Here is a 1,070,059-nt window from a genome sequence, read left to right as displayed (position 1 = left end):
ACTGATTCACTGTGAGAGCTGGTAAATTTGGTCTCTCTATAAGCTCTCTTGGTACTTTCAATGTTCCCTTTGGATCTACAAGATCAATCCTTAATAATCACTACATTTCTTGTCACCTAGAAAACATTCTTTTGTGTTTTTAAAACTTCATGGGAAGATCCAGTCTATTTGGTTTCCCAAGCTTTTCATCTAATAAGCATTTTAGAAAAGTATGCATTTGAATAACAGCAGAATGAATTCAGCCTTAGCCTATTGTGATATGGGAAACAATACCAATCAATTTCAAAACAAATCCCAGCATTATGACATCCAAGTACAACAGCAGTCAACCAGTAATTTTCTTCAGAGCGTGACTGTTGGTGCTGAGCCTGTGAAGGAAAAGGAATATTCATGAACTATTGGGATTTGTCATCATTCTCTTTGAGAAGCAGCCAACCAGGACACAGGAGTTAGAAAGTCTAACTTCAATTCCAGCAGGAAAGCACTGTGTGGCCTCAGATGGCTGATTGAGCCTCTCTGGGTCTCAGTTTCTTCATCTGTAAGTTGTAGAGGTTACTGAGTAAGGTCATAACACCCAAATTCCAGAATTCTATTCTCCTAAATCTATTAGCTAAAAAAATACTATATTTCCAGAAAATGAGGTTTTCATTTCTATATTTGAGATGGTAAATCTCTAACTTACAGTTCCATAAGATATTTGGAAGCCAGAAAAAGACTCTCTGTGCATGCATTCATGCATGTTTGTGGGTGTGCATGGGGTGAGGAAAGTGATGAGGGTTGTACAAGGCAAAGTTGAATAGTAAACCTCTTTTGAACCCTCCTGACTCCAGGAGAGAACTAATTTTCTCTGTGATGTGGCCACACTTCAAACCACATTTCCATGTTTATGCTTGTCAATGAGACAACTCTCCAAGAAGAAACATTCCTTTTGAGAATCTTCTTACAGCCCATCCTCTACTCCACTATTGGATAAAAAACTCCTAGAGCATATAGACCTTTAGCCATGGCCCTGAAATGGTCCATAAAGTAGACAAGTATAGACCTGTGTGTAATAAATGGGACCAACAGAGCTGTAAAAAGAAGTGGGCTGTATAGAAACACTAGAAGTCTTGTTACAGAAGTCAGAGGTGTGGCTTGTTCTAGACAACTGCAAACACCAAGGAATACAGAAGCTTGCTCCAAAAGATTCTGCAGAACTTCCAGAATTCCAGTTCTTTTTCTTTTTCTTTTTTTACCAGCCACATAGAATTGAAATCAGTGAGTGGCATACCATACAATGCCATACCAATTGGCCAAGAAAATGAGAACAAGAAATGGCATGCTCTTTAAAGGCTCATGGGCCAGAATGGCTAGTACTTCACCCATGTGTAAATGCTATAAGAGTTTTTGTAAACATATAAAATAAAAACAAAACCCTTGTTGTTCAAAACTCCTGTGAAATATGAACCAACCACAGACATCTTGAAATGTTTTCAGCATTGTTATCTACAAGACTTTCTCCATTCATATGAGCAATAGGCCTGAGCTATGACTGTGTTGCAACAAGAATGGATAATGAAAGGTCTTGTTCACTTGCAGCCAACTTTGTATGAATCAAACCCATGCTTTGCCCTGTGGCCAAAGAGGATATAACAAACTAGAATGTGTGGCCTCTGCCCACAAGAAGAACACAATCCAATTGGTGAGATAAATTAGACATGTGCCCAAAATTAAACCCAAGAGATGCCACCAGACAATGTAAGAAATACCAAATGACTAATACAGGTGGGATGTGCAAAAGCAAGAAGATAGAATGTGACTGAATAGGTCAAGGAAGGTTTCACAAAGTGGGCTTTGAATAGTGAGCATGAGGAATACAATACAGAGGAAAGGAGAGACTTTTAAAAACCTGGAAGAATGAGTATAGGCACCAGTATCAAAAGAGAATGAGTAGTTCAGACAGGCTAGCCTGAAGAATCACATTTGGGGGCAGCAAGATATGATGTTGCAATGACTAGGTAGACCAGTTGGCTAGGCTAAGCAACTCAGACTTTATCCTATGAGTAGTAGGGAACCTTTAAAGATAAACAACATAATATAGGTTCTTGGTCATCCAAAAGTCTCTAAGTGAGTCTAATCATTTCTCTGTGTGGTAGTCCTTGCTCCTAGCCATTGTAACACTATTCAGAGGTGCCCTCATTTCATAGGGTTTATCAGCTAGTTTTCCTGAGTTACAGGTGCTCTTGCAAACTTGAAGAAGGTCCTAAAATTGGAAGAAATTTAAGTCACCAAATTCTATTTCTCAATCAATGTAGAAATTTTTTTCCTACAAGACCCTGAAGAGCAAAGTATTCTCAGAGTCAGCACACTATGCGGCATGGAGGAGAAACTCAATAAAGGTTGGTGAGTGAGCAAATGATCCAACCATCTCTTAACCTTGGTCATTTCTATCACACTTGCTGCAATAGGCAGCATTTACTCCTTAGAAAATTTTTCTTACTTTGAATTAATTCTAGCTCTGTCATAAAAAAAATCTGTTGTTCTGTGTCACCATTTTTTTAATATTTGGAGATATTGTTGGGACTTAATCCCTTACTCTGTAAATGAACATCTCCAGTTCCTTTCTAGAGCTTAGAGGAACCAACCCACTATTGTGAATAATTCTGGATTCCCTTGTGTCTCTTTTAATCCACCAAGAAAGATGGATTGTGTAAAGGGGTTGGATTATAGATTTGGGAGAGGGGGTCTCTCAGAGGCTAGAGCCACTAGTCTCTAAACTTTTGGATATGTACCCTGGGGGGAGAAGCGTTCTGTCCCTGCTGCAGCCAAGGCCACATGCCCACTTTCCAATGAGTCTGATTCCCAAACTCCCACTCTATAGGTTCCCTGGGACCTGGCATCCTCCCACTGCTTCCATTTCCATCAGATGGCATTTTCCCCAGGAAGGAGCCTTCTTGAGGCCCCACAGGTAGCCTTTGCCACTAGTCCCTCTGTCAATTCTAAATCGCAGCCATTACCATTTAAGCCCACTTCCTCCAGCTCAGTCCCCAGCGCCTCAAGTGAGCAAAAGCAGCTGGTTCCTCATCCTCCATACTATAATCCTTCAAATCCTCAAAAGCCTTCATTAAATCACAATTCCACCAATGTCACCACACCCTTAAGCTTCAGGAAATGCTCAGCTGCAAACCAACCCTTCACCTTCTAAATCAGGGGATCATAGTCAGCATTTCTAAAAAAAACAAAACAGAAAATACTAGAGCTCATCATACATAATAAACGTAAATATTGTTCCTGGAAATTTTCTCTTTATATACTAATACTTTTTTTAGTTATGCACATAAATATTGTTCATGCACTGAAATGAAATGTTGTGCCTTTGTTATTGTGAGTTTTGGTGAAAAGAATTTACTAAACACTGTTATCCACCAGCTCAAAGCTATGGCTGTATGTAGCTAATATCTGAGCCTACAGGGCTATGTAAGAGAAAGAGAGATTCTGCAGGTAGACACCGTATCTGCCCTATTCACCTCTGAATCCACATGCCTCACTCAGTACCTGCATGAAGTGGCTGTCTAATAAATATTTGCTAAATGAATGAAATTCACTCCTGAGCTGGATGACATCTGGGACTCAGTTTCCTCATTTATAAAATGAGTTTTCAGCACTTCTCAATGAACTTTGAGTCCCCTCAAACTCTACCCTAAGAATCCATTGACCATATCTGGATTCTGGAACCTGTTTCTGCAATGGCAGAGATTGGGCCTGGTAACTTTTCTCTTCCCCCAAATTCATACTGTACAAAGAACCACCTCTGAGTAGGAAGTGTGAGGGTAAGCTCATGCTGAAAATGAGCAAAGAAAAAACATAAAGTTAATCCTGCCCAGTGTATGTCAGGCTGTGGTTTGTACTAGATTAATGAAAGCCCCACATGGCATAATTGTGTTTACAGTGAGCTTATAGGAGTTTTCCCTCAAGGTAGGGAAAGGGGATTGGGTTAAACAAATTATTTAGCTTTTCTGACCTGACCTGGCAACAGCAATGGGGAGCAGTAGCTGAGGAATCGCCTTCCCGATTTCAGCCCAGATTATGCTCACCTTGAGTTCCTTAGCAACCAGACACTGGTCTTCCATCAGGGAGGTGGCAGGCAATTCCTGGGTGCTATCCAAGAAGGTCTAAAGCCCTAGATTGCTTCCTGTGGGCAAAATGTACCTCGTCCAATTGTGTAGAAGAGACTTCCAACTACAAGGCAGCAAGTGGTGTTATAGGAATTAAAGGCCCTGCTTTTTGGATGGAAAAACTGAAGCCAGTAAGCAAATGTGATTACCCAGAACTAGAATCCTCTTATCTTTACTGCTATCACTCACCTCTTCTTCCTAAAACAGAAACACTTTATGGGGTTACATGCAGTTTACATCTACAGGAGGGTGACATCCTGCCATTCTGTTAAGGAGAAAACGTAAATCCTAACTGCTGAATCTACACACACTAAAAATCTAGTCTGCAGTAACATTTTACTAAATGAATCAATGAACGATGTGTTGCACTGGAGTATTTGACTTTCTTTAGTCTAAAAGCAAGTTAATTTTAACTAGAGTTTGGGGAGTGTGGATATAGTTTTGCCTAGTTTTTATGGTTGATTTTTTTTTCAGCCAATCCATAACCATTGCCAGTTTCTCTTTAGTCTCTGAAGATATTTTTAGGTATGAGACTGTACTAACAGGATGTATGTAATTTATTGGCAGAACTTTTCTGTCAACCCGTCAGTCATTTTTGATTCCAAATTACAGGGACCCAACCCAGGTCTGGGATGCATTCACATTAAATGATTGTGGATCATTTATTTCAGAAATGATAGGTTGGAGAAAATGTGCTTTGCACATGAGAAATGAAATCCCACAGCACATCAAGTTTCCTGTTTCCTTGAGGTCCTCATTTTTCCATTTAGCCCCTATTTTAACTTTTCCTCCCTTTCACTTAAAGGTCTTGAAAGGATCCGAAAACAGACCAGGAAGAAGGCCTAGCCACCCACTCCTTGGCCCCGGGTGCAGTAAGACCGCAGTCCTGAAAGAGAGGAAGGAAATAATCACAATCACAACTTGACAGTTGGCATCACCCTCGGGAGGTCAGCAGGGTCATGAGAAGAGGGATGATGGCCTGAGTTTTGCAGGCTCACCTGGGTGACATGACCAAGCTCCCACAGAAAGGAAAAGGGATCCCCTTCATGATGCTGCAGTCTCTTCCTGGAAGATTCCCACCACTGGTGAGACTCCTCATGGTTCATATAACCCAGCACTGCACCTGTACCAATGTGCCAAGTTCAGTCAAAGAAGAACAGCCTCTGAGTTACGTGGAAGGTGGCATGGGTTCTGCATACAGGACTTAGAATTGTGGAAGTGAGTTGTGTGGCTCCTACCAGTCTTCTGCCTGATGGCTGAGTGGGCAGTTGGGAAAGAGAGAGGAGGTGAAGTGGAAGAGGCCTAAACAAACAGGAAGGGCTGTGTGCCCCTCTCATCACCTCCAGTGGTGACGGCGGGGCCCCTCCCCTCGGAGCTGCTCTTATACCTGGCCCAGGAGCTGGAGAAGCTGCAGGCCTGGCAGGGCCAGCCAGCCCGTCAGCCCCAGAGCACCTGTGCCTATTTCTGCGGACAAAACTAGGAGCATAACAATTATACAGATTTGACTTTGTGGCAATTCTCAGGTAACTTTTATTATTTTTTATATTTTTATTTACTTAGGCTTTTAATGAAGCTATAATTTATACATTGTGACTCTTAGGTGTAACTGTGATTGATTCTGACAAATACATAAACCCACATGACACGCATCCTTATCAAGATGTGGCAGGCTTCCATTATTCCACAAAGTTCCCTCCCAGACAACACCCCTTCCCACTACAACACCACAAGTAGCCACTGTCCTGATTTCTTCGGCAATGGATTTGCTTTGCCTGTGCAAGAATTCTTTGTAAATGAAATCATAGAGCAGTTACCCTTTTGCACTCTGGACTCTCTTGACACAGTATCTGTAAGATTGTCCAAGTTGTCACATGTATCAGTAGAGCATCCCTTTTTATTTTTGAGTAATATTCCAGTATACGAATATACTGCAGTTACCCATTCACCTGCTAATGGACATTTGGGTGGTTTTCACTTTGAGGCTATCATGAACACAGCTACTATGAATATTTTTGTAAAGGCATTCGGTGGAGGGGGTCATGTGATTTCACTTGGGTAAATACTTAAGAGGAGAATTACTGAGTCATATCATAGAGGTATGTTCAATTTCATTAGAAACTTCCAAGCTATTTTTCAAAGTGAGATGTTGTGGGCTGAGTTGTATCTCTCCAATATCCATCCATATGTTGAAGTCTTAATCCCCAGTATCTCAGAGTGTGACTGTATTTGGAGATAGAATTTTTGAAGAGGTAATGAAGATAAAACAAAGTCATTAGAATGGGCTTGAATCCAATGTCATTGATGTCCTTATAAGAAGATAAGGATGCAGATAAACACAGAAGGAAGACCATGTGAAGACACAGGGAGAATACAGCCACCATGAAACCAAGGAGAGAGGTCTCGGAACAAGCCAGTTCTGCCACCACCTTGATCTTAGACTTCTAGGCTCCAGAATTGTGAGAAAATAAAAACTCATTGTTTAAGCCACCCTGTTTGCAGTACTTAGTTACAGAAGCCCTAGCAGAGTAAAACATGTTAATGCCATTTTTATACTCCCGGCAGCAGTGTCTGTGTGTTCTGTTTGCTCCATGTCCTCGCCACCACTCGACCTTGACAGCATTTTTATTCTGAGCCATTCAGTGGGTGAATAGTACATATTATTGTGATTTTCATTGGCATGTCTCTAATGGCTCATAATGTTCAGCACTGTTTTGTGTGCTGATTGGCCATTCATTTACCTCCTTTTGAGAAGTGCATGTTCAAGTTTTGTCTTAAATGATTGAGTTGTAGAGTTTTTCATGGATTCTGAACACAAATACTGAAACAAGTAATAGATGGCAAACACTTTCTTCCAATCTAAGATTTTTTTATTCATTGCCTTAGCAGTGACTTTTGAAGAGCAGAAATTTTTAACTTTAATAAACTATGTATCATTTTATAACTATTACTTTCTATGTACTCTCTAAGAAATCTGTCTCTGTTCCAAAGACCTTCTAGAAACTATATATTCATGCTACATCTATGATCCATTTTAAATGAATTTATGTGTATGATGTAAGATATAGGATATGATTCACTTCTTTCCTAGCACAATTTGTTGAAAAGGCAATTTGTGCTATTGGATTTCTTTGGCGACTTTGTCAAAAATCAATTGACCACATGTGCATGAGGTTCTACTCTGAAGTTTATTCCCCATCCTTGACCTGTGTGTAAGAGCAGAGGAAGCCAGTCAGACAGATCAGCACGCCAGGCAGCGCTCCCCCTCCAAGGCTCTCCATCTCAGTGAAGGACACCAGCAACCACGCCGTTGCCCAGCCAGTGAAAGGCATTGTTGTCTCATTGTTACCTGCCCAGAGTCCACCTGCATGCTCAGTGGCTCCTTTCCAAACCATTTTCTATGCAACATCTTATCCTGTTATTACTTAACTCCCTTAATGACTTCCCATTCTTGTTAAGAAAGATCCATAATTCTCACCTATGATTTGTAATAAGGTGTTCAGGGTCTCCGCTGCATGCACCCTGGACTTCTGCAGTCCCTTGCTTTCTCCTGCCATCAGGGCCTCCCATATACTTTATACTGTTCTCTGGGTCGTTTCTCTTCCTTATTCAGACAACTCCTACTCCCTCTGTAGCTCAAGCATCACTTCTTTAAAGAACTCTCCTCTCATCTCTCTAATTAGAACAGATCTCTCCCTTAGAGGGTCTTATAGTGTCTCTCCTTTGTAACATCACAGTGGGGATTTTTCACATTATATTTTTTATTACTTGATTAACCTCTCTGTTCCTCATTGTCCTCTACATGCCAGGAGATCAAGGATCATGTCTGGATTTTGCTCACTAATTTATCTCAGTAGTACCTACTCACTGCTTGACAGGTAGAAGTTGCTCAGTAAATATTTTGTTGGGTAAATGAATGAAAAGCAAAGAAGGTAAGGAAGAGGGAAGACATGAATTTGCTTCTCTTAGCTCCCGCCATCACCCCTCACCACCACCACCATGTCCAATCCACTTTCCAAATGTGGCTTCCACCTGTCTGAGCACCTCCCACCATCTCGGTCCCCAGCCTGGTCCAAGCCACCACCAGTCTCACCGGAACCACAGTGAAAGCTTCTCTACCAGCTTTCCTTGTACCCCCAGACTGTTCATAACAAATTATCCCAGACTGGGTAGTTTATAAACAAAATGAATTTATTTCTCCCTGTTCTCGAAGCTGCGAGTCCAAGATCAGGATGACAGCATGGCCAGACTCTGGTGAAGGCCCCTCCCAGGTTGCGATGGCCAACTTCTCCCTGTGTCTTCACGTGATAGAAGGGACTCGGGAGCTTTGTCCAGCTGCTTCTATAAGGGCACTTATCCCGTGCCAATGGTGGAGTGAAGGCCCCACCTCCTAATCATCTCCCAAAGGCCTCACCTTTTAATGCCATCAGCTTCTGGGTTGGGTTTCAACATATGAGTTTTGGGGGGACCCAAACATTTAGACCATAGCATACCCTAAGTTCATTTCAGAACAGTCAGCATGAACCCTTTAAAATATATACCTACTATATACTAACCAATCGCTCATCACAACAATCAGATAACATCCAAACTTTTCATTACTCATCAAAGATGCTTGGCTACCATTCCTAACTTACCACCTTAAATCATGCCATGGTAGCCTCCCTGGACATTCCGTCATCTCCTCAACACACCAGACCCACTCCTGACTCAGGGACTTGGCCACTGATATGCTCTGCCTAGAAGTTACTTCTAGGATGCTGCTTCCCCGTTTTAGGCCTCAGCTCAAATGCCACCTCCTCAGAGAAGCCTTCCCTGATTATCCTAGCTAAAATAGTCCCTGTCTACCCTCATCATTTTCTATCACCTGACAACTTATTTTACTTCACAGGAGCCATAACTTTCTAATATACTACATCTTACTTTACCTTCCAAAGCAGACTGTAAGCCCCACAAAGCAGACACAGTATTGTTCAGCATTCTATATGTGCAGCCCAGAAAAGAAGCACAGAGATGGTGCTGAATAATTATTTAATTGGACAATTGATAAAAGAGAGAACAATCACTTAGGCACTGCTAGGCACATAGCAGCTATTCAACAAATAATATTATATTTTTAAAGATACGTAATCATTGAAGCCAATAAAATGATCTTCGGGTGATTATAATTCTCTACTTAAGACACTCAAAAATGAAACCTAAAAAAACAAGTATAAATTATAAGCATGTTAAAAACATCCTTATATCTAGACATTAATTAGCTTTCTTACTTTGAGCTATGGTTTTCTTTTACATCCTCTTTTACAGGTTTTAAACTGTTTTTTTAATTGAAATCTATACCGTGAAAATTTTCTACAAAGAAAAACTAAGTGGCTGAAAGTCTTAGAAGGCAAAAACTTAAAGTAACCCTTGAAAGTTTTGCGGTTCCTGTGTTCCAGGGTCCAGGTCCACGCGCCTGTCCCTGGGATGTTTTGCTGGACTGCAGTGTCTGTCCCTAGACTTTTGTATTTCTTTGATGCTAAAATAATCACCTATTTAATGGAATTAAAATTATCTTATTTAATAGAACTTCTTCCTGGGGTGTCTATACCTCACTATCAATCATAAAAACATGAAAAGAACAGTGTTCTGTTTTGTAGACTTTTTTTACTTAGTTGCATAGCATGAAAAAATGTTCATGTCAACAGACATATATCTGAATAATTTTAAACGGCTACATATGACTCCATTGAATGGTTAAAACATGAAATCTAGCCAGTCTTCTATAATTTGACTTTTAAGTTTCAAGGCATTGCTATTCTCCCTCTTGACTGGTTTTATTTTTCTTCTTTCATTTTTGATTGAAATCTCAAACTGGCTTTTGATTAGAAGACAAGCCTTGTAAATTTTCTTGTGAAAAAAACAGAAAACTAGAGAGGTAAAAGACTTAAAATGAAATGACTCAAAATAGTATTGGGGCATTTTTTATGTTCCAGGCAAAGAAAGGGGTTGGGGGAAGGGGACAACTGTAACAGTGTCAACAATAAAAATAAAGAAAAAAAGAGCTGATGCCACAGAGAATCGATGTCACACAGTCTATGTCTGGCCAGCGTAAGAACAGAGCTGGGTGGTACTCACCCATTCTGCTGGCTTTGCCAGAAGACCACGCTTACAAGAGCCAGATCTTAAAACTTGGATACTAGTTATCCCTAACAAGGATAATTGGATCCCTCTTTCTAAAATCATAGGCTTGAGACATTCCTTACAAAAGCATGATGTCCCCTAAAATTAATTATATTTTTAACTTTCTTTTATAGCTGGCATTCATGCGGCCCTGGCTACTGAACTCAGGTGAATGTGGTTTAGAGTAAGACGGCATGTTTCTCCCTGAGCTTGTTTTCCCCAGTTTGGTTACTAAGCCTCTGAATGAAATGGCTTTCAAAGCCTCAGAGTGTCTGATTAGCCACATTAATTATCCAGACAAGCTGGCTTTCTGGGACTTTAAGCCATTTAGGAGGCACAATGACAGACAAAAGCCTGTGGCCTACAAGAAAGACAGTCAAGGATGAAGAGGCTTCTGAGGGTGTCTGCACAAGTCACTGTACAGCTTGGAGCTAATGGAAGGGTCAGGCTAGATCTTCTCCTGCCTCTCCCTAAAGTCTAGGATTCTGTGGCTTGGTTATCTGTGGGTGAATTCAAACTGCTTCCCTAAAAGACTTAATCACTTATTAAGTTAATTCTTACTTTTGTTAGGTATAACATTTTGAGAGAAAAAAGTAATTCCCTTACATCTTCAAATTAATTCTACTTATTCTTGGACCCAGGTGCTCATAAAAAGAACATTCTCCGCATGGGAGCTCCGTGAATTAGCATAGTCCTGCTGTCCTTTTAAGTAATTCAACTGAGTTTAACAGCAAGTATTTACTCAACACATTGACTGAGATTCACCAGTTCAAGTCACTGTAGACTGAAGATATTGTGGGAGATAACAGACACTAACGGATTTATTTTTGTCTTATTTGTTTCAGATGATTGGCTGGATTTATCTCCCTTGCCTGAATGAGAGAATTCTCTAGCTCTTCTCTCTCCTCCCTTCAGGTTGCCTTGGGCACGTGGGTGTATTTGTGATGGGCGGTACAGACCTATGGAAAAGTTCAGCTGATTGAAGATCTTACAGGACATTAGACAAGGAAGTGAAGGTCACACCTCAGAGAATTAAGGATCTTTTCAAAATGTTGCTCACTATTTCTACAGCAAAGAGCAGTTTTAATGCAGAAAAAGATGGTTTTGATTTTCATTTCCCCAATGATATATATACACTGTATTTTGCCGTGCATAACGCTCACCCACGTTTTTGTGCCATTATATGTGGATTATTATTCCTTATTTTCCCCTTAAAAATTTGGGCAAAAAGTGTGCTTTATACAGGGCAAAATATAGTACATGGGCTTATTTCTGGGCTCTCTGCTACATTGATTTATGTGTCTATTTTTATGCCAATACCATACTGTTCTGCTTAGTAAAATAACATATAATTTAAATAGTCAACTTGTTGGCTTATTTAAGACCTGTTGTGGTTCAATACAAATTTTAAGATTGTTTTTTCTATTTCTGTAAGAAAAAAATGTCATTGGACATTTGCTAGGGATTGCATCAAATCTACAGATGGTTTTGGGTAGTAAGGACATTTCAAGACTATTAGTTAATTCAGGACAAACTGATTCTCAAACATAGGACGTCTTTCCATGTATTTGTCTTCTTTAATTTCTTCTATCAATGTCTTGTAGTTTTTAGCGTACAATGTTTCACCTCCTTGATTAAATTTAATCCTAAGTATGCTGTTATTTTTATGTTATTATAAATGACATTGTTTATTTTTCAGATAACTCATTATTAGTGTATAGATTTTTATCTGTTGACTTTGTATCCTGCAATTTGACTGAATTCATTGATTCTAAAAGTTTTCTTGTAGGGCCTTTAGAGTTTTTAATATATAATGTCATATCATCTGAAAATTGAAACAGTTTTACTTCTTCCATTCTAATTTGGATGCTTTTTAAATTTTTTCTTGCCTAACTGCACTGGCTGGGACTCTTAGTACTATGTGGAATAGAAGTGGCAAGAGTAGGCATCTTTGTTTTGTTTCCTACCTTAGAGGAAAAGCTTCCAGATTTTCACCATTGAGTATGATGTTAGCTGTGGGCTTGTCATGTATGGCCTTTCTCATACTGAGCTACATTTCCTCTATACTCACTTTGTGGAGAGATTTTAACATGAATGATGTTGAATTCTTTTTCAAATGATTTTCTGTACCTATCAAGATGATTATAAGATTTTTTTCTTTTATTTTTAATGCAATGTATCACACTGATTGGCTTATGGATATTGAAGCATCCTTTCATCCCAGGAACAAATCTCACTTGTTGATGATATATGGTCCCTGTGATGCATTGTTCAATTTAGTTGCTAGTGTTTTGTTGAGAATTTTTACACCTCTGTCTATCAGGGTCTATCAGGGTCTGTCAGGGTCAATCAGGGTCATTGGCCTGTAATTTTTTTTCCTGTAATGTTCTTGTCTGATTTGTTATCAGGGTAATGTTGGCCTCATGAAATACATTTGAATATATTCCTTCCTCTTTTACTATTTTGGAAGATTTTGAAAAGTATTGGGATTACTTCTTTAAATGATTGGTAGAAGTCATCAGTGAATCCATCTGGTCCTAGACTTCCAGTTTTGGGGGAGGTTTTTGATTACTGACTCAATCTCCTTACCAGTAACTGGTCTATTCAGATTTTCTATTCTTCACGATTCAAACTTAGTAGGCATTTATCCTTTCTTCTAGGTTGTCCAATTTGTTGGTATATGATTGTTCATATATGGTAATCTTCAGTATTTCTACTACAGGTTTTGCCTTTGTGCATCCCATGAGGATTCCATAAAATATAACATCCTATTTCAAGTTGATAACTTTGAAAACATATTAGAAACTTTATATTTTTATTGTTACCCCCTATATTTTAGGTGTTTAATGTTACAACTTACATCTTTTTATATTGTATATCTGAAATAAGTTATTGCAGTTATAGCTATTTTTCTTATTTTACAATTTGAGCTAGAATTGTGATTTATGCAACACACAATAGCAGAGGCTCTAACTTTGACTCTGTATTTACCTTTGCTGATGAGTTTTACACATTCATACATTTTTATGATGGAATGGCCTTCTTTCACTTCTGCTTGTAGAATGCTCTTTAGTATTTCTTATAAGGCAAGTCTACTGGTAATAAACTTTCTCTGTTTTTTGTTTGTCTGGGAAAATTTTTTATCGCTCCTTCATTTCTGAAGGACAGGTCTGGCAGGTATAGTAACTTCCTGAGGACTCTGAAAAGAAAACAATAACAGGCTCATCAGGCTGGTGATGTAGGACACTAGAGACTGGTTCCCTTCACAAGAGGCCCAACTATCAACTATCCATAGACAAGACACCATTGTGAAAAATCTCACCATAGGATGAGAGCCCTGACTTCATAGACCTTCCAGTCAGACCAACATTCTCTGCCTCTTCTGCCTCCACCAGGGTTTATGCACTGAGAAGGAAATAGCCCTAGGCTTGCAGAGAGAGCTCATGGTAAAGATGTATCCAGAATCAGGGCAAAGCCTCCTCCAGATATCTAGTTCCTCCCACCTTCAAGACTAAAGCAATTTACAGCACGCACACACACACACACACACACACACACACAAATTAGCAAGTTATCAACTTTTCCTACTGTCTGGGGGAGAAAAAAATGTCTCTCTAGTTCACTAGTGTTTTACATACCAGGAGTTTTCAAGTTCAAAGGACACATTTTTATTTACTAACAGTCTAGAACACACAAGGGAAAGATAAACAGCACAAAATAACTAAGTAAAGGAAGAAACCTGAAACTCACATTCCATCTGCCCCTGTAATCACCATTGCCACCACCACCACCCTCAACAAAAACTGTGACCAATTAAAACCGAAGCTCTACAAAACCATGAAAATGAGTGTGTGTACAAAGCTTCATTGAAATAAAGAGCAAACTGACAGTAACCAGAGTGGAGGGGGGAAGGGAATAGTGGGGGAAAGAAAGGGAAGTGTCGTCAAGGAGTATGTATAAAAGACCCCTGGACAAAGCCAAAGTGGGGAAAGGTTAAGGGTGGGAAGTAGGTGTGGGTGAAGCAGGGGTGGAGTTGTGGGGGAGAAATGGAGACAACTGTACTTGAACACAAATAAACAAACAAACAAACAAATAGAATTTTTGTGAGCAGAAAAAAAATAAAATAAAATTTTTTTAAAAAGCTTCATTAAACTTGATTGAGAAGTATTTCTCTGTAGAGGAAGAGGAAGATCAAAATGTTGTATCAGAAACTACCTCTGGAGACTATACGTTCCAAGCTCAGGATGGTGCCCCTGGGACATTTAACTTTTAAATTGTGCAGCTGAGGCATAAAGTTGTTTGTTGTATACTATGTTTGTTACAAGTTTGCCTTACTGTTTCTCTACTAAGAAGTCTTTTTAAATGTGGTTTGTTATTATGGCCCTTTTTACAATGAAACTATACTTGAATAGTTGTAAGCTGTACACACTGTATGAAGCTTCTCCTCTCAGTGGGTTTATTTCTTTGTGTAATTTCATATCTTGCAGTGTCTCGTAAGTAAAGATTAAATTCCACCCTTTAAAGAAAACTGCAACAAATGAAATGACATACCATTTTTTAAAAGCATGTCTCCCCTGCATCACAGATATTACTTGAAAGAATAAGTATAAAAATCCAGAGATAACCTAATTCTCACAAATAGTTTTGAAAAGTCACTTAATTATCTGCTTTTAAGCTTTTTCGAAAAACATTAAGATACTAATTCTTTTCAAATGAATTTGGAACAACCAAGGTTGTGTTTTATTAAGATCAACACAACCATCTTATTTTGGTCAACTTTGTCAACCAGTGAAAAAGCAACGCAGCCAAACCATTGACTTAGAATGGTGTGGGTACCTCCAAAAATCAAAGCAATCAGATTTTTTTTAAAAAAGCTTTTCTTATCTTTTCTTATATATCCCTCTTTCATTGTACCAGAGCACCAGTTACTAAGACTCTCAGATTAGTAAGGAAATAACTATTAATAAATTGAATTCCTGTCTACACAATGCCAAAACATCTAATAAGTCTGGTTAAGAAATTTTCAACCCAGATGTTTGGCACTGCATAGACAAAACATCCAGATGACTGGCTGAACTTGTGAATAAACTGCTGAAATGGACCAGATGTTTCTGCTCCTTAGGGCTTCAGGGTCTAGGGGTCCTTAGGGACATCAGGGGAGAGCAAATGTCCCCACTGGACCTTTACCACCTGCAAGTCTTCCCTGGAAACTGAAGTGGGCGTGTAACAGCGAGGTCGATATTAAAAAAACGTCAGCGAGCGCCTTAGAAAAATCAAGTGAAAAGTACAAGGAGGACGTAATGTGATAGTTATCTGAAATCCATGTTTTGGGAAGTCACTGAGTCACATCTATCTTGAGGCATTGTGGTTACATTTCTAAATATCCTCCCCCTTGAGACTTTCTCTTTCAACTCAAGTTCTGGGCCACCCTTTCCCAACCCGGGGCGCAGTAATTTTTGTGTAGGCAACAGTTAGAGTTGAAATCTAGAACTTTCTCCTTCTCCCACCCCGTCACTTTGTCCCTCTCTGGCTCCCTTCTTCCTTTTTTTCCAGTTTTCCTTTGCTACGGCGCACAGCGCAGCGCGCGACGGGCGGCCCCGGCAGGAAGACGCAGGGCCGGAGCCGACGGGACCGCGCGGGAGGGACGGAGGCACCGGGCGGCGCGGGGAGGGCCGGACCTGCTGCCAGGAGGCCCACCCGCGGGGCGGCCGGCCAGGGGAGGCTCGGCGCGGCGCTCGGGATATTAAGCGGCAGGACGGGACAGAACCACAGGCCCTGGAGTCCCCTCCAGCCAACCGGTCTAAAACGGTGCCTTGCAGTTAACTGAGGGCAGCAGGAAGGGAAGAGTCTCCAAAAACACCATGTGATTACTAAGCTCCCGACTGTATTTAGAAAACAGCTTTGGCTTCCGTCAGAGAGTTCAGATATGCATTTAATCCGTTATATAATTTTTGTTTTCCGAGAGGGGGGTTGTTTTCTTTTTTAAAACCGTGGTTCAAAGATTTCCTCCGTGTCGGTGTTTCCTGGAGCCTCGTCCGGGACTCGCTGCCGCTCTGCAGGAGGCAGAGGAGAGCTGTCTGTCTCGCCCCTCCCCTCCCTCCCGAGAGACTCACTAAAGCGGTCTCCACCGCCACCGGGGGAGGAGTCACTGCGCCTCTCGTCGGGATACGATTCATGGAACAAGTGAAGTGATGTGGGAAAAAGAAGAGAAAAAAGAAGTGCTTCCCGGCGTCCCGCTGAAGCCGGCCCTACGTGGTGCTGGGCGGAGGGAAATCAAGAGCAAACTTCAAAGAACATCAGCGACACTCCACTCCTCCCCGCAAAAAGCACGTGGGACACACCCCGATTTCACTAATACCAGAAGGTGGCAGAGACAGACGGGGAAATTGAAATACAAAAATAAAAGTATTATTTTCCTCTCTCTGCTTTAAAAAAATAATAATAATAATAATAATAATCCCTCTCCTATTTCTAACCACCCCTAACCCCTGCCTGGTTTTCCCCTCCCTTCGCCCCCTCCTCTCTCAGGAATTGGCTTTATTTAAAAAACTATATTTCTGCCCAGGCATTCAAAAACGCTGAGTGCCTCAAGCAAAGTAGTAGAATAAGCATGTTTCTTACTGCTTCTTGGCAACTCTGCGGCCCAAGACCTGCTTCCAATTAGAGATCATGTGGCTTCAGTTTAGTATTATCATGAAAATGAAATTACCACTTTAGAAAAGTCAAGTTATTTTGGAAGTGAAAACTGCAGGTCAGAGCCCACCAAAATTCCAAAAAAATTTGCTCAAGGAACATCTTGTCAAGGGGTCAAAATGGCCTGGCTGATAAACATCCTGGAGTTGTGATTTGCCACTCCTCTGGCACTCCTCCCTGGGCCCTGTGGTGAAGGTCAAGCTCATTGTCCTCCAGGGAGAGGCATCCCCCTGATGGCAGATCCCAGGGTGCTCTGCTTGCAGAGAAAAAGTGCCAGCTTCTCTGACCCCCGGCTGTGTTTCAACCACGCTGATCTCCACCACTCACCTGGCCGCCAGGACACACTCTCCCTGAGCTGGCATGTGCTCTGGTCAGGTATCTATCATCCCTCCCCAACAAGATAGTAAATTCCTGAATACAAGGGCCGTGTCTTTATTTTTTTTGTAGCTTCAGAAATTCTTAGAACAGGAAGGGACTAAGTCCAATTGCTTCATTTTAAAGATAAGGCCTGTTAACTAGATTCTGGCAGACCCTCTGTGAGGACTGGGGCCTCTGGGCACCTCAAGGTCAGCCCTGAAGCCACAGTGTGCCCTAACACCCGGATGCCTTTCAAAAGTGTTGAAGACCACACCTGGATAACCTCCTTTATCTGCACAGTGGTTAAGACCCTTGAGATTCAGAAGAACTGGGTTCAGATTCTGGGGCCATCACTAACTAGCTCTACGAATTAAGACAAATGGCTTTACCTATTTAAGTCTTCATTTAATCATCTGTAAAGCTGGGAAAAAATAAGTATCTATCTCATGGTTTGCTGAGGATTAAATAAGATAATGTATGTAAAGTATTTAGTTCATAAAGTCAGTAGGCACTAAATAAATGAATATTGTTTCATTATCATTATTTGGGGTGTGTTGGATGGAACACAAACAGAGGTTTTCTTTTATAAAAAGCTCCACAGCCTGTCATGTGAAAACATGGGTTTATTTGGAAGAAATGGTCTGTATCAGCTTTCTGGAACCATCTCTGTTATTATGAAATTCCAGGAACTAGAATAAAATAACAACCGGGTGGGAGAGAGGGTGAGTGGGTTCTTCGCAAAGCCACTTGGACTGACCAGCCAGTAGATCAACAACGTACTGAGCACACTGTGTGTGTCAGGCACCAGCTCTGGTGCTGCAGGACAGTCAGGAAGTGTTGAACACAAGCTCTGTCTTCAAATGTTCGTAATCTAGTTGGAGACATAGACAACTAAAATTTCATCTGTGCATAGTGGGCCTCAGGGGGTCTATTATCCACAAGTACTACAGAAGGTCAAAGGAAATAGCGATGGCTTCCAGGTGGTGAGGGAGGGAAAATGTCACAGAAAAGGTAAACCTTAAGGTTGATCTTGAAGGGCTGGAAAGACTCAACTTTCCAGATGGCGATGAGCTAGCTGTGCTCCTCGTGCTGAGGGAAGGGTCTGTGCACAGAACGGTGTGTTGAAAGCCAGGGAGTCCAGACTGGCTAAAGTTAAAGGTATGCCTCTAGGTTTAGGGAATGTAAGATTAGAAAAGTTACTCAAAAATGTACTGTGAAGAGCCTAGAATGCTTGGCTTACCACCAGGACTTCGTATGGTCACACAGGGTGTGGTGCCCCTCTAGGTTGCCTGGCATGCAACCTAAACAACCGTACTTAGCCACTTGGGTGACTCTTTGGGCTTCATCCTGCAGGTAGCCCTGAGGCTCTGATTTTCATGCATGTTGGTGAAAACAATGCACTCAACTTGGAAGAGTTTTAGAAACAGTCACCAGTTATTGGCCACCAATTTGGGTGTGAAGAAGAAGAGAAGCTATGGTGCTTTTAAGCCCTGGCTCTTTATGTTCTTAGTACCTTTGGCGTTGAAGGAACCTTGGTTCAAGTTAACAGTTTCTCTAAGCTAACTGGGGGATGGGGGAATATCTTAGACTAAAATAGTTATCTCAACTTTATTGTGGGCCATTCTAAATTTCTGTTTAGTAACACAGTGTCTGAAGGAGTTCAGGAGAGGAAAGACAGGCTAGGAGGCTGGAGGGACAGGAGGAGAAGCCATGGTACTATCTACACTTTTTCAGAGAGGCAAGAAATGGCCATCAGTAAATGAGTGGATCAAAAAACTATGGTATATTTACACAATGGAATACTACGCAGCAGAAAGAAAGAAGGAGCTCCCACCCTTCACTACAGCATGGGCGGAACTGGGGAGCATTATCTAAGTAAAATAAGCTAAGAGGTGAAAGACAAATGCCATGTGATCTCACATATAAGTGGAACTTAATCAACAAAACAAACAAGCAAGCAAAATATAACCAGAGACATTGAAATAAAGAACAGACTGACAGTAGACAGAAAGGGGGAGGGAGGGGACAATGGGGGAAAATAGGGGAAGGGTTGTCAAGGAACATGTATAAAGGACCCATGGACAAAGCCAAAGGGGGTAGGATTGAGGGTGGGAGGTGGGGATGGGAGAAGCAGCGGCAGTTTTGGGAGGGGGGAATGGAAACAACTGTACTTGAACATCAATAAAAAATAAAAAATAAAACAAAGAGGCAGGAAATGAAGGAGCAGGTAGAAGAGGGGATTCAGTCCTGAGTACTCCATTTTCCTTTCACTGTCTTTGAGAACAATCGTTCTGTGACTTAAGTCAAAAATAGAGACAAATCCATGATTGTGCCAAAAAAAACTCTCCTGGCCATAGCACAACACTGAGTCTAACATGAGGTGCAGGGCAAGAAGGGAGTGTATTACAAAAGAAAACAGTGGTGTGTGGTCCTCCCCACAGATGCTGGCAACTGCTGGGTGAGTTTGGGTATCACAGGCTACTTCAGATGCCACTCAGTCCCGAGCCTTTAACCCCCTGTCCCAGGCTCACAACCCCTCAGCACCCTGAGACTCCCAGGCAACCCCACTCTGGGTTCGATGTGTCATAGTTCCTACTGTATGTCAGAGAAAAAGAAACTCAAAGGAGAGAAAAAATTTTCTGCGAGCTCAAAAGGTGTGGAGCAGATGCTGGGGGTGGGGGTGTCGAAGAGATGGAAACAGATGCCAGGGAGTTTCTGCCATCAACACCTACTTGTAGATTCAAGTTTGAGCCGTCATTTGCAAATGCCTGTGTAAAATAATCCATCTCCCATGACCTCAACGGAACATGACTTGGCTGGTGAGACAAAGCATCCTGAGGAGAAGAGCAGCTTGCCCAGATCTTCATGGAGAACTTAAAGATCCCAGTATGAACCCTGCAGCTCTGAGGCAGAAGGACTGTGTGGAGGTCAGGGATCTTCAAACACACTGTTGACCCAAGGAGACAGGACCTGTGGGAGGGAGAGCTGGGGACAGAAGATGGCTCTTCCACACACTCTTCCCTAGACGGCAGCAGGGACCAGGGCCCCTGTAACCCCCTCCCCTACCTGCCACACTGAGACACCCTCAGAAGAGTCATCTGTTCCCTCAGGAGAGAACAGGCCCAGGCAAAGCCCAGCTGACCCCACAGATAGCTTCCCACCCCTGAGCTGCACTGGCCCAGGGCAGACTCTGGACGGATGTGCTTGGTGCCTCAGGGGGCCCAGCCATGAAATCAGAACAGGAAACAAAGTGCCTCCGAACTGCTGACAGGCAGCCCCGTGTCTGTGGACTGCAGATGGGGGGAAATATGCAAACACGAGCCATGGCAGCTACCAGAGCGGGTTTCTGGGCGGCTGGCATTCCACAGCGAGGCCACCAGGGATGGCAGTGAGGATGAGCTACATTTAACTGTTTTCTTTCATTTCTTATAAGTTCTGCTCAGACCATTTCATTTGGGGCCTCGTGTAGGATTGCAGAGGCATTCAGTGTGCTGTAAATTCAGAATAAAGACAGGAATACGGAAGGCTCCTTGCCCATGTTCAGTACTGCTCATTGTGACAAAGGGACAGCCCCACCTTCCTCGCTCCTTGCCTCTTTGTGTCGGCTGCCTTTTTCTTACACACACACAGAAACTGTCTGTGTATGCATGTGTGTATACATATACAATACTGTGTGATCTACAAAGCAGAACATATATAATACAATACAATGTCATATCTCCGTGTATGCCAGCACAGGGTCAAGATCCTTGAAATTGACTTTCTGGCAACAGCTCGTTTTGTCAGCCCAGTGCTTTGAAAACCGACTCAGGGGAGGGCCCCTTAGAGTCTCTGCCCCCACCCCTGTTTACAAAGGAAGCACCAGGTGCACTTCCCTTCAGTGTTCCAAACTTTCTCCTGGGTGGATTCTTTCACTCAGAAAACCAAAAGCTTCCATGACTGTCCCATGTGCAGGCAATCACTGACAGGCTTCCAAGGCAGGCAAACAGTTGGTCTCAGATGGTGACTTGCATCTCGGGGAGGCCGGCTCACACTTGAAGTTGGCAGAAGAGTGAGAACGTTAAGTGCCCCGGGCCCATCTGCCTCCCTTTCCCGACCCCTCCTCACCATCTCACCTCTCCTGTCGCTCAGTGTTTTAGGAATGAGCTATTTCCCCTTATGGCCCAACTCTGCCCACATTTCCAGATGGATATCCACAGAAGTACACCTCCCTCTGGTGAGTTGCTAATGCCTAACTCTCCTGGTCTTTTTATATCACTGAAATTTCAAAATTCTGACAAAAGTGCTCAGATATCTCTGAGCATTCAAACCAACCATTCAGATGACAAAATCTAAGTTTATGGGCCACCCAAGCTATCATTGCCACCTCTGAAGCACCCCTCCTGCTTCCTATTGCTGCTTCATTTCCTACTACATCTGTCTGCAGTCAAACGCCCTCAACAGGTCTCATGTTCATTCATTGGTCAGCAAATGTTTATTGAGCACATACTATGCCTGGCCCTGTTTGTTCTAGGGCCTGGGAATAAGGCAGTAAGCAAAACTGCTGAAGTCCCTACCATCATGGATCTCACATTCAGATCAGGCAGAAAGAAAACAAACACATCATGCTATGGCAGGGGTGATAAGTGCCAGAGAGGAAAATGGAACTGGTCCAGAGGATGGAGAGGGAACTGGTTATAGGGGTTGGGTGTCACCCCAAATGGCAAGAGGCTGGTCAGAGAAGCTCCTCTGAAGGGAGACACTTGGCACAGACTGTGGTGCAATGAGAGAGGTGTGTGAGGACATCTCTCACCTACAGAACAAAAACAAAAACTCTCCATTCTCCATGACAGTGGAAAGAGGTGATGAAAATTAAAGGCCCTTCTATTATTGCAGCACTTACCCCTTTATCACATGCTTTCCATTGACCTTCTATTCATTCTCACAAAGCTTTAAGGTATTATTTGTACTTCAAAGATGCTGAAATGAAGTCTCAGAGAGTGAACCGGACTTTCCCAAGGCCATTCAGAGAAAACCCAGTGGCAGAGATGAATTAGAACCCACTTCTTCTAATTCCCAGCCAACTGTTTCCTAGAATGCATCATGTTGTATAATCCCAGTGTCAGGTGTATTTTGTTTGAGACTTCAATCAAAGAGATACATGCCTCAGAACTTAAAGTCTGTTCAGATACATCACTGTGTGCAGGCCTGATTCCCTTCCAGCTTGACCCGAAACATAGCCACATGGTTATGTGGGCAAACAAATGGGCAAATGAATTACTGAATGACCAAGGGTATCCCACTCTTAGACAGTAAAAGCTGATTATGTTGAAACAAAAAGGAGATAAGGAATAGAGTGAGCCCACTGTGTCTATTACATTTGATCCGACTACTATATATGTGTGTGTGTGCATTTGCTGGGTTGCGTTAATGTTAATACATTTCTTCTGGACTTTTGATGCATGAGCCCTCACCTTCCCCACATATAATGGACTAAATGATGGAAAATCACCAGTCCTATGATTTTGGACCAATCTTTTCCCCTCTCCTGACTCAGTTCCTTCTTTTGTAAAAGAACATTTTGAATTAGATCATCTCTAATTGTCTTTCCCCTCTGGCATCCTACAATTCTATACAAACATGTGTGTTTTTTAGTTATAAATATAGATTTATTAAGGATCCCGAGTAAGCCTGTTGGTGCTGTGCCACATCGTACCTGGTCAGAGGCTTTCAACTACACCTTATTACCTCCCTCACTCATTTTCCCAATGAAAATGTGTTTTCTAAGCTAAAAGTCCCCCTGAGCTTCCATGAGGTGAGCCGCAGAGTATGTTCTTTGTTTCTAAATCAGTGTTAATTGCTGACTGAAAAATTGAGGCAGGGTAAGCATTTGGGGATGAGTACGGGAATATGAAAAGGGCAGAAAACAAGAAAGGAGAAGAAAGCAGAAAAGATGGTGAAGAAAGGAAGGCAAAGAAGTGGTCTGTGGTGGGTTATGGAGTTGGTGGGGGCAGGGACAGGAAATGTCCTAGAAAAGTATTTCCAGAGCTTTGTGATGTATTTCTTGTGTAAGGCATACGGGCTTCATTAATGAGAAAGTGTGTGTGTGTATCCTGAAACATGTATTAATCATGCTGGTGACGAGCAGATGAAATCAATGATTCCTGAAACTTCCTCTGGAATCAACTGGAGAGACCACGTACGTGATGTTTCCTCAAACTGGCACCAACATATTCATCCTTCGTGGGCTGGTGTCCAGGACTCCTTCCTCTTGTGTTTACCCCTCACTCCCAGGATGCACTCCTGAATTCTCTTTCCTTATCCCACCCACCGTGGCTCTCCCCTTCTCTCCTGGAAGGGGAAGATCGTGTCATCTCCCTGGCCAGCTGTAGCCAGGGAAAGCTTTCACTCCTCAACTTCCACACTCTTTCTATGTGCCGTGAGCCTTTCGAGCCTTTCATTCCACGTTCTTCTTTCTGGCTCTTTATTTCACTGAGGTCCTTCCATTTATTTTCACCTTCGCCTTCATCCCATGTCTTACAGAAACACTCTTTCTTCCAACTGGGTGTATGTACCCTACAGGGCCCAAAGACTTTCCGGGGGCAGGGTACACAGGCAAGAATAGTTTAAGAGAATATTTTTCACATCCTCAACATTCATAAATGCTTCTTAAATCAGCATTCCAGTTGCCCACGTCTGCTTTTCACTTCCACTTCCACACTCACCGTTTTCTTACATGACAACAAATGGTATAGTTCTTGCCCAACCAAATCTTGCTTTGGGGCATTACCTTGATGACTAAAAACCTCTGGGCACCAAACAAGGGGACAATTCAACAATCCATTGTTGCAAAAGGACCTCCTCGACAGCAAAGCACTGAAGACTTTAATAAGAATCATTAAAGGGGAAGAATCTTATTTCTTCAAGGAAACCAATTGATGGCAGAGCTCTGTGGCTTTAACTGGGCAACTATCTACCTGTGTATGAATTAGAAATAAATATTTTCCATATAAACTTATCAAGAAGTGTATTTGAGTTGAAAATTTAAGTCAGATTTTATTTTCTGACAAAAACAAGGTTGATCTGACTGATGTATTTGAATATGTGACCACCTTTGCCAAGGGGGTTTTATATAAGGACACATTTTCAAAAATAAAATGAGTTCTAAGGTTATGGGAAAAAATGTTTAAGGCATATACACAATATGCCTAAAAATTATAACATTTACAACTACTAAACTTATGATTAAAAACATTTAGATGTTGTGCTAGATTGTATTTTAGAATTATTTGCTGCCCCGCTCTTAAAAGTGGAATACACTTGGGTAGCCTTGGCCACATGACTTGCTTCAGCCCCTAGAACGTGAGCAGAAGTGATGTGTGTCGTGGCTGCTCAGTAGCTTTAAAAGTCACATATGGTTCTGCCAGAGCCCTTTTTTCCCTCTGCCCCAACAATACATGTCCCAGACAACAGGTGCCACATCAGCCTGAACACTGGAAAGAAGGCATGTGGAACAGAGCCATAAACCACCAGAGGCCAAAGAATCAGGTAAGCAAGAAATAAGGCTTTGTTAGTGTATGCCGTAAGGCTTGGGGTATGTTGTTACAGCAACATAGCCTGATAAAAACTGATTAACAATAGATAACTCAAAAACATCTGAAAGGGTTAATAACTTTTTCAATATTTATTTAGGGAGTATGAGAGCAAAAAGTTTACAGACCTCCATTCTAGGTCAATGGACAACTTCCCATTAAATAAGCCACCTTTCCTACATTTTCTAGGTTTAGTAGTCAAATGTTAGGTGTGAGCACTGGAGATAGAGAAATGAAGAACACATACTGCTTAATTTCAAAGAAATTGCAGTTTAATATAACAGATATACAAGTAAGGTACCCCGCTGCCTGATGAGCATGACCATAGATAGAGGTCTGGAGAACAGAAGTGTCACAGAGAAGGGAATGGTTAAATTTGTCTAAGGCAGAGGACACTGGGGAAGAATTGCTGGAGGAGATGAAGCAGGCGAGGACACTTTAGTCAGATGTAAATGCATATGTAAATCCCTAGAGATATAAAAGGACCCGATGTGTCTACAGAAGTAGACATTCTGGTTTTGCTGGAGTCCACTTTTCAGAAGCAGTGGAGATAGAGCCTGTGGTGTTCCTACTCTGAAAAGGACCTGTGACTTACTGATAACCAATAGAATAGGTGTGATAACAGAAAATTCCATTGCATAAGACTCTTAGAAGCCTTTCCCTGGAATGTCTCCTTCCCTTGCAGGCTGTGGGAAAGCAAGTTGCCATGAATTAAGTGGAAGCTCAATGTCAAGAAACTGTAGGAGACTTCTAGTAGCCAAGGGAGTCCTGCAACCATAAGGAAATAAATTCTGTTGACAGAGTGAAATTAGAAGTGAATTCATCCCCAGCTGAGCATCTGATGAGACCATAGCCACATCCACAGCTGATACCTTGACTGCAGCTTGGTTGAGACTCTGAAGCAGAAAATCAAGCTAAGCCATGCTCAGACTCCCCAACACACAGACACTGTGAGATAAATGGGAGTCATTTCAAATAACCAAGTTCATGGCAATTTGTTACACAGCAGTAGGAAGCTAAAACACAGCTAGAGATATGGGAAAGGGCTGTTCTAATGAGTTCAGAATTTATTATATGACCAATGAGGGGCCAAGGTAATGGCTCAAAGAAGGGACATGACAAAGAAGTAAGTTTTGAGATGGTCATTCTGACAAAGGGTAGGAGACATTGGAAAAGACTGCAGGAAAAGATTGGAAGTCTCTCATTTTCCACAAAGCCAGGAGTACAAATGAGCATGTGACCTCAGGCCAAGAAATAACAAGAAGCATGTACTTATTGAACATCTACCAGAGATTGTGTCAGTGAAGAGGATTATAGGAAGAGTTTCAAAACATGGTCCTCACCCTTAAAAACTACATATCAAGTTAGGAAACATGATGGATACACACACACAGGTTTGTTTGTTCTGTTTTATTTTTTCTTATTAACGTAGAATAATCAATAAGTAGATGGGACTTAAGAGAAGGGTTGGATCAAAGTCTATTCCCACAAGAGGGATCAGGGAGGGTTTCTTTGAGGATTCTGAGGTCTGTCTAGGATCTGGATGAGCAAAAAGGTATTAAAAGGTGTTTTTAATACCTGCAGAAAATTTCTTGGTGAGAGAAAATGTGAGTTGGTTTTGAGAGGAAGCCTAGAGCTGGAACTTTTGGAAGGGACTTTAGGGGAAAAGACTTAAGGAAGATATTGGGAAGACTTTGAACTTGCTCCTTCTTTTTAGCCTGTTTGGCTGGCTATGTATTATAATTTGATGAGGGGCCACCAAAGAAGGCTTCATGGATGAGGCAAGGCAGGACATGGTTGGGAAGAAAGGCAGGACTCAAATAAGCACCAAGGAGCAAAGAGATCCTAACCAGGGGGAGCAGGAGACTTCCCAAGGTGTGGCAGTGGTAGGGGGGTTCAAAGAACATGGAGAAGACCCATCTGTTAGAGAGAAGGGTTGGAGAATATTAAGAAATACAGGGAGAGAAGAATAAGAAATTTGGTTGGGGCCAAATTTTTACTTCAAAAGCTTTCAGATACACCAATATTGTTTTGAGCCCATATGTTCTAAGCCCATCCACAATCATGTTACTCCCTATTTATCACCTTCTAAAAGTTTCCTCTTATCTTGGGGATGAAACCAATACTCCCTCCCATCACCAAGACACCACCTGATCTGGCCTCGGCCTACCTCTCTGGCCTCAGCTCCTGCCCCCAACACCCCTAGCACTCTGGGCTCATTTCCTCAGAACACCCAGCTCCTTCTGTCCTCAGGTCCTGTCTTTTACACAGCCAGGGCTGGTGGATGGAGGAGGGTGAAGACACATTCTCCTAGATAAAATTTCCTCAACTCTCCTCACCTCCATTTAGGGTCTTTTTTTTTTGTCATAAACTCCCATGGCTCCTGTCTGCTTCACAGCACTTATCACTCAGGTCATTACAACCCTGGGTGAGGAGTTGTTGAGGGTCTGTGGGTCAGACCAGGATACAGGAGACCTCATCTGTGTCATTCCCCACCACATTCCCCAGGTCCAGTGCCATGTCTAGCACAGAGCCAGCACACGATAACTATTGGCCCAACGAGTAGGTGGGTCTGTGGGTCGCCCTGTGCAGGAGTGTTACCCAGCACAGATGACAAGGACTGAAGCTCAAAAGTGGTGCTTCTACAATTCAGGGCCGAGTTCTGTACTTATACTGTGAGATTGTGTCTCTGTGGCTTTCTACTCACCCACCAGGGACAGAGGGCCACCAGAGATAAGCACACCCCACTAACTGACCATGAGCGAACACTTTCACAGCCATCCCTCAAAACGAGGAAATAAAAAAGGAAAGGGAATCAGGTCTGGCCTGGCCGCCCTGCACTCCTTAGCTCGATAGCTGCATAATGCTTTTATTGGCAAGTCCTCACAACAAATTTACGGTTGCTTCTTTTTTTTTAATCATCATTAATCGACTTGAAACCAAGACATTTGGATGTGCCTAGGGTCACATGACAAATTAACAATGGAATTAAAAGTTCAAACTCAAAACCCCGAGATAGTCAACATATTTCTTGAATGGGCATTGTTCAAATGTGAGCTCTTTGGTTTCATCTGGTGATCTCATTCCAGCTGAAAGTTGACTGGGAGAAACCCCAGTCTGGCAGACTGTAAGAGGATTTTGGACTTGCTGGGTTGATGTCAATGCTGAGAACAGTGAATTCAGAGATGATGACTGCTGGAAAAGGGTCACCTTTTGAGAGAGGGAAAGTGGGAGAAGAGAGAGTTGGTAGGACCCAGGCTGGGACACTGGGAGGCCCAGAAGGCCCCTGTGCAGGGAGAATTGGGTTAATATTTGGTGATTTTAGAAACTCAGAGGGCAGTTTAAAAATGAGCTCACTAGACTGGATTTGAGTTTTGGGTCTTCCTATTTTGGTGACCTCAGAAAAGTGACTTAATCTAGTTAAATTAGTACCTACTTTATGGGATTGTTACACAAATAAGTGAGGCAAAACTGACCCCACTGTTTATTTTCGTGAATAAAGTCGTGTTGGAACACAGCCACCTCCCTATGTTATCTGTGGTTGTTTTCACACTACAATGGCAGAACAGAGTGACTGTGATAGGGAGCATATGGCCTGCAAAGCTGAAAATATCTGCTATACAGCCCTCTATAGCATTTGCTGGTTGCTGATGAAAAGCAATATTACACATTTATTAAAATGTGTATACATTACACAGCCTGGCACAAAGTAAGTGTTGAGTAAATATTAGATGTTATTATGTAATCCCCTTCTGGCAGGTGAAGGCCCAGAGAGGGTAAGTAATTTGCTCAGAACTTCTGAGCTAAGTAATAGAAAAGCAATAGGGTTCAAGAAGGAGAATTAGGTGCCAAACAGGGCTCTCAGGGAAACTGCCCCCAGAAGAATGTGTGCACAAAACACAGGAAGTTTAATCAAGGAAATAGGCATGTTAAGTCCAGTGTCTCATGAGTTGAGCTGGATATAGAACCAAGACTGACTGTAATCAAGAATAAAGAGCAAAGGCCCTGGCCAGATGGCTCAGTTGGTTGGAGCATCATCCCCTGCACCAAAGAGTTGCGGGCTGGATCCCCAGTTGGGGCACATACCTGGGTTGCATGTTCAATCCCCAGTTGGGGCATATGCAGGAGGCAATCAACTGATGTTTCTCTAGCACATTGATGTTACCTTCACTCCCTTTCCCTTTCCCTTTCCCTTTCCCTTTCTCTCTCTCTCTCTCTCCCTCTCTCTCTCTCTCTCTCTTTCTCTCCCTCCCTTCCACTCTCTCTTCCTCTCTCTCAAATCAATAAACATATCCTTAGGTGAGGAGTTAAAAACAAAGAAGAAGGAGGAGTTAAGAACAATAATTTCCCTTGTGTGTGTTCTCTAATTAAGAAAATCCAGAAAGAAAGGTCTGAAGAGAAAGGTTTTTCAGAAAGGATGCCTTTGACTTGCTAGGTGATGGTTGTGATAAGTTACCCAAAAGTGATTAAAAAGCCAGGTAGCAAATTGTCATCAGTTAAGGCTGGGGACGGTTCTAGTCATTGCAGTCTGTGATTTACACTTCAGGAAAGTAGAGTGGAAAACACTGTCCTTTTAGTTTGCATTTTGTAACCCAGAAAATACAACCTAGAACACAAATAATGAAAATGGGCACTAAAATAGGTCAGATCAGTGATACCATTCAAGTGTGTCTGAGGCATGGCAGTGTCATACATCAGAAACTCTCAAGCTAGCATGCGGTTTTAACATAAAGCAGCAAAGCTGCTGGCAGAAATAATCTTCTTACTAGGGTTTTTTAAATTTTATTTTACTTTTTGCTCACTCAGTGGCATCTAAGACAGGGATGGCAAATACTGGTCATGTAAATAGTAATAATACGTTCTCAACTCCTCTATCCATGGCAGACATTACTAATTGATTTTGACATTTTTGCCTGCTTCAGAAATCTCTGCAAGGCCAGGCTCTATGAATCTACTAGGTGCCATGCAAAATAAAATAAAATTGCCATCCCTAGGTGCATGGCACATAGTAGGTGCTTGTTAAGTTTATTTTGAATGATAGATAAGTGAATTAATGAATGGATGAGCAGATTCAATAATGAACATTTCAAAATGCAGCAAACGGCTTTGTTGGTTCCTATCATTGATCGTAAAAGAAACCAAGTAAGAGTGGGGTTGGGGCAGACTGGGTTTTGGCTGAAGAAAACTCCACCACATCCTTGGAGTCTTAAACCAATAGTGACGACTACATCTCTAAAGGCCTGAATATGGGAGGAAATGGCTCTGGGACCAATCTGTTGCAATTACCCAGGAGCATGGCTCACTAAGGTGAAGCCTCATTCATTTGTTCATTCAATAAATGTTAATTTCATCAGTCAGGGATCCAGCAGGATATACACCATGGAGGAAACAGAGAACATCAAATGGAGTCATTTTATTATGACTTTAATAAAGAGACTGTTACAAGGGTTAGAGCAGGACCCTGGGAGTAGAAGGAGGGGAGTCATTACCATGGCCATGGCTCTCGGAGACTGTGGCTACACTGTAGGGACTCGGTGGGCTGTATACTGATGTACCCTGCTGCCCACATCAGCAGTATCCAGAGGGAAGCCGGAGGGTCAGCATGCCTGTGTCAGTCAGGGTTCTCCAGAAAAACCACACATATATGATTATGTAGTTATGGAGGTCACGAAGCCCCACAGCCTGCCATCTGCAAGCTGGAGAACCAGGGGAACTGATGGTTTCAGGCCTGAGAATCAGGGACCACTGGTGTAAATCCTGGAATTCAAAGGCACAAGAACCAGGAGGTCTGATGTTTAAAGGCAGAAACAGATGGATATCCCAGCTCAAGAAGAGAGAGAGAGAATTCACTCTTCTTTGGCCTTTTTGTTCATTTGGGCCCCCAGTGGACTGGATGATGCCCTCCCACATGGCTCAGTTTGTCAAGTCAAGTGACACCTCCAGAAACAATGTTTGACCAGCTCTCTGGGCATCCCTTGGCCCAGTCATGTTGGCACATAAACTTAGCCATCACAGAGCCTGTCCTCACGGCTCAAACCAATCAGCTCTGGGGCACAGAGCAGGTGGGGGAGGGTCTGGAGTGCATCTGGAGGGGCAAATAGCCACTCTCGGCCGGAAACGAGACAGCAGCACTGGTGAGACCTTGCCCTGAACCCTGGGGACTCAGCCACGAGGAAGGCAGACAGGCCCTCGCTCACAGGAAGATGACCATCTAGTGGTGGGGAGAGAGGCAGTGAGTTAATATGCTAAAATAAGATAATGTCACATATTTTAGAAAACCCAAAGCTAGCGGTATTTTACCAGAAGTGTTTCAATTACTTTTTCCTAAATTAAAAGATGACCCATCAGAAGCACATAATAAAATGCCAAGAGAAAGTGAACGCTCAGCCTAATTGGCTGTTTATTCTTTAAAAAGAAACGAGCCACAATTTCCTGTCTTGTCTTTTATCACATGCTCCCTTCCAAAGTCATTCTCTCTTTGATAGTTGGAGAAAACAGATTTTTGGTTTTGGAATGGGTGCCTTGTTTAATCCTGGTTTCTGCAATCTCGGTAAATCAGGGAGAAAGATCTGTCCAGTGGGCAACACAAGAATGTTTTATTTGCGTAAGGAAAAGAAAATAGATATATATTTTTTTCTGAGCGGCAGGAATAGAGTCTTAACCATACTTTGGTGTTCAACATCCGTTCATCTCAAGAAACTTTTTATTTCCAATTTGTTCTGGATTCTATCCAAAGAGAGCTATGACATTTCTCCTCACCAATAGTATTTTAAAGCTTACTGGCCTACAGGATCTTTCTGAAAAGGTTGTAAAAAGAGGCAGACTTTGGTCAGGGGGGTTGCTAGTTTTCTTGGTGGGGTAGGAGGTGGGGATTGACAAGTAGAAAAAGGGAGAGTGTTTTGTTTTGTTTTAATCCTAGAGCAGTTTTTGTTGTTGTTGCTGTTTTCCAAGATACCAAGTCCTGACCCTCAAAGCGACAAGCCATGCCCACAGTTATGAAAGTGGAGAAGGGCTGGCTGAACCTAAGAAAAACTCGCAAACACATGCACAATATGCTGGGTTCACAATATTAAATTAAGTCTTCAGCAATCACACATCTTACATCACATTCCAGAACAATGAAAAAACAGAGAGAGAAAGAGAGAGGCACAAAGACCCCCAAACCAGCTGAGCCAGTATTTAAAGCCTTTTTAATTTAACAGAGTCCATTTTTTATGGTATCCAGGATATGTTTCTGGTTTTTTCAAACTGTCACATGATCTCTTGTCCAGATGTGCCGGTGTGTATCTGGGCCCAGACCAGCCAAATGCTGCCGCTCTCTCCCTCTGCTTGGAGCTCGTTACTGTAACTCAGCCGTGCTCCTCTGGGCTACAGAAGCAGCACATTTATATGTGGTGCAACAACAATAACACAGGAGGGGATAAAGTTAACCAAAACATTCACAAGAATCTGGAGCACAGGAGAGGCAGGGGGCAGGGCGGGGGGAGAAGGGGGGCCCACTCAGATAGGTTTGTCTGTCAGCTCCACACAACATTGAAAACGAAACCTTCAAGTGTGTGGTGGTCTGAAAACTTCCCTTTTTCTCACCTACTGTGAACAGCTTTTACCAGCGAACAGGACTTCCTGGAGCTTTCTTCAGGAAATTAGCAAATGCCTCTGTTTGGAACAGGCAGGTAGCAGGAACCCACAGCAAGGCCAGAAAGTGCCTCAAGAACCGCAGAGTACAAGGCTGCTCCCTCAGAGAAATTTCTGGAAGCCCAGGCCTTCACCACAGAGGGGGCAGGAGTGGGAGCAAGAGGCAACCGCCTGCCTGGTGCACCTTTGCCTGTGACCTTTGGGGGACTAACCCATCAAGCTGCTCGGACAGCTGCTAGCGATCAATTAAATTTGTTAAGCCTTATTTTTTTTTTTTGGTTTCCTCCTGTGTGCAGTGGAGCTTAATAGAATCTGCCTTGAGGGGGTGTTTCAGGATTCCATGGATTCGCCACGAAAGAACAGTGCACATAGTGCCTGTCACACAGTGAGGGCTTTGCTTTATTCCTGCGTCCACAGATATTGACTGAGCACCTACTACACACCCTCTGTACCAGGGTCTCGGGAGCATCTGCGAACAAAACAAAGATCCTGGCCAGGAGAGTTTCCCTATCAGGTCAGGGGAGGTGTCAGAAACTGCCATTGAAGATCCACTAAGGACTTAACCTAATAAATAAGCAAATGAACGTGTGTGTGTGTGTGTGTGTGTGTGTGTGTGTGTGTTACGGTGACACAAGCTGTGACAACAAAGGAATACATGCCTGGAAAGCAACGCCGGGCACATTCTCACAGGTGACAAGGGCAAGTCCCATGGAATAGGTGGCTTTAAAATTAATTAAATAAAATTAATGTTATTTCCAATCTTGTCTTAATTCACAAAGGACATCTGTCAATCCAGCTGGCTCTTCCGCCCAATTCCTAGTCCTAATAGTTGAGCCCAGGGGGCTTTACTGGAGTGAATGTGAGCAGCCTGCTAGTGTGGGGTGTCTCAGAGACCCCCACCCGCGTTAACATCCTGCTCCCGTGGCCGCTCACCAGGCTGGAACTCCGCCCGGCTCAAGGAGTTGGAGCTACGGGGCTTGCTGGCTCCAGTTCGCCCGGGGGTTTCCCTCACCCGTGCAGCAGAGGGTAAGACAAACAAAGGGGCATGACAGGGAGAGCCAGAGATTTACCAAGGGGAGGCTCTATGTGCTTTTGTGCCTTAACTCACACCCTCCTGGAGCCACAGAACAGTTGCCAGAAGGGAATTCTAGGCCAGGCCCTCCCCCAACCCACTTCATTTTTGGGACACTTTTCCCTCTTCCTTTGAGTGTCAGTCCTTCCAAAGCCTCTGTTCTGTACTCCGTTTGACTTCGGCTCGAGTGGTGAGAGGGAAGATTTATTCCCACAACTTTCTGTGGAGAGTGTTTCACAGAAGGCGTATTGTTCCGAGGGAGATTTTCACCTGGGCAGGGCAAGAGGCAAGAAATCTCCCCCCAGAAGTAATGTCACATTTCTTTGAAATCATGGACTCTGAAAAAAGAAAAAGAAAAACCTATAATCGTTTCTGTTAGGGTGCATGCAGATATCTATATTTCATGCATAAATATATGTGGGTATGTGACATAATACACACACACACACATTAAATCATAGAGTCTCAGGGTCAAAAGGGCACTTCTAGTAGAATTCCTTCTCACTGAAAGTACTCTGAGTTATGCCTGAATGAAGTGTAACATGGGTTCCAGCCAAGGAGAGATGTCTACCCCTCTGCATCTTGCCAGTCTACTGGAATTCTGCAGATGGCACCTGGCAAAGCCATGATCTTAGTGCACAGCCCAAATGATGATAGTTGAGCTCATTTAAAAGCAACATCATTTTGCTTAAGGTGAGTTTAAAGGCAAAGAATTTAATAAAAGGACTGTGAGTTTTAACATTGGTTCCTACTTCTGGCTACACATCTGAATCCCCTGGACCATGGCACGGTTAACCCGAACCCACAGAGAACCTATTCACACAGTAGTGCAGCGATCGTAAATAGGTTCACTTTGCCACAGTAAGAAGTACTCTGCTTATAATAATGAAAAATTGAGGCAAGGAGGCTCCTATCTAATATCCCTCTGCTAATGCCTAACATGTAAGTCATTTTCCTCTCTACCCCACACTCACTCTCTGATGTTTTTAATTGATGCAGTCACGTGGTATGGTTGAAAGAGCCGTCTAGGAATCAAGAAACATGGTCTTCCACTGCTCTGACACCAACCAGCCGTGTGATTTTAGGTCAGTAATTTACCCTTCTGACCTCAACTTGCTCTTCCATAAAATGGGCAGGTTGTCCTCAGTGATCTTGAAAATCTCTTCCCGTAGGAAGAAAGCATTGACCTCATGGGAAGAGTCAGAGAGATGGGAGTTTGAATTCCAGCTCAATCATTTCCGGGAGAGTTGGCCTTGGGCTTGTGTCTGAGTTTCAGAACAGTGGTTGGTAAACGCGCTCTGGGAAGATGAATTGAGATGACACACAGGAAAGTGTCTTTATCAAACAGATACAACTGAATACTCATTTTCATCCCATTTGGTTCCTTTCATTACTCAGGACTTCTGGAGATGACAGAGGACTCCAGTAAAGCACAATGTGGTTAAGGAACCCACCCAAATGACAAAGGAATCGCTACTTGGCACATTTTATCCACGGGGTAAATTCCATCCATGGTAATTATTCTTTTCTATCTGGGCAGCCCAGGGGAGACTGAGGGTGCTCATGCGGTCAGCAGGCCTTCTGCATTCAGTTTACTTCCTAGCCTTGACGACCACCCCTTCAACCCCGATGGTGGTCACCGGGGGCTCTGAGGGAGGCATTTTGGAGGCAACCCCTGCGTGAAAACCTCCACGTCACTTCCCACAGTCACCTCCTCGCTTTTCCAGTGTTAGATGAGCCCCACTTCTATCAGCCATCCCCCTTCATTGCATCAGGATCAGGCCCTCTGAGAAGCTATCTTTGGGTCAATCTGATGTTTCAGTCTGTTCGCAGAAGGGAAGAGACTATTGAGAGAGAACAGGAAGGAGAGCAGACATCTTCTTGCATTCCTTGAAGCTTTTCCAATACTCAAGTATCCTTAGTATTTCTCTGTGTGGAGGGCTTTCTACCCTCCATAGAATAATCCCTCTGATTAGCCCAACGTGTCAAACCTGGTGGTAGATAAACCAAGCGTAATTGTCTCTTCTGGCCATTTGGACTGCAGAATACACGTTGGGCGTGTAGATGGTTTTCTGAGCCTGACATTTGGAAAAACATCAAACTCTGACTTGCTCCCTGAATGAATACAGTTGGGGTGTGGGGCTGAACGGGAGAGGAGAAAAATGACCTGGAGCTGTGTGAAATTCGACAGTTTCCGTTCACAGGGCTTTGAGTTCACTTACTTCAGTTTCAGTTCATGCAGGTTTCCCTCCTTTAGAGAGAAATTTTGACTTTCAGGTTGAAAGAAGCTAAATGGAGCTGAAACCACATTATTTGACGTACTTTCAGGTTGAGTGGAGGAGAAGAAAGAGGTGGAAAGGTTGCCTCAGCCTCATTCCAATTTCTCCTACAAAAACTTGCCCCTGACTCACCTCTAGAGTTCTGATTCCCGGTTAATTTTCCTCCCAGCTAGATGCAAGTTAAATTGTGACCCAAATTTCCATGTATCCAGCTTATCCAGGAGGCCCACACCCTGAGCCCAGGCCCAGCCTGGGAGGACGTAGTCAGTCTGTAAGGAAAGGGCAAGGCCTCCCTGGAAGATGCATCTGCCCCCAAATGTCACCCTGTTGACCTTTCCAAAATCTCCCTTGGGGCCAGGATCAGTAATCACTAAAGAATTGGATTGAACCCACCTCCACCACTTACTACCAACCAAAGTCCAAACTCTTGAGGCAAACAATGATTTTTTAAAATTCCTAACATTTGTCTTACTATCCCCAAATCACACTGTTGCTCCAACTTTGGTGAGTCAGTCAACGTCTTTAGTACTCGTTTATCTATCATTAGCTCAGTCCCCTAAGAGTGCCAAGTGGTTTTCAGAGAAGTTAGTAATGGAGTGGTTAAGAAACATTTAGGAGAATGGGAAACTGCTAGAGACTTGAGAAGGGTGGGAACAGGCAGGGGTGCGAAGGAACCAGAACCTTGAGTTTGGGGAGCCCAGGAGGGCGCAGGAGGTTTATGAAGTGGAACTGGATGGAGGGTGGGAAAACCAGCCCCACCTATTCCACAACTGGCTGTATGGAGCAGACACATTCACACAAACGTGCTTAGCTCCTTTGGAATGCAAAAGACCCCTCGCTGAAGGCTGTGACAGCAGTGGTCCCTCCTGCCTGAGGCCATCTTCCACTCCAGATTGCATCCTGTCCTCTCTGGGGTCTCTGCCTGAGGAAATGGGTCACAGCGCAACCCAAACCCCTGCCCCACATCACGCGACGTTTCCAAACAGGAGAAATGAGGGAAAGAAACAGACAGAGGAGAAACAGAGAGATAATTCTCCATATGGGGAGAAAAAAACTGCTTTCAAGATTGCTTTGATTTCCAGAGATGAATTAGCATGCATCCTGACAAAATTCCTGCTGCAGGTGGAACTACTTTAGATAGTGATCACTTACTGGAAAGAGAAAGAGGTCGGGTCCAGAATGAGAGGAGGAACTCTAATGAATACAGAATCACAATCAGTGTAAATGTGCTTTAATCGATGTTTCAAGTAAACATTACATGGTTAGAAGAAGAGCCTTAGAGAGATCCTATTGGAGATGGCTGTCTCTCTAGGGAAAAAAGCAGCTTAAACTTCCAAGGTCTGACCTGGGTCTCAGTATTGGGTCAAGCGGACCTCTGACAATGTAAGCCACATGAGCTGATTCACCAGCCAGGCATGACAGACAACTCTTCTCAGGCATGTCCCAGGACTGCTGCAGAGTCGTCCAATGGGCTAAGCAACCAAAGCAGACACCCCCACACCCACCATGGGGACAGGGCATCTCTACCCTGCTAGACACAACTGAGACAGGCAATGGTTTGAGGAGAAGGAGGTCGCTATAATGAAAATCCTTAAGGCATGGATCCAAAAACTCTTAGCTTGGATGAAAAGACTCCTGTTACCAAAGCAAAGGTTGCAGGACTGCCTTTCCCTAAATTCCATAAACTCCCTGTAGCAATGATTACTGATTGTCCCCCAATGCCTTCTTCTTCCACAGTACTTAGGTCCATGATTTTTATGGGGCATCTGGCTGTCAGATTAAAGACCACATTTCCCAGGCTTCATTGTGTTTGGGTGGAACCAACTCTCAGGTGTGTAGTTAAGGAAAAAAAAATCAAGATGTCAAAATGTGTTTTTATAAATCAGGAAACTGAGACATAAAGTAGTTAAAGAACTGGCCTAAGGTTACATTTCTTATAGTTTGATAGTTGAATCCAAATTATCTGAGTTCAACTCTGAATAGTGAAGAGAGGGAAGAGTTACCCTGCATCTTCGACCACCGGCTGAGGTTCCTCCACTGAGCAGAAAGTTGGATCAGATGATTTCTGAGATGCCTTCTAGTTCTAAAAGTACCGTAACTGCATGACTAGCAGATGTTGTAAGATCCTTAGTCAACCAGCGAAGATTCACATATGTGGGAATCCTTCCTGAGACAAAGAGAAAGTGAAGTGGAACCTTTTAGATATATTATCAAAGCCTTTGTTCAAGAATGATTCTAGATTTCAGAAATTCAGTCAGAACTTGCATTTCCTCAAGTTTTTGGTTAATCAGGTTTCTTCTCTAACCAATCATGTTTCATTCAGTCAAGAGCAAACTAAATCATGTACATGTTCTAGTCGCTATGCTACATGATCAGGGAGACTTAAAATAAAATATAAAATAAAATATAAAATAAGATAAGATAAAATAAAATAAAATAAAATAATAAAATAAAAACCATGATATTGTTTATGTCCCTCCCCAAACCTGTGAACTCTTAGCACAAAAGGATCACATGGAAGAGTCTTAGGCCTGAGTTCAGAAGACCTTGGTTTAAGTCCTGGACCTTAAGAAAGCCATGCGGTAGGCAGTAAGACAAGAGCAGAGCAAGGACAATGGGCCCAATATAGAAACCCCCCCGGCCGAAAAGCCTCTCATGTCTAGCAATGGGCAAAACTGGGAAAACAAGGACCTCACACCCCAGGTAACCTTTCCTCCCCTAGCATATTGCTGGGCATGTGGTTCGGACCCTCCCCTAACCTTTCTTCCTCTGACCGGTCACTAGTCATGTGGTAGACCCCCTTGGAGGAGGAACAAGGGGCTGAAGAGTGGCCTCACACAACTCCCTTGTGGGCCCTTGTATGACCACTCACTTAAGCATTAACCCCTAGGGATAACATCTAGGTCTCAGTTGTATTTCAGCTCCAGGGCCCAGGAAAGCAGCAAAACCACACAAGCGATGCCATGGCTGACATCAGGACCAGCTGTGTTGCCTAAGGACCTCCTGCCCTGGTGCAGACCAACCAACCAGTGGAGACTAGGACCCTGAAAGGAGACACCTGGAAAACTGCTGTCGAGATCCTCCCTTGGGACCTTGCCTAAGATCCCCACCCTCAGAAGACCTTAGGATGGAGGACTCAGTGTGAGATTCTCTCTGGAGCAGGCCCAAGCTTTCCTGCCCCCAGCTCATCCCCCAGGCCCGTTACCTTTACCCTTCCCTCTCCGAAGCTCCGAGGGCCCTGCATTTGCCTCTGCAACTTGTTCCCAGAGTCCATTTCTTCTACGTCTCACTTCTTCCACCTCTGTGACTTTCTAAATAAACTTTCTCTTGTAGTTTGAATCTTCCTCTGAATTCTTTCCTAGCCAGAACTCAGGTACCAAGGTTGCTGAATCAGGGTCCAGTCTAAACCCTCCTACCACCTGGTGCAATTTTCATTCTCACCACCAACCATCACTTCTTGCCTATTGATTTTCTCATATTTGAGTAGGAATTGATAAGACTTGGATCAAAGAGTTGGCATGAAGTTTAAGCAGCATGAGTAAAACACATTATAAAATAAAAAAGTGCTAAAACATGCATATTTTCTAACTGCCCTTCATAATCTCCACCTCTTTCATATATATTCTACATCATTTCTCCTCATTACAATGCAAGAGGATATGTGACATAGGTAACATTATCCTAGTCACATATCCTCTGTAGAGGAAGAAACTGAGACCCAAACACATGAAGTAACTTGGCCAAGTTCATACCTACGATACAGAAGAGTCAGCTCTTAGAGCAGACACCTCAAAAGCTGAAATCCTGACTGTGCCGTCTCAGAAAGCTAAACAACTCAGCGGGAAGCTAGCAGTTTCAAACTTGGACCCAGGAGTCGGGGCCCCTAAGAGTGAATCCCAGATCTGCCACTGCAAGCTGAGCAACTCTAGGAAAGTGGTTTAAACTCTCTGTGCCTCATCTTCTTCATCTGGGAAATGGGGATGTAATAAGAAGGGTAGTGAAAGTGTAATAATTCGCTACAACATTCTGCTCATGTCCTGAAAGTGTCACTTTCAAATCTCTCCACTTCAGGATGGTGCCTTTCTAAAGGACAGTCCTGTGCTTGGTTGAAAGGAACATTTAAGCTTATTCTTCTTCCAGTTCATAGGGGTCTGGTGTCCGCACCTGTTGCTATAGCCCAACATACCAAAGGAAAAGAACTTCACAAGATGTCCATTGTTTCCTGGGCTGCGAGCCAGAAGCCCAGGCTGTGAACTCATCTCCTGCAGAGAATTCCCACCTCTGAACAGGGAAGGGTGGAATCTGCCGAGAACCAGAGACAAAGTGGGAGGGAGGGATCAAATCCTAACCGTCCAAGCTCTATTCTCACCATGTAAACACTCTCTGGCTGCACACAGACACCCGTGGCCACACTGGTGTATACATTTACATTGGGACGAAGCAGATGAATTGGCTCAATTCACTAACACTCTTGTTTAATTTGGAGCCTTGAGCGCCCAACTGCCAAGTGAAATGGCTGTCTTAGAAAGCGCCTGTGTATTTTAAAGGAACATTGCATGCATTTTAACGAGAGATTTCCTCTGTGTGTTTATTTCCAATAGTACAAGTGCCAAAGGGTGGTAAGTTTGCTGCATTTCATCTGTGCTTGTTGGGACAAGATGACCGACCTGCCTGAGGACATTAAATGATGGGATACAAGGAGTGAATTTGAAATCAGTGGGGTTCATCTGTTCCCTGTTGCTTATCAAGGAGGGAGACGAAGGGGTTAGTTTAATGCAGAGGGTGCTGGAAAATCTTCTCAAGTCCAGGTTGCTTGACAATGGTATATTTTATCCAAGCCAGCTTTGTAATGTCTCCTGTTTGAATATTGCTTTGCAGGTTAGAACTCTTTCACATACCTTCTCTCAGTCAGTAGGCAGCAGAAAAGCTACTGGTCTTGACATCTTGTTAAATCCTGGGGTATGTGTAGGATGACCTGGTGCTCAGTTTCAATGCACAGCCCGATGCTGGAAGGAGCCATCACCTTACTTACTGATGCCATGGGCCAGGTGTGTGATGTTGGGCAGTTTACTTAACCTCTCTGTGCATCTCTTTCCTCATATTCCTACTTGTAGGGTCAGGAGGATTAAATGAGTTAATGCATTAAAGAATTTAGAATAGCACCTCAATTATATGAGTACTCAATAAATAGTGTTTGTGATCATGACAATGATGATGATGGTGATGACAATGATAAGGGGCTGTGGCTGAAGTTGGTGGTCATGAGGTCAGTGGTAGTGAAGAGAAGGATAGTGAGGATACTTCTCTCTTGTCCTTTTTGGTAAAATAACAATAATAATAGATTTCAGTCATCTGAGGTCCATTGTGTGCCAGGAAGCCACCGTGATGGGCACTTTCTATAAATTGTGTTTGATATTCGATAACCCCTATATTACAGTTGGGAAAACTGAGGCTCGGGCTGGTGAGTAAGTGGCCTAAGGCCACTGCCCTAGTCAAAGACAGAGGATTTGAATCTACCTTCAATGCACACTTTTTTCATCACACCACACTGCGCACATCTCACTACATCTTGTGGGCATTTTAAGTACCTTAAATATATTAAATAAACATACATACAAACAGAGCTTTTAAAAGTTTAGTTCTTGACTGTTTTTCTTCCTCTCTGCATTTTGTTTCATGTCTAGCCCTACTTTTATACCACCTCCTACTAGCTCATGTTCCCAAGTTTTCTGTTCACAATACCCCTCACTAAGAAAGTCTTTCATGAAACTTAGAAGAGTTTTTTCTAAGGCCCCAGGCCATTTCAGTACCAGCTAGGAAATCCTAGGTTCAGTGGACAATGTATTAACTGGAAATGATGAAGTTACATGGCTCATTCCAGAGGGCCTACAGGCACTGAGCACCTTTCATGTGCAGGAGCGAAGCCCCCACCCTTGCAGACCCACATACACACAAGAGAAATAATTCTGTCTTCCCTATTCCAATAAAGCTGTGTTCTTTAGGGAGAAAGCCGTACATTGCATTTAAAAGCAATCAAAAGCATTCATGTTTTCAATCCAGTCTGAAGTCAGGAATTTCAGAATCCCACCCCAGTTGGGAGAAACAAGGAGTTAGGAGACCAAGACTCAGGTCTTGGTTCTACTTACCTCATCTATGACCTTGAACAAGAATTAGCTCCTTGTGCTCTTCAGATTATTCCTTTTCAACAAAGATGTTTCCCAATCCCTCCGTTATAACACCTTGACTTTCTTTGCCTGATACATAACTATCAAATAGGTTTTACATCAGCATTTCATTTCATTGTGCCCAGCCTGGCCACTGAAGTCACGTGAAGCATCAGCTTCGGTTCTCTGGATCTCTCTGGAGCACAATGAACAATAGCTGACCGCCACACACTAACCATTTAGTGAGCCCAGCCCCTTGTGTAGATCAGGACAGAGAATTCTAAGACAGGAACTCAGTAGCCAGCAGCTGAGCTGGCTGAGAATGAGAGGTGGTAAAGGCTAAGAGAGGAAATGGCTGGTCCCAGGTAAAATACCATGGGCCCCCAAATCCCTCCTGCTTGCCCATAGTTGCTGCTTAACTTGTCAATGGAAATAAATCAGTGACTTCTGTTTAAGCCAAGTGGTGTATATATGCAGTTTCTCTTGGTATATGAGGTCTGTCCAGAAACTGTCCAGCCATTGTTAATATAGTGAGAATGGTTTTCATGACATCAATGTAACCTGGCAGCCAAGGAGAGTGTACTGAAATGCACATGCATGAACAATGATGATGATTTCATGGTACTAGTCAGTGGGGGTGGTAGACACCATTGAGTGAACATGTGTACTGTGTGGCTGTCGCAGTCAAAATAACTGAGCAACTTAGAACAATGAAACTACATCAAAGTTTGCATTAAGGTTGGATATTCCTCCACAGAAACTATTCAGATGGCTCAGAAGGCCACAGCTACAGGCAACTGGTGATTGGCAGCTTCATGATGACCATGTACCCTCTCATGCATCAAAGCTCATGCACAGTTTTTTAATGAAACATCAAATCACCCTGGTGACTCATCCCTGCTACAACCCACATTTGGCACCCAGGGACTTCCATTTTTTCCCCAAACTAAAATCACCTTTAAGAGGAAAGAGATTTCAGACCATTGATGAGATTCAGGAAAATACAACAGGGCAGCTGATGGTAGTTGGGAGAACTGTGTGAGGTCCCACGGTGCCAGCTTGAAGGGGTTAAGGTATCATTGTCCTACGTACAATGTTTCTTGTGTCTTCTATCCTCTTCAATAAATGTCCCTATTTTTCATATCACATGGCTGGACAGACCTCATATATTCTGAACCCAGATCCTAGTTTTGATCTTTTGGTGTAGTTCCTCAAAACAAAACATTGGCCCTCAGATACCACCGAAGGGTCTGTGTGTGGTCAACCTGCTTCTTCCCTTAGTCCTGCTCCCAAATGGACCAGTTGGACTTAGTCCTTAAGTGTGCATACCTCAGGATCCTGAGTTCAATTCCCATCTCTTCCCTCATGAGCTCTGTGACCTTGGGGAAGTTATGTGACTTGTCTGTGCGTTGGTTTCTTCATCTCTAAAATGGGATAATAATGTTGGTTTCTTTTTTTAAGGATCCAATCAAATACCTAAGACATCAAGAACTTAAAAATTGGTAAAAGGCAAAAATTCCACAAGAGCTAATTCTTTTCAGGTAGAGTCAAGAGGAAGAAGGGAAGGGGCCCAAGAGAGACAGCTGTGTGCAAAGTACCTTGAGCAAAAGGGCATGGTAATGTAACCTTGCTTTAACGCTCACCAAGAGCTAGACCCCTTCCAGATATCTTGGGATAAATACACATTTCCTGATTGTATAGGCAAATAAACAAACTATGGCTCAGAAACCCTAAAATACGGACATCACACAAGCAGCTAGGGAGCTCCCTGAGGAAGGGGAACACATGGGTCCTTATTCACCACTACCCCCCCCCCCCCCCCCCATCAGCCAGTGTACAGTAGCGCTCTGGCTGTGGCACCTGGAAGCACATCCCTCTCAGGCGACCCAGGTCTGTGAGCAAGAGGTGAGATGGCACCAGCCGGCGAGCATACGTAGCGACTGAGGGAGAGGGAAGTTATTAAAAACCCTACTTACCAGACTACCTCTGTGTCCGTCTGACCTGCTCCAAGACATGAAACCCCTCAGGATTTTAAAAAGGGTAGGCCAGATGCCAGCTCTTCCTAGAGCTCGCTCTGATGTCCAGACCTACCTGCAAGCCCACCAGGAAGAAAGTGTGGCCACTGTGCAATCGTCCAAACAGCTTCCTTCTTATGCATATGACCTCCTTCCTCACTCCCAGCAGAGATGATACCTAATCCAGCCTTTGACCTCTGACTCACCTTCTACCATCATCTCAACTCCCATCCAGTGACCCTTTTTTGCACCTCGGATTTCCTTCTCCTTTAATCTCTGAAATAAAGATTCTTTTGCCCCACACCCCTACCCCAGTGGCTGAAACCACTTCGTGGTCAAATCTGGTCCTGCCCCGGGGCACTGTTCTCCTCCCCACATGCCTGCCCCTTCCTCACGTCACCCTCCAAGCTCCAACCCTTTCTGCTTCCTGAGGGGAGGGGAAGCCTAGAAGATGAGCCTCTAAATTGAAAGTTGCCTGGCCCAAGTCAATCCACACAGTGCAGGGGTCCTTGGGCACAGCTATCAATACCGTGGACCGCAATAGAAGGTCACAGGAGATGGAGCCAGCATTTGCAGAAAGGGCAGAGGTGGTTTGGAGAGGATCCCATGGTAGAGGGGCCACATGAGCTCAGTCAAGTAAGTAGGTGGGTAGGATTTTGACAGGCCCAATCTGGTACAGAAGGGAATGCCCTACTGAGAACCATCCTGCACTGCTGGTGGAAACAGAAATTAGTGCAGCCACTATGGAAAACAGTATGGAGGTTCCTCCAAAAATTAAAAATAGAATCACCATATGATCCAGCAATTCCACTTGTGGGTACTTATCTGAAGGAAACAAAAACATTGACTTGGAAAGATACGTGCACCCCCATGTTTATGGCAAAATTATTTATAATAGCCAAGGTGTGGAAGCTGCCTAAGTGCCCATCAACAGGAGATGCAATATATATATATATATATATATATATATATATATGAATATATGTATGAAATTACAACACAACATTATTTAGCCTTAAAAAAATGTAAATCTTGCCATTTGTGACAACATAGATTATGTTGCATTATGGGCATTATGCTAAGTGAAATAGCAGAGAAAGACAAATGCATATGATCTCACTATACATGGAATTTAAAAACAAAGACAACAACAACAAAACCGAGCTCAGATAGAGAGAAACAGACTGGTGGTTGCCAGAGGCAGGGGGTAGGAGTGGGTGAAACGGGCAAAGGGGTCAAAAGGTACAGACTTGCAGTCATAAAATAAGTCCTGGGAACGTCATGCACAGCATGGTGACTATAGTTAATAATACCCTAGTGCGTATTTGAAAGTTGCTAAGAAAGTAGATCTTAAAAGTTCCCATCGCAAGAAAAACTGTGTAAGCACATGTGGTGATGCAAGTTACCTGCAGGCCACTGTGGTAATCACTTGAAAATATATAAAAATATGGAATCATTGTGTTGTACACCTGAAAGTAATACAACATAATACGTCATTATGTCTCAAGTTTTAAAAAAGGAGATGCTCTGTTGGGGAAACCTGAACCAACTGTTACATCTGAAAAAGGACTAAGGGACGGTGCACTCGCCCGCTAATGGTGAGACAGAGACCAGAGGCGCCACAGTGAGGGGCGCCAGCTCCCCAGGCCACCTGGAGTCTTGGAAAACATGTGGATCTGAAGCCAAATAGGCATGGATTCTAATCCTGCCTCTGCCCTTCGGAGCAATGGTACCTGGAGCAAGTCGCTGAACCCCTCAAGCCTCAGCTCCCTTATCTGCCCAGTGGACGGCCGGCATCTGTCTCCGCAGCACGGGGGAGAGGACTAACATGCGTACGTCACGAGCCCTGAACCTGGCCTGTATTCTGAGCTACACAAACGATTCTCCACTGCCTTCAGGATCAAGAGCAAACCCCTCACTCCAGGCCTGTGAACCTTAGTACAAATATGTCTATTATTATAATTTTATTTTAAATTCAGAAATTGATTTTTTAAAATTATTTTCATAATGCATACCACAAGATATAAAGTGCCACTAAACCATGGCCAGTAGGGAGGCAAATAGAAGGCCCAGCCCTGTCCATAGCAGAGGTCAGGGTGATGTCAGCATAAAATTGTCACACTTACCAGCAGAGGTCGAGGGTATTAAAGTTGAAAACTTTAGACTCGGGGTTTCCTCAGGGTCCCTCTGGCTACAAGATTCCAAGTCTCACTTGGGCAAGGCCAGCAGGAGCGGCAGAGCGCCTTACCCTCCTGGCCTGAATACTGGGGAACCAGCACCGCCACAGGGTTCTCTCCTCATGCGTGTTCCTAAGCTGCCTCTGGCCCCAGGCCCCACGGGACAGGTGGAGGCGTCTGAAGGGAGTGGGGACACTGGAGTTGGGGGAGGGGCATAGCAGATTTTAGAAGCTGAATGTTTTTTGTTAGACCTTCTATAATAGAAGCTAAATTCTGGAGTCCAAATGCCTATCACTATTCCAGTACACCCCAGAATCTTCATAGGAGTTCTCAAGCCACCAGCCAAGCTAAAACACGTCCCCCAAACACTTAGTGGGGAAATGTTGCCTTCTTTTGCTTCCAGAGTACATGCTACAAATCTCAGAACACATCTTCCACCTACTGTCTATCTTCTCTCCCACCTGAGCCGAGCACGCAGAGGATTCTGGGTGGTGTCCAGATCCCTCACACCAAATTCTAGCCATCTGGAGAACCAGGTGCCAGCCACCACTACTTTCACCGGCTGGACTGCTGAGGGGCCTCCTGGTCTTCATTACGATGTGATGCAGATGGCAGAGACTGAGCAGCAGCCAGGCCCCAGGCCCCAGGCCTCCGTTCTCCTACCCAGACATCCTTCTCCGGTCACATCTGCTTATCTGATTGACTGCAGGCTCATTTTTGCAAAGACAGGTTAAAGCCAAAGCCAAGACAGCTGAATGAAGAAGCTAAATTGCTTGTGGATCACCACCTGGGCTAGCAGTTCACTCTGGTCCTGGCAACGACTACACTGTGGTTGGGCATCCATGATGCCAGATCACCAGAGCTCAGCTGGCCTCCAACGACATTAGGCCCCAGGGAAATGTGAGCTTCCTGCTTCCCGGAGCTGTGTTGACTGTGGGTGTCCCCGTCCTATTCACGTGCGTGCCTTCAGACAAGCATGTGAGAATGGGGAAAAGATGCCCCAGGTCAGTCTGGGAAGGAAGCTGGAAAAACTGTGCCAAGTGTGTATAAGACACCATGCTCACAAGGCCAAGTGTGGGAATAGTGGGTGGCTCAGGTAGGTCATAGCCTTGAGCCATAGACATACCTTCTCCCTACCTGCAACCCAAGCCAGCTGTCTGACTAATGCCTACATGTAGACAACAAGGAAGACAGGTTAGAGTGTATATGGCTCAGGGAAATGCTTTCTGCCACCACAGAAAGAACCCAACCCAACCCTGGGGATGGAGACAGACTCGCTTCATCTTTAAATGTGGAAAGGACCATTCTTCTTAGCAGCTCCACCATTGTGGGTAGCAAAGACCTTCTCTGTCCATGCCAGTGGTGGTCAGGATGGCAAATGATTGCTCAGTGTCAAAGGAACAGCTTCAGCCAGAGTCCTGGTCCCAAATCTAAAGACAAATAAGGTTTTTCCCTGAGTATGAGACACCCCCTCCCCATCCAGAGCTCCCATTCCGGCCTCTCCCCTCTGGTCCTATGGCTCCCCAGGTGGCTGCCCTGCAGCAATTTCAGTGATAGAACTGATTTGCAGAAGAACCTGCAACCTCAGGCTGGTCCTGGCCCAGGTTTCCACCCATCACGTCACTGCGCTGACCGCTGCGGGGAGCGAAAGCTCTCAGGATCCACTGGCTCGGGTTCAGCCTGAGTCTTGGATGGTCTAGGTGGAGAGACAGCTTTCCTCTTCAAATCAGGTTGAATTACATCTTTTCATACAGTTTCAGCTGTCACTATTTTCATAACACGTACAATGCAACATGGACGAAGATTCATGTTGACCACAAACAAGAACCTCATAGAAGACCATGCAGCGACCCCCCCTCAATGGTACCTATTTAAAGAACCCCAAAGGGCCCTTGTTAAACCTCTCACCCCAAAACCTCTCTTGCTGGCTCGTCACAACCCAAGGAATTAGCATCTTTAAAGTTTCATTCCTTTGGGTTAAGGTAGTGTCCCCTGTCAAAATACAGAAATTCCTGGGAAGGATAACACACCAAGGATCAGTCTCCAGCATCTTAGAATTCATTCATCATGTTTTCATCACCCTCAGCCCGACCGTCGCAGCAGCCCCCTCGCTGGCTGCCCTGCCGCTGTTCTCTCCTCCCTCCCTCCCTCCCGCCCATTCATCTTCTCCTCTTCGGCAAGGGATTGCTTCTTTATTTAAAAAAGAAAAATTCAGTCCTTGTCACTTTCCTGCCTCAAAACCTTTGTTAATTCCCCTTCTCCTACAGACTGCAGCTCCAACCCCTCGAATTCAAAGCCCCCATGTCTTACTTAGCCCCTGCACGGAAAGGGCAGCTTGTCACCTCCGTCACCCGCTCAGGGAACCAGCTCGGCCACACCTATCTTTTCCCATTGGCCCTCCCCAGCCCCTCCTCCTGAAGAACTCCACCCCGCCCTTTGACATCCACCTGAAATTTTCTCTTGACCGTGCCAGGTGGTTCCACAAGCACCCCATGCCCTCTGTGCTCTCCGGGTCCTGCCGTTCTCTGCATCCCAAATATTCTTCTGGAGATCTCTACAAAGACATCGCATGGTCCCATAATTGTGTGTGAATATAAATGAATATTATATTCTTCCACATATATGTAATATATGAATAGGATGATGTAATAATATTCCTTTCTCCCTTTCCACTGTGAGCTCTGTGGGCAAGGACTGAGTTTAATTCATCTGTGTGCCCCAAATCCCAGTGCCTGGTACAAGCCAGCCTTCAACAAATCTGTGTTCCCTTCCACCCCTGACAGTCAGCTGGGAGGCTTTTGTTTGGGAAAAAGGGTGATGGAGAGGAGTGTGGTAGAAGCAGTGAATACACTGTACATTGGTCTGAGGACAAGAGGCAGCCCCTCGAAGGCTGGATGAAGGAGAAGAATCCTACAAGGCGAGAGCCTGGGATGGCATCACCTTCCTGGTCACGTGCTCCAGACAAGCCCACGCCTAGCAAAGATCACTAGCCACTTACAGCTTTTCCAACCTCTCTAACCACCCTGCATGAAACTAATACAGAATATTACTGAATGCAAACTGTAAGTAAAAAGTTTAAAATTAAAAAAAGAATAAACACTCGAAAAAGTAAAAATAAAATAGATCAAAAATAAAACCTCTCTGACAGAGTTTACATAATTTTATTTTGATCCCCAAGTTATTTAAAAGTATGTTTAGCTCTGGCTTGTGTGGCTCACTGGACTGAGTGCCAGCCTGTGAACCGAAGGGTCATGGGTTCAATTCCCAGTCAGGGCACATGCCTGGGTTGCATGCTGGGTTCCCAAGTGGGGACGTGCAAGAGAGGCAACCAGTTAATGTTTCTCTTTCATATGGATGTTTCTCTCTCTCTTTCTCCCTCCCCCTCTGTCTAAAAATAAATAAATAAATAAATAAATAAAGTGCACAGAGGGAACAATTTAAAAAAGTATGTTCAAATTTCCAAATGTGGGTTACGTTTTTATTACTTTTCAACTTAATTGCATTTTATTGAGAAAACCTGATCTATGTGTTTCTGATTTTCTTGAAATTTGATAACTTTTCCTTGTTGCCTAATGTGTGGCCAATTTCTACACGCATTTACACAGGAAGAACACGTAGCCTCAACTGTGTGGTGCAGGGCTCCCTGTATGTCCGCCAAATCGACCTTGTTCAGTAAGCTGTTCAAATCCTTTACACTTATACTAACTCGTGGTCGGACTTGGCATTGAGTTAACATCTTCTGCCACGATGGTGGGAGTCACGGTCTCTCCTAGTCCACCAATCTCCACAAACTTATGTGTTCTCACTTGCTCGCAAGAGCTGTCAGTTCCAAGGAAGACAGGGCTTGCAAGCTGCAAAGTGTCATGTGCAATTTCATTACAACTGTTGAAAATTTTTGCAATGCCTAGCACCATCTTGAGAAGAAATTTTAAGAGGTCTTATATGCCTTCTTCTCATCTTCATCATCATCACTCCCACTGCTGAACACCTACTGGGTGCAAGCTCCTCTCATGTTTGCTGGTTTTCCCCTCAGGTGCCCTTGAACAGGTGCCATTAGTCACAAAAGGAAGAGCCTGCTCAGATCCCAAGTTAATGAAATGGCAGAGCCTGGAACGGAGCCCACGTTGGGTTCTCTCCAAAACCTATGATTTTATTATGTTTTTTTTTATTGCTTAAATTGTTTTCCTAATGATGAAATATTTCATATCATACATAATAATATATATAACATTGTGTAGAAGGTGTAAAGAAAAACAAAACAAAATCCACGTCCCCACCACACAGATTCAAACATAGTACATTCTGAGTGCTTTTCAACCCTCCCAGGTGCCTGCTCTGTTCTCATTTCCTTTCCCCCTTCTGCAGGGTACCTACTCACCTGAATTTTATTGGTATTTTTTTCACCTTGCTTTTCTCTCAGTAGTTTTACTATGAATGTATACTCATATACACCAGTACATGTAATGACATATTATTGAGTTGTGCATCATTCTGAACTTTATTTAAATAGGTTCATACTACATGTATTCTTCTGCAATTTGGGACATTCATCTGTAGAGATATAGGACTGGAGAAACACATTCATTCTCACTGCTATGTAGCATGCCACTATATGATTATGTCACCACCTTTTAATTTCCTCTACTATCAGCGGAGATATAGTTTGTTGTTCCTACTTTTTGTTATAATAATAGTGCTATAAATATATTTAATTTTGGTGTACATATGCCACAGTTTCTCTAGATCATAAATATTGGGAGTATGTCCTAGTCAGCTTGGCCTGTCATAGAAAACACCACCGACTGGGTGGCTGAAACAACAGAAATTTATTTCTCATGGTTCTGGAGGCTAAAAGTCCAAAATCAAGGTGCCAGCATGGTCGGTGCCTGGTGAGCGCTCTCTTCCTGGCTTGCAGACAGCCACCTTCTCACTGTGTTTTCACGTGGCAGAGAGAGAGAAACAGCAAGCTCTCGTAGAAGGATAGGAAACCCATCATGAGGGCCTCGCCTGCATGGCCTCATCTGAACCTAATCAGCTCTCAGAGGCCTCATCTCCAAACACTATCACACTGGGGTTAGGACTTCAACATATGAACTGCACAGGGGGCGCAATTCCATCCACAGAAGAGTGGAATTGCCAGGTCATGGTTTACTCAGACCTTCAACTTTACCACATACGGTTGGTCCTCTGTACCTGCAGGTTCTGTATTTGCAAATTCAACCTGCTACAGATCAAAAAATGTCTCAACAAAAACATTCCAGAAAGCTTATCCCCAAACATTACAGTGCAACAACTGTGCATATGGCATTTACATTGTGTTACGTGTTACAGGGAATCTGGAGATGACTTAAAGTATACGGGATAATAAGCATATACTTACATGCAAACACCATGCCGTTGTAAATAAGGCATTGAGCATCCTCAGATTTCGATATCCACAGGGGTTTTGGAACCAAGCCTCTCTCATAGCAAAGGATGAGTGTATTGCCAGACTGTCGTCTAAAGAAGTCCGTTCAGAACCCATGCTCCTGACTGGCTTCCTAACCTGGCCACCTGCCTCCTTCAATATGCACGCCATTAACCTCCTTTAGTCAGATTCAAGCTTTTTTTCTCTCCAAAACTTGAAGAATCGTTTATGTGTCCTAACCTGTTTCTCTTTCCTGCCCCCTCCCTGAGCCACCTGCCTTGTGTGTTTCCGCCTACCTCCCCTTCTCCCCACCTTCCCAGGGCTGACACCGGCTGACACACCCCACACCCCACCTGCGTTCCGGGAATCTGGAGTGCTTCCAGGGGAGAGCACAAAGGAGCATTTGTCTCTCAAAAGCACCCGGAGAAGTGGGGCCCAGCATCTCTACAGCTCACCATCCTGAACTAGCCCAACAGATGCAGACTCAGTGGGTGCTGAAGACCTTGTGGTGGAAGAGGTCCAAAGGATCGTCACCCAGTCCCCCTTTAACATGTGAGGAAATGATGGCCCAGCAAGACGAGTGCTTTGCCCGAGGTCACCAAGCCAGGGGCCGGGGGGCAGCTGTGCTGGAGCCCTGAGTCCTGGGTTGTAAGCAGAAGTCACCATCCAGGCACTTTGTAGGGAGGGGTGGTGACAGTATTCCATGCCTGGGCTTTGGATGCAAACCGCTAGTATCATCATAGTCTAAAAAAAAAATTTTTTAAGTGTCCAAAATGAATTACTCATTTGGGGAATTTATTGTTGAGAGGGCTTATTTTATGTCTAGCCAAAACAAACAACTATCAGTACGTTATAGCAAGGGGCTTATTTATAGTACATGGCAATTAATATTTTGTTACTCACTTTTCCTTTATTCATTCAATAAATATTTGTTGATCAGTTCCTATGTGTTATATTCTAGGCCCCTGGGATATAAAAGGGGGGGAGGCAAAAACCCTACCTTCATGGATCTTACTTTCTAGCAGGTTATGACAGACAATAAACAAACAAAAACAACAAACATAGAAGTACCAGTGTTTGTGTGTCTGTGTACAAGAGTGAAGCAGGGTGACAGAGATGACGGAAAGTAACAGCCAACAGGGGGCGCTGTTTTTAAGAAGGGTGCTCTGGGCAAGGCCATATTTGAGCTTCCAGCAGAGCCTGAATGGTGAGACATAAGGCCCTGTGGTTACTGGGAAGAATACTACCAGCTGAGGACACAACAGGTGTGACAGTCTGACGTAAGAGCCCTCGTGGCATTCATAGACAGCACGGAGTCCTGTGTGAGCGAGCGTTGTAGCAGGCAGGGGAAGAGAAGCAGATGAACTCAGAGAGCTCACACAGGGTCTTTGTGAGCCATGGTAAATCTTTAGGGTTTAACCCAAGTGGACTGAGAAACTATATTAAGTCCTGCTGCTGCTAAAACAAATTACTGCAAGCAAACGAACACAGTGGTTTAATACAACACAAATTCAGCACCTTGCAGTTCTGGAGGGGGCAAGCCTGGCATGGGTTGCACTGGGTGTCAGTGAGGCTGGGTTACCTTCTGGAGCTCCCAGGAGAGAACCCCTTCCTCATTTTTTTAGCTTCCAGATTCTGATTTCAGCCTGGCTTGCGGCCCCCTTTCTCCAGCTTCCAAAGCCAGCAAGAGGGGGTCGGGTCCTTCTCATGCAACATCACTCTGGCCACGCTTCCATCCCAACTCTATGGCTCTGACCTCAGCGTGGCAAGGTTCTCTACTCTTAGGGATTCATGTGATTAGGTTGGGCCCAACTGGAAAATCCAGGGAACTTTTCCCATGTCAAGGCTCATACCCTTAATCACATCTACCAAGTCCCTTTAGCCAGTAAGGAGACATATTCATGGGCTTTGGACATTAGGCCATGGACATCTTGGGGGCCATTAGTGTGCCAACCACCAAAATCAGTGCAGTGCTCTGAATAGAGGAGTGACCTGCTTTCTAAGCAGCTGCTGGGTAGAGGCCAGATCATGGGAGGTGAGGGTGGAGGCAGGGGGACCAAGGGGGGAGTTTCCAGGACTACCCAGGTGTGAGGGGAGAGGGAAGTGAACAGGAAGAGGGGGAGCTGTGAGAAACGGTCTTATTGGAGGCACATTTTAAAGGTGAACTGATACGATTTCCTGACAGACTGGACGTGGAGGGTGACCGGAAGGGAAGAGAGGGTGATTCCATGATTTTGTTCAGAGCTTTAGAGAGAAGAGCTGTTTGTGGAAGAAGATGGAGAGAAACGAGAGGGAGGGGGCGGATGAATCAAGTAATACTTCCACCAACACAGTTCAGCTCTGTTTCTACTCTGGCCCCCAGCCTCCAGGATCTCACTTTTCAATCAGGAAATCAAGACATACAAATAATACAACTGATTATTTACTGATAAACCAGAACTTAGTCCTACAAATGAACACTGCCCCCGAAGCTGTCATCCCGAGAAGCCATATACCTGTATCCCAAGGCTGCTGCCAAATATTTTTGGAATTTCTTTCTAGGGGTTGGACTGATTTGTGGATCAGACCAGAAAGCCAGCCTTGTCATTACTCCTTCAGAAGGTCAATTTAAACACATACTTTATTCAGTGGACCTGACTCATCTCCCAAAAATTGCAACCATGTTTTCCCAGGACGACAATCAGCCACCACTGAGGACACTCAAATCTCCAGCTGCGGCTACGTCACCAGAAAAGTCGACTGCAATGTCCAGAGAGGACCGATTTTCAGTGGCACACCAGTACTCCTTTTCGTGGACATGGGAGCCCTCCTGGCTAAAGCTCCAGGTGCTGCCAGTAACATGGGCCGTGGGGGGTGGGTGTCGGAACAGCCCAACACTCATCTAGATGCGCAGATTCAGGTACAATGTGATTTCAAAATTATGTTACCTTATGCTTGTGGATCATCCACATGTTTCGCAAAAGACGTTGTTCTCTGTTTTCCATGCCAGGCACATTTATGTGTCTCCTAAGCTACTGGGTTGTTCAGATCGTAAGGTCAAAGTAAACATATAAGTAGTCATATTTCTTGCTTCATTCTCTGGGCTACAAAATCCTCTGAGCCCAGTTTGCTCAGTTGTAAAATGTGGGTGCTGATCATATCTTCCTAGGGCAGTTTTGAAGAAGAAAGCAGGTATTTCAGATAAAGCACTTCACACAATGCCTAAGGAACTCTTGAGAAATCTTGGCCAAGATTGTTAACCTCAACCCATGTGCATGGTCACATTCATTAGAGGACTGCTTACCTTTTGCTTTTCCCTGAAAGACCAGCCAAATTTCAGGCTCTGAATGATATTGTTGCTTTCTTCTGAATCTTGTTTGATTTTCCTAAAATTCCCTTTGGGAACTTGGCTGCCCAGGTGGTTGAGGGAGTCAGGTAAGTGAGCAATGGTTTCCTCCTTCCTTCCCCTCCCTTCTCCTCTCTCCTTTGGCTGCCAGGCCATCCCTGACACAGGCAACAGCCCTGGCCAGACCAGCATTCTGTAAAATACCCCACTTCCTTCGTTGCTGATGTACAGTGCCAACTACTGGCTGGACCTCACCTGCAGAGAGCAACACAAAACCCTTACAGGCTCCACGTGGGAAAGTTGGTCTATGCGGACACCTGGGTGCTAAGGAAGGCAAGCGAGATCTATGTAAAACTTAGGGTCTCCATCCCTTGCCATGAAACCAACACCCACATTTTCATTAACATGAAAAATAGCCACATGCCGATGCCAGGAGGAATTTTCTTTTCTCACAGGGAATTTTAGGGACATTTTAACAGGAGGCTCCTGGAGTCCATGGTTCATGATTCAAACTGATTCACTAGTAGATCAGTTGTTTGGAATTTCAGTCCAACTGGGGGGATAGTTTCAACCAGAATATCTTTTAGAAGCGCCTTTCCTCACAAAAAATGATGGTGAATAATGGCCCATTTTCTCTTTGGCCACAGATCAGAGAGGGCCCCAAGGGCAGTGAGGAGTCATGGCCCGTGGCTGATGAGGCCATTGTCCACATTAGATGAGAAAAAAAGATTTAAATGTGTCTCGCTCTGTGTCTGGCACATAATAGGCATTTTATTACTGTCACATTAATTGTTTTTCCCATCCCTCATGTTTCCCCACCAAAACTGTGAATCCCAGACCTCCAGCTGACCACGAGCTGGCACTGTGCGCTGTGCGCTGGCTGTGGAGGGCCTCAGGCCCTGGAGCCCTCAGCCCGGCACTGAGGGACCAGCCATGCCTGCCTTGCTTTCTAAGATTCCAGGACTTTGTAGAAAGTTCTAACCACTTGATTTGACAAATGACTTTCCGAGTGGAAAGGGGTTTTACGTTTAATACATATCATAAGAGACATCAGAGCTATGCTCAGGAGATCAAATAGTTTCTTCGGCTAAAAATGTAAGCATGATCCCTATTAATATCTTTCCAACAAAGGCCCTGGGCTCCCCACCCCCATTATTCTATGATCTCAGTTTATTAATGTTGCAGTCCCCTCCCCTTGGTTAAGCTGACCTCACCGCAGACTCTCATTCCAGTCTGATGTACACCCTCGGTAGAACACACCTCCTTGGCAAGCATTTCATGTAAAAAAAAAATCCCCCATGATCATAAATTGTAAAATCAAACAACTGAACACCATCTCCTGGGAAATAAAATCTGAAAAGTTAAGGAGGGAAAAGAGAGGGCTGTGATTATTTTAATCCTATTCCAGATGCTCAAGTATTCTCCCCAAACAAAACCCAAATTAAACATGAGCCTTGTTAAAAAGGATGATGACTGTGCAAGTGTGTAAGACAATGTTTGGCAAATAGTAGATGCTCAGTTAATGTTTATTTAAAAAAATAAGTACATACACAACAGCAGCCTTGTGGAGCATGCCTGGCCAAGCCCAGCCTGAACAGACAAGATGGGTCCTTGCTACCGAAGTCCCCACACAGACCCAGGTGCAGGGCTTTTCAAAAGCACCTGCATGCTTATTAGCTGCTTTGACTAATACAGCATACGGAGGCCTGCACCAGCCTCCCCAAGGTTCCTCGGAGAACAGATTAACACAGACACTCACGAGCACTGAGAAAATCCTGTCCTCACAAGATTTTAGAACCATCTAAACTTTTTGGACTCTCTGTTGCACTACAAAGCTTGCTGGGATTGGAAACAGGAGGCTTTATCAAAACTGGAGTGAATAAAACTTGTTTATCACCACCACCAACAAAAAAGTGTCAGAAGGATACTGACCTCGTAAGGTGGATACTTGGGCCCCACGGAAGGTCAAAAAGGCAAACATGGCAGCCGCCAAAGTTCCCTTTTATGTACCAATCCAGCCCTGCAACCATGTCATTCCCTGGGACTCAGTTTGCTCAGATGGAGAATGGGAACAAAGGGGGTGGTTCCATCTACCTGCCAGGATTCTTGGGGAACAAAATCAACAGCCTGACAAAGGTGTCTGCAGAACGGACACTTGCAAACCCGCAGGGGAGGTGAAGGACGAATGATGGACGTGAGAACCTAGGAGAGAGGGTTCTTGGTACTGAGCTACAGAGGTGCTCCTTGCCAACGCAGTGCTAGGTAAGAGGAGTAGGAATGATCAGACTGTAACTGGCTGTGCTTGTTCACTGGTGGCCTCTATCGCGTTTCCAGGGCCCAGAGCCTTGGCTGTCCTGGGAGCAGATCCCGGAGCTGCCGTCCACCAAACCCAGAGCCAGTCCCTTAGCTTCCCGGCCCCTTTGCCTCCTGTGTAAGGGTAGGCTCCTGTCTTCTCCCCCACAGAGGACTGGTGCAAGGGCCCAATGAGGCAGGCCAGGCCAGAGCACACAGAGGGGCTCAACCTGAATGTATGTCCTTCAAAGAAACCAGTCCACTCTCTGAACCCTCAGAGGGGAGAAGGAGCTTCCTCACAGCTTCCTGTGTCAGTGTGTCTCAAGCTCTGCCTCACTGCCCTGGGTTTCCTCCCACCACCCTCTCTGTGGCACTTCCAGAGCTCTGGAGACTCATACAGGGAAGCAAATGGCCCTTTGCCACGTGCTCTGTTCCCTGCTGGTGGAGGCAGCGCCAAGAGGAGGCAGGATGGCCTGATGTGGGAGATGATGGCAGGTCTGGACAGATGGCTCTCGCATCTCCCAGCATCTCCCAAACAGTGAGCCACACAAAAGGGGGAAGCAGGTGAACCCTGCCTGCATGGTTTCCCTGCCGCATTTCAGCACTCTCCCCCTAGTAAGGCTCAGATCCCCCCAAGAAGTGCTGCACCAGCTTGTCTCCGCTCCCTCTGACCAGGGCCCCCTGTCAAAGCCTCCTTAGACTCAGAACCATGAGACCCAGATGGGACATGGGCATCATTTCATCTGGATCCTCACCTGATTCCTAAGCTCCCTAAGTGTCCTGGCAAACAATAGTGGGGGCACTGGACACATTCCCAATACTGTAAAAAGCCATTCACAGAACACACCTGCCTCATGGGACACTGGGCAGGCTAATCGCGTCTCAGGTCTTTGTTGGACGGAATCCTATCAATTCAACGTGATCACTCTGGTTAGCTGGAGCTGATAAAAGTTCTGGCTATCCGTTTGCAATTTAAAATGTCTATAATTATTACTTAATGAGTGCTGTTTGTCGCACAGACAAACCTTTCTTTTTCTAAACAAGGAGTCTATGGGAGTAAAAATGTACAAGGGCTCCTTAGTGGCCACACGGACAAACCATCCACCTGTCCCACGTTACAGGCGAGGAGATAGAGTCCCAGGAGTTAGGTCTCTCCCGAGCCCAAATCTGGCAGAAGCGAGATTACAAGTCACAACCCGGTGTTCTGCTTCCAGTCCCGTTTGCTCAGGCCGCTCCGTTGCATCCTGGGCCCGTCCTCTCCGCACAGCCCTGCTAATGACCAGGCGACACCTGATAAGAAAACTATGTTCTTGGCTAAGTGATATACATATGTCAACAGGACCTTCTAGAATTGTGCTGCCCATGAGGTAAGATACATGTGGATATCTAATTTAAAATTAATTAGAAGTAAATAAAATCTACAATTCAGTTTCTCAGTCATACGAGCCCTGTTTTAAGTGCTAAGTAGTCACATGTGGCTAGTGGCTACCTTATTGGGCAGTACAGACACAGACCATTTCCGTCACTGCAGAAAGTTCTAGTGGGCAGCACTACCCAGGAAGCAGTGACTAAATGGGGAAGCGCCCGGACCCTGCGGTCGGTCGGGCAGGGCATGGAGGGAGGGGCCTCGCACATGGCCCAGGCTCTGCCCAGACTGATGGTCTGTGGGTCACCAAGGGCCTGGGGACCCTAAGAAACAGTCTAAAGGACCACTTGACGCTTCCTTCCAAGAGCAACCCTGTGGTTTCCATGACCAGAGGTCTCTCTCAAAATGCAGCCAGCCTGATTGTTTACGAGCCACTCTGTCACCGGAGAAGGAGCGCTGAAGCGGGAGTCAGGAGGAGGAGTTTCGGCCCCACAGTACCTGGTCCCAGCCGTGTGTCTTCAGCAAGCAGCTCCCCCTCTCTGCCCCTCAATCCCCCGCTAGGGAGACGAGTCTGTCCTCTGAAGTCTTAAAATTCCATGCTGCCCATCATCATTTATTTCATTCACCTCTCTTAGGCACATGTCTTAATCTTTCTTGGGTGTGTGTGCATTTAGAGAATTTTTCACCTTAATCAAGGGAGTGGTGGAGAGGGTGGGGCGATCACCTTGGCCAACACCACAATACGTTCTAATGTCAAGAAAACCCCTGAAGAGATTCTATGGCCTCAGAGAGCCTCTGGGGTACTGTTTTCCATGCAAGAGTCCAGTAGAGGGGGACATTGTATAGAGGCCGTTTCTAACAGGCTTTGCCGTAGCTGGAGGCTGCGAGCGCCCAGATTCGGAGGGCAGGAAGTGTGTCTCTTTCGTCCTCACAGGACCCCAGATCTCCTCTCCGCACACCAGGACTCAGTGAGTCACAGCTAGAAGCCTCCGTGCAGGCCCAGGAAAGCCCCCGTGTTCTTCCTGTGCCGTTGGCCCTGATGAATTTTTCCTTCCCGTTTCCAAGCTATAAAATTGAAGCTAATTTTCTCAGGTGCCTTATTTAGCAGCTGTCAAAAGTTGGAACCTGGCAAGATCAACAAGGTTTTAAAACTCAAAATTCACTAATGTCCCAGATGGGTTTTCCCCTTCTGCCCTCTGCTCCTTCCTTGGAGCAAATGTCCCTGGGCCCCCAGGGCTGCCTGGGCCCTGGCAGTGTGCCTCTTTTGATAAAGAACACTTTTAAGGAAATAAAACTGCATTCACCATTCACTTTTTCCTAACGGCCTCATTTTCCTTCCTACTTTAACAACAGGACTCAAACCCTCCTCCTCAGATAAAGGCTGATTGGCAGGCCGTTCACAATCTCTCACCATCTTCTCAGAACAAGACTTACCAGGCCTCCAGCCTCCGCACAACTGAAAGCAAAAGGTTTGTCGGAATTTCCAGTTCCTATGATTTCTCCCTTCAGTTCTTCAGAGGTAAAGATGAGAGTGAAGAATATCAAGAAAGCCCCTGACTGTGAGCTCCCACAGCGGGAGGGAGGGAGGGGGCCAGGAGGGCATGCATCCTTTGCACCTTCCCAGGGAGATTTTCACAGAAAGCCTCTTTTCCTGTAAATGTCCCATTTAAGGGTTGAGGCTCAAGAAGGTCCCGGGATCCAACCTCACCAGCATCTTCAGTGCCCCAGGCTGTCCAGCTAGGGGTGGGCGAAGAGCACAGAGGGGAGGGATTCTGAAGTCAGCGACCTCTACAGTGATACCTTCTGTTTGAACCACAGGCACCTGTCATGGTACCTGAAGCTATGCAGGCAGCTCAGCATCTGCTTTCAAGCGATCCAGGAGACAGAATGTGTGTTGTGAGCAGAGAGAGATTTCACTCTCTGAAGGTAGTCTCCAAGCTAAATAGAGAAAGGAGCAAGAAATGGAGAAATTTCAGAGCCAATTAAGGTGCATTTGTTGGTCCACCTGAGTGAAAAGTCACACAATATTTTCTAAAGCTCTGAACTGTCTGGGGAACACAACTACAGTATACACAGAAGTGAATGCCCATGCTCACTGGGAGAGCCCATGTCAGAGGAAGGAGTGTCTGGGCTTTGGGGTGAGATATGGGTTCAAATCCCAGCCCCACCACCTTCTACTTGATAACCTTAAATGAGTGACCTAGAACCACTAAATTTTCATTTTCTCTTCTTTTATGGATTTATTATTGCAAGGAATCAGTGGAATAATCTGTGTAAAAGCACTTATCACTCTGAGCACTCATTTCATAAGCATTCACTCAATGTTAGCTGCTATCTGTATTTTTCAAATAAAATAACATCACAGTATTCTTTTGAGTTTAGAGACAAAGATATATGAGGAAATTCTCTTTCTACAAGCTATGGGAATTCCTTTAGGATTGACATTCTAAGGCCTATGTGATGTCAGACTGAGCTACAAAGAAGTGTCATAGGGGATTTTGAAGCATGCTTCCTAAAATTTGCTTCCTGTTCTACCCAACAGCCCTGGCGTGTTTGGAATTCTGCAAAGGAAGCTGCACAGGCAGTATAAATGGCAGGGTACTTATTAATCAACCAAAACACAAATATTTCTCAGATCTTAGGGCAATAAGACCCTGTGAAAAGATCCCATCTCCACCTCATAAGTTGAGATCAGATGAGAAAAAATTGGGTCCGACCTTGTTCTAGACCTCACACTAATACAATGACCCTTCATTTCATGCTATGGAATATTCTGGACGCCACTGGGATGGAGCGCCATAGTGGAGTTTGGGATATTGTATTATGGGGCACTGTGCTGACAAGCCTACTTCGGCCAGGGCGTGACCCTGGGGTGTTAAATGGAGTATGCTTCCGCCCTCATCCTCGCCCCTCAGCCGCGCCCCAGGGGCGCTCCCTGGCGACCTGACGGCACCGTTCTGGGGGTTCTAATCCCAGCCCAGCTGCTCCTACCAGTGACAGTCACATTACCACGTGATGTGTCCTCACAAATTAAACATGTAAAAAGGAACAGGGAAAGAGCATTATTTTCAAGTTTGAAAACTCTCAAGATTGGCTAGAAATTATTTACGACAAGTGTCTCAAGTGATCAATGACATTTGCTGCCCCTGTCTGAACAGTGGGCTGGTTCATTCACTCATTTCTCAAACTTTTCTAAAGTACCTACGACAGGTCAGGCCCTCTGCCAGGCCCTCTGCCAGGCCCTGGAGAACCGAGAATGAACTGGACACAGGTCCAGACTTTAAAGAGCACACAAGGGAGTCGGGGAGGCCCACAACAGGGTGACCGGTGCAGAGCAGGGAAAGCCAAGGGCACTGTGAACCCAAAAAGAGGAAGACGAGCCCCCAACGGTTAGTGATGAACAATTCTGTCCAGAAACAGGAGGCCAAGGTCCTGAGATGGGACAGTCAGCCTGGCCTGGGACATAGGGCTCCTGGGGACAAGGAGGTGGAGGCAGGCTCAGGTCAGCGCATCGGAGGCCAGTGAAGGTCAGAGGGATTGGGTGCAAAGACACCAAGGTGGGAGTCTCTGAGAGGGTGTGGCAGCCAGTGGGTGGGGAGCCTAATTCCACAACCAACATCTCCCCTCCCCACACACAATTTCTCTGAGGGATAGCTGCATCCAGATACACAATGCACACAGTCGTAGCATCATTTGTGCTGACTATGAAAGAACAAACTTCAGATGCTTATTTCTCAAAGTGGAAAAGACCTGCGGGTGTCCTGTGACATTTGTCTCCTTGACCCTCAAACACTGAAGGCCGCGTGGCAGGTCCCTAATGAAGTACACGCCATGGCAACCTCTGGCGACAGTGGCCAACCTCTCGTCTAGAAAATCGGCCAACACTTCTTCCCATGGACACTGTCACGTGGAGAGCCAATGGCCTCTTCCTTGGCATATGTCATAAAGAGCCTAATAGTATTATTACCTTAATAATGACTTTTTAAAAAATCCACAGAACAATGGGATGGATACAGTGCCCCCGATGTTGCACTTAACCCCCCTCCCTGAGTCAGCAACTACGAATGTAAACGCTGCCTGGGAGTGGGCTGATCTGGTCTACACCCAGACCCGACGCCAGCTCAGCCCCACACTTAGGTAGGATTTGCGAGGCGCCAAAAAACCTGCCCTCGGTGGCAGAATTCCAGTGAGTTATTCATACTTTGAGTGAAGGTAGTGGGAATTTGGGGTTTTGTTTGTTGGTTTTACTTTTATTTAAGCAGTGGAAAACTTCTTCCAAGTGGCATCTTGTAGATTACCCCATACAAATCATACCATCAAATTCTTCACTAGTGCTTTAACTCATTTAGTCCAACAACAACCCTGTAAGATCCAGTGTACTATTATTGGCAATATTTTACAGATGACGAAACTGAAGCACAGAGAGGCTAAGTGGCCTGCCCAACATCACACAGCTGGTAGATCAAACTTGGGCAGTCTAGCTCCACAGCCTGTCCTCTTACTGAGGGGCCAGGCCCTGGGGGGCCTCCGTGTAGGAGGCAAGTAAACGCAGCATGCCCTGGTTGGAGCCTGGCCAGAAGGCAAGGGTTTCCAGGCTGCATAGGATGGCCCTCAGGCTCATTCATGGAAGCCTGGGGTTCCACGAAGCACAGTTCTAAAGCCACAGGGTGAAGATACTGTCTACTAAGGGTCACTGCAAGATAACCCTTCTGGGAAGGAGGAATGAATTAGTACAGAAGTAGAAATCAGTTTTCAAAAACCAGGTTCGTAAGAGAATAAGACTTAGAACAGCTAAGACCCCAGACGCAGGACAGGGAGGCTGGACCTCGGCAAAGGGAGGGCTGGACTCCAGATCTGAATGGTAGGAGGGAAGCATCAGTGCTGGGAGAGACGCCACCTCCAGGACGCCAAGCTCCCTGCCTGGCATGGAAGCCGGAGACCAGGCTCCAGCGAGGTGCTTGTGAGGCTGTTTGAAAGGGCCCCGGGGATGGGCCGTTTCCTGGGTGCCACGCGCTAACGGGCAGGGTAACTCCCTGGCTGAGGCATAGCGTGACTGGAGCTGTGAGGGTGGGTGAGAACAAGTCTGACGTGAGAGTGTCAGGGCTCCCCGGGAGGTGACACTCAGAGTTTTCAGTTTCTATCTTGATAAAAATTTTGCTGTTTTCAAAATTGCAGAAGAAATAGAACCATGACTCATATTTCACAATTTGCCTGGCGAATTTACTGTATCATCAGGATTCCGACAATTGCATATTTTTCAGGGGTGATGAGGCATCCACACAGACCATTTGGCACAAGGGGTGCGTTCTAAGGGGGCGGTGGGCCACACACTGCCCCTGCCTCTGCCTCACGTTCAGGGCCAGAAGCCAGTGACTCAGGTGGTCACAGGCCTCAGTGGATCGGGAGCACGGTACAAGTGTTGGTGTATCCGTGTGCGTGTAATTTTTGTTTCTTCACCATCACTGAGCCACACGTCCATCCTTTGAACTTTATGAGATTAATTATTTGAGATTCCTAACTTTTTAAATGTTTTAAAATTTTATTGTTTAAATGGTAGGAGTTTGCATAGAAGCTTTCAGCATAATATAAATCAAGAGTTGATGGTACATAATAAAATCTTGACACTTAAAAGGAACAATTAGAACACCTCGTGAAACTGAAAACCGGAGTTTTTCCCTTCAGTCTCTAAATGAAGAATCAAGGCAGAGTGGCCACAGTCTCTTGTGGAAGAAACAGACACGGGGCCAGCTCTCGTGGCTGAGAGAGAGCGCCCAGCATCGTGTCCGCAGCAGAAGGGACCCCGGGCGCTGTTTGCTGAGTGAACGGTAAGGACACGTGTGTGCAAACACTCAAGCGTACCCAGTCTCACCGTACTTGAGGGCCGTTTCACTAAGGTTTTGATGCTATGTGTTTCTTTTTAAACAGGTGTTTACTAACCTTGGAAATGAATTTGTACAGGAAGAGAAACTATTTGAGTCTTCCAACAGTTATGTCTCACATTTGGCTAGCACCTTTCACGCCGATCCCTTCATACTGTTCCTGTTTCCATCCTCAGAGCGCCAGTCGGGGCCCAAACTGAAGGTCACAGGCTCCCAAATCTCACACCATCATGTTTTTGACTCTCTTACAGATGCTTTTGTGGAATAGAAAGATTTCAAGAGACGAGTTTCTCATTAGGAGATGATTCATTTGGATAGCCTGAAACCAGTCTTTGTTGAGCTGCCTACCTACACAGGCTTTGGGACAGAGCCTTCACTGTTGTTATTTCATTTAACCCTCCCAAGTACAGTTTTTCCCATTTTAGGAGCAAGAAATTAGGGTCAGGGAGACTTGTCCCAGCCACAGACAGGAAGGGGCAGGACTGGGACCCCGAGTCAGGCTGAGTCCGACAGCGTTGGCACAGATGCGGATGAATGAAATGGGGACCTCAACAGGCTAAAAGCCAAATGAGGGGTGGGGTAGTATGTGGGGAACCCTCCTGCTGCACCTTAATTGTCAGTGTGCAGCAATTTGACCAGCAGGGTGCTTCAGGGGCCTCTCAGCAGGTTATGAGCCCACTCTGGTGCCACTGCGGGCCACCTTCCACACTCAGCCAGGGTGATGGAAAGCGAGTCCAATGAGGTCGCTCCCTTGTTAACAGCCCTTTAGCACCGCTCATTGCGCTAAGAAGAAAATGCCCCAGTCCCCGCAGGCCAGGAGGGCTCACCTGGCCAGCCCCGCCAGCTTCTTTAGGCTCATCTCACCCTTCCACCCCTGCTGTCTGCTCTCCAGCACAGGGCACACACTTTCCTGCCCCAGGGCCTTTGCGTGTGTTGTCCCCTTTCCTGAAGGGCTCTAGCCCACCTTGCTCTCCACTAGGCTACCTTCTTCCTCATTTGTCGGTCTCAGCTTACATGTCCCTCCCTCAGAGGAGCCCCCTGTGGTGGAGAGGTGACCCCTCCGCAGTGCATTCCAGAGCCCCTTGCATCATCTCTTCTCCACTTATTGCGATTAAAATGGAGTCATTATTGGCATCATGGTGTTTGATGTCATCTCATGCCCCGCCCAGAGGAGGACATTTGGATTGAATGACACCTGTGAGGCAGGAACCCATCAGTCTTGCTCCTGATTGCATCCCCAGAATCTGCTTCAGCACCTCACATGTGGGAGAGCTCAAAACATGCTTATTCGCCCAGGGGGCAATTACAGAGTCCTACGCTTGCTGATCTGCTTTCAGACCTGAGGCCTCCAAGTCCCCCATCACAGGTACTAGCTGACTTCCGCATTTTATCAGAACCGACAGGTGAGGAGCTAGTGGAGCAAATGGGCAGCACACAGGTTACCGGAAAACATTTACCGCTCTGTGATCCCCTCTCCCCACCCGTTTGCACAGGCTCACTAGTAGCAACAGCTAACTGTTCTCCGCAACGTGTTATGAGATTTTCATGCAACCTAAGTCCACATAGCATGATTCCATTTTACTTAATTCAGATCCTGCCCCTGCTCTGTTTGCCCCCAGGGGACCCATCTCAATTATAGTAAAAGCCCCAGTTCTAAGCATGGCCTGCAAGGCCCAGAGGATTGCCTTCTGGCCGACTTCATCTCCTACCACTCTCTGCCCCTCTCACTCAGCTCCACCCATACAGGTCTCCTCACGCCTTCCACTCTGGCGTGCCACCTCCCCAGGCCTGTCTGTCAGCTGCTCCCTCCGCAAGGGCCTGTCCTTCCCCAGATACCCACAGCACTCGCTCTGGCATCTGCTTTAAAGGTCGCCTTCCCTAAAAAATCAGAATAGAATAGAATAATAAATAAAAGTCACCTTCCCTGACCACTATGCTGCACTCCCTCAGGCCCTTTCTTGCTGCGTTTCTCTCCATCATGGATCACTACTTAACATACTACCCACCACTGCTACTCATCTATGGATTTATTGTCTGCCTCCACCCACTGAAAGAGGAAGCACCACGAGCACAGGGATTTCTGTTGTTCATTCACGGCTGGGCCCCACTGCCTGGCACTTACCAGGAAATCAACGAACGGTCTCTCCCTGAGTCGGTGTTCTCGTTTCATCCTTACGTTAATCCTGAGGGATGCACACAACTCCCACACATCTTTCTCACCACCTGCTTCTGTCAAGGCTACCCCTGCACCCCTGGTCCAGTGACAGAGAAGAGACCAATGAAAATGAGGCCTCTGGGCATCCTGGGTTCACACCACGACCCACAAAGCCTACTCTGAAATGGGTGTCCTGTTCCAGTTCCCCACGTCCTTAGTCGGCCAAAAAGCGGGCTCCCATGGCCAGCCCAGGTAAGATGAAGGCCACAAGGTGAGCCGGGAAGACCCTGCCTCGGGGAGTTTCAGAGTTAGGAGGTCACCCCCAACGGCCACGTCAGCTTCTTTCTGTTGAACGTTTTTCCTTTTTTCCTGCCCATTTATTTTTCTAATCTCAAATACAGATTTTGCCACCTTTCAAAATAGCCTGCATTTGAGAAAAGCAGTGCTCACAACTAGGACTGAGAGAGGTTCTTTCGTACCCACTGGTCAAAACCCCCAGGCCGAAAGGGGTGCAGCCTGGTCCCAAATAGAAAAACACAGCTTTTCTCTTTTCTTTTCTTTTTTCAGCCAGGCAGGGACTGTGCTCCTGCATGTAGGACAGGTTCTGGGCCCTGGGATAGCCGTGAGCTTGGTCATTTTTGCACTTCAGATGCCATCTCTCTGAATTCCTTCCCTAACCCGTGGCTGCTGTGCGTTTCTATCAGTTCCTCCAAACATTTTGCTTATGCTGAAGGCCTTGTAATAAAGCTCCTAATAAACACTCAAAACACGCTTCCCCCTCAATGTGTACTTCCTGCCCTGGACTGACTTTTCCATCCCTCCTAGCTTCACAGCTCTGTTGCTGCCCAAGTGGCCCGGTGGCCTTGGGACATGGCTGCTGTCTTCAGCTCCACCCAGCCACTCTGCTTTCAAATCTGTCTCCCTCTCGAACCCCTCTTCACTCGTCAGTGAAACCTTCTGCTTTGGTCTCACAAGGAGGCCCCCTCCCTCCTGCCACCCTGCCCTAAGAATCTGAAGAGGAAGGAGTAATATTAGAACTGAAATCAAATGTCAGTTTCAGCTAATCTGAGCGAGGCACACTTTCACCAGGTGTCTCAGATCTTGCCTCCAGAGGCAGAGGAGGGCCACAAAAGCAAGGAGCGAGGACTTTTTGTCCCCTGCACTTAGAGCCCAGATTGTCAGGGTCCATGCTTGTTCCTGTCCATGCTTGGACAGACAGGGTGTGGACTGGCCCACACACTCCAATTAGAGAAACCATCAGTTAATTCATTGATGCAGTCCTTTGTGCAGCAAAGAGACTGATAGGTTTATTCCTTTGACTGCTGAAGGTTTTGCAACCTAATCTTCAAGAGTGCGCTATTGCATTGCACATAGCCTTACAAGGTATTACATCTACTGCATGGGCTTCAGTGTGGTAAAGTTCCATTCCTTTATTTGAACCCCTGTGGTATTTTCTGATGGGGTAAAAGAGCACTGAACTAAGGCAAAGGAAGAGTGGAGAGGAATTCCATCTATTCTGCTTACTGCATGATTAACCATAGGAGAGTAGCATGACCTTTGCAAGCCTCAGTCTGCCTTACCCATAAAATGGGTGTGATACCAACTGCCCTGCCTACATCAAAGAAGTTTCTGTATCTCATTTATCTCAGTGTCCTTGGCAATCAATACAACATCTGACATACAGTAGCCTTTCAAAAAACATAGATGGAACTGAAAATATTGCAGTTAAACTGAGAAAGTATAACAATGGGTTTTTGTCGTTGTTGTGGTTGTTGTTGTTGAGTCAAACATTATAGAGATGAAAGCTTCCTCGTTTCTGTGTAACAAAATTCTGTGCATCATTCTAGGCCTAGTTCAAATGCAATCTTATCCCCCTAACTTCAAGATAGGAAAGAGCCAAGGATGTTTGGTGGTGTCTTGGACACCAGGCCATTGCTAGGAGATATAGCCCCTGCAGCAGAGCTCTGGGGAGCTTCCATGAGAAGAGACCCAGTGGAGATACTGGGGTCCCCCGTCCCGCCAGGGAGGAGGAACAAATCAAGGACCGAGAGCAAACAGGACTCTGAGCTGTGGAGAGCAGGACCGGAGCAGACAGGGTATGTGAGAGTGAAACCAAGAGGGCCTGTGGAGCACATGGAGAGGGTGTCCAGTGGCAAGTGGGCAAGGACAGACACACTCTGAGTGTCTGGGATGTTCTCGTGCTGCTGAGTCATGCTGGATGGACACCATCCCACCCTTTCTCAGATCCCATAGCCCTTGCTCCTTCTCAGGGCACTGCCCACACCGCCTGTCTTTGTGGTTCTTTAAGGATGTACAGAGCTTCCCTCCCCTACCAGAAGGTAAACTCTTCGGGGGCAAGTTCAAGTCTTCTTCATCTCTGTACGCTCTTGCCAGCCCACACCCAATGCCTAGCCCAGTGTCTTGCATGTAGTCGGTATAATAAATATTTGTTTGATGGATTAATAAAAATGTTACACTGTTTGGTTTCCAATGTAAGCAAATAAAACATGATCCAAAAATACTAATGAACCTTTAGTTTACTCTCTAGTTTTATCACCTGGGTTTTGAAATTTCTCCCTTATCCTTCAGCATTTTACGTCATACTTAGATTTCTTATCCAGCAAGGTCACTTGCCATTTGACTGTGTGTTTTATACCAAATAATGTAAGAAAGGCTGCCATGTATTGAACATTGTGGTAAAATGGCTTAGTTGTTGTTGTTCCTTCCAGAGTGGGGAGTTATTGCTCAGAGGCGGCGGCTCAGCTGGGACTGCACTTCCCAGCTGTCCTTGAACCCAGGTGAGGCCATGTGACTAGTTCTCATCAAAGTAATGTGAGTGAAAGCAGATGAGTCTCACCTCGAAGACGGGCTTCTAAGAAACACAGAGGGCTTCTCCACTCTCTTGTTTCCTTGACCCCTTGGAAGCAGAGGTCTTTGAGGTCCCAACAGGTGGGGGAGCCATGGATGAAAGCCTGAACCCCTGAATGACCACGTGGCTGAAAGCCTTCTGCTTTCCCCATTCAGTCTATTACATGGGCGAGAAATAAACTTCAACTGTATTAAATCACTGGAAATGGACATTTAACTATTATGCTGTAACTAATACAAGTCCCTACTGTATGCCAGGTGATTCACACAGCTCACTTCACCGAACGCTTGTCACAGCCCTGCATGGTAGGCACTGTCATTTACTCATTTTCCAAATGAGTAAACTAAGACGAGGAGGGTTAAGTTACTTTGACCAGGGTGTCACAGCTAATGAGTGCTGGAGCTGGAATTTGACCAAGGTTGTCTGGCTCCAAATGCTGGAGATTTCTCTGCTCCACTACCTCATCCTGTCTCACATCCAGCAGTGACCTTGGACTCTGTCTTTGACATCATTTTAAAATTAGAGGTTTCTGCCCTGATTCTGACCCATACTTTTAAAAAGCGATTTAGATATACGTTCCCCTTTCCTTCACAGAACACCCGCTATCACCTGGAAGAATTATGCATTCCAAGCCCAGGAGGGTTCTACAAAGACCTTAATTTCTTCCTCACCTGTTTTGGCACAATTTTTTTTTATTACCAGAATTGAATTTTTTCTCTAAGGAAATATTTAAGCTTATTATGGCTTGGCTTCTGTTTTTTCACCAGTTGTGAGAGGTGAGGAGAGAATTCATTATGGGCACTGGGTGGAGGACAGGAAAGAGAGCAAGGAAAAGCGAGAGAGCGTATGGATTTATCAGATCCCGCGTGGTCTTCGCTCGCCTCAGAAGGCTCCCTCAGAACCTTTGTGCTAATTCTCAGGCACTTTGTTGACAGAATTTACGCCACCCACGGTTATGTCTGTGTTAGTTCTGTTTCTTTTTCTCCTTCTGACTGAGGCACAGAAAAGTTCAGATGACTAATCCAGAGTCACATAGTATCAAGGGAGAGAACTGGAAAGCAAATTATATCAGCATGAAAAGGCTCAGAAAGAAAGGTCACTATAAACTCATCTGCAAAAAAAAAAGACCTAATAAAATAACAGGTGTGGGTTTTTTGACCCTTTACACATAAAGTGATAGTTATCCAAACTAAGAAAAAGAAAGAGTAGGGTTTTTTTCAAGTAATTGAAACTAGCTCCTTGAGCTACTTGAACAGTAACCTTTCTAAAATGTATATACTTGTTGCCTTCTGAAACTGCACTCATTATTCTAGATGATTCTAGATAAACATCAGTTTATGAATAGGACTAAGTGATGGAACAAGTTGGAGAACACTGAAGAAAACGATGCTGTTGGCCTCTCCACTAAATGTCCTCCAAAGTGGTGTGTGTCACTGGGTAAGCGCAGAGATCTTTGACTCTTGTTCGATAACGTAGTTTAAGAACCTAGGCCAGAGCCCACCAGGTGTGGCCACTCAACGGACATTTGTTTAATGATTGCATAGATGAATGACTGTCTTGCTTTCTAATCATTCCGTCTTCTCGTTTTGTAGCAGGTCATTTCTTGTCTTCATTCCCTTTGTCCCTAATTTGCTATTTCTAATTTGCCGTGGGTTGGAAAACTAAAACACAGGTACAAACATATATGTGTAGATCTAGCTAGATAAAAGTAAATTGTAATGTGACAACAAAACCTTTAGAAATGTTGGCAGCGATGGAAATTTCTCTGTGCAATGTCTACTTACCACTGTTAAGTACTTGAAGTATGGCTACTTCAGCTAAGGCACTGAATTTTTAATTTTATATAATTGTAATTCATTTAAATACCAATGTACTGGGCAGCACCGGTTTTGAACAGATTTCTAAGTAAGTCAATGAGGACTTGTCTGAAGTCCAGGAACAGGTGTTTCAGAAACTCAGTGGCTTAATTTTCTTTTAATTTTATGCCACCTTGTTCTGAGTGAGTAGTGAAGCCAATCGAAAACTCCCCTGCAGACCTAGGCAGAGGAGTGGCGTGGACAGGGATCTGGCTCACGGAGGACAGGGCAGCCTTAGTGATGATGTGAAGGGCAAGGGCGCTGCCTGTGAGAGCAGGAGAGCTCATGTCGGGTCACTTCAGAGGCCGGGTGGGCCTGGAGAGGAAGGTGGGACTCGTCCGGGAGCCCTTTCGTCTCATCTGGGAGCAGGGCAGGGAGCAGGACAGGCAGAGCCTCCTGGGATGCCCGGACCAGCTCAGCGAAGAGTCCCCATGAGCACAGGGCACACACCTGGCACCAGCCTGAACAACAACAGTGTATTGATGTGGGGGATTGGGGTTGTTGTTGGTTGTTTTTTTAAATCTCCAGACTTGCTCACAATCTTTTCCAATAGGGGGCTTCAAACAACCAGAATTGGCATAAAAGCTTTTCTCTGTTTTTACCCCAAGAGGAAAGGATCATTCTAATGTAGCTGAGAAGCTTCCGGGTCTATCATCTGACTAGATGTGGAGCTCTTTGGGGTGACCATGCCCTGCGGGGTGACTAGGTGGCTTTCTGAGAGGGACGGAGGCGGCTCTCCTTGTTGAAAGGAGTCCACCCATTGCACCTTTGTCCAAAGCATTCCTTTGAGCTAGAGCAACCTGAACAACTTAGACCTCAGGGATCCCACACCAAACTCAAGGTCAATTGTATGCAGAAATGGCACCCGCCTATCTCTGTGCAGGGAGGGAGCCCCATCACCAAATGCTGACACAAACACACCTCTTTCATGGCCAAGGATCGCACTGCTTATGCGCAACCTGCAGACACTCAGTGCCGACTCCTGCACATGCTCTCTCCTAGTAAATGGGACAGGCTGGCCTTGGCCACCCACACTGTGACACCAGGTCCAAGTTCATGGTCAAAGCTGCATAATTCTTTTGTCTTTAGAATAAAGCCACACCTATATCTACACACAGATATAGATTTATGTGTATACGTAATATAATATAAAAGCAATAACTAATCATTAAAGAAAATGTAAAAGGAAATGTGTCAATGAAAGCATCCAGAGCCCCCCGTCCAAAGACAGCCTCTGTTAACAGAGGTCTCACTGTGTGTGTGTCACACTCACTGGTGTGTGTCTCACACCTGCCATTTCTCTAAGCCAGAGATTTCCCCCTTAACCTGGTTGTGAGCATTTTATAATCAGCATCTTGCTTTTTGGTATACCATTGAGCATTTGCTTTATAATAAAACAGTTTAACAAACACCATGTGTAATATCCACAGGGTATTCTGTTGAGAGGAGTTACCATGTTCACTTCATCATCGCCCCCCTCTTGAAAGATATTTGTTTTCTAGTATTGCCCTTTTTCTAAGTTATAACTGTGCAAAGGCTTGCTCCCCCCACATGCCAGTTTGGGGATACTCTCCTTAGGGTAGAAGAGGGACTTCTGAGTCCAGTGTCACAAAGATGGAGAGGCAAGGTTCAGGGCGGACTAGCAGAGCCAAGGTCATGAACAGATCATCTTGACCTTCTTTGTGTTCCAGCTTCCAAGCACAAGATCCCCGACAGCAGGATTACCTGGGCATTTATTTAAAACCCAGATTTCTAAGACCCACCCCAGATTTACTGAATCAGAATACCCTGCGTTCAGCTGGGACGTGTGGACTTCTAACAGCCACTCGGTGGTGGCTCAGCGATCGCTGCTTCTGAACAGGGCCTCCAGCAGGGAACCGCTTGGAAGATGCCTTGTAAACTTCTGTTCATCGGTTGCTGTCAAAACTGCAGAAACCAGGCTTCTTCCTAGCCCTGCCAGCGATCAGTTCAATTCCTCACATCTTTTTTTGAAGTATTTATATAAAAGCTATTTTCTGATCACCCCACAGCAAGTTATGGGAATCACCCCGCTGATTAAAAACCCTGTCTTTACCTTACATGATCCTTAAAAGTTAGCCCTTCCGCATGCACGGTGTTATTTTTTTTTTCTCAGCACTTCCCTTGCTGAGCCCGTCCACAGCTTCCTCGGCCGGGACCCCAGAGTCTCATGTTCTCGTGACTGAAGGACAGGGAGAGGTTCTCCCCGTAAACCTCGAGGAGGTAACTGGAATGTTAGTAACAGACGCCGCTCTTCCGTCAGAGGAAGGCATTGGGCATCACTGAGGGCGCCCTCCCGGGAGCGAAGTGAGCCCTCCTCGAACGCAGGATGCGCAAACACTCGCAGCTCTGACGCTGCCCTGCCCCAAACCGAGTTCCGGCGGCGGTCCTTCAACTCGGGAATGATGAATTCACACCAACCAAAACTGAGACAGAAAGACAGAGACAAAAACCGAGCGGAAAGCAGAGACCGGTTTTGGAGTGCACAGGCCTCCAGGCCGAGCTGGGACTGACCCCAGGGTCTGCCACCCAGTGAGGTCGGAGGGAAACTTCTTGCCACCCACAGGTTGGCCCCAGGTCAAAACCTCGTGCTCAAGGGAGGCGCTGAAAGGACGTCTGAGTATTACTATGTCTGTCGTGAGAGATTTGAGTGCGGCTGTAAATCCCTCCAGATCACAAACAGGGCCTCATGGAGGTGTACCCCAGCTTCCTGAACCTGGTGGGACCTGCAAAGAAGAGACGTCCGCCGATGTCAGGAGTGGGGGAGCCGGACAGCAGGCTACTGTCAGTCACCTGAAATGGTCAACAGGCCATGGCTCTGGTCCCCCAAAATCACCCAACAAAAGTGAACGTGCCGCATGTGGTGTCCTGGTAGTTGAGAGATTTTTAAGGAAGCGTTTCTCAAAAGTAGGACGTGTTGAGACCCAGAGGCTGCAGTTCAAGGTTAAAGGGCCCAAGTCAGGGAAGGGCAATATTCAGGCACCTGTGAGAGGCTTCCTCTTAATGTTGGACAAGCAGTCAGCTGAATCCAGATGAGAAAGGCATAAAGTTGAGAGGGTTGCCAGAGTGGCCGGCAACCCTGCCAGGTAATGGGTATAACTTCAGTGTGAGAAAGTGCCCTGGAGTTTGGCGCATGGTCTGGTGCAATGGACCCACCCCGAGGCCTAATCTAGACGTGCTCCCAGTGGCGAGCATGAAGGCATGGCAGAGCAGCCCAGAGCAGCTTCTTGTGACAGAGCGCAGCTTCCATGTCATTAAGATGTCCCTATTGTTCCAGTACAAAAGAGAGGCCTGGAGAAAGTCCTAGGCCCAGTCGCCAAAGATCCCTACAGGGGCCCAGGAATATGTGAGGTTAACAAACCCCTCTTCCACCAAGTGATTCCAGCGCTGGCGGGTGAAGGACGTTGTGGCTGAGACCCTCTCCCAGAGCACTGAGCCTGGCCCCATTCACGGGCCCCAGACAGAACCCTGCAGTCAGAGTTGAGCAATACCCAGATAAGCTCTGTGCTCCTCGGGTGAAAAGGCCACGGTTTCTTGGCCCTTCTGGAATGAATCACAGAAAGACGACTGTGCATTTGTCCTTTGAGTACAGAAGTCAGTGACTCAATTCTGGCAGCAGCCTTCTTGTAAGATGGCCTTTGCTGGGCCCCTTAAGCAAAAGAGATGGTCAAATGCATCATTAATTCGGGCAGCCACGGCCACACTTCACCCTCAGAGGGACCTTTATAAATTGTATTATTGTCCCCAAGTACTCATTCTCCCCTCCCCACTCCACCAGAGCTGCCACCAATTATATAAAATATAAGCAAGAAATATAAGTAACATAAGCAAGAAATAAATATTTAGTGCTGTTTCACACCATTGAGTTCTTGAAGGTGTATGTTACTATAGCACAAGCTGGCCAGCACAGCCCTGCCCCTTGACAGGCCCAGGAAGGTCAGGCATTCTCTCCATCTAACACACTTCTTTTAAACACCTACTAAGTGTGTGTAAAAGCACACACCTTACAAATATAGAATCTGAGCACACCTTACCTTTCAGCTTCCTCCCCTTCTGCTATGGAAACAATTCTTTTACTCAGAACCCTTCAGTGGTACTCCAGCTAACTCAGAATTGAAGTCCACGTCCTCTGTCATGGCCTGGAGGGTCCCACAGAGTCTGACTCTTCTTTCTTCTGTGACACCGTTTTCCAGTCACCCCCTGTTGCCCGGTCCTCCAGCCACCCGGCCTCCTCACTGTTCCTGGAAGAAGCCACGTGTGTGTGGCTGCCTTAGAGCCCTGTGCTTGCTGCTCTCTCTCTCTTGGCTGCTGCTCCCCAGATGCCACAGGGCTCACTCCGTCCCCTCCTTCAAGCCTTTGCTTAAGTGTGGCCTCCTTTCGGAAGCCTGCCTGGACCACCCGTTTAAATTGCAACCCTCCCCGTTGCTCCCCCAAACCTCTCCCCGGCTAGAATGGAGGACACATTCAGCGTGCAAGACAGACCGACACGCTTTTCCCCTTTTTACTGAATGCACTGGGGTGACGCTGCTTCACAAAACTGCACGGCTTCGGGCGCACGGTCCCACACACACCGCCTGTGCCCTGCGCTGCACGTCCACCGCCACCGGTCAGTCTCTGTGCGTCTCCGTTCATCCACCTCCCTCTCCCATATTCATCCACTGCCACATTGTTGTCCACGTCCGTGAGTTTTTTTCTCTTCTTGTTTCCCACTCAATCCCTCCATAGTTTAATGAAATAGAGTATTCACATAGTTTCAGATTCAACATTACAGCTAACCTTTAAGGAACTGCTAGTTAAATTCTGGTGTAGCATCAAAGAACATTCACAATTAAATGAAAACATTATTAAAATACTCCTTTCTTTTCCAACTATGTATCTGTGTGAGGCCAGATTTTCTTCCTATACTTCAGCCAAAACAATATTTCAGCACAGATTAAATGTTGAGGCAGATATGAGAATCCAGCTGTTTCCTACTCCAGCTAGAAATTAAAGAGATCTGAAAAAAATGTAAAAAAAGTGCCACCCCTCTCTAAATTATTGTTTGTTTTGGAAAAAATAGTAATTTTCCACTGAATACCCATATATGTTATTTATACTAAAATATTATCAGTATATTGTTATTTTAAATTTTCATATATAAATAGTTTTCATTTCTTAGTTTAATTTCTAATATTATAAATATCAATAGTTTTAATGTGTGTAAGCAAAGGTCTTTGAGACCCTCAGTCATTTTTCAGAATATAAACAGGTTCCGAAACCAAAATGTTTGAGAACTATGGCTATACATAACTTATTATTTTTTGTCTTCCTCTTTTAGAATGCAAACTACAGGAAGGTAGGGGACATTTTCTGTCTGTTCCCTGCTGAGTGCCCAGGGTTGAGAAGAGGCCTGGAAGAGCACTCAGTGAAGACCTGCTGCATGGACGAGCGAGCGAGTGAAGGTCCCCAGCCGCACCCTCCACTCCCTAGGCCTATCTGCTCACTGCCCACGAGCATCCCGGAGACACAGAGGCTAGCTAAGGCCCCACATCCGTTCATCTGCTCTCAGATATGTTCCAACCTCCTGCCTCTCCAAACCAAACCATCCTCACCCATTCTGAGCTCCCAGGGCGCTGACCTGTGTCACTCCTCCTGGCCCTCGGGCTACCACGGCCTCGTTTCCGTGCCCTTCCTTTTCTTCCCAGCAGACTGCAGGACCCTGGAGTGCCCCGTGCTGTGTTCCTTAGTCTCTTCCTCAGCACTAAGCACAGTGTCTCAAACTGAATAAATGCTTTTTAAATAAACGGATGCTTTTTAAAATAAGTGAATGATATACAAAATGAACATCCATTCACGTGAATAGCATGTATTCATGCACATTCAGAAGAATTGCTTCCAGCAGCCAATTAAAACCTTTCTCCAGTGACAGCCTAGATCCAACACATTTTTTACCTATAGCTAAACCCCGTAGTTACTCCCGAAGGCTCTCTAGCACTGGCCAGTGCACCAGACCCAGTGTCCAGGCTTCTGCCTTGTGGCCACAGGCCCAGTCATGGGGCCCAGGCCCCGTTCCCTTGCAGGAGACCTTACCTTGGTGACAACAGTAGCATTCTTGAGCATCTACTCTATGTCAGTCAGCATGGTCATAGGTATATATAATACACAGATTTCTCAGCAACTAACAGGAAAGAAACATAAGGAACTAAGAGCCGTGTCTAACTAATTTGTTGTAGATCCAGCTCTGACACAATGTCTGGTACATAGTAGGTGCTCAATCAATGTTTAGAGAATAAATGGATGAATAAATGAATTCTACAAGATGTATATTCATGTCCCATTTTACAGATGAGCAAACTGAGCCTCGCAGAGATTAGGCAGCCCATCCATCATGCTACTATCTTTCCACGTATTCAAGGTCGCCTATGACATACCCCTGGGTTTGCCCCCACAAGCTTCTCCACCCAGTTAAACAAACCTGATTTTGGGGTCACAGACCCTCCTGGTCTTGGTTCATCCCACCATTCATTCAGCAACAATCTCTCGGCTGCAGCTGCCTGAGACACAATACCTCTGCCTTTCCAACCCTGCCATCCTTGGAGAACCAGCAGCTATATTTTCAAAGTGCCTCAGGCCTTTTGCATTAAACTTCTGGATTTCAATTGTTGGTTCAGATCCGGGCCAGCTCACAACCCAGAGGGCAGCACACCAGACCAAAGGAAGCCAGGCTGCTCTTGCATAGAAGGCTATGAGCCCTTCTTTCAGTCCTCCTCGGCTCTTGCTACTGGCAGAAGAAAAGTGAAGGAGGAGGTCACTCAGCCTACCCACTCTGTGGCTACAGCTTTTGCTGGAAGGTAATAGACCTCTCTGGCTTGGGCAAGTCTATGCTGGTTACTGCTTTACTTCCTGAGTGCTTCTGAAAGCTGCACTTACTCAGAGGAAACGAAGCTAGGAAAGAGCTAGGAAGGTCAAGTTTTGCCTCTTTCCCCAATGCTTAGGATCCCCCATGGTCTAGCCACAATCATGCTTTGCTCAGTCATTGCCACTTACAACGCAGGGAGCAAGCGGCCTCTTGGGCAAGCTCACCATGCAGTGGAGGAGTGTCAGGGCCCCCAGCAGGACTGGAGGTCCCCAAGCCATGGGTGTTCCTGAGCTCTCTGCAGCTCATGGTGGTCAAGGGACGGCACCTGTTTGGCAATGGGAGAACAAGCAGCAGAGGGACGGGCCTTCCCCGGCAGCCTCTGCAGGGAACCGAGTGGCTGGGTCACCTTCGCACACACGCACACACACAATCTTTTGTTGCTTCAGGTTGTTCTCTACTTTAAAAAGTGATACATTTCAAAAGTAGAAAATTTGAATAATACGTTAAAAGCACTAAGAAGAAAATTAAAATTACCTGTGACCCCCACCATTACCTAGAAATGACTATTCGGGACATTTTGTACAAATTTTCTAGTCTTTCTTCTACACGTGTCCTTACTTTGTAACATGTTCATTTCATAACGTTCATTACTGTTCTGTAAACGGGTTTTCCACCAAGTGCTACGTGGTAAACATGTTCTTTACCACAATAAATAAAATTGTGTTATTTTAAGAGCATACGCAGTATATTCCATCATCATCTGGAATTTATTTAAGTATTAATTTTTTTAACTATGCCCTCTTGTTGAACTTTCTCACTATTCTAAACAATATGCTAAAGATATTGAACATAAATTGAGCACTTCAATTATTTCCTGAGGAGGGTGACCAGAATGGAATGGAATTATTGGGTAAAAATGTACACAGATTTTTTAAACAATTAAACAGCCTTATTAAGGTATAATTGACATATAGCAAGTTGAACAAATTGAAAGCGCCTGCCCGATTTCCGAACTTCTGACGTAGGTGCTCACCCGTGGGACCACTGCCACAATCAGGACAGTGAGCTCCGCCGCCCTCGTCAGTTTCTGCACCCCTTGGGAATCTCCCCTCTGCGCCCCCTCCTCCCGACGGACCACTGTGCTGCTTTCCATCACCATAGGTTAGTTAGCATTTTCCAGGGTTTTGTATGGAAGGGTTCATACAGTGTGCACTCTTTTCCTCTGGCTTCTTTGACGTGGTATAATTATTTTGAGATGCATTCACATTATCACAAGTATTGGTTGTCCATTCCCTTTTGTTGCAGACTGGCACTCCACCATACAGATAGAAATGTGCACACACTTTAAAACCTCTTGATGCACACTATCAGATTGTTTGGGGGAGTTGCTTGACTTTCTTCGTCATGAAAGCCCAGTGATTTGGAGATGACCAACCCTGAAATCTAAGATTAAAATTCCACTTGTTCTGTGGGCACCATTCTGCCTTCTGAGTCCACAGCCTCCAATCTGACATGGATTACCAGGAAAAACTGAAAATAACCAAGAAGAAACACAGGAGAAGAGGGACAAGTGAGGGCAGCAGTGGGGTCACCGGAGCCCTGGTTCACTCCTGGGAGCTCCAAGCCCCGGAAGGGATCTGTTTCCCTGGATGGTGCACAGCTGGCAAAGGAGCCTTCCTTAACACAGCTCTCGGCCACGGACAGTCATGGGCATTGATGAGCAGGGCGCTCAGACCACAAAACAAGAGCGTGTGAAGTGCGTCTGCCCTCACTGGACCCATGCGTGAACATCGTACTGACAGACAAGTGTAACTGTCAGATAGCAAACGCCAAACAAAAAAAAAAAAACACCTGTATTTGCTTTGCTACTAGACTGTAAAACCACTTGAGGGTCAAGCCTGTAGCTGACTCACCATTCTACGTAGCCTCTCACTCTGGTAAATTCTCAATACACTTTTCTCAAAGGCTTTGAAATCACTCAGCTCCTGCCCAGCACCAGTGAGACAGGAATCAGGTGACCTCAGGGAAGTCTGGCTGGGGGCCTGGGCCTGCTGTATTCAGGGAAGGATGTGTCCTTCTCAAGAAGACGAACATGAAAAGGGCGGTCACAGTTAATTTCACGTGTCACACACAAAACATGTTCATAACAAAATGAGGAGGAGTGGCCATGAACTCCTCACGTGTTTCCGTACCTGGTCCCAGGTTGCAGCCGGTATTTACAACGGCCTTTTTCCACCCTCTGCGCTGTGTTCCCTGCGCCTTCAGCGAGCACCTCTGCTGGTTGTGGTTCTTTACTGGGTGGAGTGACTCAGACCTTCATTCCTGAAGGGCCATTAGGAGGCCTGCCTGGATTGGACTGTTGTTGTGATCCTAAGAGATGCCTGAGGGATCTCCTGTATTCCAGACACTCTCTCCCTTCCCTCCACTGTGGAGTACCAGACTGATTCCCCCGGGTGGTCAGGATCACTCAACCCAGCCAGCACAGTAACTCCCTTCTTTGCCTGATGATTCAGCAGCATGAGAAACCCAAAAGGGCCGCGTGGCAGTCTTAACTTTCCGTTCAATGGAATCATTATTGTGTTCTTAGTGAAAGCATTCCTCCCTCTGGAACTAAGACCTCTAGGCCAGCAGAGCATAAAGTCACAGGAACAGGAAGCAAAAATTTTGCTAGTGGGTCACTGAGGGTGTATCCTTCTCTTCACCCTCCTCCCACAAGCTCTAATGCTTCCGTCAACGTGCAGCTCCATGTCCGATGTTTAAAGCCGCTTCCAAATTCCCCAGTAGGAGTCAGTTACTCCCTCAAGACCCCTTGTTTTCCATTGCATTGAAATGGTTTGTTTATTCATACAACACATTTCTCGGGGGCCTGCTGTGTGTTAAGTACCCTGGCCCTTCCCGTTACAGAGTCCAGCATCTAGTGAAGCAAAAAGACTCTGAAGACAACCCTCAGCCCAAGGGTTAGGAGTAATGATGGAGATGTGCAAGGGACAGCCTGGGCCTGCTAAGGAAAGGTGCTTGTCATGGAGTGGGCTGGGAAGTAACTAAGGTTTTTTTTGGGGGGGGCAGAGTTGGCCCAAAAACAAGCCTTAAAGAATGAATAGGAGTTATCCAGGTGCACGAGTGGCAAAGAAGGCAGGGAGAAGAGATCAGGAAGCAACGGCAGAGAGGCAGCAGTGTGTGGGGCGAGGTGCGCAGAGGGAGAATCCACACACCTGCCCTCCAGGAAGACTGGAGGCCAGCCACAGGAAAGGGTTGAATAATGAGTCTGGGGGACAGGAACGCCCATGAAGGGGCAGAGCTGGAGAGGCAGGGGCAAGCCAGAGCACCAAGGACTCTGTACTCCATGTTAAGGAGGCAGAAGGGAGCCACTTGAAAGTTTGAGAGAGTGAGTTACTTAGTCAGGTGTGCATTTTAGGCCGCTCACTCATGCTACAGTCTGGGAGACAGGTTAAGGAGGATGAGACTAGGTCAGACTGCCTAGTTATAAGGGAATTGCAATAATCCACAAAAGAGATATGAAAGACCTAAACTAGGGGAGTGGTGCCTGGGGTGCAGAAGTAGAGATGAATATGATGTTATTTCAAAGGCAAAATCAGGAAGACTTGATGTTTGATTGCTGTGTGGGGGTTCAGGGAAGGAAGAGCCAACGGTGACTCCTGGGTTTCCAATGTGGCTTGTGTGCGGATGGTATGTCCCCATCAACTAGAACAGGCCTGACTTATTCATCTCCCCTTCCTCAGAGACTAATAGAGATTCTGAGATATAGCTAGTGTTTAGCAGTATTTATGAATGGATGAATGAATGAATGAATCAAGCAATCAATCAAGAACAGGACCAGAGTCTTGCCTCAATGCCCAACTCTAAGGAGACATTTACACAGAGCACAGAGTGAACAGTGCCCTGGAGTTCGGCAGCTGGGGGCCCAGCAGGGGAACCCTCCATTTGAGGATGGACCTCTGTCTCTGTAGCCTGAGCTTCACAGGTGAGTGCTAAATGAGGACTCAAACACAGCAAGAAGGGGAGGATGCCAAATAACCAGAAGGGGGACTTCAGTCCTTGTCACATTCAGGCTATAGACAGTCATCAAGTCTCTGGGAGAAAAAAATCCAAGGAGCTTGACCTAAAGAAAGAGGAAAAGGTTGGAAACTTCAGTAAGCCAAACAGACTAAATTGGACAAGATCAATGTTTACAAAGGCATTAAGAGGACACCTAACAAGGAGGTTCGAGGCCCTTTTTAGTATAAAGGGGTTACTAGAGGTCAACTAAGTGGAAACTCTACTTCCTGTGAAAGGGACCCTGTAGATTATGGATCCTCTTCCACTGAGAGGAGGTAAGATCAAAGACCACAGTAAAACGTGTTAAATTGACTGTGGCTAATAAACCAGGAGTCACTTGGATATTTGTGGCACAGCTCTTATACAGGATGGGGTAAATGAATGCTTTTACCCTTCATCCTTTTCCTTTTTTGCTCTCACTGAGAACTCCCTCCTCCATGGGCTTCCCTGGGAGACTTCTCAGCTGGGTGCCCTAGAACAAGTTTGTAAGCAAGCTCTCATTCTTCAGACTCCTCACTGTAGAACAGACGCAGTGATAACAGCTTTGGGGGGCTGAGATAACATGTATAGTATGTGTTCAATAAATGTCAGATTTTATCCTCAAAGGTAGAACCCTACTGTTATCTTAGAATGGATCAGCCTTTCTGAGTTTCACATTCTTTCTCTCAATCTCTCTCTCTCCCTCTCTCTCCGTCACACACACACAGACGCATGACCATGTTTTCCTGTAGATACCGAGGATTTTCACCTACAGCATGTCAATTTTTGTCTCTAACTCAAGCCTGCAATTCAGATTGGAGATATGCACAGTGCACTGCTTAAGAGCTAGGCTCCCGACTCCCCCCCAGGACCACCCAGGAGTCTGAGCAGCCACAGGACGCCTGCAGCTTGTTGACTTAAGAATATGAGCCATTGGAATGTACTACACCTGTCTGTACTGGCTACCTAGCCTTTTAGTCCTTCAAGGTGTTTAATTTAATCTACAGAACTCTATACAGTGGGACCCTCATTCCCTCTGAGGTTATTGCTTGCTTTTATAACATCAAGCTAGGAAGTTATAAAATTGCAGAGTTTGGGGAAAAATACCAAGGGCCTAACCTTGGTTTGACCACCTACCAACTGTGTGGTCTTGAGCAAATCATTTCACTTCTTTAAGCCTCAGTTTCCTGGCCTATAAAATGGGGCGTATGATCCCTGCTGATCTCTCAAAGTTATTATGAGGATCAAGAAAATATTTTGTGCAGTATAACAATTATATAAAATAAATATATAAAATCATTCATAGCTCTGCAATATTGGTTAACTTTGGTGACACTATACTCCAAGAACACAACAGAGCAACAGAGAACCATTTCTGGTTGACATGAAGTCAGACGTGGGTTGGGTGGCTCTAGAAAGAATTCTCCTCCATGCAGTGATTCTGGGACCCAGGCCCTCTCTATCCCGAGATGCAGATATCTCCAATGTGGCTTCCAGGGTCACTGTGACAGAGAAGGAGAGGGACGGTGGCTCACCCAGGATGCCCGTCGCTGGTTGTGTATCACTTCTGCCTCCCTCCCATGGGAAGAACCCCATCATGTGGCCTAACCGATGGTCAGAGAGGGTGGGAAAGTAGGAGAGTCCATGGACAAATACTACTGTCTTTGCTACACCTGTGCTAATGACAAAGAATTCGAATATTTAGGAAAATGCAAGACAGAGTACAAATATCTTGAAAGCAGATAAGCCTGGATTCAAAACCAAGTTTTGTTGCTTACTCGCTGTATGAATAGTTCACTTAACTTTTCAGAACCCCAGTTTTCTCATCTTTAAAATGGGAGTGTTAATAGAACCTACCTCATAGTTTTGTTGTAAGGATACATGGGGCAATGCATGTAAAGTACTTTGCAACTGACACATAAGAAATATTTTATAAATTGTGGCTATTTCTTTTGTTTTTACTCGAGTCTCTGAACCTTGAAACTGCTGCTCTACTTCTGTATTTACAGACAACTTGAGAAGGAAAAATGTAAAGCATCTGTTACACTTGCTAACTTCCACCCTCGAAATGCTTTGTTGTTAGTAATACCAATCAAAATAAATTTCAGAAAGAAACAGTCAAATAGGGAGACATTCATTTATCAAATAAGCATCTTATACTATGTCCCAGGCAGGCTCCAAGAGCAGGGCTCTCACTATTCCCTTGAACAGCAGTCCACAGATAGGGAGAGGAAAGGAGGCAGAGCTCAGTCAGTAACGGGAGCAAAGCTTCACTCACTGGCCTGCCGCTCACCTCCACAGCCCGGAGTTGGGGAGCCCTGCCATTGAACACCTGTGCGCAAACTACAAAAAAGTACTTCCTCTCAGTGTATGGTAATCCCACAGGGGCTGCTGCCTGATGAGTATGGATTTTCTTCACTCCTCGGCCAGGCAACCCTGTGCAGTGACCAGCCTGCACGACTCTACCCAGCAGCCCTGCCAGAGACACATAAGTAAAGAACATGTAGTTCTACTCTTGAGGAGCTCACCAGGAAGCCGTGGGAAGACAGATCCACAACCAATGAACACTACTCCACTGCAGAGCAGAGCAGAGAGCGAAAATAATTTTATAGACAAAAGGTAACAAGTTGCCCTTTCTTCCTTCTCTCTTCCTATAAATGAGCCTGTCTCAGGCTGTAGTGACTTTTGGTCTTGGATGGTCCATACAGAGTTAATAAGATTCAGTGCCTTTGACCTCCCTGAAAGGAGACCCATCGAAGCCCAAGATACATAAGTTTATCATTCTAGTTTGTTCTGATGGAGATGTACATCAGATCCTTCCTCCAGAAAGCCTGTGGACTGTTTTCAAGTCTCTCTCCAGCTCTTTTACTAATAGGTGTTTTACTTTGGAGAACTCACTTACCTCCCCGTGCCTCAGTTTCTCCTAGCATAGGATAGGCATGGTATACTAATCACAAGTATATTAAAGTAGGTTAAGAAAAACATCATGGACTTTGAAAATTATTAATGAATACAAATGCAAAGAGGTTGCTTTTATTTTATGTGTATAACTGATGGGCCCTTATAGTGTTAGCAGTCATATTGTTTGTGACATAGCTTTAGAATGCACCTTATTTGTTCTAAGCACTTTCTTCAACTGAGGATAAAGTGGGTGCTGGAGTTTGCTACTAAGAATTACACTATGACAAGTAAGTAATCCTGATAAACAGTAGCACAAATAATTCAGAAGTCTTATTTTTTCCCTCCTGTAACTAGAAGTCCACGAAGAAGGTTATCTAGGGTTGACACAGTGCCACTACTGCGGATATACTATCAGAGGCCCAAGCTCCTTCTGTCTCTTCTCTCAGCTATTCTTAGCTTCTGCTGTCACCTCAGAGTGACACCCTCAAGCACTGCATTCTCATCCCAGGTAGGAAGAAGGGAAAAGGGAGTTCCCCACCCCACTTCAGGAAACTTCACTTATTAGTGTATTTGCTTCTCATTGGCCAAAGGAGTGTCACACGACAATTCCTCTCTGCAGGGGAACTGAGAAAATGTAGGTTTAGCTGGACACATGGTTCTGTTAGTAGCAAGAAGGGAAGAATGGATATAGGGTAGGCAACTAAGAGTATAGACCAGACAATGTATGTGACCAATTGACTGAGGCAAGGAATAAAGGAGTGATGAAATGTATACGGGGTAATTTCCCATATCAGTCATCTAGTCCCATAATAACGCTGCCTTCCCATCGTGAAACCTCAGTGACACACAACAATTAACAAAACACCTGAGGTCAGCTGGGGATCAGCTATGTGGCTCTACTAAGTTTGTCTGGGCTTACTCGCATGTCTAGCCTTTAGCTGAGCTATGCTGGCTTTGGCTAGAAAACTGGGGTGACTCAGCTCTGCTCCTCAGTGTCTGTGGCTCCAGCAGGCTGGGTGGAACATGTTGTCATGTTGTCAGTGATAGGTGCACAAGAGAGGAAGAGGAAACATGAAAAGCCCCTTGAGGTAAGAATAGATACACACCATCTCCACTTTATCCTGTTGGGCAAAACAAGTTCAGGACTAAGTCCAGAGACGGCCAAGGAGGTGACAATACAAAGTTACATGGCAAAGGGTATGTATACAGGAAGGATAAAGAACTAGGGTCATTTTTACAATCTTACCATCCCTGTTCCATGGACCTTCAGATCTACGGGCTCAAAGAAGCACTAAGCAGCTAAAAACGTCTCTAGGCAGTAGGGTTCGTCACACTCGCATGCACTCACAGGTCTGCTGCTCTGTCCAAGCAGCACCATCACATCACATCACATCTTATCTGGGGAGTTACATGTCTTCCCCAGAAAGCAGAGAGATAATGTCAGAATTTTTAAGGGGTAGATGAGCCCAGATGACAAAGGCTGCGTCAGGGTGAGGAGGAGGAATACGAATCTTTCAGCTGCAGAAATGGCCCTTCACCTGAACTTGGCTCTTCACCTAAACTTGGAACTAACATAAAATTAAACCCGTTTCAAAGCTGCCTTTTCCACACAGTGCTGTTATTGTGTGGTGGGTGGTACAGATTTAGCTAACCCTACAAAATCCATTTCCCCGGGCACATCCTGCATGGTTTCTCTGACCGCTGGTGATAAAACACCAAAATGGAGCTCATTCGTCAAATAGCACTGCCATTCGACCCCCTTCCTCCTAGAGGCACACACTGGAGGGGAGAATTTTTCCTCTAGGGTCTTGGGCTCCCTCTGGGGTTCATGGTCACATAGGTCACAGCAAGGGGAGAGGAAAACATGAGAGAAAAAATGTGTCCAACGGAAACCGCCAACTGTGCAGAAACGGTGATTGAAGACCAGCCTAAGGGAACCTGACAAGGACCTTCCTTCTCTACGGGGGAGACGAACAAGAGCACCATCAGCAGAAGGCTCACCCTAGAAAGAAGAAAAATAGGTTGCAAGAGACCTGAGTTCCACTTTAGATAAATGAGTACCTCTATCTGGGCCTCAGTTTCCCCAAACAAGCAGGTAGAACTGGGGCTTGGGGGAATTGGAGTCTGTTGGCAGAAAACCAGGAGGTCACCAGCTCCAGGAATTTGTATGGGACTACATGTGTATCCCCATCCCAAAGGGGAGAAGATGACCAGACAATTGGGTGTTGGGACGACTGGGAAAGAGTAACAGCTCCCAGCCCAGGAGAGTGGGTCCCTGACCATAAGCCCTTGGGAAGGGCAAAGGAGTGAGCATCAGGCATCCCGGAAATGGGCTGTCAGAGAGAGGGGGAAATAGCCCTGTGAGGGTATGCTTTGGAGAAGGGGGATTCAAACAACAAACTGCTTCCGGAGTCCAGAGGAACTAGGGCACAGAATGTTCTCTGAGCATGGGTGAGATGCATTCACAGGAGACAACCTCAGTTCCCAGATCAAAAACGGGTGACCATGTCCAATAGCAATAGCCAGGCAGCATTTTTGAACTTGAGGTGCAGTTCTAAGAGGAGAAGAGATTATTACATTCAGTAATTCAATGTAGGGTTTCAGAAAGAAACCTTAAATAAATTGGGTCTAGACATCCATTCATTTATTTTAATATGACCTGATCATCCTCTACATGCCATTCACACATGAGTTGTCTTCTTCCCTTCCTGTCTTTGTGACATGGATGACAAATGCCATCACCTCTCAGTCACAGGTGGAGACTCCAGCCAGGGAGACATGACAAAGGCAGGATCTGTCCTGACCAGAAATGCAACAGGGAGGCCTCTTGTTTCTCCAGCTTCACTTGTAGAACAAATTTCCTGCCCTGAAACGCTGTCTATATTTGGGCACAGGAACAAAAAATGGGGGTAGGGGGGTGCAGCTTTTAAAATTAGCGTACTCGGATATGGAGCTGGTGGGAGGAGGGGATGAAAAGAAGGATCTTGGAAGAACTCCAGCTACTTAATTCCAGCTTTTTCATTCCAATTTGGTGATCTGAGACAGGCACATTGATTCACAACTTTATAGTTTTTATTCAGCATTGATTTATGGGTTAACCAATCTGGGCCTAATCAGTTGGAGAAGGGCTGGTTTTTTTGGTCCAATAATGCTATATTTATGAGCCCATGAAGTGCACCAGGGCTGCTGCCCTGCCTGGAGACAATGGAACAGAACTTCTAAGATCTCAGGGAGGCAAGTTCACAGACCGTTTTCTGCTCCCAGGCCGTGCTTAAAGCTGTGCTGCGCATTAAAGGCTCCTGGTGTCATCTTGTATTTAAACTGCAAACTGCCTCCCCATAAATCTTGACCAGCTGTGAAGGACTCTGACAGTTTTGAATGTTCCTGGTTCCCTCTCCCTGTCACTTCCCCCCACCCACCCTTTTTTTTTAGATTGTAGAGTGGCCAGCCTGAGGCTGGAGCTTCAGGCACTGCTGGGTGCTCGCTGGCTTGTTGGCAGCTGCAGAGGCCGAGGCAGCATTTGAATGTGCCCTGAGAGAAGCCCGGGCAAGGCTACTCAGAGTTCAGTGGGTTATCGTGCACTTCCGGCTCTATTTGTGGTTATTCTGGTTCAGTAACTATAAAGAACTGAGCAGCCTAGATAGAGAGGAACTAGTTGAGAAGCCTGCATGATGGGGAGGAAATACAGGTAGTCAGATCGGGGTAAAGAAAGTCAGTTGATGGTAAAGAGAGTTTCCTTGTGCCTCTCTGGGCAGTTGTCTGTTCTCAGGCCCCACCTCCAGTCAGCCCCAGCCAAGTCATCCTCCAGTCAGCCCTGCCACCCTGCTCCTGGTGGATCCCACCAGTGAGTGTCCACCGGCAGCCTTGACCCCCTGTTCACCTTTGGAAGTCTCCTCACCGCTTGATTTCTCCAGAGAAGAGAAAAATCTAGCAACAGCAAGACACCACTCAGAAAAGTCACGAGCACCTGATGGCTGAGGGAAGACAGTTACAAGTCCTGAATTTCTGAGTCGGAACCCTCTGGAGACGACAGGGTCTCCCTGGAAAGAGGAGTCTCCAGCATCCCGGGAAGATTACTGACTGACCTCGGATGCACAGTCAAAGGATCATCGAGACCAGGGAGAGGCAAACTTCTTCTGCAAAGAGTCAGATAGTAAATACTGGGGCTTTCAGATCACATATGGTCTCTGTCATGCATTCTTTTTTCATAGCGACTTAAAAATGTGAAAGTCCTTCTTAGTTCGCAAACTGAATTGGAACAGGTTACAGGCTATAGTCTACAAACACTTGGTTTAGACAACTAAAAAAATTTTTTTTCACTAAAAAGTTTTGATCCACCCTCTGTACATGCATGTGTGTGTTGAGCACGAGTGTCCGCTGTCAGCAGCACAGGCTGCGTGGGAGGAGGCAGGCTGGCAGCTCCAGGCAGTCCTGTCCCCCACTGGAAGGACTCACCCACAGGGAGCCAGACGTGCTGCAGGGGAAAGAGCACAGAACTCAGGTGACACGAGCTCCCAAACCAGCTCAACTCCACATCTGCCGCTGTGCAAGCCCCTCAACCTAGGTAACCTTCCTGTCCGATGCACAGTGAGGAGGGTCAGGCCAGATGCTGTCTGACCACTGTCCTAAATATGATATTCCACATAGTTATCCCAAATGCTTTTTGTAGCAAAGTGGAATATAAAAGGGAGGAATGGGTGAAATCTGTTAGATCTGTTCGTTCCAGTTCAAAGCCCAGCCAAGTCTGAGGGGACTGCCCTCACATCAGAGAGCCCTGGAGTCTCTCGCTGAGGCCCTCTTGGGGAGACACCGGAGGAATGCCCTGTGCCAACCATCGCTGCCATGCTCACCATAGAAACGAGGGATGCAGCCCACACCATGCCAAGAATCTGGGTGGCTGAGCGAGCCATGCCATTGTGGGCAGACAGCGAGGCTCCCAGAGAACAAGCAAAGGCGAGGCCTGGAAGCTACAGCGGAGGCAGGTCATCATGACCTTCCCTCCTGGGCCAGCACCAGGCTGGTAGTCGGACCAGTCTTCATCTCCATCCAGGCAGCCCGGGCGGCCCTCAGGAAGCAAGAGGTGGAGCCCACCGCTGCCAGGCTGGACCCCATCAACCTTTACTCAGTACCAGCTCCATGCCTGGATGGTGTTGGCATAGCTGGGACGGGGTAAACAGGCTTCAGCGCCTGCTCCTCCAGACAGGGCAGTTCGGCGAGACACCACGTGGGCAATAGGAACAGCACTCGATGCATTTTGGAGAGAAAAGCTGGAGCAGAGAGCCTTGGAAGATGTCCCTGGGGCCTCTCATCAGAGGCTTTGCAAATTTGCTTTGTGGCAATGGCCTGAGCCCACTGGGTGGCCAACCAGCCTCATCCATGAAAGCCAAGGTCGGAGGAGTCATCCTGCTTTCTGCTTGCTGGGGCCCTTGCTCTGTAGAAGGCCTAGCAAATACCCTAGGGACTCAGGATTCTAATGGAGGTACCACAGAAACTGCAGAAATTCTTGCATTTTCTGGTTCACCATCTTAGAACCATCTCTGGTTCTAAGCAAAGCTGGTTGTTTAAGTCAGGTAGCCTGAGGGAATAAGGAGTAAGACAAAAAAAAGTACTATTACGGTCACTTTGTACACGTCATGTGGTTAATGACATTGACCTGAAAGGATCTAAAGGTTATTGGTATTGTACTTTGGAGCCACCAAGTTGTCACAACCTCCTGGCCTTTCTCCTCATCCACTTTTTATTGTACCTTGTTTTTTCCTCCACAGTCTCCTTCTCTCCTCCTCCTCTGCCCTGCCTCCATAGGTACAACTCAGATGTGCTGTGGCCCAGTGGGGGAGGGGCAGGAAGGGGTTGGGGAAGGTCCCAGTTTTCTGGTTTACTGTTCCAGTTTGATGGCATTTTCTTAAAATATATTTTATTGATTATGGTATTATAGTTGTCCCATTTTTCTCCCCTTTATTCCCCTTCTCCCTGTACCACCCTTCCTACCAGCATTCTGCTACCTTAGTTCATGTCCATGGGTCATACATGTAAGTTCTTTGGCTTCTCCATTTCCTATACTATTCTTAACCTCCCCCTGTCTATATTCTACCCACCATCTATGCTACTTATTCTCTGTACTTTTTCCCCCTCTCTCCCACCCCCACTCCCCTGCTGATAACCCTCCATGTGATCTCTATTTCTGTGATTCTGTTCCTGTTCTAGTTGTTTGCTTAGTTTCTGCTTTTGTTTTAGATTTGGTTGTTAATAGCTGTGAGTTTGTTGTCATTTTACTGTTCATAGTTTTGATTTTCTTTTTCTTAGATAAGTCCCTTTAACATTTCACATAATAAGGACTGGGTGATGATGAACTCCTTTAACTTGACCTTATCTGAGAAGCACTTTATCTGCCCTTCCATTCTAAATAAGAGCTTTGCTGGGTAGAATAATCTTGGATGTAGGTCCTTGCCTTTCGTGACTTTGAATACTTCTTTCCAGCCCCGTCTTGCCTATAAGGTTTCTTTTGAGAAATCAGCTGGTAGTCTTATGGGAACTCTTTGTAGGTAACTGTCTCCTTTTCTCTTGCTGCTTTTAAGATTCTCTCCTAGTCTTTAACCTTGGGTACATAATTATAATATGTCTCGGTGTGTGCTTTTTTGGGTCCAACTTCTCTAGGACTCTCTGAGAGACCTGGACTTCCTGAAAGTATATTGCCAGATTGGGGAAGTTCTCCTTCATTATTTTTTAAAATAAGCTTTCAATTTCTTGTTCGTCCTCTTCTTCTGGCACCCCTATGATTCAGAAGTTGGAACATTTAAAATTGTCCCAGAGGTTCCTAAGTCTCTCATTTTTTGAATTCTTGTTTCTTCATTCTGTTCTGGTTGGATATTTATTTCTTCCTTCTGCTACAAATCATTAATTTGAGTCCCAGTTTTCTTCTCTTCACGGTTGGTTCCCTATATATTTTTCTTATTTCACTTTGCATAACCTTCACTTCTTCCTCTACTTTGTGACCATACTCAACCATTTCTGTGAGCATCCTGATTACCAGTGTTTTGAACTCTGCATCTGATAGGTTGCCCATGTCTTCATCACTTAGTTCTGTTGTTGGAGCTTTGATTTGTTCTTTCATTTGTGCTGTATTTTTTTTTTTTTTTGTCTCTGCTGCCTGTTACATTATAAGGGGTGGAAACTTAGGTATTCGCCAGGGCCCGACAACCATGTTACTGCATCATGGTGCTGTATGTGGGGGAGGGGTCTGAGAGGGAACAAAGCTGCTTGCTCGGCTCTCCTCAGGCTTTCAGTCACTTCCCCCTCTATTCACAAGTAAATTGGGCCCTTCTGGTGCTGATTCCTGAGTGAGTGGATTTGTGTACATTCTAGGACCCTGTGGGTGTCTCCAACAAACTCTCCCATGAGGCTGGGCATTTCTTGCACCACCACAAACCCCATAGGTTTTTAAAGTCAGAGGTTTTGAGGCTTTATTTCCCCTCACTGGAACCCTGAGTTGCTTGGTCTGTCTTGCTCCCCAGTTGTTCCTCCCAGTTTATCTGCACGCAAATGTGGGACCACCAAATCTGCCAGCTACCACTTTGCCAAATGTCCTCTCAGCCCCAACTGCCTATCTCTGCCCCTCCTACACATCTGAATGAATATTTCTTCTTTAATTCCTTGGTTGTCAGACTTCCATACAGTTTGATTTTCTGGCAGTTCTGGTTATTTTTTGTTTTTAAATTTGTTGTTGTTTTTCTTTTGGTTGTGCGAGGAGGCAAAGTGTATCAACCTATGCCTCCATCTTGGCCAGAAGTCCCATTTTCTTATTTCTGAGAGACCTGTTACTTCCAGAGAGCAACTCTGGTGCCACCCCAGGAGCTCACCCCAGGAGCTCACCCCAGAGCCAGTTTGGCAGCCTGGGTCTCGGACCTACTGCCGAGAGGGAGAGGGCCTCTGTGAGAGGCAGCCCCAAGTGGTGGCATAGCCAGGGCCCTGGAGGCAGACAAATACAGGCCCTGTCAGTTACCAGCTGTGTGACCATGGCAGGTCACATGATGTCTTTTGCCGCACTTTCCTGGTCAGTGAGATGGACTTATAAGCCCTGGCACCCAACCTCGCCTACAAAGTTACTGTGAGAAATAGATGAGATATGGTCTGTAGAGCACTCGGTACAGGGTCAGACGTGATAGGAGCCAGATAAGGGTTAGTGCAGATGTCCTTTAGATAACGGAACACTGCTGAGGGCAAGTCCCAGAGCTGGCTTCCTGTCTCCCAGGGCAACAGCACACCCGTTAACCTGTTATTATCCAGGGCCTAGCAACCCACCAAAAAGGCTCAGAAATCCAACCCATAGGCACTCTGCAGCAGAGACATCTCTCGGGGACAGTCTCCCACTGCCACATTCACTCTTGATTGCCGAGCTGTATCAGTGAGACAGCCAGGTGCCTGTGTCCACCTGTGGCTGGGTCCAGAGGGGCAAGCCCTCTCGTGCAGCCCTGAGGACTGCCCATGGTGTCTGGTGTTTGGGGTGCTCACAGCTGACCAAGCCTGCTCTCTGACAGACAGCTGCTATCTTTAGCTAGACCACTGCTTTGAATTGAGTCACTGCTGGTGCTTGTCATTTGCCTATCTGCCATCAGCTGTGTTCCTATCCTTTTCTGCTCTGCTCTCTGTCACAGGGGCTGGGGCCCCACAAACTGCATTTCCTAGACTCCCTCCAGCAGCCCTCCTGCAAGGTTCTGGGAAGGGGACACATTGGCAGGGCCTCCCTTCTGATCTCTGGTAGGGGTCCCAGGCAGCAGTGGTAGCACTGGTGACATCTGAGGGGTCGGAGCAGTGGCTGCAGTGGCGGGAGCCCTGGCCTGGCAGTGTCGGTCCTGGCTTCCTGCTGAAGCAAATCATGTCTAAGCCAGGGCCTTGGAATCGTGCTGGTCCTGTGTTGCCTTGGCCCCTCCAGCCCAGGGTGGGTAGCACTTTCCTGCAGTTGCTCATCTTTGGGTTCCATACCTCTCCCCATTCTTCCCAACAGTGACATGGCTCTCCAATTCCTCGGTGACATCGCCTCTGTGTAAACAACCTAGATGGTTATGTTTCTTGGCCAAACCCGGACTAATGTACCATGTGAGTGATCATCCAAGATTCACCTCCTCAGGGTGGCCTGCATGTCTCTGATCTGGCCCACTATGTGCTGATTTCAAAGTTCAACCTTTGGAAGGCTGCCTCGTTTTTATTTCTGCTTTTTCCAGGTTCTTCAATGGAACCACCCAAGGCCCCTGCATTCCTCCTACTGTTTATTCACTTCCCCTTTTTGAACCTAATGAAGCCACAGCAGCAACCTAAAACAAGAAGTATACCCTTTGACCCAACAATCACACCTCTAGGAATTTACCTTAAGAAAAATTACAGAAGAGCAAAAACATGCATGGCCCAGGTACAGCCATTACAGCCCTGCTTTTAATCATGAAAAATTGGAAGCATGAATAGGATATTGTTTACGTAAATTTTTCTTCATGCATAACATCTATTTTTACCATCTATTATCAAGCTTAAAAACAAAGCAGGCTATGGAACAAGCAGGAATAGCATGATCACGTTAAGCAGAACTGCACACACATGGATGCGTTTGTATGGAAACACAGATGTTTCAAACAGTAATTGCTAAAATATCTCTTGGGGGTGGAATTTTGGGTGGGTTTTATATTCTTTGTTCTCCTCTGTATTGTCCAAATTGTTACAATTGGCATGTCCCTTTTACAAAATACTGTTTTGTTTTTAAAGGCAGTATGCTGGGATAACAGCAGTGAACAAAACAGACAAAAATTCCTTCCCTCATGGAGCTGACATCCATTCTAATCACAAAAAATAAAGTAAGACTCAGAGTGTGTGGGGTGATGATTAGTGTGAGGTTAAAAAAGTAAGAAAGAAGAGTAAGAAATGCACCTAGGGAATGAAAGGTTAGGGTTAGGGAAAGGGTTACCACTTTTAAAAGCATGATGATGTTTGAGCAAGAACCTGAAGGAGGTCAGGGAGCAAGCCATGTGATAGACCTAGGGGAAGAGTAGTCTAGGCTGCAGCAACAGCCAGTGCAAAGGCCCTGCGGTGCATGGGAGAAGCAATTCCAGGCTTGTGTGACTGGAGTGGGGACAAGTGTTAAGAGATGTTGTCAGGCAGATAATAGACTAGATTATGTAAAACTTTGGCTCTTACTCTGAGTAAGGTAAAGGCCACTGGAAGGCTTTGTGCAGAGGAGTAAGCTGGTCAGAAATATTGTAGAAGACCACCTTGGCTGCTCTGTGACAATAGGGAGGGGACAAGGAGACCAGTTGCAAGGCTATCGCAGTAACTCGGGTAAGAGGATAGTGGCTTGGACCAGACGGTAGCAATAAAGGCGGTGAGAAGTGGTTGGATAATGGAAGTCTTTAAAAGGTAGAAACAATGTGGTTTGCTGTTGGACTGGTGTGGGCGTGAGAGGCACAAAAGAGCCAAGGATTGCCTCAAAATTCGAGGGAAAGGGTCCTTAAATCACTGCCCCATCCAGGGTAGACCCCCTTCTGTGGCAGCACCAATAGCTCCCCATCTGCTCTCTGCTTGAAAGCCTTCAGACACAGGCCCCTCATTACCTCACAAAGATGAGCTGCTGTAACTGCTGCTCAATTCTTCCTTGGCTTAAGCCTGCTCTTCTCCACCATAGGACTTATGCCGACTTTCAGCCTGCCACCCTGAGCCACCATGTGCTTATCTTCTGCTGTGCCAACCCTAACAGCGCTCTAAGCCTTGGGGAGAACCAGGGTCAGCATAGTTGAGTATCATTCAGAGGGGAGTTTCTATCTAAAAATCTACAAAACTAGTTTTCCGTTTTTCTGCAGAGCCCCTTCAAATTTTGATCTTTTTGTCTTAAACTCAATTCCATTCCCCCCCTTAACCTCCTGTACATGGGTAGATTTCCCCCGACTCTACCTTCTGCAAGGTGTGAAGACCAGTTCTGCTTCTCCATCCCCCTCCAGCCCCTTCTCCAAAACCCTAGATCAGGCCCAGCGCCTGAGGCCCAGCTCACCCAAGACAGGAGCTCAGAGTTCTCCCTGCTCTCCCTGGATGGAGTGAGTGTTGTGTCAACTCCTTCCTTGGGTTTCCTCAGTCTGAATCTCTCTCTCTCTCTCTCTCTCTCTCTCTCTCTCTCTCTCTCTCTCTCTCTCTTTCTCTCACACACACACACACACACACACACAGATTTGACCAAAGGGGGATTCAGTCATTGTGTCTGAATGTAAGGCTTATATGCCAGCCCCTCTTTGTTCCCAAAAGATTTAGTTTTGACATTTTTATTTCTAGTCTAATGCAAAAGAAATCAGTTAAAAATTAGAAGAAAAGACTGTTCGAATGAGCCAGTGACTGAAAACCTGGTGCTGGTGCTCCCGGTCACTGCAGGTGGACACCAGTTTAACCGTTTCTCCAGCTAGAGGGCGGAACACAGGACAGTAACAGCGGCCGTGGGTTCTCTTCCTGGGAAAGGCGGGGGGGGGGGGGGGGGGCTTTTCCCTCAGAGATGGAAGGGCAGCTCAGACCTGAGCGTGTGACTCTCGCTCCACCACACGCCTCCTGACCCAGGACCAGGAGAGAGGAAGTAACAATGCCCACTAACCACACAAGGGCATTTGAAGGGCTCTCTCTGGAGGGCAGAGCCCCGTCACCTCCATGCCTGATTCCGACAGGCCCAGGCACAGCAGGTGCTCTCGTGCTCATTTGACAAAGGTTAAGAGACTGAGGCACAGAAGGGTTAAATAACTCTCCCAAAGTCAAACTCCAAAAGCCTGGCCTCCATGTGACTGCCATGGTCATCACCCTCACCTGCTTCACCAGCTTCAAATTGTTGATACACTGGAACCTGATAATCCCTCTCCATGTGAGACACTAACTGGGCTGGAGCTCCTGCAAGAAATGACCCTTATTCTATTCATTTTTGTGTCCCTAGGGTCACCCTCAGTGTAGACATTCAATTAATATTTGTTGACACTTTTTTAGAATGTGGGGCTAGACCTAATACACCTCACTTAAAAAAAATACTTCCCCAAGGAGATGCAGTGAAAATTTTAGTAAGAGGCTGAGAAATCCAGGCCACTGTGGGGTGCAAAGACAAGCGGCATTCCTGGGGAACAGTGGCATCTTGAACCAGCATGAATCCCACAGCGGACAACACCTCCCCTACTAGCTTGCTACTCATGTGTCTTGAGCCAGCATCCCCCTGGAGCTGAGTGGGAACGCTGAGTCCCAGGTCCCACCCCAGAGCTGCTGAAGCAGAATGCTTATCGTAACCAGCTCTCCAGGTGGTTCCTGCCTGCAGAGACCAGACAACCACGAGCTCGCCAGCTGTGAGCCCTGCAAATGTTCCTGCAAATGTTCTGGGGTGGGATTTTACTCCGTGCGTGCGTGCAATCTGCTTTCTGACCCCTGGTTTATTTCTGGGAAAAAAGAGCAGTATATCTGCTTCTGAGAAATGATCACATTTATTAAAATTCTAATTCAAATAGGAAGGTGAGAAGAACCCTGCCTGGTACGGGGAATCAGATCCTGGAGGCCACAGGTTATTCCAGAGGTCTGCAATTCCAGTTGGTCTCAGCCAGGGAACACTGGCAACATCTGGAGACACGTTTTGGCCGTCACAGCGTGTGCTGGGGCGGGGGGCTTCCTGGTGTTCTGTACGGAGAGGCCAGGGGTCTGGGCTTCCTCCGCATTGCCAATCACTCTGTGCCGGTTTCCCCTCCAACCCAGAGAAAAAGGGTGGATTTACCAAGTTAGGGAGATCTGGACGTTTTAGAAAAGAGTCAGGAGAACCTTTAGAAGCTTATTTTTCCCAAGCATAAGAAAAGTTGAGACAAGACTCAAGGACAAAGGAGGACTGAGACAAGAAACTAAGAACAGAAAGAGCAGGGTGCCTGCAGAGGAAGAAATGTGGCAGAAAAAAACAAGACCAGAGAGTATATATAAAATTTTTGTTTATTACACAAAATACTTTCTAATTCGTAAGACTTAAATACCCCACCCTTCTCCAAATACATCAGATTTTTTTTCACTTCTCTATTTTCCAAATGTCTTGAAATGTGGTTATAATAAGAAAAAGTAAATTTTTCCCCAACCATATTTTAAAGAAACATGTAAAAGTCACCAGGGACCAGATACACCATCAACAACCCAAGACAGGAAGACTGGAGCTGCCCTTAAACTACTGCTTTTGTAACATGCTTTGCACCTGCCTTCCCGCCACATTACCCGGAAGTCACAGGTGTGGGATGTGAAAGCCTGGCTCTCTGAGCGTTTTTCCCACGATCCCACCCCACCACCGTCTTGGGGCGCTTTTCCTGCCAGAAGCTCAAGGCCTTTTCCAGAACAAGGGAAGGACATTTGAAGGTCCAGGAGGGCACAGTGGAGGGGGCAGGCAGACGTGAGAGCACAGAGAAAGCCTCGCGTGGGAGAGGGTGTGCGAAGCGCCATCATTTCAGACTGGAATGCGAACGAAGGTCCTCTTGGCCAAGGTGGTTAATTAGAATAATCCCCTTTTCTGCTGGGTTTTCGTGGCTCGCGGGTGACGGACAGGCGGGGATGCCTGGTGGCCTCAGGGATCCCGTTACTGAGCGTGGCTTGGATGCACAGTCGGTGCCAGCCGCATTAGTTGGCATCCGCAGCGTCCCTCGAGGGCTGGGGCTGAGGTCCCAGGGACGAGGCCAATTTGGTGAGGGCCCTCGCTATGACATCCAGGTGGCCGTTCATTGTCCGCAACTCTACCAGGATGTCCCCGACATTGGCTTCCAAGCTCGCAGGGGCAGCGGGCGGGGCGCAGGGCGGCGGGGAGGCGCCCTTGTCCTCTGTGCCCTCCTCCCTGCCCCCTGCGCCCGAGCGCGGGGCGCGGCCCCTTTCGGAGCCCTGGGCTGGCACCGGCCGCTCCCGCTCATCCCCCCGGAAGCCAGGAGGGGTAGCCGAGGGGCAGCCCGGCAGCCAGTCAAGGAGGCGCGGGGCAGCCTCTGGAGAGGAGGCGACCACCGAGTAGAGGCCGGCGCGCCGAGGGGCGCAGGAGCCAGGAGGCGCAGGGGCTGCTGGAAACGGTGGGGGCAGCAGTGGGGGCAAGACGGAGGGGCCGGGAGAAAACGCCTGGGGCTCGCAGGAGGAGGAGGGGGAAGGCAGGGCGGCGGTGGAGGGGCCGGGCTCCTCCGAAGAGAGGAACAAGGTGGTCGAAGACTGGGAGTCCAAGGTACTGGGCTCTGAATCTGCCAGGGAAGAAACGAGAAAGGGTCACTCAGGCATTTATCGTGGACTGTGTGCCCAGCTCCACACTAGGTACTGAGGAACAGAGGAAGGAACTGAACGAGAAGGTGAGGGTTTATTTCCTATGCCCAAACTTGAGATATACTAAGGAAGAGAGGGTTATATGAGCAGGGAGTGTACCCAAGAACAAAGTGGGGGAGGTGTGGAGCCCAGCACTGCGATTTGGACGCAGGAGAATCGCGGACCATTGTTGCCTCCTCAGGGATGAGACTCTCCACTCGGATCCAGAGAGGTGGCACCTCTGTGGAGGCAGGGAGGGAGCTCCTGGCTGCGGCCTGTCTGGAGGCAGTCTTGCCAAGGACAGTGGGTGCAGACTGTGAACAGAAGGGCCTTCCCCGCTCTTACCAGAAGCAGAAGTGTGTGAAACAAACAGTCCCCTCCACTGTCCCACACTGTCCCAGCAAGTCCAAGCTGGCCGAGAGCCAGGAGACAGTGCTGATTCTCAGTCTGCCCGAAAATGCCCTGGCACCTTGGGCAGTCCCGTCCCCGCTTGGGGACTTGGTTTCATTTCCCCATCTGTACAAGAAGGTTGGGCCCAGTGACCTCTGAGGCCCCTCCTAGGACTGACCAATCAGCCCTCAAAGTTGTTCACCTTGAAACTTCGATCTAAGTCCACAGTGGGCAGCACTCAAGGCCTGGAAGCAGCTGACAAACCTTCTTTGTTGCTGCTTCTCTCCCAACCCCTTGCATCTCCAGGTGGAAAGTGGGTGGCAGCCCTTGGTGACTGGGTGTGGGAGCAAAGTTTACCAACCTCAGACCACAGGCTCCACTGCAAGGCCAAGGACCTCAGCTCAGCTGTGTCGGCCACCCTGCTCACCACCTTTGGGTACACGGTCCGAGCTCACGCTGGGAGCCGTTCTGAGCTTTGCCAGAGCCCAGTCTCAGCCTCTGAGACTCTTTCCCAATTCCAGCTCGGGTGCCTGCTCTTGGCTTTCAGCATTCATTGTATTTCTGGGTGCCCACCTGTATGCCCTGCCCTCCAGGGGTTCCGTGCCTTTCAGAAGCAGAGCTTGCTCAGTTGCCTCTATTTTACTGGGGAGAGTGACATGATGAAAGAGTCGGTGAGTACGCGCATCCCCCATTGCATGTGGACATGTGCGCTCTTACCACTCATCGCCGGTGAGCTGTTCCTTCGTCCGCATCTGGCTGAGACGCAGAGACGCCCTAATCATCTGGTGAGAGCTTGTTCCCTCATCCGTCCTGACTTCAGCTCCCAACAACGTTCTCACGGGCCCCAGATGTTAGGCTATCTAACTTGTGTGGTTGGGAATTACGCCTTGAAGGGCCAGCCTTGGAGCAGAAGCCACCCGTGTGCCCGCAAACTGCTCTGGCAGAAACGTCACTGGTAATTTCTGCTGTTGGCTTCCACAGAACTGCCTGTCCTTCACCAGCCATAATTTCCTCAGGTTTCTGTGATGATCTCATTTTGTAAACCAAGAATCTCAGACACTTACTTCTAAGCACATCACGCCTGCGAGCTGAAAATGATAAAGGAGAAACTCTCCAAACTGTTTGATCTGGTTTTCCTTGAGAAAAATGTTAATGAGCTTCACACATCCAACTTTTGTAGCAGACAAGAGCCCTTTATATTAAACCAAATACAAGTCTCATGGGTGAAAAGAAATAGAGGCAAGCATACAGAATGTTCTAGGACAGTGTTCCTCAAACGTTACTGTGCGTGCCATTCCCCGGGCACATTGTAAAAGGGCAGCTGTGAATCAGCAGGTCAGTGGGGAGGCCTGAGGCCCTGCATTTCTAGCCAGTTCCCAGGGGATAAGGATGCTGCTCATCTGGGCACCACACTCGGGGTAGCAAAGATGTAGGCCAAACAGACGAGCTTGACTTATAAAGCACAGGATTTATGACTGCAGAAATTAGACTGACCAGGTGCGGAGGAGCAACCTGTGAACCTAATGTGATCACAAAAATAGTAATAGTGTTGATGCTGATGACCTCCCTCGGCTGCCAGGGTAGTAAGAGAAGTGGCCTCTCTTGCCATTAGCTTAAGAACCTCCCGCAAGGCCTTGAATGGTGAACACTGGCTTGGGGGAAAAGGGGTTATGGGAATTTCTTCAAGAAGAAAGCCTTTCACTGTTGTTCCAGCTAAAACTTCAAAAATCATCAGGTTGTCAGGACTCACCCCAACCAGACTGGCAAATAGAATTGAAAAACAGAAGCACCTTTTTAACAAGTACATCACCTCCCAGAACTTTCACCTAGCTGTCAGGAAACTTGGTTGCAGCCGCAGCTCGGCTAAAATATGAGCAAAATGATTTGTAGGTCTCTTCCATCCACAACTGATCATTTTATCCCTGATTTGGGACATAAGCTTTTGAATCAATGACATAATTCTTACGCAGCTTCAGTGATTGCTACAAAATAAGATCAGGGTCTTGCTCTTACAGACAGGGCTCTTTGTGGAGGTTGAGAGTTCTCAGGTGCAGAGGGTCAATGAATCAGATTTCTTAATTCCTTCCTTCACCCCCTCACGTGGTCTCTGACCTTTATCCGGCCTTACTAGTCTTCTGAGAATTATGAGCACCTGACGTTTTACGTAGGTTTTCGTTAACTAGAATGTCAGCCCTATGAAATGAGAGACACGGCTTATTTCGTTCTCTGCTGTGTCACCAGGGCCTGAACTGTGTCTGGCACAGAGTAGCTGCTCAATAAATACTTGTTGAATGAACGCCATATAATCATCATCGGTCCAGAAATACAACTCCAAATGCAATAAACCGATCCAGCTGTGTGTTGTTTAATCATTCGGTGCTTCGATTATTTATGGAGTCTATGCAGTATTGAGGAAATGCTTATACTAAAAAACTTACTCCTTGTTTATCTGACATCCCAATTTTACGGCATGTCCCATATTTTATCTGGCAACCTTATGGGAAGTCGACATTTTCATCCTGTTTCACAGAAGAGGAAAGTAATGTAAAGATGGGTTCGGTGTTTTCACAGAATTGCAGGGTTGGAAGGAGTCTTTGCTATGACTAGATTAACTGGCTACTTAAGATGTGGAGACGGAGGCCAGTGAGAGAAGGAGTCTTGCTGTTTCATGACACAGCTGAGAACAGAACAGAGAACAGCCTCTTCTGTCCTAGTCATCTATCATTCCCTCACAGAACAAATAGGTGCTGAGGACCTACTGTGTGCTAGATGCTGCACCAGGCTTGGGAGACACAGCCGAACCAGACAGCATCACTACCCTGAAGGAGCATCAGGTTGCCTCTCAGTGGACACCAGAACCCATCTGGTGGGTCAGGCTGGGGCAGAAATGCTAAAGAGCCGCACTGCAGCTGTCTGCCAGCTATGAATTCTCGCCGGTTCGCTAGTGGAGCTTGGAGCCCCGCCCTCGCTCAGGTGGACTAGAGGCTGGCAAGTGAACCGGGGTCATCTACAGCTGAGCCAGACCTTCCAGCCTGGCTCTCCTTTCCCTCCCACTGCTATCCCATCTCCCTCACATATGCAGCCAACCACTTTAGGGTGATGCTACTTCCTGAGCTAGGGAAGATGTCAACTAAATTTCAGTGATTTTGGTTCCTGTTACCATCCTGCAAATATCTTTGCAAAAGTCAGGTTTGAAGGTGCACAATATATGTTAAAATATATATTATATACATATTGAATATGTATACACATATATCATATATGTTAAATACATTTAATATATATTAAACTGAAAAGTAAAGTAATGATGAATTATGAACTGAAATATATATTGAAAATATAAAGAAATGTATATTGAAATATATATATTAAAACTACATATAATTAATAAGCATTTGAGAAGTGTTCATTCTAGAAAAAAAGAATTGCAAATTAAAATAATAATGCTTATCAATTGAAATAATTATGAGTAATAAATTGCCATTTTTCACTTCTAAAGTGGTCAAAGTCTTCTCGTGCTAATACTGCTGACCAGCTTGTCAGGGGAAAGGCATTCTAATCTGTTATTTATAGTGGAATAGATCAGCACGTCCTCTCCAGAAAGCAATTTAGAAACACGTGCTCTACTGTTTAGTGAGAAAAGGAAATTGCCAAATCCTGCGTGCGGGTGAGTTCAACGGCCTACAGAAGCCTGTGTGAAATAAAGATCGAGAGATGGAATTATGCTTTTCTGAATTTTCAAAGACTTCTGCAGCGCCCAGGAGCGGATGATATGCCTTCCCTCCTCACTGGTCTTTCGCAGAAAGTGGCCACTTCCTACCAAGTCTTCAGGGCATTTTTTATTCAGTCGTATTGCTGAGTCAGGCTGAATCATTTCTTGGCTGGCAACTGTGCACTTTGATAGGCTGACTTTTTAAAATCTTTTTTACACCCACTTGGCGCACCCACCAGCCTGAGGCTTTGGCTTTCTCTGAGGAACACCTGTGGAAGGGCTGAAGCATAGGGCCAGTGGGCTATGGGAACCTGCCATTCATTTGCAAACAAGCCCTTTTGATGGAGCACCTCCCTAAAAGCTGCTTGTCTCTCTGTCTTCCCTTTCTCAGTAAATGACCTTCCCTTTGTTCAACCAAAGCCCCAGGACTAATCCTTGACCCCTCTCTTTCACTCACTGCCCCACCCCCCATCTGCCAGTGGTGGTTGTAGGCTCTGCCTTCACTATATACAGCATCTGACCACTTCTCACTGCCTCAAGCAGTGGCCTGCTGCTGGGAGCTGAGCTGAGACCAGAAAACAGGTCTCCCGAATTCTGGTTCAAGGTTTTCTCCACCACACCCAAGAGCTCACTTACGTGAAGGAATCATTTAGAACTCTTTTCTACTCGACTGCACCTCTCCAGCCCTCCTGTCTCCCTCCACCACTCATCAGGGGAAATCATTTGCTGAGTCATAATCTTGTTCTTTATGTGTATTAGAGAATAGCTAAACTTATTCATTGATTCATGCAGCAAATATTTATTGAGCACCTACAGTAAGTCCATCAGAATGCTCCATTTTGTGCAAAACCAGACTTAAACCCTGACCTCATTGTGGGGGCAGAAAATCATTACATAATTGCACAAACAAATATGTAATTGCAACAATGACACAATCCACACTCTATAAGGGGGTGGACCTATTGAAGGAAGACTCCCTAAAGCCTGAGCAAGGGCCCATGGCAGGAAGGAGTATTGCAAATATGTGGGCCTCATAGAGAATGCAAGTGTGACAGGAGTGGAGAGAGTGAAGGGAAGGAGGCATGAGGTGAGATGAAGCTCAAAAGGAGATCAGGGGTCTGAAGAAGTAGCGTTTGATATACACTGTCAGCTGTCACCCAATCTCCATTCTCCTCTTCTGCCTCCTTTTTAGCTGGTCCATGACCACTTAGAATAAAGATTACATTTCCCAGCATCTCTTCAAACTACCTGTAGCCATGTCACTAAATTCTGGGTGGAAGGATGCAAATAGAAGTGCCGTGTACAACTCCTCCTTTCTGTGTCTGGGATTTGGTTGCAGTGGCTAGTGCTGAAGCAGCCCTCTTGGACCATGAGGTCAAAACCATATGCTAGGGATGATAGAGCAGAGAACTGAGTCCCTGATAACTTTGAGGAACTACTCTGCCAATCCTAGCTCACTCAACTGCAGGCTCTTCATGTGAGAAAATAAAATCTTATCTATCCAAACCCCGGTTCAACTGACTTTTCTGTTATAGCCAAACTAAATCCTGACACACATGGCCTTATTGAACTTGTTAAGGAGTTTTGCCATTATCCTAAGAGCAATGGAAAGCCTTGCACAAATTTTAGCATTAGGGTGTGTGACATGATCAATTTTATATTCAAAGGTTCACCTGGCTGCATTGATAGGCGGTGGACAGAACAGAAGCCAGGAGACCAGTCGGGAGGTTCCAGGTGCAGGTGAGAAATTACAAAATGGCCATGGCTTTTCCGAAAGCTGTAGCTCCAAGAATGCGGAACAGTAGATTCGACAGTCAGCTGGGACGTGGAAATGGTAAGACTTACTATGGGCAGGGATACAGAGGCTGGAGAAAAGCAGGTATCAGACAAATGATACCAGGCTGCCGTTTCAGGGCAAGATCCCAGAAATTCTGGCTCTCAACAGGGAACTTTCCCTTTCTTGTTCTCTGGAGTCTGGGTGGCCCCTTCCCAGCCACACCCAGCCCTCCAGCACAGCTCAACTCTGACACACCTCTCCAGAAGCAGCCCTTGGGAACATTTTCCCAGGAGCCTGGAGGGAGGAGAAACTGCATAGCCTTGGGGAACCAGAGAGGCAGAAAAGTCTGCGGGAAGAGGACCAGACCTGTCTGTGGGAGAAGTAACATCTCTCAGCACTGCAGCCGGGCCCCTGCCTTTGATGGTTCAGACTTGGCTGGGCTGCTGCCTGCTCCTTTCGAGCGCCTGACACACAAAAGGGAGGGCTGAGTGTCTGATGAACTCAGCCCAATAATATTCACTTCTTTTATTTTCCAGGAACGTCATGAGAACCACAGGGCAATCTTCTGGTTTTAAGACCTGGTGAGTCAAGTCTACAAATACGTCTGACTCAATCTGAACCTAAGTTCTCACCAGGCATCTCCCAGGAACGTGGCTCAGCAGGAGAGCTGGAGCCGGACAGCCCCTGCTGGGGAGAGGAGCGCCGGTCTCTCGGGAGGGGGTGAGAAGGGCTGGCTGGAGTGCAGTCAAGGGGATTCCTGACTGGACACTGACATTCTCACAATGAGAGCCAACAGTCACTGAGTGTTCTCGGCCTCCCAGCCACGTGTTACACTTTCCTAATCTGCATGGAAAACTATAAAGTGGATTCTGTTCTTAATCCCATTTTACTGTTTGGAAACCGAGGCCCTACTATGTGAAGAACCCTGCTCACCCTCTCAGAACTGGGGTATGAACCAGACTTATCCAGTGTGAAGGAGGGAGTGTGCTGTGTGGAACGTTTGCAGATGTGGAAGGATGGCTGAGAAGGAGGACCACCGTTTGCAGAGGGTCTGCTGCCCTCTGGGCAGGGGGATCTGCCACATTGACTGTGTACTAAAATCACCTGGGAAGATGTGAAAACACTATTGATGCCTCCAAGCAATCAAATCAGTATATCCAGGGATGGTGCCCAGACATCCAGTGTTTTAAAAGCATCCAAGTGATTATACTTCACTAGTACCCAGCTAGGGTTAACTGACAATGCCCCTCTGCCCATTTGCAAATGGAGAAACGGTGGCTCTCAGAGTTTGGATAGTTTGGACAAAGCCCGTGCTGACAAGACCCAGGTCCTGAGGTACCTGGCCGACTCCCATACCAGCGCTCATCCACATGGACCCATTCTCTCTCCAGTTTGGGCCTCCTCCATTTTGAAAGTGTGTGAACTTTTTAAATGTAAACGTATTTTGAAATTTGCACATTTTTGCTCAAGTTCAAATGCTGTTTAGGCCAGCTGCCTGAGAGTAACAGTGCAGTCAATGGCCACTGAGTGGGATGGGCTGGCCCAGGGGCCACTGGAACCAGGCCTGGGCTTCCTCCAGGCTCTGCCACAGCCAACCAAGTAGGTCTTTCGGAGAGTTGCCCGGAGCTCTGGCTGGAACGTGCCCTCCCACTGCCCCAAAAGAACCCTGTCAATCTACTGCAGTCCCCAGCCTCTGAGGGGCCTCCCTCCAAAGATCAAAGGCCCAGCCCTGGGGAGACCCTTGGTCTCTGTTTCTTGCAGCATTAGGACTTCCCAGGGAGTGACACAGGAAAAGTCATAGTCCCTCTATTTTAACGTGAATTATCCAGCTCAGTGGCCAAGGGTTGAGCTAATAAGGAATAATCATCAATCGAGTAATAGAGCAAAGTAACCAGAAAGGGAGAAGGGCAGCCATGGAAACAGATTCAGACAGTCAGAAGGTGCTCCCGCCCAGAGGACCTCGAAGGAAGGGGAGAGAGAGAAGGGAACGCAGGCATCTGTGTGCCCGTGTGCATCGCAGCGTCGTTCACAGGGGCCAGAAGCCAGAAGCGGCCCAGGTGTCCGTGGATGAATGAATGAATGGATAAACAAAATGTTTTATATATATATATTCCTCTCTCTACATATATATCTACACACAGAGAGAGGAATATATATACATATATATAATGGAATATCATTCAGCCTTAAAAAGAAGGGAAATTTTGACTAATGTTACATGGACGAACCTTGAAGACATTATGCTAAGTAAAATAAGCTAGTCACAAAAGCTGATACCGAGAATAATGTATGATTCCTCTTGTGTGAGGTCCCTGGAGTGGTCGAATTCATGGAGACAGGAGGGAGAACGGGGGTTTCGAGGGGCCGAGAGAGGGGAGCGGAGAGGATGTGTGTGGTGAGTGCAGAGGTCCAGCTGGGGGCTGAGGACCCCTGTGGATGGATGAGGGTGACGCTTACTGACCAGCGAGAAGGTGCCTAATGCCACAGGATTGTACACTTAAAAATGGTTAGAATGATCATTGTTACATTTTATCCAAACTTTTGAAAGGTCTACATAGGACATTTCTGGGACTTTTGTAAAATAGGAAGAGGAAAGAACTAATAAAATAAATTGCCGTTGAGAACATTATAGGTTGAACACCCCAAAGAGGCCCTAAGGATGAGGATTACTTACCCAGTCCTGGACCTAAACGTTACCGCATCCTCAAAACTGTTTCCTTTTTCTATTACCAGGGTGAAATTTTCTAAAATAGCTTTGTTGATACTGTGTGAACATACTTTGGAAGAAAGTGAAGTCCAGAACCCAATACTTTTAGATCCACTTTCAGAACCTATTCTGTTTTCATAAGCAAAGTGATTTTAACTCTTCAAGCATTTCTCAGACAAGCCGCTGGTCCCCTGAGGTCCCATATTGTCATCAGCACCACCAGCCACAGGAAAAGGTGGGAATTGTTTCAGGTCAAGAGCCCCATGGTCCTCAGGCAGGGTGCTAGCCGCCCATCCCTTTCTCATTTGCTCCAGTTTTCCTGAAGGTCCTGGGCACATTGCACCTGCTGTCCTTCTCTCTACAACATTCCGCCCTTGGATGTCGGCACAGCTCACCCCCTCACATCCTTCAGCCTTTGCTCAAAGTCACCTTCTCAAGGGACCGTTTCTACATACCCTAGTTGACAGTGCCACCCCTACCTCAGTCACCACATCAGCTTCCAGGGGCCCTTGCACCGCAGTGCACAGCCCACGCTGTCCCGCTGTGCAAACAAATGCATGCGGCTTGGGTGACTGTGGCCCAAACAACAGTTTGAAATGGCTGGGGGTGGGGGTGCTGGTTCATAGGTCTGGGAGGCTTGCATGAAATGGCTTAAAAGATAAGAAGGACAGACAGCTGAGGGGCTCGTCTTTGAAACTAAGGAATTTCAACTTTAGCAGGCAGTGGGGAGCCCCCGAGGGGTCTTGAATAGGAGAACACGATAGATGTATTTGATTTGCAGCTTTAAAAGGTTACCCTGGCAGTCAGCAGTGTGGAGGCTGAGCAGGACCGGGTAAGGCTGGTGGTGAGAAGACCAACTGTGAAAGGAACATCTTGGATGTTAAAGAAGCCAAAATGGTATCATAGCCGAAGAAAGCACGAGAGTGGAGTCCTGACAACCAGCATAGGGAGCACTTTTTTTCCAGGAACAGATCAAATTTCAGCAAAAAGAAATTTTCTTGCCACCCTTTATGGACTTCGGGTTGGCCACCCTGGGCCGCTCAGGCGTCACTGTTTGGTGGAAGCAAGCGCAGTTTTATGGGATTGTTTGTTAAGCTTCGAGCTAAGCTTTTCTACTCACTGAGGCAGACCTGCCCCACCGATTTCCAACTCGGCTGCTTCCTACGTGCAGGGTGTGAAGGACACCTCTGTGTGTCTCCGGGAACACAGCCATGTGGAAGGAGACGTGCGATTACGTGTAATACCTCTAAGTGACTTTCTGAAGAGGTGTTTATACGCCCTGCCTATTCCATGCCATGAATACTTCTGTAGGACGGAGAAAAGATGAGAAAGAATGAAAAAGCTATTCCCACACCATAACCAACTTGGGCTCACGAAGAAAAATTCAAAATAGATTATGTTCCTTAGCAATGCCTCCAGGGTTGAAAAGTTTCCAAATCAACCCATTTAATTCTTCCTCCTGGAGGGTCACTCACCATTGAACTTCATTTTTTTAAGACTATCGTTAAAACATAATAACGTGGCGCAGACCAGACCCTACCGAAGCCCGCGCTCCCTGCCCCTCCCCCTCCGAAGAGAGAGTGCACTGAAGGGGCCATCTCGCCTGTAAAAAGAGGGCTGCTTGATGAACTCGTGGAAAGAGCAGGGTTGTAAAAGTCGGCATTTTGGCTTTAACAAGGCTAGGAAGCCCAGAACGGAGCCAGCTGGGGAGTCTGAACAAACCCAAGAATATTAGAACCTGGGGTCACAGAGAGCTGGGCCGCCACCAGGAATGCGGGGCGGAGAGACAGTCTGGCGGTGGGCTGGGGGAACGACTGGAACCCCACGCTGCCAGCTGCCAGCTCCTCCGGGGTGAGTCAACAGGCTGGGCGCGGGTGGCGGAGGGCGGCCAGACGCGAGGCAGGAACGGCGCTGTGCCCAGCCGCTCAGGGCCTCACAGACAAGGCTCCAGGACCTCTGGGGTGTGACAGGTGGACACTCACGTGTCCACTCACCAGTTCGGCCAGGACAGCACCTTAGAGAAGAAGCCTCCTTGGTTTGTTTCAGAATGCCCCCTTGCCAAGCTGCCAACTGACACTGAGCAAGAAAGCAGTGGGTCACCAGGACCACCCCTGGAGGGGGTGATCCCCATTTCCCAAGGCAACCAGCAGCAAGGGTCTGGGCAAAAGGGGGCCCTAGGCAGTGGCAGGGCACAAGAAAGGGCTCCTCCATTGTCATAGGGACTGAGGGTCGATGTCCAGCTCTGGACACTGGCAGTGCACGTCCCGTGAGTGGATGACGCTGCTTCTATCAGCCAGCCTGCAGCCCAGGGAGCAGTCCCTGGCCCTTCACAGCTGATGCCTCTGGTGTCTGTTGCCACCTATTGCCGTAATCTCCCCACCCCACACTTAGAAGCAAATAATCGTGGGAGGTGGCAGAGCCCTGGTAGCTTCCCTCATTGCCCCACTCGCACTTCAACACCCAGTCCTTCCTCCCAAGGATTCCCCCCAAGGATTCCCGGGAGACGGGACCTCTGAGCCATGCCACTGTGCCTCTCCTCAGGGTACCTTTTCTACCCTGGGTCCGCGCTTTCCCTTTTCCTCATTTTATGCCATTCCTCCTAATGACAACCCTTTTGTGCCAGGCTCAATTATATACAAAGCTGAAATAAGCAACCCCAGCTCTAAATTTGGCCCTGTCCATTGGAAGGAGAGGTCTGGGGCAACTTGCTTTGCTCAGAAGGGGAAACAAAGCCAAGGAGGAAAAAAAATAACAAGACAACGTTTACAAAAATAAAAGTCTAGAGTGCAGGAACAGGCCGGTGCTGGCTGCCCCAGGTTGCCGGGGTGTGAGGCCTATTTTGCAGCGTCAGCCAGGCCTGCTAGATCTCTGCCCTGCCACAGGCCTGCAGAGGCAACAGCAGCGCTTTGATTTTTCCTTCTCGAAAATGCCCTCCAGCCTGACCCCACCTATGCTCTGACTGTAGGGTCAGCAGAGGGTGTAATGAGAGCACTTGCTGGGAATTTCCTGACTGCAGCGAATTTCTCTCAAGATGTGGCCGTGAGTCAATGCATTGAGCTGGGACACAGGGTATAACTCTCGGGGCTCCCCCTCCCCTCTGGGACAGCTGGAAGAGCTTTTCTCTGCTGAGTAATTGAGGATGAAAATCCCTGAGAGTCCCCCACCCCACCTCTCCCTCCCTGCTGTCCTGGAATTGGAGGAGATAAGGGAACTATATTTACACCATTTAATCTATAGTTATATAATTATACATTTATATTACATATTTCTATATTTAGTCTAATATGTTATGTGACATATGGATATGTATTAATATTATAATATACTTTATATTATATTTTATATACTTATATATTAAACTTGATTTAATCAGGATATTAATATTCTCTAAAGGTATGTGAAGATCTCTATGCAGCGCGCTTTCTTTCAGAATTAAGCTCTCTTGCATGATTGTGTGGCTCTCTGCATGTTGGGTATTCAGAGAACAGGAAGGGGGAGGAGAATGGAGAAGAGAGGAGACACACTGCTCAGGTCTGCAATGTCCTGGCAAGCCTGGGAGCCTGGAACGTCCCTAGAAAGGTCCAAGTGCACTGGACCAGGTAGGTGGGTAGAATCATCGGTTTGATTTTACCCACGTTGACAACTAGCCTGAAATACTCCAACGAAGTGGATTAATTACAATTTCACTTGCAAATGGCTGAGTACCAGGACTGACTATCACTTGCCAGGGGAGGTCCACTAGGGCCACTCTTTCTGCTCCTGGTAACATAATTAGCCCAAGCGTTTGGAGGGAAGCACTTGGATCAATAATATCTTTCAAAGGATCCTGTGAAAACGAAGGGAGGGTTACAAAGAGACAGCTAAATGTCTGTGGAGCCGGGCCTCACACGGGGCTGCTTCTGCAGACTGTCAGCCACTACCGGACAGCAGGACGCTCCCATATGACCATGGTCAGCTGCACCAGCACGCCAGGCCAGGACCATGGAAAATGAAAGCCTCACATAAATGCACACGAAATGCCCACATCCTTGTGAGTTTAGGGGCCTATACCTTACTTCTTCTCTTTCAAATGCAGACCATGGAGGGCGGACGCCAAAGGAGCTGCATAGGCATGGATGAAAATGAGACACCTGGCGCCCTGAAGCCACAGCCCCTCTGCCCGCTCGGGCCCCCTCCCTCGCCCTCCAGTCCAGGGTCCCCAGGGAGAGCCGGGACCTCAGCCACAGGAAGCCGAAGTTGGGAAGGAAAATCCCACTTTGAAGCAAAAGCTCACAGAGCTCTTAACACTGTCTGCCATTCTGAGGTAAACAGAAGATAAATATTTTGTGGGGCTCTTTCCACCAAGATGGGGAAGGTAATTTTCCTCTTCTCTTTCTCCCTTTCTCCCCCCTTGCCCCACCTTCCTCCCTTCCCCTCATCGCATCACTTTCAAAACACATCCCTTCAGTTTTCTTCTCATTCTGGAGAAAAACCCATTTTCCTGAAATGTGGCCGCTTCACTTGTGAAGAAGGCAAAACAAGAACATAAAACGAAGGCATCAGGCAAAAAGAAATCAAATCTTAGTGAACTGTGATTTTTTAAATTAAAAATTATTATATATTTTGTATTTTATTACATAGTTATTATTTTAAAAATTATTTATATGTTTAAGTTTACTGTAAGGTTAACAGAACCTCTCTTTTTCCCAGCCAACGAGCCCGTGGAGAAGCGGCCGCGGGGCAGCTGGGGTTCCTGTCTCACTCCCAGGCTCTGGCAGTGTTTTCACTCAAACTCTCTCTGCCACCGCTCACCTCCACATAAAATGAGCAAAACAACACTCTTCCTTCCTGCAGGTATGTGATGGGGTTCAATTATTGCAAATGTGTGAAGTGTTTTAAGGTCCCTGGATTCGAGTAGTATACCAGAACAAAAATATTATTCTAGAGTGGAATTCCGCTCAGTTGTCATGCTCCCTGTGACGCCCGCCCATGTCCTCCATGACTTGGAACAGGCACTGGCGATGGTGAGGTCTTCAGAAAGCCTCTGAGTAATTCTTGGCCTGCTTTGCTTTACCTTTGAAAAAACTCGTCTTCTGCTTTTTTTTCTTCTGCATGCAGCCAAAACCTTGCCTTCTTAATGCGTCTTATCAGTAGAGGGGCCAGTTGACTGCAGACGGACCCTCCCCCGTCTCCGAGTTTTCTCCTGCCTCTCCTTCGCTTTTGTTCCTCACCCTCAACCCCTGTTTTTAACAAGCCCAGACATTTTTACTAACTTAAAACAAATTTGACTCTGAGCGCTTGGCCATAAAATTTGCTCCTGCCCCTCAGACCGGTGGCCAAAACCAGGTACCGATCCATTTGCTGGAACCAAGTCTGTGCCACCTCAGGGTGCGGGTCACTGTCGTGGGGTCGGCTCAGAGCCCTGCTGACCCTGGAGGCTGTTCCCCACTCGGGACTTCCTGACAGAGGCACCACATGTGGAGTGTGGGAAAACACCCAGGCAGCTGCTGGGGCGGCTGTGAGACAGCGGCCAAGAATGCCCCTTGCCCAGGCACAGCTGTGTCCCTCAGCAGGTGCTGCCTGGCTGCTGGCCTCACACCCATGTGTCATATCCTCCTCGGGGCACACAGAAACACACCCCAGATCAGGGACACAAAGGCGGCTCTCTCTTCCCCACCAGTCCTGAGGCCACAAGGATGTGAGCACAAGACAGTCCACAGGTGACAAAAAGCACCCAGAACCACATTTCCTCCACCCTCTATCCTCAGCATGTGACTAATTAGACAATTAGAGCAGTCCCTCAACTGACTGGCACCTCCCTGGCCTCACAGGGAAGGAAGTGTCCCCAGAGAAGGGCGTGGCTGGCCCTCCACTGGCTGGCTCTGCAAAGGGCACCACACCCCCATGCCAACCTCACTGAGAATTCTGCCCTGCTCCCACGTACTGGAAGAACCAGCGAGGGAGGGCTACAGGGGGCCTGAGCCTGGGGACAGGATGGAACCAGGCCCCTCCCTCCTGCCCCTGATCCCCTGTGACCCTCCTTCCTGCCTTACTGGGCATCACCTACTCCTCCCAGCTCACCGACATTTCCTTTTCCTCCTCTCCTGCTGCTATCTATTCGCACGGCAGCCTGCCCTCCTCTCTGGGACAGGTGGTTAACCTGGAGCGTGTGTGCGTGTGTGTGTGTTGCCTGTCAGAATGACGAGAGAAGGGATCCCCCGAAACAGTGGTTTACTCACCTCTGCAGAAATGTAAACCAGATCAGATAAACACCACGTGTTAAATCCTGTGCGTGTGTGTACCAAGTCTCCTACTCCACTATCTTGTGTTTTGGGAAGAAACTTACTTATTTGTATCTGTCTCACCTGTAGTTTACTTTACTTTGTTCCCTGTGTTTTACTTTATTTTACTGTGTTTTACTTCACATTTCCCCTGGGCCGTTAAGTGCAGTTCCATGAAAATTTAGTTTCACGATCAGGTAATGCTGGTATATTCCAAGCTGAACAGAGTCCAGTGGTTTCCTCGCTACCAGACTCCTCGGGACCTTAATGCATTAAAGGGCATGGTCATCATCCAGGAGAGGGATTTCCAAATTTACTTAACCTCAAAACCCCCTTTTTGGAAGAATATGTTGAGGGACTCATATCCCTTTGGCCAGTGTGGCAGGAGACATCAGCTCCTCTCTTGAATCATGGACAGTGACCAGCAGAGGACCCTGGACAGGCCAACATGTAATAAAGACCAACACCTCACCTTACTTCAAGCCAAAAGAACAGAACTGGCCTTGTCTTCCAGAACCTGTGATGTCCCAGCAGGAAGAGCTCAACTCTTTGCTCTGGGGTGTGTTTCAGCTGGGATAACAAAGGGTCCCCCAAGGCCCACTCTAAGGCCCCTCAAAAAAGCCACATCCCTGAGTTCACCACCAGCAACACCAGTGCCAGGCAACAAGAGCCTAGAAAACCTAGATCCAGCACCAGGCTATGATGGGTCTTTTAATTACAGCTCTCACCCTCCCACTGCCCACCTTCTCGGACCCTGTCTAACTTCTTCTGAGTCCCTCATTAATCAACTCCTGGCTCCCTGGGTCCTCACTTTGGTGGTCCATGTGACAAGGATCTGGGACCTATGCCCTTGTCCAGCCTGGACACATATCCAATGGCCAATTTGTTTCTTTCAAAGTAGAGGGAAGAGAGGGGTGGTCTTCTAGCCCCCTGGGAATAGGGAGTTGGGGTGTAGGGGCACAGCCAGGGCCAAGCCAAGGACAGGGCCAGGTGTTTAGAGAAGCCAGGCAGGTCCCACAGAGCACCGTCAGCATGGGAGCCTTGCAGAACAGGATGAACTTGGCAGAGGATTTGCATGCCCACTGCTATTTATAGCAGCATTGCTGTGAATGGAGCATTAACTCCCATCATTTCCTCCTCATTTCCCCCTGGCAGTGTCCCTACCAAAGGGGTGGGAATTATGCAAGAATCAGGCAGACAGAATCCTCTGAACAACCATCAGTGTTGCTAAGAATCACAAGCATCTGCAGGCCAACTTGTGTTTCTTCTTCCTCTCCACAGGCATGAGTACTGACCCAGCAGGACAGCTCAGTACCCACCAACATTCTGTGTGACGGTGCAGTCACTTTGCAGCTTGGAACTTCAGTGTGTTCATCTGCAACATGAGCATAATGGTACCCTCCTGGCTTGTTGCACAGGGGTTTTCTGAGATTCATGGTGAGATTCATGAGGGGCCTGAGAGATCCAAGGACTAGCCTCTCCTCCATGTCCCCAGAGCTTTCTATTCCTGCCACTCAGCCTCTCTTCCCCATGCAGGTCCAATCCAGACTCCCCCTCTGCCAACACGTGAGGGGAAGGAGACCCAAAATTCCACCTCCTCAGATTCCAATTCGAGAATTACATGGTGAGAGGCCCCTGAGCTGCCCAACCTAGGACAAACTGTGTCATAGAAAAGACAGCCTCTGACCCCCTTCCCTTACCACTTCTGTCACTCTAACGATGCCTGGGTGTCTTGTCACCTCTGCAAAGCCCTTGCCTGAGAAGCTTCAGAGCAAATGTTACTTTGACCCTACTGAGGCTTAACTCAAGGTCACCACACCCCATCTTCTGAACTGGTGTGTGAGGAGTGAGAGCACAGGGCTGGGGTGGGGGTGGGAGGAGAAGGCAGGGTGGACGAGAGAACAGGATGGGCTTGTTCCTGCCTCTTCCCCACTTCCTCGGCCCAACCTCAGGACACTGCTTCCACTTCCAGACACTCTGAGCCAGGTCGCAGGATTTTGCCCAGCGCAACTGAAACAGAAGCCCAAGATTAGAAGCTCCAGAGCACCGAGGTGTTGACAACTCGCACGGCACCAAGGACTTCCTGTTACTGGGCTGCGGCCCCTTTATCCTCTGGACTGCAAATCTCAAAGCCTTCATCCTCCCACTCTCAGACTGCAGGATGTGTAGACACAGTCCCAGCCCTTCACACACCCTCTCTGTCTGCAGGGACCCGACTGTGGAAATGCCTGTTCCCCTTCCCTGAAGTTCCAGCATAGGGGAGACAGCAGCAGAACCCCAACCTGTAATGTTAGGGCACGCTATCCAAGGATAAGAGAGAGGCAGTTATGGAAAGGGAAGGAAAACAAAGGAAAGGGGAGGGGAGAGGAGAGAAAGAAAAGAAGGGGGGGGGAAAGAAAACAGAAAGAGAGGAATTTTAGGCCAGGAAACCTTTAAAAATGAACCTTCTCTTCCCAAACAGAGGGATGTGACCAGGGAAGGAATGCCACCAAAGGGAGCACGTATGAGTAAATATAAATACAGTTATTTTGGGACTCGGTGGAGAATGGACGCTGGTGGTCTCCCCCTTCTTCCTGGTGGGTCGGCGTTCATCCCAGGGAGGAAAACTGGGCCATCACAGGTCTGGCCCTGCGGCCCGACCAGGCGGCCAGCGTGGAACCACGGTGGGCGGCCACACGGGCGGCGGCTCCGAGCTGCACCTTGAGGTGGGTGATCCGTATGTGTGAGCAGCACTTTGATATCTGGCCATGAAAGGGCAAGTTCTCAAAGCCCCCATTCATGGACCCTACACACAGGAGCAGCAAACAGAAAAAAATTGTTTCCCCGTCCGTCTAGAAAGGTAGGTTCCTGTTTATTAATCGAAGACCACATAAAGAATGCATGGTTACAAATGTTCTTTCTGAGGCCCACAGAAGCTGGTGGCTGGATGTTAAAAAAAAAAAAAAATTCCATCCGGTGATTACCTGGGACAAAAAGCTGCCTCTGCAGGCCCCTGTGTTAGTTTTAGAAGGAAAATTCTACAAAAGTACGGGGGGTCCACTTCCAGCAGGCGCCCCTCATTTAGGGCCATGTGGCTTTCCATAGAGTCTGCTGAGAGCAGGCCTGCTGCTAGTAGCTCTCAGGTGGTGGGTCAGCAGCAGCCCGCCACAGCACCCCCTTCTTCCTGCTAGCACTCCCCCTTTTCCTTCCTTCTACGTTTGTAGCAGTGGGAAACACCCAAGGGGATTTTTTATAACAGATCTTTGGCAATTAGCTCCCTGTGGAAATGGGGAAAGTGGAGAGGAGGCCCTTGGAGGAGGTTCAGAGAAACGCATTCACTTGGCAAGACTGACTCAGACCAGGAGGGACCCCCTCCGTCGGAGACCACTGCTACACTTCCCACCTACAGCAGGGACCGTGGAAAAGGAATTAAGGAGCAAACTGGAGATAAGATGGATACTCAGGCTCTTCTTTGAAGCTTAATTAAAGCAGACTGATCAGCCTTGCCTTGCATATGCTGCAGACTACCCAAACGTTGCAGATAATCACTAGCAGAGAGCGATGTTATTCCAGAGCACAGGGTGAAGAGGAAGCTGGTTGAGGCTTCCAGTGCAGCAGAGAAAATCTGAACTGTGATAATTAAATGCATATCATGCCTGGGGCCAACAAAATTCTTCCTCTCCTCAGATAAAGGGGCAAAGAGACCAGCAGGAGAAATGGATTCAGGGCCATCTACATTTAATTTATTTCTCCGGCAGATGCTGACTGATTTCTAGGTGAGGGGTTCAAACAGGCCTGTCACCAAATCACAAAGTCGTCTCAAATATGTGCAGAGCGTACTCCATCCAGCTTCTGGACCACCAGCACGTTTTATGATTTCTTTACACTACAAGTATTTGGCAGCACTGAAATCACCCAATAAAATCAACCTGGGGCTTCATCTGCAGTTTGAGGAGCTCTCCAAGTGTTTGCTGGAGCCTGGCCCAAAATAACCACTGCTCATCCTATTCTAGTATCGCAGGAAAATACGTCCTCCCGCCCGTGTCTGCCTACCACCACCTGTGAGTAAAGCGAAGGACCCCATTCGGTGTGCGCGGTTGTTGCTTTTGCTGTTGATGTGGCTGCTGTTGTTTTCCATGCACACAGCCGCAGACGCGGTCAGGGTGAATTGCCCGTGGGTGACAGCCAGGTCCCATGAACAGACTACAGGGCCTGTTCTGACCTTCCACAGACAAAGTGAGTCCAGGCCAGCCACCAGGACAGAGGCCAGGCCTGCCATCTTGGGCAGCCATGAGGTAGTCTCATGGCTCAAGTCAGCAGGCCCAGACTCAGAGATCTTCCCCTCAAGCCCTTCTGCCTCGACTCCCCCACCTTCCAGCCTGTAGAAAAGGGAGGGGAAGAAGGGGTCTGTCCGAGTCAGGATGGAAGCTAAGGCTCAGAGGGTCTGCCTAAAGAGGGGCCATGCAGAGTGAGCAAAACAAAGGAAGAGAAGCAGGGGACAGCCACAGCCATAACACCTCAAGGGACCCAGAGACATCAGGCAGGTAAGCACCACCGTCGGCGAGTCCACTGTTTGTTTCTGGCCACGGAATAAAATTTCACCCCATGTTAAGCCATTGACACATATCTGCGTAATCTTTGTGTTTGAAGTTAAAAGTTCTTGGAGAATACAATATGGGTTCTACTCAAAGCCACCCTGACCTTACTTAGAGAAGTTGGTATAATTTTGTCTTCCCAGAAGAGAAAACAGATGTACAGAGAGAAAAAAGTGGATTAGGAGGAATCCAGGCAGGATTCCTGAGACTGGACTCCTGAGGACCTTTCAGGACGTCTGAAGGAAACTACACTTGCTTGCTAAGCACCAGTCTCCAAAAACCTTAGTGTCAGGGGCTCAGGACTGAACCCATGGAACTTGAAGAGCAGTTCCCTCCACAAGCCCTCAAACTTTCTTTAAAAAAATAAATATATATGTAATATATATTTATTATTGCTTTTGCTATTACAGTTGTCCCAAGTTTTCTCAGTTTTCCCCCCTTCACCAAGCAACCCCCACTCCCTCCGACAATCCCCACACCCTTGTTCATGTTCACGGGTCATACATGCAAGCCTTTCAGCGATTCCATTTCCTATGCTGTACTTTACACCCCCATGGCTATTCTGTAGCTATCTATTCATACTACATAATCCCCTCACCTCTTCACCGATTCTGCCCCACTCCCTTCCCATCTGGCAAACATCAAAACACTCTCTGTACCCATGATTCTGTTCCTGTTCTTCTTATTTGCTTAGTTTGTTTCTTAGATGCAATTGTTGATAGATATGCATTTATTACCATTTTACTATTCATTGTTTCAGTCATCTTCTTTTTCTTAAATAAGTCCCTTTAACATTTCATAAAATAATAATTTGGTGATGATGAACCTCTTTAGTTTTTTTTTTTCTTATCTGGGAAGCACTTTATCTGCCCTTCGATTCTAAATGAGAGCTTTGCTGGGTAGAGCAATCGTGACTGTAGGTCCCTGCTTTTCATGACTTTGAATATTTCTTGCCAATCCCTTCTAGCCTGCAAAGATTCTTTTGAGAAGTCAGCTGACAGTCTTATTGGGATGCCCCTGGAGGTAACTAACTGCTTTAATCTTGCTGCTTTTAAGAGTGTCTCTTTATCGTTAACCTTTGGCATTTTAATTATGACGTCTCTTGAAGTGGGAGTCTTCGCATCCATCTTATTTGGGACTCTGTGCTTCCTGGACTTGCATGTCTATTTCCTTCACCAAATTAGGGAAGTTTTACTTGATTATTTTTTCAAACAGATTTCCAATTTCTTGCTCTCTCTCTTCTCCTCCTGGCACCCCTATCATGTGAATGTTGGAATACTTAAAGTTGTTCCACAGGCTGCTTACACTGTCCTCTTTTTTTTTTATTCTTTTTTCTTCTTCTTGTTCTGATTGGTTGTTTTTTGATTCCTTATGTTCCAAATCATTGATTTGATTCTCAGCTTTATCCACTGTACTGTTGTCTCCCTGTAAATTGTTATTTATTTCAATTAGTGAATCCTTCATTTCTGACTGGATCTTTTTTATGCTCTTGAGGTCCTCACTAAGTTCCTTGAGCATCCCTATAATTAGTGTTTTGAATTCTGTGCTTGATATATTGCTTATCTCCATTTTGTTTAGTTCTTTTTCTGAAGTTTCTTTCATTTGGGCCATGTTTCTTTGTCTCTTCATTTTGGTAGCCTCCCTGTGTTTGTTTCTATGTAGAGCAGCTATGGCTCCCTGTCTTGGTAGTGTGGCCCAATATAGTAGGTGTCCTGTAGGGTCCAGTGGCACAGCCTCCCCTATAGCCCAATCCCCGTACTTGAGGGGTGCCCTCTGTGTGGGCTGAATATACCCTCCTCTTATAGTTGAGCCTTGATTGATGTTGGCAGGTCAGTGGGAGGGATTTACCCAGGCCAGTAAGCTGCAAGGACTGGCTATGACCATGAACCACCAACCTCCACCCTCCATGGAGAATCAGCTATTCAGGGGCAGGTGGTGGTGCACTGACATGGTCTGTAGCTGCCCACTGGATGTGCTGGCCCTGGGGTTTCCCAAGTGGTACAGGCCAAGGTCAGCCCTGACCTGTGTTTTGCCAGGGGCCACCCTGCCTGAGCTATAAAGCAATCTGAGATGGCTGCTACTTGTGCTAGGTTTGGAGATTCCCAGGCAAAGCTAAACTGTGAATCTAAGCTAGCTGCTGCTTGTGCCAGGTCTGGGGCCACTTAGTAAAAGGTATGGGGGCTACAGAATCACTGAAGCCAGCTGTTGCTTATTTGATAGGATGTAGGAAGTTGTGAGGCACAAGCCAAGACCAGCCATTTGTATGGAAAAGTCACAGTTAACAACTTGGGTAGGCTCATAAGTTGTGTGGGATGGAGTCTTAGGGGATGTCCAGGGTAGAGCCAAAAGTATTAGCCAGGTTGATGGGGTTTCAGATATGGTGCTAGCCTGACAGCTCTGTGTCTGGTGGAGGGGCTCAGAAAGGGGCAATGACCTCTGCCTACCTTTCTGTCTGAGAGAAAACTGTCCCCCAGCTCTCATCTTGATGCCAGATCCTCCAGTTCCTCCACTGGTGTCTTTCAAGCTGCAACCCTGGTGCTAGAGCTCAGGAGTGAATCTGAGTAAGTCTATGTGTGGGTTTTTTAAGAGGGACCCGCTTGGGTCTCCAGTAGTTTCTTCCACCAACTCAATCCCTGGTGGTTTTTACAGTCAGAAGTTATGGGGACTTATTTTCCTGGCACTGGATCCCTGGACTGGGGGGTCTGCTGTGGGGCTGGGACTCCTCACTTCCAAAATATCCCTCCCAAATTTTTATCTACCACATGTGGATGTAGGGCCAGCCCATTCCATGTCTTCGCCCCTCCTACTAGTCTGAACGGATGTGGTTTATTTAACTCTATAGTTGTGAGACTTCTATTCAACTAGATTTCCGATGGTTCTGAGTGATGGTTGTTCTATATTTTAGTTGTAATTTTAATGTTTGTGCGAGGAGGCAAGCTGTGTTTACCTATGCTGCCATCTTGACCAGAAGCCTCAAGCCCTCAAACTTTCAATACCTAGACAACACCACAAAGGATGAAGTCCTGGACAGAGGATCAAGTACCATGTGTTCCACCCTTGGCCCTCTGAGCCAGGCCTGTGGACAAAGCACACTCCATCAGACCCTATCCCCAAGTACCCCTAACCAGGAATGGCAGCTTGCCATGGGCCCCAAAGTCTGAAAACTTGAAAACCAGCGCTACTCATCAGCAGACAGAGACATTACAAAATGACTCAAACAAGACCCTGTGACAAAGCCAACAAAAACCAGTGTTTCTCTGAAGGCCACACTATGCTGCAGTGACTAAGAACCCTCTGTTCTCTTATGAGGTGCTTGCTGATGACTTCTCCAGCTCTGCTTCCTCCTCCTGCCTCAGGATTGCTGAGATACCCAGTTACAGCCCCTACTTCATGTTGTCATGAAATCAGAGGAGATTTCCATTTTCCCTGGTCCTCCTTCCTCCCTTCCGAGATGCCCATGGCTCTTTGGGGTGTGTTCTCCCTTGCTGTGGTGAGTTAATAAACCTGATTTTATCTGATGACACAAGCATTCTTGATGATTGTTATCTGATGGAAAAAATGATGTGGGGTGCACTAGGTGAGGCTAAGCCTTGCTTCTAAACACAGGAGCCTCTGCACACCCAGCTTCCATCAAAGATGACATTGATGCTCTGTGAGACATCCAGCTTGTCATCAATAACCAGTTTCCAAGAGGAAGAGATCACAGGCCCAAACCATGGGGTGAATGACCCAAGTTCCATATCTTCTTCCCACTTCTCCTGGAGGCCACATTGCCAGTATGCAGTCAGGGTCCCATGAAGAGAGAAGAGGATAGGGACACACTGAACTCTGAAATGCATGAGTTGTCTTTGTCATATTGTTGCTATTTTTTACATTGAAAATAGCCTTATTGTTTTCTGATTTAAAAATAATAAATAGCGCCCTAGCCTGTGTGGCTCAGTTGGTTGAAGTGTCATCCCATAGACCGAAAGGTTGTGGCTTCCATCCCCAGCAACCAACTGATGTTTCTCATCCTCTCTCTCTCTCCCCCACCCTTTCCTCTCTCTCTAAAAACAATAAAAAAATGTCCTCAGGTGAGGATATAAAAATAAATTAAAATCAAATTAAAAAATAAAAATAATAAATACTGTAAAACATTCAAGCTCCAGAAAAATATAAGAACACTAAAACTAACCTGAAATCCACTGATCTGCTAATCACTGTTAGCATTTGGGTGATTCATGTTTCTGTCTCTGTGAACATATATACACTTTCTACTTTCTATATATGTATACCTATATATGTATGTAAAACACAGGCTATGTATACCTGTGTTTTTATAGAGTTTCACTATAGTCTTTTTGTCTCATCTCCAACCTCCCCCTCTTCAGCATGCCACCTACGCAGAGCCTGCGCCCCCTAATGTGCCTCCTTCCACGCAGACCTCCACCCAATTTCTCTGTGCAGTGGTGGAGCTTGGCAAAAGCTCTTGTCCTGTGGAAGACCTATGTTCAGACAATAGACCCTGCGGACAGACAAAGACAAAGACACAGGTCCACACATGCAATTAAGGAATCTCTGATTGGAAGTCAGAAGACCTCTAACGCGCAGATGCTGGGTGTGCTGCTATAATTTTAAAGGTTGTCAGAGTCGGTTGATGGGCCATAACCAAGTTCTGCTCTAAATACACTGGCAGGACAAATGTGGCAGCCGGAGAGCATCCTTCTCCTATTCTTCCTCCTCCTCCCAGAACTAAGTTGGATAAGGTGAAGGGTTCTGTGTGGATTTCTATACACTCATTGCTCCTTTAGGTGGTACTTCTAGTTGGTTCTCTATGGGTAGCAATTATTTGGGCAGGACGGTACCCAACCAGGTCATTTCCAACCGTCTCAGTGGCTCCACTTGCCCCACCCATACACCTCTCCCCAGTTGGAAGGAACTCCACGCTACTGAAGGGAATTCCTCTCTGCTCCTACAGAGTAGCTTCCTCCTTTTTCTCATCCCATTGTTTAAGATCTTGGTTGTTCCGCCCTTCACCTGAATGTGTTCTCCATGTTCTGCACTGAACTGCTCATGCCTGTCCATACATGCCACTTGTCACTATCTTGCACAGCATCTTTAAGACACCAAATATCTTAAACGGCCACTTTATAATGTGCTGCTGCACTCTCCAGCAGGCCTATTTCTTGAAAATTTAGTTGTACACTGAAAGTGAATAAGCTGGTAATTACTTGTTTTAGAAAACAATTTATTGCATAAAAAGGAATATCCTATTTGGTGTTAACAAAAATATGCGATTTGTACTCCACATTTCAGGAGCATATTTACTGCATTAAACTGAGGGGAGCACATCTGGGTTCCTCTGTGTGTGTGTGTCTGCATCCATAAGCCTGGGCCTCTGGTCTCTGGCCTTTTAAATCAGGACCAGGTTGCCTGCCACATACCTCTCTCCTGCCTGTCACTCACTGGAAGTGGCCCCTGGCAGGCCAGAGCTCTGCTGTAAAAACAGGTGCTGCAGAGTTCACCCAAAAGATTTTTTTAAAAACCCAAAAACAAAAACTTTCCACTCAGAGCCGGCAAGCATTACTTTTTCAAAGTGTTACTTAACAGAAGGCCTTGTAGAGCTCATAAAACCCTGGAACATCTGGTAAACGGTGTCAATTTTACACGTTCTCCAGCACAGGGTACATGACTCTTGTTTCCACTGGTGTAACTCAAGGATGCTGGTGCGCCTCCGGGCACCCTGCCCGTCCTAATTTTCATGGGATGGTCTCACGCCAAAAGGCCTGTCTCCACCTTCCACCAGCCCAGCAACAGACTACAGACAACCTTAGAGCCCAGACCCAAGAGGCAAGGGTAGGGAGAGTGGCGTTCGCCAAGGACATCCCTCCCGCTGTGACAGGCACACACCAGTGCTGGGAGCCGGGGGAGGGGTGCAGGCTAGGGTGCTACATGTGACTGGCAGGCTGGGGCTTTTTGGGGTGTTTTTAAAATACCATGAGAACCTGTGGTTGTAATATTCATTCATTTATGCTAGATGTTAAACGCCTCCTATTGCCTGCTTGGGGGCCAGGGGTTGGGAAGCACCAGTCATAAACATTTAAAATCAACATTTCCTAAGTCATTTGGAAATGAGGTCACAGACCCATCAGCAGATGAAGGTTTCTATGTCTTTCTTTTTTATATCTTGGCCAATGAGAACCCAAAAGCTCCACTATGAGATTCTGACTTTGTTATCACAAGCCTCCCTTCCTCCCAGTTGGTCTGTCTTCCTTCTGTGTGACTTACGACCCATTAAAAAAGTAAATCTGAGGGACAATATAAATTTTGGGTCTCTAAACAAACACCCCAGAAAGCAAACCCTCACCCTTTTGCAAACCCTCACACGCTTGCATGTCCCTTTAGGATGCACGACATTTAGGGCTCAGGATTGTCCCCGTCTCTGAAACTCAGAAGGCACGGGCAGTGCAAGCTCCCAGGAGATCTCTAGCCTGAATGTGTTCTCCATGTTCTGCACTGAACATGGAGTGAGCTGAGGACCCCTGGGCGAAAGAGGACGGACCATGTGTTCTCGGGCAAGGCCCTGACTCAAACTTCAATGTCCTCATCTGAGAAACTGCTGTCTTTCTCACAGAACTGACGTGAGAGGCAAACAACTTCATGCCCATGAGTGTGGTCTGCAGGACATTCCACAAATGTTACTTACATTCACATATAATTGCTGACTCCTTTGTCTTTTCTACAATATTCGCTAATAAATCCATTTCTGGCTAATGAATTAACGGAAAGTCTGCTGAAAGTTTTCTGGGAAAGGAATGTTGCTGCTGATGAAACACATTTGTGTTAGAGGAAAGAGCTCTCTGGTGTACACTCCTGCCCTGCGATTCCCGTCTTTGAAAACAGAGCCACAGCAGCCATTCTGTAATCATGAGACTCTAAGCCCAGGAGCGAAAAGTTCATTGCCTTAAGGACAGCAGGGAAGTGGCATAGAAAGGGCCTGGATCCTTGATGACATCACTGAAGCAATGCTAATCTGCTTTTGGACTTCCTGTTATGGGGCGAAAAATCCTATTTATGTGAGCCACTGTTCTCATAGGACCTTGTAGTTTCCTCTAGTGAACTTACCAGCTATAATTACTTTTAAAATAATGTAATTATTAGTGTAATTATCTGTTTAATGTCCCTATCCCCAACTAGACTTTAAGTCTATGAGGACACAGACCTCATCTTTCTGGTTCACCATTGAATCTCAGCTCCCAGCTCAGTGTCCAGCATGTAGTAGATGCTCAGTAAATACTGGTTGGTTAAATGAATAGCTCTTGTTCTGAATGGAGCTGGTTACCTTGCTCCTTAATCCCAGTAGCAATAATAGGCTGATCATTCAAATTAGTGTTTCAGTTCTGACAACATGGCATGCCCTCTCTACCATTTTAATTACAACACTAACTTGAGTCAAATTTTCCATGCAAATAAAGCCATCTCCCTTATGGACAATAAACCCCAACAAGATCCTATTAGAGGATCTTCAATAAATACCTGTTGAATAGAATTTGCAGCCTCCGAGAACTGAGAGCTGTTTCTAATAAGATAAATGCATTCTGTGTTCTAAAGGCAGTTTGCATCCTTTCTTCTGAACCTCAAGCCTCTAACCCAGCTCTGAGAGCAGAACACCTCAGTACGCAATATCCCCGCTATAGTTTCCTGATTTTGCTTCAAGAAGAAGAAAAAATGTTCTTAGTCAAAAACTTTCTTCCTTTTCTTGCCTCTCCCTGGGCTGTGTGTTACCATTTCTGGTCTTAGCGGAACTAGCAACCCGAAAGCAGCCCCAGAAAAGAGAAGGAAAAAGAATTAAATCACACCACCCACAGGGATCAGGAGTTTACAAAACAGTTTCCCCGTGGCTGGCTGCGAACACGAAGTGGAGGGTGGTCTCTCTTTCCACCGCTTGTCCCTCGTCCTCCCTGTGCGAAGAGTGTATATTACCTTTTCCTTCTGTTAAATGCCAACACACAAACTCCTGGACAAGGTCCACCAGCAGTGCGAAGACAGGATCTCCTGCAGAAGGCAGGAGGGTCCTGCGTGTCAGCTTCCTGTCTCCATTCCCAGTGCACCTTCCAGACCCAGGGAGACTGGTTCCCCGGGGCCTCAAGCACAAGCGGTCAAGAACCAGGACTCCAGAGCTGGGAACTCCGCCACTTCTCGGTTATATAATCCTGGCATTTTATCCAATCTCCATAAAACTCACTCACTGCATTGCTAAAATTTGGAAATCAGTGAGATAACCCATGTGAAGTGCAAGCTGGCCACATAGTAAGCCTCAAAAAACTCGACTATTTTTTTTGTCCAGGCTCAACCAGAGTCACACTTACCTATTAAACACAATCCAGGAGTTGCTGAATGACCTTGGGGCTTTCCATCCCCATTGGCTAATTCCCCCAGCCCTCTCTAGACCTGCCTGTGTTGTTTCCAAGTCCACAGGACTCTCCGAGCCTCATTCTCTAAACGAGGCTATTCCAGTTCGGGAGATGGCTTCTGATGCGTTTAAACTGCGGAGCCCAGCACGGGGCCATCTCGGCTACTGCCTCAGTGACCCTGACCTCTGCTCTCCCGTTGTCTGCCAGGCACGTCACCTCCCCTCAGCTTATTTCCCTCCTCTGAAAATCAGGGATAGTAATTTCTACTTTATAGAATTGTTATAACTTTGAAAAATTAAATAATATTTGTAAAGTGCCAGGCACATACTAGCACTGAAGTTGTACTTAATATTGCTCATGATATAATGATAATGATGATGGTGATGATGATGATGATCCAAGGTCCAAGTTGGCATATGCCTAAGTTAACTAAAACACACCAACAAGTAAACCAGGAGTAAAGACAAAAAAATGTTTTTCTTTTCTTAAAGCTGAGATGCAACTTGGCAGTCGGCTGGGACCTGGAAAGGGAGCCAGCCAGCCACCCAGCACGCTGCTGCTTCCCGGGAAGATTCTGCTTGAAAGCTGACGCCCCGCTGGGCAGGGGCCAGAGATGCCTGGCACATCACTGGCACCACCACACGAATCCAGAAGAATGTGTGGTTGCAGATACAGATACAGATTTGAATTAAAAATCAGATGGAACCACCAAGCTTTTATTTTAGAAGGATTTCTTTCTCTCTCTGTCCCTCCATGTGTGTGTCTCTCTGTCTCTGGCAATATTCTGGACTCCTGAAAATAGAGGTTTATTATGGAAATGCTGACAGGCCCTTAAATAGAGCACTGTATTTGCAACACTGTAATTATGCCTCCATTGAAAACCTCCAAAGAAAACATGATTTCCTAGTGCAAATAAATCATGCATGGCTTTAAAGGCCCCGATTTAAATCATCCGAACCATAAAGAACTGTCATCTTCCATATATAAATGAATTATAAATAATAATGACTTTAAAAAACCAGGCCTGTACCAGAGAAATGTTAACAGACTGTTATGGTATTCATCAAATTGGACCCACATCTCACTACCATCCTACTGCATAAGTAGGTACAAGATTAGCCTTATTACAGTGTTAATTTGATTGGCCTGGAAACTGCTCCTGGATAAGCAAGAGATCCATGTCCTCTCCCAGCACAGGACCCAGGTCTCTCTCTCCCTCTTTCCCTCTCTCTTTCCCTCTCTCTCCCTACCTCCTCCGTCCCCATCCCCCCACCCCTCTTCCCCTGCCCTCACCCCTCCTGCCCCACCTCTGACATATTTGCTCTGTGGCATTCCTCAGGGGGAATGATCTAAAGTTAAACCCAGCAAATAACCATCTCAAGGTGGTACAGTAGCTCAGCGGCGTCCAATGACTACAAACAGATGTGTTCCCCCTCCCCGTGGAAAGTGACTGTCCACTGCTCCGTGCTCCGGACACACATCTCGCTGCGGACCTGAGGCCACCAGTCCCACAGAGCTGCACCTCGACAAGCACCGTGTGTCTGACACACAGCGTGTGTCTGCAGCCTTGGCAAAACGCACTCCAGATTCCACAGCCGCTGCGCCCGGTGCTGGATGAGGGGCCATTATGCGAATCGGCCGCTCCCGGCAGTAATCAGAGAAGCAGAACGCAGTACTGGAGGGCTGGCTTCCTTTTTTTCCATCCAGATTGTGGTTTGCTTATTTTCAAACAGTTATTGATACTTCCAAATGGCAGTCGCTAAATGACAGGTTTCGTTTAGATGATTATCGAAAATGAAACTAGCAGAGCTGAGGCTATAATTCTTTTTCTTAATAACCAAAGAAAATCTGCATTATAATGCTATGGGCCTACATGTGGTTATAAATATTTATATCTACAAAAACTAAAAGTGTTATATGGCACTCTTTTTTTTTAATGACATAACTATATCTAGATTTTTTTCACAGATGTAATTTTAGCTTTGGGGAATAAGTTCACTCCAACGTGGGCTTTCAAATTACAAATGAGAGATTAAAATATGTCTCCTCTGATTTTCTTATCAAGTCTATTTTATTACATTCTCATTCTTTGAAAAATCAGGTAACAGAGAGGGACCTAAATCTATATATAACCCAGTGGCTCAGTTGGTTGGAGCGCCCTGCTGTATGCCAAAGGGTTGTGGGTTTGATTCCCCGTCAGGGCACATGCCTAGGTTATAGGTTCCATCCCCGGTCAAGGCACGTATGGGAGGCAACCAATCAATGTTTCTCTCTCACATTGATCTCTCTCTCGCTCTCTCCCTTCCTCTCTCTCTAAAATCAATTTTTTAAAAAATCCTTGGTTTAGGATTTTTTAAAATCTATACATAACCCTAATAAACTGAGGGTCCCTATAACCCAGGCTTAGTGCAGTGGTGGTATAGTAAAAGCAATTCAACAGAAAAATAATAAATATAATTGCAAATAATTAAAATCTTTTTGGGGGGTTCTTTTTAGAAAACACCAAATTGGGGCTGAGGGGACCCATGTTTAATATGCTGAAACAACTTCAAAACCCTTGTTATGAACTGAATCGTATCCCTCCAAGATTCATCTGTTGAACCCTTAGCCCCCAGTGCGACTGTATAGGCAGGCCTGTTTTACTGCACTTTTCTTCATGGTGCTTTGCAAATACTGCATTTTTTACAAATTGAAGGCAAGACCCTCCACCAGCAAAAAAACATTACGACTCACTGAAGGCTCAGGTGATGGTGAGCACTTTTTAGCAATGAAGTACTTTTAATTAAGGTGTGTATTTTTTCAGACATAATGCTATTGCATACTTCATAGACTACAATAGAGTGTAAACATGACTTTAATATGCACCGAGAAACCAGAAAATTTGTGTGACTCTCTTTACTGTAATATTCACTTTATTGTGGTGGTTTGGAATAGAACCCACAATCTCTCTGAGGTATGCCTATATTTGGAGATCGGGCCTTTAAAAAGTAATTAAGTTTAAATAAGGTCATAGGTTGGGCCCTAGTCCAATGTGGCTGGTGTCCTTATAAGAAGACATGAGACACCAGGAACACATACGCACACAGGAAAGGCCATGTGAGGACACAGGGAGAAGACAGCCATCTCTAAGCCGAAGAGAGAGGCCTCAGAAGAAACCAAACCTGCCAGTGCTCTGAGCTTGGACTTCCAGCCTCCAGAAGTGCGAGAAGCTACACTGCAGTTTTTTTAAAGCCACCCAGTTGGTGGCATTTTGTTGTGGCAGCCCTAGCAAACTAATACACCCCTCTTATGTCTCTTTCACACTTATTCCCTCCCTCACACTTGTCAGTGGCTCCCTGCCCAAGAAAAAGTTCTGTCCATGCCTTCTCTCTCTCTGGCCCTCGAACGCTCCTCCCTGCCCACTTCATGCCTGTTTTCATTTCTCTCTCCCTGCTCCCCTCTGTGGCTGCTCATGATGTGCATCCATCGGGCCTGCCTGGCTGGCTGCTCTAGCCATTTGCCTTGTTCTCTTCTCATCTCATCCTGCCCACTAGGAGAGATTCCAGAAAATTAAAAGCCTTCCTCCAACAGATAGCGGGGGAGAGAGGCCACGAGGGTTGTTACAGTCTGTCGTCCTTGTTACATAAACGCCACTGGGACAAAATCAAAAGGGATGAAGGTCCAAGAGACAGAAATGCAACAGCAGCACTGCTCACATGATGTCAAAAGTTTAGTCGAAAAGACTAATTATTTTCTTGTCATTAAAAAGAAAGAATCCAAATGTTTGACTAATATGTGTGCCATACTGACAAAATTGACCGAAAACTTTGACAGCGTGTGAAGCTTCCCTGGTTGAGATGAGCGTGTTCCAGCCTCGTCACCAGGCTCTTCCCCAGGGGGGAGCAGAAGTGAGTCAGCCTCGTTTGGCCGTCCCTAACAGAGGAGAAATGAGAGAGGAAGATGGGAACTGGAAAGGCTTGATGGAACAAGGACAACTTTAAAAGCACCAATAGAGTCTGATTTTTGTTTAGGAATGGGCTTGTTTACAACTGACAACCAAAATATTTAGAAATGCGATGGGGAGAAAAGGTCACCACCAACTCCAGCAAATTCTACTATTAGTCAGCAAAGGCCTGTGAGTCTGGATTCAGGCATCTGTGTGCAATTATGACAGCGTTTACAATGCACTCTTCACCGTTAAGGCCCTTTCCCCAGCATTACCTAATGAACCCTCACAACACCCTCCGGGAAGGTGTGACTGTATCTGTCTTGGAGAGAGGGGCTGGGGTGGCCCAGCGAAGGCTTCCCTTTCCCTAGGCCTGAGAAGGAGACTTTGCAGAGATGCATATCCCTGGCTGACTCCAGTCACCTAAGGCTCTCCCAGCACTCCAAAGACTCCAGATTAAGTGGCCTCCCCTGGGCAAGGGAGCCATCCAGAGGGGAGGGCACCAGCTTATGGCTGCCACTCCCCAAGAACTGAAAGACACAGCTCCTTTCTCATGGGTGATGAAAGCTCATTTCAGGAACATGTGCTGGCCTTGTCCAGAGTCATCTTAGCTGAGCTATAACCGGGATTCCCAGAATTCCCTTCCCTCCATGGTTCCAGCTTAGGGTTGACCAGAGGAGAACTTGGAGTGGGACTTGGAAAGGTGGTGGAGGGCTCCAAGCACCCCTGAGGCTTACATCTTGCCGGAGGAGAGCAGAGCTGGGCCTAAAGCTCTAGCAGACCCTGCAGGATGGCCATGAGATCCTGCTAGACTCCTCCAGCTTCTCTGAGTCCTGGGCCAGAGACGGGTGCAATTCCATGAAGAAGAAGAGTGCCTGCTTCAGCAAGTCATCCATATTACGGTTAGAAATGATGAGTGACACACACAAGTTCCAGCGGGTTTTCACGGGCTTCTGGAAGGTGTGTTCCAATTTGCCCTTGGCTCTCCCTCACTTCATATCTCGGCTCTTCTTCCCAACTGGCGACATGGACATGCAGTGACTTCAGGCCCACCACCAGATACACAGGCATCAGCCTCCCATAACCTTCTGCGCCAGCTCCCACAAACATGTAAGGTATAATAATCTCTATGGAAAATCTGTTATTTGCCATATCACTCATGGTGGTGTGGCTTCCTTGGTCAAACCCTAACTGATACAGAGTATTTGCCAATGTATGTGATCACAGAACCTCCAAATAAAATGGGCCCCAGTGAGGACTCCCATGCCCTGGAAGCCTACAGGGAAGTAGGATGGTTTCCACAACCTGGATGGGCCTCCCAATTTTCCCCATTTCTCTCTTGAACTTTTGCTTGGCCTCATTCCGTGTGAACCAGGACTCAGAAGACCTGTGAGTCTGGGGTCTAGCCCAAGAGCACATTTCCAGTCCTGTCTTCTCCCTTCTACTCACTCCCATCCCACTGGGTGGGGGCGGGGGGTGGGGGGGTGCAGGGAATGAAGATTCAAAGAACGGGCAGCACAGCGCACCAGCCTGTGTTCACAGGTCAAGTGTTTGTTTAATGCACAGCTGTCTAAAATGTGCTCCACCCACGTAAATTTCAGTTTCAGGTGTGAGGCTAGTTTGGGTATAGAGTGGCTTCACTAAGCAGTTTAGATATTGCCCAAGAAAGGCTAAATATGGGAAAAGGAGAGAAATGGGTCAGCACAACCCTCCCAAGGGGCCACCACTTATCTAAGGAGAGTGCAGCCTAATTCCCTCAAATCCACACCATCAGGGCTGTGGGGAGCTCTGAGGATGGATGCCTGGATGCTGTGCTGGGCATTCACCCATTTGCCCTCAGATCCAGTTCCTCCCATTTCCTGTTCTCTGTATTCAAAAGGGATGATCTCAGAAAACTACCAAGGCTCCCTTGCTCACTGCTTCCTGCTTGGTTTGGCCAATAAGAAACACAGGAGGGAGATTAGAGAATGGGTGGGAAGGAGAAGCCATGTGTCCACCTCCACCCCACCCCATACCTGGGGGCCAAGTCTTCTCCAGCCAACACAAGACCAATGGAACTTTCCCTGGAACCAGATTCCAACAGGTGTCTCAGGCTCTTGGACACCAGGTACCACCTCTGTTCCTCCAGCCCTAGGGGGAGGAATGGCTCCCTGCGATTGCTAATCCTGGGGTTGCCTGGCCTTTCGTGGTTGTTCTTACCTTTATAACTCATTTCCCATATTAAATTTCTTCTATTAAATTACTCCATATGGGTTTTGTTTTTTCTTGAGAGACCTTGGCTGATAACAGATACTTTTAACCCTAGGGATTAGAATTTGCCAAAACCAACTTCCTTCCAAGATTTCTAAGCTCCCTGGGCTAGCATCATTTTTTTTTAATTACTCATAGACAATAATCCACAAAGTGTGGAAGAAGAAATTTAAACAATAACTCTGCACTTAGCCTTTGGAGGTGGTGGGGTACAGTATTAATTCAAGTCTCTCTGCTAACCCAGCAAGAACAGGCACATTCTAGAGGAGTTTCTCAAGGGGTAGCAATCAGTTTCTACTCAAAGCAATGGATTGCCATACCGTCTTACCCAGGTTTCACCAGCAAGCACACAATCTGCTAGACCCTGGAGATACACGGTGAACAAAAATGTTCCTGACATCAAGGGACTTCCAGTCCCGCACTCCCGTGTGATCACGCGATCCTGTTCTAGGTTCAGCCCTTGTCATTAGAACAAAGAGACGTTAACTGGCCCCCCTGGAATGAATCTGTGGTGCTGGCTTAGAAGGGCCTGCTCCAGTCAAACTAGCCAGATAAACTCATCATAGAATACCATGGTTGAACTCACTTGGGTAGAGATGTTCATAAACATAAAGGCAGGGCTCCTCCAGTTCATCCTCACAGCATCACCCATCACTCAGGTCATTCGGATAGGGAGGGCAGTGACATGCACCCCCAGGGAGGAGACCATATCCTCCCTCTCAAAGTTCAGAGCCCAGTCTCTCCCAGGCTTGGACATTCTGGCCACTGGTTTTGCTGCACTCTGTGCTCTGACAATCTGTCAGTCTCATCTACTAAATGTTTGAGGGTGGCCTTGTCCGACGTGTTCGAAACACCTTCTCTTCTCTCTGTCTCTGTCCCCAAGCCAGACACCGACCTTGTTACTCTTCATTTCCCTTCAGATCATGGCTCTGCCTCTTCTATCTTAATCAGCTATGTATTTTTCCTCAGTACCTAGTAGGTTCTGATGAATTGAAGGCCCCGGTAAGTGTCTGCTTGTTGACTGAATGATCATGTGGATGCTCAAGTGATTAGTGTGGTGTGAGGAGCAGCCACTGATATGTTCATGAGCTATCACAGAGCACTGGTTTAGGAATGTTACTTTAAATGTAAAGCACATCCACTCTTGAACGCCATTGGATTTGTAAGCCGAAAATAAGGCTTACAAGGAGTAATGCCGAAACCCCATCTCTGGGCACAGACCAGGGCCAGGATGAACAGAGGCAGGCTGGCTGCTGGGACCAGACCCGCAACACTTGTTTTGTCCTAAGATTCAGCTAATTCTAGAAAATCACAATTTCTAAGAAAATGTTTGAAGTATTCATTTTCCAGAGTGCCCCATGCAGCTGGCTCAGTATGGATCCAATATTTTTAAATCTTCCAATGGCATTTCCAGTAGCATAAAAATGTGGATCACAACAAATTACAAAAAGACAGTTCCTTCATTTTCCTTTGCCAAAGTGGCCTGTACAGCCAATACCTATAGACAAGCCCTGGGCAGAGTATAAGTTAGAGACGACAGGAAGGTGTCTGTTAATAGCTGTAAGACTCTCCCTTTTCTCAGACCTCAGACCTTGACCTCTAGCTCATTAAAGATAGACAGTAGACTCCCCTGAGACCGAGACTTGTGCCCAGCCTACGAGAAACACTCAGGAAGCCAGAAGTGACTCAGCTCCTACTTTAGAACCAGGATGACTTTTCTACCAGCCAGTGCTGTTGTGTTGAGGTACTCAACCACCTGTGCTCCTGACCCTGCTTGCCTTGACCTTTAAGGCATATTTGTCCTGTCCTGGCATGACCAATCCACTGGCTAGGCTTCAGGCTTGCCCTTGACCTCTGAGAGCATAAAGCTTATCACTCCTGGCCTGCAGAGCCTTAATCTCAGTTCGTGTTCCATCTCTGCATATCCAGTCCTGACAAAAGCCACCCACACCCCAAGCTGCAAGTAACTTTCTCCCAGGAAAAAGGGGGAAAAAAAGCAAAAATATAAACCAATAAAAAACCCTGGCTGAAGATTATATAGCAGGTTTGCAATGACTTGGGCACCATGCAGAATTAATACGGAATATCTTGTTCCATAAGATGAAATCGCAGCACCCAAAGACAAGCTAAAGGATGGCTTCCGACTGTCCTCTCACATTGCTGAGACAGGGTGGCAAAGGCTTGCCCTCTCTTTGCCTTCTAGGCAGGAAGTCTTATATGGCTCTTGCATTCCATCCAAAAGACAAAAGAGGGGGTGGATTTCTCTGAACCCTCGCCAGGTCGCACTGAGGTGGGTGTTGGGTCTTTTGAAACTGTCAGAATGAGTATGCTTCTGATTATGGGGTTCCCAAGACTCTGAGCCAGCTTTTTTTTTAAGCACATACATTTTCTTTCTGGACCAGAGCCACGTTGCTCTGGCTATGTTAATCCCCCCCAGTAGTCACAGTGCTTCCTAGGGCATCCAGGGAGTTGCTTGTTTTAGGGAAATCCTGTTAGTTTGAACTCTGTTCAAGAATGTGCCCAGTGTGCTTCAGTCCAGGAGCAAAGTGAATTTTGCCTGGAGAGTTAAAAGCACTTGGGTAGTTGGGGGCAGGGGAGGAGATGATACATGTGAATCTGAGGGTTCAGCTAGGTCAGCCCTGCAGCTTTGGGACCTGTCATCGTGGAAGGTTCTCAGGATGACCGGCTGATGGAAGGGTCAGCTAACACGGGCATGGTGTGGGTTGCTGTGTAGTGGGCGCTCCTCCGCCTCTTGTCCTAAGACCTTCCTCTCCCAAGAGATCCTCTGGCCCTCTGTGTGTCTGAGAGGCTAGGGATTCTCAAGACGACGTCTTTGCCAATAGGGAGGTATGCTGCCCTTTCCAGAGTTTCACGCCTTGCTTTTCTGACCCATCAAAACCTGCCTGGCTTGTGTCTCTCTGTTGATAATAGGAGATGATGATAATCCCTGTTAATGTGTTTTCCAGGGCAACCCTTAAAAAAATAACTAGAGAAGGCCACTTCCTATGTGATGGGAATTTAACAGTGCAAGCAGCTTGTCTCCCTCGCCCCAATAACTCCACCTCTGAGTCAAGGCCACTTAGGGTTCACCACGAGGTATGTTAAAAAGCAAATTAAACAGGCAGCTTAATATAGTGGGCAGAACATATCACGGAGAATCAGGAACTTCTTATCTCCCTCCTGACTCTACCATTCCCTGGTTATGTGATCCTAGGCAGTCACTTCACCACTTGTCCCTGAAGGTCCCAGGCAATAATGGCAACTTACTGATTCAGTAAAGCCACACAGCCCACCAACTGCCTGTAGGGGGCGCTCTCTAAATATTGATGAACCGATGTGTTCCTGCCATCGAAGATCCTGCAGGACAGTAAAGACCTTAAGCACACTTATACTTGTACATTTGTCAGATGCTTTCCCAGCATTGAGTTTTATTTAGTGGGGAGAAAGAGAGAGGGAGAAAATAAGAGAAAGAGAGAGAGCGACATAGAAACACGCCATCAAGGAAAGAGAAAAAAAGGCAGAAAGGAAAGCAAAGACAGTGAAACTGAGGATAAAATGAGCCTCCTTCACAATTTTTCTCAACCACTCTGTCCTTTCTCATAACCCAGTTAAAAAATACCACAGGGCATGTGGCCCAGTAGTGAATCAAGCTGACAGGACCTCTGACTTTGAATCCAGCCTCTACCTCTCATTTGAGAGAAGTCATTTAGCCTTGCTATGCCTGGACTTCCTCCCTTATACAAGGAGGTGAACATTAGGACCTACCTCAGCGGGTTGCTTTGTGAACCCAAATAACTAATGGGAGTCAAGCTCTGCCCTAGTACTGCAGGCTGAGCCTTCCTCGCTAAACCCTCTTAGAGGCAGGCTGTTGTCAGTATCAGGGAGGAACACAGGCAGCCTGAACTCCGGGGCAGGCACCTAGAGGAGGACATATTTTTTAAATAGGAGGACAAGGGTGGTGAGGGTTGCCAAGGCCTCTTGAGTGGCACCACATAAAATGGGAAAAGGAGCTCGGCTCTGTGAACTACCTTGAAGCACCTACGTGAGACCTATTGTGAACTGCCAGTAGTCCACAGGCACCAAGCTACCAGTGCTCTGGGTGCATCACCTGCTGAAGGTCACGTCAGACTTGCAGATGGGACTCACTTCCCATGTGTGATGCGATCTCTGTGCGGCTGCATTCTGAAGTTTGATGGTTCTTGACCAATGACTTATTTTTACCTAAGAATGAACAGACAGATGGAAGCTCTTCACAGGTTAAATTGTCCTAGAGGTAAGGTCGGCTGAGGCCTGGGGCTACCACACTGCTCGGAGGGAACCCGGGCGGCTTGCATGTGGACACTGTCCTCTCAGACCACAGCCTGGACTTCTACCACCAATGATCATGACGTGTGCTCACAGCTAGAGCAACTTAGTGAGCTACTAGGGCATAAAGAAGCTTGAGTGTCAAAGGAAATTGTCTAACAAAGGGTTTTTGAAATATTCTATAGAAATCTTTTCTGAAGAACCAATTAAATAAAATCCAAAGTCTTGACAATGGCTTCCAAGTTCCATGTATCAAGCCCCTTCTCTGTCCTCCTCTCCCGTCACTCTCGTCCTGGCTGCTCCTCAGTCAGCACCAAGCTCACTCCCTCTTTGACTGGCTGTGTCCTGTCTTTAGGAAATTCTTCCCACACAGGCTCCATCACTTCACTTAGGTCTCAGTCCAAATGTCACCTCAGCTGCGAGCTGTTCCAGACCATGAAGTTTACAATAGCACTGCTAACCATCTCTTCCCCTTACTCTGCTGTTTTTATTAATAGCACTTAACACAACCTTACATATTGATTTGAGAGTGGGTATTTATAAAATTTTCTTCTGCTTACCATAGTATCAACATGCAGTGCCTGTCATATGGCAGGCACTCAACAACCATTTCTTGAATGAATGTATGAATGAATTGGTCAAGTGGATGAATGAATGAGTGAATGAATGAATGGAGATGCATTCATACCACCTTACAAAGTGCTTCATGATTGTCATCCTATGAGTTTTATTTTATGAAAGAGCATAAAACAGAAAATTCAGCCATAATTGTAAGCTGTTATATTGTTTGCTTGCCCTAGAAAGTTGAATTCCTCTTTCAACTCATTTTAGAAGAGGCCTGGACCAGGATGAAGAGAGTGGAATGCAGTCCTGATGTGGTCACTTCCAGGTACATGATCGCAGACAAGGCTCATGCTTTCCCTGACTCTGAATTTCTCACTATGAAGGGGAGCTGGAGATAACATCTTCAAAGGTGGTGGGTGGTGAGAACCGAGGCAGCTGCTGTGTGCAGAAGTTCTTGGAACTGTAAAGTGAGATGCCAGTGAAGTGGGAGGCGCTGATGTTACATTGTAAAACATAGAAAGTGGCTTTCTTTTGAAACATTGATATTCGGTAAATTGGAGTGAAGTAGGGACTACACTCAGAACTATATCTGGAGGAGTATTTTTTATAACTATGGCTCTTCACTCCTTAGTAGGTTATGAAATCAATTTGACATATTAAAACAAAATTTTTATGCAATAAAAAATAGAAAAAAGGATATTTCGTAATACTTTTATTTTCATTTTTGTGGATATATTTACAATATCACATTATAAAATCTTGTTTTTATCACAATGTATTTATAATTATCACAATATAAAATAAAATTTTCACTATTGAAAGTGCTGAAATTTACTGAGTTGGAAGAATCTAACACAGTCCTGATTTTCCGGGGCAAGTCCTGAACGGAAGTGGAAGCTGTGAGTGAAAGCACAATGGCAGTAACAACTGCTGCTACCATCTCACGTGATCCTCACAATGACCCTGGGAGACACTCATTGTGTTGTCCCGACTCTTCAAAGGCAGAACCAAAGTCCCACAACAAGTTAGTAGAAGAGCCTGGCTCCAGCCTAATTTGTGTTCTGGTTTCTCTGTGTGCTGCGGGGTTGTGGTCCTAAGACTAGGCTGCCCGCCTCAACTCCTCAGGACTGAGGGAGGTGGACAGCTAAGGAACTGAGGAGTCAGTACTGACACGAAGGCTTCAGCCCTGAGTGGCTGAGAGAATGTTTGTACGAATGTCCAAAATGGGTGCATAAGCAAGCGAAGCAGTTCATGCAGGGGAGCAGGAAAAACCTGAATTCATCTGAGGGGGAGGGTGGAAGCAAGGGAGGGAGGTGGGGGGGACTGATGGGGGAGAAATGAAGACAACTGTAGTTGAACAACAATAAAATAATAAAATAATAAAATTCAAGGGAAAAAAACCCTGAACTCAAAGAGATGGAGGGACACCCAAGTGACTAATTTTCAAGCCAAAAGAGAACTACAAACCTTTGGTAGAGATCGCTGGGATTTAGGTTGGCACATCTTTGGATCAGAGCCAGCACCTGCCCTCCTGGGCAAAGGACATTTCTCACCCCCCAGAAGGGGTAACTGGAGCCTGTGCACAGTGCACTTGCCCTGTCATGGGGCCGATGTCCTATTGACACATTCGGATTGCGAGGGGCCATGGGCCTTTCCTGACTGCACCCCCTCACCCCTTCCCTCCACTCAGAGGCCAATGAACATGCTCCAGAGTCTATTCCTCTCCTGCAGCTTCAGTCTCTAAGGGCTGCTCAAACCTCCATCCCCATCAGGTGGAGAAGCGTTCACTGTAATCAACTCTTCTGCATATCTCACCCACATTTCTCTTGCTACAGAGTGAGCTCAGTACTCTCAAAAGATGTGGCCTTCTGAAAAAATGCTGGCCAAGCATGTTTTCATGTTAAGCATCTAAACTGGAAGTCAACCTCATGCCAAAGGCAAAAATTAAGGCCTGTACATCAATGAAGAGTCAACAACGTGGCATAAACACGTTTGTGAAAAAGCACTGCGCCAACACTCATATGAAGTAACAAGCTGTGAGATGACTCCTCTCCCACCTCAGCACGGGTGACCCTCGGAGGTGAGGCGGAGGTGAGGCATACAGCCAGTGATTAAGGCTGCGGGCTCTGGAGCCAGGAAAATAAACAACCAAACAATAACAAAATATATAAATGGCTCAGCTGTTAGCTAGGCCATTGCATAATGTTTATGATTAGTCTGCACAGAAAGCTGAATAACAATCCATCCAAACACCACCAGGTCCTGGTTCCCAAAACCTGAGGATGTTACTTTATACAGAAAAAATAATGATTTTGCAGATGTCAAATATTCTTGAGATGAGGAGATTATCCTGGATTACCTGAGTGGGTCCTAAACATAAAAACAAGTGTTTTCATAAAGAGAGAAGATGAAGGGGATCTGACCCACAGAGAAGCGAGGCAGAGGCTGCAGAGATGCAGTCAAAGCCCAGGAATGCTGGCAGCCACCAGACGCTGGAGGAGGCAAGGGGCAGCTCCTCCCCAGGAGCCTCCACCGAGGGCAGGGTCCTGTTCACACCTCACACATTCCTCCCAGGAATGCTGAGTTCAAGCTTCTGGTCTTCAGAACAACGACGAATACATTTCTGCTGTTTAAGCCACTGAACTTACTGCAATTCACTACAGCAGCCATAAGAAACTAACACAGTCCAGAACACAAAAATGCCTAGCACAGTGAATGTTACATAGTAGACACTGACTAAATGTCTGTTTCTTGCTTTCGTGCCTTTCTCTATCCCTTCCTTCCTTCTTGGGCCTTCTATTTTCCCATCCTCCTTTTAAAAAATATTCAATCTGTAAGGCATTAAAAAAAAAAGAGCACAGACTTTGGATCCTCAACTCAAATACCACAACCACTCATTAGGTGAGAAAACTTAGGCTAGCCATGGAACTGCCCTCTGTTTTCACATCTGCAAAATGGATAGTGCCACTTACTATGTAGGGTTCTTTTGAAAAGCAAAGGAGATAATGCACATCAATCTTGATAGAGTTTGTTTTGCATCATGTACCCATTTATCTTGCAAACTGGACTTTCCATATTTGGGGGGGTGGGAAGAAAATGAAAGAAAGATAGTAATAACAAAAAATAACTATTTAACTAGTGCTGGTAATTAATTATTTAAATAGTGCTGGTAATTAATTATTTAAATAGTGCTGGTAATTACAGGCATTTGCCACAGAGGGCATACGAAATGAAGGGTATGAATCTGCTGTTTCTTTCGTAGCCTCTGGCCTCAGGCGCTTCTGCTGAGAGCATCTCCAGCACGAGAGTCCAACATTTAAAGACAAATGTTTCATAGAGCACAGGGTCTAAACACGAGCCCACTTCTTCATCTGGTACCTAACCTACAAACGGCAACAGGATCCAACACAGAGGGAAACCACCTGAATGCATGCCAGCCCCCGACACAGGGCCTTTTCACGGGATTTTCACCACCACCTTTAAGTGAGCTTGGTGCATACCTTACAGCTGACGTCAGGACGCAGACCGGGGTGAGAGGCAACTGCGCTGCTGACTCATCATGAGCCTCCCACATGTGCACGTGCTGGGCTTGCCAGCCCTTTCCTTCCATTCCCGCACTGAACCAGCCCTCGCTGAGCTCCCAAGGCACCAAACGCCACTGGCTTACTTATCTTCCAGCATTGCTGCAGTCCTGGAACAATTATCCTACTGTGTCTTATCTTCATTACATAATTTCAGTGCAAAGTTGCAAAGAAGCCATCCAGGGGCATAAGATTCCCCAAAGCTGGGGAAATGTAGACAGCACTAGATATCCATGAGACATCAGTGCCATGTGACTGGTCCTTGTTCTCAGCAATTCCCTCAGAAAAGGGAATTTCCATCATACATATTTATGGAACACTGGTCTCCCTACAGCATCTCCCACTTCAAAAGCGATTTTTTAAATTGCAGCAGAACCTACTGCTAAACAACCACATCTGCGTCCAACAGCTTTTTGGGAGGTTATACAAGACAGATAGCTGCTCCAGTGCAGTCATAGCATAACAAAAACCTAGTCACACCACTGGAAAAAAGAAAACCTGAAATTTACCCTTAAAACGGAGTCTCTCAGGAGAAAACAAAAAACAAAAAAACTCTAGCTTCTTTAAATATCCCCCTGTATTTAATTTCACTGAAAACCAGCTTCTGGCCCCGCGCTGCCTACAGCCTTCTCATTACCTCCAGCAATTTACATCGCATCTTTTTTGAACTCTGAATTCCCGGACAGAGTGGAGTGTGGTGCAGCAAATTAGTGAATCATAAAAATCAGAGCTGGAAAAGGCCTCTGGGGTCAGAGGGTTATCCTCTGCCAATTCTAGATGGTTCTCTGCGGTTTATTCTTGAGTGCTTTGTTCAATCTGGTTTTAAGTCAACAATACATCCCACAGGGAGGGGAAAAAAGAACAACAACGAAAATGTCTCTTGCGCATCCATTTCCCCAGCCAGCCCAACCCAGCAGAGTGAAGCCGGGGGCCACCAGGAAAGGAGGGATGGATCATGGGACATGAGGGCTGGAAGGGACTTCAGAGGGCAACCAGTCCAACATCAGACTTTGCAAAGAAGGAGGATGAGGCTCAGGGAATTGACGCGCATCCCCAGAGGACTGCATGAGACCCGTGACAAGGGAAGCGGGGCCTGGCACGTTGAAGTTACTCCGCAAATGCTGGTTTCATTTTCTTCAGCAGGTCATCTCCTGCCTTGTATTAGAGACTGTTTTTGGCACCCATTAGACTGTGGCTCCAGGTCTCCTTGAAGGTAGAGCCTCTATTTTATTTATTTTTGTACCTCCCCCAGTACCTGGGTCAGGGCCTCGCACATGGCAGATGGCTCAGGAAGGTTGGTCATGTTGAATTAAGTTACTACAAAAGTGGCCTTTCCTTATACAAATCTCACTAGCCTGTGTCCACACATGTCCCTGCCCCCATCTTCCGGACCTGGGAACAACAGTGTACATCACAGGAAGGCGAGTCTCGGGTCCAGCACGAGCCGGGCTCCCTGGGTACTCCCAAGAAAAGGACTGGCCTGCGGTGGAGGCGTGTCAGGCAAAGCCGGACTCTGGGACACAGAGGAGGGGACTCAGGCATCCAATTTAGGGTTAGAATATTGACCTCTGAGGTCTCATCCCACCTTCCAGCTTTTAGTCTCTATGATATAAAAGAGCTTTATTTCCAGATGCACATACGGTTTCAACTAGTTGAATCCCTTAAAAGTCAAAGCCCACTCAAGACAGATCCCCATGGTCTCTCACCCTTATAAATCACAGTCATCAGACTGTGGCTCCAGCGTGGGCATGGGGAGAGAGTTGTCCCCAAAGTTTTCTCCCAAATACACCCCTTGATCTTGCTTAGAGACTTCAAAAGTTATCCTCTAATACACTTTTTAAAACCTCATTTAACATCGTCTAATGTGGAGTGGGTTCAGTCTGGCAGAGAGATGAAATCGCATCAAATCCATATTCATTATAGACATCCCATCTGTCATCTGCGAGGGTGAACGGGGGCTCTCACGTGGCAGGAAGGGGACTTCAACAGGGAAGCCGCACGGTTTACAGAGGCCTGCCTGCTGCCTCCCTGCCTCGCCTCCTTTAATTGATTCATCCCCAGATGCCGGGCAGCCAGGGAGACGCAGCCACTCCAGCTGAAACCCTTCCATGCTTAGCACCTCTCTTCCCACTCTCAGCACCAGCGAGTGCTGCCTAAATCAGCCTTCGAAGACATGTTTTAATACGTACGCACATTTTTTTAAATCAACTTATTTAAAACTGGGAGTGTCATTGTAGAAAAATTAGAAAATGCAGGTAAGCAAAAGAAAAACAAATCCCACCTCTTGGAGACAATCGCTGTGAATATCTAGTATGGAAGACGTGAAGACCCCCTCCCCTCTCGGGTCTCCAGAGCCAGGGAAAGAGGGGCGTCACAGAAGGACTTTACAACCAAGGCCCCACTGAGAGCCAGCAAAACTGCTAGGTCTTGACCTCATAGAAAAGCCAAGAGTAGGGGTGAGTGGGAAAAACTTACAGAAAAGAAACAAGCTGTTTTAAACAAAAACATAATCCCCATCTTGGGAGAGTTGTGGGGGAGGAAAGGACAGGAAGTCCTTTTGAACTAAATTATTCAGACTTCCAGTCATTATAATCATGGCTACCGTTTCTTCAACATGTACGATGTGCCCGGCGTCTTTCATCTCATTGAGCTGACTTCTTCTAGAGCCTCCTCAGAGTGTGGCGATCAAGTCTTAACAACAGGCAAATTTGTGGGTCAATCCCCAACTTGTAGCATTTGCCATTTTCTGTGGTGTAAATACTCCTACCAATTTCAGTCTAAGATCCAGAGTTGGAAACAGGAGCACAGTATCATTATCACGTTTGCACCACTCCAGGGTAATGTGTAATAGTCATAGGGGAGAGGAGCGGGGAATAACAAAGGGGCACAAGGAGACCTTTTGGAGTTATGAATATACTCATTAGCTTGATTCTGGTGATGGTTTCACAGGTGTATATATATGTCAAAACTTACCAAATTGGCCTTGGCCAGTGTGGCTCAGTTTGTTGGGGCCTTGTCCTGTAGACTGAAAGGCTGTAGGTTTGATTCCCAGTCAGGGCACATACCCAGGTTAAGGGTTCGATCCCCGGTCAGGGCACATTCGAGAAGGCAATAATCAATGTTTCTTTCTCTCTCTTTCTCTCCCTCCCTCTCTCTCTAAAAGCAGTGGAAAAAAAATCCTCTGGTGATGATAAAGAACAACTTATCAAATTATACACAATAAAAACGTGCATTTTAATGTCAATTATACCTTAAAAGGAAGAAAAGGAGGAGAGGAAAGAGAAGGAGGAGGAGAGGTGATGGCGGCGGCAGCAACAGTAGAAGGCACTCTCCCTGCCCGTGAGGAGCTTGCAGTAGGAATTACATAACTAAGATTCACTTGGATTTCCCTGTAAACCAACAAATGGATGATGGTTCCAGAGTTTCTATAGAACAGGGGCTTAAGGAAGACATCAGTGGATGAAAATAGTGCCAGTACTTCAGTCACTTATCTTGGAGCTGAGTTTGTATAGAGAATCGCTGGGGGTGGGGGGTGATTGTTTATTTGGGTGCTTTGGGGCACTCATGGAGATTAGGGGAGGGAGGCTAACCCCCTGTGTCTCCCACTCTGCTGCTGCTGCAGATCACTCCTGCTGAGAATCCTAATGAGTGAACAAGGTTGATTCCCTTTAGGATCTGGTCCCATCTGGCCCATGCTCGGGGCCAGCCCCCAGCAGCCTTCCCACCTTTCTCCAGCGCCTTCTCCTGCCCTGTGCTCTCTGCACGCCCTCCTGCTACCTTGTCTGTGTGCCCGGGGAGGAGCTCTGTTCTCAGCTACTCCCACTGAGGAGTTAGTGCCTGGGAAATGCTTGTGTTGTCCTCACCGGACCTGAATTTTTATAGTTCTGTAGAGTAAAAAGACAAAAAGATTCATTTCTAGAGAGGACATTAAGACCCCAGGAATTTGTGGGGCCTGTCCACCACATGAACAACCATCTACAATCACCTATTGTCTCTTGCGACTGAAGTCAAGAGGCCTTTACTCTCTGATTATTGGCCTCTTGGGAGAGGGAAGCTGAGCTGTCTCTCACCTCCCTTCAAATTGAACCTCAGTAAAGAGCAGGTGGTAGGAAATCCCTTTGTTGTCTTTTGGAAACCCAGCCGTGCTGGCCACCCCTAAAGATCCTGAGCTCCAGGCTGAGAAATGGGGAACAAACCCAGTGTCTTATAAAGGACACATTCCAGTGAGACTATGGCTGGCCTGGAACCTCCCTGGAGCAGAGTCCTTCCCCCCTCGAGGTGGTGGCGACCAGGCCCGGTGAGCCCTAGAACAAGCCAGGGCCACGCCTCGGAGCCCCTGCACCCCGACGTGGCACAGGTGAGCCTGAGAGCCAGCCTCTCTGCAGTCTGACTCACACAGCTCTGGCTGGGCCCCAAGTCAGAGCCCAGTCAGAGACAAACAACAATGCTATTTCTAGAGTTGTTTTAACTGTTTTTTTTTTAATTTGGTGGAAAACTTAACATAAGATCAGGAAATTTCAGTTGGAGGAACAGTAGAAGTATTCTAGCCTGACTACTCTGCTGACATAAATCTCCACTCCACCGTCCCCGAGAAATCACTGTCTAGTCTCCACCTGAATGCTTCCAGTGACAGAGTTTTATTTTCAAACAAGCTCTAATTGTTAGAAAGTTCTTCCTTATATGTGCAGCTGTGAAAAAGAATGAGGAAGTTCTCTTGTACTGATGTGGAAAAATCTCCAAGATACACTAAGTAAAAAAATAAATGAAAAAAGAAACAGTGCCAAACAATGTGTACAATATACTAACTACTGTGGGATTTTTAAAACGGAGAAAAATAATAATTGATATCCCTGTCTGCTTACAGGCATTAAGGAGCTCTGAAAGAATGCACAAGAAACTTTAAAAAATACAGGGTAGGGCAAAAGTATGTTTATAGTTGTGAGCATGTGAAACAGAGTTTATTATTTATTATTGTATCATCATTTTCCATACAAACAACTGTGAACTTACTTTCATGTCAGTTGTGTGTTAGTCACACCCAGTACTCGTTATGTGCGGGAAAAAGGCCAGAATGAAGCAGAGAGTAAAGAGAGCTAACCTGTATGTGAATGTCAAGGTTAGTCCTTACTGCATGTCAAGGACTATTCTCAGTACATGCATGAACTCTTTTAATGCTCACAAGAACTTCATATCATTTTCACTTTTCAGATGAGGAAGCTGCGGTTCAGAGACATGGAGTACCTTGCAGCTAGTAATCAGTGGGACTGGGGCAGCGAGGCTCAGAGACTGTGCTCTCAAGACCCAGGCCAGGTACCCCTTCCGCAGTGTGAGGATGCGAGGGAGGCTTTTTCCTGCATTTGTTCTTGTTTGTATACTTTTTGTCACTTTGGTTGGCTGTTCACTTACTTACTTAATTGGCTGGTTAGTTTTTGAACCATGTAAGTGTATTGTATATTAACTAAAATTTTCTCTAGCTGCTGTGAGGAGGCATGTTTAGGAGCTGTGGAGCCAGTTTGAAAAAACAAGAAAAAAAGAAAAAGGAGACATGAGAGTTCTTTATGCTGAACAAAAAAACCTGCTTCCCTGAAACTATTTGGCTTTTTTGTCATGATTGGTTCTTTGGGGAACTGCTAAATAGTCCTACTAAATGGACTCTTCTCCCTGCCATGCCCTGGATGTCCTGGGTCTCCACAGCCTTCGCCACGCCGGCAGTCTTCCCAGAGTCAGTCCAGGTCACAGCTGTCCTCTCCGGGACAGGGGCCCACACAGAACTTGGTTCTCCAGCACCGGTCTGGCCAATGTGATCGCACCTCCCTTGTTCTGAGAACGATATTTCTACTAATGCAGCCTATGTTTATGCTTGCTTTTTCTGAATCCTCATTTCTCCGTTGCGGTGGACTAAAACGTTCAACATTTATCCCCAGGTGCTTCTGCCTCTGCAGCTCTTCCCCATCCCAGACTGGTGCAGCTGTGTGCAAACCCATATCTGGGATGTTAAATCCCTTCCATTAAATTTTATCTTGTTAGCTTGTTTGAGCCATTGTTTCAGACAATGGATCCTGGCTCAGTTCCCCAAAACACTCCAGATCCCTCTCAACCCCACATAAGACAGACAGGTGTCCATTTGGCAGATAAGGAAACTTCCTCTCAGAGAGGGGACCTGGTTGAGATCTCAACAGTCAGTTCCAGGGGAAGGAAGGAGCCGAGGGCTCTTGACCTCCACTCAGAAGGCCCTGGCGTCACAGCCAGTGCCTTCAGAGGAACTCCTAGAGCCCCACTCTGCAGGCATCATGCAGGCCCTGGGCTCAGTGCCCCCTCAGTGCTCCCTCAGTGTGCAGCTCTAGCACCTTCTATAGCACCTGGGGAGAGCGCACTAAGGTAGTCCCATGAGAGAGGGATAGGGAGAGAGAGAGTTGCCGGTAAGAAGAGGAGGCCGTCATGTGCATGGCACATGTTCAAAGTTGGCTGGTGATTATAGTGGCTTAAAACATCATGTTCTAGATTAGCTGTTTGGGGTTTTCTGAAGCTTGTGCCGAAATCAGAGATGCCGTGGGGATGACATCTTCCTTATCTGTGAAGTGATGTGATGTGGAGTTATTCAACAAGCAATCCCCAGAGACCACAAACCAAGGAACAGATCCAGGAATTCCAGTCTTTTCCACCGCCCCCCGCCTGCCAGATGTGCAGGTTGAAGTGCGTTCCGGTGCTCCGCATGTCTACTCCCCAAGAGGCGAGATCAGACAGCTATTTCAAAGATGAGTCAAAAACAGGAGGGGGGAGCCTACCTAATACTTATGCTGGTAGCATGTCTGATTTGGCAAAGTGGGTGGGAAGAGTGGAAACAGGGAAGTTCCCCAGGGCAAATTAATCTGTGGTCATGAAGACCCCAGCAAACATGGCAGGGAGGCCGGAAGCCGAGATCGGGCTGACCCAGGGGCTCCAGGACCACTGTCTGTGGAAAAGGTCAGGAAGGCACAGATGGCGATGAGTGAGTCCTCAAGAACTGAAAACACCTTTGGCATGAGGTGACACCAATCAGACTGGAAGGCCAGCCCCCTGTAAAGGCCATGGCGGGTTTCAAGTATGGGCCACACCTCAATAACTGGAATTAGGTCTCAGGTGCCATCAAAGATTTGGGTGGAACTTATAATAAAAGCTTACTAACCTAGACCCCGAGGTTATGGTCTCCAGTTCTGACCCTGCCTCACTGCAGGGGCTTCTGAATGTTACCTGACCAGCCTGCACGCCCGTTCCCCCATTTGGTGGTGAGAGCTGGGAGGGGAAGAGGCAGAGTGAGGGAGATGAGTGACCATCGCCCCCGTGCCCGCCTGACAGATGCCCTGGAACTGCCCAGGTGGCAACACCAGGAAACACCTCTCAGTCCCACAGAGAAGGACGGAGAATGAGCAGCAAAGTTTGTTACCACTATGTGATGAAATTCATGAACCTGCCTATGGCTGTATGTTTTCTGAAATTCTGAAACAACTTATTCTCAGCTGTGTAGCAGTCTACATCTTGTCGAAACACTTAACAGAAGTCTTAGGACTCTGTCATGGGAAATGAAATCCTTGGAAAAGCAGCAAGGCCCCTAAAACAGGCCCCTCTGACCCCAAACCAGGAGCAGGTTAGTGTGGGGAGACACCACAAGTATGTTCAGTTGTGAACTGGGTGCAGCTGGCATCTCTAACGGATAAAACTGGTTCCAAGAATGAATCATGCTGATTATACCCTTGGGACATCATTCATAAATATCATCTGTCCCCAGAGACTTCCAAAACACAGGAGTCATGGCAAAACACACACACATATATCCATGTAAGCGAGGTTTCTAACAATCGGGCCATTGTTCACAGCAGAGAAACCAGGCACACCCTTTATCTAAGATAAAAAGAAAATGCAAAAAGCAATCAAATGAAATCTACCTGGCCCAACCTGAAAAACAACAGTTGGATGAGAACATTGTCTACGATCCATTTTCAGCCAGCGCCTTCTGCGTGCAGCTCAGTGCAGAGAGCACTCTCCCCGTCAGCCCTCCCCCAGGTGAGGAGGCGCTCCCGCCACACACACCCACGTCCCTCTTGGGCTGTCCCCCCAGCCGGTGCCACCCTCACTCAAGTTGCCCAACACCTGGGTAATTAAAATTCTCTTTCCTATAAAATATGCTCTCAGGAAAAAATGGCTCTTTCTAAAAATAAGGCATAAAACTTTGGAAGTATTGATTTCAGCATTTCAGGCACCAACAAGCTCCTGGAGAAGGGGGAGGAGAGGAGGAGGAGATGGGCACACTGTTCTCTGTAACTCCTCAAGAGTCTGCACTTTAGCACATCAAGGGATTCCCTCCCACCCACCCCTTCATTCCTGCACAGAACACAAAGTCTCTGAAGGACTAGCCCTGCCCCACGGCCACTTGGTCCCACGATGGCATCCTACCCAAAACAAAATTCCCGCGAGAATGCCTTTCTACAGAAAGACCTGGGAAGAGCCAGCAGATCACATAGTGTGAGGCCAGGTGCAGAATACAGCCATCCTTGCTGTGCCTACAGTGTGGGGTAGAGGCTGAGAGGTTTCAGACTGCCCCCAACCCCTCAGGAGGGCTCAGGAGCCTTCTGTGTGCACACCATAGAGAGATGCGCATGGGACTCTGTCCCTGCAGCCCCTCTCACTGCTCCTCTCTTTTCTGCATTCCAGGAGTTAGACACTAACTGGACCCTTACCCCCTCACATGAAAACCAAGTGTGGCCATGACTCCTACATACACATCCTGCTAGAGCACCGATCTTAAAAGAGAAATATGCTCCCTGTGCCCACCCTTTAGATGGTGTTAGACAAACAACTTCCCCTTGGACACACATTTCCAATATGCCCACCCAGAAGTTGTAACACTGATTGGAAAGAGTTCTAGCATTGATTCTGCATGTTCAAAACATTAACGCAAAGAGAGAGGGAGAAAAAAGGGAGAGGGAAATGGAGAGAGAGAGAGAAGGAGGGAGGGATGCAACAGGGAGAGATGGAGAAAGACAGAGAGGCTGAGAGAGTGGTGGAGAAGGAGAGGGAGGGAGGGAGATGCTCACAGACAACCAGGGTTAGAAGACACCCCCTTATGAGCAAAGCCAAGCCACTAATTTTTTAAAGATGTCTTCAATGATTATGGACCTATTCATTTTTATAATTAATCTGAATCATTTTGGTAATATACTTTAATAGGTAAGTGTCTATTTAAATTTCCAAATTTATGGCATAAAATTATTCACATAGTCCTATATTTATAATTATGTCCCTTTTTCATGATTTATTTTTTTTTTTACTTACTTTTGCCACAGATTTGTCTTTTCAACAAAAAAGAAATAAAGTTGATTTTTGTATATTGCCATTGTATCCTCCAAACTTGCTGGGCTGGTTTATTACCTCTAAAGGTGTTCTGTGGGTTCCCTAGAATTTTCTGTATTCAAAAACAAGTCATCTGCAAATAGAGATTATTTTATTTTTTCCTTTCCAATGTGGCTGCCTTCTTTTTCCTTGTCTTGTTCCTAACTTAAAGGGTGAAGCTTTCAGCCTTTCCCCAGTAAGGGTTTCTTGAGCTCTAGGTTTTCCATGATGCCCTGTATCACTGGTGTGAATGTAAAATGGTGAAGCTGGTTTGGGAAATTGTTTGGAAGTTCCTCAAAAAGCTGAACAGAGTTACTATACAGCCCAGAAATTCCACTCTTATGTAGGTACCCAAAATAATTGAAAACATCTCCACACAAAAACCTGTATGATAATGTTCATAGCAGCATTATTAATAATAGCCAAAAGTAAAAGTATCCCAAATGTCTACCAACTGATGAATGGATAAAGAAAATGTGGGACTTCCAGCCAAGATGGAGGTGTAGGTAGACATACTTTGCCTCCTCGCACAACCAAAAGGACAACAACCAATTTAAAAAATAAAAAACAACCAGAACTAACAGAAAATCAAACTGTATGGAAGTCCAACAACCAAGGAGTTAAAGAAGAAACATCCTTCCAGACAGGTAGGAGGGGCAGAGACGGGCAGCTGGGCAGAGAGGACTTGCAGCAAGGAGGTTGCTGGTGGACTGGGTGTCCCACATTCACATGCAGATAAACTGGGAGGAACAACTGGGGAGCGAGATAGACTGCACAACCCAGAGCTCCAGCCAGGAAACAAAGCCTCAAACCTATGATCGAAAACACCGGTGGGGGTTGAGGCGGCAGTGGGAGAAACTCTCAGCCTCACAACAGAGTTTATTGGAGAGACCTACAGGGTCCTGGAATGTACACAAACCCACCCACCCAGGAATCAGCACCAGAAAGGCACAATTTGCTTGTGGGTAGTGGCAGAAGTGACTGGAAACCAGCAGAGAGCAAAGCAAGCGTCATTACTCCCTCTCATACCTTTTCTCCACATACAGCTTCACTACACAGCAAGGTGGATTACCCAACCGTGGTGAACACCTAAGGCTCCACCCCTTACTGTGTAACCGGCACACTGAGACAAAAAAAAAAGTCCCAAATGAAAAAACAGATCAAAGCTCCAGAAAAAAATATAAGTAAGCAACAAAGAGACAGCCAACCTATCAGATGCACAGCTAAAAACACTGGTAATCAGGATGCTCACAGAACTGGTTGAGTATGGTCGCAAAATAGAGGAAAAAGCGAAGGCTATGAAAAATGAAATAAAGGAAACTATACAGGGAACCAAGAGTGACAGGAAGGAAACCAAGACTTAAATCAATGGTTTGGACCAGAAGGAAGAAAGAAGCATTCAACAGAACAGAATGAAGAAATAAGAATTCAAAAAAAAAAAAAAAAAAAAAAAAAGGAGGAGAGGCTTAGGAACTTCCAGGACAACTTTAAACATTCCAACATCCAAATCATAGGGATGCCAGAAGGAGAAGAGGAAGAGCAAGAAATGGAAAACTTATTGGAAGAAATAATGAAGGAGGACTTCCCTAATCTGGTGAAGAAAATAGACTTCCAGAAAGTCCATGAAACTCAGAAAGTACCAAAGAAGTTGGACCCAAGGAAGTATACACCAAGGCACACCATAATCACATTACCCAAGATTAAAGATTAGGAGACAATCTTAAAAACAGTGAGAGAAAAGGAGATAGTTACCCACAAAGGAGTTCCCATAAGACTATTAGATGATTTCTCAAAACAAACCTTACAAGCAAGAAGGGGCTGGAAAGAAGTATTTGAAGTCATGAAAGTCAAGGACCTACATCCAAGATGACTCTATCCAGCAAAACTATCATTTAGAATGGAAGGGCAGATAAAGTGCTTCCCAGATAAGGTCAAGTTAAAGGAGTTCATCATCACCAAGCCCTTATTATGTGAAATATTAAGGGACTTATCTAAAGAAAAAGAAGATTACAAATACTAACAGTAAAATGACAACAAACTCACAACTATCAACAACTAAACCTTAAAAAAAAAAACGAACTAAGCAAAGAACTACAACAGGACTCTTCCTGTTCAAATGGAGATCACTTGGAGGGTTATCAGCAGGGAAGGGGAGGAGGGGAGAATGGAGAAAATGTACCAGTAGTAAGTAGCATAAGTGGTAGGTAAAAAGTAGACGGAGGAGGTTACGAATAGTATAGGAAATGGAGTAGCCAAAGAATGTATATGTACAACCCATGGACATGAACTAAGCAGCAGGGTGGGGGGGATTTGGGAGGGAGGGGGTGTTCAGGACAGAGGGGAATAAAGGGGGAAAAATGGGACAACTATAATAGCATAATCAATAAAAGATATTTTTTAAAATGTGGTATATCCATAAAACATATTATTCAGCCATGAAAAGGAATGAAATACTGATACATGCCACAATGTGGATGAATCTAGAAAATATGCATCATGAAAGTAGATAAACACAAAGGACCTCCTATCTTTATCTGGAATGTCCAAAATCAGCAGTCCATAGAAACAGAAATCGTACCAGTGTCTGCAAGGAATGAGGGAAGTGGACAATGTGGGGTACCTGGAGATGGGGGTGGGGTTTCTCTCTAGAATGATGAAATGTCCTGAACTTAGTGAGAGTTGTACAAAGCTGTAAATATACTTAAAAAACACTGAGTAGTGTATTTTAAAGGGATAAATTTTATGGTACATGAAATATATCTAAATATCTCAATTTAAACATTTTCTTCTAAGTACTTTGGCTACATCATATAAATTTTATATGTTTTTGTTTTCATTCAGTTAAAAAATTTCTAATTCCCTTGTGATTTCTGCTTTGACCTATGGGTTATTGAGACATGTGTTGTTTAATTTCCAAATATCTGGAGGTTACCCATATTTATTTCTATTGTTAACTGCTAATGTAACTCTGCTGTGTTCAGAAAAATGCATTGCACAATGTTATATAAATGCTTTTAAAGTTATTGACACTTTGCTTTGTGACCTGGCACACAGTCTGTCCTGCAGAATGTTCCATCTCTGCTTGAAAAGAATGTGCATTCTGCTGATGTTGAATGGTGTGTTTTATAGATGTCAGCTAGATCAGGCTGCCGGTGATGTTATTCAAGTTTCCTTAGATCCTTGCTAATTTTCTCTCAATAGCCTCCAACTATTTTTGTTGAATTATCTATTCAATTCTGTCATTTTTCTTCATGTATCTGAGGCTCTGTTCTTAGGTATACATAAGTTTATAATTTTTATATCTTCCTGGTAAATTGGTCTTGTTATCATGATAAAATATCTCTCCATGTCTCTAACAGCATTTTTTGTCTTAAAATCTGTTTTGTCTGATATTAATATAGTTCTCTTATGGTTATTGTTTCTGTATTATATTTTTCCATCCTTTCATTTGCAACCTATTTGTGTCTTTGAATCTGAAGTGCATCCCTTGTAGATAGCACATAGTTAAATCTTTTTTTGCTTGTATTTTTTCTCATTACCATTTATCCCCATTATACTCCCTTCCCCCTGCAACCAAGTCTTTTTTTTTTATTTAGTACAACAATCTGTGCCTTTTGACTGCAGTGTTTAATCCATTTATCTTTAATGCAACTACTGATATTCTTGGATTTGTGTCTACCACATTTTTTTGTTTTGTATTTGGGGTTTGTTTTTTTTTGTTATATGCCTCATGCTCTTTTTAGTTTATCTGTTTCTCCTTTACTACCTTCCATGTCAAATAGATATTTTCTAGTGTTCACTTTTAATTTCTTTTTTGGATTTTTAAATTAATTTCTTAGTGGTTATTCTAGGGATTATAGTGTATATCTTAATTTATCAAAATCCACTTTGGATTAATACTAAGTTAATTCCAGTATAGTACTGAAAGTTTGCTCCAGTATAGCCCTATCACATCTCCCTCAGTTTGGCTATTCTTGTTATGTATATTACATGTTTATACATTATAGCCCCCAAAATACAGTTTTATAAATGTTCTTTTATGCAATTATGTTTTAAATCAATTTAAGAAGAACAGAAGAAATATACAATACAGTCTTTTATATTTACCTACATAATTACCTTTTCCAATGTTCTTTATGTCTTCATGTGGATTCAAGTTACTCTCTGGTGTCATTTTCTTTCAGCCCAAAAGACTTCCTTTAATATTCCTTGTAAGGAAGGTCTCTTAGCAATGAACCCTCTCAATATGTATTTCCCTGGAAGATACCTAATTCACTTTTGAAGGACAGTTTTGCTGGATCTAGTATTCTTGGCTGTCCTTTTTTCTTCTTTCGGTGCTTTGACTATGTCCTCCGTCACCTTCTTTCCAGTTTCTGATGGAAATCAGCTTCGGACATATCATCATCCACACGTTCATATTGCATCATTTCCTCTCACTGCTTTCAAGTTTCTCCTTGTCTTGGCCCTTGAATAGTTAGACCATGATGTGCCTAGGTGTGCCTCTCTTTTTTCTTGTAAGACGTGAGTTTGTTGAACTTCTTGGATTTTTAAATTAATCTTTTAAATCAAATTTTCAGACTTTAAACCATTGTTTCTTTCAATGTTTTTTCTGCATCTTCTCTCTTGCTTCTACTAAGACTCACATTACACATATGTTGGTGTGCGTAACAATTTCCCACAGATCTCTGAGGCTCTTCATTTTTTGCCATGCTGTTTTCTTTCCATTCTTCAGATTCGATTATTTTTGTTGATCTTTCTTCACGTTTGCTGATTCTTTCTACTCTCATCTCTAATCGGCTTTTGAGGGACTCTAATGAAGTTTTCATTTCATGTATTATACTGCCCACCTCCAGAATTTCACCTGGTTCCCTTATATAATTTATCTCTTTGTTAATAGTCTCAATTCAATGTGTCATCATCATACTCTCCTTTTGATTATTTAAAGTTTCTTTCACTTCTTTGAACATATTTATAATATCTGCTTTGAAGTCTTTGTCTGCTAAGCCCAAAGCCTGTGTTTCCTCAAAGACAGCTTGTTTTGGCTGCTTTATTATTTTTTTTCTCTGTGTGGGAGTCATGCTTTCCTGTTTCTTTGCATGTCTTGTAATTTTGTTATTAAAAACTGAACATTTCATTGCCTGTATTATAACAACTCTGAATTCTGATTTCCTCTCCCTCAGGGTGGTTGCTGCTGCTTTCTTTCTTTCTTTTTTTTAATATAATGTACATTTTATTTTTTTCCGGAGAAATTTTCTCTAGTTCTGAAGGACTTAGCTCCTTACATGGGCTTTGGCAGAGGTCGTGGGGCAGCATCAGCAGGTCTAACTTGGTGTGCGGGGTGGTCAGTCTGCCTGGGCTTCACAGAACAATTCCTGACTACCTTGCTGTGACTGCACAGCTCACACAGCTGTGGTTTCACATACAGCTTGGGAAGCACATAGGCATTAAAGACACAGCTGCTTCCTTTGCTGGGTTTTGAATGACAAACTTCTTAATGGCCTTGTCCTTGGGCATGCATCAGGTGCAGTTGGTACACGTGGCCATGACCCTTTTTAGCAAGAAAATTGTTCCTTCTTTTCTTGATCATCTTGAGAGAGAGAAAGAGAGGGCTATTTTGTTTGTTCACTTGCTTGCTCCCTCGATGACTTAGTGACTTCTTTGGACAGATCTATAAAGTATGTCTTCCTGAAATATGTGGCCACTAATGTATCTATTCAGGTGTTGGGGGAGGGGTTTCTCCTTTTATTGAGGTGGGGTGGTAAAGTCTGGCTTCCTACACATCATTTCAGCCAGAGCTGTATGAATGGTCACTCCTGGGTGTTTCCACAGCCTCACATTGGTGTGCAGCCTTCCAGACCTCCAAGGATGCTATCAATGTCCACCATGACTACCTTGCACCTTGAATCTCCTTGTTAATTTTTGGAAAGTCTGCCTGTCTATTGCTTGCTTCTGCCAGGATTGCTATTTCAGGATAGCTGGTGGTCTTCCTTATTCATTTGTCAGCAAGATGATTAAAATTTTCATACGGTTTTTCTGCACTCCACTCCAGAATAACTCAGCCTCTTCCCTCCCACCGCCAGCAGCAACAACCCTGCTGGTTTTCAATGGCCTGCCCTGCCTCGTCGAACTCCTGCGCTGACGGAACTGGGGTGGGGAGTGGAGGGTGGGAGCAGCCCCAGCCTAAAAGGCCAAAGATTCACCTCATTCTCAGCCAGGTGTCAATACTTCGTAGTGAATAAATTCTTCTCAATTTGTTGTATGTCTTTAGTTGATTTTTCAGAGTCCTAAAATGGTTGTTTTTGTAATATTTTCCCCAGTTTTATCATTGCATTTGGGGAAACTGTTTGACAAGCCTCCTCATTCCACCTTTCCAGAAGTTCCAGAAGTCTTCACACTATATCTCATTTAATCTTCACAATACAATGAAGTAATAGTATTATTTAGTATTACTTCCAGTTTCCTGGGGATGCAATGGGGTTTCAGAGAGGTTAGATTATTCGTTGAAAGTCATGGCTCCCATTTCCGAGGGTGGCGCAGTGTTTTGAGGGCTCTACGTTGGAATCTTTTCTAACTCGTCAAAGGCACTCTCACAGAAATGCCATCTTGAAAAACCTTGTACGTCTTGACAAATAACATTAGGAGTCAACACTATTGTCCTGATAGTTCAGGTACCATTGTCTCTTTTGGTCATGCTACAGACACAATTTTTTTTATTATGTATTACCCATGTTCCAGGTGCTAAATGATGTGCTACCATATTTCGAATCTAGCCCTCACAGCGATGTTCAGAGGGAGAGAGGCTCAGCTGCGTCTGTTCTGAGATGTAGAAGCTGCAGCTCAGAATCGTCTCCCTTTGTAAGTGGTGGAGGTAGGATGCGAACCCAAACTTTAGACTCTCAGGCCTAGTGTCAAGCATAGCTCAATATTCTCCTTCACTTGGGATATCATCTAGCTAAAAGAAAGTGGGAAACATAGAGCCCTGAGAAAATGGAGAAATGTAATGAAAGATTTAAAAATATAAATCAAGACAGGAAACTTTAATATTTGGTAGTATGTAGCCTAGAAAAGAGCCAAGAATAACAATATTTAATGTACAAAGTGATATCAAGTTTGTTAGTAAGCACTAGATTATTATTTTCACTGGAGGGAAAAAGCAAAACAAAACAATAGGAAATGTATTTCTATTTCATCAGGAAAATCTTGCTTCTCTCAAGGGTTCATAAGATGGTCAAGTTTGTTGCCCAAATGGTTATGCAGTCTTGTTCTACGGGAACTAATTACCTGTCAAGTCTCCTTACGTATGTAGCTTGGGTGAAGGCTAGGGGTGACTTCCCAAGCCTCTTTCAGCCTTGCCTGCACTTCCCAAATTAGAATGACAGGCCCCTATCCAATCCAACCAGTGCCTGAGCTCCATTTACCCCTCATCTCTGGTGCTTCTAAATCCCTCTCTGGTTCACTTAAGTAATTAAAGCAAGACTCTTGCATGATGCACCCCTCCAGACAGGGCCTAATCCCTATATAGGAGAAATAGACCACTGCCAGGTGAGCTCTAACACTGAGGTGTGTCAAAGCCCCACTTCTTCTAGCACAGCTCTCGGACCAACTGCCACGAAATTCCCCCACTTGATCTAACACTTTGAGACCCTTGCCTAATCTCCAGAATGTTACTGATCTTCGTGCATTATGTGGGGCACATCTGTTTACAAAGATGTGCACATCAGGTTGGCCTTGGAAGGAGTGGGAGAGAATACCAACTGAGATCGGGGAGGTTCTATTTGTGGACAAAAAGGCGGAGAGGTTGAGATTTTGTGTTTGGTGGAGAAGTGAGTCAAACGGTACTGAGAAAGGAGACGCCGAGGAGCGGGGAGTGCCGGTTCCATTCAGAGAACATCAGTGTAGGCCAGGCATGGTGGCACTTTTGTCGTCCACAATTGTCCTTCAGCCCCGCATCGACCCGGGTAAGCCAAAATTTATACCTCGGGGTCAAGAGTTGAAGTGGGGACCTTGACTGCCCCTCCACCAGCCAGCTGGAACCATAAGCATATGTTTTTACATTCACTTTCACATTAATTTCATTTTGCTCGAGATTCATTAAAACCCACTTCCAGTGTTGATACGTGCGACATGAAATCCTCCAGATGAATCGGCTCTGCAGGCGGCGACAACGCTCTCGCCACACTCCATGGATCAAGTTGCTCTTTATCCGCTTGACTGGGCCGGAATGTAAAGGCAAACGCTCAGCAAATGCTATGAAATCAATAGCTACGGAGTGTTGGTTTTTTGTTTCTTTTTTCCTATGTAGACCCCAAAGGGGACTGGCACACAGATTAGACAAATCACTTTTCATAATCCTAAGGACTGCTTCATGATGTGTCCAGAGTATTAATCAAAGGCCGAGACCGAGTAAAATGTGAATTAAATTTCTTAATGGAGAGAGACATGAACTTTCTATCCTTAGATCTCTGGCTGTGGACATCTCTAAGGCAATGAAAAATTCAGCTACCCAGTTTGTAATATTCTGAGAGATATATCACCAACATGGCACCACTTATCATGGTTACATTTGCTGTTTAGAGAATTTGGTTTCCGATGTGGTCGAAAGGAGCTCAGGGGCTGCTCTCGGAGAATTTGTGGGTAGCCCATGAAACCCACGGTCCTGTGTGTTCAGGCCACTTAAAAATTCCTTTCCAGCAGTGGTTGGGGGCCTGTCCCGAGTCTCAACCAGATTCTGGGGTCTCAACATTTTTTTTTTATTTAATCCATGGAATTGCAATGAAGTAAACTCTTTTGCTTTCTATGCCAGCGATGCCAAGATGAGCCTAAAAGAAATTAGACTGAAAGCAAATGGGATTTAATATTAAACTTGAAAATATGCCTGCACATGGCCTTCCCTAAAAGTCAAACTCACAACATCTGAAGTTTCTGCTATGACACTGGTTAAATTAGGGATAAATGACAAGAAAAATTATGAAAATGCGGTCACAGTGTTTGTGAAACAAATTTCCTCTCGCCCCCCACAGAGTACTTGGGGCGACGCAGCAGTGCAGAGTCCCTCCGCTCCAGCTGTCCGGTCGGCCGAGGGAGGTACGGACCCAGCAGCTGCCGGAGATGGCTCTCCCGCATAGGGGACTGTCTCCTGCTCCCTGAGGATGGGTGTGGCTAGGAACGCACATGGAATTTTTATGGTTTGCAGTGTTTATGTGTGGACAGCTTTCTCCTAACTGTTAAAGACTTTTACGGCCATTATCTGACTTATCCCCACCAACTTCTGATAGATGGGAGGGAGAGGAGAGGAGGCCAGCAGTGCGCATTGAAACAGTCGGAAATCCACAAAGCCCATTTTAGGAATAGCAGGTATCAGTGAGTTGCTCAAGAGAGAGCAAGCCGGGGAAAAGGAAATCAGAGGCATTCAGGTTTCCCCAGGAGTGGGGGCCATGGGATCGCATGACTCCCCAACACACACACACACACACATACACACACACACAGTCAGAGCCTCCCTGTGACTCTGTTTCCTTCATTTCCTAATTAGGGATTACAGTGTATACTTTAAAGGATTTTGATGAGGACTCAGGGAGATGACCTAGGTAATAAAAACGGATCGATAACAAAAGGCAATTCCCTCTTAAACCCTTCCATTCCCCCTCTTCACTGCAATATCCATCCAGAAAGTGGGCCAGCCACAGAAGCCGGCCGAGCATTTGGGGCAGCCAGGTTGGCAGTGGAAGGTGTTAGCTTCTAACAACCTCTCAAATGAACTGATTGCATACACTATACATGCTAGGCTACATGTTGCCCATCTGCATGAGAGCACCACACTAAAATGTGTTTTGCATTTTGTCGGGCTGAGAGTACAGTGACTCACTAGCCGAAACTTCAGCGTCTTCTGCCATGCCCATCTGCTTCTCCCTGCCTCTCCTGGCCTCCTCAGTCTCCGGGAGGAGGCAGATTTCCCACCCTCTCGCTTGGAGATTATCAGCCTGCGTGCAGTAAATCTTGAAGATCTATCTCCACTCAAACAGAATGTGCCACAGTGCACCAGCTTACAAGAGGCATAATTAGAGCTCATTCGGCTGACAGATTAATGGGGGTGCAGCGGAGGCCAGAGAGCAGTAAATTAGGTAGCTAAACACAGCTATCTCTGGCCTGGCATCAGCACTAAATCGCACATCTTTCACAGCATGTTGGCCACTTCTCACAGCTTCTAAAAGTGTATCTGTTGTATGAGGTGTTTTCTTTGTAAGGTGTCTCAGCATAAATACTTTTGTGGGGAGTGTAGCCCACCAGTATTCAGCACTCCATTGCCCCAACTACTTCAGAATCCCCTACGTAATACGCCTAATATATCAACATGGCTCATTATTGGATGAACAGCCAAATGTATATATAACAACCACTTCTTAATAGGACTTGGAAATACTCTCACTAACTAGCTAAAAACAACAACAACAACAAAATACTAACAAGCTTGTGATTTTTGTACATATGTTCTGATTACCTGATTCTCTTGAAGTAAAATCTGGTATGAACGAAGTTAACTTCCAGATTGTTCTGATAGTTAAAACAAATAAACCTGAATGGCAAGAGTATTCTGATTCTGGAAGGACAGCTCATCAAGATCACGTAACATCAAAGCTACTCCCAAGTGCAGTAGCATCTTCTCTCCCAGGGTTTTTTCACCCTTTTCCACCTCTTTTCAGATTCCTGCAATTTTGAGAGCATTCTTCTCATTCCAAAGGTTTCTTTCTGCCTACTAATGAGCCTCCTCCTTTCCTATTTCCCCAAACATTCTCCAAACCAGGGGTCTTCAAGTGATTTTTTTGTGTGTAACCTCAAAAGAATTTTTCAAGCTACATTTTTAAGATGACAACTAAATTCCATCATCACATACTTAGATAGTTATAAAGAATGCATCACCTGGCAATTTATGAAGGCTACCTGTGCTTTAGTTCTACGTCATCAAAACATTGTTGCCACAGATTTAGGTTTATTCTGTTTCTGGGAAAAGTCTACCATATATGACCTAAAGGACAAAGCAGTTCTTACTACTATTCCAATTAGCCAAATCAGACTCATTATCTCACAGGGAAATTGAACTTCAGTTTTCAATTCAAATAATATATCTCCGAGTCATTTCTGAATTGTCATTCCAATAGATAGATGGGTGAATGGAGTAGATAGACAGCTATGGCAGATACATATACACATACACACACATACATACATACATACATACATGGAGACTTGCCATGAGTTCGTCATGGAAGAAAATAGAGCTCGGTCCCCTTTCAATATTTCCCTCCAAAGTTCTCTTTGCTTTGTTCCCTTGGGATTCTCCCTAGAGAGAAATGGCTTTTCAAATTATCTCATTACTTAGAAACCCAGGGGGTATTTCAACTATTTTGATTCACTATATCCCATAGGATACAATGGGATTGGGATGGATGAAAAGATGCCTTTTATTTAAAAGGTGTGAGAAAGGCAATTGTAAAATAATAAAAGGAAACCCAGAGGTGTGTTCTCTGCCTGGTGAGTTTTAGAAAAGAGTGCAGCGGATGTGAATCCAAAAATCAGTGCTGTCTAAGCCATCTGCATCAGCACAAGCCCTAGAAAATCATTGGGTGCGCCCGGAGGAATGCAGGCCCCAGTGTGAAGTAGCTGCTCCTGATTGAGCACACAGAATGGGGTCATTCTGGGGCAAGCAGAGAGTGGAATAGGCTGTTTCACCATCTGCCTCCATGCCTCTAGCTGTCACAAGCAAGAGGCGGCACCTCTCCATCCATTCACTCATTTGTTTGCACAAACATCTTTGTGTGAGCTACAGTGCTGCATGTGCTCCCTTGGCCTATGCCCCAGGGATCGTCTTGAATGATCATTATCAGCAAAATACCAAGACTCCCATCAGCCCTCATTTGTGACAACTTTATATCCTAACAATCAGGGTGTGTGGAGGGAGCAACTGGTTGTTTGGTTGAAAAAAATCTGCCTATGGTTATTTCCAGACACTTGAGCCATCTAGATTCCAGACCCTAAATAAAAGAGGTGGGAGGGGTGCCTGAGGGAAGAGGTCATATCCTAAACTCATTGTTAAATTGCTGGGAAGTGTGAGTGATGAAAATGGCCAGAAAATATGATCCTGCCGTGAATTGGGAGCTCACTAATGTTTAATTGGGTCTCCTGTGAGACATTTAAATCTATGGGCAGCTATCAAGGGTGAGAAGTCTACTCTAGTGGCCCCCAAATGATTTCACCTTCACTTTCATTTCAGTGGTGGAGGAAAGCCAGGACACTCGCGAAAATATGTGAACTATGACTGAGAGTGTGTGTTTTAAGGCCTGTAATGTGTGTGGCAGTCACCACTGAGCAGAGTCCGTTTTTAACAGTTTCTTTCAGCATGTCGCCGAACCACACCAGGGCCACCCCCCAGAGGTCCGCTCACCTTGTGCATGCCCTGGATGTCTCAGTTTCCCAAAAAGAGTATTTTCGAGCATTGTGCTGTACGAATGACCAAGTTCAAATTGTCTTCAAGTATTTACAAGCCTCTGTAACGCTGAAATCCAGATGCTTCCAAATAAACAAAAATAGTTTGCAAAGCACTCCGCCAACTCTTTACCTGTAGCCCTTTCCACACAAACAAAAGGGTAAAATGTTGCATATTTTTTCTTTTAAACTCCACCTCATTGTCACAGGTTTGGGGGCTTGAGACAAGTGGGAAAAGCAGTGGGCCAGGAGGCAGGAGACCAAATTTTAGTCTCAACTCTGCAGCGGGAACAAGGGCACTCTGGAAAAGCTGTGATTTCTGCCCCACACCTCCTTGCTCTGCGATCTGGGATAGGTTACTCAACTACTCTCAGCCTCAGTTTTCTCATCTGTTGAATGAGGAGGAGCCTCTCCACAGGTTGTCAAAGGTTCTGGAAGCTAAGGCACAGGCAGCATTAGGCCTAACGTCCAGCACATACCACAGCTCAATCATATTTGTGATTGCTGTTGGTGGCTTTGGGCAAGTAAATCACTCAGTTTCTCTAGGTCTCTGTTTTCTCTTCTTCTGCCCGTGTGGGAGGGGAGCACATTTTTTTAAGTGCACATTTTACCGTAAGGCATATAGATCAAAGACCAGTCTCTCCCTCCATTAATTGCAAACGTCTTGAGGTCTAGGACCAGAGCCTTGTTTTCTTCATTCCACCTTGGGCTCTCCCGGCCCGCTCCGTTGCCCAACAGTACCTTATACGTGGTAGGCACCAATGAATGTTTATTGAGTTGAATTATCTGAGTTTAACTTTATGATAAGGGAGTAAATGAGCGAGGCCGTTTTTGTGGGGGTGTTAAAGTGAGTCTGGGAGAGTCTGCCTGAGTGCGAGTAGGTGTGTTTGTTAGTGATTTAGAGAGGAGCACGGGGCTGGCTGCACACGGGTGAAAACGTTTCTGTAATGACTGGGCCCGCTGTAACTGACCCGGAGCCTTCACAGAAACATCAGTCTCCAACTGGCAGATAGAGATGCTGTTATTAAATGCTTTTAAATGTTAACAAAAAGGCACATTTTAGTTCTCAAATGAATTGGATTTTGACACTGATCTTCCAAAGATAAGTTTGCATGGGGAGAAAATGAGTTGCACGTTCCCTTCTTTTGCTTACTCTGGCCTTTGTTTATTGAAAATGTCACCTAGAAGAGGGCTTTTTCAGTTGAGAAAACAATGAGGATGAACCCCCGCCCTCCCCTCGGCCTCCACCCATCTCCCCGTGAGCCACGCCAGGTGCGGATGAAGCCCTTGAGGTAAGCCTGGGAATCCAACCTCTACTTCAGAAACTAAAAATCAAAAACAAATCCAAAGAGTGGATGTTAACTAACTTATCTTATTTTTACTTTTAAATAAAGGGGAGAAAAAAACAGCAAGTGTTTCACCTGGCGTGTGTGTTTATGATGACTCACTTCAAGAAAATTCTGGGGAAAAAACCCACCCCACGTCTACCTCTAGGAAATTCCCTTTCCATGGGAATGAAAATCCGGCTCCCACGCTCTCAGGCCTGGGGACCGAGGTGTGGGAAGCGGGTCTGCCTTCCTGCCTCGAAGCTGCACGCCCCGGGGCAGGCCAGTGCTTTCTCTCTAACCAGATCATATTTTTCGATCTGGATGATTTTATGGTGGGGGCTTAAGCAACTTCCTACATTCCCGTTGCTGCTCTTAATTTCTTCTACTTGGAGTGAAGCCCCTACAGGGACGCCATAAAGAAAATAAAATAAGGAAAGAAGGAAGAAAACGTCTCTCTTCTCTTTCCTCCCTGAACCCCCCTCATAAACATCCCACCCCATGTCACAAAATGTATGGCGAGCGTTCAGCCCTGGCAGTATTTTGACACGGTGCACAGTCCCTTTCTCCTCCCCTATTCCTTTGAGGTTCATCTTGCAGCCCAGGGCTCTGTTCCCCTGCCAACTTGGTGGGAGTGTTTAGTGACTGGAAGGCTGTGGCCTGCTCTCCCCAGAACTTCACACTTCATTTTTCCATATCCCTGGGAGCAGCAGCAAATATTTCACCAGCCTGGTTTGCCGGCTACTGCCATAAATCAGACTTAGGCCTCAAAAAAATATCCAGGCCTGTCAAGGCATTAAGCTTTTATTTTCTGACTCCATCCAGTGGTAAATGAGAGCTTGTATTTTCCTTTAAAACTGTAAAGGGATTTTTAAGGATTGTCGCTGGACGGCGGCCAGCTACAAAAGATACAATACAGAGTGTAACTGGTTAGGAGAGATTTGAAAAAGTCTTAAGTATGAAAAATGGCTTTTCTTAAAGGTTTTTCAATGAAATGAGAAACGGGGCTTAAATTTCATAAAGTTTTTTTTTGAAAGACCTGGACTGTTCATGAGAAAAGCATTAGGAAATGGAAGAGTCGCGCTCTTGGAGAAATATGAGTTATATTTGTTAAGCGTGCTCTCTCCCGCTCGCCCCCCTTTCTTCCTCTCTCCTTCTCCGTGTACACAGATACTTGGGCCGGTTCATTAGTCAGTTCCTGCCATCATTACTGACGGTGTGACAGCAAGAACAAACAGACTGGACAGTTTTATGTGCTGTATATTAATTGCTTCATAATTTAGGCCTGCAAACCAGGACAGTGAGGCAAGTTCACTTGGAAAACCCCCTGCTTAAAATTCTAAGCAAGTTTGCAAGGTGCAAATCATGCCTGTGAGATCACTTCTTAATGTCTCCCCTCACTGAGTAATCAAATCTCAAACTCCAAATGCTGAAAGCCTCCTTGTAGTTGGAAGAGCTATGGAGTTAAAGTGGTCAGATATCACATGGAGATGCCATGTCCAAGACACCTGGGGAAAGGCTCAAGGAACCGAGACCAGGCACCCGGTGCATAAGAAGAACAACCTGCTTAGATTTTGTGACGCATCATGTTCCATTGAGGTACCCGTTACATTTCAGCGAAATGCAATGAAATGGAAATAAACACAAACTTTCTTCCACCTAGTTCAGGCCACTATATATACTTGCAGGGGTGGCAAGGAGGTATGGGAAGAGAAGAAATAACTAAGGAAATAATGATCCTGTATTAATGAAGCCTTCAAAGTAGCATTTAAATCAGGATGAGACTGATCGAGAAGGTAACAGGCCATGTAGACAACGCGATCTGATTTTACAGTCAGGAGAGTTGGGCACAAGGTGGGTGACACTGATGGGAAAACGGCAGCGATGGACCCAGGAAGTAGAAATGACAGGCATGTACCAAGGAGTGTCATAATAAGAGTGAGGCAAGACGTCCCCTGGGCTGACTTTGCAAGGATCCCACAGATTATCTGCCCTGCCTGTGTAGTGATTTATGGACACCCCTCCCTCCCAACCCCAAGCTGGTTAGTTTCATTAAATGTTGGGTGTTCCCATGGTGGGGCATTGTTTTCCTGGGTGTTGCTTTTTTTTCTCGAGGGAGTGCAGCAGAATCTGAAAGCAGACTTTCTGGCCTAAAGCACTTTGAGCAATGGTTCTAACCTCAGTGCAGTGCCGGAATGCATCCACTTCTCGAGCTCCTTCCAGCAGATCTGGCTCCACTACTTGACACCCTTCCGTGGCACACGGAGCCAAGCTGTCAGTGGCTGGAGCCTCTGAGCTGCATCCCTGACCTCCTGCTCCCACTCAGTGATTTATAACAACCTTCAGTTAGTTCTTTCGGTTGGCTGAGTTTTCTCTTGCCTCTGGTCTTTTCCCTGTGAAAACTGTGAAAATTATATGAAATTCAGACTCGAATGTCATGAATGAAATTTTGTTGGGACACGGCCATGCTCACTTACTTACATTTTGTCTAGGCTGCTCTCACAGTGTGGCAGCACAGCTGAGCAGCTGTGACAGAGATAGGGTGACCTGTAAATACTAGCCAGCTGGCTCTTTCCAGGAGACATTTGCTGACCTCCGCACAAATCCCCTTCAGCAAGCCCAGACACCCACACTGAGTCTGGCTCCTCTCCCTCCGGATCCTCCTGCAGACTCCCCTCGGGCCACTTGTGCTGTACACCCTGGACCTCTCCTTGCATAGCAAATATATTTTAGACTGGTTTCATTGCTACATGAATTTCATTCAAAATGCAAAATGGCAAAACTGTTAAAGAAAAAAATTAGAAAGCCATCAAACAATCAAGAAAAATATTGCAATTGAAAACTGCAATACTAAACCCAAAGGTATATATTGGTTATCCATAGGTAGTGATATCCATAGGATAAGCTCAATACATTTTGACTATCTGCATTTTCTACATTTTAATAATATACATTTTCTCTAGAATTTACCTGTTCTAGGTTTCCTATACTGTGCATTCCATGATGTATAAATGCTATTTGTGATGGGACTGACAAAAATATGTATGGAGCACCTTTTATATGCAAGGCACTGTGTTAAGCACCATGAGAAATATAAAGATGTATAAAAATAATCCTCAACCTCAAGAAAATCTGAAATCTGGTCATTTTTTTTTATTGAACACATTACATGAACACATATGGTAAGGATGATAATACGCAGAGTTCGCCTATTTTGGTGGCACGTTCCGGACAGCAAAGACAACTCGCTGAGGAGACGCTTTTCAGCACCGCAGATGGTGAGTGTGTGTCTGTGTCCGTGATCCCCTCTTTTACTCCCTCCCCCAAGGAGCGCCCCATAAGCCCTTGCGTGTGTCTATATCCTTTTAAATATCGAGGGTGTATTTTGGTCTACATTAAAGTTATTCTGATACAATATCATTCTTTAATTTTTATACTAAAAATTTCCCCAAAAAGCTTTTGGGCCATCTTCTGCTGGGTTAATTCCCATATCCATTTTGGGTTTAGCAGCTACTGTGAATGGGATCTCCTTTTCCGTCACCTTCTCTAGTTGGGTATTGCTGGTGGAGAATGAGTCTTGAATATGGCAACCTTGCTGGGGATGGGGAAAAGTCAGTAGACAGCAGAGGAGCCTCTTACAGAAGACTGAGCCAAAGCCATGGAGTCTGTGTCTACACCTGAGGTCAAAAGGCTCCGCACAGGGTGGGGGTGGTGGAAGCCTTCTCTATCTGTCACTGATCTCTGTGTGTTTCATGCTCTTCACAACTGAGACCCCTGCAGGTCTGTTACGCATGCACCTGACCTTTCCTGACCTCACACCACTCCCACACTGACTACCCAACTCACCCACAAGTGACCCATTCTTTCCTTTAAAATCCCCTGCAGACACTCTCTGGAGCTCTAAGCCCATAATCTCGAGTATAAATCCGTTGGCAAGCAGCAGTCCTGGCAGCACCCTCTTTCCTTGATGTTACATGTATACCCTCGGTGCTGGCTTCTGGCAGATCATACTGGGTGGGGCGCATTATCCTAAGGCATATCAACAGGTTCAATAAGCTCTGGAGAAATCTGGAATGACCTGAGTACCCGAGGTTTTGGGTCTTGGCTGGTTCCTCTTACCACCACCACCTGGGCCAAACCATTTCACCAGGGTCATAACTTCCTAGTTCTTCCAGAGGTTTGCTGAGTGCGCCATTTCAGTGGGACTGAAATGAACGGGTACACTTTGTCCACACCCGTGAAATATTGGGAATGAGCTTCTGAGGGGCTTGTCAAAAGACGCTAGGTAATCAAAGCATCTTTTGCTAATATTTATGCAGGACTAAGCAATGCTAACTCTTACTATGACTGGGGCCAATTTCCCCCAGTAACTTGCCTTCTAAACACAGTTCGTCATCCAGGTTCTTTCAGTCACTCGACCACCTGGGAGCTTTTAACAAATACCAATACCTGGGCCCCACCCCACAGAAACCGAGTCAGAATTTCCTCAGCTGCTGTGTCAAGAGTATCATGTTTGGTCTCTAAGACCAAGCAGGATATTTGTCTGGCAGGGAGAGGTGGAGGGGTGGGGTGGAGAGCGTGTCCTCTGACCCTACCTCTCTAACCACATCTAAGTTAAAACCACAAAACCAAGTAAACACGCAAGTGAGGGCTGATTCAGTGATTGGAAAGAAGGGGGTTAGGAGGAAGAGAGGCCATATTTTACATACAGAGTCTTTCTCAAGTTCAGAACCCACACTCTACTGCACTGTGTACGTGAACTTCAAATGCCGCGGAGGAGGACTGTGCCGGCCACTGTCCGGACTAGAGGGGGCTGAGCCTCCGCCGACTCTAGGCGACACTTCCCTTCCTTCCCTGTGCCCAGCTCTCACTCACTTCATCATCGCTGCTGCCGCCGCCTGGGCTTCTTGGGTGTTCCACCAGCTCTGGCTGCCTTATGAGGGAATTAATTTCCTAAAACACCAAGGCCTCAGCAGCCCGTTTTGGGAACAAGCGACAGCAGGGGCACGTGGCTCAGGAGGATGTGTACCCAGCAACTAGAGGTGCTGAGCACTCCTTCCGGGGGCGTGTGGGGTGGGATATTTGCTCACCAGGGTGTTTCCAAGAAAGGAAGAAATCCGCACTCTGAGGCCTCATCTGACATTTTCATCAAAGTTATGAAGAAACAGAAATAACTTTGCTTCCATTTCCATTTTCCTCTTAAAATGACCTCCCTTTCCCAGCCCAGGTCCTCTGGGCTTTCTCTCCATAATAATAAATAGCTTTTAGTGAAAGCTAGTGAGCACTAAGTGCATTGCGTGAGTGCTTTTTCGTGTGCTCTCTTCTGTAATATTCTGTTCCGCAATAAAGAAATCGGGGCCTAGGGAAATGAAGCAGCTTGCCTCAGTCAAATGGCTGGGAGATGGCAGAAAACAATTTAGATTCAGACCTGTCTGAGATCAAAGCCAGGGCTTGCAACCACCACACCATGCAGAGAGCTTTGCACGCAATAGAGCCAGGTTGTCTGGGAAGTCAAAGTTGGTGTTCAAAGGACCTGACAGTCACCCACCAAGTTCACCAGAACTCAGAGCTTCTTGGGCAGGTGGTTCTGGTGGGAGAAGTGTAAATAGAGATAGGAGCCCCACAGGCTTGGAGTCCAGTACTTGACCATCCACACTTCATTTTCCTTCTCATCTGTGCAATAGAACAATAGTACCTACTTCATAGGGTTGTCAAGGAAATGAGACAACAGGGTCACTGCAGGGTAAGAGTTCCATAGTGTGGGCATCTAGTTATTATTAGAAATTTAACCACCAGCCATTTGCTCACTCATTTGGTGAACATTTACAAAGGGCCTGTCCCGGTCACCGAAATACACGGGTGAACCCAAGATAGCACACTGCCATCAGCTGATCGGTTCCTTGTCTCCCCGGTTGGAAAGTGAACTACGCAAAGCACGTCACTACTGGAAGTCTGCCTGGAAGTTTTGGAATCATCAGAGAAATATGACAAGCATTTTCAAGTTGTGACAGCTTAAAGTGGTTACTTCCCTTCAAGCATCTTTGAGTACTGGAACCAGGACTCGGGATGGCCTGTCCCATGGACAGGACAGTTGGGGAGTGAAGGGACCAAGCCTCATTGAGTGGCACTTTCTAGGTCTCGGGCACAACATTCCTTGTCTTCCTGCAGGAATGTCCCCCCAGACGGAGCCTGCCCACAACTCACAATGCAGGAAATGCTCTTAGGCAGGACCTGAGATGCTCTCGGGCATCACAGCGTCATAACATGAGATAACACTGACTCACTGTGTGAGAGAAGGAAGAGCCCTGTGGTGGCGAACTCCAGGTCTGGAAGCGGGTCCCCTTGGTTCCCACTGTGTCTGTGCCCCTAACTAGCTGTGTGCTTAGAGAAAATGATTTACTCTTGGTGCCTTCAGCTGGAAAAGGGATGGAAATAACAGGAGTGCCTGTCTCGTGACTGTGGAGGCATGGAATGCCTCATTCTCATGACATGAGAATGTCTCATGTCTCATGACATGTGGGCGGGAATACATGTAAGTGAGGGACTCAACAAAGATTGCCCATGACTCTTATCCTCTGTACATATTCTCTTTTTTAAAGATTTTAATTATTTATTTTTAGAGTGAGAGGAAGGAAGAAAGAGAGGGAGAGAAAGATTGATGTGTGAGAGAAACAATAATTGGCTTCCTCTCAAATGCCCTGAAATGGGAGAAGGGTGGCAGGGGGCCTCGGCCCACAACCCAGGCATGTGCCCCGGCTGGGATTCGAATGGGCAACCTTTCGGTTTGCAGGACGACACCCAACCCACTAAGCCACACCAGTCAAGGATTCTGTCAATATTCTTTATTACAAGGAAGAAGTCTCACTTGGGTGTGTTGGTAAGTCTAATGCTTGCTAATCAGCCCTGTAACAAAAAGAGAGCAAGTCTCAGGCCCAGAGAATTTCACAGGCAATAGCACCTAGCTAGGAATTAACAACATTGCTTTGTTTTCGTGGTGGTGGTGGTGGTGCGTGTGTGTGACAGAGAGAGAAAGAGAAATAGAGAGACTATCAGAACTTGTAATTGTGGCAAGTGATACTGTTTTTTTCATTTCTGACAGTAACAGAAAGCTTCCTTTTAAAATAAACATATTTCCATAAAAATCAACTGAAATGCAAATATTGAGGGAATACTAGGACAGGTAGCAGGTAGTAGGACAGTATATAGCAAGCAGCTGGACTGTGGCCTTCAAATGACTGAAGTTTGGGAAACAGTTGCAGGCTAGTCCCCATGTCAGAGTTTCTAGTCCCTTGTTAGAGAGGAGGCTTCCAGAGCTTTAGAGCAATACAGCCCAGCTTTGAACCTGGTTTTACCTCCCTCCAACACTTCTGCCCTTTCCCAGTATGTGCTGTCAACAGAAATTGGTCTTTGTTTTCCAGACACCCATTTTTTGGACTCCAAGGAGACTGCTGCACTTTAGCCATCTGCTTGGTCTAACAGGTCACCCACCGTCACTGTAGTTTCACTCCCTGGAGTTGCCCCCCAGGCTTAGGGACATAGCCCAGGCACTCTTGGCAGGACTGAGCTGTTTTCTGAGTCTTCTTAGAAACACAACTACAGACTATCTCTAGGTGTGGCCTAGTTTTGCACATGGCTAACCTCACTCACAGGCTTTTAGTTCCATCTAGCACCTTCCTTAGATGGCAGTTGTGCCACCTTGCTGTAGCTCTTTATGTTCCAACCACACATCCGAGATAGATGAGCATCTCATGAATCAGGAGAAGCCAAACCACACGAAGGATTCTATTTCTGTTGTGGCTCTGATTCTGTTTCTCACACAGAGAACGGGGGACTCCGGGCAGACGTGGCTGGATAAACAATGTTCTTTAGCACAGCTGTGGTGGTGGTCTTAGAAGTCAGTGAACTAGGGAGCCCAGGGGCTATGGCTTGGGAAGAGATGAGAATCACAGGAGTTGAGATGTAGACATTCCCTAAGACTACACAGCCCCACTCTGCTGCTTCACACATGAGGGGAACGGGGCTGCGAGGTAACTTGACCTGCCCAAGGTCACGTGCGTCACAGTCAGAACACAACCACGTTCCCCTTTGGGCTTCTGAACCCAATTCGACCCTGGGCCTCATTAAAAATTCTTGCCATGTCGTCTTTCTTCAATGGATAATTTAAAATAGAAATAATAATAAATATAACACCTCGTTGTATATGTGTAGCACCTTTCTTCCAATAAATGGTGTTCTTTCAGCTTGCCCACCCATGCTGCTCGGAGCGGAAGTGTTTCCACTGTGGACTCTGACATTGGTTACTAACTGGAGCCTCGCTTCCAGCCCACACACAGACCCCTATCAAAGGTACAGCTTGGGGACAGGGCTCAAGTCCTACAGGGAGAAGTGTTATTAGCTACTTCAGGGTGGTGTTCAAAAAAAAAAAAACCCTCACACATAATATACATGATGCATATGTTTAAAAAGTGAAATTTTAACTGCTTTTAAAATTAGCTATCTTTCTTTTAACCATCTAATTCTTTGATTCTCCATGAAGGGCAGGCTCTTTTCTAGTAGTAACAATAGTAGTACCAATAGCAAAACAGTAGCCATAGTAATAGCAATCACCATCATTTATTAAACTTCTACATAGAAGGCATTTATATCCATTATCTTATTGAATCCTCACAAAATCATAATGCTATAGTTATTAGTCCATGTCAGTCATGAAACAAATTAAAGCTCAGAGAATTTGCCCAAATGCAAAACAGTAAAGTCTTCTCTTTTTAACAATAGGTGGACTTGATTTTCAAGAATTCCTAAGAGCACTAGGTAAAAGATAAAGACATTTTTTTTAACATGTGACGGATTTGGCTAGGAAGTAATTCCTTCAGGCTCAGCACTGACCAGAAAGCCCAGATCCAAAGGAGCCATCAAGTCAGCATTTCCCACACATTAGGGACAAACCTAAAGCCCAAGATGAGTAAAAGGTCAGAACAGACACCCACAAACGAAGCTGAGAATACTGAAGGGCAACCCTCGCAGTGAGTGAACTGTGAAGACGCCTACCCCACAGAACAAAGAGGTGGAGACATGTGGCCAGCTTGGCCTCTGCTCTGAGTGGCTCAGAAAGAGAAAAGAAAATTCCCCCTCCTTATTTCTTTTTTTTAATATTTCATTTATTTATTTTTAGAGAGGGAAGGGAGGGAGAAAGAGAGAGAGAGAAAAACATCAATGTGCGGTTGCTGGGGGCCGTGGCCTGCAACCCAGGCATGTGCCCTGACTGGGAATTGAACCTGCGACACTTTGGTTCGCAGCCCGCGCTCAATCCACTGAGCTACGCCAGCCAGGGTCCCCCTCCTTATTTCTAATAACGGATCTCAACTTTATTGAGTTTGGGGCTTGAATACACACAACTATTGTGGCTGAAAGAAAATGTGAATTTTTAGTTTAAATTGGTTCCAACTTGGTGATATCCTCAGGCACCTAACAAAAGCAAATTCCAAACTTCTCTGGAAGAAAATACTTCAAAATGGGGCCTCAATGAATTCCTGAACCTTAAGTTACAGGGAAAATAAACTCTTTTTTTTATCATAAAACACACAGTGAAATAAGCCACCCTGGGTGAGAGTCAGCTGAAACAAGAAACTCTAGAATCAGATCTTCAGAGACCACAAATACTGGGACTAATCAAACAGAGATTATAAAATTAGCATGATTAATATGCTCAAAAAATGTAAGAGGAGATCAAAAGTATAACAGAAAAATCTATTATAACTGGACAGATTTGAAAAATGACCAAATAGAAATTCTAGAAATAAAAACATAATAAGTAAAATTGAAATTTTAATGATTAGGCTAAAAGAGAAAAGAGATGATGTGGAATATTAAAGAGATTACACTGACTCTAGTAAAAGAGGGGAAAAAAGCAATGGGAAATATGAAAATGTTTAAGAAACCTGGAGAATAGGATGAGAATATTCTATGGGAAACAATAGAAACAATAAAGAGAATGGGAAGAAGTAGTGTTGAAAGAGATCATGGACGGAATTCTGCAGAATTAATGAAAGACACTGGTGCCTAGACTAAAAAAGCCCAGAGAATCCCAAGCAAGATATGTAAAAATAAGTCCACGCCTAGACATACCAAAGTGAAAAACACAAAGAGTAGAACTTCAAAGCCATCAGAGAGAACAAACAGATTATCTAGAAAAAAAAAGACAAGCTGACAGCTGAATTCTCAAGAACAGCAAGAAAAATCAAGTGCATTGATATCAACCGACTAGTATCAAATAACTAACAATGTTGAATTCTAAACAAGAGAAGCTATCTTTCAAAGGGGGAGGGCCAAAAAACTACAGTGGTACCTCGGTACTTGTCAGTAATTCGTTCCCGTAAGTGGCAAGAAAGCAACAGTTGGTGAAGCATTTTCTCTTGCAGGGTGGCATAGTGACTCACACAAATTCTGGCAAGTGCAACCTGTGACCAGCAAATGCTGAGTGCTGAAACACTTTTTCTCGTCAAAATGTGCCTGGCCAGCAAATGTGGAGTGCTGAAACACTTTTTCTCATCAAAATGCGATGAGTACCAGGTTTGACGAGTTCTGAAGCTGAGGATTACCTAGGTACCACTGTACTTCTGATTATGCCAAACTGAGAGAATTTATTACCAAAACACTCTCATTGTAGAAACTTCTAAAAGACGTGCATTTTAGAAAGAGGAAAAGGATCCTGAAAGGCAAGACTGAAATGCAAGAGGGTCGGTGGGCAAAGATTAAGTTAAACATGTGATTAAATCTAAGTTAAAAATTGATGGTATAAAACATCAATAGTGTCTAAGTTGTGGCTTTTTAAAAATCAAGAGAGAATAAAAAAATAACTCCACAAAAATCTGGAAGCGAGTAATTTGCACTTAAGTGTTCTCTGCTTCTTTTATTGTTCAGAAAAACTTTAAATATATTGATTAACTTTCAATTATATTATGCTAATTATGCATATTAAAGTTTCTAGGATGACCACTAAAAGAACTGGCATACAAGGGAGAAACTGGAAATGCAGTTTGGGGAAATAGAATCAATAAATTCAAAACAAGGAAGCAAAAGAGAAAAAAAAAATGAAACAGAAAAAAAGGTAATTACCAAAAAGTGCAAAACAAGATGGTAGAAATGAATCCAAATAGTGGACTTATTACAAATAATGTAAATGGACTAAACTCTCCAAGTGAAAGACAAAGATACTAGACTAGATGCTGGCCTGGATGGAGTAGTCGGTCCAAGCTGAGGAGTAAAAACAAGGCTCAGACGGTAATCCAGGCAGCACCATGTCATGTAGGTTTTAACAGCTGAGCTGAGGTATTTACTGATTCAATGGGCTCTCCTAGTGAGAATCATGGGTCAGAAAACTATTGTCTGTTACTACAAGACTTCTATTACAATATGAATGAATTTTTATTTAGCATATGCATGACTTATGTTGGTAAACATTTGAAAGATTCAAAAATAGAAGAAAAAATCTCAAAATAAAGAAAAACCATCTGCCTTGCAGATAGACAGCTAGATCGATCAATCTGAGATTTTCCTCTATACACTTTGGGATTGTTTAAATCTGGGACATTAGTTAAATGTCATTTTTGTGACTGAGAAAGCTTAAAACTTAGCAGTGGGGTGCTGTATATTCTTGAGTGAGGAAGAAGTTGAGAATGAAATAATATTTGGAGGTAGACAGCAAGATGGATTGAGAGATCAGGAGACAAAGACTAGAGTCAAAAAAATAAGTTGGAACAACAAGAGATTGCCTGAACCAGTGTGATAAATGTGGGAGAGAGTAAAAGGATGCATCTAAAGGGAAAGAAGTGATAGGATTTGTTGACCATTCCTGTTCCTACAGGTCAAGGTTAATAAGAGCAATTGAGTACTTAAATATGAAGCAAGAGGCAAAAACTACCTAATGAATGGCAATGATAACACCACCTGTTCTAGTCTGCTCCTGCAGAAGGATTCATTTCTAGCCTGAGCCAACTCCAAAGACTCTCTATCTGGAGAGCGAAAGACTCACTTATTGGACATCCTGGAGTGTTATGCAGAATAGTAACTCCCGCCTTGATATCTTTCTTTGAGAATGTGGCACAGCAGGGAATGAAGCACTGCAATAGCCTTTAGAGTCCCCAGAACACAAGCCAATTTGATTGGAATGGAAACAAATACATCATTTGCATATTCTCCAAGGACCTTCCCTAAACCCAGTCCACAATGTTAGAGGATCTGGATGACCTTAAAATGCCAGATAAATTGTTTGAAGGGAGAGGGCAGTACCCTAATTATGCCACGGGCCATGGCATGGGGCTGGCAGGTTCATCCTGGAGCCACATTATCCTAAGATACGAGATCCTAAGCTCCAGAAGGCAAGGAGCCAATTACCTGAAAATGGAAGCACCTTCATCATCATTTTTGGCACTACCAGGATGGTATCACACTGGCCATTTCCCAGACCCTCTAGAATGCCATTTGTGTGACCTGAGCAAGTCAGCCACTTGGCCTCTCTGAGCCCTAGTTTCCTCATCTGCAACATGGAATGGCAACAACACACTTCTAAAGGTTTATCATGAGGGTTAGATGGGAGGATGGCATAGAAATTATTTAGCACAGTGCTTGGCCAGTATACCAACTTAATAATTATTTTTAAAAGTTATTTTTAATAAGAAACAATAAAGAGAGCCTTCTGTTTCTGGAGATGCACTAGTGAAAACATAATGAGGAGAAAAGGTAAAAAATAGAGGCAAAGTAAAATCTTCACGAATTCAGAAAGGATATGCCTAGGCTACTATGGCAATTATGTTATCAAGGATCAAAATAAAAATGTCAGGAGGGGGTCTTGTCTCTGCACGAGACTGTAAGATCTCCGAGGCAAGAAACTGTGCTTCTGCACCACAGCATGGAGCACAAGCCAAAAATTATTTTAGCTCTCAAAAATCTAAATAATAAATAAATGAAGGAGTAAATGAGTAGAGGAGGTGAACAGACACAGGAAGGAGGAAGAGCAATCCATAAGGCAGGGCAGGTACCCTCTTGTAAGGCTAGGCAGCAGCTCCCGCGAGCCGAGGACGGTGTCCCTGCGGCTGCCCTCACCAACATTTTCTCTATTCCAAAACAAGACGGGATTCTGAACCTGGAGACCACTTGTACATTATTAACCAGAATCCTTTCCCAGTGGCTGACTTTGTCCTTGAGCATCATTCCCTGCTCCCTGGAGTCTGAGCCTTGAGAAATGACCCAGGGTTAGTGGCATGCTCAACGATACAAAGAAATGTGACCTTTACGGCTTCCCAGTTACAGGTCCACAGGCACGTCCCAGCCCCGAAGCATTGGCGCCCGCCCTGTTAAAGACTTAGCTTCCAGCACCCCCGTCTGCTCCACCCAGCTCTCATCACCCGTAGTGAAGTGTTTACAGAACCTTGTACGTGGAATCAGGACATGGAAGGAGTTGTTTTCCTGAACATTGTTTGTTCTTACCATAAACTACAGTTTTATTTTATTTCATTAATGCCAAGAGTGGATTGTGTTTTCTCATGGCTAAGCTTCTTCACCCCCGTCCTTCTTTAGACTTAGCTATAAATAGGAGCTTCTTTGTTCTGTCTCCTCTGGGCAATAATTGGAAACATAAACTAGGGAGACACCCTCATGTCTTTCCCTGTCTCTTGGTTGTTTCTCCACAAGTAGGCAGCCGCACAAACAAACAGGCAGCTTGGTTTGTGTTTTCTCTGAAATCACAATCTCTTCCACCAAATGTTTATACATTCCAGCATCTCGAGGACTTCAGGACCAAGATTGATGGTATTTTAATATTTGTTTAAACATGTGCACTTAATGTGCTTGGTTAGTTAGAGTAATTAGTAGTCTTTTCATCCCAAGGCCGTTGCTGAAATTAAAACAGGGCTGTTATTTCTTTTAATGGACTAACTGAATAATTTTTATTTTGAAAACAAGTCAGATGAATTTCTGCTCTGCAACAGAAGGAAGGGACAAGGATTCGAGGATTTGGGGGTCTTCGGAGAAAGTTCCCAGCTTCATTTAGTCCCTCCATATTTTCATCTGCCGATAAGTACAGTGCCCAGGGTGACACAGTTTATTGCCTAAACCTTTTGAGAATAAAAGTGAACCTTTTATTCACTTTTGAGAATAAAAGGGGGCCACGTTAATGGTTTCACCAGGACGACAGTTCTAAACAGGGACCGTCCCATCAAACCAGGGAATGGTCACGCTAACTCAAGTATGTGTAGCAATTTACACTGAACAGTCGCCACTTGATCCCATCTGCTCCTCACCCTGAACCGCAAGGGAGGGATCATTCCTACTTAGCTGATGAAGTAACTGAGGCAGAAAAGCTAAATGACTTGCCCCAAGCCACCAGGCAATGGATAAAGGCATGCTCAACCCCAGCTCTTTGGCACAGCATTATTCTTCATCCACCACCTGACCCACATTCCTTTTGGCCAGCCAGGAATGGCCACAGGGCAAGCAGTGGACGTGAGCATACATGGAAGACCGGAAGGCACATGTGTGGCAGAGGGGAGAGCTACACTAAGGAATGTGTAGGATGCCCTGGCCAGGAAGGCTCTCGGTTTTCTGAGAGAGGCTGACCTTCTCTACGGGGGCCTCGAAGATGGCTGCTCTGGTGTTCTGGCCCTGCTTCCCCCCTCTCCTGCATGGATGTGGTTCTAATGAGCTCCAGGGATCCCGTATGGCCAAGAAAGCTCTAATTATACAGAGGCTGTTGTGACAGAATTTTCCAGAAGATAATTTTTGACAAGTTCCTGGACTGAGGGGGCTAGCCACAATGCAGCCATGGTCTGTGTGGGCTGTAACGGTTACCCTCCATCACCCTCATCTGTGACTCATCGACCAAGTAGCACTGATCCTCTCTTTGCTACCCGTTGCTTTTCTCCACCTCCCGGCTCTCCTGCCCCTTCGTCTTTCCCGCCTGGTGAAGGCCAAAGTGCTCCGCTCTACTTAACTAATTCCCTCTGATAGCGGCATTTCTGTCTTTACAAGTTGGCGTCCCTGTGAAGTTTCCCTTTGTACATTTCCCTGTTCCTGTATCCCCATTATTCAGGTATCATCACTCAGTAACCATTCGACAGCTGTAATGCTTTTCATATGGAAGGAATTGGTTTTTTATTGATGGCAAATGTTGTGATGAACTTTCATGCCCACTTGGAGCCAAAGGAGCTTTTTATTGGGTGAACCGCACTAAGATGTGGTTGCAAGAAATGTCTTTGGAGTGTGGACTGAGATGTACTTTTGGGAACAGGTCTTGTGGCGGAGGGAGGGGAGTAGCTTTTCCCTTTATCAAAGTCTCATCAATCAAAATGTATAATAGCAACATTATTAATAACTTTATAGTTGTATAGCACTTGGTATTTTTCCAAGCACTTCCCTGGAATCCTAAAATGAAGGCAGGGCAAATATTATTTTCCTGTTACAAGTGAAGCAACATTGTCACAGGACTGACTGGCCCCATGAGCAAGGAGGCAGTGGATAAGTGAGTAAGTGTCTCATGACAAGCCATCTTTGAGGGTCTCAGATGCTCTCTGAACACCAGGAGTCCCTCCCAAGATACACTCTTCCTTGGTGTCCTTTGCCCAGTCCAGACAGAAGAGCGTGGCCAAATGCCTGGGCACGCTGCTCATCTCAATGCTGCCTGCAATGCAGTTAAGCATCCTGACACCTAACCCAAATACAATGGGAAACCAAGGATTATTCAGCAACACGTGCCATTGCTATGTGGTGTGGTAAGCAGAATGTCCCAGACAAGAGCCATTCTCTGCTGGGTCTAATAAGGGAATGGCAAATGCTGGACAGTGGGGGCGATGATGCTGGTACATCCCATCCACATTAGCAATTGGCTACTTTGGACCTCAGCCCCGGCCCTGCACTCCTCAGAAGTCAGCCTTGGCACTGGCCATGGTAAAATAAGAGAACTGGGGGACTAGACAGGAACTTGGAAACCAGTGGGGCTATCACCATCACCATTCTGTTAGTATGGAAGCTAAAGCCTCAAGACCGTGAAGGGACTTGCCCTTGTTAGCAAGGTGAGCCAGGGCAAGGCAGTGCTGAGAACCCAGGATCCTGACGGAGAATGTGCTCTCAGCTTCCCAGATGGAGCTCAGCTTCCCAGATGGAACCAGCAGGTTTCTAGCTCACCCTGCCTGATTTCTCTCCCTTCTTCACCCATTGGCTCTCCTTCATTACGGGTCTGCAGCTGGTGCTCAGGGACTCACCAATCTACCCGAGTTAAGAAGGTGATATTTTTCTCCACATGTGGTTTCTCCATGCCCCACCCACCCTCATGTCCCTATCCTTCACTATGAGGGAACAGAGCTCACTGGGCAGCACTTACTACAAGGAGCACTTGGAGGTGGTGCAAACCCACAGGGTGCTTGTCACTCCGCAGGGAGGTGCATACTCAGGATCAGGCTGGTGTGCCCAAGGGGGGCACTCAGAGATGTGTCCTGGTAGCTTCAAGTTTGTCCTGATCCCAGACACACTAGATTGTCCAGGAGTACACTGGGAAGAAAGGTGTCTCTGTTTCTAGGCCACCTGCTTCCATTACTCATGAATGTCCCTCACCAGGTCCGCAGGCTCAATGCTTGTGTTATTAATGGGCTCCTGACGTAACACTTGGACTCTCTGGAGTTCAGATCTTTTGTCATTTTAGACCTGACCTTCGCTGGCTCATGGTTCAAGGGGTGTTTTCCTGCTTACCCTTTTTGGCTTTCTCTAGTTCTTCATCTGCTCTTTCTGTTTTGCTTGGCTTATGAAATGTCATCTTTCATTCTGAGCCAACATGCTGCTCCTATATCCCTTCAGTCTCAGTGACAGAATATCAAAGAGATGGCCTGACCATGATTAGTTTGCATAGACTCTAAGATTGTAGGAAATTCCCTTTAATGGATCTACAGCTAATTACCCAAACTATATGCAGAATTCTTTATTTGTATTGTGCTTGGCAAACTTATGGGGATTTTCCTCCTCGATTTCCCCTCAGAAATCAACCATCTGGTGCTCCGACCACTACCATTTGGTTACAAAGGAAGCCGAAGCCACCAGCTGGAGCAGTGGTGACTAATAAGGCCCCGATTTCACGGCTGTTGCAGTCTCTCAGCTGCCGGACTTGCTCATTGTTCTGGCTCGTCCTCAGTCCTCCCAACGTCCATCATGCTGGGTCTTCCTCCGCCCACCTTTTGCAGTCAGTTCCCCAGGTTCTCTTGATGAAGGATAGCTGCTTAAGGGTGACTTCCTTGTACACCCAAGGCCATTGCTCTTTACAGGAGAGGCATCTAGAATAAACCACCTATTCTGAGCCAGACACTATGCTCAGCACTGTGTCTGTATTTTCACACATTGTATACAGTATTTACATTATCTCAGGTAATCTTCGCCATGATCTTACAAGGGAAATATGAGAACCGAGATCAAACAGGTTAATAATTGTCCACGGTCAACGAATAATTCAAATCCTATCCACCTAATTTCAAAGGCTTGCATTATCCAATATTCCACCTCGTATTTCTCAGGGAAATGAAGGCTGCAGGGGGCCCTTGCCAAGCACGAGAACCTTCACCATAAGCCAGGTTTTCTCCTTTACCTCTGTATTTAGCTAATTCTTTTTCATTGTATTGCCAAAGCTTACAATCGAGGCTCTCCCTTCAGGACTAAAGACCCACAGACCTTTTATAACAGCGACAAGCACACATATTTCAACAAACAGATATAGCTTGTGATGGAATTACCAAGCCTGAAACCACAACCCTTCCAACTTCAGCAACAGACTCCCAAAGGACAGCTGTTCCCAAGTGTAATCTAAAAAAAAAATGCAGTTGCGGTTTCTACTTCAGCTCAGAAATGATGAAGGGGCTCCAGGATCTCCAGACATCCCCTAAAGAAGGTTGGCGGGCACTCTGCACAGGCAGGAAGAAAAGGAGTGCTGGAGTCGGTTTGCACTGCCTGTGAGCCAACTGTGCGCGTCACTTCCGAACTCTGCTCTGGTTTTAGCGATGTTTTATCAGTAGCCTGACCTTGGCCCTGGTGGGAGTATTTACACCACAGAAATTGGCAAACTACAAATAAGGGCCTTCCTTTCTTCCTTCCTTCCTTCCTCCCTTCCTTCCTCCTTCCATCTTTCTTTCTTTCTTTCTTTCTCTTTCTTTCTTTCTTTCTTTCTTTCTTTCTTTCTTTCTTTCTTTCTTTCTTTCTTTCTTTCTTTCTTTCTTTCTTTCTTTCCTTTCTTCTCTCTTTCTCTCTTTTTCTTTTAGAGCCAGTTATTAACATCTACCAGCATTTGCAAGAACAGGTATCATAATAAGAAACAGCCAAGTAGCCAGTTTACCTGGTGGTCTTTGAGAGCTTCCCACAAATCTCTCCTGCTCAAGGCTTACTCACCATGTTGTACCTCCACCAGCCATGGCTGTATTTCCAGCCTGGGCCACTTCTTGAGACCAAACCACAGAGGCAAAGCCTCTCCCAGAAGGTTATGGGCACCGAGCCCATCTAAGACCCCACTTGCTGACCAGACTTTCCTACCCTGCCCTTAAAAGCAATAGACATTGTCTCTTTACCCCATAAGGAAACTGTCCCTTGGAATCACTGGCAGGCCAGGCAAGGACAGGGGTAACCACAGTTCCATGGTAAGGACGACAACGTCTGGAGCTTTCTTACTCTCTAGACCCCTAGCTGTGGAAGGGAACCTACAGGAACAAGGGGGAAAGTGAGGAACTCTGCATAGGCAGGAAGCTGGGTTAAAACTGTGAACTGCGAAGTTCCTGGGTGCAGTGGTTTTGCTTTTTCCCCTCCAAGTTCTGGGAAACTGCTCTAACTGGAGCAACCCCAGGCCCGGTGTCCTCTACCTCACTGCAGAGCCTCCTCCTTCCCGACAAGGACCCCTAACTTCCCTCTCACTCAACTCCACAGTGCAGGCAAAAGATCTGAGGGCAAGAGTGGAGAGGGAAGTCAGAGGGAAAGAAGCAAGAAGAAGGGAAACAGAGGGTAGAGGCAAAATCAGAAGCAGAGGAGGAGAATCTGAAATAGCACCTTTGCTTTGGAAACCAGAATGAGGAGGGAGGAGTGGGTGGGGCCCCGAAAGGATGAGGGTGGAAGCAGATGTAACCATTCTGTGCATTTCTACCCCAAAGGCATCCCCAGCTTGAATTCCCTGTGCACTCAGCAGCCAGACGGACCAGCCTAAAATGCTGCCTTAACTGGGCCACCGTTAAAAGTTTTCACTGACTTCCTGTGGCCCCAAACCACGAGCTCTGCCCCTAAAGTCCCCACTATCTGTCTCCAACCTCCCTTCTCAAACCCTCTCCTGCTTCTCCCCTAAGTTCCTCCCAAAAGAATCCTCTGACTTCTGATATTCAAGCCGATGGCAGCTAATGCAATATGTGATTCTGAACTGAATCCTAGAGTTATTTCTGAGTAGCTGTAAAAGAATATTATTGGAAAAATTTAATAAATTTAATTTATTACTATTTAGTATATTTACCATGAATTTTATATAGTAATATTTTGATACTTAAATAGTTATAGATAATATTATTTAATCAAAGTTTCCTGGGTATGGTCATGGTATTTGGATATAGCTGATGAAGTATTTAGGTGTGAAGTGTCATGATTTCTGCCAGTTACTTTAAAATGGTTTAAAAAAAATAGAGGGAGTAGATGCCATGAAATGTTAATTTCCAGATAAAGATAATCCAGAGAAAGAGTATTTATTGTAATATTCTTTTAATTTTTCTGAAGATCTGAAAATGCTTTGGCTCTAGTTTCGTAGAGTTCACTGTTACACACAGTCTGTTTCTATTTGGTAAGATAACTACAGCGTCATTGCATAATCCTTGATGGTAATAAATTTGAATAATCAGATTTTTACCCAAAAAATAACAAATAAAGCCTAAGGTAGCTCACGTGCTCCACGCAGCACCACCTAGGGCTTCCACTGTCACGTCAGCATAAAATCCAAAGGCCTTCACAGCTGACTACTGACCAGTGGCCTGTGACCTGGTCCTGGCCCCATCTTCTACCTCCCTAGCTCTCCCACTGCGTGCCAACCACAAGAGCTTCCCCATTGTTCCAGGAGCAAAGCATAGGCATTGTAAGTAGGAAAATAGACAATAAATGCAGCATCAGGTAGAAAATATCAGATCAGTATGTGCTAGAGCAGAGCACGTGGCTGCCCCAGGGCCTGTGCACTCTGGCTTTGGTGGCTGGAACAGCTTCCCCCGGGGCTATGGCTTGTTTACTTGGTTCTTCAGGTTTCTGTTCCAGCGAATGTCTTCAAAAAGATCTTTCTTAGCAACCCTATCTAAAACAGCATCCCTACCTACTCTATCACCATCTATCTATCCTCTTTGCTTTTTGTTTACGCAAAGCACCCTCACGACTTGATGCTATGTTATTTATTTTATTATAGGTTTGCTGTTTATCTGCCTTTGTTACTATCTCCAGTGTCTAGAAAAGAGTGGATGGTAGCATTTTATATTACATAAACAAATGCGTGAACAAGTGAATTGCTCTGACTAGTTATTGCAGGCTGCCTTTCCATGTATGTGTATCTTACATCACACCTAGTTCTGAAGTGACTTTTTTTACTTGATCTTTTCATTTACCACTTGTCTAACTGATGGTAAACATAATCATTCTCATTATAAACTAATTTGAAAAAGTCGTTTTCCAATTAATAAATATATACCTACATAAACTGGATTCTTATAATAACTACAAAAGCTCCCGACAACTTTGGAAAGAAAACAAAGTATCTGTTAGTGGCAAGACCTAATGGGAAGCCTGACGGTCTGAACAAGAAACACTGACAGGCACAGTCCCCCCAAGAACACTGGCAAATCACTTTTGACTTAGTAATTTTGCCTAAGGATAATTCCAGGCTTTGTATACACAAATTCTCCTGCAGAAAGTGCACAATGAGAGAACCTGTGTTGAAATCCTGGCTCTTCCAGTTACTGTTTATAGAACCTTGGCCAAGTTGCTTAACCTTTCTGAACCTGTATTACTTTACCTCTAACATCATCGCCTACCATACTTTGCAAGGCTATTGCATTAAATAAGATCAAGTATGTGAATGCAGTTTGTAAACCACTAAGTACCATAAATATATAGTCTATTATTTTACCTCTGAGAAAGATTTGGAGAAAATAAATGTCTCAATTATCATTAAAAGTATTAATAAAACTAGCAATGTACTAGTTATAAAAAAATGAGATTCTTGTCCTGGCTGGTGTGGCTTAGTGGATTGAGCACTGGCTTGAAAACCAGAAGGTCACTAGTTCAATTCCTGGGCAGGGCACAGGCCTGGGTTGAGGGCCAGCTCCCCAGTTGGAGGTGCTGGAGAGGCAACTGATCAATGTATCTCTCTCCCTCACTTTCTCCCTCCCTTGCCCTTTCTCTAAAAGTAAATAAATAAGATCTTTTTTTAAAAGTGAGATTCTTATATACTTATTCTCTAAAGCCACAGTGTCCAATAGAACTTCCCACAATAATGCAAATATTCTATTCCTGTGCCATTGAATACAGTAGCCATTGGCCACGTGTGGTTACTAAGCACATGAAATGTGGCTAGTGTGGCTGGCAAACTGCATTTTAAATTTATTTAAACTTATTAATATTATTTAGTTTTATTTAGATTTGAACAGTCCTATGTGGCTACTGTACTGGATAGCAAGCTCTGAGGCATCATTTCTTCAAAAAAGTTTTGCAGATAACTCCTTCTTGGCCCTAACCTGGAGGGATTTGGTTTTGCAAGCATCCAGAAGACTGGCGGTAGAGATCTTGTGGGTTGAAGTAAAGAAAAAAAGTGTAGAATGGGGTGAAAACTGGGAGAAAAGGAGAAGAGAGGCTGGCTTCCTTGCCCTGTGGCCAGGCCCTGCTAATTTTGAAAAAGCAAACAGAACCTGCCCCTTGGGAATTCTAAGGTCCCTTCTTACTGACTCTGTGACCCTAGAAAAGGTATTTAACCTCTCTGCACCCCGGGTTTTTAACTGTAAACTGGGAATCATAATGCCTACTTCAGAGGATTATTGTGAGGCTTGAGTGCAACAGGTTAATGATACAAAGTACCTGAAACAGTGCCCCAAACCCTGAATTCTCTCCTTCTCACTTCACTCTTGGAGCAGGGCAGCTCGGGTCAGCATGGGTTTTCAGGGTCCTGCCCCAACCACTGTGCTGCTGGGCTGCTGAGTCATGAGTCAGGAGCAGGACAGCACTCAAAGTAGTATTCAGCCTCAGAGGCCTCAAGGCTGGTGCACATCCCGCCCCCCTCCCCCCCTCCCCCCCTCCATTCAGGCTCCTGAATGCCCTGCCCTCACCCGGAGCTTTGCTCTGAAAAATCTCTAGGGCTTCAAAGACTCCTCTTTGGATTCAACACAAACGATGTTCCTTCCGGGTATGTACACAGGTGGAGGGGGAGGCTGAGGTTGGGGCTCCACTACCTTTCAACATGAGGCCACAGCTCCCTGCATTGCCACTTCCTCCTGCTGGTGGAAAAACGCAGAGTCTCCTCCATCCCGGCACATGCTCCTGGGTGGAGTCCGCTGGGGCACCCCCACCCCAGCTGCAAAACAGGTAGGTGGGTGGTGGTGGTCTCACTTCTCAAATGGGGCAAGTACATTTTAAGAAAGCTGCTTAAAAAAACACACTTCCCCCGGGATTATCCAAGATTAGTCCCCTTTTTAATGATCTGTCTCTGTAAACTTTCAAAATGCCCCTGAGATCAAATGGCCCCCTCCGGCCTCTTCCCTGGCCTCCTCCCCCTGGAGCAGCCGTCAGCGCTCACAAAGCGCGATCACCATAGTGCCGGTTTAACAGCACAGTCGGCTGATTCTTTGCACTCCTCCCTGGAACACTAGGATCCCCCGTCCTTGAATCTGGGTGGGCTTGTGTCTGCTTCGACCAACAGAGGATGGCGACAGTAACACCACGTGACTTCTGAGGCCCTATCATTGAAGGCCATGCAGCTCCCACCAGGTTGACTGGGATGCCTGTCCTCAGAGCCCAGGCAACCAGGCAAGAAGCCTAACCACCCTTAGCCCCCCCTGGAGGCAGTCCTCGCTAAGACCACCCTTCATCCAGCCCAAACCAGGCACCTGGCGTGTGAGTGAAGACACTGCCCACCTTCCTGTCTTCCCCGCGGAGGAGGCCACAACTGTGTGCAGAGGAGAAGGGCCTTTCCTGCGGTGCCGGCTCACGCTCCTGATCCACAGCATCCGCGGGCGTCGTAGAGCGCTGCTGTCTCGCCCCACTACGTTTTGGGAAGGTTCATTGTTCAGTAATTGGTAATGGGCCCCTGTATAGTGTCTATAGAACCCGGGCTTCCTGATTCCCAGCTCATCTGGAAAACTGACTTCCACGGAATGAAGTGCCCTGGTGCTGGGCCTCTGCGATTCCCATTTGCCAATAGACAGGAGACCTAGTCATGCAGACATCATGGTGGTCTGGAGTAGCATTGGTGGGGGAGGGGAGACAGGCAGGAAGGGGCATTTTATTTTTTACTTCAGTATCATCCAGAACTCTGATCTTTAATTTTTTTAAATAAGGGAGAAATTGATAGAGGAGCAAGGACTCACTAAAGTGATTTCAGTGGATGACTTTAAGCTAAGGTTTTAATTTGAAATATGCTAGTGTTTTAGGTGTTTTTTTTCATCATGTCTTGTTTTAATGTTTTGCTAGCATGTTCTCCTCCAGTCACCCATGTTCCTCAGGGACATTTTGAGTTGCAGGGTGGCTGCAATAAAAAATTCATGTCTGTAAGGGGGTTTAACCACCAGCAGGACAAAAGGAAGAGCTCTGGACCAAGAGACGAGACAGGGACTCACCGGCTCAGTGCTTGAACTTGGGGAAAATCATTTCAGTACCACCAGGCCTCAAGCATGGCATTTGCAAATTGGACTCAAGGATTTCTAGGGTCCCTTTTCTAACATTTTGGAGAGAAAAAAGTTAGGCCTTCTCTTTGGATTATTTAATTAATCCTCAAAAAGAAAAAAAATCCTAAGAACCCGCAGTTCACATTTGAGGAAGCCTTGGCCCAGTGAGATGGAGGCTTCAGCCCCTGAGGGGGGAGGGGAATTCCAGAGTCCTCATGGCCGCCCCAGGGAACGCTCGCTCTCCGCTCTGCCCCACCGCCACCGCCACCGTGTTTCCCACAGCCTGTGCCCAGAGGCTCCTGGTTCTCCACTCTGTAATCCTCCACAGCTAGGAGGGAGGGTCCTCACCGCATTCCTTTGTACTGTCATCAGCTACTTAAAGTGGCAAGAAACAATAGCCTCTTTCTCCACTTTCCTGGCAGGGTGGCTCTTGGACCCCGCTGAGTCTCTGAGTGACAATCAGGGCAGCCCTTCCAGCCCAACTGCCCCAGGTGCCCTGGGCAAGTGTAGAGGGATCCTGCCACCCAGCTGTTCCCTGCAGATCAAAACTGTTAAGCGGTGTGGGCTTCTATTTTTCCTTTCACAGAGTTCCTCAACTCTAGGTTGTTTGACGTGTACTCGGCCCTTACAGGGCCCAAGGAAGCTTCTAATGACCCCTTCCACAAGATACCAGGGACTCCTCTTTCCCTGCCCAGTTCTCACTTGTGCTCTGAGGAAAAGGGGTCTGCCTGTGGAGGGATCTTCCTGCCCGAAGTCCCTTCTCCCACACAGGCTGCTGGTGCCTGAATCCTGAAATGATCATCAGATACCGACATCGACTGTGGCCCACTGCCACTGGCACTGAGAGGATCCTTGAGAACTGTGATACCTACGAGGAAAGACTGAAAGCCTGTTTCAGATCAGAGGCCTCAAAGACAAACGACTCCATGGGGTAGTTTTCAAATAACTGTAGATCCTTTCCCTCTCCCCCTACAAAGAGAGGGACTCTTGACTCTGGGCTGGCCGTTATGACTGACTTTGACCGAAAGAACACAGTGGAGTGACCCTGGCCACCTCCTCTCCCAAGGTGGACCTTCAAAGATATGCAGCACCCACCTTAGTGTCTCTGAGAAGCCTGTGCTCTGAAGGAACCCCAGAACCACCTTGCTTGCGGAGGCCCAGCCAGCCCTGAGGGGCACCCTGCTGAGCCCTGCCTACATTCCTGACCCGTGGAGTCAGGAGCAAGCGAATGGCCATGGTTCTAAATCACTGTGTCGTGGAGTCGCTTGTGAAGCAGAAATGGGTAACTGAAAAGGTGTGAGAGGATGAGGCACCAAGGCCCCAGGACAGAAGACACACGTTGTGCTTGAGCAATGGGGACGAATGGGAAAGAAGGCTTTGTAGACGAGGGGGACCTGATGGCTCACAGGAGGGGTGGAGTTGGATGAGCGAAAGGACAGGGTGTGAAGGGGGGCAATGCTACAAGATCCGACAATTCCTGGGCCTCTGGGGAATGTTGTGAATACAATTACTTCTACTCCAACCACCCAACTGCAGAGAGCAAGCCCTTAACTCTGGGGTGTCAGTCTGAGTGTGGTCCAAAGTAACTAAGACGATTCCTCCAAAGTCCCATTTCATCTTTACAACTCCTATGAATTTTCATTGCATTCCATAATTCATTCATTTGTATTCTGAATTAAAAAGCAGTTGAAATTGCCTACCAGTTAAACTACCTAGCTTCACCCTACCCCAACCTCATCAAGGAACATAGAAACTCCAGGTGGAGGGATCACAGAGTCGAGGCTCTAGCGGGCCCAGAACTCATGGGCACCCCGAAGGGTCAGCCTCGCCTTCCTCTGAGGTCCAAGACTTAGGATTTTTCTTTCAGAATGTAGTCACACATCTCCGGCAGCCAAATCCGGCTCGTGGGCTCTCCTCTCCTATCTCATTCCAGGCTTTAAGCCACCCCTAGATTCACAAGGCACCCGACTCCAGAGAGCACCCCAGATTCAGATTAAAGACCACAGTCACCTGACAGTCTGGTCCTTTGTCTCCGACCCATGCTCCAGGCCAGCCTCCCACAGAGCGTCTGGAAAGCAAGCTAAGGCCATTCCCACCTATCCCAACACCCTTGCATGCTCCCCAGAGTTCTTTTTTTCTTAGGTAGACAATGCAAACACACACACTTCTACATCCTGGGTAGATACGTTGACACTTGGAAGCAAAATAGAGGAAAGCTTTTATTATTGTTTGCCATTTGAAAATGATTATGTGGCAGGATGATGTGTATTGAAGGAGACAGGCTGCAGTTAGCATCCCGGGGAGGGCTCCCTTCCTGGACCTGGGTGAGCCTCCACCACCTCCCAGCTCCTCGAAGGGGGACTGCCTGGTGCCAGACTTGGAATCTAACCAACACAAATTAAAGGAATAAAATGCCTCTTAGGCGGCAGGCGGGACACGGGAGAGTGAGAATGCTGAGAATTTTAAAGGGATCATCACCTCAGCAGGAGACCAAAAATCAGCCTCAGAAAGAGCAGCTACCCAAGCAGATGGTCCCCTTCAGTCCAAAAAGTCTCTGGTTCTGGGTTTCTCGGAGATTCCAGACACAGTCTCTCCTGAGCCCCACCCCCAGTCCCAGCTCAGGGCCTCTGCTGCCCCCCAAGAAACTCCCCTCCCAGTGCTATCTGGAAAGAGGGCTGAGCCTTATTTAAACTTGTGAAGCAACACTCTGTGGAAACCAAGCTAATCAACTTGTATCAAACACGAATCTAGTGGTGGGAATAGGAAGCAATGGCTTACTGGGTGCATGCAGGGTTCCCTGTGGGGTGGCGCAAATGTAGTGCTTGCACCACACTCAGAGTCTACTACATGCCACCGAATTGCTCACTTGAAAGTGGTTAATTTTATGTTATGTGAATTTCACCTCAATTTTTAAAAAAGCAAAAAAAAAGCTCTCCCTAGAAAGAGTGACCCTTCTCAAATCCTACATGTTTGACTCCGGGCCTCAGTCCCCCCTCACAAAGGGTGGGCTGTGGGCGAGCAGCAGCTCCTGCGTTCTGTGACCCTTCCAGCTCCCCATGGGGCGCGGGCTTCAGACGACCCCGGGCAGAGGGAAAAGAAGATCAGCAAGCTGCCCACTGGGCTAAAATTAACTGTCCCTGCACCATCTGGACGTGGCAAGTGACTAAAGTTCTCTTCTCTTCCTTCTGCGACTTCAAACATGTCTTATGAGACTCCGGAAAGGAACCCATAAAAATGATTATAAGACTCAGGCCAAATCTGGGGAGCGGTATAGTTGAGTCCTATAACTGTTTCTTTCCCAGCCACCAGCTAGCAGTCTCCAGTAAGTCCCTACATCAGGCAACACACTACTTTTCTCAATACACGGTTTTAGTTTTTCAACCACCCTTGCCAATTCAAAATAGAAGGAAGAGAGGATTCAGGGAGAATTGTACCCTGCAAATTTAAAGAGAAAATGATAGAAGTCCCATCTTGTACTTCAACAAATTGATTTGATACTCAGAAAATGATCCTTTTGGCCAATGAATATTTTTATTTTGTGTGTCTATATAAACATGCTTTTTTTTTAGTAGAAAGCACATCACTGGTGTCTAAAACCAAACGTGGTTTTGAATGAACCAGACTTGCATTTATATCTGAAGTTCATTTGCTAACAATAGAACTGGACTTCTCGTTTGCCAACATCAATGTTGGCCTGTTTTCGCCTAAATTTTATAGATGTCAGAAAAAGAAACTGTTCAGTACTCAGTGGCATACCCTGGCCTTTTTCAGCCACACTTGCTTGCATTTTTGCAGCTCCTTTAAATTCCCCTTGTCACAAAAACTAACAATAAGGTCAAGTATTTCAGTATGAAATATTGAATTATTATTCGACTTTGACAAACAGCCAAGAGCCTACGAAAGCTAACCACGAACTGGCAAGGAGAGTGGCTTAACCTCGGGCCGCCCGGCCCTGCCTGCCTCGCCTGGGGAAGGGTTTCTGGCACTGGGGGCACGGGGAGGCTGGGGGAGGCAGGGGGAGGGCGGAGGGGTGGACTGGGAACTGGACGGCTCACAGTCACGTCCAGGCTCCCGTCCCTCAGGAGTGTCCCGTTGCGCTCATTTGCTGCTGCAAAGAGCCAGCTTCGATTTTTCTTGGAGAGGGCTCCAGGCACCCTGACATCTCAGCCATGCCAACACCATGAGCCTGCCGAGCTCTCCGGATCCCCTGGCCATGTCCCTGTCCATCAAGGTTAATTTCTATGACAACATAAACTTCACTGTATAGCCAATAAACTCAAACCCGATGGAACCTGATGTGGCCAGGAAGGAGAGTGACAAACTGGCGCCATGTCAGGGCTGGAAATAGAACTCGCCTCACCAGCCAGGAGTTTGGGAGGAAGGGTAGAGATGGATTTATGTCCGTGCGCATGTGTTTTATTTGTTCTAATAACTCTAATAAAGGTTCCATTAATCAATAAACTGTCTGTTGCAGAGATAGAAATAGATGTAAGATCCCTGAATTGCACTTCAGGTTGAACGAGAACTCACCCTCATTTTCACTCTAACCCGCAGTGGTGAAGGGCATGGATCCTCGGCTCCCTCACGGGACCCGGGCAGGGGGCTTGGGTGAGAGAGAGAGAGAAGCTTGAGGACTGGCTTTCAGCTGAGCAAGGAAGAGTGGCCTGCAAGGAGGCAGCAACCCCAGGGGGGACATGAGGGACATCACAAAGCATTGCAAGGAGGGTCCTGGCCTCTGAGCAGCGCATGTGACTTTGGAAATGAGGTTTCACTGGTTGCAGGAAAACCTCCCTTGAAGTGCAAACACATGGACTCCTCAAAGGTGAGGGTCAAGGCAGGTTCATTGTATAAAAGGAGAGGTTCGAAGTACAGGGTGGGCTGGTCTGGGCTTGGGGAAAGAGGCAGAGTCCGTGTACGGTCCTTTCGGGGCACGGTGGGCCCCCAAAGGAGAGCTCTGGAGGTGTGCGTGGGGAAGACCCCAAGATCCTGCTTTGAAGTTCTCCTTAGGGTCAGTCACAGGCATGGCTGTCCTTAAGTTCCTTGTACGTGTGAACATCCAGAGCATTAACGTCTCCCAACCATTTTACTCGTCACCCGTCTCTGCTGAGTGCAGCAAGACCCCCTGTGCCAAACTGTCTCCTCAGTGGGGTCCAGTGCTCTTGGCAGTAGGCATGAGGCAAGCAATCGGATCAAATGTGACTACGCCCTGCACTGAAATTCGGGGGTATTCCATGCTATCATCTCAAAACATTGCTTATATCGATACTCTCTCTCATTAAACATTGAGGTCTCACATTTTTCTTTTGTCATGTTTTGTGTGACATAGGTCATGTTTTGATAGCACAGGTATTTCTTTCTGTTTTCACTTATTCTAATACTGAATATGGTTTTCTGAAGTAAGACCCGTACCCACCGAGATTCTGATTCTGCTCACCCCCAACCCCAGCCACTCCAACCCCGGGAAGAATCCTTCCTGCTCATCTTCTCAGTGGCACGGTGAATTGGGATGCTACAGAATGCCGGGACTGGGGGCTGGGGGCGGTAGCTTGCTCTCAGTTTCCTTCTGGAGAGCTGTACATGGGATCGTCACAGTGGGAGATGTGCCTACTTCCTGCACTGCAGGGTGTGGGGCGGCCACTGCCTCGGCCACAGACCCAAACTGGGAAGGGATCCTTCATCCTTGCGGATCCAGCTCAGTGCCGTTTCCCCACTTAGACCTAGAGGTGCTTCCGCCTTGGGGCTCCTCCACCCTTGGTTTTCTTCTCTGCTATGGCACCTGCTGCACTGTGTTGTCGCCTACAAGTTTATTTTTCAGGCTCTGAGCAGACAGTCAGCTTCTTGAGGGTGGGGGTAAGTCTCATTCATCTTCATTTCCATCATTTCTAGTAAGTATTCAATCAGTATTGATTGAATGAGTAAAACTGCAGGCGGTCCCATAGGATCAGATGAGAATTGGGACTGTGAAGCAAAGAAATGACAACTGTGCTCTCAAGCAACAGATAGGGTGAAGCTACGGATCCGCCCTCCCTCTAGCCCTGTGAATGGCTCAGCGCTTGTGTCTGACAGTCCCCTGGTGCAATAAGATGGTGCTTGTCATTAAATGGGGGTCAGTGAGGTATCGTCTGCTTGCGCTGCCACCAAATACCTGTGCGTCCCTTCACTGCCCCATTAGCGTGGCTTCCCTCCTGCATTTTTTAAGTTGAAGTGAAATTGGCTATAGGAAACTCAGATAATAAGCCTATGAAAGGTGAAATTAAGATGAAAAGTCTCTCTTTGTTCAAGAGGAGCTGTCATGTTTTCACTCGATTAGATGGCTAGGATATCATGTCAGTGAAGTTACAAGTGTGGCCTTCTCCCTGTAGACAAAGGATGAAATAGCAGACAGAAAGACCTTTGAACCTGAGCATTGAGGGCAAGGGAGTCTCTTGTCCATAATCAACTTGAAACACGTTGCCTAGAGACAGGGCGTCTCCCCCAGGAAGAAGCAGCACTGGAGCCCTTAGACTGAACGGCCGCCCATAGTCTGGCCTGCAAACAACTTCAAGTGTTTCACGAAGCGGTTGATGTATAACAGGGCTTTTCCAATGAAGTTGGCTGGGGCGTGGTATGGAGTTGGTGTGTTGGCAATTAATTTTCATGAATATAAGAAATTGGTTACGGGATCAGTTTGCCTAGGTTTGTAACAAATAATAATAGGTTCATAAAAAAACTTGAAAAGTAACGAAGTGTAAGTGCTTAATAGAAAAGACAATGCCAGACCTGTTCCAAAGGAAGGAAATGTGTTTTCCAAATGAATGGGAACTGCTTGGAAATAGATGTCCAAGCTTTGCCTTCCCTTCACCTGCCTACAGGGCAACCCTGCATATGTGACCTGAGCTCTCTGTGACTGCATTTCCTCACCCTCAAAAAAATGGCATTTTTGCCAATTGTTGTGAGAAACAATGGACCTCATTCTCTCCCTTAATGCTAGGCAGGCTCTAACTGCACCTCTTAAAATTCCCTATAGTTTTCTCTGGTTCAGTTGCTTAGAGCATCATCCTGATACATGTAGGTTGTGGGTTCAATCCCTTGTCAGGACACATACAAGAATCAATCAATGAATATATAAACAGTGAACAACAAATCAATGTTTCTCTCTTTCTCAAATCAGTTAAAGAAAACAACTTCCTACAATTTCTCCATTCTAAAAGCTACTCCAAATCTATAGGTACAAACCACTGCATGGACCCCTAACACACCACCTGGAAGGCAACGTATTGTTGTCCACATGTAAGGAGACCGTCAAGAGAGGGTAAGCGGCTTGTTCAAGGTCATACATATAGTTACTAGGGGTTAAGGATCTGGAACCCAGATCTTGTTGTCCTTTTCTGCTTCCCCCTTTCAATGCACCACTCACCCCTCCACATCCCGAATGCAGAGCTGGCTGTGTGGCTGTGACAACATGGAAGGGCAGCTGTCCCCCCTCTGGCTGTATGGAAATCACCCACTTTTCAAACACCAAGCCTCCCAAACATCGCAGTGAAATGAAAGGCTGTATGACTAAACATAGACCGCCAACTGCCTTACAAATACTTCAGTGGCTGAGGAAATGAGAAATGGGAGATGAAATTGGCTATAGGCAGAAATCAAAAGTGTATCTTAATTCTCTCTAGAAGGGAATTGCTAAGTTTTTAACCTCTGTTTTTGGCAATTGGAAGCATTCATGAATTTGCTTAAATGAAGAACGACATGACAAAGATCTCTTATTGGGATGGATTAAGTTGAACAGAAATGCGTTCCAATGTGTTTTTTAATGGTGGCCAGCCTTCTAGCACATTTTTCTGCCTATAGCAAATGTTGAATAACTATTTCAGAAGGAGAAAGAAGGGAGAATAGATGGGGTGAGGGAAAGAGTGGTCCTCTCCATTCTCTGAGATTTCAGCAAAATGGAATGTTAATCCCATATAGGACAGGGTCTTTAAGAAAGTGTCTATAAAGAGCTTTAAGATGCGTGAGGAGAAGCCTGCCTATTCGGTTAGGGAGTTAAGTGATTTAGGTCAGGGAGCACTGATGCCCATTCCTGGGCGTTTCCAGGCCCGTGCACAAGTGTGCAAAGCCTTGCAAGCTCCAGGTTTCCCCAGGCCTTGGGGCTCCCAGGTCAGCTCTCTCCACTGTATGGCACTGTTTCTTAGAGACATCAGTGCAGTGATGGAGGATCTGGGAGCTGCCCCTCTGTCAGAGGCAAGAAGGACCCCAAAACCACTCCTGCAAAGGTATGCGTCAAGGCTGACACACACTTCTTGGCTTGGCTCTTTCTCTTGTTAGATAAGCCCCACGCTGTCAAATTAGGTTCAACAGCACACTTGCCAGTAGCAACGCGGTCACCGAGCGCAACACACCTGAAACGGCAAAGCTCAGGAGAGATCCGGAACTGGGGACCGAGGTCGGGGAAGGTCAACAACTGAATGTGTCAGTGTGCTTTGTATTTATGGCTTATGTGATGTGATAGCTCTGAATTCCTTCAGGGAAGAAGCCCGGGATAAGCCAAATGCCAAACTTAGCCTTGATGTTGAGTAGAAAAATAGTTTATAAAACATACAGAAAATATTATTTTCAAAAAGCAATGCTTTTTAAAATGTTAAAATAGTATTTAAAAAAAAACAACAATAAAACATTCTCCTGGCTGGTGTAGCTCAGTGGACTGAGCATGGGCTACGAACCAAAGTGTCACAGGTTCGATTCCCAGTCAGGGTACATGCCTGGGTTGCAGGCCATGACCCCCAGCAACCACACATTGATGTTTCTCTCTCTCCCCCTCCCTTCCCTCTCTAAAAAATAAGTAAATAAAATCTTTTAAAAAACATTCTATTTGGGGTTCCAGCTCTATGCTTTTTAGCAATAATCATCTTAATTATTTTGAGGAATAATAAATCTAATCTGTTTTATACCTGTTATGTACTGGATACTTGCTAGGCATATTACTACCTCATTAACTCATTTACTCCTCACAACCTCCATTATAGAGATAATACAGGAGACTGTGTCTAAATCTTTAGCTTAGGAACACGGTGTTTGGAATCAGGTAGATCTAAGCTTGAGTTTCAATAGCTGGGTAACCTTGGGCAAATCTGAACCTCAGTTTCCTTATCAGTAAAATGGGGATAAAACCAGCATTAACTTCTTCATAGATTGTTGGGAAGATTGAGATAAGGCACGTGAAATGTTAAGCAAGGAGTCAGGCACAAAGTCAAGTGTGCAATAAAAGTTAAATATTATGAAATATTATTATTTGGCCCTGGCTGGTATGGCTCTGTGGACTGAGTGCCAGCATGGGAACCAAAGGGTCGCCAGTTCGATCTAATCGGGGCGCACACCTAGGTTGTGGGCCACGTCCCCAGTTGGGGGGTGTGCGAGAGGCAACCACACACTCATGTGTCTCTCCCTCTCCTTCTCCCTACCTTCCCTTCTCTCTAGAAATAAATAAATTATTTTTAAAAAATAAAAATAAGTATTATTATTTGATCATGCTAGCAGTACCAAATATGACTTCCTCTAAAGGAAATTAAAATGGCCTTCAGAGCCTTCCTAAGGCGGGAGGAGGAAAATCATCTTTGGTCCCCATTCCCTTCTCCCCAGGATGTTCAGTCTGGTGAGGTCAAGTCCAAGTGAACTTCAAGGACAGCTATGGTGGGAGAAAAGAGTGAGAAAAGGGTAGCTAGCGTGCCTGTGTGCCTTGCAGGGGAGGAGTGGCAATTGGGAAAGGAATTATGAGGGCTTAGGGGATTACGTGAAGCAGAAAGGTAACACGGGGGACTTTTGGGAGCCTCTCTACGTGCTGCCAGCACCCATTCCTTCTGTCTCACTCTCCTACAGGCCGGAGGAGTGAAGTTCCAGGGGCCAGACTGTCAGAGAGCTAGGTCTGTGTGCTCCCCTCTCACAGGGCACCCTGATCTCTGGGAAGCAACTTCTGGATGGTGTTTTGAGTTGGCAGGAGCCCGCAACTCGGGCCACTCTCTGCCCTGGTCAACCTGGCCCTCCGGAGCCCCAGGGGGACTCGGGCAGCTCTCGGGGAAAGAAGAAAGCAGCACCTCGCATGTGTGGCATGCCGCACAACACAATACTAGCTGAGAGATTTGATGGACTCTGACAGGGGGAAGAAGGGAGTGAAAAAGATGGAACAAAGATGCCATTTTAAAAGTATTGGCTCATGTTCAAGATTTCACTATTTTCTATGGCAAGGAGCGAGTAAAAAAATTCCTCCTACTGATGGGTATTTTTCTGGTCATTGAAAGCCAAGGGGTGCGGGGCTTCTGACTTCCCCTCCCAGGGACCCAGTGAGCCAGGCCTGCGGGTGAGGTGGGAAAGGGCTGCCTGGTGAAGGCGGGAGCCTCACAGGCCCGCGGCCAGCAGCCTGGATGAGGAACGGGTGCCGCAGCACACACTGTGTTTTCAGCTCGGATTCTGTGATCTCCCTGCCAAACAGGGGTTTACAAAGCAAAAACCTCCAGAGAATTCTCATACTTTCTGGCTTATTCTCCTGGTGTCTGTCTTAACAGGAATCAGCTGTTTGCCTTCTCACTTATACAGCATGTTGCCGGGGAGAATTCAGCATCTGGTCTGGCTATTATTAAAAACAAGAACATCCTGCTCTGTTGGGAGAACAGCACCACGAGCAATAAAAGGACCGAGATCATTTGCATCCAGGATTCCAGAGATGTGTTTCCAGTCAATATCTGCTTGCCCTCCTCCCCCCATGGCGTTCATTTTAACATTTCCTGACTCTTCCATTCCATCATTTGCATCGTGGTCTCCTTTTTCTCAAACAGAGAGACAGAGCGTGTTTTTGCCTTTCACTGAGAGGCTGGAATCACTATAGTTGTTCAAACACTGGCCCGCTCCCGCAGTGTGATAAAGTTGAACTACCAGAGGAATTTTTTTTTAAATTTTACAACTGCGGAAATGAAAAAGTAAACAAGACTGGGACTGCATCGGTATTTAGGCTCCAGCTTTTTGTTGTTGTTTTCGTCTTTTTCTTTTTTAAGCCTTGGACTAGGGGCCCGAAGGAACCATATAATATGAAAAACACCGAGAGCTTTTATTAGCCAATAAAAAAATCTCAGTTCCTATTAACCACTTAATTCCTTGCTAGGGTTTCACACTTGCTTCCTCCTTGCATCCCTTTCTTCCTCTCATGTCCACGAGGAATGAAAGTTGGCCCGCCAGCCTTTCCCTACACAACCTGAGTTCACAGTGTGTGTTCCAGAAGTTGCGGCTGAGAACTGAATTCAGTAATGTTCTCTGCATTTCTCATCTGTGAAACCACTAGTAAGAGATCTCAATAAGGAGTCAGGTTTTCTACGCCCCCAAATCCACACACAGAAAGACTTTTTAAACTCACTGCTAAACAGGAGAAAGGGCACTGTGACTTTCAAGATTTCGGTATGAAATGACTGTTGAAGAAGACAGAATCGAGCTGAGGCCTTACTAGGAGAAGTACCGATGCCACAGAAGGCGCCTCTCATTTTTGAGTAGAAGAATAAAGAAAAACTCACAGAGAAACAGAAAGTGAAACTGGTCAGCACTGTTGAGCAGTCAGAGGTAGATGGAGTTATAAAAAAAAATAAATGACCTAATTTAAAAAGGAAAGGATGTCAAAGGAGATTTAGATCATTGTTATTAAACCCCACACCATTATGCATGTCATGTGGTTTTGTTGTTTGCTTTTTGCTGTTTTTACATTATAAATTTGCACAGTAACATCAATTCGTCATCCAATTGGGTTTTGAGAGACCCGGTCTCTGAAACTTCCCCCTAAGCCTACACTGCACCTCACTTTCCACATCCGGGCGAATCTGAGTCCTTTGGGTTCTCAAGAGAAATGTCCTCAGGCCTAAGGTGTAGAAGGCCACATGAGACTTGGTTGCAATCTTTTGTCTTGCTCACTTAATGTTGCAGGGACAAGACGACTTATGTGGAAGAACTTTAGCATTTTGCTATAAAGTCTTGTTTTCTTCATAAGAATGATCGGGGCGGGGGGGAGGGCAGATTATTTCCTTTCTGTTGTTGGCTATGGAGTGGGGCAGAATGACCTGGGATGAAGAGAGTGGTCAAGGAGTTACATCTGCAATGCTAAAACATGAAGCAGGTTTTCCAGAAAACCCCAGACATTATTTCAACAAGATAATAAGACAACAAATTAGATTAAGTTTTAGTAAAGGTTAAGTGGGTTTCCAGAAACTTGATCCTTCTGCTTTCCAACTGGTTGAGCATGTCTGAACAGTGGGGCTGGTTGAGTCACAGAAAGCTTTTGAATAAAAGCTTTGCAAAAATTAATAATAACCCCTTTGTAAATGTCAGCTTCACTGCACTGCTGACATCTCCAGAGTGGCCAGTGTCCCTGGTCCCCTCTAAACAATCTATCTGAAGCAAAGTGATTGCTTCTTCACCACTTGTGGGATGAGGTGGTGTTTTTTTGTTTGTTTGCTTTTTGTTTTGTGTGTGTTTTTTATTGTTTTGTTTGTTTGCAGTATTTGCAGGAATGACAGACAGCTGAGGAGAACAAAGGCTGTGTGTGTGTATGCACAGCAAACTCCACCTGTCCCTGTATGTCTGTCTGCTTGGGCACCTCTCCGTCCTCCACCCTCCCACCTCCCTTAAGGCGTGCACGCAAGCATGCCTGTGCACACACACACAGACACTTTCCTTGGTGTGTATTACCCTTAGCACCTGCAGTAGATCCTTTTCTTTGCTGACTTTTGATTCATAACTTTTTTTTAAAAAACTTCATTTCCAAGGCCTCCTGATTGAATAGCTACTGATGGAAAACTGCTGGGAAGTCACAATGAGGGCACAGGAATAGTGGCAAGGAGGAGGGAGATCCCCATGCTTTTGCTCAGGGCTCATAATTTAAACAGAGAGCATCAGCTCTCCATGTACTGGCCTTCCTCAAGCACCTTTTCCAGGCCCAACAAGAGAGCCAATGAAGGAAGAGCAGAGGTGGGTGGAAATCAAATCGGAGGAGCCGGTGGGCCTAGTCCTAGTGCGCACAGGCCGGCTGTCAATGCATGCACGTCCTCGGTGCCAACCCGGACAGCTCCCGCTGCAGGCGTCCTCCCCAGCTCTACTTCTGCCCTAGGAGCAAATGCACGAGTTTGCCTGGAACCTCACAGGTGAGCTGGCTCGTGCTTGCTGAAACTGTGGCGGTCAGTTGAGTTGTTCCCAGAAAAATGTAGTGACTATGAGTCTTACCATAAGCCTCCTACCTTTTTAGATGCCCCCAAACCTTCGTTTCCTAGGACTGAATCATTTCCAAAATGATTTTTGAATAATTGGGACAGGGAGGCCAGTTGACAGGATTACCTGTTTACCTAACAATCTACATAGGGTTGTTTTGCTTAAATCAGACACCAGTGCCTCTGTTTCTGCCACAAGTCTTCATCGTGCCACTATTGTTAACCACCCGTTTCCACAGGGAATGAAACGTAAGCCCGTGAACCTCTGTAGGCCCTGCTCTCATTGACTGTGAATGAGGCTTCCCCACCTCCTCCTTTGCCTTTTCAGACTGTTTTCAAATCCCGTAAATATAAACACGTGGCTCTTCAGCCCCATCTGTAGATAATAACTTCAGGGGGCTTCCTGTTTACATGGCAATACCCATTTCCCAGCCAAATAAACTCTGTGACATAGAGCTGAGGTGTTTATTGGGCCAGCCTCGGCTGGGATTGAGTTAACAGGAAACACCCACTCTGGAAGAAATGTCTGCTGATTAAATATTTGGGGGGCAGGGGACACAAGGGGTCAAAAATAGTACAGAAATTGCTTTCTTCTTCCGCCTGTCGTTTCCAGTAAGCAGCAGCAGCAGCACCATGATAAACATGGCCAAGCAGCCCGGGCGCGAGGAGCCCACGGCTATACCGTTCACAGGCCGCACAGCCACGGGGTGGGGAGGAGGGAAGACGTGCAGAGGACAAACCCGGGAGCCTCCCTCACAGCACAGCCAAACCTCGGCGTGCCGTCAGGTGATGGGAGGGAAAGGCTGATGTGCACCCATCACTGGGAAGCCCCTTGTCTTCTGCCTGGCTGTGCCGTTTTAATAAACGGTGTTTCTGCACACCAGATCTGTCAATAAAGCCTGGCCTAAGAACTTAGAGAGAGCCTCTAGACTGTGGGTCCTCAACTGGGGGGCTGTGGGGGGCGTTTCCTGCCAGGGGACATTTGGCAAGGTCTGGAGACATTTTTCTTTGTCAGGACTGGGGCCGTGCTGTTGGCATCCACTGGGCAAAAGCCAGGGATGCTACTAAACCCTACAGTGCACAGGACAGCCCTCCCTACCCCGAACTGAAGAATCATCCAGCCTGCACACATCAACAGTGCCAAGGTCTAGCCCAGTGCCTTTCATAAACCGAGAAACGGAGACCCAGAGGGGTAAAGTGATTCACCCTGAGCCATGCCTCTGGACAGAGCTGGAGCAGGAAAGAACACCACTGTGCCCACCCACAGGTGATGCCTTTTAAAGTCACACAGATGTTTAATTTCAATGAATAAACAAGTGTATATCCTCAAAGAGTTGCAAACAACTTCCCTGGCTTCAGTTCACTCAAGTGCTTTTAGGATACCTCCTAGTCGTAGAAATGAGCTGCTTCCAGGATTCTCAGGAAACAGTGCCAGAGGGGTCAGAATGAGCGGGCCTTGTTGAAGGAGGCCTCTAACTCGAGTGTGATGTGGGCCACTGGCAGGTTGCTGAGCATCCTGGTCCCTCCTTCAGAGCCTTGGTGAGCCCAGGCCTACAGACAGCACAGGACAGAGAGAAAGCCGCTGCTCTTTCCAGGCCCTCAACCTCGTCACTGGGGAGGGACTTACCAAAACAAGCAATGGCCCAGGAAAAAAATCAGAAAACTATACTTAATGCTCACTAGTAGAATTTCTCTGAGGCTAGAGCTCTCCAGGCCAGCATCCATTTTCACTCATCCTTGGCTTGGTTGACTTTCTTTTTAAGAACCCAAAAGAGACATGGGAAGGAAAACAGAGTACCTGCTATGGCTGGGCCGCCTGAGGCCTTCCCATAACAGCCAGGGGCTTACTGGTCGGACCTTGTCCGTGGGCCCAGACAGGAGAATCGGGGAACCGCTGAGGCCGAGGTCTTTACATCCTGACCAGTCCCACGGCCAGGAAGAGGGCTTTCCCCGGGGGTGGGTGAGCATTCCTGCCTTCAGAACCAGGCTGATGACGAAGTGAGTTCACTGCCAGATTCTTTGCCCACCCTCTCTAGGAGCGGGACAGAACAAGAACCCAGCGCTTACCAACATTCTCTCCCTCTCTCACCAGTAATACAGTCTCTGCTCTCACTCGGCCCCGGTACGTCCTACGGCCAGCAAGCGCCTGGGGGAGGCGGCCGTGGGCATCAGATCGGAGAAGAAACCACGAACGAGAAAAGACCCAATGTACACACATAACAAAACCAAAAAAGCCATTTTATTGAAAATTAAATTCAAACTTCAAATTAATATTACAATCATGAGAAAAATGCCAAATAATTCAATTTACAGTTGCAACATACAATACAAACAGTCCCTTTGAAGTGGAGCGCGAACTCGCCCACGAGCGTGACCTGTGGCACAAAGCAGGGTTTGTACAATATGTGCACGGGAAGCAAATCTTGGGCAACAGCGATTGGAAAAAATAAAAATGAAAAGCTTGTATTTACACAAAATGCTACAAATATTTTTGTTCCACAGAAATCTAAGAATGGTAAGCATATCCAAAAAAATGGAATTTTATTCAGAATACCTAAGAAATTACTGTAAGTTATGGTTTTGGCTGATATATTTCAAAGTACTGCAGTAAAAAGCAAACAGTTATTTGTAAACATGAAGTAAACAAACATCTAAAAAATTCTCACATAGAAAGTATTTTTAAATGAATTATCTTTTTAAGGATAACAAATTCAATGTTTAGAAGAGTTGTCTTTTATTTATTTCATTTATTATCATTCTTTCGGACATCAAAGATAGAATTACCGTTTTTGCCAATGCTCTGTGTTTCCATGTACGAGCCTAGACTCTGGGGTCTGTCCCGTTCCTGGGGATGGAGGGAGCTCTCTAAGCCAGCAGGCAAATCCCCCCTCTGAATCTGCAACGTGTGGTCACTAATCACGTGGATGTCTCTGCTCACTTTTGAAAGGCTCTAGTGGGGGTAAAGACAGTCTAAGGGGCAAACAATAGTTAATCTGTTGAGTCTCCCAGTTCCAGGCTGGATGTCACATCACTAATCTAAAGCCAAAGCTGTGGTACCTGTTCTGGAACTCTGTGACAGAGGTTAGCGCTTGTGAGACAACTGAAACAGATAAAAAAAAAAAAAAGTGACTGTTGGTCACACTGTAAACTCCAGCGATGCTGATGCTACGAAAAGGAAGAACCCTGCTCCTCAACCCGAGGGGAATGGAGTGGTGGCTAGTACAGGGTTCTAGAGCAGAAGTAAAACTTTGCTTTGGTCTTGAAATCTCAAATCATACACATGACCCAGTGCAAATTAAGAGTTCAGTTATAAAAAAAAAAAGGAAAAATTTAACCCCCAGGCCAAAAAAGGGCAGAATTTCATCTAAAAATGTGAATTACCCCACTGGAGTGGTTGGACAAGGGTGGAAGGATGAAGTGCTTGAATTTTTCCCAAGAAAAAAAATTTCTTAAGTGTTTCTGGGTTGCTGCCTGCAGCCACTATAATAACATTTCAACACAAAAGCATCCCTAAGGTCACTTAGTATGTGTACTGTAAACTTAAAAAAGCCCTTTTAACATTAGAAAATAATGTACAAATATAGTACCTTTTTTTTATTAAATAGGGTACAGCTGGCACTGGCGGTAACATTTTTATGTCAATTAATTAAAAATGAAATGTGTAACCAGACACTGGCTTCTTTAAGTGCTGCTGAAACAAACACACACATTTTACACTTACAAATAAATGGACAGTGGCATGCTTCAAGCTACCACACACAAACAATAAATAGTATCAATTACTACTTCCATCTTACTTAAGGAATAGAAAAGTGGCTTCTTTATCTAAGCATACTTGGTATACCACCTTCAGAAGGCAAAGTGTTTTGTTTTGGTTTGGCTTCCCCTCAGTTTTTGGTAGGAGGAGTCAAGACAGATTCCAAGGGGGACTTCCAGACAGGAAGACAGGTCCAACAGCCCCTCAGGCTGTCCTGCGACACTGGCAGCTCAGAAAGTGGGCCTGCCTGAGAATCACTAGAGAGAGCAAGGGGCCTCTGGGGGCTGGAAGCAAGTCTCTACCAACAGGGGCACAGAACTCAAACAGAGCGGCCCTGACCTGTGGGGGTGGGGGGAGGACAGGGATTTGCCTGGTGGTGTCATTAAGTGATCCTGGCTTGGATTAAGGATTCACGCTTGAGAATTGGCCACGTGGCTGCCAGGAGCGGTCAAAGTGCATCCTACAGGAGGGCTTTAGCTCGAAGTCATAGACAGCAGTAGACACCAAACTCCACTGAGCTCTGCCTTCCCTGTGCCGTCCACTGTGAGAACTACAGATGTCTAAGGCTATACATGGGACCCCACAGGTTGTATGTTCTCTCAGATCAGTTAGCTACCTGCTGGAACTGGCTTGCTACTTCAGATGACCCTGCCCCCATAAGACAAAGACTTAAATCTGCTCCTTTAAATGCAAATTCTGTGGAGAGCTGCCCATGGGGCCTTGGGTAGATCTGGGTTCCCCTGATCTATGTTCGATAAGGCGGTTGGTTAAGAATCTCTGGTGCAATTTTGCTTTCCTGCACTGTGTGTACCATTATTAGCCCTTTGGCCACAAGTGTGGCTTTAGGCTCACTACGTCTCCACTATGAAGCCTGGCGATTTAGAGTTCTGCTTTAACTATGAAACCACAGAACACTTTTCTGCAGTTCAATGATTCTCTTGTGCTTGTCTTTTTAATATGACAAGAGTCATCGTTATTTGGAAGAAATAAGAAAACCACATCACTCCAGCATTTCATGCTGGTTAAGGGCAACATAAGTGATAAAGGGCTGAGAGTTGTTTTTTTAATTCCTAATTATTGCTTTAAAAGGCAAAGCTGTGTTAGAGGCGATCGAAGATCTGAAAGAACTAACATAACATTTCCTTCATACGTCACAAAAACAAGCTACATCTAAAATATTTGGAGATGGAAGTACTTTTAAAAATCACATTGTGCCTGGATGAACTGAAATTGCTTAGCAATATTTCAGGTATGGCTCTAGCCCACTGAAGAAATTTGTTATTTCATAAAGAGCACTTTTAGAGACCGAAGTCAACATATCAATACACTAAGAAATCTTTCAAGGGTCCAAATGTCATTAAATAATTATAAATATATCTTTAAAGTTATATGACCATTCACTTAGCAAGTTACCTCAGATTTTACACATATTCATAATTTAAAAAAAAAAAGAAAACAATAACACACAGCCAAACACAAACACTATCTATACCATTATGGCTATAAAAAGGTATTGCCATTTTCAGTTTTGCATAAAAGGAGGAGAGGGATTTCAGGACGGCATTTCTTTTTGGTTAAATGGGAAGGGGGTGGGGAGTATAAAAAAGGAAAATAAAATAACCTTTCCTGATCAGTATACTTGAAGTCACTTTCTTAAAGTAGGAAAAACACTGAACCAAACAGTTCCAAGGAGTCCTTGCAGCAGGGGTGGAAGCCCAGTTTGGAACAGTCACACTGCAGTGGAAGCATCCACGCCACCTCCTTCCCCTTTACGTGCGCCTCGACCGGCTTTGTAAGCTGGTCTGCGGGGCGCACGGTCCACACACAGCTGTGACCGTGAGGACGTGTGGTTTCAGGGCACAGAGAGGAAGCGGCTTTGCTCTTCTTCCTCCTGAACCTGGAGTCCACCTTTCTGAATTGGCATATGAACAGGTTATTTATAACAGACCAAAACATCAGCGACAAAAATACCTTTTCCTTTGTCTGTAAAAGTACACTTCTTTTTCTATTTAAAGAAAAATAGATAGAAAACAATCTGAAACCTGATTATGATTCTCTCTCGGGCCTTTTGCTTCTCGATATCTACCCTCTTATGGTTGCAAGAGCATGACTGAATGATTGAGTGAAAAATCTTCTAAGAAATAGGCACTTTGTAGATAGCTAATTGATATACATATATACGCACTCTCTCTATATATGTATATATTGATACATTTGGGATGTGGCTCCCAGATACCGCTGGGCCACTGCTGAGGAATTTCAATAAGGTCGCCAAACAGATTCATCCATTCTGCCACTAGAATTCAAAACGGTTGGGGAACTGCTGTGGCTTCCATCAGCGTCAACACCATCATTCTGGTTAGGCAAATTTGGGTTTAATAGCGTGCTGCCATTCGAGGTGGTGGTGCATGGCGGAAGCATTCTGGAAGGAGACCGGTCTCCCCCCGGCACCATGGGGAACTGATAGGATCCTGACGAAGTGCCATAGTAGAGATATGGAGTGCTGCTGGTCTGGAAGGGTCCACTCTGGCTTTGGGAAGAGCCGGGGTAGGGTGGTGGCAGGTAGGTGTGGTAGTGAGTGGTGGCGGACATACCGAGGGACATGCCTGAGGTGACTGGCGGGGTGTAAGTAAAGGTGGCTGGATAGTGCATTCGTGGGTTGGAGAAGCGGCTCTCAGTGAGGGATGAAATGCTTGGGAACTGCCTGGGGTCTGAAAAAGGGCCCAGTTCTGAAGCACCTAAAAATTATAACAGAAGATGGGGGAAAAATCTGTAAATATCAGTTAAAATAATGATAGAATTTTTACAAGAAAAAAGAAAACTTTAGCTTCCCAAAAAGGAATAGCAAGCCACAAACAGATCTTCAAATGCACCGATCACTACACAGTCTTTTTTTTTTCCCCACTTCACAGTCTTAGCAGCATTTATCCTCAAGATCTGCCCACCCCCAGAGAATCCCACAGGGCTTTAAAAACCCAAATGTGTGCTAGGTCATACGTGTAAGCCAACCCAACACTCTTATCATATAGATTCACTCACCAGAGTTTAAGACTGAATCCTCATTGATTTTTTTTTTCTTTTTGTTCTCATTGCACCTCAGATATTTGAAAGTGACACTTTTACTAAGGTGGACTATTTCATTTTCTCAACCGAATATAAAGAAATTTCAAAATGATCAGTTCTGTTATGGGTACTCTTGGCAGGTACCCCTTTGTCAATGAAGGAACATTAAAGAGACACCCTAACACTGGTACCCTAGGATGTTCCAATCACTGCTTTTCAAGTCTTGCCATAATTTAAAATCTTATTTTACTCTTCATCTTGGTAACAGATTTCAAATAAAAAAAATCAAAACAGATTGAAGACAAATATTGCTTATCTATATTACTTATCTGGGGGCATATCAGGAGAATCAAGCCCTTAGAAATTCCCCTGAGGGTCATAAACAAAATAAGTAGGCTTTAAAAGCACTGGGTGGGATAGGGGGCACTTAGTACCTAGAAATCATTGCATTTCAAGCCTGGATAGTAGACATAGGACCTGATTTAGGCCAGTGCTGGCAGTAGCTTTTGTGAAAGGCTCTCTGCCTTTCAGTGCAGACATGAGAAGAGCACCTCACCATCCGTTCACCAGCCCCTATACCACATCCCACAGAATTCATCTCAGGCCAAACGGGTAACAGGGAGGCAAACATGGTTTCCCCCTGAAATGTGAAGTCCTTTAGCTTCTAAAGCCAACATCATGCTTTCTAGATACATATTTCTGGTGCTTAGCTTATGAAACCACAGTTATAAACCACTTCGTGTGGAAATTAGTTTTCAAAGACTGGGTCATGATTTTCTAAAATTAACGAGATTGTGACAAGCCCTTTTGTAATATACCAATGTTCTTAAGATTTTGGCTGCATCTAAAAATCTTCCAATTCTTTGGATCTCATCATGTATTTGCTTTTCAGATAGCTTTTGTCTATAAGGGGAAGGACTTGGTGATTCTTGAAGGCCTCGGTGCGCAGGTGCTTCTTCAGTCCCGTCTCTATCGAGCACTCGTTCTTAGGTGCTACCATACTTACTGAAGGCAGAGCCCGACCACTCTTCTTTAAAGGTGCTGACTGAGGATTGTTCATTTTTGTTAACATGCACACTGCCTATAATCTTCATAAAAAGCCAGGGCTAAGTGCCAGGATGTGCATTTGTAATAAAAAGTGACTATTTAAAAGCAGTGTGTAGTTAACAAAAGTTGTTCCCACAAATCGGACAGCAGCAATCAGACAGCCCCACCCAGCCCGGCCCAGCAATGGTTAAAAGTCTCACCTGCCTGGCTCTTCTTACTGAGAGTGGAAGGCCAAAGGCAGAAGTCAGAGGTGGCAGTGTCATCATCTGTAAAATGAGGGGGATGAGCTCTAAGTTCCCTTCCAGCTCTAAGTTCTATCACCGTGAATTCCAAGACAGAAGGAGAAGCAACAGCCTTAGGGGAGGGCGAGGCAGAGAAGTTCCCACCCCCTAGTTAGTCCTTTCCCGGAATCCACAGGCCCAGAAACAGAGGGTGAAGAGCTAGCGAGCAGCTTCAACTACCAGAAGCAAACACTTTCAAGATGACAAACCAAAACTAACACAGTCTGGGCAGTTACTCTCTGCTTTTTACAAATTCTTCCATCCTCAACTGGCCTCTACCTAACCCCTCCCAAATACAAAACTGACAAGCTCAGGTTTTAAAATCTAGAGGTAGTGATTATGACAGAATGGCAAATGGGAACAGATGAGATTCAACGTCTCCCCGCCCCACGAGTATGAATTGCCTTACGGGTACAGGCACAGTATGGAGGCCACAGATGTTCCTCAGCCAGACTTTTCATTGCCGCACATCTAGGTGAACTTGAGCTGGCAGAGCTAATAGTTAGAGGTGGGCCACTTCTGTACACATTAAGTTCAATGCCCAGATCATGTGAAAGAAACCAGAATAATGTGAGCGATTTCAAACAGAAAGAAGTCACACTTAAAACATCAATGTTTGCCCCCCACAGGAGCAAAGAGCTCACTCAGATAGGCTTGCCAATATAAAAAATGCTTCTCGTGGGTATTTGTACTTAAAATATACTGTAGTCATAATTAAAATTCCATGTGGTTTCCCTTATTTTGAGGCAGAAGCCTCATTAAAACCCTTTATGTGGGGCCCTGCCAGTAAACTCCACTACAGTTTTGAATTGTTCCCGCCACCTTCTCTATTTTACCTGATACATTTTGTTAATGTTTTTATTATCCATAACATGCCAGGACCACTGTACCTTTTTAGTTTACAGATGTCAGCTAAGGCAAATTGACATTCATTTTTCAATTAATGAGCTCTGGTTGTGGTTTATAGAAAACAATGCAACAATTCCGTGAGGTTTACAGAATTTTGACCAATCATTTTTGGTCATTTGAGACTGTAATGTCTTGAGGAGTAGCTCCGTCTGGGCAAAGAGAGCTAGCTAATGTGAACATTAAAGAAATTACACGGTCATTTTTATAACTTACAAAACACAGAATTTTCTGGAATTTGCTTAGTCATTTTGTGTTAACAAGAAATGTTTCTGAAACACACTGCAGTGTGTGCTATATGAAGAACATTAACGATGTGCTACAGGACCCTGCAAGGCCCCTCATGCCAGCGACGTTCGACGGGTGAGCCTCGGCAGGCACGCCGGGGGCACTGCAGGCACTTTTAAAGCCTGCAGCACCTGACTGTCTGGTCGGGCACTGACCTCTCTTCCTTTAGATTGTCGAGTTTAAAAAAATGGCAACGGCCAACACAACAATAGCCGTCTGGTGTGAATGAATCAAAATTATATCTGGTTTTCAGTCAGATCGGCAAAAAAATATAACATTTTTGGTGTGGTGTGCTGCAGAACTTTAGTGGCTACTTTACGTGTGCCAGGAGATGAAAAAGGTTAAAAATCGCTGCTTTATGTGACACTCTCTGATACGGAAATGAAAAGAACATAAACCCCTTCCTCAGCTTCAATTTATTTACATTAACTGTTGCAGAAACAAATGATATAATTAAATTTTATTGAACAGGGTTATATCTAACACTTCTAATTTCTGTTTTGTACAACTCAGGTTTTCTTTCAGACTGCCTTTGGGTTATTTTGACGTTGCATCCTAAGTTATTCATTTCTGTGTCACTAACCACATCACAGCCACAAATTAAAAAACCGACCTAGATATTATATCAACTAAAGTAAAGAAAATGTAATATCTGTTTATTAAAAGGGTCAAGAGGAAAGCCTGGAGGGTTTGAAAAGTACTATTACCGCAATCTAATTTTATAAATGTAAAACCAAAGCTAAGTAACTGCCCCAGTGATGTGCCTTGGAGTCTCCAGGCTCCCCCAAGACCGTTTGAAACTCTTGCCTGTAACCCTCTGATGAAACAAGCACAGTACTGCCAGGAGCTCCTCGAAACCCACGATAACCACGGTGTATCTTCCCCATGGGTTGGTTTTACTCAACTTGGAGGTGGGGTACACGGTACAACAAACAGGGATGTGATACAGAGTAAATGCAACCCTTGGGTGAATTTTTAGACAAAAATGACTAACAAAATTTTGCACTTGTGAAGCTTCGGGCTATGCCTCCAGATCCCCTAAGGCACCCACTTACCTTCCCTCTGCTAGTTGGGGTGCTCTGCTGGGAAAATCCAAAGCCTTCATCTGCTGTTTAGATAATCCTAATCTAACCCGTTAATAAATAACAAAGCTGAGTTCCAGAGAAGTGGTGGCATTTACTCTACAAAATCAGGCAGCTTAAGAGAGGTCGGGCCACAAACCAGACAGACCTCTTTGACTTTAGACCTCTTTGACTTCTGACCTTCTGACCTCTTTGCAATTTTAGTTACCTTAAAGGAATTTGGTTGACACAATCACAGATTTTATATATATATATCCTGCCTTAAAAGTCTATTTGCCTAAGTAAATTTGCCTAAAAATATTTCAGTAGGCTCTTCTGGTGCCTACATGTTGCCCCAATGAGAGAAACTGTCTTCGGGATATTATTAAGAACTCTTTGAGGTCTTGTTGTTGATCTAACCTACTAAATAGTGAGCAATTAGTTCAGTTGCTCATGACACAATGTAAATGAGACCAAGGTCAAGGGTTTGATTCCCTTAGGATCTGCTGGTTTCCTACAGATGCATTTCATTCCAGACCTGCTATCTGCACCCCTGGCCATAGTCAGACAGCTTGCAAATGAATAGAGTGGTCACAAACGCAGGTGCAAAAACCTTGCTCATTACTACAGCAGCAGCAGCAAAAGCCTTTCACAACCTCATATACATGAGGAAAAATATATTAACAAAATGCCCATGAAGCACAAATAAAAAGAAAATCAATGTTAAAAGAAAAAAAATCGTGTCCCTCCCGCCCAGGTCTATGGGGAGAAAGAAAAGTAGCCTCTCTCTACCCACTCAGGTTTCTTGGGTCTTTAGAACAAGAAAATGTGGTAGAAAGAACTGAAACCAAGACAGTTAAAGTAAAAGAGAACCTCTGACCTTTGATTCTCACAGCCTGCAATCCCCCACTCAGCCTCTCGCACGCACTGCTTTCTAGTGCTGGTGATCCTGGGTGCTGCTTAGCTCCTAACTAAAAAGCAAGCTGTCGAGGGCAGAGATCTGTCTAATCCTTGTTTGTCTCTCCTTCAGTGCTTAATAAAAATTATTGATGTTTCCAGGCCTTTACCTAGTACTTCAACATACAGTTTCTCATTTATTAGGCCCTCAGCAAATAATGGTTACTTGAAAATGAGCAAGGAGATCTCTAGAATGAAAGGAAATAGTAGATTTTTTTTTAAATAGCAGATTGGGTACTTGCCATTTCAGCCTGTCAGCTAGAAAACACTGTACCTATGTCTCTTCCTCTGTAAGCAGTGGAATTTACAAATCTCAGCTGAGGAGAAAGGTTGGGCAGAGAGAAAGAAAAGAGGCCTAAATCCAGGTGGGACATACATTGGCACATTTAGAGTCATTTGTCCTACTATTTTTAATGCCAGGGCATAAATGTACATCATGAAAAGCCATCATACTTCTCAGCAATGAGGTGTGAACTTCAAAGCTTCATTGGGGCCTTTTAAATGGTAGGAGTTATTGCTCCAACAAATCTCCAATGAAGCCCTAGTGCTTTTTATTAACCCCTTCCCAACATTCTTTCTACTGGAACATACAGTACACAAGGTCTCTGCAGAACTGCTCTCCTGTGAGAATCTTCTTCCCCTTCTACAACATTGGCTGCCCCCTCACAACTGCTCTACCACATAATTTCCAATTTCTCTCCTGTTCCAGTAATATTTATTTCCCATAGCATTCTTTTGGGCTCTTTGTCAATGCTTTACTGAATTATTAGCTATTTCTTAGCCCATTCTCTCTGATAGTAAAGTAAGCTTTGGATGGTAAAGGTCATCATTTATTTTACTTTCATATCCCTCAGAGCCTTCTATATCCTAAGAGCTTAATTTTTTTAATATAGGTGAATGGATAGAGGAATAAATGAATGAATATGGACAGTAAATTAAGGATTGGGAACTCTCTATAACTGGTACATTTTGGCACATTAAAAATATAAGTGCTCACTATGAGCACTAGGCACTGTCGACCTCAAACCTGAAATGTAATTCAAATACCATACTGTACCTACAAAATTCTGCACGATTCTCTTTAAAGAGTGTTGGCAATTCTTCCCGAGAAGCATCACATCACTTGACCTCCTGTTCCCCACAGGGGCCCGCAAATGGTGGGTGCCACTGGTGAACAGACAGACGCCGCTGCTTGACCACCTTAGGGCCAGTGTCTGTGCGTAAGTCCACACAGGGAAGCCACGGGGAAGGAGAGAGAGGGCCAGGCCAGAAAAGCATGGCCCATGGGCAGGTTAGTCAGCACACGTGTCCTCAGGGGCCCAGGGTAACTGCTGCCAGGATGGTCCTATGATTTAACATTTTGAGTAGGTAGTAGAGATAACAGAGAGTAAAGCTCACACGCTGTCTGAATTTCTAGACTAGAATACAGAGCCAGTATGTCAGTCATCAAGAACCACAGATGACCTCTGTAGATGAAGAAATGGAAGCTTGGAGGCATGGCAGATCTGAGTGACATCACAAAAGTAAAACGTGGTTCTATCCCAAGTCCAGGTGTTCTTTCTACTCTGCTTCCACTACTCTGACCGAGTGTGGCAGCAGGAAAAAGTGGAGGATATGTCTGGAGTTTCCTTAGATGCGCATTCTATGGAAACACACCTAGAAGAGGAAAATCTTCTTACATACTACCTTTGCAGGCCACACCGGAGGCAGAGCCTTAAAATTGGCAGGTGTCATCTCCCACCAGCACAGGCCAGCCACCTTTCATAAGGCATGACTAAGCAGCTCTGCAGTACAGTGGCAACAAATTAGGAAGCTATTGGAGTATTCAAGTCCTCTGTTCTACTTTACCAAGGTCACGTCCCACGACTCCTTGGTGTGAACCCCCCTCTTCATGGCAGGACATATGCTCAGCACCTCCCCGGAGCTTTGTTCTCGCTCTCCCCAGACTCACGGCCCCCTCCCTTCTCTCTGCCAGACCAAGGGAAGCGAGCACTGTCTGTGGAGCTCAACACGCACAAGGACCCCTCAGGCACACAAGTTCTTAGCATCTTTGCTTTACCATGTGTACACCTTGAATATTTATGATGTACACCTTACCTCTCAGTTAAGAAACTGTCATTGGTTTTAGATAATAAGTCTTTTCACTTTCTAGCTAAAGAGAAAGAAAATTAATAATAAAAACCTTGTGTCCCTTTTGATCCTACCTAGCACCTAGCATGGTGCTGAGAAAAGACAGGTGCTTTCAAAAACTGTGCCAGGTGAATAAATCACTAGCATGGTCTCAAAGTGGGCCACATGACAGAAGCAAAAATGCTCTATAAACATTGCCCCAAATCAGTCTTAGACTATATGCAGACCATTAGTTTGCATTTTCTACATTGAGGTTTTAAGGGGTTTTACATTAATTTTCTTAGTATCCCTGAATTTGTCTCCTCACACTAAAATGGTCAGGTATCTATCACTAAATTGGTTTTACTTTTAACGTCATTAGGTAATAACTGGAAAAATATTGCTATATAAGAGAAGTGTGATGGGGTCATGCTAGTGGAGACAAAACCAACAAAATGAGAATTTGAAATTAATTTTTTAAGATAATGAAAGGTCAGACTAGCAAACTCCATAGTTTTGCAAAAGAGAGGAAGAGTGCCTCAACTATCCAGTATAAATATTTATTTTCCGTGTTGCAATGAATTGTACTTTTCCACTGCATGCTCACAAATTCTGAAAGACCAGCTGATCCTAAGGCTAAGAAAGTATGCTATGCTGAAGGAAAACGAGAGGGGAAAAAAACCCAGCAACCTGGCAATTTTCAGAAACTTCAACCATTCCTTAAATACACCCAAATTTTGAGGATATTGTTGGAATGATATATTTCCTCCTTGTGAAGGGCAAGGAGGCAGGCGGTAGAAGCGGTGTGAGTGTATGTGTATGGCATGTGGAGAAGGAGAGTAAGAGAGAAGGCAGGAACCAAGCAAGGGGGTGGGGGGGGGAGAAATGGAGAAAAATGAGAGAGATCTTGCTAGGCCTTGATTAAGAACTTTTTAAAGGCTAGGAAGGGTGGATAGTCTTTGAAACCAGATCCGCTGCAGGAAGGAGGCCAGCACCCAGGACACCGTGTCTTTCAGAAGAGGCCACCCACAGTGCCGCGGCGGTCATATGACCGCTCTGTCACATCCTGAAGCCATTTCCAGCCATGCACACGTCTGTGCTCCCATTTAGAGAGGATGGGATATATTGGGAACACACATATGGAAACACTTTCAGAGAATCAGTTTCCATGAAATTCATAATGAGCCAAGTGGCTTCAGATGTGGTTGCGTTCCTCCGATTAGCCAGGGGAAAAAAAAAAAAGGAAAAAAGGAGGAAAAAAGGGACAAATCCACCCTTTCAGACCTTATTTCAGTTTCAGAGAAATTAAAAACCACTAATGACTTATGGCTACCAAAACATGGAGCCACAATTGAGAGAGGAGGAACTCGGAAAAAGAGGGAAAGAGGTTTAAAAGCAATAGCCTACCTCTCCTAAAAACAGCAGATTTAATATCAGTAATCTTATCTTCAATCAGGAGGAAGCTATCCTGTGATGGTATCTGCCCAGAGTGGATGAATTTTCTGCGCATGCGTCCATTAGGGGGGTGGGGCTATACGGAGGGAGGCGGAGGCTAGTTCTTATTTGATAACATATGTGGCCAATTAAGATTATTTTAAAAATTGCAACTAAATGATAAATTGTTCTTAAGTAAATCTTTCAAAAAAGCTCAAATGCAGAGGAGACAGCCTGGTATTTTCCTGTGGCCTGTGCTAGTGGTAACTCAGATTTCATTAAAAGCAGAAGTTTATGAACTGGTTGAGATGTTATATACATTAATATTAGACAGCGAAACCTAGGTGATGGAAGGGCATGAAATACAGAAAGGGGGTAAATGGGGAAAGGTTTTAAACAGGGATGTTTAAATGATATTACTAAGTTAAAACATTGTTTTTATATTAAAAACAAAAAACTGGCATAAAATGGGGAAAAATTCACATGACTTTTAAGACAAAACTGAAGACTTGAAAATGCTCACCTTGCAGGAGCTGGGGTTCTTCAGGGTTATGTCAACAGATTGTGAGAGCAGGAGCAGTGAAGGGGCTGTGGAGTTCCCTCTGCCCTTTGGGGTTCTTCAGTGGAAAAATCTGAGCAGTGTTTCTTTCAGGCTTGGGAGCAAGCCTAAACCCATTGTTGAGGAATGCTCTGACTAGAGGCTGCTTGATGACGGGCTGGGAACCAGCGCTGGCTAGTGCCTCACAGACCGGTCTCCGCTCTGCCCCAACCACAGGACTCCTGTAAGTGCTTTAACACCCACAGCACCCCGCCCGCCTGGTTACCGCTCTCGCTAGGAGGAAAGTGGCTGACCAAACACTGAGATGCGATGGCTTCGGTCTGCAGAGGGCCATTCAAACACTTACACATCACGGCATTAAATCCTCACCACAGCCTTGTGAGGCAGACAGTGTCACTGACCCAACATTATGGGTGACAAATAGGCTCAAAGAAGTGATTTCCTCAAGGTTGCAGACAAGTAAATGGTGGACCTAGAGGGTTCAACTGCCAGTTTCCTCCAGGATGTCAGATTCGGTGGCATTTTCATGCAAATTCCAATAGACTGGCCATGCCTATCTGGAGGGCAATGATGAAAGGGTTCTGATCAGTTTTCAAGGACACCCTAGGGGTGGAGATAGGGATGGGACGTGGAATGGGAAGGCTGACGTGTGCCACTTATCTGCATGCCTGGCTCAGCCCTGGGATTCTCACACCGTCTACCACTGACGTGCTGAGTGATCTCAAGCAAATGTTGAAAGTGACCTGGCAAAAGTACATCCCCACTTTGAAAGGGCATTCCTTGTTTCTACTGGTCCCATTTGAACTAGTAGAGCCAGAGAAGAAGGAAACTGAAAAGATCAGGTCCAAGCTAGAAAAGACAGGAGAATCAGAATCCTGAAATTCCTGAGTAACTCCACATATCCAGCTCCAGGCCCCATCAAACTCTTCTATAAAATACGCCTGTTGCAGTGGTAAAAGAAGCAAATAATCATCATAGACAAGACCACATTCCACAGCCTCTGAATGCGCACACTCATGTTTTCAGATGGAGCTTCAATTCGCCACTATTCTTAAAGCAGGAGTAGGTCTGTTCCTTCAAATCTAGCACCAGTCCAGTCTCACACTATCCCCAAAACTGCACAGAGCACTGACCCTGAGAGGTCCAGGAAAAGGCAGAGCTGGCTCCAGGCAGCAGCTGCCCCCAAGGCTCAATCACTCAAAACATGACAAGCTCTGGGGACAGGTTTTTAAATATATTGGGTTGGCCAAAAGTCCACTATTTTTTTCTGTAAAATAAAAGACACATTTTTCATTTTCACCAATGACTTTATTGGTTTGGATAGTTTGAGTATGTCAGCTTTCTCCCACTATTGGCTTCTAGTGGGTAGAGGCCAGGGGTGCTGCTAAACATCTTCCAATGAGTAAGACAGGAAAGAATTATTTGGCCAAAATGTCAGTAGTACGGAGATACTTTGCAAACCATTTTTGACATGTTCAATCAGTCACAGCACCTTCTCCATACACTACACAAATCTTTTTTTGCATTTCAGTAGCAGTGTTACCTTTCTGGAAATAATAAAGCATAATATGCCAAAAATGTTGTGTATCTTCCATCTTCAATATTAAAATGGCTGCACAAAAATTCACCAATTTTGTGTTTTTTAAATGTACACTGATATGACAGCTGTCACAATACAATCTAACAAAACTGTTTCAAATTAAGTTAAAGACAACTAAGCATACTAAAGCCTTCATATGGAAAAAAAATAACAGACTTTTTGGCCAACCCAGTAATTCCCCCTCAAAAGTTTTAGTACCCTGGTGTGCTCCAACAGCCCTGAGGCCATCCTGGACCTTAAAGCATGTGACTCAAACAACCCAATGCCCCAAGACCCAGAACTTGAACCAGATTACCAAAATGCTGTTGTCTCTCTAAGTCAGCTCGGAGAGGTATGGCTACCCCAGTCCTAACACAATCCACACTACTCTAGGATCAAAATCACAGGTTTCAGCTTCCTTCTGTACCCTGCCAGCACCTGTCCTTGTCTTTGCCCTCTCTCTCTGCACAGTCAGATGCACCCACTTCCCTGCTCTCCAGTACAGGCCTGGGCTGATCATGACCTGGGAATGGTTCCTGTCCCAAGAGGAAAATATAAGGGGATTCTTGGATTTGACAAAAGGCTGCTTTAGAATCCCGGCCCACTTTTGTTTGTGTGATGTATCTTCTGCCCAGATGGTGTATCAGGGTTCCTGAATCCTCCTCATGTCCAACTTTCTGGTTCCTCAGAATTTCACTGTACATGACTGCCTACCTGTTCTGTGACTTCTTGTTACATCTTTTTCAGGTATGTGCACATTTCTAGATCTCCTATCAGGCACTCAACAAATGTTTGCTGGAATAACAATCGTGTCCCAACTTATCTTTCCAGTCTTGTCTCTCACTCCATTCCTTCTTCCTTCTTCAACTCTACAGTCCAGTCAAACTGGACCCTTTTCCATTTTCTGTGCTACCCTCCATTTCATGCCTTGGTGGTTTATATCCTCTTGGCCCTTGGCACCCCCACCCCACCCTTTCTCACTCCCTTGAAATTCTAAGTAGCCTTTAAAAATCTCCCTCACTCTGCTGTAGAGTCTTCTCATATTCTCGCTTGAGTCCATAGTAACCTCTCCTTCCTCTATACTTAGTTCTTCATTTGTATGTCTCATAGACATACACACACAGGGAAGTTACAATCACCTTACCACTTCTACTAGCCTATAAATTCCTTGAGAACAGGAACTCTGTCCTACTTATCTTTGATGCATTGTAGCCTCTCTCAGAGTGACACACAGAAAGCATTTAAGTGATTGTGTGAGGAAAAAGGGATGCTACACCAGGTTTGACCTAACTCCTGTCTCTGATTTCTTCCTGTCCATCTCTATTTAGCTAACTGCTTTTCCTGACCTACTACACCTATGTTTACCTGGCCCAAAAGGGCTTAAGCTAGTTCCAGATCCACAGCTTTGCTCTGATCACCAGTTTTGGGGTGCATCTCTTATTCTAACCTCTTCTTTGGTTTACTCCATTAGGATAAGAACAAAACTTTTTTTCTAGCTTTTTCAAGCCCAAGCAAACTATTCTGCCCCACACTGACAGCAGCTCTTAAAAAATACTAACTGAATTTTTCAAGTCTCATATTTCTATATTGTTTTTTAAGCAGTTGCTGTTTTTGCATACATCTGGTTTTGCCTTCACAAATCCTGTGAGGTAGGCACGACAGCTACCAGCTCATGAGGAAGCCAGGCAGAGAAGGAATGACTATCTCAAGGACATGGCCGATTAGTGGCAGAGCTGAAAGTCAACTGTTGGGTTTCCTGATTTGTGTCTCTTTTTCCCTCTAGACTTGCCTCCTTAATATCTACTACTTTTCACCCTAAGAGAAGATAGGGGAAAGGATGTTACTTCTTTAACAACAAGGGACATTTTGATTGAATTTTTAAGACAGTGATGACAGGCATCCCTTCACACATCAGAAGTTTAGGTCCAATAACATCAGAAACCAATCTACTTACTACCTTTCATTGAACTGAAAAAATGACTCACTTTGAAAAGAATCTTTTTCTATCTTGCTAGAATTTAGCCTAAAACCATGTACAAGATGTGCAAGCATGTACTATCCTGTGACAATTCTGCTTATGTAACTTCCGGATCCCAACGCAGTGTCGTAGTGACTTGTTCCTCTGACAGTCTCAGAGTTTTTCCACTCGAGCCTTGCATACAGAATTAACTCAAAACTTCTGCAAGAAAAATGTCCCTTTTTGAGTTTGATTTGGCATCAATTTCAAAGAACTGTTTGTATATTTTAGAATATGTAGAATTTTCCTTTGATTGAAACCTCTCTTAACAATGGACAAGAGATGATTTCTTTTCTGAGTAATTTAAACAAAAACAAACACATCTTAGTTACATAGAGCCTTGTTCTCAAAGTGATTTTTTTGAGAGAAATCAAACCCTACAGATTGTTAAGCATTTGGCAAAAGCCTTCAAACAGCCAAAGCCAAATAGTGAGATTTTCCTTGTTGAGGGAGATAAACAAATACTAGAGCAAATGAAAAAGAAAAAGGAAAAAAAGGACCTTCTTTCACTTTCTAGTCTGCTCAGTACCATTCCCCTCTCAATACATACACCCACCCCTGTAGAGGGGTTGTATCCTCAATGTTTATTCCTGGTGCTATAGTAATAAACTTGCCACAAATAGACATTTTCAACATCTGTTTGTGGCTGCTCCCAGACTCCTTGTATGTCTTTGGGACACGAAGCCCTCTGTCTCCCAAGTGTAAACAGACAAACCTAATTGTGTATTAAGGTGTCTGAGAAGAGCTACTTGTTTTGATGACAAAAAAAAAAAAAAAGAAGACGACAGAAAAGACTGAGTGTGCTGTGGGACAAACACCCAGTAGTGCAAGTTCTCTGTTTGCCACAGACAAAACCCAGCCCCATTTTCCTAGCCTGAGAATGCTGTCCACTGGGTCCACTCCAAATGCAGACCAAAACTGCTGATGACCGGTAAAAAGAAAAGGTGCTGTCACAGATCCAGGGCAAAATCTATTCAGTTTCCTCATAAAGGTTTGTTTTAGGGTAAAAAGAGGAAAGGAATGAAGGAGGAGATAATTGGGGGTAGCTTTTTCTTCTTTAGGTTACAATGGCATGTACAGCAATAACCAAAAAAAAAAAAAAGAAAGAAAGAAAAGAAAGAAAGAAAAAGAAAAAAGCCAGCAGCCTATTACAACTGTAGCAGGAGAAAATGTGAGTTCTGGTCACACTGTGCCCCCAAGAAGCAGGGTGATCTTGGTGGAATCCCTTCCACTCTCTGACCCACACACTGCTCATCAGTAAAATGATGGAATTTGACTAAATAATCTCCATGGGTTTCCAGATCTAAAACTCTGATATATACATACTACCTTTAAGAATTCCAAAAATACATTAAAAAATTCTACTAGAAATGCTGTTCCTCTTAAGGAAGGTACCCATTCATTAAAATACAGTATTACAATTTTTGAAAATGGGGTCTATCCACTTTGCAAAATACACCCAGGTTTTCTCTCTAAAGACAAAATGCCAATTAAATAATTTAGATGATCTTTTCCACAAAATTAGAAGAAAAGTGGAATTGTTAACAACAGTTTTAATGACGGCCAAAAGAAAATGGGAACATTATTAGCTTTTTAAGAAGTTTTTCTTACCCTGACCAGTGTGGCTCAGTTGGTTGGGCATCATCCTGCAAATGGAAAGGTTGCAGGTTTGATTCCCAGTCAGGGCACATGCCTGGGTTGCAGATTAGGTCCCTGGTTGATGCATGTAGGAAAGACAACCAATCGATATGTCTCTCTACAAAAGGCAACAAATCAATGTCTCTCTCTCTTTCAAGTCTGTGTTTCTCTCTCTCTTTCTCTCTTTCTCTCTTTTCCCTCCTTCCCTTTCTCCCTCCCTTACCCTCTCTCTAAAATCACTAAGCATGTCCTTGGGTGAGGATTAAAAAAAAAACATTTTTTCATCATTAAATTTAGCAGTAAAGGGGGCTAAACTAGCTTGAGCCTCACATTCAATGACAGACATGATGTGATCTATTTTTTTGTTTTAGATTCTTCAAACCAAACTGTTCTGGCCTGAACTACCATATGTTAAGATAAACTAATAATATATTATATCACCCTGTTCAACTCTTACAGTATAGGCTATACTGTTATACATAATTTAAGTAGCTTATGTTTCCATGCCCCATGTATAAAAATACATGTTTTTTACATGCCCCATGTAAAAAAACAAGTTGAGGTTTTAAGATTTCATTAATATGGGAATTTTTACCCTCTAGAATAAAGTTTTGATTCACAAAGTTGGGAGGTGGATTATTTCCACTGTTATTTCCAGTAGAAATTTAGTAAACTTTACTTATTTTGGGAACTCTGACCTGCGGCAAGCATGTATGTTGGCTACTTAGTAAGGATTACTGGTGTTATGTCCCCAAAGTGTGGCCCAAAAAGATCAGTGTGATAAAGTCCCTCTGAGGATGACACCCACAAGCTTTTGTAGGAAAGGCTTGTTCTGACAGGGAGACTTCTATGACAAATCATAGTGGGAGCGGAAATACTCAGGTTGAGTCTTTACTCTCCCACTTTTTCACTACGTGACCTACAACAAGTCTCTGAATGTTTCTGAGCCCTAATTTCCTACTGATAAAATAGGGACTGTCATAATATCTATACTCCAATGAGCTGTTGTAATGATAAAATGAGACAATGTCTGTGAAAGTATCTTCAGTTATATTTAAAATACTATATAAATATAATTATATAATATAATTAAATATAATATATGATTACTAATACCAAGTTTGCTATGCTTATTTTTACTAGCTTCTTTGGACTTAGTTGCTATAATCCTTCCCATTTTCTTCTGCACCTAATTTGTCTTAAGTTCTAACATGGTGTTCTTTATCTGGAAGCTTTAAGTGATTTCTGCCACAAGAAAAGCCACTACCACAGATGAGTGTCCTGGGTCTTTTCAATTTCCTCGCTTTCTGGAGTCCTGAATTACAGCAGAAGAGTCAAAGGTGCTCCCTGAGGACACCTCCTCCTATTTAGTGGTGTTTTCAGTTTTTCTTCACATGTTCTCTGGCACCTGTCAGTCTCCACGTCTCTCGCCAACCCAGCCTACAGGGCCCGTCCTCCGAGACAGAAGTCTGACCTGCTGCAGGTATCCACCAGCCCTCCCACTGCCCTGGGCCCATGCCTCCTCCCATCGCATGCAAGGCTGTGGGGAGGCCCCCATCCTCACTCACAGACTGTAGCTGTGCGCATCTCTGTACCCCTCCACGCCAACCTGTTATATTTGTTTGAGCTTACTTCCTTGCACCTATTTTTCATTAACTGAAGAATTTTACCTCAATGTGAATGACTCCAATTTACCTTCTTCCTGACATAAAAGTGGTACTGGCTTACTTGATTTTTATAAAGCTCTAGAAGTTCTGTAATTTGCAGTTTGAATTTTTACCTTTTTATTGAAATGTTGGCAGGATGGGGTTCACTTTGGTGAAACAGTTTTTCTTTTAGGCACTAGGAAACATGGCAAAGAAGAGCAGGGTGCTGCAGCCCAGCCACCACAGGGACCCCTGGCGTGAAGCTGCTTTGCAAGTCCAGAGCTGGCACTTCAAACACTAGTTTGGAAAGTCTGTAAACGGCTGAAACATAACCACCGCTCCAGTTTTCTGGCTCTAAGGTCCTTGAATATAGGCCCAGTCATCTATTTCCTCACTCACTCTGGTGGTGGTTTTCAGTATCAGGCTACAGTGCTGTGAAAAAGAACAGTACCAAAGCCTTAAGACTGAAGGCAACCTTGAATATTTAGACCGCCGCTTCATCTGAAGGGAGGGAAATGAATTATACATATCTGTACCCTCAGGGGTCGGAGCTCTTGGCTCCTCAGGAGGAAATACCCCCTTTTCTAGTAGAGCACACTATCTTTAAATTTCATTTCTTTCAAAAGTGAGTTTTTTGTGTGTGCGTTGTTGTTGTTGTTTTTATAGTGGATTGTCATCTGTTGTTTCTCCCCTTCTGTTTGCAGCCTCCTTGCACTGAAGCTTGTAACTTCTGTTCTCCTTCACTGTTCTATTCTATATGACAAAGCTAGAGAGAAAGGTTAAAACTAGGTTTGATCGCCAAAGAAACAGTCAGCCCATTATCTAGAGCTCCAATCCACCAAGTTGTCAAAGCCTTGGAATTATTCTAGATTTTTCCATCCTATGAGATGCTGATACCTTTGAATGGTATCTTATTGTGAGTCCTCTGGACTTCCAAACTCAGAATAAATCTGTCAAATAAAGTAAGTAGACTATTACTCATAAACATGCTTCCCAGACCTAGATTTAAAACAAACAAATGTTTGTAACTATTTTCTGTACATATACCTTTGCACCTTGGGATCCCAGAAAAAAGAAGCTTGTGTCCATGGAGAACAAGACTTTAGTTACTTTTTAAACAGGAAATATAAGAACTGCTCATAGTTTCATAAGATCCTAAAGCTCATTACTAGAGCCATCAATTGAAGGTTTGGGGGAAGGGGAAAGAATATCTTTTGAAGGTGCAGCCAAAGGATCTAAGAAAGGAATGACAGCTGACTACAACAGTTATACAAATAGTTTCAGCTATTTAAAGGTTTCTCCTTGAACCTTAGTTTGTATTTATGAGATTCTGCTTAGGACATGTTCCTCATCCCTTATCAAGTTCCTTCCAATTTAAGATATGCCCCAGTTTCTCAGTCCTCTGGGGAGAAGTGGTCCTGGGTGTTGTCTCCACTCAGCGAGGATAAGCACTGGTATCTCACTCGGCTTTACTCTTCTTAAATGCAGGGTGTTAGTTTGCAGGCCTGCTGTAACTAACCACTGGCCCCTGGCCCAGGGGTCTGCTCACTTCCAGGTTATTGCCCCACACTTCCTGGTGTGACCACCTAACAAGCACCTGTATAGCCAGCTTGGTCACACCAAGCTAGTGATTTTCATTTCTTTCCATACTAAAGGCAGTAAAATGAATTGGTGTGTATGAAGACTATCAAAGATATAAAATCAAACTACCTACATTCTAAGAGGATGACAGGAACATATAATGCTGGTTAACCACCCAAATTAATCTCATCATTGCACTTCGCTGCTCTGAAATCTGGGTTTGCACAATGCCAAGGAAGGGGAGCTACGGGAAATAAGCAGATTAATGTGTCAATGAAAAAAAACAACCAACACAAACATTTAAGCTCTCAAAATGAATATCTGGCCTGAATTTTCCAGACTGGTGGTTCTAAATTCACTTAATAAATCAAGCAATTCCTGAATTACCACTTCATTATGGGGTATATGAGCAATGTCTAAACATTAACTAAAAATTTATAAGGTGCAACATTATTCCTTTTAAAGCAAACTAACAATTGAGAGAAAGTATTACTGAAACATTTGGATGGTACAGACCAAATACCCTCTCCAATCCAGAGGCTCCCTCCCCACTGCCCACAGGCACTGGTGGTCACACTCCTGCCTCCTTCCTCACCCTCTCGCAGAATTCTCCCCTGAATAGCCACAGTGATCTTTTGAAAATAGAAATCCATTTTTATCGTGACCCAGCCTAAAATCTGCCAATGGCTCATCACTGCACATGCCAGCAAATCCAAACATCTAATCCTGACAAGCAGAGGCCCTGTGTGACCTGGAGCGGGCTCTCTCTCTGGCTTCAGCCCAGCCGCCCGGCACTCTTCTCCCCACCGCAGGGCCCTCGCACTGGCCTTCCCCACTGCCTAGAATGATCTTCACAGGGCTACCTCCTTCTTGCTACTTAGATCTCAGCTTAAATGTTTCTTCCCCATTACATCACACTATTTTACCTTTTTTACAGTAAGTAACCCTGGATAATACTTTCTTATTTGCAAATGCCTACCCCTTCCCAGTAACACCTAACATTTATTGAGTACCAGGCATTATTCTAAGGACTTTACATATATTAACCACCCTTAGTCTTCATAACAGGTTGGTGGTATTATTATTATTAGCCCATTTTACAGGTGAAAAAGTTGTGGTACAGACAAGCTAAGGAACACACCCAAGCCCACAAAGCTAGTGAGTGAGGAAGCCTGGGTGTAAACACAGCGAGTCTGGCTGCAAAGACTGTGTCTCGTCACTACACCATGTGCCAGTAGAAGAAGCTTCTTGAGCCTTTCTGTCTCCTTCTTGCTCTGCCTCCAGTGGCTAGAACAGTCTCAACTAAATGAGGTAATTTAATGTTGGTAATAATTTGTATTAATAAATATTTTTATCATGTGGTCATAAAATACCAATGATATTTTGATAGCAATGTTCCACTACCAGAATCGTTGTCATTCTAATCGCATTTTCTCGAACTGTATCTAAATTATCTAACATAGAAAGCTGGTCTTCTGATCCCATTTATTCTATTATTAACAGAATTTACCAGTTCTTTTGTTTTAGTAACCTTTAGATTATAAGATTCTCATTTCTCCAGTTAGATGAATTATACTTCATTATAACCCTTCCCAGGTAAAAACGGTGTAACAGGTCAGTTACATAAAACCACTCAAGGGCATGTAAAATGCCAATAAAATAAAATTCCCTGATATTAAACTAAAGCTGGGGTTCTTAAATCTGTCTGCATCCTCTGACACACATGCACACATATAAGGCTTCACCTTGAACAGAAGTTCAGTTGTGGTCAAGGTTTAAATGCATAGTTCTTCAGCTTTAATTAACTCTATGTTAGGTGGCTTCTCTTCAGAATCAACTGAAGTACAAGGCTAGCTTTTCTTGACATCTATAGTAGTTGTTCCTATTAATTTAGTTCATAAATCAAATGCTATAATAGCCTTTATTCTTGTTATAAATGAGAATTTATTCATAATAAGTATCTGGTTTTCTGATGTGCTGATTACTGAAGCTTTCTATAACAAAACTTATACTTTCAGACCTTATTTTAGATTCACAGATGTTCAAAGCTTTATGATGTAGAGAATATCTGGCCCAACTAACTCATTTTACAAATGAGGAAACTAAGACACATAGAAGTTAAATGACCTGCTCAAGAATATCAAAATTAGATCACAGGTTCCTCAATTCCCAACCAAGTACTATTTCTAGCACAATGCCAATAATTCTGAGTGTTTAGTCGCCATGCCACATGACTGAGATTTAAAGAAATGTTTTCTGATAAACAAAATTAATTAACACAATTTTATTGAGCAGCTGCTATTTTGTCAGTGTTGGGTTCACTTTGAGATGCATGTCGCAATTTTATAAAAGCTCCAATCATTTGCTGGATTAGACAGGTTATCTGAGGTTTGACTAACCCTTCAAAGGGATATTAACCCAACTATATCAATAATCATTTTGGATGTTAAAGGCTTAATGTACTAATTAAGACACAGATTGTTAGATCTCAGCTTGAATATTTCTTCCTCACCACACCACAAAACAAGACCCGACTGTATGTTGTCTACAAGAAACCCACTTTAAATAAAGACACATAGATAATGCAGAGCAGTGAGAAAGCTCATTAATTGCTGGTGGGAATGAAGAATGGCACAGCCTCTTTGGGAGACAGTTTCTTACAAAACTAAATATACTTTCACTATGTAATGAGTCAGGGTGCACTCCTTGGCATTTACCCAAAGGAGTTGAAAACTTTTATCCACAAAACACCTACACACAGATGTTTATAAGGTATTCATATTACCCGTGACATGGTATGGTGTTACTGAAAATAAACTTGGAGTAGTAAATACATATTGCAAACTCTGAGGCAATCACTAAAAAAGGGTTAAAAAGAAGCATAACTGATATGATAATGAAGGAGAGAAAATGGAATCATATAAAACACTCAATTAAAACCACAAAAGAAAAAATAGGATAAAGAACATGGGCAATAAGGAGAAAACAGTAACAAATATGGTAGATACTAATCCAACTCTATCAATGATCACTTTGAGTGTCAATGGTCTGAATGTACCGATCAAAAGATGGAGAGCATCAGAGTGAATGAAAAGCCAAGACCCAATTCCTGCTTCAAAGGTGCAGTACCTGCGACACCTACTGACCTCTGAGATTGGAAAAGAACTTTAACTTTCCCTGTCAACTGTCTGAGGGTCAAACTCTTTCCTTTTTTGGACCTTTTGGCCAATATTCCACCGCACTTTTAAACAACACTGAAAATGGACTATTTTCCTATGGCGCAGTTTGGGAGCTTACAAGGTTCATTTTTTTAATGATGAGTGCCATGAAACTATTCAGATGTTTTTTCTTTTCCAAGCCTGTCTTTATTTCCTTTGTAGTTTTTATTTAGAGAGGGTTCTTCTTAATTATGCATGGATTTATTGGGACCACATCAATGGGCTTCTTATTGATTTATCATGAATCACTGCTCTCCTTGGCACAGGGTGGAAAGTTTATAACCATCATTATATTTATTATTATTCCATCAACCACAGCATTATTACTAATTACAATAGGGCGCTATGACGGTGACTGCTTCAGCTGGGGAAAGAGCAGTGAACGCGGGGTTCGGAAGCACTGGTCTTATTCTTGTCTGCCATGCTTGGCTGCCATGCTTCTGAGCCGGCCACTTCAGGCCAAGGTTCCTCTGGGAAAAATATGACACCTTCCAGCTGAAGACATCCTCTGAGACAGTCAGGGATAATGCTGCCTGAGCAGCATTTTATTTTAATTTATATTACTTTCATGGATTTAGAGATTTATAAATCTCTTGAGAGTCACATCAAAAATAATAATTGAGACAGTACAGTCAAATGGGTTCCTAGATTTGCCCCAGAACAAGTTATTAAATTCTGACTCAGTTTCATAACATGTACCTTCCTGTTGGTTCTTTAAGAAAACAAACCAAAAATAAAAGGAGTCTGAAAATGACTTTGAAATACTCAAAAAACTATACAAAAATGACTTTGAACAATTAAAGTGCTAACATCTGCATTTTCTCATGTAGAATTTTAATTATAAGCCAAGGTTTTTACATGTTTAGTCACCTCTTTCAAATATATCTTCCTAGGTTTCTCTCTAGAACCATTTCTGTGCATTAACAAACCTGAACACCAACTGAAAACAATCATGCAGCTCCTCACTCCTTTTTCTGCCGGCAGGGATCAATCACTGGTCCCTCAGAAATCAATGCTCAGTGAAAACCCAAAATGGTACTAAGACTTGGGGGTTTCAATGGTCCTGTTTTTCTTGAAAAAGTAAGTGGTACCTTAGCTGATATTTATTAAGATCCCAAATAACAGGCTTGCCAAGACAATTTATATGTACGAATATATTCATTCTAATGTGATGACGAGGTGAATACATACATATGTGCATGTGTGTGTTATAGCATAGAGTTAATAGTGTTGCTTCCTCTAAAGAGAGTCGAAAATTTTATGATATAGTAACTTGCTAGGAATGTAATTGTGGATGGAATATGAAATTCAGGTCTATGGCAATTGTCATTGGTCTCCTATGCAGTCCCACTTCTAGACCTAGGAGCCCATTCCTAACCACCATCCGGGCATAAGTAATCCTGGAGCATGCAGCAGTGACATGGGGTACCCCGTGCTCTGCGTGCAAGTTCTCCCCATGAGCATCTACAGGCAGAGCATGAAAGGAGGAGTTACACAGAGAGATAGCGGAGGATTACAAATCCAGGCCCTTAGCCTAAAGGAGCTTTCCATCTTGCTAAGGAAAGATAAGGTCTTATATATTTTTGTCCTATCTTATGAAACATTATGAAACCACACATGTCAACAAGTGTAATTTTTTTCAGTTGAAAAATGTAACCTTTGAGGCAACTCAGACTAAAGCATAATCTGAACAGAATGGAACCGAATTTTGTTTTTAATTTCCTAAAGGAGAAGGCTTTAAGTCGGTCATGCAGAGGAGCAAAAGAGATCTCGTTTCACTAAAATCCTGAGCATGATTTGCATATTCTGGCATCTAGACAGGCTGTTGCCAGAGTGTGACTCACTGTGTCATATTTGCAATATGTCATCTCCTAAGTGAGACTAAAAGTTTCCTGAGGGCAGAGACAATGTCCTCTATTCACTTTTACTCATTGCCTGCCTAAGCTCATTTTAAGTATGTACCAAGCGTTTGTTGCACTGACCTGAAATGATATAAATGAATTCCTTCCAGGTAGGAAGGAATGAAAAAGTCTACTGATATATTGGGTGACATTATAAACATCTGAAAAGTTCCTGAGAGGCAGAGACTATTACCTGAATTAAGTAAGATAAAGTTAACAGGAATAACTATAAATTATCAAACTTGGAACTAAAAAATCTGCACAAGTAAAAGATGGAAGACACGCAGCTGGATGGAGGTGGCTAATAGGAGAAAACTGCAGCATGGTTACCATGGCACCTCGGCCACTCCCGCCTGCATTAACAGAGGCCAAGAACAAAGGAGCTCGGTTCTGGGTTCCTGCGTAGACAAGGGCACTGACACCCTGCAGCGTGCCCAGGGACCACTGAGTGGGAAGGGGAATGAATGGGAAATCTAGCAAAAATTCAGTCTGAAGAAGGTAAGACTTTGAGAAATGACAATTGTCAAAACCAGATCTTTTGCTTTGTTTTAGAGGAATAGTTTTGCTTCAGTTTACAGCCTAGTTAATATAATTTCTATCATTTTCTCAGAAAAGACTTTGACACTTTATTACATGATGGCTATAATTAATGTCAGACTCTAAATTAGAAATAAAAAGTTCTATTTGATCATTTGGTTTCAAGCTGGACCTAAAGTATGTTTTGGCATTATTACTAACTGTTAGCAGCAAGTTCTGGAAACAGATGTAGTCTTGATATGTGCTCTAAATATGAAACACATTGCAAAAAGACTTGGAGATAAAAATACATACTGCTTATGCACACTCTTACTGTGCTATTTCCTGTCCTTATCACCAACAAAAGTTTTTCTTGTTTTGCCCTTTCTTTGTTGTTCCAGGTGAACAAAATCTTTTTTCCCTTTCTCCTTCCCTTTTTCTTCTACATGCTTATCTTCCCCTTTTTTCACCTTCTTTCTTATATTTGTTTCAATAACCATTTACTGAGCACCTACTATGTGCTAAAAACTGTGCTAGGTTATAAGGATTCACTAATATGTAAGACACACGCCCTGGCTGGTATGGCTCAGTGGTTTGAGTGCCAACCTGTGAACCAAAGGGTTGCTGGTTTGATTCCAAGTCAGGGCACATGCCTGGGTGGGGCAAGTTCCCAGTGCGGGGTGTACAAGAGGCAACCACACACTGATGTTTCTGTCTCTTTCTCCCTCTCTCCCCCTCTCTAAAAAGTAAACAAAAATATAAAATACGTAAGATGCAGTTACACTCCTTGAGAAGCTTACCCCCTATAAAAGGGGAAAGGCATGCAATCAAATTATGATACTAAAGGAAGATATGTACACATTAGAGCTGCATCCAATGCGCAATGAGAAATGGATGCATGTACAGGAAAGAGTGATTCACTGTGAGAGAAGTGGAGGAGAGCGGCAGTTGGGAAAGGGATGTTGGAGAAGAACCATCAGGGCCATGCCCCACGATGGAGACAAGTGGGCGGGCATGGAAGTGGGAGGCAGTACAGCATACTTAAGGAACTCCTGGCATCCCTAAGAGAAAGGGAAATCCTCTACCTAGGAGAGTTGAATATTTGAGGAGGCAGCTAAGTAGCCACATAAATGGATTGTTGATTTTTAGCTGGGTCTGTTCTGTTCTTGAATTGATATGAATGACCACCTAAAGGTAAATGCTTAGTAATTTGTCTATGGGCAAAACTAAAGAAGCAATTTAATTTAAAATTGTACCAAGCCCTGGCTGGCAGAGCTCAGTGGATTGAGCTCGGGCTGCGAACCAAAGCATCGCAGGTTCAATTCCCAGTCGGGGCACATGCCTGGGTTGCAGGCCACGGTCCCCAGCAACCGCACATTGATGTTTCTCTCTCTCTCTCTCTCTCTCTCTCTCTCTCTCTCTCTCTCTCCCTCCCAAAAAATAAAAATAAAAAAATAAGAATAAAAATGGACCAAAGATATGGAGAGCCATGGTCTGGACCATTTGGTGACAACTGCTGTGGCAGAGGCAGTATTTGTCCAGGAAGGAATGCACGAAATGCTTTCTAAAAAGAAATACCACTGACAAAGCAGCGACAAAAGGAAATGGTGTGGTGGTATTCCTAAGTTCAGTGAGGGCGGTTTCAATGTTTTTAAAAATATCAGAACATCCCTACAGTGGAATTTTCAATGGTAAAAAGAAATGAACTATCAAGCCATGAAAAGATGAAGAAGAAGCTTTAAAAGCACATTGCTAAGAGAAAGAAACCAGTCTGAAAACTCTGCATGCTATGTGATTCCAATTACATGACATCCTGGAAAAGGTGAAAATACAGAGACAGGAAAAAGATCGGTGGTTCCCAGGGGCTGTGGGGGCAAATGGGGAGGGATGAACAAGTGAGCACAGGGCCTTTTCAGATAGAGCACTGCGATTGTTCGGTATGACTCTGTAATGGCACATACATGGCATTTAATGCTTTTGGCAAAACCCATAGGAGTGCACAACACTGACAGTGCATCTTCATGTAAACTATGGTTAATGATAATGTACCAACATTGGTTTATATATTGTAACAAATACCACACAACTGCAAGAGGTAATAGTAACAGAAGGTGGGGGAGGGGGCAAATATAACACTCAACTTTCCTGTAAACCTAAAACTGCTCTAAAACAATAAAATATTAATTAAAAAATAAATTTATATAGTGGTATTTCTACTCTCTTAATGCTAATGACATAACTTAGTTTTTCACAAGCATTCATTAGTGAAGGCAAGTTTTCTTTTCTAAAAGTCCTAAGAACAACAAATCCCTGGCCGGACACCACCCTACTCCTGGCATAACCTCCAAAACAGATGGATGGGCACCTCTGAGGAACTCACTTACACACCACTGAGGTGCAATAAATTCACTGACATAGCTGAGAACAGTGTACTGAATCTTTAGTGATGATGAAACTAAAACTCAGGTTCCCTCGGTTAGAATGCCTCCGCCCTTTTCTCGGATCCCAGGGAACCACAAAAGCCACTGTGTCATTAGAAAATTAACTTCAATACTTTTGGTGAAGTGAGTTGCAATTTCCCAAGTTTTCCCAAGTTTTCTTTTAAGAAAAGAAAGGGATCACAGCAAATCTTTCAATAAAATTTATAACCATGTCTTTGCCATCCCTGCATAACCACAGTTCCCTCCACTATTAAACCTTTTCTCCATGTGTGAGTGGTTATACACGCATCAAAAATAAATCCTCACAAAACATCTGACAAGAGCTATGTATAAAATCAGAGTCAAACCTTGCACACAAATTTCATTCTGAGCTTCGGGACCTTAGTCTAACTACAAATAACAGGACCTAGTCATACAGCCAAGTTTAGTCAACTTTATGAGCTGGACACGCTGTCCCCAACTGACCTGGCAGGAATGGAAACCACTTCTTGGGTCCTCAGCACCAGCAACTCAAAGGTTATAGTAAACCGAGGTCCAGGTATGCCCTGCACCTGGGCCCACTGCAATAAAATAAAGACACCCTCTGCTCATGTCAGAAGATAGCCTATTCTTAGAGAAAGCAAGATGAAGTTCAATTTACAGAATGCAAAAATAACCCAACAAATCACAGTTGATATAACAGAGAAGAATACTGAACATTCAATTGGTAACACAGGGCTCACCTTTGTTTAGGGTCCATTAAATTTAATATCTTCCCCTTCTGTGGCCTTAAACATAGAACTTCTTCAAAATAAAAGTGGCTCCTATTAAACTTAATCACTTGCCTGTGGCTGCTGTGGTAGAGGTGTGTCTACCAAACAGGTGGCTCTTAAATAAAGGAATGGTTTTATACTAAAAAGTAGATGTTCTACTGTTTGATCATAGTGGCTTCAGCCTCCTGGTTTATTAGTATTAATTGCTGGAGTTTTCCTTTTAACCTCTCTGAAGGTGTCTCTGCCTCCTATGGATTAAGTGAGGTCCTGCTAAAAAACTGGCCACGTAGGTGCAGCACGTTACTGCAGCTGCTGGTTTCAAACCTTGGTTCAGGGGACTTGATAGAAACTCTGTTACAAGGGACATTTAAATGAACTTTATAAACACCACCAATTTTTAAATTACATGAAACAATCCTCCGTATATACCTTTAATGATCAAATGAGCTTCTTCCACTGGCAATTTCTAGATGTTGTGGTGGTAATAAAATAATTTTAGTAATTTTATTTATTACACTAATGCTTATTCTGACCTTTGAAAATATTATAGTTTAGTGACTAAGAGTCATAAAAACGGAGACATCTCTAATGTCCTGTGTAGCTGACTAAGTGGAATTTTTTTGATATTCAAATATTCTGAAAGAAATTCAAGACTATTTGCTTAGATGGAAAAACAACATTCTTCAAGAAGATTACAGTTCTGAACTGACTCATGTAAAAAAGACCTACACAGGCAGAGAAAAGTCATACATACATGTATTGGCCTCCCCAAGAGTAACTGAGCCAGAGAACACGTAGGACCCTTCCCTCGCATCCCTAACTCCTGTATCCCAAGTCTCCCAGAGACCCCCAGAAAGCATCAGAGGGGTCCATGGGCACAGTGACCAAGACCACAGAAAAAAATGCCTGTGTAAATCCCTTCTACCTCGTGGATGCCAGAGTGATGCAGACATAGCTCCGCCTGAGCCACTTCACTCAGATGGGGGACAGGGGAGGAGTTATGCACAACCTATGTACGCTCTCCTTGGGCAGGCTAACAATGGCTCATAATCTGACCCATAAGTCAAATAATCAGGCTCAATAAACAGTTGTGCTTCTTTTCATAGTCGGATAATTACATAAAATACATTTTGAAAGTCAGTAATTATTTATTTACATAGTATTTTGTAATGAGCTCCAGAAAAGTAATTACAATCTTTATGGCAAGCCTCACGAGTGCTTTGAACATCAAAAACACTATGGGTGATAACATTACGACGATAAAGACACTCCGTGGCTGGGTTGTTGTTGAGTTTACTGGTCCTCACCTTGCCACGCCTTGCTCTGCAACTTGGCTAACTCTGTATAGTGAAGATTCTTTTAGGAGCATATAAGATAAAATGAGATAACGTGTAAGATCACTCAGGACCGGGGGTGTTCCTTAAATACAGATTACTGTGTGCTAAGGCCACAGTTCCCACAGTGAGTATGGTGCGGACGGGGGACAAATCCCTACAGGGCTGCTTCTCCCCTGTCACACCTCCTTCTAATGAGGTGGGCCCTATCAGTCACATGGCAATAATTTATTGATCAGTCATTAACCTCTAATGGCTGCTATTGTCCTTGTTATAATATCTAAGGTTGTCCAAGATTAAGGAACTATCTCCTGAATTTTATATTGCAAACTATGAACTTCAAGACATCTGGTTTTGCATCTTTTGTTGCAGTAGAGATTGTGGGTGACATACCATTATGAATATTATTTTATTTACACCTTGCTTCCATAAAGGATTTAGGAAAACTATAGGAACTATATACCATAACATCGTCATCATTATTTTAATTCCTTAAGTTCTAGCATTTGTAGCCACACTTGAAAAATTACTCAGAAGAAAGGATACCAAAAAAAGGAAGTTGTAAAATTGGACCTCTGAAAGTCTTTAAATGATTAAATGGTGGTCTTTCTTTGGCATGGTCTTTCAGGATGAAACAGAATTTCTTCAGGAGCACATCCTTCTGAAAGGTCTTTCTCGCTGCTTTTATTCCTATGTTCTCTTATGTGTAAGTGTAACTTAACGTTTTCTATTTTCCAACATCATAACTGAATAGTTGTTTCCTTTCAGGGTTTTATTGACTGTGTGTGAATGGCTCCCCATTGTTTTTAGCTCTATAAATATCTGTGATAAATCTACAGCATGATAATGATGACAATGGCAGACATGTACTGAGCACTTGTACGTGCTAGGTACAGCAGTAAGTGCTTTACAAATGCATATGAATAAACTCATTTCAAAGGGTTTTATTTTACATATGCTCTGTGGCGCTCCATTTCATAAAGCAAATAATACTCCACAAAAAAATTTACATTTTAATCTACTTAATACATTTAAGCCAGGGCTTGCCTGCAAATTACATATAGACATACAATTTTTACAAAACAGTTTTAAGCTTCCTATGATCAGCTGTAGTCTGTGCTGTGTGTGTCAGGCCTGTCCTAAGCATGTTATGTAAAGCATCTCACTTAATCCTCACAGTAACCCTAAGAGAGAAATATATCCCTATTTTAAAAACAATAAAACTAAGTTTCAAAGAATGAAGAAATCTGTCCTGTATGTGTATGAGCTAGGATTCAAACCTGAGTCTGACCCTCCTGTCTTACTGTATGTAAGTGAGGACTTTTTTTCTTTCCCACCCATGACGGTATGAGAATATTTTGTGCATCCCTCATACAGGGAGGTGAGAACACAAACACCCCACGCAAACACAAGAACTGTTCTGGGAAGCGCTAAAAGAAGTGAATGCGAGACTGCTTAGAGATGGAGATGAAGGCTGGCATTTCAGTTGTCAGTGTGACAGAGAAACGGGGCCCTGGACCTTAGGGGTAGCTCTAGATGTTGAGGGGAATAACACTGAAACAGAAACTATGCAACTTGACACCTTGGAACCTGTGAGATAGACTCCTCTCCAAGGACTTCCTAGGACTGGTCGCCAGGTAAGTGAAAATAGTGCTCATTCCAGATAACTCAGTCCCTAAGTCCAGCAGATAGCACTCTGGGGTGTGGGCACAGCCCCACGCTCAAGAGCAAGGCCAGGTACATCAGCATTCCTCCAGTTCCCTGACAGTCCACATCCAGTTCTTTCCTCCTGTCTGCCTGTGCTGACCGAAGGGATTTTCTGTTCTCCTCACTTTCATGTTTATACAGAACCTCCCACCCCAGCACCGTGTAACTTTGCCAGCAACAACTCATAGAAATGTTTGGGGCGGGAGGAAAAAACTGGACTAAACTCAGTTTTAAACTAGTTTAAAGCAGAGGCTCCGTCCCACCTTTGGCCTCAGATCAATTAACCAGTTTTTGCTCCTACCACCTCCTCTGTTTATGGAAATGTTTTAAGCAATGGCCGGTGAATAGACTCAAAATAATCTGGCTGTCCTATATTACACATGCAAATGATAAACAGTGATGACTGCACTAGGTGCAGCATTTTTTTCAGAGTTATTTTCCATGTCTTTCCCAGGGAATTCACATGCAAACAGGCCTCAGTCAGAAAGTGCCGTGGGTGAGTGTCTCTAAAGCTACCAGCACCCCCAGAAGTCTTCCTTCTAGGTACTGCCAGAGGACAAACAGTGGAGCTGTGGCAGCCACACACGGGTGGACAGATGAAACCCTGGAGGACCTGCAACAGAAGCAAGATGGCACAGATCTGCCATCTGACCAGTGTGATGGTGGCCGTGTGTAAAACAAAACAGACTTAGTATAAAACACAAAAGAATGACCAGAGCTGACTCAACACCACCCAACACTGTGTCTTTGAGTCCATATCAGCCCTCATTATCCCCCTGTGTCTTTCTCATCCTTTCCTGTGTCTTTAATCGATATTTGTCTAAAGGAAATAGTCATTCCAGTCAGGGAAATGGTAACTAAAACTCTATATGCTGCACAGTTCCCTAGGAAATGGCATGTGATTCATGAAACAGCAGTCGTAATGAAAAGTGGCGACAAGGTTTTCCAAAGAAACTTGCGGTTCTCCCTCCACCCCTCTTCTTTCCCTACTCACCCCTACAGGAGTCCATCTGCTGCAGAAAATGTGAAGGCACTAGGACCACAGAGCCCTTTCCTGCTATTTGCTTGAGAAACAAAGCCTTCCCTCCTCCCAAGTTGAAAGAAATAAAGGAGTCTGAACTAATCAAAACCTGCAAGCCTGCTGGTGGAGCTTCAGCTTGTCAGTGATGCAACTCAGCGGAGTGAGTAACGGCTTCGAGCTTTGCAGAAAATAAGAGAGAGAGAAACAGAGACAGAAACACAAAGACAAAGAAAGAAAGGCATTAACCTGGCCAGGAGTCAAACAGGTGCAGGGAGCCCGAACGCCGAGACGAGTGTCTGACAAATCAGGGTCCGGCTGTGTGTGCCTCTGTGGGCCTACGTCTTTATTTATGGAGGCTGGGGCATGCTGAGGTATGTACATTGGGGGTGTACTGAGAGATTTATTTTTAATTCACAGGACTCCTACGGTTGGCCAAGAGCCTTTAGGTCGACTCATCAGTCTGAAGTTTTCGTGGACACGTTCTGGCTCTCTGTGACGAATTCTCCATAGTGGAGAAGTGGCCTGGCTGTTCACCCTGTGCGCTTCCACCATTAGCCACAGACGTTCGTGGTGCCTTTGGAACAGTGGACGTGTGCGCACGGGGGCCGCCACCCTGAGGGCGACAGCGGTGTGCTGCGCGACTCACAGAAAGGCTGCCTCGGTCTTCAGTTGGCTGCTCAGAAGCCACAAATTGCCTTTTAAGACTCTTCCAGACCTCACTGCACTTGAAATAACTAGATAAGGATCTTAAGTTTGCAGGTGTTCTCTCTTGAAACTGGTTAGCTTGGACTCTTGGGATTTAAAAGCCTTTAGAAATGGAGGGCTGCGCCCTAACTGTCATTTCATTTACAGGCAGATGTTAGGAAAAGAAAGGAACACAGCAGAGGAAGGCCTGGCATGAGACCCTCAGGAGAAGGCCCTCATTATGAGACAAGTGCCCACCAATGGGGCTCCAGTTCATCAGGACTAAGGCTGGGTGGCATTAAATATCATCTTAAGAGAATCATGCCATCTCTGGAGGATTTTCAGTCTCCTGACCTAAAATGTTAACGTATTTGATAAACCTCATAATTCAGAAGACCCAGTCTGCCAGTTGTCAAAGCCTTGCCCACATGCGTCTAATAGAGAGGTACTGTGAGCATAGGTAAGATAGTCTTGGCCCTTCCTGCGACCCCAACCCACCCCTGCACGGGAGCGGGTTTGCAGTTAAAGTACGGTCTTTACCTGAAATGCGCCTGGGCACGTCGGTGATGGCGGGAAGCCCAGTGCCCCGTGTGGAAGACAGCGGGGTGGTGGAGTGAATGGACGGGGACGTCATCTGGCTCAGGTAGGAGGGATAAGACTGGTCATAGGACCACGGTGGGGAAGACTGTGCCTGCCTGGGGTCTGGGAGAAAGAAGAAAAATCTTTAGTATACCAGCTGCTGTGAAACCAAAGTTAGAAAGAAGAAAGCAGAACCAAAATAAAAAAGAATACATACAGTCTATTTATTCCCTACAGCCCCAACCTCTCAGGCCCTGTATAGCACAGAGCTTTGCAGACTATGGGGGCAATGAAATGGATCACACACAAGGACTACTGTCTCTCACAGAAATATTTCTGTTTGGAAAGTCTAATGGTCCTTAGGAAACAATCTGCTTCAGTTATCTTTACAAAGCTGAATTCCATTTTATTTATTTTCTGTATTTTCTAATTTACTCCAGTGAACATGCATTACTTTTTTTTTTTAAGTTTAAAAGTTTTTTGAACCATTAACTTGGTTAAAGAACAGGTAGACTGCTGTTTCTTACTGCTGCACATCCAGCTACTCTCTTTCAGATGTGCGTTTTGGTTTTAACATGCATGATTCCATCATTTTAGCACAGTGCACTTTCTCTCCAGGCAGGTCAATGGGATGGCACTTCTGGCACGGGGTTAAGAGGTTGCGGGTAGAGATGAGAACAGAGGAGGCAGCAGGTGAGGAGGACAGAACGGAGGGGAGCTGGTTGTATCATTCTCAGGGTAAAGTTACTCCAGAAAATAACCTTTACGGAGAGACAACACTTAGTTTCAAAGTCAACTACTGTTAAGAACTGAAAAGCTCCATTACCATCCAGACAGTAAGAAAATGACCCAAAACAGGAGAACAGGGAAATGTCTCTAATCCTTTTGGAATCTGTTTAAAAAGATGTCATGTGTTTGGAATGTGACCTAGTGTTACCTACAGTCACTGTAATAAAAATAGTGGGCAGCCAACTTGTTAGGGTTAAATGCTGAGCTTTAACAATATGTTCTGATGTATCTCTATGGAGTTTCTTGGAAGTACAAACTCAATTCAGGGCCAAGAAGATGTATCAGAATCAGTATACATTAAGAAAAAAAGGTAAATTTGCTATATGTTTCCAGGTTGAAAAAGGTGTATATTTCAAACTGTTTTGTTCTTACTTGAAAGCTAATCAGAGTCATAAGCCAATTTCTCTTAACATTTTTTTTGCTAATTTTAAACATTTGTGTTAATTTTTAACACTCTAATATACCAGGCCATTCACAAGAACAGCTATGTATATGAGAATATCCATGGACTTTAGAATGTTCTGAATTAGGTTCAAGTTCTGAGACTTCTACCTTCAAGCTGAGTGATCTTGGAATAAGTACTCAGTGACTCTGAGCCTCAGTTTCCTTATCTACAAAAGGGGGTGGAGGAGTAATAATATCTAAATCACAGGGGCGTGAAAATTACGTGAGAAAACAATGCAGAAAGGACTAGCATAGGAGGCACTACTCAGTAAGCATCAACTCTTCTCTCTAAAAAACACCTCTTGCTGACACAGGGGTTGTCCCATGGTTAAAACACATTTACACTGGAGCTCATTCATTGTAATAATAATTGTAATGGGGTTACAATTATTCCCACATCGCCTATCAGCCTCTGACTATGAAAAGCTTAATTTTCAAAAACTATTAATATATTTGAATAGACAATTCTGGTTTATCTCTAAAAATAAAAATAACAAGACATTGGTTTTTCTAAGATGATTCCTCTTTTAAAGCCTTTCGGTTTTTCTATACAGTCCAAGTCATTTAGTTTCAGCTATTTCTTGTTTATTTGTTCAATTCAGAAACAATTTATTTAAAAACTTTCTAAATAGGACATACTTTTCTTGAGTCAAAATAATTAAACACATCTGGGTATTTATCTGATATTTACTCTATCAACAAATATATAGAAAAATTTCATCCAATTCAATTTTAAGAGACATTTACCTGAGTTTGCAATTTGAATAAAAGTATAGTACTGTAAATGGTTACCATAAACTTTTCCTTTAGAAATCTAAAGGATACTTGATTCTTAAAATAATGAACTTTTGTACTTTAAAATGTTCAGGGCTGAGATTGTATAGGTTGGCAACACTTCAAATCTGAGTGAGTGGTCCTTGTTACATATCTGATACTGACTTCCTTGCTTTAGCCATAAATGTAATTCATTATTCAGAGAAATGGTAAATGATCTTCAGATGGAAAAAAAAGGCATTCCTCACAGCACCAGAAGCAATCTAATAAAGGCAAGGCCTCCTTTCAAGCAACATTTTCAACAGACAAAAAGTTCAAGAACTACAGAGCTAACCGAGTTGGGCACACAGTCACATTTGGATTTGAGTTCTAATCTAACTTCCACAGATGACTTCCGGAGCGGTCGAGTAGCCTGTATGCCGAGTCCTCTACTGTAACATGTTGTTGCCAGTATTATGGGGGGCTCCCTACCCCCAAATGGGAAACACAGAAAGAAATGTAAAGAATAACTACAATTACTAAAGTTAAACATATCACAAAGGAATTAGGGAACTGATACACTCTTTCAGTTCTCCTTGTGGAGAAAGGCACCTTAGTGCTGAGCAAACAAGCAGCTTTCTAATGAGAGGATCTGAGCTGAGGTCCAGCTCTGCTATTTACAAGCTGTACGACCTCAGCTGTGTTAGCATGCTCCCTGTGCCCTAGTTTCCCACGTGGAAAATGAGACAGCACAACATGGTAAAGTGAATACAGCAAAGTGGTTACATGTATTCGGCCAGGCACACAAGCCTAGGCTTGAATCACACAGTTCCCCACTGTGCTAACCAAGTGACTGAAACTTTTGGGGCCTTATCTGCAAAATGGGAATAATGATGCTTATTGGAGTAGCTGTGAGTATTACATGAACTAGACCTTATATGGTAAGTTATCTGGCATTCTTGGCAATATTATATATATAACAAATAAAAGGGATTATTGCTATCTGTAAAATGAATATAATAGTAACTACTATTATTTTTGCTTATAAAATTAGATGAGATAATGTAAGTACAAGCATTTGGATAACTGTAAGGTACTATATTAAAACATTCTCTTGAGGAGCTCATGTCTTCAAGGCTCTGCTGTGTGATATGGGGTGTGTTTCTTAATGCTGTGAGCTTTAGTTTCCTCATCTGTAAAACGGGTATGATAACACTATCTCAGAGAGTTGTGTAAGCATTAAATAACATAGAGTGCATCATTATTATTTTAAAAAATTAAAGATCTAACTCTAAACCATTCGGGATAGCTAGATTGCCTAGTGTTATCCTTGACAATTTCTAAGATCACATTCAGTACAATTCAGCATCACGCCTGGCACACAGCAGGTACTCAATCAACAACCACCGAGTGAACTTTCCAGGGTGACTTAAGTGAATAATGGAATTTTACATTAGTAGTAATTAGTCATTTTCTAACTTCCCCTATAAAAGAAGTTATATTGGTGAGGTTTCGGCTCTTACATAAACTTCCTGATTGCCAGAATATATACCAAGACGGTCTACCAAAGGATAGTTTTAACTTTTAGTAGAGGTCCTTCCTGAAGATATCCAAGATTAGCAAAAATAACTTCTCACTATCCCTAAACAAGTGAGAAGATCTCTCTTGGTGATTTTCTTTTCATCTTCTCAGAGGGCAAGCTGCAGTCCAGTCATTCTCCTTCAAGGTTGCCACCCTAACGCTCTATGATAATGACCTACTTAAGAAGACAGAGTTACTAAAGAAAATAAAACACAAGGACTGCCACATGAGGATCCCTAGATTTTAGTACAAGTAATTTTAAAAGGGATAGTGATTTTTTAAAAAATTTTTACTCAGCTACAGTTGACATAAAATAGTATATTAATTTTAGGGTACAGCATAGTGATTAAACATTTATATAACTTATGAAGTGATCACTCCGATAAGTCTAGCACCCCACTGACACGATACACAGTTACTACAGTATTATTGACTACACTCCTTCTGTGGGACAGCAATCTAAAACACAAACAGTGGTCTCTAGACACCCTGGGCCTTGCCCAGTGCCCCATGAAGGAGCCACTCTCAATCCCAGCTCCACTGTTTCTGGCCTGGGTGATCTCGGACAAATTATATAGCCTATATGAGCTTCAAGTTTGCTAATCTGTGTAATGGGGATAAATAGACCTCCCCACTTGAGCTGTTATAAAGATTAAGTGAGATAACGTAGTAACAAACTTAGCACAGAAAAGAATCCAATGAATGTTTAGCACTGTAAAACTTATGCCTTTACAGAACCTTCATTCTGTGCGTATGTTTCCAGCCCGCAGACTCTTACTGCAGCAGAGGACAATGTTTAGAAAGCTTCCTACAGTTCTGAAGCCCACCAGTGGGAGACGCTGTGTCGGCCCTGTCAATGCCCAGTACAATCGTTCAACCTCAGTCACGTTCCCTCTTCATCTTGCTTTCTCCCAGACCGAGAAATCCTAATCTATTTTAGTGTATTTTCTAATACTGTGCACTTCAACTTTTTTCAAAATTTTAGTGGAGAAAATGGCTATAAAATATCTTGACTTCCTAAATGCCCAATCACAAAAAAAAAACCCATAACCTTATCATAAATATATGCCTATTTGCTTTGTTGTGGACAATTACTAAAGTTTACAGTAGAAAAAATTCACCTTAACCTGATCTCATAAAAGATTTCTGAACTCAACTTCCTGAAGAAACCTGAGACTTCTGAGATTCACTCTTAACTTGGATGAGTCAGAGCAGGTGACAGATGTTTTTCAGGTATCGCCAGTCAATCCTAAAGTTACTGATAGGGAAGAGCATGGGCCCAGCTCTGAGACAAACCTGCTAATTAACCACTAGCAAACAAGCAACTGTCTTTATCTCCACCTCTGGCCCCGCAGAGCTAGTGCGATCCACTCCTGCACTCTCCCCCATTCAGAGTTACGCTGAACTGTACCATGTCCTCCCACTTCAACATAAGTAAGCATACCATTGACTTTGGTGTCTCAGAGAACACAGAGGCCAATCACAGTCTCGATGCTATATCCTGGGTGGCATGTAATCACCTACAGGCACCCACAAATTTTGCTAGAATAACTGAATTCTAATTTCACAGAAATTTTCAGAAGAAATGAAAACTACTGTAAGTTTTAAATATTTTATGGTATTTTAAAAACTATAATCCATTATTTTTCATGGCAGTCTTCAGAAACAGTATCAATATTACTTTTACTAGTATATTAATGAAATTCAAAACTGTGACATTTTTATATAGATATGACAACTTAAAAACAAAACCACCTTTGGTGGTGGGGTTTTTATGTGCACATCCTCCAGTCCTTCAGGAAATATGCAATTTAGATAAGACATCACCCCTATTTCTCCCCAAACTCTTCTCCTAGCACCTAAAAAGGAGGCTGTAAAGGGAAGTTTAATCAAATTTGACCTGTAACAAACTTGAGAGAGAAAATCAGATCTTTCCTATATTATGAGCCTGTTGTACTCACAGGCAGGATGTGACTAATCAAAATGACTAAATGGGAAAGAAGAGAAAGAAGCAGAACGAGGGCAGAGCAGGGCGCCACCCCCCATACCACCCCCAGAGATGAAACCAATGAGAAAACAGTCCCCAGGCTCTAAATGCGAAAGCATGCTAAGGCCCACCACCAAGTATAGAAGGTCAAACAATTTATCAGACACCTCAGATCTGCAACAGCACACTTCCAGAAGAAACTGAGGCCTTGTTTGTAAGAGTAGGCCAAGTCTAGCTACTGAGAGCTCAGGTTAAATGAAAAGGAACCCATCATTTGACATGAGGAATCCCTTCAGCATTTGTGCCAAGCGAGGCACCTCTGTCTCACACAGCTACTCCCACACCGCGCAGTAGCCCTGCATACAGCCAGCAGGGAAGAGGACACCAGGCCTCCAGACCGCATGCTCTCGGCAGCTCCTCTCCAACTCGCTCGGTCCAGGGCGAGGCTCTTACTTAGCTGTTCCTTTCTCATCAACAGAGTACAGATGGTCATAACTGTCACACTCACAGGACTTCCGAGGGGGAAAACTCTTTATGTGGTTCTGGTGAATCAGCAAATTATCCATTTTTATTGCGATAAACAGTTCCTGTATGCCAACACGGCAGTGTGATGGTCTAAGAGACAAATAAGCAACAAAAGACATTTCTCACCTGGAAAAAGCTTACACAACTAGTTGGGAAAGTAAGACTAAGAGATGTAAAACCAAAAATGTTCAAAGCATGTACTTGTGTCTTTAAAAAAAGCCATGCAGACAGAGATAAACCACAGAACACCAATGTCAGAGTGGACTTTATAATTTCTCCCTCTATGGTGGCCTTCCTTCAGCTTAAGCTACTTGGAGATTGGTTACTTCTGCTTTCCATTCTGTAAAACTCCAAAGCACCAAAGTACAGAAGGCAACATAACCAAGGGTGGTTCATAAATGCGAACTGCGGGGGGAGGGTTCCCGTGTCTCAAGCTGTCTTTGCATCAGGCAGAAATGGAGACAACCATTTATGTAATCCTGTGGTATGAGAAAAGCAAGCTCTCTTCTGTGAGTCGGACCACAGCTTCTGAAGTTTATAACTGGGATGGGGAAAAGGACGGAGTGGCTGTGCATTTCCTAAAATGACACGTAAGAGTCATGGCCTCCAAGAGTTGCCATTCTTTCAAAGGACTGAAAAGCTGAATCTCATGTCTGCATGATTAACTCTAAACACTTGGGGCCATAATAAAAGAGGAAGGAGGAGGGCAGATCAATAGAAAAAAGGCACCCTAGGAAAATGAACTGACTCTGGGAAGACATATAAAAGTCTTTTCTTAATAAGTCTGAGTGGAGACCAGAGTGGTCAGAGGGCTTTATAAAGCCCAGTGAAAGGTGTGTGAGGAAACTCGGTGGTCGCTCTGAGCAGGCCTCCTTCTGTAACACCGTGGGTAAACATGTGTGGGTGCAAAGAGGGCCTGCTTCCCTAAGGTCACCAACAAGAAGGCACACTGAGGACATGGCGCTGAACTTCATACAGAGATGGGAGGAAACAAGTCAACAGGACCGAAGCCCAAACCAGCACACAAAGGGCTTCTTCCTGTTTATGCTGCCAGCAGGCTTCTGTGCAATGGGACATGACACCAGCCAGTGACTTCTGCCAGAGCTCAGTGTGTCTGCAGTGAGCACCTGCTGCATTCGGGGAGTAGGGTGCAATTACAGAGATCCACATCTCTCCCCCTTATCTTCCACTCATTTTTTCTTTAATCAGTACTCAAATCAGGCTGTGTAGACCTCAAATATTTCTTGAGGAAACTGGGTTATGTAAAATGAACTGTATACACAATCTACAGATTTAAGATTATGCCTCTCAATTGCTACGAGGGTCAAGTAAAATCAATAAGGCTAATGGAGAACGGCAGACACACAATTTCCTATTCTCCACTATATCTGTCACATTACTATCATTCAAGATAAAGATATACTAACAGTCATAGTATAGACAATACATTCATAGTACATTAAGTCCCATTTTAAAGCAATTTACACTAAATACTAAATGTTAAATTCATGTCATCTCTAATAACCCTTTAGCTGGACTGAATTTTTGAATAAACTTTCCCACTTACTTCTGGTTTTCTCGACTAACAGAAAACACAGCCTTAAAACAAGCAGGTTCCTCCGAGCACAGGAAGAGCCCTGGACCGGAGGCCTCGGCACTAACTGTGCGGTTGTGCACAAATAATTTACCTTCTCTGAGTCTTACTTTTTTCACCTGTAAGATGAGAATAAATGGGTTACTTCTAAGATGTTTTCTAGCCATGAAATGCTATAATTCTAACTACTCAGGAGATAGCCATTGCAACAGAAATTACTAAAGCTTAACCAATGCCGCCTCAATCAACATAATACGTTTTTTAAAAAGAAATTACTAAAGCCATGGTGGGCTGACTCGGATGGCTGTGAAAGGTAGCTGGCAGCAGCTGATGTCATGGACCTCCCCACACAGAGGGCTTGGGCTCATGTTGGCAGAGAAGACACCAAGAGTGGGACTTGGATCCCCCCTTGTCACCACTGGGGGATTTCTCAAACTGACCAAGGTAGCTACCAGAATCACTTGGCAGAAAACCAACACAACTGAGTCATAGAGCTTTAGACTGAAGTTTGAGAAAAAGAGAAAAAAAAGCAGCAAACTAGATAAAATTAGATGCTATGTAGGGCATGACAACAGGTTATGTTACAATAGGAGAGGAACTTAGTAAATCTTGGGAGACAACAACAGGGAGGAGAATAAGAAATGGTATTAAGACATCATATCCTGTAAAAAAATGTTAAAAGAAAATCCAAAAGGAAGTTGAATTATTAGGACAAAGTAGTGAGAAGTGTCTTTTAAGTTATCACCAATTTTTGGCTAAATGGAACTCAAATAAGGGGACTTCCTTATTTAAAAAGAAAAGAAAAGAAACCCTGACAGAAGAAAGAAGAGATTATACCACCTGTCACACACACTTAACCTGGCCTCAACCTTGGCACATCCTGGATCTTGAAAGTAAAGTTAGTAAAGAGAGGGGAAGAAACTACAAACAGGTAGGACCAGAACTTGAGATATAACTGGGATGTGGTACTGGCCAATGGAAGTGACCCTTAGTTCAAATCAAATCACAGTATTAAAGTGGATACAATAAATTCAGGTTCAAATCAGTTTGATATCAACATCCAGTGAGCTGGTCCCAGGTATGGTGATTCTGGTTATCTGATAGATGATGGTATCCACGGTTCTAAGAATTGTCTCCCAGTCATTCATCCATTCATTCGAAAAATATTTATTGGATGCCTACTCTGGCACTGTGCACTAGGGATATTATGGCAAAGACAGACCTAATCTCTGCCCTCATAGAGTTTTCAGTTTGGCACATGAAACTGATAATGAACTATCATACAACTGTGGGAAGTGCAAAAATGAGATATCCTTGACACCCTAAGAATGTACAGTGGGACCTCAACCACGCCTGGGGGTCAGGGAAGGTTTCTCTAATGATGTGGTGACCAAGCCAGGAACTGAATGGCAAACAGAAATCTAGGAGATCATAGGTGCGGATAGGAGAACTTCTGGAAAAGTGAACAGCATGTATCAAGTTCCTGGGACTGAGGCAGTATAGTTTTGGGAAGAAGCTGGGAAAGCCAGTTTGGTTGGATTACTGACAAAAGATTCAAAAGAGTGTGACATGAGACTGGAGAGCAGGCAGGGAGGAGCCGGGCTAAGCAGAACCTGCTGGGCTACACTGGAGGTGCAATGGAGGTCATAGAGGTGTTTTTAAGTATGGTGTGACATAATCAGATATGCATGTTTAAGACCTCCCTCTGACAGCACTGTAACAGAAACAGGGGAGAAGCCAGTCTAGGACTGGGCACACAGGGAAGGGTGTGGAGGGAAAACGGAAGCTGAAATGGACGCAGGGGTGGAGTCCAGGAGCTGCACTCAGGAAATCGGAAAGAGCTTAGGGCACTTAGCTGCCCCCACACCTCATGTGACCGTGAAAATGAAGCTTTCTGAGAACACCCCTGGCTGGATGAGGATTGGCTCTGGGTGAGCAAGGTAAGCCTGGGGTGACTGGCCTTGGGCCTGCAGTGGTGAATTAGGCAGGCTCCACCTGGTACATTCTGGTTCAGAGGTAAAGCCAGGCGTCTGTACATTTAATGGGCTCCCCAGGTGATGCTAATATACAACAACGTTTGAGAACAACGGCCGTAATTTTTAGTGATGACAGTTATAAAAGAAAATTACCCAACACTAGTTTGATTTAATCTTCCCTATCAAGAATGTTTTTTCAAATAGAAGGAGCAGAACAAACATGCTTAGAGGAAATTAAGGCCCAAGAGAGGTAAGGAGATAAGGGAGAGCAATTTGCTGCTTTAAACGCATTAAAGTTTCTCCTCCAAGATGAATTATACCCACAAGGTTGCAAGAATCTGTGGCAACTGGTAGGCAAAGAGCTAGTTAACAGAGCATGATCTACAAAGTTCTTCCTTATATTAAGTAAAATATGTCTCCTTGTAACTCCACTCACTACTGATCTTAGCTTTGCTCTCTGGGATTACTTTTCCATGTGACAATTATTAAATTATTTGAAAATAATGCCTTTAAAGTTTACAATATTTAATAGTTTGACATTCTTTCACCCCATTTACCTTATTCTGAAAATGGCACAGCTATTGGTAAAATCTAAATTTCAACCTCAGACACTCCTTGACTTATGATGGGGTTGTGTCTTGATAAACCCATCATTAATTGAAAATATCATAAGTTAAAAATTCATTTAATATACCTAACTTATTGAACATCATAGCCTAGCTGGTTTCTACTAAATAGGTATTGTTTTTGCAACATCATAAAGTTGAAAAATTGTAAGTAGAACCATCGTGAGCTGGGGACCATCTGCAGTTGTTTTTTGCTTTTTTTTATTTTTTGAGCCATTGTTGTTATCAACTTGCTTGCAATTCAATAAAAATCCTTAAGTTACTTTCAATGGTCTGTGTACAATAGTCTGTGAACTTTTCACCTTTATCTCCACAGTGACTATCAGAAAGCAGAATGGGCCCTGGCTGGTGCAGCTCAGAGGATTGAGCACTGGCCTGCGAAGCAAAGGGTCGTTGGTTCGATTCCCAGTCAGGGCACATGGCTGGGTTGCAGGCCAGGTCCCCAGTATGGGATATGTGAGAGGCACCCACACATTGATGTTTCTCTCCCTCTTTCTCCCACCCTTCCCTTCTGTCTAAAAATAAATAAATAAAATCTTAAAAAAATAAAAATAACGCAGAATGGGTTCACTAAAACTTGTTTCCTAGGATTACTAGAAGAATAGATTAAAGGAAAGCTCATCTACCTATTGTGTATCTTGACCCAAGCAAGATATAGGCCTTATCGCTAATGTGACTGATAGCTACTTAAAAGGCCAGCCTGATTTATAGCCAGTTGATAGTGGTTGCCCATATGGATCAAGGTCAGCTTTGAGAGAGTTACATTACATCCAGCATCTTCATCAAAGTCTTAAAGAAGTAGAAGCAAACTTTTTAAGTTTCAAGATGAGACAAAGTTTTAAGGACTAACCAACACACTGGATGAAGAATTGGAACTACAAAATAACACAGACAAGGTAGAAAGGGGAGGTGAAAGCCCATAATGAAACTGAACAGGAACAAATGCACAGAGCTGCATTTGGTCAGCTCCAAGGCAGCATGGAGGAAGCCTGCCCTAAGAGGAGCTTTCTTGGACTGCAAGCAATAGTGTGAGGGAATGACAAAAACTTAATGCAATCTTGGGATGTATTAACAGAGTACTAACAGACCCCTCCTGCTCTGGTCAGACAGAGCTAGAGGACTGTCTTCTTGAGGCAGTGTCAAACTGAAGCTTTAGAGAAAATAGAGTGAGATGCGGGATCTCCATCTCTTATAGGAGAAACGGCGGAAGCAGAGCCAGGAGCTCCCGCCCACCCTCAACCTTTCCATCAGACACTCCTACTTCCCAGTAGGAGTGGATTTACCCAGAACTTTCCTTCTAACCTTTGCTTTCTCCAAGGCCACAACATGAGCCAACTTCTCTTCAAAAGTTCTTCCATCTTTACTCTAACCCATTAACCTCCAGAACATTCCCTCATGTTGGTAGCTGGCCCAACATCTTCCTTGTTTCCCTGACTTGTCCCGAGTCTAGGACAAAGTGTCATTCTCACGGACGATCCACCCCACAGCAGAGCCCACTCCTGTTCACAAACTGTAACCCCTGTAGGAGACAATGCCACAACTGTGCTGTCTGGCTCTTCCAATGATTTCTCTCCTGAGCTGGGTCCTCAATGATTCTCAACCAAAGTCATTTTCATTTCACACCATTCACCACATGACAGCTCCAAACATTTATTATTCTTCTTGGCCCTTTTCCTACATCCTCACCTGCTCACCACCTAACCCGCCTTGTCAGGTTTCACCTTTCCTGAACCCTGATTTCTAGTCTCAGCTCTGAGAGTTTCAGAAATCTCCTAATGCCAAAGTTTCCTTATTCACTAAACAGGGTTCACGATTCTGACTCTTCTGCAAAACCTCTTTTCCAATGGTTTTTCAACAGTTGAAAAACAAGTTCTTAGCAAAACAAACAAAGCCCTAGGAAATAGCACCATACAATTATATTCCTGAAATACTTCTATATATATTGAAAGGAGAAAAATGGAATGAAAATACTGTTTAAACTGATAATATATGTAAAATATTGTTGCTTTCAATACTGCATAGCACAATAGACACCAACTCTATGTTTGAAGCTCTGGATGCCCATCTATGTTTAAACATCAAAATACACCACAGGAGCATCCCTGGGTTAGCCCTGTAGATTGAATATTTCTAATTCAGCCCCCAATTCTAACCATTATGTGTGCCCAGAGTCCATTACAAAAGGTGAAAAGGGGCAACAGCGGTCCTTAGGCAATTAATAGAGGAAAAAGATATGTATACATATATGTAACATTTACATATATATGTATGTAAAGCTGTAACTAAAAATAAAACTAAAAAGACAAAGATAATGCCTTGAAAAAGAATAAGAGAAAGAAAAGATTTCCACTGGGAAGAGACCTAAAGACAGGCTAGAAATGGAGACATTAAATGAGACATTATGTAAGAAATGAAGTCTTCTTAACACAATTAGAAATTAACTATGTATTTTCTATTCCAGACAGGGGAAAATTATATAAAGACAAGATTTTGGAACTCAAAAAATTAATTTGCCTTGGAACATTACCCCTCTCTGTTTCTCTGGAAGCATAATAAAGCCAAAGCATCTTCGGTTGATAAGGACATTGCAACTGACAGAAGTCCACAGACCTATATGAAGTTAATCTATGGATGCTGCTAACAGGTAAAGCAACAACATGCTGTGCTGACCATCAGCCCTTCCCAGGGCCTTACTGACTTTCATCCTTCGAAGCCAGCACAGGCAGGGCATGAGCTCTGCTCTTCCTCGCAAGGTGGCTGCCTGAGCTGCACAGATGTGAGACAGCGTTCGTGCACAGGATCCGTGGCATTTTTTTTTTTCATAAAGACTGTAACCAGCAATACCCTCTAAAGATAATTCCTGCTCACCCATGTGCATGGAAGCAGCAAACTTACTGGAGCTTTGAAAGGAAGAAGACAGGACAAGACTTTCCAGTAACTTCAAGAGTTAAAACATGGCACCAGCAAAGTAAAAGAGCAGTACTTCCAACAACCTGTCTTTGACTATGGTGATTTCAGTTCCTTAAGACACAAGATAGCTGCAGGCAAGCAGGACCACAGTGGTCATAAAGTATGAGGCCTCACTTAACTCCCACTCTCCACATCCTACAGCTCTTCTCACACTGACAACGCCTGCAATCTTTCTTCCTGCTCAGTCACTGAGCTTCTCAAGGGTTCCTTCTGCCTGACACTTACAGCCGCCACCACCCTACCCCCTGCCCACTGCACCTCCCAATTGGTTTCACATTAAAGAATCGTGTGGTCACTTGGTGCCTGAATAAAACAGAATTTGAGACACACACTCCTTAGTCGTACCTTCTGATTTTTTGAAAGGGTTATACTAGTTAATGTTTCAGGCCTAGGACAGCCAGACACAGTCACAGCCCAGGCCCAACTGGCTGAATTGGCTGAGATCCTCTTAATATTTCAAGGAGCACTGTTTTCCAAGGGAATACAGAACTAGACCAAAACTGGTTAGAAACAACTTCAATTCAGTTAAGGTAGCTATTGATGAGATTACTGTTATCCTGCATGGTGTCTGGCAAGTTGTTTTTCAAGATATTCCTAAAAATGTTACCTTGAAAAAAAAAATATATATATATGGATTTAATTCCTATATTTATCACTTACTAAAGGTAAGTGGAACCCTGGGCAAGTGTTCTTGATTCTCAGCCTCAGTTTTCAGAACAAAGCCACCTATTTCACAGAGTTCTTGTGAGGAGTGCGTGAGTTAACCCCAGGAGAACAGTCCCTGGCACACAACGCACATTCGGTGAACGTGTAGCTAATAGTAATTCAATCAAACGAGTACCAGAAAAATATTAGGGCTGGAATAATAACAGGTCACACTTCCTAAAGAAGTTAATGACCTGGTCATTTATTCATCACCAAACCCAAGTAACCAAGCAGAAGGCACGATATAAGACAAGGAGGGTACAGAGATAGACAAACATGGCCCTAGCTTTGAAAGTTCAAAATCTGATGGAGGAGACAGACATGTAAACAACGATCGGAACATGTAAACAGTATGGGAAACTCAGACTCAGCTCAGGGGGGAAGAGACCTGGCAGAGGCAGCAGCATGTGATCTGAATTCTGAAGAAAGAACAATGTTACCATCCTCAACTCTCTCCTGGGCTACTGCAGTAGCTTCTGAAATGATGACCCTGCTTTTCCCATCGCCCCCTTATAATCTATGCTTCACATAGCATCCAAAGTAATTTTTTTAAAAACATATAATATTCTCTTGGTTCACATCCTGCAATAGCACCCCACTGCACTCAGAACAAAACCCAAGCAAGCTCCCTGGCAGGGCCTCGAAGACTATAATTGAGCCCTGCCTGCCTTTCTGTACCATTCCCCTTGCTCACCGCTCCCCACCTGCACTGACCTTCCTGCCCCGTAAACACCACACTCACTGCTTCCTGAGAGCCTCACGTGAGCTTCTCGCTGGCTGAAATGCCATTGCTCACAGGCCTTCAAAGCTCTTCAAAGAAGCCTTTCCAAATTTTCTAAGCAAAGTTAGCTTCTTCCCTTCCTAAACTGCTATCATATTACTCTATTTTCTCAAAACATTTACTATAATCTAAAATTGTCTTATATGTATGCTTATTTACCCATTTATGGACAACATCTGTCATTAAAATGTAAGCTCCTTGTGAGCAGAAACTGCATCTATCTTAGTTCACTTGAATAACAGAATACCACAGTGTCCACCCCAAAGGTTAGATGGATGTCCCAATCCGCCACGTCCAACAGCCTGAGTCAGCGTTTTTTAAGGTGCCATTCATTCATCCATCCAGAGAGCACTGAGTTTTAAACGGTGATTACCTTGAGCGATCTCCTAACAAGCTATCCCTACTATACAGCTATTGCCAGATTCTCAATCCAAAGGAGACATTCGCAACACACTAGGTGTTTCCTAGCACCCAGAGACAGACACAAGATGTCTAAAAGATAAGAAAAGGTACAGAGGAAGCTACTTCCTCAGGAAGCCGTTAGGAGGCCCTGGGCCCTCAGATAGAACATTAGCCACTAAAGACCACAACATAGTGACACCATCAGACCAGCACTGCCAGAAGCCAGCGCACCGCATGGCTGGAACCTCTAGCCCTAGGAATTGCGAGAGACACTGAAGAACAATCATGTGAAACACTAAGTGCTTATGACTTCCTCAATTTATGATTTCTAATTTCATTTTGCTCTTCTGGGAGTCTGACTTGCCTTTTACATTGGCAAGTGTGAGAACTAGTAGTGACTACACAGCCATGATCATTATTTTCAGTTTTGGGGTAAGAGCTTGAGCTATCAAAAAAGTCAAGCCAATGAGAGCTAACTGGACGCTCTTTTGTCACAAAGGTCTTTATCCAAAGGATTCCATGAACTGAAAATGCATATGTGGCACATTACAAAGTCACAAAATCCATTACAGATAGGCTCTTAAGTAGAATTTAAATTTAATCATGCATTTATGTAGTTCCAAAACTAGAACAATACCAAGTGGTTTCACTATGTAAGTGCTACACTGAAATGTGACTCATGTCATTCTTGTTCACCACCAGGGAACAGTGACACCCTGGGATAGGAAGTTAGAAAGAACAGTTAATGCTCACAAGGTATGATATTCCAGCCCTTCTTGCACTGACAATGTCCCATCCAAACTTTTATTTATTTGACATTTAATGATATGCTACCACTATGCTAGGAGGTACAAAAGAAAATTAATCCCTGTAATAAATCCCTCAGAGAATTTATAACCTAGCAGGGTAGAAAAAAGCAAATTCACAGAAGCTATAAAATAAAGCACTCTCAACTAAAGCTTAGAAGAGGGACAGGCAGCCTTCTGGAGGAAGGTTCCAGGACTCTCTCCTGAAGAAGGTAACAGTGACCTAAAAGACGGGTGGATCCTGTCAGGAGGCAGAGGCCACTGTAGGTAGGGGAGATAAGTAGGGGGTACAGAGAGAAAAATGTGCACTCAAGGGACAATGACATCATAGTCCAGAACACAGACAGGTAACCATCTCTTCAATTAGACTTGAACTCAAGGAGAGAACTTTTCTTCTCTCCCCATATTACCTAAGACCCAATTCTCTATATGTGGTAGGCTCTAAATCATACTTAATAAACAAAAAAATCAATCTAGAGAGAAAAAATAAAATCTATTCAATTTACTTTAAAGTTGCTGCTGTTATGGGTGTTCTTGGGTTTTCCTAACATTTTGGGTCATGGCAGAACTCTGCATGGTAGAAATCCTTGGTTATGGCCAGACACTTGAGTTATCTCACTAACAACAAGGGAGTAGTTAAAGACAGTGCATGCGACCAGAAGTGGGGAGGAGTGGCACCTATGTGTGTGTGAATCTTCAAATTTGGAAAGTTCGAGAAAGTTGTTGGGCCCAATACCTTGTGAATATTTTTAAAAAGTGAGAAGACTGATCTATAAATCAATTCTATTATGCTGTAATCCCAAAATACAGAGCTAATACCCTTGTAACAGAATTCCAAAAAGCTCTCAGCACCTAGAAATAAACTTGTTTTCTATTTTCATTTTTAGAAATATAGCCAGCAAATATTTAAACATTATTTTTAAATGATCATGATGGAGTTGCTGCATGGTATTGTAAAAGAAAAATCTTGACTATATTAGGAGTCAAGAGATCTAATTCTGTTCTGCCACTCACTGGCTGCAAAACTACAGGCAAGGAGCTTAACCTTCCCGAGTTTCCAAATGGAGGAGGGTGGAGAGACAGCCGGAGGAGAGCTCAGGCTGTGGAGGGGTCACACACCCAGTCTGCTCAGATGCTCTTCTGGCATCAGCCTGCCCCACACTCTCTGCACTCTCACTGGTGGGGGAAGGTGAGTATTGCTGGTAAAATGTGGCTCTTCTTCACAGCTTTTTGGTTCGTTCTATTTTATGATGTCATCTTTAGGTCTGAGGATTAAATCCTGAGAAAAGCAACTTCTTAAGTGAGTTTAGCAACACACAGGTTCCAAATATGATTTTAAAAGCATTAGTCATTAGCAAAATATAATTAGTGAATGATTAAGAACTAGAATATATCAATATCTATAGTTAGCCATCCTAAGTCCCTTATACAAATGATATACAAACACTTTTATAAATGGGCACATATGCTTCCACACACACACACCCTGTCTAAGGATTACTACAAAGACAAAAGGGCAGGCATTATGAACTTAAATCAGTGATCCAAAGTTCACTACTTTAAATGCAGTGGCACCTGTAGCTATAAGCTTCAAATTCACATTAGTGTGAATTTCATGTCTGCACTTTTATTAAGGACACATGTCTAGTAAACATATTAACTGTGTGACTCCTACATACTAACACTGAGAGGTTTGTTTAGGCTCAGATGTGGCTGTCCTTCACAGAGCACCACTAAGGTTCTTTCCCAATGCAGATATCTGGCTCTCTTCAGTGTTCAGATATTTTATTTTTATAACTCTATATTATTTTTAAAACAGATATTCAGGCATACTGGTATATTCAGACTAATATTCACATACCCATAGAAACCTACACTAAGTAAACATCCAAGAAGACGTCTGACTAACGTGGGCAGGAGAGAAGGAAAGGGAGGTCATTTAATTTATAAACATTATGTTTATAAACCACTGAGGCCACTTAAACCTAACCACTATAGATAAAAACCTAACCGTTAAAAAATATCCATTTTGAGAGTTTATTGTACATTTTGTTTTATTTTCCCCTCTATTCTAGTCCGCCACTGCCAACAATAGCAACCAGATGACGTGTAGAGTTTCTTTCAGCTCTCAATACTTGTGATCTGCAAATTAAAGATCTCCGATGATTAACACACTCTCTTGTCAGCATGACCTAAAAGCAAGCAGACTAGTGCTAAAATAGGATCTGTTTTTGTATAAGTGGGATCAGAAAAAAAAAAGTTGGGCATCTTTAATGTATCAAATGTGAATTAGTCTGTAATCCAATGCTGATGTTAATTTTTAAGAATAAAGGTAAAGTAAGCAGCTTACTAGAATGCATAAAGAGAAATGTCGCTTGAGGAAACAGAGTTAAATGTGAAATCAGAAGTAAATTGGGTCTGCCCGATGAGCCGCTCATTGACCTTGCCTTATAACCACCAATCAAGGCTTCCTGTTAGCCCTGGGCAATTTTCAAGAAAACTTAATGAAATAGTTATACATAAAAGAAATTTAAGCCCAAATCTGAGACGGTAACTCTAATTTTCTAATAGTGAGGGTGTGATATTTCCCTGGCACCACCTGGACACAGTACAGAAACTTGTAACAAACATTCTCCCAGAGAACATAGTCATTACCATTCCACCAGCGTGCAGACTGACGTGGCTACCGAATCCAGCATCAGTAGAAACTTCACCCACATTTCATCCCAAAGTTATTGAATACTGGAGTTTTTTTTTTTAAAAAAAATAAGAAGGTCAGTGTCTTCAAGTCTTGATTCTTTAATAACCAGCCATTTCATTGGTCCAGGAGTTTTGAAGTGAACACGTCTCATCTGGTAGCCCCTCACCCCCAGCCTGCCAGAGTCTGTGCAAGTGAAACCTAGGAGTCTGTCTTACCTGTAATCTGACTCTGTCCTTGTGGATTAAAAGGACTTGGTGCAGAGTTCAGGGAGGGCCGTGGGTTCTGAGGCGGGACACCTACTCTCATACTGGGATGAGGAATGCGCCCTAAATCACTGAGGCGGTCAGAGAACAAACTAGGTTTAGAGTCATCAAGCTTCTGTCTGTGCCCTGGAAACAGCAAATCATAAAATAAAAGCATATTAATTAGCTGAACAATTGACCATGCTAAATAGATATGTGAACATACATACCGGGGGTTTAAGCCAAGGAATTATCAAAACTGGTATTTATAATGAAATGTCTACATAAAGACTTCCATTTCAAATTGCTTTATAAGCATCATCTAGTGGCAAGCATTTCTAGTTCTATACTATAAATGGGGAGCTGAGGGTCCCAGAGGGGAGACTCAGAGTCCAGCACTGGTAGCGAGGCCAGAATGCTGGAGCTCCAGAGGAACACCCTGGGTGCCTCCTCTCCCCTTGTCAGAGAGGAAGGGAAAGGTGACTGTGTACTGGGGTGCATTCTCTTGTGGCATGAAGGACAAGGCCTCCCCTGAAAGTTCCAAGTCTGTTTATGTGACACCTACCATCCCCAAGTTGGGGCAGAAACAGAGACACATTTGTCAAAGAGAAATTTCCATGATGACAATGGTGACTTTTTCTTTTTTATGTTACAATGAATACCTTACTGAGACTCTTTTCTGAAAAATTAAAACTCAATCCTAGAACCCCTTTAGGAGGAAAAAAACAGAAATATAGGCACAGAAACTCAAAGTCTCAAGAGGAATTTTGTGATATGCCAAAGCCTGAAAGCATATAGTAAACTATATTAAATCACAAAGAATGCATTTTTATTTAAAATCTAGTACTGTGGTTTTGTAAAAGAAACAGAAAAATACCCTTTGGGTTATCATGTGAATGTGAGAATCCAGTATCTAAAAAAAAAACCAAAAACTTTCTCTCTCTTCTAGTTTATTCTAGTTTATTTTAGTCTAAAATCCAAGGAATTCTAGATGTTAAAAAGAAATATACAAATTAAAATATAACCAAGGTACTTAAGACTTCTTAAAAATCATCAAATCATACTTAATAAATAATGCAATACTTTCTTGGTGCAACATGAATTAAGTGTGAATCTGTAGTCATGATGCGGTGAGCCAGCACAACGATGTCTAACACATACACAGAAATGCATTGTGGATTCCTTCTTCCATGTTCCTTATTCCTTCTTCCACACACCACTGACGTCCTAGTATGTTGCCCCAACATTTTAGTAAAATGTGAAGTGACTGAAGCTGATTTAAAGAGCCATTAAGAAGGCTGGAATAAGAATTTGCCTTTTGATTAAGCAAATGAGGGTTAGTATCCATAAAAGAAAAAACTAACATTGAAGGAGGACTGTTAAGAACCTTCAGGAATGAGAAGGTATATTCCAAGGGCAGCAAGAACACCTCATCTCCCACTTAGTATAGGACAAGAGGAATATCAGGATAGGGTTAAGTTCAACATTAGAATTTCCCAACTATAAGCTGTCTTCATAAGACAAATTCCTTATTTTATTTGCCCCAAAATGTATTTTCCTGTCTCCTTTTTCATTGCCTACCCAGCCCAAAGAAAACAGACAGGAAGCCAAGGCTTGGTAATATGAGTGTAGCTGTCTCCACAGCCAAACATGTTCCAACTGGACCCATTAACTGAAATGCACCCACCACCCTATTTCCTGCCAGTGCAAGTTTGGGGCATCTGCTAAAACAGAGGGACTAAGATCAGGAGGAAAATAATCAGGAAAAAATAGGGTAACTCATTGTTTGTTGATGGCTGTTTTTTCACCACTTATTACTTTTATCTAGACTACAAATAGAGTTTAGAACTCTTAAGAACCTTTAGAGAATACTCCAAATAGCTCCTAGACCCTGGCAAGTAAGGTATTCACAGATGAAGCAACTGAGCCCCACAGAGGTAAAACAACCCCGTGGTCCTTGGATATGACTAGCTCGTCCTGGACGGTGGCACGGTTCTTGTCTCAGTTGACTAAGCTGTCCACTCATCATGTGGTTCCATCAATGTTGGCATTCTAGCTTTCTCTCCCCTTCCTCTCCCAGCTGCTATGGGAGGCTGAAAAATACCCAGATCGACAAAGTGAGATACCTAAGAACTAAGCCCTGTGAAGTGTCAAGGCCGGTTTCAAAGCGAGTAGAAGCAGCAGCAAGGATTCAATTACAAAGTTAATAGCTCACCCATTACCCTAAACAAACTTCCATCAATACATCTCACTGTGTCTAACTAGTTTCACGATTAGGAATATATAGGACTTGTCACAGTTCAATCTGTGGATTCTGTTCCTCACACCATACAAAAAAAGTATGGTGTGATGTTGATACAGCTGTAAACATTAACAAGAAAGCTATGGAATTGTCCCTGGAAGTTATTTTTTTAATAGGCCATATTTTTGGAATGGCAGATTCCCTGAGGGCTAAGGGGAGGGCTACATGATCTTGCATGGTTCCTTTATTCAGTGGGACTTTATGTGGGCCATGGGTCACAAGAAAATTTAATAAGCTTTGCCTCTGCTTTCTACAGCCTTTTCATTAGGTTTTCAGGGAGACCGTATGAGACTTGAGCTCAGCATATGGATGTGTGAGTACACTTTTATTTTCTCTTAGCCCTGTGCTTCAGAGGAGTAACAGGAGGTATAGAGGCAAAAATAAAGGACTTGAGAAGCGCTGAAGAGTGTGAAAAATTAAGAGCAGATGAAATCTTAAAAGCCTCAATAACCTTTTGGGAATCGCCTTCACAGAGGAGCTACCAAGTATCTCCACACACCCTAGAGTAACTCAGCAGACATCTATCTGTGGTTGCACATGTACAAAAACACGCATTCTTCCTTACAGACATTTGCCCTGCACAGCCACCACCACAACCACAACAAAATTCGTATAGCACAATGAACAACAAAAGCTGAACAGGTTCTTTGTCTTTCAAGCATGACAGATACCCACTACCACTAAACCACATCAGGGTAACACCTGAATGACTAGCTGAAAGAAGATGTACTTAAATCCTCAGCACCCAAGCAATCCCCTCAGAAATCAAGACCAAGGAAGACACAGCACACTGACTTAAACCAAAGACAGGGTACTCCGCCATGGTGCAGGGAGAACTATACCTCAACCGAAGAGCCAAGGAGTGGGTCTTCCCAGCAGGATAAAAGTATCAGTAAAAGAGTGGAGACCTCTTGTGTTACATTAAGACTATGTAAAAGCTCGGTCCTGGCTGTTCTTCTATAGGTACACTTTCTCCCTTGAGCAGTGGCTCTTCCACCCTAGCTGGATTTAAAAAAACAAAACTCTCTAGGGAGCTTTGAAAAATTTGAGTGTCCAGGCCCTGCCTCGGTTCAATTAAATCAGAATCTCTGGGAGTGGGTCCAGTGGACAGCTGAGGTGGAGAACCATTGCCCACTAGGGTCTCAGTCCCATGCTCTCAATGCCACTATTCACACCAATGACTCCCCCATTTCTGGGGTGAGCCCTGACCTCTGCCCCTGAGCTCAGATTTGTGTATCTCACTGCCTACTTCATTTTCTCTGGGATGTCTCAAAGCTATCTTAAATGCAGTATAGTTAAGACAAAAATTCTTATTCTTCTACCCAAAAAAAAAACAAAAAAAAAAAACAAAAAAAACCCCACTCCTCCCATGAGTCCCCCATCTCAGTAATGGCAGTAGCCATTCAATTACCTCAGACAAATACCTAGACATTTCCTCGATTTCCCCTTAACCCTCATTCCCATATCCAATACTTTACTGAGTGTCATCATTTCCACCTTGAAAGCCTATCTCAAATCTATTCGGTTCTCTCATCTCCAATAGCACAACTCTAGTCCAGGAACCCTTTCTCTCTCTCTGGCCATCAGACACTGTCTTCTTCTGGTGTCTTATCCCAGGACCTTTCCATGTTCCTGAAATGCTCTCCCCTGATAATCTACATTGCCAGCCTCCTCCTCATCCCTTAGGCCCTCAGGGCAAAACCCCACCTCCCACGAGAGACCTTGCCTGCCTACTTACACCCAGAGTGGGTTTCCTCCCTCTCAAGTACACCCTCTATTTATTTCCTGTACGACAGTTACCACCATCTGTAATTAGCTGTGTATTATTGCCTCACATGAGAGACTCTGAGTCCATGAGAAGGAGCACCCTGTTTAGTTTACAGCTGTTTCCTTACAACCTAGTTCATTGCCTGCACATCAGTAGGTGCTCAACAAATATTTTATGTAATAAATAAATAAATAAATATTTTTTCTTTTTAGATGAATGTCTTAGTTGAAAGAAATATTTCTGGCCCAGAATATCAGATTACAACACTATCTTTTCCTCAGAAAACTCTTCTCTTCTTATTTGGCAATCTAGTGAATCCATCGGGCAAAGCCTTTCTTTAGAGACTGGCCCTTATCAGTGCTTCCTAAGAAGAACCTTCCTGAAGGCCATTCAAGGGAAAGATGCTTTCTTTCTGAAAAGTCCCATGTGTTCTCACCTATACCTCTTAAGCACTGTTGGAAGTCATTTTGGATCACAGAGGTAAAAATGACAAGAGAAATGATTTAGCCTCTAAATTTTAGAGCAATGTACTCCATTTATAGATGAGGACCCTGGGTCCTTGAGAGGGGAAGGGACTCACCCAAAGTCACATAGTCAGTGGCAAGGTGAGAACTCAGGTTTGCTGATTGTGGTCCTGGACTCTTTTCCCCTCCCCTGCCAACAAGCTTGTTTTAGATTGTAACCAGCCCATATCAGTCATTCAGTGGAAATCATGATCAAAAGGAACAAGTATAACAGGACCATGGACAAAAACTAGGGGCGGGTAAAGTGGGAGGGAGGTGGGGAAGGCTGGTGGGTGGACCGGGATGGGAGTAAAAGATAGAAAATTGTACTTGAACATAATTAAAATAAAATCAAACACAACAAAAAGTAAATTTGAAATGGAAAAAAAAGTTTTCAGGGCAAATTTTTCCTCAAAAAAGTTGAGTGTGTTTGGCTGAATATGACTTTTGTTGCAATAATTTCAGGAGCACAAGAAGAAAGCATGATCCAAAGGTCACAGCATTCACACATCCTTAGAGCGAAGGCCCATGAGGAAACTGCTGCGCTATTAAGCAACAGTCCATCTAATTGTCCCATTCTCCCCACCCAGCTCTCTTAGTCCAAGAGCAACTACCTCACAACAAAAGTTAGTAATACTGCCATTAGACTTCCACTTAAAAAAAATCATACATCTGAAACTGGTACGTGAAGATTGTGGTATGTGAACTATGAAAATAAACTTGCCACTGGCAATGGGACTCACTTTGCCCATTTTTGTAAAAGTTGACTGATAACAGTTTCACAACTTTGGAGTCCTGTGATGGTCCCCAGACAGAACCTCACACTTAGTACACTACATTCACAGCATAAAGGATGCCCAAATACAGCTACAAAAGAGTGCGCCTTTCAAAAACAAGGCACCTTTTACCAAGATCCGAAAGACCCACTGCCTCAGCAGGGTACATGTCATGGCTGGCCCACCTGATGTGGCACAGCAGGGTCATTTTGCTGATCACTAGGTCGTGATGTTTGACAGCTCATCTTTTCATAGCAGTATTTTAATTGATTTGAGCACTCACTTTTTTTACTAGGTCCCTACTTGTATCCTGGGAATCATGAAGACACATTTTTAAATCAAATAAAGTTAAAAGGCAAATCTGCAATATAGCATCAATCAGAAATCAGCACCATGTCCATATTCAGGTCAGCCAGTCCAGCTCGTGCGCCGGGCACCCACCACATGCAAGGCTAGCCAGGCATTGCAAAGGGCAGGGGAGAGAAAAGGTGTAAGATGATATCCCTACCCTCAAGTAGTTCACAGTCTAGCAGGGAAGAAAGGCAAGCAATTAAATATAACAGAAAAAGACTATGGTGAGTACAAACACTAAAATGCTATGGTTTGGGGGTCAACTGAGTAAATTTGAATATAGACTATTTCAAAATATTAAGGAAGTGGTGCTTTTTGTGATTATGTCAATATATGCCCTTATCTTTAAGAAGGACTAACTGATGTATTTAGGGGTTAAGTGTCATGATGTCCAGTATTTGCTTTAAAATATTTCAGCAAAATAACAGGTAAAGCAAATATGAGAAAATGTTATTAATTATAAAATAAGGTGAGCATATGGGGTTTTCTTAAATACAATCTCTTAATGTATGCTTAAAATTTTTCATCACAAAAAGCTTTTAAAAATATAAACTGTTATCTAAAGGAAGAAGAGAGGAGCAAGTGATATTGACTTAAAACTGGAGACCTTCACTAATGAGATCACAATGTCCTCAAAGCTTGAGTTGGGTTTTTTTTTTAAAGACCTTATTATTTTAGAGAGAGGGAAGGGAGGGAGAGAGGGAGAGAAACATCAGCGTTTGACAAAAAACATCGACTGGCTGCTCTCACACACGCCCCAACCATGGACCAGACCTGCAACCCAGGCATGTGCCTTGACCAAGAATCGAACTGGTGACCTTTTGCTTTTTTCAGGATGATGCCCAACCAACTGAGCCACACCAGTCAGGGCTTGAGTAGAATTTTGATAAGACAAGAAGGAAGAAGGAAAGCTAGCTTCAGGGCAAGTGACAGAACATGATAATAAATATCTTATGAGTCAAGATGGTGCTAAACATGTATGTGAAATTAAACATAGGCGCACTGTTTTTATCTTACTTTGTTTATTCCCTTATTTTTTTTAGATTCCCCATGTGAGGTCATATGGTATTTATCTTTCTCCTTCTGACTTATTTTACTTAGCATAATACCCTCTAGGTCCATCCATGTTGTTACAAATGGCAGGATATTATTCTTTTTTATTGCTGAATAATATTTCCACTACACATATCTCGCATCTTCTTTATCATTCATCTATTGATGAACATCAAGGTTGTTTCTGTATCTTGGTTATTGTAAATAATGCTGCAATGAACACAGAAATGCATATATCTTGTCAAATTACTTTTTGTCTTCTTTGGATAAATACCCAGAAGTGGAAATGCTCTATCGTATAGCAGCTCTATTTTAATTTTTTTAGGAACTCTATACTGTTTTCCATAGTGGCTGCATATTTACTAACTAATCTAAACAGATTTTTCAAATCAGTTGATACTTCTAGTTTTACAACTGCACATTAATTCTTTTATATTACCCAGTATATGTGGGAAATGCCCTTTTAAGAGAGATCTTTTAATTCCCAGACCAGTAAAATGGTACTTTGGCAACCCATGAGCATCCTCTGCTGTGCTTTCAGGCTCCCCTGGAGGACAGGGGTGACCAGGGACATGTTAGCTAATTTTGCTGTCAGCAAGTATGTGACAGAATGAAATCTGGTCCAATACTCTAGGGCTAAAGCCACAGGATATAACCATTTAAGAATGTTGTGACAGCAATCCTCCAAGTAAAAAGGAAGAGAGGAAAGGACTTGCATCAGGATTACCATGTTTCTGAGTAAATTAGTCATACAGAAACAGAGCTGCTTATTTCACAGGAGTTCTGGCGGGGGGCGAGGGGAAATGATGCCTTCAGTTCCAATCTCTCTACCCTGAAAGTGGGTACATAGAGGAGTATTTGCAGGGGGGGCGGGGATTAGGAAACATACTGACTAATTTTAAAGTCATAATTCAATTCCATGTGAAATTACTTGGAATTATACTACAAGGAGGAGTTTAGTATATCTTAAGAGAGTTCAGTTTCAATGGTTTCCAGCAAAAAAACAATATAACAGGGAAGATTACAGACTCAAGTGAGTTCTCAGGGAAGCCATACAAAACTCAGATCCTAATAATTTATAACTACTGTGGCTCTAGATTGAAAACCTTGATTTTCTGCATTCTTAAATAGATGTGAAGATGGAAATACTATTGACAAAAGTGAAACTCTTCTCTGTCTACATTCAAATGACTACATTTCACTGGTGGTTTGTAAACGTCTCAAAATCAAAGACCTATACTCTTGTAATCCTGTAATGTTTAGTTAAGCCCTTTGCCTTGCCCTGACACACCCCATACTCTCCACTACAAACAGTTCCAACCAGCTTCCCCTCTAATTTCCTTATTTCCATTAATATCACCATTTTCTAGTCTCCCAGGCTCAAAATGCACCCAGGCACAACTTCCAGTGAAGCCTATTCCTATAGTTTCCACAAGGATGGGCCCCTGCTTTCCGTTCCTACCAGAACCTAAGTAGGATCTAAGTAGGTTCCTAACCTAAGTCTAGTGTGGCTAATATGCCAGAGAAGCAGCCTGGCATTTTTGAAAGCGCACCAACTAGTTGTATAATCACAGGAAGGGATTTAATGGAATTCTCTGGAACTAACAAAAAGAAGCTAGTTTCCATAATTTTTAAAATCCTTTCAGTCCCTAAATCCTAACATTAATGTCACTTACATTCTCAAAATCTATCAGTTGTATTTCACCGTTTATTGAATTAAAACAGCCCCTGAGCCCAGCAAACAAGGGCCTGGAAAATAGGGTCTTGTTGTAACGTGTCATTCTCTTTTCCAATGGCTGCAACTCTACTGCTCCTGGCCAGTGTTCTACTCACATTGGACTGTCCACAGCTCTTCAGACTCCCTGTGGTTGCACGAGCTGTCTCCTCTACAAAGAATACCCTCTCCCTATCATCTCCATTTGGCCAAGTCCCTTTCCAGTCTCAACTGAGTCATCACATTGTTCTGGTCTTTTCTGTCTCTAGGGTCTCAGTAATCCTTCTGGTTTCTATCTTAGCAAGCTGAGAGCAGCTACAACTGTTTTTTGTCTACTACATGTGGTTATACTTAAGTGTAGTAAGCATTCAGTAAGCATTAACTTACTATGAATTGATATAAAATATGTATATAAAATTTCAAACCCTATTATCTTAGATTCTCCTGGACTTGACTATGAACCCCTTGAGGAAGGGTGTCATGTCTTAAGTCTGGCATATAACTTGGAGCCTAGTAAAGGGAAAACAGATAACAAATGCATGTTGGATTAATAAATAAACACTGTTAAATTTAGAATTATCTCTCCTTTTGTCCAGTAAAAGGCAGAGAGGAAGGGAAAAAAAGGCTGGCTATTGGGAAACATTTCCCACAGTAAAATTGATGAGTCTATAATCTTTGCTGGGAAAGGCTGCTGAGTCATCTTTTTCCTAAGAGTATGCTGTCTGGTTCAGGTCAAAACTATTTCTGGCCTAAAATAATGAACTGGACTAAGAAACCATCTTCATGTTTAAGGCCTTTGATTCTTTGGAGCCAGTGGAAAGGAGCAGCCCTGCACTGTGACGTGTGCAGGGCTCCAGAGCTCACACGACAGCCTGTGACAGAAGACAGCCCGGAGCGCTGAGTGTGTGGCTTCAAACAGAGGACCACAGATCATAAACAAATCTCCTTCCAGGAGATTCTTCGCTGATGGCATTACAAAATGAACATAAGCTCTCTCTTAAGGCTCTTCTTAATACATAAACTAATTTCTAAAGGAAAAAAATCATGGTCACTACCATGAATCTTCAAGAGCCCATTTTCAGCCCTTGTACACAGTCAGGCATATAGAACTCAGAGTTAAACAAGGAAGAAGAGAGGAAGAACAATTTCACCCAAGAGAGGTCTGAAGCCTTCCAGTCTCCTGGGTAAAAACATAATTATGGGAAGAAAAACATAATCTACTCAAGAGACATAATTACATAGTTAAGCCTTAGACTCCATAGAAATATTCTAAGAACTCCAGTTCATAAAAAAAATGTAAAAGTGGAATTTGCTTTCTTTTAATAATAAAAGGAACCAGTTTAGATCAGTTTAGATCACAGTAAAAAATGCACTCTCCCAAATTCATATGCAGTCATTTTAAAAATACAAATAGATGTGTGAGAGAAATTGTTCAAGGACAGCCTCTTTCAAAATGTAGGCTTCTAAGGGTTAAAGAATTCAAGATCTTTCCATGAATATACAAATGAAAAACTTGGGGGATTTTAATTTGCATGTATCTAATGCAAGATCCTTTACAACTTAGATTTTAGGCTGTGGCAAATCACAGCGATCAAACAATCAAGCATCTAGAAGAGAGGACAGGGCCCTCACGCTGCACCAGTATAAGTCACACGTCAGGAGGAACTTCTGATAAACGTCTGCTTAGAATCTAATTCTTTCTTCTTGAAATCGTGGACTTTAAAAGCTTGACACATCTTTAAAAAAACTCATGGAAGGTACAAAGAAAAACAGGATTAAAATTTTTTAAAGAAAGATGAAAGCAGAGTGGAAATATACAAGAGGAGATGTAATACTTTTTGCAGGCAGGGGAGGAAAGAGCTAACAGGGAACCTGGCTGACTTCACCGCAGGCTCCCTCCCATGTCCTCATACAGCTCTACTCCACTCTGCCTCTACCTTCACATTCTCTGGCACTTTCTTTCCAGTTCCAATCCAGCTGCCCTTGACTTTTTCTGCCTATTGTTTCCACACTTCTTTCCTTCTCTATCCCATTCAAAGTAAAATTATATGAATTTGAATTTTTCAAAGTTGGAAGAGAATGTGGCTTGCACCAGACCATGTTCTTCATTTTAGAAAAGTAACTGATGCCTGGAAAAAGATTAGTTTGAAGTCATGGAAGTAGGCAGAAACTTTGGAAGCCTCGGCCCTCTTTTTCGTGTACCAGGCTACCATACCAGGAAAGAAGAAACAAGGCTGAAGAAAAGGGATCTAGAAAGAACAGAATAGGAAAAAGCAGAGGCTTAGTCAGAGATTTTATGACACTACATCTGTATGTCTGACTCCATTTTACACACATCTTGTTCTCCCACTACCTACAGCCCAACATCCACCTCATCCTGAGCCATCGAACTGCATCTCTCCCTTCAGTTTCTGGGAAATGAACAAAGATCTCTTTCTCTATTTCTACACATTACTCCCCAAACTTAGTAAAACGTGAGTGTTTTAGTTTTGAAAACATTTCCTTTGCCCTCTTTTACTACAATATATTCACACACACCACAGTTTTGTGTTACTAGGATTTATAGAGACCCCACTGAGAGACGTAAAGATTCTTTAATGGTAACGTTTCAAGCAATAGAAATGGCAGTTTCCATAGTTGAACAAAAAGCATGACTGTTTATTTGCCAATAAGCTAGCTAGACATGGATGGCATTATTCTTCAAAGAGTGCAGTGACAACTAGCCTACAGACTGTCACGCAACTCCTGGATGCTGGCTGAATTTCCTTAGCATGTGATCTCTGTTTCTCTTTCATTATTATGGTTTTGTGCATGTTATATGACTGTGTGTGTCAAGCAAAACAAAACAAAACAAAACATAAAACACTACATAGAGGTAATTAAAATGTGCAAAGGCTCCTCTCTTGACATTTGCTGCTACAGCAGCAGAACATCATTTTCAATTTTCGTTTCTGTAACAGGAAGTAAATGTTAAAAAGTAATAACCAAGAAAAAGTCAGCCAGCTCCCACCGCCTGGTCTTGCTGTGCTGAATGGCAGTGAAGATCATATAGAAAGAAAAAAGAAAAAAGACAGGAAAAAAAAGGGGAAAATTTCTTGCTTAAACTGGACCTCATCCAGCTGGCAAGAAGAGGTGGTTTTCTTAACGCTTGCGAAACCTGATTACTTTCTTAAAGGAATGAAGAAGAAGGAAATGTAAACACAGCCATTAAAACTGATTTAAGGTGCTTAGTTCTAATCTAGTCTAAGGCCTCTCCAATTGTCTGCCTCTCTGCAATTCTCTGCTTGCTAGACAGTGCTATGGCGCATGTCGGTGTGGCGACCCAGAGAACACTGTCAGCTGAGCTGTGGTTACCCTTTCAGGTCAGGCATGGAAGAAACAGCAGCTTAAGCAATAATGGATGGATGCCTGTTATGTGCTGTGTCTGTCAGAAGTCCGTTTTACTACATTAAAGGACTATTGTGTTTATATCTACACAACAGGTCTTAAACAGATTGTTTAAACATGATTAAACAGGAGATGTCTTTGAAATAACCCTCTTAATAAAATTCAGATGGGTAAGTAACTGAAAAATGTCGTCAACAGTATATTTTTTAAAAAAGATCATTTCTCTCTGAGTTGCAACGGTAACATGATATAAACTCCAAAATAGAACAGTTTACAAGTTAAACTCAAAGGATTCCATCATATATCAGCACCCTTTTCTGATGGGATAGCATTTATCCACCTATCCATCTACACTTCCTAATGCTGTTGTACAATTTACTATAGTCTTGATAGACAGATAATTGCTTTATTCAACGATGTGTAATGAAGGGAGTCTATTGTGTTAATCCTGGTAGTCTTATCTTCTGTGAATGCTGAATAAGGAACTGAAAACTCCACCCTTTCATTCCAAAACTACTGGAGTTTACTCACATTCAGATCTGCTAAAGTGTTCCTACATTCCACTCTGTCACTAAAGGTGCCAAGTATTTTGAGTAGGATCAAATTATTGTTATGTAAAAGGAATCTAAAGTAGTGTTTAATGGAGTTAGAAGATAAGTTTTACCTTTTTTTTTCAAGGCACAGCAAGTTAGAAAAGTGCATTTTTTTTTAATCCTCACCCGAGGATATATTTCATTGATTTTTAGAGAGAGAGGAAGGGGGAAAGGGAAAGAGAGAGAGAGAGAGAGAGAGAAACATGGATGTGAGAGAGAAACTTTCAGCCCTGACCACCTTTTCTTTTGGTGCAGAGGACAATGCTCCAACCAACTGAGCCACCTGGCCAGGGCGAAAAGTACCTTCTTTTCCAACCTAAGGAAGTGGGTTGATGCTCATTTTTCAGAGTTTATCATCACCATCTACCTCAGTTAAAGAACACATTGACATCTCAATACCTTCTTAAAAAATATTGCCAAAAAACCTTCAGATGATCAAAAATTTTTTAAAATTTCTGTTTTTCAAAAGCTTCATGTTGATTTATTTAATCAGTAATGACAGTTCAGTGAAACTTCTTTCTTTTGTCCATATAAAATGTTTAAAGTAGTAGCTTTTTTACCCATAAATGTATATGGTTATAAATTTATATTATCTCTATTATATGCATGCATACATTCATACAGAGAGGGAGAGTTTAAAGGCACAGTGATACTACTAATATAAGTTCCAGGTCTCTTTCCAGGTACCTCAGGACGTGTCCTCTCAGAGCCCAACATACAAATCCTCTAACCACACCATGACACCACATCCCCTCTTACTACTGAACACACCTTTTCTTCCCATATGAAATTCTTGTCTGTCGGCCTAATTAGATAACTTTATTTTTATTTTGAAATGGCACATGCTCAAGAATCTACAAAGCTCACTGGAAAAGAAATATACAATCTGGCAGAGTGGACTAACCAATGAAAGAACATCATTTGGTTTTTTCTCCTCTAGGTCCTATCTCTTCCTTGGACCTTCTCTGAGAATGTCCACAGAAATGATACTCTTCCTGCTACAAGGATCATCTCTTCCCAAGAGTTAACTGGTCTAATGGCTCAATAAATCATACTAACAACCCTTGAGATTCAACAGTAAAACTCTGTCCAATAGAAATGATGACTGCCCAAAATGTAGTAAGAAAGATAATGTGTTGCTTTAAGTCAGAAGATGTGAGTTTTGTCATTAGGGATAAGTTGTGAACCTCTCAGGTACAGAATTGTCTTGTCTGCAAAATAACAGACTACCTAACATCCAATTCTAAAAATCAGTGATGCTAAACACACATCACCTGTCACTATGGGTCACACACACACACACACACACACACATAATTAGGGAACTTAACAGAACAGTTAAAAGACCAAGCCAGTTGTCTGACTAAAAAAGAGAATCCTCTATCTAAATCTGGACCTGACTATATAAGGAACAAAAAATTCTGGAGTCTGTTCCTAGTTTTGCTGCTAACTTGGCTGTAGAACTGCAGGCAAAAAAAAAACTATCATCCCTGTGACTCAACTTCCTCCTGTGACATAGCTTCCTCATCTGTCAAGTGTGGATCATAGTATCTGCATTACAGGGATGTCATCAGGATGAAATGGGACAAAGGTAAAAATGTCCTATACAGATAAAACCACTATGCAAACATAATATTCATTTATCAATTAAAATTTCCTAAGTACTTACTGTGTGTAGCATGAAATATGCTAAACAAGGAGGCTCAGAGTATACTTGGTGAGGCATCATATAAACAAATCATTACAGCAATGTCACAAACAGCATTAGTGAGGTCTGAACAAGCAAAAGGTAGCCAAAGAATAAATGCTTAACTTCTAGGAGCAGTCAGGAAGGGCTCATAGAGGAGATGAGTAAATTTCAAAAGATGAGTAGAATTCAGTCAAGCAAATTCAGAAGAAAAAGACATTCCAAGCAGAAGGAACAGTAGGTGCAAAGACACAGAGATTTAAAAAGTCTGGAGTATGAAGCAATTTGCCATGTGCTGGAGCTCAGGCATAGGGTTGGGGGAGAGAGATAGCCAATCAGGTCAGGTGCTGAAGGGCCTTCTCTACCATTCCACAAAGGCTGAACTTCATCTGTAAAAGGGACCACTTAGGTATTCAAGCAAGTGTGTGCTATGAGCTGATGCACAGTTTAGGAGGACCACTTTACTTATAGAGGGAAAATAATCTAGAAGGAGGTGCAGTTAGAGGCATGGAACCAGTTAGAAAAGTATTTTTACATGATAGGCCAGGAGATAAACACTGAGTGTGTGAGCTAAGCAAAAGCAGTGCTCATGGGTATGAGGAAATGCATTGGAGACATAGAACAGAGGTTCAGACAACAGTATAGCAGAATGTAAGAAGTAAGGCAGAGAGGGTGAGTCTCAGCTTTCTGATTTGGTCAAATGGAAGAACTGTGGGGACTCAAAATGGGTAAAACTGGAGGGGGTTCATATTTGGGTAAAGAAGTTTGGATGAACTGGCAGTAGGAAATTCAATTATTGTGGGGGACTTCAGTTTGAAGTGCCCATAGGGTGTACTTAGGTGAAGATGCCCGGGAAGCAAACTAGAAAAATGAGTATGAATTTCAAAAGAGGCTGGAGATGCATTCTCAAGAGTCAAGGGAACTTGAACCCAGTGGTGGAAAAGACATGGTCACTCAGAGAATGGGTATAGAATGAGTGAATGAGTGTCTACAAAGGAACATAAGAAGCACAAACATAAGGGGTAGGCAAGGAAAAGGCAGCAGGAGCAAAATGTAGGAAGGAGGAGAAGGAGGAGAAGGAGGAAAAGGAGGAGCCCATAGTGTCACGGGGACCAGGAGCAGGCAGCAGTCCTGGAGGGCACAGGCATGGGGGCCACGGAAGCAGTTCTGCTGCTGCTCTTCTGCTGCAGAACCTGGGAGGCTGGAGGAGGGCAACCTCTTTCCTCTACTCCGGGGCCAAGGACACAACGTTAAATCACCACAATGGCAAGGAGGATAACTCTCCTCTTCTCACTCTGGACCCATTTTCTGGGCAACCTCATTGACACCAATGGCTTCAAGCACCTGTGACTATCAAAAATTCATCTGCAGCCTCTCTTCAACTTCAGACTCCTATTACCCACTGCTTCCTGGCATTTTTGAATAAGAACACTTTTAATTGTGATTATAAGCACCCATAGTATCTTCTGACTTCGATCTTAGTTATGTTAGCAGGGGTGTTCAACCGAGCCCACAGGCCACACGCAGCCCAGGATGGCTGTGAATGCGGCCCAATACAAAATTGTAAATTTATTTAAAACATAAGATTTTTTGTGATTACGTGTTGCAATGCATTTAATGTGCAGCCCAAGATAACTCTTCTTCTTCCAGTGTGGTGGAGACACCAAAAGGTTGGACAACCCTACAAGGAATGGGACAGTACCAGGCCTAAAAGCCCTCCCAGCTGCACGGCAATCAGTTCTTTCTGGGCCACATCATGATCCAACTGCGGCTCTGTACATACCACGTACACAGGTCAGAGAGTGAGCAAATCTCTTCTAGCCTAAATATTACACTGGGAATGCCAAGATCAGAGTCAGCATCAAAGATGAGAGAGCAAAAGAAAACACGAAACAACAGCTGAAAATCTGTAAAATCAACCATCTTTCCCAACATATCTTCTGAGAAAAGTTCCTTCCTGAATCCTATGGAAAAGAGTATTTGACCACTTCTTATCTAGTCATTTGCAATCCAACAAGTTAAGAAAAATATGGAAACAGAATAAAATAAACTGAATTTCTCCTCTAGGGCCTCCCCGGTTCTGTATTCTCACTCTCACTGTTCATCAGAAAATAACAAACCCTGAAGAATGGATATGGAATGAAAGAAAAGAATCCATCTGCTGCGGATGGAGATACGGCATACAGTATGAGTGATATCATTTATAGAAACACAATTTAACTAATAAAAGCACTTTGGAAAGAAAGTCTGAGCCACCAAGTTGGCCTGAAGATTGTTAGACATTTTCTTTTACCCTGTACTGACAACTGAACTCCAGAGGTTGCTAAATTCTAGAGCAATTTAGAATGTCCCTTGAAAAAAATAATTATCACCTCTGACTATGTAATAATGTTATCTTGTATTAATTCAAAATTAGGCCCTAGACTGGTCTATAATTTTATGTACCAGGTCACAGTATACATTCTATTCCTTATTTCTAATTGAAAACAAACTTCAATGTGTAGTTTAAAAGTTGATTCAATTACCTGATCTACTTAGTTCAATGGAATTACATTCAACTGAGTACCTACAGTGTGCTAAACACTTCACATTGGTACTGGCACAGCTCTAGTCGAGGAGGTCAGCATACACAGAAACAAAAAAAGACAGAATTGTTAGAGTATTAGAGAAAGCAGCATTTCACCTTAGCCTCAAAAGCTGTGGAGGCCCCAGATTAATAGAGAAGAGGGCAGAAGACAGCTGAGGTCAAAGGAACCACCTGAGCCCAAGCATTGAGCCAAGTAATTTTCATCAGTACATCTGCCAAGGGAGCCAGGGATGAGATGGAGGGTTTGGGCAGGTGCATCACAAAAATAAATGAGATTTTGTGTTAGTTTTCAGAAACTCACCATCTATCTAACTAGAATTCAATATTCAAGGATTTCTGCCAGTAACTTTAATTACTGATATTCAAGATTCAGCTCAAATGCCTCCACCTCCACACAACCTTCTCTTACCCCTAGAGAAGTAAAACTGCTTCTGAATGTCCATGTCACTTCACCTGCCCTTTTTAGGCCCTTCCCCATTTCCCATCAGTTCTATCACACAATCATGAATATCCATGCCTTGTCTCCTTAATAGAGTGAGCTTCTTTCTGGGCCATATAAGACCACGTCATCTCTGAATTCTTGTAGTCTTTTTAAAGTAAATATGATAAATACCTAATAAGTGTTTGTTGAATAAATAAATGAGTGAATCCAAAATGTGTGTCAGTGACTGAAGGAATCCAAATTCTAGCAACCTTTCTTACCTAGTAAAAAACAGTTCTCACTACAAAACACCCAAGGTGTTGTTAGAAAAGCCTTCTGACTATCCAGTTATAGGTATCATACCTTCTTCCTCTAGAACAGCGATTTTCAGACTTTTTCATCTCATGGCACACATAAACTAATTACTAAGATCCTGTGGGACACCCCAAAAATCTGACAAAAAAAGAGGCATAAATTTGACTTATTCACACTGGACAGCTGTCATTTTTTTTTATTTAACTGTCTAAGGGAAAAGAGGTCAGTGCCCCTGACTAAATGGTCAGGTATTGCGGGTTTTAAAAATTCTTGAGGCACACAGGTTGAAAATTACTGCTCTAGAATCTGGAATGAAAAGTTGGGACTTCTCATCTACTAAGTATTCACTATGATTCTGACACTCAGGAGACATTTTAACTTCTTAGCGTTACCAACAGCCAGACTAAGCTCTACAGGTTCTGATAATTTTCCAGGCTTATTAACAGAAGTGAACAAATATCAACTTTTGTTTATATTCCTTCCATAGAAAACACTAAACAGAAAAACCATTACCCACCCCCCAAAAGTTAAAATGCATAAAGGTTCATCACAAGGTACATACTGTCTTATGTACTTAAATATATATTTAGCACATTAAAATATATATCTATATATTACATAAAAATATGTATCACATAAAATATACTTAGCATATAAAATATTGTGGGTATTATTTAATGTATTTACCTAACTCAGCTCTACCCCAAATATTCCTGAGTGATCACGCAAACTGCCCTCTTCCTCACCTCACCTCACCCTCCACTCCACTCCAGCTACCTCTGGGACACACGAGCACTGTGCCAGGTAGTTCAGGGGAAAATTTATAGCTGGGCAAGAGAAAAAAAACACAACAAAGCTGACTAAATCTGCATTAATGGCTTAGGCAGACAGAATGTAATTATGCTGACCTTAAGATGTGTGTTCAGTGTTGACAAATCACATGGTTCACTGGATTAAGGGAAATTTTTATTTTCCTTTAAGAACAAAATCTCTTGGCCCAGATAATAATTCAAAACATGTACACCTGAGATGGCCGTGCTGCTGTTCGCTGGCCTCTTCCCAAGGACCTTCTACCTGCTGAACATGGTGGCGTTTATGAAAAAGGCAAGAAAACATCTGATTTCCACAAGTACACTCAAGTAAGAAAACCTGACATGCATTCTCAGACATATGTGACTCCTTTCAAGAATTCCTGACTCAAAATTCAGAGGGAAGTGGCCCTGTAATAACATCTCTTCTGAGAATAGTGCCATATGGTTTTAACAGAGGTTTATTTCCTGAACCCAAAGAGGGCTGCTGATTCTCAATCCAACGAAAATAATTATGCAGACAATTTCACTCTATTACTTTCAGTGAAACCCATTCTGTGTGGTCCACACATGCCTGCTGACACCTTCAAAGAGACATTAAGCCATTTTTATGTACCATACCCTTAATGGGTGGAATGCAAGGTAAATTTCCTTGAAGATTAGCACCTGTCGGCATGCATAAGGCACCCCCCACTTCGCCTACCACATGTTAATTCTCTGAGTGGGTCAAGAAAGAGGAGTGAGATGAACAGAACTTCCAAGTTGAGTAACAACTAATTATCAGTCAGATATTAGGGCAAATGCACACGCACAAACATACACACACCGCCCCCCCCCCCCCCAAGAACCAGAAATACTGCATCTCCCAAAGTCAACAGCACTGCTGGGAAATTACTTCAGACACAATTGGCAGGTAGGAGGACTAGGGGAGGTTAGAACTAGGGGGTGGGGAGCCACTCCTTTGTGTAACTTTCAGCAACATTAAACTGCTAACCTTAAAATAATCAAGAGAATAGGAAAATAAAATCCTTTCAGTGCAAAAACCAAGCAACACAAACGCTGTAAAAATAAAGATTTAAACCAAAGAATACAACTATTAAACAGTGCTTTCAAAGAAGACCACCCTTTAAGCCTAAGAATATTCCCTTAAGAACAGAATATACTGGCCCACGCCAGGTTGCCCCTGAATCTGAATGACATTACAGTAGTTGGCTAAGAAATGAACTAGTTCTCCCGTTCAGACTATTAAAGAGCACTGAGTTTGAAAATGAACCCATGAAAGCTATTTTTATTTTGCCAGCATACTTGGCGCACTGCAGAAAGATACTCTTTTCCTCCCCTAAGGTCTTTCCCTTCCAGCACCTACCCACCTCTCTTCAAATCAGTAGAGAAACAACAACAACAACAACAAAAAAGTAAAATTTGTCTAGATATCCACAGGAATTTCACAAAGTCAAGCCGAAATCACAATATTGTTTGGGGGGACAGGGGAAAGGGAAAGGGAGAGAGAGAGAGCTCTCGAGTGAGCAGGGTGTCCAGGCCCACAAGGTCAGAGCAGGAACCAGATACCAGCCCGCACAGCATCAGCCACAGGCAGGCCCGAAGGCTGCTCCCCGACTGTTTTCTTTAGACTGCCTAAAAGTCTTGCCAAGAAACAGACGGATGCTGCTGAAAGAATATCTTCCACAGCTGGGCATCTGGGTTCTCTGACAGACGGGCCTGCTCCTGTGTGTGTGGCCTGTAGAACATATCGAAAGCCTGAGAAGGAATATTTGGCAGAAGAAAACCTAAGGATGTTCTTTTGGGGGGAAGAGGGGAATATAATTCTAACATCACACACCACTGATAGAAATTTTGCCTTTGTTGCTGACACTCCAGACTTAAATGTTGTTTCTCATTTTTTATATTCCTGATGTCTACTTACTGATTGGGCAGAGCAATCTCTCTGCTCACTTTCACTTACAAAATGTTCCATCTCACTTTTGCAACAGTCAACACTAAGGCATTTTTGTTTCTAGAAATCCAGGGAAATGTTTAAATTAAAAACAAAACTGAAAATCTTGAAATGTCTTAAAAACAGAGACAACTAGAAATGGCTTTGCCATAGCCATGCATGAGAACTATGTTGCTAAACAGGTTTCAGTTGAGTTTTCTTGAATAAAAATAAAATTCTACATACCAGCATTTATCAGATTTATTTTCTTAAAACTAGCAGTACCGAAGCTTTACTTTGATAGTATCCTGGCTAAAACAATAAAATAAGAACACACTTCTAGTAAATAAAGAAAACCAGCCTCTACTGTGTGTTCTTCAAAGTGAAGAATCAGAACTGAACAGAGAAAAGGAGAGTAAGCCTGGGTAACTAGGTGTTCACAGAGGATATCTACGCCTGGGGTGAGGAATACAGGGACTGCTTGTGTTCTCCAGAAGGAGAAAACCAGGCACAAAACACACACCCTACTTTTTAGCAATTTAAAAATAGAACAATTCTCTGATTTATATCCATAAACACCACTCAAACACTGGCATTCTATATAAAGGCCACACACACTCCTTACAGTTGGAAATTATTCTGGACTGGACCTACTTTTTGATGTCACAGATCTGGTGAAGCCAATGAGTGAGAATCATTCTACCAACTTTAAAAGTGGAGGCACAGCCCTGACTGGTATGGCTCAGCTGGTTGGGTGTCATCCTACAAAGCAAAGGGTCATGGGTTCAATTCCGAGCCAGGGCACATGCCTGGGTTGTGGGTCCCCCATTCAAGGGTACAAATGAGAGGCAACTGATTGATGCTTCTCTCTTACATCAGTGTTTCTCTCCCCATCTTTCTTTTTCCCTTCCCCCTCTCTACAACTGAATAAATGAAATCTGTTTAAAAAGTGGAGACACATCTGCTAAAAAGAATGGGAAGATGTGGTAATCTCCCACTCCAAACCCCCCGGTGTCCCTACTTAATATGGATCCTGGGTTGGGTTTCTATTGTCCTTGGCTTTAACTAGCAAAATTAAACAGCTATACCGTTTTAATTATCACAATAACATTATTATGTAAGTTTTGTTAAATCTCAAGTTTTGGGACTTGAATTCACAAAGCCTACAAAAATTTCCCTAAAAGAGGATAGCGAAAGAGTAAGTTAAAATAAATCCATTTAATTTCTATGGAAACTTTTGCCTTCCCAGAAGCCACAGTACCTGCCAGAATCTTGAGCTAACAAATTTAAAAACTAGAGTTTGGGACATGTCTTCAAAGAGGTGTATTACAAAAAAAAAAAAAGTGCATCACAAAGGGAAAGAGGAGACGTTTTAATGAAGCGAGAGCAAAGGGAAGTGAGATATATTAATGCCTTACCTCTCTGCTACAGAAGGAACAGTCTGTGAGCCCACGGGAAACTCATACTGACCAAGACACATATCGTGGGGCCAAAGGACAATCTGATCAAAAGACAATCTTGGGGCCTGAAGGAGGCCAGGATGCTGGGGTCCACACTGATCTTGTCCCAGAAATTTGTGGTATTCTTGTCTATATTGCTCATCTGACATTTACCATATATTTCTCTGTAATCTGTCAGGTATTTCTCAACTTCCCATCTCTATGTAAAAATCTCTGAAGGCAAAGCACATCTTTATACTCCATTATGTCTCTCAAACTACAAGAAGAGCTGATTTGTCCAAAGTCTAGGCTTTTTTCAATCAAATTGGATCTGGGCAAAGCTCAAATGCATTTGAGGCAAGAGATGGAAAAAAAGTAATGAAAATTAATCATGTCATTTGGCCATATCATTTTCTTGGATCACTTTACATGCTCTCTACATTCGAAGGCAAATACTTCCTACTTCAAAAATATATATAAACAAAGATCTGTTAAGTTTCTCACAGTAACAATACTTTTGATTAGCACCTATGGCTTACCTAATTATTTAATGCATGGAAACATTACCATCAAAACTACTCGTTGCCAGAGTGCTGCATTTAGATTGACAGAAAAAATATCTACTTTTCCAGTGGCAATGGTGGTATGCAGTAGCTTAAATGTGTTTTTCATTGTCGAACGGGTCTGATTTCTTTCATACGGATATTGTTAGGAGGCTGAGGATTGGTGATGGAGTTAAGATGACAGAAAATGAAGCCATGGCAGGAAAGACTGCACAAATGCTTCATGCTCCTCTAGTTAGAGATGAAAGGTGGGTGGGGTGAGCATTGGGCTTTCCTCACTCATGTCATTGGAGAGAGATGCTCAAGAATGGAATATAAAGAGTAAAAGTTAAAAGCTTTCAGTTCTTGGAAATCTTGCTTACTCTTTAGACAGTATGTGTTAGAAGTAGATCTTGAGGGAATTACCCATAGTGGTTTTGAGGTTTTTGAATAAAGGGGGAAAACAGGGAAATTGCACAGGCATCCTGATTGACTTCAAAAGTGGGTTTTATCTGTACATTTCAGAACTGAATGGAAAGAGGCGCTGTAGCCACATTTATCACACTTTCTCTACATTTGAATGCTTGCTGGTTTAGTTTTACCCCAAACCTTTGCTAAGGATAGAGAATGAGGTCTCATCTTAAAAATATTTACAACAAACACAAATATAAAAGTATGGACCCATAGATTTTCTATATACTGAATACTTTCCTGACATTAATTGGTATTATCAGAAGTTTACAACATGAAGATGAACTGTAAATATCACTTGAAAAGTAAGGTTTAAGTGCTAAAATCAGAACCAATGTTTCCTTTTGTTTTCTCTACAAATATTCTTTAAAAACTATCCATTCACTTGCCCAATAAACATTCACTGGGCATTTACTATGTGCAAGGTATTTTGGTAGGAACACTGGGAAATATAACCTCCCATAATATGATCTATACCATCAAGGATCTAACTAACATGAAGCAATATATTTTAAGAATTGTAAAGTGTTGCAGGGTGAATGCTGTGAGATTTTAGACTGGTAGACCTTCCTCCTGAAGGAAAGCTTCATGGTGTATATACCATTTGAACTACAGAGGTAGGTAAGGTTTCAAAAGATAGAAATGGAAGAAGCATATTCAAAGCAAAGTAGAGTGTGAAGAGAGAGATACACAATCAGTGGAGGGCAAGAGATGGAAAAGAACCATTGAGGGAACCATGAGAACAGTCTGGCTAGAACAGTGGTTCTCAACACAGACAGTACCAACCCCTGGGAGAGTTTCAGAAATTTGTGGAGGTGGTTTTGATCATCACATGACTGGAGGTACAGGACTGCCATTTGGTAGGCAGAGGCTAATAATGCTAGCTGTCCTGTGATGCAAGGGACAGTCCTACACAACAAAGTTTTCCCACATCCCTCACGATGTTTGGAAAACCCATCAGGCATCCAAGTAGGTGAAAAATCTGGTTATAATTACCTGAGCCTCTTAGAACCTAAACTCTACTTAAACAGAAAGTATTTTTTCTAGTTTTAACACATTGGATTTTCTAGGAATAAAATTGCCTAGAAATCAGAGAAGAGAATTTTGTTAGGCATTTTACCAGGAGTATTTAGCATTTCAGAAAATCTTCACCTACACTAACGTCACCTTTGGTACTTGAGCCACTAATACACACTGCATCAATCTCAATTTATAGTTGTCTCGTTCATGAGGATTCTACACATGGCCAAGCAGCTGGGTAGTTTAGTGTGCTTTTTAACATATTCTTCTCCAAATATTTAGATACTAAAATATATTGATATAATTTGTTTTAAATGTTCTTTATTTTTCCTTTATGCTACAATCATGGCATATTAATCTTTTAGAAACTATGTGGCTAGACACAGAAAACCTATGATTCCAGTTCCGAGTAAAGGGTAAAGAGACACTATTATTTGTTATAATAAGGGGTGTCAGCTCCAATACATTAAAGAACCACTGGACTAGAATGTGTATACAGACTGGAGATGTAAAGATAAAATAGGGCTAAGTGGTGGTGGGCTAAGAGAAGCTCCTGAGAAGCCTGTACCTGATTGGATAGCATATGGGGTACCTCTGGGGGTTCCACAAGGAAAGCCCTCCTGTTAGCACAACCAAAGCTGAGCCTTGGGAGGCTGAGCTGCAGCATTGCGTAAAAGGAACTCTAAGGGGAGAGAGACTGGGGCTAGAAGAACAGCTAGCAATCCTGGCTTGTCACTACAATGCCCTATATTAAGGTAAGGAAGGAATGGTTTTGACAGAGATACATTAAAGAGCAGAGGTCAAAAGAGTTTCTTGGCACTAGCTTTAGGACTAAGGGAAATTGAAGATAGTAAAGATGTAAAATAAAGATTTGGGAGTTACTCATAAAATCAGGGTGATTGCTCACGTGATGTTACCTGAAAAAAGCAAGCAAGGAAACAAGGAGTGGAAAGCTGAGATCAGAACTTTTGGTGATGTCCACTTGCAAGAGGTAAGGGGAGTTTAAAAGATAAAGCAAAAGAGAAAGAGAAGCATCAGACAGCAGGAGGAAATCAGAACACGCCATGACAGAAGCCAAAGACAAGGCAGAGGAGGTAAGCAACAAGGGCGTGTTGCGCAGAGGGGTCAAGGCTGAGGACTGAGAGGAAGGCTGCCCGAAGGGGGTGTGGGCTGTTGCTAGCAACCATCAAGCCCAGAGCGGAAGCCAGACTGCAAGGAGGTTACAGTGAGTGGCGTGAGGAAGTGGAGGTGACAAGTCTAAGTGACTCAAGAAGTTTGGTGGTTAGAAAGAAGAAATAATGTGTTTGTTCAAAAGAGTAGTAAAGAAAAGGGACATTTTTGGAAGGTAAACTGATCAAATAAACAACAAAATGTTGCAGGGACTGTCAGTTTCCTAGTCTGTCGAATAAATGAACTGAGTTCCAGTGGCTTTTGTTACAACTCTAAGAGTCTATAATGAGCTGTTTGGATGCACAAATTATATTGGTTGAGAAATAAATCATTCCAACAAAAATATGTTTCATGGAAATGGGATCTCTTCGTGAGATTTAAAGAGGGAAAGAAATATACTGCCTATTTCTACAAGGCTCCTATTATAAATCACCAAGCATTATAACACTTAAAGGGCCCACCAAGTCCACCCCTGAAGAGGTTCCAGACTGACCCGCTGGCTTACAGACCTGAAAGACCTCTGCACAACCACCTGAGACACGCGCCGCAGGCTGACATCAGTTCCAATGCTGGCTTTGCAGCCTGTGGAGTTTGAGGACTTGGGCACATTACTTAACCTCTCCAAGCCTTTTTTTTTTCACATTTAAATTGAGGTCATACCAGCAACCATGTCACAGGTTTGGCATAAACATTATATAACATAACTGTTATTAATGGTATTCTTAGTATCTCAAGATTAGAGTTAACTGCTGAAGCTTGATAGGTACGGACCTGAGGCATAGGAAGATGAAGTGGTTTTCCTTAGTTGCTACAGACACAGAATGGAAGGCAATTTCTAAGTTAACAACATAGTGACTATATCAACCAGACCAGGCTGCTTCTTTATTAACTGAATATGTGTACCAGCTCTGATCAATTAAGTATCGATATTCATTATACAATATAACTGTGGAACTAAAATTAGAGTCCTTTAAGAATGAGGCTCTTGTGACCAATCATATTTATCTGTTGCAATGCAAAACCCCAAAATATTATATAATTAACCATGAAACACTAACATTTCAGAAAAATGAATTAAAAGCTGTCATTTTCCATTCCACTGGTCTTTTTCCATCCTTCTAGTCTCAGAAGCCTTACCCACCTTACCCACCAGGTAAACACAGGGTGTGGGCAGAGAAGGGCACCCAGGATGTGGTATCACGGAGAAGCCCAACTGGCCAGCACTGGGACCACCTGAGGGTGTCGCAGACACTTGGCCAGTGTTTTGCTCAGGGCTGAAATACCTTACTGAGCAATGTTTCTGAACGATCCCCTGGAATCACCATAGAAACCTGGAGTTTTCAGAGTATCTATGGCATGCTCACAAGAAATGGCTTGGCCCAGGCTTACAAATATGTCACAACACAGGTCACCTTAGTTCAGAAACATGCTACTCTCCCCAGAGCCACTGCATGAATTATAAGGAACTACAGTAGAGAAATAGAGACAAAAGGAGCCACACATAAATTCTAAAGCATGTTCCCAGTTTATAAACGTTTATGTTAAATGGCACAAAAGATGGCAAACCTTGTATACCCAAGTACCAGCGTCATCCCACTCAGAGCTCTCTCATGGGTACAGCAGTCATATGGCCACGTGATGGACACACGTCCCAGGCAGTTAAGGAGCTGCCACATCCACTTGTGCAATAAGAGATGTTGTGATTCACATCCAGGGGCTTTGTCCAGACAACTTAAAAACACCGTAAATACAACTGAGACACAGGTGCTTATAGCTACCAAAATGACAATGTTTGATATAACTAATGATATGGGGATATTCATTAGGGTAAAATGAGAGAAGGGAATGAACTGGCTGTGTGACTGCTCAGTCATATACAGACTCTGAAGGAGGAAATTCCTCCATTTCCTGTAAGAAAATAAGTGTTGGATCAATGTGGTGACACCAGTCCTGGCTGGTTTTTCCAGCTCTGTGGAGAACACAGTGAAGGACAGAATAATCTGGTTTCAGGCAGCTCGTGCCACCCAAGGGCCACTGTGGATACGGCTTTAGAATGCTGACATTTCTCAGAATGAAATAAGGATTTGTGTTTCATTCTACATTATTCTCATGTCACCCTCCTAGTCCACTGAAAACATGTTTATGTTTACTTAGGGTACTTTTTGGGATTAACAATCACTTAACAGTTCATTTACTCATTCTTGGGCTCTCCTGTTAACTACCACCTGGCAGGCACTGAGCTAGGTGCTTGTGCACAGGGTGAAAAGACAGAGTCCTTCCTAGGACCCCAACATGCATCTGGAAGCCTGACAATCCCCAGTGCTGAGGACATTTTTTCTAATTTTGAAATCAATCCATGAGTTCAACTCATTGTCTAATTTGACTTACCCTGTGAAATAATAAAAACACTCCCATTAATGTATTTATTTCCAGGATAAAATGAAGATCTGGATATAAATATTTCACTGAACTATTGCAAAGCAATGTGATCCAGCTAAAGAAGAGTAACAAATAAACTAAGCTACCCTATGCTTGCCAGGGAAAACTAAAGTTAAAAAATGGGGGGAGGGATGAAAATAAAAGGCAGGAGAATTAGTTTTGTTTTATTTTTTATAAAAGCACTTAAATGTGAGCATCACTGTATAAATTTCTTTGGTTTATCACTATATGACACTTACGCTGAGGGAATCCATCACTTTTAACTCTGCTGGCAGGACAAAAGGAAAAACCCAACATACACCAAATGAAGTCAAGATTAACGTGAGAAAGATTTTTTCTCTCTCCAGCCAGGAAGGAAATATCTCCATCCTTTTGGAATAATAAGGGAACTTAAAATGCCTTAATGTTAGCCTCTTTAGCATAAAGCCCACCTTACAGCATTACTTGCCTATTATTACTCAGCTCACTCACTTTGTAACATGCCTTGAGGATGATATAATAAATGCTTCCTTGTACTGGCTTTTCTTCTGCTTCTTTATGGAAAAAATTTTATTTCTACTGGAAAGCAGTGGTATGCATTTTATTTCCATTAGAAAGTATTAGCATGTATTTTATTTCCTGTGCTCAGAAGACCAGGGAAAAAGACAAAGAAGTGACCCAGGAACCAAAACATGTGGTAGACTCCTTCCCTTTAAAAGTCACTCGTCAGTATTTGGTGGAAAAAAAAATTGGCCGTGGTATGCTCCTGTTTCAGGCCAGATACACAAGCAGCCGCTGCTCTGCGAAGCCGCCTGTGCCAGTGCATGCATCCTCCACGCAGGTCCAGATGCAGCTGACTCCAGGATGACTCCAGCCTCGGGTTCTGGCCCGCCAGTGCAAGTCTGGGCTTAAACAAGTAACTTGTTTCTTTTCTTACATGAGCACAGAAAGACAATGTTACACTGTGGCTCGTAAAAAGTATGCTAACTGGTGATGCTTTCCAGACATCTATGTCAAAATTAACATGTAGTTGATGCCTACTTGCTTACATTTCATTCGATATCAAATTATTTGCTCTGAGAGGGAAATGTTTACTTTGGTACATATTTTGGTTTCAACCTCCAAAACCATGGATAGAAATTAATCTTAACCACGGAACATCTGCTTTAAAACCTAAAACCAAGTCCATTGTTTTAATGGCATCAATTACAAATATACTGTTTTTAAAATTCTATTGTGAATAGTGGCATATCTTCACCACACAAACCATTAAAACCAGAGCCTTAGTCCTGATGAATTACTCAAAACTAGAGTTCCTAAATTAGTGAGCTCTCAGTATCTCATGCTTAAAGTTAGTTTTTAGCCAGTTCAAGAGCTCATTTATTCCTGTATCCCTCTCTTCTCACCTAAATCTCCAGCTGCACTATTATATGGTCTTCTCATCCAAAATACATCAAATTCATGAGAACACCAGTATCAAGAAAAAACAATGGCAGAACTGCCACACCCATTACCTTAACGCTGAGCAAATGAGGGTGGACCAGCACTTATCACAGGATTAGAAATAGAAAATGCTTTACTTCACTGATATAAATACCTTTGCAGTATGTACTTCACAATAAACCCTTTAATGCATTTACCCAACTTCCTTAAGACAGATGATCAGAAATGGCACCCTTTCCTCCCTTATTTTTAGTTAGTATTTTGCTTTATATTAATTAATATCTTCTATTTTGATGATTCATTTTTATGAGTGTCACATGAATGGCTGGAGGTGGGGGGAGAACTTGAATTTGACAGTATGCTTTTGCAGTGGGGCCAGCCAAATCTGGTCACGCGTTCTAACCACAAGTGTATCAGGAGGACACTTTTAAGACTAGCAATGTGTATAAACAAATCACATTTTTATAAAAATTGCAGCCACAGATTAATATCACTAACTCATTTAATAAATATTACAAATTCATTTAGCAAAACATGTGATAGGCACAGAAGAATATACAAAATCCAGTAAGATAATCCTTCACAAAACAGAGAGAAAGAGAAACATAAACCTCATTTTGTCACAGTTTAGCTTCCTCCCACACATTTCCTGCCATTAAGAGAGTTGTAGCCCATGCTTAGAACAGAGCTCAGAAGGTTGCTCAGAGGAGTGCCAAGGCACATAGTAGGTACTCAATAAATACTTGTTAACTGACTGACTTAGGACTCATTTCATCAATGTTTCCCCCTCTTGAGACACTCTTTGCTTTTGCACTTTCCTTCTCTGTGACGTTAACACTTAGTTTAATGGCACCTAAACTCCCTGACAATAAGTTTCAACCCTGATTCTCATCACACTTGGGTTGTGGAAATACCTTTCTAGCTGGCTTCCTTGTCTCTATATGTTCTTTACCCTCCTGTTTCTTCCTCATCTTTGACTTTTCCAGCTTCTTCCACCAAACTAAAATATCCCAATTGCATCACAACCCTGGAGGTCTTCTGTAGACAGAGGTAGAATTTCCTCTAATCCCTGCAATTCCACGTCATGTAGAAACCCAAAGCTCTCCACTTCCAACTATCCCACTGGAGAGCCCAGGGGGCCGCCCCATGCCTGCCCCACGAGCTGAGATTCATCTTTAATGCCTTTTGCCGCCCTGCATCACCAGCCCAATTCTACCTATCAAACTTGAGTTCCTCTTCTCCCAACACTCATCCTCTGTCCCAATCTGGCCATCTCTTTACTTTCTCTTCATATGCCATGATATTCCCCTTCCCTGTGCCTTTAATGAATGCCTTTGGTTCACCCCAACAATCATATCCATTTTCTTCAGGACTTAGGTTTTCTCCAAGTAATGTCTTTCTTTTAAAATTCCTACTACACACTAAAGATAATGAGACCTGTATGTTTATGTTGCAGTTTACATACGATAAACTCTTACTATACAGGGTAAGGTAAAAGTAGGTTTACAGTTGTTTGTATGGAAAATAATGCAACGCTTAATAAATAATAATACAAGAATAAATTCTGCATTTCACATACTCACAACTGTAAACCTACTTTTGCTTCCTGCATACCATATTTTTTGGGCTCCTCCTACTCTCTGACTATACCTGCTCAGTTTCCCTCACTGGTCCTCCTCTAAATTCTAATTTTCAAATCTTGGGAATTACCCCAGGACTTTGTCCTTGGCCCTCTTCTCTTCTCTATCTAAAATGATTTCTTTCAGTCCCAAAACTTTAACTACCACTCCAGACTTGATCTGTAGCCTGAACAGATCTAGACTCACATTCTAGAGCCTACGTGGCCCGGGCCTTCCAGCACCACTCTGTGCCCCCAACCACCTCTGTGGCCTCATCTCCTACTACTTTCCCCATCACTCGCTCTGCTATAACCACACCGACCACACCTTGGTACTCCTTAAACATGCTGAAAAGCATAGCCTCAATGCCTTTCCCCTTGACATTCCGTTGCCTGGATCCTTCCCCAGACAGGTAGAGGTGGCTCAGTCCCTAACTTAATTCAGATTCTGCTCAAATATCTGCCCCTCAGCACAACCCAATGTGCATAAAACAGCATCTACCTCCCCTCCATGATCTCTAACCCAACTTCTACCCCCCAACCACCACACCCTCTACCCGCGCTATCGCCCTACCCCCTACCAACCCCCCTTTCCTGGCTTCATTTTCTTTCAAGCACTTATCACTACCTGCATATCTGAATATTACATATTTATTTGTTTCCTTATTATTTGCATCTCCCAATAGAATGCAAGCTCCACGAGGGGAAAACTGTGTTTTATTAAAAGCTATATCCCTAACACCTAGAAGAATGTCTGGCATATAGCAGGACTCAATAAATACTGTTGAAGGAATAAACACGTGATAGCATCAGACAACTGAATAAATAAGGACCATTTAATTGTTTGGTAATTACTGTGTTATCTCCTGAACCAAATTTTAATTCCTTAAGGATAGAACTTTGTGCCTTATATTTCAAATCTGTATGTAGTTGACAGAGTTATGGACACATAGTAAATGCTCAATAAAGACTATAGATGCCTGATTGATTAATTTGAGCAATGCAAAGAAAAGCAGGATCAGAATTTCAAGGATATTCAATAAGTAGTTATTCTTAGGTTATTCTATGTGTGTCCTGGCTGTTGTGGCTTGGCGGCTATGTGTGCAGACTTTTACAAAGAAAATGAACTTCTCTAGTTCCTGCCCTGTTGTAATACAGTCTTAGATATTGAACATGGAAAATCATGTGTGTAGACATAAAAGGGTACACAAACAAACAAAAACATATCAAGCCCTTATGGCATGAACCCAAGCTGAAATAAATTCAGCTAAGAGATAGAAGAGTCAAGGTTGAGAATAAAGAGGGGATATGAGATTTTAACTTAAGAAATGAAGAGAGAATTAAGAACTGAATAAAATTCCATACAAACGGCAGGAGAATTAATAAGGAAAGAAGAAGAAGGTAAGTTGTTCTTTCAAATCCAGAGGTTTCTGTCCAGCTTTAGAAACAAGAACACAGCAGCACGTCTACTGACAAGTTTGTTCAGAGAGGACGGAAGAGGGACCTTGAGACTCTGCATCACTAGCACCCACATCTCAAATCAAAGACATTAACAAATAGCAAAGCTCTGGAATTTCAGGGTATTGGAAGGTTCTGTAATATTTCCAAATCATTCTTAAAATCAGTGTCTCTCTCCTGTCACAGATTACTACCAGTAAGTTTTTACTTATAAAATTAATATGTGAAGCTTGACAGGCTCATTGAGCTACTGGAAGATTCTGTGAGCAGTCTGTTATTCATACACTTGAATGGAATTTTTATAGCAGAGAGCAAAAACATAAAATCGAGAAATTATTTTTTGTTGACTTCACTTACCTACAGGGCAAGAAGGATTAGAAACTGAAGAAGGTCATACTGTATTTGCCAGTTAACACATTTTGGCATTGAATAACATATAATTTATTTAAATCATCATAGTTGGTTCCTTAGTGACCCTGTATTTCTTTGGGATTTTTTCAATATTACAAAATTAAAATATGAACTCTAGTTTCATCAGGACTTTAGGATGCTTAACAAAAACTCTGCATTGCCTATAAGCTGCTTTTAACTTCCTACCCTACAACACATCATTGTATTTGTTTAGCTCCCATATGATCAGAGCATCTCCGTTTGGCCTAATCTGTGCCCATGAGCCTCTCGTCTCACTAACAGGGAAGAACGCACCTCAGAATCACCTCTGCAAACTTTTCACAGAGAATTTGATCACAATGGTTGAATGACCCTCTCATTTTTCCTCGTAGTCACAGACCCTCTCAGCCAAGTCACATGTCACTGTTACCCTGGTTTATTTCTTCTGCCTTGCTCCATGGGGCAGACTCTCCACAGAATTGCTGCTTCTTTTTCTCTACTTCACTGAGCCCCCCACCCCACCCTACTCCCGACTTAGAAGTCAGACACAAAGGCTACTTTCATTTTCACAAGCTTAGTACAAAAATAATAGTAATTCAAATTACATTTCCAAGTAGACTAAATTGCTTAAAAAACAAGTTATCTGCTGAACAGGATGCTTCTTATTTTCCAGATATCCTTATGAACTAAGGATATTTAGATTTCAGTCTTCTTTAAGAATCTTGAATCTACATCCTGTCATTTTTCATGTTTCTAAAACTCCAGGAACAGGCAAAACCACTGTCTGACTTTGGATCTTCTTTCTACTTGTCCTTTACAAGACACCCTGTCTGCCATGGAGATGGGTGTCTTGAGAGAGCAATTACTCTACCCACTGATTGAGCTATCCTTGGTCCAAAGCCTTTTTCTGTTGGGAAAGGTGAAAAACTATCTTTCCCTTCCATTCCTGGTAATGAGGGAGCAGCTACATTGAAGAGGCAATCCTTTTTCTTACACATATTTTTTCCACATTAATTGATTTAAATTTATTCTTCAATTGTACTTGATTCCTACTAACTTTTAAAAAAGAAGTATAGGAAAATTGGTTAACTTTTCTAGTAGAACAACCTGAAATTACTTTGGCTCTGGTAATATTTTCCTTACTTTTCTTTAAATCCTCAGCTGGAAACTTTTCTCTTCTTGAATTTGTTTTGAGTCACACTAAACCGTTTTTAAATATTAAATGTTCAATAGAGACGTGTGACCCTGGGCAAGTCCCTTAACTTATCAAAACTTCTTCCCCACTTACAAAATGACACCTTTTCTGCCCATTTCACAGGGCTATTGTGAAGTCGATAGAGTTAACATAAATTGTATGAACTACACAAATTTGGAATATGACATTTTCTCAAAGGCAGGTCTGAGAATTCCAAGCTAAGGCACAGAGAAACACTCCAAAGGGAGACATACAGAGATGGGGCCTTGAGCAGCTTTGAAGAATAGACCCACAGGACCCTCAACACGTGAGCACGGCACCCAGCACAGCGTACACTTGGTCATTTAGCATACCTGACATCACATGAACACCTACAAAACAGGACAAAGATGAAAGAAAAAAGAAACAAGAAGAAAAGAAGAGTGTACAATTAATCTAAGTTATATTCTGATATGAGAAAATAAATAATCCTGTAAGCCATAATATTTTAAAAGAATATTCTTAAAAGAAACTAAGATAGGAAATTTTATACCTAAAAAAAGTTATTTTTGTAAACTAATTTTCAAAATGTTTATCTTTACCAAACAGAAGATTTACCATTTTGAGATTAAGGATCAGGGTATAGCCCAATTCCTCCAAATAATTAAAAAATAAAATCAGTTTACAAGATATGAACAAAATTTATCAAATTAAAAATATATATGACAACATATGCATAAACATAAACATGCACTTAGGAAAAATATTAAAGGAAAATACATGAAAATATTCATTGGGGTTATCTTTGATATTGAGTTTCAAGTGACTCTTACTTTCTTCTTTATTCTGTCTAAATCTTCTGAAATTTTTACGACAAATGTGTTTCCTGTGTAGTAATTAAATTAAAGCAGATGTCACTCTGAGTGGATAAACAAACTGTGGTACACCCAAACAATGGAACATTACTCAGTGTTAAAAAGCAACGTACCATATGTTCAACAAATAAATTCTATAAAATCTCAGTGTAAAATTTAGCCAAAGAAAGTGCTTGTTATCTGAGACTAACTGGTACTAGTAAAAAGCCAGTTAATGTCAACACATGAAGTATCAATAAACATTTTGTTATAAACCCTCAAAAAATGCACTATCAAGCCATGAAAGGATGTGGAGGAAACTCAAATGCTAAATGCATATTCACTCAGTGAAAGAAGCCAATCTGAAGAGGCTACATACTGTATGAGTCCAACTATATGATGACATTCTGGAAAAGGCAGAACTATGGAGACAGTAAAAATATCAGGGGTTTCCCGGGTGTCGGGGCTGAACAGGCAGAGCACAGAGGATTTTTAGGGCAGTGAAACTACCAGTATGATACTACAGTGATAAATACATGTCATCATACATTTGTCCAAACCAACAGAATGTACACCACCAAGAGTGAACCCTAATGTACAATACAGACTTTGGGCGGTAACCATGTGTGAGTCAGTGTAGGTTTATCACTATAACAAAGGTACCGCCCTGGAGGGGATGTGATAATGGAGAAGGTGGGCAGGGGCTGGGGAGGGGGGCAAGCAAGGGGTATACAGGGAATCTCTGTACCTTCTTCTCCATTTTGCTATAAAATGTTCTTAAAATATTACATCTGAAAAATAAATGTTATTTAAAATGTAAGAAGAATAATGGGGTAGCACTGAACATCGCATAGGCTTTTGTTACCAGTCCCACAAGTATATTTTCACTGAACCAGTGTATTTCCACAAAAACTACTGAAACTAAAATCATTACTGCTTCTCTACAATGGCAGAGCACTTACCCATGATGGCATTAAAGACTAACTGGAAAAAACAAATGCTGTACAGTAGATGAGAATATTCAGCTTTTTTGTGACCAATAATAATTCTAATTTCTCTAAGAGGAAAAGACAGTGTAGGTCAAGATAAACACGGCTCACAGGAGTCTAAAGTCATACAGCTGATCGTCACACGAGACCCTCTTCACCCTGGTCCCTTACCCAGCACCCCTAGTCCTTCCTGCTTCACATGGTACCCAGGACAAACAAAAATACTACAGTAATGTTTGAGACTCTAAGTTTAGATTTGTCTGAACCTCTGACAGAACCTTCTATAAAGTTTTCCCCTAAAAGTTACTCACAGGTATTCAAAGCCTTTGTTATCAAGCAGCAGAAAAAGCCCTGACCCGAAGTCACAACAGAGAGTTGACTCTGCTGTTGCGAAGGACTTGGATCAGTACTTCAACCTCTCGAGGCTTCAGTTTGCTCATTTGTAAAAGAGAAGTTAATGGGCACACATACAAAGCATTCCGCGCAGAGCTTCATAAACTGATGGAAATTAGTTTTCTCCTCCAGCATGCCCTAACACCCCCACAATACACACTTTGAATTGGATGAGTTTTGTTACACTCTGGTTTTGGATCCCTTTCTGAAAATCAAAATGTATTTGGAAGCCCATTTTGTAAGGCAGAAAAGTGCTCACCCAGTCTGTTGGAAGGGAGAGGTCCAGAGAGAAAGACAGCTTAAAGGTGTTGGTAAGGAAAACAGGCCTAGTGACTGGCAAAGAAGCGAAGAGAATGGAAATGCACCACAAACTGAGATCAAGTGGGAGGCTGCAGGAGGGACTTCTCAATGGGAGCGGACAGCAGGAGTGGGGGGCACAAGGGGACTGAAAAACACGGTGAGCAGGCATGGTTTTCACCAGAAGGCAGACAACTGACAAGTACAATGTATTTGCCATAAACTTTTGTAAGTTACTAAAGTAAAAGCCGGAACCCTGCACATTTTCCCTATAAGATAAGCCATTTATCTCCTGATATGTTCAACAGAAGACTGGGTACTCCCCTCGGCTTTATTCCCAACTTTGCTGGGGCTCTTTCAAGTCAGGCTCTCTAAGTTATTTCATCAACACCCAGCATGCAGTGGTGCTGACACAGAGCAGGCCTGCTAAAATCGTTTGCTCAATCAGTGTAGAAATAAATATATTTCTTAAATTTATTTATTTTATTAAAATTGACTTTTCTTCTAAGGTTAGCATATTTTAATTACCAAAGTCACTGAGAATAAAAGGGTCCATGTATCAACATCAGAGTTGCTATTCAATGAATTTACATTCAGTGAATTGCTAGAGGGACTTTGTAAACGTGTAGAGTTCTTAAAATTTAAGATCCTAATGTACAAATAAGAATATTTTTAAAGCAGTTATTTTAAATTGTTTACAAAGCCATGAGTCTTTCAGTAGCCTGGCTAAATGTAGAAGAGACCAGTATAACATTTTCCTGATGTAAAAACTATCAAAATCCATTCTACGAATAGGCCAAATAGTACCAGAGATAGAACTAGGAAGGGAATTCAGATGTGGCTCCACTTCAGGAGCTCTTTACAGTATTAGAAAAAGAAGAGAAAAAAATATGTTTTTCTTCCAATAGACTTGTTGATGTAACTTATTCCAATTTTGAAAAGAATGAAAGGAGGCATTCATAAATTAGCCAGAAATGCCACCTACTTCTTCAAACACAAGGATCTCTCCCTTCCCCATAAAAGTTTTTATTTACAGCTATATCTGACTCATCCTGTTGAGTTCCTAGCACAGAGGCACACAGCAAAAGTGGTAATAACCAGAGGCATCTATCTAGATCATCAGATTTCCTTCCTCTGGTCAGTTTGTGCCACAAATCTCATGCTGCAAAAGCTACATTTCATCTTCAGTGTCAGAGTTTTTCCAATTCAGTTGCAAATTTCATTTACCTATAGTTCAGTTCTCCTAATGAAAGAGAATGAAGTGGTGACTCCACACGGTGTGAGGACTTCTCCCAGATGTCACTGATGATGGAAGGTTGACCCTCTGCAGAAAAAGGCTGCTTGGTGCTGTTATATCTTGTAAAGCCCCTTTCCATAACCAACTTCTCTTCATAGGCCACCACTGGACTAGTATGTGACAAATTAACTATAATCAGACCGCATCCTCAGCACAGATCCTGGACAACCTGGATGAGAGTAAAGAGAATGCACCTCTCCTTCTCGGGTTATTTCAGCTACTTGGCTCCAAGAAGAAACTGTTGCCTCAAGTCTCATAATACATAGAACCAATACATAACTTACTAAAAAGGGGCAAATATATGCTCTGTAACTAATAAAATGGGCATAGATCCTACACGTTGTCCATCCATGCTTTCCTGATCATAGAATCCAAAAGCTCCTGCATCTCTGGCCCCAGCAAATTTCCTTGCTATGTCTGGTCTGAGCCTCCAATGTAGAGTTCGAAAAACGCCCATGGAGAGTCCATGTGGGAATCCCCTGAGCGGTGCTCACAGCACAGGACCTTCCACTGGCACACCATCCACATCATCCACGCTTGCTCTCTTTAACCTTAGGACCTTTGTAACAAACCTCTGTCCTTCTGGATTACACCTGACACGTTATTATGGCCCTGACCACAGAAAGTTCTCAACTCTGATGGATGTCTCCAACACAGTTTCTCTAAAGGAAAGGGCACTTGGTTTGTACGTCTTAAGTAAAGTCTTCAAGGAAAAAAGAACTCAGGGAAGAGCAGAAAACCAAACAGTTTTCATAGGTACACCAATGGGTCTTCTGTCGCTTCAGATAAACCGATATTATCGGTTTCACAGCTTGCTCCTCAGGGACTTACAGCCAGCCTGAGTTCACAGTACTTCAAAGGTATTACAGAAAACAAGGAACAAATGCCCTTCCATTGTGCCCGCCTTATAAAATGGAGAGACTTTTCCCATAACTAAGTTTTCAGAAGAGGGCTCCTCTATATTATACCTCTGTTCAGTTGTTTTTCTTCCCAGTATTAATCTTTCGGCCTCAAGAGCAGAAAAGAAAGGCCACAAATCCCTGTCATCTTTTCCTATGGGAAAGGTAGCTATAGTTTTCAAGACTCCTTAGAAGGGGTTTTGAAAATAAATTATCTGGGGGTGAGCGGTGAGAGACCCAAATGTAGAAATCATGAAAAGAACTAAGTCAAGTCCAAAAGTGTCAAGGCCACCAAGAAAACCTCACAGACGAGGAAGAAAGGAACCCGGTGAAAGGGAGTGGGTTGGGACTGCTGACCCAGCCGCGGCTGCGGGTGGCTCTCCAAGAGTGACGGTGCTGTGGGAAGGCGAAGTGTAGCGGCGCAAGGGTCCAACTGTGCATAATGAACCGAGGAGCACAGGTTATTTTGGGAGGAAAGAAAAACATGTTTCCTGAGTATTTTTCCTTTCCCCCAGCTTTGCACCACACCCGTGTAGCCTTCTTCCCGGTCATGTCACCTGTTTCAAAGTCTGCTCCTTCAGGCTCTTTATTTTTTTCCTTTAGAAAAAATTATACCCACTCAGTTCAAAACAAAGAACTCATCTGAGAACACTACGTGTGTGTGTGTGTGCGTGTGTGTGTGTGTGTACACTTGGTTTTTCAGTTTCATCAGCAACCTGTAAGTGCTTAAAGCAAACCATCTGCAAGTGTGCTAATTGATTATTACAAAAGTTGCTCAGACAGGTATTTAATAAGCAAAAGGGATGATGAAAGAATACATTTAAAGACAAAAACTGACGCTCAGCTTCACTGAGAAAGGCTGACCCAGGAAGCAGGGCTCTTCGCTGCCCTGAAAGGGTTGGCATGTTCAGCCAGCCTTTCTCAGATCTCCTCTGCTCAGCTTCACTGCTCTGCCAGCTTTTAAATGCATGCCGGTTTGTTTTCAAAAATAAATCCTGCCTATTTCCTCTCCTTCCTTCTCTGTGCCCATGAATTCCTTGAGGGTGACTTTTGGATTGCATCTCTCAAGCCCCAGGTTATATGAACTCTGGTGTCACCTGGAAATGTTTTTAATTTTTCCGAGTAGAAAGGAACAGAGAAAAATGAACCCACTTCATAAAAGCCCACCTTTTGTATCTGGCATATACAAGTCAAATAAACCTGAGTTTTTCTAACAATAAAATAGTCTCACGCTCACTCAGCCCCAAATTCTTAATAATGCATCTATTCTGATTATCGATAAAATTTTTTTGATCGTGTGGCAGATCTGCTCCTCTTTTTGGTCATATTTTTCTCAATTAAAGATTCTAATGGCCATTGAAGTAAGACAAATTACCCTCATCATTTATGTCTACAAACCTCTGTGACTCTGAGCCTCAGAATTATAATGGGAAACAGAAATCGGGCCTTTGATTTTAAAAGCAGAAAGGTGGAGCTTTGTTGCACTTCATAAACACACACAGAATCCCTAAGAGGGAAGGGATTGGAATGAAAAGCCCTCTAGTCAAACCCTCAGCCTTCAGTGACCTGTTTTATTAACAATTCTTATAGTCAAGGAGTTCTTCTTAAAATCTAACCTAAATCTATCATGCTTCCGTTAAAAACCTATTCTTCCTTTGACTGTGCCAGAAACAAAACAGCTGGTCACCATACACAGCTTAATAACTCCTCATAATTCTGAAGTCTGTTATTAAGTCATTTTTCAGTCTCCTCTTCTTGAAGCTAAATAATCCCAAGTCTTTCAACTTATCCTTATAGGTTCAATTTTACAATCCTTTAATCAACATCAATGCTCTTTGCTAAACATTCTTAAGTTTTCCGTGTTGCTCTTATGTTTTGAAATGCTGCTCACCTTTGGAATTGCTTCTTGTCCATAGAAGCCCCGAACTTGACTGCATTACACAAAATCCAGAGAATCTACTCAAATAGGTAACCTACTGCTCTGTTTGGGTTATTTTTAATACAAACCTGCTTCTACAGCCCCTTCTCTAAGAAAAACACGTTCTCCAGGACCAGGTATTCTTGCTGAGCATCGGAGGAGCCATGCCCCCTCGCCCTAGACCCACACGGTCTCCCTCACCAGAGCTCTCCCGGGCCTTTCCCAACCCGCTTTTCCTACAGGATCTGATATAAAAGGAGTATCTAGCTAATCTCATCTGATCCACTTATTTAAACCAAGCTGTTATCCAAAAATGCCTTAAAACACTTTATCCTCTGCAGAACATCTATGAAGGTCCTGTCCTAAAAGCCTGAACTCCAAGAAGGATCTAAGGCCCCTTGGTAAATCACAAATGAGAGAGGTCTGGGGCCAGTGGGGATGGACATGGAGACTCCTTCTGTGCTCCTCCAACTGTGCCACCCCAGCCTCGGCTAGAATTATAAAATAGGCAACGTTTGGGTGTGTGATTCTAGTCAGCTCATTTTGCAACCTTTTCTTAACCATTTAGGCATTTCTAATGCCTTCTCTTCTACCCAAATTAAGTATCAGTTCTGACACCGATCACATTCAGGGCTTTGCACATGATGTGTGCCCTCTGCCTCAAAACTTCTTCCCTGCTCTTCCTAGAGCCAGCTTTTTATCTGCTCTAACATTACCTCCTCAAAGGGGCCTTCCCCTGCACGTTTGGAATAGGTTCTTATCTGTCCCCTGATGCCCCATTATTCTTTATTAATACATCAGTGCCCTTTATAGCACTTACCACAATTCACAATTAGATGCAATTATAGATAAATGTTCATTTACTCGTTTCTTGTCTGGCTTCCACACAGAATGCAGGCTCCTCAAAGGCGGGGATCATGTCTGCTTTGCTTTGTATGCCTGGCACCTGGCTAACAGTACACACTCAAAAACAGTGTTTGAGTGGGTAAATGTCCCCACTGCCAGAAATATTTATATGTTAAAGCATATCTCCACTTGTCATTAAAAAAGCCCCTGTGAACTATTATAAAGGATGGTGGTGTTTTTGGTGGAGGGGCAGGGCAGTGGGAGGAAGGGGCCTCCTTGACACGTTCAGTCTTAGTCATTCAGGCAAGGCTGGCCCTCCCCACCTCGGAGACAGCCACAGCCTCCCCCAAGACACTAACTGGAAACTGCTGTGAGTCCCACTGTCTTGCTCCTGCTCTTTACAGCAATTTAATACCACTTCCAGTTATTCTCCCCCCTTTCAGCTTCAACATAATCATAGCACTTGGAGCATTCCGTCATTTTCCTGATGCTATTTCCTCACTGCTGTTATCTTCACAAAATTACTAGCATTACCATAAAAGAATATTCAGGAGATTATGTATGAAAATATGAGCTGTGGTAATCTTTGGAGCTGTGATTATGGACTCTTTATTTTCTTCTTTTGATTAATTTTTATTTTCTAATTTTTCTATCACACACTTGTCTACCTTTTCTACTTGTGTGTTGTTTTTAAAGTAAACTTTTGTTCAAGTACTAACTTTATTTCACTGGTATTCAAAGTTGAGGTTCTACTGAGGATTAACGTACACAACTTATTTTCATCTCACAGAATGCAATGTTTTTAGCTCTGTTAAACTTTCACCTTAATGAATTCAAGACTCATTCAACAAACACACAAATACAAACTATATATATGCTTTCTGTGTGAAGCCTTATACCTTGCGACTTATTTACTATACAGTGAAAATACTGCATCACCAGGCTTACTTCCTAGGTAACTCTACTTCGTAACATCAACCAAGAATACCCTGGGCCCAACACCAGGAGCCTCCACAACTTTAATGACAAAGCATCAGGGAGTGTTAGTAGTGAATAACTGAACATGAAGAGACCTGGGCTCCTTGCCCACTTCCATAAATCATCTGCTGACTTGCAGAGTGACAGAGCAAATGAGTTTTCAAATATCCATGCCTCGGTTTACCCACCTGTAAAATGCATAATGCATCCCTCAAAGGGATGTAAAGAGAATCAGTGAGGTAATGTCTAAGTGTTTGGAACTCCTTGGCAGAAAGGCGCTACATAATTACTATTTGGTATTTCAGTTGCCCTTCATGTGTGCCAAGTACTTTATGATCATTCCTTAGGAGTTACTCCCAGCTACTCTGAAGTTGTCTTCATGTCTATTTCCATTTAAAGGATGAAGAAATTGTACTGTAGAGAAGTTTAGTGATTTAAGATCACTAAGATAGCACTGAGGCTCAAAAGGGTAATTTCCAGTCCTCCAATTCCCTTAACCATAACTGAACCCACATCTTAAATATAAACTACTCATATAGATAAATTTCCTGTTAAACTACTGTGATGTTTCATGGCACAAGACACATTGTAACTTGTTCTTGGAAGATAGAATGAATGAAGAGGTGAAACAGAAACCACAGCTCTCAAATTTGTAACCCGGTCTTCACAACCACCCTGCTTTTTCACACATCCATAGTTCTTCTCACTTCTGCTGTAACAGCCTGTGTTTTGGTGTCTTCATAATCTCCTTGAAGGGCCCATGATTTTCTACTGATTTCCAGAGCCAACCCTAAGGAGGCATAGAGCCTGGGTTAAACCACCAAAGTACATGCTAGCATTTTTATTCAAGTTGCAGCTCATGAAAATTAATGCCAAGAAGGTAGAGAAGAAGACGCACATCACAGAGGGTACACATGCACTCTGAGGATGAAAGGAAAGATGGGAAGTACCAGCTTGCTTTAGTGTCTGCTGACCTCTTTCTTCCCCACCAGCCCCTGCCTGCACGGCTCCAATGACAGGGTCACAGAGCCAGCGCTGGAGCCACCCCATCCACAGTGCCATGTCACGACCTCCCAGCTCTCTAAACTACACTCCTCTAGTCCACACATCTATTTTCTTCAGTGATTCGCTTGCCATATGAAAGGAGTGTCTTTTGTTTGTGAGTCCTGTATTTTCACTGAAATGACAGAAAGTGTGTCGATACAAATATCTAAGAAATGCTGCTCTGGTTGTTCAGTGAGTAACAACTAGAAGACATCTGAGGATCAAATGTAACGATGGAGTTCTGGAAAATAAATTTAGATAGAAACTTCCAAAGCACCTGAGGGCTTGCTGAAGGCAAATGGAGCCATGGAGGGTTTAATGTCCTCCCTACATGCTCCTTTCCCTGCCTTCCACCCCTCTGCAGGAACATTCTCTCCTACCTCCATACCAGTTGGCCCTGGACTCTTCAGAGCTCCCCATGGTGAAAAGTATACATTTCTCTTCATCTATCTTCCATGAAAATGTATCTGTCCTGGGTTCCATTCCCTTAAATATTCCAGCTAACCTGATAATAACCACCTGAAAAATCTTAGCACAAGTGAATGACCCGTGGTGTGGTTCCCTGGAACTCAGAGCAGAGAGACTTTCAGCAGGCGCCTCTCAACTCACATTATGTGGGCAGCCAGTCTACACAAAGCTGACACCTCCAGGACCAAAAACTGCATTTACCACTAATGGGCTCTCCCTGAAGAACTACTGAAGTAACTACATCAAGAGAAAGGAAACTGTGCTGGCCGGTGTGGCTCAGTTGGTTACAGCATCATCCTGTACCACAAACGCAGGCGGGTTCGGTCCCTGGTCAGGGTGCACACAGGGGGCAACCAACCAATCAATGTTTCTCTGTCATATCCACGTCTCTCCCTCCCCTCTCCTCTCTCATATCCTCAGGTGAGAATTTAAAAAAAGAAAAGACAAAGGAAAATGAATATGAAGGAAGAACTGGAGAGCAGAAGGAACAGTGAGCAAAGGAATCAATAACCATATAGATGAATATCAAATAAACTGTTTAAAGAGTGATAGTGCCTAACCCAGACACTGGAAAACAAGGATGAAAAAATCAAATAAGAACACTAGAAGAGAAGGGTTGACTGCGGTTTAAAGAACATTAAAGTTCTTATATTATTCAAGAGGCAGACAGAGATCATGATTAATTTTACTAAGATAAACAGTTTTCAAACCAGTAGAGGAGGGAAGCTGGCATGTATCTAGAGCAAAGCTGGATGAGAAATACTCTGTAAAAAGGAAATACTTGTAAAGAGCGGGAAATACAGAAGTATAAAAACCAAAAGCTCACACCTTAAAACTATAAAAGCCTGTGCGCTTATAGTACACCACACCTGAAAAGCATCAGGAATCCGCACTGCTATGGCTGGCCTGCATGCCGCGCAGCTGTGATGCTGGAGTGGGCAACGGCTGCCTGCAGGGCCAGCGAACGCCCCGCCTGCACACCTGGCCGGCTGTTCCCTTTCTGGCGCCCAGGACCTCACGGTCACTCTCCTTTTATCTCCCCAAACCTGCCCCCAATAAAGAATTCCAGGTCACTTATTTTTACCTTGATATGAATTTAAGTCTGAGTTAGCTTTTTCAGAGGTATCTGGATTTAAGCCTTAACCCTGAATTTTAATAAAGTGCTTCTGTGTACTAGCAAACAGATCTTAGCCACCCACACACAGGAGCAGAGAAACTTGGGGAGGTACCTCCTTTGCTATGTTAGCACCACATCTCACAAGCCGTCTCCTACTTGAACTATTGCATGTGATCTTAAATTAATATTTTCAATCTAAATGGCTTTTATGCACTCTCTTAATTTCCAAGGTTACTTGAAAAATATGAGCAACTATTTCCTATACTTGCCTAAATAAAAATTTTTGAGATTTTACGTGAAGACCACCGATGTGCTTTAGTTGACCTCAGAATATATCCTAAAAATATTTTTAGGATACAGTGAGTCCTTTTCCTCCGTTATTTTTAAGTACATCCTACTCTCCTCTGGCCCAGCCCTCCTTGAAGAAATTGCTACGGGACAAACAAAACAGAAGAAAAGTGGTTCGGTGGTCTACCAGAATTATCTCTTTGGGGAAGGAAAATGTCTAAATAAATAAATAAGTGAATAAATCTCTCAAGTCCCTAACACCGTTTTAAGAATGAATGATTTCTGACCACACGAAGATACAACCTAATGACACATTTGGATCAAGTGTATGTGTGTTTTCAGAGAACGCACAGCGCCTGAAAACCTGCCGTGCTATATTTAGTTAGAAGTAAATACATCAACCGGAACACGTGCATGTGGAAACTGTGCTCTTATTGGAAAAGCCACCGCTCCTTCACACAAGTCCAATACAATGAGAAGGCACATTCAGAGCTGGGAAGCCAGGGAAGAGTGCAAAGGAGGGACACAAGCATGTTTTAACGGCTGTGATAATTTGCCATGAAAGGATGTTAAGGCCACAGCTCCTTGCTGCAGCATGCCATGTGCTGCTGAATTAAATTACTGCCATGCAGTCTGCTCGCAGAGGAATGTGTAAACAGGCCATATATCCTTGCATCAGATCCACAGACTGTTGCACAACACAAATGCCTCTCGATGTGTCATTTCCTTCTTGGCCATCTTCCCAGCTCCTGACAGTCAGTCAACAAAAAAAAAGTACTGAGATTTAAAACTGCTCTTCTCAAGAGCACATTCCACCAACCACCAGACATAACCTCCACCAGAGCTTCTGACCCCCTCTCCACTCTCCTTAAAAAAAGGAAAAGGGGAACAGTTTTTTAAACTGTTGTTATCCTCTTTAGTCAAAGATTTTCAACAATATTTTATATACTAGTGACCAAATGATTAAAATTTAAAACACTGCTGCTTACATCTGCTGACTTACAAATATCAAAACACGGCATTTATATCGATACCAACAGAGCGCCTATCCTTTGGGCACAGAGACAGTAAAGGACGGGGTAAAGTCTGCAAGTCGGGGAGTCAAGCTTTTCCAGTGCTTTGCTCTAAGAACTAAAATTCAGGCCTGTGGCATCAGGAGCATGGCACGAGGCCTATCAAGGTTTTCTCAAACTGTCTTCACAGACAGCAAGAATGTGAATACAAGAGCTGTGTCCAGGTATCAAATAACCTTGAAAATATTCTTGTGCTATCCCCCCATCCAACACGTTTTAGATGTTCCTTACCTCCTTTTACATGTGACCAACCTCTAAATAAGCATCCACCATGGATAAATAAACAGAAGACATGGGGCCAGCCACCATAAAAAGCCTATCCTTCACTCCACTGGGATGAAAGGTGGTGGAGGATGAAAGCGACTGTCACTGACATCATCTGGAATGAGGAACAGCAAATGCCGAGCCCTCCATTCTCCCCACCCTTCGCCCTCCACTGGGCAGGAAGACAGTCTCAGAACCGGGTGGAAGAACACAAGAGAAAACCGAGATGGCGCTGTGTCCAGGCCACCCTGTTTGGCTTATGTCTGCCACCTTAAGTTTATAAGGTAAAATTTCTACAGTTGGGAAAGTCACAAGAATATGGAAGAATAAAATGTTCTATAAAGAATTTTTAAAAATCTGTTGATGAATTGAGCACAGGTGGGGAGAAGCAAACAGGAAAACAATGTGGCTGCAGGACCTTAAGCCTAGCTAGCTGAGTAAACCAGGGTGCTGAGGCGGTCCTAGATACACAAACATGACCATGCACTTCCCGATAACCTCTCACTCACCTAAGTGCCAGCCCCTACCAAAGTCACACACGGAGCCAAGCAGAGTAGCACTGCAGCCACGTACTGTAAGCCTGCAGCGAAGAGGCCAGGTCACTGGGAAAGAAAGGTGGAGCTTCTCCTTTCTCCCAACAGGTCAGAATGGATAGCTGGTCAGTGATGAAGGGTAGTGACCCAGCAGTAAATATAGAGATGTTGGCTTTGGTCTCCCCTTCTGAGTCACTGTGATTTACTTCCCTGGGGCCTGACACACAAAAACTCTTAGAAACCCATTAGCATGTGTTAGGTATCCAGTTTACAAGTGTGCTGGCAAGTGAGAATTTTCAAAGCTGAGTGATATACGGTATAAAACCTCAGGCTTGTCCATTTGAGGATTCTTAAGATACTTCTAATACAGGCTTTCCACATTGCCAGACACGGTCAATAACTTCTCTATGTTCAAACCTCTAATATTCTCCTCTCCTATGACTATGGATATGGCTCAGCTTGATATTGATCTGCTAATACCAAGCACCGCAATATAACAGCCAGCCTAATTCATCTGATAATTACCAAACTTGTTCAAGAAATGTCCCCCAGATTAAAAAGTCAAGAGGCCTTTCAAAGCATGGCACCTCAAAAAATAATCATTTCACCTGTTTCAACGATAACATTTGCCATCTAAGCACTCACAGAAATTGATGATGGTGGTGGTCCAATGAACCACTATCCCCATCATTCCTATCTCTGTGGGGTGTCTTTCCCTGGAATCTAGGCTACACCTATATCTTGCTTTGACCAGTATAGGAGGGAAGTAACTCCATCACAGTTCTGAGCCATAAGAAGGCTAGGGAAGGCCTGAGAGCTCCCACGTGTGCACCTTATGGAGCCCAGAGCTGCCATGTAGGAAGTCAGATGCTGCGGGAGAGACCTCATGGAGAGACCACATGAAGAGGCCATGAGGAGAGGGAAAGGCTCTAGGACTACATGGAAAAAGAGAATGGCCCCACTCTGCCACCATTCCAGCCTAAGTCTTGCAGTCACCCCACCAAGACACTGAGCACATGACTGGAGCCGCTGTGAATGTTCCAGCACCAGCCACCAACTTACTGCAGCCACATGAAAGACCCCAAGCAAGACCACAGAACACCCATCGGATGAACTCCAGTCAACCCACAGAACCGAGAGAAATAATAAACTCATTGTTGTTTTAAGCCATTATGTCTTGGGATGCTTTGTTACTTTGCAATAGACAACTAAAAAAAATGGCAAGACAAAAGGGTTCTGACTATGTAAGGTAGCTTACTTCTTCCATCCTCTGCACATCCAACAAACCCTTGACCATCAGTCCTTCCCTAAGCCAGGACCACTACCACAGAACATGACATTGCTCACCAAGCACTCACCTTCTTGTAAAAATTCTTCAAATCAGACTGCAGTTGGAACTAAGTGCATGCGTGGAACAAGGGATCCTAATAGAAACTGATGTTTAAAAGAGTTAGGTATCCGAATACATTACTGTTGCTGCTGCTGCTACTTCTCCGGCTGGCGAACACAGGCAGTTGCTCCTCAGAGCTAACTTGCCAACAGAAGGTCAAAACACCCTGCCTAAACACAAGACTTACAAATTTGGGATCTTAAGTATGATGTCATGTCTTAAAATGATAAGCTGGCAAAGAAAATAAATGGCATTTTGTAAAGATGTGCACCGTTCTCATGTTTACGCTACTTAAGATGAAGGTTCTAATAAGTCATCGGCTATGTTCCTTTAAAGGGAAGTTTTATAACTGAGATGAATCACAACTGAAAAAGATCAAAGTTAAAAAACATCAATGATGCCATGGGGTACTTTTTAATCTTGTAATGAGTGATGATCATGTGTTCTTATGAAGTTAGTCCAACTGCCAACGCCAGATGTGTATATTAAGTAGAGAAGTTGTTTGTGATGTGACAGCACCGGTTCAGCTGCCAGAGACAGAAAACATAGAAGGATAAAACCTTTCTGATTTTTGAGTGAAAAGCAAGCTTTGGCAGATGTGTCGATAAGCAGGGCCTCAGAGGGGGCACTAGGGCCACGGCATCCTCTCCTGGACTGTGCTGCAAACAAAGCGTGTTTATCACCAGTTCTGCACAGCTGTCCCCAGGCAGCATGAATACCTGCTCAAGACACAGTTTGTAACACTTATTAGTGTCATTTACTAATGAGCAGAAATTAGTAAAGCCATCTGCAAGGAAAAATATAATCCACCAGAGAAAAGAATCTAGATGGTATCTATTTCCTGGAAGCATACTATAAGCAAAACTTACAACAAACTTCCGACACTGAAGGAAATTGCTGTAATAAAAGCTAGCACTTAATGAGCACCTACTACATGACACTCACTGAGCTATGCATTCTACATGCATTACATCATTTAACATCTTTGCAGCAACTGATGAAGAAGATGCTATTATTCTCATTTTAACAGATGAGCAAACTGAGGCCAAGAGAAGTTAGGTAACTTGCCTACCAGCTAGTAAGTGGAGTTGGGGTTTAAACGCAGACAGACTGACACCAAAGCCCACACCCTTAATCACTATGCTATGCTGAATAAAGACCCAGCCAGTTACCCCAGTGCTTGTCCTTGCTCAAAATGGCTGCTCTACCAGAATGACCTTCAGAGAAAGGAGTGAAATTCCTTAATAGGAATCAATAGTACAAAGTTCTCAACTTCACACCATTACAGTAATAAACAGATGTACACTATTTCTATGACAATCACTACTTGGAGAATTATAATTTTGTGGGAGAGGAGGCTAAAACAATGGCATTAACTGTCTTTTTTTTTTCTCTGCTCAGGAAAGCCTTCTAAAGCCCTTCTCTGTTAACATTTGACAAAATAAGCCTTTTTGAAATCTAGAGCAGTGATTTTCAACCTTTTTCATCTCATGGCACACATACACTAATTACTAAAGTTCTGCAGCACACTAAAAATATATTATTTTTTGCTGATCTGACAAAAATAGGTATAATTTTGATTCATTCACACTGGATGGCTATTGTGTTGGCTGTTGTCCTTTCCTTTTTATCTGACAGTCTGAGGGAAAAGAGGCCCATGGCCCTGACTAAATAATTGGGGACTGAACATTTTAAAAATTCTTGCAACATGCCAGTCAAAAATCACTGAGACAGAGCAAGAGTTGGCAGACAATCACCTGTATGCCCAGTCCGACCCACCACCTGCTTTGGGAAATAAAGTTTAATTGAAACACAGCCACAACCATTCGTTTATGTAGTCGCTAAAGCTGCTTTTGCACTACAATGGCAGAGGTGAGTACTTGTGTCAGAAATCATATGGTCCACAGAGCTGAAATTATTTACTATCTGGAACTTCATAGAAAAAGTTTGCCAAATCACTTTCTAGAGGATTTATCACACACATTAGAGGACATTATATACACACACCAATCAATCAAAATCCTACTATACTCACAGTTGAAAAAAAAAAAAAGAAAATCCTGGGCATTTTCCACACCAAGGAGGCTTGAAATTAAAGAACAATATTAAGAAGCATGCAACATTACAAACACTTAGTGCCCAGGATGGCCAAGAGCAGGGCAGAAGGAAATAATCCAACCCAGAGAGTACAGCTGGATTAAGATTAAGATGTTACTGATACCAGACCCATCCTGATATCGAGACACTTAGTCACCTCATGATGTCAGAGAAATGACATTACAGGTTCACAGATATTTTTGGTTCTCGAGAAATGTTCCTCAGGCTGATCTAGGGCAGTGGTCTGCCACTCGAGATCTGTATCTGCTTCCCCCTAACACCCTCAGCACCCTCAGCAGCACCCACAACTTGAACTCAGGTCATACATGCACCATCTACCCGTGCTGCCCCTAACTCTCACGGCTTTCAGAGCACTTCTTTGCCTTACCAACTAATTAACTCTGCCAACACCCTCTTTGGAACCAAGTAATATTATGCTCACTTAAAAGAGAAGTGACTCTCCCAAAAGTACCTTTCGTCACAACTTTCAGAACAGGGTCGCACCTACCCTTCCCTGCTTCCTCTCCCAATCGTCAGCTTTGAAGCATCAACTCTTCAGTGTATGAACACTCACACACACAGATACACACACACACAATAATGGTTTTTCCAAGAACTGAGAAAAGCAGCTGAGATCGGCAGGAAACATCTTTAAAAGATAAGTATTAGTAGGGCTAAATGTTAAAAGACTACCATCCTGCTCTATACATTACTAAAATGAATGCCCCTGCCTTTTCAGGAACTCATGGACTAATTAGATAAAAAGTTAGAAGATGTTTTCCATCATAAGGCATCATCCCTGATTTATGGCAATCCAGAAAAGTCAGGAAAAGCCCCAAACCGGGCAAGACAGCCCTGCTCTATTCTCTGCTCCTGCACTGTGTCACCACCGGCCCTTAGGAATGGAGAGCTGGTGCAACCAGAGACATGTGTATGGCTACCGCCTAAGAGGACATTCCCAAACTGAACAGACAGGGCCAGCACTGACCCAACATTGTGAGCCTGGAAGAACGCCATACACATGAAAGGAAAGAAGAAAAACCTCAAAGACTGGCTTGTAGGCAGGAAACCTCCCTAGTTCAGGCGAGCAGTCAGCCTTTGTGAGAAGAGACGGCCACGAGAGGAATGGAAGGCACCGTATGTTCCCACTGCGAAAAGACATGCCACTTGGGAGAGGCAAAACTCTACCAGCTCTTTTCTCTCAGTTTTAGGGGAAGAAAAAATATGCCACTCTCACTGTCTAGGCAGGTGTATCGTTACATAACAAACATTTCTGCAAGCTGTACCCCTACCACAAACCAAATTTAACTCCGAACACAATGGCTACATCTCCGGTGTATTCACTCATCAAAGGCAGAGTTCTATATGCTGTTTCCATTGGCACAGAATTGTTAATGTTGTATCTACCAGATAATCTTTAATCTCTAAATACATTTCAATACTGCTATGACAAGTCTGTCAAATCATTTGTGGGGCGGGGGGGTAGGGAACCAAACCTGTATCAATTTAGATTTAGGAGGAAATTGTATATTAGCCCAAAAGGATTACGTGCACTTCCTTGAACTGATGCTGGTTAAACCTTCTGGATGTCCAGACAGGCAAGTAAACCAAGGTGGATTTAAACCTGGCTTGACTCTATATGTTAAAAGAAACTACCTATAACAATTACTAGAACATGACCAAACAACAGTGTTGTAACAATCAAGCAAGTTATCATTTGCAAATAAATTCTTTGTAATTAAGCAGTGTGCTCTTTATAAAGGGAATTGAGTGGGCGAGGTAAAAAGTTAAAACACATTCTTTGACCATGGGAAACACGCAAATGCTTTTTGACTAACCTCAAGAGTTTTCAGTTTATTGTTTTCTTCCTCAGTCCTCATGGGTTTACTCCATACTGTCTACTGTGTACAGTAGACGAGCAGAATTTCTTAGAAAATAGTTACAGTGACTGCATAATTATTCTCTCATTTCCCAAAGTTACATAGGCCTTACCAATTTTGTGGTAAATGTTAAACGTGCGACTTTATTTTCTACTAACTGTGAAGTTGTATTTACTGTCCCTCACTAAAAATGTATGCAGATGGCAAACTTTGCAAAGAAACTATTTACATGAAATAGCATTAACTTATTTGGGATAAATTCCTCCTAGGGTCTCTATAAACTCTATTACCATCTCCAACAGGAAGGCAAGTACTTACTTCTGGGTTCCCGGGGTCCATCCACTGTAACTTTAATAGCTCTGTGATAGGTGGCTACTTGGGGAGGATTTGTGAAGACAGTAATGGTCAAGGTGAAACTCTTGCCTGCAGATGTAAAAAAGGAAAATCCATAGTAAATATAAACAGATAGTATTGATGACAACATAACAGCAGAGATGTCCAAACTTCACGAGAGCAGCTCTGAGGAGGTAATGAAACAACAGCAAGGTTAAGAGTCAGGACTCCCTAATCTAAAGTAGAATCCCTCTGATGGCCACTTTAGGAAGTTACTAAACTCTTCGAGTGTTAAGATCATCCTCTTCATTGCAGTGCTGTAAAAGGGATTCCAATTCGGGGAGAAAAAAAAAAAAACAAGAAAGAAAAAAGCTGCTCAGTAGCAATAGCTGTAATGAAAGCAAAAACCCTGGTCCACTTGAAGAGGGTTCTCTGCCTTTCAGTTTTCTCCAACATCAGGAACACATCCAAACACAGACAATTTTAGAAGTCTTTATTTAGGATTAGGTCATGACCCCATGAGAGAACAATAGTAAATCACTGTTGATTATGTTATTTACTTCACATGGCTTTAGCATTTCATTTGCTTAACTGCACTACAATAAGAAGATGAAAGAGGAAGGTTCTTATGGGAATCATTTTAACAGGAGCCGGTGTCTCCTGTCCTGGCCTTAATGTGCCTGTGGTATGATGATTTCATCATTACTGGAACAAAGATTTTCTCCTCCCTGCCCACCCCTTCCCTAACATACTTCCTTGCTGTTCAATCTTGAAATAACTCCCTGACAATGACTTATTTTTTTGCTAAATGTACAGGACATCTCCCAATATAAATGTGAATTTTTGCTTTTAGCAGAGTGTGCTTCATGGAAATATTGTATCTGATGTTTCTAAGTAATGAGCTAAAAGTGATGAATGGGGGGAGGGCAGGGAAAGGTTTGGTAGCAGATTAGGATTTCTTTCTCCAGAAGAAGATACCAGCCTCTGTTACACAGACTCACTGACAGTTGTAATCAGTTAGATTTGCAACGGTTAGTCGTGTCAGATAGTCAAAACTGCAAACTGTTACAAGACAGGAAAAGGTGGGCGTGAAACAGTGACTCAATAAAACATTCAGCAATCTCAGGCCAGAGTATTCATTTAGCCTGCCTTTAAAAAGCTCATTTTGTTTTGCTTTGTTTTTTGGTCAGAGACTGTTTTTCCCTTTACTGAAAGCTGAGGGCATTAAATCAAAATACAAATCTTAAACAATATGTATCAATGCAAAGTTTAATGCAATCTTTTCAAAGCTTAATATGGAACAGGTTACATACAAGGCTTAATGTAGAACAGGTCTTTGACTGTCAAGTCTAGTGAATGGGTTTCTTTTCAACCCAGACCATGTAAGTTACTAAAATATGTTTAAGACACACATCATTTGTTACTCAGTATATATAGCTTTAAGTCTCTTTGGCCATACTTTTCTGTGCCCAAGAGGAGAAAAAAGAAGGAAAGAAAACACAGGAATGCAAGGGAGGGGGGAGATGAATATTGAATAGAAACCTATTAAGTGCCAGCCTCTTCATACACACTGTCTCATTTGATCCTACTCAGTTAAGTTTATCACCTCCGTTTCACATATGAAGAAACTGAATCCCAGAGAGGCTTAGTAACTTACCCACACAGCTAATAAGTGAAAAAAAATCAGGATCTAAATCCAGTTCTCCCAGACCCTCAAATGAATGCTCTTCTTTTTAGCTTTTCCAAAGAACACTTACAAAATATAGGCAATTTATTTCTACATGTGTCCCAATAGACTCTATAAGACCAAGAAACAGTAAACATAAATCCACTAACATAGTATCTTGGCCAGGATGATGAAAGCATCTATTCTTCAAGTGTCATTAATGTATCATAGTTCATCATTATATACTGGATGTTACATGGAGGTGAGCAGTTTAATTATCTCATTAGAGAACAGGATGTATTATATACATTAAAACCAACTACAAGAATAAGTCAGCCAGAAGTCTAAGCTAGTTACAGCAAACTTAAAGTCCACAAAGATAGAGATTAGAAAGTTGAATAGGAAGCCACTGGATCCAGGTCAGGACCTCAAAACAATGGAAAGATCTGTCTGGAGGAGTCACCAGGCTGAATCCCTAGGATGAAAGTTAATTTACATGAAACCATAAAGAGATGCTGTTCTGGGTTGGATCATTGGTGGTAAGGCAGAACTGCATTTCTAACAGTGGCTTGGAAGGCAGTACTTGGAAGGCAGCTGTCATCCATGGTTCATCTTAATAAATCAAGGATATATATATTCCAATTGTTTTTAATGTGTGTAAATAAACTGCTAGAGCTACTGTCCATGAATTTGTCCAAACTAGTCCTCAGACTAGTTGTACTAGAGACTTTTGTAACTTTCTTAAGATATTAAAAGTCATTGATACTGATCCCAAATTCAGATGAACACCTCATGGAGGGACGAAAGCCAAGTATAGAATTCACCCTGTAAATATAAAGCATCTAAATGTTCAAAGTGGAACCAGTTTTCTATAAAGAAAGACTTTCTTTTAAAAGAAGTAAATGTTGGGGCAGGGGGAATAAGTATTTAATTATAAGTACAGTCTTCTAAAATCAAATCTTAAGGATCAAATATACTATAACAACTAAAACAAAAATCAAGGAGGTTCTTTCCACTTGTTATTGCCCCTTCAGAAGGAACGTGCGTGTAATGCTCCAGAAACTACCACCCAACGAGGTCATTGGTTCTTCACCTTATAAATAATAACACATTTCCTAAGTCAAATGTTTATGTGAGTATTTATGATTTCCTTAGACTAAAAAAAGAAACTTTTTCCAAATCCCATTTTTATCACTCTTCATAAATGATAAAAATTCAGACTCCTACTGAAAGATGCAGGCTCTCAGTGAGAAAGCTAGCACTCATTCGTCAGGTAATTGTATCATCCATAGTTTCAGCTAGGAACTAGTAGTGCATATATCCTCAAGATACATATTTTCTAAGATAAATACAGGAACTGCCATTAAAAGACAATTCCAACTTAACATGAGGGGCTGTCGGGACAGTCAGGAGGGCTAAGACTGTAAGCAGAGATTATATCCTAAATGACAAAGTCCCATGCTCTCTATGCCGTAGGTGCTTAAAAATGCTTGTAAACTAAAAGCAGCATGCTTGATGTCAAAAGTGAGGAAAGATACCAAGGAAACTTAGGGACCAAAGTCATTTTAAATTCTTCTGTGTAAAATATAAAGGCTGAAAAAGGAAAAGAAAATTAAAATCCAGAAGCCACTCCTAACCTCATGCAAGTTGCACTGACACTCTACTTGTATTCCAAAGCACTTCCAAAAGCCGTGGCCATCAGATAGCCAGTAAAGCCAAAGTACGTAGTGATGTGACTCTTGATAAACCCAAAACTGGTCTTCAATTTCTGAGACTTTAAATTTCTACCAGTGAAAAGAAAAACTAATAATTAGAGGAACTTGGTGTTATTTTTTAAATGCTACTGAAAACAGAAAATTTAAAAATTGGGAAAAAAATACAGTGGTGGCAGCATGTTGATCCAGACTTAATAACTTAAGAGAAACGTCAAAGTGTGAAAATCAACAAGGAAGCTAGAAAGAGTCTGTTTGAAAGCAGGTCAGGTACACAAGCAGGTTAAAGGGTTTCCTGCCACTGAAAAACTGACCTATTTTTTTTTTCAAAGAGTGATATTTCTTATCGGTGTTCTCTGTCCTTTTTTACTCTTCATTTCAGCTTGATATTACTCTTGCCTTTCAAATAATGTTAATGTAGTGATACAAAAATCTATTATTAGTGATAAATCAATTTTTCTTTCTCTCTCTGCCCGCTACCCCCACCCCCAATCTAAGTCTCGAAGACAAGTCTGGACCAATTTCTCCATCCTGCCTCTGGCAGCAGACTGTAGCATTTCAGATCCTCCACCAAGTCCCGGCTGCTTCAAAGGAAAAATCCTACTTTCTTCAGTTAAGATCATAAGAAATATAGGGGGAGGGGGTCAGCTCTGTTTGGACATAATTACACTTCATCAAAAGAAGCTTTCTTCATCTTCCATGCGTGAAAAGTCTGCAAGCAGTTAAGTCTGTCTTTTTTTTTTAAATATAAAAATTGCTATTTGGGAAACCAGCCAAAACTCAGAAAGCCAATATAGTAAAACAGTGCACACCCTTTGTTTCTCTTTGAAGTTTCTTAAATAAATATGTTGAGGGTTTACAAAGTACACTATCACTTTGCCATAGTTTCTACTCAAATTCATCAGAGAAAAGTTATGCAGCATCTATATAATACAAAAAGCAAGATAAATGAAAACACTAGCTTGAATCTGTAAAGTAAAATATAGCACCCGATCTTTTAAATACTAAAATTCATTATTCTAATTTAAAACAAAGTAATATTACATAGGAAGAATGATGTAATTCAGAGCACACAGGTAAATCATCATGTTCAAATTGTTCTCAATTCTTCCTAGAAAGAGAAATTTTAATTGTGCTATGAATTTGCACCAATCACTGAAAAAAATGAATACACACTCATACACACTTCACACCTAATCAGTCAACAGTGAGAGAGGATGTGTCTTTTTTTAATGAAAGCAAACCAAACCTGATGCAGAGATAACCCCTTCAGTTTTGATTCTTCCAGAGGCCTGAGCCTCATTTTATTTCAAACAACCTTTCAGTGACAGTATCTCATTAGCATGCATCTTTTTTTTTTTTTTAGTTAAAAAGTACAACTTCTTGGCCCTGTTCCTAGAAAGTAAACTAAAACTACTCATCGGAAACAGCCTTGCTTGAATTTCCCTTATCAACTTTTTACAATGGTAATAATTTGACATCTGATCCAAACTAAAGAGCAATTACTGAACATGGTTTAAAAATTGATGCTTCTCATTTCCTAATTCAAATCTGGGTTGGAGTAATTCCATAGGTCTTTATTCTACCTCAATGCCAAAGTGGTCTACTTTCTCTCTTATTATTGAAATACTTAAAATAGAAATATTAGGTTCAATAAATAAATAAATGAACATAATACTTCCAATGAATGACTATTAAAAGTCTCCCTACAGAATAAGTAAATAAACCTCAAAATTGCTTTCCTTAAAGACTTTTTTAAAAACATTAAGCCCATTTATAAAATAGTTATGAAAACCCTAAATGGGATTATTTTCTATATTATAATCTTTTTAAAGGATTCCTAACATTTGAATATGAATTCAGATGGTAAAAACCCTTAAATAATGCGGAAATATTTCAAGTCCTGATCATTCATCTGTGTAGGCAACTCTATACAGTCATTCTAACATAACTAACACATTATTCACTCATTCGAATGAAAAACCTTCATTAAAAATGCTAAATGATTTTTAAACAGTTTTATTATAAGAATAAATTAACCCATACAGAGGTAACATATGTGATAAGTGAACTGCATTATGCTAGTCAAACGTGCGGCCACTTAGAGCGAAACTGATATTATCAGGAAACTGATCCAATGCATTCTTTTTTCTTTTTCCTTTGTCCCTCAATTCACTCTGTTATTTGGTTCCTCATAATTCATAACTTGAGCCTTCAACTGTACTGCTCTCCACCTTATATGTTCACACCCAATGAAAGTAGGAATGAGTTCTGAAAACATTGTTTGAATATTCAATATCATAAAACAAATGAAAAAGGCCTGAGTATTCAGGAAAACGCTCAGCTTCATCTGGACATATTTAAATAAGACCTTCAGTAATTCTATTCAGTAGAAGAGGGTGCTGACTTGTATACAGACTAGCCTACGTGTCATCAGAGCACCCTAATGTGTTTACTTCATTACCAGTATTAAAAATCAGAGACCTACCTCGTCCACTCCGGCCCACAAATCTCAGATCGTTGAACCTTGCTACTTGGTTTTTCATAACAGCAGAGGCATTTCGGAGCTCAGCAGAATAATTTTCATCATTACCCGCCATGACAGTAACCACAGTCCCATCTGGTACCTCTCCGAGGGCTACCACCTACATAAAACAGGAAACACAGCAGCAATAATGGCTCATCAGAAAAGCTTAAAAACTAAGAATATATTCTCACTGTAAATACTGTTCCTTATCAGGACTTAGTGCTCTGGTCCAGTAATAGCAGACAGGAATGAAGCATCTGCATATGGGTCAGGATGCCACTTCAAACAGACCAGTGTTTCAGGACCCACCCATTTCAAAGGCAGGCAAAAGTTTCCTTCATTTGTTGTTGCATTCTTCACCAAATACATGTACATTTTTTATTAAATCCCCATGTTAGGTTGTCCATAAGAATTATGCCACAGAAGGAAGGCTGATGCTTCATCTGCAGATTGCATCGTACATATTAAGGCACTGCCTGTCTGCAGCCTGCAGCACCCAGAGGTGTGGTCTCTTCCCAATCACGGGCTGGTAAAGAAAGTCTAGTCGGCTCTACGGGAGACGACATTTAGGTGAAACCTGGGAATTCCTAACTACATGGAAGCCTAAACACGGTGTGGTATCCAGGACTACATTTCATATCCTTACTTTGGGCTAGATATTCAGCTTTTAATCATACTGCAAATAACTACTAAATGTCCATTCTGCAGTAGGACCCAGTGGAATATACAAAACCATCAAGAAACTTAAAGTCTAGGGGTAGAATAAAGACAAATAACAGGCTGGTAATAATCCCTGACAAATGAATGGCATATACAGAAAATACACCCTAGGCCAAACTTCTACTCTGTCTTTGTCCCATCTGCCATCTTAGAATGACACATTTGCCTCCTTAACCTTCAAGAGTTAACCTTTGACAGATTAACTCAGTCAAGTAAGGACCAGAATAATCAGTCTTTGAGGCTAATAAACATTTTCACTGCTCCAAGGCTAAGTAAGGATCACACTTTTTTTTTAAACCAGAGTCAGCTAACTTGCAAATGGATGGCTCTCATTAACATGGAGCCTGGTAAGAAAATGCTGGTGCAGAGCCTTTGGAGTCACATGTAAAACACAATACTCTTAACCCATTCCCAAGACCCTGCCCCTTGATAATGCCTTTTCTCTCAACCAACCTCCAGGATCATATACTCAGATTATTTCCATCTCTTCCTCATTCAGCTTCCAGATGCCCTCATGATGACTAAGCAATGACTCCAGCTAGAGTACCCCACTACTCTCTGACATTAACGCCCACACATGCAGGCCTGTCTGGCAAATATCCCACTCCTCTTTCTCCTACTTGTAGTTCTGCTCCCTCCTTTGTCAAGATTCCCACAAGGCAAACCTAAGCCTTTCATTCCATGCTCCCAATACAATTTGTACATGCACTCAGCAAAGGAGATTTCTCAGACTGTGATAAAACAAACAGTATAACTATTTTAGGGCTTAATTTCCCACACCCATGAACCCTAGCCTGACACTCCTCTACTACACCTTCTGCCCCAGCCAGGAAAAAGAACTTGTCAATATAATTTTCACCCTTAATTTTCTCCTAGTCTGCTTTTCAATTCCATTCCTTCTTTAGCACTTTGGTATTCAGTTTAAAATCCTAAAACTTTCCTTAAATTACAGAGCCTACTTCTACACCATTGCACTGTACTCAGGTGGTCCTCGTTTCAATGTGCATATATTAATAATTTATCTACTCCTTTTAATATACTTGCCCAAAACTGTGAGACTCACTCCTAGGAGTACAGATTATATTAAATTGGAAACTATAACAGGGAAGGGACTTAGTCTGTCTCATTCAGCACTATATACCAAACTCCCACAAACAGTGCCTGGTACAGACTAAGTGTTTGATAAATATCTTTGAAATAAATAAGTGAAAGAGCTTCCAGAAGAGCATCAAGTCCCACAGCCAACAGTTGGGAGGCTACCAGATAAAACTCTGAGAGAGAGAACCAATTAAAGGTTGAGTCAGCATCCCTCACTAGCAGCAATATGCCCTTGCTCCAAACTAGTTTTCTGACAACTTCTTCCATCCCAGAGAAGAAATCATGCCAACTATCATTTATTCATAGTATTTGGTTACTCCACTCAATCTGAGAAGATTTCCAGGTCAAGGGTAAATCCCTTCAGAACACGACTTCTTCCCTGCATACCTGATCTAGTGCCTCAAGTGGCTGCTGACTATACAGGTAATGCTGTACTACTGATGGAGGCAGTGTGCTTTACAATTTTCCAAATTCACAATGCCAAAAATGCAAACATTTGAAAATATTGAAATAATTGACTGTTTGCCAGGATTCATCTCAATGTTTGACATTTTTTACACTCAGCATTATTGTGTTTTAACACCTGCTGTGTGGCTTTCTAAATATGGAACCAGTCAAGTGTATGAACAAAGGCAGAAAATTGTACTGTTTAGAAGAGAAGAAATGCATAAAAATTCAAGAGGCTCCACTTTTTTCCCACCTTTGCTATGATGTCATAAGGTAACTTCATCTCCAGGAACTACAGTTTTCCAATATAAACTGGAAATAATTATTCTAAAGTCTGTAAAATTTAGAAGATACTATGTAAGTATAGAGTGTAATTATAATGATGTCCTTTTTGAAAGACGAGGAGGCTAACCTCTGTTCCAAGTCTGCTATTTGGTAAACACTGGTTTTTATTTATGAACATCCTTAAAGGATGCAACTGAATATGGAATTCTTCACTCCATGTCCTGAGATGTTTTTTGTTGTTGAAAGATAAAGGATGACTGCTGATGGCTTTTAGTCCAGTCTGGCTAAATTTCAGAAAAAAAGTAAAGAAATCTGCCCCAATATGAAGATTTTCAAGAGCTCTGGGACATTATTATTTTACTGCATATTTTTAACATAATGGGGTTTTTTTAGTTAAAAGAAAGGAAAATTGATTCAATATGGGAAAATATGAAAGAAAAGATCCCTAAGAGTGAAATACATAAATCCATTTTACTTTGCTTAGGCAGCATAATAATGGCCACATTAAATACTGGTTATGTCCTATGTATTACATTTAATAACAAAACAAATAGTGATCACAAATAGTGAGTCTTCTATGAGGCTTAGAACTTGGCCTTTTAAAAAAAAAAGCTAACTAAAACGATATAGTGACAACTTTCCCTGTCATGGCTGAACTCTATTTTAATGGCTAAATATATTTTTTCCCTGCTCTATGTTCTACCGAATCACATTGCCTAATGATTTTCTGAGGGAAAACTGGGAGAAGGGCATGCTGTTTTTAACTTTATATCAATTAGAAACATAATTATATGGTTGAGTTGTTGTTTATTTTTTTTTAAGTAGATCTCTGAAGGTAAAAAGTTTCCCTTGGAGATTCTTAACTGTTTATCTAAAAGAAAACCAAAAGAGGCCTTGGTAGGGAAGCTCAGTTGGTTAGAGCATCATCTGTACAGGCCAAGGTTGCAGGTCCCACCCCTGGTCAGGGCAAACTCAAGAATCAACCAATGGCCCTGGCCACCTAACCAATCTCAGTTGGTTAGACAGTTGTCCAGAAGAAACACCAAGGTTGCAGGTTAGTCCCTGGTGAGGGCACATACAAGAAGCAACCAGTGAATGCAGGGATGGGTGAAAGAGCAGATCCATGTTTCTCTCTCTCTCTCTCTCAGATCAATAAATGAAAATTTAAAAAGAAAATTAAAGCATCAACCAATGAATGCATAAATAAGTGGAATAACAAATAGATGTTTCTCTCTCTAAAAAATCAGTAAAAAATAAAAGAAAACCAAAAGAATGAAGAAATTTTTACATATTTCATCTGTACAAAACACAAACAATGGAAAACATTCTAAGGGGCAGAAAGAGAGAGCAGTCAAAAATCACTCTTTAACTAGTTAGGAGTAGGCACACATTAAAATTTGTTTCCATAGTACCCAATACAAAAGTTGTTCTGCAAATAATTTGTGATGAAACCTTAGCAACTACATTTCTAGATGTTTTTAAAACATAAAATCTTTAAGTTCAAGAAACTTCATAGGAAAGAGAGAAGTAGTTTTATGTCCTTCTATTATAGAATTGAGAAACAAGTTCCTTTATTTAGCGCACCTCACTACAACTAGCATGTAAATCACATGAAGCTTGTACAAAATAAAAAATATTTAACTCTAGAAACGCTACTGAAATTTTGTATGAAACTCCTTACGATTAAATCTGTGAGTTACTCTGAAAGAGAAGCAATGAAGAATTAACTCAGACCCTTTGTTTCTGGGTCTTATGATACGGAAATAAAAATTGCCCATTACATTTCCATGAGTAGAAGGCTAGTCTTAACTAATCAATTACTCTTACAGACCAATATCATTTGGCACATTGTACTTGCAGCAAAATTAAAATACAATTCTTTTCTGAGATAGACCCTGATCAAATCTTGTTTGGGAATACAAAGACAGGTTTAAGGAAGTTATAGCAATAAGAAAAATGTTAATCCTATGGTAATTACTTAAAGATAACTTTAAATAAGCTACCAAAAACTTTCACAAATATGACAGTTATTTTTTCAAGTTTAACCTAGAATTTAGGAACACCCAATTGAATTGTAGAGGAAAAAAGTAGGTACAATATATAGTATCATTTCATACTTTCTAAAATATATGTCAAAGAGAAAACTGGTGGAAAGTATTTCAATTTAAGCCAGGAATTTATGTGCCATGTTTCAAGCTCATTTAAATATCTTGAAATTTTTTGAAAGGATACAAACATCAATGACAAAGGACAAAAATAATGAAAAATATCATGCTTGTTTTCAAATGTACGTTTTCTAAAATTTTTAAAATATTTGTTTTCTATCTAAAAGTTTTATTTCAGTTGCCTTACCACTAAGTTTTATATATTCAATCCTAACATTTTCAACTTTATTTTATTTAAAGGCATAACACAAAAAATGTGTATCTTAACACAACTTGAAATCTATTTATTTACATAATTTTGCATAACAATTCATAGTAGGCTTTAAAAAGTTTTAACAGGTTTAATAACCTGTCTTTGTTTAAATATAATTACATTGAAAAAGACACAAATATAAAATCTGATCATCAAATATGTAAGGAAAATACAACTCACTCGTGTCAAGTATTTGTTAGTTGCACACTTGTTTCCAAAAATGGGCTAATGATGTTGAAAAAATTATTCTCAGATAGAAATTGCTCCATCATTTTGAAACCCCACTTATGACAAATACTGAAAGCTATCATTAAATACACAGAATTAACTGTGAGTAATAGATCATATATCTAAAAATGTGTTTTCTTTAACAATGCCAGAAAAACATATGACACTGGTAAATATATAGCCCAGTGTTCTCTAACTGAAAACAGCACAATAGCCTTGCAATACTTTTGGATATGTAACTGGGCTGAAAATTTCTGCATAGTGTTTCAGCTTGAAGGTATTTAAAGCAACTGAGCTATGAACCCTGAACAGCAGGCTTCATGGCAGCAATGCTGACAGACCCCTAATTATAAGGGTGCTCCTGAATGCATCGTTGACATACTCTCTCACTATTTCTATTTGACCATTAACTAATGAGAAGGATTTGCAAATTTCTTTTTTGTCACTAGAATTTCAAGGACAGAAAGGCCTGGGGATCCTCTAATAGTATACCTTCACTATTTTAAGCTTTCAGTGAAATACACCTGAAAGAAATGTTTAAAAATATTTATTTCCATTTCCTTGACACCTGGGAGGACAGAACATTTCAAAACTGCAGTACTTTGTTATAAATACAATGCTAATAAACAACTTTACATATTTTAAACTATACTGGTTGTTTCTGCATTTTTAAGAGCCGAGTATAAACAAGTATTCTTGTATAATCCCCAAACAAGATCAGATGCACACATTACTTACAACTTAATACAACTGTCAATATCATTTTGAAGCACTACTTTAAAATATTAAAACACAGTCCATTGAATCCATTTGATTCTCTACATGGTGAGTTCAGTATCACAAACGTAAAATATAGGCTCAATAAATATTGTATTGATTTGAATATCAGATTTCTCAACAATTTAGTTCTGTGTTTTTAAAAGATATTTACCTGTCTGTATGTACCCATAACACTACAATTTACTTTGTACATGGTTCTAACTATCATAGCCAAATTGTTCTCACCACTTTTAAAACTGAGACCTCTTCATATTACTTCTTTCTTATAGATTTATTTGACTTTGTTGCAATGGTAGAAAGCCTTACTGTTCTCAGGCTCTTATCCCAAAAGAAAGGTAAAGAGAGTTTGTTGTTTAATAACGTTCAGATGAAAACAAAAATTGTTGTCTATGCCTGGATGTTCCAAATATTTACACATCTTTTTCAGCAGAGACAAAACTTCTATATTCAGAGGCTCTCAGCTATCGCCTGCTATTTGCATTTTGTTAAACACAGGTATGGGGGTGGAAAAACATTGAGAGTTCACGTTTTAGGTTAATTCAATTTCTTTTTCAATTAATATAATCAAATATTTGCTTCAGTATGGCCATGTGTTAATTATAGCTTTGTTTGCTGGTTACAAGTAAAATCACTCTGGAACTGATAACAAGCATGATTAATAGCGAAGAAAGCCATTTCTTTTCAAAATGATTTTAAAAGGGTGGTGCAAAAACCTGAAGACAACCAAAATCTGGTAATAGGTCAGGCTAAATTGCATTCTATCTGTATGCCAAAAACATCCTTTCTATCTAAAATACTAATGCTCCAAATCAGTTCAGCACCATAAATGTAAAAGAATACTTCAAAACAGTTCTACCTTAAATATGTTTAGCAGAACAAACGGAATCCAGACCATCAAACATCTAAATGGTATCTTTAAAAATGTAGGCACTTTTCCTTAAATTTTCACATATCCTGACTTGTGGCAATGTTTAAACAAAATAGCTACTTATTTGTATGTGCTGTTTTCATCCAGGTTTTTTATTTGTGTTTGGGATTTGGGGGTGGGGTGGAAATAAATGTCCACTCTTACAATAAAGCTAATTAGAAAATTCTGGGCCCTTGGACGATGAACACTGTAGAATATACCTCTCGTACAGAAATTTAAATTTCTACAATATTCTGAGCTTTTCATATTTCAAGAAGAAAATAACCTACAAAGTGGGTAGTTTATTAAAGAAGACATACATTTCTTAAGCCAAGTGCAAAATGAAACTTGCCCCAGAATGCATCATCCTCTTTCCATAACAATTTATTCTGATTTCTGTTCTGATATAAAACCTAGCGAGATAACTAGCTCTAATTGACCTGGACTCCTCTTTCTTTCCACCCCACCTACACACGGAATCTGAATTGAAGCCTGGCAGGGGGATGAGGCCGGGAGGGATGGGGGATCAACTACTAGGAGCTGCCAGTGGTCCATGGGAGCTTGGCCCCAGGGCCACAGTGGAGAACCTGGCATGATTCCTCCTTTTCCTCTGTTACCCTCGCTACCCTGCTTTCCCTAGATCCCAGAACCCAGGGGTCCTAGGCTAGACAGGGCCGGAAGCGCCTTTCTGAGTCGCTTCTCGCGTCTGGTTCACCGCCCCCTCCATCCCGGCGTCTAGTCCCGGGAGAGAGGACTGCCCGGGAACCCGCTTCCCATCCACCCAGCTCGGCCATGGGGGTTTCCTCCTCTCCCCTTGGCGAGGGTTGCCGCGGCAATTATGGACGCCCACCGGGCTATGCCACAGGCCGAGGACCCTGCACCCTCGACCCGCGGAGTCGCTACCGGGGACGCCCGCTGCGGACACCCGCGCTCAAACTAACGGGCCGGACAGGCGGAGGAGGCCGCGGAGGGCGCTCCCAAACCCCGGAGTCACTGCCTCCGCACCCAGGCCGCCGGCCACAGCCTCCCACGACCCGGTAGCGACGGGAGGGACCTTTGGGAACCAAGTCCTTTAGAAATAACAAGACAAATCCGCAAAATTTCACCTCACATTTCAAGGCCAGCGAACTGAAGGCATTTCACAGATTTCCCCTCGGGCCCGCCAGGCTGGGAGAGGCGGGGAGCTCCGTCCCGACGGGAAGGAGCCGCACGAGCCCCCGCCCCCTCAGCCGGCCCGCGCGTCCCGCACCCGAGGGTCTGCGCCCGCGATTCCTGGCTCCCCCGCCTCCGGGCGCGCGACGACCCCGGCGGCCCCGCCTTCCTCCCGGTAACGGGAACTGCCGCGAGCTTAGGAGCCGAGCAAATACCCCTGTCCTTTCTGTGCCCCTCACACTCTCCCCGAGTCCCGAGGTTTGCCTGCGACCCCCTTGGGCGCCGGTCTTGCGGCCCACGCGCCACAGCCGGCGCCCCGCCCCAGGCGCGAACTCCCGGCGCCGTCACCTCAGGAACACCGGTACCCAAACCCGGGATAGGCCGGGGCCGCTGAGGCTCACGCGGGTCAGAGTTGGGGACACCCAGACGAGCGGAGGGGCGATCGGCCAGGAGCGGAGTGGGCAGGGGCGCCAGGAATCCTGGGGAGGGCCCGCGTGGGCACCCCGCAGTGCGGGACCGGCCGGCGGGCCGGGGGAGGAGGACGCGGGAGTCAGGGGGGAAAATGCCGGGGATCTTCACACCCGGGGTGGGGGGTGGGGCGGGGAGGCGATGCAGAGTGGACACCTGGAGGCTCGGGGGGAGGGAAGACAGCTCCGAGGAGTGGGTTAGAACTTTGGTGGGGAGACCTGAGGGGTGATGAACGGACAGAGGGGACAAGGGCTGGCGTGTTGGCTGCGGGCACAGGTGGGACAAGGAGGGATCCGCGCGGGGTCACTGCTCCCAAGCCCGCTGGGAAATCTGGAGGAAGAGGGCCATCCAGGGGTCCCTCGAGTCAGAGCCTCCAAGGTATACCGGAGGCCTGGAACGTCGTGGGGCCCCGGCCCCCGCGGTCAAGGAGACGCCGGCGGGCAGGTCCCCAGGCGCCCGGCCGGAGGCAGGGGGTGGCCGCAGCTTCTTACCTTGAAGGCCACGGGTAAGGTCTTGTTGCAACGCCAGTGCGAGGGCAGCACGGAGCACAGGAAGTTGGGGCTGTCAGTACGGACTAGCTCGGCCGGGTGGTCAGCTATGATCTCCACCATGGTGCGGTTGTCGTGCGGCGGCCGCAACCGGGGCACCGCAGCCGCTGCTGCCGCCGCTGCCGCAGCCGCCGCCGCCGCCTCTTGCTGCTGCTGCTGCTGCTGTTGCTGCTGCTGTTGCTGCTGCTGCTGCTGCTGCTGCGCAGCCACCACCGGGCTCACGTCGCTCATCTTGCCGGGCTGCAGGCTGCTGGAGGGGGGGCTGAAGCGCCGGCTGGTGCTCGGATCTACGGGAATACGCATCACAACAGCCACAAGTTAGCGAAGTGGCCGGGGGAGGGGGAGGAGGGTGGAAATGAGGGGCGAGGAGGAGGAAACTGGGGGGGGTGGAGGCGAGACGGGGGAGAGGGGATGGAGGTGATGGGACTGAGGAGGTGAGAAATCAAGTTCGATGAAGTCGACTGCCAGGCGGAGTCTGACGGGGGACAGCGGTGGTGACTTGGAGAGGTCGGGTTGGCGGTTGGGGAGACCCGGGAGGCGCAGATCTTTGCAGGAGCCTTTGGAACACTCGGGGTGGCAGCTGCGAACGGGTGCAGGGATGTGTTTGGCCCGGGGAGGCGGGGGGTGGCTTCAGTTTGCAGCTTAGAGTGGGGTCCCTTGGGGCACCGCGTCCTGGGTGCGCTGGCGCCCCCTCCCAGTTCGAGTCTGGCGGTGGAGGCGAGTGCGTTTAGTCCAGCCTCGGGGCCAGCGTAGCTGCGCGCAGCCCGCCACCGCCGCGCCGCCCCGCGCGCAGCTACCCAGCTGCAGGCGTCCGCGCCGCCGCCCGCCGGCTAGGGCTGCTACCGCCGCCTCCTCGCGGCCGCCGCTCCCCCCGCGCCGGCTGCGCGCTCAGATTCCTCCCGCGGCGGCTGCCAGCCCGGCTCCCCGGTTCCGCTCCTTCCTTTCCCTTCTCCTCTTCTCCCCCTCTCACCGCCACCTCCTTGCATCCACTCCCTCCTGCTATTTGCAAAGCTCCCCTGACCCTCGCGTTTTGAGGTGCCAGGAGGAAAGTCTCGGGCAGCGGATTTCGGGGCAACGGATCTTGAGCATTCGAATCGCAGCCGCTGCCGCCGCCCGCCGGCCGGGAGAAGGAGCCCCCAGGACGCCGCGCGCAGCTTCCGAAGCCGAGAGAGGCGGCCCTGGTCTAAGGGGACCTAGCCTGGTCTCGTCTTCTCCCTTCTCCCCGCCTCCCCCCGCCCAGGGCAAGGAACCCCCTCTAGGTCGGACGAGGCTGAAGCGGAGACGCCGGAGAGCTGCCGGCTGATCTGGCTGTCGGTATTTTTCGTTGTAACTTCAGGAGAGGAGGAAGGAAAATTCTTGAGCGTCTGTGCTGACTTCTCCGCTCTCTTCACCCTTCCCCCACCCCACCCCCCACCTCTGCCGCAGCGGCTCGGCAGGGGGGGGGAGAGATTTTGCAGGGTTTGGATATGTTTTTTTGTCTTAAGTGACACGAAAAATGGGGAGGGGGTCACGCGTCAAAATAGTTTTTAGAAACTCAAGAGGGTGACTGGACATTTTTTTTTTCCTTTCTATATTCAAACTTGTTCCTAGAGAACAAGGTTGAGTTGTTTTAAGGACTGGAAAACTGTCATCTTGGTGATTAAAATAAATTGCAAAAACCCTTGCTGGAGAGAAATTCCAGCAATTTTCTATCTATTTAAACATTTTATTAAGTCTATTCTGCATCTAAAACTACGTCTAATGTCTTAACTTTCTTTCCCACCATTCCTGGGGAAAAAAAGTAAAAATACAAAATAAAATATTCAAAATGTTTCAATGGCTATTTATTTGTGTATTTATTTCCCAATGTGGGTTTAAAAAGCGATTTTGGATCCCCCAAAAAGTTGTGGTCGAGAGGATGAAGGAGCGCGGAAAAAAAGCGGCAGTTTTACCTAAAATGTGGTTTTTGGAGGCTGGGATTTCTAATGATTAGGTTTTTGTGGTTTATATAGACACGACTCTGGCTGAGGCGATCATTACGCTGATGAGAGTCAGAAGCACGTGGGTGTCTCCGACCAGCCTCAGACTCTGAGCCTTCAAAACAAATAAAACAATGTGCGGCGCCCGCAGAAGCCGGGAAATCCGCTTGAGGCTATTGCGCCCCTAAGAAGGGGGCACCGCGCCGGTTCCCTCCACGTTGTGTACTGCTACGCTCCTTGCTTACTGTCAAACTCCTTCAAGCCTTCCAAAGCTTGAAAACGTATTTGCAAAAAGAACCATCAGTTGTCAAAGTTTCAAAGATTCCTAATAGAGTAGCTGACACAGGAATAAGTGATTTATAAATAAATGAAAAATTAGAATGCCTCCACCTCGGAGCATTAAGGAAGGAAGGTAGTTGAGTCATCACTGATCTCCCTCTATCTCTTTTAAAAACAATTGATGTGCCCATTAATTGGCGTTTTTATTGCTCAGCGCAAACGCCTCTCTCACCCTAGTAGCGACCCGCCACGACCCTCCTGCCTCTCCGTTGTTAGAGCACTGAGTCCACTCTCTGAGCCAGCGCTGGGGTCTTCGCCTTTGAATGGGTCTGGAAGAGCTTCGACAGTGTGCGTTGGGGTAGGGGTGGGACACAGAAAAGGGGACCTGGTGTCACTCACGGATTCTGGAGCCCATTTCAAGCGCAAGATGAACTTGAAGGGCTGTATTTAGTTGAGTGACTTGGAGACCAGGGTTGCCCTCAATAAAGATACGCACCCGAGATAGAGGGGCTTTCAACTGCGGGAGTGATAGAAGGGAGGCGGGTAGCTAGGCGCGCACCCTCGAGAGCGCTAAGGATGGGGTTCAGGAGACATTGCTCTGTCCTTCCCCTTTGGGGATTTATTTTGACATTCCTTTTCTCCATTCACAACTCCAAGCCTCCCTCATCCGTCTTCCACTTTCCCACTTTTTTCTCCACATTCCCGCCTCACCCCCCAAACCCCCCACAGACGCGAGCCTGTTCGGCTAGACTCTCCAGCCTTCTCGGCCTTCCCCAGGCCGCCTGCCACCCTTGTTGGCATGCAGAAACATTGTGCACCAGCTACTAAGACACCCCACCCGCAAGCTACTCCTCGCTCCTGGACTACTGGCCTTTCGGCCTGGCAGCCGCCGCGGTGTGAGAACAAACTTATCCAGACGAACTTGACGCGCAGCGAGGAACTTGGTCCTCTGCTGCGCGTGCGATTTTTAATTATCTTTTCCGTCGCAGGGGAGAGCTCTAACCCCGGGCACCGATGCGCCTTCTGTGCGCACCAGGGCAGAGTCTTCCCCAGCCGCAGGCTGCCGACCTGTGAAGGGAAGTCAGGCTTACCCCTCAAAAACAGTAATAAAGATAAGACGGCATCCATTGCTTGCCTACCTTACACTTACTCACGGGCACTCAGACACACACTTTCCAACATCCACACACTGACACTCTTAAATACACATTTACACATACACAACGCAAGTACATGGAATTTTTTTTTCCTTTTAGGTGGGCACTTTGTTTTGGGTACACAGTATACACTGTCTAACATAGATCTCTGACTTGTTCTGTTTTGTTTTTAAATGTGTGGTGGCTGCAAAGGAAGGGAGAAGTTACAGGAAGTGAATTATTTCTGTGCTCAAAGGGAGATAGAAATTCAGTAACTACCATCGTAGGTTATATGCCAGTATATCTGGGGTTCTCCTTATGATCATCCTAGGAAGTCCACAAAACAGAGAACTCCCAGATAACTTGAAGATGCTAAGTAATAGTCAATACTTCAAATATGGGCGACCAGAAGAGGCTTTTTTGAATGAGATATTCAAGGGTATTTTTAATTTCGGTAATCGCCTAGGGGGCTTTACCTCTTTCTTCCTCAATCGCTTTACTCCCTCTTCTTTGTTTTACTTGGTGGATAGCAAAATATGCAGGTCTCAATGGGAGTACCTTAGCTGGGGGTTTTAAGGGCAATTTAATCAATGGTGAATTATTTATTTTAATTAATCATATCTGGTAATTCAGTTTTAAAGGCTTCCTTGGTCATCCTCCCTCCATTTCACATTTCAGTGGAACTAATATAAGCAGCTCTTGGAAGTTACTAGTCTTGGATCCCTTAAAATATCCTACAGTTATTTATAATGTGGAAATGAAATTTTCCACCGAATACCCTAACAACATTTCAGGTATCTGGCACAGCGGATTTTCAGTCTCCTTTAAAAATACTCTTTTGCTGAACATTCACACTTTCAACTGGAACTCACTGAGCCTGGAACCGATGATGTCTTGGCTCAAAGAATTATACTTAAAGGAAGAAAACATTTTTACGGACCCCTAAACCAAACCTCTCCTGGTAATAGTAGGCACATATAAAACCCCTGAAATTTCACATCTGTGTATTTTGTGCTATAGTTTGCATGATCTCACTCAGGTTTAGATTTTCTTCAACTCCAAAGTATTTGGAACAAATTAACCATTAGATTCCTGTTCAGAACTATTTACCTTTTCTGTTGTATGTTATGGCATAAAAAAAGAACATACAATTTTTTTCTGAAAATGTGGCTACTCTGGAAGATACAAGCACAGATTTCCCCTTCATGTCCTTTAACACTTAATATAACTGTTCAGTAACAACACTTGGTGAATGAAATCTGAAGTGATCAAGTTATTTATATCTAATCAAAGAATTGAATCCCTAAACTGGGAACAAAACCCCTGCTTCTTCCATTCAAATTTCATCCTCTAACCCCTATACATTATTTTATATATACTTTTTCTTGATGAAATGTGAAAAAGTCACTGGAAAATCTTAAAATCATTTCCAATGGACCAGCTAATAACGTCGAATAACCTTTCAGATGTGCAATGGGAAGTCATGGACATATTGATGTTCCCTAAACTTTTTGGGGTGTCATATGGAAAACTTTCTAAACAGAATTTTCCTTTGGATGGTGATTGAGTTAAGGATATCTAGCCCTTGAAGAAGTAGTACTGCCAGTAGACCAGGAGTTGTTGTACTACATATGGCCCACAGGCCAAATCTGGCCTGATGCCTATTTCTGAATGACCCAAAGACAAGAATGGTTTTCATATTTTTAAATACTTGAGAAATTTCAAAATAAAAATAATATTCATGATACATGGGAATGATATAAAATTCAAATTTCAGAGTCTACAAATAAAGTTTTATTGGAACATAGCTGTATTCACGTGTTTGTGTATTGTCTGTAGCTGACTTTGCCTAACAGCATAATTGTGTAGTTATTTCAAAGACCGTATGGCCTGTAAAACCTAAAGTAGTTCATATCTGTTTTTTTATAGGAAAAGTTTGCCAGTCCCTGCCCTAAAGTAAAAGAGATGAAGGACCCTAGCAGAATGGACAGCAGAAAGGAATAGATATTAAAAGAAGATATTGGGGTAGAGTGTGTATGCAGTCCAGATTAGTTTTTTTTTAAGTGAAACATGCATCATTTAATGTGTTATTTTCCATATAAAATGCTAATCTTTTAGACTAATATTTTTCACTAAATGATTTTGAATGTGCCAAAACAGACAGAAAAGAATGAGGAGTTAGTGCTGTTTCATGGTCTCCTGAAGAACAGTTGTCTTATACATCTCTACATGGCACCATTTCCATTGTCCGTCATAGTGGGAGCACATTAACCGCAGGGATAAGAAAAAGACTAAAAAAAACTTTGACATAGTCTGAACGTGAAAAAAAACAGGTAAGGTTTTAATAAGTTTATTCCATCTGCTTTACAGATGATTACACAAGAAACATAAATGAGCTTACCAAGAATTTCATGGTATACAATATTTTCACAAGTCCTATATATATACTTTTAAGACAGTTAGCTTGATAACTTAAGTGATCCCAAAGCTTTCTGACATGTTTTCCATTTTAATTTTTTATACGGTTAAATACTGCCTGATTTGTTTTGAGCTCAGTAAATTTTTCCCCTTGTCAATGGACCTATAATAATTTGCAAGAGATGAAATGTTTGTATTGGAGGGCTTAGCGTTATAAACCTTTCCTTGTTGTTCTAGTTAGCATTCCCATGGGCCATTTTCAGACATTTATAAGAGAGCATGGCATCGTCATAAAAAGGCTGACACTCAACATAGGATCTCTCAGAACCACATTTATGGAGTGCCTATCAAACTGGTCTTTAGGAACGGCACTGACTAAAGTGGCGTTGTGTGTGACTAAAAGAGCAACTTACTTAATGACATCCTATTTACCCGAAAAGACCAATGTAATTTCTTAAAAGGGTCTAAATTATTGCCCAGGGGTCAGAGAAACAAAACTAATTTTCCCAAATCAGCCTTTTAGTATTTTGGTGTTAGCAATTGTCCTATGGTGGTAGCAATAATCTTTGAGAAGTAGTGGAATGTGAAATGTAAAAGTTAACAACATTTTGATGAAACATTTAAGAACATCCTAAAATTATAGGTTTCCTGTAGTAATTTGCCATTTTTTAATGGATGTGCTTGCATATTACATTTAAGACACCAAGGAAAGGGCTTAATAATTTTCTCCACTTTTAATCCCACTACTCAGAGTTCCAAAGCTTCACTTTAGATGTTGGTATGGTGACCTGAACCATGCATCACCAGTCTACACTCTGCCATCAGGGTGAGAAATGTAAATAATAATACTCTCAGTCCATCTAACAAAATACAAAAGTCAGCTTTTGCACAGTATGAGAATTTTGAATTACGAACTAGAAAAGTAGAAAACATAGAAAAGAGAAAAATAAATAAAATACTAAAAGTCCAGCTCGGTCCTATTAGCTACAACCCTAGGAATGTACTTCCAGGGAACCATCCTAAGTGTTTCCCTCCTTTGCATTTCACACTCAGAAATTCTTCCTCCAAACCCCCTGCCCCACCCCACACTGGGCTTTCCTGAACTAAGTTTTTCTCAGAGAAAGCACTTTCTTCTTCCCATCTAGCATGATCAAGTTCTATAAGCAATGATTCTTTTCTCTTCTTTGACTTCAAATCAATTATCTTTTTGTTGGGCAGGATCCATTCCTCAATCATAATCCTGTAAGTCACTATTTTTCTTCCAGATCATTTTTCTTCCCGGGAAGGGCCAGTTTGTCAACTTATTGCCTCTCGGATCCAAACTCATCTCATTCACCTACTCTGTGAAAATGAATCTGGGCCCTTGAAATATTCCTCTTTGCCACATGGCATGGACCTTTTGTCAGTGGGGGACATTGGAGGGACATTGCAGGAGGAAAGAGTTTTGCCTCCTTGTTCTCTTGTACTCAAACAACAGGTTTCTACAACCCAGCACAGTCAGCTTCTCCAGAGTCAGCTCTGCAGCAAGGGTGTTTCACCAGTGCCAGGCTCCTGCAGTTCACAGCTTCCCCCAGTTCCCCCACCCACCCTTGGCTACTCTGTAGCAGTGTGCCTCTCTGGTAAGACACCTACTAGTGAACAGCTTTCGCCAGCACCCTAGAGGGCAGATATCCAGCAACTTCCACCAATGCAACTTCTCTGCCATCGAGAACCAAGGCTGCGCTCTCCCAGCAAGCTCTGGTTCTCAGCCTCACGTTGCTCTATTTCATTCTTGTAGGTAGTGGATGCTTTTATTCCTATAGTTCTTTAGAGTTCTCTTTACTTCTTCCTACCCAACTCTTTCTTACTTCAATCCCTTGTTATAGTCGACTATTCTTTATACTAATTTTCCTTGTTCAAATTACTGTGTGGTCTCTTTTTCCTCATTGTTCCCAGGATTATAATGCTAGGGTTTCAATTATCTGGCTGCTAAAATGTTCTTATGCATATTGGGTTCCATGCTGGGTAACTTTATTTGAGTCATTATAAGATAAGTATTTCCAACACTACATCACATCTATTAAGTGATTTATCTCTATGTGATAGGTATGATAAATACATACTTAGAAGACATACATTCTTAAGAGAAAAAGGTGTGGACAGAGAGTAGAGATAAAATTAGTCAATATCCTCCCCACCCCAAGTCCTTTTGGCGTACTCCATGGAAATTCATAGTCCACAATCTATTAAAATACATATAAATTAAATCACACACAAGAATTTCAGAGCTTCTCCATGCCTAGATCTGGTACAAGTCTAGGGCCAGGGAAGTGTGTAGATATCTTACAAGTCCAGGAAAGCAAAATGCTACACCGCCCAGGAAAGGAGGGTTAGAGCAGAGTTAGATGATGGTGCCTTATCATACTTGCAGTCAGAGACTAGGCAATGCTATGACTCTACAGTAAAATAAATCGGGAAAGAATTGGATTAAACAAAATAAATAGATTTAGCATTGCTAATTTTTCTCCCAGCTTTTAATATGCTATATGTAACTTGAATCTGCATAAGGAGAACCTAGAATACACTGTCTCCTAATTTTATTTAAGTATTGCCTATGAACAGACTTAAAAGTCTTTGAAGTATTTTTAGAAAACACTGAGCTATCAACATGGAAAAATATTGGAACATTAAAGGGACCATTGTGTCTGGAAGAGAATATTTTAACGTAGTGGGGGAATAAAGCTGGCTATGCTACTTATCACTAAGTCACAGAGGACCCTGATTACTGCCTTCGTACACACTTACAAGAAAGAGAATGTTCAGGCTGTTTCTCGAAGCCATGCTCTTGGGCCTTGGCCCACTGTCCCAGCCCATTACTTTCATTGGTATGATCAGGACTGCTGAATAGAAGCTTCTCTGGGCAGAGTCAGTAGAAAGGTGAGCGCAAAAGAATCATGTAAATGCAGGGGCAGATTCTATCTTTATTTAAAGTTTTCATACTTTGTTCATCATGATCTTTTGATATAAAATTTGATTTTTAAGAATATTGCATTAAATATTATCTTAAAATAATAGGCTTCCTGGAACCTCTTTTATATTTTGCACACAAGGCCAGTACCTCAATTCATTTCACCCTCATCCTGGCCCAGCCTTAGCACTGTGGGGATACTGAACTTGCTGAGTGATTCCTGACCTCCCTACTTTGTCACTGTCCTTCCTTTTGACAAATATATTACTAAAAGTAAACACAAATTGCAACAATTCCATATTCTGACACAAAGGAGCACATAACTTTGAGCACCTACCTGAGGTTTCAATAGAAGATATAACAAAAGAGCTTGGTCTTCAATAATGTGTAAGGTAAGTGTGTGTGTGTGTGTGCACCTGGTTATCGCTCTTTGGCAACAAAAATACAGATCATCTGCTTCTTACTATGTAATTTTAAAAAGGAAAAGATGTGTCTTCACTGTTATTTTATTAAAATAAAATATATTGCAAACACAATATATTTAGAGCCTGTTATTTTCCATTTCTGTAGGTATATCTCTGGTGTTAAATTAATTAGATCATTAAATAAATACATGGATTCTACTATTAAACCTTTACCAGAGTTTATAAGAGACAATCCTTACTGGTGCTGCTATAAAAGTAAACTTATACTAGAGTGGGAAAAAAGATTTATAAAGCTTTTACTTGGACAGTGTTCTTTCCTTTGTCAATACTATTCATTCTTTTTCTGTTAATTCACATCTTTGACCAAAGAATACATTTTTTTCTATTTTGTAAGTAAAACCTCTGACTTTCCATAGTTTTTGATGACCAAATTTGAAAATTAATCATGACATAATGATTCCTAGGTGTTCTGAAAGAGTGATTTCTTACATGCCTTAAAATCAAACTCCTTACAAGACTTGGTGTTATGATTTATTGTATACGGTCACAATCCTTATTTTTTCTCCATCTTGGTTAATGGTGCCATTTCATACAGGATTGTGAGTTCCATTATGGTAAGAATATGTTTGTCTGGTTTACAAATAATCTGGAACCACACCACTAAAGAAGTCCAGGAAATACTACCCCTTGTATATTCCATGTGTACACAATATGAATAGTGTCCCATAGAGTGGTGCCACATGGCAGCCCTAGATAGCCCCCACAGCTAGCATAAGGTCTAGCATAGAGAATGTAATTGACATATTGGGTTAGCCAAAAAGTTCTTTTGGTGTTTCCCATACAGTGGCTCTAGTAGCATTTAGTTGTCTTTAACTTCATTCAAAACAATTGTGTTAGATTGCATTAAAAAAACTTATCAAAATTGGTGAATTTGGGGGCAGCCGTTTTTAATATTGAACATGGAGAAAAATATGCAATATTTTTGCTGTATTATGCTTTATTATTTCAAGAAAGGTAAAAATGCAACTGAAATGTGAAAAAATAATTTGTATAGTATATGGAGAAGGTGCTGTGACTGATCAAATGTGTCAAATGTGGTTTGCAAAGTTTTTTGGTACTACTGACATTTTAGCTGAATAATTCTTTGCTGTGTGGCTGTCTTACACACTGGAAGATGTTTAGCACGCCTGGCCTCCATCCACTAGAAGCCAATAGCAGGAGATAGCTGACATACTCAAAATATCCAAATCATAAAGTTATTGGTAAAAATAAAAATGTATCATTTATTTTACCAAAAAAAAAAAAAACCATACAAACTTTTTGGCCAACCCAATATATGAGTTGATTGAATGACTGAATATACCTCCTTAAGTAGAAACTTGAGTATAATGATAAATTAATTTTCTCCATCATTTTCCACTTCTAGCCTGCCATCTAATTCTATTAATGATACTTATTTTTTTTAAGATTTTATTTATTTATTTTTACAGAGAAAGAAAAGGAGGAAGAGAGGGAGAGAAACAGCAATGCGTGGTTGCCTTTCACATGCCCCCTACCGGGGACCTGGCCTATAACTCAGGCATGTGCTCTGACTGGGAATCCAACCAGTGATGCTTTGGTTTGAGGCCCATGCTCAATCCACTGAGCTACACCAGCTGGGGCTACTAATGATACTTCTTGAATATTATTCATATATTTTATCTTTCCATCTCCATTATCACTGCCTTAGTTCAGGCCTCTATTTTGACTCTCCATTGCAATAGACTCCTAACTTTTCTTCCTGCCTCGATTCACGGCGATCTCAACCCCAATCCATTCTCCACATTGCCATCAGAGTGCTCACTTTAGAATATAATTTCAATCATGTTATTGCATTGCTTAAAAATCTCCAGTAATTCCGCCCTGGCTGGTGTAGCTCAGTGGATTGAGCACGGGCTGGGAACCAAAGTGTCCCAGGTTCGATTCCCAGCCAGGGTACATTCCTGGGTTGCAGGCCATAACCCCCAGCAACCACACATTGATGTTTCTCTCTCTCCCTTTCCCTCCCTTCCTTCTCTCTCTAAAAATAAATAAATAAAATCTTTAAAAAAACTCCAGTAATTCCAAATCATCTATCACACAGGATAAACTTTTTCATGATCTGGCCTTCTCAAGTGATTATCACAGAACCACAAATTCAAGGTTTAAAAGGTGAAACCAAAATTTGAAAACAAACATATCTCATGAAAAACCCCAACCCACACATTTCCTGATATCCTTTGCAATTTGCATTTACTTCAGTTATTACACTCATCACCTGAATTATCTGTTCACTTAAATGTCTCTCAAATAAAGTATAAGTTTGTTGATGGTAGGGATTGGTTTTATTTATTTATTTTATCCTCAGTACTTAGCATAATAACACTAGCACAATTAGTGCTTACAAATATTTGTTAAAAATGAGTCAATGAATAAATGAACTTACTTAAAATTCTATTTAGACCTGAATTTTCTTTCCTTTAAAATAGAATTTTTGTTATTAAATATTATGGTTCTGTCTGAAGTTATTGAATATTGATGAGTATGTGGAACCATAGAAACTTTCTTGTATTTTCCTGAAAATGTGAATTGGGGGAAAAGACTTAGGATAATAGTTTGGCATTATCTAGTACAGCTAAAGCTGCATATGCTCTGTGACTTAGCAATTTCACACCTAAGTAACTGCCCTACTTATGAAACACATGGAGAATGACAATATTTTGTATGTCATACTGTAATAAAGAAATGAGAGGCTTATACTTACAAGCAAGGGAGCACATCTCCAGCCACCTTGACCCAGACTGTGTCCTGAGTGCTCAGGATCAATATCTCAACACTTGTGCTATACTAGTTGTCTGCAAACCTAGTGTAATGTGGTTTACTGTGCTATTTATGAATATTCATTTAGCTTTATAAAGTAGCAGAAACAAATAAGGGGGATAGGTGGAACTAAAGGGGGATAGAAGCAAGTAGCTTATGAGACACGCTTGACATAAAGGGAGTAGAGCATATGTGTGCTTAACGTCAATGGAAGGGATAAAGGACCAAAAGCATCAAATATTCACAATACACTATGTATACCTGAGGGACTCAGTGTTACTAAGATCTTAAATTGGCATCTCATTGATGACATTCTGGCCCATGTATCTTCTGCCCAATAAATTCTGTGCTGTTCATCAACCTAATTTGCAAGCTACTACTGTGTCCTGGTGTCCCGTAAACAAGTGTGTATTGGTTCTAGACATCTGTCTTCTACAGAGCTCTCTTTCACAAATCTCAGCTTGGGCTTATAACCACACCATTGCAGGAGGGTTGGTGCACTGGAGAAAGAGATGAAACCTATGTACTTTGCATAATTTACAATTTAAGCAGTGTAATCATTCCACCCTGTTTACACCCTATCCTAAGTATATTAATATACACCATGTATATCCCCTTGCTTCTCCTTCTGTTTTCAATTAATTCAATAAATTGCTCTATTGGAGAATCTTAATGTGATCTGTAAGCCTTTTGTTCAGCAATAAACAGCTTGTCTTAGTGTTCCAAGAGGCTACCATTGCATCAAGATCATTTTCCACAGAATACTGGATTACATGTGTGCCTAACAGGACATGAAAACTTTCAAGAGCACAGATAGTTTTAGGAATTAATTTCCAAATCCTCAAAGTCATATATATATAACTTCCTAAAAGTGATCTGCCTGGGAACTTGCCTGTTCTTCTCATTTTCTTTTATGTTTCCCTTTTCCCACTTACCAAAAGAAAGGATACCTGCCCCAGCCACCTTTTTCCATTATTGGTCATTGCCCCAGTTCATAGAAAACTCTCCTGGCTGCCCCACAGAGCCTCCATTAGTCAAGACACCAAAAGCACCACTTTGCTCAACTCCACAGAGACACGTTTCAAAAAAAAAGTTTAACTTTCATATTCCATAATTAATTATAAAGATTATAATGTGTTTATATTGATTTCATAAATTATATACTATGGCAATGCTAATATTATAATTACTCAAACCAAAAGAAGTATTTTAACAGACACTTATGGACCTAGAAAATTCAACAGTTTTTCATCTTAATTTATATACCTATTTTTGCTGCTGTGAAATAGTCTAGCATGACTAATTGAAGACTTCAAAGCATAAAACTACATTATATTATGAGATTTTCTGTGGGAGACAAGGAATAGAAGTAGGATTTAGAAAAGTAATGTAGAACTTTTTGCTGATGAGGATATTGATCATGCATTTTTTTAAATAGATGAAGATGGTCTCATATAACTATAGTTGTTATCTTGAACTGAATACATTTGAAAAGAGTGATCTATATGTCTTATTTTTAAAAGCCAATAATTACAATACATTGGAAATGGCATCTTTGGCCATTTTAACGTATAATGAAGACTGTTATTTTGTCAGTCAAGTCCAATGAGGAAAACAGGAACATTTCTAGGTATTGTTCTTTTAACAGAGGGAATTTAACAGAAGGTACTTATAGGCTATATAAGAGCTGAGAAGTCAGTAAGTGGTATGAAGCAGTCCACAGGTTAGCGACAGCTGGATTTGCTTTCAATTCAGAACGATAAGAACAATAGGTTTCCTTACCATACCTCAGAAATCAGGGAAGACCACCTAAAACCCAGAAGCGTGGGGGGATCCCACACCAAGGATCTGGGAACCATAGAGGGAAGAGTGATTGAGTGTAATACGGAGCCACAGAGGCAATACAGCAACTACTGGAGTCACTACCTGAGGCTGAGTGAAATGGAAAGAAGTTCTCAGGTGTCCCCCTCCATCTGTACCTTAATCTTCTACTAGTGCCTTCATTGGCTGATACCACCTGAGAGCAAGTTGGTAAGGAAGCCTGAGAAAAGTAATTCCTTGAAATACACAGCAGAACGGGGTAAGGGAAGACAGATAAGTGACCAGCATAGATGTGAACCTAAAACTCAGTGAGCAAAAGAATAAAGTGAGATCTCTACCACACACTATACAAAAAGTAACTCAAGCTGATCAAAGTTCTACATGTAAAAGCTAAAACTATAAGTCTCTTAGAAGAAAATATAGGTATAAATCTTTGTGACTGTGGGATTATAGTGGTTTTTCAGTCAGTAATTTCTTACATACAATACTTAAAATATAAGCAACCAAAGAAAAACTCGATGAAATGGACTTCATAAAATGTAAACACTTCTGTGCTTCAAAGAACATTTTTTAAAAAATAAAAAGAAAACTCAAAAAATGGGAGTGAATATTTCTAAATCCTACATCTGATAAGGATTTTAATTCCAAAGTTATAAAAAAAAACTTTTATAACTCACCAATATGAAAAAATAAACAAATAAAGGCAAACAATTCAATATTAAAATAAGCAAAGGATCCTAATAAACACTTCTCCAAAGAAGAAATGCAAATGGTCAATAGCACATGAAAAGATGCTGAACATCATTACTGATTAGAGAAATGCCAATCAAAACGGCAAGGAAATACCACTTTATCTCAGTAGGATGGCTATAATAAAAAAGGTGGACAATGACAAGTGTTGAAGAAGATGTAAAGAGATTGGAACATTACTGTGGTAATGTAAAATGGTGTAGCCACTGTGGAAAACAGTTTGGGTTTCTTTAAAAATCTGAGTAGAATATTACCATAAAAGACTGCAATTATACCCAAGAGAAAAGAAAACAGATGTTCATATAAAAACCTATACACAGATATTCATAGCCGCATTGTTCATAACATTCCAAATGTGGAAACCACTCCAATTTCTATTGACTGGTGAATGGATAAATAAATGTGGGTATCCATTCAATGGAACATTATTCAGTCATAAAAAGGAAAGAAGTACTGATACATGCGGCAAAGTGCATAAAAATTGAAAACATTATGCTAAATGAAAGAAGACAGACCAAAAAGACTACATACATATTGTAGGTTTCTATTTATGTGAAATGTCCAGAATACATGCATAAAGTAGATTAACAGTTCTTGAAACTGGTGGGAGGGAGTAAAGAGGAGTAACTGCTAATGAGTGTGGGATTTCATTATAGGGTGATGAAAATGTTCTGGGATTAGTGGTGATCATTGCACAACCTTATGAATATACTTTAAGAACCCCACTGAACAGTACACTTTAAAGGCTGAATTGGAAAAGACAGATAGCTGTAGGAGGGGAGGGGTGGGGAATGGTGAAGAGAAGGGGAAGGAATTAGTCAAAGACATGTATGAATGACTCATGGACATAAACAATGGAGAGGGGATTGACTGTGGGAGACAGGGTAGACTGGATGGAGGGGAGCAAGGGGGAAAAATTGGGACAACTGTAATAGAAGAAACAGGAAAAAGATAAAGTAGAAAAAAAGGAACATGGCAATGGGGGCAAATATAAATTATTATATAAAAATAAATAAAAGACTGAATTTTCTGGTATGGAAATTATATCTCAATTTTTAAAAGTTAAATTAAATTAAAAAAAAATGAATGTGTGGGTCCACTGTTTTTCCAGAGCTCTGTTGGGTGAAAAGACCTATAGCATTTCAATTGGAAAATTATTCCCTAGAAAAACCTGTACGTAGAGACGCTAGGAAAACATCAACTGTAAAAGGATAAATACACATATATTGTGGCATACTATGAGCAGTGAAAATAAAGGGGCAGTAGTATACACAACATCATGGATGAGTCTCAAGAACCTAATATTGAGCTAAAACAACAAATCACTTGAATATAAAGACACTTATTTGAAAAAATAATGAAAGAAATCTTTCCTAATTTGGCAAAGGAAATAGACATACAAGTCCAGGAAGCTCAGAGAATCCCAAAGAAGCTGGACTCAAAGAGAAACACACCAAGGCACATCATAATTAAAATGCCAAAGGTTAATGATAAAGAAGGAATCTTAAAAGCAACAAGAGAAAATCAGAGAGTTACCTAGAAAGGAATACTCATGAGGCTATCAGCTGATTTCTCAAAAGAAAGTTTGCAGGCTAGAAGGGACTGGAAAGAAGTATTCACAGTGTTGAAAAGCAAGGATCCACAACAAAAATTATTCTATCCATCAAAGCTATCTTTTAGAATTGAAAGGCAGATAAAGTGCTTCCCAGACAAGGTAAAGCTAGAGGAGTTCATCATCACGAAGCCCTTATTTTATGAAATGTTAAAGGGACTTTTTTAAGAAAAAGAAGATCAATACCATGAATAGTAAAGTGACAACAAACTCAAAATTATCAACAACTGAATCTAAAAAAAAAGCAATCAACAAGAATAAGAACAGAATCATAAAAATGGAGATCATGTGGAGGGTTATCAGTGGGGGCAGGGAAGGAGGAGAATGAGGGAAAAGGTACAAGAATTAAAAAGCACAATTTGTAGGCACAAAATTGACAGGGGGATGTTAAGAATAGTATAGGTAATTGAGAAGCCAAAGAACTTATAGGTATGACCCATGGACATGAACTAAGAAGGGGGATCACTAGAAGTAAGGGAAGTACTGGGCAGAAGGAGTAAAAGGGGAAAATGGGAAAACTGCAATAGTATAATCAATAAAATACACTTTAAAAAAATAAAGGAAATGATAGACCCCAAATTCAAGCTTGTAGTTACCTCTGAAGTGGATCAGAGGCCAGATCATGATTTCACAGATATCAACAATGTTTATTTCATATGTGGAGTGGTAAGTATACAAGTATTTATTGTATTCTTAGCCTTTATACTCAACAATATTTTACAAGTATTTTTTGATCCTATTCAACATTTAATAAAAGGTATTTTTAAAAATAACAAAGTCTATAACTTAAAGCACACATATTTCCTAGTGTTGGGTTGGGGTGGAGATTGGTTTAGAAAACCTCTGTCATTATTTTTAGTATCTTTAAATTCTTTTAATTATTATCTTCATGGAGTCAAGATATTAGAAAAGCAAAGTTTCTAGTAAATCCTACATGAACCATCCATCTACTACTCAATTTCCAAGTATAAACAGTTACCAATACAGAAGAATTTTGAATTGGTATTCCCAAATTTTGTTTTCAAAAAGATTTGTTGGGGAGACACTTCTTCCCACAAAACAATATAAATATTGACCAAATTCCTATCTGCTCCAGAAAAGTCTATTTAACCTATAATATAACCAAACACAATACTAAGAGTCTTATATTCTCCCATGATTTTGTGTAAAATGAGGCACAACTTCTATCTGAGATGTCAGTATGCCAGAACATGCTAGCTACTAATTTAGCCCCAGCCTCTCAGTCAGTGGTCCTTCTACTATAGTATCTAGAGGGATAGATTTCCATCCCGCAGTCAGGCTCTCTTATCGCAAGGGTAGGTGAGGAAGAATCCACAGAGGCAGCAGAGGATGTGTGCTCCTCTTTACAGCAGAGCAGTTGTCAGAGATATTGTATAAATTGAGCATGGTCACATTGTGAGATAGAGCGATAATTATCAAAATTAATCTATCAGCTATTGAATATTTACAGTGTACTAATGATTTTTCTAAGTCACTTACATTCATAAACTCCTCCTGACAATTTTATGAAGCAGGTAATTTAATATCCTCATTTTCAGGTAAAACTAAGAGGCAGAGTAGTATGTCACCAAATGGTAATGCCAGATGTGAACCCAGGCTACTGCTATGTAGCATCTGCCAATTTCTATGCTGTAAATACTCCCATTACAGTTGATCTCAAGCTACCAACATGACATCATCAAACACTGGGTTTAGGAGAGATATACACAGTTGGCACTTCTGGACAAGATGGAGACATAAGTAGATACTCTTCACTTTTTTGCACAACCAAAGAAGGATAACAACCAATTGAAAAACAAAAAACAACCAGAACTGCTAGAAAATCAAACCCTATGAATGTCTGACAACCAAGGAGTTAAAGAAGAAACATTCATCCAGACTGGTAGGAGGGGCAGAGATGGGCAGCCTGCGTGGAGAGAACACATGGCAAGGTGCACCTGGCAGATTGGGCAGTCCCATATTTGTGTGTGGATAAACCGGTAGGAGCAACTGGGTAGCAAGACAGCCTGTGCAACTCAGGGTTCCAGAGCCGGAAAAAGGAAGCTTCAAAACCTCTGCCTGTAAAATTCTGTGGGTGTTGCAGCAGCAGGAGAAACAACCAGTTTCACAGGAGAGTTTGTTGGAGGGGTCCACAGGGTCTTAGAATGTACACTTGCCCACTGACCCTGGAATCAGCACCAGAATGGTACAATTCACTTGTGGAAAGTGGGGGAAGTGACCTAAAGTAGGGTGAGAGCTGAGCAAGGGGCATTGTTCCCTCTCTGACTGCCCCCCACCATACAGCACCACAATGCAGAGAAATGGGTTGCCCTGCCCTGGTGAATACTCAAGGCTCTGCTCATTACAATATAACAGGTGCAATGAGACAAAGAAATATGGCCCAAATGAAATAAGAGATCAAAACTTCAGAGAAAAGAACTAAGCAATGAGGGGATGGCCAACCTATCAGATGCAGAATTCAAAACACTGGTAATCAGGATACTCAGAGAAATTATTGTGTATGGTTACAAAATAGAGGAAGAAGTGAAGGCTATACAAAGTGAAACAAAGAAAAATATACAGGGAACAAACAGTGAAAAGAAGGAAACTGGGACTCAAACCAACAATTTGGAGTAGAAGGAAGAAATAAACTTTCAACCAGAACAGAATCAAGAAACAAGAATCCAAAAGAATGAGGAGAGTCTTAGGAACCCCTGAGACAACTTTAAATATTCCAACATCTGAATCATAGAGGTACCAGAAGGAGAAGAGGAAGAGCAAGAAATTGAAAACTTACTTGAAAAAATAATGAAAGAAAACTTTGAAATCTGGTGAAGGAAATAGACATACAAGTCCAGGAAGCTCAGAGAATCTCAAACAAGTTAGACCCAAAGAGGAACACACCAAAGACACATCATAATTAAATTGCCCAAGATTAAAGATAAAGAGAGAATCTTAAAAGCAGCAAGAGAAAGGGAGAGATTTACCTACAAAGGAGTTCCCATAAGACTATCAGGTGATTTCTCAAAAGAAATCTTAAAGGCAAGAAGGGGCTGGAAAGAAGTATTCCAAGTCATGAAAGGCAAGTACCTACATCCAAGATTACTCTACCCAGCAAAGCTATCATTTAGAATGGAAGGGCAAATAAAGTGCTTCCCAGATAAGCTAAAATTATAGAAGTTCATCTTGACCAAGACTTTATTATATGAAATGTTAAAAGGACTTCTCTAAGGAAAAGAAGATCAAATCTATGAACAGTAAAGTGACAACAAACTTACAACTATCAACAACTAAACCTAAAAAAAAAAAAAGAAAAAAAAACTAAGCAAACACCTAGAACAGGAACAAAATCACAGAAATGGAGATCACATGGAGGGATATTAGCTGGGGGCAGAGGAGAATGAGGGAAAAGGTGCAGGGAATAAGAAGCATAAGTTGTAGGTACAAAATAGACAGGGAGAGGTTATGAATAGTCTAGGAAATGTAGAAGCCAAAGAACTTATATGTACAACCCATGGCCATGAAGTAAGTGGAGGGGGGGGAATGCTGGAGGAAAGGGAGGCACCAGGCGAAGGGGGATAAAGGTGAGAAAAAAATGGGACAACTGTAATAGCATAATCAATAAAATATACTTAAAAAATAAAAGAGATATGCACAATTGGTTCTAGCAAATGGACATGAGCCAACTCTAGTGCAAAACTGAACAAAGATTTACCACTGCGTATTTTATATAAGAAGTACTATGCTAAAACAAACAAACAAAAAAGTTTAAGCTCCAGTTCTTTTTCTTATGGCAGTGATGATATGAATGGAGAGACAATATTTATAGTAATGAAATATTGAGTAAAGCATATACATGTACTTTTATAAGAGAAATGATAATTCACATTTAATTTCTAACTAAATGTTATAGATATTAGTTTAGAGGTGGAAAATAACAGTGGCTTATATAGATGAATAAGGTTTTATGGAGCATTAACAAGTTAGTAAGTCATTGCAGAGTTTGCATGAGTGAAGAGGAAAACATTCTAAACAGGGAGTAAGAACATGAACAAAAAGTGTTTTTAAGTGAGTTAATTTTCTCTGAAGTCAGTTTAGTTCACTAAACCAGACTATAAAGAAAAATTGTAGAACCTCTCTCAATGGAAATTTTTCCAGTGATCTGAATCAGTTTCAACACTGATCTGACAAGAGACAGGAGGATGAACCAGATGGCCTTTTGAAATCTCCTCCAAATTTACTAGTTCTTACAACACATTAGCCTTACTGATCTTATGTCTACCTCTGCCTTTCCTGAAATACATTAATAAAAGGAGCGTTGAAATCTAATCTTTCAAAATGAGATGTTCTGGTTCTGGGATGCTACAAAACTTCCTCTAGCTAAAATATGAATTTCACATCCTTTTTTTTAAATTGTTGAACTGCAAGCTATCAGCTAGGTCAGTCTGTTATGGTGATGTCAGGCATCCTAAGAACTATAAATTCTGTTCAGTTGCATGGGTATTTTAAAGAATAAATTAAAAAATGTCAATTGACAACACTATCAAAAGGGATGGGTGAGGGAGAGGAACAGAGGGAGAGGAACAGAAAGCAGTTTCCACACCAGGGAGGAGGAAAAACACCACTGAAGGGCCCAGAGGAAGAAGAAGTGGAGAGGCAAGTACTGTGGATAGGGACATTTAAGAGTAGGAGAGAACTTCAAGGAGGTGGGCCCTTTGCACACTTCCAGTTCCCTGTACCTGGAACACCTGGAACACTTTTCTTTGGAATATCTACTCGCTTATGCTTTCAAATGTTACCTTCTCAGTGAGGTCTTCCCAGACAGATTAAGTGAAATAGCAGTTCTCTGTCAGACAGCCTCATCTGGCTTCCTTATGTCCCAGCCTCTGCTTTATTATTCTCTATTTCTCCAATAACTTACATTTACCTTTTTATTTGCTTATAGTCTGTCTTCCCTCTTGCCCTAACTCAAATATACAGTATAATGGAATACTATGAAAGCTTCTGTTTTGTTTACTGCTCATCCCTAGCACCTGAAACAGTGCCTTGCCATAGGCACTCAATAAATAGCAGCTTGAATACAGATAAATGAAGAATGGGTGATCAAATGTAGCAGAGATTTCTAATTCCTTGAATAGACTACATTTTCAACACTGGTAGGCTAGGTCAAACACACTTCTCTTGATTATAAGGAAAATCAAATTGATTAAGTATGGAAGAAGACAAGCCCACTGCCAACCACCAAAGAAAAACAAAAGAAATCCTTAAATCTTTTTTTCAGCCCTGGCTGGCATAGCTCAGTGGATTGAGTGCAGGCTGCGAACTGAAGTGTCGCAGGTTCGATTCCCAGTCAGGGTACATGCCTGGCTTGCAGGCCATGACCCCCAGCAACCGCACATTGATGTTTCTCTCCCTCTCTCTCTCTCTCTCTCTCTATCTCCCTCCCTTTCCTCTCTAAAAATAAATAAATAAATAATTTTTTTAAAAAAATCTTATTTTTCTGTTAATGACACAGTTCATGCAATAAACTTGGATCCTTATTATAAGATTGCTGTGATTATATCCTTGTGTTTTATAGTCATAAGAAGAAAAATATCCTATGAGTGTGGTTTACTTTTTAAAGCTGCAGAAGTCTGCCAAAATGTTTTGCAGACATTGTGGTAAAAGTATATTTTTAAAAATCTATGTTCATGCCTTTCTAAAAGAGGACTATTAAATAGATATTTAAGTATTAATTGTTCTACCCCAGATTTCTAAAGCATACCTTATGTAATTGATTATTATCTTTTGGCATTTTATAAGAATCTCTAAAAAATTTCTAAAATATTTACTGAAAAATAATAAAATATTAATAACTATTTAACCAATTTAGTTGAAACCATTTTCAGGGGTCTTTAAATTCTTTTGTACTCTTCTGTTTAAATACTGCTTTCAAATATCTTGCTTTGGAAGACATCCTGATATTGAGTGATCTTTCAAAATTCAGCTTGTGGTGTATGATTTTTGCAATTCCAAGCTCAGTAAAAGGCAATTTGCAAAATCTGCCAGTTGCTAATAAAAAAATTATTTAACAATTCCCATTTATATTACCTTCAGCTAAGGAAGTAGACAAGTTAAAAGAGGATAAGGAATGCTTAAGTTATTTTCAAGAACGTAACATGATAAAGAAACTTTTAAATGAGTAAACAAATTTGTGGAAAGGAAAATGAAAATTCACAGTGAAATGCTATTGCATGCTCTATGAGCATAATTAACCACCTCCCCTTGCATTAATTAATTTATTTCTCAAAATGTAGCAGATGTTGAATTGAACATTTCTTGAGGTTATTGAAGTAACTACTAGAACCCAAGGCACTAGGACCCAAATCTGAACAAAGAGAAGTTGAGTATCCATATTACTATTGTTTGGACTGACAAGGATACCCAAGTTTTGTCTGTGCCACAGGGACACTACAGAAAGTACCAGTACTGAGAACATCTGGACAGTAGCTCATTTAAGAGGATTACCCATAGGACTGAAACTGTGAATGGAAAAGGAAGGCCTTTGGAAGAAGCTGAGCTTCCATATAGGACAATGTACTGGTTTTTTGAATACCTATTGCTCATTAGCCAGAAAGGCAGAGACCCCAACAGTCAGTCACATAAACAGGTTTTGCCCTCTTTTCATTATCCAATTGATCAATGACTGGTGATAATCTTAAAGAGCCCACAGTATCCAATTTCATTTTCATGACAACCTTGTAGGGTAGGCATTTTTTTTAAAAATCTCATTTTTTTTTTAGATTAGAAAACTTGAGAATGGACTCAGAGAAGTTATATAATGAATCCAAAGTCACACAGTGAGAGATCCAGGACTTAAACCAGCTTTTTTGGGCTTCATATGCCCTCTTATATATATTCAGTATCTCTTATAAACAAGGTACTATTAAATGCATTAAAGAATTTATCTGTATTTTATGTGTATCATATATATGATATATACATATATATGATGTATATTTATATACATAAATATATATATCATATATATGAGATAGTTCTTGCTCTTAAAGAATTCTTAAGGAGGCCTTTGTTTAGGAGAAGACATTAAGCAATTTGGGTGAGAAGATAACAATAGTATGATTAGTAGGAGGTAATGCAAAAAAAGCTAAACTTCTTTCCACTAGAAATGAACAGAAATTTTGGCAGGGTTTCCCTACTGTGGAGAAAATCCAGAATTAAAGACAGAGAGAGTGTAGGACAGATGACTGAATGACTTGGCAAAGAGACAGAAGGGATTTTTATGTGTTTTCCCCAATATTTTATTATGAAATATTTCAAACAAGCAGCAAAGTTGAAATAATTTTTACGGTGAACACCCATTTACTTATCACCTAAATTCTACATTAATATTTCATTACACTTGCTTTATCACACATTGGTACATCTATCATCCTCTTATCTCTCCAGAAATTTATCTTTCTAATAAAAATGAATTTCAAAGAAAGTTGCAGACATTAGTACAGCTGCAGGCATTTTAAAAACAGGGATGCATTGTATTCAATTTTGTTTGAGCTGCACTGTAATTCTTCATTTCTCCTTACCTTCAGAAAAGCTCACTATACACAAAGAGGCCTTGTGAGAATGGTTTCTAAAATAATAGAAATCAAGGAAATGGGCTGAGTTCCAGGTGTAAATAGATGCAGATATTGAGATGAAAGAATGTTTAAGACCGAGAGGAGAAGCCAAATTTAGTGGAATCAGGAAGTTAAAACTGGAGGTAACCACAAGACTATAAATTCCCTAGAATATGGAGAAGCCTTGGGAAGAGCATCAGATATGCTCAAAGTGGGCATAGGGATTTGAACCCATCTTATCTAGATCCTTTAATAGCCAGACAAACATCAGTTGACAAGTAGAGTACACATCCTTCCTTGGTCACCATTTACTGAAACTAGAGGTGTTCTATTGCTGGAGACAAAACCAGAAATGGGAATGTAGCAGTGAAGAAGGAGGAAAGAAAACTCTGACTTGTACCCTAATGCCTAGCCACTGCCAACAGATCTCCCCATTTTTTCCGTGTCCCCTAAGTCCATAATTTCCTTCCTTCCTTCCTTCCTTCCTTCCTTCCTTCCTTCCTTCCTTCCTTCCTTCCTTCCTTCCCTCCTTCCTCTCTTCTTGTCTCTCTCTTTCCTTCCTTCTCTCCTTTGCTTATTTCTTCCTCTCTTTGGAGGATTAAAAAAAGAGAGAAACAGGGAGAGAGAAAAAGGAAAAGAAAAGGAGAAATAGGAAGAAGAGAAAGGGAAAAGGAGAAGAGAAAAAGAAGGTCACTTTAGGATCTGGGTACTTCTCTCTGCCTCCAATGCTAATCCTACTCAATTTCTGTTCCTACTTTAGACCATTTATTAGCACAGATAAAGATAAACAGAGGAGGAAACTGAGGGGGTAAGGGGTAGCAGAAAAAAATGGAAGAGGGGGAAAAACTCATGTGAAGTGCATCACTAATTTTTCTAAGCATCATTCATTTCCACATAATCCCAAATTCAGTCCCAGAAATTCAGTCTCACAGTCCCAGGCATCTCACTGACTTCTTATGCCTAATTAGAAATTTATATACAGTTTTTGTAAACAAAAGCTTTAAACACCTCTTTTGCAAGAGGGACAGCCCATGAGAGTCACACAAATATTGGATTAAATATAAGCTCTTGATTTACCTGTTGTGTGATTTGAGAAATTACACAACCACCTGAGTCTCAATTTCCTTGTGTCTAAAATGGGGCCAATAACACCTACCTTTCTAGGTTGTTGTAAGGATTAGAGAAAAGATGCATTAGAGAGCACATGCCACATAACAAGCACTCAATAAAATATAACTATTTGTGATACAAGAAGGAAAGACCTAAGTTGGAATTCTAGATGAAAACTGGTGTGTAAGTTAGAGGAGCTCTTTTGAGGGACTACCTGATTTCATGATAAAGATTTAAGATGAATTAGGAAAAAAATGTTTTATATAAGCCGGGGGATGATGCTACAATGTAGTAAAGTAACAATTGTTAATACTTTAGGATTAGCAATAAAGATAACACACTCATTGCCAATCTTTTTAAAACCTTGCTCTTCACTTAGCATCAGCCATCTTTTTACTATTTGTAATGTTATTATGTTTATTGGTTTCAAAAGAAAGTATACACATATAAACATATTTTAGGGGGAAAGACAGCTAACCAACCTCTCTGTTAAATCTATAGCTGAAGTCCGGTTTTTCAGACTCTAACAACCACAGTGGTAATGATGTTTACTAGCACTAATTCTGATCGGACACTGTGCTAAGAACTTTATATGAACATTCCCATCTACTCTTCATTATAACCCTATGTGGCACGTATAGTTACTAGATAACGAACCCAGGGCCTAATAAAAGAGGCCGAGTAGTCTTCCAAAGTGCACACAGAAAGCAGTGAAGCCAGGCAATCTGACTCTACAACTTGTACCCATAACTACTGCCTTATGTTGCCATGCCTCCCAAAGCCAAAAGGGCAGCTTACTGGAGCCCTTGAAAAAGTTCCAAAAAGAAAAATAATATCACATGGTCTGAATTTTAAAATGTGAGTGCAAACTATTTAATAAACATCCATTAGGAGTTCTGGCCAAAATGGAGGCGTAGGTAGAAACCCTTTGCTTCCTCGCACAACCAAAAGGAGGATAACAACCAATCTAAAATCAATAAACAACCAGAAGTGCCAGGAAATCAAACTGCCTATAACTTTGACAACCAAAGAATTAAAGAAAAAATCAACCAGAACAACCAGAGTAGTAAGGCTGTGGACTGTGCAGGCAGGGCTGACTTAAGGGGAAACTGAGACTCAGAGTGGGCTGTGGACCATGGTGGTTGCTGCAGTGGGAGAAACTCCCAGTCTGACTCCTCGAAAAGTCTGCTAGAGAGGAGCAGATGATCTGCGCTCTTCCCTCTCTGGCCCCTCCCCCACAGGCAGTGCTGCAGCACAACAAAGAGGGTTGCCTTGCCCAGGTGAATACCTAAGGCCCTGCTCCCTTACAACTTACAGCTTAACAGGGGCCCCAAACAAAAAAATAGGGCCAAAATGAAAGAACAGAGCAAAACTGCAGAAAGAGAGCTAAACAAAGAGGAGATAGCCAACCTATCTGATGGAGAATTTAAAACCCTGGTAATCAAAATGCTCACAGAACTGATTGAGCTTGGTCGAAAAATGAAAGAATAAATAAAAGATACCCAAAATGAAATAAAGCAAAATATTCAGGGAACCAACAGTGACAGGAAGAAAACCAGGACTTAAATCAATGATTTGGAACAAAAGGAAGAAATAAACATCTAACTGGAACAGAATGAAGAAATAAGAATTCAAAAACATGAAGAGAGACTTTGGAACCTCTGGGACAATGTGAAACATTCCAATATCTGAATTATAGGGATGCCATAAGGAGAAAAACAACAGCAAGAAATTGAAAACTTATTTGAACAAATAACAAAGGAAAACTTCCCCAATCTGGTAAAGGAAATAGACTTCTAAGAAGTCCAGGAAGCCCAGAGAGTCCCAGAGAAGGTGGACCCAAAGAGGAACACACCAAGGCACATCATCATTAAGTTATCCAAGATTAAAGATAAGTAGAGAATCTTAAAAGCAGCAAGAGGAAAGGAAAGAGTTACCTACAAAGGAGTGCCCATAAGGCTATCAGCTGATTTCTCAAAAGAAATCTTGCAGGCAAGATGGGGCTGGAAAGAAGTATTCCAAGTCATGAACGGCAAGGACCTAAATCCAAGATTACTCTATCCAGGAAAGCTTTAATTTAGAATGGATGGGCAGAAAAAGTGCTTCCCAGATAAGGTCAAGTTAAAGGAGTTCATGATCACCAAGCCATTATTATATGAAATGTTAAAGGGACTTATCTAAGAAAAGGAAGATCAAAAATATGAACAGTCAAATAACAACAAACTTACAACTATCAACCAATGAACCTAAAAATATAAAACAAAAACAATGAAAACAAAAACTAAGCAACCAACTAGAACAGGAACAGAATCAGAGAAGTGGACATCACATGGAGGGTTTTCAGTGGAGGAGGGAGGGATGGGGAGAAAAGGTACAGGGAAGAAGAAGCATAGTTGGTAGGCATTAAATAGATGGTGAGAGGTAAAAAATGGTATAGGAAACAGAATTCAAAGAACTTTTATGTACAACCCATGGACATGAACTAAGGGGGGGAAGCTGGAGAGTTGGTGGGTATAGGGTGAAGGGGGATAAGGGGGGAAAATTGGGAAAATTGTAAAGCATAATCAATAAAATATACTTTAAAAAACACCCATTAAACTCACAAAATGTTTTAGGCACAATGCTAGGTTTAGTGTTAGGTGCAGGGAATACCAAGATGAGATAAGATCATTGCTGTTGAAGACTCAGCATGTCAATATTGATATTCTGTAGTGTTGTTCTTATTTAATAAGTTTGAAGATAATTAACTGTACCATGACTGTATCTAATGTATATATGCAATGCTTCTATAATAAATCAAATTGAATCTAAATAATGTATCTGTAATTCTTTAATTTTGGTTTTATCATATGACTAGAAAAAGTTTTGAATATACATTTTGTATACCAAAGAAGGTATACAAGTAGCTTATATGCCTTTCCTAAAATATTAATGAGCATCACAACTCTTGCATCATTAATCACTATGAAAATGCAAATTAAATCCACTATGAGAAATTATTTCAGCCCTGGCTGGTGTAGCTCAGTGGATTGAGTGCGGACTGGGAACCAAAGTGTCCCAGGTTCGATTCCCATGCCAGGGTATATGCCTGGGTTGCAGGCCATAACCCCCAGCAACCGCACATTGATGTTTCTCTCTCTCTCTATCTCCCTCCCTTCCCCTCTAAAAATAAACAAATAAAATCTTTAAAAAAATAAATAAATTATTTCATACCTACTAAAATGTATATAATTAGACAAAAAATAACAAATGTTGATAAGGATGTGGGGCAATCAGAATCCTCAGACATTGCTGGTAGGAATGTTAAATCGCACAACCACAGTTTGACCATTTCTTAAAACGTTCAACATAAAATTACCATATGACCCAGCAATTCTACTCTTAGGTTTATCCCGAGAGACATAAAAGCACATATCTACACAAAAATTGTACTCAAGTATGCATAGGTATTATTCATAGAAGCATTATTTACAATAGCCAAAAAGTGGAAATGACCCAGTTGTCCATCATCTGGTAGATAGAAAAAACAAAATGTGTTAAGTCCATTCAATGGACACTGTTACTCAGCAATACAAGGGAATGAAATACTGGTGCAGGCTAGAAGATGACTATGCTAAAGGAAAGGAGCCAGACAAAAACAGCCACATATTATACTATTCTATTAATATGAAATGTCCAGAATAAGCAAATCTACGGAGACAGAAAGCAAATTAGTGGTCATCTAGGACTGGGAGTGGGAGCAGGGATTAACCAAAATAGGCACAAAGAAATTTATAAGGGTGATGAAAATGTTCTAAAACTGGATTATGGTGATAGCTGTACCACTTGGTAAACTTACTAAAACCATACGATAAAAATAAGTGGGTGCTATGATGTGTAAATTATACCTCAGTAAAGCTTTAAAAATGTACTTGAACAACAATAAAAATAAATTAATTTTTTAAAAAAACCTTAAATAATCCTAGACAATTGTGTGACTAAAAATCTCAGATATTTTATTATTAATATAGAATCTATTTCTGTTTTATGTAATATTTATTTTAACAAGTGTATTCAATAATATAATATTAGTTTTCTATACTAGAGTTGTATAATTGCCTGTCATTAGATCATACCTATTCAGATTTATTATCTACCATAATTTTAAAACAAGTGGTAAATTAAGAAATACATTCAAGCCCCAGCTGGTGTGGTTCAGTGGATTGAGCACTGGCCTGTGAACCAAAGAGTTGCAGGTTTGATTCCCAGTCAGAGCATATGCCAGGGTTGCGGGCCAGGTCCCTAGTGGGGGAGCACATAAGAGGCAACCACACATTGGTGTTTCTCTCTCTCTTTCTCCCTTCCCTTCTGACCATAAATAAATAAATAAATAAAATATATTCAAAATGCAAAGAATATTTTTGTAATTAATATAGTAGTTTAAAAAGGTCTTGGGTTAAATAGTGTATGACTCCTTTGAATATTTACTTTTATAGGCTATGGTATAAAGAAAAGAACCATAGAAATTGCTTTATTTTTCATTGAATTTTTGTCCAAATGTTTTCTCATATATTCCTACTTGACCCTCCCAGTATGTCTATAATTTAGGAAGAATGGATATTACTCTCATTTTACAAATGAGTAAATATGAGCTCGGATGGATTGGGTGATTCAGCTAAAAAAACCTAGCACCCAGGGAGTTCAACAATTATATCTGAGCATTAAGCAGTGTGCCATTGAATACTACAGTGGCTTCAGCTGTCAGGTATTAGGATTCTAATATTCATAGATTATTTTTATATATAAAATCGAAGTAGATTTCCAGTTTCCAGTCCAACAGCTTAGAAGTTGTCCCCACCATCCTCACAACAAGAAAACAGCTGAATGAACTGAAACCAACAATTCTTCTTAGATCCATCAGAGAATTGAGGTCATAGCGCGAACCAGTTCCTGAAACACTGGAGGGACAGAAAAGTACAACCATAGCTCACCAGGAGCAGAAACCAGTGGTAGAACCTGGTGGGAGCACTTACAGGGTAACTGTGATTGCTGGAGACTAAGCTTGTGGACTAAGTTGAGAAATAAAAACTCCCTGGGGACCCACCCTTGGGAGGAACCCCTACATTCATGAGTTTTACGTACAGGGGGCCCATTAGGTTCTCAGTGTGAAGATCAGAGAAAAATGCCCTGCAACTTCCCACAGAAGGATGGGAAAAGTAGACATTTTGAAATACACCCAGAGCACTTTGTTCAGCTTAACTCTGTTCTACTTTTGCCCGCCCTAAAGAGTGGGGGTACGGAGGGGGTGGAGGGGTGGGGGTTGGGTAGAGAACAAAAGAGAAGTACTTGTGAAGGTCGCAGCCTAGGGACACAGGCCCACTAAAAAACCCAAAACTTAATCATAGGATTATAGAACACTTCCCTGCCCCATACTTAACACCACATCAGTCAGGTTCCTGTATAATAACAAAGGATTACAACTAAAACGAAAACAAAAACAAAAACAAAAGAACCCTGCAAGCCTCAGACCCAACTTATGAAGAAATCTCTAAGGGCGACAAAAACAAGGATACTAGAGAAAATTTAGCCTCTGACACTGGCTACAGCAACCGTAAACACAGCTTAACTCCTGGGAAAATAAAAATAAAACCTCACGTTGAAGGCCTATTAACCTCAGGCACATTTACCTAATATATCATGTCAGACATTCAACAAAAAATTACGAGGCATGCTAAAAGGCAAAAAACTCAATCTGAAGAGACAAAGCAAGCATCAGAACCAGACTAAGATATGGCTTTTTGGAATTATCAGACTGGTAATTTAAAATAACTATGATTAATTTATTAAGGGATTTAGTAGAAAAAGTAAAATACAGTGTAAGAATAGATGGATAATGTAAGCAGAGAGATAGGATACTAGGAAAAAATAAAAAGGAAGTGCTAGAAATAAAAACACTGTAACAGAAACAAAAAATGCCTTTGATGAGTGAATCAGTAGAAATGACAGGGACAAAGAAAGAATCACTGAGCTTGAAAATTTGTCAGTAGAAACTTCCCAAACTGAAAAAAACAAAGGGGAAAAAGAATGCAAAAATCAGAACAGCATATCCAGAACTGTGGGACAATTAGAAAAGGTGTAACATAATTGTAATTGGAATACCAGAAGGAGAAGAAAGGCACAAAATAAATATTTGAGTAATGGCTGAGAATTTTTCAACATTAATGACAAACACCAAACCACAGACCAGGAAGTGCAGAGAATACAAAGCAGAAGGAATATCAACAACAAAAAATCTACAGCTAGGCACACATTATTCAAGCTACTGAAAAGTGGAGAGATTGGAGCATTCATCCAGTATACAGGGGTTTTTTTGTTTTGTTTTGTTTTTATTTTGTTTTGTTTTCAAATTGATATTATACTTCTTGGTATCCTTTCTCTTCTGACCCTCCCAACCCCAACTCTCTCCTATCCGGGAAATATGGTAGAATTGTTACAGGGTGGTATACAATCTAATCACTTATCCCATTAATAACAAAAATATATTAAAATATAAATAGCAAAACCAAAATATTCTATAAGCTTTATCTTCCCAATGGGGCTGCAAATTTCTTGCAGGCAGGGATTACGTATTACATAATTCTGAATTCCCTAAACTGTCTACTACTGTTTACACTGGACAAGCAAATGAAATGCATGTGGCTGTAACTGATTAGAAGCAAATGTAAAAACCTAACAATACTGGACTCTGCAGGTTAGGACTGGAAGCTGGTGAAGAGATAAGGAGCCAATCAAATGAATTAAATAGTTTGAAGTATTGGCTTAAATATTTTAAAAGTAAAACTTGTACTCAGTAATGATCCCATACTATGTTGTGCACATATAAGAGCTGCTATGATTTGTTTATAAATCTATTTCTCCTGTTAGACTTTAAGCTCCTCTAGGACAAGGGTTACATCTTTTTTCCTTCTTTAATTTGAAAGGCACTTAATTCATATTTGGTAAATAAAAAATTGAGAGATACTTGACCAGACAGAAGAGAGTCTAAAGGCATTCTATGATAATGAAGTTATGCATTTGGAAGTGTGTGTTAATGTGCTGTCGAGTCGGCTCTATGAATGAGTGATGCTGACATTCTGTGACATCCTGTGAATGAGTGATGTACACCACGTCCTGTCCTCAACAGCCGTGCTTGGCTCCTGTAGACAGACTCCTGCTTACGGCTTCTCTTAGGGATAGCTGGATAGACTCCAGCTCATATTCCGTCTTCCGCTTTCCCACTGTCTTCTATATTTCCTGGCATTATTATTTATCTTTTTTCCTCCAAAGCAGCCTGCCTTCTTATGATGTGCCCAACATAAGGCCAACTCAGTTGTCTCCTATATGTTATATTTCAGAGTCATTTTGAAGGAGTTTTCTCTAGAAAAGGAAATGTGCTCCTTTGCCCCACAATCCCACTCTTCTTAGGGAGCCTGGATGCCCACTCATCCTTCATCTACCAAATGACTTTCATATCTCTGTTTACATTGGCTCTTTCTCTTTTTCTCCTGATCCTATGTCCTTTTCATGGGGGGGTGGGGGTGGGAAGAACCCCAAAACAAAACAACCAAACCTCTTTCCATTTACCCAATTATCCTTTCCATCTTCCACCTTGTTTCCTTCCTTCCTTTAACTGCTAAACTCAAATGTGTGATTCTTTAATACATTCACATTTACAACCCACCACGCCAGCAAATTATGAAGAATTTCTGACTGAACTCAGAAGTCATTTCTCAGTTTCTTAAGTTCCTGGTATTTTAAAGTACTGTTCATAAAGCAAATGGCACTTTTATGAGGTGAATAAGCATATGCTAATTTATCTGTTCCCTGTAGTTGTTCAGAAGAAAAGCAGTTTTCCAGGTGGGGGTGCTGCCCAGGAGGGCTGTCTGAGCCACTCACAGTAGAGTTGGAGTTTGGGGTTTGATTCCTTAGTTGTCACCAGGCACCATTATCACTCTTCCAGAGCTGGCTCACTCTGCCTCCTAAGAGGTCCAGCATAAAAACCGAAATGCTGAGTTACTGATTGGCAGGAAGAAACATAACTGTTGGATCAAATGAGCTTTCCAATCAGCCTGATCACCTCATCATTTGGGAAGCTTCAAGGAAGCCAAAATATCTAAAGATTACTGGTCACAATGGAGTCAAGATAAGGGGAGTTAGGGACCACTGAATTATTTTAGGGCTCTGATAGCCTGACCCACTTATCTTTTCCCGCTCATCTCTACAGTAAGTGAACGTGTCATGGCAAGTTATTCTAATTCTCCTTTTGCTAGGCTTTGTGACTAACTAACCCCTCTTCTTAATCACCCACCTACATATCTGCTGTCAAATAAGCCTTTAAGATCCTTCTAGGCCATGACTGTTAGCTCTTCCATCTTTTAGGGTATTCAAAAGAACTTCCCCCAGATCCTGAAAGTAGTTCCAAGTTCCAAATATTTCTGCAAAGGCAACATTGTTGTAATGATGGTAGTAGACAATGACTGTATTATTGGTATGTAATATAAAAACCACAGCCATGAACATGTGTTCAGTTATAGAGAAACTATTAAACTAGCCTTGACTGGCTAATTTCACATTTCATTAATATTCACTTACTATTTTTTCAGTTCTTTTGTAATCTATTAGCATTTGCTGCAAGGTAAATGCTGCAAGATCAGTTGCAAGGGCCAAAAGTTAAAAAAAAAAATTATGGGAGAACTTAAAATTGAGAAAATTCATAAACTTTCTCCTATGAATTGAGAAATGACCCCTATTATTTCTTTTTCTTCTTCTTCTTTTTTTTTTAAGAGAAAGGGGCAGAGAAGGAGAAAGAGGGGGAGAGAAATATCAGTGTGTGGTTGCCTCTTGAGTGCACCTGGTCTGCAACCTAGGTGTGTGCCCTCACTAGGAATCGAACTGGTGACCATTTGGCCTGCAGCCAGTGTTCAATCCACTGAGCTACACCAGTCAGGGCCCACTATTGTTACAATGGGATGATACTAGCTCAGGAGCATAATTTGAGAACTGCTGCTTACACTGAGTTACTGAATACTTTTGATGTAGTGAACAATAACTTTATTTTTTTTCTCTGTTATAAATGTACAAATTGAGTAGAGAGGCAAAAATGTTTTATAATACACATCTGCTTTGTAAAACTTGGAAGAAATAACTTTTTGTTCAAATTTTTAAACCTTATGTGACATCTATTTCGAGACAAACCAGCAAGGTTTTAAAAATCCTTAAAGATACTGTCCTGAATAAATGCTGTTTACTAAAAAGTGATGAGAATGTGATTAAGTAGCATAGTTTATGCTTTATCACTTACTTGCTAGTTGGGGGAAGTCCCAGTTCTGTAGAAGTCATTCTCAAACATTAGTGAAAGTCACCTGAAGGGCTGTTAAAGCATATTTCTGATCTCAGCCTTCAGTTTCTGATCTTATAGTTATGAGGTGGGACCCAAATTTTCATGAACAAGATATGGATGTTGCAACCATACTTTAAGGACCACTGTTCTATTCCCTGAGCTATCTTCAGTGGGGAAGGTTATCTCTTCCCCATTCTCCAATGGTCTACAAAACTTTAACACCTTGTACTTATTTTACTATATTGTCACTACTTTTTCAGCATCCCAGCTTTCCTATAAGGAAAATTGGAGTCATCCGGTATGAACCACCTCGAGTTTTCATTCCTTTCTCCAGTCTATCCTTTTTCATTTTAAGGCTGCTCTTGCTTCCTGGACTCGATCAAAAACCTTCCCAAGTCTTCCAAGATCTAATTCCATCTATGCATTGTAAAGCTTTTGTCATTGGCCATTTTCTGTCTCAAGTGTTTAATCTTTTCCTCTTTACCAGTTTCTTCTCCATAGCTTATAAATATGCTCAAGCCCTTGATCTTGAAAATCTATCCTGTGGTCCTGAATATTTCTCTCGCTACTCTCTTTATTTTCACAGGCCACTTTCTTGGAAAGAATAACTCACTTTATTTCTCAATTCTCATATTTACTTTTCTCTTTTCAAGTCACTACAACGAAATTTCTAATCTCTCTGTTGAAGCTGCTTTGCCAAAGGTTATTTTGAACTGGCTAAGTTCAATTAACTCTAATTCTTACTAAGTACCATTAATCTCTCTCCAAATCTCTCTGTTTTCCTGATTTCTGTGACACTACTGCCTTCTCAGTGTTCTTGGTAAGCCTCTTCCTTAACCTCTCCCAATGAATGTGGGTGTCCAAAATCCAATCTTTGACTCACTTCTCCTTGTTTAAAACATGCTCTCTTGGGCATTTCACTGTCTCCTATTGGCTTCAGTTGTGACCACACAGGTCCTCATGAGAATGCTTTCAGACCAAATCTAGGAACAGGGCTAAATTCTACATATAAGTGATGTGTGTAGAATGCTGTATGTTGTATGCTGTATGCTGTTGATTCCCAAATCTAGACGTCCAATTTCTCTGTTGAATGCCAGACTTTATTCTAGCTTTTATCTCCACCCAGGCATGTGCCCTGACTGGGAATCAAACTGGCAACATTTGGGTTTGCAGGCCGGCTCTCAACCCACTCAGCTACACCAGGCAAGGCTAATTATTGTATTATTTTCCATATGAACAACTGTATACCTACTTTTACCACCCCATATTATTATAGCACCTTTGCTCTTGTTTATGTATCTTTGTCACTCCTAAATTTATCAGTAAGACGACTTTTTGAGGGCAGAGACTCTGTGTTATCATTATTTCTCCAAGGCCTAATGATGACTGATGTGCTTAAATGGGTCCTCAATAAATATTTGTTAAAAGAATAATTGTCATATTGATATATATTTATTGAATTCAGAAAATATAAAACCCTAAAGCTTAAGACGAGATTCTTGTATTTAATTTAGTTTCATATTCAGTGCATCAAAAGTACAAACATCATAAAATTATTCAATAGCTAATTAAAAACTGGAACATAGTAACTACAAATTCCTGAACATTTTCAATATGTCAGGAGCTATTCAGTTTAAATCCTGATAAAAACCCTACCACATAGATGTTCTTATTTCTATTTTACAGTGTAATAGTTATATGTTTTACATACAGGCTGCATACAGGTTGAATAGTTGCATACAGGTTGAATAGTTACATACAGGTTGAATAACTTGTGCAGGGTAATATGGCTAGTCAGTGACACCAAACCCCATATTTTCTGCACTATACCTCACTGAATAAGGTTGTTTTAAATACATTCTGGAAAGAGAAAATATAGCTTATGCTGCATGTATAAAGCTAAAAATAAAAAGAACTTGGTCAAATATATTGATATAGTTCCCTGGTCATTATTTAACAGTTGATCTGAGCACTCCTTAATCAAAATAGGTTCATTGCATCCAGCTTCAGAGTGTGAACTAGGAATTGCAGGTTGAATTAGCCATAGTGTGGTTTATTTCACTCATGGCATTGATTAATTTTTGGCCCTGTTTCCATGTGCAATAAAAAATGAATATGCAATAAAGTGGAGGCAGTTACTCAAATAATTCATTGAATATATCCTGGTTTATATCAAATATTTCAATGAAAATACTTGGGGGAACTGGATGTTTCTATATATTTGTCTCCACTTTTCTGTTAGAGATCGACAGACTGACTCCCCTGCCAAATAGTTAGTCATTGACTTACTTTTGGACAGGGGATGTTCAGCTTTCCTCACGTCTTCTTTAAACAAAAGTAAAATATTCCTTGACATATGTTATACAGATCTAGATGGACCTCTGTTATCGGAGCAGGATTAGAAAATAAATTATTATTATAAAAAGTTACAAATGCAAATTTTCCTTCATTTCCATAAGAACCTACCCATGATGACAAAAACATTATAGAGAATACAAACACTGTACTTAATTACTTATATTTTATAAGTAATTATAATTACTTATATTTATTAAAAAGATTTTATTTATTTATTTTTACAGAGGGAAGAGGGGGAGAGAGAGACAGAGAGAGAGAAAGAGAGAGAGAGAGAGAGAGAGAGAGAGAGGGAGAGAGAAACATCAATGTGCGGTTGCTGGGGGCCATGGCCTGCAACCCAGGCATGTGCCCTAACTGGGAATCAAACCTGCGATGCCTAGTTCGCAGCCCGTACTCAATCCACTGAGCTACACCAGCCAGGGCTATAATTACTTATATTTATAAAGTGATTCTTTAAAAATATATTTATTGATGAGAGAGACAGGCAGACATCTATGTGAGAGAAACACCAATGGGTTGTCTTCCACATGCATCCCAACTGGGTCCCGAACCCTTAACCTAGGCATGTGCCCAGACCAGGAATGGAACCTGTGGTGCTTCAGTGCATGGGAGAATGCTCCACCCAACCAAGCCACACTGGCCAGGCCTTAATTACTTATTGATACCTAAAACTGACTTGTTGATCTCTTATACCCACCTACAATTACAATTCTCTCATTCCTCCTGTGCTTCATCTCATTCCATATCCTTTCCCTGTTGTATAATTTTTTTTCCCTGTAACGCTCATGGCCTTCTACCCACATTACATATTTTCAGTATTTATTTTGTTATTTTGTCCAACTCCTCCTACTAGTATGGGAGATTGATGATGACATGGATTTTTGTTTGGTTCTCTGCTATATCTGCAACTCCTAGTAAAGAGACTGTTCTGCGTGGCGTGGGTGCAGCTCCCACATGGAGATGCACAGGACCCACACCCACAGATAGGTTCTCCTGTGGGGAATCAGGCCTGCAATGTGCTTAGGGTGCTATGAGTCTTGCTTTTTGCTAAAACTCCCTCACTCTGAATTGAGGATATTTACTGGAAAGTAACTTCCTCAAATTCATGATAAACTTTCCAAGGATAAGTGTAACTGGTTCAACCACTTCTGTCTTTTCATTTGCAAATATCCCTCTCTGTGATGTGATTAGTGGCATTGGATCCTTTGTTTGCTGTGAAAGGTAACCACCTAAAGCGAACCTGTGCATAGTAAATGAGGACCTTCATGTAATGGGCAGTGAAACCCAATAAAGACCTGTCATGGCCGAGGCCGTGGCTTTTGCTTCCCTTGAGAGAAAAGCTATGCTGTCCCTTTTCCTCCACGGGACTTGGTAGTCCATGTGAATGTCTCATTTCATCCATAATGATGCAGATACTGTAGGCTGGTGTCTGCATCACCTAGAGTAATGTCAGGCACGTGGTAGACCCATAATAGATATTTGCTGAATGAATGAAATAATTACACTCATCACTCACACTCAGTGAAGAGAGTTTATCTTTATGGAAGGGGGGAAGTAGAGGTTGTTCATTTCCAGCACAAGAAGTATTATGTATTGGATTCCATGGAAATGGAAGCAATTAAATTTCCATGTGTCTAGAGTATTCAGGGGCCCTTTGAAATGCTGATATTCTATGATTCCCTTCCCACTCTGAATCTCTAAAACATGATCATTTTCTCAGCAGCTAAGCATTCATTTAAAATATCCTGGAATATTAAACCTACAAAGAGAGGATCCTAAAAGGATGGATCATGATCATAGTTCTAAAAGCTGCTCAGTACTACAATTCATAACATTTCTTCTCTCATTGTGTGCTGCTCTCTCTACTTTGAAATATATAAATTAATTGGAAGGTATGGGAAACTAATTTGATTAAACCCTGAATAATTATATAATGCCCTCCCCCATATATCAATATACAGGGTCTGGCAGAAGTAAGGCCTGCTTGAGTGTAGTTGGTAGGATAATAATATGGTTATAATAGTTTATAGTTTTAATTTGAACATTTCACCTAAAATGTCTTATGGTGTGCTTGAGTGTGATATTGTTATGTTAAGGAGTTACATGCTTATGATTTTGTAATAAAGTATTTTGTAATAAAAGAGGGGCATGATTTGTGCCAGACCTTGTATTTGATTAGCATATGTTTTTTCACACAGTCCTTTGAAATGTGTATTATCAGTTGAATATCCAAGTCAGCCTATAGCAGGAGCCCTATATATATTCATGTAATTTTTGGTAGCACAAATATGGATGCTGAAATTATTCTTTACAACTTTAAGACCCATCCTTTGGTCCTTCCTCTTTTAAAGGGACATAGACTTTTTAGGGCTGCAAGGTTTTAGTTATTTGGCTTGATGACCTCATTTTACAGATATAAAAACTGAAGCCCAGTGATATTCTGTGACTTGCGCAGGTACCAGAGAGCTCAGTAATCTTTTTGGTCAGACTGACTTGTTCTAAAACTAAAAGCAAGTTACCTTTAAGATTGCACTGAAAAAGTTAATATCAGGAAATTTACTGAATATAGCAACAATGCAATATGCAATTCTAAACAATGTGTAGTTCTATCCATAGTTACTAATATAAGCATTAGAAAAGGATAAAATCATTGATCTATAGGAAAGAAAATACCTCTGGAAGCGAGAGTCATGGATCACAAAAGAAGAATTTGTAGGTCACTTGAAGTGAACTGTCCCTATGGTGTTTACATGATGGGAAGAAACCACTTTATCACAGCATGGTTCTGTATTAGGCATGGCCTCTGCTATTTGGAGAATTAGGACTTCTTTTATTACCTAATCTAGCCATTTTTTTAAGATACCAAGAGCCATTTTTCCTTAGGTATGTTCAATTTCTCCTTGCATTAGTGTATCTATATGAAGGTTATTATGCCAGAGTAATGTAAAAGTCCACAGTAAAAGTGCTTTATTTGCCACTAACACCTTTGTTCAAGGGATGGAGAATTCTTGTGGCATTACCAATTCACTTGGTGTCCTGATGTGTTTTCTCCACATGCTTTAGAAATTATGTATTTTTCTGAGAGGTGATAGTCCTTAATGTCCTAAATTCAGCAACAGGTTGTTTTAGCTTTGCTATAATTAAAATACCTTAGTAGCATTGATAGTTTAGGATATTTGATATTAATCTAATGGATAATACTTTGATCTTTTGTGTACAGCATTGTTCTCAAACTACAAAATTATGGCTAAAGCAAAATTAAAAAAATGGATTTTAATAGATTCCAGGAGGTAGGAACATTAGGGTAACTCATGTGAGTTATCCTAATTCAAAGCTAAGATTTCTGCCAACAACAAAATTTACAATTTCCTAAGAGTGAATTTTTTAGTTCCCTTGACTAGAGCCTTGTTTAACTGTCTCCTTTCCCCATGGCTCACTTTAATTAACTCCTGTTTTGTGTGATTAGACACCAGAAACCCAAGAGTAAGATCTAGTTATATTCTGAAAGACTAGGTCAAATCTGGCTTTCATGTGATGCAGATAGAACTCCTGTGCAAGAAGAGAAATACTATGGCCACATCAATTGAACATAATCTCAGTTTTTTATTTTTATTTTTTAAGCGATTTAATTTATTTATTTTTTAGAGAGAAGGGAGGGAGAAAGAAAGGGAGAGAAATATCAATGCATAGTGGCCTCTCTTGCACCTCCCTACTGGGGACCTGGCTAGCCCTCCATGCCTGTGCCCTAGATTGGGAATTCAACTGGTCACCTTTGGTTCACAGGCTGGCACTCAATCCACTGAGCCACATCAGCCAAGGCTGAACACAGTTTTAATTGACACAATCTGCTTCAGATTGTATTTCCTTAGATGTAATAATTTTTCTCTTAATTTTCTCCTAGTTTCTTGGTAGTGTACTCCAAAGGGCTTTTCAACTATTGTACAAGGCAGTCTTCCTTTGTAAGAAATTATGACAATTTTCTCTTTTACTTTCCCTTATCTTCTACACTTTGCTCAGCATTGAATTGAGTCCTGATTTACATATTATTGTGAGCTTCTACAACCTAAATATAATGATTCTTTTGGAACTTTAAGTATTTAGCAAATACTGAATTGTGGAGATTAATGTGAACTAAACACAAAACAGAAGACAACTACAATGACACAATTACAATCACACAACTATACACACAACTACAATCACAGAGAAAATCAAGTTGCTATTTTAAGCACTGTAAGCAAATAGTGCTTATTTCAGAGATTAATTCAAAACACAGATATTTATAGGCAAGAAAATAACTGAAGCAGTAATGCTTAAAAAGACCTGATGTTTAGTAGTTGAATGTCTGTGAAGTATGTTACTATATTTTACATTGTAGAAGTGGACATAAGCATGGTTAATCCAGTCTTCCTTAAGCAGCTGAAAAGAATGTTAATATAAATAGTAAGATTTCATATAAAATAAAGCGAGTGAAATCATTGTCTTATGACCCTATTATTTAAAGAACTACACCTGTATTAATCAAATGTGAAAGAACAGGATGTGCAGTTCAATAGTGGGAGTGCAAGACTTAAAAATAAGAAGAACAGGTCAAAAATAAGGAAAAATATAGGGTCACTCATACAGAACTTTAAAATAGGAAAAAGTGTCAATAATAAATGTAGGTCATTAGATGCCCAACCTTGGTAAAACGAGCAGAGAGAAAAACTTCATCGCAGGTCACCTTTCCCAATGCCTCTCTAATGACTCTCTACAGGAGGTAGGGTGGGCACTGGTGGTGCGTAGGCGCCGGTGTACCATGGTCCCAAAAAGGGTTCCATGTTCTCTCCAGGCATTGCGGTCCTTTGGGGAAACGGTATTTTCTTATCTCTCCATTTCCCTTAACCATGCTAAAAGCACTATCCGGCTCATTTCCAGGTTCACCCTAATTCCTGAAAGTAAATTTACAGGGTCAGTCTCTGACCTGAACTTGGAAACAAAGTTCCAGTTGTCCGTCACTGATTCTCTCTCCAGCTCCATTGCTAAAGAATGCAAGACTGGCCTTTGAACATCCTTTGATTCTCAGCTCATCCCCACTCCTCTCCCAGTAGCCCTCGCTCTAAGGCCCGAGCCAAGTTCAGGGTGGCCTGTCTTAGGGCCTGTGGGCCACGCTCAATGCCCGCGTTGAAAGCGGCCACCCCGGGCGCTCCACGATGCTCCGCCCACAACCAGCGTGGCGGAAGTGGCTTGCTCTGGAAAGGAGACCGCGCGCCACCTGGTAGAGCGCGCATGCGCCAGTGCCCGGGACGCTAGTGTTGGGGGCGTCCGTAGCGCTCTTTCCCTGGTCTCCGCAACCCACGCCCCACAGTGAGAGTCGGGCTCACGCCATCTTTCCCCCACCCCCGCGCACCCCGCTCCAGCCGAAACACTTTTTCCCTTTCTACACTCTCAACCCACTCCCACCCCGTCCCTATCCAAGCGTGTCCCGGGCCGCAGCAGCAGAAACCGCACCATCTCTACCCCCACATTCTCCACGCGGGACGCGCAGCAGTGCCTACAAGTGTTCTTAAAGCAGAGGTTGTTGGTGGCGTTGGGGGCGGTGCGGGGACGGACGGGGGAGGGGATGGGAACCGGGAGGGTTGCCGCGCGGCGAGCCCAGCTAGTCAGGGCCCCGGCCCCGCCCTGGCCTCTGCCCTAGGGCGGCCGCGGGGGAGTAATATTGGCGTTCGCATTGGAGGGGTGAAAGGAAGACGGTCGTGAGAGGCGCTGGCCCTACGCGGCGCCCGGGTTCTCCCGCGGGGTGTGGAGTTGGCTCTTGACTCCTCCCCGTCGGAGGGTGGGCATGGGGCGAGGGAGCGGGGCTGGCGAGCAGGAGTGGGAGCTGCTGGGAATAGTGTAAGAAACACCTTCCGCGTGTCATTTGGGTGGTGGTTTTTTGAACAATCTTTAAAGGAAATTGGTCTATGGACAGGGTGGAAGAAGAGTTAGGCAGAGTTAGTAGAAGTGTAGCATTTAGAAAAAAGAAGAGATCGACTCTTTTCTCTGTGGGGCGAGCCCACAGCCGTGACTCCCAGGGAAATCATGTAGCATGTCTTTGGCTGGCTGTTCTGGTCTGTAAAATAGGGGTAGTAGTAGTTTAACTTAGGATCGTGAGGATAATATGAGGTAATAACACACGTTAAATGTTTAGAGCAGCACCAGGCACTGGTTAGCTACTTGATAATTGTAATTAATTTCGGTCTCCATGTTTTAAGAAATTTAGAATGACTGTGAGCTTGGTTTTTGAATTAAAAATCAATCAGAGTACTTGGTCTGACAAACGAGAGTGCATTTACAGGGACAGTGGAGTGTAATAGTGACTGACGCTCAGAACCGATCCTGGACATATGTTACTAATGTACACGTGGGTAAATTAGCATAACTCCACGAGGCCGATAGAAACTTTGAACTATTTCGTTGGAAGGTGAATTTTTATGTGGATGAATAGGACCTAGGATCTAAATATTGTATACATGAGGGGCAGAACTTTGTAGGTGGAATTAAGTTAGCTCTGTGAAGATTTACTTGCACACCAAATTGTGGACGGAACTTTGGTAATTTCTGGTGGTAGTTACAGAGAGGCTGGATTTGACTGAATGTGAGGAAAGTTTCCTGACAGTACTTTGCAAAAACAGAAGGCACTTTATTGTGCTATTGCAAGTTTCTTGCCTCTAGAAATCTTCAAGTAAAGATCTAGAGCAGCGTAGGTCTAGAGAGAGCATCACTGCCCAATAGAACTTTCTGTCATGAAAATATTCTGTAATAATCTGTGCTATCCTAATATGGTGTCCGCTAGACATGAGTGGCTCTTAAGCGTTAGAAATGTGGCTGGTGTGCTGAGGAACTTAATTTTTAATTTTATATTAATTAAAATATAAATTGTGACATGTGGCTAGTGGCTGCCCCATTGCACAGCATAAGGTCAAGAATTTAGACTTTGAGATTCCTTCCACTTATTGCTTTGGTTGAGTTTTAAGTCAAAAAAGCCAACTCTTGGAACATCTATTGCCTTAGGGCAACAATTTTTCACTTGGTGTGCCTCAGCAACTGGTGTGCCTCAGCAGGCACACCTGTGTGCCACAAGAATTTTGAAAACATACACTACCTATTTATTTAGTCAGGGGCACTAGCCTCTTTTTCCTCAGACTGTCAAATAAGAAACTGACAACAGCCAACATAACAATAGCCGTGTGGTGTGAATGAATCAAAATTATACCGATTTTTTTTGTCAGATTGGCAAAAAATATAGTGTGTTTTTTGGTATGCTGTAGAATTTTAGTAATTAGTTTATGTGTGCCACGAGATGAAAAAGGTTGAAAATCACTGCCTTAGGGAATCATAATTATATTCAAATAATGCCTTTCATTAAAGTACTATAGTTCAAAGCATGGGTCTGTTAGTAGTTATTTACAGCTTTACAAATTAAAGCAGAGCATTCTTTTGTTTCCTAGGTTGTACAGCTAATGCTAGATTCATTTGCAGAGCCATAACAATACTAACTGGAGTTCCCTTTAATCATCACTGCAGTGTGTTGTGACCATGGCTTCCACTATCTTTTATCACTTTGACTAGTTTTCAGTGAAAGCTTTTCAACTCTTTTATTCTTGAAGTTTTTTTTCTTATTTGAAAGATGGTTTTTGTTGTTGTTTTTTAAACTTCTGAGTGTCAGGCCATCTTATAAGCAATTTTGTGGTTATCAGGTTATTAGTCTTCAAAATTTTTGAAGAGCTAAGTCTGAAATTTGGTGATATGTTGTGATATTTTCTGTGAAATATGTAGATGTTTCTTTTTCAAGCAAATGTTTATAAAGTTAAGTTTGAAAGTAAAGCTTAAAAAACTTTATGGATAGCACCCTTAACTCTGGCTTGATGTCTGTAAAATGGTGACCTTGGTTTCAAGGCTGAAGAAAAGCACTAGATCTGAAATAGAATTTAAAGCTCATGAATTAAGCATATGCAGAGAATAAGCCATTATATACAAATCAAAGTGATTGCTCTTATGTAGGGCGACTTATCCCCCACTTTTTTCTGGGACACTCATGTATTACAGTCTGTTCATCTCAGTATAATTATTAATAGAGCCCCATTCACTGTCAAAAATGCCCTGGTTGGAACTGCATAATAATATGGTCACCCTATTTTTAGGTTTTTTGAAATTTGTAATATGTAATTTTAGGAGGATTAACCATATTGTAGTCTTAGAAATGTACTTACTTTTAAGTAGTGACAAAGTTATTGCCTTTGACCTTAAGTAATAGAAGAGATATCTGGAATAAGACCAGCAAGTGACTTGTTTTTTAAGCCACTGGTAATTTTAAAATTTGCTTTTTTCCTTTTAATTGGATACAAATCTTGGGCAGCTTGACTTTTGGTTCTTCTCTAAAAAAATAGTTTTTGGTATGGGAGATGGCAGAGAGGCCATTCAATCAAATCAGAAGATTGAGTATTCTTGTTGAAAATAAATGCCTGTTTTATTTTATGGTGAGGTTGAATAGTGAAATCAGTCAGAAATCTTTTAAATATGTATTAGAATGTTAAAAAAGATTTGGCTTATAGTTTACTTAAAGAGGTGCAAAAAGCACTGGCTGGTGTAGCTCAGTGGATTGAGTGCAGGCCTGCGAACCAAAGGATCGTGGTTTGATTCCCAGACAGGGCACACAGGCCTGGGTTGCAGGCCAGGTCCTCAGGTAGGGAGTGCTGGAGAGGCAACCACCCATTGATGTTTCTCTCCCTCTCTTTCCTTCCCTTCCTCTCTCTCTAAAAATGAATAAATAAACTCTTTAAAAAAAGAGTAAAGAAAAAAATTCAGCCAAATGCATTATTATACTAATTTATACTATATTGAAGACAATATTTTATTGAGAGACACTTACTTTGAATCCTCACTTTTCTGATGGTTATATGAGGTTACTCATGTGGAGTGTTGGGTGCAGCGAAGCACATAAGAAATAAGTATTCTTTAAGTATCACCTGCTCTAGTCTTAAGGTTATTAAATAATGGGTCTGGAAGAGATATTAATGTTCTGAGATGCACTGTGGATGGGTGCAAAGAACATTTAATACTATTTGTGAAAACCTAGGTTTGGTCCTCTTTTGCTATGTTCTTTCTTTGTGATTTCAGTTTACTTTTCTGCATCCCAATTTCCTCATCAGTAAAATGGAATTAGTACCTAACCTCATTCCACCTACTCACAGGGTAGTTGGAGGCTTCAAATGAGAATTACATAAATTGTTGTCTTGTTTGACAAATAATTTATATTTAATTAGTTTTGTTTCAACTTGCCTACCTACTACCTCCAATAAAGACTGAATCTAAATCTTCAAAAAGTGTTGTATGTTTTAATTTGTGAAACAGCATATAGAATATAATAGGCATCATTGCCCAAAATGTTTTCTTTAACAGGTAATACTGTAAGCCACAGTAATGGTGTTTTATTGATCTGGTTACAACATAGTCTCTATACAAAACAACTCCATACTACTGCTAAAAGAGAACCAACATTTTCACAGACACTTGATGTGTTTTATCCATTGTGCTAAATGCTACATCTCATTTATTCATTCAAATATGTGATTCCTACTTAAGAGGTGATACTGGTGAGGCCCTTTCTGGGACTGATGGTCAGGAATTTTTTTTTTTTTGCATTATACTATTGCCTTCAATAATATCTAGTTGGTAGTTAGTGGGTATTGAATGTTAAATAAGTTAATGAATATGTAAGTTACATGCTATCTGGCATATAATATACAGTAGCTGAAAAAAATGCTGTGTTGAATTGATAGGACAGTAAGTTGAAATAATATGTAAATGCACTTTATAAATTATTTTAAAATCTCGAAGTAAATTTTAAATAGCAAATCTTTTGCTATTTAAAATGCTATAGAGGTTTTATGACTGAATTCTGTGTATTTTACTTTTTTGTATTTATTTTTGAATCTTTAAAAGACTACTACTGCCCTGGCTGGTGTAGCTTAGTTAGTTATAGTGTTGTCGTCCTATAGGCTGCAGGGTCTTGGGTTTGATTCCCACTCAGGGCGCATAACTAGATTGCAGTGATTTGGTCCTTCATTGGGCATGTGTGGGAAGCAATCCATAGACTTTTCCCTGTCTCTCTCTGTCCCTCCCTCCCACCCACTCTCTGTTCCCCTTCCTCATTCTCTGACATCAATAAGCATGTCCTTGGATGAGGACAAAAAAAAGACTACTACTAACCATACCATTCTTTCTTTGAGAATATACATGTTTAATGATAATACTTTGTGCTATATTTTCAAGAAGCTACACTTTTGCTTGGATGATGATTCTTCTGCTTCATCGTTACCGTTACCATCACTATCATCATGATGAACTGAGAGTTTTCGTATACCAGGCACAGTCCTAAGTGCTTTTTAAACATTATTTCATGTAACCTATGAGAAGAGTATTTTTAACTTCTACTTTAAAGATGAAGGAACTGAGGCAGGGATATGACTTGCCCAAGGTCACGTGGTAAGTGTTAGGGCCTGTATTTAAACTCCAGAGCTAAGCTCCTTACTGCCTAACTGAGTCGGCCTAGGCAGGTACTTCACAACAAAGTTCACTATGACAAACACATTGTGGAGGTCTTGTGAGTTAATTACGATCAAGTTTTATTTGTATGTTCCTTGTGGGATAGTAGAAAGAACTCTGGACCAGGAGTCAGGGGACCTCCGTTTTAGTCCCAGCTGTATCACTAAATAGTGATGTGTCTTTGGGCAGTTCAAGAAACCCCTCTGGACTTCAGTTTCCTCACCTGAAAAATGAGGGATTTGGATGAAATTAGTGATTTTTATACTGTAGTTCTGAACCTCAGATGTCTTTGGTCCCCCTCCCGCCAATTTGAATGGTTATGCCTTTGCTGTTATAGCTATTTATCCACCTGCTTAAGATTTACTTTTAAGGAAAGAATTCTGAACTTGCTTTTGAAGTCATCAGCTTCTAAGATAACTTAATGACAAGTCCCCTGACTACTACGTGTACAGCTTTTCAGTAATTTCACGTTTAGTGTATTAAAGGAGGTGGGTACCTTTTATAAGTGGAAGAAATAAGGCACTAAAATGGGAAAAGATTGGTGAATTTTTTGTTAAAATTTGTATGTATATGGGCTGAATATTTCTGGTTATCGCTATCCAAATCAAAGCTTGTTTTCTTTTGTTAGATTTGTGAACTTCACCCAGTATTTTTCCTTTGAGCTTTCTCATTGATGGGGGGAGGTACTTGGTTGGTAGGGTGATTGTGAAGAAATGTGAGCTAATATAGGTGGAAGACCCTTTACAAATTCTGAAATGCTTATACAAATTTATCTGTTTTTTTTTTTTTACATGCCTACATGGGAATAAATCTCCCTTTTTTTGTCACATGAACTATGTTTTTAACCACATCAAATATTTTATTGAATTGTTTATATTTAATAGAGTTTTGCATAAGGTTTAATATTTCTAAAATGTGCTCTAGTTTGGAAGAGAATTTTGATGTTTAAGATTTTCATGTTTAATTTTCCTTGTTGAATTCACTTACCATTTACTATTAGAAGTGTAAATGACTCCAAAATTTTGCACGTATCTGAAAAGTTAGCCATTGAGTCATTCAATTGTGTACTATTTTATGTAAAAACAGCAGTGTTTCAATATTGGAAAAGTAAGCCTGCTCTTTTGTCTGGGTTTGGATCTTAGGTATTTTAGGATGATTTGGTAGACACATTTGCAGTGCATTTTAAGAACTATTTTGCAAAGAATAAACATTTTTTTAAACTCAATATTTTTGTAAGAGAGTACTGGATATAAAAGCATATAGAATATAAACCTACCTTAATGTGAGACTAAAGAAGAAAAATATAACTTCCTGTGTCTTTGAGCACACTGCCTCTGGGATCCTATATCTGTAGGTTTAAAAAATAATTGCTCATGTAGCCAACTAGGATATGTAAACACAGTTTATATGTCTGTCTGTGTATTGGGAATTTTGTAGTTAACAGGTAGTATTTTTTTTCAAATTCAGGTATAGTTTTTGAATGCCCATTATGTGATAGCCACTGCCTTCTTTATAACCTCCTTCTGAGACAGACACACATTCTTGATAGATGGAGAAACTAAACTTGAGAGATTAGTTGATCCTTATTAATTGGTTCTTCTATATTGGCTAATTATCCTTCTTAACAAAAACCCTATGACCATGACTTTTATTTCACTTTTCTGCCTTACAACATCTGTCACAGCTTCTTCAGGATTTCATCTCCACTTGAATGTCTAATAATTGTCTCATTCTTAACATGGCCCAAACTGAATTTCTTTCTCCTCTCCAATCTTCTGGATCTCAGTAAATGGTACCACCATTCAACCAGTTGCTCAGGTCCCAACTTCAGAGTCATCCTTGACTACTTTTCTCTCACATCCCATGTCTAATCCATCAGCAAGTCAGCTCTGTCTTCACAACATATTCCAGAAACCTGACCATTTCTCACCATCTTTGTTTCACTAATTCAGGCCACTGTTATCTCTTGTCTGTACAACTTCAATTTGAACTTTCTAACTGGTCCCCTTGCCTGTACCATTGTTTCCTTATAGTGTATTCTCACAGCAGTGGAGTGACCTTTTTAAAGCCTAAAACATTTCAAGTCACTTTTGGCTTTGTTCAGGTCTTATATTAAATGTCACCTTCTGGTTGAACTTGTTTATGTAGTTTTCATAGCATTTGTCATGACCTCAAATTATATTTATGTGCTTTTCTCCTGTATTATATTGTATCTATTTTGTATAACTTAGTCACTACCATATCCCTAGCTCTTACAATAATGTTTGGCCCATAGTAGGTATTCAGTAAATAGTTATGAATGAATAAGCCAAAGCACAAGTGGTGCATTGGCTTTAAGTAAAGGGGTGCCTTTATTGTAAGAGGAGGGAATCAAGAGAAAAAACACTAACTTAAGTAGAGTGGAGGGAGCTACTGAATAAAGGCTTATTTCTCTGTGAAGTAGGAGGTATTATCATCTGCCAGTCGTTGGAGAGATTATGGGGCAGAGATTTATTAATAAACTAAAATAATTAATATGTACTAAAATATTTAATGTTAAACCAAAAGAATTAGTAAACTAAAACAATTAGATATCAGAGAAAGGAAAATTCCTAATGGTTGTGCCACTGGGAAGGTTTCTTGGTGATACTGAGTTTAGGTCATGCTTTTCTAGACCACTTGGATATGGATAGAGGTAGAGGTAACAAGGTATTGCAAGCAGGAAAAACTGTAATGGTTCAAAAGAACCTGCTGTGGTTCAGGAGGTAATGAATGTTTGATTTGACTGCTATAGGAAAGGAAGCTGGAGAGGTCCAGTGAGACAAGTTTTGTCTTCTGGGCAAAGTGGAGCCATTGGAGGCTTTTGAGAAGAGGAGTAACAGATATTTACAATGAGTACTCTGGAGGTAGTATGCAGAATTAATTAGAAAGATGGGAGATAAGTTTAAAAGATAATGCATTAAAGGTATTAAGGTGAAATTAGAAGGGACTGATTTATAAGAAAAAAAATGTCAGGCCCAGAGTTCCTGGATATAGGAAGGGAAGGAGCTGGACAATCTAACATGCCTTGGAGTTTTTGACCTTATGTAACCCAAGAACAGTGTTGTTCCTATAGGACTGTTGGACATGGAGGCATGTGTGATGGGGAAAACATACCAGGAAGTAGTGTCATATATTACAGGGAGGAGTTTTTCTGTCTCTGAAGTCTTTAGTAATTGTATTAAAATTGTGGTTTTCAGATTGAACTAACAAGCAAAACAGACAGACTCATAGATGGAGAGCAGATGACAGCTAGTGGAGGTTAGGGGGTGGAGGGACTGAGCAAAAAGGAGTAAGGACACATGGACATGGACAGCAGTGTGGTGACTGCTGGAGGGTAGGGGGTATAAGGGGACTAAATGATAATAGGAAAAAATACAATAAAGATTCAATAAAAAATAAAATTGTGGTTCTTTACTTATGGTATTCCTAATAACTTGTTATTTTGATCACTAGGTGTCCCTGATGACTATAGCTCCTTACCCATATTAATTAGAATCAGAATGATTTGGATTAGGACATACTTATTCCTGTGCTGGTAGACTTTAGGAAATATAATTGTTCAATGAATGGTAAGGCAGAATATTTCCTTAGATCATATATTGCTGTTTATGGTACTTCATAATTTTCAAAGTATTTTTACTAATGAGATATGGGTAGTTTGAATTTGCTATTCACTTACCTGTTTTTTTTAACTGAAGTTAAATTTGGTTTACGTTCAGATTGTAGCAAGTGTTAAAATCTCTGTATAATTATCTCATAATAATTGAGTGGGTCTGATGTTCCTCCTCTTCTCTCGTAGTATCTTTTGCATTATCTCTAAGCTCATTCCACTGGGTATGTCTTTTAACTTCAGTAGGCTATAAGCTAGTAAACGGCAGGGGTGTGTTTTGCTTATCTTTGTATTCTTTGTTATACCATTTAGTCATTTTTTCATTTACCTACCATTTACTGAATTTCAGCCATGTCAGATAGTATATTAGGTGTTGAAATTACAGATAAAACAGTGTCCCTGTTTTTAAGCAGTGGGCAGTTGGAAGATGGAGGAACAGTTGTTACACTGTAGTGTAAGAAGTGCTATGATAGATGCATCTAATTTCAGGTCCTGAGTTCTTTTTCTTTGGTATGGTAGATGAATTTTTAGTTAATTATGAAAATATAATTAGAAGCTGTTTTAGAAAAATTGCTGTTATTTTCAAAACCTTTGTTAATCATCTGTTCTTTGGATTGTGCATTGGATTATTCATGTCACTGTCACTTCTCTTTTAGCAGATAATTGAATGGACACTTGAGTTTTATACCTTCTAAGTTCACTTGAAGTGAGGCATATATAAATATATTTGAATTACCATAGTGTTATCCCAAGCACAAGACATAGAAGTTTTTTAATTTGTACACTTTATTTTTTGCATTCTCAGTGATTGAGTGATCACTTTTTTTTTATAGCAGGAGAAATTTAGATCATAGTGTAACTTGAGGGTTTTTTAAATACAAAACTAAAATGCAGTGTATAATAATGTTGGCCTAACCATAATTGCTTCCTGCCTTTGGAGTTCTATGAAAATGAAAATGTTCTGAGTATAATGGTTTTCTATTTATATTATGTGAAATGTTCAGGTTATGAATGATTGGAATTGAGACTCATGCTCAGAATCAGTACATTGGTCTGCTGAGTTCATCTTTCTCAGCAGTGAAATAGAAACGATAAAAAAAATTCACTATCTTTTAATAAATGGCTAGTCTTATGAATTTCACAATTCATGTTTTTTTTAAAAAAGATTTTATTTGTTTATTTTTAGAGGGGAAGGGAGGGAGATAGACAGAGAGAGAGAGAAACATCTATGTGCGGTTGCTGGGGGTTATGGCCTACAACCCAGGCATGTACCCTGGCTGGGAATCGAACCTGGGACACTTTGGTTCCCAGTCACAATTCAGATTTTTTAAAAATTATTGATTTTAGAGAGGGGGGGGAAACAATGATTTGTTTTCCCAATTATTTATGCATTCATTGGTTGATTTATATATGCCTTTATCAGGGATTGAACCTGTAACCTTGGCATATCGGGATAATGCTCTGATCAACTGAGCTACCCAGTTAGGATCTCACAGCTCAGATTTTGATATTGTTTTGAGGGTGCTGTTACTAGTAATACATTTTTCAACTCTGAGATATTGGTCATTTAGTCATCAAAAATATGAGCTATAAATAGAAACCCAGTGACATTCATTGCATTTTCATTTAATTCACATTTGTGATTTATAACTTTACCATAGCTAAAAAAATTCTATTTTTGCAATATTTTCTGAAGAAAGCAGTATATCCTTAAATCTCATTATGTTAAATGACCAATGTCAGTTTTTCTACTCTGGAACAGGATTTTACACATGTGACATAATATTGGCTATTGGCTTAATGATCAGGTTTAAATATAAGTGTTAATCAGAGATGAACTTATTCCTTGGGTTCACATTTAAACTGTGGCATGTTGAAATAATCTAGGTCTCCATCTGCACATCTGAATTCATTTTGTAAAATATGGCAAACAGCTGCATTTCAATTGAAAGCTAAAACAACTGTAGGACATTAACCCATTGAGAAGATTACAGTAGGTTTTCAGTTCCATGTTAACTATATTTATTAGAGAAAATTGACTTGAGTGCTTCTGCTTTTAACCGACTTTTTTTTTTTAAATGTCTGGGAGAAAGGAAATAAAGCACTGGAATGATAGAACTTTGATGTGTAAAGAACTTAATGTCGAAAGAAGTTAATTATCTAAATCATCAAACAAAATAGGTACAGGAAATAATTATTTTAAAGATTCTAATGAGCTATCAACTTATCATGTCAAGAAAAATGTTATTCACCTGTTTGATTTAAAAATTAAGTAACTTGACTGTGGAAGGATGATCATGGTTATAATAAACTAGGATTGGGACCTTTTTACCTTTTACCAATAAATACTCTTGATGTGAAACATTTGCAGTAGGAGGACAACTGAAGAAAGCTGTGGTTTTAATATGAATCTGCTTGTGAATTGTCTTCTTAGAGAGCTTTAGAACAGGGTGACTGGGTTTGCAGAATGAAAAAGGAGCAGATTGCTTCAACAGTGTCTCAGGACATTTGGCTGCAGGATAATCCCACAGAACGGCATGTCTTCAAATCTTACAGGAGTGAACCAAACCATAACTGTTTTTGGAAGCTGGGGTTAATACAGAATCTTTTGGTATAACATTTTCTTCAGGATATCAAATTGCTCTGTCAATCTTATGTTGGAACAATAAGGGAAACATTTTCTAAGGTTCTTGAGAAAGTCAGGTTTCCTTTTTAGCATTTTTTCCTGGTTCTGGAAGTTCTTGGTTTTCTGTCTCTATTCCCCCAGTCTTGGATTGGTGATGTGGTATTTCTTTAACTGAGTTTCAAGTAGTGATCTTTCTTTTCTCTATGTTATTTGTAAAAACATACTTATTTCAAAAGGCTTTGTGAAAAAAACTTAGACTTAAAAAACGTGATGGTCTGCCATAGCGTTAGCTTCTTCATGAGTTACAGAATTTTTGTTTTCAGGCTCAGTTTGAGTGGAACTTTTTTCCTTCTCTTTCTCTGCTCTTGCATTTTCTATGTGCTGGTTTTGGCCTGGCCCTTAGGGCCCTCAGGGCCCTCAGACTAGCCTAGGGCTTATGTTGGCAGGTAACAGGTCCTGCCACAGAAGGACATTGAGATATTTCATATCTAACCACCAAGCTAGTGTGCCCTTGTTTTAGACCTCTGTCCTGTTACCTTCTCAAAAGCTTTAAATTTGGCCTATCTAGGCGGTGGTTTTTATTAGATTTTTTTTTTCCAGCTCCCTTGCATGGGGCTCAGCCCTTCCATCCCAGCTCTTGGTGAATGCCCTGGTTCAGGTTTCCTTTATCAATTTTAGCTAGCATTGCCCATATGAGTGGTCAAATTGGAGGATGTATTAAGAGACAAATTTGGCAGCAATGTGGAGAATGAACTGAGATGGAAAGAAAGAAGCTATAAATAGAGCTCATAGAGAACCATAGGGTAGAAAAGAGGGGGAAGATGGGGAAGATGTAAGAACATAAACAAAATAGAATTCTTTTGGCTTCCTATTGATTATAGGATGCTGGAGAAGGAGTCAAAGATAACTACTGAGGTTTTTGGGATAGGGTGACCAGTAGCAGTAGTGATGCCAGTAGTGAAAACAGAACTTATTTTATAAGGAAACTGTTATACTTAATATTTGTTGAGTTGCATTAAGGTTTTTCAGTGAAAATATTCAGGCTTCTTAAACTTCTGTGATTATGAAATGAGGGTAATCTAAATTTATCATATACAAACTTTTAGCAAATCAAGAGAGAGAATACTTAAGGTCTTTCTGTTTATAATAGCTAATGTGTGCTCAGAACTGTTCTGAGCACATTAGTTCATTTAATCCTGACAACACAGAGAGGGTGAAATTATTATTCCCATTTTACAGATGAGGAAACTAAAGCACAGAGAAATTAAGTCATTGGCCCAAAGTACTATTATAATAGCAGACCTGGGATTCAAATCTAGGCAGTCTGTCTCCAGACTCTTTCTAGTTTACTTTACTTAAAGTTCTTTATTACTTGTTCTAAATTTAATTCTTTTTTAGAATTAGAATCTGCAAAGTATTTTTATTTTAAAGTTATAGTATTGCATTTATATGACCAGGAATTAATAGCTAACATTTATTAAGCACTTAGTGTGTAATAATTGAGGTTTTTATCTACTTTCATTATTTTAATGTTATTTTTACAAATTCTTGTTTATGGGACTGCCACATGCATTAAATAAAATGGGATATATTAAGATTATCTTCTAGTTCTCCCATTACACCTCAGCTTAATTTTAATGGGAACATTGTCACACAATTTAGAAGATGGGGGTGTAGGTAGACACACTTTGCCACCTTGCACAACCACAAAAAAAATTTAAAAAATTACAACTAAATCTTAAAACAACACCCAGAACTGTCAGAAAATCGAACTGTATGGAAGTCTGACAAACAAGGATTTAAAGAAGCTACAATCATCCAGATGGGCAGGAGGGGTGGAGACACAGTGTGGCATGGAGAGGCGGTGGTGTCAGTGGAATAGTCATAGGCGGTCCCACATTCATGTGTAGTAGCTAAAAATTGGGAGGGATATCTTGGGAGCAAGTGGTCCCAGCCCCAGGCCAGACCACACAGCCCAGGGTTCCAGTGCTGGGAAGATAAATCCTCGTAACTCTTAGCTGTAAAAATCAGTGGGGGTTGGGGTGGCAGAAGAAACTGCAGGATTTTCAGGAAACTTTGCTTAAAGGGTCTGCATGGTCTTAAATTGTAGGCAAAGCCACCCACTCTGGGATTCAACAACAGGGAAACAGCAGGCAGGGTGCCAGTTGCATATACTGGGAGTGGGTGAAGTGCCTGGAAATGGGGCTAGTTCTGGGTAAACCACAGAAGCCAGGCAGTGGCACAGTCCCCTCTCTGAGGCCTCTCCATACACGGAGCCAAAAAGCAGTGAGGCTGATTGTCCCACCCTGGTGATTACCTAAGGCTCTGCCTCACAGAATGTAGGTGCCTTTTACAGGGAGTCAGAGCAGCTCTACCTAATAGAAACAAGACAGGGAGACTGCCAAATGGAGGAGACAAAGAAATATGGCCCAAATGAAAGAACAGAACAAACTCTAGAAAAAGAACTAAATGGAAGAGATAGCCAACCTATCAGATGCGTAGTTCAAAATACTGGTGATCAGGATGCTCAAAGAACTTATTGAGTAAGGCAACAACATAAAGGAAGAAGAAAAGGCTATACTAAGTAAAATAAAGAAAAATCTACAGGGATCCAACAGTGAAAGGAAGGAAGCTGGGGTTCAAATCAATGATTTGGAATATAAGGAAGAAAAAAACATTCAATCAGAATAGCAAGAAGAAAAAAGAATTAAAAAAAAAACAAGGATAGTATAAGAAGATTCTGGGACATCTCCAAATGTGCCAACATCCAAATCATAGAAGGAGACGAGGAAAAGCAAGATTTTGAAAACTTATTTGAAAAAATAAAGAAAACTTACCTAATTTGGCAAAGGAAATAAGACATACAAGTTCAGGAAGCACAGAGTCCAAAACAAGTTGGACCCAAAGAGGGCCACACCAAGATACATCATTAATTAACATGCCGAAGGTTAAAGATTAAAGAAAGAATCTTCAAAGCAGCAAGAGAAAAGGAGACAGTTCCTACAGAGGAGTTCCCATAAGACTGTCAGCTGAGTTCTCAAAATAAACTTTGCAGGTAAGAAGGGACTGGCAAGAAGTATTCAAAGTGATGAAAAGCAAGGATCCACAACCAAGATTACTCTATGTAGCAAAGCTATTATTCAGAATGGAAGGACAGACAAGTGCTTCCCAGATGAAGCAAAGCTAAAGGAGTTCATCATCACCAAGCCATTATTACATAAAATATTAAAGGGACTTATTTAAGAAAAAGAAGATAAAAACTGCACATTAAAAAGGCAACAAACTCACAACTATCAACAACTGAATCTAAAAAAAGCAACAACCCAAAAACAAAATAAACAACTAGAACAAGAACAAATTCACAGAACTGGAGATCATTGGGAAGGTTATCAGTGGAGAGGGGGAAGAGGAGAATGGGGGAAAAGGTACAGGGAATAAGAAGCATAAATGGTAGGTACAAAATAGACAGGGGTATGTTAAGAATAATATAAGAAATGGAGAAGCCAAAGAACTTACATGCATGACCCATGGACATGAACTAAGCAGGAGGATTGCTGGAAGGAAAGGGTGTACCAGGCAGAGGGTGGCAAAGGGAGAAAAATGAGGACAACTGTAATAACAATAAAATATACTTAGAAAAAAAGTCACACAATTTAAAATTGATGAATTACATAACTGTAAGATTGTAAAGTACAACAATGCTTGCTTCTGATCTGATTGACTTTACATTATTTGCATTTTAGGGTTTGGTTCCTATAGGAATTGGGTTGTGCTGTGGTTTTTTCATTTTGTATCTTAACGGTTGTACAACTCTTTTTTAAAATAAATCTCACTATGTATAAAATCAGAGTTGTTCTGGTGTTCTGGATGGAATTGACTAGGTATATACACTTATATGCTTGGGGCCCACTAGAAGATAATCTTTGGGTTCCCTGGAACACATTTTGAGAAACACTGAGCTCTATTAAAATATTTAATGAGTATTTTTCTTCCATTACTTACTACAAAATATGTATCAGAATGTTATATCACTCAAGTATGTAATTTTTTGATACCATACATGACTAAGCAGTTCTTTCCCACTTTATTATTTCATTTTAATAAAGAATATTAAGTATAAAAATTAGATTTCTACACAATTAGAAATTTTAAATTTTCTGCCCTGGTTGGTGTAGCTCAGTGGGTTGAGCGCAGGCCTGCAAACCAAAAGGTTGCAGGTTCGGTTCCCAGTTGGGCAGCACATGCTTGGGTTGCGGGCCACGTCCCCGGTGGTGGCTCATGAGAAGCAACCACACATTGATGTTTCTCTCCCTCATTTTGTCTTTCCCTTCCCCTCTCTAGAATATAAAAAAATAAAACCTTCAAAAATTTTTTTAAAATTTAAAATTTTCTATACTTTTTGCTTTTATTTTCCTTACATTCATTTATATTTAAGTATATTTTGTGTTATTTTTCTTTTTATTTAGATGAATAATACTGCAGCCAGCCCAATGTCTACTGCTACTTCAAGTAGTGGAAGAAATACAGGGAAGTCTACAAGCTTTGCCTCAGAATTGCAGAGTATGATGTAAGTATGCCTCTGTATCTTACTTACTAATACATTAAATTTATTCATGTTGATAAAAGAAAATAGAAATAACAAAATTTATAAAACTTAACTGGGAAACTTATCCTTAAATAAAAATGAAATTGATAACATTTTAAATAGTCATATGCAAACAAAAGGGACAACATTAAAAATGCTACAATGGTACTGTATTAGAAAAGTATGTATTGGTTTATCTTTATAAAAGAATGAATAATTATATAAATGTTTTTGCCCTAATTATTATCTGTGTTATGAATTGTTTATTACTATTTTGATTTTAGATTTAGAAAATTTTGTTACAGATTATATTCTGGGATAGTTGAAATGTTTTCACAGAGTTCTCAGTTTTTCTCAAATGTCACAGTAATTCTGTTAGCTTAATGTAAGTTAGTTTTTAGTTTTGATAATATTTGAAATCAGTGTATTTCAGAACATTAAGAAATAACTGAGAACATTTAAAAAACACATTCAGTTTTTGAAGAGTTGCACAGTCACTGAGATTTCTTTCCTAAGGCCCTTTTCAGCTTGATTTCTGGCTTCTTGCATTGGGACTACGTATCTTGATTTAATGGGAGATAGCATATTTATTAGAAATGTCTGCTGGCACATACTCGTTTTTCTTTATTATTGATCCAGGAGATCTTATATACATAAGGGGACAACACACTAGAGATCTTCTTTTCCTATTCTTGACATATCTGGTGATTTTAAAAAGAATGTTTTTTTTTTTAAGGTTTTAGTATCTTCCTATGTATCAATAGCCTTCAGAGTGGATTGACTGCACTATGTGATATTTATTGTTCTAAGAAAAAATGTGTTTGAGCATGTATCTAATATTTGCTTGTGAACATACTTTAAATGACATTGAAGACATTTAGATCATACGTTCTCAAGTTTTTTGGTCTCAGACTCCCTTTACACTCTTAATTATTGAAGATCTTGAATAGCATTTATTTAAGGGAGTTGTATCTATGAATATTTATTGCCTAGAGTTGAAAACTGAGAAAAAATTATTTCATTTGAAAGAATAAACCTTTTATATATTAACATAATATTTTCCCTATAAAGTAATTACATTCTGAAACAAAAATTGGAAACACATTTTGTTAGATAAGAATAAAATAAATGTATTAGGAAATGTATGAGGTGAGACTGTTTTAAATTATGGAAAAATTTTAAGGGCTAATGCTTATGTATACTTTTAGTATATACAGTTTATTGGTTTAAGTTTTTAAGTTTTTTCATTATAGTTTAGTAGCTTTATTTTGGGAACCTTTTATATTGTATCATGTTAATTGTATTTAAAAACATTAAATGCATTTTAGATGGTTTTTAGTAAAGTGAGGAAATTCATTTTCCTGTACAGTTTACTGATTTACTTTGTGTTTTCAAACATATTACATATAATATATATTACAGAGAACAGTTTAATGAACCCCATGTATCCATCACCTGGCTTTAACAATAACTGTGTTTTGCCAGTCTTAGTTAACCTTTACCCCCCACTCTCCATGTTTTCTTAATACAATATTTTATAGCACATCCCAGACATCATGTTTTATATTTGGTTGTATTTATTAAAACAATGTATTTGTTGTTAGGTAAAAAGTATGTTCTACATCAGTGGTCAGCACACTGTGGCCATGGGCCCATAAACTGGCTGCTTGTTTTTGAAAATGAGGTTTTATTTAGTTATCAATTATCTATCTCTGCTTTTATGCTACATGGTGGAGTTGAATATTTGTGACAGAGACCACATGGCCTGTAAAGCTGAAACTATTTACTATATGGCCCTTTATGGAAAAAGTTTGATGACCCCTGATCTCTAGAAATAGCTATCTATAAGAAGAAAGCTATATTTTCTTTTTGTCATTTATACTTAGGAGAGGTCTACTTAGTGCATTTGATAGACTGCAGGCCACTTAAGAAAACTGAGAAAAAAGAAAATAAAATCTAAATTCAGCACTTTCTTATTAAATACTTTTACATCTTCCCAACTAATGTGCTTAAGCTGGATTCAGAATGCAAAAGTTATTGTTGGCTACAGTTTTGGAAGAAATATACATTTTCCTTCTATTTCAGACCTCATAGAGAGGCCACTCCTCATAGTTACATTCATCATTTATAGTCTGAAGTTATTTTTTTCACCTTATGAATTGCTTCACAGAGCAAAAAAAAGGGTCAAAATTGGAGGAATACTTTTTAATTTACCAATATTTTCTATTGGTATAAAGTTTTCAGGCTTTTGTTATATAAAATTAGAATCAATGGACATTTGATCCTTGCTTATGTGCTTTCAAGTGAGAAAGTGTAGGCTTAAGTCCCTGCGTTTATTCTGTGTAGAAATTTCATTCTGTGAATACCTTTCTTTTTGTTTTCCTGCAGTTTCACAGTTCTAAGACTGTATTATATTGCATTGCTGTCTTTTTAATCCTCTACTGCTGCTGTCTTCCCTGTTTTTCTCTTGGGTCCCATACCTCTGAATAGGTAACAATATTGTAGCATCATTTCCAGGGAATGGTTTCAGGTGTGTAGTTGTCAAGCACAATTGAAATTGTCATTATCTGATATTAAATATAGAACTGGCAGCCAGTGTGTTCTGCTATTGGAGCCTTGATAGAATTGACCATATTTTAAGTTTGGGTGGTAAACAGTGCCAGTGAAGCATTCTTTAGGAAGTGCTTCTACAGATTTTAAATGAAAGGATTAGCAGTCAAACAAAAGCTAGTGGGCTGGGGATAACAGCAGCTTTCCCTTACCTAGTGCTTAAAACTGAGCTCATTTGCCATATGCTACTTATCACAGCTCTTTAAATAATGTGTGCTGGGAGGGTCCTGAGGCTTTTCATTTTTAAGTTACTGAACTCAGGTGGCCTGTGAATGAGAAATTGACATCTTTTCAGTTCACATTGCAGGTATTTTAACAAACTTCTTGAGAATTTTTATTAATTTAAGTGTACTTCAAGAAGTCTTCATTGAACTCTTTCTTAGTTATATATTTGTTGACTTGTATTACTTTTGCAGGTTTATAGATCTGGTGATGATGCCAAAGTTTCACTTCTAGGTAACATTTAGTAATTCTCATGTGATTAAATTAAAAAAAAGAAGAAGGATTTTATTTACATGTTACGTATATTTTGTAAGAATTCTTCCAAATGAAAATTTCAGTGCTATTTAAAATCCACAGATTGAAAATTAACTTCTTAAAATTCAATTGTATAGTTCTGCAAATTTTTCATTTTTAAAAATGAACATTTATTGAGCCCATATATGATGGGACCTAAATGCCCTTAAGTCTAACAGTAGAGAAGGTTGTGGAGACAAATGACTGTCCTGTAGTAGGATGCAGCAAGTGCCACAGTAGTACAAAGGAAGAAGGGATGAACTTCTGAGGGGAAGCTTCCTAACTTCAGGTCTGTACTTCTGATTGCTTCCTGGGATGTCCATGAAGTATTCTGTGAACACCTGAAACTTAGTATGTTCACAACTGAACTAAGAATTTTCTCAATAAGATTTGCTTCTCTTGGGAATTTTGGGGATATTTAACAACAGCCATTCACTGTGCACTCAGCTAGGGCATAGTTGCATGTGTGAAATGGTATCATTTGGCTTTTTAGCACTTTGAAGTTATCAGTTGTATAAGAATGTTACCACTTCTATCCTTACCGCAATCTGACTTTAAAGAGACTGAATATGTCTCTCTAAAATCGATGTATGTGTAAAATTCTTTTAAATATATGTTAGTAAGAGACAGTTATTAAACTGACACAAGGTCCCTTCAAATATTGAGTTTGAGCTTTTTTAATACTGTTTTTAAGCTTTTCAGAAAACTGGAGGAAGGAAAAATTATTAAAGGTAATAAATGTTAACATTAATATAATTCCAGAGAAGCTTTAATAATATGATATTATTATCATATTATTAATAATAGTTGATAATAGTGAATGCTTGTATAGAGCATGATGTGTACCAGGCACTCTCCTGAGTATTTCCATATACCATTTTTAATCCTCATACAACCCTGTGAGATAGATGCTGTTATTCCCCTTTAATGGATAAGATACTTGAGATATAAAGGTTAGTAACACACCAAAAATTGCCATTTAGTAATCGGTAAAACCTGGATTCAGTCCAGGGAGCACGGAGTCCATGCTTTTGACAAATTATGCTACATTTCAATCAATTAAACTTTTAATTTACACAATATAGTGAACAAATGAACTTTTACCAGTTTAGGTGTGACTAGTGTATAAAGTAATAACGTGAAAGGTAAATAATTGTTCAATTACCATTATTAGTGATGAGGTCTAATTTTTATAAGAAGTATTGGATTAAATTATTTTCATATTATCATAGTATTTATTTCAATTTCTTAAACCTAATCACCAAATCTTCTTTTTTTTAAAGATTTTATTTATTATTATTTTTTTTTTAGGGAGGGAAGGGAGGGAGATAGAGAGAGAAACATCAATGTGCGGTTGCTGGGGGTTATGGCCTGCAACCCAGGAATGTACCCTGGCTGGGAATCGAACCTGGGACGCTTTGGTTCCCAGCCTGTGCTCAATCCACTGAGCTATGCCAGCCAGGGCTCAAATCTTCTTAAACAAGGCCATATCAGTAATAAAGAGAAAGTATAATTTTTCATAGAAATGATATACTCAAGCGTATCGATTGCTCATATTTGTAATATTTCATAATTTTGGATATAAACATGACCACACTGTTGGTGAATATTTAAATATTTATCTTTTATATTTTATCACTATTAAATATTTTAATTCCTTATATTTACATTACACTAAAATATATGCATAAACTTATCCTTGTACTTTCTGTGAAATACATCTGTTTAGAATATTTTAAGATACACACTGGTTTATAAGTATAACAAGAATGAAGAGTATTTTCAAATTAAAACAATAATTTGGTCTTGATCTTTGCTGACAGTGAGAAAATATGTAGAAGCTGTATTATTAGGTGTGTATTTCTAACTTTTTTAGTGTTACATATATGATGACAATGAACTTTGACATTTAGATACAGATCTACCTCCTTCCTCTCCCGTTTCTTTCTCTTTTCCCTACTCCTTTTCTTCTTTGAACCTTAGGACAAATTTCCTTAAGGTTTTTGATGACCTTCCATAAAGGCTTTAATGAGCAATAATTCCAACTACAGTATGCCTTGCCAATATTGAGTAATGTGATATATATAATATATATTATTTATACATAAATAAACTTATATGGCAGAAGGAGAAAGAAAAACATGTTTGTGTTTAGTTTAAAGCCTTTATAGCATTTTGTAGTTGAGTTACTTTTTGGTGAACTTGGTGCCTGTAGAAGCACAAGGGAACCCTTATTATTCAAGGAAACTGAGGCAACTTGTATATGAGTTACTTAAGTCAGGAGAGGCAGTAAGATCCTCACACAGAGAAGCCAAAAGAAGAAAATAAAAACTACCTCTAATCCCTGTCCAAGAGAGTCTTATACTTTGGGTTGGATATCCATGTATCTGACTTAGTCTTGTTAAGTTCTTAGTAATTTTTAGCCATTGTTGTCCTTTTTTTTGTACTCTCCTTTCTTTTTTTCCCATTTAATATATTGTGAAAAACTTTCTATATTATTAGAAAATTGTTTTATTGTATAGATATCTATTATGCTATTGATCCTCTGTTACTGAACCATACTGTTATTTCCAGTTTTTTCGCTATTATTAAAAAAATGATCTAATGAAAATTGATACCTATTACCTTATATTGAAGTCTTAGAAGAAGTAGTTTTGAGTCTAAAAGCTTTTTTTTTTTAAGATCTTATTTATTTTTAGAGAGGGAAGGGAGGGAGAAAGAGAGAGAAAGAGAAACATCAATGTGCAGTTGCTGGGGGCTGTGGCCTGCAACCCAAGCATGTGACCTGACTGCGAATGGAACCTGCCATGCTTTGGTTCGCAGCCCGCGCTCAATCCACTGAGCTAAGCCAGCCAGGGCTTTAAAAGCTTTTTTGTTAGTAACTTTTTAGTTTTTCCTCCAGGAAAGTTGGCCTGATATACATTTCTGTCAACAGAAATAAGAGTGTCCCCCTGGTCTCTGATGTTTAGCGGTAGAAACATTGTGTTATGTTACAGCTTTTCTTTGACTACTGAGTTTGAAAATATTTGTATTTCTTTGTTGGTTTCACTCATATTCTTAGCACAGTTTTGCTGAGTTCTTGTTTTTTTTTCTATTGTTTATTAAAGACTTTTAATATATTCAAGACATTGATCTTTTGTTGATCATATTTGGCAGTCTTGCTAACCCCTCTCCCCTCATCTTTTGGTTTCCTTAAGGTTTGTTTATAGTGATTTCTTTTTAATATGTGAGTTTTCATTTTTAATATAGCTAAATCAGTCTTAAACTTCTGTATTGCATCTACTTTTGACAGAAAGGCCTACCTTCAGTTTTGTACATATCATTGTGTACTTCTTATTATTTCAGGATTTTAGTTTGTACAGTTTAATATTTAATCCATTACTTTGTTGTACAGTGTCAGACAGGCAGGGTTCTAAGTTAAAACAATTTTGCCTTAAATTGGTTTGCCAGTGGTGTTACCACCACAATTATATTAAGCCTTCCTTTTCCCTCATAATTGAAATGCTGCCTTTATGAGATAAATTATTATTTTTGACTTTCTGCTTTATTCCATTGAATTGTCTATTCTTTTGCCAGTGCTGCATTACTTTAGTTATTATAGCTTCTTAATATGTTTTAATATTTGGTATTATAGTTCAAGGTCATCTGCATAACTTTTCTTTTTAAAATATTTCTTCTGTTTTTCCTATTTTTATTCTTCCAGATGAATTTTTAGGAGTCATTTTATCAAGCTCCAAAACAAATTCTAAGTGCAAATTTTAAGCAGTTTTATTTTTCCTTTTCTGCTTCTTGCTCTATACTCAGATTTCAGACATTGATCTGTGCAACTCATTTTACTTTTAAAGTTGATTAATGAAATAATTTTACATTTAGAAAGTTTATTTGAAATGACACTGGATAGATACTGACTAATGAGTGAGTTGGTTAACTAGTGTGTGATTAGAGACTCTGAACAACGCTCAGTTTTCTTTAATATTTGTTTTTCTTGCATAAATGTAGAATTGTGCTGTATCTGCAGTGTGTAAAAATCAGCCAAACTGTCCCCTCAACTTTAAATAATGCAGTTATTGTCTTACGTTTGAATGGGGAGCATGTTGGAAACGAAAGGCAAGTTTAATTTTATAGGTATGTTAAACTTTATTCTGATGAATGGAATAATTGTATACAAGGATGTCTATGCAAATATAAATCATAGAGAATACATATATTTAATATATTCTTTATTTTATAGGTACATGAGCTAATCTAACTGATCAAATGGACCTTATTAAGACCATTTTGATGAAAATATTTCTATAGTAGATTATACACAATTATGACTATGCATAAACAGATTACTAGGTACAATATATTCTTTGTTTAATTAAAACTTAGTTGTAGATAACAGGTGTTGCAATTCACTTGTACTATAGTGCTGCCCTAGGGTACCATAGAGACATAAAGTATAGTATTAGACTTTATTCCTGTGATAAATAGCCCTACTTTGCTGTACTCTCAGAATTTATATATTTTTTGTAGTATTTTTATGTTTTCTTTTTTCTTTGGAGCTGCTAATTTTGTTGCTGTCACCTCTCTACTTTTTTAATGCTGCTTCCAGGCATTAATAGACTAGTAATCAAAGTTATTAGATTTGTACCTAAAATAAGAGTTCATAAGCTAGGGAAAGCCTGACATACTTTCTCAAGTCTTAGAAAAATCACTTGCTCTTTGGTGCATAAACTTAGTATCAGTTTTGAGAGTTGAGTTTACTGCTTAGTTCTGGGTTTCACCTGTATTTTTAATAGCTGAAATTTTCAGGTAGCAGGTCAAAGTTTATTTAAAGTCCTATGTTTTGGACTTAATCTGTTTTCTTAACAAAATAGTGTTAGGAATGTTCAGTTGCTGGGTTCAGTACACACAAAAAACTTTTTTTTTCTCATAAAAAAGTTTGAAGTAATATTTTTAGTTTTACCTAATAATCATTTATACCATGTTGGAGGAGTAGGCAAGGCCACTGGCTGAGGTTGGCAAGGATGGGAGGTAGGGAAACTTGAGAGTGGTCAAAATTTGGTAATGGCAGTAGTGGAGTTAGGGAGAGAAGGTAACTTAGGAATATACTTAGTTTTGCCTAAGTCACAGGTGGCAAACCACAAGGCACATGGGCCAAATCCAGCCCTCTACCTTGTTTTATCTGGCCTGCCACCTTATTTCTACCCAGCGGCAGTGCCGAGCTCTCGCTTAACTGTTAAGGAGTAGTTACATTTATACAGTCCTAAAATTACATTCAGCCCTTTGAAACAACAGCAAAGTTGATGTAGCCCCTGGTGAAAATGAGTTTGACACCCCTGATTCAGAGCATAACTTTTTAAAATTTATTGATTTGAGAGAGAGAAGAATGTGGGGGAAGAGAGAGAGAGAGAAAGAGAGAGATTGAGAGATTTATTGATTTATTGATTTGTTGTTCCACTTACACATTCATTGGTTGCTTGTGGTATATCGGGATGACGCTTTAACAGACTGAGCTATGCGGCCAGGGTTAGTGTGTGACTACTTTATGTGCCATAATATTTGTGACCATCTGTTACAGACTCCTTTGAAAGTATAGACTTCGTTTATTTAGACACTTACTGGGATGTCTAAATTTCCTGATTAGAACCTGATATTTAGCTGACAAAACAACTTATTTTTAATTTTTTTGTTTTTGTTTCATAACCTTCATTTAAAAGACATAGTGACTTAATTTTGACAACTTCTCAGCAGCCAGACATATTTTTTATAAATTATTCTTTGAACTTGTTTTTTTTCCTCTCATTTTTAACTTCCAACATTTAGTCTAACACAGTGCCACCCAGCGTAGCCAGTTTGTGAACTCTTTGTGGTTGGACCCCTGCTCTCTTCATTGGGAGGGTTTTCCTATGATAAAAATTGAATTAAATAGCGTGCATAGTGATGCACGTTCTGGTGCAAACTCCTTATCTCATTGTGAATATGTAATAAACAGTTTTTAGACTGTCATCTCTTGGCAGACCACATTTGATCTGAAGGATTATTGTATGCTAATACTTTTCATTTATTCATTCAACAATTGCCTGTTGAGTGCCTGCTATGTGCTAGGCACTCTTCTAGGCTCTGGAGATGTAGCAGTGAGTAAAACAAAAAAAAGCCTCCTGCCCTGGCTGGTGTGGCTCAGTGGCTTCAGTGCCAGCCTGTGAAGGAAAGGGTCACCTGTTCAATTCTCAGGGCATATACCTGGATTTAGGGCCAGGTCCCCAATAGGGGGCATGTGAGAGGCAACCACTCATTGATGTTTCTCTCCCTCTCTTTCTTACTCACTTCTCCTCTCTAAAAATAAATAAATAAAGTCTTAAAAAAATCCAAACCCTCCTAATCTCATGGAGCTTACATATGTAGTTCTATTAGAAATACCATTATTTTATTTTTCAGAAGTTCTGTTATTTTTGTAGTAAATTGTGTTTTTGCAGTTTATGGTCTTACTCACTTGAACCTTTGGCCTCATTATGGATGGCTTTATAGTGGTAATACTACTTTTTTAAAAAATTGAAAAACACTTTTTAATTTAATTAACTTAATTTTTTAGTTGATTCTACTGAGCTCTTTTGTGTGTTATCCACAAATGGTGGTTTTATTTCTTTTTAAAATCAGAACTTCCAGAACATTAATAACTGAGTGGGATTCATAGAGCTTGATTTTAATGGAAATGCTTTTTATAGTCATTAGTATGACTTTTAGGCTTTTGGTTTAAAATAGTATAAATCACTTTGATGAAGTAATTTTATATTCCTGGATTTAAAAGACAACATGGAAAAAAAGAAAATAAAAAACAGAAAGAGAAAATGAAAGGGAGTCGAATTTTATTGAATGCCAAAATGGTAATCTTTGAGCTGATAGTATGCTTTCTTCATATTGGACCTACTAATGTGTTATATTAACAAATTTCCTATCATTAACACCTGTTTGTTTTCTTGTCATGGCAGTGTATTATTGTTTTGTTAATGAATTATATCTCTAAAAATAGAATTTAATCTAGAATCTACTTGACCCTTTGAATTAATAGTGTATATCTTTTATGTAACAGTAATGCTACTTCTAATTACATTTCGGCTTAGGTCATTTTTTTTTCCTGTGACTTAGAAAACCTTTGAAAATAGTAATTGTATTTTTGAGCCACATTATAGTTTTACTTGAAATAAGTCTTTTTGAAGCAAGGGCCTTTTTATTTAGGACATGGAGAAGTTAATTTCTAATAAAAGAAAACAGTGACAACATGGATTGATTATACAACATATGTGGATAGAACAATGTGTTAAGTAATCATTCTTTGGTTGCCTGTCATATCACTGACAGATGACCTGTTTATCAGACTTTAGAGTATTTTAGAGGTTATATTGCAATGTTAGAATTTTAATGATGAAGTATTTTGGCAAATTAAATTGATGAAAACCAATGAAACAACCTATTCGTTATAAAGAATAAATCCTCTAATGTGATGGTTTTTAGATTTAGGGTGCATTAGAATCACCTTAGAGCCTTGGTAAATCATAAGACTGCTGGGCTTCATCGCCAGGCTTCTGAATAGTAAATCTAGGGTGAGCTCAATCATTTGCATTTCTGTTAAATGCCCAGGTGATTCTGGTGATCTAAGGGTCATACTTTGGAAACGAGTACAGTAATGTTATGTAGCAGTGCCCCAGCAATTTATCAACAAACAGCTGATTCAATCACATTTGTAGCAGATGGTGATTAAAAGAAAATTTGGCAGGTAAACTAAAAGCCAAGACATGTTAAGAAAAACTTAACATTTTTCTTTCTCTTTTTAAAAAGATATTTATTTTTACAGAGAGGGGAAAGGAGGGAGAAAGAGAGGGAGAGACACATCGATGTGTGAGAGATACATTGATCTATTGCTTCTCGCATGCCCCCAACTAAGGACATGGCCCACAACCCAGGCATGTGCCCTGACTGGGAATCCAGCCAGTAACCTTTCCGTTTGCAGGCCACCACTAAAACCACCGAGCCACACTAGCCATGGGGAGACTTAACATTTTTCTTAATCCTTATTTTTAGTAGACTCATTAGTAGAAAATTGAGGGACATGATGTAGAGTATTACTGTGATTCTATTATTGTGATTTTAAATGTGTAGAGGAGATTTAAATACTAATGATATTCTTTTTTTCCCTGTAGTACAGTTGTCCTCAGAAATACTAAATTTGAATTTAAATACTCCATTCGTATTACAATCAGTAACATTAATTATGATGCAGCTGATTATGTAGAGACAAAATTTTATATCAGTGGAGAGATTATAAATATAAACATCTTTATCTGTAAAAGTAGGTAATATGGTGTGTGGTGCACTGTGGATACATTTACATAAATAAATCACTGTAAATTGTGATAGGACTATGAAAGAAAATGTACAGGGTACTAGGAAATAGTGGAATGTGGGAACTTAATTTAGGGAAAGCCTTTCTAAGGAAGCAGGAATTTTGGCTACATAGAGTTACAGGAAGAGGAAATAGGACTGCCATCACTAAATAGGCATTGTGCACTAACACCTTTCCATATATTACTTTATTTAATAGTCCTGTTAGTTGGTTAATATTTCCAAATTTTCGGTGAAGAAATTGAGAATTAAAGAAATTAAATAACTTTTCCAAGCTATTAAGTGGTGGAGTAGGATTTTATCAGGTCTTTCTAACTTCATAGCCAAATTTTTAATGAGTATGTTATAAAATGAAATTTGAGAATATTTTCTTAATTATTAAATAACCTAAGTTACCTCCTTGTTTTACTTTTTCATATTTTTATACCAAGGCCCTGGTTTTTGTTTCTATAAATTAGATGTAAGTAGGCCATTTAGGACTGTATACACATACAAATACATACATGCACATGCATGCATATATACATATTTACATTTGTATGACTTGTAACTTTTTCTGGCTGTAAAAGTAACATGTTTGACAAATTTTTGCAATCTCTAGAAGAACAAAAGAATAAATAATATCTAGAAATAACCATATTGCCATTAGATTTCATTATTTTGGCATTTAGGCATTTATTATTTCTTAAACATTGTAATTGTGTCATGTATACAAAGTTATTTACAGATAGACTTATGGTGTTCAAATGAAATATACATCTGTTTTTTGGAATGCTAAAAATTTTTTAATAGTTCCATTTCATAAAATATGAGGTTTCATATTTTTTCACGAAGTCACATGAAAAGCATTTTATTTAGTCATTAGGAGTCAGATTTGGCAAGTCTTTCTTTAACCTTGTTGCTCTGATGGAGTGATGTTTTATAAGAGGTATTGGTAATCTAATTTCTGTTCTGTTTTTCTGCTCATTTTTAAGGACTATAAATGACTTTAAAGAGTAGGACCTAACTTTGACCTGTAGTTTGCCCTTACTTATAAATATATTGTGCTGATAATGTCACTAATATTTTTATAGTATTACTTTTCATTTACTGGTTTTCATCTATTTTATGAAATCAGGTTGTTTTATAAATACAGAAAAATAAACCATTTGGATTTCAGCTCTCTATTTAAAGTACATTCACCCAGGATTATGTTTCTTTTATTTGAAATATTTTGTCTCTACCATGTACATACTCCTTTGCTTTCGTAGACAGACCCTAACGATGCCAGAAGAATTTAAAAATGGCATAAGTCTTGCTGTATTTTATGTTTATTAACCAATTGTAAAAATATTAAAGGTCAGATTTTATTTTTATCAAACTTAACATCTTGCCTTTAATGATATATGCTTTTTCCCTTTGGGTTCATTATGTGTCATAGTGATTTGTGTTGGGGTATTTCTTTTGTGCACATCTACCACTAAAAGATTTTAAATACAATTGCAGAACTTTACATTTGTAACTTGAGAAGCAAGGAAACACATTTAAAAAAAGAAAATCAGAATACCATTTCATAATAGTCATACATAAATCAGTGAAACAAAATTTATTTAAAAAAGCATGATATAGTTTAATTTACTATAACTTATTTCTAAGCTGTTGAAGTAAATTGAGTTTATATATTAGCCAGATATCATATTATTCACACGTAAGCCTTAAAATGATGTGTATAAATAATCCTTTCATCTTAGCTTCTTTGTTTGGTAGTGGATTTTTACTTGAACTCCAGTTTTTAAATATACGAAGTGCCACCTTTATTCTTTTTCAGCCATAAAAGTTATTTTAAAGTATTTTTTTTTCTTATATAGTATTTCTTTAGCGTGTTTCTCTCAGTTACCTGTTATCAAATCCCTTCTTTCTTCTTTTTTTTAAAGGATATATATATTTTTAAAAGTTTTTATTTATTTATTTTTAGAGAGGGAAGGGAGGGAGAAAGAGCGAGAGACACACACACACATCAATGTGCAGTTGCTGGGGGCCGTGGCCTGCAACCCAGGCATGTGCCCTGACTGGGAATCAAACCTGCGATGCTTTGGTTTGCAGCCCGCGCTCAATCCATTGAGCTATGCCAGCCAGGGCTTTTCTTCTTTTTGTTGTTCAAGTTGCTTTAAGTCTCCAAATCCCTTTTTTTAAGTCTTTTTATTTTTTGTTTACACAATTGCTCATTCATATGTCCATCTTCTCATTCATTAATTCATTCAAGAAATGTTTATTTAATTTTTTTAATATTTAAAATTTTGTTTTTGATTTTAGAGTGAGAGGAGGAGGGAGGGAAAAAGAAAGGGAGAGAAACAATGATGTAAGAGAGAAACGTCAATTGTTTGCCTTTGTATGTGCTGCAGGGGACTGAGCCTGGAACTCAGCATTGTGCTCTGGCTGGGTTTTGAACCAGCAACCTTTCATTTCATGAGCCAGTGCCCAGCCAACTGAGACACACCAGCCAGGGCTCAAGAAATATTTATTGATACATGGTAATAACTATGTATGGTATCAGTTGGGGTGCTGGAAATATTGAGGGGAACACTATTTAAAGTATATGATTGTCTAACCACTAAACTACACACTGAAACTAATACATAATGATTAACAAAAAAGAAATGTTTATTAAATTCCTGTTATATGCCAGGCATTTTAGCATATCATGTGGAAAGAAAGTAATGGGAGGAGGAAGGAGTAGAAATTCTTTTGCACCTACACTATCAATACTATAAAGTATAGCTTTTATGTTTCTTATGATCTCTTATGTGGTCATCACATGTAGATTTTATCATTTTCGTTTTACAGATGGGGATTTAGGTTTAGAGAGATTAAGGATTTGCAGAGAGACCATAGTTTATAAGCAAGCAACAAAGCTATGATTTGACTCTAGTAATATCTGATTTTTCACGGTGCTACCTTCCTACATCAGAGAAAGGTAAGTGAAGTGTACTTCGTATCTCTATAGAGTGTGTAGTTTAGTGTACTGTATCCCTGTGCTTTGTGAAGATGTCTTTAGGGCTGCTCAGGAGAGGGTGTGAGGTTCTAGCTATCTTCTCAACTCTTCTCCCTTGGAACTACAGAGGCTCCTTTAAAAATCCCATTTATTTGTTGGACTTAATAGCTTTTCATGTAAAAATTAGATTTTGCAGTTAAAAAGAAAAAAGCTTCAGAATCACTGACTGGATGAATTAATGTATGTTTTTACATATGTATAAGTAGGTGGTCTTTACACGGCTAGAAATGGAGACAGAATGATAGGAGATGAGTGAAAGAACGATGGGTGAAAGGAGTGACAGATGTACCACTGTGGGAACACAGAGGTAGGTTAAGAGAATTTCCAGTTTTATGAGAAATTGTGAAAATAATGCTATTTGAGGTCTGTATTCAAGGATAGGTAATATTTGGCACTGTAGACATTTGAGGAGAGGGTGGTAGTACAGATAGGTAGGGAACACTGTAAGTAAAGGAAATGAAAGGAAAAACAAGGAAACAAAAGGGAAAAAAACAATGATTAAAGACCTGGAGGCAAAGATGAGACATCTAGGGCAAATATGTTAATGTGTCTACAGGGAAACTTGATTGTAGGAAATAGAAAGTTATTTATTGGTATCAGAATGTGGCAAGCCCTGAATGCCAGACTAAGGAGTTAGGTCTTTTCCCTAGGTTTGGGAATCCTTTAAGAGATGTTTGAAAATATAAATGTATGATATATGTTGACATTGATTAAGGAAAATTGATCATAAGCAGTATGTAAAATGGATTGGCTGTGGGAAGACTTGCTGTAGTTGTCTGGGTTAGAGGTAATGGCTGTGGGAATGAAGAATGCGAAACAAATCTAAGTGGGAATGCAAAGGCTGGATTATTAGGTATTGGTGGTTGATGAAATTGGTGAATTAGTTAGCAAAAATAATTGCAGGTTTTCTCTTCTGGAGGAATGGAAGTTGATGGTGACAAGTGGAAAGTTTGAGTGTTGAGTTTTATCATTTGTATCTCAGCTGATTCCAAAAAGATTGAGAAGTTTATTGTAAGTGTTTATAATAGAATAGGATAGGAAAACAGGAAAGGAAGGTGAAGCCTAAAAGAAATAGAGATACAAAACTAATCCAGAGGGTAAAAGTGCACAGAGATGCATATAATAAAGTCTCTCTTTGGTTGCCAAGATGTAGCAAAAGTTTTACTGTCAAGCTTCCGAGCAAATGGGAAAGCATAGCATTGTATACCATACTGCCCCAAACTACATTCACAGTCTGTGATACAACAAATGTTTTTTGGTGCTGAGTCCTGAGAAGACTTTTCTCCATGGAAGCTGGTGGGGACATTTTGTGTAATTAGCAGTATCCTTAACTGTATCTTGTATCTCTACAGTAAATATCATATTAAGTATTCAGTTGACTCTTATACCATCTTTGGTTTCAAGCTGGAGAAATAGCACTATTAAGTAAATGAAAAGCCTGATCTCAAGATTAGTGGTTTCTGATTGTGCTTATTGGAACCATAGGAGTTCCATCACAGACCGTCAGGTTCCTGATCTCTTACTCCCACTTTGATTAGAGTGTGTCTACCTTTATTTGTCATATAGCCTGGGCTTGCGTTTTATAATTTGGTGTTTGAGTTCCATAGCTTAAAAAGGTTTGAAGTGGCTGACTAACAGCAGTGGTCTCTAAAGTAGAGTTCAGAGGAAAAATACTAAGACTTCTATTTATATATTTTTTGATACCTTAAAATTTCTGTTTTTATGAATAATTTATAAGGTAAATAATATATTAGAAAGATAAGAGATGTGTATAATTCATAAACAAGTATACATTGTTGCTCATTACGTGTGTATTTTACTGATGGGCTATGTTGTCCAAAAGATGAGACCCAATGAGCTAGAGAAATGCATAGACAGTAACTTTGAGATAGTTTGTAATAAATATTATTTCATGAAGTTTAGCATTCAAAGCTACTTTGTTTGCTGGAGATTTTAAAGTTTTATTCTCTGATTTAAAAAAAGGCCAACCTGTATCCTGCGTTGTCATTTAAAGGTACAAGTGTTCTCTTTTAGTCAAGTGAATAGAAGTTTGAACATTTTTTATAGTACTAAAATATAATAACTTACATTGATATATTTGAGATTTTTATTAGTGCTTTGACATATATTTTGTCTTATTTAAATCTCAAAATATCCATGTGAGGCAGAGTATGTAGATGTGGTTTTTCCTCCCATTTTTCACAAATAAGGAAGCTGAGACAGAAGAGGTGAAGTTATTTTCTTTTAAAGCCATGCAGAAAAGTCTTCCATTTATCTGCCTTTTAAAAATTACTTTTTTACCTCTTTATCATACCATGCTAGTGCCTTAAAACATGGATCAAAATCTGCAGAAAGCCAAGACCCAAAGTAAAATATAGATGTCAAGGATTCTATAGAAGAAATAAGCATGGTTAGGTGAAAGCCAGGAAGAAGAAATTAAACTTTTACTGAAAATATAAACCCTCAGACATGGAATGGTACAAATCCTTTTCTGGCTGAAAATTCCTGTTGTTTATGAGTGGCTCCCTGAAGACCTGAGTTGAGAAGAATTATGGTTATGTAGTGTCTCAGTGGGAAAAAAAATGCCTTGTACCGTGATGGCTGCTATGGGTGGTCTTATGGAGATACCATTGAAAATAATATTCTGTCTAGAATATGATCAGTATGGCAGAAACATGGAATTTGGAAATGGCTTAGAATATATATAGTTTAGTACTGATAAATGGTGAACCTGAAGCTCAGAAAAAGTGTTTTGATTTCTTATCTTATGAAAACTTTGTAACTAGATCTTATTTTCCCTGACTTACAGTTTAGTTAAGACTATGTCCTGTCACTAGAGTTAATCTTTGACTTTGACTTTTTGATTTCTTTGCTGTCATACTTTTTATTTTTAAGTTTATTTTCTTTGTGGGGTTAACTATTAGATATTTGGGTGCTCTTAACAAGTAGATATTGTTCATAGGAATATTTTAATACACACTCCTTTTAACATAAATCAGTTTGATAGATTTTGATTCAATTAGATACAATGGATACAATTAGATACATAAGAATGAAGCCTGTTTTAGAGAATAGTATATGGTAACTACTAAATTACTCTGCTTATAAACTACTCTCCTTTCTCTTGTTTTATTGTCCTTTCTCTTGTCTCCCTTGTCCTAGCTCTGAGTCTTAGTTTAGCTTAGAAATTCTTTATTTCTTAAATGGTCTTTCTTCCTCTGTTCACTAAGTATATAACTTTTTATTTTTGTGTTAAAGGCCAATTCACCTTTCGCATTCAGATTTGATTTTTCTCTCAGCCTTTCCAGCCAAGAGTAAAGTGCTGGTTCATATACAACTCCCTTATCTAAAAGTTGGCATACTTTTTCTCTGTTCGTAATTTTTAATGGATTTTAAATTTGTGGTAAGCAGATCTTTCTGTGGACACTTAATCATTGGATTACTTACGGTAAAGCAGTTAGGAGCTTAATTGATTATGTTACTCTTCTAGGTGATTTTCAAATGGAAATCTATAGATAGGAGTTCTTCACTGAAAGTTTAGGATCTAAGACAGTGCTCACATGGACATGACTGGAAAGAAAGCTTAGATAGCAAAATGAAAAGAACAAAGCAGTACATGAATGGGCAACTAAAGGCATGTTCTTTTTAAGGGTAGAGAGCAAGAATATAGGTAAGGGGAAATTTAGGCTAAGTAAGTGAGGGTGTTCTCAACAGTGTAAGAAAGAAAAGTTGAAAGTTCTCCTTAAGGCAGTCCAAGAAATCCCCTCAGAGGAGGTAAAACTTCTAGGAGTTCTGTAATGGTCTGTCTGACTCAGATACTGCTGAATCTAGCAAATGTTCATTTTTTTGACTTACCTATTTCATACCACCTTTTATTTTTCTACCTTAGGAAATTTGAATTATTTGGCTTGATGATTTTTCATATATACAATGTCTTCTATATTTCCTGTTCTATTTAGTCAGTAGTCATGGGATGGAAAAAAGTCAAAAATAGGCACCTGAAATTATAAAATACTTAACAGTAAACAATTAGTATAAGATGTCAAAAAGAGGAATTAGTTGCAAAATGAAAAGGCTGAAGACCCGTCATCTTGAGGCCTCTGCTGGCTAAGATTCTAAAACCGGTTATTAAAAGCATGATTTGTGAGCATCTGCTTCTGGTGAGCACTAGAAGCCACATGAGTTTACTCAACTGTAGCCCTCACAGTCTGTGCTGTGTCAGGGCTACTAGATCGCTATCTGAGGAACATGGGACAGATACAGAGTTTTTAAACTCCAGTAAGTGATTTGACAAGTTTGTGGTGAGACATTAGTAACAACATGCATACATGTAGACTGGTAGCTATAATAGTTAATATATTTGTGCAGCTTAATAATTTACAAAATGACTCAAATTGTTGAACACGTTGTTTTACAAGACAGAATTATGAACCGTAGGCCTCTCTTTCTTGGTTAAGCATAGTGGATAAATTGAGGGGTGAATATAGGAGTTCTCTTTAGGTTTGAAAAGTTGCCTTGAAGTGAATGAAAGTGGGTTAGACTTTTTGTCAGTTTCTTAAGTCTCTCAGAATTAAGAATTAGGAGTAAACCACTAGGTGCTCCTCCTCCCTCAGCATGAGAAAGAACTCTGGAGCAGAGATGAAGTGGAGAACTTCAGGGAATGGGTGATCTATATCAAGTCAAACCCTGGCTGGTGTGGCTCAGTGGATTGAGTGTCAGCCTGTGAACCAAAGGGTCACAGGTTCGATTTCCAGTCAGGGCACATCCCTGGGTTTTGGGCCAGGTACCTGGTGTGGGGTGCATGACAGGTAACCACACATTGATATTTCTCTCTCTGTTTCTCTCCCTGCCTTCCCCTCCCTTCCTGTCTCTAAAAATAAATTAAATAAAGTCTTTAAAAAAGCACACACAATAAACAAGCCAGACAGTTTCTCTAATATTGGTTTTCCTGGGGATCTTGTGAAAATGCAGATTCTGATCCAGGAGTGTGGGGTGGGGCCTGAAGTTCTCCATTTTTTACATGCACTTTCAGGTCATGCTGATGTTACTGGTCTATAGGCCACACTCTGAGCAGTCAAATTTAGACTCTTAAAAGAGGATTTAGGATTATAAAGTTGATTACATGCAATAACTGCAGTGATTTTTTCAGATTGGGTGGAGGGACTTTACATGTGTTATCTTACTCACTTTTCACAGAAAACTTTCAAGGTAGGTGGTCATACTTTTAAAGGTGGTAGTGTATTTACATATGGAGATAGCTTTGTAGCTTGCTCAAGGTTTTATGATAACACGTGTAATTTGGATTTAAACTTACAACAACACAAACTCTTCCTAGTTCTGTTATTTTTCCATGAGATTTTGTAAAACTGATTTTCCCACATAAAAATAGTTTGTAATTGTAGGAATTTGATGTTTTTTACAACTTGAGCATGGGGGGAAAACCCCAAAATTGTTTGTTTCCCATACCAAATTGTGTTTCAGGAAAATCATAACGTTAGAACTAATTTTTAAAAAAAATGTAATATACATCTTTTTAAGTAGAAAAATATTGATAAGCTTAAAAAAACAGTCTTTCAGAATTTTTATTATCTAAACATAATGATTATGATTTTGTGTTCCTCTCATACATATTCACACCCTGCCTAATTAAAAACAATTGAGATTATGTTGTATATAATTACTATTCTATTTTTCCCATTAAGTACAACTTTATTAATAATGACTCAAATAGAACTCTTTGTATTTCACCCTTTCCTATTTTTTATTAATCATTGGCAACGTCACCAATTCTCTTTTAAGCTGCAATCTTATTTTCCCTGTTCTTAGCCTCTTCCAATTCTGGCTGCCAAATTCTTCTGCTAGTTTCTTTGTAATATCTCTTCAACTTGGCCCATATTTTTTACATCCAAGCTTGGTTTTTTTTCCTACAAGATGAATGACTCCTAAATCACTATGTCATTCTTCAAGTTATTCTCTGCTTCATTGGTTGACTGTTCTGGCAGCATGCTTAAACCTTTTGTCTTCCTTTTCTCACATCTTTTTAGTGACTTCTGATGAAATAAGTATGAACACTTATGGAGTTTAAACTTAAGTCAGTGAAGTATCTTACCCTATCAGCTTGTATTTTTAACCAAATCTTATTCCAATTTCTTGACTCCATTGCCAGATAGGGTACCGGTTGCATGTTTCCTTTTCTGATGTGTCATATCTAAGATTTTATACTTGCATATATATTTTAAATTTCACTGTATTTAGGTTTTGTAAAGTTGTTGGATTTATCATTGAAACGTTAATTTATCGAAATATGGGCACAGAATGACTGGCTTAGTCTGCTGACATCTGTAGATACTCAAAACAACCTCTCAGTTCTTTATTCTATGGCTTTTGGTCAAGGCATCTTTTCTTAGTGGATCCATATAGACTGAGAACTATAATCTCAACTTTATTTTTACTCTCTGCCAGAAAAAAAAAAGGATCTAGAGCTCTTTTGTGCCTTCTCTAAGAGTTTTTGTTTTGAATAATGTAGAAATGATTGTGGATGAAATTGAAGTAGTGCATGTCAGAAATTTACTTTCTAGATTCATGTACATAATCTCTTTGGTAGCCAAAGAAAAATGTACCCTTATCAATGCATCTTTGGGAACATCAAAAATTTAAGACAATATGAATTTAAGAAATATAGAAATTAAGATTTAGAAATTAAGGTTGTTTTGGTTACTTAGCATAAATGAACTAGAATTTGACTTTATATCTGACTCACACCAAAGCTCATCATTGACACCATTATTGTTTTCATTTTATAAATAAGGAAGATTATAAATTCCTTGTGTTTAATTTTGAACTGCAAGATGGTATTTTCATATCACATGAAGTATTATGTGATGTAGACATTAAATAAGATTATTGGTTAATAATGATTGGTAAATAATGATTGATTAAGAAGTATTTAATTTCTTGGGATTTCATTTTCTTATTAAACTTGACTTAAATCTTTTGGTATACTCTTAAGTTTTATTTTTCTTCATCTCTTTAGTTTTCCATGATCAATATTACTTAAAGATATACTTAGGGAGAATTCAGAGACTCAGAGATTATCTCTATATTTGTACTTTGTCAGTTTAATAACTAATTATTACTGAGAACTGACACCTTTACAGACAAAATTGAGGATTAGGAAGTAACTTCATTAAGGCTACATGTAGCACTATAAGGTAGTAATTAAGAGTCAGAAGACTTGGGTTTGAGTCCCAGCTCTTCAAATGTGTGACCTTGATCAGATTTTATTACCTCATTTTCAGTTTTCTCATCTGTAAATAATTGTAATGCCCATATCATATGAGGCATTTGTGAGAATTAGAGAAATTATATTTATAAAGAGTTTAGCCCAGTGCTGGCACAATAAATGGTCAACGAGGAAAAGCGAACATAAAAACAAAGTACAGTTTCAGTTAAGGCATATTCTGAAAATTATGGAGGTATGTTGTTAGTTAGGCACATATACCGGGTGGAACAAAGGTAGGTTTACAGTTCGTATGAGAAATAATACAATAATTAATGAATAGTAATACAAGAATAAACCTTTTCACATGCTCACAAACCTACTTTTGCTTCATCCTGTATTTTCTTATAAGGTTAATATGAACTTCATTAAATGAATTTTAAGTTTAAAATATTGAGGTTTTATTAGAATAGATTGAATATATATTTAGAATAGCTATTTAAACTTAAAAGAAAAAGTACAATATTAGTATTTTTGGTTGTATTCATCTTACTGAATCGTTTATGCTTCTGACTTTATTTTCCTTATTAATATTACTTGTTGGACAAATCACTATTGGCTAATATCTCTATAAGAAAGGGAAAGAAAGTAAACTAGAATTTTAATATTATATATTTTTTTGTGAATCAGCTTTGTAAATATTTATGGGGGAGACTATGGAAATTTATATATTTTGTATGTACATCTTATCTTTAGATTAATTTCTGGGTGTATTAAAAGTTGGTTATCTATTGCCTCCCAAACTTTGCTAATTTACCTGTAGAGCTTTGTTCAAAAACATTTTCAAGGCCTTCCTTTCTTCCTTCCCCTCCCCAAGACTTGTTCCTAGGTGATTCCATTGATTAGCCAGATTTGGATACCACTGGGCTATAACAAATCACATGCAATCCTGTGAACCCTTTAATGGAACATACTCATTTTTTTTTAAGCTTTATGGTCAAATAATAAAGCCACTTAATTTACTTTGGAAGATATTTATAGCAAATGTAAATCTCCTTTAAAGGAAATTTGTCAACTATGTGTGCCATCTCAGAACTTTAACAGCTCATTACAATATAAAATGACCATGTATTAAATGTTCATTTATATTCAGGTTCCAGTGGGTACATTTTTTTAAAGAACAATATAGAAAGTAGGGCATTAAACATATAAAATTCTTATTTTTAATTTCATCATTTTTATACAGAAACACATTTCTATGTTTTATGATACCCTGCTTAGAATATGTCTCATGAAATGGTATGCACTAATGTGCCTGCAGGACAGGACCTGGGTCCAGGGTGAGGCCAGCAAAATGCATAGGATGCAGCATTTAAGTAGGTACTTTCACTGTTGTGCAGGAGTCAGGGCCTCCTTAAATGCTGTGCTCTAGAGGTCAGCTTGCCTCACTCTAGTCCCACCCCTGCCTGGGAATAGTAGGCTGCATATAAAGTATTTTAATTTTCATTTAGCATATTCTTGTGCGTTCCTGGATGTTTTGTAAAAAAAATTAATGACAAGATGAAAATAATGTAGCCAAACCCTAATTTATATTTCCCAGAAAGAAATTAGTAAACTATTTGAAAAAGATAACATGAATTTATCTTTGCAGAGCTTCAGAAATTTCAGTTCAGTAGAATCTTGTCTCACTGAAATATGCTTGAATATTTTATCTACTGGCAGCTACCTGAAATCAGTAATGCTCTTTATTATAAGTTTCTTAATTTGGTGTATAGTACATTCAGCTCTTAAAATTATGGATGATTATTGAAGTAATAGTAGTGGCTCCAGTTTTATTACATTTTTATTAATAGTTTTAGAGTTCTTTGAGAATTTGCCTATGATTTTTCTTTTTTTTTTTTTTGAGTACTACATCTGGAAATGCTCAAAAGTTGTTTGCCTTTTTAAAGGAACAGTTTTCAGTGAAAGTATAACTTCTTTAGAGGTGAGGTTCAAGTTAACAAATGATGAACCATAATGTGAGGAAGCATAATATTGTGAATTATTATTTGGCAAACATAACTAATGCAGGCATTAGCTGCTGAAGCCATTAATAAACTACCACTTGCAGAAAGCTAGAGAGATAGGCAACACAGAACTTTCTCTGTAAATTGTCAGAATGTGAACTAGAGTACAATTTAGTTTATTCAATAAGGACTAAATTTTTAAAGTTTAAGTTTGATATTTTTGTAGATTCCATGATTAATGTGTAGCTATGATATAAAATGAGGATTTAGAATCCATTAAATTTGCAGATGTGACATCATTGTCAAATCAGGCATTTTATTTCTTATAATTTATTTAAAGGACCTTTTTTTCCAAAATAAATTTTTATTTCTACTTACATTGGTGCCAAAGTAGTAACTTTTCCTAAATAGAATTATTTAATATTTAGTTCTGTTGATAGTATTTAAAGTAAACAAAAATAAACACATAACAACCAAGGGTGAAGAAGTATGTAGATTTGTTTTTAGCTTTCTTTTTCATGGTTCCTCAGAAGTGTATCATATTATAAATACATTCAAAATGTTTTGCTCTGAGGATATGCAGCATTCCTATAAAGGTTAAATCAATAAAAATGATTTGGACACATTCCTAAGCATGGCTAGAACAGGTAGCCCGTTGTTTTAGGTACCCTTGAGTTTCTGGAGCAGATCATTATGGCGTAGCAAAGAACTTACTAAAAGTTGCTTTCTATGTGTAGACGCATCAGCCTAAAAAAGTAAGATTTTCTGGTCTTTTAGAAATGAATATTTTTAAAGTAGCCCTGTGTGTATTGATTTAATGATGTTTTAAAGTCAGTTAAAGTTTTGAAGCTTTCTTTTTTCTCCGAATGCTGAAGATAAACCATAATTGATAAGGAAGAGGTACGTACAGGAAAAATGCAATGGGCAAGCCTTTCCAGCCAGTTTAGAATAAATGATAGTCTTAGAGTAAAGAAAGTGTCACACATTATAATTGCAAAAATAGGAATTAGATGTGATTCTTTTTAGTCTTGCCAGTTTCGAAAAAAAATTCTGTAGTCACTGGTATGTTATATACTCATTTGAGCAGTTCAAAAGGCAAGCTTTAATTTGAACATTTATTTTAAAAAGCGTAATGTATTTCTCTGGTGCTCAGGGTTAACTTCTTAGTATGGTATTGTTGCTAGGTAGAGTTTTATTGTATGCATTTGTTTGCTGTTTTCACGTTCATTTCATATGTTTGAGTATGCAAATTTTAAGTTCGAATGTAAGTTTTCAGATCACATTATGTTCATAGCTACTTTTCAAAAAACATCTTTCCATCAGCTTATAATAATATGATTTTTCTGAAAGGTTTCTTTAAAATAGCAGTGAGGATATTAGATGTTTTTAGATCATGGAAACAGTGAATTGACAATGCCTTTGGTTGAATAAGGTTTAAATCAAAGTGGAAAATTTGAGTTACATTTAGTAATATAGTTTCATTATAGAAAATCTCTTCCTGTCATTTTATACATGTAATATATAACTACTTTGTAAATAAATACTTTATTCAAAATATTTTATGTTATTTGTTGGAGCACATGATTTTTATTTCACAGATAAGAAAATGGTTTGAACATGTCTGAGCAAAAATTTTTTCCTTATGTAAACATATACTAGGAGTAGTTTAACCATTTACTAATTAAATAATTTAGCAAGTTAAGTCAAATACTTTGCTCTCTTAAAATAGTTATTTAAGTGTGTCTTGATATATTATAAAAATAAGCCTAATAATTAGCATATGGCTCCATTTTCTTACTGGGTACTTGTGAATGATAGATAACTTTAAACAAAAATCTCTTCATGTGTTTCCTCTGGTCTTATTGGTATACTGAAATCTGTAATATGCTTATGCGTATTGTAAGTGAAATATATTGTTAAATCCTTATTACTAAATCAAGACTGATTTACTTCTGACAATACTGATTATTCCTATCTAGCTTAGATAATAACCTTTTGAAAATGTTACAAATTTTTCTCCTGAAAGAGAGGGAGAGAACATATTATGTGTTTAGTTAATAACTGGGGTAATGTAAAGGATTCTGTGTGAACACTAATGTTTTTATGAGATGAAAAAGAAGAGTTCCTACTATAGAGAGAAGGTTGGATTAATGATCAAAGGTTGGGTACCATGACTTTTATGTTAGCATCTACATTATGGATTATCTTTTAAAATATTTTCATTTTTAGTTTGAACTCTGTATTTGTAAGAGCAGTAGAAAATTTTTCCTGCATTTGTCAAAAGCTGAATTACCTAAAAGCTTTACCAGTTTCATGACAGGTAAAAACTAATCTCACTAGATTACCTTTTGTAACCAGTTATCTTATCTAAAGTTAGGATGCTACTGTCCTGCTGGAAGTTTTCTTGTAGGTACCTTCTTATAACATCTTAATGTTTTTGAATTAGGGGTTAAGTTTCTTAGTATGAAATGCTTATATACTTTATAGTTATCCATTTTATTATAGAAGACTCAGTGATTAATGTAATGCAGATTATTAGCATAAAGAGGTTTTCTTTCTGTGGTACTATAATATTGCAAATTTCTATAATGTGGTATAAATATATAAAATAAAGTGAGAATTCAGTTTTCTCACTTTTTTAAAAAATAGTTTTTCTTTGAGTTATATTTACAAAAACAAGTCTTAAAATAAAAATTATTATTGATTAAAGGGAATCGCACCCTGTGTCTTTTGGATACTCATGTGTCTATTTTCTAGGATCAAGTTACACAAATGCAGTAAAACCAATGGCTTAAAATATTAATTATAAAATGTATCCTTTATTTTTTCTTTTAAGCCTCATGATGAATTCCTTTTGTTTAGATTCATTTAAATAACTTTTATCATTTGGTAGAAATAATGATATGTTTTCACTGATCCTGGAAATTTGAAATTTAAATTAGAAGTTTCAGTAGAGAAATTTAAAAATACATTAATTTTTATTACTAATGAAAGAAAATCACCAAATTAAAATCACAGTGCCTAATTTAAATTATTTACCTAGATAATGGGTAAATATATAGAAATATACCTGTATGAATTGTAATAATTTTGTTTAACTGATACCAGTTTTTAATTAAGTTTATAATTGGAAAATTAAGTCCTTGGTTTTATAGACATAGTTTTTGATTGTTTTTATTTTGAATTTCCCAATAGATGCCTGATCTCTGTTATTGGTTCTACAGATTGACATTTCTCTGTTAGTATACATGCAGATGAAAGATAAAAGTAGTTAATTTTCATAAAAGAGCTATAAACAATACCTTAGTTTAATAATTTACAATTTTGCCCCTGATTTATAGTCATTATCCCAAGTGCTGTAGTCACTTATTTGTATGCATTCATACGCATATAAATATATATACTATGTATTACGTTTTTGAGCTGTAGTGATAGTTGAAAGAAATTAGAAGTTGTATTTATATGGCAGATAGTTTTTCTGCATAAAAATATGTCCAGGTCCATATAAAGTTCTTTGGAATACGACATCATTATTCATTTCTTTTAAAGTAATACTGCATATATATCTTTTTAGAATCCAATTGATGCTTTGTCATTGTGATTAGTTAACATTTTTACATTTTTCCTTGATTTCCTTTTTTTTTGCTTTTACTGAACCATAAAATGGTCTTAGTTCTAAATACCTGATTATAAGGAATATGTAAATAATGGCTTGACAGACTCATGGTTTATAAAATTTTACAGGAACCTAAACATGTATATGAATTTTTGAATTTTAAAAATCTTTCTGTAAATATATTTTTATAGTTGATGATATAATGATTTCAGTAGACTACCATTGATATAAAAAATGCCAGTCTAATGGAAAATTAGAGTAAATTAATTTATTTGATTTAGTCACAAAATTATTTGTCTTGCACAGGATATTTAGATCTACCTTGTTAGGAATGTCACTTCTCTATGTAAACTCTCATGTATAATTCTTCGGGATGGCATAGAAATAGTGCAGATAACAGAGTCTTTAACCTCATCACCACAATAATCTTAAATACCTGTGTGAGAATACTGTTGACTTCATAAATTTTATGACATCAATACAATAATTTAAAAATATTTTAAACATTATAAAAAATTGCGTTCACTTACTATATGTCTATATGGTGAAGAATTCCTCGTGGGCAGTTGGTTTAAAAAAATGAAAATTATTTAATCAAGATAAATATAACATTTATGTTCTTTTTATTAGAGCCAAAATCATGCTTAGTATAATTTTTGGTCCTAGGCTATAATATTAGACACTGAATTTATGAGTGTTAATAAGATATATAGGGTATTTATGGGAGATGGATGAATAATGAGGTTTTTTTTATTGCAAGTATTAGATACTACGTTACAAATAGGACTTAATTCTACAGCTCACTTTATTTGGGAATTTGTTATATAAATCATGGTAAATGATTTTATTTATTAGTAGATGAAAACATTTATGTAGAAATACGTTTCAGAGTTAACATCCTATTCAACAACAACAATGAACATGTGGAATAGTTAACATGATGTTGCTTATGTCCATCTAACACTTCTCCCAACCCTGAACCCTGTGTCCTTAATGAATAGTATAAAGGGGCAGAAATTTCTAAGATTTCAGCGTTAGATAAGGATGTTATATTTATTGATAAGGATGTTACATTTATTGCAATAAAAGAACACTTAATCTCAGTTGCTGTACAGGTCTTTGAAAAGTTACATGGGAGTGTGTGGTCTGTTTTATGAGTGTTTGCTGTTGAATGGACAAAAGCTTGTGGTCAACTGCAGTTAAAATTGTAAGGAAACTCCCTTTGAATAAGATACAGAATTTCCCCATTATTTTTTTTCAGTTGTAACACATTAGTCAAAATACATGTCCAATGGAATTTTTATAATATTTGAAATGACAATAGCTGTATTAAGGTGTATATTTTCATTATGTCAGACTTTTCTAAAGATTTTAAAAAAATATAAACATTGCAGGTTTCATGAAGATTTTGCATATACTTTACAGTTATCTTACAATATTTTACTCTTTAGAAAATATTAAATATTAGAGTTTATTGTTATCCTTATTATGGGAGTTTAATGACTTTTTTGGTAGAATTTTATCTTTGGTGAAATTCAGTTGTTAGAAGAGAATAGTGCATTAAAGCAACCTATTGGGAAGCTTCTGACTAAATTAGCATTGGTTTTGCTAGCACCCGGTTAGTAAGGTCTTACATGGTAAATAACGAAAAAAATTAGGCTTTGTCACATTTACAGTTTTATTCAAAGGAAGGATTTTTCATATTGAAGACAATTCATATGGTCTATTTGACCATACAGGTAATATTTTTAAAGGGGCACTATAGAAGTAAACTGTTCCAGTGAACCCTTTATGAAAAAATATCTCTGAAGACTTTTCTTAGCTAATAGCATTTGCACTCTTAATGCTTTTGACAAGCTATGGTATGACCTCACTGTTGACTCAGAGTTGTCACGTTTTAGTCTCCTGGGACAAGTGATAGAACAGCATGGAAGGCTGATACTTGTATGCTTTGGAGAGGAATTTGAGATGCTGCCTTGTTTTGCCATCAGTGTTCAAGTATGCACGGGTGTATCATTAATCACAGGAATGCAAAAATAATAATTCAGTCCAATTGGATTTTTTATATTGAATACTTACCTTTTCCCTTTTTTGTATATACAGTAGAGGTATTTAGGTAACCCCTAACCTTTTGCTTCACAAAGAAGTACAGTATAAAAATATTACCACAGTTTTCATGTGAGCAGCTCTTGAGAGGGGAAAAAACGTGTTCTAGATAAATATTTGTTGGAAAAAACAGTGTGATACAAAATGTCTTAACTCAGCCCCAATACAGTACTTGAGGACCACCAGTGTATAAAATTGAAAGCATATGATTTTTGAAGCACTAGAAAAGGTTTGTAATTGATTAGCACTGGTGAAAGTACTGAAGTACATTGAGTTTTGATTTGTGAATGGTTCTATTCAATAAAGATTAATTCTGTGTGTTTGATAAAATCTTACTGCCTTCAATGAGTTAGCTTCTCCCCCTCTGCAGTTTATTTAACCATCAAATATTTCAGTGTTATTTTAACAAACTGGAACATTTCTATCTTACTGAATTTAACTTTAGCATGACTGATTTAAACAAGTCAAACTATCAGTGATTAGTTCAAAGGGTGTAATTGAATAATTAATTTTTTTAAAGTAACTAATATATATCATAATATAATCATGTATATTTCATGCTTTCCTTGTGATTTAGAGACTATCAGGAGGTTCGTAAAGACTAACAAAATATTTTTATGCAATTTCTTTGAAATATTTTACATTTTAATATAGTTTTAAAATTTCAAAGGGAAATGTAACAATTTTTCATGTAAAATTGGGATTTTTTTATAATTTAAATAATTTATAATAGAAATCTTTGGTAATTACATAGGTATTTTTAGCTTTTAATATGTGTTGGGTTGGTGTTCTGTGTTTGTTCCTGACTTTTTAAATTCCCCCCTGGATTTGGAATTTGGCTCTCTTATTTTGGAAGCAAGTTGTGACCCTTTGTCACTATTAAATCTTGAACTAAAATTATTATTACTGATATGGATCACAACGATTATTTTGCAAGTCAGCATTCACACCATCATTTTCAATTGGTCGCTATGGTCAGTTACAAGGGTTTATGTAGAAATTTTAATCTGTCAACTGATATATTTCATAAATGAGTTCTTAATTGTAATACACCCAGTGAGTCACAGCTATTATTTTCAACAGACTTCATGATAAATAATGGGTTTATTTTGAGTAGTGCAGACTGAAAATTCTTGTTTAATTCAAGATAAATACCATGCTGTGAAAGCAAGGACACTGAGACACCTCCTTTGTGCACCTTTCTCTCACCCAGCCTTTCCACTCGTTATGTCTGAGCTGAGGCATTTGGTCGGGTGTGCTTTGCCCCTCACCTAGGAAATGCCTAACCTTTTAAAAACTATTTTACAGAATTAAAGCTCATGCTTTTGACATTTCACTAGGTTGTTTTGAGAGTCATCATAGAAAGATTGAAAGTCCGAAGAGAGGTTTTCAACTTCAAATAGTTTATAGATTGGTGGAATGTTTGCAATGCAATGATAACCTATACATTACGCCCACTACCCACTCACCTATAATTAATTTGGTGTAGTGGGTTCATCCTAAATCTCTGTCCAGCTCTAGATAGAGATTTGAGGTAGGGAGAGGATAAATTCCACGTTTCAGAAAAGGAAGCATGCTTATATTGTCTAAAAATATATGACATTCGATAGAGATGGTCTTTATTTAGTTCACTATAATGTCTTGTTGTTTAGAAATTGGTCAAATATTTGAAATTTTACCTCTAGAAATATTTAGAGGTGTCACAGAAATATAAGACCTCTTATAGAGTAAAGAGCATTTTAACATATTCTTTGTGACAGTATGAATAACTTGTAATGAAGAAATAGTCCTTGAAACTTGTGTTCCTGATCTGGTTAGAAAAATGTATTTTTGTTTTAAACAGTAATATTGTGAAAGAGTAATTTCACTGCTTGCGATGCCTGTTTTAAGTTATCCCTCCATATAACAATAGTTTTAGCCATTATTTTCCCCTTATGTATTGAATAGAAACAGCAAAAGTTCCCATGTATAAGCTGTAATTATGATATGGGCTGTAATGCAGTCTAGTTGTATCTGTGTTCTACTTCCTTAGTGCAGGAAAATTCAGAATAACACTACCATTAAATTAAAAGAATAATCCATAATGATTACAGTAGGGGGTCTGCTTACAACTATTGAAGGAGTCATTACAGTAATTTTACTTTTTTTTTGTAAAATACAAATAGATTTCTTCACCTTTTTAAGAAGAAATTTTTTCTCTCCTTCAGGTTTATTCCTCTTTGACCTAAACTAAGACTGATCCTCTGATAGCCAGTTAAAATGTGTGAAGTAGGAGGAGTAAAGGCAACTCCATCGTTAGATCTAAGTTATAAAGCAAAGTTATATAGGTATTACACAGCAAAAGGATTTATTTTTAAGGATAAAAGAAAATTTTATAAACCTGCTCCTTGTAGTTGGAACATGTTGGACATCATAAAGAAATATTGTAAGTGTTTAGATATTTTACTATAATGCCATGTCAGCTTATGAACGTTGAAGTAGTTTTTTTTGTATCAACACTAACTTGAAATTAAATATTAAGGGACTATATTATGGCTGTTTTTCTTTTAAAAGTCCAGCATGATTTAGTACGTATGGCTCTTTTAAATCATGCAGGGTATCCTTACAGAGTTTTATTTTTCATGAGACTAAACGGTATTCATTTTGGTAGGTCCAAAAATATGATTAAAAGAATCCTCGTCGTCTCAATGTTTGCTGTGTTTTTATAACAAATTCTACATATGGATAATAGTGTGTAGGTATAAAATTAAAATTGTATAGAAAAATACAATTGCACATAAGGTTTTAAAGACTTCTGTAAACTTTTTAATATCCTGAATATCCTGGGTTAACTATAAAGATGTTTTAAAAATGACTTACATACTTAATTTTATTTCAGTTGAATATATGCTTCAATTTTATAAAGTCATTTAGAACACAAATTATACAAGATAGTCTTATGATGCAGTTTAAAATTGTAAATAGATTTTGGTAGTCAAACTGGTTAAAATGTAACTGTGCTGCAGGTTTATTTCTGTGTTTTCATGGTAGAGCATAATGTCGAGATAATTCTGTGGTCTGTTATTTTGTAAAATTGCTTCCTTTTTGAAGTTTGCTCAAATATTGGGAACTGCCGGAGTGAATACTTCATAATACTATGATTAATTTAGTGCCTAATTTTATTTCAGTGAGGGTTAATGATAATATCAAACTTTTTTTATTGCTTTAACTACCTCATTTCTATAACTCTAAAAACATTTTGACTAATGTGAGATAATTTAATTTTTCTATTTCATGTCATTACTCCAAGAAGTAGATAAGTTACAGATGCCAAATGCAAATATGTACAACAATTTCATTTTTCATTTTTTTAGTTCAGCAAAGTAGCATTATTACCATGATCTTTCATATAATGTTATCCGGAAAAGCTAGCAGTTAGTTCATCCAAGAAACATACCTTTATGTTTAACAGGTTCATCTTTTATAGGATTTTAAAATATGGTAACACTTACCCCAAAAGAAGTTTTGCTGACATGGTGTCACTGTGCTGAAGAGGCTGTTTGATGCCATAGTCCCTCCTTTTTTTTCAGATAGAACTTGGACCCTCTGTTGTAAATTCTGCTTGCAGCCTTAAACTGAAAACACAAACCATACCCAAACCTTGTTTTAGTTTTACAGTATGCCTGGAGTACATAGACTTTATATTTATTTTTTTTCTGTCAAGAAATTATGTAGCTGGTAACATGTGAAAAGCAAGGAAACAAAACAAAAAGAGAATGAGCAAATATTTGAAGGACCTACTATTACTGCATAGACTGTGGTTAGAGAGCACTCACTGACTCTGTTGGTCTCGGTGGCTGGTAGTGACCTGCGGAGATTAACCATTTAAAAACCAGAGACTTCTTGCTGTCCTCCTGGAGAAAGTTTGCACCGCACTTGTGGTTCTGTGGTTGTTTGTGAGGCGAATGAAGCATTCACACAATCCAAAAAAGCAAAAGCTTTAAAACTCCTTTTTTTGCAAGCACTATTACTGGAGAGACAGAATCATGTGGTTTGTGACCTCACAGTGCTCAAAGTAAAGTGGGACTGCCTACCACTGTGGCTTTTCCCCCCTTGCTCTTGCGCTCTCTCCCTCTCTCTCTCTCTCTCTGACAAAAGGCTTGTGGTAAGGCCCTTCCTGGCATCCAGAAGGATATAGCTATTTAATTTTTGTGACTCATGAGGATTTGGATAGAATACAAATGCTGGAAGGAGCCCAAACTCCTGTAAGGTTAAGCATTTGTAGAGCAGAACTCTGCAGTTAAGGACTTTCCTTTCTATCCCCCAACTCCCACTTTTTTTTGCCTCCTCCTTTTATTTAGTTCATTATTGTGTCTGTGAAAAAGTGAGCAAAATTGGCTCAAGAGGCTGGTGTGAAATTCTGAACAACAGTGATGATTTACAATAATTTACATCTTTGGATTGTATCACATTCTGGGGTCTGCTTCATATTTGCTGGGTGATTGGAAGTCCTTCTGTTTTTCTTTTTCCTGTCTTCTTAAACTTGTGAATCTGTAACTCATTGTAAAAAAGTTTACCTTTCTTAAGGTCTGGTTGCAAACTGCTTGCTGGGCTTGACTGTATTGGCTGTCATGAAAGTGTTAGTCTGGGGATTCCTTGTACAAATGTTAAATCATGTCTGTCTTGTTTATGTATGATCAATATTAGATGCTGGCTTCTACAAAAAGGATATAAATGTAATTAGTAATCTTTATTTATGACTAGTTTATGTTATTTATACCTTTATTTTATGACTAGTTTGAGGATTTATAAAAACGAATGACAAGTTCTCTTTATGCTCGTAATTTTTATTTTTCAAGGAATTGTATTCATTTTGTATAATTCTTGGATTTTAGCTGTAACAGAGCCTTTGATAGCAAATCTTATACATGTATAAAGTAGAAGTCTTATGTTGTAATTTAGGTTGTTCAATATTAGATTTTATAAGCTCAGAATAGAGTGGGTTAACAGAAGCTGTATTTTTTGTTTATAATGAAAGCTTTGAAATAAATTGCAAAACGCTGTGTGTAGCAAGGAATAATGCACACAGACAGAGCATGTTAGTCGTCTCGATTTGCTAATTCTGATTCAGAAGAAAATTGGAAACATCTTTGAGAAACTCTTCTTTTTTGCCCCTTTGGACATGTATGTCTAGAACTCATTTTCTTATTAGGATGATTATATATCATAGGCAAAGAATTTTATATTTATGAACAGAGCTTCCTGTTTTCATCAGATGGGAGCGATGGAGTATTTTTCAACAAAAATTATAAAGCAGAACGACCAATTTTCCTAGGTATTTTTTCCCATTTATCCAGCCACTCTGAATTTGCATGTTAGACTTCTTCCTAGTGTGATAGTAACTAGGAGTGGCGTGAAGTAAATGACTGGGAGGGTGGGCGGAGACAGTGAATTACAAAACATTATTTGGGGTAGGTAATGGAGTAAGAGCTGGGAAACACTAAGGAGAGTGTTAGAGCCAAAATATCCTTGCCTTTGGACTTCCCAGCACAGTTTGTTATCTGCTTTTGGTTTATATAGATAAAGATAAATGTACAGACAAGTTCAAGTTTTTTCACAAAGAATTGATTTGCCCAAAATACAAAAGGAGGACATGGGAGTGATTGAAATTTTTTATTGTTCAGATGTCCAGAACTTTCCATAACAAACTTATAGTAATAAAACACCAGAAATGTATTTTAGTGTTTCATTTTAAATGTAGACTTTATCATGCTTCATTGTATATGTAAACATATTTTACTTTTCAATGTAACAGCTTTTATTTAACATATAATTATTCATGCAAAAGAGACCAGTTATTTAGTTATTCTTTTTAATATATAAGGTAGACTAGTATGATATGTATCTGAAGGGGGCTTTTTCTGTATAATTTGTGGAATTTCCAAACATAGTTCCACATGCACATACAATAGCAGGCAGAATCAGGCAATGGAAAAATTTAGGTAGCTGCTCTAGTATGGTAAATAAGAGCTTTTCTTCGTTTATAGATGAGTTTCAGTGTTTGTATAAGAATTCTCTGATCTCTTACAACCCCAACTATTAGCTAAATATTTTCTCCTTAAATTAAAAAAATAATTATGTGTACTTGGCCCTCCAATTGACTTTGTATGCATTTGCATGATTTTAACACCTATGTGTCTTTTAACTGCTCGTTCTCTTTTTGTAGGTAACCCTCCTGTACATAATTTTGGGTCAGGGATAATCACTCTTGTTGCGTAAGAGTTTAATAGATATTGTTGAATATGCCCTTCTTGTTTTGTGTGAGACTCATCAAGGTCTAGCTGGAGAAAGATAGTGAAGTCATGTGCTTTATAAGTTTGTATATTCATTATCCACACATTTTTTAATTGAAAATATATCTACTTTGGACCAAATATTACTTTGTGGTAAAAATTTAAAACAACAGTGATAACTGGTACATATTTGATAATTGACAGTTTGTTTCATCAGAAATAGCTTACCACATGTGATGCGAGATTGACTTAGAAAGTCACTGCAACAAAGCTCTTGATTATGATTTTACGATGCTTAAAATCAGAAATGGAAACTACAGGGTAGAGTTTTTTGTTGTTCTTTGAACTTCATTTTGAGGAATTATGTTAGTATTTGCTATGTTGATGTAGCAAGTTTAGGTCTGCTGTATAAATTATGTACTTGAATGCGATTGGAAGTGGAATGAATACACCTTTGAACTTGAGATCAATTTCAAAAAGTAAGATGCTTATCTTGCCTCTTTATTATCCTGTATTTACTGAATTTGTCGACATTGTTCAAACATTTTATATTGTATGCTGTTAGACAATACAACATATAATTGTGTTTTTAATGCTGCATATTTCTTCATTGTTATCTTTTGAATTGTTTTTTATTTTCTGAACTAATGATCCTATTTGGATGCAGTAGGTTTTATCAATATCAATATTGTGCTCATGTCTCTGTGTTTTTGATAGTTTTAAACTTCTATTTGTTTACTGTTCTGTTTTTCTTTAATTGAAAACAACAGGGCCAAATGGTTTGATATAGGAATTTTATAAATTATAGAAATTCTAATTTGGCTTAAAATTTTCTCACTGATTATGAGATTTAGGAAGCTACTTTCTTAATTTATTGTTTCAGCTTGGTGTATGACAATTTTTTTGGATATGGGGCCTTATATTGATAATTTGAATTTTTTATATTAGTTAAATACACACAATTTTATTAGTATTTTAAATTATGATTATGAGAGATTAGATTCATTCCAACTTCTTATTTAATGGGATATGTGTCCACAACTGCATGCATGTGCTGTGGTTGTATGCGTACAGGGTATGTTTTGTGTTACCTTTCATAATGGGAGTATTTTGTTCTGTTATTTTTTTCCTCCTTAGTTTGCTTATATAAAAACCCAAAGCACCACCATGCCCATTATGCTTGAACAACATCATTTGGTTAGTATTAGTAACTAACTGTCTAAATGTGAGGTTATGTGGAAATGGGATGCTGAAGGAGAAAAATACTAAACTTCTCTCTCCATCTCATACCTCCTCTCTCTTCCCCTTTTTCTCTTTCCTCCTCTCCTCCAGGCATTTTCGGTTTCTCTTTCTCTGTTTTGATATTTCTGTAGTATCTCAAAGTAGATTCTTAAGATTCTAATAGGGATATTGACATTAATTCTCTCTGATGAATGAATACCTGGCAGGTTTGAAGCACCTAACATTCAAGGCAAATCAACAGTTGTTATATTTAGACTGTTATATGTACACCTTGATTGTTAGAGGATATTGGCATCTGATTACAGTAATTTCTTCCTTTGAACAGTTTTTAATTCCTTCCTCTATGTTAATTTACTTTAACATACTGTTTCACATGACATTAGTACTTTAATTATGAGAATGTTTTTCCTTCTTTATTCTTCAAAGTGGCAGTGGTGATCCATACTTGTGTAATGTAGCTGTATAACTAATTCGTGTTTGTTATAATTATTAGGACAATTCATCTTCCAATGCTGTCATTTTTCTAAAAGGAAAAAAGGCGAGAACTTGCAGAAAATATGGGAAACATGCTCATATGACAGCTGAGGATGTGGCTACGCTAAAGCAGGAAACTGCTACCCACAATGCAATGTTACATATACTACCACTTAATAAAATTTATATCAAACATGCTACTGACAAAACCAAAGAAAAATAATATCCCTAACCATACTAGTTAATGTACTAAATATATCTAGGGAAAAGTGAACCTAATCTTTTTGGAACCTATGCATTTTATTTTAAGTATATAGTAAATGAAACTGGGATGTCTAGTACATTGGAGCTCTGTGGTAACTTTGTGCTGTGGGACTTGGTTTTGGTAAAACCATCTTAAAATGAAGACCTTCTGCATATTAACTTTCCTGGAAAGGCACCTTTCTTTTTAATTGAATTGTTGTAGTATAAAAATAGGCTTAGAGGACATTGTCATCTGGTAGGAAAAATAAATTAAATTATGAGACATTCATCATGATTATTTAAACTTTTTACCCAGCCAGGTATATTTTTTTCCTTTTATTTTAGTTATCTTTTATTGCCAACTTGAGGTGGAGCTTGAATTGCCCACTGAGTTATATTTCTTTCAAAGTAATTGTTTTTCTTATTCTTTTTATTTATGTAACCTATTTATGTTAACCTACCTATGGCTTACCTGATCAACCCATATGTTTTACTGTAGGAGGGTCAGCCTAAATTTGTTTTTATAAATTTGACTACTTTTATAATGTGGTTGAAAAAGACGATATAGCGTATTCTAAAAACATCAGATTTTAATATACTTAGGATTTTGTTTATAAACCTTAATCTTCTTTGCTTTTAGCTATCAGAATTTAGCAATTTTGTTGAATTTTATTGTATAGTACTTTAGGTGAATTATGAATCTTTATAAGGGAGGTTTATAAGATTTAAGTAAGGGAACATAGTGAAGTTTTAAATTGATAAATAATGCATAGAGATTTTATCAGAGGAAGAATAGAGAAGACTATTAAATTAGTACTACTTATGCAAGATCCCCTCTTGGTATTCCAGTATATAAATTATCACGGTGTCAGACTTGGCATAGTATTGTCATCTCATCATTTAAAGATTAATATATTGTCTTTCTGTCTATATCCCTATTAAGAATGATTTGCTTAATTGTTTGAAGTATTTTTTTCTGTAGAGACTGCTTATCAATAACAGCTGTAGCACTGTGGCTTTTCTCCATGGACTCATGGTGGTCTTTGGAACAGCGTTCTTCAACTTTGACAGGTGAGACAGAGGTTCTCCAGTGCCACTGCTTTTGGATGAATCTTGCTGTGGTTGGAGAGAGTGCATCTTGCCAAAATATATGGGTGAGACCACACACACAGCCTTTAAAATAGTTATTGTAGGCTTATTCTTAGGGATACATGTCTTGACAGTTCTTTTATTTGCATGCCAATTTCATTGCTGTGTGTAGGTTTTTCACTGGTTTCAGTAAAGGCGATTGCAGATTTAGGTCTCTGTTTGTTAAAGCCTTGTGTGTAATTACACTGGAAAAACTCTGAATTCAGACATAATTAACAATATAGAAAATATATTGAAAATGAATCACTAGAATACTGATCTCTTTGTTTTTATAAATTTGAACAGTATTCCCTTTGGAAATCTCAATTTCCCCAGAAAGTTTAGTAGTCAAAAATTGCTCCAATTTGAACTTTAAGATCAAATAAATTAGGAGCAAATGTTAAAATATTCATATTACTTCAATTACATTAATAGTAAAAAATTTGTGTTTCTTGTTATTCAGAAGTGGCCTTTTTTATAATATTGATATAATAAAGTATTGTTCAAAATGTAAGTTTTGCACTTAGCAAAAGCTTGAAAGCATTGGAACCAATGGTCAGAGAAGGTCAATTTCTTAATGGATTAATCATAATTTGCAAGCCATCTAACCATTATATGGGATGATTAAAACTTATTCAACTAGTGAACTCTAAAATTGACTGTATGTTTTAAAAAAGTATGTTAGTTTCTAAAACTGGCTTTTTCAGTGACCAGTAAAGAGCTCTTTAGATTTTTATAAAATGTTCTTTTTATAAAATACATTTGTATAATTATTTATGATTCCTAAGTTATTAGCGATAATAGTATTAAAGCTTAACTCCTGAGCCCTGGCAGGTAATTAGTTTATGAGACTTTTCACTTGATGTTCACTGAATGTTGGTTAGTTACATGTTTATAAAAAAGTATACCAGCTAAGATAAGATTATATTTTTATTCTAGATATTTTCATAGGGAATACAGAAACTACTGAGATAATTAGAAATTCAATTTCTCCCTCACTGTTATAGTAATGCCTCTTTCCATTGCTGAATGGTGCTTGTGTGGAGGAGTGCTGGGGAAAATTGTCTTCCTAAAGCTTCTTCAGAGAACAGGTTGTAGAAAGAAGAGAGAATATAGTATACACAAAAAAGATTAAAGAAAATGTGGCCCTTTCCTCTCAGAAATGGTCATGTATGTGAACCTTGATTGGATGCTAGATTTTAAAAAACTTTTTAAGTCACTTTTAGGACATTTGAGGACACTGCTATCACTGATACTCCTGGCATATTACTAAGTATACTAAGTAAAATACTACTGCATATATATATAATAGAAAATATCTGTATTAAAAGGTTCATAGATGAATTATGTTTCATGGTTAGTACCACGATTAAACAAATAACATATATAAAAACAAGTGTGGCAAAGATTAAACAATTGGGAAACGCAGGCAAAGGGTATACAGACATTCATTTTACTGATTTTCACCTTAAATATGAATTCTGAAAGGTGAAGCAGTTTTATGGAAAAGGTGTATAGATAATTTGATTTGAAATTGAAAATCTGTTGGAGAAAATTCATTTATTTGTATAGTTTTAAAAAAATAAGTGAATATGAACAGCCTGACTATACAATAGCAATTTTAGATTTTATGTTATAGTTTTATTTTTTACATTAAGTTCTATTCACTGTATAAACAGCTAATTTTTACAAATGTACACATGTAAATATAAATTGGAATAGTAAAAGGATTTTTGAAAAAACCACCTTTGAAATTTTACACTTCTGTTAAACTTAGGTCTAGACCTAGAGGTTAGATATTTCGAGAGGCCAGAATAGTCATGTTATTACTTGTCATTTGTTTTCTTCTTGACTGGGGTTTTTAAAATAGAGGGTGGGGCAAAAAGTATGTTTACACTTGGTATGGAAAATAATATAATAATTAATAATAATGAAAGAATAAATTGTTTTGTATACTCACAGCTGTAAACCTACTTTTGCCTCACCTTGTATATAAAGTATCTTAAAGAGTTTATTCACATTAAATTCATATTACTGATTGTGGTACTACTACTAAATTGTTCATATACTATTCCATTCAATTATAATCTTTCAGGAAATGTTTTTAATAAGCAGAAGCCTATTATCTTTCTATGCAATTATTCTGTATTTGTATTATACTAGTTAATATCCTGTGGGGATCTATACATTTTTCCTGTGAGGGCCAAATAGTAAATCTTTTTGGTTTGTGGGGAATAGGGCCTCCATTCACTATTAATTCTGCCATTACAGTCTGAAAGCAGATTGTAAGTAAAATTAGACAGTGAATGAGTGGGTGTGACTGTTCCAGTAACCTTCTAAACAGGCAGCTGGCCTGCCATAGTTTGCCCACGTCCTGCCACCTGTACCTTCATAGAAATTAGTGGCCCAGTGGATATCTTCTTTTATAGAAAGGCACAATAGTTAGGAAAGTATATCAAACTTTTAATTCATATTATAATGGAATTTTTTTAAAGTAGTTATAAAAATCTGGTTTTTTATTATATGAAAGATAACATCTGTGGTGGCTTCATAACTGTTGAATTTAATGGTACAGAATTTTCATCTTGATAACGCAATTATTAAATATTGTGAATAGTTTTATAAGCAACCCTATAATCCTTTTAGGGATAAGGTTGGAATACAAATAAATAATCTTGATTATAGCATCTCTCCAAATTGTCAAAATGTCAGTATTTATCTAGTTTATTATTATCAATAAAAAGCTAAGATTTCTTATACCTTTTAATCCAAAATTGTTTCTTTTTCAGAATAGACTAGGTTAATGTCCAAGTATAGACTATTTAACAGTGACCTGTGATGGACTATTTTCCCCTCTTTTCATTTATATTTGATTTTAATTGCATAGAAAAGAAATTAATTATTTTTAGTACTGCTCAATCTTCAGAACACTCATTTCACTCACCATTGGATTCACCTGCATTGGTTAGACTTAGTGTTTATTGGATGATGGTGTGGTTTCACCAGCTGAGTAGGAAATGAAACCATTTTTTCTATTGGTAAAGAGCAAATGAACCCATATCCTGATCTGAATTTGAGTTTTGTATTGTATTAATACTTAAGGTTTTATATGAACTATATTTAAATGAGATGGCTTTAAGCAAAAGTTTATAGTTCATATCACTGAACACCTTATTTTATCTCTGGTCACTTTAAGCAATTCCAGGTTATTATGCACATAGCTAAGGATCAGACAGTTGAAAAATTATTATATATAACTCTCATAATTTCATTGCAAAAGAGCAGTCTTTCTCCATTGTTTCTCTCCCAGAAGGTCTGGTCATTGCCTCTTTGCCTTCATTTATGAGAAAGTTCTAACATGATTGTTTTTATACCTCTCGTCTTTATTTAATATTTAGTTATAAACAGACATGTAAACCATTGTAAATGAGAAGGATAACCTGCTGGGAAGGTGACACACAAAAAACTAATACAATCATATGTCTGTACTTGTGGGCTTCAGAACTCAGGGAACCCTGTACTTGTCTCATTTAGGCAAGAAAAAAATGGTTCAGCACTTAGTGTCCCTCTCTTGCAATGAAACAGAGGTGGATGCATTAGTCTCATGGTAGCTTGTGAACAGTTTGGTACTCCTGGGTTTCGGCACTCCTCTCGAGGTCCTGGAATGAATTAACGGTGAGGTGCTGAGGTAACCACTGTATATAGAAACTCAAGAAGCATCATTCAACGTTATTTAATGTAAGTTAAGCCTGTCCTATCTACCGTTGTAGATTTAAAAAAGTACCAACTGTGTTGTAGCAATTCATAAACTAGTTCAAGCAGGAGGATTATTATATTAAACATACTTTGCTTAAAAGATAAGAATATTTAATATTTATGTAGGAAAGAATTTTCTCCAAAATTCAATTAAGTTTAGAAGAGTTTTGGCTATTAAATTGACAATGTTCATTTAGTAGGAGAAAATAACCTTTGAGGAATAGAATCTGGCCCAAAATTAATGATTAAATACAGACATTATATTTTGCTATTTCTCTGTATTGTTGAAGATCTCTAGGACTATATTGTCCTTTGTATCGATCAGTCCCTTTTTTAAAAATTAAGAATTCTAAAATGGCATATTTCTGAAAAGAACTTACACATATCAATATAGTTGATATATATCAGAATTGTTATATAATATTTTACTGCATGAAATAACAAAATTAATACTGAAATGTCAAAAAACTGTTTTTAAAGATCAACAGCTTTTGTCCTTTGAGCAGTTTGTTTTAGTGTTATAGAAAAATCGAGCAGAAAGTACAGAGTTCCATTGTACCAGCCCAGCCCTCAGTTCCACATTACTAACATCTTGCATTGGTGCCCTACATTATTATAATTGATGATCTAATAGTGATACATTATTGTTAACTAAAGTCAGTAGTTTACATTGAAAATCACTCTTTATTTTGTGCGGTCTGTAGGTTTATTAAATGAATAATTTTATATATCTACTATTGTAGATTCATACAGAATAGTTTTTTCTAAAATCCCCATAAGATTTTGTTTAACTAAACATAACATAAAATTTAGCATCTTAACTTTTTTAGCAGCCGGTCTTTTAACCCTGTATATAGACTTGTATTTTTCAGAATGTCGTATGTTTGGAATCATATAATGTAGCCTTTTCAGACTGGATTTCTGTGCTTAACAGTATTCACTGAAGGCTTCTCCTTTTAGTTGCTTAATAGCTATTTTCTTTTTTACTAGTAAGTAATATTTCATTGTATGGATATCCCACAGTTTGTTTATATATTCATCTATTGAAGGACATCTCAATTGCTTCTAGTTTCAGGCAATTCTACATAAAGCTGTTAACACATTTGGGTGCAGGTTTTTGTGCAGACCTGTTTTTCAACTCATTTGAGTAAATACTTAGGAGCACTAACTAGATGATTTGGTGAAACTACATTTAACTTTGTAAGAAACTGCTCAAGTATTGTCCAAAGTGGCTGTATCATTTTATATTCATATCAGTAATGAATGAGAACTCTTGTTGCTCCACATTGTTGTCAGCATTTGTTTTTCTCAGTGTTTTGGATTTCAGACAATTAATAGGTGTATAGTGGCACCTTGTTGTTTTAATTTGCAGTTCCTTAATGATAAATGCTGTTGAGCATCTTTTCTATGCTTATTTTTCATCTATATATTTTCTTTGGGAGGCATTTGTTCAGATCTTCCACCCTATTTTTAATTTTTTTGTTTCTTTTATTTTAAGATGCTGCATTTTGTTTTCTACATTCTTTTGTTGATGGACACGTTTTTTCCCCACCTTTTGGCTATTGTGAATAATGCTGTAGTTGAACATGGGTGTATAAGAATCTGTTCGAGTCTCTGTTTTCAGTTCTTTTGAGTATATACCAAGGGGTGGAATTGCTGAGTCATATAGTAATTCTGTTTGCAAATATTTTCTCCCAATCTGTCATTTGTCTTTTTATTCTCTTAATAGTATCTTTCTCACAGTGGATGTTTTCAAATTTTAATGAAGTCCAAATTACCAGTTTTTTTCTCTAATGGAAGATACTTTTGGTATGTTATCTAAAAACTCTTTTGAAACCCAAGGTCATTTAGATTTATTCCTCTATTCTCTTCTAGAAGTATCAGAGTTTTGAATTTTATATTTAGCTTTATGATACATTTTGAGTTCATTTTTGTGAAAGATGTAAGGTCAGTGTGTAGAGAGTCTTTTCTTTTATATTTAGATGTTCAGTTATTTCAGCACTATTTGTTGAGAATATCATCCATTGGATTGCCTCATTCCCTTGACAAAGATCAGCTGACTGTATTTGTAGGGTCTGTTTAGGGCTCTCTTTTCTAGTCCATTGCTTTAGATGTCCTGTTCTTTTGCCAGTGTCACACCGTCCTCATTACTGTAGCTTTATTATGTTATAGTAATATATCAGCTTGTTGATATTCACAAAGTAATTTGCTGAGATTTTTATTGGGATTACATTGAGTCTGTAGTTCCATTTGGAAAAAATAGACAGTTTAAAATATTAATCTTCCAATCAGTGAACACAGAGTATCTTTTTATTCATCTACATCTTTTTTGATCTGTTTATTATCAGTTTTGCAATTTATCTCATATAGATCTTCTATATATTTTGATAGATTAATACTTAAGTATTCATTTTTATTGTACCAATGTAAATATTTTTAAATATAAAAATTCCAATTATTGGTTGTTTGGTATAAAGGAAAGTAATTGAGTTTCATATCGTAACCTCGTATTATATAACCTTAATATTAATTGCCTATTATTTTGGGGAGTTTTTTTTTTGTTGATCCTTCGTGATTTTCAACATAGACAGTCATGTCATCTATGAACAAATACAGTTTTGTTTTTTCTTTTCCAGTCTTTATACCATTTATTTCCTTTGCTTGAGTTATTTATTGTATTAGCCAGAACTTCCAGTATGATGTTGCATGAGTGGTGAGAAAAAATATCCTAGTCTTATTACTGATTTTAGGCAAGGAAGCATATAGTTTCTCTCCATTGAGTATGACGTTTGCTGTACATTCTTAGCCATTGTTCTGTGTCAAGTTGAGGATATTCCTTCTATTTCTAGTTTGCTGAGAATTTCTATCATGAGTCGATGGTGAATTTTTTAGACGCTTTTTTTTTATTGATAAGAACACATGTTGTCTTAGCTGGTTTGATATGGTGGATTTTATCAGTTGATTTTCACTTTTGATCCAGCCTGTATAACTGGACTAAGTCCCACTTAGTTGTGGTGTATAATTGTTTTTAGACATTGTTGGATTTGATTTGCTAATACTGTGTGGAGGATTTTTTTGCATCTATGTTCATGGAAGACATTGTTTTGTATTTTTTCTTAACTTATAATGTTTTGTTTGCTTTTGGTGTTAAGTAATGCTGGCCCCATAGAATGAGTTAGGAAGTGTTTCTTCTGGATGAGATTGTAGAAAATTTCTTCCTTACATGTTTTCTGGAATTCACCAGTGAAACCATCTAGGTCTAGTGCTTCCTGTTTTAGAAGTTATTAATTCCTGATTCAATTTAAAAAATAGATAGGGGCCTATTAAGATTATCTCTTTCTCCTTGAGTGAGTTTTGGTGGCTTGTGTCTTTCAGGGAATTGGTTCATTTTATCTAGGTTTATAATACTCCTTTATTATCCTTTTAAATGCCCAAGAGCTAAGTAGTGATTTCCTCTTGATAGGGGAACTCAAGAGTTAAAGATTTTAACTCTGTATTTGATAGGCTTAAGTGATTAATGCAAGTGGAAAGCTGTTATTCCAGGAACTGGAATGCATCACCTAGGCAAGCAATTCAAGCTTTGTATCTAAACCCTTGTGTTCCATGGAAGGAATGTCTGTGACTCAGATAAAGAATTGTTGATTGGCAGATAAAGATATACTAGGGTTGCTGGAGGGTTGCAACTCTTATCCAATCCCTCATTTACTCTTTCCTTCTCCCTGTAAAAAGGTTGGCTTGAGAAGACTTGTTGAGACAGTTTTTGAGGGCACATAACCTGCCCATCTTCTCAGATTGTCGGCATCTGAATGAAGCACCCATAAAGATTCTATCCCTGTCTCTGCTTATTGGTTCTGGTGGAGACAGGCAGTGCAAATGCTGACTTTTCTGTTTTTACTCTTATTTCTCATATTAGTAATTTGTGTTTTTTTGTTTTTTTTTAAAGATTTATTTTATTTTATTTTATTTTTAGAGGGGGAAGGGAGGGAGAAAGAAAGAGAGAGAGAGAAACATCAATGTGCAGTTGTTGGGGGCCATGGCCTGCAATCCCAGGCATGTGCCCTGGCTGGGAATTGAACCTGTGATACTTTGGTTTGCAATCTGCGCTCAATCCACTGAGCTACGCCAGCCAGGACCTTCTTGTTTTTTTAATAACCTGGCTAGAGGTTTATAAATTTATTTTTCCCCAAAAACCAGCTTTTGGTGTCATTAATATTTTCTATTGATTTCCTGTTTTCTATTTCTTTGATTTCTGTTCTAAATTTTATATCTTCTGTTTACTTTGGGTTAATTTGTTCTTTTTCTACTTTCCTAAGGTGGAAGCTTGGGTTATTGATTTTGGATATTCTTTTTAATATATGCATATAATACTGTAAATCTCTCTCTAACACTTTCTGCATATGCACATTTTAATGGGTTTATATCTTTCATTTAGTTTGAAATTTTGTTAAACTTGTAATTTTTTTTCAACCATGTGTTGCTTGATAATTTGGATCAGTATTGTTAACCAAAAGCCAAAAAAAGGTTCAGGTTGTAATAAAAAATAAAAACTGTTTATTTGAGTAGGAAAAAGCGGGGTGGGGAATTGTAATCCAGGACACACAGATTCAGGTAGCAACCCAAATTGTATTCAGGAGAGAACAAAGAAAGGCAGGGTTTCTAAAAGCAAAGACACAGGTACAGTTCTCATTCAGGTTCTCTTTATGCAAATAAAGCATGCTGGCTAGGTTGGCAGGGCTTGTCTTCTTTCAAGGCCAGGAATAACACGATCTGGTTGCCATGGTCAGGAGGAAGTAAAGACCGTATATGTCCATGTAGCAGTCCTTGATGCAAGATGTTATGGTTTGGCCTTGAACTGATTTAGCAGCAGGTCAGCAACTTAATAACTGTCCTGAGACTGGGACATGAGATGTGCATAGGCCCCAATTTTTCAGTGTACTCCTGGCTCCATTTTAAGTGATGCTCTTAGTAATACATGTGCCATTTTATTTTCTCCATTATCAATAGCCACCATATTTGCAACTTGTAACTTTTGTCTGTTAGTGTCCTTGTTCTTCATTTTTTTCATTTTTTTCAGTTTCCACTGTTTTTATGACTTCTCTGGTTTTAATTAAGCATTTCTTTTTTCACCTTTCTGTGTCAATTGTACTTTTTTTTTCTTTAAAAAAGTGGTTATTATGGAGCTTGGAATATGCACTTTAAAACTCATTCAAGTCCACTTTACAGTATCCTTATATGGCTTCACTGGTAGTGCAAGTATCATAAAAGAGTACACCCTTCTTATAGCTTTGCTGACATTCATTTCCCTTATTTCTAAGTTATAATCACTCAATACATCATTGTTATTATTTTGAGCAAACTGTTATCAGATCAATTAAGAATAAGTAAAACAGAAAATGTTATTTTACCTTACTCCTTGTCTAATGCTGTTTCTTTTACAGGGTCCAGCAAAAGTAATGCCTGCTTGAGTGTGCTTGATGGGGTAGTAATATGGATATAATAATTATAGTTTTAATTTGAACATTTCACCTAAAATGTCATATGATGTGCTTGAGAGTGATACTGTTATGTTACAGAATTACATGCTTATGATTTTGTAATAGAAGGTTTTGTAATAAAAAAGGGGCACTATTTGTGCTGGACCCTGTATATATCTGTGTTTCTGACTTATATAATTTTCCTTCTCTTTGAAGAATTTCTTCTAACATTTCTTGCAAGGTCTGTTTACTGTAATGGATTTCCTCAGGTTTTTTTTTTTTTAAATGAGTGTTTATTTCTCCTTCACTTTTGAAGAGTTGTTTTCCTGGACACAATTCTGTGTTGGTATTCTTTTTTTTTTTTTCAATACTTTATTTTTTTATTTATTGACTTTGGAGAGAGAGAGATGTTGTCCACTCATTTATGCATTCACTGGTTGCTTATTGTATGTGCCCTGACCAGAGATGGAACTTGCAACTTTGGTGTATTGGGAGACAGTGTTCTAACCAACTGAAATATACAGCCAGGGCCTCTTTAAACACTTTAAATATTTCATTTGTCTATTTTCTTGCATAGTTTCTGAATGTAATCTCTTAATCTCTATAGGCAAGGTATTCCGCCCCCCTTCTTTCTAGATTTTCTATTTGTCTTTGATTTTCTGTAGTTTGGTAATTATACCTAGGTGTCAGTGTTTTGGTACTTATTCTGCTTCATGTTCTCTGAGCTTTCTTGATCTGTGGTTTGGTGTTTGTCAGTTTTGGAAAATTTTAGCCATCATTTCTTGAAAGAACCTTTTTTTTCTTTCCTCCTTCCTTTCCTGTTTGGTATTACCATTACTCTATGTTACTTTTGGGTAATTTTTCAACAGTTCTTGAATTTTTTTGCCTTTTTCATAATTTTCCTTACTTTTTAATTTGGAAAATTAGTTGACGTATCTTCAATCTTGGTGACTCTTTTCTTTACCTTTTCACAGTATACTCATGAGCCCAAAGAAACATTCTTCATTTCTTTTACAGTGGTTTGATTTTTTTAGCATTTTTTATCATTTCTTTTATTGTTTTTTAGCATTTTCATCTTCTTGCTTACATTACCCATCTGTTTTGACATGTTGTTCACTTGTTTCGTTAGTGCCCTCAGCATACTAGGCAGTTATTTTAAATTCCAATCTGATAATTTCCAAATCTCTGCCATATCTGAATGTGATTCTGATGCTTGCTTTATCTCTTCAGACTGGTGTTTTTCCTAATTAGCATGCCTTTTAATTTTTTGTTGAAAGTCATATATGATGTATCTGGTAAAAGAAACAGGTAGATAGGCCTCCAGTGTGAGGTTCTTACATTTATTTGTCTAGGAATTAGGCTGAGTTTACTGTTACTGTATCTTGGTATCAGAAACTGAAATTTCCTGTGCCCTTGTTTTTGTTTCTCCTGTTGTCTTTGGGTTTCCTTTGAGACTCCTTATGTAGGGCCTGAGGCTTGTGGGTCTTTCAGGTGTAATTTGTTACTTAACAAGAAGCTAATTGATGTGGTGGTAGGGGTGGGAGAAGGGAGAGTGTGCTATAATCCTATGTGATTAGTTTTTAGTCTTTTACTGAGCCTGTGGCCTTGTCTATGACTTTTATAAGTGCTTCTCCTCTCCCCTCCCCTCACACTGAATTAGATAGAGAGGGTTGTGGGGGCTGTGTAGAGGTTGAGTATTTCTCTTTCCTTATATGGGAGGTTAGATGAGGCTGGAGTTTGGGTATATTTTACTTCTCCCTTGCCAAAGACTAATGGGTGCTGGAGTTGAATGTTTCACCTTCTCCTGGGCAGTTAGTCTTTGGCGTAATTAAGTTGGTTAGGCCCTGTAAGTAGTTCCCCTAAGGGCTATTTTTTATTCAGCAGAACAGTACTCTTAGGCAGTTCCTAAATGCCTGCTTTTTCCACTCTCTGTGCTGGAGAGGGTTTTTCCCTGATATTCACCATGAGAACCTGGTGGTTCTCTGAAAGGTAAAACACAGAATGTGGGGGGAAGCCTAAGGCTGAGCTGCCTTGAGCTTCCTTCTGCCTTGGTAGTCCATGCTTAGTCTCCAGCAATTAGTGAGTGACTTACTTTCTTAAGTGTTGCTAGTGTGTTTCAGCCATGGTGGGTTCTGCTTCTGGTAAGCTGTTACTCTTTGTGTTCTTTTGTCTCCTTCATTGTTTATCACAGTGGTTTGCCCTGTGACCCCAATTCTCTGGTGGATCTAAGGAGAGTAGTTGATTTTCAGTTTAGCTTTTTATTCTTGTCTTGAGGAAGGGAGTGACACGTTCCAAATTCTTTATATGTGATATTGGAAACCCGAAGCCAGAACCTTTCTTTACAACAATTTTATTTATAGCAGTGTCTTAACTCATGGAATTTAGAAGTTTCAATATCAATCACTCATTTATTCATACTATAAGCATTTATTAAATGATACTTATCTGTTAGGCTATATGTTAGTACTTGGACTGCAGAGTTGAATAAGGCATAGTTCACGAGTCTAATGAATTTATATTGAAGAAACTATTTGGAGCACACAAATCAATGAATCAAATACTGTTTAATAAATAGTATATAGATATATGAACATGATACTAGGTAGTGGTAGAAAAGGATAATTTCAGTCAGAATTAGGGGTTCAGTGAAAGTTACACAGATGTGGTGAAGGTAGCTGAGTTTGAAGGACTGTTAGGAGTTGACTTATCACCTGCATGTGCAAAGAGCAAGAGGAGGATTCATGATATGTCTGTTTTTAGCTTTTAAAAGACTTGCATGAGGAGGAGAGTTATAAAAATTATGATAAACCAAGGAGTAGACTAACTGAAATCTGTAGTATTAAGCTTTTGGTTACCCCTTTTATATTTAAAAGATAGATTCTTCATACAATTTCTGTGTAAGAAAAGAAGCTGGGGATATGTTCCATTTACAGTACCTGTTTATTAGCGAAAGGGCCACTTTCACCAGAACTCACCATTGTTATGCTTTGCTGAAAATTACGTTCACATACTAATTTAAAAAATGACAAAATGTTGGAATATAGAAAGAACATAAAAACACTCGAAACTTTTTCCTAGAGGTAAAAATTTTAGATCAGTACTTTTGGTTTTTCTTATGTATTTGAGATGTATATATTTGTACATATGTACATGATTTTGTTATTTAAATGTTTTGATTAATATTATTATATCTGTTTTCTAAATATATAAAAGTCTCCATAACATTTTTAGTGATTGTATAGTATTCCTCTCGGTGGGTATTATAGCACTTTCATATGGTTGAACTTATTTCTCTATTTTTGGTAATGCATGTGTATGTGTGTGCACCAAAAGCCTTTTATATATTTGGGACTTTTAATTACTTAAGATTTTTTTTGTTTCAGAGGCTACTTATTTTAGGGCCTGTTACTACTTCTATTTTTAAATAGTCATCAGTTTAATATCATTGCTTTATATAATTCTATAAAAACATTTTTATTTATTTTGATGCTTTTTACACTTTGTACTTCTGTGAGTTTATGGCTTTATGCCAGGTATAATCAAAAGCCACAAGATTAAAATGGCCCATACTTTTGAAGCATCAGTTTTAATCTCTGATAGCTAATTTTTAAATTATAATTACAAACAGGATTGTATTGTGAGATTGAGGTAAAGTGAAATAGGAAGTTTAAAGATAAAACTGGAAATTACAGAAAAGTTTGATCTATTCCCCTGACCGGGTGGCTCAGTTGGTTGGATTAACATCCTGTACACCAAAAGATTGTGGGTTTGATTCCTGGTCAGGGCACACACCTAGGTTGCAGGATTGATCCTTGGTTGGGGAACCTAGAGGAGGCAACTGATCAAAACTCTGTCTCCCTTCCTCTCTAAAATCAATAAACATATTTTCTGGTGAGGATTAAAAAAATAAAAAAAATAGAAGTTTGATATATTTTAGTACTTGGAGGAAATTATGAGAAATACTGATTTAGTTTGCAATATGTGATACTTTAAAATTTTATCACTCAATTCATAAAGTAATGATTATATTAGTAACTTTCAGTCATTTTTCTGATTTGAGCAGACCCAGTAGCAAGCTCAATGTGTCTATGTTTTAGAGTGTATCATTGTGGACTTTGAAGTTGTCATCAGTAGTTAGATAACATTTTAATAAATCTTTATATACGTTAGACACACCTTGTAAGATTCTTTTCTGATTTTTATAAATGATTTTTTTGATATGTTACAGGTGGATCAAGGCACAGATATCTGGGAATTAACTGTGAAATGTATCCACTTCTCTTGATTTTCTATTTTTTTCACTTAAGTAATTGAAACTTAAATGGAAATTTTTTTTTCTGATTATAAAACTTACACATGCACATTAATTTTTAATTAAAATTTTATTTAATTAAAAATTTAAATTACAGTTGATATTCAATATTATATTAGTTTTGAGGATATAGCATAATGGTTAGACACACACACACACACACACATATATATATATATATATATATATAACTTACAAGAGTTATCCCCCAATAAATTTAATTAGTACCCATCTGACACCAACATAGTTATTACAATATTATTGATTATATCTTTTGTGTTGTGCTTTACATCCCTGGGACTGTTTTGTAACTGCCAATTTGTACCTTTTAGTCCATCTGTTTCACCAGCTTCCCAACCCCCCTCCCATCTGACAATCATCAGTTTGTTCTCTGTTTCTATGAGTTTATTTTTTGTTTTATTTGTTTGTTTACTATGTGTTTCTAGATCCCACATGTAAGCGAGATCATATAGCATTTGTCTCTCTCTGTCTGACTTATTTCACTTGCCATAATACCCTCTGGGTCCACCCATGTTGTTGCAAATGGTAAGATTTCATTTTTTTAAATGATTGAGTAATATTTCATTGTGTATATATGTGAGGTCTGTCTGGAAAAATTCCAGTCATTCTTAACATAATATGAATGGTTTGCACAACATTGATGTAACCTGGCAGCTGAGGAGGGCGAACTGAAATGCACATGTGTGAACAATGACAACTTCACTTTACTAGTCATTAGGGGCGGTAGATGCCATTGAGTGAGCATATGTACTATCTGGCCATTGCATGCAAAATGATTGAATGAGTAAAGCAACAAGTCTCATCAAATTTTGCATTAAGCTTGAATATTCTTCTGTGGAAACTATTTGGATGATTCAGAAAGCTGCAGCTTATGGGCAGCTGGTGATTGGCAGCTTCATCATGACAATGCACCCATTCATGCATTGTGTGCAGAGTTTTTTGGTGCAACATCAAATCACCCATGTGACTTAGCCCCACCACAGTTCAGATTTGGCCCCTGTAACTTCTGGCTTTTCCCAAAACTAAAATCACCTTTGAAAGGGAGGAGATTTTGGACCATTGATGAGATTCAGGAAAAACCGATGGGGTAGCTGCTGCTGATTTGGAGAACTATGAGGTCCCAAGGTGCCTTTTTTGAAGGGGGCTGAGTTGTCATTGTCCTCTGTACAATGTTTCTTATATTTTGTATCTTCTTCAATAAATGTCTCTATTTTTCATAGTACATGGTTGGATACTTTCTGGACAGACCTGGTGTATATATAACATCTTTACCCAATTGTATATCAGTGGACACTTAGTTTGCTTCCATACTTTGGCTATTGTAAATAATGCTGTGATGAACATAGGGATGCATGTGTTTTTTCAAATTATTGCTTTGGATTTCTTTGGATAAATACCCAGAAGAAGAATTGCTGTATTATATGATAGTTCTAATTTTAATTTTCTGAGGATCCTTCATGCTGCTTTCTAATTGTAGCTGCACCAATTTGCAGTTCTTAATGACACTATCATTCCTAATTCATCAGATTTGCAGTTTTGTTTTTTTGACTTCTTTGGTAGATTCTTGTCGGTTCTTTTTTTCCCTATATCTTTTCTTTCCCTTCCATTTTTCCATTTTGGCTTATGCACTAAACTGTACTACCTCTTCACTTATGAATTATGACCTGGCATCTGTCTCCAAGTTTATCTACTCTAATACTTCTTACTTTACTTTTGCTACTGTGTTAATCTTTCCAATTCTCATATTCTTATGTACCTGCTCTTATGTTAAATGTTTGTTTTAGGTAAATATAAGAGACATTATTTTCCAAACTTATGTCTCAGTCTCTGTCTTCATGCTTTGCTTCTGTTCGATCCTTTGTCTTTAATGGTTTCCTTGTCTTTACTTTTTGGCATCTGATCATCCTTCCAAGTTATTACAAGTCCTACCTTTTCATAAAAATTTTTAGTTAACTTCAGAGTGAGAATAGCATGAGGTTGTAGAAAGGTAGTAGTTTTGGAGTTTGTTAACTGTGTTCCAGCCCAGACTGCAAATTATCAACTGTGTGACCCAACGAAAGTATTTAACCTCTGTGATTTTTTTGCTTCTTTGTCTCTTATATGGGCATAATAGTCATTTTGTGTTATTGTGAGCATTCAATTAGATAGTGTTTATAAGATACCTAATACAAAGAGCTTGTAAGCAGTTGGTGTTGAATTATTTATTCAGTAAATACCTACTGAACGTCTGCTCTGTCCTGGGTTTTCTCTAGGTGATGAGCTGCCTAGGGAAGTAGATGTTGAAGTTTTATAATTTTACTAACCATTAGTAATTTGGGGGAGGGGAAGTATGAAGGTGAGAAAAAGTGGGAATGTCTTTTATATTTTTAATAATAGGAACAAAAGTTCCTGTGCTTGAGTGTCAGGAGGACCTACTCCTAGGTATAGTACTGCAACTTAAGAGACTGTATACAAAATGTTTATGAACACATCTTTATATCTGTTGGCCCTAGGGTGGTGTGAGTTTTGAGTAAACCTGAACCTCAGTGTCTTCATCTATAAGGTAGGGTTAAGAGTGTACTCCCTCCTCCCCTGCCCTTTGGACTTTTGTAAGGATCTGTTTAGATAATGTATGTAAACAAATTAGCACAGTGCTGCCCGCTATTGCAAGTTCTCACAATAACACTATGTACTAGGTACTATTACTTTTCTATTAAGCAGTAAGGAAATGGAAGCATGGGAAGGCTAAGTAACTCATCTTCAGTCTTGCAGTTAAAAGTTATGGCAACAATATCAGCTGCTACTGCCATCTGCTTCTCTCACTGCTCTATGTAACTTTGTGTTTTCTGATTTCACCAAAGATCTTTGTTGCACAGGCAAGGGGAGAGAATCACAGTGTATTTTCCTTGGCTGTTATGGTTGATGCATATCAGTAGCTTTGGCTGATGATATAGAGTCCAGAGAATCTGGAGAAATAGTGTATGTCTAGAATTGCTATTAGATTGCTAAAATGGCATGCATGTGAGTTGATAATCTCATTGCAGTTCAGATTAACTTCTAAGAGAACAAATAATATTTTTTGAGAACTCTATATTTTACTTGGTGATACCATTAATTCTACTTGGTGACATAAGAGGAAAGATGCATAATCCTCAAATTTTGAAGGGTATAATTAAAATTCTTTCGTCACTTCATAACTGTGACTTTGGATAAACCACATAGCCTCTTGAGAAGCTATCCTAAATCATTATAAGTGATGATAGTATATCTTGACAGACTATTGTAAGGCTAAAGTGAGATTAATTTTAATTCTTTCTAGCATAATGCCTAGCTCACAGTGGATGTGACAGTATTGCATTATCTTGCTTAATCATCAGTTGTGAAGATTCTGTTTTTACCTTCATTTCAAATGAGGAATCAAAAGCACAGAGAAAGGTTATGAGAACTGACCAAGTTCACACAGCTAATCAGTAGTGGATCTAAGATTTGAACCCATATTGTTTTTATTGTCGTCATTAACTAGGATACTGTACAAATAATTTTAAGACTTAGATTGAATTTGTTCAAAGGAGAAATCATGTTTTATTATTTGCATAAGAACTGTCACTGTTACACATCAGTCTTTGAACTGGTGTTAACAGTTTACTAATATGGTTTTTCTTTAAAATCTTTCAGCAAGCATATTCAGTAACTATCCCATTAGCTATGAGACTTACCACACATGACATAATATGGTATGATTGATGGATGTTTTCTTATATTTGTCTTTCAAGAAATGAAGATAAGATAGGTAATTATGCATAAATGTTTTCTAAAAGTCTGATTTATTATCTGATTTCTCCATAAATTATCATTCTGATGACATCTTTCAAATATAAGTACCACTACCGATTATATAGTATTTCATAGTTTACAATCTTAAAATTTATGTGGCAGTTGTGAGAGCAGATTGTTACATGGCCCTCCCCTCCATATTATGAGATTCTTGGGGCTCACTAAGGTGCCAGGATTAGGTGACTCAAACCCAATTTTGTGTGTGAGTCTTAAGGCCAGGACTGGATCTCAGATCTGAGTTGGTATTTTCATGAAAACTGCATTATTTTTACCCTCCCTCATTCCAAAAAGAACTCAAAATGAATTTTAATAGTGGAAGCAGTAGGAATATAGTAAAAAATATTGCAATAACTTTGTATAGTGACAGATCATTGCTAGACTTACCATGGTGATCATGTTATAAGGTATATAAGTGTTGAAACACTTTTGTTGTACATCTGAAACTAATAAAGTAATTGTATGTCAACTCTAATAAAAAATGTGGAAACAGCACTGCAAGAGAAAATAAAGGATGAGTAATAAAATGAGGCAAGTGGGATATAAAGGTAGGAAAATAGGATGATGTTCAGGAGTCAGGTTTGTATGTGAAATTCATCATTTTCTTTAATACTCTGGTTAAACTTGGATGTGATTTGTGTTGTGAGCTTCTAAACCCCCACTTCATCCTAAAATAATTAAAAACCTGAGAACCTCTCACATAGGACAAGGAAACTGAGTTCAAAGAAATATACAAAAAGGATTCATTGCAGAATTGCTTTTAATATCAAAATTAAAAAGCAATCCAAATATCAAATAGGGAAATGGTTAAATAAGTCAAAAAATATGTAGAATGGTTGCTATTGGGCAGTTTAAGTGAACTAAGTCAATATGTATTGACATGAATGGATACATTTTGAAAACAAAGTTAAGTGCTGAAAGCAAGTTATAGTAGGACATGCACAGTAATGACTTTCCTGATACAGCTTTTGAAAACAAAACCATACTAGATAAGAGTAGTATTCCAAAACATGGATGAGAAGGATGCACAACAATTATGAATAGTGGTTATTTCTGAGAAGGGAAGGAGAATGAGGGAGTATAGTACAAAAGGGATTGCAACTATATTAAACAATCTCTTAAACTGCCTCTCTTATGTGCAAATAATTTTGTGATTAATAAAATACAAATACATTTTCAAAGATTAGTAAATGCAAGGTAGTTTTTATCACATTCATCAGAGTATGATGGTTATATTTGAATATGTTTTTTAAAATATGTTTTATTTATTAAGCTATTACAGTTGTCCCAGTTTTCCCCCCTTTGCCACCCTCCACTTGGTACTCCCATTCCCTCCAGCAGTACCCCCTTAGTTCATGTCCATTGGTCATGCATGTAAGTTCTTTGGCTACTCCACTTTCTTTATTGTTTTTAACATTCACCTGTCCTTTTTGTACCTACCTATTTGTGCTTCTTAATCCCTGCACCTTTCCCCCCACTATTCCCCTTTCCCAACTGATAACCCTCCAAATGATCTGTTCTCCATATTTATGTTCTGCTTGTTGGCTTAGTTTTTTATTTGGATTCAATTACTGATATTTGTGACTTTATTGCCCTTTTTAATGTTCATTGTTTTGATCTTATTTTTCTTATGTAAGTCCCTTGAGCATTTCATATAATAATGGCTTGGTGATGATGCATCCCTTTAATTTTACCTTGTGTGGGAAGCACTTTATCAGCCCTTCGATTTTAAATGATAGGTTGTAGGTCCTTGCTTTTCATTGCTTTGAATACTTTTTGCCAGTCCCTTTTAACCTGCAGCGTTTCTTTTGAGAAATCAGCTGAGAGCATTATGGGGACTCCTTTGTAGGAAGTTGTCTGCTTTTCTCTTCCTGCTTCTAAGATTCTCTCTTTATCTTTAACTTTTGGCATTTTAGTTATGATGTGTCTTGGTGTGGTCCTCTTTGTGTCCTTCTTGTTTGGGACTCTTTATTTCACTTAATGCAACCTTCATTTCTGCCTATGTCTTTTTTATGGTGTTGAAGTACCCAAATGGGTTCCTGGAGCATCCTGATAACCAGTGTTTTGAAGTCTGCATCTGATAGATTGCTTCTCCATTTCATTTAGTTCTTTTTCTGGCATTTTGTTCTGTTCTTTCATTTGGGCCATATTTCTTCGTCTCCTCAATTTGGCAGTCACTCTGTGTTTGTTTCTTTGTGTTTAAAGCTGCTTTGACTCCCTGTCTTAGTGCACCTGTTAAGTTGTATGGGATAGAGCCTGAGGTAGTTGCCAGGGTGGCACAACCTGTGTCACCACTCTGTTACTCTGTGTTGGGGATGGCTCTCAGAGGGGACAATGCCATTGCCTGGCTTCTGGAGTATTTTCCGGGAGGAAGCTGTCTGCCCACTCTCACTTCACTTTCTGCCTGTATACCACTGGTACCCTTCCAGCTGTTGCCTCGGTGCTGGGTCCCTGACGTGGTGGGTCTTCATGAGTCCTAAGTCCGCTGTGGGCCCTTTGAGAGGATAGTTTCTTCTGCTGCCCCATCCCATACTGGTTTTTACAGCCAGACCTATGGGAACTTATCTTCTTGGCACTGGGACCCTAGGCTGGGTGGTCTAGACTGGGCTGGGATCCGTTGCTCCCAAGATCTCACTTCCGAGGTATTCCTCCCATTTTTTACCCACCACATGTAAATGTGGGACTGCCTGTTTCCATCTCCGCACCTCTCTGCATAACTGCATGTCTCCACCTCTCTCTGCCTCTCTGCCTTTCCTACCTGTCTGGATGAATGTGGCTTCTTTAAATTCTTGGATGTCGGACTTCCACACAGCTCGATTTTTTTGATGCTTCTGAGTGATATTTGTTTTGTTGTGTAGCTGTACTTTTTGCTATAGTTGTGTGTGGAAGAGAGGCTTGTTTAACTACTCCATCTTGAATATGTTTTTTAATGTAAAAAAATCAATATTTTGATATAAAATGACTGGAAACCACTATTACTTAATCAAAAAACTACATATGCTTAAGTCTCTTCTTAATAAACACTGTTACTTTCAGTTCTCCATGATAATCCTTGAAAGCTGCAGAGATTTTAGCCCTTCATGGTTTCTGGTTAAGTAGTGATTTTAGCTTTGAGGTAAAGTTGAAATAGATTGATGTCATATTTTTAAAGTTGAGGAGCCAAAGTTAGATGTGCCAGCTAAGGGAGATGAACTCAGGAATTACCTGATGACAGCACCATGATTCTCTTTAGGAAATAAAGTCTAGTAGGAAAGGGTACTTGAGGCCCCATACTTTTGTAAAATAAAGGCATGGCCATAGTCTTGTTAATCTGGAAACTTTTAAAGCAGATGTAACTTTTTGCTATTCTCAGCCATAAAAAAGATTAAATTTTAGGAAAATAGTGCAGCATGTCTAACTTAATGAGGTGTTAATTTTAGTACACAAAAATAGTGTTTAACATTTTTAAAAGCTTCAGGATTCACAAGGAATCCTTGTGGTAACTTGCCTCAAGTAATTATTATTAGGGAAAATTAGAGTGGGATAGCAGCAGGAGATTTTTTTTGAACTAAGAAAAAACTATTCAAATTTATTAAAGTTAATAGTACACTTATTTTTTAAATGTATTTTATTTATTATGCTATTACAGTTGCCCCAATTTTTCCCCCTTGCCCGCCTCCTCCTGGTATCCCCATTCCCTCCAGCAAGTCTTCCCCCTTTAGTTCACGTCTGTGGGTCATGCATATAAGTTCTTCGGCTACTTCATGTCCTATACTGCTCTTAACATCCCCCTGTCTATTCTCACATACCAATTTGTACTTAAAAAAAAAAGATTTTATTTGATTATTTTTAGAGAGGGGAAGGGAGGGAGAAAAAGGAAGAGAAACATTAGTGTGGGATTGTCTCTTGTGTGCCTCCTAATGGGGTCCTGGCCTGCAACCCAGACATGTGCCCTGACTGGGAATCGAATCTGTGACCCTTTGGTTTGCAGGCCAGCACTCAGTCCACTGAGCCACACCAGCCAGGGCTTTTCCTTTCTTTTTAAGACTTCATTCCACTGCATATATGTACTAAATTTTGTTTATTCATTCATTCATCCTGCCTGTGAATTAGAAAAGTGCCCTTTCTGGGTAAATTAGCTAGGAAGGAACTCCCCTTCTGGACCATAAACCCTTGACTTTACAGACTGGTGAGAAGATGGCACTTTTTGCTTTAAAAAAAACAACACTACACTCCCTTTTTCTGCTGTTTTTTTGCCTCACTCCAGGGTGCATGACTGGAAGTTCAGGCTTTACCTGCTCTCACCCAGTTACTTTTGTGCAGATAACAAATTTTCTCACCATGCTTGATAGTTCCCATTGTTTATATATTTCCTATACTTAAAACCATGTGCCTTGGAATCATTGTGTTCTGTATTCATTGTTTTCATTTGTTCATTGTACTGAGTTAGTATCCTGAATATACATGGCAGTGATTGTCCTTAGCGATGGAGATAATGAATGAATGAAAGATATTAAAATGTATTAGTTGATAAATGGATGAACAAAACATTATACGGTTGACAGGAGGGGCATATAACTTAGCCTGACGGGATAACAGTTACATTGGGTATGATATTTAATCAGAATCTTAAGGTAGTAATTATAGCTAACACTTAAAGTATGTCTTGCATGCTTCATACTTTTTTAAGGCTTTATATACATTAATTCATTTACACCTCAACAACCTTATATGATAGCTACCATTATTTTCACAATTTACAGGTAAAGAAGCTGTGGCACAGAGAGAGAGTAAGGATTGATTTTGAGGCCAAGATAATACAGGATTTAGTTCAGTTTAACTAAAGATTCAAATTCAGGCAGTTTGGCCTCAAAATCTATCCTTTTAAACCGTTTTGCTACATTGTATCTCAGGTCTCATGGAGTCCCAGGGTTGGGGTAGGGGAGAGGGTTGTGGCACAAGTGGTGGTATTTGTGGAGCACTAAGGGAGATAAAATGGGAAATTCCAAAGAGATGAAACATCATATGCAGTACTGTAGAGGCTTGAGACATCATAGCCCTTCTAAGGGAACTGTAGGTTGTATGGTTGGCACTTGCCTTGTATATGTGAAAGACTGGTGGTCAGTGAGTCTAGAAAGATTTAGATAATCAAAGACTTTGTACACCATAGAGACATTATTCTGCAATTATCGACTCACTGCTTTAAGGGTACTAGGGTACTAGTCTATGTATTAATTCCCTTGGTATATTTTTCAGTCAAAAGTAACCCCCACATCTACCTTCATTTACATCTGCTTAAATAAAGTGAGTAGAGGTAGGGTGGATAACGTATAGGGGTTGGGATTCAAAAACATATGAGGGGTTTCATTGTGTAGGGCTTTTAAATAAGAGGTGGTAATAAACTTGAGGAACAGGAATTCCACAAGAATTTTAGTTAGTAACAGTTTTTTCACTGAATTTGGTATCTGAAAGTTTTAAATTTCATTAATTATTTGAATATTTTTGCAGAAAGATTATTCAAATATATTCACCTGTTTTTCTTTTGAAATAAACTAGTTGTCTAACATTTATATCATACCTTCTCTATCAATGAAATGATTTTTATATTGCTTAAGGTCAAAATAAGCACTTTTATGTTAACTCTTCTATTCATGAATGATTAACAATTCTAAATATATCTGTTGTTGTCCAAGAATGCCACAGTCAAGTGTTCTTTAACTGATTATTCCACCATTCTTCATAATCATCTTTATTGAACACGCCACAGACTTATCATTGTACTCTCTTCAATGTAATTCTTGCTCATAAGTTGTAGTACTTTGAAGAAATTCAGTTCTTGTGGAATGACATTTAAAATGAAATTAACTCTCAGTTAGAAAAAGTAACAGCTATGACTTTGTAAGCTACTGTCAGTGGCTTTGGAAGCTAGTTGGCAAGCTAATTGTCATAATGAGGTCATTTTCCAAAAGAAAATGAAGTCATTTGCCATCTTGTTTAGTCATAGTAGACTTTTTCTTTGACCAAATATTTTCAAACTACACACTCCCCTCACTTATTTTCATAGTTGCTAATACTATAATGAAATAAGATAGTGATTAGAACTTTTTAAAGGAAACAGTTTATACTTAATATGGTCAGTATTGTATTTTATACCGTCATTAGAAAAAGACTTCTGTAGAGTTGAAACATCATTAATTTTTATTTCCTAATGGGAGAGCCAAGTAATGTGTGCCGTTCTCTGTGTACATCTCAGCACACAGAATGTGAATTCTACCAACGACTGTGTTCTCCCTAGGCCCTGTAGGCTGATGGTATAATCAGGGCCGTGTGGTCTCTACCTGCTTAAATTCCTGTTGCAGACTGTGTATCACTCTGTATTCTCTTCTCTGGCCCTCCACGTTCACTTGTGATTGAAACTTTATGGGTAGTAGAGATAAGGACTAACTACCCTAATCATTTCTATTTTTACTGGTGCCTAAATTATCTTTTCCTCTAAGTTGTATCCCATATAACCTGTACATTTATTTTAGTCTTAGGATTCCAGACATATCAGAAAGGCTAATTGTACATACTTAATAACTATTGCATTCAAATGTCATTTTGTAAAGGAAAGATAGTTGATGTAGTGTTATACAATAATATAAAATAGTTATGTAATTTATAAAGGTACCTCTAATAGTGAAAACTATTTCTATGAGATATTAGAAGTTATCTTTAAAATGATAATTCAAGTTTGGTGGGATAAAATAGAAAGCCCCAAAGTACACTCAGTGCATTTAAGAATTTAATGTAAGGATTACAAAACAAGAATAAGTAAATATTAAATAATGTTCATCTGCATTCAGTGATATCCTTTGCTTCATTGATTGTCTTAAGAAGTTTCAACCATTTCTTCAGATATCTGTCCTTCCCTTTTTTTATTCTTATCCTTTTCCAAGACTCCTGTTACATACATTTTGTACATTTGTTTTTGTCCCACAAACCTTTGAGGCTGTGTTTATTATTTTTTCTCGCTTCAGATTGAGTAATTTTTATTTTCACTATATTCAGCAGTAATTCTTCATTCTGCCATCTCAAATGTGAAGTTAGGTGACTAGCGAATTTTTTAATTTAGTTATTGTGCTTTTAAACTCAAATATTTACATTTTCCCCTTTTTATAATTTCTACCTCTTTATTAGCATACTTTTCTCAATTTTAAAAATGTGGTTTCTTTTAGTTCCTTGGACATATTTATAGTTGCTGCTTTGAAGTCTTTGCCTACTAAGTCTAGTATCTGGCACACTGAGAGGGAGTTACTACTGACTGCACCCCACACCCCTTTTTGTATTAGTCATTTGTTCTCATTCTTCACATGTCTAGTACTACTAGCTTTTTGAATGCTAGACATTTTAGTTAATGTAACAAGTCTGCATTCTCATTGTTTGTGAAGTCTGTTTCCTTCAAAATGTGGGAATGCTTATATCTCTTCTCATTTTTTTCTTGTTTTTAAGTAAAAGACTAGGTGTCATCCCTTTATCTACATTGCTTATTGTTTAGTCACTATTTCAATAGAGGTCATGATTAAACATTTTGATGTAGTAAGACTTGTATTCATTGTTGATGAATCTGTTTGTCCTTGAAGGCATTTCCTGTTCTGGCCGTTTTTAAGTCTGCCTTGTTTTTTCTTTTTGTCATATTTTGAGTCTCTTCTTTGCATATATGTAGGCATTGTAGGTCATGGATGTGTAGGTAACTTTTTCCTACTTCAGTTTCTGTCGTGCATGGACACAACCTCTGGACAACCTCTAGGATATGTGAAGAGCTTGTCAGCCTGATTTGTCTGTCTCACCACCTGGAACTTTCTGTTAAACCCCTCACTAGTCCCTCTCTTTATTGTTTGTTTTAAAGATGATCACAGCCTGAGGTGTGTCAAAGCTTCCCGTCATTTCTGTTCTAGTCTCACTGGGATTGCCATGTTGTCTGACAACGCTCCAAATTAAGTGAACCCACTTTATTTCTTATTTTTATTTTCAATTAAGTTTATTTGGGGTGATGCTGGTTAATAAGATTGTATAGGTTTATAGTGAACATTTCAGTGCTACATGATCTCTGTATGGCATTGTGTGCCTATCACCCAAAGTCAATGTGAACCCACTTTAGCAACAACAGAAAAGCTGGTGGTTTTTATAGTCTCTTTTGCACCGCTCTAATTTCTGTGGTGATAGGGTTTTGGTGAATGAGAGCATACCTGTGTAAAATACCACAGACACATGGTATTTTCCATTGAAGTTCTGTATTTTTAACAAATAAATGTTTCTCAGTTTGTTATGTTCTTTTGCTTGATTTCCACTGTGCTAAAATAGTTGTTTTTTTGATAGTTCTGTCTAGTTCGTAAAAAGATTTGTTGACCTCACTCTCATATCTAATGTGAATTTCTGGTCTCATTATCTCTTGCCTGGTCTTTTTATATGTTTTCTAACCTCTTTCCCAATTTTCATTCTTGCTGTCTCTATATTCTCTTCTGCATGTAGCAATAATGCTTTGAATGTTTAAATCTTTTTAAATACAAGTGAGATGATGTTTTTGCTTGAAGTCTTCAGTGTCTTCATGTCTCACTCATAGTGGAAAGTAAAAAGACATGCAGTGGCCATTGAAGCCTTTCATGATCTTTTCTGTTACTTTTTGACCTTTTGTCTCCTCATTTAACTGTTCTTACTATAGTAGTTTCCTTGCAGAAACATGCCAAGTGTATTCCTGTGCCAGGCCCCTTGCACTTTCTGCTCTGTCTGGAGGACTGCCTTTCCTTTGGATTTACATAAACTCTCACCCTCAGTGCCTTAGGCCTCTGCTGAAATGTCACCTTGTTAGTGATGCCTTCCCTTACCACCTAATAAGTTTCCAAACAACATTTTTTGTCACATATGCCAAATATCACTACTTAATATTTCTCCATAACGCTTTATAACATATTGACTTTTTTATTTATTGCCTGCTTACCCCATAATAATATAAGCTTTTAATAACATAGTTTGTTTATATTGTTTTCTATATTTCCAGTGTCAAAACTGTGTTTTCCTAAAATAGGCAATCATTACTTACTTATTAAATGAATGGATGGGCATAAGTTGTCTGCACTATAGCTTTTCATTTCAGAGAGCAAAATCTGGAAGGACAATGCATAAGACACAGCCCTTTTATAGTTTACATACATAGTCAGAGATAATTATAAGGTGAAAGTGCAGTATTAAGTATATGCCTAATGTTATGTTTTCAAAGATGAATTTGGCATAATTTTGCTTGCAGAAGTCTAGAAATGTTTCACTCAGGGAGAGACTTTGAGCTAGGCAAAAGAATCGTGGAAATCTTCTGGGAGGTAAAGGGAGACAAGGAAAGAATTGTGAAAGTGTCCGTGTCTAAATCACTAATAAAATAGTGACTTTATTGTGGGTGACGTTGAGTGGGAAGTGGGAGAGTACAAAAAGATGTCAATAGAGAAGTAGATAGAGGTTATGTAATTAAGGATTGTGGGTAGCTTCTGGGGAGCATAGACTTTAGTGAGCTAATGTGGATCTTAAGCAGGTGACTGACTGAGTTTTGTGGTTTTGGAAGAAAACTACTTGGGCAGATGGAGGCTGAACCACATTAGGGATAAGTGCAGGGCAGTGTGTTTTAGAAGCTCCTGGAGAAGCTGAAATGAGAAGTGATGTCATTTTGTCTGCCTTGATGTTGTGAAAGACTTTGAACGTCGTGCTCCCAGGGGAGTGCAGATTGTCACCTGTGTTGCCACATTGGTATCTTTATTCATTTCACCGGGGAGATTAGGGATAATTTGGAGAGGGGAAATAGTTCATCTTTTTAAATCTGGAGTGCGGGAGAGGAGGAACCTCTGAGGCATCGTTCTGGAGAATTACATCTTATATTGGTAAGGTCCTTCATAGTTTATGAACTGAGTGTTTATGTACATATCTAACTTGATTTTTAATTTGAACCTTATCAAAACCCTATGAGACAGACACAGTAGATGGTAATAAATATATTTTGTGGAATAGAAAAATTGAAATTCAATAGAGATTTAATACTTTGCTTGGTGTATTTTTGCTATTAAGTAAGAATTAAGTAAGATCTGAATCCTTGCTCAGGTCTTCTGACTTTCAAGTTTAGGAGAGAGCAGTTAGACCCAAACTCAAAAGCAGAAATGAAAGAGTAAGTGAAATGTGCTGAGAAGTAGGTTTCCTCTTAGTTACTTTGTGGTAAAAATTATTGCTGATAGGTTTTACTTTAAGATTTTTTTCTTAATTAAAAAAGGACAGTAAAGAGATACAAAGATAAATACTTCATGGATCACCTTAACACCACCTCTTCCTCTGAGCTTACTGTCTTAGTTCAGGAAACAGATATAGAAACATATCATTATAATATGACATGAGTAATGGTTTATTTGAACTATAATAGTACCTTATATTTGTATAAGTTATTTTGATTACAGCTTGCAGAGAATGTTAACATTTTTATTCCTACATACCCCCCTTTGGCTTTATCATCTACTCCCAGTATGTATTCTTTGCTTCAGCTATCAAAATTATTTTTTTAAGATTTTATTTATTTTTAGAGAGAGGGGAAGGGAGGGAGAAAGACAGGAAAGGAAACACCGATGTGAAAGGGAAGCATCAAATGGTGGTTTCTTGTGCATGCTCTGACTGGGCACTGAACCTGCAACCCAGGCCTGTGCCCTGACTGGGGATCAAACTGGCAACCTTTTGCCCTGTGGGACCATGCCCAACTGGCTGAGCCACACCTGTCAGGGCAAAATTATTTTGTTCTTTTAAGGATTAACCTCTTTTTACTTTCAAAACTTTAGTCAAGCTTCATCTCTTCCCAAGTACATTTTCTCACACCTTTGAATCTGGGCTCTGTTTTACCACTTATAATACTGTTTATCAGTTAATTATAGGCATTATCTTTGCCCCGTTGTCAGGATTTTGAAGCTTGAGAAGGTGTTCTTTTTGACTTTTAGTTCTGAGTACCTAGTTCAGAGCTTGGCAAATGGTAGGTCCTTAACAAAAGTTTATTGAATGAAATGTATTGTTTAAATGTAGTTTTACTACAATACATTCCTCTGTCATGGTCCCCTTTTTACAGATAAGGAAACAAATCTGGTGTGGAGTTACTTAATCGAAGTTTCACATTTGGTAAGCGTCTGAGCCTGAATGCCTAATGTAGTCTTCTGTTCTACCTAAGACAGTATACTGTAGAATAATATCCAGCTAATTGGAGGTAACAGGGAGGACTTCCAGACAAGATTAGGCTGGTTTATTCTAGTACCTTTTGAGTACTTTAAACTTATATAAGAATAATGGAGAAAGTGAAGATGTCTTTGTATCATTACAGATTTGCAGCAGTTAGATTTTATTTTTTCCACTTAAAATTTAGACTTACTAACATCTTAAAATTTGAGCTTAATATTCAAATTTTAGTTATCAAACATAGCATTCATGTAGTTGGGACACTTCTCCAGTAAAAGGATCAGCACAGTGATTTTTAAGAAACTAGCTTCACTTATTGCTCTTAAGTCATTTAATAAGAAGGTAATTCCTCTTTCCTTCCTTAACATAGGCTTAATTTTTTTGAGAAAGGTAGCCAATGAACAAAAAAAAAGGTTAGTAAACTTTTTCTAATTTTCCTTTGCCATGACAATTTTAAAATGTGTATTAGTCACTTTTTATAAAAGCTGTCTCAGTTAGTGATGCAGGTAATACATTGTGGACATTTTCATCTGTTTGGATGAGGAATTTATTGTCAGAAATTGTACCAAACCTGGGACACACCTGGGTCAAGCGTTTGCTACTCCATCTTGCCAATTTCCAATGTTGCTCAGTTAAGGCTTCTGCGTATTTCTTACTGTGAGAGCGGTTATCTGATTGTGATATTTTATTTATCTAGTCAACTTGGTATGAAATTCTTCTCTGGTTTGGATGATCTTTTATATAAGTAAGCCATATAAGGATTTTTAGAAGTTTTTTCTTTTTCATAAAGTAGTGAAGATTCCTGGAACATTTTTGTAGCATGTCTCCCTGGAAGTTCACAAAGCTATTAAGTATTCTTAGGCAATTGATATTAATTCGTTGTTTTAATGGATCAGTTAAAACATAGAAATAAAAGATAACCGTACTTGAACAATTAAAATAAAAAAATAAAAATAATTCAAATTTTTGACACAAAAAGATAATGATCTGCATTATGAAAGACCTAAATATTAATAAAAATATGGATGTACCAAGTGTACTTGTAGGTTTTAAAATGACATATTATGATTGCCATTCCAACAATGTTACAAGAAAGCTGTCACTTAGCTTGTCTTTTTTCTAAACATGTTAAAAAATTTTAAAGGCACATTGATTTCTGATAGGGATAAATTAAATGTACAGTGACTGTGGCAACTTTGACCATAATTTTTTAGGTAAACCACAATTCATAAAATGCTGTGGACCCTTTAATACCTACCAAAAGTGGGCAGGCTGTCAATTTGGAAGATTCCATCTAAAACATATTCTTTCACTTGGCCCTTGAAAAACTCTACCACAGTACCCTGTATAGAATTTAGTTTATTTACTGAGAAGAAGGAATGGTTGAGTCAACTCACGGGAGATAAATCTGTGGTAGGTGTTACAGGGCTGATTTTTAAACCACATACCATCTCCCTCTTTTAGTTTATTTTACTTGCTAATAAGTAAATTTTATTAAGGAAGTCAGGAGCACTCATTCAGAGATATTTTGACTTCAATGAAGAAAAACATTTTGTTAGGGATGACAAATTTTGTCACTGAATGGAGGGAAATTAAGTTTCTTAAATTTAGTCTATATTAAGACATGAGAAAAGTACTATTCATTGTTATATTGTATGTTTAAAGGATAATTTACAATGTTAACTTCTAATACCCAATGTTACCTTCTATTTGATTAACTGATAGAAATAAACCTGTTATTTCCAACAACTAGTTAGAACATCAGCATATGCTGCCTTTGCTGGAGGGGATCAGCACGTCCCACATCCAGGTCCCACTCACAGCCTGGAATAGGCACCAGAGTTACTTGTTTTTACACAGCTTGATTAAAAAAGACCAGGCTTCTGTGCACTTACATTTTCTCTTTCAAAATGGGCACATTTCCCAGCATAAATATGATATACTTCTATACTAATCAGGATAGAGTCTTATCCTGCAATGGGACTTACATTTTGGGCTTTTTACCACATCATTGCTGTTTTCTACATGGTCAAAAATAGATATAGAGTAAACCAACCCCAAAAGTCAATTACAGGGTTTTATAGTGATGTACTGTGAAAAATTTGGTCATGTTTTTCATTATACAGAATGTTCTTTCCAAAGACATAAACAGAAAAAGCACATATGTTTGATTTTAAAAATAACTCTCCTTAGCTCTTTAAAATGCTGGAGACATTTTGGATACTTTTAAATGATTAGCATTATAATTATATGATAAACCCTATATCTAAAGACAGGTCTTGTTTGTAATTATTTATTTAATTGCCTCCACCCCAATTCTTTTTAAATGAGGGTTCAACATAGATACTTCCAAAGTGTTTCTAATGCACACTTGCATGAGCTGGTAAACTTGTTTTATTTTCTAACCTCTCCCCAGCAAGCAAATGCTAAAATGTATTATGTCACTTTTGGAGCATACATGCTAATTTATATGTAATATATTTTAAAGAGTATGGAAAATTAAAAATATTTGTTCATTATGAATGAGTGTTTAAAATATGGTTTGTGAAATCTAATTGCTAGTACAGTTGTTAAAATAATGTAAATTGATTTTAAATCGAACTTTACATTCTTCTTTTAAGAAAAGAATGTTACTGGTATATATGAAAACAAAACTTTCTGAAGATTCTTAAGAAAAGAATGTAAAAGCTTATGTAAGCCTCACAAAGCTTTAAAGTGAATGAAAAATTGTTATAATATTTTATTGGAAGAGACACTTTGAAGCCTTGTAATTTAAAATGCTATTTTGCAATTAATGATTATTTGTCATTTTTTAGTTTTAAACTGCAGTTAATTTATATTTTGGCTATTTGAAAATGTGCAAATGTTCCTTATTTAGTTTTTCATACCCAGGTTTCAGTCTAATGCAAGTCTTGGTTTCTTTGTTTTATTGAAATGGTTGCTTTCTTTGTTGTCTAAGTCACAGACTGACTAACATTGTAATTACAGTGTTAGTCAGTGAATTATCCATTTACTCATACAAATAACAGTAGCACTTAGTAACTGAATGGTAACTCTTTTTAACCATGGTCACTTCTCTCATTTCTAGGATGGTATAACCAAGAAAATCAAAGTTTTGTTTTCATATACACTGGTAATAGACATTTTTGATATGACTGATTAAGAGCCATTCTTAGCTCCTTGTTTTCTGGAAGAGCCTGATTTTGCATAGAAATCCTGACTATTCTAAGCCAGTTATGATGATTCTATTCTCATCTGTAATTGTTGTAGGAAGAGTCATATGACCCAAAGTTAGTGAGATATGAGAAGTCTAAATGACCTCTGAGAAGATTCCTTAACTTATAAAACAAATTACCTGGAAAAGGCTGGCCCTCTTTTCACTGGATGAAACACTAGGAACTGCTGTAGCATTGCTTACAATGTAAGCTTCTGGACTGTGGAACCAGGTGGCTTGTGTTAGAATCCTAGCTTTTTCCTTACTAGATTTGTGACCACTGTTTATTTCATCTCTCTGTGCCACAGTTTTCTTGTAAATAGGGCTAATATACACATGGACCCTTAATCATTAAAGAAAAATCATTAGTAATTAGGGAAATGCAGATCAAAACCACAAGGGGGTATTCCACATTATACCCACTAGGATGGCTGGAATCAAATTGCACTACTGGTGGGAATGTAAAATGGTCCTGCAGCTTTGGGAAATAGTATGGTGGTTCTTCAAATGATTAAACATAGAGTTAACCCTGCGACCCAGCAGTTCCAGTTCTAAGTATATACCTGAGAGAACTGAAAACATAATGTCAACACAGAAACTTGTACTCAAATGTTTATAGCAGCATTATTCCTAATAGCCAAAAGGCAGAAACAGATTTGAATGTCCATTAGTGGATGAATAGGTAAACAAAATATAATATAGCATACAACAGAGTATTATTTGTCCACAAAAAGGAATGAAGTACTTACACATACCACAATATGGATGAACCTTGAAAATATGGCAAATGAAAGAAGCCAGTCACAAAAGACCACATGCTATATTATTCCAATCATGAAGATCTCAAAAAGGGAGGATTTATAGAGACAGAAAATAGAGCTGTGGGTGGCGGTAGGATGGGAGATGGGAGTGATAGTTTAAGATTTCTTACTGGGTTTACTTTTCAGGTGATAAAAAATGTTCTAAATTGTAATGATGGCTGCAGATGTCTGTGACTATAGTATAAACCACTGAATTATACACTTTAAATGAGTGGATTATATTCTATGTTAGATTTAAATAAAGTTTTAAAAACTGGGCCAATAACAGTATCCACCTTATAGGCTGTTGTAAAAATTAAATAAGTTAATGGGTGTAATGTTCTTGGCTCATAACAAACACTCAAATAATGGTAAGTATGCTAAAAATTAACTATAGCCCTGAGAAGAGCTGATCAGTAAACAAGCAATATGCCGAAGAAGCAAGGTCCTGGAGTAGTAAAGGACTCAGACTGCCTTGGTTTGGGACCACTTATGTGATAAATCAGCTGTGGATTCAAGATTTTGTTTCTTGCAGATGAAAAGCATTTTACTGATGCAATTCCTTTTGTGACCTTATCTTTCTCTGCATGTAAGCTGTCACTATTACTTTTATACTTAGAGACTTTACCACCTTTGGCCTTTATATACAGTAATATCTATAGTTCATTTTTAGTTTGTATGTCATTACTAGATTATAACTTCTTTGAAGGCGTGGGCTGTGTTTCAGTGTTTCAAAATATATTTTATTGACTATGCTATTACAGTTGTCCCATTTTCTTTCCTCCTCTTTGTTCCCCTCCGCCCTGCACTCCCCTTCCATTCCCCTCCCCTCTGATAACCCTCCATGTGATCTCCATTTCTGTGTTCCGTTCCTGTTCTAGTTGTTTGCTTAGTTTGTTTTGCTTTAGGTTTAGTTGTTGATAGTTGTGTGTGTGTTGTCATTTTACTGTTCATATTTTTGATTATCTTCTTTTTCTTACTTAAGTCCCTTTAACGTTTCTTGTATTAGGGATTTGGTCATGATGAACTCCTTTAACTTGAGCTTGTCTGGGAAGCACTTTATCTGCCCTTCCATTCCAAATGATAGCTTTGCTGGATAGAGTAATCTTGGATGTAGGTACTTGCTTTTTATGACTTTGAATACTTTTTCCCAGCCCCTTTTTGCCTATAATAAGGTTTCTTTTGAGAAATCAGCTGATAGTCTTATGGGAACTCCTTTGTAGGTAACTGTCTCCTTTTCTCTTGATGCTTTTAAGATACTCTCCTTCTCTTTAATCTTGGCTAATGTAATTATGATGTGCCTTGGTGTGTGCTTCTTTGGGTCCAACATCTTTGGGATTCTTTGAGCTTCCTGGACTTCCTGGAACTCTTATTTCATTTTCCAGATTGGGGAAGTTTTCTTCCATTATTTTTTCTTTTTTTTAAATTATTTCATTGTTGTTCCATTACAGTTGTCTGCATTTACCCCCCACAACTCCCACTGCCCAAGCCTATTTTTTTCAAATAAGTTTTTCATATCTTGCTCTTCCTCTTCTTCTGGCGCCCCTGTGATTCAGATGTTGGAACGTTTAAAGTTGTCCCAGAGGTACCTAAGCCTCTCCTCATTTTTTAAAAAATATATCTTATTGATTATGCTATTACAGTTGTCCCATTTCCCCCCTTTATTCCTCTCTGCCCTGCATACCCACTCCTACCTGCATTTCCTGCCTTTAGTTCATGTCCATGGGTTATACATATACGTTCTTTGGCTTCTACATTTCCTATGCTATTCTTAACCTCCCCCATCTATTTTCTACCTACCATTTATGCTACTTATTCTCTGTACCTTCCCCGCCCACTCCCCCCACTGATAATCCTCCATGTGATCTCCATGTCTATGATTCTGTTCCTATTCTAGTTGTTTGCTTAGTTTGTTTTTGTTTTGTTTTTTAGATTCTGTTGTTAATAGCTATGAGTTTGTTGTCATTTACTATTCATAGTTTTAATCTTCTTTTTCTTAGACAAATCCCTTTAACATTTCACATAATAAGGGCTGGATGATGATGAACTCCTTTAACTTGACCTTATCTGGGAAGCACTTTATCTGCCCTTCCATCCTGAATGATAGTTTTGCTGGGTAGAGTAATCTTGGATGTAGGTCCTTGCCTTTCATGACTTGGAATACTTTTTTCCAGTCCCTTCTTGCCTGCAAGGTTTCTTTTGAGAAATCAGCTGACAGTCTAATGGACACTCCTTTGTAGGTAACTGTCTCCTTTTCTCTTGCTGCTCTTAAGATTCTTTCCTTATCTTTAATGTTGGGTAATGTAATTATGATGTGCCTTGGTGTGTTTCTCCTTGGGTCTTTCTTTGGCACTCTCTGAGCTTCCTGGACTTCCTGGAAATCTGTTTCCTTTGCTAAATTGGGGAAGTTCTCCTTCATTATTAGTTCAAATAAGTTTTCAATTTCTTGCTCTTCCTCTTCTCTTTCTGGCACCCCTATGATTTGGATGTTGGAACATTTAAAAATGTCCTGGAGATTCCTAAGCCTCTCCTAATTTTGGGGGCTTCTTGTTTCTTCATTCTGTCTGGTTGAATGTTTGTTTCTTCCTTGTGGTCCACACCATTGATTGAGGTCCCAGTTTCCTTCCCATCACTGTTGGTATCCTGTACATTTACTCTTATTTTACTTAGCATAGCCTTCATTTTTTTCATCTAATTTGTGATCATATTCAACCAATTCTGTGAGCATCCTGATTACCAGTGTTTTGGACTGTGTATCTGATAGGTTGGCTATCTCTTCGTTGCTTACTTGTATTTTGGGGGGGGAACTTTGATCTGTTCTTTCATTTGGGCCTTTTTTTTTTCTTTTTCTTTTTTTTTTTTTTGGTCTCTGCCATACCTGTTACATATAAGGGGTGGAGCCATAGGCATTGACCTTGGCCTGGCAACCCACATTGCTGTGTTGTGATGCTACATGTGAGGGAGGGATCCAGGAGGGAACAATGCCACATGCTCCACTGTCTGCTGGTTTTCAGTCACTTTCCCTGCTACCCACAATCAAATTGGGCCCTTCTAGTGCTGATTGCCATGTGAGTGGGTTTGTGTACATTCTAGGACCCTGGGGGCCTCTCTAAAGAACTCTCTTGTGTGAGGCTGGGAGTTTCCCCCACTGCCTCAACCCCCACAGGTGTTTTCAGTCAGAAGCTTTGAGGCTTTATTTCCTGGTACTGGAACCCTGGGTTGGGGTCTGTCTCACTCTGCAGTTGTTCCTCCCAGTTCATCTGCAGGTGAATGTGGGACCGCTCTGTCTGTCAGCTGCCGCCTTGCTGTGAGTCCTCTCCACCATCTGCCTGTCTCTGCCCCTCCTCCCAGTCTGAATGAATGTTTCTTCTTTAACTCCTTGGTTGTCACACTTTCATACAGTTTGAATTTCTGGCAGTTCTGGTTGTTTTTTGTTTTTAAATTTGTTGTTGTCCTTCTTTTGGTTGTGTGAGGAGGCACAGTGTGCCTACCTATGCCTCCATCTTGGCTGTAAGTCATGGGTTTCAGAAGTTTTAAAGTTTATATTAATCATACCTAATGTTCTTATTTGTGGTTTTCTAGCTTTGGTGTCATGGTTCGTAGATACTTTTAGTAGGATTAGTATTAAATCGCCCTCTTATAGCTGATACAAAAAACTCATTGAATATGGTAGGCTCACACATTGCATTTTTGGTCTTTAATGCTTATTAGACCTTTAGCCCTATTTTCCTAGGAATACTCTTTAATATTTAGAATGTTTTATGTCTTGGCTTGGTTTCTTTTTTCTATCTAATATATTATCCTTGATTTCTTCTTGTCTTTACTATCCCAATACTACTAATTAATGCCCACCTTGTTACCTACCTTTAAATATGACTGACATATAATAAAAGTATGGAAAATATATTTGAATGAATGAATAAAGTTCTTGCATTGGTGTAGGAGTCACCTTTTCTGACAGCACCCCTTTCTTTTTGGGGTGTCTCTTGGTAATTATTATACTTTAGAACTTTCAGTGCTTTCTGATTTACATGTATAGGTTCCTACTTGTCCATTACTGGGTGTGAAATTCTACCAGAAACAACTATGAGCACCAGAACAGTGCATGGCATAGAACAGGAAATGAGTAAATATTAAGCTGTACTAATAAGCAGATTGAGTAAAAGGACAGCATAGAGATAACTGGCAAATACCATTTTTCCTTGAATCTCTGTTGTTTCATTATTTTGGTAAAAATATGGGCTATGGGCTTTATGGCATCAGAATCACATATTCAAGCAAAAGCTAAAATTCCGTTTAAAAATTGTGTATAAATCAGTTTTGGACTGGAACAACATTAACTGTAGAATTAAATCAGGTACTTTTTTTCCCCCCTGTTACCTGTAATCTTGGGCAAATGACTTCACCTTTCTCAGCATAATTTCCTTTGTATAAATTGAACTAATGCCCATTGTTGATGAGGATTAAAGGAGTTCTCTGTAATATATGTGGAACATAGTTGAGAATCATTAAATATTTACATGTTATTGTCATCCAGTCTTTTTAAAATTTGGGAGAAAAAAGTAAATTTGCGTATTCCCCTTCATCTTCCTGTTAACTGGTTGTTTCCTCATTTTCATTGTCTTCCTTCCTGTAGATAATCTTTTCTTCATTTAAATGTAATTTATGAAATATAATATTTGAGATAATGGTCCGATTTAGGTTCTCTTCTAGATAATGTTTATTATCTTGGGGCCCTGTTGTTCTACAATTAAGAACAGTTAATAACTAAACCTTTGAAGACTATATAATCTAATGCAAGCAACAAAGTTTTTTTATCAGAGTAAAGCACTCAGTTCAGTTTTGTCAGTGGTAAAATGAAGTGAGAACTGGCTTCATTTTATCAGTGTGTGAGATATGTGAAAGTACTTCGATCTTCTTAGAGAAATGATTTTTATAAATATCAAATAGTGATATTTTATTGAAGTATATCTTTGCTTAGAAAGTTCATCTTTTCTATCATGCCTATCTTTTCATTTTAATTTTTCAATTTTAGTTTACTTTTTTCTTAAGAGGACCTTTTAGGACTCGAAAATTCTATTGCTAGCTCCTTGTTCTTATTGCAACTGACAGGCATAAGTATCTTTTAGTGAACAGTACATGAGGATTACCCACAGCAAATTTTTAACTCTCGCTTTCTGCTGGCATTGAGCACTTTTCTTGGCAGCTTTACTTCATAGTCATTTAGAGGGCTCTTACAGAAGAGACTGATTTCCTCACTGGGTATGGAAAAACACAATTTAGATGTTAACTGTTGTTGAAAGAATTCTAAAGCCAAGCGCAATGAATGGAGTACATACACGTACACTTCATATCATCTATGTATGAATTCCATATGATTTGACAACAGATTTTTGGTTTGCAAATTTTTTCTCAAAATTCTGAAGCCTTTCCCCTATCATTTTCTAGCTACCATTGTTGCTGTTGACAAATCCCATTCCACTCTGATATCTGGGCCTTTATATGTGACCATTTCCTCCCCTTACTCTTCATACTGTTAGGGTCTTTAATATGTTGTGTTCTGATTTTTAATATTTTATGATTTGGGTCTTGCTGTGTGCTTTTTGTCTTTCAGTTCTTGAAATTTTCTTGACTTACTTCATTGATAATTTCTTACATTCTCTCTCCCTCTTTCTTTGTTTCTCTTCCTCTCCATGTCTCTCCCTCTGTTTCTTACTCTGTTTCTGTTTGTTTCCTCTTCCTTTTTTCTCCCTTGAGATCTCTTACTCTAGCTCTCACTCTCGCTTAAATTGCTGTTGTTCAGCTGTTGGGCCTCTTGAAATGGTCCTTTAAATTTGTTACCTTTCCATCCCATTTTTCATTTTTTACAGTTTTGGTCTAAATCCTAGGAGATTATTCTTAACTTTTAAACTTTTCACCTAATTTTTTACTTTCCTAATTGTAATTTTAATTTCTAAAAGCTATTTGTTCTCTGTATGTTCCTTTCACTTGTTTATTTTTTAAAAAGTCCTCCTGTGTCTTTTTATGGATGAAATAACTCATCTTCATAAGAATATTTATGATTATATGAAGCTGTTCTTCTTATTTCCTTTATTTTCTCTGCTTCATTTGATTTCCTTTTTATTCTCTTTGGTTTGGTTACCATCTTTTCTGTTTAGACACTTTTCTTATTGTCTGGTGATTTTTCTTTTTTAATTTAAGACTGAGGCACTGAAATGTATGTCAGGTTTATTTTTATTGTATGGTGATCAGATGTTGTTCTGGCCATTTTTGTGGGGGCATCACTCAGATGTCTGTTCTCTTGGACTGAAAAGTTTTCCAAAGAGGAACCTTTTAGTCTTCTGCCTACAGTTTTTAAACCTGGCTGTGAGCATTGAGTAGGAAGAAGAACTTGGAATGAGTGTGTGTGTGTGTGTGTGTGTGTGTGTGTTTTATAATTTAGTCTGTAGACTTTTCATTAATCTTCCTTTTTTCAGAAGGATGCATCTGACATTCCCCACAGCCCCTTGCCCACTCCCCCCACTCCCCGTGCTTGATGTTCAGAAGCACAGAATTTCTCTGTTGCAATTTCTCTAAAGATTAAATCTTCATTCTTTGGCAAGAGTGGGTTTATGAAAGGTGGCATGACTTGAATGAGGTTGGAAAAGGGATCTGGAGTTCTAATTGCTCTGTGAAGAAACTACAGTGTATTCTGGCTTTCAGTGCCTCTGTGCATTCCTGCTTTCATTTCTCAAACTTTGTCATGGTCTGTAGCACAAAACTGCTTGGTTTTTATTGATTCATTTTTAGGATGGCTTTGGACTCCACTTTATTGCGTCCATTATAGCTTCCAAAGTATTATTAACATTCTTGTCAGCTGTCATCTCCTTTCCCTTTTTCTTTGTTCATTTATTTTTATTATGGTCAAAGACTGACATTTTTTACCACATTAGTTTTCAAAATAGACCAGAGGTAAATATCATATTAAAGTAGACATGCCAATTACTTTTTAAGGTGGATCATGTAATGTTTGCATATAGTCTTCTCTACATGACAGAGGAAAATGAAATATGGAGAAACTAAAAGCAAAACAAAAGAATAATAATGAGCGAAGATAAATATCTCTAAAGACTGAGTTAGCAAAATCAGAGACTGAGGAAAGAACATTAGAATATTAGTCAAGAAACCAGTTATTTAAATAAAATATTCCTATAACTGGGGAAGAATATCTACTATTGTTCATCTCCTATCTTATTGCTGTAAGGATATTGTATGGTTTTTAAGTGGTAAATACCTAAGAGTAGAATTGTCAGATCAAATCGTAAGTATATTCTTAGTTTATTAGAAATTGCCAAATTGTTTCACAGAGTAGTTGACCTGTATTTTACATTCCCATCAGCAATGCATGAGAATTGTAGTCCTTGTTCATCATCATTGGTACTTAGCATGCTAGAGTGTGTGTGTGTGTGTGTGTGTGTGCGCGCGTGCGCACGCGCGTGCTTAATTTTTACCATTCTAATAGGTGTGTGGTATCTTACTGTGATTTTATTTTGTATTTCCCTAATGATTAATGATGTTGAGCATCTTCTCAGATGCTCATTTGCCATTCATAAATGTAATGTCTGTTCAGACTTTTTTTTATTTTTTAATGGATTATTCTGTTTTTATTTTTGGAGGTTAATTATATATTCTGGCTACTAATCCTTCATAAATCTTTTGTCTGATGTGTTATTTAAAAATATTTTGAGTATATAGCTTGTCTTTTCATTCTTAACAACTTTTGCAGAGCAAGTTTTTAATTTTGATGAAGTTCAATTTATTAGTTTTTCCTTTTCTATGTATTATGCATATGGTATTGTGTCTAAGAGCTCTGGCTATCTGAAAGTCACAAAGTTCCTTTTTTGTTCTGAGAGTTTGATACTTTTCATGTTTTATATTTAAGTCCATTTTGAATGAATAGGTTGTGAAGTGTCAGTTAAGATTCACTTTTTTTTCTCTATGTGGATTTCCATTGTTTTGACACTATTTGTTTACAAGTCTATCATTTTTCCATTGAATTGACTTTGCACCTTTGTGAACAATCAATTGACCATACTTGTTTGAGTTTATTTCTGGATACTTCTTTCTGTTCCATTGATCTTTGAATCTAGCCTTTTCCCATTACCGTGCTATCTTGTTTACTTTAGCTTTATAATAATTCTGAAAATCTCATAAGGTAATTTCTCCAGCTTTTTCTTTGACAAAATTGTTTTGGTTGTTCTAGTTTGCTTACCTTTCTGTATGAAATTTACAATTGACTTGTTTATGTCTATTAAAAAATCCTGCTGAGATTTTGATTTGACTTAAGTCTGTAGTCAGTTTGGGAGAATTGACATCTTGGCTATATTGAGTCTTCCAGTCCATGAACATGGTCTCTTCATTTCTTTTTAAGTTTATTTTTAAGCTCTTCAGAATTTTATAGTTCTCAGTGTACCAGTTTTTCACATATTTTGTTCGATATATTCCTATGTATTGTGTTTTTGTGGAGCTATTGTAGATGGCGGTGTTTAAAGAGCTTTTGTTTCCAAATGCTGAATGCTAATATGTAGAAATCCAGTTGGCATTTGTATGGTGATATGTATCCTGTGACTTCGGTAAACTCACATTAATCTTAGGAGCTTTTTTATAGTACTTGGGATTTTCTTTGTAGAGAGTTATATTATTTTTTCAATTGTATGTCCTTCCTTTCCGTCCTCTTGACTCCTCCTTAGTTTTAGTGCAGTGCCTGGGATTTTTTGTATAGTGTTGAATATGAGTGGTAGGAAGAAATATTTTGTCTTGTTCCCAGTTTTGTATGGAAAGCATTGTCTTTCATTATGAAGTGTGATGTTGGGTATAGGTTTTTTTTGTAGACGTGCTTTACTTCATTTAGGAATTTCCTTTTGACTGCCTGGGTTGTTGAGAGATTTTACTATGAAACAGTATTAAATTTTGTAAAAAAAATTTGTTTCAGCTAATAAAGATCATGTGTTATTTCTTTCATAGTTGTTCACATGGTAGACTATATTCACTAATATTTAAATGTTGAACTAGCCTTGTGTTCCTGGAGTAAATCATGCCTGGTTGTGATGTACTAGTTTTTATGTGTATTGCAGAATTCAATTTGGTGATATTTTGTTGAGGATTTTTCATTTATGTTTGAGTGTTATTGATCTGTCATGTTTTTTTGTACTGTTCTTTTCTGGTTTTGGTATCAGGGTAATAATGCTGGCCTAAAAATGAATTGGAAAGTTTTCCTCTTTTGTTAGGGAGAAATTGTGTAGATTTGGGGTTATGCCTTTCTTGAATGTTGGGTAGAGTTCACCAGTAAAACCATATGAGCCTGGAATTTTCTTTTTTGGGGGAAGATTTTGAAGTACACATGTAATGTATTTATAGCTATACATTCCAGGGTTTCAGTGACCACCTACACATTCAGTGATTCACTAGGACTCAGCACTCAACATATAGTTGTCGTAATAACTATGATTATTACAGCTCAGCAAGGGAAAATGATTCAAGGAGAATCTGGACGCATCCACACTCAAGCTTCAAAGTTCTCCCTACTGAGGGCAGCGGGCACAAAGAACTACTCTCCCAGCAGTGAATTACAGTAATGAATATGTAGAGTTCTTACCCACAGAAGCCTGTTTAAGACTCAAATTCCAGGGTTTTTATTGAGTCCTGGTCATGTAGGCACACCCTGTGCCTGCCTGATTAGCCACAACTACCCAATTTTCAGACTCCACAAAGGAAAGCAGATATTTACCATAAATCACAGTATTTGTACAAACAATTCATACAGTCTGGTACAGTAGGGCTCAGTGCCCCAAGCAGGCAAGCAGCCTTGCTCTATGGGTATCATGCCAAAGGCAAAATTTCAATATGTTAACCAAAGGCCAGCTCCGCAATCAGGGCCTCTTAATGATACAAGCTTCCGGCTGACTTTGTTAACTCTTTTCTGTACAATATAGGACTGTTATAATTGTGTGTTTCTGTTGAGTAAGTTTTGGTAGTTTTTGTGTTTTAAGGAAATGGTTCATCTCTTCTAATTTGTCAGAGTTATGTTCATGGATTTGTGTGTAGCATTCCCTTACCATCCTTTCAATGGCTGTGATGTCTGTTGTGATACTTGTTACATTTCTCCGTGCTCAAACTGGCTATGGCATTATCAATTTTATTTATCTTTTCAAAATAATAGTTTTTGGTTTCATTGATTTTTCTCTATTGCTTTTCTGTTTTTAATTTCATTGATTTTTGCTCTTTCTTACATATTTTTTATTTTCTGGCTTTCAGTTCTCATTTCTTATGATGGAATGCTTATTGATTTGAGATTTTATAATATAAGCATTTAATGGCTAAATTTCCCTCTTATTGCTGTTTTAGATGTATCAAACAAACTTTGGTTTGTTGCATTTACATTTTCACTTAGTTAAGAATATTTCTTAATTCTCTTAAGACATCCTATTTGACCTATGTATTGTTTAGAAGTGTGTTTTATAATATCTTGTTATTTGGGAAGATTTTCCAGTTACCTTGCTTTTATTGATTTCTGGTTCAATTCATCAGAAAACACACTGTGAGATTTTAATTTTGTATCTTTTAAGATTTGTTTTATGACTTTGAATTTGGCCCTTATGGGTGAATTTTATGTGCACTTGAAAAAAAAATTGTGTTTAGTAAAGGGTTCTATAAATGTCTGTTAGGTCAGGTTGTTCAGTGGTATTGTTCAGGTCATACACATCTGTAGGAGACCGTTCTGCATGGCATGGGCCCAGCTCCCACTTAGAGATGCACAGGACCCATGCCCATGGATAGGTTCTCCCTTGTGGAATCAGGCCTGCATCATACCTAGGATGCTTTGAGACTTGCTTTTGCTAAAACTCCCTCACCCTAAATTGAGACAGCAAATGCTTACTGTAACTTCCTAAAATCCATGCTAAAACTCCCCAGTATCGAGTGTAACCAGTTCAACTACTTTTCCCTTTTCATTTGCAAATATGCTTTTTCTGTGATGTGATCAGCGGCATTGGCTCATTTGTTTTCTGTACAAGGTAACCACCTAAAGCCAACCTGTATATAGTAAATGAGGACCATCATATAATGTGCCAAGAGAAAGAAAATTAAGGCCTGTCATGGCGGAGGCTGTGGCTTTTGGCTCCTCTTGAGAGCGAAACCACCGACTCTTTCCTCCACAGGATTCGGTAGTCCGGATGAATGTCTCTTCCCCATCCACAATGTCGTGGACCCCATGAGCTGGGGTCCACATCACACATCTAGCTGGTTTTCTCTGAATTTGTTTTATTAATTAGTTTATACAAGTATGTTGAATTTTCCATGTCTACATATAGATTTGTCTACTCCTGTCAGTTCAATTAATGCTTTATATGTTTTGATGCTCTGTTGGTAGGTGCATATACTTTTAGAATTATGTGTTTCTGATCAAGTAGTCTTCTTTATTCCTTGTAATTTTGTTTGTTTTGAAATCTACTATGTATGATATTAATTTAGTCCTTTCTTTTGATTAGTCTTTGCATGTTTTATCTATTTCATCCTTTTAATCTATCTCTCTGTCTGTAACTTTAGTTAAGGTGAGTTAAGCCTTTCTTTTTTGATGCCTCCATCTTCTTAAATGGATTAGGAGGAAACTTGTCTTTTTGTGTCCATAAATGAAGTAAAAAAGAGACATTTTGGGATTAACTAGGATTGAGGTTGTTACTAGATTTTTATTTTAATATGTGGTTGTAATTGGATTGCACCACTGGACCACAGTACCCAGGAAAGTAATAAAAAGAATCAGAAAACTCCTCTGGGAGCAGTTACCAGCTTGTCTATTCTGAGTCTTGGTTTCAGACTCTGGGTAAAACCCCTTTTAGTACTGGATTAGGTCCCTAATTCAGTAAGTACTGTTGGTTCTCAGGTTCAGGACTGTTTTGATCACTGACGATGGACAATATCTAGATATTTGAGGGGTATGGTTTTTGGTAGTAAATAAAGGTTGCATGAAGCTGATGACTTTCTTTTTCTCTTCGTGCTCTGTAATTTGAAATCTCTTTTACATTACCATTAAAATAACCATATTAAGTCTAGCTCAGAGCCTGTGTCTGCCTTGATATATATTCTCTCCATCTGTATTCCCATATAGTTTGTATAGTTTTATAGAGTTAATTTTGGGGGGAATATACAAACATCACAAAAATATATTGTAATAAACATACTCCTTTTTTTTTGAAAATGGAACTTTAGACTTTCAGCTGTAAATCTCAGTGATTGTACACTAATTATACAGGGAAATAATTTCCCTGATTTTTACTTTGTCTAGAATCTTTATCAAGGCTGTCTACAAAGTAAATTACTTACAATCTTTCATTATATTACCTCATCTTTTCAAATGGCTTTAAATACCATAGATATACTAATGGCGAATTTATATCTTTAGTCTACACTTTTTTCCTGATTTCCAGACTGTTATATTTAGCTGCCTACTAGACATCCTCATTTGGGTGTTTAATAGTTTAAAACAACATCTTTGGTTCCCTCTACCAAACATTCTTTTTTTTCCCCATTTTTCCACCTCAGTTTGGTGTCAAATTTAGCATAATTATTAACTGTTCTTTTTCTTTTGTACACTGGATCTACTTTATCTGCAAATCCTCTCACCTGTGTCTTTAGGATGTGCTTAAATTGGGCTGCTATTTTTTAACTTAAGGAGTTTTTACTTATAAATATTTTTACTTCTTTTTTAAGATTCAGCAGAGGATAGTGGTTATGGTCCTGGACAAGGAAGCCAAACTACTTAGGGTAAAATTCTAGCTTTACAGTATTTTAGTTGTATGATCTTTGGCATGTTTTCTAACCTCTGTGTGATGTAGTACTTACATCATAGAACTGCCATCAGAATTAAAGAATTAATATTTATAATATTCTTAGAATAGTGCTATATATTTGTTAATTAAAAATATGCTTATCTCCCTCAGTCTGTTTTCTAAGAAGTCATATTTTATTTAAAAACATATAAACCATACTTTATCGTCCCTGTGCTCAAAAATATTTTAGTGGCTTTCTATTCCACTCAGTAAAAATCAAACTTCTTAAAATATTCTTTAATATTCTAACTGCATGTTCTAGTCATCTCTCAGCTCTAACTCATGTCTGTCTCCCCTGTGCTCATACCACTCCAGCCATACTTGTTTACTGTTTTTCACATAACAGTCACATACCTGCCTCATACCATCTAAAACATCCCCTCCCTTACAACTCATTATTCTCATATCTTTTTTATTTTTCTTCACAATAGTTGTCACTATACAGAATGGTAATTTAGTGACATGTTTTTTGTTCTTTGGTTTATTTAATGCCTTTTCCACTAGGATATAAATTTCCTGAGTGCAGGGACTTTCTCTGTCTTTGGATGTAATCCCTAGTGCTTAAAACAGTGCTTGGCACATAGTAGAAGTTCATTAAATACTTACTAATAATTAACTGATGAATTAAATAAAATAAAATCAATTTTCCCCATTTATTCCCTAAACAGTACAGTCTTGGAAATCTGAAGTTTTACTCACTGTCTGTTTAAAATAATATATAATTAGAATTGGTGGGGACATTTGAGGTCATCATGTTTTATTCCTTTTAAATTTAAGATAATAAGTAAAGACAGAGTTAGGAAAGGAATGGGCAGCTTGTGAGTATTTGTTCTTTTTACTATAACACATCTTGTTCCTAAACCATGTGGTGGTGGTAGTGGTGGAGGATGAGACCCCAACACAGTGTTTTTGTTTTGTAGAAAATAATAGCATCTTGCTTTCTTATTTTAAATCTGCATTACTTTTTATTTTTAAATCCTATTAAGAGTTAAAGTAAATAGTCTTTATTCTTCACAGTAAATACCTTTCATAATTTAGAGGAAATTAAGCATGAGTGTGGTAATTTCAACTTAGTTACAAAATTACACTGTATTTTCTGTTCTATTATATACCATATATTAATATTTATATATTAATATTATATAGGTATATATGTATACATATAGGTACACATATCTATTATATATAAACAAAGAAAATTTTAGATAATATTGTCATGTCAACTTACTACTTTCAATCATTGCTCATTGCTTGGTGATGGAATAGCTTTCTTTTCGAAGAAGATTTGTTTGAAATTTCTTAACCAGAAAAGTTTATATTTTTGCTGATTGTTACATCTTGAAGGTCTGCCTTACCCTATCTTAGTTGTCATACTCATGATCAAGAAAAGCACCATTTGAATACTGTGCTTCCTGGCCTCCCATCTAGGACAGTGATTTGGAGCCATTGAACCATACAGATTGACACTTGATGAGAAGTGAAGACTTTCTCATGATCTGTATTCTTGCCTGGACCTTATCCTTAATGTTTTCTAAAAGGTTAATATCTTTTATTTTCAGCCTTGCCCTCACAAGGAAATACTGTATTCTACAGCAAAGGGGATTTCAATGTGAAAAACTTTATAGTTTGGGTTAATATAAAAACTAATCATTAGTTTGGAAGTTAATCATAGTTTCCTACCTGTGAATGGTAATGTTTCCAATTTTACTTGTGTCAATCAAAGATAAACGTAAGAACTAAAACAATAAAACTATTTAATATCAGGAAGACCTTCCTGATATTAAATTTGGCAATAATTTCTTGGATATGACCACAAGAGCTCAGGGAACAAGAAAAAATAGGTAAATTGGACTTCATCAAAATTAAACTTCCATGCACCAAGGGACACTATCAAGAAAGTGAAAAGAAAACCCACTGAATGGGAGAAAATATTCGCAAGTCATAATTATGATAAGGAGTTAATTTCCAGACTATATCAAGAGTTTCTACAACTGACCACCAAAGAAACAACCCAATTAAAAGTGGGCAGAGGGCTTGAATATAAATTTCCGTGAGGATATATACAGGTGGCCATTAAGAATATGAAAAGATGATCAATGTCATTAATCATCAAAGAAATACAAATCAAAACCACAATGAATTATCACTTCAAACCCATTAGAATGTCTGTTATTGGGGAAACCTCCAAACAAATCAGAAAATAACAAACCTTGGTGAGATGTCGAGAAATTGGAATGCTTTGCGAATAGGAATGTAGGATAATGCAGTTGCTGTGGAAAACTGTGATGGTTCTTCAAACATTACAGGTAAACTACTGTTTGTAAGAGGCTACACTTTGCCCCTACTAATATTTGGATTAGTATCTACAAATATGTTACTTTTTAAAAACTTTATTGTTTACACTATTACAGATGTGCCCATTTTACCCTCATTAGCTCTCCATTCCCCACCCTCTCTACAAACTTGTTTCTCAGTAATGCTACTTGAACCTTCCAGAGTTCAGAAGAGAATTTATTCTAGATTTTGATACTTTTGGTAAAAAGGAAGACATTTATATAGAAGATGTGATGCAGTTTGTTGTTTACCAATAATTTAAACTTTTAAGATATTACAACTATTTATAAATCTAAGGAGGAGTTTTTAATTATTTATAAAGCTTAAAATGTAATGTCAATAAAATTTTTATATTGACTCAAGAAAACTTGTTTGAACTATATATATTATTTTTCCCCTTAACAATAATTAAAACATTTTATTCATAATTTTATATAAAGCCTTTGTTGATCTCTGTTAGGGGTTTTCTTCCTAGGGTTAATTTTAATTTCTTCCCCTTCATGCTTTCTAATCTAATTTCTGTATAAAATATGTATATATATTTTCCCAAAGGAGGTTAGGACAGAATTTGGCAAAATGTCTAGTTTATTTAGTGGTCATATTTTATTAAGAAGCATTTTGTATCATATTGAACTATTTCTAGGAGTTTTAAGAATGTAAGACTGTGCACCTTTATACAAATCCATTGTAACCTAGAGGAACCTTTAATAAGCAGAGATCTCCTTGGAAAATTGCTGGTTAAATGAAGAAAATTATAAATTAGATATAAAGTTAGTTAGTAACTTGATATCCAGCTACATTTTTTATACTTTCAAAGTCTTGAAGTATAATAATTTTAAGTTGTTTTGCCACAAGGATAGTGATTAAATTAGGTAAACAAAGAAAATATAAAATATATGTATCTCCACCAAAGATTTAAACTGTCTCATTGTGTAATTTGAAAAAAAAGTATTCTTGCCAGTTAGGGATTAGAAACTTGAAGTCTTATACCTGGTTTTCAATAAAGTTGACCCTAGCTTACTGAAGGATTAGAGAACTTTAAATAATGGAAGAAAACATCACTTTTAATTAGTAATGTAGTTTATCTAACAGTTGAATATACATAACATTTAAAAACTGTTTAAGGTTTTTATAGCTTTAAAAAAGAATAACTGTTAGAACATCATAGTTAATTTAGAATTTGGTTAATATACTATATAGTGAATATCTTCCAAGAAATGCCAAACCATTTTTTTTTGAATAGTAAGAATTTGAGATTATGTGCATATAATTTTTTTAGTAATATGTTTGAGTATCACAATAGAGCAGCTATTCTGAATGTAATTTATAGATGGAGTGAAACTGTTCTGAAAGCTTTACTGCTGAAAAGTAAACCATTTCCCTTTAGAGTAGCTGTTGGATAGTGGAGTGGTAAAGAGTATGGGTTTAGAATCCATCTGGATTTGGATGGAGGGTTAGCCACTTACTTGTTTGTATGTTCATGGAATACTTGAGATGTGTGAGCCTCAGTTTTCTTATATTCAAAATGTGGCTGAGAATTTATCAACCAGAGAGCCTGTTTGGGGAGATGAAGTGGCATAATACATATAAAGTATTTGGAATACCATATATGTCTGGAACATAGTGAGTACTTGGTACATGTCAAATGCTGTTACTTTTGTTATGGTATTTTGGTGTGGCAGAATTCATGGTTTATATTTGTATTTCATTCTGTGTATTACATGCTGAGTAAACAGTATCACCTCTCAGAATAAAAATCCAGCTAAATCAGAAAACTGTTCTCTCAGTGTAAGCTGATTTCTAGTTTTCCTAGGAGAAAAAAATAAGTTTAAAGGCTTTTTTTTTTTTTGCTGTGATACACACACAGTCCCAAGAAGTTCATTAAGAAAAGGTACTTCAGTGAAAATGATTATTGCAATAATAATAAGTAAAAATAAAATAGAAGTGAAAAATAAAAATAATAAAAACTGAAACTAGTAACATTTAAAATAACTTACTGTTTTTAAAATTCACAACTTTTATGAAACAGGTCATAATTTTGATTTTACATGTGATTTAAAATTTTTTTAAAGATTTTATTTATTTATTTTTAGAGAGGGAAGGGAGGAAGATAGAGAGAGAGAGAAACATCAATGTGCGGTTGCTGGGGGTTATGGTCTGCAACCCAGGAATGTATCCTGGCTGGGAACTGAACCTGGGACACTTTGGTTCCCAGCCCGTGCTCAATCTGCTGAGCTACACCAGCCAGGGCTGAGTGATTTTCAAAATGTTAGTATTCATTTCAGCACATTTTAAGAGCATTTTAAATGAAAAAGTGGATTTTTATTTCACATTTTTAATGAAGGGCCTGAGACAAACTTTCAAGATATTTTCAAGGTTGAAAGAAAATATACTGGATAACCACCTATTTAGTGATAAGGAGGAAGAAAATAGAGGAAGAAAGGAAGCAGTAAATTTCAGCCAGCTAAAATCTCTGTCTCTCTCTGTGAAATGTTTAGAAACATTTCTAAGTCTTAATTTTAATAAGTGCTAACAAATTTAGCAGAGATCACAGCTGGGAATATTATTGGCAATGTGATAGGATAGCCATGTGTATACCTTGATATTGAACCTGAACCCTGAAAATTTAAGGTATATAAGAAATTCCATGAAATACTGATAAAATGATGTAGCTTTTTTGCTTAAGTGATCTTTTGGCCTTGTTAGTAAAGAATATAAAAATTCCTTTCCAATGTGGATAATGAAAAAAACTTTAATAATATTTAGGTTGGAAGTTGTATATGTTCAAAATGGTACATAATTTTAACTAATAATTTGTGTTTCTTCATTTACACTTATTGTAATATTAATGGTAGATATTATAATAATTAAGAACTTAGGCTTTTATTAATACTCTATAAATCTATTTGTTATAGTTTTAAATAAACTGTTGTCTCCTTATTTTTCCTGTTGTCAAGTAATAACAGATATAAACACTAAGATGCTGTGTAGTGTGACAGTAGGAAGTATCAATACTATTTTTTCCTTCAACAGTAGCTCTGTATGTGGGCGGGGGCAGAAATAAACAGGGAGAAACATTCTTTCAGCATGTCATCATTTGTTCTGTTCGTACCGTGATGTACTGACGAACTTTAAATAATCCTGCTGAAAGAATTTTATGCCACTTTAGGGGTCATATTTACATATGGGTAAGTACTCCTTACTTAGACTGTTCAATGAAAACAAGTACAGATGATGTTGGTCAATCTGAAATGACATATTTACACTTTATATAATAATATATTGTGTTTGACTTTAAAGCCTATAAATGAATTCTAACTAAAAAGATACTGTCTTTGATTCTTTGTGGAACTTGGTTCAAAAAACATGTTTTTAGTAGATTATCAGCTATATATCCCAAATTTAATATGTTTAGATAATATATATTTCAACTCGGATACTTAGATGTAATATATTATGATTTACTCAATGTTGATATTTAATATTTTAAGAACTGTAACTAGTAATTTAATATCATTAGAGTTACAGGAATGTTTAAAAAAATTTTTGAAGATTTTATTTATTTATTTTTAGACAGAGGGGATAGGAGAGAGAAGAGAGAGAACCGTCAATGTGTAGTGATGGTTGCCTTTTACATGCCCCCACTGGGCACCTGGCCTGTAACCCAAGCATGTGCCCTGACTGGGAATCGATCCAGTGACCCTTTGTTTTGCAGGCTGGCACTTAATCCACTGAGCTACACCAGCCTGAGCTATAGGAATGTTTTTGATTAAGAAATTTAAAGTAAACTTGAAAATTTTGAGCTTCATAGTAAGTTCTTTAATAGAATTCTAAATTTGATTATATTTTCAATGTTAATATATTTGTGTGATAGCAAAGTTAAGTTTAAAATATTTGTTAATTTTAGACTCCTTTTATTCAGAATTTGCTAATTTTGATGTAGCTGATACTTAGCTTTAATTATCTGTTACAAAGGTAAGATAAATTGAAGAGCTATGATATCAAATTTAGAAAGTGTTTAATTATAAATATTTAATATAAATTATAGGAGTATTATATGGCATGGTTTATGTAACTAAGAAAAATTTTTAAGCTCTGTAACTAACTGGTGTTCTAATTTTGTGATTCTGATATTTTGATCAGATTTCACATACATGAATTCAGTGAATTGATCTTATTAGGTTTTAATAGTATATATCATATCCTTTCTGGTTCATTGTTGTTTTAATTAAACTTTATTTTGAGGTAATTTCTGGTTCAAATAATAATAGTTGTAGTTGTAAAAAATAATACAGAGAGATGCTAGTTATACTTGATTCATTTTTACCCAGTGGCTATATCTTGCAAAACTATAGTACATTAAAAAGTGTAGTATACTCCCATAATTAAGATATTGATTGGTAAAATTCATTGATTTTATTCAGAATAAGAATCAATGAATTGATTCTTCATTGTTTTCTACAGTTTTACTTGTACTCATTTGTGTTCCTGTGTATTTATTTTTATCACATGTAGTTTACTTATGTGTATATTTTTATTACATGTAATTCATGTATCTGTTACTACAGTCAAGATACAAATTACAGCATAAGGAATATAGTCAGTAATGTTCTAATAGCTATATATGGTGTCAGGTGGGTGTGAGATTCATCAGGATTGTGACTTAGTTATATATGTCTAATCGTGGAGTGCACACCTGAAACTAATATAATATTGTATATCAACTGTAACTGAAAACTAAAAAATTGATTTAAACTTTAAAAAATACAGAACAGTTCTATTACCACATGATTTTTTGTGTTGCCTTTTATAACCGCCTTTTGTCTTCTACCCCTGTCCTTATCCTCTGGCAGCTAGAAATCTCTTATTTCTACAGTTCTGCCATTCTAAGGAAGTGAAGTAGATTTCTACAGTATGTAATCTTAAGGAATTGGTATTTTCATGCACCATAATACCTTGGAGATTCACTCCAGTTGTTGCATGTATCAGTAATTCATAATTGATACATAATTCACAATTGATACATATAATTCACAATTCCATGGTATGGCTGCAGACAGTTTAATATTCATCCATTGAAGGACATATGGGTTTTTAGTTTTTGGCTGTTGCAAATAAAACTTCTGTGAACATCTGTATACAGGATTTTTTGGGAACATTAGTTGCAATTTATCTGGAACAAAACACGAGAGCATAATTGCTTGGTGATGTGGTAATTGCATATTCAGTTTTTTTAATAAATTGCTAAACCATTTTCAGAATATCTGTGCTATTTTACATTACCACGGACAGTGTGTGAGTGACCTGTTTTCTCTGTGTCCTTGCCAGCTTTTGGTTTTGCCACTGCATTTTAGAGCCATTCTGATAGGTGTGTAGTGATAATGTGGAGGTTTTCATTTGTTTTCCTAATGGGTAATGCGTTGAACATCTTTCCATGTGCTGATTTTCCATCTGTTTATTTTCTTTTGTGAAGTGTCCATTCATGCCTTATGCTATTTTTTAATTGGTTATTTGTTGTTTTACTGTTGAACTTTGAGAGTTCTTCTAGATATACAATGTTAGTCCTTTGTCAGATATGTGGTTCACAAATACTTTTCTCCCATTTTTTTGTAGCTTGTCTTTTCATCCTCTTGGCACAGGGTCTTTTATAGAGCAAATGGTTTAATTTTCATGAGGTACAGTTTATCGGTGTTTCCTTTTGTGGATTGTGCTTTTGGTATCAAGCCTAGTCCTAGATCCTGAAGGTTTTCTTCTCTCTCTCTTTTTCTGTCTAAAATCTTGATGTTTTACATTTGATCTATCATCCATTTTAGTTAAATTTTGCATAAGGTTTGAGGTTTAGGTGGAGGTATAGTTTTTTTGTTTGTTTGTTTGTTTGTTTGTTTTTTGCCTAGCATGCCCAAATACTCCATTACCAGTTCTTGAAAAGGCTATACATGCACTTTTTTCAGTGTGTTGAATTGCATTTGTAACTGTGTCAAAAATCAGTAGGCCATATCTATTTGTGTCTATATCTGGGGTCTCTATTTGATTCAGCTAATTGATGAATCTATCCATCTTCCAATAGCACACTGTCTTGTTTACTATAGCTATATATACACCTCAATATTATGTAGAGTCTTTCCAGTTTTAAATCTTTTTAAAGATGGTTTTATCTATTCTAGTGCTACAATATATAGTGAGGTCCCCTATGTCTACAAACCATCTTGCTTAGATTTCAATAGGTGTTATGTGAAATATATAAATCAGTTTGGGGATAATTGATACCTTTATTATGTTGAGTGTTTCAATCCATGAAACACAGTATATCTCTCTATTATATAGGTTTTCCTTGGTTTTCTTCATGAACATTTTATACTTTTCAGGCTACAGCTGTTGTGTATGTTCTGTTTAAATATTTCAGTTTTTGGATTACAATTTGTAGTACAGTTTTAATTTCTGTCTCATGTTTATTTTTAGTATTTATTATCTTGATTTTTGTGTATTTATATTGTATTCTCTAACCTCTATTTATTTATTAGTTCTAGGATTTTTTTTTTTTGGTAGATTTCTTGGCATTTTCTTTGTAGAAAATAATATTGTTTGCAAATAGGGACAATTCTTCCTTTCCAATCTACATGCCTTTTTTTCCTTGCCTTATTGCAATGGATAGAACGTCCAGTAGTATATTGAATAAAGAGTGATGAGAGGGCACATCTTTGTCTTATTCCTGATTTTAGGGAGGAAGTTTTTAGTCTTTCATCATTAGCTACAACGTTAGCTCTGAGTTTTTGTAGATAGTCTATCATGTTAAAGAAGTTTCTCTCTATTCCTAACTTGCTGTGAGTTTTTAATCATGAAATAATGTAGGATTTCGTCAGATTTTTTCTGCCTCAATCGATACATTTCTTCTGTAGGCTTTGACATGATGAATTGCACTGATTTTTTATTTTTTGAATTTTGGACTATTCTTACATACTTGAAATGAGTCTCACATTATCACGATGTATAATTATTTATATATGTGTTTGCAATGGATTTAATAATAATTTGTTGATTTTTTTAAGTTCATTAGAGAAAATGATCTGTAACCAACTATCTTCTTTTTTTGGTATTATCTTTGTCTGGTTTTAGTAACAGGATAATATTAATTTTATAAAATGAGAATCATTTCCTCTTCTTTTTTCTTGAACAGATTGTGAAAATTGGTGTTACTTCTTTCTCATATGTTTACTTGAATTCTGCACTGAAACCAATTGAGCCTGGTGTTTTTATTTGAGGGGGACAGTAAGGAGGACAGTTTTTAAATTATGAATTCAAATTTTTTCATTGTTATACAACAATTTTTAAGAAATATATTTTATTGATTATGCTATTACAATTGTCCCATTTTCCTCCTTTATTCCTCTCTGCCCTGCACACCCCCTCCCACCTGTATTCCACCCCTTTAGTTCATGTCCATGGGTCATACATATAAGTTCTTTGGCTTCTACATTTCCTGTACTATTCTTAACCTCTCTCCCTGTCTATTTTCTATCTACCATTTATGCTACTTATTCTCTGTACCGTTTCCCCCTCTCCCCTGCTGATAACCCTCCATGTGATCTCCGTTTCTGTGATTCTGTTTCTGTTCTAGTTGTGTGCTTAGTTTGTTTTTGTGGAGGTTTTTTGTTTGTTTGTTTGTTTTAGGGTGGGTTGTTAATAGCTGTGTTTGCTGTTTTTACTGTTTGTATTTTTTATCTTCTTTTTCTTAAGTCCCTTTAATATTTCATATAATAAAGGCCAGGTGATGATGAACTTCTTTAACTTGACCTTATCTGGGAAACACTTTATCTGCCCTTCCATTCTAAATGATAGCTTTGCTGGATAGAGCAATCTTGGATGTAGGTCCTTGTCTTTCATGACTGAATACTTCTTTCTAGCCCCTTATTGCCTGCCAGGTTTCTTTTGAGGAATCAGTTGATAGTCTAATGGGAGCTCCTTTGTACGTAACTCCTTGTCTATTGCTACTTTTAAGATTCTCTCCTTCTCTTTAATGTTGGGTAATGTGATTATGATGTGCCTTGGTGTGTTCCTCCTTGGGTCCAGCTTCATTAGGACTCTGAGCTTCCTGGACTTCCTGAAAGTCTATTTCTTTTGCCAGATTGGGGAAGTTCTCCTTCATTATTTGTTCAAATAAGTTTTGAATTTTTTGCTCTTCCTCTTTTTCTGGCATCCCTATGATTCGGATGTTGGAATGTTTAGAGAGGTCCTGAAGGTTCTTAAGCCTGTCCTCATTTTTTTTTTCAATGCTTGTTTTTTTTTTTTCATTTTGTTCTGGTTGAATATTTCTTTCTTCCTTCTGCTCCAAACTGTTGATTTGAGTCCTGCTTTTGTTCCCTTCACTGTTGGTTTCCTGTATATTTTCCTTTATTTCACTTTTCATTGCCTTCATTTTTTCATCTAATTTGCGACCATATTCAACCAATTCTGAGAGGATCATGATTACCAGTGTTTTGAACTGTCCATCTGATAGGTTGGCTATCTCTTCATTGCTTACTTGTATTTTGGGGGGGGAACTTTGATCTGTTCTTTCATGTGGGCCTTTTTCTTTTTTTTTGTCTCTGGTGTACCTGTTATGTATAAGGGGAGGAGCCATAGGTATTCACCAGGGCATGGCAACCCACATTGCTGTGTTGGGATGCTGTATGTGGGGGAGGGGTCCGAGAGGCAACAATGCTGCATGCTCCACTGTCTGCTGGTTTTCAGTCACATTCCCTGCTACCCACAATCAAATTGGGCCCTTCTGGTGCTGATTGTCAGGTGGGTGGGTTTGTATACATTCTAGGACCCTGGGGGCCTCTCTAAAGAACTTCCTGTGAGTCTGGGAGTTTCCCCCACTGCCTCAACTTCTACAGGTGTTTTCAGTCAGAGACTTTGAGGCTTTATTTCCTGGTACTGGAACCCTGGGTTGTGGGGTCTATCTCACTCTGCAGTTGTTCCTCCCAGTTCATCTGCAGGTGAATGTGGGACCACCCTGTCCACCAGCTACCACCTTGTCAGGTCTATCAGCCACTGCATTGCCTCGAACCCTCTCCACCTGCTACCTATCTCCGCCCCTCCTGCTGGTCTGGGTCAGTGTTTCTTCTTTAACTCCTTGGTTGTCAGACTTCCATACAGTTCGATTTTCTGTCGCTTCTGGTTGTTTTTTGTTTTTAAATTTGTTGTTGTTGTTTTGGTTATGGGAAGAGGCAAAGTGTGTCTGCCTATACCTCCATCTTGGCTGGAAGTTGTATAGGAAAATTTTTATTATTTCTTTCATCTTATTATGTTTTGGTGTGTCTGGTTTTTAAGGAATTATTTCTTTTCTTCTAAATTGTCAAAGCTATAAGCATAAGTTATTTGTAGTATTCCCTTATTATCCATTTGCATGGTCTTTAGTGGTTGATGTTCTCCTTTTCATCCCAGTTTGTGATGTCTTTTATCTGTCAGTTTTGTCAGTCTCCCTAGAGAGTTATCAACCTTATGTATTCTGTCCCTAAGAAACAGCTTTTATTAATTTTCTTATTTTTAATTTTTTTCTTTATTGTTTTCTTCACTTTGCGTGCTTTGGGTTTACTTCCTTTTCTTTTTTTGTAGGTTTTTGAGGTAAGAACTTAGGTCATTCATTTGAAAAAAATTTTTCTTCTAATGCTATCATACTATGATAGTTTCTTCATACTACTAGAGCCCCATCAAACAAATTTCGCTTGTTTTACTTTTATTTTGTTTCAGTACTTATGTATTTTAACTTTTTTTGTGACTTCTTCTTTGACACATGTATTATTTGCAAGTGAGCTGTTTAATTCACAAGTGTTCAGAGATTTTTTCATTGTCTTTCTACTACTGAATGCTAGTTTGATTTCATTATGATTAGATGACATGATCTGTATAATTTCAGTTTTTGAAAATATGTTGGTATTTGTTTTATGGCGTTGGATATAGTCTGTCTCGGTGAATGTTCTGTGGCCACTGTTGTTGAGTGAATGGTGTTTCAGTTTGATTCTAGTGGTTGTATTATTCTGAGTTCCTCTATCCTTGGTAATTTTCTGAAAAATACTTCTATCATTTGCTCAGAAGTGATCTTTACGTCCCCGATTAGAATTGTGTATTTGTTTATTTCTTTCTAGTTTTATCTCTTTTTGCTTTATGTATTTTGATTCTATTATTTTTTTGGTATGTGAACCTTTGTAGAATTGTTATGTCTTCCTAGTGGATTGACCCATTTATCATAAGGTAACATTTTTTTCTCTCTAGTAATTTTCTTTGCTCTAAAATCCAATTGTTGATATTACTATAGCCACTCTTGCCCTTATTGACTAATGTTTTTATGATATGTCTTTGTCATGGTTTTCCTTTCAAATAATTACTTTTGTGTGTGTTTATCCACTCTGCCAAATTGTGCTGTAAGTGCTTATCTCCCATTTTTTGTTTTTGTTATTATTTCTCATTTCTCTGTTTCGAAGATTTTTAAAAATTTTTTATTCATTGATTTGAGAGAGAGAGAAAAAAACACTGAAGTGTTGTTTTACTTATTCATGCATTCATTGGTTGATTCTTGTATGTGTTCTGACCGGGGATTGAACCCACAACCTTGCCATATTGGGATGATGCTCTAACCAACTGAGCTACTTGGCCTAGGCTGCTGCTGCTGCTGCTGCTTCTTCTTTTTTTTTTTTTTAAATCCTCATTGGAGGACATTCTCATTGATCTTAGAGAGAGTTGAAGGGAGGGAGAGAAACATTGATCAGTTGCTTCTCTTACGTGCCCCAGCCTTGTGCACTGACCAGGACTTGAACCAGCAGTCTTGTGGTTTAGAGGATATCGCTCCAACCAACTGAGCCACATTGGCCAGGGCATGTTTCTTTTATTCTTGACTTCCTGTGGATACTTAAAAATTTTTTAGGATTGTATCTTGATTTTTTTAATAGTGCTTTCAAGTGTATTTTGTATAATTTTATGTAATTTTCATAGTGGCTGCTCTCAGTATTACAATATACATGTATAAGCTATCTTAAGCTACTTGCATCAACCTTCTTTCACTTCAAGTGACATAGCCTTTTTTCCATTTAGGTCTGTTTGTTGTCCCGTCTTTTAAATATTATGTTAATATCAGATGGTGTTACAAGTTTTGTTCTAATTATGAAATATGATTTGATAAACTTGAGGGAGTGATTATCTATTGTATGTGTGCATATATCCATTTTTTTCTCACTTGTGCTTTGAGATTTTTTCTTGTTCATTTTATTTGTGATAGATTTTCTTTAGTTGGTCTTCAAAAATAAATTTCTTCATTCTTTGTTTTTATACATAAGATTACATTTTTGAAGTAAATGTAAATGTATTATATATACTAAAGACATATGTTTTAGTAGCATGAGGAATGTTAAAACATTTTCTTATACAAATGAGGTATTTTGTACTTTGTGAGAATTAACAAAAATATTTTTGGAATGCAATAAAATTCTTTAAAGAACATTCTTTAAGAACTTTCTTAGCTTTGAAATAATAAGAACTGTTGGCAAAATTTTTTAAATCTTAAGAACAGATCAAACCCTGGCCACTAAAGCTCAGTTGGTTGGAGCATTGTCCCATGACTAAAGGGTTGTGGGTTTGATTCTCGGTCTGGGAGCTTGTGATCCTGTCACGGTGAGTGTGGGAAGTAGCAGATTGATGTTTTTCTATTGTGTCAATGTTTCTTTCTCCCTCCCCTCTCTCTAAAGGTAATGAAACAACGTCCTTGGTGAGGTTAAAAACATAAAAATAAAATGAATCTCGTAAAGAATAGATGAAAGTGTATTTAATCTGCAGATTAGTTTAAATACTGTACTGGTTTCTACCCTAATAAACATAATACTAATACTGACATTTTGTACTCTGTAACGTCCCCACCAATTATTTTTGTAGTTGAATGATAGAAATATTTTTGATGTAAAAAACTACTAGTGTGATTTTTTAAAATTTTAAATTGCATGCTGCTCTTTTTTTAAAGTATTTTTTATTGATTATACTATTACAGTTTTTCCAATTTCCCCCCTTTATCCTCCCTCCACCCTGCCCCACTTATCCTCCAGCATTCCCCTACCTTAGTTCATGTCCATGGGTTGTATATATAAGTTCTTTGAGTCCTTTGTTTCCTATACCATTTTTTATCTCTTTTTTATCTCTGTTTTATGCCTAGTAATTATGCTTCTTCCCTGTACCTTTCACCCATTCCTCCCTTCCTCCTCCCCACTGAAATCCTTCCGTGTGATGTCCATTTCTCTGATTCTGTTTCTGTTCTAGTTGTTTGCTTAGTTTTTGGTTTTGTTGTTTTTTTTTTTTTTCTTTTAAGTTCATTTGTTGATAGTTGTGAGTTTGTTGTCATTTTACTGTTCATATTTTTAATCTTATTTTTCTTAGATAAGTCCTGTTAACATTTCAATACTGGCTTGGTGGTGATGAAGTCCTTTAACTTGACCTTATCTGAGAAGCACTTTATTTACTCTTCCATTCTAAATGAAAGCTTTGCTGGATAGAGCAATCTTGGATGTAGGTCCTTGCCTTCCATGACTTGGAATACCTCTTTCCAGCCCCTCCTTGCCTGCGAGATTTCTTTTGATAAATCTGCTGATAGCCTTATGGGCAGTCCTTTGTAGGTAACTCTTTCCTTTCCTCTTGCTGCTTTTTAAGATTTTCTCCTTATCTTTAATCTTGGGTAACTTGATGATGTGCCTTGGTGTGTTCCTCTTTGGGTCCAGCTTCTTTGGGATTCTGGGCTTCGTGGACTTCCTGGAAGTCTATTTCCTTTGGCAGATTGGGGAAGTTTTCCTTCATTATTTGTTCAAATAAGTTTTCAATTTCCTGCTGCTGTTCTTCTCCTTCTGTCACCTCTGTGATTTGGATATTGGACAGTTTCAAGTTGTCCCAGGGGTTCCAAAGTCTCTCTTCATTTTTTTTTGGATTCTTGTTTCTTCTTTTTCTTCTGGATGAATGTTTAGTTCTTTGTTTTTTTCCAAATCGTTGCTTTGAGTCCTGGTTTCCTTCCTGTCACTGTTGGTTCCCTGAATATTTTTCCTTTATTTCACTTTGGGTACCCTTCATTTGTGTTTTCATTTTTCTACCTAGCTTGATCAGATGTGTGGGCATTTTTATTACCAGGGCTTTAAATTCTCCATCAGATAGGTTGGCTAATCTCCTCATCACTTAGCTCTCCTTCTAGAGTTTTGCTGTGTTCTTTCATTTGGGCCATATTCCTTTATCTTGGCATAACTGGTGGGTTGTCAGGGAGCAGTTCCTTAGGTAGTCACCAGGGCAGGGCAACCCTCCTGGCTGCTCTGTGGCCCTGCTTGTGTAGGAGGGGCCAGAGAGGAAACAGTGCAGCTTGCTTGCTAGTCTCCAGTGCACTCTTCAACAGACTCTTGTGTCAGACTGGGAGTTTCTCCCACTGCAGTAACCCCAGCGTCACCCACAGTCAGCTCTGAGTCTCAGTTTGCCCCGTAAGCCAGCCCCTCCTGTGCAGCCCATCCAGCGGCACCCAGCCCTGCCCCCATTTTCTTCCTCTGCCAGTATTTTTCTGAGTCTGCTGCCATACTGGTCTGGTTGTTTTGGTTGATTTTTTTTCTTTAATTCTTTGGTTGTTGGAGTTCCATGCAGTCTGATTTTCTGGTGCTTTTGGTTGTTTATTGATTTTGGAATTGTTGTTGTCCTCCTTTTGGTTGTGTGAGGAAGCAAAGGGTTTCTACCTACGCCTCCATCTTGGCCAGAACTCCCACTACTAGTGTGATTTATAATAAAGGTTTTGGGGTTTCTTAGATTAACTGGAGCCCTGTTACTTTGACAGTATACCTATATAAGGTGATGGCTATTAATTTTGTATAGTTACATTTGAATTTCTTAGTGAGTTATTAGTAACAAAACAATGTGGTCTCTCAGTTCTTGACTTTATGCAGGAAATCTTTCACAACATGAGTCTTGGTGATTTTGAGACTCCATTTATTAAAGCTTGGGACAGTGAAACAAAGTAAGGGCTTAACATAGAAGTTTCAAGATGATAGCAACAGGAATGTGCCTAGGTGGAGCTGCTTTGGTCCTTTGGAAACTTGAGGAACAGTCATGCCTAGAAGTAGGCATCTAGGCGTAGCTGCCTTGGTCCTTCAGCTCTGTGACAGAAAGTCACAGAGGCAGAAGAAGTGAGCCAGTTGGGTGCATGCAAGTTACCGAGGCAAAAGAAGGGTCCTCAGAGAAAGCAAAGATACACATGTTAGAAAAGAAGAGGGGCAGGATGGCATCCCATGCAGAGAGAGAAAGAGAAAGAAGATAAGCTGCCCCCTTTGCCTTAAGGGGTTTTATCTATTTTCTAAAGGCAGGAATTTTAGGGGAGATCTCAGGGGAAGAATCTCCTTTGAATGTTTATCAGCTTTCTATGTGTATCGTTTAGGGTTCTGGTCTCTGCTGATTGGCCTGCTAGGGTAGGGTATCATCAGAGTATCATTGCATCTGTTCCTAATGTGGGTCATCATGGTGTATTGCTTTGTCTGTTTTTGTTTTTTGTCGTGTCCCCCCCCCCCCTCCCCCCGCCCAGGCCGAAGTAACTGAGGCCTAGATGTTATCTCTAGTTTTATCAAAACACTGTATCTGTGGTCAGTAGATCTGAGGCTTTGTTCCTAGGATTATTTCATGCTGATTGGAGCCTCTTTGTCAGGAGGGTTTAATGCTTAAGGGAGTGGTCTTGTGAGAGAGAAGGAGGCAGGTGAGTCAGGATGCTGGGTTGTGCCAGTTTGAATCAGCCATCTGTCTCAGTTTTTCTGTTCCACTTGCCAAGGAATTTCCTAGCTTCTTACTACCCTGTCTCAAAAGCATTGGGTTTCTTTTCAGTTTTGTAAACTCTAGATACTATTGACTACTCTTAATATTCTCACAAATGTGTTTTTTTATTCATGTTCACAAGTGTTTGCAGTGGAAATAATATTTAGTCTTAATTTTAAAGTAGTGTATTCTTTATGGTACAAATTTAAAGGTTTATGTATAATAGTTTTAAATTAATAGAGTAAATTATTCATAAGACCAAAGTTTTTGTGTTTCTTTCTAATAATGCTGATTTCCTTTCACTAGCTTTTACTATCATCAGTTTTTTTCACTGCTGTCAATCAAATCACTTTTTTATTTGGCATAAGTTTTACTTTTTCTTCATTTTTATATCATTTTTCCTGTTATTTTTGCTCCTCTATAACTGCATGGATTCAGAATGTGTGTGGTCAGATATTTAAATTTTTTTCATAAGGTGTTGTAGAAAACCCATTTCTTCCTTTTGAGCTGTTATGTACTTGGGTGGTCACCGAATCATTTGATACTGTATGCTGTGAGCTATGCTTACTCATTTATATATTGCTTTATTGTTTAAAATTTCTTCCTGGAGTTAATTGCTTACAGTCTATTGCCTCTCCTTCCCCCCCCCCCCCCCCCGCCCCCCAATCTCAAGTTTTTTGAATGCTGTTGTGTTGACATGATTGTTTACATTATTCACTTGGTTGTCTACTTTTGAGTGGTAAATTTGTAAATTTAAATGAGTTCTAGAAACTTTGAAATAAACCTTATTTAGTTCCAGCTTCAGTGTTCTCTAGTATATTTATTCCTGTATGAGAATTTAATAGTTTAGGTTAAAATGATAAAAGTTTGTACTGAACACTGTTTTTTAATTGTGAATTTGGAGTAATGTTTGTGTTGCTTAGCCTAAAAATCTTTCTGGTGACTTAGGAAGATTTTTTGCTAAAAGGATTCAGGATGACTTTTCCTATTAGCTTTTCTGTTTTAAACACATATTCAATGTCAATTCAGAATTATCTTTATATTCAGAAAGATGAATCAAACTTTTTATTTGGAAAGAAAGACAAAATTTTTTTTTAAACCATGTGCTATGTTGTGGATATTTTTCTATGTCAGTACCTACAGGTCTCCTTTGTTGTTTATATCTATTCTACTATTTATTTTGGTAATTGCTATTGGTAGACATTTAGATTATTTCTAGCATTTACATATTTAGCTAAACTTAATGGACTTATTTATTTCTAATAATTGTTTCAATTTATTGTTAGGATATCTACCTAGAAGTGAAACCACTGTTTCAACAGGATTGGTCATTTACAGTCATGAGTAACACCAAATTATTTTATGAATGTACTGACACTCTTACTATAAAAGTGGCCATGAATGTTTGTTTATCCAACAGTTTTACCAACACTAGTACTTACCTCTTTTATCATTACCAGTGTACAATGATAGCTTATTTAATTTACATTTCTCTTAGTGAACTTGAACATTTTTTCCCAATTTTTTGGCCATTTGCATTTGTTTTTCTGCTCATTCTGTTTTTGAGGAATTGATCTTTTTCATATTAAATTTAAATGGTTTTTCATATGTTTCAGATATTAACTCATTTTGTAATAAGTATTTGTTGTATTCTTCATCCAACAGTTTGCTTTAGGTTAAATAGAGCACCTGAATGCTTGTGTTTAGGGGCTATATTGTTTGAACAATGATACCTGAACTCTGTAGACACATTAAGTGTGGTGAGATGCTCAACGTGAATGAAACATGAGAGAACTGAGTCAGATCGAAGCAATAAGTATATTCATTTCTCTTTTCAGGGCCTATACTAATTGAGTTGCATGGCAAGCAGATTTGTGTTTTGTTTCTCACTCTGTTTTGTAATATGAGAAGAGCACTTATATAGCTCAACTGATACATATACTTTAAATGTTTTCTCAGATTTTTTTGGTGGTAAAATATACATAGTGTAAAATTTACTGTCTTAATTTTAACTGTTCAGTTCAGTGTTATTAAATACATTCATAAAGTTGTGTAACTATCACTACCATCCATCTATATAATCGTTTTCATCTTGCGAAACTGAAACTCTAGACCCATATAAAAGGTAATTTCCAGTTCCCCCCTTTTCCCAACACATGGCAATCACTATTTTATTTTCTGTCTCTATGAATTTTAACTCTCTAAGTACTTCATTGTAAGTAGAGTCATACAGTATTTATCTTTTTGTGACTGGCTTACTTCACTTAGCATAATGGCCTCAAAGTTTATATGTGTTATAGCATATGTCAGAATTTCCATCTTTTTAAGGTTAAATAATATTTCATTGTATGTATATTTCACATTTTGCTTTTCCATTTATCCTCAGATAGATACTTGGGTTGCTTCCACATTTTAACTTTTATGAACAATGCAGCTATGAACATGGCTGTAAAATAGCTATTTGGTCTCTGCTTTCAATTCTTTTAGGCATATATCCAGAAGTGAAATTGCTATATCACCTGACAAATTTATTTTTAATTTAAAAAAATTATAATTTATTGATTATGCTATTACAGTTGTCCCAGTTTTTCTCCCTTGGCTCCCATTTACCCAGCATCCCACTCCCTCAGGCAATCCCCCCACCATTGTTCATGTCCATGGGTCATGCATATAAGTTCTTTTGCGACTCCACTTCCTATGCTGTACTTACATCCCCATGGCTATTCTGTAACTACCTATCTGTATTCCTCAATCTCCTCACCTCTTCACCCATTGTCCCCTTCCAGCTTCCATCTGGCAACCTTCTGGTAACTAACTTCTTTTCTGTTGCTTTTAAGAGTTTCTATCTTTTTGGCCTTTTAATAATGATGTGTCTTGGAGTGGCCCTCTTTGCATCCATCATGATTAGGACTCTCTGTGCTGCCTGTACTTGCATGTCTATTTCGTTCACCAAATTAGGGAAGTTTTCTTTCACTGTTTTTCCAGATAGATATCCAGTTTCTTGCTATTTCTCCTCTTCTTCTGGCAACCCTATGAGGCGAATGTTGGACCTTTTAAAGTTATCCCAGAGGCTGTTATACTATCTTTTGGGGGGAATTTTTCTTCTTCTTGTTGTTCTTCATGGTTGTTTTTTTGCTTCCCTATATTCTAAATCATTGATTTGATTCTTGGCATCATCCATTCTACTGTTATTTACCTGTAAATTGTTCTTTATTTCAGTTAGTATATCCTTCCTTTCTGATTCAGTCTTTTTTATGCTGCTGAGGTTCTTACTAAGTTCCTTGAGCATCCTTATAAACAGTGTTTTGAACTCTGCATCTGATAAATTGCTTATCTCCATTTTGTTTAGCTCTTTTTCTGGTGTTTTGATCAGTTCTTTCATTTGCACCATGTTTCTTTGTCTCCTCATTCTGGCAGCCTTCCTGTATTTGTTTTCTATGTATTAGGTAGAGCTGCTTTGACTCCCTGTCTTGGTAGCATGGCCTAATATAGTAGGTGGCCTGTAGGGTCCAGGTGCACAGCCTCCCCTATTACCCAAGCTGGGTACTTGAGTTGTGCCCTTTGTGTGGGTTGAATACGCCCTTCTCTTGTAGTTGATCCTTGATTGCTGTTGGCAGATCATTGGGAGGGATTTGCCCAGGCCAGTCAGCTGCAGACTGGCTGTGACCAATGACCACCAACCTTCATCATCCGTGGAGGATCAGTGGTTTAGGGGCAGGGTAGTGGTGCTTCACTCTCTACAGGGTGCATTCACCCTGGGGTTTGCTAGGTGGTGCATACCAAGATCAGCCCCCTACCAGTGTTTCACCCAGGGCACCCTGCCTGAGCTGTAAAGCAATCTTAGATGACTGCTGCTTGTGCTGGGCTTGGGGATTCCCAGGTGGAGCCCAGCTGTGACTCTAATCTGGCTGCCATGAGGCCTCACTGAAGCCAACTATTACTTCTTTGATAGGATTTATGGAAAAGCAGCTTGTGTGTGCCTGTAAGTTGGGTGGGATAGAGCTTCTGTGGAACTCCCAGGTGGGGCACACAGTTTTAGCCAGGTTGATGGAGTCTTAGATACAGCATCAGCCTACCAGCTATGTTGAGGGGGATGGTTCAGCAAAGGGACAGTGGCCTCTGCTCACCCCAATGCCAGATACTTCAGTGTCTCCCTGTATACTACTAGTGCCCTTCATGCTGCCACCCCAGTACTGGAGCCCAGAGGGAGTGAGTCTGAGTAGGTGAGTGCTTGTGTGGGCTCCCCAAGAGAAACTGCTTAGGGCTTTAGCAGCCTTCTCCACCAACTCAATCCCCACTGGTTTTGCAGCCAGAAGTTGTGGGGACTTATCTTCCTGGCACTGGAATCATGAGCTGGGGGGTAGCCTGGTGTGGGCCTGGGACTCCTTGCTCCTGAGATATCCCTCTTGAATTTTAATCCATGTGGGTGTGCGGCCAGCCCCTTCCATGTCTGTGCCCCTCCTACCAGTGTGGATGGATGTGGTTTCTTCAATTCCGTAGTTGTCAGACTTCCGTTCAACTCAATTTCTGATGTTCCTGAGTATGGTGGTTCTATATTTTAGTAGTAATTTTGATGTGATGATTCAACTCAATTTCTGATGTTCCTGAGTATGGTGGTTCTATATTTTAGTAGTAATTTTGATGTGGTTATGCAAAAAGGTAAGCCATGTCTGCCTATGTTGCCATCTTAGCTATAAGCCTATTTTTTAATTTTGGGGGGAACCGCCATATTGTGTTCAACAACATTCATTGTACCATAGGCAGTTTTAGAGTAATCTGTAAAGGATAACTGGAACCTCTAAAACAAATGCAGGCCTGTGGACACCTTGATTTCAGCCCAGTGAAACCCATTTCAAACTTCTGATATCTAAAACTATAAGATAATACAGTTGTGTTGCCTTAAGCGTCCCAGTTTGTGGTAATTTTTTTCAGTAGCAATAGGAAACTAAGACAGTCATTAAACCAATATCAACAATCACCTATATTTGGACTTTTCATTGTGAGAAAACCAACCAACCAAAACCCGTATTTGTCTTCCTTGTTGGTTCTGTTACAAGCAACTATTTATAATTCCTAGCAGATAAGAGGAATTTCTACCTTTTTCTGTCCTCTAGAACCAGTGATATTAGGACAGTGGTTTATCTGTTTATAGATGGATTTATTTAATTAACCTGTAAAATCATCTAGTTGGGATGGAAAGTGTGTGTGTGTGTGTGTGTGTGTGTGCGCGCGCGCGCAGGTGGGCGGACGTGCATGCATGTGTCTTTAGTGGAATGAGGGTTTTTTTTAAAACTGCAGATTGAATTTCTTTAACAACCATGAGTCTATTTAGGTTTACTATTTTTTTAATTCATTTTATTATATTGTCCCTATAATCTCATTTTCAAATTTATCTCAATAAAGTATTCATAATATTTTCTGAGTGTGTGGTTTTGTTGCCCTTTTCATCCCTAATATTGTATATTTCTTTTCTTTGAACATGCTTTTGTAAACTGGGTAAAAGAAGTAGCTTTTACATTTGTTTATCCTATTTTTTTTATTGTTTTCTAGTCTTTCCCTTTCTTTGGACTCACTCTCTGCCCCTGCAACATCTGAGCTAAACAACAAAACACATTGATATTTCATCATCTAAATTATGCTTTTTTTCCCCTGTAGTTTTATCTTCCCCCCATGTTTTGGTGTGATTCCAACACCAATTTCCTTGTGTTTCCCCCCACCCTCCCACTCCACACCACCGAGCCAGATCCCATAGGTTAATGGCACAGTCCTGTAGGACTGGCCTCCTCTTCCATTTCATACGCCAGTGGCAAGTCCAGGTTACCTATGCTTCTGACTGATCAGTTAGTTATACGTGGTTCCTGTAATTCCCCCTCCCTGGATTCCATTACTAGGGTGGCTGACAGAACTCAGAGAAACATTTTACTTACTAGATTACCTGTTTTTTTATAAAATGGCATAATTTAGGCATAGTCACATGCACAAGGCAAAGTATTGCGAAACGCAAGTTTCCATGTTCTCTGAGTGGGCCACTCTCCCTGAATCTCCATGTGGTCACCAACTAGGGCGCTGTCGGAACCTAGTCCTTGTAAGGTTCTTTTTTTTGAGGCTTTATTACATAGGTAATGAAATCATTAGCCATTGGTGATTGAACTCAATTTTCAGACCTTCTACCATCCCAGAGAGGTGGGGAAATAAAGGGATGGGACAGAGTTCCAACTCTCTTGTCAAATGGTTAGTTACACTGGCAGCCAGCTCCTGTCCTTAGGTAACCTAGGGGCTTTCCAAAATTTACCTCATTAGCATAACAAAAGACAGCTATGTCACTGTAATTGTTTAGGGAATCTAAGAGTTTTAGTAGCTGTGAGCCAGGAACTGGGATTAAGATAAAATATATATTTCTTATAATTCACAATATTACATTTGCTATGTCAGCTTTCATTGTCATCCAATACTAAATATTTTCTAATATATTATAATTTCTTCTTTGAGACATTTATTTGGCATTATATTTTAAATTTCCGAACATTTATGAGTTTAGAGTACATTTTATTTGTTTCAAAATTAATCGCATTTCAATTGCAGAATGAGGTTGTTATGTTATCCACTTACATGTGTGACCTTATTAAATTACCTAACTTCCCTCAATGTTACTTTATTCCACTAATAAGATAATTATTGTTCCCTTTTGGGTTTTAAAGTCTTGTGAGGTTATAATTCTATGTGTAGTTGAGTATTATAAATAGATATGTTTTCATTTTCCATGTGTATAATTATGTTCCTGTTTTCAGTCTTAATATTTTACATTACTGCTTTTTGGTGCTGTGATTAAATGGAGTATATATAGAACACAGGAATTTCATTCTAATTTTTATTTATCTGTTAATGAAAATCCTCCTGTGTTATGGAGAATGAAACATGGTCCTTCCCTTAAGAAGCTCATCATAACATAGTGAAGATATACTCAAAATGGTGATGTGCAATGATAAAAGGGTTATACCATCTTTACTCTGTAGACAGTGTGAGCAAGGGTATTTTAGACATGGGGAAATGCATGTTATAAAGGCATATTGTTTGATAGAAGCTGGATTATAAGATGTAGAGAGAAATAAGTCTAGTACAGTAAACAGAAGCCAAATGTGGAATAACTTCATAGAATTTGGACTTCATTTGTAGGTCTGAGCTTCCTAATCAATATTCCCTGCCATCCTGAAGCATGTGAAAGAGTAACTGGTGCCAAGATCCTCGTCACATCAGCTGTTAAATAGAATAAATAGGAAAGCCATAAAGGTTGGGAAGCACCAAAACGGGTTTTGAGGCAGGAAGACCAATCACGAAACTCTACTCAGAAGTCTAGGTGAGACATTCCAAGGGTTTGTACTAAGTTGGCATCACTTGTATTGGAGAAGAGTACAAAAAATGTTGAAACATACTAAAGAAGTAGAATTTGTGGGACAAGAGTGCATGTGAGCTCAGTTTAGAATGGATTTTGGGCTTGCGAGAGGGTGATTTTATTCATTAAACAAGAAATGTAAAAATATTTTCAGATTTAGTCATGAATTGGTGTCTTCTGTTTGAGATAAGTGAAATCTGATATATTTTAGGACTTCAGATTTGATAATCCAGTTGTCAGTCAAACATGGGTCAAGAGGATTTTTGGGACTGAAGATGTTTTAGAATCACGAACTTAATAACAGTTCAAGCCATAGCCATAGAAGGTGTTCTCAGGGAGAAGGGATATTTTCTGCACCTTACCTTAACTACTAATTCTCCTCATTTTACTTTTAACCTTGTTATCAATACCAGCAAACATTTTATAATCTCAATTTTATGACTTCCACTCTTTTTGATCCCCACAATTTCTCTTTATATCGTACTTCTTTACCATTCTAAGAAATACATTGATTTGACAACTTTTTTTGTAATTATAGAATTGTTACCTTCCCAATTTTCCCATCTGCAGTCTGTAGTTTGTTATTATAATCATCACAGTAAAAATATCTTCAACTCTTTAGCTTCTTTTTCTCTTTATCATTTCTTTCTCAATTATTTTTCTTCTCTCCCTTTCTGTCCTTCCCTTGGTTAAATTCTACTCTCTGTCTACTTTATGCTTGCATAGGCATAAGTCAACATGTCTGAAGAAAACACACTATAATGACTTCTGACTTAAATCATGGCCCCTAACTTGTATTGTACTTCATTGCAAACTTTCATTCTTTTAGTCTGTTTAACTTTTTCATTATTTTAGACCACCATTTCATACATTTTCTTTTCTCCTCAAACCTTTAGCATCTTCTTCCATATCCTCATTCTCAGTGGCTGAGTTTGCTCCCTTTTCATTGAGAGGATATGACTATTCACAGAAAATTTGCATATGTTTCCATGCCTAAATGTACATTCCCATCTGTATCAATCTATACTTAATTCCTGACTGTCACTATGGATGAAATACCTGTACTTGTATATAAGGCCAATCCCTGTACATATGCATTTGATTCCATTTCATATCACCTCCATAAGAACATCACTCCAGAATTTCTTTGTGTTAGATTTCTACTTGATCAACAGCATACAGAGTCAGATAATTTTTTTCCATCTTAAACAACAAGCAGCAGCAACAAGCACACCTTTGATTTTCCATCACTCTTCATTTACCATCCCATTACACTGCTCCCTTTTTAGCAGAAGGTGCTAAAAGAGGTGTCTCTTCTCGCTTTATCCATTATCTTCTCCTTCTGTCTTGAATTCACTTCATTCAGATTTTTGCTGCTATCACTCCACCAAATCACTCTTCTCAGGGTCACCAGTGAGCTTTATATTGCTAAATCTACAGGTTATTTTTTAATGCCCATTTTTCTTGACCTGTCAGTGACATTTCACACAGTTAATCACCTCCTTCTTAAAAGATTGTCATTCACTTGTCTTCGAGACCTCATTCTTCTGTTTTTTTCTTTTACCTCATTAGTTCCTTCCACTCATTTCTAAGATGCTGGTTACTTCTCATCTCCTGGGTCTCTGACGAATGGAGGATACCCTTCCCTACCTTGTTTTTCTCCAAAGGCCTTCTCACTCTCTGACACTGTAAATAGTTAATGTATGTATTTACTTATACATTGTAACTTTTGCCTATTAAAGAATATTTTTCACACAGATGGATATTTTAGTTTTGCTCAACATTATATTCCCAGAATATGGTAGGTACTCAATAAATAGTTGTTAAACGAATGAGTCTTAACATTCTGTAAAAATAGACAAATGGCTAAAAATTAATGTAATAGATAACCATTTTTTAAAGTAAGCTTTGTGACCTATACTCAAACTCTAGGAGTCTGATCTACAGTCTTGTCTCATAATTTTTATACTAGAAGACCTCTTGGGAAGATAGCTGGAACAGAGATTGACTATAAGAAAAAGGGGTAAACTGAGCTAAATTAATAGTCTAGTTTCTGGCCTACCATAATTTATCTCCATCATCTTGAACAAGTTGCTTGCTTTTTTGTTTCATTTTCTCATCTAATATAAAATGCAGATAAAATGTAGACTACCTGTTATTTAAGGTCTTTATAAGCTCAGTAATTTTATATTGTGTTATTGTGAGAGTTTATGCCAAGACTTAATAGACCGAAGAAGTGCAGAGTATGCAAGAGAAATAAAGGTGGTTCTTATAGTTTAAACTTGTCAAACTGGGACTATGGAGTTCTACTCTACTGTGTTTGATGTACCTCGGTAACTTAGGCCATACAACTTTGGATCTTTGGTTTAGATAGGCCAAGAGGAGAGATGTGGAGAACATCCTGCTTGAGTGAATATGATGTATTTTTGAGAAAACTGATCAAAGAAAGCGGTCTAATGGGATGAATGGTGGTTTGGTTTAGGTACTTGTGGAGGAGGATTTTAAAAGCCGGAGAGAGGCATTTAATTTTTTTATAATATTAAACTGGAATTTACCAAAGATTTTTATTATGGAAAAAGTGAAAGTACTGTTTAAAAAAGGTGAATTCAAATTGGATGTTTTAAGGAAGGAGAGATTGGAGTTAAGTAAGCCATGTAAAACTGCGGTAGTAATTTTAGGAACAAAAAGATCTGAATCTGTTTTATCCTGACAGCAGTGGAAGTGGAGGAAGAAAGAACAAAGTTAGAAGGGATGAATCAAGGAATTGGAGGATTAAGATCATTTGGGGTTTTAGCCAGGGTTAGTAGGGTGGTTTCTGTCAGTATGTGAGGAGTGATAGCTGGAGGAAAGGATCTTATATGAAAGGATAGATGCAAGTCTGAATTTGGAAATTTCTCAGCATGAAGGTTTTCAGACTTTTTTTTTCCTTCCAAATGAAATGTTATATGAAGATTCTGTATGTAAAAAACACATAAAAATGAAGCTTATTCTCAAAATCCAACCATGTTGTTACAAATGGCAGTTTTTCATCTTTTCTTATGGCCGAATAGTATTCCATTAGTATACTCGTATATGTACCACATCTTCTTTATACAGTCATCAATCAAAGGATACTTCAGGACCTTGAGGATATTATGCTAAGTGAAATAAATCAGTTAGAAAAAGTGAAGAACCATATGATTTCACTCATATGTGGGATATAAAAACCTGAAACTCATGGACACAAACAACAGTATGGTGGTTACCAGAGGGAAGGGGGCGGTAGTAAAGGATAAAGGGAGCCAAATATATGGTAATAGAAGATGATTTGACTTTGGGTGGTGAGCATGTGATGCAGTATTCTTATAATGTATCATAGAAGTGTCCACTGTGAAAAAAAGAGAAAATAAACGATGCTTATGTGCTTGGAGCAAGGGCAGGTTTGTATCGTAGATGGTACCAACATCTCTTGCTGGCTGGTTCTTCTGTTCTCTGTAGCACTTGAATCTGAGGACTCTGATGAGTATAGTCAGAAACCACTGAGGCAGATCATCTTTGTTTTCCTAGATTAACTATTTAGTGACACAAGAGTTCCTTATATCCTGTGAATCTTTTGGGTGGCAACATCTAACTGTTTACTTGGCTTAGCAGTTATTTATTGTTTCAGACTCTTGTCTGAGCTACAGGGAAAGGTAGAATACAAAAAGATATCCAGGGGTGTCTGACCTTTGGTGTCTTTGGGCCACACTGGAAGAAGAGTTATCTTGTGCCACACATTAAACACAGAAACACTAATGAAAACTGATGAGCTAAAAAATAAGGTTTTTAGTAAATTTACAATTTTGTGTTGGGCTACATTCATAGCCATCCTGGGCTGTGAGTTGGACACCCCTGCTCAATGGAACTTACAGGTCATTTTAGAAAGCCGTCATTTAAAAGATAATTAAATATCATCAAATACTTGTAAGTGTAATCCATAAAGTGCCTTGTCTAAGGGTTTGGAGAAGGATTCAAAGAGGGCTTCCCTGGGAAAGTCAAAATTGAGATAGCCTGGAATTGAAGAGAGAAGAGCAGGTTTCTTCATGGCCAGGGCAGAATGCTCCAAACTAGGCAAGGTGAAACAGGAAATACAGGTAAGGACCAAATCAATATATGCCTTGTTAAAGATTCTGGGCTTTATTCTGAGATCATTGGTAAACCACTGAAAGGCTTTTTAGTACACAGGTAAAGACCTCATTTACATTTTAAACAGAGCAATCTGGCAGATAGTAGGTTTCAAGTAAGGGTGAGGTTTAGATGGGGAATAAAGGGATACAGGGAGGCTACCTAGGAGACCAGAGAAGTAGTTCAGATGATACATAGTGTGAATAATGGGTGATGTTTACTGGGGAACTAGAGATGGAATTGATTCAAGATATATTTAGGAGGTAGAGTTAACAGCAATTGATGATTATTTAGCTCCAGAGTATAAAGAAGAGAGAGTATCACTGATGACACTTAAGATTCTGCTCTGAATAGTTGGATAAGTGTTAATGCCATTTATTCATGTTGTCGCTTGTATTGCCTTTAGTTTTTCATGTTGCCTTCACGTATCATTTTCTATTCCTTCTGACCCTTCATTGCCTTTTTGATCACCATCTCCTCCATGCCTTCATGTTCTCTCTACACCTTTAAAATGACTGCTTCTTTCTGTGTTTTAATTCAAATTGAAAATTTCCTTCTAACGATGGTGCAAAACTTCCTTCTTGGAGTCTCCCATCAATAGTCTGATACTTGATTTTGTTATCTTCATAGTTTATCACTATTTGTGTGTAGTCTGTACCATATTGTCTTATATTCGATGATGCTTTGTATTATTTTCTAGCTATTTTTGTATGCATGCTTTTACATTTATATGATGTTCCCAATTTGTAGTTTAATTTCCTTGTACATTATGAATGTTTGCACCTGAAAATCAGAGTAAAGAATATGAGTACCCCTCTGTTAATTTATTCTTCAGTACATCTGATAGAATTTTACATTACTAAAAATGTTGCATTTCTATTGATGAGAAACATTGGTTGCCTATTCTAGGTAAATACTCTAAGTTTAATAGCAAAGATATTTTAAAATGGGGATTTTGATGGGAAGAGTGGTGATAAGTGTACAAGATTTTTAAAAGTTAGGTATTGAGAAAGGCTTATAAATAACATTTTTTAGGAGTTTTTTTAAAACTGGACATTTGACTACTTTATGCAAAAGATCATTGGTTAAAAGCATCTGATTAAGTTTCCATTAACTTTGTAAATGCTTTGAATTTATTGTTAGATGAATACTAATCTATATTTTTGTTACTGTAGATTTTTGCTTTTTAAACGTTTCATTAAGAAACACATAAGGACTTTACTATTTTCCTTTCTTCTCTTTTTCCTCTCTTTATTCATATTTTATAGTTATTTTGTTTTTAATACATCCTGGATCTGAAACTTCTTTTAAACTCATTTCAAAATTACCTGAAGTTTTATAATTTTGTAGCTGTTCCAAGGAATATTATTATTAATTTGAAGATCCTTATGTCATATTTTAATAGTGTATGTTTACTTTTAATTTGTAATTACTGAGTAGGTCAAAAGAAAAATGAAGGATTGAAAATTTAATAGTATCCATTTTGATGTCTGAGTTTGAGACCTTCGACTATTTCAGAAAATATATTAAAAATGAAATTAAAAGTGAATTATCATTAATCTTAAAATGACAAAATATAAAACCCCATTTTAGGAAGTTGTATGAGGTCAGTTAAAAACAAATGAAGTTTCTGAAACTTTGGAAATAATTGATATAAAATTATGATTAGGTATGTATACTATACTATTTTTAACATGTTAATATAATTTGAACTATATTTTATGAGCTTAACTAGTTGTAAGTTAAAGCAAAATAAAACTACAATATTTTAAAAACTAAGCATAAGGCAGTTTGGTAAAGTTTAAGAACATGAATGTTTTAGTTGGAACACATGTGAAAGACATATTATTTTAAAGGAAAATGAGGTCCACAGCTATCTGTTTGGAAATGTCTTTCAATTACAGTGGCGTCCATGAATGTTGGATTTGAATGAAGATTTGGCTAGAACTTTTCTATATCCTATTCTGTATTTCCTTTTAAATAAGAAATAGCATGTGTGAAATACATTTACTATAATCCATTCCATACTGCATAATAAAAATTCTGTGAAGTATGATTATGCATGGCATGAAATTATCCTGATTATGTTCTTTTCACTTTCAACTAGCTAGTATTTTAAAGTTTATATAAATGTTATAGAGTATGTTGATATATTAATTTATTTTTTTAAATGGGAATATGGAATAACTTACTCTCATGATAGGTAATTACATTCTATTCATGGTGTAACTTCCTATATTTAACCAAACACAAAACATTATTCACTGAAAGAGAACTAAGAAACTACCCTGAGTGAACAATACATGAAGCAATTAGAAATAATTCTTGCATTTTAAAATGGGAAGTTGTTGAATGAGATTATTTGTGTTTACCATTTCCTAAATTAAACCCTAGAATGGTCTTCAGTTTTTTAAAAATGAGAGCTAATAGAGCCAGTTTTAAAGGGGTAGCTTTTTGTTCATATTAAAAGTAAAATAACTGATATAGTATTATTTATTTAAACTTAAAATTTCAGGACATAAAATTCAGTTTAATGTATATAATTATTTTATTATATAGTTTATTAAGCATCAGAAAATATTTTTATGCTTGATTTGAATGAGTTTACTTACATCGAACTCCTCATATTGTTCCCATAAGGAAGGATAGTATGCATGTGCTTATGACTATTTAATTCAAATCAGTAGTATTCAGACTTTAGAATATGTAAATATTAATTTTGTTTCTTGAAAGTAGAATATAAATAAAATATAGAATAACCATTTGTTAGAAAAACAATAATTTTATGTAAGGCTTAAGGTATTCATGTGTGCTTAAATAACAGTCTTTTACATATTTTACCTGGGCATTACGTCAGTAAATGTCACACTGTTTTTGCCCCCAAATTTTAAAAAAACATATTTTACTCTGATGTTTTTAAGGATAGACCTTAAGAGCATGGACTTCGGAACCAAATGTCTGCCAATTAATAACTGTGACTTCTGGAAAGTTCCTTAACCCCTCTGAGCATTTATTTTCATCATCTGTAAAATGAAAGGGGTTTTCAGCATTAAGTTAAAAAATGTGAAGTGCTTACCAAGGGTACCTTGCATGTAGTAAGTGCTAATTAGCATATATGTGAGATTTTTATGCTAGCCACATTTAAATATGTGATTTTAAGATCTTGAAAGTTTGTTAATTAAAAATTATAAGTCAAAAAGTTTTCTGCTTCAGTTGTTTACTGAACATTTTGATTGTGTATTCATTTTTTATTAATTTATACGTATTTTCATTTTATGTTGGGAAGTTTAACTGATAATATTGGTAACTTTTTAGAAGTATATAGTAAAATTACATGGCAATTATGTGGACAATACTTCATACAGTAATATAGTTGGAGAACAAATTTCTAGATGCTTATCATATGGAGGCCCCATCTGATCAAACATTGTACTCACTGTGTTCACATATTAGGGTTTTATTAAATATTTGTGTTGAGCACAGGCTGGGAACCAAAGTGTCCCAGGTTCGATTCTCAGTCAGGGTACATTCCTGGGTTGCAGGCCATAACCCCCAGCAACCACACATTGATGTTTCTCTCTCTCTCTCTCTCTCTCTCTCTCTCTCTCTCTCTCTCTCTCTCTCTCTCTCTCTCTCTCTCCCCCCCTTCCCTCTCTCAAAATAAATAAATAAAATCTTTAAAAAAATATTTGTGGAAGTGATTAAAATGTATAAATGCTACATAAATGTAGAAATGTGTCATTGCTAATTTTTAAAATTATAAATGTTTTATTTCCTCCCATTATTTTACTTTTCATTTTTCTCTTGTTGCATGGAGAAATGATTCTTAAAGTCTGTGATGGGGGATGTAACATGGTTGAGTGCCTCTCCTTGTAGATGTCTAAATGGATTGAAGCTAGATTATGGTGTTTAAAATATAAACTGATTCACTTTCCCTGAAATAGAAAAATTCTTGTCAGTTAAGCCACAGATTCACATAAGTAAGGCTCTGGTCTTAAAGAAACATAATGTTTAACTGATCTCTGAAAATTCAAAAGTTCAAAGACATGCATTGCAAAAAAAGGAAAACATTACTGAATTATGAATGCTTTTTGTACTGCAAGTAGATAAAAGATACTTCTTTTAGGGTTAAAGATAGAGAAAAATACCCATAGCGAAACAGAAAATGTGTTGCAGGTTTAACAGTGGTTTCAAGTAATGTGAAAAGTTATGCTACTGTGAAACTACTGAAGACTCATCATCCTACTATTGAATTACCTACAAATGTCAATCTTCAGTATTTTGTAGGGTTTGTTGCCTGACCATAATGTAGGAAAAATAGTCTATTGGATTACCAAGTATTTTTGGTATATACTTTGCTCCAAAACAAGTGAGTTTTTCACTGTAAGAAGCCCAGGAAATGATTTTGATGTGGTTAAGGAATAAATGTGCAAAAATAACCTTTTTTCATCAAATTATTTAAAGTGCTGCCGAGCTGTGGAGATTCCTACTTTAACTGGTAATTCCTCAGGTGACCAGAGTAGGTCTCAGGTTATATTAATTGTACATAATTTAAGATGGTAATGGCGTGATAAAATAGTTTAAAATTAAGCTGATTTTTTTTTCTGGCAAGAAAAGTAGACTTTATATTAGAGGTATTAATTAACTAGGTATGTAAATATAACAGTATTTTTAAAGTTTTTTAAAAATCAATGCATGTTATTATCTTTGGGTTAATAAATTTTGAAACATAAAATTGTATGCATTACTAATTTAAGGAGAATCTATCCCTAAAGATGACAACAGCCTTTATAAGCACTAATAGAAAATGTGATTATTTCTTTTGTAAGATTTTAAAATGGTATAAAATAACAAATACTTGCAAAGGAAGTAACAGTACGGGAACTAAAATGTTATAATCGGTCTTTTTGTAGCTATTTTCTTAAAATTTTCTATACCCTCAATCACGTGATTTAGTTTCATGTTATTCAGAGCTTAAAATAACAGATATGATTTGAAGTTAATGTGTCTACTCAAACACAATAGGTAACTGTTTCAACAACAGTAGTATGGTGTAAGTCAGAACTCACAGACTGTGTGTGTAGAATTAAAAAGTTACAGCTCTTAGTCAAAAACCATTCATGTCAGCTATTAATAATTAAGTTAGGGTCAAACTAATTTTCTTCAAACTATTAGTCATTTTGCAACTTGAAAAAAGATTAGTTCCTTTACGTATGTCAGTGTTATTATAGATGGCATATTTATTCATTGTATGTGATTATTCCCAAACTCTGAAGCTTGGTTTCTTTTTCGCAAGTGAAATTTTCAGTAAATTATAGTAATATATTAGAGACTAAGTCTTTTTCCTCTCTATTTTCTTATGGTTAAATTTTTAAAACTGTGTTTTAACTAAAAACTATTATAAAGTACCAGAAGAAAATTTTCTAGTTTTAAAATTCAGGGTTTATACTCTTCAAAAGCTTCCTAATGTTTAATTCTTAACTTCTTCCCATCTCAGAACATGTGATTATAGCAAATGAAGCAGGCATTTACACTTTTATTCTACTGTTGCTGAATACAAAATGACACTCAGTTTTTGTAAAAGTGATCCTATTTCAAATCAGAAAACTGCATCACTAGAATACATATCCCTGTTTTTAAAAGCTATTTTAAAAATACTTTGTTTCTAGCTTTTATATCGATTAAATCATCTCTTATTTTAGGAAAATGTGATGAACATTTTAAAGAAATAGGCAATTCAAAGCAGCTGATCTTTCAGATGAGATCTTGGTCAGCAGACAAGATAAAAGATAAAATCAGAACTTTGAGAGATTTTTAGATAATTTGTAGAAATGCAACGGTGCAATGTTATCAAGTTTTATTATTGAAACAACCTTCAAAGTAGGAAAAATATAAGTCCGAATGGTTTTATAAGTTTGCATTCTGAATAGATGTTAACTGTAGGTGAGACAAATATATCTTTATATTTCTTAATTTATGAGGGGTTTTTAGTGTTTTTTGAGATTTTGTTTAGTAGGTTTACTTTTCAGTTTGTAAATTCAAAGCAAAGCAGTTATCTGGCAAAAAGCAGATGCCTGTTAAAAGACATGGGGAAAAACCGCATTTTATATAACACATACAGGGGCTTAAAAATACAAAGCACAATAGTTTTATAGTCTTGACTTTCTTACTCTTGTCAGTAAACTAAAAAAAAATCCAGTTTATTTTTCTGCAAGTACCCCAGAAGTTTTTTCATTTAGTTACCTTAATTTTGTCACATTGCATATTTTAATATTGATTTTTCTATATTATTTTTATTAGTTTATAAAAACATGTAAGGGATGTATAAAATTTTCATCCAGTTCAATAAGGATATATTTAGTGAAAATGTTTATTAGTTAAGCGTGCTTGGTAAAAATGCATGTAAAGAGGAACCACCATGAAAAACAGGATCCATTAAAAAATTCCGTGGTAGTTTTATTTTGGTTTCACACCATTTTACTATTCAGAAGATAGTATGGACTAATTGTTCATCAACTTTTGAATCATTCATTTAAAAAACATCATTAAAAGCAAAAATTTGAATTGACGAAGTGCTGTTTGCTCCCCCATTTATTTAATCATTTGTTTACTCAGTATTAATGCAACAACTTTTCAGTTGATTACATCAAAGATTAACAAATAATCTTTCAATATTCATAGTACTGGTTCTTAAAGTCCAGTTTAAATAAATAGCAGTAGAAATTTTAACACTGTAATGACAGTATTGAAGAATTATTCCTAATGACAAAACTTTTTCCTCCATTGTTAAGTTTAATAGTAAATATTATTTGTTTCTGCCTTTTGTACCAGGATGTTTTCCTTTTCTTTGTCCTCCCCAGAAGATGAGGATGTGTTCTTTTAGATAAACTGCATCAGGGAAGGCACACTAAATCCATGTTGTTCCTTTTTACATATTTTATAAAAAAGGTTTTTAAAGATTTTGATTTATAGGATCACAGTAAATCAATCTTCTCAATGTTCTCCTGAATCACTTTCATATTTCTCATTTTTAAGCAGTAGCTTTCACAATATTTTTATGGAACCAAATGCCTAATAATTATAGCACACCACACACAATCTTTTGAGAAGTTAGGAAAATACAATTCTTTTGCTTAATGATATCCAGAAAGCATAATATTCTGAAAAATAAATTCCCTTTAGTCAACTTAAAATTAAACACTCTAATGCAAAAGGATATCTAAGGTGAAAGATGTTTGTGTAATGCTAAACATAACCAAAAAACTGTGGTTTTAGCAAAGGTACTATTGCTCTATTTTATCAAGTGCCAGAAGTTGCATAATGAAAGTCTTTCAGTTAGTGAAAATATAAGTAAAAACACATAAAAATACCACCCAGCTGGTAGAGATCTTCCTAATTTTTACCTGATTGTATTTCTGAAGAAATATGGCAAGGCTGTCATAAATTTTCAACATGAACTGCATTTTTGTTGCCAATTTCCATATCCTTTAAAAAGTGCTGAAGCGTGCATTTGCTATTTATGTTTGCAGTAGACTGAGTACACTTTTACTATTTGTGGTTTTAGAAATTGGAAACAACCAAACAGTGGTGCTATGGTCTAAAAAAATAAATTTTAAGCAGCTGCAGGACAGTATTTTTAGTATGGTTGGAGTCCTCTTTCTAAAGTAATAGAACTGTCTCCCACCTTCTTTAAAGATGGCATATGGTCACATTTATAAAATCAGGTTTCCATTGTCTTTTAACTATGAGTGATTAAGTAAATGAGACTAAAAGCATGCCTCTGTTAGATATGAAACATAGTTTTAGCATCCTAGAATAGGCTCTTTTTGCTAACCTGCAGACATTTGTTACTGTACTGAGCTTAATCACTTCATACACTTGAATCCTCACAAAGATCCCTTTATGGATAAGAGCTATTATTATCCTTATCTTCCAAATGAGCAAAGAGGCTTAAAGAGAAGGTAAGTAGCTCTCCCAGGATCACAAAGTTTCCCAGTGGTAGACCTGAGCTTCAAGTAAGTGCTCTAATTCCAGATCCACTGATCTCAGTGTTTTTCAACCTTGTGTTTTGCACGCATTACATTGAAAGGGGAAAAAATTCTTGTAGACCCATTTTAACTTAAATCATTTTTATGTTAACATTACTGAAATATGTAAAAACATAAAAACCTAGATAGCAACTTTTGATTGCATTTAAATCTAAAGAAAACTAAAATCAAAACATTTAGAAATTAAAAACAAATTCCTAATACCAGTAATGATCAAAGTAGTCATTTTAACTTAATGTGACAGACTTTTGACTCTTCCTCAGTGTGACTGCTGTGGCATAAGATTTTGCTAATGTCTTTCCAGTGGTTTGCAATCTTTTTTCACATCACGGCACAAGTAAAAATGATAGTATTCATAGGGCCACAGGTTGTCAAAGCACAAGGTAGCTTCACATGAGACACTAGGCCACGGAGATCCAGACTACCCCTGGCCCCCATCCTGTCACCCCACAGGCTGAGGGGATTGAAATCTATGCACCCGTACCCAGTTGGTACCTTTTTTTCCAAGGAATATGGGTTGGAAAGCTCTGACCATTGCCTTTTTTTTTTAGTTAGTGTAATCAACTCAATTTCCTGTGACTTCTGTCTATTCTAGTTATTAAATCTACATATAGTGTATTCTGGCATTATTTGGCCATTATTTTTATAGAAAGTTGGCATCATTCCATGTTCCCTTCTCCCTGACTTTTCATCATCCTGTCACAATTAAAGAGGCTTTGGCTGGCAGTTCATTGTTTTTTGACACCAAAATTTAATCATATAAAAGATATTACCAAAAACTTGCATAAATGTGCTAAATGAATAGTGAACCTCTTTTGGAGTTAATAGTTTTAAGCAGTATGAGATTAGGTGAATACTTCTCAGGATAAGATTGGGTTAAAATTGGGTTGAATTAATTCACTGTAATAAGAAATGTATCATAGATTCAGTTTAACTTTCTATTGCAACTGAATTTCTTTTTATTGCATACAACCATGGTATATTTTCTCTAGAACCAAACATGTGATCATAGTAGCTTTGATGCCAATTTGGAGAACTGCTTTTGATTGTATGTGTACATGTAATGTATACTTAACTAAAATGTTTTGCTACATGTACTTAAGAAGGCATTTAACAAAAAAGGACATAAACTAGTTTTATTTTAACGATTTTGTTATAGAGGTTTGAATGACAATTTTACTCTGATCTTTTTGGTGAAAAACAACTATCACCAATACCATAAACACTTTACACTTAGATTTTTGGATTTTATTTTAAATAAACAATTGGTTTAGTAAAACAAGTACATTTTTATACATAGATGAATAAATAATAGAGGCTTTATGCCCCCGCATCACTGACAAGATTTTTAAGTACCATTCAGAGTCGATTTTTTTTCTCGTCAAAGTCATAAAACATGATTCTGCTGGAGAGAGGGGTTCATATGTAGTGTGCAAAATATAGTTAATATCAGAATGTGGTTTATTTAGAAGATGGAAGAACTATGTATATTTGTAATACAAACAAAATGTAAAGTATGACAATCTTTCTGATCATGAAGTCATGTGACTTGTGAAACACTGACACAGGCTGTGTAAAGATCTACAAATGACCAACAGGAATTTCTCTTTAATTTCTAATGTATGAATGAACTGGTAAAAGAAGGTAACATGTATTTTTTAAAAAAACAGATATTTTTATCTATATACATAATACATGTACAAGTAAAATAATACATATAAAATATAAAGTATAGATAAGTAAAATTTCAAAAACTATGTTAGCTTACAGAACTAAAGTTAATATTCTTTAATGGTTGTCAAAATTTTAGTATATGTGAGGACTTACTTTCTGTAAGAATTCTATATAATAATTTTTGGATTGAAGTCCTACTATAGGTTATGGCCTCTTTGACTTGTTGATATGAAAGCTAATAGGAATACTTGCATTATTAAATTTTACTTAAATAAGTTTTTTTTTAAAGATTTTATTTATTTTAGAGAGGGAAGGGAGGGGAAGAGAGAGAGAGAGAGAGAGAGAGAAACAAACAAACATCAATGTGCGGTTGCTGGGGGTTATGGCCTGCAACCCAGGAATGTACCCTGGCTGGGAATCAAACCTGGGACACTTTGGTTCCCAGCCCGCGCTCAATCCACTGAGCTACGCCAGCCGGGGCAACAAATAAGTTTTTAATTGAACTTTTATTCTTTGGTGAGCCTTGGGAATATTTGATACAGTGTCTCAATATTATATTTGATAGTATAGTCTTGTTTTTCATGATATAATCTTGAAATATTAAAATACATTTGATAAGAATACTGGATATTCTTTTTTTTTTTTAAGATTTTTTTTTAAAGATTTTATTTGTTTATTTTTAGAGAGGGAAGGGAGGGAGATAGAGAGAGAGAGAGAAACATCAATGTGTGGTTGCTGGGGGTTATGGGCTGCAACCCAGGCATGTACCCTGGCTGGGAATCGAACCTGGGACACTTTGGTTCCCAGCCCGCGCTCAATCCACTGAGCTATGCCAGCCAGGGCTTAGAATACTGGATATTCTTAATGAAAATAATTCATTGGATAATTTGGAACTGCATTTTAAAACATTTTGTGTAGGATTTCAATCTTTTCTGATTATGACCTGTTTAGAAACAAAAGCTTTTTAAAAACTTAGGAACCTATATTTATATACAAATATATTTGGAATTTTTGGGGTGTGTGTGAGAGCAACACTTATTTCTTACTACAGAAATTCACACGTTTTAATATTTCTTTTTTTAAAAAGTGTTGGTCATAATTCTCTAATCTGCAGTGTTTGAAGAATACTGTCAAAGAATGTTCTTTGGAACTCTATTGGTGTTGTTTTCTGGTTTTGCCATGGTTTCTACGGTAAATACCCTCACCAAGTCTAGACTAATATAGTTGGTCACAACAACAACAACAGCTGATGTGGTTTAAAGAGTGAAAGGGTAGGGTGCATTTTCTTAAAATTTTGCATTTCTCCTATGTGCCTATACCATAGGTCACAGGGATGCCAAACTCATTTTCACTGGGGGCCATCTCAGCCTCTTGGTTGCCTTCAAAGGACTGAATGTAATTTTAGGACTGTGCAAATGTAACTACTCCTTAACTAGGGGCAAGGAGCACGGTGCTGCCACTGGGTAGAAGCAAGGTGCTGGGCTGGATAAAACAAGGTGGAGGGCTGGATTCCGTCTGCAGGCCTTGTGTTTGAGAACTGTGCTCTAGGACACTAGAAGTAAGAGGATTTTTTAACAATTTTGTTTTTGTCTTAAGCCTTGCGGAATTTTATATTTCATGCTTACAACATACAGAGTTGCTAAAATTTCTTTAGTAGATATCTAACTTAATGTGATGTGATGAATCATAGTCAAGTCATTATGTTCATTATACCTTTTATTCTCATAGCTAACCATTTTGCTTTGATTAGAAATATTGTCAAAAATATTGAATAAGGTTTGCTTTCTTGTGTGATAAAAGCTTGTGAAATGTGCAAAATATTCCTTTCCTGAGACCTGAGGACAATCATTTAAATAGTATTAGTTTATTAATAAACTAGTAAGAAACAAAAAAAAAGTGAAAAACAAAAAATTGCCCAATTATTTGCCCTTGTAAGATGATTTGAGATATAGTTAAATATGCCCCTTATAAAAAATGTAATTAAAGGAAGAAAACAAATTTACCAGTGTTCTTTGAAATAACTGAGGTTCACATGATTTCAGTTCTCCATTCTCATTTGAAAGCAAATAATTCTTACATTTGGTCATATCTTTACATTTCAAATAATTTTGTTTTAGTGCTATGTCAATGCAAATGTTTTATTATTACTGTCATTTTATTTTTTCCTAAATGTGTGTGTGCGTGTGTGTGTGTGTATATATACATTTTTTAAACAAACTGTCAGAATCAGGATCAGGATACCAGAATTAGAACCTTGATTTCTTTTACCACAAGACTAAGAATTTAAATTGACTAAGAGTTCAGCCGACTGCCTTTAACAGATAATTAGAAATATCCTGGTTATAGCAATTTCTAAGAAATCTGAATTAAAGTGATTTGAAGAATGGGAGTACTGGACTAAGGGCACTTACTTCCTTGTATAGCTTTCCCATGGGCTACTGTTGCCTCTTGGACAGCAGTTTCTCTGACATCAGCGTACTTAGTAAAATGAGTGAACATGAGGTGACTGAAGGAAAATGTCAGACATATAGCAGGTGTAAAATTTGATGCCATCAATTAAAGGACTAGATATATTAATATATTTTACTCTCAAGAACTGAATTGTTTTAAGCCATGGACACTGGGAGTCCTGATACAATATTCTCTTCTGCTAGAATAGATGACATAAATATTTTCAAATTGATCTTACTGTGGAATTTGTGATTCAGTAAAAAAAAATTTAGAAAATTTGTATGTATTTTTTCTGTCTTAAAATGCCTACTTTTATTGTGTTATTTTAAATTTTATAGTCTTTATATTTTGAAGAGCAGTGCTAAGTTCAGGGACAATTGAGCTGAAAGAGGGTTCCCACATGCTCCTTCTACCACTGTTGCTTTCCCTCCCTCCTCTTTCTATTACAAGTGATAAGCCAATATTGATACATTATTATGTCTGCCAAGTCTTCTTCTATGTAATTACATAGGAAAGTATTTTTTCACACAGTCTCAATACAAAAATTGCTATGGTTAAGGAATTTAAATAAGTAAACACATTCATAAAAGTTTAATGTCAGGTTAGAAACCACAGGGCATGTGTTCTGTCATGCATAGGGAAGCTTTGCATTGAACCTACTGTTTTCTGTGGGCCAATTACAATTTCTCGTCCATCTTAATTTAAACTTCCAATAGCATTTCTCAAACCGTGTTACATGGAATTTGAAAATTTTTCAAGATGCATAGATTTTTTTACCCGCCAAATTTTATTTCTTAGTCACAGATTTTTTTGAAATATTTCATACTCAATGCCATCAGTTAGAGTTGTACAGTGCATATTAACACTTTAAAAATAAGTTCATAAAAATGTATTGGAGTGACAGTGGTTAATAAGATTATATCGGTTTCAAGTGTACACTTCTAGGATACATCGTATGTACAGTGATTGTGTGTCATCACCTGAAGTCAAATCTTCTGTCTCCATGTATTTGACCCCTTTTACCCTTTGCTAACCCCTACCCCCTTCTTTCTGGAAAACACCATACTGTTGTCTGTATCAATGAGTTTTTGTTTATTTTTCTTACTCATTTGCTGCTTTCAGTTTTATGTCCCACATATGAGTGAAATCATATTTTCTTAACTTTTTCTGACTGACTTCGCTAGCATGATATTCTCAAGATCCATGATTGTCACAAATGGCAGCATTTCATCTTTTCAAGTTTTTATAGTAAAGAAACCTATTTTGTATGTTCAGTACAATGTTGCAAAAATCTTTCCTGATAGAACCTTTTCTTTTGGAACATCTATGACAGCTTTCAGAAGGTCACTCCGCAGAGCAATAGTGAAGAAAATGATGCCCTGAAGCTGCATGCAATGGGAAATTCCCTTGTCTTGGTGCCGAAGGGAAGATGAAAAGTTACAATGTTTAATTTTTACTGTCAGTATAAAGGGATTTTTCTGTGATGACTTTCAAAAAATGTTTCAAATCCTATACCTATTAAAAGTGATCAATGGTGTTACATATAGTTGTGGCAACAGGTAACATAAGGTTACTACTTAATGGCTTTCCAATCAAAATAAAATTATTTTACTATTCTTGTGTTAAAAAAGGGGTATCTCAAACCTAGGGGTTTGATTTGTCTCACAAATAAATTTTCCTGGAAAGAATATTGTTTTCTTTGGTGGTGAGGAGGACTTCCTTCGTCATTTGGTATGATTTGACTGGCGCAAATGTCTTTGGGTGGTCTTTTAGCCTGGAAATTGATTTAAAAAACCTTAATTTACCTTTTCTGATAAATAACTACTGCAGTTCTCTTACTCAAATCCTTTCTTATGGTTTCCTCTATAGATCTGGTCAATTGAATAGACTGGCACATCAACTTCTCTGAAGCTTAATTTTCAAAAGGGAGCCATGTTTCTCTGAAATCTTGGACTGATGAGAACCTTAACATGTTTTTTTAGTAGTTGAATGAAATGAACCTGAAATATATCCACATTAAAAATATCTTTTATTTTGAGACTGATAGTTCAAAGTTTTTGTTTCTGGTTTAAGACTCTGAGTTTTAATACCAAGTTATGATTAATGAACATGGCAAGGAGAGAAAAAGAATATCTTCTTTTTCACTTTGAATTATTTTTAAAGTGTCTTTTGCTTTTGAAACTTACAGATTAAATTTCTACCTAGTATTCTCTACATTTTGTCATATGTTTCTTTCTTTGAATATTTCAATTTTGCTGCATAAAAATTTTCAGTGTATACATTATGTATTTAATTATTTTCAAGTTATAGAAGACAGTTAAGAAGGGTATGTAATGGGCTTTCTGAAAATGTTATCTCAAAATTAAAGAAAGGAGGAAATGGAGAAAACTATTTCAATCTATTTTATAACAAAGAATGGCTGTTATATTTATTATGTAAGAGCTCTGAGGATATAGTAATTATCTAAAGAATTTTTTCCTTGCAGTGTTTTAAACATACAAAATTTGCTTTTGCCCAATTTAATTTTACTTGTTTGAGAAGTAAGACAGATTATTTCTGACATTTATTTGTTTAAAAAGTTCTTCCTAAGGAAGTGCCAGTGATATTAGTCACTTCAAGAGGATTTATTATACAGTGAATAATTTCTCTACTTATATAATAGGATAGATTACTATGAAGTGATTCAAATTACCTGTAAGAATAAATAGCATGTTTTAATGGTGGTAATCATTGAGGTATGGGGTGTGCAACAGTGGAAAGAAATATGAACCTGAATGCAAAAAAGCTGGTTATTAGACCCTCAAATACATCTAGCGTACTGCCCCAAAGGACCCTATACATTGGCTACATTTTTTTCTTAGATCCCCTTCTAGCCCACTACTCCCATTATTTACATTATTTTACTCAGGTCTCTCCTAATACTACCCTGTCTGAAATTATTGCCCTGGCCACCACCTTACCTAAAACAATACTTGTCATTCTCTGGTCTCTTCTTTACTCTGCCTTTAGTTCATTGCACCTCTTCCTACCTGTCATATATTGTAAGTTAATTTGTTTTTTGCTTCTTTTTTTTCTGTTAGAATGTAAGCTGAGTTCAGTGCCAGAAGGTTACCTAGTATGTAAAATCTTTTGAGTAATTAATGTTTTAATAAATCATGTACCTTCTAAAGCTGAAGTTTTCTTATCTCTAAAATACGTGATTAAATTCCTCTGTTCCCTTCCATTTCATATATGACATCTTTTGTTCTTTCCTGTATACCAGGTGGGTGACTTATTTTAATGGCACTAAGCAGCGATTTATTCTACTGTGGTTAAGTTTATGTCTTTTTCTCTAATACATCGTAACTTTCTCTAGTGTGTCTTACTTGCTTTTGACATCCAGTATGCAACCTTGCATATTGTGTGCCTATTTTGTTTTGGATCTCATTTTCTGGCAAGATCAAGAGATTAAATATTCTGGTTAACAAAGACTTGCCATACACTGGATATCTAATATTCAAAGAATTAAAGTAAAGTATATTTGATATAACCCTGTAAATATACACACAAACACACACCTGTGTTTTTCTTAATAACTTTGATGTCAATCACACCTAGGTCCAAATCTGGTTCCTCATTAGTTATATGATTATGGACAAATGGCTTTTCTTTTCTTGAAAGTTAGTTTGCTCATCTATAAATTTGAGAAAATACCTTGGTCATCATCATCATTGTATTGAGACTTGACTAAACATTTCCAAGTGAGCAGATAACTGTTCTATGTACTTTATATTCACTTAATTTTCATAATAATCCTATGAGGTATGAAGATGTCACATTTCATTTTACAGATGTGGAAGTGGGCATATTAGGAGGTTAAATAACTTGTGCAAGGTAACAGCTAGTAAAATGGCTGAACTAGACTGTAATCAAGATTGAATACTTCCATTACAGGCTTCTGATATTAATATAAAGAAGATAATATTTATCAAGAATTGAATTCAGTGATTGGTACATAATAGATTCTCAAAACATGTTAATACTTTTCCTTTGTTTAGTGTAGGTATTTTGTATTTGAATAACATACATTTTCTAATTTAGAAGTTATTCCCTTCTTACCATCTTGATACAAAATGACAATTCAGATGATCTTTTAAAAAGATAGGTTCAGTTATTCTACTGTTAACAGAATATTTCTGTAAGTACTATATACATGGATCTGACATACTGGTAGTGAGTAATGGGTTTTAGGTAGATGTTACATTTTCCTACTTACCCTGAAAAGCTTAATGTAACTGAAAGCACAGAAGTCTTATACAGGATATCTAGGTAATTTTTTTAGATTTGTCATAATGGGTTGGTGAGTCTGAAAGTCATTAACTGCTGGATCTTAATTTTACTTGTAAAATAAATGGGTAGAAGTACATAATTTCTAATATTTTAGATTTCTGTCCTGCTTCTTTTAGTTTTATGTTTTATATCAAGTTACCATTTCATTTATTGTATTTAGGAAGCTGGCAGAAGGAAATCAGTAAATATAGCTTCTATATAAATGTATGTTGTATTATTTGTATTATTTTTTAAATGTATTTACTTAATAGTGATTTAACAGAGATTTGTTTTTTCTTTGCTCATGGTGTGAATTGCTATCTGTTTATGAATAAAAGCTGAAGATCATATTCTTAAATCTCAACAGGGGAAGTTGGCAGTGTTTGTGGTAGAAGGCTCAGGGGGAGCTTTTCAAAAATCTCAGGTCCTCAGACAGCTGCCAGATGAGTTGTTGGCCAATCTAATGTTACCTTCCCCATTTGCCAACTTGGTCCTTTATCATGTCAAGGATTCCCAGTTATGATTGAGGAGGTAGAGAAGACTCTTTGTAACGAACAAATGTATTTACATTTCTCCCTGGACCTAAGTGTGAGTTTTGGTCCACTTTAAGTAGCCTAGCGTTTTAGGCTCCTATTCTTTTGCAATTCCTAGATCTTCCACTTGAGAGGAAAAATCAGGAAATGGGCTACAAAGATGGTGACATGGCTATTGAAACTTCTCTCAGACATACCTAATGTATGGCTACACACTGAACAAATGCTTCTGAAATCCAGAAACTAGCTGAGTGACTCTTACGTATTGGGTGAAAGAGGGAATACCCACTCAAAATGGCATTCATCCTCCCCAGAGTTGAGGGAAGCTGGCTGATACCTCCTGTGCTCTTTCCTTCCAGCCTACTGAAAATCACAAGTTATCTCCCTGGTTGGAGACATATCTGGTGCCCTAGCTTTTGCAACTGCTGCTAGAGGGACAGGCCTCTGGATCACCTGGAGCTGGTAATCAAGGGGTGTGTATGAAGAAGTGTCACAGAACAGCATCAGATGAAGAAGTTCTCAACAGACTTAAGGACCTCCACTCCCACCAACCCCCATTCTTCATGATAATATATACAGATCCATTGAAGATGTAGCAGGCAAAAATTTCCCCTTCGCAGTTTCCCCTTGGAAGGATTCTAACTACATAACTACTAACTAGCTGCCATCTTAAAGTTCAGTTTTCATCCATATTGTATCTAGGTGCTGAGGGGTCTTGACGTACCTTCAACTATTGGCATTAAATACGAACAAAGAATGCAGCTTTGACAGTCAAAAAAATTTAAGAGTCAACCAAGAGTTACGGCTGAGCTTACTCATGAGGTACACTGGGAGAGGTGGCTGTTAATGCTGTCGTGCAGAAACCAACATAGAGAATTGAGGAAAATGCATAAACTGAAGAATATTATTGAAACAAAAGAACAAAATAGGACTCAACAATAGATCTTAGTGAAATGGAGATAAGCGAACCTGATAGTTCAAAATAATGATCCTATTGGTAGATGGTCATTGAGGCAAATAAAACAACTTTGAACAAAGTGATAATTTCAACAGAGATAGAAAATATTAAAAAGTACCAAAAAATCACAGAAGAATACAATATCTGAACTGAAAAATGTAATAGAAGGCTTCAGTATTATACTAGATCAAGTCGAATAAAGAATCAGTGAATTTGAAGATAGGGCAGTGGAATTTATCTAATTGGAGGAGTAAAAAGTGAAAAGAATGAAAAAAAGTAGAGATTGCTTAAGGGATACCATTACGCAGGCCAATATGTACATTACAGGAATCCCAATAGGAGATGAGTGAGTGAAAGGGATAGAAAGCTTTTTCAAAGAGATGATGGCTAAAAGCATTCCTATCGTAGGGAAATAAGGCACCCAAATCCGGGAATGACAAAGAATATCAAAAAGGTGACTCTAAAGAGATACAGTAAGACAATATAAGTTATCAAAAGTTAAAAACAAGGAGTGACTTAAATTCAGCAGGAGTCAAAAAAACTTGTTTTGTACAGGGGAAGGCCCATGAGACTATCCATAAATATTTTCAGCAGAAAGTTTGCAGGATGGAATGGAGTGGTACAATATATGGTATTTAAAGTACTGAAAAAAAGCTCCAAAATTCCAACCAAGAATACTCTATCTGTAAGGTTGTCACTCAGAATTAAAGGAGAGGTAAAGAGTTTTCCAGACAAGCAAAATCTGAAGGATTTTATCATCACTGTATTTCCCTTACAAGAAATGGTACAGGGAGTTCTTTGATCTGACATGAAGCAATGCTAAGTAGTACAGGAAAACATTTGAAAGCACAAATATCACTGATAAAGGTATGTGTGTGTGAAGTTAAATTCAAAATATTCTAATGTGATGGTGGTTAATAAGGCACTTAGAACTCGAGTATGAAGGTTGTATTAAAGTGACTAATTTGTCAATGGATATAATGGTAAAGACTTGTAAATAGTGATATAAAAACATGAAATATGCGAGAAGTATAAAATTGTAGAGCTTCTGTATGCGTTCAATGTTAGGGTATCAGCTTAAAATAGATTATTGTGTTTTACATAAGCCTCATTGTAAACCCAAACAAGAACCTATAGTAGATACAGAAAAGATAAAGAAAAGGGGATCTAAGCATTTCAGTACAGAAAATCATCAAATCACAAAGGAAACTTGGAAAGAAGAAACAAAGGAATTATAAAATAACCAGGAAACAGCAAAATGGCAAGGGTAAATTCATAATTATGAATAATTTCTTTAAATGTAAATAGGCTAAGTTCTCCATTCAAAAGACATAGATTGGTGAATGAATTTTTTTTTCTGAAAGATTAGAAGGAGATGGTATCTTTTTTTAAAGATTTTATTTATTTATTTTTAGAGAGGGAAGGGAGGGGGAGAGAGAGAGAGAAACATCAATGTGCGGTTGCTGGGGGCTGTGGCCTGCAACCCAGGCATGTGCCCCGAACTGGGAATCAAACCTGCGATGCTTTGGTTCGCAGCCCACGCTCAATCCACTGAGCTACACCAGCCAGGATGTGAATGAATATTTTAAAAAAGAAAAAAAGAGCCTTGGCCGGTATGGCTCAGTGAATTGAGTGTTGGCCTGTGAAAGGAAGGGTCACTGATTTGATACCCAGTCAGGGCATATGTGTGGGTTGTAGGCCAAGCCCCCATTTGTGGGTGTGCGAGAGGCAACCAATCGATGTACCTGTCATACATTGATGTTTCTCTCCCTCTCCAAAAGAAAAAAAAAAGAAAAACACAAGACCCAATTATATGTTGCCTACCTTTACTTTACCTTTAAGGACACACATAGATTGTAAGTGAAGGGATGCAAAAAGATATTCTGTGCAAACAAATAAAAAGTAAGCAGGTAGTTTTACAAGACAAAATGGACTTAACATAAAAAACTATAACAGAGATGGAGGTCATTATATAATGACAAAGGGTTCAGCTCATCAAAGGTATAATATTGGGTGGCCAAAAATTTCATTTGGTTTCTTTCAGTAAGATGGCTCTAGTAGTGCTTAGTTGTCTTTAACTTCATTTAAAAACAATTTTCTTATATTTTATTGTGACAGCTGTCATATCAGCATGAACTAAAAAAAACATCAACATTGGTGAATTCTTGTATAACCATTTTAATACTGAAAATGGAAGAAAATATGCAGTAATTTTGGCATATTATGCTTTTTTATTTCAAGAAAAGTAAAAACACAACTGAAGTGCAAAAAAAAGATTTGTGCATTGTGTGGAGAAGGTGCTTTGATCAATGGGACATGTCAAAAGTGGTTTGCAAAGTTTTGTGTTGGAGATTTCTCACTGGACAATGCTCCCCAGTTGGGTAGACTAGTTGAAGTTGTTAGTGATCAAACTGAGATATTAATTGAGTAAAATCAGTGTCATTCCATGTGGGGGATAGCTGACATACTGAAAATATCTAAATCAATAAAGTCATTGGTGAAAATAAAAGTTGGTTTTATTTTATGGAAAAAAACATAAGTGTTTTTTTTTTGGCCAACCTGATATTGGTTGATGCAGTCAACACAGGAGCACTTAAATATATAAAGGAAGTATTAACAGATCTGTAGGGAGAAATAGACAGTAATACAATTATAATAGGAAACTGCAGCACCCCATTTTCAGCAATAGATTGTCCAGATAGAAAATGTCTTAGGAAACATTTTAAAGAATATCTTATCCCATATGTTTTAACAGATTTTCACAGAATATTCCACTCAGCAGTGGCAGAATACATATTCTCAAGCACACATGAAACATTCTCCAGGATAGATCATATATTAGGCTACAAAACACATTTCAGTAAATTTAGGAAGAATGAAATCTTATAATTTATCTTTTCTAATAACCACAATGATATGAAACTAGAATTCAGTTACAAGATGGAAATATGTGGAAATTAAGTAACATTGCCTTTAACAACCAATGAGTCGAAGAAGAAATAGAAATAAAAATAAGAAAATATCTTGAGACAAAGGAAAATGGAAGCAACTTAACAACTTACTGGATACAACAAAAACAATTCTAAGAGAAGTTTATAGTAATGAATGCCTACATTAAGAACCAAGCAAGATCTCAAATAAACCTAGCTTTACACGTCAAGGAAACAGAAAAAGAACAAACTAAGCACAAAGTTAGTGGATGGAAGAAAATAACAAATGGAAGAGTGATTAAAGACAATAGAAAAGGTCAGTCAAACCAAGACCTAGTTTTGAAAGCAGACAAACCTTTGGGTAGACTAACCAAGAAAAATAAGAAGACAAGTATAAAATTAAAAACAAGTGGAATCATTACAACTGATAAAAATACAAAGGATCATAAGAGATTTCTATGATCAGTTATATCCCCACAATTTGCACAGTCTAGAAGAAAAGGATAACAATTTAAAAGGATTCAATCTCCCAAAACTGAAGAAGAAATAGAATGTATGAACAAACCAACATCAAGTAAGGAGATTGAACTGGTATTCAAAAACATCTAGCAAAGAATATTATAGGATCAGATGGCTTTACTGGTGATTTCCACCAAATACTTAAAGAAGAAGAATTAGTTGTCCTCAAACTACATATCAAAATATTCATGAGAAGGGAACACTTCCAAACTCATTTTTGGAGACCAGCATTACCCTGATACCTTAACTAGAGAAGGACACTACAAGAAAAAAAAATTATAGATGACTATCCCTGATGAACATAGATATAAAAATTCTTAACCAAGTAAAAGCAAACCAAGTTGAACAGTATATTAAAAGAATCATATGCTGTGATCAAGTGGGATTTATTCCAGAGATGCTAGGATGGTCCAACCCTTGCAAATCAGTGTGATGCAACACATTAACAAAGTATAAATTCTATAATCTCAATATATGTGCAAAAAATCATGTAACAAAATTCAGCATTATTTCATGGTAAAACCTCAACAAGCTGGATATAAAATGACCTTAGCTTAACACACAATCATATGTGACAAGCCTACAGTAAACATTACATACTCAATGTGGAAAAGACAAAAGCTTTTAATGTAAATTTAGGAAGAAGACAAGGATGCTCAACCTTGCTACTTTTATTTAAAATAGTGCTGATAATCCTAGCCAGAGAAATTATGGAGAAGAAAGAAAAAAAAGGCATATATATCAGAAATGAAGAAGTAAAATTGTCTCTAATTGCAGATGACATTATATAGAAAACTTTAAAGATACAACCAAAAAACCCTAAAAAACAGTTAAGAAATTTAGTGAATTGCAGGATACAATATCAATATATAAAAATAAGTTCTGTTTCTGTACTGACAAATGTCAGCAAAAGAAATTAAGACAATAATCTCTTTTACAATAGTATCACAAAATAAAATGTTTAGGAACAAAATTAACCAAGGAGGTGAAATACCTCTACACCCAGAAGTATAAGACATGGATGAAAGATACTGTAGAAGTCACAAATAAGTGGAAAAATATTCTGTTGCCAAGGACTGGAAGAATTAATTTTGTTGAAATGTTTATGCTACCCAAATTTATCTAGACTCAATGCAATCTATGTCAAAATTCCAGTGGTATTTTTCACAGAACTGAAAAACAAAATATTTATATGGAATTATGAAAGATTCCAAATAGCCAAAGCAGTCTTGAGAACGAAAAAGTTGGAAGCATAACACTTTCTGATTTCTAACTATATTACAGTATTATAGTGATTAAAACAGTATGGTATTAGCATTAAAAAAGGCACATAAGTTAATGGGACCTAATTGGAACAAATTTATGACAAAGGAGCCAAAAATATACAGTGGGGAAAGGATAATTTTTTCAAAAAATGTAATTAGGAAAACTAGATAGGCACAAGCAATAGAGTGAAAATGGATCACTGTCTTACACATACAGTCAAACCTCAGTTCTCGAGTATCTCCATTCCGGAACAGTTCAGTTTTTGACCAGGTTGTTCACAGAAAAAATGTCTTGGTTGTTGAAGAAAATTTCTGTTCTTGACCTGATAATCCTTTCACATTGTTACCTATACCTGTATGATTTCATGTCACACATCTTTTGGATGACAAAGAGATTTGGTTTTTAAACAAATTGCTACTCAAAGAGAACGGAGGTTCCACTGTATGTAGAAACAAACTCAAAAATGGTTCAAAGCATTGATGTAAAACTTGAACCCCTACAACTTCTAGAAGAAAACATAGACATTGAGTTCTTTGACATCAGTCCTTGTGATGATTTTTTGCACTTGACAAAAAAAGAAAAGGTTATCAAAAAGCAAAAAGAAACAGGTGGCACTATGTCAACCTAAACAGATTTTACACAACAAAGAAAATCAACAAAATGAAAGTGCAGCCTACATAATGGGAGAAAACATTTTTAAATCATAGATCTGATATGGGTTAAAATATCAAAGGATATAAAGAACTCATACAACTCAATAGCAAAAAAGAAAAAGTTAAAAAATGGGCAGAGGAACTGAATATTTTTTCAGAGATGTATAAATTGCCATGAAAATGTACATGAAAAGATGCTCACCATCACTAATCATAAGGGAACTACCAATTTATACCACAGTAGGATGTTACCTCACACTTCTTATAATTATTTTATCTTTGAAAAGGCATCAAATTTAAGTCATCAAAAAGATAACAGCAAAGGGGATGGGAATGGGGACATCTGTAATAGTGTCAATAATAAAAATAAAGAAAATGAGATAAGTGTTACATATAAGCATATATGTGTATGCATATGTGAACTCATAAGAGAAGCTACCCTAGAAAACTTAGTAGTATCTCATCATGATGAATATATTCTAGGAAGTACTTTAAGATAGTATGTTTTACCATTTTGAAGATGTACCTTTAAAATTGTTTATTTCACAAGAAATTCTCATTGGACCCTGGGACAAGAGATTTGGGTTTTTATTTCTGATTAATTTGTAGTTGTGATTGGACAAAAGATTTTTTTCACTTTGTTCTTTTTTAAAAGTATATTTTATTGATTATGCTATACAGTTTTCCTAATTTTCCCCTGCCCCTAAACTCTCCAACTTCCCCACCCTGCTACTTCATGTGCATGGGTTGTACATATAAGTTCTTTGAGTTTTCTGTTTCCTATACTATTTTTGACCTCTCCCCATCTATTTAATGTCTACCAATTATGCTTCTTCCCTGTACCTTTCCCCTGCTGCTACTCCTCCCTTCCCACTCCCCACGGAAAACCCTCCCTGTGATGTTCATTTCTCTGATTCTGTTCCTGTTCTAGTTGTTGTTTGCTTAGTTTTTGTTTTCATTGTTTTTTCTTTTATTTTTTTTAGGTTCATTTGTTGATAGTTGTGAGTTTGTGGTCATTTTACTGTTCATGTTTTTTATCTTCTTTTTCTTAGATAAGTTCCTTTATCATTTCATATAATAATGGCTTGGTGATGATGAACTCCTCTAACTTGACCTTATCTGAGAAGCACTTTATTTGCCCTTCCATTCTAAATGAAAGCTTTGCTGGATAGAGCAATCTTGGATGTAGTTCCTTGCCTTTCATGACTTCAAATACTTTTTTTCAGCCCCTTCTTGCCTGCAAGGTTCCTTTTGATAAATCTGCTGATAGCCTTATGGGCAGTCCTTTGTAGGTAACTCTTCCCTTTCCTCTTGCTGCTTTTAAGATTCTCTCCTTATCTTTAATTTTGGATAACTTAATGATGATGTGCCTTGGTGTGTTCCTCTTTGGGTCCAGCTTCTTTGGGACTTTCTGGGCTTCCTGGACTTCCTGGAAGTCTATTTCCTTTACCAGATTGGGGAAGTTCTCCTTTGTTATTTGTTCAAATAAGTTTTCAATTTCTTGCTGTTGTTTTCCTTCTGGCACCCCTATAATTCAGATTTTGGACTGTTTCGAGTTGTCCCAGGGGTTCCAAAGTCTCTCTTCACTGTTTTTGAATTCTTATTTCTTCATTCTGTTCCAGTTGTATGTTTATTTCTTCCTTTTGTTCCAAGTCATTTATTTGAGTCCTGGTTTCTTTCCTGTCATTGTTGGTTCCCTGAATTTATTTATTTATTTTTTAAATTTCACTTACAATTAAAAAATAATTTTGCTTTATTTCATTTTGGTTATCTTTAATTTTTTGACCAAGCTCAATCAGCTCTGTGAACATTTTGATTACTGGGGCTTTAAATTCTCCATCAGATAGGTTGGCTATCTCCTCTTTGTTTAGCTCTCTTTGAGAAGTTTTGCTCTGTTCTTTCATTTTGACCCTATGTCTTTATTCAGGGTCTCTGTTAAGTTGTAAGTTGTAAGGGGGCGGGGCCTTATGATGATTTAACCTAAGACTCAAGTTCACTTTTAGCTTGAATAGAGATCACCATAGTGTTTTTGAACTTTAGAATTACAGGATTTTGTGATATGAGATATTTTTGATTCTAAGGTTCATGTTTTAATGTCCTGAAGTTAGGATGTATTTTAAATTGATAAATATATTTACAGTAACATTTTTTTCCTAAGCTTTTATTAATCAGTGATTTCTTAGAGTCAGAGCTGTCTCAGATTTAAGGAGTAATTGCAGTTAACTATCTTATGGCAGCGTATTTTAAAAACAATTTTTATTTTTTTATTTTTAAGTTATTTTAAATTTGTTTTTATTGTTCTTTAACTACAGTTGTCCCATTTGCCCCCCGACGTCTCTCCTCTGCCTCCCTACCTCGACCACTCAACCTCAATCCTACCCACCTCCTTTGTCTTTGTCCATGGGTCCTTTATACATGTTCCTTGATGACCCAAACAGCAGGATTCAAAGTCAGTATTCAGAAATTGAAGGCATTTTTGTACACAATGAAATATCAAAAACAGAAATTAGGAAAAAAAGTTTCGTTTGCTATAGGCTCCAGAAACAAAGTACCTAGGAATAAACCTAACCAAGGAGGTTAGAGACCTATATTCAGAAAACCACACAACATTGAAGAAATTAAGGAAGACACAAATAAATGGAAGTATATATCATTTTCATGGATTGGAAGAATTAACAACATCAGAATGTCCATACCACCCAAAGCAATTTATAGATTCAATGCAATCCCTATTAAAATACCAGTGACATATTTCAGAAATATAGAACAAATATTTCAAAAATTTGTATGGAATCATAAATGACCCCAAATAGCTGCATCAATTTTGAGAAAGAAGAACAAAGTAGGAGGGATTGTAATATCTGATATCAAACTATATTACAAGGCCACTGTAATTGAAACAGTCTGGCATTGGCATAAGAACAGACACATGAATCAATGGAACCGAATAGAGAGCCCAGAAATAACCCCAAGTCTCTACGGTCAGTTAATCAACAAAACAGGCAGGGGCATAAAATGGAGTAAAAATAGCCTTCGCAACAAATGGTTTTGGGAGAGCTGGACAGCTATATGTAAAAAAATGAAATTTGACCACCAACTTATATCATACACAAAAATAACCTCAAGATGGATGAAAAACTTAAATATTAAGTTGCTACACCATAGAAGTCCTAAAGGAAAACATAGGCAATAAAATCTCACCTATTCGATGCAGCAGTGGTTTCACTGATATGTCCCTTACAGCCAGGGATATAAAGGAAAGAAGAAACAATGAGACTTCATCAAATTAAAAAGTTTCTGCATGGCTAAAGAAAACATCAACAAAATAAAAATGTTTAAATTTCATAGTAAAATTTAGAGAGTTCCACATTTTGCATGCTCTTAAATAATTTCTGTAACATTTATAAATTAAAACAAAGTAAAGGACAATGGTAATACACATCAAAATAGAAAACACAATGGTAATAAACTATGGTAATACAGATCAGACACTTCTTTAAAAAAAGTTTTAAGAATATAAACTTGAAACATTTTATGGAACCACATCACTTCTGAATTATGACTAAGAAACTGATGTGGTAGAAAATAATTTCTATAGACTTGTTAGAAAACTTTCAATACAATTTTTTCTTAGCCATCAACTTGTTATATAGGCCAAGTTGTCTAACTTTCTATCAGTTTTTTAGATGAGAATGTAATGAACTGCCTCTTAATTATAAGACTCATATGTTGGTATAAAACTCTGTGAAGATTATGTGTTTTCAATATCTTTGAAAATTTTAAAACAATTTACAAGTGCATGATTTTGACTTGTTTGTAACTTAATTTTTTTCTTAAAATGTGTTTTTTTCTATTCTTAGTGAAAAGTGAGCAAGAGTAATGTCTTACTTTAAATAATATTGTTTCCTTTTTCATGAATATGTCTTAAGGAAGCTAATAAAAAATAACAACATATGTTAAGATCTTTAAAATGGACTTTTAATTTTTAGATAGTATAATAACATCCAGTTTAAGGAAATAATGCACAGAAATACTTCCTACCCTTTATCCATTTTGCTCCAATGGTAACATTCTGCAAAAATGTTTTTCAGTATCACAATTAGGATATTGACTATAATACAGTCCAGGCCCAGAGCAACAACTTGTTTGCCACAACACCCGGCCTGTTTCTCTGTCATAGGCAACCCACTGCCCCATCCTGCCACCTACCCCTGGCAACCACTAGTTTTGCCTCCATTTCTATAGTTTTGTCAACTCAAAAATTCTATATAAATTTCATCACACAATGTTACCTTTGGGATTGGTTTTTTTACTCACCATAATTTCCTGAAGTTGTTGCATTATCAGTAGTTTCTTGTTAGTGTGGAGTAGCAGTTCATTCTACCACAGTGAATTCAATGATTCATCTGTCGAAAAACATCTGGGTGGTTTCCAATTTTTGACAGTTATGTATAAAACTGCTATGAACAGTTGTGTACAGATTTTTGTGTGTGAACATATTTTCATTTCCCTGAGATAAATGCCTAAAAGTACAATTGCTGGGTCATACAATAATTGTAGAATTAGTTGATAAGAAACTGCCTAACTCTTCCAATGTAGCTATACCATTTTACACATTGATGGGTGACCCTGTGTACTCACCTGCATTTGGGTGCTGTCATTGTTTCTCTGTTTTAGGCATAGAGATAGATGTGTAATGACAACCCTTTGTGACTTTCATTTACATTTCATGAATGACCAATGATGTGAAACATTTTTTTTCACGTGTGTATTTGCCTTGAATTTCCTCTTTGGAAAAATGCTTATTCATGTCTTTTGTCTATTTTCTGATGAAATTAATGATAGTTTTACTTGTGAGTTTGTAGAAGTTCTTGTAGATACTCTTTTTTTGTTATTTGGTTCACAAATGTTTTCCTCATAGTTCTGGAGCTTGTCTTCTCATGCATAGGGTCTTTTATGGAGATAAGTTTTAATTTTGATGGAAGTCTGGTTTATGTTTTTATGGAATGTGCTATTGTTGTGAAGTTTAAGAACTTAACTAGTCCAGATTTGAACATGTTCTCTACATTTATTTTTCTAAAAATGTCATAGTTTCAGAATTTACCATAGGTCTGTGACCCATTTTGAGTTAATTTTTATACACATTATGAAGTTTAGTTTGGAAATTATTAATTTCTCACTGATGGATCCTGAATTGCTTCAGCACCATTTGTTGTAAAGGCAGTCGTTTCTCCATTGGATTCTGTTTGCAACTTTGACAAAAATAACTTGGGCATATTTTGTATGTGTTTCTGTGTTTGTACTCTGTTCCATTGATCTCTGTGTATACCTCTGCCTATACTTTGCTGTTTTGATTACTAGTAGGTCTTAAGATCAGGTATAGTGATTTTTTTTCACTTTTTTAAAAAAGATTGTTTATTTTAGGATTTTTTCCTTTCTATATAAATTTTAGAAATTAGCTTGTATGTCTCCAATTAACATTGCTGGAATTTTTATAGAAATTGTATTGAACATATAAATCAATTTGGGGAAAATTTATGTCTTTACTATGTTGAGTCTTGTAGCCCATGAAAATGGTGTGTTTCTACATTTCATTCAATTATTTTATTATTACTTTTTAATCATCACTGAAGATATGTTTTGTTGATTTTAGAGTGAGGAAGTTGGAAAGAGAAAGAACCTTCATGTGAGAGAGAGAGACATCAGTTGGTTGCCTGCTGTACACACCCTAGTTGGGGATCAAGTCCACAACTTAGGTATATGCTCTCACCAGGAATTGAACCTGCATCCTTTTGTTTCATGGGATGACACTCCAACCAACTGAGCTACTGGCCAGGGTCTTCTTTGACTCATTTTCATCAGCATTTTCTAATTTTTAGTATACAGGTTCAGTACATATTTTGTTAACTTTATACTTAAATAGTTCATTTTCTTTGTATGATTACAAATAATACTTTGTTTTAATTTTTGTTTCCACATGTTCCTTGTTGGCATATTGAAATTTAGTTTACTGTTGTGTGTTATTCTTATATCCTGTGACCTTGCTGATCTGACTGAACAGTCACAGATTTTTTTGTTTAAGATTTATTTATTTATTTATTTTTAGAGAGGGAAGGGAGGGAGGGAGGGAGGGAGGGAGGGAGGGAGAGAGAGAGAGAGAGAGAGAGAGAGAGAGAGAGAGAGAGAGAGAGAGAGAGAGAGAGAGAGAGAGAGAGAGAGAGAGAGAGAGAGAAACATCAATGTGCGGTTGCCGGGGGTTATGGCCTGCAACCTAGGAATGTACCCTGGCTGGGAATCGAACCTGGGACACTTTGGTTCCCAGCCCGCGCTCAACAGATTTTTTTAATAGTTTTGTTAGAATTTTCTTTAAAGAGAATCATCATCTGCAGACAGGGATTCTTTTGTATCTTTTTCTTTTCCCTGTTTGTATTTGTCTTACTTCAGTGGCTAGAACTTTAAGTTTTATATTAAATGAGAGTGGTGAGTGCATACATCCTTGCCGCATTTTTGATCTTAGGAGGAATACACTTGCTGAGAATTTTTATCATGAAATCACATTGGATTATGTCAAATGCTTTGTCTACATTGGTTTTCATGATCATATGACTTATTTTCTTTAGTCTCTTGATATGATAGAGTACATTGATTGATTTACAAATATTGAACCAGTCTTGCATACCTGGAATAAATTCCAGTGGTCATTGTGTATAATTCTTACCCTATATTGCTGGATTTGATTTGCTAATATTTTGTTGAGGAATTTTACATATAAATCTGAGAGATATTAATCTCTAGTTTTTTTGTGGTGCTGTGTGTGTGTATATATAATGTATATGCATGTATGTATGTATACATGTACATAGACATATGTGTGTGTATACATATATGTTGTGTTTGGTTTCCTTGTACTTCACTTTGTTTTCGTATTACAGTAATAGTACTCATAAAATCTTTTGGCAAATTTACGTCTTTAATTTTCTGGAACAAATTGTGTAAAATTGATGTGAATTTTGCTTTAGATGTTTGGTAGAATCCACCTGTAAAACTATTGACCTGAAGATTTTCCCTGTTATCTCCACTTTAGTGTTGAGTTCACCCAGTGTGTTCATTTTGGTTAGTATATTTTTCAGTTCTACATTTTCATTTATTTATTTTTTAAAATTTATTTATTTTTTAGAGAATTTTAATGGCTTGTTGAAACATGTTGAAACAATGGCTGCTTTAAAATCTTCACAATGGCTGCTTTAAAATCTTCATCAAATGATTCTGCCATCTGATTCATTTTGGTTTTGACATTTGTTGGTTGTTTTTTCCTTTTTTATTCTTGGTATGGCAGTAATTTTTTATTATACCATGGATATTATATCATGAAATATATAACATAAAATTTCCCATTTTAACTATTGTTAAATGTATATAGTTCAGTAGCACTAACTGCATTCACAATATTGTGTAATGATCATTATTATTTCCAAAACTTTTTGTTTGTTAATATTCTTTATTTTTCTGGACAGTTTTAGGTTTACAGAAAAATGAATAGTAGAAAGTATAGAAAGTTTCTTTGTACTCTCTTCCTAATCCTTTTTCCTCTATTATTAGCATGTTGTACTCGTGTGGTACATTTGTTACAGCTGATGAGACATATGTACAAGTATTCTGTGGGTTTTGACAAACTGTAACATGTGTGTATCATGACGGTGCCATACAGAATAGTTTCACTGCCCTAAAAAGCCCCTGTGCTCCACCTACTTATCCCTGCCTTCTGCCTTTCCCATAACTCCTAGCAATGCTTTATCTTTTTACTGTAATGTAGTATCATGAAATATGTATATTTTTTCAAAGTCAGTTCATCAGAACTTTTGGAGAATACAATTGTTTAAAAGCGGTAAGGTGAAATGTATAAACTATTTTTATAAGTGTTCTTTTAAAATAGAGCCTATTATTATAAACCATTCATATGTTCTTTTAGAGTATTTTGTAAAGGTGCTATTTTGATTTATAGTTCATAAATGTGAAAGTCAATTCAGGCACTTAGACTTATGCACTGTTATGGCAGTTGATGTTCATTTTGCTCAGTTTTCTGCCTATTCACCACACTTTTTATGGTTGGTGGTTCTTAAAATGTCTCATGGTGAATATCTTCTTAAAATAGTAGAATATATTATAGGTTAGCAAGAAAGGTGTCAGAATCTTTGAGATAACATACTTAAATACCCTTATGTTATAAAGGAGGAACCTAACTCCACGTATGTAATAGGTTAATTTCTTATTTGATTTGTTTAGAGAAAAGCAAAACTGAATGTGTATTAGACTCTTACTTAGTGAGTATAATGTCTTCATGTATTTGCCAAACCTCAGTTTTAAAGAAAGGGTTGATCTTGCCCACTATTACTCAGGAAGTTCATGTCAGAACCCAGATTAAAACTGGGGACTCTTAACCACTTCAGCCAACACGTTCGTGCTCTTTTTATGGATTTCTTCACTTTTTGATACTGAAAGTGCACTTGCTGAAGTGATCTAGATTGAAGGATCAGAATCCAGGAGACCCAGTTTATCCCTGAATACAAGAATTATTTGATCAGATCCCTAGCCTAACCATTGGCGTTCTAATATGACACAGAGATTGTATTTTGTAGTGAACTGTGCAAGTGCAGGAGGAACAAAGATAAATAGGCAGAAAGCAGTGGGGTGAGGAGAGCAACAGATAGTGACAGTACAATGTGACTAATGTTGTGATGGAACTACTTTTTGGTATACAAGGTATATATCAGGGGTATCTTCCCTCACAAAAAAAGACTTCTAAGCTCAGTTTTGTTACTGACATCATTAAAGGGGTGTTGATGTTTCAAGTATCTATGTCTAGAGCTTTTGAAATTATCTTTTTTTGCATGATGACAACAGTCCTCCCTATCCTACTAAGTTTCCAAGCTCCAATTGAAAAAGTACATTTTGCAGTTGTTGGTTTATAACCTTTAAAAAAAATCAAACTTCTGTATTGCTCGACAGGTAAAGAGATGTCCCTATTAGTGACATTTAATTGGAAAAAGCTTGGTTTGTGGTGGTAGCAGCTCAGCTGTAGAATTATCAGACATAATTTGATTAAAAGCTGGTTCCCACAAGTTTTGTGACCGCAGCTAAAGGAGGTAACATCTGTAAAACAGGGACTATACAGTTTCATAGAATAAATGAGATTATGGTTATAAAACTGATAGTACAGTGCCTGGCATATATTGAGTACTGCCTTAAATGCTTTCATTAAAAATGAGCCTTAACTGTGTGTATAGTTATGAAAATGTAATGTCAGTACATGTTACTTTGGTAAATTTGTGCTTAAAATAGTTGGGAAAATTTTTTTTTAAGTTTAGGTAGACTTATAACAATATTTCTAGTTATTGAATATAACCATAAATTTAAACACATGTGAAGAAATAAGGAAGAACAGTACTATTTTTATAAATATTAAATGGCATTTTTCTAAGAAAACGACAAGGAATTTATCCATGGAGTTCTTCATTGTGCGGCATCAGGATGTTTAGCGTCTGATTGTTTATGCGTACCTTATCTAATACCTGGAAACCTGTATGCTTTGTGTACTTCTTCATTTCATCTTTGGACCGAGAAGTTTTTGATTAAGAAACTTCTTTGATTAGTAATTTTAGATTGCTTCTTTAATCAGTGTTGAAGGGTTGCCAGTACAATTTGCTCAACTACTAATTTTTTTAATGTCTTCAGATTTTTTTCCTATTTTGGAACATGGGTACATCCATTTGTGTTTTTTGTTTTTTGTTTTTTTTTTAATTTAAAAAAGTATTTTATTTATTTTGAGAGAGAAAGGGGAGGGAAAAAGAGAGGGAGAAAAACATTGGTGTGTGAGAGAATCCACTGGTTGCCTCTCTTAGGCCCCCAACTGGGGATCTGGCCTGTAACCCAGGTATGTGCCCTGACTGGAAATCAAATCAGCAACCTTTCAGTTGGCAGGCTGGTGCTGAATCCGCTGAGCCACACCAGTCAGGGCCGTTTGTTATTCATAAGAAAGTTATGGTTCCTGGTTTCAAAGAATTTAAAATCTGAAATGAAGAAGATTAATATAGATATGTACAGGGTAACTTAATAAAAATAAAATAAATGACCGTATTCTATTGGAATCCCATTCCATCCCTTTTAAAAAAGCAATTGAAATTTTTGTGAATGCGTTACTGGCAGAAGGGGTTGATTCTAAAGAGAAGTCTACATTTTGTAACAGCTAGGTGTTACTCTTACATTAGATTGTGATTTTACTTTTATCAATCTTAAAATGACTCATTGTTCCAGTCAGGAGTACTGGTTTGAAAGGTCCTCTTCAGTTATAAGCCATAAAAATGTCTTGGTGGTTTGGGGTTTTGATTAAAAATAGAGTGTGCTGATTTTTGTGTAGGTGTGCTTACCATTTTTGTTTACATTTATTCAATGTTGGTATTGCTTTTATTTGCAGCAAATATTTTGTAAGTGTATTTTTATTTTGTTTGTGTTATAAAATAGAAAAAGCAAAAATAAAGGTGTAAATTTATAAACATTTTATAACATGTTAAATAAGGTATTCGTTTTAGAAAGTAACATTAGAAAAGTTGCCCTTTTTTTGCCTCTTTCTGTACTTCTGATAAATTAGAGCACTAAGATTAATTAAAACTTTTTTTTATTGATTTGAGAGAGAGACAGAGGCAGACATTGATGTCATTCCACTTACTTATGCACACTCATTGGTTGTTTCCTGTATGTGCCCTGACTGGGGTTGAACTGGCAACCCCTGCTTATCTGGATGGCGTTCTAACCAACTCAGCTACCCGCCCAGGTTGTTGTTGTTTTTATCATCTTAACGCTGATGCTTAAAACTAAAATAGGTACGAAAGTGAATACTTTTTAGAAATTTAAAGTCACTATACACATGAACTATTCTGTTGGAGACCTCAATATTCAGGATTTATAATCAGTCCATTCAGATGTGACAGGAGTGGGCTTATTAGGGTATCTGAGATTTGAAGCAAATCCATGAAAGCCTATTACTGATAGTTTTCATTGATCAAAGACAATTTTGTAAAACTTACACTGCTTTGAAATATAAATTAAAAACACCAGCAACTAGCATGTATGTAATACTTTACTATTTATAGAGCTTTGTATGTATAGGATGTCCTTGATCGTACCATCAATTTTTTGAAGGGGTGTTATTATCTTAGAGAGCTTAATTGACTTGCCCATAGTCATAACACATAGCGATACTACCAAGATGTTAGATTCTGTAGTCCATGTTCTTTTCTACATTGCCCAAGGAAATGTCTTGACATTAAAATTAATCTTAATGAATACTGGACTCATGATATCTTAGAATTATTTTATATTATCTTCCATTCATTTTGGAAAAAAAAGTTAACAGGGACAGTTTAAGCCAGCATTTTTATGTACCTAGTCAGAAATGACAACTGTGGAGGTACTGGGGAAATGTTAGGCCCTATAGAAATGAAAGTAATTGTAGCATCTAAGTTAAGTAAAAGAAAATTATATTCACATTCTGAACAAGGAACCGAGTGAGAATTCCAGGTTCAAATTTTAAAGGACAATAAAATAAAAACAAAAGGAAAACTAACCCAAACACAAGTTTTTCTTTGTAGTGATGCTGTATTAATACACCTTTGAGAGGTAATGGTGATGTGTTACCATAGCTTTTAAAGTTAATGGTGATGTATTACCATAAACTTTTAAAGTTTATGATAAATGGCATAGATGTACTTCAGTTCCCTTAAACAGAATGTTTCTTTTATTATTTCATTGAATGTATTGGGGTGGCATTGGTTAATAAAATTACATAGGTTTCATATGTACAATTCTATAATACATCATCTGTATATTGTACTGTGTGTTCACCACCCCAAGTCCAGTGTCCTTCCATCACCATTTATCCTCTCTTTGCCCTCTTCATTCTCCCTCTATCCCCTTTTCCCTTATGGTAATCACCATTCTGTTAGCTGTGTCTATGAGGGCTTTTTTTTTTTTTAGCTTAACCCTTTCACTTTTTTCACCCAGCCCCCTGACACCCTCCCTTCTGGCAGCTGTCAGTCTCTTTCTATTTTGTTTGTTAGTATATTTTGTTCATTAGATTTCACATATGAGGGTCTTTCTCTGACTGGCTTATTTCACTTAGAATAATGTTCACCAAATCCATTCATGCTATTGCAAAGGGTAAGATTTCCTTCTTTTTTATAGCCAAATAGTATTTCATTGTGTAAATATACCCCAGCTTTTTTATCCACTCATCTACTGGTGGTACTTGGGCTACTTCCAAGTTCCCTGAACTCACCTACCATATATGTGAAATTTCACCTACCAGGTATTTGTGGACTTAGCTAACAGTCAATGAACATAAACATTTCATTTGGTGGAGATGGCAAAAAGGTTTTTCTGTAGAAAATGGGAAATGTTCTGCACTTGGTGGATGAGGGAAATTTCATATGCTATGATTTTGACCTAATCAGAAAAAAATTAAGGAAACACAAAATACTTCCTACAGTCCTACATTGCTATTAACGCAACAAGGCTCACATCTGCACCCAGTGTAGAGCTACTTCTACAAAATTGTTCAAAAATGATTTTTTTATCCTTCTAACAATCACAGGCATAATAATTACATCTCTGTAACTAATAGCAGTAATGTCAGCATGCCCTTGGAAAAGGTAAATTTTCTACCTAGAGGTCTACCAAGAAGTGTTTTTAAATCATAGCCTTTTCTAAACCAAAGTGAGCCAACTGTGTTGAAAGATAGGAGTGGGAACTGTGGAAAACAATATGGAATTTACTCAGAAAACTAAAGATGGAACTGCCTTTTGATCCGGCAGTTCCACTGCTGGGATTCTACCCTAACAATTCTGAAACACCAATTCAAAACAATGCATCTCAATGTTCATAGCAGCACAATTTACAATAGCCAAGTACTTAAAGCAGCCTAAGTGCCCATCAGTATATGAGTAGATCAAAAAACTGTGGTACATTTACACAATGGAATACTATGCAACAGAAGGAAAGGAACTCCTAGCCTTTGCGACAGCATGGATGGAACTGGAGAGCATTATGCAAAGTGAAATAAGCCAGGCAGTGAAAGACAAATACTGTGTGATCTCACCTATAAGTGGAACCTAATCAACAAAACAAACAAGCAAAATATCACCAGAGACATTGAAATTAAGAACAAACTGAGAGTAACTAGAGGGGAGGTAGGAAGGGGTAATGGAGGGAAAGGGAGGAAGGGTTGTCAAGGTACATGTATAAGGACATGTGGACAAAGCCAAAGGGGCAGGATCGAGGGTGGGAGATGGGGATATATGGGGTGGGGGGAAAATGCAGACAACTACCCTCGAACAACAATTAAATAAAAAAGAAAGATAGGGGTGGGAAAAGCATTAAAGCAGGCTGCAGGGGTTTGATTTCCTTTTAACCACTCTTGCCCCCTGCTAGACTCAAAGTCAATAACTTTATTTAGCATTCTTTTTTGTTATACTGGCTTAAGGCTTAATATCGGAAATAAAAAAATTACAGGCAGTTTATGCTTCTTAGGTATTTGTTGTCAGTTTTCGTGTACTTTGCATTTCTTGAAATATTAGACTCAGTCTTAATTACTGTAAAAGAAGTGAAAGGATTCTAAATAAATTTTTGTTCTGGCTAGAAAATATTAAAACTCAATTTCACAGAATGAGGCTGTTAGAAAGAACCCTAGATCCCTGATATTACTGATCAAGTAACAGTGGCAGGGTAATCCGATGAACTTCCTAACAAATTTCTCCATGGAGGTTTCATTTGATTGGGTAGTTTTGAGGCAGCTTCTGGGCATGGCATATTGTCATGTCATAGCTTCTGAGGTAATGATTCTAATCTACATTCATAGTGAAGAACTGTTTCAGCCCAGCATCTTCCTGTTTCTATTGAGGCCCAAAGGTGTGAACTGATTTGCCCAGAGACTGCTGACTATGTCGCCCAGAAGAGATTCTGGTCTCCTGCCTCAGTCCCAAGGTTTTTTTTCCCTGTCATCAAAGTTTCCTCCTAATTTGCATGTTTACACTAATACTGGAAAACACTCTTTTCTGAACTTGTTTCAGACTTGTGAGATTGTGGTCATGTGAAATGCTTAAAGATTCTAACTCCAATATTTTGTAAGTAACTTAGGGACTGAACATAGTAATTTTTTTAAACCTCCAGGTAATATTTTGCATACTTATAAGCACTCAGTAAGTATTTATTTATTGAGTAATTCTATCTTGGAATAATGTAGATTAATGCTACACACACCAATGTTCAACAGTATTTACTGAGTAAAAGTTAATCTTCAGGAAGCCTTTATATTTTAGGTATAAATTCCATTTTCCACATAATTTCTGTGTAATTTAAAATAATTTTTATAATTGAGAATGCTTTTTATTTTTTCATTTTTTTTTGCTTTAGGTATAATAGCACAGTAGCTTCTGAAAATAAGATTGCATTTGAGTAGTAAAAAGAGCAATGGACTTATGTGAGACCAAATTATATCATTACCTTGGACTTATTTTTCTTCATATGTAAATAACTCAATTGGGCTAGATTCCAGCTCTAAAACTTTGAGTATATCACATTGGCTCTGTTGCTTTTGTACATAAAAACATATATCTTATTGATTCATTCTCTGGAGATCATTGACTAATGCAATCTCTCTGTATGCCTTTATTTCTAATATAATATATAAATGATGGTAATGCTAAGAGGTTTGAAGAAATAAAACGGGCTAGGGGACTAGAGAGTGATGGGAAGTGCCGTTTCGGGTGGAGAAGAGTGAGAAGGCATTTCTGAGTAGATGATGATGGAACAGAGTTCTGAAGAGACTAAGGGAGTGAGGTATATGCATGTATAAAGGGCAAAGGAAATGTATGTTTGTAACAGCTCCATTCATAATAAATCAAAATTGGAAGCAATCCTAATGTCCATCAGCTGGTAAAGGAATAAATAACTTACAGTACACCAATATAATAGAATATTTGCCAGCGATAAATAGCAACAAATTACTGATATGCAAAGCAGCATGGCCATACCTGAAAAGCTTTATGCTACATGAAGAAATCTAGCTGTAATATACACGTTGTATGATCCAATCTTTTTGACTTAGAAAAGTCAAAGCTGTAGTAACAGAGAACAGATCAGTGCTCAGCAGAGATAGGGCAGAGGAGGATTTTCTGTAAAGGATACACAGAAACTTTTGGGAGTGACTGAAATATTCTCAGTCTTGATTGTGGTGGTATTTACACATCTGTTATTTATTCATTTGTCAAAACTCAAGCTGTACATTCAAAAAGGGTGAATTTTACTGTATAAAAATTATACCTCACTAAACCTGGCTTTTAAAAATCCTTTGTAAATAATATGAGTAAACCTGATATCCATCGAAGATATGCCTTAGTTTCTATCTTGTGGCTTTCTGTTGTCCTTAGTGATAGAAGTACCTACCTCTGTTCTTGAGAAGGATGGGGCTAAAAAAATTCTCATAGATAATTAATTATAGTAATTATGATAGTTAATTTATGAACAATTTCAGCTGTAAAGAAGGGTTTCCTAGGATAAATTATAGAAGTCCTGAAAGCAATCATTTCTTTAGGATTACTGGTAAGCAATGCTCTAATTACAAACAAAAGCCAATATATATTGTTTATGTATACTATGATCAGTGTACAGTTTTATATGATTTGAGAAGTGAACTTTAGCTTTGCCAATATCAGGATCAAAACCCAAGTCAAGCTATTGCCATGTTTCATCAAAAGTTCAGTAAATATTTTGTCTCTGTTTTCACTGTCATCTAAATTTTCCTTATTCCAGCCAGAAAGGGGAAAAAATCAGCCAAAATTACCAATCTCTTTGTTCCTAGGATTTTTTTTGAAAGATCTTATTTATTTTTTTTTAGAGAGGGAAGGGAGGGAGAAAGAGAGAGAGAGAGAAACATCAATGTGCAGTTGCTGGGGGCCGTGGCCTGCAACCCAGGCATGTGCCCCCACTGGGAATCAAACCTGTGATGCTTTGGTTCGCAGCTCGCACTCAATCCACTGAGCTACACCAGCCAGGCTGTTCCTAGGAGTTTTAATTGAATGCCCACATCCCTAAAGTAATAAATGTTGATCAAGACTTACAAAATATAAAGCAGCTAATTTAGCACATGAGCAAAGATAGAAAAGATCAGAAAAATATCTACCATCCTTTATTGGCCACACCACCAAAAATTACTCTTAAAAAGTTTGTTAACATGACTGCATTGAACTCTGTCAAACAGAGTGAAGGATTCTAGCAGCTTCACAGAAAAGACAGGTGCTTAGTTATCATTTAATAAGCTCATGGAGAGTGGTGGATCCAGAGCTTTTGACTTTGGTATACTTGAAATATATTGTTTACATCACTTTTTTTCTTCTTCTTACCATAGCATTAAGTTGGAAAGAAAGTCATGTCATTGGCTAAGCTTCATAGTATCTACAACTCCTATATGTAACAAAATATTTAACCCAATTAGAGAAACCTGCTCAGGAGCAGTCTTTTTCTTTTTTTATCCTCACTGAGGACATTTTTTTTCATGGCTTTTTGAGAGAGAGAGGGAGGGAGAGAAGAAGGAAGAGAGAAAAACATGACTGATGCTTTCTCTTGCATCAGTTACCTCCTGTATGTGCCTGGACCAGGAACTGAATCTACATCCTAGGTATGTGCCCTGACTAGGAATCAAATCTGCAACCTTTTGATTATACGAGGATGCTCCAACCAACTGAGTCACGCTGGCCAGGGCCAGGAGCAATCTTAAACTACATAGTTTTTATCTTTCCAGTATCCTAATATACTACTGGTGATTTCCTCTTAAGACAGTTTTTTAACCATTTGTTTAATCTATTTGGTAAATAACCTAGGAGTGGAAGTCCACCATCACAAAGTATATGTCTAACTACATAAAAAACTGTCCAAGTATTTTTGAAAGTGTGCCTACAATTTTACTTCCCCAGCAGCAGTCCGTGAGAGTTCTAGTTATTTCACATCTTTGCCATGCTTGGCATTGCGTCTTTTAAATGTCAGACATTCTAATAGCCGTGTAATAGTATATAAGTATGGTTTTAATTTGCATTTCCTTAAGAAAATTCTAATGATGTTTTGTATCATTTCATGTGCTAATTGGCCATTTGAGTATCTCTGATGATGTATCTGTTCAAATCCTTTGCTCAGTTTTTCTTTTTGTTTGTTTGTGTTTGGTCTTTTTACTATTGAGTTGTAAGATTTTTTTATTCCAGCTATGTTTTTTTTTTATCAGGTATGTGTTTTATAAATATTTTTTCTCATACGACTTATTTCTCCTCCTGCTGGCATTCCAGTTGTATGCATGTTAGACCATTTAATATTGTCTCATTGCTCTTGGATCCTTTATTTTCTTCTTTTCCCCTTTATGTTTCAGTTTGAATAATTTCTATTCACCTGCCTTCAAGTTTACTGACTCTTCCTTTACTCTGTCCTTACTGCTAATAAGCCCAACTAAGGATTTAATTTCTGATCTATTTTTTAATTTCTAGCTCTTGTATTTGACTTTTTTGTAGGTTCCATCTCTCTGCTGCAATCCCCCATCTGTTCACGCATATTGTACTCTTTTCCAGTAGAACCTTTAATATATTAATAATACCTAAAGCTTCTATATAATATTTCCCATATCTAAGTCATCTGTGATTCTGGATTAGTTGGCCACTTAATTTTTTTGACAATTGTTTGTAGTTTAATTGCTTTTTGTGTGTTTCATAATTTTGGTTGAATATATTATAGAGGAACAGTGTCCAGAAAAAAAGTCCAGCCATTATTAATATAATGAGAATGATTATGTGACATTAATATAGTGAGAATGGCCGATGTAACCTGGCTGCCAAGGAGAGTGGACTGGAATGCACATGCATGAACAATGATGACTTCACTGTACCAGTCAGTGGGGCAACAGTAGATGTCAGATGCTGTTTAGTGAGCATTCGTACTGTGTGGCTAAGGCATTCAAAATGAGCAAGTAGAGCAAAAATCATGCATCCACATTTTGCATTAAGCTTAAACATTCCTCTTCTAAAACTATCTGGATGATTCAGAAGGCTGCAGCTATGGGCCAGTGATGATTGGCAACTTCACCATCACAACACACCCACTCATGCATCACATCTTATGCAGAGTTTTTTGGTGAAACATCAAATGACCCAGGTGACTCAGCCCCCTTACAGCCCAGATTTGGTGCCCTGTGACTTCTGGTTTTTCCCAAAACTAAAATCACATTTGAAATGGAAAAGATTTCAGACTGTTGATGAGATTCAGGAAAATATGACAATGGCATATTGGGAGAACTGTGTGAGGTCCCCAGGTGCCTACTTTTAGGGGATTGAGGTGTCATTGTCCTGTTTACAGTATTTCTTGTATATTGTATCTTCTTAAATAAATGTCTCTAGTTTTCATGTTAAACGGCTTGATAACTCCTGGACAGACCTCATATATTGTACTAAATAGTACTTACTCTTGGAAATGGGCACACCCCTTCTTCTGTTAAGCATGCATTGTTGAGACAACCAGTAGTGGAGCTGCGTTTGGATTTTGTTGTTGCTACAGTCACGCTTAGTGCACCAGATTTCAGTTCCCTCCATTGGGGACTGTAGTTACCTCATTATTAGTGTGTGCTCCTGGTAGGTTTTCCTCAGCGCTCCTGCTCTTTCAGGACGGCTTTTAGGAGTTCCTGTATGTCTGCACCAGAGAGAGGGGTCTTTCTTCGAGCTCTTGCTCTTCCCTCAGCATTAGACTGCTGTTTCTTGTCACTGGATGTGGGACTTGTGGTGGGGATAGGATGGAATTTTCTCAGTTCTTCTTGTCCAACCTTAATCTTAGGTGAGCCCTGTGCACTTTGCCTTGTATCTGCTCATCTGAGCCCAAGAGGGTTTCTTGCTTCTCTTCTAGTAGTATAAGCTTTTCTTTAGTGCGAAATAATGGTGAGGTTGATGTAGTTTTTATGTATCATGTATATGCATCACTGAGGCTCATGCTCACCCATAAAAATTTTATCTGCTTTCTTCTTGCCCCAGTTTTATGGTGACTTCCTTTTTCTCCAGTGCTCCATCAATGGTGAAATAGTTTGTGTATCAAGTCTCTCCGGAGAGGCTTTTTTTACTCTGGAATTCTTTTACTTGGTACCTTGTAACCTCAGGTCTCTGATGAACTCAAGAAAAGTATAATTTTATAGATTATCTGGAGTTTTGTCATTGTGAAGTTGGGAGCAATGTTCTCTTTTGACTTTCTACATCCTAAAGCAGAACAAGGACTCCCAATGAATTTTTAGGTACTGGGATGAGTTTTATGATAAAATATGGGTCTACAAAAATAATCTGTTTATGACAAGCTGCTTTTTGGCATACTTTTTAATTGTCTGACACTTGTTCCTCTCCTCTGATATTATGGGATCTAAGGCCAAGCAAAAAACAAAGGCAGAAAAACCCACCTTGAAACAATGGTGTGTAATTGTGCGATAGACACTTGTAGGTCTATTTCTAACAAGGCTACTTATTACCAAAACCCTTTCTTGTCTACCTCTATAAAGTGGTTGGAAAGGTAAAATCCAGGTGATTCTTGTTATTGGCAGTAGTGGATTCTATAGATAGCTGGGAACACTGTGCCATTGGCCTAGGGGAAATATGTACACATATGCACACACACCCCTGCTTCACATGGACTGTAATCTTAAACCCTAGAAACAACTCTTCTTAATAGATTCTATTTCCTTTATTTTACAAAAGAAAAAACAAGGTTCATAGTGTTAACTCACTTGCCTGGGGATGCCCTAGTTGAGATTCAAACACCATCTAACTGACCCTAGAGCAAGAGGTCTTGAAGTACACTGCTCTGCCCGCTTGAATGTCCATCCTCTGGTGACCTCTGAATGAGAGCTGCAACTTAGGGTGTCACCTTGTTAGGCCCCAACTGGAAATACGTGTATATCTGTCAGGTAACTCAGATTTTTGCCCTCTGCATATGTCCATGAGTGATCATGAAAGCATACTAATTTGGGAATGACAAATAAATTTTAGTGAAAAGATGAATTTGCAAGTACAGAATTCATGAATCATGAGGATCAACGGTATTTGCGTTTCCAATCTCCCTAATAGAGGTGGTTCTATTAGGGAGTGAAACCTCTTCTGTCCACAGTTTCCCCTTGTTTGATTATTCATTTCAGGTAGTTCATTATTCTTATCATAAAAATCATTTTTGTAGTAGTTATCACTATGAAAAAGTCTCTTGAGGGAGCATCAAGGGACTTGGGGGCTGTTGCTAGATTTGTCCCTTGAGCTACAGGGGCAAGTCTTCAGACAGACTGTGAACCTGAGAGGTCAGGAACACATCTTACTCACCCTCTAGCCCAGGGTCTTTAGTAGGTAGTTTCATACCCATTTGTTAAATCAAATTCTCTTTAATTTGAATATAGTATTTTTAAGAGGGTCTCAGTTTATAGTCAAGTCACATAATATGAAGTTATTTTGGAAAATTATGTGTGATTATTTGTAAATATGTGGAATAAAGATCCTGCCTTTATCTGTAGGTTTGGGAAAATAAAAAAATATACATACCTTTTAACGGCAAACTATGGTGTTACCTTTGTCAGTCTCATGTTTTGTTTTGTTCTGTTTTGTTTTAAACAAGATCTGAAGAGTTACACTCCTTCCTATATATTTTTGTGGATGTTATTAAATATTCAGTATATGCTATGTTTAAGGGACTCTCTAAGATATAATAAAAGAAACAGAAGCCATTTTTCACAACAATTCTTCAAATAAAAAGTGACGAGTTTTGCTCATATTGAAAAACAGAAGCAAAAGTCATAATCCTTAAGCTTCCTGGGTTTACAAACCAGCTTTGTTGATTGGTAAAGACAGTTAAATAGTACAGAATTTTTGCTTAAATTAAATCACATAAAATAAAGTGTCTACTTGGGTGATATTGGGTAAAAAAAAATCACCAAGCATATCATAGTGTACTAGGTCTTTATTAATGTAGTGTTTATTAATTGCCATTTGTGATCAAGGTATAAAGACAGGCTTTGTGTGTCTTGAGAGGTAGCAGCTTGGGGTGGAGAGGAGAGTTAAGTCAAACAAGGCACACTTCTTGCCTTCATGGAGTTCTATTAATCAGGTATCCTGGATTTTGGTAGGGTTGGTGCTTCCAAAATGTTTGTTGTAGAATGTGAGAATGCAGTAGGAGTTTAGACAGTTGAGAGATTTCTCTTTTGCCTGTACTTTTAGAGACTTCTGTTCTAGAAAAGTATTGCCCAGCAATAGAAGTCAGGTCTCCTGGAGTGAGTGGAGTGAACCCCAGAATTAACAATGTGGCTGTGAACTAGTGTTCCTTGTTCTGTAGCTGAAGGATCACTTTTATAACCAAGCCCAGGTAATGCTTCCTTCTGGACTCATGATCTATAGGTTAAGACATTACCCTGTTTCAGAGGCAGTAAAATTTATGGACTGGTTAAAGGATTTTATAGACAGAGCTTCTTATCAAGACCTAGAATAGAACCTTTGGGTATCTAGATTTTTCCTTGTATAACAAAAGCATTATATCTCCTACAAATTATACTTACTTTGTTTCTTTGGGTAGTTTACTGTGTTCATTTATTTTTTCCTTTGTACTTCTTATTCTAGTCTTCTCATTTATACATATAAGTTTTACAGGGTTTTTTTTTTGTTTCAATTCAGTATTCATTTCAGGCAGTTAGGAAACTCACCATAATTCACTTACATATAAAAAAATGTTTTTACCAGCTAAAACAATATTTTTAGTTTCAGATTTTGCTATGCTTGCAGAATCTCTATGTGTTGTGCTCATTCATTTTTATGGAAAATCTTTACATCTCTAGACTGTAGACATAATACTTATATTTTTGGTTGCCTAATTTTAGAGTAATTTATAGAAAACATTGGTCACACATTTTAAATGTTTTCTGCTTTGAAGCCCTACTGTTGTACTATTTCTATGAATATTTGCCACAGATCTATCTTTTTGTAAACTCCCTGTTAATATACTAGAAACTTTTAACTGCCTTTTCAAGAGACCTGCCTTATACTAACAATTCTTCAAAATAAGCGATACAGTGAGTTTGTATTTTAATTGACAGGAACATAAATGAGTCACATCTCAGCCTGCCAAATAGCTGTTTAAGAGAAGCATGTTGGTGTACTTGTTAATGATCTTGGTTTCAACTATTTCAGAAATGCATGTCATGCTTTATAATAGACCTATGGTACCTACATTTCCAGTAATATCTTAAAGTTCTGTTTTATTTATCTGATGACTTCAACATAAATTAATGTTTGGGACCTAAATTTCTATTATTTCAGAGCCTAGAATTAATTTTTGGATGTTGGACCACCTCTCATTTTGTGTGTGTGTTTAAACTGTGGCTCCCGGTTTCTGCTATCAAAAAAACAGTTCAAAGTAATAATTGGTTTTTGGAAAATTCCTATATCATTTAACTGATATATTAACATTTCAATTTTATATTTCTGAAACAAATGAAATTACTTAAAAGCAAGCTAAACCAACCAACAAACAATAAAACATAATAAGGAAAACCTCTATTATTTTATTGCCGTTCAAGTACAGTTGTCTGCATTTTCCCCCCACCACTGCCCCCCACCCCATCCATTCTTGCTTCCCACCCTTGAACCTACTCCCCTCTCACTTTGTCCACGTGTCATTTATACATGCTCCTTGTTGGCCCTTCCCCTACTATCCCTCTCCCCCTCTTCTCTGGTAACTGTCAATTTGTTCTTTATTTCAATGTCTCTGGTTATAGATCTCAGTGATTAAAATGCTTTAATTTAAAAATTATAAATTTATCATAGAGTTGTATAGAAACTAAAAATTTATTGTGTGCTTGAAATGTGGAGTCCTTGAATGTTCAGAAGCTGTGTAGATAAATTGAAGATTATGGATGAATCTGCATCATTCTAGCTAGTCTCCATGACAGTTGTCTCTGGAGAAAGTTTGATATTTATGTACTGGGGAGGCTAAGTATGGCAGCAGACCTGATGATGATAACCTGCGTAAAGACAGACCCATAGATAGAGAGCAGGCTGACAGCTGGGATGGGGGATCAGGGGGAGGGACTGAGCAAAAAAGAAAAAGAACTTGGGGACATGGACAACAGTGTGGTGATTGTGGTGGGGAGGGGTTGGGTGGAGGCGGAGAGGGTATAGGAGGAATAAGTGGTAATGAAAAACTCAATAAAAATGAATAATTTAAAAAAATGACCTGTTAAAAAATAGATTGACACTTCAGATATTTGATGGATTTTGTTGATTTTTGGATCCTTAGTTGGATGCCTAATTAGGAAGCTGATTAAGTAATTTGGAATTGTGACTTCATGAGAAGTCAGCAGGTGCATTCAAACTGTCCAATAATTTTTCACCTCTGCAAACGTCACTGAATTTAGTATTGCTCTACATCACAGGAAAATGGGACTGTTGCCTTGTCAACAAGTGGAGTTTGATAAAATATGGCATGTCATATTTTATGGCATATTGTCCTCAAACGGTAGAGGCTTGGCGGCATGTAAAGATAACTGGAGAACTGGACAGTTTGGTCATTCCCTTTACCGGGACTGGAAGACTAGGACTGTGGAAGCAGGACCCCAACACAATTGTGTAGATTGTTGACATATCCATTCTAGATTGTGGAACACAGCAGAAGAGATGGACAATAAGTTGAAGTGAGAGGCATATTCCTTATTATTTGGATTTGAGCCCCTTTGCTCTCTTGCTTCTTTGATTACCCAACCACTTTTCCTAGTGAGACATTAGAGTGGGGTGACTGGAGGTGGGGGGAAATTTGTTGTTTTCCCATTATCTACATATTCTTAGTGGCAGCAGCTATACAATGTGTTTATATCAGGGTAAGACCTCTGGCTTTGAACCTTTGTAACATAAGTTGGTGAGTCAGAATAGTGCAAAATAGGAATATTTATGGAAGCCACTTCTATACCATGACAACTATCAATAACCATGTAAGGAAATAACAGTTAACCACTAAATTTGTCACACTGACTCAAACGTAAAGGTATCCCCAATTCATCCTTTTCTTAACAGTATTCCATAACTGCCTTCTGTTATTCCAAAGTCACCCAACAAGAGGGAAATTGATGGGACTCAGTATGGAAAAAGAGAGGTTTCTTCACTGGCTGTAATGAAAATATTTTTGATGATTTATTACAAAACATGTCACCATGTACCTTAGATTTCTCCCAGGCCATGGAAAGGGGCAAACACATGAGGAGACCTCAAGCTTAACTTAATTAACTTCCTGGTAAATCCACATGTGTTTGTTAAAGCTGTATAAGAGAAACTTGAAAGTTGTTATGGGATCAAGAAAACAATACAAACAGACAAAACAGTATGAGTTTATCAATATAACATTGTGAAATAATGACCTCCTTTCTATTATTTACATATATTAATTGCTAAGTAAGCTACGTGTAAAGGATTTGAATTGATTTTTAATTTAAGTGAAGTATGTTTAATCTTTACTCAGCTTTTAATTGGGTTCTGCACTATTACAAATATAATTCTTTCCGTTAGGGAGTTCATAAGTTTTATTGGGGTAGTCAAATTGACTTGCATGAAATGTTTTAAGGTATATTATTTATAAGATAAACGATATAATTAATATCTAATAACTGTGTGTGTATTGTATATGAGAATCATGCCCTCCTCACAACTGTCTGAGCTACCCTGAGAGAAGTCATTTATAGCTGCATAAATAGAATCAGCAAATAAATCTTGGACCTCGGACCAAGACCCGTGTCATTTGACTTTAAAATTTTTTTTTAAAAAAGTCTTTTTCTTCTTTTGTAAATAATGAAACACTTTTTGTGGTACTGTGTTTCATAAACTAATTATGCTGTCTTTCCTAGGCCTGATGTCAACAAAGTCAGCTTAAAATGAGAACTTATTTTGTCTCACAGTTCTAGAGATTAACATCCTAAATCAACGTGTCAGCAGGCTTGGTTCCTGCTGAGGACTCTCAGGGAGAATCTGTTTCTTGCTTCTCTCCTAGCTTCTGGGGATTCCTTGCAGTTGCTGGGATTGGTTAGATTGTAGAGTGTACCATCTCTGCCTCCATCTTCACAGAGTGTTCTCCCTATGTCTCTGTCTTCATATGGTCATTATTTACTAATAACGTTTCATCTTCAAATGACATTTTCCCCATGTCTCTATCTTCACATGGTCATTTTTTTGTTATGATACTAGTCATACTGGATTTGGGGCCATCCCAGTGCGGTATGACCACTTCTTACCTAATTACATGTATAATGACCCTTTTTAAAAATCAGGCAAGATGATATTTAAAAAACTGTTAACACTTTTTTTTAACTTTAGATATTTAGGTTTTATTTGATCATCTTTAAAGCTATTCTCAGTGGTCAAACACACATATTGCATCTTGACATCACAAAGTTATTTTTAAACTGCAGTGACAATGTAATATTCTCAGCAGCAGAACCAACCACCTGTGGATTCAAATCATGGCTTGGTTTTGTTTTGTTTTCTAATGAAACATTAAACACCTTTTATTTTATTGAAGCTTGAACTTTATTGGTATGTAGTTATGGAGGAGCTGATTTCTATGCAAAGCCCTTTGAAACTGTTCCATATAGGTTAGGATTAGAATTCTTAATGAGGAAAATTTTGATGGTGTTAGGACTTAAATGACTTTTGAAAGTATTTTAGGTAAAAGTTATGAAACCACCTACATAAGTGTACACATGTACAGTGTACACATTTAGATGCATAAATGTGTACACTGTATAAAGTAATCAAGAAGGGATATTTGGATGATTTCTTATTTAATAATCATTTGATAAAGTGGAAAATGTAGAGGTTAAAAATGAAGATTGCAAATCAGTGTTTGGGAAAAAGTGTGTTAAGGTTTGAAATTGTAAAATAATTATATTAGTTTTCAAAAGTTGTAAGTTTAGGTATATCATTTGTAGAACGTTGATCATGATCTTGAACAGGGTTGTTTTTTGTTTTGATTTTTTCCCTTTCCTTTATTCCCCTGTGCTCTGCACCCCACCCCCTACCAGCATTCCCCCCTCCTTAGTTCATGTCCATGGGTCATACGTGTAAGTTCTTTGGCTTCTCCATTTCCTATACTATTCTTACCCTGCGCCCAGTCTATTTTGTATTTACCGATTATGCTTCTTATTCCCTGTACCTTTTCACCCCCATTCTTCCTTCTCCCCCTCCCTGTTGATAACCCTCCAGGTGATCTCCATTTCTGTGATTCTGTTCCCATTCTAGTTGTTTGCTTAGATTTAGTTGTTGTTTTTTTAATTTTTTAATTTTTATCTTTAGGCTCAGTTGTTGATAGTTGTGAGTTTGTTGTCATTTTACTACTCATAGTTTTGATCTTTTACTTGGATAAGTCCCTTTAACATTTCATAAAATAAGGGCTTGGTGAGGACGAACTCCTTTACCTTGACCCTATCTGAGAAGCACTTTATCTGCCCTTCCATTCTAAATGATAGCTTTGCTGGATAGAGTCATCTTGGATGTGGGTCCTTGCCCTTCATGACTTGGAATACTTCTTTCCAGCCCCTTCTTGCCTGTAAGGTGTCTTTTGAGAAATCAGCTGATTTCTGAGAGTCTGATGGGGACTCCTTTGTAGGTGACTGTCTGCTTTTCTCTTGCTGCTCTTAAGATTCTTTCCTTATCTTTAATGTTGGGTAATGTAATTATGATGTGCCTTGGTGTGTTCCTCCTTGGGTCCAACTTCTTTGTCACTCTCTTGAGCTTCCTGGACTTCCTGGAAGTCTTTTTCATTTGCCACATGGGGGAACTTCTTTATTATTTTTTCAAATAAGTTTTCAATTTTTCATTCTTCCTATTCTCCTTCTTGCACCCCCATCATTGGGATGTTAGAACACTTAAAGTTATCCCAGAGGTTGCTAAGCCTTTCCTCATTTTTTTGAATTCTTGTCTCTTCATTCTGTTCTGGTTGAATGTTTATTTCTTTCTTTTGCTCCAAACTGTTGATTTGAGTCCTGGTTTCCTTCCCTTCACTGTTGGTTCCCTGTATATTTCTCTTTATTTCACTTTGCATAGCCTTCACTTCTTCCTCTATTTTGTGACCATACTCAACCACTTCTGTGAGCATCCTGATTACCAGTGTTTTGAACTCTGCATCTGATAGGTTGGTTATCTCTTCATTGCTTAGTTCTGGTTTTGGAGCTTTGATTTGTTCTTTCATTTGGGCCATATATTTTTGTGTCCGCACACCTGTTGCCTTCTAACATATGGAGCCTTAAATATTTGCCAGGGTGGGGCAACCTCTGTCACTGTGTTGTGGTGCTATATGTGGGGGAGGGGTCTGAGAGGGACAATGCTGTTTTCTTGGCTCTTGGCCAGCTTTTATTTACTTCCTTTGCTACCCACAAGCAAATTGGGCTCTTCTGATGCTGATTCACAGGTGTGTGGTTTTATGTACATTCTAAGACCCTATATATCTCGCCAGTGAACTCTCTTATCAGGCTGGGAGTTTCTCCTGCTGCTACAACCCCTACAAGTTTTTATAGGGGTTGTAGCCAGAGGTTTTGAGGCTTTATTTCTCTGTGCTGGAACCCTGGGTTGTACAGTCTGTCTCACTCCCTTATTGTTTATCCCAGTTTGTCTGTGCTTGAGTTGGGGACTGCCCACTCCACCAGCCAGGCCTCACCAGCCCAGTCCTCCAGCCGTGTCCTTGCTGCCAGCCTTCTCGGCCCCCACCGACCATTTCCACCCCTCTTACCATTCTGGATGAGTGTTTTTTCTTTAACTCCTTGTTTGTTGGACTTTCATACAGTTTGATTTTTCTGGCAGTTGTGGTGGTTTTTTGTTTTTAAATTGGCTGTTGTTCTTCTTATAGTTATGTGTGAAGGCAAAGTATATCTACTTATGCCTTCATCTTGGCTGGAAGTCATAACCTATCAGTGATTTTTATACTTGATTGAATACTATAATTACCTAAAGAGGTGTTTTAAAATATGGATTTCTAGGCCAATTGTTTCTTGTCATGCTCATAAAATTGTTCAGTTTTTTTGATGGATAGATGAATATGGGAAAGGTGGCATTGATTTAATCATTTCTAGAAGCTAAGATTTCAGAACAGAAAAGGGAAAGAAAAGTGAGATACATTTTGAAACTTATTACAGTCATTGAACCCTATAACTTTAAATGTGGTAACAAAAGTTACCTGAAGAAGTGTTTGCATTGAACCTTTGACCATTCTAGGATTCAGGAAGAACGTAACAGTTTTGTTAGTTAAAAAAGAAGTTATACAAATGTTGAGGAGGTCTTCAGAAATAATTTTTTCATCCTGTGATAAGAACAAGACCAGGTGACTGTATCCGTGGTTTAGAATGTGGGTTTCTTTTATTCTGTTTGTCTCAGATATTGAGGAAAACAAGTCATGTATGGAAAAGGAGCTACTTTTTAAGTTCCATGTAGCTTGATAGTGTAGTAACTGGCCATAGTATCTGTTTTGTTGGCTATTTTATGACAAGCTGTTTTCTGTTTTGTTTTATTACCTAGTGTAGATGAGTCATGCTGAGGATTTACAAACACATTGTTTTCTATAAGGTGGAATTAATAGTTTCAGCTTTATCCTTATTCTGTTTGAATGTTAGGTGAATTATTTGATTTCATGTATATTTTAATAAAAAAAAAAAAACCTGTCCATTTGTGGATGGAGTGACCTATGTTGTATACATAAGGAAAATTTTTTAATTGTATTTTTTCCATTACCATTTATCTCACATACCCTCTTCCATCTCCACCCACCCCTTTTCCACCTGACAATCACTACACTGTTGTCCATGTCCATGAGCTTTTTCCCTTTTATTTTTCCTCAATCCCACCATCTCCCCAATCACTTCCAGAGCTGTCATCCTGCTCTCTGTTTAAAGACACTGTCTCTATTTTGCTTGTTCAGTTTGTTCATTAGAGCCCAAATAAGAGTGAAACCAAATGGTAATTGTCTTTCTCTGACTGGCTTATTTCATTTAACATAATGCTCTCCAGGTCCATCCATATTGTGGCAAAGGATAAGATTTTTCTTCCTATTTATGACTCCATAGAATTCCATTATATAAATGCCCCATAGTTGTTTTATCCACTCATCTATTGATGGACCCTTGGGCTGCTTCCAAATCCTGGCTATTGTAAATAACTTAGGGGTGCATATATTCTTTGAATTAGTGTTTTGGGTTTCTTCAGATAAATTCCCAGAAGTGAAATCACTGAGTCATAAGCCAGATCCATTTTACATTTTTTTTAGCAAACTCTGTACTGCTTTCAACACAGTGGCTGCACCAATCTGCATTCCCTCGAACACTGTACTAGGTTTCCCCCCTTCTCCACACCCTCAGTAGCACTTGTTTGTTGGTTTATTGATTCCCATTCTGACTGGTGTCAGGTGACACCTCATTGTGGTTTTACTTAGCATTTCATAGATGATTAGTGACATTGAGCATCTTCTCATATGTCTATTGACCATCTGTATGTCCTCTTGGGAGAAGTGTCTATTCAGGTCCTTTGCCCATTTTTTAATTGGATTGTTTGGGGTTTTTGGTGTTGAGTTTTATAAGTTTTTTAAATAAATTTTGGATATTAACCCCTTATCAGATGTATCATGGAAGCACTATATTCTTATATTCAGTGAGTTGCCTTTTAATTTAGTTGATGGTTTCCTTTGCTGTGCAAAAACTTTATAGTTTGATGTAGTCCCATTTTTTTCTTTTGTTTCCCTTGCCTGAGGAGTTATGTCAGAAAAAAAATGTTGCTATGAGAAATGTCCAAGATTTTACTGCCTATGATTTCTTCTAAAAGTGTTATGGTTTTGAGCCTAACATTTAAGTCTTTACTCCATTATGAGTTTATTCTTGTGTGTGGTGTAAAAAGGCGGTCTTGTTTCATTTTCTACACTTATCTGTCCAATTTTCTCAACACCATTTATTGAACAAACTGCCTTTAGCCCACTTGTTTAGCCCACTTGTATGTGCTTGCTTCCTCTGAAATATTAATTGACTGTGAAGGAGTGGGTTTATTTTTGGGCTCTCTATTCTGTTCCTTTGATCTTTGTGTCTGTTTTTATGCCTGTGCCATGCTGTTTTGATTACTGTGGCCTTATGGTATAGTTTGATATTAGGTAGCATGATTCCTCCAATTTCTTCTTCTTTCTCCAGTTCGCTGTCACTATTTGAAGTCTTTCATGGTTCCATAGAAATCTTTGGAGCATTTGTTCTAGCTCTGTGAAATACATCAGTAGTATTTTGATAGGAATTGTGTTGAATCTGTAGGTTGCTTTGAGTAGTATGGACATTTTAATGATGTTAATTCTTTTTAACAGTGAACATGGTATGTGGTTACACTTACTTGTATCTTCTTCAGTTCATTCTTTAGTGTCTTATAACTTTCTTAGTACAGATACATTACATTCTTGGTTAAATTCATTCCTAGGTTGTTTTTTTGTTTTTTAACGCAGTTATGGATGGTATTGCTTTCTTCCTTTGGGTTTTAAAAAAGATTTTATTTATTTGTTTTTTAGAGTGAGGGGAAGGGAGGAAGAAAGAGACAGAGAAAAAGATATCTGTGCAACAGAAATGTCGATTGGTTGACTATCACACATCCTTGACTGGGGACCTGGCCCACAACAAAGGCATGTGCCCTGACTATGAGTAGAACTGGTGATGTTTTGGTTTGAGGATGACATGCAATCCAGTGAGCCATATCATCAGGATGGAATTATTTTCTTAATTTCCCTGATTTCTTATTGGCATATAAAAATGCAACTGATTTCTGGGTATAAATGTTGTATCCTACTACTTTACTGAATTTATTTATGTGTTTTAGTAATTTTTTGATGGAATCTTCAGGGTTCTCTATATACAATGCCATACCATCTGCAAATAATGACAGTTGTACTTCTTTCTTTCCAATTTGGATGGCTTTTATTTTTTCTTCTTGTCTGATTGTTGTGGAAAGGAACTCTAGCATATGTTGAATAAGAGTGGTAAAAGCAGACATCCTGTCTTTTTGCCAATATTAAGGGAAACACTTCCAGATTTTACAAATTTAGTATGAGGCTGGCAGCAGATTTGTCGTATATGGCCTTTTATTATATTTAGGTGTATTCCTTCTATTCCCACTTTTGTAGGAGTTTTTATCATACATGGGTGCTGGAATTTAACAAATGCTTTTTCTATATCTATTGATATAATCATGTGGTTTGTTCTTTCTTTTATGTGGTGTGTCACATTTATTTATTTGCAAATGTTGTACCAACCTTGCATTTCTGGAATAAATCCCACTTGATCATAATGTATGATATTTTTAAAAATTATTTATGTATTTATTCTTAGACAGAGGGGAGGGGAGGGAGAAAGAGAGAGAGATAAACATCAATGTATGGTTGCTTCTTGAGCGCCCCATACTGGGGACCTGACCTGGTCTGCAACCCAAGTATGTGCCCTGACTGGGAATTGAACCAGCAACCCTTTGGTTCACAGGCCAGCACTCAGTCCACTGAGCCACACCAGCCAGGGCTTGATGTTTTTTAATGTATTGCTTAATTCGGTTTGCTAATACTTTGTTGAGAATTTTAGTATCTATGTCCATCAGGGATATTGGCCTATAATTTTCTTTTCTTGTAGTTTCCGTAGTAGATTAGAGTTAGGGTCATGCTGGCCTCATAAAATGACCTTCAGAATCCTTAGTCCTCTTGAATTTTTTGGAATAACTTGAGGAGGAGATATAGTAGACCTCTGAATGCTTGATGAAATTCACCTGTCAAACCATCTGATCTAGGGCTTTTTTTTGTTGGGAATTTTTTTGGTTATTGCTTTAGTTTCACTAGTTGTAATCTGTCTATTTAGATTCTCACATTCTTCCTCATTTACTTCTGGTAGATTATATGTGTCTAGGAATTTGTCCATTTTGTCCACATTGTCCAATTTGTTGGCATATAGTTGTTCTCAGTGTTTTCTTTCAGTCCTTTGTATCTCTTTGGTGTCAGTTATTTCTCTTTTTCACTTCTGATTTTATTTATTTGGGTCCTCTCTCTTTTTCTCAGCGACTCTGGTAAAGCTTTTTCAGTGTTTTTTTTTTAATATATATTTTCAAAGAACCAGCTCTCGTATTTATTGGTCTTTTGTATCATTTTTTTATTCTCTATTTAGTGTATTTCTGCTCTGCTCTTCATTATTTCTTTCCTTATAGTCACTTTGGGCTTTGTTTGTTGTTGTTGTTTTTCAAGTTCCTTTAAGTGTAAAGTTAGATTATGTATTTGGGCTTTTTCTTGTTTTGTTTTGTTTTTATTTTTTGAGATAGGCTTTTAATGTTATGAATTTCCCTCTTAAGACTGCTTTTCCCTGTCTTCCACAGATTTGGGGTTGTGTTCTCATTTTCATTTGTTTCAAGGTATCTTGTGATTTCTTCCTTGATGTAACTGTTAACTCATTCATTGTTTTAGTTTCTATCTTATTTCTCAATTTTCTTCTTGTGATTATTAGTTTCATACTATTGTGGTTAAAAAAGATGCTTGATAAATATGCCTTCATAATCTTAAATTTGTGACTTGTTTTATGTCCTAACATGTGGTCTATTCTAGAAAATGTTCCATGTGCACATGAAAAGAATGTATAGATTCGGTATGAAGTACTCTGAAGATATCAATTAAGTAAATCCACTTGATCTAATATGCTGTTTAAGGCTTTTGTCTTCTTGTTGATTTTCTGTCTGGAAGATATAGCCATTGATGTCAATAGGGTGATAACATCTGTTGTGACTGTATTTCTGTCAGTCTATCCTTTTATGTCCATCCTGATTTTCTTTACATATTCATGTGCTTCTATGTTGGGTACATAAATGTTTACTAGGATTATATCCTCTTGTTGGATTGTACCCTGCATATTAGATGGTATCCTTCTTTGTCTCTTAATATAGCTTTGGTTTTAAAGTCTATTTTGTTGGATATAACTATTGCTACTACAGTTTATTTTTCCTTCCATGTCCATGAAATATCTTTTTTCTTTTCCTTTTAGTCTGTGTATCTTTCATTCTGATGTGGGTATCTTGAAAACAGCATATATGTGGGTTTGTTTTCTTATCCATTCAACTACCCTGTGTCTTTTGACTCAGCATTTAAGCCATTTACATTTAAAGTGATTATTGAGAGATGTTATTTATTTCTATTTTATTCTTTAACTATTTTCCTCCTTTTTTTTTTCTTGTCTTAAAGCAAGTCCATTAACATTTGTTTTAATATTGGTTTGGTGGTAACAAACTCCTATAGCTTTGTCTTGTCTGGAATGCTCTTTATTTCTTCTTCATTTTTAAATGATAGCCTTGCTTGGTAAAGTATCCTTGTTTGTATGTCCTTCGTTTTTATCACTTGGAATATTTCATGCCTATGTCTTCTGGCCTGAAATGGTTCTGTTGAGAAATCAGATGACAGTCTTAAGGGAGCTCCCTTGTAGGTAACTAACTGCCTTTCCCTTGTGACTTTTAAGATTCTCTCCTTGTCTTTAAGCTTTGCCATTTCAATTATGATGTGTCTTGGTGTGGGCCTCTTTGAGTCCTTCTTGTTTGGGACTCTGTGCTTCATGGAGTCATGTGTCTTTTTTCCTTCACCAGGTTAGAGATGCTTTTGGTCATTATATCTTCATAAACATTCTTTAGCCCTTGCTTTCTCTCTTCTCCTTTTGTTACTCCTATGATGTGGATGTTGTTATACCTCATGTTGTTCCAAAGGTTTCTTAAACTCTCCTCATTTTTTAAAATTCTTTTTTCTTTTAGTTGCTCTGATTGGATGTTTTTTTCTATCTCATCTTCCAAATTCCTGATTTGATCCTCTGCTTTATCTAACCTACTGTTTATTCCTTTTAATGTATTATGTATTGTGGATATTGCATTCTTTATTTCTAACTCGTTCATGTTTATGATTTTTATGTCTTTTTTCATGCTGTTGGTCATCTGTATAATTATTATTAGTACTTCAAACTGTGTGTCTGATAAATTGCTTGCCTTCATTTCATTTAGTTCTTCTGGAGAATTCTTTTGGCCTTTCATTTGTAGACTGTTCATTTTTCTCTCCATTTTGGCTGGCTGTGTTTTTTTTCTTTTTCCTATTTACTGGGTATATCTGCAGAGACTCTTGTTTAGACATATGTCAGATGCTGCCTGTGACTGGCCCTGGGCAATCTGTTTGGAGCTATCAGTGATCCACAGCTTGTGGTTCCCTCTGCTGTTCCATGGTGTTTGTAGAAAGACTACATAAGGGAAGTTGACTCATATTAGCCTCTAGTTATTCAGTTGCCATAATCCCTGTTTTTTTTCCCCAACATAATGACCCTAGAATCTGTGTTTACCACTTAGTCTTACTTTTTTCTACTTTATTTTATTTATTTAAAAAATTTCAATCACTTTTTTATAATGTAACATCTTCTACTTATGAGAATATTTATGGTTCAACCTGTATATATTAATTGGGAATTAGAAGGAACCAACTTAAGATTCTAATCAGCCACACGAGTTTCTTTAACTTTTACTTGTTTCACATAATTTTAGTGTGCTGTCCTTTTCAGACCAACCTTTCTTCCTTCTAAGGTAATCAGAGTTACACTCTCCAAATTGTACATCAAAACTACCTTATCCAGAGAAGTCACAATACTTAGTGTCCACATATCATGCACTTTGGCATGTTATCTTTTTTACCCTGATGATAGTCTTGTAAGTAAGCTTTTATTAAAATTTTTTTTCTTTGGTTACTTACTCCTTTAGTGAACAGATGTTAACTAAGTATCATCTTCCAGTCTTTTAAAAAATAATAACTTTGCCCTGGCTGGCGTAGCTCAGTGGATTGAGCACGGGCTGCGAACCAGGCATCACAGGTTCGATTCCCAGTCAGGGCACATGCCTAGGTTGCAGGCCATGACCCCCAGCAACCGCACATTGATGTATCTCTCTCTCTCTCCCTCTCTCTCTCTCTCTCTCTCCCCCTTCCCTCTCTAAAAAATAAAAATAAATAATAATAATAATAATAATAACTTTAAAAAAATTTATTGTTTTATTTTTGTAATAATAGAGTTTCCTTCATGTATCTGTTAAATAGTCACAAACTTAAAATGAAATTTTTTTGCCTATAGTGAAAAGGTCATCTTTATAGTACTCATTTTGGACATCAGTTGTGTATTTGCAAATGGCTAGTCAAAATGTGCCCAAATGCAGAGAAAAAAATTAAAAATCATTTTTACTGTGAGCTCATTATTATCTCTTGGACGCAGAGACCATGTTGTTTGCTAGATTTCTAACACTTCTGGATTCTTTGCTGCACATAGTAGGTGTGATTAAATAATCTCTGAATCAGTGAACAATATTGATATGAAGATAACAATGATTAGAACAAAGGGGTTAAGACAAAAAGTTTCAACTACTTTCTTCATCTGAAATTAGGTCTGTGTTAAGAAAGGAGTTCCTTCCTTATGGCAGACTCATATCTCATGATTTGTAATGGACAATGATTCTTTTGTTTTAGCAATTGTTTCTACGTTGTTTGCATCATAGAAAAGACAATGATTGTTAACAATATTATTCTCATGATACAGTAGCTATTCCAGTAATTGTAAGCACTGATGATTAAGAATTTTAAAAGTATGTTGAGCCTTGTTCTTTTAGATATGCTTTTGAATTACTAAATAGATGCACTAGAACACATTTTGTGCTTAATCACACTGAAAAACACTTATAGTACTCCCTCAGCTTTTAAGCCATTTGATGGTAAACTTCAGCCACAGTCTTTGCTTTAAAAACTAAATTGAGGTAAAAATCCTAAAGTTATTTGTGCCAAAAAATGTTAAATGAAAGGAGAATATTAGACATGCATCTAAAAACCAGTTTTGGCTAGTGCAAAATGATTTGCTAAACAATGAAGATATTTGTGATTATTTGAGACATCTTATATTCCTTTTTAAATATCTTAGAGCTCATTTAAATTTAAGTCAGTACTTGATAAAGATGTTAACTGTAATCTATAATTTTTTTGCATTTTAACTGCACTTTTGTACTTCACTTTACTTTGTGTTTGGGCAGAGAGGCTTATCATGTAGGGATCTCACATATAGTAAAATATGACCAGCAAAACTGGCTATAAGGTTAATTGATTTAGTACCACTATGATTATTTAAGACTATTATTTAGACATAGAAGAGGATAACACATTGCATATTTTTTAATTTTTAATTTTTTTAATTTTATTTTTCAATTACAGTTGACATTTAAAATTATTTCATATTAGTTGTAGTTATATAGTATAGTGGTTAGATAGCAATATACTTTACAAAATTATCCCCCTGATAAGTCTGGTACTTACTTGGCACCATAAATAGTTACTGTAATATTATTGATTATATTCCCTATGCTGTACTTTTCTATCTCCATGGCTATTTTGTAACTACCAATTTATGCTTCTTCATCCCTTTACTCTTTTTAAGTATACTTTATTGATTATGCTATTACAGTTGTCCCAATTTTTTTCTCTCTTTTATCTACTTTCCATCACTTCCCACAAGTGCCTTGTGCCCTTTCAGGTGCTGATTCCTGGGTGGGTGGGTTTGTGTACCTTCTGGGATCCTGTAGGTCTCTCCAAGGAACTGTCCTGTGAGACAGGGAGTTTCTCCTGCTGCCACAACCCCCACAGCATTTTACAGCCAGAGGTTCTGAGTCTTTAGTTTTCCTGTCAGCCAGCTCCAGGCACCCCATGGGGTCCTCTGCCTTGCTGCTGGTCCTCTCCACCCAGGCTACTCATCTCTGCCCCTCCTTCCAGTCTGGATGAATGTTTCTTTAACACCTTGGTTGTCAGAGTTCCTTGCAGTTTGATTTTCTGGCAGTTCTGGTTGTTTATTGTTTTTAAATTGGTTGTTATCTTTCTTTTGGTTGTGTGAGGAAGTGAAGCATTTCTACCTATACCTCCATCTTGGCTTGAACTTCACATTACGTATTATTTTAAAACATAGGTAAAGAAATCAATTTTACAAACCAAAATCAGGACATATTTGGCAAGTACAAATGTACATAGAGAAACTGGGGTATATTATCTCTGGAATTTTGCTCTAGCAATGCTAAATAAAGCCACTTCTAATTTTTCTATAAATGAGGATCATTTACTTCTCAGATAAGTAAATGATTTATTTAGTTCAGGAAAGAGGATTTGTTTTATCAAATGCACACAATGCCTGTATAAAATGGATTATAAATTTCATTGTATAATGAAATGTATAAATTTCATTTCCACTGTTAGCTAACTAAATACAATTAACTCCTGCTGTCAGTCATTTTTTGAACCTTATTTCTTTGTCTGTAAACTAGCAATTTGACTACAACCAGCATTTTCCTCTTTGGAGTTTCCTGTAGATACGCAAAATAAAGAGGGTAGATTTTGAAATCTAGATGAATAAACATAATAGTCAAGGTTTCATTGTCCCTCTTTGTAGACCCACCCTTTTCCCTCTGCCCCCATTTGTAAAATAGACTCATTTAAGTTTTACATATTGAATTTCCATGCAAATTTCATTTAAGAACAAGAATTCAGCTGCTTACAAAAAAGTGAAAAAAAATAGTTTTAAATCACTGGGCTAAATATTCTTTGAAGTCTCTTCTTTTTCTCCTTTTTTCATTATTTCCACAAAATAAAATTCTTCTGAGATAGTCTAAATATGAAGATGAAATTAAATTGAATTTTCTAGAAATTTAAATCATATGATAGATATACTCTTATGCCAACAAAGAACAAATAGATGAATTATATAGAGGGTTTTTGTGTTTACAAGTAATTGCACAAGTACATTTTGTATGATGGAGGGTGATTCATGGAAATACATAGCTAGACAGGATGGGGTTATAGAAAAATTCTCATTTTACATTAGGAAGAAAAAAACTAAACCTAATGGAATATGTGAACTCTGAAAATCTATTTTAATTATGAAGTTATGAACCTGGCAACACAAAGTAGTCCTTTGTGAATGTCTAACAATAACTTATGACCTGTTTCTGGTAACACAACTATGTAGTTAATGTGTTATAGTTTCTATGAAGGTTTAGTCATCATCTTCTTTTCATTGTTCTATTACTCATTTTACTTTATGATTAAAAGTTGTTTAATGCACATGTGAAATGTAGTCTAATATCTGTCTTTTGTTTATATTTAGTGACTAATTCCTCTTTTCACTATTGTGTCCCTATTCAGAGTCAATTCTTTCAACTAATTTTATTGTACATCTACCATGCTTGAGGCATTGTTCTAGCCACTGGTGTTTAGTCAACAAGGAGGGCTTTGTCTTCCTGAAGTTTACATTCTACTGGGAGAGGTAGACAACTAATAGATACGTGATATGTCTTAGAGTGATAAGTTCTAGGAAGACAAATCAGCATAGAGGAACAGAACATGATGGAAGCTGATATTTTCAATATGGTGGCCATGAAAGGCCAATTTGAAAGGTGAAGTGATATTTGAGCAGAGACATGAATGAAGTTATGACGATGTTAGGGGAAGGAGCAATTACCATCTAAGGGAATAGTGCATTTATAAGCCATTTGGTGGGAGCATATTTGGTATGTTCACGGAATAGCATGAAGGCTGTTGGGTAACAGCATATAAAATTGGTTGACTTTCATATGTTGAGCTATCCTTGTATTCCACTAATAAATCCCACTTGGTCATGATGTATAATTCTATATTCTGCTGAATTCTGTTTGCTACTGTTTGTTGAGAATTTTAGGAACAAAGCTTATAAGGGGTATTGTGCTGTAGTCTTCTTTTTTTCATGTTGTCTTCGATATTAGGGCAATGCTGGCCTCATAGAACAATTTAGGGACTGTTTCCTTTTCAACTTGTTTGAAAAAGTTTGAGAAGGATTGTATTAGTTGTGCTTTATGTGTGTGGTAGGCTTCATCAGGGAAGTCATCAGTTCTGGGGCTTTTATTTGTTGGGATGTTTTAGATTACTGGCTCAGTGTCCTTACTAGTTGTAGGTCCAGTTAGATTTTTTTTTCATGATTTAGTCTTGGTCGATTCTCTATTTCTAGGAATCTATTTCATCTTGGTTATCAAATTTGTTGGCATACTCTTTATTCACACTATTCTCTTAAATTCTTTATTTATGTAGAATTTGTACCAGTGTTCCCACTTTAATTTCTGATTTTAGTAAATTCAGTCTTTTCTAACTTTTTTATGATTACATCTACCTAATGATATTTCAGTTTTCTTGATTTTTTTCAGTTAAACAACTTTTGGTTTCATTGGTTTTTCTCTATGCTTTTTGTTTTCTGTTTCATTTGTCTAATTATTATTATTTCCTTCCTTCTGCTAACTTTGGGTTTATTCTTCTTTTTCTAGTTCCTTAAGTTGTAAAGGGAAGTTATTGATTTGAGATCATGCTGGTTTTTAATGTAAACTTTTATAGCTATAAATGTCCCTCTAAGTATTGCTTTTGCTGCACTCCATAAGTTTTGGTATGCTGAATTTTTGTTTTCAGTACTTTTAAACCATTTGCCAATGTTTTTGTGATTTCTTTTCTCCATTGGTTGTTCAATATTGTGTTGTTTAATTTGCATAATTTTGTGAGTTTTCCAGTGATTTTTTTTTTGTCATAGATATCTAACTTCATCTTTTGGCTAGAGGAGATACTCTGTATATCTATCTTCTTAAATCTATTGAGACTTAATTTGTTGCCTAACGTATGGTGTATCCTGAAAAAATGTCCCATGTGCTCCTGAGAGGAAGGTGTTTCTGTAGTTTTGGGTAAAGTGTTCTGTAAATACCTATTAGATCTATTTCCTTTACTGTGTTGTTTAAGTTTGCTGTTTGTTTACTTATCTTTTGTCTGGTTGTATGAAACATTATTGTGAAAAGGATACTGAAATCTACACTCTTGTTATAGAACTGTTTATTTTTCCCGTTCAATTATTATATTTTATTTTTTGGTTACAGTTTTCATTTAATACTATTTTGTATCAGTTTCACGTGCACAGCACAGTGGATAGACATTCATAATGGTTATAAAATGTTCTCTCCAATAAAGCAAGTGTCCACCTGGCACCATAGATTGTTATTCCAATATGGTTAACTATATTCCTTATGCTTTATTTTATATCCCCATGCCTGTTTTGTAACTACCAATTAGTACTTTGTAATGCCATCACCATTCAGTTCTTATTATTTTTGCTTCATTTATTTTGATGGACTGTCATTAGCTGTGTTGATGTTTGCAATTGTTGATATCCTCCATCTTCAACATTTGATTAATATATATTTTTTATCTTTTTTAAACTCTGAATTGAGAATTCTATTTTGTATGATACTAGCATAGCTATCACTGCTTTGCTTTAGTTATGAATTGCCCGGAATCTTTTCTTAGCCTTTCAATTTCAGTTTGTTTGTCTCTGTGTAGCTCATATAAGAGTCTTATATTTGGCATATAATTTGATCATGTGTTTTTTTGTGTTCTAACAATCTTTTCTTTGATTGGAGACTGGTCAGTTTATATTTAAAATAAGGAGGGGCTTATTTCTGTCATTGTGTTTTCTAAATGTTTCATAACTGCTTTCCTATTATTTTGTGCATTATATTGTATCTTCTTTTGTTTGGTGTTTTGTGGTGAAATGTTTAGATTCCATTTTTCTTTCTTTTGTGATTTCTGTAGCTGTATTCTGTGGTTGCCATGAAGGTTACATTTAACATCCTAAACTTATAACTCTCTCAATTGAATTTATAACAGTTTAATTTTAATAACATACAAAAATTCTGCTCCTTTACAGGTCTATTCTCACCACTTTTGGTTGTTGATCTCACAAAGTTATATACTCTGTGTGCCTTGAAATGTAAGCCAATAATTCTCTTAAATGAATTAAATATGAGTAGAAGATTTTGAGTTAGAAACCAAAGAAACAATAATAATAGAGTATACACTGATTGTTTTTTCTTTAAATGTATTAGTTTCTTACATTATGTAGATTAAGAAAAAGTATAGTTATACATGTGACTGTTTCAATAATAGTAGGTTTTATAATTGCTCATGTATTTATTTTTATTGAACTCTTCATATCACCATATGGCTTTGGGTTCCTCTCCAGTGTCCTCCTTCAGTTTACCTTTCGAGACTCCCTTAAGCATTTATTGCAGGGCTAGTCTAGTGGTCATGAATTCCTTCAGCTTTTGTTTATCTGGAAATGTCTTAATGCTTTCTCACTTTTGAAGGATAGTTTTGCATGATAATAATTTTATGGTCAACTGTGTTTTTCTTTTAGCATTTTGAATATATTGGCCCTTTCTGTTATGACCTCCAAAACTTCATATGAGAAATCTGCTGATAATCATATTGAGGATTCCTTAAATATTTATTTCTATATTGCTGTTTTCAAGATTTTCTCTTTGTCTTTGGCTTTGATAATGTGATTATAATGTGTCTTGCTGTGGATTTCTTTGAAATCTTACCTAGGAGTTGATTGAATTTATTAGAAATTTGGAAATTTTGTAGCCATTATTTCTTTAAAACATTTTCTCTTTTCCTTTCTCTCACTGTTCTCTTTCTCAGACTTGCAAATGTTCGTATTAATGTGCTTGATGGTGTCCCACAGGTCACTTAGGCTCTGTTTGCTTTTTCTTAGCCTTTTTTTCATTCTGTTTATTAAACTTGATGATTTCTATTTTTCTTTTTTGCAGTTTTGCTGACATTTTTCTTCTGTTTATTTCTGCTTTTAAATCCTTCTATTGAAGTTTCCATTTTAATTGTACTTTAAAGCTTCAGATTCTCTTTTTGGGTTTTTTTTTCTATATTTACTGATATTTCCATTATGTTCACACATCATTTTCTTGCCTTTCTCCACATTTTCTACTTGCTTGAGCAACTTTAAGGCAGTTATTTTAAAGTCTTTGTCTAGTATGTCTACCAGAAGGTAATCTGTATAGTACATGCTATACAGAGACTTGAGGGTTGGCTCAATATTCTCTTTCAACATATTTTTCTTAAGTGTAAGTACTAGAGTGTTTTTTCAGAGGAATGTTTTAAAAGTAAGTTACCATATGTACCAACTATGCCAACTACTTTAGGTGGGAAGATAAATTGACTTAAATATTCTGTAAAACAGTATTTTGTGAAATAAGCTTTTTTTGGATAACAGTATCATTTCTTTTAAGTATTGTTTATCTTCAAACAAAGGATGCATCATTGTAATGATAGATGTTTTAGAGAGCCCTCTGAAGGTTACAAAGCAGTTTGAACTTTAAAGATTTTATTTATATTTTTTAGAGAGACGGGGAGGGAGAAAGAGAGGGAGAGAAATGCTGTGCAGGAGAAACATTGATTGGTTTCTCATATCATTCCCTCCATTGCATGTACCCTGACTGGGAATCAAACCAGTGACCTTACAGTTCGCAGGCCGGCACTCAATCCACTGAGCCACACCAGCCAGGACGGTAGTTTGAACTTTATATCAGTCCTGTAAGATAGGTAGGGCAGTTTTTTTTTAAGGAGAAACTGGGGGTTTAAATGAGTATTTTCATTACTTTATTAAAGGGGAACACCTGGGAATAGTAATTGAGAGACCAGTATTTTTGTTTTGGTTCTTGTTAGGCAAATTATCTTAGTTAAGTCACCTGTTAATGACTTTGTGACATTAACATTTAAGAGGAGCACAGGTTTCCAGGTCATAAGCCATTGTTTAACAACCAACCACAAGGGTAGTTGAAATAGAGAATATTATCACTCAGAGATCTTGGTGGAAATACACAGTACACCCTGCAGGGCCTATACAGGAGGTAAAGACCGAGTGCATACTGAGAAAGAGGCAGGACCTGGCCACATGCCTTTATTAGTGTCTGTGTGTAAAGTGCTTTGGGGTTCCTGTGCTGCCTACAGCTACATTGGCCATTTTAACCCAAAACAGTCTGGTTTTGGCAACCTCACAGAGCTTTCATCTATGGGGCACATAGGTATACAGGTGCTGGGAGTAAGAGAAGACTTGATCACAAGGGTGGTATTAGGAGGTTACATTTGCTTTTGTCTCTGCAACTGCTGCCTAGGACATGAGCTTGCATTTGGCGCTAGTGTCAGTTTCATGTCCTTGCAGGCCTCTTGGCAAACACCACAGGTGCCAAGGCAGCAATACCATGGAATAGTTTAGTTAAACTTTCAACATCACTCTTACTTTTCTGACCATTAATGACTTCTTCGCAAAAATAAAAAGAATATATGTAACTTCTCCCTCTCCTAAAGTTTATTGAGAAAAATAATCTAAATTGACCAAAACTGTTTTTTAAATGTTAATATTTTCTAACATAAAATATTTACTAACAAGAAAATGTAGCATCAATAGAATGATAAGGCAAGTAAAATATTTAAGAAATGATGGAAATATGTGTTGATTAACTACTTTAAGATTATAATAAGCAGAAATGCCATCAAAATATGTGCTTAGGAAATAAGATTTTAAATTTCAGTTTAGTTGAAATTTAGTGTAATCATTAAAAAAAACACTTAAAAATTGTGTTAAACTAATTCTTGTGACCAGTATATGGTGGTGATTTTAGTACCATATTCATTTGTTCTGCTTTCATTTTATGACTTGATTGCCTAGTTTCCCACTTTCAAGGATAACTTTTTGAAAAAACAAAGGCTGAAATTTAATAGAACTACTTGTGGTTTTGGCTTATATTAACAATTTGTCTTTAATGGTTTCTTTTATCGGAACTGATGTGTAGGATATTAATATGTGTGTTTTTATTTTGACCATGTTATTAAAAACCCATGTATACTTGAGGTGTAGTGGTTACATGAAGGCTTAAAATATATTGTTATGCTTAATGGATATACTATTAGCTAAAGATTTCTGTTTTTTTTTATAGACATTGTGTCATGAATCAGGCAGAACACTGAAGGGAAGACAAATTGCAAAAAGTTTTTGTTTTTGTTGTTTTAGTTCAGTGTATCTGCTAGAATGAGACCTTTAACTTTAAATCATAATACTTTAGAACATAATGCAGCTTTTATTATTTGGTCCAGGATCCCTCAGTCATAGATGAGGAAACTGAGGTCCTTATGGGGACAGTAATGTAATCAGGACCATGGGGCTGATCACATAGTATTGAAAACAATTCAGACTCTTGATTCTTAGTCCACTGTGCTTTCATACTACTAACATCCTTTTTTAAACTTTCTTTTACTCGATGTATATTCACACTAGCAAGCTTTTCATGTTGAAAGGAGAAGGGATAGTATCTTAGATTACTTCAGATGATGTGGGTTGATAGTAAAAATGGAGTAGGGCATACAGACACATAGGCCTACTATCCCAGCAACTACAAAGCTGGGTCTTAAAGTGGACAGCAATAAACTTGTACACAAATATTTATAACAGCATTATTTATAATAGCCAAAATGTGGGACAGATTTCTAATGGCTGAATTTTATTGTAAATAAAATGTGGCCCTGGTCATTGTGGCTCAGTTGGTTGGAGCATTGTCCTGGGACCAAAAGGTTGCAGTTTCGATTCCCAGTCAGGGAACATACCTGGATTGCAGATCTGATCAATCCCTGGTCTGGGTACAAAAGGGAGATAACTGATCAATGATTTTTCCTTGCATTGATGTTTCTCTTTCTCCCTTTCCCTCTCTTTTCTTCTCTCTCTAAAAGCAATGAAGTAATGTCCACAAGTGAGGATGGATGGATAAATAAATAAAGAAATAAATATTAAATGTGGTGTGTTTGTACAAAGGAATATTATTTTGCCACAGCAGGGAATGACTTACTACAATGTGAATGGACCTTGACACATTATGCTAAGAGTTAGATACCAGGCACAAAAGGCTATGTACTATATAATTACATTGTTAAATGTACAGAATAGTAAATCTGTAGAGACAGCAAGCTGATTAGTCATAACCAAGGGGTAGGAGAATAGGTAGGATGAGGAAAAGGAATAGGAAATGGCTCTTATTGGGTAAGGGATTTCTGTTTTGGGTGATGAAAATGCTTTTAAATTAGTATTTGGTTATGATTTCACAACTCTGAATACACTAAAAATTGCTTAACTGTATACTTTAAATGGGGGAATTTTATAGTAATGTTATTTATATCACAATAAAGCTGTTGAAAATAGTTTTTGGTATACTCGGATGACCTAGTTGTCTGTGGAACATCACATTACTCATTACTCCATTTTTAAACACTGGTATTTTTGTGACTTGACTCCTTTATCCTTGTTTCCTTCTCATTTTCTTTCCACACTCCTCTGCATCCCTTCCTGACTTCACCATTCCAAATTTCCAGAAAAGGGATGATCTCATTGATTTATTAACTTCTATCACTGATAGATACTTTCTCTTTCTGGCAAATAAAACTGATTTTTTCATGATCAATGTTCATGATAGAAAATTTCTTTTTAAATTAATTTATTAAAGTAGAAGTACATATTGACTTAGAGAAAGTAATAAATAACAGACAAGCTAGAACAAAAAATCAAAAAACAAAACTAATACGGCTTGTGAAAGTGGTAGTCAGGTGACCAACATTTGGTCCTCACTGGTCTAGTGTGCAACTTTTCAATAAGTGGTCTGTAGTGTTAAAATTTTCCTAATTTTAAAGGTATTATTGCTAAATATATATAAAAGGAAATCAAGAATTTGAAAGGCAAGGTAACACAATTAGGAAGTTGGTGACAAGGACTAGATTCCAGATAATCAATATCCTGTATTATGCCTTTTTTAAAAAGTTTTATAGAGTACTGGTGTACAGATTGTCAAATTAAAACTTCTTTACCAAAAAGTTTGTTTTAAACATATATCAGTAGCAGGTAAATATGTTGTCTTTTACTTAGAAGTTTTCATCATAATGCAAAGAGAATGAATTTGAAGGGTTTTGTTTAGTTGAATACTAGGTCAGAGTCTTTGGGCAGAGGATTTTGCCCCAGTTTTATGGAGATAGTCTTGACATACAACATTGAATTTTGAGATGTATACAGCATAATGATTTGACTTAGACATACTGAGAAATGATTACCATCGTAAGTTTAGTTAGTACCCACAAATCATATATATACAAAAAAAGAAAAAGGCTTTTTCTTGTGATGAGAACTGTTAGGATCTACACTCTTAACATCTTTCAGGTATACCATATAGCAGTGCTAGCTATAGTCATCAGATTTTATGTTATATTCCTAGTACTTATTTATTTTATAACAGAAAATGTGTACTTTTTGACCATGTTCATTAATTTCTCTTTGCCCTACCCCTCACCTCCAGTTATCACAAGTCTGATCTTTTTTCTGTGAGTTCTTTTTTTTTAATAGATTCAACATGTGAGATCATACAGTGTTGTCTTTCCTTGAATTGCATTAAAGGTCCATTCATATTATAAATGGAAGGATTTTTTCCTTTTTTTAAATAGCTGAATATTATTCCCTTGGGAATATATATCACAATTTCTTTACCCATTTATTTGTCAATGGACACTTAGGTTGTCTCTATATATTCGCTGTTGTCAATAATGCTGCTATGAACATGGGGGTGCAAATATCTCTTCAATGTAGTGTTTTTGTTTCCTTCAGACATATTCCCAGATCTTCATTTTTAGATCATATGGTAGTTCTATTTTTAATATTTTGAGGAACCTGTATACTGTACATACTGTTTTCATAGTAACTGTGCTAATTTACTATCCCACTAACAGTTGTACAATGGTTCCTGTCTCTTCACATCTTTACCAGCATTTGTTATCTTTTACATAAAGATATATGTAAAAGATATAACAATTCTAATAGACATTAGATGATATCTCGTTGTGATTTTGATTGTATTTCCCTGATGATTAGTGAGGTTGAGCACTTTTTCATGTATTCACCATTTGTAGACCTTCTTTGTTAAAATGTCTATTGGGTCTTTTGCCCATTTTGAACTTCGATTTTATTTTATTTTATTTTATTTTATTTTATTTATTTTGCTTTTGCTATTTATTTATTTATTTTTTATTTTTTTTTTTTTGAGTTGTATCAGGTTTTGGATATTAACTCCTTATCTGATACATGGTTTAAAAATATTTTTTCCCCAATTAGTGGGTTGTTTTTACACTTTGTTGGTGGTTTCTGTAGCTTTGCAGAAACTTTTTTTGAGTCTCATTTATATTTTGACTTTGTTGCTTTGCATTAGATATCATGTCCAAAAAAATCATTGCCAAGATCTGTCATGAAACTTTTGTCCTGTGTTTTCTTCTAGGAGTTTTATGGTTTCTGATGTAAATTAAAATATTTAGCAAATTTCAAGTTAATTTTGGTGAGTGGTGTAAGATAGGGGTCTAGTCACATTCTTGAATTTGTAAATATCCAATTTTCCAAGCACCATTTATAGAAGAGACTTCCTTTTCTCAGTTGAGTTTTCTTGACTACATTGCCAAAAATTAGTTGACTGTATACACATGGACTTAGGTCTGGGTTTTCAGACCTATTCAGATCTATTCCATTTGTCTGTGTATCTGTTTCTATGATCATCCCATACTGTTTTTATTACTGTAGTTTTATAGTAGAGCTTGAAATCAGGAAGAGTGGTACCTTTCACTTTGTTGTTCTTTGTCAGGATGGCTTTGGCTATTCATGGTCCATTGTTCCATGGAAATTTTAGGATTTTTTTTCCTGAATCATAGGGATACTAGAAGAAGAGGTAGAGGAAGGCATTGAAAACTTAGTTGAAAAAATAATGGAGAACTTCTCCAGTCTGACAAAGGAAACAGCATTCCAGGAAGTGCAGGAAGCTCAGAGAGTCCCAAAGAATTTGGACTCAGGGAAGCATACACCAAGGCACGTCATCATTACATTACCCAAGATTAAAGGTAAGGAGAGAATTTTAAAAGCAGCAAGAGAAAAGCAGACAATTACCTACAAAGGAGTTCCCATCAGACTGTCAGCTGATTTCTCAAAAGAGATCTTGCAGGCAAGAAGGGGCCTCAAAGAAAGATTCCAAGTCATGAAAGGCAAGGACCTACACCTGATTACTCTATCCAGCAAAGTTTCATTTAGAATGGAAGGGCAGATAAAGTGCCTCCTAGATAAGGTCAAGTTAAAGGAGTTCAATGTCACCAAGCCCTTATTGCACAGGTGGCAAACATAAGGCCCATGGGTTGAATCTGGCCCTCCACCTTGTTTTATCAGGCCCAGCACCTTGTTTCTACCTGGCGGCAGCACCAAGCTCTCACTTAACTGTTAAGGAGTAGTTACATTTATACAGTCCTAAAGTTACATTTGGCCCTTTGAAGGGAACTATGAGGCTGATGTGGCCCCCAGTAAAAATGAGTTTGACACTCCTGCCTTATTGTATGAAATGTTAAAGGGACTTACCTAAGATAAAGAAGATCACAACTATGAACAGTAAAATGACAACAAACTCACAGCTATCAACAACTGAACCTAAAAAAAAAAAAGCAAAAATAAACTAAGCAAACAACTAGAACAGGAAGAGAATCAGAAGTAGAGATCACATGGAGGGTTATCAGGAGGGGAAGGGGACAGAATGGGGGAAAAGATACAGGGAATAAGAAGCATAATTGGTAGGTACAAAATAGATAGGTGGAAGTTAAGAATAGTATAGGAAAAGGAGAAGCCAAAGAACTTACACGTATGACCCATGGACATGAACTAAGGAGAGGGGAATGCTGGTGGGAAGTGAGGTGCAGGGCAGAGGGGAATAAAAGGGAGAAAAAATGGGACAGTTGTAATAACACAATCAATAAAATATACTTAAAAAACAACAAAAAAGGAATCTGTTGATTAAAGTTTTTTTATGTAATCTCTGGGATATTTTTATATATAAAACCATATCCCCTGCAAAAAGAAACGATTTTACTTCTTCTTTTCCAATTTTGATACTTTTTTTTTCTTGCTTGATTGCTGTGGCTAGGACCTACAGTACTGTGTTTATCAGGACTGGCGAGAATGGTTACACTTGTCTTTATCCTGACCTCAGAAGTAAAGCTTTCAGTCTTTCACCATTGAGTACGATGTTAGCTGTGGGCTTTTCAATTTTGGCCTTTATTATTTGAAGTATGTTTTTTATGTCTAATTTGTGAACAGCTTTTATAATAATTAGACATTGTAGTATGTCAAATACTTTTTCTGCATTTTTTGAGATTATATGGTTTTTTGTTTAATTTTGTTTTTGTGGTGTATCATACTGATTGATTTGTATTTTGAGCCATCCTTGTGTTCCTTTTAGTGTGCTACAGAGTTTAGCTTGCTCATATTTTAATGAGAATTAGAGATATTGGCCTGAGTTTTTTCTGGTAGTGTCCTTTTGTTACTTTGACATCATGGTGAGACTGGAATCATAATATGAGTGTGGCCATATTTGTTCTTTGAATTTTGGGGGAAAAAAAATGAAGAATCTGCATTAACTCTTCCTTATATAGTTGGTAAATTCACCAGTGAAGTCATCTTTTCCTGGGCTTTTACATTATAGTTGACTGTAATTCCAATCTATTTTTATACCTTTTTAAGAAAGTATTTATTGATTTTAGAGAGAGAGATGGAGTTAGGGAACAAGGTGGGGGGGGCAATATTGGTTTCTTGTTACACTTGTTTATGTATTCATTGACTGATTCTTATATGTGCCCTGACTGGGATCGAATCTGCAGCCTTGATGTATTGGGACAATGCTCTAACCAACTGAGCTACCCACTAGGGCCACTTCAGACTCATAAAATTAGACGTTGATGTGCCCCTTCTAAAATTTATGCGAGGACAGAAGAGAGCCAGGGCAGTTTCTAAAAAGAAAAAAGTTGGAGGCTTTACACTCTCTGATTACACTATCTTGTTAAAAAGTATAATGTGACAGTAATCATGACAGTGTGCTAGTGGCAGGGATAGCCACTACAGCAATGGAATGGAACAGAGAGTTTAGAAATAGACCCACATAGATGGCCAGTTTATTTCCTACAAGGATGCCACGGTAATTTAATAATGAAAAGACACTCTTAATAACTTTGCTGGATCTTATCAAAATTTATTGAAGAAAATGAATAGACTGGCCACAGATTGGGAGAAAATATTTGCAGTAACCTACCATGTGTGACAAAGGACTTGTACCCAAAATATGTATATTACTCTTACACATAAGTAATAAAAAGTTAAGCAACCCAATAAAAAATGGCAGGCCCTGGCTGGTGTAGCTCAGTGGATTGAGCACCTGCCTGCAAACCAGAAAGTTGCTGTTTCAATTCCTAGTCAGGACATATGCCTGGGTTGCAGGCCAGGTCCCCAGTAGGGGGTATGCGAAAGGCAACTACACACTGATGCTTCTCTCCCTCTCTTTCTCCATCCCTTCTCTCTCTCTCTCTCTCTCTCTAAAAATAAATAAATAAAATCTTTGTTTAAAAAAGGCAAAATACTTGGCATTTTACAAAGAAAAGCATATGAAATGCAAATTAGCATATGACAAGTGCTGAATATCATTAGTCTTCAGAAAATAGAAATTAAAACTATAATGTGATATCATGATACACACCTAATAACAGTTCACTATTCTTGAGATTCTCGTCTCTCTGGTTCTCCCTGTATTTGTTTTTATTTTCTTCTGCTGTTTTCTGTCTTTTTGCTGTCCTTTCTTACTTGTGTGGTTTTTGATTACTAGGGCTTATGTTGCTCCATTGCTTGAATTTACTGCTTTCCTCTTGTGTTTCCTTACTCCTGTCTTGTCTACTTCCTGTTGATTTTGTCAGTTTTCTAATAAAAATATAACCTGTTATATTACAGAGCAAAACTGTTATATATAGTCTATGTCATTATCTGTTGTCAGTAAATAATAAGCCTTTAGATTAAGTAAGTGTTCATCCCTATTAGGTATGACCAGTATAAGGTAAAGTGCCTGTTTCGTTTGTTGCTTTGTCCCCAGTGTGCAAACCAATACTTGTCCCAGTAAGATGTTCCGTAAATTATTTGTTGAATGAATGAGTTACTGCTGAGGATGAAGGTGAATGTGGCTGCTACCTTTGTGACAGGGGATGATATCATGTTCAGAATATGATCATAGTGAATGATACTTCTAGGGAATTATGCAGTTTCTTGTTCTTTTTGAAGATCTAGAATAGCCTAATACTTAAGAGCACTGACTTTGGAGCCTGGGCATATCTTGAATCACAACAGGCCATTTTAACTGTTTGTGACCTTGAGCAAATGAATTAATCTTTTATTGCTCCACTTCCTTTACCTGTAATTGGATATAATGGTATCAACCTCATAATATTGTTGTGAAAATCAAATAATTTAATCATGTGAAGTACCTTGGAAGAGTACTTGGCACATAGGATGATGTGTGGGCTCATAGTTGTTGTTATTGTTTCTGGATTTAGAGGACAAACAGCATTATTCAAGTCAGATACAGAATGGAAGTCAGAATCTTCAGAGCCTGTAATCTCTTTTGTCAGTATAACTTTTCTTTTAAGGCAATCCCATTCCTTGTGTTCTCCCCTCACTCTTTTTTTTAAAAGGAGGAACTAAATAACAAGTATTTAAACTTTAGAAGTCACTATGGAATCTTACAAAACACTTTAAAGTCAGCAGAGATAAGATATACAATAAAGGTTTGCTCCATGTCAGTTTCATCCTAATTTCCTTTTGTGGTAACTACCTCGGGTATTTTTTATTCTGAATTCCAGGCTCCTCCCTTAGAGCACAGACTTGCTTAGTACCCTTAACCCATACATCTTTGATGCTGTCATTCATATCATTTTAGAGGAACCTTTAATTATCAATACCAGAACATCCTATAAATCTTCATTAGGAAATTCCTTCTGAACTTTTGCTGAAAAGTAGTTACTGTGCACCGTGTGTATAGCAGCTGTTTGCCTAAGTTAAAAAAAAAAGTTGACCGTTTTAATTTGCTTTAAAAATATCCACTGGCACTGGTTCTCATTACAGATGTGTGGTTGTAACATTTCATTTTTAAAATGTGTATCCATCTTTTTTCAGTTCTAAAGGAGTCCAAAGAAACCATCTAAAACCTTAAAAATAACCACTAAACCTACAGTGTTTCTGGTTTTTAAAAATTCTCAAGGGAGGACATTTTTTATCTTGGACTTAAGCTTCATACAGGGTGGCCCATTTAAAAGAGGCCCTGTACACAGCCACATTATTAAATGGGAACTGTTTTAAATGGGCCACCCTGTAAATCAGGAGTTTTTTCTTCTTTTTTCCAATGGATATTTACTTCTTTGCACACTTGTGAGTTTAGCTCAAGTGTTCAGTTACTGTGCTTGATAAGCAGCCTTGAAATTTAAGTTTGGGCACCTAGGTAACATTGAAATGCACAGCTCTGAGCTCAGAGACATTAAGAAATTTGTAAGTTTGTATTTTGAGAGACCATGTTTGGATCTCTAAACATTTGGCCAACATTCTATGCAAACCTCCTTTTTTAAAACATGTTTATAATGGACAAAAATACAAATAAGCTGAAAGTGGAAACTTTAACATAAACAATAATACAGTTTTGGACTTTCTTTTACTGGAAATCTTTAAAAACAGGAAACATGTCCACTCTTTTGAAATAGGTTAGGGTCAATAGTTCTTAATATTCTTAACCAGAATTTCCAAACACATTATTCTTTCCTGTTATCAAAAAATAATTCTGTTCTAGAAATGAGTTAGAAATTTTCTTTTATTTGAACCATAGTGTGTCTGAACCAGGTTATGCTCAAGTCCTCCCCCAAAATTTGCAGGGCAAAAAGCAAGAATTTAAAGGAAGGCCCATGGACCACATGTCGTCATAAATATCCCTAAAATCACAAATCAGAACAGGCAGAGAAGGAAGAAAATGGATCCTTGGCACTATTTGAAAATAGCACTTTGTAATGCAAGAGTTCTTTGCATACATGCTGAGAAGATGATTTGAGAACCTCTGCATTTCTATCGCTTAATTCCTCCCAATTCCCCAAAGCAGTGTGCATTTCCTGTCAGTAGTAGCACATCCCAGGAACCTTCATGGCATTCTGATGCAGTAGTAGCCTTTGTCTTGAGAAATGTGGAGAAGTATTTCTCTTGGGCCCTGATGATTTGAGTCTTGTGCCAGTGATGCATGTTGATAATTATGTTTGTGACATTCAGGCTGAGGGTAGAGTCCTCTCTTACCACATTTTAAGGTCATATTGTTAAACCCAAGTATAAGTTTAATTTATTGAATGTAGAAATCTCAACTTCTTCTTTAAATCTAAATGGAATGGATCTTTGTCTCTAAATTTGTACCCAGTACACCTCTACTAGTTTACTACCAAAGGAGTCTTTTAATACATTTTCCTAACTCCTATCTAATTTTTCCCCAAACAAGTTTTTATCTTAGTATATTAGTACATTATAGGTCATTATAATCTTGGGACTATGGTTAATGGTTTGAATTAGAACCTACCACCTTGTTTTACTTCTACACATTATAGAAAATAGTACCTTGGGGAAAAAGATTAGAAAAGATTCTAGATAAGTACTTGTATAAATTGGAAGCCTTAGAAGGGAAAACAAAATAAGGAGTTGTAACAGCTAAATATGGCCTAGATCAATCAGCTTCCTCTAGGCAGATGTAAAGAACCTCAATTTAAGGGTAAGTTTTCTTTAACATTCCTGGTAAGTGCACATTTTCAGAGATGTTCTATCAAAACAAAATGAAGATAATAATTGATGTCTTATAATGTGAGTTCTTCTTAATACTCTTAGAATATCCTACATTGTATAAATCAAAGTTAAATAAGTGATCTATGTACATTCATAAAATAACAAAAAAAGGCAATCCAACAACAAGACAACTGGTAGCCTTGATGTTGCTGACCTACTTTATTTTTACTGAATGGCTTTGATCCAAGACAGTGCCCCAATTATTCTTTTTTTCCCCCTAAAGAAGTGAGGCTGTGCTCACATTTAAGTAATTAGCATACCATTTAATGAAAATATTAAAGCATAACAACTGTAAGAAAGAGCTCTTGAGTAAGGTAGGCATGCTTTTATTAGCTTTAAGAAAAATATGGTTTCTTTTATTCTTTAATGCAAAGCTCTATCTTGAAAAAGAAAAAAATTGACATGGATCCAAATGAATTTCCTGATTGCTTGCTACCTCCATTTAGAAAGAAGATGGTCTTAGTGGTTATTTCTTGGATTACTTGGGAGCACACTAGTGATTTTTTTTTAAGATTTTATTTTATTTATTTTTAGAGAGAGGGGATGTGAAGGAGAAAGAGGAGAAAAACATCAGTGTGTGGTTGCCTCTGATGTGTCCTTTACTGGGGACCTGGCCTACAACCCAGGCATGTTCCCTGACTGGGAATCGAACCCATGACCGTTTGGTTCACGGGCCAGCACTCAACCCATTGAGCCATACCAGCCAGGGCTTTTTTTTTTTAAATTTTAAGAGATTTTATTTATTTACTTTTAGAGAGAGGAGAAGGAAGGGAGAAAAAGAGGGAGAGAAACATCAATATATGAGAAATACATCAATTGGTTGTCTGTTGCATGCCTCCAAATGGGGACCTGGCCTGTAACCCAGGCATGTGCTCTGACTGGGAATCAAACCAGTAACCTTTCAGTTCACAGGCCAGCACTCAGTCCACTGAACCATACCAGCCAAGGCAGGAGCACACTAGTCTTAGTGAGAAGAGATGTACCATATGGACATTGAGGAGAGCAGGATCCCTAATAGTAGCAAATGAATTTATTATTGCTGTGCTTTATTTAAAAACTTTCACCTGGCACCAAGAGGTAGCAAGATAAGTATGATTCTGTCTTTCCTTCTGCCTGTTAGCTATTTCTCCAGCCCAAGAACAACCACACACTGATGTTTCTCTCCTCTTTGAGATATTGATGGAAAAAGACAAAGAATGACTTGTTTGGTAGCCATATCATGCAAAGAAAATCAATTTAATTTAGTTAACTTTTAAAATGTATTTTTATTACATTTTTTCTTTTATCATTTATCCCCCATATACCACACCCTTCCACGCAACCACCACACTGTTGTCCATGTCCATGACTCCTTTTTCTGTTTTGCTTGATCCCTCCACCCACTAACCGCCCACCCCCTCAAAGAGCTGTCAGTCTGTTCTTTATCTATGAGTCTGATTTTGTTGCTTGTTAGTTCTGTTTGTTTATTAGATTCTACATATGAGTGAAATTGTATGGTATTTGCTTCTCTCTGACTGGTTTATTTTACTTAGCATAATGTCCTCCAGGTCCATCCATGCTGTCTCAAAGGGTAAAACCTCTTTTATATAGCTGAATAGTATTCCACTGTATAAATGTCCCGTGGTTGTTTTATTTATTCATCTACTGATGGACACTTGGGCTCCAAATCTTGGCAATTGTAATAACTGCTGCAATGAACATAAGGGTGCTTATATTCTTTCAAATTAGTGTTTCAGGTTTCTTCAGATAAATTCCCAAAAGTAGAGTCTCAGGGTCATAAGGCAGATCCATTTTTAATTTTTTGAGGTAATTTCATACTGCTTTCCACAGTGACTGCACAAGTGTGCGTTTCCACCAACAGTTCAAAAAAGGTTCCCCTTTCTCCACATCCTTGTCAGCACTTGTTATTTATTTATTTATTTATTTATTTATTTATTGATGATAGCCATTCTGACAGGTGTGAGGTGATACCTCATTGTGGTTTTAATTTGCATCTCTCTGATGATTAGTGACATTGAGCATCTTCTCATATGTCTATTGACCATCTGTATGTCCTCTTGGGAGAAGTGTCTATTCAGGTTCTTTGCCCATTTTTAATTGGATTGTTTGGGGTTTTTTGGTCTTGAGTTTTATAAGTTCTTCATAAATTTTGGATATTGACCCTTTATCAGATGTAGTAGGGAAACAATATATTCTTATATTCAGTGAGTTGTCTTTTAATTTAATTGATGGTTTCCTTTGCTGTACAAAAACTTTATAGTTTGATGTAGTCCCATTTGTTTATTTTTTCTTTTGTTTCCTTTTCCTGACGAGATATATCAGAAAAAAATATTGCTATGAGAAATGTCCAAGACTTTACTGCCTATGTTTTCTTCTAAAAGTTTTATGGTTTTAAGCCTGACATTTAAGTCTTTACTCCATTATGAGTTTATTCTTATGTGTGGTGTAAGGAGGTGGTCTAGTTTCATTTTTTGCACATCTCCAATTTTCCTAGCACCATTTATTGAATAAACTGTCTTTAGGCCATTGTATGTGCTTGCTTCCTATGACAAATATTAATTGACTATAAAGGTGTGGGTTTATTTCTGGGTTCTCTATTCTGTTCCTTTGATCTCTTGTTTGTCATTATGACAGTACCATGCTGTTTTTTAAAAATTACATATTATTGATTATGCTATTACAGTTGTCCTGATTTTTTCCCTTCTGTCCTTCTCCACCCAAAACCCCCTACTCCCTCAGGCAATCCCCCCACTCTTGTTCATGTCTATGGGTAATGCATGTAAGTACTTTGGCTACTCCATTTCCTATACTGTACTTCATATCCCCATGGCCATTCTGTAACTACCTATTTGTATTCCTTAATCCCCTCATCTCTTCACCCATTCCCCACACCCTCTGCACTCAGGCAACCATCAAAACACTCTCCATATCCATGATTCTGCCTCTGTTCTTCTTGTCTGCTTAGTTTACTTTTAGATTCAATTGTTGATAGATATGTATTTATTGCCATTTTATTGTTCATAGTTTTTATCTTTTTTTCCTTAAATAAGTCCTTTTAACATTTCATATAATAATGGTTTGGTGATGATGAACTCCTTTAGTTTTTTCTTGCCTGGGAAACTCTTTATCTGTTCTTTGATTCTAAATGATAGCTTTGCTGGGTAGAACTATTTTGAATGTGGATCTCTGCTTTTCATGATTTGAATATTTCTTGCCAATCCTTTCTAACCTGCAAAGTTTCTTTTGAGAAATCAGCTGACGGTTGTATGGGGATGCTCCTGTAGGTAACTAACTGCTTTTGTCTTACTGCTTTTAAGATTCTCTCTTTATCTGTAACCTTTGGTATGTTAATTATGATGTGTCTTGGAGTGGGCTCTTCAAATCCATCTTGTTTGAGACTCTTTGTGCTTCCTGGACTTGCATGTCTATTTCCTTCACCAAATTAGGGATTTTTTTCATTAGTTTTTCAAATAGATTTCCAATTTCTTGCTCTGTCTCTTTCCCTTCTGATACCTCTATGACGCAAATGTTGGACCTCTTAAAGTTGTCACAGAGGCTGCTTATACTATCCACATTTGTTTGGATTCTTTTTTTACTTGTTGTTCTGTTTCATTGCGTTTTGCTTCTTTAAGTTCCAAATCAATGATTTAATTCTTGGCTTCAGCCACTCTACTGTTGTTTCCCTGTCAATTTTTTTTTCAACTAGTGTATTCTTTGTTTCTGACTGGGTCTTTTTTATGCTGCTGAGGTCCTCACTAAGTTCCTTGAGCGTCCTTCTAATGAGTGTTTTGAATTCTGCATCTGATAGATTGTTTATCTCCATTTCGTTTAGCTTTTTTTCTGGCATTTTGATCTGTTATTTCATTTGGGCCATGTTTCTTTATCTCCTTGTTTTGGGTCCCTGTGTTTGTTTCTGTGTGTTAGGTAGATTTACTCTGACTCTGTATCTTGGTAGTAGAAAGTGTTCTGTAGGGTCCAGTGGCACAGCCTCCCCATCACCCAAGCTGGGTACTCAAGGTGCACCCTTATATATTTCCATGTTTTTGTGTATGTTTTAGTTTTCCTGTGATTGATTTCTGGTTTCATAGCATTATGGTCAGAAAATGTTTGATATGATTTCAGTCTTCTTAAATTATTGAGACTTGTTTTGTGTTCTAACTTGTGGTCTGTCCTAGAAAATGTTCCATGTGCACTTGAGTAGAACAGATATTTTCTGCTTGGATTGAAATGCTCTCTATATATCAATTAAATGTATTTGACCTAGTGTGTCATTTAAGGCTGGTGTGTCCTTGTTGATTTCTGTCTGGAAAATCTATCCATTGAAGTCAACATGGTGTTAATATCTCCTGCTATGACTGTATTTGTCAATCCCTCCTTTTATGTACATCATGATTTGCTTTATATGTTTAGGTGCTCCTATGTTGGGTGCATAAATATTTACTAGGGTTATATCCTTTTGTTGGAATTTTCCCTTTGTCATTATGTAGTGTTCTTCTCTGTCTCTTACTATAGCCTTGGTTTTAAAGTCTATTGTTTTGGATATAAGTATTGCTACCCAACTCGACCCAGCTGTTCTTGTACATGGATCCTTCATATATGTTCCTTAACTTGACCCTTCCCCTTCTTTGCCCAGTTCTCCTCCCCACTCCCCTCTGGTCACTGTCAGTTTGTTCTTTATTTCCATGTCTCTGGTTCTGTTTTGCTCGCTTGTTTGTTTTGCTGACTAGGTTCCACTTATAGGTGAGGTCACATGGTATTTGTCTTTCACTGCCTGGCTTATTTCACTTAGCATAACGCTCTCCAGTTCCGTCCATGCTGTTGTGAAGGGTAGGGGTTCCTTCTTTCTTTCTGCTGTGTAGTATTCCATTCGTGTTAATGTACTGATTGTTTTATCCACTATTTACTGATGGGCACTTACACTGTTTATTTAAAGGTAAAGCTGAAAATGTATAGAAAATAGTATTTTCTTACTCTGGCACTTTCTATTTTCCTCTCCTTTTTTAAAAATAAAATCTTTCACTTAACTTTTTTTACTTAGGGTTTTAAGAACACATTTGTAAGTACAAACCCACTATCTGAATTTAGTAAAGAATGGTACAGTATGAACAAGTTTGTCTTATATGTTAAATATTATTTTGAGTCATCCAGCAGTGAAATACACATTTTGACAGTCACCTGAATTTAGTTTCATAGTTTTTTGAACCTTTGGAATGAGAGTGGGGAGAAAAAGGAGAAGCTTTCTGAAGCTAAGAGAACTAAGATTATGTATCTAATGTTCTAGTAATTTCTTATCAATACTAAAGGAGACAGTGTTTACACTTGTTTAAATCTTGGAATCCTCTGGTGAGGCATCCACTTTTCCCTTTTGCCCTCAGAGTAAAGGAGATTCACCAAGGGATTCAAGATTTGTAATTTGTTCACAATACAAGAAGTTCTAATTTTTACTTATGTAGGAACCTCAGATTATGGAAAATAGAGACCTTGGATTCCTGAAGTTATTTGGGGAGCCCCCAGGCTATGATTATTCTGGGATTTTTCTGTGTTTATCAAATGCTCTGTGCCTGTTATATGTGTATGGTATTGGTGTCTTTAAGCTGGAAATAAACTCTGAAGAATAATAATTATTTCCATAACCAGACTGTTCCCAAGTATCAGTTTTAATCTCTTTGTCATCATACATCAGGTATAATGAGGTTATTCTTATTGTTTTAGTATTTCTCCATTAAAGCATAATTTTTTAACCAAGTTTTAGCCTTGGGAAATTTTACAGTAATTAGTAGAATGATTTCTGAATTTTGTTCCAGAATTCTTATGCATATGTGATTTATGCATAAATGTACTAAGAATTTTCCTAGTTACGCAGTTTTAGTATTCATAATTAATTCTTGAGACTTAAAAGATGAATTTCATGTGTTACACTTGAATTAGTAGAGAGGAAGCCAGTTATTTACATTCAACTTGGAAGATTTTTTTTACCCCTCCAATAGATTTCGTATTCTCGTTCTTGCTATAAAAAGCATTTGATGTTTCAGTTCTCCAGATTTTTCTCTTAATGTTGTAAATGCAACAGTTGTTGCCTTTATACATTGGTTTACTTTTCTTCATGTTTCACACTCAATTTTGAAAAAGTCATTTGTAATTTATCCATGTATCATCCAACATGGTGCTATAGCCACCTTGTAGTTGGATATATGCTTACATGATCTTCAAATTTTATTTAATTTTAAATTGTGGTGGACATTTAAATAAATTATATTTGGTTGCTATGAAAGACAATATTATAGAATAGTCAGGGTTTTGATTTTTAGAGTTTACGGTTAGACTGGTGAGATCTGGAATTCCATTTTTCCAGTCATTAAACATGTGACCTTGGGTAATCTAGTTAATCTGTTCACACCCAGAAATGGGAATAATAATAGTGCCTACCTCATAGTTTTGTTTTATAAATCAGCTCAGTAGTATGTAGCAAATAGTAAATCCTCAGTATGTAAATATCATATACTGATTGCCATTTTCCTCATTATTATTATTATTATTACTGATTCTAAATCTTACGTTCTTTTAGATTCATATATTTTCCTTTCTTTTTTATATTTGCTGCTGTTAAAAATATATATCATTACTTTGATAACCTTTTTGAATAATTTTTACCTGTCCACAAAAGCATACCAACCATAACAAAATTTTGAATATTTTTTTCCTTACGCTGTTGTTCCATTTAGTAAGCATTTATTGGGTTCCCACTTTGTGCTGTTTCATCTCTTAAAGATTAAAAAGATCAGTTCTATACCCACAGTAATTACCCAATTACCACTAATGAGGTATTCTTATGCTATAAATATGCATGTACATGTTTCCAAGGGTTGTATAATTAGTTCTTCTTGTGACAGGTTTTAGAAATGATTTCATGGAAGGGGAAATATTTGATCAAGACCTTAAAAGTTATGATGGTATTAAATAGGATGTGAAAGGTTGTAGCAGGTTTAGGGCTACAGCAAAGCCTTCTAGGTAGAGACAGGGTGCAGAAGCAGTTAGGTATGAGAAATATATATGAGATCACAGAAGAAAGAAGAAATGGGGGCCCTTTTCCTTGTGCATCTTTAAAAAAAATTTTTTATCCTCATCCAAGTACATATTTTTATTGCTTTGAGAGAGAGAGAAAGAGAGAGGGAGTGAGAGAAAGAAACATCAATGTGAAAGAGAAACATTTGTTGGTTGCCTCCTATACAACTAGGGATTGAACCTGCAACATAGGTATGTGCCCCAACTTGGAATTGAACCTTCAGTTACGGAATGACACTCCAACAAATTGAGTCACACCACACAGGGCTCTTTTGCATCTTTAAAGTTCTGTGAATTGCCTCTTACTATGAGAATGTTAAGATTTTTAAGAGTACATCCTTTGATTCTCTGCCTTGGTATTTTTTGCATAACTACATACTGTTGTCAGCCAAAGTACTACAGTTACTGGTTCTTTCCTGCTAACGTTGCATCCACACGTCACATGAATTGTAGGTATTTTTTTTTCCTCTAACAGAGACATTTAACCTATGTGCCTTAAGGTTTTAATCTGCTCTTCCAGTATTTAGTCTGTGTGTGCCCCTTTAAATTGCACACCACAGGGATAATTCCTTGGAATCTGAAATCCCAGTGAAATCAGTAAGAGGTGAATCCATCTAAATAGTTGTTTTTCTTCACCACCTGTATGTTTTTCAAAAGAGTGCTTTTTTCTTCAGTAGGATTCTCCTTTTGATCCCACCTTTCCTCTCTCCCTTCTTCTATGGTAAGACATAGAAGCATCCAGGAGGGTGGATATTTGATTGGTTGCTGAAATACTATATAACAAAAAGTCATAAAACCTTAGTAGTAAAACCTCAGCATTTATGTTTATGTGTCTAGGATAGTAGATTAGGCAGCTCTGCCAGTCTTGTCTGGGTTCTGTCATCTGGGTGTCCGCTAACTGTCAGCCTATTCAGCTGATCTGGGAGGACTCAGTTGGAGAACTGGGTGACTCACTCAGCTCTGCTCCATGTGTCTTTAGTCTTCCAGTGGGTTAGCTTGGGCACTTTTTCATGGCAGTGGTGGAGTGCAAGAGCACAAGATGAAACGTAAATTCTTCTTAGCCTATATTTGCTGATACCTGCTAACATCTTACTAGCCAAAGTGTATAATATGATTAAGCTCAAAATTACAATGTGAAGGCATTTAAAGTTACTTAACAATGGGCATTGATAGAATGGGTGTTAAAAACAGTAGGGCTATCACAGTATATATACCAGAGGAGCAGCTAAATTAAACTGGGGATTAGGGAAAATTTTCCAAGTGTGGTACCCCTCGAACTAAATTTTGAAGGAATTATTGAATGAAAAAAGAAACAAAGACATATTTGTCAGAGAGAACATCATATACAAAGGCCCAGAGATGTGAAACTTGTGTGGTCAGCTGTCTACAGGTAGTTTGACATGTAAGGCATGGAGAAAGGATACACAGCTAAAAAGAATGCCAGAACCAAAGACAGAAGCCAGATTTCAAAGACTTTTCATATAATAAGCAAAGGAGTTTGAAAGTTGTAAGATTTTGTGATGGTTCTAAGCCTATAGAACTAAGCCTGTTAATTACTATATTATCATTATTATTAATATTTGTATTTGCTACTACAGAGCTAGTCCTTATGAACATATTTAATAATATACAGACTGGTAGTTGGAAGCTACATAGATATTTTATGAATATTTTTAGTACATTTAAAAGACTGCATGTTATTTTTTTAAGCTTCTAGAAATATAGACTAAACTTCTCATGGTATAAGTTAGAGATTAATATTCCAGTTACACGATAGTATGTATAAACATCTATAAAAGATTCTTACTACATACCCCAAATTTAAAGTTGTAGAATATAATATAGAGTAAAACCAAAAGATCATTCATTATATCCAATATGTTATTAGTAGAATTGTTGCATATATTGTGTTGACCAAAAATTCTATATGTTTTTTCCGTAAAATAAAAGACACATTTTTCATTTTCACCAATAACTTTATTGATTTGGATATTTTCAGTATGTTGACTATCTGCTGCATGGTATAACATTGATTGTTTTCAATTAATATCTTGAATTGATCACTATCATCTTAAATTGGTCTATCTGACCATGGAGCATTGTCCAGGGAAATCTGCAGCACAAAATTTCACAAACCACTTTTGACACATTTGATTAATCATAGCACCTTCTCCATATACTGCACAAATCCTTTTTTGGTGTTTCAGTTGCATTTTTACCTTTCTTGAAATAGTAAAGCATAATGTGCCAAAAATGTTGCTTATTTTATTCTACCTTCAGTATTAAAATGGCTCCACAAAAATTCACTAATTTTGGAAAGTTTCTTTTAAATGTATGCTGATATGAGAGCTGTCACAATACAATGTAACAAAATTATTTCAAATGAAGTTAAAGACAACTAAGCGCTACTAGAACCTTCTTATGGAAAAAAACAAACAAACCTTTTGGCCAATTGTAATTAAGTCTGAACATCTTTCTCATGTTACCACTTTTTTATCCATGTTCTAGAGAACAGATATAAAATGCATTTCTTCTGGGAATACTAAATTTCATTTCGATTTCAAGAAGGTTGTATACAGGCTAGAGATAAACTTTTTCTTAATTTTCTCAGAACAAAAGTGACTGATCATTGTCTAGTTTACATATTCTAGAAAGACGTTTGTCTTATACACTTTCTGATGGAAACTGAAGCCCTTTGTGAAGGAGCAAATGGAATGTATTATGTACTACAACTGGAATATATTATGTACTTTCCTGTTGGCAGTCATTAATACTTGAAAATTAATGTCCAAGTTTCTTAATTGATAATATAACAACTTTACTCTGTTTTCCATATTTTTAAGTTTACAGGTTCATTTAGTCAGTATTATAGTATATGAGACTGAAACTATTGTTTTGGGGTAAAAAATTAGACCTTAGAAATACAAGTACATTAGGAGAGAATATATTTACAACAGTGGTATTAATTATTACCAGGTGGTTTTTTTAGAAGGGTATTTAAGGAAATGTAATTAAGTTATAATTTTGGCGTAAGTTTGCTTTATTTAAAAGTGATGGGGGAAGGGAGATTCTAGTCTTTACACTTTCCCATATACTCTGGTGAATGTCAAGTCAACCTCAACAAAAATTTTGGTATTTTTAATTTTTAGGAAATTGCATGAGTTGGTTCCTGTCAGAGTAAAATAATTTCCCTTTATGATAGGGTAATTTTATGGCAGTATAGTACAAGTTTTCGTACTAGCTATAGTACAAGCTATAGTACAAGATGGTCTTATTGACAAAACGGAGAATTATAGTAAAGACAAACAGCCTGATAGTGGTTCAACAATTCCTAGCCCACAAAGTGTTGACCTTTTGACCTTTTTAGAGGTTTTCATTCATTTTATTTGAAAATTTTGGAACCTTTATCTTCAAATGTTATGTTGGGCAGGTCCTCAATATATAAACCAAATAAATGCTAAGCTTCCCTGATTCAAGTGAGGATTGGAAATGGTGATAGTTGGAAAAGGTCTTCCCAAGGACATGCCATTTAAGTAGACTTAAAGGATGAGAAGTGAGGAGTCTTTAACATTGAAGACTAGAGAGGATTCATTTCTTCAAGTAGATTAGTCATTGCCTTGAGCTGGGGATGGGGATGTGCATTAACCGTAAATGGGCAGGAGGCATTGTTTGGAATGATGGAAATGTTCTAAAACTGGATTGTGGTAAAGATGTGATTTAATGGTATATAAGCGATATCTCAATAAAACTGTTTTAAAAAGACACTATTTAGCTGAACAATATTTAAGCAGCTTTTTTTCATATTTTTGGAGATCCATCACAGGTAAAAGAGATTTTCTATTTCATCTAGTTGTACATGACGGAACTAAGCCCAGTGTGTGAAAGTTAACAGAGGAACAAACATAATTTTACTTACTGTTAAGGAATATCTCTCAAGAAGGGGGAGAGACAGGCATAGTGATACTGCATTATGGGGTCTTTAAGAGGTTTAAATGACAATTTATGTAAGTATGCCAGGCACATGTAAAGCACTCAGATGTTTGCTTTTCAAAGAAAACTAGAGATAAAGTACAAGTATGTACATATGTATGTATGTAGTGTGTTTGTATGTATATAAATGTGTGTGTGTGTGTGTGTGTGTGTAATTCTGAAAGAAAGCAAGTGTGCCAAAATGATAACAGTTGGTGATTCTATGTGAACGATGTATAAGTATTTGTTGTACTGTTATTATTTTTTCTGTTGATTTGAAATCTTTCAAAATAAGAGAAAAAAGAGCAATCGTGGTTAGGTTGACAGGGTTGTGAGAGCAGATTTTCTCAAATACTATGAAACAAACCATCGTTCAGCATCTGAAATAGAGAAAAGTGGATTTATTGTTTTTTATCATAAAGGAAAGATTTATGCTGGTCATGCACCATGTCTTAGCAGGGAGGAATGCTAATCTTACATAGTTTTCGGGAAGCATGGAGTTTAGGGATTGGTGTGTTCTGGAGGTGGACTCCATCTAGAAGAGAGGTTGCTCAGATGAGACTGTTGCACTCAGAGGCAAGTGTAGGGGAGTGATTCTGTTCCTTACTGATTTTCAGAAGTGAGGAGCTGCGACTTTTAGGTGATCCACTGACCAGTTTCAGTCCTGGATATGGCACGTAGTGTAAAATTTAGTGCCTGACATAGAGGCCCACAATAAACAGTTGTTCAATGAGTAGTAAGCTTTAAGAAAACTGTTGGCTATATATTTCCACCATCATCATCATCTCATTGTTTAAAAGTGAAGAACTTTGAAGTTGCAACACCTTAGGCTGCAGCTTATTTCAAACCCTATCACATATTAGAGTCCCTTTCCTTAGGTCAGTATTGCCTAAATTGATTTTCAACGTTCTATAACCAAGTGAGTTTAGAAAAATGATTAGATACACGGTAAATACATTAAAAACAGAAAGTTTCTTTCTTAACTTCTTTGAGTGCCTAATATGGCAACACGCGTTGCAAATCTAGCAAAGAATAAAATATGAGGCATTTCCTAATTTCATTTAACTACAGAATATTTTTTATGGAGAAGATCAGTTTTTCTGTACAGTATACCTTTTTTATTCCTTTACTGATTTTCTGAATATCTGTAGATTGCAAAATTCTTGTATCTTGAAGTGACTTTCTCACAGCATGCAGTTCTGAAGCTTCCTTTTGCTATCGCCATGGGCAAATCTCTTAACTTTATTGAACATTTGGTTACCAGTCCATGAAATATGCTTAAAAATTTGGGTGAAATTTGTGATTATAGTGTGTCTATATCCAATGTTATAGAAGTTATTTTTGACTGTTAAATTTCAGTAACAATAAGATAGTTAAATCCTTGTAGTTGTAGGTGTACAACATAGTGATTAGACATTTATATACTTTACATGAAGTGCTCATCCTGATAATCTAGCACCATCAATACTTACTATAATATTATTACTATATCCCTTTGCTGTATTTTATGTCTGTGACAGTTTTAATTGGTAGTTTGTATTTCTTAATCCCATTCAGCTTTTTTCTTTCCTTCCGCCAGCCTCCTCCTACTTTTGACCTTCAGTTTGTTCTCTGTACCTGTGAATTTCTGTTTTGTTTGCTCATTTATTTTATTTTTTAGATTTCACATATAAGTGAAATAATATGGTTTTGGTCTTTTCTATATCTGATTTATTTCACTTTGCATAGTTCCTTCTAGGTCCATCCATATTCTCACAAATGGCAAGGTTTTTTTTCTTTGTTAATTGTTGGATAATATTCCACTGTATATATGTACCACATTTTGTTTATATATTTGTCTCAATGGACACTTAGACTGTTTCCATATCTTGGCTATTGTTAAGTAATGTTGCTGTGAATGTAGGAATGCACATATCTCTTCGAATTAATGTTTTGGATTCCTTTAGGTAAATGCCCAGAAGTGGAATTGCTGGGTTATACTGTAGTTCTGTTTTCAATTTTTGAGAAACCTCTATGTTGTTTTCCATAATGGCTGTACCAATTTACAACCCAACCAACAGTGCATGAAGGTTCTCTTTTTGCAACATCTTCTCCAACAGTGTTTCTTGTTGATTTATTAATAATAGCGACTTTTACAGGTGTGAGATGATAGCTCATTGTGGTTTTGATTTGCATTTCTGTGATTATTAGTGATACTGAGCATTTTTTCATGTGTCTTGTCCATCTGTATTCCTCTTTGGAGAAGTGTCTCTTCGTATTCTCTGCCCACCTTTTAATTGTTTGTTTGGTTTTTTGATGTTGAGCAGTTTGAATTCTTTATATAATTTGGATATCAATCCCTTATTGGATGTATCATTTACAAATATATTCTCTTATTTAATATGTTTCCTTTTTGTTTTGTCGATGGCTTCCTTGTATTTTTTACAGAACTAGAATAATCTAAAAATTTATATAGAATCACAAAAGACCCAGAAAGCCAAGTCAATATTGAGAAAGAAGGCCCTGTCTGGGTATTTCAGTTGGTTAGAGCATGGGGTTCAACACCTGGTCAGGGCACATACAACAATCAACTAATGAATGCATAAATAAGTGGAACAACAAATCAATGTTTCTCTCTCTTTTTCTCTCTCCCTCCTCCTTCCTCTCTGAGGTAGAAGAGGGTATGGGGGGATAAATGGTAATGGAAAAAATATAATCATAAAATAATAATAAAAATATCAAATAATATTAAAAATAATAATAAAAAGTTTTATTAAAAATATAGAGAACATAGAATAAAGTTGAGAGGTATCATGCTATGTGCTATCAAACTATTGTACAAGGCTATAATAATCAAAACAGCATGGTAGTGGCATAAAAACAGATACATAGGTCAATAGAACAGAATAGAAAGCCCAGAAGTAAAGCCACATCTATATGGTCAATTAATATGTGAAAAGGAGGGGAAAATATACAATGCAGAAAACAGTCTCTATAATAAATGGTGTTAGAAAACCTAGACAGATTTGTGCAGAAATATGAAAATTTACCACTTTGTTACATCATATACATAAAAATAAACTTGTGAATTAGAGCCTTAAATGTAAGATCTGAAACCATAAAACTTCTAGAAAAAACACAGACAGTAAATTTGTTGACATTGTTCTTAACAGTTGTTTTATGATATGTCTTCTAGGGCAAAGACAACAAAAGCAAAAATAAACAAATGTAACTACATCAAACTAAAAAGCTTTTGCATTGCACAGGCTTAAAAATTAGTGATGCAAACCAATTTGGCCAGGCTTTCTTTATATTATTTTGTTAATCTTGATCTTCAGTAAATGAGCATTTAAAACTAATTTGTCTAATTTGTTATTTTTTTGCTCCTTTAACATGGTATTGTAGAAAATGATTTCTAGACAAAATGAAAAGCCTACCCTTTGCCTCTGACTGGATTGGTAACCTTAAGATGGTTGTTTAACTTCTCTGACCTTCATTTTTCTTCTTTTTAAAATAAGATAAATGGACTAAATCTTTGGTCCTTCCCTGACCTAACATTCAGTAATTGGTGTACCTCTCATCCATTATCTTTTTGATTTCTCTAACAAGGAGTGTTTAGAATTATTTGCTTTATGCTGCTATTTATTTCAGTTTGAATAACTGGGGATATTTGCTTGTTAGGACTATAAGATATATGAGAAAAATTGCTCTATGAATTGTTAGAATAAATTAATATACATATATCATTTTTGTAAACTTCCTCAGATGCACATTTGATGCACTTTGTGTTGTGATAATTCTAGGTGAGCTTTCCTAGGTATGTCTTTGGTTTTTAAAAAATTATCTAATTTATGTATTTATCCTTCCCATTTGTTAAAAGCTATTTTTCTTACACATTAAAAATTAATAAGTGTTTATTTTAATATTTCATACTGCCTCCTTTTCCCTGTACCACATTCCCTATCTCCTGATTCTGTTCTGTTTTCTATCATCTTTTTAACATAGAAATCATTTATTAATTTATTATATTATGTATATTGTTTTTTTGTTCATTGGTGATCCTCAGCAACTACAACAGTTCCTGAAACATACTAGTAATTATTACCCATAAGTGATATAAAGGGTTTGCTTTTTAAGTTTACCCTGTCTTAACTTTTATTTACTTTAAACAAACATATGGATTTGTATTTTTCATATTGGTATTATAAATTTTTATATAACATAAATGATAATTTTATAATCTTCTATTTTCAGATATTTATACTTATTTCATAGCTTGTTATAAAATTTTGAAAAGATTCTCAAAGTTCACCGAAATTATATGTGAATATATACTAGAGTAAAGATGTGGAGGGAATGGATGTTGAAAAATCAAGCAAGCAATGAGAAAAGTGATCACTGCTAGAAAGTCTTTTGTCCTAGGTATTGATATTTCAATTTACTTACCACATTGGCCTTTTTGGAGCCAATGTTAATTGAATTCCTTTCTTCCTTTGAAAAACAGATGAAATCATAGAGCTATATGAAAGTTAGAGGTTGTAAAAATGGAAGAGTAAGGATAATTTGCATGTGTTTATAACTGTCTGATTGCCTTAAATGAGTGATCATAGTCAAACTTACGCACCTTTTTCCCCTTTAGACAGTGAGCAAGTCATTCTCAACAAATACTGGTTAAGAATGACATAAACAGTATGATGTCTGTGTTTGCATGAGCTGTCTAGTACCAGGTTAGCTGACTAAAGTTTAGTGAGAGCTCTAGTCTGCTATTCACTCTAATTCTGGTTAGCAGAAATTTCTAGGTATTATAATGATACCTAGCCTATGAAAGTATAATCAAATACGTAGTTTGAAGGGAAAAAGAAAACTGTCTTTTGGGGACAGAAAGTCACCCAGGGTCTTCTTACACCAAGAAATAGTCACACGGTCTCCATTCCAAAGTAATGTCAATTACCTGAGGTTGAAAAGTGTCCAAAAACCAGAAGTAACAAAAAAAGTAACTCCCAGTACCATAGCAATTACTTAACCCATAGCATCCAGAATGATTAAACCACGTTAGACTTTCTATCCAGTGGTTAATTACCAAAAGCAGCTCAGCATCCAAGAAGGTGCACACGTGGCAGTAAAGAAATGTCTCTTTGTCGTTTATGATTTGTCCTGAATGCTTTAAGAGCAGATCTGCTGGTGGGCCTTGTGTTCTTTTTGACTGGCCTAGCAGGTTCTGTATCACAGATGAGGTGCTTTAAACCCAAAAGTGGACCCTGTTACGGACACTGAAAAAGAATACTATAAAATCCTGTGAAAATATCCACAACTACAAACACCACTTTTTAGGATTTCTTGAAAAAATTCTTTAATGGCAATAAAATGTTTTCACATACAGGTCCAAAAATAAATTGTAACCTTATTGCCCTTCCTTTACTTGTTTTTATTCACTTTGTCATTCTGTTATGTGTTAAAAATCTGTGTTTCTTTTTAATTTCATGATTGTTATTCAATTACTCAATTTAATACCATTTAATTTTCTTATAAGAATTTTCTTATAAAAATGATTTTCTTAAAATACAATTTTCTTAGCCTTGGCTGGCGTAGCTCAGTGGATTGAGCACGGGCTGTGAACTAAAGTGTCGCAGGTTCAATTCCCAGTCAGGGTACATGCTTGGGTTGCAGGCCATGACCCTCAGCAATCGCACATTGATGTTTCTCTCACTCTCTCTATCTCCCTCCCTTCCCTCTCTAAAAATAAATAAATAAAATCTTTAAAAAAATCATTTTCTTATTAAAACACAAATTTTTAGGATTTAAGAATTATAGCTGCTTTCATAGGCCAAAATCAAATGTGTGAAAAGGCACCTTTGTTGTTCAAATTGAAGTAAAATTGACATATAACATTATTAGTTTCATGTATACAAAATAATGTTCAATATTTATGTATTTGGAGAAATGATCACCATATCAAGTCTAGTTATTTGTCACCACATATAGTTACAAAATTGTTTTTCTTGTGATAAGGACTTTTAAGATCTACTCTCAGCGAGTTTCAAATAAGAATACAGTATTATTAAAAATAGTCAACATGCTGTACTTTACATCCTCATGCCTTATTTATTCTATAGCTGGAAGTTTGTACCTTTTGAGTCCCTTCATCCATTATATATATACACACACCCTAACACAGGGATTTTCTCTGTATCTATAAACTTGGTTTTTTGTTTCCAAATATGAGATCATACAGTATTTGTCTTTCTCTTTCTGACTTTTTTCACTTAGCATAATGCCTTCAAGGTCTAAACATTTTGTTGCAATTACAAGATTTCATTTTTAATGGCAGAATAGTATTTCATTGTGTGTATGTGTTGCAAATAAATAATATCTTTGTCCATTTAGTCATAGGTGGACACTTAGGTTGTTTTCATATCTTAGCTATTGTAAATAATACTGCAGTGAAGTTGGCAGTACATATATAGTTTTTAAGGTGTTTTCATTTTGTTCATATAAATACCCAGAAGTGGGATTGCTGAATCATGTAGTGGTACTATTTTTAATTTTTTGAGGAACCTCCTTATTCTTTTCCAAAGTGGCTGCACCAATTTACATCTCTACCAACTATCCACAAGGGTTACCTTTCCTCCACATCCTCACCAGCATTTATTTCTTGTCTTTTTAATAATATTCCTTCTAACAGGTGTGAGGTGATAATCTCATTTTGTTTTTTACTTCCATGTCCCTTATGATTAGTGATATTGAATATCTTTTCATGTACCTGTTGGCCATCTGTATGTTTTCTTTGGAAAAATGTCCATTTTCAGAGCCTCTGCCAATTTTTAACTGGATTGTTTGCTTGGTTGTTTGTTTTTGCTATTGAGTTGTATGAGTTTATTTATTTTGTGTATTAACCCCTTATCAGATATATGATTTGCAAATATTTTCTCTCACTCAGTAGGTTGCCTTTTCATTTTACAGATGTTTTCCTTTGCTCTGCAGAAGCCTTTTTGTTGATGTAGTCTTGCTTCTTTGTTTTTGCCTTTGCTCTTGGTGTCAGAACCGAAATAGTCATTGCCAAGACCAGTGTCAAGGAGGTTTTATGCCTGTGTTTTCTTCTAGGAGTCTATGGTTTCTGGTCTTACACTCAGGTCTTTAATCCATTTTGAATTAATTTTTGTATATGGTGTGTGATACTAGTCTGGTTTCATTTTTTTGTGTAAGGCTGTCCAGCTTCCCCAACATCATTTGTCGAGGAGACTGTCATATTTTTATTGTATATTCTTGTCTTTTTTGTTGTAAATCAATTGACCATATGTGTGTGGCTTTATTTCTGGGTTCTTTATAGTGTTTCATTGATTTACGTGTCTTTTTTTTTTTAAAGCAATACCATCCTGTTTTGATTACTATAGCTTTGCGATCGAAAAGGTAGTTTTAAAGTCATCTAATCCAATACTCTCCTTTCATTTTTGAGGAACTGAGGTACCCAGAAAAGTTATCCAAGGTTACAGTACTACTTAGCAGAAGAGTGGGAACTAGGACCAGGTTATCTAACTTCTAGTCTAATTTCTGTTCATTGTAACTGATTTCCCCTTTTGGAGCTCATGGCCAGAATGTAGTTGGGACTCTCTAGCTGCCTATTACAGTATTCTTAGTGGATCATGGCCATTGAATTGAATCTGTTTTTCTGGGCTCACATCTCTGGCCCCTTACTCAGCTGGGTGTTGTTGCTTCTCAAGTAGGGGACATGACTACAGAGAGATTCAGCTGGTAGCTTCACCTCATCCACTGACCATTGTAACCTTCATCCTCAACTTTATAGAATTATCTACCAATGAATGGATAAATTTCCCATGACCTATTTGTTTCTCTGTTTTGGGACCCAAGAACTGAAATACTAAGGGCAGTTATGTGAAAGTAAATGTACAAGTTTTATTCATCCCTTCTCTTAAAAGAACCTTTTCTGGCTTCCTTTTCTTGTGTAAAGTAAATCATGACTTTTTAGTATTAATTAAGGTGATTTATTTGGTTGACAATTATTTGGAAAATCCTCTAGTCCCAGGCAAACTGGAGCAGTTGGTAATGCTAATAATTATGTGCCAAAATTATACATGTGTATATACACACACAAACACACACACACACATACACACATATATGTGTATATATGTATATCAGAGAAAAAAGTTTACTCATGTCAATGAATAAAGTAACTTTTTCCTTCCATTTTAAAAAAACAAACTTTTTACAGCTGATGTTAGATTTGGGTAATGAACACGCAGTACAATGTACAGATGATGTATTATAAAATTGTGTACCTGAAACCTGTATACTTTTGTTAACCAGTGTCACTCCAATAAATTCTAAATAAATTCATAGATAACACTGCATTTTTTTTAACTTTCAGCTTGTGTAGGAGAAATGCAGTTCTTTGTCCATAAAAAAAATCATACCTCTACTCTGTCATTTGAAAGAACAATTTGTACTTTATTAAACAGATTATTATACTAAATATTTTTCATCTTTTCTTAGTTTTACAGTTCCTAATATTGGTGTGATTAATTTTTTTTTGTAGGTTTTCTTTGGGTGATGCTAGGAGGCCTCTTCATGAAACAGCAGTTTTGGTAGAAGATGTGGTACACACTCAGTTAATTAATCTGGTAAGAGCATATATAATGTTATTTGACACTTATCCTCTGCATTCTGTTTATGTTGGGATCGCAGCCCAACTCTGTTTTCTTTAAAGATTGTATTTACATTCAGAATTTTTTTGTCATCTTATTGAGGTATAGTTTACATATAACAAAATTTAACCAGTTTCAGTGCATAGTTCAGTGAGCTTTGACAACTTATTGTCATGTGACTACCAGCACAGTCATGATATAGGCACTTTCTTCATCACAAAACATTCCCATGTGCTGCCTGTGCCACCTGTGCAAATTAGTTTTTTCACTCACTCTCTAACACTCAGTAAAAGGTTTTGTAATCTGTATTCTATCACTATATAAGCATTGTTTTTCTAGAACTCTTTTTAAAATGTTTTTATTATGAATTTTAGACATCAAAATACTGCACAATAGTACAGGGAATTCCTAGATACTCCTCAACTTCCTCTGTTAACATCTGACATAAATGTAGTACAGTTATCACAACCAGGAAATAATATGGATACACTACTGTTAAAATCATCAACCATATTTGAATTTCACCAGTTGTCCCATTAATGTCCTTTCCTGCTCCAGGAGTCAGTCCAGGATAAAACACTGTAGTTAGTTACCATGCCTTTGTCATCTTTGTAGTCTTCTCTGATCTATTGTAGTTCCTCATATCTTGTCAAGGTCATTTCTTGTCTTTCATGACCTTGACACTTTTGAAAAGTACCAGGCAGTTATATTATAGAATGCTCTTCTTTTGCAGTCGGTCTGATGTTTTTTTATGATTAGAATGTGGCTCTGCTTTTAGGGGAAGAATAGCATAGAAGTTACAGATCTTTCTAAGTATATTGTATGAAGAGGTTTATATTGTTAATATAGATCTTATTTGTGACTTGGTTAAGGTAGTATATGCTGAATTTGTTTCACTATAATAAAGTTACTTTTTAAATTTTGTTGTTAATAAGCACCTTACGAGACATATTTTGTGACTATGCAAATATTGTTCTCTGAAAATTTTTGCCCATAAATTTTAACATTAATTGGTATATTTTGTTAGAGACAACTATTCCTGTGTATTTGCCTAATAGTGATTTTCTATCCTTTTTTACTTTTCAATTTTTTAATTCCAATTATCCTGAAAGGAGTAGCTATCCTTTTTTTTTTTTAAGATTTATTTATTTATTTATTTATTTATTTATTTAGAGGGGAAGGGAGGGAGAAAGAGAGAGAGAAACATCAATGTGTGGTTGCCTCTCACGTGGCTCCCACTGAGGACCTGACCCACAACCCAGGCATGTACCCTGACTGGGAATTGAACTGGTGACCCTTAGGTTTGCAGCCCACGCTTAATCCACTGAGCTACACCAGCCAGGGCAGGAGTAGCTATCCTTTATCACCATTAATTTATTCAGTTTTTAGTGTGTCCGCATATATACGTGCATGCATATGTGCATACATGTGTGTGTGCACATGTGCATGCACATATGTACACACATGTGTGCACATGTGTGCTTATAACGCACACACTAATGCATACTTAAATTTCATTTTTAGGATCTTTTGCAGTAATATCATTATTTTTATTACTCATGTTGTACCAGTTATAGGAACTCTTATGTTCTCCCCATTTTTTTAATCAGGTTTTTGATCTTATGTTCAGTATATATTAGGGATATTAGTCCTTTGTTTGTGGTATATGTTAATAGTATATTCTTATAGTGTTTTAGTTATCTTCTGACTTGTTTTTTTATTTTTAACATAGTCAAATGCATTATTAACTTACTACCTTTGGATTTTGAATCACAGTTAGAAAGGCTCTCCCTTATACCTAATTCAAGAGGAAATCATTCATTCTTGCCTCCTAATATTTCTTTGGGTTTTCTTTTTGGCATTTAGATCCCTAAGACACCTGTAGATTATTCTTGTTATTGTGTAAGCAATGGATATAGTCTTTTCTCAAATGACTGCCCAATTATGCCATCACCCTTTATTAAAAAGTCTATTCTTTCCCTGATGATTTGAGATACCTCCTTTATCATATACTGAAGTAGCATATGCACTAGGGTATATTTCTGATTTTATATTCTATACCATTGGTTAATTTGTCTCTACATGTACTAATATGACATTTTTAATTATACAGGTTTTATGGTAATATTTTAAAGATTGTTACAGCTAGTATCACTTTGTCATTTTTCTCTCACAGTGTGTTCTTGTATGTTTATTTTTCCATGTGAATATTAGTATTAAATTTTGTATATCTATAAAATAGCTTATTGGTATTTTTTTATATTGCATGGATTTATAAATTTAGCAAGAACTACATCTTTAGAATGTTGAATCAATTTAAGAATAGATGTCTTTATACTTTTTCAAGACTACTTGTGTCTTTCAGGAGTGTTTTAATGTTTTTCTTCTATAGGCTTCATATATTTCTTGTTAGATTTGTTCCTAAGTATAATGTTCTTTGTTGGTATTGCAAATGGGCTTTCTCTATCATTACCATCATAACTGAAAACTTCTGAAACTTACAGAAATACATAAGTCTACAGATTCAAGAATCTGAGCACACTCTAAACAGGATAAACCCAAAGAAATGCATGTTCAAATTACTGAATACTAAAGTCATAATATATCTGAAAACAGCCAGATTTTGTTTTACCATAGGGGAACAGTGATTTGAAAATTCTGCTGTTGTTTCAAATCACTGTTCCCCTATGGTAACAGCAGAATTTTGGTTAGAAAATACGGGGACTGAAAGGAAATGGTAGTTCTGTTTTTAGTATTTTGAAGACTGCCATACTGTTTTCCATAGTGTTTGTACCAATTTATGTTACTACTAACAGCACACAAGGATTCCCTCTTCTCCACATGTTCCCTAACACTTACTGTCTCATTGTCTATTTGATAATAGCCATTCTAACAGGTGTAGGGTGATAGGTGATATCTCTTTGTGCTTTTGACTTGCATTTTTCTGATGATTTGTGATGCTGAGCATCTTTTCATGTGCCTTTTGGCCATTTGTATATCTTCTTAGGAAAAATGTCTATTTAGATCCTTTCCCATTTTTTAAGTTTGGCAGCACTTTTATGTATGTGTTTTATTTGATTATTATTAAATCTCAGTGAGGGAAACAGAGTGGATATTATTATTCCTAATTTGAATGGCCAAATGAAGAAAGATAATTGGCCCAAAGTTACAAGCTTGTTAAGTGGTGGGAATGAAACAAGAATTGAGACTTCCTGAGTCCCATCCTTTGTAATTTTAAAAATAATAATTATTATTATCATTATTTTCCTATAGTGTTATATGAGATCCTTATAGATTTTGGATTTTAACCTCTTATCAGATATATGGCTTACTAATATTTTCTCCCATTTCATAGGTTGCCCTTCCATTTTATTGATTGTCACTTATTATTTGCTTGCAATAGCCTTTTAATTTGATAAAGTTTCAGTTGTTTGTTTTTGTGTTTGTTACTTGTGCTTTTAGTGTCATAGCCAAAAAAATCATTGCCAAGACCAATGTCAAGGAGCTCTTTGCCTATTTTCTTCTAGGAATTTTACAGTTTTAGGTTTTACATGGAAGTCTTTAAGCCCATTTTGAGCTAATTTTTGTGAGTGGTGTACAATGATGGCTCAGTTTCATGCTAGTGAATGCAAATACTCACTTTTCACACCATTTAATGAGATTGTCTTTCCCCCATTGAGTATTCTTGTCGCCATTGTGAAATATTAGTTGACCATATATACACATGGGTATATTACTGGGGGGTTTGATTTTGTTTCACTGATTTGTGTGTGTTTTTATGCCAATACTATACTGTTTTGACTACTATAACTTTGCAGTATAGTTTGAAACAAAAAAGTGTGATGTTTTCTAGCTCTGTTCTTTCTCAAGTTTACTTTGGCTATTCAGGATCTTTTGTGATTCCATATGAATTCTAGCATTCCATATGAATTCTGTGATTTTAAAGACTGTTCTGTTTCTGTGAAAAATGACATTGGAATGTTAGTAGGGGTTAATTACATTGGCTCTATAGATGGTTTTGTGTAGTACAGACATTTTAACAATGTTAATTCTTCCAATCTGTGGACACAGGATGTTTTTCCATTTATCTTCAATTGTCTTCCATTTTTTTCATTAACGTCTTATGTACAGTAGTTTTCAATGTATTTGATATTTCACTGCATTAGTTAAATTATTCCTAAGTGTTTTTTTATGTTACTTTACATGTGATTGTTTTCATTTCTCTTTTAGAGAGTTCATTCCTATTGTAAAAAGAAAAAATGCAGCTGATTTTGTATGTTGACTTTGTATTCATCACCTTTACTGAATTTATTTTTAGTTCTAGCAGTTTTTTGGTGGAGTCATTAGGTTTTCTATACATAACATAAACTCATCTTCAGAGACAATTTTACATCCTCCTGTCCAATTTGGATACTTTCTATTTTCCTTGCCTAATTTTTTTTGGGGGGACAGGACTGCCAGTAGTATGTTGAATAGCAAGTAATGAAGAAGAGCACACACACCCTTGCTATGTTCTTGATCTTAGAGAAAAAGGGAAAGCTTTCACTCTTTTGCTCTTAAGTATTATATTATTGGTTTGTCATAGATGGCTTTTATTACATTGTGGTATATTCTATACATCATTTGTTGTGAGCTTTTATCATTAAAGATTCTTGAATCTTGTGAAATGCTTTTTTTCTTCATCTGTTATGATCATATAATTTTATCCTTCTATTTATGCAGTATATCACACCTACTGAGTTGCGTATATTGAACTATCCATGCATCCCAAGAATAAATTCAGATTGATCACAGTGTATGATTTTTTTAGTGTGCCGTTGAATTTGGTTTGTCAGTATTTTGTTGAGAATCTTTGAATCTGTTATATGTCAGATATATTGGCCTGTAATTTTCTTTTCTTATCATCTTCTTATCTGAAATTGGTATCATTGTAATGCTGGACTTGTAAATTGAATTTGATAATATTCCCTCCTATTCCCTTGGTAGTTTTGGAAGAATTTAAGAAAGTGTACGATTAGTTTTTCTTTAAATGCTTGGTAGAATCCACTAGAGAAATTATCTGATGCCAGACTTTTCTTTTTTGGGAAAGTTTTTGATTACTACTTCAGCTTCTCAGTCATAATGAATGGTCTGTTCACATTTCTTATTTCTTCATTATTCTGCATTGAAAGGTTGTATGTTTCTAGTAATTCATTCATTGCATCTAGGTTATTCCACTTTTTATGTTACTTCTCCTAGTAACCTCTTAATATGCTTTGTATCCTACTTTTACAATTTCATTGGTTGTTCTATTTGTTTACCTCTCGAAAATAAGCTTAGTTTTATTGATTTTTTTTCTATTGCTTTTCTTAGTCTCTATTTTATTTATTTTTGTCCTAGTCTTTATTATTTCCTTCCTCCTGCTATAATTTCATTTAGTTTGTTCTTTTATTTCTTATGGTGTAAAGTTAGGCTGTTAATTTGAGACCCTTTTTCTTAATATAGGTATTTGTTGCTATAAATTTTCCTCATAGATCTACTTTTGCTGCATCCCAGAAGTTATGTTGTGATTTTGTTTTTGTCTGAATACACTTCCTATCTTCCCTTTTGATTTCATCTTTGACCCATTGGTTATTTGGAGGAGTATTATTGAATTTCCACAATTTGTGAATTTTCCAGTTGTCCTTCTGTTACTGAGTTCTAGTTCCATATCTTTGCTTACTATGATTTCAGTCTGATATGGCAGTGTTTCTTCTTGCCTGAGTCCTGTGCCAGCGGGACTATACTTATACTGCAGCTAGGAGGGACTGGAGCCCAGCCATAGGATCCATTCAGAATCTATGGATGGACAGAGTTCAGTGACCTTACCTTCATGGTATTCTGGATCATGGCTGAGAGGGGTGGACATTTGGGAGATCATTTTGGCAGGAGCTGCATGTTATATCGTTTGGGAAATACTACAGTAAGACTGACAATAGACAAACTATGTAAGTTCTTAAATCTTTTCTTCTGACTCTTATTTCTTTGACTTCTATTATTCCTCTTGTTTCTTTGAACTCTATTATTCCTATCTGAGACCTTTGCCCTTGCATTCTTTCCCTGATTCTTGCTCAGTACTTCAGCCAAGCCTACCCGCTATTCTAAATGATTTCATCTTACTCTGCTCTCTTCCTCTTGTTAGGTGTTGACTGGCTCAGGCCCCAGATGACTCTCCTTCACTGGTTCTACATGAAAATTAAGAATATGTTAAATAATGAAAATACAAATAGGAGTAAGCATCCCCTGCTTTTCAAAAGTTTGTCTTAATGCCACTTCAGTTTTACAAAAGACCTACCTTAGTACCAGTTTTCACTAACTGAAAGAAATCTGAAGGGGATTTTCATTTTTATAAAAAGACAAAAAGAGAAAATAGTGTTCAGGCTTTGTTTTGTATTGAGCCTTTATAGAGGCAGCACATCTGGAACAGTGGGACCACCAAGCTTCGCCCTGGGAACTCAGACAGCGTCTCCGCACAAATGAATGAATTACTCTTATAATGCTGTCAATAAGAATATCCTTTCAAGTTCCCAGACCATCTTGATCTCTGATAGCTATATAGATGCTTTCATTTTTTATTCATTTTAAGTCAAGTGTAGGAGAATCTCTTCATTTTATGCATACAATATAATTACCATCTCATTTTAAAAATTATATTTGATTTTCACTATATTAAACTACCAGGTAACTAGTAAGTTATTCAATTTGTTATACTGTTTTCATATCAGAACCAATTTTTCAGGGTTATGTTAAGAATCTTTAATTATGTAAATTAGTAACAAATTTATATGTGTGAAGAGCAATTGCTAAAACCACCCATTTGGATCAGCAATGCGCTGAATTGTCTACATCCCCCTTATCACCCTGCTCCCCACTCTTACTTCTAATGCTTTTTAATTTGGCAGTTATTCTCCTGGTAGAAGGAACTCATGCAAGGCACTGTTCAGCCTAATCACCACTTCTGTGAGACGTCACTTACGCCACCTCAGTAATGGTTTATGTGTATGTTTTAAAATAGTAATAAAGTTTCCTGTGCAGAACTTTAATTATAAGTGTTATCAAAATAGGACAAACTAATATAATTTGTGATTGCATAGAATAAAGGAAGTAGAGATACCATGGGGACCTCATGAGTCACAATGGAAACAGTCTTCTAGCTAACTAAACATTCAGGCTTTTTACTAAGTCGCAGCAAACTGGAACACACTCTGTGTTTACCTGAATGGGATTCAGGAGTTCACAAACACCATCTGGGGGAAAAATTCTTGGCTTGTTTTTGCTGGTCCTACTGTTGGGTAAATGAAGTATCACATATTTAGCATAAACAAAATGAAAACACACCCACTTTTTGGAAAACAAACATTTGTACATGTCCATGTACTGAGTGGCTCAAAAGACAGAACATTGTCACTAAAAACTGATTTGCTTTTGTACTTATAACTTTCTTTTCTTATGACTGTACTGTGGAAATATTCTAATTGTTTTGGGACAGCATTGATTTCTGGTTGATTGCTCTTAAAGTTTTCTATTTAATTAGTCATACTTTCTCTCATATATTACCACCTCATGCCTCAAGAAATACTGTTGTATCTCCTCTTTTTTGAAAAAATAAGTTTGTATTGCTGTTAACGAATATTTGGCTTTTAATCTGTGGCATTGTGTGGTCATATTTTAAGTTGACAGCCTCTTCAGCTATATTTTCTCTGTATTTCCATGGGTAGTTTGCTACAGCATAACCTACAGCATTCCACCCAGGAAGGAATTTCTAATTCTTTTCCCACCGTTAGCCTCTGCGCCTCTCTCTCTCTGTCTCTGTCTCTCTCTCTCTCTCTCTCTCTGTCTCTCTCTCTCTCTCTCTCTCTCTCTCTCTGCCTGCTTCAGTATATCTCACTAACAGTCAATTATTCAACTCTTCAAGTAAGAGAATCTCAGAGTACAAATTGTTCATAGTTTCAGTAAGTTAAATGTAGTGTCTCTAGGTTACTTGGTTTCCTTAGCATAGGTATAAAAACAATATCTTCTCATTTTTTTCTTCATGTGTCAAACCTTTTCCTTTAGAGTTCTTCATTTTTTTCCCTGATAGTCTCCTAGGATCCTGTCCCCTGGCTTAAGCTAAACTGCATTAGCTGCTTAGATCCTGTGTCATACTTGGACTTCTGACCTGTGTTGAAAGTTTTGGTTCTGACTAAAATGTCTTATCAATGCCTAATGCATAGTTTCCAAGAATTTCACATTTACAAAAGAGATGCAGACTTTTCATTAAATTCTTACCCTCAAGATTGAGTTGCATTACTTACTTAAAGCAGGTGGAGACTTGTTCCAACTGGAAATTTTGTGGCTGAATTAATATTGCAGTGCTAAGAATATCCTTTTCTTAATATCCAGTTTTAATGAAGTTAAATAATTATCATGATTCTGATGGCTTTATGACTACTTTTATTTCTGTTTATCTCAAAGTTAAATATGAGAAAAATCTCTTCATTTTATGCACAGAGTATAATTATCTACCATTTAATTGAAAATCCTACTGGATTTTCACTGTATGAATCTATCAGCCAACTACAGATGCTCCTCAACTTATGATGGGCTTACATCATGATAAATCCATTGTAAGTTGAAAATATCCCATTTGAAAATACACTTAATATACCTGACCTACCAAACATCATAGCTTCACCTAGCCTACCTTAAACGTGCTCAGGGCAATATATTTATCCTATAGTTGGGCAAAATCATCAATATAAACCCTATTTTATAATAAAGTATTGAATATTTCATGTAATTTAGGTAATTATGGCTTATTGCCTCATCCTGGACAGTTACTGGAGTTTCTTCTCAAGAGTAATTGCCTTTCTAGTCATCTTTGCACTAAAAGCAAGAGATGCAGATTGGCATTTTGTAGACATGATGGAATGCAAAAACACAAAATACCAAAAATTGCTGGCAACACAATACAATGTAGAATATCAGTGGTTTACCCTCATGATCACATGATCACCAGGAGCTGGGATTCTCTGGCACTGCCCATCATGTGAATGTGTCATACCACATATCACTAGCCCAGAAAAGGTCAAAATTCAAAATCCGAAGTATGGTTTCTTTTTTTAATTTTTTAAATTTTTTAAAAAATATTTTATTGATTATGTTATTACAGTTGTCCCATTTTCCCCTTTCACTCCCCTCCACCCTGCTCACCCTCTGTCACCCACATTCCCCCCCTTTAGTTCATGTCCATGTGTCATAAGTTCTTTAGCTTCTACATTTTCCATACTATTCTTGCCCCCCCTTCTATCTGTTTTCTCCCTACTGTCTATGCTACTTATTCTCTGTACCTTTTCCCCCTCTCTCCTCCCACTCCCCTGTTGCTAAGCCTCCATGCGATCTCCATTTCTGTGATTCTATTCCTGTTCTAGTTGTTTGCTTAGTTTGTTTTTGTTTTTTGTTTTGGGTGTGGTGGTTAATAATCGTGAGTTTGCTGTCATTTTACTATACATATTTTTTATCTTCTTTTTCTTAGATAAATCCCTTTAACATTTCATATACTAAGGGCTTGGTGATAATGAACCCCTTTATCTTGACCTTATCTGAGAAGCACTTTATCTGCCCTTCCATACTAAGTGAAAACTTAGCTGGATAGAGTAATTTTGGACATAGGTCCTTGCCTTTTATGACTTGGAGTACTTCTTTCCAGCCCCTTCTTGCCTGTAAGATCTCTTTTGAGAAATTAGCTGACAATCTTGGGACTCCTTTGGAGGTAACTGTCTCCTTTTCTCTTGCTGCTTCTAAGATTCTCTTCTTCTCTTTCATCTTGCATAATGTAATGATGATATGATGTGTTTCTCCTTGGGTCCAACTTCTTTGGGACTCTCTAAGCTTCCTGGACTTCCTGGAAGTCTATTTCCTTTGCCAGAATGGGGAAGTTCTCCTTTATTATTTGTTCAAATAAATTTTCCACTTGTTGCTCTTCTTCTTCTCCTTCTGGTACTCCTATAATTCAGATGTTGGAATGTTTAAAGATGTCCTGGAGGTTCTTAAGCTTCTCCTTATTTTTTAAATTCTTGTTTCTTCATTCTTTTCTGATTGTATATTTCTTTCTTCCTTCTGGTCCACACCATTGATTTGAATCCTTGTTTCCTTCCCATCACTGTTGGTTCCCTCTACATTTTCCTTTATTTCACTTTTTATAGCCTTAATTTTTTCATTTAATTTGTGACCAAATTCAACCAATTCTGTGAGCATCCTGATTACTGGTGTTTGAACTGTGCATTTGATAGGTTGGGTACCTCTTCATTGCTTAGTTGTATTTTTGCTGGGGCTCTTATCTGTTCTTTAGTTTGGGCCATATTTTTGTCTTGATGTGCCTGTTACTTAGTGAGGGGTGGAGCCTTAGGTGTTCACTAGGACAGGGTAACCCGTGTCACTTGGTTGTGATGCTATATGTGGGGCAGGGGTCCAAGAGGAAACAATGGCACTTGCTTTGCTCTCTGCTGGATTTCAGTCACTTCCCCCTCTACCCATAAGCAAATTAGACCTTTCTAGTGCTGATTCCCACGTCGGGGGGGTGGTGGTTTGTGTATATTCTAGGACCTAGGACCCTGTGGGTCTCTCCAATAAACTTTCCTGTGAGGCTGGAGGTTCCCACTCCCCCTTTGTTTCACCTGGTTTATCTGCAAGCGAATGTTTGACTGCCTGGTATGCCAGCCACTGCCACCTTGCATGCCCCAGTCTACTAGCTGCCACTTCACTGGGTCTTCTAAACACCGTGTTGCCACAAGCCCTCTCTGCCCTGGCAGCCCGACTTCGCCCCTCCTACTGGTCTGGATGAATGTGTCTTCTTTAACTCCTTGGTTGTCGGACTTCCATACAGTTCGATTTTGTCAGTTCTGGTTGTTTTTTGTTTTTAAATTGTTGTTGACCTTGTTTTGGTTGTTCGAGGCGGCACAGTGTGTCTACCTATGCCTCTATCTTGGCCGGAAGTCTTCGAAGTATGGTTTCTATTGAACATACTTGGTTTTGCACCATTGAAGAGTCAAAAAATTGTAAGTCAAAACCATCATTAAGTTAGGACCACCTGTAGTCAGCCATGCAATCTGTTCAATTATGTTTTCATGTATAAATTGATTTTCAAAGTTATTCTAAGTAATAATTAATTATGAAAATTAATGAAGAACAAACTCATGTGTAAAGAATAGTTTTCTAATCTCCCATCTGGGTTAGCAGGCGCTCAGTTTTCCTTTCCTCCCTCTCTTTGTTCTTACTCCTAGTGCCTTTTAATTTGGCAAATGTCTCCCCAGTACTCTATCCTCACTTATCAAATTTTGTGTTCTCATCTGTATATGAACCAAGAAATTGTTTTTAAAGTCCTCTTCTTCAGTGTCTTTCCAAAATCTCTGAATGCCTCTTTTTTTTATCTATGATTTTTTATATTCTTTCCTTAGTGTTGCTGTTACTCTTGATTAATGTAGAGATTATGCAGAAAATAACAAAAGTACATGTCTACTATATGCCAGGATGTCTGCTAAAATTGTGCGTGTGTATATATAAAATAAAATATATATAATATATATAATTACATTATATATAATATATTATTATACATATATAGCATTTTTCAGGTTTAAAAGTATTATTTCTATTTATAACTTTTTAAGTTACACAATTTTAACCAATTAACATTGCCTTATTTATTATGTAGATATTATTAAAAGCTTATTTCTCAGATCTCAGTATTATATATAATATTCTATACTTGAACAATATATAATTCTTTTTAAAAATATGTGTTTTTTGGAGAAGTGTCTGTTCAGGTCATTTGCCCATTTTACAATTGGAACGTTTGTCTTTCTGGTGTTGATTTGTATAAGTTCTGTCTGTATTTTGCAGATTAAACCCTTGTCTGATGGATTGTTGGCAATTATGTTTTCCCGTACACTCAGTTCCATTTTTATTTTGATGATGGTTTTGTTAGCTGTTCAGGACCTTTTTAATTTGATGTAGTCCCATTTTTTTCCTTTATTTCCCTTGCACTAGGAGATATATCAGCAAAAGTATTGCTACATGAGATATTTGAAACTTTGTTGCCTATTTTTTCCTGTAGGACTTTTATAGTGTCATGACTTACATTGAAGTTTTTATCCATTTTGAGTTTGTTCTAGTTTATGGTGTAAGCTGGTGGTCTAGTTTCATTTTTTGTCATGTACCGATCCAGTTCTCCCAACACCATTTACTGATAAACTATCTTTAGCCCATTGTGTGTGCTTGCTTCCTCTGTCAAATATTAATTGACCACAGAGACGTAGATTTATTTCTCGGCTCTCTATTCTATTCCATTGATCTATGTGTCTGTTCTTATGCCAGTAGCAGACTGTTTTGATTACAGTGGCCTTGTAGTACAGTTTGGTATCAGGTGCTGCGATCCCTCCTTTTGTTCTTCTTTCTCAAGATTACTTAGTCTGTTTGGGGTCTTTTTTTGGTTCCATATAAGTTTTTGGAATATTTATTCTAGATCTGTGAAATATGGCATTGGTATTTTAGTAGGAATTGCATTGAGTCCATGTATTGCTTTGGGTAGTACGAACATTTTAATGATGGTAATTCTTCCAATCCGTGAACCCGGTATCTGCTTCTATACAGATGACTCATAAGTACTCAGCATCTCTAGCCATCAGTGAGATGCAAATTAAAACCACAATGAGATAGCACTTCACACCGGTGAGAATGGTCATCATAAACAAATCAACAAACAACAAGTGCTGGGGAGGATGTGGATAAAAGGGAACCCTAGTGCACTGATGATAGGAATACAGACTGGTACAGCCACTGTGGAAAACTATGGAATTTTCTCAAAAACATCAAAAATGGAACTATCTTTTGACACAGCAATTTCACTGCTGGGAATATACCCTAAGAATCCTGAAACACCAATTCAAAAGAATTTATGTACCCCCATGTTCATAGCCACACTATTTACAGTAGCCAAGATTTGGAAACAGCCTTAAGTGCCCATCAGTAGATGAGTGGATCAAAAAACTGTGGTACATTTACACAGTGGAATACTACAAAGCAGTAAAAAAGACAGAATTCCTACCTTTTGTGACAGCATGGATGGAACTGGAGAATAATATGCTAAGTGAAGTAAGTCAATCAGTGAAAGATAAATACCATATGATCTCACCTATAAGTGGAATCTAATGAACAGAATAAACTAATGAGCAAAATAGAACCAGAGGGGAGGTGGGGGCTGATTAAAAGAAGGTGAAGGGACTAGTTAAAGAATATATATGCATGACCAATGGACATGGACAACAGTGTGGGGATTGACTATAGGAGTTGGGGTGGGCTATGTGGTGGGGGGTTGAAGGGGAGGAAATGGGACAATTGTAATAGCTAAACAGTAAAATATTTTAAAAAAATATTTTTATCTGTTCAGATATTGTATTTGCATCCATCCTGATGTTTTATTAGGGATATAATTTTATGTCTCTTGATGAATGTATAAATCACATTCTTAGGTTACCAAAATATATTAGCTATGCGTAGATACTTCTCTAGAGTAAATTGTTCTGAAATTCTAAGTAATGTATATAACCTGTAATTCATAACGTATTATTTCTATGTGAAGCACTTATATAAAGTTGACTTCAAATTTTTAAAGTTAACGGAAGGAGATATAAGGTCTATTAGATAAATATGTCAATTAGAAAAAGCTTAAGAAAAAATCTTAGGAATGTTTTGAGACTAATTTTGAAGGTGATATTTATTATCCATAAGAGTATACTGAATTTGCACTCTAATCCAGATAAGAATTGACAGTAAGCAATAAAAGTCAGTAGACACTATTAACATCCTGCTCATTAGTCAGAGTGTGTTTAATCTGTTTTTCTTCTTTTTTTTTAATTTTTATTGATTTGAGAGAGAGAGAAATACAGTTTTTTTATTATTTTTTATACAATCTTTTATTTATTTATTTATTTTTAGAGAGGGAAGGGAGGGGGGAGAGAGAGAGAGAGAGCGAGAGCGAGAGAAAGAGAGAGAAACATCAATGTGCGGTTGCTGGGGGTTATGGCCTGCAACCCAGGAATGTGCCCTGGCTGGGAATCGAACCTGGGACACTTTGGTTCCCAGCCCGCGCTCAATCCACTGAGCTATGCCAGCCAGGGCTGTTTTCCTTCTTTGCAGTAGAGTAGAAGCAGCAGAATGGTCAGGACCAAGGCAATTAGTTACTAAGTCAGGTATCAATAAGAAACAACAAGAAGTGAGAGTATGTGAGTCAAGAGAAAATAATTGCCAAAAATTACAAATACACAAAATTATAGATATCTAGGTGGCCTAGGAAAAAAATTGATGAAGTATGTCCCTGAAAGTGTACATAATAATATCTAAAGTCACCTATAAAGTTTTTGGTCTGTGAGACCATCATTCATAAACAAAATATGATGATTGTTATTCACAGTGAAGGCTTTAAACCGTTAGAGAAAGTTGATGCATTTGGGATATTCTTTAGAAACTAAAGATAGTGTGTGACACACTTAGAAAGATGTCTCACAATAATAAAGTTTGTTTTTCTTAATTTGGAAGATTTAGTTAACATACAGTGCAACATATTTCTTAAAAGACCAAAAACTTTTCCCCCCCAAATTTATGTAAACATTTCTTGATTTAGCAAATGAACTTAAGAAAATAAAAATGTTTAGTTTTTAAACTTTCGGTCTGTGTACACTTTGACAGAATGGTATCTCTTGTAAAAAACATTTTACAGTAAACCTAGATAATTAGAAGGCATTATCTTCATATTATAGATTTGGAAAATGAAGGACAGAAAAATTAAGCAACTTGCCCAAAGTCACACAGGTTATAACTAGTAGATGTGTAATTCAAGTCATTGCTTCTTTTGAGATTAGAAGAATTTTTAGAATGAAATATGCTGATTCTTATATAGGTACAAATGAGTACTTTTCTGACCAAGTGTATTGTGTATATCTCTAAGATTCCTTCTAAATTTTTGTATTCTGAGGTTATTTGAAGTAAAGGGTATTGAAAAAGGATTTATATTTTACAATGGACTTGTGAAGAATAGTGGAAAAAAAAGAAGTGATTGAAAAGAGAAATCCCAAGAAAGGTTAACAGAATCTTTTGGTGTGGAAAAAAGAAGTTCAATTTCAAGTCTCTGATAGAGATTTACTATACTTTACATTTATAGAGAGAAAAAGTAATATTCTTCTACATGAGGAATGGTCTTAGCCAGCAAAACACCTTAGGCATAATGGGTGATTTGATAACATTGAATATATTAATAGACATCTTAACAAAGGTAATTGAATGTATAAGAAAGAATAGATTTAAACATAATTGGAAAAGACATTTAAAATATTGTGAACTTTTTCCTGAAAATTACCAAATTTCTGCTTGCTTCAAAAAGAAAAGTTCTAGTAAAGCGTTTTTCCTCAGGGTTGAGGTTGCTCCTTGAAAGTTTCCTATTGAAGACTGCTGTGTTAAGGTCACTAGACTTCAGTAAGACTTGATGATCATATGAGAAGTAAAATACCTAATAGGTTTCCTAACAAATTTCTCAGGGTCCACATATAATGAAAGACTAATTTTTTTCGGTCTCTTCTCATATTATCTTTTGCCTCCATCATAGAAGTCTCAGCTCTTTATTCTGTTCAATCATATTGTCTATGGTTGATTTAAAAACTTATTGTTATTTTTCCTAAATCCATAAGCTAAGAATAGGTTGTTATAAGTGCCCTATATTTACTAGAAACTCATTGTTTAATTTTTTTTAATTTAAAAGCAAAAGTGTTAACTGCTTTTTCCCCCTAAAAAATCTTTGGTATTTCCTATCATGTTGGGTATAAAATAAAGCCAGTGAATTTTCATATAAATTAGATATCAGGCAGTGACGTAGTTACTATTTTCAAATGTCCCACTTGTGGAAATAATGAAAATACTACAATTTAGGTTTTTTCTCTAACACATCTAATTTATTCTTTTTTAATGCTAGTCAGGAAATGAAAGTTCCTTGGAAGCAAGAAATTATTTATCTGTGTCTTTATTAAAGACCAAATGGCTTCTCTCCAAAAGAGGGAATGATAATTAATACATTTTTAAAATTTACACTTAAGTTTTAAAACCAGTTGTTTCTTTGTTTTAACTAAGTCTTTATGCTTGGATAAGCCACATAGTAACCATTAATTACTAAAACTATGTTTGGATTTCAGAATAGATTTGAATGATGTTCTCAGGAATAAAATTCCTATTTTTAAATGTCAGATAAATTGCACAGAGTTTGCAGTAATGCCAAGAATCCATGTTTAGCTTTTGGTTTATTATGAAATCACCTCTGATCATGCCATGTGGATTTTCAGTTGGGAGTATCAACAATGTTTCTTAAATATGCACTAGAGAAAGGGATAAAAAAGGAGCTTGGGACTGTATTTTCAAGGTCAATGAATTTCAAACTGAGGAATTTATATGTAATGCTGCAGGCTGCTGTGGGCATTGACTATTTTAGAAAGTGGCGGTGTTAGGAAAGTAGATAGAATAACCTGGCTGTTTTTTAAAGAATACTGAAAGACAATGCCAGTTCTGGAGAGGTCTGTTTAGAGGGAAAGATGTTGAAATGTTTAGGTAAGAGATATTACCAGCTCTTAGTTGGATGATGATGGGTTCTGAATGATATTTTAATATCTGTAAAATAAACTTATGGATGTAAATCCTGTATCAGCAAGAATAAATTAGTTCAAAATGATACAACAATGAAATCTATCATGACAACCCTCAGTGATTATCTGTGTGAAAAACTGAAAGAAGTACTGAGTTAGAGTTAGCACATTACCTGTACCAATTTGACATTTTCTCACTTTGTAATCAGTGCTCTACATGTGACATTCCTGTTTACTGCTACAAAAACCACAAGACCTTGTGAGCCATTAGTTGGGAAGTGTTAGTAAAAGGGTTTTTAGAAACAAACATCCCTGAGTTTGTATCTTGGCTTCCTAACTTGCTAACTTATACAACTTTAAGCTCATTTCTTAATCTCAGTGAGTCTTAGTTTACTCATCTGTAGGACTTCACTTGCCTCATAGGTGTTATGCTAATGAGCACAGTGACGCCAATCTATACTGTCGTTCAGTGATAGCAGGATTCAATAACGATGGCCCAAAATTTTCATCATAAATATATGAACAATATGGTATCAAAGGCAAAGACAGAAATAGTTTAAATAGTCATAGCTCTCTGTATCTTGAGTTGTTTCTGTTTTGTCTATTTTGTTTTTTAGAATCCACATATAAGTAAAATCACATGGTATTTGTCTTTCTCTGACTTCTTTATGTTTGCCATATGGGAGGGGTGTAGGGGGGATGGGTGAAAAGGTGAAAGGGATTAAGAAGTACAAATTGGCAGTTATAAAAATAGTCATGGGGATGTAAAGTACAGCATAGGGAATATAGGCAATCATATTGTAATAACTATGTATGGTGCTAGATAGTTACTATACTTACCAGGGTAATCACTTCATTATGTATATAAATGTCTAAGCACTATGTTTGTACACCTGAAATTAATATAATATTGTATGTCAGCTGTAATCCAAAGTAAATATTTTTTAAAATGCATAGATGCAGAAAATGAAATCCCTAAAAAATGGCATATGCTTTCTGTATTTCTGAGGCCACTTTTCTGCTTTTGGATGTCCCACCATGTCTCCGTTTCTCCTAATACTTCTTTCTCATTTGTGATATGAGTAGAGATCTTATGTTGTGTCATTTATTATATGTGAAGTTCCTCTTTCCCTCCTTGTCTGTTCCCACCTGACATTTTGTCCCTGAGAAGAAACCTGCAGACACAGAGCAGTCTTAATTGCCTTCCTTAATTTCTTTAAATTCTGGAGTTGGAAAGCTTTTCCATAAACTTCATGCTTTCTCATAGTATGACTATAATTTAAATATAACTTAACTGTCAGTGAAACAAGAGCACAGTGTTGACTAAAAGCATTTATCTTTTTTCCAGTAAATCCTTGAGTATTCTCCTAAATGATTTTTTTTGGTTGCATTATTTTGTATTTTAGTGATGACTACTATATTTAGTTTTGTTTGCTTCCCAGAAATGAATGACTTTGAGAATATTGTATGAAAAAGTTGCCCAACATGCTTGAAAAATACATGGAAGAATTTAATAAGCAGATAATGGTGTGGCATTTGAGAGATGGAACAGAGAAATGGGTGAAAGAAGGTTCAGTAGGTAAAGGAGAGTTCCAGACCCCAAATGAACATTTGACTAAACTGAATGTAAATTTGTTGTTATTATTATTGGGCCTAAATTAGGTATTTCTTATTAATGTACTTTGTAAAATATGAGGCAATATTTTAATATTACCTTTCCTTACAACTTTTATTGTCGATGATGATTATCTTTTTTAACTATCTTTTAGCTGCTAGAATTTTGGGAGAGTCAATTGCTCTTCCTGAGTTCATGTGTTGTTGTTGTTCTTCTTCTTCTTCTTTTTTTTTTTTTTGGTGAACTGACCCCTTAAGCATTTTAACTTCTAATACCTTGAAATTTATGAAGGAGACTTCTGGGGAAAATTTTAAATTCAGTGTCCTTTATTAATTATCCAACATTATTATTTTGGAAAAAAAAAAACTCTTCTTACCAGCTAGAATCATGCAACATAATACTTTCAGACCTATACCTGCATTTAACAGCATATTTCAAAATATGTATTCTTAAAAGTAAAATTATTTTTTGTGCCTTATGCAGCTGAAGTTACAAAAGACTTGTAACTTCTAATAATCAGCTTAATCTGATTTTAAACTCTTGATGGTTTTGGAACTGGGATTTTTGTTTGAAAGAAAGATTGGCTTGTTAACTGAATTATGCAATTATAAGTAAATGTGGTCACAGCTGCTTTTGATTTCTTTGTTACACACCTGATTGGAAACAAGTTTTTAAATCTATTTTTCCACTTCTTACACTGACACCTAGTGTTCACTATTCCTGATATTTTAAATATTGAATTTGATTATTAATAGCTACGGAATGAGAATTACATTAAACATTTTTAACATTGCACCTGTTAACAGTTAAGTAACTCCTATTTTCAACACTAGTTTAATACAGTTTTTATAACTACATAGATGACACCATTGTTAGATTATTACTGAGGCTGTTTTGAATACAGCAGAACTCAGAGAATCATAGAATTTTAGAAGTAGAAGGAACTTGAGGGAGTTTTTAAAACTATGACTCTTCAGACCTCAATGTTTTGTCATATCCACAGTTTCTTGGAGTCACAAGTCAAACATACGATTTTGTTTATGTAAGCCTGGTTCCTGGTGGTAGAGGTAACAAATCACATTCATGTAAGCATTGAGAGTGTGGTACCACTACTTGCCCGGGACTAAAGCAAGATTAAGTTGTTCACAATTTTTGAAATGGGGGACCTTGTGAATGCTATGTGTTTACTATTTTGTTGTGAATTCCTGAGGGTGATTTAAGTGGTCCAGTTTTTCTAGTTATAATGCTTAAAGATCTACATTAGGATCAGATTATCAGCAGTTAAGTGGAAGTATATAATCTTAGTTCAAAAAAAATTATTTATGCAGTAAGCTATTGTTGAATCAAAAACCCAGGTGCTTTTGCACATAATGAAATTTATTTCATTTTTGATGCCTTTAATTATAGTGGAAAATGACTCAGTAAGATGAAAATTTTTAAAAATTATTTTTATTTAAGAATAGTTGGTATACAGTGTTATATCTGTTTCAGGTGTACAATATATTGACTCAACATTTATCTTTAATATTGAACATTTAAGTATTTACAAAGTCAGTGACAAAGACTAAATTTCAAGTCATTTCTATTTGAATTGCTGTAAAACTTCAGAATATTTGAATATTCAAGTGTGTCTCTCACTGGAGTATGATTTTCTCATACCTAAAAATCAAACATTTTAAATATAGCAAATATATCATATTCGAATTAGGTTTATTTTTAATACTAGTGATGATGTTTTTGGTTGATCTAAGAACTCCAAAGGGGGAAATATCTCATAAAGCTGTTGTTTTATAGTTCATGTAATATCTTTTCCCAAGATGAGAAAAAATTTTATCCTCCTGTCTTTCATCCATTTATGAATTATAATCTGTTATTTGATAGACACTGTTTTAGTTGGAGATACATTTCTAATGAGGTCTTCATACTGTTTTCATCAACAGAAAAGATAAGAACAGGGAAATGTAGAAAACAAGTAGAAAGAATTTTGATTACCATTTCTTCATTTGTAATCATTTTAGTTTCTTACATGATCTTTTTTTTGGGTTTGGATTTTAGTATGTATCTGAGTTGTTTTCAGGATTTCAGTTTCACCCACTAATCAATCAAGTTCCTAGAATTAAGAGGTGCCCAATATCTTTAATTACACTCCAGCATATGTGACATACAAAGTCTGAAAGGAACTTGTCAGATATAACAAAAATGGTAATTATGCAGGTAACAGTTGTGGAGTACATAGTTTTCCTTGGCTTAAATGGGTTGAAACTTATAATTCGGAATATCGGCATGTATTTATTTATGTTGAGTTGAAATTGGAGCAGTACTAAACCATGTTCATAAAAATGTGTTTCTATATTTATGGATACTATAGAATATTTAGTCAGATATTTAAGTCTGCCTGTTATAAGACACAACAGAGTAAAATTTCAAATCATATATTTTTCCAGGCACTTAGTGAAAAGGTAGAGATGTTACACTTTCTTCTTATTTACCAGTTCCTTGGCTTTTATTTTTTATTCAAACTGCTTATTTCATTTAGAAACCCAACTAAAATTAAAGAAGGCATCACACTTACATATACCTCAGTGGAAGTTCACCTGTTTTTTTTTCTTTGTTCCAAGTGTAAAAATTGGCTGAAACTGCTGGACCAGGCAGTTATTTTAGAATAGTTTCTGGTTTCGTGTTTTATCAGTCCCAAGAGTAAAATATTTTGCAACTACTGAAATTTTATATTGTTATTCTTAATGTAGAATCCTGTTAAAAATAGTACATAATTATGTGGATTCTGTTATAAGTAAAATCCTGTCTCCTCAATTATACTGGATATATAAGTGGTAGAGTTAGATTATCTGGGATTGTTAGCCACATAGGGGCTCCATCATTCATTCATTCATCAAAAGTTTATTGATAAATGTTCCAATCATTTTTAAGGCATTTGGGATATAATGGTAACATGAAGTCCCTTCCTTCATGGAGCTTGTATTTTTGTGTCAAGAATAATAAATAAATAAGAATAGGTAATACCTGCTATGAAAAAATAATGGAGAATGAGTAAAGGGAGAAATAAAGTTAGATTACATCAGAGACTATTACATTTGAGCAAAAAATTAAATTGTATCAAGATAGATACGAATCATAGCTCTCGTGGAATAACAGACTTAAGGGAACAGGAAATGTAAAGGCCGCTGAGACTGTAATCTACTTCAGGAACAGTGAGAATAATGCGTGTGTGTGGTACGGAGGGAGTGATGGATCCAGTGGTAAGAGATGAAGTGGAAAGGGTAGACAGGGGCCAGATTATCCAGGTACTGACTGTGTTTCTCTCTGTGTCACTTTCAGTCTGTTTGACTTCATACAGGACAGGTGTTTTTAAAAGGCTTGATTTACATTGATAAATAAATCACGTTAAGTAGTTGAATTTCATTACAAGTCTGATAGGAAACCACTAAAGTTTTTTAAATAGGGGAGTGATTTTGCTATGATTTCAGGTTTTGTAAAAATAAATTATCTTTTTTAGAATTTATGTGACCGCCAATCAAAAGCACATCAGTTTCAATGTTATCTGTTAAAGTGAAGTAGATTCACTAATTCTTTTTTTCACAATGCTAATAATTTCTAATTGTGCAGTACAGTATTTTCAACCACATGCACATTGTCGTGTAACAGACCTCCAGAACCCTCTGCATGATTAAGGTTTTTAAAAGATGACCCCACCTACTTTGCAGTGATTAGGCTGTAGGAGTTTCAGCGTGGAAGCCGGTAGACTAGTTGAAAGGCTTCTGCAGTGCTCCGAGGTAGCACACACTGCCACGATGGTGGTGGTGGAGAGAAGCGGGCCAGTCTGGTCTCACGGTGGCATCAATGGGACTTTCTGACAGAGTGGATATAAATTTGAAAGTATGGAAGAAATCAAAGATGACCTCTATATTTTTGGAGGGACTAGATGAATAATGCTTTGCAGCAAAATTTAGCATTTGATATTGTGTTAAAGTTGAAAAGCCTATCAGACATGTAAGTAGAGAAGTTGTCTTAAATATGATGTGAGTTCATGAGACAGGCTGTGATAAGGATGAAAATTTTGGACATTGGTTTATAAATGTGATGCAAAGTCTTAAGATACAGTGTGAGATCACTTGGGAAGAAAAGGGAAAAGACAGAAGACTGGACGTATTCCAATACTCACAGGTTGAAGAGAAGAAGACACGGGCAAGGAGGTGGGTGACATGAGGAGTGTGTGGTGTCCTGGTAGCCAGATGAAGAGGGCGTTTCAGATGCTGTTGAGAGGTTGAGCAAAATGAGAATGGAGAGTTTATTGCAACTAATAAGATTTAGCAAGAGTAGTTCTATTTCAGAGCTGTGGACAAGTCTTAGAATTAATAACCGTTATTCTTGGAGACAAGAAATTGAAGGCAGAAATGATAGCCAATGTTCTAAGGAATTTTTGTTCTAAAGGTAGTATGAACACATGTTATTATTGCTCAGGAAGACCTGCTTTATGCCCATCATCCCAGCATAGTTATTATCAACACTGCTTTTACTGTCAAGGATCAGAAAGAAGATGTGGTATTATAGGAGGATTTTATTGAACCTAGCAAGTGTTGTTATTATGAATCTAGTAACATAATTGTTGTGCTGTAAACTTGAAATTACAGGAATGTGAAGAATTCTAAAAGAACAAAGCAACTGTACCCAAGTTAATACACTTTTGTTATGTATTTACTAATTTTGAACATGATTTACACAAGTACTTTTCCAAATGTACATTTTAACTACAATTTTCTAGGAAATCTATAGGTTAATAAAGATCACACTTATTTTTTTCTTGTTTAGTAAACTTCTTTAGTGAAACATAAACACAGAGGAGTACCTGAGTCATTTGCAGTTTGATGAGCTCTCACAAAGTGAGTGCACCCGTGTAACCAGTACACAGCGCATGACCAGCACACAGGAGCCCCCTCATGCCTCCTTCTGGGTACTAATAGCCTTTCCATGGATAATCGCTTTATGACTTTGTTGTTGTTGTTGTTGTTGTTTACTTTTTAATTTGAATTAATTAAAGATTCACAAAATGTTGCAAAAGAGTGTAGAGAATTCCCGTGAACCCTTCATCCAGCTTCTCCCATGATAACATCTTAACACAACTAGAGTATATGCTCAGCAGGAGGAAATTGGCATTAGGACAGCACTGTTAACCAGGATCTCTGCAGTTGTTACATGCTCTTGTGCAGGAGTGTGTGTACTTCTGTGACGTTTTACCACATGTGGAGAGTTGTATAACCACTGCCACCACAGTCAAGATACAGAAACCCCCTCCTGTCACTCCTTTATATTTGCATAGCTCCTCCCTATCCGCCCTCCTTCCCTATACCCTGGCAACCACTAAAATTCTTCATTTCTGTAAGATTTGAAATGGAAGCACATAGTATGTAATCTTTTGAGATTGCCTTGTTAAATTCAGTATAAAGGTCTTGAGGTCCATCCAAGTTGTCAGGTATCAGTGGAGTGTTCTTTTTACGTATATGAGTAGTATTCCTTTTCATGGATATACTATGCTTTGTTTATTCTTTCACCTGTTGGAAGACATTTGAATTGTTTCCACTTTTGAGCTATTACAAATAAAGCTGCTATGAACATTTTGCATGTAAGTCCTTGTGTGGACATAGTTTTTATTTCTCAAGGATAAATGCCATGGACTTGTGGTTGCTGAGTTGTATGGGAAGTGCATTTTAGATTCAAGAGTTAACAATCCTCCTGAAAATTTTTCAAAGAAATTGCTAAACCATTTCCCAAAGTGGCTATACTTTGCATTCCCATTAGCAAAGTATGAAAGATCCAGTTTTTCCATATCCTCACCAGCATGTTTGATATTGTATTTTTTATTTAGTCATTTTTATCAGTGTATAGTGGTTTTAGTCTGCACTTCCTGAATAGCTATGATGTTAAAACTATTTTTGTTCCTTATTTACCATAGGTGTGTCCTCTTTGATAAACTGTTCTGGTCCTTGGCCCATTTTTAATAGGAATGTTTGTTTTCTTACTACTGAGTTTAGAGAGTTCTTTATTTGTTCTGAATACAAGTTCTTTGTTGGATATATAATCTATAAATATTTTATCCCGGTATATGTCTTGTGTTTTTGTTCTGTGAACAGCATATTATGACTTCTATCATCATAAATCTAATCTTGCTTGTGTTTCAACTTTATATAAATGAAATCTTACAGTGTATATTTTTCTGGGTCTAGCTTCATTTACCCAGCTTCATGTTTGTGAGAATCATTGTGTTGTTATATGTAACAGTGATTTATTTCATTCTATCAATTCACCACAGTTTATTTGCCCATTTCACTTTTCATATACATTTGGGTTATTCCAATTTAGAGCTATTATTAATAATGTTCCTGGGAATGTTCTTGTACAGATACTTTGATGAACATAGGCACACATATTGGGGGATATACTTCGGGGAGGTGTTTTATATAGTATGAAAATTTCAACTTTAATAAATACTGACAAATAGTTTTCTGGGGTGCTTACATCAGTTTATACCCCTATCAGCAGTGTATGGAACTTGTATTTATGACACATCCTTGCTATCACTTGGTATCACTTTCTTTTTTATTTTAGCATTTCTGGTGGGTATGTCTATTCCACTGTGTGTGTGGTAAAATACTCATGACATAAAATTTATCTTCTTAACCTTTTAAGTGTCAATTCAGTGTATTAATATTATTTAACTCCCCATTAGCATTATTTAATACAGTAGAATTTGCTTTTCTAATACTCTTTTAACATAAGGTATATTAGTTTTATACAAAAGGATTAAGTATTTTATTTGATAATTTAGACATTCTCATAAAACAAAGCAAAACCTGATTTTAAGTTGTTCATTTGACTCAAGTGTTTTAAGGTCTACCAAATATCTTATATTGGACATTAGGGTTACAGTGATATCCAAAATCTTCCAAGTGTTCACATCCTATAAGAGGGTCTAATTTGTATTATGGTCATTGTAACAGTGTATATCATTTATGTAATAAGAGACATTTATGCTAAAAAGTGGGTCATTGTATTAGACTACATATGTCTGTTACTCAAATTATTCTTTCTAAACTTTGATTTTCAATACTTAGTTAAAAAACGGGGTAGCTATAGAGAGACAGGGTAGTTTGTTTCACTTATTTGTAAAAGCCTTTGAGCTACTAATAATCCTTTAAGTGTAAATACTACTGATTAAATTGCTATGGAATGTCTTATCAAGATTGTATTTAAGTCACTTTAACTTAAAATTTGCTTATATTAATTAAACCTTCAAGAGCATGGAACTTTAACTGCAGTACTAATATAATATTTAGGACAGCTTGAGGTGTTGGTCATTTTAAGAATCTAATTATATGATTAAACAGGTAATTTCACTATAGCTAAATTTTCTAAATGCAAATATAAATCAAAGTTACATGTTTTCGTACTGCTCTGCATATTGGATATAATGGGCTCACAGGCAGTTGGAGGTATTATCCATCTCCATCACATTCAGATCTGATGTCTCACTGCCAGAATAACAACTGTATCAAAACAGAATTTGTAGTTTATTTACTCATTGATAATTACTTACGGGAAAGAAACTTTTTATATCAACCATGAGAATGAATGAAACAAAAATGTTCATGTTTTTCACACACATGTACACGTGTGCATATGTAAGAGACTTTATGATATTCTTTATGAAGCCACATCTAACTCCCCCAGGAGTAACAGTGAAGGATGGATTTCAGAGATCCAGAATTACAGCTCTTGACATATCTCTCTCTTGAGCCTCTTTAACTAGAGGCCTTCTTTTGCCAACGTTGGAGGATTTAGACTTGATATTACAATGTGAGGGGGCAATTTACCTTACAATATATGTCATAAATAACTTCCCTGGCCTTATATTGAATAAGACCATAGATGTCTTCGACCTACAGTAGTCTGTGACTTGGTTTCTTTTCTCATTTGCTCAGAAAACATCTATTTCTTGCTTTAGAGATCATTATAAGCTGTATCTTTTTTTTAAGTGATCTTATTTCTACCTAATATTTATGTCAAAATAGACTAACTTTTTATAAAATCTTGATCAAAGTGTAAAAGAGAAGGGGAAATGGCAGAAATTGGCAGAACTTAATTACCCCTCTGTGTGTCACACATAAAGTACTCTTATTCTTTCACTTTTCTTTAATATCAATACAGTATTGTTTCTAAGCTGCTGAGTTTATTTTATATCTAAAATTTGATAACAGTTCTCATTCACCAGAAATAAAGCTAATCCAAAATGGCAGACAATTCAAAAATCACTTGTATTAAATTTTGAAATGCTCATGATATGTATTTTTTTCTTCTTTCTGAACACAAAGTTGTGAAAATAAGTAGTAAAGACTGACCCAGGAAAAGCTAAAAGCTGTTGAGTTCTGTAATTCTTTTGGTCTAGAACTTCATCTAACCAAAGTCAATAATTTGGTCCTTTTTTTATTGCATGAGTTAGAACTTAAAATATACGTGTTATGGAAAAAATCATTCTATTGAAAACTTGAAGTCAAAACATTTAAATTTTATTAATATATGATAACCAGTCAAGTTTTGAACTTAAATGTTCAGTAATTGTTTTCTCTCTCACTGAAATTATTAAGCAGTGCTGTCTCTATCCTCTGAACTCCTCTGGCACCCACCTTCCTTTTGTTTTCTATATGTGCTCACTGTAGTGTACGCAAAAGAAAGGAAGATAGTAGAAGCCCTCTGAATTTGAACTGATGTCCATTTTGAGATAGTCATTGTCAACATTTTGATGACCATCCTTTTGCATCTTTCCTTCGATAATGTGCACGCACGAAAATTAAGACATGAATTGTATGTGTAGCTCATGGCTACTTTTTTTGACTTACTCTCCCATTCGTTCCTACTCAGTACCTACTGATAACAACCTGCTATATAGCTTCCCATCCTCCATAAATATGTAGAAAAAAGTTATAAATATAGTAGTGGTCTTTTGTTATTGTTTTGCACAATTGAGATCATATTATTTATATAGTTTTCTGCTACTTACTTTTCATGCTTAATCTCTTGTCAGTCCCTCATTTTTTCCACTGTGTTATGACACTCCAAGGAATGAAATTATACCATATTTTATTCTACTGTTACATTATTGGTGGACATTCACGTCTGTTCTAATTTTTTGCTGCTTCAAACAAATATGGCTGCAGCAGTTATTCTTATAATACATATCTTTTTTTGTACCAGATTCCCCAGATTGGAATTGTTAAACAAAATGTGTCTTAGTAGATACTACTAGATATTTTACCTCTTCAGAGTTGTTGCACCCCTGTTATTTGCCTTAGGCGTTGTGACCACCCTGTAATTTGCCTATCTGATGATTTTTAGTGATGGCTCACTGCTACATTGATTTGCATTTTCTTAACTACTGCCTGTGCAGCAAAAAAACTTCCCACACATCTTCAGCCACTTTAATTTGTTGTTCTGTGAAGAGTCTATTTATAGCCCTCATCTATTTTTCCTAACAGATGGTTTTTGTATTTTTGTTATCCATTTGAATTATTATGGTTTATTTGGAAAGTGAATTGCCATCTTTGTATTTTATTTGTTGTAGTTCTTATTAACCATTCTTTTTTCTTTTTAAGTAGTTTTTATTATTTTGATATAACTTGAGGTCCTAAGAAGCACTTCTGAATTCTATCAAATTCTATTTCATTATCTATACATGATTCTTTTCTCTTTAATCATTTTATGTTTCAGAGTGTTAGAGTTTTTTTGAAATTTTGTTGAAATTTTGAAATTAGAATTTTGAAAATTGACATTTTCTTGCATTCTTGGAACTGCTTGATTATAGTATGTGATCTTTTCATTATATTGCTGGATTCTATTTGTTACTCTCTTTTATTAGTATTTTTGCAATATTTTTCCTAGTTACCATCTGTATATTAATTTTTAATATTATCCTGATTTCATAAAATGAGACATATGTCCTGGAATAGTTTAATTAAATTTTGAATAATCTGTTCCTTAAAGGGTTAGCTTGAAATAATGTGAAACTTTTTTTTGGACATTGGGGTCTTTTAAAATGGTTGATCCTTTAAAAATTTTTCAGGCTCTTCTAAGGTAATTGGTCTGGTCATGATGTTTACTGTTAAGGTTAAATTTAATAATTTGTGTTTTGCTAGAAAACTTTTCTTTAGGTTTTCAAATTTGTCACAGTGGCAGCAATTAATAGTTGCTTAATCATACACCCATTCTCATCTCTGTCTCTAGCTACAGAACTCCTGTTTTTTTGCATAGTGCTCCCCAAAACAGAAGTCTGCATTTTCCAAGCACCCTTATAGTCAGGCATTACTGTATGACAAATCTTTGAGATTTGGGGGAAGCCTGATTAAAAGGAGCTATCTTTCCTCCTCCTTTTTGATCTAAAGCTCAGAAGTGGTGGCTGGAGCTCCAGCAGCCACCGTGTTTTAAAAGTGACCTGAGGAGGGACTGAGCAAAAAGGAAAAAGGACTCATGGAGATGGACAGCAGTGTGGTGATCGCAGGGGTAAGGGTGGTGTAAGAGGACTAAATGCTAATGGAAAAATATACAATAAAAAAATTTTTTTTAAATGATCTGAGGGTGAAAGCCATGCACCAGGAGTGTAGAGCAGAGAATAGGTTGTAGATGGCATTGGAAAGCTACTGGAGCAGGACTAGACTACTTACTTTGGGATCCTATTCTTTGCAGGAGAGGAAAATAAGCTTCCATTTATATAAAATGTTTCATTTTGGTGTGTTCTTTGATGAGCAGATGAACCTCGACCTGAAGAATACGGTGGCCTTAGGTTTGCATTTAGTATAAGAATGTTCTTTTGTTACCCAAATCTGTTCAGTTCCTGAATTCAGATTCAAATTCACATAGGACACTCTGATAGCTAAGGATTACCCTGCTATCAGAATCTGCTTGTTCTGAGTTTCTGATAGTGATGGATTTATCAGAAAGTTTATCCTAATTGATTTCACTTCTGCATTTGGATTATGAAAGTTTAAAGAAATAATTGTTTTCCTTTATTTCATGCCTATGGAATAGCCCTTCCGTATATTCTGTATTTATTCTTTTTTTTATACCTTAGAGAATTGATAAATCTCCAAAGGAGATTATCAATTTTAGTGGTCTACAAGAACCAGCACAATATAGCAATATGGATTGCTATATTGGTTCTACACTGTATTTTTTTCCTGTGTTGTCTTTGATTAGTATATTCTTTTTTTATTGTCCCTCTTTCTGGTTTATTGTTCTTTGTTCCCTAATTTCTTAAGATTAGGACTACACTATTTTTTAATCTTTAACAGCAAATAGGTTTATGGCTATCAATTTTCTCATGATTACAGTTTTAACTTTGACCCATAGCTTCCTGTTTTCTTTTCTAGCCATGTAATTTTCAGTTAGAGGTTTGATTTCTTCCTTGCTTTATGGAGAGTGTGCCAAGCATGAATGCTTTCACAGTCATTTTTTATTTCTACTTTTGTGGCATTTTCATTTCTGGTTTTTGTAATTTGTGTTCTCTGTCTTTTTTTCTTAGTTATCCTGGTTAGCATACTATTTTCATTGATCTTTTCACAGAACCAGCTTTTTGTTTAGTTGATATTTTTTTCTCCTTTGTTTCCCCAATCCTACATTTTACTGAGTTAAGTATTTTAAAATCCATAGTATTATTGGCAGTATGTTTCTTCTATTTCAAGAATTTTAGTCTTCTCAAAAATATCTTGTTAGATCTCATCATAATTAACTAATTCTAGCAAAGCTTTTTTGCCCTATTTTCTTTTTCCATTTCAATTCAGCTGTCTCTCTGCTCTAAATAATTTGTTATTTACTGAAGTTTATTCCCAAGTTTATCACTAAGTTAGGGTAATGTGTAAAATATATTTGCATACTTTGTATGTTGTAAATATGTTCCTGTACTCTGTGAACAATAAAATAGAGTTGTCGTTTTGAAAATGAATCTGTGTCTATCATCATATACCACATGTCTAAATAGCTAAAAGTTATAAGTCTAACTAATTGTTACATGAAGTATGTTCCATCCCCTATTTTGACAAGTGTCTATCTAACAATATGGATTGGCAGGTTCAAATTTAGAAATATGTGACTTCACAGAGTCTCATACTGGAAAATGGTGGGAGTTTCAAGTCCATCTTCTTTCTCTTCCCGAACTCTAGCTCCATGATGGAGGGTCTGCCGTGCACATGTGTGGATACTCCAGCCCCTCACATCCAGCTGTACACAGTGTGGGGGTGTGCACATGCTCACAGAGGGGTCCGACCTTAAGAAGATATACTGTGTGAAGAGTCTGCTCATATCTCAGAAGTCGTAGGAAAGTGTTAGGTTCTCGGGTGCAGGACACAGGCTCTAAGTGGTTCTACCCTCTGTTCCATGGACTCTGCCCTCCATGAATTCATCTCAGCTCTGATGATGAAAATCCTATTTTTTGCTTGATTAAGTCTCCATTTTTCCTCCATTAATCACTTGTTTTTTTTTTCTTTTGAGTTTGGAGTCTGCCAGGAATTTCTTCTATCTGTTTCTTATATTTGGATATTGGTATTTCTCAACCAATCTTTCACCCATCTACTTCTGCTGAATTTTTATCTTTTAGGAATTTCTTTGAAATTTAGGCCCTCTGTGCCATTATTTATTCTTCAGTGTTGTTTTTTGATGTTTTTTTTTTTTTTTGCCTCAAAGTAGACGTTTGAAAAATTTCATGAAGTTGTAGATAAGAAGAAAAGTTGAAGCATGGGTATTTTTTACTTCAGTCTCTTTCTTTACATGTTCGTTGCTTTTTAAAAAAAATATGACATTTAATTAAATATGTGAAAATGTCTTCTTTTTGGTGGGGAGGGGAAGGTTAGTTCTGTTGTTAGCATCTTCCATACCACCATTGCACTTGGCCCTGCAAAAATCCAGGAGTTTATTTAATCTATGAGCATTTCTTATGCATCTACCATAAGCGAAATGCTACCCTAGGTACTAAACAGGGTAACTTCTACCTTACCAAAGATGTAATAGTCCGTAGTGGATGTGATAAATACTGAAATGGACATTAAGGGCTGACACTTCACAGGTCCACTTATATGTGAAATGTTTTCAATAAATATACAGTCAGCCCTTCGTATTCCTGGGTTTTGCATCCACAGATTTAAGAAACTATAGATTGGGAACAGTATTTTTGATCTGTGGCTGGAATCCATGCATGCATTGTTCTTGCCACTTTATATGAGGGACTTGAGCATTGGCAGATTTTGGTATTCACGAGAGGTCCTGTAATTCCCATGGATACTGAGGTACTGTAGTTAAGTTTTTAGGGAGTCAAAGTTATACATGGATTTTTGACTGTGCAGGGGTCAGCAGCCTTACCCCCCCACATTGTTCAAAGATCAACGGTACTACAAATGAAGATGTAATATTGTATGAGATATGACAGTGGTTCAGTTAGGGAGAGATTAGTCCTTCCTCTAAGAATCCGTGGAAGTCTCATAAAGAAAATAATTTTTATGTTGTGCTAGGAAGTAGTGATTCTGATCTTGTAGAGATTGGAAGTCATTATGGAATTAGTGGAAGATATAGGTAAGAGAACAAACAGTTCGAGAGAAATGAACAGTTTATTTTCAGGGGAATACAGAGTACATGAAGAGAAACAAAGAGAAATAAAAAATTTTAAAACTACCAGACTACATTTAATATAAATTGAGAGCCTTTTAAAGTTGTGAGTTTGTTTTTTATTTGTTATTTTTAGATGATAACCTTATGCTGGTAGATGGAATAGCTTGGGGCAGTGAGACTATTGTCAGGGGCCCTGCTATGAGACTGGGCATCTAGACTCCTGAGCTTGTTGAGAGACTGGATGGTGGTGGGACATCAAGTGGAAAGGTAGCCTATGGCATGGGGGGAAAGCCTCCATTCTGTGCTGGCCATGAGTTACAAGTCCTTAGTGTCATTCAGCAGGCTACAACTTAATCATTTTTACAGAGAAAAGGAGCTAATAGTTGTGTTGATTGAAATTTAAAAATGTCCGTGTATACTGACTATAACCTTATCTCATTTATTACAAAAGTACAAAAGCATTTGGATGCCAAAGAGTCTTTGCTTTTGCTGACTAGTATAAGTTGAGAAGAGTCTACTCTTTATCACAGAAGACATCAGAATTTCTGCCCAAGTTGTTTTTCCCTTCTTACAGTATATTTTTTATGATATCAGACAGAGTAACAGGAAGAACATCTCCATCTGGTAATCATTACCTATAGCTTGTATGTGTCTTCTGGAAGTTAACTTTTAATGTTAAACAAAGGCAGCTGATCAAAACCAGCTGTAAAACCTTTGCATAGTTCATATTTTATACAGTCAGCATTAGGTTACCATTTGAATGACTGTATGTCTGAAGTTTAAAAAACATAATAAGGTAAACCTTTTCCTTTTATTAAAATGAATGTAATCCTGATTTTATAGTTAACACAACTTTAATTGTTTCCCTGTTTGGCAGGAAAATTTAATGCAATTGGCATCACTATGTATGTATTTTACACACCTTGGGGAAATAATGGCTTGATTATTGACTGTATGTTCCACAATTAATATATTTTGGATGCAGTCAAAATAAAAACAGTAGGTTGAAATATAATTTTCTAATTTAAAATTATGGGGTTAGTAAATGTAGAAACTTGCCAGCTAAACATGTAACAGGCCATTAAATATATTATGTGAACTAATTATATAGATATTGAAAATTACTCTAGTAATACCCCCTTTGACACATGGCATTTATTATAATCTGAGGTACATGCAAACATAGTAATTTTAGATCATTATTATTTATGATAAGAAGTGACTCAGAGAATTTTAAATCAAGAAGACTTTTTTCTTCCCTTAATTGAATTTTGAAGAACTATGGAGTTTGTAAGAATCTTGAACATTTTGGGCAGTGTTCTGCATACTATTGGGACATTGTATATGTTAAATAATAATAGTTTCCTCTGCCTGGAACTTGCAGTTTTTCTATAAATAGAAATTTTGAAATCACAGAAAGAAGTACATGAATTTATAACAGCATGTACTTTTGAAAGATCTGCAACAACAATATTGAGGATCTGCTTTCATGGGATGGAATTTTGCAACAAGAAAATGCAACAGATAATGTAATGACTCAGGCATAACAATCTAAGCAGAAGACAGTAAGCATTTCTCCCAAAGAAATGTTTTGCAATTCAGTGGTTGTTTTGCAAGTGATTAACACTGTTTTGTTGGAAATGTTCTAGTCGGGAGAAACCTAAGGATTGCTCACAAGTACCGTGTAGGCGGAGAAGCCAAGGACAGTTCTGACTAAGTGCAGGATAATACCAAGTGTGACCATATCTGATATCAGTGCCAACTTTTCTCAGGCCTTGGTTAACTGTCAGGCTTTAGGAACATATTCTAAAATACATAAGCATGCAAATGGAAAGTAATTGATAGCAAAATTAGTTAATTTTTAAAATATTCCGGTTTTCATTTATGTAAATAGTGGCATATACTATTTTAAAATGATTATGAGATATCCTAATTATATCCTGAAAATGAACTGAACCATGTTAACATCTAAAAACTGACAATTTTCATTCCTTAGGAAAGATATTTAAAGAGTGTTTTACTTTTTTTCTTTTATTTTTGGAGGGAGAGAAAAAACCATCAATTTGTTATTCCACTCGTTTATACCTTCATTGGTTGCTTTTTTGTATGTGCCCTGACTGGGGATCGAACCCAAGACCTTCGCCTATCAGGATGACACTCTGACCAACTGAACTACTCAACCAGGACTTAGAGAGTGTTTTACTTTAATCATAATATTTGTATTGGAACATTTAAGTCAATTTAAGGTATGTTCATTTTTAATACAAAAACAAATAATTTAGAGCACATAGCACATGCTAGAACCTCAATATATGTATATTAAATTACTCATACAAAAAAGTCTTAGTTAAATTTAACATTTCTTTGACTATATATACAGAATACACACATGTAATACATGTAAATAGGCATATTTGTATAGATAAAATTAGCAAAAAAATCCCACAGATATTATTTTATGGAGCTTTAACAGTTCTATACTCCCATGTAACCACTACTCTGAACAAAGAATAGCATTTCCATTACTTTACAAAATTCTCCTCTCCAGTCACAACCTTCCCACTACCCCAGGTCATTTCTGTCGCCAGAGATTAGCTTGCCTGTTAATTGGTTTCATTGCATTTATACTAGAATCATATTGAGTGTACTCTTTTGTGCTCAGATTCCTTGGATTTGTTAGTCTTCTTATTTTATATATGCTAGTGGCTATGTAGTATTATCTTACTGTGAGTTATATTTCTATTTCTTTAATGATGGATGAAATTCAGCACCTATAGTGTGTGGGTTTGGGTGTGTATGCATGCATGCAGTCATTCTTAATGGCTATTGTATATCTTTTGATGTATCTTTAATTTTTTCATCTGTTTTATTGGGTCATTGATGTTTTCCATGTTTCATCCAATAAATTCTTTTGTACCCCAAAGTCATGAAGATTCTCTCTCAGGTCTTTTTTTGTTATTTTTATTGTTATTGTTATGCTTAAAGTCTGTAATCCACATCAAATTAATTTTTATCTATGGAATGAGGTAAATATTGGAGCTTATTTTTTTTGTTCAGTTGTTACAGGAACTTTTTTTTTATTCATGTTCCAGCAATATTTATAGGACTAGATAAACTGTGCAACTTTTGATTTGTACAGCTCATCAACACTTTTATTTTCATAGCTCCAGTGAATTTAACTGTAGTTTGTCCATAGCACACCGGCTGAAGATTTCTGTACTAGTTAATCCGCTAAATTATGCCTGCCTTAGCATTTCAATAAGTTCATGTCATCATGCATTCTAGCTTTCTGTTCTTTTCCATGGGTATAATCATACACCAGTTACTTCTCTTTGTCAATGTGGAGTGACCTTTGGTGAATTTGTATCTAATTTCTATCTTACGTCTGTTTACAGTCTCACTTTATTTTTTCTTGCTCTTCTCAAAGCTGAATGTAAAGACTTGAATCATAGTACTTTAAAGAATAAGACATAATATCTTAAGTATTTTATAAAACTATTTAGCCGAGTTTTTAGAACACGATGCCCCTAGTATGGTGTAGGCGTGGTCTGCAGTGCAGCGGTTGAAGCCCAGTGGCCCTTCTGCGTAGCGCTCTGCGCTCACTTCAGTTATACATGTTGATGGCTCCCGTCAATGAATTCATCAGAAGATTGGCTTGTAGTTTTAAATTAAATAGTCTATTTTGTTGAATAGTCTATTTTCATCTTAGACTTACTTATAAACTAGAAGGTCCATTTTTTAATTTGAGTTTTGGAATGTGGGTGATTTTTATCTTTATAAAAATTCTTGATATTTTCCAAGTTTTCTGTGATAAACATATATTGTTTTTAAAAGCAGGAGAGAAAGAATACCCATTAACAATGTCCAAATATGTTCTCTAAACTTACAGCAATGTTCGATTAACTAACAGGACCTAGTTAGATATAGGGTATTGTGAGTTAATGAATTTTCAAGTTAATGTAAGTAGAACATGGAGAAAAGTGACCTTTAGAACACCTTTAGTTGATGTGTTTTGGCTATATAGATCTGTATATTTCAGTCATACTGCTTTGTGGACTGCCCACACATCTGTGTGAATAAAAGAAACTGTCTGCCAATGTGTCAGCCAAAATGGTGTTTATGAATACAAACAGGTAAGGGACAAAAGCAGATAGGAGAAAAAGTTGTTTGTTTGTTTTTCCAGATTTGTACTTGGGCAAATAAACAGTAGAGAGAGCATCAAGGAATTTTAGAAATGACAAGGAAACAAATAATGCCATTGTTTTAGCAACTCTAAAATGATTTTTGTTCAATGTCTTTATTTTCTAATGTTTAAACGTGTAGTATGATACAGCTGTTATTGCCCGAGTCCCTCCGGTAAAATAGAGAGAGGGTCCATATCCGAGTTTGAAGAGTGCTTGTCCACATCTGGATTGAAACCCAAGAGCTGGTTATGGAGCAGCCTTGGTGCACAGAGGAACTTGAGTACCAATGACTGTTAAAAAGAGTCAAAATTTTAAGTTCATGCTTCTCAAATATTTGAAGTAAGATCCACTTTTGTTTTATTGGTTTTTGGGTTTTTTTTTTTTAACTTCACCACTTTCATAAAATAAGATAAAAATGCCATGGCAAATCAAAATGGTATAAAAGTTTCTAAACAGTCCCATTTTATTTTCTTATCTTGTTGCAGACTGATAACAGTTCAGGGTCTGGCACTGGTCAGGGCCCACATCTAAGTGGTACTGATAAGAAAGTTTTCTCAGTTTAATTGGCAGTGTATTGTTTTTCTCTTAGTGCTGAAGTGATGGTGCTCCTAATTACCAATGGTGTTAGAGGTTTGATGAAATACTTGGTAAGTTGCTGAATTTCTCTACAAGAAGACTGTCTAGTGTCAGACTGTCTTGTTAATTTTGAGGCAAGTCTTATATCCTTTCTAATCCTCAGTCTCCTTGTTGTAAAATGGGGATTATATCCGTCCCTACTTCACAGTATTGTTGTGATGATTAAATAAGAAAAGTCATGGAAATTGTTTGGCACAACATAGTAGCACTGTCATAACCATTAAGGCATATTATCATTCTCACACAGAATTTTTATCCTAGGAACTCAATGACAGGCCACTGTAGAGAGGTGGTTAGCTTACCTGGTCAGGTTGGAGAAAGTCACAAGAGATTACCTCTCCTTGTAGAGCTGGCTATCAAGGGCCAGTAAACTCAGGTTTAACTCAGGGAATAGTAACTACCTATATGTTTCTTTTGGTTGGTCTGGTCATCAGGAATCTCTGTCAAATTGAAAGAGGAAAGTCTGTATGGGTTGAAGTAAGTCTTTAGTGTAAGCAATTGCTATAAAATCAAAGTCTGCATTTTCAGGGCAAGGGGGACAAAAGCTAAGCTAGGTCATTGGGAGTCAGTTTTTACAGACTGATTTTCAAGACAGAACTCTAGATAGACCCCAAGAAAGAGTGGAGTGTAAATAACCAGGACCACGTGCCCAGTCAGAAGATACCGTGTTACATGACAGAGTTCTGGGAAAGCTGTGTCTTAGTTGACATGTGAATGTATAAGAACTTACATTGGATATCAGGTACATTGGATAGTCAGGCTAAGACAACAGATTCTTTTTTGCCCTTTCTGACTATTGACTCATTTTCAGTGGCTCATTGGTTCCATGTCTAGGAAGGACTGACTTTGTAGGTTAGTAATTTTTAATGGATACAGTGGGGCAAAACAAACACAAGGAAATAATGAAGTTTTGAAGTCATTTGATTGGGTAGGTTTTTCACCAGTGGTGTTTACAGCTTTTAAAAGATGTTTCTGACAAAGTTTTAAAATGTAAATTAAATCTTCTTGATGTTGGCCTAGGGAATCCTCGTTCACTGTCCTATGGGATGAATACAAATTTGGGTTTTCTGTATCTCTTAGCAATGGCTTCATTGTTGCTATCTCTCAATAAATTTCAAAGTCTGGCCAAAGAGAGCCTCAAGTGAAGATATGTATCTTTCTACTATCATATTCATTTTTCTTCATTGTACATTTTCCAAAGGGTAGGTTGAGACAAAATACTGAGAAACTTCTTTTTCAGTCTAGTTTATTTTTCTTCTTCAGATTTTTAGAAGCATAAAGCCTTTATTTATGTAATTATATTCTTCTTGAAGAGTGGTATTAAGATGCTTTCAAGGAAGAAAGACTGTGTCAAATAGTTACCTCTCTTTTAATAGCTTTAAAAAAAATTTTGAGGTAGGTTTGGTTAATAAAATTATGTAGATTTCAAGTGTACGGTTCGATAATACATCATCTGTACATTGATTGCATTGTGTTTACCACTCAGAGAAACAAAAGGCAACTAACCAAATGGGAGAATATGTTTACAAACAACAGCTCCAACAAGTAGTTAATATATAAGAACTCACACAACTCAACACCAAAAAAAAAACCCCAAACAATCCAATTAAAAATGGGAAAAAGACCTGAACAGACACTTCTCCCAAGAAAACATACAAATGACTAACAGATATGGGAAAAAGTGCTCAACTTGACTAGCTATTAGGGAAATATAAATCAATAGTATAATGAGATAACCTGTCACCTATTAGAACACTATTATTGACAAGCCAAGTAATAAGAAGTGTCGGAAAGGTTGTGGGGAAAAAAGGAACCCTCATTCACTGCTGATGGGAATGTAAATTGGTACAGCCACTATGGAAAACAGTATGGAGGTTTCTCAAAAAGTTAAGAATAGAGTTACCATATAAGCTACAACCCTTCTTCTATGCATACAAGTATACTCAAAATACTTGAAAACATTTATTTGCAAAGATATATATACCTCTATGTTTATTGCAGCATTATTCATGGTGGCCAAGACGTGGAAACAACAGATTTCAAATATAGTTAACATAGTAACTGTGGTTAGAATAAATGACAGGAGAAGACTTACAAGGAACAGGAAATTTGTTTTGTGGCTTAGATGTTTGTTGCCTCTACATCTGCCTTATTTTTTGTTATTCCCTTGGTGATATGGGCTGCTTACTATCCCATTGGCTGGGAAAGTTGCTTCATGTCACCACTCTAGTTTGTAAAAAGAAATTGCTTCCATTTTGTGATGAAAGGATTTCATTTCACTAGTTGTTCACCATGTTTACAACTTTTTCAAAAGAAACTTGTATCTCTGGGTACTAAATAAGAATAGACTGGATCCCATAGTTTACAGACTAGCTTTGGAGTAGATTGTAAAGATCAGAAATCTACTTTTTGACCTGAAAGCTTTATATTCTCATAAATTTCAATATGTTTTAACTCCAGACTGGATAGTAAATGTTCCTTGGGTAACATGGGTTTATTGGATAGTAATAGTCTTTTTCCCCTTTAAATTTTCCAATTATATTAAGTAAATAATGATTGATATACTATCTTAAATTCATAGCCACTGGAAATGAACACATTTTCTTCTATCCATTGGGAACCTTCAAATCAGGCTCCATTAGAATCCCTTTTTGGGAACGACCATGATTTATTTATAAAAGGCATTAATCTAATGGCTGGACCACTATGGCCACTTTGTTTGCATACCTTTGCTGAAGTTAGCAGAGCCACTTCCCTCTCCCAGCAGTTACAAGTGCTACTCCCAGTTGCCACTGGTGTCCTCTCTAGGAATATTTAGACCATGGAATGGAGGTAATGTGTTTCCCCATTTGTCAGCAAAATTACCTAAAGCCTGGGAAAGAGAAAGTAGCTCAGTGTTGCCATTCATATATTTTTCAAAATATGAAACTAATTCAATGACTTTTTTTAAAAAAATCAGGGGTTTTTTTTTCAAATGTAATTTTGTTAAATTGTGGATTTTTTAATGGTTTCCTCCCACTCTGCTCATATATCTCAAATTCTTTTGATATAATGCTGAAGCAATTAATCTTTAAAACTCTTAAGAGGAACTTTCTAGGAAATATGGAGACAACTACAAGTAAACTATTTCCTTCCATTAGTTTAGATATATTTATATGAATCATACTTACATTTTTCCCTCCAGAACTTTCTAAACCAAGCCCAATATGCTGTGCCAGGTTTTAGGAGCCTGTAAATCTAAGTAGTATCAGGACCACAGATACTACCATTCTTTTTTTCTTCACTTTCTTTCTACAACTCTAACATTGGTTCATGTGGTGATATCTGAGTTTCAGTGCTAGTTCCTCCTGCCTCCTCCTTTTGTAACAATGCCATTAATACCTAAACACAACTTTCATCATGTCACCCACCCCTTGCTCAGAATCCTGGAATTTTATTTAACACCTCCATTATTGGTACTCCTAATGCTTTTTGCTGGTACTAAATTCATAATTCATAATTTGGTACCTTGTTTTACTACCTTTATTTGTTTTTTGGTGAGGAAAACCATATTTTTCTTCATCTCCAAGTTTCTAGAAGATATATCTGTACATTCTGTATTTATTGACTCTGTTCTATGCTCTAGACTCTTGAATTGAGAAATCACAGATGAATGCAGTAAAGTAGTACTCCTGAGAAGCCTGAACTGCTTTGATGCTCAATTTAGTATTTGTTGCCTATACTGTTGGCTGATATCTCATATTGCTGAGGAAATTGTCTAAGGTTTACAGTTTTATAATATTCATCATCATGCTCTGATATGTGGTTTTAAAAAATAGAATTTATTACAATATGAATTTGTACTTTTTATTATTTATTTTTGCAATGTTACTTTTCTTTGTAATTACTTTGTAAGATAAATGGTTTAAGTTTTCACAAAAGTGCTCCCAGAACTTTGAGTTTATCATGCGCTAGATAGCATGATCACCTGAAAAGAGTTATCTGTATCCTTTCCCATCTCTGACATCAGTATAAACACTTGGTAAGGTGAATATTCATATACAACTTTGCTTACTTTGTATTTGGGAGTAGATTGACTCTAGGTACTGTCCAAGTTGTCCAATTTTGATATGGAATGACACTTTCATTGTAACAGTGTGTAGGTGTTCATGCACCACATTATCACCCATTTGAATCTCCTTCAATTTGAATGTGTCCTTGCCAAAAAAAAAATCACCCATAAATAAAAAGCTAAGTACCACAGTCAGTTTTGAAATATAACCCTGAATTTAACAACTCAGAACAATGGGTGCCTTTTTCAAAGATAGCATGCCTAGAATTCTTTAGAGATGAATATCATTTAAAATATTAGTCTAATATTGGTTTACATACCCATATATAATGGATTTTTAATACTGCTATACATATATAACATGGCAGAAGCTTAAATGATAAAAATTATGGATTCACATTATAAGAAATTCTAGTTTTAAAAGCATAAACTATTTCTAATTTCTGAATAAGATGTGTTCCAGTGCAGTATACCAAAAATTGGTTCCGTGCCATGTAAAAAGCACCATGCGCAATGCTGACAGAAAGCAAAGTAAGGATGAGCAAAGTGCAGGCCCTGCCCTTCTGGAGCTTCCTGTCTCATATCTGTGACACATCATAAATATAAGTGCTATTAAAAAATACCAGGGGCCTAGATAGTCAACCAAGGGAAATATCAGATCTACTTGAAAAATCCAACCCAGCTTCATAAAGCATGTGGAATTTTGGGGTGAGTCTTGAAGGATAAATAGGATTTCAAGTGGAAAGCTGGCTAAGTGGAGAGGACAGTTATTCCAGAGCAGGAAGAACGTAAGTGTGAACATATGCATTGGGGCAACTTCACAAACTAGTAAATAGGGAATAATGAGTTTAGCTAGAGCTAAGAATGATGGGGTAGGGGGCAGGGAAAGGTAATGAAACTGGATAGGGAATTGGAGTCACACTACAGAATAGTTTCTCGACATTAGGAAGGGTTAACCTCAGAAGAAAATAAATGCATATGTATATATAATGTACGCCCAAATACATTATTCAGTTCTATGTTTATAGCTTGTATAACATTATTATATCTTTCTCTACTAAGTCCAACACCTGAGCTCCATCAAGGACATTTTCTATTGGCTGCCCTTTTTACTGTGTGATGACTACACTTTATTCTTAATGGTCAGAGAGTGGTTGGTCATTTTTCTTTAAAAGTAATGAGCCAGTAGGCTTCTACCTTTGTTGAGGGATCTCTGTGTGTAGTAATACATACATTAAAAGGTCAGACACTTTATAAATCTGTTCTTGCTTTTATTTCCTCATAGTCATCTCCAGATCCACAGGACCTCATTGTGTACTGTGGATGAGTAAATATCTGGGGTCCTTTCTGGGCTTTCAAAGAGGGCAGTAATCCTGTGCATGTGTAAGTTTTATAGACGCCCCAAGGAATATGTTGATGCTTTTTAAAACTCCCTGTGTCTGTCTTGTTCTGCAGATTGTCATTTTAAATTTTTGGTTGTTTTTACTTGGCAGTTTTAAAGCCTTTGACAGTTTAGATGCTGATATTCCTGATTATTTGCCACCAATTGCTATTATTTTTTGACAGTGCCCCGTGAAGGAGGCTTTTCCATGGTGCTCCAAGTCAGATATATGGTCTTCCTCTAGAGGCAACAAGGCTGCTACTGAACCGGCCTTGGAATTGGTGGTTGCCCCTCAAATTAATGTGCCACCCATCTGGCTGTTCTTGGGACAGTTCAGTCATTTTTCATAGATAAGTTTTTTTCAATTTGTTGTATATATTTGTTTATTTAACAGAGAGTGTGTATCTAAGTTTTCACTTCATCGTTCTTCAAGTCCTCTTCATGTTTTTATTGACACTATTGCAGCTGTTCATTGGTCCTAATATTATGAAACATTAAGGTACTTTGGAATTACACCGTAAAAGAATGTTGTGTAACTTTATCCCCCTAGTTTCACTTCCTATTATAAAAGGCAATTTGAAAAAAAAACTTCATGGGTAAAATATACATTAAGAAAGTTAATTTACAGTAGAAATTCTTACAAAAATTACAGTACGAGATAGTTGTGGGAGAATGGCAGACTTCTTCACAGGATTTTTTTTGTTTTTAGTGAGACTCTTATCAACAATAACATTATGTTCTAAAGAGGAATAACTAGTACAGTTGACTGTTGGTTGCATCCTGATTATAGCAAAATTCTTCAGAAATATTTCCTGCTGTCATCTCAAGAAATATATAAAGTGATGAGACTTCCGGCCAAGATGGAGGCATAGGTAGACACACCGTGCCTCTTCGCACAACCAAAAGAAGGACAACAACAAATTTAAAAGTAAAACTCAACCAGAACTGACAGAAAATCAAACTGTAAGGAAGTCCAACAACCAAGGAGTTAAAGAAGAAACATTCATCCAGACCAGTAGGAGGGGTGGAAACAGGTAGACTGGTGGAGAGGACTCGTAGCAAGGTGGCAGCTGGAGGACCGGGTAGTCCCACATTTTCGTGCAGATAAACCAGGAGGAACAACTGGGGAGCGAGACAGACCACGGAACCCAGGGTTCCAGTGCAGGGAAATAAAGCCTCAAAGCCTCTGACTGAAAACACCTGTGGGGGTCGAGACAGCCTCACAGGAGGCTGATCCTGTGAGAAACTCCCAGCCTCATAGGAGAGTTCTTTAGAGAGACCCACAGAGTCCTGGAATGTACACAAACCTACCCACCCGGGAATCATCACCAGAAGGGCCCAATCAGCTTGGGGGAAGCGGGGAAGTGACTGAAAACTGGCAGAGAGCAGAGCAAGAGGCATTGTTCCCTCTTGGGCTCCTGCCCCACATACAATGTCACAACGCAGCAACATGGGATGCCCCACTCTGGTAAACACCTAAGACTCCACCCCTTACTATGTAACAGTTGTGCAGACACACAAAAAATGGCCCAAATGAAAGAACAGATCAAAGCTCCAGAAAAAAATACAACCAAGCGACGTAGAGGTAGCCAACCTATCAGATGCACAGGTCAAAACACTGGTAATCAGGATCCTCACAGAATTGGTTGAAAATGGTCACAAATTAGATGAAAAAGTGAAGGCTATGAAAAGTGAAATAAAGGAAAATGTAGAGGGAACCAACAGTGATGGGAAGGGAACCGGGACTCAAATGAATGGTGTGGACCAGAAGGAAGAAAGAAACATCCAATCAGAAAAGAATGAAGAAACAAGAATTTTAAAAAATGAGAGGCTTAAGAACCTCCAGGACATCTTTAAACACTCCAACATCTGAATCATAGGGGTGCCAGAAGGAGAAGAGGAAGAAGAAAAAATTGAAAACTTATTTGAACAAATAATAAAGGAGAACTTCCCCAGTCTGGTAAAGGAAAGAGACTTCCAGGAAGTCCAGGAAGCTCAGAGTCCCAAAGAAGTTGGACCCAAGGAGGAACACACCAAGGCACATCATAATTACATTAGCCAAGATTAAAGAGAAGGAAAGAATCTTCAAAGCAGCAAGAAAAAAGGAGACAGTTACCTACAAAGGAGTGCTCATAAGACTGTCAGCTAATTTCTCAAAAGAGATCTTACAGGCAAGAAGGGGCTGGAAAGAAGTATTCCAAGTCATGAAAGGCAAGCACCTACATCCAAGAATATTGTATCCAGCAAAGCTTTCATTTAGAATGGAAGGGCAGATAAAGTGCTTCCCAGATAAGGTCAAGTTAAAGGAGTTCATCATCACCAAGCCCTTATTATATGAAATGTTAAAGGGACTTATTTAAGAAAAAGAAAAAATATGAACAGTAAAATGACAGCAAACTCAAAGCTATTAACAACCATACTTAAAACAAAAACAAAAACAAACTAAGCAAACAACTAGAACAGGAACAGAATCACAGAAATGGAGATCACATGAAGAGTTAGCAACAGGGGAGTGGGAGGTGGAGAGAGGGGGAAAAGGTACAGAAAATAAGTAGCATAGATGGTAGGTAGAAGAAGACCAGGGGAGGTAAGAATAGTATGGGAAATGTAGAAGCCAAAGAACTTATATGTACAACTCATGGATATGAACTAAAGGTGGGAAATGTGGGTGGGAGGGGGTGTGTGCAAGGCAGAGGGGAATAAAGGGGGTAAATGGGACAATTGTAATAGCGTAATCAATAAAATACACTAAAAATATACATATAAAGTGAGAAACTGCATCTAAAATTTATCTGTAATCTGAATATATAAGTAATTTTTTCAAAGAATGAAATATTTGATCTCTAAGATGTTAAATAATGCACACCTAAGTATTTGAGAATCTAAACTGTATAATTATCTCTCGGTATCCGAAGAGTAATGTAAGGAAAGTTGATTATTATTGTTTTTTAAGATTTATTTATTTATTTTTAGAGAGAGGGGAAGGGAGGGAGAAAGAGAAGGAGGAAAACAGATGTGAGAGAGAAACATCGATCAGTTACCTGTGCTCATGTCCTGATCGGGACTGAACCCACAGCCCAGGTATGTGTCCTGATTGGGAATCGAACCAGTCACCTTTTGCCTTAAGGGATGATGCCCAACTCACCGAGCCATGCTGGTCAGTGCAGAAAGGTTGATTATTTTAATATCAATAACAACAATAATTGCTATTTATTTGTTTATTCACCCATCTATTCACCAAATACTTGAGTACCCTGTTTCAGTTGCATAGGTATTTCTTTGAAAACAACACAGGAATTCTTGCCTGCATGGAGTTTACATTCTAGCAGAACAAACTACCATATTTTTGAGGGCTTAATATGTGCTAGTGTTCTAGGCATCCTACATTTAATTCATTTAGTCCTCAGCATAATCCTTACATAGATACAATCCCATTTTATAGGTGAAGAAATTGAAGGAAAGATGTATTTAATAATTTGTCAAAGGTCACATTGGGAATGGCAGATTTGAGGTTTAAACACCTAGGCAAACTGGCTTCAGATTTCATGTTTTTACATACTAATCTGTGGACATTCAAGCAAGTTAAGTCCTCTTCTAAACTCAAAAGCACACAAAATCTAATTGGGTAACTTAAGTAAGTATGCAACAGCAGAGTGTTAAAAGATCGAATAGTAGGGATTATGGCAAACCCTGCTATTGAACTGCAGTGGATTTTGCCATGTAGACCTAGGATTATCTCACCCCCACCCCCAAGAGAAATTGGAAGTCTGAATTTTTTTCTGAAATCTTTTGATTTTTAATAAGGTTGCAAAATAAAAATTTCAACAATTATATATAAGCCTTAAAACATATTCAGTGGCTGGATTTGAAGCAACTGATGCCATTTTGCATGCCTTGTCCATGTTTTTATTACCATGCGTATTATGATGGGTCTTAGTTTGTCTCATTAGTTTTAGGTACTAATGGGCACTTAAGATGTGCCCCTGACACCAAATTCCTTAGCTTAATGCTCAAATTCTTCTTTGACTGCATATGCTTTATTTCTCACGTTGGGGATTGTGCCTTCTACCCAGTTAAACTAAAAACCATAAAGTCATCCTAACTTCTTAATTTCTCTCCCTCTCTGTCCCTCTACCCCAGTTTCTCTGCCCTTACCCCTCTTACTCACTCTTATGCACACATACATTTTTCAAGCCTTCTGTCTTTCTTATGCTCTTTTCTGCCTAAAATGTTCATTTCCTCTTTCATATTCTTCTCCTCCCTCCTTTCCTAGCCTGAGTTGCCTATTAAATATGACCTGCTTGAGGGTGAGGACCACATTTTAGTCATCTTTGTATTCCCAGACTCTTGTGTAGTGTTCGGTACTCTGGACGTTCTCTCAGGAGTTTGAGGTGAGGTATAAGTCTATGGATTTGTCTCTCCTGACAGTAGAACTAAGGTAATGTCTGCTGGTAATAATGGGCATTTTCTAAGGCCTATATTTATGTAGTGGTTTTTGGGGGGAGGGCTGTTTCGTTTTGTTTTAGGTTGTTGTTTTTTTTCTTGCTATTTAAATTTGGTTAGAGTGTCTGCACCAAAAGTGTTTAATTATATTGACAGTCATCATCTACTGAAAAATGCAGTCTGTACAAAATTCTGCCATTGGTATAATCAGGTTTTTTGCAAAGTTATTGAAAGTTATCCATGCTGTAATTTGGAAATTATATTCAGCACATTCCTAGAGAGCTTTTCAGTGAAACTTGTTATGAGTGTGTATCTTTCTTAGCTCCTGTCACCTCTGATAAACAAAAATCTCATGACCTTTTTTAATATTAATTTAAATTTCAGATTGAATTAAATATGACGAATCAAATCATAACAATCTTATTTTAAGTATGCATTTTTTTCAAATTCACAACTCCTTAATGGCATAATCCTTCCATCCTATTAATGATCCCATTTCAGAAAATACATTTCAAATCTTCTGTCATTGACTCATTTCAAAAGAGCTGTTTGTTCTCTTCCCTATTATAACTACAAATATTGTTCCATCAGACAATGGCTAGGTCATTTCCTCTAATTTCTGAAAAGATCTTATCATCTGGTTCATTTTTCTTTTGTTCATCGTACTCTTGTTACAATTCTTGGTCATTTCAATAGTTACATACATGAGCCTTTCAATACCCTGGTCTTTCATTGTCTTTTCTTTCTCTCCTCCAGTGATCCCATCTTCCAGTTTCATCCATTAATTCCCAGGGTATTGTCCAAGTCCTGGTTAACAATAACTGCAACCCTTCCACAACTTGAATTGAAAGTATTCCTTCTAGTCACCACCTTATCCCTTATCCCTAGGAATTTTCATATTTCATGGTCAATAATTATAATTATTCCCTTGCATATGTGCTTATTTCTCTTAACCTTTCCCCCTTCATCTTGTTCACCTGACAAACCCAGGGCTTTTCACCAGCACTGAGTCTGTACCCACGCAGCTAAATATCACTGGAGAAAAATGTGCAACTATGCTGATTGGTCTCACGTTGTTATTATATGTACTTATTTTCTATTTCGTTCACTCTCCCAGGCCCCTGGATGACATATGATACATTTTTCTTTTTCTTCAAATTTCTAACAACTTCTTTCCATTCCTTACTCATAACTTACAGCATGCTTCCTCCTTTTTTGAGAAAGTTGAAGTAAATAGATCAGACCCATTCAGCGCGTGTGCGCGCGCACACACACACATGCACAAGATCACCAGCACTTCTTTTTTTTTTTAAAGAATCTCACCTTTTTTTTTTACTAAAGATTTTATTTATTTATTTTTAGAGAGGGAAGGGAGGGAGAAAGAGAGAGAGAGAGAAACATCAATGTGTGGTTGCTGGGGGCCGTGGCCTGCAACCCAGGCATGTGCCCTGACTGGGAATCGAACCTGCAACACTTTGGTCTGCAGCCTGCGCTCAACCCACTGAGCTACGCCAGCCAGGGCAGCACTTCTTTCTTCTGCTCACTTTTTCACTCTTATTTTGTGGATTATAATCTTATGGTTTATTCGTATCAGCATAAAAACATGTTCTTATTTTTCCTTTCTGAAAACTCCCTCTTTTCTTTTTGATCCTTTCTCTAACTGCTTTCCTTAGTACCATACTACTCAGGAGAGTTATTTCTATAGGCGATCTCCAGTTCCTGCATCCTGGTTCTCTTTCTAACAGTCCAGTCCTCTCTTTTATTTCACATTTTATTCTCCTTTTTTTCATAGTAAGAACCGGTTTGCCAAGAACGTCAATGCATTTACTTATTTGTTCAGTCCTCTAATACATTAAAAGAAAAATGGTTGGAGATTGCTATACCAGTAACTCTACCAAAAACCCACTAAGTAGTATTCAAGACTGAATGCTCTCTTCTTAAGAATGGGACCAGCCCTGGCTGGCATAGCTCAGTGGATTGAGCGCGGGCTGGGAACCAAAGTGTCCCAGGTTCGATTCCCAGCCAGGGTACATTGCTGGGTTGCAGGCCATAACCCCCAGCAACCGCACATTGATGTTTCTCTCCCTCTCCCTCCCTCCCTCTCTCTCTCTCTCTCTCTCTCTCTCTCTCCCTCCCCTCCCTCCCTAAAAATAAATAAATAAAATCTTTAAAAAAAAAAAAAAAAAAAGAATGGGACCAAGGTACTTCTTTCACTAGGTATCTTAGCTATGATGTTTTGGATGCCTTAGCCAATGCAATCAAGTAAGACAAAAATAAAAGGTATAGAAGATAAAAAGAAAAACATTAAGCTATCTTTATTTGCAGATGACATAATTATGTACATAAAAAAGTTCTAAAGAATTTATTTTTGAGAGCTTCTAGAATTAAGTGAATCTAACAAGCTCAAGGACATGATATCAACTTATAAAAATCAGCCATATTTTTAAAAAATATTTTATTTATTTATTTTTAGAGAGGAGGGAGGGAGAGAAACATCAATGTGTGGTTGTTTCTCATATGTTCCCCACTGGGGGCCTGGCCTGCAACCCAGGCGTGTGCCCTGATTGGGAATTGAACCAGCAACCTTTTGGTTTACAGGTCATCACTTGATCCACTGAGCCACACCAGCCAGGGCAAAAAAAATCAGTCATATTTTTATGTAATAGCAATTAAATTAGAATTTTAAAAACACCTTTAAAATAGCATCAAAAACATAAAGTACCTATGGGTAAATTGGACCTGTATACCAAAAACTATAAAACATTGTCAAGTTAAAGAAGACCTGAGTACATTTAGAGAGATAATTTGTCCATGTGTAGGGAGAATCAAATTGTTAGGCATCATTTCTCCCAATTGAGCTGCAGATTTGTTGCAAGCTAAATCAAAAACCCAGCAGGGCTTTTAGAGATTGACTAGCTGATTATGAAATTTATGTGGAAATGTGGGGAACTTAGAATAGCTATAAAACCTTTGAAAAAGATGAACAAGTTAGATGATTGACTTTGTTTCAAGACTATAATAATCAAAACAGTATGGTCTTAGCTTAAGGATAGACAAATCAATGGAATAGAATAAAAAATGCAGATAGAGAGCCACATATATGTTCCATTGAATTTCATCAAGTTGGTGTGACAGGTAATCTAATGTGGAAAGGATAGTGTTTTTAACATTGTGCTGAAACAAGTAGATATCCATATATAAAAATGAATGTCAGCCTATCTTTTATGCCTTGTATAAACATACAATCTAATCTTATAAAAATTCTAGAAAAAACTATCGGAAAATCTTCATAACCTTATGGTAGACAGAAATTTCTTAAGTAGAACACATGAAGCAAGAACAATAAGAGAAAAAATGATAAATTGATCTTCACCAACATTAAACACTACTCTTTGAAAGATACCATTAATAAAATGAAAAAGCGAGTTATAAAAATATTTGTTAGATATAGATACCTGACAAAGAATTTATATTTAAAATATATAAGGTATTCATATCAATCAGTAATAATGTAGCAATCCAGTGAAAAATTGACAAAAAAAATCACAGACATTTTTTTATAAAAGAACTTTTGTGAATGGCCAGTAAGCACATACAAAGCTGCTTAGAATCATTAGTCATTAGGGGAGTGCAAATTAAAACTATAATGTGAGTCTGCTGTCTATTACAGTGGCAAGAAACAAAGGTGAAAATGCCTATTGTTGATGAGGATTAAGTGCTGATAGGAATGCAAAATGGTACAAACAGTTTGGAAATCAGCTTTGAATTTTCTTATATTTCTACCATAGGACCCAGTGAATCTATTATGAATTCATCCAAGAGAAGTGGAAAGCTAAGAGAAAAGAAATGCCAGAATTACTTCAACATGATGTTTTTAAACAGCTTTATTCATAATTGCCCTAAATTAGAAACAACTCAGATATTTTTCAAAAATTGAATGAATAAACAAATTGTAGAATATTTATACAGTGGAATATTACTAAAGAATAAAGAAAATAAAAGTACCACAAATAACATGGATAAATCTTGATAAACATTATGCTGAATCAAAGACTTCATTCAAGAATACACAGTATTTAATTTCATTCATATGAATTTCTAAAACAGAGAAACCTAATTTCTGTAGTAACAGAAGACATAGCGGGTGGAATTGATTGACTACAAAGGGCATATGAGGTCTGGGGGTTATAGAAATGTCCTCGATCTTGTTTGTGGGGGTTCATGCAAGGGTATATCCAGTACGTTTGTCAACACTTAGATTTTACACTTAAAAAAGAGGGGGCATTTCATTATATATAAATTATGCCTTAGTAAAATCAATATTTTTGAAAAAGTATTTGTTTTTTTTTTCTTTCTGAACATTCTTATCATTGAATATCTAGTTCAATTCATTTCGGCCCATCACCCAACCACACCCATTCTCATTAAGTCAATAAGATATTTTTAAATATAGAAAACATTTAAATGACTCAGAGATCAAAAATATATTATAGGGTTTTTTCAGGAAAGACCCATCTTTTTTCATTTTTATGAATATATGCACACATATATATTATATAAATGATACAGATATCTTCATAGAGATAGTATTCTTCATATACTCTTTTGCCTCCTTTTTTGATACTTAAAAACATATCCTGCAAATGGCTCCATATCAGTTGCATAGAGATATTCTTTGTTCTTTCCTCTCACAGAGCACCAGCATAGTTTATTCAGCCAGTCTGTATTGTATAAGCATTACGTAGTTTACATTATGTTGGTATCTGTAACACTTTGTATACAAAATAAGCTACAGTGAATAACTTTGAACATAAGCTTTTTGCATATTCTTGGAGTTGTATCTTTAAAGTCAGTTTTCAAAGTGGATTTGCTGGCTACATCAGTGGACGAGTCTTGTTAGATGTCACCAAATTTCCCTCCACAGGGCTTGTGGTATTATACTGTCATATCAGCATGTCTGAGTGCCTATTTCTCTATCACAAATAATAAAGTTAAGCTTTCAAATTTTTGTTCATCTTATAGATAACAAGTGTAGTGTTAATTTGTTTTTCTCTGACTTCAACTAATGTTAAGATCAGTGCTTAATGCATTTTTGTGTATCTGTTTTTTTGAACTGTCAGTATCCTCTGCCTGTTTTTTCAGTAGCTTCTTTGTTTTTTTCCCTTAATTTCTAATAGTTCTTTATAAATTAGATACATTTTTGTATTATCTATTACAGGTATTTTTCCCAGTTTGTCATTTGCCTTTTAGTATTGCTTACAGTGATTTTTGCATGCAAAAGATTTTTTTCTTTATATAGTTAAATGTATCTTTTCCTTAATTGCACCTTCATTTTAAAACCATAGTTTGGAAGAATTTCTCCATATCCATGTTGTTAAAAATTCATTACATTTTCCTAAGTATTACATGGTTTTATTTTTTGTACACTTATATCTCTGATCCATTTGGAATTTATTCTTGTGTGGGATGTGAAGTACTAATCCAGTTTAACTTTTTCCAATGGCTGTCTGTTTGTCCCAATTCCATTTATTAAATGGAGTTTAATGATTTCTACCTTTCTCCCAGTGATTTGAAATATCATTTGAAAAATAGCACTGAATTTCTATACCTATCTGAATCCAGTTTTGGACTCTTCTATTTCATTATGCCTTTTGGCTCTTTATACGCTAGTGCCACACTCTTTTAGTTATAGAGACTCTATAGTGTAATAATCTAGGTAGGGTTAGCCACTTTCATTGTTCCTCTCTTTCAAAATTTTTGTTGCTATATTTGCATGTTTATTTTTATACACGTGGTAAGAATAAACTCGTCTGGCTCCAGATAAAATATATTGGTGTTTTTATTGGGATCTTCTTCATTTGATAAATTGTGTGAGGAAAACTGGCATCTTTATACTATTATGTCTTCCCAGTTAAGTAAGGATGTTTTATGAAAAGATGCCCAGTGCCACCAATCATCAGAGAAATGCAAATTAAAACCACAATGAGATACCACCTCATACCTGTCAGAATGGCTGTCGTCATTAAATCAGCAAACAAGTATTGGTGAGGATGTGGAGAAAGGGGACCCTCATGCACTGTTGATGGGAATGAAGATTGGTACATCTACCATGGAAAACACTATGGAGGGCCTCAAAATACTAAAAATAGAACTATCATATGACCCAGTGATTCCACTTCTGGATATATATTTGAAGAATTTCAAAAGACTAATCTGAAATGCACTCCCATATTCAGGTCAGCATTGTTTGCAATAGCCAGAATATGGAAGCAACCCAAGTGCCCATTAATAGAATGGATAAAAAAAAAGCAGCAGTACATATGTAAATACACAGCCATAAAAAAAAAGAATGAAATCTTACCATTTGCAACAGTTTGGATGGACATAGAGGGTATTATGGTAAGTAAGATAAGTCAGACAGAGACAGATACAAGAAAGTTTCACTTATATGGGGAATCTAAAGAGCAATGTGAACAAACAAAATCGAAACAGACATTTCACCTTAGTTGGCTTATCAGTAGTATTTGATATAGTTATCCATTCTCTTTTTGGTGAAACACTTTTTTCAAATGGTTTCTGGGGCAGCACAGTGTATTTCCCTTTGCCTCACTTTCTTCAACCTCCTTTGCTGGCCGTTCTTCTCTATCTGGAATTCCCTGGAGTTAGTCCCTAGCACTCTTTTGCTTTTTTACTACTTCCTCCTGCATGTTCTTTTCTAGGCTCTGGCTTTAAATTCTAGATATATGCTGATAAGTCCCAAATTTATATCTCTAGCCTACACTTATATTCACTTTACAGTAGCCTTTGATAACTAGTGTCCCCAATAACTAAGTTAAATTCTTCTTATGTGTCCTCACTAGAGTTTAAACTCAACAGAGCAGACAGAATGATCCTTTTAGATATGAGAGATAGTGTCGCTCCTCTACCCAGAACCCTCCAGTGTTTTCTCACATCACTGTAAAAGCCAGAATCCTCATAGTCACCTGTGAGGCTCAACAAGGTCTAGTCTCCCAGCACATTTCCACCTTATCTGTTATCATGCTGACTCATGCTTGTGGGCCTCCCCGATGTTCCTTGAACATGCCAGGGAAGCTTTTACCTCTGGGCTTTTGTATGTGTCTAAAATATTCTTTCCCAGATAGCCACTTGTGTTGCCCACTGTCTTCCTTCCTACAGATCACCTTCTCAGTGAATCCTCTATTGATAAAGTGTCGATATCCCTCCTCCTCCCTACTGGCCCTTCCTTTGATCACCTGTCTTTTATTCATTTATCTCCTCCTAACTAGAATATAAGTTCTAAGGTGATAAAGAAGATTTTACACTATTAATACTTTTCTTCTCTTCACACTGCTGTATCCTCAGTTCATCTAATACTTTCTGGCACATAACCAGTGACCAATAAATATTTGGATTCTTACTGCAAAGTATCAAGACTGCTGTCTTCTGTGGCTCATGAACTGATTAAGAAGGCAGTTGCAAATTGCTCTCAGTGATGATAGCTGTAAGAATATAACCATCTAGTCAGACAGTTTTAAAAGCCGTAGTGGTTTGGTTTGGTTTCGTTTGGTTTGGTTTGGTTTAGAGGCTGGTATTAGGTATCTCTTAATTCATTTATTTAAAGTAAAATCTTAAAGAAGAAATGCAGCAAGTGTTTTCCTCCAAATGACTGATAGTTCTGTTTTTTAAAAGAAAGAAATCAAAAGTAAGTATGAACTATGTTTATGTGTATATATACTATACACATATATATACACGTTAGAAGTTCACTACTTTACTAAGTACAGCTACATGACTACATCCTGTAAACAAGATAGTTTGGGGTTATGATGGTGATTTGGAAGAATTTAGAGGTCTTCACACTTTGATGTTTTTGGCTTACAAGGACAGCGTGCTCTCTCAGTGACAACAACAAAAAACAATGAGTCCTGAACTACTGCAGAGGAAGCAGTTTCATTTCTTACAACAGTAGTTCTCAAGTGTGGTCCCCACTGGCTGCTGAGGGCTCCTAGGCACCTCTGCATTTCTTAGAAGAAAAGGCTCTTTTCTTCTAAGGTTTATTATAATGTGACAGTACCTGTAGTCTGTTTTATGACATGGGTTAATAATTTAATGACATTTCTGAAGTATTTTCTCATATGCTCTTGATTCCATGAGTGATGATGAGGTTTCTTTTCAGTGGCTAGTAGGTATAGGTGGAGTCGGTGGTCCACTCATTCTTTTTTCCTCTCATAAAATAATCCACAATATGAAATTGAAAACTCTTACCTTAAAGAGGAATATCAACTGTTTATATGATCATTAAAGCTTTGAGAATTCTTTCACTGGTAATTTCAAACACTAAATTGTTTCTTTTAATTTGAAACCTCAGTTTGCATGCTTTAAAGTGACTATTTGGCCGAAGGGTGGTGATTAGTTCTGTTTTTATACTGAAAGAGATTATGTTCAAGAACCTGAGACCTAAGAACCTCTAAGATTACATTTTTTCAGTTGACAGCATAGGGTCACCTGGCCTGAAACCCAACAGGACTGGATCTATTCTCGACTTCATCACCTGACTCACTAGAAACTGTGAGACCTTGATTATTTCCCATCTCTGAAACTAATCAGTAAAATGTTAAAGTACTCATATATCGTATTTTAATTCCTAGAACATTGCCTGACACATTCATTCATTAAACATTCAACAAAAAGTATTTTGAGTGTCTACTCTCATGCTGGATGCTTGGGATACATAATGGGATAAGATGTGATTTCTAACTTCAAGTAATTTTGCACTTAAGTGATGGAGATAGAAAAAGAAACCTACCCTTCTGGTTTGGTGCCATTTATTTAGTGGTCTGGACAGTCTGAAATTTTACATTCTCTTTGTAATCTGCCTTTGATTATGTGTATGTATGTGTGTGTGTTTATTTTTAAATATAAGGCTCCCAGAAGAGTGTGCATTTAATGAGACAATCCAAATAACCAGTGAGACAGAAAAGATTCTTTTTACATGGGCTGTATACCACACTGGTTTTAAATATTTAGAAAAAATGACAATGACAATTTTGTAAAGTCCTTCTTTAAAAAAAGATTTTATTTATTTTTAGAGAGAGGGGAAGGGAAGGGGAAAGAGAGGGAGAGAAACACCAATGTGTGATTGCTTCTCACACATCCCGTAGTAAGGGGACCTGGCCCGCAACCCAGGCATGTGCCCTGACTGGGAATCGAACCAGTGACCCTTTGCTTTGCAGTCTGGCACTCGAGCCACACCAGCCAGGGCATGTATCTTGTATCTTTTAATACAAATACAAACTACTTTCTATCGAATATAATCAACATTTCTGGAAGATGTACTGCACATTTATTCTTTAGCTTTTCATACCCTAATGAATAGGTCTGCATACTGTGGTATTGTTTTACCATTGTAGAAGAAGCCTATAATAATCTCATAATAACCCTAAGGAGAAGAAGTTATTATCTCACATTTTAAATGAGGAACCTGGGTCCCCAAAAGAAAGTTACTGAGTCCTGAGAATATACAAGTATCTTTATAATGTCGTATTGGCACAACACAATTTTACCTGATTTCTGGACCTGTGACTAGTAAGGAGGAAATGTTTAGTTTTTAAAAGAGGTGTGGGATACGAATAAGGGCGTATTTTCTCTTTGCATTTTGTGCTCTGGGAAACTTCCATTTTATAAACAACTTTTTCTGCTTTTGAAAATTTAAAATTTACTATTAATTAATTTTGAAGCTTTAAAAGAATCGCCTCTTAAACTTTGAATTTATAGACTTATAAATTAATGGAATATTTCAACTCTGTTAAAACCTATCTGTTGATTATACAAGTGATAATATCTTAAAAAGTTCTAAAAGGTTGTACACTACATCAGTACACTCCATATACTTCATCCCCATTAATAGTACTTTACTTTCCATATTACTACTTTTATCCTTGAATAAACTTATTGACCAAATATCATGAAGTTCTGTTGAGTCTGCCTCCAAAGTATATCTCAGATACATTTGTAGTTTCTCAAGCACTAACTTACCAGAGTCATCAAGCAACACCCCTTTCTGGACTTCCTGCCTCCACTTTTGCCCTATTTCAGTTTATTCTCCTCAAGCAAAAGAGTTTTCAAAATGTGTTTGGACCTTTTCACTTTTTTGTTTAAGTCTCTCTTTACCCAGGGCAGTCTGGTTCAAACAAGTTATCCAAGTGTCATTATTACTAATGCCTTCTTTCACACTCACAAAAAAGTCCTACTGTGGATAAATCATGTAGTCAGCCAACTGAGAAACTTGAGCAGTTTCCTTGGATGTGGAGTAAACTCAGACTTCTTACAATGGCCAATTCTGTGCCACATGACTTGACTTCTGCCCTTTTCTCTGTACCCATTTGTTCATTCTTTTTTTTTCCGTTAACACATTATTTTCATCTAAATTTCTCGTTCAGGTCAAGTTCTGTGCTGTGTAAGAGTTTTTGCACATGTTCGCCCTTCCACCACTTTTTCCCAATCAGTGTGTGTCTTTGAGGGGCTAGAGCCCTGTAATTCTTGAGGTCCCAAATCTCAACTGAAATGTCACCATGTAAGAGAGGAATTTCTTGGCACCAATGTCAAATGTAGACGCCTCTCTCATCATAGGCTTTATTTTAGCAACCCACTTTTAAAATTTTTTTTATTGTTATTCTATTATAGTTTCCCAATTTTCTCCTCTTCTCCACCTAGCTCACCCCCTGCTCCCCACACTGTTGTCCATGTTCATGGGTCAGTCATATATGTTCTCTGACTAGTCCCTTCATCTCCCTTCAGCCATTATCTCTCTCCCCTCCCCCTCTGGTTGCTCTCAGTCTGTTTCATGTTTCCATGCCTCTGTTCTGTTTTTCTCATTAGTTTAGTTTGTTCATTAGACTCCTCTTATAGGTGAGATCATGTGGTATTTGTATTTCACTGACTGGCTAATTTCACTTAGCATGATATTTTCCAGTTCCATCCATGCTGCCTCAAAAGGAAGGAGTTCCTTCTTTCTTTCTGTTGTGTAGCATTCCACTGTATAAATTTACCACAGTTTTTCTTTTTTATCCACTCATTTACTGATAGGCACTTAGACTGTTTCCAAATCTTGGCTATTGTAAATGCTGCTGCTATGAACTTAGGGGTGCATAAGTTCTTTTGAATTGATGTTTCAGGATTCTTAGGGTATATTCCCAGCAGTGGAACTGCCAGGTCAAAAGGCAGTTCCATTTTTAGTTTTTTGAGGAAATTCCACACTGTTTTCCACAGTAGCTGCACCAGTCTGCATTCCCACCAACAGTGCACTAGGGTTTCCTTTTCTCCACTTCCTCTCCAACACTTGTTACTTGTTGATTTATTAATGATGGCTATTCTGACCAGTGTGAGGTGATATCTCATTGTGGTTTTAGTACACATCTGTCTGATGACTAGTGATGCTGAGCATCTTTTCATATGTGTATGTCCTCCTTGGAGAAGTGTCTATTCAGGTCCTTTGCCTGTTTTTAATTGGATCATTTGTTTCCCTGGTGTTGAGTCAGATGAGTTCTTTGTATATTTTGGAGATCAAACCCTTGTCTGATGTATCATTGGCAGATATGTTCTCCCATGTGGTCAGTTCCCTTTTCATTTTATGATGGTTTCTTTGGCCATACAGAGCTTTTTAATTTGATGCAGTCCCATTTGTTTATTTTTTCTTTGTTTCCCTTGCCCTAGGAGATATATAAACAAAAATATTTCTATGTGGGATATCTGAAATTTTATTGCCTATGGTTTCCTCTAGGACTTTTATGGTGTCACGACTTATATTTAAGTCTTTTGTCCATTTTGAGTTTATTCTGGTATATGGTGTAATTTCATTTTTTTGCATGTACCAGTCCAGTTCTCCCAACGCTATTTATTGAAGAGGCTATTTTTACTCCATTATATGCTCATGCCCCCTTTGTCAAATATCGATTGACCATAGAGACATGAGTTTATTTCTTGGCTCCCTATTGTGTTCTACTGATATTATGTCTGTTCTTATTACAGTACCAGACTGTTTTGATTAGACTGGCCTTTTAGTATAGTTTGGTATCAGGTATTGTGATCACTGTTACTTTGTTCTTCCTAGGATTGCTGAGGCTGTTTAGGGTCTGTTTTTGGTTTCATATAAATTTTTGAAATGCTTATTGTAGATCTGTGAAATATGCCTTTGGAATCTTGATAGTAATTGCATTGAATATATAGATTGCTTTGATGTTAATTCTTCCAGTCCATGGACATGGTATATGCTTCCATTTACTTGTATTTTCCTCAGTTTCTTTCTTCAATGTTCTGTAGTTTTCTGAGTATAGGTCTTTTACCCCTTTGGTTAAATTTATCTCTAGGTACTTTATTTTTCTTGTTGCTATAGTAAATGGGATTTTTTTTCCCCTAGTTTCTGGTATTTCATTGTTGGTGTATAAAAGTGCCCTCAATTTCTGAATATTGCCTTTTATTCCACTATTTTGCCAAATTCACTTATTATATTGAGTAGTGTTTTGGTAGATACTATAAGGTTTTCTTTGTACACTATTATGTCATCTGTGAATAATGGCAATTTCACTACCTCCTTTCCAATCTGGATGCCTTTTATTTCTTTTTGTTGTCTGTAGCTAGAACTTCCAGTACACCCTTGTTTTGTTCTTGATCTTCAGGAGAAAGCTTTTAGTTTTTGTCTGTTGAGTGTGATGTTGGCTGTAAGTTTCTTGAATATGGCCTTCATTATATTGAAGTACACTCCCTCCATTCCCACTTTGCTTAGTACTTTTATTGTAAATGGGTGCTGGATTTTATCAAATACTTTTTTAGCACCTATTGATATGATCATGATGTGATTTTTGCTTTTCATTTTGTTTATGTAGTGTATTACACTTACTGATTTGCTGATGTTATACGATCTTTTACATCCCTGGGATGGAATCCCACTTGATCATGGTATATGATCTTTTTAACATATTGCTGGATCCGGATTGCCAATATTTTGTTGAGGATTTTAGTATCTGTGGCCATCAATGACCTTGGCCTATAGACTTCTTTCTTTGTTTTTGTTTTTGTTTACCTGGTTTTGGGATTAGGATAATACTGGCTTCATAAAAAAGAGTTTGGGAGTCTTTTGTGTTCTTAAATTTTCTGGAATAGTTTAAGGATAGAAATTAGTTCTCTTTTAAATGTTTGGTAAAATTCACTTGCGAAGCCATCTGGTCCAGGGCTTTTGTGTACCTGGAGTTTTGTTATTACTGCTTCAGTTTCACTGGTTGTTGTCGGTCTAATCAGGCTTTCTACTTCTTGATTCAGATTTGGAATATTGGATGTTCCTAGAAATTTATCCATTTTGTTCAGGTTGTCCACTTTCTGGGCATATAGTTGTTCATAGTGAATTCTTGCAGTTCTTTGTATTTCTGTGGTACTGGTTGTAACTTCTGCTCTTTCATTTCTGATTTTATTTATATGGGTCCTCTCTTTTTTTCTTGATGAATCTGGTTAAAAGTTTTTCAATTTTGTTTATGTTTTTGAAGAACCATTCCTGGATTCATTGATCCTTTAAATTTTTTTTTATCTCTATGTCATTTAATTCTGCTCTGATCCTGATTATTTCCTTCCTTCTACTCACCCTTGACTTTGTTGTTGTTCCTCTAGTTCTTGTAGATGTAAGGTTAGGTTGTTTATTTGAGATTTTTCTGTCTTCTTTGGGTAGGCCTGTATTGCTATCACCTTCCCTATGAGAATGACCTTCACTGTGTCCCAAAGGTTTTGGGTTGTTGTGTGTTCATTTTCATTTTTTTTTCAGATCCTTTTTGATATCTTCCTTGATCTCACTGTTAACCCATCCATTATTTAATAACATGTACCTCAGTCACCATGTATTTGAATGTTTTTGAGTTTTTTTCTTAAGATTGGTTTCTAGTTCAAGCCATTGTGAAACAAGAAGATATTGATATGGTTTTATTTTTCTTCAATTTGTTGAGGCTTATTTTGTGTTCTACCATGTGATTTATCTTTGAAAATGTTCCATGTGCACTTGAAAAGAATGTATATTTTGTTTCTTTGGGGTGAAATATTCTATAAATTCTAATTAAGCCCTTTTGATCTAGAGCATCATTCAATAACACAATATCCTTGTTAATTCTTTGTTTGGAAGATCCATCCATCATTGACAGTGGGCTGTTAAAATCTCCTACAGTGACTGTGTTGCTGTCGATATCTTTCTTGAAGTCCTCCGAGATGTTCCTTATGTATTTAGGTTCTTCTGTGTTGGGTGCATATGGTTCCAAGGGTTATATCCTTATGTTGGACTACTCCCTTAAGTATTATGTAGTGACCTTCTTTGCCTCTTGCTATGGCTTTTGTTTTGAAGTCAATTTTGTTTGATATAGGCATTGTTACACCAGATTTTTTTCATGTCTGTGTGCTTAGGATATTTTTCTCAATCCCTTCACTTTCAGCCTGTGTGTATCTTTTATTCTGAGGTGGGTCTTTTGTAGACAGTATATATACGAATTGTGTTTTCTTATCATTTCAGCTACCCTGTGTATTTTGATTGGAGCATTTAAGCCAATTACATTTAAGGTTATTATTGATAGGTACTTATTCATTAACATTTTTCCCTTTGTACCTGTGTTCCCCCTCTCTCTTTTTCTTCAACTTCTTAAAGCAGTCCCTTTAGCATTTCTTGCAATGCTGATTTGATGGAGATGTACTCTTTTAGCCTTTTTTTTTTAATGGGAAGCTCCTTATTTCACCTTCCATTTTGAAAAAGAGCTTTGCTGGGTAGAGTACTCTTGGTTGCAGGCCTTTGCTTTTCATTACTTGGAATACCCCATGCCATTACCTTCTGACTTGTAGTGTTTCTGTTGAGAAATCAGCTGATAGCCTTATCAGAGCTTCCTTGAATGTTACTAGCTGTTTCTCCCTTGCTACCTTTAAGATTCTCTCCTTATCTTTAAATTTTGCCAATTTAATTATGATATATCTTAGAGTGGGCCTCTAAGAGAGGTAAACCTTTGGGTTTATCTTGATTAGGATCCTCTGTGCTTCTTGGACTTGAGTGACTTTTTCCCTCACCAAGTTAGGGAAGTTTTCTTTCATTACTTTTTCAAACAGGTTTTCTATCCCTTGCTCCTTTTATTCTCCTTCTGGTATCCTTATGATATGAATATTATTACGTTTCATGTTGTCTTGCAGCTCCCTTAAACTGTCTTGGGTCCTTTTTAGTTGGTTTTCATTTTGTTGGTCTCTCTGGGTATTTTTTTTCTACCTTGTCATCCAGGTCACTGATTCGATCCTCTGCTTTATCTAGTCTGCTTTTAATTCCTTCTAGTTCAGATATTGTATTCTTCATTTCCTCCTGGCTCTTATTCATAGTTTCTGTGTCTTTTTTCATGCTGATGTAGTTCCCAATAAGTTCCTTGTTAGCTTCCATAGAGTTTCTTGTAGTTCTCACTGAGCTCCTTGAGCATCCTTATAACATTATTTTGAACTCTGTGCTTGATAGATCCCTTGCCTCAGGTTCATTTAGTGCTCTTTCTGGAGATTCCACTTTTCCTTTCGACTGATGGTTCTTTCTTTGTCTCTCCCCATTTTAGGCAACTCTTTTGGTTTGTTTCTGCATATTAGGTTGATATGCTTTGACTCCTTGTCTTCCTCAGATGGTCTTCTGTGGTAGGAGTCTTTTGGGACTCAGTGGTACAGTCTCATTGATCTCCTGAGCTGGAGGCTCTTAGGATGCCATTTATGTCATTTATGTGGGCTCTCTTGTTGTAGGTGGATTTTGGTTGTTGTATCATTGTTTGGTGGGTTTCTCCCTCCATGTGGCTTACTGAGAGTCACACTGCCCACCATGTCATATATGCTGTTATACAGCTGCTGCCAGAACAAAATAGAACAACCCAGAAAACAAAACCCACACTTGCAAAAATAACCCCCACCGACAACCACACTATCAACAACAAATGAGCAAATATTAATAAAGGAGAAAAGAGATTAAGACTACTATAAGAAAGGAAAAACAGGTATGAGATAACTAATAGAGAGAAAAATTATTTTGAGAGGGTAGAGAGAGGAGACATAATAAGAGCAGGGGGTAGAAACAAGGCAAAGAAAGAAAGAAAAGAAATTTACATCATAAAAAAAACAACGGAAAAGACAATGCAATAAGAAAAGGGAAGAGTATAATATCGGGTTTAAAAACTTTTTTTAAATAGTGAAAAAATATTGGACTTGAGTGACTTTCCCTCACCAAGTTAGGCAAGCTTTCTTCCATTACTTTTTCAAACAGGTTTCCAATCCCTTGCTCCTTTTCCCAAAATTGATCACAGTTGAAGAAAAGCATCCACCATAAAAATAACAATGACAAATGAGCAAAGACTAATACAGGTGGAAAGGGAATAAGAGGGAAAAAAGATTATGAGATGTCTATAGAAAGGATAAGTGATTTTGAGAGGATAGAGTTAGAAGAAATAATAATAGTGAGGAATGAAATCCAGGCTAAACAGGGGGAGGGTAGTAAAATTTTAAATGAAAAAAAGAAAGGGCAGGAGGAAGGCAAAATGGCATAGGAGCGGGGAACAGTAAAATTTGAGATTTGAAATACAAAAATAGTGAACATCTAGGAATAAAACTGAGAAATGCAACAACCACCACCATGTCAACAACCAACAACCGAAGATTAATAAGGGTAAAGAGAGGATAAGGATATTCTATGAAATGGAAAAAGAATGTGAGATGACTAATGGCAAGAAAAAGTGGTTTTGAGAGGCTGGAAGGTGGAGATATAATAAGAGTGTGGAATAGAAATGAGTTGTAGAAAGGGAAAAAGAATTAAAGAAAAATAAGGAAGAAGGTCAAATGGAGTAAAAGAAGAGAGGAGTAAAATATGAGATTTGAAATAAACTAAAATTTTAAAAAAGCGATATAGGAACAAACTTGTAATAAAAGGAAAAAATGTTAAAAAGCTATGTTGGAGGAAAAATAATGCAAATAATGAAGAGGCTCCAGGTGGAATTCATCTCAGTCTAGTGTTTGCCACTGTCTTCTCCTTCTGGATCTGACCCTGTTCGAGACTACAAGCAATCCACAGTCATTGGCTGTCTCCCTCAGGCTTGACTGGTCCCCACTGTTCTACCCTGCCAGCTTGCCATCAGCACAGGGCCCAGTAGTGATTCACCTAATGTCCAAGAGCACTGCCAGTACCACCTTCACCTGCCTCTGGGCCTTTGGTGCAATCAGGAGGGTAGAATCCCTGGGTCATCCCCGAGAGGAGTGTTCAGTCTTCATGGAAGATGGTGTATTTCCTCGCCAACCCCCTGCACAGGTCTTGGTCTGTCCCAGATTATTTCCAATAATATATAGTGTCTGGTGAATTAGCTGTTCATTTCCTGTGAGGGGCCAATTTGTGTAAAAGGGGCAGCGTGGCTCTGAGGGCAGTTGTGTAAAAGAGCCAAGGCTGGGTGGGGCCCTGAATACCCCCTGTCAGGCCTGTCTCTAATCTCTGCAGGTTTCAATTGATCGAAGCCCGAGGGCCCAACGTACCTATTAATGTCTCAAAGAAGCTCAGGGAGAACCCTTTCAGAGCTTCTCCTTCTTTCCCCTGGGGATATGCACCAAGCAGGGAGCCCCTGAGCTTGGCCTCACTGATGTGCAGAGCCCGCAATTCCACAGGAGGAGGCCTGCCTCTGAGGGGACCTGCCTGGCTGCAATGAATCTCGTTAGTCATCCAGTCCCTAGCCTGCTGCTCTCACAGGAGACTCTGGCTTGAACTTGCCACTCTGCAGTGTCTCCTGCTCATCAGCCATGCTTGGTCTGGCCCCACAGTCCCTTCAGCATGACCCTTTCTATTCTTCCTGTGCAGCTGGACGCAGTGGAATTGAACTTCGCTTTCACTCTGCTTTCTTTGTTGGTCAAGCTGCTGCATGTGCACACACACAGACTCAGGATCCTTGATGAGTCTCACTTTAGCTCCTCTTTTAAAAGAGTCTCTGTGTGACCCCCACATTGTAGCACCAAGCCCTGGGCCGGCTCTCCACACATTCTCCCTCTCCAAAAAGCACAGTCTCTCTCAATCAGGTCTATCTACAGCCTGCTGGTGCCTGCGACAGTTTTAAGAAATAGAGTTTCTCTCTTGAACTCTCTCAGTTGGCGCTGCAGCTTTGGACATGCATGCTCACTCTGTGCATACAGCCCGAGTCTCTCAGACTTATATCCTTCCAAGCCTCTCCTGATTAGGGCTGGTAGTTTCCCTGTGTGGGACCAAGGTCCCGCTCTGGAAGGGGAGGGAGCTACGAAGCAGCCTTTTCTCTCGGTTCTCCTTTCTACAGGCACCTTACACAGGGCATTCCCTCCTCAACTTATAAAATCTCTTACCAAATGGTGCAAAGCACCCTCAGTACTTCCGGGCTTCAAAAATTCATATCAGCTAAGATTCTGTTGATTGTTCAGGTCTTGTCAAGAGATCTTCTGATAATCCATGCAGAGACACAAGCACGTGGGCTCAGCTTCCACCTACCTGGTTGCCATCTTCTGAATCCCCACTTTTTTCTGTCATTTATTTTGACTTGTAAATTTTTTATTTTTTGATTTATTTATTCTCTGTTATAAAGGAGGCTCCTGGAAGGCAGAGGCCGTGGCTTTTTTTTTTTTTTTCAATATGATAACCTAGCTCTAGCACAATGCATAGTATAGAAGGGGGCACTCAAAAAACCCCAGAACTTATTTATTAAAAATTTGTATTTAAGCTTCAGTCATCTTCAGCAAACTCTGCATTTGATGCACATACTGAGACATTTTTTCCACTGCTCAAAACAGTTTTGAGCTTATCAATTTTGATGCCTTTTAATACTTCTGCTGCTGCTGTTGTTTTTCGCCTCTTCCACATCAGCAAAAGGTTTCCGTTTGAGGACATTTTATATCCAAAAAAAAAAAAACCCCAACAAAAAAAAGGCACTCAGAGTGAGATTGGGTGAATAGGGAGGGTGGGCACAGGGGTCATGCCATTTTTGGTCAAAAACTACTGAATACTTAGTGCTGTGTGGGCAGGTGTACTTGTAAATCACTCATTGTGAAACGGGCAAATGCATTGAGTCTTCAAAAAAAAATACACTGAAGCAGATTGCAGCTTCTCACAACAGTGCCAGCTGGTACACTAATGCAGATTGGTTCCTAGGACACTCACCTAGCAGGGGAAACCTGTACTGCTAGGAGCCTGCCCTCCACAAGATAATTCTGGTTTTTTTTTCTGGGGGTGGGGGATACTCCCCCTTCATATAGTAGGCACTCAGAGAATATTTATTGAATAGATGAATGAATAAAGAAAAATTGAAAGCCAAAGCTTGCTTTAGCCTTGCTAATGTAGGGCAAGAATGAAAATAGCTACCTGTTCTCTGTTGGGATTTCTTTGCTAAAATCAATGCTATCCCTCTTTTGAAATGGAAAAACTAAATTGCATATGAAGAACTTTACGCCCAATTTTTTGATCACACATATAAAGTAGGGAAAAATCTTGAGAGGAGAGGGAGAATAGTTAACGTAAACATAACAAACTCAACGTTTGTAGCTTATTGTGAAATTGTATTCTGGATTTCCTTATCACTATCACTAGATTTAATTATTCATAAATCTTAAAGTTGTGGGGCTTCTCTGTCATTCAGCAGGATTGTTGGCATTCACTGTCATCTAGTTCATTATTTGAAAGCATGTGTGAACATAGTAAAAATACAGTTTTAGTGTGTTTACTCGGGTATACATTTCTATTCAAGAATTTTTGTAGGAGCTTTTACTCTGTGTTTATAAGGATAAAAGCATTTGGAGAAAATAGGACTTTGCATGTATATACTTTGCAAGTAACTGTCAGAGTTCTGAATACTGTTTGAATAAAAGTTGATAAAGTCATATCAAAACTTGAGTAGCTAATATAACTAATAATGTATTTTCCAAATATTTTTATCTGCATATATATGGATTGCATATTTAAACTCTTAAATTTATGTTGAGTTTTGTTTTGTTTTACTTTATAGCATAGCATTTTTCCTGACACAATTAGTCATATTTTCCCTATGATACCGTAGGCCAGGGCCCAGCAAACAGGCCCAAGGGCCAAATTTGGCCCTTTGCCTATTATTGTAATTGGAGTTTTACTGGAACACAGCCATGCTCACTCACTTATATATTGTTTATAGCTACTTTCACGCCATAGTGACAGGGCTGAGTAGATGCTACAAAGGGTGTATAGCCTCCAACTGAAAACATGTACTATTTAGCCCATTACACAAAAAGTTTGTAGACCTCTGATGCAGACCATATGAAGTCAGTGACTGTGCCTGATCCGCTCATCACTGTCCATCCTCTTAGTGCCCTGATGGAATCTTACCTGCCCAAGATCTTACTGCAGGTCAAAAATGCTGAAAGCCTTTATTTTTATTGCCATAACCATCGTACTAAATTTGGAACATCTTGTAAATTTTATTCAAGCATAGGAAAGATAAATCCTACTTGTCTAATAAAATTTTCTTAGCTATGCATATCAGAGTTTTGGTGTTTTTGGTTTTTTTTAACTGATAAAAACACTTTGGAGCAGAAACTCAATTTTTTAATATTACAGAAATACTCATAAAAACACCATATAGCAATATCCTAGCAAGTAGTTTTTTGAATTTCTGCCTTCAGTTTTGACATTTGGTATTGTAATGTGGATTTTTGTTTCAAGCCTTTCACACCTTTAGACAAGTAGATTTGAAATGTTAGATAATACCCATCCGCGTATTAAAACACTTTTCTTTTCAGAGGAAGTATAGTAATTTGTCCTTTTACTGGTATTGTGACATAAATGCATCTCTTTCTTCCTGTTTCTTGATCCAATGAAATTAAATAATAGATTTTATTTCATAACTTTTCAGAAGGAATGAAGGGGAAATTATGTTCAGCAGATTTGTTTATTTTTTTCCAGGCCCTTCTAAAGTTTAAATGAGATCCATTCTGCACTAAGGGAAGTGAAATAGCCCTTTCAAATCAATGTTCTTGGGAAATAAATGTTAATTAAAAATATACTTTAAAGAACAGAAACATAACTTTTCCCTGGAAATATCTGAGGGTTAAATCTAAATTAGATGCTACTTTGAAAATATACTAAGGTTTGTTTTTTTATAGCTATTCAATCACCTAAAAAGAAAAAAAAAATCAGTGCCATAACATATATATACACAGTGAAGTGGAATTTAACTAGTTGGCAATTTAGTCCTTATCAAATTAAGTTTTGGTTTTCGTACCATGAGATATGTTTATACCTTTTAAAAATCATGCTTTCTCTTCAGATTATATTTGTATATGTTATATGCTGTATTTACTTATCTTGTTCATCTTGAGAAATAATTTTGTCTTTGCATCATAAAAAGTAATTGCAGATTTAGAATAAAGAAGTCCTGATGCCACAGACAAAATAACAACCAGGGGATTCTTTTATATTTGTGTACAATGTGATAGCTATTTCCGTATATTTTAAAGCCAAAAGTAAACTCAGATACTTTCCCAACCAATTTTATTCAGTGATTTTTTTTTAAGTAATGATGTAGGAATTACTAAATTTTGACTTTTTTATTCTGGTGTAATATTCAATTCTAATTATTATGAAAAATGATGTAAAAACAAAATGCAGTCTCATAATATAAGTAGCTACTCTAATCATTGGGTATTTTATTTCCACTAACAGTTCCCATATCCATCTGTGTATGAGGTATTGGTGAACATTATACTTACAGCTTTTTCATTTGGTTTTACAACTTGTCATACATTTTTTAATGCTAGTAAAGCCTGTACAAAGAAGGAAGTACTTAGATTGGGGGGAGGGTGACTTAAATAATTAGAGAACCTTCTGAGTAAGACAACTAACAGTTTCCCTGTCAAGCCCTGGAAGACAAATTTTGGACTGTTCATACTATAAGTAAAACTTGAGTGGTTTTTGTAAAATAACTTGCATTTTTTTTAATGAAAATATATGTATATGTATATGTTTTTAAATTTTATCTTTCACTGGTTGGTCATGGATATCTTTGAGAATCTAATGGAATTACTGTGGCTTTCCTTGCCTCCACCCTACATTTTACGTACAGTTTCACAAAATTCACAAATATGAGCTCTAGGGTGAATTTCCTCAGTGATGAAGTATTTTCCTATTAAACAGTCACTTATTTTTTAAATTTGAGGAGATGGTTTAAAAACAGTAACTATATTAGTTTATAAGTGAAAAAAGTTAATTGTAGAGATTTTGAAAAAGCTATAGAAAATTTTAGAAAATAAACTGAAAATCACCTATGATTTTACCATCTAGGTAAAACTACTCAATGTTGTGTATTTTTTATTGTCTTTTTCTATAAATAAAATTTTACTGTAATGTTTTCCTCATTCCTGTACATTCAATTTGTATTCAGCTGTTTAAATCTAACATTCGATCATTAGAAGGCTTGATATGGAATAGTCTTGAAAACGTGTTCCTTAATCACAATGAAAATCCCATTGTGAATGAGTCATCTCTCAATCAGTGGAAATTTAATGCCTTTCCAATATTTTACTGTTTTCAATAATGTACAAAATAGCATCCATGTTCATAAATTATTATTAATATCTGATTATTTTCTAAGATAGGTGCCTAGAAATAGAATTAAGAGGTCAGAGGGCATTAACTTCTTTAGTATATAATTTGAAATCTCCCTCTGTTTTATATCTCTCTAGTAGTGAATTACTACGTTGAATTCCACCTTGCCAAGAGTATTAGTGGCATTTTAAAATCTGTTAATTTAAGAGATGTGAAGTGATAATTTACAGTTTTTTAAAATTTGTACTTATAATCACATTAGCCACTTACAGTGTTTTGTGGGGCTTTTTTTGAGATTTTATTTATTTATTTTTAGAAAGGAGAAGGGAGGGAAAGAGAGGAAGAGAAACATCAATGTGTGGTTGCCTCTTGAGCACTCCCATCCGGGGACCTGGCCTGTGCCCTGACTGGGAATCAAACCAGCAACCCTTTGGTTCAGTCCAGTGTTCAGTCCACTGAGCCACAACAACCAGGGCAGGCCACTTATATTCTTATGTGAATTTTTTATTCATATTATTTGCCCTTTTTTTTCTTAAGGGTTTGAATATTTCTCTTTTCAATTTCCATGAACTCTTTTTGTATTTAGGATAGTAATATTTTATATACTACTTTAGAAATATTTTTTTCAGTGTATACCATTTAATTAGGTGCATTCTTTATGCCAGAAGTTTTCACCCTAAATATAATCCAATTTACTGATTCTCCCCCTTCATTACTATGCTCTTGTGATTAAAAAGTTCTTCTTAAGAACAGATTAATATTCACATGTGTTAACATAATCTATATTATTATATTTTAAAATGCACAGTTGTAATTTATTTGGATATATGAAATGAAATATCTAACTTTATGTCTCTATATACACACATACTTATAAATATTTTAACTGATTTTAATCATTTTTAGTTATCCTTCAGTGTTTTTCTCTGTGTTCTAATATTTATATATACATGTATGTATACATGTATATAGAAACATCAACATATACAGTTTTTCTCATTTTTACTTGTTTTATAAAAATGGGATTATGTTATACATACTTCTCTGAATCTTGATAAAAAGCATTTCAGAGAAATTCCTTTAAGTCAACTACTGAAACTCTTTTTCACTGTTTTCTAATGGCTGCAGAATATACTGTGATGTAAGTGTACCATAATTTATTTACCTTTCCTCTATCAATAAGCATTCTGTTTTTGAAAGTATGTTTATTTGATTAATCCTAATATATTTTGTCAAAAATTTTTTCTCAACTTCTTGATAGCAATAGAAGTTGTAGTTCCTTTTAATTTTTGCCCAAATATCAGCTGTGAAGAAACATCTCATTCTTTAACTTGTGACCCGACTACTAGTAACTTTGAGCATCTTTATGTTGGTTAACATTTGGATTTGCTCCTCTTTGAATTGTCTGCTTCTCTTTTGTCCATTTTTATCATATTTTGTTCTTTGAAATTTCTAAACACATTTGTTTTTTGTAGATATTACATCATTTAAATTTGCATTGCGTAATTTTTTCAAATATGTCACGAAAACATTTTAAAATTTTATGGAATCATATTAGTGTTTACATTCCTTTTTTGAACTTCCGACTTTTAATAAGGATGTCTCTCCAATACTTAGAATTGTATACACTGTGTCCTAGGTTACAGTGGAATTAAAATCAAAAGTCATTTTATTATTTCTTGTGGTTCAGTGACATGGATATAGTCAGATGGCACCTGGAGCTCAGCCATCTAGAGTCTTGACCTGGATTCCTAGGAAGGCTGGGCCTCTCCTTTCCATATGGTCTCTTAATATGGCCTGGCCAGCAGAGTCTTACATGATGGCACCAAACTCCCAAAAGCACAAAAGTAGAAGCTGCAGCAGGTTTTTATTGTCTAGGCAGGTAATTCTTGGAACTTCACCTCCTCCACATTCTGTTGGTTAGAACCTGTCAAGGCCTGGCCATATTCAGTGAGGGAGAGAACTGCCTAAGGGCATGAATGCAGGAGGTGCTGTTTCTTGGGAGACTCTTGGACCCTAGCTACCACAGTGTCTATGTTTTCTTTGTGGGCTCTGAGCCATGTATAAAAATGTCTGCACCACCCTGGAATTGTACAGATAGTTCCCTGTGTCTTCTTTTGTGGTTTTTTTTTATCAGTTTGTCTTTTACATTTTAAGTTTTGAATTCATCTGGAATTTATTTTGACACATAGTATAAGATTAAATCTTACATTTTTCTCTATAGATAGTTAACTGTCAAACCATTGAGTAAACAATTCTGTTTTCCCACTGAAATAAACTGTTCTTTCCTTTGTCTTAAATTCTCATCTATTTCTCATTCTAATTGTCTACTTTCATATGCAATCTCTTCTTTCCTCTTTACTCCTTTATTCTTCCTTTTCTCCCTCCATCCATCACCCCTCTTTCGCTGAAGCCACCCCTACTCCAGCCTCCTTATACAGTTGTATCATAATTTTCAGTTAGTTTTTTAAGTCATTATTTACATTGTTTTGACTCTGAGATCACCAGAATGTATGACTGAGTCATGTGGTATACCATATTTGTACTTTCTTACTTGTAATTTTTATTTTGTTTTCCTTGCAACAATTTTATATGTATCTACCAGTGATTCATACCCAGCTCTCACAAGTGCCAGTCTTCTCTCAATATAAATTAAAAGGGTATTTCCTATAATGTCATCTTTTGGGGGATACCTCTCCCAGATCCCTCTGTCCACTTGCTCCTCTGTAGGCCTTCTGCACATCTAGCATCCTGGGTAGATCTACCTTCACATTTTGGGGACTGACTTCATTCTCTATCGGATCCCTGTGTCCTGCATTACTTCCTACAAGGGAGTAAACCAACAAAACATCTTCCTCTTTTTTGGTTTATTCCTTTCTTTTTTCTGAAACACCTTGTCCATTTAGCCTTCTCAGAAAGAGTCCATGGGAGGTGAAGTTTTGTATAATTTGCATGACTTAAATTACCCTATTCTACCTTCACAGATTTTTGACAGTTTCACCTATGTGTTAAAACTTTTAGGTTAGAAGCTATTTTACCATAGGATTTCGATTTTATTTTGCATTTACTTTCTGGTATTAAAAGTTAATGTTGAGATGACATTTTTTTTTCACTATTTCTGTCAGTTTGGGGTATCTACTGTCTGTCCTCAGAATTCTGAAATTTTATACTACATCTAGGATGTTTTACATGACACATACCCCACCTTGGCTGTTTTTCTGATCTCACCAGTAACCATTCTCTTTCCTACAGCAGGTAAGCCTCCTTTCTCTTCCTCCATCTTCCTCAGGTGTGGTCTTGCTCCAAGCCTTTGTGCTCCCTCTTCCACCTTCTCCCGGATACCCATTGCTTCCCCCTCTACTTCTGGTTTCTGCTCAAGTGATAACTTAATAACGAGTACTTCCCTGATCACCCTGTATATACAGCAACCCCCCAGCACACCTCATCCTGTTTACTCTTTTTATTTTAGTGTAGGGATAATTATGACATACTCATTTGTTTACTGTTTGTCTCCTCCTGACCATTAAAGTTTAAGCTCCATGGCAACATGGACTTTCCTTATTTTGTTTGGTGTCGTATCCCTGTCATTGAGAATTGTGCCTGGCTCTCCATAAATGTTTGTGAATAAGCAAGTGAATGTGACTTGGTATGCCCTTTCTTATCCACTGTGTTAGCAATTAGTAGGTTCCATTTTGAGTCTTGTGGTCTTCAGTTCTGGGAAATTTTCTTGAATTGTTTTTTTTAATAACGTCTTACCTCCTTTTTCTCTCCCAGAAGTTATATTTTGTGATGTTAAAGCTGGATTAATTCTCTAATTTATCCCTTTTTATTTTTTATTTCTTGTCTCAATTAATTACTTATGCTATATGCTAAGCTTAAGTAGTTTGGAGAAGTGGAAAATGCTAGGTAAATTCTCTACCTGTGGATTTTTGTGAATCCATAGTAATTATTTACATTTATTTGCAACTTGGCAGTGCCACAAAAATAAATCACTTTTTGTAGTTTTTCAGTTCTAATTCATAGCTATGCCTATGGAAACATATAGCTAAACAAATTACTTAAATAAATACATGGCATAAATATTTATGGGGGCAGGGGAAATACCAGAATCTGTAAATATATGACATCTGAATCTAGCTAGTTAGTGAGAATCCCCCTTCCTACTTCCAGCCTCACCTATAAGGAAGCAGAGAGCAGGGCTTATTAGGCTCTGTGCTGATGCCTTCCGCATGAACTCCTGCCTACGTCCTTTTGGACAGAAAATGATAAGGGTACAACAGGAATGAATTTTTCATGAGAATCTGATATCAGAAACTGTGACCAACACTTTGTATATACAATTTAATATGGTCCTTACACAACCCTGAAATACAAGTGCCGTCATATCTCTATTAAAAATGGGTTGAAGGTAAGACACATTAATTACTTAGCACAAGTTCACACAGCCTATGTCAGATCTGAAATGTCAACTGATAACTTTGAGTTTAATTGAAGTCTTAATAGCATGTTAAGACTTTTAAAATAATTGCTCTGTGTCTAAGAATAGATCTGTTATGGACCATATGAAAAATTCCTCCCCTACTCCAAAGAGCAAAACTCACTTACATAAGGATATAAACAGAAATTTATCAGACTGTTAAAACTACATAAAACTGCATTAAACTGCTAATTCTATTTAAGTCCTGTAAAGTGCTTAATGTTTATTGGTCAGGCTATTGAACTTTACAAATTTAAATATTAGTTTATATAAGGAAACTATAAAATACTAGTTTACATGAGGAAAATGGAAAAGTGAGCTGTCCACTGGTCCTGGGACACCGTGGACATGGGAGGTGCGGTCTGACAGCCTCGTTCCGGTCCCGCCTGACTCGTTTAAGTGCTCTGAACTGCTGTCTTCTTATCTATTAACAGTCTGTAAAATGCTAATGTAATTAATCCGTAGGAGTATTGCAAAGATTAGAAGAACTAACAATTTTTTAAATATGTAAAATATTTCAGACATCTTGTACTATATTCAATAAATGCTAGTTTATGTTCTTGTTACTCTTATTATTGGTGTTACCCTTTCTTAAATTAAGTCTTGAAATCTAGAATTAAAATTTACATGACCGGATCATGTTATTTGGAGAAGGACACCTTCCACCCATTTCTATTTTAAATTATCTGAACGAAAATATTTTTTAAAAGGGACGAAGAACACTCTGCTGTATGTGTTGAGGAGGAAAGTGGCCCCAGCAAGGTGGTCCTTGATAAGTTTGGAGAATCCTGTGATAATGGATATCCAGCATGTATACCTCCAGGGTCACTTCTCACCCTTCCTCTTTTTCTGTAGCCTGGGAGGCTCATCTTCTCACATCTCTCTTGCGCTCTGACTTCTGGTTGACTTGGCCAGCTCTGCTGCAGGTGGGATGAATGTGAGGCCAAGGATGGTTGTGTCCCTGTTAGGTGGACTTCTTCAACTTTCTGGGTTAAGTGACAACTGCCCTCCCCTTAATTCTCTAAGCCAGTGATTTTCAACCTTTTTCATCTGTGGCACATGTAAACCAATTACTGAAATTCTGTGGCACAGCAAAAAATATAATTTTTGCTTATCTGACAAAAACAGGTATGATTTTGATTAATTTACAAAAGTATAATAGTAATTACCTGCCCTTTTTGCTATGAGTGACTTTCTAAAAAATCAGGTGCCTATACCTATAAGGATTTCTGGTACCAAGAATGAACCAATCAGACACGACCTTATTATCCAATGTGATCATTAAGAAGCAACTCTATTATATTATCTGTATATTTATAGTGTAAGACAGGGCATTCACATTGGATGGCTATTGTTGTATTTGCTGTTGTCATTTTTTTATTTGACAGTCTAAGGGGAAGTTGGTCAGTGCCCCTGAGGGAATTTCAGGGGGAAAGGGGAAAGGTTCACAGGAACAAGTATAAAGGACACATGGAGAAAAACTAGGTGGGGGATGGAAATGGGAGGGAGGTGGGGAGGACTGGGGTGAGGTGGACTGGGATGGGAGTGAAAGGCAGAAGACTGTACTTGAACAAAAATAAAATAAAATAAAATAAAATAATAAAAATTTAAAAAATATAAAATGTAGTGCATGTTTTAAAAATTCTGGTGGCACACCAGTTGAAAATTGCTGCTATAAGCCTATTGCTGTGAGATCAGGGAGGATACCACGTCATCCCTTGTAGTTTCCCTGGACTCTCCTCAAATCTTTGTAAATAGTTTATGGTTAAAACTCTTCTTCAGTTACCTAATTTAACTATGCTATTTTTTTTCCTTCTAAGCCCCTGATTGGTAAACATATTCAAATGAATATCAACAATCCCACATGGGTCGTCCCCAGTGATGCCCCAGATACCATATATCAGCTGAGATTCAACCAGATAAATTCTAAAACTTGAGGGCTTTTTCCAAATCCTGAATAGAGAACAGGAGACACAATTGATTTGCCTTTATGCTGGAAATTCATCATGGCTAAATGTAATGGTACTTTTACACCAGGTGAGCCAGCATATTTTCTTGGATATTTTAGGTAATCTAGCAATGTCTTTGAGACTCTGTTCAGATTAGTAACTTTAATGTAGTCTGTGGCTTCCTTGTGGAGCATTTGCGAAGGTGTTAGCTTAATATATTCTTCAATATAGTTTATAAGTTACATACTTATAAGTACTTAAGTACTTGTCCCATTTTGATTTTTAGCATAAACATGTTTTTGTTTAAAATAAAATTTTTATAATAATCATAACATCTACTGTCACTTATTACATATCCTAATGAAAAAATAAGCACAGCCTAAAAAGTCTGTGAGATTAGGAGTTATGTTTTGATTGTTTTTCTCATTTGCTTGCTTGCTTTGCCTTGCTTCTGATTAGCATAATTTCTGGTCTGAGCCAGTGATTGGCTTCTACTCGGTGTTCAATAAACATATACTGACAAACCAGGGACCAGTGTTCAACTAAAAATAGTACATTTTTAGGCTCCATGCTTGCTTATTCATGTTGCCCTCATCTACAAGGCTATAGTTTAAAGACTTGCCCTTTTGTGGTCTCTCTTTTAGTAATATCACTGCCCTGAGGATCCACACAAAGAAATAAAAAACCAGTATTTCTTGAGCAGATACTATGTTTGGGCATTACCTTTTCTATGTTTGTTTTTTTCTTCCTCAGTTGTTTTTTTAATATCCCTGCATGATAGCTGTTTTAATTCCTATATTTTTTAATTTGTTTTAGTTAGTACAGTCTCAGTTATGTTTAGTTACTGGCCACATTCACACAGAGCCTCTACTAGGATCCAGTAGTCCTCAGCCTTCTTCCTCTAGTCTGGTGCCTATTTCCATAAACCAGTCACACAGCTTCTTGTTTTACACAGCCTCTGCCAAATGGCTTAACTACCATTTCACTTCATTCTAACACACATAATGGAGAGTTTGCATTCTGGAAGGGAAGGCTCACTGTAAAGATGTCTTTACAAAACAGGGTGATAAGTGGTAAGCTGGCTAAAGTTATACAAAGTCCCAAGAAGCACAATGGAAAGTAGGTGATACTAGGTCAGTGCTGAAGTTAGAGGAGACCCCAGAGAGGCTGTGGAGCCTCTCTGGCGTTTGAAGGACGTAAGGCTCCGTCTTCATGCTGTTTGCTTCTCAGAATGAGACTGTCAGTGTGGTTGGATGGCTGTGCCATTTTATCCTGATGTGAGTGAATCTCGAGAATATCCTGGTTTTGGTGTTAGTAACAAATCTAAAACATTTTCTCTGTTTACCAAAGTATCAGTAGACTCTTTTTCCTTTTCTTATATAGATTGCCATTTCACCTTACTCGTAACCGAGAACAAGTCACCCCTAAGCGATACTGTATGCTCTTACAGTGTTTTATAGTTCCCCGACTATCTGCACCACGTTATCTCATTTGATCTGCACGGTGGCCTGCAAGTGTAGCAAGGTTCCTACTTTATCATCTTTTGAACCGTGTTTCTTAACCTTTTGAATTCTTGAGTGCAATATAGGACTGACATTTGAGCCTCGGAGACCCAACTTTTCATTTGACTTTACATATACTACATCTAATTTGACAAATACTACATACAACATTGATTTGGATACAAAATTTGAATAAGGGCAACTTTCTCTGACAACTGAGGGGGAAGTATATACAAATTATCTCTGTTCATCATATGATAAAAGCATAGGGCAAATTGGAAACGGATAGGCACCAATCTCTTTTGTGCATTAGTAATTGCATTGCTTTAATCCCATTTTGCAAGCGTCTTTGGCTTTCAAATTTAATTGGAACTATTTGGTAGGATACTGGAATAATTATATCACCTGCTGATTTGTGTACCATGGTAAACATGGTAAAATAACTCATTAATACTAAATTGGATTGGTTGCCGTTTTCAGTGGTATAACTGAGTGGATTTTCCTTTGAAAATTGACTCCCATCTGCACCTTACCAAGTTGTACTATTTCTTCTGTGACTCTCCTTTTCCGTTTCTTCTCTCAGTGATGTAAGTAATTAATTATGGAGCCACAAATAAATTATACCTAGGGTTAAGTACTGGAATCATAATGTAAAAGCCGAAAGGATCTTTGGAGCTCATTTGATGCCCCATCTCTTTAGTTCCCACTTGAAGAAACTGAGGACCAGAAAGATCAGCTGTACTATTCTGTTCAAAACTATATCTTCACAAATATTCACACTAATATATGCATTATATTTCATGTTCGGGTGATTCTACATGAGAAATTGTCAGAGAAGCTATTAGTTCTTTATCAAAAGAAGCTCATGTAGTTTTTCCCTTTAACTTTAGATAAGAGCTACTTTCTTCAAACTTGTAAGAAAGTGATTCTAGTGATATATACACAGGTGTATGAGTGTATATATACACACAGATACATATTTGTGTGTATACATCCATACAAATTATTTACATCCTAAATTTGTTATGGTAAAATAAGTGATTAGTGGTAATAGTCCAATAATAGCCTTTATTCTTTGTGAATATTAAAGTAATGATTTTTTAAAGTTTCTTGGTTAAACTACCTGTGAAATCAATTTGTACAGCACTATATGTGGAGATAATCTGCTGAGTTAGACCATAAGCGGAGGGAATAATCTAAATGCCCTGGAACACTCCTCAGGATATGCAGTATTAATCAAAGGAAACACACCTGAACTGAATATCATAGCAGAACCTTTCCCTCCATGTGCACGGACCAGGTTCTGAAGGCCAACATCAGAGGCTGCAATTCTAAAATTCTAAAGTTGGTACTTTCTCCTTGTATTTCCTCAACAAAACATTTATGAATTAGACAAGAGTTCTAGAGAACAGTAATTAAAATACAGTTTTCATTTTCACCAATAACTTTATTGATTTAGATATTTTGAGTATGTCTACTAACTCTTGCTATTAGCTTCTAGTGGGCAGAGGTCAGGAATGCTGGTAAACATCTTGCGATGCTTAAGACAGCCCCACAGCAAAGAGTCATTCAGCCGAAGTATCAATGGTACCAGGAAGCTTTGCAAACCACTTTTGACACGTTCAGTCTGTCACAGCACCTTCTCCATACACTGCACAAATCTTTTTTGTGTTTCAGTTGTTTTACCTTTCTTGAAATAGTAAAGCATAATATGCCAAAAACACTGCTTATTTTCTTTCATCTTCAATATTAAAATGGCTGCACAAAAATTCACCAATTTTGATACGTTTTTTTAAATGCATGTTGCTATGACAGATGTCACAATACAATCTAACAAAACTGTTTCAAATGAACTTAAAGACAAGTAAGCACTACTACAGCCATTGTACAGAAAAAACTAAATGGAACTTTTTGGCCAACCCAACAAATAATGGTTGCGCCTCTCAGTAGAAACCTTTTAGAAATGTGAACGGAAGGGAATATGGAGGCAGGCACAAAGGTGCCAAGAAATAAGAAAAGGAAAAAAGGTATTATTGAATGTAGACAAGTCTATTTATAGTCTATTAAACATTTTTTATACTCTAAAATTTTAAGAAATGCAACTGAAATCTACATCTTTAGACTTTTAAGATGTATCAGTCTTCAGTTATTGAGCAACAGAAAGGTAGCTGTTACTTTTCTGTTACCTTTCTGTTACCTGTGCATAATGTTGAACAAATTCAAGATATGCTGCCATCTTCTACAGTTTTAATTGTATTTTAGCTTAAATAGTTACATGGTATTTTAATTTTAATAGTTAAATAATAAAGTTTAATAATAGTACTATTAGTTAATAGTATAGTATTTAAACTGTAATATAGTTTAGTGTGGTGTAGAATTTAAGATAAAAAATATTTTAACTATAATCTCATTTGTCACTTTAATTTCAGCTTTTAAAAATTTACAAAATATCCTTTTGCTTGCTTTCACAACTTGGTGTGTTTAGACTTGAAAGTTGCTTATGAATAATTGATATGTAGAATAGTTTAAAACTTTCAAATGGTTGCTATTCTCTTAATTTTACATTTAAATAAGAGTAAGCAAAGAATTAATTCCTTGTCAAAGTTGCTGTTCTAATACAATAAATACATTGTTTATGGGATGTTTTTAAGCTGTGCAGGCTTATATTGATTGTGGGTTGGTAATTCACATATATATATATATCTTTTTGAGCTATGAGATACTGATAATGCCTTATATATATTTTTAAAACTTGACCTAACTGTGTTAAGAATTAACATGAAACTCTAAAAAGTTAGGCACATCTTTTATCAATTTATATGCTTGTTTATGTTTCAAATGTCTAAGATAGTAGAAGACCATTCACCAATAAAGAATAAGGAGATCATATAATAGGAAAATACTAAGTCAAATATCTATATTTGGATGAAATCAAATCAGATTATCATATGAAAAATTAGACAGAATATTCTAAATGTTGACTGTATTTAGTTACAAATTCGTTTTCTTTCAAACACATGTTTAGTTCTCAGTCCTTAAGCTGTGTCTGCATGAAGCAGTTGGTGTGGATGTTTTGATCCAAACCTTCTTTTTGGCAGCCATCTATTTGCCAACAATGAAAAAGGCAAATGAATGTTTTCAGGGTTAGACTATTCTGTGTGCTGTAAGACTCAATGTAGTGATCACACTTTTTTGTATTCTGAATGAGAAATTAATCTCTCAGAGAAAGACAAATGGCTTGATTATAGGCATTATAATTTAGTTCCAGTGTTGTGTACCTAGACATCTCTCTCAGATTTGCTGTAAGGGTTAGATGATATAATATATAGAAGTCATGGAGCATAGGATAGTACATTCAATAAATGTTAGCATAAAAAGAATATCAGCTTCTGTTTAAACATGGGTGATACAAGTGCTTATCCTCACACTTCCTCAGATCCCCACTAAATGTCAACATAATTAGTTTAAATGGTGTAAACCTACAAAGACAAAAATGGGAGAGTATAAAATACCAGATGAACAATTTCAAAAAATTATGGAAGTTTAAAAGTGAATAGAAATGCTAACAGTTTAACCGATCTGAGAGAAATGAAACCTTGGAACCTGGAGAACTCGGGATGGAAAGAAGAAAGAAGTCTTGGGTAGATGAGAAACAGGACTGGTAGAAAGCGAAGGAGCAATTTCATCCCAGAGCCCTATCAAAAGCCATAGGTAGTCAACTACCCCTTTGTCATTCTGACAAAATAGTATAGGTTTATTCTCTAGAAAGATTGAGTGAAAAGCACTGTGGTGTGAAAAATCCCAGGCACAATGATCATCAACATTCAATTAATAGATATTTTAGGAAGAACCCAAAAAACATAAATTTTCAGAGTAATCTAGGAAAATTTCCCAGGTGTAGAGGACAAGAATATATACATTACAGTATCCCTGTATCAGTCAAATATATTAAGAAAAACCCTCAGCAAGGTACAGCACCATGAAATTTCAGAATTTCAAGTTCAAAGAGGACAATAATAAAAGTTCCTCAGAGGGGAAATAAGTCTCATAAAGGCTTAGTAATCCCCCCCACACACACACACAAACCTCTGACTTTTTAACAGCGACATTTTAGGCTGTAAGACAATGGAGCAATGCTTTTAAAATTTGGAGGCAAAATGATTTAATTTCAAATTCTATACCCAACCAGATTATCTCTTGAATATAGGCTAGTATAAATGAATTTTCAGACACACAGAACCTAAAAAATTTTATTTCCCATGCATCTTGTCTCAAAAAACTATCATAGGTGTTTTTTTTAGCTGCAACCTACCACTGGAGGAAGCAGATACAGTCTAGTAAACAGTGAGTTTAAAAATAATCAGTATTCTTTAGAGGAACATAACAGAATCCAGCCTTCTTATTGTATCATTCATATTATCTCAGAAAAAATCCCAGGTTTCTTAAAATGTAAAGTAACAGAAAAATTTGGCCCATACCCAAGAAAAAGGCAAAATGGCGGTTACTCCAAGATGACCCAGCTGTTGAAATTAGCAGACAGGGATTTTTGAAGCAGCTACTACACCTATGCTTAAGAGTAAAAAAGGAAATTTCATGAGAATATGATTTACCAAAATTAGGAAGTTAATTAAAGAAAGAACAAGAAACGAGGTAAAAAAAAAATAGTCCAATGAAATCACTAAAGAGAGCCTGGAGGGCTCCAGTTGAGATGTCTCTGAGGAAAACACAAACGATGAAATTGGGAGGAAGTCTTGTTTCAGGTCTTTCAGAGAATTTGGAATGAAATAATGTTCACAAAAAAATAAAGCTTTAAAACTTTAGCGAATAGCAAATAAAACTTTACCTAAGTTTTTATTTGTAAGAAGAAATTTGATTATAGTGACCAAGCTATAAGAGTATTTACCAGTCATAATAATGTAAACTGGATATTAATTTAACAATTAAAAGTTATAAATAAGAGCAAAATGGGAGAAAGAAAATGGTTAAATACTAGTTGTATGAGAATACTAAATTTAAAACAAGTATTATAAGCATACTCCAAGTATGGATGTAAAGAACAAAAGAAGAAGAAAAAAAATTGGAAGTAGTTGCCTCTGGAAGCAGAATTGTAGATTGGAAAATAGTGTGGCAGGTATTACTTTCTAGCATTATAAAATTGAGAGTATTACTTGACTTTCAGTGTTACATTGTTTTAACTTAAAAAAAATTAAAAAGTAGAATTAAGTATTTATAACACAATAGCAAAAGTGCCTGGCACAAATTAGGTTTCAATAAATGGTAGCTATTACTACTAAGATTATTAATTCTTATACTAGTCAATAAAACATAGGTATCCATTTCAAACGGAAAAGAAACATATGAATCTGACCTTATAAACAGGATGACTACCTACCCTAGATTTTGCCTCTTCATCACATAGCTTTCAACAACTCCTGCCTCTTAGTATGCATGTATGTATATATTTATTTAATATTTTTTTCCAAAATTAAAGATCCAAGGTGTTGGCCATGAACCAAAGGAAAGAAATGCAACATGAGGGTTTTAAAGGGAACTTTCAGGATGTTAATGATTATGAAATCATCAAATTAATCTTGTTGTACTTTTAAAACCTTTGGAACTTTGGAGAAATCTTTCTGTTGAATTTATGTGGGACAAGGCCAAATGCATGGGTTATTGACTTCATTTAGCCTGATTCATTTTTATTATAGATGGTAAAACTAAAAATCATTGAGAAGAAATTGAATGTCAACATTTAAGGTTTATAAACTACCTGTTGGGAGTGGTAGTCTTGGACCTTCAGATATTATTCAAAGGGAAGTTGTGAGGTGAGAATGTTAGGTCACTGGTTGAAGAAGGTAAAGAAAAAAATTTCTTGACAGTATAACTAAGATTATAAACTGAGCACATAATTTCCATGCCTAGGTTAGGAAATAAACATTATATTATATGAAGATAATTATAGATATTTTTTCTTTGAGAAAATTGTTTTGGAGTTATATTTTTTTAATTGTTTTATTTATTATGCTGTTATAGTTGTTCCAGTTTTTCCTCTTTGTACATCCCCAGCCCAGCACCGCCCAATCTCTCAGTCAATCACCACGCCTTTGTTTATGTCCATGGGTCATGCACATAAGTTCTTTGGCCACTCCATTTCCTGTACTGTACATTACATCCCCATGGCTATTCTGCAACTACCTATTTGTACTTCTTAATACCCTCACCTTTTCACCCATTCCCCCAAACATCCCTTCCATCTGGCAGCCATCAAAACACTATCCATCCCCATGATTCTTTCTCTGTTGTTCTTGTTTGCTTACTTTGTTTTTTAGATTATGTTGTTAATTGGTATGTGTTTATTGCCATTTCATTGTTCATAATTTTGATCTTTTTCTTAAATAAGTTCCTTTAACATTTTGTATAATGGTTTGGTGATATGAACTCCTTTAGTTTTTTGTTTTTGTTTTTTTGTCTGGGAAGCTCTTTATCTGCCCTTTGATTCTAAATGATAGCTTTGCTGGGTAGAGAAATCTTGGCTGTAGGTGTCTGCTTTTCATGACTTTGAATATTTCCTGCCAGTCCCTTCTAGCCTGCACCATTTTTTTTTTGAGAAACCAGCGGACAGTTTTATGGGAACTCCCCTATAGGTAACTAACAGATTTTTTCTTGCTGCTTTCAAATTCTCTCTTTAGCTTTAACCTTTTGCATTTTAATCATAATGTGTTTTGGAGTTGGCCTCCTTGCATCCTTCTTGTTTGGGACTCTGTGTTTCCTGTACTTGTATGTCTATTTCCTTCACTAAATTAGGGATGTTTTCTTTCATTATATTTTCAAATAGATTTCCAATTTCTTGCTCTTTCTCTTCTCCTTCTGGTACCCCTATGATGCGAATGTTGGATTACTTGAAGTTGTCCCAGAGGCTACCTGTACTATCCTCATTTTTTTTTATTCTTCTTTCTTGTTGTTCTGATTGGTTGTTTTTTTCTCATTTATGTTCCAAGTCATTGATTTGATCCTTGGCTTCATCCACTCTACTATTGTTTTCCTGTAAATTATTCTTTAACTAGTGTATTCTGTGTTTCTAATTGGATCTTTTTTATGCCGTTGAGGTCCTAAATTCCTCAAGCATCCTTATAACCAGTGTTTTGAACTCTGCATCCTATAGATTGCTTATCTCCATTTTGTTCAGCTCTTTTTCTGGAGTTGGGCCATGTTTCTTTGTCTCTTCATTTTGGCAGCCTCCCTGTGTTTGTTTCTATGTGTTAGGCAGAACTGCTATGACTCCCTGTCTTGGTAGCATGGCCTAATATAGTAGGTGTCCTATAGGGTCCAGTGGCATAGCCTCCCTACCACTCAAGCTGGCTGCTTGAGGTGCACCCTTCATGTGGGCTGAGTGCACCCTCCTCTTGTAGTCAAGCCTTGATTGCTGCTGGCAGATCAATGAAAGGGATTTACACAGGCCAATCAACTGCAAAAACTGGTTGTGACCACTGACTATCAACTTCCACCCTCCACAGAGGATCAGTTGTGCACGGGCAGGGTAGTGGTGTTCCGGTGTGGACTATAGCTGTCCACTGGATGCACAGGCTGTGGGGTTTCCTAGCTGGGGCAGGCAAGAGTCAGCTACCACCTGTGTTCACCTGGGGCCACCCATGATGAGCTACAAAGCAACTGCAGATGACTGCTACTTTGCAGCACTTGGAGGTTCCCAGACAAAACCAAACTGTCATCCAAAGCTGGCTGCTGGTAGTGCTAGGCCTGGGGCTGCTTAGCCAGAGGTACAGGGGCTAGGGTATCCCTGAGGCTGGTTGTTGCTTGCTTGAGAGGATTAAGGAAGATGTGAAGCCTTGGCTGAGACCAGTCATTCATATGGAAAAGCTCCTCTTAACAGCTTTGGTGGGCTGTAAGTTAGGTGGGGCAAAACCTCAGGGATTCCCCAGGGTGGAGCAAACCACATGAACCAGGTTGATGGAGTCTCAAATATGGCCCCCACCTGCCAGCTCTGTGGCTCTTTGCGGGGGGAAGGTTCAGAAAAGGAGAAATAGCCTCTGCCTGCCTTTCTGTCTAGGAGAAAGCTGTCCCTCAGCTCTCACCCCGATGCCAGATACTTCAGTTCCTCCTGGTGTGCCACTGGTGCCTTTCAAGTTGCTGCCCTGAGCTGGAGCTCAGAGGGAGTGAATCTAAGTCTGTGTGCAGGTCCTTTAAGAGGTACCTCTTGGGAATTCAGTAGCTTCTTTCAGAAACTCAAACCATGCTGGTTTGTTCAGCCAGGGGGCTTATCTTCCTGGCACTGGATCCATGGGTTGGAGGGCCTGGTGTGGGGCTGGGACCCCTGACTCCTGAGACATCCCTCCCAAATTTTTATCCACCACACATGAATGTGGTTTCTTTAATTCTGTAGTGTTCTGACTTCCATTCAACTCAATTTCTGATAGTTCTGAGTGATGGTTGTTGTGTAGTGTAGTTGTAATTTTGATGTGGTTGTGAGGTGAGCCATGTTTACCTTCACCTCCATCTTCACCATAATTGAAGCCTATATTTTAAAGAAGAAAGTGCATCTTAACAAAGAATCAAGAATTTCTCATAATTTAAGTAAAGTACTCTATTATTCCGGTTCTCCAGAAAAAAAATATATGTATGTGACTAGATAGATAGCTAGATAATGAGGAGTTCACTCACATGATCGTGGTGATAGAGAGGGCCCAAGTTCCGTAGAGGGCAAGCTGGAGAGGTGAGGTGTAGTGCCAAATCCCGTCCAAAGGCCTGAGAACTAGATGTCTTATTCCAAGTCAGAAGCTGGAAAATAGATAACAGTGTCCCAGTTCAAAACAGTCAGGCAAAAGGAGTTCCCTTCACCTTTTTGTTCTGTAGTCATGTAACAACACATAATGACATTTTTTTGGTCAGTGACCATCAATGATTGTGGCCCCATAGATTATAATAAAACTGCAAAATTCCTGTCGCTTAGTGCCATTCTAACATCATAGCATACATGGCACATTACATGTTTGTGGTGATGCTGAGGGACACAAACCTGTGCTACCACTTGTGTAAAAGTGTAACGTATACAATTATGTACAGTGCATAATTCTTGATACTGATAATAAATGACTATGTTACTGGTTTACTCTACTTTTTTGTCATTATTTTAAAATGCACTCTTTCTACCTATTTTTTAACAAAAGATGTGCTGTGAAACAGCAAGTTGTGTTATACTAGTAGTGGCCGTATATAGCTTGTGTTAACTGAATCTCTCAATTGCATCATTTTCTCTTGTGTTTGATTTAATTTAATCTCATGCTGTTTTATACAGTAACATGCTGTATAGGCTTGTACCTATGAGCAATAGACTACACCATTTAGCCTAGGTGTCCAGTAGGCCATACCATCTCCGTTTGTGTAAGTGCACTTTGTGTTTGCTCAAAAACAAAATTACCTAGCAATGCATTTTTCAGAACATATATCTGTCATTAAGTAGTGCATGACTATATTCAGTTCTTCAACTGATTGGTTGAGTCCCACCCACATTAAGGGGGGCAATCTGCTTTACTCAGTCTAGTAATGCAAATATTAATCTCATCCAAAAATACTCTCAAAATCACATGCAGAATAATGTTTGACCAAATGTCTGGGCTCCCAATGGCCCAGTCAGGCTAACACATAAAAGTCACCATTACAAGTACATGAAGGCATAAAGATAAAACTGAAATTACTGAAGCTTAAATGTAGAAAAATATGAGAGAAAAATAAGAAACATAATGAGAATGAAGGTACAGGGGAAAAGCTATGAGTCAGGCTTTAAAGACTACACTGAAGTGTGATAGTGAATTATCACAGATCTTGGAAGAAGACTGTGGACATTATATTTGAAGAAGATTATGTTAGTACTTAAATGTAGGATGCATCACAATGTGGAGCCATTGAAATTTCAAAACCAGTTAAGCAAAAAGCCCTGAAGACCCACATTGGGATGAATACTGTGTAATTAGAGAGCAGAGTGAAGACCCTGAACAGATGTAAAGAAACAACAAAATTAACAGAAGTTAGTAAAAATGTGAGAGGAAAAAAACTGAGTGTGAATGTTAGTATTATTGATAACAATGATAAATTTAGAAGAGATTTGTGAGAATCAAAGATGAGGCATTTAAAATGACATGTAAAATTTCAACTTTATCTTTTAATCCTCAACCTCCATATAAGGTATGAAATATTAAAATGCCAACATGATGAGTATTGATATGCTAGGGAAAATTTTTGTCTCTTCAACAGTTTTCACAATTCTATTATTTTTAGTTCACTTTGAAAAATAGACATATTGATCAGAAAAAAACATGCTGTAAATGAGTTACTATTATGGTAAAATAATAATGTCTTTTAGCAAAATATCTTGTTAAATCTCTGTAAGGTTGCTATTGTTACCATACCTTTATCCATATAGTTAAGAAAATTAACTTTGTATACTCATTTAACCAGCAATTGGTCTTAAAGTATTTATTCTATCATTTCTTTCACATTTTATAATACAATTAAATGTACATTGTTTTTGTTGTAATAAAAATTATAAAATGTACAGTTGTTTCTTGTTAATTATGTCTTCAGTGAATAATGAAGTATAACTTTCATTTATTTTCAAGGATTAAGAAATTAAGGAATTTTTTTTAAGAATATAGAATCAACTTGTTTTTAAGCCCTGAAGGTATTAGTAATTTTTATTTTATTTGGGTTTCCTGGTTCTAGTATTTTTTCACATTAAATACACTAGTCCTGAGCTCAGCATCCTGTGTCACTGGACTGCCAAGCTGTTAACCTGTTTTTTAAGCTCATGCTGTTAAATAGGCATTTCTTTACTTTTTCTTGTAGATATGGAGAAATAATTCTAGAAATAAGCTAATAGGTAATGTCCACTTCAGTGTGATCACTGTAATTGGCTAATTAAATTGCTCTTCTGACTCAGTAAAGAAGAGTAGGTCAGAGTTAGGGAGAGGTAAATTTGGAACATGGGACGCGTGAGGTCCAGATAGGCTTGGTGAGGTAACACGATAGCTTTCAGTCCCAAGGATCCACTTCATGGAGTCTAAGGTGAATCAGCAAGAGCTAGCAGTATGAGTGCCAATAAGGATACTGCTTACTAGTGTGGAAATGAGCAAATGGGGTTGTTGAAAACTAAAGATAAAGATTTTCTACTAATTATGACAACAGAACAATGATATAAATTCCAGATGCATATAATAGATGTGTATTGTTTTTTATAAGGTGCTTTAAAATATTTAACTCTTCTATGTCTATTTTTCACTTTCTCTTTTTTCCTAGTTAATGTGTTTGTAAACTGACATTATTGAGACTCATATAAATAGAGATTGTTTAGATTTAGTGTGGCTGAACAATGAGTAGTTGAGAAAGCTGTTAGGGATATACACTTACCTGATCCTATATTAACATGAGGAAAATTACTGATACTGGTACAGTACTTTGACAGTGCTGCCTCCCGGTTCTCTTTGTGTGTGCAGACAGATGGAGACTGAGCTCATATTCTTCTCCACACTGACTGCATGTATTGGGTTGGCCAAAAAGCCTGTTTAGTTTTTTCTGTAAAATGAGAGGCACATTATTCATTTTTAGCAATAACTTCATTGATTTGGATATTTTGAGTATGTCAGCTATCTCCTGCATGTGTGGTATAATGTTGATTGTTCTCAGTTAATGTCTCTATTTCATCACTATCAACTTCAACTGGACTAGCCAACCATGGAGCATTGTCCAGTGAGAAATCTCCAGCCCCAAACTTTGCAAACCACTTTTGACAAGTTTGATCAGTCATAGTACCTTCTCCAAACACTGTACAAACCTTCTTTTGTGTTTCAGTTACATTTTTACCTTTCTTCAAATAATAAGGCATAATATGTCAAAATGTTGCTTATTTTTTCCATCTTCAATTTTAAAATGGTTACATAAAAATTCACCAATTTTGATAAGTTTTTTTAAATGGACAATGACGTGACAGCTGTCACACTGCAATCTAACAAAATTGTTTTGAATAAAGTTAAAGACAACTAAGCGATACTAGAGCCATCTTACAGGAAAAAAAATTTTTTTGGACCAGCTCAATATTTTAGACTGTGATAGAAATGTTTTATTTGGGGGAAAAGCTGTGTATACATATTTCCCTGGTACCCTTCCAGTTTTTAGAAAAATATGTTTAAATTTTTCCTGCTGAAAACTTTTAGTTTCTTTCTGGGTAGATACATCATCTTTTTGAAAAACCTTTCCCCCAAGATTTCTTTTTGAATGGTTCACAGTTAAATTTAAATTTCTATATTTAGGTAGAATTATGTTTATATACCAACCACCAGTATCCAGGAAATTCAGTGGTAAGGCTGACACATAGGGAGTTTATAGTCTATTTTGTAGTCTGTGTATTTAGACAAGGTTTGAAGCTTACTTAGCAAAATCGCTTAAACATTCAAGCAGAATTTCTTTAGTACAAATGCAATATTTGATTTCTTATAATTGTTAAGATAACAGTGTGTCATTTTTTAGAGATTAGTTCTCAGTAATATGTGTTAGATTTATTTCTTTCAAAGAATGATACATTCAGAACAGCTTTTATATGTAAATATTTTTATAATATTGGGTAGAAATGGTTTGGTTTAATCACCATGGTTTGATCGAGTTTGAAAGAAGTTACAGGCACTTTTTTGTAGTGTTTTCTCCAGCATCTTTATTTTTTTCAGCTGGATGTATTTTGTGTTCCTTCCAACTAATCAAAATAAGAAACTGATTTTGCCTGTGCCAAAAAATAGAACTATCATTTTTCACATTCTTTTATTTTCCAGGTCATTTTCAAGTAAGATTGTGTTTCTAGGACTTCTAAATTCCAGAAAACTCCCGACTTTGTAGATATAAGGGCCCCGATGAACATTTCAGGGAGAATCTAACTTTCTGTGCAGTATGTTTTGTGTTGTGCATTCCAGACACAGTTAACTTTTTGTGTGCATGTGATTAGTGTGGAGAGAAATTAATGCAGTCCCGCATTATGATTTATGGACTGAATCCTTTGCCCACTGAAGACCTGCCAAAACTAAAACTATTTTTTTTCCTTTGGATATTAGAAACAGCTACTGTTTTTGTTGATCTTTTAAAGGTCTGAATGGGCCTATTTCAAATCATACCAGCATGGGAGCTCAGATTAATAATATACTTATTCAACTAGTGATACTGAGTGAAACCATTGCTCACAAGGATATGAGGATACAATTTCATAAAATTATTTTCAGGTGCATTAATACATTTCTGGAAGCTGCACATGATTTTTCTTTTGCATGAAAGAAATCAAGGATTTCTGTTTATTGTATCAGTTACAGGTGGGCTTATAAGTTAAGTTAATTTAATTGCATTTTTTATACCTTAAAACATAAGACATTTCACTTTTAAGAAGAGTAATGTGATTGCTGGATTGTTCCCCTAAATTATTAACTCTTAGTATGTTTATCTTTCTTCACATCATGACTGTCATATATTTAATTTAGATTACTGAGAAAAATTCCTATTTTTTTTTGTTGTTAGTTACAGCAAGCTGCTGAAGTTTCTCAGCTTCGGGGAGCAAGGGTAATATCTGCTGAAGATCTTCTGTTTTTGATGCGCAAAGATAAGGTAATATAAAAACTGTTTACTGAATTAAAATGCCATGTTTGGTGCTTAAGTACACATATGTGGGGAAACTAAATTTCCTTGTTATATAGTGTTCATATTGGAACCATGACTATTGAACTGATGTTTTAATCTTCATAGCTTACATGACAAAATGATTTAAGAAAAGTGATTTTAACACAGGCAAGGGCACATATATAAAACTATGTTGATAACTAATTCTTACTTATCCAAACATAGGTATTCAAGCATGTTCAGTGCTACATAATATTCATTAAATATTCACTGTTCTCATAAGAGACATATAACTGAGTGACATATTTATTTTTATCTAATTTTATACAGTGTTACAGGCTTTCAGAGAGTAATTTTTTAACTTGGAATATAAAATTTATTCTGACCCTAGTTTATAGAAAATAGAAAATCAATCAAGATGTATATTCCAGTAGCATAAATATATATCAAAAAGTCTAGGGTATTTTATACCTTTTTTATTCTTATTCTTTGAACACTGGTATTAAAATATCTAAGCTGTTACTAACATGTCTAATTTTTGTCCTCTCTACTGTGAGTAGCTAGTTGAAAATATTTTGTAAAATATTACATTTTAATAAGTTTTATCCAAAAGTTACATGTAAAAAACGAACTGAAAAAACAGTCACTGGTGGGATTCCCAGCCAGGACACATGCCTGGGTTGCTGGCCAGGTCCCCAGTAGGGGGCGCACAAGAGGCAACCACATGTTGATGTTTCCCTTTCTTTTTCTCTCTCTTCCCCTCTCTCTAAAAATAAATAAATAAAATCTTTTTAAAAAACTGACTGAAAAATCAGTGTATTATGACAGATACTATCACAAGTGAGCAAGCAATACCCAGATCCTAATGTTCCAGCTTCCATTTCTCCATTGGGTTTTCCTGGCTTTTTAATTACACTTAACCATTCCTCTCCACCATTTTTGTATGCTTGTGGCTCTGTTTTCTATCAAGAGGCTTCCCACCTGACTTTTTGGATAGCCTTTTGTCTCATTAACTCTTAGAAAGTGTAAGAACTATAAAGGAAGAGAAAAAAATGTCTTTACTTTCAAGAAGCTGTAATCTAGTTTAGAAAACCTGTATGATTTAGTTGAAAAAAGCATTTTAAGACTCACAGAATTTTAAGATTGTGTGGTTAGATGTAGAGGTGGTAGGATTTTTTGAAGTGGAGGTCTCTACCTGAGATAAGACTCATGCAGTTATATAGAGAATGGACCAAACGCAAAAGAACTAACCAGGATACTGATTGAGTAATCAAGACAAAATAGGATTCCTGTGATGGCTCTGGAAGTAGATAAGAAGGAGGACTTCAGAGAGATAGTGAAGAGTAAAAATATGAAGGATTTGGTGACTTCATTAAACTTGGAGCACTAAGGAGAAACAGGTACTGCATAAGTAGTGGTGGTGTGAGGAAGAAGCTGAAAAAGTACTGTTGGCAGAAATGAGTGTCTTGAGCCAAGATTCTTTATGAAGTCATGTGGACTACAGTGGAGTAAGCAGAACATGCCTGTCAATTTTTCTTTTTCTCTGACAGATAAAGAGGCTAACACACACACAAAAAAAATCCCACATTGACACTTTTTCCTGCCTTTTGGGGAAGGTAAAATTTAAAGTCATGTTGAAACTTTAGGAGCACAGACTAATTGACAGTGCCCTTCACTGTCCAGGAGGACTCTTAACCAGAATCTTTCTAGCACCTGAGATCATAGCTGTAACGTGATAATTGCCATTGTTCTTGTCTTTCTCCTCAAAGTAATAATTTTATTTTTACAATGATATGTACCAAACAGAATTTCAAGTAGTTTACACAACTGTAATATAAGACAAAATAAGACCTAAAGACTGAATGAATTTAGCAAACAGAAAAGGAGGATAGCAAAAGACCAATTTTTTCTCTTAATAATTTCCATTTACATTAGAGCAGTATTTGTTGACCGCCTACTATGTTTTACATATTACACTAGACAGTTGATTTATTCCTCATAATAGTCCTGTAAGGTAGGTACTTGACTTACTTTGTAAATAAAGAAACTGAGGTTCAAAGGTTATATTCTACCTCTTACCTTGCTAAGCTATAGGTGTAAGACTAATTTTAACTTCAGTTTTCCTATGTATATAAAGGAAATGAAAATAGTTGTCTGTATCTCAGGGCTATTGAAAACATCAAATAGAATGCATGTAAAAGAGCTTTGTAAAATACAGTAGGTTTAAATTCCTAGTAATTCCTATTACTAGGAATTTTAAACCTAAAAGGTGAAGGACCAGTAATAATAATGCATTTTAAGTGTAAGCACATGACAAATTACAAAGTTTTAGCAGTTACTTTTAGAATTAAGCAATATTATGGTATTCTAATAATCCTAAGGAAAGCCGTCATTAAGACCCAACTGTCATTAATCAGCTATGAGTTTCATAAAAATATTTCTCATATTACTGAATATTTTCCAGAAATGTAAACCATAAACCAGCTTTTCTAAATAAAATAAGAAATTATCAGAGAATAAAAGAGAATAAAAAGGAGAATGTATCCTTTTTAAAGCAGCTGTCATAAACTCCTTGTCAAGATTGTTTATAAAGCATTTTACATGATTTTTCACTGTATTTTTCCCATTACCACTTATCCCACTCTACCCTCTTCCACCTCCATCCCCCTACCCACCACAGTCACCACGCTGCTGTCCATGTCCATGAGTCCTTTCTCTTTTTTTCTTTTTTGCTCCATCCTTCCTCCTCTCCCAGTCCCACCCCCAGAGCTGTCAGCCTACTCTGTCTATAAATCATTTTTAAAAATAAAGTAGCTTAGGATGTCACACTTCAGAAAGAATTTAAAACTTTTTATAAGGCACAAATAAAGGTAATTATTGTGATTATGCAACATCTGGATACTTGTAAGTGAAAAGTACTTATAAAAATGCTTGTGTTTCAGTTTTTATATTTAATATAATGTGTACATTTTTTATTAAATAGTATTATGCTGAAATTGGTCTGTTTTCTCCAGTCACTCTGGGGTACTACATTATTAAATTTAGTTATTGTAGTCTTTACTCAGTAAAGTGAATATATGTACAGGATATGTACAAGGTTTCTTATTTAATGATTTTGTTTTCAATAGAAAAAACTTAGAAGACTGCTAAAATACATGTTTTTCCGAGACTACAAATCAAAGATTGTCAAAGGTATAGACGAGGATGACCTTCTTGAAGGTAATCTAAACAAAACTATGACACATGTGTGCCGGACCGCACGTTTATGGAATGTCAACGTAGTTGTTCTGTTCAGAGTAGAATATATGTGCTTCTGTTGAATAATGTAGTTTAGAAAGTAACCAAATATTTATTTAGCTGGCAGCTAAATCTTCTGATTTTCTACTTATGTGACTTAAGAGTAATCTGCTATTTACTTCAATTCTTTCTTTTAATAATATGACCTGCTTTACTTCAGAAGATCATGAAACTAAGAAAACTATGTTGATTCAAAGCATTATTTTAGCAAGCATAATTTTTCTTTTGTGGATGTAGAGAACCAGAACCATTACATCTTTGAAATGGGTACATATGGGGTTTTGTTCATTTGTTATAGAAAGTATCTGATGTTTTATGATACAAAGTCACCTCATTTTGATGTGTATGTCATTGCTGTTTGAAATGTAACAAAAGCCTGACACAGAATAGAAAAGTTTCCTTATCTGATTTTACAACTCAGTTCCCCATTCTGGAATATTTAGAAAAAATATTAATGTTGCAGAATCTAATAGTACTAAGCTAAAAATAGGTAATTACTAAACAGTGCTTATTGAATCAAAATAAATACACTTGACCCTTGAACAACATGGATTTGAATTGAGAGTCTACTTAGATGCAGATTTTTTCAATAAATACTATAAATGTATTTTTTTCTTAGGATTTTTCTTAATAACATTTTCTTTCTCTGTCTTACTTTATTGTAAGAATACAATAAAGTATGATACATACTTGTACAATACATATGATATACAAAGTATATGTTAATCAACTATGTTATCAGTAAGGCTTCCATTCAATAGTAAGGCTCTTAATGGTTAACTTTTGGAAAGAAGGGGAAGGGACTAGTCAAAGAACATGTATGAATGACCCATGGACATGGATAGTAGAATGAGGAATGACTGTGGGAGTGGGGTGCGGGGGTTTGGGTGGAGGAAGTCCAAGGGGGAAGTATTGGGCCAACTGTAACAATAAACAAGAATAATAAAAATTTTTTAAGAAGTTAAGTTTTGGGGGAATTAAAAGTCACATGTGGATTTTTGACTGAATCATGTTTGGCACGCCTCACACTCACATTGTTCATGGGTCAATGTATGTTGTGTTTTAGAAATAACTCATAGATTGTGGATTCGACACAGTCACTGCATAGTGTTATTTATTGCTGATAAATATGTGTGTATGTGTATATATATGTATATGTATAAATATAGATAAAATAGTTAAACAGACCCTACTGGATTAAGAAGAATTCTAGAAAACTACTTAAAACCACCTGAATAGTTAATAGACTTTGAAAGAGAATTACTTTCATTTACCCTCAACAAATCAGCAAGTATAATATAGCCATGCCAAAAAAAAAATTCTGATCAAATGTTTAATCATTGTGACCTATTTAATATTCCTAAAATTCTCATAGAATCTAATTTCTGGAAATGAATTTCTTCAAATGAATTTAAATGCTCTTCTTTATGGAGAGCACAAAGAATACAGACTTAGAAAATAGACGAATTTCAATCAAGGGTCAGTTTTATCATTTATGAGTCAGAAATTTTACCACTTTCCATGTGGAATTATTATGAGATTTCAACATAATATATGGAAAGTCCCCGATACATTCCTGCCACTGAATGAATGATAGCCGTCGATACCGTGTTTTGAACACCAAGATGCTCAGAGTGGCAAAGATAGTATTCAGTTGCACTAACATCGTTAGATCAGTTTGCTGTCCTCTCTTCCTTATTTATTTCAAATTTCTCCTCTTTATCTCATTTAAGTTTTCTAATTTTGTGTGTCTTATATAAAATTTTTGAATGGTTGATAGAATTTGTAAGATAAACTACTGAAGTAAAATACATCTAATATTGAAGTACAACCTGTAGAGTGGCCACACGAGGAGTGTGGTAGACACGTCCTCATGTGAAACACATTTACCTGGTGAAAATTTTTTAAATAATAGCTTAAGTTTTAGGACATTGCCCTAAGGGCATATAGCAAATGGAGAAACACATATTCAAGAAAATCTACTAAATCTCATTAAGCACAATGAGAATCTCTTGCTTTTGAGACATGACCTTCTCCCATCCCTCGCCTCCCCTCCTACACTGCCACCCTATCTGAATATGAAAGGAGCTTTACTCTGGGCAAGTGTGACCAAGAACGCGGGGCACCTACTTTTCCAGCTCGCAGTCTATGGCAGCAGTTTCACCCCAGGAGGGGCAGGAAGTCAGCATCTCTCATCTTCTCTGGCTCCACATTGCAGAAGCTCTATTGGAGGCAGGCATAACTAAATGCACTGGAGCTTTCTTTCATTCTCTTTTCTTTGGAAAGTTCTACCCCAGACATAGCTGGCTGAGAATACTGCACCTGATTGGCCCTTTCTCATAGGGAGTAAAGGCCGACGTCTGAAGGAACAAGGCCTAAAGACAAAGGGCTCCCATCCTTGACCAACTCCCCTCTTGGAACAAGGAAAGTCTTTCCAGGAGAAGCTGATTGCTGTTTCCATCCTGAGCTTCAGTACACTGATCAAAGGTTCAGCCCAGAGGGAAAGGCAGGGCTTAAGATGGGTTGCAGCCTCCCCTAAGGGGACTGACTATTTGGAACAGAGCATGTTAAAAAAAAAAAAAAAAACAGCAGAGATCCTGGTGGTGAGCAATTAAAATGGAACTGGGAGCTTTGTGACACTAGTTACAACGAGCAAAATCAGTGCACAAGCTAAAAGTTTAACAGAGGAAGCAAAGGAAAGGGACAGGAGTACTCCTGAGGTCAGAGCAAAACTTAAAAGCTGGCATCACCATGACTCTGCAAACAGCCCCAATGTTATTTGGATCATTCTGTGGAGCAATTTATGCTCAAGAGTATTAACAAAAGCGATAAAGTGAGAAGTCAGCCAAGAATTAGTGGAAGCTAACAGCTGTATGTGATAATATAGTCAAACCAGCCAGTAACTTAATGGGAGAGATCAGGAAAAGTGAAAGCCAAAGAAAAACCAACTGACATCAGTCATCGCTGGTAACTGAGAAGACTGTTTCCATGCTCAAGGCTGTGCCCTCTGAAGAGCAACTTCTGAGGCTCCACACTGTGAGGGAAAGAGATTTTATTGAACTAGTCCAGCCAAGTCGCTAAACAAATACATACACAAACAATGACAACTAGCCTCAGGAAAGGGATAGAATTATTACCTAAGTTGGTGCAGCATGCTATTTAAAATGTCCATGCCGTTCAACAGCAGCAACAACAGAATACTACATATGCAAAGACACAGGTATGTGTGGTCACTGAGCAGGGGTGGGGAGTGGGGGCAGATAACACAAATGGCCCCAAAGTTGGACTTAGGAGACAAAAATTTCAAAATACCTATTATAAATATGTTCAAAGAAGTAAAGGAAACCATGTTTAAAGAACAGAAGGAGGTATCATAACAGTGTATCACAAAGTACAGAACATCCATTAAAGGATAGAAATTGTAAAAAGAAACTAATGGAAATTCTGGAGTTGAGAAGTACAATAACAGAAATGATAAATTCAGTAGAGAGATTCAATGGTAACTTTAAACTAACAGAAGAAAAAAAAATCAGTGAACTCAATCCGAAGGAAAAAGAAAACAGCATGAAAGAAAACTAAAAGAACTTCAGAGAAATATGAGACACCACTAAGTGAGCCAGTATAGGCATAATGGGGCTACCAGCAGGTAAGGAAAGAGAAAAAACAGCAGAAAAAATATACAAAGAAATAGTGATTGGAAACTTCCCAACTTTAATGAAAATTATTAACACATCTAAACAGTTCAATAAGGTCCAAGTAGGATAAATAGATATAGATATCCACAATCAGGCACATTCTAGTAGAAATGTTGAAAGACAATGAGAAAACCATGAAAACCACGAGAGAAAAGCAACTCATCACGTACAACTTAATTATCCAAATCCTAAAGATAGAACCATAACAATATTTTTAACAGCTGACTTCTCATTAACAATATAGGTCAGATAGTAGTAGGATTACATATTGAAAGTGCTGAAAGAAAAAATGTCAACCAAGAAACATACTCAGCAAAATTATCTCTGAAAAATGAAGCAATAAGGATGTTTTCAGATAAACAGAAAGTGAGAGAATTTCTTGCTAGCACTCATATAAAAACTGCTAAAGGAAGTTCTTTGAACTGAAAGCAAGTTGCACCAGATAACAATTTGAATCCACACCTCCACACACAAGAAAAGAGCACCTGTGAAAATAATTATGTAGGTCTATATGAGACAAAATAATTCCATATTCATTTTTCTTCTCTTAACCTGATTTAAAAACAGTTGTATAAAACAATGTCGATGTTTATAATGCTGGGTGTATAACATGTAGCTATGCAATGTTTTGACACTAACAGCATAAGTGAGGGGGATGGTAACAAGCCATATTGTAGTGAAGAGTGGCCAAAAAAAAAAAAAAAGAAAGAAACAATTGGTAAATAAGATGGTTAATATAACCAATTCTGTGTTTACTTTCTGTCTTATAAAGACAAACTGCATGCAGAAGAAATAGCAAATCTATGTAGACTTATGATAAATAAAGAGTTTAAATTAGTAATTTAAAAACTTTCCCCCCCAAGAACCCTGACCAGTGTGGCTCAGTTGGTTGGGTGTCATCCTGCAAAGGGAAGGGTGGCCGGTTTGACTCCCTGTCCAGACACATGCCTGGGTTGAGGGTTTGGTCCCCAGTTGGGGCACATGCAAGAGGCAGCCAATATGTTTCTCTCTCACATCGATGTTTCTCTCCCTCTCTCCCTGCCTTCCCCTCTCTCTAAAAATAAAAAAAATAATAATAATAAACTCTTAAAAAAACAACTTTCCTCCGAAGAAAAACTCATGGCCAGATGATTTCACTGATGAATTTTACCAAATGTTTAAAGAACAATTAATACTAATTAATACTTTTCAAAGTCAGTGTTATCCTGATATGAAATCAAGCCAAGACATCACAAGGGAAAAAAAAACAACTACGACTAATGTCTTTTTGACTATAGAATTCTCAACAGAATACTAGTAAATGAAATCCAGCAACATCTAAAAAGTATTATACACCATGACCAAGTGGGATTTATCCTAGAAGTGGAAGATTGGTTTAAACTTACGAAACAGTTAGTGCAATTCATCATATTAGTAGCATTAAGAGCAAAAACCACATGATCATCTCACTAAGTGTAGAAATATCATTTGAAAAAATCCAAAAGCCTTTTGTTTGTTCCTTTAATTTTTAAGTTTTTTCCATTTCTTTTCAGTTACAGTTTACATTCAGTATCCTTTGTATTAGTCTCAGGAGAACAGCATAGTGGTTAGATAACCATATACTTTACCAAGGGTTCCCCCTGATATTTCCAGTACCCAGCCAGATCCATACATATTCCATATGCTGTACTTTACATCCACATGACTGTAACTACCAATCTGTATTTCTCAATCCCTTCACCTTTTTCAAAGCTCCCTTGTGTCTCCTTTTAGAAGAGCACTAATTCCATTCATGAAGGTTCTTCCCTCATGACTTGATTACCTTCCAAAGTCTTTACTTCACAATACCATCACACTGAGAATTTGGTTTCAACATAGGAGTTTTAAAGGGGGGTACTCATTCAGGTTGAGAAAGTTTCCTTCTCTGCCTAGTTTGTTGAGTATTCCTCTCCTGAAAGACTTGGATTTGGGTAATTAAGTCATGAGGGAGGAGCCTGCATAAATGTGATTAGTGCCTTTCTAAGAAGAGACACAAAAGAGCTTGCCTGACTCACTCTCTGCTGCTCTCTGCCATGTGAGGATATGAGAAGACTGCCATTTGCAAACCAGGAAACAGGCCCTCATCAGACACCAGGTCTACCAGCACCTGATCTTGGCCTTCCCAGCCTCTAGAACTATGCAAAATAAGTATTTGTTTTTTTAGCAATCCAGGCTATGGCATATTTATTGTAGCAGCCCAAACTGACCAAGACAGCCATCTATGAAAAACTCACAGCTGGCATCATACTTAATGGTGAAAAAATGTATGCTTTCACCCCAGGATGTTTGGATTATCTTTATTTGGTATAAAGATCTTCATGACATTAAAAAATAATGTAGTTCTTTCTCACCAATTCTCTCACTGATACTTTTATGGATTAAACAGTATTAATTACCTATTGCAATGTTACAGTCCTTCCTGACCTTTTGCAATAACTTTCTCATAGTCAGGTTTTGCTTTTAAATAAGTATGATGGTTTTATCTCTTAAAAGAAAAAGGATAAGATCTCATCCCTTTTGATTTCAAAGGTAGTGCCACAACAACGCACATAGTGTTCTCTCCTTTTAATTTCATGTCTAAATTCTGATTTTTTTATGTCTTTGTTTTTATTTTCCTAATTAGGCCTGCCATAGCAGTATTCTTTTTTCAAATCTAAGAGCCTTTCCTCTTTTTTTTTTTAGTAAGGAATTTTAATCAGACCTTTCACACCTACTGTGGTAATTGATAATTTAGTTTTACTCTGTCAATCTTATGAAATGAATAACTAATTTAATTCTGAAAGACTTAGACTTTTTGGCATTTTTAATTGATTTTAAAAAAGGAAAGGGGAGAGACATACATCAATTTGTTGTTCCACTTATTCATGCACTCGTATTGGTTGATTCTTACATGTACCCTGACCAGGGACCAAACCTATAACCTTGGTATATCAGGACAATGCTCTAACCAACTGAGCTACCCAGTCACACTTTTATTTTAGAGGCAAAGAGTCTCCTTTTAAAAATTATTTTGAGAGAATTCTATTTCTGAATTTCATATTCAGTATTTAATGCATGAAATGATTGGTGTGATATAACCTCATTAACAAATTTATTTTTTCTTTCCTCTATCTCCATGAAGACAAATTGAGTGGCAGTAATAATGCAAACAAAAGACAAAAAATTGCTCAAGACTTTCTCAACTCTATTGACCAGACGGGAGAACTCTTAGCAATGTTTGAGGATGATGAAATTGATGAAGTTAAACAAGAAAGAATGGAGGTATATAGTTCACTCTTCCCTTTTTATAGTAAAAGAATAACCATAGCAGTTTGCAGTGCCTCTATCATTTGGTTCTATTAATATGTTCTTTAAATGTTGTTTGAAGTGCCCAAATCAGTGGTTTCATGTCGGGGGCAGCATTGTACAGTGGAGCAGCCAGGAGAGGGTGTTAAATTCTGCCTTCAGAGTTCACGTGGAGAGATAGATGACTTTAGTTTTCTGTTTCTCTGTTTCCTCCTTTGAGTATCAGTAGACTTCCCTCGGCTTCCTTCTTTTTTTCTGTATCGTACTTTTACGGATACTGTTTTATTCCTTAAAGCTAATTCATGAGTAAATATTTCTTTATGTTTTGTTCCAACTGATCCAGTTAGCTTTGTGGGCAAAGGTAATTCTAACTGCATTTGTGTTGGCATATAGCGTGAAGAACTATTTTTCAGTCTGTAGTTGCAGGCTATAGTGGTACTCACTAGCTAAGGTAGTATCTAGGGCAATTACATGCTTTATATCACTGTAATATGAAGTTAGTGGCATGTGTTTGGATTTCCTGGATATATTTTAACAATGAATATGAAAATCGTATGCCTTCTATTTACCTTAGCTTCTCTATTCATAAAATTGTTTCCTTAAATACTTTGGAAAAATAAAAGTAATGATTGATTTCATTTGAGTGCCTTCCAAAGTACAAGGCATTATTATTATCATTCTTCTTATTATTATACTTTTACATGTAAAAGAAAATCTGTATTTTCCCTTCATTTTTAAATTAGGCAAGATAGGTAAATTCAGAACTCTGAAAGATCACACTAAGTACCTACTTTATCATAGTTTCTACATGCATGCTAAGAATATAATTATTTCATGTTAAATTTTGGAAGAAGCCCAATAGGCATACATGGTTTATAAATTTTAACAGCCTTCTTTAAAGAATTAGTATGCTTAGATCATGAACTGCGATCTAGGGGCAATGTTCTTCTTAGGTATCAGTTACCTTAGAAATGCGTGGTTATCTTGGTTTGGGGCAACTGCAAATGGTTTTAGTTCAACTTTGCCTTGGGCCAAAAACATGCTAAGTTGTCCGATGGAGATGATAAACATATATTTCTGATGTCATCATGGCCTAAACAGGATATGATTGTTTAGCGGCATGGTTTCACTTATGACAACGAGCAAATATTGTTTATGCTTTATTTTGAAAACATTTTTATATTATACAAATGGGCATGAAGAACGATTCATTAAGGAGGGACTCCACATAAAACATTAGTAAAATTGAATACATAGCTCGTCAATTTTGATGAGAAAACATTTGCCCAGAAGGGCATTCCACAATCAAGGAGAAGAGGAGAAGTGGAGCGTGTTGTAACACTAAGCTCATAATAGCAGGCTACTGTAAGCCTGGAAAAATGATGAGTCAGTAAGGTACGAGCTAAAGTCAATAAAATATCTGGAAATACAGTGTAGAAAAAACCTGGGAATTTAAGCAGTTTATATACCTCTTCACTGTAGTTGTATTATATATTACTTAGTGTTAACTGGGATAATAAAATATCAATAGTTGATAAAAATAGTTACAATGAAAGTCAGCTGCGTATATACAATAAAAATTAGATTGGCGATTTATCTAAGTTTTATATCATAATTAAAATCTTCTCTAAGCGAGATTTTAAAAAAGTAGTTTTGAGATTCTACTCCTTCAAATAACATAGTTGAACTGAATGAAAAGTGCTGACCTTGTAGACATAACTGTAGACAGTAGAAAGTGGAACCATTAAGAGCATAGGCCTTGCCTGCTTCTAATTTGACAGGTTATAGTTTCAAGCGTAAACCACAACTGTGGCAGTCCATATGAAACCACTTTGGACTCACAGGCTGCAATCTCTTGCTTTTAAAGTGCAGTAGAATAATCAGCCCTGGCATCACTGAGTGATTTAATTTTCCTCTAAGCATCACTTACAGTTGCAGAAACTTTGTTTACTACCTTCTCTCCTAGAATGTATGAAAATGGAAAAGACCAACCAGCAAAGCTTATTATTGCTTTCTTTCTTTTTCTTTTTTCACTTAAGTGTAATTTGGAAGAGAAAGCAATTTATAGATATGAAAACTCACTTGGGACCCTAACTTTTTCTCAAAACATTGAGGAACCATAAAAAACAAAACAAAACAGATTTTTTTCTTTTTTTTCCAGCTGATTTCTCTGTGTGCCTGGCTTTGTATTCCACTCATAATTTAATTATTAATATTAAGTATTATGTGATTTTTAAATATAAAAATGTCTAAACTTTTATATCCATTTCTCTTTGCTAATCCATCCTCATGATAGCGAAGTCTTTTTTTTTCTCCAGCAATAAATTTTTAATATTTAGGTATACGTATGGTAGTGAGCTATGATCCACAATCTCTAAAAATCCTTCTAAATAATCAAATAAAGATTAAATAATATTCAAACTTGCTTTAGTGTATTTGAGAGACTGGGAAGGAGAAGCAGGAAAATGGTAAGCATAACAATACAGATACATACAACTCCCCCCCAATGCCTCTCATGCCCACCTACACCCACCTCAGAATAACACAGGTGTGTTTTTCTGTTACGTTATAAATTTTTGAGGTCTCATCAACTAAATGTGGCAGTGCCAACCAAAGGCCAAGAAAAGTCCCTAAAAGATTTGTTTGGATTTTCGTAACAGAGGAACTGGGGTCACTCACAGAAGAGCCTTGCTTAGGACCCAGCTGCTCTGCTGTGAAAGAACCTGAGAAGCTCACATTTATCACTAATCAAGTAAAGTATCTGATCTAACAAGCCATATGGTTTGTGAAGGACATATAAAAATAAATGCTTAAAAATTTGGATGAACTCTACCTCTGACTGATCTTCGAATCAATAAAAGTAAATGAGAGAGCAAAGATTGGAACTCACCAGAGTGCAGCCTTTGAACAGATTTTGGTGCCAAAAACCCCAAGTGACTGTTTATTTTGCATTTTTAACTCAGAAGCCTAATACTGGAATCTAGAGAAAAAAACAAAATGGAATACATAAAATTTAGGGCAAAATTTTTGCTTAATTGGCTTGAAATTAAATAAAATCCCAGGTGGCCGCCTGAATTTAACCTGAAGTGGCTGGCCACAGATTTAAAAACACAGATTTTTCTCATAAAGGTTGAATGACCAGAGAAATCAGGTATACCATTATTATGCCATCATGGCATAACAATTAAATCAGCCTCTTGCCCCAAACAGCTTTTAGAGTCTAGGGGACAGAAAACTCATTGAAGAAGCTGGAGAGGTGGATGGCTGTAAAAGTTTTCTGTCTTCTCCTATTCTTAAAGTGTGTTCTTTTTGCTGTTCCTTTTTTCTACCTATCACGATTTTATAAAATTATAAAATAAAGTAAAATAAAATGCCCTTAAGACTGAGAGTTCAAAAATATTATCTTAGATTTATCATAAAAGAAAAAAAAACTAATCCCAGTAAGATGTGTTTACAAATACCAGAAAAATTGAAAAACTTGAGCTAAAACCTTAAACCCAGAAAAGTTTAGTATTTAAATGTTTATAGGGTTAAAAAATACAAAATTTATATACTACAAATCTATAGTTAATTATACACATTATATACCAAAATGTGCATATATTACATATATATACTATGTCCACATATATGTGTTTATCCTACATCTGTAAGAACATATATAATTTTATTAGATTTTTTTTAAATGTAAAAGTAAAAACAATCAGATGATATCAAACTCGAATACTAATGGTAGCAACATTGGTTCAGAGGAAAGAGAATTCAAGGGGAAATCTTTAAAATCAAACAAAGTCAGTAATTTATGTTACTGAAAGATGCTGCCTTAATCATCAAACTCCAGAGAATTGAAACATTCCAAGCAAAAGCTTCTATTAGTGCCAGAAGAGGTCAGAGAAATGCATTTGTTGTGGAGACTGACCATACCATTCTCAGTATTTAACAGATTGACTTGGGGAAAAATATTTTAATAGTAGAAATTTAAGTTTATCTAATAGATGCATCTAAAACAGTTTAGAAATGAGCAGCAATTTTAAAATCTTACCCAATAACTCCAAAGATTACATGGTACTCTTTGGGAAAGGTGAGGAGAGGCTTGGGGGAGCACTAGCCACTACCCCCCCCACCCCACCCCACCCCAATGCACATCTTCTTCAGCCAGAAGAACTTTGGTTTTACATAACAGATTTGTATACCATCAGTAAAAAAGGGTTTTATTATTTTCTCAATTAAAATACATTGCAAAACACAATGATTTAACTGCCTATGGTAAGTCTTCCTCACACAGATTCCAAAAATGCATAAATTCCTAAGCATATTACCTTACCAGATCAAAAAAATAAAACCTGAAAAGGAATAACAGAGATTAAACAAACAAAATTCTAATAGAAACAGCTAATGGACCAATAACAAATTAAAAATTACTACCACAAACTATTTAGATAATAACAGTAATGAGACTAGTATATATAAAATTTAATAAGTATGTGTGGACAGAGTGTTATTTAAAAGAGGCAACTTTTTAGCTTTTAAGCATTTCATTATTAAATTTGGAAAATGAAAATAAAATAAACATTCAACTAAAATTAGAAATTTTACATCCAAATAAACAGAAAACAAGAAAATAAACACATAAATTAAGTTAAAAACAAATCATCAAATTTGCCAGTTTAAGAAATTCTTTGTGAAAATAACAACAAAGATGGAATGAATTTATGACAAGTCTAAATAAGAAAAACAAAAAAAGATAGCTGCTAAAAACTAGCAATGAGTACAAATGTAGCCATAGACTAAGAAATCAATTCTCATATAATTGTTTCATAATACAGTGTAAATCTTAATAGAATGGGGTTTTTATCCTAAGAAAATGCAAATGATTAGTTTTACTCAATGGGAAGTAGAAAATCTGGATACATCAGCAGCCTTGGAAGAAATGCTAAATGTTTTTAAAGTATTATATCTTCAAAAGTTTCTGAATCCAAAACAGTTTATGGAAGAGCTCTTTTAAACCTTCATAAAACAAGTAAATATGCTATATAAACCATCTCAGAACATAGAGGAAAAGGGAAACTCATTAAATTTTACAAAGTAACAATATAATCTTGCTTATGGATATAAATTCAGCAATCTTAAAATATTAGCAGTTTTAATTTGGCCATATATATGAGTGATATACCAAGAACAAGTAAGACTTTTTTTCATGAGTTCAAGTACACTTTGTTACTAGAAAATCTATTACTGTTATATACCAAATAACTAGGTCAAAATCTGTGATTTTTTAATAGATGATTAAAAGACATTTGATAAAACTCACTTTCTATTTTTAGAAATTTTCAATAAACTAGAAATAGAAAAGTACCTGTATATTGTGATAAAGAATATCTCACTCAAATGAACATACATCATTATAGTTTAAAAATATTAATAGAGTTGCCCTGGCCAGGTGGCTCCATTCATTGGAGCATCATCCAGTACCCTGAAAGGTTGTCGGTTTGACCCCTAGTCCGGGAGCATACCTAGGTTGCACATTCTATCCCTGGTCAGGACACTTAATGAGAGGCAGCTGATCAATGTTTCACTCTCACATCAATGCTTCCCTTTCCTTCCTTCGCCTCCCCTCCCCTCTCCCCTCCCTCTCTCTCCCTGTCTCTCTCTCTCTCTATCGCTATTTACCCCCTCCCTCCTTCCTTTCTTCTCCCTTCCCCTTCATCTCTCTCTAAAATCAATAAATATATCCTCAGGTGAGGATTTTTTCAGCAAAAAATAATAATAATAAGAGTTTCATTAAATTCTAGAATGTCCACTGTTAACCACTTTTATTTGCCAAAGTTCAAATTGCACTAGCCAGTAAAATAAGAGACATAGAAAACTATACATAAGAAACAAAAATTATCATTATGTACAAATAATATACTTTTTATTAGCTTAATTATTGAGAATCAATCTATGAACTATTAGAACCAATTAAAGTCTTTATTAAATCATATGGATACTTAAAAAACAATGGTATCCCTCATATTTCAGTAATAGTAAATAGAAATAAGGAGAAAGGCAGTTGAATCAAATTAATCCAAGAAAAATTTATTTGGATATAAACTTTATATTAACAAGAATTATAAGAGATATATGGAAATAATATTTAATAAGGTACAGAGAGGGGTGTATAAATGAAGAAACATCATATTCCTGGATGCAGAGATTAAATATTGTAAATGTCTCAGTTCCCAAAATCACTTATTAGTTTAATACAATTTTAACTCAAATCTCAGGATTTACAAAACTATAAAATGTTAGAATTTGTTTGAAATTATAAAATGATAAGGATAACCAAGAAATTTTTATTAACTAAGAGTGGAGGGCAGAGTTCAATTTATGCTACCATGTATAATATTCCATAAAACTACTAACAAAAATAGTCTGGGACTGGTATAAAATCCAACAAGCATCTTAATGAATAGAATAAATGACATAATTAATTACAGACAAGAATTTAGTCACAATAAAGGCAGAATTAAAGATCAGTGGGAGAAAGGTGAAATAGTTGGGTAACTATTTGGAACAAAAAAAAATAAGGATTGCTCCTAACCTTATACTTGCATAAAAAGAAATTCCTGATGAATTAAATAATTAGGTATAAACAGTAATACCATTTACAAAAACAGAAATTAACACAAGTAAATAATCTATTTGGGGATGTGGAAGGCATTTCTGGTCTTTTCTAAGCAAGCCTTTCAAAAACTCCTGCTCAAGATGTTAACAGGTGCACTGTTGGGCCAGGGGTACGGATCAGTGACCGGTTTTCAAATAGATGGGTGAAATCCTCAATTAAGAAACTTAAGAGGTTCATTTTAGAACTTTTCAGAGATTTTTGTATGTAAATATTGTGAATTTTTCAAAAGAGGAAATCAAATCCATTAAAATTTTCGGTAAGAATACTCAAGAGTCCAGTTTGGGGTGTGTATGGAGGCCAGGGAGAATCGAAAAGGAAAGATAAATTTGATCCCATAAAAAACACATAGTTTTTGTATGTCAATAAGAAAAGAACAATTAAAAGGCAAAATAATGTAAAAATATGACATAATATTAATATGTTTCCGCATGTAGAAATAATAATATAACATTTCAGTAGGAAAATTGGCAAAGGATATGAATGGACAAATCACAAAAGAAATAAAAATAAACTACAAAATACCTGCTTACCTGTAATGAACCAGTGCCATTTTTGTTTATAGAATGGTCAAGAGTAAGGTGCGATTGGATACACTTCAACTTTTGGTGGAGATAAAGATTAATGAAAAGCAGAAACTATTTTAAAATATCAATTAGAAGCATTAAAAGCAATCATGTATTTCATCCCACTAAGCCCATATGTAGTCATTTTTCATTAAAGATATAATCAGAAATTTTGTTCATATGCACATTCATGTGCACAAGGCTGCCCATGACAGTGTTCTTTATGATAGTGGAAATGGAACACGAGAACCGTAGTTACCCAAAGATAAGGGAAAGTCTGTGTCCCCCCACACCCAGAAGTTCAGACTGGAAGCAAATACACTAACATGTTAAATAACAGTGCTTGTCATTAGATGATGAGATTACAAGTGAATTGAATATGCAAAATTATGCTGTTTTGATTTTACATATTTATGTTTCTCTTAATCCTCAATTGATTTCCTTTGTTCAAGGTTTTAGTTTGTCTTATTTATTAATTTTAATTTTAAAAAATTTGTTTTCCAATTACAGTTGACACACAAGATGCTAGTTTCAGGCTTATAACCGTGATTAGACATTTATATAATTTACAAAGTCAACAGTTTCCCTTTTATTTTATTCTTTTTTTCCCCATCAGAAGCATTTGCATTATATGTACTGCTGCAGGATATGGTTTATGAAGCAAATTAAATAGGCATGGATTATGTAATTAAGGAATGGAAGACTATAACCCTGTCAACTGACTCCATGCAAAGCCATTATAATGATGTAAGAAGTTTAAAATAGTTAACATTTCATATGTTGTTTTTTATTGCAACAAACAAAAAAGCCAATTTGAAATTGAATTAAACAATTAGGGAAATGTGTAAGTTCATGTACACAACCAGAAGTAGATTTGGCTTCAAATAGGGTTTGATATTGAGGTTCATAGGAATTGTAGCTTCATTTCCCTACAATTCTTTTTCCTACCCTTTTCTGCTTTGGTTGGCCTAATCTTTAGGCTGACCAACCTCATAGGAGCACTCATGCTATAGAAGTTCCAGGTCCTGAGAGAAAAATACCTTTGTCCCAAGATTTTACTCTGAAAATGCTTAGATCATAAGATTTCCTGATCCCCCTACCACCCACAGTAGCTGGTAAGATGACATGTTGTGATTGTTATAGCCTAAATCATATGCTCCATCTCTAAAGCCACAGGGTCCAGTCAGCCAGCCCCTCACAAAACTGTGGATCCCTGGAACTTCAAGAACAAAGAATGGATGCTAGAAAGGCAGCCATGAAGGTCCGGAGGTGTGACGGAGCTCTCTGCTCCAACAGTAAGAATGGATGGAGTGCTGCATCATAACTTTGAGTCTGCTCAGCTCTCTAGGAAGTTTTCCTAAGAGACAGCATGGTAGAATGCATGGAAAATATTTTCTTTGAATTCAAGTGGCCACCCATCCATTTATCCTTCCATTCTTTAATTTATTCAGCATTTACTTATTGGGAGTCTTGTAAGGCAGTCAGTATACTGGGTCCTGAGGTTATGACTAAAAATGTGGTCTCTGCCCTCATGATCTTTAATAGTAACTGGCAAATCAGAAGATAACTAAGTACTGTGGTAAGGGAACTACAGGCTCAAGAAATAGTGGCTATTCTTAGTCTTATGATAATTGATCTTGAATTTTGAATCTTTGTAGTAGGTTATTGGTTGTTTAATGAAACTATGTATTTTCTGTTTCACTTGCTATTTTACTTGAAATTTAGTTTATTCTAAAGCATATTCTTTAAGAAATTTTTTTATGATTAACTTTAGGTAGGGCCATAGAATTAGCTTTAGTGTCATTTGCTGACGAGGACACAAAGTAAAACAGAACAGAGTTAGGTGCATGAAGCAGCGTAATGTGTCCAGTTTAGTTTCTGAAAGAGATCCATCAGGAGAACACATTACTATGTTTTTGTTATTCCTTTGAAGGTAATTTTTGTTCAGATAATTTAAAAATACTTTAAAATCATTCTTCAGGGAATATTAGTATAAATCCCTCCATAAAAACCTTGGTGTTTCTAGCTACACAGAGCAGAATTGATGTAATTTAGTATATGTTTTTTTGGCCCAGAAATTACAGAACAGGGAGTATTACATGACCTTAGGAGAACCCAAAGGTAGGTGTAATGCGTAGCTCTGAAACTGATTTCCATTGTGACTTTATACACTCCATCAAATTACTTTTTATCCAGACCTATAAGCTGTCTTCCAATTATGTAAGAGTGAACATGTATATATTCACTATTGTAAAAATTTGTCTAAACTTAGGAAAATTGTCCTGGAAAAGACTTTTTCATAAAAAGAAGTTACACAGCTTACAAAAATAGAACATTCAGTAATTCTTACCCAGGTCCCTATCGTTCTGTAGCTTAATATAACATATTTGACAGATGGTTCTCAAGGGATTCTTATGAGACCTTTCATAACCATGTGAACAATGGGCTCTGAGGGTAGAGGCAGACTTCTGCTTTAACTACAACTCCTCACTTACCAGTTGTGAAACTAGAAGTGGTTGGGGTTTTTGGCTTAATCATTCTCTGACACTATACAATGTTTAATCTCTTGGGTTATGCTTTGCTATAGAAAAATTTTAGAGCAAGATAAGTCAAATGACTACCATCTTTATGATAAACTTCAGCATCACTCCCAGTTTGTCTTCGAGCCTCAATTCTATTTAGAATGTTTTCCTGTTAGTCTCTGGGTGAGATTTAAATGATTTCCTTTTCCTGCCCTTTCACTAGTCTACTGGGGAGCAAAATACATGGTGACAGCTTTGAAACAGTGGACACACTAGTCATATTTTCCCTCACCCAAAGCAGGACTTTCAATTTGATGGGGACAGAATATTTTAAATCGGGACCTGTTCAGAAAATACAGGAACAATGATTGCCATTTATTTCCACCTTCCTCACATCAAGGAGTTTCCACTTTAGTAAAGCAGAGAAGCATCTCGTGGGGTAATGATTTCAGGACACAAACAGGCACCACAACTAAACATCTTTGTGCCTACCAGTGGTAATGCCTGTGTGCAGGCCTGACAGGGCTGCTGCGTCTAGTCTTGCACAAATGGGTATTTGACTAACACATCTGATTATACTGTTCAATTAAGTTTTTTATAGAATCAATATTTTCTTTCTCAAGTAATTTCAATTTGTTCTTTTGAAAATGAAATCTTTCTCTTTTAAAAGATACATATCAAGGTTTTTCTTAGAGATCAGTATACCAACTTGTTTATAAAACACCTTGGCAGAGAAAAGTTTTAAAATATCATTGAATTTAAGGACACCACAAGATTTACCACTAATTTACATTTAATGTTTATAGTTCTCAAATTGTGGTGGTTATAATAACCAAAATATTTTTGCCTTAAATATTTTGTGGATTATATTTCTCTATTCTTTCTCCTTCACCCCACGTTCCCCCCAGTAGGTGGGCAGATTGTTGTTACATAGTCTGGGTTTTATTTATCTTTATTGGTTTAATCTCAATAAGTTAGTACTTCTAAATATGAAAATAAATGAATTCTGTGGCAAGATTTTTGTCTTTGTAATGCTCTAGTTTATTTAGTGGAATTAACACATCATTGCTTGTTTGGTATAGATAATTTCCCTCTATTCCTTTGTTTGCATCCATGCTGAGGAGGTACCTTCAGTTCATTTCTTATTGTTGCTACCACTTAATGGTAAATCATGAAAAGCAAGCTGCTTAATCCAGTTAGACTTATTCCTAGATCATTGTGTTTTTCATGCAGAAATGAGAATTCTAGGTTAAGCTCTAACACTTAGTGATTGATGTAATCCATTGTGTTTGGATCTCTGTTGGGAACTCTTTTTTCATAAAGCATCAGTCCAAGCTTCTGCTTTCCATGACACTCCCATTGTCTACACAGAAGTCTCAACTCCTTAGCGTGGCATTAATACATGTTTTGTAATCTGACCCCAGCCAGACTTTTTATCCTCGTCTTCTACCAGTCCTGCTCCCCGTTCTCAAAAACATGTGTGCACATGCATGCTTGCACGTGTGTACACACACACCCTGCTGAGGGAGCCCTCTTGTACTTGTAGTTTCCGAAATGGGCATTCATTCTTCCTGAGCCTTCTCTGTTTGCAACATCTCAGTTGAAATATTTTAGTGTGTGATAAATTATGACTAGTTGTATTTGCTTAGTTTAAGTTACTAAATAAGCTCCTGGGATCGTGGACTTATTTTATTTACTTTCATATCTCCTGCACCTAGCACAGTCCCTTGAAATCATAAACTTTCATCAAATATTTGTCCAAATAAGGTGAATAAAATAGGTATAATTTTATAGCTGATATATGTGAATATTATCAATCTATCTTTTAGATGATTTGAAATTTTTTCTCTTTTGCTTAAAGAATGCAGTTTCCAGGTAGTAGATAAAACCAGTCATTTCTTCTGACTCACATAGAAATGTAAAAAGGATAGCATAATTAGTTATGTACATTTATGAATTTTTGTATCAGGAGTTCCTCAACTAATCTTGTATAGGTGTTTGCCACTTGCTAATGGTTTTCATTGCTTGAATAACTTCCTGTTCAAATTATAGTTGTGGCTTTTCCACAGTTCTAGCTATAGAAGTTCTTCTAACCACACTGCTTCAGTGTTGACTGGCAATGTTCCAAATTTGTCTGCAAGATGATACTAAGCATCAATTCCAGTTTCAAAAAGAAGATATTTTTTTCAAGTGGACCAATACCATCTGTGACCACTGGTTCATTCTATTTAGTTGCCAATTCAGAATATCTGACAATAAACATTACCTACTTTTTCTCATTTATTTGCTAACATAAGATTCTATAATTTAGCAACTTCAAACAATAGCATACTTATTCAACTCTCAGATCCATTAAATACCTCTCATGGACAATTCTTGTAGTTATTGGCTGATTTATACTTTGAAAATAGTTGGACTATGCAGGTGCCTTAAGTTACTATAGAATTTTTTATGGCATGGAAATTTTGCATCCCTACTCATTCTACCTCATACTGTAGCAAACTGTTGTTTCAATTAGTCCTTCTAACACTAAGGAATAATTCACCAGATTCACAAAAGTTACTTTTGTATTTATCTGCCTCTTATACTATATTTGATAAGACTATGGGATTGAATTAATATTCAGAGGTAAATTACATTAATCATTGATTGTTTCAGTCACTACTATGGATCTTATATGCATATACAAAGAATAATGCTTTGTACCTCAAATAGGAGACAGTCATTAATATGAGTTTATAGACTTGCTCTCAAAAATGACCACCTTTGGGGAAAAATACAAATGATTTATTATATAAAAGTTCTGCCAGAGCCTTTAAATAGTTTAAAATTAGTCTTTATTTACCAAAATTTGGTACATACATGAATATCTCCAAATATACTACTGTATTTCTTTGCTGAATCTGGAGATATTTTCCAAGTGAGGGAGAGACTGGAAGGGAGAAAGGGGGAGGGGGAGGAATAGGGAGGGAAAAAGAAATATTGAAACTCTTTATCCTGGACAAAAGCTCCGTGTGAAGTTCCTATCATTCAATGGTTTATTTAGTGCAGAGGATATTTGAATTTTGGAAGACTTGTTTCTTATGGCTCTACAATGAGTTCATTATAATTAATAAAATATAATAGCCTAATAAGACAGTTATCATTCTTCATGTTTATAAAGTACTTCAAGTGAAATTTGGGGGAATTTTTTCCATCACCTTAAGCAGTTCTTTTAAATCGTTTCATCCAAGTTTGTGGGATCTGGATACTTGTATACAGTATAAAGACTGCAGGCCAGCTGGTCATATTCAGGAATTGTTCAAAAAGTTGTGGATTCTCTGAGTCAAGAGACAACTATAAGAAAATTTATAAACTACTTACAATACATTTTAATAATGTTGAATCTCATCCTCTACTCCCACTGCCCACCCCCAGAAACCAAACCAAGCTAGGGGAAAATAACATTTTATTTAAGCTAGAAAATGTATTTCATTTAAAGTGTACCAAGAATTACTCAGTGTTTACTTGGGTGTAAAGATATAGACTATGCAATATATTAGTGGAAACTTAAGTTGTTACAGGTTTCTGTGGAGAAGTATAGCAATATCCATACTTATCGCTTTTAAAAGAAAAATATTTTATATCCTTTGATCCAGAAATTGCATTTCTAGATATTATCATAAGGAAATAATTGAACAAAGACATTTTTAATTAATGTGTTCATTTTATAAAGTATTTTTATTGATTACGTTATTACAGTTTTCCTAATTTTACCCCTTTTGTCCCCCCTCTGCCCTGCCCCCCCACCCTCCAGTATCCCCCCTCCTTAGTTCATGTCCATGGGTTGTACATATAAGTTCTTTGAGTCTTCTGTTTTCTATACCATTTTTATCTCTCCCCATCTATTTTATACCTACCAATTATGTCCCTGTACCTTAACCCCTATTCCTCCCTTTCCCCTTCCCACCGAAACCCCTCCATGTGATGTCCATTTCTCTGATTCTGTTCCTGTTCTGGTTGTTTGCTTAGTTTTTGTTTTCATTGTTTTTCTTTTATTTTAGGTTCGTTTGTTGATAGTTGTGAGTTTGTTGTCATTTTACTGTTCACATTTTTTATTTTCTTTTTCTTAGATAAGTCTCTTTAACATTTCATATATTAAGGGCTTGGTGATGATGAACTCCTTTAACTTGACCTTATCGGGGAAGCACTTTATCTGCCCTCCCATTCTAAATGATAGCTTTGCTGGATAGAGTAATCTTGGATGTAGGTCCTTGCCTTTCATGACTTTGAATACTTCTTTCTGGCCCCTTCTTGCCTGCAAGATTTCTTTGGAGAAAGGCAAGCTGATAGCCTTATGGGAACTTCTTTGTAAGTAACTCTTTCCTTTCCTTTTGCTGCTTTTGGGATCCTCTCCTTATCTTTAATCTTGGGTAACCTAATGATGATGTGCCTTGGTGTGTTCCTCTTTGGGTCCAGCTTCTTTGGGACTCTCTGGGCTTCCTGGATTTCCTGGAAGTTTATTTCCTTTGCCAGATTGGGGAAGTTCTCCTTTATTATTTTTTTCGAATAAGGTTTCAATTTCTTCCTCTTCCTCTTCTCTTTCTGGCACCCCTATGATTCAGATGTTGGAGCGTTTAAAGATGTTCTGGAAGTTCTTAAGCCTCTCATTTTTTTTTTAATTCTTGTTTCTTCATTCTGTTCTGGTTGGATGTTTTATTTTTTCCTTTTGTTTGAATCTTTGCTTTGAGTCCTGGTTTCCTTCCTGTCACTGTTGGTTCCCTGAATATTTTGCTTTATTTCATTTTGGTTATCTTTCATTTGTTTTTTCATTTTTTGACCAAGCTCAATCAGATCTGTGAGCATTTTGATTACCAGGGCTTTAAATTCTCCATCAGATAGGTTAGCTATGTCCCATCGCATACTCCTCTTTCTGAGGTTTTGCCCTGTTCCCTCATTTGGGCCATATTTCTTTGTCTTGGCACACCTGGTAAGTTGTAAGGGGGCAGAGCCTTAGGTGTTCATCCAGGCAGGGCAACCCTCCTGGCCACGCTGTGGCTGTGGCGGTCCCTGTGTGGGAGGGGCCAGAGAGGGAGCAGTGCTGCTCATCTGCCTGCCCGTTTCTCGCACACTTTCCAAAGGACTCCCTTGTGAGACTGGGAGTTTCTCCCACCACCACAACCTCCGTAGCCCACTGCCAGCTCTGAGTCTCAGTTTTCCCCTTAAGTCAGCCCCTCCCTTGCAGCCCACCGAGCTCGGCAGCCAGCCCCGACCCCATGGTCAGCCGCCTTGCCAAGGTTTTTCTGAGTGGGCTGGCATAGTCTGCTGCCTTACCGGTCTGACTGTTGTGGTTGATTTTTTCTTTAATTCCTTGGTTGTCAGAGTTCCATGCAGTTTGATTTTCTGGCACTTTTGGTTGCTTATTGATTTTAGATTGGTTGTTATTCTCCTTTTGGTTGTTCAAGGAAACCGAAGGTTTCTATCTACACCTCTATCTTAGCCAGAACTCAATGTATTCATTTTTAATAGCAAAAGTTTTCTTTAACAATGGAAATATTCAAGTTTTAGAGTGTCTTCTTTGCCAGAGTTGGATATAGCCCAAAGTTTGAAAAATATGTAACAATTCTATTGTTTATTGTTTAATTGCAATTTTGAATTTCCCTTTGGCCTAATTTATATAGGAGAATATTTAAAGTATAGAGATATATATTTTCAAATGTCTGGATGTTTTGTTTGTTTCTGCCTCTATCAGATGTTTTAGTTGCTTTATTATTTAGTAATCAGATTGTTAGATATTATTTTTAGTATTAGGGATTTATTAGAATTTACTTAGTATTCTCATATTTGGTGACTTTTTCTAAATGATTTATGGACAAGGTAGGGAGATTTTTATATATACTTTAACTGATCATTATTGATAGCAATTTCACTTTCTATAGTTTTTTTCATTACAAACCCTTATCAGTAAAAAATTTGGGAGCTCATGCTTATATAGCTGCCCTAGCAAAATCCCAATTCTGATTAAATCCAATTGGTTAAGCCCTGGCTAGCGTAGCTCAGTGGATTGAGTGCGGGCTGCAAACCAAAGTATCGCAGGTTTGATTCCCAGTCAGGGCACATGCCTGGGTTGTAGGCCACGGCCCCCAGCAACCACACATTGATGTTTCTCTCTCTCTCTCTCTTTCTCCCTCCCTTCCCTCTCTAAAAAAATAAATAAATACAATATTTTTAAAAAATCCAATTTGTTGCTTATTTCATAACTACATTATATCTATACCCTAGTAGAGGAACACAACTAGAGAAAAACACAATCAAGCTGGCTAGTCTCACTTCAGATTTATAACTAAGGACCTCAAATAGCCCTTAGTGCTGCCCAGCAATTTTAGAACAACCCTAGTGTGTTTATTGCCACACTGACCTTGGTAATCATTTAAACCTCCTTTTTCATCAGCTCTCTTGCACTTATCTGGCCCTTGCTCTGCTGACACCTTGCTTCCTGTTTCTCTGAGAAAAGAGAAGCATCCAAAGAGCACTTCCACAAGTCCCTACCACAATACCTGATACTGGCTATGGTCCCCCTACACAAGTTCCCCTGCCTTAAAAAAAAACTCTTGCTGCTACTGTCCTTCAGAGTAGAACTTCTTGAAAAAGATTGTGTTTGCTCTCCTCCCATTGTATCAAACTCACTTGAATCACTTTTTCATCCCCATCACCCTGCAGAAGTTGCTCTTGCTAAGGGCACTAGTAACTTTTATTGTTGCAAATACATGCTGGGGCAAAAGTAAATTTACAGCTATGACTACATGCAACAGAGTTTATTCTCATTTATTAATAATTGTATTATTTTCCATATGAATAACTGTAAACCTACTTTTGCCCAACACTGTATATAGGTCAGTTTTCCATCTTTCCACAGATATCAACTCTCAGTAATAGCTCTGACTGGACAGGCACATTGCCACTTGCAGACTTCTTCAGATGCTGTTCTCTAGCCCCCTGATTTCCCTCAGATCTCTGCCCAGATATCACATCATCAGAGAGATCTGCCCCAAGCATGTAATGGAAGGGTGCTATGGACAGAATCATGTCCCCCTCACAAATACCTAAGTTGAAGCCCTAACCTCTAATGTATTGGTATTTGGTGATTGGGGCCTTTGGGAGATACTTAGCTTTAGATGAGTTCATAAGGGTGAGGCTGTCATGATGGAATTAGCTTTGTAAGAAGAGGAAGAAACCCCAGAGCTCTCTTGCCATGTGAGTACACAATTAGAAGGTAGCCAGCTATCTGCAACCCGGGAGGAGAACCCTCACCAGAACCTTGCTAGTTACAGCCTCTAGGACTGTGGGAAATAAATTTCTGTTGTTAAACAACCCAGTCTGTGGTATCTTGTTAGGACAACCTGAACAGACTAAGACAAAAAGGGTATCTCTCCTGTCCACTCTTACTCTGTTCACTTACTCCACTGTCTTTTGTTCACAGCATTCAACATTTCAATCTTTTATATGTTTATTGTCTGTCTTTTTCCACTAGAATGTAAGCCTCAGGAGGGCAAGAGCTGTGTTTTCTTTACTGCAGTATTTCCAGTACCCAGAACAGTGTGAAGCTGCATTGTAGGTGCTCAATACATACATGTTACGTAAACAGACAAATTAATAATATGGAAAATATTCCCAAACATCTGTAAATCATAGAGCTTCATCATTTGGAAAGCACTTACTTTCTTACTACTTTTACCTGTAAAGGGGTTCAAAAAATAAACACATAATAAATTGTCTTTATTTTTTAAAAAAATATCTATTAGTAACATCCAATGATCATCACAGAAAAGTTCAGCAAATTTATAACACTAGTCTTTCAAACAAGAAAAACATTCATTTGTCTTTAAGGACTATATCACTTTTAATTACTTTGCCTGTAGATAACCTATGAGTCTTTGGGCAATATAAAGGGTTTTTATGTTCATTTTATATCTTTATTTAAAGTATTGCAGAGATGCTATTATCAGTGGTCCTTTTTTGTACATTGGCACAAAGAAGACATCCTCCTATACCGAGTAAGGTGAAAGCAATCGCAACACCCTCAGACTGAATAAATGCATGACTGCGTCGCAGCCGGCCCTCTGTCCGTGTGTGAGCAGCGCTCCACTGCAGGACAGCTCACTCCTCACACACAGTTATTGAGGGTATCGGTGTCAGTCCCTGTAAAATATGTTAACTCTTTAATTAGAGTAATTATAAATAGGTGTTTCACTATTTTATATCCCAATAGGTCATTTGGGACACCCCCCATTTTTTCCTACTTAATCAAATGGAAACCAAGAGGTATATTAAAAGGAAGTCTTTCACTGCTGTAAATATGCTTCTGTAAATATCCCCTTTAATATCCACCATATAATTTAGTTGCCTTCCCTTAGGAAGGAGAAGTTCAAAAGTTTTTCAAATCATTGATGGACCTTTCATTGGTAGACATTGACTCTTGTTCAAATTAATGGCCAGGCTTGCCAATACCTAGCATTATCTGTCTTTACTTTTGGTCTTTCGTAGCCAGCTAAAAGCACATATAGTGGAAGTTTGTGTTTTGCCCCAAATCTTAAGATTTTTTTCAATTTCTTTCAATTGATGAGATTACCCTATTTACCTATTTATTGACATACATAACAAATATATTTTTATCTTACTTATTCTTCTGTTGTTTATACTTCCCTGCCCATTTTCTTTAATTATATTTTATTTGTGATTTCAGTGTCTACCTGAATTTAAATCTTTCAGTGTTTATTTTCAAATTCTTAGGAAACTTAAATCTCTTTGTCTCAACTTGTCAACTTTATTTTATTTCAATTTGTCAACTTTAAAAATGAGTATTGTTTTTTACATTTGGTGAATATGCTTTGACCACACACTGGAGGCCAGCTTCTGTAACATCCTGGGGGTAGGGGAGAGTGTTCACAGTAGTTACCTCCTCCCCAGAGATTGTAATACACCAGAGAAACAGATGTAATAGTAATACAGCAGAGTCCAGGACTGACTTACTACATGCCATGCCAGACACTGTTCTAAACCCTAACATTAAAAATATAACCAAACAACCCAAATAATAAATAAACCCTGACATCAGCATTAACTCATGTCACAGTCCACAGTGAAGTAGGTCCCCTCCTTTACAGATGAGGACTCTGAGGTACAGGGATCAGGTGACTTGCCCAGGGGCATGGGTGCAAAATGAGAGTACTAGGAAGAGAACTCCTGGGGCCAAGCACTCTCTTGGAAAGGAAAGTAGTGGGAAAGTTTCATATTTCTTTCAATCTGGACTTTATCTTGAAGAAATTTCATGAGTTTTATTGTATATGGTTATGAGCCTCCCTTATTTCAAGGCCGATGAAGATATTTTGCTTTATTTTTGCTTTCTTTGGCCATTTCAGGTCATTTGTGAACTGAATCACACATTTAAAAAGATAACAGCTTTATCATATTTGTCTTACAAATGTGAAATCTCATGATTGTAAATCCACAATTTTCAAAACCATAGTTGATAAGAGATTACTGTATCTTTCAGAATTTTTACAAAACACTTGAAGGTCAAAACACTCAGTTATTTACAGATTGCTTACCTTTTAGTCATTAAGTGAAAGGAACTTTGTTTAAGAATTCTGGTCAGCAAGGAGTAGGGGAAGAATAGCTTTAAATCTTAGAGAAATTTGAAGAGTAGACAACATTAAGTGCTATGTTCTATTGTGTGCTTGTGGGAATAAAAATTCAACACAGAGATACTAGGAAGCTGAGATTTCAGTGAGAAGATGTCCAACACCAACTTTGTGTTTTCATAATTTTGCATAATATTGATCCGTGTGGAAAGAACATAAAATTCTCTTAATTAATTATGCCCCTTCTGATGTCCAAATAAACTGAGCATAGTCCAGCTGCATATGGCTGAAAGAGGTTGTTGTAGAATACTTGGGACCCTAAGCAACATTTAAGATAGTATTTTTATGAAAAGATGCATTCTGAATTTAAGACTTTTAGAATATAGTATATTTATAAGTTGGAGGATTCTATATTTTAGTTTTATTTTTTAAATTTTTATTTATTTTTTTAAGATTTTATTTATTTATTTTTAGAGAGAGGGGAAGGGAAAGAGAAAGAGAGGTAGAGAAACATCAGTGTGTGGTTGCCTCTCACACACCCCCTACTCAGGGCCTGGACCACAACCCAGGCGTGTGCCCTCACTGGGAATTGAATCTGTGACCCTTTAGTTCTCAGGCCTGCACTCAGTCCACTGAGTCACACCAGCTAGGGCAATATTTTAGTTTTAAATGTGACTTTTTACCCATCTACAAATTTTCAGTAAGGCAGAACTGCTTGTCACCTCTAGAAACTCTTTTATCAGGCTTATTTTCTCTGGAAGCAAAAAACTGGTATTAGAGACTAGTATTAATAAAAATTTGGCATCTCTGCCTGTTTTCTAGTAAGGTTATTTAGGATGGTCATATTTCCTGCTGAGTACAGGACTCAGTGATTGTTGTGTTTAGGCTTTTATATAATTTATGTCCAGCTACTGGCAATATCCTGATGGTTAATTAAAGATATATATTAATTCAATGTACCATTAAATAAAAGTGTTGCTTACATACAGGAAAGAGGTCAGTCTGTGCTCCCTAGGATGATCATACAAAGTTGTCATAGGAGTTACACTTCAATAGGAGTTACCGCTGTTCTTTCTGTGACTGGTACACAGACTGTATAAAACTCATGGATTCATTCAGAGACTAGGGATGACAGATAAGCTAAATTTATAAATTCACTTATAATCTGTTTGATACATTGTTTAAAAGATACTTTACACACAGACATATTTCTCATGTAAGTATGTGTATCTTTCAAGCAGCCCAAGAATGGAACTGCAGCTCAGACACCAGTGAACTCAGTTATTTTATCACTGTTTCTGACCTGTGCTTCTCTCTCAATGTAGGCTTCATTTTTCTCTCCCTGTTGAGCTATGTTTTTCACTTGGTGGATAGCATGCCATCAGCAGGTGCTCCCAGTTTAGCCTCATCACCTGGAGAGAGACAGACTCAACTCCCTGTATCACCAATCTTAAATCTCAGAAAAGGGCCTCTGACACAGCTTGCACTGGTGTCCAGGGCTGGGCCTGGCAGTGTGGCTGGAAGGCAGGGCTGTGCTGTGCCACTCTAGTGAGGGGGTTGTGGGGTGACTTCGCAGTGAGCAGCGAGAGAAGGCAGGCAGCGCTGTAGCTGCGGCTGCAGCAGACATGCATCCAGTTGGTCATCATCAGAGCATGTGCACATATGTACTGGAGTTGATTTTGAGACTCTCTGCTTCAAAACATTCTACTTCAAAAGTGAGTTTTGTAACCTAAAACTAATTTCCTTTCAAAAGATACAGAGGCTACTGTACAGTTATCTTAGACTTAAAGGAGAATGGCTATTGAAAGGGTAAATATTTAAAAAGAATCAACACTAAAGTTTGCAGAATGACAAAAAAGTAAAATGTTCTTCAGTTAAGCCTTTTCTGTTAAAACTGTCCTACTGAAACCATAAAACATTTCAACAAAAACATTTCTTCAAATATGTTGTTTTAAATACTATATCACTTAAGCAAATATTTAAATACTATATTAGTCTCTCTGCATACTTTACTTGAATTTAATTCTGCCTGTCTGCCAAATATGTAGAAACTCCAAATCCATTTTGATTTGCCAGGTTAAATGTTTATTTTGTTTTTCCACATAATGCATCCTTTGAAGTATCACAAGCATACCAAATCTGATTTCTTTTTATTAGGGACATGCTAGGGTTTTTTTCTTTCTTCTGCTGATGGTATAGGATAACAAACTTCTCTTAAGAAATGTGTAAAGGCATGTCTACAATCCCTACCTACTGAAGGTGCCTGCTGCCTTTATTGGCTGTTGAAAAATAGATATTATCATTCTTAGAGGAGGGTTAAAACATGTGTGCTAAATGTACCTACATTTTTTAAGCCTCATTATTATTTCCTTGTAATCAAAATGCCAAGACTTTTCTTGTACTGTAGAATATCTAGTTGTACCTGACAAGTGACTCTGTATAGACTGGGACAGTTAAAAAGTACTAAGCTTGGTGATTTACCAATAACTGATATTATTTGTTTATGAGGTTTGCCTTGTCTTCTGCTCATGTATGTTTATGTAACCCAAACATTTTTGGTTTTGTTTTGAAAGAACATTTATATGCCTTTGACTATTACAGCCTCTTAGATATACTTTTCTTAAAAAAACTGTTTTCTAATAGCTTTTAGAGTGTATATTATTCATTTTTAAAAGACGGATTTCATATTTAGCATTTGTATGAATCGCATAATAGTTTGTTCTTTTTGTGAAGTTCAGCAGTACATCTTCTTAGGTTTCCTGTACAGGATTTGATTTACTGCAGTAAGAGCATCTGGAGGAGGAGTTATTTGAAGCCACAGTGGTAGTGTTCTTCCTAACCTTTAACTGGCCTAAAAGATAATACCTGGAATTCTTTTTCCTTTCTCCATCTATTATAAAAGTGCAGATTCTTATAAATGCCACAGCCTCTCTGTCATGATCTGTATCATAAGGCCTCCTGACTCCCTAAATCCAGTGCCCTTCTGTGTGAGGCATGGGAGGCATGAGGAAAGCTGATGCAGTAGATTGAATAGCTGCCCCATTGCTGTAGGTGAAGTGGTACACACACTCCTTTACAGTTTCAAAATATCTGTTTGCCAGAAGTTAAGAACCGGTGGCTTCTTCCAGTGATATTCCTTCTGTATAGGAATCATTGCAAATAGATTAAGACTGTATTCCAGTGTGAAATTGAATAGATTGTCTGATCTCTTAAATCTTATGACCTATGACTCTGAAACATTTCTGAAGATTTCAGGACTTCCTGAAGATCAGGATACACACAAAAGCACAGAATATAAAAGTTGTATTCAAGAAGAGAGAGCTCAGTCACCATGAGATGAGCAACTTAACCTGGAGATTCCCATCTTATGTTAGAGGCAAAATAAGCCCTGAAGTGCAGGTCTTCTAATTCCAGATCAGCATTCTCTTCACTAACCACTCCATCCTTTTTCCGGTGGTATAGAATGTCTCTTGGTATGCTGTAAGAATATTGCAGAGCTTTAGATCGTGATTAAAAGTTGGTCATTACTATTCTGCCCTGTTGATTTAGAATACATGGCAGTTGGTTGAAACTGTATTAACCCTGTAATGTACCCTATCTAGTCTTTTTCAAATGTATCTTGAATGTCATCTTGTTTGCTTTTTGTTGGTATCTTTCTCATCAAAGTAAAACAGAGCATAAATGTAGAACCTCTTGAGAAGTATGCAATGTTTACTTCTTTGCAGTATCTTTAAAAAACTGAAGCTATATTTTTCACACATTATGGTGTGCCTCTTCATTAAAAGTCATGCTGCATGTATTTACATCTAGCTTGGAAGATACTGTGTATTACTTTCAAGTTCATGACTCTCAGGAGTACTTCAACCCTCACTACCCCCACTCTGCTTCAGTCATCTTTTCTGTCTTTGGTGAAGTTCGAGATCAATGGCTTTATATTGGCTATATCTAGGATTCCAGGAAAGGGTTAAAACAGGTCAAAAGCAATGATGCTATCCAGCCAGCCAGCATTTCTGTAAAATGTGTAGATTTCAAATGGCAAAGCATTTAAGCATATGTTAGAGTGAATCATTTGTCAAACCCTTTTCATATCACTCACCTTTGTTGAGGTGTGGTTATTCTAACAAAATGTCTAAGTAAATTAAATGCAATTAAACCTATTTCTTCCTAGAGAGTCTCAATCTTTCTGGAGTTTAGATAATATTATTAGTTATTTGTTTGACTTAATGTTGTCCTCTCCTTATCCCCTGAAAGCATGCCATGAAGTTAAAAGACATATAAAATAAATTGCATTTTTTAAATGTTGTTGAGTGTGATGGCAGAGTGCTCTCTTGAGCTCATTTGAGGCTCCTCTGACAGATAAAAATCAGGTCTAGAAATCAGTATGATAGATCACGTAAATGTAATGACTTCAACCACACACCAACATGACAGAAACAGCTACTTCCCACCCAACATCCATCCTCTCCTTCCTCCTTAGTGACAAAACTCTGACATTTAGCTGTATAATTTGCCATCCAGACAAAATGCCACATTTCTCTTCTTACCTTGCAGCTTGGTTTGGTCATATGACTGAGTTGTGGCCAAAGAAATATAAGTATAAATGTTCAGTTGGACTTAATATTACTTCTAGTACAGTAAAAGGGTACATCTATTTTCTTCTATTTGATTGCTTTATGTAGCTGTGATATCTGGAGGTCTAGAAGCCGTTCGGAATCATGAAGTCAAAGACAAAGCCTACACAACTTGATATGTCAGTTATATCTCAAATGAGGGGGGTGTGACAGGAAGTAAACAACTTTTTAAAATGGGAGTGTAGCAACAACTTAGAAATATCAGGGTAGAAGCTGGAGGAGACTGAGGGCTTCCTGACTTCGTCAAGTGGTTATGTCAAGCCTGAATTACTTGTCTCCAGAATTCATTTATATGAGGGAAAGATAAACATACCTTGCTCAAGCAACTGTAATTTGGGGTGCTATTGTATGCAGCCAAAATATTTTAACTAGTAAAATCTGTAAATGAACCCCCTAGGTTGATAAAATTGAGAGTAATATACTTCTAGAAAGTAATTAGTGTCTTAGAGTAGACCTGGTCTGATATAAAAATTGTTTCAGTTAGCAGTCACAAGTGGCAGGCATTTGGTAGTTCCAGTCTACTTGGCAGTGATTGGATTCTGCTTTGCCTTGTGCTAGTAGAAATCTAGGTTCTCTCGTACAGTCTGTTTCTGGTTTATGCCAGTAAATGAACTCATAAGTTGTGAAACTTTCTTTGTGCCACATCGTGAGTAGATAATTATTATCTGTCGTGTGAACTCATCGTGTTTAATGTGTCAAGGAAGCTGTAGAGCTGGCTAGTCCAAGCCCTCTAACACAGGCTTCTGTGTGGATTCTCACTGTCAGTTCCAGAGCTCCATGTTCCCAAGGCTAAGCCCTTTAGCATAGCACACTGATATTTCTCCCTTGTTCATGCTTTTCCAGGTAATTGTTGAGTTAAGCCTTTTTCTTAATATTGAAGGAGTATTTTGTCATGCAGCCTATGATTTTCAAAGAACTATTATAGCCACAGGATGAGTCTTAATGTCTTAATATGTTTCAGCCTAAGTCTCATTAATTTAAATTTTTGTTTATCAAAACTTAATAAACATCAAAAGGTTGAAGAGATCATTCAGCATTTATGAGTATGTTTCCTGCCCCTTAAATTCCAGGGGAAAAATAAGAGAAAGGATTTGATTTTAGATTTGAGATTCTTTAAAATCAAAATATCAACCCTGCTGCTTAAGAAATTAAAATACTGTGCTATAGCAAATAAGTACCATCTGGGTAGTGTCTTTTAGCCTGCTAAAAGAACACCATGCAAAGGAGGGTATGCAGAGTAATAGGGCATGCTTCATTTAACTGTACTTATGGAATACCTGATGTGGTACAGTAGGAATAGTCTTAACAGCTATATAATCAAATTGTAGTTTATTTCATTATATTGTAAATGTACCAATAAAGCATCAATATAAAGAATTCTAAGAGGATGGCTTTTGCACTATAAAGAATCTTAATTCATTATTTTGACAAGGTCATATTTTCATTATGTAGGTTTTCATCATTCATTTTAGTGTTGCTGAATCACCAGCAATGTTTGGACAATCTGGTTTCGAAACCTGTTGCTCCAGTGATAATCAGTGTTATCGGACTGCTCTGACTGGCCAACTTAACTCGGTTCTTCCCACTCCCCCCCTCACCCTGCTCCTCTCCAGTGGAGCCTTCTTTGGAAGGGGCTGACCTACTCAGATATATGAGACCATGCTTGTCACAATAATGTGCTGTCATTTAAAAGCTACCAACTAACAACATGCACATTGTACATATTCTCAGAGTGTTTAGCCAATGAACAACATATGTTCCCTTGGCATCATTTTTCTAATCATGGATGTCAGTCATCACAAAAGATTATAAAGTCTTCATTATAGAAAGGCTTTTTTTTAATCTTCTACCAAACTGGGGTATGCCTGTCTTCTTTCTGATACTCTCTTTCGTCTAGACAGTATTATGATAGAGCATCAGCTTTGGGATCAGACAGGCAGACACTAAATCACAGTTTGATTCCTTATTTTGTCCACAGCATCCTTGTTACCTTAGACAAGTTACTTAACATTTTTGAATCTCACAACCCTTAACAGACAGTAACTTAGAACTTAGAACTGTTGGGAAAGATTTGTGATGGCATGTAATGTACCTAGTTCAATGGCCAGCACCTGTGTCTTTAAGAAATAGTAGCTATCTGCCCTGGCTGGTGTGGCTCAGTGGATTGAGTCTTGGCCTGCGAACCAAAGGGTTGCTGGTTCGATTCCCAGTCAGGGCACATGCCTGGGTTGCAAGCCAGGTCCCCAGTGGGGGCCATGTGAGAAACAACCACACATTGATGTGTCTCTCCCTCTTTTCCTCCCTCCCTTCCCTTCTGTCTAAAAATAAATAAATAAAATATTTTTAAAAATTGTAGCTATCCTTCAAAAACTATTCTTTATAAAGTGTACAGCATGACCAAATTCCTATAGATATACATACAAATGGAATTAAATTTATATTCAATCATATCATAATGACTACAATCAGAACTAGTCAAAGAAATGACAGCATATATGAGAGATCAAGTTATGGGACTATCTAACATTGACTGCTATCCCCCAGTTTAAAAAAAAAAAAAAACTCAGAAAATGTAGTGTGTATCTTCAGAAGGCACTATGTAAGATGATTCTGTAACATGTGTCCACTTGTATCTTATTAAATAACTTAATCGTGTTAGGATGCATTTCTAGATCTTATTAAAACTACATATAGCTCAATTTTTTGAGCTTTGATTTCTTTAAAAACTAAGCCTGTTTCTTTTCAGAGCAATTGAAACTCATTTCAGATAAAATTTTTTTAGAGTACTGCAAGACTCATAGGTCTCTAAAGTTGTAACACAAATTAGTAATGTCTAGTTGAACTCTGGTTAATTTTACTCGGGTAAAATATACTTGGGTTATTCCAGCTATATCCACATAGAAAATTTTATATTTGAGTAAGGAGTTTTGTTACAGGAGTCAGTGAAATAGTAGAAAGGGCATTGGTTTTGGAGTAATAATCTTAAATCTTTCTAGCAGTATGTCTTACCTTGAAGAAAAGCCACAGGAAGTCTCATCCAAGGACCGCACTAAACACGCCTGACCCTGCTTGGCTCCTGAGGTCAGAAGGGATAAGGAGTGTTTGAGGTGGTGAGGCTGGGCGAACAGTGTATAGGAACTCCCTGTACTATTTTTGCACATTTTCTATAAATCTATCTTAAAATAAGATTTTTAAAAACCACAGAGAGTCAGCGAGCTTCAGTGTCCTCATCTGTTGCGTGGAGATGGTGACAATAGCTGATCTTCCCGTCATACAGAGTTGCTGAGAAGAACAACAAGGCAGTACCCATAAAACTCAAAGATGCCGCTGTCCTGGGCTGTGATCGCTCCTTACTTGACTTCACCCATTTTACCACCTCTGATCTTCCCTTCTTCTTGCTGCCAAAGTTGTCCTGTGCTTCTTTAAAGTTTTTGTGGTTACCGTATTTGAGGTGAAACACTGCATCACATCACCAAGTTATTAAAACAGTTCTCCTTTCTTCATCTTTCTTTGTAATCCATTCCACACCCTCTGTGGCGTGCCTTCATTAAGCCTTCTTTCTTAAGAACTGGGCCTAATGGCCACTGACATTTAATCAAATAACAGTTATAATGCATTTACTCATGAGTAAAGGCCGATTAAAATTTGGGCACTGACATCTGAGGATGGGAGTTTCATCATCAAATATCTTAACAGAAACCATTTTGTTAAATAACCATAATTATAGGTTTTGCATTTATGATTCCAGGGGATTTTGCTATTCTACATTCTTTGAAGCCCAAGAGGCTGTCATAATATTCAGGCTACTTTGAAATACTAAATTTAAGTAGATCCAGAGTTCTTTTAGGAGATAAGTTTCTGCAGGTCTTTATCTTGCAAAGATTCTGAACCCACAGTTATTTTAAAGATGATTTCTGTTTTTGTTTATCTTTAAATTAGGTAGACTTTTAAAGATAAGATTTGAAAATAGACATTATTAAATTTCTGAATGTGTAGACATTTCTGCTTTCCTCTGTTAAGCAGGAATTTGCATTTATTAGATTTGAAACAAAGCAATTAGGATAGCAATTGTATCTCATTATTCTCTATTGTGTTCACACTATAGTCATATTTGGTCAAATCTGCTTCTGGGTTTTTTTTTTTCCAGTGATTAAATTTTGGCATGCTCAGGAAATGATTTTCTTCCTTTTGTTTTGTGCTAACTCGTGCTTTCAGCTAGATCAGTGTCTGTGCAGATTTCTATTGATGAACTTGCTCATTTCTGACTCATGAAAACAACTCAGCCAATTATGAGAAAAGAAACGTCAGCTTTAAAATGATTAAGAGCATTCTCTTTAGGGGAGTAAACAATTTAATTTGGTTTGTTTTGTTTCTAATCTTAACCCAGATGGTGTCCAGTTGTAAAAGCCTATTTTTTCCTTTCTAATATATGCCCTTGAGAATTTTTTCTAGACTAGTGACTTCATTTCTTCAGTGGTGCGTAATGTAATAGACTTCATTGTTCATCTTTTCATAATTTCATCTTTCTTCCTTTGGGATTTTTAAAGCATGTGTGATTCAGATTTACTGTTGAACATTTTTTTTTACATCCCCATCTTTTTCAGAGTTTGTTTACAGCTGTATTTTCCTTCAATTAAAAATTTCTAAGTGAATAATACAGCCATCTTACTAGGGTACCTTCTTAGAATACTTAAGGCTCAATATATGAAAAGCCAATTTTTTAAATATGTTGTAAACTGAGAGATTGAAACCATCAACATAAATTATAGGTAATGAAGGCTGTAAACTGTCATTCTGATCCACCCTGGAGCCAGTTATCTCTACAACTCCTCAACATTTCTGGCAGCAGTGGCGCAGCATTCAGATGGGGGCAGGATTCTGATGAGAGGTGAGGGCAAGTCTTATGACGCTGGCTCAGGAGGATTGGAAGTAGCAACATCTGTTGTGGGCCACGTGTTAGGAGCACTCTTTCATACATGCTCCACAGATAAGCCCGTCATTTTTTGCAACAGACCGTGACATGAGATTCAAGGAAGGATTTGATAGAAATGACACGCCATGATTGCATTTTTAAAGGTCACTGTGACTAATGTGTGGGGATTAGTTGTTCCTTTAGTATCGTGATTATACTATGAGTCTCACCTGTGAAATGGCCTCGGTTCTGAAACCAGATACAAAGACAGGCACGGTGCTTATTCCTCGAAGGGCAGGCAGCATGGGATAGCCCTATGGTTTTCAAATTTTGTCCTGTAGTTTTTGGTATTTCAGTGAGAAATACCTTTCAAAGGGGAAAGAAAGTTGAAGGACTCTAAGTCCCCTTCCCTCACTTCTATCAAAGTATCCCTGCCTTTGTCACTTTCATTTATGAGGGTTCATCGTGAAAAGAGCATAGACTTTGCAGCAGGACAGACCTGGTTTCATGTCGCAGCATACCTTACTTCCTTAGCAACCTTAGACAAGTGACCCACTCTATCTGAGCCATAGCTCCTTCATTTTAAAAATAGGAATCCTATCTGCATTATTTTCCTTCAACTGAGTCTCATTTGGAAGAATTCAGAGAGACGATGTGAAGGGCCAAGCGTGGTGCCTGGCACGCAGCACAGAGTCTCCCCGTGTTGGCCCCCTTCCCCTCAGATTCGCGGTTCTCCTTTGGGCATGATTTTTGCCCCCCCCCCCACCAGGGGACATTTGGAGACATTTTTGGTTTTCACAACGCAGGGAATAGTGGGCAGATGCTATCGGCATCCAGTGGGTAGAGCTCAGGGAAGCTGTGCTGCTCAGCATTTCTCTCCAATGCTCAGGACAGTCCCACAACAAGAATTCTTGAACCCAAAATGTCACTAATGTCAAGATTTAGAAACCCTGCCTTAGAGGTATTCACTTTTCTATGTATAGGGTGTAGGGGAAAAGTAAATGGATTCATTCCACTAGTACTTGTAAAATGCATACTATGTGTTAAGCTCTGTAAAGGCTTTGGGGATTTAGCAGTGTATAAAGTAGGCATAGTCTCTGCCATCAAGGAGCTTATATTCTACTTGGACAGAAATAGACAATAAACAAATAAATACCTAACATTATTGTGGCAGATGGTAGAACTGTGAAGAAAAATGAAGCAGGGTAGAGATGAAGAGTGATTTGGGGGGAGTTGCTATTTTATATAAAGTAATCATAAAAAGCTTCTCTGAAAAAGTGACCTTTGAACAGAGCCCTGAAGGAAGTGGGGGAACAAGCCAAGGTGATGTGGGATTAAGATATTCTGGACACAGGTATGGCAAATGCAAAGGCCCTGGGGTAGGAAAGCATTCGACATTTTCAAGAAACATAAGGGTAGACCAGTGTGGCTGGAGTGGAGGGAGTGAGAGAGGGAGTGAGAGATGAGATCAGACTGATAACTGGGCACTAGATCGTAGATTATGTGGGGCTTCATGGGCCATTCTGAAGATTGGGGGTTTTATTCTGCACGTGAGGGAAAACTGTTGGAAGTTTTGATCCTGAATGGTATGGTTCAGTCTTCATCTTTTAAAAGATACAGTAGCCAGTGTGTGGTGAATGACTGGCAAGAGTTGGGTAGCAGAAGAGGAAGAGTGGAAGCAGGAAGACGTCCTAGGAGATTATTTCAGAAACCCAGGGGAGTGATGATAATGATGGCTTGGACCAGAGTGACAGCAGTGAAGGTGGAAGGTGCTGAACGTGGTTTATTCCAGACATATTTTAAAGGCGGAGCTGATGGAACTTGCTTAAGGAATTAATTGTTGAAGTAATCTAAGATAACAAGTTTATTTTCAAAGGGAAAAAATCCTTATTGAAAAAATCCTGATGAGCCACATGGCGGCAACACAGAGGGGTTCCCAGCGGGGCTCTCCCTTGTCCTGTGCAGACAGTGGGCATGCATCCCTGAGGAGGACGGTCAGAGCCATCCAGCCTGCACTGATAGGCTTCCCCTGTTACAGAATTTTATTTTAAAGGTGCCAGACCTTCCCCCTACCTAAGTGGAGCCAGCCTCCATTGGATATGCGTGTTACACCACTTGAGCATTTGGTCTTGGCTAAAACAAAATGAAAAGGTCTGCAGGTCTAACTCGAAAATAAAGAGTATAACATGAATTTTGTGTAATGGTGGCTTTATATACACATTTTTCAGGCAGTATTGTAAAGTTTTACCCTAATTTAACTGTACCCTTTGATTATTTGCTAGACTCTAAAGCCATCTGAGCTCATCTGGATACTACATAGCCCTGGGAGAATTTTTAGGAATGTTATTCAGATACCTAAAGAGCTTACACATACTGACCTAAGATGTTCGCTTTTAGATATACAGCCAAATCAAAACCACAAAAAAAGGATTACAGCATCCTCAATTAGGAAAATAAAAAAGATGTCAGCCTTCTGTTACCTTAAAGAACTAGTCTGGGCAGAAACTTGTATAGCTTTTTATATTATTTACCTGCTTGATTATTGCAGAGTATGTTTACAGTGTCAGGTAAATATTGATAAAAATTAGTACTAATACCACCTGAGGATTTACAACTAAACATTGCATTAGGTGGTATGATACTAGGTTATTGAAAAAAATGATACTTTTCTTAGCACACACTTTATCCCATGACAAGAAATATCTTATTTCATATAATTTTCCCCACTACTAGCTTAGTAAATTCATATTTAAAAATTTTAAACAGATATTAATCCAATTTTAAATGTACTATTTTGATTTTAATAGCAACTATTTTCCTGATGCAACCAATTTATGCTCATTCTTGATAGTTTAAAATACAGAGAAAAGAAAAACTTCTATAGTCACATTGATTAATATAGACCAAAAAATCCAACAGTTTGAAACATTTCTATTATAAACCAATTTCACAAATATCCTTTTGTGTATTTCTTAATCACTGATGCTTTGTAATGCTGAGAATTACTCACTTATTTTTAGCACAAAATTCCTTTTAAATCCCTTGAATGTTCTCCTAGACTCTACAGCTATTTCTTGAGGAAACTTCATATGACTACTCTAATACATACTTATTAGCTGGGACACATAAAATTGGTGTATTATGAAAATCACTCTGGGAGAATGAATTAGCACTGATGGGAACTTTTACTGTTTAGGCTACAAAATAGACAATATACTGTATTTTTATTCAATTATATAATTCAGAGAAAATTCTGGATCAAACTTAAACTTTTGGTTTGAAGATTACATCAATCAAGACTCTGAGCTGACTCCCTAAATATTGCGGTAACATAATCATTATTTATATTCTTTTTTTCTCTGAACATCTATCCAAGACTGTGCTTTTCTCAGTGATTTTCTGCCTCTTGACTTGTTCTGCAAAAGTAAGTTTCCTAGAGTGCTACTCCCAGAGGTAAATACTGTTAAAAGTATAATGTATATGCTTCTTGACACTTGCACATTCATGTGTGGTGTGTCTGTTTAAACATAATTGGGATAAAAGTACGTACATGCTAATTCATAAATTGCTTTTTCAGTTAATAATTCTCACAGCTGTAATTTTTTTAGGAGAGACAAAAGTAGCACATGTAGAGAAGTGCAGGAGACTAATACTATCCAGAAGGACGAATATGTTTCAGAAGGGAGAAATAATGGCACCCATGGGATCTTCAGGGAAAACTTTCTAGAGGAGGTGGTGGTGCTTACCCTGAAAGGGAATGCCTTGGATTGCCCTGTGGATGGGGGAGGGAATGGCCAGCTCACTGATGAAGGTGGGGCAGGGGACAGCAATGAGGGATGTGACAGAGGAGGACAGGAAGACAGCAAAGAATGTCACATTTTAGTGAGAATAATGTCTGTCTACATAGAATGGGCCAGCTGATGTCTGCATTTGCAAGCCAGGCATTTGAACTTGAGGTTGATGCAGTGATGAGCTGAGAGCCATTCACTTCAGTTTATGATGCAGAGAGTCGAGTGGTGTGGGGATAGAAGAGGGCCTACTATGGTAAGGTCTTGCTGTGTGCCGAGGCCTTTTCTCTGTTTTTATTTGAAGTTGTACCCAGATGGGTAGGGAGTATTAAAAATTTGGAATGAGCCAGCTAGAAACCTGTTGCAGTACCCCAGGCCCCAAAATGGGGAGCTCTGCAGTGGTCACAAAGTCAGGGACTGTCTGCCGGATGTTGTTAGGGAGGCTTACCTGACTCTTGTACAGGGGAACCTCTAAATTACAAACTGACTCAGCCAGCAAAACAAGTGCCCACCTGATTACCAGTTGGCCTCTGCAACAACCTAAGTAAACCCTTTAACCTTTCTGGGCCTCAGTTTCCCTATTTACAGTAGTTGGGGATGTGGTTTCTAAGTTTGTTCAGCATTCAAGATCACTGATCTGTTAGTATCCTTCTGTCAATGGACCACAGCATAACGAACACATACAACATTCCATGTTCCATTCACATGCTGTCACGTTGCGGGGTGCTGCTGCCCACTGCTGCATTTGAAGTTTTCAAGTTCAGAACCCAATTTCTGCCTAACATGAAAGTTGGTAGGTTACCATTGGCATTTTGCCTTTTCCATACAGAAAGGACTTTGCATTTCAAATGTAAGACTTCTAAGAGTAATCAAAATAAGGTTTTAAAAAAAATCGGACATGGGAGTGAGAGAAGATAAACTTTCATCTTGGTTCAAAAGTTATATGATTCTGCATTGCTGAAGAAAGATAAATGTCATACATCTCGACAAGCTGCCAAGAGATACGCCAGCACATAGCTTCTATAACCTTTACAACATGCTTCAGCGAGAGCATGTGGGGAATGTAAGTGAAGCTTCATGCTGCCTAAGTGATCCAGCCTCGCACCACAAACTGGGGTAGCCAGGGGCAAGTGAGGACTGTCACTGACGAAGTTATTTTTCAAAGACACAACCAATTTTACGTTAGTTGAAATCAAAACTTTTTACTGAAAATTTAAATTAACAAATATGTACTGAGAGTCTGCTGTGTTCAAGATGAAACAAACACGCAAATTACACTTGGTACTGCATCTGTAGGGATATTTGCTTCCCTGTTTTCATTTACGTGAGGCCCAAAAATGAGTTCATCTGGCACAGAATTCTGCCTTCTACATTTGTTTTATAATAACTAGAAAAAGCTGTAACTTCTTGGTAGTGAGATGAGTGACAATTAAGTATTACTGTTCTCCTTTACATTTTTAAGAGCCATTCCAATTAATTTTTAAAATATTGTTGAGTGTTTGGAAAGTTTTAGGACTGATTCTTTCAAAAGTAATTTTTCCACACATGCCCCTATATGGTAATAATACTTTGCTGTATGGTAATAACTAGTGAGGTTCAATTTCAGAAAAGCCTGAGAATGTGGCATATTTTTATGAGTGTTCATGAGCGCTGCTGATAGCCAGAGAAGCCAAGGGGTTGGTAGAGCTGACAGATGAAGCAGGAGCCGAACTGGACTTGCAGATACAAGAGCATGACTAATCCTGAGATGACCTTACATTCATGTGGCTGTCTGAGATCAGAAGAACATTGTGTAATTTGAGTGTTTGGTGTGAATAAAAGCTATGATAAACCTACTGTGATTTGATTATTCAGTGATACACCTCAGACTAGATCATTTGGGACTGAAGTTTTACATTATGAACTGTATGTTTTAAAAATTCTTTTATGTTTTCAAAACTTTATCTTAAAGTTTATTATGTTTCTGTCTATAAAGAGTAGGCATTGTTGTTCTGATTATGATGTTTTACTAGGTTTATAATTTTTACCCCTTGCATCTTTTTCCAGAGATCTTTTTTTTTTCTTGCTGTAGCAGGAATAGGAAAGACAACCAATGTGCATTTTGATGTGGATTGGGATGGGTCATCTAAATAGAGCAGAAGGGAAAGTGGAATTAGGACAACACAGAAATAAAAACTAAATTTTTTTAATAGTTGGCCAGTGTCTTGATTTTTATGGGTCTTTGACTTAAAAAGGCTGCCTACGCTCTCTGGAATTCATACAATATGATTACAGACATTACAGTTTCTGATTTTAGATCAGCCAACAAGAATTTATATGCATTTTTTTTGCCTCAATCCATCGGTCCATCTGCTCAGTCACTCAGCTAGCCAGCAAACATTTACTGAGGCACAGGTAGATCCAAGGTAAACATTGGCCAATACTGAGATTATAGAAGCAAAATATAGTTACTGTTTTTAAAGAACATGGAGTCCATGTAGGTTAGGTATTTACTCCCTTTCCCAGGATTTAAGGTGATAGTGTAAGGATATAGTCAGATGCTGAATGATTTCAATTCTTTTATAAGGTCAAATTTGTCTTTCTTTTGGTTGTTGACACAATTCCTGGGGAAGAGAGAGGCATCATCCTCATCATCCTCACATGCCAGGTTCTGATTTGACATTGAGCTTACTTGACCGCACTCTGAGGAGTGTGAATGCTTTTTCAGGTTATTGCTCACATAGAAAATGATAATATTTTTATGCCACACCAAGGTAAATGGACAAGGCAACTTGTAGCCAGATACCGGCCTCAGGGGTTCTACACCTCACCTTGTGTGGCATCCAAAAAGTTGAGGAGAAGCAGCATCTCTACACACCTGTGATTCATCTATAGCACACCCGTGCACTGTCAGGTGCATTGCAACCTGTGCAACTGCGCAACATTAACTCCAGGTTGCGTCTTATTTGCTGATGCAGGGCCCCCTAATTTTATTTTCATGACCAGTTTGAGCATGTTAATTAGAGGGTCTACGTGGTTTGTTTTAGTAAGAGAATATATAGAGTTCACAGCATAGGTAAAAAGTACTACAGGTTGGAAACAGCTTCTTATAATGCAAATAGGCTAGCTCAGGAATTAGTAGTCCTTGACTTCTGACTTGCTCATTTTTGGAAAATCACTTCTCTCTGAACTTTAATTTCCTTATCTTTAAAATGAGAGGGATTGAACAAGATGAACTTTAAGCTGCCCTCTAGCTCTAATACGCCATCATTTTGTACTGCCTATAAATCTTTGCTGTTGTGTCAACTGCTTTGCGCTGTTTGCTGTGTCCTAGGCACTTAGTAAATGGTTTCCTGCACACCCTAGGGCCAGCTTCATGGAGTTCTGAGGTCTAAGGTTACTGCTTAGGTGATGGAGGAATTGAAATCAAACTAAGATGCTTGATAAAGAAAAGAGAATGTCTAAAAGGAATGAAGCAGACTGTAATAACTTAAATGTACTCCGATGGTAGGTGTTGCAGTTCAGAATCTTCCAAGTAGCTACACACCTCAGTTAAAGTTGGCAACTTCGCAACCTTAACATCTTAGGATAAGTGTTTCCAACTTGCATTTCTAGAAATACTTGTTGCAGGAACATCAACTATCTAAGCATATATATAAAAGTCAAATCTTGATTATTCAACTTGGTAGAAGAAAAGTGAGTCTTAAGAATCCCGTTAGGAACTTCCTGTCTTTTTTGGTAGTTATCTAAGCCCTTTCTGTCTGGTACGGGTTGGGTAGATGAGGTTGCCTAGCTGGAGAGCAGTAAAGAGGGCCAGTGGTAATGCTGGATAATCAAGGACTGGCTGCATTATGGTGACATTCGTTTGCCCTGATTGTAGACTAGAATGGTAGCATCTGTTCATTCCATGAATGTTTTATTATTTATTTACCCTATGTCAGACATTTTCTAGAAGCTAGAAATTCAAGCCTGAGAGGTTCCTAGTATAGTCAGTCAAACTCAGACAGACAGACAGACAAATATACATAATAGAGTGTTATCAGTATAAGAAGTTTTAATAAACATGTTAGTAACTAATTTGTTATGTTCAAAACACATAAATTCTCCCTCCTTCATGTTTTCTATTAACCAAAAAAAAATGATGTGTTGGTTACATTTAAAAAGGACAAAACTACATCATTCAGTCACATATCAGAAAGTACTCCTAAGTGCATAAAAATTCACCCAGTAATGTGTCCTTAAGGACCATAATGTTTTGTATCCAAACACAAGGGGCTACATATGCGCACATGTGCGTATATATGTATATAGTACACACATAATGTACATATGTGTATAATTTTTACTTGTATGTGCTCAAAAAGGATACTTGAACTGTGGGGTAAATAAACAGAAGTCCAGGGTTGTGTCAGTGCTTGTATGTGTTTGTGAGTATGTGTGGGGGGATTAGGAAGGAAAGAAGGGAGAGAAGCAGGGAAACAAGGAAGAGAGAGAAGGGAAAAAGTGCTCAGTGGTCTTAGAAGGAACCACAGTAGTTAGTAAATTTTGACTTACCTCCCACTACCCCATCTAAAACTTTTCTGTGTTGAGCTGAAACTAGTGTACCATTAGTCATTCCATCAACTGACGTATCATTGGAATTAAGTTGATCATTCCCCCAAATCAAACAGAATGAAAAACAGAATAATTTTAGTTTAAAAAATATCCACAGATGTTGTAAGTGGTACTTATGTACTCCAACAACTGTGATAAAGAAAATTTGCTGAAAGTTCTTCCCAAGCAGAAAAAAAAATTTAACATCTCAGGGAATTTTTTCCTTTACTGGCCAGAAATTCATTCCAAGAAGTACCAGCCTGTCTCATTTCAAAATGCTTCCCTGGCCAAGGAAGCGGAAGCGGTTGTATTCTTTCCCACCAAACTGTGGGTGAATTATAATTATCCTACCTCGTGTGGGACAATGGAGCAGCAAACATCTGCTGCACTGAATCAAAAACCCACGAAGGAAGCTATACCAAACTGTGAGTCATACCTGGACTCAGATTAAAGGATTCCTGTTGTGTTTACCTTTGTCTTTATTTTCTTTGCAATTTAAAGTATGGATTTGTCAGCTCTGGCCCCATGTCTAACTGAAGGGAAATGTATGGAACACATTTGTTGACTCCGCTTTAATATTTAAAGATCCCAGCTTTAGGACAGATGGACAGTTATTGTTAGTAGCAATTTTTCTATTTGATTTGTTATTGTCTCCTCACAGTTTCCTTTGTTTAAAAAAAAAAAGATGGCACAGTTAAGAAAATGTACAAGTGCGCAATCTGAGAAGTGAGATTCTTTAGTTATTCTACTATAATGACAGTAATAGAGGAGCGGAAAATTATATTTTAAACTTTATTTCCAAGAGAAACAACTTTCAAAACTACTGTTACTTATAATTTTATGTATCATGGTATTTTTGGTAGTACCAGTCAGTTCACCTAGAGTAAAGAAAGGAAAATGGAACTTCAATTGTCAGTTTTAGCTGTGAAAACATGTGATAGTTTACTTGCTTTAAAAATATTTTTGTGCCTTTTTATTTTTATCTATTAGAGAGCAGAAAGACAAACTCGAATTATGGATTCAGCTCAATATGCAGAATTCTGTGAAAGTCGACAATTAAGTTTCTGTAAGTAAGCATTTAACTTGCTTCATTATATGTTTAAGAGATTATGTGTTACAGATATAGTAAAGTATGACACAATCTCTGGTCCTTAGAAATTGGTGAATTTAATATGTGCATAGTTATAACTGCTACAGAAACAGCCTCTGCATTGTTGGGGAGCCTATAAAAGATTTTACCCCACTCTCCTGTTTCACAGTTAATAGTAGTAAGGGTTTTAAAGGATGTAAGTAATACACAGACAGCCATGTTCATTAATCACATAACTTTTAGTCAGAAAAATTCCATTTTTCTTAATATTCCCATTTTAATTTCTAGTTTCTTAGTCATATTTACACTAGTATTGCAGATTGTACTTGACCCATAATGGACTCTCTTGGTATAGTCATGACATTTAAAAGCCCCCATTACGTATTAATAATAAGTACCCAATATTTCATTTATTTATGCATACTCATATTACCACAGAGATACATATGAAGAATCTCTTCCATCTTTGTTCTGTAACTGTTAGCCAAACCCATTAGGCTATGCTCCTGGAACACGAGTGGTGAAATCAGCACTGCTCGCCATGGCACACAGGCTTACTAAAAGTACAGTAAGGCTCACGAAAAATAGTGGGCCCAATTGTGTAGCAAAACATCCTTCCAGCACTAGTTCAGTGATGACTAAGCCTCTCAGGGTCAAGGTCAAAGAGTAAGTGTGATGCAAAGTCCAGTCAAAGGTCTGACAAAGCAGCACATGGCCCGTCTGAGGAGCTGTGCGTACAATGGTGTCTTTGCAGGAGAAGCTGTTCTGTGGTCAGTGACAACGCATTTGATTGGGAAAAGACAATGAGAGCTTCGTTTATGGATCATAAAGTGCAAATAAATGACACATTTCAAATAGCACCACATGTAAATGTCAGTAAAATATAGGAAAACATGTTTTGGAAGATTTTTTCCCAACTAAATATACTTTGCAGTCTGACTAACAATTTGGCATCATACATCTGTGAAGCATTAAGTAAATGACACTTCAGATCATGGCAATTTCAGCAAATGAGAGGTTTTTGTATTGTAAATTTTAGGTTTAAAAATGGCATTCAGGTCTTTTATAAGGAAAAATCTCCAGTTTATAAGGTAACATTTAGTGTTATTGAACTATTTTTTAAAATCATATTTTGAATTTAATTCACTTAAAGGAACAGAAATGTTATTTCACAGTCATTGAAGTGTTCTAATACACCTTTTGTTCTCAAGTCAGATTTTTAATAACTCCATTTGTTTGTAACTCCGTAATAAACTGTAGCAGATTAAAAATTAGTATTTCCCCCTTTTTATAAAATAATAATGGTATGAATAGTATATTATGCTTAATTCTTCTTTAAAGAAAAGTCAGTAGGGCATTTAAAAATATTTCTTTGTATGGTACCCGTGGGTGCGTCATTATAACACTGTAGTGGGAGAATTTGTTTTATATGCCAAAATGCTGTGATTGGGAATGCTTAATGCAAGTGGGCGAGCAAATTCAGAACTGATACCTGCACTGGTCCAAGTGTTAGGCTCTTTTCATTCCTGCCCTTCTAATAAACTACCAGCATATAGGAACTGGGATAGCTATGCCTTCTTCAATGGTTGACCATAGCGTTCACCCATCAGGATTACTGGTGCATTTTAAAATAACAAGCCTACAACTTTATAGGCTGAGGGTGAGTTGTAGAATCCAGACACTGGTCAGATTCACCAGTCTTTTGTTTTTATATTTCTGTCAGTCGTTTCCCTGAAAGTCTTTCAAAATCTGATATTAGTATTAACCATAAAGATTTAATTATAATTTGGTAAATCTTTTTCCAGTCCTTTCCTTTCAACCTTTTGTTTAATATGTGAATTTCATAAACAAATATCTAAGTTTTCTCTTTAGTCAACCTGAGAGTCTCTTTGTATTTTAATTGATGAATTTACTTTATCTGTATTTAATTATGTATCTGGGTTTATATACACTGTCTTCTTTTGTGTTTTAAATTTACTATGCTTTTTTATTTGCTTTTCTTCCTTTTCTATTGGATTGATCTTTTTCATTCCTTTTCCTCAACCAGTTTGTATATTATGTATTCTATTTCTATTATTTTAGTTGCTATCCATAATTTTTTAATATACACCCCCAACTTAGATTTTTTGAAGTTGGTAAGTATGTAAACTTGCCTTCTCAGCCTAATTCTGTTTTTTTTTTCCCAAGGTTCTATAGTAGTTAAAGCATTCCTTTTGTGTGTCTTAAAAATGCCTTTATTTTGCCCTCATATTTAAATGTTAGTTTAGTTGAGTAGTGAATTACTGACAGGTAGTTATTGGTTAAAACATAATTCCATTGTCTTTTAGACTCAGTTGTTGGTAAGAGTTCTGCTGTCCACTTGTTCTGTATTTTCCCTGTGGGGAAAACTCAGAGAATGAAGGTATAGGGCCTCCAGGCTGTCTGGTGTGTGAGGAAATGAACAGGCTGGCAATCAGCAGCTGATCAATGGATGGGTATAGAAGGAAAGAAAACCTCTACTATGAGAGGTCCCAGGGGAAACTGTGCCCTCTAAGGAAGGCTATTCTCAAATAACTCAAAGAACAGTGATTTTGAAGAGGTTGAAGTTCCAGAAGAATTTCTCCAGAGTGGGCTAAGCATTACAGAGACTCTCCAGAGTGGGTTCCAGGGAAGGATCAGGAACGGAAAGGCTAATCAGAAAGGGATGAGTTAGAATAATAGAGTACTATTCAGGGAGGACAGAATGGAAAATTGGGAGAAACTTGAATTTTGCTAGTGACTGTTGATGAGAAAGATTTTAAAATGTATGAGAATTTACAGACTCAAAATTTTTATGTGAAATTATTATGTCAAGTTATTTTAATTCCACCATGGGCTGAAACCCTGGGTAGTATGAGAACCCTGATAATCCTAAAAACTTTGACCTGTCTTCAGGATTCTGTTTAAATTGTTGATCAGTGTCCAGGCTTACCTTCTCTCCTGATGTTTTGAGAAGAGGGTTGAAGGAGAAGTAGGAACTCCTTCATCCTTATGCCCCTTCACTTCTTGCTGGAAACACACCACCATGGCTCAGGGTATCTGCATCTCCTTTTCTGGAACCAACAATACCCTGAAAGGTTCCATCTCCAAAGCAGTCCTGCTGCAGGTGACAGGGAGGGAATTTAGCTCAGGCAGTCTTCACCTGTTGCTGGAATAGCAGTAGCCCAGGTAGGTTAATGGGACCTTTGTGCCTCTTCTTGATGCATAAAAAAGTTTGGAGCCTACCCGTCTATTAAAGAAATATCTTTTATTTGTTTGTTAATTCTTTTATTCATTCCTCCCAGAAATACTTATCATGAGTCTGCTAATGCCAGGCACTGTTCTGGGTGTTGGGGATATAATGGTGGACACAGGAGTCTTGTCCCTGTGTTCTCGGTGCTTGAAGTCTACCGGGAAAGCTGCTTAAGTGAACAGGTCTGATGGGGTACTGAGAGCTAGACTTGCTCTCACTTTTAAAATAAATTGTTTAGAGCATAGTCACAAAGTACCTGTTTCTGTGTTCCTAACAATCTGTCAAAGGGAGAAGTGAGTAAGGTACATTTTATTGATCTTGCCAAATTGCTGCCTATTAACTTTAACTTCAGAAGTATTCCACAGATGTTAAACAAGTGTTTGTGAGCTTTTGCAGCTTACTAGTTAGATGGAATGCTGCATGACAGAGAGTTTTTGGAAGACTGGTTACTTTAGGGAGATGGCTTTCAGGGGGATTATCATAATTCTGCCATAGTTGACAACTTTGGATATGCGCTTCAATAGCAGGACTTAGGTCTTCTGTGATTTATTTAGAAGAAAACTCTTCTGTATGTGGAATCCATGAAAACTATATCTGTGAGGATCAAAACATCATGCTTTGAGTTACTGTTAAGTGTTTTATAGACCTGTGGGACCAGATTAATCAAAAGAATAATCAGTGGAGTTTTTTTAAAGATGATTATGTTATAGACGTGATACAGTCTTCACTATCAATCTTTTCCCTCCAGGCTACCACTTAAATTAGTAGTATCTAATGAAGGCCCTATAGCTAGTTTGACTCTGAAGGTTCCCTGTGTACTTGTTAGGTACACAGAGAGACATGATGCATGATGTTTGCCCACAGAGAACTTATATGATTTGAAAGATTATAAGCAAACATGGAAGGATATCTAATGATATAAGTGTTCAGTAAATGTCTAGAGTGGGGAAGTATATCTTTGGCCTGTATGAGCAAAATTCATATGAATGAAGAGTGATAGGAGGGGCGGGGGGGGGTGCGTTCCATGGAGGGAAAGGAACAGGTGTGAACACAGAGAGGATGATACATAAGGCCAGTTGACATTTTAATAGGGAGTAATAGAAAGGCAGGTTGGGACTAGTCTGGATGGTTTTGAGAGTCAGGCTTAAGAATTTGGACATCTTTGTAACAAGAAAGATATAACCACAGTATTAGAGCAGGCCAATTATTAGTTTATTCTATTTAATTTTAAATTTGCAACCTTGAACCTATCCCACCAAGAGACACATTTTGAAAGGTATTATGAGTATAATTTCTGTATGTTCCTTTTTTCATCATAGGTTTTTATCTTGCAGGAGGGGTTTTTCCTACAAGGACAAATTAAAGTTATGGCAAGCAAGTAACTCTTCTGACTATTGTTATAACATAAGCTATAGTCAGTGTTTATTTGAAACTTATTCTGACACAGTGGGAAAAGTACTAAACATTAAGTGGCTTAGTATACTACTTTGTGTAGCATGGACACAAAATAAAGGACACAAATGCATAAGAGATTTCTGGGGCCTAGAATATCTAGACTAATAAAACTTCAAAAACATTGCCTTTTGTATGCATTATCTTTCATATGCAATTTTCAACAGATATATTTTTATTTTGTGATAGTAATTTGCACTATTAAAATACTTCAAAGATTAAATTTTCTATACCTGTTCTTTTCAATGGCTAGCAAAAAAAGCCTCCAAATTTCGAGACTGGTTGGACTGCAGCAGTATGGAGATAAAACCCAATGTCATTGCTATGGAAATTTTAGCATATTTAGCGTATGAAACTGTGGCACAGGTAAGAGTTCTGATCTGTCATGTCAGTCCATACATGGCTGCTTTCTCCTTACCCCTGTCCATGACTTGTCCTTACACCACCTTCTTCGCTCCCAGGACTGAGAGCAGCCGTCAGCTTTCCCCCAAGACAGTCTTGCAATTTTCTGAGATTTAGTTCAATTATGTTTTTTTGCATCCTCAGCTCTGGTGGGTTTTAGGGTAAAAGTGACTTTTTTGCAACTCTATTCTAACCAGAAATGAAACCCTAAATGTTTTTTCTCAACATTGAATTCTAGGTACACATCTGCCATGTTTAGAGATTTTTATCTTCTAATAATGCTTTTCTAAATATGTTCAACCTTCTTGAATGGATGCAAAAATCTGAGTCTAGAATACATGCCTTCTACCAGTTTCTCAAAGCATGGCCCTTAGGCCACAGCATCAGCATCAGCATCCCCTTGGTTCTTGTCTAAAATGTAAATTCCTAGATTACATTCCAGAGCAGATGTACTGAATTAGAATATTAGGGCTTGGAGCCCAGAAATCTGTATTTTAAAGTGATTCTTTAGTGGTTTTGAAATAAGGTTTGAGAATCACTCTGCTGGAAGGTCATAATATATCATTTCTCTTCATGGGTCGGTCTGTTTCCCAGTCAATGAAAGCATATGCTCTTCTCCACAATACAGATTTTTAGGCAGACAGTAGTATTATCAATAACTTTTGGAATGTATTGCTTTTAGTTTTGCTACTTCAGTGGCATAGATGATTGTTTCCAGCTATGTGACTTTATTTTTGTTGCTCTTATCTAGTTAGTGGATCTGGCTCTTCTTGTGAGGCAGGACATGGCAACCAAGGCAGGAGACCCATTCGGCCACGCCATTTCGGCAGCCTTCATCCAGTACCACAGCTCTGCCGAGGTAAGCACCAAAAAGTCTGATGCATCTGTGGATTCTTTCCTCATGTTCAGTATTTACATTCATGTTGCTTTGGAAAAGATTACGTAGGAATTTACCATATTTTTGCCGTGTATAATGCGCACTGCTTTGCCCAAATTTTTTAGGGAAACACAAGGATGTGCATTATACATGGGTATACTAATCCTGTGTATTATGCACACGAAACATGGGTGCGCACTATATGTGGCAAAATACGGTATGTCCTTTAGCCCAAAAATCTTAATACAGTCAACATTCATGTATTTATTGAGAACCTGCTATGTGCTGGGCCCTAACAGTCCACTTAATAAAATGATTTTTTTCATCTTTTCTTTGCCTTATTTAGCTTTTCTAGTCTTTCAGTGAAAAGGGCACTTCTCATTTCCATGGGAGATTGAATAAGGTTGAGAAAAGTTATTTATTTCCTTGTCCCTCAGAGATGAGAGGATTATTATTCATGTAATAATTCCTGGTATTTATTGATAATTTCACATTTTAGTTACTGACCGTCTCTAAATGTGATTTGGAGAAGCATGGCCGCATTTACCCTTTGTGTGGACAGGCCCCGCCATCTAAAGATCACACCTCTCCTGACCCAGTCCATGTTGCCGAGATCCCCAACCTTAAGGCCTTATATAATTTCAGTATAAAAAATATTCTCTGGAAACCGCATGTGCCTAAAAACCAGAAATGTGATATCATCTATTGAATTAGTTTGCCAGTATTAGACCTTTTTTTACTAGCAAACACTTTCACATAGTTCAACCTAATATCATAGAGAAGGCAGCAGGGAGGTGAGGTTGATATCTACGTGTAAAATCGTGGAGTGAGCTATAGATCAAGTTGGGTGAGTCATATGACCTAAAACTGGACAAGGCCCTTTGAAAATTTGGTGAAAATGTAAACCCTTTCCCCATAAACACATTTGCAGATTTTGCACACAATTTCAGGGTGTTCAAAGGCCCTCTGAAATCACTCTGGGGACCCAAGGGATCTGTGAACCCACAGACTCCAGGTTCAAGTGACTCTGCTCTGGGCTACTCAGTAACTCTATAAAGATACATGCCTCTGTGGCATGTTATTACAAGCCAAAAACCTGACATCTTTTTATGCCCCTTAAAGAATCAGATTGGTTTAGAATCCAAGTAGGAATTAATATGTTTATGCCTATTAAAAATCCATTTTTTCTTGGAAAAGGCCATACATCATTATCAGTCAGCATACTTTACAAGTCCCTAAAGATTACTCAGTTGATTAAACACTATTTGTTTATGTTAGAACCCAAATTATGATGTCAAGAACACCCTTTAAAGTGTCTTTGGTACATGTTCACTTTATGAACATGTGTAATGAGTATGCTTTTCATTGACATCAGACAAATTTGTTGTAACATTTCTGATTGAAGAAATGTAAGTGAACATAACAAGCCTAGTTTTCTCTTAACATTTAAGGGACTGCTTGCATGGCTAGGAAAACTCTTTATTTCCCTCCCCCCTTTCTTGGCTCTCCAGGGTGGCCAAGCTGCCCTGGGCAACTGCTCAGCAACCACAGCCGCTGTTCCCAGCTACCCAGCAGTTAAGAAAAATGGTCTGTCTATGTGTGCTGGGTTTCCTGGGCTCTCTGGGAGGTGGGAGCATGAGTGTCAGAAAGCATCCTGACTAAATATGTTGGTACAAGCCTCAGGCTATTCCCTCACTGCCAGACACCACTCCTCCTATGTGACTGGTAGTCAAAATGAACATTCAGAGGGACTGGAAGTGTTCCTGCCCTTCATTACCTGCTAAACACGAAGAGAATGGCCATTCTAAAATGGGAGTCTTACTTATCACCATTACAAATCAACAACCAACATCAAGGTCCTTTTAAGGACTTTACCAACTTGGGTGCAAAGGGGAACTCTGGAGACCAGTAAGATCTCTCTTCAGGGAGGTAAAACAAACAAGGAAATATATGAGCGAGCAAGCAAGCAAATAGTTCAAAATAGCATTTACTAATTTCCAAATGAGTGGCATAGACAGAGTGCAGAGGTAAAAAACACTTCCTAATTACAGTCAAAGAAGACTTCAAAGAGGAAGCTGGGTGTTGAAGGAGAGGTAGGACTTTGACAAGACAGTGAAAGTGAGGAGAATACTCTACGCATCAGAGGCACCATCAGTATAAGTGTACAAAGAAAAAAAAACTCTGATTAAAATATTCAAGCACAGGATGCACTGAGGACAGGTAGTAGAAAGTTAGATTAGAAAATTAAGGCCTTAGGCACTTAGTTACTAAGGAAGTGTTGAAGCTTTCTTGGCTAAAGGGTGATGAGTTCAAAAGAGTTTTTAAGAAAATCCAAGTGGAGATGCTATGGTCAGTGAATTGAAATTGGAAACGTAAGGCATGGAATTCATACAACATGCATTCTATTTTAATGATTATCATTTCTAAATGTTAAATATGTAAGGAACTGAGCTAGCTAAGCTTGGGTGCCCGTATTAAATTAGCAAGTTTAATATTGATTCAAGTTAATATTGTAGATTTCTTTCCTAACATGATTTGTGCACAGAAAGGAAGGATCTTTAGGACCTCTCTTGTTTTTCCTAAGAACAACTCATGCCAGACTAGCTTCTTCCTTCCTGTTTGATCATGTTTCTATGCAAGTAGATCAAAGAAATGCTCTTGAAAGCAACATCTGAATTTCAGCACAACATTTTACAAAGTTTGGCATAATTGTTTTTAAAAAATTATACAGAAATGTAGGCCAGTAGATGGTATGGTTAGGATGTGATAGGATGACATAGATTATTAGTACCGTTATGTGAAAAAAAACACTTATATCTGCCTGTAAATCTCCTAGGCACTGGTCTTGTGATGTTACAGTAAGGAAACTCCTTAGGCACTATCTTAAGGACGGAGGTTGATGCAGTGGAGGATGTGTGAAGGAGAGTGAACAGGGGGGAAGGAATCTCAGAACATGTATTAGTGGCTCAAGGAACTGAGGTGTTTGTCTTGTATGAAAAGGTATGAAATATAACAGTCTTCAAATACTTGAAGTGCTTTTGCATGGAAAGAGAATAGACTTATAGTCATAGCCAAAGAAACCAAATAGATATGAGGGATTTTGTGAAGGAAGGAAGGAAGGAATTAAATGTGGGAGGAGCTAGAGGCATCTACAGTGACCCCAAGATATAGGAGAAGGCTGGTCATCATGGATATAAAAATGTCTGGAGGCATCCAATCAAGGGGTGCAGTTTTTATAGGTTCTTTTTGAAACATGTAAGTTTGAAATGCTAATAAAAGTTCTAAATAGAAATGTCTGTATCCGACAAAATCTACAGAAATTTTAGAAGCTGTATCTGAGGATTCCTGATTATATCTAAATGATTAGACAGATTAAAAATTAACATATTTAGCCCTGGCTGGCGTAGCTCAGTGGATTGAGCGCGGGCTACGAACCAAAGCATCGCAGGTTCGATTCCCAGCCAGGGTACATGCCTGGGTTGCAGGCCATGACCCCCAGCAACCGCACATTGATGTTTCTCTCTGTCTCTCTATCTCCCTCCCTTCCCTCTCTAAAAATAAATAAATAAAATCTTTTAAAAAAATTAACATATTTAGCCCTGGTTGGTGTGGCTCAGTGGATTGAGTGCCGGCCTGCGAACCAAAGGGTCGCTGGTTCAATTCCCAGTCAAGGGAAATGCCTGGATTGCAGACCAGGTCCCCATTAGGGCACTGAAGAGGCAACCACACATTGATATTTCTCTTCCTCTCTTTCTCCTTCCCTTCCCCCTCTCTAAAAAATAAATAAATAAAAATCATTCAAAAAATAAAATAAACATATTTAGACCCTTAGAGGCAAGGTGGGGGCATCATTCCTGTCAATAGGATAATAATATATTGTTTTTATATATTTGTAAGTTTCAAATAGTATTAAGTTCATGAGATACTAAGTAAAATCAAATGTTAGTAGACATTCTGGTCACCTGATTTCAAAGCCATGTCTCTTTGAGCAGGGATCTTGCATAAAGTCTTACCCTGACTCTCCTGAGAATACCCCCCCTCCCACACCAACGGCTCCATCATCTGGATCGCAGCACTCAGGGAAAACCACAGCAGCATCCCTGGGGAATGGGAGTGCTGGGCAAGACTCAGCTAAAACCAAGCAAAGGAAAAGAAAAAAGGTCAGTGATTTTTTCCTTCTCTCTCTCTCTTGCTCTCTCTCGCTCTCTCTCTCAGAGTAAAGAAAGTCTTGTGTTGTTTTTAGAGATAGTGGAAATGTACTCTGTTTTTCTCATAATTCAGATTTTTAGAAGCAGCCAATTTTTACTTAACCATACTTAATGACTTCTACTCAAACTTTAACAGCTTTCTTGTGGATAAAGGAAGATATTGAATTTTTTAACATTTTATTTTAAAATTTCAAACATACAAAAGTTAAAAGACTTATAGATTCTACAATTAACATTTTACTATATGTACTATGTTAACTATATATTTACATTTACTCTATCTATGCATCATATTGTTTCTTTATCCATCCATTCAAATTTTTTTTTTGATACATTGCAAAGAAAGCTGCAGACATCAGTGTACTTGAGGCCTAAATGCTTCGTTACATATAATTTGTTTATGGGTTTTTTAAAGGTGAAATTTATACTACACAGTGAACCATTCAATTCTTAAATATACCACTTGATGAATTTTGACAAATATATAAACCTGTTGTTTTCTAAACCCCTCTCAGTTCAGAAAGTTTCTTCATGTCTCCCCCCAGTCAGTGTTTGCCACCTCTCTTAGAAAGGTGTTCTGATTGCTTTCCATCATAGATTAGTTTGTTCTGTTCTAGAACTGCATTTGGGATATTTTTGAAATTTATGTTTTTAGTAGAAAGGTAATGTATTTCTTTGTGTTGCCAAGTAATGTTCCCTTGTATGAATATATCAGTGTATTCCTTCTCATGTTGGTGGACACCTCAGCACTTTCCAGTTTTTGAGGTGTTATGAATAAACCTGTTATGACCGTTATTGTGCAAGGTCATGGGAAAATGCTTTTGCTTCTCTTAGGTAAAGAGTTAGAATGAAATGACTGGGTCATAGAGTAGGTACGTATTTGGTTTTTAAAGGAACTGCAAGAATTTTTTTTCCAAAATGATTCTATCATTTTTACCTCCACCAGCAATATATGAGAGTTTCAGTAGCTCCATGTGCTCATCAGTGTTTGGTGTTGTCGTTGTTTTTACTTTTCCCCATTCTAATGGATATTTAATAGTGAATCATTATAGTGTGAATTTGCATTTCCCTGGTGACTAATGATGTCGAGCGTTTTTTTTTCATGTGCTGATGGCTATTCATATATCTTCTTCAGGGAAGAGTCTTCTCAAATCCTTTACACAGTATTTTTGAGGAGGGGTTAGTTGTCTTTTCTTAGTAACTTGTAGGAGTTTTTTTATGTATTCTATGTAACAATCTTATGTCAGATAAATGTTTTTTACATACTTTCTCCCAGTCTCTGGCTTAATGGTGTGTTTAGATGAGCACAAGTTTTGAATCTCTGAAGTCCAATTTATCCAATTTTTTCTTTTGTTTATTGCTTTCTCTGTCCTGTCTAAGGAATCTTTGGCTACTCCCAAATTATGATGATGTTCTCCTATGTTTTCTTCTGGAAGCTTTGTAGCTTAACTTCTATACTTCTATTAATCAAAATCAGATTAACCATTGTGTATTATATGAATTGAGGCCAAGTTCACTTCTTCACATATGGATATCTAGTTATTGCAGAACCATTTGTTGAAGACTCTTTTTTTCCATTGGATTGCTTTGGTGACTTTGTTATAATCAAATGACAACCTATCGATGTTGATTTACTTTTGTAATTTCAGTTTTGTTTCATTGACTATTTGTCAGTCCTTTTGTCAGTATCATCTTTCTTTATTACTGTAGCTTTACAATAAATTTTAAAGTCAGGTAGTATAAGTCCTCAAACTTCATTTTTCAGGTTTAATATGGATTCACTGTGTCCTTTGCATGTATATAAACTTAGAACTAACTTGTTAGTTTCTATCAAAAAAGAATGAGGCAGGGGAAAGTGAGAGAAAGAGAGAGGAAGGCAGCAAAGGGAAAAAGAAAGAAAAACCTAGTAGGATTTTGAAAGGGATTAGATTGAATGCTTACATCAATTTGGGGTATGAATGTCTTAACATTACCAAGCATCACAATCCATGAACATGGCATATCTCTCCATTTACTTATATTTATAAAATCTCTCTTTATCACTGGGAATACTATTTATCCTAAACTGTGTTTTATCTGATTAATATAGCCATTGCAGCCTCTTTGTGCTGTTTATATGATACAGATTTTTCTATTTCCTTTCATTATATCTGTATCTATAATATTTAAAATATGTCTCTTGTAGACAAGAAATAATTGGGTCTTGCATCTTTTCCCTTTTTTTCTGTGTGTATCTTTTAATTACAGTCTTTAAGTCCCTGATATTTAATGTTATTCATTGAAATGGTTGGATATAGATCAACTATTTTGCTCTGTTTTCTGCTTGTTCTATTTTTGTTTCTCTCTTTTTCCTGCCTTCTTTTGGGTTAATTATTTGCTCATTTAGAAATCTGTTTTATATACTGGTATCTTCGTGATATCTCTTTTCATCATTCTTTTCCATTGGTTATGCTAAGAATTCAATATGCATCCTTAAATTTTTAGTGTACTTAGAGTTGTTATTGTGCAGCTCCACTCACCTTAAACACGAGACTATTGTGTCTGTTTACTCCATCTACGTCGCTCCTGCTCTTCCTGCTAGGATTGTCCAGCAGCTTACATCTACATACATTATAACCTGTAATACTACTCTTTGCCTTAAACAGTCCCATGTATTTTAGCGAAACTAAGAGGGAGAAATAGACTCTAACATCTGCCATTTCCATTGTTTTTCATTTCTTTTGGTTTATCAGAATTCCAGTATCATTTTTCTTTTTTTGTTCTGCTAAACTTTAGTTAGCATTTGTAATAGTGCAGGTTGGCTGGTGATAGTTTCTCTTAGTTTTCCTATTTCTGAAAATACCTTTACTTCCCCCTTACTCCTGGAAGACGTTTTCACTGGATATAGAAGTCTGGATTGACAGTCTCATTTTCAGTACTTTAATGATATCATTCCACTATTTTCTGGCATTTGTTATGTTTTATTGTATGTCTATAGGTTTTATACTATTGTTTCTGTGTATGTAACGTGTTATTTTTCTCTGGATGCTTTCAGGATATTATCATTACATTTTATTTTCAGCAGTTTGACCGTGATGTACATATATATGGTTTGCTCTGTATTTATTCTGCTTAGACTTCACTTAGCTTCTTGAATATTGGTTTATGTGTTTAATGAATTTGGGGGAATTTTCAGCATTTATTTCTTCAGATATTTTTTCTGCCTCATTCTTTCTATTGTCCACTTTTGAGACTCTAAGTATATATTTGTTACTTTAATATTCCACAGGTACCTGAGGCTCTATTTAATTTCTCTTTTAATCTTTTCTCTATTTTCATCAGGTTGGATAAATTCTGTTGACCTTTCTTTATGTTCCTGATTCTTCTGTCAGTGCCAGTCTACTGTTATATCCATCCAGTAATGCTTTATTTCTAATAGTTTTATACTTTCCATGTGAATTCTCTTCACAATTTCTATCTACCATTATTTTTACTTGTCATTTATTAAAAGCTTATTTTCTTTTATGTTCTTGAGCAAAGTTATAATAGGTGCTTTAAAAATCTTGTATGATAAGTTAAATATCTGAATTATTTTAGTCTCCAGCGAGTATAAGTCACACTCTCTTAGGCTGTTGCATGTCTAGTAATTTTGAATTACATTCTGGACATTGTGAGTAGTAGATTGTAGAGATTTCAGATTCTGTTATATTCTTGTAAAGAGAGAATTCTTATTGGTAGTGGTGTGTGTGTGTATGTGTGTGTGAAACAAGCGGTTTAGTTTTCTAGGCTCAGATCTGAGCTTCAGACTCCTCTTCAGCGGCAGCAGCTGGACTCTCCCTTTGCTTCGTTTAGCCTCCATGTGTTTTCTTGGGTTTGGTGTCACACAGGGATGGTTCAGGAGTTAGTGAAGGATTGGGGTAACTTATACACTGATTCTCGATTCTGCCTTTTGTGGGATTTCCCTCCTCACTTTATGTAGGTCTCCGAGCCCCTAAGTGTGTGTGCCCCTCTAGTGACAGAGCCTGCCTGCCTGCCTGCCCTTAGGTTAAAATGGCGACAACAGGAAACCTACCTCATTGCCATCACACTCTTCTCACACCCACCACGTCCAGTTTCCACCTCGTTTTGGTCAGTCTCTTTGGCCTTCAGGTACTCATTTTTTTAACAATTTGTCTAAAGTTTTTACCTTCACCTACAACTAAGTTGGCACAACAAGAACTATTTGCCATGGCAGACAGTGGAACCGTGCCAAGGTGTCACTTCATGATGGAAAGTAAGCAGATTTAATTTTCAGCCTCATCTGGTTTCCCCCTTCATTTACAAAATGACACAGCTTGCTTATTTGTGAAGGGAAAATCCCAACTATAAGGAATTTCTATGTTACAAGGTACTTGTAAAGAAGTTCAGCTACAGTGCTAACTCATTCAGTAACTACAAGTAAGGTAACAAAATGTTACCTAAAAAACTTCTCCAGTGGACTTGCTTTACAAAGTATGTGAGAAATTGTAATTAACTTGGTACTTTTACCTACATAAAATGATTCTTCATAAGTTTGGTTATTCTTGACATTTCTTTCTTGTAAATATTTGAACAGTTCTCTCCTGATCTTGTTGAAGCTATTAAATCAGAGTTATTTTACAGCAGAGGTCTCCTGAAACAAGGAAGTTTCAGGAAACAAGTTAGCCCCGTGCATATCTGAATTTCCCTAAAATTAAAGTTACTGGCATCAAAATGAATAATGTCTCACTTCAAAAATACTCTTTATTTCTCTATTTACTCATACACATTTTTCTACATTTGTACAGTTTTGCTATATTTTTATTCTTACTCACTGGCAACTTCAGCTGTGGCGGTAACATGGTACAATTCGTTCTACATAAAATAATAAAACCCCTATTTATATGCCAGCTGTGTGTGCAGGAAGCCGGGGAGACTTGATACACAGCCATATTCTGATTCTGTCATGGTGATCGCGAGCATGTCCCTTGTCTTTACTCTCTCTTCTGTTAAAAGGGGCGGGGATGGGGGAAGGTTAGAATAAGTGATATTTTTTTGTGTTCCTTCCAGATTTAAGAATGTATGAATCCTTGAAAGTTCAGCGATTCTCTTTTGTCTAATCTTTAAATACTATTTCTACTTTTAATTTCTTTAAAGAAAAGCTTTTCCTAGTTATATAGAACTGCAATTTTAACCATTAACATCTCAATTAAGCTTTAAACTGAAAAAATTAATCGCATTGTATACTGTGCCCTTTGGCCAAAGAACAGCCCACTTTCATCTGAAAAGAAACCCTTTCTAATCACAAAGATCTGGGAGAACGATATATAAAATAAGGAGAAAGACGCTTGCCTGGTCAGTCTGATTATATACCAACCGTGGTGGTCAGTGAGTGACAGAGTGTCAGTAATAGTAGTACTAGCCTTCCATTTGCTCTAAGCTGAAATATGTGTTGCTCCTTTTAAGACTTAATATTTCAAGTTTAACAAAAGATATAGTCTACCATATTGATGGGGAAAGAATAAGAGGCAATCATCTGAGACTTCACGTCTTTTTTTTAAGATTTTATTTATTTATTTTTAGAGAAGGAAGGGAGGGAGAAAGAGAGAGAGAGACATCAATGTGTGGTTGCTGGGGGCCATGGCCTGCATCCCAGGCATGTGCCCTGACTGGGAATCGAACCTGCGATGCTTTGGTTCGCAACCCGCGCTCAATCCACTGAGCTACACCAGCCAGGGCTTCACATCCTTCTTAAACATTGGATTACCCTTGGCGAGGGAAAGGCTGAACAAGAATAGGATGATTTTACCTTACCAACAACTTCTAAGTTGGAAAGAAAAGAGTCAGGACATACACATTTGTAGTAGATCCAAGGGCAACAGAAATTTCAGTATAACTTATTGTACCGCGGGTGAGAGTTCAAACTGCAAGAGATTCTATTCAGTGCAAGCCAGCGAGGACAAGTACAGGGAGCGACAGCACCAAATCCAGGAAATATGTAGGACTTCAGCTTCCAGTACCCAGCATTGACTTCTGGATGAAGAGACGTAAATAAAGATAGAATGGAGGGAGACAAGAACAGAGTATGAATGCAGCCAAGAGGAAGGGGACCTGACTTTAAAGAACTTTACCTTGTAGCTTGTACTTTACTTAAGTCAATAAAGAGTTTAGGCCCCGCAGAGATTTCGGCAACTGTAGCTAACAGGAATCAGTATTTTGTCACATATGTGGGCTACAGTTTTAAAAATGTAAAGAATATCCTAAAATGTGGACACAATCAGAATAGGAAACATGAATTGATACATAAATCTAATACCCTTCATATGTGTTAATAGCAGATATAAGATTTTTAATATTAGATAACAAATACATAAATTCAATGCTAATTCTTCTGAGACAATTATGAAGAATATCACAAAAATGCTAGAGTCACTGCTAAATTAAAAATTTCAAACTTGATATGAATTGTGAATTTGGTAATATTTGTTGGGATGGAAACAGTACCAGGAATACATTTGAGATTCAAAGATTCCCTTCCAGGGAGCCCAGTGGGCAAACCAGTAGGTGCAGAAGTGCACACGGCAACTTCACGCTGGTGTTTGCAGTTGTTCACACAGAGCGGAATGGTAAAGCTAAAGACATTTTCACAAAATTGAGTTTTTTATTTTTTTATAAGTTAAATTCATCTTTGTGGCGCAGAGAGCATGACCGGGCCGGCCATGCCAGGCCGGCATGCTTGTCCTGAGGCCGTGCAAACAGCAGTCACAGGTGGTTTCTAACTCACGCTTCCTCCTTCAGTGTTCTCAGATCCTGCCTGATGGCCACGCGCAGGCTCTAAGAGATTTTGACCGAATGCTCTATACCAAAACCAAATTAGCTGGGAAAGTAGAGGACGAGTAGAACCCCCACTGGCCATGAAGAAAAATGAAACATAAATTCACTTTGCAAGGAGAAAGGAGGGGCCCTAGAGGAATGCACAAGATGGAATTCCCGCCCCACTCAGTGTGCAGGGTACTGGCCCTCTTGATGGCTCTCTTTCTATTTCCACTTGAGTTTCCACTAGGAAACTTACTTTAGATTCCAAATACAGCTAATTATTTACATTCATTTCTGCACATGGATGGAATGCCTCGACTTCCTTCATAAGCATTCGTCATATGTAGCAGGCTAATGAGTCTAATGTATGTAGGTACATTAGTCATATTCACATTTTGGAGCCACAGGGACTCACAGAAGTGTCTTTACCTTAGTCAGGCACCTGATAATTGCATTTATTCTGGGATATTCCAACTGAAACAAAGAATGTGGAATAAGAATCAAGAAAAAACCCTGTGTACTTTTATATCAGTGCCAAAGTACGGGTTTGACCTGTGTTATTATATAACTTAATCCATGTTATTGTGGGCATAGCAGATATGTTATTTAGGGTATTGCTGGAACGAAATTGAGAAAGATACCCTAGAGTAAATTCCTATTTGGCTTATTTCACATCTTGTTAAAATAGTAAAAATAAGATCTATTTTGTTTGAAATTTTAAATCTTATTTTAGGTTCAGCTTGGATAATTAGCAGATGCTCTTGTTTTGTAAGAATTTTTAAATTATTTTACTAGTTTGTGATAGGAAAAGTGTACACAAAGTGCAAAAAAGAAAAAGTATATTTTAAAAGTAGAGAATATACAGTGAAAAATGTCTCTTCTAAGCCCCTGTCCTCCAGCCACCTATTTACACCCCGAGAGGTAAGCGCAGGCACTGAGTTTTGGTGTACCCTAGCAGACATACTCTTATGTTCAGATGAGTATGTAACGTTCAGTGTCCTTTTTTTTTTTTAACAAGTGGTAACACAGTGCCACCCTGTTGTATACCTTGTGTTATTTCACACAATACACACGTTAAAGACAGGATGCACAGAGGTCAATAAGAGTACGCATGCAACTGTGTTATCCTTTTAGGTGGTTTCTGTTAACAATGAATAGATGTATTTATTATAACTTACTTCATTGTACCCTCATTAAAAAGATTTAGTTCACTAATCCAGTGAATATCCTTATATGTGTATATATTATTTTATACCTCTGTAGCATACCCATGGAATAAATTTTTATATGTGAAATTACTGGATCAAAGTGATTGTGCTTTCTCATTTTGATAAGATTTTGCCAAATTGCTATTGGATTAATTATACCCCTACAAGGAATTATGAGAGTGGTAACTGTAATAATTATCAGAAAAACAAATAATCTTCATTATGTGACTATGAATGACTTCTAGACCACAGTTATAGTAATATAAAAGCTACTATTTCTTTCTCTTATTTCTTTAACATTGTTAATCTGACATCTGGTATCCCCCGAAATTATAATTATTGCCTCGGTTTCACAGATGAGGAAACTGCAGTGCAGAGCTATTATATGACTTGAAAGAGTGGGTACGTGACAGGACATGGACCCAGCTAGTTGGGAGGCTAGAGCCTGCAACTGAACCAGGAGTGTACAGCGCTCCTATGGTGCTTTTAAAAAGCTTTTTAAAATCATGTTATATACATTTCTTGAGTTTGTATCCATACTCTCATTACAAATAATTTTTCTCCTGCTTATATCTTTCTGTACTCTAAAACCTACCTTTCACAGATGAAGCAGATTAAAATAGAAAGTTTTTATTTTCAGTTTTGTCCTGAGGACACCTAGATAGTAGCACCACATTGAAATGATCTTTTATGACCATCCCCCATATTATAAATAAATGTATATCAATTTTACATTTTTCATTTTAAAATTGATGACCCTTGAGTTATGTCAGAAATATGTCCAACAAGCTCCAAAGAAACACTTATAATAATAAATGTTTGATTTTTGAAAAATAACTCCTGTGGTTCTTCCAGCAAGCCCCTGACACTTCATGCGCGTGCAAGCTGCTGTATTCTCCTGCACCTCGAGGTGAGCCTCGGGGAGACACCGTGAGCATAAACATTGCTGTCGGTAGGTCTGCGAGGAAGGAGTCACATAAAAGTCATCTTTGATTTGTTCATGGATTTCTTTTTGGATATAGCATATACGTCAGCAGTGCTGTGCATCCTAAAGGAAAAACCGTCCATTTTTATAAAAGTTTATTTTCATATTTTGTACACTGCAGTTCTGTTGTGTGTTTTTGATTTAGTAACAGTTCATGTGTTTTTCTGTCGCAGAGCACTGCGGCCTGTGGTGTGGAGGCTCACAGCGATGCCATCCAGCCCTGCCACATCAGAGAGGCCATCCGGCGCTACGGCCACAGGATCGGCCCCCTTTCCCCGTTCACAGTACGTAATAACAGAGTTATAAAAAGTTATATTTATAATCTGAAAGAATTTTGATTTTCAAGTGGTCAAATGAAGAAGCAATGGAATTGTTGAAAGCAATTTGTGGTGACTATAATTTTGTTGTATAAAAGTGGCATAATTCTCTTGGGAAATAAAAGTTAGTCATTTTTGTCTCTTTTTGGAAGGACAATTTTTTTCTACAAAATATTATTTTCTTTCAATTACAAATTATGCTTTTTTGTTGGAGCTTATATTTTCTATTTTTCAAAGCTTTGGTTTATAAAACTTTTTGTCAAATTATATGTATCCAAATATTGCTAGAAGCACTTTATATTTTAAAATTGGTTAGATTGGCAACGCCACTTCTATCAGACGTCCTGCTCCTAAACACACTCTGACTTGGAAGAAGAAGAAATGATTTCTTCACTGGCTTTGAAGTAGCTGAAATGCAGACGGTCTTTCACATCTTCAAATGCTTTTAAAGCTTATAATCAGGGTTTGTTGTTGTTTTTTTTAAATAGAGAATTAAAGACTATATTTCAATAGCTTGAAGAAAGTATATGTGTATGTGTTAATTAAATGCTCATCTTGTGGCCCTTTTTTAAAAGTCCTTTATTCATGTTAATAGAACTATCTCCAAGTCCTTCTCTGTTTATAAGGAATTGATTTGATTTTCAGAAAGTGAGGTTTGATTTGTGACTGAGGGACAGAGAACCTACCATTTATTTCTCTTTTTTTATTTACTTCTGCTTTAATACACTGAAGCAAAATGTCTGTGTCAAACATTATACACACACACACACATCAGTATAACATATACGGGGTGGGGCAAGAGTAGCTTTATAGTTGTAAGTACACGAAACAGTTCATTCTTGTATTATTATTACTATTTAATAGTTATTGTATTTTTTCTATATGAACAACTATAAACCTACTTTCGCCCCACCCTGTATACTTTAAACTAATATTTATCTAATAAATATACAGCCGACATGCCTTTGAAACTAATGATGCAATTTTAAAATGCTTAATTTAAGTAGATCTGGAAAATAGAACAAATAAGCCATGACCTAGAAGGTTCACTGAGCCACCACCTGAGCAGATGGGCAAAATCAGCAGTAAATGGTAAAGAACTCCACCACAGAGGGGCACCCCAGTTTGTATCACTCCTCAAAAAGGACGCGCCTTGAAAGTCTTGCTTCATTTCCTAGAGCTATAAGAATTTTCCCAGCCTGCAAGACTAAATGTGCATATTCCATTTTATATCACAAGTAATAGGATCAGGAAGACAGAGTTTCAGAGGGGGAGAGAGAGAGAGAGAGAGAGAGAGAGAGAGAGAGAGAGTGTGTTTGTATGTGTGTGTGTGTGAGGGAGAGAGAGAGTGTGTGTGTCTGTGTGTGTGTGAGAGAGAGAAAATATATATACATATACCTGCCTATTTAAGTTTAAAATTCTCTAAAGTGGGGTAGATTTGCAGCCTGTTTATGCTAACAATGTGGCCACCCGGCCCTGGCTTTCATATACCTTCAACTGCCAAATGGAGGTGCTCCTGATGTTGGGGGGTGCTGATGCTCAGTTCCCTGGTGCCCGCGCCCTGAGATGATGCTTTCTGTGGCTCCAGGGACACTGTGCTCCTAAGCTTTGAGCTGTAGCTCCTAAGAGGAAAGGACACATGTGGACTGCCTCTATAGTTACCGTAGATTGAGACCTAAATTTTCATACAGAAAGGCTAGGCTAACCTCCAATGTAAAATTTCATTTGTAAACTAAAATGCCCATGAGAAAATAGTTTATATTTATGAAACACAGAAACCTTGTTTCTATGCAACGTCATTCTGAATCTAGAATGCTTGTCTGATGTATTTTTAAATAAGACGTCTAATCGATAGCGTCTATAACTTGATTCATATGTAGCCAATAATTCGAAATTCATTTGAAGAAGTAAAATAACCAAAAGGTTACACAGAAACTGAATTCCAGCATCAGTCAATAAACTCATAAAATGCTTGTAGTGAGGCATCATTCTGACTTGTACTATATCACTTTTGAAATAATTTATACAAAATCACAACATTATGAGTTTTGAGAATACAATTTACTGTATAGAGAATTGTGAGTTCTTTACCTCAGAAACTAGTTGAAATAATAGAAGAAATGAATGATTAAAACCCTCTTGGTTGGAGGAGAGGAAAAAGTACAAACAACCCTTTGCTCTGCGAAGCTGCTGGAGTAAGAAAGGAAAGGGGTTACAGTGTAAATATCAATTACCTACACCCCCTGTGAGTGTTGTGGAGACACTTGTAAATTCTATCTTGAGGCACGTTTCTATTATTACATCCATTGTACAGACGAGGAAACTGAGCCATAGAGAGGTTAAGAAACTTAAGGCTTCTTAGCTAGTTGGTGGCAGAGCTAGGATCTGAACCCTGGTCATTTAGTTCTAGGATCAAGTCAATCACCACACAGTATAACCTCACATAATATCAATTACTATAAGTAAAAGGACAATATAAGATGTCAAGCATCAAAATCACTTAGGACATTTTAGGTTGCATAAGTACTCAAAAATAACTACTGTAAATCACAGACTCTGGAGTGATTTTCAGGATTACTTAGCAAAACTAAAAGATAAGCAGAATAAAATTAATTTCTTTAAATGTTCTTTAGCATGTGTATACAGAAGATCAGGCATATACAGGTGAGGACAGTTGCAAAAATGTGTGTTTTAGGAGAAAGATTTTTGGAGCTGGGAGTTGGAAACCCTGAATTTTAGCCTTGGTTCCATCGATTAATCTAATCTATAGCTTGGCCTCAGGAAAATTACTTAAACTTTCTAGGCATGATACTTTCTCTGATCTTCTGCATAGGATTGAGAATATAGAAAAGGAAGAACTCACCAATTAAAGCCAATGTGCCAAAACAGTGCAGGCAGACTTTGGAGCTGTTGTGGGTTTGGCCCCAAACCACCACAATAAAGAGTGTCACCAATAGCCAGATATAATTAGTGTTCTTGCTGGTGAAGGGTCTTGCCTTCAATATGCAAAAAATACAACATCTGTGAAGGGCAACAAAGCGAAGGCCAGTAAAATGAGGCATGCCTGCACTGTTAAAATTGGTTGAATGGGGATGGAGTATTATGAACTTCATATGTGGTAAACTCTTAATAAATCATATTAATAGCAGTAGAAGTAGCAGTGGTAGCTGTAGTATAGTTTCTAAAATGTGTAAGTATACAGATTAAAGTAGAATCCATTTCTTACACCATTCAGTCACTCACTCACATACACAGGCCTCACTTTGTAATCACAGAAGAAACTAAAACCTGAATAATATGATTTTTTTTACAGACTAATAGTATGTAGGCTATTAGTCTGTAGACTGATAGACATAAACTTTATACCATTAAAAGGTAAGTACCATTGAAAGATTATTGTTCCTGAGAATAAATACTCATTTTTACTTTGAGGATTAATAATGGTCGAAGAAAGTTAATTTTTCTTAATCATCATTATCACCTCAAAAACTAAGGTCTCGGTAACTGAATGCACATAGTTACCAATAGATTTTTGCATACTAGTTAGATTTTATACACTAGCTCTTACGCAACAGAAATCTAAAGAGCAAACGTCACAGCCTCAAAGTTATAAAGCTTCATCAAATTCAGTTTTTTTATGAGTTTATAATTTGCATAATTTAAGAAGTTTTCAGGGACTGATGACTTTATCAGAGCTGGTGATAACTTTTTAAAACAAATTATTACTGGCCTCTATTTCCTCAGTATTTAAAAGTTCTTCATTTTATTGTTTATGAAAGTAGTGTTGGTATGTTAGAAAATTGAGAAAATACAGAAAAGTAAAGGAAGAAAACTTACACTAACAAGTGCATCAGGACTCATTGAACAAGGTGTAGCCAAAGCTTTAAGTGGATTGCCCTATTAGAAAATTAATATTTTTCATTTTTTATTGTATTTTTTCCTTTACCGTCTATCCTCCTCGTATCCTCTTCCACCTCCACCCACCCCCACCCCCCTGCAATCCCTGCACTGTTGTCCTTGAAAAGTATTTTCTTTCGCAGCCTAGAACTTCAAGTCTTTTGGTATTTTTTTTTAAATAATATTCTTAGAGTTTACTTGTGCAACTTTAGACATAAAAGACATTTTAAAATTTTGTGAAGGAAGTGGAGTTTTATAGTTAGGGCATTTTTTTTTCTCTCAGAGAAAATGCCCCAAAGGGTAACCCAGTGTATTGGTTGTCTATCATGTTGAAGGTGGTGAGACATATGTTTTATCTAGATCCTTGCAGTTTACAAACAGTGGGTGGTGCCCATGGTTACTTCCTCTGAAGCTCAGTCCCAGCTCTCAATGGGAAGTGCTGTGAATGGCTGATACAAAACCAGGTCTATAATTTTGAAAGCCAGAGAAAGGAAACTGTGTTCACTGAATGATGACATAATCCTATGTGTAATGCCTACATCTATCTTAGTTTCTCCTGAATGATATTCAGAGTAGAAAAATATGTTAGCCCCCTGAACTTACATGTTATCAGGTGGCTTTTTATTGAACCAGGGAAGTGAGACAGTGAAATTGCTCATGTGAGCATGGTTATTAACCCAAAGCATCCTTAAGCACATCCCTAGAAGTAAGTTGCTTCAGTGTCCACTAAGCTATCTTAAATTCTGAGGCAGAAACCATAGTATTTTAAAGCTGGCTAAGCCTTAAGAAAGCCAGTTAGTTCAGTCTCAGAGCAGCGTTGCAGTGTACCCAAAGGCACCCTGTAGGGGAATGACAGGGCTGCCCTGGAGCCCAGCCCCCGAACTCTCTGTCAGTTTACTGCTTTTCCCCTGTGGCCATTCACTCTGATGTGCATCTATCTGTTACACAAGGTTGCTCGTGTATCATTGCTTCTTCAGGTGTTCACAACAGACAGGTAGGGTCAAAACTATGAAATTTCTCACATGAAACATTTAAGAATTTCTCACATGAAACTTTTAAAAACAAAAGTGGCATAGCAGATTGCTTTGGATATTTTGGCTTAAAATTTCACATTAATGAATAATTCTTATGTCATGGACACAATAGGTTTGTCTGTGTTTTGTGTGTTCAACCTGGACAATATAATATCACAAAATATTATAATACTTATCAAATGTAAATGCCAGGTGGAAATAGGATAGGAATTCTTAAATATTTTTATTTTTACTGAAAGTAAAAATTTTCTCAGTAAGTTTTTTGGAAGTACTGAATCTACCATTATAGATTAGACCCAAGTACCTTTTTATAGTTGTAGGCTACAGAGTCTCAGGAAAAAAAAATAACATATGGCATATTTATAAGAACAACCTAAAAGTGAGTGTTCTCTAGAAAAAATGTGAAAATTTTAGCTGTTTTTAATTTTAAAATAGAGTGGGGGTGTGGTTATAAAATTTATTATGTCAGATTACATGAAATTGCAGTTTCTCTGAGTCAGAAACAGTTGAATATCAGAAATTTTACATGCATCAACTTAGCACAGTGTTCAACTTAGGATTAGTTAGGGAGAGAATGTCTGAAATGTGGATAAAGAAGTTGGAAGAGCTTGGAAGAGCAAATCATAAGAATCTGAGATAAGTGTTGGTTGATAAAATAATGACTTAATATAATACTCTAACAGAAATCTTTCCCCATAATTATGTTATTTGTTCTCCCAACACAGCAAGATGAGTATCATTACCACTTTATAGATGAAAAAACTAAGATTTACAGAAAAACTAAGTAACCAGTTTAAGATTGCATAGTAAGTTCCAGAGTTCTGTGGACAGGAGCTAAATACTGTGGTTCATTGGGGCTATGGGCTCCAATAAAGTCTCACTAATCCTACTCATTAAACTTCCTCTTTGCAGACTGACCTCTGTTTTTAACTCTTTAAGTGTTCTTATCCTGAAAAGCATTTGAGATAGCATTTTCTAAACTACATTATATAGACGACAAGTGTTCTAAGATATATTAAAAGATGTTCCACACCCTGGCTGGGTGGGTCAGTTGGTTGGAGCATGGTCCCATATAGTAAAAGATTGCAAGTTCAATCCCAGGCCGGCACAAATGGGAACTAACATATCGATCTCTGTCTTCTTCCCTCCTCCCTCCTCTTCTCTCCTTCTCTCCCTTCCTCTCTCTCTGAAATCAACAAATATATCCTTAGGTGAGAATTAAAAAAAAAAACGATGTTCCACAAGAAAAGTGTTTTTTATCAAATATTTTAGACTATCTGTATGTTATATCTACAAGGTCCACTCTTAAAATCTCATTCAGTAGGAAAGTGAAAGTGTCTCAAAGTTGTGGGTGACAGTTATAATGCTATAACTATCACCGTGTCCACTTTATTTCTATGTTTTATTTTATTTACACAGCATCAAGAAGTTTTGACTCATAAACATAGCAGTATTTAATAACATTCTATACAAGCTGCAATTGTGGCTCAAAAGAGAAGTTTTTACTTAAAAGTTGTTTCACTAAAAGTATCTAACAGATGCAATTTAAAAGTGGTAATATTTAGAGGGAATCAATATATGGATTTCTTATCCAGAATAACTCTCCATGGTTTTCTGGAAAATATTTTTAAAGTATCTTAAAATAGTATAAGCTACTCAAAGATACCATGAAGAAAATCTCAGTCACCTGCAAAGCTTTCTCTGACAAATAATTGCTTACAGTTTCACAGCCAAACTTATTATGCTTTATTTATTTAATTCAGATTTGGTAAAAAGCACACTGGTACTGCTATTGTAAGCAGAGCATCATGAATCTATATTGCCAAATAGAGGTGACACAATCGTTTTATAGTATAAAACTTTTTTGTTGTTTTTTTTTTATTTACATATAGCTGCTATACAACCTTAAACTGATCACATTAGTACAGGTGTACAATATAATGATTCAGCATTTTTATACCTTACAGTGTGATCACCCCACTAATTCCAATAATCATCTGTCACTGTGTAAGTTTATTACAGTAATATTGAATGTATTCTCTTCCTCTTTTTATCCATTCCCCTACCCTTCCCCTTCTGGTAAAAATCACTTTAGTCTCTGTTTCTATAAGTCTAGTTTTATTTGGTTTGGGTTTTTTTTAGATTTTACATATGAGTAAAACCATATAGTATTTTTCTTTCTCCCCCGACTTATTTCACTTAGCATAATACCCTTTAAATTCATCCATGTTGTCACAAATGACAAGATCATGTTTCTTTTTATTGCTGTATAATATTTCACTTACATACACACACATTTTATTTATCCATTTATCTATCAATGGAACCTAGGTTGCTGCAAATCAAAACCATAACGAGATACCACCTCACACCACTCGGAATGGCTGTTATCATAAAGTATACCGATGACATGCTGGTGAGGATATGAAGGAAGGGGAACCCTTGCGCACTGTTGGTGGGACTGCAAACTGATGTAGCCCTCATGGAAAATAGTATGGAGATTACTCTAAAAATAGATATGCCATATGACTCAGCAATTTCACTTCTGGGTATTCAAGGAAAATGAAAATACTGATTTGAAAAGATACATGCACCCCATGTTCATTGTGAAACTTTTTAATTATCAGGCAAAATTGGGGGAGAAGTGAAGAGAGATCGTCTCTCATTTGAACTCTCTGCAGCAATATCTTAAATTCACAGCCAGTTATTTATGTATAAGGAATTATCAAGTTCCATTTTGAAAAATTCCAGTACTGGTAACTGGTTTGTTTCTAGAGTAAACAGTAACTATTCAAACGCATTTTGCTTTTTTCTGCCTTCATTTTTATATCAGCAGTAAACACCTTACATTTATTTCACCATGGGTATTACATACAAGGTGATGTACTCACCTGCACAGTTTTATGTAGAGCTTTTATGTGGACTTCTTTAATTATAAAAAAAAAAACTAATAAGCCAAAGTTCCAAGATATAACTTCCTAATCATCTATACATTTATAGGAAACTTAAAAATAAAACATGAAATAACAGAGCTTTTATTTTGAGTAGCACAAAAATTATAGATGGACTTTCAAATCAAAGATCTGTTAGGCCCCTAGATATCTTGCAAAGAATCCTAGAATTTTCAGGTACTTTTTGAAAAGGAGAAAAGCAGTCTTTTCTAATGGGAAGATGGTCAAAATAGAAATAAAAGCTGATAACCCTTATTAGCCCTTATTAGCCCAAGTTCATTTCTCTAAGCTTGTATCATTAAAAAACTTTTTAAATTTGACGTAAAGAAGTTAGTGAATCACAATTTATTGTAAAAGGCAGGCTATATCTTGTAGCAGAAAGGAAGAATTTGAACATGAGAGCAAGCAAAAAGAATTAATTGACAACAAAGAGAAACTTTTGGGGCAGAATATTCTAAAAGGGCTAAATCTTGAGATTTGAATGTATTACTATAGTTTCTAGGGTTTTGCAATCTTGTGAAGGAATAGGGACAGAATAGAAAGTATTTTGTGTGACTCCTAAAATGAAATTTTTTTAACTCATAAATTCATGAAAGTAGCAAAAGAATTTAGTTGGGAGAAACTAAACTAAGCTGAGATATCTGGAAATTTAAGTATTATTCTCTAAAAAAATGGCAACAAACTTTTTTAAGTCTATCAGTAAACAAGAGGATGTTAAGTATTGAATTAAACCAGCGATTTTCAACCAGTGTGCTGCAAGAAATTTTAAAACATGCAATACTTGACTATTTAGTCAGGGGTACTGGACTCTTTTCCCTGAGGTTGCCAAATTTAAAAAATGACAACAGCCAACATAACAATAGCCATCCAATATGAATGAATCAAAATTATAGCTATTTTTGTCAGATCAGCAAAAAACATATTTTTGGGTGTGCCACAGGACTTTAGTAATTAATGTGTGCCATGAGATAAAAAAGGTTGAAAATTGCTGAACCCTGGCGAGGTAGCTCGGTTGGTTAGAGTGTTGCTCTGATGGTCCAAGGTTTTGGATTTGATCTTGGCTCAGGGCACATACAAAAATCAACAAATAAGTGCACAGATTAAGTGGAACAACAAATCGATGTTTCTCTCTCTCTCCCCTTTCTTTCACTGCTGTCTTTCACTCTTTTCCCTCTTCCTCTCTCTCTCTCTCTCTAAAAATCAGTAAATAAATTCTACCAGCTGCAAACCAAAGGGTCACCAGTTCAATTCCCAGTCAGGGCACATGCCTGGGTTTGCAGGCTGGGTCCCCAGTTGCAGCCACACATTGATGTTTCTTTCCCTCCCTTTCTCTAAAAATAAGTAAATAAAATCGTTTTTAAAAAAATACAAATTCTAAAAAAAATTTTAAAGGAAAGAAAATTGCTGAATTAGAGTCATTACTCAGTCAGTATATTAAATTGCTCAGGTTCACCTAGCAAATATACCATTTAAATGTTTCAATTAAGAATATTAGAAAAGAATTACTGTGTTTCCAGACTGTAAGACGTACCCTACCCCCCCATTTGGGAGGAATAATGGTTGTTAATGCTGCTGTTGAGTTCTGTCTATATTTACATTGGTGAAATGTTATTTATGTTATTAAATATTTTACCACATTTTTTGCTTCAAAATTTTTTCCTATTTTCTTCCTCTAAAACCTAGGTGTGTCTTATGGTCCGAAAAAATACAGTAATTAGTTTTATTGAAATAAATTTTTTATTTACCATTGCCAGAAACATCTAGCATTCATCCACATGGCTTTTTTCTTTTTAAATAAACACTTGTCAGGGTTTTGGGGGGTTTTTTTGTTTTGTTTTTTGAGTTTTAGAGAAAGAGCAAGGGAAAGAGACACAGAGAGAGAAACATCGATTTGTCATTCCACGTACATATGCACCCATTGGTTGGTTTTGTATGTGGCCTGACTCAGGATCACCTGCAACCTTGGCCTGTCAGGACAATGCTATGACCAATTTAACAACCTGGCCAGGGCAACGGGTTTATTTAAGTGAAACATTTGTGTGCTGTTTTATTGATAGTGTGACCAAAAAATCCCCTCCAGACAGGCGTGATGAGAGCCTGTTAAACTGGTGATTTACTTTTTGATAATTTCTTCATAGGGTTATATAGTCACACAAATATAATTATTCAATTGCATTTAACTTACAGATGTAGTTGCAGAGTTAATCCCACAATATAATAAGTGGATTGTTTTAAGTGGAAAATTTACACCTTCCAAAAATGAAACTGATACCTTACTCTTATTGTGCCCAATGTATATTTAAGGCTATATCCAAGGTAGAGAAAATATGCAGGAAAAAAAATAATTATGCATTGTTTTTCTGACTGATGTTTTAGTTAGATTTGATTTAAACCAAAACCCCCTGCCTGTGTATGCACAGATCGAATATTCCACCCCTACACACTGCCTGTGTATGGCCTCAAGCTGTGAGAAGAGAGAATTCGGAGCCCAGATGTCAGTCAGAGTTAATGCTTGCCCTGGCACCTGGATCAGCTCTCCCACCTGACTGGAGTACACTTGCCATTCTGGGCAGATACCCAAACTGTGAAGTAGGCTCTCTAGATCTGGGTATATTTTGATTGATTAGTTGGCAGAGGTCATGAGGGCAGAGCTCAGTGTCAGGCTCTGAATGTGCCCAGGTGCACTCAAGGTGACAGCTGGGCAGCGGTACCCCTGGTGGAAATACCAGGGACAGAGTATTTGAGTTGACCCTCTGGCTCCAGAAGTTCGCAGCCTGGCCTACAAGTTCCTGTCAATTCCAATCTAAACACTTGTGCAGATTTTATAGTTTCCAGTGGAGAACTTAGAGACTACATTTCTGGCTCTGATTTAGTTCTACATTCCTGATCTAACCCAAAACACCCATTCCTAGATTCTAGACTAATTAGGTAAGAGCCTAATAAGTAAATAAGTTATAGTTGACAAGCATTCCTCATCCAAGCAAGCTGTTGGTGTTTTTTAAAGAGAGACCAGAGAGGAGGAGTGAGGAGCAGAGAAAGAAAACCAGCCTGGGCTCAGCTTCTACTGTCTACAGATAGTACAGCTACAGCTTCTACTTCTACAGAGCCTGTGCTTTTCTTCTGCTATCGAAAGAAGACTCTCTTCGGGGTTGACCCTTGCATGGGCACACTAACTTCACTTCAGCTTTAAGGGGCAAGCAGTATCTTTCACCCACACAGTCAGCTCACAGACTGCGAGCAGTCTGTAGCAGCAGTACGAGTCAATCTGTCACCCACCACTGCTGGCAAAACAGTTCAAAGGCCATGCCTTCCTGGTAGGACAAAAGCACACTTCACATACAAAGGACAGCACTGACTTTCTGAGTTTGAACTAGGTAATAACAATCCATCTGGCAGAATCCATATTTATACAACTGAATTACAAATGATTTAGAAGTGGAAGGACCAGTGATAACATCCCTAACGTGTCCTATGATCATTATAGCTCTGATATCTGCATTTATTAATTCAGTATACATTTGCCAAACATTGTGATAGAAGTATGTTGAAGTGGAGGTATGGTATATGGAGGTAAGCAGCTGGATGTTCCGGTATAACAGGAGACGTGCATATAAGCAGTGCCCTGTGACAGGTGTTGTAACTGAGGGTGGACGGTGCGTCAGGTACTGAGAAGAAGGGCACAGTTTGCCTGATGTAAGGTCATTAACATTTGGACTGAGTTGATGAGAGGTGAGGGAACTGAGTAAGAACTCTAGAAGATAATTCAGGCAGAAAGAAGAGCAAGAATAAAATGGAAAAAAAAGATAAATGTATGAAAGCAGTATGGCTGTTCGGCCAAGGTGAGGAACTGAACCTGGACTGCATTGCAGGGAGATGAAGAAGAAGCATTGAAGGTAGAGAGATGACATTTTGAAAAGGTTTTGATTCCAAGCCAGTTAACCTAGACTTTATGGTGCAGACCAGTGGCTATCTAACTGTTCTGCTGAAACCCCCAAGTACTTTATAGGTATTCTGCAAATAATAAAGGGTTTTCTCTAAATAATACAGATAGATTTTTATCTCCGATATATACTGGGTTTTCAGTTAGATGAAATTTTCCAAATTGTTTGGAAAATTTCTTTTTGGACAACTGGTATTGTCATCATGGGGCTGTTTTAGAGTTTTTGAGCATGAGGTTGACATGAACAAATCTGTTGTGTAGGAAATTAACTCGGATGATGGTGTAGAGGAGGAACTAGAGGCAGGGGATGTAATAGGCACAGGGACCAGTTCTGTGGCCACCACCCATGCTGCAGGCACGAGACCAGGAAAGCTTCTGCCGAGGCCACAATACTGAGAACAGAAGACAGAATGTGCTCAAGAGATATTTGGCATCAAGTATACATAGAATAAGACTCTGAATGAAAGAAGAATAAAAGATGACAACTTTATGACTGGGGCCAATGTATAAAACAAACACTGAAAAATATTCTCAAAAAATAAATTTAGTGTTCAAATGCTTACAAAGAATTTGCATAAAATTTAAAGATTCAACAAGGAAACTAATTTCAAGGGGATTTCCAGGGGGGCAGGGGGTAGGGGAAGCTCAGTGCATAGATTACCTGAACTTAAAAAAAAGACATTCTAGCTTTCTGTTTGAAGTTCTGGGAGTGTTTATATATATGACCAGAAAGTCCCACATATTATTAGGCTGTGTTGATTAAAAAATTGACTTTCTAAGCCATTAATGAATTTGGCCATGCATTCCTAAAAGATGACTATAATCTAACCAGATTTCGAAAATTGTTTCATCATAAAAACCATGCCTGCAATAGCTTTGTGCTCGTGTAAGTTCCAAAGCACAATTTTTCTAAACTTTGATTAGAGGTTTTCACCTCTGTGTGAATCTGTTATCTTCAACACCACATACCTCCCCAGGAAAAGCAACTCTAAGGAAATCAATGAGAGCGACAGTGACCCAGACCCCGGAGTTTAGAGGCCGGACATATTGGCGTGTTGTTAGTGTGCTTCCCTTGCTTTAACAGGAACTCGGTCTCGCTGACTGCAGCGATGCTGCCGGTGGAGACACACGTGCAGTTCATCGCTGCCCACACAATTATTCCATCTGAACAAGCCCATGCGAAACTCAGTCTCAATTTCAGACTCTTTGCCCTTCCCTGCTAAGAGTTCCTCCTTCAGATTTATGAAAGAAAACATTTCTTTCTGTGAAAGGTTTTTGTGCACCCGCATCTGGAAGTGTTTATTTCAGTGGCATGTAAGCTATCTGTGGATTTAGTTAGCACCAGACCCCCTTTTGTGTACTCCTGCCTTAAAAATTTTATAAATGATCTCATTGAATTTGTGCCAGTGTGCACATGGTTTGGCTGATTGCTGCATATATCCTTTACCTGCCAGTCACCTTTGATTTATGTTCCTTCTGCTAAGCTTTTACCTTCCAAAAATGGTGCCACTGAACTGTCCTCTAAATCATCTTATTGGTTAAATTACTCCAAGATGAGTTGGTATGTTTTTGGTTGCCTATAGACAGATGAATATATATTTTTCTGCCCTTACCCACTTCTAGTAAAGCCACTTAGGAGGATTGGACATGTTATGTCATCAATCTCCTCATTCCAAATGAATACCGTTTGAAATGCTATGCCAAGCCAAGACTAAAGTGACAGAGAAATAAATGTTCATTGGCACCCACTTCTGTTATGAGATCTTCTTTTACAATTAAGTCTGTTCCTTGAACTGAGTCTGATGTGGAGACTTGATATTTCTCAGAAAAGGGAAATAAATTATCTCAAACAATGTAAGTAAACTTCATCAGAAAGATAGAGACTTTGTAGGCTTTACATTGGCTTTACTAACGAGAGTTTTTTTCTGATGTTTCCTAGAGAAAAGCAGGTGGCTCAGCAGTTATTTAAAATGTTGGCTATTTGTGGTAGTGGTTTCTAGGGGTTTCATACTTCTAAAGAGAGATTCTAAAGACCTAATTCTTAAAAGTGTTTGACGCAGTGATGCATCAGTTTAACTAGTTTTCTGGGAGTTTGGTGGTCCCTGAGCGTGCCAGTAAATGCAATGTTGCAGGTCACCAGCTCTCACCACTGGGGTAACCTTAATACTTAACATGAATCAGCTAATGAGGGAGCCAGTATTATGCTGCTAGATCATGGCATTGATGATGTGATTTCAAAGTAGGTTTTAGATACTCAAATATCTCACTTAAACAAGCTTTGCAAAGAACTGCTCTTTTTCTATTCTATACGATGGTAGAGGAGGATTTTTAAATTTTATGGTTGTACTTGAAACAGTGTGGAAGCATTTAAAATACTTGGGTTACACAGTCTCAGTATCATAGTTCACAAACTATTGTAAGCAAAGTATACAACTTCTAGGCTGCTTGGCTGTGGTCCCACTAAGCCTGGAGGTATTTACTCCAGAAAACTCAGAAGGCTTCATTTATACTTCTAAAAATTTTATTTTATCTTTTAAAAAGATTTTATTATTTACTTTTATAGAGAGGGAAAAGGAGGAAGAAAGAGAGGGAGAGAAACACTGATGGGTTGCCTCTCTCACACCCCCAACTGGGGACCTGGCCTGCAACCCAGGTAGGTACCCTGACCCAGAATCAAACCAGTGTCCTTTTGGTTTGTGGGGCAATGCCCAGCCCACTGAGTCAGAAGTATGCCAGTCAGGGCATACGTCTAAAAATTTTTCTGCAACTCCCTGTGTGCTGCCGAAATGAAATATGTCTGAGGGGTATGCTAGTCATATTCACATGGTTTGGTCAGTCATGGTACTGACATGCCTTTCAGAGAAGCATCATGTGTGGGACTGCTGTTGTTAAAAAAATTAGTGGAGATGTGAGCACTGTGTCACTTTTAGTTTTAAAATAATAATATATATATACATATAGAATCTTTTAGATAAGTATAATTGTGTGTGTGTGACTATACATATATAGTGTGTGTGTGTGTATAGTCTCATTTAAAAAGATTGTCTGCTAAGGGCTTTAAAGGTATGATTTACAACAACTTAGAAAGTAACATGATTATGAGTATCAGGAAAGGAGGGAGGGAGGAGAAGGGAGGGAGGTTGTCTTCCATGAACCAGAAATTGTACTGATGCTGTTTCTTATAACCATTATCCCCATAATAGAATTTATAAGCAGCAATGGTAAGGCTAGTCGGCCAGCAACACCTCCTGAGTCAGCCGACTGGCCTAAGCCTATTTAATTACTTGTGAAAAATAGCAATTTTTAGTAAATATTTAGTAATATCACTTGGAAGCTTCTAGCAGAATGCCTAAAATATGGAACATGCTCCAAAAATGCAAGTGGAATGTTTTATTTTAAAATCATTATCATCCTAGTAGAATTCAAAAATATAGAGGACAGTGCTAGTTGGCCAGCAACCCCCCTCTGACAACTGAAAGGGAGGCCCAGCATGCTGTCTGCATGTGAGAGGAAGACCCAGGCCCACTGATTGGCTTTCTTTGTACCTTCAGAGAATTTCCTAATGTTTCTGTGTCTATTTTCACATGTATAAAATGAGTAATAATTTGTTCCTTTTAGTTTCAGAATATTTTGAGGTCCATGGACACTGAACTCCTTTCCTGCCCCACATTTCTGCCCTAGTGTGGGCAAACAGGCCCATGCTGAAGACCATTTTACTTCCTGTGGTGGTGGCATTACTGACCACATATGGGAAGTGAGGCTTAGATGCAGAAAGAATATGATGAAAAGCTACAGAAATTGTGGGTTGCAACAACTGACTGCCAAAAGCTTTTCCAGGAATGAGAGCTTAGAGAATTTGGAAGCTTTAGATTAAAAGGAAAGAATGAAACATGTATTCCATTGCAAACTGGCTTTAATTAAAAGTTTCAAACTTGAGGATGGGGCAGGACCCTTACTCAGAAAAGTTCCCCACTCCTGCTCTCAATGATTCCTAAACTTCTACTAGTGGGGCGTCATCGTCCTCTCTTAACATAGATTGTGTAGTACATAGGTGGAAATTCAGTGTTTCAATATCCAAATGAGAAGGCCCACAATTCAACAAAATTGTTTGGTGATGATACTCTAAGTTGGTGACTAGTATGATCTTTGGTCAATTCAGCAAGATTTTACTGAAGTTATTCAAGACAAATGAGAATTTATAGTGTTTCCAAAAATCTCCTAAGGCTTTAACTGTGAAATCTCTAGTCCCAAGTTCTTTCAGCATCCAATAGTTATACACATTTCTTCCAACCTAAATTGAAATTTTGACTTTATTTCTCCTCAGTGGAAAGGAAAATACTATAATGTTATATGAACACACCCTCCGAGGTTCTTTCTAAATTTGGTTACAGTAGTTCTTAGACACTTGCTCAGGAGAATTCTCTCACATCTGCACTTTAACCTCAAGACAACTTCTGAGCACCCATACTTCTTTTAGAGGTCAGGGTCTAGAGAAAGAATCCTTTTCAGGCTTAGATAGATCCAGGCCCTGGGAGTTCCTGGTGATGGAGGATCCCATCTCTTTCTTATTTCTTAACTTTCTCTCAATTTTTTTCTCCCTTTGAATCAAGTCCTAAACTTGGACCCAATTCCTCCAAAGTACTTTGTATTTCCTAGTCTGATCCAAACCTTAAGAGGATGTATCCTTAAGTATACCAAGGGACCATGCTTTAATCATCTTGGTATCTCCCCTCAGCAAAATATAATGTTTTTGCTTATTTGGAGCCCAACATAAATGATGGATGAATGGATGGACAGATGGACAGAATGATGATCTGAAGAGAGAACAACCTTCCAGTGGACATAGCCCAATCTCCTTGATCAATTTTAGGCCCCCTGAACTTGGTATATGCCCTATATAAATGGACACCCACTACCTACGACTAGCTTATATATCACTGCAGGGCAGCAAAAAGATATGGTTGCTTCCTTTTTACTATCCAGCATTAATCACTGATTCCTCTGGACTCTAAGGCAAAATAATGCCCAAGTTATCTGGTAACTTGTTACTAAGCTGACCTGTATCTGTCTAATTGGTTGACCTTTGCACTCAGCATCACAGCCAGCACTGAGGAACAAAGGTTCACATGCTCAATCAATAAAAAGGAACTTTGCTATCAGTTGAAAGGCTTTAGGGATCATCTTTTAACATTTTTCTTCAGTTATTTTGCAGAATGCTATTTAGCAAGTTAGATAATGTGTATAAAACATCCAATCTTCCAGTTATTTTATTACAGAAACCAATCTTGTTTACATAATTGCTCTTGATAGCAAGTTATAGATATAAAATATTATATATAATATGTCATATATTATATAATTATTATAATATAGGAACATAATATACTTATATATTATATAATTATATGTAACACATGCTATGATCCAATATTAAATATGCATATAACACTATGATATGATATGTTATACATGTCACATATGATATATAAATATATATTATGTGTATGTTTTATTATAATGTATAATATATTTTACAAAAGTAATATACTATGTATTGATATAATTGTGTATAATATAAATACTGTATATTACATAGCATGCGATATATTTATGTGATATATTATATTTGATATAATATGTATGTGATAGTATATGTTATATATGGTTATGTATGTAATATACAATATTGTTATATATAATAATAATATAATATAATATAATATAATATAATATAAGCCAAGAGAGCAATGTCCAAGTATTGGCCTCTGGAACTAGCCTTGTTATAGAAAATGTTCCTTTGTAATGCTATATAGTGAAGTCAAATATGACTTTACTCATATGAGGATGACTATTTTGTGAGCTGTTAAACTGAAAACATTTAATGAGGACTAAAGTTGATAGTTAATAACCAGTCATTTTTGAAATGACAATAATTATAAATCTGAACCTAGAGATAGCACTGAATCATTAGTGTCCATTCAGGAAGCTTTTGTCTGTAAAATTTTAGACACCAGAACAACCACTAAAAAAAACAAGATTTAAAAAAAACCAAAATAACAATTACTTGGCTATGAAGATACATCTCTTTGTTAGATGATTATGTATTCTCATAGACACAACCAACTTTTTGTAATAAAAGTGTCTTTGTTAGCGTTGTGGTTCTTCAGAGTTTCAGACACATTCTTATGATACATTTTTATGCACCACCATCAATTAGGAAAAGAGTCTAGACATCTTGTTTTCAAATTTGGAAGAACTGCTTTTTTTCTGGATAACAACCCACGTGCTGCCATGAAATATGTCAGGTTCCCACACAGACTGTAGTTGTCTGCATTCATAATGAGGAGCTTTTCTCTTGCCCAACTAAGAAAAATTCCCAGCATGTAATATTTTGTGTTACATAACTAAATAAAATCACTAGACAGCTTCATATGTCTCCTTGCTGTAGGAGAATTCATCTTCCTTTTTATGCCAAAGAAAAGCAGACATCTACAGTGATGCTGTGATTCTACTTTCCTTGGGAAGAAATAGAAGAATTCTCAGGATTGTAACAAAGGAAAAATAGCACAAGGGGAGGGTTTCCTGATGTCCACTGTCAGCTGGAAGGATGGTGATTCTGCTCCTTAGGCAGATGGAGATAAGACTTGGAAAGCGAAGGAGAAGAAATCACCTATCCCATGTATAATTGGGACCCAGTTCTCTGAGGCCTCTCTCCCTTGCCTGAGATGTATGATTGGTTTACTTCTCCTTACTGACCAGGGAACTCAGATCCCCTGATGGGCAAGGAAAAATGAAGGTCATATTTTTGTAAGGAAGAATTCATTTCTAATGAATCAGCAATAGTTTTGAATTTTTGATGTGTGATTAGTACCATATAAGACCCTGGAGAAGAGAACAGTGAACATATCCTGGGCTCCACTGCCTGCCAGGGATTGGCACACGGAGGGCCAGTGTTCATCTGCATCTCTGGGAACGGCCAGCACCCACACCTGGGATAGAATAGGGAGCACGAAGCGTAATTGTGGTGAGGGCAGCAGGAACTCACTCTGTAGATAAATGCTATACTTTACTTCACTGATTGCAGGTGCTTTAGGAATCCTTCATGTGAAATATCTGGAATAGGTAAATCCATAGAGACAGAAAGTAGATTAGAAGTTTCCAGAGGTGGGAGGAAAGGTGGAGATACTGCTTAATGGGTAGAGTTTTTGTTTGGAGTCATGAAAAATTTTTGGAAATAGATACTGGTGGTAGTTGCTCAATATTGTGAATGTAATTAATGCCATTGAGTTGTACATTTTAAAATGGTTAAAAGGCAGATCTTATGCTGTATATATTTTACACTCTTCCCATCCCCCACAAAAGGCAACCACTGCCAAATCCTGTGAAGGGCTGCCTCCAGAGTCTTAACACATTGTATGCTGGAAACTTATTTATACGTTTTACATTGACTGGTAGTAGAGTGCGCAATACAAACTACCCGCAAACAATGTGTTAAGTGGACACTGCCAAAGTAAGAGTAAAGGGAGGATTTGGGCTGCAGAAGCTTTTAAGTCAAGGACCCACATGTACTCATAAATTAACACAGTATCAACAGTCGCACATGGGGGCTGACAAACAGTGACAACTCTGTATTACTCTGAAATGTGTATATATGCAGGTCTAGATGTGAGGTGCAGGAAGTTTAATAGTCACTCTTAACAGTGACAGCTAGGTGAGCATTAAAAATTAGAATTGCAATTATATTTTGAATAAATATTTAATAATTCATTAAGTTTTCAAAAATTAAAATAAAAATTTTAGCTTTATTTAATAATTATGAAGCATCTGAAGGGCAAGACAGTAGCGATGGTATTAGCACAGCTGGCAGAGGAAAAGGTATACAATCTAGAATTTTGGCAAAATTTTCAGTATTTTTTTGTGCTTTGAGCAATGCAGAGTCTTTCAAATTTGTTACTAGAAGTTGTGGTTACAGCTCTGCCAATAACAATGACATTCTTTAGAATAATTTGAAGGTTATTTATGATATTTTCTGGATCTGCCCAAAGAAAGACCACCTTGATAAATAGATATCAAATTTGACCTTGCAACAATTCTCAAACATGGAAGTGCTACTGACTGAAAACAGATAAAGTTGTTACATTTAATTTTGAGAAGGTACAAGATGAACAAAAAAAGAGTTAGAACCACAGAAATTTCTCAAATAAAGAATAAACTAGAGTCTGTGAAGGAAATGAAATCAATGTTAAATTGTGGTACCCAGCTATTTGATATAAACTATTGCTTATTACAAGTAATGTTAGCAAAAGCTTACAAAAATTATATCTAAGTTTTGTTACTTCATTTATAAAAGAAATAACCATTGTTTAATTTAAGGGAAAATGGTTTTTCTAAATGAAAGGAAAATTCAGACAAGGAAATGAAAACATTGGCCTAATTATGAAGGAGAAATTTCACAAACAATCTTAAAACTAATTTCTTTAGTGAATATTTTCTGATCAAAGTGTATTCTTCTAAGAAAACCATTTCAGTGAATCTCTTACTTGTTTTGTTGCTATTTCTGGAATAGTTACTTAAATTCTGTGAGGTGAGTGAGGGGATATGCATTGTTTGAAAAAGTTTAAATTTTACCATTTAATTTTAATTTGGAAAATGAGAATAATATTTATTAATTTTGAAATATAAACTATATGAAATAAACAGTTGTTCCCATCAGGATTTGCTGAGGAGTGAAACTAGGAAAATAGATCAGACTGGGAAGGGAGGAGTGAGAATTAGAAGCTAATGGGAAAAGTGGAGAAACAGGAGAGACGGGGCAGCAGTGTGGCCTCACCAGCCCTGAGACTCAGGGTCTGGGGGAGAGGGGAAAGAAAGAGAACAGAGCGGGAGGGGCGTCCTGCAGGCTGGCAGGGAGGTGAGCCTGTTCAGAGGCACTCCAGAGACAGTGAGGAAACAGACCCCACTGGACCAAAGGAGGAAACTAACTGTAGGCTGCAGCCCGGAAATCCCAGTAGCAGCTTTTCTTCTTCCTCTGATACCCTTTGGTGTGTGTGTGTGTGTGTGTGTGTGTGTGTGTGTGTTTTGCCCAAATGCTTTCCAAAGAGCTGTGCCAGTTTATACTTCCAACCAGCATAAAAGCTCAGATTTCACTGTGTTTATGCCAGTATTATTGTAAGTTTTAAACTTCATTAAAAGTTTAATAATTTGATAATGTGCCAACATTTCTAAAATACAGCTTTGCAATAAAACTAAAACCATCTCTGCTTTTAAAATGTTTCTTAGAGGCTCACAGTGTTCTGTGCCTTTGGCGTGGGGGGGAGGAGCCTTCCAGTTGTAAGGACAAGCCCTTGAGCTTCTCTCCAGCTATGGTGCAGTCATCATGTATGTACTGCTTAATCCCGAAGTGGTTAAGAAGATTAAAGGATATGCTAAAAGTGAACATTCATAAATAGCAAAATTCCAGATAAATGTAAAGTTTAAGATAATTGGTATATGTTATATTAGTATAGCATAGAGTAAGACATAACCTGTGTACCTACTTCATAGGACTGTGTGAGACTTAAATGAAGATACATCACTTCTGACCCCAGTTTTAAAAATTAAAATTTGATGTGGGAGATGCAAAAAATATCCTAAAATTCATACAGAAAATCAAATATATAAGAATTGCTAGGAAAACTGTCAAAAAGTATAATCGGGGGGAGGGAATATTAGCCAAATATTAAAACATATTATAGTTCTCTAATAATTCAAAGTGTCATGTTGATACACAAATAAGTTAACTGAACATCCAAGAAAGACCAGAAATATACCCAAATATGGGTGGTGAATTGAACATATGGTAAAGATAAACGGTTTCTAAAATATGTTGGTAACAAAAAAAACCCCACATAGAACAAAAGAGAGGCATTTTGTGTTATTTATATTAAGAGGGTAATTGGGGAAAATATCTGTCTAGAGTCTGTGTCTAAACATACATTTATGTATGTGCTTGTGTATGCATAGAATTTTCTGCAAAGACACACGAAACTGATGAGAGTGATTGTTGATGAATGTGTTCAGAGAGGAGAGAAAGGCTTGCTATTTAACATTACCTTTGCTATACTTTGGAGCTCTTAACCAATTTCAAATAGCCTATTTTTAAATAGTTTAAAGAAAATATTAGCTGAGAGTACACAGAGCCAGTAGGAAGTTCTACAAACTGAGTATGTCAGGGATTTTTTTTTTAACTTTTCACATGAGTATTTTAGTGTCCCAGTCGGTATCTGATATATCAGGAGTTGTATAAACCTGCCTTTCTGCAATTCTTTGCATAGTCCCGGGTACAGAGTAGGTTTGTCGTGAAGGCTTTCTGGAGGGTGAAGGTAACGTTCCTTTACTATGGAATGGGTCTAATTTAGGAAGCCGGATTGCATGGTTGGCAGCCCTCTCAAACACTTTCCCTGTGGTACCAGTGTGAAATATCAAACTTTTGGCAGCCAGGCAAGTGTCATGAATTCATGTGTAGCATTTCTTTTCTGTTTAGAATTGAGATCCAGTGCCCAGTGCCTAGCTTTTTAAAATATCTTTCTGAAATCTTGCTACATTTTTGCACTGGTTGAAATGAATCCCGTTGGACACTGAAGAGCTGTTAAAATTTCTTTTCTTGGAAAGTCACTGCAGTGGATTTCAGCAGAGAGATGTGTTTCTTGCTGCTCTTTCACATTCTCCTCATTTTGAGCCTCCACAGTTCCTCACTCCGTCTCAGCCCAAGACATGATATCGAAACTTATCTTCACAAAGTAAACTAAGCAAGTTTTCTCTTTTGCAGACATAACATTGAAGAAAATATAAACATATCTTACCAATAATTTTGTCAAATTAGCAATTTTCCAAGCCTGTGAAGTCAGCATCTCACACAGTGGAAACAGCTATGTTGTATATGATTATTTTTTAAAAATTGTCTCCCAAAACAATAATGCCCATACCAACCGAATCCAAATCAGACTATAACGTAACTGCTGACATTCTGCCCACTATAATCATTGGTAATAGCACAGTCTGTAGCAGCTGGTGGGATGCTGATGGTTTATGAACTATAAGAGAACCACAGTAAGCTGTCGCATGCTCCGTGTTAGTAACAGCATTCAATATCATTGTCTCATATCTACTATGTCTGTAACAACCCCAAAGCTTTGTGTCTTAATACAACAGTAATCATGATATCTATAGGATAGGAATTTGGGGGGAGCATCGTAGAGAAGTTCTGGCTATAGTTTTCCACACGGTTAGAGTCAAAACTCAGCCAGGTGTTCGCTTTGGCTAGGTGATACACTTCTGAAGTGTCTCACTGCTGGCTGAAAGGATTAGCACTGGCAATTGCCTGGGGCCCTCAGTTCTCCATGGGACTGCTTAAGTATTCATAGTGCATGGCAGCTGGCTTTTTTGCAGAGCAAGGTGGGGCCCTCAGTGCCCTCTGTGACGCAGCCACAAAGGTCACCGAGCTGTTGTCACCAGCCCTGAGTCAGTGTGGGAGGGAACTACACGGGGCTGTGGATGCCAGGAGGCAAGGGTTATTGAGGACCATCTTGGGAGCTGGCTACCACAGCAGCCAAGCAGGATCTAGTCTTTAGGAAAAGAGCAATGTGGGCTCAGTTTTAAAAAACATGCAGAGTCAAGAGCTTCATCTCTTCTCCGTAAGTACAAATGCTAAAAGTTAGGTTATATTACAGCCAGTGACTGGGGAATTTAAAGGAGGAAGTTTGTATTGAATAAAGGACCACAGTCAAGAACTGCTTTACATACGTACTTCAGATTTTGACCCCCACTAACTCTTAAGTGAACATTTTTCTAACATTAGATTTCTGTAGGATGACTAATGGACTATAGGGTAATTTAGCCATTGTTTTTAAAAATCCATTTTGACAAATAAACCTGAGATTCTGCTGAAAGAGTTGAGGCTAACCCCTGCTCTTCCAAAAAGTACTGAGGGGCCTGTGTGTGTCCTCTCTGTGGAGAGAAGGCCTCCATTCTCCATGTCTAGCCCAAACCTGCACTAACTAATCTGCCTGGCCTTCAGTTTGGCCTCTTAGTAGGACCTCAGGCTAAGTCAGCACAACTGGGATTTGGAATCTAGACTCTATAGAGACTCTGCATTTTTTTAAACCTCAGGCTGAGCTATTCCCTGATTTTAAAACTAATACATTTTAAATTATATACGCAGAGGTGGATTTGGCATTAGATGAGATAATGTGTGTGAGATGCTCTGTCGCAGTGCTCTAAAGAGAATCAGGAGCAGTAAATGAGATGGCACCACGGCCAGCCTAACCGTGTCATCGTCATCATAATCAATATTGTGCAGTTGCCCTTGACCTTCAGTCCAGCTGTACTACACACTAATCTCGAAGTATCCTGAGTTTTCTAAACTATTTTTTTAAAAATGAGAAAGACAAAAGGCCACTCACTAGAGTAAGATCTAGAAGAGATTCAGAGTCTTCAGGAACCAGCTCTTTTATGAATTTTAGATGCCTCACATTTACATTCGAAGACATCTTAGATGATCTTAGCCCTAGCCACATAGCTCAGTTTGTTAGAACATCGTCCTGATACGCCAAGATTGCAGGTTTGGTCCCAGGTCAGAGCACAGACAAGAGTCAAGCAGTGACTGCATAAATAAGAGGAACAGCAAGTCGATGTTTTTTTTTTCTCTCTCTCTAAAATCAATTTTTTTAAAGAAAGACTTGATCTTAAAGATTCCTTCTATCACTGATCATCTCATTCTCTATGTTTCTCACAACCCAATGGAGTATTATCTTTGGGGCAGTTATTTAACGTCTCTGTGACTCAGTTTCCTCATGTAGAAAATGTGACTAATAATAGTGCCTTCTCATGGGCTTCTTAAGGATTTAATGAGTTAAAATATGTAAACCCCTTAGAACAGCACCTGCCTGGAACATAGTAAGCATGCTGTGTCAGCAGTAACCATGGTGGTGATGATTTTTCAGATGAAGAAGCCACAATTCGTGCAAGTTAATGCTATTTTCTGAGGTCACACAGTAGTAGAGCTGGAACTTGAATTTTGGTCTTCTATTAAGACACATTATTTGCATATGTATTTTTCAGAACTTATTTATCTGTTTTTGAAATATGTGATTGATCATCACAGCATTGAAATGGCTATACCTCCAGTCACCCTCTGCTGAGGTTGTTTTACAGATAAAGATAAAGAATGAGAAGTTTTTTACCTTTAGAAGTTCTAAAGAACTTCAGTGCTTCCTTCAAAACTAAGAAATCCCACCAGGTCATCACCACCTAAGAAGGTGAAAGAGACTTCTCCTTAGTTCCCTAGGGCGGTCAGTGGCTGTCTCAATTCTGCTGACGCTGCCTGTGAAGTAACTGCTCGTTTACCCGACCTTAGCTGTGTCTCCACGGTTCTTGCTTCTTTGGATAAAGAGAATGAATTTTATTTACACTGTATATCAGTAAGTAATGCTTGTATTTTAAAATAGGCTTTTTGCTCACCAGTTCTTCCGTCTTTCCCACTAATTATGAGTCTGCTTTGGGCGAATGCACAAAAAGTCAGTGTCCCCGTGTGCAGTGCAGGTACTGCATCGGGGTGGGTCATGGCCCCGGACCATGCAGATGCTGTTTTAAAAAGATAGGTGAAACTAGAAGAAAATTTGACCAGTTTTATTGTTCTTGTCGTTTGTTTTGTTTTCAAATACAACCAGACTATTACTTCTCAGAGGTGTTTTTTAAAACAAAATGTCCTTGAATATCTCTACAATTCCAAACAGTGCTTCCTTTACTGAAAATATTTTTGAACTTACTCTCTAGAAATTATCTTCAGAACTTGCAACACATTCTTTTGAAGACTCAGTGGTGACAAAATCAATCACATTATTTTATTAACACACCAGATAATTGTAGATTCGAACTACTGCTGACATAAATATAAAAAGAAAAATTATGGAATGTGTCTTGTGGTTCAATTCAGTGGCTAAGAATAATGAAATTAAATTAATGCAGAAAATTAAAGAAATGTTAAAGAAAAAATTAAGTATTGACTGGTAATAAATAATCATTTCTGGATGTCATTGACACATTTTCATTGTATCACCAATATTATGAGTATTTATCATCATATACTCTAAGTTTACCTAGTGGAAAAGTTAAGTAAAAAGTTTTGTAAGAATTTTTTAAACAAAATAATGTTCAATTATTATATTGTTCAATTTTTATATTTTATATCATTTTTAAATATTATAAAAATACATTATTTTATTGCCCTATAAAACACACAAGCTTATTAAACTTGGTTTTCTTGGTCTCTTTATAAGAATGTTTTATCAAAATGGATATTTTAAATGTTGTAAAGATGTAATGCTGTGCTAAATTAGACTATAAATTATAATGTGGAAAACAAATGCAATTTTATTATTTTTCTAGAATGCCTGTATATGTTATAACAGGCACCTGTTAGGAAGTAAGATGCCCTCCCCGCACACATGTGCTGACTTGGGGCCCACAGGCCTCTGCTGCAAATGTGTGACTGAGTCCGCATCTGTCCACATGGAGGTGTTGGTTTTTGTGTTTGTGCTCATCCTTTCTTGTACTTACACGCATCTGTATTTGTTCAGAAGATTTCTCTTTAGCCGTTATCCCGTACGGGTATGTTGATTTGTGACTAATAATAATAGTAGTAGTGGTAGTATTAGTAGAGAGAAGGGTTCAAAGTCAGAAAAATGGAGCTGAATTCTTAAAAGAGATAGCAGTAGAAGGAAAGGAACTAGACTTTTGGCTGCTAACACTTGGCTCAAGGGGTTTGAGTCAGTGAAGCTGAGTGATGTGGTGAACAGGGCAAAAGTCAAGAGGCTCGGGCTTAAAAGCCCTTGGCTCTGCCCCCGTCTCTCTGAAGGGCCTCAGACAAGTCGCTTGACCTCGGTGAGCTTCTGTTTCCTCACCCGTAAAATGAGACTTCGAATGATTTGGTAGCTAAAACCCCTTCCACCTGTCATTCCAATTCTGAATATACTGATTCAGATCTTTTTCCTCTTTATTAGTTGTATGCTGACTACCTGAATATCCACAAATGTTTAACTTTGAGAATTTGTGTTAGTCAGCTCAGGCTCCATAACAAAACACCATGAACTGGGTGGCTTAAACAACAGACCTTTATTTTCTCACAGTTCTGGAGGCTGGGAGTCCAAGGTCAAGGTCCTGGCCAATTTGGTTTCTGGTGAGAGATCCCTTCCTGGCTACAAATGGCCACTTTCTTGCTGTCTCCTAGCATGGTCTTTCTTCAGTGGGAGAGCATAGAGAGGAAGATCTTTTTCTTCCTTTTAGAAAGCCGCCAGTCCTGTCAGATTAGGAACTGACCCTTATGGCCTCATTTAACCTTAATCACCTCCTTAAAGGTCTATTTCCACATACAGTCACATTGACATTAGGGCTTCAGAGTGAGAACAAAGTATAAACCATAGCAGTTCCCCTTGGTATTTCACTCTAGGCCCTCTCTTTATTCCACATGGTTCATATTCACTAGCCTCCTTTTTAAGATAAGAACAAAAAATCTAAAATATTATGAGCTTCCAAAATTAGAGCAATAATAAATATACTATCAACACGTGTAAAAGAAAGAGAAGTGGAAATGGCATTTTGATGAAACTTTTCTTCAGCATTTTATTATGGAAACTTTGTCACATAAAATACACAGCTTTACAGAACAGTTGATGGAAGTGCACAGTGAACACCCATATACCTCCACCTGTACCCACAAGTATTATTTTATTCTTGTTGCAGCCTACTCCATTCATCCGTCAACCATATGTTTTAAATCTATTTCAAAGTAAGTTGCGGACATCAGTACTTACACATGCATATTAACTAAAGTTCATTTTTTTTTTTAGGATAAAATTTTCATACAGTGAAATGCACAAATCTTAAGTGTGTTATTCTGATGAATTCCTTTAGATCACCATTTGAAATCTTTCTGGGTTCTAATGCATGCTAATTGAAAGAGTTTTGTTGTGAGAAAAAGAGATACTATTCCAAGTGGGTAAAGGCTGTTTATAATGTATGCAAGTTGTTGAAAGCACCACCATTTAAATCACTGAAAGGCACAGAGCTCAGAAGTGGGAGCATGAAGAAAAATGTCAAAACTCTTTTTTTTAAAGGAGTTTTGCAGGTGATTAGGAGAAATCTGTTTATAGGCATTCATGATTCATGTACTTTGTATGTGTGTGTATAAAATTTGCTTTCTATGTCTGCTTTGCTTTGTAAACTTGAGGTCAGAGAAATAGGAAAAACATGTTTCTCCACTCTGCTGGTTCCTGACACATGATTGTTACCTTGTTAGAGATTGATAGGTGAGTTAGTCAATGAGTTAAAATGAATGACTATCCTAGCAGTCAGAGGGTCCTCTTTACGGGCTCCTTAACTGGTGGTCATGAGATAGTTATGATAGACCCACTAATGGATGGTGCACTGCGCTGTCCAGACTGTTAGAGGGGGAGATTCCAGTCAGGTTAAAAAGGGGCTCACAGGAATGCAAAATTGATTTAGATTTATTTGCATTTGTATGTATAATATGTACAACTACAGTTATGTGTAAATCTGTATTTACATCTACAAACACACTGACTTTGTCTGAGCATGTTAGGAATATTTGTCAACAACCTGCTTTTGCTAGTCCCTGAATTAGTTGCAGGTTTCTCAGAATGGTTGCAATTTAAAGTCTTTCTGAATCCACTGGAGTCTGATTGCTCTTTGTGGTTTATATCTCAGCCCTTTCTTTGTTCACCATTCAGAGTTCACCACTATCTTAATGAGTTATCATAGCATTTAGCAGCATCTATGGCTATTTTTCTCCAGCATTGCTTGAAATGAACTCCCTGGCACTGGACAGAATTGTTTGTGCAGGTGACAGTTGGTAAAGAAGAGCTTTTTTTGGTATTGCCACAGTCCTTGGGGTATGATACACTATTTGTCTTTCCAAGCAGGCACTCTTAAAGGAAAAAAGAAAGGCAAACCAACATATTCTCCAGATTGAAAATTACTTACTTTTGATACTTGGACAAGAGCTGACACTGCTACAGATGGCCTGTCTTGTTAAGCACTGCTGGTGCCATCCACAAGGACACAAGGTCTCATCAGCACTCCCATCCTGCTGCTGATGGTCTCACCCTGTGCAAATGGGCAGTAGACACAGCACTGAGATTTGGCCCATTTATACAGAGCAATCCAGAGTGACAGAGAGAACCCAGAATCAGCAGCAGGTCTACCACTTGGGTGGGGCAGGATAGACACCAAGCAAGTCATTATCACAAGAAGCCCAGCCTGGAGGCAGAAGGTTAAGGGTCATGGATTGCACTGCAACAGTCATCTGCAGCTGGGGACCTCAGCCAAAAAGTAGCATTGGGAATCTGTGACTACTGACAAGGAATCAGTCCATCCAGTCAGGAGGTCAGGGCAAATGTCAGGAAATGCAGGACACAGTTGCTGTGCTGGGGTGCAGGAGCACAGGCAGCAAGGAGCACCGACAGTGGGACAGCAAGAAACAGTGCTGTCTCTTGGGAACCCGCATGGGCAGAATGACACCTGAAGGCATCCCAGCAACAGCGTCCAAGTGGGTTTGGGGGTCGGAGGGCAGATGACAGAGTCAGTGAAATGACAAAGTGAATGGGGCAGGGTGTAGGCAGAGAGAGCCACCTACTCTCAGATGGTTTTCTTGTCACTCTGTGAGGTAGAAGCCTTGTGAGGCACAGCCTCATCTAGGCAGGCCAGTGGTGACATCATCCTTAAAGGCTGAAGTGGATGGTTCCATGCTTAGCTTTTTCTTTAGAAAGCATAATCATTGAGGCAAGAAAAACTGTTTTGAACTTGGTTTTTAAATTTTACTTTACATTTTCCTAGGATTTAAGTTCTGTTTGCTTCCAGCACGGTCCAAATGCCTACTTCAAAGCAAACATTCTAACAAGAACTTGTTAAGAGGAAGGGAAACCAGCTCCTGTGGCTTCTTGTACACCAGCTATGGAGGCACTCACAGAACCACGTTTGTGAGTTGAGTGTAAATGAATCCGAAACCTACAAATTAGATTTCCCTTGAAATACACATGGGTTTAAAACCTTAACGGGAAAAGAACTTGGCAAATCAAATCTGACCATATTCAGTAAAACCTCACTAATTTGCACTAATGACCAAGAGACCCATTGAGAATTACTGAATATTTGTGAGCATGTCAGCATGGGAACAAATACCAAAACAGGGGTGAGGGGGTATGAAGGGAGAGTTGGAGGGGGGAAATCAAAGTTCCAGCATCAAACAAACATACTTTCTGGTACAATGAAGAATGAATTTGAACGGTTACTGGAATGAAACTCAATAGCTTAATGAGTGCCTTGCTGTGGTGTGCCTGCCCGCTGGGGAAGCAGCCATGTCATGCAGCCTGCCTGAGCCAGCAGCTAATGTGCACTTAGGTAAAGAGGCCTTTGCTTTATTGAAAGTTGGGGGGGGAGGGGGGTTGTGGCTTTTGCAGGGGTGTGAACCAATGAGATTCTACCATGTGTCATGCACGTTTGCTATGGGCTTGAACATACAGGCTATGATTGTAAATGAGCATTGAGGATGGGATTGCTTATTACTGCTTTTTAAAAACAAAAAATAAAACAACCAAGAACTTGCTAGAAGAAACAGCAAGGGAGGTTGGGATTCTGACTAGCTGAATCTTCCTTAGATGTTAGTGGATCATCCTGTAGTAGGAGATGCATACTTTAAATTATTGTGAATTGAAGATTGACTAGTTGCCCTTTATTGTGACATGAATTACATTAAAAATAAAAGTTACATTTTAAATAACTATCTAAAAAGTTATTTGAAGATTTCATTATGTATGGCCCAAATTTTAGTAATTACAGTGACTGCTTAATTCATTTTGTTTGAGAAATAGAATACTTTATTCCAGTTGTTACCATTTTAACAATTGCAGTTAAAGTTCACAGGTGACCATATGATGTCACTAATATGTGGGATATAAAACTGAAACTCAGAGACACAGACAGCAGCATGGTGGTTAACCAGTGGGAACGGGGGTGTAAGGACCATAAGGGGTGAAGGTAGTCAAATATATGGTGATGGAAGATGATTTGACTTTGGGTGATGGGGACACAATGCAATAGACAGATAATGTATCATAGAATTGTACATTTGAAACCTATATAATCTTATTAATCAGTCTCCCCAATGAATTTAATTAAACAAAGTAAAAAATTTTAATATTAAAAAATAATAAATAAATCAAGTATGGTAGTGATACTTCCTTTCCCTTTCCCCTCCATAATATCTAGGAATATCTAGAGTTTGGGTATTCTTTAGTACTGAGGAATAGCTATTAACTAAATGTGCTCCAACTTAAGCAGAGCCCCTGGTAATGATTTGCGTTGGTACCAATTTCAGTCATTCCTTCCTACTTGCCCTACTGTGAGCCAATGTTTTATCAACTGAAGGATATCTTAGAACTTCCACTCAGGCAGCCTTTGGGGCTGTGGGGAATGATAAAGATGTGTAGCCAGAACTTTCTCTCAAAGGCAAACAGCGTTTTCGATCTTGCGGTGCTTTCTGGCCCTGGACCGCTGGCACCCCACAAAAAGAGACTGAACCTCATTTGACTCCCACTAGAGCCTTCTGATTTCATCCTTTGTGGGCTTTTCTCTGCCCAGTTTCCCAGTTAGACAGCAAAGTGCAGGTCGTGTAGACCCGTGGTGCCATCTCCTCACCAAGTCGGGGTCAAGCATGGAAACGGCAGGGTCCGCTGGTTAGTGTCCCCACTGGCACTGTCCCAAAACGCTTCCCTCACCCCCAGGCCCCACTTTTGCCCCCGGGGCTCAGGCAAGCAATCTGCTTTGCTAAGGGAAAAAAAATCCAAGTCCAATGAAGGCTTTCTGAATTATTTTCTTCACCTCAAATTTCTGTAGTCTGACTTCTTTTTTCGCCTTGGGCCTGTTTCTGGGGAAGGAGTACTCACTGCTTTGTCAAGCAGGTGGCCTGAACAGTTCTTCTTCAGCCCAAGTCCTCTCCCTGTGCTCTCTTCCTCCTCTCGGTCTGAGCAGATTCAGGCTCCCCCCTCTTGAGTCCTGTCCTTGACAGTTCAGTTTACTATTACTGTTCCTGCCCTTTTACAACAGAATTCCTTAGAAGGTTGTAGAACATTCTACCTCAGGCATGTGGTGCACTCCAAGTCTTTACCTCCGATGCCCTACATGACCTTGCCCCTGGAAGTCTCTCCAAACACACCTCCCACTCCCCACCCTGTTGCCCACTCTGCTGCAGCCCCACTGGCCCCTCTCCTGTGCCTCAAATACCCCCTTGGGCTCTTAGCTCAAAGCCCTGCCACTCGCAGTTCTGGCGCCTAGCTCATCCTGTTGCCGTCTGTCTGTGCAGCTAAGCCCTCATTGCCTATAGGCCTCTGATCAGTGTTTCCTCGGCTCACAGGCTAATCCTAGCTTCATCGCCTCTGCTGGGTCCCCATGGCTCTTGCCCAACGTACCCTTTCCCCTCAGCACTTGTCACCCCTGCCATACTGTTTATTTGTGTCTGTTGTCTATTTCTCCCACGATAATATGTTGCATGAGGGTATGGACTTAGCCTGTTTTGCTCACACCTATGCATCTTCAGCACCTGTAAGAGTGACTGGTAAAAGTAGTGGGTACTTGATAAATAACTAATGAATAGTTGCATGAAAGATATCCTATGGGTTTGTATAAATATCCTATATATACATACTCACCCCTTTTCTGGTTAACTTTTTTTGTTTGTCTGTTTTTAATTAAAGATTTTCTTTGAGGGAAGTTATTAAATGTTTTTCAATTGAGTGCTGCTCTCTCTGGCTCTACCTTAGTGCTTTGTAGCAAACACGTATCATATCACAGGCAGTCAAATCCTTGTTGACACTCACTTTTTCATTTGGCTTGGAATTAACTTTTATAATAAGAGAATAAGCCTTCATAGAGATAAGCTGTGTATCATCAAGGGCTTCTTCCGGATTTCTTAAATTAAATTTTTTGGTCAAGTTCAAGGTTTTCTTTTCTATTTAATTTCCTCTTTCAGTTAAGTCTTTATAGAACATTTAGGCACAGTAATTTAACAAATAAATGTAAGAGAGAACAGCCTTGCCTGTTAGACATTTATAGCCCAGTTGAAAGACACGGTATAGTATTGTTTTATTGTAATACTTAACTACTTTGATAATCCTTCACAGGATGAAATGGGAGCAAAAGGAAGGTACTTCACCTTGTCCCAGGATTTGAAGACTTCCTAGAGGAAGGGTTGCCTGAGCTGAATTTTGAAGGATAAGAATAGTTGAGCCAAGCAGAGAAGGAGGAGATGCCGAGGGCACATGAGTAAAAGTAGAGTTCCGGGGAGGTGTGCAACAGCGTGGCATGGCCAGAGCATTGCCGAGAACCTGAAGTCATGAAAGCACGGAGTGCTTGGTGGGGAATGGCTGGCGATGGGAGGGGCAGGAGAGCTGGGGGCTCAGGCATGCATATGCCGTATTTAGGAGCTTGGCCTTCATCCTTGATGGGTGTCACTGGAGGGCCTTAAAGCTGGGAAGCAAACATCTGAATTAGAGGGAATATTGTAGTGCTTTCAAGTCCTTGGTGGTTTTGAAACTTTACCACATAACTTGTTCTTCAAACAAACTCTTACATATTAGCTGAATATCAAAATTAGATCAAAGCAGGCCTGCCCAGCTGAGGTTGGGGTGGGAAACTCAGCACTTCGAGCTTGGCCTCCCCACACTCTGCTCCCAGCCCCGTGTCAGCTCTGGGACCCCTTGCAGAACCTCCCGGGCTCTCTGAGCACACTTGCGCACAGCAGCCCTCTCAGTTCGTGCTAGAAAGCTGTGACCCAGAAAGTCAGAGTATCCCAGTGAACTGATGAAGAGCCCAGAATAGAACCAGGCCTCTTGATTCCCAGTCTAGTACTTTTTTTAGTATAAAATACTATCATTGAAGACAGATTTTCTATTTCATATGACAGAAATGTCTCGTTCCTCACAGGTACAACATATGAGATAAAGTCAAAAATTTTTTTCCAAGTTAGAGTAAATGTTCTTCTTTTAGTGCATGTTTATTAATCTTTATGTAGTTTTTTTAAAGATTTTATTTATTTATTTTTAGAGAGGGAAGGGATGGAGAAAGAGAGAGAGAAACATCAATGTGCAGTTGCAGGGGGCCTGGCCTGCAACCCAAGCATGTACCCTGACTGGGAATCGAACCTGTGACACTTTGGTTCTCAGCCCACGCTTTTACGTAGTTTTTTTTTTTAAACATACTAGATTCTTTTAGAATTGTGTCCTAGTTCATATAGTTCCCTTCTCCTTTTCATTCTAAGAGAGTACAAAGTTATCCCTCAACTTAAATTTTTAGTAATTAGATAGAGTTTTCTGATAAGGTCTCTTGTTAACGACATACCTTCCCATTAAGTCTTGATGGTGCCTGTGTTTACTGATATTGTCTGTGTAGCGTATCATGGTTGAAACCTGCTAAAATGGCAAAAGCAGTAGAATAAGAGTCAGGAGACTTGGTTCTACTCCCAGTCCAGCCATTAACTGGCTGAGTAACATTTGGAAAAGTCACTCAAGCTCAGCTGTACAATGAGAAGGTTAAACTAAATTACCTGAAACGCCCACTCCAGCTCCCACAGTCTGTGACTCTAATTACAGCATCTGCTGTGTTTTGTCTTTGAAAGTGTCGCTGTTTTACGGACTGTCAGGAGCTCTCATTTTGGGTGGTCCTAATGACCCAAGAGAGTTGGGTACATGAATCATGACTATCTCAAAAGAGAAGTAGTCATTTATGTATGACTCATCAGGGCAAAGGATATATGCTAAAGGAACATGTTAAATTTTTTTTTGCAACTATATTCCCAGTCTGGGCATTTGAATGGCTTCACCGCAGTTCTGGTGACACGTTCTCCATGACCTTGTCAGCGGACCACTCAGCCTTGGGCAGCCCACTTAGTGGACAGGAGGATGCTTATGAAGAGCTCTGCTTCTCTCAGTGAAAACCATGCCATATAAACTCTGTAAGGACTCTCAGAACTGTAGAAGTCCTTCAGAGTCCTTTTCTGAACTCCCATTCTGTATTTGATTCCCTAATCTCATTTCTCTGCAGAAGGCCTCCTCAGTGTGCTATTTAAAGTCCTTCACACCGAGCCCTATTACTTTGAGAATAAGTGTGATATAAAAAACAATGACATTATTATACTGTAAGGACAAGAAATAGGGGGTAAGTTATAAAGCAGAACATTTTTATTTACACAGCAGTGTTTTAATAACCAGTAAAATTTTGGAAGAGAACTAGAAAAATAGTTAAAAGATAAATGGACTTATGTTTCAATGTTATGATTTTTCACATACACTAAAGTTCATTTTTACTTTTTTTGAAAATCCTTGAATTTCGGACAGGACCCTGGGAGAGTTGTTGGCATCCTTTGGTCAACACATTTGTCAGGGTATTTTCTTTTTCAATGTTCTTCTATGGTTCTATTAAGCAATAACCTCATTAGCAACACATTCTGAGTGGTATAGTGTGATAGCTTTACTACAAAGGGGTTCTGTATTTCATTTGCCAGGATATAACACTCTTATGACAGGGGAGAAAAAGAAAACTTGCTATGAAGGGGAAGCTTAGACATTATTTACTCTAAATATTGGAGCTTTCCATTTGAAAGTTTATAGAGGCTGAAGAATTGTTGAATTTGGAGATTTTGAAATAAAAATGTGCAGCGAACTCTAAAAATGTTTCCACCTTGAAAACTAGCCCTATTCCCTCCTGTGAGCATTTGCCTTACATAGCTTTGGATTAGCCTATAAGTTATTTTCATCACAAATACCTTTCACTAAGAGACACAGTATCACACTCTTCTGGAGTGAAACAAATAAAACATTCTGGTTCAGGGCAACTTGAGAACAGACTGTCATGTGTTGAGTTAGGTGCACTTTTTTCTCCCTCTTTATATCAAGTCTATTTTTTAGGCTGCATCGGGCTGGAGCACTGCAGACTCTGAGAAGTCCAATCCAGATCAGCCTGGCAGTGTTCCCCAAGAGCTGGGGACCAGCAAATTCAAATCAGCTTCAACTCCAAATTCTTCTCTTCTCTTACCTTTGGCTTTAGGTCACCATATATGAGTTAAAACTATGGAAAAATATGTTATTACTGATTTGACCTCTTTGGGACCCTTGACTTGCTCTACACAGGCAGAATGTCTTACAGCCAGTGTCACTGTTCACAAAAAGTTGTGTGTGGCAAAGAGATTACTAAGTCTCAGAAAACCATAGAACCAAGGCTCCATTGACATAGTTAAAAATAATTTTGTAGATAAGCGCTTTCTCTGGTCCCTACCCACGTACTATCACCCTGTAGCCTAACAACATGCAGGCGTGTGGTGGTTGTCCCAGCTGTGGGTGAACGGGGCGGGCACGTGCTTAAAGACTAAGCTATATCTGAACTCAGTATATGAGGTTGAACCGTATGAAGTTGCCATATTTGTGAGTCAAAACCAATTGAATGTCAATAGTTTCATGTGATTCAACCTAATCATTATTTTAATCTGTTATCGATTAGCAATTACCCTTCGGTTCACCTTTGTTCCCAGCACAAACTAAATTCACCTATCAAGCCATTCCTAAAACAAATCAACTCAAAAAGATACAGAAGTTCTCTGTGTCTCAGTTCCTCCACCTATAAAATAGGGTGGTAATGGTACCTGCCTTGTGGGATTATTGTGAAGATTAAATGTAAACGGCTTAGCATAGTGCATAGCACATAATAAGCACTCAATAAATTTAGTCATTATTGGCATTGTTGTCACTGTGAGCATCTTAGTTTGTTCAACAAATACTTATCGGCATCTGGCTGCATGGTAGGCAAAGTGTCAGGCTCTGGGGCCAAATTTCCGAACAGGCTATGTTCCCTGCCCTAAGGAGTGTACAAGCAAGTATATGGCAACTATAATGTAGTAGGTGCTGCAGTAAGGTCAGCAGGTGCTGTGGACACACCTACGTAAAGCCTGACTTTGGCATAACAATCAGGAAGGCTTCTTGCAGGAAGTATTTAAGCTGACACCTGAGGGACTGGTGGAAGTTAGTTAAGCAAATGAACCAGAAAGGTCAGTCTCATCAGCCCGAGTATTAAGTATAGAGTCTGGGGAAGAGAGCATGATGTGATTGTTCTAAGATCTGCAAGTAGTTCAATGTGACAGGCTCAGGGGACAAAGAGTGAAGTCCCTACTTTCCTCCCGCTTTGTACTTGCTAACACCGTAATCAGCACTTCACCTGTTGCCACTAACACGGAAGTGTACTTGATTACTCTACCAGTGCGATGAAGAACACGTTGCCAGTTGCTATTTTGCAGTTGCTTGAAAGTTGCTTACCAAGGGATTCTACCAATACTGTTTTTGTCTGTATGGAAGCAGCTCTTTTATATAGGTGTTTTTGTATATCAAGGCCCTAGATAGGAAAAATGGACTAAAACAATCTGGCCTCTAGAGTAAAAAGGCATTTTTAAACAAATCTGTTCATAGTACCACATAATAGCAATAGTAATGTGATTGTAGAAGCTAGATCACCTATTTATCTGAAAAGTGTACAGTTTAAAAAAAAAATGAAGCCAGTTAACATTGAGCTAAGCATGGATATTAAAAATCAACCAATTCATCTGGATTTTTTTCTCTAAAGCAGAGTAAGTCAGCGAGTGCAAAAGATTACAGCAGTCAGATCCCTTCCAGCAAAGCTGTTCCCCAAACAGAACATCGCTTTCCTTCAGCAAACCAAGTGCATTCAGAGGAGACATTTTTCTTCTACCTTTGCCTCATTAACATAGAGCTCACGTGTCAATTCTGGTACTTTATGTTTGATGAGAGTGTTACAAGCGATGCAACACATTTCTATTTTCAGATTATCTGTAGAAATTAGATGAAAATGGTAAACAGTGTGAAAGAAGCAAAACATAGGCAAAAATGAAAACGATAATTTACCAGTTAATAGTCCATCGAGAACCTGAATATTTAATAAAGGGATGTATTTCTTTGAATGTAAAAAGACTGCCTACTCTTCAGCCTAAATGTTTGGGTTAGTTTATGATCTAGAAAATTGATTGAATTGAAATGTGTATCTTTCTCCCATCTAATAACATACATAATTCTCTACTCATAAATGCTAAAGTCCCCATGATTTCTTTATTACGGATTTTATTCTCATTTATGAGTTCCATGTTAAACTGTTAAATCAACAGAATCATCACCTTAGCCTTAAATTAGCATAGCACATCATTAGGGAAAGCAGTGCTATACATTTAATTGCTGTTTTTAAAAGTTATGTCATGTTGTCATGCCCTACATTTGTGTTCATATGTTACCATGTTTAATTTATAAGGAGTTTGTTTAATTTACAACAAGCTTCTGGGCTGCTTCCTGTTATTCATTAGCTCCCTCAAAGCCCAACTATTTGGTAATAGCTGTGGCTATTGCTATGTGAATATGTGAAATACAGTGAAACTAAAGTGATATAGGGCGAGAGGACACATGCTAGAGAATTGGAAAAAGAGAAAAACAGTGCAGCATGAAATGTCAAACCACGTTTCAGGGCACCTTGACTGTATTTTCATAAGTGGATGCAGGAACTACACTGCGAATACTTGAAGCCGTTTGTTTCCACTTTGGGGCTGACTTTCTAGCGGTGAAGAAACCATGTCTAATGATCTTGAATATTCTTAAGCAAAAGAAATTATATTTTACATAACGTTTTGCATGTGTGAGTTCCCTGGCAGAAGCACTATAATTGGTGTGTCGTCCCAGAGAGGAGACTATCTGTCTTGAGGACGCAATGGCCACAGGCGGCTGCCAGAGCCGAGTGCAGGCAGAACATTGCGATATTGTTAAAAGATAAACACCATCTCTTTTCACTTATTCATTCCCTCTCCTTCCTGCTTCTTTGGCTCAAGTAAAAGAAGCAAAGGACAGCTGAGTACAAACAGTTTTCTTCCTTCCTCATTCAGCAAACCATGGAGAAAGATCTTGGCTTCTTGACATTAATAACTTTGCTTCAACTCTACTTGGAACTATTTGGGCAGTTTCTCAAAAATGAGAAGGTACAATAAAAGAGGACTGACCTTCCTGTTTCACTCATAAAGTAGCAGATTCAGCAAAGGCTCACTCACCTCTGGGAATGACCATAGTCCCGGGAGACCCAGAATTGTAGAATATTATTTTCTTGCACAACTTTCATTGAAACTATTAAAAGACAATCAGCTTGCATAGGCATAGTGGCAGGCCGTTATGAGGCTTGTTATTAAATAAGAGTAATGAGAGTGTGAATGCTTGGCTGCCTTGTAGACAGCCAAAAAATGTTCCTGACCAGAGGAAGTAGAGGGAAAAGCTAAAGGCTGTCCTTGAACCAAAAGAGGGAAGGAAAATGTGAACACACATGTAATGGGTGTGCATGGTGCAAGAATATATCTGATATTTGTCTGCATTATACACACATACTCATATCATCTCTGTCAAAGTAGTCTCTGCTGTACATTAACTTTTGATTCCCTGTAATATTTGAGAAACTGGCACTGACCAAGAGTCAAATACAGCACATTTCAGGTCAATACCTGTGGCTGCACAGCAGGAGGAGTGGAACGATATGAAGAAACCATCCTACAAAAAAAGATGACAGTTTCATTAGGAGAACAAAATAAGAAAAACTGTGCCTTCGGATTCTGTTTTGCATTAGTTTGCATTTGTTTCTGAGTGCACTAGAGACAGGATGTCTGCTACCCCTTATCTGTTACAGTGTGGGCCATAAAGCCTGGGAGATGAAAAACTGCTGCCTCAGTAGAAGCATCTGCCAATCAAAGCTGGCCAGCCCCAAAAACGGGGCTCCAGCACACTAGCACCTCCCTCCTCCATGGCAAAAAGACCCAGGCAGAGCAGGGCAAAGTTAAGTACACTGTGTTACATGATCCTCTTTAGAAAGTGCAACATGTTTATATACAATTCCTTGTGATAGGAAAAGTCCGAGCTTTAAAATCAGAAAACACAAGTTCCTCGTTCAGATCTGAGTGTTCTTTGATAGCCCAAGAACTTCAAGTTACAGAACTGAGTGGGAAAAAAATGAACTCAGTGGTGGTTTTCGTTTTAACGTGTACTTCATCAAGAATATATTTTGTGCTTCCTCCTTTTCATTTTTATATCTTTTAGATAAAGAAATACTGTGTTTTATCTCTGGGGGTTTTCATTGAAACTTAAGGGGTAGAATCATCCTATTTCGTAAGATAGACTTTCAGGTATTTGAAGACAGCTATTATGTTTCCAGATCCTGTTAGAAAACCTTTAAAAGAAAAAAGAATTATCTAAGTGGTAAATACGTTTCTATTTATTTTTATATGAATAATATTTTTTTAAAGACTCTTTTTTTTAAGATTTATTCATTTATTTTTAGAGAGGGAAGGGAGGAAGAAAGAGACAGAGAGAAACATGAATGTGCGGTTGCTGGGGGCTGCAGCCTGCAACCCTGGCATGTGCCCTGGCTGGGAATCGAACCTGCGACACTCTGGTTCACAGCCCGTGCTCAATCTACTGAGCTACGCCAGCCAGGCTTTTATATGAATAATATTTTTAAATCACATTTAAGATATATTAAATGTTTGCGTTTCACTTTAGTTTGGTTTTGATGATGAGTAGCAACTGGAACATCATGCAGAAAGAGGCTGGTGGAAACTGATTGGAGCTGAGTCTACAAGAGGCCAAAGCAAAGAAAGGAGGACTGGCTGGGGGAGGCAGCAAATGAGGAGAGGGAGGGGAACCTCCAAAGAGGGAGGCTGTTCAGTGACATTGACCCCACTAACCTACCCATTCCAGAGCCCAGCTCAACAGAGGAGCAGAATGACTCATAGTATCTACTTTTCGGGTTAGATTTTCCTGATTGACTGATGGCTTCTTTTCAAGGACGGTAAAGGATCACTCTGACTGCTGTGAAGAGAGTATCCAATAGCCAGGAAGAGGAGCAGGGAGACCTACCTGTTAGGTGGTTATTACAAGAGGTCACAGAGAAATGCTGGTGCAAAGTATTTGCTTTGGGAAAGTTGGTTTCAGCCAGTTATTTTTTGCCATCACCACTCCCGAATTCATTTGTATCCCCTGTTTGGGGGCCGCCTCTGTTTTCACTCTTCTAATTTGCTCTCTGAGCATTTCTAAGCCCTGAGCATAGTATAACTATTCATTTGTTTAAATGACTGCATGCCACACCGGTGATGTCTGTGTCTTGTTCATTCTTCTACCTCCAGTGCACAGCCCAAGGTTGGATATACAGTAAGAGTAAGCACGCAGCATGTATTTATTACACGCATCCATTTGTTGAGTGCAGGTTTCCTGTGATGATTCAGAACCTCCCAAGGGTATCAATGATTCCAAGTAGAGCTTGAGAACATGGGCTCTGGAGCAACTGCCTAGGTTCACATCATGACTCCACCACTTAGTAGATATGTGACCTTGGGCAACTTACATAGCCTTCCTAATAGCACCCGCCTCATAGAATTGTTATAAGAGGTAGATGTATTAACACAAGTATAGTGCTTAGAATAATACCTAGCACAGAGTAATCACCGTATGTTAGCCTTTGTAACTGTCATAAAGAAAACAAAGGCTTATTTCTCTTTAATCCCCAGAAAAGAAAGGCAGCCATTAGGTAAAATACTTTCTATAGGCACTAGGACATTATTTAGAAATGGTAAGGTATGCATTTAAAACTTTTACTTTAGAATTGTTTTGAACTAGGTGGTGGAATGGAACCTCCTAAAGTCAAAATGCAAAATCAAATTGTTGCCTAGCGAGATTATTCCTGAACACATCTTCCTTCTGCCTTGCCCACAGTTAGCTTAGAAAGACAAGTAAGAACTAGCATTCATTTCATGCGAATTAACTACTAATTTTGGGAGAGAACAAGACTATGTGTTGTGAGCTAATGGTCTGCTTGTTTAGTAAAACAGTGAAAGGTAAAACATACAGAGAATTTACCACAGCTGTTCTTCTATGAAAATAATCTGTCCTCCAAATTAAGAGCAGATAAAGATGACAAGTATTTTTAATGTTTTCATCTTCTGCTAGTGTTCATGAATACCACTTCTCGTGTAGGGGGTTGAAAGGAGGGCAGGGAGAGGAAGCAGAGGCATGGGAGAAGAGAGAGTTCCTTCTGCATTCAGCTTTTCAAAGGAGTAAGTCCTTCAATAGCCTTACAATCAGAAGAAGTGAAGTAAAAAAGGTAAAACTGAAGCCTGCCAAAATTTGACCTCTAAAGCCATTTTGAGGTGGATGCCATGTTAATATGTTCACAGCTCTGCGGTGTAGCTTTCGGTGTCGTTAATGAAGCTGAGCAAGGTCCAAGCATGTCACAGCCAAGCACAGTGCATAATTAGGGGAAAAACAGAAGAGTGGAATTAGTTGAGAGGTAAAGAAAGCCAAATGGAAAAGGTAACTACAGTGGGGAGTTTGTCTGGTGTCACCTATAATTACTTTCCCTCAGGTGCCCATTTTCCTAATTCTGGCTTAAATACTTTTAAAATCGTTGATTCTAAGCCTCTTCCTTCCTCACTAGAATACAGTAAAAATTAGAAACAAAGTCTTTTGAGTTTCCCCAAGGCTGGAAAATAGAAGATATTGGTATCATTACCGTGAATTGGTCTTCAAATGTCTGAGGATGATGGATTTTCCATTTCCTTTGGCACCCAAATTTATAGACATTGCCTTTGGGACCCCTCTTCTCTAAACAAGGAGTCAATCTTCATCCCTTTGGCAGGTTAGGTTCCTGGAAAAGGCCTGACAAGTCAAAATGGTGTGAGTCAGTGTTCGGTTTTCCCATAGAAACAGTCTTCAGTAGGAGTTTATGTTCCTGACCAAGGGCTTGATGCCCAGCTTTTTATAGAAATAACTCCAGACACCAAGATCTCATCAACTAAATCAATTAAAGAAGGTACTCCAGTGTTTCACAGCGTAAGACTTTTATATATTTTTAATACAAGGTCATAGTAAACCGTATAGATCTTTTAAAAAAAAATTCTATCACATTTTTAAGGAAACTAGAAGGCGACAACATGTCTACATTAGTATAGAAATTTAAAAGGCTGTTTGGGGAACGTTTTAACAAGTTTCTCTGAGAAAACACACGGCCACTCAGTGATGACTCTTTGTTGAAGAAATCACACTTTTCTCATTGCTGATTTTGCTAAAAGCCAGCCCAAGTTTTAGAGAACGAGTATTTTGGTTGATCAATTTGTGTTTGGATTCATTTCCTCTTAACTGCCTCCAGCCCACACTGAGGGGGGCACCGAACACAGGCATCCCGGGTGCTATGGTCACACCTGTGACCCTCCGGGACCGCCTGTCTGCCTGGGAAGGGGAGCCTCTTGTGTCTCCACATTCTGCTCGTCCCAGCCAGCCTGGAATTCCCTTTCTCATTTCTTAGACATTCATGTGGCTTTATTCTACTCTTGCACTAGGGTAAATTTTATATGCAAATGCTTCAAAATCTATCTAAAAAGTCTCATTAAGGTGTTACTTTAAATTATTGAAACCATTCCCATGAGGAAAGCTAAAAGCTATTATTCCCTTCTTACAGTTTCTGCACATGGAACAATCCTCAAGTCCTTGAAGCTTCTGTCTAGAATTCTGTCCCATGGACTCTGTCCATCGTCTGTGTACCATCCGTCTGCGCTCACAGATTCACCATTAGACCCCGAACTCCCAGAAAAGAGAAGGCGTATTCTGTGGGTGCGGTTCTACACTAGTGGATCTTGAATATAATCTGAATCTGGACCTCTAGATGTATCAGTGCTTTTTAATGAAGATAAATGTGACTGTGCAAGAAGTAACTGAAAAACATTAAGTGGTGGCTTCACAGCTCATATGTGTGATTTGGACATACCCACAAATGCAGATACATTTAGATGAATGGATAGATAAGTATAGATAGAAAATATGTAAAAACAATAACACAATAAACCCCGCTTCTCCAGACTCTGACAAAGAGCAAACTGAAAAAAAAAAGAGAGTTCAGCATTTTAGTCATAAATTTCCAAGACTCATTTCTGTTTGAGTGTTTTGTCTTGCTAACCACAGAGAACAGTTGGAGGGAGTAGATCATTTTTTTTTCAATTGCTTCTCCAGCACTGGCCCTGAGGGACAGACTTGATGATCTAATAGGTCTTTTCCATTCTTAATATCTATAATTTTGGCTATTCTGTGGCAGCTTCTTATTGCTTTAAATAAGCCATCTTAATTCAAAAAACATACATCTGGATTTGACCTGCTTAATATATGTCAAGAAGTGTGTGTCCCTTCAAAGCCCCACCAGGGACTTTCTGAGAGACTGAGCGGAAGCAAGAAAAAAGCAAGCAGAAGTAAGGAGACTATGAGTCAAACAATTTTCTGTTTACTTTATTTAAGTTTGTATTTTTCAGTAATGAGATTATCCCTTAGGCCTCTTTAAACCTTTCTTTTTGTTTTGTTTTGTCAAAATCTAATCTGAACATTATTAATACATTCTTACTTTAGTGATTTTTAAGAATTGCTGATTCTGTTTCTTGGAAGCTGTCCTCACATATACTAGCATTTTCTCTCTAAGATTTCGGTCATCATCTCTGACCAATTCTTGGCTTCATATGCACTTTGCAACTCTCAGACTTGAGCGGCTGAAGAGGAAGTGGTGTCTCTGCATTACTCCCAACACCAGCCAGCGGTGGTCCTCGGGCCAGGTGTGTTGGGGGCGTTATTACAAATACATAATAACTGTCTTCTTCCCTCAACTAAACACATCGCCAACACTATGAATTAGCTTTTGTAAATGGATAACTACACAGCCCCTATAGTTGTACTTCAGGTCAGACATCTGGTTGATCTACTGGAATAGCTAGGCTTTCTTCTTCCTGCACAGTGATGTTCATTTAATATGTAGGTCTTAGTATGCTGTTGTCAGCTAATATTTTCTCCTGCACACATTTAGTTACTTCCTGAGTTTGTTCTTCCAGACAGACAGAAAGAATAGAGGACTGTGTTTGTGAGTCTTACTGTCCATCAGTCTACCCCTGTCTTCCTCCGAGACTGATTCAGCCCGAATGCTGACTTACTGTTGTGGACTCTTCCTCCAGGTCACTGTGATGATAGGCAGATAAAACCAGGATGAAAAGTGGTATTTGTTTGGAGTGCTTATCTATATATTATCCTTTATAGAAAGGTCACACATGTTGCCACCAATAAGTAGAATTCTATACATTTACTCATTCAACAAACATTTGCTGATCGTATGCTGTAATCCAGGCACCTCATTAAATTGTGTTGAACTGATTCCCTATATGGTGCCCAGTGCTTCAGCTCTAAGTCAGCTACTACTCTCACATCTGAATTGAAATTAGTTACAAAGCAACAAGAACGCTGTCTTCCACTCACCTCCATTCTCCTGGCAACAGAAACCAGGGTGCAAACATGCACATGAAATATATTGTTACCGACGCCATCTGAAACTAAATGATGAAGACAAATCAAGGAAAATGTCTCAAGAGCAAACAGTTTAGACTTCTTTAATATCCATCAGTCTCTAATAGAAAAGATTCACTTATAAACAAGATGACAGGAAGACCCCTGATTAGGAAGGGCTAACTACAAAGATTCACACAACATATGTGCACAGCATATGACCGTAATGTTTCTCTGTCACAAGGGGTGGAAGCAGCAGGGAATTAAAACTCAGAATGAACCTGAAAGACAAATGAAGGTTTGCTTTTCTTTTTTTTCTCTGCAAGTGGCTCTGCACCCTGGCTCAACGTTGGAATTCATGCCTGGGCCCCACTTCCAGAAATGAATTGGTCTGGGGGTGCTGTCGGGGCCACAAGGTATTTTAAGATTCCCAGGTGGTTCCAGTGTACAGCCAGCCAGCGTTGAGAAAAATCACTGTGCTAGAGAGATCACAGAAGGACCTCCAGAAGTCTAGTAGTAACGATAAAATGTGTGGCCAGAGAGATAACGGTCAGCAGTAGAAGAAAATAGGTGTCTGCTGAATGATGGGGACTCAGTGGGACCCACGGGCCTCCAGCGACAGTCCTGTGTATAGCGGCCTAGGCTGACATTCCCCGGGTGAAACACAGCACAAAAGACAGAGCTACAAAAATCTTTCCATAATTGCTCAAGTTCCCATTTGAAAATGAGTTTCCAACCAGTAATATGATAGCTACAGAGCGAGTCGAGTGGCAATAGGTATACATAAACATGAGCATTAAGTGTTATTTTCACAATTCTTGTTCCCTGTAGTAAATATTTATATAACGGCTAATCTGAGTTGTTATAACTAATCATGGCTGGTTCCCTTTAATGTGCAGACACTTTGATTGTGACCAGACTCGCAGTCTCAGGTCATTTACAGAAACGCCAAAAAAAAAAAATCTTCCTGCTAGAAAGACAGTGGCATTTTATGCTTAGCGAAATAACTGTATCAGCAATTGGAAAAGTATGTAGTAGTTAGCATAGCCCCCGTGCGAGAAACGGAGTGTTAGCCTCCACTGCGGTGCGCGGGTCCCGGCGCCGGCCCGGCCTCTGCCCACGGGCTCCACCCGATCGATCCTCGGGTCAGGTCCCAAGAAAAAGCCCCATGTATGCGTTTCAAGTTTTGTTTTTAAACACAGAAAAATCTGAGAAAGTTGAAGAAACTGTAATGCTAAGAACTTCATTTCTTGTGTGAAAAGCTATTCTTTACTCTTCAAAAAATATTTTCAATTTGGAAAAGACAAAAATGTTCAGAAAGGTCAGGCCTCCCCTGTTCTCTCCAAAGACCCTTCTCAGTTTCCCTTCAATACACACGTCTGTCTCGGCATTGCCACCTCTTCCCCACTTTGCCCCTGTAAAAGCTCCCTCTGTTTGTTTTGTCGCCTGGTCCACACGGTTTGCTGAGGGTTCTGAAGGTCCTCCCCAAGGCTTTCTGTTGTCTGTACTAGTCTTGAGCCTCTCGTCACTCTCTGTGGTTAGCTCGCTGGGATAGTTAGAGCTTTAGCTCTTGAAGAGATCATTGAACCCAACTGCTTAGATACTTTACTCACCTTTTGCAGTAACTTGGAGAGAAGTTCATGATTGTCAAGTCTAAAGTTATGGTGCAGAAAAGGAGCAAAGTGATGAAAGGCACCAAGGGTCAGAGATGGCCTCAGAACAATTTTTCAAAGCCTGCTGCCTCACACGCCTTTATCAAAGGGCAATGCTCCCGAATTCAATTTCAGGCACTCCACAGAGCAACGCAATATGAAAGCTGTTGACTGATTGCTAATCGTGAGTGATGGCGAGTGCATGGATGGATGGCTCAGATCTACTGCACGGGGGGGTCCCTGAAGACATTTTTGTGTCTCACGCATCTTTTTCCCTCCCACGTAGTTCCTAGCCTAGTGCCTGGTACTTAGGAGGCATTCAACAAAGTTGGCCAAATTAAAATGATTTTATCAATATGTGCACTTTTAACTTTGGTTTTAACAAAAAAATTCTAGCCATATATTTTTATTCAACTGGGCCTTTCTGCCATGTTGAAAACCAACAATTTGGAAATTTGCTAGGCACTGTTTTTTATTTCCTAGCACTGTTCAATCCCAGATATTCTTCCTGCCTGAGAGGTACAAATCCTGATGATACCCAGAAGCATATAATTGTTTTTTGTTTTGATTTGCTGAAATATAATTTACATACAATAAAGTTTACTCTTTTAAAATATATAGTTTTATGTGTTTTGACAAATGTATATGGCCATGTAACTACCATCACAATTAAAATACAGCATTTCCATTGCTACAAAAAAAGTCTCGTGCCCCTTTATAGTCAGTTGTCTTCCTCCATTCCCAACCCTGTCAACCACTGGTCTATTTTCTGACCTTATAGTTTTGCCTGTACAATGTCATGTAAGAGGAAATCATACATATATATGTACCCTTTTGAGTCTAACCTCCTTCACTGAGCATAATGCAAATTTGACATTCATCCCTGCTGTATCAGTAGCTCATTCCTTACCCATGTTAATATACATTTTATGTTGCTTCCAGTTTGGGGCAATTATGAATAAAGTTTACATTAAATTACAATATATAAACATTCACATGTAAGTCTTTATATGGGCATGTTTTCATTTCTCTTTAGTTTGTGATTTTGAAAAAGTTCAATCTGTCAATTCATTTTTGTGTGTGTAAATGCGTTAGTTAAGCAATCTTTGTTTATCACGAGGTCACAAAGATTTTCTCCTATTCTTCCAGAAGCTTTATAGTTCCTAATGTTTGGGTCCATCATTCATTTCTAGTTAATATCAGGATCAGGAGTGAGATAAGGATCAAGGTTCTTTTTCTTTCCTTTCTGTATATGGATGTTCGATTGTTCCAGCTTCATCTGTTGAAAAGACTATCAAGGCTGTTCTTTCCTCCACTGAATTATCTTGGCACCTTTGCTGAAAATACATACACCACATACATGTGGGTCTCTTTGGGGGTCTTGCCTCTGTTGCTCCATCTGCTTCTCTCTCTGTATGCTGTAACTACACTGACTTGATTACTTTAGTTTTGTACTAAGTTTTCAAGTCAGGGGGTGTATGTCCTCCAGCTTCATCCCTTTTCAGTTCTATGGCTCTTCAAGGTCCTTTGCATTTTCATTTTGGCACTTTCTACAGAAAAGCCTGGTGGGATTTAGAAGTAATTGAACTGAATCTGTAGATTAGTTTGTGGAGCTTATCTTAACAATATTGTCTTCTAATCCATGAACATAGTGTACCCCTCCTTAAGACCTTTTAAATTTTTTCTCATTAATATTTAGTAATTTTCATTACACATATTTTGTTAAAATTTTTCCTAAGTATATTATGTTTTGCATGCTTTTATAATTCCTGTTCTGCTTGCTCATTGCTAGAATATATAAATAAAATTCATTTTCATGTTGACTTCATATGTTGACACCTTGCTAAATTCAGTTCTAGTAAATTTATTAGATTCTTTGTTGTGTTCTATGTAGATAGTTGTGTTTCCTGGGAATAGAAAAAGCTTTGTCCAGCATTTCCAGTTCGTAGGCCTCTTATTTCTGTTTTCTTAACTCATTTCACTGACATTGATGGTGCATAGGAATGGTAAGTGTGGACATGCTGCGTTATTTCTGACCTTATGGGGATAGTGTTCGGACTTGCACAGCTAACATTAGCTGTGGGTTTCTTGTAGACGTCCTTTGTCAGATGAGGAACACCACTGGTTTTGGTCTGCCTTTTTCTACCTCATTTTTGAATTTCAAATGCTTTTCCTGTATATCACTAGGGTGCTGATATAAAACAACTTATAATAATTTCTGCCAGTAAGAAGGTCTTTTGTTAGCACACCAGTGTATCTGTCCTACAACTAAACTTTAATTTTTTTTAGTATTTCTAAAATTTCTAGCAATTTTGGATACTTTCTTATCTAATCCACCTTGTCATCAAGGAGGTCACAATATTCCCAGGTAACAGTTCTCTTCCTCTTAACAATGCATTTCTTTTCTTTTCTTTTTCTTTATTTTTATTGTTGACACTATTACTGATGTCCCTACTGTCCCCTCCTCTGCCTACCTCCACCGAGCCACACCTCCCCTCCCTCTGGCCATCACTGCACTGTTGTGTGATAGGTTCTTTGGCTAATCCCTTCATCTTCTTTCATCCAGTCACCCCTCCCCCCTTTTCCCCTCCCCCTCCCCCTACCCCTGACATCTGTCAGTCTGTTTTGTGCATCTGTTCCTGGATTTGTGTCCTTTTCATTGAGCAGTGTCTCTTTGTTCCCACCAAAGACAAGTGACGCCACTGAACATTTGGGAAGATTCATTCTGGTTGATTCATAGCCACTACCACAACCCTGAGCTGCAGCTGTGACAGTGTGACACAGGGGCCGCTCCTGCCTCGCAGCAGCCTGCATGAGCAGGCCCGTCTGTCACCAGGCGGTAATAACATTCCCCTTCTGTCCAAGTCTGGACCATCAAACTGCTCTTCCCTCACTGGCATTTAAAGAAATAAATTTTCTTATCTTTATATATCATCTGAGCATTTGTTATAGATAGATAGGTACATACATGCATACATACATACAAACGTACACAGGCAGACAGATACAGTTGCCCCTTGAACAACCCCAGGGTTGGGGTGTTGAACCCTGCACAGTCAAAAATCGGTGTACAACTTTTGACTGCCCGGCAGCGTACGTTGTCTCTCGGTACCCATGGGGGATCAGTGCCAGGACCCTCTGTGGACACCGAACTGTGCAGATGCTCAAGGCCGCTTTGTAAGGTGGCACAGACCACTGGGCACCGTCGGCCCTTCACGTCCCCAGACTCCCAGCCTCAGATCAAACGCAGTACAGGTGGTTGTGTTTTTTTAATTCTCATGTGAATGGACCTGCATGGTTCAAACCCATGTCATTCAAGGAGCAACTGTATTTTTAAAAATAGGTATTTGAAAGCAGGAAAAGCCTTTGATTGATGTGGCTGATAATGTCTCTCCCATTCCATTCATTTTCTTATATCAAAATAATCGCAGGGTAATTGGGTAGCACTGACCAGTTTCATGATCTCATGTCCTGATAGGTTTGTTATTAAACTCATACCAGTTACCTATTTTTATAGGGGAAGGAGAATTTTCACTTTTTTTTTCCGAACCCAGGCTACTTTAGATAAGACTTCAACTATCCATGGACTGGAACTCTCAGACGTTATGAAAACTTCCTGTGCCTCCTCTTGAAAGAGTTCCTGTGAGTAAACGAGCTCTCTATAGGACCTTGAAAGGAAAGCTGTGGCAGGTCGTACATAATGAGTGAAGTGCTTTGAGGCCCTCGTAAAGGTAGTGTTTGTGTGCTGCTGTATCTGAGTCAGCACTGCCGCCATGAGTGCCCGCACATTCACCGTCTCCTCGCCCCCATGGCTCCCGGCAGTGACCAGTGATGGGAGCGTGTGGCCTTCCCTCTTGGCCCAGCGAGGCACCGGCTGGTTTAAAGGGCTTTGTGAGGGAAATAGATCGCTGAAATCTAAGCTTCTCTAAGGAGAGAAATTTCATCTGCTTGCAGTGTATTTAGAAATTACAAAAGGAAACTGAAAATTGATCAGGAGATGGGTTTTGGGGTTTTTTTTAAATTTGCAAAATATATATATATATTTTTAATTTCGAGAGAGCTCACACTCAGCCCTTGTCAATAAGTATTTGAACAGAAATGTTCCTTTTTTGATTTGAAACCGTTGCTCTGTCACATGGGACTGGACATGGCTGTGACCATCGTTCTTGAAAAGGTCATCTGTGGTAGTTTCCTGGGTGTGAATGTGCATGCACGTGCACCTCCCTCACCCGCCCCCTGCCCAAAGTGAGACTGCTTGTAAGGAGAACCACGACTGATTCCCTGGCTCCGCAGGGCCCACCAGACGTCCGCCTTTCACACAGGACACACACACAAGAGAATGTTGGAAGGAGGAGAGGACAATCTCAGTGTCACCACCGTTGTACCAGGGTTATCCTTTTAAGTATGATTTCAGTTAAGCCCCCACACCCTGCTGTTACAGTTCACAGGCCATCTGCAGAGCCCCCTGCTTACTTCTCTGGGCCTCTGAGTGTCACCTCTTCTAAGGTGCAACACTCCCACCCCGTCTCTCTCTGTCCCCTTACCTTTGTTTGTTGTCATAGCACTTACCACCACTGTTCCACTGTGTATTTACTTGTTTATTGACTGTCTCACCCCACCAAAAAGCCAGATTTAATGCATTCACCATGCTTCCCCGGCACTTCCAACAGTGGTGGCACATCGGGGGCACTCAGTAAGCATTTGTGTAGCAGTGAAGAAACAAATGCACGGCAGGGGCCATTTTCAAACCTGCGACCCTGAGCTCCCTGAGAGCCTTCTAGTTACAGTAGGTCATGCCCAGACCCAAAACAGGTTAGCATTGTCTGCAGGGAAGATAACTGATATGTCTTGATATGTTTTCAACTGTATGAAGGTGCTGTTGTGATTTGTAAAATTCATTTAGACACAGCATTGAAGGGTTTTTGGTCATTACATATTTCCTCAGTGCCTACCAGAAGTATGACTCCTTCCCACATGTTTTCAAATCACTTCAGTATTTCCTCAGACTCCATTTTTTCCACCGTAACATATATCTTTAAGATTCCCTTATATATTATAAAGATGGAAATTACTGATTTTAGGGTTTACCAGATCAAATATAAAGTAACTTAATCCTAGTTACTTAGGTTTGCCTTTGGTGTGATGGCTATTATCAAGAACTTGGCTTTTAAAGCATCTCAGACGCCATCCTTTGAAGGCCAGTGCAGTACTCCCATGGCATCTGCGGGGGGTCAGCTCCAGAGCCCTCAGGGACATGGAAATCCGAGGGTGCTCAAGTCTCTTCTATGGAACAACACGGAGTATTTGCATATGACCTATGCACATCCTCATTCACGTTAAATCACCTCTAGATTACTTATAATACCTAATAGTATGTAAAATGCTATGTAAACAGCTTAGGGAATAACAACAAAAAATAGTTTGTATATGTTCGGTATAGACACAACCATCTTAGGCCTAACTACATAGTACGTGTTAGCAGTTATATAACTTTTTTTTTCATAGTTTCTGTTTGCAGTTGGTTTCATTCCATGGATGCAGAACCTGTGGACATGGAAAGCTGACTGTACTTGATTTTTTCTTATACTTTCACACAGTATTTGAGATGAAAAGGCCACAATCTTGAGAATATGTTTTAGTTTTTTCCCCTCTAGAGTTCTCATTTAGGATTAGCCTCACTTCATGGCACATTTAGGGGCCGGTCTTAGTTCCAAGTGACTGGCACCCCTGCACCTGCTGGAAAAGCGTAAAGGGAAAATTCCCGCTGCACATGGAGACAGAACCGGTCTCATCTGCACTCTCAGCCCAGAAAACTAGTGACCGCCCCGTCACAGGTCAGCAGTTCCTACCTCACAGATGGACTGAGGTTTTAGAGGACGTCAGCAATGGCTGTAGTTTCCAGACTATGTGGTTGAAACAGATCTTTTTGTGAAAATAGGTGTGTTATCACCTGTGTTACTTTCCTAAGACTGCTGTTAAAGCGCTACAAACGGGGGCTTGAAACAAATTTCTAACCTCACAGTTCTAGAGGCCAGAAGTTTGAAATTCAGGTGTCAGCAGGGCTGGTTCCTTGTGAGGGATCTGAGGGAGAACCTGTTTTATGTCTCTCCTAGCTTTTGATGATGGCCAGCCATTCTTGGTGTTCCTCGTTTTGTAGATGCATCACCCCAATCTCTGCTCCTGGGTGTTGCGTACCTCTACCTTAACGCCCTCCTCTTAACCTGATCACATCTGCAAAGACCCTGCTTCCCAGTAAGGCACAGTCACTTCTCCAGGGAGTTAGGACTTCAATTTATCTTTTAGGACACAGTTTAACCAATAACACCATCTAATTATCACATCAAGATGGTAATTGTAAATAAAATGAGCTCCAGCAAAAGCCTCATAAAAATGGACTTGCTGATTTTAGGTGAAACAAATAACCAAACAAGAAAAAGAAACAAAAATTCAATAGGGCACATCAAAATGAAAGGTAAACAAATGTACCATTATTACCTCTTCATTATTGATAAGGATTTTCAATATTTTTTAAGATTTTATTTATTTATTTTTTAGAGAGGGAAGGGAGAGAGAGAGAGAGAGAGAGAAACATCAATGTGCGGTTGCTGGGGGTTATGGCCTGCAACCCAGGCATGTACCCTGGCTAGGAATCAAACCTGGGACACTTTGGTTCCCAGCCCGCACTCAATCCACTGAGCTACGCCAGCCAGGGTGGATTTTCAACATTTTTAAAAAATATAATTACTGCATAACTCGAGGACAATGAAGTGATGGAATACCTCACTTCACTTTCTCAGTTACAGTAGAGGTTGGTCTTCAGCATCTTCTCATTTTATTTTCCTCCACCCAGCACAGAAACCTCTCAGGTGGCCTAGCGATCTGAGACTCCACATGGGAGATTCAACAAGCTTGTGACTCAGCCTACTGAAGGGACCAGCTCTTTCAGGTTCCCTCTGCCGTGGAATGCCAGGACCCTGCCATTCCCTGCCACACCCTGCCTGGATGGCCCGCCCACCCATGCTCTGGGGCAAGGCCAGTGGTTCCCAGCTGTTCTGAGTACGAGCCAGGACTCCATTTCACATAAACACTTCTCAGGACGCCTACCCCTTCCTCGTGACAGCAGTTGTACGAGCCTTTATCTGAGCAAAGCTGCTCTGCATTTTGTTTTATTAATCACTATTATATTTTAAAATAATACATGCTTTCAGAAATAAAAATTCTCAATTGATAAAATATTGAGCTTCACATAGTTCGATATTGTTTTGAAAATATGGGTTCATATATATTAGTTTTCTTTACATGTAGACTATCCAAATTTGAATTAGTTTTTACTCATGTATCAAATATTTATTGAGCATCTAAAAGTAGGCATTTATAGGAGCTATAATAATGGCTTAAATAGAGTTGAAGAGGCAGCAGTTATTAATATAATGAATTATACTAACATTTACAAATAGAAATATGTTACTAGAGAATTATAATCAAAGTGTTTTTGGAGTTCACAATATGCATTTCAATGAACATACATTTGGGAAAAGTTCAAATTCTCCACGCATGTGATTTGAGTGTATATTGTTATAAGTAGATTACAAATACATAGTGAATTCAAATATAAACGCCTTACGTTTATATAGGGCTTTGTATTTTACCAAATACTTTCATGTACGTTATATTAACATAGCCAAGACTCCCAAATCCCCTCTCTCCAAAGTTAGATTACACCATCATGTTTTAAGGTGTTCAACCTTACTTGACTTTCTCTCATTAAAATTCTGACTCCTTAATGTCACCGTATCATCATGTTTACGTGCAGAACTGGAAAGAAGGCGTGGATCCTCCGTCTGTTCACTTCAGCCTGGGTGGCTCAATGGCCTATAGCAGTCAGTGCATGAAAATGGCTAGATGGAATAAATTAGCAAAATCACAAAAGGAAACCACTGTAGGAAATAGTTTTACACATGTAATTGCTGAAATCCTCTAGCGAATGTGTCAATCTGTACTAACTAAATAAATTTGTTTATAGACATGTTCTGTATTAGCTTCCACTCTTTCACAGCCCGTTGCCAAACAAAATCCCACTAGAAGTAGGATGTTCACACCCGAGTAGGAGTTTCTTGGATAAATATTTTTACTATATGGAGACCAAAACCACTTTTACAAATTTCTGACTTTGATTGAAATAGTATATTTCTTTAGCTTTTTTCCTCCCATTTTTTCTCCTGGCAGCTGCTCACGCATTAGCTCCCCTCCCAGGGCTGGGGGCTGAGCAAGAGACTGGCTACGTGCACAGGGACCAGTGACCCTGCGAGCAGTGGGTCCATCCTCCTCACCTGCTACCACCCCACAGGCTAGACAGGCAGAGGAAGTTTTATTGGCAAAATAGGCTTCCTTCCCCTCTCTTCAAAGCTGGTCGAAATGATTCACTGAATTAATGTCAGCATAGAGATTGTACATCCTGAGGCTAGAATGCCTACTTACATTTGAGTGCTATGTGAATAGAATACAGGAAGGTGGAATTCATTCAGCCCTCAGTCAAGAAGTCATGGTAAGAGTTATTGGAATACAATAGCCACCTTCTTTAATTCTTCAGTCTAGAATTGGTGCTAAACTTTTCATAGGCCTTCTAAAGATCTATTTTTTAAATTTGGTTGGTGAATAATAAAATATTTTAAAGTATTTTAATAGTAATAACTTCTGTTAGAAGTGAAATAAAGAACATTTCTTTGTAATGTGCTAAGCCTGAACCTCACTGTTTTTGAGGGACAACATGACCAGGAAGCAGTAGGCGTGAACAGCAGTGTGATGGGGCGATCGGGGCCACTTCAGTGTCCTAGTTACTGTGGCCCAAACAGTCCACCTGTTTGCATCAATTAGAATAATACCCAATAAAATGAGCAGTGTCACTACTTATGTAAATAATATATCTGATTCCACATAGTTCGATAACTCAGGAGGTTTAGTCTTCTAATGTGGTCATTCTGTTCACGTCAGTCTTTCACACTGGAGAACACACACTTTTTGGTAATATGTTTTGGAAGGAAATTTTCTAAATGGTTAAGGCAGATTGTAAAGGTCTGTGGCAGATTCCATTAACACAACTCTGTTAAAGAAATACAGGCATATAATATGCACAAGGTAAAGGAATGTGTTTGTGTCACCTCAGGAACACCTTATTAGGGAAGGGGACCCACAGGCGTGAAGAGGCATCTCTGTCATCATCGGTGCACAGCAGCTCAATCTCAAAATAAATGCCACGAGAGAATGTTCCAGATTTTAAGTACTACTTCATTTTTAAAATAATTTTAGGTTCACAGCAAAATTGAATGGAAGGTACAGATATTCCTCATGCACCCCACACATGTGTAGCCTCCCGTTATTTACATCACCCATCAGAATCATGCTTTTGTTACAAGTGGTGCGCCTACAGTGGCACGCCATCATCACCCCAAGTCCATGGTTTACATTAGGGTTCGCTCTTGGTGTTGCATGTTCTATGGATTTGGAAAACTATATAATGGTATGAATTCACCACTACAGTATCATACAGACTAGTTTCACTGCCCTAAAAATCCTCTGTTTAGCCTATTCATCCCTCCCTCACCCCTATCACTTGGAACCACTGATCTATTACTATCTTCATAGTTTTGCCTTTTCCAGCTTGTCATATACTTGGAGACATTCATTGTGTACCCTTCTCAGATTGCCTTATTTCACTGAATAATAAGCATTTAAGTTTTCTCCATGTCTTTTCATGGCTTAATCTCTCATTTCTTCTTAGGACTGAATAATCCACTGTCTGAATGGTACCTTAGTTTATTTATCCATTCGCTAACTGAAGGACATCTTGGTTGCTTCCAAGTTTTGACAAGTATGAATAAAGCTGCTATAAATATCCACATGCAGGTATTCGTGTGGACATAAATTTTCAACTCCTTTAGGTAAATACCAGGCAGTGCAAATGTTGGATCATATGGTAACAGCATGTTTAGTTTTATGAGAAACTGTCAAACTGCCTTCCAAAGTGGCTGCACTGTTTTGCATTCCCACCAGCAATGAATGAGAGTTCATATTGTTCTACATCCTCGTTAGCATTCGGTGGTGTCAGTTTTCTGTATTTTGACCATCCTGATAGGTGTGATGTCTCATTTTAATTTGCATTTCCCTGGTGACATATGTGGATCATACTTATTTGTCATCTCTGTACCTTCTCTGGTGAGGTGCCTGTCAAGGCCTTTGGCTCATTTTTTAATCAGATCGTTTTCTTACTGTTGAGTTTTAAGAGTTCTTTGTTCATTTTGTTTAATCATCCTAATGTTTTACAAATATGTTCTCCCAGTCTGTATATTGTGTTTTCCATACTCTTGACAGTGTCAATTACAGAGCATAAATTTTAGTGAAGTCCAGCTTATCAAGTTTTTCTTTCATGGATTGTGACATTAGTGTTGTATCTAAAAAGTCGTTACCAAGCCCTTGGTTGCCTAGATTACCTCCTGTTATCTTTTAGGAGTTTTATGGTTTTTCATTTTACACTTAGGCATATGATCCATTTTCAGATTGTGTTTTGTGAAGGGTTTAACATCTTTGACTACATTCATTTTTTGCATGTGTATGTTCAGTTGTCCCAGCATCATACATTGAAGAGACGATCTTTGCTACATTTTATTCCCTTTGCTCTTTGTCAAAGATCAGGTCACTGTATTTATGTGAGTCTATTTCTGGACTCTCTGTTCTGTCCCATCAATCTATTGCCTATTTTTTTGCCAGCACCACACTGTCTTGATTATAATAAGTCTTGGAGTTGGGTAGTGTTGGTGCTCTGACTTTGTTCTTCTATCATTACATTGGCTATTCTGGGTCTTTTTTCCTTTCCATTTAAACTTTAGAATCATTTTATCAATATCCACAAAATAACTTGCTAGGATTTTGATTGGAATTGCACTGAATCTATAGATCCAGTTAGGAAAAACTGGCGTCTTGACAATATTAATTCTTCTTATCCGTGAACATGGATTACATCTCCATTTATTTAGTTCTTTGATTTCTTTCATCAGAGGTTTTTAATTCTCCTCATATATAGCTTAAACATATTTTGTTAGCTTTATACCTAAGTGTTTTATTTTGGAAGCTGCTAATATAAATGGTAATGTGTTTTTAATTTTAAGTTTTACTTGTTCATTGCTGGCATATGGGAAAATGATTTGCTTTGTATATTTACCTTGTATTCTGCAACATTGCTGTATTCACTTAGTTCCAGGAGTGTATTTGTCAATTTTTTCAGATATTCTAAATATAACAACCATGTCATCTGCAAACAAAGACAATTTTATTTCTTCCTTCCCAATCTATATGCCTTTTTATTTCCTTTTCTTGCCCTATTGCATTAGCTAGAACTACCAGCACAATGTTGAAAAGCAGTGGTAAGAGGGAATATTCTTGCCTTGTGTTTTATTTTAGTGGGGAATCTTTTACTTTTTCATCATTAATTGTGATGTTAACTATAGGGTTTCTGTAGATATTCTTTATCAATAAAATGGAGTGGAAGAAACTCCCTCTATTCCCAGTTTACTGAGAGTTTTATCATGAATGGATGTTGGAGTTTTTCAAATGCTATTTCTTCATCTGTTGATATGATCATGTGGATTTTCTTCCTTAGTCTGTTGATGTAATGGATTACACTAATTGATTTTCAGATGTTAGACTAGCTTGCCTACTTGGAATCAATCTCACTTGGATTCAATTTGCTAAATTTTTGCTGAGGATTTTTGCATCTATGTTTATGAGAGATACTGGTCTGTAGTTTTCTTGTAGTATGTTTGTATCATTTTGGCATTAGGATAATGCTGACCTCACAGAATGAATTAAGACATATTCCCTCTGCTTCTATCTTTTGAAAAGAGATTACAGAGCCCTGGCCAAATAGCTCAGTTGGTTAGAGCATCATCCTGATACACCACGGTTGTGGGTTTGATTCCTGGTTAGGGCACATACAAGAGACAACCAATGAATGTATAAATAAGTGAAAGAGATTGTAGAGAATTGGTGTAATTTCTTCTTAAATGTTTGGTAGAATTTACTAGTGAACCCATCTGGGCCTGGTGCTTTCTATTTTAGAAGGGTATTAATTATTGATTCAACTTCTTTAATAGATATAGGCCTTATATCTATTAAAGGAGGCCTTACTCAGATTGTCTATGTCTTCCTGTGTGAATTTTGCCAGATTGTGTAAGTTTTTCAAAATATTTTTTATTATACTTTTAAACCCATGGAATCTTAATGATGACTCCTCTTTCACCTCTGATATTAATAATTTATATCCTCTTTTCTTGTAGTCTGGCTAGAGGATTATAAACTTTTTTATCTTATCAGAAAACCAAGTTTGGGGTTGTTGATTTTTTCCTATTGATTACCTATTTTCAGTATCATTGATTTCTGCTCTAATTGTTATTTATTCATCTGGCTTACTCTCAATTTAATTTTCTTTTCTAGTTTCCTAATGTGGAAGCTTAGATGAATGATTTTGGATATTTCTTAATTTTCAGTATATGCTCTCAGTGCTATAAATTTTTCTCTATGCATTGCTTTCTTTGGATTTTATAAATTTTGATGATAAGTTTTGTTTTTATTTTATTTAATTCAAAATATTGTACATTTATCTTGAGATTTCCTCTTTGACACATGTGTTACTTAGAAATGTTTAATTTATAATAATTTTTGAATTTTCCAGTTATCCTTTTGTTGCTGATTTCTGATTTAATTCCAGTGTGGTCTGAGAGCAGACATTGTATGATTTCTTTTAAATCTTTTAGGCTGCATTTTAAGGCCCCTAGTGTGTTCTATCTTGGTTAGTGTATAATCTCCTGTTATTGGGTGAAATAGTCTATAGATATCCATTATGTCCAGCTGATTGATGGTGTTGTTGAGTTCCCCTATATCCTTACTACTTTTCTGTCTTCTGGATCTGTTCATATCTAGTGGAGGGGTGGTGAAGTTTCCAGCTATGATAGTGGATTTATCTATTTCTCCTTGGAGTTTTTGCCCCATGAATTTTAAAGCTTTGTTGTTAGACATATATCTGCCAAGGATTGTTATATCTTCTTGGGAAATTGGTTGTTTACTGTTATGTAAAGCCTCTCTTTATCCCTAATAACTTTCTTTCTGTAAAGTTTGGTCTGCTGAAATAGCTACTGCTTTCTTTGGGGTAATGTTAGTATGCTATATCTTTCCTCATCCACTTTAATCTATATGTATGTTTATATTTAGATATATAGATAAAGATACTTTCGATAATTAGATATATAAAGATACTTTATATATTTAGATAAAGATATATATCTTTAATCTAGATATGTAGATTACATACCTATATGTAATCTTTATATTTAAAATGAGTTTCTTGTAGGCAACATATATTTAGGTCTTGTTTTTTGATCCACTCTGATAATCTCTGTATTTTGATTGCTGCATTTAGACCATTGACATTGAAAGTGATTATTGATATATTTGGATTAATATCTACCATATTTGTTACCATTTTCTATTTGTTGCCCTTGATCTTTATTGAAATATATTTTATTGATTATGCTATTGTAGTTGTCTCAATTTTTTTCCCTTTGCCCCCTCTGTCCAGTACCCCACTTCTCTCCAGCAATCCTCCCTGTTAGTTCACATCCATAGGTTGTGCACGTAAGTTCTTTGGCTTCTTCCTTTCCTATACTCTTCTTAACATCTACCTGTCTGTTTTGTTCCTACCAATTATGCTTCTTAATCCCTGTACCATTCCCCCCTTTCTACTCTTCCCCTCCCAGCTGATAACTCTCCAAATGGTCCCCATACCTACGATTCTGTTCCTGTTCTGGTTGTTTGCTTAGTTTTTGTTTTTGTTTTTATTTTTTAGATTCAGTTATTGATAGTTGTATGTTTGTTGTCATTTTACTGCTCATAGTTTTGATCTTCTTTTTCTTAGGTAAGTCCCTTTAACATTTCATATAATAAGGGCTTGGTGATGATGAATTCCTATAGCTTTTCCTTATCGGGGAAGCACTTTATCTGCCCTTCCATTCTAAATAATAGTTCTCCTTGGTAGAGTAATCTTGGATATAGGTTGTTGCCTTTCATGACTTGGAATAATTCTTTCTAGCCGCTTCTTGCACTCAAGGTGTCTTTTGAGAAATCAGCGGATAGTCTTATGAGAACTCCTTTGTAGGTAACTGCTTCCTTTTCTCTTGCTACTTTTAAGATTCTCTCCTTATCTTTAATCTTGGGTAATGTACTGATGATATGTCTTGGTGTGTTCTTCCTTGGATCCAACTTCTTTGGCACTCTCTGAGCTTCCTGAGGTTCCTGGAAGTCTATTTCCTTCACCAGATTGGGGAAGTTCTCTGTCATTATTTTTTCAAATAAGTTTTCCACTTCTTGCTCATCCTCTTCTCCTTCTGGCACCCCTCTGATTCAGATGTTGGAACATTTGAAGTTGTTTCAGATGTTCCTAAGCCTCTCATTTTTTTGAATTCTTGTTTCTTCATTCTGTTCCAGTTGAGTGTTTATTTCTTCCTCCTGTTCCAATTGTTGATTTCAGTCCTGCCTTCCTTTCCTTCACTGTTGCTTCCCTGTATAATTTGCTTTATTTCACTTTCATAGCCTTCACTTCTTCCTCTATTTTACATCCATACCCTATCATTTCTGTGAGGATTGTGATTACCAATGTTTTGAACTCTGCATCTGATAGGTTGGCTGTCTCCTCATCATTTAGTTCTTTTTCTGGAGCTTTGATCTGTTCTTTCATTTGGCCCATGTTTCTTTGTCTCAGCACACCTGTTATGGTGTAAGAGGTGGAGCCTTAGATATTGACCAGGACAGGGCAACCTGCTTCATTGTGTTGTGATGCTCTATGTGGGGGAGGGGTCAGAAAGAGAACAATGACACTTGCTCAGCTTTTGCCCCACTTTCTGTCACTTCCCTTGCTACCCACAAGAAGATTGGACCCTTCTAGTGCTGATTTCCAGGTGGGTTGGTTTGTGTACATTCTAGGACTCTGTGGATCTTTCCAATGAACTCTCCTGTGAGACTGGGAGTTTCTCTTGCCACCGCAATCCCCACAGGTTTTTACAGCCAGAGGTTTTGAGGCTTTATTTCCTTGAGCCAGAATCCTGGGTTGTGTGGTTTGTCTCACTCCCCAGTTCTTTCTGATTTGTCCCCACGCAAATGTGGTACCTCCTTGTCCACCATCCACCACCTTGCTCACCCAACCTGCTGCCTTACCACACGTCCTCTCCACCCTGGCTGCCCATCTCCACCCCTCCTGCCAGTCTAGATGAATGTTTCTTCTTTAACTCCTTGGTTGTCAGAGTCCCATACAGTTCAATTTTCTAGCAGTTCCGATTGTTCTTTGTTTTTAAATTGGTTGTTGTCCTTTTGTCTGTGCAAGGAGGCAAAACATATCCTGTTGCCCTTGTCTTTTGTTCCCATTTTTGTCTTGCACTCTTTTCCTGCCTCCTGTGGTTTTAATTGTGCATTTTATATGATTCCATCTTCTCTTCTCTTTTAACATATTGATTATAGTCCTTTTTTTTTCTTTTTTAGTGGCTGCCCTGGAGTTTGCAATACAGGCTTGCCAGGTTTTATTGTGCTTTATTGTGTTGCACTTTGCAGATGTTGCATTTCTTACAAATTGAAGATTTGTGCAACCCTGCACTGAGTAAGTCTTCAGCACCATTTCTCCAAAAGCATTTGCTCACCTCGTGCCTGTGTCACATTTTGGTAAAGTCTCACAAAATCTCAAACCTTTTTTATTATTGTTATATTTGTTATGTTGATCTGTGATCAGTGATCTTTGGTGTTATTGTTTGGGTCACAGCAAGCCACCCCCATTCATGATAGTGGACTTAACCAGTAAATGTTGTGTGTCTTCTAAATGCTCTGCCAACCAGTTGTTCCTCTGTCTCTCTCCCTCCGCTCAGGCCTCCCTGTTCCCTGAAACACCATATTTAAATTAGGCCAATTAATAACTCTGCCATGCACTCTAAGTGTTCAAGTGAAAGGAAGAGTCACATGTCTATCACTTTATATTAAAAGGTAAACATTATTAAGCTTAATGAGGAAGGTAGGTTGAAAGCTGAGCTAGGACAAAAGCTAGGCCCTTGTACAGTTAGCCAAGTTGTGAATGCAAAGGCAAAGTTCTTGAAGGAAATTGAAAGTGCTACTCCAGTGAACACACCAATGATAAGAAAGCAAAATAGCCTTTATTGCTGATATGGAGAAAGTTCTAGTGGTCTGGAGACAAGATCAAACCAGCCACAACATTCCCTTAAACCAAAGCCTAAGCCTAATCCAGAGCAAGGCCCTGATATCTCCAATTCTTTGAAGGCTGAAAGAAGTAAAGAAGCTAAAGAAGAAAAGTCTGGAGCTAGCAGAGATTGGTTCATGAGGCTTAAGGAAAGAAGCCATTTCTATAACATCAAAGTACAAGGTGAAGCACCAGGTGCTGGTGTAGAAGCTGCAGCAAGTTAGCCAAAGATCTAGCTAAGATAATTAATGAAGGTTGTTACACTAAACACTGGATTTCCAGTGTAGATGAAACAGCTTTATATTAGAAGAATGTGCCATCTAGGGCTTCCATAGCTAGAGAATTTGGCTTCAAAGCTTCAAAGGACAGGCTGACTCACTTCCTTGGGACTAATGCAGCTGGTCACTTTAAGTTGAAGCCAGTGTTTATTTGCCATTCTGAAAATCCTAGGACCCTTAAGAATGATGCTAAATCTACTCTGTGCTCTATAAGTGGAACAACAAATCCTGGATGAGAGCACATGGTTTACTGAATATTTTAAGCTCACTGGTCAGTAAAAAAAAAATTTTTGCAAAATGTTACTGCTCATTGACAATGAACCTGGTCACTCAAAAGCTCTGGTGGAGATGTACATGAGATTAATGTTGTTCTCATGCCTGCTAACATCCATTCTGCAGCCCATGGGTCAAGGAATAATTTCAACTTTCAAGTCTTATTATTTAAAAAGTACATTTTATAAGGCTATTGGTGCCAGAAATAGTGACTCTTCTGATGGATATGAACAAAATAAATTGAAAACCTTCTGGAAAGGATTCACCATTTTAGGTGCCATTAAGAACACTTTGATTAGTGGGAAGCTATCAAACTATCAACATTAACAGGCATTTGGAAGATGATTCCAGCATTCATGGGTGACTTTGAAGAGTTCAAGGCTCCATTGAAATAGATGCGGCAGAGACAGTAACAGAACTAGAACTACAAGTGGAGCTTCTGAGTCTGTGACTAAACTACTGAAATCTCCTGGTAACACTTCAACAGATGAGGAGTTGCTTCTAATGGATGAGCAAAGAAAATGGTTTCTTCACATGGAACCTATTCCTGGTGAAGATGCTGTGAAGGTTGTTGAAATGCCTAAAAAGTCATTTAGAATATTACATAAACTTTTTTGGTAAAGTAGCATGAGGGTTGGAGAAGATCGACTCCAATTTTGAAAGGAGTTCTGTGTGTAAAGTGCTATCCATGAGTGTCCCATGGCTACAGAGAATTCATTTCTGAAATTCATCGGTCTTATTTTCAGAAATTGCCACGGCCACCTTAACTTTCAGCAGCTGCCACCCTAATCCAACAGCAGCACTCAACATCGAGGCAAGACGCTCCACCAGCAAATAGATGACAACTTGCCGGAGGCTCAGAGGATAGCACTTGTTAGCAATAAAGTGTTTTTAATGAAGGTATATACGTTTTTTTAGACATAAAGCTGTTGCACACTTAACAGCCTACAGTATGATGTAAACATAAATTTTATATGCACTAGGAGCCAAAAAAAAATGTGTCACTTGCTCAATTCAATATTAGCTTTTTTGCAGTGGTCTGGAACTGGACCTGTAGTATCTCTGAGATATGCCTTCATACATTTACAGCTAATCCACGTCCATTTTTCAATAACACCATGCCCACAGGCTACGTGCGAGTACCTTATAAAGAACCAAATAAACCTAAGTTCTCTCTCCTGTCCCTTGTATCTTTGCTGTCATTCGATTCATGTATACATAACACATAGGTATGTCTGCAACATGATTGACTTACATTGTTACTGTCATTTTGAACAAAGTGTTATCTGCTAGTTAGATCAATTACTGATAAAGTAATTTTTTAATTTTACCATCACTTATTCTTCAAGGCTCTTCTTCTCCTTGTTTTTAACCAGTGTCACCCCAATGTATTCAATAAAAAAATGTTTTAAACAACCAAAAAACTCTCTTCAATTCTTTACATAGATCACATTTCTTTAAATTCATTATTTCCCTTCTCTCAATGTTTTTTTAAACATTTTCCACAAGGCAGGGCTACTGAAGAGAGAGGGTGGAATCCTTCAATTTTTGTTTGTGTGAGAAAGTATTTCTTCACTCTCTAAAGGATCATATCGCTGAGTTCAGAATTCTAGGTTGATGGGATTTTTCTCTCTGACACTTTACATTTTTCTTTCCACTCTCTTCTTGCTGCAATGGTTTCTGAGGAGAACCCATATAATTCCTATCTTTGTTCTTCTTTCTACAGGATCATCTTTCAAATTTTATCTTTGACTTTCTGTATTTTTATTATGATGTGCCTATGTGTAGTTTTTTGTTGGTGGTGATTTGTTTGTTTTGGGTTTTTTTGCATTATTCCTGCTTGGTATTCTCTGAGCTTCCTGGATTTTGTGGTTTGGTGTCTGACATTAATTTAGGGAAATACTGAGTCGTTCTTTTTTTCAAATATTTGTTCTGTTCCTTTGTCTTTCTCTTTCTCCTGCTGGTATGCCCATATGCCTATGTTACAACATTTGTGGCTACCCCACAGTTCTTGGATTATTCTGTTCTGCTTTGTTTCCAGTCTTTACTCCTTGCTTTGCAGTTTGGGAGGGTTTCAACTGGGACATCCTCAAGCTCAGAGTTTCTTTCTTCAGCTGAACCAGTCTACTAATAAGCCCATCAAAGACTTGCCTTCATTTCTGCTACCTGTGTTTTTTATCTCTAGCATTTTTTTTATTTTTTCTATAATTCCCATATTTTGCTATATTGCCCATCTGTTCTTGCATGCTATCTACTTCATCCATTAGAGAGCCTCGTAGAATCTTCATCCATAGTTGTTTAAAGTTTCCAGTCTTATTTCCAACATCCCTGTCATAATTGTGTCTGATTCCGATGCTTGTTCTATATCTTCAGACTTTTTTTTTTTTACCTTTAGTATGCTTTGTCATCTTTGTCTTGATAACCAGACACAATATACTGGGTGATTGGAACTGCCTATAAATAGGACTGTATTAATGTTACGATGATTAAGTCTCAGACTTTTTGTGATCCTGGACCATAGACTGTGACCTTCACAAGTGTTTCTTAGTGCCCCCTGCTCTCACGACCACCCCCTGACAGTTGGGAAGACATGGATAGCAGTTGGCTAAAGCCTGGGTATTTCCCTTTTTCCAGGTCAGTCAGGCTCTGATAAACCCCAGAGGTAGGTTAAGCTCTGGCTAAGTAGTTTCTCCTGAGCACAGACCTGTTAAGACAGAATGCTCTGGAGTATTTCATCATGGGTTTCTCTCTCTCTCTGCCTATAACAAGATTTTCTACTTCATTCACTGTGAGAACCTGGTAGAGCTCCAGGAGGTAAAACTCACAAAAGTACAGACTCCCCAAACTGCTCCCCATGACTGAGTCCCCCTGAAGTTTTCTTCTCAGATTTGTCCACACTGAGCTTTGTAGCAGTTTGTGAGTTCCAGTTCAGGCTCCCCTGCCCCTGGCCCCGGTGTCTGCTTGCAGATTATGTACAGTACATTGTGGCTCTCTTTATTCATCTGCATCTCCAATTTTAGGGGCAGTGGTTTGCCCTGTGACCTCATGCCTTTTTGGATCTGTGAAGTTGCTGATTTTTCAGTTCGGTCAACTTTTAATTACTGTTAGAACAGTGGCAGCCTGCCAAGCTTCTTACATGCCAGACCAGAAGCTAGAAAGTCCTCAGGTTATTCAAGTTTAATGTAAAGAGTTTATATCAGCCCCCTACAGCAGTGATTCAAAGAATTAGTCGAATGGTTCTATTACATAAGCATTTCTTTACCAGAATTTTGATAAACCCTCCCAGTGGCGAGTGGTGTGGATTCGTGTCTAGGTTAATGTGTATGGTGACAAGCGTAGCCTAGCCTGCAGACTGGCATTTAGAAATGAGCTCAGGTTAAGCTCTCCTTTCCCAGGGTCTACCTAAAACACTCTTCTGTTCCTGCTAACCATTCTTCTCCCATCCCCTACTCAGGTCTCAGTTGAGTGCCTTTTCCTCCAAGAAGGATGCTCTTGATCGCCAAACATGCCCCTCTACTGCTCTGTCATGTGGTCTCATTATATGCTCTATTTTTTTTAACTGTATCACTTTTGTCATTTCTTCTTCATATGCTGCTTCATTAGACTATTCAGAATGACAGGCAGGAACTTCCTCTGTGATCACTGCTGTTCTGTACTGTTGCGTGAATGACAGTAAATTTGTACAGAAATACACCTTCTCCAGTAGCTCCCATATGTGATGATGTTAACTACTGTGTCCTGACTGTCCTGTATCATAATTTTTCGATATTTTTTATCTTAAAAGATTCTTAAGGACTTTAACTGTAATTATTCACTATCCTAGATTGGCTGTGCTGACGCGGGTAAGCGGGCGTTGCTGCCCCTGTTCCCCTTTCGTGTGCCGTGTTTCTGCTGAGCCGTATGCTTTCCGTTTTTACCTTGTGTCATTGTTGGAGGCTGAAAAGACACTGAGTAACACTGCCACACAACCAAGATTGTACAAAAAGAATATTTTATACACTCGCTATTAATTATAATTTTCAGTAGCAGTATATCTGAACTCAAAATGTTTAGACTCAACAATAAGTAACAGTGTTGTAGATAAGTCAGATTCCCTTCCTCTGGCAAGCAGGACAGTTGGGAGCCAGATTTTTCTCTCCTGGCAGATAACAGTAAAGAGAAGCCCCAGAAATGTTCCCAGTGGGAACTGAGAATTAATATCAGAGAACTTTTTTTGAGCATTGTTTATGGTTTTGAATTATTAAGGTCACTAATTTATTTTCCTTAGCCATTGCTGCTGATGGTTGCCTTGTGAAACGGTACGTGCGTGGGCAGAGCTTGCTTACAAGGAGCCCGGAGACCAGCCCTGCTCTGCGGTGAACACGCGTCAGCCTTTCTCCCTGTCGCCCGGGGGAGCTCAGCTGCTGCTAATCAAAGTGCATTCATTCACTAGATGACCCGTTTATGGAGCACCTGCTCGTTTGCTGCCGCATCGGGTTAGACTCTGGACACACACAGATAAAAGAGCAGGTCTCCTGCCTTTGAAAGACTGTGGGCCAATCAAGAGGAATGAGAATAACTGTAGTTAGGCCTGGGCTCCCCCCTCCAAAGTGGAGGTTTCCATTAATACCTGCCAATTTGGCATTGTTTACACACATACTACTTATATTTGCAGCTTGGAATAATTTCAGACATCTGTGTTTTGATTGTTCATAATATAAGGTAGCTGAAGAAAAGTTTAACATTATTGGCATTAAGTTATTGTTAACTATAGTTGTATTTAAGTATGTACGATATCATGGAAAGAATAATTTATACATAGAAATGGTATACTTCTAGTCTCGTATAAAATTGCTAAAAATAACATTCACAAAAACCCTTTTTTAATAAAGAACAATGTTGTTTTTATCAACCACTTAATTTTTTGCTTAACAAAATTGACATATCTCATATAATTTGATTAAGATGACTTGGACAATTAGAAAAAATGGCAATTTTTAATAAATAATTTTTAAGTTAGAGATTTTTGTATTCAGAATGCTGAAATAACTTGGTGATCAGAATATGACACAGATGTACAGAAAAACATGCATAAAATGACAAGTTCCTCAAGATTTATAGGATCTCAGTTCCTTGGGATACAATGAGAGTAATGCTATTTCTTTTTTTCCTATTCTTCCAGCCATGGAAGACCTCTGATTTCAAGGGCAGAGTTCCCTCCACTCTTCTTAAATCAAGGATCTGCTGTCTGACAAAGTGCCCTCCATGATTTACCCCAGACAGTTATAACCATTGGGAAGTAGACAACAGGAAAATGCTTAAGAGAGAGAGCTGTGCTGTTGCAATTACTTATACATCATATGGTCAATTTAGATTCTCTGAAATATCAGAGTTAGAATTAAACTATCAAAAGGGGAAAAGTCACATTGGCTTTGGTCACAAACAAGATGTGCCTATTTTGTATTTATGTTTGCTAATGAAATTAAGCCATGCATTTCCCACTGTGATTCTGAGGAGCCTTCGACCACCATTCAGCTTTATTCATTATAATTAAATCTCTTGCCCCACACGCAGACACAAGGGCCAGCAAAGGAGGGGGAGCATATTTTATCTTTTAAAAAGCTGTAACATAGCTTTGATATGAAGATCCAGAGCTTCAAAGATTTGTAGTGTTAAAGCAAAGCAGTATGTCTCTCAAACATGGAAACCTCCTTAAGCGAAGGAAGGGCCAGGAGAGGGCTTCAGCTCTGAATCCAGTCACTCCACAGAGGGCAGGGCTGCCTTTGGGGCATACGGGGGCAATGGGGTTTTGAGACAGCTCGGTATAGTCTCCAGTGTGGTTGCCAGAAGAGAAGTGGAAAAAGACCAGGTATAAGAACAACTGGCATTTACTGTAGAGCTTGGGAGTGAGGTGGGGCAGAGAAGAGAACTAACATGGCTGCCTCGTGAAACAGCATTTAGACGTGAAATTTGAGGATGTATTTACCTTCCCAACCCCAACTCAACTGAACATTACAATAAATCAAACACTTTGATTAACTTAATCAGTAAGGACTAGTGCAAGTCAGTTGCATTCGGTTTTCTCTGCGACCTCCCTGCCTCTTCTCCCAGCAAAGCCAGGCCCGTGTCTGTGCAAGGCCTGCCCTCTGCCCTCCGTGCCCCTGTGCAGCAGAGAGTATCTGGGAAACCACCAGGCCCTTGGGGACCAGGGCGGCCCCTGTGGCCCACAAGTCATCCTGTGCAGAATCTGCCCTACACTTAGTTAATTGAGAGTTAAGGGTAGTTTGGGAAAGCTCCAAATCTCTTTATTGTCCTTTTTTTTTCACTGGATTTAACCAGATGGCCAAGTCCAAACATATCCAGGCAGGCCACATTATTTGTTCAGCCCTAAATCAGACACTGAGCACAGCCTTAGTGAGACGCAGGGGGAACACATGGCGTGTCGCCCCCACGGAGGCCCTAAAGATGTGTACTTTTGCCGTAGTAGAACTTTCCACCAGGTTTATCTTAATTATTTGATATTTTGTCCATTTATCAAAATTATTATTTTGGGCACTTGGGGAAATTAGTGATTCTCCAAGGAAGAGCTAATCATATAGCAGAAGAGCCAGAAGGAGAACTAAAAGCTCATAATGGCCTGCCTTGTTCTAACTCCTCAGCTGTGCTGTTTTGGACATCGTTAGGTCTCTTCCTTCCCCAGTCACTTCACTTTTGTTCTGCTCCCAAGGGCTCTTAATCCGGAAAAACAATTTCTTCCCTACATCTGTTTTCCCCATTAAGGTCAGAGAAGCTAAACACATAGCTTCGGAGAGAATGAGAACTATCCACAAGGAGCCCTAGACGGAGTCAGGAATCCTGGGCTCTCCCCAGCTGAGAGCCCACGGGTCACTGTCTCTGGGCATTAGTGTTCTCTGCTGCATTTGGAATTGGACTAGAGGAGTTCACAAAGATACTTTCCAATTCCAAAAGTTTGTTGTTCATTGATTCTAGGTATACGCGAAGGGTTTGCTCAGCTTGGTTTAATAGGCTCAGTTTCCAAATTCCTTTTTCGCTACGGAATTAAATGTGGTATGACAGCCTGGAGGACTGCCCCTGAGAATGGCGTCCCAGGGTCTGGGGAGGAAAACACGAGGACTGCTCTACAGGTGGGCTTGAGGTGAGACATGGGAGAGACACAGGGAGCCCATTGCTGTCTGGGTAGAAGGCATGGTCTGAAAACCTTAATTTTTATTTCTTGTGTATTAAATTAAATGCCAATATTAAGATTTCCATTAAGAAATGTCGTTTAGTGTATAATCGTGACAGATTCTGGAATGGCTCCTTTTACTGACAAAACCATCCTTCAGTCCTGTTACTGGCGTACTTGTCTCTCTGCCACCATGCTCCGCCCTCATTGTGCATCTAGTCACGTCATGGCTTTAGACACATTCCAAAGCCTAAACGAACAAGTAGGGCCAGAGTAGCTGTTATTTTTCAAAGCTCCCTAGGAGATTTGGTCGCATAGTGCTTTATACTATATACTATATACCATTCTTAACATTAGTCTGGCCTTGGCTGGTGTGGCTCAGTGGGCCTGCTAACCGAAAGGTCACTGGTTCAATTCCCAGTCAGGGCACATGCCTAACTTGCAGTCCAGGTCCCCAGTTGGGTGCATGCAAGAGGCAGCTGATTAATGTTTCTCTACACATCAGTGTTTCTCTCCCTCCCTTTCTCCATCCCTTCCCCTCTCTAAAAAATAAAGAAAATCTTTTTTAAAAATTAGTCTGAAAAATAAGCACTAGTTAAGATGCCTTCAAACCAAAGATGATTTAGATTCAAGTCCCACCTCTACACTCTGAAGTATTGTACCAGGCTGACTTAGTTTAAATTTGAAGTAAAATTTTAATTTGGCCTTTAAGTGATGTTGAGCTAGCAAGAACTGAGTTTGTCAGGAGTAGAACATGTGTGTCTTCAGTGATCTTGTGGAAGAAATTATTCCAGATTTCAGGGGGGTTTTGTTTGTTTAATGTAAGACAATGTGGTATAATTAAAAGAATACAGGCCCTGGTTTTTTTTTTAAGATTTTTTAATTTGTTTTTAGAGAGAGGGAAAGGGAGGGAGAAATAGAGAAACATCAATATGTGAGAGGGAGAGCCATGGACTGGCTGCCTCTCGTAGGCACCCTGAGTAGGGGACTGAACCCCCAGGACGATGCCCAGCCAACTAAGCCACACTGGCCAGGGCAGGCCCTGCATTTTTCATACTAAATGTACCATTCACTGGGCATGTCACTTAAAAAAGGAGAATAATAAGGCCCTTTTTACTAGCTGTGCTAAGGCTAAATTAGATGTGGGCATGAAAGTACTTATAAACCATAAAGCTGTAACATTTTGTGCCCCTCTTTGCTTTCAGAAACCTACACATCTCATACCCCTTTAAATGTTATTTTAAGTTAAACATTTTGATTAAAAGTGAACAAAAGGGTGGCCTTGTTTTCCACCTCCTCCCACCCTTGAAAATGACCTCTCATCGCATCTTATGTGGGGTAGTTAAACCAGCAGCATTAAATCGGAAGTTTGCTGATGCAGGAACTGTGTTACTTCTCTTTGTGTCCTTTGTACCACCAAGCACAAAGTGTTTTACCCAGAATAAGCACTCAATAAAGATTTTCTGAAATCAAATTACACAAATTTATAGCACTTCAAACAATAGAACCAAAAATCTTCTATCTTAGGACTTTGAGAAAGTAAGTATTTGTAAGTGAATTTGGGACCTGCTGCAATGAAATTTTCTTTTTATTTCCACCTTTGAGGAATAATTGACAAATATAGTTGTATGTATTTAAAGTATACAGTGCGATAATTTGTAATACATGTATATCAGGATTCCCATAACTACCACAATCAAGATAACTAACACATCCATCACTTCTTAGTTAACCCTAAGAAGTTAACACATAGTTAACTCTATTTCTTTTTTGTTTTCTGTGTGCTTAGAACACTTTAAACTACTCTCAGCAACTTTCAAGTCTACAGTACTGATTATTAACTCACCGTGCTATACATTAGATCCTGAGAACTTGTAACTAGAAGTTTGTACCCTTTTATCTACATCTCCGCCCCCACGGCCTGGCAACCCCAGTCCTACTCTGTCTTTGCTTTGTTGTTGTTGTTGTTTTGGGGGGATGGAGAGGAGGAATTTGGTTTGGGATTTGTTTATAATCCATGTATACAAGTGGTACCAAACAGAATTTACGTCTCTCTGTCTGGCTTATTTTACTTAGTGTAATACCCTACAGGTTCAGCCATGTTGTCAAAAATGGCAGGATTTTCTTCCATTTTATGACTGAATAATGTTCCCATGCATGTGTATACCATATATTCTTTATCAATTTATTCCTCAAAAGAAAGGTTGTTTCCGTATCTTGGTGATTTTAAATGATGTTGCAATGAACACAGTGCATATAGCTCTTTGAGATGTGTATTTCATTTCCTTCAGATATGTACTCCGGGGGGAGATTGCTGGGTCGGATGGCACTTCTATTTTTGATTATCGAGCAACCTCCATGCTCTTTTCCATATGACTGTACCAGATCACATTCCCTCCAAACAGTGGATAAGGGGTTTCTTTTCTCCACACTTGTTATGTCCTGTCTTTTTGATAATAGCCCTCCTAACAGGTGGCAGGTGATATCTCGTGGTTTTCACTTGGATTTTCTTGATGATTAGTGATGTCGAACACCTTTCCATGTGCCTATTGGCCATTTGTGTGTCTTCCTCAGGAAACTATGTATTCAGTTTCCATTGCCCATTTTTAAATTTTATTATTTGCTCTTTTTGACTGTTGAATTGTGTAAGTTATTTATATATTTTGGATATTAACCCTTTATCAGATATATGGTTTGCAAATATTTTCTCCCATTCTGTAGGTTCCTTTTCAATTGACTGTTGCCTTTGCTATGCAAAAGCTCTTTAGTTTAATATAGTCTACTGGTTTATTTTAGCTTTTTTTTTTTGCCTTTGCTTTTAGTGCCTCATCCAAGAAATCATTGCCAAGACCAATGTCAAGATGCATATCCCCTATGTTTACTTCTAGGAGTTTTATAGTGGCAGGTCTTATATTGAAGTCTTGAATCCATTTTGAGTTGATTTTTGTACATTGTATAATATAGGGGTCCAGTTGTTTTCTGTGTGGGGGTGGGGAGGTTGCATGTGGCTACACAATTTTCCTACCACTATTTATTGAAGAGACTATTCTTTCCCCTAGTATATTTTTGGTTCCTTTGTCAAAAATTGTCAGTATATGTATTGGTTAATCTGGGCTTTCTATTCTGTTCCATTGATCTATGTCTGCTCTTATGCCAATACTATACTGTTTTAATTAGTATAGCTTCATGATATAGTTTGAAAGCATTAAGTGTATTTCATTCAGCATTGTTCTTTCTCAAGATTACTTTGGTTATTCGTGGTCTTTTGTGCTTCCATACAAATTTTAGAATTGTATTTTCTATTTCTGTGAAAAGCGCCATTGGAATTTTTATAGGATTGAAGTAACTCTGTAGATTGTGTTAAGTAGTATAGACATTTTTAACAATATTAATTCTTCCAGTCCAAGACTGATAACCCTCCAAATGATCTCCATATCTGTGACTCTGTTTCTGTTCTGCTTGTTTGCTTAGTTTGTTTTTTAGATTCAATTGTTGATAGTTGTGAATTTATTGCCATTTTAATGTTCACAGTTTTGACCATCTTTTTCTTTTTTCTTAAATAAGTCCCTTTAACATTTCATATAATAATGGCTTGGTGATAATGAACTCCTTTATCTTTACCTTGTCTGGGAAGCACTTTATCTGCTCTTCCATTCAAAATGATAGCTTTGCAGGATAGAATAGTCTAGGTTGTAGGTCCTTACGTTTCATCACTTTAAATACTTTTTACCAATCCTGTCTAGCCTGCAAAGTTGGGGTTTTGGGGGGGTTTGTTTTTGTTTTTTGAAAAATCCACTGACTCCTTTGTAGTTAATTATCTTCTTTTCTCTTGCTGCTTTTAATATTCTCTCTTTATCTTCAAACTTTAGCATTTTAATTATGATGTGTCTTGATGTGGTCTTCTTTGAATCCATCTTGTTTGGGATTCTGTGCTTCCTGGACTCTCATGTCTATTTCCTTCACCAAATTAGGGAAGTTTTCTTTTATTATTTTTTCAAATAGGTTTCTAATCACTTACTCTTTCTGTTTTTCTTCTGGCACTCTTATGATGTGAATGTTGGAGCGCTTGAAGTTGTCCTGGAGGCTCCTTACGTTATCTTCAATTTTTTTGGATTCATTTTCTTCTATCTGTACTAATTGGATGTCTTTTTCTTCCTTATGTTTCAAATCATTGATTTAGTTCTCAGCTTTATCCACTCCATTGTTGATTCCCTGTAAATTGTTCTTTATTTCGATTAGTGTCTTTTTCTTTTCTGATTGGATCATTTTTATGCTGTTGAAGTACCCACTGAGTCCCTTGAGCGTCCTTATAACCAATGTTTTTGAACTCTGCATCTGATGGATTGCTCATCTCCATTTTGTGAGTTGTTTCTCTGGAGTTTTTATCTGTTCTTTCATTTGGGCTGTATTTCTTGCTCTCCTCATTTTGGCAGCCATCCTGTGTTTGTTTCTATGTATTAGGTAGAGCTGCTGTGACTCCCTGTCTTGGTAGCATGGCCTAATGTAGTAGGTGTCTTGTAGGGTCCAGGTGCACCCTGTCACCCAAGCTGGGTACTCAAGGTGCACCCTTTGTGTGGGCTGAGTACTCCCTCCCCTTGTAGGTGAGTCTTGATTGCCATCAGCAGGTCAATGGGAGGGTTTTACCCAGTCCAGACAGCTGGTAGGACTGGCTGTGACCCCTGGCCAGCAACCACCTCCCTCTGTGGCTTATAGAAGGGGTTGGGTGGTGCTACAGCATGGTCTGTAACTGTCCACTGGCTGTGCAGGATCTAGGGTTTCCCAGGTGGTACAGATCAAGGTCAGCCTCCACCTGTGTTCTGCCCCTGGATGGAGGCTATAAAGCAACCTACAAATGGCTGCTGCTAGTACCAGTCCTAGGGCCACTAGGTGAGAGGTATAAGGGCTGGGCTCAGCTGTTGCTTGTTTGAGTGGATTTAGGAAGGTATAGCTAGCGCCTAGCCCAGACTTTCATATGAAAAAGCCACTGCTACCAGCTGGGATGGGCCTGTGAGTTGGATGGGGCGGACCCTTAGGTAATCATCCCAGTGGGGCTTACCATTTGAGCCAGGTTAATGGAGACTCAGATAATGGAGCCACAGCACTGTGACTCTGTGTTTGGGAGGACTCAGAAAAGGTACAATGGCCACTATCTGCAGTTCTGTCTGGAAGGAAGCTATCCCCCAGCTCTTGCCCTTATACCAGACACTGCAGTTCCTCCCCATATGCCATTGGTGCCCTTCAAGCTAGTGCCCTTGTGCTGGAGCCCAGAGGGAGTGATTCTGGTACGTCAGTGTGCAATGCAAGGCCCTATAAGAGGAGAGGCCTGAGAATCCGTTTCTTCCACCAACCCAACCCCCACTGGTTTTGTAACCATACACTGTGGGGACCTATCTTCCTGGCACTGAAACCCTAGGCTGGGTGTTTTGATGTAGGGCTAGGATCCCTCACTCCTAAGATAATCCCTCCATTTTATATCCACCACACTTGGGTTTGGGACCAGCCCATTCCACCTCACCCCCACCCTCTCCATCCCTCCTATCCGTCTCAATGAATGTGGTTTCTTTACTTTCTTTTTTTTTAAGATTTTATTTATTTATTTTTAGAGAGGGAAGGGAGGGAGAAAGAGAGAGAGAGAGAGAGAGACACATCAATGTGCTGTTGCTGGGGGCCATGGCCTGCAGCCCAGGAATGTTCCTGGCTTGGAATTGAACCTGCAATGCTTTGGTTCACAGCCCACACTCAATCCAGGTTTCTTTACTTTCTTAGCTGTCAGAATTCCATACACTAGCTCAATTTTTTGATGGTTCTGAGTGCTATTTGTTCTGCAGTTGAGCTGTAATTTTGCTGTGGTTATGGGAGGAGGCAAGTCGCATTTACCTATGCCTTCATCTTGACAGGAAGTCTAGTTCTAATAGTTTTTTGATAGAGTATGTAGGGTTTTCTATGTATAAGGTCATGTCATCTGCAAGCAGAGAGAATTTTACTGTTCCTTTCTGATTTAGATGCCATATATTTCTTTTTCTTGCCTAATCGTTATGACTAGGACCTCTAATACTATGTTGAATAGAAGTGGAAAGAGTGGACATCCTTGTCTTGTTCCTGATCTTATAGGAAAGACTTGGAACTTTTCACCATTAAGTATTATGTTAGTTGTGGAATTGTCATACATGGCAGGGGTCCCCAACCTTTTTGGCATCAGGGACTGGTTTTGTGGAAGATGGGGCAGGGTGTGGGGTGGTTGGGGGATGACACAGGAAGGAGGCAGAGCTTGGGGCTCAGCTTCGCTCACTCTAACCCACTGTGGAAATCAGGGGTGGGATGGAAATGGGGGCGACACGAGGCAGGGCAGAGCTCAGGTGAGCTTCGCTGGCTCACCCTGCTGTCAAAGGGGCAGGAAGGAGACAGGAGGCGGAGCTCAGGTGAGTTTTGCTTGCAGCCTGGTTCCTAACAGGCTGTGGACCAGTACTAATCCTCAGCCTGGGGGTTGGAGACCCCTGATATGTGGCATTTATTATGCTGAGGTACATTCCTCCTATACCTAATGTGTTGATTTTTATCAGATGATTTTCTTTGCATCTGTTGAAATGATCATGTGGTTTTTATCTTTTATTCTGTTAATGTGATATATTACATTTATTGATGTGCCTATGTTGAATCATCCTTGCATCTCAGAGATAAATCCTCCCTCATCATGTTGTATGATTCTTTTAATATGCTGTTGAATTTGGCTTGCTGAGGATTTTTGCATCTAATTTCATTAGGGATATTGGCTTGTGTGATCTTGTGATTTATAATAAGAAATGCATACAGAGGTGGGCAAAAGTAGGTTTACAGTTTGTGTGGAAATAATACAAATAGGTAATAAAATAATTAATAAATAATACAAGAATAAACCCACAACTGTAAACCCACTTTTGCCCATCCCTGTATTTGGCCTTTGTCCCTCTGTTCTACAGAGTTCCTAAAGTCCCTGGAGTTTCTTGTGATGAGAGCTACAAAGGTGTCTCTTGTCGTTATTGAGGTGACTGCGGGACTGCACTTAAAGATGGAGGGCAGTTGCCAGTGGAGCTGACCATGTGCTTAGAAGGTTGGCGCTAGTCCCACCCCGGCCCTCCTGCGGGGAGAGAGGGGCTGAAGATTGAGTTCACTCACCAGTGGCCAGTGGTTTAATCAATTACATCTGTGTGATGAAGCCACCATAAAAACCCAGAAGGACAGGGTTTGGAGAGCTTCTGGGTTGGCAAACACACAGAGCTTTGGGAGAGTGGCACACGTGGAGAGGGCATGGAAGCTCTGCCCTCTGGTACCTTGCCCTGCGCATCTCTTCCATCTGGCTTTTCCTGTGTTATATCCTTTTGTAATAAACCAGTGATCTAGTAAGTAACATGTTTCTGAGTTTTATGAATGGCTTTAACAAATTAATTGGCCCCAAAGAGGGGATCATTGGTGCCTCCACCAGCCATAGTTGGTCAGTCAGAAGCACAGATGATACTAAACTTGTGATTGGCATCTGAAGTGGGCGGGGAGTGGCCAGGGGACAGTCTTGTTGGACTGAGCTCTTAAACTGTTGAATCTAATGCTCTCTCCAGGTAGATAAGTCAGAATTGAGTTGAATTATAGGATGTCCAGCTGGTGTGCAAAAACTGCTTGTGGCTGCGGTTGCAGGGAGAACTCCTTAGCCTGTAATTTTTTGTTCTTATGGTGTCTCTGTTTGGCTTTTCTATCAGGGTAATGCTGGTCTCATAAAATGACTTTGGACGTGTTCCCTCCTCTTCAGTTTTTGGGAAGAGTTTGAGTAGGATTGGTATTAAGTCTCTAAATATTTGTTAAAATTCCCCAATGAAGCCATCTCTCCTAGGCTTGTATTTGTTGGAAGATTTTTGGTTACTGATTCAATTCGGTCTGTTGTTGGTCTGTTAAGATTTTCTATTACTTTCTGATTCAGTTTTGGTAAGTTACATGTTTCTAGGAATTTATATCTTCTAAATCATCTGATTTTTTTGGCATATAATTGTTCATTGTAATCTCTTATGATCCTTTCTATTTCTTTGGAACCAGTTGTAATATCTCTTCTTTCAACTACAATTTTATTTAAGTCACCTGCCATTTTTTTCTGAGTCTTGCTAAAGGTTTGTCAATTTTATCTTTTCAGAAAACCAACTGTTAGTTTTTTTAATCTTTTCTTAATAGTCTTTCTAGGTTCTATTAAATTTATTTTTGCCCTAAATTCTATTTTATTTCTTTCTGCCAACTTTGGATTAATTTGTTCTTTTTCTCCAGTTCCTTGAGGTGTATGTTTAGGTTGTTTATTTGAAATACTTCTTTTTTCCTAATGTGGGTATTTATCACAATAAACTTCCCTTTTGGAACTGTTATTATCTTAGGACTACTTATATCCCATAAGTTTTGTTATCAAGATACACTTTTGTTTCCCTTTTGATTTCTTTGACCGATTCATGGTTCAGAAGTGTGTTATTTAATTTCTACATATTTGTGAATTTTCCAGCTTTCCTCCTGATTTCTAGTTTCATACCACATTCAGAAAAGATACTTGATAAGATTTCAATCTTTTAAAATTTATTAAAGTGTTTTTGTAATGACTTAACATACAATCTATTCTGGAGAATGTTTTCTGTGCACTTAAGAAGAATGTATACTCTGCTGTTGGTTGGATGGAATGTTCTACATTTGTCTGTTAGTGCCATTTGGTATAAAGTGTAGGTCAAGTCCATTATCTCCCTACTGATCTTCTGTCCGAATGATCTATCCATTGTTAAAAGTGAAATATTGAGGTCCACTAGTATTATCACATCAATGTCTATTTTTGCTTTCAGATCTATTCATTGTTTGCTATGTTTAGGTGCTCCGGTATTGGGTGTGTTTATTTATCATTGTTATGGCCTCTTGATGAATTGACTTCTTTATATTATATAATGCATTCTTTATCTCATTACAGTTTTTGAGTTGAAGTCTACATTTTCTGATGTAGTATAGCTCCCTATACTCCCTTTTTTTCCCATTAACAAGGAGTGTCTTTTCCTGTACCATCACTTTCAGCCTATGGGTGTTTTGAAAGCTTGGGTGAGTGTCTTATAGGCAGCGTGTACTTGAGTCTTTTTCTCTTTTTTTATCCATCTAGGCACTCTATGTCTTTAAGTTGGGAATTTTAAAAGACATTTATATTTAGAGTGATTATGATGTGTCAGGACTTACTGTTGTCATTTTATGAATGTTTTCTGATTCTTTTTGTACTTTCTTCATTCCTTTCTTCTTCTGTTGCTGTTTTTCTTTGAGAATTGTTGGTATATTTTGGTTTTGGTATGCTTTGATTCTTTTTTCTTATGATTTGTGTGCCTGATAATAGGTTTATAACTTGTGTATACAATGAGGCTTTTATAATGCATCTTATATCACTCTGTATGTTAAGCTAGTAACAACTTCAATTACAAAAAAAGCCCGACATATTTACTTGCCCCCCCCACACACTTTGTATTGTTAATGTCACCACTAACAAAATATTTTAGCTATAGTTTACTTTTAACACTTTTGTATTTCATCCTATACGCTAGAGTCCAAAGTGATTTACATACCACCATTGCAATATTATTTTGAATTTTTATATTTAATCAGTGGATTTTATACTTTTCATGTTTTCATGTTACTAATGAGCATTCTTTTGTTACATCTTGAAGAACTCCCTTTCACATTTCTTCTAAGACAGACCTGGTGGTGATAAATTCCCTCAGGTTTTGTTTGTCTGGGAAGGTCTGTGTGTCTGCCTAGGAACTACTGTCCTGGATAAAGTGTTCCAGATCAGCAGGGCTTTGTCTTGAGCACTTTGAATATGGAGGAATATCCCACTTCCTCCTGGCCTGCAAGGTTTCTTCTGAAAAACCTGCTGAGAATGTTATCTTGGTTTGCTTCTATGTGATGACTCTTTAAACTCTTCTTTTTTAGATTTTAGTTATTTATTTATCTAGAGAGGCGGGAAGGGAGGGAGAAAGAGAGGAAGAGAAACATCAATGTGTGGTTGCCTCTCATGTGGCTCCCACTGGGGACCTGGCCCGCAACCCAGGCATGTGCCCTGACTGGGAATTGAACCAGAGACCCTTTGGTTCACAGCCCACGCTCAATCCACTGAGCTACACCAGCCAGAACAAAACTCATGATTTTTTCAAAATTCTATCTTTAATTTTCAAGAGGTTGATTATAATATGTCTCAGTGAAGAATTCTTTGGATGAAATCTGTTTGTGGCCTTTGAGCTTTGAGTGTCTGAATGACCTTTTCTCTCCCCAGATTTTGCAAGTTTTTACAAGTTTTCAGCCTCTCTCTCTTCCCTCTTTTCTAGGACTCCCATAATGCAGATGTCGTTTTCATTTAATATTGCCCCATAATTCACACAGACTTTTCTCATCCCTTTTCATTCTTATTTTTTTCCTCCTCTGAATGGATAATCTTGAGATCTGTCTTCATGTTTACAGATTCATTCTTCTACTTGATTAAGCCTGTTTTTGAAGCTCTCTATGCATCTTTTTTTTTTTTAATTTTATTTATTGTATCTTTCAGCCCCAGAATTTCTGTTTGGTTCTTTATTATGATTTCTCTTTGTTGAACTTCTCATTTTGTTCATGCATTGTTTTCCTGAGTCCATTGAGTTGTCTGTGGTCTCTTGAATCTTACTGCAGTACCTTAAAATAATTATTTTTACATCTTCTTCAGGTGACTCACAGATCTCTGTTTCTTTGGGGTGTGGTACTGGAGCACTATTGAGTTTCTTTGGTTGTATCATGTTTTCTTTTTCCTTTTTCTAATGGCTTTACGTTGATGTCTGTGCATTTGAGGGAGCATTTAGCTATTCTGGCTTTTTTAGACTGATGACTTTGGTTGGGAAAGACTTTTTCCTGAAGGCGGCTGTGAGGGCTTTGGCTGGGTGACTGCAGCATCTCTGATTCCAGTGAGGGCGCAGTGGCATAGTTTCTGTACATCTCCATCAACTGAGGTCAGCATTGGCAAAGGCTGCATGGTCTTTGCTGGCCAAGACTGGATGTTCTGCAAGTAGCAGTAGTGTCTACTAGGATGATGGGATGCTGGGATTTTTCTGTTCTCCTCTTTTGCCCGTGAAAGGAAGTTCTAGACAAAGGTATCCCTCTTGGCTCCAGCTCTGGTGCACTGGCACACAGGGCAGCGGTAAATCTGGGTCCTGGGATCAGGTACATGTGGAATTACCACAGTGCCTGGGTCCTGGGGCACAGATGCACTTGCTGCAATGGTAATGCTAGTGTTTTAACATGTAGGCACATGCATATCTCTGGGACTTGCCAGGGTGTTTGGATTCTGGAGGCGGAGGGGAGGGTGACCTAGCAGTGGCATTGGCCATGGGATGACAAGGTGCAGCAGTGGCTAGCGCGCAGCAGCAGCATCAGGCCCTGGGAATGCTGGGTCAAAGCCCTGACTCTGGCCCCAGGGGCAGAGCAGCAGCAGCTCAGGCTCCGTGACTCAGGACCCAACAGATGGGACATAGAGCTGCAATGGTACTGCCCAGTGACAGCAAGTCAGTGCGATGACTTAGGACTCACAGGGTGGGCCAGAGAGTGACGGCTGTAGCAGCACAGCCCAGTGGTGGTGGATCAAAGCTACAACTTAGAATACCAGAGGCCAGAGCCCAGAGAGTGGACACAGCGTCCATTGGGGCCCTGGAGGCAGGCCTCACAGCAGCAACAGGCCCCGGCTCCCATGAGGAGACACGGCAATGGAGGTGGCACAGTAGTGGAGATTCCCTGCACTCTGTTAGCCGGGGTCGGTGTGGCAAAGACTGTGGGGTCCTCGGTAGCAAAGGCTGCAAGTGACCATGCCAATGATGAGACTTTTCTGAGGCTCTCCTGCTCTTCTTTTCCCACGGGGTAAAATGCACCCGAAGGACTCCCTCTTTGCACTGAGCTGCTCTGAACTGGGCGTGAAGATGCAGGTAAAATGCTTCTCACACTTCTTTGTGGCCATGCTTGTATTTTGAGCTCCATGGGGTTGTTTCTTTGTTGCAGCTCAGAGCTTTCCTGGAACTGTTTTTGCATGTTTGCAGTGGTTTATTTATTTTTTGTGGGGAGATGACCTTTGGGACCTTCTAGCCTGCCATCTTGCTGATGTCAGACCCTACAATACAATTTTTGTTTTATTTCAAGCTTGAGAAAGCAGAAAAGAATCAAGAAAGGTAGTAGTGAGAGTATAATGTAAGTCTGAACTGAGTGAAGGACAGGTTTTATCTAAAGTTTAAGCTTTATTGATTAGGCTACAGCATAAATAACCCACATACACATAATCATATTCAACTTGGAACAACAGGACATATTTTGTAGAATATTTATCTTCTTTTGCTTAAGATAAATATTAATCTTTTGCTTTGTAATAGTAATTTGCATTCTTTAAAATGTACAATTTATGATGGCCCACAAAAAAGCAGAAGTAAACCAATTTGGAATTTAAATGTTTTCTCTAGCTTATCCATATTAAAATAAGCAAAAAAACCCATATTTTGAAAGTGCACAGTTACAATATAATTTCCCCACCAATGCCTTTGCAGTAGATAGAATCTATATCTGCTTATTCAAGTATATTGAGGTTTTGGGAACAAGTCATAATTTGGGGCTAAATGAATAAATGAATGTCAAAAATTGGGAGCTGGCTTGATCCCCAATTTAAAAAAACAAAAAGGCCTAGGAACTTCAGTTGGCCCTTTAAAGCAACCTAAACATGGTCTCTGCTGGGAACTGAGAGATGCTCAACTGTCTGAGCTATCCAGCAGTCACACAGGAGCAGCCGGCAGTTGAGTACAGGGCACTGTTAAATGGATAATAAATCTCGAGCAGCAAGTAGGAAGAAGCTGGTCCAGTGGAGAGGTCTGGCTGTGTTATTGGTAGGTTTACACCTTTCGATGGTGGGGCGTGGCCCTGGTTCCGGTCAAGGTCCAGAGCGTGTCTGTGAAGACACAGAACTGGGCATCATTCAGGGGACCTGAGGGCAGACAGTGAGTGGGATACAAAGTGTTTTGTGAGAATGCGGCCTCTGGAAGCCCTCACACCAAGCGGTGTTTAAATTTAGTTTCAGCATTCGCAATACAAATAAAGAGAAATTCACAGTTGACACAAAGATGAGTTGTCTCCATCCATCTTCCTTTAAAGCTGCTTACTCTGGAAAAGACGCCAAATGCGCGATGTTCCCACAGCCGCCCTCCCTCCGCAGGCAGCACACGCCCTTGCTCGGTCAGCGGGAAAGCGCAGCAGCTGGGCTGCAGGGCTGGGGGTGGTTTGCTGAAATTGCTCTTCACTGACTGCATGTGCGTGTTTGCTCCGTCCTTATTTTAGGGGTAGAATGGGAAGACCTTATTCCACAAACTTATTCCAGAAATCTGGGTCAGTTCTAAAATTTGATTGTCCTCATTAAACTTGGCTACTTGAGGATCTGTTACTAAATAAGCCTGTAATCATTTAACTGTTTGCAAAGGTGAATTGATATTTTAAAAGTCACATTTTTGGTGAAAACCATTTCATATTGCCCACTCTGGAAAAATTAAACTCGGGAAATTCTTGGGTGGGTTCAGCCAAGACTCTCCTCCTGAGCCAAAACTTCCCTTTGGAGCAAGGCTCACTTCGGCCATTTACCTGGAAGAGAAATCCAGCTTTGCTCCCAGGTCCATGTATCTCCGTGTAAACCACCCCTGTGTTTTAAATATTATGTTATGTTAAAGACTGTCACTGTGGTGGTAAAGTTAAAGTATCAAGGTCAAGGAACAAAGCACTCCTCTGGCAGAAGCCTCTCCCAGGCAGCGCCGGTGGCAGGGCCGTTTCAGGGCCCGAGGCGGCCCTGCCTGCGGTTGTGGGAAGACGCTGCATCCGAGTTATTTGTGGCTCCCTGAGGAGCCTGTTTGACACTCTCCTCCAGGGCACGAGCTCGGGAGGCAGAGCTGGAATTTTCTAGTTCTTGTTAGACTGCCTGCTTCAGTCCAGAGCGCAAAAAGGCTGATGGGGGAGCGAGCTCACACAGAGAGCCTGAGGAATGCAGCTTGGAATGTGCTACTGGTTTCTCCTCCTTGACATGTTCTGGAGTGAAGCGCGCAGCCGCCTGGCCGGCCAGTGGGAGCTCCGCCGGGGCCGAAGCCTGACGACCGACCACAGTGAATCCTGTGTGAGCGGCATGTTGGCAAGGGCTGCTTTTGAAGTTGACTGACTTTTATGATGCACCAAAAGTTATTGGGGGAAAACCATTTTTTGATACACCTCGTGTTGGTAGAAGTCTCTTTTAAAAGTTTGGGATTTACTTTCCTTTTTTTCAGTGAATTAAAAATGTATTTCAATTTCTTTTTAGAATTAAACTCCATGGTACGTCCATAGCATTATCTTAATCAGAAAAGCTTATTCCATATTTCCTGTAATATGGCTGTTGAAGGTAAATTTATTGGACTGAAAGTTACAGACTCTTGAATAACCCAACTTATTAGCTTAAAGGAAAAAAAAATCCCTGATACAAGATTTTGTCATTTTTTCCATTTTTCTGAAAACTATAGAAACATTTCATCTAATTGAGGGTTATAAATCCTCTGAATGTGACTTCATAGTTTAAATAATGAAAATGATGGTGGTGAGAGGGGTAATTTGATTCTGGAGTCGTGGACTGGAGTTCTGCTTCGCGCCGGGTCTCATTACAAGACTCGGGACCAGGCGCAGGGCCCCGTGCGGCCCGCTCTCCCAGCTCTGACCTGCAGCGTGCGTCTCCTGGGGCGAAAAATCACGCAGTGTTCCTTTTTTTACTGGAATGTATTATACTATTGTGATTAGTATCTACCTTCCCATTTTCTTTCATGGGACTATTTGAATCGCACCATGGGTTCCCACGTACACATCTGTATGTATGCGTATGTGTATAAAGTTATGTGAGATTTGTGTTTTCTGTCATATCTATAATGTACAGAACTCCTCGGAGACCACCATATTTTAGGGGGCAGGGAGAGCCTCTGTTAGTGTCTGTTCCCAGAGCTTTTCTCTGAGACTATAAATTAGGCTTGGGAAGGCTATAATGAGTCAGTAATTTATAGACTATTAAGATACTTAGTTAGAAGTGATTCTTGAGCATGTCCAATAGAGAACACATGTTTGTAAGGACAAACAGATTCAACACAACATGTCTTTGGCCTAACCAAGCCCAGTCAATTAACAAACTGGGATGTCTCATTTTGCATATCTCCCACTCCCCCGAAATAGAATTGCTAACCACTTGTTAACCACATTGCCTTTTTAATAGACACAGTGGTTGCTATAGCTCTGCCACCAGGGATATTCGGATGCAGCACCCTGTTAGACTGTAGCCAGCAGTCCACAGAACAAGAAGAGAGCTCTCCTTGCTTTTGGCCTCCTTTCCCGGTTCGACTTGTGATAATTCATTGCAGGTTTCTCTTCCTCCGACAGAGTGCCTACCGCCGGACTGGAATGGCTTTTCTGGCCTGCTGATGGGACCGTGACTGCGACAACAGGAGAGGCGGGGTTAGAGGAGGTGATTTCTGTGTCTCTGTTTGGACAAAGGAAAACACAAGCTTACCTTCTCTGTGTCCTCAGGAGCTGGCTGGTTGGTCGTGACTCTCAGCTGGCTGGCTCCAGCTCCTCTCCAGCCCCCTCAACGCTTAGTCCTGTTTACTGGATGGGCCGCTTTGCTAATTAATGGCAGGATGTTTGGGATGGTGTGTAGGTGGACAAGAATGCAGATCACACAATTTTGAAATTTTAATTTGGAATGATTTACTGCCCTCAGCTCACATATCTTAAAAGCAGTGTCTTTTTTTTTCAGTGTTTAGTCTATGTTTTACATGATGCATTTCGTAATCCAAGTTTGGGACAAAGGAAACAAAATTAAAAGGACAGTCAGCTTTCTCCTCACACTGTCCCACTAACTTTACTTTTCAACATTTGTTGACCACATCTACATGTATTTAGAAACAAGTACCTACTTTATAAACTCACACTGATCAAAAAGTAGCTGACCTGATGAACTGTCTGCTCCCATCTTCTCTTCCCCTCACCCACTTACAGGATGTGTGTCCTTTCCACACCCCCTGCCCAGCTTCCTGCACGCCCGCCCGCTGTGTGTGCCCTTCCTCCTCCAGACCCTCTTCCCCTCTCGTTTCTCTCCTCGGCCTGCCCTCCAGGCCACAGGCTGTAGGCCGAGCCCTCACACACACTGCGCCCATTTAGAAGCACGGTACTCAGAGCCTATAAGAGGGCAGCCAGGAGTGCTTTCTCCCTCCAGTGGCTACTCCCCCCGCCCGCCCCCTGCACTGGGACCCCGGCCACCCAGGCCGCGGAGTGGGGGGGCGGGCCGGGGTTCTGGCCGGTAGGTGCCGAGCTGCCCTTCTGACATCTATACTTTCTCCAGTAAGTGAGGAACTGTAACCCTTGGGAGCAAATCAAAATATAACAGATGTAATTGTAATTGTGCAGTTCCTGATTAAACTTGAATTCCAAAAAAAAGAAAAAGGAAGTTATTCTTTTAATTTTGTAGGAGTTTTGTGTAATCTTACTTTTATCATGGTTTTTACTCACACTGAAACAGCCTTTGTAAAGAATTAATAAAAACAGAAATGAGAAACACCAAAGATTTTCGTCTTCTGGCCAAAATCATTGTGAAGCTTAGTTAATATGATTGTGCCATATTATTCACATTTGTTAACTATCATTTACCTGTTCTGTTACTCCTGGAAAAAATCTTTATGTCAAGAACAAAAAATGCAGATATATAATATCAAAAAATTGCCAAGGGGTTTTGATGTTCTGTCTCTGCTTGTTGAAATGTATGATTAAACTTTTCTTTTTATCATCATTCTTATTTTTCTTGGCATCCCTAATCATGGAAAATTATAAACTTGTAGTAAACATCCCAGCTTTTAAAAGGACAGCATTTATTGTATTTGGTTTTGATCTGCCAGCCTTATTGATGTATAAAATTTTCAGGGGCTATTTTTTCACATCAAAATTCCTTCTCTCCCACATTATATATTTTACAGTATGCACAAGGCAGAAAATATAGGATTTAGGTTTTTTCCCCTTTACTTCATTCTACCTGATCTCCTTATAGTCCCAGAGAAGGAAGACTCAATGTACATTTCTCTCAGAAATATGACAGGTCTGTGTTTTTGTTGGTCTGGCGTATGTTTGTCTATCTTGAACAGTCTGACAGGTAATTATTTATAAAATCTGGTTTTGCCCAGTAAGTCCATATAATAACCTTTCATTTTTCATCATAAGCCAATGAGCTGAATTTAGAATAAAACAAGGTCATTTATGTCTCCTGAACCACCAGCCTGGATGTCCCCGTAATTGCTCAATATTAATATTTTTAATTCCTTTTTTCTTTTCTACTCTTAGGTTTTTTTCTCTGACTCTTTCCACAACACTAAATTGGAAGTGAAATAAAATTTCCTTAAGCAGTGAATATAGAAAAAAAGAAGGAAAGTTTCAGAAAATGTGACTTCAGTAAATTTCTCTCTGAAGATTAAAGTGTTATGTAGAATCATAAAATGTTAGAGCAGAAGATGGTCTTAAAGACCATTGAAAACAACCACTCATTTACAGATAAAAGCACATGGCCTAGAGCAGGTAACTGACTTGCCCAAGGTCACTCATTCACAGCCATGACAGACCGCAGACCAGACCCCTGGTCCCCAGTTCTCGGCCTGGTTGTGTACTTCATGCTGGGTTTGCGTGAGATGCTACCAAGACACGCCTGGCGCTGTGGCATGTTTACCTTAGACGGTGACCCAGATGTGTAAGAAATGATACCAACTATGGACCCAGCCGAAAGCACATGTTATATTAAATTTTTCTTCAAAGGGACTGATAGTAATTAAATAATCTCTGTTATATGTCAATTATATATCAATATTTTTAAAAGAGGCCTGCAGGCCAAGGAGAGGGCATAACATCCCTTGGGCACCTACTTTGTGCCGGGAATCTCCTGCTGCTGCTTCATGCATCTTCACAACGCCTTCATGAGGTGGATGCTATTAAAAAACAGAAATAATGCTCAAATCTAAAATATGAATACACGATATAGTTTCTGTTTTTGTAGGCTTATGTTTTGGAGATCGAACTTGAAAATAAATAAAACCAACAGGTAAACAAACAGCTTCTCTCATGGGAGATGGACACTGCCTCATAGGTCTGAGAGGAAAGGAAATAGAAATATTTCTCCCATCACCTAAATTTGGAAATGTGACTTTCTGAACATGCTGTTTTAAGGCTCTGCCTTTAACCTTCCTGTCTTTACATGTCGCAATAGTTGAGATTCAAAAATAATGTTCCAGTTTTAGAACCAAGAGGTTTTTTTTGAAGCACAAATATTTTTTTAAATGGTGTATGTAATTTCTCTATCTGGGGAGAATTCTTTACTTATTACTGTTTGTTCTTTGTTTCTGTAAAATAATAAACAATCTGTATTTAATGCTTTCACCACGTAGAAAACAAATAAGCACAACTGGTGGTTCTCGGTCTGTAAGAAAATAGGTTTACTTGTCTAGAAATTATAAAGTTTAATTTTATGAAAAAGAATTTATATAGTTCCCAAATCAGAGATTTATTTCCAGTTCATGTAACCCCTTGTGTAAAACTGAATCACTACAGGGAAAGTATTCCCTCATCTGCCCTCCTGGAATTTAGATAGAACCTTCCCAGGTTGCATTTAAAATTTTACCATCAACCATGTACACATCTCATAAAATACTTTACAGTTTCCTGTATGCTCTGGCTGAACATTTCATAGTACATAAACACTTCTGCGAATAATATAAGGGCATCAAGTGGAATATGTCCTAGCAGGGGCCCCCACATAACGCTGACTGTCCGGCACTTTACTTCCTTATTTCTGTCTTCTTTGAAAGCCGAGAGGACACCGGGTGCTCCTCTGGTGCCACCGCCGGGGGAGGGGCGCTGGCCGGAGTGGTGGAGCCCAGCTCAGCAGACCAAAGGCTCTCCGCAGAGGGCGTGGAGCCAAGCTCCGACACAAAGCCAGGCCTGCAGGGATTGGATGCGAATGTGATGGTTAAATAAGGGCCAGATGCCTTTAAACACTCAAATATTAAAAAGTCATATCTCTTAAAGCAAGTCTGCAATGTTGTGAGTAGGATAGTGATACCACAGCACTTAAAAAAGGAACAAAGAAAGAGGCTTGCATTTGTTTTCTGGAAACAGCAAATATTCAAGCTGCCGTAAGTCATGGGAATCTTGGCGATTGAAGCAGATTTTAAAACAATTCCTAGCAAGTCACAGAAACCCACACACAATATTATATTGTTGGAAACCATGGTAATTCTGTTTGCAGCGTTATAGTCCTATTCCCTTTTCTGCTCATCGCCACCCGTTAGTCACTGTTCTCATTTTTTTCCAAAGGAAAATAAAAATAGAAAAGGATATAGGAAAAATAAAGACTCAAGATGGTTACCTACATAATTTTACTTATACCAAGTAGCGCTTTACTTGTTGAAAATGATGACATACTGTCAGCGCTTTAATAATAAGTCTGACATCATCATTCCAGCACCCGTGTGCACCCTGTGTGCTGGGCTCCCTGGGTGGGTTGTCTCATTCCCAGGGCAGTAGGGGGAAGCCAGGCTCGGCGCCCAGTGCAGAGGTCCCGGTGGGGCCGGCATCTGTGCCCAGCAGTCCGACCCCAGAGCCCGTGCTCGGGTCCGAGGTTCCACGGCGGGGAGCGTTCGTGGGGAAGGACTTCTAGGAACATGTTAATGTGAAAGAGAATTGCTCCACTGAACCTAGAAGCACTTCTCAGTACCCAAACACTTGATTACAAGAAAATTTCATCTTAACCTCACATTCCTTCTCTAAGACCAAGCATTGTGTATGTGATAGAATATCATATCATGTGTAATAGAATATAATTATATAGAGCGGTGCCAAGTCCTCTATAATGTCTTAAACCTTAAGATAAATAAATATGATCAATGTACATACTAAGAATCATTATACAAATTATGAGAAAAACTTCCTCAAAGATCATGTGTACAAACCTCTCCTTTGTGAAGACGAGATTTCTCTAGAAAGCTCTAACTAGGCTACTATTTTATACTTTCATACAAGCTGTTTATCTCATATTATAAAACAACCCCCATCTTGATTATATGTGTTTGCTGTGGCAGCTGCGGAAATGCATGAGGCAAGCCTTGGAATCCCCCACAGATGCCCCGTTTAGGTGTGTGCCCCTGCACGACGACCTCGCCCTCGCTCCTCCGGCCCAGGGCGTGTGTGCGCATGCCTGAGGGGGGCGGAGAGCAGCGATGGGGAAAGCTGCTGCATGTGTGTGTGTTAGCAGTGGTCTTTTTCCCCTCCTCCTTCCTTCAACCCTAGCCCCGTCCTGCCTTGGGACGGGTCACTTTCGGATTCACGTCCTTTGAGACGTCACTAGCAGTGCACCAGCCTGTGGTGCTGCACGTGTTTCTGATGGCCGCCGCTCAACTCCTTCCAACCACTTCCTGGGGAGAAGTTAGCACACTTACCACTGCACGGGCCACCTTTCGTCGCTCCCTCTGACCTCCGTGTGCCAGTCAATCAAGCAGACCCAAAGCAGCAGTGACACTTCATAGGCTGGGTCTGTGGAGAGGCCATGAGCCCGGATGGGTGTGGGCAGTTCATCACGACACAGCAGCATAAGCAGGAGCAGCGCCTAGGCGACAGCCCGAGTTCCTGGTCCCGCCGGAGGACGCCATACCCAAGGGACAGGTGATAGGAGGCACGAGCCATGGAGGCTCCAGCTCCAAGCTACAACCAAGCAGCACTTCAGCTTGCCTCCATCCCCAGAGGAGATGGAGATGGAAAGTTCCGTGCTTCCCCAAAACCTGGAGAAAGATGGGAAATGACTTCATGGCAGCTGCTCCCAAGACCAGCTGTCAGGCCACATCCCTGGGTGATCACAGACGGCCGTGCAACCTGACCTCCGTGGCCTCTGGAGACTGGCAAAGTCACTGGGGTGCCTCTCCCCAGACGTGTGGGGTCCGGTGCTTCTGTAACAGCGTGAAAAGTCAGTCTGCTGCTGCTTTCCCAGGTTCCCATGGTGGCCTCCTTCCCTAGCTCCTTCCCACTAACCTTGCTGCCTGACTCAGTGCAGGGGACCTTCTGCTTCCCCTGAACACTGTATGTCCCTGTTGGTCTCCATCCTTCCTGTCGAATGTCCCTAATCAACTCTCCATGTGCTTGGTAGCCTGCACCAGGTTAAGGATCTCTTGAGAGCAAGTCTTGGATGTCTGCATCCTTGTAACGTGGACACACTAGGAATTCAATAAGCATCTGCTAGTTGGTTAATAGGAAAATTCATTTAAACAAACACAGAATCTTGTCATTGTTGTTAAGTCTCTGTAATCTCTTACTGATGCTTGTTTCACTTATTTGGTTGCAGGTCTCATAAACTGCAGATGATCACAATCTTTTTCTTAAGAACAGATGCAGTGTCTCAGACAAACCCATTCAGAGCTGCCCATGCGTCGGGTTTCTGTGGCTGTTCTGAGTTGGTCGCTGTGGCTTCGGCGTTGGAGGGGGTTAGAGAGAGCTACCCAGTCTTATTTGTCGAGGTACAGACCTGAGAAACCGTGTCCCACCTGAGCCTATACAAATTTTAAGTTATAGACTCACTCGCTACTTTGTATCCAGTATAATCTGAAAACCTGCTGCTTCTCCCATTGTTTAGTGGAAAGACAATGAACCACCTTAGGATGAAACTTTCTTAAAGGTACTAGAAATAACATGTCCACCAATTTTAACAATGATTTATTTAGACTGAAAATAATGAGATTTTTGTGAACTGGAAACAACAGTTTATCACCTCAGAATAGGATGCAATTAAAATGTCTACTTTCCTATCTCTTTATGTCATTAAAAAAAATTTTAGTACCTATGAAAGCCAAGCAGTCCCCATGGACTCTACGAATTCCCAAACAGCGAGTCAGGGGTCTGTGGGGCCCTGGCCAGTGCTGTGAGGGTGAGGGCGTCATCCGTCATCTATCCGGGCGTCATTCCCGGGCAGGGCACATGCCCGAGGGGCTGGTTCAGGCCATGGTCCGGGCGCACAGGGAAGGCAACCCGTCGATGTTTCTCTTTCACATCATGTTTCTCTCCCTCTCTCCCTCCCTAACTCTCTCTTTAAAAAAAAATTACTTAAAACACCAGCATGTGTGGGAACTGTGGGTTTTTTCAAAGGGGCCCATGAGGCCACTTAGATTAACTAAACATGTTTTGCCCACATAAATGCCACTCTTTTAAATATTTATAATAAATATATAATATGTATTAAATAAATATATGCACCATTGTGATTTATAAAATATAAATTCACTTAAAAGTATAATAGAATCCTGGTAGCTTTTTGACATTACATATTTTTTTCATCCAAGAGGCAGCCAAAATACAAAGTACAGAATGTGTGAGTCAATGAATATGTTTATGCTGAAAAGTGATTCTCAAGCTCAGAGGAAAAGACCAACTGCTTTCTGTGCTTCATGGTGCACGCCATTGTCTCCCCGGTTCCTCAGCGTGAGTGGACTGCGCCTTCTCGGGGTCTGGGGCTGCTTCAGCTTCAAATTAAGGGTTTTTTCCCTTTGACACAACATATCACCTGAACTTTTTTCATACATCTTAGTTCGGGAAAAATTTATGATCTTTTTAACGTTAGGAAGTTTTGCTTTTCCTGACATTTTATTGCTTCGCGTATTTGAAACATTTCAATCCCAGACAATAAATATTATGTGATTATTGTTTTCATATGGATAGGTTATTTCCTTCTGTTTTTTTCTAAACCCCTTTCCCAACTAATAATACTCAAAAATTTATTAATATTAAACCGTGCCATTCAGCTTTTCCGGAATCATGTATAATGAAAATTGAAAGAGGGCAGGTTAGAGAAAGGAGGGTTAGTAGTAGTTAAAAATAAATTGAGGTGTGTGGTTTCCTTTCGGTTGGATTTCAAATGTTTCTTGTTCAGTTGAAATGAAGATTATATTTATTCTATAAATCATTTTTATAAACTGTCATAGCCAGTTACTGCATTAAATGGTATCTTTTTATGAGATTATTATGGAAGCAAAATAACTCCCAACAAAATAGATGAGGTTGGCTGACGATGCCGTGATTACCGGCTGTTCGAAAGCACCCACCTTTGAGTGGCTGTCCTCGCGGCCCCCACCCTCTCCACGCCTTTCAGTGAGGCCTTCTCTAGCCACCCTTTCAAATACTGAAACCCGACCTCTGCCCTAGCACACCACAGGCCCCCTTCCCTGCTTTCTTTTGTTCACTTGAACACATACTATTTCATAGACTTATTTATTTTGTGTATTGTCTCCTTCTAGAATTCAGACCGTCCAAGACTCTGCGGCGGCACCTCCAGCACCTAGAACCGTGCCTGACGCACAGCGCGTCTCCAGCCAGTATTTCACTACAGGAACGACCAACCCGTTCTGACTCCATCCTGCAGGGCTTTGCGACACTCTCCCGGCCCTCAGGCTGCCCCCGGTCTTTTGTCTCCTCCCTTCTGTCCTGGCGTGTTGTTTCATCCTGCAGCTCCACTGTGAGCTTCCCCTTGACCTTCCAAGTTCCTCTGAACTTCTCCAACATAACTCTTAATGTTTAAGTGTTTTTACACTTTAGTGCTTCCTAAATCACAATGCATCTTCAACAGAATAAGGAATTTGGCCACCACAAGCAAGAGTTAGGATTTAGTGAGGTTTTTATCAATCATATGGAAAACTTTTTAATGTATCTATTTCACTACTTATTCAAATATTCTTTTTACCCCAACTTCATGTTGTTAGTTTTTAGTGCATTTACTTGGGACTTCATATATTGCAGTAGTGTTTTTAGACAGGGCACACAGAATATATCTCTTTTTTTAGATAGTTTAATGTGGTATAGCAGTTTATATACAATAATGACCCCTTTTTAGACATACAGTACAGTTCAATGACTTTTGACAAATAAACACAGTTGTGTGACCACTGCCACAGTGCAGCTACACGGACCCCAAAAAGTTATCTCCTGCTCCTTAGTCACGGGTCCTACACCGTGGTGTCACTCATTCCTGGCAACCACCAATCAGATCTCCTTCCCTTTAATTGCACCTTTTCCAGAATAGCATGTGAAATGGAATAATCGTATGTGAATTTGTATTTCAAGCTTTTTTGTGTCTGACCTCCTTCACTTAGCATGATGCTTTTGAGAGCCGTCCAAGCTGTGTGTATCGGTAGTCCATTCCCTCTCGCTGCTGAGTATTCCCTTGTGTGGATGCCCCACAGTTTTTCCATTCACTACTGAACGGACCTTTCCGTTGGATGCACTGGCTGTGAAGAGGAAAGCTGCTATATACATGGTTGGACAGAGCTTTGTGTGGGCTTACATGTTCATTAGTGTTGGGTAAGTATCTAGGCGTGGGATTACTGGGTCATATGGTAAGTGAATATTTAATTTCATAAGAAACAGCCAAAGTGTTTTCCAAAGTGACTGTACCATTTGGTACCCCCACCAGAAATACGAGATTACTAGTTGCTCCATATCTTTGCCAGCAATTGGTATGACCCGGTTTTGTGTGTGTGTGGTCAGTTGGTTGGGTGGTTTGGTTTTGATTCTGGCGGTCCCAGTGGGTGGACAGTGGCGTCTTAGCATGGTGTACTTCGCTTTCCTCTGACGACTAACGATATTAAGCATTTTTCATGTGCTCATTTGCTATCTGTATCTTCTTTGTTGAAGTGTTTGTTCGGATCTTTTGTCCATTTTTTTTAAATTGGTTCTTTTTGTTGCAACATAATAGTTCTTTATATATTCTAAGTCTGAGGTTTGACTTTTCTTAAAGCACCTTTGGAAGAGCTGAAGGTTTTAATTTTGAAGAAGGCCAATTTATCCATTTTTGTTCTTTCATGGCTCATACTTTTTGTATCTTATCTAAGAAATCTTGACCTAATTGAAGCTCACAAAGGTTTCTCCAATGGTTTTTTCTTGATATTTTAAATGTTAACTTTTAAGTCTTTTATTTTGAGTTTATCTCTTTTATATGGTACAAGGTAAGAGCAGAAGCTCTTTTTGTTCTGCATATGGGTTGCCTGGATGTTGCAACGCCAGTTGTTGAAAAAACTGTCTTCTCTCTTCGTTGAATCACCTTGACACCTTAATCTACAATCAGTAACTGACCATACATTTGCGGGTCCGCTTTGAGTCTCTTTGAGTGACCTGTGTGCTTACCCCACGCCAGTACCTCCCTGTCTTCATCACTAAGTCGTGAAGTCAGTCTAATGAACCCTTCAACTTTTCTTTTTCAGAATTATTTTTTTAATTCTAGATTCTTTCATTCTCTATGTTCCTGAAAATCACTTGCTGGGATTTTGATTTGAAATGTTTTGAATCTATGGCTCAATTTGGCTGTAGTGAGCCTTCTAATGGATGACATGGTATGGAGTTCTTTCCCTAAGTCTTTTCCAACCTCCCTCGTCAGTGTTTCATTGTTTTCAGAATATAAATCTAGTACATATTTTGTCGGATTTATCCATGGATAGTTTATGTTTGATGCTATAAGAACTATTTGAATTATTTTTCAACTTCCAATTCATTGCTAAGATACAGAAAAAATGGATATTTGTACAGAAAACGTTTCTCCTGCAATCTTGCCAGTCTCAGTCTCACTCACTAGCTTTAGTGGCCTGTTCCGTTGTCACTGTTGTTGTTGTTTTGTTTTGTGTGTTCTTTGGATTTTTCTGCAGAGGTGATTGTGATACTTGCAGATGAAGACAGTGGTATCTTTCTTTCTAATCTGCATGCTTTTTGTTTTTCTTGCTCCAATGCAGTGTCTAGGGTTTGCAGTGAAGTGTGCCGTCAAATAATGTCATTTTGTTCAGCGTTGTTTTGTTGTAACATTGGTGAGATGCTGGAGGAACTTAAATCTTGGTGTATCAGTCAGCCTATGGTAAAACTGGTTTTGGTATACATTGTTTTGCTCGAAGTCACAGAACTTATGGATGAGGCTAAGTGAGGATTCACTGTAGAGCACTGTGTAATAGGAGCGGTGAGAACAGACACCTTGCCTTTTCCCTGACTTCATGGGGAAAACATTCAGTCTTTCATCATTAGATATGATATTAGCCACTTTGGGAAAAGCTTTGGCAGTTCCCTTCCCTTTTCCCTGATTTTATGGGGAAGTGTTGAGTTTTTCACCATTAAATTAGCTGTAAGATTTTTTTAGATGCTCTTTATCACGTTGAGGGAGGTTCCTTTCTATTCCTAGTTTGCTGGGTGTGTTTATAATAAATGGGTGTTGAATTTCATCAGATGGTTTTTCTGCATCCTTGCAGATAATCATGTAGTTTTTCTTTTTTTCCATAGTACAGTACATTAAGTTTTGAATGTTGAACCAGCCTTCCATTAATGGGATAAATGCCACTTGGCCATGATGTATTAATCTCATTATACCTTGCTGGACTTGATTTGTTAATATTTCTTAAGTATTTTTGCATCTGTGTTCATGAAAGATATTAATCTAGAATTTTGATGTGATGTCTTTTTTTCTATTTTTTAGATCAGATAATGCTGGCCTTTCAAAATTCAGGAAATTAATTGTACTCTATTATTGGATACAATATACATTATTTTCTGTACATACCAGATTATTTTCTCTCTTTTGGCTCCGCATTATTGCTGCTCACATCCCCATGAAAGTAAAGTGTCTGCTTTTCTCTGGCTGCTTTGGAGATTTTCTTTTCTTTTTTTTAGCGGTTGTAGTGTGATGTGCCAACATGCATCTTCCTTTGGATTTGTCTTTCTTGGAGTCTTTAGCACTGGAATCTGTGGCTTGGTTACGTTCAACAGTTTTCTAGCATCCTCGGCCCCTTCCCTGAAATCGTCCTTCTTGTCTTCTAGGACTTGAATCACACGTACGTCAGACTTTTTTTCCCACCACATGCAATATGCCTCCTGTGCCTTTCTCTGTGTTTCCCATCTGTTTTTTTCTCTGCTGCAATCTGGATATTTTCTACTGATTTATTTTGTCTTTATGCATTTCTTTTGCTGCATCTAAAACTGTATCAAGCCCATGTATTGGATTCTTCATTTCCAGGGTTTTTTGCAGCTATACAATCAAAAATCATTTGATTTTTTTTCAAAAATCCAGTTCCAGTCCCATTCTGATCACCCCCGTGTCTGGGTCGCTGGTGGACCTGTCGCTGTGATCTGGGGGTTTGTGCCCTTGGTTTTCAGTCACTTAGTTCCGTATCTTGCCATGCCTGGACCTTTTGATCAAATGCCAGACATTGTTTATGAAAAAAATATAGAAGCTCTGGATGATGATTTCCAAAGAGGATTTAATTTCCTGACAGACAGAGGGGCATATAGTCAGATAAAGGTTGATATATTTATTTCTGCTTTGCCCTTATTCCTAGAAAGTATCCTTAGGGTTTTAGCTGAGATCCGGTGATGTTTACCAAACCCCTTTAATCTCGCTGATCCCTGAAACCTGGCCCTTGACTCCCCTACCCACTCAAGATTGATGAGATTTCTTCTCCCTCTTTCACCTCCCGGATGCTGCTCTCACTCCACACGTGTGCAGCTTTGGAGCTAACATGTACTCGAGGGGAAATGTGACCGCATGCAGAATTACAGGCTCGCTTCCCCACGGTTTGTTCCACCCTGGGCTCTGGTCCCTCAGCTGCCCAGGGCGCCCGAGCTCCGGCCTCCACTGCCCCAGCCCAGTCCGACAGCACGAGCTCCAGACCGCTGCTTTCCACCTGGCTTCTCTTCCACTCACAATTTATTGGCAAATTCCCTGAGGGTGGGGAATGAACGTTTCTTTTCTTTAGTTTCTTGGTCTCTCAATCCTGACCACCTGGCTGTTTTTCTGATGCCTCATATTCAGCATGCCCTCCAAAGATGTCCACCTCCAAATCCCGAAGACCTGAGAACATGTTCCTTTATATCATAAAAGGGGTTAAAGCTGCAGATGGATTTGGGTTGCTACTCGACTGACTTTGAAAGAGGGAGGTTACCCTCGATTATTCAGGTAGACCCCTTCTAATCACATGAGCTTTTAAAAACAGAAAGAGGAGGCTGAAAAGTGGATAAGAGATGTGACCTGGCAAGGAGTTGACCTCACTGGTTTTGCAGATGGCATAAGGGAGCCACGAGCCAAGGAATTTGACGGTGGCCTCTGAAATGGCTCTCAGTTTAGAGCCAGCAAGAAAACAGGGACCTTGGCCGTACAGCCCCAAGGAACTGAATGCTCCTCACCATCTGAAGGAGCAGGAAACCAGTTCTCCCCTGCAACCTCGGGAAAAGAAGACAGCCTGCCAGCACCTGGCCTTTAGTCCGTGAGACCCATGCCAGGCTCCTGACGACTAGAACTGCAGGATGGTGTGTTTGTGCTGTTTACGCTGCTGGACCTATGGTAACTGGTTACAACAGTACAGTGGACTGTTCCACAGTGGCTTCGCGTCTCCTCCAGCTTTCACAGCTGTTCCCAGGTCAAAGGTTAGTCTCTCACAGTTTGATGTGTCAGTCAGAGTTCAATCAGAGTCAGAACCACTGTACTTCATGGGAGAAAGATTGTATTATAGGAGTCAGATCTTAGCTAATTATGGGAGGGGCTGGGAAGGTTGAAGAATCAGAGAAAAAGTCACTAACCCATCAGTCTGAGAAGCAAAGCGCCATCACCGCCACTAAGAGAGGCTGCAGGGGAGGAAGGTGCATGGGAAGCCGTGCCCTGGGCCACGACCACTGCCTCTGTGGTCTCCCACCCCGAGCCTGGTGCTCGGCTGGAGCCACTGTTGGCGAGCAGGGTCGTCCGCCAGGAAGATGGAGCGGGTGTGAGGGCGAGCTAGAGCTGCCAGCACGTCTGTGCGTGTAATGACACCCAACCACGGTGAAGTGACAGCCGCGTCACTTCCATCTTCCACATCTGGCGTAAATTTTCCTTCTGCCCAGCCGTGTAGGGAAGGGGACGCTGGAAGGGCAACTTCCATTTCCCCAGCTGACACGGCACCAACAACCACAGTCCGCCCTTCGTCAGCTCGGCGCCCGTATGTCCTCTTTTAACTGCATGTAAGACGCCTCGGAAGGAAGACAATAGCTAAATGCCCCCACCTCACAGGAGGCGCGCCAACCCTGCCCTCCAGAAAGGAGATAAATGTCTTCGTGTCTTCCTCACCAACACCCCTGACCTCAGCCATGAGAGAGGCATCAAACAAATCTCAGTTGTGAGACATTCTACAAACCACCTGAGAGGGTCTCCTCAAGACTGCCAGAGTCATGAGAACCCTCGGGGAGGGGAGTCTGAGGGACCGCCGCAGCCCAGAGGGGCCGAAGCAGACGTGACGTGGACATAATGTGGGCCCTCGATGGGGTTCGGGGACGGAAGAAGGACATCAGGTAACAACTAAGGAAGTCTGAACAAAATATGGACTTCTATGAATAATAATGTATTAAAATTGGTTCATTGTTTGTGATAAATGTACCATTCTGATGCCAGTACCTCACACTAATGTAAATTATTTACAAACTAATGTGGTAACTTACATGCTAATGTAAATCACTAATAGGAGAAACTGGGTGTGGGTATATGGGTACTTTGCCTTATTTTTGAGTTTTCTATAAATGTAAACCTAAAGTAAAAAGGTTATTCTTTAAAGGATATAAAGTGTGATATTATCCATTTTGGTGTGGTGTTTGTTCTCTGCTCTGAGTGATACTCCCCCTTTGGTGTCCTGTAACTTAAACACTGAGACACATGGCTCACCACTGTTAATGCCTCATGTGTCAGATAACAGGAGAATGGCAGAAATTAAAAATGGGGAATTGCTTATTATCTAAATAAATGTGCTGTGCGTTAAAGGAAGGAAAAACCACTCATAACTGTTTCTGTTGTCACTCCTGTCGCTGGCCGCGGCTGGTGTTTATGACGTCACCTTCGGCTCCCCGGGCCACACTCCCTTCGCGCCCAGTAAACAGTTGCCTGGTGGGTCCCTTTCCTGATGGGGTGAGTCTGCCCGTTCCATTTGCTGCAGAACAAACCATCCCAAAATTTAGTGGCTTAAAACAATGACGTGTAACTTCTTGCGGTTGTGAGGTCAGGGATTCCTGCAGACCTCGATGCCACAGGCAACACCCAGTGGTTCCTCAGCCGCACCTGAGCTGGACTGCAAGGGTCCACAGGCTCTGCTCACCAGCTCGGAGATTTGGAGCCTCGGCGCTCTGCATCTCCACTTTTGCTTGCGACAAGCTCTGGCTTCCTCCCAGCATGGTAGTTTCAGAGCATGTGGACCTAAAAGGCACCTGACTTCCACCAGAGATGACCAGAAACTGCCCGTCCTCTCAAGGCCAGGCCCAGAGCCCTCGGCGCCGTCTCTGCCCTCCATCACAGCGAAGACGGTCACATGCCCCCGGAGTCGGAGGGGAGGGAGGTGGGCTCCACTTCCTGACAAGAGGAGCAGCAGAGAGTGTGTGCCCACTTGTAAGCCACCAAACTGGTTGTGGGAATCTCTGCTTATTTCCTTTAGTGTAAATCCTAGAATTGGAATTGCTGCATTGAAGTTATTTCTCACTTTAAAAACCTGACAGGGGCCAAACGGCCCTCTGTTCCAGTTTCGCTGGTTTGCACGCTCACTAGCAGTGTTTGCCGGTCAGGTTCTCTGCCTTCACCAGCACTGGATAACATGACCCTTTTTTGCTTTTTCCAGCTTAAAGAAAAGTCTGATTATCGCATTCATTTCCATTTTTGGATGCCACTGAGGCTGAACAATGTCCATGTGTTTATTGGCCTCAAGTAGCAGTTCTTTTCGAATCGCCTGACCTTGGACTCTGCCCGTTCTCCTGGACTATTCCTGGTTGGAGTGTTGATGTTGGTCTGAAATCTAAGTTATTAAAGTTTAATTGACCTCGGACAACCCTACTAGGTTTAAATATTATGAATTACTCTTGCCCAAAATAATCTATCTTCATTTCTATTCATTTATTCTGCATTTCCCTAGATCATATCACCATTTCCAGCCCTGTCCTTTCTCAGGTTCACAATATTCGAACTGCAAATCGCCTTGTGTTCCAGCTCAGATGGTTGGCATCAAAAAAGGAAAGGGTCTCGTCCTCTCTGAAGGGGACAGAGTCCACTCAGTTTGGACCCATAGGACCGGTATATTGGCTTCTGATCAAAATAATCCCACTCATGCACTTAACCCTTCCCCACAAGGTTTGTGTCCGTAGGTCTGGCGCTAAGAAATTCAGTCTGTCTGTAACTCCAGCCTCATGAGCAGCTTGGATCATGAACTCCCCCGGCCCCGACAGGCTGTGCGGCGTTTGATAAATTGCTTTAACTTTGGGGCCTTGGATTCCCCGCCTGTTAAGCTGCACTTCTGCTAAGTGACTCTAAGGCACACTTTTTACTTTTGAAGTCTTATCTTCTAAGAGGGGCATCTGTAGGGCATGGATTGGGGAAACCAGCGTAAGTGGAAGTCAGACGTTGAAGAACTTTATTTCAGCCCAGAGTGTCTGTTTTTTGAAGGGAACCTAATCAAAGCATTTTTAAAATAGTTTTTAATTACAGGTTTGAAACTGTTATTTGTAATACCTTTTTAGAAGCATGAAAATAGCATTCCTCTCTGTACCGACCTTGTGCTTTTCCATTTGGTAAACACTGATTTTATTTCTCTCTGTGCCTGTAGGAGTAAACCAGGCCAGCTCAGCACTTCCTGTTTACCTCCTGGTCGTACGTCACAGATGGTGACAGGCCTGCTCTCAGAATAAGCTTCCTTGGTTCAATTCTGCACTTTCTGGTCAGGCAACCAGCTCGCCAACACTTGAACAATGAAACCGTTTGGTATTGAAGGCTTGTTCTGACCTTCCCCTATAAATTGTCAGTGGAAAGTCACTTAATGTAATAGTAGGAATAGTATAATAGTAGGATTTATATTCACTGTGATGTCTGCTTCTGAGACTTTTTTATTGATTGATTTGAGAGAGAGAGAGAGAGGGAGAGAAATTGATTTGTGGTTCCATTTATTTAAGCATTCATTGGTTGACTCTTGAATGTGCCCTGACCGAGGATCAAACTTGCAACCTTGGGAGTGAGGCGCTAACCAACTGTGCCGCCCGGCCAGGGCTAGGGGTTATTTCTAAATGGGGCACCGCCCAGCACCTCTCACTTGAGAATACCATTGCATTTTCAACTCTCAAACTGGAAATGTGTAACATGGGTGAACACAAAGTAAACAGCCTGACTTCCTCGGGAGATTCTCAGTGCTCTAAATACCTATTTTTAAGGAAGAAAATTGAGTTTTATGTGTATTGAGTGACTAAAGTGTAAGCTTAGAAATATTTTATGTTTCCATCAGAGTCTATTCTGCTTAGCGTAAATCATCAGAGCCAGCCATAACTTACCGTGTACTAGCGCTTTTTCAGTTGTATTACACTTTTCAGTTGTACTACACTCATGTCAGGCACACCTTCGTACAAGTCCCTCCAGGTTAATAGTTTAGAAATTCTGCCTCTTCCATCCCCTTCTCCACTCAACACTTATGGAAATATATGCTAATTGGAACAGAAGCAGCCTACCCAGCTAACAGGGTTAGACCACTCTTAACACAAGATTAATGAGATAGAAGTTTAGGGGGGGAAAATAACATTTCTCAAGCAGTAGGAATGCAGATGCCAAGTGAAAGCCAACAACTTTCCTGCATCCGTCAAATCCCAAAGCTTTGCTTTCCCTTGACTCAGAGGAGTTAAGAGAAAGAAGAAATGCTACCCGACTGGCCTTGCTCCGGCCGCTGCTGCCACCTCTGGCTCAGTGTGGTTGGTTCTCCCAGCTCCCTGAGGCCTCGGCCCAGTGGTCACCTTTGTGGAAAAAAGGACTGCAGACTCGAGGGCTGGAGTGAGGCTCTGCACACCTCCTACTGAGGTGGGTGCAAGGAGGAACGAGGCACAGGCACACTGCAGGTGGCTGCTTGTGTTCATGACTGGCCTTTGTGGGTGTGTGACTGACACACCTGCAAAGGGCATTCAGAGACCATGGATATTTAAAGCCACAGGTATTTGCAAGAAGTTAAGTTTGTGGAACATTTTCCATTGTTGATGTGTGATTGATTCATGGGTTAGCAGACATCAAGAGCTACCAGGGGCTTAGAGAACAGTATTTGCTTAGAGGGAGAAAAGCATAAGGGTCTTCTCAATTAGCTGAAACTATGAGGCAGATGTGTATTATTGAAGGTGAGGCGGCCAACTTCTTAAATTTCCACCTCTTTCAGAATCCCTCACCTCTGGCATACGCCCAGCTCTTGATAAGATCCTCCAAATTCTTCCAGAACTGACCTGTAACTCTGGAAATAAATTTTACACATTGAAACACTGATGCTCTTTCAGACCTAGTACCCAGGTCTCAGTTTCTAAGCATTCTCCACTGGCATTCAGACTCCTTGGAGAAATGGCTGAGTCTAGGACTGGGGCAGGGAAACACGCCTGGAGAAATGAGCCTGGAACATCTTATTTCACCAGAAAATAAAAAGTTGGCCGAAGAATCATGGGGACATATCAAAAATGGAAGGCTGAAGAGGCTCCCAGCGGGCCAGACGTGGGGCAGTGTGAGCGAGCATCGTGTGGTAATGGGTTATCACCCACAGAGTGAGGTGAACATCCTTCAGTCCACACGGCATGAGGAAGGGAGTAAATAGAGAACAAACTGATAGTTCTTCTTTGCCGTAGAATGACAACTAATAGATATGGATGGTAACAAGGCATGGTATTAAAGGGTCACCAACAGGAGAAAGACTGATAAGGAGTGGACATTTACTCTCAGATTATATCCCCACAAATTACTTATTAATTACAAAGGAAAACTAGTAACAGAAAAAGTCCTCTTAGAATTATTCACTGTAAATATTGTTAATTAAAATATTTGTGTTGTTTTGGTTCACAACTGTTTAAGCACTTCTTTTGCTTAAGTTCCATATTCACTTTAAAATGCAGACAGGAATTTATAATAGTTCAAAGAAGACCTCCAGTGACAGACGACACAGCCTTTGATAAAATATACTTTGGATAAATGCCTGATCCAGCTATTTCCGTTCGGACTCAGCCTGGACGCTGTTGTCTCCTCCGGAAGCCAGAGCCCTGCGCACGGCCGGTTGCGCTGGGGTAGAGCTCCCGGCTCCAGTGGGCAGAGGCCGCTGTTCCTGGCTGGCACCCGCACCCCCTCTGGCCTCTTCCCTGGTGAGGATTCCGGCCTCCCCTCCTCCCCCTTTTGTTGCCTGTGGAAGAGGGAAAGCCCTGTTTTCATCGCTGCAATGGACAGCGAGGTATCTGAGGCAGGCGGACGCCAGCGTCCAGGGAGGGCAGACGGGGTAAACAGGACGCCTAGATGACGCTGGCTGGCTCGGTTGGCCCCAGCCGCCTGGGTACATGCGGGGCTGGCGGCCCCAGCAGCTGGGGAGACAGGACAGGCACCTCGAAGACTACAGTCAGACGTTAAAACACACACCCACAAAACAGCCATCCCAGACCTCTAATCTTACTTTATGACCAAGCTGTAATTACATTACAGCAATTACTCGAATATTACATTTTTATTACTGTTATGTCATGATGTCTACTAGGAAAAAAATATGCCTACTTTAACCAATAAACTTCTTAATGACTCATTTAAGCTGTGTCTACATGAAAACCCTGACATAAACATTTTGGTCAAAATAATGTTTAGGGCCAGGAGGAAGAAGAGGGTTAATCTCCATCCACATGAGCACCCCAAAAGAAAGAAAAATTCCATTGGCGATTAAAAAGTTCCAGCCAAGCCTAATTAGAAAGTTGTGGTTATATTTAAGAACTGAATTTATGAAGCCATCAATTCTTTATCATCTATTGATTAGTTCACAGCCACATGGCCATGCTCCAAATGCACGAGGCACATCCTCTACACGTCCAACACGGTGCGTGGGCCTGGCGGTGGAAGGTTCCTCGCACCCCGATTAGGGCAGGGTTTTTAGCTGGCAGCCAGTGGTGTATTTGGAATGCACCACGGACACTCCCCAAATAAAGTTACTAATGTGTGGTACTTACGTTTTTTAATCACTATAATTAAGTTTTACTTCATTACCTCTTTTTAGGTAGCGTCGGCCTCTGGAGGCCTTACCTTAGCCAGCTGAGGAAGGCCGGGCTGTGAGACCCAGCGCATTTTCTCAGCAGGGGGGCTTGTGACGCTGAGCGCGCCCGCGGAGCCCACCACTGCAGGCCCAGGCGAACGGCCTGGCCACTGGTGGCACAGTTAGCTCCGCACTTGGAACTCAGGCCCTTGAACTGGGGGGATTCACCATAGGAGCTGACTGAGTCAAAATACCCAGATTTAACCACTTTCCAATTTTTTCATGCACGTATTTTTACCCCCAAATATTCTATGTATTGAATACTTTCCGATGAGAAAATGAAGTGGCAAATGGGTTTTGCTTCCCCTCAGTAAATCGTGCCCAAGTTTTGTGTTTTGCTTCATTTAAAAAAAAAAATCCTTCTGGCAAATACATGTCCTCTGTGTTACTCTGTGAATTTCAGTGCCTAATTCGAAAGCTGTGTGCGTCTGCTGGACACATACACCGTTAAACATTCAGGACTGCCTACAAATGTGAAAAGTATTACCAGGTCTATTTTTAACATTGTTTTGGCAAGGCTGTTGCTGTGGGGGGAAAATTCCTATAGAATCTTAATGAGAAAACTGAATGATTCTTTGAAATGTGGTTGTGATTCCCTGACTTACTAAGTGGTGATGTCACCGGTGCTGAGAAGCAAGAAACAGTAGAATCGCTCACGCGCCAGCAGGCCCCAGAGACAGGCCGGAGGGAAGTGAAACTCGCCCTGACTCGCTGTGCGGACCCTCCCGCGCTGCCCCCGGGTCTCGGAGGGACGCACACGCGCCGGCACAGGACGCGTCGCACTCGCTCGGTCCGTCACCTCGGTGAGCCTGCGTCATGGAAGCCTGCACTGTTCGCACGTGTTTTTATAGAACCCGGTCTGCCCACTGGCCTTGTTTCCGTTCATTACCCACACTTGTCCTACAGAAAATAACCACCTTGTTCCAGCTGGTGGAGAGAGACAAGGGTTCCCTACAGCTCACCCGAGTCCCCTCAGTCACTTAATGAGCGAGGGGCAAGACGGTCAATGAGGTCCGGCAGGACCGGAGAATGGCTGCCTTTGAAGGAGGCCTTTCCTCATGTCTTCACATACCCCCCACCCCCTGCTGCTGATCTCTTCAGAGCTCCTTGCCACCCAGTCTGAACCCTATTGTCCTGTTCTAAGTGGGCGCAGGCCTCTTGGGCCCAGGTGTCAGGCTGTTTAGCTCTAGTGACCTGTACAGCCCGTCCCTGTGCGCAGGCGCGGGGCCAGGGCGCACACATGGGGGCTTGCCTCCACCCAGGGCTGCACTTGCCAGGCCTGCGTCCTGGCTCATGGGCTGTGTCAGCCAAGAGCAAGACCCACTCAGACGGAACATTGTTTCTCACTTCTCTGCCTTAGAGGAGGCACTTCTTTGTAATCCTTCTGCCCTGAGAGGGGACCTGTTTTTGGTCACCGGGTCTGCTCACAGGAGCCCTGCGGCGGGCCCTGGAGGAATTGCCGACGGCGTCCATTGGCGAGGCCTAAATGCTGGCTGAGTCAGCAGCGAGTACAAATGGGGGTGTTGCTCCTGTGGAAAAAGTGCTGCAGGATACATTACTTCCCCTGGACAGCAAGTCTGCAGCCTTTCAGAGCCGCAATCAGCCATAACTTCAGCCCCAAACCTGCAGAACCAGCATCTTCAGAGAGAACTGTGTTTCATTTAAATGAAGGGCCAGTTTGCTTCTGTACTGGGGGAAATGAACATGAGGAGCGGCCTACCTGGTCTCTTTGTATCTGTCATAAAATCACAGGATTGCTGAGGTGTAGAGCAGGAGGGAGCCTTGGACACAGTAAGGTCCCATCTGCACTTTCCAAGACGCCCCAGAGGCAGCACCCTCTCAGCCACAGGAGACTGCTTCTCCCTCCACTTGCATTCTCTGCCATCCGGGTGCTCTAGATCTTTGGGGGAGGGGATTCCGAGGTCCTCAGGCCTTGACCCCCTGGTGCTCCACGTTTTGGAAAGGCCTTGCAGCCATCAAGGACACAGTGACAGCCACCACTTGCACAGAAGGACATGATGGCTCAAATCCTCTCCGTTGACCATCCATGGTCACCACAGGCTTCCAAAGGCATGCAGAGCCACCAACCATGGTCGTTACCCAGCCCTTGCCCAGGCCCCACCAAGCCTGGCATGGGACCCATCCCCACCAGTGCTGAAGGACCCCACCTGCTGCCTCGGCTTCCTGGGTGTCCTTTCCAGTCCACTGAGATGACCTAAGGGCCTGGCCTTTCAAACCCACCTCCCACTTCCTCCAGGACACTCTTGCTTCCTCTGCCTTTGCTCTCTGATTGAGACCCAGCTTCAGCGTGGTGGGGGAGGACCCATCCCACAAAGCCAGCCTCCTGACCGTGGCTCTGCAGAGGCTCCTGCTAGGCTCCGCTCAGCAGCCCCGACCTGTGCGCAGACACCCCAGCCCGGAGCCCTGTGTCCCCTTGGACAGCGACTCCGGCGCCCATCTTGCATGGGGCCAGCTCTGGGCTCTCTGCAGCGACGCTGACCCCAACGCCATGGGTTTGTGGGTTTTTCCTTTCTGTGCGTCAGCCCCCACTGTGGTCCTGGGCACCCCACGGCAGAGGCCGTGCTGGCGGTGGCACGCGACATTTGAACCTGTATTCGGGAGTTTCTTTGTCTTTGCAAGAAGGATGTCAATTTGGTAAATCTATATATCAAGAATGGGGACTCTGACTTCAAACTATTATATTTACAATGCTGCATGTTAGTTTAACAGATTGCACAGAAAGAATTCACTTGTTACAGTAATATTTTTATAAGCCTCAAATAAACATTGGGTGCCTTTACAGAGATGGCCTCTCACCAACCACTATTACATTATTCCTGTGCCATCACAAGCCCACCTACACCTGAACAGTACAGTGTCTGACATGCCATTCCACCCTCCTGCCCACGAGCGTGGCCCGGGCCAGCCCCCGCCCATTGCTCCTCCCTGCGGCCAAGCGCCAGCCCACTGCCATTGTCAGAGGTGTGCACCTCAACCTCGATGGTTAGTTCTGACTGATCTGTTTTTGGCAAACTTCCCCACAAGCTCTGTATCAGTTAGCTGTTGCCACAAAAGCACTCCAAAGCTCAGTTCCTAAAACCAATCAGCACTCGCTATGCTAATGAGTTCAGAGATCTCCTGGTCTCTGCCGGCTTACCAACAGCCTGCTGGGGGTTGGTAGGCAGCTCCACTATTTTTGGTGGGACACTCGGGGGACAAGAGACTGTGTCTGGTCTAGAATGGCCATGGCTAGGACAGCCGGGCTGGTCTCTGCGTGGTACCCCCTCCAGCCCGAGGCCGATTGCCGAGAGGTGGCGCGCCAGGCTGAGGCCTGGCACAGGTCAGTCCTGCCATGTTCTCTTGGCCAGAATAGATCAGAAGGCCTGCCTGGATGGGAGGGTGGGAAAGCAGGCTCGACCTCTTCCTGCGAGGAACTGCAAAGCGTCACTATGAAGGCTGTGGGCAGGGAAGAGTGACCAGGTGTGGCCGCTGTGCAGCCAATCTACCGAGACTCTGTGAGGGGCTTATCTTTTCTTCACTCCAAGTCTAAGTGACTGACTCAGCATCTTCCCAAGGTCCAAGCTCTCTATCCTGCACCACGGCCCGTGCCACACTGGCTAAGGAAACGAGGGGCTCTGAGGAGCTAAGTGGTAGGCGAGATCTAGTAAGTGCTGCTTAGGAATAGGAGCCGGGTCTTCCCACAAGCAAGACCGGCCATGTCCAGTGTTCCACTGAGCTGGTCCCCTTCCGCCTAATGGCGTGTATTTAAAGCCGGTTCCCTCCAAAGGAGAGAGCATCTGCGGCCACGTGGCGGGGGCCTGACCCAGGCTGCGCTCTCAGGCTCCCCTCAGCACAGTGTCAGAACCCTCTGAGCCAAATGATCCCTGAAACGTGCTGTTTGACACTTCACTCCAGAACAAGTGACCTCATGACCCTCACTCACTTTAATTTTCTTAGTTCTTGTCAAATCTGGGTGTCCCAAGCAGCTTCAGAGCTTCTGTTCATCCCCACGGCTACACCGCCACTCCAGCTGCACAGCCCCTGTCCGACCTGCCACTTGCACCTCAAACAGGTTTTCCTCCTCCTCTTGATTTCTTCTTCACATCTCAGGGTTGTTGGGGGTTTTTTTCCCCCAGGACTATAGCCCTCATCCAGGTTTTATGGGACCAGCTGGTGACCTTGCACAGTCCTCAGCTGTGCTGCGAACTATTTAAATGCAACCACCGGCCTCAGAGTTTTATTAAGAAACATGACCTGGAGCTCCTGGTTCTGTAGCAACTTGGTGGCAGTTCAGTACCTGCTAAAGTGTTGCTTCCCCCTGGCCCCGCAGAAGGATTGTAAAAGGTTAGGGTTCTGAGTGTTTGGACAGAGGCTGTTCACACAGGCTCCTGGGCCCAGAGAGGACTGCCTGCCTCTCTCAAGCCAGCTCACTTTCTCTCCCCCCACCCCCCGCCCAGGCACGTCTGTGCTCCGGCTGCCTGCTTCACTCCGGACAAGCAGCGGCACCAAGGGACGGCCAGGTCCGGATGAGAGCTGACGTGGCGGGGCTCTCACCACCTCACGCACGCTCTACCCACCCACCCGCTCCACTCCGCACACTCGAAGGGCTGGCCACGCGCAGACTCGGAAATGCCCTCTCTGCACTTCCTTTGCAAAGTAGCAGACTTGGGGGAGCAGAACTTGACCTTTCAGGAGTGTCTTTGGGAATCACTATGTCTTCTGCTTTTAACAGCCGAGTGGTGTTCCCTTATAAAAGGAAAAGCAACTGGCTGTTCAAGATTTTGCTCAAGAATGAGAACACTTGGCAAGTCTGAGAAAGAAGAATTCTGAGCTGCTCACTCACCGCTCTCAGATTCTCTGATAGCTCAGTAACAGAGCAGACAGGGACACCAGGAGTGAGAACTGCTTGTGTATTTGGAATTTCCTTGGGGGTCATAAAAAACAAACAAACAAAAACACACAAAAAGCTTGACACTCAATAAATAAACCATTTACAGTAACCCCAGACGCAGCCAGCTTCTGAGCCCCTTCTGTTTGATGCTGTTCTCCAATTAGCCAAGAATGCCCGCAGATGTGCTAACGCAGCACCCAGTCCCCGTGCCAAACACCTTCTCAGGTTTTTCCCCTCTGCATTTTGCTAATCCCCGGATGAAACATAATCGCGCAGAAATGTTCAAGGTTGGACACAACAGGGAGGAACTCGGCGTTGGCTCCCACCCAGTGGAAATAACAGGCCATTGGACTCGACAAGGCAGGAATAAGGATGTTAAACAAACACACTCTCCCGCGCCCTCCCTAGCAACGACGTGCTGCTCTCCGCAGAAGCCCCAGGTTTCCTCCAGTTGTTCGTTCTGCTCCAGGTTTCATCACCCGAGGTACGTTTTATAAGAGATAAACAGGCAGGGAAGTCGACGAGCAAAAATTCCAATCAGGAGAAGAATGGAAAGAGAATTAAGTCTTTTATTCCCCCCTAGGGAAAAATAAAAGTAACAAAGGCACTTATATATGATAAATATATAACAAGATGTAAGAATTAAACTCCAGCAACTTGCAGTCATAAGTCTTTCCTAACTTTCTTTCCAACCGGAGGGAAACATTTCTCCCTGCTGCAGATGCAAGTTAAGATTTTGGAGTAAGAGGGAAGGCCCTGGTTTCCATGGACCCTGTCCTCCGTGTTCGGTGAAGGGGAGGGAGAGGAAACCAGAGACCGGGACAGGACTTTGTGTAGTGAAAAGAGAAAAAGCTGTCTAAAAGTACTTATAATATGCCACATGATACCTTCTAAAATACACACATGTAGACATGTATATTTATTTCTGCCTCATTTCATCTTTATGCCCATCCTGTGAGACTGGTGCCGTGACTGGTTTACAGGTGAGAATTTTGGGTGCAGGATGTCTCAGGGCGCCCAGACTGAACCGGGGTGAACTGGAGATTCCCACATGGTTGTAGACAGAAAGGGGGCTCAGAGCGGTTAGGGAGGCAAAGCCAAAGGCTAATCACAGCAACAGCAGCAAACCTCTCCACTTTCAGATGGCCACAAGGCCAGCACATGATGGAACCTGGCCGAAGTTCTAGGCCTTTCCTGAGGGGGTCAGGACGTGCTCAGAGGTGATACTTCATCTCTGTCCAGTTCCAGTCAAGAAAGCGGAGGCCTTGTGACACAGCTCTGCCTGAGGACGTGCCCCAAGTCTCTGCTGAAACCAGACCCCGGCAGGCCTCCCCCTCCCGTGGCACCAGCTGTGGAGAAGTCAGACCTGAGGGATCTTGGAGGGGCACCAGCACTTCCACCAGGTGCAGGGTCGGAGCTGCGGCTGGTGGCCCTGGGGCTGCACCGCCCCCGCCCCCGCCCCCCATCCCGACACCGCGTGTGGCTTCTTCCCTTGCTCTGGCTACCCTGAGCGGCTCCCTGTCCCCGGAGCCCCGAGGCCGCTGGCCCGGCCCTGCTGCCACCGCTGCTACCGGTGCCCACAAACAGAGCCCTCCTCCGTGTTCCTGCAGAGCATCTAAGACCCTCCGAAACGGCCTTTTTTCTTTTCTTCCTCGAGCCCTCACGGTGCCAGGCACTGTGCCACGCAGTAGCCTCAGCTCAGGGAGGGGTGGCTTCTCCAGCGCTTCCCCAGGCAAGGGGAGCGCAGCTGGACCTCGTTCGGATTCGCGACTATCTGTGCAAGTCTCTCGCCGCGGCTACCAGGGGAGTTCTCGGAACCTCCCTGGACTAGTGAGACCCTCCAGGTCTTTAGAGGAGTTCTGGTTCCGGCGTGGGTCAGCTCTCTGCTCCCGGACTTGTCTCACTTGACCTCTCTGGGCTTCAGCTTCCTCGCGCAGGAGGTGGAAGTGATCGTTTCTACCTGGCAGGGTCTGCAGCAGTGCCAGAAATGCAACCGGCGCGGAGCCCGCGGCCGTGAATGGGCTCCATTGTTGCACCTCCGGCTCTCAGCACCGTATCTCTTACTCGCTTGTTTATTCTGAAGATTTTTCTCCTGCCACCTTAAGTAGTCACCAAAAGCCAAGTGTTCCATCTACTCCTGTTTTTTGTTTTTCCTCTGATGATTTCCTCCAGAAAAGTATTTTGCCTGTCTCCTGGATGAGTATATTTCTGGCCAACTCCTTTGAAAGCCTTTGGCAGAGAGGAGCACACTTCTACTAAAATGCCACCAGAAAAGAGATTGGAGCGTGGAACAGTAATGCATACAGTTTCTTCTAGAAAGCCCTTTACAGACCCAAGTGCTTCCTCGCCCACTGCCTGAGTTCATCCCGCAGCAGCCCTGAGACGGGGTCAGAGCCCAGGCGGGCAGCCCATAGCACAGACCAGGGAGCTGAGGCTCACAGGGGTTGCTCGGTTTGCACAGCTGGTGGGTGGAGCTGGCTGTCTACAGCAGGCCTCCCACCCCACGTCCCTGCTCCTTCTGCCCCAGGAGCAGCTCTGGGAGAACCCTTCTTGCTGCATATCAAAGGTCTTTCACTACAGTCTAGGCACAGGGGCGCCCAGGCTTTCAGCGTGTCTGCCTCACACTGGGAGAAGAGTTGTCTTGGGCCACGCATTAAATACACTGTGACACGTAATCACAAAACAATCTCATAATGTTTTAAGTAAATTTACGATTTTCTGCTGGGTTGTATTCACAGTCACCCTGGGCCGCATGCAGATGGGGGATACAGGTCAGACACCCCTGGAGGGTATGGGATTGGGGGGTCAGAGCGACCCAGGCCCGTCTTACTTCCTGCATTTGCTGGCTCTTGCTGTAACTGCCTTTTCCACGAACACAGAGTTAGGGCCTCTGTTTCTGTACTGAGTGGTGGAATTGGTCCAAGTCGGGAATCATCGCAAGTCCAGGATCGTCTCTACCAGCCCCGCCTCACTCGAGTCGCCATCTGCTTCTGCGTGTAAAGGCTCTGGTGAGTGATTGTCCTGTCTGAGCCCTCGCCCCCTCACCTGTTAACTGGAGTCGACGCCTGCTCACCGTCGGGATGACATATTCTCACACATCTGCACTTCCACGTCACGGGCATCATCTAGGGGTGGAGTGTATGCCAGGAATTGTACCAGACACCTGGGCTAAGCCGTGAAAGAGACAGGAGGGAGCTTACCTTCTCATGGAGCTCGCCTGCTAATGGAGGAAGGTCAATAATAAATGATATGATGATGAACAAGTTCCCGAGGGCAGTGTCTGCTGTGGGGTTATGTGGTCGAACAGATAAGTGAATATTTAAAAAATCATGTGAACTGAAAGAAAATAATTTTAATTGTATATAAAGTTGGTGACACAGCCACACAGAGAAAAGAATTACTTCAGGTCATTTTTAAACCACAGTATTTTTATTATGCATTGCTAGTAAGATATATTCCCTGGAGAAAAAGAACAACAAAGAAATCTTACATTTCATCCAGCAGATGTTATAATTTTTAATTCTCCTTGGAAAGTTACTATGAGTTTATAATTCTTTTTTCTCTTAAAGAGTGACATTTCCTAGCTCTATCCATTGAAAAGGCTTAGAAGCTGACAAGCTCTGACTGGTGTAGCTCAGTTGACTGGGCACTGGACCAGGTTGCAGGTTCGATTCCCGGTCAGGGCACACGTCTGGGCTGCAGGTCTGGTCCCTGGTTGGGACCCGTGTGAGAGGCGACTAGCCAGTGTTTCTCTCCCTCTTATTCTCCCTCCCTTCCCATACCTCTAAAAAATAAATAAATAATTTTTTTGAAAACAGCTCAGAAGCTGACATCCCAGTAGCAATAAATTCGTACTTTCATGGTTTTTAAATGTGATTTTCTATCAAAAGGAACCTGCAATGCATGAAGAAAAGGTTGACTCCAGGTCTAGGGCAAGAAGTGTACAAGATGAGTGTTGCATACCTTGTACAAGAAAGCAAGGAAACTGTCAAAAGCCAGCTCTAGTGGGTCCACTCAATAGACACGAGACAGAGGGACTGCCTGAAGGGCTCCTGCTGGCCTGAGGATAATGTGAACATCAAAGAGATCAAAACACATCATATATATTCATTCATTCATATATATATGAATCATATATATATATTCATGAATATATATATATATATATCCATGAGCTCAAAACAATTCTAAAATAAAAATTCACGTTACCTTTTTTATTTGTAGCCACCAATTCGTTGTTCTGAAAATTGATTTTAAAAATTGGGAGGAATCAAACATCTTTGCTGTATGAGCTGTATTTTTGAATAACCAAAATTGTTGTTAGGGGAAAGTTTTCCTTCATAGAAGAATTCTAGGCAATAAATGCCAGGCAGGCTTACAGCGGTACAAAATCACCATTTGCCACTCCTAGTGAAATGGCGTAGGTGGCAACGATCACTGCCCAGATCACTGGGCGAAGGTTGATGGGGAGCTGATCACCAAAGGGCCAGGGTGGCAGCACCTGAACCCCCATCACTCTTCACATCACCAGAGGTGGGACAGCTACACCCCGTGTGTCACGGTGTGATGCGCTCCTACTGAGGGTCGTCAAACAAGCTTGGATCTGTTGCTAACTGAGCCCAGAGCTTCTAACCACCCGTGTGCAGGAAATGCAGGGAACAGACGAAGAAACCAAACACCATGAGAAAGCAATTGGACAAGTTAGAAATGTGGGGCATCCTGCTGGTCAAATCATCTGATTCCTCCACCAAATCAATGGCACTAAAATGGTGGTGGGGGGAACAACTAAGTGTGCACCAATGGATGAACAGAGAAAGAAATTGTGGTATAGCCCTGGCCAGTGTGGCTCAGTTGGTGGGAGCCTCATCCCATAGACCTGAAAGGCACGGGTTCCATTCCAGTCTGGGCATGTACATAGGTTTCAGGTTCAATCCCCAGTCAGGGTGTATATGAGAAGGCAGCCAATCCATGTTTCTCTCTCTGTCTCTCTCTCTCCCTTCCCTTCTCTTTAAAAAAAGCAGTGAAAAAATGTCTTTGAATGAGGATAAAAAAAGGCTGTGATATATATATATATATACACACAGTCTTTTATATATATGTATATATGTATATATACATGTATGTGTGTATATATGAATATAAATGAATATAATTTATATATGAATGTTTATATAAATGTGAATATATAAATATATTCATATATATGAATATGTGAATATTATTTAGCCCTTAAAAATAACAAAATCTTGTCATTTGTGAGCACACGGATGGACCTTGAGGATGTTATACTAAGTGAGGTAAGTCAGAGAAAGAAAGATACTCTTTCATGTGGAAATAAATAAATAAACACATAAAGCAAGCCAAGCTCATGGACACAGAGACGAGACTGGTGGTTTCCCAAGGGAGGAAGAGAGGCTGGGAGAATGGGTAAACTATGTTTATTTTTCTTTCAATTTAAACAAATTGAATTTTTTAAAAAAGTGAAAAACAAAAGAGGTGCCAAGAACATCGTCAGACGCTGGGGCGACTCTCGAAGGTGCGAGGCCCGCGCCGAAGCACGAGAAGGAAAATCAAGAGAGAGCAGAGCAGAAAGCGTTTGAGTAATGGCCGGACCTTCACAAAGATCCACGATGACACCAAAGCACAGATCTAAGGAGCTCAGCAAATCCAGTGTAGGATAAAAACTGAAAATCTGCACCTAGGCGTCTCATGCATGCATTATCACGGTTCTCCAGAACAACAAAATCAATAAGATACTATAGAGATATAAAAAAGAGATGTACAACGGGAACTGGCTCACATTATTATGAGTGAAGTCCCACTCATAATTATAATTATAAAATAAACCAAATAAAAAAAAAGACAGTGGTAAGTACGGAGGTTTTAAAGAATCAAAAGTACTTGGAAGAGAGAACAACCAAATGCAATGTGTAGATCCTGCTTGCATTTGACAGAACCAAATATAACAAACCAGGAAAACAAAATCAGGAAACTTGAACGCCAACTGGCTATTACTGATATTAAAGAATTAATTTTAAGTTTTTAAGATATGATAATGTCACGGAGATATACGTTAATGTTAAAAAATTATTTAAGGTGAAATTAAATGAGGGCCTTGTGACGGACAGAATATTGGCCCTCAAAGATGTCTACACCATGGTCCCTGGAGCCCGTGAATGTTAGTTGACTTGGCGAAAGAGACTTTGCAGCTGTGATTAAATTAAGGATCTCCAGGTGGAGAGAGAGCCTGGACCGTGCAGGTGGGCCCAATCCAATCACAGAAGTGATGGAGGAGGGAGGCCAGGACCCAGAGAATGAGGGCAGCTCCTAGGGGCTGGAAAAGGCGAGGAAACGGACATTCCCCTAGAGTCCCCAGAAAGGAGCCCAGCCCTGCCAACACCCCTAAAGTAATCAATTCACATTCTGTTAAGCCACTAAGGCTCTGGTAATTTGTTATAGTAGTTATAGAAAACTAATATATGGAGTCTGTTTTAAAATGCTTTAGAAAAAAGTGGTGGAGAATAGATGAAAGACATGGAAACTGGGAGATGGATACTTGGAGATTCATTACACTATTCTGTTTTCTCTTACATTTGAAATTTTCCTCAATAAAGGGTTTTTTAAAAAATTACTGGGGGTGGCTCTGGCTGGGTGGCTTAGCTGGTTGAAGCACCATCCCGTACACCAGCAGGCTGTGGGTTTGATCCCCGGTCAGGACACACACCTAGGCTGCGGTTTCAACATCTGGTTGGGGCCCAGATGGGAGGCAACCGATCCATGCTTCTCTCTCACATCAATGTTTTTCTTTCTCCCTCTCCCCCTCTCCTGCCCCACAACCTCAGGTGAGGGTTTAAAAAAAATGACTGGAGGTGGAGAGCAGGCAAGGGGAGAAGGAGAGGGCTTGAGAGACAGGATGGACTGTGGTGTTGTGGCTCAGCGTGAGATCCGAGGGCTCCGGCCAAAGACCACGAGTGACACATTCTACAGATGAGAGAGGCGGCTCCCAGTCTCCCGTGTGATGCCGAATGCTCTCTAGGTGGACTGACCCAGGAGTAGAGGACTCCTTCTAGAAAAGACAATGTATCATCCACCTCCTGGGCATTTTTGGAGCATCTGCCGTGGCGCTGATCCCTGGGCGCAGCCCTCACGCTCTGAGAGCTCGGCCTCTACCGAAGCACGAGAAAAGCAAACTGGGAAGATGGGAGAACCCCACGCCTGGCGTGGACATCACACACGCCTGTGGTGGTGGATGGAATCGGGAGGTCTGACTGGTGTCAGTTGGTGAGAATACCCCGTGTCCTTCGGCACTCCCTGTACCCGGAACCCCATGAGGAGCATTCGTGTGGCCCCCGGCCTCCTTGGCCCACATTCCAGCCAAATGAGCTCCCAGAACCCTCCACACGTCCTCTGGGGGCGGAGAGGGGGCAGCAAACACCCTCCCACCTGCCTGAAGGGAGAGAGGGTTTGGGTGAGGAGGAAGTGCGGTGAACACGGCAGGTCGGATGAGGACGGCAGCTGGAGCCTGGCCAGCGACGGGAAACCCAGAATGTCTCCCTCTGCCCATTCTGGCCACCGGCATTCTCTCCCTTACACAGTGGGACAGCATCTTGACGACTTGCTTTCATTGGACTGATTTGATTTAGTCATGGCACCCATTGTCTCAGGGAGTACTGGGCCATTAACCTAAAGGAAGGGAAGCAGACAGAAACTGTCAATGACCATTGTTGAAAAAGAGACTTCTGACATTAGCAGCAAAATCATTTGTTTTGAAAGCCAGGGCTTTTGACTGGCAGGAGCCAGGCTATTGTGGGAGCAGAAGCGCCTGTTGAGTTCTAAAGACCAGCTTATGGAAACACAAAGGGCAAAACCCCGAAGAGCTGGGATGCCACAGGCCATGGACTGGTGGGCTCAGTGACAAGGAGAGGAAGGAGACCACCAGACCCCAGAGACCCACTGCTCCGCCACTGGGAAATGGCTGGGACAAGCAAAGGGAACAGGGCAAAGGGAGGCTGGCAGTGCCCAGGATGAAAGGAGAGGAGACTTGGCACCTAAGACGGCCAAGTTGGGGCAGTGCAGGCTCCTGTGCACCCGTCATTGCCCAGCGCGGAAGCACGGCGGGGAGTCTCATTGTGAGTCACCGTGGATTTCCCGTTGGTGGCGGCTGCACACGGCCGGCGATTGTTCTGGCACGTGCCATGCCCAAGACACTGCTAGGTCCTGTTCTGACTGCATCTGCTCTGGTGGCACAGGACACGGATAAGCTCCCCAGACAGAAATGACACACGGAAGAGGGTCTGCTGTGGAAGTGAAGGTCCCTTCCCCGCACCTTCCTTTGCCTGGGACGGAATGGCCTGGGATCTATGGCTGAGCAAGGACCGCGGTGAAAGCCTGCCCTCTTACACTTAGCGCAGAAACAGCTACTCCAGACCCAGAGGCACTGATCAATCAACTGGAGTCCCCGCATCTCAAGGTGTCGGTCAATCAGATCAGCACAGCTGGGGGGAAGAGGATACCCCTGCACCTCTCGCTGGGGCCAGGGGCTGGCGTCATGTGGCCTGCAGCCTTCTCCTTAAAGGTCCCAGGGCCACCTGCTCTGATCCCGCCCGCTCCAAACCCCACTCTGCTCCAACCCCCCCGGCCCCATTGCTGAGGTCATTGGGGGCCCTGCCAGGCCCAGTATGTTGCTTCACCCTCTTTCCCAGCCTCTCAGGGGCATGTGGCACAGCCGGCCAGTCCCCCCTTTTTCGTACTCTTGTCTCTTGATGTCGATGACACAGTCGTTGTCTGGTCCCACTGCCCAGCTCAGCCGCTGTTCCTCCCCGGTCTCCTTTGATGGCCTTTCCTCCTCTGAGCACGTATTTAACGCTGAGATGCCCAGGGCGGCCCCCGGGCTTTCCGACCCACAGTCTCTCCCTCGAAAATCACGTCTAGTCCTGAGCTTTGAACACCATCTCTTTGCCCGGGACAGCCACACGTGTGTCCCTAGCCCCGTCTTCTCCAGCGAGCACCAACTGAATACACCCAGCTGCTCACGCGGCATCTTCACTTGGCTACCTAATTCAAACTCCACGTGGTCGAAAGAGAACTCTTTACCAAGAGCTCCCCAGTGTGTGCCAGAAACACATTCTTACCGATTTCAGTAAATGGCCCAACTTCACCGGGTGCTTGAACTCAAAACGTTAAGGGGTCCTCCTTGATCATCCTCTCTGCCCCAAACCCCACATCCAATGCACCAAGCCAAGCTATGTCCCATTCTTCATCCACCTCTCGCCATCTCCATAGCAACCGCCCTCATCCAACCCCATCACTGCTGAACTGGGCTCCTGGGTTCTTCTCACTGACTTCTGCTGCCTGCAGAGAGAGCGGGCCGGCCCCTCCTGTCAGTTATATCTCAGCTCAGCGTCACCTCCTCAGGGAGTCCCTCCCTGACCTCAGGTAGCTGCCCCTCACTGACGAACTCCATCTCTGCCAGCCATATTACATTACTTTCTTTATGTCATTCAGCATTAGCTTGTTAATTCACATGATTACTTTGTCCCCTCACACCGGAATATAAATTCTGTGAGAGCAGGGGCCTCGTGTCCCCAGCACCTTGCGCAATACCAGGCTTCAATAAATATTAGCTGAAATGATGAATCCACAAACTTATATGCAGCTGGGGTCATGTTTTCTGTTGTGAAAGAAAGTGTGGTTTATGAGTAGAAAACAAGAGTGGGCAGAGCACAGAGGAAATCTTTGGTCTGGATGGATGCTTATGAAAGAAAAATCACATCTGAGGATCTGGGAGAAATGACAGAAATAGCAGAGTAATCCCTCCTATCTCTGTCTCTCCCTCCCCAGTGAGGGGATCGGGAGGGTGGCGTGGTTTCCCAAGGTCACACAGCTGACAGGTAGGGGCAGGTGAGGGGCCCAAACCTCCAGACTCCCAACTCAGTGCTCCTTCGTGACCACGCTCCCCACGCAGCCCTACTCTCTGGCATCGGTGCCCGCTGTGTCCCCCACTCTGGGTGGCTCCCCGGCCTGAGGACAGGCAGGCTTAGGGAGGGGCTGTGGCAGGCCTTGCACACTGACTCTCCTCAGTCTCAGGGGAGACCACTCAGGGCTCACTGCTCTGTTCTCCCAAACTTCCCGTCAGATCTGTGAGCCATGACGGGGGCATTCAACGACCTGGTCCAAACCTTTCGCTCCACAAATGAGGCAACCGAGGCCCAGAGAGGGATGAGACTTGCCCAGGGTCACGGGGGAGTTAGCAGGTGAGCTGGGCTGCAGCCAGGCCCTCTGCACACAGAGAAGTGCGGTGAACGATGTCCCCACGTACCAGCTCTGTCCGGTTTTCATATTTTGCAAAGTAGTTTTTGTTTTTAAGTAACATTATGACAGAGTTTCAGTTCCCTGGATGCCCAACCCCCATTCAATTCCTCTCTCCCTCCCCAGAGGCTGCCACCACCCAAGTTCAAGTTCATCAGCCTCTCAGGTGTGTGCACAGGGTGGGCCAGGGTCAGCTTGCAGTTGTTCGTATGGAAAACGGCACGACGCTTAACCACTGACAATACAAGAACAAGCGCTGCGTTTCGCATACTCACGACTGTAAACCTACTTTTGCCCTACTGTATGTGTATCTATAAACATTGCATAGGATCATTTTGTGTATTTTTAAACTTGATCTAAACAGCACTTTACTGGGTAAGTCCTGCAACTTGCTGTTATGTTCTCGAGACTTAACCGTGACGATAAACGGAGGGCAGCTCCTCCGTGGGAGCCTCTCAGGTGCCGCACTTTACTCATCCTTTCACTGATGGACATTTAAGCTCTTTCTGTTCTTACTGTTGCCAGCAATGTGGCACTGAGAATTTGGGGGACACAACTTTCTCATTCTCCAGCTGGAGGACCCTTTTCTCCCCTGCATGCGGTGTCCCCCTCGCTGCTGCACGGCCCAAGTTTCCCCAGGGACGCCGCCCAGGAGGCAGGGCTGTGCCTCGGGGCAGGCACGGCCTCGGCGCTACGAGACGGTGCCAGCTTGCTCTCCAAAAGTGGTTGTACCAATTTACACTCCCACCCAGTTCAGTAATCTTTCCATTATGCCAAGCTGCTGCCTTATTCTGCTTTCAATTCCTTATAATTTATGAAAGGAAAATATAAAAGAGGTGCTATTACCTTATTAAAAAGTCCAGCTTCCTCTCCCTGCAGAAAGGAGAGGAGAAAAGAAGGGCAATTGCATATTGGATTAGGGCCTGGCACGCATTCATCAACTTTATAGTAGCGCCGGCTCGGAATCCAGGTCTCCCGAGGGGAGCGTGGGGCCACTGGAAACAAGAGACACTTTCACACGGCCTTCTCCAGGAACGCAGAGATGATTTACTCTAAGGTACAAAAACGTTTGCACTTACAGCCTCCCTGGTTCCAATCAGGACATGAAGGGAAAGTGCCAAGACACCAGAGAATAAGCCAGTTCTCATAAACTTTCCAGCCAAACTCTGCAAACTCTGGAAGGTAGAATCCAGACTGGTAATGAACTTGAGTGCTCAGGCCAGGTCAGCTCTAAGCTCTTTTGAACAGCGACTGGCGGCAGCCCCCTCACTGCTGGGGAAGGACCACGTGCTCCCCCCTCATGCTCCCCCCACGCCCTCCCCCCACCCCCCGAGGTGCCACCCAGACGGCCTGCAGCAGTCTCAGAGATTGCTGCCGTGCTGCCCCAGGCAGGGCACCCTCTGGCCCCGGGGTTTCATCTGGAAGAAATGCACTGCCCACAAAGGCATGGCGGATTCCTGGGTCTTCTGGTCTCCTCTGGATCCTTCTCCTCCCCAGGCTATACTCACAGCTCCCTCTCTCAGCTGCAGTGGACAGCGCTCGCCACTGTGTCACTTGCACTTGGTACTTAGTGGGCCGGCCCCTACTGTCCCCAAAGCCTGTGGTCCCCTGAAAGCAAGGCTCTGTCTTCCTTAGCCTGGTGCCCTCACCCACAGGCCCGCTCCGGGAAGGAAAAGAAAAAGACAAAAACACCAAACACCAGTTAATCAGGCCCTTTCTTGTGGGCCCTGTGTCCCTTCCTATCACGAGCAGTGGCTCCCATCACTCCGTATCGCAGTTATTTGATGCAGTTTTTGTAGCAAATAAAAAAAGGAGAGTCGAGCTTTCCTACTGGGCCGTGTGTCCCCTGACGCAGGGCCCGTGCTGCAGGCAGGTGCTTGCTTGGTGGGGACCCACGGCACCTGGTGGGTGCCCACTGAGCTGGGAGGCACTGACATTTCGGTGTCATGTTGGACCCGGTCCCTCGAGTCTAACTCACTGCAGGTGCTCCGTGCTGCTGCAGAAAGGATGGAAGGATGCACTCACTAGGGTCCGGGGCAGAAGGGGAAAGTCGGAGCCCCAGTGCCCAGAGTGGAGCGTGAAGACAAGAGACCCGTTTTAATTGGAAGGCTTTTTTCAATTTTCCTTTTCTTCTTCTTGTCTTTAAGTTCCAGTCTTGGATCCTAGAAATTACAGGCTCCTCAGCATCGCCTCAGTGGTTGGAAAAAATGCTCATTTCACTTTTAAAACAAACAATGGAAAGTTCCTTTTAAAGGAAAAACCTTATTAGCCTGAGTCCAAGGAAATCTGCAGAGAGCTGCAGTCGCGTCTGCAGGGACTGCCCGCAGGGCAGAGGTGGCCCCCCACAAGGCAGCCCCGAGGGACGGCCGTCTGGCCTCCCCACCCAGGGCTCCCCTCCTCAGCCCAGGCCCTCTCTCCCTCCCCTGGGCCGGGCTCGCAGAAGACCTCACAGGGAACAAACGCGGGAGGAAGCCGCCCAGACATGAAAGGGAGAAGACTATCCTTTACCCAAATAAACAGCCAGAGGACGATGCAGAGGGAGGCAAATCCCATCAGACAAAGCCACAAATTAGGATCACAAGAGACTGGGTCTGGGAGTCGGGCTCCGTCTTTCAAACATCTTCCAGGAAGCCGCCCCTGGGGCAGTCCGTCATCTCCCTGGTTCCTCTGCTCCAGCTGGGCCTCCAGCGGCCCTGCCCTGGGCATCGGGGCCTGTGCGCAGTCTGGGGGGGGGGGGGGGGGGGGGAGGCGGGGGGGGGGAGGCGGGGGGGGGGGAGCTAGAGGGGCCTGAGGGGCGGGGGGAGGGGGCGAGACAGGAGAGAGTTTAGGGTCAGTGCCGTGTGAGGGAGACCATGAGAGGAACAATGTGGCCCCTCACAAGGTCCTCGGTGGCACGGGACTAAAGAATCCAGGGCCTGAGCTCCCTGTCTGTCCCCGACAGAGCCCTCTCCACCCTCAGGCAAGGCACCAGGCCCTGCACAAAGACGCGAGACCCTGAAACCAGCCACACTCCAGCTGCTTGCCCTCTGCCCATCGCAGCCTTTGCCAGGGGCTGGCATCGGCGTGGCCGAGTGTGCTCTGAGACGCGCCCCCACGGGGGCAGCGGCACACGGCGCATGCGTGCGAAGGCTCCGCTGGTCTCGCTCAGGAAGGAAAGCCAGAGGACACCAGCCTCTGCGGGGCTGTAGGGAGCAAACAGGTTGGAGGGTATCGTGAACGACTTTATGTCAGTGAACTTAAAAGTTGAGATGAAATAGATAAATTCTTAGAAAAATACAACTTGATGTGACTTAAGAGCAAATAATCTGGGCAATCCTATAACTCTTTAATGAAATTAAATCACTAGTTTAAAATCATTTTAAAAAGAAAACATCAGTCCAGAAGGCTTTACAGTGAGTCCTACGAGCCACTTAAAAAATCAGTAATTCCAATATAAACTGGGAACAAAAGAAGAAAAATTTATTCTTCTCCAATTCATTGAGGAGGCTAAGAGGACAGAGAGCAAAGCCAGACGGGAAAGAAAGGACAAGACAACCTCACTCCTGAACACAGATCCCAAAGAAAAATCAGTTAGTAATCAAGTCCAAAAATATATTTTAAAACATAGTGTGTCTTGACCAAGTTAGAGGCTATTAATTATGTAATGACATTACCAAAGTAAAGGAGAAAAGCCCTCCGTCACCTCAATGCTTGTGACAGCAGTGCACTCCTTATAGAGCATTAGGTGGAATTTAAAAATTCACAATGGGAGAACAACTCCTTGCAAACTAGAAATAGGAGGGCTCTCTTTAAATATTATTTTTAAAAACCTACGAGGAGCCCGCAGACCCCCAGACAGCCTCTGCAGCCCAGCAGCACCCCCTCTCGGGCCAGAAACCACCGGCCTCCTGCTCTCTCTGAGGTGGGCCCGGCCGCCGTGTCTCCGTGGAGCAAGGAGACACGCACGGTGGCAGGGTCGGACCAAGACAGAGTTGTCATTGTCTGCAGGTTATTAGGCTCTCCATGTAGAAAAACAAAGTTGATCTGGAGCTACATCGTTATAACTAATCAAATAGATTTTAAGGTGATATATAAGTCAATTTCCTTACTATATACTAGCAACAACCACACAATGTAATAGAAACAGCATTTACAAGAGCAACAAAAAATAAAATATGCAGAAGTAAACCTACCACACATTTGCAGGTACTATATAGATAAAGATATAAATATGTATTAAGAGATACAAAGACTTAAATTATAGGTGTGTGTATATATGCCTATAATTACATATATAAAATATATATGCCCATATATAAAAATATGTATATTTACATATGAAGATCCAGTTTCCTAAAGATGTTAATTTGCATCCAGGGTTATACACAGAGTCAAGGCAGCTCCGAGGGAAACCCCATCAGGTGTGTGCTCATCCTCGTCCTGGTAGCACTGGCGGGGGCAGGGGGGGGCAGGGGGAGGACTGGACAAGCCGACTAGAAAACTCACACGTAAGAAATAAGGGTCAAAATCATCTGAAGGTGGGGGCTTGTTCTTCCAAATGTAAAATGTATAATAATAAAGCTGTGAAAATTAAGATAATGGGGTATTGGCATAAGAAGAGAGAAAGAGACCATTAGGAACCAGGACCAAAGAGGCATTGCATGATGGACTCCTCGACATAACTGAGACAATTTGTTGTTGATTTGGGACAAAAATAAAAGTAGATCCTTAACTCACACCCTACACAGAAATAAAAAAATTTCAGGTGGATTAAAAACATGAAAAGCAGAAGCTGATGTCCTTTAGAACATAAGGAGGGAGAATATCTCTGTGATCTCGGAATAGGGAAGGAATTTCTTAACAAGACGTGTGAGCTCAAACTGTGAGGGGTGCTCTGACAAACTCACCACGTTACAATCGGGGCACCGCACAGAGCTGACGGGACACCACAGTGAGAAGCAGGGGACCAGATGCGCATGCAAGGGTCATTCTTAAGGCAAGGCACTGAACTGAAAAATATGGAACACAACAAAAATTATAGCACATTTGTACTTATGAAAATTAAAAACATATATACAAAGTACTACTTGTTTTACGAGAATACAAACAAACTTAAGGGTATTCATCCAACACGTTAGAGTGGGTGTCTATTAGAAATGAATGAGGATGTGAGGCAGAGAGAAGGGGAAATGGGGCGAGATAGAGTGAGAGAAGATCTCCCTCAGGCTGCTGCGGGCAGTGCGCTGTGAACCGGGGCGTAGGATCATCTCCGTTCTGCGTCTGAAGTCCAAGCAGAAAACGCAGCAAACACACAAACGCTGCCAGGGGCACTCAGGAGGAATCCCTGAGTGGGACGTCTGAGGCTGCGTCACTCTTCCTGCTCCTAGTTTCCACGATAGCCTCACAGAATGTCCCCCAGTCCCATTATAAAATGACATATCTTGAATAAACCCCACTTTATATTTATTAGGTGTTTTAGACTGAGCTTCCTAGAAGCAGGACACGAGACAAGGGTTCTAAGTGTTTTCCTGAGGGACTATGGAGAAGGTACAATAGGACAGTGGGAGAAGCTAGGCAAAGAAGTGGGTTCATCTGAAGTCTGGCCTCAGCCGAATCCTGTGGGAGCTCTGGAACATGAGTGAAACCCACAGCTATGCCTCTTACAGGCAAAGAGACTACCCTTGGGTGTCCCAGCATCAGTCAGGAGTGCTGCATGTCACACCCAGGGGCAGGTAGAAACTCCCAGGCGTTTCCCAACAAAGTAACTTCTAACAGGGGGACATCTTTGAGACTGGCTACCACAGTCTTCCATCTGCTCTCCCCCACTTACATCCCCCCATGTGCAAAATGCACCACTCCCCAAGGTTGCCCAAAGTCTCATCCTTTATAGCATCAGCTCTAAGTCCAGAATCTCATTATTTAAATCAGGTTTAGGTGCAAATGAGACTCCTCAAGTGTAGTTCTGTAGGTAAGTTCCTTGCATAAAGGTCCTTTTTTTAAGACCTTCAAACAAGACAGATGAGTTATCCCCTCCTGCATATGCTCTTGGAACATGGATAGGATTACTGCTCTAGGCATTTATGTTAAAAAATGAGAAAAGTGAGAGGTACAAAGGAGGACTGGCCCATAGCAGTTCTGAAATCCAGTGGAGAAAATGCTGTAAGTTCCTTGATAAAGACTTAGTCCTGTTCCCACCAGGAAATAATTCTCTGGCTTTTGACTCTACCTTCTGGGCTCCTAGTGTTACCCCTTGGGGCTCTTGCTTTCATCCTCCAAGTCATCCTTTACTTCTTTTCCCCCTTTGTCTGCTTCCGGCTGGCAGAACTGTGGAGGTCCGAACCTCCATTTACTTCGCATTGTATCTGTCCCTTTCAGTCCATCTAGAGATATTTTTTGTGAATTTAATTATCTTTAAAAATTTGTGGGTTTCCTATGAATGTTCTTTGGGTTTTCTCTACTAGACAAAAGCCACACACAAGTTTTATTGAGATAAGACCTTCTCAGCTTTGGGCTTCTACTGCAATGGCTAAGCTTACCCATACGCCCTCCTTAGAAACTCTATTGTTTGAGAGAATCTGTGAGATGTATTCTCAAACGCTTTAGGGCAGCTTTTAAACAGCTAAGTGATTCTCTAAGGTACCTGCTTCAATCATTCTGGTGTCTTAACAAAGGATGCTGTGGCCATATCCCTAGCTTTAGTTGAAATATATTTAATTTTAACACCATTTGGCCACTGGAGTTGCTGGAGAGCTTCTAAATCAGCAAGTCTTGGTTCCTTTTTGTTTAGTAGCGTTTCCTTTAGTTTACTCCCTCCTGTTGCATTTCAGTACGAGTAGAAAGAACTAGGGAAACTGTTAGCACTCTGGCTGGAAATATCTTAGCCAGATCACCCATTTTATTGGTTGCCTTTTTTATTTCTACATAGCTACAGGTGACACTGTTGCTAAACTTTCAGCCATTACACATCAGGGATTCCTCTTTATCCAGTTTCTCATAACACCTTCCTCATTTCCTTCGCAGCCCACACCAGCAGCCTCCTCCCTGTCCACATCCACACTGTTCAAGGCACTGTAGGCTTTTATTGATATCCCCATCAATGTCATTCTAGCATCTACTTGCTTCCTGGTTCCAAAGCCACAGCCGTTTTTGTAGGTATTTGTTATGGCAGCCCCCCTCTTCCAAGCACCAAAAATATGTATTAATTACTGATTGCTATGGAACAAATTACCTCCAAACATTTATAATCACACAGTTTCTGGGGTTCAAGAATTCAGGAGCAGTTTAGTTGAGGGGTTCTGGCTTAGGGCCTCTCGTGTAGAATATTAGCAGAAGTTGAAGCCATTAGAGGTCTTTCCTGGGACCGGAGGACCAGTCTCCAGGATGACTCACTCACACGGGTGTTGGCGGGAGCCCTCAGCTCCTCATCGCATGGCCCTCCTCATTGGCTGTGGGGCACAGACTGTGGGGTGCCAAGGGCAGAAATGGAGAACTTACAAAGACACTAATAAAAATATGCAAGATGATGATGGCTTCGACCAGAAAAGAACCAGTGGAGATGGTGAGGAATGCTCAGATCCTGGATATACAAGGTCTGTCCAGACAAAATCCAGCCACTGTTAATATAACGAGGATGGTTTGTGTGACATCAATGTAACCTGGCAGCCAAGGATTGTGGACTGGAATGCACATGTGTGAACAATGATGACCTCACTGTACTAGTCAGTGGGGGCAGTAGATGCCATTGAGTGAGCATGTGTACTGTGTGGCCACCTCATTCAAAATGACTGAGCGAGTAGAACAACGAATATGCACCAAATTTTGCATTAAGCTTGAACATTCCTCTGCAGAAACTATTCGGATGATGCAGAAGACTGCAGCTATTGGGTAACTTGTGACTGGAAGCTTCATCACAACAACGCACCCGCTTATGCATCACATCTTGTGCTAATTTTTTGGTGAAACATCAAATCACTCAGGTGACTCAGCCCCCCTACAGCCCAGATTTGGTGCCCTGGGATTTCTGAAACTAAAATCACCAAACTAAATCACCTTTGAAAAGGAAAAGATTTCAGACTGTCGATGAGATTCAGGAAAATATGACAGGGCAGCCGACCATGATTAGGAGAACTGTGTGAGGTCCCAAGGTGCCAATTCTGAAGGGGACTGAGGTGTCATTGTCCTCTGTACAATGTTTCTTGTATTTGTATCCTCTTCAATAAATGCCTCTATTTTTCATAGCACACAGCTGGATATTTCCCGGACAGACCTCATATTTCGATATCTTGCAGGCAAAGCTGATAAGATTCACTGACAGGTTGCATACAAAGTCTGAGTGCAGGGTCAAGAAGATCAACAAGGTTTTGATCTAAGCAAAGTGGAGGCATGAGATCACCACTCACTGAGACGGCCACTTTCCGTCTCACTCAGGATTCTTTATCATCCATATTTTACAAGTGAGCAAAGTGAGATGGGAGCCTTTAAGTGACTTGCCAAAAGTCTCTCTGGTAGTAAGTGATGTAGCTGGTTCTTAACTACTGTGCACTATTGTTCACTGAGCCAGGAATATTACTAGATGGAATCACTTGTCAACATACTTCACTGAAAGCCGCTGGCAGATGCCTGTGTTGCTTCCAGATGGCTGGTTCGGCAGTAACGCAAGGGGCACAGATGGGGATTCACTGCTACAGTAACATGCACGGGGACACTGTGTTCGCTGCCTGTGCCCTGCTGTCCTGGGACCTGGCCAGGATCGGGGCTGGATGTGAATCGTACTGATGTGGAAGCTTACAAACATGCACTGAACACCCCAGAGAGAAGGCAAAGGTCGGAGAATCTGTCCCCCGAGCGCCACCAGGCTGCCTGCTCTCCAGCTGGAGCACGTCGGCCCCACCATAGGAATTCAGCCCCAGGGCCAGCTCTGTAATGCAAACTGGCTTTGCCCTAGAAGATGCCAAGGACGGGAGCTGAAACATTCAGCCAGGGCCCCTGGGACAGCCATTTCTGCAGCTGCCCACATCTGGACTGCCAGAGAGGCGGAGTTCAGCATTTTCTATAGCGTGGATTCCTTTAGCGACAACTTGGACTTCTCTTTCTTCTGTGACTCAGTTTCCACCCTCACTTCCTAAGCCTCCTCCTAGCCCCTGGGGAGGAGAGGAGCCTGTTTCCAACCGGTGCTCGTTCACTTTGTCCTTGCTCGAAAATCCCTGCGCAGTTCCAGGGCATGAAATGGTTTCCTTTTACTCTTTCTTTTCTTTCTCTTATTTTATAGGAGAATATGTAATGGATGTCTTATATACCTAGTGAAATTTGTAACTAAGCCTCAAAAGAAGCAGTGAATATGCGTTATCTTGTATTAAAGGGGGGAAATCCTCTAAAGGAGGAAACAAAGACCAGTAGTTTCACTTGGGATCAATCAGGGCAGAGTTTCCTTGGTGGGTAGGCATGGGGGTGCCTCAGAGTCTTCTGCTGGCCTTGGAAGGGATCTGGGTGTCACCGCCATTCATTTCAAAAAGAAAACACAGAGACCCCAAAGGACCCGGGTGGGCCCAGGGCCATGATGCCCCAGCTATAGTTTTGATCAGCACTGGGTCAAAACACTACGTCCCCTCGGCTCCTGTTCTGATTCTGTGAATGCCTGGGGCCCAGTCTCTCCCGCCCAGCAATAGTGGGGGCAACGCAGGACCTCTTCCCGCCAGCGCGCCTGTGGGCAGGTCTTCGCCTGTCGCTGCAGAGGGAGCAGTGGGAAGCACCAGCCTGAGCCAGAAGGTCCCCACCGTGCCAGGACCTTCACCTGCCTTCACCCCAGGGAGCTCACCCCCTAGAATGACCCTGTCCTTCATCTCTCCCCACTGCCCCAATCTTCCTCAGTCTTCCAGGCCTGGCTCAAGCCTCACCACCTTCGAGACATCTCCTCGGGCTACCTTAGACTCCAGATTCTTCCTCCACTGTGTCCTTCCAGCCCTGCTGAGCTGGCTAAGCGTCCCCCACCCCTCCCTTAGGACACCTCCAACTCCTCAGCCTTCATCCCTATAAAGCTGGCTCCAGGCTTAGCATATGTGTGCCCAACAATAAGTCACCTGATCTTTCTGGGCCTCCATTTCTCATCTGTAAAATGGGGGTGATCCCATGACTTGCCCATTGTTGCTGGCATTTGAAATAGAACCCGCAAAGTAGACACCACTAACATCAGCCCCTCGGCAAACAGTAGCCATCATGAGTCAAAGCCAAACCCCTCTCTCATGCAGCCCACTCTGCCTGTCTGCGGAGGGGAGTGGGCTGTGCGAGGGGCTTGACCGGGGCTCTGAAGCCCATGGCCTCCTGGAGGCTCACGGATTTTCTGCTTCCTTCCTGGTTCTCAGATGAGAGCTGCTGAGGGGCTTCCCGACGGGTGGCATGATTTAACCATTTTATGCAGGTTTCTGTTCCCCTTTGGGAAGTGTGTTTCATATCCAATGTCACATACCCTGAATTTGAGTAAAACTCTCCAGTACTTTCCAGGTTTTGAAGAAATTGCCCTGTAACAGAATTTCCCACCTTGGGTGAGTCAATTGAGGAAGTGGCATTGGCAGCGACCACCTGTATTTGGGGGACAGATGCGGACCCAGCATGCTGAGGGCGCACCCAGAAGGCCGCAGGTGTACAAACAACCTTGTAAGTCCCTGGGCAAGGTGGCCAAGGACCACACCAGGGGAGGCAGTCACCGGCGGCTCCCGAGATCAGGGCCTCAGTGACACAGGGAATACGGATTTGAGCTGAGACTGTGTGTTGTGAGGGGTCACCCGAGCTGGGTTTACTATGCCCAAAATTCCCCCAAAAGCTTCATCCCCCAGATTCCTCTCCCTCTCTAAACACAAGTGCACTCTGGGTAGGGGGCCACCCAGCCCACTGTGCTCACTCGCACTAAGATGTTGCTGAAAAAGATCAACAACTCAACTAAAAAAAAAATGGCCAAAGGGTGTGAATAGCAAGTTCACAGAGAAATAATATAAATAGACCCCAAACTTATAAAGAAATGGTCAATAGCACTCAGAATAAGAGAAGTGCATGTTTAAACCCCATTGAGACACCACTTCTCACCTATCAAGTTGGCAAAACTGGGAATGCTTGACAACACACTTTGAGGTGTTCTGATTACATTGTTCATTCTCAGCTCTAAACTCACTCTTCTCTCCACTGCTTTGTGAGGCTTTGGCTGAGTTTGCAAACAGGCCACCTCTCTACTTTGCCCCCTGAGGCTCTGCCATTAGGGGGTGCTAGAAGGAGCCTGCAGGTTGAAAGGGGAAAGTTACCAACTCCTTCCTTCCGATTTCGCCTCCTATCTGCTTCCTGCGTATTCACTGTTTTTGTGAGGATTTCCCTATCCCTTGACTGATAAAATTAGTAAAGCTGGTGAAAGCACAAAATGGTACCACCACTTATAGAGCAATTTAATAATATCAAACTAAATTGCAAATTCATTTTCCATTCAGCCCAGCAATCATTCTAAATGGCACGTGTTCAAGACCACCTATTGCAGCATTGTTTGAAGTAGAAAAAGTGCCCTTCTGTAAGGAACTGGCTAAATAAAATGGTATATCTGTGCAGTGGATACTCCGCATGTGAAAAAATGAATGAGAAAAAACTTACATTGTTAGTTTAAAAAAACACACAAAGAGCGTAATGATGAACACAGTGTTCTGCTTTTGTGCAACAAACAGGATAGGATAAGAAAATGCATTTGTGTTTGCAGCCAGTTGCAGATAGGAGCTCTGGGAGGATGCTAGTGAGAGCGGTGTCCTGGGTGGTCAGAGGTGGGGCTGGGAGACTGTTTCTGCCCACCCCCCGACCAGAAGCTGATGGCGTTTGTTGTAAATGACCTTTTCAAAGATGTCTGTGTAGAAACAGCCTTAGAAGACACAGATCGTGTCCCCCTCCAGAGCAGAAGATAAGTTTGCTCTCCAGTAACGTTACGATAATGTCTCTCTTCAGGGCGAAGGTCAGGCAGGTTTGTCCTCAGCCCTATGAATATAAAACACTGGGGGGTTCCCAGTCTGGGGACTCCTCGTCTGGGAGGCAAACCCACTGTGCGTGCAGCATCCAGTGGGGCCACGCCATGTGGACGCGAGGGACATGGAGATCCGCCTCGAACACCAGGCTCACGCTGCCTGCAGCACCAGGAGTAGTGAAGCCCTTCGTCTCTCACCTGATTGTCACACGGCTTCTGCAGCATCCATGAGAAAGCAGCAGGCGTACTTGTTAGCATGCAAGTAGGGTGAAATCTTAAACCCTCACAGTTCTCAGTGGGAATGGAGTGGGATGAGACTTCTTATTGTGTATCTTTTTATATTATTATGGTTTGGACCACATGATCATGTGACCTACTCAATCATAAATAACATTTAATTTGAAATAAAAATGTTACTCTTGTACATCAGTTACGAAACTTTAGAGTTCTGGGCCTGGCAAGGGCATTAGAGGGCATCAGTGATGGCCCTGGATTCTTACAGAGGAAGAATGACATACAGGGCCAATGACATACCCAGCCAGTTACTGGGGGGTCCTAGATGAACCCAGACTTCCGGTCCAGTGTTCTCTCCCATACCCAACCTGCATCAGGGAAGACCATGAGACATAAGTGAGTGAGATAAGGATGTTGAAAACTGAGGCCAAGGCCATGATTTCGACTCCACAATTTAGCCTAGAACCAGCCCTACCCGAAATGATCCCACCAGGCTCCCAAGCAGCTCTCAACATTTTGTTCTCACTGTAACATCTACTGCAGAACATGCTCTTACAGTAAACTACCTCAAATTATGCTCAGAAGCAAACAAAACATTTAAAAGTGCATACTGATCTGCTAGTCCAACCCAAGACTTTCCCATCTTATTATAAGCAACTATGAGGAAGAGACAGGTTTAAGGCTTCCTGGTATTGTCTCAAATTCCTAATAAAACAGCATGAAATGGAAAAGAGAAATGCGGGACATCAGGGTTTGGGTGGTAGGAGTTCTGGCAGAAAGATGTTCAGAGGCCAAAACTGAGGTCCATCTGTTCAAGAGTCATATCTGGACTCTCAAGACAAGGTGCCTATAGAAAATGCCTAACAGAGATTTGTCAAATGAGTAGTGACAGAAATATTGCTATCACTCAGGTAAATTTCTAGAGTCAATAATACAAAGCTCGCCAACACCTGGAAGCCAGAGAAGGACCACACCACTGTCCCTGCTGCTGTGGAGCTTGGACACTGCAGAGGAAGGGGACAGGATGGGCCCTAAGAAGGCGCCTCTTTGACTGGACCAGTTGTACCTGATTCCATTTAGCTACCCCTCCCTCCATCTACCCATCCATCACCTGTGTTTCCGTCCTCCAGCCAATCCCTGCCCTCCAGGAGCTCTGCATCTGTGTGCAGGTGGGATGGGCAGAGACCACTAGAACGTGGTCAGAAAAGCGCCCAGGAGTGCTCGTATCTAACACAGACGTATGAGACCCGGGAGGGAGGCAGAAAATGTTTTCCTGTTGACCTGTCTTCCTCCCTCACTCAACAATGAATTCATAAAAGTAGTGAACTGAGCTTTACTTATTTATTTTTAAAAACCCTCACCCAAAGATACAGTTATTGATTTTAGAGAGAGAAACATTGATGTGAAAGAGAAACATCTATTGGTTGCCTCTCATAAATACCCTGACTGAGGATCAAATCCACAACCTAGGCATGTGCCCTGGCCAGGGATTGAACCCACAACCTTTTGGTGCACAGGATGATGCCCAGCTAATTGAGGCACCTGGTCAGGGCTGACCTTTATTAATTTCTATATCCTTGGGGCTTAGGAATAACACAGAGTAAGTCAACATTTGTCCAATAAAAAAATGGGTGTGTTAGAGGTTATCAGAATGAATTAGATGATGCCACGGTAATCATAAACCCAAAATCTCAGTGACTTTAAAACAAACAAAAGCTCGATTACTTGCTCATGAAACATGTGCTTCCCTTGGCTGGGAGCTCTAAGTGGTCATCATGCTGGACTCGGGCCGATGCAGCAGCCACCATCTGAAAGAGCGCCTGGCAGAGGGGGAGCAGGAGCAAGGCAAGTGTGCACGGACACCCCGGAGTGCCCACACCACCTCCAGGCACGCCCCATTGGCCGAAGCAGGTCAAGAGGCTGCACTCCAAGGAGGGAGAGAACAGCCGCCTCACCCTTGTGTTCAGAAAGAGACGGGAAATACCGATTGCTGAACAACACTCTTGTCTGCCACGGTCTGCCCCTCTGCTCACAGGGGACTTCGCTGACTGTCCTCATCCCATGAAACACCGAGCCCCTTCCCCCCTGAGGGAGGTGACCGGGAGGTCCCCCGCAGATGTCCGGCAGAGGTCCGGCACCTCTGGTGACACAGACCTAGCGTCATCCCCAGGTCTGCTTGTGGCGTTTCCTGATCCGGATGCCCAGGACAAGTTATCTGCCCCACACCCCAAAGCTACAGGGGGCACAGGGGCAGAATGGCCCCAGTCCTGAGTGGGAAACTAAGAGAACTGGAACAGATAAGAAGTCCCACCTTGGGGCACCTGTCCTTGGGTGGGGTTGCTTTCACTCTCTGGAAGAAGCTCCCATGGTCCGTTGCTCTCTGTGACCTCTGGGTCAGCCCTCCAAAATATCCTTTGTTTTTCATTATCCTCTTAGACCAAGTCAAAGTGAGCTTTGGAGACCACATCGCTGTGAGGGCTCAGCAGCTTTCTCAGAGCTTCCGCTATCCCGCAGGGTGGCGGTCCCCCCCCAGCAGGAAAACTCAGGGAACGGAAAATCACACGCTGGCCCTTCATGTATCTACCCATGAGTGAGTGACATGCGCCTCTTCGGTTCACATTGTGTTGGCCAGAGCATGACACATAGCCAAGTCTGGCTTCAAGGGGCAGGGAAATACAACCCCGCACAGACAGAGAATTGAAAATCCTGGGTGAGTGACATTTGTGCCGAGTGAGTTTCACTGGCTCTGGAAGTCAGGCCAGCCCTCCAAATATTACATTTGGTTAATTTAGAGGAGGAGTGGAGAAGGGCGGCTTTAAGCAAGAGGAAGGGGGGGGAGAGGAAAAGGAAGCCTGAACCTGGACCCGCTCCCCAGGCCACCGGACAGAGGGCTGAGAAGGGAGAGCAGCCCAGGGCCCGGGTCCCTGGCTCAAGCCCGCACCCCCACAGAGTCTCGCAGGAGAGGTTCCACCACGTGAGGCTGCAGCCATGAGTTCTGGGAGATAAACTGAAGGCCAGCTCTCCCAGGGGAAATCATGGGCATGTTCTCCCACTGAAGAACTCACAGAGGATCCACGGCATTTCTCAGCTGACTTAATGGGGCCTGTGTGTCAGGAAGCAGTAGGTGTTTGGAAATGGCCTTGACTTCCGGGGATGACATCACCACACCTCCCAGCCATGTCCCTGACCTTGCCCTAGGCACCTGGGTGGCAGTTCCTGTGGGCCTACTGTACCAGCACTGACTGCAGATGAATAAACAGAATGTGTTAGCACTCCCGACTGTAGACCGTTCTTGCAGAAACCCAACACTGTCTAAAGAAACACCGTTTGCTCCTTCTGGGGACAGAAAATAGCCTGACGTGGGCTCTTGGCAAGGGGTCCTGGGAGCTTCCTCTGGTGCAACAGTGAGGAATGAAGTGGACTTAGCACACCAATTGGTTACATGTAAATGGCACGTCTAAAGTGTTCAAAAGCTATTTGTTCTCTTTAAGTGAGTTAAACATCTCCCTTCTTTTTTTTCCTTTTTCTCACTTCTTTGTGCAGCCAGTGAAACAGACAGGCTCTACCTGGCTGGGCCCATTACCGCCGCTCCCCTGTCCGTGGCTCTCAGCAGCCGTGGTGTCACCCAGCTGATAAGACCATTTTCTCCAGGCTGGCTTTTGTACCTTGCCCAGAACTGTCTTAAATCGTAGACCATTTCTGTAATCAGCAGCAAACACAGATGTGTGAGGCTCCTGGTCTTGATTTTCAGCAAATTGAAAGTGTCGTGTCCACGTGGAGGGAAGCCCTCCCGTGGGGGAAGCGCTCCTGGAGGGGCCGGCCCAGCCCAGCCGCAGGCGAAGGAGCTGAGGGAGGCCGCTGCGGTCACCTGGGGTCGCATTCGTGCAAACTGGGATCATTCTCTAAGCCCGGGTCCGAGGAGCTGTGCTCCCAAACTTCCAGGAAAAGCCTGCCTGTGGCAGCATGAACTTGCAGCAGCCCCTGGTCTGGGCCAGTGGGAGGGGTTCAGGCGGAGGGAGGCGCGGCAGGAGCAGTCCTCCCGTAGTGAGCCATGCTCCTCTCTCTCTGCTGCAGGTGAAGGCTCCGCGCTCCCGCCCGTCCTCAGAGGCCCTTGGTGCGGGGCAAAGGCTGCCTGGGGACCATCCATCTTAGGCCCTTTGCCTTCCAGAAGCTGGAGAAGCTTACGTGGATCATGTATGGGTGAAGGGGCAAGGAGAGAGGGGTGTGGGGACCCACACAGAGGAGCCCATGGAGTGCCCTAGTCAGGGGCACCTGCAGCCTCACCCCAGGGAGGTGATGGGCCCCCCCACTGAACGGCCACCTGGTGCCCCTGAGTGATGCAAGGTGGGAAGAGGGTGACCTACTACCCCAGTTGCCCAGAACTGAAGGGGTTCCCAGAACACAGGACTTCCAGTGCTACCACAGGGGAAGCCTTGAGCAAACCAGGACAAGATGGTCACGCTAGGTGGGACAGAGGTCCCCGAGGCCCAGCGTGAGAGCCCCTGCTCCGAGCCACGACCAAGAGTTGCTGAAAGTGGGCCTGCCCGGCTTTCTGCCCCGTCGACTTCCTGACTCTTGGGCCATCCCCGGAGACAGCCCCCAAGTGACAATGGGGATTCAGGGTCGGACTTACATATTTTTCGGACTATAAGACGCACCCCCCTCCCCCCCCAAATTTGGGAGGAATAACAGTTGTTAATGCTGCTGTTGAGTTCTGTTTACATTCACATTGGTGAAATATTATGTTATTTATGTTATTAAATATTTTACCACATTTTTTGCTTCAAAAATTTTTCCGTATTTTCCTCCTCTAAAACCTAGGTGCATCTTCTGGTCTGAAAAATACAGTAATTTGATTTAAAGCGAACAATGCAGTTTGATGTTTCTTCTCTGCTGAGAGCTGTCTGCCTGTCTCTTCCTCGCCCAACCCCCACTATGCCCACGTTAGACCAAATGGGACAACCAAGGATAGGCCTGGGCCTCTGGCTTCTGAGCCCAAAGACTGGACTTTTGTGTCAAAGAGGCGTGGCCCTCCGACCTCCCCTCCCCGTTGTCACTGAAGAAGATGGGGAGCCTCAGGGCAGTTAGGGGCTGGGGGTGTCTCCATCCCCAGGGGCCTTGCCTCATGGCTCACTCAGGCAGCCAGCTGCCCCTGCCCACACTCAGAGTAGGGGCAGGCATCACGTCAGCGCGCGCTGTCTGTTTTCTGAGTCTGGCACCCGTGGCCTGTGGTGGGGGCCCTGGGCTGTCAGATGGCCTCAAGGCACCAGCCAGGCACCCCCAGCTCGGGGAGCTGCCCACCCAGGTCTCCTTCACAGCAATCCCCAGAGCCTGCCGCTGGGTGGCCAGGCAAGGGAGATTGGGTGAGGCTCAGTCCCCAGAAGGCCAGCCGGACAATGGCTGTGAAGGTGTCCTGTGAGGGAGCCCTTCAAACACAAATCTTTACGATGCCATTGAATCTCCCCCAAGACTTGCAAGGTGGCATAACCCCAGTGTCACCTAGGGCCACCTGCCCCTTAAGATGCAGACCTGATAGCCTTGACACCCCCCTCCCCCCACCAATGGCGTGTTTGGTGCCTGTCCCGAGACTCCTGGGACTTCTCAGAGAGTTGGTTTTATTCTGGCTCTGGTCCTGGGCTTCTGCAGAATTGTCCTCTCTGGGTTTTGTTGCTGTTGCTAGGGCTCCGACCCAGCGGTGACTCGGACGTGGATGACCCTTTTCCCTCTGTGTACAATCAGGTGTGGAAGTTGAGTGTAGAGAGTTTTCTGAAGTTCATGGGCAACAGCAAGAAGAGTGCATCCTACTCCAAGCTGCAGAGAAAATACACGGTGGACTTTGAAGTCCTTAAGAAGGTCCTGGGCGATTCCCCCCGCCCCACTCCACCTCAGGTCCGGTCACTCCAGTCCTGGCTCCCCTAATCCCCTCACCCTACGCCCACTGCCAACCCCTGGTCTCTTTGCAGACTGGGATGTATTCCATTCCTCCTTCTACCCTGCAAGTGACTATCTGTGCTTTTTCCTACACTAGGAACGCTTCTGAGGGACACTGACACAGGTTGCGGTGAAGTAGCACCTTCCCTCCTCTGAGTGTCCCATTCCTCAGGGATGAGAACATCTGGGCTCAGACAGGCTAAGCAGCCTAGTCAAGGTCACACAGCAGGTAAGAAGCAGGGCTGGAATGGCAGTTGGATTCACAGTGGCATTTCCTCCTGGGCTACCCATGGGCGTGGCTGTGGCCATGGCCGAGGCCTGGGCCTGGAGGAGGGGCCTTCGGAAGGGGCAGCAGGTGGTTCTGAGAGAGGGTCTGCATGACCCGGGCAGGAGCAGAGGTGCTACAGCCTAGCTACAGTTCCAGAGGCAGCGGAGCATGGAGTCCCAGGAGAACAGGCCATCCTGAGATGGAGAGCCCCTGCGGGAGGCAGCCAGGCTGAGACCAGGCCAGGGTGCGGGGTGAGGGGCTGGCACGGGAGGCAGGGCCTTGGTCTCCAGGCACCAGGATTCAGGGAGACCAAAGGGGGAAAGGCTGGGAGGCCTGGGACAGTCAGCAGGGAAGGCCTTCGTTCTCAAATGGAGCTGCCAACCCCGAGGCTCTCTGAGCCGTGCTAATCCACACAGTGAGCCTGAGAGGCTGTTATCTGCCCGATTAACAGACAGGGAGACTGAGGTTTACTGTGGTTGAGAAACTTGCTCAGAGGCCAGGCTAGTGGACAGCTAGCCTGGGCTGGCATCTGGCATGTCCATCCCCAAGTTCTACCACAGTACAGTCGCTCTTGTCCACATAGCCTGAGCCAAACAGGGAGGCGGGCCTGAGTCCATCACTGGCCCTGGGGCTTGGGTCAGGGAGAGACCAAGTCTTTGCTTGACACCTGATGCCCACCTGGGGTGGGTGACTGCCATGTTGGTTCTGGGAAAATTCAGCTGCTGGAGGTGGTTGGAAAATTGGGTCTGTCCATTCCTGCCTCAGGGACTCTGCCCTGTTCTGGAAGACTCTCTCCCCAGATTTCCACGTGGCAGTCCCCATCTCATTTCTGGGACTCCACTCAGGTGGGTGGGTCTTCCTCGGACAGTCCCGGCCCCCCAGTCCAAAGAAGCCTCCCGACCCTCTCTGCCTCCTCGACCAACCGTATTTTCTTCAAGGCACTGGCCTGACGCTTCTCCATTCTTTAATCCAATCACTTATTGCCTGCCCCCTCCCCCAGCATGAGAGAGTGGGCTGCTCTCCCAGAATCCTCAGCACCTGGGTCCTGGCTCGCATGCTGCAGGCGCTCGCCAAACATCCGGTGAAGGACCGCACCAGGGGGGCAGACGCTGGGCGCCAGCCAAGGCTGTCTCTGTCCATCCCAACATCCCTCCCTCCATGGCCACAACCACCTCGGCAAACGCTTTTCTGCCCTGTTTCCCCGTGAAAAATTGCTGTGGAGAAATCACACCTTAACCAGAAGTCACCCAGCAGGAACCCAAGACCTCGTGGTGGCCTCCACCTGGCTGACCAGGCTCTGACCCCACCCTCCGAAGCCCTTCCCACCAGCTCTGCGGGGAACCCCTGCCAGCCCTGCCGTCTCCTCCTCCACTCACCTGCTCACCCGCTCACCTGCCTCGAGGCTCCGGGGAAACAAAAGTAGCTCTGACCCGTAACAGGTAACAGCGTCAAGAACCTGGTTCCAGGTGGCCAGCCCCTCCTCACGACAGGGAAGGGGACGAGGGGCCCAGGGTCAGAGCCACCCCTCGAGGGCCTGAGGGGAAGGTCCAGACCCAGACCTGTTCCCTGAGGCCCTTGGTTCCTAGTGCAACGCACTTGCCACCCCTGGGCCACCGTTACACGCTCCTTCTATCTACCAAACAGATGCGGCCACTTGTTCCCTTTGACGGCCTCGCAGGGAGGCCGGGAGTCCATGAAATATGGAATCGGAAGCACATTGTGCTTCTCAGATGAAAAGTGCCAGAGTCGGAGAGAGATTCATGGCCATAAACTGCTTTGTCTGGGAGATTTTTATGTGGGTGTGAAGTTAGGGTTTGAAGAAAAAAAACACGCTCGTTTCACAGAGCCGCTTCACGGGGTTTTCCCTGCAGAGGCAGACTGTCTCGGCACAGGCCTGAAATGTTTTGACAGCTCGGGCAAATCCTCAGGAAAACCTGAGGCCGGAGCGTGCCAATGAGATGCTTATCGCTCCCTTCCCACACCCCCCTCGGCCATCCCAGGAGCTTCCCCCGCTGGCTGCTCCACAGGCCCGGCCACCTCCCTCCCCTCGGGGACGCGCCGCACACGGCCCGGTTATGAATCAAGCTTGTCCTCCTGTTACAATGCAGGCGAGTGGGATGATGAATTCATTTCCATCACCACGCTGCCCATAAGTCACGGCTTGAAGGGTCTTTTTTTCTTTTGGAGTTTCCAATGACAAAGATTTCATTATCCGAAGCAATAATTTTTAACCAGAGCAATGCGAGATTTCACTCTACCTGAATTAGGCCCATATGTGAGCAGGGAGCCCGGAGAACGCCAGTGTCTGGAGGGGCAGAGGAGGGGAGGGGGAGGCCCCCTCTGTGGTCTCCCCACCCCCCTGCCCCCACCCCAGTCCTTTTCCCTTTTCCCTCCGTGTGGGTATTCACTTTCTTTGTTCTCTGTCCCTCCCCTTGAGCCAACCCGTCTCCCTGGGCTCTGCACCCTATGATCTTCCCCCCCAGGGGTAGGCAAGCCCTCATCCCCGTGACAGCTGACATATTTGGGGAGACATGCTCCGTCCCTACTGCCTGCCTGTTGTCCCCTCCCCAGGCCCAGACCCGATACCCACCAACATCGGAGCCGAAGAGGGACAGAGTGCCTTCTCCTGGAAAGATGAATCCTCAGCACTGTTTTCAAATGAAGCCAAAGGACTTTCCTTTCAAATGGGAATGCAATTTCAAAACCACTGCAACAGAGAAAACACCCATCCTAACACTCTGGATGTACCACCTTCTGCCGGCCCCATCTGCATTCTGTTCATGTTCACACTGAGGCCTTATTTCTCCAAACTCGAAGCCTAAAGCTACAGGAAGCACAAGTAGAAATATAAAGAGGGAACCATGGGGCCTTTTATAGACGCTTGGGAGAGGCCAGGACAGGGCCCTTAGCTCTCAGCCTCCTGGAAAACAGTACGGGGGGCAGGGGATGTGGGGAGGTTGGGGCGACTTCTTTCGGGAGCTGGTCTGGCCTGGGAAGACTGGGAGCCCCGCCCAGAAGGGCTGACCCTGGGGTAGGATCGGGGTGACTCTGGCATCTGCCCTTGTCCACCTCCCCAACCCCACAGAGCTTCCTGCTCTGCCTTGCTTGACTTCCCAGCCCTGCAGGCAAACACTTCCCACATCAGTGCAGGGACAAGCCAGGGCTGATCGCCCGTTTGACAAGCCCCTGCTGTCACATTTGAAGGAGCCCCATGCAGCAGGTCTGCATTTAAACTGCAACTATTAGTGATCAAAAACGGACCAAGTGCTACAGAGAAAATAAGTGCATACGATGCAGTTTACTTTCTCAAACAGCGAATGCAAAGGTGTGGTTGATACTGGAGTTTTTGAACTGCCAAACTCCAGTCTCGTGTGGCCGACCCACGCCCACGCCTGGGCAGAGCCAGCTCCAAGGAAGAGGGCCGGTTACCTCAGGAGTCCAGAGGAGGGAGGGGCCCCTGCAGCTTGGGGTCGGCAGTGGTGTCTGTGGAAGGTGCGGTCCGGGGTTGATGGGGAGCAGAGGAAAGGGCCTGCAAAGGGCCTGCAGTGGGGCGTAGGGGTGCGGGTGTGGCCGTGGTCACAGTCCCAGAGGGTTCGAGGGCATGGCGAGCGGGGGAGCAGCGTGTCCTCCTCCAGGAGGAGCGGCGGTGATGTTCGGGGGTGATGGGGCCAACGTCTGAGCTCAGGAGCCCAAGACAAAGGTCTGGGCCTCACAATAGCCTCCCCCCCCCCCCCCCCCCCCCGCCGTTAGCTGAAAAGACGTGTCTTTAGGCTTTCTCTGTTCCCCGAATTGTCAGCCACTATTACACACATTAACTCCTACCTCAAAATGTAGTTACGATGTGCCTGGGCACCAGGAGAAGAGAAGCTGGAGGGGCAGTGGCTGCCCCGGGCCAGCCTCTGGGGCACTCCCTGGCCAAGAGCAGCCCTGTGGCCCCCTGCCCCCAGCCCCAGCACAGCCACAGCACTCCTGCTGTGACAAGCTCGCCAGCTGGCTCCTGCCAGGGACCTGGAGGTCCGGGTGAGCAGCTGGAGGTGTGAGTGACATGTGCATGCCAGGGTCCTGTGCGGTTTGTAGACAATGGGAAAAGGTTTTACTAAAAAGAAATTATTACAAAAATTTAAAGGCAAAATTTACATAACATAAAATTAACCATTTTAAGTGTACAATTCAGTGGCACTTAGCACACTGACAGTGTTGTTCGCGTACTTCTGTCTACTTCCAAAACATTTTATCACCTCTAAAGCAAACCCACACCCACTCAGCAGCCAGCCCTCATTCCCCTGCCCCTCAGCCCCTGGCAATTACTAATCCGTTTCTGTCTCTGTGGATTTACCAATTCTGGACATTTCATATAAATGTGGTTGTGAAAATTAAAAATAAAATAGCCAGTTATTTTATCAGCAAATTGGCTTTATTCTGGAATGGCAGAGGAATTGAACAGGAATTGCAGTGTGAGACAGGCAAAAAATGGCTGGCAGATCACAGACAAGTCGCAGAGCAAAGAAGAGGGACCACCACTCTATGGAGAAAAGGGGGAGTTGGGCGGGGCTGGTATACACTAAACGTCCATTGCAGGAAACCAGAGTCCAAAGCATAGTGGCTTCCCATTGGCTGAGTCATGGCCTTTTTCTCATTGGCTGAGTCTGTTGCTACACAAGTAAAAACTCTTCCTTTCTCCTGCTGGAGTCCTGTATAGGTTTTTTTCCTGCTGGAGTCCACCGGGCGCAGGGAGCGCTAGTGTGAGCTCCCTCTTCAGTGTTCCCGACTCCACTTTCAATGAAGTATCCTTTATTCATTTTTCCGGAGTCCTACCATGTGTGACTTTCAGTGTCTGGCTTCTTTCACTTAGCATAATGTTCTCGAGGTTCATCCACATTTTACCTTGCATCAGTACTTCCTTCCTACGGCTGAAAAGTATTCCATCGTATGCACGCACCACATTTTGTTTATCCATTCATCTGGTGGGGGACATACTTTTCCACCTTTGTCTATTGTGAGTAATGCTACTATGAGCATGCATTTGCAAGTATTTGTTCGAGTCCCTGCTTTCAATTCTTATATACCCAAGAGTGGAATTACTGGGTCATGTAATAATTCTATGCTTAACTTTTTGAGGAACTGCCTGTTTTCCACAGGGGCTGCGTCATTTACATTCCTGCCGGTGGAAAGGTTTGGAGACTCCTCAGACAGACAGCGAGCAGTAGAGGGTTCATCTGGGGGTTTTGTGTTTTGTGGGGAAGGCTAAGCTAGTTGGGGGCTCCTCCCTGGTGCTCCCCGGGGACCCAAGCTCCCCTCCCCCAGCACCAGGAACAGTGTGGACTCAGAGAAGGCCTTCACAGCCTGAGGTGTGAAAAGTAAGGGGGGGTGGGGGCTAAGAAGGTGGTCATTATAAAGGCTCTGACACACAGAGCGCTGAGGCACGACAGAGACACAGTGAAAGTCAAGGCCAAGCGCCGGAGACTGGGCGGCCCTCCCCTCGAGGCTCCTCCTGTGGGCAGCAGTCTGGGAGCGGACACCTCTGCAGATCCCATTGCTGGAGATCGGGCTGCAACATGACATGACGAAAATGTGAAACATGAGGAAACATGCTGTAAATCACTTATTGGCAGCCCACTCGCCTCCCAGCCACGCCTGATCCGAACGTGATGCTGCAGCCGCTCAGGATTTCCTCCAGGCCTGGACCAGGCTTTCCCCGCGGGTGCCAAGATCCTGACCTGAGAACTGAAACCATGTGAGGAAAACACCTCGGGGGCTGACTCATCCTGTCCTCAGCCCGGGAGCATCACCCCCCTGCCTCCTCCTGGCACTGAGCCCGCCAGCCCCGGGCCTGGAGAAAGCCCTTGCCCCTCCGCGCCTGCACTTCCCGGGTTTGTGCAGTAATGACGCCTTGGCTTGACTAGCCTCCCAGGCTCTCCGGCTCTTTCCAGATGTATCTTTCATTCACAGAACTTCCCCACAGTCCTGGCTTTCCTCACTCATTCCTGGGGAGGAAACTGGGAAACAGAAAAGAAGTGACCAGCTTGGTGAGGCCCTACAGGTGGCATGTGTGGGTCCAATGTGTGCAGCGAGTTTCCTGATGCCTGGTGTCCCGCCGTCCCTGCCATTCTAGACCGGGCCAGGTAGGAAACGAGGATGCTGGGAACACAGGACTCCAGGCACAGCCAGCACACCCTCAAACGTGCACTGCAGAGTGTGGCTCCCTGGAAGCAACACCCAGATTAAAAGTCCAACAAAGAAGGAGAGCAAAATGAAGGCTGGCTGGCTGTTTTCTAAAAGGACTCCCCTCGAAGCCTTTGCTTGCTTTGTTTTAAGTGGGACTCAAGCTCCACACATGTGTGCAATTTCATGTGTATTGCCTGCAGTGGAGGTTAATGCTTATAGCTTTGCTTAGTAGATGGACTTTCTCAATCCCTGTTTGAAACTGGCCCCTGCCACCCAACTTGGCTTGGTGACCAAAGCAAGCCCTGAGCAAGAGGTGAATGGGTCAGGAAGAAAGAGAGCCTGGGAGGGGAGGCCCAGGAGGCCCGTGGGCTGTGGCTGAACTCAGGCTAGCATGAAGGCCGGTGGTAGAAGAGAAGAAACCCTGTGTCCCCTTCTCATCTCTGGGCCTCAGTTTCTTCCTGTCTACACCGAGGAACTCAGACTAGGGGGTCTCTGAGTCTCCCCAGCTTCAATGTTCTAAGCTATGTGGCTTCATGGAGCAGCTGCATATTCATGAAGCTCTAGGCAGGCCAGTCCCAGCCAGAGAAGAAGCACAGGTGAGTCCCTCTCCTACCTGCTATAGAGCAATGACCATGATGTGGTCCACACACAGCTGAGCAGACCTCTAAGTTCCCCGTGTCATCTCCCCTCTTTGTTCCAAGGGTCCCTTCTAAGTGCTTGCGGGATCAACTGTCCAGCCATCTGACATTATTTAGCAAAGTAGGGATCCAGGATGTCAGTAAGACTATGGCTATAATGAAGTAAAAGGTCAACGCATCTGAGAATTTCATCACTGTTCACCAAATACACCAACTATAACAGCTTTGCTGTGTGGGGAAATCAGCTGTCTTTTTTAAAAAAAGATTTTATTTATTTATTTCTAGAGAGGGAAGGGAGGGAGAAAGAGAGAGAGAGAAACATCAATGTGCGGTTGCTGGGGGCTGTGGCCTGCAACCCAGGCATGTGCCCTGACTAGGAATTGAACATGCAACACTTTGGTTCACAGCCCGTACTCAATCCACTGAGCTACGCCAGCCAGGGCTGAAATCAGCTGTCTTAAACAGAGCCCTTTCATTGTTTACCCGTAGTGCTGGGTGCAGAGTAGGTACTTAATAATTATGTCTGAATTTCTTCCCAAGAACTATCCAGGAAAAGAAGACCAGTATTTCTCTTACCTGTGGCTACAAAACAAACCACCCACAATTTAGTGGCTTAAAGCAACGATTTATTTCTGCTCATGGGCTTACCTGGGTGGTTTAGCTGGGCTCACTCCATAGCTGCACTTACCGGGGAGCTTGGTTGCACCTGGAATGTCCAAGACAGCCTCTTACCCCCCAGAGCCTCCCTCCATGGCCTCGCCTTATTCAGTGGTCAAGCCTGGGCTTCCTCACAGCATGGTGGCTGGGCTCTGAGAGGGACTGTTCTGAGAAGACAAGCCCATCTTACGAGCACTATATCAAGCCTTTGCTGGCCTCCGACTTGCCAATGTCCCATTGGCCAAAGCAAACCACATGGCGGACCCCAGAGTCAGTGTGGATGAGACCACACAAAAATGGGAATCCTGGAAGACATGCTCCATTGGAAGGCCACCAATGCAATAACCTACCACAGTTCCATTCTACCTTGAGAGAGCCATTCAACCCTGAGCCATCCTCCTTCTTGCTGGGACATAAGCGGTGGCTGCCGCTTCCTCCTTCCTTCCTTCCTTCCTTCCTTCCTTCCTTCCTTCCTTCCTTCCCTGAGCTCAGTGCCTGAGCACTGCCATATGGGGACACTCAGCAGGTCAAGGTGTGTCAAGGCAACCCTGGCCACCAACAGGAGCACATGCATGCTATCCTGCACCCTTGTGGACCAGAGGGACCACCTTTCTCTCTCTGGGGGCAATCGTGTCATGCAGTGGTTCAGAGCTCGGACCCTGTTGGCAGAGGGCTTGGCTTCAGGTTCTGGCTCCACCTCATATGAGCTCTGCGAACTGGGGCAACCTGCTTGCCCTTCCTGAGCCAGGGTTCCCTCGTCTAAATTCCCTTGAGAACTCAGTTCTCAAATGCCTGGCATGAAACAAGCACCAGGCAAGTATTTGCTAATATTCACGATGAATCCTTGCAGAAAGTACTTTGTTCCAATTAAAAAATCACCTACAGGGGTGGGCAAAAGTAGGTTTATAGTTGTGGGTATGCAAAACACAGTTAATAAAGCTATTGTAATGATCATCAGCTGCATGTCTTTCCATGTGAACACCAGTAAACCTCCTTTTGCCCACTCTGTATACTCAGTGTAAAAGGAAACAAACCAACCTTGCGATATATGGAAAAGTGAAAAAGAGAAAATTTACCCCCATGATCCCACCATTCAAAGAAAAGTCTACCAATTGCATAGCGTGCGTGCTGAAATATGAGTATGCACACACGTCCATTCTTGCCTTTACAAAAAACGTTGTCACAAGCTACACCTACTGTTTGCAGCCTGTCAATTAAAACTTAACAATATGTCAAAAACTTTGGCCATAAATAATATTCTACAATTTTATCTTGCTGGCTGCTTGTATTCCATGGTTTGACCCCTCACTTACTGGGAGACATTAAATGTAAATCATGCTGTGATCGACACCCTCATACATGCCCCTGAGCATGTCCTCAGAATAAACTCCTGGAGGAGGAGATGCTGGTTCCAAAGGGCATATCCTGCTCGGGGCCGTTCGGTTCACACCCTGCCGGACCGGCCTGGGAAGAACAAGTGTCCCTCCCTGGAGGGCACAGAGGGTGAGGCACACGTGCACGTCCTTTGGTATCTTTGCTGACCATGGGCTTCGCCTCTGTCTCCCTGGAGAGCAATAGCACCAGCCTCTAGGGCCTCAATGCCCTGAGCAGGGACATTCTGCTGTGCTGTGGCCTTGTGGTGGCAGCAAGCAGGCCAGAGCCACCTTCAGGAGCCTAGGAGCCTCCCATCAGCCATGACCACTGGTGTACTCAGGTCTCCACCTGACCCTCCAGCACCCCTCTCTACGCACGGAACGCCCCTGGCTTCAATATCAACTCTCCAGCTGATGACCCCAAAGCCACTTGCTGGTCTCTGAAGCCCGTCTCTGACCTGGGCCTGTGTGTCTGCCTGACTGTCCCGCCAGGTCCTCAAACTCAGCTGGCCTGAATCGACCTCCTGGCTCTTCCCCAAACCTGCTCCTGCCAGCTGTGGGAGCAGCTGCACAGGCTCTGGGGTTAGGCAGCCCAGGTTTGACTCCTGGCTCTGCCACTTTCCAGCCGGGCGACTGTGGACAAGTGACTTGTGATCTTCCACCTGCAGACTAGGGGTTGTAATCCTGGCCTCTCAGGACTATGAGGATTCAATGGGGTGACTTCAGATTGTGGCACAGAGTAAATGCTTAATAAATGGGAACAAGAGCAATGTTGATTATTATTTTTTATTGTTACTACCCAGTACCCCATTGGGAAACCCCCTGGTCATTCTCCCTCCTCCCAGGCTCTGCTCCTTCACAAACCCAGGAAGCGAACCTCGGAAGTGGCCCTTGAGGCCCTCCCTCTGCCCATGCACACACGCCCTGAGTGGGCTCCCTGCACCCCCTTCCCCGTTAGCATGTGTCTGAAAGGTACACTGGTTCCAGCTCTAATGAGCTGTGTGACCCAGCGGGGCACTTCTTCCACTTTCTCTTGCTGGGCCCTGCGTCCTCACCTGTAAAGTCATCTCCGAGGGCCTTCACAGCACGGGAACCCTGCGGTTCCCCTATCCCTTCGCTAGTTCCCTGCCCCTGGGGAACTCGGCGGCCTGGCCACATAACTCAGACAGGCAGATTCTGAGTGGGAGGGGCGTGAAGTGACAGCTGCGGCCATAACTCCTATCTCCTGCACCACCCAACCCTCCCTGAGGTTCTGGACTACTGTCCCTTGGCTGGCTCGGAAATTTATTAGCTCTCCCAATATTTTCTTTCGTAGATCTGTAAAGCAAGCTCAAACTGGGCAAGCGCTGCCTATGCAAAGACCTTAAACCACATGTTTGTTTTCCTAAGCTATAAAAAGTTTATAGGGGGAGCCGGGCTCCTGGTCCAGCACCACGCATGGAACAGAGTTGCTACTGCATTCCACAGGGAGACAGAGGCTCTGTGTCAGCCAGGAGGGGTGGCCGCAGTAGGCGGAGTGAGGCGGCCCAGCCCCCAGTGGAGAGGGCACGGATTCGGGACTGTGCAAGGGAGTTGCAGACCCTGCGGTGGAGGGAGGGATGGGGGGCAGGGTGGAGAGTGGTGGCGGCGTGCGGCTCGGCGTGGTCAGGACGCAGAAGGCGTCGGTTTGTCCCGGCGCTCTCTGCTCCTCAGGTCTTTCCCCTGGTGAGGCAGCTTGGGGGACAAGCGGTCAGCAGAAACTCTGGGGCTGGCCCTGGCTGAAGCGCACCGCTAACACAGTCCCTTTACCCTAGAAACACAGACTCATGGGTGCCTGACTCCAAAACAACCTACCACGAGCGGACGCCTTTGCCGCGCTGCTCTCTAGTTTTGTGCTGATCTCGGCCATCAGCTCACTCATCTCCAATGAGCCCGTGCCTCACGAGAATCGGGTGACTTGGCACCAGGGTGTGTTCCGAGACGTGGTGTGTTTACCCACCAGCCCGGCATTTCTGGGGTCCATGATACGGACTGAGCCTTTGAGGGGAGGCTCCTCCTACTTGGAATGCAGGTCCAGGTCTTCCCACTGAGCTGGTGCCCAGAGCTTTAATTGGACAACTTAAGTGGCTCTCAGGCCCCGGCACCCACAACGCCTCCAGTCTAGACCCATAAAGCCCAGCTCCTGTTCTGCCTTGTCCTGAGACCTCACAGGGTCGCATCACAGGAGGAAGGAAGCGGGGGTGGGGGTGTGAAGTCCTTAGCCCTCACTCCAGCTGCACGGTTTGCGCACTGGATGGCGGGGTGACTTCAAAAGTCTCTTGCAAACCTGAGATTCTACGGCTTTAGGAAAACAAGGAAACTGACATTTGCTCAGAGTAGGAATTCTCAAATGTGATGCCTCTTCTCTATTACAAATATTTCATAATGCTCCTTCATTATCCTGGAATGAAAGGAAAAGGTGATACGCATCTATACCCAACATGTTAAAAGGCCAGCGCCATAACTAACAGGCAGAGGCTGTGCGTGGTAAGCTAACATGCATCGCCAGGCATGAATGCCCAGGAGCAACCACTCTGGAAGCCCTGATGAGGCACAGCAGCCCCCAAGAGTGGCCCCCCGGTGCATTCCTGGGAGCACTCAGTGCACTATGACACCATGTGAAAATAATCTCATCGGGTGCTGGTGTAAGATGAGAAAAGCAGGCTTTTCACTCCAGGAACAACTGTCCAAGCTGGACATCTCACAGCTGTGCAGGCCCTGGAATGACCTGTTGCATAGGACAGTCACGGGAGTGGCAGGGTGTCCGGCACGCTTTGGCCCACCTCCTGAACACTGCTATGGCCCTCAGCTGTGGTGCCACCTGCTCAGAATGACTGAACTGGAGTCTCCTCTGTGACTTCTGGAGGCTGGAGACACCCTGCCTGGGCATCGCAGGGGAAGGGCCCATAGGATTGCCAGGATGTCCCTCTGCCACGCTGCGGCAGGTGTGGCGGTGTCTGGGTTGGATCACCGAGGACGTCCCCCGACCAGCCCCCACCTCCCAGCTTCATCTCTCATGTGCTCTGGGGCCACAGCCCCACCATCTCGGGTCTCGTTTAGCGGTGGGACCACGTGTACACCAGGCTGGTGGCCTCCCTGAGGGCTCGGCAGTGGCCTTCTCTTGTATGGGATGCTCTCAGGAGAAACTGAACACCCTCGCCTTTGGACCAGACAGTACCTACATGTGGCATTTGCAGTGACTGTTCTTTAAGCCTGTGACGAGGTCTGACCACAGAGGCTCTTAGAATCAGGAACCCGAGCTGCAAGTAAATAAATAAATAAATAATCCCATGACCTGAGCAGGTGGCTTAGCAATTCTGTGCTTCACTTTCCTCATCGATAAATAAAAATAATATTATAGGGACACTATGAGCCTTATAAGATTGCTGTGAGAATTAAATTATACAACATTATTGACAAAAGACTTTTCTAACTTGAAAGCACCAGCGCAGGCCGTTGCGCTCCTGTGTCCACTGCAGAGCTATTGACAACACCCACGATTTGGAAGTGGCATAAGCGCCCACCGAGAGACGAACGGGTAAAGGAGATGTGGTACATATACACAGTGGAATATTACTAGGCCATAAAAAAGAGTGAAACCTTACTATTTGCAACAGCATGGATGGACCTAGGGGGTTTTATGCTAAGTGAAGTATGTCAGACAGAGAAAGACAAATGTGGGACCTAAAAAACAAAACGAACAAACAGAACAGAAACGGATGCAGACGCAGAACAGACTGCTGGCTGCCAGCGAGGAAGAGGGCTGGGGGCTGGGTGAGAAGGTGACGGGACTGAGAAGCACAGACTGGCAGTTACAACATAGTCCCAGGGACGTCGAGCACAGCACAGGGAACACAGTCGGTAATATTGCAATAACTTCGGATGGTGCCAGGCGGGCACCGGACTTATTAAGGGGATCACCTTGTACATTGTATAAATGTCTAAAAACTATGCAGTACACCTAAAACTGTTCTAAGTACTGAATGTCAACTGTAATTGAAAAATTTAAAAAAAAAACAAATTTAAGGTGTTACTACTCTTTTATTTTGCAGTACTCTGGGCCGTCTAAGAAAACATCCCACACTTGCTGACCGCAGCACATCGTTTGGCCTCAGGGGAAAGCGCCCAGCCCCCCACATTACGGCCTGCCGTGTGCTCCACTCCTGCGCAGGGGTGCGCACCTGGGGTGGGGGAGGCTCCCCACCTGCGGGGCCTGGGTGGGCCGCCAACAGAAGGGGGAGCTGGTAACCCAACACCAAACAATGACAATGGCTTTTATACAACTTTGCAGGGTATAAGGCTTTGATTCTATTTCCTCTTTCAGTTTTCACTACAGCCTTGAAGGGAGGCAGGCAGACAAAAAATTAGACCCATTTTACTGGGAAGGAAACTGAGCTGTTAAATGATTCATGACCCCTCCCCCCAAGAAAGGACAACCCAGGCCTGACCCCCTGTCTAGAGATCTCTCCAGCCTGAACCTCAAAGCTTCACCTGGAAAATTCTAGACTATTGCCATGACTGCAGGTCGCAGCTGACAGTAAAGTGGGAGTCCCAGTGGATGCTGCCAGGTGACCGGCAGCTGCTCCCAGTTGGTCAAGGTGACTTCGCCCTTTCCAGAGGGCAGGGCTGGGTTTGGGACATTCAGTCTAGCGAACATTTTTGGAGGGGGAGCCGTCCCCTGCCCATCTGGGGGGGATGAGTGGAGCCAAGAGTGGGACAGGGACAGAGAGCAGAAGGAGGCTGAAGAGGCAAGCCGGGACTAGATAGCGCAGGGCTGGAGAGCCCGAAGAGAAATGGAGAGACTCACTGTTTAATTTGCTCCTTGCCCCAGGCATGCAGCTGGCTCCAGACCCAGCCCAGGCTGCTGGTTTCCCTTCCACTGCCCTCCCTGCTCCCCATCCTGATCTTCCTCCCTTGGCCTCTTCTGGGCCCCTGACCCCCTGGGGCTGCCACCTCCAGGGAGGGGGCGGGGGCGGGGCACCTGCTGCCTCTTGAGCAAGCACACAATGCACCTGCGTGCTGCTTTATGCTTGCCTGGAGGCCAGTTCTCTGGCCTTGGTGGAGGCCTCATGACCAGGGCAGACACATTTACAGTGCCGATATTGTGTCCTGATAAAAGCTGCAGGCCCGTGGGTCTCTCTCCCATGGGGTGGCTGCGCCTAAGCTCTGCCGCCTTCCCATGGCTCCACGCCGCTGGTCTCCAACAGCCCTTCAGATCTGTGGTCCCATTGGAGGCAGTTGAGAGCAGGCAGCCAGAAAAAAGTGAGGACCCCAAGTGCAGACTGAGGGAGACAGAAACACAGTTTGGGCTCCTTCACCCAAACCTTCGTCCTGGATCCATCCCCGGGACTGGGGGTGGGTGCAGCGGGTAAGATGAAAATTGGCACCCAGGCCATGAAATCCCAAGAAAAGTGGGTCCACAGACAGAAAAGAACTGGGTCTTGCCTGTTTGAAGCCCGAATGTACTGAGCCCCACTGAGGGACCAGGTGTTTTGCGTCCTGATGAGGAAGACACTGCTGTCTCTAATTACAGACGCGGGAACCCAGCAGGCAGGTCACCTGCCACAGCCACACAGAGAGGAACTGGCTGAGCTCAGAGTTGGACCCAGGTTCCTCTTCTGCAAAAACACTTGCTCTTCCAACCACTCTGTGCAGCCTCCTGAGCTTAAAGGGCCGTGAGCTAACCAGAGACCCGAGGCCTTCCTCCACAGCAGTGCTTGGCTGGGTCGTTCGGGGGGGCGAGGTCATCTCAAAGTCTGGTCAGCACATCTCAGAAGGTCAAGGGACACAACTGTCCCTAACACAGGGGAAGAGACTGATCATGAGCCTCTGAAGGTCTGCAGGCACATCCGAGCAACCAGCCGCACACAAAATGCATGTAATATCTCCTGTGTTAGACCCAAACTCCTGTTAAATAAACATGCCGGAAAGGTGTAGCGCTGGAATGGAACTGATTCCCCAGGGGCCATCCTTATTGGTCCAGGGACCCATGCCGTGTCCATGGCCAGTGGTTTGACAGTAGCCATCCTGATGGGCGTGAGGCACGTGATGCAGAGTTTCGTTCGTGCTCTTTCATTAACCTTAAATAGCAAGCTTCACCGGCAGGTCTAACGACTGCCACAATGCTGAAGTAGTGCCGGGCGCAAATCTACTTCCCCATATGCGCAACTGCGGTAGAAAGGACCCTGTGGGTTTTGCCGACACAGCCTGCACGTAGAACAGCAAGGGTGGGGGTGGGTGAAACGGGTGAAGGGGTCAAAGGGCACACACTTCGACTGAGAAGACCTGAAGTCCGGGGGACGTCACGTAGGGCGTGGCAGCTGTGGTCAACAGCACTGTGCTGTGTCTCTGAGAGTTGCTAGAAGAGTAGGTCATAGAAGTTCTTATAAGAAAAATAGTTTAACTGTGCTGACAGGGGTTAACTAGACTTACTGTGCACAAATATTGACTCATTATGTTGTACACCTGTAACTAATATAATGTTGAATGTCCATTACATCTCATTTGTTTTAAAAAAGGAATGCTAAATTTCAATTTGAAGGAGTAAAAATAAAAATGAACTTTTCTTCTCATCCAAATCTGTGGGCCCCTTCCAACAGTAACCCCAAGTTAAGAAAACTTGTGTTAGAGAAACACCCTGGGGTGGGGGGAGGATCCCAGATCTGGCAGCTTGAAGCTGAAGGGCAAGATCTGACAGACTGTTGGGCTCCTCTTCCAGCCGCCACTGTGCCGGTGCTGTGCGGAGTGGCTGGCGGGTGAGTGCCCTCCCCTTAATCCATGGCCACTGTACGAACCAAGCACGCCGAGAGTCACCAAGCAGGCGGTGCACACCCACTGCGAGAACACACTCTACCCTCTTCAGCCCCCGGCCGCCGACCCACCACTCTGCACCTGACTCCTGAGTGCTCTGCAGACAAGAACGTTCCCCTCCGGGTCACACGGAGCAGGCGAGGCATTGCTCTGTCCAGAGGGCCCCTCTGTCCACGAGGCTGAGACCAGGAGGGCCTTTCAAAGCCCCAGAAGTCAACCACCCAGCCCTCACAGCCACATCTTGAAGCACTTTTACTATCAAGAAGGATCTGCATGCAAATTTCACAATCTGTCTGCCGGTTCTCTTTGCAAAGAGTGTTGGAACCATGGCATGAAAGGAAATCCAGAGAGACAGGGTAATGGGTGTGGATGACTGCTAATGGGACCCCCAAGTCCCTGGGCTGTCAGCCCTGTCTCTCTTAAGCACACATTTGGAGTTCAAGTTCGGTGAGGTGGAGGTGTGTTCTGATTTGTTGATTTGAGGGGGAAAAAAACAAAAAGGGAAGAATAGAAAAAAACCCAAATCAGTCATCTTTTGGAGCCTTTGTTTAAAAAAAAATCAATATTTTAACCATTCATATATTCAGTGAGGGCAAGAGCTTATTTTCAAACTCGAGGCTGTGGGAATGTTATGAACAATTTTCTTCATATGCTAAAGATTATTTCTTTGTGTTCAGCTGCACACAGTGTGTATTTGAGGGGGAAAGTCACACTTCATGTGAACAGGAGGACATTTCTTTACAACTTCTGTTACTGGGGTTTTTTTCCAATGATTTCTTTCTATCTCAAGATGGAAAATTAGGCTGAAAATTATAATAGTAATATACCTGGAGTCTATGACATAACTGTTTAGGAGTGAAAATATAACCCTCCAATATTGTCTTAAAGGTCAGTGCTTGCGGCTCCAGTGTGTTGAGTCTCTGTCTCTCCCTTACTCCCTCCTTCCATCCCTCCCTTCCCTCCGCCTCCCCTTCTTAAAGAACCTCCCTTATGTCAGTCTGGCTGTCCCCAGTGGAACCTAGCCATGCAGGGACGAGAGCGCCCCTCTGCCGGTGGCTACTGCCTTAGTGCAGGGAATGCCGGGGCTGTTAATGAGGGTCCTGAGCCCTGATCACTGCCATTCCGCCAGTTTTATTTCAGGTTTTCAGTTTGGGCTTTAAATTCATCCTGACTCACACTCACAACTTGACATCTCTGGGAGGAGAGACAGAGGTTTCATTCTGGTTTCTCCCAGAAGGCCCGAGGTCCCTATGCAAATTTGCTCAAATCTTCCTGGTAAGTTTCACATCAGTCATAAGCGAGCTTACAGCATGATCAGGTTGCTGCAGATGGCGGATCAGTTATCTTTTGCTAGGTAACAAGCACCCCATCAGTTAGTGGCCTAAAACAACCACCACTTATTTGCTCACAATGCTGCAGGATAAATCAAGGGAGCTGCACTCATGTGCCTGCTCCCTCAGCTGTTGTGGCTACAACAGCCCAGAGTGGGTGGAACCTTCGTCTCCAGAGAATAGTCTGACTCACGTGGAGCAGCTCAGAGTGTTAGGGCTGCAGAAGCTGTCAGGCCTCTTACAGCCCGGGCTCAGGCATTTCAGAATGTTGCTTCCGCAAGGTCAGCCCAGATTCAAGGGGAGAAGGAATGCACCCTGCCTTTCACTGCCCAGAAGGGATGGGAAGAATTGCTACTGGCTGTATTTGCAGACAGTCTTCCCCAGTTGGAATAAGTCTTACCCCTGGACAATTTTCCAGAAATGACAACTGCACTCTGAACGGGCAGTTTCTGTGATGGCGTGAGAGGAGGCATCGCAGGGCGTGCTCCCACGTGTTTCCAAGGGAAGGACACGGGGTGATTGTGGGGGAAGGGGTGCAGGTGAGGATGCCACTGCTGCTCTGAAAGACAGGATCCCTGCCACCTCTCTCCAGGAGGTGCTCACTCCCCTCTCCCACAAGCCGGCTCAGGGACTGGCTTTAGAAAGCCTCAGCAAAACCAGAACTGAAAACGAGAAAAAACCCTTAAAGGCCGTGGAAACCATTTCATGCGGTGTGAATTACTGTCAACATTATAAGTAGTTAATAGAAACACGATTTTGGTTAGTAGGTAATTCAGCCTGATCAAAGGCAGGAGCAGGCCACGGATCGCCCCGCCGCTTCCAGGGGAGGACTGCAGGGAAATGGGAACTGCCGGTAGGCTGGGCTCTAGCAAACCAGTCTGTTATCTGCAGATCACTTAGAGTTTACCATATGCTTCCCCATTACTTATTTAATGTGGCCGGTTCAAATGCATCTCATACACTGATAGCTCCAAATCTAAGTCCAGGATATTTTCATTTACCCACAGCCGCTATTTGTCCCAAGACAAGCAGAGAAGGCCTCCACTGGAAACTGGACTCTCCGGGTGTGTCCGCGAAGCTCCCGGGCAGGCCACTGCAAGCACGTGTGAGCAAAAGGACGAGCAACACCTGGCAGAACACAGCCCAGGAGGTGAGGCAGCCACGTGAGACCCACTTGACCAAGTTAATGAAACACCCGTCAGGGACAGAGGGAAGCCGCGGCTCTGGAGAGAGTGTGAGCTTCACATCTGCACTCCGGTTTGTCGCCCCTGAAATGCACGTGGGTTCAGTTCTGAGACCTGAGAAGACAGAAGGCTGAGGGCAAGCAGGCTGCTGCACTAACAAGTTCTGGAAGATGGAGCAGCCTGTGACCATCCCAAACAAGAGGAGCTACTTCCCCGCTGACTGTGAGCTATGTCTATGGGGACGACCCCAGAAATACTCGGTGGAGCGATGAGAGCCGGGGAGACCTGGGCTCTTACTGTTAATGGGCTTACCGCCTGGGGCTACTGGGATCCCAGGGGGGATAAGTAGCCCTGGAAAAGCTATGCAAATAAAATCTTGACACATTCATTTGGTAATTGTTGTTCTGTGTCATGGACCTAAGTCTCTGTTGAGGTTTTGAGATACCTAAAAGGAAAGTCAGAAAACAAACTGCCCACTTCAGTGATGGGCCACCACAGACTAACCAGTGAACTCAGGGATCCTACTGAGACATGGACCTGCCTTCCCAAGACAAGGACGACCTGGAGGTTGGAGCGGACATCAGACATCAGGTCCCACTGCTGTTTCTCATGCCCTCGTGTGCTGACAGGTGACTTAGAAATTCACCTCGCCTTTCTGGGTCAATGTAGTTGGGAAATGTACCCAAAAGCAATTTTTCAGTGATAACTCCAGCATTTCCTACAAATTTAGTGGTTCTCAAGTAGTGTGAGGCTGGAAGTTAAAATTCATCAATGGACATGAACTTAGTACAAAAACCTACTGAACTTTCATTTTAGGAAGACTTGGTTCTGCTGTAGTCTCTTCCAAGTGCCTGTGAACTTATGGGTAAAGCCGTTATGCTACATATTAAAAATCAAAAACACCCTGGCTGGTGTGGCTCAGTGGATTGAGTGCTGGCCTGCAAACCAAAGGGTCGCCAGTTCGATTCCCAGTCAGGTCACATGCCTGGGTTGCAGGCCAGGTCCCCAGTAGGGGACATGCGAGAGACAACCACACATTGATGTTTCTCTCCCTCTCTTTCTCCCTCCCTTCCCTTTTCTCTAAAAATAAATAAATAAATAAAATCCTTAAAACAAACACAAAAGCACCTGTCTCCACCATAGTCCTGCAATGTGGCAGGTGTGGTTCTGAGACCTCTCAACAGCCGTGTTTCAAGATGCTCAAGAACCACTCTTTTCAAGTAATTTTTTTTAATGAAGTGCCTACTGCCCAGCACCTTGCAGAATGTGCAGACAGGCTAGCATCCGTGGTGTGACGGTCTCTGTTTGTGCACGCCCTGGAGAGCAACACAGAAAGACGATCAAAATGCCCTGGTCAGACTTGGAGCCGAGCCAAACAGTGCCCCTGTGTCAGTCCAAGCCGTTCTCTTCAATGAAGGCCCAACCAAACCCAAATGCTAGTGTTTAAAGTTTGCCACTAACCAAGTCAGAGATTTTTCCAAAAGCCCAGCAAACCTAGTTTCAAAAAATAATTAGACCTGTATAAGTTTTTAAAAATGAAAATAAAGACCTGAATTGAAATTTTTTTAAAAAAAGCATGAACGTGCTCTCCAAACTGGAGAGTTATTTTACTTAGTTCAGGTGTCTGGTGGATAAGAGGTCAGACTCTGCGATAAGCTTAGCACGCAGCCAGAGAAAGCCTGTTTCCCATGATAATCACTGCCTTCCAGGAAGTTGTGTGGCTCAGTGCCTGTGAGACAGGTTTCTCTTCTGTCCCCATCTCACAGAGGAGGAAACCAGTGCACAAGGAGGTGAGGAACTTGCCCTTGACAGGCTGAGCCATTGGGGCTGAGAGCTGACGACTTCACTGCCCCCTCCCTGTGACAGAGTGGACTCTGAAACTGTTCAAGGGGGACAATCTCAAGAGCAAGAGGCTCCTTAGTGGAAACACTGGCACTGAGGAAGCTTTCATCGTATGTGGAATATGAAATGATATTTTTATTACTGAGTCATTGATGTGGGCTTTTAAATTAGGCAGCTCAGGAAATAGCGCCTTATAATTTTGTGCCACATGTTTAAACAGATTTGGCACCTTGGAAGACCCCTCAGCTCCCGTGAGCAAGGCCACAGGCCCCGATCCGGAGCTCCGGGGATCCTCCAGGACGGGCTGCTCCTCCGCTCCAGCCTGCCCCCACTGCCTCTGTCTCCGGCTGCCCGCTGCCTCCCCCAGTCTTGGTTAGCCTTGCCTTTGCCTTGGGCAGTGCCATTCAGAACTTCCCCCACTCCATCCACCAGCCTGTGGGTTCAACCTGGACCCACGGAGCCCCTCCCACAGGACAGCTCCAGGGAGGGGCCTAAACCCTTTGTCCAGGTGGAGCCTCAGGTAGTCCCTCTCCTTGAAGAACCCAAGGCATGCCCCCGACTCTGTGGACTCCAAGGCCACTCCTCTGGGTGGTGGACAGCAGGTGTGCTTTATTCACCTGGGAGAAGGAGAGAGGATTGCTTGGTGAGTCAGTGGGACGAGGATAAACGAACTGTTCCTAAGCACAAGAAACCCAGAACCTCCAGGAATGCCTGGGTGCGGGGGAAGAGGTGCTGCCTGCATACTAGTAGGGACTCAAAGCCATCAAAAGTTGGATACTAATGTTGTTGGGGCTTTATCCGCACCCTACATTTATGAGTGTAGGCTAACCCGCTGTAACACACAGAGCAAACTACCATCTCAACAGTCTCACAGAAATCGTTCTGGATGACTGTTCAGAAAGGTGTGGTGACTCTCCTCCATGCCACTTGGGGACCTGGGCTCCTTCTGTTTGCCTCTCGACTCTGGCACTCTCCGGGGCGCTATGCACCCAGTTGACAGAAGGAGAAAACTGTGTCTGGATCGCACATGGGAGACTTTTTGACAAGGCCTGGAAGCGAGACACCTCACTCCCTCTTGCATTCCATTATAAAAACTCAACCATGTGACGCATCTTCCCAGCAAGAGAAGCTGGGAAGCAGGCCCAGCGGTGTGCCCAGGGAGAAGGGCAGAGGGGCTTTGTGAGCAGCCATCTCGCCTGTGGTTCTGTGGCTCAGTGAGGAACCACTGAGTTCCTGCCGCAGAGATTTCAAAGTTACTTTGTGAGGAACCTAAGGGAGAACAGAAGGAGATGGAAAGAGAAGGAGATTTAAAAATGTCTACTGATCACAAGGAACCAAATAAATTCGAAGTTACAGGTTAAAATGACTTAAAGAATCCCAACTTCAAGAATCCATCTAATCTATCCTGAGAAAGTCATTCTAAATTTTTCATGCAAAAATTGTTAATCCCTGCTTTATGTGTAAAATTGACTGCTAAAGATAAATTCTCATTCATAAGGAAAAGATAAACTGAACCTTGAGTGCATTTATCCCTTTAAAAGTGAAATTCTCAGTGAGTAGGTAATAATCCAAAATAAAAAACCACTTAGGTTAAATAGAAAAAGGAGGACAGAAAGTCGTACAATGACTGCTGAATAACATGAAACACACACACAGAGTAAAAACCTGCACAGGAAAAAAGCAGGAATAAATGCATCAAAATAATAGCAATAGTTGTCTTTGGATAAGGGAGCATTAGGAGATTTGTTCCCCCTAGATCTTAATATTTTGTAGTGTTTTAAAGTTTCTAAGAGAGTAGGTGTTGTTTTGTGATGGGTATAGATCACAGAAGAGAAAATCAAATAGAATCAAGTACCCTCAGAGCCTCCCTTCCCTTGTCTGTCCTAAACCAGACCTTCCTCCCGCACTTCCTTCCCCTCTGCCTGCCCAGAAGCCCCTCTGCCTGTCTCCCCAGGGGCAGCGGGATGCTCCTGCTGACCCCACTCACTTACACTGACCCGGCAGGCGTCTTCCCCCACTGTCAGGGAAGAGAAGGAGGCCCCTGCTCTCAGAACCACCTGGGCAGGGTTTCTGGGCAGGGAGGGTCCACAGTTACAGTTGTTTTTTCATTGTGAGGATTGCTCACGAGCCCCAGCTCTGCTCTCAGTGATGATGTGTGTGTTCTGTGCTAAGGTGTCGTGTTAATGTATGTGTACACACATGCAAATGTATGTTTTTATGCTAGCCAGTATCAAAAACTAAACAGAAATTAAGATCTGCAGCCAGGAAACTTTTCTATTTTCTATTCTAATCAGTAGCTGACTTACCTTAAGGTCTTGGGGCTTTGGATCATTATTATTGTCTACGGACACACTGGAGGAGACATTTAAGGTGAGACTCAAAGCAAGAGAAGGAACCAGCTGATGCGTGTCTGTGAAGGGCTTCCGGTGGGCGTGGGGTCTAGGTGGGGCAGGTGTAGCTGGGTTCCAGGGAAGGCGGCGTGCAGTGCACAGGGGAAAGTGAGACTGAGCTGAAGGAAGCAGGGATTGGGCCATGCAAGGTCGTAAAGGTCACTGTGAGAAGTTTGGATTTAATCCAGCCACAATGGGAAGCCATTGCACAGTTTCTGCAGAGAAATGTATGAATTGCATCATGATCTGAATTACGCTCTGAGAAGAGAACCAGCTCCTGCTGCAGCCGTGTGGGGGACGGACTGGCAGAAAGGCAGGAAGCACAGTGAGTGGAGACGGTGATCCAGGTTGTCCAGGCCAAAGATGCTGGTGGCCTTGAGGGAGCCAGTGGCATTGTGTGGATTCCAGAAAATTTTGGGCTCGGGAGTACACATTCAGGGCCAGCTGACGGACTGGGTCTGAGGATGAGCAGGAGGGAACACTCAAGGAGGACCCTGAGATCTCCAGCTTGTGCAAATGCCATAAGAGCATCGAGATGACAACAGACACAAAGCATCCTGTTGCAGATGCAGGTGTGAACGGACGCATCCATTAACGCTTTGGGTTTTCTGGGAAGGGCCACAGCTGCGTGTGTGACGGAGTGTCTGAAGTTTTCAGTAGAACGTTAAACTCGGAGCAGATCCCCAACTGCTTTTCATCTCCGTGTCGATCATGTTGTCCCCAGTGGGAAGCAGACCCCTCCTCTGAAGGAAGATCGCTGCATGGTAGCGGGAACACAGACTCAGGTCAGTTTTGGCGAGACTGACACCAAAACAAGCAGACGGGCGGGCCGAGCGGGTAGCAAGTTTGGCTGAGGCTCCTGCGAAGCCACCCTGTGGCTGTGTGCGTCTGAGGGGCCCCTGCGGGGACCAGTCATCTTCTCCAACTCCGTTCCCATTTTTGGAGGTCAGCAAAACTCCAAATGCATTTGGGCCCCAAACTCCCTTTCTTCTGCATGGAAGTCCCTGCATATTTCAAGGAAATCTGTAACCGATTTGTGAGTAATCTGCCTACCCTGGAGCAACTTTGTCACAAAATACAGTATTTTCGCATTCTTGTTGAAACCACTGATGTGTCCGCCCCCACCCCCCGCCCCCAGCACACTCCCACCCCGCCAATCAGGGCCTCTTTCCACACATGTAACTGTTGCAGAATGGAAGCCAAACCCAGCAACTGGTTATCTCCAAAATAATTTCCATCTTCCAGGGAGCCATGTGCTCCAGGGGAGTAGTTAGAAGGTACACTGTAAATTGGAGCGGCTCGTTTTCAGAAGCCACGTTTCGGAAACCCGATAGCAGCTGCATTCCCGATAACTGGCCTCCGCGGGCTGGTGCCGGGGCTGAAGTGAGCGCTCCCAGACTCGCGGGTTGGATCAGGCGAGCGGCCCCAGCCCCTTCCTCGTGTGTTGGGCTCAGGGAGACCCCAAGCACTCCCCCGGCCCCTCCCTCTGGGTTGAAATCCTGAGTTCCAGATAAATTTTATCCATCTGTTTCTGATTCATTTACCCCAGCTCATCATGATATTTGTTTTGTAAGACATACTCAACAACTAAAAAGTTATTCTCAAGTTCTTCACAGACAAAGCCTTGTGTCTTCTCGTGCACAAAGAGAATGTCTGGTCTTGGGAAAGCAGCAGAGTCTCTGAAACCCAGTCAACAGAGAAGCCGAGGAGGGGAGAACAGAGGCTGGGGTCTGGCTGCACGTCCGCCCCCCCCCCCCCCACCCCGTTTCTGGTACGCCCCAGGTGTCCAGGTGGCAGTTCGGGCTTCACTTCTGGGAGGCAGGGCGGGGGAGGGGCAAGAAGACAGCAGGCACTTCCCACGCGGTCACCCGGAGTCCCACGCGGAAGGGAGCGGAGACCCAGCAGAGGCGATGATGGGGTTGGCAGCATGAGGCGAGGGGACTGGCAGATGGGACGGCGAGGCCAGCTGAGGGCAGTCGTGGAGCCCCCAGCCCCGAGACCCCGGCCCCGAGCCCCCAGCAACACCTGCCTCCCTGCAGAAGTGGGTCGAGGCTGCTCATAATAAATAGCCAGTCCCGGCACCACGGTGCTGGTGGAGCACCGGAAGGGCCAAGTCCTCCTGAGCTGGGAGAGATCCTCGCCCAGCTGGGACCCCTCCTCAGTGATGGGACCTTGGTGGGCCCCGAGAGCATGGCGTGGACAAGGTGAGGAAGGTGACCCCCCGAGAGACAGGAGGCGCAGGAGCCCCTCGGTGGGCCAGATGCGGGAGCCCAGCCGCTCTGAAGGGAAGGGGGCGGGCGTGGGTGCTGGCTCGGGCAGATCGCCGTTTCCCCGGTGGTGACGGGGGGGTTTCCGTGGCCGTCTGCCCTCCCACCAGCGGCCCTGACTTTCTGCCGCCCCTCTACATCTGGCCGCAGCGAGAGAGCCGAGGGGACCGGGGTCCAGCGCCCGTCACCGCCGGCCGCTCGGGCGGGCCGGGCTGAGGCTGGGGAAACACCAAAGCCCGGGCAGAGGCGGGCACCATCTGGGAACGATTAGAGGCTGACTTTTATCCCGAGGCCTCTATAAACCATCCGTCAGGGCGGTGAGGAGAAAAAAAACACAAGCTTCTTTCCCTTTTTATTTATTTATTCTCCTCTTTGTTTATAGTGACAGTGGTCAGTTTCCCTGAAAGGAAATCACTGAAAATTACAGGGTGTTCGGTTGGACTTTTTAAAAATTAATTTCCTCTATTTTTGTATGAATTTGATTTGCTCTCATTCCCTTGCACTAACTCATGCTTAGTGAAAAATCTCTTTTGATTTGTTCTTAATGTGGAAAATGTTGGCAGTTCCACATGGCGATTGGAAAAAATTCAAGGAGCACAAACCAGGTAGAGCTTTCCGGGGCTTCCCAGAGCGAGGAGACGACCTCTGTGAGGGGCCCCGGCCAGCCCCCCCCCGCACCCCAGGCCCAGGGGCCTCCTCTGCAGCCCACCCCGCGGGCGCCCCAGTCAGGCCCCTTGCTCGAAGGCCAGCTTGGCTTCCTCCCCCTCACACTGCCCTCTCTTTCCGTGTCTAGTCAAATTTCTTTCCAAAAGAATATCCCCCACATTAAAGACCTGCTTCTTCCTGGACTAGAAATGCACGCTTCTGAAATCAGCTCAAAACGGTGCCCCCTGAGCTGGACAGGCTACAGCATAGGGTTTTCAGGGTTCGAAACAGGCCCTGTGGCTACTTCCTCACAAACCAGAACTCCAGGACACTGGGCAGCGACGGACACCGCGGCTTCCGGGCAGGTGTCAAGAGCTGGGGCAAGAGCTCCCAGGTGTGCTGGAGATTCAGCACACCTGGTTTCAGGCCAGTCCTGCCTTACCAGCTGGGTGACCATGGACAGGACACTTTACCTCCCAAAGCTCCAGCTTCCCTACGGAACGTCATCATCATCATCGCTATCATCAGACCTTCTACCTACGGAGGCTGTTCACACGCAGCTCTCAATTCACCTCACCTTACCTTACTCGTCCTCGTAACAGCCCAAGGGGTGGGTGTGTTTATCCCTATGTTACAAATGAAGAAATTGAGGCTCGGGAGACTGGATTGGTTTCTGAGAATTAAAACCTGGGATTCAAACCCAGACTCGCTGATTCCAAAGCAAGTGCTCACAACCACCGCTGTTTCACCCTGTCCTCCTCCCAGGAACTCCAGCAAGCGTTTCCAGAGCACGTGCCCCTTCCTACGCGTCTGAGGTGGCTCGGGGCCCTTTGCATTCACCGTGCCCTCAAGGACGACTGCCGGGCAGGGGGTGCCCAGGACCTGCGTGTGAGCAGCAAGCCCCCAGTGAACACCCCAACCGCCACGCCCAGCAGTGAGGTGTGGATGAAAAATGTCTCACCCGGATCGGTGAAACACGAGGATGACCAACCGTGAGCAGCACCCGAGGCCCAGGGTCCAGTTCCGAAGGCACCAGCGGGTCTGTCAGAGGCTGTTCCGCAGAGGGCTGTTCAAATGAGAGGCTCCCCCCGCCCCAGTCCTCACCTCCCTCACGGAAGCACCCACCCTGCACCGCACGTCTGAGCTGCGTCTGTATGACCACTTTGCTCACTTTGTCAAGCTCCCTTTGGTGATAGTTGAGCTTTGGTGAAATGAGCCATGGGCCCCACGGTCTGAGGGAGACCCACAGAGGTGCCTCCAGCCCTAGGCCGTTCAGGGTGGTGGGGACGACTCCTTCCCTGGGACTCCGGGACTCCAGGACTCCAGCCAAACCCGTGGCCGCGTAGCTAGGCTGGCTGCTGCTGGCTGCCTGGCCCACCACCTGCCCGCTGAATTTCAGGTTTCATCAAAACAGCTCCCTCCTCCTATCAAACAGAGAGAGAACATTCCAGTCTGACCTGCACACGTCTCTCCAGTTTTGAGCCCACTGCATTACAGTGGCTCATCCCACACTTGTTCCCAAGGCCAAGCGTGGTCTGGTCAGTTACAGGGACAGGACACAAAACCGAGGACCTGGAACGAGACCTGCTCCAGGGGTGGGACGAAGCTGACTGTAGGGGCCCCTGCTCCATTTACGGCACTGGAGCTGGCTCTGGCCTCCGAGAGCATGACAACATCCAGGCACAAGCAAGTCACTGAGCTTCTCTAGGCCTCGGTTTCTTCCCCCATAATGTGGGGCTGGAAAAACAACGTGTACCTTGTACTAACTGAGTGCAGGTGCCGTCCAGTGGCTCTACATACAGTGACTCAGCACCATGAGGTAGGCACTATTGTTGTCCCCGCTTACAGCTGAGGACACCGAGGTCCGAGGGGCTCAGGAACTTGCCTGGAGGTGCCTGGTGTGAGGATGGCTCACAAACGCTCAGTTAGGTGGCACCTCCTACCATGTAAAAATGCTGCCTGGACATGGCAAGCAGCATGTGACAGGCAGGGGCAGGCCTTGCGTCCAGTGCTGAGCAGGAGGCAGAGATGAGCTCTGAGTTCTAGGACTGACAAAGGGCTTGGAAAGAACAAGTCAGGTGCAGAGCTGGGATGAAGCTGAGCAGGGGGTGGGGGAGACACAGTCTCAGCCCAGGGGATGGACAGGGGCTAGAGGTGAGCTAGCAGCCAGGGCCCAGGGAAGGAGAAGGCCAGGCTGAAGGCAGGGTTCCAAGCCCCGCTTGCTAAGTGACTCCTTCCAGTTTCTGAGTGACATCAAACAAAGGTTGAGTCAACAAATCTCCAGCAAGGAAATACATCCATTTTTCCCTTGTGTCTCCTGTTTGCTTAGGACTAAAAGAGGAAAGTGTTCTTAAACTGTACTACTTGTCCTCCGTGCTGAAATGTGCACTGCAGCTAGAACCCTTCCTCTTCTATTTAGAGGCCAGTGGAGAGGAACCCTTAGTTTTCCTGCTGTGCATTCTATTTCTAGTCTTTGAATCGCTGCCCGAAACATGCAAAGAACCCATCCCGACCTCACAGAGTCTAATCAGTATCTCTTCCCTCCTCCCAGACAAAACAGGGGCCTTGAAAGGCTTTAACTCTGACAACTACCCTCATCTTCTGTGTTATTGTTTTCTAGTATGTTTTTGTTTTTAATTCCCCCAGCTTAAAATTAGTTGTTGTTATTACTTTAAAAAATCTATTATTATTCAGAATTAGTCAATATTTACCAGTTTCTTTGCTCACTATTTTTCCTTGCATCTTCTTCTTTCCTTATAGATTCAATTTCCTGTTTCCTGGAGTTTGTCTTTTAGATCTTTGAGTGAGGGTCTGTGAGTCTCAAATTCTCTTAGTCTCTGCATTACTGGGAAAACCTATATTTTACTTCCTGGAATGACAGTTCCTGGGCAGACTTTTATTTAGGCGGAGTTGTTTCCCTCAGCACGCTGAGGACACTGTCACTTCCCCCGGGGCCTCCACTGTTGCTGGTGGGTCTGCCACCAGTCTGCTGCTTCTTTCAAGGCGACTCTGTTTCCTTCCTTTTGTTTTTGTTAAATTTTCTTTGTCTTTGGTGTTCCGATGGGTGGATTTATTTTGATCTAGCCTGCTTGGAAGTCTGAATATGAACGTCTTTAGTAAATTCTAGAAATACTATACTTTGACAGTCACCTCTAAATATTTTCTCCCATCCTCTGAGTTAATTTTCTCTGCAGCTCCTATTATACATCCGGCATCTGTCTCCCAAGACTCTTCATCCCTTTTCCTGTTTTCCGTCTCCTGTGTCTCTGTGCTTCAGTCTGAGTAATTCCTGAACCCTGTTTCCTGGTTCACCAGTTCTCTCTTCAACTCTATCTGATCGGCTGTTTTACTGGCCAGTTGAGGTTTTGGGATTTGTTTTTAATGTTCATTTTATTTCTAGAAGTTTCACTTGGATCAACACTAAGGGTGATCTTTTTCTTAATGACTGTCTTATATGAGGTCTGTCCACAAAGCGTGTGGCCATGTGCTATGAAAAACAGAGACACTTATTGAAGAAGACACAAGATACAATAAACACTGTACACAGGACAATGACACCTCAGTCCCCTTCAAATTAGGTGGTTTGGGACCCCACACAGTTCTCTTATTCACCATCAGCTGCTCCAATGTATTTTCCTGAATCTCATCGATGGTCTGAAATCTCTTCCCTTTCAAAGGTGATTTTAGTTTTGGGAAAAGCCAGAAGATGCAGGGCACCAAATCTGGGCTGTAGAGGAGCTGAGTTACTTGGTGCTTCACCAAAAAACTCTGGACCAGACATGATGCATGAGTAGGCGTGTTGTTGTGGAAAAGCTGCCAGTCACCAGCTGCCCAAAGCTGCAGCCTTCTGCATCATCTGAATAGTTTCTGTGGAGGAATGTTCATGCTTAATGCAAAATTTGATGCAGGTTCATTGCTCTACTTGCACAGTCATCTTTAATGAGACAGTCACACAGTACACAAGCTCACTCAATGGTATATACCACCCCCACTGACTACTACAGTGAAGTCGTCATTGTTCACACATGTGCGTTCCAGTCCACTCTCCTTGGCTGTCAGGTTACATCCATGCCATGCAAACAGTTCTCGTTATGTTAATAATGGTTGGACTTTTTCCAGACAGACCTCGTATTTTGATATGTTGCTAGCAGGTGGTAATAGATGACGATGGTCATGCAGGATTGAGGCAGGAAGTGTGAAATTCTTCAGTTTAAGGGGTTAGTTCACTGACTCTTTTACATTTAGTGGTATGACCTCAGAGTTTCAAATAAAATTATACCTGGAGACCCACTGACCATAACCATACCTTTCTAGTGTGCCTCCCCATACTACACAGTCTGGGAGGCTAAAAACCACATTTCCCGGAGTTCTAGATGACAGTTAAGTTTTGCCAAGTGGGTACAGAAAGGAGTCAGAAGACTCCTTCCTTCCAGATGCTTTTGGCTTTTTTTCCTGCTAGCAACCAAAGTCATGAAGATACAGGGTCCGTTTCATCTCCATGGCTTTGGAAAAGTATAAAGCACTGTGCCAGTCAAACACAGCTCTCCAGCGTGCAGTCACCAGCTTCTTGGGTGTTCCGGGGCAATACTGGTCATGATGACGGCTTCTCAGTCTGGTTTCCTGATTCCTGGTTTAGTTACCGAGGTGGTTCCTATTCTCCCGGTCTCCACCTGGTCTCCTCCCTTCCCCATCCTCCTGACTGGCTGGTCGTTTCTGCATTTACGGTGGCTCTGCTGGGAACCTGCCCCTCCAACCCTCCCAATGATTTTATAAGCAACTACTTCATGGTGAAAAGTCACCCCAGTTAAAATACAGAGTGGTTCCTGTTTTTCTGCACTGGATACTATATAATAATGTCAAACTAGGCCTCTTTACAAGCATAATTAAGCTGAAATACTTTTTAGTGTATAGCAAAAGAATGAGCAAGTGCTTTGGAACTAGCTGGACATGTGTGAGTAAAATCCCTCCCCACCAGCTGCTCTCCTGGCCTGGGGAGAGTAACTGGTCCTTTCAGAGCCTCCGTGAAGTCTCCACGTCTCACTGAAAGTTTGTTAGAAAGTGAAGCCAACTAGTCTATGGACCACTCTTGTCACAGAGAAGGACTTTAACAAGACTTAGAGGGAAATGTTGAGATAATACTTCTCCAGGGCAGGATTTTAACATGAATTCAACTTTAAAAATACAGATTTCCATCAACCTTAAATTGCACTTTTTTGTTCTCTCTCTTACCTTTTTTAGCAATCTTTAAAGTGAAGCCTTCAAGTTCCTCCAGTTTACCTGTTTGATATTAAAACCTCTCCAAATGACCACTCTTGCTAAAACATCACACTGAGCAGCATGGTTTTCCAACTGCCAGCTCTCACACTGCCTCAGGCCCCAGTGTTCCAAGACATAAAGACAATGGGCAGGACGCCGAAGGCATAGTTCATCATAGATCCCTCAGATCTGCAGTCCCACTAGGCTCACCAAAATCTTTGAGGAAGATAAATCACTCCCAATTTGCTTTTGTGTGATCTCAGAATAAATGCCACAAGTGGAACTTCCTTTTCCACGCAGTGAATTTCTCTTCCCTTCTTGCCTCTGTGTGGACCACAGGTGCAGGGCATCACACTCAGGTCACAGCACCTGCAGTCCGCCAGGTCTAGCCCTTGTTCTGTTGATTTCCTATTTCTTGCACTCGTTCGTCTCTCCCCATAGGCTACCACTCTAATGCGTTTCGTATGTTTCCTTGAAATTGTATACATACTTCCAAGTACTTAGTATGGTAATTAAGTGCACAAATATTTACTTTGTATAAATGATATGGTCCTACCAGCCTCATTCTGTTCCTTAGTCCCCCCACCTCACTACACACCATATTCCTAGGATACATGCACGTCGTACTACGCTTCTCTGCTTCACAGCTCTCCACATCATGGGTTCGCCCCGTTTTGCTTGTCCACACCAAGGTTTCCTCTACCTCCTGCTTCCACCAAAAAAAAAAATCTGTGGTGAACATGCTCATACACATTCCCTTTTAGACCTGGAGGATGAATTCTCTGAGCTGCATGTGCAGGAGAGGCACTTCTGAGACGGGGGAGAGAAACACACTTCACTGACTCCAGTGTGACCAGGTGGCTTTCAGCGTGAGTGCCCCCAGCCTACTTCTACCAGAAATAAGCAAATTTCCTATTTCCGCAGACCCACGCAACCTCGGCTCTGTCCGACTTGTCAATCTGACCTCCCACTTTGTGTCAAGAGATACATAATTGTTGGTTCGCTTTGAATTTTTCTCATTTCGCATGAGTCTGAGCATCTCTCCACGGGCTTCGTTTGCTAAATGGGTCTCCCTTTTCTGTAAATTGCTCCTTTTTGCTCCTATTTTATTGATGTAATTATATGTGGACTTCTCTGTTTCCATAAATATTTTATTTTATTTTTATTGTATTTTTTCCATTACCATTTAGTCCCCTCCATAAATATTTTAGAATAAACCTATTGAGTTTCTCAAAAAATGCAATGGATTTTTATATTAGAATTGTACTGAATTTGTAATCATTTGGGGATATTTCAACTTTATAATGTTTTGCCATCCCATCTAAGTGTGTGGAGTATCTTTCCCAGTTGTTTAGATTTTCTTTTGTATCCCTTAGAAGAATTTTAACTTTCTTCCATGGGGTAGCCTTTTAGAATAAATCCTGGATACTTCAGTTTTTCTGTTATGAACAATAATATTTTATTTTATTTTATATTTTTAGTTGTTTATTGCCAGTCTAGGAAAAAATGCTATTAGTTGAGGGGTTTTTGCAAGTTAAATGTGCATCTAGCAACCTTGCTAAGTATCCCCGTCAGTTCTGTGAATTTGCTGACTACTATTTTTTTCTCACTTGCAGGTAAGGACAGCTATTCCTTCCCTACTGATCTTTGAAGTCATCACATTTTCTTTTTCCAACTGACTCTAAATAATCGGTCTCATGATTTCCTAGCAAACTTTCATTTTTTTCATTTGGAGATTCATTAAGAACTATTTTTAATCCTCACCTGAGCATATTTTTTTATTGATTTTAGAGAGCGAGGAAGGGAGGGGACAGAGAGAGAAAGAGAAAGGGAGGGAAACGTCGACTGGGTGTCTCCTCTATGTGTCCAGACCAGGGGCTGAACCCGCCCCCAAGGGACGGGCCCTGATGGGGGGTGGGAACCATAACCTGCTGGTGCACAAGACGGCGCTCCAACCCACAGAGCCACCCGGCCAAGGCGAATCCTTCATTTTTTAAAATATTCCTCAAAGATATGGCAAGATTGCCAAGAAATTTCAATTTTCCACAAATAGGTTTCTGGTTGGGCAGAGCAGCACACTCTTCATCCCCAGGATCTCTAAGAGCCAGGGCAGCCCCCACCACGTCTGGCAGCTGCCCTGGCCTTCAAGCTCGTCTCCGGTCGCAGATCAGTGTGAGAGGAGGGAGCCAGCGAAGCAGGAGCCCGTGTTTTCCCCTCTCTCCCCTGCGGCAGGTAGCCTGCCCTGGCTGCTGCAGCTGCTCTGTGCCGTGTATCCTCGGGGGTGGGTGGTGGAGAGACACAGCTTCCTCTCAGAGGCGGAGGATGGCGAATGGTCGCGAGCATGTTATCCCCACACCGCTCTATTCCAGAGGTCTTCAACTGGTGTGCCGCGGCACACACACCAGTGCACTGTAAGAATTTTTGAAACATGCAATACCTGACTCTTTAGTGGGGGGCACTGACCTCTTTTCTCTTAGATTGTCAAACAAAAACAAAAATGTGACAACAGCCAACACAACAATAGTCATGCAGTGTAAATGAATCAGAATTATACCTATTTTTTTGGTCAGAGCAGCAAAAAATATATTTTTTGGTATGCCACAGAATTTTAGTAATACGTTTATGTGTGCCATGAGATGAAAAAAGTTGAAAAACTCTAGTCTATTCTAAAGAAAAGGGAGAACCATAAGGTCTTATTTTCATTGGATCTTTATAAAGGTCTGATTTATGAAAAAATAATCAGTATTTTTCCTCCTGAATTTCTCTCATTCCCCTTGTCCCAGCTCTCCCAGGTCCAGGTTCCAGTGACCCTGCGGAGACCACCTCTTAGAAATGACAGGAAGTGCTTAGGAAGCTGGAGGGGTCACTGCATGACAGTCACCTCCCTGTCGTGGTCAAGGCATGATCTCATTTCATTAACTGACTGACCTTGTTACACAAATCAAGGAGTTCACGACTTGGGATGTTCTTTTCAAAAAGGGCAAGGTACTTTTTATTTACTTGTAGCAAGTAAAGGAGATGGGATTCATACCCAAAGCTCTATCTCCCTGATCTCGGGTTTAGCCATTGCTTATATACACTATTTGGTCAGTTACATGTTGATGTCTTCCTTGCAGGTGGCTACATTTATCCAGTTTAGTCTCTGTCAAGCTTATGCTGTTTACAGCTGGTATGCAAAATATTGTGCTACATTTTGACACTTAGCAAGAATAGTGTTTAGTAAGAATGGCCCAGACCTTGAAACCCTTGCCCTAACAGCCTGATAGGCAGGCCTTACGATCTCCATTTTATAGATGGTGCAACTATAGCTCAGCATGGTTAAATAACTCACCCAAGGTCATAGCTCTGTGTGTGGTGGAGTCTGGATTTGAATCTGGCCATAAGCCTGTTTAACTGCCTCCTTGAAGCTTTTCAGCAACATGATGGAGTTGTCCAGACATCTCAGAAAAGACAGCACCAGAAGGGAAGTTTAGAAACGCAGAGTCTCATCCCACCTCCACCCCCAGCTGGTTGTTAGGCTTCCTGGACCACAGTTTCTTCATCTGTCCAGGAAGCAGGCAGAGAAGATGACTTTTAAAGGCCCTTCTAGCCACGCTTTCAGGGCCAAGCAAACATTGCATACTATTAATTCCACCAAATTCCTCACACCCAGAACATGCAAGAGCCTCCAAACAGCAACTTTGTGGGTCCAGGGTGTGGACAGACAACTACATGGGTCAAACAAGCCAAAAGCCTCCCCAGCCGAAGGCCACCGACACGCTCCCCAAACCTGTGTTCTGAGTGGCTGGCCATGATGGGAATCTGCCATCAGCTGCTTTAATCCCTGAAATAGCTCAGCTACTGTTATATGCAGTCACGTAGGGCAAGAAAAAACCAGGGGCCACCACAGGAAGGTCAGGAGGGAGCTGGAGACTCAGGGCTCAGAGCACCAGCCTTCTATTTGAATTGCGTGTGGTTGTGGGTGATGTTCTGATTTCCAGCAAGCTGACAGCCGGGATGAACGGCTGCTTAACCTGATTAGATATGCCTCCGCCACAGGCTCGGGGGCCACAGACAACTGCTCATTGAAATGCATGCCACTGGCACCCGACTGAAAGAATAAAGGCCAGCCTCAAACAGACAACACATTCTTGGATGCAAACCTTATGGTTTCTACACAGCAAAAGGTTTTCTAACCGCCTGGGGTTCCTTTTCACTGAATATCCTTTGTCAAAGGGTGTTTAGAACAGCTTGTAACTTCAGCACTTCACTGTAATTGCAGCTTGTCATTGAGGACCTAGTGGTATGCGGGGAACCCAGGAGGTGGGGCGGGGGGGGCACCCAAAAGCTACTGAGTTCCTGAGCTGAATCCATTCTGTGCTCCCTCGGACCCCAGGGTAGCTCCCAGTGTTTCTCCCTAGGACCCCAGTGCAGGCCAGAAGCTGGCCATCTTCCAGCTGGCATTCAGGGCTGTGCAGCACCTGTTTACCACCAGCTGGAGTTGCTGCCCAAGGGATAGCTCCTGCAGATGCACCGGGCCCCCTGCTCTGTCTCGGTCCTGGCTGTGATTCTGGTGGCACCGGCCTCACCGGGCATCTCTGGGAGCCATGTCAGCGCTGTTGCAACACTCAGCATGACCCCATGGGAGGATGGTGGGGGATGTCAGAGGGACTTCTTTGAGTATTTTTTGGTGCATTTGAATATAAGCAAAAGATACTATGGCGTAAGCACACCCTACTGGCCTGGCATGGAAAAGAACACCTCTTTAGATTCCCTCCTGGAAGGACAAGCTTTTCTCCTGCCCTGACTCTCAGGGCCGCACTGTGGCCCAAGGGCCTTGTGTTGGGGCACATGTCGCACTCAGGAGCTGCAGGGAATCTGTCCCTTCACAAGCCGCACATCAGAGCCAAGTACACACACTGAGGCCTATCAATCATTCTTCTACACTTTTTCTCAAAAATTAGAATTTACTCAAATACTAACCATAAACTATGAATCTTAAATCCTCTTGTTTGCTTTTCTCCAAATGACAGACTTTTGCAAAAGTCTTTTATTTTTTTTGACGGGGCGGGTGATGGGAGGGAGAAAGAGAGGGAGAGAAGCGTCGACATGAGAGCGGAACTTTGCTGGGTTGCCTCTGGCCTGAACCAGCAACCTAGGCATGTGCCTTGACCAGGAACCGAAACGGTGACCTTTCGCTTCTCAGGACATGCCTCCACAAACTGAACCACACCCGCCAGGGCTGCAAAAACCTTTTTCTAGGTCTCTCGGCCTCATCTGTCACCACAGTGGCAAAGAGCATGGACAGGAGTGTTAGGTAGCAGCTAGGAATGAGCAGCCAGAGGGGAAATAAAGGCAGGGCCGGCACCGCTACAATCTAACAAGAACTTAACACAGGAGGCCAGAAGCATGAAAAAGACACATCTCACCCACTCACTCAGCAGTCCCAATCTCGGTTTCGTAAGACTGCCTGTGTCCCGAGTCTTACAAACAAAGTGGCACAGGAGGAGGGGAGAGTCCTTGAGACTGTGCTGAGAAAGGGGGCCTCTGCAACGATCTCACTAAGACTGCAGGGCGTTCTGAATGTCACACGCAGGAATCATGCAGGAAGGAGGGGCGGTGTTGAGATTCAGTGCTGGGAAAAGGAGCCTCTGTAACAACTTTGTTAAGACAAAGAGACTTTCCTAACTGAGAAAGAAAAGCTTCCTAGCCATACATTATTCCCAAGAGAGAAGGAGGGGGAACCTAGAAGCTGACTGAGGTATAGGACCCCTGAACCTCAACAATTGGCGTACTTAGTTTTGTCAAGTACCCATTTGGAGCCTCGACTCAAGTGCACAGAACAAACTCGGTAGCAAAGTGGCTACCAACTCTCTTTCCTCTACGCGGGGCATTCAGACCAGCTGGGGGCCTGCTGGCAGCTTTGTGCTTGCGGGTGTTTCACAAACAGACTTGCTATCTCATTCCCACCACGCGTGTTTGTCTCCCACTTGAATTATTCTCCTGCGAGTGAGACAAGAACCGAGGTGGGAAGGAAGGCCTCCTGACTCGGGTCTCTCTCCCATCCGCAACAGCACAATCTAACTTGGATGCTTGGAGTATCAGAGAATCTAAGACAGTGATTTTGTACTTGGGAATCTAGCTTGGGTTTGAATCCCTGCTCAGTCTGCACTACCATTTCCTCACCAAGTAATTGGGAATGGATACTTGCTCATAGGATGGTTCTGAGCTTAAATGAGAGGTGTGTGCAAAGCATTTAGCAGCAGAGACTCACCCATGGGCTGGGTGAGTCCTAACAATCATTGTTATTATCAGCGATCCGTCCTCCACCTGGTCATGAACTTTGACTTTGCTTGAACTCCCCTTTGGTCGCATTCCTGGTTTAAGTCTCCCCCGTGGAGGCATTGTGCTGTGCTGTAACTGTTTTGGGTACTTTTCTTATCAGAGTCAGAAGCTGGTCTAATTCCCCCTGCAGTGCCTCTCACACGGAATCTGCTAACCGTGTCAACCCCTGCCCCCCTGAGCCTCCAAATGCTCGTGGGCGTCTGGCGGAGGTCCAGGCTCCTAGCTCCCTGTCCGAGGGTCTCCACTTGGAGCCCAGCCGTGCCTTGAGTTCCTACCGCCTCACACATTTGTTCACAATATGGATGTCGCTTAGAACCCCATCCGTACCTCATGTTGCCTTGAACTCTTATTCATCCCTAAAAGCCCAGCTTAAATCACCTGTTCTCAGTGACATAGCCCAGAAGACAAGAGTCAGGTGGGTTTCTTCCGATGTAATTTATCTTCAGTCCAGGGCTCAGAAATTTTTTCTACAAAGAGCCAGCTAGTAAATATCTTTGGCTTTGTGGGCCATACGGTCTCTGTCACGATTATACAACTCTGCAAAAACAGCTGTAAATAAACCAGAAAGAAATGGGCATAGCTGTGCTTCAGGAACCTTTATAAAAACTTTATGGCTGTAGTTTGCCAGCCTCTGCTCTAGTCTTTTATGGTGCTCATCACGGGCCACCTGTATATTATGGTTGTCTGAGGTTGAATATCCTCTCAAGTTCCAGAATAAAAATTCCTTGAGAGCAGGGACAGTATCTTCCTGCTGCCGTCAATCATAACAGGTACATGGGAGTTCCTTTTAGACACTCAAATACAGACTAATGGAACGAGGCAGGGGAGAGGGTGTGGGGCGGGGGTGGGAGATGCACGAAGGAGCACACTCACAGGGGCACTGAGGCTACGGAGAGAGAGTCAGAGAGAAAAGAAGGAAGAGATAAAACAAAAGACAGGCAGGCTGGACAACAGGCAAGAGAGCTAGTAGCAGAATTGTCCCGGTGCGAATATGTGGAGAGATTAAGAACAGTGTCAACAGGCTGAATTGTGCCCCGCTCCAAAATCCGTATGTCCAAGTCCTAGCCCCCAGCACCTCAGAATGTGACTGCATTTGAAGCTACGGCCTTTAAAGAAGTAATTAAGTTAAAATGAGTTAGGGTGGACCCTGCTCCAAGCTGACTGGTGTCATTATATATTTTTAATTTTTATGTATTGATGTTGGGGGTGGGAGGGGTAGAGGGAAACATGGATTTGTTGCCCCACTCATTCATGCACTCACTGGCTTCTCCCAGCATGCGCCCTGACCGGGGATCAAACCCACAACCCTGGCCCATCGGAGGATGCTCTGACCAGCTGAGCTACCCGGCCAGAGCTGACTGGTGTCGTTAGACAAGGAGGAGATTTGGATACACAAAAAACCATCATGGAAGCCTGGAGAAACCAGACTGCCAGCACCTTGAACTTGGACTTCCGCCTCCAGAATTGTGAGAAAATAAGTTCCTACTGTTTGCGCCACCCAGCCTGTGGTGTTCTGTTGTGGCGGCCCAAGCACAGCACAGAGGAAGGCGGATTAGAAAAACAGAAGGAAGGCCCCAGTAAATGTTAATGATTTCAAATATTCACCTGTTATTTCTCAAACAACTGAAGTTTTCTGGAGACATTAGGGTTTTATTCTGCTGGGGAGTGGGGGCAGCGGGGCGTCAGAAATGGATTCGGCCTCCAAGGCCAAGCTCGCGTCTCCGAGGCTGCCAGTCCTGACGATTCTGACGAGTGCTGTCTCAGCCGGTCGCCCCGCCGTTTTCCAGAAACGGTTCTCGCACATCCACTCAAACTTAATCACCTAAATACCTGCCATTTCTCATGGACTTCTGAAAGGTTGTGTTTGCTTTGTAGAGTTTAAGGAAAGCATTTGATTTTTCTCCCCTTATAAAAACTCCCGTTGGAAGAAATAATTTTATTTTCCCCTCCAGGTTTATTTTGTTTAGCTAAAGCCATTGAAATAGCTTCAGTTTTACATTTTTCTCATCTGCTTGCAAAGTGTGTTGACACGGTGGTTGAATTTCAATGGCTTGGATTGTTTTGAATGACTTCTGTGTTTTTGTTCCTGATTCCTCAAATGCTGGTTGCTATCTAGGTGACCAGGGGAATGAGTCGATTAGGAATAGGTATTCTCACCAAGTTCAGGTGTAAACGTGTATATTGAAGTTGAAAACAGATGTTCCCATAGATGCCAGACGACTTGTGCACCAAGAGACCCAGCTGCCAGCACCTCCTCTGCAGCTCTGACTCTGAGACCCCAGGAAGCCAAACCTTGGGGCACCTACCATGGCCTCCATTCTGGGGAGCAAGTCCTCTCCTGGGTCAGTAACTGAAACCGCCTGGAAGCCTCTAACGGAGTTGCATTTCCCTGGATCCCATCTTCTGGAAAATGCTACGTTTTGGAAGTTTCCATTTGGCTATTTTTATAACTGTGTGGTGCTCGCACAGATTTCTTAACAACCCTCTGGTGTTATCATCGCCAAAGCTGCTGTGTAGGTTGGATCTCCTTTGTGACTGGGCCTTGCCAATCCGGAGTTTGGGGGCGGGGCCGCTGGCAGCAGGACGTGGGTCCTTTCACTCCTCAGTGTCCCCTCTCGGCACCTGCAACATCAGAATCAGCACTGCACGTTGTGACACTCAGTAGTAGTACTTGCAATTGAATGAGATGTTTACCAAACTAACAAGATCCTCAGCTGAGGGACTTCGGGGATCAGCGACAAAAAAGGCAATATGGGAGAAATTTGGGGGACCTCAAACTTTCCTGAAGGCACGCCTAAAATCACACTACAATGTGGCAGCTGATCCTGCTCCCGGACATAAACCTGTTCCTTTGTCGGACAAACATGCCCTGAGTGCACTCACTCCCCTAATAAAACTCTGAGATGGACGAGGAGGGAGGGCTCCCCACGCATGGCCCCCTGCCTCCTCGGCCAAGCCGGAAACGCTCGCACCGTGGCACTGAGGGGGTGGGGGTCTCTGTGGGTCTGCTCCAGCTGCTGAAGTCGGTCTGCTGAAAACAGCTGTTAGGACTAATCCCCAGGAGGAAGGTAAACTTTGAGGGATGAGAGACAAGACAGAGATTTCCCCTCTTTTGCCAGTTTTGGGGTACCTGGAGCTCAATTTTTCCCAAGAAATGAAGCATTTATACAGGCACATGAAATTAAAGAACAGCCTCTGAGTTTTTACTGTGAAAGGAGACTTCTGCCTCAGCATCCAGGCTGGATTGGCCCCGCTCCCTTATCAGCTTGGAAAGCTGCCGTGTCCTGACGAGGTCCCTCCAGTGACAGAGCCCCGGCCCTCCGCCGGATTATAACCGCACCCCCAGCGGCCTTCACACCTGCGGGGGCCCCCCCTCTCATTTAACGAGGGCAGTCCAGGATTATCAAGTCGTGAACCCACTCGCATCCACCAGGCTCTCATGAATGAGGCATTTTGTTCAGCTACCTCTCGCTGCTTCGTGTTTCTTGGATCCAACACAAAGGGAAAAGGCAGTGAGTGAGCAGCTATTTTGGGCCCAGGTCTAACATTTGAATCCTGCGTGATGAAATAGTGGGCCTATCAAGTCTGTTATTTTTGTAACTTTGTTTTCTCTCCCACCTCAGCTCACCCCTCTCCCACCCTCAGCCTGGCCTTCGAAACCCTGAGGTGCCCTTGCCGGCAGGCGGGCAGCTCTGCCGCTGGTGAGTCACAGCTCAGACACTGACGGGGAAGACGCTGCTGCCACAGATCCCCGGTGAAGGGCGCCGGACGCGGGCCTGTGGGGAGGGGCTGTGGGCCCGCACTTGAGCTCCCTGAGCTGGCGGATTTAGAGTCCGACCCACACTGAAGCCTTCTTGATCCACGTTAATTTTCCAAAGGAAATCTGATGGGGAAAGGCCTCATAATTTAGTGGTGTTTTGAGGCTTAAAAAACATGGGCCCATAACAGAAGAAGAAAATGACAGTTTGGTATCCAGACGCTGTCGGCTGATGACATGTTGATCACTGGGGGTTAGAACCGTTGGTGTGAGGCCTCTCCCCGGGACCGGTCTGAGAGCACAGCGGGCCGCCTGCAGCCTGCAGGCCGGGTTCTCCCGGCCACAACGCGAGTACCTGCCACTATTAACAACAATTATCACAAATTGTTCTCCATGTGTTTTCTAGCCAGCACCCCAGGGAAACCACAGCCCTTGGCTGTCTTCAGAGAAGGGAACGTGAGGACCACTTCATTCCCCTTCCACACCCTCCCCACGTGGGTGGGACTTCACGGCTCACAGGATTCTGCCACTTATATTCTAGGCTGGAGAAACATCCTACCTAGGTTTACAGTTTTTCTCTGGCGTTAACATTATTTATCTATCCACATTATCAGGAAGTGTCTCCTTCTCAAAATGTAGCAGCATCTGGAACCTCCAAGAGAAGTCTGTAGACAGAAAGACGTGTGAAGATGGGAAGCAGGAGGCAAGTCCGCCCGGAGGCTCGCAGGGGAGGGGTGTAGACCTGCAGGAAAGAAATTCTTGTTGAGGTGGTGACCACTAAAATAGGGTAGGGGCAAGACAGCTCTCGACAACGATGCTCTTCCTGGCTGTAAAGAACTCTCCTGGCCTGGGTCTGCCACAAACCATGGGAACACTCAACCTAGAGGCTCCTTGAAGGATTAAAACAGGGACCTTGAACTTCGGGGTCTCCTCCGACAGGCAGAGGCCGTTGTCTGCGGCGCGTCACCAGGATCCCTTGGGTGGCCCGAGGGAGCTGCCTCCTCGCGGCTCCAGTGTGGGCGCTGGGAGTTGACTCTGCAGTTGGAGCTCGTGGGTCCGGGACAAGGATGAGTGTGGCCGTGCACAGCTGCGCATTGTGGCTCAGCCTCCTTGTGATTGCTGCGGACGGAGCTGAGTTAACTGTGGTGTCCTGTAACCAAGATTGGTCGGCAATTCCGGAAATCTAAGGGTAAAAATAGCTACGGAGCCGCCAACCCCTGGCTGGCACCGCCATGGTAGAGGGGAGTGGTGAGCTGGAAAGTGCTGACTTTCGTGATCTTGTCTTCCTTCCGGTGGTGGGAGGTTCTCAGAATAAGAAGATCTGGGCTTTGGATTTCCCCCAAAGGGTTTCTTGGTGCTTCCCGGGCCTGCTGAGTCAGTGTAGCTGGGATTGGGTGAGTTTACGAGGAGGGATGTTGGTTTTTGAGAGAGGGGGCATATGGCACAAGCCAGCTCAGGCCCTGCCACCCAGGGGGTAACCGCCGAGGGTGCCCGCTGGCTGTTGCTGACCTCCCATGGCCCCAACCCCCTGTCACGGTGGGTTCCTGGCCTCCCAGCCACCTTCCGAAGTAGAGCCTTCCAGGCCAAAGCCTCTTCTTGCTCCATCTTTTTTTTTTTTTGCCTCTTGTCAGTTCCACCTCTGAATGTCACCATTCTTTGACTGACATCTCCACCCCAGGTTCCTCCTCCCCTGTCTCTCCAGGATATCTGGTTAAATGCCGAGTCCGTGGACCGGGCTTCCCTCCCTTTGGTACAGCCCATATGCTCTTCGTTTCCCCTTAGCCCCCCACCCCTCTGTACCATATTCTCCACATTTGCATGGCCAACGTCCCTGCAAAATACTCTGGGAACCCTCTGAAACATGGAACATGAAACCTTGCAACATATGGTCCTCAGAGAAGCTGGATCAACTTGGACGGGGAGGAACGTGCATTTGAACTAAACATACATCTAAATTCTACAATAGCATGTCTCTGGGTGAGATCTCCGTGTTTCAGAGCTCCTGTAATTGTTTGTTCCACCAGGCTTACTGAGGTCGAGGTGGTATGAGCCCTTTAATACCCTGCATTAATAACTTGATGGGAATGATTTCAATCACTAAGTGACCATTTCATATTAAAAGTACTTCTGAAGGGAATGGGTTTCTGAAATCATTGGTTGAGTCTTAAGCTTCTTGGACCTCGCCAAACTCAATTCGTGCCTCTTGTCATGGGGCTCATGCAGAACTTCATTTTTTTAATTAAATTTCAAAATTTCATCGTTTGTGTGTGTGTATGAACGCTTAGATGTTTGCTCCAGGGCCGGCCTGTGAGCTCCTCTGAAAGGACAGATTCTTCAGTTCCCCATTGCCAGCACCCTTATGAAACGTTCATTGAACTGAACAGGATTGTATGGATTAACGATTCCAGAAGATGCTGCTTACGTTATTAATTTGCTTGGCAAGTTCTTTCTTTCTAGATAGCGCTAAGACAACTCATTTTCAGCCCCTGTCCAAATTTAAAATTCCCGCTTTTCATGAGTCTATGGCTGGATGTCCCCCATTGGTCTGTCTTTCTTCCCCACGTGTTCCCGGGAGGTCGCCACTGCCTGGAGCGTCCTGCCCTGTGGCTAGAGTCAGGCGTTTGGGCGGCCACGTCCAGTCACGCCCACAGGCCTGGTCCCTTGCCCTCGGCCCAGCCAGCCCCTGTGCACTCGGTCTCAGCGGGCGAGGTGAGCTTGGAAGGGCCCCCTCTGGCACCCATGGGAGTGTTGTATTCTGTGGGCCTTGGCACCAGGTCCAGCTGGTACAAATTTTGACTCCAGAACTTTCTGGGTGTGTGGGCTGAGTCAATTCTTACTTTCACTGAGACTCAGTCTCCTTCTCTGTTAAATGAAGAAAAGAACGCCTTCCCGGTAAGCGTGCAAAGAGAATTGGAACTAAGTATGCACAATGGCTATTGCAGCACCTGGCAGCTGCTGATCGGAGGGAAGTCTTCTAGAGACGTGCTTCCTTCACTGTGGGTAGGCACGTCTCACCTTCTCCACCAAGGTCAAGGTTGAATTTCAGAGTCAGAGGCTGAGGAGATGCTGAAGAATCCAGGGGCCAGGGCTAGTCTGTGGCAGGGCTCCTTGGTGGGAGAGGAAGTCGGAAAAGAATAGGAGCAGCAGATACGGACTGAGTGCTCACTTGTGCCGAGCATTCCACACGGGACATTTTATGTCGTCCTCCCAGCTCCCATTTTTCAGCTGCCTCCAGGTATAACTGACAAGTAGAATTGTAAGTTATTTAAAGTGTACCTCATGATGATTTGATACAAATAAAGCTGTATGTACCTAAGCTGGATGACATTTACATTCTACGTCCTTAGCTAATTTCAGCCACCCAGCACCGGGCCGTGGACTGCAGCCACCTTGTTCTGCACCAGACCCTCGGGCCTCGTTCCTCTTGCAGCTGGAAGTGCAGGCCTTCTCCCAGCCTCTTGCTGTCGGCCCCACCCCCAGCCTCTGGCAACCGCTTTCCGACTCTCCATTCCTACAACTTTGATTTTTCTTTTTTTTAATTCCATAGACAAGTAATACCATGCAGTATTTGCCATTCCCTGTCTGAGCAGGCCCTGACAACTTTCAGCCTCACTGCCTCCGCAGGACCCCTGCTCTCCGGAGGTCACCCTTCCCTGGGCCCCACCGCCGAGGTACGCACCGGAGGCACGCACCCAGGTGAAGGGACAGACAAGGCCTCAGAGATGGCGAGAGCTGGAATGGAAACACATTTCCCACGAGGAGATATAGGCCTGCAGAGGTAGAAGGAAGGAAAGCTTGGTCCTTTCATGGGACTGGTTAGGGGGGAGCTGAGACCAAGCCAGCCCCCTTCAGAGCGGGGATCAGCTCACCAGCTAACGGGGAGGGCGGCGGCCCACTCCCCTGCATCCGAGGGAACCAGCATCCTCTTCCTGACTCAGGCCTGCAAGCCCTGCCGGGCGGGGGCAGGAGGAGGGAAACGGACAGAACCAGTGATAGAAAATAACCAGATTGGAACACTCAGCTTCGTTCAGGAACAAGAACAAACCACACCTCTGCCTGCCAAGCCGAACTCGTCGCCCCGGCAGCACCCCTTCTTAGTCACCGTCCGCCCCTCCAGAGGGACTTGTGAGGCAGCGAGGAGAATCCGGTGATCATCTCTCCCCATTCACATCTTTCAGTTTTTATTCCCTGGGTTTTCCAGAAGCTGCCCTCATTAAACATCCGAGCCCCAAGCCCGCCGAAAGGGGTTTTCAGCATATGTTACTGTCTCCCTCTGCCTGATTCTATTACTCGGATCAAAGCCCCACGGCAGTCCTGGGTTGTGTGCCAGCTTCAGCAAGATCAAAAGGGGGAGAGGCGAGGCCCGTGGAAACGAGCGGCTGCATGAGAAACTGCGAGCGAGCGGGGATGCCGGCTCTGCGGGCCCTGTGTTGGAGTGAGACGGAAGGCTTAGGCTGAGCAGGGGCCCCTGCACCCCGGGGGCACCACCAGGGACAGCTGCACTCTGAGGTCCGTGGGAAAAGCCAAGTCCAGTGTGAGAGGAGCCACGTCCACCACGGCCGGATGGCCAGCACGACAAACAGAACGGGAGTCAGGGCGTGGCTTCCAGATGGGGCCTTGTTTAAATTCTCAGCCTCCACCCCTCTGTCTGGCCCTCACAGCACCACATGTGCACACTGTACACATGCATCCATGCACTCATGCATACACACATGCACACATGTATGTGTGCACACACGTGCACACAGATACACACAATCTTCATGAAGAAGGAAGACTTGGAATTCTGGGTCAGAGGGGAGGCCTAGAGCAATGAGGACCTAAAGCCACTACCTCTCTGAATGGCTGTTCCTGCCCTTCCGAGGTCAGAACCTGGGACTGAGGGGGAGTGGGCAGAGGTCTGGATCATGGAAGGCCTGTGAGGCCCCTGCATGTCTTTCCTCAACATCACTGCGAACTGGTCCCTCTCCTGCCAACGTCTCCCCACCTGGCCCTTTCTACCTGTGTGGCTGGGTGCTGGGGAGAGGGTTCTAATTTCCCTTTAGGTTTCCGCATACCATATACCTTACCCTGGCCTTTTATAGTTTTAGTAAAAATCATCCTCTGCAAAACATGACTGTAATTGTGGGTAAATCCTGGGCTGACGTGGTAGTTAGGACAGAGACCCTAATCAGACTGAAGGATATTTCTCTGTCGCATGACTGGCTGGGGGTGGAGGGCCCAGGCCGGCAGGGAAGCTCTGCTCCACACGGTCACTCAGCACCCAGGCTGCTGCTGTCCTCTGGAGAGCTGTCCTCAACCTCGTGGTCAGAGCTGGGTCCCCGCCATGCCCGCATCCTTGCTTGGAGGGAGCAGGGCAGAACAGGAATGGAGGGCAATACATTTTCCCACAAGCAAGTAAGGCAGAAGTTACACACCTTGGTTCTGCTCCTGTTCTGCGCAAGAGAACTTAGTCAAATAGCCAAACATCACTGCTGGGTAGACTAGGAAATGTAGCTCTAGCAAGGTGAAGGTCTCCCCCACAAGAGTAAAGGTTTCTGTGTGGAAACATAAATGTGGCCCTGACTGGTGTGGTTCAGTTGGAGCATCATCCCGTAAACTGGAAAGTCACTGGTTCTGGTCCTGGTCAGGGCACAGGCCTGGGCTGCAGGCCTGGTCCCAGGCTGGGGCACTTGCAAGAAGCAACCAACTGATGTTTCTCTCACACATAGACGTTTCTCTTCCTCTCTTTCTCCTTCCCTTACCCTCTCTCTGAAAATAAATACATAAAACTTTTTAAAAATTTTTAAACAAAACATAAATGTGGGCTTTCCATTTAGGGCACTATGCAATGAGAATTCATTTTTTGAATGATAACTCTGAGACACTCCTAGATCCCTGTCTGTCTGTCCATCCATCCATCCATCCATCCATCTGTCTTCACTGAGAATATGGTGGAAAGTTTGACAGGAAGATAGACTCAAGATTAAAACATCAAGCAAGGATGCTTGTCCATGCTGTCCATGGATTCATTCATTCAACAAACACTGATCAAGTCCCGATTACGAGCCAGGTGCTGCGTGCGCACCGAGCGCTGAGACCTGCAGATGTGGGAAGCACGTTCTGTGACTCTGAGGAACTTCCTCTGCGCTTTCTGAGCCTGCCGATCCGCCCTGACTCCCGGAGAGAGACAGGGGAACTTGTTTTTAAACAGACTTCAAATGATGCTTCTTAGCCACCTCTGTGTAACTGAGGGTATCTTAAGATTACAAGCTAATTAAAAACTATTACCATTTTCAGCTACTTATCTTCTTAATGGTCTGCAACAACAACACATACAGAAATAAATCCAATGCCGATGTTAATGTGAGTATAATTCTCACCCCTAGTCCTGGATTTCCCATTTTAAGGTCTATCTAAACAGCATGACTGTCTTCCTTTATTGGCTCTACAATAAGCCAATGTTATAAAGTTGAATTTTAAAAGTTACCATTTTTGGTGATTTCATTTTCTTTTAATAAAACTGAAAAGATTGGAAGACCAGTGGAATCGAGTTTCTCCAGTTCTCCCAGGGCAGAGGTTCTGTGGCTCCCTGATCCTCTGTGACTCCTTGTGGGGCTGGGACATGATGCGGGACCCCCAGGGGGTAAAACCACGTGGAACAGCAGGGAGCGGTCCAAAAGATGCGCTCTGTGTGGTGGTGCGTGGAGAGTCCCAGTCGAGACCGTCGGGCCCGGGAGCGGGTGAATCAGGTTTCCACTCCTGCATCTTTGGCACAAAAGCACCCTGGGTTGGAGCCAGAAGTCTGACAGGGCCTGGAAAACCCCAGGGCCAGGGATCTACATCTCCTGCAGCTGCCTGATTTATTGTTGAAGGAGAATGATTTTCCCTCTCAAATATGTGCTCTCAGAGCCACAGCTGCCTTGCACGTGGGCTGCAGCGATGTCTCGGGCAGCCCCCCACTCCTTCCAGGCACCCCCAGGGTGACTGTCAAGAACGTCTGGCCTGAAGCAGCCAACTAGAGAGTTGTCAACAGATTGTCACTCTCCAGAGCATCCAGAGCTGGAGTGAGTCTGCTGTGTTTCAAAGTCATTAGCGTCTGTTCACAGTCTTTGACCTTCACATCCAGAGGGGTGTGACAAATTACCTTGCACAGGCTCTGGGTCTGCAGCATGGGCAAGGAGGTGCCCAAGGTCACACAATGTTTTACTAGCTGTGTCCAAATTTAAACTGGAGACTCCGATATCCCACCCCCTGCCCCCTGTTCTTTGCAACATGACAGTGACCTTGTTTAGAGCAAATGTGCACATGGCTTAGCGAGCAATAACGTTAACAGTTCCAGCCCCTATTGTCAAAGCTCTGTTAACTCTGTCATTCCGGCCCTGCCCACGTGAGGCCCTGGGCCTTGCCAACCGCCCCATGGAGCAGAGGGGCAAGGATGCACCTCAGGGCCTCGGAGGACGTGGAGTCGGACGTCAAGAGCCTCAGAGCCCTAGCGCCAGCACACATGTGGCCCATGACGTATCCGTGATTTGAACCAGATCTCCCGGTCCATCTGCGTGCTCCCCACTCTTCAGCTCGGCTTCCCTCCTGGCAAGGTGCCACTCCTCAGGTCTTGGATCACTCATTTGCTAACAAAAGAGAAAAAAATAAAACAAAATGAAACAGTGACAGCGTCTGCGAGGGATCTGCAGCAGTAAGAGTGGTGCCGGGACAGCGAGACACAGGTGGGGTCCCCCAGCACAAGGCACGTGGGTGAACCCCGAGGGCCAGCTCGTCGCCAGGCAAGGTCCAGAGTCTCCCTCCAGTCTCTGGGGAGTGCTCCCTGGTGCTAGGAGCCACTGGGGCCTTGGGGAAGTGCACAGAGCAAGGGCACTACCACCTTAAAAGGTAAAGAGAAGTAGAAGAAAGTGTTAGAGTTGTTGCCTATTATGCTAAGCACTTTACGAATATTATGCCATTTAACTTCTTACAACTACATTTTAAGAGCATGTGAATTGTCTTCCTTTCACAAAATTTGAGGCTCAGGAAGGTTAAGTGATGTGATGGAAGTGGCTAAACCGGAATTTGGACCTAGGTCTGTCTGAATTCATGCATGAGCTTTCCTGGCTTAGCACAGGGTCTGGTATGTAGTAGATACTCAATAAACATGTTGAGTATATGAATGGGCAGAATGAAATTAGACCAGTCAGAAGAGAGAAACATGAATGGGTGGTCCATGGTGCCATGGACGGAAGTCGTGGTCATCATTAACCTGGTGGCTTAGCCTGTGGAAAAGATTACTGTGGTGCTGGGGAAGAACATAGGGGTGACTTACCACAGCCACCGAGAAGAAGGCCATTCTTCCTGGCCAGGGGGACGTGGGGAGGGAAGGCAGCTGGGTTTCTCTGCTCCAGGCCTGTGTTGTGTGACCGCTGGGCAAGGCACCCATGTTCATGTGCATGGTCATCACCCAAAGTGGAGGCAGCTGCCTGCCTTGTGTCCCTCTCAACCTCCCTGCCCTGAGAGAGAGGTGTCACAGCCTGCCCAGCAGAGGCACACCCAGGAACCCACTGCTCTTACCACCCTGCTCTGGCCGTGCGTGCCTGTCTTTCTTCCCAGTGCTGACATAAGAATTAGCAACCTGAGAAGGAGAGCCCAAGTGGCCCTGACCCACCTTCCCGGTGGTTTGACACGCAGGGCTGGGCGCCGACAGCCGGCTTAGCTGAGACACATCTCCAAACCACGGCTTCAGCCACCGTGATGTGAACCATCTCTGAGCCTCCTTTTGGGGCAGCCACAGCCTGACACTGTGGTTCCTCCACAGCTGACAGATTCCTCTGTGCGCTCCGAGAGTCACCGGGGGATTGTAGCCGCCTACCCCATCCTCTCACCCCTCCAGCTGCCTCTGCCCCCAGAGAGTGCTTCCCAGTGTGTGAGGATGTCATCATCACAGCCACATTAGAAACATTCGTAAGTGACATTTTCAAAGCCAGAGCATGACTGATGTGTGTGTACGAAAGTGTGTGTGTGAGAGAGACAGACAGACAGACAGACAGAGAGAATATGTCTAATATATCCGTCCTGCCTCCTGGGGTGGGTTTTCAGGAGGTGGGAAGAAAGGTTGAAGCAATGAATGAAATCTCCTTAAGCATACTGTCCACTTCTTGGGCCTGGCTATGGTAGGCTTTTTCTCTCTCAAAATCCCCTGTCCCCCACCCCCAGCATGAAAGGAATCCCGTGCTCCAAGAGGGGCCATTGGGAAAGACCTGTCTGGAGGCCAGCCTCACAGGCACACACGGCCCGAAGGCCAGCACAGCGGGGCCGGGCGGGCAGCAGTGTGCCCGCCTCCCATCCTGTCCCTGCACACCCTGGATGCTGCCCACCCTGCCCGCGCTCTCTCTGCAGCCCACGCCTCCCTCGCTGGATGTGTGTGGGGAGCTCCCCTGTGGCGGAAGCGCTCTCCCATGCAGGCATTCTGTCAGACCTGGCAGGTCCCACTGAGCCTCGCGCAGCCCTGCTGGTGAGCCCCCGGGTAGGTGCTGTCTGCAGGAGGGCATGTGGGGATCGCGTCCATGTTGGTCTCTCTCCAGGATGGTGGGGTCCCCCTGTGAGTCTGGTAGGGCTGCCAACAAGGACTCTGAAGCTGGAGGGAGCCTCCTATCAGAGGAGAGAAGGGCACATCCCCAGGGCTGGTGACACCACGTCACTGCAGATGGAGCTCCTCGGGAAGAGCCCACACCCTCCCAGGTCTGCAGCCTGGGTCTCTCAGGAAGAGTGTGGTGGTGACGAGGATTATCACTGGTTTTTCTTGTGCAGAGACCCGGAGCAGGCTGCAGGTACTCTCCCGGGGTCCGCTCTGCCGTCCTGTGATGCCTGCTGTCCTTGTAACTGCACACAGCACTCTGAGGTCAGGGGTCTGTCCCCATGTCCCACCTACGACGTGGACCCTCTTTCTGTCTCCTCTGAACTACGCGAGCAGGGAAGGCAACCACTGGGAAAAAATGATGGGCCTGTTCCCCTATTTTCTAACTTTTATGCAAAAACCTTGGTTATGATTCAACCCCAGAAATGGTCAAAACAAATTAGAATATTGTTTTGTTAAAAATAAGGCCTGGATCATATTATGGAAGTTCTTCCCTACTTAAATTGATTTCTACCATCCATTGTTCATTATTTATGTCAGGAGCGTTCTCCGTTATGATAGATGGCATGGCCACTATTGAAAACATAAACCACTCATTATATACCATAAATTAAAATACTGACTTTCATATATTCCATGTCTCCATTATTGAAGGACTCATACAAATCATTTATTGGAATGTCATATTTAATTGATTGGCCTAACTTTATTATTTTGTTTACATTCAATCCACATTTCATTTAGTCATAATTTAGGAGTCAATAAATTGAAAGAAGCATAAACATTCATTATTATATTTTTTATTTTTGTTGTCAAACAATAAATATTTTTCTTTAAAAAAAAATCTAGCCCTGGCTGGTGGCCCAGTTGGTTGAGTGTTGTCCTGCAAACCGAAAGGTCACTGGTTCTATTCCCGATACCGGCATATGCCTGGGTTGTGGGCCAGGTCTCCAGTTGGGGGTGTGCGAGAGGCAACCAATCAATATTTCTCTTGCACATTGATGTTTCTCTCCCTTTCTCCCTACTTTACCTTCTCTCTACAATCAATAAAAGAAAAAAATTTTAATGTAATAGTTTTTTCATGGGATGGATACTCTTGTTTTGTTCTCTCAAATGGGGTATAAATGAGTCAAACTGGGTAATTTGAGGAGAGTTTGAAAAAGGGACTCTCACTAGGGGTGGCCAGGGACCGTGCAGCACCCAAGGGCTAGCAGCGGCAGGGAGTCATTGCTCAGCCCAGGTGCGGCAGGAGTGAGCTGTCCCCTATGTCAGAGGGAGGACCGTGTGGGAGGGCAGCCCAGGGCCGTTAGCTGGAACGCAGTCAGGGAGCAAGCCTGGCTGTCACCGTGCTGGCCTCAGACTCCTTCCTTTCTCGGACTGCCTGCCAGTCCTCCAGTGAGCCATGCCTGGGCAGCCCCTTGGCAAGCCTGTCCTGGTCGCCTTGACAGCACAGGGAGCGGGGCAGACTTGGAAGGAGGGAGGTCCGCAGGGCGGCCGGAGGGTGTGTCATGTCGTGTGTCTCTGTGACATCTCCCGCTTCTGTCTGCCCTGCCCCAAGTTCTCCATCGCAGAAAACTTTTTTCTTATGAAGCTCAGAAAAGAATTGATATTTTTGTTAGGATATCATTTATTAAAGTTGTACCCTTAAAATATTTTCAAAATGTCCAACTATTGCTATTCATAATTTCTGTTAAAACAAATATCCAAATGTTGACAGAATTTCCAAACTGCTTTTGTAATTTTACGCTGCAGGCTGCCTCTTGAGGTCTCGATATTTTTCCAATTTTTATTATTTAAACTCTAAGTTCTTCAAATGTATTATTTAACTCCTAATAATGTTTTATTTGAAAAATGATAGCAAATATACAATAAAGTTTATGAAAGAGGCATTTAAAGTGATTTACTTTATTTCACCTTCCATTGCATCTTTCAAAGATAACTGATCACAATGACTTAGAACAAATTGAAACATCTAGAAAATTTTCTAAAATTTTGGTTGAGCCCTGACTAGTGTGGCTCAATTGGCTGGGCATCGTCCTGAGAAAGTGTCGCCCCTTAGGGCACATGTCTAGGTTGCAAACCTGGTCCCCAGTCAGGGAGCGGGTAAGAGGCAAGCTATTGGTGTTTCCCTCTCTCTCCCTCCCTTTCCTTCTCTGTAAGAAATAAATAAATATTTAATATACTTATTTAAAAAAATAAAAATAAAGTAAAATTTTGGTTGCAATCTCAGATAATCTTCCTAGCATCACACTGGTATTCTCCAAAATGCCATGAGATTTTCATGTAAATACAGCTCAGTAAAAAGTTGTTTTTCTCAGGCATTGTTGATAAACTTAGATATATTATCTAAGATATATTATCTTAGATGTATTATCTTAAATGTTACTACTTCTATTTCCATAAGTAAAATCTATTAACATAGCGTCAAAGCCTTAAATGTCATGTGTAAGGAAGTATTAACAATGTTTCAGTGTGAAGGAGTGGAGGCTTTGCCAGTGCCAGCTGGCATTTCATTGCCGCGATGCGCCTAAGTCTCTGGGAAGCAATTCCCGTGCCGTGGTGGCCACACGTGTGGTAGCCCGCAGGGCCGAGCCTCTGGACTCTCGTGACACGCCCGTATTAAATTATTATTTTTTGAAGTTTACTAACTAGTTTATGTCTGAAAGTACTCAGTTGTTTTTAACTAACCACTTGATATCTAGTAGTACTTTATAAATGTTTGTTATTTCTTTACTGGCAGTCGTTGCCAAACTTCTTTTCAGGAAGTTTAATGATCCCCAATGCCATTTGATGTAAAATTGACTCATGACAATCACAGTAATTTTCATTCACAGGTGGCTTTGGGCCACGCGCTTCACCGGAGCGGCACTGACGTTCTGATAACGCATTTCAGGGTTTTGCACTTTCAGTGTTTAACGATAGAATTTTGACCATGATTTGCATCCCACATTGCATTTCCATTACTAGCAAAATAAGCTATTGACATTTTTGTTGAAACAATCAAGTTGCGAGTTGTTTTTCATTCTGGAAGTGTGACTTGTTTTGGTTTACTCTGTGCCGGCCCCGCTGCGCTGTTGCACACGCAGGCCTGCCTGCCGCTGGAGGTGCTCCGGGCTGCCGCTGACGCCGGACATCCTTTCTTCGTTTCCCTGCAGAGTCCAAAGATTTCACATTTATGATATTGAAAGGGACATTAAGACACGTATCTCAACTTTAATGTTTCTTGTTTTTGAGTGAGCAGGTTACCACTAGGGAAACCAGCACGGTGCTACTAAGACTGATTCGAAGAGCTGTGGAGTGAGCGGACTGCACCCATTGAGGGAAAGGATGTTTGAATGTCTTTGCTAAGTCAGATACATAAGTGGTTATAATTCCACAGAGCAATAAATAACACTGTAACCTTTAGAGTTATCTTTTCTACCGGACAAAAAGAGTTGTAAGTCATTTAAACAAAATACATCGCTATTTGGGCAAAATTCATTGACACCATTCTCAGTTTTCTACAAGTTAACACTTGCCTTTAGGGATCTATAAAATGCCCTGCAGCAACAGTCAGTAGCCTTTTCCTGCTGTATACCCTCTTTCTGTAATACACCTTAGCTGGGAGTATAACCTGCTATTAGATTTGGTGAATTCTTCTAGCAAATTAGCAAACCTGAAGATGGTCTCGAGACCCCTGAAACAAATCTTTTAATGAAACTCAGCTCTCAAAAGTAAGAAAGCGCCTCGGCGTGCTGTGTTAACTTCCCGTTGCCCAGGCAGGAGCCTCGGGGATGCGGCACAAGGAGCAGACTCGGGAACTCGCGCGGTGACAGATGGCGACCAGACCTGCTGGGGTGACCACATCGCAGGGGGATCAATGCCAAGTCGCCATGTTGTACACCTGAAACTAATATAATGTTGTATGTCAACTGTACTTTCATAAAATAATAGTCAGAAGCATAAAAGATAACATAAAGCCCAGAAAGCCACTCTGAAGCATGGAATCTCTACTGTCTGGGTAAAGGAAAACCCCTTACTGCCAGTTGTTAAGAGCAGACTGAGTAATCTGTTACTTAGTGAAGAGAAAGCAAAATTCTGACTTTTGCATTAATACAATATTTGGCATAAATGCTTAACAAGTTCCTTTTTAAAAAATAATCTTATGAATAAATCCATAAAACCTTAGTCAGCTTTGGCAAAATTTTACACTTTACATTTTATTGCCTTTTTTGAGACTCATTATTTGTAGGTATCACAATTTAAGGCAAATAAAAATTCTCTTTTTGCAATGTTCTGTTTCTTCTTATACTCATGGAGGTTTTACCTCTCACCATCCTCTTCACAATCCAGAACAATCAAACTCGTTATCTTAGGACACAGTTACTTTGTCCTCTTAATTAGGAAAACACTACTCACCACTTGTACTTCTGGGTCACTATTACTTGTGGTATAATCTCAATAACCTGTGTTAATTACAACTTTTTCCAAAGTAGGCCAGTTCCAAAACACCTGGAAGGTTTGTGTGTGTGTGTGTGTGTATGTGTGCGTGAGTGAATTTGTGGCCCTGGTTTACATATGACAGATCATTGTGATTGTTGAGTAGGCCTCACAAAGCTAAAAGAAACTCGTTATATTTTAGAGTTGAGTCTGTTGGATTAAGAGACTGTGGATAAAGCCCACATGTGTGTTAATGCTAGAAGGCTTGTCTCCAGCACCCAGTGGATGCGGATGGGCCTGGACCATCTGGAGGCAGCTGAAGCAGCGCCAGAGCACGGTGTTTGCCGGAGAGGGCAAGGAAGGAGCTCTGGGAGGAATTCTGCACACATGAGATGCTTGCAGCCCATGCTCTCTCTCTGCACACCTGAAGCAGTGTGGCCCAGTGTGACAGGACTCCAGAGGTGAGGTGGGGGGGCCACCTCTGCCAAGTTAGTTCTGACTGCTCTTGGTTAAAAGGAACAGAAGTCACTGCTCAACAGCAGCTAGCGTGAACTAAGAATGTTTTCCCTCGTAAAGCAAGAAGTCCAGAAGCAGCAGCGCCTGGTGTTAGTCTGGGGTTTAGGACTCCAAGCCCGAGTCCTCTGCAGTGTCCTTGGCCTTTCCCCATGGTCACAATATGGCTGCTGAACTTCCAGCCACCAACTCCAAATTCTAGCCAGGAAGTAGAGAATAGGAATAAAGAGCCAAGAAAAAAGGGGCAATACCTGTATCAGAAAAGCAAACTATTTTCCCCAGCTGACTTTGGCTGGGCTTTATCAGTCAGAATGACCACATATGGACAGTTTAGTAGGGCAGATGGCTGCCCTGTTAAAATCAGGATTCTGTTCATAAGGAAGAAAGTACATGTATCTGTCAGAAAAACAGAACCCAGTTTACGTAGTTCAGGCAGAAAGGGTGTTGACTCAGGGAAGCATGTGCTCAGACTGTTGAAAGGGCTGAAGGAGTGAGGGCTGGGGCTAGCTCTCAGGCTCCCTGCCAGATTCGGGGACATTGGGAAGTTACTCCCTCAGCTACCACTGCTAATTCCAGAGCTGCGAGCTGCTGGAGCTGCCTGCAGCAGTGAGGCAGGGGACTCACAGGGGAAGAACCAGAAGTGGCTGGTTCTTCCACATCTGCCAAACCCCCACATCTGCCAAAACCAGTGTGTCTGCCCCCGACTGACAGCGGAAAAACATAGCCTGAGATTCCCTTCTGCCTTCCAGTTCTCACGGGAGTGCCTCTCACCAGGGAGTCTGGGTCAGAAGCCTGCGGGCAGGGGACTTCAGGGAGTGCAGGTGCAAGGCGTCCAGCCCCTGCATTACAGAGGGGGTGGGGTCTGATCACTGCCTGCGTGCAGAGTGGAGGCACCAGGAGCTCTGTGTGTGTGAGGCTCAGAAGTCCCCCCCCCCCCGGTGCTCCCACTAGTGGGCCACCTGTGAGAGTCACTTCTCTCAGGGGGCAGGGGTACCAATGTGTCCGCTCGATGCCAAGACAGTGGGTCATTTCCAGAGGGGATGGGAGCTCTGAAACAGTTCGCACCTGTGCCACTGAGGTCCCTCTCCTCCCATGTGCTCCTTCACCCAGCGCACTCCACAAGTGACCTGGACCTTGCCAGAGTCCAAAGACCGGACCGCAGAGAGAAACAGGACTGTGCCACGGGGTCTGGCGGACCACCCTGGGGCTGCCAAGGCGGAGAAGGATGTTTTGCGCGCTCTAGGCCTGCAGCACTCAGCTCCAAGGCCGGGCTGAGAGTGTACTGGATGCTGCCGTGATCTGGGCCCACTGGCCAATGGCAAGAGGAGAAGGGGCCTCAGGAAAAGAGCCCTGAGTCATCCCAGGCTCTGTCTGGAGCAGCAGCCTTGGAGTGGAGACCTATACCACCAAGAAGACGCCACGGAGTGGCCAGCAGGCCTGGGATGGTCCCAGTTCTGAGCTACAGAAATGCTGTTTTGTTGCTATTCCTGTGGACTTAAGGGTCCCCTCCCCAAAGACAAAAATCACACCTCACCATCCAAGCGCCTGACCCCATGAGATCACTGCACAGACCGGGATCTAGTCCACCGGACCCAGTCTCCCGGCAGAGACGGGAGGGCTAGGGGTGTGAGGGATGGGTTCTGCCTCTGCCCCCCGATGTGCCCTCACCCTCGAGCAGCTCACTCCGCTGTTGCTCTCTGTGCTTTGAAAACATAAACACAGGATGTGAAGAGTCGTTGGTTGGTACCCAACCGGGATTCCCACAGAAGGACTCCAAGGAGCCAAAAGCATCGGGGCCTCTGTGTCCTCCTCACAACGCCGGAGCAGTCACTGTGAGCTACACTCGACCTCAGCGGCCCGGGAGGCCTGCAGGGTGGAAGGAGCTTTCAGGTAATATGGAGCAAGACTGGCCAGCAGCTTCAGAGCCAAACCCTAAAGTGGATGTAAATGCATCGGAGGAGCCAGAGTGGAAGCTTTTAGAACAAGGGTGATGCCACGGCTGGAGTTCACCTCAGTTACATGGTCATCTGGTCACAGTTTTGAGTGCTGCCTGGGGAGCAGACCAGGCTGCTTCCGCTCACAGAGCCAGGGAGCTGGAGTGGGGGAGGGCAGGAGCCTGGGGCCGGTGACGCCAAGAGGACAGCCCAGATCCACAGGGAATCCGAAAGCTGTGGGTCATGGGTCACTGACTTCCAGCCAATGAGCTTCTGGCAGTCATGTCTCCAGGGCAGACAGAGACGGCAGCGCAGCCAGGACTGTTGCTGTGGAGTTTGTGAGCAAAGGGCCTACTCTGCTGGCCTACCCATCCCTTCCGGGCAACCGGGCCCACTGGGGACGCCGTGACTCTTCCTGGGAAAGCGTGGGGGCCTGAAACGGACCCACATCTTCTGGCCTAGAATGCCTCCCCCAAGTCAAGACTTTGGCTGATACGCAGATGAGCTGAACATAAAATAATAAAAGGAGAGGACCCCATCAACACTGGGTGCCTCCTAGGCATGGGGGTGGGTGGCAGTGGGTCCCTGTTGGAGGAAGGAGCCAGAGCTGGAGAGGGGGGAAGCCACCACTTGGCACACGTCAGAGCCCCCTCAGCTGGCAGTGTTTGGATTCTGATTAAGAAAATTTAGACTCATCCAGGGTTGACCTTCCACAAACCGCAGGGTGACCCAGCGACCACAGGGCTGGGATTGGAGAGCAGGAATAAGATGGGTCACAGAATGTGCATAGTACTTGAAAGAGCTGCCTGTCACAGACAGCACTGCCTGTGAGGAGTCAGGCGGGGCCGGCAGTGGGGCTTAAATCACAGCTGAGGGCGCCAGGAGCTCCTGGGGCGTGGAAGGCAGGGAGTGAGTAATGGGACCCAGCTGAATATGCTGCTGCAGGCGGAGGGAGGGGTGGGAAAGCTCCCAGAAAACCTCCCGGTTCCTGTGAGAGTAAATGACTGCTCTCTGACAGCTGGGAACACCACAACTGGCCTCTCCATTCCACAAATAGTGAGCACCTACTATGTGCAGGGCCGGCTCTAGACGTTGGGGAAACAACAAGGAGCAAAACAGACTAAGTCCTGGAATAACCAGTGTAACGTCTTGTGGGTACAAGGAAGTAGACCCCTTCCAGCCTGTCCATCACGGCCAGACTCACAATGCCCTGGTGCTCTGCGCCCTGCCCTGTGCCACGCACAGGCACTCTCTGGTTTAACTGCCACACCTGCCTCTGAGGGGAGTTTTTGTCCTCGTTTTGGGGATGAGAGATGAGAGGCTCAGACACAGAGACAGATTAGAATGACACGCCCAAGGTTACGCAGCTGGTCACTGGAGGGGCCAGGAGGCCAGGCCCGGGCTTGACCTTAGTTCAACAAGCACATTTCAGTGTCCTGGCTCACTTTGCATAGGGAGGCTCACATCACCCCTCTTCTGTCTTCTCATCTACTTTCCAGAACACTCTGTTCCACCTAGACAATTACCGACTAAAGCATCTGGGACTTGTCTGCGAGCTCCCAGTCTCAGATATTTTTTAGAAGTTACAAATAATAATAATCATAATAATATTGAGATGTACTCTCTGACCTGGAGGAGCTTATACTCCATTGGAAAGTCTGATTGCACACCCGTGCACTAACCGGAGGCTGGTTACAGAGCACTCACCTCCGTGGATGAAAAATGAAGAGCACACCTGCTAAGGGAAGCCAAATAACAGAACAGCAAGGTGGAGTTGTAATCAGGGAAGGCTTCCTGGGGAAGGTGGGTTTTCAAGGGAATTTTAGAAGGTATAATATACCCAATTATTGGAGATGTAAGAAGGCTGCATTCGGAGAAGGTGTGAAGTAGTCACAGAAGGAAGGGAGCAGGGGAAGGGGGAGGGGTTGAATAGGAAGGAATTTGTTTTGTTTTACTTGAGCAGCTGATCTGCAGAAGAGAGTAACCAGGAATGGGAGTGGAGAGCGGCAGTCGCACTCAGGGGAGAGCTGTGAGTCTCAAGGGAGCCCAGAGAGCACCCTGTGGGCTAAAGACCGTGCTCTGATGGGTGGTTGCCATCATCACGCCAGGCAGCCCTGAGTGCCCGCTCACCCTTTCTCATCAGACCTCAGCGCTCTCCACCCCACAGCCCTCGATGTGGAGTGGTTCAGAACTGTGTTCAATGATGCTTCCGACAGGAGAGGATCTGTACCTCATCTGCACCAGCCTGCGGAACCTTGTGAAGAAATTATTTTAAATAATAACTTTGGGCACCTGGTCTTCGCATGTGCTCAGAAGTCACCCTTTTGCTCAGTGGCATGCTGGCAAATGTACCTGGCTCTCCAGGGAAAAAAAGCCCTGATTTATAGCTGTCGCCAATTTCTACAGTGTAAATACTCCCACTGAAGGTTATTTCAGGCCAGGGATGGGAAGGCACTGAAATCAGAGTTGGAAGAGATGCGCACCATAGACTCAGACAAGCTGGTGCTGGCCGGCTGCAATACACCACTGCCTGTGGCCTGCCCACGGGCCTGGCTGGCTCCCACCCCTCTCTCAACTCCGGCCTGCCCTCGCCACTCCCCCACCCCCACTCCAGACCAAGCTAGAGGCTCTCAGAGCCCACAGCAGCTCTGTAATTGTCCTGCCTAGCATGTATCACAAAGTGGGATGATACATTCATTCGTGTTATTCTGTTATTGTTACCTCACTTCTAGATGATAAACTTCCCAAGGACAGGGCTGTGTCTGACATGTTCCCATGCACAGTGCCTGGCACTTCCATAAGACAAATGTATAATTGTTAAGAGAAGGACCAGATGAATGAAAGAATGAAGGATTCACAAGCCATTCTTCTCTAATTACTGAACACTTCATTTGTTTATAGGGTGACTTTGACTCCCACCTCTGGGACTGCTGACCCATTGTATGGCATTATCAGAGTCTCGGGGCTGCCACACAGAGACGTGGGGTGGGCAGAGAGGGGTCACAGAAATAGGAGTAAGAGAGGCAAAGGGAGCGGGTGTGGCTGGTGAGGACAGGTAGGAAAAAGAACACTGACCTTATTGGCAAATTAGTTGAGCTTATCAAGTCTTGACTCTGAATCTCTTTACATAGGAACGAAGGAGCCCAAGGAAATGTTAAACTGTATACTGTAGCAATCCCTCTTGGTTGTTTTGGCTTGACAAAAGACCTGACACTGCGTCATGTGAAACCAAAATCATGTGAAAAGAAAGTCCTTGCGTCACACCCTTCTATCTGCCTCGAACGCTATGATATGAGGGTGTGATGTCTGGAGCTGTGGCTGCCATTCTGTGACAATGTGGAGACCAGTGAAGTCAGCCTGAGGACAGCAGAGCGGGGTGCAGGGAAAAGCCTAGGCCTCAGTGACATCACTGAGCCACTGGGACTGCCTGTCTGGGCTCCTTGTTCTGTGAGATAACTAAATGTCTTTGGGGTTAAGCTTTTTAAAAATTGGGTGTCCTATAACGTATAGCCAAGGCCATTCCTAACTGATGCATCCCATTAACTGGAATCAAATGCCTCTAATGCTTAGGAGAGTCTTCTTCCTGATGCCTGGTTTACATTGTTGGGCCCCTCTGAATAGGCAGGGACTGGGGTTGGATGGAGTCTTCGCGTCTGCATAGGAGAATGGAGGAAGGGAGGGAGAGAAGGGGGGCAGTGGGGAGGCCAGGCATGAGGCAGCTCCACTGGCCCACAGGAGGCTGCAGGCATCTATCTTACCCTTTCTCTCTGAAACAGGTGGGCCGGCCATGTAGGGTGCAGGCCAGAGGCTGCTTGGCCCAATGAGGAATGTACAGGAGAAAAGACAGTGAGGGGAGCAGGAATCTTGGCATTGGGCCCTGGTGTGCCTCCTGCAAGGACGATACGGCGTCTGGTCCCCAGTTCGGAAGTAGAGACAGGGACTCGCACACGGGATGGAGAGGACAGTGCCCATCTGGTGGGATGAAGCCAGGAAGGGGAGCTTGTGGAGAAGGCGGCTGGAGGCCCTGACAGGTGCAGGAAGCGCGTGAGCCTGGAGACCCCGTGGCACTCCAGAGGAAACGGGACTTCTCTCAGTTCTCTGTGGCAGGGACTGTACACCCTTCTGATTCCTGTTGTGTCCTCCTCACATCATGTTCTCGGGTTTACTTCTTCGTCACTGACATGCTCACCATCACTGCATGAAGGAAGGACTGCTATTTGGTCCCTGTTACCGGGGCCATCACACACCTAGACAGGCGCCACTTCCGACGATAGCCCTGGTGTCTGTTCAGCCTATTTTATGTTCCGGACTAGTGCAGGGCTGACTTCCAGTGTCTGCATGTGTGTAAATGCATGTGTGTGCACACTTGTTTGTGTGCACACATATGTGTGCTAACGTGTGGGTTTTCACATTTGTGTGTTCGTGTGTACATGCATCCGCATGTGTGTACAGGACAGAGAATGGTGTCGTAATCAGTCACCACCTCTTCTCTATCTTTTGTCTTTTGAGATCTTTTTTTAGCCCATACACAGAATTCTAACTATAGGTCAACAAATACTATAAAAATACCAAAAAAACAAAGCAAAACAAAACACTTGCCACTGATTACATGAAAACACACTGACATCTACATGTTCCAATGGTGGAGTCAGTCATTTGTGTTAGCCTGTGTGTGGGTGAGTCACTCCATCTCTGCCACATATGAGGTCTTTCTGGAAAAAGTCCGGCCATTGTTAATATATGAGAGTGGTTTGCACAACATCGATGAAGCCTGGCAGCCAAGGAGAGTGGACCGGAATGCACATGTGTGAACAATGACGACTTCACTGTACTAGTCAGTGGGGGCGGTAGATGCCACTGAGTGAGCATGTGCACTGTGTAGCTGTCACATGCAAAATGACTGAGCAAGAAGAAGAACAAATCTGCGTCAATTTTGCGTTAAGCTTGAATATTCCTCCGTGGAAACAATTCAGATGATTCAGAAGTATTTCGGGGACGATGCAATGACTGCAGAGCAAATGGAAGTGTGGCACAAAGGCTTCAAAGATGGTCGAGAGTCAGTTGAAAGTGACCCACATTCTGGAAGGCCTGCAGCAAACAGACCACCTGAGAATGTTGAATGTGTGTGGGCTGCAATCAGCAAAGATTGGTGACTGACAGTGGGAGAACTAGAAGCTGATCTGGGGATTCCAAAAACTAGTGTCTGAGATTTTTATGCAGGGTCTTAGCATGAAATGTGTTGTGGCAAAATTCGTTCCGCAGCTTCTGCTACCAGAACAGAAGGAACATGGTGCTGTAGTTGCAAATGGCTTGACTCAGCTGCTATCAATGACCCAGATTTCCTCAAGAAGGTCATAGCTTTGAAGGGAACTGAGGCATCATTGCCTTATGTTCCATGTTTCTTGTATCTTGTAACTTCTTCAATAAATGTCTCCATTTTTCTGATTACTTTGCTGGACACTTTCTGGACAGATCTCATATATTATTTGAAGTATAAAGAGCAATTTATTTGAGCAACTCACACTGACAAAAGGGAACCACATGTTCATGACACATAATGTCACTGGTCTGGGCTATGACACCCAGCAGGGCAGGCCCAGGGGCCAGCTATGGCGCAGGTGGGGCTTTAGAGGGGAGGTAGAGAGATCTGAAGCAGGAAAAGAACTCTACCTGCTCTTGCTGTTAAAGGGGGTGGGCACGGAGATGAGAAGTGTGGGTGCCTTTAAGGAGCTGAGGAAGGCTCCTGGCTGATGCCCAGCAAGGAGCTGGGTTCTGCCAACAACCCGAATGATCTTGGAGGAAAACATCCCCCAGAGCACCCAGATAAGAGCCTGGCACAGTGGACACCTTGACTGTGGCATTGTGAGACCCTAGGCTGAGCCACACCGTGTTGGACTTCTGACCTGTGGGACTGGAGATAACAAATTAAGTTTGTGGTGACTTGTTACTGCAGCAGTAGGAACTGATACCTCCACCCACCTGCCCTCGCAGGACCCTGGATGGTGGCCTATGTCCTAGCCGGGTCCTCATTCTTCCCCCCAGGAAAAAAATGCTGCCTGCTCTCCACGCTGTGCTTCCTGGTCCCTGGCCTGGGAGCCAAGACACTAATCCCATTGACCTGCAAACGGCAGTGACGTGGACGTCTCCTGGCTGAGGCTCTGGAGTGGACTGAATAGGAGACGTCCAGTCCAGGCATTCACAGGAGTCGGGAGGACGGTGCAAGCCAAGCCCACAGAACTGACTCCAATTCTGCTTACAAATCTCACTGCTGACGTCACTTCTGAGGGATCCAGGCACAGGAAATTGCCTGCAGGCTGAGTCACCTTCAGTCTTATGGGATTTGAACCCAAGGCTCCAAGGTGTCTAGGACTGGGACAGGAGACCACAAAACCAGTATCCCCACTGGATCCTGCCAGGGCTTACCTGCCAGTAAATGCCTCCTTATGCTGAGTGGTCATTGCTTTGTCTCCTGGAAAGTGTCTCATCAAAGCCTCGAATCACTACCCCTCCTCTGGGAAGACCACCGGCAGGAAAGACAGAGCTCTGCACACTCTCCACACCCGCGCTGGCCCTCCACCCCGCCTCCGCAGCCTCCTGGCACAGCCACTCACTTTTCATCCAAGTCACCAGTGAAAAGGCTCAACAGGACAGAGCTGAACGCAGCTTTGTTCAAATGTTTGGCTCCGACGTCCTAGAATGCGGTTCTCCTCTAGACACCGGAGTGACACCCGCCCAGTCTGCACCCCTTGAATACAGCTGTTCAGCCAGTTACTCTCCTGCCTAATTGTGTCTGCACGTAGGCAGATTCTCAGTCTTGTTCAGAAACACCCTTCCTGCTCTCTTCTGCGGAGGCCCTCGTCCTGGGAACCGGCCGGGGCAAACAGCATGGGGTCACTGGCGGGGCTGCTCCTAGTGTATCAGTGCCCCTCCAGGACTCGCACCCCCCCAGAGAGAGAGTATGGTGCAGCGGTTAGGGACAGGCGCTGCACCTGGGCCTCCTCAGTATGAACCCGATGCTCAATCCACATTTTATGAATGAATGATGAACCAATGAATGAATGAATGAGCCAATAAATTGAGAAACAGTGCACAGCAAAAGCCAAGTGCTTTGCAGTCTTTCAGTGAAAAGCCTACTTCTTTCTGCCATTCTTTTTGAGAGATGGAACCTGCTGCTAAAGCTTGGTTCTGATTTGTGGGAGTTCTTTTTTCCAGAGGTGCCAGAGTGCAGGCCATCTTGAAAATATCATCCATTTGGGTTATTTGGAATCCAGAAGGTCCCTCGGCACTGAGCCTAGCTCTTAGTCTCGGTCTGTGTCTCCAGCCGAGCTGTGGGGAGAGAGGTGCTCAGAGGTCCAGTCTCCCTCCAGGAGAAGGCGGCCTGTCTGGCTGGCTGTCCAGCCTTGCGGTGGAGAAGAGGAGCAGGTGGTCTGTGTGGAGCCCTGGCCCCGGAGGCGCCAACTCCACCCTGGGGCGGCAGGAGTCATGGGTGACTCCTGGCTCCAATCCCAAGGGTGGAAAGGAGATTTGCATACAGGCAGGGTGTGCCTGGGCAGGTTGGATTAAGGCGGTTTAGAAGTCTAATAATAGGATTTCCAACAGGTAACCTTCTGAAGCCGGTTCAATCCACCCAGACTGGTGCCAGGGGTTGACTCATCTTTCCGGTGTCCTGGGCACCTTCCTTTAGGGTCTTCAAATTCTGGGTTTGCTGTCACCTGTGGGCAAGAGGGTGACTGCTCTGTTTGGAGGATCCCTATCTCATCCCCTAAGGCCTGACACTGATGTCCAAGGTCCAGGGGCATGTCCCTAACCTCATGGAGGTCACGGCATCTTTCTGAGCAGAGCCGCTGGGCTGGGGTTCTGTCCCCAAGCCTCTTTCTCCACACTGCTTTGTCTGCCTGCCCTTTGGAGCCCAGCTCTTGCAGCTGCCAAGGAAACTCTGTGTCGAGCACACATGAGCTTCCTCCCAGGCTCCTGCTCTCAGAAAACCTCAACAGTTTCCATCGAGACCTTCCTCTTCCCACCCCAGCACTGGTTAACTCAAACCTCCTTCCTGTTTTTCCTGCCACCATAGTCCAAGCCACGATCATTCCTCTCCCCTAAAAACATCATGGAGGGCTCCCTGCTTCCACACTTGCCCCGATAACCCATTCACTACACTGCAGCCAGAGGATATTTCTTAAATGAAAATTTGATCATGTTGCTCCTCTTTAAAAACATCCTGCAATGGCTTCTCATTGCTTCAAGAATAAAAATCCAAATCCTTAACCCAACCAAGGAGGCCCTGCATGGTTCGGCACTTGCTCCATCTTCTCCTTCGATAAACATCTCATCATAGTCCTCGCTTTTTCATCACTGCATGAATCAGAGTTCCCACTAATATAATGCGGTGGAGTGGGGTGAGCAGAGAGCAGATGGAGTGCTCTGTGAGGCCGGGCAGGGGGTGCCTTGCCCCATCCGGTATGGAGGCATTTATTGATACGCAGACTAGATGTGGCCGGACGCTTGGAAGGGTGCAGTGCAGGCTGCACAGCCGCACGTGGCGGCCCGTGGTGTTTCCCGCCCCTGGAAGAGCAGCTGGCACCGGGCAGGTGATCAGTGAACATTGGTTGGATGAAAACATGTTCGTACAGCGTAGACTGACTGAGAGGGCAACGTGAGCAGTCCTCTAAAACCTAATGAATCCCAGATACAATCAAGAGATCCTAGATTATTAGAGATACAATGAAGAGAGGTTTTTCAAATGTGAATATTTTGTTGACATTTGATCATAATAACATTTATCTATAATCGTTTACTCCTTGACACAGTCCTAGGCTGATTGCGTGCTTTATTGTACTCAACCCTTACAACAAACCCATGAAGGGGCCCCATTATTTCCTCATTATAAAGTCATTCCCAAGTGGCCGAGTGGGGAGTGGAACAGGGCTGTCTGACTCCAAAGCCTATCTCATCCCCTGAGGCCTGACACCAATGTCCAAAGTCAAGGCCGTCCTTTATTCCTTCCCGGAATCTTGCTTGGTGCTTCGGAAGCACACGAGAAGTATTTTCAAAGCCGTGGGCCTGCCAGTTCTGAGTGTGTCACCTGGAACAACCTCTCTGGGGTGCCCTGAGGCAGTCCGTAGGTGAGGAGATCAGGTGCGTCTCCGTGGGTCCTGACTCGCAGGCTGCCAGGGACAGGGCGGAGGCTCCTCGGCCACCTGAGGCCTTTGTATTGGCCTCTGGCTCAGATTCGACCCAAAGAGCTTCTTCCTCCCAGCAAGGGGAAGTGGTAGGTGGGCAGAGGACAGACAGAGCCTGCTCCTGAACTCAGGGATTTGAAACTTCTCACATCATAATTATTGCTACCACCTATCAGGTGCCCACGGTGTGCAGACATCATCCAGACGCTTCTGCATATATTACTTCTCTGGAAGGCAGGTAGAATTATGCCCATTTTATAGCTGGAAAAACAGAGGCTCAGTGAGGTTAAGTTACCTATTAAACATTCTTTAACCTGAAAGTGGCTGACCAAATTTTTTGAGCTCCAATGTTTTAAGCTCCAAAATGGGTCTGCAGGACCTAAAGCCCATGTTCTTACTAGGATGCTCTGGGGCTCAGATTGTATCTAAGACCAAAGACCAGCTCCTGGGGGAGGCAGATGATGTGATGGCTTTTCAGTCCCCTCTCACAGTGGGGCAGCATGCTTGTTTGGGGGAATTAGCATGTGTTCAGATTCTTAAGGCAATCAGCATAGTCTCATTCTCCTTGCCACAATGATTTGTTCAGAAACAAGAAGGAACCCAGGTCTAAGCCAATGGGTGCCCAACCTCCTTCAGGCCATAGTGATTGGCTCAGGCTTGTCCAATCAGAGGAAAGTGTAGGACTCATGTTGAATATTTGTCAGTGGAGTGGAGAGCCCTCTCTCTTGCTTTCCATGATATGGTATGTGGATGTGAGGCCTGGAACTGTTGCAGCTGTTTTGTCACCAGTCCTTGGCTTCCCAAGGACGGTCCCAGGCCAGCCCGCTGCCAGAAGCACCCCTCTAGCTGCTCGCCAACCCCTCACCTGCTGGGAAGTAGGAGGCCGCCTATCTGGGGGACTGGGGGTCAGACCTGAAGTGAGAACTTAGAGCCTCTTGATGCAAATCTTTGCCTTCTATATTTCAGGTCTGTATCACTTAATTAGAGGAAGTAAACCCTGTTTGAAGGTCCTTGCTGAAGAGCACTAAACACAAGAATTCCTGCTTCAAGGAAAGGGAAAGTTTTGGAATTAAAATGCTCCCACCTCTCTTGTCTCAGCACCTTGTCCAGAGAGCACCCGGGAAGAGCTTGAGTGAGACTCCAGAGGCTCGAAGTGGTCCCGTTGTTTGTAAATTCCATTTATGAAAATCTTGGATGACAAAGGAGAGCTGAAGGTCCAGCATGATTACAAAAGGTTTTTTTTTTGTGACAAAACAGGTTCTATAGTAGTCCTGTGAGTCCTGTGAACAGTGAGCCAATCAAGTGTTTTTAAAATAAGTCTCAATGCACAGAAAGCTGGTCCCCATTCTGCAGAACCCATCGCAGTAGGAAAGCAAAGCACTTCCAAACACAAGATACCTCGTGACTTACCCAGGACAATGGCCCAAATATATTAGCCTTCTCTCCAGTCTCTTCCTCAGCACCTCAGGTCTAATCCTTCTCCAGGCCGTTCAGCCAGGGCCCCACACAACGCCCGCAGGCTGGCATCCTGGACTTCTCTTTACAGATGCTCTTGCCCTGGCTGGTGGCTCAGCTGGTTAGCTGTCCCAGACACCAAGATATTGAGTGTTTGATTCCTGGCCAGGACGCATACCTAGGTTTCAGGTTCAGTGCCTGATTGGGGTACATGTGGGGGACAACCAACTGATGTTTCTCTCTCTTTCTTTCTCTCAAAAAAAAAAAAAGACACATGTACTTTCGTCCTTACACCATTCCGTCCACCCTGAACCCCTTATGCAAGATGTGATGATCATCTTGCATCAGGCGGTTACCATCACATCTTGCATAAACATCAGCTTTGCTCTCCTGGCTCTGAAACTGGCATATGTAAACAGTATTCCCTCAATTTATTTCCAGCAAATGGCCATACTCAACAAGCAAGAACTTATCAAAACAGAATATATAAATGCAGAGTTTTAGTGCTGTGACTGAGTCAAACTCACAGTGAAGTCAATCTGATACACACTTAATGACTTACATGGTCATTGCCATGTGGCTGGGTCATGCAGTGGTAGGCAAACTAAAAATCTCCAAATCTATCTCTGTGGCCTAAGTTACGGTTCTTAACCTCTCTGAGCTTTGGTTTATTCTTCTCTAAGTGGCAGTTGTCATATTAAATGAAAAAAATGCATCAAAGCACACATTCTGAGCCATGGTAGATGCTGAATATATTGTTTGAAGAAAAGTCTATACTGATGCAAAGGATTTATTACAGAATATTGGGAAATTTGTAAAACTTCTTGGACGGCCAAAGAACCAAGCTAGCAACATGTAGACTGAAGAAACACTCAACCGCACCACGGAACAACTTCCACAGAAACTCTGCACCTGCGATGCTGGGGGCCACAGGGGATCCGATGTGCCCACAACCAGCAGCCACCTCACGTTGCTCATTGCTGCCTTCCATGCCTCACGTGGGACCACTACTTGGGATACCTGGGCCGTCGGCAGCACTCTGGCTGCAAGGGGTCAGCCCCCGAATTCAGGAGGGCTGGTTGGGGCAGACGTTCCGTGAGCCAGCCTGCAGGGTCGGCGTCCAGGTCCAGGTGAGAGGTGTCATGCTGCCGGCCCTGCGCGGTCCCCACTGTTGGTGTGTAGCCAGCAGCTACAGCCTCCGTCTCTGCCATACTGTGGACCTGCTCCAAAAGCCTCCCAGAAGCAAGCCCAACCTACTCCTTGGACCTTGCCTTTCACCTCCTCTCTACAGAAGTCCTTTCCTCCAGGCAGCCCAGCCTACTGGTGCCTGTCTCCTGAGATACTGTGGGGACAGCAAGAAACTGCGGGTGCTGAGCATTCAGGCCTAAAAGCCTTGATTCCAAGTCCCAGCCCTGTGATTTATTTGCGTGCTGTGTGACTAGGACATGATTTCCTCTGGGCTCTAAATCCCTCATCCACAATCTGGTGATCGTGGCTGTGCCTGCTCCTGGTACGAGACTCTAAAGCAGGAATCAGTGGGAATGCACTTGGTGCATCGCAGTGTTCATACCATTCCCCAGAGCTTTCCTGTCCTTCAAGTCCCAGCTCAACACCCGGCCTCACCCTCCAACGCCGCCTGGGTCTCTCTCGATTCTTTTGGAAAGGCTCCCGGAGCCTGCTCAGCATTTTTGGGGAATGTCCTTCTAAAGTTGCTAGTTCTCATCATTTGAGGGTCGATCTGATATTTAGAAGTAATTGAAAGCCATTTGAGGCCAATCCTGGGGAATTAGGTGAGTAATCAAACTGGGTGATAGAATCTTTCGGTCAACAACGAGGTGGGGTGGAGTGGTTTATTTTTTTTTCCACGTGGCCCACACCAAACAGACTCTGAAGGTAATTCCAAAAAGAGATGCCACGAGGGCTTGAGCGATGGCAGCTCCTCTGGAACGGGATGGAGCTTTCCAGCGGAATGTCTTTGGAGTCCTCCTCTGTTTGCTGAGGAAACACGGTCATTATTTTATAATCACATCTTGCATAAACATCAGCTTTGCTCTCCTGGCTCTGCAACTGGCATATGTAAACAGTATTCCCTCAATTTATTTTCAGCAAATGGCTATACTCAACAAGCAAGAACCTATAAAAACGGAATATATAAATGCAGAGTTTTAGTGTTGTGATTGAGTCAAACTCACAGTGAAGTCAATCTGATACGCACTTAATGACTTACATGGTCATTGCCATGTGGCTTGCTTATAAGGCATAAATGTTCTTCACCTAATTTGGGCACAGGAACTTCAAACATTTTGGACATCTGGTGGGATGGGAGGAGGGAGGAATAGGGAGGGTGGGGCCCACCGGCCCTCTTCCTTCTCGCTCCCTCCCCACCAGGTCTGATCTGGGCACTGGAGGCAGCCCAGCCTTAAGCTAAGATGCATTCCCAAGGCCGAGCCTGTGGTCCGGTGCTCTGAGGACAGGAGGCTATGAATGCTGCCAGTTCTGTCTCCTGGAAGAAAAAAAAGTCAGAAGTTGGGAAGATGTTGGAGCCCCCAGGAGATGAGCAGCCCCTGCCCTGTGGACTGGAGAGTCCAGCTGTGAGCTGGGCATGTGACCTTTGGCTGCTTATTAACCTCTGAAGGTTGAGCAGTCTCCTTGATTCAGTCTCAGGTTGTGTGGGGCATAAGTGTGTAACTCTGGGTGCGCCACAATAGGTGCACCGCAGAATAAGCCTGTGGCCCCCTCTCTCCTCTCTGCTCAAGTAAGCTGAGAGGACACAGAAGCCCGTAAGCACTGGACAAGGAGGCATGTCCAGGATGTCAGCAACAACTGCCTGGGGCTTTGGGGAGACTCCAGGGAGGGGTCCTCTATAAAGCTGTTCAAATAAGAGACCACCATCCTTCCCTTCCTTCTGTTATCAGAGTGGTTCCTAATGCCAGCATTAAGGACTCAGAGGTGTTTGGGTGGGAATAGAGGCCAGAAGCGGCCCCTCAAGAAATGAGTGTGGGACGTGGACTACTTCCGAAGTGTCCTGTGGGTATGTGATACCTGCGGGCAGCGAGGGACAGGGCACTGGGCTGTGGGCCCGGGTGGGCTGGGTCGTCAAGGTACAGGAGGGAGTCAGGGAAGGCACTCAAGGCAAAATGGAGGTCCTCTGTTCTTTCTAGAAGCTACAGGGTTATTCTTTAACCCTCCGATGGTTGGACTAGCTCTACTCATCCTGATGAGGTGCCCTTGGTTTGGGGGGCTGACAGAAAGCAGACACATGGGGAGGAATCAGAGGCACATGGTGAGAAGCTGGGGCTCCTACAGGGTCACCTGGCCTGCCAGGTTCTGGGAGAACCCCAGCTTATTCCTGCAGGCGCAGCTGGATTTTATTCAGGGTGGGCGGTCTTGTCCTGAGAGCAGGGGCCAGGGGCTGGGGGGTGGGGGACGGGTGGAGGGAAGAGGAAGGTGCTCAAGTTGTGTTGCTTACTAACACGAAGGAGACTTTCTCTGGAGACAGAGAGAAAAGAGAAGAGAAAACCAGCAACAGGTCTGAACAGTCTGAAACGCCAGGGAAAATGGGGTTGTCCGGCCCCCGACCCCCAGCCGTCCGGACTCCCTGTTCTGGAGCATTTTCCAGGCCTAGCGACGACCGTGACTCATTCATTAATTTGAAGAGAAACCGGGAAGAAAACAACGACATGGTCCAGACATGAGCATTCTTCTAATGCCTTCCATTCCCCAAACGCACATTTTAAACCAGATTCCTTTGGCTTCCCAGAATGTCTAAATTTTATGCTTTCATGAGTAATTAGAGAGAAGAATTCTGAACTCTGCAGAAGGGGCGGCAGACGACACAGTTATTGACACTTAAGGACTGAGGCAGGAGACCCAAGGGGGAACACCAGCCAGGGGGGGGGGGTCCCAGGGATCCTGCCACCTGTCTCCACCTCACAAGCGAGGGGCCTAACACCAGGCCCTTAGGAGACCTGCCCCCACTCTTGCCTTCATCCCCCTCCCCCTCTCCCCTCCCCTCCCCCCTTCCTGCCCCTCCTCTTCCTTCTCCCCCTCCCTTCCTCCGAATACTTCCCTCACACCTTTCTTTCCCCTTCTCTCCCTCTGGGTTTCCCTGAAGGGACAGGTCACCTTGGGTCACCGGCACAGCCCCTTCCCTTGTCCTACAAAGCCTTGGTTCCCAAAATTGCACCTGTGCCAAGAAGCTCTGCCCAGCCTCCTTTGCAATACGGAACAGACTTACCTGGCTTTAAGCACAGCTTAACCAATTACTTTAAAAAGAAACAGCCAACTTGAAACACTGTGTGAAAGAACTTTTCTTCTTGCTTCTGCTTTTTCCTTTTTCAACCAACATCTTCTCCTACCGTCCCTAGCCCCCTCTGGGCCTTTCCTCCCCCAGATGCTTGCTTTGGCTTGGGGCAGAGGTTTTCGATATCTGACACCTCTTGAAAGTGTAGTTTGGCAATTGAGAATCAAAATCCACTCCAACGGGCCAGGCCAGCACAGGGGGCCGCGTTAAAGCACCTGGGTGCCTCCTCTCACCGAGGAAAAGCAGGCCTCCCGGCTACAAAAATAACACCCTGCTCTTACCCCTGCTCCCACTCTGCTCCCTGCTCAGCTGCCTCTCCCAGATCTTTAGAAACTGGAAAACCCAGGTACCAAACGCAGGTGGTAGGAGCAGGCAGGAGGGGGAGCAGATGGGGGACACCGTGCAGGAGTTCAGACAGGGGACTTCTGAGGCTGGGCCTCCGGGCTTATTCCCTCCCCCTCCTTCCTCCTCACCCCCATCTCCTCCTATGGCCTCCCCCAGACTGGACCACAACCGTCCTCAAAGCCTCCCAGATGTTCCAACTGATTGAAGACATTCCTGGGAATGACAGGGAAACTGTCCATGTCTTAAGCAGGCCCCACCCGAGAAGCCCCCTCGCCCCCAGACGCTGGGCTGGGTCCACCACCCTCTCCCTGAGAACCAAAACTTTTTTCCAAGGCCTCGGTGGGGGCTGCTGTCAATGCCCCACATAGAACAGCAAACACCCTGCCTGCCACAACCCATGTTTGAGGTGCGACAGCGCTTGTCACAGTGGAGGACGTGGTGGACGGGCAAGCGACAACAGGGCAGATGGAGAAAGGTGCCCCACGGGTGAACTGCAGAGCCCAATGGACAGCCAGCACGTCCTGGTGCTGGGCTGAAGGGGGACACCGCTTACAGACACCCACACCCACACACCGCTGGTCCCCATCAAGCTCCTGTGCACACACGTGTGCCAACATACGCCCTCATGGCAACAAGGAAATTCTGCCTCATGCGATCTACACTTTCATTGTACATATGGTATATTGTATTTAAATTTTTCCAGTTACTAAGGAGAAAAGGAAAAAGAATCCCACTGTGCTGTTCTCGGAGAGGAGTCGCGCTGCCAAATCGCCCTCCACGCCCCCGGCCTTGCCTAGAGGGCAGCACTGGCCCCGGGAGGCCCCGTGCTGGGGCCCTTGCCCAGTGCTGTCCTGGCTTCCCCGCGAGCCAGCTGGGTGGCCTCACAAGTCCCTTCTCCCTGGACCTCAGTTTCCTGCTCGGCTGGAAAGTGAAATTTTTAGCGCTTTTAGCATGGGTTGATGGTTTGAAGAACATAAAACACAAACTTCAGTTCCTTTGCAATTTATCCCTTTGCCCCCTTGCCCTCCCACCCCACCCACTGCCTTTGCTTATTGAGCTTGAGGCCGTTCCCTCTGGGCCAGACCCTGGCGCGTCTCTGGGGAGGTCTGTCCCAGCTGCTCCAGGAAGCCCTGCGGGGAAGGTGCCGGGCAGCCTCGGAGGCTTGCAGTCTGCGTGAGGACCACGCTGGGCCAACCCGGCAGAGCCCCTCAGCGGCCCCCAGGGCCACTGGGCAGGCACAGACCTCAGAGGAAGACGCCCCCGGAGCCAAACCGTTCCTTTGCACAGGCTCAAGGCAGGGCCATCTGGCCATACCTGGGATTTCTTACTTATCGTGCTCAGGAGTCTCCACACACACGGCTAGGGACACAAAACGCTGTGAGCTCAGTTCTCTGGCTAAGCACTTAACTTTTCTTTGGCTCCAGACGCATGTTCCAAATACGAGGGTTTACATATAGACATATCTATTTGCAGATAATTTGTCTGAGCCCTTATTATCCTGTAATTGGGTTAAATACTGCTGTGTAGGCAGCAGCATACCAAAGCCATTGCCGAATCCTTGCAAGGCAAGGACCTGCTCCCACCCCACCCCCGTTTCCTTCTGCAGGGCTATTGGAAGAAAAAGGTAGAAACATAAATTAAGGCAAGGAGAACATATTTCTTGGAATGAGCTATTTAAAGAACAAGCCAGATGGTGCAAATAGACGATTTTCCCCTTGCTCTTTACGTTTTAAAAAACTGTGTGTGTATATGAGAGGGAAGGGGAGAGAGGGAGGGAAAGAGTGAGAGAGAAAAAGAGAGGGAGGGAGAGAGGGAGGGTAGGGGGGGGAGTGAGGGGAGTTGGGGGAGGGAGGGGAGGGAGGGGGAGGGAGAGGGAGACTGAAATACACCATTCTCCTCCAGCCATGGCGACCACTACACTTTTCAGTGAGAGCCGCTTGGCCATTGGCTCATCTCTGCCATGGGTAACTTTTGCCTGGCAGCCCCCTGCTCGCGGCAGCAGGTCCTGGGCCTGCACTCCCCACAAAGGCTACCCACACCATCCTTCTGTCCCAAAGGCCTTTCACCTTCCCGTGAGTCTCTAGGTCAGACACAACCCTATACCTCTGAGAAACGTTAGCGCCCCTGGTTTGTTGCACAGAGCACGCTAGCCCAGCCTCCGCCCTCCCCCTGCCCTTCCCCTCCCTGGCCACCGCACTCCAGGCCATGCTCCTTGAAGGTCAGAGCACCATGTCTGTTTACCCCCTTCTACTTGGCTACCCCCCTTGAAAGCTCCTCCTGGACGCTTTCTCAGACCATGTTAGGTCCACCTCTATGGAGCTCCCTCACTCCTGGAGTTCATCCATCCCACTAAAAGCCTGCCTGTGTGCCCACATGGACCTCTCAAGGGCCCGCCTGTCCTCTCCCTCTGTGCTCCCAGCGCTGGGAGTAGTGGGTGGTGGACAGTCAGCCCGTTTGGGCTCCATCTTGCTCTTCCCTTCTTGCTCGTGTGCTTTAGACGGTGTCCTCCAGGCTGAGGATGGTGGTGGTGATTACAGCCTGAGGGCTACTTGGATAAAGCTCTCTATCTCCACCCTAAATAGGCCCGGGCCATTGGGGTTTTAAACAGTCCTGTTCATTCTCCTGCCATCAATTCTCACCTCTGGCTGCTGACAGTGGGTCAGGTCTTACTTTCTGACAGTGACTGGGCAAGGGCATTGCCTGTTTTAAAAATTAAATTGCAGGACCTTGAGCTGTTCTCCTCACTGTGCAGGGAGGGGTCTTGTTACCCACCTTGTCTCTGCTTTGCCTTTGGCCTTGGGGTGGCAGGAATCTGGCTTTTGAACATGTGGTGGGGATGCTGTGTGGGGGTGTGTGTACCTCAGCTCGTGTAGATTTGGGGAATGTGGACGGACAGCATGCCAACTGCAGAAGCCAGAGCTTCCGGATTACTTCAAGGGCTAATTTGATTAAGAATAACTTTAATTCCTGGAACCTGCTTTGAGAGCTTGCATCTGTGTAAATGTCAAGTTTCTTGGTGTCAAATTCGAAACCACAAAAGGATAGATGTTTTGCTTAAGCTGGAGGATGACTGGCCCTCTTGAGAGAAGGATGCACGGAGCAGCCACCGAGGCCACCCCCACCCCCCCAGAGAGTCCTCGCCCTTGCAAAGTGCCTCTCCTGGGACAGCAGGTCTCACGCAGCGTTTCCCACAGCCGGCCCCGCCTGTGAGGGGCCCAGCTACAGGCAGGGGGTGCACCCACTAAGGAAAATGCTGTGTGCAAGGGAGGCCAGGCACGGGATCGGCCTTGAGAACTTGTACGTAGATGGAGCCACCAGGTTACCGGAAACTCAGAGTCAGGGGGGGCTGGTGGGACGGCACCGCAGGGGGTGAGGAGCGCAGTGCAGAGCAGGGAGCGCGGCAGGGCCCCGAAACTCGGGTTTCCCCAACAAAGAAGAGGAGAGCCAAGTGGGGCCTCTGGGTCAGGGCCTCTCAGTGTCAACGCTGGATGCTGGGGCGGATGACGCTCGTCATGGCGGCTGTCTTGGCTGAGGCAGGGTGCAGGGGGCGCTCCCGGCCTCTGCCCACTAGACGCCAGAGACACCCCAACCCAGGTGCAACAAACAAAGGTGTCTGCAGACCTCGCCAAGTGCCCCTCAGGAGCGGAGCAGCCCCTCGCTCAGAGCGGCCACGGCAAAGGGAAAGCGACTTGCGGAGCATGTCGACCGGTCACAATTAATGGACTATTTGGATACTGAATCAAACAAGTAAGAATTTAACTGTTTAAAAATAAAAAGAAACATTCATGAGACAATCACAGAACTGTCTATTTGATGTTATTAAGAAATTACTGATTTTTCCATGGTTAATGGCACCATCTTTTTAAAATCGTTTATTTAGCATTGTATATTGAAATATCTGAATACAGGACACACATCTGGGCTTTGCCTCACAGTGACCCAGAGCCGGAGCAGCGAGTGAGACAAAGGTGAGACCACCCTGGGCACGAGTTGACGGTAACAGGCGTGTGACGGCGTCCTGGAGGTCGTTACACTCTTCACTTTGGGGCATGTGAAAATTTCACATAAAAATATGGAAAAGAAAAAAAGAATTAAAGAAGGGACATGGTAGCCAGGATTCTGAAGGTGGGGAATTTTTCCCCCTCAAAGAGCCACCATCACCTGGCCCCAGCTTTTCCAATTGCCCTTCAACCGGATCCCCGTGGAACCCGGTGTCAACGGGCCTCGCCCCCTGCAAGGCACCGAGTGTGCAACGGAAAGTCACACTCGGCTGGGCCCTTGCTCCGTGAGAATTTCATTAGTCCGTGGCGCCCGCAGGACCGTCTTGCCCAACCAACCAGCTCTCCCGGCGGTGAGTCCTTGTGGTGCCAGGCGGGCGCTCCAGGGGCAGTTTGCGTGCGGGAGGGGCGTACGTGCGTGAATGGATTTGCGGGAACGGGCTGAGTACAACACGGTCTGCTGGGCTGCGGGAGAGACATAGTAACATGTAAGTCGTGGCCCCTGCCCTTGAGAAGTTCGCTGTCTACTGGGGCTGGAGATGTTTAAACAACCCTGTGGAAATATTTCAGGATGAAATCAACGCTAAGTAGAAGCTATGCGACAGGGCATGGCCAATTTCGAGGAATTAAGAGAGCAAAGTCCCAACTAAAACCTTGGGGATTGATCTCAGAAAAAGCAGCACAAATTCTTATGACATGGGTTGCTTTTTTCAACTCTTTGAGCTGTGAAGTCATAAAAGCCACCATACTCCAACAGATTCGCCAGGGAACTTGGCTGGCTACAGAGGGGGAAAGTCTGTTTACATTAAAAAGAAAAATCAGTTCAATTACTGCAAGAAAACCGCAAATCAGAAAAAGCTGTTGATGGCTTAATATGCTCTTTAGCGGCTTCAGAAGATCTGAGTCATGCCTTTTCCTAATGTCTCCCCCGTGTCAAAATCCACCACCACAAAGGGAAGCGGAAGATGGCCCGATGGAGGCCGCGCTCGCGACGGCCGCGAGCACACGGTGCCAACGCGTGAGCTCATCGCCCGGCGCGCGGAGGCCTTTTAGGAAATTGATTTTCCTTGGATCAAGTCACTTCCCCTCTCCGAACCTCAGTCTCTTCTACTGTAAGAGGAAGCAGTTGGATGAGATCAAGCATGGCAAATCTGCGGCACGCGAGCTACCCCCGACTGCTCCGAGCCCGCGGCAGACATTGCTAATTGATCCAAGCACCCTTCGCCACCAGTGCAGCCAGGTGGGCGTACTCTGCAGAGGACTCCAGGCACCCACAGCCCATCTGAGGAAACTGATGCCTTCAATCAAGAATACCTCAACATCCTGGCTGGCGTAGCTCAGTGGATTGAGCGCAGGCTGCAAACCTAAGTGTCGCAGGTTCGATTCCCAGTCAGGGTACATGCCTGGGTTGCAGGCCATGACCCCAGCAACTGCACATTAATGTTTCTCTCTCTCTCTCTTTCTCCCTCCCTTCCCTCTCTAAAATGAATAAATAAGATCTTTAAAAAAATAAAGTTCCTCTATTAAAAAAGAAGAATACCTCAATAAGTCAAGCCAAGCAAACAATGAGTCCCCACCGCCGACATCAACAACCAAGAACTCGTGGGGACGCTGAGGCTCCCTGAGTGTGGTGAGGAGGAGCTGAGGTACCAACAGAATACATGTCCACTCAGCCCCTCCTCCCACAGCTCAAGGGGTATGATCTGGGCAGGGAGGTGGAAATTCGGGGAAGGACAAGCCACTGTGAGACGGCAAGGGCCAGGGGAGTGAGTGCGGATGGCCAGGCTGCCCCAGGCAGAGGTGGTGGGGGCAGGGGCAGGTGGAAACAGGTTTCCCAGGAATGGAGACTTGAGTGGGACCTCAAACGATAAGCAGAATAGACCAAAGCCGCAAGAACAGCCAAGGTCACCCAGAAATTGGGCCCCTGCTCTAGGGTTTCACTCTGCTCTCAGGAGCAATAAGCGAGCCCCTTCTCCTCCTCAGCTCTCTTTTCTTTTCAGAGAGCTCCATTCCTAGTTCATTCCCCAGTGATGTAATGTCCATGGGGACGTTAGGTGGTAAGTTGCCCTAACAGCACCCATAATGGGCAAAGAAACTAAGCTTGAGACAGCTGCATTCAAAAGCATCTTTTCTCCCCACAAAGGCAATACCTGGAAGAAGTGTACTGGTGGGTGAGGACTTTTTCCACTTCTCTGCATAGTTCATGCTTAGCAGAGGATGGAACGAAGGATGGGCTGTCCCCTGATTTTAACCACATATACACAAGAAGTTTGGGTGTCTGCAGGCTGCACTTCTTTTACCTGAGTCTTTTTGTTTTGTGGTCAGAGAGGTTGCCAAACCTTCGTTTCAGAAGTAGAGTGGAATCTGCAGGTGAAAAAGTTCTGCTTTGTAGGGCCAACAATGTAACAGGAAAAGGCACAATTCGATGTGTGTGCAAAGAGAAGTATATTTTGATCTGTTACTGATTTCTGAAGAGGCATAACCTGGGAATGTGCCTCAGCCAGACTGTGCAGGGATGTATTGGAGGTCTCCTTCTGTGTCTCTCTCCTGGGTCGGGCCTCGGGTCAGATTCAAGGCAGTGGCCAGGTTTGGAGGCAGGCCAGAACTTACCGAGTCCCAGGACTGTGAGTGCCGGGCCCGCCCATACTCAGAGCAAACTGCCTCCAGTGGCTCCCAGACCACCATTGTCCAGTCAGACTTTCTCCCTGCTGTGTGCCCAGCTCGAGGTACTTCTTCTACATGACGCAGATGACAGACGGACGGTCAGATGGGCCTCGAGGTATGCCCTTATGGGCAGAGGAAGGAGCTGTCCATTTGGGGTCCAAAGTGGGGGCTGGAGGACAGGTGATTCTGAACCTTAGAAGCTGGTCTGGTCTTTCTGACTCCATGACCCTTTACCCATGGAAGGGCTCCAGCTTATCTAGGGGGGGAATGCTCAGAGGTGCTTTCCTCCTGCTCTGTGTTCCCTCACCGTGCCCCAAACCATAGTGCGTCCGAACCATTGAACACCTCAGGGCCCTTTAATGCAACCCCTGCCCCCACACGTCCCGTCCCTTCCATGTTGGCACTTTTATCTGCTATTGTCTGAGAGACTCACTCAACAGCTTTGTTGGGCTTCAGTATCCACTAAATACATAGCTCGGAAGCTGGAAGCTATGCAAATGTTCATCAAGAGTCAAATGAATACATAAATTGTGATATAGTCACACAATGCAATACCATACAACAATGAAGATGAGCAAGCTAAAACCACACACAACAGCACGAAAACAGGTAAAGTGTGACCCCATGACACAGCAGTCCAGAGGGTGGCTCTCTCTGGGGGGAGGGCTGGGAGGTGGTATGAGGGGCTTCTGGGCTGGTAAGGATCTGTTTTCTTGATTTGGGTGGGGGTTAGTTAGGTGTGGTCTGTTCATGAACATTTGTCAAGCTATAAGGTTAGGACCTGTGTACTTAATGTATATCATACACCAATAAAAGGTTTTTAAATCAGTATCTTACATTAAAAAGTTACACAGTGTATAAAACACCCAGCCCGGGTAAATCCAAAGAGACAGAAAGCAAACTGGAAGCTGCCGGGGGTCAGGAAGGGTGAGGAGTGGCTGCTTAATGGATAAAAGGTTTCCCTTTTGGGGTGATGAAATGTCTTGGAAATAGGCAGAGGTGGTGGTTACACAACCTTGTAGATGTACCAAATGCCCACTGAATTGTTCACTTTAAAATGGTTAATGGTTAATTTTATGCTATGTGAATTTTACCTCCAAAAAAAGTTATGTAGGCATGGGCCGCCGTCTAAAACACCGTCTCTGTTGCTGTAGTTCCTGCAGCTTCCACAGCTTTGCCCTTCCCTCCTGGCTCTCACTCTGGTCACACACGCTGAGGTCAGGGAAGCTCGGCTCTGAGCTCCAGACAGCGGGGGTCTCCCAGGAAGATGCGCAGTCAGCTGGTACACTGAATGGGTTGCACAAGACTTTGAGAAGTCCAAGACTCCTTCTAGGGGTCCTTGGGTGATGAGCTGGACTGCCAGCGCTGAAGACTTCCGGGGCTCGTCCTCAGCCCCACGCTGGGCAGAGCTGGGTTCTGGCGGGCTTCCCCTCGGCCCTGGGTTGGCAACTCACACACACAGCACTGTGTGAGCCCCGCTGGGGAGCGATGGCCGCTCACACTGTATCCTTCTCTGAGCATATGTTTAGGTTCGGGAAAGGGTTCCAAGATATATATAATTCCTCATGCTGAGTAAGGGCTCCAGGCCCGAGTCCGGTGCTGCTCGGGCTGCCTGCTCTCTCCAGGAATGTTTGCTGCCCCAGCCGTTGGGCCGGACGCTGTAGACGTGGTGACTCTCAATTCCCATTATGTGCTCTGTATTTTTCAGGTCATGTAATTCAGCTGTAAAATTTGCCCCTGGCTGCACCTGGCATAGGAGTGGACAGAGGGGTGTTGTTTATTTATTTTAAGGTGCTGTTTAAAAATAAATTTAATAAGAAAAGAGAGAGGAAGAGAGAGCAAGAGACTGAGGCTGTGTTTAATTTGAACTGCAGAGGAAAAGACGTGCACAGAAGGTTCTGAGATCCTGGTGCTTCGGGTGTGGTGTGTGGGTGTGTTGTGTGTGCGTGTTGTGTGTCTGCGAACGCACATTCTCCTGAGCACTCAAAGCCAGCTTTGTTATTAAACTGAGATTTTCCAGATCGTTACGTTGTGATGTGGCTTAGTTTATATTGTGCAATATCCCATTTAAACACACAGGTACATGAGTGAAAACCAACTGAACTACTTCAATTAGTAAGAGTATGGGCAGCAATTAACTTAAATGAACATTTTCATGAGTTTTTTTTCCCCAGTTCCTTCCCTTAGCCATGTAATTAAGGAGTCTCTCAATGAACTCAAGGTCTGTCTGTGAGACTGGAAGATGTTTGCTCTGGCTCTGGAACCACAAACAGATAGATACATGGAGGAGAGTCCAGGGTCTCCGGGATGAGAGCTTCGGGTGGCAGAGGGCCTGTCCTTGTGCAGGAGAGAGCCATCGGCCCTTCCCAACAACCCCCAGCCCTAGGGAGACAAGACATACCTTATCATCTAAACCAAACCTGGAACATTCTGCCTCCAAAAAATTCGTGCCACTTGGGCTTTCTAGACTATTTTCAATGATTTATGAGAAAAACTGGGATGTTCTGGAGTTGACACATCCTGGAAGGACTGGGCAAGTGCCAGTGAGGAGGAGGTGGGGGCAGGGACGGGGTACTGACACACCAGTTACCTTTCCCCCACGTGAGCCATGGCACTCGGGTTTGGGGCTTGTGCATGTCCCCTGAGCCCCAGACATCCATGTTTTCCCGAAACATTGTAGCACACTGAAATCAAGACCCAAAGGCTCCACGGACAACGGGGGGTGGGGGCATCTGGGGCCGTGGATAGACGGGCCTGGCCTCCAAGAGGGCAGCTTCTTCCCCTCACTGCCATCAGAACCCGGGGGGTCTTAGGATGCCTCGATGTAACCATGTACATCCGCTGCTGTCCACCCAGGTCGCCACCCAGGGCCACCTAGAGCCGAGGGCGGCTCTCTGAGGTGAACAGAAGGAGCCCTCCCCACCACACACCTTCTGTGGTCTGTCCCTGTCACCCTGCTGCAGGACCTTCCAACCCTGAGCCCCGTGCCAACCACCCTCTGCCCCGTCACTCTGCTGAACAGCAGGAGCACAGCCATGGTGGCTTTAGTACTGTGATAGGGGGCCCTCACATAGTCTCACACCAAAATGCCCCAAACCAGAGCTCGGAGCCCTCTCTCTTCCTGGCGGTCACCTAAACACCAGTTCCCCCTCAGAAATCAGCTTGCCATGAAAACTCCCCATTTGGCCTTACTCGGGCGCCACCTGGTGTCCAAGAGGATCACTGCTGGTGGATTCTGGCCTAAGGAAAGGGGCCAGTGGTTTTTGCTTTTGTCTTTGTTTTCCTGCTCTTCTTTCAGGCCCAGAAAGGCTCTGTGGTTGAAAGGTGGGGTCTGACTCCATTCCAGCAGCTGAGCAGGCACAAGCTAACTTGGGACATGTCCTGCTTCACAGGACTTGCCACGGTTTGGGGCCCGGTTTCACAAGGAGCTCTCAGAGACCCTCAGTCAGTATTTCAGCGACTTGTTTTGTATTTTTTACTGTGCAGAAAGAGAGAGGAGATTTCAGGACAATGGACTGGCTAGGCGTCAGGCTGCGGTGCTGCCTCTCTCAGGCCACTTGGCAAGCTGTGTGATCTTGGCAAGTTGATCGACGTCTGGAGCCCGCGCTTTCCTTCATCTGTAAAATCGGGGAGAACAATACCCACTTCAGAGGGTTACATGAGATTTTAAAACGAGGAGAGGTCCTCCCAAGTTCTTGACAACTTATTCTTCTCGATAATGTGATTTTTCTCCTCTTAGCAGGCACAGGGAGACATACATAAAACGCGGGCAGTGATAAAGGCTCGGTGACACGGTGGAGGGGATGCCTGTTCCTCCTGGCGCGTGCAGGGTTGAGCAGAGCAGCTGGGGTGCAGGGAACTTCGCTCCCACTTCCCTCCGACATCTCCCCCAGAGTCTTTTTAAAAAATTTTAATTAACGTATCGGGTGGTGTCATGGGTTAATAAAATTAAACAGGTTTCAAGTAGGATATATCATAAAAACCCAAAGCAACACATGGACAAACACGACAGAACAAAAACGCGGGGAAACGTCAGACAACGGCGGGGGCGGTTTCCCAGTCTCCGCACACGCTGGAAGGGCGTCTGGACTGACCCAGGACCTCCCCGCGCGCAGCCCCCTTCAAGACACCCTCCCTCCGTCCAAGAAGCTAAGGGCGCACTGCAGTCCGACCCTGCACCAGGGTGGTTAGTGAGTAGTGATCAGGCAGGTGGCCGACGACCAGGCTCTGTTTGGAAGAGGTCCTCGGGGCCCAGCGTGCTCGGCGCGGGCCAGCTTCGCCGCACCACACCCGTCGCCCTCTCTCGCCTGTCTAGGGGAGGCGCGGTCAGGAGTTCTGCAGATACTGCCTCGTTTGCGCTTGTAGCAGCCGCCGGAAGCGGGTACTGCTGCCCCTCTGATACAGACGAGGGGATCGGGGCAGGGCAATTGAATCACTTGCCTCAAGTCACACCTCTAGGAGCAGCAGCTGCAGATCCCGTTCGCTCTCCTCCCACTCCCCCCACCGCCCTTCAGAGCCCAGGCAGCCTCTTAGGGGCCGGTCCCTGAAGCAACCAGAAGCCACTTTCCCCACCGGCCCGGCCCCGGCCCGGCATAAATCACGTCTGGGTTCCTGCCCACGGGTCACCGGTCGGGCTCCCAGCTGTCTTCGCCGCAGTTCCCGGCGTGTGGCTATATTAAGAATGTGAACCGTAACATTAACACTTAAAAAAAATCCAGGAAAAAAGAGAGAGAGCGAGAACGAAATACCCCTAAAGAGTCCTAATGTCAAGTCCAGCCAAGGGTCATAATCAATGTCCGGTAAATTTATAAACAGTTTCCTAAATGTAAGTGCTTTTTACAGGGCTGTTTGTTATTGTGTCGGGGCCGGAGATGGGGGCGGGGCTGGCGCAGCGAGGAGCCCTCCATCCACCCGGCCTCAGCCGGGGCTGCTCGCGTGGCTCCCGCACCTCCAACAGCAGACGGGAGCAAGGAAGGGGCCCGCCGGTCTAAACACTGACGTCCAGGGTGTCATGGTGTGTGACAGTCTTGCCGGAGAAGAAAGAGAACCCAGCTTGGACGACAGGTGAGCTGAGCCCTGAACTTGAACTGAGGATTTGAGGATATTTACAGCAACAAAACATCACAATTACAACTCTTTCTCCAGCTCCTCTTTTTTACTTTTCTGAAGTATTTTGCTCTTAGGAGCTCTGGTGTGTGGTCAGCTAAGCTGAGGTGAGTGGTCAAAGGGAAGACCACAAAGCAGAGAACCGATTTCTTCAACACCGTTCCTCCTGCACACTCAGATGGCCCTCACTCTCACCTCACTTTCACTCGGCCGATTCCAGGGCCCCACACCCACATCCCAGAGGCTGGGTTTAAAGAGAGGCTTCATCGTGACACCCCCTCTCCCGCTGCAGGATAGGGACAGTGGCGGGAAAGTTTGGGTTTTGTAAGAGAGAAGGGAGAGTGGCTGACCTGGTTCCTGCCACCCGGTCACCGTGGGAGCTCACAGAGCAGGTCTGAAAAAGAACTTCTCAGCCCTCCCCATCTGTCCATCAAGACCAGGAAACACATAATATCCCCTCCATTGTCTTCATTTTTCTCTCCTACTAGGTACTCCTTCACCTGCACACACACCACTTGCCTATCAGCCCCGAACCGAGAGACCCTATGCAAATGAGCTATTGCCAGTGGGCCCTTGGGGTGAAAGACAAGGGGGGCTTGCCTTATTCTTCTGCTCAGACGCCCAGCCCAGATACCTGGTGGTACACCCACCTCAACACCTGCTGGCCAGATAGTTGGTTGACATCACCAGAGTGGAGTGTGTGTGGGTGTGTACCTCTAGTCTCAGCCACCCACTCACAAACCCTGACACTGGTGATCAGCTCAGAACATGCGTGAGGACCCAGAGGATCCATCACAGCTGGGCCCACTTGTAACTGTGCTGCTGTACTTTACAAACTCAAGACCCATGAGTCCATCTCTCTGGAATGGCAGCTCATGAAGGAAGGCGCATAGATTCAGTGCCTTCTGGAAGCATCCTCCACCCCAAGTCTGAGACACATACATTCCTAAGTGTGATTGTAATTCTGACACAAAGCAGTTCTTTTAGTGAGGCTTTGAAAAATGCATTTGCCCATTTGCTATAAAAGTTGTTCCATTATTCTGTAACCATGTCCCCCGGTTTTTAGGAGACTCTTCATGAAGCTGCTGGGCCTGACAGACCCGCCCGCAAAAAATCTCTTAACCAACTGCACCTTTCCAGGCTGGCGCTAAACAGGGATTTCATTTATTTGAAAAGTAGGTATTAAATATGTCAGATAAAGGAAGTTAAATGTAATGGGCCCAATTCCACACTTGGTTCCATATGCGTAAATCCCGCTGATGGAGAACAGAGCGCAGCTGGAGCAGCACTGACGAGGTCCCCGGTCTGCGGGAGGAAATTGTGCTCGTGATGGATCTTAGCTGACATTCTAATGGACATCAAATCAAGGTTGTTAAAACTGGAAGGGGCCCTGAAGTCCCTGGTTGGGTTGCTTTGTTTTTTCTGAAGCTTTAGGAGTTGTCCGATGCTTGCTTTATTCCTTGGTTTTATTTTTTAACTCCCAGCAAACATGTGCCCTATCTCCTCGGGGCTTTCGTTTTAGTTCAGCTGTGCTTGAGCTGAGTTTTCCAAGAAGGTGGCTGGGTGCTCGGCTAGGGAACAAGCAAACAATTTAGAGCCGAAGTTTCGGGGGCAGCCTTGCTCCTCAAAATGTGGTCCCTGGACCAGCAGCGCTAGCATCCCCTCGAGAACAGCTATAAAAGCAGGGTCTCAGGCCCCACTCTGACCCACTGAATCCAAACTGCATGCTAACACGATCCCGGGTGATTTATGCGCACATTACAATTTGAGAAGCCCTGGATTAGAGAACAGAAACTGGACGTGACCCCTTATTTGACACAAATTTATCACCAGGCATTATCTTAAGAACTGCAAGAATTCGGTTCAGATGTTTGTGATAACTCGGCAGTGGTAACTCCCTAGCCCAGTGGATGGCTTTCCTGGCTGTGCATTAGAATCACCCAGGGAAAGTTTTAAAAATGTGAATGTGCGGGACGAGCCCGAGAGACTATGATTCAGCTGGTGTCTGGGAAGGGGCTCCGATGCTTGGATCTACTTATCCCGGCCCGTTCTACTGTGAAGTCATGGCTGGGCGCCCTGGGGTAAAACATCACCACTGTAAATGGACTTCGTTAGCGATGGTAGTGATGTTGTTTTTTGGCTCACGCACCAGGCTCAGCATGCCAGGCCTCACAGATGACAGAGAAATGGGCGCCATGACAGCTCTCCCAAGAACTTGCCGTGCAGCTGACGGCAGGGTGAGCCACGTAGCAACAGGTGCTCCACAGCGCTGTTCTGAGAAGGGCCCGTGTACCACAAGGAGAATGGAGGGGGTGAGTCCACAGGAGGAAGGGATGGGACAGGACCCGGCAGAGGGATGGGAAGTGCCGGATCTCAGAGAGCAGGCTCTGTGTGACTCCTTAGAGCTGGAAGGATCTGAGAAACCTTCTGTTTTTTTCCACTGAATACCACACAACAGGATTTTCCCATCTCAGCACCAAAATAATAATAACCTGGGGATTGTGCTGTGCATTGCAGGATATTTAGCCACATCCCTGGCCCATGCCCACCATATGCCAGTATCAGCCGCCCCCAGCTGTGATGACCAAAAATGTCTCCAGACTGTGCCCGCTGCTCCCTGGGCACAAAGGCACCCCTGTGGGAAACACTGGTGTAGGGCAATGAAGGAAGATGCACTAAGCCTGTACCCTGGCATGTGTTGTTAAGAATAAAAAGTACATTGCCAATGACATGGATGTTCACGCCAATAAAAAAGTGTGTGCATGTTTAGGAAGGTTGTGTGCAGACAGTGGAAGTGGCATCTCCTCTCTAAGTGGTTACAGCATGGGTGCAGGCATTCAGTTACTGGGCTCCAACCCCAGCTCCCCCACTCAGTACCTGCCCTGGCCCACATCCCTAATCTCCGTGTACCTCAGTTGCTCTGTAAAATGGGACCACCTCAACGCATGTTTCTGAAGATTAAGGTCGATCTCTCATAGAGATAAAGCATTTCTGGCAAAGCCTGGCACATGGCCAGCAGCTCCCAGGTTGGGGCTGTAACTGACATGACGAGCTCCGAGGAGGTGAGTGGAAGGCAGGGTGTAGGTCAGAGGGAGGCTTTCAGGTTTTGTTCTGTGAACTTCTATTTGCTGAAAACCTGCATAACGAGACACCACTTATGCATTAATTGTACAGTAAAATGCAAAATTATTTTGGAATAATTTTAGATTTACCCTAAAACATTGCAAAATAGTGCGCATGTTCCCTCACACCTCTTGCCTAGGTTCAGTTTCCGCTAATCTGACCGTTCCACCCTTCAGTCGTGCGATTGTCAGCACTAGGACACACCAACACGTTAGCACTAGCCGAACTCCAGACTTCATGGGGATTTCACTAGATTCCTTTCTACTAAAGTCCCTGTTCTGTTCCAGAATCCCATCCAAGACACCACACTGCGTTTAGTCATCACGTCTGCCTAGGCTCCTGCTGGCTGTAGCAGTTCCTCGGTCTGTCTGTGTTTATCACGACCTTCTTACTGTCGAAGAGCACTGGTCAAGCATTCTGCAGAAAGTCCCTCCATCCGGGCTTGTCTGATGTTTTCTCATGACCAGGCTGGGCCTACGAGTCTGGGAGAAAACCACAGCGGTGAAGTCTTCTGTCAGTGCCTCCTACCAGGGGCAGTGCTGTCAAAATGACCCATCGCGGGTGATGCCAACCTTGATCACCTGGCCAAGGTGGGGTTTGCCAGGCTTTTCCACATAAAGTGACCCCCCTCCACACTCTCTTCTTTGGAAGAGAGTCACTACGTGCAGCTCAGATTCCAAGAGGGGCAAGATTAAGCCCCTCCTGCCAGAGGAGGGAGTATGAACATGTTATCTAGAGTTCTTCTACAGGAAGATTTGTCTCTTTTCCCCCACTTATTGTTTATTCAGTCATTTATTTCCACAAGTATGGACTCATGGATATTTATTTTCAACTTTGCCTTATGATCTAATAGTGTGTCATTTATTTTACCCACTTTATTTTCATCAGTGGGGTCCCTGGCTTGGGGGGTGGGGACTCATTTGTGGACTGGAGACTCCAACAGGGACATGGATCATGAGATACAGACGTGGCTTGGAGTCTCTGGTTCGGGCTGGTCTCTGTGGAGGCCATGGCCAGTGGGGAAGCAGAAAGGACAGAGGCTGTGTCATCTGTGGCAAAGCCACTGCCCTGAGGGGGAGGAAGGGGGAGCTCCAAGGGTGAGGGATGTAGAGAAGGTGATCTAGACGTGTGATTTCAAGGTGCTCCTTGTCTGAGAAATCCTGGGAAACAGGTCATAATGAGGTTGAGAAAGTGACACTGTGGAGGGCCAAGACTTTCTCAAGGATCAAAAAAGAAAGACTGCCAGAGCTGTGAGCTCTGTGTTATTCAGGGGGAGGCAGAGGCGAACATGTTGAAATCCCCTGGGTGTGGGGTGAGAATAAAATGTGGTGTAAAAATGTGTAATCACAGCTTCTGACGTTAATGGGGGCTGGGGAGTGGTATCAAGTCAGCCTGGCTTGAACAGGGAATCCCCAGATGTAGCCACAAGTCTTGACTTCAAGGCTGAGTCTTATCTTCGGTCCTGTAAGGAGCCCACAGGGGTATGGGAGGCCCTCTTTTCTCCCTCTGTGACTTCATGGTGCTTTTGGCCCTTTGCTCCTTCTCCTAGGATCCTGCCTCTCCTTCCCTTGGCCTCCCGGGTAGGGTCTCAAGCTATCTGTTCATGCTGGCCCCACTCACTGGTCTGAGGGCAGAGGTGGGGAGGTGAGAGGAGGTGAGTGGGGTTTGGATCCTGTGAACAGACCTCCTGTGACTGCCTGGTCTCTCACAGCCCCCAGGGGCATAAGGTTCTGGGTGTCCTCTCCGTCTAGAGTGACAACTCCCAGTGCCCCGTTTTCCTGGCCTCCATACATGCATCTCTCCAGAAGATGGGCATAGGCTGAGGAAAGAACACCTGTTCTTCACGAACACTTGTTAGACACCCTACAGGATGAAAGAAAGTCTCTTTATTGTTTTCACAACTTGAGAGACAGAAAAGACGGTTGTACAAGATCTTCTTGGCTAGTGGGCATACGCCTAGATACAATCTACCTACCTACTCTAGGGTCAATGTATGTCAAATAATTATTCTTTTTTTAAAAGATTTTACTTATTTATTTTTAGAGAGGGGGAAGAAGGGAGAAAAACATCAGTGTGTGGTTGCCTCTTGTGTGCCTCCCACTGGGAACCTGCCCACAACCCAGGCATGTGCCCTGACTGGGAATCGAACTGGTGACCCTTTGGCTTGCAGGCCAGCACTCAATCCACTGAGCCATACCAGTCAGGGCTCAAATAATTATTCATATGTGAAGCTGTTCAGAATATCCTTTGGTGGTAAAAGGAGAAGCCCCATGATTTCCATATTGACCAGATGGTGAAGTGGGTTACAAACAGAGTACGGACACTCAGGCCTAGTCCCACCCATGGCTTTGGTGCTGAAGGGACAGGTCTGGCATGGAGGGAAGCTTGGCCAAGGGCACAGTGAAGTCCTCCCAGCTCGCTGGGAGCCAAGGGCTTCTCCAAGACGTCTTCCCATGTGGTTTGGCTGGTCAAGGCAGGAGTAACTCACTGGAAGAAGAGGTGAGTCAAAGAGAGCAGCCTCCAGGAGGGAGAGCAGACGGCCTGACCACAGGCAAGGCCCCCCGGGGCACTGTCCAACTCCCACGTGCCACAGGAGGCCTTCCTGGAAGCCGAACCCTCTGGCCAGGAATTTTTTTAAGCACCAAAATGAACCATATGTGGATCCTGGGAACCAGACTATTAGAGAGGAAGACGAAAAGGGATGAGATGCAAATGCTGTGTCCACAGATCGACCCCGGAAACCACTGATGGTGACATGTAAATGCGAGGTCACTCCTGCACACTGGGCTTGGCCAGGTGCGGCTCCCCTCCTGACAGGTGCCCAGTGGGATGGAAACCCACCTGCCCAACCCCAGCCAAAAGGACTTCCTCTGCCCAGCAGCCTTAGTGCGAGAAGAACAAGGGAAGCCTTGGGTTCCTATGCAGGTGGGAGAGACCGAAGGCCATCCTCTCTGGCAGGCCACCATGAGCAGGAACACAGGAAATCCTCACAGCTGATTCTCTTCCCGACAGGAGCTTGCACCAGGGCTGCACAGGACGTGGGAGACACAGTCGCTGCCGTCCAGGAGTTGACTGTCTTCTTGAAAAGATTAGTCTTGTCTGGGAAATAGCACAGTCTGGGCCGGGGTATGTCAGGGGGTGTGGATGTCCAACAGTGTGGATTGGAGCCTCAGTGGGGTCATTTATGAGGTGTGTGTTAGCATCTCCATAGGTGGTGTCATTATTATCTTCCTCAGGATACAGTTTAATGACCAAGAGAGATACAAAGGACATGTCAGGAGAATAACCAAGCATCTCAGAGAGTGGTGGGGCATGAGGAATGGAAGGAGGACAGGGCCACAAATGAGCTTCTAAATGGACTGCAGAGGCTCAGCTCACCATTGACACACATCCACTTGTAATGTGAACAACTCCTTCTGCAAGGTAGGCAGCCATCGCTCCCTTGAGACACACCCAATAGTCCCTTCCCGCTTAGGGCAGGCCACCTCTACTTTTCAGGCCCTTGTTGCCCTAAGGACACCTCCAGTCCACATCCGGGCAGGAGGCCTGCAGTCTCAGCGCCATCATTCCTCACAGACCCCGCAGCCTCAGCAGCAGGTGTGGGGATGGAGCTCTGCTGTGTCTCCTCCTCCTCTCGTGCCCCAGGGAGGAGAACCGGGCCCTGCGTGGGGTCTGCGCCTCCTGCCCAGCTTCTCCTCCACCATCTCCTGGCCCTGGGACACCTGGCTTGGAAGACCCAAGGTGACTCCAGGACAGACCCACAGCCCTGGGACTCAGCCCAAAGAAGAAAAGGACCTTTGAGATTCCTTCAGTGACTTTCAAACAGGAATGCGCAGGAAGCCCTGGCGGCCCCAAGAGGAGCCAAGGGCAGCACGCTTTGGCCAAAATGTTCCCACAAATACTTCTCGGTGGGTTTGACTTGATGTTGCCACACCCATCTTGGAAACCACAGAGGCCCTACAGGGAGCTACATGGATAATCCATAGCTTGAGATATCCAAGGACAACAATTTCCCAAACTCCTGCCCAACTTTATGTTTTTGTCTTTCATTCTTAATTTTTTGGCCCTGACCCTTGTGGAAGTTTGGGAAGTTCTCTAATAGTAACCACTGTGTGAGGTGGTGACAATGGCTACTACCTATTAAACACCTGTCCATGCAAACCAGCTCCTGGACTAATTACTTTACAGGCATTATTTCTAATCCTTGCAAAGTAAATGATAGTCTCATTTTATAGATGTGGAAATTGAGGCCAAAGAAGCTTTAAAACTTGGTGGCTGAGAAGGGATATAAGCTTAGGTCTATCTGACCCCAAATTCTTTACTTTTTCACCAAATCACTCTGCCAACCAAATCCTGCAGACAGATACTCCAACTCGGGACTGCCTGTACCACGGCGCTCACAGGAAACAGTACGCCTGTACGGCACGGGCAGCACACAGACACTGCTGCACATGGAGGTGGGGACCTGCCCGGGGGCTCTGGAAGCCACACATCTGGCTCAGCAGTTGGGGACGAATGGACCAAGACTTGCACACTCTGGGACTCATCCCCAGAACCTTTTTGGAAATTCTGTTTTAAGTTGTTGATTAAATCACCAGTTTCCAACTTTGGGTCATCATTAGAACCACCTGGAAAGCTTTAAAAAGTACCTGTGCCCACTCCCTGCAAGTGGGGCCTGGTGCAGGTATGTTGGAGGAAGCATTGGCTCCCTGCTATCTTGCTGATGCCTCATCCACACAACTGAGCCTGGTCCAGTCTCGAGTTCCAGCCCTCACCTCCTGCACACATACTGCACGCCCCAACGGGCAAAGACCAGGTCTGTCTCGTTTGCCACTGGACACCGCCTAGTACAGTGCCTGGCATGCTCAATGAATTTTTTAAAATAAATACATGTTGACTATCTCAGAAAGGTTTTAGGCAAAGCTCTTACATTTTCCTAACTGCAGCTCTGTATGATGAAAAGGTTGTGGAATGCTTCCTAGAAAACGCAGAATTTAACTGAGATTTCAGCTACTAGCAATGTGGTAGACCAGGAGTCCAGACTAGCTCTCCTACTCAAAACAACTAAAAGTGCAGGGAAAAATATTTTTATCATTAAATGCCTCCATGAATTAGCAAGAAAGTGTGGGATACTCCGACCAAAGAAATAACTGAAGGCAGAATGCAGAAGGTGAGAAGAGTACTGAAGTTGGCATTGAAAGAATTTTCTGGATCTAGTAAACTTGAGAATTGATGTGTTTGGAGCCTGACCAGGTTTTGCAGACAGGAGACCAAACCCAGGTCTGCCCAAGGTGGGCAGTCTAATAAAAGATGTCTCATAAAATTAGAATCTCCAAGGGCTATACCCTCCATGTAAGAAAGGACTAGAAATAAACCCAATTTCCATTTTGGATTTGGGGGAGCAGGTAACACTTGCAAAGAAAATTGCTTATCTGGAATCTTGGCAGTGGAGTAGAAGGTAGAAATAACTTTCCTGAGAAAAGCAAGCCAGACTTCTTGTAAAATTATATCCTGAATTCATTTTAAAAGGGTCATCTGAAGAAAATAGGCAGAAAATTTAGATTAAGGAGATCTCAGACTAAAGTATTAACATGCACCCAAAGAAGCAGACAGAAATCTTCTCTGAAGGAATTTACCTTTTCCCTAGGCCTCGAGAACTTGCAGTGATTTCTAATTACGCTGGAGGCTCACAGCTAAAAATCGCCACAAACACAAGGAAACAAGCCACCAAGAGCGAGAGCCAGCGGGAGCGACAGGCAGCAGAATGGGCCTGCAACGGCTTCTGGTTTTGAAATTACCAGAGTATAAGTGTTTTTCAGTAAATGGAAGAGAACCTTTAAAATCTGAGGAAAGGATAAGCAGATTTGTAAAAGAATGATACAGAACTTCTAGAAAATAAAATTCAGGATGTAAAATAGAAATTAAAAATTCAATGGATACATTTAACAGCAGACCACAGACCACATGAAAAGATACTTGGAGACCTGGAGCAAATATCCAGCATACAGCTCAGAACAATAAAGAGGTAGAAAATGTAGAAGAGATGATAAGCCATAGAGGACAGAATGAAAAGTTTTGAGATCTAACTGGCTTTTCAAAGGGTGACAAAAAGGGGAAAAGGAGAAGAGGCCATTTGAGGGCATACTAGCTGAGAATGCCCCAGATCTCATGGCTGACACCAAGCCACAGGTTCAGAATTTGAGCCGAGCTGCAAAGAGACAAAGCGTGGGATTTGGATGCTCCGAGGTGAGGCCTCAGAGTACCCTGGTGGGGCTAGCACCCTGGGAACTCGCCTTCTATGAACTGGCAGAAGGTTAGGGCCTCGGGGAGGCTTCGAGGCGACTGTGAAGCCAGAGCCGTGCCCCTGCTCTGCCCTGGTGGCGATCAGTGGGATTACAGGGCCTGCTCCCGGTGAAACGGCGCCAACAGCAGGTGGCTCTGCTCTGTCACCTGTGGGCAACATCCTTCCGAGAAGGAGAGGAGAGACAGTTCGTGACCACTGCCTGAGTTGGGGGATTGAAGCACAGAGAATAGAGCTGGACAAAGAGGGTAAGTGGCACCTGGGACCCGGGTGTTTTCTGTGGATCTCCAGAGCAGGGTTAGTTCCCTCAGTAACTAACGCAGGCACTCCGGCTCACTGTGCTTGGCACCTCAGCCTCAGTGACGGACAGGGCCTTGGTGAGACTTTCAAAAGTAGCACCAAACCACGAAAGGACATTGTCGCACAACAGGTTCTCCTCGGCACAGGGCTGGATGCCTCCCCTCACAAGCCAAGTCCCGATTACCCGCGCCCGCGTCCCCTCGATGCCGTGGACCGGGCCCACGCAGTGCGGCGGCGCCTGTGTGAGTGACGTGCACAGGAGTCAATCTGGGCACGGCAGCTGTCCCTGGGAACTGAACGCGGGTCTGGCACCCGTTGTCCTTCTGCGTGCGGGGTGGGGAAGCAGAACCTCGGCAGAGCGGAATGGCTTGTGGGCGTCTGGTTTCCACCCCGCCTCCGTCTGCACCTTCTCCTTGGTCTTTCCGAGAGGATTTCATGCAAAGAGCGGGGGAAAGTGTCGGCAGCGGTTACGTTCCCCAGCTCCTCGCAGCCCCTGCTCCAGGCCCACGACTGTCACGAGCTGCTCAGCATCTCTCAGCCCCAGCGCGCTCACCCCCACAACGGGCTCCGCGCCCCCTGTCGGGATTGGAGGGCACTGTCTCCTTGTACAATCACCGATAAATGGTAAGCCTTATTATCAGGCTCATTCCCACATTATGACTGAATTAAACAAGCAAAAGATTCTATTTGCCTATAAGCAGACACGGTTGCTTTGAGGTTGGGGTTTTGAAGGAGGACTTGGAAAATTGTTGTAAAGGTTTAAAAGTAAAGTAGCAGCAATGAGAAAAGGAAGAGTAAAGGTGCCTCAGAGGGAAAGCGAGTGAGAGTTTTACTCTCTTTAGATTTATGTTCAACGGCAACTCTCAGATGGGCAGCCTAACTTTTTTCTGGCTTTCAAAAACATTCTTCCTGTTTTGCCACTTTCTGACGCCACTGCACTAAATTGGCCCAGGAGGTTGAAAGTGGAGATGGCGGACCCGGGCGCAAAGCGGTGTTTTCCTGTGGGCGTATTAGAGGGTCGCTGTGCGGTTAGACGGCTGGCCTGGCGTGCCCCCGGGTCTAAGGGCTGGGACCCCGGTGCCACAGCCATGACTGGCTGACAATGCACAAGTGTGTCATAGACCAAACTGGGAAATTCCGTTCCCCACGTTTGATGAGCAGGCACGGTGGGTGGTCCAAAGGGCTCCGGCAAGAACATGACAGTGGGAAAAGAAGGAAAGGAAAAATTAGATTCAATAAAAGGGAAAAAATTCCAAATGGTGAGTTTGCTCTGTTTGGCTGCAGTGTACGCCCTCCAGGGAACATGGTGGAACTTGAGTCATTCAAACCCTGGCTGAGAAAAGTCGGGGAGGATGTGCAGCAGACAGAGCCGGAGTCTGGATTCGTCTGCTGGGGGCAGCAGGAGACCCACTAGGTGGTTCTACTCTGGGGGCTCCAGTTCGCCCGGCCTGCCCCCTGCGGTCGGACTCAGCTCCTGCCCTCGTGGGCTGGCGGTGGGCGGCGCCTGCGCTCCGGTGAACCGCCCTGGGCTGGGGGAAGGCGGTGTTTCCCCAGTCGTTGTCGCCTCATTTCCTCAGACCGACTGCGATGCTTGGAAAGTTAGCATGTTCCCTCTTGTAATAAATTTCACATTTCTTGCAGAAAGCTTGTTTTATAGGGAAAAATAGAAGCAGGGGGAGGATATTCCATCTGAGTTTGCAGGAAATAATCTTTTTAATTAGAAAGGTGCCACACATCTCGGATTTTCCAATAGCACTTAAGTTCCCTGCCGTCACAAGCATGTGTGTGTGTTCACAAAAACACACTACTATTAATTATTTGTTTTTCCTAGAAAGTACTGGTTAAGGTGTGATTTCTGTGAAATTAGACCACTTTGTGTCATCCACGTGACCGAGACTTGGCTAATAGCATGTTCTGTGGGGACTGGTTCGTAAAGTGATTTGACGCTGGAACCATCACCATAAGCTGTGTATGAACCCGGACTTTTATCCTCCACATCAGGTACAATGCTAGGTCAACAGAGAGTGCTCAACAGTTGCACATGGACTGATACATTTGGTAAGTTGCCCAAAGCAATAGCAATCACTCCTTGCGGGGGTCTCTGCAGGGAGCAAACTTATGGATGATTAAGTTCAAGCCAATTTTATCAAAGCAGGTGTTTTCCACTTCAGAAACACAAGGATCCAAGGTGGCAGGGGTGCAGGCAGAGGGGGCGGAGCAAACTAGATTTTACCTCACAGGGTGTCAGCAATATCCCAGCGACCTACACCACCCTGCTTTCCGAGTCTGTGAGAGCAGGGAGCCACCTGCTGCGTTTCTGCAGTCCCCTAACCGGACTCCAGACTTCTTAGTGAGGAACCTTCAAGGTGACCCCAGCCCCGGGCATCCTGTGCTGCAACCTCCTGCGAGGCACTGAGATACAGACACCTGACCAGCCTGGGCCAAAGTCCTGACACACAGCATCTTAGAGGTAGGAAATGACCAGTGTCATGTTAGGCCACTAAGTTTTGGAGCAGTGTGTTAAGCAGCAATAGATACTTAATACAGGGGCTTTCTCTCCTCTCCTCTCTGAGGAACACCTGAGACTGAGCATTATTCAGGGTGCTCTCAGTTGGCAACCCCGAATGCATCTTGGGAAGTGTTTCCATTACTAGAACCCACAGCGCATGGTTTTCCTTAAATAGGTACAGGAATCTAAAGAACAGGAGACTCCTAACTTTGATACAGATCTTGGGAGAATCATGTCAGTTCCTTGGAGCCTCAGTCTTACCTACTATAAATCGAAGAGCTTTTCTCTTCTCTTTGTACTTTCCAGAAGTATAAATTATACAGTCTGGAGCTTGCAGGTTGATAAAGCACTTTGAATTCCTCAGAAGGCCCTGTTTAAGTTCAAGAACTATCACAATGCACCTTCTGCATTAACACCCTATTGGGCTCAGCACTCTCCCAGAAGGCAACGAGAGGAAGGCCTGGCTGTGGTTCTCCTGCCCCTTCCAGCCCTTGGCCAAGCACCTCCCTGGTCACTGCTCTGAGCCCCACCTTGCCTGTAAAATGAGTGGATTGGCCAACGTGCTATCAATCCCTTTCCAGATGTGGGATGCTGCTAACAAAACAAAAAGAAGAGCCAGACTCACTGCCTTCAGATGTTTCTGACCCAGTGAGGAGACAGACGCAATGACGGCAAACACTAGACTACAACAGGCGTCTTAGTGTTAAACAAGGCAGTGCACCCAAAGACGTGCACATCCACAGAATCTAAGGCCCCAGACTTCTTCAGCTGCTCTTGAAGGATGGCACTGTGGCCTAAATGTTTGTGTCCACCCAAAATTCTCATGCTGAAGCGAAGCCCCAATGTGTTGGTATTAGGAGATGGGGCCTCTGGTAGGTGACTGGGTCATAGGGTGGGGTTCCTCATAAATGAGATTAGTGCCCTTATAAGATGAGAGGCTATATCTGTCCGCCAAGTGAAGATAGAAGGAAGATGGCCATTTGCAAATCAAGAAGATGGCACTCCCCAACATAGATCTACCAGCACCCTAATTTGGGACTTCCCAGATCTGCAAGAAATAAATGTCTGTTGTTTAAGCCACCCAGTCTATGGTGTCTTGTTATAGCAGCCCAAAATCACTAAAATAGTGTAATAGTCACAGTTCTTACTTGCAAACAACAGAAGCTATTCCTACTCATTTAAGAAAAAAAAAAGATAATTTAATTAAGACTATAAGCAAGGCCATAAAATGTCCAGGCGAGCCAAATTCTGAAGCCATTAGCCATAGGTGCCCAACCTCACGAAGAGGGTTTGAGAAGAATCCACAGGCCCTCGGCACCTAGGACCCTTTGCACCGGAAACGAGAAGATCAATCATTCTCCATCTTCGGGAACCAAGTGTCTCTGCCTCCTCCTTGTGGTTCCCCGATGGGGACACCGCCTCCAACCCAATTCTCACATGGACACCTCACCTACAGTACATGGCACAAGAGTCTGGAGATGCGAGTTTTCTACATTCTCCACTTGTTGTGTGGTGTTTAGAATGCAAGAAATATCTAAAATGCAGGGACAGTACGCAGAGAGGTGACAGATGCCCCCCAGAGATGGGTAGAGTGTGAATAGGCAGAGGATGGAGGAGGAGGAGCCCCCTCAGGAGAAGGTAGCAGCATGCAGGAGGGGCAAGAAAGAACGTGGGGACAGGACCCTCCCCTACCTGGTGCAGAAAGTCAGGCTGAGTGGCTCGGGGCACAGGTGTGGGGGGTCAGGCCGACAAGCCACAAGCCCACCATCTCAAGGTGCTTGTTGCCTGGCTGTCTGAGCCCCTTCCTCCTGGCCCACACCAGTCCTGCTCTGTCACTTTGCAGTTGGCAAGGAGCTCCCCGCTTTCTCTCAACAGCTGTCCGTCTTCTTGTCTCCCCCTCTCCAGCAGGGTGAACACATTTCTCTTCTGCGGCACGTGCCAGCATACCTGGAATGTGCTGGCAGCAGGCACTTGTCCGTGTTGGTTTTGGAACCCCTGAGCAGAGTGTCCTTTTCTCTTCCATCTGGGCAAGAAATGTGCCAACCAGGATTTCTCTGAATTTTTTTCTTAACTCTGGGCTGCAACCCAAGGGAGTGTGCATCCAGACCCTGCGGGTCTCAGGCTCCATCACCACCTCAGGCCTGCCACCCCCTCCACACCTCTCACTGGGCAGCATGGCAGCCAGTCCCCCAAGTGTCGTCCCAGCTTGTGGGGACCCCTCCAACTCAGTGCTTGGAGGCCAGGTTATTACAAAGGGACATTTGAGCTTCCACTGGAAATTGGTAATATATATTCTTGGCAGCAGTAAGGACAGGCTGTGAAAATTATTTTAGTGTTGAACTTCTTTTAAAGAGTGGGGTTTGGTTTTAGCATGCTCACAGGCAGTGGCAGGGAGTGGGGCTGTGCAAAGGGAAGAACTGGGAGAGACCTGGAGATGTGGGAGGCTGGCAGGTGGAAACACAGCCATGTGTCCAGAGAACACCAGTGCCTGCCACCTGGTAGGTGCTCGATAATTACCTGCTATGTAGACTACTGGGTAAAATGGAGGAGCACGCAAACACGGGAACATTTCGGCTGCACTTAATTAGACCAATTCATCAGCAAGTGTCGATCTCGGCGTCCCACGGAGTCTACCTCCTTCACCTTCCAGGTCCATATCACTCCTTCTCTCTTCTGTTTTGCAACAGCTGGAATTCCTGCCCTCAACAGCTCCCACCCCAGCTTCCTTTCGGGTCCCCCCACCATCAGAGGCAGGCCTCTCCCGTCCACCCTGCACACCACAGCCACGTTTACCTTTCTATTAACAGACCTGCTAGATGTGGGATCCTGGCTTGGACACTGGCACAGAAGAGGCATGAGTAGAGAAACTGGGGAAATCCAAAGAGAGCCTGTTGACAGTCCTGTACCGATGTTAATCTCCTGCTGCTAAAAACGTCACATATGAATGTAAGACGTAAAGAACAGAGAAAACCGAGGGAAGGGCACGCTGAACTCTATAGGATCTTTGCAACTCTTCTCTGAATCTAAAATTATTCTTACAACAAAAAGCAATTTAAAAAATTTTAAATAGCAAATCTGATCACATCCTTCTTCTATTTAAAACTAGGCTGACCAACCATCCCAGTTTGCCCAGGATGGAGGGGTTTCCTGAGATGGGCCATCCTAAACCCTCAAACAGCTCCTCATCAGGTAAAGACAGAGTCCAACTTCCTTAACAAGGCTTTCTCCACCGGCACCTGCCAGCCCCAGCCCCAGCTGCAGCTGCAAAGCTTGCTGCTCTCCCGCACCCTGTCTACTGTGGACTCCCTGTATGTGCTACCCACAGGTGCCCATGGCCCTTCCACCTGCACCTTTGCTCATGCTATTTCCTTGGCCCAGAAGGCTTTTCGTCCCTCTCATCCCCCTGGCCAGCGCACACAGTGCTCCCTGTTTCCCATGCAGCTCCTGAACAAACCTTCCTCTACACAAAGGAGTTAAACACTTAAGTCCACCAAACCCCCACACACAGGTGTTTGTAGCAGCTTTACTCATAGTTGCCAAAACTTGGGAGTAACCAAGACGTCCTTCAGTAGGTGGATGAATCAATAAACGGGTACATCGAGACACCAGAATTTTATTGAGCGCTAAAAAGAAATGAACTCTCAAGCCATGAAAAGACAGAGAGCACACTTAAATGCATGTTACTGAGTGAAGGAAGCCAACCTGAAAGGCTGCATGCAGCACGATTCTAACCACATGACGTTCTGCAAAGGTCAAAACACGGAGACAGTAAGAAGACCCATCAGTGTAGTCGGAGGTTCTGGGGAGGGATGGACGGGGGAGCACGGAGGGGTTTGAGGGCAGGAAACGGCCCTGTGTGGTGCTACAATGATGGATACACGTCCTTGATCATTTGTCACAACCACAGAATGTACAATTCCGAGAGTGAACCCAATGTGAACATGGACTTTGGGTGATTATGATGTGTCAGTGCAGGTTCATCAATGATAATAAATGCGCCCTTGTAGTGGGGGGATGCTGATAACGGAGCAGCTGTGCGTGTGAGCAGGCAGTGGGTGTGTGGGAAATCTCTGCATCTTCTGCCCCATTTTACTGTGAACCAAAAAGTACTCTTAAAAATAAAGTCTATTTTTTTTAAAGATAAAAAAAACAACCACCCCAAAACCACCCTTCTCCACACATCTGCCCACTCCCTCTGATCGAACTAGCCCGGCTCTCGTCTGGTTCCTCCACCCACTCCTGTGCTCATCTGTGGAGACTCCGCAGCGACGTGTGAGACCTCCCGGGCTCGGACCTGTTTGCCTCCCTCCACCAGGAGCACATAGAGCAGGGGTCACGGCAGAGTCACTTCTGCATCCCCAGGGCCCATCCCCATTTTGGCTCCTGGTAATTGAATGTTTTTTGGATGAGTCAGGGTTTCTGATTAACTATGTATTCAACACCCTCCCCTCCCTCTGAATGTTTGTGTTGTTCATCTCTGGTGCTTTATTCCCTTCAGCCTAGATAGAAGTTAAAAGAAATCTGCTCTTGCTCTAATGTCCTGTGTAGTAACTGGCCTCTCCGTTTGTCCTGATCCTCACAGGGATGCCTGTATACTCACCATGTGCTTCTCTTAACTGCTCAGCAGAGTCCCTGTCCTCGGGCTTGTATTGGACGGGGTTTCCCTGTCCTCCCTTGGGGCCTGGCCTCGGATCTGACCTCCCAGTTTACACCCCATTCTGCCTGTGCTGTCTTCCACTAGGGCCTCTCCTGACCCTGGAGCCTGGACGAGCATTTCTGGTGCTCAGTCTTCCTCAGTCCTCTCAGGCCATCAGGTAACACGCACCCCGTGTGAGGCTGATCCGTTTGCTGTGGCCCTGTAGCAGGCTCCTGTGGGCTGCCCAGCCCTGAGTGCGGGCCCCGGGAGCTCAGCCCCAAGGCTGCCCTCACCTCCACAAAGCAGGCCCATCTCCAGGCCACCTTTCGCTCAGCGTCGCCACGGGACCGATGCTGCAGGCCATGCTACTGGCTTACTTCTGTGACAGGACGTCCATGGAGCAGACCATGAGTGGGCCTTCCATGCCTCTTATTTAGGATATCTTAGGTGCTGGTGCTCTGCTCTAGAGCAGGGCAGGGACCACTTCCTACTCTCCTGGCTGCCCAGCTCAGTGGACAGTAAACCTAGAAAAAGAGCCCCAGCCTTCTCCAGAAGTCCTCCTTATCCATTTGTCTTCTCAGAATACATTGACATTCAGGGTCAAACCCTGCAACCCTCTCACCCAGAAAGTCCGGTTCTAGATTTCTACTCCATAAAAGTACTCAGACACATGCCACAAGATGTATATACAGGGATATTCTGTTACAGTAAAATGCTGGGGATGATCTACACGTCATCAACAAGGAAATGCTGATGTCAATTGAGGCAAACACACACACTGGAACACTGGGCAGCCATGAAAACAGTGGGGTGACCTGCATGTGTCAACAGGAAGAGATAGACCAACTGGCCTGCAATCAGGGTCAGGGTCTGTGAGCGGCCGACTCCAGCCCCTAAACCATGCTCACACTGCCCACAATCTATGAATGGTTTCTACGCTTTTAAATGGTTTAAATACAATCAAAAGAAGAGCAATATGTTGTGATACAGTGATACATGAAAAAGATATGAAATTCAAATTTCAGTGTCTATCAGTAATGCTTTGTTGGAACACAGCCCTGCATATTTATTTTCTTTGGCTGGCTTTTTGATACAGCAGCAGTTGAGTAGATGTGCCAGAGATCACATGGTTCACAAAGCTAGAAATGCTTATTATCAGGCCTTTCCCAGAAAATGTTTGCCAACCCTAGTGTAGGTGGTAAAAGGCAATTCATGTATGTATGTATATGTGGGTGTGTGTGTGAATGCATGCACACACACACACACACAGGGTCTGGCAGAAGTAAGGCCTGCTTGAGTGTAGCTGGTAGGGTAATAATATGGGTGTAATAATTTATAGCTTTAATTTGAACCTTTCACCTAAAATGTCATATGGTGTGCTTGAGTGTGGTATTGTTATGTTATAGAATTACATGCGTATGATTTTGTAATAAAGGAGCTTGTAAAAAAAGGTGGGGGTGTTACCTGTTCCAGACCCTGTAGATTGGGACACCGATAGCCGTTTGGAGCACGAGAGCTGAGACCACTGTCGCCTTGTCTGGCCACAGCTGGGGACGTGCCCGTTGGGTGGATTTGATGCCACTCTGCCCCTGTGCACGGACAGTGACAGAAGCACCACGTGTATTGATCTGCAGGTTACAAACAAGTTTAGTGAGTAGGCAAATTTGCAAATATGGAATTGGTGAATAATGGGAATCAAATATACACAAGCATTGTTTTTCTACTTAAACAATCAATAAAAATATGTTTAATGTTTGCTCTTGACCACAGAGCTGCCCCCAAAGGCTCTTTGCTGCAGCGCGCAGAGGCTCTCTAACCACGCCTCTGCTGGGCGGAGGTGTGCATTTTCACATAAAGGAGCCAGTCTTCCCCCAGACCAGATACGGCAGAGATGACTCAAAGTAGAGAAAGTGTCAAACTTCTTCGTAGCTGTTTCCTGTTGTTGAAGGACTGACTTTCCTGGGTGTCTGTGAACAGCTGCTTCTCAGGGACTGGCGAAGACCTATGCCATCTCCCAGGCATGGGAACACCGGTAACACACAGAGTCAGGCCAGCCAGAGGCAGGTGGTGGAGCAGTCACTCCTAACCAGCACTTCTCCTTCCTCACTCACTCCTCTACTCACAGCTTTCCTTCATGCAGCTGATGCATCCATGCTCTCCTTGCATCCGCTTCATAAACCTTTATCTTGGGCAGAGTGTCTTGTTCTGTTTTGTCCTTTCCCCACTTGTCACCCAGCCTCCCAGGGCCAAGTTGGAGTAATAAATACTATTTGACCTACATGATGGGAATGAATTCCTCAAGGGACCCCTGGCTGGCCGGCTCACAAGAATCCCCTGGCAGTAGTTGAGCGGGATCCTGGGTGGGATGTTGTGAGCCCCCACCCTCCCACTGCAGCTTCCCAGCTGCCTCCCAGAGCTGCCACCCAGTGGGCCTATGACAGCCGGGCGTGGCCCTATGGGGAGAAGACCTAAGGGGCACTCAGACGCTGCGGGAGAGAGGCGCACACTTTAAGCAATATTGCTTCCAGCTGGAAAAGCCACTTTAAATCTCTTCTTCTAAATGGAAAATGTAAATTCACACTGCACATGGTACTAAATTATATCTAGTTGTCGATTGTCTAATGGGTTTTCAATCTTTGACTTGTCTTCCCAAGGGCCTACTAAAGTCATGTGAGTAAAACCGTGTCTTCCCGCCACCCACGCTGCCACAGAGCTTAGAGAAGGACTAGGGGACAGCGATCAGAACCAGTTAATAAGGGCACGTCATAACAGAGTTCAAGGCCACAAAACAGGATGGAGAGACATACCCAGGCCCTCATAAAATCAACTCTCGGCCTGACCGGAAGACATGGAAGGAATACTTAGGCCATCAGGTTTGGGGATGTGAGTGAGGTCTAGCCCCCAGAGAATACTGGACACTCCCCACCCCCGCAGCCAGGGATCACACCATCTAAAGCTCTGTTGCCATCTTGTGGTGAGCAGAGGTGGGCCTCAGAGGTCTCCCTGACTTCTCCAGGCCCTTCTCAAGTAACAAGCTCCCAAGGAACTTACGCATGTTCCTGGAAATGCAGCCGCTCTCTAGGGCTTTGGCCGCCCAACACCTCCTCTGACACCAGGGCCCAGACCAGGCACCCCAGAGACAAGCTGTGTGGTTGGAGGGGACTCCATTCTGGGCCCACCCCTCCTCTGTAAACCTGTCCTGGCATTGCAAGCCCCTAAGGTCCCTTCCAGCTCTTACGTGCTGTTTGTACCGCCACTGTTCAGTGCAAGGCACTGTGTGGGACCCTGAGAGCTTCAGGAGCCACTTCTCCCCTCAAAGCACTTAGCATCGTGTTGGGGTTGCTGAGAGACCGCGCCATGAATGGGCCTGAGGTAAGTAAGGACCTCAACCGCTCTTCTTTGAGAATTCCCCATAGTCAGTCCCTTTTAGTAGGTAAGGAAAAAGGAAAAAGAAAATGTCTTCTTCTGTGTTTCCCCTCCCTGCCCAGACACGGAATACAGCCTCTCTCTGTCTGCTGGCCAGAAGGATAGACCTGGGAAAAGGCATGGAGGAGGTGTGTTTGCCTACATGCCCTGCCCCTGTGCCTGCGTGCGTGCTCCTGTGTGTGTGTACTTCATGGTCCCGCCCCACATGAGGAGACTCAAGGCCTAGAGAAAGAGGGAAGGTACAGAGCTGTCCTGGCCCGCCGGCACCCAGGGAAACAAACACTGCCTGTTTTTCCTGAAACTCAAGACTGAGCCTGGGAAACACTCAAGTCCACTTCTCAGAGACTGGATTGGGACTGGATGATGCAGCCTTCAGAGTCATTCTTATAATCCTCGGTGGACTTGCCTTGCCTGTGACACAAGTAGCACAGTGTCCATCAGGATGATGTAGAAGCCCACCCCTGTCTTCTGGACTCCCCAGCAGACTCTGCTGCTCTTATTCCTCCATTCACCACTCCAGACGACCGCCCCCACTCCCTCTGTCACCACTCTGATGACCCTCCACACTTCTTCTGTCACCATTCTAGACTAATCTCCTCACTCCCTCTCTTAGCACTCTAGACTCCCCTCCACACTCCCTCTGTCACTACTAGAGACTGCTCCCTCACTCTTTCTGCCACTACTCTAGATTATACCCCTCACTCCCTCTGTCACCACTGTAGATTACACCTCACTCCCTCCGTCACTACTCTAGATGACTCTCTCTCCTCCTTTCACCATTCTAGAAGACCCTCCTCACTCCCTCTATCACCACTCTAATCTCCACACTCCCTCTGTCACCACTCTGGTCTATCCCTGCACTCCTTCTGTCACCACTCTAGATTACCCCCTCACTTCCTCTGTCATCACTCTAGACTATTCTCCTGACTTCCTCTGTCACCACTCTAACTAATCTCCATTTTCCCTCTGTCACCACTCTAGATTACCCTCCTCACTCCCTCTGTCACTACTCTAGATTATACCCCTCACTCCCTCTGTCACCATTCTAGACTAATCTCCACACTCCCTCTGTCACCACTCTAGACTACCTTCCTCACTCCCTCTGTCACCACTCTAGGTACCCTCTTCACTCCCTCTGTCACCACTCTACATTACTCCCCTCACTCCCTCTGTCACCACTCTAAACTAATCTCCACACTCCCTTGTCACCACTCTAGACTAATATTCTCACTTCCTCTGTCACCGTTCTGGAGTGCTGCTTTATCCTGGGACCCAGCCAGCAAGCAGGCTCTGTCTGTGAACCAGTCCAAGGCTTCAGGCTCACAACCAGGCTTTATCTCTGTGTCTGTGTCTGATCTTCCGTGCTAGAGCTCCTGGGAAGAGGCGGGTTCCTCCTTGAGTCTTGTGCCAAGGTTGTTTTAGCTCCAGTAGGCCGCGCCCCACCATGTGTTGAGTAGGGCAGGGACTGACAACTGTGGGGAAATTCAATTTTCATTCTTTCCAGGGAGAATGTTGCCAAACCCAGCATGGGTCCAGTTGAATGGGGTGGCAGTGAGAGAGTATCAGGGGACTGGAGTTGTCACCATTTCACTATGTGGGCAAACACACCGTTCTCATCTCTATCAGGTCTCCAGAGCACTGGAGTCAATTTGTGGGACTTCTATACCCTCTGCCAGGAATGATAAGTCAGTATTACTGTGGCCATTTTACAGGAAGGAAAACTGAGATGTAAGGTTCTTCTGTAAAGTTTGTGGCTTCAGTGTCAACACTATTTATGTACATATAATTGACTATATATATTTAATGCTATTTACACCTATTCCCTGTTCTTTACTTTCCTATCATCTTTCTTGATGCCCAGTAGCTCTATGAGACAGACGGACAGTCTCTCGACCATCACGTAGCTCGTTTACAGCACAGTTCCTGCGTTTCTGGCTGGGAACACTGTTGGCTGCTTGGCAGCTTTCATTGCCAACTCATTCTCTTGTTGCTTTTTTTACAAGGTCCAAGTAAAACCTTCCCTCCCCCATGTAATGCCTGTGTCCTGGGGGGGGAATCAATCCTAGCAGTTAGGGTGCTCAGATCTCTTTGCTTGTGTTTGGTTCATAGCCCCAATTTAGGCCAATCAGCTGAGGAGGTTAACCTAGTGGTTGCTATTAATCCAGATATTGGCTTAAATTGACCAGTTCAGACTGAAGGGGAAAAGGTTTCCTCTCTTTCTGCCCAGACATGACCAAAGGAGCAAGTATCGGAGTTGGTACAGGCGGCCACATTGCAGCCACAAGGGAAGTCAGCCAAAGGAACAGAACTGGAGGAAGCCAGAGCAGGGAGAATTATAGGAAAGCAAAGTTAGCTTCCTGATCATACTTTACCTGAAAGCCTGGCTCTGGTCTGCTTGTTGGATCATATAGCAAACTCCTTATTGTTTAAACCAATTTGCAGTGGCTTTTTGCTTCCTTATATCCAAAAGCATCCTCATGGGCACCTCTGGATGGACACACTTTCCCCCTCCTCCACTATTAGACTTCTCCTCTCCTTCCTCTGACCTCCGGTCAGAGCCAAGTCAGCGCACACTGAGAGGGCCAGGGCAAACTAAATGTGTCTCTGGGCACCACAAATGTCTCTGTGGTATCTTAAGGCTTTAAAGCCATGCAGGGATCTGCGGGCTCCTTCAGCCCTGCTTCCCATTAGGATAAACACATCCCTCAGTGAGGCAAGCCATACACGGCTCCAGAAATAGCCTGCCCACCAGAGAAAAGGCACTTGATTTGACAGGCTTCCACAGCCATATCATTATCATATAACCTCTTTTATCCACCCCTTTCCCCTGCCCGGGACTCAAATTGCATCTTTAAAATGTCTAAATAGCAGTTTGATGATCTTCAGTGATGCTGTGCTTGATTCTGAGCTGGGAAAATCCATGTCAAAAGCCCAACTTCAGAGAAATCTGGGTGAGGAGTGGGAAGGATGTTTTCCATCCAATTATTATTTGTATCCTTACCCGAGGATATGTTTATTGATTTTAGAGAGGAAAGGAGAAAAAGAGAGTGAGATCGAGAGAGAGAGAGAGAAACATTGATGTGAGGGAAAAACATCGATCATTATGTGCCCTCATATGTGCCCTGTCTGGGGATCAAACCTGCAACCTAAGTATCCTAGGTATGTGCCCTGATTGGGAACCAAACCCACAATGTTTTGGTGTATGCAACGATGTTCCAACCAACTGAGCCACCTGGCCAGGGCCATCCAGTTATTTTTCTGTGAAAAAAAGATGGGTTGAAAATACTTGACAACAAATTAAATTTCAATGTCCAAAAGTCCAGCTTTCAACTTCTGAATCAACGCCATCCACCCTACAGACCTTGCCTGAGCATGTGAATGTGACTTTCTGCCCTTGATACTGACTAATGACCCTCACTTCTGACTTCCTTTTTGCAGGGTTAGCACAGCCATGCACAGGTGTAGATGCCCAGGGGCGCTGGAGAAATCAGGTGAGATGTAGAGAGGTAGTCCCCAGAACAACTAAGGATGGCATCTAAAAATGCTGACTGGTAAGGGACAGCATCACAATTCTTGTTGGGGCTGCTCAGGGTGGTCAAAGACAGGGTCAGAGTAAAACAAAGGAAGCTCTCCAGAGGAAAAAGGGAATCTGCACACAGGGGTGGTGAGGGCTAAAGTCCTCCGAACTAGCTATTTTGGAGACAGGTGAATCCCATTTACCCAGGGCTGGCTCTGAACAAAACTGGGGAGCAGGCAGAAGTTTGTCTCCCATGCCGGACCCACCCCTCCTGCCTCAGTGCCTGCCTTTTACTCTTCCTTTCTGCCTTGTTGAAACATGCTCCAGATCCTTCCTGGACCTGAGTGGCTGACTCCAGCTCTAAGTGCTGAGGGGAAGCCCAGGGGGGTGGCCAGGGTGTAGGAAGAGGGTGGGAGCCTTCCTAAAGGGAATAAAGCCTCCTTCAGCCAAATCCACTTCCAACAGCAGACTAGAGGCCTTGGCGGGAGAGGAAAGCACGGGGCCTCTATCCCTTGAGCGCTCACTCCGTACTAGGCACTATGCTTATGCTATCTCCTTGCAGCCCCACAAGAAGTGCATGTTATGGAGCTCATCGGCCCCAGTTGACAGATGAGAGGACTGAGATTGAGAGAGTCAAGGAATTTTCCCAAAGTCACACTGCTAATGAAGTGGCCACCAGGATTCAACTCTAGGTCTTTCTGCCACTCGAGGTCTGGCTTATTCTCCTACCTACTCTGCTTTCCTACTTAGGTGAGGTGGGCTCTGACCTTTCTTAAACGCCTCCTAAACTGACCTTGGGAACCAAATAACAACTCCCCTGGCGGAGCCCCCAGTATACAGGGTTAGGCAGGGGCTGGGAATTGCAGGCCCCAAATCAACTTTTCCTCTTCCTGCAAGTTGCTCCCAATCACTATGTAGCCTGGGCCATCCCAGAAGAAAAGACAACTTGGAAACTTTATGGGAGTCCACTAAGTCCTCAAGTTTACAGGGGCTTGCTGGAGTCTGCCAGATTTCTACACTTCATCACCTGTCATTGTTTCTCTTCTAGAGTAGCAATCTCCACTTCCTCAAGCCCCTCGTCAGACCCACCGTGTTCCTCCTCATGTCTGCAGAATCCGCCTTGCCCTCTGCTTCTCAGGGTCCCCACCCTCCTGAGACACATGCACACACACAAATTAGTTCCTCTTGAGACCAAAATATAAGAGCTTATTAATTATATTTTCTTCTAGATTTCTGGAGAATTAAAAAAAGGTCATTGTCCCTATACCGTTGCTTAAGGGAAACTTCAGTTATCCAAATGAGGCATCGGGGAAGCAGAGCAGATCTGATTCTGGTGAGGGAGGTCTGGGGACAGGCTGCTTTCCTGAGGGCATGTGTGTGTTCGGTGGGTTCCGCTTGTGTGCATGCTGTGGGTGGGTGCTGTCCGTGAGTGCGTGCCCGTGGGAGGCTCTGCATGCGTGAGTGTGTGCCGAGAGGCCAGGGAGCACCAGAGCCCCTTGTCCAGTCAAAGTCAGGCAGAGGAAAATCTGCATTTAATTGTAAATGTTGTAAAAATAATCACACAGAAGACCTTACTAGCATTGAAACTATGTGCCCTTGACTTAGTGCCTGAGTGTGGAACATCTTTCTACTGAAATGCTTATGAAGCTATAAACTATAAGTCAAAATTTCTTCAAGAGCATGCCTTGTCTTGTTAGGATGATTTTACTTCTGAGGGTGTTCCCAGCCTTTTCTGGGAAAAGGAGGAGGGCGGGAGTGGGATGTCGGGTATTTGCAGGGTGAAGCAGTGGGACAGGGAAGCCGACTTAGATCAGTCTTAAAGATGTCTTTGTTTTTAATTATCTGTGTCTTGAACCACAGAGAAACCAGACTCTCCCTGGAGTTTAAACTCAGATAAAGTGCTCTGCATTGCAGCCTTCTCTCTGCCTCCTAAACGACAGCCTTTCCCTACTTATTTTATTTCATTTTTTAAAATTTTCATTGAATTTATTGAGGTGACATTGGTTAATAAAATTATATAGGTTTCAGGTGTACAATTAATTCTATAATACACCACCTGTATATTGTATTGTGCACTCACCACCCCTAATTAAATCTCCTTCTGTCACCATTTATCCCCTTTACCCTTTTCTACCTCCCTCCACCTCCTCCTTTCTCTCTAGTAATCACCACACTGTTGTCTGAGTCTATCAGCATTTTTTTCTTTGCTTAATCCCTTCACTTTTTTAAAAGATCTTATTTATTTATTTTTAGACAGAGGGGAAGGGAGGGAGAAGAGGGGGAGAGAAACATCAATGTGTGGTTGCCTCTCACACATCCCCCACTGGGGACCTGGCCCACAACCCAGGTATGTGCCCTACTGGGAATCAAACCAGCCACCCTTTGGTTCATAGGCTGGCACTCAATCCACTGAGCTGAACCAACAAGGGCTTAATCCCTTCATTTTTTTTCACCCATCCCCTAACCCCCTCCCTTCTGACAGCTGTCAGCTTGTTCTCTGTATCTATAAATCTGTTTCTGTTTTATTTGTTATTTTCTTTTGTTCATTAGATTCTACATATGAGTGAAATCATATAGTACTTGTCTTTCTCTGATTGGTTTATTTCACTTAGCATAATAATCTCCAGGTCCATCCATGCTGTCACAAAAGGTAAGATTTCCTTCTTTTTTACAGCTGCACAGAATTCGATTTATAAATGTACTACAGCTTTTTTATCCACTCATCTACTGATGGACACCTGGGCTGCTTCCAAATCTTGGCTATTGTAAATAACACTGCAATGAACATAAGGATGCATATATTCTTTCGAATCAGTATTTCAGGGTTCTTTAGATATATTCCCAAGAGTAGAATCTCTGTTCTCAGTAAAGTGGGAATAGAGAACATACCTCAACATAATGAAGACCATATATGACAAACCCACAGCCAACACCATACTAATGGGCAAAAACTAAAGGTGTTTCCCTTAAGATCTAGAACAAGACAGAGATTTCTGCCTTCACACATGTATTCAACATACTATTGGAAGTCCTAGCCACAGGAATCAGACAAGAAGAAATGAAAGCATCTAAATTAGAGAGAAAGAAGTAAAACTGTCATTATTTGCAGATGATATGATACTGTTTATAGAAAACCCTAGAGATTCCACCAAAAATTACTAGAACTGATAAATTAACTCAATAAAGTAGCAGCATACAAAATAAATATTAAGAGATCAATTGCATTTTTATACACCAATAATGAACTCCAGAAAGGAAAACTAAGTAAACAATCCCACTTACAATTGCATTAAAAAAAGAAACCCTAGGAACAAATTTAACCAAGGATATAAAAGACCTATACTCAGAAAATTATAAGATACTTGAGAAAGAAATTGAAAAAGATACAAATAAGTAGAAATGTATACCATGTTCATCAATAGGAAGAATTAACATCATTAAAATGTCCATAATGCCCAAAGCAATCTACAGATTCAACACAATTCTAATGAAGAGACCAATGGTGTATTTCACAGAACTACAACAAATATTCCCAAAACTTACATGAAACCACAAAAGACCTAAAACCCATAGCAATCTTGAGAAGGAAAAACAAAATTGTAGGAACTGATATCAAACTATACTATAAGGCCATAGTATAGTAGCCAAAACAGCATGGTACTGTCATAAAAACAGTCATATAGTCAATGGAACAGACTAAAGAACATAGAAATAAACCTATGCCTTTACAGTCAATTAATATTTGACAAAGGAGGCAAAAACATACAATGCAGTAAAGACAGTCTCTTTCATAAATGATGTTGGGAAAATTGGACAGATAAGTGCAAAAAAAGTGAAACTAGGCCTTTCCCCATTTGAAGATTATTTATTGCTTCTTAACCACCTTTCATGCCGCTAAATGATTCTCCATGCTCTGAAAAGAAAACAGCCCAGAGGGATTTTATTTTATTTCCCTGAGTCCTGGCTCATCCTCCACCTCATCCCAGGGAGCATTTCAGGCCGGAAAATGTGCCCGGCTCTGCCCTCCAGGGGCTGCTCTGTGTCCTCGACCTGGCCAAGAAAAGGCCCCTGGCGTCCACTAGTCACAGGGCTGCCTCTGGGCCTGCCTGACTGTACTTTCAAAGCAGAGGAAAACAAACTGCTTCTAGAAGCTTGCTGAGAAGGAGTTCAGGCCCAAGTACTTCCCTTCCAACTCCCCCACCCCTCAGGATATCCAGTGGGTGGGCACCCCTCCTCGACTTTAAAACACAGATTTAGAGCCTAAGTGAACCAATGCCAACCCCCCTGGCTCCCCACCCAGGTCCAAAATAAATTCACACCTCCTCATTTCTGTCAGTCTGAGGAAAAACAAGCCAGCCAAGCTCAGCCAGTTGGACGAGCCACAGAATACATGTTTTCAGATATTTTTAAATTAATTTTATTTCCTGCTCATATTTTTAATTTCACTTCCGTTACCAGAATGTAACTGTGCTGTACCTCTTGTAAGGAAAACTGCAAATTCTATAGTTAGACTCCCCTCACCTGCCCTGCCCCCAACTCCAGGCGTTGTTTGCACACCCTGTAGTGCCCTAGGCTGTGGTCCTGTGGGGAGGGCGGACCCCAGCCCCTTCCTCCTTCAGGTTCTAGTTTATAGTTCAGGCTCCCACCCTTTGTTGGGCCTTAACTCTTACTTCCCTGTCCAGCATGGACAGTGTCAGGGGCCCTGAGACCAGTACCTACTCCCCAGGCTGCAGGATGAGGGTGCCCAGGGGTCTGTCTGGCTCCCACACTGCCCTGCTCTCCTCCCTCTCCTCCTCTTTTCAGGCCTTGCCCTCCTTCACTCCTGAGACTTTAAAAAAAAAAAAAGCCTAAAGAGCAGGTCAAAATCTTTAAAAGAAACTTTAAAAATGCTCTCTATACAGTAGACCATAATAATAGCAAACATTTACTAGAGTTCACCAAGGGCCAGGCACCTTATACAGATCAATTCCTTTACTACTCACAGCCACCCCATGAGGTGAATACTGTTATCACCCCACTGAGGCGCAGAGAGGCTGAGGCTTGGCTGAGGTTACCCAGCCAGGATGTGGGAGGGCTGGGATTTGAACACATACAGCTCTGACAATCACATTATTCTATCTCTCCAATGAGAAATTTTCTGTTATGGGAAAGAAAACAGATTTTTATAATTTTCACTAGTATAGTAGATTTCATTTATTAAAAGTCAATTACTTGATAGTCTCAACAATTCAGGTCTTAATCAAGAAGTAAAAATCTAAGTAAAGGGGGCCTTTGAGAAACTAAAGAATATATCACAAAATTCAAATCCAAAGACTCCTAAGGAAAACCCCTCAGGCCTTTCCAAAAGATCTCAAAAACAGATTAACTCTTATTTTACAGGCAGTTCTAACAGGCTTGGTGGGTGGTTTCCCAGCCACAGTCCATCAGAGACAACAAATGAGAAGGAAGTTAACAGCAGCCTCACAGGGAGGTGTAAGTCAATCCACGGCGCTGGGCCCAGCCGCATTTGCAGTCAGTATAGATGATGTTAGTGATGAATTTCAAGTTAACACAGGAAAATGCTTATATGATAATTACAACTAAAAACAAGCAAGATGCAAAATTATGTCTACAGTATGGCTTCAACATGTAAAACAAGCAAACAAAACTCAAAACTATGAAAAAAGTAGAGATAAAGTAGGAATATACCAAGATGTGGTTTTCTCTGGATGCCAAGGGCGATTTTTTTTCTACTTTTCTGTGGTTTTTTCTGTTTTCAAATTTTCTGTAATGAGTGTGCAGTCTTTTTATAATGAAGAACTCCCAATGAACTTTTAAAAAGAGAAATCAAGAAAGAGGAAGGGAGAGAGAAAGAAAAGGGAGGTTAGATTAGGCAGGTGCAAAGCCATGTTAACAGGCAGTGAAGGAAAGGAAGAGAAACTCTTTAATTTTGGATTAATTTTTTAATCCAAAAATTCAAAATGCCTGATAGTCTAGGAGCCACACCCTAGAAGGGCAAATAGCTCTACATAAACCAATCACCTTGAATATATCACTATATAATCAACTGTCAATTAGAACAATAACTACTATTAAGTAAGCACTTACATCTCTGTAGGCAAGTACTTTAGTTATGAAATCACTAGACTTCAAATGGTCCATGTGAGGGAGGCATGCTTTTCCCCAATTTACCCATGAAAACCTGAAGTATGACAATTGCTATTTCTTAGGGTGAAGGTTCGAGTCTGTTCATGACATCCAGCTAAAACAAAAGACAAGAACCCAAAAGTAGACATATTCCCACTTAAAATATTTAAAATGGATGAGAGTATTTTGTTATTTAAAGGGCGAGATTCAGGTGTGAAACACCTTGTAGTACTGGAGTAGGGTGCCCTGCAGGACCACAGCAGGACTAAAAAAGCTCTGCCTTTCCTGCTAGAGAATCTTCTAGCACCTTGAAGCAGTGCATTCCTTTCTGTACGGATCATACTAATATTGCCCTAAAACAGAGCTTCATGCAGAAAAAGCACTCAACACAAGTTTTATTGCGAGGAAAGAAGAGGGGAGCTCCTGGCCAAGATGGAGGTATAGGTAGATGTGCTTCACTTCCTTGCACAACCAAAAGAAGGACAACAACCAATTTAAAAACAAAAAACAAACAGAACTGCCAGAAAATCAAACTGTATGGAAGTATGACAATCAAAGAGTTAAAGAAACATTCATCCAGACTGGTAGGAGGGGCAAGATGGGAAGCCAGGGTGGTGAGAATGCATGACAAGGCATGGCTGGAAGACCAGGATATCCCACATCTGAGAGCAATAAGCTGGGAGGAACAACTAGGGAGCAAGACAGACCATGCAACCCAGGGTTCCAGTGTGAGGAAATAAAGCCTCAAAACCTCTGACTGTAAAAACCTATGAGGGCTGCGGTGGTGGGAGAAACTCCCAGTCCCACAGGAGAGTCATTTGAGGGACTCACAGGATCCTAGAATGCACACAAGTCCACGCACCTGGGAATCAGAACCTGAAAGAGCACAATCCACTTGTGGGAATCAAAGGAAGTGACTGAAAGCTGGGCGAGAGCCAAGCAAGCGACATTGTTCCCTTTCTGACATCTCCCCCACATACAGTGCCACAACAAAGCAGAGTGGGTTGCCCCACCCTGGTGAGTACCTAAGGCTCCACCCCTTACAACATAACAGGAGTGCAGAGACAAAGAAATATGGCCCAAATGAAAGAACAGATCAAAACTACAGAAAAATAACTAAGCGACAAGGAGATAGCCAACCTATCAGATGCAGAGTTCAAAATGCTGGTAACCAGGATGCTCACAGGATTGGTTGAATACGGTCGCAAAATAGAGGAAGAAATGAAGGCTATGCAAAGTGAAATAAAGAAAATACACAGGGAATCAACAGTGAAGGGAAGGAAACCAAGACTCAAATCAACTATTTGGAGCAGAAGGAAGAAATAAACATTCAACCAGAACAGAATGAAGAAATAAGAATTCAAAAAAATGAAGAGAGGCTTAGGAACCTCCTTAACAACTTTAAATGTTCCAACATCCAAATCATAGGGGTGCCAGAAGGAGAAGAGGAAGAGCAAGAAACTGAAAACTTATTTGAAAAAATAATGAAGGAGAATTTCCCCAGTCTAGCAAAGAAGATAGACTTCCAGGAAGTTCAGGAAGCTCAGAGAGTCCCAAAGAAGTTGGACCCAAGGAAGCACACACCAAGGCACATAATCATTACATTACCCAAGATTAAATATAAGGAGAAAATCTTAAAAGCAGCAAGAGAAAAGGAAAGAGTTACCTTCAAAGGAGTTCATATAAGACTGTCAGCTGATTTCTCAAAAAAGACCTTACAGGCAAGAAGGGGCTGGAAAGAAGTATTCAAAGTTATGAAAAGCAAGGACCCACATCCGAGATGACTCTATCCAGCAGAGCTCTCATTTAGGCTGGAAGGGCAGATAAAGTGCTTCCCAGATAAGGTCAGGTTAAAGGAGTTCATCATCACCAAGCCCTTATTATATGCAAAATGTTAAAGGAACTTATCTAAGAAAAAGAAGATCAAAACTATGAACAGTAAAATGACAACAACCGCACAACTATCAACTACCAAACCTAAAAAAAAAAAAAAAAAAACAAGCTAAGCAAACAACTAGAACAGGAACAGAATCACAGAAATGGAGATCTCACGGAGGGTTATCAGCAGGGAAGGGAAGGGGAGAGTATGGAGAAAAAGGTACAGGGAATAAGAAGCATATTTGGTAGGCAAAAAATAGACAGGAGGAGTTTAAGAATAGTACAGGAAATGGAGAAGCCAAAGAACTTATAGGTACGGCCCATGGACATGAACTGAGGCAGGGGCAAGGGGAATGCTGGAGAGGGGTGGTGCAGGGCAGATGAGGATAAAGGGGAGAAAAAAATAAGACAACTCTAATAGCATAATCAATAAAATATACTTAAAAAAAAACAAGAAAAAAAGAAAGGAAAATAGGGGAGGGGTGGAGGGAGAGAGTCAGGGGAGGAAGGGAGGAAGTCTCTGTGAGTTGTGGGCCCACAATTCGTATTACACAACCCCAGTGACGGAGGGAGCCTCAGGTAATGACAACCAAGGCCTCTGTTAAAATATAAATGGTCTCCAGGAAGGCTGCTTAAGCTATTAAGTTAGCTCTCTAATGAGCATAGTGTTAAGGGAGTGAAACACGGGAGGGATAAATTTTGATGAAGGAAGAACTGGGTGTGCAACTGGGGAAAGGAGACTTTCTTTTCCTTAGAGGTGCAGTTAATTTAAAATAAAGTTGTTTTCATAATGTCATAACATTTTAGCTCTGAAAGGTACCTTGACCATCATCTAGTTTCTAGTCCAATTTCCTTGCTTTGCACGTAAGGAAACCGAGTCCCAGAGAGGGGAATTGATTTACCTGGGGCCCCACTGCAAGTACGCGCCCAAGCCTGAACCAGAAATCACTTTCCTAACTTCTTGCTGCATCAAACGCATTTTGACACTGGGAACCTAAAGCTATACTGAGAGGACAAGGCCCAGTTTCCCTTCAAAGGCTGCAGCTGCTGCTGTGCAGGAGAGACACTGTGTTCTCAACTCGGTTACTGAAAATTCTCGTCAAGTGGGTCTCCAGGCCACATCCCCCTGCCCTTGCCACCTGGGCTGGCTTGAGATAAGGGTCTTACAAATGATCGCCCTGTAAAACCCGAACCAGAACAAGGCTCATCCCTGGCCTAACCCTAACCTGCACTCAGCCCAAACACCTGTATCTTCACTGAACCACAAACGAAATTAAAGTCCCTCAGACAAATTCCTAGTGAAGCATTATGAACCAGAACCAAATGGATGAGCTTTCAATGCAGCTGAAGCAGAACAGAACCTGGCATGTCAGAATGTTCTCCGACCCTGAGGAGTTTCAGCTCTTGGTCATCAGAGGGATGTGGACAAAGAGAGGCAGTGGGGGTAGAAAGAAAACTCTCCTGGTGAAGAGAAAGTAGAAGTTAGAGGTCAACTACCCACAATGTGGACTTCCTGTTCCACGCCCTAGGGCATCTGAGACTCCTGTTTAAGGGGCAGGACAGAAAGCTGAGCTATGTCCCACCCAGCCTCAATAGCAGTGGCCCCTTGAGGGCCGGAGCCCTCAGGAGCCCTCATGACAAAGGTGAAGGCTGAAGATGGGCAGGACATCCTTGTCTCATGTGTTTTGCATAAATGGTCAATGATTTGTGTTACTGAGGTGCACTGAGTTAGGAACACCGTTTTTGAAGAACGTGACATGAAATTACACCTGACTTCTTATCAGCATTTTAGGAACCTACCAACTAGTTTCATTCTGGTGAAGGCAAAAGCCAGCAGATTGGCATGTGCGTTTGTGTGAACTGTTGGAGAGTGTCCTTGGAAATGCCAACAAGTCGTTTGAAGCCAAACTTTCATTCATCTTTCCTTTTCCAACTCAGCTGTCCTCCCCTCTAATAAACCCACTGGACTATCTGCACAGTCCCGTGGCGGAAAATGTCCCCTCCTCCGAACTCTCACGGAAGGGGAGCTATACTTCTCCTGAAACACTGAATCATTTGTACTTCTGATTATAATCCTTGATGCCTGAGAGCAACTTGGGGAAAGGTCTCCTGTCTGACTTCTCCCACTCCCTGGCCTTCCTTGCAGCACCCAACATGTGACAGCCACACAGTAAATGCTTATTGAGTGAACACATGAATTTCTGAGGTTGCTACTTCCTGAGTGAGGGTGCTTGGCCTCCACAGATGGGCTGAAGAGGAGCCCAGAGCCCTCTGAAATCACACACAAGTCTGTGTGGACAGCCACACACACGTGCTGTTTGCACGGATTCTCAGAGGGATCCAGTTCCCAGAACAGTTAAGAACCACAGTTCCAGGATGACTGTAAGGATTATAAGGATGGAAGACCAAACAAGGTCTTTGAGAGAGCTGGGAATTCTGTCCAGAGGAATGTATTGTGTTGAGCTCCTGGAAGCCAGCAGATGGGCCACACTTCCCCTCTCTCTCTGTCTTTCCACACCTCACTCAGTGGTAATAACATTAATAACTGCCACTGGTTTTTCCAGCACCTATTAAGCCCCAGGCTTTGTTCTAATGTTTGCTGCATTGCAAATGAAGAAACAAGGCTCCAAGAGGAAGAGGTCACTGAGTTCACCAAGGCGGTAAGTACAGACTGGGCTCTGAACCTCACGTTATCCCCCTGATGTGGCTCATAGGACACATGCAGACAGGGCTCCACGTGGTGCCCCTAGCATGGCAGGGACCTCCAATTAGGAACTCCCAAAGTCCCAGCTGTATAAAATGTGTGTTTGGATGTGCGTGCACAAGTGTGTGTAACAAGAGTTGGATGGATGGTTGGATGGATGGATGGATGGATGGATGGATGGATGGATGGATGGATGGGTTTATGGGTAGATGGTTGGATGGATGAATGGTTAGATAGATTCCTGGGTGGAGGGGGAAAGAAAATCCACCTTTAGGTACTTCCAGATGTTTATCATTCAAATTTATAGTCATGGCACAAACTGAATCAAACTGATACACAAATTGTTCTCCCTGATTTGGAGAACAATAAATTCAAACAAAAAGACTATGTGCTCTGTTATGAGTTGAATTGAATCCCCTGCCCCTCCACAAGAAAAATTCATATGTGAAGTCCTAGCCCCTCATACCTCTGAATGTGACCTTATTTGGAAATGGGGTCACTGCAGATATGACCAGTTAAGATGAGGTCATACCAGAGCAGAGTGGGACCCTGTCTACTGTCATATTGATGACTGCTGTTCTTATAAAAAGGGGAAACTTGGGCACAGACACACCCCAGAAGAGTGTCATGGGACGATGAAGACAGAGCTCTAGAAGCCAAGAAACACCAGAGACACCAGCAAACCCCAGCAGGCAGGCAAGAGGCAGAAACCAGGCTTCCCTTGCAGCCTCTGAGGGAACCAACCCTGCCGACACCTTGATCAGACCTTGTCCTCCAGAACTGAGACAACGAGTTTCTGTAGTTGAAGCCATCTGCTTTGTAGCACTGTGTTAAGGCAATCCTAGGAAACTACTACCCCCCTACTTTCGCCAAAATAAGAGTGAAGGTGAGCAAAGGTGCTTGAGATCTGAACTCTCGTTCTGCCCCATGTGCCGAAGTTTAGCATGTATTCCTGTGGTCTTCCCACAACATGGAGACAAACAAGCAGGCAGTGCCTGCATGGCAGCAGGGAGGGAAAGCTATTCTGAACTGGTTGAATTTTGTGCAGTATCACAGTTCTCATCAAACTTTTGGTTCTCATCAAGCTTTTTTTGAATTGTGTGAATTTTGCGTAGCATCACAGTTCTCATCAAACAGTTTGGTTCTCATCAAACTGTTTTTGAATTGTGTGAATTTTTTCTTAATTCAAACCACTGTTCTCTAGATGCCTGTATTGCTTATCTGTTCATTTACTTTTGATGAATAATTAATGACATCAAAAAGCCAAAGCTCTGAAAATCTGGTTGGAATGCATCTTTCCCTGGTTTCCAGCTTTACAACTAGCAACCTTCAAGCCTTACCTGGGACCCATGGCATGTTGGACCATGGGCAAGGCTCGCCGATGGGGAAGGAAAGGTCTGGGAACAGCCCCTACCCACAAGGAGACTACAAGTTCAGCAGAGGAAACAAGATGAAAGGGAGACGCAGCCCACAATGTCTGTGTAATGGTAAAAGACAATAACATGAGAGGAGTCCAGGCAATGGCAAATGAAACCCGTGTCAACCAGAGCAATGAGCTTGGAAAAGGGAGGAAGAAGTTTGGGTAAATCAAGAGAACAGATAAATTAAAATGTGCAACAGCTTGAAATTCAGGCTTTGCCCACGTTAAGGGGAACTTGAAACTTAAGTTTCCAGATCACATCTAAATTTAGAGCCCGAGTTTTAAGTGGGTTTGAAACCTGGCCAAATTGCCTATCTTTCAGGTTCAATTTCTTGATGTATTTGAAGCCACAAACATGACATTTCTAAACAGAGGAACCAAAAGTCAAGAGAAGTCAACTGGGTTGGGTCCCCAGTTGACCCCCAGAAGCCCTACCGAGGCTGCCGTGAGAATCAGCAGTGCTGCCCCAACCCCAGTGTCCTGAGAGGGACACACCAAGCATTCAAAGGAAGTAAAACAGATGAAGGTAAAAGGTCAGACACAATGGAGCCAAATGGATTTAGAATTTGGAAATAGACTGAAGGTTCATGACCCATTCCCTCTGGTGTGCTGCAGGCTGCTTCCCAGGCAAGCCCCCAGCTCAGTCAGGTTCACCCCAACGTGTACAGTCAGGTCTGCACCTTGATTTTTCTGTTCACTCAGGGGCACACTGGCCCTGGGGAATCAAGACATAACCACTAATTCACAGGAGGATGGAAGGGAACAAATGTGCCCTTTGCATGGTGGGGTAACTGGTAGGGCCACTCTGGAAATCAAACCCCAAGCCTCTGAGTGACCAGGAGTAAAGAAAAATAAGTTAGTGGCCTCCAGTCTTTGGATCCAGATTTTATCACCTAGAAAATACAAGGGTCAGATTTCAATGGCTTGTACAGTCTTTCCCATTCCCAAATTCCTATTCTAAGAAAGTCAGTGCCTTTCTCTAGAACCACGTACCTTATTCATTGGGCACCACAGCTGCCTTAATAGCTCCTCAAACTTTCTCTGTAAGGAGGGAGATCTGCACAAAGTAACAGGTCACAGAGACGGGCCAGCTGTGACAGGGTGCCATCAGGAAAGAGCTCCATTTCTGTCACCACTGGTGCCTTTCGTCACAGTCTCTTCAGTTTGACTTCTCCAACCCTGGATGACAGCTTTTCTTGTCCCCTTTAGTATTACAAAGTCCAGTACAATCTAAATTAAAACGTCAACCTCTTGTCAATTCAGACTTCTGTCCTCCCTCCCCTCTGCTCTGGGGTCTCAGCAGAAACTCAAAGACAACAGGGACGGCACCATGTAGCCCCTCTGACACATACGGCAGGTATGATTGGCTCAATGTTGCGTTTTGTCACTCTTCACTAAATTATGTGTGGTATGGAACAGCCCCGCATCTCAGTGGCTTCAGACAACAAGGTTGACTTATCACTCACACTTTATGTGCCTATAGGTGTGGCTCTGCTCTGCATGTCTTTATTCCAGGACCCAGGCTGAAGGAGCAGTCCCCATCTGGAACACGTCACTCTTGTGGCAGAGGGAACATCTCAACGGTTTTTAAAGCTTCCAATCAGATGTGGTGTATACCACTTCCTACTCACGTTCCATTGGCCAAATCAAGTCACATGGTCATACCCAAAACAAGGGCACCAGGAGGTGCACTCCTCCCCAAGGGGACACCGTGAATCACATAGCAACAGGCAGGGGTGTGTGGTCCCTCCCCTCTCATAGGGAAGCGGCAAATAAGTGTAAACAATAAGATCATCTACCACAGTAATCTTTAATAATTTACTAGAAATTCATCATTTCATTTGAGTCTATTTAATTGATATGACATCAATTATAGTTTATCTTGCAGTAATCACATTTTAGATTGTGTACTCCTACAATGTTCTAAGGTTGTCCCAATCCCCAGTGTACATCTCATGGTAGGCTGTTCTCAAGAGGGGCAGTCACAGATATGTTATTCTAGTTTATATTTCTAAAACATACATTTTCTCTGGCCCTGGCTGGTGTAGCTCAGTGGATTGAGTGCAGGCCTGTGAACCAAAGCATCACCAGTTTGATACCCAGTCAGGGCACATGCCTGGGTTGAAGATCATATTCCCAGTATGGGGTGTGCTAGAGGCAACCACACATTGATGTTTCACTCCCTCTCTTTCTCCCTCCCTTCCCCATCTCTCTAAAATAAATAAATAAAATCTTTTTAAAAATAAATAAAGATGCATTTTCTCATTTTGTCCCCAAATTTGTGGACCTAAGGCCCCTGAATTCTGAGTGACATTTACTTGAGGAAGAAGGAGGTAAGAAAATGGGGGCTTGAGGCCAGTGCCTTACTCATTGCCTGGCACGTAGCAAGGGTTCAGCTGGGTGCTGAATGAGAGAATGAACAAATGAATGGCCTGTGGTAACTATCAACTGTGTCCCTACAGGGCCCGATGATGCAGCGGGTCAGACTTTGATTGCAACAGGAAGAAACAGTGTTCAGTGTTGGAGTGAACTTCAGGGCTGTGGCAGACAGACTCTTAAGGCAGCTTACATGATTCTGACCTCCTGATGTTCATGTCCTTGTGTGATCGCCACTCCTTCAGTGTGCGACCTGTGACTTGCTTCTACCCAGTAGAGTATGACAGGTTGTATGAGACTACAGGTATGTGATGGCATGTTTACATTACATAAAACTACAACACCTGTCTTACTGGCCTCTCTCACTCCCTCGCCAGCTTTGAAGAGGCAAGCTGCCATGTTGGACCTGCCTTTGTGGGAAGGCCCACCGTGGCAGAGAACAGAGGGCAGCCGCTGAGCACTGGGGGTGGACTCCAGGTGACAGCCACAAAGAAAGCGAGCCTTCAGTCCTATGACATCCAGGAGCTTCCTTCTGAGACCCAGCTTGCCGCCTTTTGAGACCACATGCTGAGGACCCAGCTAAGCCACGCCCAGCCTCCTGACCCACAGACACTGAGACATGGAATCTGTTTGGTTCCAAATGTGGTAATCCAAGTGTGGTGATTTGTTGCAAGGTAATAGCAAACTAAAATGTTTAGCTCTACAAGACCCTCCCTACGGAGTCTTAAGGAAGATATTATCCACACTGTGCACCAGAAAACTGGCCTCATGAGGCAGAATGACTTGCCCAAAGCTAACAACTATCGGCTGTCAAAGCCAGAATGAGGATCCATCCTTCCTGCCGCCTTCTTCAATGAATTTAAGAGCACTAGAAGGAGCTCCCTTCCTGGGGTGCTACGAGTCCATCTCTCTGCTAAGGATTCTGGGATTATATGATCAAGGGACGGTTACCTGGCAGGCAGGGGACCTTAGCTGTGGTGTTTTGCCTGCTATGCCCTGAGAAGAGAAGACCTGCCTAAACTACCTCTGGTCCAACGGCCGTACTCTCCTCATGCCCAGGACAATAACTGGGAAGCTACTGATTTAGGCAACAGAACCTAACAGCCAACAGCTGAGGAGCCTTGCCCCCAACTAGGCTCTTAACCAGCTCAACACGTAAACTGCGTATCAGTCGGGATGACCCAATAACTTCATTCAAGTGTATCTTCTAGAAAACTGAGGTTGTGTTGGTATCAGAAGGACTATGGGATCATTCTACAAGGAAGACAGGCACGTGCCACAGAGCAAAGAACCCAGGAAAACCAGAAAACCTGCACTTTTCTCAACGGCTACGGGCTGTGGGGCAGAAGGGAGCTTGCCTGGCCCCCTGAGAAGTGGAGGCCCCCAGCTTTCAAGTAGGAGGGTTTTTTAGTGTAGAAGTTGTTTTTTAGTGTAGAAGTTGTTGATCGTACCTATGTTCTTACATCTGTGGTACAGAAAATTCCTAAAGATAAAAAAATCTGCTAGAAATTCAGCGACACTTTTCAATGGATTTGCATTTGGCTCCTCACAACAGGACTCGTGTCGGTCGAGTCCACTCGGGCAGCGTCGGTGTTTCTCCAGCCTAAAGCAAAACGCTGGCTCGGACTCATTTGGTGAACTCACTGGTACCGCTCTGTAGCTTATGTCAACTTGAAGTCTAGTTGAAACGGTGAAAGTTTCTACCTTAAACCTGGTCACATGTCCAGCTAGTTTCAGAATTTAAATGTCGGTGCCATTGTGTTCGAAAACAGAACATTACTTTATAATGCGAAGCCCAGCAGAAGCTCCAAATGCCCAAATGATACAGAACAGTGTCTCATTGCAGATAAAAGACATAATTTCATTTCCAAAAGCCAAAACAAAGTTTCTTCAACTAGGCACCAAGTTTATGATTCATGTTTGTCAAATGGGAAACAGTAGTAGTTAAAAATTCAGATTTGGAAACAGACCTTCATTTGAATACCAGCTCTGTTGCTTGTTAGCTCTCTAACCTTGGCGGGTTTCTTAGACGCTCTGAGCCCTGGTTCTCTCAAACGGAAATGTATTTGTTTTCTGTTGCTGCATAACAAATTACCACAAACAAATCCACTCATTATCTCATAGTTTCTATAGGACAGCACCCAGATGGGGTCCTCTGTCCAGGGGTTCACGAGGCTGAAATCGAGGTGCTGGCCAGCCTGCATTCTCATCTGGAGACTGGAAAAGAATCTGCTTCCAAGCTCATTCAGGTGCTGGCAGAATTCAGCTCCTTGCTGTGTGATTGAGGCCCCCCTTTGCCTGCTGGCCACTGGACAGGACTGCTCTTGGCTCCTGGAGGCTGCCCTCAGCTCCTCGCCCTGCGGCCCCCTCCATCAGTGGTCCACAACAAGGCAGCTCACTTCTTCAAGGTCAACAGCAGCATCTCTCCCTCTCTGCAACAGATGACGTTTTATATAATCTAATCACAGGGTTAACAATCCCATCGCCTTTGCCTTATTACATAACTTAAGCACAAGAGTGGCGGTCTATCATAGTCGCAGGTCCTGCCCTCACTCAAGAGGAGGAGATTATGTAGGATGCATATTCCAGGGGGCAGAACTCTTGGGGGCCACCTTAGAATCCTGCCTGCCATGGGGCTGTGGGGTTAAATAAGACATTGTTTGTAAAGTGCTCACTGCTGCACGTGGCCCACGGGAACCTCCAGATGTGGATGTCAGTGTGTGTGCGACAGGTAGGATAACGGCCCTCGAAGAGATCCTTAGAACCTGTACATATGTTACACCACATGGCAAAGAGAATGAAGGCTGTAGATGGGGCCGGTTGGCTGTAAAACGGGGAGATTATCATGAATCATCTCTTTATATAACCATGAGAGCCCTTCAAGGTGGAAAAGGGAAGGAAAAGGTTTGGAACCAGAGAAACAGCAGGATGAAAAGACTTGGCCCAGCACCGCTGGCTTTGACAATGGAAGAAGGGAACCAAGAGCCAAGGAATGTGGGTGGCAAGGAATGTGGCCAAGCTGGATGGGGCAAGAAATAGATTTTCCCCTAGAGTCTCCAGAAAAAAAAACACAAAAAACAAAACAAAACAAAAGAACCAACCCTTGTTGTCTCCCTGACTTTAGCCCAGTGAGACCTATTTCAGACTTCCGACCTCCAGAGCTGAAAAATAATAAATCTGTGTTGTTTTAGGCCACTGTGTTTATCGTGATTTGTTACAACATCCATAGAAAACAAATAAAATTTATGACATAGGTTATCGGAGCTAAAAAAGAAGGTTAAAATTTATCAATTCACTAATCACTTATAAAAGCTGATTGAAAAAAACTGTGAAGTGTAAAATCTAAAAGGGAGAAAGTGATAGCTCCCCTCTGCCAGCCCCCGCTTGGCCTGAGCACCCATGGTGAGAGGCCCGTGGAGAAGGGAGACAGAGCAGTTCAGAGGAGCCACATCAGGCAGACAGCCGTGGAGAACTAGAGCTAAAAGACCGGTGCAGTGTGGGGACCGGATGGGGTTGTTAGGAAATGTCTGAAGGGCTGTCTTTGGGAAGAGAACTGAGAAGTGTCATGTGCAGCCCCAAGGGGGGAATCTGTTGGGTAAAAGCTACTGGAACTCAGCACTCAGCTCAGCGTGAGTAATTCCTTCCTGGAAGTCGATGATTATATCTATTAGAAATAACACAGACCAGAACAAACAATGGCTTAAATGAGAGAAGCGTCTTTTCTGTCCCGGTAAGTGCCTTCTGGAGGTGAGCAGTCCAGGACTGATCTGACGGCTTGATGATGTCATGGTCCCAGGCTCCTTCTCCCTTGGCACACTGCCTCCCTGGCTGGGGGCTCCTGCCCACATGGCCCAAGACAGAGAACACCACACCCACATTCTGGGAAACAGGAAGGGCAAAGGCATAGCCTTTAAGTTCTCATCGCAGAGCGAACATCAGTTTTGCTCTCAGTCCAATGACAACATCGGGATAGGCCCTCACCTGGCAGCAAAGGAAGCTGGGAAACTCATCCTTATTCTGGGTGGCCATGTGACCTGCTAAAAAATTGGAGGGTCCATTACCATGGGACATGGCGGGGGGGGAGGGGGGTGAACGGGTGCCGGGGGAGGGGCCACCAGCAGGCACTGCACAGTGATGACCGGTTATTTTGGACCTAGGGATTTTCCTCTCTGTGATGGACCCTCGTGGTTTTGGGCTCCAATAGCACCCTGGTGTCCTTTTCAGGAATGGACCTCTCTCCCGGGAACTGTTAACAGAGGTGCCACTCTCCCATAGCCAAGAGCTCCGTCATTCATTCTACCTCCAGCCTCAGGGAAAGATCGATTTCTGTTACCCCTCAAAAAGCCTAGTGCCTGCCCTTTCTCATACCAGTTCTCAAATCTTTCCTTGTCGTTCCGATAATTTCCTTTCCATTATGATCAGTTAGAGGGTCCCTGTGTTACTTGCAGCCCATGACCCCTCACAGATGTACTGCCCCTGAGTCTCCCAGCAGAAGCTTGCAACATGTTGGCAGAACCAGAAGCAACCCCGCTGTAGGGCAGCCCATGTTCTAGTATTACACTGGAGAGCCAGGAAGCGTAACACCCGCTAAATGAAATGATTTACGTGAGGGCTTATACTGCCGTCACTGAGGCACTCAGGATGAGCAATCAGAGCCGGTACAGGACACACTGATCCCATTAAGCTGGGATTGGCAGACTTTTTCTCTCTTTTCTTTTCCTTTCTTTTCAAAGGCCAGATCATAAGTAGTTCAGTCTCTGTCACAACTGCTCCATTCTGCATTGTAATGTGAAAGCAGCCACCAATGATACATAAAGGAATGGACGTGTCTGCGCTCCAATAAAGCTTTATGCCAAAACCAGACAGCAGGCTGGGTTTGGCCTGTGGGTCCTATTTTGCTGGTTCTGCCATTGAGAATTCAACTCTTTCTCTCTCTCCCTGCTCTGCCTTAGCACGAGGCTCTTGTCATTACACTTGTGCCATCGTTGCCAGAGGTGGCTGGCTACTCTACCTCTGCCATCATCTCCTTTTAAAGTATCCTGCTACATGTCATCCAGTCACTCTCACCTACGGCTTGTTGGCCCAATCCATATCACATGACTACCTCCATCAGGAAAAAAATGGAAGGTGGTGGATTTTAGAGAAATGCTGTCCCACTCTAAATAAAGCAGGGTTCGTCGTGGAAGGAAGGGGGAAACGGAAAGAGGGAGAGAGGTGGGGGGCAGACAGCATGGGTCAAGAGCAGGCCATAAGCAGTGTCTACCGTAGGCCAGCACTGGTTCACTCCGGCGTCCCCACACCCAGCACAGTGCCAGGCACACGATGAGGAAGAAGAAGAGGATGGTAACATCTATGGAGCCAGGGGCTGAGCTAATCAACTTCCATTCATTTGTTTATTTAACCCTAAACACAATCCTGTAGCATAGGTACTATTATTCTTCCAGGTTTGCACACGGTGGAGGCTAAAGTTATGCGTCTTGCCCAAGTTCACAATTAGGAAGCAGCACAGCCAGGATTCAAACCTACATATATCTGACTTTGAGCCAGCGCTCAAAGCCACCAAGATATGTTTATGGAAAGACTGAGGCTGAACCAGACGACCTTGACATTGACGGGCGCCTCCACCCTGATAGGCTGTGATAGCTGCTGTGGCTTTAGCAAACTGAAATGGAGCCTTTCTGTGGTTTCCACCTCGTGCCCAGGACAAGGCTCCAATTACTGTCCTTTCCAATTTCTTTCTCCCCAGTTATGCTGACCATAGTTTCTGCAACAAAAATCAGGACACATTCATCTGGCACTGGCCTGACACATGGTCTCCCAACACAGCAGGCTGTTTGAAATCAAGACTTTCTTGGAAATTCTGGGACACAGAATTGAGTCCCTCCCAATTGGGAATGAAGGCTTCATCCAGCCGAGACACAAGGACCAAGGTCACTGCCTCTGACTCTTGTGTTCATTCAGGGCTGAGAAGATGGAAGGTAGCTGTGGACATTTTGGAAATGATAGAACCTGTAGATTTTTCTGCCTCCAAGTAGGACCGGTCATCAGAAATCTGGAAAATTTGGTCTGTGAACCACAAATCCAGAGTATGAGCCCAGCTCTGCTTCCCTGAGGCTAAGATGCCTGGAGAATTGGAAGGGGAGAGCATCATGATGTCCACACAGGTTCCCGCTGCAAAGCCAAGAAGGAAGCCCACAGAAGTGAGTGCAGACAGGAGCTAGCAGAACGGACTGGCCGGCTTCAACTCACTCAGCCAGGTGATCCCAGGAGCAGGAGTGAGAGGGCCTGGGGATGATGCTGCCAGTGTCACCCACCTCCCCTTCAAAGACAAGCCCTCTGGTGCCCCCTCATGATGCTGGGCTGCCTTCATGTTGCCCCAAAGGAGCCCAGCCTCCTCCCGGAAGCTACTAGACACAATACCTCTCTCTCAAAAAGCCCCTTCCTGTGATCTCAGCTGCCCTCCTCATCAAATGGAAGGACATTGACCTTACCCATATACCTATTTTATAACTGAGGACACAGTGCCACTAGGGATCAAGTGACATCCATTATAGTTCAGTGGAGGAGCTGGAAAATAAGTTCTAGACTTCCCACACCCCCACTCACGGCATCACTGGGCACCGTGAGCTGCAACCCACCCACCACCCCGCACCCCCGCCAAATGCAGGCTTGGAAGCAAATGGAAAGATGTTGTTACCAGGGCAGATGTGTGAGGTTCTGTTGAGGCAGTGTGGGGGCCAGCAGGGTCACCACAGTCCTCTGTGCTTGGGCTCAGCAAAGAGAAGACAGTCCCGGCCTCATCTCTCCCTGAGTCCTTCTCTCATCATGCACCAACTGCATAGACACTTGTAAATTCCCCAAAGGGCCACGGTGCCTCAGGGCTTCCTCCCTTGTTGTTCCCTTAGCTGGAACAGTCTCCCTCAGGAAATAGGACCCTTGAGGAAAGGGGGCCATATTGGGTGACCCAAAGAGTGCTGCTTCCAGTCTGTGAGTTGGGAGAGGAGGATCACCCTCCCAGAGCTGCGGGGAGGGTGTGATGAGAAGACGTAGTCAGAGTGCCTCCGACCACACCCAGCACACAGGAGCCAAGGGGCAGAAACGCTGAGAAGCTGAAGGGTTCTAGGTGTCTGGGCCACCGCTGGAAGAAAGGGACAGCCCAGGGAGAGAGGACTGGGGACTCCGTGGCAAATTGTGTTGATACCACAAGTTTTATTAGGGCAGGAAGAATAGGGTTTATTTCTAACCTTCATATAAGCTGCCAGTGGACAGAGGCAACAGAACAAGTGTGGACTCTGGAGCCTGCCCACCCGGGTTCAAATCCCAGCTCTCCACGCACTAGCAAGATAGCAAACTTCTTTGCACTCTGCTGAGCCACTCTGTATGGCAGTTTCCTCATGTGCCAAACAGGTTAAGGGCATTAATGGGCTGTCTCATGAAAGTCACTTAGTGGGACTCCTGACACCTGGTGAGCACTGGCAAAGTGCTTCCCATTATTATTCAAACCAACACAAACAGCCACCATTGCCTGAGCAATGAGAACTCATCTGGCGCACAGCCAGACCGCAACCCCTGTCTTCACTTTTCACACAGCCCACCACGTGATCGCCAGGAGCAGGGCTCAGAGAAAAGGGATGACTTGCCAGGGCCATCCGGGTAGAAAGTGACTGAGCTGGGATCGGATCCCCAGTTACCTGGCTCAAGAGCAGAAGCCAGGGCACAAGATTTTACGGTCACTTTAGGAGGCAGATTATGGGGAACCGAAATCCCTCTGTTGAAGTTCATCTGTTTTCACCATCTATTTCTCGCCTCCTCACCTGAAAAATGATACAGAGCAAATAGAAAGAACACCCAGGGCACTTTGGGAATGAGAACAGTAAGTTTTTTGGAAGCTGATCGAAAGATCAGAACTGGTTCCCAGATTCTCGTTCTGGCCCCACACTGGGGCTCCCTGAGAGCCGTGTGCTCCCAGCCGCGGAGGAGAGCCCTGGCGTCCTAGACACAGCTGTGCCATCGGCAGGGTGCAGGGCCGGCCACACAGCGCCTTTGCGCTGTCTAAGGAGATGCCCCGTGTCTCCTCTGGGGCTCCCTGCTCGGCTCTACTCCCACCCTGTGCGTCCTGTGACTCCTCTGGGGCAGAAGGCTGGGCACGTGGGGCCACTTCATCAAATGCCACTTGTCCTTATATGAGGAGCCTCTGTTTAGTAGTGTCCCCATGACCTTTCCTGGGATGCGATACTCTCATATCGGTTCCCCCTTCTTCCACCAACCCTGCCTCCTGCTACACACTTCTCTTTCTACACTGGTAAAGACCCCAGCCAGTCCCAAGGTTAACACTCTGCAGCCAACCCTCAGAAGGCCTGGCGTGAGGCCAAGTCTGGGGACGGGCATTCCCTGACCTTTTCTCTCCTGCCTGCCCTCAGCCCTGCTGGAGCGGTCCAAGATGGGGACATTCTGACCAGATGATGGCGGCCTTCAGTGAGGGCCTCAGATGGAATGACACAGCCACTTCCCAAGCCTTCCTGCCCTCAGCCACCTCTTCTTCCGATCAGAGGCCCGTCCCTCTCATAGCAGTTCCCAGAAATGCAATCTGCCTCCGGGAGAAGCCCCATAGCCTGGATTTTTTCTTGGTACCAGAATTGGTACCTCTGAAGAGAACCCAGTCAACGGACATCATAAAACCACAGGCTGTGAGCGCCACCCGACATGGAACTAGCGGGCCCTCTAGGAGGTCCCGCCCCCCCATCACCACAGTCCACAGGTCAAGGACAGGGGAGGCCAGAGGGTCCAATCCCACCCCCCACCTCAGAACCCCACACGTCCCAGGCCCCACCGCCGAGATGCCAATGCCATACACCTGTGAGGGGCTCAGACACCCAAGTAAGTCATCTTAATGTTTCCCCGGCCACAGTTGAAAACAATTAGGTCGGACCATCTTTACGCAGGTCTTTCAGGGTTGATTCAACCTACATGTATTAGAGAACTGTTCTGTTGCATGAACTCGTGTCAAGGCGTGTGAAGATGAACAAGGTGAAACCATGGCCCTCAGGGTGCGGGCAGGCTCCCAGCTGAGAAGAAGGCAATCACTTGTCAGCCCCTTCCAAACCCTAGACCCAGAGTACTGCCATGCACAACTCTAGGGGGCACCCTGCACACTGTAGACCTCGGGGATGTCCCTGAGGATGTTTCCAACGTGGACCGGTGCATCTGATGTCCCACAGCCATGCTACTGCAGGCACCCAAGTAGCAGATGAAAGCCAAATGTCGGCTCACTCTCTGGACATGCACGGATTCCATCCAATAAGCCACTCCCTAACTGCAGTCCAGCTTTATCTCACTTCACGCATTCCAAAACAGGAGCTAGTTGTTTTTTCTAACTAGATTGTGAGCTCTCCAGCAGAGTTTTTATTCTGAGGACGAACATACAATGCCTTGTCCAGTCGAGGGTGCTCCTGAGGTTGAGAGAAGAGCGAATGAGAATCACATCACAACCCAGAACTGCCCCGGAGTTCAGTCCCTCAACTTCCGTCCCTGCTCTGTCCTCCTCGGGGCCTAGCACAGAACTTTACTCATCAAAAATATTGAGGATGTTAATATTTTGTTGCTTGTGGGAACAATATTTTGTTCCCTCTTATCAGCTGAACCAAGTTCAGAAACATTCTTCATTCTGAGAATCTCTCACTTGACAGTAACAAAGAAGGAGTAGCCTCCTCAGCTCTCTGCATTGAATCAGATTCCCTGGTAGACAGAGCAAAACCAGACTGCAAGGGCCTTCCGCAACCAGAGTCGAAGGCAAGGGCGAGCACCTGACTCAGCCCCGCCCCCCAGGGGCGTTCAAAGGAGCCAAGTCACAGCCCTGCTCTCCAACTTGGAGCCTGGCTAGAAGATCATGAGGCCTTTTTCCTGACGAATGGAGAAGGTACAGCAGGATTTTACTTTCCTTGTAGAACACAGCAAAATAACAGGAGAGCACTGGTAGACTCATAAATGAATGATTAGATCCATGAACTTTGGGACCGACGCATGGCCCTGAATGCCCAGTCAGTGGGCTGAGACAGTGAGGCCATGGAAGCCAGGGCTTCTCGCCTCTGCCCTTCTCACTACGACTCCTCCAGGCGCCAGGTCCCCACGTGGCTCCTCCCGCTAGAAAATTTCTCCCCCGGCCACATAAACTTTCCTGTACCTGCCCCCGTATCAAAAGGCGCCTGTCCTATGTTGCAAGCCCTTTACCATGGGCCTTCCCCCTCCAGAAAAATAAAACCCTACTCCTCGGATACTGAGGTCTGCTAATGGGTAAAGCAGGCTGCTCCTCTCTGGTTAGCTATTTCTTTTTGACAGGAGTCTTCTTGACCTGAAAGGCATGTCTCTTAGGAGGAGAATTTCTATTTCAGAACATCTTAGAGCTCGTTAAAATTACATCCTGTGTAAGTGGACACTTCTCAGCTGACCCACAAAGAAAGGACTGAGGCCAAACCCATCAGTGGCTGGAAAGTGGTGTCTAGGGCAATGGGCTGTGTTCTTTGGTTTTGTTTGTGACTTGCTTGCAGCCCAGTGTCTTGAAAATAGACTCGCTGTCATCCTTGACATGTCTGTGTGAGTGTTCTGTCACAGAGTCCACGTGGAGTGACAGACATGTGTACACAGCAATGCAAGAGGATGGGCCCCACCAGAAACCTGGAGAGGTTTTGTCAGGGGGCGGGTCAGAGGATGGGAGCACTCGCCTGTCGGCAGGTATCATGCTCCTTGGCAAGTGTTTAGGAGAAGTGGGGAGAGGAAGGGCAGCTGAAATGGCCAATTGTCTCCAAAAGCTGTGGCTGAAAGGCAAGGGTGAGGGCTCGCTTGTCTTTCCCACTGGCTCTCTTCACAGATGGTTTTGTTCTGCTAAATGTACTGGAATTAAAATGCCGATTAGAATTAGAGTCTCAGTTTGAGGCTTCAGACAACATTCTCTTGCACTCTCATTAGGGGACAGCCTCTCGTCAGCCACTCGGCAAGGAACACATGGTCACCACTTGCAGGGACTGCAGTGTCCCTCGCCCACTGCAAATGCGCCCAAGGCCTCCACCTCTCTGCCCAAAGGTGATGCCTCCAGGGGCCAGGAAGGAGCTGTCTCCTAATCCCCAAGCCACTGAAGAGCACCCTGTCACCCTGTACAAGGCAGCCTCAGCCCGTCAGTGCCTCCTCATTCCTGAGTCAGGCCCGTCCCCAGATGCCCAGGACCTTCCTCTGACGGTGCAGGGAGAAGCAACCTTCACTGAACATCCAGGCGTCCCAGGTGCTCTGCTAAGCACCCAGCTCTCCCCATCTCGTTTCATCACCAGGGCCCAAATGCAAAGAGAGAAGTAACTTCCCGCTCACCCAGATGGGCCCTGTCAGAGCAAAAATTTGGAATAATCTCTGTAGTTCCACAGCCTATGCTCCTTAAGCGCCTTCTTCCCTTCTAGCTCCCAGTCAAAACTTAACTGTCAGCCTTTCCAAACTCTTCGAGTCTAGCTCTCTGATAACTAAAAAGTCAATAAACGAATAAATGCTCAATTATTCACAATTGCTAATGGTTTGAAACAGTTGAAATGCCTGCTCCTTTCTTTCTTTCTTTCTTTGTCTGGGATTGCTGACTTTTTGTTCTGGATACCCAGATGGCACCTCTCTCCACACCTCCACACCTGCGCACCTCCCGCTCCGGGTTCCTCACCTCCCTTCCTATCTGCTGGTGACAGAGCCTCCCCTCCCCTCCAACCCCTACTTAGCACTATATGAAGGAGAGGCCAGGGAGCCTGGGCCCAGAGGGAGATGGGCAGAGACCAAGCAGGCCCTTAGTGACTGCTGTCACGAACAGCTAAATCTCACTCGTGGATTTGGAAATGTTTCCATCTCCCAAAGCCCTCCCAGCTTTAAACTACTGTCTGACCTGTGGGCCTCGGGCTGCGGGGCCTCCGCGTCCTCAGAGCTCCGCAGACAGGCTGCGGCTCCGCACGAGCGTCAGGCGGTGCCGCTGCAGTGCGCAGAGGGGTCTGCATGGGGAGTTTCACGTGCTGTTTCCAATGTATGCGGATTAATGACTACAAATTCACTTAAAAGCACTTTGTACCTTCAAGTATAGCTATGATCATACACACATTTATAAAATGTTTCTAGCTTTAAAGAGGCCTCCCTGGTGAAAAAGGTTGGGAATCCTGAATTAAAGTGTTACCTAGCCCCCGCCCCAATCTCAGCATCTCCAGGTCGCAGGCCTTCGTTTCATTCAACAGATGTTTGCTGGGTGCCCGCCACATGCCTGCCGAACACTGTTCTAGGCAGTGGGGGTGTGCCCGTGAACGTGACAGGCAGGCAGAAACCTCTGCCCCCCTCATCCATGGGGAACACATCCCAAGTCTCCCAGTGGACTCCTAAAACCACCGATAAAACTGAACCCTGTGCAGACTATGTTTTCCCCTATACATACATTAATTATGATAAAGTCTAATGTACAGATTAGGCACAGTGGAGATTAACAACATAACTAATAATAAAATAGAATAATTATAATAATATACTGTAATCAAAGTTATGTGAATCTGCTCTCTCTCTCTTAAAACATTTTACTGTCCTGTGCTTCCCCTTCTCCCTGTGCTGCTGTGCTGACCGCAGGTAACTAAAACCATGGAGAGTGAGACTGTGGATGGGGGACCGCTGTCCAACCTGGTAGGAGGTGACAGAAAACAATAAAATAGGCAAAAGCTATGGTGTGTTAGGTTGAAAGTGCCATAAAAAGTAAAATATAACAGGATAAGGGGACGGGAAATTTCAGGTGTGGAACTGCAACTGATCAGGGTGGGCCTCACTGAGACGCAGCTGTGAGCGTGGGAACTATTTGTTAGAGGCTTTCCAGCAACACGCTCACGCCACAGACTTCATGCTGGGTGGGCATCTCCAGATGTTAAAAGAGTGAGGGGGGAGGTGTTGGGGGGTCTTAGCACCTCACGGGATTCCTCACGGACCACCACATGGGCGCTGTCTGTCTGTGGGGCCTAGCCTCATGGAAACATGAAGGGACTGAGTGACTTTTGTCCTTACATTTCCTAAAAATAAACTAGAATTTCCTCCTAAACGTCCTGTGTGGCAGAGCACAGGCCTCACCTTGACCCTCACAGTTTCTTTAGGTCTAGAGGCCGGACGCCTCACCACGGAGCCAGCCTACCGCAAGCAGGCCGCCCACGCCAGGCACACTCTTATTCTGGAGCTACCTGCCCTGCAACCTCAGCCTGCGTCGCCTTGAATTTTGACCTGCCCGGACACCACTTCCTGGCTTCATGCTTCCCTCTGACTGAGCCTAGCATGAGCCATGCCTTTTTTTACTCCTGGCTGGTCAAGCACAGATGCCCTTGACCTTCCCAAATATTCAAACTCCAGGCCTCAGGCATTAAGAATCATGAGTTTTCTGAATCTGTGTTTGTTCTCTATGGTATCACCTTTTCAACTACTAGAAACACTTTCTCTTTTGAAAGTATCTTTTCACCAAGAAACACAGTCCTGAGATGCACCCATTGGGGAAGGGGGGGGGGGGGGTTGCTGGCTGTTCACACCACCCCTCCCCCCATGTCACCCCACAGCAGGTTTGCAGCCTCAGCAAACCTCCTGGTTACTGGCCTGGGGAGGAATCATACTCCAAACTACAAATGCTCTGTTCACAGACACCAAGGTGCCAACCACACAGAGGCTTCTACCTTGTACACTTACAACGGATAATTTGCCAAAAGTCCTATTCCTGCTCCTGCTCCCTCCTCAGGAATTGGGTCCCACTCCCTGGTGCCCAAACATTCGGGGTCTAGGTGGGGCCACAGTGCAAGATCATCTTAGTTTCAAGGAACAGAAAGAACCCCATTTAAACTGGGCGGGACTGATGAAGAGGGCACTAGGGATAAGGAACTGAAAAATGTCTTGGTATATAAAGAAGGGTTCTCCTGAGTCTCAGGCAAGAGGACAAAGTACCCCAAGAAAGCAAGAGAGGAACAAAGCCTACAGAAATGGAGGGAGACCAAGAGCTCACAGACAGTTCTAGAAATTCACGTTCTTGATTTCCCCCTTGGAGTTCTGGAACCAGCTGGGCTTCACTGGCTGGCCTCAGCCCTGGGAGGCACCCAGGCCCACCTCCCCTTAACTGGGCTAGTTTAAGTGGGGTGCTTTCCACTCCTTGAAACTAGGGTAATCCTGCACTATGGCTCCACCCAGGCCCTGAATGTGTGTGCACCAGGCTGCTGCTCCCAGCTGTGCGGCTGGCCTGGGCTGCATACTCCAAGCCAGGCGGTTGGAGAGCCTTTGGGGCACCATGAGCCCACATCCCCATGGGGTTGTGGCTTGTTTCCAGACCCCTGTTCCAGGCCCTTTGTCTGCAGGGCTGTACATTTGCCTCAGTTTCCTGGTTCGTCTTCCAGGTCTCCTTCCTTGGCCTAGGTCCCAATCCCTTTTCTAGAACATTTTAGGCCTGGTCTTGCATTTTTCAACATCTTTTTTTCTTTATTATAATAGCAATTTCCTTCTGACCGTTAAATCAGGGTAATGGTTATCTCTAGGAGACACATGAGAGGGACCTCCTGGAGTGCTGAGAACGTTTCATTTCTTGGCCTGATGGTGGCTGAAAGGGAGTTGACTTCACAACCACTTAGTAAGCAGTGCATACATATTTTGTACATTTTATATGTGTGTTAGCTATTCCATAAAAAAAAAGGTGTTGACACAGAAGACATTGCCCCAGCCCTTAAAGAGGTTGCAGTCTCTTTAGGGCTTTGCTAGAACGTACAACTACAGAGATGTTTCCCTCCCCTCCTCCTCCGCTCCCCCTCCTCCTCCAAACCCACATTTGCTCTTGCCCACCCTTCTGGTTTCTCTTCCTCCCCACCTTCCTGCAGAACTCGCCGGTAACCCGCAGTCCTCCACGCCTGCCTCTTTCTTTCTATCTTTGTCCAAGATTGCTGACTTTCAGTTCTGGATACCCAGATGGTGCCTCTCTCCACAGGTCCAAGTCCCCTCCCTTATCTCTTTCTATCTGCTGGCGACAGACCCTCCCCTCTCCCCACCACCAGCTTCCAACCCAACACTAAATGAGGGACAGGCTGGTGAGCCATGGCCCAGAGGGAGGTGAGTGGAGACCAAGCAGGGCCTTGGCTACTGCTGTCAGTATGAACAGCTAAAGCTCCCCCATGGGTTTGGAAATGTTTCTGTCTCCCAAAGGCTTCCCGGTTATTAGCAGGACTAGAACTGGTGGAGAGGCAGAAAGAAGGCTCAGACAAAGGCAAGTGGCACCACAATCTTGAATGGAAGACTCAAGGTCAAAATAAATGTCAATCTTTCCTCAATCACTGTTCTAATTTAATGAAATTCTAATAAAAGGCTAACATTTTTTGAACTAGATTATCTGATTCTAAGTTCCACATGGAGAAATGAATTAATAAAAATAACCCTGACAACTCTGAAAAAGAAGAGAAATGAGAAGGCCCTATCCTACCAGATAGAAAACATGTACAATAGCTTAAAGAGCTGTGATATTGGCATGTAAATAGGTAAGCTGATGGAACTGAATAGGAACACCAGAAATGAGCCTAAATAATATAGAATTTTGTTATGATTTTGTTATGATAAATGAGTCCAAATAATATAGAATTTGGGCATCTCATATAATTGGTGAAAAATAGAGTATTCAATAAGTGGTATTGGAATATCTTACTAGCAAGTAGACAAGAATAAACTAGGTCATGTTAGATAATTCAAAATTAGTCAAAGACTTAAACAAAAGATAATAAAACTATAAAAGTGCTAGACTTGGAAGAATTCTTTTTAAAGAATTCTTGGAAGAGTTGGAAGAATTCTTTTTAAAACCTTAGTGTAGAGAAGGCCTTTCTAACTATAACAGAATATTCATATTACAAAGGAAAGGCTGATGTGATTACATGAAAATCAAAAGACTCTGCGTGGCAGCACAGCGGAGCCAACAAACAAGAAAACAAACAACCCAAACAACGATCTTCTTCAAATATCGAAATGGGAAGAAACATTTGCAACTCATCTCACTGAAAAAAAGCTGATCTATATAATAAATACACAGCTCCTACAAATGGACAGAATAAAAATTGGAAAAGGAGAGGAACTAATAATTTTTTAAAAGAACTACAAATCTCCCATAAGCATTTAAAAACATGTACAATCTCACCATGGTAAATACAATGTAAATTAAAACTATTCTACTTTTCTCCTCTCAGAATAACAAAGTCTGAGGATTTGAACATACATTCTTCTGTGGGTAAAACTGGCAGAAAATGTCACTTCCATACACTGTGATAGGAATAAAATTGTCTCAGCAAAGCCCTGTACAGGGCAATTTGGTATCTAACAAAGCACAAATGCATATACCCTTTGACTCAGCAATTCCACTGGTAGAAATTTATCCTTCAGGTATACTGGGAAATATGCAAAATGGCATGTGTGTGGAAGATATTCATTCCACCATTATGTGATGTTGCATAAAGTTGGAAACAACCTAAATGTCTACTGATGGGGAACTGGTTAAATAAATGAAGGTAATTTTTTACCACAGAATACTGTGTACCTGTTGAAAAGAGAGAGCAATCTTTATACTCTTCATTACTGTGTAGAAATACTTCCAAGATATATTAAGTCAAAAAAATGCAGGAATGTCTATTCAGGAGAAAAGCAGGGATAAAAAGAATGCATAGCTCAGTCATCTTGCAAATTTACAGAATAAAGTCTTAACAGATGTAATGAACCAGCGCTCTGGTTACCTGTCAGATGGAATGGGAGCTGAGCGAAAAGGAGACAACAGTGGGAGAACACATTTTTACTATATACCTGTGAATATTTTTAAATGTCTGCACATACACCTATATAACTTATCTATTCAAAAATGCATTGAAAAAAATACAGAAAGAGAAAAACAGAACCAGCACGTAAGTGGCCCAACTACAGTGGATGTGGCTAGCAAACAGGCATGCCCCAAACAGCAGCCTGGTTACAATGCTGGGCAGCCTTTTGGCAGAGCTTTCCTGGGATCTCTATTCTGCCATGTTTGGTTTTGTGCAAAGTCTCAGTGGTTTTATTGCCACTCGCTCTGTTACCTGGAGCACACTCAGAACAGGCACATGAGCCCCAGGGTCATGTTTCTCTGCTTCTACCTCCCTGGTGCTGGGGGCCTCACACAGAGCACCCCTAGCTTCAAAAGGGTCCTGTGCAGGCCATGACATGGAGGACATGGAGGGAAGACGGATCCAAGATTCTCCTCAAAGCGCTTCCTTCTTTCACTCTTATTGCCCCCTCCGTATGTCCCCATCTGCTTATTTTCTAGCTGCATAACCTTGGGTAAGGCACCGCCACAGTTAGCTCTTCTGTACGATAAGAATGAGAACTATTTCCTAGGGTTGTTATGAAGAGTATGTGATAATATGTAATTGAAGATGATATGCTGACGTACGGGGTTGTGTTAATCAACGTTCTAACAGCCTCCAAATCTCAGTGGCTTAGCACAATAAGGGCTTATTTCTCACTCAGGAAAAGTCCCCTGCAGGTTGCACAGCCTTTGCCCATCTTGCAGTCAGGCCACCTGGACCACGGGGTCTTCAGGGCACCCTAGCAAGGAAGAGAAGGATGGTGAAAGTGACTGGTTTTCACCTGCCTCCACCTAGAAGCTACACCCACCGTTCTGCTCCTAGTCCCCTGACCACAGCTCCACCACAGCAGAGGCCGGGGATGTGGCGGAGCCTGTGGAGGATTTGGATGGCTCTGTCTCCGCCCTGGGTTTTCACCACCACCTCACCCTATCACCCACCTGGCCTTGAACCTTGCCGTCCAGAAAACCCCTATTTAACTTTTCTTTCCTGAGGCCTAGGCAGCAGTCATGAGAAAATAAAATGCTAATTGGACAGGGCAGGGGAGAGCAATAGAGGAAGATAGGGACAACTGTAACAGAATAACAATAAAAAACAATAATAAATATAGATCATACACACACAAAAAAGAAAAAGGAATGTCCACAGAACTCTTATCCTGGCCCCATTTGCTGACCCTCAGGACATCAACTCATCACCTAATTTCCGTCCACACACCCCACGAAGGAGCTGGGGCAGCAGCAAAGACTCATGCTGTCGTGTGGGTGCTGGGTGAGCCCCTGCATTTGCTCTGGCTGGGGTAAGGCACTGCTGGGGAGGAGAGCCCAGTGGACAGATATGGGGCACCTAGAACCAGATTGGCAGGAACAACACTGTGGGGGCCAGAGGGAGATGGAGCAGCTGGTCCCCTTTGGCCTTTGACCTCTGGCTTCTGGGGCCACAGTCTACCCTAGCTTCCCTGGTGACTGCCTCCAGCGTCCAGCTGTTGGAGTTACTGTGACACTTGGCATTTGTGTGAGATTGTGTGGTCCACAAGGGGCCGTCATACACCTCATCCCATTAGGTGTGGCCTCCTGCAGCTAGTAGTGAGAAACTAGCCAGAGGAACCAGGAGAGGTTTGAGAGAAGGGGGTCTTTCTTTAGGGTGTCCCTGCCTTTCTCGGGGAACTTCACTTTTCCATTTGGAGGCCTCCATGGCAGTGAGTGGGGAAAACAGGCAAACACCGTGTCGGGGAAGTGGAAAAAACCAAGGCAAATTCTGTCGGCCCACCCAACTCCAGTCCTCACACCACCCCTCCTCAGAATAGCCTTGGGGAAGAGGAAAACAATGGGTGGAGATGGGCGTCTTCCTCTCCTCCCCGGGCTCCCTGCAGCTGCTCGCTGCCCCCAGGATGGCCAGCTGTGAGGGGCTGCTTCCTCTCCTGTGGGCACGCTCCTGCCACCACACTTCCTGGGAGAGCAGTGCCTTCTGTTAACCTCCTGGGGGAGGAGCACCCTCTCCCCGCAGCCCAGGGCATCCTCCCTCTCTGACCTCTCATAGCCTGGGTCACCCTGACCTTCCTCTAATGGCCCACAAAGCGGCTCCAGTCTCCTCCCTTATGAATGTGGGACAGCAACTTTGTCACCTCAAGGTACCACTGACCCACACATGCTGTGTGTGAGGGATGAAAGGGAAGACGATATCCTGGAACTAACATATTAACTAACACAAGCCCTCACTGCTCCAGAGGGCCTCAATGGCCACCCAGACGCCCAACACGTGCAGGCACGCACACACGCTGCCAGTCCCCTGTGGGCTGCCCTGCTCCTTAGGCCTGGCCGCATCTGTCCTTGCCTTTGTCAGAATCCTATCCCCATGGTCACATCTTCTTTTCTGGACCCACCACCCCACCATCCACCAAGGAAAGGTTCCAAATTCCTGGGTTCTTTATCACCCAGATTGATTTCTCTCAACATCACAAAGAGGCAAAATGAGTTGGTGGTCGGAAGTACACAGAGCCCCAAGGTGGACCACTGGGGTCTGCATCCCAGCTCTGCCACTGACTTTGAGCAAGTTACTTAACCTCCCTGACCCTCAGATTCCTCCTATATAAAACCAGGATAATGATATTACTTACCCCGTGGCATAATCACTGTTTGAGGATTAAATTATATAATGCATGTAGACCACTGAATGGACATGTAGACCCAAAAGAGATGTCTGCATACAAATCCCTAGACTCCGTGAACATGAATTTACTGGGAAAATAGGTCCCTGCAGATGAAATCAAGTTAAGGCCAATGGCGTGTGTCCTTATAAGAGACACACAGAGAAAGCCATGTGAAGACAGAGGCAGAGACTGGAGTGATGCACCTATAAGCCAAGGGACATGCAAAGGCACAGGAGCTGGAGAAACAAGAAGGGACTCTCTCTTTGGAGCTAACACTCTGTGCGCTTGGACTCCCAGCCCCCAGAACTGTGAGAGAACACATTTCTGTTATTTTAAGCCATCTAGTTTGTGGCAGTTGCTATAGTAGCCCTAGAAAATTAGTACAACTACTCAAACAGTGCCTGCCATGTAGAAAATGTTCAATAAATGTTAGCACCAATTATTATCACACTTAACTATTATTGAACCTAATTATTATCTCAACCTAATTTTTCATTAAAAGTAATAATTGCAGGAGGGAAACAGGTTACCGCCTGTTTTGGTAACCAAAGTTTCATTCTCCCAGGTTTCATCCTTAGCGATATACAGGTGCTTCTTACAGCTTTGAAATTACATTCTTTTCAGATCAAAACTTTAAGCTAGGCTCCCTCCCCCCACCAACTAGGAAGGAGGCATCTTGCTTCCTGTCACACTCACAGAACCCTCTAGTTCATTCTCTTGATGGTCTAGAGGCTGGACTTTTGGGCTGGACACTTTCTGACACATTGTACTTTCTGCATTCCTTTGCTCCAGCCCGATGAGAGGACCTGCTGTCTCCCTCGTGTTCCCCGTGCCTTCTGGTCTCTTCGCCTGTGCCGGCAGTGCTTCCCAAGCCTAAAGTTGCTTTCTATTATGTCCACGCATCCCAGTCTCACCCACTTGTCAAGACTCAATGCAGACACTGCCCTTCTTTGAACCCTCCCCAAAAGGAAGAATGTGAACACCCTTGCTTCCTCCTGCCTCTCTGTGGGCGCTTACAGAAGATGCCAGGCTTCCAGGCCAGGTCCTCCGCCTACCTTCTGTGCTGATACCAGCAAATCACTCCTCAATGACTCTGTCTGCAGAACAGGGCTAATCTTACATCTTCTGGTTTGAGAGGAGCATGAGCAAAACCCAATATGTGCCCAGGATCTCACTTGTAAAGGAACATCAGCAACTTCCATGCAGTTTTAACTAACAAAGCTCTCATAATTGCAAAGCATTTTAGCATTATTTCTCAAAGTTATCCTACATGCACGATCCCAGCTGAGGTGATTAACAGCTGAATGAAGAAAGCAGGAAGGAATTACTGTCCCTCTTTTACTGACAAGAATTTTAAGCCCTAGAAAGATTCAAATTTAGCTAATGTTTATTGAGCACACTCTACATGACAGGCATTGAACATACCACAGTCACGTTTTCTCAGGAGCTCTTTGAAGTAGGTAGAGTTTTTACAAATGAGAACAGTAAGTGGCACAGAAAGGGAAAGTCACTCAGCTAGTGAGCATCAACAGCAAGACTTGAACCCACGTCTCCTGGATCCCAAAGCAGGGGTCTTCTCCTGATCTACGACGTTCCTTTTTCCCCAGGAGAATCCAATGGCACAATATGTGGGTAGTGATTTGGTGCGAGAAAGCAGCAACTCTACTTTTGGGACAACATGATTAGGGAAAGCTGCTTTCTGTGACTCGATTTCCCCATCTGTGAAACAAGAGTGCTTGTAGCAATACCCATGGAACACCAGCTTCCACGAGGTGGCGACGTCCTGGGTAATTGGCACACTGCGCACTGCACTGTCTGGCCCCAGGATGGCAAAAGATGGGAAATGCTTTGTAGAATAGGGACCGGTCAGTGGCTGAACATGTAGTTTCCATTACTAATTAAATCCTCTGGGTAACAAGAACACCAAATACGGACTTCTGTTTTTTAAAAAAGTTTCATATTGAATTGATTGGGGTAACGTTGGTTAATAAAATTATATAGGTTTTGGGTATAAAATTCTACAAAACATCATCTGCATATTGTATTTTTCAAAAGAAGCAGAATCTGCAACACTAAATTCACTTGAATGTAGAATAAGAGCCAGGAAACCCAGGTTGGGAAACGACTCCTGTGGGTAGGTCCATGGGTAAGTGCCTGGGCCTCCGTCCGTGTTCTCACTGAAGAAATAGGACTTACAGCCAGCTTCTTGTACAGGCATTTTTTTAAGGTCCAGAAGGCCCATGATGTCAGGGTTGTTTTCATGGGTGGTGCTGCTGTGACTACCCCAGCCCTGCACCATCCTGGGAGAATAACAGAGATGGAAACCTGAACTGCCTTTGTATCAGCCACTTGCAAGCCATGTGACCTTGAGCAAGTCTCAACTTTCCCACCTATTGGAGCCGGTTTGTTTGAAAATGGCGAATGTGACTCAGCCCTGTATCGAAAGCTAACAGGAGCGAAGTGGTGGGCAGGAGCCAGACCCTCAAACCGGTTTTCCCGTGGGAACCAGGCCTAGAAAATGCATCCAGACTGTTATGGCTTGCTCTTGCTAAAACTCCCTCACCCTGGTCTGAAACAGTAGATGTTTATTGCCTGTCTTCAAGGTAATTTCCAAAGCCTGTGTGAGTTTTTCCAAGGACAGAGCATAATCAGCTTGCCACCTTTCCCTTCTGCATTTGTTGTTTTCATTTCCTTGATTGTACCTAAAATGTAGATAACAACATTCTATGTAATAGATAATAAGACCCGAGGGAAACAATAAAAGCTTGTCCAGGCAAGGGTTGGGGAACTATCCCCTTAAGAGAAGCAGCCACAGGACTCTTATCTTGAGAGAGCACCCATACCATCCCTTTTCCCCACAGGACTGCTGTAGTCTGTGTGCATTTGTTCTCGTCTTCAGCCACAACACGCAGACTCTGCTGGCTGGAGTCTGCAACAATCTGTAAAATGGGAATTTAGTCTCTCCTCTTTACCTCACAGAGCATCGGGTGGTTGAGAAGAAATTACCCCGTGTCTATAACAATGACTTATTTTTTAAAAAAAGACAAGGGATATTCATTGTAATGACCTCACTGCTTTTTATCTCTGCTGCCATAAGAGAATCCAAGGATGAAACTGCTTCTTCCCAGGGCTTCAAGATTCCAGTGTCATCAGACCCAAAGGAGAGCAGGAACTGGTGCACAGCGCTGGAGAGGGGTCGCCAGAGTGGAGCAATGAGACCTGCACGTGGCTTTGATTTCAACAGCTTGCAAAAGAGAAGATGATCCTTGCAAATGCAGGGTGGCCTCACCAAAGGCTTAAGGGGCAGGATGCTGGGACTTGAGCAGAAATTCAACATTCTTAAGGTTCTGAGGCCTGACACTTTTTATGTTTTAAATCCTCTCCCTTATTTCCTGTTACCCTATTCTTCCTGACTATAATCTTACCTATTAACTAAGGAGCAACATGATTTAAAGGGGACACAGGATTACAAATAGTTTCAAGGTGCTCAGAGTTTTAAATAAACCACTCAATTCTCTCTTTTTTTCATTTTTATTTTGCAACCCAGAAAAAAAAATCTGAGATTTTTTTTCCTTTCATCACTTTTTGATTACAGTCAGATTGATAGAGTTTCCTAAAGTAATCTTTTAAAACCCAGGTTAAATAATGTAATTTAAGTTTCTCCCAAAGCTAATGTATAGACTATTTTCTATGTTTCCTGTGTCTAATGGTTAGAGTTATCATTCAATGCTGTTTTGCAGGCAATAACTGTACCCAGCATTTGGTAAGGACTTTCACATTAATTATTTCAATTATTTTTCACCACCACATCATTCCCATTTTCCAAAAAAAAGAAACTGAGGCTTGGAGTCCAGGGCCACATAGCCCTGACAGATTTCAAACTTAAACTGCCCTTCAGAAGTAGTGCTCACTCTCAAATAGTTCCAAGGCCTTCCCTTGGAATTGTATTTCTGGACTGTGGGTGGTAGCCAGACAAGGCTGGCTTGAAAAGGCCAGGCAGAGAAGACAAGGGGTAAGTTCCAACGACACAGAGGCTGGAAGGATTGCGAAGGTAAAAGAAGCAATCCAAGCAAGTCAGTTGAGGCCCATGGAGCAAAGCATTATACCCTCTAAGAGCCCTGGTCCAATGCACTCATCTGGCTCTTGAGAGGTCACATGTGTAAGACTCAGGCTAGGGTGCAATTTAGGGGTATGAATGAATGGGCCTATAGTGATGAAGTATGCATTGAGCACTTACTATATCAAGCACTGGGCCAAGTCCCATGATAATACAAATGACACATAAGACAGGTACACTGTCCTCAAGGGACTTCCAGTCTAGTTAGAAAGACAAGACTAAAACAGGGAATGGCAGAAGAAGTAATGTCTGTATTCAGTTTCACAGCATAAATTACAACTTGTGCAGGAACATAGAGTAAAGGAAGACCAATAGGGACCAGAAGTAGTTAAAGGACAAGGAAGAAAGAGGACTAACGAGTCTCATTAGAGTTCTAGAAAGAAGGGGAAAAAAGATGGAGAAGAGGCAATGATAATGGCCTTACTTTTCCTAGAACAGATAAAATGTCTGGATCCACAGATACAAGAAGTACAGACTATCGAGCAGGAGTTAAACACACACGCACCTGGATATACGATAGCGAACCACAGAACATCAACAATAAAGATAAGAGCTAAAAAGAAGACTGATTATCAAAAAAAGGCATAAAAACTAGAGAAATTCTCAAGAGGAAATATGGAAATCATCTTCAAAATGCTTAGAGAAAATCATTATCTACTTAAATGTGTGTACTTGAAAAAGTTATCTTTTAGAACTGGAGCGAAATAAAGATATCTTCTGATATAGAAATTGCAAATCCAACAAGCCATTAGTTTTTTACAAACCTCTAAAAAGCATACTTTAGGAAGTATAGAGAACTGTTCCTCATGGTGTGGGAAATGTAGCCTAGCCCCCACTCGGAAAGGCCAGTGGGGAGTGAGGTCTGGCACACAGGATGAACTCCCACAGATACTCTCTTTTGGGGAATCAGACCTGCATTATACCTAGGCTACTATGAGGCTTGCTTTTGCTAAAACTCCCTCACCCTGAATGGAGGCAGCAAATGTTTATTGCATATCTTTAAAGTAACTTCCTAAAATCTGTGCTAAACCTCCCAAGGATGAGTGTAACCAGTTCAACCACTTTTCCCTTTGCATTTGCAAATATCTTTCTTCTTTGATGTAGTTAGCAACATCTTCTCCTTTGCTTTCTGTAAAAGGTAACCACCTAAAGTGAACCTGTGCATAGTATATGAGGACCATCCTCAATGTAATGTGCCCAGAAAAGCACTAAAAGCCTGTCCAGGCAGAGGTTGGAGCCCTCTCTCACTCAAGAGAGTGGCCATACCGTCCCTTTTTCTCCACAAGACTTCTTTAGTCCATGTGAATTTGTTCGCCGCAGCCACAACACATTGACCTGCAGGCCAGGGTCTGCATCAAGGAAGAAAAAAAAATTATTTCAGACAGAAGGTCTAAGAGGAAAGAAGGATTGATGGACAAAGAGATTAATAATCATGTACATGAATCCAACCAAACATTTTCTATATAGAAATTATAACAATATTTATTTGGGAGGGTTAGAAAAAGACAAAACTAAAATCTGACCCAAACGCATGTAAGTCTAGAAGGTGTGCAGAAAAAATTAATGACTTATAAGGTCTTTGTGTTATTTGTTAAAGGGGTTAATATATTTATTAATTTAGAACTTTATAATATGCATTATAAAATCTCAGTGAAATAATAGAAGGCATGTACAACTGCCAAATCCGTGGTGAGGGCATGGAATAAGAAAACAAACTTAATCCAAAAAGAGGAGAAAGAAGGAAGAACAAAGAATCATAGTAAAAGGCAGGACAAATAGAAAGTTCAAAGTATAATGACTGAAACAAGTCTGAACATGCCTGCAATAACATTAAATGTAAAAAGACTAAATTCATCACTTAAAAGACAGAAATTATCAGATTGGAATTTTTTAAAAAATCAACTGTATGCTGCTTATAAAAGACAAACCCAAAACATAAGGACACAGAAAAGTTCAAAGTTAAAAAAAATAAAAAGACAGAAAAACACACACCAGTTAAACACTAAAGAAAAGAAGGTTGGGAATGTAAACTTAATATAAGATAAAATAGACCTGAGGACCTGAGGAGTCCAGGAGGACCCAAAGGGGCAATCCCATGACCAAAGACCCTTCCTGGGACTTTTAAAGCTGGAGCTGAAGAAAGAAGTTCTTTTCTTTTCACTGATAAATCTGGGAAATGTGCGTCAAGATCAGGCAGCAGTCATGGCCCCAGTGTGTGGAGAAATCTCACCTGAGCCGGGATAAAGTAGAGCAAAGCCACAGGAGACTTCTGGTGACTCCAAGCCCCTGGTAGCTACCTTCCCCAGCCCCTCCCCTGCCTTTCCAGAGTTCATGGGTGATTAAAGTCCCTTTCTGCCACTGTCAGTTCCAGTTGGGTTTCTTTCACTTACAGCCTGGGGTCCTGACCAGTATAGTAGTGCCCTGTCAAGGGTTCAGATTGTTGTGATTGGGTTGACACAAGAATTCAGAGCCCTTGACTCCATCTCCATGGGTCACAGGGGCCTTCGGCCTGCTGAGTGATTTCAGGCAAACCACAGCCCTCCTCTGGGCTAGATACAGAGTTGGATTCCATGATTTCAAATGTTTCTCAAGAAATAAAAGTCAATGATTTTGTTTGGTTTTAAAACAATACAGGTATATAAAGAAAAATAAAGAGTGGGAGACAGAAGGTGTGAGATGTGTGTGTGTGTGTGTGTGTATAGAAAAACAGAGAGAGGCAGGAGAGGGAGATGAACAGAAGAGAGGAAAGGAGGGGATGGGAGGGGAGGGGAGGGAACAGCTGCTTGAAAAACAGTCCAAATGGTACAATTAACCTTTGAAAAAGTGCGAAGATTATTAGGAGTTCTAAGACATACTGATATCAATAGATTGTATAGAAAAATAAGATTTTGGGTTAGAGAAAGTGCCACCCCAAACTAAGCTGGTGGAGAATCAAATGACCCAGCTTCAGCCAAGCCAACAGTGCTGGCTCAAGTTTGTGTGGCCAGAAATAGCAGGGGGCCTCTAGGCATTTATTACTTGGTGAACAATATGTTGTCTAGAATAAATGGGTGACCAGTAAAGGCCAGAAACTTCTTTAGATCAGGGATTTACATTCTTACTAGCGTGGGTGATGGCAGAGGTGGCGTGATTCTAGGTCATCTGTGAGGGAAGCAGCTTCTGGGGTCAGCTCTGCAGCGTTGTCCTTGGAGTGTCCTGAAAGCTTGGTCCTGAGTGTGTTTCTCCAGCTCTCCCAACATCTGTTAGTCACTGGTCTCCCAAAAAGACAGTTAGTCACTATCTCTTATTACAATCCTTTTCTGCTCAAACTTGCCAGAGTAGATTCTGTCTGTTGCTATCAAGAACTGTCATATGCAGGTGTCCACGTGATAGAATGAAGCTTGGTGGAAAAGGGATACCATGTGCCAGGAACTATAGATAATGCAGGCATAACAATGTGTATCACCTCCCAAGAAGCCCATGAGATACATATTGCTGCCTTCACTGTACAGATGACAGAAATTCAAGTCACAGAAGCTTGGTGGCCTGCGCAAAGTCACCCAGGAATTGGCAGAGCCCAGATTCAAATTCAAGTCTGAATCTAGAGCATGTGCAGGACTTCCAGCCAAGATGGAGGTGTAGGTATATACACCCTGCCCCCTTGCAAAAGAAGGATAACAACAAATTTAAAAACAAAAAACAACCAGAACTGCCAGAAAAGCTAACTGTATGGAAGTTGACAACCAAGGAATTAAAGAAATATTCATCCAGACTGGTAGGAGGGGCAGAGATGGGCATCCAACGCAGAGAGGATGCCCAGCAAGGCAAGCAGCTGGAGGACTGACTCATTGGGTTGCAAGGCAATAGCTGGTGGAACAGGTGACCCCACATTTGCATGCATATAAACCAGGAGGAACAATTGGAGAGTGAGACAGACCACACAACCCAGGGTTCCAGCCTGGGGAAATAAAGCCTCAAAATTCTGACTGGAAAAAACTGTGGGGCTTGCAGTGGCAGGAGAAACTGCCAGCCTCAAAGGAGAGTTCACTGGAGAGACCCACAGGGTCCTAGAACATATACAGACCCACCCACCTGGGAATCAGCACCAGAAGGACACAATTTGTTTGTGGGTAGTGGAGGAAGTAACTGAGAGCTGGCTGAGAGTCCAAGCAAGTGGCATTGTTCCCTCTCTGACCCCTCCCCCACATACAGTGCCACAACACAGCCATGTGGGTTGCCCCACCCTGGTGAATACCCAAAGCTCCATCACTTATAGGCATGTGGAGACAAATAAATATGGCCCAAATGAAAGAACAGATCAAAGCTCCAAAAATACAACTAAGTGATGAAGAGATAGCTAACCTATCAGATGCAGAGTTCAAAACACTGGTAATCAGGATGCTCACAGAAATGGTTGAGTATGGTCACAATATACAAGGAAAAGTGAAAGCTATGCGAAGTGAAATAAAGAAAAATGTACAGGGACCCAAGGGTGAAGAGGAGGAAACCAGGACTCAAATCACAGCTTGGACCAAAAGGGAGAAATAAACACTCAACCACAACAGAATGAAGAAACAAGAATTCAAAAAAGAAGAGGCTTAGGAACCTCCAGGACAACTGTAAATGTTCCAACATCTGAATCATAGGGGTGCCAGAAGGAGAAGAGGAAGAGCAAGAAACTGAAAACTTATTTGAAAAAATAATGAAGGAGAGCTTCCCCAGTCTGGCAAAGGAAATAGACTTCCAGGAAGTCCAGGAAGCTCAGAGAGTGTCAAAGAAGTTGGACCCAAGGAGGAACACACCAAGGCACATCATAATGACATTACCTAAGATTAAAAGGTAAGGGGAGAATGTTAAAAGCAGCAAGAGAAAATGAGACAGTTACCTACAAAGGAGTTACCATCAGACTATCAGCTGATTTCTCAAAAGAAACCTTTCTGGCAAGAAGGGGTAGGAAAGAAATATTCCAAGTCATGAAAGGCAGGAACCTACATCCGAGATTACTCTATCCAGCAAAGCTCTCATTTGGAATGGAAGGGCAGATAAAGTGCTTCCCAGATAAGGTCAAGTTAAAGGAGTTCATCATCACTAAGCCCTTATTATATGAAATGTTAAAGGGGCTTATCTAAGATAAAGAAGATAAAAAATGTGAGCAGTAAAATGGCAACAACTCACAACTATCAACAACTGAACCTAAAACAAAAACAGACTAAGCAAACAACTAGAATAGGAACAGAATCACAGAAATGGAGATCACATGGAGGGTTATCAGTGGGGAAGTGATGGGGGAAAAGTACAGGTAATAAGAAACATAAATGGTGGGTACAAAATAGACAGGGGGAGGTTAAGAATAGTATAAGAAATGAAGAAGCCAAAGAACTTATATGTATGACCCATGGACATGAACTAAGTGGGGGAAATGCTGGTTGGAGGGGTATGCAGTGTGGAGGGGAATAAGGGGGGAAAATGGTACAACTGTAATAGTATAATCAATAAAACATACTTGAAAAAAGTTCAATGTGCCCTGGCTGGCGTAGCTCAGTGGATTGAGCACAGACTGCGAACCAAAGTGTTGCAGGTTCGATTCCCAGTCAGGGCACATGCCTGGGTTGCAGGCCATGACCCCCAGCAACCGCACATTGATGTTTCTCTCTCTGTCTCTATCTCCCTCCCTTCTCTCTCTAAAAATAAATAAATAAAATCTTTTTTTAAAAAAGTTCAATGTATAGTTAACATGTGACTCAGCAATTTCATTCCTGGGAGTACAGAAAATATAGATCCGTACAAATACCTGTACACAAATCGTCATAGCAACACTGTTCATAATAGTTCCAAAGTGGAAACAATCCAATGTCCACCAACTGATGAAGGAATCAACAAAAGTGGGGTAGCTACACAATGGGATATTATTTCTTCACAAGAAGAAATGATGTACTGATAGACGCTGCAACATGGATGAATACTGAAAACAGTATACTAAGTGGAAAATCCAGTCACAGTAGGTCATATATTGCATGCTTTCATTTATATGAAATGTTCAGAATGAGTGAATCTTGAAAGTAGACAGAAAGTAGATTAGTGATTGTCAGGGGCTGGAAGAATGGGGGAATTGGGAGTGTCTGCTAATGAATATAGGTTTCTTTTGGGGTGATAAAGATGTTCTGGAATTAGATAATGATGATAATTGCACAATTCCATGCATATTTGAAAAACTACTGAATCGCACATCTTAAGAGGGTTGATTTAATGGTATGTAAATTATATTTATTTCTATAAAGATGTTTTAAAAAGAGAAAGAAAAAGGTCTCTGGAGCCAGATTGCTTGGGTTCAAACTCCAGCTCTTTTGATAACTATATAACTACATAACCTTGGGCTAGTCATTAACCAACTCTGCCTCAGTTTCCTCATGTGTAAAATGAAGATAATAGTACTACCTTCTTCATAGAGCCATAAAGATCATATAAGTTAATGAAATTGTTCTGGTACAGAACAAGTATTGCGTAAGAATTAGCTGTTTTAATTATTAATAGACCTATGTCATGAGTTACAATGATACCAGCCGTTTGTAAATAAATCAAGGGCCAAAGACAACTTGCCAACAGGGAGGGCTTGGTCCAGGGTGATGTCCACAAGCAGGACCATGTCTTGGAGATCTGGGTAGCTCTCACATTGAAAGAACCACTCATGAAACTTGTAGAGCACTTAGTACATCCAAACATACATAAATACAGAGCTTGGCTCAAGGTTTTTGGCTGGAATCCACTGAGAGTTATGAATTCCTCTTTGAACAATGGCAGCTATTATTAAAATCTAGAGACTTTGAGTTGGATGCTTTCTCCAGTCCAGACACTGATTCAGAGCTGCAACTTTCTAAATAGCAAGGCTAGAAATTGATGCTGTTTGGAGCTGATTTATTGAGAGGTTTCTTGATTTGGGTCAGGTTCCTGCAACATTTGGAAAGTGACGACTATAGCATCACTATTTCCCCCAAATGACCAAAATTATAGCTGGTAACTTGAGGCCAGTAAATTTCCCTGCAGCAGATGTTAAACTCTTTTAAAAAATGATTAACAATGGGAGACTTAGGCTCTATGGCAGAGCAACCAATCGGGTAGTGTTGCTCAAGTCAACGTGTGAGGTAAGGGGTACATCCAGGCCCCCAAAGCATGACGGGGAGCCCAGGCTGGGGACTGTAAGAACCCACAGGTTGTGGTATAAATCAAGTCTGTGGTCCTGGGTGGCTGGACATGAGGTACTGTGACAAGAGACCTAGACTGGGTGTTTGGAGACCTGGGCTTGAAGCTTGCTTCTGCCAGCAGCGTGACCCAGGGCAAACTATTTCACTTCTCTGGGATACAGTTTCCCCATTCTTTAAAATAAGAAGGGACCACATTTGGTGGTCTCTAAGGTATTTTGTGAGTTTTAGACTGATTTGTTCTATTACTTAAGAAGAATGCAAATAAATCATTTGTTAACCTCCAAAGAATCTGAGATTCTTAGAGGAAGTGACCACAAAAGAACCAAGATCGCTTATACAATTATGATGATGCTTGCTTCACAACACCACTGCCAAAAAGTGTGGGGAAAGGCATGAAGATGGATCTAGAGAGGCCATTCCTGGGATACCCAAACCAGATCTCAGACCAAATGCAAATGTTTGCTGGTTGAAAATAAGGCTCCATCAAAATCCTCTTGAGAAATGATATGCAGTTTTTACTCATTGTTCCAGCAGTTAAGTTCTCCATCTATTCATTCCTCCTCCTCTTTCCTGAAGGTTTGCCATCCACTCATGAGATTTGTGGATCAGCTACTCAACGTGTATATTTATACATATTCACATGCACACGTGTGTACACAGTTGTTGGGTAGATTTGAATGGTGTTCTAATAAACTTCTCTACTGAGGGTGTCTTGGGACCCATTCTCCACCAGTTCCAACCTTTCTAACCATGCTCCCAGCTCACGGTCCCCAGAGAGTATAAAGGAACCATTGAGATCCTTTAGAAAAGTCCCAAAGGTCTATGACTCTTGCATACCTCCATCTCTTCCCCCAACACTAAGGTAAAATGACCTAGATTGTGCACCTCATAACACTTCAGTCATGGGACTCTGGGAAGTAGAACTTGAGTTATTCCAAACTCTTTCTGCCATGTTGTAAGACAACACAGAAAGCCCCTCGGAGGAATCATCCATCCATCCATTCCTTCAATAAATAGTCATCGAGCACTTATTAAGTGTCAAGTTTGGTGTTTGTCCTGGAGATGCAAAGCTGAGCCAATAAACTCAAAAGAGCTTAGAATGTCCTAGGAGATGAAAGACCAATGTGAGAAATGTGCCTTAGTCCATTTGTTCAGACTGTTATAACAAAGTACCACAGATGGGGTGACTTGTGAACAAGAAACACTTACCATATTTTGCCATGTATAATATGCACACACATTTTTGTGCACATTATACATGGGATTATTATACCCACTATTATACCCATAGTATGTAATCATTATACCCATAGTACATAATCATTATACCCATGTATAATGCACATCCTTATTTTTCTTTCAAAAATTTGGGCAGGCCCTGGCTGGTGTAGCTCAGTGGATTGAGTGCTGGTCTGCAAACCAAAGGGTCACCAGTTTGATTCCCAGTCAGGGCACATGCCTGGGTTGCAGGCCAGGTCAGGCTCCTAGTAGGGGTGTGCAAGAGGCAACCACACATTGATGTTTCTCTCCTTTTCTTTCTCCTTCCCATCCCCGCTCTCTAAAAATAATTTTTTAAAAATTTGGACAAAGTGTGTGCATCATATGGCAAAATACATTAATTCTCAGAGTTCTAGATGCTGGAAGTCCAAGATCAGGGTGTCAGCATGGTCTGGTGAGGGCCATAGACTTCTTGTTGAGTAACTTCCCTGGTGGAAGGGCAAAGGAGCTCTGTGTCTTTTTTATAAGAGCACAATCCCACTTCATGAGGTCACCACTCTCCTAAGCACCTCCCAAAGGCCCCACTTTCTAATACCATCCCATTGGGCATGATGATTTGGGGACACACCAACATTCAGACCACAGCCTGGAGCAATGTAACTGTGTGTGGGGGCTGTAATATAGAGCAAGTCTGGAAATGCAGCTATGGCTCAGGCCACACAGGGTTTAGGTGACCCAAGAGTTCAGTTTACCTATCCACACTTGTGAGGGAGGTGAACAGGGAGGAAAACAGCTGAGGAAAGACCACATGGCCATGGTCTTTCTTGGATCCATCAGACTGAATTCTTAAGTTGGTTTTTAAAACAATAAAACTTACCTTTTTAATAAAATGAGTTACTGAACTTACATGAGAAATATCAAGCAGAAGGCTGCATAAGCTTTATTTATTTATTAAAAATATTTTCTTGATAATGCTACTACAGTTGTCCCATTTTCCCCCTTTATTCCCTCTGCCCTGTGCACCACCCCCACTTCACCCCCCACCTTTAGTTCATGTCATGTCCATGGGTCATACATATAAGTTCTTTGGCTTCTTCATTTCCTATATTATTCTTCACCTCCTCCTGTCTATTTTGTACCCACCATTTATGCTTCTTATTCCCTGTATTTTTTCCCCATTCTCTCCTCCTCCCCACTGATAACCCTCCATGTGATCTCCATTTCTGTGATTCTGTTCCTATTCTAGTTGTTTGCTTAGTCTGTTTTTGTTTTAGGTTCAGTTGTTGATAGTTGTGAGTTTGTTGCCATTTTACTGCTCACATTTTTTATCTTCTTTTTCTTAGATAAGTCCCTTTAACATTTCATATAATAAGGGCTTAGTGATGATGAACTCCTTTAACTTGACCTTATCTGGGAAGCACTTTATCTGCCCTTCCATTCCAAATGAGAGCTTTGCTGGATAGAGTAGTCTCGGATGTAGGTTCCTGCCTTTCATGACTTGGAATACTTCTTTCCTACCCCTTCTTGCCAGAAAGGTCTCTTTTGAGAAATCAGCTGATAGTCTAATGGGAACTCCTTTGTAGGTAACTGTCTCGTTTTCTCTTGCTGCTTTTAACATTCTCTCCTTATCTTTAATCTTAGGTAATGTCATTATGATGTGCCTTGGTGTGTTCCTCCTTGGGTCCAACTCCTTTGACACTCTCTGAGCTTCCTGGACTTCCTGGAAGTCTATTTCCTTTGCCAGACTGGGGAAGTTCTCCTTCATTATTTTTTCAAATAAGTTTTCCGTTTCTTGCTCTTCCTCTTCTCCTTCTAGCACCCCTATGATTTGGATGTTGGAACATTTACAGTTGTCCTGGAGGTTCCTAAGCCTCTTCTTTTTTGAATTCTTGTTTCTTCATTCTGTTGTGGTTGAGTGTTTATTTCTCCCTTCTGGTCCGAGCTGTGATTTGAGTCCCGGTTTCCTCCTCTTCACCCTTGGGTCCCTGTACCTTTTTCTTTATTTCACTTTGCATAGCTTTCACTTTTCCTTGTATATTGTAACCATACTCAACCATTTCTGTGAGCATCCTGATTACCAGTGTTTTGAACTCTGCATCTGATAGGTTAGCTATCTTTTCATCACTTAGTTGTATTTTTGGAGCTTTGATCTGTTCTTTCATTTGGGCCATATTTATTTGTCTCCACATGCCTATAAGTGTTGGAGCTTTAGGTATTCACCAGGGTGGGGCAACCCACATGGCTGTGTTGTGGCACTGTATGTGGGGGAGGGGTCAGAGAGGGAACAATGCCACTTGCTTGGACTCTCAGCCAGCTCTCAGTTACTTCCTCCACTACCCACAAACAAATTGTGTCCTTCTGGTGCTGATTCCCAGGTGGGTGGGTCTGTATATGTTCTAGGACCCTGTGGGTCTCTCCAGTGAACTCTCCTTTGAGGCTGGCAGTCTCTCCTGCCACTGCAAGCCCCACAGTTTTTTTTTTTTCAGTCAGAGTTTTGAGGCTTTATTTCCCCAGGCTGGAACCCTGGGTTGTGTGGTCTGTCTCGCTCCCCAATTGTTCCTTCCAGTTTATTCACATGCAAATGTGGGAATGCCCAGTCCACCAGCTCCCTCCTCGGCTGTCCACTCTGCCAGTCAGCACCTTGCAGCATTTTGCCTCTGCCCCAGCTGCCTGTGTCTGCCCCTCCTACTGGTCTGGATGAATGTTTCTTCTTTCACTCCTTGGTTGTCAGTCTTCCATACAATTTGATTTTCTGGCAGTTCTGGTTATTTTTTTCTTTCTTAAATTTCTTGTTTTCCTTCTTTTGGTTGTGTAAGGAGGCAAAGTGTATCTACCTATGTTTCCATTTTTGTCAGAAGTTTATATGTTGAAATTTTTGATGAACTGCAAAGCTATTTTCCAAAGTACCATTTGGAAAACAGTATGCCATTTTACATTCTTACCTGCTATGGATGAGGTCAAATTTCTCTGTATCTTCAGCAACACATTATTTTTCATTGTTTTGATAAGTCATCATAGTGGCTATGAACTGGTGTCTCAATGTGGTTTTGATTTGCATTTCCCTAGTGATTAATGATGTTGGGCATCTTGTTGGCTATTTTTATACATACGATTTTCTTTGGAGAAATGTCTGTTCAAATGTTTGGCTTATAAATATGATTACTTGTCTCTTTATTGTTGAGTTGTAAGATTCTAGATACAAGTCTCTTATCATGTAAGTAATTTGCAAATATTTTCTCCCGTTACGGGGGTTGCCTTTTTCACTTTCTTGATGATGAGCTTTGAAGTGCAAATTTTTAACTTTCGCGAAGTCCAATTTATCTATCTGTTGTTTCCTTTTGTTCCTTGTGCCTTTGGTATCATATTTAGGAAGGCTTTGCCCAACTCAAACTCATGAAAATTTGCTCCTATGTTTTATACTATGAGCTTTAAAGTTTTAGGTTTTATATTTAGGTCTTGATATGGTGTGAGGTAGAAATCTACTTTTATTTATTTATTTTTTTGCATGTGGATAGTCGGTGTCCCAGCACCATTTGTTGAAAAGACTATTCCTTCTCCATTGGATAGTTTTGGCCACCCCAGAGGCCTCTCATGACTGCTACACTCAACTAACTGCCTGTCTTAAAAGCCTTTGGGGGATTAATGCCTGTTGTGTGTGTGTGTGTGTGTGTGTGTGTGTTACCCAAAGCAGCTGAAACAAGCAGTAACCTGAAAGGCTAGCTTCTCCTGAACTTCAGTCATCGGTTGTCTGAAAATCCAAAGGCAATAGAAAACCTAGAGACAGCAGAACAAGACCAAGTCCAGAGCACCCATCTGATCCCTGAAGACTGAAACACACCATTGGAAAGCAGGTGAGGTCTCAGTAAAGATCTGAGAAATTAGATTTTTTCAAGGAGAAAGGACAACAATTCCATGGGGAGAAGATGCTGCCTAAACTAGCAGACATCCTCTGGTCACCTCCTAAATGGGATCTAGTGTTCTCTGCCCAAGACATTTATGAATGAACATACAGTCAGATGGATTCAGCCAATGGTGAGACTGGAGTTTCAGATCTGTGATGATTTCTATCAGTCCCTCCTCTGAGATCTTAGAGTTATTCCCTTCTATGTCACAAGCCTTAATACAGTACCTTCCTGCCCAACAGGCTACATTCAAGCCTGTCCTAGGGTAGAGAGGCTATGATTTACTTCCCTCTCCCTTGCATCTTCACTCAGAAGAAAGATCTCTTCGCTCAGAAGCAGCCCTGGCGCTGTCCTGTTAGTGAGGCATCACCTCCACAGGCAGCAACACACGTACAAGGGCTGCTCGGGTAACTCAGGCAGTCTTGCAAAAATCAAGGTCACAAATGTGAGTTAGTGTAGTTATTTGTTATCTTTATTGAACTATAAGATTAGAACACTAAGGGGGAAATGTTGTATCATTAAGCTTGGGTGATTTGACAATTTGTTGCCTTTCAGATTCAGGAGACATTTTGGTGGACAAAGGGGAAACAGAGTCCATAATCTGGGCCGTGGGTTTGCCTTGCCAGGGTAAAGAGGTGGCAGGACCAGAGAGCAGGGCCAGAGGAAGTGCTGAAAAGGAAAGGGATAGGGGTTTCCTGATGCCAAACCTATCTACATTTCAGCTTTGCTAGGGCCTGTGTGACTGAGTGGATTGTGAAAACAGCTCAGAGAGAGTCTTAATTTTCCAGACACCACGTCTGCGCTGCCAGCCCTGACAGTACACTGGAGCCAGCTGGTGCTCTTCACCCAGGCCAGTGGGCTTTGGGAGGCTGCACAGCTGTGAATGAAAATCACACAGGGCCTCCAAATGAATGGTGCCAAGTAGACCCAACCAGCCTTTAGCATTCCTAGAAGTGCATTCCCCAAACCTGTGTTTCACAGTAAGCTACATCTATGAGGAACCCCAGTACTAAGAAACATCAAAAATTGATAAAGGGAAAGAGTTTAAGTGTGGGAAACATTGGATTAAGTAGAATGAAACAGATTGGTTCATTGCAGAACACAGAGTATTGAATAGGTTAATACGTGTTGTCAATCTCAAGAAGATAGGCAGTGTCTCCCACATATTTTGGTCTAGGAGCCCTTTTTCATGAAGCATCTTGCAGACTTTATGTGCCAGAGAATGGTTTTCTGGAAAAGCTGGTCTAGCCAATGCTAGAGTCAAGGGCTGGAATGCTACTTAGCCTTAAATATGGGCCTGGAGGAAAGGAGTGTGTACAATCAAATATCTAATAAGCACATGAGCTACCTGCTTTGTTCTCTGGGAACTTGTGTTCATTTGCCTTTGCCTCCCTGCCCAGTGCCTGGGATGGACCCTTGGGTTGGAGAATCTTCTGGGCTTTCAATTCTGGCTTTACCCTGTGGTGCCACAGCACAGCTCTTTGACAAGGCCGATTTTTAAGACACCGGTTATTTCCTCTTCCGGAATGAGGAACGGGGTGACGGCCATGGCTCAGCAATTCCCAGACTACCATGCAGTGTAATAGACCTGTCCACTCCAGGGCCAGAAGCCAGGGGTCTCAGAACAGGTGGGTGCAAAGGTTTACTGTCCCGACACCTCTGGGGGCCTTGCAGCCCAAAGGCACTGAGGACAGTTCTGGGGTGATTTCTCAATGTGGTGGCACCTACTTCTAGTGACCAGAGGCACATACAACAGAAGCAGCAGTTCGGATCACCCTGAGCAGCAGTCCCTCTCGCCTGTGATGCAGGTTGCCTGTGGCAGGATCTATAAAATGGTATCAGAATTTCCTGCCCAAGATTCCTCTGCTATGTCCCCAAAACTTACAAATAACATCCCAGTTCTCTTTTCTGTGACAAGCTTTGGAAAAACTGAACTGAGACAGGGCTGGAAGAAGGTCCATGAGCCATGTCCCAAGGCCAGGTCTGTGAGGAAGTGAGAGAGAACAGCCAGTCCCAGCTCCTCCTCCCCCTGCGGCTGCTGCTGCTGGGCTCCTGTTCTCTCAGCCACCTCCAGCAGTTCCTCCTTTCAGTGTGGCTCCGGTGAGAATTATGGAATTGCTATTATTACCCCAGCTTGATGTCCAGGGCTTGAGGGCTGCTGCCCTGGCAGCTCCACCCAGAGGGAAGCCAACTGCAGTGACAATAAAACAAAGTCTTTGGCAGCTGAAGGCCTCTACTCTGCATGCTGGGGCTGATGAACGGGATGTGGAGCCAGCCCTGACTCCAGCTCCTTGGGAAGTCTTGGAGCTGGCCCATCCCCTCCCGACATCTGATTCCAAAGGCATTTTTCAGCCCAGCTAGGAAGGCTGTGACAATCTCAACAAGCCTCACTCTTAAGAAACCAGAGTTTCCAAGCCTCAGCTGTCTATCCAGAGACTCTTCTAGAAGAGAAGGAGGTGGGTTTGCTCTAATTTGGCAGGCTTTATCAATTAACCGAACAACCGAACAAACAGCATTAAGAGAGCACTACTGAATGCAAGGGCATTACTCAACATTCAACACGTCTTTCTGCAACACCTACTGTGTGTCAGGTACTGTGCTAGGTGCTGAGGATACTCCATGGACAGAGGAAACCAAAAGTCCTGCCCTTTGGGAGCTTCTACTCTATTGTCAAGAGAGAGATGAGAAACAGAATAAATGAGTGATTTTGTGAATAGAAGGTAATAGGTGCCGTGGGGGACTTTGAGAAGACTCAGGGAGATCGGGTGTATAGGAGGCAGGAGTGAGGTTTACACAGGTGCTCAGGGAAGATCTCACTGCGAAGGTAGCATTTGAATCAAGATTTGAAGGAGGTGAAGGGTCAAAACCTAAACCCTAGACTTACCTGCCTTCCAGGAGTTTACCAGTTCTTAGGGAGAGTGGATCTGTTCACACACAGCAAGGACAGCAGATGCCTCATGCGTTACCACACTGAGGGTGGGGGCCATTCAGAGGAGGAACCTATTACAACTCGCTGTGACCCCAGGAGGAGAGCTCTCCACCCGTGGAATCTTTCCACTTCACCACTTGAAACTTGGGTGAGGCGCCTAAGACAGGTGGCACTGAGAGGAGGTGTGACCCGAAATACAAGGACAGGGTACAACTTGGGCTCAGAAGGGCAGAGTAGGGACATCCAGAGGAAACAGCAGGGCAGAGGCCCACTCAAGGCTGGAGCAGATCAGGGAAGAGAAACACCTAGGAAAGTGTAGCAAGCTGAGCCTGTGGGAAATCTCCCTGCTTCCCACTTAGAATACTTTCAGGGCTGGTCCTTGTTCTCCTAAGACCAAGCCCACTAGACCAGAGCATCTCAAACCTCATGTCCCTTCAGTATTACATGGTTTTTAATAATAGAGCTCTCTGGTCCCATTCTGGGCCCATACATCAGAATCTGTGTTTTTTAAAGCTCTCCAGATGGTTTCAAAGACCCATCAGATTTAGGGCCCACTGCTCTGGCCTTACACTGTTAGCTTCTCACTGCCTGGATCATTTGAGAGACAGCTCATGTAGTAGGAGAGGTGTATCAGCAGCTCTACCCCGAGAGGCAATGATCTTTGTTCAAGTATCAGTCTTCACTATGAGACAGTGAGCCCCCTGAGAGCAGGGACTGTGTCTTACTTTTCTGTCTGAAAATGCGGGCTCTGAAACGTAAAATGTATTGGTAAATATGTCCTGAAATGAACTGAGCTAAGCCTGGTTCCACCAGACACTAGCCACCTGGCTGTGGTCATCACATGTCACCACATGTCACCTTCCTGGGCCTGAGTCTGCATCTGTACAATGGGCACAGTGATCCCTGCCCTTTCTGCTTCGGGAGGGATCTGTGAGAGGCCCAAAGTGAGGCAAGTTGTACACTGCAGGAGCAGCTGCAAGCTTCCTCTAGGAATTCCCGGTGGTGGAATTCCTGGAAGGGAAGCTAGACACAGACGACCCAAAATAAATCATCTTAACGCTTTGTTTGCCCTTAAAATCCAACCTATGAGTACGTTTACCTTCCTGAATTTTTCTCTTGCGTTAACTAAAACTCACTCATTCATTCTGAACCAACAGCTAATAAGAGTCTACTGGGTGCCATACACCATATTTGGCGATGGGAACCCACAAATGCATAGCACATCGTCCTGACTGTCACCGAGCACAGGTTTGAGCAGCAGGGGAACCAACACATGGACTAAGAATGCTGACATAAGAAAGTGGGAGGGAGGGTTATGGCCACAACTCTGTTTCCAGGCCTGAAGTATTGGGCAGAAGAAATAACCCAGAGTTCAAGGCAGAAGGTGCACAATAGCCAAACAAACAATGAGACAGAAGATAGGGAAAGCAAATAGCTCTTTTAGCACCAGAAAGTCGAGTGACGTGAGCAGAGTGAGGAGTAGGTGTGGAAGACATAGCAAAGGGGCTAGGCATGGTAAGCAGCCTTAAAGGTGGTGCCCAGTGACTTCTGCCTCCTGGTATTTTGCTTTTGTATAATCCCCTCTCCCTGAGTGTGGACTGGACCTGGTAACTCACTTCTAACCCGTAGAACACAGCAGAAGTCATGAGATGTCACTGCCAAGATTAGGTTGCAAAAAAGACTATGACTTTGTTTTTGGGTTCTCGCTCTTGCTGTCTCCCTGTCTCACTCTGCTCTGTGGAGAGACCTGTGTGGTAAGGAGCTGACGTCTCTGGCCAATAGGCAGCGAGGACCTGAGACCCTCAGTCCAACAGCCTGTGAGGAGCGGAATCCTGCCCACAACCACATGAGGGAGCTTGGAAGTGGGTCCTTCTCCCATTGAGCCTCCAGATGAGACCACAGCCTGGCTTCCACCTTGACTACGGCCTTCCGTGACCCTGAGAGGAAGGGCCCAGTTAAGTTGTACCCAGATGTCTGATCTACAGAAACCGGGAAACAAGGAATATTTGTCATCTTAAGCTGGTAGGCATTTTGTTACACAGCAGCAGATAACCAGTACAGGTGGCCCTCAGAGTTTTCAAACTGGATAGTGAAATCATTGAACCTACCCTTTAACAGTTAGTTGAGTCGACTGGCAGTGAGGGCCTCTGCAGGAATCCCAGTGGGGAGCGATGGGTGTCTGAACAAGGCAGCAGCAAAGGGAGCCCAAAGGAATGAAGGAGAGATCTTCGAGGTTCCATTGCAGGATGTGGCTTCCAGGAGGCCAGGCTGACCACTCATCTGCTTACTCAGACCAAGAGCCTTGACCTTGTCATTGATTGCTCCTTTTCCCCCATCCCCACGCTCCATCCACCAGGAAATTCTGTCTTCTCCCCTCCTCCTCCCCAAGGACTGCTCTCCACACGTCAGCCAGACCACACCACTTCCCCACTCGGAACTCACCGGAGACTTCCAACTGCCCTTAGGGTAAAATCCAAAGTCCTTCTGTGGCCCATGAGGCCCTGTGCAACCAGCCTCTGGCCACTCACCGAGCTGTCTGCCCATTCTCGCTGCTCACTCAGCCCCAGCCAAATCGTCCCTTGCTAACCTTCCACCTGGAATACTCTTCCTGCAGATGTGCTGTTTGCTCCGCTCACTCCTTTCATCTTTTCAGAAAAGGCTTCCTGGTGAGGAGGCATCTGAGCTGGGCTCCTAAAAACAAACTGTGGAACATGCCGCCTTGGATGGCTCAGGGATACAGGCCTCACCCCTTTGGAATCACGTCATCTGCAGCAGGATTAGCAGCGTCCGGTGGGATGAAATCTTGGCTGGTTGATGCCAGACTAAAGGACGACCAGAGAGAATGGGGGACACTCTTCCTGGAGGTCATTGCCCATGTGGACCATCTCAGCAATGGCCCCTCATGACTGTCACAGCTGCTTTAATTGCCCCTTCCCCTCCACCAGTGGGCTGGATCCCCAGCCAGGCTGCAAGTGCTGTTCCCATCACTGCCTGCGCAGTCGGGTGACAGAGACACAGGGAGGTGGGGGGACTTGTCCCAGGCTTTCTTGGTCCCAGTTCAAGTGCACCTCATCATCCTTGGGCCTTTGAAACAATGAGTGCTGGACAGGAAAAAATATATAAATCTTAATAAGAAAATTAGTAACGTGTAAAAAAGTGCTTTGTTGATTGCTATTCATTTAATAACTACTTTAGCTTAATGTGTTGTGGGTTTGAAACAGTCATTCATTAAGCTGACCTCCGCTGGCCACCTACCAACCATGCAGCCAGGCGCCATGCTAGGTAGCAGCTATTTACTCTATGTGCCTAGTATGTGCCAGGGCATGGCCCATGGGGCTTCTCAGTCTGCAGGGCCAGGGGGATGGAACTAGAGAAAGGAGGGCTTTCTGGGCTAGTTGCCTGGACCTAATAAGAGCTCCAGCCCTGTGGGGCTCTTCGTCATCTGCCCAATGAAGAGTCTATGCAGCCTCATCAGAGTCACCCACCCTCTTGCCACTCTCTCTGGGAGGCCTCCTGTGGGGTGCTGGACCCAGCCAGCTGGCAGCGAGTCCATGGCAAATATGGTGATCGTCTTTTGGCAGTGGGCAGGGCTGTGGTGATGTGAAACGGTTTGGTGAGTCAAGTGTGCCCCTCCCCCCAGCCTCTGCCTCATTACCCCCCTTCCAGACCACCCACAATGTCCTAGAAATGCCAGCTCTTCTCTTTTCACTTTTTCCTTAAAGACAGAAGGAAAAAAAGACAAGGAGCTGGAAAAGCAAAGGAGCCAGGTAGTAAGCAGGGAGGTGCCTTTAGGAGGAGCCAGACAGGGTGGGAGCAGAGGGCTTTGGGGACAAGGACCTTCAGACCTCAAGGGTGGTGGGCCCCCCTCCTGTCCTGACAGGTGTCCCTCGGACCCTCTGGGCCAGACCCGGAAGGGGCTTTAAACACCATCTCACCCAACCTCGGTTTCAAGTCAACTGATGCTCAGAGAGGTTACATGAACGGCCCGTGATTTGCCAGATTTGTTCTGGCCTTGGAGAATGGAAGAGAAAGTTGAAAAAATAATTACCTTGGACAGAGAGCCTGCATTTTAAGGCACTCGACCGTATAATGGCACCTAATCATTTACCTATGATTGGTCTCCATCTGTTTTCCTCTCGGCAATCCTAAGTCCCTTCAGGGCGGGCTGTTTCTGAGACCCTCTGCATCACGGACACCCAGGAAGTGCTGACTCAAATATGATGAACAGAGCAGGGAAGGACAGCCCAGACAATGAAGACAACGCATGATGAGCAGAGACACCGCTGCAGCTGCCTACACTGCCTCCTGCTGAGAAGTCAAAGCCAAAGTTAAAAAGCAACGTGGTCTAGTGGAAAAGCACAGCCATAAGTAATTACAGTCGGTTTAATGGCAGTATCAAGAAACACAGGCTGCACGGCACACTGTCCCGTCACAGAGCCTCTCCATCCCAGCCAAGGACAGCTGGTCCGGGCGGGCCGTGGCCACACTCGCCCACTGGCCCAGCCCCAGGGTCTCACAGTGAGAGGCGTCATGAGGAGAAGAACCTTCTTTCTTTCCTAAGGCCCAAGCAATGCCCCACACACTCAATTTCTACACCTGCCTTGAATGAAAAATAGCATTTTTCAGTGCCTGCCTTGGGTTTATCAGACTCCCCCAGGGATGTGAGAAGTTTGCGAAAAGCATGATCTAAATTGACCATTGATTTTTTTTTTGAAATCACTATTTCATTTATTTTGAAATTTCAAAAAACACCAAGAGCGAGCACAAGGATTTTTAATGCTCATGATGACAGGGTCCAAGCGTGAAAGGCTGAGAAATCCCACAAATGTGTCTGCTTCAGCTGGGGGCACACTCCCCACGCCCACATGTCCTTGCAGGAAGGGTGAGCTGGGGTTTCCTTTCCTCACAGTCTCCTCACAGAGGTAACAGAGTCAGTCCTCCAGCTGAATTAGAGAATGACTTCCATCCTCCTCGCTTTACATGATCCTCATAATATCTCCGTGAGCCCAGCAGGAGTCCAGCTTAATTCAGCAACACTCACTGGAGGGCACTGCAAGCAAGGCACCACACTTCACACACAAGGAAGCAGGCTCACAAAGGTTAAACGGCTTCTACCCGAGGGTCTGGAGGAGCTCAGGGGACTCTCATTTCCCAGATGAAGATACAAGGCCCAGAGAAGAAAAGGAACTGGTCTCTGTCACCCAGTTAATGCTGGAGCCAGGGCTGGAGCCCAGGTCCCCCAAATCTTCAGAATCCAGTGCTCTGTCACCACACCACACAGTCCCTTCATTTGTCCCCTGCCCTACAGAGGAACTAACACAGGTCACGCCAGCAATGTGCTAGGTCATTTATTGGGGATGGCTTATAACCACAGTCCTCTGCACTTTCCTCTCCGTGAGTCATTTCACCCCACCCTCCAAGCTCTGAGTCTCCTAACACCTCAATGTCACTTTCTCTTCATTTGTAAATGGCCCTCACCTCACCTGCTGCCCAGGTGTGCTATGAGGACCCATGACATCAGGGTCTTACAACACCCGCCTCCACTTCGAGGCTGCAGGACATCTCCTTGCCCTTATTCTGCATCCAAGTCCCAGAGGTATGCCGTGCCACTGCTCCTTGGTGACACAGAAGTCCCCGACTACCAGCTGAGGGCCCTTCCCCTGTCCTGCCGTGGGACCAGCCTGCAGGGAATGGGCTTCCCTGTGTGAGAGCACAGGGCAAGTCTGACCAGAAGCAGAGCTCCCGCGCCCCGGTGCCCTCACGCTGCTGACTTGGAAAGCAACCTCCATTGAAGCAAGCCGGCATTTTACTCTCAAAGCCCAGATTTTATCTGTGAGGCTTGCTTCTCCACATGGTGTGCCCCAGGCATTTGCAATTACTTTTAGGGTTTGGGAATTCCTGCTGGGGCACCAGAGAAACCTCATGGTCGAGTCTTCATGTGCCCAGCACTCTGGGCCCCGACACCCAGCCGACGGCTCTCAGGCTACTCTCACACTGTCTGCTTGTTCCAGACACTGCTCTGGGGTGCCCTGTTCCGGGCTGTCCCCGGGTGGGAGACATGGTAAGCTCCAGATGATGTACATGGGAAATTTCTTGTTACCAAAATGCCTTTGACTTAGAGAAACTCATTCCCACCCACTGATACTAGAATGAGCCTTGCAGGTTTGGGGTTCCTTTTCTTTCCACAGTCCTCCTCGTGGTTCCTTCCAGGTCTGTTCGGTGGGTCCCTGGAATGGTTCACCACACACAGGAAGCTTCCAGATGTCAGAAAAGTGTTCTCACTTCACAGTCTTAGAATACGTGTGAGGGGGCTCTGGATGGCTAAAGGACTGCTGGGCTCTAGCCTTGCCGTTGGGCAGGTTACTTCTCTCCAGGCCTCAGTTCCCTGGTGTGCAAAGTCACCTGCTTGTTGGAGTTGAAGTCTCAGTGGCCTTCCTGCTCAGAGCACATAGGACAGCAGGGGCCGCTGAGGCCCTGGGCTGAGGAGCAAGAGAGACCTTGGACGAGCCACTTAGCCCCGTGCTGCCTGAGTAACACAGAACTGATGATAATCAAATGCCTAGTCCCTTGGGTTTGGGCAGAAGTACGTGAATTAACACACACAAAGTGCTCAGAACGGTGTGGCCCGTGGTGAGCGCCCACTAAGCATCAGCTCGTACTTCGGTTACGCCCACAGGGCTGTGTCCTTACTCATCTTTGTATCCTCAGCACCTGGTGTGGGGCCTGGCAGGTGCTGGCAGAAAAGCGGGCTGAATTAAAATGATGAGAAAGAAAAGGTATAGCTCTGAACCAAATACACGGAAAGGGAGGTTCATGGGGACAGCTGTTCTTTGGAGTGGCAGATGTATTACCTGTCCCAGCCTTTCGAAGTGTCTGTGTTGGCCTAGGGTGGCAGTGGAATGTAATGTCCTCAGCCCCTCTCACCCCCAACCCAACCCCACTCTGAAGTCTGAGGAAAAGTTGGTCCCCTTGAGTCCTGGTCTGTGGTGGCCCCGCCCAATCCCACCCCCAACTCAGCCCATTGCAAATGCCCGGCATCTTCTCTCATACCACAGTCCATCTTCAAACTCAGGGGAAACAGTAGTCAAAACAGAAACAGTCCTCCACTGCCCCTCAGCCCCCGGCCAGTAATCTGAGCTGCAGAAGGAAAGGGGCAATTATGGTTTGGGGTTTTTCCCCCTCCTCTTCCAGCTTCTCCACTCACTTTTCATCTTTCTCCTGCCTTTTGAGAGTTCGGCACTGAGCAAAACAGGCCTGCGTCCTAGGGGTGCCTGGAGGTGGGGGGCGCAGCCAAGCCCTCCGCTTCCTCCCAGAAAGACCAGAGAGCCGCAGCCCTGGGGAGCCCGGTGCCCCTCCGCGGCTCCACAGCCCGAGGACTCTCGCCAAGCGCTGGCAGGCTCACCCTCTGCCAGAGAGAAATTTATTAGCAGAGGTTGTCGGGAGGGCCGGGGTTACTGAGACTTCATTACTCTTACAAAATATACTGTGGGACATTTACTAGTGTCCCGTGAAGTGCGGCCATAAATCAGGGGCTCCGCGGCGCTTGTCAGAAGAAACGAGGGAAGTGCATTTGCTCACGCCCGCCGCGGCCTTGCCGTTGACCCCACAGCCGAGCGAGGCCACAGCGCGCTGGGCACCGCCGCCCCTCTGGCCGCCCCCAGGGCCGGACACAGGTCTGCACCAGCGCGAACGCCCGAAATGAAAATGTCACCCAACTTCAAGTGCACACGTATCCCACGTTTCTGAACCTCTCCTGGAAACAATATTTCCTCTGTCGGTTTTATTCTCCAGCCCTGGGGGCCCGCAAAACCTCTGTGCCGCGTGGGCCCGTTTCACGTCGTACATAAACACACACACAGGGAGGAAATGTGCCTGCAGATTAACAGCGATGGTCCCTGGACAGAACAATTATGGGTGATTTTTATTAACTTTTTTTATACTTTCCCAGATCTTCCACACTTTTTAAAATATACGTATGAGTAACTTTTACAATCAGAAAAATGTTACTTCTTTTAAAAGGAAAATTCAAGAACCAATTGTGGGGAAATATAGATATGCTCATTTTATAAATAAAAACCTAAAAGTATAAGCAACCTAAATGTATAACAATTATTCCACATTACCAGGGCAGAACATCATGTAGCTGCTTAAAATGCTAGTTTTAAAGAGGTGGGGAAATGCTTATAATTTTAATGCTTAGAGGGATTTTTTAAAAAGGCCAAAAATGGCTATTTTTGTACACATATGCTGGTTAGCAGTATGTAAAAATTGTACGTAAAGAAAATGCTTAGAAAGAATATTGTTGTATTAAAGTAAAGGCTCTTGGAATATTTCCCTTTACTCTTCTCTGTTTTCCAAATTTTGCATAATGGGGTTACAGTTCTTTTGTCATTTCTAAGTGGTTGACAAGAGAAAAGCAAATGTAAACCGGACTGGGGCTCCCCCCGCCCACCCACCCGCAGCGCAGCACCACACAGCACCACACACGCGACCCGCCCCACATTAAGACGCGAAGCCCGGGGTGCCTGGTGGGTTCAGTTCCGCTGGGACAATCTGGAACAATCAGCCCCACCAATGAACTTTTTATGAAGTTTCTGACTTTGAAGCTAAGTAATGAGACTTGGCCTCTGACCAGGCCTTGAAGTGTTCAAAGTGGTCTCCCCCTCACCCCCCATCAATTAGTTAATCCGAGGCGGCCGAGGTAGGTCGGCGGGCAGGCGGGCAGCGAGGCCCGGCTTCTGGAGGAGGATGGGAGAGGTCGGCGTCCCTGCCCGAGGCCAGGCTGGGATTTCAAGGTCCCCTGCTCCAGCCTATGGCCAGACCCGGGGTGGCCAGAGCCCCTCCCCGGCCCGCACTCTGTGTTCACAGGCGTGTTCCTCCCGACTTACATTTGAGGGAGACTCCAGAGAGGCAGTGGGAGAGGGACTTTTGGAATTCTCGGGGCTGGGATCGGGCCTGAAGAGGAGGGCTGGCTGCCTTGGGAAACGAGACTTCTGCCGGTGGGAGACAGGCTGGTCTCGAGCACCCCCTGGCTGACCAGGACGCCCACTGCTGGCCACCACCACCCCGGCCTCCGCAGAGGCAAGAGCTGCCTGCGCTGACCTCTCCTCCGGAGAGTCTCTGGGAGTTTTCTGCATGTGGGGGTACAAAGGGACTATCCCTTGCTCCCACCCCAAGAATTTAAAAATAAATCAACCTCCCTTAGTGAAAGGATTCCTCAACCCCAAAAGTGGGGTTTGAAGTTTGGCTTTCAGGGCTCCCCCCCGCACCGCCCCCCACCCCGCCGCACACCTTATTTCTGATGAGAAGTCACTCCTCGTGGGGGGGGGCGGTGCTGGGCGGCAAGCAAACCCCTGACCTACCCCCACCACCACCCTTCCCTCCACGTTTTGAATGGGTCTCACAGCATTTGGAATTTCAGTGGCATTTGGTTTTGATTTTTAAAAGGAGAGGGTGAAAAAAAACCCTCGCCTTGAAGCAATGATTTCTCTTGGCAGCTCTGGGAAGCCTGGCAATGTTGAGACCTTTCCTGGCAGGGCTGAGAAGATGAGCTGGTTGGTTGTGGTGTGTTTAGAAGTTTAAAACAGCAAAAAGACAGAGCGAGGGTTTGCGGGAGGGGGGCCTGGGCCTGGGGGAGGAGGGTGACAAGACCTCCAGATCTGTTCTCTCTACTGTAAATTACAAGCCTGCTTTTTTAAATTTCCTTTCCCAGAACAATGTTATTCATTCAATTCCAAAGTAAACATGGGGCTTAGATACTCAACAGTTTGGGAGAACAAACTGTCCTCGTTGTTAGGGTCTTTACCTGTCAGGAGCCTGATTAAAGTCATATATCTTCGTGGCAGCCATCAGCAGCCACAGTGGGCTGTGAGGAAGGACCAGGCAGCGGCCCCCCTGTTCCCACAGGAGCAAGGGCAGCCCCTCGGTGCCAGCCCTGGGCTCGGTGCCGCCCCTCTCTCCCAGCCCAACTACGGTGCTCTCCAACACTCACGCCTGACCCTGAACCTCTGGGGTAAGGGGCCAGACCAGAGGAAATGCTGAGGCCCAGAGGGCACCAGGGAAAGGGGGGAGAGGAGGGGAAGGTGGCGTCTGAACAGCCTTCAAAGTGATAGATGTTTGCACTATAGAGGAGTTGATTTGGGGAGAAACGGAGGCCTTGGGTAGTAAATCATGCGATCCAATGTCGGTGCTAAGACTATGGAAGCCCATTTCCTTTCTCCTAGGGGAAGGCCGCTTAATTAAGAGATCTAGGGTACTCGACTTTCCTCATAAATTTTAGAGAGCTGTAAACCTCAGTGTGCGCGCGCTGGAGGGGTGACTGTGAGTGCGCGCGCACCCACGGCCACAGGGTGGGAGAAAAAGAGCACATTTGGAGCTCTGTTCAGAGTGGCATCACACAACCACTCGCTCTTTTGTGCCTCAGTTTCCCCACAGTGGGACTGGCAGCAATGTGCCTCTCACATCCCTGCTTGCAGTAAACACCAAGACTCTTAAGTAGGAAAGCCCCAGGCACTCTGTTCAGTGAGTGGAAGGGGGCGGGGCGCTCACAGGGGGAGAGGACTTGGCCCCCACAGCCCAGGCCCCAGATGACAGTTGCAGATGTCAGGGGCGAAGCCTCCGCCCTCCCAGCCCTCACCCCGGGAGTGGCGCACTTGCTCCGGTGAGCCTTCCTCGGAAACCCGTGGCTGCGTTCTTAAGTTTCCTGCTGTCCTCTAAGGAATATTTAATTTCCAAAGTACAGTCTGTTTCTCTTCCACAAGAACTCACTTTCCCTCCTGGCTTATCTGACGGTGGGTATCTCAGGGAGCAACTTGTCACTTATCATTTTCTACAGAAGGGAACATTAGCAGTCGGGGAGCCGAGAGGGGAGCTCCTGAGGAGCCAGCGATGCAGGCACTGTGGGGAGAAACCAAGCAAGACCCAGGAGGCAGGAAAGGCAAGAGAAGCGGTCTGTCCTGAAACAACACGAGCTAAGTCAGCCTTTTGCTCACATGGAAAGAACACCCTCTCAGGTGGCATTCCATAGCCCCTTCAGCTCTCACAGTCTTGGTTCCCACCATGTCCAGAGAACAGACAGGTAAAGCCAAGTTATTGCCCCATGTCACAGAGGGAGAGCTCAGCTAGGACAGGGAAAGGGACACGTCATGCAGCCTGGACACTGTGAGATTTTGGAAAATAGAGTCCTTGGACCCACTTGTGCCAGGCTCTCGTCACTCTGGGCCAGCCAGTGTCCCTTACAGGGGCTGGCTGACATCTTGTTCCCTCTTCTCAGTGCTGCTCATCAATGTGACAAATGCACACAAGTTGTTCTGACTTCCATGGCTGCAATACCCATGACATAGGACAGACCCCGGGCAGTGTCTGCAGGGTTTGGGTGTGCTCTCCACTCCCGGCTGACTTGCTCGGTTCCACATAGCCCCAGATTCTACTTGGTGGAGAGTGCTCAGCAGACTCTGATGAGGCAACGTCTGTGAGCCTGCCAAGTGAGGCGTGGTCTCCCGTGACATGTTCATTTCATCGTCCAGAAAATGGGGACATGCATTTGAGCTGAACAACTGGCATGCTGCAGTCCTACCTTGAGCTGTACTTGTTGCAGAGACAAGAGTAAATGCTGGGGCCAGGTTTGGTGAGGGGGCTCCTTCCATCAGAGATGCTAATGCCAAGAACACAGAGAAGGAGGAGTCAGAACACAGAAGAGAGGCCGGCACCGCAGGAGGGCCCCGACAGTCCCAGATGTCCCAGCACAGGGCACACTCTGCCTATGTCCGTGGTTCTATCACATCATTATTGACATGTCCATTTTTTTTGGCTTATTTGGTTCTTTTCTACAATAAATGCTCTTTACTTGTATCATCCAGGAAATAATAAAATGGTTTTAGAAGAAGATTCACATTTAGGGCACACAAGACCCCCATTCCTTTCCTTGCTCCCAAATGCATTACAAGGGATGGTGAACAAATGAACAGTTTGTTTACATGCTTTTGGAAGCATCGCTGCTACACGGTTTGATCAGCAAACGTGAACTGCCCACCTAGCCTGAGGCAGGCATCGCGCCCTCTCGTGGTGACACGGAGAGGAACAAAACAGCCATTTTTACACGGTGTGCCACAAGAACTTTTCAAATATGCAATACCTGACTACTTAGTCAGGGGCACTGACCTCTCTTCCCTTAGCTTGTCAAAAAAAAAAATGACAACAGCCAACACAATAGTAGCTGTCCGTGGCCCCAGCTGGCCTCCCAGGTGCTAAGCAGCCTGCCCCTGGGTTGCATTCACGGTCAAGGCTCTGCTGGCTTCTACTCAGCGTATTTTGGAAGCCTCCCGAAAACCTCTGGGGTAGACAACATTACCCTCTCCTCTCCTACGATTCCAGTGGAAACGACGTGGCCACATCAAAAGGCTTTTGAGGGAGAGTTAAGGCTCGATGGGGGCCCGGCCATTTTCCCAGAGGCCCAGCTGCCCAGCTGACCCTCCCATGGCTCAATTTTCCATAGACAGGCCCAGAACATGCCTTTTGTCCCCCACATAGTTCTAGCATCGCCCCTTTTCATGCTCAAGTATGACCCGTTTGGAAGATAAGTATGTGGTGACTCTACCCTCGAGGCAGAGTGGCCTTCCCAAGAACACATGTTTGGATCTCACTACACCAGGCTCAGGGCACAGACCCACGCTAGGCTGAGATGTGGAGTCCTGCAGGGTCAGGGTCTCCCGACATCCCCCATCTACTGTGCAGCTGCCCAACCTGCAGCAATGTTTCATCCTCTCCCTGTGACAGGGATCTCTCAAATTTACCCATCCTCCAGGACAGCAGCTCCCGAAGTGCGGTCCGGTCAGCAGCCAGCAGCGTCAGCATCCCCGGGAACCTGTGAGACAGCCAGGGGCTGTCCATCTACAGACTGGGGCCATGGGGGCGGGGCTGGCAATCCTTGCTTTAACCGGCCCTCCAAGGGATGTTGATTCCTGCTGGAGAGTAAGAACCTCTGCCCCGACAGTGTTCGAGCTGCCCTAGAAATTCCCCAGGCCTGTCCTGCCTCCACCTCCTGCTGGAGGTGGAGAGGGTAAGAGCCCACGGAGGGGACACTGTGCCCTGAATTGCCATGGGTCATGTCTGACTGCCTGTGCTCCAGTCCCTTCAAAGTAAGGTCTCAGCCCCTTTGGCTGGTGAGCTGAGCTAACTAGGATGTTAGCAACACACCTTCTCCTCTGGCCCTCAGTTTCCTCATGAGTAAAACTGAGGGGTTTGCTCAGATGCTCTTTAATAAGCTCCATCCAAGGGTGACATTCTCTGCTTACCAGTCCTGCTCCAGATAATGCCCACGTTTCGTGGGGGCCTTGACACTCAGGCCACAGCAAGATAAGCACAGACAATATTTCAGGGCTCCTGCTAAGTCTCAAATCCATCTTAGAATCAGACTCTTAAGCTTGAGTTGGCTTTAGGGAAGGCTTTCTCAACCTCAGCACTACTGAAATTTTGTATTGATGATTTTTGTTGAGGGGCCATAACACACCCCCCAAAACCCAAGCCCAGCTGTGACGACAAAAACGTCTCCAGGCATCGCCAAATGTGCCGAGGGAGGGGGAGTGTGGGAGGAGGAGTAGGGCAAGTCACTCTGGGTTGAGAGGGACTGCTCAGTAGGCTCTCTGGGCAGGTGAGCACTCACACTACACCTCTCAGCAGCGTTTAGGCTGAACAGAACTTAGTTACATAAATCTATATAACTAGATTCAGATTAATTTGCAACGCAGCCTGAGGAAGCCAGACCACAGACTCAAGCGCTCGGGGCCAGACAGGACATAAAGAAAGGCCCCAGGCCCGTGCACGATGGGACGGGACGGCCCAGAGACCTGGGCAGGTACAGGACATCGTTTTCAAAGGGAGTCATCTGTACTCGGCTCCAGACAGTTCTTCCTCGCGGGAATGCAGGCACAGGGCGCCACGGCTTCTGGAAGCTGTGTCACCAGAGCTGGCCTCAACTGCAGGGTCCTGTCCTGTTGGATCCAGCAGTCAGGCTCGGAAGGGCCTTGGAGATCGCTGCAGGGAGGATCGGGGCCTCCCCAGTGTGTCAGAGAAGAGCCTGGGGCCCTGAGAGGGCAGAGGTGTGCTACAAGTCACCAGCTGTTTGTAGAGGGACCTACTACATGAGAAGCGGAAAATCTGTAATTTTACGTGAAATTTATAGTTATTAAAAATAATGTATTAATGTAAAGGCTTTGGTAGAGAGAGATCCTAAAATATCCCGATAACTTAATGTTCACCTGAAAGAATCCTATGAAATCTATACTATGGTTATCCTGATCTCATACTGAGAAAATTGAGGCACAGAGAGGTTAGGCAACTAGCCCAAGGTCACACAGTTAACAGTGGGAGGTGGAAGAGCCCGTGCAGGAGGGGTTAAGAACTACAGACCCTTGTATTGAATAAAAGGAGACAGAGCCAATTTTTCTACCACAGCAGTAAATTGCCCCCAAATTAAGCCAATACCCAGTTCTTATTGCTTCTGCAAAGAATTAATAAACCATGACATCTTCTGAAATGGGGGAAGGCCAGCTGCTCTGAGAGATGTCAGAAAGCCCTTTACAGGGTTGGACTTGTTCTGCCTTAGCGAGGAAAATGATTATGCCTCAGACACGCCGAGGGGAGAGCGCGGGGGCTGCCGACGCCTGCGCCCGCGGCTGGCTCAGCTGAGAGGTGCACCCGCCAGTGGGAGAGGAGGCCTCGCAGTAGCCGGCCACTGGGCGTTAATGGCTGCGGCCTTCCTGAGAACATTCTGGGATATTTTAGGTTTGCATTTGGCAGACGGTGTGCCAAGTCATTCCCTCATTCTGCCTATTAGATGGTTAGTTTCCTCTTTCTAGTTAAAGGATTAACTAGAATTATCAGTAATCATGAGCTTCCCCCAAGGACAGGTCAAAGGAAATTAATGGAAACTGCAGCAATAGGCACACAAATTAGCTCCACAAGAGGAATTCCTGACCGAGAGAATTATCCCTGGCACCGGTAACGGGGGGAGTGGAACTAGAACCCATCGCAGATTCCTGGCAGAGCTGGGAATTCCTACAGGCCCTAGTTCGGGGGACAGGGGACAGGGAAATAAGAGGCAGTGGGGAGGCTGGGTACTTACTTTACCCTGAAAAGTTCCAGAAACTCCAAGCTGAAGAAGACCTTGGAAATATTCCAGCCTGACCCTTTAATTTACAAATGAGAAAACTGGGATCTGGAGCACACAAAGTCACAACAAAGCTAGAAGTTGGGGCCCTGGTCCTGGCCAGAGTTTCCAAAATCTGAGCTAGGAATGTTCACTGGAGATGAAACTGCAGGCCTGTCAGGTGCTCGGTTTGTGGATCTACAGAACGGAGCACTAGCTTTAACATGTCATAATGCCATTGTCTGTTTACATGTCTGTCCCACTCCAGGCTGCAGGAGAAGGTCTCAAGGATGGGGACCACGGCTTCCTCATAAAATGATGGGGCCACTGGGTGCCCTCCAGAGGGCCTGATACATAGTGCACCCATGGTAAGTTGTGCAGAATTGGGTGATTAATCAACTTTGGAAGTGCTGAGGCTAAGCTCCTGTGTATGCAACCTCTGTGATGCGCTGGACAAGATGTCCCTGTACAAGACACTACCAGCCCTGGCTGGTGTGGCTCAGTGGATTGAGCACTGGCCTGTGACCAAAGGGTCTCAGGCTCAATTCCCAGTCAGGACACATGCCTGGGTTGCAGGCCAGGTCTCCAGTTGGGGGCACATGATAGGCAACCACAC

The 1,070,059-nt window shown here is 41.1% G+C and overlaps 2 protein-coding genes and 2 pseudogenes across 10 annotated transcripts; 2 read left to right on the top strand and 2 right to left on the bottom strand.

Annotated features, from left to right (window-relative positions):
- Window positions 1–98,184: 98,184 nt before the first annotated feature.
- On the bottom strand, window positions 98,185–417,913 carry RUNX2 (RUNX family transcription factor 2). 7 transcript variants are annotated; one of them, XM_036024174.1, is made up of 8 exons: window positions 417,779–417,913; window positions 417,455–417,577; window positions 326,384–326,727; window positions 317,351–317,507; window positions 311,470–311,574; window positions 259,158–259,331; window positions 240,264–240,425; window positions 98,189–99,445 (listed from the first exon to the last, which is right to left on the bottom strand). In XM_036024174.1, exons 2-8 carry the CDS (start codon window positions 417,510–417,512, stop codon window positions 98,850–98,852), a joined length of 1,596 nt encoding a protein of 531 aa, XP_035880067.1. In that variant the 5' UTR covers window positions 417,513–417,577; window positions 417,779–417,913; the 3' UTR covers window positions 98,189–98,849. The 7 variants fall into 7 exon arrangements, with proteins under 7 accessions (XP_035880069.1, XP_035880070.1, XP_035880067.1 ...); XM_028508421.2 differs by lacking the exons at window positions 98,189–99,445; window positions 417,779–417,913 and adding exons at window positions 204,446–208,721; window positions 210,294–210,359 and having other exon boundaries at window positions 417,455–417,527; XM_036024177.1 differs by lacking the exon at window positions 417,779–417,913 and having other exon boundaries at window positions 98,188–99,445; window positions 417,455–417,654.
- On the bottom strand, window positions 156,586–156,894 carry LOC114495502 (annotated as a pseudogene).
- On the top strand, window positions 368,329–840,404 carry SUPT3H (SPT3 homolog, SAGA and STAGA complex component). Of its 3 annotated transcripts, XM_036024180.1 has the most exons (13): window positions 368,330–368,622; window positions 384,356–384,456; window positions 594,118–594,202; window positions 684,960–685,046; window positions 688,187–688,277; window positions 695,190–695,329; window positions 733,619–733,694; window positions 738,674–738,786; window positions 739,574–739,681; window positions 743,692–743,859; window positions 753,066–753,176; window positions 839,623–839,703; window positions 840,241–840,404. In XM_036024180.1, the coding sequence occupies exons 2-12, from the start codon at window positions 384,356–384,358 to the stop codon at window positions 839,662–839,664; spliced, it is 1,122 nt and encodes a 373-aa protein (XP_035880073.1). In that variant the 5' UTR covers window positions 368,330–368,622; the 3' UTR covers window positions 839,665–839,703; window positions 840,241–840,404. The 3 variants fall into 3 exon arrangements, with proteins under 3 accessions (XP_035880071.1, XP_035880073.1, XP_035880072.1); XM_036024179.1 differs by having other exon boundaries at window positions 839,623–840,404; XM_036024178.1 differs by lacking the exons at window positions 839,623–839,703; window positions 840,241–840,404 and having other exon boundaries at window positions 368,329–368,622; window positions 753,066–753,778.
- Window positions 816,042–817,882, top strand: LOC114494044 (annotated as a pseudogene).
- Window positions 840,405–1,070,059: the final 229,655 nt, after the last annotated feature.

Source organism: Phyllostomus discolor, chromosome 4 (assembly GCF_004126475.2).
Source record: "Phyllostomus discolor isolate MPI-MPIP mPhyDis1 chromosome 4, mPhyDis1.pri.v3, whole genome shotgun sequence".
In the NCBI taxonomy this organism is placed as follows: Eukaryota; Metazoa; Chordata; class Mammalia; order Chiroptera; family Phyllostomidae; genus Phyllostomus; species Phyllostomus discolor.
The sequence above is the reverse complement of the archived record's forward strand: the minus strand, read 5'-3'. Positions and strand labels throughout refer to the sequence as shown.

Coding starts and splice junctions, on each gene's coding strand:
- SUPT3H (XM_036024178.1), top strand. CDS start 384,356: ATGAATAATACTGCAGCCAGCCCAATGTCTACTGCTACTTCAAGTAGT. Junction 384,457..594,117: donor TCAGAATTGCAGAGTATGAT/GTAAGTATGCCT, acceptor TTTTTTTTGTAG/GTTTTCTTTGGGTGATGCTA. Junction 688,278..695,189: donor CGAGGATGACCTTCTTGAAG/GTAATCTAAACA, acceptor ATCTCCATGAAG/ACAAATTGAGTGGCAGTAAT.
- RUNX2 (XM_036024174.1), bottom strand. CDS start 417,512: ATGGCATCAAACAGCCTCTTCAGCACAGTGACACCATGTCAGCAAAAC. Junction 311,575..317,350: donor TGTGGGCCGGAGTGGACGAG/GTAGGTCTCTGA, acceptor TTACATCTGCAG/GCAAGAGTTTCACCTTGACC. Junction 99,446..240,263: donor CGTGCCCAGGCGCATTTCAG/GTAAAGACCGTA, acceptor CTTCCCTGGCAG/ATTCAGAGCCCAGTACCTTG.